This window comes from Pleurodeles waltl, chromosome 4_2, assembly GCF_031143425.1.
Source record: "Pleurodeles waltl isolate 20211129_DDA chromosome 4_2, aPleWal1.hap1.20221129, whole genome shotgun sequence".
NCBI lineage: Eukaryota > Metazoa > Chordata > Amphibia > Caudata > Salamandridae > Pleurodeles > Pleurodeles waltl.
This window is the reverse complement of record NC_090443.1, coordinates 816,239,023-817,392,455: the sequence shown is the minus strand read 5'-3', so window position 1 is coordinate 817,392,455 and position 1,153,433 is coordinate 816,239,023. Positions and strand designations below refer to the sequence as shown.

General features: G+C 44.2%; 3 protein-coding genes across 10 annotated transcripts; all 3 read left to right on the top strand.

Moving 5' to 3' along the window:
- Positions 1 to 105,806: 105,806 nt before the first annotated feature.
- Positions 105,807 to 305,097, top strand: AK4 (adenylate kinase 4). Its single transcript, XM_069232502.1, has 6 exons — positions 105,807 to 106,030; positions 106,508 to 106,709; positions 153,633 to 153,752; positions 242,015 to 242,187; positions 274,155 to 274,273; positions 302,976 to 305,097. The coding sequence occupies exons 2-6, from the start codon at positions 106,565 to 106,567 to the stop codon at positions 303,112 to 303,114; spliced, it is 696 nt and encodes a 231-aa protein (XP_069088603.1). The 5' UTR covers positions 105,807 to 106,030; positions 106,508 to 106,564; the 3' UTR covers positions 303,115 to 305,097.
- A 118,432-nt stretch (positions 305,098 to 423,529) lies between these two features.
- Positions 423,530 to 906,262, top strand: DNAJC6 (DnaJ heat shock protein family (Hsp40) member C6). Of its 8 annotated transcripts, none has more exons than XM_069232500.1 (20): positions 423,530 to 423,782; positions 578,754 to 578,937; positions 675,483 to 675,633; positions 684,947 to 684,996; positions 685,166 to 685,314; positions 694,669 to 694,791; positions 704,950 to 705,083; positions 709,867 to 710,061; positions 715,302 to 715,419; positions 727,501 to 727,580; positions 761,973 to 762,166; positions 762,268 to 762,348; positions 771,965 to 772,396; positions 782,450 to 782,602; positions 799,271 to 799,348; positions 817,050 to 817,184; positions 818,454 to 818,717; positions 833,378 to 833,526; positions 860,228 to 860,404; positions 905,399 to 906,262. In XM_069232500.1, exons 2-20 carry the CDS (start codon positions 578,925 to 578,927, stop codon positions 905,501 to 905,503), a joined length of 2,781 nt encoding a protein of 926 aa, XP_069088601.1. In that variant the 5' UTR covers positions 423,530 to 423,782; positions 578,754 to 578,924; the 3' UTR covers positions 905,504 to 906,262. The 8 variants fall into 8 exon arrangements, with proteins under 8 accessions (XP_069088601.1, XP_069088602.1, XP_069088599.1 ...); XM_069232501.1 differs by having other exon boundaries at positions 423,582 to 423,782; positions 799,268 to 799,348; positions 817,050 to 817,169; XM_069232499.1 differs by having other exon boundaries at positions 423,704 to 423,782; positions 799,268 to 799,348.
- Positions 906,263 to 1,109,913: 203,651 nt separating this feature from the next.
- Positions 1,109,914 to 1,151,752, top strand: LEPROT (leptin receptor overlapping transcript). Its single transcript, XM_069232493.1, has 4 exons — positions 1,109,914 to 1,110,075; positions 1,124,799 to 1,124,874; positions 1,141,997 to 1,142,183; positions 1,149,293 to 1,151,752. Exons 1-4 carry the CDS (start codon positions 1,110,060 to 1,110,062, stop codon positions 1,149,407 to 1,149,409), a joined length of 396 nt encoding a protein of 131 aa, XP_069088594.1. The 5' UTR covers positions 1,109,914 to 1,110,059; the 3' UTR covers positions 1,149,410 to 1,151,752.
- Positions 1,151,753 to 1,153,433: the final 1,681 nt, after the last annotated feature.

The window sequence follows — 1,153,433 nt, the reverse complement described above, 5'->3', positions numbered from 1 at the left end:
GATGACATGAGAGTGTCTCAATTCATTTACAACTATTATTTTCTGATGTAATATATTAAGGGTGTGGCAGGACCAATGAAATGGCACTTGCTCTTGACATAACCGAAGTGCAGGGACATCCCCTTCACCTTTTTATTGATTAATCGGTGTCTTATTCTCAGGGGAGAACGTAAAAAATGTATCCCATATTTTTTCAAATTTAATTTAAAAAGTATGCAAATATTTAAAATTAATTTCATTGTAAATTTCAATAATGAAATTGTAATGCTAAATTAATTTAATCTGTTTTACTTTTAAGTGTAATACTTCAAACTACCCATCCTTTAACTTGTAAACCACCTAACTATCCTGCCCTAAAAACTCCTGACTACACCCATCATCTACCCTTTCCTGAGAAATAACATCTCCTTACAACCCTTATACAAAACGTACTGAGCCCTATAAATGTTTTACTAACCGTATGAACTATCCCTCCCCGAGCACTAAAAAATCCTGACTACCGCTATACCCTACCCATTCTAAACTCTAAAAACACTTTATTACCACTTTGCACTAAACATTCCTGAGCCTTAAAAAATCCTAACTACCATTATATAAATGTAAATATTTCAAAACCATATATCCATACATTAAATTGTATTGTTTAAATGTTTTACTTATTAATACTTACATTTATCTATGTTTTTATGATTTAATTATATAACCTAATAATTACTTACATTTTATTTCAAATTAATTTAAATTACTATTACATTTTTAAGTGACATAACAGTATATATGTATTTTGGTGGAAGCATGCACACACACATACACACACACACACAAAATGACATACCTATAATTATGAGGACCGGCCATTGACCATAATGAACTGTGTATTTACTATTCTAACTACACACACGCTTTGATAGTAGGGAAAGTTATAAAGCGGACCAAGGCAAATATAACTGCACTAGTTTTTTGATGCACTCATTCGAAACTACATAAACACAATATGAGGACCGGTACTCCTAACGTGTCTGTCCTCACAAGGATAGTGTTTGTCTGACACACACACACACACACTAAAGGACAACGATTTAAAAACTGCAAAGTAATAGTACCATATCATTTGGATTGCTTTCCTTTCCAGGTACTGATCAACCGGGGCAAGTTCTGTTTGTTCTGTTTGTGAATGGCAAGTGAGGTAGAGTTAGTTGACAACTCACTCTGTTCTCCATCTACCTTTAAATATGTGGGCGGGTGGATATATCATATCTCTGACAGCCTCACTGCTAGGAACATATTCACGGAATGTTAGGTTATTGCTAAGTCCAAAGTTTTCTGAAGCTCACTTTATCCATATTGGCTAGAGTGGCCATGTCCAAGATGGTGAACGAACTCTGTCTCCTTTACCACTTTCAGGATATTTCAGTCATACTTTTCTAGTCATCTACAGGGAATAAACTCCCTCCTCAATGGCTAGGCATGTAGAGGTGGCAGAAGGGTAGCACAACACAAACTTTAGCTTCTGCAGGTGAAAAGAAGCCTGAGTGCCCCTGACATGCATTTGTACTACACCCACGACAGCCACAATGTTTGGCAAATTGGCTGTTTGGCAGTAGATCTCCAGAAAACACACTTCTGAAGACGAGCATCTAGCACCTGACCTTGTTGGTGGCATTTCCAGTGGCACCATTGAACAATAGTAGTCTCCGTTTCTCCCTGCCCAAAACAAAATTGTTGGCTGTGGCACGTCACTGCTGGGAGAAGTGGCTCAACAGGAGGAAAAGGGCCGTGACATACTCGCCTGCCCTGCCACTTGGATCCGAAAGTGTATCTATTTTCCATTCTTCAAAAACCTTTAAGAAAAGTAGGTGAACAGCATGCTAAATGGTTAAGCATTGCAAATGGTTTGCTCAGACTATGTGAAATATACAGATTATTATTACTTGCAGAATCTTAAACACTTAGGTATGAAATTTACAAGAGTTATAGAACAATTTACTGCACATCAATAAAACACACGGTTTTCCAAAAAAGGGTGATTTATATGTTCACACAACTCACACACTCTATGCTGTTCACATCGTATGTAATATTGCTATAAGGTACCTACGGTGGTTCAGGGGACATTATTGTACATTTTCCGTTTCGGGGACGAGTCATTTAGAGGGTGGCAAGGATCTACCCAGAAAGGATTAACTACTATAGCAAAGTACTGAAGCAGCACCAGCATTTCCAAAAGTGACACCCATATTAATACTGGCGCCCACATCGCTTTTGCAAAATTGCTTGATTCGCAGAAAAAAGAAACACAGAGTAACAGTAAAAAAAAAACAACAGAATGATTAAAACAAAACGGTGTAATTCTATAGTGTTCTTAAAATGTCACGCGTTATCAACCTGTATTAACTGGTTTACGAAATATGCATTAGCTTTATGGTTTATGAAGGTTACAAAGTTTACAATGTAGCTAGGAAAATCAGATCTGACATGCTAAGAGCCTGATTTATGAAATGGTTTTGCAATCGAAAACCAAGAGTTGCAATGTAGCAAAGGTTTTTTGTCTACGAGTTACAAATGCCTTCGTGTCTTACAGTTACGTTGTGTGACTCATTATAAATCGTTAGAAAAGGGGCATAGTTTGGCGAATGCAGCCACATGATACCCCTGGCAGGCCTACTTTTCCCTGTATCTGCAGCCATTTCAGTAGAGTTTGCAAATAGAATCTTGCTTCACTAATATTCATGAAGACAAATTCTGCACAGCATACTAAATGGTTATTTTTTGCACAATGATGGATCTGTGGATGGATGGATGGACTTGTCGCAGCGCAAACATATTCTGGGGACGCAAACCACTCGCTTTTTTAGGTTACGACCCGAGAATGATACATTAACCCTCTCAGCTGAGTGATCTCAATTAAGTACCTTTGCTGAAAATCTCTTAGGCGCTACATGCGTGACAAATCCAGTGTTCAGCTGATTTTGCAGGAACATACACCAAAGTGAGTAGCAAAATTAGATCATTATAAAACGTATTCCTGAATATGTGGAAATTAAAGTATTGAATGCAGGAGGGTATTCTATGCAATTTCAAATACCACGCAAGCATGATATATTGCACAACAATTCATAATAAACCGAAATGGGACAAGATGTGTACGTTCAGAAAAAAAGCTGAGCCCTGTGTTAACTATTTAATCCTTGTTAAGGGTTTGGTAGAGTTCTACAGGTACATCAGCTTATGTTAAAATATATATTTGTGTCTGCAGTCGCTCGGTTTATATCTTTTGATGTACAAATTAATTAAATGCAATTTTCTCCATTTTTTGCAATTAGCATTTGTTTCCAATGTTGGTACCCAAGTGCTTCAGGGGCTGAGAGATGGATATTGCAATGTTATCCTCTCCATTGCAGATCATAAACACAACAGAGTAGCCATTCTATGCCCCGGAAGTGTGTTTGTTCAGCTACCCTTCTCAGGAGTGTAACTAATGAATATGAGTTTGCATCAAAATATTCACTATTGGGACTATTTATCTATTTACCCTGGCATCCGACCCAAAAAGCCCTGTACAAGGATTCCTAGACATATCTCTGCAAGGCTCACCAATACAATAGGGTATCAGTGGTGTGTGATAGCCCATGTCCCAATAAAGGCTAGTCTTACTACACCTTTTCATCAGCACATGCAGTCAGGTACTATTGTGAATTAAGTGCTGGGTGGGCAATGCGTGATCTGCGGCTCACAAGCATAAGATATTTGTAAATGAAACTTAGACTGTATTCCAGATTGATTGTTCCTTACAGAAAGATGGCTATCTGACAGTTTTACCCTAGTCTTCTGGTGCTGCAAGCCAACTCATTAATCACTGCTTGTCATGGTCTGCACGATTCTTCTCACCTTTGATGGAAGGGTTTGAAAGAGCACCCAGTCTTCTGCTGGTTCTGGATAAACCAAGATAGGGGCGACCCTTTCTAGTAGCCACAATGCTGCTTGACAGAGAAATGCCAAGGCAGACCGTACCCTCCAGAAGGAGTCCCAGAGGAAAAAAAACCCAAAATGGGAAAAACCTCTAAAACAGCAACTCCTGAAACAGAGGAAAAAACAGGAATGAATGTGGAAAAAAGAAGAAAAATTCACAATCAGAGGAGCAGGAACTGGAAAACAAACGACGAACAGGAGCGAAGATCACCACCAAGAGGAAGTGTTTGCAACGCACAGCAGATCATGACTGAGTGACTTATATACAGGAAGACAGGAAGTGACAACACAGGAAAAGGAAACAACACCATCTTGGATTGGGAAAATGCCCATAGAAAAGAATAGGAAAAAAGTAGCAGTATAAGAGAAAAAAGGCATGCTGGGAAAAAGGAACAGAACAAGACCACATGGATCCCTGCAAGAAGACAGCATGGAGACCAAAAAGAAGAAAAAGACAAGAGCACAGAAAAGCCAGAAGAAATGAAGAAAAAGAAAAAAGGCAGGAGTTCACCACAGACAGGAAAGAAAAATATTAAAAGGATAGGTAAGAACGACATGCCCGGGAGCATAAAAAATGCTTCCTGGCACGCATCGCAAAAGCAGGACAAAAACACGGAGGACGGTGCCCTCATAATCGGAGGCACTGTCCGACCGCGGTAGTAAACAGAGATGCCGCGGTTAAGCACGGCGTCACAGTAGATCCCCTCCCCGAGGCCCCAGGCTTGTCAGGGTGATGGGAATAAAAAAGACGAACCAATCGGGGGCATGAACGGAGGAAGCATGCTCAAAAAAGACGAACCAATCGGGGGCATGAACGGAGGAAGCATGCTCCCAAGAGCAGTCACTGAGGGGATAACTCTTCCAGTGGATCAAAGACTGCAGTTTGTTCTGAGAATATTGAGAATCACAGATTTCCTGTACTTCATATTCAGGATGGCCATCCATAGAAAGAGGAGGAGGTAGTTGAAAATGTCGGTCGTATGGATCAGAAACGAAAGGTTTTAACTGGGATACGTGAAAAACAGGATGAAAACTCAGGGTGTGAGGTAACCGTAGTTGAACAGCGACAGGATTCAATACTTGCAGGATCCAAAAGGGTCCTTAAAAACGAGGTGTGAAATTGCTTAGGGAAAACCGAAAGGCAAAAATCAGGAGGAAAGCCACACCTTGTGTCCCACTTGATAAGAGGGTTCCTTCTGACGTTGGCGATCCACCTTTGGTTTCATTGCTTGTTTAGCGGCCAAAAGAGTCGTATGGATCAGGCCTTGGATTTGGCAGATTCGCCATGCAAAAGAAGTGAATGCAGGAACAAGCAAAGTCTTATTAGGAATAGCAGACATGGCCTAGGATGGAATCCATAGGTGCAATAAAAAGGTGTTGCTCCGGTTGCACTATGAACGGTATTGTTATAGGAGAATTCAGCAAGGGCAAGAAAATCCGACCAATTGCTTTGAGAGGCATTACAGTAACATCTCAGGTATTGTTGGAGTTCCTGATTCACACGTTCAGTCTGACCATTGGTTTGTGGATGAAAACCAGAGGACAAGGACACGTCAATGTTTAACAAGGCACAAAAGGCTCTCCAAAATCATGACACATACTGTGGCCCTCTATCAGAAACGACTTCTTGCAGAAGACCACGGAGACAAAATATGTCTTGCATGAACATGCGACTCATTTCAGGGGCCGTTAGTAATTTCTTCAGTGCTGTAAAATGCGCCATCTTGGTGAAAGAATCAACAGTTACCATAATGACATCGTTACCAGAAGAAAACGGTAGGGAACAAATGAAATCTGTCGAAAGGGTAACCCAAGGAGCTGAAGGAACAGGTAAAGGCATCAATAAACCTGTTGGTTTTGTTCTGGGTATCTTGGTCCGGGTGCATACAAGGCATGCTGAGACATAGGTTTCTGAATCGTTCTTAAGGGAAGGCCACCAAAAAGATCGTTGAAGCAGTTCCTGGGTCTTCTTGATTCCTCGATGTTCAGCCACCTGAGAATCATGACACATTTGCAATGCCTCGGCCTGTACCTTTTTAGTAGGTAAGAAAAGGTTTTGTTGATCATAGAAATAGTCATTTTTTTCGTAAAAGAGGTGTCACTTTATTCCACTCTTCAAGTGGAAGATGCTGGTACTCCGATTTGACACGATCCAGAAAAGATTGAGTAACCCCAAAGATTCAACTGGACTCAATGATGTGTGGAGAGGAGGTATTTGCAATGTCAGTGTGTCGACGGGATAATGCATCTGCTGAGAGATTATGGGACCCAGGTATATAAGTTATCACAAAATCATATTGGCTAAAAAAGAAAGCTCACTCTTGCTTGCCGACTATTACGGCACTGGAAGCTTAGAAGACATTGTAAATTGTGGTGGTCAGTCCTGGCTTCAAAAGGCTTTCTAGTGCCCATCAAGGAATGTCTCCATTCTTTACATGCTACTTTGAGCGCAAGTAATTCCCGTTCCAGTACTGAGTAATTGCTTTCAGCTTCTGACAAAATGTGAGCGAGATAGAAGATGGGGTGTTCTAATCAATCATCGTCTTGTTTTTGAAGTAGGACCACTCCTATGGCTCATTCAGATGCATCAGTCTCTACTAGAAATCTTTTAGTAGAATCAGGATGGAGCAAAATAGGTGCTTGAGTGAAGGACTTCTCTAGCTCCTGAAAGGCCATCTCAGCATCTTCGGTCCAGACAAACCCCTTCTTCAGATTTCCTTTTTTAATAGTCTGGGTTATGAAGCTTTGTTGGTTGGGCAAAATCCTGAATAAATTGTCAGTAGACGTTCGAAAGCCCAAGAAAACATTGAGTTTCCTTTATGAAAGAGGGAGAAGGCCAGTCAAGGATGGCTCTTACTTTGTCTGGGTCCATAGATATTCCTGTTTGATTAATAATGAACCCCAAATACTTTACTTTGGTCTTGTGGAATTCACACTTCTCTGGTTTGCAATATAATTGGTTCTTTTTGAGTCTTTCTAAAACCTGTAGTACATGTTCAGTCTGTTGCTCAGGATTACGGGAGTATATCAATATGTCATCCAGATGGATTTCTACATTGTGGTTTAACAAGTCAGAAAATACAGAATCCATGAATCGTTGGAAAACAGAAGGTGCATTGGTTAACCCAAAAGGCATAACACAATATTCATAGTGTCCGAATGGAGTACGGAATGCTGTTTTCCATTCATCTCCTTCCTTGATACGCACAAGATGATAGGCACCTCTTAAATCCAATTTAGTGAACATCTTGGCTCCTTGTATGGCGTCCAGTATATCCCGAATTCAAGGTAAAGGATAATGATATTTGATTGTTATTTTATTGAGCCACAAAAGTCAACACATGGATGCAGATCTTTCGTCTTCTTGGGAACGAAGAAAAGAGGAGCCGCAGCAGGAGATGAAGAAGGAGTAATTAGCCCATTCTTTAAGTTGTCATCCAGGTATTCTTTGAGTACCTTCTTTTCTTGATCAGTCAAAGAGTACAATCAACCAAATGGAACAATCTCGTTCGGAATCAGAGGAATAGTACGGTCATAGATCCGATGAGGAGGTAAGATGGGATGACTAGGTTTCTGAAAGATGTCAAAATATTCCTGGTAACAATCTGGTACCCCTTGAATCATATTTATAGCGTTATCGGAATTCTGAGAGGACTGATAGAATCTTTTGGGAGACCAATATGAGTTGGTAGAATAGCAATTTTGCTGACAAAACTGAGATGTTAAAGATATTGTTCTTGTTTCCCAATGGATATCAGGGTTGTGCCGGGTTAACCAAGGTATTCCTAAAATCATTGTGTGATTAGACGAGGATATAAGATCAAAAGCAGTATGTTCTTGGTGCCTTCCAAAATTCAAATGGAGTGTAGGAGTAGAAGCAACCACAGGCCCAGAAGTTAAAGGGGAACCAACCACCGTGTGTACTTGCTCCGGGGTTTCCTTAGGAATACGTGGAATCCCCTTATTCTTAGCCCAGGTCTCATCTATATAGATACCGCTAGCTCCATGGTCTATAAGAGCAAAGAGTTGTTCTTTCTGACCTTGTGAACATTGTAATGTGACCAAAAGGATAAACAAGGTAGTCATAGTTTCTCTGAAGGAACATATTGATGGTACCTCAGCTTCTCCCGTCTCCTTCCTCCTTACAGGGGACAGCAGTTGGCTTTCCCAAAGGCCTGGAAGGACGAACAGGACAACATCGAATCTAATGGCCAGCCTTGCCACAGTAAAGGCAAAGACCCTTTCGTCTTCTATCCTTCTTTTCTGCCTCGGATAACGGACCACGAACAAGATCAATCTGCATGGGGTCTTCGGTTGAGAATGGAGAAGCTTAAGAATGGACTTCATCAGTTCGCCGACTGATGGTACGGTTCACTCCAGGCTGATATGGTCCTCGCATTCTTCTTCTTTCCATCTTACGCTCTTGTAATCTATAGTCAATGTTCATGGCTTGGTCCATTAATTCCTTCAAGGAACAGGTTGGAGTAGAATGTACCAACTCATCCTTGATTTCTTCACGCAGTTCTCCGCGGAACAAAGTTACGAAGGTGCGTTCCACCCAGGTGGTTTCGGCTGCCAACTGTTTAAAGCGGGTTATATACTGCAAAATGTCCTGGTTGCCCTGCTGTATATCACATAAAGCCTCCTCTGCCACTGCTTCCAACCCAGGCCTTTCAAACATCTGCTTGAAAAGTTTCAAGAAGCCAGTATAATTATTCAGGAAGGGATCTTCCGCAGAAACCAAGGGAATTGCCCAGGCTAATGCAGGGCCAGACAAGACACTAATCAGATGACCCACCTTAGCCTTATCGGAAGAAAATTGTAACGGACGGAAGGCAAAGAAAACCGTTAGGGCATCCAGAAACTCCTTTATCTTCTGAGGATCCCCAGAACATCGAGGTGTAGCAGCAGGTACGGGTGGCACATCCATAGACCGGGAGGACAGAACTTGTCTTAGTACAGTATTTTCCACCCGCAATTGCTGTAACTCTTGAGCTTGTTGTTGGATGGTCTGCAGCATGGCTTGTGCATTTTCCAGTATGTCTCCCTGTGGTCGTTCCATGGTCTCACAACGCAGATTCTTTGGACGTTGCAATCTGTCACGGTCTGCATGATGCTTCTCACCTTTGATGGAAGGGTTTGAAAGAGCAACAAGTCTTCTGCTGGTTCTGGATAGACCAGGATAGGGGCGACCCTTTAGAGTAGCCACGATGCTGCTTGACAGAGAAACGCCAAGGCAGACCGTACCCTCCAGAAGGAGTCCCAGAGGGAAAAAAAACAAAAATGTGAAAAACCTTTAAAACAGGAACTCCTGAAACAGAGGAAAAAACTGGAAAGAATGCTGGAAAAAAAGAAGAAAAATTCTAAATCAGAGGAGCAGGAACTGGAAAACAAACGACAAACAGGAGCGAAGATCACCACCAAGAGGAAGTGTTTGCACTGAGTGACTTATATACAGGAAGACAGGAAGTGACAACACAGGAAAAGGAAACAACACCATCTTGGATTGAAAAAAGGCCCAAGGAAAATAATGGGAAAAAAGTAGCAGTATAAGAGAAAAAAGGCATGCTGGGAAAAAGAAGCAGAACAAGACAACATGGATCTCTGCAAGAAGACAGCATGGAGACCAAAAAGAAGAAAAAGCCAAGAGCACCGAAAAGACAGAATAAAAGAAGAAAAAGAAAGAAGGAAGGAGCACCACTGACAGGAAAGAAAAATATTACAAGGACAGGTAAGAACGACGCGACCAGGAGCATAAAAAATGCTTCCTGGAACGCATCGCAAAAGCAGGACAAAAACGCGGAGGACGGCACTCTGATAATCGGAGGCGCTGTCCGACCACGGTAGTAAACAGAGACGCCGCGGTTTAGCACGGTGTCACACTGCTGTTCAAAAATTGTTAAGTGGACAGAGAAGGAGGTAGCTCTGTCATTTTTAAATAACCGCAAGGCTTTTGATTTTTGTTCCTGTTACATAACTCTTGTATGGGCCTACTTTGATTTTTTGAGGCTCATATAATTCCTGGTTAATATAGTGGCCCCGCTGAGACTTTCTTTTTAGGTTTCATCAGTTTAAATTTTTTCTTCTGAAAATATTCTTTAATTGGTGATTCCATTTAGATATATGCTGGAAGAGCATTTTGACCCTTAATAATAGCAAACTCCTTGATGGTAACGGGGCTGATCTGAGCATCAAGAACAGTCCTGGACAAATCTAATACCAGCACAGAGCGAGCAAGCACATTCAGCAAACCAAACCCTCTCCAGGGAGCTTGAGGTACAGTACCTCCCCACCTTACCAAAACATAAGGGAAAATAAGGGCAAATGGCATATTACATGATTTTACAGTACTTTTACCAGAATTTGCTAAAAGAAGGAGAACATAGTCCCACAACAACTTACTAAGGGGGCCTGAGAATATCTTTCAGTACTTAGATGTCAAACACAGTACCATAGAACAATATTTCCGCTGTTGGGGAAAATAATGCATATTCCTAAAAAAGAATGTGTGCCTCACACAACGCATTGGATGCAGAGTAGGCAAATATTTTTTACTGACAAGCAGTGGTACCCTGATACAATGCAACCAACTGGAAAAAACAGCTATTGAAGATGTGATGTCAATTGGTTCAAATCAATTTTCAGTTTTAGTGTGTTAGGAGGTAATTCACATCACTGTCCATGTTCTAGTTTGACCCCAATCAAAACAAATGTGCCAAAAAATTAAATACTATAAAATTGATGTTGTAATATCCCATGTATAGCAAAGTCACCCTTCTTGTGTGTTCTTTCTAGACTATTTGGATTTTTATGGCCTACTTTTGCTGGCAATAGAATTCTGTGTGCCACAACACTCCCACAACACCCCCATTCAGTGTTACAATGCATGTGCTCTTTCCCTACTAACCTAAGGTAACGTTGGCTGAACCCAATTGGTCTATTTAACTTTCCAGCATGGCAATGGTACCTTGGCTAATGGAAACAACACATGTCCTCAGTATATGTTTATATCACCCACATGTTTGACTTGAAAACTATGGCTCCTAATTGTGATCTGTCTGGCTGCAATGAAAATCTGTGCAGTACCAAATGTCACAGAAAAGTGCTTCACCATGTAGAAAAACTTAATTTATTATAGAAGCAAAGTCACCACTATGTGTGCCCTGCTGCCTCACAGGGGTAGGTGCTGAATGTGTACAAGTGGGACAGGTTAAATATTATTGGAAAATATGTCCATGCGAATGTGAGCTACCAAATGTTATTTTAATTTTATAGTTAAAGTGTCAATTTGCCTTAGAAAAGCCCTATTGTGAATGAAAGACTGTTTTTAACATTTGACCTAATTAAATTATACAAACTTGCTTAAAAGATCTTTTCACTAATTTATGAAAAATCTAGTTCAATGGCGAAGGTAGATGCTATTTCTGTAGTGGAAAAGTACTCTCTAGAAATAATACTTTGTGATGCCTGGAAACCAATTAGAGTTAAACCAGTTCTGATGGATTTCCTTTCCTTCAATGGCAGTAATCAACATACCTTGAGGGTGTGAACTGATGTGATGCCAGGAAATAATACACCTACACCTAAACAATGGAAAACTGCTGAAGGGTTAACACCGAAACACTTTTCACAAGAAAGTGGCATAAAGAGCCCCAAATGACAGATGTATTTACCTCCTTAGCTGTCTCTTAGTCATTTGCCTTTCTCCACAGAAGGAGGTGCAGCTGTTCCTCATTGCCAAAGGGCTGTATATGGGAGGGGACTCAAAGCTGCCTAGAAGGGAGCCTGAAATCTACCATTTTGGATATAGACCTTTGGTAAGGCTCAAGGTGTCAGGTGATGAAGGAAGTACTGGAAAAGATGGTTGTATACTGGTGGAAATTCTTTAGGGACATGTCTGGAAGTCTCCAATCATTGGTTAGTATGCTAATTAAATTCACACTCTACCATTACCTACTGAGACAACTCTTGGACCTTGGCAAAGACCAGGAGAGAAGGTGATGTGTAAATCTACTTGTTGTTTGCTATCTGTTACCTTTATGGGACGAGGACTGAGGAGTGACTGTCTCTCCTCTTATATCCAACTACGGTAAAAGATTTCCAAGGATCAGTTGGCTGGCCCTGATTTCCCTCAGGGAAACAATCCCTCCTGCATGGGAAAAATAGCTGCTCAGTGGGGAGTGGACTGTACTGGACCAGGCCGAGCCTTGACAGATAAAGACCTGGACCATAGGAGCTTTCCCTCCAAATATAGGGACAGTAAATTAGATCTGAAGTGACTTTTCCTGGGTCTTTTCAGCTATGAGAGGAGCCTGCCAGAAGAGCACCAGGATGATGTACCAGTGTGGAACTAATAGACTCTGACCCCACGGCCTTTATGAGGCATACAGGTTTGCTTGGTCCTTTTTCTTACTATGTTTTTGCTGCCAAAGCAACCAGGAGTTGAGTTTTTGGGTGTTGCGCAAAGACTGAGAGTGACTTTTACACTACCATTGTTTCTGTGGATATTCTTTGACGTTTTCTTTAGAAAAAAATCATAGTTGTTCCCTTTATTCACTTTTAAAACACATTGGGGGTGATTCTAACCCTGGCGGTCGGTGATAAAGCGGCGGCCAACCCGCCAACAGGCCGGCGGTCAAAAAAATGCAATTCTGACCCTGGCGGGAACCGCCAACACAGCCCGCCGCATTAACACTCCGACCGCCACGGCGGAACAAACAAACAGCGCGGCGGTCACCGCCAACAGCCAAGCGGCAGACAATGTACCGCCCACCCTATCACGACCCACCAATCCGCCACCTTTTCCGGGGCGGGAGCCCCGCCGATAAAAACACGGCGGAAACAGACATTTTCAATGGAAAACGCTCACCTCGAGACACTCCACGCGGAATCCGGACAGCATGGAACCCGAATTGAACATCATACCTGCTCTCGTCTACCTGCTCATCTACCACGAGTACGAACTCCGGCGCAGAGGTCAACGGTGAGTACTGCACCTACGACACACGGGAGGGGGGAGGACGAAAGGTTACGGGCATACACATATGCGACCCCCCCAATATGTACACACCAATGCAGAGCAGGAAGTCACAGTGACACCACACAAACACCCTTTAAAAATACAATGACACAACCAAATTTGGAATAAATATTTATGTACAAAAAAAGCACCTGGAAATAATTGAGCAACCGTGAAAAATATTTACAAAAACCAAAAATATATACACATCAGTGTATCACTGAAGTAACAAGTCCTGCACATCCTACGAATCTAACATGTCCGTGGGCCAATGTTCTGCGAAACATGGGCAAAGCCCACACACGAGACCTGAGTCCTTTGGAGAGAACACTGCAGGGGCATCTGATGTTAAAACTACAGGCACCTCAGGGGGAAGGGAAGGGGGGGCCACCACAGCCACATGAGTCCACGACGCCAGATCCACGAGGAGCCACCATGCCCACTGCACCATCCTGGGGAGTGCAAAGCCACAGTCTCTCAATGTCTCTACAGTGGGTGGGCTGCCCACTGCACCATCCTGGGGAGTGCAAAGCCACAGTCTCTCAATGTCTCTACAGTGGGTGGGCTGCCCACTGCACCATCCTGGGGAGTGCAAAGCCACATTCCATCCGGTGGATGACAGTCTCCACTGGTCAAGGAGGAGGCATGGTGGGCACAGTGAACCATAAACAGTGCCTGAGACGGCGGGACCCAGCGCAGCAGTGCATGACATGGCGATGTCCAGCGGAGCGGTGCCTGAGAGGAAGGGCCCAGCGGAGCGGTGCTTGAGATGAAGGGCCCAGCGGAGCGGTGCCTGAGAGGAAGGGCCCAGCGGAGCGGTGCTTGAGATGAAGGGCCCAGCGGAGCGGTGCTTGAGATGAAGGGCCCAGCGGAGCGGTGCTTGAGAGGAAGGGCCCAGCGGAGCGGTGCTTGACAGGAAGGGCCCAGCGGAGCGGTGCTTGAGAGGAAGGGCCCAGCGGAGCGGTGCTTGAGATGAAGGGCCCAGCGGAGCGGTGCTTGAGATGAAGGGCCCAGCGGAGCGGTGCTTGAGAGGAAGGGCCCAGCGGAGCGGTGCTTGAGATGAAGGGCCCAGCGGAGCAGTGCTTGAGATGAAGGGCCCAGCGGAGCGGTGCTTGAGAGGAAGGGCCCAGCGGAGCGGTGCTTGACAGGAAGGGCCCAGCAGAGCTGTGCTTGAGATGAAGGGCCCAGCGGAGCGGTGCTTGAGATGAAGGGCCCAGCGGAGCGGTGCTTGAGATGAAGAGCCCAGCGGAGCAGTGCTTGAGATGAAGGGCCCAGCGGAGCGGTGCTTGAGAGGAAGGGCCCAGCGGAGCGGTGCTTGACAGGAAGGGCCCAGCGGAGCGGTGCCTGAGAGGAAGGGCCCAGCGGAGCGGTGCTTGAGATGAAGGGCCCAGCGGAGCGGTGCTTGAGATGAAGGGCCCAGCGGAGCGGTGCTTGAGATGAAGGGCCCAGCGGAGCGGTGCTTGAGATGAAGGGCCCAGCGGAGCGGTGCTTGAGAGGAAGGGCCCAGCGGAGCGGTGCTTGAGATGAAGGGCCCAGCGGAGCGGTGCTTGAGAGGAAGGGCCCAGCGGAGCGGTGCTTGAGACGGCGGGGCCCTGTTCAGCGGTACCTGTCTTCACGGCGGGGCCCTGTTCAGCGGTACCTGTCTTCACGGCGGGGCCCTGTTCAGCGGTGCTCTTCTGCACGGCGGGGCCCTGTTCAGCGGTACCTGTCTTCACGGCGGGGCCCTGATCAGCGGTGCTCTTCTGCACGGCGGGGCCCTGTTCAGCGGTACCTGTCTTCACGGCGGGCCCTGTTCAGTGGTGCTCTTCTGCATGGCGGGGCCCTCTTCAGCGGTACCTGTCTTCACGGCGGGGCCCTGTTCAGCGGTACCTGTCTTCACGGCGGGGCCCTGTTCAGCGGTGCTCTTCTGCACGGCGGGGCCCTGTTCAGCGGTACCTGTCTTCACGGCGGGGCCCTGTTCAGCGGTGCTCTTCTGCACGGCGGGGCCCTGTTCAGCGGTACCTGTCTTCACGGCGGGGCCCTGTTCAGCGGTGCTCTTCTGCACGGCGGGCCCTGTTCAGCGGTACCTGTCTTCACGGCGGGGCCCTGTTCAGCGGCGCTCTTCTGCACGGCGGGGCCCTCTTCAGCAGTACCTGTCTTCACGGCGGGGCCCTGTTCAGCGGTACCTGTCTTCACGGCGGGGCCCTGTTCAGCGGTGCTCTTCTGCACGGCGGGGCCCTGTTCAGCGGTACCTGTCTTCACGGCGGGGCCCTGTTAAGCGGTGCTCTTCTGCACGGCGGGGCCCTGTTCAGCGGTACCTGTCTTCACGGCGGGGCCCTGTTCAGCGGTGCTCTTCTGCACGGCGGGGCCCTCTTCAGCGGTACCTGTCTTCACGGCGGGGCCCTGTTCAGCGGTACCTGTCTTCACGGCGGGGCCCTGTTCAGCGGTGCTCTTGCAGTATGTCAAGGGAGTCAGACCTGGCCTGGACACCCTGCTCACTCGCCCTCCGACCGTGCTGTGTCAGGCCCCTTCGGGGAGTGAGTCCTGGGCCCTTTGGTGTCGTCCCTTGCAGCCGGGATGGGGCTTGTGGGGCCCTCCTGCTCCGCGCTCCTGGTGGTTGTCCTCTCCGCCCTGCTGTCCTTCCGCTCCTTAGATGGGGCTCTCGGCCCCTTGCCTCCCCTGGCTGCTGTGGCCGGTGAAGTGGCCGGAGTCACCTCCTTGGGGGCAGCCGTCTCTGTCCGCTCACGGCGGCCCTTCAATTTCCGGGTCCTCTTGCCTGGGGGGGGGCTGGCTGTCCCCTTGCTGCTCACCGAAGTGTTACTGCCGCCAAAGGGTGGACTCCACATGCCATGCACCACTTGCACTGTAGAAGTTGGGCTGGTGGTGGCTGAGGTGCCCTTGGGACTTTTCCCAGTTGGAGGGGGTGGGTCGGGGGAGGGAAAGAGGTCAAAATTGGAGATGTAATATTTCTTGGGACCAAGGTAAGGGGTAGGAGTAGTGGTGAGAGAAGTGGAGGAAGAGGATGTGGTTGTATGAGAGCCAGGTGTGCTGTCCTTGGGTGCAGGTGACTGGGACGTAGGCTGTGGTGAGGTGGTTGGCTGTTGTTTGGGTGTCTGCCTGCGTTTATGTGTCTTGGAAGAGGGGGTGACAGACACAGTGGGAGAGGACACAGGGGACGTGTAAATGCCAGTGGGGGTGGTGACTGCAGGTGTGCGGACTGTAGTGGAGGGTTTGCTGGTGGTGGAAGAACTGGCTGATGTTGGGGTGCATGCAGGTGTGAGTGTAGACGTCACAGGGAGGGAGGAGGGAGACGAGGAGGACGGGGACACAGAGGTGGTAGTGACTGTTGATATGTCTGCATCTGTTTGTTGCTTGGGTGAATGCTTGTGTTTTCTGTGGTGCTTATGTTTGGATGAGCTGGCCTTGGGTGTTGAGGTGTGTGCAGGCTGGTCTGATGGTGTGGATGGGATAGGTTGAGGTACAGGAGACAGAGAAAGGGTGGAGGCAGATAGAAGAGGGAGACTGGAGACAGGGACAATGGCTGCCGTCAGTGCTGAGGCCAGAGCAGTGAACGCTCGTTGATGGGCAGCCTGACCCGAATGAATGCCCTCCAGGTAGGCATTGCTCCGATGCACCTCCCTTTCCACCCCCTGGATGGCATTCAGAAGGGTAGTCTGCCCAACAATGACCGTCCTCACCAGGTCAATGAGCTCCGCACTGAGGGCAGCAGGGGTAACAGAGGCAGGGGCTGAGGTGCCTGGGGCGAAGGAGACGCGCGCCTTCCTGGCCGAGCGGCCACGGAGCGAAGACTGAGGGGCTGCTGGGAGGGCGGTGCTGGTGCGCTGGGTGGCGGCTGTACCTGTTGTTGCGGGGGGCACAGATGGTGCCGCCACCGCTAGGGAGCTCCCAAACGAGGACGTGTCCGTGTCGCTGGTGTCTCCACCGGCCCCCGTTGTGGTGCTCCCCTCGCCCTCTGGATCACTGGTGCCCTCGGTGTCTGTGTCAGTGCCCACCTGGGCCTGGTGACCTGCAGCTCCCTCCTGCTCCGACGCCAAATCTCCTCCGCCTGATGATGCTAAAACACAAGAAGACAAAGATTTAGGGTGGGGGGAGAAATTAAACAAAGTTGAGTGCATGCCTTAGCAATACCCTTTGCGGAGAGGACAGACACAGGTGGCTCGTGCACTAAGTCGCGAACTTGGGGTACACTACTCAGTACTTCTGACTAGGCAAACAGGTCTAGGGACAACAGACGCGCACATGTGTGATGCTGGAGCATGGGTAGCTGCACTTGGCACCCTACAGAGGTGGGGGGCGGGGGCACAGGGCCATGCCTAAGGGAGAGGACTACACTACAGAGAGCGCCCTGGCCTAATGTCACCCACAGCCCTCCTCCCCCACCCAGACGCCTCCACTGCGCATACAGATAGGAGAATGTGCAGATACTCACCCCCTTGTGTCTGCTGTGCTGTCCTCAAGCGCCCATCCAAATTAGGGTAGGCCACCGCCAGGATCCGGGACATCAAGGGGGTCATGGTGCGACTGGCACCCCTCCTAGGTCGGGAGGCCATCCCCAGCAGTGTTTCTGCAGTCTTCCTCGTTCCGCGGCGGATGTCCTCCCACCTCTTGCGGCAGTGGGTGCCCCGTCTGTTGTAGACCCCCAAGTTCCGGACTTCCTTGGCGATGGCACGCCAAATATCGATTTTCTGATGGGCGCTCACCTGTTTGACATGTACAGGGTGGGAAAGAGAAACCGTCACATATCTGCATGCTTGGAGTACATGCCCCCCCTCCCCAACCTTGCCATGGTTCCCATTCTCTCATCTGTCGTGCGTTGCACTCCTCATTCCCTCCACACCCCACCAACTTACATCCCCCCCACTCCACACAGGCATAACCCATTCAATGTGCACTGAGTGTACTCACCTGTTGGTCTGGAGGACCGTAGAGTAGCGCATACTGGGGGAGGACCCCGTCCACGAACTTCTCCAACTCTTCTGAACTGAAGGCGGGGGCCCTTTCACCAGTAGCAGCAGCCATTGTCACTTCCAGACCGAGTTCACAGCAGCACTTGCAGTATAGGTCCTCTCCTGTGGATGATCAGGTCTCGAATGATTGAGCAGATAGAAAATGGCGGTCACGCCCGCGGCGGTGCGTACCGCGGCGGTGCGTACCGCGACCGCCGGCGCACATCGTCATTGGCTCCTGAAACCCATAGGCTTCAATGTTAACCAATGCGTCTTCGCACAGCGGTCTACGACCGCCTACCGCCACGGTGTGCCCCACCAGCGCAGTGACCTCACATCCCATTGTCCCACTTCACAGGTCAGGCATCGGCCATTTCAAGGGCCCACATGGCTCAATTTCTAATGCGTCACACAGGCCTAGGCCTTGCAATGGCACACATACAAACATATCAAACCATACATTTACCTGTACTGTGCAAGCTGTGTTGTACGTACCTGTGAGTGGATTGACTCTGTACTCCATATTCTCCTTCCTAGGCACCGTCCGCTGGGACTAGCGATGAGAAGGAGGAATCCTCGCGTGTACCGGCCGCTGGTGGACCTGTCGACAATGGAAGAACGCCATATAATACTACGATACCGACTTGACCGAGCCTCCATCCATGAACTGTGTGCCCAGCTGGAGCCAGCCCTGATGTCCCCCATCCGCCAACCCACAGGAATTCCCCCTCTAGTGCAGGTTCTGTCTGTCCTCCATTTCTTTGCAACTGGCTCATTCCAGACAACAGTGGCCATGTCATCTGGGATGTCTCAGCCTATGTTTTCCAAGATCTTATCCAGAGTGTTGTCTGCCCTGATGAAACTCATGCGGAGCTACATCATTTTCCCAGAGGAGGGTGATTTGCCTACAGTGAAAGCTGATTTCTATGCCCTTGGACACATCCCCAACATCATTGGTGCAATTGATGGGACCCATGTGGCTTTAGTCCCCCCAAATGATGATGAACAGGTGTACAGGAACAGGAAGAATTACCATTCAATGAATATCCAGGTGGTCTGTTTGGCTGACCAGTACATCTCCCATGTAAATGCCAAGTTCCCAGGGTCAGTGCATGACGCGTATGTTATGCGAAATAGCAGCATTCCCTATGTGATGGACCAGCTACAGAGACAGCGTGTGTGGCTAATAGGTGACTCTGGTTACCCCAACCTGCCGTGGCTATTGACCCCAGTGAGGAATCCCAGGACCAGGGCAGAGGAACGGTACAATGATGCCCATGGGCGTACTAGGAGGGTGATTGAGCGAACCTTTGGGCTCCTGAAGGCCAGATTTAGGTGCCTGCATATGACAGGTGGATCCCTAATGTACTCACCAAAGAAGGTGTGCCATATCATCGTGGCGTGCTGTATGCTTCACAACCTGGCTTTGCGACGCCAGGGGCCTTTCCTGCAGGAGGATGGTCCAGATGGTGGTGTTGTAGAAGCCGTGGAGCCTGTGGAGAGTGAAGAGGAGGAAGACTCTGAGGACGACACAGACAATAGGGACAGAGTGATACAACAGTATTTCCAGTAACACACAGGTAAGAATCACCCACGCCATTTCACAATTGCTTATAGCCTCCTGCATCTGTACTTTCTGTAGTTCCCCACAGATGTTTTTCATTAATTTTTGCCTTTCCCTTCCCTTCTCAGTGCTGTCTGACTCAGTACCTGACTTCTGCTTGGTTCGCCCATGAAATACAGCATATTGTCATTGGTATGTTGTCATGACTAATTGACAGAACAGAAATTGAACAGTAATATGTAATACATTTGTTAATAATACAGCATGACTCAAAACAGATTTGTGTGCAAAATGTGATTTATTTACAGTGCTAGATATCGGTACATGTGATTCTAAGGGTGATGGGTGGGGGTGGAGGAATATCCATGGCAGAGTCCAGTTCTCAGTCTCACAGGTGCATTGTCCTTTTGCCTGTGGAAGGATGGAGCATAGGCAGTTCATGGTTGGACAGGGTGGCAATGTGGGACAGTGGGAAGACTTGAGGGGGTATGTCCTGCTGGCGGGGGTCTTGACATCCTACTCTGTCTTTTTTTTTGGTCTCAGGCTCCTCTTACGGGGTGGTTGTTCTTCAGCAGGAGGTGGGGTTCTGGGGGGCTGTCGAGGTGTTGGGACCTCCTGTCCACTAGCGCCGGCGGAGGTGGTAGGCTGTTCCTGGTCCGGGCTAGTGACAGGGGCCCTGTGCGGTGCACCATGGTCCCGCAACGCGTCCTCTATCCTGTTGAGGGCCAGGACGATGGTCCCCATTGCGGTCCCGATGATTCTCAGCTCCTCCCTGAACCCCATGTAGCGTTCCTCCTGCCGTGCCTGGATCTCAGTGAACCTGGCCAGTACCGTCGCCATCGTTTCTTGGGAGTGGTGGTAGGCCCCCATGAGGGTGGTGAGGGCCTCTTGGAGAGTGGGTTCCCTGGGCCTCTCCTCCCCCCCCTGTCGCACAGCAGCCCTCCGAGCTGCCCGGTTTCCCCCGGCCTCTGTCCCCTGGACGGTGTGCCCGCTACCACTGCCCCCAGGTCCCTGTTGTTGTTGGGGTGTTGGGTTAGCCTGGGTGCCCTGTAGTGGCAGACACACCGCTGATTGAGCTGTCCTAGAGACAGAGGCATGGGCCCGCTGGGTGGGAGCTGTGCTGGTGTTGGCAGAGGGGGTCGGGTCTGGTGTGGCCTGTGGCTGCCTGAGGGGAACCGACTGCCCAGAGGTCCCGGATGGTCCGGGCTGGTCATCAGGTTCACTGTCGACAGAGCTGCTATCCTCAGTGTGGGCCTGTTCCGGTGGTGGGATGGACACTTCTGGACCCTCCTGGCTGGTGTGTTGTCGTTCGGGTCCTGCATGGGGTAAGAGAGTTTGGTTATTGTTTCTGTGTGTGCAATAGCGTGCGTGTTATGGGTGCCCTTGTCCCCCAGTGCAGGCATTCCCTTGAGGGAGGTGTTGTGAGGGTAGTTAGTGGGGGGGGGGGTTAGTGCAGTGGTCATGCTTAGGTGATGGGTGCCCATGATTTGTGTTGGCATGCAGGAGTTGGTGTTGGGATGGGTGGGTTGTGCTGGTGAGACATTGTCAGGGAGGATGTGTGCTGGGGGGTTGGGGGTGAGGGTGGGGGTGTGGGTTGGCATGCTGGTGGGGTGGGGGGGATATAGTAGTTGAGATTGGACTTACCAGAGTCCATTCCTCCGGCTACTCCAGCGAGGCCTTGAGGATGCAGGATGTTCAAGACGTCTTGCTCCCACGATGTAAATTCGGGAGGGGTGGGTGGGGGTCCGCCGCCAGTCTTCTGGACCGCGATGTTGTGCCTGGAGACCATCGATCGGACCTTCCCCCGTAGGTCGTTCCATCTTTTGCGGATGTCCTCCCTATTCCTGGGATGCTGTCCCACCGCGTTGACCCTGTCCACGATCCGCTGCCATAGCTCCGCCTTCCTGGCTATACTGGTGTGCTGTACCTGCGAGCCGAAGAGCTGGGGTTCCACTCTTAGGATTTCCTCCACCATGACCCGGAGTTCTTGGTCCAAAAAGCGTGGGTGCCTTTGGGGTGCCATGGGGTGGTGTGGGTGAGGTGTGGGGTGGTGTATGTGATGAGGAGTATGTTGGTGAGTGGTGCTTTGTGCTACTATGTGGTGTGTGTGATGGTGTAGTGTGCCTCAGTGTGTCTTGCTATGGATTGTCTGCTGTGTCTCTCTCTCCTTCTCTCAGTAATTATGGTCGCAGGGGTTTGTGGGTGATGTGGGTGTGTGTTTTATAGTTGGTTGATTGTGTGGGAGTGGTGTGTGTATGTGTATCAGGTGTGTGTATTTCAAATTGTCCAATGTGGCTGTGTTTTGGTGATGTGTGTGTATTCTGACCGCGGCGGTGTGTAGCGCCAATGGAATACCGCGTTTGAATGACCGCCGTGTGGATTCGTGGGTCGTAATGGCATGAGCGTATTTCTGTTGGCGTGACGGTGGAGGTTTGATCATCTCCAGTTTATCGCTGCCCGCTGATGTGGCGGGCTGCAGTGGAGGACGGATTTTTGGAGGTTTGGCCGTTGTGGGTCAGAATGACCGTGGCGGTTAACCGCGGCCGCGGCGGTGTTATGGCGGTCTTCTGACCGGCGGTAAGGGCCTTTTACCGCCGAGGTCAGAATGACCCCCATTGTGCCATTTTGCATATTACATTTTTCTTGGCTTTTCTGAACTGGTTTGGCAATTTTATTGTGCTGAGTCCTTAATGTTATTGTTGCTTGGTACTGACTGCATATAACACACCTCCTCTGCTGCTTCAGCCATATGTACCAGGGGTCAAGCAGAGTTCCTCAATGAACTGTGTTGAATCTAACAAGTAGGGTCACCTTCCCCCAAATTAATAAACCACTTTCTGACTCGAGGGCACTTAAATTGTTTGCCAACACATAACGCACTATAGCATAATCAATTTTCAAAACGCTGCCAATTTCTACTTACACTCTAAGGGGGTCATTTTGACCTTGGCGGACGGCAGAGGCCGTCCGCCAAGGTACCGCCGCTGAATGACCGCACCGCGGTCAAAAGACCGCGGCGGCCATTCAGACATTTCCTCTGGGCCGGCGGGCGCTCTCCAAAAGAGCGTCCGCCGGCCCAGAGGAAATGCCCCTGCAACGCGGACGCCGGCTCAGAATTGAGCCGGCGTAGTTGCAGGGGTGCGACGGGTGCAGTTGCACCCGTCGCGTATTTCAGTGTCTGCAAAGCAGACACTGAAATACTTTGCGGGGCCCTCTTATGGGGGCCCCGCGGCACCCCCTACCGCCATCCTGTTCCTGGCGGGAGACCCGCCAGGAACAGGATGGCGGTAGGGGGTGTCAGAATCCCCATGGCTGCGGAGCGCGCTCCGCAGCCATGGAGGATTCACAAGGGCAGTGGTAAACCGGCGGGAGACCGCAGGTTTACCCTTTCTGGCCGCGGCTGAACCGCCGCGGTCAGAATGCCCTCGGGAGCACCGCCAGCCTGTTGGCGGTGCTCCCGTGGTCGGTGACCCTGGCGGTCACCGGCCGCCAGGGTCAGAATGACCCCCTAAGTGTAGTGGAGTTCGAATCAGTTCCTTTGGCAGATATCCTGTCAATTCTAAGCAAGAGAAGATAGGTGGAATTTGTCTAGGAGATGTCTGTAAATACTGGATTGGAAGACGCTCGGGTGCAAAATAAAATTGTGTGAAAATTATGGATTACAGTTTGAACCCTCTCGAAATCAGGCCAGTTATCATTTCAAATTTAATTCCAGATTTTGCAAGCCTATGCCATTGTCATTAAAGGGGCTATTAATTTGGGAGTAGGAGGTCCCCCTACCAACTTAAAATGGGCATCATGATTTGATCAAAACACAGTCCTTTGAGAATCCATGCTTACCACTGGTCACTATGGCACGAGCAGAAGGTAACCACCAGAGAAGTGCATATTAAATTCAAACAGTAGCAAAAAGTTTAAAGTAAAGAACACAATACAATAACATTACAAAACTGATTTAGACAAAAAGAGAATGATTTAATGATCAGGAAGACACTGAGATCAATGAAATAGGGTAAGGGGAAATGGGGATATGATTTTTTAAAAACATTTAATGCATAAGGTCTCAAGAAAAGTAAAGCGACAATCAATGTTCATTGTTCACAGCTGACCAGAACCTAGGTAAGATTTCAGGACCACTGCAATGGACCAGAGTTCACATAACCCAAGAGGTTTGTCCTGGTCAAAGTTTTTACCTTGTGAATCTGAAATGGAAGTTAAAATCTTTCAGTAGGACAAAGTCCATTGCTGTGGCAATCTCATAACTGAGCTCCTGCTGAGGCCAACGTTTTTGATGCTAAAAGATCTGAGTGGAACAAGCCTTGATTTCATAGCCATGAGGACACTTCATGGGCGGGATAGGTTTGTTGCCTTAGTCACTTTTTGGGAAGGTAAACTTCTCCAGCAGAGTTAAGTTGGAAGCTTTAGCCAGGCAAGGCTCCGCAAGGCTAGGTAGCTTTGTCCAAAGATCCCTCTGAACCCGTTTTCACTATGTCAAAAAGCTTGGAGTGTGACAAACCTGTTTTTCTTGCCTGTCTATAATGTGATCTTAATGTCAAAGCCTCTTCACCTTGTCATAGTCCTCTGGAGATAGAAATAACAACTAAGGACCCCTTTTCTCCAACACCTGGGAAGGATCCATATGGTCAGTACAACAGCTCCTAACCTTTGTCTCAGGTCAGGCTTCTAGCCACCAGATCTCCCTCGGGCCAGGTCTCCTGTTGGATCCAGTTGTCTATATTATGCTGGACAATCTTGAAGCACTGGGCTCAGTGACATGCTTTTGTCCCCTGAGCCAGAATTATTAACTTTCACAGACAAGGGGGTGTATTCCAGCTATGGAGAATCTAAGTGGCAACATTGATTTTAGGCCAGTTTTGGCTCAGGCAGTACAAAATACATTTTTAAATTTACCTTATAAAATATAAATACCTTTTGCAGTATTCCTCCTATCTGTGATTGGAAATAATGATTTTAATCCCATCTAGGACTATTCAGGGAAAAGTCTAGCAAAGTTAAATTGTTTTGGGGTTTACTTTCACTTTAAGGTCACACTAACCAAAATATTTAGTGTTCCCTATGTATTACCACCCTGCCTTGTGGGCTTACACGGCAGTGCACTTTAGGGCTGGTGTATGAATATATAGCAATAGCCTTTTCCTACATGGCAAAAAATATTTCTCTGTAACAGCTCACTGCATTGCAATTAAGCTGCACCCCAGTCACAATATAGTGGTGCTCCTGGTAGACATATTTTCTCATATATGTGAATTGGTGTAAATATATTTCATCCTACAAATGAAATTTAATGATCCATGCCACATATGCTTTTTAGCATTCAGGCAATCCATCAATCACTTTTTTTTATATACTTCAGGGTGACACCCTAAGTGGTATGAGTATGCCCTGGAACCCACCTATACCCGACCAATGAGCCCTAGCAAGGGTAAAATTGGGCTTGGCTTGCATTTATTCCAGTTCAGGGAGAAGGCAGCAGTCCCAATCGTCCAGGAACCACCAAGGCTTCCCTCCAGCCACCCAAAATCACCGCTGCGGCCAATAAGTTAATTTTTTTAAGTTTGGTCGGTGCATGCATGGATGCATGTGTGAATGTATTTGTGTGCGCATACTGTGAATGGGTGTGGGCATGTGTATGTGTTTGTGAATGGTGAGTACACGTGTGCATTTCTGTGAATGCATGGGAGTGAGTGAGTGCGCATGTAGTGAGTGAATGTCAATCAATCACTTTTTGTAAAGTGCGGCTAGTCACCTGTGAGGGTCTCAAGGCGCTGGGAGGGGATGGAGTGGAGGGGGAATGTGAGTATGTTTGTGCATATGTGGCCCATCTACTCCACGTCTGCTTGAATTACAGACTGTCACTGGTGATGAGGCCCTGAGTCATGAAATTACCAGTGGCTAAGATTAATACAAGTGTTCCAGCCATCACTTTTTTGTACCGTTCACTGTGCCTCCTAAGTGGGATGGGTATGCCCAGATGTGGGTCCTGTGCCTACTATGACACTGGAACCAAGCTGTACCAGACTGATGAGCCTTGATAACAGCAAAACTGGTCTTGGGTTGCTTATACTCCGATTCTGGCAGGACCTGGCCTGGCAGTGCAGTCTGGACTGTTTTCATTGGAGCAGGGTCAAGATTGATTTGTATTTGGCTAGGTCCAAACAGAGGTGGCGTGGTGTGGAAAATAATGATGGTCTGGGATGCGGCCCTGAGTAAGTGCCAGTGGCAGAGATTAATTCAAGCATTCCATCCACCACTGTACTGAACATTACAGCTGCACTTTAGGCACCATTTATAATGGATTTATAGGGAAGTTAAACAGACCAACAGGGAAGTATCAGAAAAGGCATGAAATGCCCTGTCACCATGAGTGCAAATTTTGCAAAACCAAGACCATATTTATTATGATTTTAATCATGAAAAATACAGTTTGAGAAAACTGCAGTTTGGCACACACAGGTGATCGTTAGAAACCTGGTCACCTTCATTCAAGTTTTCATCATTCATAGACTAATAGCTGAGTACCAATTTTGAGTGGATAATAATAATTGCATGTGAAAATGTTCTATGTAAACAACTTTGCTGTGATTGTATTATAACTTATTATTTGTATTATTTCATTCTTATATGTGGGTTCTGCTGTTGACCTTGTTAAGAATTTGAATGATTTCCAAGATTTTCAAACTCACTCCCTGAATTTAGCTTCTTGTCCTCATTTGCCCTTCATCCTGAAACTCCACTCCACTGTAACTGCTGTTGCAACCACTTTTGTGATTTATGCAGAGAACAGTTTGGAGCACTGCACCAATATGTACAGATTGGGCAGAGAATAGTCGGTGTTAAAGCGGCGGTAATACCGCAAACAGTCCGGTGGAAAAAAAAATGGAATCATGACCATGGCGCCAACATAGACAGCCACTTTAACACTCCGACCGCCACGGCGGTAGAAAGAAACACCCCAGCGGTAACGGCCAACAGACAGACGGAACACAGTGTACCACCCACCGTATCACAAGAGGCCTATCCACCACCTTTTCCGGGGTGGAATCAACGCAAACAAAAACACGGCGGAAAGAGTACACACAAGGGAAAACACTCACCTCTCCACACCCCACGAGGAACCAGGATGCCATGGAGCCCGAATTGCAGATACTGCCGATGCTGGTCTTCCTTCTCTTCTATCAGGAGCACCAAAGACGGCGGCGACGATCACGGTGAGTACTGCACCTACAACACAGGTGAGGGGGGAGGGAAAAGAGAGTGACACACACAGGCAACACGCAAAACCCCCAACCCCACCCCCACCCTCACCCACAACACCATACACACAAATACTTGCAGCAACATCACACATACACCCCCCACCACCCCCTGGAAGAACACAAGGACAAAAGGAAAGGATTTCAACGAATGTAATCATGTGAAATCTCATTATCAAAGTTCAAAATCCAGTAAATACAATTATGTACACCAACTACACCAATCATTGTCCGTGGACTACTGGCCCCAAAACGCATGGGCGAAGCCCACACTAGATACCTGACTGGAAACGGAGAGAACACTGCAGTGGCATCAGATTGAAATGAAACAGGCACCTAAGGGGGAGGGGGCACCTCAGCCAGATGAAAGCACAATGCCACTGCTGCACGAGGGGGCTCCATGCCCATTGCTGTATCCTGGGGAGTGCAAAGCCACAGTCTCTCAAGTCTCTCCAGTGGGTGGGTTGCCCACTGCTTTATCCTGGGGAGTGCAAAGCCACAGTCTCTCAATTCTCCCCAGTGGGTGGTTTGCCTACTGCTTTATCCTGGGGCGTGCAAAGCCACAGTCTCTCAAGTCTATCCAGTGGGTGGTTTGCCCACTGCTTTATGCTGGGGAGTGCAAAGACACAGGCCCTCATTATGACCATGGCAGGCGGCTGAAGCCACCCGCCAAGATCTGGATGCCGGGCGGACGCCAATGCGGCCGCACTCCCGCCGCGGTCATCAGGACATCCCCGCCGGCCCAGCGGGGATCTCGGCCGCAACACAGGAGCCGGCTCCAAATGGAGTCGGCGGTGTTGCGGCCATGCGACGGGTGCAGTTGCACCCGTCATGCTTTTCACTGTCTGCTATGCAGACAGTGAAAAGCTGCATGGGGCCCTGTCAGGGGGCCCCTGCACTGCCCATGCCAGTGGCCCCGCGACTCCCCATAGCGCCAGCCTTTTCCTGGCAGTTCAAACCGGCAGGAAAAGGCTGGCGGTCGGGGACTTGTAATCCCCTGGGCAGCGCTGCAAGCAGCGCTGCCCAGGCGGATTATCAACGGCGGGGAAAATGTCGCGGAAAACCGCCGGCCCCGGTGGTGTGACCGCAGCGGCACGGTCAAAATACCCTGCATTGCACCGCCAGCCTGTTGGCGGTGCAATCGCCACAACAGCCCTGGCGGTCTTTGACCGCCAGGGTTGTAATGACCCCCACAGTCTCTCAAGTTTCTCCAGTGGGTGGGTTGCCCACTGCTTTATCCTGGGGAGTGCAAAGCCACAGCCTCTCAAGTCTCTCCAGTGGGTGGTTTGCCCACTTCTTTATCCTGGGGAGTGCAAAGCCACAGTCTCTCAAGTGGATAACAGTCTCCACTGGTTCTGGAGGGGGCCTGGTTCCCAGAGAGCTTCATCCTGCCAAGGACTGAGGTAGTGGATGTATCTCTCCACTGGTTCTGGAGGGGACTGATGCCCAGAGTGCTCCACGTGCAGTGTGGCTGGTACAATTCACTCACCTGGGTGTGCGTGGCATGACATTGGTGAGGTACAGGTAGCATGATACGCCATGGAGGCAGCGACATACCCTGCGGCTCCGCATTCCACCTGCAGGTGCCAAAAGTGATGACATTAATGCTTCATGGAAGCTGGCCAGGGTCCTGGAACTCACCACCAGCCTCGAACGACTGACCACTGGGGATGGTAGGCATGCCAACGGTGGTGCCACTGTCTGAGGATGTCGCAGGCCGCTGGCGATGCTTACAGCGGTGTCTGTGGTGGCGGTGCTGGCAGCAGGGTCTGTGGTGGCAGTGCTTGTGGCGGTGTCTGTGGTGGCAGTGCTAGCAGCGGGGTCTGTGGCGGCGGGGCTGGCGGCGGGGCATGTGTCAGCACCTGCTGAGAGGATGTCTCCTGCAGCCTCGGACGGCTGCCACCGGGGAAGAGGCTGGGGACTGTTGCAGCGGCTGTAGACGTGCCGGAGGCAGTGCAGGTGGCGGTGCAGATGGCGGTGTTCACCGCCGTACAGGTTGGCGTGGACGTGGACAGAAGGTGTGACACTGGTCCCTCAGTCTGTGCCACCATGCCCTCTCCTGACCTGCCGTTCTGTTTTAGGCCTTTCCCCACCGTGGATGGTGACGCAGTTGTCTTGCCACTATACCCTTTTGTTTTCGCTGACTGCTTGGTGGCTGGTGGTTTTGGCTTCTCCCTCTGGGATGTGGGCACCTTTTTCACCTTGGCAGGTGGCAGAATGTCCTTGCCCTCGCTATGTGGCACACTGGCAGCCCTGATGGTTGGCACACTCCATGACCCCGCAGTTGCTGGCACCACTGTGCCTGGAGGGTGTGGTGGCTGAGGTTCTGGGCTGAGACCTGGAAAGCCTGGCCCTAGTGGAAGGACGGGGGAGTAGGTGTAGGGAAGAGGTCAATGTTAGCCAGGAAGAGTTTTTTAGACACACTGGGACGGGAAGATGGAGCGGGTTTGGGAGTGGAGGAAGAGGTAGTGATTGTAGGAGGTGTACGTCTGCTGAATCTGGGTGAAGGTGCATGGGCTGGAGGCTGTTGTGAGGTGGATGGCTGTTGAGTGGGTGTGTGCCTGCGTTTGTGTACTTTGGGAGGAGGGCTCACAGACACACTGGGAGAGGACACTGGGGATGTGTGAATGGTAGTGGGGTGGTGATTGCACGTGAGCGGTGTGTGGTGATGGCCGGGCTGGTGATCGAGGTAGTGGCTGAGGATGTAGTGCATGCAGGTGTGAGTGGAGACGAGACTGGGAGGGAGGAGGGAGACATGGAGGAAGGGGACACAGTGGAGGAAGTGGATGTTGGTATGCGTGCATGGGTATGTTGCTTGTGTGAGTGCCTGTGGGATGTGTGGTGCTTATGTTTGCCTGAGCCACTCTTGTGTGTTGATGTCTGTGCATGCTGGTCTGATGGTGTGCTTGGGACAAGCAGAGGTACAGGGGATTGGGTCTGGGTGGAGGAGGTTGGGGGGGGAGGCTGGACACAGGGACAATGGCTGCCATCAGTGCTGAGGCCAGAGCCTGAAATGCTCTCTGTTGGGCTGCCTGGCCAGAATGAATGCCCTCCAGGTATGCATTTGTTTGTTGCAAATCCCTCTCAACACCCTGGATGGCATTGAGAATGGTAGACTGCCCAACAGTGAGGGATCTCAGGAGGTCAATAGCCTCCTCACTGAGGGCAGCAGGGCTGACTGGGGCAGGGCCTGAGGTGCCTGTGGCGAAGGAGATGCCCACCCTCCTGGGCGAGCGGCCACGGGACAGACGCTGAGGGGCTGCTGGGAGGGCGGTACTGGTAGAGGGGGTGGTGGCTGGACCTGTTGATGCGGTGGGCACAGAGGGGCACCCGCCACCTCAAGGGAGCTCCCATCAGAGGAGGAGTCGCTGGTCTCTGCTCCTGTCCCCGCCATGGAGCTCCCCTCGCCTTCCGTCCCACTGGTGTCTTCAGACTCCATAGCTTCACCCTCCAGGGCCAAGTGGGATGCAGCTCCCTCCTGCTCCGGTGCCAATGTTCCTCCCCCTGATGATGCTATTGCACACAAGAACAGGGAGACCACAAAAAGGGGGGGGAGACAGAAGAAAGACATGTTCAGTGCATGCAACACCACTACCATTGGCCGATACAACAGACAGTGAGCACACCTCTGCACTACGACATGCACTTATAGTTCCTAGATTTTTCACATGCCCATGGGGAACGAGGCCTAAGCCCAATTGCTGCACACCTGGAAGTCACAGGAGCCTGACTAGGTGTAGATGGCTTTTACCACTAGTGGGGTTTGGGTGCCACATAGCCTGCCTCACAAGGGACCTTGCCAACCAAGATCGCCCTGGCCTAGGGAAACCCACTGCCCACCTCCCCCGCCTAGACACCTCGTAATGTGCGCAGAGTCAGCTGAATTGTGGCTGCTGTGATGCCCTCAAGCGCCCATCCAACTCCGGATAGGCCACCGCCAGTATCCGTTTCATCAGGGGGGTCATGGTGCGACGGCCACCCCTCCCACATTGAGAGGCCATCCCCAGCTGGGCCTCCACCGTCTTCTTGCTCCAGCGGCACAGGTCCTTCCATCTTTTACAGCAGTGGGTGCTCCGTCTGTGGTAGCCCCCCAGGGTCCGGACGTCCTTGGCGATGGCACGCCAAATAGCCTTCTTCTGGTGGGCGCTGACCTAGAGGAATGGTACAGGGTGAAAGGATATTACTCACCCGGCTGGACCGTCATACTCATTGCCCATCAGTTCCCACCCATGCCCTGACGCACATACACTCATCATCCGCACATGTAGGCCTCAGCCCCCCCATGTATCTTCCAGCCACACCACTCAAAGCAGGCATTGCCCATTCAGCATGCTCACAGTGTACTCACCTGTTTGTCTGGAGGACCGTACAGTTGCGTGTTCTGGGGGAGGACCTCATCCACTAGATTCTCCAACTCCTCCGAAGTGAAGGCAGGGGCCCTTTCCCCAGACACTGTAGCCATCGTCGCTTCCAGACACAGGTCACAGCAGCACTTGCCGTGTAGGTCCTCTCCTGTTGAAGGTCAGGTTTCAAGTGAGTGAACAGACAGAAAATGGCGGTCACGTCCACGGCGGTGCGTACCATCACCACCGGCGTACACCGTCATTGGCTCCTTGGACCCATAGGGACCAATGTTAACCAATGCTGAATTGCGCCGCGGTCTTCGACCGCCCACCACGAAGGTGTACAACGCCAGCGCAGTTACCTCATATCCCCTTGTCCCACCTTACAGGTCAGGCAGCCGCCATTTCAGGGGGCCACATGGCATTAATAATAACTGCGTCACACTTATCTAGGCCTGGAATACACACAGTTATAAGCAGATTGCGGATTAATAAATTTCTGCAAATGACATTTTGTGATACCTCAGTGTTGGCTGACTCTCTGCTCGCTGTTCTCCTCCATAGAGCACGTCTGCTGGGGCAGGTGATGAGATGGCGGCATTCTCCAGTGTACAGACCCCTGGTGGACCTGTCGACAATGGAAGAGAGACACATCATAGTCACATACAGACTTGATCGTGCAACAATCCAGGAACTGTGTGCCCAGTTGGAGCCAGACCTGATGTCAGCTATCCGCCATCCCACAGGGATACCCCCTCTAGTGCAGGTCCTGTCAGTACTCCATTTCTTGGCAAGTGGTTCCTTTCAAACAACAGTGGGCATTGCATCAGGAATGTCCCAGCCAATGTTCTCTAACGTGTTGTCCAGAGTGTTGTCTGCCCTGCTGAAACACATGCGCAGCTACATCGTGTTCCCTCAGGTGGAGGATTTGCCCACAGTGAAAGGTGACTTCTATGCCCTGGGACATTACCCCAACATCATTGGTGCCATTGATGGGACACATGTGGCATTAGTACCCCCACGCAGGAGTGAACAGGTGTACAGAAACCGTAAGAGCTACAATTCGATGAATGTGCAGATGGTGTGTTTGGCAGACCAGTACATCTCCCATGTGAATGCCAAGTTTCCTGGCTCAGTGCATGGCGCTTACATTTTGAGGAATAGTAGCATCCCTTATGTGAGGGGGCAACTCCAGAGGCACCGTTTGTGGCTAATAGGTGAGGCCAAGGACCCAAAACAGTGTGAATAGGTGTCTGGGTATGGAGTTGTCCCTAAGGGTTAGTGTGTGTCTAACAGTTGTCCCTCGATATTTGCAGGTGACTCTGGTTACCCCTACCTGTCATGGCTACTGACCCCAGTGAGGAATCCCAGGACAAGGACAGAGGAATGCTACAATGAGGCACATGGGCTAACTAGGAGGGTGATCGAACGCACCTTCGGCCTCCTGAAGGCCAGATTCCGGTGCCTCCATAGGACAGGTGGTTCCCGAAACTACTCACCGAAGAAGGTGTGCCAGATCATCGTGGCCTGCTGTATGCTGCACAACCTGTCTTTTGACGGCTGGTGCCTTTTCTGTAGGAGGATGGGCCAGCTGGTGGTCTTGTGGCAGCTGTGGAGCCTGTGGACAGTGAAGAAGAAGAGGCAGAAGAGGATATCGACAACAGAAACAACATAATCATGCAATACTTCCAGTGAGACACAGTTAAGAAGATGTCACTGCCTCCTACATCTCATACTATTGTTGGAGCTAGCATAAGTCTGTCATTTTCACTCAGTGTATGGATCCTGACTTGTCACTTTGCCTTTCCATTTCACAGATGTGGGTCCCACTTTGTGCCCTCTGCTATATTTCCTCCTTGCCTACAGCTGTGTTACATCGGTATGTCAACAAGTAAATTGACATTGCTATATTCCAGGGTTATTGCAATTACACATTTGTGAAAGCACAGACTGACTCCAGATTGTTTTGTGATTGAAGTGTGTTTATTTCTGTGCTGATAAGTGGTGGGGGTTGTAAAATGGGTGGGGGGATGGTGGAGGAATGTCCATGGCAGAGTCCAGTCTATTTGTTTCACAGGTGCATTGTCCAAAGGGGCATAGGAAGTGGAGCAATGGCAGTTTAAGGATGGACAGGGTGACAAAGTGGGACAGAAGGGTGACATTCAGGGGGGTCTCATTTCCTGGCGCGGTCTTAGCAATGTTCTCTGTCTTGTTCCTGGATCTCAGGGACCATTTGTGGGGTGGTTCTCCATCTGCAGGGGGTGGGGTGCTGGTGTTGTGCTCCTGTGGTGGTGCCTCCTGTCCACTAGCGCCAGCAAAGGTGGAGGGCTGTTAATCGTCCAGGCTAGTGTCAGGGGCCCCTTGTTGTGCCATTGTGTCCCTCCTGATGTTGACAAGGTCTTGCACCACCCCTGCAATGGTGACCAGGGTTTTGTTAATGGACTTCAAGTCCTCCCTGATCCCCAGGTAGTGTTCCTCCTGCAGCTGCTGGGTCTCCTGAAACTTGGCCAGTACCGTTGCTATCGTCTCCTGGGAATGATGGTAAGCTCCCATGATGTTGGAGAGTGCCTCGTGGAGAGTGGGTCCCTGTCCCTGTCGCACAGCAGTCCTCCCAGCTTCCCTGTTGTCCTGTGCCTCTGTCCCCTGAACCGTGTGCCCACTGCCCCCAGGTCCCTGATCGTCCTCTGCTAGTGGGGTTGCCTGGGTTCCCTGTAGTGGTGCACACACTGCTGATAGACGTGTCCTGGGGACAGAGGGATGGGCCCGCTGGGTGGGTGCTGTGCTGATGTTTCCTGAGGGGGGAGGGCCTGTGGTGGCTTGTGACTGTGTCAGGGGAACCGACTGTCCTGAGGTCCCTGATGGGCCGGGCTGGTCATCTTGATCCAGTTGTGCAGAGCTGCTGTCATCACTGTGGGTCTCTTCTGTGGGGGGACTGGATATGTCTGGCACCTCCTGTCCGGTGACGTTGGGTAGGGGCCCTGTAGGGGTGTAAAAGCATGATTATTGGATCTCTGTGTGCCATTGTGTGCAATGGATGAGTGACCCTGTACTCCAGTGCTTGCATTCTTGGCTTGGTCCTTGTGTGATAGTTGATTTGGGGTCTGTGTGGGTATCTGTAGTGGACATGCTTTGGTGATGGGCATCCATGCATTGGTGTTACATGCAGGGCTTGTTTTTGGGATGTATTTAGTTAGAAGAATTTGCTGACAACAGAAACCTTTTGTGGGCCACACTTTCCTATAGTACGAGGTATTGTATTGGTGCTCAATACACTCTAAACGTACCTGTTGTCATGTATGTATATTGGAACAAGAAAACTTGTACCAACATGATATGCTTTCACAAAATATAAGAATGGAGCACACATATATATGTTACATGGGCTATCAATTGTACTGTATTCACAAACCCCTAAACTATGATGTAAAAATGAGCTAAGGTGCATAATATAATTAAATATGTAATATAAATGTGGTATGTGGCAGATCTAAATAAAATAATTATTTGATTATCAAATTTAATGTACACAGCACAAATTGTAGTCTGTATCAAATTCACAATCATATACAAAAAGTACAAAGAGAGCTAGAATAGTTTAACAAATGATTTAATGGCACACTCCGTATTATAAAAGTTTAACAAATTACACAATTGAATCCAAAAAAACAATTTATCCCTGAACAGTCATATTTATGAAAGCAAAATCAATCGATTGTGTTAACGGAATTCAGCCAATCTAATAACTTGATGTGGAAAATTTTCATCCAACAGTGGAATTGCTGCAAAGTTCAACCAAGTTCAGCCGACACGTGTTTTGTCCTGTGAGGGACTTTATCAAGGCTGAAAATGACAATAAACAATACAATCATTTATTACAGAATGTATTTACACTAAAGTCCAACATAATAAAAACAAAGCATTAAAAAACACAATATATCGGCACATAAGTGACAATATAAGTGTCATTCTAATAGTTAGTATTGTTTAAGTGATAAAACACACCACATACCACAACAATCACCAAATTGTGTACAAATTTAGGACAAACAAAACCATCATGCTGAGTGTTCCTATTGATGTGAGCAGTGTTCAAGACCAGAGAAGAAATAAGAGGGATACAACAGAACCATCAAGCTGAGTGTCCCCATCTAAGTTAACAGTGGTCAAGACCAGAAAATAAAATAAAAATAATACAACAAAAATCGAAAAATCAAAGATAATCTATAGTTTTAATATGTGTCCAGATAATCAAGTTCCCACACTGATAAAGTATATTGTAATATGTACCTTTTTACTCAAGATAAGAATCCACAATTTCTTTTAAAGTCACTAAAATCTATAAGACAAAGAGCCATACGTATCCCAAAAAGTGAAATTTGAATTTCTACATATTGCTCAATCCCAAAGTGCAACCAACCTGTAAGAGTTAACCTCCATTTGGGATATCAAATCTTGTATTGACGTCTAAAGTCACAAGGTAATTTGTGTATACCAGGTGTTGTTCATGTATCCAAAGTGCATTTTTCTGCTTCTGGCACAGCCAGTGAGGCTACGCCCCTCGGAACAAAATACAAATAGTTATATTTATATATAGCCCCAAGGGCGTAATGAACCACCCTAAACCAAGTGGGATGCTAATGGAGCAGATTAAGTTATGTTATAACTCATTTAACTTTCCTCCCAGGTCATCGCAAGTCAAAAGTTCAGACAAATAAGTTACACAAGAATAAATTATGATAACATATCTGTGTGTGGGGGGGGGTGGAGGCAGACAAAAAGGAATCCTAAAAGCAGCCTAGAATTGTGACAGAGAGAAAGATACTATGAAAATGAGTTAGAGGGTAATCGAGTTGAGACAGTGCAAAGGAAAGCAAGAAAAATTCAAATAATGATCGAAGGAAAAAGGAAGCATGAAGGAAAGAGGGTACAAATGAACACATGAAATAAGTAAAACAGGTGTAAAAAAAGAAAAGAAAGGAAGAAAAGGAAGAATGAAGGGTGGAAAGAAGAAAATGAAAGGTCAAAGAAATAACAAAGAAAAAGAAAAGGAAAAAAACAAGGAAAGCAGAAACATATAATGATAGAACACAGAAGATATATGAGACGAAAGGAAGGGTGATTGAAGAAAAGAAGATAAAGAATTAACAAGTGTAAGGAATACAAATAGAAAAGATGAAAAGAAGTTGTGAAAGAGAGCCAAGAGCAACATAAGAACAAACAGACATAAAGAAGGATAGAAAGTTAGAAAAACTGACTGTTGGAATGAAGATTAGACATAAGGAAAAGAAGATGGAAAGAAATAATGAAATACATATAAACACAAAAAAGATGACCGAAAGAAGGAAATAAAAAAAGCACAAAAAGAAAAAAAGAAGATGTAAAGGACAAATGAGAGAAATAGGTCAACACAAATAAATCGGTAGTTTTGGCTAAATTCTTCTAAAAGCATGCTAACAGTCATTGTTTTGCATGATTTTCTGCAAATTTTTCCCACGGTATGATTCTAACGACACTGCATTTGGAGGGCTGGGATCGCTAACTTTACTTGCGCATTTATTTATTGCTATATATGGGTCAAAGTTTTTATTTTTCTGGCTACTCCTTTGTATAGCCACACACAGGGGGTCATTCTGACTCCCGCCGGGCGCGGTCACTGCGCGCCCGGCGGGAGCCGCCAAAATACCGTACCGCGGTCGGAAGACCGCGGTGGGTATTTTGAGGTTTCCCCTGGGCTGGCGGGCGGCCTCCAAAAGGCCGCCCGCCAGCCCAGGGGAAACCGTCCTTCCCACGATGAAGCCGGCTCGTAATCGAGCCGGCGAAGTAGGAAGGTGCAACGGGTGCTACTGCACCCGTCGCATATTTCACTGTCTGCTAAGCAGACAGTGAAATACAAGCGGGGCCCTATTACAGGGGCCCCTGCAGTGCCCATGCCATTGGCATGGGCACTGCAGGGGCCCCCAGGGGCCCCGCGACACCCCCTACCGCCATCCTGTTCCTGGCGGCCGAACCGCCAGGAACAGGATGGCGGTAGGGGGTGTCAGAATCCCCTCGGCGGCGCAGCAAGCTGCGCCGCCTTGGAGGATTCCAACGGGCAGTGGTAAACCGGCGGGAGACCGCCGGTTTACCCTTTCTGACCGCGGCTGAACCGCCGCGGTCAGAATGCCCTCAGGAGCACCGCCAGCCTGTTGGCGGTGCTCCCGTGGTCGGTGGCCCTGGGTCAGAATGACCCCCACAGTCTCATAGAGCCATGTCACTCACTTGCTCGGATGCAAGTTTGTGTGTCAGCATCTCCAGACAGCGAGAAGCATCTGAAGCGTTGCACTGCTGGCCGGGCTAGACTCACTTTCCCTCTGCAGACTGGGCGACAGAGGCCTTAGCTTGTCTCCCAGGTGCAAATGGTGAACTTCAGCTAAATCCATTGGGATTTCAGCTCACAGGCTGGTGGTGTACAACGTGAAACTAAAACCTAGTTGCAATAAATTAGTAAAGCAAACAAAACTATAAGCAGAGACCCCCGCCAGCACAGCCTGCACACACACAGTGTGCTTTAGACAACCCCCTTTCATATTCTATAAAGGCAGATCAAATCAGGAATTGAAAAATTGAACCATTCCTGTTTGTTTCCTGACCTAATGCTGGCCACATCTCATTTGTGATAAGACAAAAAACAGACACACTTGTCTACTCTACCATGGAAACTCCCACTCGCAAGAGAGGCGGGTCCACCCCTGGACACTGAAGGACTTTTAATAGTAGTGTGGAAGGGGCACATAGAATGTCTGCTACCAGGAGATGGTATTGTTTTACTCCCTACCTCTAAGTGTAGTTGGAGGAGCATGAAGGCAGTAACAGTACTGACAAAGGAACCTTGCTTGCCAAATGTAGTCCCACTGAGCTAATGTGAAGGCCTGCTCAAGGTGTGCTCTCTGGACGACCCCAGAGGTATAAAATATATTAGCTGAAGGCTGGTAGTGTAAAAAGCCTCGCAGCAAAGAGGGTCTGTACATGAGAGCATGTTTGGAGGTCTCACACGAGCAAGCCTACTTTCCAAGTTTGCATGTGCAATGTGAGATGTCTGAGTCCATACGGTCAGAGGTGAGAGCAAGCTTTGCAGCTGAAGGCGAGTTTCCAGGAAACTCATAAAAGCACAGTGGTTTTGGAAACTTGCATAAGAAAGCTCCACCAGTTTCCCAACACAAACACCACATCGCTTCAAACTGCGTTTGCTAGATCGAGTTTCGGAAGCAAATCAAGATTGAGAACTTAGGACCTGATTTAGATTTTAGTGGACAGAATACTCCTCACAGACTTGATGGAGTAGACTGTCTGTTAAACACTCAGGCCCCTATTATGACCCCGGCGGTCGGTGTTAATATGGAGGAAAGTACTGCCAACAGGCTGGTGGTACTTTCCTCCATATTATGACATTGGCGGTTTGGCTTCACTCTCCAGCCCGGCGGCCATCACATGCCCCGCCTGCATGATCATGACCCCGTCACTGCCATGGTTTTTGTTGCTTTCTTGCAGCCACGAAACCTTGGCGGTAGGAACTTCAGTGACAGGGAATCCCTTCCCTGTCACTGATAGGTGTCTTCCCCACACCTCTTCCCAGGTTTCCCCCGAGCACCCCTTTCCTCTCCAGACCCCACCCCTTCATACACGCCCCTCCCTTCACACATGCACACACGCATTCACACAACTCAACATACACACACACACACCCCCAAACATGCACACACATACAACACACACCCGCATGCACGCACGCACAGACATACACAAACAACCCCCCACACACACACAACACCCCCCTCCCCTGTCGAAGCACCTGACTTGCCTGTAGTCAGGGGGTCCACGGGCAGGAGATGGGATGGGCGCTGCTGCCAGCAGCAGCATCCGCCAGCAGAACACCGCCAGGCCGTATTATTCTCATAATACGGCTGGGTGGCAGCAGCGCCAGCTTACCGCGATCCGCTGGCATGACCACAGCCGGATTTCCGACATCCTTCTGGCGGAAATCCGGCTGTGGTCATAATCCGTCCGACAGCTACTAGCTGCAGTGACGGTCTTTTGGCGGCCGTCGCCGCGGCGATAGGCGGTTTTTACTGCCAGGGTCATAATGACCCCCTCAGTTTCTTGGACCTATTAAGAGTCAGGCGGACTATCTTTTTTTATATTTAGTATAAGACCAATAACAAAGGTGTAAATTGATACTGATGTGTGTAATGCAGATTTTCCGACTGTGATAAAAGGTGCAGGTAAAATGCATTACAGTGTAGATGCCCAGTGATATCATTACAGATCACAGCAAATGTAAATATAATTACAATACAAAATAAAAATAGATGTGAAAGATGAAAGAGAGCAATAGGAAGGGTGTTAGGTGTGGAATGCTAGGGGATCGTAGTGTGGAGTGTGTCTTTGGACTGTACTCAAAAGAGAGGCAATAGTGGAAAAGAACTGTTAGATGAGATTAAGGACCAGTAAGATTGGTTTATGGAGGATCGAGTTTCTCTAAGAACCTATCCGGGGGGGTTCCACATTCACAAAGAGTGTGTGGCGATGTCTGACAAGTTGTGAAGTGAATTGCAAGCATCCCTGAAAATGGAAACGCAAACCTACCACGTGGGTATGAAATTTGGTTGGGATAACTTTCAGTGCACGAAGACGAGTTTCATTCCTATGGACAGTAGAAGGTCCACCTCTGTCCCGACAGGGGTTGAGAGGGGTATCCTGGTGGGACTGCAAGTGGGCCTAGGCTAGCATGGTGTTAAAAGATATCTTTGAAGCCGAGATAAAGTTTCTTTCAAAACAGTTTGTTTAAAATGTAGCTAAAAATATGTGCTTTAGGTCTCTGCGGGACTCTCTTCAGTTCCAACAGAGATCCACATCCGTAAAGCAAAGTTTTGCAAGTTTGGCAGGAGCTCAGAAGGCCTGGCGCAGACAGAAGTGAATGAATCTTTTGTAGCTTTCATTAGGAGAGTGGCATATCACATCTAGGTGTTTGCAAAGGGACCAGTTTGTTCCAATGTTTAAGGTGATTGTCAATTGTATTCAAGATTTTGTGCCATATAGAATAATTGGAAATGTTTTACACATTTGCTTGTCAATCTGTAAGGCGTCTTTCGCTATTTCAAGTATGATCTGTTTTGAGTGTTGAGCTCTAATTAGGAGCATTGATATGTTACCTAAGATGTGGTGAACGTAGGAGTGGTTATTTTCAATCTAGTACCATTTAGGGAGGCCACCTGAGGTGTTCACGAACCAGAACGATTCTTGACATGCTAGGAAAGCAGTTTGGTAGTTTGCCTAATTTGGAAAGTGGCATCCCTCTGATTACAATCGAGGCATTGTTTCAGGAGACTTGCCTGTAGAAAACCTAGAATTTCTAAACTGAAAACATGGTGATCAAGCACACATTTGTTAGGTTTACTATTCAAACAGTTGACACTTTGTCTAGGTCCTATGCCGCAATGAGACGTGTCTTGCATGTAACATGTATCACTAGCATACATATATACGAAAGCCCTGCCACACAAGATACCTATGAGCTTGGCCAAGGCATGGGGATGGGAGTCACATAACCATTGCAGCTCATGGCCTAGGCTGGCTGGACTCATAATGCCAAGGCAGCTGTGAGCTACCCCAGTAAAAACAACAAAAAATACTTGCCTTTTCAGTTTCCCATTTATGTCCTTTCGAAAGGTGAAGGCAGGGGCATAGCTTGGTCAGTAATATTGGGTTTAGGGGGAGGAGCTTCAGATTTCCCAACATTCATGCCGGATAAAATACATTGTAGAGAAGCAGGGAAGGGGTGGGGACTTAAGGAGAAGTAGGAAGAGAGAGTAGTGCAGATAGTGAGGGGTACTTATAAATCAATATTTTATCAAATAACTATTGAAGATCTTTGCAACAGAAACAAGAGTGTGTGCTTTTGTCTGCATGTGTATGTAAAAATTCCCAAGTGAAATCCAACAAACACCTCGGTATACCCAGCTTAAAGCACCTGTACCCAACTATTTACGGCAGAATACATAAATTGGGGGGTGTAACATCCCAAACACAACCCCTGAAGCTACAGCCCTGGGTGAAGGAAATAGCAGAAACCTTCCTGGACCCTGTGCATCCCTGGGAGAGTCCAAAAAGCAGCTTTCACACACCCATCAGCCAGTAAGTGGGGTTGGAAGGGCAGGGTTAGTTAATACAAGCAGAAACATCCCTATCGATTGGCAAGGACAGGGAAGAATATTTTGTACAACCTGGCCTTCTGGCAAGGCCAAAGTATGGGTGAGAGATAACTTAAGCTTTGCGTCTCTTTCTGACCTATATGACAGAGGGGAAAGCTCTTTAAAATTGGTTGGATCCAAAACCACATTCATATGCATGTAATTTATGCTGTATGTCTATTATCTGTTTTTCATATTGATTCTTAAACATCAGTATTTTTTCAGAAATTAGGTGATTTTTCCCACATGAAATCAACATTCTACACCATGTGCACGATTTTCACTAGTGTCGAATGTTTTTAGGCTTAATAAATCCATGTGCATTGATTTTCTTGCTTTGATTTGATGTAGTCTGAATTGTAGTAGAGTTCCTCATATCACAAAATGTCATCAAGATGTGACAGTTTATATCTTATGTTCTTAACGCACTAATGGTTTAAACGTAGACACTGCACTGACAAGCAATTTAAATGTGCATTTGTTTGCACTGCAGAGTTCCACTTAGGTGGTATTTACATTAAATCACATGCTAGCAGGATTAAACAGATGTAATGTAATTTAGACTCTAGACAAGCAGAATGTATTGAAACAATATTTAATTTCTAATGATTAATTAATTTAAAATGCATGCAAAAATGAAATGTGTACTTCTCTGTCATTACCTAATGAAATGCATTAACAAAGCTTTCCTATTTTAAAATGAAATCTATTACCCATATTAATGAAGTATTATGAATGCTGAATTTATAAGTTTGCATATTATGGGGGTCATTCTGACCCCGGCGGTCTAAGACCGGCGGGGCCAGGGTCGGCGGGAGCACCGCCGACAGGCCGGCGGTGCCCCGCAGGGCATTCTGACCGCGGCGCTTCGGCCGCGGTCAGAAGAGGCAAACCGGCGGTCTCCCGCCGGTTTACCGCTGCCCTTTGAATCCCCCATGGCGGCGCAGCTTGCTGCGCCGCCATGGGGGATTCTGACACCCCCTACCGCCATCCTGTTCCTGGCGGTTCACCCGCCAGGAACAGGATGGCGGTAGGGGGTGCCGCGGGGCCCCTGGGGGCCCCACAAAGTATTTCAGTGTCTGCTAAGCAGACACTGAAATACGCGACGGGTGCAAACTGCACCCGTCGCACCCCTGCAACTCCGCCGGCTCAATTCTGAGCCGGCGTCCTCGTTGCAGGGGCATTTCCTCTGGGCCGGCGGGCGCTCTTTTGGAGAGCGCCCGCCGGCCCAGAGGAAATGTCTAAATGGCCGCCGCGGTCTTTTGACCGCGGTGCGGTCATTCAGCGGCGGTAGCTTGGCGGGCGGCTCCCGCCGCCCGCCAACATTAGAATCAGGCCCTATATGTCTTTTATTAAAATGTATTAATTGAATATATTGTTGTAAGTCTCTTTTAGTTAGCTAGTTTAAGTGAGGCCTGTTAAAGTTTGTATTTCGTGACTGTGTAGGGAATGCTGATTCATTTCTTAACATGAGTTTTTCTTTCAGATTACTTTCCCACTAGATTTTGGTAATAGGCCCTATTGTTTAGACATAGAGAGAATGTATCATAGTGTCCATGAGAGCAGAACATTGTGGAACATGGACTGACATTGTATACAATTTTTCAAGCTTATGCGAAGTCACACGGATGGATGATGTTCCCATGGCAGACCTGAGAAAGGATGTAAATGTTTCAGTTTGGAGTCATGTGATCGATTTCTATTGGATGATGGACCTTCAACTTGACATGGACTGATACCTTTGGCAAATCTGAATCCTATATGAACTTTGATATGTCAATGATGAGTTGGAATTTGAGGAGATGCTTTCGAGATGCCCAAAGATGCAATACTGATCCCCCTTTTTTTGTTTCCTGAATGCTGAACCTCTTGGACAGGTAACTTCCCCTCTGCTCCTGTCCTTTGAAATGCCTCTGAGATTTAGTACATTTTTCCAGTGCCCTTCAGAAGACTATTGATCGAGCTTCTGACATGCTGACCTTTTATTTATCTTTTGCCTGCCTTTTGCCCTTTTTGTGCTTTTTGTCTTTTTCCACATGTTTTTTACCCCACACATGTATTTCCCTGATTTGGTTAGTTGTAGGGGTCCTCCGTGCCCAGCTAAAATTATGGCTTTGTTAAACTGAATTAACTGCTGATTGCTAACCTCAGATATTTCTTTTAATAATACAGTATGTATTGTCCTTCTTGAAGGCTTAGTTTTGTTAATGCTAGTCTGCCTGAACTTATTTTGTCGCTTTGGGCAACCTTTGGTAATTATGTAGCTTTAAAATTTGGTCTTGCGAATTGCCTACATGACTTTGAGCTTGTAATAAATCCCTTAACTTTATTTCTGAATGGAGTTTTCCTTCCATGATCACATTAGTCATGATGTCTAAATTAATTGGGTTTGCATTGAAATTGTGTTAGTAGTTCTACCACACCACTTACTGAGTCCAAAGATCTATCAACCTCGAAGGGCATTGATTCCGGTGAAAGATGAAAGTACTCCATCAGATTTGTGAAGACGTCCTGCACACAACCCAATAGCACGTTTTGCTCTTGGGTACTGCAAAATCCTCTGGATGGATTTGGACCAAATTAAAACCAATAGATAGTGCTTTGGCTAATTTACCCCTTCGATTGGTTTGGGTTAAATTTATGTAGACATCATTTTCTTAAAATATCGAAAAACAACCTGTATAGACCCTTTGTAAATTTGTTTAAAGATGCTATTTGCAAACTGAAATTGGAACATTAAAGGTTGTTGTATCTTGAGCCAAACAATGCTATACTAGTTGGTGACCATGAGCCTATCGCTCATTAAGAGAGGCAAAAGAAGGCACATGATACATGTGCACCCTCCTGTTTTACCCCACGTTCTCCAAACCAATGGATCATAGTCTCAAGGTTATCTGTCTCCACCCACAGAACCCTCAGGTCAAAGAAGAAGATCTCTTTTGTCTGATGACCCCCTTTTAAAAATCTTGGCTTTCCCCTTGGATATACTTGTAGTCAACCCTCCCTTGTGATGAACTGTTACTGTGGGCTCGGCATCTAGTTGAAACGGTGAGAGAAAGAACTATCATCATTGATGTTGCATTTGTCTCCTTGGCTGCTGTGATATTTCCATGGATGTACATGCAGTGTGCATTACCATGACATTACGAATTAACTGTGAAGTGATGCATGAATGGACAGACTATTCAGCATGCTGAAACATTGCTTCAGGTGGGATGTGCACTCTCATTAATCAGAGATTAGTATTTCAACATTTGCTCTGGTTTGCATTTGTGATAATAACCAGATACAAATTTGAACTGTTTCCCCAATTTGTAAAGCAGCTGTAAGTATCTTACTGAGTTAAACAAGTCTTTCTCATGAGGAAACTCCCCTCACCTTAGCTGCTTGTAACCATCACTCATCTTTGACCTGTGTAGTTACCAGTGGTGGTACATCACTATATCCAATGCAAATGAAAGTCATTTTTCTGTGATAGGTAAAGATATATTTTGACCTGTGCACCACAAACAAAATGATAAAAGTGCTGATAAGTTGGTAATCTAGCTCTCATTTGATTATGGAAAGCGTATAAAAATATATATACATATATATACATTACCTACTGCCAGTTGCCAGTAGGTAGTTATAGTTAGGACCTAGTTTCAATGGGAAAAGCATTTTTTGTTTTGCTAATAACTTTGGTGCCACTTGACAAATCTTCACAAAATGGTAAAAACTAGTTTGCCACTCATTTCAGCTGCTGTCTATAGGTTTCAGGATGATTCGTCAAGCGGGGACCAAGAAAAAGGAGCTAGGATCTCAAAACGTATTTCCCCATGCAGGTATTTTAAACATGACTACAGCCTAAACTGCTGAATGGAATTACATCAAATTTGGCAGAAAGCTAGATCTTGTTCCAGAAAGAGTGCTTTTTGTAATTTGGTGTAAATTTGTTCAGTAGTTTTGGAGCTATTAAAGAAAAAGATGTATATATAACTAGGGATGCTAATCCTCTGCAGAGCCAACAGGTCTCATGATAAGATCTGATTGGCTGCCACTACTTTAGGCAGGAAGTGGTGGCAACCATCTTGGGACTCGGACTCAAACAAGTCCCAAGAAAAAATGATAACATAAAACACAAGGGGGCAGGGTAGGAATACCTTTATCCCCTAGGCTTGGTAGTGTTCCAGAGGGACCCTGCCGGAGGCCAAAAACATTTTTTTTTAATTTTCCCACAAATTTGTGGTGGATCCATGGGAAAATTTGAAAAACAAACAAGCGTGGGCAAGGTCCCGAGGCTGGATTGGTGTATATTTTAAGGGGGTAGGGGAACTGCGTGGCATCCCCCCCAGGCCAATCTCAGGGGGCCCGACCTATATTGAGAAGGGGGGCTGGGCATCCCCCTTCCTTGGGACAATTTTGGCCCTGGGGACTCCAACCCCAGGGGCCTGGCAGTACAGAGAAGTGGGAGGGGGGCTGCGTGGCATCCCTCCTGAAGCCTTTAATGGCCCTGGGGACTCCATCCCCCAGGACCAGATTCAGCTATGTCCAGAGACGTTTTAAGGCATGGGCACAATGGACCATGGCTCAGGACCCCAGCCTTTCAGGGGGCCCCTGATAGAGCCAGCTCGGTTCCTCGGAGAGTCTTGGTCTGATGACCTGGAAAATTCTTAAACAGATTGTTTTAAATAGCGTTTTCCTTTAATTCACTTTTAATTTGTGTGATGTGTGTGAGTCTATAAGATACATTTTGCAGAGAAATGTTTATATTTTTTAGCGCCATCCAACATACATAAACAAAGTTTCTTTTAGGACAAAACAGTACCTCATACATGCAAAATGGGCAGCGGTCTCAAATATTATTTACAATAATACTAGTGAGCTGTTGTTGTATTATAATATTCAAAACACACATCACTGTCCCTGTATTAGATGTAAACACATTTAGAATTTTGACCAGTGTGTCTGTGCAGTGTCAGTGACCTGGCCAAAAATGGGCTAGAAAGAGCTGAAACCGGTTCATAAATTCAAAGCTGTTTCAGACAAGGGCCTCCAAATTACTTTTGTCCCAGGGCCCATTTCATCCTTAAGGTGTCCCTAGCTATATCCTAGAGTGCCCAGCCCTGGGACATAGCGGTTTCCCTGCCTGCACTGGTGAGGGCAGGGAAATGTTGCTATCACTTGGTGCGAGCAATTTCAAGCTGCGCAAGCCCATCCCCCTTTATATTATGGCCAGGCCCCAGGATATGGGGTCCCTGGGGCCAGAAATCAGCCTGGGGGAGGAGGGGCTGCATGTTTCCCTTCCCCTTTATATTATGACTGGGTCCCAGGAGATGAGGGCTGCATCTCCCCTACATAAATGAAGTGGCGGGGCTCAGGGGATGGGGTTCTCAGGGCCAAATACGGCCCAAGGAGGGGGCAATGGACCCCCATCCCCTAAACAAATGTCGCAGGCCCCAGGGGATAGGGTCCCCGGGGCCACAATTGGCCCAAGGAGGGGCGCTGTGTGTCCGCTATTGGGTTGGCTGCCTTTAGGGGTGTTGGCTGCAGCCAGACCATGTGGTCAACCCCCCACCATGCATGGCGGCAGCTAGATTAACGTATGTTAGATAAATATTACTTTACATTAAAAAAAACTAAAAATTCACTGAAAAAAACAAAGGTTACAGGGACTTGATAGTTCAGAAATATAATTTTAAAAACCTTATAAATACACTAATACAAAAATGGTTACAGGGACGTTGTAGTTAGGTTAAAAATTTTAACACACAAATCTTTTTACAGTTTTAGTTAGAGTTACCTCAAGTGACTAACTCATGCCCTAAGGTAACTATAACTTGCGCCCTCACCATGCGCTGCTAATTACCCCACATAATACAACAATCATTACATCTTCTATGACATAACTGATACTATCCATGTGACATTTGCTATAAAAGTATTGATGAGAAAATGTGCGTGGCTTGGGCATAAGTTATAGTTACCTTAGGGCACGAGAATAACTCTTAACTGCTGAACTTCTATGGTTTTGTGTGTGTAACAGCTGAACCCAACTATAACAGCACTGTAACCTTTGTTTTCTTTTAGTGAACATATATATGTACATTTATATACATACATACACCCATAAGTATATATATATATATATATATATATTTACTGCTCCAGTTATTCTTTCAAAAAACAGGCACAGGCGCACAAAGTTTCTGCGTATTTGTTAATTGGATGCAAACATTCCACCATAATGTGTTTCACCTGTATGATTTGGCTTTGTTCACATAGTGAAGCACCTTTTTAAGGGCGTATTAATGGCCACATGTGACCAATGAACACAAACAAAATACTATCAGCACTTTATGTGGGCTTCTCCTTCAGTTAGCCATCTGAATCCTAAATCCAAACTAAGTAGAAGTTAAATAAAACCAAAAAATAACTGTGTCTCTATCTGGAAGCGAGAGCTAATCTCCTCAGAGCTTTCTTACCGTCACTACTTCTGTAGTTTCTCGTTATTAAATCAATTGCATAGCATTTTAAAATTCAGCCCAACTTTTATGAAATACCTCAAATTGTTTGCCACAAGATAATCTCTATCTTTTTTCGGATCACCCTAATTTTCTGTAACACTCTCTAGTGTACCTGCAGAGTAGTATTCCTATGTAAGTTTGGATGCAGAGCATGTCAGCACATATACTGTTTTGCAGTGGAAGGCCTCTTGAATTTTAATTTGGTTCTTTTAGGAATGGCGTATTGTATTCAGTTTTACTTTGACTAAATTGACATGTTTTGCACTTGCTACATTTACAAAATCCTATACTTTTATGCTGCCAATTACTACATTTCATAATTTCTGGACTGCTCCTCACTAATTCATGCTATTTAGACCTAGACCTCCAGAATGTGATCCCGAGGGCATTTTGTACTTCTGGCCTAATTACTGGATTATTTTTTACTAAGCACCGTTATTTGCAAATTTTGATCACCCCCTCTTCTTTGCTGTAAATTGTGATCAGTGGTATATAATAAAAGTATGTGCTTGTGTATGTGTGTGTGAGATTTGGACTGATACTGCTGGGTTTTCACATGCTAACTGTGGTGTCTTGTAAACTAACAATGACAGGACCCTCTTGGTTCCTGATGGGCTTCAAGGAACTGTGACATGAGCATTTGGGTGTGTTGATTAGATGTTATATTTCATATGTGGAGTGTGGTTTACACACAGAGGGATAAAGATTTGTAAGACCAGGCTCCTTGTGTGGCATATTCATTTATGAGTACCCAGGCTGGGGAGGACATTACAAATGGTGACAAGCATGGGATCCCTCACCCGAAGATTGACAGTGCTGTCCCAGAGAGATTTCAGTGGTCCAGCAAACTGCTCATGCATGCCACACATGCTCAGTGGAAGTGAAGGTCGAGGTTTGGCGTAAGTGGAGTCAAAGCACCTCCTCAGCCAGTGCCAAGCTTTTGAAGAAGATGAAAGCCTTACAGAGAAAGTTGGGTATTATTAGCCAGGAATCTGTTGGTGAGGCAGTGCAAGAGACACTGCACCACAATGCAACACAGAGCTATAAGAGATATGCAACAATAATGCTAAAGGCAGTTATAACAGGTACAGAGCAGCAATAAAGGCAGTGATAGCTGAGCACAGAAAAGCTTTAACAGAAAGAATATTCAAACATAAAAAGTACGATTATACATAGCAGAACCTTGATAAAGAGGGCCCTACGATCTCTGCAACGGCTGAAGTGACCCAAGTGAAAGTACAAGGGAATGTGATTACAAAGCTGTCGACACCTGAAGTGCACACCTCTGAAGCTGCATGGTGGGACTAAAAAGTCTTAGAGAACTTGTAGGGCAACACGGCTGCGAAGAAAGAGGCCACACAACCTCAAATTGGCTTCGACAACCCTGATGCAAGCACCTTGCAGGGGCTTAGGAATGGTATGAATGAGACAAATCCTAGTGGACTGCAGACAGTGCAGTAGAAGACCTCACTTTTAACGTCGGTAAGTTCTACAAATGGTTATGATGCTGCTTCCTTCTTAAAACCACCACTTCCATTCAATATCGCCAGGAAGCATAATGTTGGGGCAAGAGGAACTGCCTGAATAGAAACTTTTGATGATCTCATTGATGCTCATGAAGAAGCAGATGACAAAAAAATATTAAGGCCCTCACTACAACCCTGGCAGTCGGTGTTAAAGCGGAGGTAACACCACCAACAGGCCGGCGGTAAAATAAATGGGATCACAACCACAGCGGAAACCACCAACATAGACAGCCACTTTAACACTCTGACTGCCAGGGCGGTAACAACAAACACCGCGGTGCTCACCGCCAACAGACAGGCGGAAGACAATGTACCGCCCACTGTATTATGACTGGCCAATCCACCAGCTTTTTCGGGGCGTTGCCAATGACATCAAAAGCACGGCAGAAACAGTACACTGAAGGGGAAACACTCACCTTTCGACACCCAAAGAAGAACCAGGACGCCATGGAGCCCGAGCTGCAGGTCCTGCCAATGCTGGTTTACCTCCTCATCTACCAGGAACACCAAAGACGGCGGCGACGACGACGGTGAGTACTGCACCTAGCACACAGGGGAGGGGGGAGGTAAATGAGAGTGACACACCCACGCGACACGCAACACCCCCACCCTCACCCACAACACCATACACAACACATCCAACAACATTACAGATACACCCGGTAGCTCCCTGGAGGAATGCAAGGACAAACGGAATTAAGTTCAATCAGTGATATTTTGGAACATGCAGATATAGCAAACAAGTATAAAAAAACTTCAGTATATACAAATATTTGCATTATGTACAGAAGGCCGTACACTGTCCCTTCTAAAGGTCCATGGACCAGTGGGCCCAAAACCATGGGCGAAGCCCACACTTGACTCCTGCCTCAAAACGGAGAGAACACTGCAGGAGCATCAGGTCAAAAACACACAGGCACCTCAGGGGGTACAGGAGGGGGGGTCACCTCAGCCGGAAGATGGTACTACGCCACTGCTCCTCGAGGGGGCAACATGCCCAAAGCGATGTCCTGAGGAGCTGCAAAGCCACAGTCTCTCTAGTGGGTGGTTTGCCCACTGCTTGGTCCTGGGGAGTGCAAAGCCACAGTCTCTCTAGTGGGTGGTTTGCCTAGAGTCCTGGGGAGTGTAAGGCTACAGTCTCTCAAGTGGATGCATCTCTCCACTGGTTCTGGAGGGGGTTTTGTGCCCAGTGTGCTCATCCTGCTAAGGATTGGGTATTGGGTGAGTGGATTCATCTCTCCACTGGTTCTGGAGAGGGCTTTGTGCCCAGTGTGCATCATCCTGCTCAGGATTGGGTGAGTGGATGCCTTTCTCCACTGGTTCTGGAGGGGGCTTTGTGCCCAGTGTGCTTCATCCTGCCAAGGATTGGACGAGTAGATGCCTTTCTCCACTGGTTCTGGAGGGGGGCTTTGTGCCCAGTGTGCTTCATCCTGCCAAGGATTGGGTGAATAGATGCCTTTCTCCGATGGTTCTGGAGGGGGCTTTGGGCCCAGTGTGCTTCACCCTGCCAAGGATTGGGTGAGTGGATGCCTTTCTCCACTGGTTCTGGAGGGGCTTTGTGCCCAGTGTGCTTCATCCTGCCAAGGATTGGGTGAGTGGATGCATCTCTCCATTGGTTCTGGAGGGGGCTTTGTGCCCAGTGATGCTGCACCTAGGGTGTGGCAGTTCCCATTCCCTCACCTGGGGTCTGAGGCACAAGATTTTCAAGGAACAGGTAGCATGTTACTCCATGGAGGCAGAGGCACACTCCACCCTGCGGCGACTTAGGCTACAAACTGCTGGTAGTGCCAGTGCTGGTGGTGGTGGTGCCTCATGTGGTGTGTGCAGGGTCCAGGACGTCTCCTGCAGCCTTGGACGGCTGCCCACTGTCTGATGTAGTGGCACTGGCTGGGCACGTGGCTGTGCAAAGGGCGGTGCAGGTGGTGGTGGCTGCGGCGGTGTCTGCAGCAGAGATGCTGCCAGTGCTGCCCGTGGTGCAGGTGTCTGTAGTAGTGGAGAGAGACACCAGGCCGTCTCCAGCAGCCTCGGACGGCTTCCACTGGGGATGATGCTGGTGACTGTAGTTGTGGAAGCGGCGGTGCAGGGGGCGGTGCAGATGGCGGGGCAGGTGGCGATGCAGGGGACGGTCCAGGTGACGGTCGTTGCGGCGGTGCTTACCGTGGTACAGGTTGCTGGCCTGGCAGGAGAAATGGTGGTCACCACTCCCTCACCAGGAGGCTCCGAGCCCTGAGGTGACTTTCCCTTGCTTTTGTGTCCCTTCCCCACCTTGGTAGTCGCTGCTTGGACCTTGGTACTGTCCTCTTTGGTTTTGGATGAGGCCTTGCTGGGTGTGTGGTGCATCTTTGCCCTGCTGCATGCCAACCCCTTCTTTACCTTGGCAGGTGGCAGAATTGGGTGGTCCATAGCTTCAGTAGGTGGCATACTGGCAGCCCTGACGGGTGCCCCTTTCGATCCTCTCGGACTTGCAGGGACCACAGCGGACGCCGAGTTGGTGGCTGAGATGCTGGCATGGGATCTAGACATCCTGGCCCTTGGGGAAGGACGGGGGAGGTGTAGGGAAGAGGTCAATGTTAGCCAGGAAACATTACTTTGACACACTGGGAAGGGAAGATGGAGGGGGAGTGGGAGTGGAGGAAGAGGTAGTGGTTGTAGGAGGTGTACGTCTGCTGAGTTTGGATGAAGGTGCATGAGCTGGAGGCTGTTGTGAGGTGGATCGCTGTTGAGTGGGTGTGTGCCTACGTTTGTGTACTTTGGGAGGAGGGCTCACAGACACACTGGGAGAGGACACAGGGGACGTGTGCATGGCTGTGGGGGTGGTGATTGCTCGTGAGGGGTGTGTTGTGATGGGCGTGCTGGTGATGGAGGCAGTGGCTGATGATGTAGTGCATGCAGGTGTGAGTGGAGACGCTACTGGGAGGTGGACGGAGAGGAGGAGGGGGACACAGTGGCGGAAGTGGATGTTGGTATGTGTGCATGGGTATGGTGCTTGTGTGAGTGCCTGTGTGAAGATGTGTGGTGCTTATGTTTTCCTGCGCCAATTTTGTGTGTTGATGTGTGTGCATGCTGGTCTGAAGGTGTGCATGGGATAGGCTGAGGTAAAGGGGATTTGGTCTGGGTAGTGGAAGTTGGAGGGGGGAGGCTGGAAACAGGGACAATGGCTGCCATTAGTGCTGAGGCCAGAGCCTGAAATGCTCTCTGTTGGGCCGCCACACCAGAATGAATGCCCTCCAGGTATGCATTTGTTTGTTGCGAATGCCTCTCGACACCCTGGATGGCATTCAGAATGGTTGACTGCCCAACAGTGAGGGATCTCAGGAGGTCAATAGCCTCCTCACTGAGGGCAGCAGGGCTGACTGGGGCCGGGACTGAGGTGCCTGGGGTGAAGGAGATGCCCACCCTCCTGGGTGAGTGGGCACGGAAAACACGCTGAGGGGCTGCTGAGAGGGCAGTGCTGGTGGGGGGGTGGCAGCTATACCTCTTGTGGGGGTGGGCACAAAGGTGTCTGCCACCGCCAGGGAGCTTCCATCAGAGGAGTCACTGTCACTGGTATCCCCTCCTGTCCCTGTCGTGGAGCTCCCCTCGCCCTCCATCCCACTGGTGTTTTCACCCTCATGGGCCATATGGGATGCAGCTCCCTCCGTCGCTGGTGCCTCTGCTCCTCCGCCAGATGATGCTAATGCACACAAGGACAGGGTGACAAAACAAGAAGGGGGGATAGACAGAGGATACACATGGTCAGTGCCAGAAACACCACTACCGTTGGCGTACACAACACACACTGAGCTGCCCTATGCACTAGGCCATGCCCAACCACTCACTAAAGTAGTCACCAGCCTATGGGGTACAATGCCTAACGCCAGCACCTGCACACCTGACACCCACAGGACCCTGCCCAGTGGTAGTTGGCCACTTGAACCAGTAGGGTAGGGGTGCTTCAGAGCCTGCAGACAAGGGACCTACCCTGGCATGATCGCCCTAGCCTAGGGACACCCACAGCCCACATCCCCCACCCAGCTAGTTCCTAAAGCGTGCAAAGTCAGCTTTCTGAAACGGTACTCACCCCCTGTTCTGCTTTCCTACATATCTCCTATCGGAGCTTACAGAACCTCTCTGGAATGCACTTCTGAGTTCAAAGAAGACCTTTATTGTTGTTAATTCTTCCCCACCCACAATTTCTTGAGAGACAAATTAGTAGATTTCAAGCACACGTAATCGCAGCAATGAAAGCAAAATATATCACAGTACTTCTCAGTTGCAATGTACACAGCAAATATATATATATGATTATAGTCAAAGCAAAGCATAAACGTCAAAATTCATCACCGTATGGGCAAGTAGGGCCTATCTTCAGCTTCATCTTTCTGGGGTCTGCAAGTTGATGACTCCGGTCAACTGCGAGAAAGAGATTATCTACCCAAACTGGAGACTGGCAACTGACGTCTAGCTCCAGCCTGAAGTCAAGCAGATTCGAATCCAACTCACTGTAGCCCAGAGCCAACCTTAAAAGCAAACTCAGTGTGAGATTTGAACGGCCTTGGAGAATGGCCAGTTCTCCAAGCCATTCCGGTCTTAGACTGGATTGCGAGGTAAACACAAAATCTACGTGCTCTTATCAGCTAAGGTCTGGTGTGAAGAAAACAGCTTGGTTCATCTTGTCGAAAAACACAGTTTGGAAAAACACAGACATCTAATGTCTCAACTGCAATTTCTAACTCCACGTTAAAGCCAACAGGCAGCTAACCTAAATATCAAATGTAATGTCTAATGTCATGCCAAAGCCAATAGGCAGCTGAGCTGAATACAAAATGTAATGTCTAATATCATGTCAAAGCCAATAGGCAGCTAAACTGAATACAGAATGTAATGTCTAATGCCATGTCAAAGCCAATAGGCAGCTGAGCTGAATACAAAATGTAATGTCTAATATCATGTCAAAGCCAATAGGCAGCTGAACTGAATACAAAATGTAATGGCTAATGCCATGTCAAAGCCAATAGGCAGCTGAACTGAATACAAAATGTAATGTCTAATATCATGTCAAAGCCAATAGGCAGCTAAACTGAATACAGCATGTCAAAACCAATAGGCAGAATACAGAATGTAATGGCTAACTCCATGTTAAAGCCAATAGGCAGCTAAACTGAACAAAACATACAATGTGCTACTGGTGAACATTGAGCAACTAATATGCGCATTCGTGAAACACAAAGTCATTGGTCAAACACAATTAATAGCATCACACCCCCTTGTGGCTGCTGTGATGCCCTCAAGCGCCCATCCAACTCCGGATAGACCACCGCCAGGATGCGGAACATCAGGGGGGTCATGGTGCGACGGGCACCCCTTCCACATTGGGAGGCCAGCCCCAGCTGGGCCTCCACTGTCTTCTTGGTCCAGCGGCGCAGGTCCTCCCACCTCTAGCAGCAGTGGGTGCTCCACCTGTGATAGACCCCCAGGGTCCGCACCTCATTGGCACGCCAAATACCCTTCTTCTGGTGGGCGCTGACCTAGAGGGAAAAGACAGCGGAAAATGTATTTACTCACCCGTCCGGACTGTCATACTCATTGCCCACCAGTTCCCACCCATGGCCTAACGCACATACAGTGACCACCTCTCATGCAAAATTCAGGCCAGGATGCCTCAGCACCCCCCTACATGTGGCTTACATACACAGCACTCCCTACATTCATGGCCCACGCATCATGCTCACAGTGTACTCACCTGTTTGTCTGGAGGACCGTAGAGAAACGTGTACTGGGGGAGGACCCATCCACCAGTTTCTCCAACTCCTCTGCAGTGAAGGCAGGGGCCCTTTCCCCAGACACTCTAGCCAGTGTCGCTTCCAGACTCAGGTCATAGCAGCACTTGCAGTGTAGGTCCTCTCCTGCTGATGGTCAGGTATCAAGTGAGTGAATGGGTAGAAAATGGCAGTGACGTCCACGGCGGTGCGTACCGTCACCGCTGGCGTACATCGCCATTGGCTCCTGGAACCCATAGGCCCCAATGATAACCAATGCAGAGTTGCGCGGTGGTCTTCGACTGCCTACCACGACACTGCACAATACCAGCGCAGTTACCTCATTTCCCCTTGTCCCTCCTCACAGGTCAGGCAGACGCCATTTCAGGGGGGCACATGGCATGGCACCTGACTGCATCACAGCACACATTGGCACATATACTGACTCAAGTTCACACACACTGCTTCTGTGACATTAATGCAAACACAGTTGTGCTATCTCTGTGGAAAATGACGTTCCGCTCACTGTTCTCTTCCATAGGCTACAACCGCTGAGGCAGATGATGAGATGGCAGCATCCTCCTGCATACAGACCCCTGGTGAACCTGTCGACAATGGAGGACAGATACATTATAATCACATACAGACTTGATCGTGCCACAATCCAAGAACTGTGTTCCCAATTGGAGCCAGACCTGATGTCAGCTATCCGCCACCCCACCGGAATACCCCCTCTGGTGCAGGTCCTGACAGTCCTCCATTTCCTGGCAAGTGGCTCCTTTCAAACTACAGTGGCCATGGCATCAAGAATGTCTCAGCCAATGTTCCCTAACGTCTTGACCAGGGTGTTGTCTGCCCTGCTGAAACACAGGCACAGCTACATCGTGTTCCCCCAGGTGGAGGATTTGGTCACAGTGAAAGCTGACTTCTATGCCCTGGGACATATCCCCAACATCATTGGTGCCATTGATGGTACATGTGGCATTTGTCCCCCCAACAGAAATGAACAGGTCGACAGGAATAGAAAAAGCTATCATTCGATGAATGTGCAAATGGTGTGTTTGGTGGACCAGTACATCTCCCATGTGAATGCCAAATATCCTGGCTCTGTGCATGATGCCTATATCTTGAGAAATAGCAGCATCCCTTATGTGATGGCCCAACTCCAGAGACACTGGCTGTGGCTAATAGGTGAGGCAAAGGTCCCCACACAGTATATGTAGGTGTCTGGGTATGGGGTTTTCCCTAAGGGTTAGTGTGTGACTCACTATTGTCCCTCGATATTTACAGGTGACTCTGGCTACCCCCACTTGTCATGGCTACTGACCCCAGTGAGGAATCCCAGGACAAGGGCAGAGGAATGTTACAATGAGGCACATGGGCGAACAAGGAGGATAATTGAGCGGACCTTCAGCCTCCTGAAGGCCAGGTTCTGGTGCCTCCATCTGACAGGGGGATCCCTGTACTACTCACCGAAGAAGGTGTGCCAGATCATCGTGGCATACTGTATGTTGCACAACCTGGCATTGAAACGCCAGGTGCCTTTCCTGCTGGAGGATGAGCCCTGTGACGGTCTTGTGGCAACGCTGGAGCCTGTTGACAGCGAGGAAGAGGAGGCAGATAAAGAAGATGTGGACAACAGAACAAACATTATCCAGCAGTACTTCCAGTGACACACAGGTAAGAGACTGTAACTCCTCTTCACATTTCAGTATACTTTAGGACATTGTACATGGCATCCTCTTACTCTCTGTGCATGGCCACTGACTGTTCCCTTTGGGCTTCCTTTTTTCAGATCTGTGTACCCCATTCTGGCTTCTGCTATGTGTACTGCTGCCCACCAACTGTCATACATTGCTATGATTCAATGAACCTGGACGTTGCAATGCTTTGAGAATGTTGTAAGAATACATCTTTCCAATCATTACACTGACTCCAGTATGGTTCATATTGCCATGGTGTTTATTTTATTGTGCTAAATAGTATGGGGGTACGGGCAAGGGGCTGAGATGATGGTGAAGGACGGTCCATGGTAGAGTCCAGTCTCTTGGTATCACAGGGGCATTGTCCAATGGGGCATAGGAAGGGGAGTAATAGAAGTTCAAGGTGGACAGGGGAACAGAGTGGGACAGAAGGGTGACAATGAGGAGAGTCCTATTTCCTGGCAGGGGTCTTGCCAATGTTCTCTGTCTTCTGCCTGGATCGCAGGGACCGTTTGCGGGGTGGTTCTCCTTCCGCAGGGGGTGGGGTGCTGGTGGCCTGTTGGTCCTGTGGCGGGGCATCCTGTCCACTAGTGAGGTGGAAGGCTGTTCCTCAGTTTGGCTAGTGTCAGAGGACCTTTGTTGTGCCACTGCCGCCCTCATGGTCTTGCCCATGTCAGCCAGCACCACTGCTATGGTGACCAGGATGGTGTAGATGTTTTTTAGGTCATCGATGATCCCCAGGTACTGTCCCTCCTGCAGCCCCTGGGTCTCCTGCAACTTGGCCAGTACCGTGCCCATGGTCTCCTGGGAATGGTGGTATGCTCCCATGATGTTTGAGAGTGCCTCATGGTGGGTCGGTTCCCTTGGCCTGTCCTACCCCTGTCGTACAGCAGTCCTTCCAGCTTCTCTGTTGTTGTCAACACCAGGGCAGTGCGCGCTCTATTGGCAACTAGAATGCGAAAACCCAGCACTCTCAAAACAACGTAATTTATGCATTGTGCTGATATGTTGTTGTTTAACCTTTTGCATTGCAGAGTTCAATCCTGAAGACTTATTTTTAATGTGCTTACAAATGCTGTTCATTTGTAATGTATTGCTGCAGGCTTTCAGAGTGTGTTAGGGTGTGGTCCCTTTCCAGGGCCTTCTAGAGACTTTCCCTGCAACATGCCTGGGTGTGGTTGTGGGCTGGACCAAGACTCTATAAAAAGGAGCCAGCCCAGCTCCATGTGCTCACTATTCAGAGGTCCCGGTGCAGAGCAGCAGCTACTTCCTGAGCTCCTGTCCCGGTGGCCTATTTGATCTTCCAGACATCTGACTTTCATTCTTCATTTGGAGATCCTTGTTCTGGGCGGTAAGACGGTGGTTGGGCTGGCCTCCCGACGCCGTTATCGAGAACTCTCATGTTCTGGGGCCTAATTCTTTTATGATTTGACAGAGTACTTTGCGCATGTGAAATATGCGCTTGAGTGTTCGTGACATTTGCAGGGTGACTTGCGAATCGGCAAGACGCGCAATTCGTTTCATGATAATTTAATCTTGTTAATTATTGCGTGCTACCATTTCTTGACATTTACATGGTGGCTTAAGAATCGGCAAGATGCGTGATTCGTTTTATGTTGTTTTAACTTTGTTGTTCATTGCGTGCTACCATTTCTTGACATTTACATGGTGGCTTAAGAATCGGCAAAAGACGCGCGATTGATTTCATTGTACTTTGATCTTGTTATACATTGTGAGCTGTTATTTCTTGGCATTTACATCGTGGTTTACAAATCAGCAAGACGCATGATTCTCTCCTCGAGTTTAATTCATGTTGTTTATTGTATGCCACTATTCTAAGATATTTATCATGTAATATTCAAGTTGACAAGTTATGTGATTTGTTTTTCCTGAATCCATATTGTGTTATTCATGGTGCACAATCCTTTTATGGTGTTTACTATATATATATATATATATATCTACAATATGCGCAATTTGTGTTGAAACATTTTAAGAATACACAGAAGATCAGAGTGTCTAGATGCAATATTGTATGGTCCTAGTATTCATTCTCAAAAAAGGATTTATATGACTGGTTTAAAATTTTGTCAGAATGTTTTTCTGATTCTCTAGTAAAGGAAAGTACTTGAATAAGAAAGTTTTCACTTAATCCATCTTGATTCCCTTACAGGTATCCGGCCATCTTGAAACTTAGTAATTTTAAACTTAATTCTTAGATTGTTCATGTTTTCAGAATGACTATGCTTAGAATCATAGTCTAGTATTGATTTCAGGAGATATAATTTTCATATTGTGTGTTCTAACCTTTTTCTTACTACAGGTCTCCTTCCCAGCTGTTTCCCTTCCTAATCCCCTCTTCCCCTCTTGAACTCTCTTAGCCTCTGTGATTTATCTATCAGAGTCTTTGAGCTGTTCAGTGGTGGACATGTTGGGAACGTGTGCAGACCCCGAGGATCTGGTGACTCTGACAGTTGTCCTGTGCCTCTGTCCCCTGAACTGTGTGCCCACTGACCCCAGGTCCCTGTTCGTCCTGGGTTTGTGGGGTTGCCTGGGTTCCCTGTAGTGGTGGACACACTGCTGATTGACGTGTCCTGGGGACAGTGGCATGGGCCCGCTGGGTGGGTGCTGTGGTGGTGTTTCCTGAGGGGGGAGGCTCTATGGTGGGTTGGGAGTGTGGCAGGGTAACCGACTGTTGAGAGGTCCCAGATGGTCCAGGTTGGTCATCATGATCCAGGCATGCAGAGCTGCTGTCAGCACTGTGGGCCTATTCTGTAGGGGGACTGGAGGTAGCTAGCACCTCCTCTCCGGTGACATTGGGTGGGGGTCCTGTTGTGATGCAAATGCATTGTTATTGTACCTGTGTGTGCCATCTTGTGTGATGTGTGTGTTTCCCATATATAATAGTGGTTTCACTGTCGCATTGGCCTTGTGTGATTGCTGATTCTATGGGCTGGGTGAGTCTCTCTACTGGGCATGCGGGGGTGATGGGTGTCCATGCATTGGTGTTGCATGCAGGGCTTGGTATTGGGATGTGTGGGTTGTGATGGTGGGGTAGATGTGAGTTGATGGAGGGATGGGAGTGAGGGTGAGGGTGGGGATATGTGATGGCATGCAGGTAGGGTGAGGGATATAGTAGTATGGATTTGACTTACCAGAGTCCAGTCCTCCTGCTACTCCTGCAAGGCCCTCAGGATGCATGATCGCCAAGACTTGCTCCTCCCATGTTGTTAGTTGTGGGGGAGGAGGTGGGGGTCAAGCGCCAGTCCTCTGTACAGCAATCTGGTGTCTTGAAACCACGGAACGTACCTTCCCCGTAGGTCATTCCACCTCTTCCTGATGTCATCCCTGGTTCTTGGATGCTGTCCCACGGCGTTGACCCTGTCCACGATTCTCCGCCAAAGCTCCATCTTCCTTGCAATGGACGTCTGCTGCACCTGTGATCCGAATATCTGTGGCTCTACCCGGATGATTTCCTCCACCATGACCCTTAGCTCCTCCTCAGAAAACCTGGGTTGTCTTTGAGGTGCCATGGATGTGCTGTGAGTGATATGTGTGAAGTGATGTGTGGGGTGATGTGTTGGGGTGTATAGTGTAATGTGCGTGGATGGTGTATGAGTGATGGTGTTCTGTGCCTCTGTTGGATGTGTGCTGTTTGCTTGTCTCTCTGTGCTTGGTCTCTTTTTTTTCGTTGAAAGGGTTGTGGGTAATGTGGGTGTGTGTTTTATAGTGTTGTGGGTGTGGTGTGTGTATGTGTGTCAGGTGTGTGTATTTTGGATTGTCCAATGTGGTGTGGTTTTGTAAGTGTGTGTGTATTTTGAGCGCGGCAGTATGTACCGCCACTGGTTTACCGCGGTTGAAAGACTGCTGCGTTGATTAATGAGACGTGATACTGTGGGCGTATTCCTGTTGGCGTAATGGTGTGGGTTTTAGTACCGCCAGTTTATCACTGACCTTTGGTGTGGCAGACTTGTGTGGGTGTCTGTATTGTGGCGGTATTCTCTGTGTGGGTCATAATACCAGTGGCGGATTACCGCCGTGGGCACGGTATCTTGGCGCCCGTCGGCACGGCGGTAAACGGGATTTACCGCCAAGGTTGTAATGAGGGCCTAAGTATCTTAAGAATCTTTCAGGTGAAAGAGTAAAGGAAGTAATAAAGAAAATACCACATGATGATGACATCTCATACCGTGAAATCAAAGAAGTACTAAATCTCGAGTTCAATCCAATGCTGAATGTTGATTATGAAAGAAATATTTTCAGTCAGAAAAGACAGAGAGCTGGTGAAACAATCAACAAATGTGTTGAAAGATTTTATATGCTCATCAAACATTGTAAGTTCAATTAATTCAATGATGAAGAAGCCATACATCTCAGTGTTATAAATGGTTGTTTGTCAGATTCATTCAGACAACAAATGCTGAGAGAAACACTGCCACATTACAACACTAGCAGGCGGACCCGCCAGGAGACTGTTGTTTCCACCGGGAACATTGTTCCAGATAGGGTGACGGCGGCCTGAGTTTTACTCAGCCAGGGTGGTACTGAACTCAGCGCCGCCTGGCTGATTACAACTCACCTTACCACCAGCCTTTTAACGGCGGTCACCCGCCATGAAAAGGCTGGCAGTAAAGGTGTGCTGGGGGGCACAGGGTAGGCCCCTGCACTGCCCATGTCAATGGCAAAGGCAGTGCAGCCCCCACGCTTTGCAGACAGTGTGCATTCGGAGGGTGCTGTGTGCTACAATATTAGCCCCGGCTCCCTTAACGGAGCCAAGGCCAATATCGTAGCACTGCTCCCCCCAGTTAGCCCGGCAGGAACGAGTATTACAATGTTCCCACTGGTCAGCCCGGGAGGAACATTGTAATGCTTTTGGGGGGCAGCACTGCCATGGCAATGGCATCCTCCCCAGGAGTTTGGTGGTCTTGTGGTGGGACCTCCAACTCATATTTCAGCCCTTAGTCTGGAGCGAGTACTCAAGACTGCCAGAGCGGAAGAACATGCAGGTTGATAAGCTGTTGCCATGGAGGCCCGGGGACCCAAAGTGAGTCAGTCATGAATATGAAAAGTAAGCAGAAACACAAGGCTGAAGGACACAAAGTGATGTCTCTAAAGTAAAAGAAACTGTGTTTCAGATGCAGATTTTTGTCTCCACTTGAAGGTAAACGTCCTGATATTGGACAAGTATGCAAGGGCTATGGGAAAGAAAACCATTTTGTAATGGTTTGCAAGGCAAAGGAAAAACTAAGGGGCATATTTAAGAAAAGTGGCACTGCACAGAGTGCAGCGTTTGAGCCCTTTAACGCCCCCCTAACGCCACCATGTGTTCATTGTATTTAAAATACGGCGCACCATGGCAGTAGTTAGGGGACTTGCATCAGAAATTTTTATGCTAGTCCGGAGCATTGCAGGATTAGCGCCAAACATTTTGACGCTAATCTTGCAAAGCTCATTGAGGCCCATTGTAATCAATGGTGTGCCTCCTTTTAACACCTGCTCTGAGCAGGCGTTAAAAATGACGAAAAAAAATGACCCAAAAAAATCTCTTAGATTTCTTTGTGCCATTTTTTATCCCCCCTCAGTGGCAATGCCCCCTTTGCACACATTACGCATGGCACGGGCATAATGTAGCGCAAAGGGTTACAAAGTGGTGAGATGCATGCATTGCGCAACTTTGTAAATATGGCACTGGTATTTTGGCCTCATTGGGCCACATTAGCGGAAAACAAAATATGCTAATGTGGTGCTAGGGGCTCTTAAATATGCCCCTAGGTGCGTCACACAGAGAAAACAAAATGGACGCCCCAATGTTCTAGAAGCGACGTTCTACTCAAGTCTAAAAGGCCAAGAGGCAACATCAGCTGAGGTAAATCAACTGTCATCAAAATCTTCCTCCAAGAGTTCTTCTTCAATTTCATTGTCAAGTGACAGTGAGGAAGACGGATGTGCGATTTGATGTTTTCCTCCGAAAAGCGTGCACATTTCGGACCGACCACATGCAAAGAAGAATATGAGTCAAAGAAGAGTCAAGTAAAATCACATTAATCATTCAAACATTGTCCTAAAATTACATTAAAGGTAAATGCTTGCTCAATATCTTTTATTATTGACAGTTGTGTGTCGATAAACATTATGCCTGAAGAAAAAATACAATGAGCTGTCTCTATTGGCCCATCTCATTCGTCGAAAAAGAAAGTGTATATATGGGCTCCATCAGTGCCATAAAGAGTCAAAGTACATTTGTAGCCACCACAAGACACAAAACGACAAAGATACAAGCACCATTTAAATATATCTCAAGGTACTGCATAAAGTGCCTGTTTACTCAACACTGCTGCTGATATGGGACTGATACCTGTGAACTACAACATGACTGCTCATCAAGAAATAGTCTGACAGTTCCCGTCATTGTTTCATGGATGAGGAAGACCAAGAAAGTGAAACTGCATATCAATAATGAGAATGTTCGCCCTGTTGCTCAAAGATATAGACAAATTGCATTTCATCTACAAGAAGCTGCTGAGAAAGACCTTGAGACATTACTAAAGCATGATATCATTGAGCGATCTAGTGGTCCAACTCCGTGAGTTTGACCTATAGTGGTAGGGACCAAAAAGGACAATGAAGGAGCTGTATGCATCTCTGTTGATATGCATAAAGCTAACAAGGTGATTGAAAGAGAGCGAAATCCAGGTCCACACATTGACGACATGATCACACAGCTAACTGGTGCCAAAGTCTTCTCTCGCCTTGAACTGAAGAAAGGGTATCATCAATTGGAACTTGAAGATAATTGCAGGTACATTACTACCTTTTCTACACACATTGGTTTGTTCAGATATAAGAGATTATATTTTGGTGGGTCATTAGCTGCAGGACTTTTTCAAGATGCCATTTGATGTATAATAAGCCTGTCATGAATACTTTCAATTACAGTGATGACGTGCTGGTCTTTGGGACAACACAAAAAGGCCTAGATAAAGCTCTTACACATGTTTGTTGATTACTTGGTTAAGTCTTACCTTGAATGCAGATAAGTGTTAGTTCCACAAAACATAACTCAAATTCTTTATCCATATCTTTTCTGATGGGATTATGACACCGGATCTAGCTAAAGTAAAAGCCTTATCAGCCACCAATCACCCACAAGATGGTACCATGCTGCATTCATTCCTTGGCATGGCCAGTTATTGTTCCAGATACATACATAACTTTGCCACAGTAATTGCTTCCTTAAGAGACGTACCAAAAAGATATGCTTCATTTTACTGGTCACATTAATGTGAACAAAGGTTAAAAAAATCAAGCATGCAATTGAGAATGACATTGAAATGGCCTACTTTGATCTGAAGCTGCATAAAGAGGTTGTTGTTGACACAAATCCGGTTCACTTGGGAACGATCCTTTCCTAACACAAAGGACACCCAAATGCTCGAAAGGATGCTGTGGCATATGCAAGCAGAAGTTTGTCACAAACTGAGCGTGCCTAATCACAGCCTGAAAAATAAAGTTTAGTAGTGGTGTGGGCTTGTGAAAATTTCCATGTATTCTTATATTGAAAATCTTACACTCTTGTGGCTACAGGGATATGACTAGACAATTGTGCACCAACCAGAAAAAGGTTGAAACCCTGCTGACTACTTTTCACCTGTGCCAAAACAGTGTCATGGTACCCCTTCTAAAGCAGCTGAAGTCCAATACCCCTGCTGCTATTTCTTTAGAACAAATTATCACTGCAATGAGCACAGACTATGGCCCCCAATATGAGTTTGGCCGGCGGTGGAAGCTGCTAACCAAACTCATTCCGCCATCAGGCCGCCTGTGCGCCTGAACACCACCGGGCCTATTAAGAGTTCACAGCAGGGCCGGTGGGCAGAAACAGCGTATCCACCACCTGGCTCTGCTGTGAACAGGGCCTTAACATTGACGCCGGCTCCTAATGGAGTCACGCCAATATGGCAGTGCGGCGGGTGCAGCAGCACCCATCGCGCTTTCCACTGCCCATAATTCGGGCAGTGGGAAGCGCAATGGGGCTGTCCATGGCCCCCTTTCCGCCAGCCTTTGCATGGCGGGGCTACCGCCATGCAAGGGCTGGCGGAATGGGGACTCATAATCCCCAGAGCAGTGCTGCAAGCAGGGCTGCCCTGGAGGATTACAACCGCCAAGACCACCAGGCTGTCACCTGGCGACAACCTGGCAGTAACCACAGACCAACCATGGCGCTTTCGCCACGGTTGTAATGTCACGGCCAGACCACTGCTTTGGCTGCGGTCCAAACGCGACCATGACCACCACCAGGTTCATAATGGGGGCCCATGATATATTGATACTGAAAGACATTATTGCACATCATTTCCGGAAACAGCCTACTCGACCTCCCAGACATGTTAGCTCAGCAAGTACTTGAAGTGGCCTATGATGAACATTGTGGAATTGTTGCCACTAAATGAGCTCTCTGAGACTGAGTTTGATTTCCTCATCTTGATGAGAGAGTTGAAAGAGAATCGAAGGCCTGTCATTTGTGCAATCGATTGTCTCCAAAAATCACTCAACATATCTTGCATAAGTGGGATTTACCAAAACATGTATGGGGGAGAATCACTGTTGATTTCTTTGTCCTTTTGACAATGGACATCACCTGATGGTGATTATCGATTAATACTCTCTTTTTCCATTAGTAGAAGATCTTGCATCGATTACTTAAGAAAGAGTCATCAAGAGGTGAGATGGCATTTTTGCAATATGGGGGGGTTCCTTCAATTCTAAAGTCTGACAATGGTCCGCCTTTCAACAGCTGAGACTTTCTTAATCATCTCAATGTGAAGCATCCGAAAATCACACCTCTTTGGCCACAAGCAAATGTGGTTGTCGAATGCTTTATGAGCACACTAAAAAAGTCTGTCCAGCAAGCTTAGTTGGAGAAGCTTAATCTAAAGTCAGCTCTCCATGTTACCAATTGACTCCTCTTTATATATATACATATATATAAAGGTATAAAAGTATGTATATATAATGTAATATATGTATTTTTTATTTCACATGCTGAAGATTCCTCCCCAGCATGGGTACTTGTAAACGAATATGTCACACATAGAGCCTGGTCTTACGTCTTTATTCTTCTGTGTGTAACCACAAACTTCACATTCAAAATATGAAATCTATTCACCTGCACACTTATGTCACACTTCTACAGGGTCTATCAGGAACCAAAAGCATTCAGTCACAAGACACTACACTAACCATACCTCAGTGCTAGTGTTCTGGCCATACAAATTATATGTTTGATTGGCTTACACCCAAATGGTATAACTTTATTTACTTATGAGTCCCTAGTGCAGTGGTCTTCAAACGTTTTAATCCTGCGCCCTCCCAGAGGGGAAAAAAAATCATCCGGCCCACCTCTGAATTTTTCACAATTATTCTATTAATTTGTCAATGTTCAAATATGTCTACACTTATTTTTAAACAGTTCAGTTAAGTTCTGTTGCTGTTTTTAAAATGCAATCACATACATAATGCCAAACATACTATTTTGGTCAGGCAGTCCTTACTAACATGTAAAAGTATATACAGTGTGATTATTAGAAGTGGGGGTGGGGGTTTTGAAGAGTAGTTGAAGTCCCTTCCCTTTTGACACATGCTCCCAGCTTGGATGTAAATGACAAACCAGGTTAGTGATGGCTCATTACAGAATGGTTTACTGCTGCTCAATTTTTTCACCTTAAAACAAAGCCCTTTTATTAGCATAATGCTGCTTTTGGCCAGAGCCTAGCACTCCCCCTTCCCTGGGGATCATTTGAGGCCCTTCTAGGGGGGGCCAGCCCCCATGTTGAAGACCCCAGCCCTGGTGTATGGTACCAGTGGTACCCAGGGCCTGTAAGTCAAAGTGTCCCACCAAGGCTGCATCACCTATGGTGCCAACCTGGATGTGAAAAAGTGAAGTCATGTCTCCTAGACTGCCTCTGTAGATTGACAGAGTAGTTTTAAACTGCTAACACGGCTTTACTATTTAAACTAGTGGCAAAGCTCAAACCTCCCTCCTTAATATATATGTCAGCCATATAGTAGGCCTATTGAGTTCGACGGCAGTGTGCAGCGTATTAAAGAGAAGAATATGCATTTTTAGGTGTCCTAACAGTAAAAAACCCAAATCACATTTTTTACTGCAAAAACATTAGTAGCCCCATTGGCGAGTGCATGGTTACACACTGACCACTCAGCAGTGCTAACTTCTAAATGAGACTACTAAAGTTGATCATTGCATTAAAGCCAACTTGATGTCCAAGCCAAATTTAATGCAACCTTTTAAGAAATGCAACTTTTAGAAAGTTGCCACTCTGTTGCCCAAGTCTTTCTGTGGCCATGTGCAGATGCTGGCCACAAGACAGCCTCCTGTCTTCCTGGAGAGAAGTGTTAATGACTTCCAGGAGCACAAACAATGAGACTGGTGGTTGGAAGAGGTGTCACCTCTCCATGGCAGTAAGTCACACAGGTTGTAAACTCAAAAGGATAGCTTCAAAGTGGAAGGCACCTTGGAAGGGCAAATGGTGAACATGCAAAAGTGGGACTGCTCTTTTGCTGAGGTAGATGGGGTGGCGTCTGGTACAATGAGGGGAGGCCAGATGACAAATGGTTTTTTTTCTGTGGGCATGCAGCTCTCAATAGCCACCCCTTTAGGGTGGGCTACCAAATATACAGACAGCGAGAGGCGTCTTGCTATATTGGGACCGAGCAAAATAGTGCACTTCGGGATAGCTGAATGCCACGCACCCTAGGAAGCCCATTGGCTAGAGAGACCGCTACCTCCCCTGAGGGCACTTTTTGGGCATAGTTATGCCACCCTTGACACCCAGACCTCAGATCACCCTGCTGTTCCTGGGAGTTGGTAACAGAGGCTGCACACCCCCCTGAACAACACCTGCTGATTCTTGGACATGCAGTCTGGACGACCAGCTTCTGATGCTTAAAAGTTGCACCCAAGTCTGCTGGAACTGGGGAAGTCACGGAGTGCAGTCTAGTCGCCCAAGATGAACACTAACCTTCACCAAAGGAAGCTGCTGGTTTTACTGTGACCAAAGAACAGTAGCCCAGTGGCAACTTTCGCTGGGCCAAAAAGGACTTCGTGGGACATAAATCCCAGTGAATAAAGTTAACCACTTGGTCTGTGGACCGAGTAGTAGCTCCAGGAAGACCCCTGTCAACTGCACAGCATCCTTAGCATCCTACAAAGTCTTCAGCATCCTGTATCTCTTGCCTCAGGACCACTTAATCAAAGTCTATATTAGTTCCCCCATGATGCCTGGAACTGGACTTGAGACTGCTCTGGTGCCAAAGTAACTGTACTCTTCTCCTGATTGGCCCTGTGGCCTTCCACCTCTCGGATTTAGTCACCCAAAGCAGGTCAGAGTAGCTGCACATAACTCTACAAAAGTTTTAGAATGTTTTCAAACTTTAAGGTTACCAGTGCTTGGTCATGCTTTTGAGCGAAATCCTGAAATTCATGTTTTACTTAACAATCTGTATCTCTGGAACCCTTGGGTGGATTTTGAGCATTTTGGTGTCTAAAAATTCATTAAAATGAAATATATTTTTAGAAATTAGTTTTGGATTTCTTTTATGTTGTGTGACTTTCTTTTTTTATCATGTTGGTACTTTAAAATGCTTTACACTTGTTTCTTTGTTTAAGCCTGACAACTCAAAGCCACAGCTACACATGGATGAGCTAACGTTTAACCAATGAGCCTGACTGGCTCCAAGCTAGTTTCATTTGTGTAGTCCATGGTGAGGTCACACGACCACGCCATATAAAACATAAGATTTTCTCACATTGATGTCAATAGGTGGGATCCAGAACTTGTAAAAGACAATTAATAAGTTAGTAATAACCGAAAGAAATGGCAAGTTGACACCTAAGAAGAATTGTTAAAAGTTTTGCCACGTTCTGATTATCCAAGGCACCGGTTTCCTTAAGCCTACCAACTTTTAGACAGGTTTCCAAAAGTTTAAGAAATGTTTGGTAAAAGTGTGTAAAGTTACAGAAACTTTGGAGAAATTGGAAATTGAATTGGCCACTTTGTCTCTTCAAGGTTTTACAAAGATGCCCTGCAAGGAAAGAAAAATCAGTTGGGGCATCTCTGCCAAAAAGGAAGAACTTGAGAAGCCCCTATGGGTTTGGGAGGAAGCCAGCACAGCCCAAGCATGACTGAAAAATGAAATCACCCCTGACATTGGGGGTGAAGAGGAAGACAAGAGAAGTCATCAAGTAGGAGGAGTGGGACAATGACAGCCTGACACCCACTGTCTGTCCAAGGAGGCCCTCCACATCTGGTAGTGTGAAGAGAGTCTCCTAGTGCTGGAAGAGAGAAAACTAGCTTTAAAGGGAAGAAAGTTGGCATTTGCAGAAAGAAGGGCCAAGGTTGGGATTTTGTCCAAAGAAGGTGGTAGCGGCAATGATGCAGAGATAATTGCAAGGATGCCTGTGCTCCCAGATTGCCCAAAGGCATTGTTCCTTGGTATGTTGAGGTAGACGAAATAGACACATGACTTGCATCCTATAAGATGACTCTAAAGATGAGGGGTGGTGCCCACTATTACTATCCATTCTGCCTGCACACTATGCTGCTGAGATTTGATTCCAGTACAGGTATGTCTCTTAACAGGCAATTCTAATACATGCATACCTGAGTCATTGGTTTCATTTGCAGTGGTAGGCTTTCATATGGATGTCTGAAACTCAGTATGCTATTTTGTTTTCATGTTTTAATCCTTCTCGCTAACTCACCTTTTGGTTTGACCTCTTCCAAGCCTTGGGTCTGCAATGTGCAAGATCTTGACATTGCATTAGTTTGTTTGGTTGTCATGTAGTACGGGTTGCAGCCTACCACTAGCTTGTCCCTGTTGCCAAGGTGCTTGGCTTTGCACTCTACAGTCAGGAGAAGGATTGTTATGAGGCCTGCTCTGGATACTTTCTTTCCTATTTCGTGGTGTGGCTCTGGGTTACACAACTACTGTTTGTAATAAACAGCCCTCCGCAGCTGTTGTCTTTGAGGGATTCCTGCCTCCATTCACCAGGACTGTTTCCCTGCCCGTATCCTTTTTTTGAAACCATGGGTCAACTACCACTTTACCTTTTTACCTCGTATGTCCCTATCCCATTCCAAGGATTGTTACCCGGCCCGCATCCTTTGGAAACTAGAGGCAGTCACCTACCACCTTCTGAGTCTGATGTCTTGTAGGGACATAAGTCCAGCTCAACCCATCACAGAGTGGGGTGGGTTATCCTAAGTAAGGACTAGACCTCCCCGAAGTGAGAGCAGCACCGCCTTTTGGAATGAACTCCATTGTTTTATTTTCCCCTTTTTCCCTTAGGGCTAATCACCCACTCCGGTATATGCAGGTGGGGAGGATTAGTGTGGGGAGGATTAGCCTGGAGGTGAAGGGTCGGACTGCTGATCCTGATTTTCCGGTTAGTGGGACTATGACAATTGACACTGGAGGTCCCTGTTTGGGAACTAGTCCTAACAGTGGTGGGGATGGGGGAACAGGCTCCTATTCTAGAGGATGAGGTAGCTGAATATTATCCCCTTGTGAAGGAGGCACGCATTGAACAGTTTGGTCCGACCCCTGAAGAAAACAGGCAAACATTTAGGAATACTCACAATGGAGCAACACAGACATAGATGGATGTTGTTGAACCTTTTATTAAGTTACTGGAGAGTTGGATAAAAGGTAACAGACTGGACACTTATGAAGGGTTCTATAATATAATGGTTAAAGAGCACATACTCACTAGCTGTTCCACTGAGATGTTACACCAGTATCTGGTGGATTCCAATCTATTTATGACTGATGAATGGGTACGCACTAAGGCACTCAAAAAATCCCTTCAGAGTGATGATAAGAAAGGAGGTCAGGGGAAAGAGGGGGCAAGGACAAAAAGAAAGTGTCTGCAAAGAGTCTACAAAAGATGAAAAACAACCAGACCAGAGCCACATCCCATTTCAAGGGGAGGAGGTACCTGGAAAGAACAATGGCTTTTCAAAGGCTTGGTTGTGCTATGACTGTAAGCAGCCAGGGAACAAGAAGGGAGATGCATGCACATCAAGAAGTCACCCGCTGGGAACCATCCCAAAGGCATTGCTAGTGTTAGGATGGAGTTGGAAGTTGTCCCTGGGAATTGCAAAGGGTACACAAAGGCTACTGTAGTTTCCTGGGGTGGGGAGGAAGATAAACCCTTGGCCCCCTGGCCTTCTATCAAAAGTACAGGCAGTGACCAAGAATCAATGAGGTTGAAATACAGGCTCTGAAGGATACAGATGCCAGCATAACCATGTTGATGGCCAAGCTAGTTTCCAAAGGATAAATACTCCCTAATGAGGAGCACCAGATTGTCCACTCTGAAATTGGTACAAAGTTGCATCTCTAAGCTGCGGTAGGCTCTGGGGGGGAGGTTACTGACCTAAAGAAGGTAGCTTTGCCCCCTGCCTTCCCAGTGGAATGTCTGCTGGAAAATGACTTTGGGATTTCTGCCTTGGCAAAGTTGAGAGAAGGACTCATCCAGAAATGATGGGTCTCCCCGAGTGGTTATGTGTCTCCACAAGGCCTTAAGGGAATGTCAAGGGGTCCTGGAAGAATGGCCAAGGACCCTAACGTCAAGACACAGGGCTGGAAGGCTTGTGAGCCAACTTCTAAATGTCCTAAGGTCCAGAAGAAGCCTAACCCTGAGGGGGAAGGCCTGATGCCTGATGCCTGAAGAGAAGGCTGCTTCCTTAAGAAACGTACCAGAGTTGTCAGAACTCAAAGAAGCAGGAGGTCCCTCTAGAGTGGACTTGAGCCAGGGACAAAAGGCTTACCCCACTATTGAAGGTCTAAGACAGCTTGCTACCAAGCAAGAACAAGGTGATATTGATCATACCTATGAGCTATACTGGGAAGAGGGTATCCAGTATAGTGAGGCAAGGGACCCCAAACCAGGGGCAACCAGAAGAGTGGTGGTCCCCCGCTACACAGGTAGTTCTTCCTTAACCAGGCCCATGTCATCCCCTTAACTGGATATCTAGGGCAAACTAAGACGTGGGAAAGGTTGGTTAACTGTTTCTATTGGCCTCAGTTGTCTGAAAAGGTGAAGATTTTCTGTCGCTCCATCTATCATCTGTCAAACCAGTGGCAAAACAGGGGGCAAGCCAAAGGTTCCCCTAATATACCACTACATGTGGTGCTAACTCCCTTTAAAGGGTGGGGACTAACATTGTTGGTCCCCTTGACCCACAAACAGCATCTAGAAACAGATTTATCTAAGCGGTAGTGGTTTATGCCGCCAGGTATCCAGAAGCTATTTCACTTAGAAATGTCACTGCGCCTGCAGTGGCTAGAGCCCTCTTTGGAATCTTCACCATTGTTGGGTTCCCTATGGAGGACATTTTCAATAGGGTACTAACTTTATGTTAGCCTATATAAAAGAAATGTGGGATGAGTGTGTGGCGTGACTAATAAGCTCATTACTTCCTACCATCCTGAGGAAATACTCTTGTGGAACGATTCAATAAGACTAGGAAAGGCATGATCATGGGTTTGCCTGAAAAACTCAGAAGGAGATGGGATGGTCTCCTGTCATGCCTGTTGTTTGCCCACAGGGAGGCTCCTCAGAAGGGAGTAGGATTCAGTCCCTCAGAAGGGAGTAGGCTTAAGTCTCTTTGAGCTTCTTTCTGGACACCTTGTAACAGGCCCCTTGAGTTTGGTAAGAGAGGATTGAGAGAGACCGCTCAAAATGTCCAAGCAAAATACTGAGGGCTATGTGCTATGCCTTTGCTCTAGAATTTGCTGAATACGTGAAAAAGGCAAACAAAGATTTAGAGATCAGGCAGGGACTTGTGAAGCGCTGGTATGACAAAAACTCCACAATGGTGGAGTATCAGCTAGGTCAGCTGGTGTGGGTTTTTGAGTCTGTAGCACCAAGAGCACTTCAGGACAAGTGGACTTACGACGTTACCTATCTGGAGGACTTCAGAACCAGAAGAAAACCTCACAGGTTTATGCAACTGAACAGGTTAAAACTTTATTATAACAGAGCCGACGTTATAAAGCTCATGCTGAGAGATGGAGGGGAAGAAGAGGAGAGTGAACCTCTACCTGACTGGCTGCCATCAAATATCACAGATGGTTCAGTGGAGACAGTAGATCTCTTGTTCACTCTCACAAACCAACAGCAGAGGGACTGCTACAAAGTTGTTACTGCAGTTTTCTTGTCTGTTTTTATCAACCCCCAAATCAGACAATTTGGTGTACCCATAATGTGGACACAAGTGACAGTTTGCTTGTCAAGAATAAAATATACAGACTGCTAGACCCAGTCAATGTAATTTCAAGAGGAAGGTTGCCAAGATGCTAGAGTTGGGGGTGGCATAGCCCTTAGTAGTCACGGGGACAGCCCAGCAGTACTGGTTGCCAAACCCAATCCAAAAGGAGAGAAACCTGAGATGAGGTTCTGTGTGGACTTCAGATAGCTAAATGCAGTCACCAAGACTGATGCCCACCCCATACCCAAAGCCAGTAAGCTCACTGATAACCTAGGGGCTGCAAAGCATCTGAACACTTTTGACCTGTATTCAGGTTAATGGCAAATAGCCCTCTCACAAGGAGCCAAGAAAATACCTGCTTTTCCTACACCTGAGGTCCACTTTCAAATAAAAGTGATGCCCTTTGTGTTGAAGAATGCACCTGCCAAATTCAAGAAGTTGGTGAATAGAGTACTTTCAGTCTTGGCAAGTTTCATTGCAGCATATCTGGATGATATTGCTGTATTAGGTTCTACCTAGGAGGACCACCTGGTCCACCTCAAGAAGTGCTTCAGGGCCTGCAACAGGCAGGTCTGACTAGTAAGGCAAGTAAGTGCCAGATAGGGCAAGGCTCTGTTGCTTACTTGGGCCATCAAGTAGGCAGAGGCCATGTACAGCCTCTCCAACTCAAAATCCAGGCAATTTTGGCCTGGGAAGCTCATAAGACCCAAACACAAGTTACATCCTTTCTTGCCCTGACTTGGTAATATCGAAGATTTGTTAGAGGTAATGGTACCATAGAGGCACCCCAGACAGAACTCACATCTAAAAAGCAACTCAGAAATGTTATTTGGACTCAGAAGTGTCAAAAGGCCTTGGACACCCCTAAGTAAGCTTTGTGCTAAAGGCATCTCATTTCAGTAAAAAATTCATTGTACAGACAGATGCTTCTTAACATGTGATTGGGGCAATGTTGTCAGTAATTAATGATTTGGGCCAGGATCAACCACTTGCTCTTGTCAAAAGGCAACTCCTCCCAAGAGAGCAGTATTGGAGTCATGTGGGTGAAATAATGGAAAATGAAAACTGAGAAACCACATTGGAGTAATCCGAATCGTGGAAAACCAATTTTAAGGAAAGGCAATTTTAAGGAAAAACAAAACAAAACAAAAATTAAAAGAAACATTTTAAAGGAAATATCATTTTAAGGAAAAATCTAAAAATGATATTACACTTGGGAGGAATTTAGGACTACTGTGTGATTCGTGGGTTCAAGGATGGCAATGTTTAGGGTGATGGATTTTTAGGAGTCAGGAATACTTGGAGTTCAGAGACAGGTGGAGTGTTGGGGTGGTGAGGAGTTTCTAGGATTCACAGATGAGTAGTGTTTAGGTGTGTGAGGTGTTTTAAGGTTTCAGGTAAGGGTGTTGAGGGGCTTTAGGGTTCATGGATGAGCAGGATTAAGAGCTGATGAGGGTTTTTAAGGTTTAATTATAGGTAGTCACTGGGGTGGAGAAGAGTTTTTAGGGTTCAGGAATGGGTGCAGTTTATGGTGGTGAGGGATTTAAAGGATTCAGCGGTGAGTGAAGTTTAGATGTACTAGGGGGGTTTTAGGGTTCAGGGATGAGCAGTTTAGGGTGATGAGGAGTTCTTATGTGTCCTGGATGGCTGGTGTTGAAGGGCAATGAGGGTTTTTTACGGTTCAGGGATGGGTGGAATTTGGGTGTGCAGGGGTGTTTTAAGGAGTATAGGGGGTCTGGGGTTCAGGCATAGAAAGGGGTTTATACAGTTCAGGAATAGATTAAGTTAGGGGTAGTGAATGATTTTATGGGTCAGGGATGGTGGATTTTTCTAGAAGAAAGGGCTTATAGGCTTCGTGGATAAGTGTAGTTTAGGTGTGGTGAGGGATTTTAGGGGGCCGGGATTGATCGTGTTTAGGGGTTTTGAGGGGTCAGCAATGGATGGTGTTTATGGGTGGCGATGCTGGGGCTCGAGTGTGGGTTTAGCCATGACTCAGTGATGTCAGGGGAGACATGGCTGAAACCCACATTCGAACACTGACATTGCCACTGCCACTGCCACTCTTGAGGGCTACAAGATGATACATCAAGACTGCACCGACAAGCTTGGCAGAGGCATTTCCATCAACTTCAAGCAAACCATATGATGCACCGCCACCAGTAACAACCCGTCACCTCTCATGGAGCACCTCAACTTCCGACTACAGAGTGACCCCAAGACAACAATAAGAGGCACCCTCTTCTAAAGACCCCCTACGCTGCGACCAACTTTCTGTGACCCCATCGCCAACCTCATTATGCCTCTAGCAATCAACTTCCACCACTACGTTCTACTCGACTATGTCAATGTCCACGTCAACAACACCAACTCCATCACCTTCCCGGAGAACCTGAACAACAATGGCTTCTCCCACCTGGTCAGCAAACTGACGCACAAAGGCGGACACACTCTTGATTCCATTTTTACTTCCAGCTACAAAATCAAATTCACCCACGTCACAACACTCTCCTGGACAGAGCAGGCCATTGTGCACTTCACTATCTCCAATGTTCAACAGACCACTACCGAGCACCACAGTTCCCCCCAAATCTGTTGGAGCAAGGAGACTCAGGGGACACATGCCCTCTGCACCACGTAACCCATAACATCATCAGATCTCGACCAAGCTGTCCAAAACCTCTCCGGCTGGATCACCAAATGCACTGACAGAGTCACCCCTCTTAAACCAGCAAAAGCCTACAGAACCTCAAAACAAGCCAGCTGGTACACCACAGAGCTCAGAACCACTAAATGCAACTGCTACCAACCCGAGAAGCAATGGCACAGCATCAAGAACCTCTCTGACAGAGCTGTCTACAAAACAGCCCTCAGCAACTACCACCTGCACATCAAGGAGGCCAGGAGAGCAGCCATCTTTGCCCACATGGACACAACATCCAACAACATGAAGGAACTCTTCAAGCTATTTAAGGAGCTCTCTAACCTGACAGCCAATAAGAACACCATCCTCCCCTTCCAAGAACTCTGCAACACTCTCTCAGACTAGATCGTCACCATCTACAATAAATTCGACCCCTAACCCACCACTCACAGCCTCAAAAATTCCATCCAACAAACGAGCACCAACCGAACGGTCACCCATGCCACCTCAAACATGATGTCACCTATTCACTCTAGGGCACCCACTGACCTCTGCCCCCACCACCTCTACAACCTCAGAACCAATCCTATCAGCTCGGAACTCACCATCATCCTCAACGCCCTTATCTCCGCAGCAACTTTTCCAGACAAATGGAAACACCCAGAGGTCAAGACCCTCCTAAAGAAACTCAAGGCCTACCCCAGAAACCTCAAAAATTACCAAATAATTTCACTCTCCCCTACCCAGCCAAAGTACTCAAGAAAGCCATCAACCTACATCTCACAGAATACCTTGAGCAAAACCACCTACTTGATGCCTCTCAGTCAGTATTCCTTGCCAACCACAGCACCAAGACCACACTGATTGCTGCCATCAATGACATTAGAACTCTTCTTGATCCTCCTCAACCTCTCTTCTGCTTTTGACACCATCTCCCATCAAACCCTCATCGACAGACTCTGCAACATCATCATACAGCATAGCAACCTTAAACTGATCGCCTCTTTTCTGACAGGACACAGAGCATCCAACTACCTCCCTTCACCTCTACACCTAAGGAAGTCATATGCGGCGTACCCCAAGGATAATCCCTCTGCCCCCACCTTCTTCAACATCTACATGACCGCCCCAGCAGACGCCATCAGATCCCACGGACTCAATATAATCTCCTATGTAGTTGACACTCAAATTATAATCTCACTCACCGAGGACCCCTCTAACAGCAAAACCAACTTCTGTAATGATGTAACCAACATAGCCACATGGATGAGAAATAACTGCATCACACTGAACTCAGACAAAATAGAAGTACTCATCTTCAGAAAGAACACCTCCGTATGGGACCACAGCTGGTGGCAAGCAGAACTGGGATCAACACCCACACCAACAGATCACATACGCAACCTGGGCATCATCCTCGACAGCCAATTTACAATGAAATGACAGATCAATACAGTCGCCTCCTCCTGCTTCCACACCCTCCACATGCTCTGAAGAATCTTTAAATGGATTTCAATCAACACCAGAAAGATTGTCACGCAGGCCCTTGTCACCAACCGCCTCGACTACGGCAACCCTCTCTATGCTGGAATCTTCACCCTGCTTCTCAGAAGACTCCAGATCATACATATAAAAGTAGCCAGATTCATCATAGACCTCTCCCAGAAGGACCCACATCTCCCCCCACCTCAGAGACTTCCACTGGCTCCCAATACAGAAGAGATGCCAATTCAAGATACTCACGCTAGCCTACAAAGCTCTAAACAACCAGGGACTCTCTCACATCAACCATCAACTGAGATTCCATCTTACCCACAAGACACCTGCTCTCCACCTCAATCGCCCGCGCTCACCCCGGCATCATCACAGCCACAGAGGGGGCTGCTCCTTCTCCTTCATTGCCACTAAGACTAGGAACAATCTGTTGCTCCACCTCCGAACACCACCCACCCTAGCAGACTTCAAGAAGAAACTCAAGACCTGGCACTTTAACTGAGACATGGCACCCTCAGCGCCCAGGTACCCCTAGGGGTGACAGTGTTGCCCTCTACAAATGCTGATTGAATGATTTATGGGTGGTGATGAGTCAACAAGTTAAAAGCAACCAAAGAATTTGTTTGACAATGTAAAAGATATAAATATAAAAAAATGTCCCCTGAAGTAAAGCACTAAAACAAATATCTTGGACAAAACTGTTTCTGAAAGAAGGACCTGCAACAATTGCATTTACACTGATAAAATAAATATTCAAAAGCCAATTTTGACCAAAAACACAATCTATGGATTGGTTTCTACGAAAAGGTATATGGCATTCATTTTGGAAATTTCCATTAAACAGTTTATATGAAATGGTTTCTCAGTAATGGTATTCCATTAAATCATCTTTCTTTGAAATAAAAAAAACAGGCAAAAAATCAGCTAGACAATGGGATTGAAACAGCAATTATCCTCTTGGACCTTAGTGTGGTGTTCAACATGGTAGACCTTGACATTCTAAAGAATAGAGTACAAGAGACGGGAATCTCTGGAACCGCCCTAGAATGGATCACCTCATTTATCAATGGCAGATCTTTTCAGGTGTTATGGGCTGCTGCGGAGTCCATTGTTATTTAACATTTATATGTTGCCGCTGGCGGAGATTATTCAATCATTACCTCCATCTGCTGGCATGGCCACAGCTGGATTTCTGTCATCCTTCTAGTGGAAATCCGGCTGAGGTCATAATCCGGCCGAAGGCTGGTAGCCGCGGCAACGGTCTTTTGGCCTAAAGATAGTATCGTACGCAGAATATACACAATTAATAGTCTCATTCACAAAAGAGTCGATGGGCCTTGGTACAGCATTCGGACCCTGCCTCCAAGCAGTTGCTGCCTGGATAGCGAAAAGCAAATTAAAGCTTAATGATGACAAAACGGAGGTGATGTTCTTTGGGTATCCCAAAAAACCTCTGGCAATTTCAGCAACAGCAGAGGGGGTGGGTATTCTCAAGCCTCCAAAAGATCTTATCAAAAGTTTGGGGATCTGGTTGGATCCTCAACTTTCAATGTCCCAACACGCGAATAGGTTAGCCTGAGCCACCTTCGGCCTTCTTAGGATGCTGAGGAAAGCCTTCACTATTCTACCTTTTGCTGACAAAAGATTAATCATTCAGGCATTGATTGGAGCACGTATTGATAATGGGAATGCCTTGTTTATCGGGTCACCAAGCTATATCATCAACAGACTGCAGAGAGTTCAAAATGCCTCGGCTCGACTGTTATTGAACATCCCTAAAAAACAATCCATAAGAAAAGGAATTTCCTCGTTGCACTGGCTCCCGGTGGCTAAGAGGATACAATTTAAGGCATTGTGACATATATACAGAGCACTGCACAATCAAGGCCCAGAGATGCTCAGATCTCTAGCCTCCTTCCATTCACCAACCAGATTACTCGACCTCTGCTTTGTTAACAACGATCCAGAAAATAAGGAAAGCAAGATGGGGTGGAAGGACGTTGACATATCAGGGAGCGAAACTCTGGAACTGTCTCCCTTTTAATATTAGGTCTATGGCACAAGAACTTCCTTTTCAGAAGGCCCTAAAAACATGGCTATTTAGAGCCTGAGCCCGGGTTTGTGCTGAGTGATGTCACTGTTGTGCGTTTTTTTTGAGCGCTGTGAGGCCCTTATGCAGTCAGGCGCTATATAAAAACTTATAACATAACATAACATACAACTGTGTTGGAGTGCCATTGAGAGGGAATCCTTTTCTGTGGTTTGGTCCCTGAAGAAGCTTCCTGTTTGGGACTCACTTCCAAACTCCAACTGACCACAGGTCTCTCAGGAGGCTGATGCAGATGAGAGGGCAGAACCCTAAGCTGTTGAGGTGGCCCATTTCCCTACAGGGTATAGATTGTAAAGTGGACCACAGACATGGGACTGACCATGCCAATGCAGGTGGCCTTTCCGGGTCCTTCCACTTAGATAATGAGAACTGTCAAGATATAGGTTAGTTGCTTATCACCCTTTTATCTAGAGAGGGCCATGCAATGACATGTATTCATTTATTTATTATTAGTTTTGTACAGTGCTCGGTTACCTGAAGGTGTTCTGGCACTTGGCATGCTAATTCACCATATGCACCTAATTTAGGCCTTGCCAAAGTTGGTAAAGCTAGCAAAGCCTAGGTGAATAGTTGAGTTTTTAAAGCCCTGTGGAATTTTAAAATATTGGTTTTCAGATGTAGCATAAACAGCAACTTGATCTGGGCCTATGCCATGACTACAGAAAAGGCAGCACCTTCCAGTCTTACTCTCTAGTATTTTGGTACCATAATCAGCCGAGGCCAAATGAAGCAGTCTTCGCAGCGTATGCTTTTTAAATATATCTGAAATGTGGGAGGTGTGGGCCTTAAACCAGAATCTTTTTTGGACAGGGCGCCAGTGTAGCTGTCCAAGTAAACGTGAATATCTGTCAAACTTGCTCATCTAAAAAATCAATCTGGTAACCACATTCTGGATCAATTGTAACTTCCTCATAAGAGAGAGAGTGTTACAGTAGACCAAACTACTCATAATCAAAGCTTATACTAGCAGCTGTCTGGAATACTAAGCAGTAAGAGACAGAGGGGGTCATTAATACCCAGCAGTAAAAACCGCATAACACTGCAGCGATGGCTGCCAAAAGACTGTTGCCGCGGCTACCAGCCTTCGGCCGGATTATGACCACAGCCGGATTTCCACTAGAAGGATGGCAGAAATCCGTCTGTGGCCATGCCGGCAGATGGAGGTAAGGTGGAGCTTCTGCCAGCAGCAGCGCCAAGCCAATAGACCACCGCCGGCTGTATTATGATCCCCTGACTACAGGTAAGTCGGGTGCTCCGATAGGTGAGGGGGGTGTTGTGTGTGTGTGTTGGGGGTGTATGTCTGTGCATGTATGCAGGAGTGTGTTGTGTGTGTGTGCATGTATGGATGGTTCAGTGCGTGTATGTTGAGTTGTGTGAATGCGTGTGTGCATTTATGTATGTGTGTGTGAATGGATGTATGCATGTGTGGATGAAAGTTGGAATGGGTGTGTGTATGCATGTGTGAAGGGAGCGGCGTGTATGGGGGGTCTGGAGAGGAAGGTGGGAAACCTGTGGAGGGGGAGGGGGCGGGGAAGACCCGTATCAGTGACAGGGAAGGGATTCCCTGTCACTGATAGTGCCTACCGCTATGGTTTTCATGGCGGTAAGGATGTCACGAAAACCATAGCGGTAGGCGGGGTCATAATCCAGCAGGCGGGCAAGTGCTGGCTGATGGGCTGGAAAGTGAAAGCTCCAGCCCGGCGGTCGTTACTGCCATGGCGGTTGCCAATGTCTTAATATGGACAAAAGTACCGCCAGCCTGTTGGCAGCACTTTCCTCCGTATTACCGCCGACTGCCGGGGTCATAATGACCCCCAGAATCTTTTTTAGTTGCTTCATTATCAAAAAACACATCGTCATTTCCTTATTAATTTGTTGCTCAAATTAGAGTTTGCTATGAAATAGCCCAAATAACGGGTAGAGGATGCTGGTTCTGGGCACTCTCCTAACACCTGGGGCCCCCACATGAAATCCCTCTTTTTGCATGATCACCCGCAAACTTTTGGACTGATACTGCTGCTTTTCAACTCTGAAAGTGCACTGAGGCCTGCTAACCAGACCTCAGTGCCAGTGTTCTGTCCCTACATAGTATTTGTTTGTTAGAACTGGCATCCTTGGCATGGTTTCCCACTAACCTTTTTGCCTACAGACTGCCTGTTTTTGCTGACATCATTTTTGCTGGTCTTAGGACTCTGCGCATGTCACCACTGCTAACTAGTGCTAAAGTGCTTGTGCACCTTCCCTAAAACATGGTTCCATTAGCTAATACCCAACTGGCATCTTTACTTGTAAGTCCCTAATAAAGTAGCACTACCCATGCCCAGGTCCTGTAAATTAAAAGCTACCAGTGAGTCATCCACTTAAGTCACCCACTTAAGTAGCACTGAGAACATGTCTCAGGACTGCTATTTCAGAGCCTTTGTGTAGAGGTTTAACCTGTCATTTCAACCTGGCAAAGTAAACATTTGCCAAACCCAATTGTTCCTTCTTAATACACATAAGTCACCTCTAAGGTAGGACCTGAATAGCTCGGAGGGCAGGATGCAACGTATTAAAAAAGTAGGACATGTACTTTTTTAACATTTTATTTAGAATTTTCAAGTACAGAAAAACAAACAACATCCAAGACCGGTTATTTTACAGCACTTCAGAAATCAAAGCAAGCATTAAACTCTGTTTGTGAATTTTATGTGTCCTGGTAGTGAAAAACTCTTGTTTTTCACTACTGCAAGGCCTATCTCACATTTTATAAGTGTAATTTGCAAATGAGAACAGGTAACCCCTCCATGTATTGGGTCTCTGGAAGCCCAATTTAAAATCCAAACTTACGTTGAGGTCAGATTTTAAGTTGGAATTCTGAAAATGCCACTTTTAGAAAGTGGCATTTTCTTGCTTTAGCCATTTAGTGCCTGCAGGCTGTCTTTGGATCACATGACTTGGTGTGGGTGACAGTTGGGATTTGTGTATTACTTCTAGCCAGCCACATATACCGGGGAGCATAGCTGTGCCTGGATGGGTCATCACTGGCAGGATGGGAAGGAGGAGTTGGGTCCAGCCCCATTCACACTTGAATGTGTTGTGTCCTGTCTCCACACAAAGGGTTGCATGCCTTCTGTAGTTAGTGTGGAGCCAGGGCCACAAGAGCAGGGCACTTGTGCACTACAAAGGCAAGCCTCTAAAGCTTCTCCTCACTTCAAAGGCACAACTGGGTATAAACACTGGACCTCAGACACCACGACTTCAGTACACTTCTGGACCTGCGCAAGCATGACTGCTGTGCAGCTACTAGAACTGCCATTCTGCTGAACTGTTGCTCTGAAGAAACTGCTGCCCTGATGTGCTGACCTGCACCCTCCTGCCCTCTTACCTGGGTGAGAAGGACTGGACCTGCATCTCTTGAACCCAGAACACAGAGTGACTCCATGGGCTAGTTGGCTGGCCTCCTGATCTGAAGCCTTAGGGACATAACAAGCTTCCAACAAACATGCATCTGCACCTGGACTCTGCCACCTATTATCTACTCTTCAAAGTAGTGCCACCCCAGTCCTGGATCCTTGGAAGTGGGTTTAAGGTGCTCATTCAGCCTCTGTGGATCCAGTGGAACTTATGCATTTCCTCTACTGCGTGGCAAAAATCCAAGCTGAACCGAGGCACAGCTGCTGCTGCTTGGATTGGACCTGTTGTAAAGAACTGCATCGCATCTCTTCGGAACCGATGCATAGATTCAATGCATCCTCGGTGCAGGCCTTCACATCCCTAATCGATGGCAGCCTTGACAACATCACCGGGATCCACATTGCAGCTGTTTGAAACCAACGCATCACCCTGTCTGCCGCATTCCTTGATGCAAGCCCTCACATTGGTGCCTCACCGCATCTCGGAACTGATGCATCATTTTCGGTTGTGCAACGCATCTTCTACACAGATCCATGCAATGCTCTGCAAATCAGGATTTAAGGTACATTGTTCAGCAGACCTAACTGGGTCCCTGTAACTGGTCCGCACTCCAATGCAGTCGCCTGAACTTGTGGCTTTGTACCGGTCTGGCCCGATAAGATATCCACAGTGGGCATGTGCTTCTTGGTGCTATTTTTACCAAAATCTTTAAAAATTCATAACTCTGGTTATACTGATTCGATTTTTGTCATTTTTGATACTAAATTGAGCTACACTTTTTCTAACCCAGTATGGGATCTTTTTGTTTGGTGTTTTCACTGTTTTACAGTTCCACAAATACTTTACACATTGCCCCCAAGTTAAGCCTGACTGTTCTGTGCCAAGCTACCAGAGGATTGACCACAAGTTAATTTGGGGTTTGCTTGTGACTTCCCCTTACAAGGATTGTCATCTAGTAAACCAGTTTCTCACATTAGTAATTAGCAGTGGAGTTTTGGACTTGTGTTTGTGCAGTGCTATACAGTGGTTTGGTATACACTACCATGCCATATCTGAGGCCAATTTGAATTTTAAATTATCCCTGATTAGCTTTTTTAGCTTTTTCTAAATTCTCTGTCGGACTTTTGTGTCTGAGACCACACCTGCAAGAACAGAGTTTTAGCTGGCTAACATGGACCTACACTGCGGCCCAGCTCAAGGAAATCTGTAAGGAGAGGGGACTTCCTGCAAAGACCACCACAAGGAAGGTGGAGTTACAAAAGTAGCTGACAACCTGGGCAGGTGTCCATCCGTCACTGGTTAAAGCCATAGGAGAGGAAAATGAGGTGAAAGGGCCATGAGAGGAAATTCTCCTGGTACCACCTGCAGTTGAGAGGGGTGGCTTGACCCCTGAAGTGGATCCTTCTGCCAGGGCAGGGAGAAGTGTATCTTCCCGCAGCCTGTTCCCCCTTGAGAATGGAAGAGAGAAAACTGGCCATGGAGGAAAGGAAACTGGCCATGGAGGAGAGAATCACTCTGGAGCGATTGAATCATGAGAGACGCCTTAAGCAGCTGGACAACAAGGCTAGGCAGGCACAGTCCAGCAGCAATCGTGGCAACATACCTGCAGTGCCCTGTGGAGACAAGAGGGTCCAAATTCCTAAAGGGCTGGTGCCTTACTTTGTTGCGTGGGATGACATAAACAAGTGGTTCAATGCTTATGGGATTGCTCTACAGATGCACAGGATCCCTGAGGAGGATTGGTGGGCTAGTCTGTGGGACCATATTCCTACTGAGGGGATGGAGATACTTCTGGCCCTAGAGAAGTGAGATGGGATGAAGTATACCCACATGAAGGAAGCCCTTGTCAGAAAGCATTGTCTCACCCTAGAGAAGTACAGGCAGAGGTTTAGGGACAGTCAGAAGCTGGCCCAAAAAACATTTGTGGACTGTGTGAATTTCTTTTGCAAGGTCCAGGATGGTTGGGTGAAGGGCAGTGAAGTAAAGCATAATCAGGGGCTGTTCAATTTGATTACAAATGAGCACATGTCCAGTCTTTGTTTTGCAGATCTGTGGTAATACCTGATTGATAGTAAGCTCACTCACACTAGAGAGCTTGCTAAAGGGGTGTACCGCTAAGTCAGCACCTGAGTCCACAAGAAAGTATCTGGGGGATACCACAAGAGTGGAGAGGGTTCCCACCGAAACAAAGATGGGGAGTTCTCTAAAGGTCCCTAAAGTAGCTCTATGGATCAGGACTAGCAATCCCCACCTAAGCAGCAGACGAAATGGTTCCCTGATAGCAAGTCATCAAGGAAGACATCCCCTAAGTCCCTACTGGTGGGCAGACACTAGGGATAGCTAGTGTAGTGCTTGGGGAAGAGATTGTCTCAGTTTTTGGGAGGGCAGTGTAGAGGTGATTCTAGTGTCCCTGGGTGACAAAATGATGGTGCGGAGAACCCACATGCCTAGCAATACTAGGAAATACAGGCAGTGAGTCACCTTCAATAGGCTGAGGGTGGAGGCTCTGAGAGACACTTAGGCCAGCATGACAACCATGCTGGCATCAGTGTCTCAGATGCCATCTGGTGAGCCCAGAGCAGGTAGTCACTAATTTATTCCACCAAGTTGTTGCATCTGACAACCATGAAAGTCACTACCCAGTGGCTCTGGTTCCCTTTGAGTGTGGGGGGTGGGGTCGCAGGTGTCTAAAGGGTAGCTGTGAGTTCATCCATGCCTGTGGATTGTCTACTTGCCAATGGCCTATAGCACACCATCTGGAATGAGGTGCAGCTGAGGTCACACTTGGAGATGCTAGGGTTGCTGAAGTGTGTCTGCCTCACCACACGGTCCATGGCCACCTGAGAAGGTAGACAGGAGTACCTGAAGCCTGAGAGAATGGCCCAGGTGCCTACCATAAAGAAGAAGGGCAAGGGGCTTTGGAAACCCACTCCTGAGACTCCCATGATCCGAGAGGAGGCTGAACCTGTGAGGGACACCCCAGAGCTTACAAGGGAAGATGCTTGCCACCCTGAGGAACCTATCTGAGCTGGCCAACTGCCAGAAGAAAGGGGGTCCCACCAGACCACAGAAAGAGACCTCTACTATGGAGGGCCTAAGGCAATAGGCCGAGGCCCATGCAGCTAGTGACACCTCTGCTGATCACCTGATATACTGGGAAAATGGTCTCCTGTATGGCGAGACTAAGGTTCCTGGGCCTGGTGCAACCCGTGCGTTGGTGGTCCCCTGGTGCTACCGGGTCTTATTACTGGAACTGGCTGGTGAGGTACACCTGGTAGGCCATTTGGGGCAGGACAAGAGCTTGTCACCCACTTCTATTGGCCTCAAATGAGGAGAGTCGTGGATGCTTTCTGCAGGTCCTGTCCTCCCTGCCAGGTCAGTGGCAAGTCAAAAGGAAAACGCATGGCTCCTCTGCAGCCATTTCCTGTCACTGGCACCTTCCCTTTGAGAGGGTGGACTTCGACATTGTTGGGCCTCTGGACCCCAAGACAGCCTTGGGCAATGGGTTCATCTGGTCTTGGTGGTCCATGCCACCCAGTACCCGGTGGCTATGCTCTAGGAAAAGTGAATGTGAGTGTATATAATGCCAGCGTGTCAGAGAACGTTTCAAGAGAACGTTTTACCGGGCACTCAGGAATCAGTTGTAATGGTGTTTATTAAGTAATGGACACCAGTAAAATGCAACGCCCTTCAGCCCTCCTGGCCTTGATCATGCATAACGTTCGTGCACAGTACCACAATATAAGTGCATATAATCATAGACATCCAAAAGGGACATCGATATTCGTACAGGTTAGAACATCAGTAAATGTGGCAGCCATTTTGAAACATTTCCAGACCTAAAGAGTTTCAAAATTTCATGCCTTGGTACACATACCTGCTGTCATCTCGATCCCTAATCTATTAATGCTGTTCTAACCTCAAATATACAGAGTGTTTAACTCTGCATAGTTCAATACAATCAGGTCACCATTGTTCACTAAGAAGTATTCCATAATAATAAAACCACAAATGTAAGCATAACATGAGGACATCACAGAATAAGGATAATATTGTAAATTACGTTTCAAAATTAAGAATGGCACACAGGTAAACATAACATAAGGACAGCTTAGAATGCAGATAATATAGCAAATTACATTTCAAAATTAAAATGGCAACATTGAAAAATGTTTTTTAAAGTTTTTAAAGATTTTTTGGGAGTATGCCCATTGGAACATAAGCTGCAAGGTTGTCCGATTGGGCTGCGCAAACAGGATAAGAATATTAATTGCTGCAATAGCGTTATGTGATGTTGGGAACTGCAAAACCAATGAGCAGAGAAATTGACTCACACACGTAAGTACATGATTGTTGGTCCCCTCGATATCACAATTCACAACCAAATGTCCAGCTAGTGAAGAGTCGAACTAACCATGCCCAAGTGGGCGCCGAACCAACTCCTGAGAGTTGCCACAATAACTTTAAAATAAAATTTAAAAAATCGAATTACATACATGTACTGTTAATATTGTCCCAGTTATTAAACTTATGTAAAGAAACTATAACTTGTGGCCTAAAGTTACTTTATGGCACAAGTTATCGTTTTCGACCTATAGTTTCTTCAGATAAGTATAACTATAATTGTTGAATTTCAATGGTTTTGTGTGTGTAAAATGTGAATCTAACTATAACGTCTTTGTAACCTTTGTTTTCCCCAGTGAATTTCAAAGTTTTTTTTTTTTATTCTATTTCCTAAGTATAACATCCCTGTGATCTTTGTTTTTTCAGTGAGTTTCTATGGTTTCTTTAACATAAAATAATATTTAATTACCAAATGTTAATCCAGTAAAGACCATGCACAGTGGGGGTTGGCAACCCCATGCGGCACATGGACTTCGGCTGTGTGCGGAGGGGGCATGTAGGCTGGTTTTGGCCCTTGGGGCCCCATCCCCTGGGGTCCACTACCTTTTTTTAAGGCAGGGCTGTAGGTAGTGCCCCTCCCCTGGCTGTTTTTGACCCCAGGGACCCAATTCCCTAGGGCCCATTGCTGAAATTATGGGGGTGGGGGCACGCAGCCCCCCTCCCTGGACCAATTTTGACCTGGAGCATCCATCTCCTGGGCCCAGCCATATTTTAAATGGGGAGGGGCACGCAGCTCCCCTCCCTAGACCGATATCTGGCCTTGGAAACCCATTCTCCCAGCACTCAGCCATATGAAGAAAGGGGAGAAGGACACACAGCCCCCTTCCTGAGGCCAATATTGGCCCTGGGGACCCCATCCGCCAGGGCCTATCCAATTATTGATTGGGAGGGGGGGGCTGTAGGAAGCTGGCCTGGTGTGTGGTGGGTACCTAAGGTATTTATACCTTATACCAGGTCCAGGTATCCCCTATCAGTGTAGTGTAGGCAGTATTTAGAAGCCAGGCTCTCTAGAGGTAGCTGTGGAAGAGCAGCCAAGGCTTGTCTAGGAGACATGCAAAGCTCATGCAATACCACTGTAGTCACAAAGCACTTACACACATGAAAGAAAACACCCAGTGTTACAAGAATAAAGGTACTTTATTTTAGTGACACAATTTACCAAAAAGTACTAGAGAGGCAACCCTCCAATAGGACGTACGTAACAAACTAGATATGTACACTAGTAATCAGGAATAGGCATAAAAAGTGATAGAAAACAGTGCAAAAGCAAGTAGACAATTGTGACCTTAGTGGGAGCTCAAACCATATACTAAAAAAATTGAATGTGAATGCAGGTTCCCCACCTAGGTAAGTGGAATGTGTAGAGGGGAGCTGGGGGCACTAGGAAACCCCAAAGGCAAGTACCACAGTGCCCCCTAGCGACCAGGAAGAAAGGAGTAAGTTACTGGATTTTCCCTAAACCACCCAAAAGGAAGAAAATGAAGAAAATGCAACACCTAGTCAAGACTGCAAGAAACCAGCGTGGATTCCTGAAGAGGAAGACCTGTGGAAGAAGGAGACCAAGTCCAGAAGTCACTGAAGAGTCCAGGAGGAGTAGGAGCTACTACCCATCCAGCTGTGGACGCAGGAGTTGGTCGACAGTAGGACGAAGGCGATCAGGAATGCAGCCCAGAGCAGGTGAAGAGTTCCTGGAGTCCACAGTCGATGTCCCATGCCGGATGGATGATTGCAGTTGGTCAGTGGCGTGAAAAAGCCACCAACAAGCCTTGGCAAAGGCAGAAGTTGCAGTGGAGCAAAAGTGGAGCTGCCGGGGAGAAGCAAGATCCAAGACTACTCAACCCATGGTGGGAGTCCTAGGGGGACCCTCAGGAAGGAAGAGAGTCCACAGAAGAAGAGGCAGCCCCCACAGGAGACCCACTGGACGAGGAACGACGAGACACAGAGCAGCCCATGCAACACAACTAGAGAAGGGTCCCTCGCCGCAGGAGAAGCACACAGAGGGCTGTGCGTTGCAAGAAGGAGTGCTGGCGACAGGAGCAACATGGAGCTTAAATATCCCTTGGAGAAGATGCAAACAAGCCTTGGTAGCTGCAAGGCATGCCTTGCATGGGGGTACTGTCCTGCGTGGGAAGGCATGGGCTTACCTCCAACAAAGTTGGATAGCTGGCAGAGAGGACCAAGAGGACTACTCTGCACCACTACCCATGATACAGGATCCACACAGCTCAGGATGAGAGGAGATCAACGCAGCCGGTCTTCGCTGCAGTTGGTGCCTGCGGATGCAGGGGAGTGACTCTTTCACTCTAAGGGAGATTCCTTCTTCCTTCTCATGCAGACTGAAGACTTGCCACCCTCAGAGGATGCACAGCCAGAGAAATGTTGCAGAAGCTGGAAGGAGCCGTGGAAACAATTTTGCAAGCAGAGTCTTTGTTGTGGGTGCAGATTGTCAGTTCCTGAAGGGTTCAGTCGCAGTTCCAAGACGAATCTGAGGACCCACCCAAGAGAGAGACCCTAAATAGCCCTGAAAGGGGGATTGGTCACCTAACCAAGTGACCACCTATCAGGAAGGGGCTCTGACATCACCTGCCTGACCTGGCCACTCAGATGCTCCCAGAGGTCCCTGACACCCTTGGATTTGTGGCGGGGTCTTTTTCCCGAGTCGAGGGGATATTGGAAGAAGGTGACAGACGCGGCACTTAAGGGTGTAGTATGTTTATTTTCTTGCTCGTTTGGGATTATAGCACTAACTTTTCCGCCAAACTGTTATATTCCAAGTCCAAAACTAACATAAAATCCCTTTTCTTTTCAGGGTTCCTTGGTGTCCCCGGGATGGCCTGGTCCGGTTCGGAGGGAGAGGTCTTGTTCACCCGGTTCTCATGGCCCAGGATTTCCCAAAAACAAAGCAGGAGAAAGGAACAGGTAAGTGGGGAAAATTATTTATACACGGTTAATTGGGGTTAGTAAGGAGTGGGAGGAGGGGGGGGGTGGTTCTGTGGAGGAATGTGGGGTTCACTTTTCTCTTGTGACTTCCCTTCGTTGTGCCCTTTCTGTGACCCCCTTACACGTTTGTTCACTGGTCTGGGTACGGAGGGTGTGGTTATTCTTTATTTAACGGTGTTCCTGTTCAAATGGGCTCCCCTTCTTTGCACGACCTCAGCCCTCCCTTCTTAGCCCCCTTAAACCCAGCCAACCATCCAGAACCCCAGCCCCAGCCCCGGTACGCTCGTACCTGACTTGGCCACGCCCCTCCAGGGACGTGGCCGGCTTGTAGGGGATCTCCCGACTTCGCCTCGGCAGGGGCGGGAGGCGCCCAAGGGTTTTCGCTCTCCGTCCGTTGTTCCTCGTCTACGGCGGGGTTTCCCTTCTCTCTGGGTGGTCCGTGGCGTTCGTCTCTCCGGCTCTCCTTGACGTCGGCGTCTCCCTCTGGGTCGCGCGGCGCTTTTCTTTTGTCGGCTGTCCTTGTCTGACGGATGACGTTGGACGTCATCACGTCAGGAATCCCTCGGGTGCCCCCGGGGTATCCGCCGGCGGTCGTTCGCTCCGACGGGGAACCGGCGTCCGGAGGCACCCGGTTACACATCCCCTCACATGAATGGGGTTGATCGAGCCCCACCAGATCCGGAAACCGGGACAAATAGTCAGCCTGACCCATAAGGTCACCAGGGAGGTGGCAAACCTGGAAGGAGAAAGGTTGGAGTTCTATGAACCATCTCAATATACGATTGTTGGTATTCTTGTATCTTGAGAGCCACGTAAGGGGTGCATGGTCCGTATACAGTAGGAAAGGTCTGCCCAAAAGATAGTATTGGAGACTTTCGATAGCCCACTTAATGGCAAGACATTCCCGCTCTATAATGGGGTATCTCTGCTCCCTGGGAAATAGCTTACGGCTAATAAAGACGACGGGATGGTTCACTCCGTCTTCATCCTTTTGAAAAAGAACGGCCCCTACCCCCACATCGGAGGCATCCGTTTGGAGATGAAAGGGCTTGTCAAACTCAGGACATTTCAATATCGGTTGAGTGGTGAGACACCTTTGCAAGGTATGATAACTATGAAGTTGAGTCGGGTCTAGTTGTGGGATGTTGTTGGGCTGTCCTTTTCTTAAAAGATTGGTTAGGGGGGCAGCCAAACTGGAATAGTGGGGAATGAACCTTCGATAGTACCCCACTAGACCTAAAAAGGAACGAATTCCCTTCTTCGTGGTGGGAGCATTGGTGTGTAGGATGGCTTCGATTTTATTCTTTTGGGGTCGAAGTATACCGTTGCTAATGTGATAACCCAGGTAGGAGATCTCACTAAAAGCCAGTCGGCTCTTGGTGGGGTTGGCTGTCAGTCCAGCCTTCCCTAAAGCCGAGAAGATGTGGTCTATGTGGGCCACATGGTCTTCCCAGGTCTCACTGAAAATAACGATGTCATCCAGATAGGCCGCCGCGTATCTGGTATGAGGTCGTAATATGGTGTCCATGAGACGTTGGAAGGTGGCAGGGGGGGCGCCATGTAACCCGAAAGGGAGAACCTTAAAGTGATACAATCCGGAGGGAGTAGCGAAAGCCGTCTTTTCCTTGTCTTCGGGACCCAACGGGATCTGCCAATACCCCTTGGTCAAGTCAAGGGTAGACATGTATTTCGCTTTCCCCAATCTTTCTAAGAGCTCATCTATCCTTGGAAGGGGATAGGTGTCAAATTGTGATATGGAATTGACCTGTCTAAAGTCAATACAGAAACGTATAGACCCATCAGGTTTGGGCACCAATACCATGGGCGAACACCAGGGGCTGTGGGAAGGTTCTATGATGTCTAGATCTAACATCTTCTCGATTTCGTTTTCTACGAGGGTTTTCCTAGCTTCAGGGATACGATAAGGTTTTAGTCGCACGACCTTCCCAGGTGGTGTGAGGATTTGATGATGTACCAATCGTGTCCTACCGGGTATCGAGGAGAACACCCGAACGTGTTTATCGAAGAGATTCTTCAACTGTCTATTTTGTTGAATCGAGATCTCTGTATTAATGAGAGGAACCTCCCTCTTGTCAGGGGGATCAGTGGGGCACCACCCTTTCTCTAGTTCCTTGACGGTATTAATTAGGCAGCCGTGCCTTGGGTCGTTCGGAGGTTCTTCCCATCTTTTTAATAAGTTAACATGGAAGATCTGTGACCTAGGGGGGGTATCGTTAAGCTGAATTTTATAAGTTACGGGAGTTACTAGTCCTGTTACGGTGTAGGGTCCCTGCCACTTGGCCAACAATTTGTTATCTGAACTGGGAAGAAGAACTAGCACTTTATCTCCTAGGGAAAAGGACCTCAATTGGGTATTCCGATCATAATTCCTTTTCTGCTTGTCTTGGGCCCTCTCCATATGTTCCCTTACGCTTTCCCATACTGTATGCAGGTGGGTTTTTAACTCACGTGCGTATTTTAGAATGGTTTTTTCCCCGTCTTCTTCCTCCCACATCTCAGCGGCCATATCTAGTAGGGTCCGTGGTTGTCGCCCAAACAACAGCTCAAACGGACTATGGCCCGTAGAGGCTTGTTCGTGTGTCCTGATTGCGTATAATACTAAGGGGAGTTTCCTATCCCAGTCCTTACCTGTCTCCGAGATAGCTTTCTTTAGTAGTCTTTTGAGGGTACGGTTGTATCTCTCCACCAAACCATCGGTTTGTGGATGATAGACCGACGTCCGTAACTGTTTAATCCCCAATAACTGACATATTTGTGTCATCAGGTTGGACATAAATTGGGTCCCTTGGTCCGTTAGGATTTCTCGAGGAAACCCAATTCGGGAAAAGAACCCTATCATGGCGTGTGCAACACTCTTGGTGTTAATACTAGAGAGGGGAATAGCCTCAGGGTATCTTGTGGCGTAATCCACTAATACCAATATATAACGATATCCTCTCGATGAGGGCAGAAGAGGGCCAACGAGGTCCATCCCTATTCTGGAGAAGGGGACATCAATGATGGGGAGGGGTTGTAAAGGGGCTTTTCTCCGTGAGCCTGGGTCAATCAATTGGCATTTTGGACATTGTTGACAGAACTTCCTAATCTGGGAAAATACCCCTGGCCAGTAAAATTTCCTCAACAAATACTCCTCGGTTTTCTCCCTCCCATAGTGTCCACCCCCTGGCTGGCTGTGTGCTAAGTGTAGAACTTGTTGTCTATAAGGTTCTGGAACTATCAACTGTTTCTTTTCGTCTTGGTCTTTGTATGTGACTCGGTATAATAGGTCCTTAACTACGGTGAACGAGGGACCCTTATCCTGGGGGTTCCGTGGCCGTGCACTTTTCCATGCATGAATTAAACTGGGGTCTTCTCTTTGAGAAGTCCGGAAACTGGGAAGAGCAGTGAGGGCGAGGACCTTTGTAATTACCCGGGGCGTGCTGGAGAGGTCTTGGGTATAGGCTTTCTTAATTATTCTTTTCTCCTTCCGGGAGAGTTTAGGTCGTACCCTCGGAGGTGATAGAGGCATATTGGAGAAAGGAGTGTCTTTCCACCAGTTGTTAGTTTCTTCGAGCTGTCTGAGGCTGTCTAGGAGTTGTGGGAATTCCGAAAAGTCAGTTCCTATAATAGCTTCTTCAACCAGTTGCTCTACTAAACCCACTCTTATGGGTATTTCTTTTCCTCCCCAAGTGAGGGTTGTCCAGATTAGGGGATATTCTCTGGTTTCTCCATGGATACAACAGATTGATACCGTGAGTCCCGAAGTGTAGTAATGGGTGTCGAACAACCCGGCCCTGACCACAGATTGGCTACATCCTGAATCGATGAGGGCCACTGTGTTTTTCCCATTGATAATTAGTCTCTTTTTATAAGGGGTGTCTCTTCTCCCTGTATAAAAGACTCTTCCCCTAGTGACCCCTATTTCCATGGGTTCCGGTTTTTCTGTTTTCAGGGGGCAACCTCGAGCTATGTGACCCCATTCCCCGCAACTGAAACACTGAGGTTGTTGTATATAGGGCCTATCCAGTCCCCGGGTTTTCCCTATGTCCTCATTGATTCTTCGTCCCCCTGTCGAGGATGTTCCCGAACCCAGACGCAGGGGACTAGGTGATGACCGAGGGGGGGTTACTTTGAACTCAAGGGAGCGATGAAAGGCGCAGGCCAACTCGATGGTAGCATTGGTATCTGGGTTTGGATGTTGTTTGATCCAGTTGCGTGTAGACGGAGGCAGCGCGTCCAGGTATTGCTCTAAGAGCACGATCTCAATAATGTCTTCCCAATTTGTCCCTATGGGACCCAACCATTTGAGACCCAGATCTTTGATCCTAAAATATAGGGCCCGGGGATTTTCATTGGGCCCCCACTTAGCTTTTCTAAACCGGACGCGATAATGTTCAGAATCAAAACCCACCCGTTCTAAGATGCTCTTTTTAATATCGTTATAGGGGGTTATTCCACCGGGGTTTACCGCTTGATAGGCGGCTTGGAGAGTCCCCGTCAATAAGGGGGCGATATATTGGCCCCATCGCTCCTGAGGCCAAGTAGCGGAAGTAGCAACTCGTTCAAAATTGGTGAAAAAGGCATCGGGGTCTTCACCTTCTTGATATCGTTGTAAGACCGAACTGGGCACATTCGGGTGTACGCGGGTAGCAGCGATGGTATCTGTGAGATTCTTAATGGCGGTTTCGTGAACCAACTGGTTGTTGGCCATTATGGTGGCCTGACTCTTAAGGGCATTTTGTAGTGCCTCTCTTTCCAATTTGGCCTCTTTTTGTTGCTCTTCCCACACTAATTGCAGGTGTCTTTGTCCGGAGGCCAACTGTTGCATCATATCGGATATGGTACATTTCTCCTCCATGGTTGGGAAGTCTCTGTCGCCTATTCCAATATCCCACTTCTGACACCACTGTGGCGGGGTCTTTTTCCCGAGTCGAGGGGATATTGGAAGAAGGTGACAGACGCGGCACTTAAGGGTGTAGTATGTTTATTTTCTTGCTCGTTTGGGATTATAGCACTAACTTTTCCGCCAAACTGTTATATTCCAAGTCCAAAACTAACATAAAATCCCTTTTCTTTTCAGGGTTCCTTGGTGTCCCCGGGACGGCCTGGTCCGGTTCGGAGGGAGAGGTCTTGTTCACCCGGTTCTCATGGCCCAGGATTTCCCAAAAACAAAGCAGGAGAAAGGAACAGGTAAGTGGGGAAAATTATTTATACACGGTTAATTGGGGTTAGTAAGGAGTGGGAGGAGGGGGGGGGTGGTTCTGTGGAGGTGGAGGAATGTGGGGTTCACTTTTCTCTTGTGACTTCCCTTCGGTGTGCCCTTTCTGTGACCCCCTTACACGTTTGTTCACTGGTCTGGGTACGGAGGGTGTGGTTATTCTTTATTTAACGGTGTTCCTGTTCAAATGGGCTCCCCTTCTTTGCACGACCTCAGCACTCCCTTCTTAGCCCCCTTAAACCCAGCCAACCATCCAGAACCCCAGCCCCAGCCCCGGTACGCTCGTACCTGACTTGGCCACGCCCCTCCAGGGACGTGGCCGGCTTGTAGGGGATCTCCCGACTTCGCCTCGGCAGGGGCGGGAGGCGCCCAAGGGTTTTCGCTCTCCGTCCGTTGTTCCTCGTCTACGGCGGGGTTTCCCTTCTCTCTGGGTGGTCCGTGGCGTTCGTCTCTCCGGCTCTCCTTGACGTCGGCGTCTCCCTCTGGGTCGCGCGGCGCTTTTCTTTTGTCGGCTGTCCTTGTCTGACGGATGACGTTGGACGTCATCACGTCAGGAATCCCTCGGGAGCCCCCGGGGTATCCGCCGGCGGTCGTTCGCTCCGACGGGGAACCGGCGTCCGGAGGCACCCGGTTACAGGATTCAAGATGGCAGAACCCAGGAACCCTCTGGAGGAGCTCTGTGATAGACAGGGAAGTGGTTTTGGGTGGTGGGAGTGGTTCAGGGACTGGAGGTCCCTGAACCAGTGTAGACTGGTTTATGCACAGAGGGCACCACATGTGCCCTTCAACCCATACCAGTGGCTTGGGAAGGCTACCCCTCCCAAGCCATGCAACACTTATTTACAAAGGGAGAGGGCATTACCCCCTCTTCCAAAGGAAAACCTTTGTTCTGTCTTCCTGTGCTTGAGCTGTTCAAGCAGCAAGAGGGCAGAAACTTGTCTGAGGGGTGGCAGCAGCTTGGACCGTCCTGAAAACCCCAGAAGGCGGGTAGGAGCAATGCTGTGGGTCCTCTACGGAGCTTCCGAGTTACCATTATGTAGCTGGACAGAGGTAGTGACCTATGTCCAGTAGATGCATAAAATGGCATCCTCACACTCATAAAGTCCAGGAAAATGGGACTGGAGTTTGTGGGGGCACCTCTACTAGTGCATGGGGTGCCCTCACACACACAGGCACTTGCACCTTGCTTTCTGGGCTAGAAGTGCCTGCCATAGGGGTGACTTACAGTGACCTGATGCAGTGACCTAGGGTGAAAAAGGGTGCATGCACCCTTTCACGCAGGCTGCAATGGCGGGCCTGCAGGACACTTTGCATGGGCTCCCCATGGGTGTCATAATACATGCTGCAACCCATGGGGATCCCCTGGCACCCCAATGCCCTGGGTACCTGGGTACCATATACTAGGGACTTACATGGGGACACCAGTATGCCAAATGCAGGGTGAAAGTAACAGTTACCAAGTTAGAAGGGAAAGAGCATAATCACTAGGGTCCTGGTTAGCAGGATCCCAGTGAACACAGTCAAACACACTGACAACAGGCAGACAATGGGGGTAACCATGCTAAGAAAGAGGGTACTTTCCTACAGGGGCCGCACAACCCCTCCTCCCTGGGCTGATTTTGGCCCCAAGGACCCGACCTCCTGGGGCCAGACCACATTATGAGTGGGAGGGGGCACGGAGCCACCCTCCCTGGAACAATGTTGGCCCCTTGGATCCCATCCTCTGGGTCCCAGCCAGTAAAGTGTGGGTGACCTGGAGTCCTCCCAGGGCACCAACTACATCATTGTTGGAGGTTTCGGGGGGAGCGTCAATGCCCCCACGACCCCAGCGGGCTCGCCACATCCAGACGGGAGCAGATAAAAATGCTGCTCCTTGCAGGTGGGAGCAATTTTTTCATCTGTTTCCCTATTCACTTCACTGCGTGTAGGGAAACAGATGAAAAGGCTGTTCCCAGAGGGCAGGAGCGGGCTTTGGGCCAGATGTATCATTATTAGTAATAGTGATTACCTAATTATGAATCTCTATGAATCGCAATTAGGTAATCGCTATTCCTAATAAATGAAACTCATAGAGTTTCATTCTGTGTTTCCTAACGGGTTGCAAATCAACCTACCTCATTAACATCAATTAAGTAGGTTGCAATTTGTGACCCATTAGGGAACGCAGAAATCACAGGGATGGTGGCCTGCTGGGGTCAGCAGACCACCATGTCTGTGAATACCTTTAAACAAAGCAAAGTGTTCTTTCCATTTTTTAAGAGTAGGCAGTGGTCCTTAGGACTACTGCCTGCTCTTAGAAAATGATTTCATGAACATTCACAAAAGGGAAGAGGTCCCATGGGGATCCCTTCCCATTTGCGATTGTGTTACCACCTACTTGAAGTAGGTGGTAAAATGTGAATGTTTTGGGTCTGCATTTCGGCCACAAAACATTCTTGTATACCGCGGTGATTCGGTATTAGGAAAGGACGCCCTGAACACACCCCTTCCTAATACCGAATCGGTATGTATTCTCAATTCCAAATTGCAATTCGGTAACATGTTACTGAATCACATTTTGGAATTCAGACATGAAAAAATGCATTTTACTGGTCGCAAACGGCCTGATTCTGAGAATTGGGACACTTACAACCGATAAAATGCATGATACATCTAGCCCTTATTATTTGCTCTTGCTTGGCAAAAGCTTTAACCCCTTCGCTGCCAGGCCTTTTCCCCCTCCTGTGCTGGGCCTTTTTTTTGGCTATTTGGGGCAGTTTGCGCTTAGGCCCTCGTAACTTTTTGTCCACTTAAGCTAGCCAAGCCAAATTTGCGTCCTTTTTTTCCAACATCCTAGGGATTCTTGAGGTTCCCAGACTTTGTGGGTTCCCCTGAAGGAGGCCAAGAAATTAGCCAAAATACAGTGAAAATTTTGTTTGTTTAAAATAAAATGGGAAAAAGTGGCTGCAGAAGAAGGCTTGTGGTTTTTTCCCTGAAAATTGCATCAATAAAGGGTTTGAGGTGCTAAAATCACCAGCTTACCAGCTTTCAGGAACAGGCAGACTTGAATCAGAAAGCCCAATTTTTCAACACAAATTTGGCATTTTACTCGGACATACCCCATTTTTACAATTTTTTGTGCTTTCAGCCTCCTTCCAGTCAGTGACAGAAATGGGTGTGAAACCAATGCTGGATCCCACAAACCTAAACATTTCTGAAAGGTAGACAAAATTCTGAATTTAGCAAGGGGTCATTTGTGTAGATCCTACAAGGGTTTCCTACAGAAAATAACATCTGAAAAAGAAAAATATTGAAATTGAGGTGAAAAAAACATAAATTTGTCTCTACGTTTTACTCTGTAACTTTTTCCTGCAATGTCAGATTTTTTAAAGCAATATACCGTTACGTCTGCTGGACTCCTCTGGTTGCGGGGATATATAGGGCTTGTAGGTTCATCAAGAACCCTAGGTACCCAGAGCCAATAAATGAGCTGCACCCTGCAGTGCGTTTTCATTCTATACCGGGTATACAGCAATTCATTTGCTGAAATATAAAGAGTGAAAAATAGCTATCAAGAAAACCTTTGTATTTCCAAAATGGGCACAAGATAAGGTGTTGAGGAGCAGTGGTTACTTGCACATCTCTGAATTCCGGGGTGACCATACTAGCATGTGAATTACAGGGCATTTCTCAAATAGATGTCTTTTTTACACACTCTCTTATATTTGGAAGGAAAAAATGTAGAGAAAGACAAGAGGCAATAACACTTGTTTTGCTAATATATGTTCCTCCAAGTCTCCCGATAAAAATGATACCTCACTTGTGTGGGTAGGCCTAGCGCCCGCAACAGGAAACGCCCCAAAACGCAACGTGGACACATCACATTTTTTTAAAGAAAACAGAGGTGTTTTTTGTAAAGTGCCTACCTGTAGATTTTGGCCTCTAGCTCAGCCGGCACCTAGGGAAACCTACCAAACCTGTGCATTTTTTAAAACTAGAGACCTAGGGGAATCCAAGATTGGGTAACTTGTGGGGCTCTGACTAGGTTCTGTTACCCAGAATCCTTTGCAAACCTCAAAATGTGGCTAAATAAACACATTTTCCTCACATTTTGGTGACAGAAAGTTCTGGAATCAGAGAGGAGCCACAAATTTCCTTCCACCCAGCGTTCCTCCAATTCTCCCGATAAAAATGATACCTCACTTGTGTGGGTAGGCCTAGCGCCCGCGACAGGAAATGCCCCAAAACGCAACGTGGACACATCACATTTTTTTTAAAGAAAACAGAGGTGTTTTTTGCAAAGTGCCTACCTGTAGATTTTGGCCTCTAACTCAGCTGGCACCTAGGGAAACCTACCAAACCTGTGCATTTTTTAAAACTAGAGACCTAGGGGAATCCAAGATGGGGAGACTTGTGGGGCTCTGACCAGATTCTGTTACCCAGAATCCTTTGCAAACCTCAAAATTTGGCTAAAAAAACACATTTTCCTCACATTTTGGTGACAGAAAGTTCTGGAATCTGAGAGGAGCCACAAATTTCCTTCCACCCAGCGTTCCCTCAAGTCTCCCGATAAAAATGATACCTCACTTGTGTGGGTAGGCCTAGCGCCCGCGACAGGAAACGCCCCAAATCGCAACGTGGACACATCACATTTTTTTAAAGAAAACAGAGGTGTTTTTTGCAAAGTGCCTACCTGTAGATTTTGGCCTCTAGCTCAGCCGGCACCTAGGGAAATCTACCAAAGCTGTGCATTTTTTAAAACTAGAGACCTAGGGGAATCCAATATGGGGTGACTTGTGGGGCTCTGACCAGGTTCTGTTACCCAGAATCCTTTGCAAACCTCAAAATTTGGCTAAAAAAAACACATTTTCCTCACATTTTGGTGACAGAAAGTTCTGGAATCAGAGAGGAGCCACAAATTTCCTTCCACCCAGCGTTCCCCCAAGTCCCCCGATAAAAATGATACCTCACTTGTGTGGGTAGGCCTAGCGCCTGCGACAGGAAATGTCCCAAAACGCAACGTGGACACATCACATTTTTTGAAAGAAAACAGAGGGGTTTTTTGCAAAGTGCCTACCTGTAGATTTTGGCCTCTAGTTCAGCCGGCACCTAGGGAAACCTACCAAACCTGTGCCTTTTTTAAAACTAGAGACCTATGGGAATCCAAGATGGGGTGACTTGTGGGGCTATAACCAGGTTCTGTTACCCAGAATCCTTTGCAAACCTCAAACTTTGGCTAAAAAAAACACATTTTCCTCACATTTTGGTGACAGAAAGTTCTGGAATCAGAGAGGAGCCACAAATTTCCTTCCACCCAGCATTCCCCCAAGTCTCCCGATAAAAATGATACCTCACTTGTGTGGGTAGGCCTAGCCCCTGAAAGGAAATGGCCCAAAACACAACGTGGACACATCACATTTTTTCATAGAAAACAGTGCCTACCTGTGGATTTTGGCCTCTAGCTCAGCCGGCACCTGGGGAAACCTAGCAAACCAGCACATTTTTGAAAACTAGAAACCAAGGGGAATCCAAGATGGGGTGACTTGTGGGGCTCTGACCAGGTTCGGTTAACCAGAATCCTTTGCAAACATCATAATTTGGCCAAAAAAAAACTTTTTCCTCTCACTTCGGTGACAGAAAGTTCTGGAATCTGAGAGAAGCCACAAATTTCCTTCCACCCAGCGTTCCCCCAAGTCTCTCGATAAAAATGGTACCTCACTTGTGTGGGTAGGCCTAGCGCCCACAAAAGGAAATGCCCCAAAACACAACATGGACACATCACATATTTTCACAGAAAACAGAGGTGTTTTTTGCAAAGTGCCTACCTGTGGATTTTGGCCTCTAGCTCAGCCGGCCCCAGGGGGGGGCAGAAATGGCCTAAAATAAATTTGCTCCCCCTCCCCCCCTAAACCCTCCCCCCCCCCCTGGGAGCGACCCTTGCCTATGGGATTTCTCCCCCGCGTGACATTGGCGCCAAAAAAAAAATTCCCGGTGCCTAGTGGTTTCTGCCCCCTTGGGGGCAGATTGACCTAAAATCGGCCAATCTGCCCCCACGGGGGGTCAGAAATGGTCTAAATACAATTTGCCCCCCAGGGGAGCGACCCTTGCCTAATGGGTCGCTTCCCATCTCTAAAAAAACAAACAAACAAACAAAAAAAAAAAAAAAAAATTGCCCTGGCGCCTAGAGATCGGCCTAATAACAATAGGCCGATCTGTCCCCAGGGGGGCAGAAATGGCATAAAATAAATTTGACCCCCCACCCTCCCAACCCCCCCCCCCCGGAGCGACCCTTTGCTTCCGGGTCGCTCCCCCTGCGTGACATTGGCACCAAAAAAAAAATCCCTGGTGCCTAGTGGTTTCTGCCCCCTTGGGGGCAGATTGACCTAAAATCGGCCAATCTGCCCCCAAGGGGGGAAGAAATGGTCTAAATACAATTTGCCCCCCAGGGGAGCGACCCTTGCCTAATGGGTCGCTCCCCATCTCTAAAAAAACAAACAAACAAAAAAAAAACACAAAAAAAATTGCCCTGGCGCCTAGAGGGTTCTGCCGCCCCGGGGGCAGATTGGTGTAGCAAAAATCGGCCAATTTGCCCCCAAAGGGGGCAATCCGGCTTTTGAAACGCTCGGAGAGACTTCAAAGGGAAGGAAATACATTTCCTTCCCTTTGAAGCCTCTCCGGGCCTCCCCCACGTGATCGAAAGAGAAATGCTGAGCATTTCTCTTTCGATTGCGCTGGAAGCTCAGCTTCCAGCGCTATGGGGGAGTCCCTGTGACAAATCAGCGCGCGCTCGCACGCTGACGTCCCGGGGGGGTCGGGTGGAAGGGGAAGGGCTTCCCCTTCCATCCCTGCCTTGGGGGGGGGGGTGGGTGGGAAGCACAGGGGGGGGGGGGGAGCGCTAGCGCTTTCCCCAGTTCCCGTGCCTTGGACGAGGTAACCTCGTCCAAGGCACACGGAAACTGGTGCCTTGGACGACGTCACCTCGTCCAAGGCACAGTACAGGTTAAAATTGCTCCAGTCAAGTGAGAGCAAACACAGGTTTCCTTGCCTGTCCCAGTGCAGGGAGGGAAACTGCTATGTCCCATTGGTCGGCAGCCCGGGACATAGCTGGAGCCAGCCCTGGGGGATGGGATAGCCAGAGTCATTAATGGCTCCCCTTTCCCCAATTGAAATGACTGACGATTCTCCCCAGGATCTGACTCACCCCGGGGGGCTAATAATAACAAGCACGGAAAAACAAACTAATTTGGGGCAAAATGTAGCAAAAATACTTTTGTACCCGGGTGGGAGTTCCCCTTCTGTTTTTTCCTTGCGTTTTTTGGGACTCAGACTTAGGCCCGAGTCCCAAGATGGCTGCCAGAACTTCCTGGTTGAAATTAGTGAAATGCTTTTTGCTATGTGTAACGTCTTATATGTTTCACACAAGCTAGTTTACTTAAGGATGCAGAAAAAAACCTAAAATATGTGTCCCTGTGTCATGCAAAATAAAAATATTGATATGTTGAAGAAATATTTGTATTGTGTTAAAACATCAATTACAATAAATAGAATAGTTAATAATGATAAATTGTTGAATAAATAGACTCGAATTTCAAGTGTCCTCACAGTGATGATTCAACTTAGTTGATTGTTCAAGCAACTGATAGGCTACATTCATAAATATCATCAATTTACTAATAAAACAATTAATCTCTAAAGTAAAACAACATGTGATTGCTTCCTTAGTTGTTCCTACATGTTCTCCAATAAATTATAAATGCAAATATGTTTTATGTAAACCTTGTTGTTTTAGGTAATAAAGATATAAAATGTGCACTAGAGATTCAATTTTCTAATCGCTTAATCTAAAAGTTATTGATGCGTAAAACTGTGCTTTCCATTATCATTCTAACCGGCCTATTGGAATATACAATACGTGAAACATTAAATGTTTCAGCTTATTGGCTGCCTCCAACCTAGAATCAATGTTTAGTTGTTTTGTTAAAAAATAAGAAACTAAGGCTAATTTCGTGTGTTTGTAGCCAAATAAAGTTAATAAGTTTTCTTCATATTGTGTCCCTCAGAGTGGTTCCTATTATCCTGTTGCACTTGGATCTCTCCATCCTTATTAGTCAGGACAACGGAGGAAGATTATATTTCTGGATCAGTTATTGTATATTGGGTAGATTAGCATCATGTTTGTTTATTTCAGTTCATTAACCATTTAAGGGTGTCCCCTTCCTCATTGCTACAGGCACAGATATAATTGATCATGGAATTGATGCGCAAAGTGGATATTGATTTCAAATTGAGTTCTAAACTGAGTTCGGCATGTGGTGTTGAGGACCATAGATTTAACAGTGATTTAAGGTTTTGCATACAGAAGGTTTTTAAGCTCTTGCACACGTTTGTGTCAGAAAGCCACTGATGTGAATAAAAGAAAAGGGAGGAACTTAGCGTTCAAAAGAATAATGAAGGACTAATGGCGCTTTTCCTCCAAAAATGTGGTCAGCCCAGGATAGTTTGGAGTCTATGGCTATACCCAAATAATTATTTACTGTGTGTGTGTTGAAAGCCTAACTTTCATTCTGGATGCTTCCCTTTTTTTCAAAGCCTAGTGTTTTTATTTCTGTGACATTTACCACCAATCCGTTGTCATTATTGAATTTGTTAAGTCTCAACATAGGTATTTGTAGGTCTGATGGAGTTTGTTGGCAAATCACCAGGTCAGCTGCATAAGCCAAGTGACTAATAGTTAGCTTGTGTCGTTTGGGATGTAGATCTTGAAAGGAGTTCAGGTAGTTCGGAAGGTCCTAGATGTGTAAAAAGAACAAAGGTCGAGCCAACACGCATCCTTGTTGACTACATTTTCAGTATAGATCCTGTGGGGACTACGTTGCTATTTGACAGTTTGACTCTTGCCCAGGTTTATTTGTAGAAGGCTATTAAAAGATGTAACAGTGATCGTGTTATTATTCTATTTCTCCCATAATCTGTTTGATTTATCGTGCTGAATGCCAAGCTTTAGTCAATAAAGCAGCCCTGTATCCTGGTTTTCCTTTGTTGGCCAGGAAAACGGGGCTAAAATAATGGATGCCAATTAACCGAAAAGCCAGGGGTAGTGGAAGTGACATCACATGCCCTTTCACCTCCACTTCCACTCACACACACATACATACAATTTCACACTTACATACACTCATATAAACACAATCGCATCCACAAGCACGCACACAACATGCACTCAAAAGCATGTTTTACTTACCTCAGCTGCCATAGAAGGGCATATTCTACCTAATTGTACTCCATTTTCATTACGCTAAAAGTGAATCATGTTATTATTAACTATTAGTGTAATAAAATAGTGACAGAAAACATAGAGTGGAGCACCAACTAATGTCCATAAGGACGAGCTGCTACTGTGTTCCTGGCACAGAATTTGCCACCTCTGGGGCCAGTGGGAGCAAAGGGCAAGCCAGGGTTTGCAGCTGCGACCCCTGGCGACCCCTAAATGACGTCCATGGATAAGATGTTATCAATCGTGGAACATTCAGCTCGAAATCCAGTTTTACTTGCCGTCAGAAGGTTATGATGATTTGCCCTGTCGGTTTGATTGCACAATATTTAGCGCACAACTTGGTTCTACATCAAGTAATGCTGTGAGACAACATTTTCGGGTTGTTTTGCGTCCGGTTTTGTGTATTGGGTGATTGTAGAGAGAAAATACTCAATATGGCTGGATCACGCTCCATCAGAGCTAGAGGAGTCCCATTTCAACCAATAGCTTGCGAGGTTCTGCTCTTTTTTTTAAATCAAGGTAGTAACTTTGACGTGAATTATAGTAAGTTTTATAGTAACATAACTTCTCGTCAGGAGTGAAGCACAAATAATGCTTGCATAACGGACCTTTATATGCGTTTCCCAAGCGCCATTTGGAATAAAGTAATCGTTGGCAATGTGATCCTCTACTGTCGAGTAATTAGTGTTTTACTCGGTATGCGACAAGGCATCCTTCCAAACGCAGATCCGTGAAATACGGGTTTAATAGTGCACATAGCTTTGCGGCGCTTACTGGCTTCAGGCGCTGTTAGAAGTCGCCGGTCATAACTTTGCTTATGTAACGATCTTCTTGAAGAGAGCGTTCACAAAGAGTTAATACAAGGAGTAGGTGAATAACTTACTGTGCAAAATAAGGAAAAACTTATCCAAAAGACAAGAGACTTGAAACACGACCCTGCAGTGGTGGAACATAGGCATTATGGAACTTCACTTGAGGTTTCAGCGCACAGCCATCGACCTATTTGAAGATTTGGCTGTTTTAGGAAGGTTTTGACAGCCAGTAGAAATATATAAATGTTCTGTCTCCAAAGCATCCAGGGCACGGAGAATGCAGACTGCTGTAGGTCAGGCCTGGATCTTGTAGTCCAATAGTACAGCGGCTCCTTCGGATTGCATGATACTGTGCAGGAAGCCGACTACAAGTCCCAGGCTGCCCCGCGCTCCACGGGTGGTGAATACTTCCCTGTGAGCAGAGCACATAGCATTCGTAGCTGTTCTATGTGGGAAGGAGTTGCCGTTGAACGCCTCTTCGCATAGGTTCAAGCTTCTGGGCGCTCCTCGTTTGGAGAAAGATACAGAGCAGGGTGCCATCAGCGGGCAGGATCTTGGCTCAGTTGTGAGACTGCTAGCCCAGTGTTATGCACACGAAAAATTCTGCAATTTAAACGCCATATTGCAGAGTTTGCAAGACCAAGGAAGAGGCGGTGAGTTGACTCCCCCAAGTCTGTATACTGTTGCAACACCATACCGTGCAGCGCCTCACGTACAGTGTAGGAGGTACACGCGCGTGCAGTGTGCAAGTGAGAAACACACAACGCCATAAAACGCGCGCAGGAGATGAGGAAGACACGGCGTCACAGGGGCATAAGTGAAAAGGTTTAAGAGCTCATATTTGACCCAGTTTGGCCGAGCTGCAGCCAGCACAGAAGCGGCTCTGTGTTTCCCTTTCGAGATTGATACAGGGTGTGCGTGTTTTGAACTGTGCCTTTTTTTTTCTCAATTGAACTTTTGAATCCTGCGCTTCACAGTTTCTTTTGACAGCTGCTTGTTCCCCGAGTGCGTCTTTCATCTGCACATTTTCCTAAGTCAACGAAGCACATGGTGGATTCTTTGCTGGGCTGCGTGCGGGGCGTTGCTGGCTGGTAAGCGGCTGATGGGGATCTCTGTTTATTGCCCCGCAGGCGGTGTGCGCGTGAGATCCCGGTGAAGTTAACCCTGCCTGTGTCCTCTCCTGCTCGATGGCTTCCAAGCTCCTGCGCGCCGTCGTCCTGGGTCCCCCGGGGTCCGGCAAGGGCACGGTCTGCCAGAGGATCGCCAACAACTTCGGCCTCAAGCACATCTCCAGCGGCGACTTCCTGCGGAAGAATATCAAAGCCAAAACAGGTGGGTGCCGCCTGCTATGCGGGCACGTTTGCCTGACCTTCATAACCCTGCCACTTCATGGCCTCAGGGACGTATGCCCTCCACAGAAAGTAACGCAGGACCCCTGAGTCTCCCACATCTCATAGATACCCAATTGACCTTGAACTGAATGGGGAGCCCCTGAAGTGTGCCCCCCCCATTCCCCGTAGGGCCAGCAGGGTCGTGTGTTGCGCTTCAGCCCAGCCTGACAGGAGCGAGACACAATCGTAACGGAAAATGATGTCCTCCCGCCCCTCACCCCTGCAGCATAAGATGAGGGGCCTTAAAGTTTCCCACATATCGTAGAAATTATTTTCATAGTACTTGCATCGAGTGGGGGCACCCACCCTTACGTAATAGGGGCCTGCGTCATGCCCTAAAGTTGAGATATCAGGGACCCTCCGAATTCCAATGCTGGGGTAAACTAAGGGTTCTTGAGAAGAGTTTACCTCCCCGCTCGTGCAGGGTCTGGAATAGGAGAGGCCTGCTGCTGGGAGGGAACACGCATGCACACATTGTGAGATGCACGCCGATTTTCTCCCAACAATCCGGAAGGGCTTTGCAAGGGGAACAGCTGGCACGTGCACTGCTGCTGAGATAAATACCATTCCCGGGCACTTGAAGAACGACTGGTTAATCCATGTATAGGTGCACATCTGAAGGGGGCCTTTGCCCCCCTGGAGCCACCCTCAACCCCTGTTAGAGTACTGAGAGTGTGGAAGTACTCCACAGCAAGGCCCTTGGAGGGGGTTTCTTCCCTCTATGTGCTGCTGCTGGGATAAAACGTTTAGTGACCCGTAATGCTGGTCTTTGTTTCTAAGGAGTCATATAAGCCTGTGGGTAACCGGAACTCTCCATCGAAATGCGGTGGACTAGTTGGCTTTCTTGTAGGTTCGCTACCACTATTTTTTTCTACAAGCGACGTATAGCGGCACCACACTTCAACAATACAAAGTTTGTGGTTTGAAACGCACGTGAGTGGCGTTTTGAAGCAGAAAGAGCCGGACCCGGCAATCTGTTTTACTTGACGTTATGATTCAGAGGGGTAGAATATATTGTGGGTTTACAGCAGATATGTACCTACAAAATAATGACAGTGTACCCCTCAGTTTAAAAATACCAAGCAATGTTTGGAACACACATTGGGGAGGAGGATGAAGCAAAGAAGGGTTGTACATGCTTGTTTTCCTTGCAACTGCGAACCGGTGGCAAATGTTTGTGTGTGATCATGGGGGGACTTTTGAAGGTTTACACCTCTCCAAGAAAGTTATGGGGACTTGGCAGATTCTTGTGAGTGGGCTCATTGGTACATTCAAGGGAATTTTTTTTCCTTTTCTGAAGTGTTAAGAATTAAAAATCGCTTAAAAATCTTTTTTTTTTTTTTTTTTTTTTTTTTCTTTTTTTGAACGGTGGAAATTCCTCAGCATCGCTTCAAACCAAGGACGACGCCAACCTCCTGAATGTTAATCTGTCTGATCAATACGTAGGCTAAAGCATTGAAAGTAGCGTCTTTCCACAGAATTTCACGTTTAAATGCATTGCAACCCTAAAATGCATACAGGGGTATATTGAAGTGACGGGTTTAACATTCATGCCGGCACATTACTGTGCAATCCTGCTGAAACCCCTCCCAAGTAGCTCAGGTGAGATTAAGCAAACAGCAGCTTCAAAAGCACTACTGATTTTTTTTTTTTAGTTTTGGGGGGGGCTTGGGGAAGATACATCCATTTGTAAACCGATTATACAAAAAACAATCATTTTCATGTCGATCTCTCATTCAAGGTCACTTGGTCTTTAAGGCCCTAAAACAAATCCCTGTTAAGCGTTGTTTTAAAATTCTGTGTGCAGCTACATCTATGTAAATGGATTTGTTATTCAAAAGGTTCCTAGAACATTTGCAAAATTGCAAGATGTTAATCCACAGAGATTGATTTATGCATGTACTGGCATTTATCAGGGCTACAGTGGCCCTTCTACCATTTTGGCATTTCCTGGGCGGGCCTGCCTTTAGAATAAGATGGGCTGCTATAGCCCATCTTTGCGCCCATGGTCTCAATCTAGTTGTCGTCTCCTGCATTGTGGGGCTGGTTTGAGCATTTTTGCCAGGGCTGATTTTTGTGCCTAGCTCGGACCTGGGATTTATATTGTTTTGCCCAGAACCAAAACTGTTCTAATCTGTCTAGCGGCAGGGTGGTTATCCAGCCCCGGTCTACATGTCGCAGTCAGCATGTTTGTAACCAGATCACATCTCCCAGTAGTGTTTCATTATTACATCCATTGGGAATTACTAGCAGATTTGCACCTATCTATACCAGTTAGTTATTTTGTGGTATCCTCGTAGCCGGTTGATTGCAGATGCTGTGACTCTAGTAAAGGAAGTCCGCTCCTTTTATTGCAAGCATGAGCTCTGCTGCTCTATGAAGATCGTGGTAATTTTATCAATGTTTAAAGTATCTGAATGGTTGATGAAAAACATCCTATCCATTAGGTTGTTTACATTTATTGGTCATTGTGAATACTGTTTTGGAAGTGCTATAAGGTACATTGGGTTTAAGCATCCATCCAACCTCAGTAGAATGATGGCATAGCAGTAAATATGTGGCTAGAACATCTTTCAAGTTCAGGTGTTTATTTATATGTATCTATAAAAGGCCTGCCACGTTAAAACTTCACTTTTATATAAAACTCATCCCAACTCACTTTGGGGCTTGTTACCGGTGGATACTCAGTCCTACCAGGGAAGCCAGAGATACTTAAGCTCCGCTTTTAATCTTTCTTTAGTTTCTATCATGAAGGCATGGTCAGGCAGGGCATTTAAACAATCACTTATGCGTACACCATCTGCTTCAGTTCTAAAAGTTGAATCTTGGCCTCCCTCAGGTCGAGACTATATTGCAAGTGAAAGAGTAATGTCGGTCCGGACAATGATTTTCTGCTCGAGTTTAACCATTGACGAGATCAGTGAAAGGAGATGCGGCCCCCATTAAACCACGACGCTACTGGCTGCATCAAAACAGAGGCCGGCATATGCACAGCTGACCTGCCTAGCGGATGCTTCGGGACACCCCAGGACCTAAAGTATTTTTGTTGTGTTGGGGGGAGTGCACGGAGACACCTTTGCAAGAGCATCACTCACCCCTTTAGCCTCCTTTATTCCCACACGTCTAATTATGCACTTTTTTGGATACTGAATTCACTAAGCAAATGTCCAACGGAAGCCACGTCACACCCAGTGTACACATTTGTATGTAATGGTCAGCAGAAGATGCCCTGTTTATCTTTGCCCACCTCCTGTTGGTGGGGCGCCCGGTGGCATCTGGACGTTTGGTCTCAAGTATGCCTTGTCCCCTTTGCCGTAGATGTGAGGTCAAATAAAAGTACAATTGCTGGCTGCATAATTTGTGTCTGCATTTAAGATGTTATGTCAGCACACCTGATCTGCACAATGCTCTCTAGCAGTTTGTCCTTTCCCTTCTCTATTTGCAGGCCTTGGGGCGTGAAGTGCATTTTGTGCTGGTACATTTTGCTGTTTCTTGTCGCATGCAAATCTTTATATTGTCTACAGCCAAAGTGCCTGCCAGGTTTTGTTTCACCATTATTTTGGGGTGAAGGTCATCAAGAATAGCATTGCATGGTGGCAAGCGCTACTCTTCCACCCACTTTGTAACTACAAATAATCTTTCTTGAAGTTACCTTACTGAATTAGACTCCATAAAATTCACACCAATAAATTGACTAATTATTGTTTCAATCTGTTTCCATTAAAGATATATATTAACTGAATTTAATTTATAGAGGTAGCACTGTCAATAAAAGGAATGGAGAGATCTGTCCGCAATTGGCATTTTGATACCAGTGGCTTTAAAAAAAAAAAAAAAATTTAATGTAGCTTTTCATTCTGCACTTCTGTTTCTGAGCACTTAACGTGCTGCATCGCTCAATGTACTGTGATTTCGGTTTGTGGGTGGCATGCTGAGTTGTCATCTCTCGAATTCAAATCCATCGCCCGCAAATCACCAAAGATGTCCGCAGCGAGAGTTTAACTCGATGATCCTTCTTGCCCGTGCCTTGTTTGTTTACTGCCCTTCATTTGACCGTCCCTTGCCAAGGAAAGCTCCTCCGCGGCTCTAGTTTACCCCGAATGCCCTTTCAATTGTGCATGGCAATTTAAATGGAAATATTTTTGATTTTTGTCACGTGAATAAATCGCTACACTGGCAGCTGTGCAGCGAAGCCCGCGGCCTGAGCCATTTTATATATAGAAACCTTCAGCCTTAACGGGTGACCCTGAAGTGAAGAAGAGGACGTTTCACAGCAGAGGTGCCAATCTGGCAGCGAGAGAAGCGTGTGCAAAACATAAACACCCAACCGAAAGGCACAGCAGCAGCTTTGTTTGGATTAAGACACCCATAGACTTGTTGCTTTTTTTAAATGGATGCCTTTCATACGTGAGCTGGCAGAATTTATTAAGGAGGAGTTGTGGGGCAGTTGTGAACGAATTACCTGAAATTAGTCCTTTTTTTGTTACATACAGTAGACAAATACGTAATGGGTATTGCCCACTTAATCAAAACAGTACTCAAGATTACAGTAATCCCAGATTATCATGACATGAACCTTAAAACTAGTATGAAGATGTCATTTGGGAAGATGCAAGTTCTTGATCAAGTAGTGATCTGTTTCTGCTATCCAGGAAGGTGTTGTTGTCTTGCCCACTGCTTGTTGAACTTCTTGTCACCATGTGCCCTGTTCTCTTTGTGCCTTATTCACCTGATAAGGGCTTTGAAGGCAGATTGAATTAAATCTTGCGGCCTGGTCAATGCTCGGCTCCAGCAAGCGGTTGCTGACACAGCAGTGCTGTGTATTGATATGAGTTTTTGGGTGCAGACGTAAGACTTGCTCTATTACTTTTCCTGCTTCTGGGTGGGCTGAAGATAGGGGTGTTTCTAATTTTTGAGAGTTGAGGTGCTGAACTGAAGAATTTGGAGTAGTATCGGCCAATTCCTTCTCTGCAGTCTCCTTTTATGGCCAAGTCCCAACCTGGCTAGTCCCACGGAGTCTTGTGTGTTATGACTGTTCAGGTAAATGTGTCCAAGGAGATTTGTAGGATAGCTGTGACTAATGCTCTCACATATCCATAAAGTAGCCTCACAGGTTCTCTTTTGGCGGGGTGTCCAATTTGAATCCAGAAGGGCCAGATCCATATCAGCCTTCTAGACTAACCACAGGTCATGGAAATTATACATGCTCAAATCATTGCATGTAAATCTATCCTATATAGATACAATACATTCTGGCATGATCTGGGCATTCTGAAGGTTTTGCCTCTGCCACCAAAAAAAGTAGAAAAATCATAGTTTATGACATGGCACAATTGATCTGGGATCACCGTTCATTTGTCAGATTAGTCTTGGGACTCTTGCAGCAGCGGATAGGCATGTCCCTATTTCCTCGGATGGTTGCAGAAGCCAGGCAGTGTATCCAGCTTCATCCTCCTGTGGTTCACCCACTCTTACTTTCCTTGTCTCAACACCATGCAAGAGGAAGATTAGATGTTGCTGGGACTATGCCTTACCTGGAATATTCCCTTGCACGAGGTGGAGAGCCCAGTGCCATTTTGGACATTTGTGTCTTCAACCCTTTTTCCGACTAATGGAGACCTTCAGGATGGGCTCCTAGACTCCTATTCTTATACTTCTACTGCTGAACAGTGGAGTCTACACTTCTGATCTCCAGAATCCCTAATTCTCCTATTCCTCTTTGATGTCCTCTCAGGAGGTTTCTCGGTTTCATAGCAGATACTTTTTGGGTAATCCACAAAATCATTTAGGAGTACAGGGAAGTAGTACTACATGAGTATTCTTTTATGTACTTTTACATGCCTTTGTGAATTTGTGGATAGCCCTAACTTCTTATTAGTAACATTGCGAACAGAGCACACTCCTTTCATTTTGTACTAATTCCCATTCTCTTCAGTGCCTTTGTAAACCAGTCTCTTTTATCCGAGGGCTCAGAAGTTGATCCTGACATGGTTGCCCAAGATATTGTTGCTTTCCTGAAAATGTGTATCTCATAATCACTTGTCATGTGAGCGCAATTGTAAGACTGTGGATGAGGAACATCAAGTTTGACTGTGCCAAGCTTTGGAAACAGCTCTATAATTCATACTGATTCTTCTACCACACCACACCACATGAAGGTTAAACTCCACTGGTGGATGACAGTGTAGCCTCCAGGTCGGTGTGCTCCTGTCCTGGCTCAGGCTTCCACTGTAGCTGGGCTCCTTGAAGGTTGACAACTGTGTGATGTGTATTTTCTGGTCTGGTGCTTCATTTTATCATCCACGAGTTGAAGGCAATTTGTTTGGTGCTGAAAGCTTTCCTGCCCTCTTTGAGGTGTGACAGTGGTGTTGGTGTACACTGATAAGGAATGTGGACAAGTAGGCAGCAAGCAACGTCGTCCTCTTCAGTTGTACATCTTAGTGGTAGAGCTATGAAGATAGACCTTCCCATTTAATAGGAGCCTTTCAGCAAGGGATCTAGGAGGAGTAAACGGCACTCAAGTTAACTTCATGAGTGACTGAATGGCTATGCTTTTCTTTTCCCAGGGAGTTATATATTTGATGCTTAGTGTACTTATTAACCAAACCTTCATGAACACATTAATTCGGGTTTTATGCCCACAAAAGGGGATGCTGATTGATAATTTCATTACCACAAAAAAAACATTCAAGCGAAATGTGCGTCTTTTCACTACACGTTGAGGATGAAGGTACCCTTGTTTTGTGAATTCCCCTTGGTGGAACATGGCAAAAAGCCAAACCTAACAAATTGCCCACCCCCTCCCCCCAAACTCAAAAGTGTGCTGTGCAAAAAAGTGCATGGATTTCGTTTTTCCTAAAGGTGGCACAATCAAAAGGTTTGCTATGGTATGATCTCTATCTTCCCAGCTTATAGGAACAAGAAGAGTTTATTAAAAAAAAATAATAATACTTTTTTGAAGTACAGACTTGCATTATTCTAAGTGGTAGAGGATTGTTACTATTTTTTGTGCTTTTTTTTCCTACTTACAGTTGTTGATGGAAAAAGGTTTGCAAACTGTCGGTGAATGTAAAACTCTACGTTTCTAAATGGCAGACAATTTTCGAAATTCAGCAAGGAGACATTTGTGTATATCACTTAATGAAAATAAATAGGTGTCAACGTTTTCACATTATTTTTAGCCGATTCGCAAAAGCAATATATCATTCCATATTATTACATCCACCCGACCCTTTCTTGTCACATGGATACAGTGTGTTTGTTGATTTGCCAAAACACTCTATACCCAGAGCTAGCAACTGAGCTGTATGTTATAATTATTTTATTCTGTATGGCCAAACAATTCATATTGTAACATCTAATAAATAAAAAATAACTGTGAAGGAAAGCTATGCATTTTTTTGAAGAGTGCCAAAATAATAAGTTTAGGAATAGCGGTTCTTTAAAAAACTCTAAATTTGGGTATGCCCATACTGTTGTGTGCTACCATGTGATGCAAAGTGTGTTCTTTCTTGAACAGTGGCTTACATTAAAAAGCCAAAAATGGAGAAATTCAATTAATAATAGCAAATGTTCTACTATTCCGTATCCCCGTTCTTCTTCTGATTTAAAACAGTGCCCCAGTTTTGTGGCTGGGCCTATCACTCACATTAGAAAAGGACTCAAAATGCAACATTGGGACATGAACATTTTTGCTTTGCAAAATGACCCATTTTGCCAATGTGGGTAGAAGCTGAGACCAAGAGGACCTTTTTGAAAACCCAGACATTGCTAAAATCTAGACGCCTCTGGGAATTCAGTGTGTTGTGACTTGTGCGGATCCCACCACTTTGTAGTGTCTAGAATGCCCTGCAAACTTCTAATGTTCTCTAAAAATCACACATTTTCCTTACATCTCTATTGTGTAGATTTCCAGAGGCTGTGGAGATCCACCCAGACATACCACATTTCTCCCAATAAAAACAGTACCCTACTTGAAGGGTATCCTATTTATCGGGGTAGGAGAAGGATTTTCTTTGTGGGTGTGCATGTTGAACTGATCACTTCAACTCCACGGAGGAGGTTGTGAGCTCAATGTGAAATGTTTGTCAGGCACACTAAGAAGTTAAAATGGATCACAAGGTAGGGAACTGCAGTAAAAGTGGATGATAACTAGGGTAATTTAGAGAGAGAGCCAGGCATATATGGGTAAGCATAAGCAAGTGGCCCTGCACAAACTCAAATCCACCGGGTTGGACACCCCAAGACCGGCCTATTTATGAAACTGAAATATAATAAATAGCCAGATGACACCTGTTGTTGGGTTGGGAGTATTACATATTTTTATACAATTTCACTACATAGCTATATAGAACCACATTCGTTCAAGAATAGATGGGTTTCAATAATGCAGTTTATTACAAAATAGATTTCAAATCGTTTTACATCATGTACACTGGAAAATAAAGTATTGTGCAATAGGAACAACCATTTGTTTCATATCTTTAATTGAGGATGTAAATATTTTGGATCTTCTCTAACAGCCAGCACGTTTCATGGCATTTGGCCGCATCTTCGGGGCTGTATGTATCCAACAAGACAAACAAAAAGGAAGAAAATAAAAATATATAATAGCACTTTAAATAAACATTCACCCCGTACTTGTTCAAAGTTCTGGATAAACAGTACATTATTGCATTAAAATGTTTGTTACTTAAAATGCTGTTAACCACAGTGGTTTGTCTTCATCTTAAGTTATTTTGGCAGCACCTTTCAAATCATTTAATGTATTTTGTTAAATATGTAAATTTTGGACCTGGCTGTCTCTGCAAGGTCACCCCAGATTTTTGCCTTCCTTTGCTGAAATAGTTTTTAGCGGCTTTTTGAACTGCACACTCTTTCCCTGCTAATTAGTGGTAAAGTGCTTGTTCTTTCTCCATTGCACATGGTAAAATTGGTCTATTCCCGATTGGCCTGCCACTACAGCCTGTAGCGCAGTTTTAAAACTACCACTTCAGTCTAGCAAAAGAAGCACTTTGTCAGGCTCAAGTTTCCCTTTTAATACTTCTATAATATCCCTAAGGTGGGCCATAACCACTCTGAGGATAGGGTGGAGATATTTATAAAGTAGGACATGTCAGTGAAAAACTCCTAAAATCATTTTTCACTGTGGTACGGCTATCTCTCCCATAGACTATCACTGAGTTACTCTATTACACTTAATACGTGATGACCTCCGTTTGGAAACTGATAGAGAAATGCTTCTTCCACTCAGTTGGATTGTAATTTAAAGCCCTCTTTAATGTCGAAGTCGGGTTTTAAGGTACTGTTCTGAAAATGTCACCTTGAAAAGGTTGGCATTTTCCTGCCTAAGCCAGATGTGCTTTTCTGCCAGTGCCCCGGGTCACCTGACTATGAATGGTGGTGTTCTGTATTTTCCTTACAGAAATGGGGACAAAGGGCTTTGGGTGTGGGGCAGGGTGATTCTCTCCTGCCAGGAGGTCCTTTCTGACATTCATAGAGTAGCCTCTTTGCTTGCTGGATTTCTAAGGGCTGCCTGTCTTCCCAATGACAAATATAGGTCACCCTAGGCCTGCCTACCCTTTGCTACCCTAAACAGTTTGAAGCCAATCCCAGGAAGGGGGAGGTTGGACCAAGTGCTGCCTGCCACCCAAGCTGGCACTGGGCATAAGTGGAACCCTTCAGAGCCTCTCATCAGAACACTCCCAGACTTGAGGAAGACTTAGGACTGCCCTACTGACGGAAGAAGGAAGGATTGACCCGATTGCCTTGACCCCAGGCTCCCCTTAAGTGGCTCTAAGGGTTGGTTGCCTGACCTACTGCTGAGCTACAGGGACAAAAGAAGCTTCCAGAGGCCAACCCTGCAACTTCCCTGCTGACCAGCACCAGCTGGACCTGCCACAGCCCTGCTGCTTGCTTCTGTTGGAGTGAGTCCTGATCCTCGAGGTGCCTGTCCAGGACCCTTATCTAGTATTAGAGTATTATACTCCTGTCTCAAATCACAGGCCTGAGGTCTAGGTGAAGATCAAGAAGTTTATGGGCTCTTTGCATCTGTAAGTGGACTCTTTGTATCCCCAGACAACCATCCGTGATGCTTGCTGACACAAATCTCCTGAACAACTTGATTTTTGCACCCACTGCAAGATGCAGCGCCACCAACAATAGTCCATGTCGACCTCCAAAGTGAAAATCCAGCAAGGACTGACTTTGTGCCAAACAGCAACCGTCCCCAATACCTGACCTGCCCCTTGCACTGACAATGGGCTTCTTGTGATAACTGGTAAAGTCCACTGTAGCTTCCCGCATGGACTCTGATGCAGAGAAGGTAAAATCCTAAGCAGTGTAAACCTGGTCCCCGTATCTGACCTGTGCTCCATCGCTGTTGGCCTGGACTTGCGAGTGTACCCAAATCCAGCGTGACCAGATAACCACAATTGGCGCTTTGTGCTTTTTGCCATTATTTTCATTAGAAACTTTAAAAATCATAACTCTGGTTCTACTGATTGGATTTTTGTTGTCTAAGTGTCATATTTATTAATATGAACTGTTTTTCTAAGTTGGTTTGTGCTTTTCTTGTGTTCCGTTTTTCACTTTATTACTATTTTGAGTGCTGCACAAATACTTTACACATTGGAACAGAAGTACTCAGGCTTAACTTAGAGGCAGTCTACCAGAGAGGTAGGCACAGGTTTATTTAGTGACTTTAGTGGTTCACTGTGATAAGGATTGTGTTTTTTGTTTGAAAGGGACTTCCAACTACTTTTAAAATAATCTATTGGGTATACATCAACATCAGCAAAAATGTTCATGAATTCTAAGTGGTTACCATGCAGTTGAAAATTTGCTGGCTGCTATAGAGAAAATTTACAAGCATTGCATCCTCTTTCTGAGAATCTGTTTTGGTTAGCTTTCTGCCTTGCCTAAAAAGTTGCTGCCTCCTTTATTGAAATTAATTCCTTGTAATTTTACCAATGGTATGGACTGAGGTGAGATTAGTGCAAACTATTTGCTATAGAGTTCCTTGCATTGATAATCCCTGATCTTTGTATAAAACACATTATTTTGCATTTTGGAAGTTAGATTCTGGACTACATAACACACCTGCTATCTTCCCTCTGTTCACCTCTGTACATTTTCTGTTTACCTGAGGGCAGGTGTGATGGTCGGCCCTGTACACCAGTGGGTTTGTGCTGCCCTTTTTGTTGAAGAGATAGCCCTCTGGTACACAGTTGTGCCCTTTCGTAGCTATCCGCTGAACACCCCATAGGCATGGAGGACGAGTGTTAGAAGAGGTTAACAGCAGTCAATTTAGTCAGTGGCGACTGAAGTGTATTACTCAGTCATGGTTTCTATGGTGATGGCTTTCTTATATTGATTTGGGATCGATTCTGGCTTTTCAGTGTTTGTGGTTTGGCACCCTGGCTTACGCAACACAACTGAAAGAGCTTCTAAGGTTGTGAGTGTGACACATTTCTCTCAGATGTGTACCTAGTTGCATCAAATAAGCCTTAAATATAAAATAACTTATACTATTCAGAGCATTTTAATTATATATGTAGGAAAGCACCCTTTTTGACATGGTTAGCCTCCACTCTTTGCCTGGGTTCTGATGTGGCTTTGACTGTTAGTGCACTAGGTATCTGCTAACCAGGTCTCCAGTGACAGATCTCGTCCTCAAAACTGCTCATCTGTTTTGCACAATTGACAAACTCCTTACTTACCACTGTAAGTCCCTAGTAAATTGTACCCCTGGCACCTAGGGCACTAAAGAATGTCTCTGAGTGCTGCAGCATCAGTTGTGCTACCCCCAAAGACCCCTTGCTAAACTCACACACGTGCTGCCCTTACAGGCTGCGTGTTTTGGTGGAGGCTAAATAGAAAACACGACCTGTCACACACCCCTGTGTGCAGGGTCCCCTACCACTGCATGGATTTCACCAACCCAAGAATACCCGGACAAAGAAGAGTTGCACCTGCAGAAGAGGAAAAGAAAAAGCAGCTGACCTGGAACCAGCCCCTCCGGCCTGCCTGCTGGCCTCTAAGTATCCTGCACAAGAAACCATCTCATTAAACCCTCAATAAAGACTTAAGTTTCCCGCGAGCAACGGACTTGCCCTGCAAAAAGAAACTCCACAGAAACGACTCTGCAGCTCCTTGACCCTGGAAACTGGACACCGGAAGTGACCAGTGTACCCATGGTCCACAACCCGCGGTAAAGCCAACCAATGGTACCAACTCAGATCCCCAGCTGCACAAAGACAGAGTCCAGTGTGGTCTCACCCATCGTGGACTCTCCAGAGACGCCAGCAGCCTCTGCACGCAGGCCCCCTTTCCCACAGGCTTGTGGTGAGAGAAAATTCAACATCTCCAGCAACCACTGCACCTATGACCCCTTAATCCCAGCTGAGGTGGGACATCCGGGCCAATGATGTCCCCTGGCTTCTAAGAGCTCAAGTGCTCCCCTGCTGGACTCCCTGATGATGCCTGCAGCCTCAACACACAGGACCCTCTGACTGCAAGTGCTCCCGGACATGAAAACTCAACGCATAAAGACACCCCTGCATCTGTCACCCCTGGGCAGAGGACAAGAGCACCAAAGGTGCACCTACGTCTCTGAGCACCTCAAGTCTACTACCTACCTGCTGCTTGTTCCTCACTGGCTTCCTAGCCAGCCTGCAGCCTGTCTTCACGAGGACCAAACTCCCATAGATAACCATTGTGCACCCGATGCCTTACTGCACCTCTGCGTCTGGCCGCCCCAGCATCGCCTTGTGTAACCTGTTTGTGTGGCTCTGATCAGTGCCCAGTGCTTACCTTAAATCCCTGAGATTGGCCTAGTAAGTCGTTGTTCATCCTGTTTGCTGAACATTGTTTTCCTCCATAGGATAACATTGAAAACTCTGAAAATTGCACTGTCTGTTTTTGAAAGTGCAAAGTATTTATGCTTACAAGTCTATTTACCTGATTCTGAAGTTCTTGGGTTTGAGACATATACATTTTTTTCAACTTTTCTAAATGGTTCTTGGATTTATTCTTTGAGTGAGTCTCAATTATTGCCTCTGTGAGTATAACAAATGCTTAGCACTACCCTCTGATAAGCCTAACTGTTTGCTCACACTACCACAAAATAGGATTAATGCTCCATTTACTTTTGCCTCTGCAATGCCAATTGGGGATCCACTGGACTCTGCATGGTGTACTTCATTTTAATGCACTAAATAGAGAGCCTGCTTCCTACATTGGTGGAACACCGGTAAAGTCTGCAACTTTGCATTTGCTGATACAACTTGATCAAGTAGTTACTACACAAGTAAATCCATTAGTCCTTTAGTTAAATTGCAATTTTTTTTTTTTTAATTGGCTATTTTTCCAAATTCTTAAAAGTACTGTAAGGGCCCTGGTTAGGTCCCTGTAGCTTAGCAGTAAACATTTTAAAAATGTACTTTAGTTAGGACTGCAAAAACCTATGTTAGATTTTTTTTTTCTCTAGTTCAAAATACCCTAATTTAGTAAAAATGAGTACCTCAGAGGACAGGGTTGTGGAACTCTACCTCACCCCTTACCTTAAGTTGTCTCACAAACAGTTAAGGACCCTCTGTAAAGGGTACAAAACGCAAACCGGCTCAAACCATCCCAGTGCAATGCTCCAGAAGCTACTGGAAGAGTATGAGCAGGCCCATCCTGCGGATTATGCCACTGTCCCTGTAGATTAGGGCAGTGCAAGTGAGGAGGAACTGGACCCTCCAACCCTTAAGAGTGGAACCTGTACCACAAGTGGCTAGGACACTTCCCCCCCTTGTGAGGAGGCCTTGGGTTCCTCAAGGTCCAGAGAGAGACTCTTTTTGAAATTGCAAAGAATTTATGCTTAAATCAATTTACCGGATTACGAAATTCAGAAGTGTTGTTTTTCTAAATTGGTCTTGGGTTTATTCTTTGAGTGGGTGTCTCATTTATAGCCTCTGTGAGTACAGCAAATGCTGAGCACTACCCTCTGACAAGCCTAACTGCACGCCCGCACTACCACAAAATAGTGTTCTTATCTACTTGTGCCTCTGCAATATCAACTGGGGATCCACTGGACAATTACACAGCGTATTTCATTTTAGTGCACTGTATAGAGAGCCAGCTTCCTATAGTATAGAAATGGATTCAGAAAGTACCACATGGAAACTCTGGTGAACAAATGTTTTTTGAAAGCCCAACCACTGAGCCCATTATCTCAATTTACCATGATATCAGTAGGTTATTTATGTCTTTAACAATGTAGTTTAGCAACATATACTGATATGAGACAGTGGCACAATGGTGGGCCCAGCCTGCAAGTAGCAGTGCTGTTGTACAGCTCTTTAAAGGCATTACAGTTAATCAAGCCTTATGGACGCCCCTGTCCAGGAGAGGCACTGATGCAATAAAAATCAGAAACCGTAACGAATAGGGTAGCATACCTGAATTTATGTGCATGTCTTCAAAATTGCAGAGCCAAAATTGGGAAACTGCAACTTGGTAGCATAACGTAATAGCTGTTTTTGAAGTGTAGCCAACATTTTTTTATAAGCTAATGCTTGTATAATTAAATTATGTTACAAGCAGGAGATGTACAACGTCAAGGCATGTTAACCTTATAACAAGAACTGAACGAATGAAAAAGTAGGTTATTTACTTTGAAATTAAGAAAAGTCAGTTAAACATCTAATTCATATGATTGTCCTAAGGAGTTATAAAAAGAAAATATCAAATTATTGGGACATGGGCAAATCGTGACTGAGCCACACTACTGTTAATTAGTAATCATTTGATCCTCCTCGACCGGGGGGAGGGATTGCAAATCATTTTATAGCAGTTTATTCTCCTTTTGAAAATACCAAATGCACTACATCCCAAGGAAGTTTTTTTCACTTAAGTATTAAAATGTAATTGCTTTGCACAAAGTGCGCTACAACATCGCAGCGCACTCATGTGACTTGTGTTTTTTAGGTTACTGGTAAATGAAATTCAGATTTCATAAAAAAAAACCAAAATAGGAAATCGCATTCCTTCCTTAGAAGCCTCCTGTGCACCATTTACCTTTTTAACAGTGCCTTCATGACTTACCACATGCAATTTGCATTGTTATAATTTCGGACAGTCCTCGCATATAGAGGGGCAGCAGTCTGTTTGTAAAATGAAACAACTGGCACTGGTAGGGGCGTCGGTTTCCCTTAAAAGTGTACTGTTTGCAGTATTTACATTAACTTAGCAACCTGTTTAGTGCATTCATGACCACATCCCTGTCTATGTTGTAGTTGTTACAAATTCATTTTAGACACCAGTGTAACCACACAGTTTTTTGCTTTGTTTGTGAGAAATGTTACTTGTAGTTTAGTGAGTCATTTGTTTTCTGAAGGAGATAGGCCAGTACCAAGCAACCTTGAAAATGTGCAGTTCTACTCAGGCGGAGGGGATTATCAGTTTGGCACCAGGAGAGCCTGAAATGGTATTTAAACATGTCCGTGATTTCTTGAATTGGGTGAGTAAATTAGGCTCATTGGAGATGGAGTTCAGATGTGCAGCAAAACAGGTGTTGGGTAGCTCAGAGAATAAATCAGATGGCGCTGGCTTATGTAATGAACACCGATCTGACTGACTTGAGCTTTTTCTGTTGTCTAATACTTACCCCTTGTAATATTTCTCACATTAATCGGGGGGATGAGGGGAGAAGAGGAGGGGAGCTCCTTTTAAGTGTTTTTCAGGTGGTAGAAAATATCACTGCTGAGTTCTTCAGCCGTTCTCTTCTTGCCCGAGGTCTGCTTTGCTGCATCTCCAGGAGGATGGAGACCATAAGCTTCAAGTTTACTTATGGTTTCAAGAAGTAACAGATCCTTCCTCACACACTATGGTCAAAAACCTTGTTAATGCCAAAACAACATCTGAGAGGCCCGGTGCAGTCAGTCGGCAGAGTGCCTTTACATTCTTTGAGGCCTTTCTTCAAGTGTATATGGAGTACTATTGAAAAACCTTTTTAAAAACTGATAAATATTTATTGGGTGAGAATAGACCCTGCAGGATTACTGAACAAAATGCACATAGGTACTACAAAGGGAGGTTTTAAATTCTCAAATCTGATTAATAATTGGAGCAATATTTCCACAGCAGATTTATTTTTCTCTTGACCAGTGATGAGACTAAGCAAGAGTAGTTTGAATTGGAGAACATATCTTCTGTTCTACACCGTTATTTCGACATTTCATCCATTTTTTTTTGTTTTTAAAGTGAGGCTCCCTTTGTTTTCATTGCTCTAAAACGATCTAGTCAAGTACAACTGTGTAACTGAAACAATTATTGTTCACACCAGAGACTTGTATTTAGAATAGCCCCGTAATGTTAAATTAGACTTAAAGAATTTTCTGCAGAAGCTGCGTAAGCAGAAGAGATATGTAAATTAAATGGATGGGGGCCAAGTTATGCTTTGTCTGCTTGAGTTAAGTACTCTTGAGTTATCAAAGGGAGAAGGGTAGATGCTTTGTGTAGATTGTGTAATACAGTGGTCTTTTTCAGCAGATTTTTTTTTCCCCAATATTATGTTATGTGATGCACATAAAGAAGCATATACCGATAGTGGTTCCTCTGCTGAAATACCAAGTATCTGGAGGGAAGCTGTTGGAAGCTCTAGACCTTGAAAAAACTTGAGCTGAGGTTATATTGTAAATGCTTTCTGGGGCTCTCATGCTAGCAACAAAATAATAAAAGGTCATGTAACATGTTTGAGAGTCCAAATGAAATGTGTAAAGCAGAATTTAGAAGTGATCATTTATTTTGAAATTATTAGAATACCATGGGCACATTGAAACATATGTTGTGGGATCGAAGTTGCAAACATTGGGACAGTTTTTGTTCAGAGATCGCAGCTTGTGACCCAAAGACACATTCCAGTGCATTATAACTCAGTTGTGGGAGACTTTTCAGGAGTTTATGCAGTCAATTCAGAGATACTCTGTGTTAGAAATTAGATTTCTAGTTGGCAGAGGTATACACCCATGTCCAAGTAGGGACCACAATCCTAGTTGGGGTAAGTCACTACACAACCTACATTATCCTGTGCTCACCCTCTGGTAGCTTAGCACAGTGCAGGCAGGCTTAACTTAGAAAGCAATGTGTAAAGTATTTGTGCAATAACTCCTACAGTAACACATTGAAAACATCACACCAGTTTAGGAAAATAGATCATTTTTATCTGAATAAAATAAGACCAAAATGGCAAAAATCCAATATGCTCAAGTCAAGATATCACCTTTTAAGTTTTTAAATGCGTCTCAATGCTTAAACAGTGGTTGTATCCTTTTAACACACAGTACGTGGGATGCGTCAAAAATAACTACGCACTAGGCCACAGAGAAGGAGATGTTGAAAAATAAGGCACTGCGTTGGTTTTTCTGTCACAACACAGACTATGCATTGCTTCTTTTCATGCTACAAGGTGATGCACTGATTTCCAGGAGTGCAGCCTTGTTCTTTACTGTGTACAGAGATATTTTGATGCCCAGGGACAATCCATTGAAAATCCTTGAGGTGCTGGTAAGGAGCAGGAGCTGTGTCGATCCGGTAAGCGATGCGGCGATTTATCAGCCGCGAGGCAGGCGCTGCATCGATTTCTGCAGGCATTGTCAGTTTTCAGACACACAGGGGTTTTCATCTCTTTGGTGAAGTCTTTGTGGCCCTGAGACTTCAGAACAGGAGCCCTTGGAGAGAGCTTGTGAGGAAGGGGACAGCAGGCAGCAGGAAAACTAGCAAAGCTTTCCAGATGAGTCCTTTGGGCAGCCACACATTTCCTCTGTCAGAATCCAGTTGTAAACCCAGAAGTGAATGACTTGGTGGGGTCACAGACCCAGTATTTATGCCCAAAATGCCTTTGAAGTGGGGGAAACTTCAAAGAGTGATTTTGAAGTGAACAAGGTCCCCTTTCAACCCAGCCCTGTTTGCCAGAATCCTGTGGTGGTATCATCAGTCCTTTTGTGTGGGCTCAGGCCACTGGCCGTTGAAGTGTGAGAGCCCCTCCACACTTCCTGCCCAGGGAGACCCATTCAGTATGCAGATGAATGCAGATGTGACAGTGTCCTCTGTTTATGGCTGTCTGGGTGGAATGCTCAAGGGGAGCTGTCAACTAGCACAGCCCAGATGTGGATTGGAGACCGACTGCAGGGAAACGCCCACTTTCTAAAAATTGCATGTCTGAAATAGTAATGTTAAATCCAGATTCACCAGTAAGTAGGATTTTCCATTACCATTCTGGCCCTACTAAACATGAGATGGCTACTCCTTTTCAGATCATAATCTACTTCTTAAAAACATATAAGGGCAGTTCTAATGCTTACCTATGAGAGGAGCAGGCCTCACAGTAGTGAGACATGAATTTGTGAGATTTTCCCTACTAGGGCATGTAAAACACATAAGTACATGTCCTGCCTTTTACTTACATAGCACCCTCCCCTATGGGTTACCTAGGGCCTACCTTGGGGTGACTTAGTAGTAGAAAAAGGGGAGTTTTACGGCATGAAAAGTACTTTTAAATGCCAAGTTGAAGTGGCAGGGAAACATCCACAGAGGTATTGCAATGGCAGACCTGAGACATGGTTAATGGGCTACGTATGTGGGTGACACAATCAGTGCTGCAGACCCACTAGTAGCATTTAATCTACAGGCCCAGGGCACATGTATTGCACTTTACTAGGGACCTGCTAGTAAATTAAATGAGCCAATTGGGTATGAGCCAATGCTACCATGTTTTTAGGGAGAGAGCACACGCACATTAGCAGTGGTAAAGTTTCCAGAGTCTTAAAGCCAACAGATTGGGGTGACTCTTCAGAGTGGGCCATTTTTCAACAGTCTGAATGCTACGTGGTAAGACAGTTGCCAAAATAATAAGGAACTCTGTTTTTTAAACACTCATCTTATAAATGGCCTTTGATGCTTGGGAAACGAGCTGGCCTGCTAACAACTGTAATTTAAGAATAAGCACTGGCTCAACGATGACATTTTCGAGCCATATACATACCTGATTGACTGACTAAATACAAAGAAAGTTGGGCAACTTCCTGAACATGTATCACTTAAAGTCCATAGTTCAATCAAATCCAATTTCTTTATCTTCTTCGTTTTTTTTATTTTTTTTTATTCACATTTATAAGTTTTCAAGTCTTTATTACCCTAACCCCTTCATAAATTTCATTCAAGTGTACTTATATATTTCCAGCAGCTGTAGCCAACACGTTCCTCATATTACACCCTTTCTAAAAGCTTACCGTTGATATAGCTTGATTCCCTTGTATTCTTGTATTATCGGTATCCACCTGGCTTTTAAGTCCCAACAATTGCTCAGATAAATTTTCATTCTCATTAATTATCAACATTAAAGCATGATAACGTCTAGTATGATAGCATCTGCTGTATATGCCAGATTATGGCAGTTGCTTCCCCTGAGCTTTGTCTGCAAACCTTGCTTGTGTGGATATCCCAAAAATCTGGCATGAATCCAGCTCTCCTGGACTTATGTTTGGACACCCCACCTCTGTGGTGTGGCCAGCTTCAGGGCCTTGCAAGCATGACAACTGGCTGTCAAAGCATTTACTTTAAAGGCTCACTGCTGAGTCTGAGGGGTTACGCCACCATATAACCATCAAAGTAGTGGTGGGATCATGTAAGTTCATCTTGTTTTTTTTTTTTTTTTAAATGTTTATTTAGACCTCATAATTTACACTTCTTGATTTTCTTCTCCATTTCACCAGTATTCACTTCTTTGGTTAATATTCCAGTTATGTTGTTCCTGCTGAAGTGGATGCATTTGAGCTTTTAAGGCAGTTAATGCAGTCATATATTTTTTTAGTATGCCCTGTAAGACTGCTTTTGTTGTGTTTTTCCTTAAGACCTATGCTGTACAATACCAATGTTTTAATGAGGGATTTGGATCAGTCCATTCCTTCTCATTGAATTGCTTTCTTCTCAGTCTTTTTTGATGCCTTTCCTGCTTCGTGTATTTGTTCCTTTTCTGGAGCATAGCTTCTTTACCATCCTTTTGAATGGATGACTTGCCGCCTTCCACTACTTACATTGAACAAACTTTTTTTTTTTGTTTTTTTTTTTGCATTTACACTGCATGAAAATGCATGTTTTCTTGCTCTCTCCAGTTTTGCCATGTTGTTGCTTACCCTTCAAACTCCCTGTTCGTTTCTCTTCCACAGCTCATATTGCTTCCCCACCTCTTCCTTTCCATCAGCCTTTTTTTTTTTTTTTTTAAATACTCCAGAATTCTCTGTTGCTGCCCTTCCCTGCTCAGTCACTAAGCAGCATTGACTTGCTCACCCTAGCCACAATCTACCATTGGGCCATTTAAAAAAAAAAATTAAACACCAAATGCACTGTACTATATTAAGTAGAATTGATCTTTGAAAAAAATCCCCATTTTCTTCTACGTGTCTCACCTGTTCAGGACCTCCTTCCAATAATCGAGTTGTTGGTAACTTGAAAGAAGGCCTGTTTAGCGTTATAGGGTCGATTACAGCTACAGTATTGAGTTCTGGTTGAGATTACCTTCAGTCCCTCAGTTTTCTAGATTTTGGTAGTGAAAAGAACATCTTCACAATGAGACCAGCTCACAAAGGCATATTCTTAAATGCCTTTTTTGCCCAAAAATGTCCAACATCTTATAGTAAAATTACAAAGAGGTCACCATCCTTTCTATTTGTATTAATTGTATATGAACATTCCCTTAATATTCCTACTTTATATATTCAAAAGAGCATTTAGGATTATGTGAAGGAGTACCACACAGTACTATTTCACACTTTCATGAATGCTTTTGTGAACTAGCCCCCAAATCTTTCTGTGCTTACAGAGGTGTCAGAATGGACACACTGAGCTCATCTATACTGACCAGAAAGCCATTAATATTAATGTATGTATATTTAACAAACTATTGATATAAAAGAAAGTATATTTAACACACAATAAAGCATTGTGATGATTTAGTGACTGAGTGCATGGAATAAGGTCATGAAACACAGTATCAGCCAGTAAAGTTAAACTGAGGTTCAGGAAGTACGCCTCTTGCTTGAGACCACAGTCTGTTCTTTAAAAGCATCATAAATGCAAATGCAGGTTGTTTGAGACAATCCATTAGGCATACATGTGTCTGCTGTATTCGCCTTTTCCAAGAGAGGCTCCATTCCAAACAGGATCCTCAAACAATGCCTTCATTCTCCTTGTGCTCATGCCTGATCCACCCTTCTTGATTATTTGAGTTGGAATGCACAGTTCCAGCCCCCCGATGAGTATATATCACAGGCATCTGTAATTCAGGGGTGGAAAGGAATACAGCAGAATTAAGAACTGGTCCCTGAGAAATATAGAGAGAATCAAGAGTAGTGTATCTGATTTTTCACAATGGTTTCCCATTTTCTCCCACTACACTTCGATGTTTTGACCGCTTTCAGTATGACCTGTGCCCTGTGAAACACTTAAGACCAAGGATGTTCCCTTTGGACATGTAACCCTAATGCGGTTGGTAGCTGTCATTATTGGCTCCATTTGAACTACCAGGCCACTCATAAATGCACCTTTTCGGTTACTGGTCTAACACTTTCTTATTTGAATTCTGTACCTCAAGGGTGTGGTGTTATTCCTTTTAGTTAGGGAAAATATTTAACTGGCATGATCTCATTCCTGTGGAACACAAATTTGAAATTAACTTTGTGCAGGGACATTGGCTAATCAAGTACTATATGGTATTCTAAGTGGGCCAAGTGCCTTCACATTTCTTTAAGTTCTCTCTCTTAGGCTAGCATGTGGAAAACAAAATTCTTTTGATAAGGTGTGCTATTATTTATTTTTTGTCACAAGGTTCTTTTTTGATCTAATTGCTTTGAATTGAAATATTTATTTGTTAAATATATAATAGAACACAGTACAGTGTGATCTCATCTGGGCTGAACTTCTTTTCCTCCTAACTACAGCAATGATGAAAAGGTAGTTGGAAATAGCTTAAAGAATCCTGCTAGAACCCCTATCCGAGGGCCATGATGCATGCAGAGGCTGCAGGGCCCAACCCTGCTGGTTGAGGCCTTTTACTCCTGGTGTCCTGTGGTCCTACCCACTAAGGGTCCTGAGCAACTGGGCCAAGCGTCCCTTCTGCCCTTGACTCCTGGTGGTATCTGTGATCTATCAGTCAAGGCTCCTTTGGTGTCAGGTGGGAGAATGAATATGGATACAGGTTGGTGAACTTGACTCATTACTTAAAATGCAAACAGTATGAACAATAAATCAATTTCCAGTCAAATACTTGCTTTTATATGAAAAAGTAGTATTTTTATTTCTAATTCTACACGCAAACGAACATGACATTCAGAAGCAACAACACAATCCCCTTGAGCTTGGAGCTCTAGTAGTTATCATTCAAATCCCTCTCACCCTCCTTAGTGTAACTTGTTTGGGGGTTATTCCCCATTCAGTGGTGGCTGTGTCCCGGAAATGTTTACTATTGTGCTGTACTCATCAGTTCCCCATGGACTCCTCCGGTTTTAGTCAAGTGTCTGTAGTGTTGCATCACCCTTGGCAGCCGACTCCCCTGGGGCACAATTGGCCCAGGTCATGTCTTACCTGCTTTTCGCAGCATGGAAGAGTTCAGTGGTGCAGCGGGTGCCCACAGCATGAGCATCTACGAGTCCTGCTCCACTCAGAAGTCAGACTGCCTGCGACCCATGCAACAGCGCCAGGTAGCGCAGGCACTCCCTCCTGAGTGGCAATGCTGCTGTTCTCTCCGTTGTCGGAGCAAATCCCAGCTTGCAAAGATGCAGTAAGTTGGCTTCATCTAGTAGGAGGGATGGTTATCCTTTCTTTAGCTCACGACTGGAGCTAGTGAGGGTGCAACATTGTCCTCGGCAGTTCTCAGTGGTTAGTTGTGGGCAGTTCCCTTGCAATGCGGGTCCAACCTGCAGAATCTAGCATTAGTTTCTCCTTTGGGTGGCAGCCTGAATTAGTCACTAATGTAGATAATACGTACGCAGACGCCTCTGCAAAGACGATTGCATGTCTCAGCACTTCTCTATGTAGCAACTTTACCAGTGGCCCCTTCTGGTATACATGGTCATCACAGCACGGCGATATGAGCTAAGCAAGAACCACACAGCACTCAACCCACAGCTCAGTCCATGGAGGCTCTTTCCTGGCATATGGAGGTCATGGAGCCAAATTTACACATGGTCAACTACCCAATCCATGCACAGCCAAATCCTCACACTGCAGCCAGGAAGGCCTCATGTTAGGGCTCTGCACTCTCCAAACCTCTAGCTCTCCCCTTCCTCGCAGGACACTTTGTTCATGAATTGTGCTTCACGCAAGCACACATACATCCAGCACATGCTTTCATTACTGATTCTTCAAGGCACTGAATGTGCCTTTTGTAGAGTAAAGTGCAAATTGTCCACACATATGAAGCAAAGTGCGTAGAATACAAGGCAGGAGGATATAGTGTGACATTACTGATTAGGTCTTATGAATGAATCGCAAAGTAATAAAAAAGAAAAAGTGTTTACCTTTTGTGCTATAGAAGCAAGAGAATGCTGTAAGGTTCAGTGATTTTGCAGATTCCTCTGTGACATTTTTCCTGCACTGTACTTGGGTATTACCTGAAACAGTGCACATGCGCTGTCACTTGCAAGATCTCTTGTAAGTAAATAAATAAAAAAATAAATTCAACAGTCTTGGAGCCCACCCATTAAGTACCATTGCTGGGCTTCGATGTCACTCTCATTCCTTTGTTTCTCATTGGTTGGGCCTTCTGGTTTCACTTTCTTTCCCTGTCTGGTTGTTTGTTCCATGGTGCATGGAAGAAGTACAGCTTCCTGTCTGCTGCCATGGCCCTTCCACTGGCCGCTTGCTTTTGGAGGATATTTTAATCCTTGGTTGCCCTCAATAAGAGTGCATGTTTCCCTCCTCCCACTGTCCACATTGTGTGGCTTACTCCTCCTGCCACCTGTTGCTATCTACCTGTCCCCCTCCCAACGTCCTTGTGCTGCCCTTTCTGTTAATTGTCTTTCCTCCTCCCACCCTCCGTAATCTTGCTTCCCTCCTGCCAAGTTTTGCCTGCCTACCCCCCTCTTGCCCCGATCAGTGACGTTTACTCCCCCCATTCCACCCCTTGTGTAGCTTGCCTCTCTCTGTCTGTGGTCTTCCTTTCCCATCCGCTGTCCTCCTGTCAGTCGTTTTATGCCCCCCACCGTATCCTGCTTTGCTTGCACCTCCCGTGCTGCGGGGGGCGAGAGGGTAAAAAGAAACATTGACAAATCCAAATAGCTCTTGCATATGAGAGAGCTGTTAGGCTTTGCCAATGTTTCATTTTTTAGCTAGGCATCATGGCTGAAAGTAACAAAAGTGTAAACTTTACTCTGTCAGCAAACAAATGACACAGTAACCAAAGTGATTGGAGAGACAAGGAAGCAGTGTAGAGGCGCCCTGTGTGTTAAAGGTTTGTCTTGCTTTTCATTCGGGCTACTCAAATCCAGGCTGCTGTGTGTTGTGAGTCTGCCGTACGGGACAGACGATGGGATGCTCTTTATCCGTTAAAAGATGCTTTAGGACTTTTAACTCTGCATATTGTACAACCCTGTTGGGAAATGCCACTGCTAGTATGTAACCACTATTAGAGTCCGATGAGAAAGACTAGTACACATGTATTACCATTATTACAACCCAGTTGAGAAGTGCTCCTGCTGGTGTATAATCTGAATTCAAGCCACCTGAGAAATGCTAGTGTACATGTTTTACTAGTATTACAGCCCGATTGAGAAGTGGCACTGTTCCTGTATTGCAGCCCAGCCGTGAAATGAAAGTGCTCATACATTATCAGTACTACAACCCAGATGGAAAGTGCCAGTACTTGCATAGTACCGGTACTACAACCAAGCCTGAAATGTGGCTGCCTCTATATTATAATTATTGCCAACCAGATTAAAAATATTGCAGAAACTGAAAATGGTTGGTATCGTCATATAAAAATATATAGCAACCCCTGCTCAGAAGTGCCAGCACTCTTCTATTATCATTGCAACTCAACTGGAAATGGAGACAAAGTGCTTGTACTCTCATATAAAGTTATTGCTACCTGACTGAGCCATTCCATAATTTAAAGGTATAGATATGCATGCTTGTAAAGGTAGAAAACTAGCAGAGAGGTAATAATGCTGACATTATAAAATTATCGAAACTTGTCTAACAATTATTATGGGCCCCCTCAGACCCAATAACTGCAATTTGCAAGACCTCTTTGAAGTGCCAGTATTTTAAGACTGCCTCCCAATTGAAAAGTACCAGCACTTCATAGCCTGACCGAAAAAAGCACACATTTGCCCGTTAGTTTTTTTTTTTTTTTAATCAGCCTCTGAAGTGCCAGTTCCCTCAGATAAAGAAAGTGCTGCAAGCTTCTTGAAAAGTGCCTTAGAGCCCTTCCATTAAAAGCAATGTCTTTTTTTGAGATGATGGAGTTTGTTGGCCGAATCAGTTAATTTTGGAAAGATTCATTTTTGTGGTCGAGCCTGCGAGTGCATGTGCTAGCCAGACTCTATTATGTACAGTAAAGGGCTTGGAGCCTGCCTGTCACCTACCATTTGTTGGCATGCGTGGCACTCTTCTTTACAGCTTTGTAATTCGTCACTGCAGGCCAAGCATAATTTCCATTCCTCTGTGTGGAGCAAGGACCAAGCACTGATTGACTCAGTTTAATAGGTGCCCGTCTGCTGCTCCCGACGTGATTGAGGTACTGTTATTTTCTTTTTTACTTCTAGTGCCCTGCAAACAAAAGGCTTGTGACTGGCAAAAACATACCCAGCAGGGCACAGTTTTATGGTTTTGTAGCTAACTTTCGTTTATTTTGCCAAGTCGCCTGTTCTCAGTTTGCACTAATGTATTTTTTGTTTTTTAGCTTTTTGGCACTGTTTTTAACAGATGGCGATTATCTTGATCTAAATATTGCAAAGCAACATTGTTTCTTAATTATGTGTAATTTCTGAAATTATGCTTTAACACATAACCGTGCAGTACACTACAATCCACCCCTCTACAATCCACTCCACCTCACTACAATCTAAACCACTAACCCCAATCCTATCCAACCCACCCAACTCCAGTCCTCCCAACCAACCACAATCTAATCGCCCTCTCCAGTTTGCTTCAATCCAAAACAATCTGCACCACTACAGTCCGAAACAATATGTCCCACTCCAATCCAGAACGATATGCCCCACTCCCATCTATCCCATTCCAATCTGCCCCACTCATTCCAAAACAATCTTCCCCAATCCAAAACAGTCTTCCCCACTGCAATCTACGGCACTCCAAAACAAGTTTACCTACTCCAGTCTGCCCCTCTCTAGTCTAAAAGAATCTGCCCTACTCCATTCCAAAAGAATCTGCCCAACTCTAATCTGCCTCTTTAAACCAAAACAACCTGCACCACTCCAACCTGCCCCACTCCAATCCCAAGCTACCTACTCCAATCCAAAACAATCTGCCCCACTTCAATTTGCCCCACTCCAATCAAATCCACCTCGCACAAATCCAGTCCCCCGCTTTCCTTCCCAATTCACTCAATCCACCTCCCTACAGTCCAGCCCATCCCAGACCAGTCCAGCCCAGTACAATCTACCCTAAATCAATCCAATACCTCACCCCAGTCCAACCCACCCCACTCCATCCCTAACACAGTCCAAACCATACCTCCCCTACTCCAATCCAGCCTCCCCCACTACAATCCAACCTACCCCACCCCAGTCAAACCCAACCCCCCACTCCAGCCAGTCAAGTCCACTGTTACCTAATTCATCTCACTCTAGTCCACTCACATCACCCCAATCCACCCCACTCCAATACAATCAACTTTAATCCACCCCACTCCAGTCCACATTAATTCACCTGACTCCAGTCCAGTTGACCCCAATCCAGTCCACCCCATACCAATCCAAACCACCCCACTCCATATTTTTTGGGCAATTTAATAGGGTGAACTCGACCCAAAGGTATTGGAGTACTTTACCTGAGCACCAGTTACATTACACTAGGATACATTAATTCTTTTGGTAGGCACAGGGAGGTTAAGTGATTTGTCCAGAATCGCAGGATGTTGAGCCAACGCCGAGACTCTAACATGGCTCTCCAGCTCCAAAGTCTGCAGCTCTGACTGTTACGCCACATCTGCTCTCTCTCACCCCACCCCACTCCGTTCCAGTCCATCCCACCCCAATAGAATGCACCCCAGCCCTATCACTCAATTCAAACCACAGACTCCAGTCCACCCCAACCCAGTCCACCTCACTCCATTTCAGTCCACCCCACTACTTCAATTCATTCCAACCCACTCCACCCTATTCCGCTCTACTCTACAACACTCTCTGACACTGAACCCCTGAACACTACTCCCCTCTACTCAATTTTACAACACTCTACTCCCCCCTATTCCATGCCACTAACTTTTAGCCATGCTGAGCAGCAGCCACACTGGTGTACAACATGGCAAAACACATTGTCAAAGCCAATAGCTCTTGTCTAGGCGCAAACTATTGGCTTTGCCAATGCTTGTTCTAAAGTAGTTCGCTGATATCTTAATAATTCTTTAGTTAGAATTAAGGGCTGGTTGCAGGTCGGGTGAATATGATTTGCATTTTTCAGAGAACTGCTGTATAGCGATACTTAATACTTTGTAAGGTGAATCACTGTTATTATCTTTATCATCTCACTTTTATTTAGCTCGAACTTGACCCAAGGGCATTAGAGTAGGTTACTTGATACATTATACTTTTTTTTTTTTTTTTTTTTTTAAGGTGCACAAAGGTTAATTGATTTTCCCAACATCACAGGGTGTTGAGCGAAGGCTGGGATTTGAATCTAGTTTAAAAGCTCTTGTGATACCTGAAACTGCTCCCAGGTTACTTGTTTCTGGTCCAGGGAGGCCCTGGCCTAGCAGTTCAGGCTGGACTGTTCCCATTGGGAGCAGGGTCAAAACTAATTTGCATATGGCTGGGTACAAAACAAGGGTGGTGTGGTGGGCAAAAAAACCGATGTATTGAACACAGAGCTTTGTGACTGGGTGAATGTTTGCATTGTTCAGCATTCCATCCATCATTTGTTCCTTTTGCTTTTGTCACCCTAAGTGGGAAGGGTATGTTCCGACGTGGGTCCCATGCTCACTGCACCACTGGATTCAAGCTAGCCTGGCTGATGAGGGCTGATACCCCGAAACCGGTCCCAGGGTGCTTGTTTCCAGTCCAGGGAGGACCTGGCCTGGCAGTTCGGACTGGACTGCTCCTATTGGGAGCAGGGTCAAGACTGATTAGCATATTGTTGTGTCCATACTGGGGTGGCGTAGTGGGCAAAAAAAAAGATGGATTAAACCCAGATCTTTATGACTGGGTGTGAATGTTTGCATTGCTCAGCATTCCATCCATTTGTTTCTGTTGCTCCAGCAGTAAGGCAGACCATCTTCTGTTATTCCACAGGTCCAGGAGTGCAATGAGTGACATTGGCAGTCTAATATTTATATCTGGTGCTAGCCTTCGAAGTGTGTGTGTGTGGTGGGGTGGTATTCATCATATCTGGTTCTGGAAAGTTCTTCCCTTCCTCTGTCAAGGCTCCAAGAAGTTCTGGGTGACATAAAGCTTCTGTAAGGTTTATTTGCCTATACTCGAGGCAAAGCCCTTTGGAATGTAAGTGGGGCAGGGCACCGCTGTGTACCTCCAGCAGTCCTGGCAGGATGGCCCATCATGCCTACAACCAGTCCCCTATTTACTGTCTCGGCTCAATACACATTCTTAATGGGGAGCCAATAGCACTCACAGGCAGCTAGAAACTCTAGAAGGCCATAGAAACATTTGGGCAGGAAAATGCAAACTTTCTAAAAGTGGCATTGTAAACATGTCAAACTAAAATCAGACTTTACCATTAAAGATGATTTGAAATTACAATTCATTTGAGTATTAACAGCATATCTCTGCATGCTCCCAATCCAAAATTAGCAGTTATCCAGTGTAAGAAGGTAACCCAGTGTTAGCCAAAGGGAGTGGTAGGCCTTACAGTAGTGGAAAAACTAATTTAGGTGTCTTTCTCTACCAAGATGTGTAAACCTTGAACACACACGTGCAACTTTTTCCATTTACTGCACCCTGCCCTGTGGGCCCTTTAGGGCCAACCTTAGAGGTGGCTTATGTGTATTAAAAAGAAAGGTTTAGGCCTGGCAAAACACTTATTTTGCCAGGTCGAAATAGCAGTTTTGAAACTGCATTACAAGCTGCAGTGGCAGGCATGAAGCATATCCAAAAAGCCTGCTTCAGTGGGTGGGACAATCTGTGTTGCAGGCCCTTTAGTAGCATTTCATTTTCAGGTCTTGGGTGCATTGACTACCACTTTACTAGGTAGTAAATTAAATGTACCAATTATGTATAGGTTATTTTACTATATTTTAGGAGAGCAGAAGCCCTTAGCACCGGTTCGCAGAAGCAAAGTGCAAGGTCCTAAAGCCAACAAAAATGGGTTCAACGAAGTAAAGGAATTTAGGTAAAAAGTTTAGGGTGACCTTACAGAGATGGCCAGGTCCAACAATGCTGCTGCCTCCCTGTGTTCTACTAAGGTATGTACCTACGTACCATGGTCTGTACCATTGGCCTGATCTGATGTTCATTTGGAAAAGTATTTTACCATAGACAACAATAGACCATTTCTAGTGAGTTTTTCTAACCAGGAGCTTGTACGTTTACCATTTATCTTCTCAAGCAGTTTTAGAGTGATTAGGTACTGTAAGAGAAGTTCCAGTTGTTACACTAAAATACAACTTTAAAGGAGCAATGTTAACTCTTTCTGAACTGTGCTTAAACTGCGCCTGCTTTGCATTTTGCTTTTTATTTGAATTGATTGGACAGCAGGTAGGCCGCTAAATCAAAGAACTGACATTCATGTATGAGGATATATTCACTTCGTCTTGGCTACTCGTGTACTTGAAAGCACTTTCAGAAGACAAACATGATACATTCTTTCCTTGTCACAAAGACTGATTCATCGGCCTGGTACAGATTACACTTGCATTCCTCACTGGAAAAGTGCTTTGTTGTCTTGCAAACTGAGTTGGTACCCATTCAATCTGCTGGTTATTTTCAGTACTTAAACCTTGGTTAATCAAAGTGTTCTTTTTAGGCGTGCAACAACCTTCTGAACTGCACAGTTTTTATGTCTCTCTCTCCCCCTCCCCCTCTCCCCCTCCCTCTCCCTTTCCCCGTTTTCCCCTCTCTCTCCCTTTCCCCCTCTCCCTCTTCTCTCCCCCTTTCCCTCTCTCTCTCCCCCTTTCCCTCCCTCTCCCCCTTTCCCTCTCTCTCTCCCCCTTTCCCTCTCTCTCTCCCCCTTTCCCTCTCTCTCTCCCCCTTTCCCTCCCTCTCCCCCTTTCCCTCTCTCTCTCCCCCTTTCCCTCTCTCTCTCCCCCTTTCCCTCTCTCTCTCCCCCTTTCCCTCTCCCTCTCCCCCTTTCCCTCTCCCTCTCCCCCTTTCCCTCTCCCTCTCTCTCCCCCTCCAATAATTGATGCATGCCACCTAAACCCTGTTTTAAACTATGCGAAACGTTAAGCGTTTTTTTCTCAGTGGTTGTATCAATTCTGGGTCAGTTGCCTGTGAAATAGCCATCTCATTTTCTTGTGCTTGCTCTGTGCATTGGGTTGCTCCACTGCTTAAATAAAAATAGCAGGTCAGTGCATGTCCAGTTGCTCAGATTTGTGACTAATTCATCAACTCAAAGTAATACAACATATTATTTTCAAACTTTTTAGATACAAAAGATTTTTGGCCATGTTGAACAGCGTGGTCACTAAAAATATTTGTCAAAGTGCTTCCAAAAAATATCAGTGGATCCCAGTGAGGAAATCCAAAGACTTCTTTGGCCATGATTACTTTTTTGTGGATTGTGTGATACATTGGTATTCTACTTTAACACTTGACAGTTGGATTCTCTAATGTCAATCAACCCTTGACATGTCACCACAAATAAAGCTCAGGCAAAAGATAACTTTTGCAGCCCACGACAAAATATCTGCACTACATTGCCTGCCCTCATATGTGATTCACCTAAACACTGCTGCTACTTATGTTCTTTATGAATGAGCCCTCCGACCTTGAACATAAAAACATTAATTGCAGGGCATCATTGGAAGCCATACATAAGCAAGCTCCATCTCCACATTTAATAACCTGCATTGGCAAAAAGGAATATTGTATTTTAATGTGAATCATTAACAGTAAATAACATAGGAATGGATATGTATCTGGGTGGAAGCAAGAACCGTAGAATAATATTGGTATAGGTTAAAAGGTCAGGTGATACTTGCACTGTCAAGCCAGCACTGAACATCCATGTATTTGGAAGTGTGCTTTCCTCCGATCTGTGCCACTGCCAGAGAAAACACCATAAATTACCAAGTGATCTGTTAATATTGGAACAATCGCTGCCGATGCACACAATAATGCATTCACATATAAGAACGAAGTTGCATCACCACTATTAAATTCCCTCCTCATGAACTCATCAACCCTGGCCCAAAAGTATGTGGTCAGGTGGGCTCTGAGACCTAGACAGGAGGTTACAGATTGGCATGTCACAGGTGGGGTGGTGTGTAGCCAGCAGACAATCGTGTGAACAGGAATCATAGATCAGTCCCACAGATAGACGCAACACCACAGTGGTCCGAGAGATGCTCTCATTGCCCAACACAGCATAAAATCAGATTCCATATGAAGTCAGGAACACGGAATCAATTAAAACACAGCATGTACAGCAGCACGCAGCGACACGCGCCCCTCAGGCTGTACATCTGGACACTTACTTGCTGGCCCACTTTGTGTCCACGCAAGGTCGAGGCCCACCTGCATATGTTATCAGGACCTTATTTATGACTCGAAGACAACTGTTGATATTCTTCACCCAAAAAAAAGGAATGCTTTGTTTTATGGGACCCAGATAATTTTTCAAACGCCGCTCTGAACCATTGTGTGTTGAGACAGTCCTCAGGTCCCCGGTTCTATAACTGTTCTCCCGGCCATAATGCCTAAATCAACTAACTGTTGTCTTTTGTTTTAGGGTAAATTCACATTTGAGCAACAGATAATAGAACTTTGATAGCATTGCAATTTCATGTGTGTGCCCCTGAAATTTCAAGCTCAGGCAGCAGGATAAATAAAAACAAATGTTCACAGCTGTGTGGAGAACAAGCGCTTTTTTTCTTTTTTTTGTGGAATCCTATAACTTCTGCCTAATCAAAACATGTACTCTTTGCTCTCAACATGTGGGTGGAACAAAAGCCCCCTTCTTCGTAATGCACACACTTGTTTGGTGACAGCTGCAAAGTCAAGATAGAACATAAAACCCTGAACATAGGACTTGATTGGTGATTCAGTTCTCCCTCACTTTTTTATTTTTTTATACCTACTGTTGATATCATTGAGTTTAGTTTTTCCTGCAGTGTATATTTTGCTTCTCTGATCGGCTACCATTCCGAGTGCTGCCACTCGACTGTGGTTGGCTACTCATGCTGTGCTTTGCAGTTATAGGTGCAGGATGGGGATCGATTATGTATCTGGCTTCCGTGCTTTTGTGTTTAATCTTCGTTAGAAATTCTGTGATCTACTCCAAAAAGTGATATCACTGAGCAAAAATGGTTAATACCCTGCAGCACCTCCAGTCAAACATGGCCTTCCTGCTTATTCCCCCCTGCTGTAACTGATACAAAATGGCCTAATTGCCTTGGCCTAGGGTCCGTAATCCACTGAAGAACCCAGCAAGACACCATTCTGCTCCCTGCCACCAGACCTGCATCTCATCGTGCTAGTCTTCTTCCTTCTCTTAACTTCATTTCACCCTCAGTGTGTCCCACTGTCTAGTCGTCTACATCTGAGGTAGGACTCAGACAAAGGCCTAACATATTTGGACAAATCCTTAACTATGAACACTAATGCTCATACATACACAACGCTCATCAGCGCGTGTGCACACGCACCCCACTAGCAGCGCAAACCCTCCAACTCTGCTCATCAACACACGTTCTGAAACTCCTGCACCTGGCCATCATCCCATTTATATGGCTCACACCCACTTTTGCGCATCTTTGGCATCATCACTCCTGTAAGCTGCAAAATTTATCACATTGACATAACTCGCAATTCACTATGGGGCCTTGCATCTATATGCAAGTCTTAATGACCTTTGACCATAATGAATCTTCTGGCATTTAAGTCATTCAAGCTACTCACCTCCCATTTCACACTCTCAACATCTTGGATTGTCTAATCAGCTCCAGACTTTACAGGGACCCGACTAGAAATTTATAGAATAAATCTCAGACCTCATCACCTGAAACTCTGTTCTGCACATCCTTGCAGAATTCCTTGGAAATTCATCCAACGATTCAAACACTTTGAGGGAAAATCCCTTGTTGCACGTCATCAAAACGCAATGCCTTCCTATTTTCTGCCTTACCCAACAATCCAGTCCTTGATTCTCCATGACTGGAGGGGCTGTTTTTACAGTTACATTCTCCATCCTTCTTTCAACACAAAATAACAGAAAAACAGACATACTGTTCCTTCACAGATCTCTGCTTGGTAGCTGTCTTAGCATAACACGTCAACCTGTAAAACTCTGTGTAGACCACATCAGATGTCAATACACTGCTCGACATCTGCAGCATATCCGAATTCTGCACAACACTGAAAAAACGATCCTCCAGGTCTAACTTCTCCATGCCTTCTTATACCCTAGAAAGCGGGGCCCATACACAGACACAGGAAACATATCAGCTTGCAAACTATGCAAAGTCCTTGAATTCACCTTTAACACGAACCAAAACCTTAAACAAACGTTAAAAAAACACATTGTAGGGAAACCAAGACAGTATGGTACTGGCTCAGCCTCCTGAAAAAAGTGATACATTTTCCTTTCAGAAAAACATTTCAAGCCATTGCCCTCTCACACCTGGATGGAGGTAACATGTCAGTGGCATTCCCAACGCCATTCTGGTACCTCTAAAGGGTACACTGTAACATATCCCATCAAGGGCTTGAAGTGTTTACTCCACAAGTCTACTGCTAATGGAACTGCACTTGCTTCTTCTGCAGATCCAAATACGCTTAAAGATGAGGCCTTTGCCCTTAGAAATGACATCACTACAAGTAAATAGACAGAAATCACCACACAAGTATACCAGATGGGGGCGGACTGGCCATAGCGGGCATCAGGTGTTTCCCAAGGAGGCTGGAACGGGGGAGGGTCCGTTTTGCAGCACTAGGGGCCGGTTTTATTACTGGGGAAAACAGGTTTTTTCTTTTTTCAGAAAGTCGTGCATTGTCACCCAGTTCCAGGCCTGTCTTGCGCATATCAGGCAAAGATGATCAAAACGTTTTGAGCACCAAACGCCACAACACAGAGCAGGCTTTTCCAAGACTGGTAGCCTACCAATAAGACGCTCTCCTGTAAATTCGAAGCTTTTCCTTGGTTGAATAAATAGATGTATAACTAAATTGAAAGGTGCGTATTTGAGCCGAAAATGTGTGTATTTTCAGAACTTATAAGCTGATGTTTGGAGAAAATGGTTGCATTTCCAAAATATATTTAAAGCAAAAATTTGAGCGATAAATTGTGCTTATCACTGTTCATATGTTTGTGCCAAGGCATTGCAGTTTGGGGTCCTATGTATTACCCATGCAGTGGCACTTCATATTGACTTTGCATTTTTTAAAATTATTGTTGGTGCCCATGCCTGACACACCAACGTGATTACTACTGGTAGCCTTGCATGGTGTCCACTAACGTAATCTTGTCTGATGTGGTCAGTAACTGGCTCTAATATTAGTAGTTTGTGATGGTTTTCATTGAACTTAAGTAGCTCTTGTTACAGAAGAGGTTGGAGAGCCCTCCCATACATTGTGAGATGCCTAAAGTGCTGTTGAGCCTTGAACAAATAAAAAACAAACAAAACTGACTTGACAAAAAAACTCTGAAAAATACTGATAAAACCAAAATAAATTAACTTGGATTTACAATATCACATTAATTTCCTCTTAGCCTTTAGAGTGCATAGAATAATAATTCATGCAGTTTGCCCATCATACAATACAAAATACTTTTCATATTCAGAAATAATACATCAATGTTTTGACCACAGAAACCAAACAAAATGCTGCTATATTGAGAGAAAATGGCACTTTAAAAGGAAAGGCAATGGGTCTTATTCCTCAAAGCAGTGGTGGAAATGGCAAATACTCCTAACATTAATATATTGCACTCTTACCTGGAGGGCAGAAATGCATAACCCCCCTACTACATTGTCACCAGTGATAAGCTTATGCACTACCTCCTGCGGTAATGGCATTCTCTGGCTTCCCCGTTAAAGGAAAATAGGCAAAAATGATGGCATTTACCATTAAAACATGCCCAGCTTTAGCAAGGTTAAAATGACCATGTTGCTGTTACTGCAGTTCACACTTTTATAGATGGCTGTGATATTTATTTTTAACTACTGATCAAACTTTTACCATTATCTGATTTCCTCTGAAACTGTCCTGTGCATTCATGCACGTTTAATAGTGTGCTTGTTCCCCGTGTGTGGCTGTCTTCCCTTGTGGCTAGCGTGTAACTTGCCACTGTCCTTATTTTCCAATAGGGTGAAGTCTCAATCACATTTTTAAAAATGTTACAACGTTTATCTGTATGCCTCGATATGTTTCATGCTGCATACATTGTATCACAGCCTTGATTGCTTGGACATCTGTGTACTATGATTTTCAGCTGCATAGAAATCTGGGGCCACATGTACGAAGATCCGGTTTTGCGACTCACAAACTTAGCGACTTGCAATTTGTGCCTCGCAAAACTGGATGTACAACAGTGTCCATGACACTGCCTGCGATTCGCAATGGGGTCGCAAATGACCTACCTCATGAATATTCATGAGGTATGTTGCAATTTGCGACCCCATTTGGAATGGCGGCACTCACAGGGATAGTGGCCTGCTGGTGTCTGTGACTGCTTTTAAATAAAGCAGTAGTTTTTTTTGTTTTTTTTTTTAAATGCAGCTCGTTTTCCTTAAAGGAAAACGGAATGCATTTCGAAACAAAAATGAAAAGTTTTCTTTACATTTTTTTCAGAGCAGGCAGTGGTCCCACTGCCTGCTCTGAAAAAATGTTTTCGCATGCATTCACAAAGGGGGAAGGGGCCCCATGGGGATCCCTTCCCTTTTGCGAATGGGTTAGCACCAATTTGAAATTAGTGCTAACTGCGATTGTTTTGCGACCGCATTTGCGGTCACAAAACAATCCTACATGCAATTTAGATTCGGCATTAGGAAGGGACGCCCTTGACATGCCCCTTTCCAATACCAAATTGCAAAACCCAAACTGCGAATTGGTTACAAGTTATCGAATCGCAGTTTGGGCTTTGTACATCCTAAAAAGCATTTGTCTAGTCACAAACGGGCCAATTTTTTTGAATCAGCCCCTTTGCGACTAGGTAAGTGCTTCGTACATCTGGCCTCTGGTTCTTTGTCTTGTGCATGCGCAGTAGTGGAGGCTTTATCTGTGTGGAGGATTTTTTTTTTTTTTTTTCCCCAGTCCTTCCAGTATCGTAGGCCTGTTGACTTTGTTTTTAATATAGCTTTGCACTGTGATCCTGTGTTGGACACCTGCATGTTGTATTTTGCTTTGTAGTGAGCTTTTATCCATTTCATGATGGAAGTGAAAAGGTTTGTGCTGGCTCCCATATAATGTGGTAACTGTGTGTGCTATTTGGTACAATTATTTAGAGGGGGACACGTTTTTGTGTACATTATAGGTCCATATTCCCTGGGACTCGGATGTGCTTCTGGTAATTTCGATATAGTTCGAAGTTGGTTGTAGTTGGACTTTGAGACTTTGTGATAGTAGCAGGCTCTGATATGTTTGTTCATAGTTTACCATACCTCTTTTCGTCTTCTTATCAAGTTCTACGATAACTGATTGGATTTGTGTAAATTCGGTACTCTCATGTATGCCCTTAAAGCCTCCAGCGATGAAAAAGATTAAGGGGCTGACTTAAAGTTTGGTAGAGAGGGTACTTTGTCGCAACAATGATGAGTTCCACTTCTCCCAAACTGTTGGTCTGCATGCCCCTTCAAGAGGTTGGAAGACAAAGTATATTGCTGGCGGAGCTACTCTGGCTTCATCGCTGATATACTCCTCTGACAGACTGATGAAGTATGGGCCGTTGGAGGTCTGCCGTCTGACTTTCTACCCTGTTTAAAGGGGGTGGTCGGATGGCTCTTTAGTGTCGGTCATCGGTGAGGAAAAGGAAAAAAAACTATGAGCCCCTTCCCCCACCAACACCATGGAAGGAAATCCCCTGGTGTGGGGACCATTAGTTTAACTCTAACTCTGATTGTTTGATGGAGAGCCTTCCTGTTTGACATAGTTTTACTTTTTCTAAAAACAGACTCAAGCTACATCACTGCTTTCAAAGACCAGCTGACTGTAATTATTTCAGTATTCCTTAAATCAGCGTTTCCCACCCTGTGGTCCGCGGACCCCCAGGGGTCCGTTACACATTCCCAGGGGTCCGCAGGCCGGGACCGACATAAAGGCACTTCTCTAGCTGGGCCCTCTGCAGAAAAATGTGCATGCTTTTTTATCTGGTTATTCATTTGTGCCACAGCTTTAAAAGCACTGCAAAGTTCAGTGTAAGCTTTCGGACAAAAATAAGTGTCAACTCTGGTGATTAATGTACCTGCTGGAACAATGGGAATTTGTCTATTGGCAGATTTGACTCATTGGAGGTAGTGCAGATGGTTAATATGCCAGATGCAAAGAACATGTATCATGCATTGAGCCACATTTTATGTGCATAACACAGTGGGTTACCTCTTTTGTCATATAGATTCTTTTGTTATTGTGCAGTTCATAAGTAACAATCATAATCTAGCACAGTGAGGTTATGAACTGCCAACAAAGAACTACATGGAACAAATTAGAAAATTACATTTTTTTCTAATTCTTTCATTACTGCTAAAAAAAAAAAAAAAGGTTTGCTTGCATAGGAGTACTCTATTATTAAAGTCAAGGCTAGCCACTGTGTTATGTTCTGAATCCTGAGTTTGTGTTTCTCCAGACCAAGCACTCTTAGAAAATGCCTAACAGTATGGATGAGGTGAATCCTACACTTTGTAGTCCCTTGTAAAGTGTGTTGACACCCTACACTGGTATGAGAGGTGCTATAAATCAAATTAAATGCATGTGACAGAGAGGCTATGGAGAGATGAGAGGCCATTATGGTTTTACTTCCTTTGCCCCCCACACATTAAATTAAAAAGTTTATGTATCTAAAAATAAAAACAAAAAATGCTTGGGAAATGTAGAATGTGACTTGAGGATTCAGCTTTCCTAAATAAAACCAAACATTGAAAAGTTAGTCGCCAAGATGCAGCACCAACTTTCCCATTAAAGTTTTCCCATTTTTTTCAATTTTTTCCAATATAAAATAATGATATGTTTACTAATTTGAGTATTTGTTTGGTGTGTACTTTCTTGTGTAGTTTTTGCGAATTACTGTTTTAATGTTTGAAATTTAAATCGTACAAATTTCTTGGGGGTCCCCGGCGTCCAGTAGTGATTCAGTGGAGGTCGCCTGGAGTCAAAAGGTTGGGAAACCTTAAATTAATCCTAAGCATCAATGTAGGCATGGCAGGTGTGACTGGTGCCCTCTATTTCTGTACACAATACCAGAGGTAGATGGTTCAGTTGAGAAAGAAACAATGACTACAGTTCCAAAGTATTCATTGCCCTCCCATGACAGAGCCTTTTTAAAACTCTGCAGTATTGCCAACACCACATGAATACTATTTTTCTTGTTCACCTCCAAAACAAGAGGTTCACACAACCAGGTGGAGCCATATAAGCAAGTGCCTTTTGCTTTTATTGCACACAGTGCAGAACTCGCTTACTACTGGAGCATGTAATCCTTGTAAATATCTGAAAGAAGTTACATTTGATTGATGTTGACTGCTCAGTTTTGGTTAGTGTAAGAAATTGGAGTATTAGCTGAGAGGGGTGAGAACCTACATCATGTAATGAACACTATCCATAGAAGGGTGAACCACCAAAATCACAAAATAAAGCTGTCACTAGGCACAAAAGCAGTCAGTCTTAACTTAGAGGCAGTAATAACGTCAAAATGCAAAACAATAAAAATCCCAAAATGAATTAGAACAATAAAGTAACATTTAATGAACAATTACACCAAAATGACAACAATCAATAAGAGATACTGCAGTAAGGTTTAAGTAAAGTAAAAAAAAAAAAAAAATGGCACCAAGAAGCACAAGGTTCCAATAATAGTCAATAGTGACGGTAGAACGAACAGAACAGAACAGGACAGGGACACAATTTGATGCTTATCACGAGAGCGCCGGTCAGATATGCTAACCAGGTTTGTCCTGTTCAAAGACTTTACCTTCTGACATTAGTCATTAAAGTCCCAATCCACAATAGGAATGCAGTTCTAAAGCCCCTCAGGATCTCAGAGGGTGCACTTAGACTCACTGGGAAGCAGGTAAAGGCCACAGCAGGATCGAGTTTAGATCCATTTGACAGTGGTATTTTGGTTAGTTACTTGTTGTGTCCCTGTAGCTTTAATTGGAGGTCAGCCTTATGAGGCTTTAGGCCCACTTCTTTGTCGTAGGTACAAAAGGGAGAGCAGGTCCAATCTTCTCGGGTCAGAGACAGCAGGGCAGTCCTTCTCCTGGTCTTTGCAGGTCCATAGAGTGTTCTGACGTGGGTGCCTGGAGGTGCCACACTTCTGCCCAGGATGAACTAGTGTGTGGGAATGACCCTGGCGACTCCTTCACCAATGGGACAAAGGTTCCTTGGGCTAACCCTACCCACTTTGGCCATTTTCAAGATAGCAAAAGTCTTTGGCCACACTAAACTTGCGCTGTGATGGATCAGTATGTATGTGGGGAGTGTACTGTGGTAATGTGAAGGCCCATCACATCCAACACAAAAATCTAGTTTTAGACAGTCTGTGTACCCCCAATAAACACAGAGACTAAAGTCTGGTAAAATTAAAGCTGAGCTTTCAGCAGCTAGGCACAGTGTTTTGGCATGCCGTTTCCCTTGTTTGAAGTGTGCCCTAAGTGCCAAATGAAAGAACTCCAGCAGACCTGTCAGACATATGACATTCAAATGTCAAGTCCTACTTGTCCCATCCTCATCTGCATATTCTGTCAAGTTCTTCTGTGATTTGCTCCTGGGAGCAAGTTCACTCCTCAGTCACGCCATTGAAATGCTAATTACTGGCTGGCAGAAGGAAACTCACAAATTGCAGGTTTAGCTCTCGGGGGGCTTCAGGCAGGGTGAAGGTAACTTTTTAAGAGTTATTTTTTGGTAATAGGACAAATCAGACTTCACCATTGAATTGGATTTTAACATCTGTTAAAAATAGTTGTTTAATTTTTCTAGCATGTCCTATTGCCACGGTATCTACTGTAATGGCAAGCCTTTTTACAGTGTTATTTAAGTGAGTGGCACAACGAATGCTGCAGCCCACTGGTAGTGTTTAATTTACAGGCCCCTGGGTACTTGTATTACCATGTATAAGAACTTCTAAGTAAATGAAATTTGCCAATTATGTGTATGCCAATTTTACCATGTCTACAAAAAAGAGCACACACTTTATCCCTAGTTAGCAAGGGTAAAGTGCACAGATTCCTGTAGCCAGCTGAACCAACAAAACAGTTTAGCAATAGGCATTGGCAAAACCAATAGTTCTTGCCTTTGTATGTTTAGCCATGTTGCACACCAGCGTGGCTGCTGTTCAGCATGGCTAAAAGTTAGTGGGATAAAGGAGACTGGTGTGGAGTGGTGTTGAGAGAAGTCTAGTTTCATGAAGTGTTGGGGAGGGAGTAGTGCAAGGGCGTGGAATAGAGTTGAGTGGCGTATAGTGTCACAGTGGAGTAGTGTTGTGGAATGGCATAGTGTTATTGTGTGGAGTATCATGGAGGGTGTTTCATTGAGTGGAGTAGAGTGTTGTAGAGTGGCATAGAGCAGAGTAGATTGTTGTACAGTGGTGTAGGTGAGTGGAATGGCATGGAGTAATGGGTCAATCAATAGAGTGGAGGAAATTGACATTGAGTGGCATAAAGAGAGTTGCGTAGAACATCGTAGAGTGGGTTAGTATTTTAGCATGGCATAGAGTAGAGTGTTGTAGGAGGTCATCTTTGGAATAGAGTTTAATGGAGAAGAGTAGCAGAACAGAGTATTGTGAGTGGAGTGTCATAGTGACCTAGCCTGAAGTGCATTGGTTTGAAGGAATAGAAGTATAGAATGCATTGGCATAGAGTTGATTGTTTCAGAGTAGAGGGAAGTAGAGTGGTGTAGAGTGCAGTGGCGTTGACTGTAGTGGTTTAGAGTGCAGTAGCTTTGACTACAGCGGTGCAGAATAGATAAAAGTGGCATAAAGTTGAGTGCAGTAATAGAGTGCAGTGGTGCAGAGTAGTGGCGTAGAATACAATAGTCTAACGGACAGAGACGTAGAGTGCTGTCCAGAGTGGCGTTGACTTCAGTGGTTGAGAGTGCAGCTGAGTAGAGTGGTGCAGTGTAGAATAGTGGCGTAGCATGAACTGGCATAGAGTGCAGGGCATAGTGTTGTTGAGTAGAGTTTAATAGTGCAGAGTAGTGTAGAGTGCAGTGCTTTACAGAAGAGTGGCATAGAGGGCAGTGGTGTAGAGTGCATGGGTTTTGAATAAAGTGGTGTTGAGTACAGTGCAGTTTCTTAGATAAGTGGCGTAGACCGGGGTAGTGTGTTGGTATAGCGTGTCGTAATGTAGATTAGATTGTTTCAGAGTAGAGTGCAGTAGCGTAGAATAGATTGTTTCAGGCCGTTGTTATGTCAGTGGAACATGTTCACCTATTTCATTGTTGATGACACACGCAACCACCAAATAGCATAAAAACTATGTTTTGACATAGGCAGGATGTTTAAGCTGTAGTGTTAATAATTTTGTGGGTTTTGGGGCTCTTGTTTGTATTTTTCAGAAAAGCAGTAATCTGTATTGTCTAGGTTTTTGTGTCATGGTGGTGCTGTGAAGCAATTTGCTCATTAAGTATAGTTGTGTAGGCTACACCTTTTGACTTGCCAATGTGTGTTATTATTAATAGGGTTTGGTACTCGTAACCACTGACTGTAAACCGAAAGCTTGTGAGGCATCACTATAGGGTCACATTAAGCAAAAATCAACAGTGCTTTAATAGAACAACCTTGACATGAATATTTGCGTGTGTACACCTCCTCCTTGTAGGCTTGTTTTAAAGGTTGTTACAGCCTCAACCTGGAACATAGGAGGGGCACGGGCGGGCCCAAGGGAGAGTCTAATATGCACTCCTCTTGCTTTCCTATAAACACACTCACTTTGAAGTTACAGAACGTAAAGGATGGAGCCTGAAATTTGACCTTTGTGTTTAAATGCATAGGAAACGTGACAATATAACAAAGTTTTAAGGCTTGTTTACAGAAAATTAGAACTCTGAAGGATACAGTAAACAAGGCTGTGGTAAAGGCAGGGACAAACACAAACTGGACACCCTAAAACAAACTGAGACAGCAAATGGAAAGCAAGGAAATGTGAGTTACAAAGCCAATGGTAAGCAATGGGAAGGATGCTTACCCAGGGAAGCTTTCTGAATGTCCTCAAGATGTCTTCACCAAACCAGGCAGCTGCACTGTCTGGTAGGCTGTGACCTAAAATGTGGAGGAATACCATACAAAAGATGGTAATTCCCAACCGTTAAACTGAACAGGGCCAGTCTCTTTTGTCAACACATATCATTATTGAGGAGAGGTCAGATTCATGTGAGTGGTCAAGTCCTTGTCCGTCTTAAGCAGTTGCTGGGTACTTATGGTTATCATCACAGAGCCCAGTAGGCATTAATGTCACACATTAAGTAGCATAAAAAGGCAGCATATCAAGTAGCTAAATGAGCAACGGTAGAGCAACTGCCTTAAGGGTTTTTTTTTTTCTCTTTTCTCCCCTGAACTTGATCAATAATTGGCAGTAGTTGTTTCCCTGGCCGGGTTTTCCTAGTAGCGAAGGGCTAGAGCCAGGAAGTGTCGGTCAACACTCTGGGTCTAATTTTGGAATGAACACCAAATGCTGTTCTGCAGAGCTTAAGTTGCATGTGGAGGTGTATGTGGGGAATTTTGTCTTGTAGCTATTTGAGCAGTTGGCCTTGGATGCATTTTTATGTGAAGTAAAGAATCTTGAAAGTAGTTTTGCTTTTTACAAGGAGCCAGTGTAGGCTCCTGCGCAGGGCTTATTGGCCAAAATGTGAAATTTCCTCTAATCAAAGTCACTATAAGAGGTAGGTAAGAGTGCAGGGAACAAAAACAGGTTTTTTCGTGATCCTAGCCCACTTGCAATTACAATCTCAAGACTTGTCTCTTTTCAGTCTCTTCCCTAACAATTCCCGTAAAGCAATAAGAGTTCGAGATTAACTTTGGTGGATTAGTTTACAAATTTTAAAGGTGTATATGGTAATGTCTCCCCATATAACTGCTAAAGGGAAATTCAGGATTATGTTTTTTTTTAAATGTAATACATAGGATTGAGTTATAGCAGTTTGTAATAACGGATACTGTGAAGATGCTGTTTCAGAATACCAGAACCAAGCTTAATATCACAAATAGCAAGGTGCAGGATGATACGGAGCAGAGAGCCACAATAAAAAAACACATTGTCAGGCACCTGTTCCATGTTCAGTTGCCCTTAAATAATAGATCTACCCACTCTGTCCTGGAAATGAGTCCTTGAGTACCATAGTTTGTTGTGCTGTTTTAAATTCCTATTGCTTCCTACTTCACAATTTCCATGCCCTTCGTTCTGTGCACTTTTTCCGATGCCTGTGGAGTGCCAGAATCATGACTGCTTTGTAATGACGTGTAGACTTACCCATAGAGCAATATAAATATATTATTGAATCTAACTAGTGTAAAATTGCAATGTTATCAGTTATAGCATATAATAATTTAAACACCAATTAGGCACCCTGGACATAGCAATAAAAGGTGGCCTGGTGGTGAATGTATGCACTAGTCCAGTAATGGCCCCTTGGAAGGAATAGGAAAGAATGAAATATAGGAGAAACAATTGTACAACATCAGAAGTCACATACCTGAAAGTATCAGAATCGTTAATCACTTCTCAGAGAGCAACTGTAGGTGCCAGAGAAAGGTACTTTAACTCAGTAGTTAAATATTTTTGTATAAAAGGTTCTTACTAAATGACAATAGTCACTAACCATGAAATAAATTGACAAGTGAGCCAAAACTGGTGGATGCAGATGCAGCATTGTCCATTGTTGTGTAAAGTTTTTAAAGGAAGCTAATCCTCATTTGCTGCAGGCTTCAGACATAAGACCATGATTTTGTGGTGCTTAAAACAGAAGATGCTATAGTGAGACAAATATGATCGAGAGATGCTGGAAAGTCTTCATGTTTATTACAAATGAATTGGTGAACTAAATATTTTATTATTTTCAACGTACGACGTAACAAACCTATATTTCAAAATCATCATACATTGCAAATTCTCCAAATGCATACATTTTGATTATTAGTCATTACTCGATCATTAGAACAAATACAATTGATAATCTACTTCGATATGACAAGCAGGTAACAATGCACAGATTATCAAATAGCTTACATTGTTACTCATATAACCATCATATTTTAAATAATAAACTATGACTATAGAACTGCAACTCTTATTACCTAGAGTACTACCCAGTACAGAAAGGTGCTGAGAAAATAAAGCTACCCAAACAGTCCTGGTGCTCATGAGTTAAAAATCAATCTTAAATTTGTCGTTCACAACCTTTGGTCCAAATATAAGAAGGGCTTATGTGCTAAATCTCAGGCTGATTCGTCCAATAGCCAATGTTAAGCTGTCTGTGTAGTCCAGAACAGTAGAAGTATTTATTTAATAGGAGACAAACCATTTTGTATGGAAAGTTGTTACCTTTGGGCTACCAAATGAAGCTAATAATTATATATTGAAGAGGCTAGAACAGCCTCATTTACATCTGGCACAATTGCAAAATGGCAGCTGCGATCAAATTTAAAGGGAAGACAGGGAAGAAACCTGCATTTAGTAACAGGCTCACTCAAAGTACTAGCATTGTAGATTCCCACTTGCAAATGCTTGTTTTAGAGCTGCGGTGTTTATTTTTGCCGGCCCTCACATCACTTACGACACCGTGATGAGCTCTAGCCATCTACTATAGGAGCACTTGGGACTGATATTTGTGAGCATCAGACTTTGGTCCAGTCTTAGAGATCCGTTTGTTTACGGATTATTAACCTCTGGCATCGATTATCCAGAATTGTTCTCTGCTCGGCACCCCTATGCGTTATGTTCTCCCAGATCTGAATATCTTGTCCTCTCCTCTCTTGCGCAGTGCACTGTTGCTTTGTTGCTAGGTTCACATGCAACCATAAGTACAAGCAAGCAGTAACAATAAAAACAGATATTTCATTTAGTTTCATTTTTTGTGCATGAAATACATGCCCAAGAAAGCTACCGCAGTTATAGCGCAGGAAATCCTCTAGATAAGGCAACTAATCAAATCCAGGACAAAGGGTGATCATACAGAACTCTTCTGTGCAAGATTTCAAGCCTGTCATGATGGATCACCTACAGAAAATGATGGAGGCACTCGTGTGCGCTTTCAGTTTTTCGCCACTTTCAGAAGCCTGAAGACAGATAACCAGGTTGTGCAAATTTTTTTTTTTTTTTTTTTTTTGGTGAAATGGAAAACTAAGTTACTGTTTTATGTTCTTGATTAACCAGGACAAGCGCCCTGGATAAATGTGGTCACTTTTAGAACTTCTGAGTAACGCATTCCGTGTGACTGTGCTTTGAGAGGATCAGCAATTGAAGTGTCAGACAATGCCTGTTTACCAAGAACACCACTAGGACCCAGTAGCGACTTGAATGTCTCAGATGAAGGTGGTGTGACCCATACTATCCGAGCACCACATGTTAGTCATCGAAGTCTGCCATGTTAGATGGCCAATTATGAATTTTGTACTAAGTACTGAATGTCGTTATCTGTTGTGTGGCTCAGTTGTACTCTGTGTTGTATCTTCTCAGTCTGTAACGTATACTGACATAACCTGATACAACACATAGGCTCCTTGCCGAGTTTGTATATTGTGTTAGGAAGGAGATGTTCTGTTGTGTGAGGAAAGGGAGCTGCTATCTAGCGTCATTGTAATACGAGTGTTCACTTTTAGAACTCATGAGTTGCATGTTCCCTGTTGACGTGTTTACTTTAAACACAGGGGTCAGTTAGCTTGTGGTGCCTGGCTGAGGCTGCCGGACATATTTTTGATTGAAATAAACATCACTTCAAACCATTTACAAGGTGTCTGCTTGATTTGTTCCCACAACGCACTGGTCCTTGGGCTCTGTGTGGGGATTATTTATGATGTGAAAAACCCTATGATGTATTTTATACATTAATATACGTCTATATTTTATATATACACACAACCTAGTTCCAAAACTATATTAAAACCTTTTAACTGTGCATTATTAGCATCCGGGACTAACCCTCAGTGCAATGCTCGTTGATGCCAATGCGAGCAAAAACTCACATGAGCATTAGTTAGACATAGTAGGTGCCACTAAAAACCTTTGTGGAGAATTGAATACGTCACATTTTCATTTGCTGTAATTGAAAGATTTGTAGCTCAGTGTGTTGTTATGTTTTCATGATAAATTTCCATCTTTGTGTTGTAGAAGCGGGTGTCTTGGCAACACAATACATTAAAGAAGGCCATGCTGTGCCAGACCATTTGATCACACGTGTGATGCTATCCGAGCTGGAAAAAATACCAAGTCAGCCCTGGCTCCTGGATGGTAAGTCAACAAACAAAGCGGTTTTCAGTCTGTAGTGGGGCCTTTTGTGTTTTGTAAAGTGCAACAGAAAAACATTTTAAAAGGAAATGTTTTGCACACCCAGTTAGAACTGTCCCGAAACCCGCCTCTTGCTCAGTTGCAGCTCGCTCCACTCTTTAGGAGTGGGGTGGGTGCTGCTTTGTGGGGTTGCTGTGTTGCTTGGCTGGAGAGAGCCGACTGCGCATGTGTGTTTGGCTGGCCTGAGACGGCTGGTCAAACATACATGTGCAGAGAGGGGGAGTGCTCAGCACTCCCCCTCACTGCTCCTCATCCCTGATGCCCTGCCCCTTTTACAACGAGGGGATAATAAACATAGTTTATTTTCCCCTCGTTGTGAAAGTTTTGCAGCTTCTGCTGCTGACAGCAGAAGAAGGAGCCACCCCTACTTTTGTGGTGTGTGACTTTGACTTAGTGATTTAGTGTGACTTCTCTGCTTGACTTCATTAGAGAATAATATTCGTTCTGACTGAGCAGAACAGTATACTTGCAACTCCTCCCGTCCTGAATGTATTTCCTTTTGCTTACATGTATTTACCTTATTTTAAGCAGGGAAAAATATGCACAATCTCAGTAACTGACAGGACATCCTATTAAAAGTCAAGCTCTAATGCACTTCACAACACAAACCCGTTTTTCTTAAGCTTAAAAAGGAGCATGTTATTCATTAAACATTCCAAGGGAAAGCATCAACTTTTTAAGTGTCATCAGAAAAAAGAGCAGTGAACTCAAAACTGGGGCAGATCTGCCTGTATCTGTGATTAATAAATTGCCCTCTGAAATTGTCTTCTTTTTATAACGTGTATGGTCAGGGACTTGCCTTCAATATAGCTGTACCTGGTTCCACCGAAACAGCACCCTTTGATCGCAGGAGAGATCAGGGGGAGTGGATACTTAGCACTCTACAAGTCACAAATGCATCAAAAAAAGTAACACAACAGATAAATAAGGGGTAACATCTTCAAATGTCCATATCTTTGTTTGCTGGAGGCAGCGGTCACTCTTCCTTGAGAATAGTTAAGCCCTAAAACTATTAAACATCTACATGAAGGGTTACATTCATAGCAGCGAGTCACAAGGAATATGTGCAGGCAGAGTGACAGCGGGGGTAGCTGGCTCACTCATTTAATAATACATTTAGTGAATTTGCAGGATTTAAAATGAGGCGGGCCCATATCTCAGAGCCTCTGTGGTCTTGGCGAGCTCTCTTTGCCAGTTTAGTACTTTTTGAGGGGGGGGGTGTTAAGGAAGCTACGGGCCGGATGTAAAAAACATTTATCCAGTCGCAGATGCCTCGATATACAGAATCGAGTCATTTGTGACTAGAAATATGCTTTTTCTAATGTACAAACTGCGATTTGGTAACTTGTTTAAAACTTGTGGCAAACCATTCACAACCCCTTCCTCTTTGAGAATGTTAAAGTAAATATATTTTTTTTTTTTAGAGTAGGCAGTGGTCTACAGGACTGCAAAGCTATTTTTTTTTCCTTTTAAAAGCATCCTGTTTTCCATTAAGTAAAACAGGTTGCATTATTAAAAAGAAGAAAAAAGTTGCTTTATTAAAAAGCAATCACAGCCATGGTGGTCTACTGACCTTAGCAGGCCACCATCCCTGTGATGCATGAGAGAGGTCTATTTTTGACCCACTAGGAATCGCTAATGAAACTCATTAAAGTTTCGTACATTGGGAATACTGATTTCCCAATTGTGATTTTGAAAGACTAACAATTAGGAGATCGGTTTTCCAAATGTGAGTACATCTGGGCCTGTGTAATGTATCTGTGTAGGCCATTTGACACAAACAATAAGGAAATAAAATTATTTCCAGAAAGGTTTGCAATACAGCCAAGAAAGGTCAGTATGTAAATATAATTTGGTAGCTGCTATTATGTAAAGCAAGAAGACGTGATTGCTATTGCCTCTTTGTCCTAAATGTCATTGAGGTAGAAGCGTTCATCTTCCTTAAATACTGATGTTATTGTTTATGATCACATATGTTTGAGAGAGACTTTGACTGACTCACTGACTCAGCACCCCGCCCACAAACACCCCCTAGATATATCCCGAAACCATGTTCAGTCGTCTGTTTTGCAGGGTCTTACAGTCGTACCCAGTGAGCTCTGCATGGAATAGCACATACGTTTAAGCCAGCATTTAAAAACCAAAAGAAAAACCTGAATTTGCCAGTTATATGTATTGGACATAAGTATAACTTGTACCACCAAAGGGTTTGGATGTCATCTGTGACGTATTAGGTAAAACCATGAGCAGTTCATTAGAGCAGTCCAAGTTATACTTGGGTCATTTACATCGAACTGGCGAATTTCAGTGTTTTTTGTTTTTACATGGTAGGGCTTTTTCATTGAATTTCTATCTATCTTTTTTATTTTTTAAAATATAAGTTAAAACCTTACTTCCTTTTTCTTTATCATGTATAATTTTAATTTAACCTTTGTTTTTTCAGTGAAATTTTTTTTTTTTTTTTTTTTTAACATAAAATAACTTGTTACAATACTTTTGCTGCATATTCCCTACCTGTGGCCAGACCCCGTGCCCAGTCCCTTGGATGACCAACCCATCGCACACAGCCTTTGCCATTGCTGTGGAGTCAGGCCTGCACCTAACAACCACGCCCCCTCCCCTCACCCAGAGGCTGGCGGACAACACCCCAATGAGCAGCCAATCAGCCACCCATATTTCGTGTTTTTATTTTTTATTTTTTTGTAGTCCTGCTGAAGTCTCACTGGATCCAAAGGGCTAGGCTGGTTCCCACAATGTGCCTAAAATGTCTTTTCCGTTTTGGCCTCTGAAGCTTTTTTTTTTTTTTTTTTTTTTTTTTTTTTTAAGAGGGAGAGGTTAGGGGTCGCTCTCTGGCAACCACCCACCCCTCTCCCCTACTCACCTGTGCAAGGGCTAAAGTGTTATGGTGTCTCTACCTTTCCCCTTGCCCCATTGGCTTTTGTAAACATTTTGAGGACTCTGGGGCTAAGGCCAGAAACCTGTAATGGCAGCTCCTACATTTTTATTCATGTTGTGGTAGCCAATCACAGCGTTTGTTTCAATGGTGTTTCTTGCAAGACTCTGCGGCTACAGATCTCTATAATAGATTTACACCAAGTCACAAACAACATACTTTCTGGGTAAACATCTGCCAAATTTGGTGTAATTCTGTTATGATGTTTTTTCTGTATCATTACCTAATGTTCTTTTCCTATGAAAACTAAATGGAGGGAAAAAACTGGTTTAGGGACACCTCTGGTAACCCTCCCCCTCCCCCGCCACGCCCCTCATCTACCCTCGCATGACAGATTACCAAACCTTTCTAGGAAGGAGCTCATATGGATGAGCTTTTTTTTGCAAAGTTTTGTCAGATGGAGCTGAATTTATTGGAAAAACAAAAAACGCTCTTCCTATGGAAACTCTCTGGTATAACTACACATGTACACTAAGGCAACACCTAGCCAGATGGTTAGTCTGTATGAGTGGCACTTCTTACAGCGACTCCTTTGGAAAATCATTTATTTTGATGATAAAACAATTAGTCAAGCTGCAGTCTTTAATAACATGTTTCAACCCAGAGACGGTCTTAATCTTGAATCACTAGCTTTGAAGGCTTTGTTTTAAGCGTTGATATATTGTCACATGTTCTCTAACCCCCTGTTGGATTGTGGGATATTTAATCATATCACAACATTATTCACTATAAAATTATTTTTATTAGAGTTTATTGAGATCAGTTCATTTATAATTGCACAGAAATAGGTTTCCTTCAGCCCATCACTTTGTATACCCTCTACAGGGTTTTGTAGTTCTTTATAGTTTATACACCTACACTTATGCAGCATAAACACATTAAGCTGAATGGATATCAGACTGTAGAGAACTCCCAGCTTCACCAGAAATATATTCCTCACTATATGCAAGAGGAATGGGTTAAATGGCAGTCAGGCACAGGTGTGGAATGCGGCGTGTGGGGTGGAGAAAGATGCATAGAAAAGTTTGCATGGGTTGAGCTAGGAGGTAGTTTAGAAGGCAAAGAACATTTTAGAACCATGTTGGGAAAACTTACAAAGGACTCAACTAAAAGTTGTATAGAGGAGTGCAAGTGTAAATTGATCATAAAACGATCATATTTAACAGACCTAGAATTAGAAAAGAATTGATTTGTAATTGCTCTAATGATGTGCTGCTCATCCTTAAATAGGTGCTGATACGGATGAGGTAGCAAGCTGCTCCGTAGAGGTTTTGTGGATTTAAGACCCTGTTTGTCATATGGCTCACATGGGTGGTGTAGAGCATGCGTACAGTGCTCAATTTGTGCTGGTGTTTGCCAGTGCTCGGCTCTGGCACTTAGGGCCATATGTATGAACATTAAAAATACTGTCTGAGCCATAGGAGTTTGCAAATTAAAAAAAAAAAAAAATCTGGTGCATACAATATTAAATGAACCGCACAGAATGCAAAAAACAAAAGGAGTTAGGCATGAAATAGCCAGCAAACACAAGAGAAAGATTTCTAGCATTTTTGCAAGCCATCCTAACGCTGTAAAGCGATTCCTAGAAACTGTGCTAAATCTTAGCAGAAAGCATTAAGTAGCAGACCTGCCTTTCGAGTTTGAGGTTTTTCTATGATGGGTGGCGCATTATACCTTTTAATAGCTGGCCTCAGCTATTCTTTATCGGAGCTCTGCCAATGAACCAAAATATGGACGCTTTCTGCACAGCTTCTGAAATCAACTAACTCCCAGAGTAGCTAGCGCGGCAATCTGGTGTGACCTTCGGCTGTAATTCTAGGGCAGAGACCTTGCCTAGTCGAGGGCCAAATAACATGATTTATATACTGTTTGAACACCGATTTGTATGTCCTATTTTAAAAATAAAACCACGTTTGAAGACACTAAAGCTTCTACGAGACTAAATTGATGTGGCGCAAAATAAATCGGATCTAGCCACATGTTTACATTCATCCCCCATCTTTGTAAACGATAAGCTTGCACTATCATTATTTGTAATGGCTGCGTCCGTTAATCAAAACAAAACTCATGTTAGCTTACAGAGTGGGCGGCAATGATGTTGTCAGAATTTGTGTGCGCTCTAAGAACTCCACACTTTCTGTTAAATATGAAGAAAAGCCAATGGCAGGCAAGGAATGAAAACACGAGTGACTAAAGAAGAACTGCGCAGTGTTTGTGACACTTTGGAGCCGCCCAGAATCCTAGGGGTAATCGGAGTTTACAGTAGTGGCGGGACTGTCCCTTTAAAAATAGTCGCAGACAGTACGTGCTGTACTCCTAAAGTACTTACATGTTTGGTGTTTCACCGTATTTTACAGTTTTAGTTCTTCATTTAGGTCTTGCTTGCAGGAGGTATAAGAGCACTGCATCACCACTCCCCCACTTGGTTCTGTGAACACTGAAGCTGCTGCCATTCTGTTTTCATTCACTCAGGAATGGAAAACTATGGCGTGAATCCTTGTGCACGTGCAATCTCATAGTTTCTCACAGTGTAGACACTCCCCTCGACACACACTCGGCCAGTCTTTTTCCCTTGCAAAAATCCACATTAGGAAAACCACTAAAGTGAGGTGTACCTGCACAACTCAATTTCGATTTTGTTGCAACCCCATTTGCTATCAAATCTGAATTTCTGTAAATCCTTTTGTCTTGTGTCAGATTATTAACCTTTTCAAATTAGTTGAACACTGCTGTAGCTAGGGTGCTATGGGCCCCTAATGCACGCCAGGAAAAGGGGCTGTGCATTGGGTGCAACCCACAACCCTGCAGCAAAGACGGGGACATTTTGGGGCCAGATAATGGCATCTTTAATGACGGGTAAACTGCATACAAAAACTTCTGGTTGAAAAAACGCACACCAGACGCAAAGCCCCGGTCTTAACATTATTTTTAATATCAGTACGAATCCAGCCAGAACCTCGATTTAGCGATCATTACGGATTGTTTTACCCGGAGTTCAGGTCCACACTATCTGTAGGGAAAGCGACCCACTGGCTATCTGTGTTGAAAAACATTTACCCAGACGTTTCTGATATTGAATTTCTTTTGCATAAGAGAACCCGTGTGGTGTAACAATTGAACGACCTCTACAAGAATTATTTGCACTGCTAAAAACAAGTTTGACCTTCTGTTAATAATTATAATGTGACAAGTTGCTTAGACAAACGTGAAGCTATTGCTCCCGGGGGAAGCAAGATTTGACCTGATGGTTGGTAACAGACGTACTTGGTAATGACAGCATTACCTATGCAACTTCATGCCCCAACATGTGTAAAACTTTCACTGCAAAATACCCTGGCATTCGAAAAAGCTTACATGTCACTTTTTGTTAAGAGCTGATGCTAATGAAAAGAATGTTTGGAATGCACTTTTCTTTGTAGCTGCTCTTATCCTGAACAAACTACTGTGACCTGCCTTGAAAAAGTGCATTACAGAAAATTACTGGCGCTTACAACCTTTATGGGGACGAGCCAAACTTTGTGCAGGTGATTCCTTTGGGCTTAAGTCACACTAGAGAATTCATTTGATTGCTGAAGGACAGTGCAAGAATGCTGAAGCTGGTGGTGACACATAAACCAAACAAATACAGAATCGTTTTGTATGCCAAACTAATAAGCGTACACACCTATTTACTATCTGGTATAGTAATAATCTACGGCCTGGGTTTACAAAGTCAGAGGAGCCTAATGTCCTAAATGGGCGTACGAGTCAGTGTAAATAGTTAAGAATTTGATTCAAGAGCTTGTCTTCCTGACCCCTGTAATATCCTTGCTCACAGTCATTTTATTGTGACATTTATATACCACGCACTACTCCTGTGTTGAGGATTTTTGAAGGTGCTGGATCTGAAGGTGATCCTGGTGGTCGATTGTGATGATAATGTGGACTTATTTTTTTTACATAGATGCTATTGGGTGTTAAGTAGCAAAAGATTGGCATTATCATTCTTTGAGATGGTTGAATCTTGTTTAGAAGCAGTTTTAGCTGTGTGCTCCTCGAAGTAATTTTCTTCCTTTTTAATTTTTGAGATCAGTTCCATTCATATTGGGTCTCTTAAGGCTTCCAATTGTGGTGCCTGTCCAATATAGCTATATTGGTTGTCGAGTCCTACAATCTTGTGGAGTCCCTTAGATGAGCAGTCCACATCAATTGTGTGTATGGATTAGAGTTGTCTTTTTGTGATTCTAATGGTTTTTTTGTAGGTTCTGTTATAGTGGCAAATTACCATTTTGTTCTATTCAGCCATTGATTCCCTCCACTTTTGTTATGGTGCAGTATGTTGTGAATTCATTCTTTTGATGTTGTAAATAATACATATGGTTTCTTCTTGTGGTAAACCCTAGATGTGGTCTTTATTGGTATTTTGTTGTCATGTGCATTGAAGATCATGATGTAAAAATTTAATGGGTCCTGATGCTTATGCATGTGGAATGAGACACATTGCATCTTCATTTTTTTTCAAGTGTACAACTTGAGACTTGCTTGGTCACAACAAAGACAATAAACACACACCCTACATGGTGAGGTGCTTGCCTACCCATGTTCTTCACATAGATGTAGTAAGCGCTACTTAAATATGGCTATGCCATTTCTTTCTCTTTCATACCATCCAGTTGCAGCACCTTCTCGATCATAAACTCTCCATCACTTCTTGTTCCTGGAGCAAACTGACTCCTGTTTTGCAGACTCTTTTTGAGCAGTACTGCTTGTTCTGACAGCAGCATTTATCGCTATTTTAATACGTTGATCACAAGTTGCGGTATTCTCTTGGTGCTAGAAAAAGAATAACGTTAAGTAGTACATGATCAACTTGTGGTCCTAGGCCTAGTGTCACTCCAAACCATCAGAAAGCATACAGATTGTGTCCAGTGGAGGGTCTGTAATATTTCTCCAAACTTTCTTACGAGAACGCATGTAAAAGTATAAATCAGCAGTTGACCAAGCACGTGTTAATCAACTTTAATTGAAAATCACCAGTGCTGCAAACATAGCTAAATAAATGTTCTCTGGTGCCAGAGAACTCTAATCTGTCTTGCTTCATGAGCACCCTTCAACTGTTTCTTCAGTTACAAAATAATTTGGATACTTTTAGCATGAATGAAATTAATTTCACTGTTTCCTTGTTTGTCAGGGTGGCCAGCCCTAAGCCTACGCCTATACAACAATTGTAGAATAAACAGCCCGTTGTGCCATCTTCTTTCGTCTTCTTGAAATTGAAGTATCCCACTGGAATTTGCTTTCTCAGAGTTAATTCTAACCGATTTACTCTTGCCCATTATCTTAGCTTGAGGAAGGGACTGCAGCTATTGTTATACTCCTGTTTCAAAGCTTCATTTAAGGCCACTGTGTTAGCTTCATAAGGCAGACCCAGAAATCCTTGGCAACTACAATTTAATCTTTCTTCTCTTAGCAGCAAAAAATGTAGCATGATCCTTAAACCAGAAATTGAAGCTTTTAATCTAATTAAATATATCCTGCCCATACAAAGGGCCTGATTCCGATGTTGGCGGTAGCGGTCCTGCTGAAAACCCATCCGTCACCATTACGGTCCACCCGCCGTATTTAGATGTTGGCAGTCCTTTAGACAATAGCCTGCATTCAAACTGCCATCTCGGCCAAGAAATACCGCCCACGTTGACGACTGGAGAGGTAAAGGGGAATGCTGGTGAGACCTCAGCACCTTTCCTGCCGTGCAGATTTGGATGTGCCTCCCCTCCAAGAACGGTGGTCCGACCTCCATGTCTGAGTTGGTGGAATGGGGAGGGTGAATAGGGGTATGAAAACTCACTCCCCACCCTTCCATTCCACCCCTGTCTTTCAGTGGACAGGACTGGACAACACCTGCCGTCACTACTGCCACCGACCCACGGAGAAAACATGACAGCCCTCCGTTGCCAGACTCAAAGGTAAGGATGCCGCATTACCAGGCTATTTTAGGTGGGAACTGCATGGGAGGTTGGGAACCTGCAGGCATATATATGTCACAGTATTTTTTTGAAGGCACACGTATTGCACACATACACAACTGTCATTATGGTGCTAGTACTCATTGGCAAATGAACGCCAGCACCACAATGACAGTACAATCACACCTGTCAACAGTGTCCATGTGTACACATTGCCAGGGGACCTGTACCTGTCATGTTGTGGTGCAAGTTGTGTGTCAGTGAGTACGTGTTTGTGTGTTGTGATGCACTTGGCTGCAGGAGGGAGCTGAAGTGGGAGCTGTGGTTGTGTTAGTATGTGTGCCATCTGTATAAGTCTGTGATGTTGTGTTGCTGTGTGCAACATTCAGGTGAGTGGTGTTGTGTGGCTGTTTTCATGATGTGTGTAGTTGTGCTTGTGAGTGTAGAGGGTGTGTAATGGTGTGGTTGTCATGCAGCATCAGTGGTTAATGTATGTTGTGTTGTGATGTCTGTCAGTGTTTGTTCGTGGCATGTACTTGTGTTGTGGTGGAATGGCAATGGATAATTTTGTGTGTTGTGTGTAGTGCAGGTGGACACGTATGGAAAAGGTACAGTGTGTGTGTGTGTGTCACCTACCTCTATTCCACAGCCACTGCCTTTGTCTGCTTTACATTGGGTCCCGCAATGTCCTCCCTCTGTCAGAGAACCATAGCCAGTCCACCGCTTGCAGAGCTGTTACATCTAAATACGGCAGCCAGAACACCATTGACTTGGCAGTCATTTCAGGTCTGCCGCCAGCACGGCTTGGCGGTGTGACCGCTAAGATCTAAATGAGGCCCTAAGTCTCTTTACATGTACTGCCCACATACTGTTCTGTTTGAGGCTTTTAGAGGATCTTCTGAGAGATTCTAGTTGGTGGAGGGTTCACAGCTCTTACCCCATTGGATTTTTCAGGTGCCTTTAGCTAATGTGCTCTTTTTGGTCCATCAAGAGTCTGATAAAACAGTACTCTGTGTTCAGTCCAACACTGGTTAACATATATGTGGGCATTCTTATTAAGCCTACGTATTGCGATTAGTCCTTCGAGTGGATAGTAATGGCGCTTGCTATGAGAGACTGCTGGCTTCCTCAGATGCATCTTGAAGCCCTCACATGCCCCAGGGGCATCCTCTCAGACTTGTGCCAGCTTTCTACTTGGGAACCAGTTCTAGGCAAACACCAGTATTAGTGCAGGCTTCCACTCTTGGTCCAAAGTCCACACCATTCTCTGCCTTGCTGGTGCTGCTGCTGACTCCACGGGTGCCTACACCAGATCATATCTCAAAACAGGCCTCTGACCCAAACCGATGATGGCCTGTTCCAGGTCTGTGTCACGCTAAATTATCAGAGCATCCAGTGGTCATTCATCCAGATTCTTATCATTCTCTATAACCCCAGTTTTACCAGAGGCTTGAGATCCGATTTGACATCATCCCCGCCCCCATTACAGATGTCCGTCTTGACCTAGACTTGAGACTAAGCTGGACTTACCACCTGGTCTGCCAATGGAGCAAAGTCCCTCTCTTGTAGTACTCGTGTGCACAGTGCCGGAGGAGCTATATTTACAACTGTCTATGGTTGAACCCAAAGCCATGACCTACAAGGTCTTGGTGGCGTCCCAGGAGACATCTGGGCATCTCTTGCTCTGCAGTTCAGGATACACCTGATGCAGCAAAGTATGTACTGTGTGCAGGCCAGAGAATTTGGATAGGCTGAATTATTAGCACCGGCGTAGTGCTTAACCGTCACACTTTGATGCAGTCAACTGAAATGTTTGGGATGTGTAGAGATCCCCTTGGACATGACCTTTAATGGACCTAGACTGTTTATAGAAAAGACAGACTCACTTGAGAGATTTAAAGATCGCTACACCACACTAGGCTCCTTGAGGTTATTGTTGGCTTTTCGCCAGTTCCACACGCAATGCAGAAAGTTTAGGTGCTACTCCAGAGGTCTAGAATACTGGCAAAAACAACGTTCTTAACTGGTGCATTAACCATCCCAGCCTTTTCGAGTTGGGACATAGAGACTTTTGAATTAGTTCACAACAGCAGGGGTAGTGAATATATTTTCCCCTCAACTTCAGCACTCAAGCCGCTATGATTTGCCCCCACAAACCCACAGTGAGCCCATAAAGGGCAGGATCTAGAATGTTTTGTGCAACTGCAAATTCGTCTCATCAGACTGATGGGTTTCACAAACTGGGTACCTTTAATTTCTTCCCGGCCACAAAACACCCAATGCCAGGTCAGCTTATTCAAACAACATCTTCGTCATAATGCAGGAAGTCAACCTCCTGCTGGACAACACTACCATTGAACTAGTGCCATTACTTAAGAGGGGAAAGGAGTGCTACACTCCCTATTTCCTCTTGTCAAAAAAGTAAGCCTCGGGCCAGTACTGGGCCTCTGGCCATTGAACACACTTCTGAGAGAGAACATGGTCAAAATGCTCATTCTAGTGTAGATCCTCTGTGCTGTGGATTCTGGAGACTGAATTGTGTTCTTGGGCATGCAAGATGTGTATTTCCATATGCCTGTCCATACCAATCAGGGTGGGTTCCCTGCAGTAAATCACAGACCACCTATGGATGATGGCCAGTCTCTTGACCTTCTTGGTTTTCCATCAAGCCAAAGCCCCACCTGAGCCCTACGCTGAGACTTACCTTCATATAGGCTATCCCTGATACAGTGGTCTTCTAAGACTTTCTGCTGTGACAGTGATACTAAGACAATAGGGATATGATCTTGATGTTTTGGGCTCAGTCCTGGGTCTCGATAAGGATGGTTTCAAGGATGTTTTTGGCTCCTAACCTTGTGAAATCTTTTTGTCCTGTACACCAGATGGAATATATGTGCCCTGCAGTTTGAACCTCTGGTTTCAGAGGGCTCTGCGCACAGGGCCTGTATACCATTTACATCTATCAGGAGACCGCTCAGGATCCTCTGTGGACATAGACGAACACCAGCCTGACATGCAGCAGACTGCTGTTCTGTACGTCACAGTTGGCGTTAGGGTGGTGGTAATCTGGAAGAGCTGGTATTCAAAGATTACTGGTCTCCAGAAGTGTCTCAACTCTATATCAGTCTTTTGAAACTTTGTGCAATCTGACTGGCCATGTAATCCTGTTGACCACGAGGGTAAGCGAATGCAGGTTCTTTTGCACAACACAAGACTCATGAAATACTGCAAATAGGTTGATGGAGTGGGGACCCTGAATCTTTTGCCAATAGGCCTTGTCTTTGGAGATAGCTGGATCTAAAGTGGTTCTTTATAGGGGCTGGGCAGCTGGCAGGGTCCCCCGAACACCAGAACGGACAAGCTGAGCAGTCGGCTGGCAAACAATGAATTGAGCCTGAACATATGTGCTTCCTGTTCGGAAAGGCCTCCTTCTCAACAACAGGGGAGAGTCCTACACCTTAATTTACACAATTTATACATCCATGCTTAGAGATTGAGGTGTGACAGATGAGCCCCTTCAGTTTGCTTCCTTCGGTTGTGAATATCATCCTTGCAGCCAGAATTCCTGCAGTGAAACCCATTTATTCTAGATGCTGGAAGACGTTTGTGGTTGCCATAGGACTAGCCATCTTGATCCTGTGTAGGCCAATCTTTCTAATGTATTATTGTAGTTTTGTCATTTGCCCAGCAGAGGCTTTCAACGAGCATAGTTGAAGGTTACATGTTGAACATTACAGGTTTCCTATGTTTGCCATATCATATTTCCCTTTTCAATTCACTTGTTTGACGTGTGTGTTCTCTGAAACCTTTTGTCATGTCATGTCAATTTGGTTCTTGCATTCCTCACATAAGCATCATTTGAGCTGGTGCATAGTTATTCCCTATGGCTCCTGATGATTAAAACTTTCTCACTGCGATCACATACTCATCACATGAGTGAACTCCAGGCCCTTCTGGTGCAAACTTCCTACATGACTTTCTTTCCAGAAAAATTGATAGTAAGGACTCTGACATGAAAGGGCACCAGAACTTCTGGCAGAAATGCAGCCAGTCGGTCATTTACCCCACTCTGTCTTTGCTTTACCTCACCCCTTGAAAGTGGAGACACTTTGTATCCTTGACCCTGAGTGGGCCCTGAGCTTTTACATTGACCTTTATAAGGGACGAGCTGTGGACACCAGCTTGGTGTTGGTTTTGCTGGGAAAGGGAAGTACCCGTCCTGCACATCTGCTGAGCTGCGATGTGACATCTCTTCATATGTTCACAAAACACTGCTATATTGATCGCGATATTAGCAAAGACTATAGTTCTCCCTCTTGGTCCTGCAAGACGTCCTGCTTTGAGTCCACTGCTCAGCAGACATTTCACCTTTGAGAGGTGTTGCTGTGGTATCTGTTCTGAAAGTGAGAAATCTGCAGGTAGAAGAATCTATCATGAAAGCAAGTTACTTACTTTCGGACTCGCCCTTTCCGGTGGATACTCTATCTAATCACAGTTGTTTTTGTTGCCCTTCCTCCTCTCTGCTCTGTGAAGTGGACATCTCGACAGTGTAATAAGGTTCCATGTTAGATTTTGTCACACTGACACCTAAAATGTTATATAATAACCTTCTTCTGAGGGCAGTGAGGTCGAAAGATTAATAACTGATTTCTGGGCACAAGTGCACATTTATGCAGCCCTGCTCAGTCACTTCTTAGGTGGTACGAAATCACTGCAGAGCACACAGCACCGCCTGTCAGCACACGAGTTGTTGTTGCTGGGAGAGCTTTCTGGATCCAGTCTGGCACTTGGGATTTTGTAAAGGTGCGGAATCTGTGATTAGAGTATCCACTAGAAAGTCTGTTGCCCAACGTAAGTAACTTGTATTTCTGGCTTAGTAACAGAAGGATGCAGTCCTGGCATCTTTTGGCTCGGTCGTGTTGCAACAAGTTGTAGCTATGAATTCTACAGTTCAAGAAAAAGCTCAAAACAGCTTTGTTGAATAATTGCTTTTCCTGTTAACTACTCTACACAGTTTGTGGTTCTTTTCTTCCTCTCTGTCCTCGGTTTCCTCTCCCCTTCCTTTCTCTGCATTGTCCAGCCTCTTTGAAAGCATGGACATCCAACTTTTGTAGTGTGAGGTGTTTTGCAAACCACCTAAATAGTTAATAGAATTTGATGCAGGTAACGTTTTACAACTAGTTTAATTTTGCAGAGATTAACATTGGTGACACAACCTATAGTTTTTGAGGCTGCTGTTTCACGTGTGCAAAGTTTGCTACTTCAAAATAATGGCAACATTTGCAGAGTTTTTTTCCTCCAGGACTCGGTGTGACGTATTCTTGATGTTGAGTTAGTCGTGTAAGACACGTCTATCGAAGAATCTTTGTGAATCTGAACCTGTGTGTTTGCTCCTGAAAACGCGTGGATTTTTCTCTTCAAACTGACACGGTGTTTCCCTCTGTAATTCCTCTGGCTGCCAGACAGCCTGACTGATGAAACCCCAACATGAAGTAAATGAAACGGGGGTGTGGAATTCCTTCGGCCAACCCTTAGATTTATTGTTTGGAGTCAAGGACAGCAAGTATTATGTTTACTTTGGCCACTGGGCAGGAAGGCCCAATCCCCTGCGGCAGTAATCCTTTTGTATCCAGTTTACAGTACTGTATTATGGCTTTGTGAAAGGGGATTGTCTGCCATTCAGATACTGTTTGTATAAATATACAAAGCCTTTACAGTTGGGTTAAGCACAATAAGGAAATACAGCTGTGATTTTTTGCATTAATGACAGTGTATCCAGTATGAAAATGTGTATGCATAATTGTAAAATATAACAATTCGAGACTGTTTTTATAATGCTTTCCGAAAGCTCACCAGTTATTTGCAAACAAAAAAATTGCAACTTGAAAATAAACTGAGCCTGATTCTTAAAGAATTCACGAGTGCACCCGCAGGTAAACGTCTTTCCAGTGGGTCAGATTATTATCCCTTTTTTTTTTTTTATTATTTTTTTTTTTTACTTTTATTCATTCACAGGAGTTTACAAAAGTAGGCCTGGAAACTGTACTACTAGTGTGCGTTCGTCAACTGTACACACTCAAGAGCAAATATATTGTGTACATTTGAGCTTCTGAAAATCTGCTGGGTGACTGTAAATTCACTTGACCTACACCCTCATTTTCCCCTACTCTGGAAAAAGTTTTACTCTTGCCACTGTCATACATTTCCAAACTTTTCCAGTGAGGGAAGAGATTGGAGTGAAGTTGATGAATACCCTTTGACATGTTTGTTTGTGGGCATGCACGCATTCACGGGATATTCCAGCTACTGCTTCCCACCTATTTACATTCTTTGTATGTTTTTGCTGAAAGGTTACAAAATCAGTGTTGCCAGATTAAAAACCTTAATATAGTATGATCCCTAATATAATCAAAGAGGCGATTTTCAGAACTCTTATACGAAAACTCTGCCATAACATGCCACCTTCCTGCATGGTATCAAAAAGGCCAAGTAGATTTTTTTTTTTTTTTTTTTTTTTTTTTTTTTTAACAGGACTGAAGATTTCTGAAGTATTTTTGTCCCCTGGACAAGCAGATATTTTATAAAATTCCACCCCTCTAATTAATGGGGTCTCTTGACCAAACATAATATTGCCTATGGTTAATGTCCATAAACGTTCGTACACCTTCCTAAGTGTAGCGAGCAGTCCATGGAAACTGAAAATACACAATCAAGAACGTAATTGCGATAGGTCAAAATGCTGTTCTCGGCCTTTTCAATGAAGTCCGGGCCTTTAGCCAGAAAGACAAACTGATCCAATGTAGGGCACTTTCTATACATTTTGGAGTGCCTTTGTTAGCCAACAGTGACTAATGCAGGAGTAATTCCCATGATTCCTAGCTGACATTAAGATTCTGAATTTCATTTGACATTTAAATATGCAAACATTAATGCTTTGTGTGTTTTTTCTGGCTACGTATCAGACCTGCATACCTTGAGAAATGTTTCACCTTGTGAAAGGGGCTGTGGGGGGCAGGACTTCAGTGCCTCGAGTCAGGGGAGGCAGTGTCATGGAAAGGGGCATGGCTTAGTGACCATCTCAGTCTGAAAATTCTAAGAGGGTCCATTGTTGAAGGGGTACCTCATGGTTTGAGCAGCCTCTTTCCTTCTCTAAATTCACCAATAAAAGCATTTGAAGCCATACTTCAATGTACCTGGGTGGGTGTGAAACTTGTAAGGGATTTTGTTTTGATGCACAGTCTTCTTGAATGAGTTGGAAATCTACTCTGTTGTAAGGGTTTCCAGCTCTTGTTTTTGCTATCTGATATTGGATCGTCACTGGGTGACCAGGTGAAGAGTGCATACTGTGTGGACAGACTTGATATATTGCTCTTGGGCCATGGCTTGCTCCTATTCCCAAAGTCTTGGTAGCCAGCCACCTAGGACCTGGTCCGCAAATTGTCTGCAACTGAGTTATTAGCACAGGACATCCATGCTAGCACTTTGGATGGGGTCACTCGTTAATAAAGAACCGGATTAATGCACACAAGGGCGTGTTGACATAACCATGCCGTGGTCAGGAGCAAATTTTGCAAGGTTTCATTTTCCCACTATTTGGACCGGAATGGATCCTACTTAGCTTATTCTCTGACATTGTGGTAGCAGTTTCATTTGCCTACACTTTCCTGATTTGATTTTTTTTTTCTCTTTTTTTTTCATCTTTCTTCAACTTGTACAGCCTGTGCTACCACACTTTGGTATCACACCATCTAGCAAGAACCAACATCAGTTAACAACCCTAGGTCCGTGTCCTGTGCCTTAGGAGAGTAACTGTTCATCACTCCAACTCCTTACATCCCTCTACCCCTTTAGCCATCAACTGGTCCGAAATGATCAGTTCTATGTATTGCATTTCCAACTATTATTTGCACACAAATCTGGATTATAATAGCAATGACAATAATCTAGAGGTCCATGCATGAGCTGAACCAGGAATTGGGTTGCCAAATTGCTACCATGTCTCCTTGTTTCATATTCCTTCTTGGATACATTACGCTGGATGTAATTAGCTTTAAGCAGATGTCCAGAAATTGCATTTGCCTCTCCTGCAATGTAGAGGAAGGTTTTAGCCCATCTCCATGTCTCTTCAGCCCAGGTGTTGGTGACCAAGACAGCAGTTCCAGTGACTATGCTCTATAATTGTAGACCAGCGCTTTACACTCCAGAAATGGTGAGGATTTCCGAAATGGAAATCATCAAAGCAGTTGAGTTGCTAACCTGACTCTGCAGTCGGCTGTGGTTTGCAGACCCAAACCCAGATAGCAATGGCACTGTTATCGATGATTGGGAGAATGTACTTTCTGGATGGCTTAATAATTCCTGTAAAACCCGCAAATGGTGTATTTGAAGACACTGATCTATTAAAAATAATAATAATAATAAATAAAAAGAAAAGCATTGCACGAGGAGGCTTCTTTGGCGTTTCTTCTAAAGCCTTGGATCCAGTGCCCTCAAAAAGGTGCAGGGACTTCGGAAAAAGGGCCATCTCCAAGTCTGATAGTCTGTGGGCAAGGATGAATTTTTTTTTTTTTTTTTTTAACCTGGGAATCCTACAGTTCAGAAAGTGGTGATGATTGGGCCTCTGAAGGGAGAAGTGTTGTCCTCCCACATAGACAAGAAGCCCACATGTTTCAGAAACTAGTGGAAGACCGGTTACCATTTGGTGGAGCGAGCAATATGTTTATATCCCTGTTATGACTTTGGTCGATAATTGATTCATGCCCAGTCTTGAAAACTAGGTAACTAAGAAAATGTTTACATTTGTCGGAAAGTGTGGTTGAGCCTTTTGACTGGAAACAGAAGGCCCTGGATTAAAGTAATCAACTTGTTATTGGATATGAAGAAGCATATAGCCAGACCTCTCTGGTCTTTCCAGTCAGCCATTGTTTTACAGTCCAGGCATTGGACACTCTTGTACCCTAGCCTCTCACCATCACCTTCTCTTGTCTTCCTCAACCTCACAGATTAAACAAGCATTTACAATGCATTGGGTCTCGCGTTTGCTCATGTTGGAGCTGATCGCGTTGTAAACTCCTAACCCGACTTTTCACCTTTCGGTCAAAAGTGCATTTATGTACATAACCCGAAAAAGTGAAATCAAGTATGTAAAGTGCTCGACTTCTGCCAAGCGAGATCGGGCTCGTAAATTAGAGGAAAAAAAAGCGAGCCTTGCATGTTTTCTGTACTTGGTCGCTGCGCTGGAGGAGGGCTAGCCACCGGAAAAGGCATGACATATGCGTGCCTTCGACTAATGAAAGCAAGCAGATTTTATTAGGGAAGCCCACCAACCAATAAACACTGATGTGAAGTTGACAGGGCTCCGAGCCCTTTTCTAAATACAAAAGAATCTCGCTGCGAAACGCATGTGCGAGCACATGCAACGCAGGCTCGACCCTAAAAAAAGATGCTAGGTGATGGTAGGCATATATGCATGGTGGCATGCAGATTGAAAAGCCAACCTGATGGCGATTAAGATCCACTGCCCGGTTGTGGCAACAAAGCTTCATTCTGACAGGCGAAGTGAAGTTTTGTTTTTTCTACTTCCATAAATTTTCATATCCTTTGTTCCATGTAAAAGATGTAATCTTCTCAGAGATTGCCTTATTTTAACAAATTGATGGTCTTTAATCCTTGTAACTAGCAAATGTTCTGGTAGCCAGTACACTAGTTCTGCAGTTATCTCATGAGGGGTTGGTGATTAGCATGCAAACTTTGAGACCTGGCCCCCTGAAATATGACTCTGCTCGTCTTAGTGAACATATTTTCCGCTCTATCATTCATGAACCTCTTAATTAGGATATTAATTGTGACACCACAAGGAACTGAGTCACTCTGTTCTCCACCAAAAGCTTAGAGCTTAAATGTTTGTGAGATTTGAGGTAAAAGATTCGGGTTTCTTAATCTACACCACAACGAAGGCAGAGACGATGTTACTATAAACAAAAACCCTTATTTCGTTCTCAGGCCAGATTTCATTGAGATGTCCAGTTTTGCTTCTAAAGTATACGTCCCCATACTGAAGAGTTGTTTGCACATCCTACAATCACAGCTGAGAAAGGAGATGCCCTGCAGGCTCATTACCTCCCGTCCCTCCCTCGCCTTCCTTTTAACCAATGAGGCCTCCTGCCTCCCCCCTAGACCCTCCCTTCCCCTTTCAAAACCCCCCCCCACCCTTATCTCCTCCTGTTCTTTTGTCTAACCCACGCTAGACGTTTTTCTTTCCCTTTCTTACCTGCCTGGAGGTCGTCGATGGAGGCACTCCTCGGGACGCGGTGCTCCGCGAGGAGTGCTACGGCTGGGTCACGTCTTGAGCGAACGGCATGGCTGCTCGAGAGACGTGTACTGGGGGCCGGCTGACGGGGTCAGCCGGCCCTCTGTGGCTGGGGCGTTAGTTTCCGGGTTTCCGCGCCGCGGAGCCGCGAGGACCGAGGAACTTCAATTTTTGGATGCTGGTCAGGTAGGACGGGCGTTCTGCCCGTGGTTTTTTGGATTTTTACAAGGATTGTGACCTTTTTAGGGTTTGGTGGAGCCCTGTTAGGGAGGACCAGGGTCCTATAGGTAGGGTAGTGTTTTGGAATAAAAGGCAGTGTTATTTTGGTTACCATGCCTAAAGCTCCAGCAAAGAGACGTGGTTGTCTCTTCTTCCTCCTCGGAGGTGGGAGGGGAGGGTAGCATTGCTCTTCCTGAGAACCCACAGGTACCTGGCAGGGGTACTCCCCTCATGTCTAGTGAGGAAGTGCAGGATATGGGTGAGATGGCTGTCACCAGGGCACTGCAAGCTGGCGTGGCCAGGACTGATCAGTCTAAGCGTGCGCACTCATCGGTAGCGGCAAGGAAATCCTCATCGGAGAGTGAGGATGAGGCCCCATCAACGTCATCTGGGGGGAAATAGGTTTCCAGAAGAGGTAATGTGGGAAGTGATGACACATGTTCGGGACAGTTTAGGTTTCCCTGTGTTTCAACCTACAAACTCAGAGTCTCATTTATTTCCTCAAATATCAGACGCCTTTTATGCTTGCCATACCTTTCCAGGGACCTGTGAAGGATATGGTGTTTCGTGAGTGGAAGGATGTGGAGAAGGCTCAGGTTCCACGATTCCTTCAGAAACTTTACTTACTTGAGGGTGAGGGGGTTTTTCCTCCTTCAATACGCCTGGACTCTATTCTGGCTACTCTAATTGGCAAAACGGCAGTCAATCCGGAGGATTGTGTGCCTACGTATGCCACAGACCGTAAAGTGGATTCAGGTCTTAAGAGGGCTTTTGCGGCGGAGAATCTGGCGCTGAAGGCAGGGATTTATTCTGCTTATGCGTCACAATCATTGGTTCAAGGCTTTGATAAACTGGCGGTGGCTGTACAGGAAGGGGGCGGAGTGTTCGGAGCTCCTGGCTGGTATGGAACAGCTGGCCAGATTATTGGCGGATGTGTCTTCAGATATAGTCCGTACTTCGGCTCTGGCATCTGGGTCTTTGATTGGGGCTCGTAGGTCCCTCTGGTTGCGTTCATGGAAGGCTGATCCAGGGGAAACGGCGGCCTTGTTGAGCCTGCCGTTTGAGGGCTGTAACTTGTTTGGAGAACTATTACCATCCATACTTTCCAAGGCGTTTAAGGAGCGGAAGCATGCCTTACCTTATAAAGGGGTTTCTTCTTCGGGTAAAGGGTGGAAGAAGCATTCCAGATCTTCTCCTACTAGGGTTGCTAAATCCTTTTCGTTTAGGAGACGGCGTTTTCATCCGCGTTTTTCACCTAAGAAGTCTACTCCTGAGACCCGGGGTGGTTTCAAGAAGGGGTCCTGGCATTCGCTGTGGGCCTGGCAGAGGGCCGGTTGGGGGATGACTGTGTCACTTTCTTTCAGCTTGGGAGGACAGTGTAACCGAGCATTGGGTGCTAGACATGGTGACCAATGGTTATGTCATAGATTTTGTGGCGGTTCCTCCAGATTCCGGGGTGCATCCCACACCTCTGCCTTCAGAGGGGTCTTGGAGTGGAGCATTATTGGACGGAGTGCGGGACTTACTGGTCATGGGGGCCATTTCCCATGTTCCGCTAGACGACCGAGGTCAGGGCACTTATGCGGTCTTGTTTCTTGTGCGGAAAGTTTCAGGGGGATTTTCAACCGGTGCTCAATCTGAAGGAGGTGAATACCTGGATCAGGACAGTGCATTTCCGCATGCTGTCCATTCGGACTATTTTTCCATTGGTCAGGCAAGGGGATTTTCTGGTGTCACTGGATCTGCCGGATGCTTACCCACACGTACCGGGGGCATGGTCCTCTCAAAAGTTCCTGAGGTTTGCTGTGGGGCAGGATCATTTCCAGTTTTGCGTTCTGCCTTTCGGTCTGAAATCTTCTCCCCGAATTTTCACGAATATGCTGGCTCCTCTAGTGGCTTTGCTTCATTCAGAAGGGGTGTTTCTGCACCCTTATCTAGTCGACATTTTGATTCATGCCCATTCACGAGACCTTTTGCAGAGGCTGGTGGCCCAAGTTCTGGGGGTCCTGCAATAACACGGGTTTTTGATCAATTGGGTGTAATCAGACTTTGTGCCGTCCCAGGATCTGGTTTTTCTAGGGGCTCGGTTTCAGCCTATTCCAGGGTTGGTGACTGTGTCCGAAAAGAGGTTGGATGCTCTCCAGGCTTTGGTAAAGAAGGTATGGTTACTGTCTGCTCCCCGAGCTCTTCTATGGTTGCGACTGCACATTTGGCGTCAGTGATATTTTGGGTTCTTGGGCACGTTTCCATCCCCTGTGCTTGATGACGTGGTTCTTGAGTAGGTGGGATCCAGGGTCCGGTTCTCTGAAGGACGGGGTTCCAGGGTCCGGATTGATTCACAGAGAGTTGCAATGGTGGTTGGATGCAGACCACCTGAGGGTAGGGGTGTCTTTGTCACCTCTGAGACCCGTGGTGGTGACGACGGATGCCAGCCTCTCCGGTTGGGGGGCATGGATGGGGTCAGCTCAGATTCGGGGGTTTTGGTCCCCTCGGGAGGCGAGGCGGTCATCTAATTGGCGAGAATTGCGGGCTATATTCCTGGCTCTGGTCCAATTCCAGGATTCCCCGAGGGGGTTGGCGGTTCTGGTTCGCACAGACGACTTAGTGGCCGAGGCTTATGTCATTCGGCGAGAGTGGTAAATGTTCGGGCGGATCTACTGAGCAGAGTGATTCCTTCCTCTCAACTTTTCTCTCTCCGGAGGTCTCTGTTTCGGCATCTGGTTCGGCTTTGGGGTCTTCCAGTGCTGGATGTGTTTGCGTCAGTAGAGAATGCGATAGTGGAGTGCTTCTGCTCCCGGGTTCGGTGTCCCCAAGCATGGGAGGTGGACGGGATGTCATGTCCTTGGCCGCAGGGCCTTTTATATGCGTTCCCTCCGTTTCAACTATTCAGGGCGTTTCTGTTAGGTGCCAGTGGCTTTGAGTTCTACCTTGCTGGCTTCATGGAGACGTTCAACTTTGCTTTCTTATGGTAGACAGTGGAAGGTGTTTTCGTCTTGGTGCTTAAGTCGTGAGTTGGATCCTTCCTGCGCTTCTCTCTTTGAGGTGATGCAGTTCCTGCAGGACGGTGCTCGTTTAGGGTTGTCAGTGGCTTCTCTTCGGGTACAGTGGGCGGCTATTCAGGCATTTAGGGACCATGGCGTAATCTTCAAGTTGAAGGGCGATTGATGCCTGGATTTTTTCAGGGGCTTATTAATTTATTTCCTCGCCCGGTACGTTCTTTTCCCTCATGGGATCTGTCCTTGGTTTTGGATGTGTTGACGGGGGCCCCTTTTGACCCATTGGGGGACTATGATTTGAGACGTCTATCTTTGAAGACGTTCTTTTTGGTCGCCATTACTTCGGCTCGTCGGTTGGGGGAATTGGGGGCATTGGCATGTTCCTTTCCTTTTTTGTAAGATTTTTCCCGATAGGGTGGTTCTGGTTCCGGTGCCTTCCTTTATTCCAAAAGTCAATTCTTCGTTCCATTCCAGGCAGGCGGTCATCCTTCCTTCATTTTGTCCGGATCCCTCATCAGGGGAGGAGGTCCGTTTGCATTTGTTGGATGTACGTAGGGTTTTGTTTGAGTATCTGTGGGTGGTGGCTCCTTTTCGTACAGGGGATTCACTGTTTGTTACTTTTGGTCCGGCGCGCTAAGGTGAGAAACCTTCCACGGCTTCCTTGAGTCGGTGGGTTCGATCTTTGATTCTGTTGGCCTATTCCTTGAAAGAGGTGGTTCCTCCTCTAGGGATTCAGGGGAGGTCTTCCAGAGGCATGGCGGCGACGGTGACGGAGCTTCAGGGGACTTCAGTGGTGGAGATTTGCAGGGCCGCCACTTGGGCTTCTCCTTCGGCGTTTGTGCGTCATTATAGGCTGTCGGACTTGGGTGGTTTGGAGTCGGTGTTTGGTCACCGGGTCTTATCCTCTATGAGAGAATGTTTGGGATGTTCTTGGTGCAGGATATTAACTAAGGGTCTTGCAACTCGATGTCCGTCTCCTGTGTGTTTTTCTTGCTATGTCTCATTGGTTAAAAGGAAGGCGAGGGAGGGACGGGAGGTAATGCTTCCATTTTCTTACGATAATGGCATTACTCCTAGTCCTACTCCCTCGCCTTCCTTTTCCGTTCCCTCCCACCCTCCCGGTACGGACTGTCCGAGTTGCGGCTTGGGCTTGGGCTTGGTTTTTGTACAGGAGGGGATAAGGGTGGGGGGGGGGTTTTGAAAGGGGAAGGGAGGGTCTAGGGGGGAGGCAAGAGGCCTCATTGGTTAAAAGGAAGGCGAGGGAGTAGGACTAGGAGTAATGCCATTATCGTAAGAAAATGGAAGCATTCTTTAGTCACTTACAAAGGGACTACCGCATCTTCTCCAAATATGCGTTAAACAGAATGTTTTAAAAGGGTAAATAGTTTTGCCATTTTCATTTGCAGTGAACCCGTTTAAGTCTGCCCGTGAGAAGTGCACACTTCTTACATTGTGCCTGTGAGTTCCATCAGCTAGTGTGACTAATGAATCCTTGGCTTTTGCGGAGGTGGAATCTTCCAGCTGCAGTACTCTACTGCCAGGTTTGGTGTGTTGATGTTTTGTTCATGGGTTGCTGAAAGCTGCCCTTGCGGCATTTTGCGTTATCGTAATTCGGTTTGCTATGCAAGTGTACTCTAGAGCAGCACAGCACGGGTCACGTGGTTTGTTTTCACAAGGTTTCCTATTTGTAGAAACGAGTGACTCAACGCCTCTCCGCACGGGTCTTTAAAAGCATGTCCTTGTAATGTTGAGAGTCAAAACCGAGTCGCCTTGTCACTGCACTCAAAAATAGCAGAATTGACCTTGTACCACGCAGAGATTTCCATTTTGTTTATTTTGTGTGCCTTTTCATCACATTCACCAACTCTGTTAAATATTAAGGCTTGAGAGGGAACTTCCTGACCGTCTTAGTAAGGGAACACTGAACCACAATCCGGACGCAGGTAGAATGTGATAGGAGTGTTTACGTTTTTAAAAATATCACCGAGTGACACCGGCGGCGAGTTTACAAGGCTTTATTTAAAAATCATAATAAAACTGCATTTCCAATCTATGCGCTCTCGATATGACGGGTAAATCTTTTTCACAATTGAATCTACTGACAATTGCAGGTGTTTTGTCAGATTTGGTCCAGCAAGGACCTGGATTTGTGGGCAAGATGTGTGCCGGCGTACACTATGATCGCCCGCCCCCCTGCAGTTGTAATGGACCCCGCACCCAATTTGGGTGGTAATAGTGAGTCATAATGGCAGCACAGAGGCCTCTTTGCACCCTGGTACCATTGTAGTAGCTCAAACGAACCACTTATGTGGTCTGTGCCAACGAGTGGTTCGTTTCATGGAGCAAAATGACTTAGTGGAGCAGAGACTATTGGAAATATTTTCCTTTCATCGTTCACTGACTTACGGGAAGAAAGTGAGCCTTTATCATGTAGTGCTCTGATGTTTAACTCGGTATGTTACATTGAGCAAGAGTATGTGCTCCCTCATCCATTCATACGTGTAATGAAGTCATTTAGTAATGATGTTTGGATTTCCCACCTCCTTTTCCAAATGAAGAATGATGTCACTTGTCTGTATTCATCCAGGGTTAGATAGGCCTATAGGGCAATCTGGCACTGGTAGAAGGGCTTGTCTGGCTAGTCACTGTGTGGGCCGTTTTGTTTTTTGATTGAAGCCTGCCAGGGCCATTTTGGGGACATGCTAGAAGCTGACTTACAGATACATTGCAGCCACTGTGAAGTAAGGACACATGAAACGTCAATTGTTGATTGAAGATCCTTTTATTGTTCGTTATGTTAATATCAGAGAAGCCCCATCCTGCCAGCAAAGCCTCTCAGAGCGAATGTCAACCGCATCTCCCTTGTACTATGTCATGATGCATTCTACATTCCAGGAACACATCAAGACTTAGTTACAGGGTTCCCATAGTTACAGAACACTGTGCACATGTGACCACATCACCTCCCTTCAAAAATAAACATTAAAACTACCATATACTAAGTATAACAAAAGACATACACGTTACATATAACATCCTAGAATTTGTAGCCTCCAAACTCTACAAGAATATGACTTATTGCATACATCAGTAATCCCAATTCTATACTCAAACTCATATATAATCTTGTAACCGTATTAGCTTCTTTACCTCTCGCTTTGATCTAGAGCGCAATTCACAACCTGCATTGAAACTAAGTGGAGCACTCTTCCTAATCAGTTCACCATCGGTTGTCTCATTGACCGGTTCACAAATCCAACATGTTGCCACTCTATTTAAATTCCAAATCCTGTGATCATTTGTTTTCACAGCATTTTTAAATAACTTAAATAAGTTTATTTATAAACTTGGTAGGCCCCTTCTCAAGCCTCGGAGACTTTATCTTTATCCAATCACAGATTTTTATCATTGTTTCCTTTACATTTTTGCGCACATCAAACTGTTCTTTTCTCTTGACCTTTTTATCACGTTCCCTTCTCCTCCAACCTTCTACATCACCCACACGAGAATCAATGGTTTTCAGATTTTCTTGAACCCATCCAGGAGCAACTTCATGACAAGGTATCCTACCTCTAAATAACCTAAAGGGCGTTACTTCCGTAGAAGCGTGCGGAGTCAAGCGATATTTACGCACCTTTTTTTAAACTTCAGTTTCCCATGGGACTCCTTGTGCTTGAGCCAATTGTAAACTTTCTTTAAGTACCTTGATAAATCGTTCCTCTACACCATTAGATTTGGGATGATATAACGCTGCTTTTTTGTGTTTTATAGCTCTATACTTCATAAAGGACTCCACCACTCCTGACGTGAACTGAACACCATTGTCAGTAAGAATAGAAGCAGGGAAATCTTCCCTCTTAAAGAGCTCTTCAAGAAAGGTAATCACATCTCCGGAATCTATAGAATTTACTACTTTGATCTCAGGCCACCTAGAATACATGTCAATGGACACCAAAACATAACGATCTGCTGAGTTCAATCTTACTGGGCCAAGTATATCTAAAGCCACATCCACCCACGGACCTCCTCTCTATCACCATGGGTTGAGTTCTGCACTTTAGGGTTTTATCAGACTGGGCACACACTTGACAATTCCTCACTTCCCTCTCTATCATCGTATCCATCGCGGGCCGCCAATATGTAGTTCTTAGCCTCTCTTTGGTTTTGAAAATGCCCATATGACTAGAATGAGCATGTTCCACCAATATCTTTCTCAGACAGTAAGGAGGAATCAATTTACTACCTCTCACCAACACTTGGTCAGTAACTGCCAATTCATTCTTTACCTGCCAAAGAGCTAATAAAGCTTCATCACAGCTTCTTTTTGCACCCCAACCATTCATAGTCTTGTCTATTACTCTCTGTAAATTGTCCTCTTTCAACAACTCTTCCTTCCATTCTGATTCCTGAATCACCGCTCTCGTTATGAGACAAACCTTTATATCTTGATCTAGATCCTCACCCGCAAAATACTCTCCATCATAGTCGCAACAAATTTCTACCTCCTTGGGAGTATTCACTTTACAAAGCCTAGAAAGACAATCTGCTTGTATATTCAATACCCCTGGTATATGTGAGACAACGTACTCAAACTCCTGTAGAGCTACAACCCACTTGCGGATCCTATGAGACACCAAATCAATTCCTTTGTTCTTAAATACTTCTAAAGGTTTGTGGTCAGTTATAATCTCAAAGCTACAGCCTCATAAACATTTTCTCAATTTCCTGACTGCCCAACAAACTCCTAATGCCTCTTTTTCAACTACAGAATAATTATATTCTGCTCCTTTCAAACTTCTTTATAAGAATAGTATGGTCCTATTCACCCCTTTAGATTTCTGCATAAGAACAGCACCTATACCCTTAGAACTGGCGTCAGACATCAACACAATCTCATCCTTCGCATCAAAATGTCCTAAATCAGATGCGTTTCGTAAACTACTCTTGATGTCTTGAAATTCGCTTGTATACTGATCACACCAAGTGAATTCAATACCCTTCATCAGTTTTCTCATGCACCCTGTTCTATATGCAAATTTGGGTACAAATTTGTTGTAAAATTCCACCATGCCTAAGAATTTTACCAGTTCTTCCTTGTTCTGCGGAACTGCCATGTTACTAATAGTATCGACCAAAGCTGCTTTTGGTCGAATTCCCTTTCCCGAGATTTCATGCCCTAGGTATTCAATAGTCGGCGCGTCAAATGTAATTTTTTTTCGATTTTAAAGTTAGACCTGAGTCCTTTAATTTGCACAATACTTTTTCCAGTTTCTCGTCATGTTCAGTCAAATTGGCCCCATACACTAGAATATAATCTTGATAGATTTTAACTTGCTCTATTCCTTTCAAAAACCCTTTCAAGCGCTCTCTGAAAGACAGATGCCGCTGATATTAGGCCAAAGGGCATTCTGAGGAAAATGAAAGTACCAAAGGGAGTAATAAAGGTAGTGAGCTCTTGAGATGACGGATGTAACCTTATCTGGTAATATGCAGAAGATAAACCAAGGGTAGAGAAATGCTTTGCACCATTGAGTGAACACAACATCTCGTTAATATTAGGTAGAGGATAATGGTCCGCAATCGCTGGCTTGTTCAATCCCCTGAGTTCAACACACAACCTTGCCTCCCCACTAGCCTTTTTGCCATCACCACTGGTGCTACCCATTCTGATGCCTGTCTCTTCAAGTATCCCATTATTGATTAATTTATCAATCTCTTCCTTCATTTGTTGTTTCACACTTTAAGGAACTGTTTGCAACTTAGCAACTCTGGGTTGAGCATTAGGTTTTAGTTTGATCTCATGCAAGTAATCTTTTAAATAGCCTATTTCTGTATTGAAAACTTCAGGGAATTTACTTATCCACCTATTCCCAGCCTCAGACACGCAATTTACAGCAGGAATGTCCTTCAAGATAACTGGTTGATCTTCATTAGGATCAGGACAGACATATAGATCACGCTGATGGAACCAGCTGATCAAAGAATCCCCTTTTATCGATACATAAACCTTTCCCAGGATGATGCATCCTTTAAACTCAATGGTACCTCAAAGTAACTTGATTGGCTCCCCACCATACCCTCTGGGTTTTATATCCGGTTTTATCAACTTAAGGTTTCCTTTTAAATGTTGATCATAAAAACTTCTCAGAACAAGTTATTTTAGCTCCGGAATAAAAGGAATCTTAACTGCTTGACCATTCACTAAAATTGTTTCCATGGGGCCACTCAAACCTCCACTCCAGGTTTATACAAGTCTAACCTCGTTCAGACGCCACATCATCAGTTAAATCTTCACAATCAACTTATATCACTTTCTTAGCATTCATCTTTGTTCTACAACACCTTGCTAGATGACCTTTCCTCCCACAGTTTTTGCAAGTGATCTTCCAACCTGGACACTCCTTGTTATAAGCCATATGCCCCACATTGCCACATCTATAGCACTTCCCCGGAAAGGATTTAGTGGATTTTACACAATCCTTTCCTTTCAAACTTCTACATTATACATCATTACTTTGTGCAGTTTTGACTGCAATACTCTCATTTACACCAGGGTTGTCTGTTACTATTTTATGATTTCTTAAAACCTCAACACAATTCTTGGAGTGTTCACAGGTTTTGGCTACAGTAAGTATTTCATCCAACGACAGATTGTCTTTCTGCCACATGCTCTCTTTAGCTTTTTTTAACGAACATCGCAACATAAATTGATCCCTTAAGTGCTCTTCATATGAATTTCCAAATGCACAAGTAGCAGCCAAACCTTGCAAGGAAGTAATGTATTGCTTTACTGACTCTCCTTGTCACTGCATCCTTTTCCCAAACTGGTACCGCTCGAGAACTGTGCTTACCTTGGGCAGGTAATGTAAATCAAATGTTTTTTTGTTTTTTTGTTTTATGCATATTTCATATTCATTGAGACCAGCTGCATCATTGACTGACAAATCAGGTAAGTTCCCAAATATTTCCTGCCCTTCAGTACCAAGGCAGTGCATTAATCCTCCATCTTCCTTTCTGCACTGAGAGGTACCACACACTTTAGCATAATTAATAAATACCTTTTTCCATTTTTGCCATTTTATGGGAGGATCACCAGGAGAAACCAGGAAAAATGGTGCTGCTGGTACGTTCTGCATGATGTTACTTAATATGGAATGAAAAGATTGCCTTTGTACTGTTTTGTAGTGGTTGACTTTGTGTAGTTCCAGGGTTCCCATAGTTACAGAACACTGTGCACGTACATCAGTGCACATACGTTACCACACACTGCTTACCATTGTTAGGTCGAAGCCTATTGGATAGCACAGTGTGTGGTTGCAAAGACATGCTAGAAGCTGACCTAGAAATGCATTCAACCCATTTGCTTACCATTGGCTTTGCCTTTTGTCATTCACATTTGCATGCTTTCTGTTCCTGGCTTTATTTGTTTTAGGCTGTTCAACTTGAGTTAGTTCCACCCGTGGAGCGCATAACCTTTACTACCTCAGAGTGGCTTCTTGTATTCTTCCATGACTGCTCCCTTTTTGGGAACTACTCTTCTTTTTTTTTTTTTTTTTTCTTTTTTTGTGAAGCACTTCACGAGAATTCATGTTTTAAAGTTGTATGCCCTTGCATGCTGCTCCTCCACACTACTCTCTGCATGGCTTCTTTAAGGCGTTGTGTGGATTCTGCACTCACATTTACCAGAAGCTGTTTGGTTTTTCTTGTGATTTTTCAGGCACTTTTTCATGCATAAAAGTGTACGTTTTTGTTCAGAGGTCGCTTTTCACAGGGTATGCTTCACTACCTGCCACAGCACGCCTTCCACTGGAATGCGAAAAGCTGTCATTTTGTTGTTACACTGCTAATATTTGTATGTTAATTACCTGGTGAAGAGAGCATGATGTTATTTTTAGAGCATGCCAACAAATATCCCTGGCCCATTTGCTACTTGACCAGTGACCTGACCAGACTGTTTTCTGTTTCCACTTCTGCCTGCTTTTAAAGTTCTTAACACTGATAATGAAATGTGTTTCTCTAACATGAAAGAAAGCACCTTGGCACACATATGTATTTCCTTGGGAAATCTGCTGATGCTCTGCTGATACTTAGCAGTAGGTAACAGTTCTGTTTGGTCTTCTGTTGGGATTCCTTTCTGTTAGATGCTCATGTACTGTGAGCAAGCATTCCTTTGAGCGCTTGGTGCTTTTTACTATATACAACATTTTAGTAAAAGTTGGATTATTTAGTTACTTTCATTATTTGTTTGGCAACTGAATTTGTGGAATCCTGCACTTAATACTCTTAAAAATCTTCTAAATGCATTTTGTTATCATAATGGTAGCTTTTTTCCCCAACACTCACAATGTTGCACATGTACTTTTGTTTGTAAGTAAAACAGAAGAAATGTAGCTTTTTTCAGTTGGTTTCGAACCCATCATGCAAGAGAGACTGAACTGTGTTTTCAAATGCCCATGTTCTTCTCAGTAGTCTCCCCATCTATTGAACTGTTAGGAACCTTATGTAAAAACTTTTTTACATTTTCCAAACTTCCTCTCACTCTGCTTGACTGTTATGCCTGAAACCACACCTGCAAGAATGGAGTTTGAGCTTGCCAACAAGGATGTCTACACTGTGGCTGAACTCAAGGTGTTCCTTTTTTTTTTTTTTTTTTTTGTAGAACTGCGCCAACACCTGATTGATAGCAAGCTCACTGAACCCAGGGGGCTTGGTAAGGAGTCTGGCCTATGGCTCAGTATCAGGGTCCACAGGAAATTACCTGGGAGTGATCCCAAGAAGGGTGGTTCAGACCCCTCCCACACCACCACCACCACCTTAACAAAGGTAGGGGGACATTAAGTGACCCAGACAAGTCCCAGAGGAAAGTGGTGGTGGGGAGGAGTGGGAGGGCTCCCAAGCCCCTTCTGAGAAATAGAGGGGGGCTCTGGTGCACACTGGCCCAGGGCGCCCTATTTCCACCCCTGCTGCTCTGCCTTTGTGTTACCAGATTGCATAGATGCTTTGGCACTCACTGGTTGGACCTCTACTGGGGTGGCCAATGTGGCATTAAGGGTAAGTAATCTCCAGGGGCAGGTCCTAGACCATGCTATGATCTCCCTTAGCAGAGGACCAGTGGAAAAGGGATTGCCAGCTCTGAGAACTCCAAGACTAACCTTAGTGAGGCACTTCTAACCTGGAGGTGCTCCCTGCGCTTTCAGAGACAGAGGGCTGGAGAAATGCATCAGGCAGACCCCTGCATGATGTAGATGGAGATGTCACCCTGGGGGTGGTGCCCCCCTCCCACCTGGAAGTCCTGGCTTGCCAGGCACTTCTTCAGTTTTGGGGTTACACACCCTGGGCTGAGTTGCCAGTCTCAGGCTACCATCCCGGACTGGTGGGAAGAAGGATACTTATCACCTGGGGCTGTTGTACCCCCCCCCACCAAGAATCCCCAGAAATCAAATAACCCTGGATGCCTTTTGACACTGACAACTGTCAGTGACCTATGGTTTCTGTTCTTATGGGAGGAATTGTCCTTGGATTGGGGACAAAAGTCTGATCCAAGGGGTGAAATAGAAGAGGCCACATCACTTTGTTGGTCATGGTTGGTAATGTCTGCCTACTGGGATGCATCTGTGAGCAAGTTAAGTATAGGTGCTTCACACGTGAGGTCCACACGTGAGGAGAAGGGATCTCCATGGGGCAGTCCTGTGGCTCAGTAGAGTGTAGACAGATGTGTCCAGCTGAGTTCAGAAGGGAGTAGAATTGACAGATGCCACTGCATAACAGGGTCTTCATCCATGCTCTGTCACCTAAGCAGGGAAGCCCATATAGGTACTTATTAGACTTTCCTGGCTTCTGGCTGGAGTGGGTCGCTGTGCTGCACTTGGACCCTTTCTGTAAGGTCATCTCCAAACTTTTTGCCTTCACTCTCTGGTTTTCTGAACCCATTTTTGTTGGCATTAGGACTCTACACACTTTATTACTGCTAATCCGTGCTAAAGAGCTTGTGATCTCTCCCTAAAACATTACAAACTTGATTGAATTTTAAGTCACAGTTCTGGAAATGTCATCTTTTAGAAAGTTGACAATTTACTTGTCCTAACCATTTATGCCTTCTCCCAGTGTCCTGGTCACATGAATGTAAATTGCTTTGTTTCACACTCTGAGAGGAGTGCACAAACGGAATTGAGTTTGCACTGGATGGGCCATCATGCTAGGATGGTTGGTGGGGGAGGGGAAGAGTGGTTCCCTGCCCCACTTACACTTCAAAGGGGCTTGTCTCCAGCACACACAGAGAAACAAGACGCCAGTCATTTGCCACCCATGGTCACTTAGGGTCCTTGACTGGGAAGGAAATAATTTTTCAGAACCAGATTGGGGGAGAGGGGTAGGACAGGGTGCCCACCCCCACACACACACACACACAGGCTGGAACCATGTAAAAATGTTAGACCCTCAGAACCACTCTTCAGTATAGTGCTTGACATGTAGAAGATGTTATAATGATTATCTGGACCCCTCAGAGGATTGCAGTGCTGCTACCACAGACCTGCCCTCCTACTTGGCAGACTGTTGTGCTGCTTGAAGGAGAACTGGGCCATCCCATTGAACCTAGGACCACCAGAAGTTGACTACAAGGGCTAGTTGGCTGGCCTTCAGTGGGAGCTACTGGGACATAACATGCTCCTGAGGCCTTGAACCATACTGGAGTGCATCCTAACCTGTCAAATGGTGCCTTATGGGTCCTGGATCCTTGGTGTTTTATATTAATGGTAATTCTTCAAAATCATGGTACTTACCTGATATGTGATCCACCCAAGGTGCATCTCTGATTGCCCTGACTCATGGTAGCTTCTGCTATGTTCTTCTACGTAGCAGCAAATCCTGTTCAGAGATACCTCTCAGCAGAGGTATCCTGCCTTGTGGCGCACTCGTCGGCTGCAGCCTGAAGCTTTGTCCCCCTGGACATTCTCCACTTCCCGAAAAATTGACTGAGTCCAAATGTAAAAATCTTCCCCTCAAATTTATCTGGTCCCCAATGAAGATGTCTCCTCTTCCTCCTCCTTGGACACACTGTGCTGCCTTGTCCGGCTTAAGTCTGCCTTCTCCTGAACTTCTCTTCAAAATTCAGCAGATAAACCAAGGTAGGGCCAGTCCACCCCTTGTATCCAACCTGCGCTCCATCATGCGCTCCACCTTACCTTTTTGACTTTGTCCCAGTATCGCTTGACCAGATACCCCTCGTCAGAGCTTTGATCTTTTAGGTGCTATTTTGCACTAACAAATTTAAAAAATCAAAACTCCAGTTCTACTGCTTGGATTTAATTTGTTCTACTGTTGTTTTATTCATTAAAGCCTACTCTATTTTACTAAATATGTTTGGATTTGTTCTTGTGTTTTCACTTTATTACTGTTTGTACACTACATAAATAATTTATACATTACCTCTAAGTTAAACTTGACTTTTTGTGCCATGCTACCAGAGGGTTAAGCACAGGTTAATTTAGTGACTTGTGGTTCACCCTGACCAGGATTGTGGGTTTTCTACCCCCCTCAACCAGTAACCCTGAGTTCTTAATCATTTTATGTGATGCCATCATCACATCCAGTCATACTGTATGGCTTTTCAATTGTCATGTGATCTTAACATGGGCTGTCCCACAGGATTAGGTCTCCTTCAGTCATTAATGTCTCTGTATACTGTTGTCCGTTTGTGACTAGTGGGTGCCTCCATGTTTTGGAAACCTTTATTGGGATGGTAATTTCCCTTTTTTTTTTTTTTTTTTAATTTTAGCTCCTGGAGACATCGTAACATAAAATGCACTTTATTAGAGCTATCATTATAATCATCACCTATTGTTATTATTGGCGGCTCTGATCTTTCCATGGTCAAGGTGCACTATTCCCTGTATTGAAAGAAGTTTACTACTTTTCTTGGCTCTTGCTTATTGGCACATGGCATCTGGATCTACATTGGTACCTTTATTCCCCGTCTTATGTTGTAGTATCAAATTGGCTATTTTAGTGGTTGTTGTCCTAGGTAGAGGAGAGTCGACCAATCCTCTAAATTTGTAGTGCGTGATTTTGTCCGATCTGGGACCCCTCGCGTGGTGATTGGTAACTGATTTAGAAGTATTTTTGCTGACATTATTGGAGAGCATATATTTATCTTGGGTTTTCTGCATGCATACGAGTTAAGTGGTGATCTTTTCAGGTTTGTTTGGATTTCTTTTGCCTTTTATATTCTACTTGTCTGGCATAGTCTTTAATTGTAAATTAGTTTCTGCTGTTTGAGTGTCCCTGCCCCCTCTCCCCCCAAACATATGGACTAACACCCATCTATCGCTCTTGTCTCGTATTTTATTTGGTAGTCTTCAAACATTTCTTAAATCACAAATGAGAGTTCGGGGTTTTTGTAACGTAAGTAGGTCGATAGTGTAACAATTGTGACACTAGACCACTCCTATACCTCGACTAGAGGTGAAATGTAGGTGGGCTGTGGAGTGGTGTAAGGTCTGTACGGGGGATTTCCTTTACGAACTGGGTGGTCTCACACACTATATAGTGTCATGCTTCATCATATGACAACCTAGCCCCACCCAGGTAGGACAGTGCCACCTGGGCAGACTCAACCTCACTGTTAAAAGAACAGGAGGGAGTGCGTAAATTAATTTAATTTCTGGAAAAGGGGAACCAGCTATGCTAGGGTAATAAAAACACCTACTCAACCCCTTTTCTATTGTGATCATTTCTGCAGCGCTTAATAAGCATTTGCAACAGGGATCCAATGCCCTGATGAATGCCCAGAGACCCTCCATAGCTCAATTATAAGGGCAGAAACATGTCGGCTACTCCTTTTAGATAGGTGACCTTGTGAGTCATTGTTCACACTGGTTTCCCATTTCTTTTTAATCACACCACACAGAACCCTCTATTAAACTCACCCGGGTATCTGAGTATCTTACGTTACAAAAACCCTGTACTCTCATTTGTGATTTAGTATTGTGTTTTGGGAGCCAAGTAACGGTGTGTGTCCTCCTCACTCCCATTTACTCTCCCTTTGTGTAATATTCAAACATTTCTTGCCAGGCCTTTGTGTCCAAATTGAAATGTAGTAAGTCATCCGTGTTTCACCGTTGAATCCGTGAGGGCATGTTTTTTGGATGAGAATTAATACAGTTTACAACCTCTTCTTCACTTCTTTGGATTAAATTATGTCTGAGTAACTGAAATAACAGTTTGAAATGTGATTCCTGTCCAAGGGTCTTGTCTCGATCAATCATTCTTTACTGTGTGTGGGAATGTTTAAGTACCTGCATTAGTTTTATGTGTACCTATTGCTCCATGGGTTACTGAGATTGAGGTCAACACACATGTTCTATTCTGTGATTTATTCTTTCATAATTCTGTTTATCACTGGCATGCTCCGCTGTTGGAAATCCATGATTTTCTGATTGTCCCCCAGATTTTTCACATTTTCTTGTTCTAACCATTTCTGGTTTCTTCCAGTGTCCTGGGTCACATGAATGTGAATGGCTCTTCTGTTGGGCTTTGTCTATTCCTCCCAGAGAGCAACACAAAGGGCTTGAACTCACTCATTCCTACTTGCACCTTTTCTGTACTGCTGCATCCTGTGGCAATCCATACATAGGTGGATATCATCTGCTTTTGTTGCCTGCATTTCATGCAGAAGGCAGAGTTTCTCTTAAGTTTTGCGAACCTTTTAAAGGTCCAAAAAGCTCTGAAGGAAGAAGAGATGGTTTCTTCTTAAATATGCAGGTTTTACTGTACTACAAAATGTGTGCATTGATACTTGCCATACATCTTGGGTGTGCAGCCTCAGTTAGTCTCTTCCGCATAATAAGTATGAAGTCTCCTTCCGTTCTGTCCAGAATCACCCAGTACCACAGTGAAATCTCTCGTCTTCAAGCTACCCTTTTTGGAACTGTTCTTCAAGCTCATTCAAATTTCCACCCTTGGTCTGAAAGCTTAGGTCCAACTTTTTAAATGAAAGTATTTGAAAATAGAGATTTTCCCCGGGCCACCCTTTGTAAAGCAGCCCACAGGAGAAGTTCACCATCTTGTAATAGCTAACCCCAACAGTGTATCTCCGTCTCCCTGATTAGATTTGCTGGTTTATCTTCTATTCACTCGGGTCTACCAGAGGACTCCCCCTCTGTTGTATACCTGCTATAGTATGACAACTCATAGCCCTTCGTATCCTTGACCAGAGGTAGACCAAGAAAGTAAGCACTTTGAGCATTACTTTTTTGTAAAATTTCACATCCCCAAATTTGTATAAGTGGGATTCACCCCCCACTAACATCCTTCAACATAGCCTTGAAAAGATTCCCCAATCTGGCTGCTTCCTTAAGTAAGCCCCTACACTTTTTCAGCTGGAAAGCCAATGCATAAATCTCGAAGTCTGGCAGAAAGACCCCTCCCTTATCTTGCTTTCTGCGCAGCTTTTTCCACGAAATCATGTTCCCTTTGACACCTAGGTGGATGTGGTAATATTACCGTATAACTTCCCCAGCCACTTATTTGTTTTTAATATACAGGAACTGTATTGAAAAGAAAAGTGAATTTTGGCAGGATACTCATTTTTTTATCAAATTGGCCATACCAAATATTGTCAACAGTAGGTGGGACCAACTGGTTAAGGCTAATTGTGTCTTTCATAGCCTTATTAAAATTGGATTCTGCAATCCTATCCATGGCCTGCATACTTTTTATCCTGAGTTTTCATTTCACTTTGGACTGCTTGGCTAATCTCCGTGTTCCAAGCCATTACTTCTTTTGTTTTCAAAGTGTTTCCTGCATTCTCCAACACCTTCCCAAAGTCTGATACCAGGCATTCAGTCCCCGGGAGAGCAAATTGCAAATCAGCTGTGTAGATCATCAAATCGCCCGTGTACAGGGAAGCCTTTTTTCCCCAAACTTCATATTTAAAAGGTCTTAAGTAGTCTCTCCCCTAAACTTCCTTACCAATGGTTTGATGTATTAAACAGCAGTGGGGACAGGGGACATCCCTGCCTGCATCCATTGTCAGGATGGCAAGTGGAACTTTAAAAGTTGAACTTTAAAAGTAGTGGTCAGATCTATTGAGCATATTGACCAATAAGTTATCTCATGCAGGTACCTTGCCTTCATAAAGCCCTTCTAAACCTCATGAACTAAGTTACCTGCTATCTGACTTACCTTTTGGTTAGGATGTTGGGGAAGTATTTGTAATCCCTATTCAAAAGTGATATTAGCCATGGTGAGTCTTATTGACCAAGATTTTTCCCTGGTTTTAAAATTAAAGTAACTACAGCTTCCCACCATGATATTGGCAGTGCTGTCCCATTCTTTAGAATTTCTCTGAATAGCCTGGTCATGATAGGAACATTTTAATCTCCCAGTACTTGAAAGAACTCAATGGGAAGATCATCTAGGCCTGATGCTTTCCCTCTCTTCCTGGAAATAACTGCCTTTCAAACTTCATGTTGTACAATTTCTTGATCTAATTGCACCTTCTTATCCTTAGTAAGCTTATTTAGCAGGTCTCCCTCCAACCACTCATCAGCCCTTTCCTTTTTGTAAATCTAATTTTCATATATATCTCTCTGAAGAAGTTAAGAAAACCTTTTTCAATGTATGGATATTAGATAGATGTAAACCTGTCCTTTTGTCCTTTATCTCCTTTCACTGCATTCCTGATCTATTTTGGTTTTACAACCCATCAGCTTCCCCGCACCTTCATAATACTCAAAATGTGCCAACTTACTTGCCTCCCATCTAGCTTTTACCCCTCTCTCCAATATTAATGAGACGATCCTTCCTCTCCTCCAATTCTCTCTCCAGTGATATTTTATTGTCGAATGCCTGTTGCTGACCCGATAGTTGCCTCTCTCGCAGACTCATCTCTTCCTCTAATACCTCAATCTCTCTTCTATATTTCTTGTTCTTCTGGTGGATTATGCTAATTAACTTTCCCTCAAAAATGCCTTACATGCATCCCAGACTACACTCAAGGGGGCTGATCCTACATTTATGTTCATAAATTCCTCTGTTTACTTTCCCAAGTTGTCAATGACCTCCTGATCTAACAGAAGAGAATGGTCTAGGGTCCACCTCTTTGATTCTCTTCTGTCTTTAGGTTCCATCTCATAGATAACCATCACATGGTCAGAGATGTAAGCTGTTACATGCTCAAACTTCTTAATATTTTCACTTATCCCTTGATCAACTAGAATGAAATATATCCTGGATGAATGACCAAACACTTTAATTATGAAAGGTGATTCCTCGGTCCTTTCTAGATCTTTTTTTAAATAAACTTTTATTGTTTTAAGGGGAGAGGGAAAAAATAAAATGAAACAAAATAAGAAAAACTAGAATAAAGCGCAGAGCAGAGGACAATTACATTGCAATACGTTTCAGCGACAGTCCACCATTGACAATAATATTTGGAGGGTAGTATGGACCAAAAGGTAAACCACAGTGTAAGTCCTGTTAAAACAATCGTGGTCATGTTCCCTCCCCATTCTATGATATCATGTCCAGCCATCTTCCCCAAATTTTCTAAAATTTCCGCGGGCGACCTCTGGATCCATATACCACTTTCTCTTGGCTTGCGCACCAATCAACACCTTTTCTCCATTTTTGGAATGACGGGCCTTTGGGGGAGTTCCAGGAAGCGGCAATGTTTCTTTTGGCGACCAGCATGGCCGTGGCAGCCAGGGCTCGTTTCGCCCGTGATTCGCCCATCCCCTCCATCACCCCAAGCAGGACTAATTTTGCTGACCCCTGTACCTCCTGTCCCAGGGCCTTTCCCACCTCCCGGATCAGTTTGCCCCAATATGTTTATCACTTGACAGGTCCAAACCCTATGGAAGAAATTAGCGGGCTCGCTTGAGCATCATGGGCACTAGGCAGAGGGGCGTAGGCCTGCTCGGTATAGTCTGGATGGTGTCAGATATGCTCCGTGTAAGTAGTGGAATTGCACTGTACGGAGCCTAACCAACACCGCCAGGTTCCCCATAAGTAGTTTGGCCTCAAGTGGGCTAAATTCTGGCAGGGGGCCAGCGACTGGCAAGTGTACCCTCAAGGCGTGTCTAAGCGGGAGATATCTGAAGAACTGTGTCTGGGTTAGTTGGAAATCTTTCTGTAGGTCTTCAAATGATTTTATAGCTTCTCCTTTCCATACATCTCCTACCAAGGAGATGCCCAGCAGATCTTAATCTGTGAACCCTTCCAGGGCTGCTGTTGCGCGTAACCACTTTCCTTTCCACAGTGGGGTCTGGTGGGTGATAACGGCATTCCAGCGGGTATGTCTTAATGCTGCGCGCCACGCCAAGAAGAATGCCCTAGTTATCTCTTCCATATCTCGGGGGAGAGGTTTTCCATACAACATTCCTAGGATATGCAGGAAACCCAGGATCTCCAACTCTACCCGATAGCTTCCCCCCCCCCCCCCATCCCCCATTAAACCAGTCATGGATCACTATCAGCTGGGTGGCTAGATACTACAGATGGGGGTCAGAGGCCCCCAGGCCCCCGTCGTATGTCCATCTTCGACAGTGTTGAGTTGCTATTCGGTGCCTGGTGCCCCTCCAGAGGAACTGCCCTGTGGCACTTTCAAGAGCTCTAAAGCAGGAGCGGGGGATTGGGAGGGGAAAATTCTGAAAGATGTATAGGAGCCTTGGTAGGTTCATCATCTTGTAGATGGCCACTCAGCCCATTACATTTAGAGGCAGAGTTTGCCATCTCTGCAGGTCTGTCTTGATGTGCGCCAGCAACGGTGACAGGTTCTTGGCCCACGTCAATTCAGGTAGAAGGGACACCCAGGTACTTGAAGCTGAGTCTACGCAGTGGTATTGTGTCCTGCCAGTCAAAGCAGTCATGCGAACTAGCCAGCGGGATCAGTATCGATTTGGAAGGATTCATCTTTAATCCTGACGGCTGTTCATAGCGCCTTAAAAGACAGAGGCTACGCAGGCCTGTTGTATTAGGCTCTTCCATGTACAACAGGACATCGTCGGCATATAGCGATATTCTATTCTCTTGGGAGTGACCCCAATTCCAGCCGCGCTATACCGAGTCTGTCCTGACTATCTGGGCCATGGGCTCAATGGCCAGAGTAAACAGAAGGGGAGATAAGGGGCATCCCTGCCGCGTGCCCTGCTGAACCTCAAAAGTTGAGGATACTGCCCCGTTCACCTGCACGTGGGCTGTAGGATTAGCGTATAGTGCCTGAACCAGACGGCAGAACCTCGGACCCAAGCCCGCTCGTCGAAGCACCAAAAAGAGAAACCCTCAATCAACCGAATCAAAGGCCTTTTCAAAATCTATGAGCAAAAGGGCAAGGTCTCAGGGCAGCCGGCGGCATTCAGCCAACGCCACGTGTAGTGGACGGATACAGTGCCGGGTACTGCGAGTGGCCATGAGTCCACATTGATCTGGGTGAATCAGTTGCAGCAGAACCCTCTTGAGACGGGTAGCGAGGATGGCAGCAAACATTTTAACTTCGGTGTTGATCAGTGATATCGGCCTATAATCAGCGCAATGCAGTGAGGGGGGGGTTGGGTTTTGGGGAGCACTACACTGGTGGCGGCGTCTTACTCTCGGGGGAAGGATCTGCCATCTTCCACCTCCGTAAAGAGTTTTAACAAATATGGTGGTACATCTTCCTTGAAAGCTTTGTAGTATTCTGAGTGGAACCTGTCGGGTCCTGGCGTTTTCCCGGTACCCAGTGCCGAAATAGCTACCCCTATCTCCTCCGCACTAATTGGTTCGTCCAAGATCCGTACCTCTACCGCGGGCAGTCGTGGGAGGGAACCTGGTCTAGCATTTGGCTGGCCTAGCCCAGATCGATCATTGCAGACGTTTGATACAGTGTTTGGTAGTACCTTACAACGAAACTCCCTTCTCCATCGTAGATTTTCGGGACAATCCTGGAGGCATGGTGGCGAGATACCAGCCAATCTAGCATTCTCCCCGTTTTGTCTCCCCACTCATAAATTCTCGCTGTGGTAGCCCTCCACAGGTGCTTCGCCACCTCCAGGGATTGATCCTGGATCTCCTCCTGGATTAGGATTAGTTGTTGTGCTGTTTTAGCATTTTCCAGACCCTTCGCCCAGAGTTCCAGCTGTTTGATATGCTGGGCTTGTGCGCGTTCTTGTCCCCGTATTTGGCTTTTAGCCGAACCCCGTAGCACCGCCTTACTCGCCGCCCACAGAGTGAACTGAACGAAGGGCCGGTAACATCTGTGGACAAAGTACTCTCACTGCGCCTGCTGCAGTTGCTCATTGTAGCTCTTGTCTTGGAGGTACCACACGTTTAATCGCCACATGGGACGGGATCGAGACCGAGCGGGACCCACGACAAAAAGAAGTGGGCGTGGTCAGAGATTCCCCTCGCTAATATTTCGATGTGAGAAAGGGCTGTGCAGTCCGTGCTCGGGAGCAACACCAGGTCAGTTCTGGATTGCGAGCCATGGATTGCTGAAGGGTGGGTAAATTGTCACCGTCTTGGGTGCCATACCCGCCAAGCATCACAGAGCCCTGTCGTAGAGAACCAGCCAGTGACTCCCGCTGCTGTAGTGTGTCTGTTTATGGAGAGTGGGCCGGCAACGTCCAGGGCCGGATCTGGAGTTGCATTAAAGTCACCCCCCACCATAGTGAGCCCAGTCGGTAGGTCCAAAAGTAATTTGGTGAGGTCTTCGAGGGTTCTACGAACCAGTGGAGGAGGAGCATAAACACTGACCATGTTAATTGTAGCTCCCTCGACCTTGCTGGTGATGGCTACATAGCGTCCATGTCGGTCTCTCCACGCCCGGATGTCTGTCATGGGAAATGTACGGTGCAGTAGTATGGCCACCCCTGCGATCCGCGCGTAAACCCGGCATGGTATACCCTATCAAAACCCCTGCGGGTCAAGAAGGGGCAGTTGTCTCCCACGAGATGTCTCCTGCAGCAGGAGTACTTCTGGCCGATATCGATGTATGAAGGCGAACACTGCAGTATGTTTAATCTTGTCTAGGAGGCCATTAACATTCCACAAGAGGACCTGTGTTTGAATCATGGTGGCGGGTGTTTGGAAAGTTCTCATAGTGACTACCAAAACTCTTTATTCTTAGGCCTGGGGATATCGGAAAACCCCTATCTTGTCCCTGTCGTCACGGAGCATGCGCCCCTGCTGTGTCGGTTAAGTCCCTACAGTCCCTGCTCTGTGCACTAAATAATAATAAACCCAAACATGGCAGTCACATAAGAACCGTAACATCGGCCTTTAAAACCAGGCCAGAACTTCCTTGCCCCCCCCCCTCCCCCCCAACTCCCACCCCACCCCCATACTCACCCCCCCGGCGTGGTTCCGGTCTCTCTGCACCCTCCACCCGGGCGGGCGGGCGCACGGCGTGCTGCTTCTCACTGCCCCAAAGCGGTGCTTCACTCCACCCTGTGCCGAGGCGCCGCGGCAAGGCGCATGATGTCCACAGGCCACCGCTGCGTCCTCGGCTCTTAGCGGCCCGCACCGCGGTCTCGCCCACTCACGGGTGGGTGCTACAGTTCACCTGTCTGCGCTCAAGCAGAAGGGTCCGGAAGGTTGGTTTCTTGTCTCTGGGAAGGCAACAGGGTCCCGGGGGTCTGTCAATGGTGTTGATGGGGACGGGTTGCGTGCTTTACAGGAGGCGGATGACGGAGGGGTCCAGAGCACTAGGAAAGTGCGACCGCCATCTTGACGCCTTGGCCACGGCCCCCCCCCCCCCTTTCTAGATCTTAATCTCAAAATGTCACACAAACTTACCTTAATCATCATCATCTTGAGGTATAGTTGCATTTTAGAAGACATTTTAGCCTTGCTATTATTTAGCCTATCTAAGCTATTAACCATATTAATTTTAAAATCTTTGGTCATGATAATCGGGCCGAAAATCCCAGTAATTTTTGGAAGACCGTCCTGAGGGGTTTAATATCATCCACGTTGGGCCCCTAATATCTCACCAAGATGTATCTTTTTTTTGTACAATTGTAAACTAGCTATAACCCATCTTATCTCTCATTCTCTACTATTGATACCTCTGCCCGTTATTTTGATTTAAATTGTTACCCTTTCATATGGCAGTTTTGATAGGTACAGACTACCTGCCTAACCCAATTCTGTTTACTGGCTTAAAGCCCTTTAAGAGCTTTTTGGGATACGTAGTTAAAAAAAAAAAAAAAAAAAGTGAAGGATGCAACTAAAGAAAGGAGATCTGACAGAATGACCTCTGACTCCTGACTACTGTCCTCTTATCATGCCATAATATACTAAACAGAGTCAAATGTAAACTAATCTCCTTGTGGCTTCCCTTCCTTATCAAATCACTTGGCTCATCTGCCTCCTTATGGTCTCTTATGTTATGCATATTATTATTGTGCATTACTTCTAATGTATCAGGAAATCTCAATTGGGTTGTGGCACCTAATTTCTTGAATTCCTCTAATTGCTTCCCCAGCTTACACTGTCCGTTCAAGGTGGTTCGTGAAAGATCGTATCTAACCTTAAATGTGAATCCACCTCCTTTAAATGTCTGCTTCATAGATCTAGCCAAAATCCGCTCTTCTACAGAGTATGTGCGGAAGTTCACCAAGATCTTTCTTGGCTTACTTTTTGCTATGTTGTTTCTTGAATGGGTCTCGATATACCCTTTGAATATCCCTGGCATTTCTGTCTTCAGATAATTCTCTTGCCTTGAGTAAAGCCACAATAAATATTTTAATATTCTCCTTTTCAGCCCCCTCCAACACAGTCAGGATTCTTCTTGCGCCATTTGCTCATTCTCTGAGTTTTATAACTCTGACTTCCTCTGTCAATTGCGATTAAAGCTCTTATTTCTGGTACCGTTTCCTCTAGAACCTGTGTTCTCATTTCCAAAAATCAAATTTTTTCGCCAGCCTTTCACACACTTCATGTATGTCCCTCGGATTCATTTCAGATGTAGAAAACCCATTTTTGACTTCTGCTGCCGGAAACTGTAACATACCTTGGATTGAATTCCCCAGGACTGCAAATGTTTGAGGGGCAGCCTGCACTGTCCTTTCCATTATTGTTGTGCAGTCTCCTTCTCTAGCCCCCTCTCCAACCTCTTCTCTGTTTCTCTGGGTGTCTTTCCCCCAGTTTTCTTCCATCTCTGCCAGTACCTAATACCTATTAATATCAGCGGGTCCTTCCATCTCTAAAACTTTGGACGCCAAATGTAAACATTCACCCCCACCCTCAGGACACTTTGTAGAGCACCTTGATGTATTTCGTGTTTGCTGAACCCCCTCTTCTCACTAGTCACCACGGGTCCCTCCAGCCACCTCAGGGTGGTGGCTTTGGGCAGGATCTTAAAGAAGGTTCTTAGGGAAAGAGTTACTTTTTTTGTTGATGCTGTTGCACAATCCCCTACCCTTATGCTTTACTGAAACCTTAGAGTAAGTGGTGACTGGTTCGTCATTTAAAGGTGTCCAAGCTTTCACATACAGGAGGTTATTTTGCGGTATATCCACATTCGACTCTTTCTTCCCTGTACTCCTTACTCTGATTTTAATGGGCTTGCGGGGCTGTTCGTCTGTACACTGCAGGGCCTTGCCTTGATTTGTTTTGCTGTACTCCTCGGAGTACCTGCTCCTTTTTAACCTGCCTTTCTCCCCCTTCAGATTGTTCTGCTCCGAGCTTAGCTTCTTCTCTTTGAACTTCTGCTGCCTTGGAGAGGAGTATGCAGTTCACAGCCACCACTGCTTCATAGTCTCCAGTGCCCTCAACTTGCCTCCTGGCAAGGTTGCAGTGCGCAGACAGCTTACCTGTACTGCTCCTACCATCACTCCCCCGGAAAGGGATTTGTGCTGCCACTCTACATCCCTTCCTTACTTCCAGCACGGCCCACAGCCAGCGCTCAGCATCTGCCTCCTCTGCTATCCATGCTGTGTTTGTCCGTGGGGAAGGGGAACAGGTGAGCCAGCCCTTTCACTCAATGCATGGCACCTGATTTAATGCCAGATTAGTCTGCCATTTCGACATAAGTAAGACTGTTGTATCTCCCTTCCACCCTCCTGTTGCCAAGCACTCACGCCGGCCGGTTCTCTAGCTGGCCGCTGTGTTCTCCCCTCAAAGGCACATCCGATTGATACATTTACATTGACAAAGTCCCTAGTATATGGGGTGGAAAGTGCATTCAGAGCCTAGAAATTGAATGTCACTTGTGGACTGTGGCATCTATAGTGCAAACCACTATAGTGGCAGTGCAAAAATGGCTTCAGGCCTACTGTGTGTAGCCTGACTGTTGCAGTGTTACCTTGCAGTGAAAACTGTTAAAATAATCCTTTTTGACAGGTGAAAACCTTCCTTTGAAATATTAAATGACCCCATGTAGGTCTTGTAACCCACAAGACAGGGTGCATGGCATTTAAAAGTAGGGCACATAGAAAATTACTGTTAGTATGACCATAAAGCCCAAAAAGCTATTTTCACTGTGGCAGGCCATGCTATCCTATGTAAAACCCTAGATACAGATTAAAATACTAATGGCTTATCTTGGGAATGGGGCTAGCTAAAAAAAAAAAATTAAACTACTATTTTTAATACTTTTTTTTTTAAATACCACTTCACCATTAAATTTGATTTTTATTAATATTAAGAAAAAGTAACTTTTAGAGAGTTACCCTTTACTTCCCTGAAATGTCAGAAAACTATTTATAATCATTCTCTGCCAAGTTTTTGCCTTGAATAGGTGTGAAATGCAAACAAAAAGTTGACCTGAATGAGCGATGACCCCTCTGAATTCCATAGAATATATTTGAAGTGGAAGCTGTGGGTATCCTGTGGCACTATTCTTTCAAATCCTGCTTGATAGGTCTATAGAGCCACATTTAACACTTGTGATTCACTTGTAAGGGAGAGAACACGGAGGCCAAGGCTATTCTTGTGGGTCCCCTGTCTGCTTGCTGAAGGAGCCTGCTTTTATCCTACCAGACTTCTATCTCTGGATTTATTGTGGGTACAGTACCTTCCCAATTCTTCAAGTTGGGCAGATATAAAAATGGACTTTAGTGTTAGATGTGGGAGGATACTAATAATACCATAGTCCACTTTCCACACAAACCCCATGCCCTCAGAGCCCAGGTTTATTGTGGCTGTAGACTTTTGCAATCTAGTAATGGCCCTGACACATGGCATTTTGGGCCTGTTTGCAGTAAGGCAAATAGGAACTAATGAATAAGTGGGCAGGCTAAGCCAGAGACACTTTTACCCCATTTGTTAGGTAGAGCCCCACAATCACCCCCACCTACTAGATGGTGATTGACATAAATGTAGTACTCCAGGCACCTTCTCCCAAACACTTTCTGGACCTGCAGAAGATAAGAAAAAGACTTGACCTGCTGTCTGACCTGAGAGGAAACCCGAAGGACTGATAGACATTTAACCAGGATAAAAAGAAATGGTTTCTAAGGGTAAGTTCCTGACTTTGTGTGGCGACAGGGAGTCAACAAGCTACAAGAGCCATTTTCCTGGAAGTACTAAGTGGACTAGTGCCAACTGGACCTAAACTGAAAACTGCTGTTAGCCTCTGCCTGACACCCTGTGCGTCTCTAAGTGTCTTTCACGAAGTCCATGGGGGGGATTAGAAGTGTACTCCTGTGGTTGATTGAGACTGGAAAGACTGACAGGAGGTCAGATCTTTGACTGGGATGAACCTGGTTGGTATAGCCAACCCACGCTCCAAAGGCTATCCATGTCACCCGGTACTTTATGGTGTGATTTCCTTTAAATATTAAAAGAAAATGTATCTTCAGTTCCCCTTATAATTTTTGTTGTATTTTCACGTCATTTTGTTTTTTTTAATTTTACAGTGTTTTTCGATTTTAGATTTTTATTATGTGGCATTTTGACTGTATTATTGTTTCAGTATTGAATAAATACTTTTCATATTGCTCCAAGTTAAGCCTGTCTCCTCTGTGTCCTAGGTACTGGGATTGGGCTCAGGGTAACTTAGTGACTTAGAGTGTTCACCCTAACAAGGTTTGTGATTATTCCTTGAAGTGGGCAATCACCCATCCCAAATAATAATAATCCAGTTGCTGACTGCTTCCTTAGCTGATGTATTGACATTTTTTAATTCTCTCTTTCCTTACTTTTTTGTGTTTCTATGGTTTTTGTAGCTTGTTACTTTTATTCTCTTTCATATTTTTTCAGTACCAATTTTTTTTATGCTTACCTTTTCACTTTGCATCATAACTTTGCTTATTGACTACTCCTCATTTGCTAGTGTTAGATTGGTGATGACTCAATCACAGATTTTTATTAATATTGAAAGCTACGTTTACCCTAAGGCCCAGTGTGAGAAATGGGGTCTTTGGTTGGCAGTCAGGTTATCCCCTGTCCAAGCAAGGACCCTCACTCTAGTCAAGGTAAAAGAGAATCACCCTCAGCTAACCCCTGCTTACCCTGTTGGTAGCTTGGTACGAGCACTAGGCTTAACTTAATAGTGCTAGGTGTAAAGTATTTGTACCAACACACGCAGTAACTTAATAAAAACACTACAAAATGACACAACACAGGTTTATAAAAATAGAACATATTTATCTAAAAAAAACAAGACCAAAATGACAAAAGTCCACAATACACAAGTCAAGTTATCACTAAAAATGCAAAAAGAGTCTTCATGTACTTTTAGACACACACTAACACTGTTTGCGTGAAAATGTACCTTGGGCGCGTCAAATATTACCCCGCACGGGCGAGTGTGTGTCGAAAAGGACTTGCAATGTGTCAATTTCACTCACGAGCGAGACCTTGCGTCGTTTTTCCTTTAGTCGGGTCGGCGTGCATTGTTTCTTATCTTTGCAGGAGAGCAATGCGTCTATCAGGTCAGCACTCTCGGGTCCGGGTAGGCGTAGTGTCGTTTTTACACGCCCAGCGGTGTTTGTGTCAGAAATCCAGCCGCACGATGATCCGAAAACCACGCAGAACGGGTTGCGATCTCACCAGCCTCCGTCGGCAATGCTGCACGTCGTTTCTCCAGCCGCGGGTGTCTATCTTCCGGTTACATTGCAGGCGAGTGTCGATTTTCAGCCGCGAAGCCGGCGGCCTGTCGATTTTCCAACCGCAGATCGGAGTTGTCGATCTTTTCCCCGCACGGTGGTCTGTGCGTGGATTTCTCACTCTTGGGCTGCCAACTCCTCCTTTCAGGGTCCCAGGAACTGGATGAGCACCACTTGTCAGAGTAGGAGGCTCCAGGTGTTGGCAGAGAGAAGTCTTTGCTGTCCCTGAGACTTCAAACAACAGGAGGCAAGATCTAAGTCAAGCCCTTGTAGAGTTCTTCACAAGAAGGAAGACAACACAAAGTCCAGTCTTTATCCTCTAGCACAGGCAGAAGTGGCAACTGCAGGATAGCTCCACAAAGCACAGTCACAGGCAGGGCAGCTTGTCTTCCTCAGCAATCCAGCTATTCTCCAGGCAGAGGTTCCTCTTGGTTTCCAGAAGTGTTCTAAAGTCTGTGGTTTTGGGTGCCCTACTTATACCCATTTTGCTCTTTGAAGTAGGCTTACTTCAGAGCAAAGTCTCTTTTGAATGTTAAATCCTGCCTTGCACAGGCCAGGCCCCAGACACTCACCAGGGGGTTGGAGACTGCATTGTGTAAGGGCAGGCACAGCCCTTTCAGGTGTGAGTGACCACACCTCCCCTCCCTCCTAGCACAGATGACTCATCAGGAAATGCAGACTACACCCCAGCAATGGTCTAAGCAAGAAAATGCTCACTTTCTAAAAGTGCCATTTTCAAACACACAATCTTAAAATCATCTTTAATAAAATATGTATTTTTAAATTGTGAGCTCAGAGACCCAAAACTCCACATGTCTATCCGCTCCCAAAGGGAATCTGCACTTTAATCAGATTTAAAGGTAGCCCCCCATGTTAACCTATGAGAGGGACAGGCCTTGCAACAGTGAAAAACGAATTTAGCAATATTTCATTGTCAGGACATATAAAACACATTACTATATATCCAACCTTAACCATACGCTGGTTCCTGCCCTTGGGGCTACCTAGGGCCTACCTTAGGGGTGTCTTACATGTAAGAAAAGGGAAGGTTTAGGCCTGGCAACTGGGTACACTAGCCAAGTCGAATTTACAGTTAAAACTCCACACACACCCTGCAGTGGCAGGTCTGAGGCTTGATTACAGAGCTACTTATGTGGGTAGCACAACCAGTGCTGCAGGCCCACTAGTAGCATTTGATTTACAGGCCCTGGGCACCACTAGAGCCCTGTACTAGGGACTTACTAGTAAATCAAATATGCCAATCATGGATAAGCCAATTACATACACATTTTGTAAAGGAGCACTTGCACTTTAGCACTGGTTAGCAGTGGTAAAGTGCGAAGAGTAACAAAAACGGAGTCCAGCACACATCAACACCCTGGGAAACAGAGGCAAAAATGTAACGGAGGCCACGCCAAGGATGAAAAGTCTAACACCGAGAAAATCGAAATATGTTACATTTCTGTAGTGCTGCAGATGGTCTTTTGATTTATATTATTTTGTCCTGTCTACTCCACTTTACATGTAACACTTCACTTCTCTGATCACTCCTGGTTTTAATTTTCGCACATCTGACTGCTCATGATATAACCTTCTTAATATGGTTGATGGTATAAGTTTTGATACAACATATAATTTAATATTGCTACTAAAATTGCAGCTACCAGTGGAGATTTGTACTTGCAGTTTGTAATTCTTTGTTGTTTAGTAATTTACAGTATTAATAACTTCTAAGAACAGTTAGATAGTTGGATTGTTTTTTGATACTTATTTGTCTTTTTTAGCACTGGCATTCAGCAATTTTCACAGTGCTGGTATTTATTACCAACAGCCCTTTAAGGTATGTAATGAAGGGTTTTTTTTGGTTCCAACAATTTACATGAAATTATTTTTTATAGCCTGCTTCTAATTTTGCTTTCACAGTGGAGCATATTAGAAGTACTGATGTTTTCACTGAACCTTTCTTAAGTAAATCCTAAATTGCTAAGTAGTAGTGGGTATAGGAGCCCAATTATATTCGTATTCTTAATAATATCAAGCAAAAACATCAAATTCCTTAATTGTCTTTTTACATATACTGTAGAAAAACCTTTCATTTACTGATTAAAGCATCCAGGTTGAGTTAAGTTCAAGTTGATGAAAATGAAATGGGGTGCTTAGAACTGTACAGTGTTCTGTAAGATAATTGCTCTATTAATTTGCATTCTTTTCATAGTTTACCTGCAATATATAAATGCTTGGAGCATTAACTGTTTTATATCTAATCTTTCAATTGATTTAAAATTCAAAAGGAGAATAAACATAAAGTACTGCAATATGTTTTTCTTTTACATAACACTACTATGTTTGCAGCTTCACATACTGCACAACATTGCAAATTCCCGACTTAGAGCATAAGCGTAAAATCTCAACACATCAATTTGAGTGTCTTACTGTGCATATGTAAAGTTTTTCTTTTCCCATAAGTCTTGCTCGTGGTGTATCCACCTGTTTCTCAGTATTGCATACAAAAATCCAGCAGTTCACTGCGGTCGCAAGCCTAATGGAAACAAAAGTTAACCAATCAGTGTATCCTGTTTATTAAACTACACTCTGTCCATTCTAGCTCTACACTTTGTCATATACAAAATGTACCCAATTTCCCACATCTTTAATCCATCTCTGCTGTGGCTGTGGCATATTGACCTTCCATTCCATAGTGATTTGAGTTGTCTTTTTAGCACATCTAAGCATATGTATTTATGTAGGTGTTTCCCTTTTAGAATCAGCTCAGGCAAACATATTTTCGTAACATTGCTCTTTCCCTCTGGTTAGTTGTTTGTTTAAAGTTTCATTATCTTTGCCATTTTTTCTTAATGGACGTCACATGCCCAGCATGCACTAGAATGTACCCACACGGCGGCTTAACCCAAACCTTCCCTAAGGTCCCTCATTATTCACTACAGCTATCATTGTGGGAGCTAGGGGTTTATGTATAGTGTAAGACATTAAACTGTACCAGTTTCGATGATACCTTCTTAAAATGCATGAACACTATCATTTGTTTGACAGGTGTTCCCTCAGGCCCATTTTCCATTTGTTTTACCTATGGCTTTCAGACGAACTTTACACCTCACCTAGTAAAAGCAGTGTAATTTGTTTTTATATTTTTACAATTCTAACAAGGCCTGTTATGCAGGATATGTTTTCTGCAGGCATAACTTGAAAAATCCTACCTGCCGCCACCCCAAATCTCATGGGTTGCCTTTACAACTTTGTGTACTGTAGAATATAACCATCATATGTGCCTAAATTAATTTTGTCATGTCTTTAAATAGAAATTCCCACTAAAACATAGCATGTGTTTTTCCACATCAAGTGCTAAAACCACGTACTCTGTGTGTCAACTAGGATGTGTTCCACACTTCTCAAGATGATCACCATTTTCCATCCTGGTTTAACCCAGAATAGATTATATGCAGCACCGCCGTAGCATGTTTTTTCATTTACTGACGCTACGATTTTGCTAAGAATGTAATACCGATAATGATTAATTTGTACCTAGTTCTGTGTAATCGAGACATGTCTTAGTTTTGGAAATAGGTATTTTTGTGACCCAAATTAATGTAACTTATTTTATTGAGCTTGGAAGGATGAAATAATCTGTTGGTTCTTCTGAGTTTCAAATTCCTATCATGCAGGTCACAAGATTAGATTGCAAAGTTTCAAAGTAACATTGGAGGTGGGTAGGATAAGATTTTACCTTGCGTTTAAAAAACAAACACTGGGGAAAAAAGGGTTAAAGTGATGTAGGTGTTGAAATAAGACAAAAACTACCATGTAAAAATAAAAAAAATGAAATTCACCAGTTATAGTTTACTGAGCTAATTAAAGCGTGCACCCCTCCGGGTGCTTCTTATGACCTCCTACAGTACATCACTCTTGACTTGTTAAAATGAAAAAAGGATAGGAATGTGCATTTGCACAGGGATGGGTGGAGGGCCTGGCCAAAGGCCAGTGCATGATAGTGGCTCAATTTATAGTTAGCTCTGTAAACTATAACTTGTAAATGCCATTTTTTTTGTTTGTTTTATTAAACATTAGCTTTTATCTTATTTCAACACATAACTATAACACTACTTTAACCTTTGTTTTTTTTCAGTGGCTACATCTCTATTTTTTCATAAATATCTAGTGCTGTAAGGGGACAACATTGTCTGTTACCCTGGAGTTAAACAACATACAGGATCCCATTACAAAATAAAATAATATGTTGGACAGACTATTTAACATACTCCTATGAGAAACATTTACCATAGTTGGTATAAAATACCACATGTGAAAATGATCTTAAGATACTTTCTTGCTTATTCAGTGCTTTGTCCTGCCTGTTGGACTGCATTGCGATCTACCAATCTGTGATTGTAGCGGTTGAGTTATTGTACTGTTATCTTCCACATGACTGCTGAACATTCAACAGAACATCTCACAGACATTTAACAAGGCTCAGGTATACCACAAGTTCAAAGAAATACCAAACAACCCCTTAATGATACACACTAGACAAACCTTACCACACATGTGCAACATGGTTTGGATATGCCATATAGATACCTGTCATCAAAACCCCAACAACGCTTACAACTCAGCCACATTATTCATTCATGTGCATGTAATAATGTAATTCTCTGTAACCCAAAAGATCATTGTGGAAAGAAATTGTTAGATGCCTGCATGACTACAATGCACTAAGGCCCTAGAACTGGAAAAGTATTACCAAGCTAACCACATATCCCACTCACCACACCAACATCCTCACAGAACTATCTGTATCAAAATGTTATAACTAATGATACTGATGGTAAGAGCTTTCTAATAAGTTCAGGTAATGGTCAACTATAAAGCCGAGGAAAAAATGACGAAGGCCTTTGACAAACTTTAAAACTTTGATAAAGATTCATTAAAGGATCAGAAACATTTTAGTTCTTACATGATAAATAAACTTATAGAAACTATATTTACATACTACTGTAAAAAACAAATTACTAAACTAAGCAAACAGTCATTCGGTGAAAATCCCCAAAAGCTATTGAAAGTGTGCTCTGACTCCAAAGGCTCATAATAGCATACATAAATTAGAGGTCAGTTGTACAAATGCGGTTAACTGTGACTAGAAACCTTGCAGTATACGTAGTATGTGAGTGAAAATCATGGCCCTTTGATCTCTCATGCTTCCCTTCCAGTACATTTCACCTCTTGGTCCCCTCTCCCACGTACTTTCCAGACCCCCTCAATCTCACGTGTTCATTGGTGTTCTGCACCCGTGTCCTCCTGCTTTTTTTCCTTTCCCTCCAATTAAATTCAACCCCCTTATTAGTTCCAGCTCTTCCCTTGCTCTCCGTATCCCTCTAGATTCACATTGCCACCAACATCCCATCTTGGCCCTTCGTGCTCCTTGCTATCCATGCAGACCTCCCTCTTCCTCCCATTGTTTGCCTTCTACGACCACTTAGCAATATATAACTGTACAGTACTTTTCTCATCAGTCTACATGTCACAACGTATACCGGAAGCCCTGTACACCAGGATGCTATGTCCTCTCTATCATTGAAAGAACACATTCTTGCAAAATCTCTTCATGGTGGACCTCCTAATACTTGATATTTACCTCTATATCTAACCACTTTTGGATTGATCTCATAAATATCTGTGCTCGAAGTATCACATTTGCTTTACTATACTTTACTCTGCAGCGGAGTGTTCCTTTAAATTCCCTTGTAATTTGACATTGTGTTCAAACCACACAAACTTACTGTGGAGATAACGTTTCAGAGGAGAAATAAAAAAAAAAGAAAGAGTATGAGTTGGTATAGGGAATACTCTTTAATACAGAAGGAGAAACTCTCAAGCCACTGCTGTGTTGGCTTCAAATGCAGCCCAGTAATGGCCTTCACTGTTTCCACTTGAACAGTAAACATTCTAATTTGAACCTACCAGTACATTGCTCTGATAAAAATTAAAGCTTACGAACAAACTATCCTAACACAGGAATAAATACCACACTCCCCTCCTACAAGACAATAAAGGAAACAATAAAACAAAGTGGGGAAATAAAGAGACCAAGTAGACAAAACCCAAAAACCTTACACCTGGAAGTGTACCAACTGGTGCAACAACAAAACTATGCTCAGTAAAGCACAACTACAGTAAAGAAAACACAATACTAATTATTTACAAGCATTCTGTTGAAGTTCTTTTCCAACTTGGCTGTAAACCCTGACAACCCTCAGCCACCTCCCCCCCCCCCCCCCCCCCCCCCAAAAAAAAAAAATCTTGACCACCTTGTAAGGTTTAATGAAATGGGATAACAGGAACAAGTTCTTAAGTAACTTGACTCCCACAATGTCTCCCAGCTTAATGTCCATAGCTTTGATAGTCTTTAAAAGATCATACATCATTTGTTTTGTAGTTGAAGCTCACTAGACTGATCTCTCTCCAATTCTTCTATATTAAAAAGCTGCTCACAACATGCACTAATCCAAGGAGAACAAACTGTGATGCTTGGTTTGCATTTCTGAAAGTCGAAAGGGGCTCACTCCAGTTGTGGAATAGGGAGTGAGTCTGTTTTCTTCCACCTGCCTCTTAACCGTGTCCATCCAGTTAACTTTCATAAGTTTTGCAATCTGAATTGTTATCTTCAATGTTCTAAAAAAAATCTCCATCATTTTTTAAGTTAGGTACATTATCAGTTAGAATACACCTAGGAATGCCTGCACTAGAGAACACATCAGATAAAAACGAATAACTGACAAGGTAATATCATGGACCGTACTCACTTTCGCCTATCTTGAGAGCAAGTCATTAACACAAATAAGTACTTGGAAGTACCGCCAGGCTCAAAGGTCTCGCAATGTCCAAAGTAATTTCCAAACATGTGTGCGAAGCTCATAACAAAGTGTAGGTGCCATCCTAAGTTTCTGAGATTTGTTACTGAACCTGCAATCGCAACTGTCTTCTGTCATCCTTTCAACTTGAATGTCCATACCAGGACACCAATACTTGCTTTTCAACCTCTCCTTAGTCTTGAAAATACAGTGATGGCCTTCATGAGGTAATTGCACCAGTCAACCTCTTACCCCTAGTGTGGGGGTAGAACAAGTCAACCCCTTACCACCCCACCTCACCCAATCAAATGTTGTCACTTATGAAAAGTTAATCCAATACTTTCTCAAACCTTGGGTCCATCTCACCTCTAAGCAAATCCTTACCATCTATGATGATGGTCTCTCAAACACACTTTAAAATATCATCTCTCTCCATTTCAATCAACCAGACACCCATTCTTCAGTAATGATATAAACCATAGCCTCCTCATTTCTTCATCTGGCATCGGGGCAGAATTAAAATGTTGTGCCCACATAAGCAAGGATGCAAATCGTTCGAGGCATAAGGCAGCATAGCAGCTTACAAGCAGTATGTCTCTGGTAAGAGAGTCACACAGCATCAAGCAAATAGTTTATCCTTGAATAATACAATTAAAAGCAAAAAGTACAAGTAGATGCTGGCAGGCAAAGCACTGCAATGAAGAAAGGAAGGTAAACACTGTGCCTCTTGACTACAGTATCTCATAAAAGCGGGGGTTCCCAACAGGCAGGCAAAGTCAGAATAGTGATCCTTAACAATCCTTATCAAAGTAACCTCTGAGCATCACATAGGAGGTGTTGGAGTTTCTCCTACACACATTGGATCCAAACAAGCTTCTTGTACCCAATGTGGAGATCAGATTTCAAAAGAGAAAGGAAGTAAAGGAGTATGAGTCGGTATGGGCAAAATTCTTTAATCCAGAAGGAGAAACTGCAGCGTCTGCAGTGTTCGCTTGAGAGGAGCCCAATAACTGCCTTTACAGCTTTCAGCTCAACAGTAAATATTCTAATTGGACCATGCCAATACATTGCACTAATAACCTAAGCGTTAAGAAAACAAATCATACTAGAGACCTAAACACCACACTCACCTCTAGATTCACACCATTAAGTTCTATTAAACAATTACGAAACTTGGGAAAGAAGCTAATACCTTTCATTAACTGCTAAATAATTTAGGGTGGGTTCATTATATATTGATTATAGAAATGCCACATAGATGTACATCAAGCAGTTGGTTTCTGCAGCAACCACGCAATAGCTACCGTGCTTAAGTACAACAAAGGTGCCCCTCATAACTCATTGGACTAAAGTCCCACACATGCTATCAGAGTTGTGTACAAGAATTCTAAAACTTGCCCTGCTTTATACTAACTGGTTTTGTTTACCTTACTCGCTTTTCTCCTACACGACAGCCCAGCAATCAATAGCACTTACTTAATATGGCGCCACACATACAGTGCGAATTGTCTTTGGAAAATTGTTGACTATTACTATGAGGCAAACATCATCAAAATCCAAGCAAAACAACCACCAAGCCAATATACACTTGACAAACCTTAAATACAAGCTCATAACACATCTGTGACATACCATAGTCTGCTGTCAGTGGGCATACTCGATAGTACTTTCCAACCAACAATAGCCACTACATCTTTCCAGTTACACTTTTAATTATACTTTTCAAAACAAAATATGTTAGGCAGAACCCTGAAACACATGCTGGTCAAGATGTTGGCAGTTCAATACCACTTTTCCTTCCCCACACCAACATACATCGTAGAACAAGTCAAATATAACTAGCACCACACAAAAGGCACACAATATTCCATCATATGTATATGCCAGGCTAGCGATGCCTGTCTAAACAGGCCAGACAATAGTAACTGGTCACCCAGCTCAGTTGTAAAGGTAAGTCCCTGTAGCTTACTTTTCTTTTATATACAGTCCACTACATAGATGTGTACCAATCTCAGACCCATTTTACTTTCACTTTAATCAACTAGAACCATCAGTAAACTGGACATGTAACAAATCTTTAATAACCCAACTCAGCCAAACAACCATACACAGCCAATCTCTTCCTAATCCCAGAATTCTTGTCAAGAGTCAAAGAACCACATCTTTCCATTGTTTAATACTGGATAGGTTGCGGGTGCAAGCACTGAATGGAACATTTTGGTTTAAGACATTCTAAGGAGCTTCTACCACGCAGAAAAAGACTAACAACTTATCTGTGTAAGGGACTTCACAACCCTGACAATGCTTTGATCTCCTTTCGGGTTTGTGGTTGGTGCTTTACAAATAATGGGTTTATTGAAGCAGGGCGCTAAGGCGTATACTGACATTTCTGTTGCCTGCTTTAAAGGAATACTTTTATCTCGAGTGTAACCATTCCATATGTACATTTTAGGTGGCCTAGCGATTAGTCGACTCATCTGCCTGGTGCTCTCCATTATCACATCTCTGTCCCTATAGTTGAGCACATTGGAAATGTCTGGCTCTCTATGTGACATGGTGGAACTGTGAACGCGTCCCTTTATGTCAATTTTATACACATTAGGACTCGTTTTAGGCCAATGAATCTTGTGATCCAGTGGTGAGACTTCGTAGGACGAGTTAACTGATCAATATGTCGAGCAATATATCAATAATGTAATCAATATTCACCACCACAATACCCTTTACTCTAGTTATAGACATTAATCAAATTGTCGACGCAACCATGACCTTTCAGCCATAAATAACCACACTTTTTGATAGAATTTTATTCCCTATTGATTACAATCTACTAGCAAAAGTGTCAATCTCAAAACCAAGAAGCATAAGAGCATAGTCACAATATGGCAACTGTGATATGATTTCATTAATGCAAGAATCACAAACATAAGAGCATAGCACAGCGTGAACATAGATCAGAATACAAAGATTATCACAAGTCTCAGTTCAGCCTAGTTCAACGTCAGTCTTTGTCTATTTGCGTCAGTCAGAAAGATTACCTATCCTAACCACCAATTAGCATCAGCATGTTGGACTTCATGCAAAATAATTTAGAACATCAATTTTAGAAAAAATATCTAGCTACGGCCTCTATAAAAATAAGCAGTTGGTACCTAGAAAGGAAAAGCAAACAGACAAATTACAAATCACATTGTTATAATTACCCTCCAAGGAATAAGTCAGCACACAGGATCAGTCTTCGTCTTCATGACATCAGTCGAATCACCATCCGTCTAACTTTATCTAAGAACATGAGACACTTTCCCTCATAAGGAGGAGAAGCGTAAAGGGGCAGTCTATAGGTGAGGATGGTTTATTAAGTCTTAAAGTCACCAAACAGAGTGACAGAGTTTCTGGATAAAATCGACAGTATTCCCTACCTAGTTCTAACGTCCCTTCTGTGACATGAGGTTTTTATCCTTTTTCGTAATACCTTCCCCCAAAATTCTATTGGATATCCACTATACCCCACTATCTTTAACCTATCAAATTATACAGTAGGTAATCCCAATTGTCACCCCACGATAATTTATAATACTTTGATTGGTCTTCATAATTGACGTCTTCGGAGGTGGCACATCCGGTGGGTTTCTTCACCGCTTGGCACGTTTCTCGGGTCATGAGTTCCTTTGTCCATGGTCAAATGTCCTTGTACTTTCTTTCATTTATTTTTGTTTCAGAATTTGTATAAAACTCATACTAAGGCAGCTAGCATGCGGATGAGAACGGGATAGAACTTGTTACATAAAATGAAGGAAATGAACAAATGCAGGGTCATGGCCCTTTGCGAGTCAGCACACTGAAAAACAGAAAAATATGCTTTAATATGAGCGCTTAGGCAGCTAAAATCTACAACTTACGCTAACTTAAAGCCTATGAGATTTAATACAAATGTAATATCGTAAGTGTTAGTACAAATCATGGCATGAACAGTTTTACATATCATTGTTCACGTATATTGGTAACTTCATACATTATAGTAGAATTTCAGAGGCGCGTTTAAGCATTACTCCAATTATTGTCGTTTTCTATGCAGCATTATTGATCATTGATACAAGCATTTCACATTTAGCATATGTAATATTTAAACTACGCACTATCAGTCCCTCCTCTGACGCTCGTCATCACATCAACCTTTCGACTTTTCACTTTTAATTTGTCACCTTGCGCATAATGCGCATTTCAACATCTTGCCCTTTATGTGAATTTTCTCAAATTTAATTGAACATTTTCTCTTTCACTTTCTTCATTTCTCCTGGTTCTTTTAGTCCAATTTCTCTTTATTTTGTCATTAATTTTGCATGCCCCCCATACTCCTAATAGACAGACCAAAACAATTAATAGACCCATCAATATTTTTGCTAGTATCCCATTCCAAATGCTGGTAAACCAACTCCCAACTCTGGCAATTACCTTTCCAAATTTCTCCCATACACCAAGTTCTTTCAAATCCTTCAAATCTGTACTATCTCTAGTAAGGTTAGTAAGCATACTTCTAATCTTTTTACTGTTATCCGGAATGAATGAGCAAAAATGACACTCGTTGAGCATCTTGCAGACCACTCCACTCTTTGCTAAAAGAATGTCTAAAGCAAGCCGATTTTGAAGAGTCATAGCTCTTTCTGCAGCAAGTTCAGTATCCATCAGGAGTATAGCCCCTGTGAAATTTGTCAGCATGTTATCCACAATAGTAGACAACTTTTGAATCTTCATAGAATTCAAGATAACACCCACTGAAGGGATTATAGCTCAGAATATATCACCAATGACAGCCGCCATTGATTCTCGTTTTTGTCTAGGATGTTGTAATTCAGACGTTTTAGGTATTTGTTTTAAGTCATCAATCTGGTAAATCTTTGGGAATACTATTCCCAAATAACATGTCCCATGCCATCCCTTAGGGAGACGGTAATAAGCATTAAGCCCACAGATGTAATAGATCCCAGGGATCGCCGGATCCTGTCCATTCAACATAAATGTCCATTTACTCTGAAACAAAAACACTTCTACATTCACTCGTTCCCACAAATAATTTGTCCTGCTCAGATTTTGGTCTATATACTGTATACAAAGCCTACCTACATGTAATGCATCTATAGCTAGTTTTCCTTGTGTCTTGATTGCAGTGTAAGCATAATCATTTGCGTACGGGCGTTTTTCTAATCCTTTTTCTAATCTCTTTCAATGCTTTGCGTCTATCATCAGTGTGATCTAAGAAGCTTTTCTCAACAGGTGACAATAAGCAAGTCAAATTATTGTGATGTGCATAAGCAGTTCCAAAGGTAAGCGTCGGCTCAAAGAATCCTCTAACTATTTTTATATCATGTTCCTTAGCTAACTTATTTAAAAATTCAATTACAGGCACAAAAGAAAACACAACATCCAAGTTTGAATAAAAGTATTGCACATGCTCTTGATTATAGAATCTTGTTAGTAGCAAGCTGCAACTAATCCCATAAGTAAGAGGGAGGCTATGGTAAGTAACTCCCTCCTGCACAGATGAAGGAATCTTAGTGCATACATGATTTCCGCATACTCATTTAGCAAGCGGTAGAAGACATTAGTAGAAAGTTCCCCTTTTGCATTAGTTCCTTCATGCATGTGTCTTGCATCTTGCTCGAATCTCTCCCACGGTGTTAGTGTGGTAGTTTCAGGTTTTGAAGTAGCATTAATAGTTTCTTTCTCTATCCATGCCATTCCCACAATCACTCCCACAATTATTATTGCACACACAACACCTATTATAAGTCCTAACCAACCACACACTTCACTTTTCTTGCTATTACTTCTATTACAAGCCATGTCTGTAAAGAATCAGATAGTAGATCGACAATCAACTTAAGGATAATTTAGAATATTCTCTTGCTCTTTGCATGTATTTACAGCATCTTCACTCACTCCAGGACCCCCTTTTGTCAAATCAGGTTAGCAGCTTGTAGTAATCGGGTTTCTTAAAAGTCAATCCGGTTCTAATGTTACTTTCGGTAAGTTATAAAGTCTTAGTTTCAGTTTTCAAATTTTCAAATTTTAACCAAGCTTTCCTCAGATTCGTTCAGGTACCATAGTATTGACCTGGTACTTCGCGATCAAAACAGAATGCTAGGAATTCTTGTTGCCATTCAGAGGTTGTAGCATACGCCCACTCAGGACCTTTATATCTTCTGTTTGCAACTTTTTTTCTTTTCAGCCTTTGTTCACCCTGTTGATCTCCTTCACTTAGATCCTCCACTTGAGATGTATCTTTCTCTTCTATTATTGTGTGTCTTGGTACATCTCTTATCTTGATGAGTGGTCTATCTGGCCAGTTATCACCTTTATGCATCGTCTTTTGATGTCTTTTCAGGACGCTGGACAACACCCTCTTCTTGTGATATGGCGTTTTTACTTGATGGACCTGCAGCTGGCTCAGGAGACTCTGGCACACTCTGATTTCTTTCTACAATTCCTCCTTCTTCTTCTTCTCCTTCTTCTGGGTCTGTGCTGGGTTCGAGTTCTAACACGTATTTGTCTACTTCTGGGAGAACCTCTTCTTTAGTTCTCCTGCCGCCTCTACTGAGATAGACACTCTGTCACCTCTCTCGAACTCATTGACAGTTTGAGGGATGAGGCTGTTCTCAGTGGGCCCTCCGGCAGTTTCAGTTCCTTCTTGACTGTTTTCTGGCCCTGAGACTTCTCTTCCTGAAGCTGTTGTACCGGAAACTTAAAGTTCCTCTTCGACAGGGCACGTTACCTTTTTTGTGTGACTGGCATGTATCCAGTTTGGAACTCCGGCGCACTTTACAGCAGTAGTAGTTGTCAAGATTACTTGATATGGCCCTTTCCAACGGGGTTCCAGACACGACTTTCTCACGTGCTTCTTGACAACCACCCAGTCACCAGCTTGTAGAGAGTGGCCTGCATCGCCAATCGGTGGCACTGTGTTAGCTTCCACCTGGTGAGAGAAAGAGCGAATCACATCAGCCAAACCCTTGCAGTAGTCCAACACCATATCATCTGTAATATTCACTAGAGCATTTGCAGGTACTGCTGGTAATCTCATAGCTCTACCCATGAGGATTTCATGGGGGGGATAGTCCAGTTTTCTTGTCTGGGGTGTTTCTCATTGACATCAGCACTAAAGGTAATGCATCTGGCCATTTCATATTAGTAGCTGCGCACATTTTTGCCATTCTCGATTTGAAAGTACCGTTCATTTGTTCTACTAGTCCTGATGCTTCGGGCGGTAGCTACAATGCAGCTTTTGTTCAATGTCCAGTGCGGCACACAGGAGTTTAATCACCTCATTGTCGAAATGTCTGCCCCTATCTGACTCTATAGAGACCGGAAACCCGAACCTTGGTATCAGTTCCCTAAGTAGTAACTTTGCAACTGTAAGACTGTCATTCCTACGTGTGGGGTATGCCTCAATCCAGTGACTGAAAACACACACAATCACCAACACGTATTTCAATCCTCCACAGACAGGCAATTCAATGAAGTCCATTTGCATCTTATTGAATGGACCGCCAGCTCTCCCAATGTGGCTCAAAGTTACCACGGTTCCTTTCCCGGCATTCATCTGTTGACAGATGATGCATCTGTGACAGGTAATTTCTGCGGCATGTCGGAATCTTGGCTTAAACCAGTCAATTTTAAATGACCTGATCATTGCATCCCTCCCAAGGTGAGCCTGTCCATGGTAAAGTCTGGCGAACTGAGATAGACTGTTTGGCAAGACTAGTTTCCCTTCCTCTGAGACCCACAAATCATCAGCCCTTTGTACACATTGCATTCTTTGCCAAGAGCGTTTCTCCTCTTTACTTGCACGACTCTGTAATGTTTCTAACTCATCTAATGTGTCAACCACCCGTAATGCAAGGTTCAAACATGTCATTTTCAGTTTGTGGTAATAATTCCCATTGCTCCTTGAACGATATACAGTTCAATGCGCAAAACCTTGCGACTTGATCTGCATAGCCGTTTCCCATAGACGCAAAGTCTTGCGACTTAACATGAGCATTGCATTTCACCACTGCAATTTCAAGAGGCAACTGAATTGCATGTAACAAATTCTTTATTTGCTCACAATTTTTCACAGGAGAACCAGATGAGGTCATGAAACCTCTCTGTGACCAAAGTTGGCCAAAATCGTGTACAATCCCAAATCTGTATCTACTGTCAGTATAGATAGTGACCCTTAAATTCACAGCTGCGTGGCATGCCTTAGTAAGGGCAATTAATTCTGCCACTTGAGCGGAAAACACTCTCTCAAGCCAGGAAGCTTCAACGATGCCAGTTATAGTGCATACAGCATAACCAGCTCTTAATGTCCCAGCGGAGTCTCTTAGACAGGACCCGTGGACAAACATGATAGTCATTTTCTTTCAATTGCGTGTCCTGAATGTCTGGGCGAGGTTTGGTACATAATTCGGTTACCTCAAGACAGTCATGTTCAAATTCTTCCTCATTTCTGATTTCAGTGTTTTCAACAGGAAGTAAAGTTGCCGGGTACAATACATTACAACGTTTAAGAGAGACATTTGGTGACCCCCAGTATGATTGTCTCATACCTAGTGAGATGAGCATTTGTCATGTGCGGAGTTTTAGCTCGAGTCAACAGAATTTCAACTGAATGTGGAACCATTACTGTTGGGTGTCCCATGACTATGCCTTCACATTGTGAAAGGCTCTGACCAACTGCTGCAACTGCGCGCAAACAACCCGGTAAGGCTGCTGCAACCGGGTCCAAGGTAGCTGAAAAATATGCTACAGGGCGATTTGCATCTCCATGGACCTGTGTTAAGACAGACGAAGAACAAGCGTCACGTTCATGAGAAAACAGAAAAGGTTTCGTATAATCAGGCATTCCTAATGCTGGTGCCCTGCACATGCATTCTCCTACCTCCATAAATGACTCCAGTTCTTCCTTGGACAAAGCTATAGTATATGGCTCATCCTTGATCTCTTTGCCTGTCAGCTTTATCAATGGTTTTGAAATGATCGAGAAGTTGGATAGCCACTGGCGACAGTAGCCCACCATTCCCAAAAACATCCGGACATCTCTTTTTGTCATTGGGGGGTTCATTTGTAAGATGGCTGTTATTCTTTCCTTTGATATTCTCCTAGAACCTCTTTCGATCAAATGCCCTAAGTATTTCACCTTTTTCTGACAGTATTGTAGCTTTCTGGGTGACACCTTATGTCCATTCTTTCCCAGATGATTCAGTAATGCAATGGTATCGTATTTACAACTGTCTCTCGTTTTGGATGCAATCAGCAAGTCGTCAATGTACTGCACAAGAGTTGAATTAAAAGGCAGCACCAGGGACTCCAAATCCTTTTTCAATATCTGATTGAAGATGGATGGTGATTCAGAAAACCCTTGAGGAATTCTGCACCAACTGTACACCTTATCCAGGAATTTGAAACTGAACAAAAATTGGCTGTCCTCATGAAGAGGTATCGAAAAGAAAGCTTGTGATAGGTCTACCACAGTAAACCATTCAGCATCGCAGGGAACCTGGAACATTATTACTGCTGGATTGGGCACTACAGGGCAACATTTTATAACAATTTCATTTATTTTTCTCAAATCTTGCACAATTTGAACTTTCCCACAAGGCTTCTTCAAACCCATTATGGGAGAGTTACACGGACTGCTCAAAACTTCTTTCAAGACTCCCTGTCTGAGAAAATCTGCAATTATTTGTGACACTTCGATGAGAACGTCTTGTGTCATATGATATTGTGGCACTTGGGGGGAACACCGCATTTGGCTTTATCTGGATTTTAACTGGTCCTACTTCCTTTCCGGTCAAGTCCCAGGTTACCGTTCCCTGTAATTCGACAGGTAAGTTAATCAAGGTAAGCATCGGGAACAGAGTAATCAAAGGGTAATCTTCATTAGCTGTTCCTGTGTCCTCTTCTGAGAACTGTCCTTCATCTCCCTCATCATCACTATTTGTCTGCACTTCGATTCCGTCATTGGAACATGTAATTAAACATTTTGTCTTGCACAGTAAGTCCCTCCCCAGTAGGGATACTGGACTCGAATCACAGACTACAAACCTATGCAGCCCTTTAAAGTTGCCGATCTCAACCTGCACTGGATCTGTAATAGGGTTTGTCAGATACTGATTTGCTACTCCAACCACTCTTATGGTACGCCCTGAAAGAGGCAATCTTGGAACTTCTGCACTTCTAACTGTAGAGCGTGTGGCTCCTGTGTCAACCAGGAACGAAACCTTGAAACCCATCACCTTTCCTTCCACATATGGGCCTCTCTGATCCACCTCTAAGGATGCTGCAAGCCTGCACTCTTCACTGTCTGAACTATCGTCTGACCATTCCCCATTCATGCCATTTTTGCCTCGTAATGGGAATTGTTGTACCGTATTATTTTGATTTGTTACCTGACCTGTGACCTGTTGAGGAAGCATCACCTGTTGCTGTCCCATCGGAGCCATTGGTAATTGCATTTGCTGTCTAGGTACCATAGGAATCTGCTGTTGTACTGGTTGCATTTGCACTGACTGAAAACGCAGCATTTGTATCTGTTGCATGGGCTGTACCCCTTGCATTTGTACCAGGTTGTTCTGAAAATTCGGGTTTTGATGTCTCATTTTCATGCCTCGTACATTTTGTAATGTACCGACATTAGCACTTTGCTGAACAGCACCATCCTGCACCATATTCGGGCACTCCCGTTTCCAATGCCCCACGACCCCGCACGCGTGACATAGTGACATCTTTTTCGCCCCTTGCACGTCATTTTGAACCACAACAGTATTCAAGTCTGGACCGCGATTCACAAACCCTCGACCCCTCTGCTGGGTCTGAAACACACCATTTATTTGCGGTTGCTGCTGTATCATCTGTTGAACTCCATTTCCCTGTATTCCTGCCTGTGCAGCCCTTATTTGCATCACCATCACTTTCTCTTTCAGCTTCTTCTGTTTCAGCTCAATCTCATCACTACAGTATTTTGCATACTGCAACACCTCATCAATCGGCTTTGCTTGCCAACAAATCAAATGATTCTTAATCATCTGGCTAACTTCTGGTCTCAACCCTTCAACAAATCTAAACACAAGATGATTCATGTCCTTTGGTTCAATTGTCTCAGTACCACTATAGTGTTTGAATGCCTTTAGCAGTCTTTCGTAGTAAGCATGTATTGATTCTTTAACCTCTTGAGAGGTCCGGTCGATTTTCTGCCAATCAGTCACTTTCAGTGACCCCTTTTGTTTCAAAAACTCAATCACCTTATGATAATGCTTCATCACCTCTTCAGAGGGTGCCCCGGTCACCTTATCTCTTGCCTGCTCCTTCGTCGGCCAATCTACCCCTCTCTTGCACTCAAGCCACAAATCAGGCGGAACAATGATCTCAAACAAGGTATTCAAGTCCTCCCAAAGACATTTTGCAAGTTTCACAAACCTATCTGTCTGTTGGTACCACCCGATCGGTTTCTCCCTCAATCTGGGATAATTGTTCGTAAAGGATAGGATGTCTCCTCTGGACCATGGTACATGGACAAATACACCACCAGCTGTCTCTCTCATAGGTAAAATTTTTACTGATTCCAGATTGGGGTGAGGCCTTGGCTTGATTAGACCCTGGACTGTCACCCTTTTCCTTATCTCTTTTCTTTGCCCACCTGCCTTCCCATTTCTCCAGTGCACCCCAGATCTGCATGCTTTGCAACAATTCTTTCAAATGTGCCTTCATTCCCACAGACCTCATGTGCTCAAAATCTTTACAATCAAAATCCAATCCGTAACTTCTTTTCAGATGCTTAGTATTTCCTATATCAATATTGTATTTATCTGCCAGGTTTGCTAATCTTTGGTGCACCTTGCCTACTTATTTGGTAATTTTGGGGCATAAGAATCTTAATTCTGCTTCTGTGTAGGACTCCAATCTATTTACTCCCATTGTACCTTCCACTAACTCAGCAGCTTCTGCCCCTAGTCTTACAAAGTTCAGGTATTCGTCTTGTTTTTCTTTTTCTGGTTCAACTGTAACCACCCTAGCCTTCTGTGAAGTATAAGTCTTTCGTAACCATTCATTTAGCTGTTGGACTGTGAAACCCTGTAGCGAAATGTTCCCTGCATGCATCATTGGGGAATGTGAGGTGTTTGTACTCATTGTCTGTGGAGTTAAAACTCCTAATCCTGCCTGACGCATTGCTTTGATGGGTGCTCCCACTTGACTAAGGTCCATTAGAGACCTTGGCTTTTCGACTGCTTGCTCTCCTGGGGCCATTATCTTACCACGTCTTGAGTCATCACTCAATCACATACGCCAGTTTTACCCTGTGCATACAATGGCACTGGTGGACCAACAGTAATTGGCAATGATATGGCAGCAGGTGTCTGACCTGGTCCCAGACTCCGTGAAGCAGTAACTCCATAAGTCTGTTCCAAAGTACCCGGGACAGGTACTAATGGTGGACCAGCTACTGGGTTATACCCTGGTATCAGTTGTGGCTGCGGTTAGGATAGTAATTTCGGAGTTGACTCAATCTGTATTAACTTTGGTTTTGTATATATCGGGTCTGGCGTCACAATCAGATTTGTAGTAGTCTCAAGTACTGGAACGTCTGGGTAGATTCTCTGTATCTGCAGTGGAGGTTGCAACTGTATTGGTATGTCTGGAGCAGTGGGTACACTGACGCCCTTCTGTAGCGGGGCCATATCACTAGTCTGTACCGTATCAGCAACTCCCTTTTCCTGCGTCTGGTTCCCAGGATCCATGCTAGTGCTTGGAGCACTATCGCTCACCGCATAAGGTGGCGGGCGATCATGTAATAATCTGTCCATAAATTCCTCATCGTCTGAATCATCTTCCTCTTCCCAAGGTCTTTTATTCTCTTTAGATTTGTTTGAGTCTTTATCTGTTTTACAGACGGCTTTCTTTCCCTACGTCTCATCTCCCTGTGCTATCACTGGGAACAAATTTAATCCATCCACAATTCCTCTTCTCCACATCTTACTCTCATCGTCCCATCTAGCCTCTGCATAAGATTTTTCTGCCCTTCTCAGCCTTCTTTGAAACTTTTCTTGTCTGTTTAAGAGCCATTAGATCCCGAACCGCTAAAGCCTCATATTGAGCAGGCCTCGGAGGTGGTTTTTGTATACTTAACATCCACCTCAAGTTTTCAAGAACTCTCGTATTGAATGTTCCATGTTCCGGAAACGCTAAACATCCTATCTTCTCTGTTAATTTGCGCAACTGTTTCATCCATAAACAAGGCGCGACACCTTTCTCTTCCACGACTATATAAGCTGGAGTACCCTCAGGTGGTGTAGGCTCCCCATCAGTTGCTACAATATATACCTCTCCTTTCAGAGCGTTCTTAAATGCCTTAACAAAATTCATTTTGCGATTTTCTCTTATTTGTATTTAATCAGAAGTGACTTAGTTCCCAGGACACTCTTCACCCACCTTTCTCAACCTATTGCCTCTCACGGACGGCAACCAATCCGTGTGCGACTCCTCCCGACAACTGACCTATCTCAGCGTGGCACCACTGACGTCACACTCACACACACTGCAGCTGACAAAGTCTTGCGGCTTGTCCGCTCCCCACTGAATTATTGCGAGCACCTTAAATGACAACACAAATCTGCCGGTTTAATACAGGAAGGGTAACACATTCGCTTCAGAACTTTACAGAGATTTCACTTGAAGCCTCGGCCGCTACTCTCTCCTTATCAGTTCCCGCATACGCAAGCAGAATTCGACCCGCAAATTCCACTCTCGACTTGTCAATGGCTCCTCCTAGTGCACTTTAGAATTTGCCAAATCTCCATCGAAGGTTTCACACATATGTTTAACGCAAACCTGACTTGTCAACCACGCCCGATTGACTTATTAAACCGCACAGGTTACAACATAAACCCAAGTGTCTCCCACACTTGTCAACATACTCCGGAGTCTTAGACCTCAACAGGTCCGTACATAACAACCAACCATGTGGATAATTTTAAGCATTAAGCGCCACACTCATATGAAGTACGCCAACTTCCCTACTCTCATACTGCGGAGTACGCCCACTCCTCCTTAAACAACACTTACTTGGCCTAGATACACACAAATCTCACAATCACCTGCAAAAGGCATTAGCTAAGCAAGCGCAAGAACCCTAAACCACACATTTATGGCGCCAAGAACATCCCCAACTTACTTAGGCAGGCTCCGAGATCCCGGGAAAGTCATGGTGAACTTAGAAACCCATCATACCTCCAATTGTCACAGAAAAACAAATTAAACAATGATTCTCTGTCCTAGGGGCCCCAAGGGCCAGACCGTCGCTCTGCTACCAGAACTGTGAACGGGTCCCTTTATGTCAATTTTATACACATTAGGACTCATTTTAGGCCAATGAATCTTGTGACCCAGTGGTAAGACACCGTAGGACGAGATAACAGATCAATATGTCGAGCAATATATCAATAATGTAATCAATATTCACCACCACAATACCCTTTACTCTAGTTATAGACATTAATCAAATTGTCGACGCAACCATGACCTTTCAGCCATAAATAACCACACTTTTTGATAGAATTTTATGAATTTTATTCCCTATTGATTACAATCTACTAGAAAAAGTGTCAATCTCAAAACCAAGAAGCATAAGAGCATAGTCACAATATGGCAACTGTGATAGGATTTCATTAATGCAAGAATCACAAACATAAGAGCATAGCACAGCGTGAACATACATCAGAATACAAAGATTATCACGTAAGTCTCAGTTCAGCCTAGCGCAACTTCAGTCTTGGTCTATTTGCGTCAGTCAGAAAGATTACCTATCCTAACCACAAATTAGCATCAGCATGTTGGACTTTATGCAAAATAATTTAGAACATCAATTTTAGAAAAAATATCTAGCTATGGCCTCTATAAAAATAAGCAGTTGGTACCTAGAAAGGAAAAGCAAACAGACAAATTACAAATCGCATTGTCATAATTACCCTCCAAGGATTAAGTCAGCACACAGGATCAGTCTTCGTCTTCAGGACATCAGTCGAATCACCATCAGTCTAACTTTATCTAAGAACAGGAGACACTTTCCCTCATAAGGAGGAGAAGCGTAAAGGGGCAGTCTATAGGTGAGGATGGTTTATTAAGTCTTAAAGTCACCAAACAGAGTGACAGAGTTTCTGGATAAAATCAACAGTATTCCCTACCTAGTTCTAACGTCCCTTCTGTGACATGAGTTTTTATCCTTTTTCGTAATACCTTCCCCCAAAATTCTATTGAATATCCACTATACCCCACTATCTTTAACCTATCAAATTATACATTAGGTAATCCCAATTGTCACCCCACGATAATTTATAATAGAACGGGATAGAACTTGTTACATAAAATCAAGGAAATGAACAAATGCAGGGTCATGGCCCTTTGCGAGTCAGCACACTGAAAAACAGAAAAATATGCTTTAATATGAGTTCTTAGGCATCTAAAATCTACAATTTACGCTAACTTAAGGCCTATGAGATTTAATACAAATGTAATATCGTAAGTGTTAGTACAAATCATGGCATGAACAGTTTTACATATCATTGTTAGTTCACGCATATTGGAAACCTCATACATTATAGTCGAATTTCAGATGCGCGTTTAAGCATTACTCCAATTATTGTCGTTTTCTATGCAGCATTATTGATCATTGATATAAGCATTTCACGTTTAGCATATGTAATATTTAAACTACGCTCTACTGATGTGTAATAGACACTTTGATTAAAATCACTTAGAAAAGGACCTTTCACCCAGTAGTTTTCACTTATGTATTTTTTGTCTTTATCCCTTCAGGTTTGCTTAGCATTCTTATTTTACTTTATGGCGCAATCCCACAGGATGTCCCAATAAATCATAAAGCTGTAGTTTCAATGCATCTATCCCATCTGCCTACTCGGAGATTGTATTTGATGCTGCGACTGTATTGTTCACTTTTTACAAATCTTACCTGAGTAAGGCCACATCTGCCCCAATCTCTTACGTTTTCCACATTAAGATGCACAATAATTTCTTGGATTGGTTTTTCGGTCATTTCTGTCATTTCTTTTTCAGCTCATGCGTCCCTTGTACTTTGATATTAATTGACCAGAGTAAGTTTGTTTCCTTTGGGGCAGGTAGTTTTTTCAAATATTTGGCTCTATTAGGTTATTGAACTTTCTGCGAGGATTCCTACAGTGACGTTGCCTATGGAAATTTCTCTAGTGCATAGATAACCTCTTTTTTGGCAGTGACTCATTGAAACCTCCTGACACCAGCACCACCTGATATAACTGAGACTTTCATATCCGGTTAGCATATTTGTTCATTTAGTTGCTTTCAGATGTTCAGGCCCTTTAGGCACCATGTCACTTCAGCACCCTTTAAGCCCATCTGCATTTAATCCTACAGGATATGTTCATTAACCTTCTCTGGTTCCCACTGTTTCCCCAGTGATAATTTCTAGGTGCTGGGTGAGTCCCAGACTTTGTCCACTGCCACACGCTGGCATCTCTGCGGAAGGATGGGCAAAGTTCTGACACATGTCTGGCTTGCAAAGACAAATCACCACCAATCTGGTGATTGGGTGAGTCTCTGGTCATACTCGGGGAAACTGACACCTGTGTGGGAATGCGGCACTCAAAGCAAGCAGGCATCATTGTTTCCTCTTCCACCCTCCGTCCCTCTATACTCTGCTGAAAGGCATTCACTTCTGTGTTTGGGTACTGATATATCCTAGATTTAAAACATGCCAGAGGATGCTTGCAACTTTGCAAGTTAGGGGTGTCACTAAATACCACAGCGGTTTCATCACCATATCTTCACACAATAATAGTCCATTACTCACATTATAGTTCCTTGAACATCATCCACGATCTTTATAGACTTCAGAACAGATTTTAAAAAGATTAATGCAGGATTCAAAGGGGCGAGAAGCAGACGCTCAGTCCTCAATGTGTGCTTGTTGTTTCCGGTGCTGAGCACCGGCACTTATTTTTGAGGGCCGAGGCTTATTCTTCTGTTCCAAGCGTTTGATGCGAGCAAAAGACATGTGGGAAAGACGGAACAAGATAAACGAAAGAGCGTCACAAAGGGAGAAGGTAGAAAGTTGCAAGAGTGACCTGAAGGGGCAGGGAGTGGCTTTATATCCATTGAAGAGGCCCGAGATGTCTTCAGAATTACGCCGCTTCAGTATTGGTGTTCCCACATTCAATTGCAGCAGCCGCGTGTTTAAGAGGAGGACTTTGGGCACCGGCACGTTTTTATTTACAAGTTAAGCACTGCAGAAGCTACTCCATTAACTCCTTGGTATCGACTCTCTCTCCCGCGCACTGCTAACGGTGTTGGGTAGATCATAAAATGGTGAATGAGCTTTCACACGAATTCATTAAGCCTCAAATGAACAGTTTTAATAATAAACAGTTTGCAGATTCTCTAAATTTGAAATTTAAAAATGCTAGAGATGTTGTAAAACTAAACCACATGCTCGTTGACTTGTAACCGTAGGTACAAACTGGTCCCAGTTAGAGAATCAGAAAAATCAAATAATGATTTTTCCATTAGTACATTTAATTTTGGAAACGATTAATTTGTCTTCATGAATAAGAAAAGGCATGTGTAGTGATACAGACATAAGAAACATTCTGTAATTAAATCCAATAACAATTTGTGGTAAACAAGAGTATGGTACTGGCACTTTTATGCTCAGTAGTCCTATTCTATTGTGTGTTAGTAAATAATAATTCACTATTGAATTTCGAAAGAAGGACTTTTGCCAACAAATTTCATTTTGAAGAAGATTCCTTCAAAATCTAGTCCACTGCATTCCTTGCAGATCTAAAATATTGATTTTTTTCTAATTACTTTTTCATGCTGTAAGAATCCATGATCTCAGGAATCTACTCCTTCACATGTATGTTCGAGGTGCTTTCATTTGTAAAGAAAACACTAAGGCCCTCATTCTGACCCTGGCGGATTGAATCCGCCAGGGCCGAGGGCAGCGAATGCACCGCCAACAGGCAGGCGGTGCATTCATGGGCATTCTGACCGCGGCGGTAACGCCGCGGTCAGAAACGGGAAACCAGCGGTCTCCCGCCGGTTTCCCGCTGCCCATGGGAATCCCCATGGGGATTCCGACCCCCTTCCCGCCAGCCTGGTTCTGGCGGTTTACACCGCCAGAACCTGGCTGGCGGGAACGGGTGTCGTGGGGCCCCTCGGGGCCCCTGCAGTGCCCATGCCAATGGCATGGGCACTGCAGGGGCCCCCTAACAGGGCCCCACATTGCTTTTCAGTGTCTGCTTAGCAGACACTGAAAAGCGCGACGGGTGCCACAGCACCCGTCGCACACCTTCCACTCCGCCGGCTCCTTTCGGAGCCGGCATCCTCGTGGAAGGCGCTTTCCCGCTGGGCCGGCGGGCGATCTTTTGCAGATCGCCCGTCGGCCCAGCGGGAAAGTTGAAATGCCCCCCGCGGTCTTCTGACCGCGGGGCGGTGTTTGGGCGGTTTCCTCCCGGCGGGCGGCGTCCGCCGCCCGTCCGGGTCGGAATGAGGCCCTAAGTTTCCTCAACTGGGTTATGTAAATATTTTTTACCTGGGTGTTCACAAAAGGTCTTCAATCGTAACTTGGACCAAAGCAGAAGATTAAAATCACCCAACAACACAAGCGTATATTATTAGAGCAGTTCAAATTGTGCTCACTCGCTTCTTGGCTGAAGTAGTTACTGCCAGCTAGGAGCTGATGTTCACAACAGTCTCAGAAGGTATCCATATTTACTAAATGGATGCCCCATTCATTTATTTGCATTCATTTTCCGGTCCGGTGCACATAAATTCCTACAGCAACTGCAGTTGTTTTACCCTGGACAAAAGTGTATGCATATGCGTATATATATATATATATATATATATATATATATATATATATATATATATATATATATATATATATATATATTTATATATATATATATTATTCCCAAGATATTCAAATGAATATGCAGAACAGATTAATCATTGAAATATTGGGACTGATTCTCAAAGGCACTTATGAGTATGTGAAGTAGTTCTCCTGTAGCACTCTTTCGTACCCTTACGTGCCTTTGTAAATAGACCTGAAAATCATCAAAAATTTTTATAAAATGGAAATATTTACAGAACATTCATATACAATTAGTGCGGATAGGAAGGACTGTGCCCCGTTTGCACTGTAACTAATAGGGGCCTCGACATTTTGGGCTCATGTCACAAAGACACGTAAGAGTACGTAAAGGAGATTTTCTATTGTTCTGGTTCCTGTACTCACCATGCTTTTGCAAAGTGTTATCTGTTTTAAAGCTTGTCCATAAACATAATCATGCATGTACATCATACCAAATGCTCTTTGGAAAATGGGAGCCTTAGCTAATGTGAGACAGACGTGGCGTACACTCTAAAAGGCAATCAACACTCCTTAAGTGCCATCTGTAATCCTTAAAGTGCAAAGATTTAGAGGCATTTTATGATCAATCAGGGATTTGTAAAGCGCACTACTCACCGCGAGGATCTCAAAGCACATGATCAATTCTGAAATTTATAACATCCACTTAGAAGTCATGTAAGTGTACAGATTCATAAGCCAACCAACATGTCTCACAACCCATAGTTGTTTCTTCTCGGCGTAAAGATACTTGTGAGACTATCAGGGATAAAATACCAAATGTGTTTTTTTCAGTAGAAATGATCACATTCATGATTCCATAAAGCTGAAATACTTTTGATTGTCTCTACTTAAAATAGGCTACCTCTCCAGGTTCAGATTACAGATGCTTCTTGAAAAAATAGATTGTTTCTTCTCTGTCTGTATAACTTCAGTTTTTGTTGTCTTAATAGTTATTCTGTTTATTTTACAATAAATTTTGAAGGCGTACAGCTTTTTTGGCATCCCTATTAGGTGTGTTCCAAAGTAACTATCTTCAGAATGTAGTAATAAGTTCACTGGTGCACAGTTTATAACCGGTGGACTTCAAGTGACTTTAATGTATATTACAGGTTGTGTGTAAATGGAGAAATTAGGGGCAGTGCAGGCAACCCCCCTGCTTAAAACTACGTTATGACCCTGGCTGTTTTCTCATTTCCAGGACCTCCATTAACTGGTGCCCATATGTTTTAAAGCAGTGCTATTAATAGTTAGGGTAAACCACTTAGGGTGTTCAACCTGACAAACTCGTGTAACAAATACTTACTATAGGCAAGGCTATTGAAACACACAGCTTGCTATTAATTATTGTTAAACATATGGTCTGACACTTCCCCAGACAATCAAAGATTCTGGTGCTGAAATAATTTAGGTATATGTGAACCATAAAAAGGAACTTTCATAGAACCGGTGGATACCTGTGGACTCTTTACTACAACTTTGCAAATTATATCTGGAAGCTTCTGACAACTCTGTTCCTTCATCCACATAGACCTCAAAATGCAATTTCAGTAAAATGGGATGCATCATTTTATGTCAACGGTCTGGCATTTGCCCAGTTTGTCCATCCAAGTAAGAGTTGCCCAAAAAAGATTTTTTGACCATGGCTTCCTCACCACCCAAAGCTTTGCTGAAGATGCAATTGAAGTGTTTTTAGGGCCGAACGTGCAAAGCGTTCTGTCCCTGTGGTAATCTCTCTGTGGGCTTTTAACCATGCCCATGTCACGACCATCAGTTTGGTTGGTTTGTGGGCTTGCCTTTTGAAAGTCACTTAATTTCATTAGTGGAAGGCATGCATATGTCATGCCTTTTCCGGTGTTTAGCCCTCCTAGAGCGCACCGACCAACTACTGAAAACATACAAGGCTCTCTTTATTTCGTAGGCAGCGCAATCTCGCTGGGCAGTAGTCGATCGCTTTGCATGACATCAACCCCGTCACAGGGTTATTTGCATTTTTGCCGGTTACATGGATAATTGCGCTTTTGCCAATACGTTTCAGTGCGATCGAACTTCGGTTTCCTTTTGTGTGTCTGCTTCGTGCTCATGGCAGCCATCGACTCGCTTATGTGAAACTGTTTACTTTTCATTTTCAGTTTACACGGCAAGAAAAGTCCGGTTAGGAGTTTACAATGCTAATAGCTTTAACTCGAGCAAACGCGAGACCCATTGCATTGCAAATGCTTGTTAACTTGTGTGCTTAAGAACAGACCTCCTCAACTATCTGAAGGTATTAGACACAGGGCTGCGTGACGTTAAGGATCCATAAAATATTCTAGAATTTCCGACTTGGAGATTTATGTGATCTATGGAACAGAAGGCTCCTCTATCAGTACAGTTTGTGTTCAGAGGTATGTGGCAGTGTTTCTATGACTTCAACTAATGTATTACACTTTAAAAAATGACGTTGAGGCACCCAGCCACCTTTTTGTTATTACACACGACTGACATGATTGAAAGTTTGAAATAGGTTTTCCATTACATTGACGTTTTACTAGAGCAACAGTATTTTGAGCCTATATGTGAATCAGAGGCCAATCAGTGCACACAGGTGGTATATATCAGCAAACAAAAGGTGGTTACAACACTGAAAGTTCCCCATAAGCTAATTGCAGTCTAAATATAAACCAGTCCTGATTACAAACTACAGGGCTAATTGTGTTTCAGGTACACACCCAATTATGCACCCGAAACTGGATACCACGTTGGGTTGCTGTTTGCACAGGCTCCCATGTGCAAAATGCATACCAAAGGCTATTTGGCCACATGTTTATAGACGATATAAAACCTGTCCAGGATGTTATCAGATAGTGCAAAATTGTTTCTCAAGAAGATTTCCGCTGTAGTCTCAACACGTGCCAAAAAACGGAGGAAATAGTATGAAGTTTGGAATTTGAACATGGGCAACTTATTGTCGCATATGTGCAATTAATGCTTTGGCAAAGATGGCTGACTTGGATTTTCTTTTTTTATGCAAACTGAAGTTTGCACCCGAAACTGTTATATCCTCGTGCTCCCCTCTTCTCACTGGAATTAATTTAAACCCACTTGATCATCCCATGACACAAACTGAGTTACTGGTCAGATAGCCATTAATCCTGACTTTGTAAATATGTGATGTGTGGTGTGCAGTGTATTTTTTTTTATTTATGAAGAACTTTATTGGTTTTGCAAAAACAATAAAATTAAAATAAACACAACATGATACCAAATGGTACCAAGAGACAGTCACCTCCCATGTCCCAAACAAGCTACCATAAAAAAAAAAAAAACTTTACATCCAATGTACAGATGCACAGACATATTCTAAAAGAGAAAAGAAAAGAGGAAAAGGGAGAAAAGAAGAAGACCCCCCATGAGTTGCTACTAGGGGTGGGCTCCCCACAACGGACCGTGCAGCTCATGAGCGAATTAAGTTCACCACATGGCCTCCCATTTCCCCCACACTTTGTTGTCTTTGTTTGGGCACCCCCTGGCTTCATATACAAGTTTTTTGCGTTGAACACATCAGTCCACACCTCATCTCCATCTGGCCAGCGCTGGAGCCACCCCTCCCTTCCAGTCCGTCATTATGTCTCTTTTGGCCACCAAACATACCACACCCAGGAAGATTCGATCTGCTCTTCTCGATTTCCCCCCCCCCCCCCCAATGACCCCCAGCAAGAGTGGCAGCGGAGCCACTTCCACCTCTCCCCGCAGGACCCAAGAGACCTCTCTCGCACCCGCCCTCCAGCAGGCCTCTGTGGTCGGGCAGGACCACACCATGTGGTAAAAATCGTCATCCGGGCCCGAGCATCGAGGGCAGTCAGCTCTGTGTAACCTAATGGGCGTGAGGTATGCTGTGTGTAGGCAGAAGGTCTGTAACACTCGAAATCGGGTGGCCATGTTTAGAGTCCGAGGGACCATTAGCACTTCCCTCCAATCCTCTTACTCTGTGTGGCCCACCCAAACCTCCCACCTAGTGGCCGAGCGGTAAATCTGTGAGACCCCACCCTCGCCCAGGCTCCCCATTAGCACCTTCGCCTCCATGGGACTATACTCAGGGGGTGGTCTCTCCCGCTTGGACGTACACCTGTAAAGCATGGCGGAGCTGCATGTACCTGTGGAATTGAGTCTTGTTAAGTGAGAAGAGTCGCTGGAGCTCTTCAAAGGATCGCATGTGTGACCCCCTTCCCCCCCACCCCCCAAAGACGTCTCCTAGCGTGGAGATTCCTATACTGTCCCATCTCTGAAATCCTTCCAGTGCTGAAACATCTGCCAACCATCCCCCATGCCATAATGGGGTCTGCTGGGTAAGATGGCCCCACTTACCCGACACCCTCTGGGCTTCACACCAGCCCAACAGAACCACCTTAGTCACATCAGGGGTCACTTGGGGGTATGGACGACCATATAGTGCTTCAAGAACCCTGGAGTAACCTATCGTCTGGAGCTCCAGTCGGTATGCTGGATCCGTCCAACCCCCCCCACCCCATCCAGTAATTTATTACGAGTGGATGCATCGCAAGGTGATAATAGTAAATATTGGACATTCCCAGACCCCCATCGTAGACGTCTCTTTGGCAGGCATTAAGGGCCAGCCTAGGACGGGTGCTGCACCACAGGAACTGACGTGCTACCGTATCCATTTATTTGAACCATTTCCATGGAATTTGGTGCGGAAAGTTATGCAGTAGGTAAAGGAGCCTAGGAAGGATCATCATTTTATAGAGTGCTATTCTGCCAAGCAGATTGAGAGGCAGGACTCGCCAACGTTGAAGGTCGTCTTTAATTCATCTGGAGAGCGGTGTGATGTTGAGCGCCCATGCCAGCTCCGGCAGTAGTGCCACCTGCACACCCAGATATTTAAAACTGTTGCGCCTAATAGGGATGTTTTGTTGCCACTCAATGCAGTCTCTAGATGGATGCAGGGGGACCAATAGGGAGCTGCTGGGGTTCAGAGTCAAGCCAGAAGCCTCGGAGAAGAGACCCAGGATTTGCAGGATTCGAGGACTGCTCCAGGCGGGATTGGTCCAGTATATAGGCACGTCATCTGCGTATAATGCCACACGGTCCTCCGGCTCCACGGGCCATGACCAACCCTCAATTAGGGGGTCTTCTCTCAATAGTTTTGCCAAAGGCTCTATCGCAAGTGCAAAGAGCAGCGGGGACAATGGACACCCTTGGCGGGTGCCCCGACAGATGGGAAACGGATCCAAGATCACCCCATTCACCTGGACTCGGGCGGTCGGATGGGAGTAGAGGAGCTTCACCAGGCCACGGAATTTGGGCCTAAATCCGTTATTTTGCAGGACTTGGTCCAGGTAGGTCCGGTCCATGGTATCGAAGGCCTTCTCGAAGTCTAGCAGGAGAAGAGCCAAGGGGGAGGGAGCTAGGGCTTCGTGGTGGGCTAGGGCAACATGTAGGCACCGGATGCAGTGTCTTGTACCTCTTGTGGGCATTAATCCGCATTGGTCAGAGTGAACCAGCGAGGGAAGCACCACCCTCAACCTGGTGGCAAGGATCGTGGATAATACCTTAATCTCGGTATTTAAGAGGAAGATGGGACGGTATGCTGAGCAGTGGTGCGACGGAGGTTGGGTCCTGGGAATCACCACAATGGTGGCCTGGTCGATCCCGTATGGGAAACAGCCTGTTTTTTCCCCTTCCTCGTACATAGCCAGCAAGTGAGGGCCCAAGATGTCTCCTCATCTACCATATAGTTCTACCGGGAAGCCGTCTGGACGAGGTGTCTTACCCGGTGACAACTTTGTTATTGCATCTTTGATTTCTACGAGGCTTATGGCCTCATTCAAGCTACCCCTGGTCACTTGTGAAATCTCTGGGAGGACAATGTCTCCCTTTCCGCTAGCGGCCAGGGCCGCTCTGCATAAGTTCCACACAATATCACCTGGTGTCCTGGAAAGAGTTCCTGACTCGTCGGCTATTTTGGAAATAATTCTATCTTCTAGCGGCTCAGTGGCTAGCCAGTGTAGGAGTTTCCCATTCTTGTCCCCCCAACCGTACACCCGGGCTGCTGATGCTCGCCAGAGATGCTTCGCAGTCTCCAGCATTAAGTGTCTAATTTCATCTTTGACCATGGTGAGTTGCCTCGCGGTAGAGGCTGATGCGAAGACTGCAAGCCGGCATTCAAGTCACAATGCCCTGGCCTCAAGTTCTGACACCTGCAAGTTGCGTGCACGTTCTCGTATGCGGAGGAGATGTTTGGCGTGTCCCCGGAGGGTAGCTTTACATGCGGCCCAGACTGTGCCCGGCGACTGCACCGACCCTAAGTTTTTGCTCGAAGTATTGATTAAGGTGGTCTCTAACTGCTAGGGTGTACTCTGTCTTGCAGGTGCCAGACGTTCAGGCGCCATATCAGGCGCTGGGCAGGATCCGTACCACCCATTTGTAGTGGTGCATGGTCTGAGACCCCGTGTGGCAGTATCTCAGCCCCAGTGACACTAGCGGCGTCTAGCGCTGGCATGAATAAGAGGTCAATCCTAGCGTGTGTTTGGTGGGCTGCTGATGTCTAGGTGTATTGTCGAGTCCTGGGGTGCCAGATTCGCCAGATCTCACATAGGCCAAGGCTCTCAGCCCAGCCACTCAAGCCCACCGCCCGGCAGGAACGGCTGGCGGTTACAGGACCTGAAACATCCAGCCTGGGGTCTAAGACGGAGTTGAAGTCTCTGCCTATCAGAGTAATCCCCTGGGGGAGCCCCGACAGCACCTCATGGAGTGTAAGCAAGAAGCTGTCAAACGCATTCGGGGGGCATAGGCACATATGAAGTTAATCGGCAACCTGTGGAGTGGGCTGGTCACCACAACGAATCGTCCCTGGGGATCAGACTGGGTGGCAGTAACCACCATGGGCAATGAACGATTGAGCAGAATGGCCACCCCCCTGGAGCCCCTTGAGAATCCAGAATGGTAGACTTTGTTGTACCCTCCTCGCACAAGCATGGGGCATTTCGTGCCAAGTAAATGGGTCTCTTTCAATAAAATCACTGAGGGGGCATATCTGCGAAGCGTGTTAAACACCGTGGACCTCTTGATCTTGTCTAGGAGCCCATTCACATTCCATGAAAGGACCTGTCAATGAGAGCCACGCGTGGGATACAGTAGTGTAGTGTAGTGTAGTGTAGTGTAGTGTAGTGTAGTGTAGTGTAGTGTAGTGTAGTGTAGTGTAGTGTGCCTGTCATGGGTCTAGGGGTGACCGTCTCAAACAAAGGGATAAATTAAAAAGGCAATAAAGGAACCCTATTGAAACATCGCAACAGCTCAGTGAACTCCCCCTCCACCCCCCCATACTTCTACCCCGAGGCATCTACAGAGTCTCCTTCTGTTTGGGAGCCGGGTCCTGGTCTCAAGTCCTTGCCAACGGTTATCAGGGCCCCCTTGTCTCCTGCGTCGGGACTTGGTGCGTTTTCGTCCTCTTCGCGCACCTGCCCTTCCGAGCCCCGACGCCTTCCTCTGTCAGCAAGTCCTATGCTTTCTCCGGAGATTCACAGAAGTAGGACTTTTCACCCATAAGGACTTTCAGGCGCGCGGGGAAGAGGAGCATATACGTGAGCTGCATTGCCCTAAGCTTTTGCTTGACGTGCTCGTACGACCGTTTGGACCTCCCGGGTGTAGTCTGGGAATATCAAAAGTTTGTGGTTGTCCCAGTGGAAGTCTGGGCAATGCCTGGCTTCCTTAAGGATATTGTCTCGGTCTTTAAAGTTCAGGAAGCGTGCAATCATTGGTCTTTTCGGGCCACCCAGGGGGGTGGGAGGGGCGCGGGGCCAGGGCCCTGTGCGCCCGCTCGGTTGCAAACCAATGGGAAAGAGTTTGTTCTGGCATCCGGGTTTTGATCTAGCGCTCCAGGAATTCAGGGGTCCAGTTTTCTTCTGCTTCTTCCAGAAACCCAATGAAGCGCAGATTATTGCGCCTGGAGTGGTTCTCCCCATCTTCCGCACGGCAGTGCAATTCGCCAGTTCGAGTCTGCAGCTGGGCCACCTTAGTCCTGAGATCAGCTAGGTCATCTTCTTTTTGAGAGACTCGACCTGCCACCTCTGTGATTCGGCCCACTGCGTTTCGAAGATCTTGTCTTATGAGGCCCATGTCCTCCCGCACTTCCCCGATCTTGGCTTCAACGGCCAGCTGCGATGACTGGATGGCCTGAAGGATGACGTTCACCCCATTTGGAGCAGACCCCCCAGATGCCATGTCTCCCTCACTCCGAGAGGGCGCTGGTGTGGTAAATTGGTCAATCCTCTGTTGAGACGCCAGGGGCTGTTTGCCAGATCTGTCCTTACCCATCCCGCCTCGGGGGGCCAGGTGGGTGTCCCCACAGCACTGTGCGTCGATCACTCCCGGGGCCCCTGACTACACAGTGTCTCCTTGTGTTCACTGTCTCTCAGAAGAGGACATCTCCAGGGTGGAGGTCCCGGGCTCGGCCAGACAGTCTCTCCAGCGATCCTCCAGTCCGCAGACCCCACGCAGTGGGCTGCCACCTGCAAGGCCCGTCTCCCCCACACCAGGTCAACACTCCTCAGCGAAGCGGAGGTGTCCCGGGCAGTCCTCCCTCAGGCCCAGGTGACGGCCTACTCGGACCCCGCTCCACCTGACTCCAACCACAACCGTCCGGCGTCTCTAGGGGCCCCTCACCTCCCGGAGACCGTCGTGTTTATGCTGCTCCTTTGAGTGGGGGCTCCCCCGGGAGTGGGGTACTCGTATCCGCCGCCGTCCACGCCACGACCCTCCTGGGTAGCAGGCCCAAGGTCACAGGCCGCGCCCGCTGCCTCTGCGTCCCCGTTCCTCCGTGGCTCTTCTGGGGCCCCAGGCCGCACCCCTGGCCCGAGGGGGCCGCCAGACAGGTCACCGCCTCACCCAACTCTTCATGACGGGCCAGCCACGGATCCTTCAGTCTGCAGGGAGGTCCCGGGCCCCCCATGACTCACCTGCACCGCCTCGCCGCGGGGGCCTGGTCTCCTCTGAGGCGTCAGTTGCTCGAGTCGGCTCAACTGCCATCTCCAGGTCCCTTCGCGCCGAGCCTACCAGCCACCGCGGCCACACTGGGCAGGTCCGGCCTGGCCACCCCCGTTCCACCCCTTGGAGGGGGCCACACTTCCGGCTCTTTAGCCCGAGGCCGCCACTCCTGCCCTTGGGGTCCACCACTCCTGCCCCCGGGGTCTGCCACCGCCGCACGTCTGGTCGCCAGGCCCACTCACTGGCATCGCCCGGGCCTCCCTGCTGCCCCTCCGGGTCGGCGCGCTTACTTCAGTCAAGCAGCCCCCGCCGCGGTTGGGAGCCCGGGGCGTGGTCTCAGATCCTCGCACCATTTTCTGGCCGCCGATCTGGGCCCGGCCATCCGCAGGCTCGCCGTCACCTCCTCACAACGTTCACCTGGCTGCTGAGTTCCTGGTCGGCCAGGGAGCTTGTGGGAGTTACTGGGGGTACTCTCTGGAGTGGGATGGTAGGGGCTTCAGCGGGCGGATGACGGAGGGGTCCGGACCACTCTTAGAGTGCGACCACCATCTTGACGCCCGAAGCCACTCCGGTGTGTAGTGTTTTTATACTGTTCCTTTAGTCCCAAAAGAGCATGTCTTGCTTGCGGTTGGTTTGTCATTTTCACAGATGATCAGCAACAAGTTATATTTGTGGATTGTGATTTGTTGAAGAACGATCTCAATGCAATTATGTATATATAATTTATGGTAAGAGTGTAAATATCTCAGACCCTGGCACTGAAGGGAATTACTTTGTGTGAGGAAGTGCTCCTTGTGAAAGAACAAAATGCCGCCATTCACAGTGAAGTTATCCAATAGCTGAACTGTAATGTTGTACCGCCCCAAGCGGTACGCTGTAGTGATATATAATTTTAGTAAGATCAAAAGGTCTTGATTAAAAATGTACTTTTGCATTATTGGTTACCACTAGTGAAAATTAAAACACATAGGTTTACTAGAATCACAAAAAAATCGAGAATTGATAAAGCCAAAAGACGCTGACAGCCGCAGACCTTTTCGGCTTGCCAATGCTTATTATAATTGAGTTTTCTATTCAGTGCTTATGGGACCATATCAGTGCCTTTTTTTACACTTCTGTAGGCTGTGTGTAACAAAATTTTACAGGGTCACACGTGCCCAGATCAGTATACTTAGCCTTGATATTACCATGCACTCCTCTAACTATCCTATACTACAAACCAGCATCCTTCCTTATCAATAACCATAGGGAGGAAAGGAGCAACACGTTTTATATGTTAAAAAGAATTAGGGAGACCAAATACTCCCAAAGTATAGCAGTTGCAATTGTTTTCCCTTATAATAAACCACCTGAAAGTGACGTAAACAACCTAGCAGATATGATTTATGGCAAAGCTCGCACCCTTTGCCAGCCTGCATATAAAAGCATCACAAAGTATTAAGGGAATACTACCCACAGGAGTCTGGGAGTTGTGGAAAGTTAGATGGAAGCTGGGAATAATCGCTTGCTTCAAAACAAACAAAAAACACTCTTGCTTATACTAACAAAAGTCCATGTAGTACGTCTGGGCTTTATTTTTATTTTCTATTTTTTTGTTTTTTGTTTGTTTAGTAGGTCGATTTAATGGTTTCCTACTTCTAAGAAGCATGCTGAGGGCAGGGCACACATTTTGCTTTGCAGTGCCTTTAGTCTAGCTATAGATATATCTTTAACAAACCATTTATAGATAGGTGGTGTTTGAGCAACTGGAGTTGTCAGGAGAGTTCTGTTTTGTTAGTGTTCAGAATCTGAGGAGCACTTACTAATGCAGATATTTATGCTGGTGGTTGTGGTAGCCTAGGGCCAGATTTTGGATAGTGTGTGGCATGTTTCCTCAGCCAGTGAGCACAAGAAGAGAACAGTTTAAGCTGCTTGTCAATATGCTTGATAGAAAGAGAATATGACTGCCTGGTGCCATTAAGCACTAAATTAGTGAGAGAAAATGACGTGCTAGACTGCCAAATAAGTATGGGACCATCAGAAGTCCTATATATAGTAGTGTAGCAAGAGTGCCATGGTCCTTTGTGTCAGCAAAGAAAATGGACCCGCTAAATGCTGTGTAGTTTGGAAAAAACAGCAATATCTGGGGGGTGTTGGGCATCTCAGACCATGAGAAGCCCAACACCCCAACCATATTTAGTGCCTAAACTTACCAGACTGAAGAGCACGGTCATTGATAAACGAGATTTATTAGTATTGCCAGTGCTAGTTTTTGGGTGGATCATTTCCTCCCATAGATACTCCGATCACATGAAAGGAACAAGCATTTACAATACAGCGGGTCTCGCGTTTGCTTGAGTTAGAGCTATTAGCGTTGTAAACTCCTAACCAGTCTTTTCTTGCCAGGTAAACTGAAAATGAAAAGATAAACAGATTCACATAAGCGAGCCAACTGCCGCAAAGCAAACACACAAAAGGAAACAGAAGTTAGCTTACAGTGAAACATATTGGCAAAAGTGCAATTATCCATATAACCGGCAAAAGTGCAATTATCTATGTAACAGGATCGAAGTCATGCAAAGCGCACGACTGCTGGCCACCAAAATCGCACTACCTACGAAACAAAGAGAAAAAGTAGTCTAGAAACCATACGGAAAACATGGAGCCTCGTATGTTTTCAGTAGTTGCCCAGTGCGCTCGAGGAGAGCTAAACACTAGAAAAGGCATGATGTATGTATGCCTTTCACTAATCAAATCGTGAATTTAAAAGGCAAGCTCACATACCAGCCGAAATGATGGGGGTTGTTACAAGCCCGTAGAGAGAACAGGGACAGAGCTTTGCACACTTGTCCCTAAACAGCTATGAAAATCCCGGTTAGCAGTATCCTTTTTTTATTTAAAATCTCCAACATCTAAGTTCTGTAGCCTTGCGTTTTTTTTAGACTACTAGTACTAGTTTAATTGAAACATTTGTCTAATCTGCCAGATGCAGTGAACTTACTGGTGTGTTTGTATATCTGTAATGATTCATGGTGTACTGTTTATTATGCAGGGAAACTGGGTGAGGTGGGAGCAACTTAATGAGTTTGGGGTTTGTGAGACCCTTTTCTGAGAAAGCTTCATAGGTAAGTACGGAGCGCCTATCTATGCTGTAGTTCCTGGACTGTGTAAGAAGGTATATTGTTTCCCTTAATCTTTAATCATGACAATAGAATGCCTGAATCACGAGATATCCAAATGAATCTCAATACAGTGCGCTTAAGTCTGATTTAACAGTGCAGTTGTTTGCAAGACTGGTTACCAAATATTTACTATGTATTTAGACAGCCTACAGGAGTACCACCCTCTGACCGCATGCAGTTGGCTGTTTGGTGTGTCATGCCACCTCCTATGGGGGTGCTTGCATTGGAATACATAAGGGACTATTTTACACTTCAAAAAACACTGAATCATCACATTCATTATCTCACAGAAGAATCTTTCCACAGCAGCAGGCTTATTTGAGTCCATCTCAAAATGCAAACCATACTGCTGGCTTTGCCAATGCTTATTTTTTATTCTGCCGACTTTGCGTGAGTGATCAATTGATAGTTGGAGGGTGGAGTGGAAGAGACCATTTGTGTTGCACCCATATATTAAACAGTAGTAAAATCTCCTATTCAAGTGTGCACCAGGGAAGAAGGTTTAATGTAATACAATACAACAGAACCTATGAAGCGCACAGCTCCCAAAATAGGTGTCTTGGAACTAGAAGCAAAGAGAGACTTCCTCCAGAAACCATCAGTTAAGTTGGTTTTCTAAACTGATGTTCAGTGCGAATATGGCGATAGGAAAGAGGAGTCTCATTCCAAGTCTTAAAGGCCAAATAGATGAAGGAACGGCCACCCCTGGTCTTGCGGCAAAACCCGGGGTAAGAATCAAAAGTGCATCCTTGGACCTTCTGCATAAATGTTGGGCCACCCTGTGGAAGGAGCTGAAGGAAGTAACTAGGGCTTTGAAGGCAATGTCTTTCTTAATCGGTAGTCAATTTAGTTATTTGAGGGTGCCATTACCTAGTGACGTCTCAGAACATCCAAAAGTATTCTGACAGCATTTTAAACAACTTACAAAATGTTTAATCAGATAGTCAGGAACACCCAAAACAATGCATGAGCATAATTGGGTCTAGACGTTATTGCTGCATGTACCATAGTTTTCCACTATTAAAGCTTGACAAATTCTGGCTTCTTCAGTTTAACGTTATAGCGAAAAACACATTTGTGCAATTGATGGAATATGGGGACAAAATGAAAGCCTGTTGTCATATTTGACACCAAGTTTTTTTGCCATTGCAGAGGTAGATGGAGCCTGGCCCAGTTCAGGTGGCTCCAGTCATTCAGTCACTGAGCATTATTTTCAGGGCATCATGTAGCTTGTGAAGATTTCCATCACTGTTTTAGTAGAGAGACGAACTGTTCTAGATTTGTACACCTCATGCGGAACAGTCTACCTCCCAGGGTCTTTCGCTTGTTTTAAGAGAGGTAGATGACCTAAGCAGCTTAGGCATGTAAAGGCACAAAGGTACCATTATATGTGTAAAATAACAAACACGAGTCGCGGTAATACTAAAACATATAGATGTACGGGAGTTACCTTAGATTTATGCAATAAAATGCATACATGTGATTTCATATCGCTAGAAGCCTAGAATGTCCAAAAAAAATGAAAGCCCTGTTATCTTTTTCATTTACTTAAGTGAGCCAATAACTTGCAAAGCCAATTTTAGTGAAATTGTGATCTGTGCGGAACCTAAGCATTATGTTAAAGTTCTATTTCCATTTTATTTATACTTTAATGAAAGAAGACTGATCTGTGTGAATAAAATGCCATTTACTTTAAAAGATTTTGTAGAAATTGTAGAAAAGATTGAATTTTTTTTTTTTTAAACGACTTTGGTTTTCACCAGATATTTTTGGTATTTCTTGTATTTTTGTGCTACAGGTTTCCCTAGAACCTTAGCTCAAGCTGAAGCACTTGAAAAAATCTGCGAGGTGGACCTTGTAATTAGTTTGAACATCCCCTTTGAGACTTTGAAAGATCGCCTCAACACCCGCTGGATTCATCCAAAAAGTGGGCGAGTGTATAATCTGGAATTCAACCCTCCTAATGTACATGTAAGTAGGAATTTATATTGTAAGTCAATCAGAAGAACAAAGAAATGTATTTAACACGAAGTAACGAGTGGAGTTTGATTGCTTCGTAAAGCTAAAAGAGCAAATTCAGAACATTTTTTTTATGTGAATGGAGATTGTGGGGTTGAAATGCCCGTTAAAAAAAAAAAAAAAATAAAGCCGATCATCGCTGTCCCAAATGTACTGTATTGTGTTTGCATTTATATGGTGCTTTTTGTGCCCCTGACAAGACAGCAAATTGCATTTTTAGGGTTGAGCCTGCGTTGCATGCGCTCGCGCATGCGTATCGCAGCAAGACTCTTTTGTAGTTAGAAAAGGGCTCGGAGCCCTGTCAACTTCACGTCAGTGTTTTTTATTGGTACGTGGGCTTCCCTAATAAAATCTGCTTGCTTTCATTAGTCGAAGGCACGCATATGGCATGCCTTTTCCGGTGGCTAGCCCTCCTCGAGCGTAGCGACCAAGTACAGAAAACAGTCGAGGCTCGCTGTTTTCCATCGGGCTCGTGGACTTTTTTTTCTGTAATTTATGAGCGCGATCTTGCTTTGCAGAAGTCGAGCGCTTTACATACTTGATTTCACTTTTTCGGGTTATGTACATAAATGCACTTTTGCCCGATAGGTGAAAAGTCGGGTTAAGAGTTTACAACGCGATCAGCTCTAACATGAGCAAACGCGAGACCCGTTGCATTGTAAATGCTTGTTTAATATAATTGTTATGGAGCGAAGAAGGTTGGTTGTCAGGTGGCCTAGGTGAGTTGTGTTTTAATGATGGATGTTCCAGCGCGCCTGTTCCTTTAGTAAGTAAACTTACAAAGGGACGCATATAGGCCGATGAACCTTTTTGATTGTATGGAATAATTATTTAGTGATCAATGGCATCAATAATAAGCATAACCAATTAATAACATTATGATGAAAACAACTATAACCATCAATTCATGAATAACCACAACTCGGTAAAGCGTTTAACAGTTTTTATTTCCCTATTAGTTACAATGCTAAGTCATCAAATTAGATCAAACTGTAATCAATCAACTCAAAAATTCGGAGGAACATGCCGAATTTTTGTTAAAAGATTTGAAAGCAGGTGTAATCCCAAACGGGCTGAAGGTAAAAAATGTCCTGGGTTTCTTTGAGATAAAACATTTCCTGCAGGAATGGTCTCTGATCTCTAATCGCTGTTCAAACGATTGGATGCTATTAATCATAAAGACGGCCAGGGAAATTGTTTCTCTTCGGATTAAGGAAATAGAGGAATTAGAAGATAAACCTAAGCAATCTGCTGCATTAGATGAAGCTAAAAAAGAAACTTGAAGAAGTGAATATAGTCATTTAATCAGTATTTAATCAAGAGGAAAACTTAAACTCAGAAAAGATATTTGTTATTTCACCTTAGAAAAGACATACCCCTATTTGTCTGAACATTACTATAAACAATCCTCTCACACTTCTTTTGATAAACAGGATTGGACATCAAAAAAAGTAGTAACCTTTTCAGATACATCAGATTCGGAGAGGGAGGGCAGTTCTCATAATTTTGATTCCTTTGGCAACAGGTGGAGCCAATTGGATCATTATCAGGCAAATCCTCGTTTTTTTAGGGAACAGGAGGAACAATTTCAGACAAAGATTTCGACAGAATAGAGGGACAGGTCCTTGAATCCAGATTCATCACCAAATTTGTTTTGCAGACCAGACGCAACCAGTATTGGAGGGATTAGACAATATTCCTTTTTTCAATTTGAGTACCACTGTTTTGGATCATAGATCAGAAGCTCTCCTGTTGAAAGGATTGTCATATGTCCTGAGTACTAGCATCAATAGGTTTGAGCTTTTTAGAGGTTTGCATGCCTTTTTTTAGAAGAATCCGTCTCAAATAGTATTTTTCTACATCTTCTTCCCAATCTGAATTTAACAGATCAGGCTTGAAACTTCCGTCATCTTTTGTTCCGAACTTAGATTGTTTAGGTCCAGAAGTGGCGCTTTTTGAGAAAGCTGTGGTACGAAAACTTGAGAATATGTTGAGACACATTCCTAAGCTCAAACTCAATTTAAACAAGAAAGAAAATTTCGCCTTACGATGTCTCCAACGTAATAATAAGATCACTATCAAACCATGTGATAAGGGTGGGGGCATTGCTGTATTTGATACAACTGATTATATCAAGAAGATGTCCAATATGCTTCAGTCTACAGATTTCTACAAAGTCATACCCGGTAATCCGGAGATGCAAATTAAGAAGCTAAAAAGAGAATAACAACACTGCATTACAACAAGGTTCGATTTGCCAAAAGGAGCTAGAATTTTACTCCAGAGCACACAAGATTGCCCATTATATACGGTCTCTCGAAAGTACATAAAAACTTGGTAGATTACTGCCCCTATGCCCTATTGTTTCAATTATAGGGTCAGCAATTGAACCATTATCACAATATGTAGAAACCTTTTTAAAACCATTAGTGACACAGCTTCCGTCCTAAGGGCGGGGCACAGGGCACTTTATTTCTAAAGTGGAAGATCTCGATTTTGAACCTGGACAACCAATATTGGTAGCTAAGGACTTGGGGGCCTTATATACCAACATTCCGCAACAGGCCTTGATTGTGTTAAATCAAGATTCACAGTCCTGGGCTTTGATCCCATGAATTCGTTATTGAATGTTTAAATACTGTTCTACATAATTATTTTGAATTTAATGGAACAGTATATCAACAGTTCAAGGGAGTCGGTAGGGGAGCGGCTTGCACTCCTAGTGTAGTGAATCTGTATGTGGGTGCATTTGAGAAAAAGTACATTTATAATGAGATTGCCCGTTTTTTTAAAAACATTCATCTGTGGTGCAGATACATTGATGATGTTTTCTTTATTTGGAGAGGGGAAGAACAGAAATTGGAAGAGTTCTGTTTATGGCGTAACTTATGTAATAACTTGAAATTCACCATGAAGAGTGATTGCAACCAAGTGGAGTTTTTAGATGTTTATATTAACCCCTTCGCTGCCAGGCCTTTTCCCCCTCCTGTGCCGAGCCTTTTTTTGGCTATTTGGAGCAGTTCGCGCTTAGGCCCTCATAACTTTTTGTTCACATAAGCTACCCACGCCAAATTTGCGTCCTTTTTTTCCAACATCCTAGGGATTCTAGAGGTACCCAGACTTTGTGGGTTCACCAGAAGGAGGCCAAGAAATTAGCCAAAAAACAGTGAAAATTTCGTTTTTTTCAAAAAAATTGGAAAAATGGGCTGCAGAAGAAGGCTTGTGTTTTTTTCCTTGAAAAGGGCATCAACAAAGGGTTTGTGGTGCTAAAATCACCAGCTTCCCAGCTTTCAGGAACAGGCAGACGTGAATCAGAAAACCCCATTTTTCAACACAATTTTGGCATTTTACTGGGACATACCCCATTTTTATGATTTTTTGTGCTTTCAGCCTCCTTCCAGTCAGTGACAGAAATGGGCATGAAACCAACGCTGGATCCCAGAAACCGCAACATTTCTGAAAAGTAGAATAAATTCTGAATTTAGCAAGGGGTAATTTGTGTAGATCCTACAAGGGTTTCCACAGAAAATAACAACTGAAAAAGAAAAATATTGAAATTGAGGTGAAAAAAACATCAATTTTTCTCTACGTTTAACTCTGTAACTTTTTCCTGCAATGTCAGATTTTCGAAAGCAATATACCGTTACGTCTGCTGGACTCTTCTGGTTGCGGGGATATATAGGGCTTGTAGGTTCATCAAGAACTCTAGGTACCCAGAGCCAATAAATGACCTGCACCCTGCAGTGGGTTTTCATTCTATGCTGGGTATACAGCAATTCATTTGCTGAAATATAAAGAGTAAAAAATAGCTATCAAGAAAACCTTTGTATTTCCAAAATGGGCACAAGATAAGGTGTTGAGAAGCAGTTTTTATTTGCACATCTCTGAATTCCGGGGTGCCCATACTAGCATGTGAATTACAGGGCATTTCTCAAATAGACGTCTTTTTTACACACTTACATTTGGAAGGGAAAAATGTAGAGAAAGACAAGGGGCAATAACACTTGTTTTGCTATTCTATGTTCCCCCAAGTCTCCCGATAAAAATGATACCTCACTTGTGTGGGTAGGCCTAGCGCCCGCTACAGGATATGCCCCAAAACACAACGTGGACACATCACAGAAAACAGAGCTGTTTTTAGCAAAGTGCCTACCTGTAGATTTTGGCCTCTAGCTCAGCCGGCACCTAGGGAAACCTACCAAACCTGTGCATTTCTGAAAACTAGAGACCTAGGGGAATCCAAGATGGGGTGACTTGTGTGGATCGGACCAGGTTCTGTTACCCAGAATCCTTTGCAAACCTCAAAATCTGGCTAAAAAAAACAGATGTTCCTCACATTTCTGTGGCAGAAAGTTCTGGAATCTGAGAGGAGCCACAAATTTCATTCCACCCAGCATTCCGCTAAGTCTCTCGATAAAAATGGTCCCTCCTTGTGTTGGTAGGCCTAGCGCCCACGAAAGGAAATGGCCCAAAACACAACGTGGACACAACATATTTTTTCACAGAAAACAGGTGTTTTTTGCAAAGTGCCTACCTGTGGATTTTGGCCTCTAGCTCAGCCGGCCCCAGGGGGGGGCAGAAATGCCCTAAAATAAAATTGACCCCGCTCCCTGCCCAAAACCCCCCCTGCCCAGGAGCGACCTTTGCCTACGGGGTCGGTCCCCCTACGTGACATTGGCGCCTAAAAACAAATCCCCGGTGCCTAGTGGTTTCTGCCCCCTTGGGGGCAGATTGACCTAAAATCGGCCAATCTGCCCCCAAGGTAGAAATGGTCTAAATAGAATTTCCCCCCCAGGGGAGCGACCCTTGCCTGATGGGTCGCTCCCCATCTCTATAAAAAAAAAAAAAAAACACACAAAAAAAATTTGCCCTGGCGCTTAGAGGTTCCTGCCCCCCCTGGGGGTAGATCGGCCTAATAATAGGCTCAGGGGGGGCAGAAATGGCCTAAAATAAATTTGCCCCCCAACCCGCACACCCACCCCCCCCCCCCGGAGCGACCCTTGCCTACGGGGTCGCTCCCCCTACGTGACATTGGCGCCAAAAAACAAATCCCCGGTGCCTAGTGGTTTCTGCCCCCTTTGGGCAGATTGACCTAAAATCGACCAATCTGCCCCCAAGGGGGGCAGAAATGCTCTAAATACAGTTTGCCCCCCAGGGGAGCGACCCTTGCCTGATGGGTCGCTCCCCATCTCTAAAAAAACAAACAAACAAAAACAAAAACACAAAAAAAGAATTTGACCTGGCGCCTAGAGGTTTCTGCCCCCAGGGGGAGCAGAAATGCCCTAAAATAAATTTGACCCCCCACCCCCCCCCCCAAAACCCCCCTGGCCCAGGAGCGACCCTTGCCTACGGGGTCGGTCCCCCTACATGACATTGGTGCCTAAAAACAAATCCCCGGTGCCTAGTGGTTTCGACCTAAAATCGGCCAATCTGCCCCCAAGGGGGGCAGAAACGGTCTAAATACAATTTCCCCCCCAGGGGAGCGACCCTTGCCTGATGGGTCGCTCCTCATCTCTAAAAAAAAAAAAAAAAAAAAAAAAAAAAAAAAAAAAATTTGCCCTGGCGCCTAAAATAAATTTGCCCCTTCCCCGGAGCGACCCTTGCCTACGGGGTCGCTCACCCTACGTGACATTGGCGCCAAAAAACAAATCCCCGGTGCCTAGTGGTTTCTGCCCCCTTGGGGCAGATTGACATTAAATCGACCAATCTGCCCCCAAGGGGGGCAGAAATGGTCTAAATACAATTTGCCCCCCCAGGGGAGCGACCCTTGCCTGATGGGTCGCTCCCCATCTCTAAAAAACAAAAACAAAAAAAAAAAAACAAAATTTTTTTTTTTGCCCTGGCGTCTGGTGGTTTCTGCCCCCCCCAGGGGGGGCAGAAATGGCCTAAAATAAATTTGCCCCCCGAACCCCCCCCCCCGGGAGCGACCCTTGCCTACGGGGTCACTCCCCCTGCGTGACATTGGCGCCAAAAAACAAATCCCCAGTGCCTAGTGGTTTCTGCCCCCTTGGGGGCAGATTGACCTAAAATCGACCAATCTGCCCCCAAGGGGGGCAGAAATGGCCTAAATACAATTTGCCCCACAGGGGAGCGACCCTTGCCCGATGGGTCGCTCCCCATCTCTAAAAGAACAAACAAAAAAAAAAAACACACAAAAAAGACTAGAGGCTTCTGCCCCCCCGTGGGCAGATCGGCCTAATACCAATAGTCCGATCTGCCCCCAGGGGGGGCAGAGATGGCCTAAAATAATTTTGCCTCCCCCCGTGGAGCGACCCTTGCCTACAAGGTCGCTCCCCTTGCGTGACGGCGCAAAAAAAAGATCCCTGGTGATTAGTGGTTTCTGCCCCCCTTGGGGGCAGATTGACCTAAAATCGGCCGATCTGCCCCCAAAGTGGGCAGAAATGGCCTAAATACAATTTTCCCCTCCAGGGGAGCGACCCTTGTCCAAGGGGTCGCTCCCCATCTGTAAAACAAAAAAAATCCCTGGTGCCTAGTGGTTTCTGCCCCCCTTAGGGGCAGATCAGCCTAATCAAAATAGGCTGATCTACCCCCCAGGGGGGCAGAAATGGCCTAAAATAATTCCCCCCCCCCCCCACACAGTTTCCGTCCCTTGCCTAAGGGGTCGCTCCCCTTGCGTGAAATTCGCGCAAAAAAAAAAAACTCCCTGGTGTCTAATGGTTTCTGCCCCCCCTTTTTTTCACAAAAAAATAAATAAATCGCTGGTGTCTAGTGGGGTTTCAAAAGCCGGATTGCAAGCAATCCGGCTTTTGAAACCCTGTGAGAGACTTCAATGGGAAGGAAATACATTTCCTTCCCTTTGAAGCCTCTCGGGGCCTCCCCCATGGAATTGAAAGAGAAATGCAAAGCTCTGCTTCCAGCGCGATGGGGGAGACCCTGTGACTAATCAGCGCGCGCTCACGCGCTGATGTCACGGGGGGGTTGGGGGGGTCAGGGGTGGGAGGGGAAGGGCTTCCCCTTCCATCCCTGACTTGGGGGTGGGGGGGGAACCCCACAGAGGGAGCGCTAGCGCTCCCTTTGGGCTCTGTGCACAGGACGTAATGGTTACGTCCTGGGCACAGCAGCACTGTGCCTCAGCACGTAACCATTACGTCCTGGGCACAGAAGGGGTTAAACATAGTAATAGATGTCTAATAGTGTCTTTGGTCACTAAACCCACAACAAGAAAGACTCTTCCGCATTTCAATAGTTTTCATCCAAGAAGTCAAAGACAGGCTATTCCTTTTAGCCAGTTTTTGCGTCTTAGAAGAAACTGTACAGAGCTGAAGGACGTTATGAAACATGCGGCGGTCCTAGCAGAAAAATTGAGTCAGAGAGGATATCCCCAGAGTGTGATTAAAGACTCCCTTGAGAGCAAAATTCTATGACCGCCAGTCATTATTCCATGGAAAGGAAAGAGGCAATGAGAGGTTGGTAAGTGCTATACATCATTCCAACTTAGATGATAAAATTAGGCAGATCATAAACTCCCAGTGGCGTATCTTGAATATTGGGAATGACTCTACATATCTGGATAAACCCCTTTTTGCCTTTAAGAGGAATAAAAATGTGCAATGCATTTTGATTCGGTTAGCCGTTAGGAGTACGCAGGAGTTTGTACAAAGATCCATTGTAGGGCTGGATCCAATCAAAGGCAATTACAAATGTGGTAATTGTCATGCCTGTGATGGGGCTATGGTTACCGACAGTCTTATACACAATGGAAGAGCAATTACTTTGACAACTATGACAAACTGCAGATCAGAGAATGTGATGTATTTGATTCTATGTCTTTGTGACTTAGGCTATGTGGGCGAGACGTCCAGAGAATTCAGAATCAGACATTGCGAACATAAATCTGCCATAAGAACACGCAAACTGAATGCTTCTCTAGTTACACATTGGATTGCACATGCTCACAATGAAGGCGATATGAGATGGATTATTCTACTGAAAATTTCCCCAAAAAGTGGCGTGTGCTTAGACCTAGTTAGAAAGAAGAGAGAAGTATTTTTTATTTTTTATTTAGAGACATTTGAGAAGGGTTTAAATGAAGAAAAACCTTGGTATAATGCTCTTTAAAAAACAAAAGCATTTAAAAAATGTTTATCCTTCAGAGTCTGCCTAATGAGTGATGTATAATCAGATGGATGACATCCCGGAATGGGTTGGTGATTTCTGCTTGGGTGCAATCACAGTATATTTTAGGTGTTTGATTTTTGTTTTATTTTTATTTTTGTCTTGCTTCTGTTTTTGGTCCTGTTTTTCAAACAATGGGTCTACTAAATGTACATTTTGTCAAATATAGGTTTTGTTTTGTTAGAGTTTTGAAGTATTTTGCCATAGTTTCAAGATGGCCGCCATGTTTGCAAGTGTCTTCAGTGCACATTGGAGGGTCCAGAGTCCTTCCTTGATGTTTGGTAATTCTCGGTGTCTGGTATTCGGTATATAAGTGGTGCCTTCTATGGCCGCGAACGTTATGAAGAGCAGCCAGGATCGAGTAATAAACAAATCAAGGATTGAATTAGCGACCGAGTCAAAGGTAAGCTCTTTTTTACAACCGCCGTGCGGGTAGCAAAGACTGTGACTTTCTGTCACATACATTCAGACATTCGCTCCCACATTGGTTTAGTTATGCGGTTTTCTTTGGGCCCCCCTGGATAGCGGCTTATCAGAGCTTGGTGACAGCTTTGAAAGTACACTAAGTTTGACACATTAGAAGACGACCTTGCAGCAGTTGAATTTGTCTTTTTGTTTTTTCTTTGCAACTCCCCCCCCCCCCCCCCCCCCCCCCACCCATGCAAGTTTGTTTAGAGTTGCTCCATACCGTAGCCATCATCAGGTATGATAGTTGAGTTACTGTTGGTTCAACTGGTGAATTGCAAGTGGTTGAATGTGCCTGTAGATCACTCGTATATGAGGTTCAAGATAAGGGGTTCTGGTTTATCACCAGTTTGGTGGTGTATCACACAATATGAAAATTCACACCCACTTTTATTTATGTTGAGCACGGGAACAGACACAACAATTCCCTGTAAGAAGGTAATATAATTTAAATTATATGTATGTTTTAAATTATGTTTAGATCCAAAAAATGACGCAGTGCCTATTTTTGATAATTTTCCCTGACGAAGGTGGCATACACAATTTTGATTGAATTGGATGGTGTAAGTCCACAGAAACGCGCGTCGGCAACGGTGAATTATCACTCAGATAAGTGATGGTGCTTTGTTCCCAATTACAAGAAGAGGCCGGATTGGATGTATATGTACTATTTTCAATCACCTTTAGAACATTTTTGTATTATGATGTGGACATGCATTTTGGACATCTATCTCTGCACGTATTGGAACTGAATCTTTAGAGAAATTTGGAGATGATGATGACATTGACCTCAGTACAGTTTTGAACAACGAGATATATAGAACTCATGTTTGGTTATTTGACCAACTCTTTTTGGTGTATGAAGTGTACATTAGTTAGTATATGATATACTTTATATGACGGCAAATATGTGTTTGTCTATATGTATGTCATTATTTGTTTTTCTGGCGTCTTGATGTTATTTTGGTCTCATTCGTTGGTGTTGTGTGGTTACCGCTGTGTTTGTCTATATGTTGTCTCATGGCATTATATGTTTGGGATTTATTATATAGGGTAATTGTTGTATATCAGTTTCTCTTTTTGAAATTTTGCAATATCAGTATATATATTTTGTATAAATAAGCCATTGAAGTGTGGTATATTGGCTTTAATTACAACATTGAATATATATATATGGAATGAATAGGAGAGAGATGTGTTTTTTACTTTCTGTACATTTCCCTGTATTTCTCTCCTTATTTGGTCAGGGACCCTTTTTGTTTTGATGGACCATCAACAAAGTCAGTCTTCGTCTTCAGGTCATCAATAGATCAGCAACGCATCAGGCTCTCAAGAGTATGAGCCCAACAATCGAATCTCGAGCCGCGTCTCCTGACGTCATCAACTCTTCCCTCGCATCTCTCAAATTTTTTCCCCTTGTCAATACTTTTTATTGGGGTCTTCCAGTCCATCCCCCTAATTCCCAATTGGCCAGTCAGTCAGCAGATATGACTCTAACGTATAATATAAATTTTTTCAAATCTATGAATTTTAATATTAGTCCTTTCACAGCGCACAAATTGGTCCGCTATACGATGTCCTCATCATCTGGCTCCTCAGGTATCGAAAATGTTGCATGTTCCTCTGAAGTCAGTGCTTCCATTGTTCAAGTCCTGGGAAAGTACATTAAGCCTACTCTACACATAATTGTATCAAGCTGTCTTCATCTCCTGTCCGTTGGTACATTGCAGAAAATTCGAGCTAAGCAACTTTATCATCGGGTGACTTCAAGGACAGGTCATGCATCAACTTCTCTGCGGTGCATTAGTATTTCACCTCCTCGTGTAAGGCCTGGAAAGTTCTAGGCCTTAACCTCAGTTAAGTTGACTTCTACAAATTAATGTAAAACATACGTTATACATTTTAATATGACATATTACTACATTTATTCTTTCACATTTTCATTATTTCACACATCTTTAATGATTTTAGTATAACTTCATATAAATGGCTGTCAATCCCCGTGGTCACAATTTCAAGCGTGCATTTTATTTTTCTACAATTAATTTGTCTACGAACTTTTCATTAATCATTGCACATAAACATTCATTAAGAATTTCTAATTGGCATATTTGCGTCATCACATGTGACGACCAGAGTTGTGGTCATACTGTGTTTTGTGTGTCTATCAATACATGAAATTGAAGCAACAGTGAATGAGATAGGATGTTTAAGCATTGGCTTATTGTGCAATTAAACTACATTAAATAGGGATATAGGAAGTGCTGAGGAATGTATCCATGAGTAGTAGAGGAGCAACCCAAAGACTCTGCGGAACCAACAGACAAATGGGTCTGTTCTCTGAGGACCTTCCAAATGCAGTGGTAGCAAAAGTTATCGATTTTATTGACATTAAGGAATCAAGAGAGAACATCGATTAATTTCCCATTCATCCAGGGTCTGGAACATTATGCCTGGTGCTCCAATTTAGAAAAAAGAGCTAAAGACCTACATCTTTAAAGAATGCCATGACATAGTAACAGGCCACCTCTGCCCTTAGAACCTGGCTATGCCTTCGATCAATAGCTGACAGTAGCTTAAACTTTGACCCTATACAGTGTTCCACTCCTTTTTGCTGTTTGTGTGCTATTCTTGTACAAGCATACACACATATGGTGGTGCGGAGGTCAGAAGATTAATAAGGGAAGCTGACCAAGAGCCAAGCCGAGGATCTGGCTGGGCCCTAAGAACCAGAGCATAAGCACAGCTATCCAAATAATTGATATGCAAACAGTGCAACTAATGTCATGTATAAATGATACAGACACTTAAAAATGCAAAAAATGGTATACCTGTATTAGAACCGTTTTACTTTAGAACATTAGTTTGTCATTGTATTGCATGGCCATTTATTAGACGTGATGGTTTGTAACCCTAAACTTAGAAACATTCCTTATCAGCCCCACCCTGATGCCGATTATATTTGTGAACCAAGAGGCAATGTGGTTGTCTTGCTAGTCTATGTTGCTGTTATGGATGGAGTAACGGTATACTCTGTTAAACCATATAAAAGGGAGGTTTTTAAACGGCATGCATACTAAGGTGAATTATTTCAAGGCGCTCTCAAATGTGATGGATGATCAAGGAAAAGGAGCCAAAGCCAGTAAAGCTTACGCCTAGGTTCACACAATTTGGTCAAACAAGGTAGCTGGTATTAAACCCTGATTTCCTATTTACGGAGTACAATTCATCCACTGGATGGGTGACTCCTTCATCCTCCCGCTGAACACCAAAAGACAGCGCTTTGTGGTTAATTCTTTAAAGAGCTAAATTAGTAAACCTACATAGTATCACTCATTAACGGAAGTCTTTCTAGAAAAAAGAACAAAGTTAAGGGTACTGCATGTAATTTCATCTTTTTGTAAGTGGCGCGGTCTTCCTCTGTCTTAATAAAAAAAAAAAATCAGGGGTGGGGATTAAACACCCACCTGAGTGAAGGCAGTTACAACTATTAGCAAGAAAAAAGTGAAACACGGAGTTCGGCAGAACACACGCTTTCACACATTTGACTGCAGACCTTCCTTGCATAGTTCTATGGAAGGGGGTTCTGTGGTGGTTAAGATGGGTTGAAGACACTGTCGTTCTGTGAAATACATCTGCTAGTCTTTGTGAGAGCAGATGATTTGAGAAATGGCAAGCAATGTGTCCCTACCTGAGCGTTTTCACAGCACTTCACTGTGTCTTAAGGCTCAGCCTATTTGAACATCCCATCCCCTGGACAATAATTACAATATAAGGACAGCAATGCAGCACTGGGCAGTACCACTGCTGCTACTCAGAGGTGGGAGATAAGGGTTTGGTTATGGGGTGAAAGTGCAGGTTCTGGATAAAAGGCATATGAAAATTTAGCCAGTTTTGGCTTGAAAGTCAAAGAGGACCCTGAGATGAGCCATTCATACATCTGGCTCATGCCTTCAGTGGCTCACAACCACCTTTACTTACATACATAGTGATTCACTGATATTAAAGCATTTAAGTTACAGGAAATGAGGTGGGATGTAGGTCAATGAATATGGTTGAGGTTCTGGCTGAAGGTCTTGCCTAGCTCGGAAAAGTCCAAACAGGAAAGATGATGCTGCCTTAACCTCTGCTCTTTATGGGGACACCCATGCTGCATCCTTTGAAGGTGAGACTGATAAGCATTTTAATGCCATGTGTGGGTCTGCTAGGGACATATACGGCCAGCAGCCTGTGGGCAGGGCCCTTATAATAGTTTAATCTACACTGGATGTTGGCATAGGTCATGCTTGCGTGAAAGACTTCTATATTTGCGAGTGTGCAGTCTTATATCATTTATAATGTAAGTTCTGGAGACCACACATCAGTGGAATATGAACAGGTCATATGAATAAACATTATGGTCTTAGTCATAATATATGCTCAAGGAGTCCATCCAGCAATGGCAAAGGGCAACCCATAGGGATTGAGTAATAGGCATTGTGCAACCAGCAATTGTATTTGTCCCAAGGAGTCCAATGTGAGTGACAGAAGAGCAATCATTCCAAGATCAGCATTTACATGCTCTGATGGGTCATTGTGAAGTAGTGAAATAAGAGCAACTGTTACATGAATAGCCAAAGTATATGTCAGAGTAGTACCTGTGCCTTTGGCAGGGAGCAACATATGGAAATAGGTGTTAAACAGTCAGTAATGATTTGTTGCTTTGAGGAGTTCTCCGAAGACAGCAAAGACATTGTCAGACCCTAGACAACCTGGTTTACATGGCAAAATATACACACTGACTAGCCAAGTGAAATATGTTTACACATCTTCAGCAAACAAAAGTCAGAAGGACTTGAAAATGTTCACAAAGTCAAAATAAGTTCTGCCTCAAGTCCACTCCACTAGTTAAGAATTTAATCCACATTAAAGTTTTAACAGAAGGCAGTACCAGTATTCCACATAACTCACTGACCTATAGTATAGTTGTTGGACTGAAAAATTGTTCATCATGTAATAGAAAGCTGAAGGTTGTTAGACATTCATCTTTGTAATAGTAACCATATACGAGCAAGATCCCAAGTGGATCTTGCCTATGATATCATATAGTCTAATCGAAAATCAAGATTGCGACCAGTATCAAAAAATAATTTCAAATCTTGTGATTTGTTTTCAATTTGGCACAAACTTCATGTGTAGATGTCCGTGCATGTAGTGTGCCTCTAGACTGATGTCATAAATATAAATCCAAAATGGCTGCCAAAATGATGTATAAAACTTTTAAATTCAAATCGGTTATAAATTTGTTGCATGTATTCATACTTATTGATATGTATAAACATTTATTAATATGTATTATATATTAATATGTATTTTTCTTTTGTTTTCAGCTTCAACCCTTGTTCTGTAATGCCTGAAAATGGGTAGAATTTCAATACAATACCTTATTGCAACACCAACAACCAGTGGTCAAGCTGTCCAGCATGATGATAATATAACAAATTGATCCATCTATGTTCTTTGTCAGGAAAGCACTTCAAAAAGACTTACTAGCCCAGCAAATGCTACACACTAACATTATGGGTCTGGATATAGTGTTTTAGACCATATCCTGAAGAAATGTAAAGAATTGGAACGCATACCTATAAATATTGAACTAGATGGTTCTAGTATTAAAGTGCTTTCCTTACAAAGAACACAGATGGACCAATTTGTTGCAACAAAATGATTGTGTTGGACAGTCTTCGGTTTTCGGTGTTGCAATAAGGCATTGTCCTGGTATTTTTTTCCTCATACCCACTAGTCTGTAGAGGCCCCTTCTCTTCTCTAGTAGCTGCCTTATATCAACCATCATTGCTTCCTTTTAACCTTTTTTTTTTTTTTAAACATTTTTGGACTTCATAGAGATTCTTTATTTTTTCAGTTAGAAACTGTCTTTCTGTCCACTATGACTTTGCACATACCCTTTATAGCACACCAGTCATGATCGTATGATGGAAGCACGAACGCATACCAGAACAACGCAGTCTTAAGAACAACCGCACCTTTACCACGCATGCCTTTACAACGAATAGCGTTGTAAAAAAAAAAAACATGGATGGCAAAAAAAAGATGCAAGGTAAATTCCACCTCACCTGCCCTTGGCCCTAACACCCCACCCCTTAAAACTTCCTACCCCCCCCCACCCTGGGCCGTAAACACTCCCAGCCTGAGCCCTAAAACAGATCACACTCTGCCCCTTAAACTCCCCTGACTCCCCTCCTAATGCCTAAAACCTTGCACCCTACTTAAAACTACCCAGACCTCAGCCCCCCCCTACCCTGAGCCCTAAAACAGTCCACAGCCCTGCAAACTGACCAGCCCCAGCCCTGAACCCTAAAACCCTTCCCCAACCTGCCAGCCCAGAGCCCTAAAACCCTGCCCCAGTCCTCACAACTACCCTGATCTCCACCACCCTAAGCCCTAGAAAAAAAACAAAAAACTATCCCTAACCCCAACCCACCCTGAGTCCTAAAACTTTCCCCCAATACGCCCCTTAAAACTAAACTACCCTGACCCCTCACCCGCTCGGAGCCCTAAAAAAAAAAACTACCCTGACACCCCACCACCCACCCTGAGTCCTAAAATATTCACCCAATAAGTAAACTACCCCGATTTCCCCCCCACCCACTTAAGCCCTAAATCGTCAACACCAGTAAAACTATCCACCAACCCTGCCCCAACCCCACTTACCTCACCGCGTCCTCTCCTGATCCTTCCTCCTCTTCTGTCCTCCCTCCTCCGGCCCTTCTTTAAACCTTCCCCACCCCTAAAAAAAACTACCCGCCCCCACCCTAACCACAAAAAAAAAATACCCAAAAACCCACTCTGCCACAAAAAAAAATAGCCCAATCCACCCACCCCTAAAAACTACCCCAACCCTGCCCCACTTACCTCACTGTGTCCTCTCCCGATCCACTCTGCCTTTTCTGTTCCTTAAGCACACATATGAGTAGTTCAGCACGTGTGGATAAGGCACAGAAAAAGGCAGTCGTTGTTCCGGCAAGTGTGGGTATGCTTGCGTGGGAAATGCCTGCATTGTTCACAACGCATTGTTTAGGATGTTTCCCCACCACTCATCCCTAAATCAAGTTGTCAGTCGGAGACATTGATGTACAAATGATAGGCCCATATTTTAACTCTTCCTTCTCCAAGCATGATGAACACTAACTAAAAACATTATATTCCACATAGTAATAAAGTAGTTTCTATTGGTATGCAGAATTTAGAAAATCAATATACCACTATAAGCAACAATTCTGAAAAAAATATTGTCCACTTCCGTAGCTAAGCACTTTTTTATTACTCCGACGATGGGCTTGGATGAGAGGTTGGAGCTAACCTAATCCCCCAGTTATGAGTACTCTGTTAGTCTGTAATGTAAAAAAAAAAAAAAAAAAAAAATTATATATTATTTTTCTTTTTTAGTGTTTTAACAAAGGCTTGCTGTGGACTTTCCTGTTGCAGTTCATGTTCTTTTAACTATTTCAAAACTACCACAATACAACCATGTTTGTTTTACTATTAGTTATGTTAAATGTTTCAGAAAATATTTGTAGTTTCGTAATGTCACTATGGAGGCCAATAAGGTTCTGAACCATTAGATTTGAATATTAAGATGGTGATTCCCTGATCAGGAAAGAAATATTTGTAGCCCCTAGCTAGATTGTCAAGTAAAGCTGTAATAAATGGGGAAAAAGTAGGAGGGGCAAGTGCGCACCACTCTTATGTCATTTAGCACTTTAATTTTCTCTGTGTTTTTTGTGGCTCCCATGATGAGCTATATCCAAGTGTCTTTATGTAAAACAATTTATTTGGTGATAGTTGAATTTTCTTTCTCTAGAGATTCCGCCAAAGGAGAAATCAGTTTACCAGGAAATCGAATGTCATTCTAAAATCTGTAAAACAATCAACTAATGCTTAACCATTAGTTGCTTGCTTTCCATAATACATCAGGAGCGGCTTGCTCTCAGTACCTTTTAGGGTTGGGCGGCGCATGGGAACCAGGGGGTAAGGATTATTAAAAAAAAAAAAAAAAAAACACAAAAAAAAACACACACACGCACTTGCCTGGGTCATCACTGCCACCAGCGCACCGCTCCTCTCCTGCAGGCACAGGGTCCCAGTCTGCCCTGCGGCCAATCCTTAGAGCAGAGTTAGGATTGGCTGGCAGCACCAAGCCAGGGTGCTCCCAGGCAGACTGGGAGCCTGTGCCTGCTCTCTCCAGCCTGGCAACACAGTGCTGGGCTGGAGAGAGCCCAGTGTGCGTGTGTGTTTGGCCGGCCCGAGACGGCCGGCCAAATATACATGCGCAATGAGGGAGAGTGCTAAGCACTCACCCTCCGTGCTAGTCACAATCCGTGGCCCGCCCCTTTTAATACAAAATGAGAATAAGCATAGTTTATTATCGTTTTGTATTGAAAGGTTTGCAGCTGCTGCTGCTGCTGGTTGGGGGAGAGGTGGGGTGACACTCCTCAACCATAACGGAGGAGCCACGCCTGCATAATATATGAAAGACGAGTATGTTTTCTGGTGTATTTTATTATTTTGTTCATGGTTATTTGTCAAGCTTTTTACTTGTTAATCTCTGCATGCACTTTGTAAGGTCCTGTTGAAGGTTTAGAGGAACCATGTTTCAGAAACTGATAGCCTCACACCGACAACAGCAGGCTCAAAGAGCTAGTTAGAAGAGAGGCAATCTGATGTAGATTGTGAGCTGAGATTCTTGCACTTAAAAAAGATGTATGGTCCTGGGACATAAACCAAACTTTGGACCAGAAAGAGTAATTTGGTGGCAGATATTAGATTTTTCAGAGTTTTTTTTTTTTTTTTTTTTCTACAAATATCTTACTTCTAGTCTGGATCTTTGTCATAGTCGATATGATGCATCATACAAGGCACAGTAATAAAGACTCTAGTTCACAAGTAATCGGTTTGGCAGCACCACATACTGGAGACACAGTCATTTTTTTCAAATTCCTTGACACAAGTTAATCTTATTTTTTATTTTTTTTCGGTAGAGCCAGATGGAAAGAATTACCATAGTGTCTGACTGAGCAAAGGTATTCCCTCTCATAAGGTGATGATGGAAGCGTAGGAATCGAAAAATCCTGCTTAGCCTTGACAAGTTGTAATGCATCCAGTTTTAACCTCTTACTGTTGAGACTGGAAGAGCTCGGACTCAATCAGTATGCCCAATCAAATATTACCAGCACTGGTTAAGGGCATACCCATAAAGTCCTTCCACATGGTTAATATGTTTGACTGGCTTGTTAAAATAATCTGTTTTAAGACGTTTAGTAACCATATGTAATGCCCCATTGTTATGCCTAATTCCTCAGAATTGTCTTCCTGTAAATTGAAGAGGATGTAGGTGTCATCTGCATATAGGGACAATGTAATTTCAAATTCCTGAATCAGTAGCTGGGGCACAAAGATAACAATAGTGGCTATAATGCTAATCCATGTGCCGCTACCCATCATGCAGGTTTGTACAAAATGTGACCGCAGGTTTTATTAGCAGGTTTTGAAACGTGCTGAAATTTATTTTCTTCTATTTCTCGATTTCCTTGCATTTTTTTTGCTTTCAACTTCTTAGTGTAGCGTTTGCAAATATGACATTTCTTTTTAGGTATAGAAAAGAACAAAGGGACATATGTATGAAAGCTTTTTCCCATAGACACAGAATGGGTAAAATCATTTTGTACCCCACTTACTGCGTGTGCTCAGACCCTGACGAATGCCCCTGACCTACCAGCACTGAGTGAGGGCAGAAACATGTTGGTCATCCACTTTTTCTTTTAGACTCCAAGAGACATTACTCTCCAACGAGCCTTTCCCCCTTAGTTTTAGCCTTACCAGCATGCACCTTTATTAAAATTATCAGAAGCCACTGGCGACATGCTTGGTAATTTTATTATTCACCCCTTCTGGATCAATGTAACTATCCAGCCAGTTTAATTTCAGCACTCCCTCGGGTTCTTTTAACCACGAGGTCGAGTCCGCCCAAGTAGTATCATCTTACTTGGGTGGGGCTAGGTGGTCATATGATGAAGCAAGACACTATTATGTGTGTGAGACCACCTAGTCCGTAAGGGAAATCCCCCTTCCCCTTGTAGGACAACACAGCACCCCCTAGCTTGGACATTTTTCCAACTATGACTTCCCGACCTGAGGATCTATAGTGACCTTATTAACACCACTGTAAAAAGACTGACCTAGTCTTATCTTCAGTTCCTACTACCCCACACCATTAGTGATGATATAATTTCTGTAGGGAGGCGGTGTGGGCTAGCAACACTCCCATTGCTCTCCTTTTGTGTACATATTCGGACCTTAATTGCCAGAGTTGTACTAATTCAGCTCTTTTACTCAATCATCCTAATCTAGTTTGATGCAGTGCCCTGTGTAGAAAGAGACAGCTGAGTAGCCAGTGCTACAGACAGAGCCAGTACAATTAGTACACTGACAAAGCCACCATGGTAATCATCCTTAAAACATTGACTAAAGAGGTGACTCCTCCATTCCAGACTAAAATCATGCCCGATATTTACCAGGTGCTCCCTTATCTTTTTTTTTCTTTTTTTTTTCTGGCCAATAGCTTCTTTCTCCAATAGTTTTACAGGATACGTATCAAAGAGATTGGCATAAAAATGCATGAATACTTAGTAACCCAAAGGCTTCTTTTATTAATTGGATGAGTAATCACCCCTTTCCGTCCAATAGGTGTAGTGCTTGTGTTAAATTATATGTTGTCTTCCAAAAGGAGTGGAGCCAATGTATCTTTAATGGAGACCCTATTCTTACAGAGGCACATGTCTAACTGGAATCCTTTGAGCGTGCTATTACTCTTTCGGGCTCTAAAGCCTAAGCATTTCCAAACTGATTGCCTTGTTGACCCTGTTATCCAGTGCAGAATGATGATCATCCAACAAAATGTGACCGCAGGTTTTATTAGCAGGTTTTGAAACGTGCTGAAATTTATTTTCTTCTATTTCTCGATTTCCTTGCATTTTTTTTGCTTTCAACTTCTTAGTGTAGCGTTTGCAAATATGACATTTCTTTTTAGGTATAGAAAAGAACAAAGGGACATATGTATGAAAGCTTTTTCCCATAGACACAGAATGGGTAAAATCCTTTCGTACATCTGGCCCCAAGTACCTTTATCCAGTGCTGAGGTTAACATCCTCTCTTATCTCTATTTACTGTGCCGGCCCTCACTGGTTTTTAGTACTTGACACTAACATAACGTTTTCTGTTCAATGTATCCACTTCTAAACCTTTCCACGTATTTGGAGATGCCTGCTTTTTGATTTTCTACTTTTTTTGTTATCTAGTTAACAGCACCTCGAAAGTATATCAAAAACTGATCCAGACATGTTAGTGTTGAGAGTTAGATCCAGGGTTTGCCCTGGAACTTAATTGAGGCCCCCCATTCTGCATTTTAGAACGCAGAATTGGGGGCCTCAATGAAGCATATTGCACAACACAGCTTGTTAGTAGGGTTATATGAAAACAATGCTTGCACATTAACATTACCAAGAACAATTCACACATGATAGTTTGTTCAGCAATGGATTGCAAGTTCACCCTGCCATTGAAAATATTTTGTTAATGAGGAGGCTGCAATCGCAGTATAGAAGCTCATTGTTGCATTCCTTATTAAAGTAGAGTTGTGATGTATCTAGTTACCTGTAAAAATAAATAAATGCGCTGCTCAACTTTAACAGGTGAGTCCTGTCACCATAATGCCTGCTGTGTGTGACAGCAGCCAAGAGGAAAGATGCAGGTCACAGCTGCACTTTAAACAACAATAAGCAGAAATGCCTTTTTTAGGTCGAGTGTTAGCGTTCGGCCTTCTGTATACTTTTAAGTATACTATAGGGTGAGTTCCAGCGTTTTCATTTGTTAGTTACAGCGTCCTTCAAAAATCCTTGCTTGTTAGTGGTTAGTTCTGCCTCTTTGTCCTGCCTTTTTTCACTTTGGGAGCAGCACAAAGTACTGTGTAATTACGCTATGTTCTGTTTATCTCTTCTGTAAGGGACTTTTTTTTTTTTTTAGCATTTGCTTGTTTCACTTTAACACTGTGGGTGCTTGTTCAGTTCCTCCTCCCCACCAGCTCCCTTTGCAAACATAATAAAACAGGGGGGCTTTTCCAGGGCCAGCTTGACCTCCCCTCACTGTTTTTTTTATGTTGTGTAAACATGATTCCATTTCTCCGGCTTATTTTTAAAAGGTCACAAAATACGACCCATGTGTTTTTGCAGTTGAGCTCTACAGCTTATTGTTTTCATCCCTGTGTGCGCTGATCGGCACAACGGGTCTAACATTTGCTCGAGTTAGAGCTATTAGCGTTGTAAACTCCTAACTGGACTTTTCTTGCCAGACAAATGAAAAGGAAAAAAACGCATTGCGATTGCGCTGGGATTTACATTGTGCGTTCGCGCTGTATTTCTTTTTTCATTTGTGTGGCAAGAAAAGTACTGTTAGGAGTTTCCAAAGCTAATAGCAGCGGGTCTCGCATTTGCTTGAGTTAGAGCTATTAGCGTTGTAAACTTCTAACTGGACTTTTCTTGCCACACAAATGAAAAGAAAAAAAAAACGCAGCGCAATCGCGTGTGGCAAGAAAAGTCTGGTTAGGAGTTAACAGAGCTAATAGCTCTAACTCGAGCAAATGCGAGACCAGTTACATTGAAAATGCTTGTTCTTCTGATGTCTTTCGAAAATGAGGAGTAATCAATATAAACAGGATATTTATAGAAATATTTGCTTGTGACCCCATAGGTCATTTTCAGGAACAATATATTCTTTGTAATAACGTACACATTATGAGCCACAGGATATATATTTTTTAATCAGACGTACATTGCACTGATCTTAATAGCATTTTGCAGCAAATTAATAGCTGTTTTGTAGTGAGTTTATTTTGCGCTGTAGATTCTATGGTGTTCTTCGTGTTGGCAAACAAAATGACTGTTTCATATGCAAAATGAGGGCAACAAGGATTTAAACGGTTTGTGGGAAGGATGATGGTGTGACCATGTCTTCTAAGGAATGAATTGCTCTTCATTAACACTTTACAAAGTAACTCATTCTACACGTTCGTTCCTCTATATGCTCACAAAAATCCTCGATGTCTTGCTGCATCTTTATAATTTACAGCACAGGGCCCCATATATAAATCTGATTCCTTCTATTTTGTTTGTTTCTCCTTGAGAGAAACATTTCTTTGTGAGGGTGAGGAATTATCTTGGCTGTATATATATAGTGGTGAATGGGTCGTTTCCTCACTTAAATTGCCCTGGGACACCAATGTCCCCACCCTAGGTTTACATTTTCTGAAATGGAAAATGTGCCATACTCGCACATATCTTATCTATCAGGATATGGAACACTAAAAACAAGTTTTTTGTTTTTGTTTTTATTTTTTGCTCATAATCATCATTTATGAAGGATTAAAATTGTGTCATGAAATTCCTAAACATTTATACATTTGTTGGGCTTGTGGGATAGCAAACTCTCCACCAAGAACAATATTTTTTCTGATGGGGAAGAAAAGGGGAAATAATTATTGATGTACTGTTGAACATATCTGCTATGATTGCTGTGATTATTGATTACTGCACATTGTCCAGCCATTGGACAATCTGCATGAGAATGTATGGAGCTGCAGGCGTACTCGTAGCAATATACATCTTGCACACCCTTGCTTGAGTACTGCTGCTGCTTTGTATGAATGAACGAAAAATTGGCAGCTGTGTTACAAGATTGAAGCAAATCAATGACAATAATGTTGTGGTTTTTAAAAAGCTAGTTGTAGTTTTTCCCTGAGATAAACCTACTATTGGTTTAGCATTCTGTTTTATGTTACTAAGAATACTGCAGCCCTTTACATAAAAAGATCATGCTTCTATTTGAATTGGCAACTTTCATCTTTCCACAGACAAGCATTGAATTGGGTTTCTCTTGTTCACAAAGCCCTTCATTTTGATGGGAACCTAAAAAAGATTTAAGTTTAATATCCTGGTTAGGCTGTAGAGTTGTGTCCTCCTCCAAAGCACAAACAGAAATGGCATGCTTGCAGTTTACCACAGAAGTCTGTGAACACATGTCCAGACGTCAATTAGGTAGCACATTTTACTTTCACATGGTACATTAATCCACTGTAATCTTACTACACACTTTCCATGTTGACTTGATTTAATCTATGGCTTATTTACATCTAAGCATTTAAACTGATTTTGAAATATTTACTAGTGATTATCTTGAATATATACATCAGCTTCATTTATTCGCTAAACAAATATCCTGTTACTTTTTATCGATGGGGAAAATCCAGTTTACTGACACAGTACAAATTAAATAATCCGGCAGGTAGGCTTAAACGAACATTAAGACCTTTCGAATTTTACATGACCGGTTCCTTGCAAGCAATGTAAGCTGCATGAGTTAATTTACATTTTCTAAAATACTACTAAGGGTCTGCTTCATGGCATGTATCTTTACCTAGTACCTGAAAAATACACAAATTACACCAACACATACATTCTTTTCTTTGCCAATATGTTACCCCTACCTTTATTGCGTTGTTTACTCCTTTAGACAGCTGTCCCACTTCGGTCTGGTTTCACTTTAATACTATTATAATTACATTGTGCTGCATGGTTTTTAACAAACTAAGCTAATCCCGTCAAAACTATTCAAAATGTTCAATGGTCAGTTGCACATATAAGGCTTCAAAATTTGCAAGGAGGAAGGGAAAGTAACTATAGCCAGTGTCCAAAGGTAAATGTAACTCACACCCCTGCCATATGCAGTTTTCTCTTTAATAATTTCATTGCAATGTTGTCATAGATGATGTCATGAGTGATGTAATATATGCGGTAATTAGGAGTGCATTGAGAGGGAGCGAGTTATAGTTACTTTAGGGCAGACGTTAAAGTTACCTGATAGAACTATATCTATGACTGGTGAATTTGTCTGTTTTTTAGAGTCTCAAATGTTACGTTATTACGGAGTATTTCACCTAACTATATTGTTTCTTACGACCCATTTTTTTCTTTTTTTTTGTGATTTGTTTTTTTTTTTTCTTTTTTTTTTTTTTTAAATAAAATAATTTATTACCATAAGTAAAGTCACCACCTGACCCCACACAGGCAGCAAAACACTCCCCTCTGGCACTCAACACCCAACATATAAAGATCTATCATCTTTCTCCAAAAATTACTAATAATTCTAATAATGTATGTTTCAATAATGCACACAAGTATTATTGATTACCTAAAATAAGAACTATTGACTGTTTATTGTGTAGTTTTATCACTTTTGGGGGTTAAAAACGTGAAAATAGATAGATATTAATTTTTATTTGAGGAAAAAGATTTATGCAAATGTCTTAGCCTACTTTTTAATATTTTACAATCCAGAAAATTATCAGTATATAAAAACTACACAAAAGCCTTGAATTTTATGTGATACTACTTCAGACCACATAAAATGCAACTGGCCTCTAGGCAGCAATACAGTCCCAGCTGTCGAGCAAAAGCTCCAACCTGGCAAATGCTTTTAAAGAATGTGGTATGTTTTTCTGGAGTCACAGTTTCAATGACCTAGGAGACAAAGGTTTGTTTTCTAGTGTTCCTGCCCCTTTTAGGGACTTCTCCAAAAAGAAAATATAAGCAGGTAGCCCTCCCATGGCATCATGGGGGTGCTCCTTGAAGGAACAGTGTATAATAAATGAGCGGCTGGCTTTCTTTATTTTACATTTTTCTGCATGCTCTGGCTCCACCAGGGAAACAGAATTCTTATTTGTATGGGGCTGCCGGGGAAGCCCTTTGAGGCCATGCAGGAGCTGGCAGTTTTTGTTTTTAATTTAAGGGGTGCCTCGTGCATTATTATTTTTGGTAGCAACGGAGGGAGCCCCAGGGCCCCTGTCGCCATTGTTGCTGTGTTTTTTTTTTTTTTTTTTTTTTACTACTGAAAGTGGCGTGGCCCAGTGCCCATGCAGGGCGTGCCACAACTGGTTCCAGCATCTTTTCTTTTGTTGAGTGGGTTGTCCCAGTACCGACATGAGAGCCCACAGCTAGTCAATCATTGGGAGCCCCACCGGCCCACCTCCTTGCACGCTTCACAAGTGCAGCAGGAGCCAGCATTGCTCCAATCCCGTGGGAGCAGTCTTATTTTGCTCTTGGTGTGAGCAATTCAAAGCATTTCCCTGCATGAAAGTGCAGTCAGGGAAATGTATTTATCTGCCACTGGGCAGGAGAAGCTTTGTTCTCCTGCCACGGGCATGAGCAGCGAAATAGTGTCCTAGGGGTATTGACACCGTCACTGAGCCAGCTGTGGGCAGTGGGGTTCCTGGGGCCATTTAATGGCTCAGTGAGGGGGTCCTTTGCCCCCCTTCACTTTTACGTAAAATTCCGGCCCCGGAGGATGGGGTGCCCAGAGCCTCTTGACGGCATAAATCATATGCCGTGCCTCACCCCTGATGGTCCAGGGCATGGCAGGCAGAACAGAAATGGGCAGTATCCTGTGATTTAAACAAAATACAATGACCATGGATTTGTAAATCTTTGGTGAATTTCTAGCAAAATTTAACAAAAAAAGTTGTTTGCCACATGCAGGGTCCCTCTGAGGCCATGTCACCAGGCCAAGGGGGTCAGGGTGTCCATACCATGCCCCCGTGTCTTTTATTTTTTCTTCTTGTGATTGTTTTTCAGTACTTTTTTTTGTCTTCGGACTAGGGACTAAGGCCTCCGTTCCGACCTCAGCAGTCTTTTTGAAAGCCTGCTTAGATACTGCCGGACCAAAGACCTCCAGTGTTGGCGGTCTTCCGCCAACCAGATCATGACTGGTGGCAACCCTCTGCCATTTTTTTGACAGAGAGCCACCAGCAGCCATACTGGCGGTTGGTGGTGTAGTGGAGTCTGCTCCTCTGTCACCGCCACGTCTTCAGAACACGCCTACTGAATTACGTTCCAGTATTCGGCGTGGCGGTGTTCTGGTGACTGGGTGCTGGCAGCCCCCATAGATCCCGTTCCATCCCAGATGAGCACAGTCCGAGAAGGTGATGGTCCGACAGGGGAGGGGGTGGGGGGGCGTTGTGTGGTGTGTGCATGAATGGAGGTGGGTGTGTGTGTGTTTAGAGGGGTCGTGTGGGTGCATGTATATATGCAGGGGGTGTGATGTGTGTAGTGGGGATGTAACGTGTATGTATGTGAGTGTAGTGTGTGCCTACGTGAGTGGGGGGCGGGGGTGTGTCTGGGTGGGCCCATGGATGTCAGGGGGGCGGGGGAGGGGGGTTACTACCACCTTTGGGGGGAGGTAGGGGGTGTGGGTAATGGAGGAGGACTGTTGGGAGGGTAGGGAGGAGGGGGAGACAACTATCGGTGCCAGGTAACGAATTCCTAGTGCCTACCGCCATGGTTTTTGTGGCGGTTCAAAATCTGCAAAATCCATGACTGTATGTGGGGTCATGATCCCGCTGGCAAACTAATGACTGCCGCCGGGCTGGAGACCGTTGTCTCCAGCCTGGCAGTTGTTACCACTGTGGTGGATGGTGTGATACATTGCTGGTTTGGCATGTGCCAAACCGCCAATGTCAAAATGGGGTGGTAATTACCGCCAGCCTGTTTGCGGTCCTACTACCAACATTACACCGTCTGCCAGGGTTGTACTGAGGGCCTAAGTGTTGAATCCTCAGATGGGTGCGACCCCTTCAGGTGGAGATCTTAGCCCTGTGGATTTCTGTGGTGCGATATACACTATTTTGTTTTTTTAACTTTCATTGTCTTAAACTACTGAACAAATTTATACCAGAACACAAAAAAACACTCTTCCTGGACAACGACCTAGCTTTTCACTAAATTTGGTTTAAGTCAGTTCAACAGTTTAAGCTTGTAGCTATGCCTAAAGTTCCTATGGCGAAATTACTCACCCGTGTTTGGTAGATCACCCTGAAACTTTCCATGCACAAACTAGTCACAAAGTAGCACTTTTTTGGAAACTTTTGTGTAGGTTCATCAAATATGTATATGTGGGTTTGTATTTACACTTGATTAAGGCTGCACTGCCTTTTGGCTAGATTCTGGCTTTAGAAATACCATATACATACTTATTTTTAAACCTACATAGAAAGGATCTCAACTAACTTTTTAACCCCTTCATGACCATTGAAGTACATCTTTAAAAATTAATTTTCATAAATGGATTTACGCCAAAACGCAAAAGCATGCTTTTGAGTGAAGTACTAACTTTTTGCACATTAGCTATAATTTCGTCCAGCTGTTTGATTTCCAATACAGAATAAAGTTCCCTGAGGGAATTAACATGGGAAAAACATTTTGTGAACTGCCCTCCTTTTCTTGGTTGCGCTTGACATAATTGGCGCAAAATATTCCACGAAGGTTCTGAGGTGGGTGAACCTTTTTTTTTTTTTTTTTTTTTTTTTGACCCAGTTTTAACTACATAGTGGTGATCGCCACTTTTGTATATGGATTTCGATTTTTAGATCTTGCATGTAGATCTTCATGTGTGTGTGTGTGTGTATATATATATATATATATATATATATATATATATATATATATAGTTTTTTATTTTTTCATTTTTGTTTTGTCTGGTCTCTTTGCTGCTGCCCTCAGGAATCTGTTGATGTGTTGTGAAATGAACAATGTTTGAGAAAACAGGATGGAAGGCAATTCTCAAAGACGATGCTGACTTGTTGTAGAGATTTTTATTTTTTTAATATTTTGTTTTTTTAATGTTTTGCGAAAGGATGTGCTTTTAAAATAGATTGGTGTTGTCACACAAAGCCTAAAATATATGAATGTCCTTCCTGTTTTCTCATGGCAGTTAATAAGTGATTTGGGGGGTTGAGTTTATATGTGTATTTTTGTATTTTATAATAAGTTTTTGCTTTTTTTATAATAATTTGGGAAATACCATGGTGCTTTGTTAAAGAAAAAAAGCCTCTTGGCCATCTTCAATATTTGTTTAATATATCAAATGTAATATTCCAGAATTGTATTATGTCATATGCTGATATCAGTATCTCATACATTCGACAAGATTAGCACACATGTTTGATGGGTATTTGGCAGGCCACTTGGCCATTATTTTTGTTTGACCCATTTTTGTTTCCTATTCAGATTGTTATTTGTAAATTCCCTTTAAGTGATAATTGAATGAAATATATGTTCTGTATATTATATGGTGCCAACCATGAGACATTTAATTTTTCTCCCACTTAAATTTAAACAGCAGTCTGTTTTCGACTCCCCTAGTGGGGTGTTTAATTCATTTAAATTGTGCTAGCATGGACATATTCACATTTCTTTCATCTCCTTTGTATGTTGAAATATTTGTAAAGGTGATGGTGCACGTAATAATACAGGCCGTGAGGAAGACCATTCGGTTGAAATGCGTTGCCAATAAACTGCTTTTTGGAAACAATTCCCGGAGTGCAAGCCTTTTGTGTTAACAAACCCACACCCCTGTGATCAACTAAAATGGCTATGTAGCTTATTCAGCAAGGGGTGATTTGTGTAGATCCTTCAAGGTTTTCTTACAGAAAGTAACAGCTAAAAAATGAAAAAATTGAAATCCAGGTGAAAAAAGAGCCATTTCTGTCTGTCTTCATCTATAACTTTTTCCAGCTATGGCAGATTTTTTAAAGCAATATACCGTTAGGTCTGCTGTACTCTGCTGGTTGCGGGGACATATGGGGCTTGTTTGTTCATCAAGAACCCTTGGTACCTAGAGCCAGTAAAGGAGCTGCACCGTAAAATTGTTTTTTCATTGTATACCGGGTATACAGCAATTCATTTGGTGACATGTGAAGAGTGAAAAATAGGTATCAAGGAAACCTTTGTATTTCCAAAATGGGCCCAAGATAAGGTGTTGAGAAGCAGTGGTTATTTGCACATCTCTGAATTCCGGGGTCCCCAAACTAGCATGTGCATTTCTCAAATAGATGTCTTTTTTAAACACTCTCTTACATTTGGAAGGAAAAAATGTAGAGAAAGACAAGGGACAATAACACTTGTTCTTCTATTCTGTATTCCCCCAAGTCTCCTGATACAAATGGTACCTCACTTGCGTGGCTTGGCCTAATGCCCACGACAGAAAACGCAACATGGACACATCACATTTTTACATTGAAATCTGATGTGTTTTGGGGAAAGTGCATTTTTCTAAACTAGACACCTTGGGGAATACAGGATGGGGTGACTTGTAGGGCTCTCACCAGGGTCTGTTACCCAGAATCCTTTGCAAACCTCAAAATTTGCCCCAAAAAAACACTTTTTCCTCATATTTCGGTGCTGCAAAGTTCTGGAATCTGAGGGGAGCCACAAATTTCCTTCCACCCAGCATTCCCCCAAGTCTCACGATAAAAATGGTACCTCACTTGTGTTGGTAGGCCTAGTGCCTGTGACAGGAAATGCCAAAAAACACAACATGGACACATCTCATTTTTCCAAAGACAACAGACCTGTTTCTTGCAAAGTGCCTAGCTGTGGAATTTGGCCTCTAGCTCATTCGGCACCTAGGAAAACCTAGCAAACCTGGACATTTCTGAAAATTAGACACCTAGAGGAACCCAGGACGGGGTAACTTGTGGCACTCTCACCATGTTTTGTCACCTAGAATCCTTAGCTAACCTCACAATTTGACCAAAAAAAACATGTTTTCTTCACATTTCGGTGCTGCAAAGTTCTGGAATCTGAGGGTAGCAACAAACTTCCTTCTACCCAGCATTCCCCCACATCTCCTGATAAAAATGGTACCTCACAGGTGTGGGTAGGCCTAGTGCCCCTGACAGGAAATGCCCCAAAACACTACGTGGACACATCAGATTTATCAAATACAAAACTACCTGTTTTTGCAGGCGGGAAGAGGGCACCTGTGTTTTTGGTCCTGGGCTCAGCAGCCATCTAGGGAAACCTACCAAACACAGACACTTCCAAAAACTAGATATCCTGAGGGGGTCCATGGATGTGTGACTTGCGTGGTTCCCCCAGTGTATTCTTACCGAGAATCCTCAGTAAACTTCAAATTTAGCTGCAAAATCTCATTTTCCCCACATTTCTGTATGGGATCACCGCACCAGCACAAATTTCCTACCACCCAATGTTCCCCTCAGTCTCCCGATAAAATCGATACCTCACTTGTGTAGGTGGGCCAAGTGCCTGTGACAGGGAAGAGCCAAAAACATGTTGAACTTGATGGGTAACCAAAGCAGGTCCAAAAAGGCAGTTTAAAAAAAAAAAAAGTTTTTAGACTGACAAGTGAGGCAGAATTCTTATCGGTATAGATGCGACAATGCTGGGTGGTAGGAATTTTGTGGATTCCTGCAGATTCCGAAAGGTTCCATCATAAAAATATGGGGAAAATGTGTGCTTTCAAGCAAGGTTGGAGGTTTGCAGGGCATTGTGGGTAAGGAAATGGTGTAGGGTGCATGTAAAGCACACCACCCTGGACTCACCCAGATGTTTAGTTTTCACATGTGTCTAGGTCTTGTAGTTTTTTCTACATGGCAGCATCCCGAAGTCCAAAAAGTGCAGCCCTCACCATTCCAAGTGGGACAATTTTTAGAGTTAGACAAGCTCTCATGGCCCAAATGTAAAACCAAAACCCAAAATAATCAAATGTTCTCTTGCTTGCTGTTAGGATAAGATCTTTTAGCGTGTGTGGGGAGAGCTGAAAGACTGTTACTCCCTTCAGTTGGGGTGGGGTGTATAACCATGCCCGTACTGGTTGGTAGCCACCACCACACCATTTGTTTTTTAATTCCCTGTCATCTAGTAGGCTTTCTGCCCCCAACCCCCCAGCAATTGTCCCATCTTCCCATTTATTTGGCATGGTGGTGGTGGTGGCCCTTATACTTTTTAAATTTTATTTTTTAAACCATTCTTCCCTGGTGTCTGATGGGATTTCTGCCCCATTTGGGGGTAGATGGGCCTTAAAAAAAATAGGCTGATCTTCCCTGAAGGAGGGCAGAAATGGACAACAGTAAAGTGCCCCCATGGGGAGCGACACTTGCCCAAGGGGCTGCTCCCCCAAACAAAACACACATACACACCAAACCCTGGTGCCGAAGTGGTTTCTGCCACCAGGCGTAATAGAAATTGGCCAGTCGGCCCCCAAGGGGGGCAGAAATGGCCTAAAATAAATTTGCCCCACGGGGGCGACACTTGCCTAAGGGGTCGCTCCCCGTGCTTGAAATTGGCGCAAAACCAAAATCCCTGGTGTCTAGTGGTTTCTGCCCCCCCTTGGGGGCAGATTGGCCTAAGAAAAATAGGCTGATCTGCCCCCAAGGTGGGCAAAAATGGCCCCCAAAAAAATTGCCCCCAAAAAAATTGCCCCCCAGGGGAGTGACCCTTGCCAAAGACCCCTTCATTGTAAATATACAAAAAAAATAAAAATCCCTGATGTCTAGTGGGCATTTTTGCAGCCTGGGCACTTTACAGACTGGCTGCAGAAATGCTCAGAAAGACAAGAAAGGAAAGTATTTTACTTTCCTTTCATGTCCTTCTGCAGGTCCCACACCCCCTAATCGGAAGAGAAATACAAGCATTTCCGTTTGTGATGGGGGTGGCCTCTGATGAGGTCGGCGCGTCATCAGATGTTACTTTGGGAAGGGCGGGGCGTGGTGGAAGGGGAAGAGATTCCCTTTCCATCCCTGCCCTGGGGGGTGGGTGGGAGGCCCTCAGGGGGAGCTCTAGCCCTGCCTCCGAGGGCTGGTAACGGTTACGTCCGTGGCGCCTGAGCGCTGTGCCACCAGACGTAGCCATTATGTCCATGGCTGGGAAGGGGTTTACTAACTTTAGAAAACAGGCCTACAGTCATTCTACAAGGGGAGAGTAGCTTTTCAGCAGCCAACATCTGTTAAGCAACCATCTCCACCTTTGTGGGTCTGACATCCTAACAGTCCTGCCCTTCATGTTAGAAACCGGCTCCCTCTAAAAATCATGGTTTATGTGCCGTTCTCTGCTGAGCTAAAGCCCTGAAAAATTCTCATTTAATAATTCCTGTATCATCTACCCCTGGTTTGAATATGCGGAGTAATGATTCAATTTATAGTTGGAAAATGATAAACAATCTTACACACCAACTGTTTTTAAAGGTATCTATGTTGTTAGCCTTGCTTTTATCTTCATAGGTCAGTGGGTTATCTTATTAGCTTAATGTGTGAAAATGTTGATGTTTTTAATTTTACAACCGTTCGATAATCTTGATATGTTGGAAAAATCTCAATAAATGCATTTATCACAGCAACACGCTTTCGTTCAATTCTGCAGGGTGTTGATGACATTACTGGGGAACCATTGATACAGCAGGAAGATGATAAACCAGATGCAGTTGTTACCAAACTCCGACAATACAAGGATGTTGCAAAACCTGTTATAGAATTATATAAGTAAGATGCATTTACGACCATGTTTCTTCTTGTGTTTTTTATTGTTGTTAATTGCATTTGATCTACTCATGTTGTGCTTGTGCTGTGTATTGCCATTCCTGCTGAATTTGAGTTTAGATGCCATGTTTGCTGCTGATGATTAATGGTTTGCTTAATCATCCATCAGCCTATATGGGCGAGGTGCAACAATAAAGCAAAAACAACAAGTGATGGATGGAATGCTGAACATTGTCAAACACTCACCATCAGTCATAGATCTGGGTATAATCCATCGTTCTTTTGCTCACCATGCCACCCCAGTTTGGACCCAGCAATATGCAAATCAGTCTTGACCCTGTTCCTCATGGGAACAGTCCAGACCGAACTGCCAAGCCAGGTCCTCACTGGACCGGAAACAAGCATCCTGGGACCGGTTTCGGGGTTTCACCCCTCATCAGCCAGGCTAGCTTGAATCCAGTGGCATGGGAAGCACGGGACCCACGTCTGGGCATACCCTTCCCACTTAGGGCGACAAAGCAAAAACAACAAGCGATGGATGGAATGCTGAACATTGTCAAACACTCACCTAGCAGTTCGGGTTGGACTGTTCACATGGGGAACAGGGTCAAGACTGATTTGCATATGGCTGGGTCCAAACTGGAATGGCATGGGCAGCAAAAAAACGATGGATTAAACCCAGATCTGTGACTGGGGGTGAATGTTTGACAATGTTCAGCATTCCGTCCATCACTTGTTGTTTTTGCATTTGTCGCCCTAAGTAGGAAGGGTATGCCCAGACGTGGGTCCCGTGCTTCCCATGCCACTGGATTCAAGCTAGCCTGGCTGATGAGGGGTGAAACCCCGAAACCGGTCCCAGGATGCTTGTTTCCAGTCCAGGGAAGACCTGGCCTAGCAGTTCGGGTTGGACTGTTCACATGGGGAACAGGGTCAAGACTGATTTGCATATGGCTGGGTCCAAACTGGAATGGCATGGGCAGCAAAAAAACGATGGATTAAACCCAGATCTGTGACTGGGGGTGAATGTTTGACAATGTTCAGCATTCCGGCCATCACTTGTTGTTTTTGCACGAGGTGCAACAATAACCTGGCCCCTCTGCTTAACCATCACATTGATCTTGCATAGGATCTGTATTCTGCCATCTTGTTCAATAATTAAACTGAGTTCTTAGTGTTAACTCATTATATAGTTTAAATGCTTGGTAGAATGTTCCTGGTGTGAATGGTTGCTTCTCACAATACTTGAGGAAATCTGATTTGACTAGTGTTCACTCTTATCACCTGATTCAAATATGTTAAAACTGCTTTGATAAGCCCTGCTATACTGATCAACATGTTAGAAAACATGTGAATCATATGTATGTTTATCATAATGAGCCCTGGGTCCAGGAGAGGAATTTTCTTTAGGACTAAAATCTCTCCTAAACTAGCCTGAGTTACACCACACCACACCACACCATAGAGAGATCTGGTGTGGCCAAATTATTTTCCATTAACTCGTTGATATCCACTGTGATTCAGTGGAAACCCGTATTCAAGAAACAAAGTTCTCTCTTTTATAAAATGCATTGGGAGAAAAACTTTAAGCATGTAAGTTCACCTCCGTAAAGACCAATGAGTGTTCTAAAAAGCTCCATAATTTATTATCTCAGCAGGAGACTTTACATATTCAAGCGTTAGAGATCTGAAAATTATCCAGTCTAGGATAAGATTTGAGAAGCTGAGTTGTAGGGAAACGTTTTAATTCAATGATACAGTTCATGCCAAATCAATTATCCATTCAATAATTTCAAAATTTACCTCAAAAACTATACCAGCTTATGCACTTCTCCTATTCTTGATTTAACTCACAGGTACCACCGCCTGTTTGATGTACCCCCCCCCCCCCACCTTCTCCTTCTCTTTTTTTTTTTTTTTTTTTTTCCTGGTAACCTGCCCTTGGCTAACCTCAGACGCTGGACCTTGACTTCCTCCCGCTCCTTACTCCTAGTTATCTCAGTGAAATGCTGTGGGTATTGATTAACACAGCTACTCACTTGATCTATCAGTCCTTCTTAAAATCGGGGCGGAGACCCTTAAAACAGTTTGTGTGAGCTTGATTGCTCCCAAGAGGAGCATGACACGAACTCCGCGCGAGGTGTCTTTCTAGGTATGCCATTACTGTTCCCAGGTGGTTGAATGTATCCGACCTTTAACAAATGTATCCCATTGATTTCTTGTTACTGGACCGTTTAAATCTCTTATTTGCCATTTGAAGAAATGTTTGGGTCAGTTAATTGAGTTATAGGAGTAGATATAATCTACACAGAAAGGGCATTTGTGTGATAGTAAGAGTAAATTCTTGCCAAGGCTCTTGACCTTTGATCTGGTAAAACATCTGTCAGTATCTGGCTTGGTGAATAGTTTACCCTTCTTCCTATCCCCGGTCACACCCATATTAGTACTACCAATAGGGTTCAAGGCTAGTTCCTTTTCTCATTGTGAAAAGCTGATTGACTTCTACAGATCTGACCATTCAAATACAGATACTAGAAATAATTTTGTTTGAATCTTTTCCAATCTGATGGCACATTTCTTGTTACCTGTAAGAACAATGGGCACAGTATTAAATAGATCGGGGGGGGTTCAAACACCTGAATATCTGGGGAGCTGGCACCCCATTAACATGGCTCTTGTCTGGGTTTCTGTTTGGGCCCCAATTCAATGCAGCATCCACAATGGCAGGAGACCTCCTTGACTCTGTAAATTAAACATCAATGTCCATCACTTCCTCAGACACCTCCTATACATTCCAGGGTCATTGAATGGCACACTGAAGGAAGCCAGTATGCTGTTGCACCTCCAAGCTGAACACATGGTGAAGGTGATGCATGTGTACAATGGAGTACAGGTGAAGCGATGCAGGTGTACAAGACTCTTGGGGCCATATTTATACTTTTTGACGCACAACTGCGCCAACGCAGTTGTGCGTCAAAACTTACCGCCTGCTAACGCCATTCCAACGTGCCATGCGGGCGCCTTATTTGTGGAATGACGTTAGCCGGCGCTGCGGACTGGTCTGAGTAAAAAAAAAAAAAAAGACACACCAGGCAGCGTCGGTGTCGGGGAAAATGGGGGTTGTGCGTCAACAAATGGTGCAAGTCAGGTCTGAGGCAAAAATCAGGCCTCAAACTGGACTTGCACCCATTTTTCTTTTTTTTTTTGACGCACAATCCCCATTGACATGACTCCTGTCTTAGCAAAGACAGGAGTCATGCCCCCTAGCCCAATGCCCATGCCCGGGGGACCTCTGTCCCCTGGGCATGGTCATTGGGCATAGTGGCATGTAGGGGGCCCAAATTAGGCCCCCCATGTCACTTAAAAAAACGATAAAAAATACTTACCTGAACTTACCTTTACTTCCCTGGGATGGGTGCCCCATCCATGGGTGTCCTCCATGGGTGTCCTCCAGGGGTGGGCGAGGGTGGCAGGGGCTGTCCCTGGGGGCAGGGGAGGGCACCTCTGGACTCCTTCCGAGCCCACAGATCCCTTAACGCCTGCCCTGACCCAGGCGTTAAAAAACGGCGCACAACAGGCTGTGCGCTGTTTTTTTAAGGCCCACCCCCTCCTGTGCGTCAAAATGACGCTGGGTTATAAATAAGGCGCACAGGCCTTAAAGTCATTTTTTGGAAGGGAATGCCTACCTTGTATATCACTAACTCAAGGCAGTTTCGCGCTTCCAAAAAATTACGCACATGGTGGAATTTTGATGTCCGGGGTGTCGAGTGGCAAAGTTTAAATATGGGGCAGTGTTTGCGCCGAATGTGTGTCAAACTTTTTATGAAATAACCTCCCAAACTTTCTTAACCCCAGTATTCAAGGGGCTGAGTCACAAACCAGCTGCTCAAATGTAAGACCCTCATTTTGTTTGTTCATATTTTAAACAAAGCACTCTAAACCAGTTTGTGCTGGAAAACACTAAGCGCTGTGAACATAAGATTCAGCAGCATAACCGGGTGGCCCTCTCCTCAGCCTCTTGCAATAACAGCTTCCGGTGTTCAAGGAAAGTGGGCACTTTTGTTCTGCCGAGTCCCTGGCTCTACATGCATCTTCTGTTCACGTTTTACAAAAAAATCCTGTGTTGCATTGTGAAAGCAGCTCACAAGGAGGGCAGTGTAACTTGGTAACTGAAATTGAATCCAAAGAGAGCTTTATCTTAAGCTTCGGCCTCTTGGCTCGTCCCTGGCACGCAGTGGCGCTCGTGCTCGGAATTCTCCACCACCAGCGAGAGGAGGATAAAAATACACACCCGTTCCTTTGGGGTGCCCAGTTCTTTGTGTACCTTCCAGGACATTGAGACTCTTGCCTGTGCCATAGGCTCTTCAACTTTTTATTGTCAATAGATTGTTTATTTTTATTTAAGTATTGAGCTTTTTTGCGAGTATGTTATTCCTGTAGCGGTGTCCTGGTAGATTATTATTTTTTTTGTATTTTCTTCCTTCCCACCGCTAAATATTTTCTAGTAGAGGTCAGGCTGAGGTGAGCACCGGGTGAAATACAATCCCCAGCATGCGCGCTCTTGCTATTCATGGCATTGCGTGAGCGATTTTTACTGCTTATTTGTTTCCCCTCTTTCTACCTGTTAATTCTAGGTTCCTACCCAACACCCGAGTTGTTTAGGGAAACTTACCCGTTCTTTTTACAAAAAAAAAAAAAAAAAATAGTTCGCCTCACATAACGGGGGAGATCCGGCCCAAATTTGGATGTTTATGGTTAAAGAGGCACACTGTAGATTAAATGTTATTCCTTGCTGTATTTTTAACGTGGCCTAAAATGACTACACTCGATGTAAGCAATGAGGGATATTGTTTGCAGCCCCCTGTGTGGAAAAGGGCCACTAATGCATAGACACATACCGAGCAAAAACAATGAACAGACACGCTGCGTTCTTATTACAGACACTGGGTACTTTTTCAAGTCGCACTGTTATCAGAGAAGACAGTTGATGATTCCGCTGTTATCTTGCAGTGCTGCAGGACTATATTGTGCGTTGAAGTTAAAATTGTTCAAGAAAATCCTATTTAAAAAACAAATGACTAAGGATGTAAATAGTGAACATACATTTTATTATATGTAATACCTTATAGGTATTTTAGTTATCGAGCAGTTGTATACATTTTTTCTACTTGTCCAGGGGCCATTTTCAAATAAACCAGGATCATAAAGGTTATTCTCTGCCTTTCTCGTTATACTTTTATTTTTATATCCGATTGCCTTTTCCCGCATTTATTGTAGAAAAATCAAGGGTCGAAAAGCTTGAGTTTCTTTTGTCTATTTTCATACTGTGCAGAAAGGAGCAATAAAAAATAAAAATAAAATACCTTAAGTTACCTTAACACTCGCTTGCCACACAGCCGGCCATCGTAAACAACCTTTCACAAAATAAAATATTGGCATGTTATTCCCAAGTCTGGAAATTTCTAAAAACTATTCATTCACATATCACTCAAAGTTAACATTAAAAGATCTGACATTAAAAGCCTAATTATTGCACAGTTCCTGGATCTGGGTCTTGAACGTGTTGGCAAAGCTCTTGTCTGATTGTTCTTTCTCAACTTTTAGACATGTCAGGTAGGAAATTTGCTGGGAAGCTAATGCGATAAATTTGATAAAAGTTATGAACTCTGGAGAGTTTGTACAAATAGCTCATAGAGAGTTTGGATAAAACTATGTGATGTAACTGTTTTCTATCGACACCCGGGCCCCATCTAACTCCCTTCATATTTAATGTCATAATCAATATTCTAATATAAAGCGGATTTATTTTTAAATAAATTAAAATAAAAAATAAAACGTATTCACGTTTTTATTAGAATTGTGGGTATGCTTCCCTTAATTTAACACAAACATTTCTTAGAATTACCCTTCTACTGCTCATTAAGTGCCGATGTGTGGAAAAAGTGCTTTCTCGATGGGCCGAGACGCTGAAAAGAGTTAAGTTGTCTCCTGTCCCATGATCTCCCAAAGCCAGTATCTCTCATTTTTCTTCTCCAGACTATGCATATTTATTTAGTGAAGTGCTACGGATATACTGAAAGAGACCTTACACAGCCTCTGACTCCTAAGGAGGTTGCAGGTATGGGAACTACATTAAGTAAACCATGATTTCAGGGCTATATTTACTCATTGCAGGTCAAGTGCTGTTGCAGTGTTTGCGTGACATCTGCGATGTAACCCAAGATTGTTTAGCACTGCAGCAGATATATTAATCCTTTACGCTGCCCAACGGGCTTTCAGTAGAATGTGCAGAATGCATGTTCCATTATATTAACGAGGCAGATTCTACTTGCAAATAGCTACACATGCCTGCAAACACAGAGATAGAGGCAAGTGATTGACAGCAGACCTCCTTCCTTGAATTAGAGGTGAAAGTTGGCCAGTGTTTTAGGTCTGGCCTAAAGACAGCTTTAGATGTCTTTGCAGCCTCATGTTTTCCAAAACCATTGTACAACAAGCAAGACGCATGCGCTCGCAGGCTCAACCCTAAAAATAAATACATATATAGGGGCTACCAACTAACACACACCAGTTAGCTGTTGACATTTCACTAAAAGTATACTCCCTTCCTCTGCATTAGAGGGTATAGGTAAACAGACCAGCCCACTCCTACCATTGGATGCTTTCACTTTGAGTGACTGCATTTTTTCCTTGCTCATGTGCGCGTACACCTAAAATAGATCTCCAAGAACAGAACATTTTAGACACCTGCACTTCCTAACTGCTATTAATCTCTACATGTAATAGGGTTTTATCAACTGTTTCCATAACTCTCAGGAAACTTATTGTAAACTACATTAATTCCTCACTATAAACCTACTTTTGTATATTTATTTATCCTTCAGAAGTTCAGCACAAGTCAGAGTAGCTAGAGTACATATGCAGGGTTCTGCACTCAAGCCACACTCCCTCAGATGTGAGATCTATATCAACTGCTTGTGAAACTGCAGCTTTTCAAAATATTTTTCTCACCACTGCCCAGGTGCGTGAAATATTTAGGTAAACTCTCCTCCTCCCTTTATCTAGGCTGCTGACTGTCTAAAACACACCCACCCTCTTAAAACACTGGGAGCAAAACAGTAAAAATGTTATTGAAGTGCACTTCTTCTTGCCAGTTAATAAAAATCTGCTATATTTAGTAGGGGGTCATCACTTACTATGATAGAAATCGAGAAATATCTTGAAATCTGTCATTTTGACTTATGAACAAGCTGTAGCACATACTTAAACCTATGCAAAATGAGCACAAATTAGTAAAATAGCAAATGTGTTTGTACAAATTTATATATTAAAACCACACCCCATCAACTTGGTGCAGGTTGGTTGTAGCAGTTGCATCTGTCTTCAATGGGACCTTTTATTAGCAAGTGTAACTGGACTTCATTTAAGAATGTCAATACTTGTTTATTTGGCTGCAGATCAACACCTAGTAGCAATTTGTGGAAGAATTTCAGTGCTTTTGTATTTGACTTGAGGGACACCTAGCAATGACTAGTGGAACTACAACTTCATGTAAGAATTTCACTGCTTTTGCATTTGGCTCTAGAGGGACATCTAGTAACACTTTGTGGAACTGCAGCTTCATGTAAGAATTTTATTGCTTTGGTGTTTCTTTTGTGGAACGCGTAGTAATGACTTTTGCTGGATGAGCAAGTAATCTCAAAACCAACTGATAGGTTGCAGGAAGACAAGTGGTTGTATCTGTCAACATCACTGATTATGCAGGCAAGCTCTTCTAGAGGGTATTGGATTAGCGGAAGTAGGTAAGCTGGTCCAGTTTCCCTGGTCTACGATACTGATAAACTAAAGAACTATTGATTTGCAATCTGTCCTTCTTTGTATTGCAGTAAACATTAAATCCTTCAGAAATACGAGAGAGCTGGATGTCGGCTCAGAAAAGTGCTTATTTAAAGGTCACAAACCCTACCCAAAAGGCCCTTTCTTGGCTGGGCAGAAGTGAGCGTGTAATTCAAAAAGCCAATCCCAAGCAGCAGAATGAGAGCTTATTTTTTTGTGTGCCAGTTTTGAAGATTCGAGGTTAGAGCACTTTTAAATAATTGAAACCCGCAAGTCCACGTTGGCTTTGGTTTCTACAACTTTAGATTGGCAGCAGCTTAAGAAGTGCTAATACTAAAGTGTGATATCCTTTACTTCTCCCAAATGTAATGTTGGAAACCCTGAACTTGTACTGAAATGCATTGGAGGCTCACATATTAAGAAAACATATGAACCCTATTCAAAAGTTTAACCTCAACCTCATTTCATATTTGACGTAAACCATATAACCCCTAATAGCTGTGTACAGTGACTTAAAGCCAAACCTAAAACTTTGTAGGGATTAGAATTATCAAATCATCTCGAATTCTTTCAGATATGAGTACACATTCTGGTGTCGTCCTGGTATATCCATTTTAACATTATTTGTATGGGTAATGTGACTCCAATCATTCTATTGGAATTATATTTCTCTATGAACCTCATCTAATGTTTTGTAAGTGGATCACTGGGTCTGCCGACTCAGCAGAGGTCTCACCTCTGCCGCCCTAAAAGAGCACCATCTGCCAGTTAAGACATCCCAGCCATATTCGTGGTGATTTTGCTAGTGCAGCAAGCTCACTTTTGACAAACACAAAAGCTGGGTGGGGCCACCAGGATGTTGAGTCCGCTATGCATTTTTGTTTGCTTTTCAAAAACAAACAAAGCAGTGGTTTGTTACTTAAAAGCAAAAATGGCTCTCACCTCCATGAAGACCTTTCCCTTTGTGTGAGGGCCAGTGTTGATTTTCCCAGCCCAGGTCTATTGGGCCTGGTGTGGGGAACTTGGGCAGAGAAAATCTGCATTGGGAAGACTAAGTTAAGGGTGGACCTTCTAATACACTAAAGGACAGAGCTCCTCCGAGGCGTTATCCGCAAATCTTGACCTCTTAATAGGGGCAGAGGAACTGCAGGCTTGATAGAGATGCCAGGTGACAAACTACAAGCAATATTAATAAAATTTCAGACGGGCAACCAAACACAGTGCTGTGTGTTCAAACAGTTGGCAGCAACCATATAATAATATACAGTGCCAGAAGCTGCACACACCCCTGACTTCTAATGAATCACATTGAAAATCAGTATTGTCATGGAAGACATTTATTGGCCTCTGAGGGTTTAGCCTCTCTCACAGAGAACAGAATTACCTCTGCACTGCACCAGACTATACCCATCAGACCTTGCGCCTGATGCACATCTTTATATACCTAGATAGCATACTTCCATCCTGCCAATAAGAGATGAGTGTAAATGTACGTGCTTTTGTCACTGATTCAATAAGTACCAGTGCCATGATGGGTGAAATGCCTTACGTATGAGCAAAGTCCGAGGTCAGAATTCTGTTCTGAACTTTCACCTATGAAGCATATGTGAACTTCCCATACATCAGAAACCAAAGACAATCCACAACAGTTATAGCAAAGCAGGCAGATGTCCCTGCCATAGAGGACCACACCGCTGAGACTAGCTCTTCTAGCGGGGACCTGCAAGTCACTTTAATGATGCATAAAAGGACCAGAAAGTTGAGAGCTACCAAGAGATTGGTCTTTACCAAGGAGGGCATCATGAGCCTGGCAGAGGGTATACAGCCACTTGTGAACCTGCTCCACCATTTTCTGATATCTAAAACACCCTTTAGAAAGACCCAGGAACTGAGACATCTGATTTATTCTGTGTCCAGGTCTAGACAACCAAACAGTAGAACAACTGAAGGTAAAGTACCAACAGACAAAGTTTCCAGTAAAAAAACATTCTTTAAAGCGGCTGATGGGTTTTTGTCAGACCTGCCATCTTGTGATTTTGTTTTCCTGCTGTGTGAGGGGATGCGGTGATGATGGGGCGGGGCTTAGTGCAGAGCACAGCCCAAAACTCTCCTAAATCCACAGCCCCCCCTACCATGACAAGCCTCCACCCCCCTACGACTCTTTCACAACACCCAGCCCAAAAATGAAAACAATTCACAGCTTTGGAGGCTGCCACCTATGTCCGGAGGAGGTTTCATACCTCCTAATTGACATTGGCTTAGCTAAACTGCCAAACAATTAGCTCGAAATCTGCTCTCTGCAGCGGGTTCCAGTTAATTGTGTGCCCACCGTGTGATATCTGCTCCTCACAAGGTGACCATGTGAGAGGAGCCGATATAGTGCAACACATGGTGGCACCATGTTAGTTGGCTGGTCTGCGACGCAGGACAATCTATAGAGCAACTCTGCGGAGCTCCTACAACATGAAATTTGTTTACAGAATTTATAAACATTGGGAAATTGGAATTCATCAAAAAGACAAGTTTCAGGGATTGCAAAGAAAGATGCATCTGCTTCCAGAAAGCCCTGATCATGGAAAATATGTTCGGGGCAGTGTCCAAGATTTTGTAACATACGAGTGTATTGTCAAACAGCCTGGCTCTCACTACACAGAGAGAGAGAGAGGTATACTGGAGCAGTGTAGTAGGGTTACCTCCATGACTCTTAGCAGCCTGTGATGTTTGATGTACATACCCTACAGCGGTTTGTCATCCACCTTCATGCCTCTGAGTAGGGACTGCATGGATGTAGCAGTGCCCCAGCAGGGACAATGTTGGCCACCAAATTAAGGCCGGAAGAACTATTCTTGCATCACATTGACACCTTCAGCAATATTCTTAGCAGCTTTGAACCAAGGCGGTGGCATAACAGTTGACGTGTGGCAGCCCATCAGCCCCTGACACACATGGAGCCATCAGTGCATAAAACGTGCGAGGTCCTGCTAGTGGTAAAAGGAGTCCCAGTCTCAATTGACAATCTTTCCTTAAGACAATGTGAATATTTTGGAATAAAGGCCGAAATGTTATGATTTTGTGCCTTTACACTGTAACCACTGTTTACTGTAAGTAGTTTCCATACCCGGTGATTAGAGTGCTTGACATAATAAGAGATGTCTCATGTCTGATTCATTGCAAAGGACCCTTTAAATACAGCTCAGCTGCCAAAGGCTGATTGAAAAGAGACAACTGCCTTTACTCTCCAACTCATTACTATTACTACCAAAAGGTCATTATTGTATTCATATTTCCTGAAACACCATTTGTATTGTTTAGGGGAGCATACTGTATTTAAATTGTTTAATGTTAATCAAAAATATTATGATGACGTTTAGTTAAAACAAAAATGGTCTTAAAGATAATGCACCACTATTGGACATTTAAAACTGTAAATATTCACTGTAGCATTCATGGAATTTATACTTTGTATTCTTGTTTCCATTTTATATCAATTAAAATGGATTTCACAAAAACACACTAACATGGTTTTAGATCTGGCTAAAAAAACGCTATAGCTCATTTTCTAGATCTTGTGTAGTTGGCACATAACCTGCATAAAGAAAAGAAATGACAGAGTTCCCTCTTTAGTCATTGCTTGCTGGAAGTGGTAGGATAGTAATTTATTGCTGATTTATTAAAATCATTGCTAGAGCACACTACAACAGTTAAAATACAGTTTTGTGATTGACCTGTTTAAAAAAAAAAAAAAAAAATGTTTAAAAAAATAAAAACAAATTCAATAGTTAAAACCATGTTTGATTGTGGGGCCAACGGCATGTCATAAACATGTATGTGGCCTGCTAGATTGTGGTACATAAGACAAAAAGGTTAGTCCGAAGCCCACAGTCACTAAGATGTAGATTGGCAGGGAATTAATTGAATTAAAATCTCCAACAAAAGACACAGGTTACAAGGTAACCCGGATTTGCTGTTCACTAAAATGCACAATAGTACAAAATAATGCAAGGCCTTATTGGTGCATAATAAAGTAGTTCTTGATCAGTGCTTAAAATGCCAATGGAAACCACGGTCCAGGTGACCAACATTAACCCGTTGCTACAGTGCAAAATTGTGCAAAATGGTATTGCCTTTGATCAATACAAAAAAAAAGTAACTGGTGCAAAGCTGAAGTATTAGACAACCAGTAATCAATAAATGTGCTATAAGGCTAGAAAGTTCGATCGCACAAGATCACTAAGGTTATTAACTAGGGTAAAGTGTGGGGCCCCACCAGAGTCGTTATTTGGCAAGTAAGCAGCTCTTAACATACAATAGAAATTTTGTTGCTCTGGCAGCTAACTGTATGCTGTGCCCATTTAGAAGAGCTATCATGGCTGGTCGACAAGCTCTAATTTGTAGGGCTCTCAAGGAGGGATATTACAGTTTCTTTCTCATAGGAGTGACCACTGTTCAGATGTACAAAAAATGTAAGAGGTTTTCTTTCCACTGGCTGCATAAGTGACAGTGGGGTTCTGGCCGAGATTGCTTGATGGAACCAAGTCTTTAGACGGAAATACTCCCATACGAAATAAAAGAAGAGGGCTGGATGGAGCTTGTGATATGAGCCATAAAATACGGCTGGGGACTTCAAGAGATATATAAGTCCATGACATATGAAGGCGAATTGTAGTTTGTGAGCCAAACCTTGCCTTTGCAATAAATGCCCTTATTATGATAGATCTGCATCCAGCGTAACTCCAAAGTATATATAATGCTTGGCAGGGCGCTACCAGCTTGCCGGCTGCTTCCCACTTAAACTTGGTGCTACTGGCACTTGGTTTGGCTGAGAAGCAAATCACTTTTGTTTGGTTGTGATTAGTTTGAGGCTCAACATGACCATGTATTCCACCAATTTGAAGATCAGTTGCTGGAGGTCCATCGGCATCTAGCTTAGCAGCATGATGTTGTTTGCAAATTGTAAGCATCGCACTGGTTCATTCGCTAGTTGGGGGGGGGGGGGGGGGTGGAAGGGAGAAGGATCACATACTACTTCCACTAGTCGAGAATCAAGGGCCGCCGGGTATATGTTAAATAAGGTTGGGGTGAGCACACACCTGTGCTTTAATCCTATGTGCGTGGGGATCTTTCTTGTGGTTCTGTCACTGTTACTGGTCTTTACTTGGACCCTTTTGTCAAAGTGTAGTTTTGAGGGTACTCCCCAGCTGACTATTTTTGCCTATGGTCGCTGTTGCGGGACGTTGTCAAAAGCTGCTTTTAGGTCGACAAAACAACCGTAAAGAGTGGAGTGTTTCCTTTTTGCCTTTTTCTACAAGAAGGGAGACCACAAGAAGATTGGTTATGGTGTTAATTCCGGCCCTGAAACCAGTCTTTGTTTTTGGAATGATGTCCGCTGCAGAGGCCCATGCTTCCAGATCTAATAATGAATTGGAGGCAAAGATCTTGGCTTCCACATCTATCAGGGCACATAATCTATAATTTGCTGGATCCGACCTTGACCCAGCTTTAAAAATGGGATCCAGAATGCTGCCTCTCCACGATGACGATATGGCATTGGTGGTAAACGCCTGATTGAATATTGAGTTGTGAATCGAGGCTCAGAGGTGTTGGTCCTGTTTAAATAAGCGGTTGGGAAGTCCATTTGGGCCAGGTGCCCCAACGGCTTTCGGTGTGAGCCACAGCTGCAAAACTGACAGCCATTTGCCATCTGAAAAAGTTGACAATGGGGATCCTGCAAGAGTGCGTTCAGTATTTATCAAGGGAGACAACATTGTCTTCACTTTCTGGTCTCCTGAAAATGCCGCCGTGATAAAGGCTGCCCAGTCCTAGTCCAAAATGCCAGCGTCCTGATGACCAAATCTCTCATTTACAAGGGAATTCATTTTGGCCCAGAAAAGGTTGATGTTTTTCATTTTACTTGCATATAGCAGCTTCGACCATAGTTAAATGTGGTAGGAATTCTTGCCAGACCAGATAGCCTTTTTGTACTTTTGCCTTAGGGTTGCTGTTTGTTGCTCGGAGTGTTGCAAGTTGTTTTTCTTCGAAGAAGTGTTTTCGAGTCACGGGATCGAGTGGTGACTCCTCTTCGGCTCCATTGCGCATGGACATCGACTCCATCTTAGATTGTGTTCTTTCTGCTATCGGGTTCGGACGTGTTTCTTTTCGCTCCGGTCGTTCCAGTAGGAAAAGTTCTAAAAAAAAAAAAAAAAAAACAACAACAAAAAAAACTCTAATTCATCGGTATTGTTTCGATCACGTATCATCTCTCATCGACACTTCGATACCGGCGGATCCAACTTCTTTACTGGCCCTTCGGGGCACCCGCGCCCAACACAGGCCTGGTCGGGCCGACCGCATGGAAGCCTCATGGACCCGACCCCATTTCACTTCTGTCCTCTGTGCCACGCCAAGTTCCCATATACAGACCAACATCTTGTATGCAATTTTGTCTATCTCCAGACCATCAAGAGGATACTTGTGAGGCCTGCAGATCCTTCCACTCGAAGAAGACTATACGAGACAGAAGAGCGCGAAGGTTGGAAATGGCGTCGAAGTACCGAATGTCTCGATGTGGAGGAAGAGGAGATTCACACCGTGGTTTCTGTCTGAGGGTCCGATTCCGAGCAGGAGTCAGAGGAGGACAGACCAATCACGGCAGGACAGCACGTGAGTACACCTGCTCCTGTCCAATCCAAGCCCAAACACAAGGCCTCAGGAACGCCACTGCCAGAAGGCCATGGCTCCACCCCCCAGTGACCAAGCAACAACTTCGGCACCGAGAAAGGCCACGCCACTGAAGCCTTTAGCCTCGAGCCAAAGCACAGGCTCTGAAACAGGTAACCACTGACCCATCAAGTAGAAGCCTCAAAAATCACTTTCGGAGCCGAGGCCAATGTCCACTCCCGGCCTTTCGATCCCGAGAAAACCAGCTTCAGAGCCAAAAAGACACATCTACACAGAGGAGCATGGACTTTCAAAACAACTTAAAGAAAGCCATAGATTTTCAGAGGAACTCACACAAATGGAGGACATTGAGGAAAGGCAGGCCAGAATTCATATTCATAAAGACACTGGCAAGATTATAACTGCACCTCCTCTGAAGACTAAGAGGAAGCTAGCCTTTCAAGGACAATTGGACACTGATCAGCCACCAGCTAAAGTGCCAAGGCCTAAGCAAAAATCTCCACCTCCACAATTTTCACCTCATCAATCTCTTCCTCATTCTCCTCACCTGATTGTCTCTCCACCTACTAATCCTACACCTGCACAGTCTCCTGTACACTCTGCAGATTCAAAACACGACAATGTCGACCCATGGGATCTCTATGATCCAGATCCCATTTCCGATAACAGCCCAGACTGCTATCTTTCCAAACCATCACCACCAGAAGATAGCACTGGATACACTCAAGTTCTGGCTAGGGTGGTATCATACCACAATGTCGCCATGCACACCGAGCATTTTGAGGATGATTTTCTCTTTAATACATTATCCTCCACTCATACTACTTACCCTTCCCATGCTTCCAGGCATGTTAAAACACGCACATCAAATTTTTCAAGAGCCAGTCAAGGCCAGGATCATCACTCCCAGAGTGGAGAAAAAATATAAACCACCTCCCTCTGACCTGGCATTCATTACTCAACTGCCTCCTGATTCTGTAGTTGTGAGTGCAGCAAGGAAAAGGGCCAACTCCCAATCATCTGGTGATGCACCACCACCACCAGACAAGGAGAGCAGGAAATTCAATGCTGCTGGCAAGAGTAGCATTGCAAGCAGCCAATCAATGGAGAATAGCCAACTCCCAAGCACTACTGGCTAGGTATGATAGGGCCCACTGGGAAGAGATGAAAAATATCATCCAGCATCTCCCCAAAGATCAACAGAAGAGGGCACAGCAAATAGTCGAGGAAGGGCAGGCTATTACGAACAATCAGATTAGGTCAGCCCTAGACACAGCAGATAGGACAATCAATATTGCTGTTACTAATAGGAGACATGCATGGCTTCGGTCGTCAGGGTTTAAACCTGAAATCCAGCAGGCAGTCCTTAATATGCCATTCAATGAGAAACAGCTTTTTGGCCCTGAAGTTGATACGGCCATTGAAAAGATGAAGAAAGACTCACACACCGCTAAAGCCATGCGTGCTCTGTATACTACACAATACAGAGGTTCAGTCGAAAACCTCAATACAGGGGTGGTTTTAGAGCACAAACACCTGAGGCACTCACCTCACAATCCAAATCATCTTACCAGCCTCAATACCAACAAGGTGGGTTTAGAGGAACTTCTAAAGGCCAATTCCCCAGAGTTAGGGGAAAATATCAGCCAACAAAACAAGCCTCACAGACAACAGTGACTCGCTCCACATCTTCCCTCATCACACTTCACCTGTGGGAGGAAGACTGCAAATGTTCCACAAAAATCGGTTACCCATTACAACAGACAATTGGGTATTGTCTATTATCCGCAGTGGTTACTGCATAGAATTGGCACAAATTCCCCCACATATACCTCCAAAACCACACAAACTCTCCTCCCAACACATCTCCATGTTGCAAAAAGAAGTGCAGTCACTATTACTCAGACAAGCCATAGAGCTTGTACCACAATATCAGATAGGAACAGGGGTTTACTCCCTGTACTTCCTAATTCCCCAAAAAGATGGAACCTTGAGACCAATACTAGATCTCAGAACTCTCAATCTTTACATCCTATCAGAACACTTTCACATGGTAACGCTACAGGATGTAGTCCCACTGCTACAGCAACAAGATTTCATGCCAACATTAGACCTCAAGGATGCGTATTTTCACATACCCATCCATCCAGCGCACTGAAAATATCTCAGGTTTGTAATACAGGGAAAACATTACCAGTTCAAAGTGTTACCCTTCGGGATAACAACAGCTCCCAGAGTATTTACAAAATGCCTTGCAGTAGTTGCAGCCTACCTAAGAAGGCAACACATCCATGACTTTCCATATCTCGACGATCGGCTAATAAAATCCAACAGTCATACACAGTGTCAAAACTATACACATTATGTAATACAAACCCTACACACTCAAGGGTTCTCTATAAACTACCAAAAATTCCACTTGCAACCAGCACAAATTCAACAGTATTTAGGAGCCACACTAAATACGCAAACAGCACTTGCAAGCCCAAGTCCACAAAGAATACAAACATTCCACAATGTATTGGCACAAATTCTGTCAAACCAACAATACACAGTCAAATTTGTCATGAAACTGTTGAGCATGATGGCATCATACATCGCCATTGTCCCGATAGCAAGATTAAACATGCAGCCCTTACAACAGTGCCTTGCAAAACAATGGTCAACAGGCACACTGTCAACTTCAAGATCTAGTGTTGATAGACCGTCAAACACGCATATCGTTTCAGTGGTGGAATTCCACAAATTTAAACAAGGGGCGGCCATTTCAAGGCCCTGTGCCTCAAACCACACTTACAACAGATGCATCAATGATTGGATGGGAAACACACCTCAACAATCACAACATTCAAAGACAATGGGACAACAAACACACACAACTTCACATAAATCACCTAGAATTGCTAGCTGTATTCCTAGCACTCAAAGCCTTTCAACCTCTTCTCTTTCACAAACACATTCTGATCAAAACAGACAATATAACTACAATGTATTACCTAAACAAACAAGGAGGGACCCACTCATCGCAACTGTCCCTTCTAGCACACAAGATTTGGCATTGGGCAATCCACAACAACATTCACCTTGTAGCACAATACACTCCAGGGATATACAACCAATTAGCAGATGTTCTCAGCCGAGATCATCAACAAACACATGAGTGGGAAATTCATCCCCAAGTGCTTCAGACATACTTTCATCACTGGGGAACACCAGACATAGACCTAGTCGCCACCAGCAAAAACGCAAAATGCTGTAACTTCGCATCCAGTTTCCCACACCCTCTATCCAAAGGCAATGCTCTATGTATCAGCTAGTCAGGGATATTTGCTTACGCTTTTCCCCCTCTCCCGCTCATTCCATTTCTAGTCAACAAACTGCGTCAAAACAAACTCATACTTATAGCACCAACGTGGGCACGTCAACCATGGTACTCGACACTGTTAGATCAGTCAGTAGTACCACACATCAAACTGCCCAACAGACCAGATCTGTTAACACAAAACAGACAACTGATCAGGCATCCAGATCCAGCAATACTCAATCTAGCGATTTGGCTCCTGAATTCTTAGTTTGGATATATACATCTTTAACAGAATGTATGGACTTAATTAAACAAGCTAGAAAACCCACTACCAGGCAGTGTTATGCGAACAAATGGAAAAGGTTTGTGTTTTAGTGTCAATCTAAACAGATTGCCCCTCTTTCAGCATCAATACAAGATATTGTAGATTACTTGCTTCATCTGCAAAAAGCTAATGTAGCCTTTTCGGGCATCAAAATACATCTCACTGCTATTTCAGCGTATTTGCAAAATATACAACACTCCTCTCTATTTAGAGTCCCTGTTATCAAAGCCTTCATGGAAGGACTAAAATGCATCATACCACCAAGAACTCCCCCAGTGCCTTCATGGAATCTATATATTGTACTCGCACGACTCATGGGTCCACCATTTGAACCTATGCATTCATGTCAGATTCAATACCTAACATGGAAAGTAGCATTCCTAGTTGCAATTACTTCATTAAGGAAAGTTTGTGAAATACAAGCTTTCACTATTGAACAACCCGTCCTACAAGTACACAAACAAAGTAGTACTTCGGACAAACCCAAAATTTCTACCAAAGGTAATATCACTCGACCCAGTCTTCTCAGCCAGCAACCACATCTATATCAGCCACACCACTGAACTCAGCTGGACAGACCATCGATGCATCCACTTCTCCTACCAGAAGCCAGTCACCCACCACCACTGCACTCAACCCACCCGACGCAACTGGAGAAATCAACAGATCAACTGATTTCCACACTCGCCCAGGACATCCCCTCCCCCCCACCCCCGAGAACGGACCCCAACACAGCCACCACCAACCTGAACCGCTGGATAGAGGAATGCGCCAACACTCTTGCATCGCTGAAAAAAAGCCCACACACCCTCCAGATTAAAGGCCAGATGGTTCACCCCAGACCTACAGGAATCCAAACGGCTATGTCGCAGAATGGTAAAAAACTGGCACTGCGAACCTACCAACTCCAACCACTTTGCATTCAAGGATGCCATATGCAGACATCACCAACTGATCCGCACCACCAAAAGGACCCACTTCAAAATCCGCATTGACACCAGCGCTCACAACAGTAAAGAGCTCTTCGGCATCATCAAAGAGCTCTCCGCTCCCAAGACTTGCTCCAATGAACCCCCGCCATCACAGGAGTTCTGCAACTCACTCGCAACCCACTTCCGTCGAAAGATAGAAGAAATCCACAACAGCTTCAACCCCCAGATCCACCAGCTGACTACAAACACCCACGAACCTAATCCCCCAAGCGACATCCACCTCCTCCACAAATGGACCCCTGTCAACAAAGAAGACCCTGCCAACACCAGGACCTCTATCCACTCCAGATCACCATCTGACCCCTGCCCACACCATATCTTCAATAATGCAAATATCATCATCGCTCCCCACCTCTGCAACAGCTCCTTCAAGTCAGCCACCTTCCCAGAAAGCTGGAAACACGCAGAAGTCAACGCCCTGCTGAAAAAACCCAAGGCAGACCCAGATGACCCGAAGAGCTACCGACCAATCTCCCTCCTCCCATTCTCAGCCAAAGTAATTGAGAAAATCGTGAACAGCCAACTATCCCGATTCCTGTAAGACAGCAAGGCACTCAACACCTCCCAATCTGGATTCCGCAAACACCACAGCACCGAGACCGCACTCATCGCTGCCACAGACGACATCAGGACCATGCTGGACGAAGGAGAAACAGCAGCACTCATCCTCCTGGACCTCTCCGCAGCCTTCGACACGGTTTGTCCTCACACTCTCCGCACACGCCTCCGTAACGCCGGAATCCACGACAAAGCACTCGACTGGATCTCATCATTCCTTACAGGCAGAACCCAGAGAGTCCGCCTCCCACCATTCATATCAGAAGCCTCTAGTATCATCTGTGGCGTCCCCCAAGGCTCATGTCTCAGCCCCACGATTTTCAACGTGTACATGGCCCCACTCCCCAACATCGCACAAACACACCATATCAAGGTAATTTCCTACGCTGACGACACTCAGCTAATCCTCTCCCTCACAAAAGACCCTACAGCTGCAAAAAAAAACAACCTCCACAACGGGCTCCAAGCCATCGGCAGCTGGATGGAAGCAAGCCGCCTCAAATTAAACACAGACAAGACAGAGATCCTCATCTTCGGAGCAAACCCCTCAGCATGTAATGACTCCTGATGGCCCACCACCCACGCACGCAACCTGGGATTCATCCTGGATTCCACACTCAGCATGACTCAGCAGGTCAACACCATCTCCTCTTCTTGCTACAACACCCTCTGCATGCTTCGGAAAATCTTCAAGTGGATTCCCGTTGAAACCAGGAAAACTGTCACCCACGCCCTGGTCAGCAGCCGACTGGACTACGGAAACGCCCTATATGCAGGTACAACAACCAAACTCCAAACAAAGCTGCAAAGAATCCAGAACGCATCTGCCTGACTCATTCTGGACGTCCCTCGCCGCCACCACATCCCCCCCACCTCAGAGACTTACACTGGCTACCAATACCAAAGAGGATCACATTCAAACTCCTCATCCACACACACACAAGGCCCTCCACAACACAGGCCCAACCTACCTCATGAAACTCACCTTCCACACCCGCAACCTTCGCTCCGCCAGCCTCGCCTCCGTTCCCCGCATCCACCCCACCACCGCCAGAGGAAAATCCTTCTCCCACCTGGCCGCCAAGACTTGGAACTCCCTACCACTCAACCTTCGCCAGACCCAAGACCTCCTAACTTTCAGGAGCCACCTAAAGACATGGCTATACGACCAGTAGCTTCCTCCCCCACACCCCCTAGCACCTTGCGACCCTAACGGGTGATTATTGCGCTTTATAAATCTTATGATTGATTGATTGATATCAAACAGTGGAACTCCCAGTCTTCTTCCCACAGCCAGACTCTGTAGCAGAAAGAGAACTGCATACATTGGACATTAAAAGAGCTATAATATATTACATTGATAGAATTAAATCATTTAGGAAAACCAAACAGTTATTTGTGGCGTTCCAAAAACCACATACTTGTAATCTTATGTCAAAACAAGGACTAGCTAGATGGATAGTAAAATGCATCCAAACATGTTACCTAAAAGCCAAAAGGCAGCTATTAGTAACACCAAAAGCACATTCCACCAGGAAAAAAGGAGCAACAATGGCATTTTTAGGAAATATACCAATGACAGAAATTTGTAAAGCAGCCACTTGGTCAACACCCCATACATTTACCAAGCATTACTGTGTAGATATGTTAGCAACACAACAAGCTACAGTAGGGCAGGCTGCACTAAGAACACTATTTCAAACAACTTCAACTCCTACAGGCTGACCATCGCTTATGGGAGGAAAAACTGCTTTGTAGTCTATGCATAGCATGTGTATCTGCAGCTACACATGCCATCGAGCGGAAAATGTCACTTACCCAGTGTACATCTGTTCGTGGCATGTTCCGCTGCAGATTCACATGCGCTCTCCCGCCTCCCCGGGAGCCTGTAGCCGTTTAAGTTACAACAAACATTTGTACATATGTATTTATATCTCTATTCCATTTGCATGGACATCTCTTTTCTTTACACTCTATAACTCTTACCTTACCCTCTGCGGGAAAACAATCTAAGACGGAGTCGATGCCCATGCGCAGTGGAGCCGAAGAGGAGGAGACACTCCATTCACGTGACTCGAAAACCCTTTTTTTCGAAGAAAAACAACTTGTAACACTCCGAGCCCAACACTAGATGGCAGGACTATGCATAGCATGTGAATCTGCAGCGGACCATGCCACAAACAGATGTACACTGGGTAAGTGACATTTTTCCATATATGTATGTATTTGTGTGTGTGTGTGTGTATGTATATGTACGTATATATATATATATATATATATATATATATATATATGTTCGATGGCATGTGTAGCTGCAGATACACATGCTGTGCACAGTCCGCCATCTGGTGTTGGGCTCGGAGTGTTACAAGTTGTTTTTCTTCGAAGAAGTCTTTTCGAGTCACGAGACCGAGGGACTCCTCCCATTTCGATTCCATTGCGCATGGGCTTCGACTCCATCTTAGACTGTTTTTTTTCCGCCATCAGGTTCGGACGTGTTCCTTTTCGCTCAGTGTTTCGGGTCGGAAAGTTAGTTAGAATCTCGGGGAAAAAAAAAAAAACGTCTGTATTGTTTGCGTTCGGTATCGGGTTAGTTAGAACAAATCGACACCGAATTTTGAAGAGCTCCGGTGGCCCTTCGGGGTTTTTTCGATCCCCCGTCGGGGCCTGGTCGGCCTGGCCACGTGCGACTTCAAGGCTGATGGAACGGACCCCATTCCACTTCTGCCCAAAATGCCATAACAAGTATCCGTATACGGATCAGCATCTGGTCTGTAACTTGTGCTTGTCCCCCGAGCACAAGGAGGATACTTGTGAAGCCTGTCGAGCGTTTCGGTCGAGGAAGACGCTGAGAGACCGAAGAGCCAGGAGACTACAAATGGCGTCCACGCCGACAGGTCAAGAACGTTTCGAGGAGGAAGAAGAAGCTTTCTCCGTCCACGAGTCGGATTCTGAAGAACTCGACGCCGAAGAAACACCCAAAACCGTGAGTAAGACGTTGAAAATCAAGACTCGCGAGAAGTCCACAAAAGCCCAAGGGACGCCACCGCCAACAGGCCATGGCTTAACCCGAAAACTAGGTGACCGATCCAAGGCACCGAAAAAGGGCATGCTGGTGTCGAAGTCATCCGACTCCGGTCGAGATACCGCCACACAGCAACCTCCGAGCCGAGACAGCGGCTCCGAGAAACTTCGGCACAGAGACAGCGGCACCGAAGAATTTCAGCACCGAGACACCACGCCGAAAACAAAGAAGGTTTCTTCGGAGCCTAAAAAGACTTCCGAAAAGGTTTCGGTTCCGAAACATCCAGCCTCGGAGCCGAAAACTAGTTCCTATACAGAGGAACAAGGATTAACCTCCCAATTACATAGATTTGGAGAGGAGCTTCAAGCTGTAGAGCCTGACTACACGCAAAGAAGGCTTCATATTCATGAGGACACAGGGAAGATAACCACTCTTCCCCCAATCAAAATAAAAAGGAAACTTGCCTTTCAACAAAAGGACAAGCAACCACAGGCAAAGGTGGCAAGGAAAACAACCCCACCACCGTCTCCACCACCATCAATACATGCATCACCACCAACAGCTCCACCACTGATGCACTCACCAGCTCATACTACGAGTCAGGATGATCCATATGCATGGGACCTTTACAATGCTCCAGTGTCTGACAACAGCCCAGACTCCTATCCTACAAAACCGTCCCCACCTGAGGACAGTACATCCTACACACAGGTGGTCGCAAGAGCAGCCGAATTTCACGTCGTCACCTTACATTCTGAACCAATTGAGGATGACTTTCTGTTTAATACCCTATCCTCCACCCATAGCCAGTACCAAAGCCTTCCCATGCTCCCAGGAATGCTAAGACATTCAAAACAAATATTCCAGGATCCAGTTAAAGGCAGAGCCATAACTCCAAGGGTGGAGAAAAAGTACAAGCCACCGCCAACAGATCCAATCTATATTACAACACAACTAACACCAGACTCAGTAGTTGTCGGGGCAGCTCGTAAGAGAGCCAACTCTCATACCTCAGGAGACGCACCACCTCCAGACAAGGAGAGCCGCAAATTTGATGCTGCAGGAAAAAGGGTTGCAGCACAAGCAGCAAATCAATGGCGTATTGCCAATTCACAAGCACTTTTGGCAAGATACGACAGAGCTCATTGGGATGAAATGCAACATTTCATCGAACACTTACCCAAGGAGTTCCAAAAAAGAGCGCAACAGGTGGTGGAAGAGGGACAAAGTATCTCAAATAATCAGATACGGTCTTCCATGGATGCAGCAGATACAGCTGCAAGGACTATAAACACTGCAATCACGATACGAAGGCACGCATGGCTGCGCACTTCAGGGTTCAAGCCGGAAATCCAACAAGCTGTGCTCAATATGCCATTTAATGAACAGCAATTGTTTGGGCCGGAGGTCGACACTGCCATTGAGAAACTCAAAAAAGACACCGATACAGCCAAAGCCATGGGCGCACTCTACTCCCCGCAGAGCAGAGGCACATTTCGAAAAACACCTTTTAGGGGAGGGTTTCGAGGTCAACCCACAGAAACCACAACTTCGCAAACAAGGCCTACTTACCAGGGTCAATATCAGAGGGGAGGTTTTCGGGGGCAATATAGAGGGGGCCAATTCCCAAGAAATCGAGAAATTCAAAGGCCCCAAAACTCCTCAAAATAAACAGTGACTCACAAGTCACACAACCCCATCACATAACACCTGTGGGGGGAAGACTAAGCCAATTTTACAAACTTTGGGAGGAGATAACAACAGACACTTGGGTGTTAGCAATTATCCAGCATGGTTATTGCATAGAATTTCTCCAATTCCCTCCAAACGTCCCACCGAAAACACACAATATGTCAAAACAGCATATAGATCTTCTAGGACTAGAAGTTCAAGCATTGCTACAAAAGGATGCAATAGAATTAGTACCAAATCTACAAAAAAACACAGGAGTTTACTCACTGTACTTTTTAATACCCAAAAAGGACAAAACTCTGAGACCAATACTAGATCTCGGAACACTAAACACCTACATCAAATCAGACCACTTTCACATGGTCATGTTACAAGACGTAATCCCACTGCTCAAACAGCAAGACTACATGACAACATTAGACCTAAAAGATGCGTATTTCCATATACCAATACATCCTTCACACAGGAAATACCTAAGGTTCTTATTCCAAGGAATACATTACCAATTCAAAGTGTTGCCATTCGGAATAACAACTGCACCAAGAGTTTTTACAAAATGCCTGGCAGTAGTAGCTGCACATATCAGAAGGCAGCAAATACATGTGTTCCCGTACTTAGACGACTGGTTAATCAAAACCAACACGCTAAGACAGTGTTCACAGCACACAAAATATGTCATACAGACCCTTCGCAGGCTAGGTTTCTCCATCAACTACGCGAAGTCACACCTTTTGCCGTGTCAAACACAGCAATACTTAGGAGCGAGAATCAACACAGCAAAAGGGATTGCCACTCCAAGTCCACAAAGGGTTCAAACATTTCACAAAGTAATACAGGCCATGTATCCAACACAAAAGATACAAGTCAAAATGGTAATGAAACTCCTAGGCATGATGTCTTCATGCATAGCCATTGTCCCAAACGCAAGATTGCACATGCGGCCCTTACAACAGTGCCTAGCATCACAATGGTCACAAGCACAGGGTCAACTTCTAGATCTGGTGTTGATAGACCGCCAAACATACATCTCGCTTCTATGGTGGAACAGTACAAATTTAAACCGAGGGCGGCCTTTCCAAGACCCATTGCCACAATAAGTCATAATGACGGATGCTTCCATGACAGGGTGCGGAGCACACCTCAATCAACACTGCATCCAAGGACAATGGGACATACATCAGAGGCAGTTTCACATAAATCACTTAGAACTGTTAGCAGTATTTCTAGCGCTGAAAGCATTTCAACCCATAATAACCCAAAAATACATTCTTGTCAAAACAGACAACATGACAACAATGTACTATCTAAACAAACAAGGAGGGACACACTCGACACAGTTGTGCCTCCTAACACAAAAAATATGGCATTGGGCGATTCACAACCACATTCGCCTAATAGCACAATTTATTCCAGGGATTCAGAACCAGTTGGCAGACAATCTCTCTCGAGGTCACCAACAAACCCACGAATGGGAAATTCACCCCCAAATACTAAACAATTACTTTCAAATTTGGGGAACACCTCAAATAGATCTATTTGCAACAAAGGAAAACTCAAAATGCCAAAACTTCGCATCCAGGTACCCACAAGATCAATTCCAAGGCAATGCTCTATGGATGAACTGGTCAGGGATATTTGCGTACGCTTTTCCCCCTCTCCCTCTCCTTCCATATCTAGTAAACAAATTGAGTCAAAACAAACTCAAACTCATACTAATAGCACCAACATGGGCAAGGCAACCTTGGTACACAACACTACTAGACCTTTCAGTAGTACCTCATGTCAAACTACCCAACAGACCAGATCTGTTAACACAACACAAACAACAGATCAGACATCCAAATCCAGCATCTTTGAATCTAGCAATTTGGCTCCTGAAATCCTAGAATTCGGACACTTAGACCTCACACAAGAATGTATGGAGGTCATAAGACAAGCTAGGAAACCTACCACTAGACACTGCTATGCAAATAAGTGGAAAAGATTTGTGTATTACTGCCATAATAATCAAATTCAGCCATTACACGCATCTCCAAAAGATATAGTAGGATATTTACTACATTTGCAAAAATCAAATCTAGCTTTCTCTTCCATAAAGATACATCTCACCGCTAAATCAGCTTACCTGCAAATTACTCATTCAACTTCACTATTTAGAATACCAGTCATTAAAACGTTTATGGAAGGCCTAAAGAGAATTATACCACCAAGAACACCACCTGTTCCTTCATGGAACCTCAATATTGTCTTAACAAGACTCATGGGTCCACCTTTCGAGCCCATGCATTCTTGTGAAATGCAATACTTAACGTGGAAAGTTGCATTTTTGATTGCCATCACATCTCTAAGAAGAGTGAGTGAGATTCAAGCATTTACCATACAAGAACCATTTATTCAAATACATAAAAATAAAGTAGTTCTAAGGACAAATCCAAAATTTTTACCAAAGGTTATCTCACCGTTCCACTTAAATCAAACAGTATTACCAGTGTTCTTCCCACAGCCAGATTCTGTAGCTGAAAGAGCACTACATACATTAGACATCAAAAGAGCACTAATGTACTACATTGACAGAACAAAACTAATTAGAAAAACAAAACAACTATTTATTGCCTTTCAAAAACCTCATACAGGAAATCCAATTTCAAAACAAGGCATTGCTAGGTGCATAGTTAAGTGTATTCAAACCTGCTATCTTAAAGCAAAGAGAGAGCTGCCTATTACACCAAAGGCACACTCAACCAGAAAGAAAGGTGCTACCATGGCCTTTCTAGGAAATATTCCAATGAACGAAATATGTAAGGCAGCAACATGGTCTACGCCTCATACATTTACCAAGCACTACTGTGTAGATGTGTTAAATGCACAACAAGCCACAGTAGGTCAAGCTGTACTAAGAACATTATTTCAAACTACTTCAACTCCTACAGGCTGAGCCACCGCTTTTGGGGAGATAACTGCTTACTAGTCTATGCAAAGCATGTGTATCTGCAGCTACACATGCCATCGAACGGAAAATGTCACTTACCCAGTGTACATCTGTTCGTGGCATTAGTCGCTGCAGATTCACATGCGCCCACCCGCCTCCCCGGGAGCCTGTAGCCGTTTAGAAGTAGATCTTGAACATTTGTACATTTGTAAATATATTACTTTAACCTTTATTATATACATACGTATTCATTCCATTGCATGGGCACTATTACTAACATACACAACTCCTACCTCACCCTCTGCGGGGAAAACAATCTAAGATGGAGTCGACGCCCATGCGCAATGGAATCGAAATGGGAGGAGTCCCTCGGTCTCGTGACTCGAAAAGACTTCTTCGAAGAAAAACAACTTGTAACACTCCGAGCCCAACACCCGATGGCGGACTGTGCACAGCATGTGAATCTGCAGCGACTAATGCCACGAACAGATGTACACTGGGTAAGTGACATTTTCTATATATATATATATATATACAGGTTTTATTGAGGTACCTTTTTACTGTGTGCATATGGCCTTTTATGAGTCGAAAAATTATTTCTGACTCCTGATGGCCTTTTGCACCCTTGTCAAAATGGCAAATAGGAGAGGGGGTGAAAGTGCCAAAGAGGAGTGTATCAATGGCCTGTGGCCAACATGGTCACAAACCATTGATCAGTTAATGGCATCAGATTCTCAAAGGGCAAGGCTGTCCCTGTGTAACAACTCCTTTAAGACTGCCGACTCTTGCCTCCAGTGTGTAAGGTTGAAGAGATCACTGCCAGATGTCCAAGATGTGCCCACCTCCCAACAGGGAAAGTTTTTTTTTTTTTTTTTTTTTTAAATCAGCACTGGTACAGTTAATGGTCACAGGCAAACAAAAAGTTTCCCTTTCGGGAATGTAACTGTTGGGACAGAGGTGTACGGTTCCTTGGAAATCTCCATCCCTGCGTCACCAGTCAAAGGGTTTGTAAACTGCAACCTACCTAATTAATAATAGTTAGCTATGTTGTTTAGAAAGTCCCTGCGCATTTATAATTTGCAGTGTGGCCTATTTGGTGCATAGGTCACATTGTAAATTGCATTCCAGTTGGTGTGCACCACTAATCACTTTTCTGGGAAATGTTCTCGAGGAAGAACTCACCCAGCCCGTCACCGAATTTCCCTGCATAATGTTGGGCTTGTGTGTTTTTTTGAGTCTCAATCTCTGCTATATTCACTCCGCCACTTTCATAGCTAGGAAGCTACGCCCGGCCCAGTTGTTGTTGGTTTAATGTTAACACTGCTCATTGATTCTAATATTAGCACTGTTCTATTCTTCTGTGTTTCAGGAACAGAGGTGTATTGCACACATTTTCCGGGACTGAAACGAACAAAATCTGGCCGTACATTTATACACTGCTAAGCACCAGACTCACCCCTGTTCACCCAGAGGACACCACGCAAGCATTCCAAGCCGGGGAGCGTTAAAGGAGGAGGCCGCGTGTTGGATTGTACGCGGAGTGTGGGGAGCTGCGCACTTGTAGAATGGTGCATCATCCGTATTGTTTTTTATTTAGCACTTAAGAAAATGCAGTTTTTGCATGAAAATACTTTTTTCCTGGTGACATCCAAATTCTTTAGACACTCTACTTTTAGCTCTTGATTTCAAGGTGAAATTTATGCTTGTAATTTTGAATTTTTCAGAAATATATTTCATAAGATGAACATTGAGTTATGTAATTGTTCGATTTGTATGTGTTCTACGGCCCATCCCATTGATTCATGAAAAACTCCTTTACTTGATGTAGCTGGCCAACTGATAGTGTAATTTTTATATACTTCTAAAAGGAAGTTTAAAACGTGTGTGAATCATGGAATGGTGTATCATGTGTAAATGTGAATTCCTAAAATTTCTTTATTCAAAGTATGAGGAAAATGTGAGCTGGACAAGTAAGGCTAACAATGAAAAAAAGAAACACTACAGCTTAGTCTGGTCATTGTAGGAAATGCAAACTGTAACCCAAGGCTGTCTCCCAGCACACAGGGAGAATGTGCTTTGCATTGGTTAACTCTGTCCCAGCTGCTTTATAATTTGTGAATGTGGATCCGGCCATCAGGACCTGCCTGCTCAGAACTTGAACCCACTCTTCTTCACTGTGTGCCAACAGACCACCCTGGTGACATCTGCTGCACTCAGAAAAATCCTAAAAGAAATGGAGGTGACAACTAAAATTCTTGTAGGACAAATTAGTATGGTGAAACTGAATATAGCAAGCAGAGTGATATAATTTTAGCTCTCATTAGCTATAACAAATTTTATATACAAAAAAATAAAATGTGAACAGTTCTTTTTCCCCGTTTGTGTGGGTTCTAAGTACGTTTGTCTGTGGCCAGCCATAAATTATGAAGCTCGGTTATTTGAAAAGTGTAGGCTGCGCATCTGTCTACCGTTCCATGGTAGGCTCAAGGCTAGATTACCAAATGACTCCGTGCCAACTAGGTCGTAGTGCTCCAGTCCTAGATCTTCGTTTTGCACCCCTATGAATTCTGGGAGCTGTAGTCCTGATAACGTCAGTTGATCTGCAGCCACCTGAAACGGTGGTTTGTAAAGACAGGATCATTGTGACGAGAAGTCATCTGGTAACCTTTCACTCAGGTTATTACACTGTGAACATAGACGCATCTGTTCTGTCCTCTGCCTTTGATGGATGGATGGATGGACGAAGAATGACTTGATTTGTCGGGACGCTAGATAACGCTGTGGCCAAATATGTATATACAGTGCATATTTTTTCTAATTATAATAGCATTTAAAGTTCTAAGCTTAACTTGTGCTGTTGCAGTTGATAGATATTAACACTTGCTTTGCGTAAATATCAAAAGCTATATAACCTTAATGACAATGCTGCACTTCCCATGTAAAGTGACCTTTCAGTTTCATTTTTATGAATCCACGCTGGAGCCTCGCTGGGGCAGACGAACTGTTCAATCTTCAGCATACACCCTGTACTTTCTCCACTGTGATTTGTCTTTTCTTTTGCCTAGTTCACCCCCTATTGTTTATATTGTGAATTGCATTTGCTTTTACATGTTTTGTAATTGTAACCAACTCTTAAAATCTTGTGTTTTTGTGCATCTTGAAACTAAACTTCATTATTTTTGCTTTAAAAACAAATCTAATTTCTGCACATTGAGCTAGGCTAGTATCCTAGTTACGTATAATACCTTAAAAACAACCTCTAATGGTTTCAAATGTGATCAGTTATTCTAAGATATTTGCATACTTGTATATGAAACCAAGGTGATGGTGTTTGGAAACAAGAGTATGAGCAGAAGAATATATCAGTCCTCTTCACATTTTACTTTTTCGTTTTTTTTGGCGCCCCCCACCCCTCCTGCCAACCCCCTAATATGTTTTCACATAAAGTTACCTGGCTTTGTTAATTGATGGATAAAATGTTACATATCTTATCCCTTTATTGCCGTTTTCTCATTTGGTTCTGAACATACCTTAACATTTGCGGAAGCCAGTTCTGTGATCAATTCTAAATATAGGTTTTTGTGATTTAACAAATCAGACTGAAATTCTTTTGTTAGATATTGATTTTGCAAATTTCTAAAGGTAATATTCCTCTATTACTCGGATATTCGCTTCTATTTTATTACTTTTTTTATTGGTGCGTTCGTAAAACCCTTTGAACCTTTTCTTAAAGCAGTGAGCGTTTTTTCCCCAAAATGTATCTTTTTGTTGTTTATTAATGAAATATGAAATCAAGCATGCCAATATGGACACAGTATTTCACACTTAAGCATGCAGAAGAGAACATCATTTTGCACAATCCTACATCACTTGACTCGAGTTCTTGAGGGTGTTCTCTCCTTAGAATGTCTATGACCTTGAGCTGGACTGCCCCTGTTGGAACAGGACCAAGATTGATTTGCATATGGTTGGTCTCGGTTTAGAATGACATAGAAGGCAAGAAGATGGGCTGGAATGCAGCACCAAGTGATTATCCGGGGTATAGATCAAGACCAGCATTCAAACCATTACAGTTTTTTTGTTTTCCAAGATGAAAACATGTAAAGCTAGGTGTGTTCTTAGTAACAGGAGTTAATGAAACGTAGTCTTACCGATAGAAATTGAATAATTGAACTTTTCAAAGGGCAATCTCTCTGCTATTTTGTTGCGTAGCAGGGCACTATGATGAGCCTCTTTAATAGCAATCCATAATCTTGGCCTCTGAACATCCATTGCACAGATGTCCGCACAGACCTGGGGAAAAAGTAGTACTGACTTTATTCACTGTCAACGGGGGAGTTAAGTGGAGTGTAGAAAGTGATCAACGAGTGGAACTTTCTTTTGCAAAGAAAATATAACAACAAAGGTACCACAAGACCATCCTGCTAGAAGACAACAAACACACACTTTTCCTCTGCTTCACTGAAGTCTAGCACAGATTCTAGTGTATTTTTATTTTCTTAAATTGAGCATGACTAAATTGAATTTTATAGCAAACTAAGTGGCCAAAACGTCTATAGGCGCAGTTCATCTGTATCATTGTGCAGACTTCTGCCAGTCAGAATTTCAGAGATGTCACTAACGAAACACGAAAGAGGGACTTCTAGAAGTTTCACTTGTGAGATGCCTGCGCAGAAACCCTATTTTGACCTTTTTACTCTAGTCTCGAGGAAAGGGATGTAAGATGTCCTTGCCCTGCAAAATGCAGTACCCCTAAAATAAAGAAGAATCTTGGTTTTAGGCTGGCATCCAGGATCCCTTACTCTCCATACAGTCGCTCTCTTCATCCTTACATCTCTCCTCTACACACTGAAGCTTCTCTCCACTCTCATGCACCAACTGCTACATGAATTGATGTTGATTTCACTGTTTTTAGATAGATGAGGGGGCAGACTATATGCTTTTCATGGCTTAATCCCCTACCTCCGTCTCCCTTCTTGCTTTTCATCCTTGAAGTTGGCAACGGCATCCTTTTACCATAAAATAAACTTGAGTGATCTTCTATTCAGAGATGTTGTGGCCTTCGAAGATGTCTGGGCAAACATACTTTACCCAGGATCCCTTACTCTCCATACAGTCACTCTCTTGTACCCACTTGCCAGGCCCAAACATTCCCTTTTACTGCATGTAAGGCACCTGTAAGGTAGTCCCTAGGTAGCCCCATGGGCAGGGTGCAGTGTATGTTAAAGGTGGGACATGTACTGATGTGTTTTACATGTCATAACAGTGAAATACTGACGAATTCGGTTTTTACTGTGCATGGTCTGTCTTTCACAAGTTAACATGAGGGCTCCTTTTAAATATCCTTAAAGTCCAGATTTCCTTTGAAAGCAGATAGAAATATGGAGTTTGGGGTCTCTAAACTTGAAATTTAAATATACATCTTTTAGTGAAGTTGGTTTTTAGATTGTAAGTTTGAAAATGCCACTTTTAGATAGTGGGCATTTTCTTCCTTAAACCGTTCTGTGCCTCTGCCCGTTTGTCAAACTGGCCCAGACGGGAAATCCACAGTTGGGCTGTTTTCACCTCTCCTCTAGACAGTGAAACAAAGGGAGCTGGGGTGTAGTCTGCATATCCTGATACTCCATCTGGGCCTGAGTGGAGGGAGTAGTGGTCACTTACACCTGAATGGGCTGTGCCTGCCCTCACACAATGCAGTCTCCGACCCCCTGGTTTGTGTCTGGCATGGCCTGGGCAAGGCAGGATCTTGTCAACAACAGAGACTTTCCTTTTGAAGTAGGCCTACTTTAAAGGCAGAAAGGGGTTTAAGTAGTGGACCCAAAACCCCAGGCTTTTAGAATCTTTCTGGATCAAGAGGAACATCTGCCAAGGAGAAGAGCTGGAGGAGGAGTACTGCCCCTTTGCTGTGTTGCTTTGGGTTGGCCTGCAGTTGCTGCTTCTGCCTTAAAAGAGAGCAAAGGGTGAACGTTGTGTATCCTTCTTGAGAGAGTTCTCCAACGGCTTGGAGTAGAGCTTGCCCCCTGTTGGAGGTCGCAGGGATACCAAAGACTTCAGTTTCATCTGCCTGAAGCACTGGAAACTGTGTGTTCTATACTGTTAAAGAAGAAAAACCACTGTGACTCTGTCAATGATTCCGCTGCCCTGCACTGTGACCTGCCGACGCCGCATGGAGCAGCATCACACTGCAATCCTGATATCACCGACGCAGTCACCTGACACCACCACAAGCCGCTGCCTGGACTGTGACCTGTTGGCCCTGCACTCCGGCATCGCGTTGCTCACACCGCAGTCTGGGCATCCCCAACACCGCCATTCCTGCTGACACCGGCCCTGCTGCCTGCACCGTGGCTTGTGGACACCGCTCCTGAGTTACATGAAGCACCATCCTGCCCTCACTGCACCCCTGGTCCACCAACGCCAGCACCATCAAATCCAGGGTCATCACCAGGCATCCCTGTCTGTACCATGACCTGTGGACACTGTACGTCGCACCGCCCAGCTTCACACCACAGCCCAGGTCTCACTGATGCTGCTGGATGTCATCACTGAGCCGCTGCCTGCACCGTGACCTATGGGCATCGCAAATTGCATCATCCCACTTTGCACCGCAGCCCCGACATCATTCACACCAGCTCTCCTGACTTCATCAGCCTGTAGCTCGATCTGCAACACATGTGACTTCAAGGACCTGGCGACCCCCTCACCGAACTCTGGAACCGATGCCGCTCTCCGGATCTCATTGCGAGGATCATGACACCCTGCAATTTCAAGGTACTGTTTGCGGGTCTTCCTGACACTGTACCTGGCCCACGACGCAGCAGCTGGCCTGAACTGTTGCTTTTGTTGATCACGCTGTGATAACCCCAGGTGGAGCCATCAACTTCAAAGAACTGTCTTTTTAAGTAATTCTTGCAAAATTCATATCTTATTCATGGTATGTTGGATTTTTATTGTATTTTGTCTTGTTTTTATACAGCTAAATATTGGCTATTTTTCTAAAACTGGTGTGGTGTCCTTTTATAGTGTTTTCACTGTATTACTCTGTGTTTTTTGCCGATTCTTTACACATTGCTTCTGAGATAAGTGTGACTGCTTGTGCCGAGCTACCAAGGGGGTGAGCAGGGGTTATCTGAGCAGACCAAGTATCTCCCTTGCCTGACTAGTGTGAGGGTCCCTGCTTGGACAAGGTGCAAACCGACTGCCATCTAGAGATCCCGTTTCTAACAGAGTGGTGTATTAAAAAGATCACAAGTGCATCACAAGGAAACCATCAAAGGTTTATTAAAGTACATTCTGTACATATAGGGAGCCCAGGAGACACCCTAAGCCGCCGACCACTTCACTGACTGTCCAGGGCACTCAGAAAAGTTGTAATGTCCTAAGATTTTTATATGTCATAACAGAATCTAGATCATGTCAACACTTTACACAGATAAAGGCATACACACAGATACCAGACTATACCACACATCTTTACCCCCGACATTTTTCCCTACACACAAGGAAGCTAATAACACATAAAACACAGATAAAGAATGTTCAATCAACATATCTTTTGAATAATCTTATTACGAGAACTCCTTCTTACAGATCTTACCAGACTTCTCTTCTGAGGAATGTTGTCTTGTGCACTATAAACATTCTTCCAACTGTTTTCCTGTTAACATCTTCCTCAGTATTTTTCATCACTTTTGCTATAGTAGACAAATCCCACCATTAACCATTAGAAATCTGCCCAGAATTCCCACACCCTCTTTTCACTTGAACATATTCTGACAAACCTTTTCTCAATAGTAAGGGTTCCTTAATGTTGACTACAACAATGGAGTCACCAACTTGCACCCCCATGTACTACATCCGACATCCATCCTCTCATTACCTAAAAAGGTATCTGTCCAGTAACAGAGTGCGGTCTCCACCTGGGGCTTAAGCACACTTTATATAAACTCCACCAACACTTTGTTGAATCTTTTAACGTTACTGTTGAATTTTGGACAATATAATGGAGTGCGAACAAGTTTATTTCCAAGTTTCTGAAAAAACTCATGCATGTGTACTGAAATAAACTGTACAATATTGTCGGATAAAATCTCCTCCGTAACACATTCTGTACGAAACACTTCTTTGAAAAATGTAAAAACATTTGCCGTATTGGGTTCTGACACTGTTTTCCCCTCCACCCATTTGGACAACTGATCAATCATAACAATAAAGTAGCTCATATGCATGGGCGGGAACATGAAATGGGCCCCAAAAATCAATAGAAGCTTTTTGCCAAACTTTTTCAGGACTTAAAGAAATTCTAGGTTCTGGAACCAATGTCCCAAGATGATTTTCACTAGTGCAACACTGACCACCATCCCATACCACCTCACCGCTTCCTTGTCCAAGGTTGGCCACCAGTATCTTATTCTTACATGTGTTTCTTGCATATGGTTGCAAAAAAGGCTTCAAGCTATTTTCCTGAGGCCAACACACCAACACAAATTTAATCACTTCCTGTAGATCAACACCCTTACTCAAAGCACTGCACCACTTCCTCATACTCTCGCACACTACATATCATCAACCATCGCGATCATGCACTCTTCAATTTCTTCATCCTCCCTAGAATTTTCTGGTTGACTATAGGTAGCCATGACAAGCAGCCAGCCTTAAAATTCTTACCTCTAGGTATATACATTACTGCAAAGTGAATTCCAGTCACTCTGCAGATAATCTAGCAAGTCTAGCCATAGATTTCTTTATCTTGCAACCTTTAGGAATGTTCACCAATGGCCAATCATTAATTTGTAGGCAAAATGACCTTCCCGACAAACATGGCTTACATTTTTCAACTTGCCATGTGCACACTAGCATCTTTTTCAATAACAGAATACCTTGTGTCTACTTAAATAATCTTCGAGAGGCAAATCCATTGGTTTATTTTCCTGATCCCATCATTTTGCGAAAACACCGCTCCTATCCCATGTGCACTAGCATCCACTGTAATGAAAGTTCCATGTCCTTCCACATATGTTTGTAGTGCAGGAACAGATACCATATTTTTCTTAATGACATCAAAATGTTTCTGACAAATGGGTGACCAATTAGTCTGTGGGTTTTTTTCTCAGTAACTTTTTAATCACTCTGTCAAGTCAGAATAATTTTGTACAAATTTGGAATAAAACTCACACATCCCCAATAAAGCTGCTCCTTGTCTTTGGGATGTGGAGCTAGTACTATTGCCTCAACCAAGCCTGGCTTGGGTTTCAAACCATCAGATGAAAGAATGTGGCCAATATTCTCCACTTCCTTGACTGCAAAGGCACACTTGTCCTTTCTCAAGGTTACACCATTTTCGCATAGTGGTCAGAACTAGTTTCAAAGTGGAACTGTGCTTCTCTATGGTGTTAGCAAACACCATGTTATCATCTTGGAATGTCGCTACATTTGTTTTATCCCCTGCAAATTCACAGTTCTAACTTTTTAAAACAGAGACAGCAGAGACCAGGCCAAATGACAATGTATAAAATTGAAATGTGCCATAAGGTGTAACAAAAGCAGTTAAATGCAGTGAGTCAGCCTCCAACACCACCTGATGGTATTCTGCGTTCAAATCCAACTTTGTATACTCATTTGGCATGAGCCACCACTGTGATTAGATCTTTGTGTGGAAGAGGAACATTTTCCACCCATATTGTTGACACTTCTCAAATCAATAGGAGCTTTAGTTCTCCAAAACTCTTTTTGTTAAGTCATCCGGGGATAACCAGAAAGTGGCGTCCATTGGCTCAGTTGTGCCATCTTGCTGCATTTCGGTCAAAATGTTTGTCAAATCACCTCTTGCACTGAGAGGCACATTCCACAGTTTGTGCTTAATAGTCATGCTTCCATTCTTAACCTTAATAACATGTTGAAATGTCTTAATTTTCTTCCGCCTCATCTGTGAATTCTTTAGGAAACTCTGGGATCCAATGGACATATCCATTAGTGACCACACCCCCAATGTCATGACACTCTTCCCGTGTGACAAGTGGTTCTTTTCCGTGTCTTATAACAGTGTCAAAATCAGCCTGGTGCCACCACCCAAGTACTTTGATCCAGTGGTGGCTGCTGCAGATCGCAAGGGGAGGGGCAGGCAAGGGGAGTGATGAGGGGGAGTCGGGGAATAAAAACAAAAAAACCTGTTCCCATCGCTTTGCTTATACGCTTTTCTTCGGGTTTCCCAGCATTCATGGGGACACCAGCACAGGCTCCTCAGCAATCCTGGTGCTGCTCTCATGCTAAACCTAGCATGAGATCAGTGCCAGGATTTATCTGAGAGGCTTGTTCTGCCCCCGGACAGTGCACTAGGGTCTGCAGGTTTACCAACCTGGCTGTGTAGCCTGAGACAGCCGGCCAAACACACATGCACACTTGGAAGTGCACAGACTCCACTCATCCTCCATTCTCCCACTCATGTGGCCCAGCCCCACCCCTTCCTTCACATGCTGCTGACTGAGCCAGGAGCTGAAAAATAAAACAATAATGATATGTCATTTTATTTTTCAGCTCCTAGCTTAACCAGGGGGGTGACACTCCTTTGCCATTGTGAAGGAGACGCCCCTGCTTCGATCCCTTTTTTGGGTCCATAAATGCATCCCTTGATTGTTTTTTTTTTTTTTTTTTTTTTTTTTTTTTAAGGGTTTTTATGAGACCAGACAAAACTGGTTATTTACCCCTGAACCAGCTTTAAAATGTAGGGGCAAAGCATTAAAGATGGAAGTAAATTTAGGAAAGATCATCATTTTAATTAAGTTTGTTTTCCCCTAAAATAGGAGTTGCAGATGTGACCATTGATGAAGAAGCCTCTTCATTACCATCAAAAGGCTTGAAAAGTTTACCTGGGCCTTCAACCATTGCCTGGGTTCCTCAACACCTTAACCCCTAAATATCAAATTTCCTCTTTCTCTAGGGGATTATCCTGTGGTCCATTCCAAGTCATCAACTCTGACTTGTCAATGTTAACTAGGTAACCAAAATTATTCCCAAAATCTGTTATAATTTCTAAGATTGCTGGAAAAGACCTTTGAAAGTCTTGTTTGTAAATCAGCAAGTCATCCACATAAAGGGCTTCCTTCTTAACCAAGCATTGATGCTGTAAAGGTAATATCATCTGGTCTTGCCTGATTCTTCTGGCAAGTGGATCAATATATAGATGAAACAGTAGTGGGGAAAGTGGACAACCCTGTCATGTTCCTCTTCCTATTTGAAAATGTGACAAATGGTTACCATTAATGAGGATCCTAGTCATAGGTGATTTGTAGATTGCCTTAAAAGTTTTAGGGAAATTATCTCCTAGGTTGTTCTGCTTGATTATTGCCTGCAAGAAAGGCCAGCTCACTCTATCAAGCGCCTTTGCTGCATCGATAGTAATTATGGAAGAGAAGAGTTAGTGGTTGTTGCGATGTCCATTGCAGAGACTAGATCATGAATGAGTTCACCTAAATGCCTTTCGCTCATAAAAACTTTGTCATGAATCAGCCTACCGATCACTTTGTCCAACCTCTTAGCCAGCACTTGTGCAAAGATTTTATAATCATCATTAAGCAGCGAGATAGGTCTAAATGACTTGCATCTCCTTGGATCTTTGTGCAGTTTTAGATTAAAGTTATAATAGCTTTGTTCCATGAGGCAGGGATCAAAGAAGCCTCTATGAACAGGGAGTTCATCAGATGGGCTAAGACTGGAGTGAGCTCCTCTCGCAAGACCTTATACAACTCAGCTGGTATACTGTCCAGGCCCGGTGCCTTCCCATCCTTCAAACCACCAATAATCTTATCTACTTCTGCTTTATTGATCTGCTAATTGAGGTCTCATCTGGGAAGATTATCCTCTCTCAGCCATTTGTCAACTTCCTCCTCCAAAGCAGACATATCCTCCCTATAGAGATCCATAAAGAACCGAACGAAGGCCCTCTCGGTATCTCGGTCTTCTGACCAATGATCCCCCAGTCTCGTCAATCACTATTTCCTTAAACACATTTCTAGAGCTCTCTCTCCTGATATTCCATGCTAGTAACCTCCCACAAACCTCGTCATACTCCTAATGCACCGATTTACTGGCTTCCCATTTTTCCCTCACTATTGCCTCTAGGAACACCTCAAGTGAGCTTTTAGCCTCCCGAATCTGGTTCTGCAGGGCCACTTCACCTATAGGGTTGTTACATAAATCCATATGACCTTGTAGTTCACAAATCTTTCCCTCCAGCTTCTCCACTCTATTTTTATTCCTTTTGGTTCTAAATGCTGCGTAACTGATCAGATTACCATGAATTAAGGCCTTATATGTGTCCCAGACTGTACCTATTGGGACTTAACCCTCATTTAGCTCAAAGAATTCCTTGGTATCCATTTTTAAAAGCCTTATAATCTCATTCTTTCCCAAAAGTGACCTGTCAAGGGTCCTTCTAGTGCATACGGTAGAGCCAGCCAGTAGAAATTCGGCTTGTGCTGCAGAGCGATCTGAGAGATGGCTTGGCTGGTGGGTAACTCTGTTCTACATTATGGCATGCAGACAATTTCTCATTTTGGTTGTATTAACGGTTGGTCTAGAGGTGGATTTGTCTAGGGTAGGGTTTAGCAGGACATTAAATTTAACCCAGATTCCTGGTATATGCCAGATGGTTATAAAGTTCCATAAGTGGGCCTTGGCCATCAGTATTTGGACCGTAGTATGATACCAAGGTATACTTGACCTCATGCAGTCTAATATTCCCAATCAACCACCTACCCCTGAGGTCCACCATTACATCCACCAGATGTCCTTGAACTGAATTATTTACTGAAATATTTACTATAATTGCCACCCCTTTCACATTGCAAGTTTGATTTGTAGAAGCAAACTGATTAATCCATCTTTCCACCTTAAGAACATTCCTCCACTCCTCCTGTCTTAGTTTTTTTATTTTTATTTTTTTACTAGAAATAAATCTGATTATATGAAAGCCTTAAGAATTCTAAAATTATTCTTCTCCTACCCTAAGACCGTTTACATTCCCGGATAGAAATTTTAGCTTAAGATCACTTCCAGGCCCCTTCATCCTGTTCCTATACCTGGTAGTTGCTTCCTGTCCAATAAGAAATCCTAATGAAATATGAAGACTTTTTTTTTTCCCCTTTAGTTTTTTTCCCCAAATGCTTCTCCCCCACCCAGTGAAAGGTTAACCGATTCATACTACTTTGTAATCCTCTTTCCCTTAAACTACCTCCTCCCCACCCCCCGGGGAACCCTCCCTTTAACCAAACTAGATATTCCATATTAACCTAGGCCCTCCGCCTCTCTGGAGCGATTAGCTTTCCTCTTTCATCTGGTCAATTAATCATGTAACCTCTTGGGTATTCCCTATGGTTATACATTTTATTTCTTCACATTACTCTTAAGGTGGTGGGGAACTTCAATTGCAGGGTGGCTCCTAATGATTTCAGTTCCTTCATAAACTTCCCGAATTCCAAATGTCTGTTTTGGGTTGCCCAAGAGATATCAGATGTTATGGAAAATGACCAATCCTCATGCTTGAAGCTGTTATCTTTAAGAGCTTCTGTGAGAATCTGCTCTCTTACTGAATATGAACCGAAATTAACTAGAATATTCCTGGGTCTATCTCTATTGGGTTTCTCCTGAAAGGGTCACAATGGACTCTCTGTATTTCTAGATCCAGATTAACATGGGCTACCAGAAGGATTACCTTTTTGATTAGGGTATAACAAACTCCTTGATTTTATCACCTTCCACTCCATCTGGGATATTTAAGAGTCTTAAGTTATTCCCCCTGCAGTTATTTCTCTTTCAGCTCTTTCTCACTTTCCTTTAGTGCCTAAACTTCATTCTTATTAGTTTCCACCTCTACCTGTAATGCGCCCAAGGAAGTTTCCATAGCCCCTAACCTTTCAGTTAGGGAAGTGATTTTTGTATCAAGCCTTCACAGAACCTCTGAATTTTAGCTTGATTTGTTTCCGATGTTGCAATCTTGTTTCTCATCTCTGCGAACAATGAATGTAGTATAGCACCAGTGTGACTTGTAGAGCTCTGTACATTATCTGTCTCTTGTATTAGTACAGAGGCCCCACCTCCCCGCCTCCCCCAATACTGCCTCTGGAATAGAAGCACTCTGAGTTTGGTCTAGAGATACTGAGTCTGTTCCTGCCAAAGTAGATTCTGTATTTAATGTAGAGGTTGACATAATCCTGTAAATTAGATTGCCTAAAATGTTCTTGAGTCTTCTGTATCTTAAAAAAAGATCTGAGCGAGGGAGTCATTTTCACTTTCTCAGTGGGTAGTCTTAGCGTGGCCCCTGCTTCCTCTCTGTTCCCTTTTGGGACAGCTTGCCTACCTTGATTAGAGTCCCCTTCCTTGTGACGCAGTGTTGATAAATTTGAAGACCCACCTTTGGCAACCCACCTGCTCCTTACTCCAGGACCAGATAGTGATTGCCTTAAGGAAGTTACCTGACCAGGGTTATCCACATCAGACTTAGTTGACAATGACTTCCCTGTCCTTTGTCCTTGCTTTCTTGTCATGAATCCAGGCCCCGGTGAACTTTTGGGGGTCATGCAAGTGTGTTCGGGAACAACCTGTGTGCCTTGAATGCCGGGTACAGATAGTCCAGAATAGCCAGTGAGACAACCAGCAGTCAATGCTTTCTGAAATCGCAGGGAGCTTGTGCTGACTCTGCCCAAGCCACCTCGCAATCCCAATCTAGGTGGAATGCTCCTGCCGCAACGGACCCACCAGACTGCCTGAGACCACGGCAGTAGAAACAGCGAGGTCTCTGCCTTCGCGGAGGAAGGCGCCACCGATTCGGATGTTGGTGTGCCCATCTGCTTGGTGATGATCTGTCGTCACGGCCGAGGAGCCGAGTGACTCCACACAGGTAAGCTGGACGGGCCCCTCGAGCCGGCTAACTCCGTATACCTCCCCAGAGAGGCGGAAGACTCACGGCCGATGTGCTTAGCTGGCCGCCATGTTCCCACCCCCCAATACTCCTCTAATTCTTTAGCCTCTGCTGGCTTTATTTCGGGTAAATGATCAAAAATATTTTGCCTCTTAACTCCTAGGTAATAGTATAGCAAATTGTTTTCTGTCTGGGTGAAACTTTTGATTATCATTGGCATTTAGAAAGGTGTTAAATGACCTGATCCATAGTCTGTTTTAATGGTGGTTCCCCAGGCTCTTGAAGAAAAGATGCAGGCAGTGTGACAGTTTCCATCATGTTGACATAAAATAGAATAAACAAAATAAAAGAAAGAAAGTTAGAAAAACCCTTAACGTAAAATGCAATGCAACGTGTCTGTGACACTAGAAACTGTAACTGACCACTGGATAATATACACTATATACATGAATAAATAAAACACATAATGAAAAAGAAAAATACTTACATTCTTTAGCAGGCTAATCGATGAAGATGAGTACTGAAATTAGAACCAGTGTGCTATTGGATGTTAACATGTAGATTTCCAGCAGGTGGCACTGGATCATACATATGAAATAGAAATGATGGAATACATGGCATGCCCTTCAGGTATCAGCACAAAAAAGTCAAAAGCATACAAATCGTTGTGCTCAGGTATCAAAAGGGAATTGCTTACCCCCGCCTCCCCCCAGTGACAGCATGGATTGGAAGAGAAATGCAAAAGCATTTCTCTTCTGATCACAGGCTGGGGGCGGAAGAGGCATCAAAGGGAAGAAAAGTCCTTTCCTTTGTCTCTGAGCATTTCTGCAGCCCGATCGTGAAGCAATCGGGTTGCAGAAATGCCCACGAGACACCAGGGATTTGTTTGTGTGCGTTTTTGAAGAATGGGTGCGACCCCTTAGGCAAGAGTCGCTCCCCTGGGGGGCAAATTAAAAATAGGCCGATCTGCCTCCAAGGGAGGCAGAAATGGCCTAATATTATTAGGGCGATCTGCCCCCAAAGGGGGCAGAAACCACTAGGCACTAGGGATATATATATTTTTATTTTTTACAGATGGGGAGTGACCCTTTAGGCAAGGGTCGTTCCCGGGGGGGGGGGGGGTCAAATTAATGTTAGGCCATTGTTGCCCCCTTGGGACAGATTGGCTGATTTCTATTAGGCCCATCTGCCAAGGGGGGCAGAAACCACTTAGATTTTGGGGGGAGGTGGTGTTTGTGTGTTTTGTATGTGTGTGTGTTTTGTTTGGAGGGGCAGTCCCTTGGGCAAGGGTCGCTCCCCATGGGGGCATATTACAGTTGGCCATTTCTGCCCCCCTTGGGGGCAGATAGGCCTATTTTTGTAAGGCCCATGTTCCCCAATGGGGACAGAAAGCCCACCAGAGACCAGGGAAGATTTTTGTTTTTTTTTTAAAAAGAGGGTAGGGGTATGGCCATACCCCCACCCCAAATAAATGGGCGCAAAGTTGCTCTGCCCACTGGTGTCAGATGGGGCAATTATCCTGATCCATTCCATGGGAGGGTGGCAGAAAGCCTACTAGATGTCAGGGAATTTTAAAAAAAAGTAATCAATAGTGAGGTGTTGGCTACCAACCAGAATGAGCAAGGTTATGCCCCCACCCCAACTTAAGGGGGTAACAGTCTTTCAACTCTCCCAACACACACTAAAAGATCTTCCCCCAATGGCAAGCAAGAGAACATTTGATTATTTTGTGTTTTATTTTTATATTTGGGCCATGAGAGCTTGTCTAACTCTCAAAATCGTCCCACTTGGAATGGTGAGGGCTGCCCTTTTTGGACTTTGGGACGCTGCCATGTAAAAAGATCTATGAGACCTAGACACATCGGAAAACTAAACATCTGGTTGAGTCCAGGGTGTTGTGCTTCACATGCACCCGCACCATTTTCTTACCTACAATGCCCTGCAAACCTCAAACTTTGCTTGAAATCAATCATTTTTCCCACATTTTTGTGATGGAACCTTCCCGGAATCTGCAGGAATCCACAAAATTCCTACAACCCTGCATTTTGTCTATACCGATAAAAATTCTACCCCACTTGTCAGGCTAAAAGTTTTTTTTTTATTTTTTTTATTTTTTTAACAACCTGCCCTTTTGGACCCACTTTCGTTCCCCTTATTTTTGACATGTTTTTGACTCTTCCCTGTCACAGGCACTTGGCCCACCTGCACAAGTGAGGTATAATTTTTCTGAAAGACTACTGGGAATGTTGGGTCGTAGGAAATTTGTGCTGGTGCAGTGATCCAACACAGAGATGTGGGAAAAAAGTTCTTTTTTTATTTTTATTTTTTTAGCTAAATTTGAGGTTTGCTGAGGTTTCTGGGTAAGAAAACACTGTGGGATCCTTGCAAGTCACACCTCCCTGGACTCCTTCAGTGTCTAGTTGAAAAAAATGTTTGGGTTTGGTAGGTTTCCCTATATGGCTGCTGAGCCCAGGACTGAAAACACAAGTGTCCCCAGCAGCCCCTCCCCCTTCCCTCCCAGAAAAACAGGTAGTTTTGTATTTGATAATTTTGATGTGTCCACATTGTGTTTTGGGGCATTTCCTTTCAAAGTCACTAGGCCTACCCACACAAGTGAAGTACAATTTTTATCGGGAGACCTGGGGGAACGCTGGGTAGACGGAAGTTTGTAGCTTCCCTCAGATGCCAGAACTTTGCAGCCCTGAAATGTGAGGAAATAGTGTTTTGAGGTTTGCTAAGGATTCTGGGTAACAGAACCTGGTGAGAGCCCCACAAGTCACCCCATCCTTGATTCCCCTAGGTGTCTAGTTTTCAAAAATGCACAGGTTTGGTAGGTTTCCCTAGGTGCCAGCTGAGCTAGAGGCCAAAATACAGCTAGGCACTTTGCAAAAAAAACAGGTCTGTATTCTTTGGGAAAATGTGATGTGTCCATGTTGTGTTTTGGGGCATTTCCTGTTGCGGGCACTAGGCCTACCCACACAAGTGAGGGACCATTTTTATCGGGAGACTTGGGGGAACGCTGGGTGGAAGGAAATTTGCTGCTCCTCTCCGACTCCAGAATTTTTATATCGCTGAAATGAGTGGAAAGTGTTTTGGGGTTTTTTTGCAAAATTTTGTGGTTTGCAAAGGATTGTGGGTAACAGAACCTGGTGAGAACCCAACAAGTCACCCCATCCAGGATTTCCCTAGGTGTCTAGTTTTCAAAAATGCACAGGTTTGGTTGTTTTCCCTAGGTGCCAGCTGAGCTAGAGGCCAACATCGACAGCTAGGCACTTCCCCAAAAAAACACGTCAGAATTCAATGTAAAAAAGTGATGTGTCCATGTTGCATTTCCTGTAGCCGGCAGTAGGCCTACCGACATAAGTGAGGTACCATTTTTATTGGGAGACTAGGGGAAACACAAAATAGCAGAACAAATGTTATTGCCCCTTGTCTTTCTCTGTTTTTTCCTTCCAAATGTAAGACCGTGTGTAAAAGATGTTTATTTGAGAAATGCCCTGTAATTCACATGCTAGTGTGGGGACCCAGGAATTTAGAGATGTGCAAATAACCACTGCTTGTCAACACCTTATCTTGTGCCCATTTTCGAAATACAAAGGTTTTCTTGATATCTATTTTTCACTCTTTATATTTCACTAATTAAATTGCTATATACACCTGTATGAAACCCCATTGCAAGGTGCAACTCCTTTATTGGCTCTGTGCATCTGGAGTTCTTGATGAACCTACAAGCCCTATATATCCCTGCAACCTGAAGAGTGCAGCAGACGTAACAGTATATTGCGTTTAAAAATCTGACATTGCAGGAAAAAGTTACAGAATAAAATGTGGAGAAAAATGGCTATTTTGTTCACCCCCATTTCAATATTTTTTCTTATTTCTACTGTTATTTTCTGTAGGAAAACCTTGTAGGATGTTCACAAATGACCCCTTGCTGAATTCAGAATATGGTCTGCTTCGTAGAAATGTTTAACATTGGTTTCATACCCATTTCTGTCACTAATTGGAAGGAGGCTAAAAGCACAAAAAGTAGTAAAAATGAGGTATGTCCCATTAAAATGCCAAAATTGTGTTTGGAAAAATTTGATTTTCTGATTAAAGTCTGCCTGTTTGCCTGTTCCTGAAAGCTGGAAAGATGGTGATTTTAGCACCGCAAACCCTTTGTTGATGCCATTTTCACAGAAAAAAAACACAAGCCTTCTTCTGCAGCCCTTTATTTCCCCATTGTTTTTTTTGTAAACAAACTTTTTCCTGTATTTTGGCTAATTTCTTGGTCTCCTCCAAGGGATTCCACAAACTCTGGGTACCTCTAGAATCCCTAGCATGTTGGAAAAAAAAGGGATGCAAATTTGGCGTGGGTAGCTTATGTGGACAAAAAGGTATGAAGGCTTAAGTGTGAACTGCCCCAAATAGCCAAGAAAAGGTCCGGCACCTGAGGGGAAAAGGCCTGGCAGCGAAGGGGTTAATATAAACAGTGTCCCACCTAGACAGTAGATGGTGCTGTGTGCACATACAGCCACTCCTGAACGTGCTGCCACAGGAATGAAGAAACATCCAGGCTCTAGGAGGTAAGAGTTGGGGGACATGCTCTCAAGCACTGACAAAACCAGTGGTGTAGCACTGGGCAAACTACTACCACCACCACCTATTAACAGCCCTTGCTGCGGAAATCACACATAAATAATAATTGCCATGGTTTGGTGAATGCTCCCTTCAGACTGCTGCAATCCACCCATAAATGGGCTCCAGTCTAAAAGGAGAGTGAGAGTGAGAGAGAGAGTGACAAACACTCTCACTCTCTCTCACTCTCTCACTCACTCTCCCCCCCCCCCCCTCACTTCCTCCCCCCCATCTTTGTGGGGACTAACCTTTCCTAATGTTTTTAAAATATACAAATAACAGAAAAATGTTAAGAAAAAAATCATGTTAAAGGATCCTGCTTCAAATTTTCAAATATATTGTTATTTAATCGCATGCACAGAACCATCATTGTGGGGACTTGAAAAGATACTACCATGAGGACCTACTCTAGAGTTAACATTTGTGATCGAATACAGTCAAAGGAGCATGACAAAATATTTATCACCAATAAACATCATAATCTATTCGTATAGGAATTGCATATATCTTAAATGCACACAACAGGTGGATTATGCTAATAATGTATCAGAACATATCATAGATCATGATTACAGAAAGGCATTTAAAACTGTGTATTACCCACTGCTTTGTGTTCAAAATGTTACAAAGTAAGGGCCAGATGTACAAAGCATTTTTCCGGTCACAAGCAACCCATCAGGCCATTTGAGACTGGGGAAATGCCTCTCGCCATGTACCAAAGGCAAAATAGTAATTGGTAACTTGGTTCCGGAACACATTTTGCTTTTGCGAATTAGTATTAGGAAGGGGTGTGTTTAGAATGTCCCTTCCTAATACTGAATGGCAGTGGCATGTATGAATGTTTTGCCACCAGAATGTGGTTGCAAAACATTCATATTTTACCGACTCCGTAGAGAAGGTGGAAGCCCATTTGCAAACAGGAAGGGACCCCCAAGGTACCCCTTCCCCTTTGTGAATGTGGGTGTCAAATCTTTTTTTTAACAGCAGCCAGTGGTCCCAAGGAGCACTGCCTACTCCTAAAAAATGAAAAAACTTATTATGTTTGCTTTTTTAATGCATCTCGTTTTCCTTTAAGAAAAATGGGCTGCATTACAAAAAAAAAAAAAATTTGCTTTATACAAAAAGCAATCACAGGAATGGAGGTCTACTGATCGCAGCAGGCCACCATCCCTGTGAGTATAGCCATTCCCAGTGGGTCACAAATTGCAACCTGCCTCATGAACATTGATGAGCCAGAGCCCTTGAGACCCATTTGGGAATCACAAACACTGTTAAGCACGCTGTAGTACATTACAGTTTGCGATTTCCGAATGGTGAATTGCAAAAATGAGCCATTATGAAATTCTGAACTGCTTTTCTCATACATCTGGCCCCAACGGAACTAATACAAAAACAAACAAACAAACAATGGGGGTAAAGTGGAATCCAGAGTTTGATTAATTACTTACATTTTGTCAAAGTAGTTATTGGATCAGATCTCCTTAGGAGTAGTATGGAATGGGATGTTAATGTCTGCTTATGGATGGTAAGTGATGATGCCCATAGAGTTTGTATGAGATCACAACAAAGGGATGTTATGCGATGATGCCTACAGAGGTGGTATGTGATCACAGTGGAACCATAGCCCCCACAGAGGTGGTGTCTACAGCTATGTCAAAAGTATCTACAGATGTAGAGTGTGAAACCCCCACAGAGACAGTGAATTATTATTAGAATGTTTAAGTCCTCACAGAAGTGGTGTGTGAAGTAAATTATGGCCACGTCCCCACAAAGGTATTGTGTTATGGCAATATTCATGTCTCTGTAGAAACAGGATGTGGTTATTGGGATGTAGAAGTTCAGACAGAGATAATATGTTACAATGATTATATTCAAGTCCCCACTGAAATACTGTGCAAAGGCAGTAATCGAGACTCAACACAGCTAGTAGGAAGGTAATGATGTCTATTATGTTATAGTCTGTGATTATAGTGGTATACAAGTCCCCACTGAGATTGTGTTTTATTGTAGTAGTTTTCAAGTCCCCACATAGTCTGAGATTACAGTGGTGTTCTAGTCCCCACAGAGATAGTGTGTAATGATAATGGTGTCAGGTCCCCGCAGAGATAGTGTGCGATTATAATGATGTTCAAGTCCCCACATAGATAGTTTGTGGATATAGTGGGGTTCAAGTCCCCACAAAGATAGTGTATGATTATAGTGGTGCTCAAGTTCCCACAGAGCTAGTGTGTGATTATAGTCATGTTTAGATCTCTGTAGAGATCATGTGTCATGTCCATGTCTCACAGAGATAGTGTGTGTGATAATGATACCCTGGTCCCCAAAGGGGGAGTGTGCTGATAGCAATACTCAAGTCTCCACAGAGATAGTGTGTAATAATAATCATATTCAAGTCCCCACAGAGATAGTATGTGATGATAATCATGTTGAGGTCACTAGAGATTGTGTGGGATTATAATGATGCCTAGATCACTACAGAGATGATATGTCATAATAATCCTGTTCAAGTCCCCACAGTGACAGTGTGATTGTAGAAATGAGGTTAAACTCACATGGTTTGTGAAGTTATTATTTTTCAAATGTCAACAGAGATAGTGTTTAGGACAATCTTAAATGCCCAGTGAAATAGTGTAAAAGACAATTTTCAAGTCTCCATTCATGTACAAAGTGAACAGAAGAATATTCATGTCCAAACAGATATTGTGTGTGAAAGTAATCCTGCTCAAGTACCCACAAAGAGTGTGTGCTATTATAGTGATGTTCAATTACACCAGAGATTCTGGGGAAGATAGCAGTTTTCAAGACCACTGAGACAGTGTGCAAAGATAATGTTTAAGTTCCCAGATAGGCAATTGTGAAGATAACAATGTTCGAGTCCAAACAGAGATTGTGTATGATCAAATGAATGTTATAGTCACCACGTAGATGGTCTATTATTATAGTGGTGTTCAAGTCCGCACAGCGATAGTGTGTGATTAAAGTCATGTTCAGATCTCTGTAGAGATCATGTGTGAGGTCCATCATGTCCATGTCCCACAGAGATAGTGTGTGTGTGTGTGTGTGTGATATGATCGTGATGCCAGTGATGCCCTGGCCCCCAAAGACAGTGTGTGATAATAGCAGAACCCAAGTGCCTACAGAGATAGTGTGTATAATAATCCTATTCAAGTCCCCACAGAGATAGTGTGTGATGATAATCATGTTGAGGTCACTAGAGATCGTGTGTGACGATAGTCCCCACATAAATAGTGTGTGATTATAGGAATAATGTAACATAACAGAGATGTTGTGCGAAGTTAATCTTTTTCAAGACTCCACAGCGGCAGTGTTTAAGATAATCTCAACTTCCCACTGAAATTGTGTGAAAGATAATTTTCAAGTCTCCACACCGGTTCAATGTATACACAATATCTGTTTAGACATGAACATTCTTATGTTAAGGTAATTATGCTCAAGTCCCCATAAGATAGCATATTATTATAGTGATGTTCAATTCTTCAAGAAATTTTGGGGACGATGGGGAATGTGCTTCTGCGCTAATTTTTAAGAATGCCTGGTGCAGGCATAATGTGGCACATTGGGTTATAAAGTGTCTCAATGAATGCATTGCGCCATTTTGCCATAACATTGCCACATTAGTATAAAGAAAATTACGCTAATGTGGCAATATTATGGTGCAAGGGGCTCTTTAATCTGCCCCATGTCTCAATGGAGACCCATGATAACATAACATAATGCCGGGAAATTGAAAGAACAATGTTCAATGAACACATCCAAACTATACAAATGTCTACACAAAAGTGTGGAATATACAAAAAAAAACTGTGATGGCTTAGGAAAGAAAACCTTTAAGACTAAAACAAATAAAGCCTTAAAGTCCACAGAATGTTACCTTCTGGTTTATTATGAATCAAAGCTAGAAAAATTAGAAAAACATTTTACTAGTAAATATCAAAAGTATCAGGAGCAAAAGTAGAATGCACATAAACAGTAAAGACAAAAACTACCTTGTTTGAAAGTTCAAGAAGGACTTATTAGACATATCCCTTTAGTGATGTGTAATCCCATCATTAGGATATTCTCTACTAATGAATTCTCATAAAAGAAGTATAAGGTCAGCAATTACTACACAGAAGAACAATGAAGTCTTTCTAGTTAAAACCATGACCTATAAGAGGATTATCTGAAATACTCTTAACAGAAATTAAATAATATACTGATACTCCCATGGAGCTGCCAATATCAAAAGTTCCCTATAAGGGATACTAAATTTCATAATTTTATGTATAAAATTGCCCACCGGCCATACAATAACCAATGCTCCACTTCGAGTAAGGTACATACCATTAAGGTATCAACTCTTGAGGTCAAGCTCTTCTTCACAATAAAGATACTATATCACCTGTATATCAGGTATCGTTAAGAATCAAAAAGAAACAGACAGCTAAAAAGCTGTCATTCACAAACTTGAAGTGGGGAGGCACCACTTATACACCAAGTAATAATATTTAAAGTAGCCTTGAAACATTGGGCATGAAAACCTCCATAGGGTCCCAGGGTAATATGCACCCCAATAGTCTATCCTTGATGACATGAAAAGTAATACCTGCCCAAAGCAGGAATACCCCACTGGGTGTCACCATAAGGTAGAACAAGCGTAGAACAGAAAAAGCCGTACAGCGCTGCCAAAACATGGCTCATCAGTGCAAACAAATATCCCCCTTGCAAGCTGGAACTGGAGGAATTAACTGGGTAAAAGGTAGAGAGGAACCAATCTAATTTGTTATTCCACCTCTACTGTCACGAAAACGCCTTAAAGCAGAGTCAGCCTGTGCACAAAATAAATGTACACCATCAAAAGGCATGTCAATCAATGTAGCGTTAACAGCCTCCAAAAATCCAGAAGTGCATAACCACGCACAGTGACGTAGTGCCACTGAAGAGGCCAAGGCTCAACTCACAGAGTCTGTAGTATCCATACAACAGCAAATGATCAATTTAGCTGTCTGCTGGCCATCTTGGATCACAGGGGCAATATAGTTCCGGATGTCAACCGGAAATGATGGCAAGATGAGTGCAAATGAATCCCATAAGGAATGGGAAAAACATCCAAGAATTCAAGACATATTAATACAGCATAGAGCAGAACTGGTACAGGAAAAAAATATGCCTGCCACAAGCATCAAGACTCCTGGAATCTTTATCAGACGGGACATGTGGAAGAGATTCAATATCATGGGAGGCCATAGCAGCCTGTACCATCAAACTACGATGAGTAGGATGTCGGAGGAGACAGGCCTGATCAGCAGAGGCAAGTCTGTGCCTGTGTGTTATAGCGCAATCTAAAGGGACCCCTGTATCAGGCTTAGCCCAAGCCCCCAACAAAATGTTGTGTAGAGCTTCACTAAAAGGAAGCACTGGCTCAACCCCTGTTTGACCTTGATCTAGAGTGTCAATAAGAGGAACAGTAGTCCGTTCCACAGAAGGAAGTGTCAGATCCAAGACCACAGCAACCCATCTCAGCATGTCAGCTAAAGAGGAACTCTCCTCCATAGCAAGGCAACAGGGGGAAAGGAGGCCCATGGCTGAGGAAGAGTGCAAGCCACTAGCCGCACCTAGGTCAGTCAGCCAGCTGTCCTCTGTAGGAGGCTGATCAACATGAGAAATGGAAGGAAGACACCCCAACTCTTCTACAGCATTTCCAAGACCATGTCCCTCAGAAGGACAAATGTGAGGTTACTCCCCAGAATGCAGAGGGAGGATGTCAGGGATAACTACCATGAATGGCCTCGTACCCCAATGTCGACCCGCACTGAGAAAGTGATTGCTCGACGTCGATTTCAATTTCAGACGGGGAGAGAGATGCTACGTCGAACGGCACTGCCAATGGAGTTGTATGAGTTGGCTGATTAGATACATGTGTCAAAGGTGGAAACCCCAAAGGGCTGTAATGGCTTCGTTAGCGGACACACAAGGCCTAACTGAAGTCGAGGGTGAACCCGCTGGCAGAGACACAGCAATGGCATTTTACATTTCCTTGGGGTCCACAGGTGCTTCAAGGATAGGTGATTTCCTACAGATATCATGAAGGGAAACATAATACTCCCTCCCTCCCTCCCTTCCCAGTCGCCCCGGCTCATGGGAAAGGAGGGAGACACGGGGTGGACTCGGGCCTCAACTCTTCCACTGAGGAGTGGTGGGAGGTCGTGCATGATGAAGTCAGGGGACGCCGCAATTTCGACCCCTTGCATCATGACTTACCATGTGAAGTCGATGGTGAATGACGCCACAAGAACAACTTCTGGAACGGGCCCGCAAACTGACTTTACCACGAGAAGGAGACCGAGCTTGATGTGAAGCCTGGGAAGGCTCCGACATCCATGCTGCCAGAAGCTTCATATGACGCTACTGCAGCGCCTTCGGCTGAAGTTGAGAACAGGAGTCGCACTCTATGGAGTCATGATGTTCACCCAGGCATCACATACAAATAGTGTGAGGCTCTGTGGCTGACATTTGTCATCCACAGGATACACAGGGTTTGAACCCTGAGGACATACATAAAGAAAGCACACTGTTCCATCAATACAAAATGTCAAAGTAGGCCAAAAACGGCTTGATAACCGTTACCGGATCTGCATTACAAGCATAGATAAGAAGGCACTGACTTCAGCAGGGGGGTTATATGGGCTCTGTTGACATCACATCCGGTGGACGACATCGATACGGAGTTGCGCTATGCCCTCTTCTGACACACAGACGTGCTATGTAAAAAAGTTTCCAGATCCAGTCTTGTGCCTGGGGATGATTCCCAATTAAGGAATCTGCGGCTAGATGTCTTTCTCAGATAGTGTGTGATTATAATGGTGTTCAAGCCCCCAGAGAGATAGTGTGTGATTATAGTCATGTTCAGATCTCTGTAGAGGTCATGTGTGATGTCCATCATGCCCATGCCCTATAGAGATGGTGTATGATGATAGTGATTCCCTGGTCCCCAAAGACAGTGTGTGATAATAGCAAAACCCAAGATGTGATGTCAGCCATGTCCTACACAGAAAGCATAATGCAAGTCATGTCCTACACAGATAGCGTATGATGATAGTGATGCCCAGGTCCCCACAGAGAATAGTGTGTGATTATAATCATGTCCAAGTCCCCACAGAGACAGTGTGTGATGATAATCATGTTTAAGAGTCTGTTGAGATGCCAGTCATGTCCTGGGGAGGTGGCGGTACTTGGGGCTGCGGGGAGGCCACATGGCCCCTCCTTACTTATTTAAACTGCCCTGGGGAGGTGGAGGTCCCCGGGGCTGTGGGGGATCATGCCCACGTGTTAATTTAATCTTTAGCCCCCGGGAGGTGGCAGTTCCCAGGGCATTTGGGGAGGACATACGGGCCTCCCCCATATCATATTATCTATTTTCCCCAGGGAGGTGGTAGTCCTCAGGGCAAATACAAGCTTTAGGAGGGGGGCTCAGTGTGCCCCTCTCCTTTTCAAAGCCACCAATGCTCCTAGGACCAGGCCCACCGGGGGGCAAATAAATTAAAAAAAGGACAGGAGACCACCACTTTTTTTTTTTTTAATGTTAGAAAAATCTGGATCCACAGATTTGCCCAACTGAAAAAAAAAAATACTTTTTAGCCTTGGTGGGGTCTGTGAGGGATCCCTAGACCAAGGGTAGAGGCTCAGGGTGACCCTACCCTGCTCTCTACGTTTTTTTTTCTTTATACTTTTTTGTGGGACTTGGTTCAGTCCCAAGTCTGAAGATGGCTGCTAATACTTCCTTATTGAAGTGTTGGCAGCCAATCAGATATCAGACAGTTGGATCCACGGAGGAACCGTATCCCTGGATATCCATTCTATTTAAACTCTAATTCCTCAAAAACTACTGAATGGATTTACACCAAATCACAAAAACACTCATTCTGGACAAAGGGCTAGCTTTCTGCTAAATTTGGTGTAATTTTATTCTATTGGTTTGGGCTGTACTCGTGTTCAACATTTTTTTAAATCCCATTGACATAGAATGGGGAAAAGGTGTTTTGGGATTCCTTTTTATCAGCCTCTGCTAAATGGGTCACCCCAAAACTTTCAAGACAGCAGCTGTACTGACTAAACTATATGTTTTGAAATTTTTTGCGAAGATTCATCAGTCAGTGCCAAAGTTATTTGAAAAAACAAGGAACGCTCTGTCTAAGGAAAAAATTGTTGTAACTATAACTACTTACTGGCGACTGCCAATAGGTAATATAAGTATATACACATATATATATATATATATATATATATATATATTATGTAATACTAGCATATCCTTATTTTATAAAAGGAAAGTTACAGACGACTTAGGAAAGTTGCAAAAATAAATTGACTCATCAGAGAACGTCTCCCCAACGCGTTTCAGCCGTAGCCTTGACCACGGATGGGGTGATCATAAAATTTGCATAATAAATATAAAATTTCACCAACATTGAAAACTGACTCACGTTACAATACAAACAAATTCCAAGCTAAAACAACTGCCATATTGAAAAAAATATACATATATTTATACATCCATACTACAGGGAGTGCAGAATTATTAGGCAAATGAGTATTTTGACCACATCATCCTCTTTATGCATGTTGTCTTACTCCAAGCTGTATAGGCTCGAAAGCCTACTACCAATTAAGCATATTAGGTGATGTGCATCTCTGTAATGAGAAGGGGTGTGGTCTAATGACATCAACACCCTATATCAGGTGTGCATAATTATTAGGCAACTTCCTTTCCTTTGGCAAAATGGGTCAAAAGAAGGACTTGACAGGCTCAGAAAAGTCAAAAATAGTGAGATATCTTGCAGAGGGATGCAGCACTCTTAAAATTGCAAAGCTTCTGAAGCGTGATCATTGAACAATCAAGCGTTTCATTCAAAATAGTCAACAGGGTCGCAAGAAGCGTGTGGAAAAACCAAGGCGCAAAATAACTGCCCATGAACTGAGAAAAGTCAAGCGTGCAGCTGCCACGATGCCACTTGCCACCAGTTTGGCCATACTTCAGAGCTGCAACATCACTGGAGTGCCCAAAAGCACAAGCTGTGCAATACTCAGAGACATGGCCAAGGTAAGAAAGGCTGAAAGACGACCACCACTGAACAAGACACACAAGCTGAAACGTCAAGACTGGGCCAAGAAATATCTCAAGACTGATTTTTCTAAGGTTTTATGGACTGATGAAATGAGAGTGAGTCTTGATGGGCCAGATGGATGGGCCCGTGGCTGGATTGGTAAAGGGCAGAGAGCTCCAGTCCGACTCAGACGCCAGCAAGGTGGAGGTGGAGTACTGGTTTGGGCTGGTATCATCAAAGATGAGCTTGTGGGGCCTTTTTGGGTTGAGGATGGAGTCAAGCTCAACTCCCAGTCCTACTGCCAGTTCCTGAAAGACACCTTCTTCAAGCAGTGGTACAGGAAGAAGTCTGCATCCTTCAAGAAAAACATGATTTTCATGCAGGACAATGCTCCATCACACGCGTCCAAGTACTCCACAGTGTGGCTGGCAAGAAAGGGTATAAAAGAAGGAAATCTAATGACATGGCCTCCTCGTTCACCTGATCTGAACCCCATTGAGAACCTGTGGTCCATCATCAAATGTGAGATTTACAAGGAGGGAAAACAGTACACCTCTCTGAACAGTGTCTGGGAGGCTGTGGTTGCTGCTGCACGCAATGTTGATGGTGAACAGTTCAAAACACTGACAGAATCCATGGATGGCAGGCTTTTGAGTGTCCTTGCAAAGAAAGGTGGCTATATTGGTCACTGATTTGTTTTGTTTTTGAATGTCAGAAATGTATATTTGTGAATGTTGAGATGTTATATTGGTTTCACTGGTAATAATAAATAATTGAAATGGGTATATATTTTTTTTTGTTAAGTTGCCTAATAATTATGCACAGTAATAGTCACCTGCACACACAGATATCCCCCTAACATAGCTAAAACTAAAAACAAACTAAAAACTACTTCCAAAAATATTCAGCTTTGATATTAATGAGTTTTTTGGGTTCATTGAGAACATGGTTGTTGTTCAATAATAAAATTAATCCTCAAAAATACAACTTGCCTAATAATTCTGCACTCCCTGTATAATTGCCTCGCACTTTATGTTCTCATCATTTACATAGACGTTCCTGGAGGTTGGTTATGCCACTGCACTCTGCATCACTCTATTCTGTGTGCCACTGCACCTCTCTAGTCTATGCCACTGCACTCTATGCCACTGCACTTGACATCGCAACATTATTCACCCCTCTACTGTGCACAACTCTAGTGTACACCACTGCACTCTACACTGTTGCACTCTACTTTATGGCACTGCACTCCACACCACTCTATTTCACTTTGCACCATTCTAGTCTACGCTACTCCAATGTATGCTACTGTACTAAATGTCACCACACTGTTCACCACTCTACTCTATGCCATTGCATTCTAGGCCATACTACTCTATTCTGCACCACTCTACTTCACTGCACTGTACCCCAGTGCAACATATACCACTCTACTGTAGTCTGCAGCATTTCAGTCTGCACCACTGCACTCTGCCACTCTACTCTAATGTGCACCAATCCCCTGTATGCCATTGCACTCCATGCCACTGCACTCTACTTTGCACCACTCTTGTATATGCCACTGCATTCTATGTCACTGCACTCTATACCACTTTATTCTACTGTATGCTGCTTCAATCTACCTAATGCCTCTGTTCGACACGCCACTCTATGCCTCTCCACTCTATTGTTCCCCATGCTATTCCACTCCACACACTGCCACTCTACGCATCTCTACCTCACTCCGCTTCACACAATGCCACTTCACTGTACGTCACTCTAACCTGCTTCACTCTACCCCTCTTCACTCTGCTTCACTGCATTCTGTCTATGCACTGCACTCTACTCTGCACACATCTATGCCACTGGCCTCTACACCACTGTACTCTACTCTGTGTAAGCCATTGCACTCTACTTTGCACAACTTCACTCTACACCATTCTACTCTGCACCACTGCACTCTACACCACTGCACTCTATGCCATTGCACTCTATTCAACACCACAGCACTGTACCTCTGTACTCTACTTTGTACCTCTGTACTCTGCCATTGCACTGTACACCATTCTACTTCATGCCACTACAATATATGTCACTCTATTGTATCCTGTATCACTGCACTCTACACCACTCTACTCTGCACCACTGCATTGTATGCCACTGCATTTTACATCACTCTAATCTACTCTGCATCACTCTACTTTATGCACTGCATTCTTTGCCACTCTGCTGTGTCACTGTACTCTGACAGTGTACTCTATGCCTTTCTGCTCTTCTCTGCACCACTGTACTTTGTACCACTGCACTCGTCGCAATTCTAATATACACTGCTCCAGTCTACTCTATGCCATTGCACTGTACGATATTACACTCTATGCCATTGCACTCTACTATGCACAGCTCTTTGCCACTGCACTCTACACCACTGTACACTACACAGTGCCACTCTACCCCACTCCACTCAATGCCAAAATACTGTAGATCACTCTTCTTATGCCACTCTACTCTGTGCCAGTGAATTCTACCCCACTTCACTGTGCTCCACTTAACTCTACCTCTCTTCACTCTATGCCACTGCATTCTATACAACTCTTCTTGACTATGCACCAATAAACTCCACTCCACACTGCTTTAGTCCACTCTATTATACTCAGCTGTACACCACTGTATGCCAAGCCCCTCCATCAGAAATTTCAGTGCTTAATTTAAGCTGGTGGTTGCAGTGGGGGACACAGCACTTATTATTCCCCTATCAGATATTTACCAAGAGCAAAAGAGCGGAAAAACCGTCACAAACAGAAAGCAGCAACCTACAAAATAGAGAATAAGGGGCAGGGAATGTCTGGCAGTGGATTAAAGACTACTGGCCTTGGTATTGGGCATGCTGACATTTAATTGCACCAGCCACTGGCTTCTGGGCAGAGCTTCAGGCACTGACACTCTGTCTTTCACAAATTAAGTTCTGGTGCCTTTCCCCCCTCTAATTCCTTTCTGCTTCTGCACAACATGTATTTCAAGTTTTGAGCTCTCAAATTTCTTTGGACAGCATCAAAACATTTATATAATTTCTTCACAAAATTAGTAGGGTCAGAGAAAAGCATGATTTGTCCTTCAGTTTTTAAGAGCCCAATTGTGTGAGATTGTCAAGTGGTATATCTTTGTCACTAATATTTACACTATGACCTCAATGGTTTGATAGCTGGGTGTCTTGGGGACATGGACCAATGCAGTATATTCCTTCTGCTTCGAGCCAAAGAATGGAAAACCTAGGTTTGGTTTTGGAAATGTCTTCAAGGACATTTACATTGATGAACCCTCAACCAGCTCTGAAAAGCCAATAAATCTCAGTTATTTTGCCTGGACCTACCTTTAGCCTTTTATACTTTCATTTCCAGCATCATCTGACTTAACACGTCGAGGCACTCTTAGTGGCCCCAACACTCTAAGTGAAAGATGCCATAACAATCTCTGCCTTCAAAGCCCTCTCCAAAAATGAGCATGCCAAGCTCATTTCTCAGTCTTTTGTGTATAAGTTGTGTCTGAGTGTTGCACTGGAATTTTGGGTGGCCTTAAGCTAGTTTGAACCGGGGCATTTGATGGTCTCAGCTTGTTCATGGAGACTTGTTGTCTGCTTTACCACTCCCAGAATCAACTGTTTGCCTTGTCCCTACCCATGTTGTTGCAATGTTTGCAGTTCAGCAAATAGTCTGCCCACTGAGTACTGGAATGTGTGAGCTCCATGAGCTCAATAGAACTCTCATGTTAATGTGGATCACTTCTTAGGCATCTGGATTCTTTTTAGAGTGCAATGAATATGGAAAGTGACAGGTTTAAATGGTGGGATTATTTTCTCAGCAGGGAATTGCATTTTACGGGTCCATCATTGTGTTGCCTAGGTCAGTGCACAAGGGTCAGGAGTAATGAAACATTGAAGGATTCAGTGCCTTCAACAGTCTAAAAGGTAGTACAGGGTCATATTTCCACCAGAAAATGTAGAGCAATTTCACTGCCCACAAAACAAATCAAATACTTCAGGTTGCATCAACCACTTCCCTCAGGGCAATTGCTGAGCATGGTTTGGAATGTGAGGATAATGAGTTGCGTGCCTCAACCATCATGTTTATTACAATTGAAGGGTGATGCAGGTCAAGTTTCTCCTTTGCCTTACTTGCTCTCATATCCTGTCAGGTTGCAGGTGTTCACTGTCTCTTCGGTTCTATGGCAATAGGACCTCAGCTGGTCCACACTTTGAGAGAACATGAACAAAGATAGTCACCAACCAGAGAACCTGAACCAAGCAGGTCCCCTGCTGTATACCCCTGCAATATTTTAATAAAAACCTTGTGTTGTCTTGAGAAAATTTTGAAGAACCTATCACCATTGTTTCCCCTCAGTTGGAGAGTGCAGCCTTGAAACCTATCCTTCATTAATACACTTCAAGTTTGACTACTTTTCAATGTGTGAGAAGTGTGCACTGTTCTTTCCTGCACTGCATTTATTCTGTGAGTGAAGTAAGCTTACATTGTAACAATCATAACTGTGTCCTTCTGTGTATGAGTTAACACTGCTGACACTCATGCTGTACCTACTCTAGAGTGAGTGAAGATTGGATTGTTTCAGCTAGGGTTATTTTCATCTTCATGGTAAACCTGTAATGGCTTGTCTTGTAAACAACCAGACCGTACTTATCTGGAATGTGAGTTAAGCTTGCTCTTCATGCTGTACCCATTCTGTGTGTAAAGGACACTTATTCTACCACTGCAGTTCCTGTTCTGAGTTATGCATGTGTGTCTGGTGAAAAAATGGCTGTAAAGCCTGCCCTATTTTTGTCCCATATGTGTCAAAAAGCAGAAAGCTCACCCTGCTGCTGCGCATGAGTTTTACTCATGCTCTGTGTGAAGTGAGCATGCATTTCTGTTACACTGTGCTTGCTCTTTGTGTTATGGAGAGATATAAATTGCACGGGCAGTGAAATACCTGTGCTGTATGTAAGGGAAGTGTTTAATGTATCTTTCTGTATCATACCTGTTCAGTGTGAAAGTGAAGTTAATGCTGGTGCTTTCCATGCAATATCTTCTCAGTGTGTGTATTGAGGCTTGTATTGCTGCTGGTAATATTATGTACTAAGGCCCAGATTTAAGAGGGCCTAGCGCCATATATCGCCACATTACCATCATTTTTTTCACGCAAATGTGGTGCCATTATGGCAAAAACGCTGCACAGTATTTACAAAGTGGAGCAGTGTGTGCATTGGGTCACTTTGTAACCCCTTGTGCCACATTATGCCTACCCTACTTTTGGGGCCAAAAAAATGGCGCAATGAAATGTAAAAGATTTATTTGTGCCATTTTTAGCAGCATTTGTAATGCCTGCACAGAGTAGGCATTAAAAGGAGGTACACTATTGTTTTCAGTGGCCCTCAATGTGCTTTGCAGGATTAGCTTCAACATTTTTGGTGCTAATGCTGCAAAGCGCCACACTAGCGTCCAAAATGTTGATGCTAGCTCCCTAACTACCCCCATGGTGCACTGTATGTTAAATAAGGCGCACACATGGTGCCGTTAGATGGGCACTAAGGGGTGCAAGTAAAGTAGTGCTGCATAGGATGCAGTGCCACTTTTCTTAAATCAGGCCCTTAATCTTTGTCAGATGTCAGCATACAATGCAGTTACCTTTGCAATACACTTCCTATTGGAGTTAGTAAGATTGATCCTGTATCAGTTGAATGTACGTGAGAAGCATGCAGTGACACCCATTTATGGAATATTAGAAGGGGACTAGAAGGAAAGGGTTTACATAAATCTTGCAACAGGTAATGCATAAAGGTGCTACCTCTGGTTTGTCGCAAAGTAAATTTGTGATGTTTACATGCATCTTTTTGGTAGTTTAATTGATACAAGAGGATATTATTCTCCACTGTATCCCAAACACAAACATGCTTTAAAAGAATACTACTACTGATAATAATTATAATATGTTCCAACAATCACCCATTCAAATTTCCAGGACTTACACCTGCGCAACATCCAACTGTCTGGGCAAGCATTCAGCTCACTAAGTGATCTTATCTGGCAACTTCAAGTGTAGGGGAAACTAAATTATTTTCAACGTCTGGGCTATGTAATTAGTATTTTTTTTTCCCAAACTGCTTGGTCCCATATATCTGTGAATCATTTTAAAGCTACACCATTCACTTTTGTTACATGACTAAAATATTCAGTCTATAGAAAAACTCCTAATTCTTGTCCTGCCGCAAACATCGTTGGGGCATTCAAAATTCCCTTCTTATGGCTTGAAATGTGCACCTTTATCCCTGTGTGAGATTCAAGCTTTGCTCCGTACACTTCAGTGGAGTCTATTAGTCATCATAGAATCTGCACTATAACTTCTAAAGGTTTGGGGGGTCATTACAACATTGGCGGTATAAGGCGCTTACCACTGTGCATAAGACCGCCAATACACCGCGGCGGTAGACCGCCACAGCTATTATGACCCACATCACGGAATCCGCCGAAATTCAGACACCCACACAAGACCGCCACACCAAAGGTCAGCGATAAACATGCGGAAACAAATCCTCCACCTCCACACCAACAGAAACACGCCCATGCCATTACGACCCACGAATCCACGCGGCGGTCTTTCAACCACGGTATTCCATTGGCGGTACACACTGCCACGCTCAAAATACACACACATCTCCAAAACACAGCCACATTGGACAATTCCAAATACACACACCTGATACACATACACACACCACTCCCACACATCCAATACTATATAAAACACACACCCACATCACCCACAAACCCCTACGACCAGAAATTCTGAGAGAAGGCCAGAGAGAGAGCACAGAATAGACAACCCCATCACACAGAGGCACACAACACCATCACCCACACAACATCCAAGCACAAAACACCACATACCCCTACACTCACCACACTCATCACCACATACACCACATCACACACACCACCCCATGGCACGCCAAAGACACCCCTGCTTCTCCGAGGAGGAACTCAGGGGCATGGTGGAGGAAATAATATGGGTAGAGCCACAGCTATTTGGCTCACAGGTACAGCACACATCAATAGCCAGGAAGATAGAGCTATGGCAAAGAATAGTCGACAGGGTCAACGCAGTGGGACAGCACCCAAGAAATAGGGAGGACATCAGGAAGATGTGGAACGACCTACGGGGGAAGGTGCGTTCCAGGGTCTCCAGGCACCACATCGCGGTACAGCGGACTGGCGGCGGACCCCCACCTCCTCCCCCACAACTAACAACATGGGAGGAGCAAGTCTTGACCATCTTGCATCCTGAGGGCCTCGGAGGAGTCGTTGGAGGAACGGACACTGGTAAGTCAAATCTTAAATAGCACATCCCCCACCCTACCTGCATGCTATCACACACCCCCACCATCACACCCTCCCCTATCACTCCAACTCCTCACTAATGTACTAATAACACAAACTACACATCCCAAACCCAAGACCTGCATGACACAACTAAGCATGGACACCAATCACTAAAGCATGCCCACTGCACATACCCAGAACACCCCCCAACCATCATCACACAAGCCCCCACACAGGAATGCCTGCACTGGGGTTCACGCACACCCACCCATTGCACACCATGCAACACACACATGCAATAATCATGTTCTTATACCCCTGCAGGAACCCGAAGGAACGTCACCACACCAGAGGGTCCAGACAACACCACTCCACCCCCAGAAGAGGCCCACAGTGACGACAGCAGCTCTGCCCTACTGGATCTTGATGACCAGCCCGGACCATCGTGGGCCTCAGGACAGTCGGTTCCCCTTGCCCAGCCACAGCCCAACACCGAAATTCCACCCTCTGGTAACACCAGCACAGCACCCACCCAGCGGGCCCAAACCTCCCTACCCAGGACAGGTCAATCAGCGGTGTGTCCACCACTACAGGGCACCCAGGCTAACCCACCACCCCAACAACAACAGGGACCTGGGGGCAGTGGTAGTGGGCACACGGTGCAGGGGACGGAGGCACAGGAACATAGGGGAACTGGGCGGGCTGCTGTGCGACAGAGGGAGGACAGGCCAAAGGAACCAACTCTCCACGAGGCCCTCTCCTCCATCATTGGAGCATCCCACCACTCCCAGGAGACGATGGCCACGGTCCTGGACAAGTTGCAGGAGACCCTGCGCCTGCAGGAGGAGCAGTATTTGGGGTTCAGGGAGGAGCTCAGGACCATCGGCTCCGCCCTGGGCACCATCGTAGGGGTGCTGACGGACATTCAAAAGACCTTGAGGGACACCGTGGCACTCCAAGGGGCCCCTGACGCTAGCCACGACGATGAACTGCCCACCACCTCCGCCGGCGCTAGTGGACAGGACCCCCGCCACAGGACCACCACACCAGCACCCCATCCCCTGCAGACGGACAACCACCACGCAAGCGGGCCCTGAGATCCAGGAACATGACAGAGCAAGATGGCAAGTCCACTGCCAGGAAATAAGACCACCCTGATTGTCCCCCCACTGTCCCACTTTGTCACCCTGTCCAAATCGTAACTGCCCCAGCTCCACTTCCAATGGGCAGATGTGCAATGTACCTGTGAGACTAATAGACTGGACTCTGCCATGGACATTCCTCCACCATCACCCATCACCATTTTTCAACCCCCATTCATTTTTTAGCACTTAAACACCCTTGAAACACTAAAAAAAAAACTGGAGTCGGTCTATGATTTGTAATTTTGTATTATCAATTACAGTGTCATAATGGGTAACCCATTGGAAGGCTAACATACCAATGTCACACATCACAAGCCCTTCAAGGATGCAAGCAGTTGACACGTAGGTTACCACATTTGTGAAACTGAAATGGAAGGGGACAACTCAGTTAACAAATAGTGAGTGAAATGTCGGTACAGGATAGAGGTAGACGTGAGAAAGTTAAAGTAATGTTAAACCTGAAAATGTACTCACCTGTGTTTCACTGGAAATATTGCTGGATGACTGACTCCCTGTTGTCGTTTTCCTCTTCCTCAGCTTCATCCTCATCACTGTCCACAGGCTCCACAGCTGCTACAACACCGTCATCTGGATCATCCTCCTGCAGAAAAGGCACCTGGCGTCGCAATGCCAAATTATGGAGCATGGAGCAGGCGATGATGATGTCGCACACCTTCTTCGGTGAGTAGAATAGGGATCCACCTGTCATATGGAGGCACCGGAACCTGGCCTTAAGGAGGCCGAAGGTGCGTTTGATCACCCTCCTAGTCCGCCCATGGGCATCATTGTAGCGTTCCTCTGCCCTGGTCCTGGGATTCCTCACTGGGGTCAATAGCCAGGAAAGGTTGGGGTAACCAGAGTCCCCCAATAGCCATACACGGTGCCTCTGGAGTTGACCCATCATATCAGGGATGCTGCTATTCCGCAGGATGTAGGCGTCATGCACTGAGCCAGGGAACATAGCATTTACCTGCGAGATGTACTGGTCTGCCAAACAGACCATCTGGACATTCATGGAGTGATAACTCTTCCTGTTCCTGTACACCTGTTCACTCCTGCGGGGGGGGACCAGAGGTGTATGGGTCCCATCAATGGCACCTATGACGTTGGGGATATGTCCAAGGGCATAGAAGTCACCTTTCACTGTAGGCAAATCCTCCACCTCAGGGAAAATGATGTAGCTCCTTACGTGTTTCAGCAGGGCAGACAACACTCTGGACAAGATGTTGGAAAACATAGGCTGGGACATCCCTGATGCCATGGCCACTGTTGTCTGAAAAGACCCACTTGCAAGGAAATGGAGCACTGACAGCACCTGTATGTCAGGGGGGATTCCAGTCGGATGGCGGATTGGTGACATCAGGTCTTGCTCCAACTGGGTACATAGTTCCTGGATTGTGGCACGTCAAACCTGTAGGTGACGATTAAATATCTCTCTTCCATTGTCAACAGGTCCACAAGCGGTCGGTACACCGGAGGATTCCGCCATCTTCTCATATGTCCCAGCTGACGGTGCCTAAGAAGGACAACAACGAAGAAACAGTCACTATTCCTCCAGGTATGTACCCACAGTCACACAGAACACTGCACCAAATACAAAACCCTTCCTGTATGTGTGTTGAGTATAGGCCTAGCTATTTGTGACGCAGTAGTAACTGAAGCCATGTGGGCCCCTGAAATGGCGGCTGCCTGACCTCTAAACTGGGACAATGGGATTGTGGGGTAACAGCGCTGGCGTTGCACACCGTCGCGGTAGGCGGTCGTAGACCGCGCCGCAATGCTGCATTGGTTAACATTGGACCCTATGGGTCCCAGGAGCCAATGAACAGGTGCGCCGGCGGTGATGATGCGCCCCGCCACGGACGTCACCGCTGCAGACGTCACCACCATTTTCTATCTCTTCAATCACTAGATACCTGACCTTCGACAGGAGAGGACCTTCACTGCTAGTGCTGCTGTGACCTCGGTCTGGAAGCGACGATGGCTGCTGCGTCTGGGGAAAGGGCCCCTGCCTTCACTGCACAGGAGTTGGAGAAACTTGTGGATGGGGTCCTCCCCCAGTACATGCTACTCTACGGTCCTCCAGACCAACAGGTTAGTACACAGGGAGCACGTTGTATGGGCTAGGCCTGGGTGGAGAGGGCTGGGTGGAAGAGGGAAGGGGACAGAGTTCATACTACAGTAAAGCATGGGAATAAATGGGCCACATGGTCAGAGTAGGGAGGGGGCCACTCACATTGACGGTGCAGTTGGTAACGACTGTTCCTCTTTCCTTGTGCATGTCAATTAGGTCAGCGCCCACCAGAAGAGGGACATTTGGCGTGCCATCGCCAAGGATGTCCGGACCCTGGGGGCCCACCAGAGACTGGGCACCCACTGCCGGAAGAGATGGGAGGAGATTCGCTGCTGTGGCAAGAAGACGGCGGAGGCTCAGCTGGGGATGGCCTCCCAACGTGGGAGGGGTGCCCGTCGCACCATGACCACCCTGATGTTCCGGATCCTGGCGGAGGCCTACCCGGAGTTGGGTGGGCGCTTAAGGACATCACAGCAGACACAAGGGGGTGAGTACAACCTCATTCTGCTGACTTTGCGAGCAGTGGAGGGGTCTGGGTGGGGGAGGTGGGCTGTGGGTGCCCCTAGGCCTGGGTGAGTTCGGTAGGCAAGGCCCATCCGTAATGTAGGCCATGTGCCACTCTACCCCACCTCAGAAGAGTGGCAAGTTGAGGTATAGTTGCCCCTGTGGCATCCATGTGCGCAGATTTCCACCATTGCCATGTAGGCCATATCCCAGAAATTGCATGTGCAGAGGCCAGGAGCACGTGTTATGCATGGGGCTGCTGCGTCTGTCTTGTCTGCCAACGGTAGCGGTGTGCCATGCACTAAAACTCTCTTCTGTCTCCCTCCCCCCCCCCCTTTTCCTGCTCTCCCTGTCCTTTTGTACATCAGCATCATCAGGCGGAGGTACAGTGGCACCGGAGCACGAGGGAGCTGCATCCCACATGGCCATGGAGAGCCACACCACAGACTCTGAATGCACCAGTGGGACGGAGGGCGAGGGGAGCTTCATGTCGGCTACTGGATCACCAACCAGCGACACGGACTCGTCCACCGATGGTAGCTCCCCTGTGGTGGCGGCACCATCTGTGCACCCCACTTCTACAGGTACAGCCGCCACCTCCCCTACCAGCACCGCCCTCCCAGCAGCCCCTCAGCAGCCCCTCAGCATACGCCCGTGCCCGCTCACCCAGGAGGGTGGGCATCACCTTTGCCCCAGGCACCTCAGGCCCTGCCCCAGTCACCCCTGCTGCCCTCAGTGAGGAGGCCATTGACCTCCTGAGGTCACTCACTGTTGGGCAGTCTACCATTGTGAATGCCATCCAGGGTGTAGAACGAGAGTTGCAACACAGTAATGCATTCCTGGAGGGCATTCATTCTGGTCAGGCTGCCCTTCAGCGAACCCTGCAATCTCTGGCCTCAGCACTGATGGCAGCCATTGTCCCTGTGTCTAGCCTCCCCCTCCAACTTCCTCCACCCAGACCCAATCCCCTGTACCCCAGCCCATCCCAAGCACACCTACAGACCAGCATGCACACAAGTCAACACCCAAAAGTAGCTCAAGCAAACATAGGCACCACACACACCAGAGGCACTCACACAAGCATCACACCCATACAGACACAGCAACATCCACTGCCTCCACTGTGTCCCCCTCCTCCTCTTCTCCCTCCTCCCTCCCAGTCTCGTCTACACACACACACACCTGCATGCACCACATCTACAGGCACTAGGACTCGCACCAGGACACCCAGCACCACAAGCCGCTCACCTGCACTCACCACCTCCACTTCCATTTACACGTCCCCTGTGTCCTCTCCCAGTGTGTCTGTGACGCCCCCTCCAAAAGTACCCAAACGCCGGCAATCACTCACCCAACATCCATCCACCTCACGACAGCCTCCAGTACCTGCACCTGCACCCAAAACACCTAAAGTGACACCTCCTACAACCACCTCCTCTTCCTCCACTCCCAGACCCCCTCCAGCTACCCATCCCAGGGTCCGTCAGAAACTGTCCTTCTGTCAAATTGACCTTTTTGCCTCCACCCCCCCTCCAATTCATCAGTCCCGTCGTAGCGCCTCAGCCAAAAAGCCTCCAGTACCAGTGGTGCATGTTCCAGGTTTTTGGAGTGCACCGTCCACCAGGGCAGGCAGTAGGACCCGGAGCCAAGGCACTGGTAGCCCACCCCTGTAAAGGCTCTGAAATTGGAGAGTGGACGACTGGACCGTGTCAAGACTCCTGGTGGGACAACAAGTGAAATGGGATCGAAGGCGATTGGTGAGTCAGCTGTAACTCCAAAAAAGGTAGGGAAGGTCCAGAGGAAGTTTCCCCAGCCTGTTGTGAGTGTCACGGCGGAGAAGTGCGCCATCATTTCCGGCGGTGCAGACACAACCGCCAGTACCGTCGTCACTGGTCCAGAGACCACCGTCGGAGTCACAGCCCAGGAGGGCCCAAGTATAGTTTCTGGTCAGGAGACCCCAGCCGGAGTCACAGCCCAGGAGGGCCCAAGTATCGTTTCTGGTCAGGAGACCCCAGCCAGAGTCACAGCCCAGGAGGGCCCAAGTATCGTTTCTGGTCAGGAGACCACCACCGGAGTCAGTCCCCAGGATGTCCCAAGTATTGTCACTGGTCCAGAGACCACCGCCGGAGTCAGTCTCCAGGAGGGCTCAAGTATAGTTACTGGTCAGGAGACCACCGCTGGAGTCAGTCCCCAGGAGGGCCCAAGTATCGTCACTGGTCCAGAGACCACCGCCGGAGTCAGTCCCCAGGAAGGCCCAAGTATCGTTACTGGTCAGGAGACCACCGCCGGAGTCAGTCCCCAGGAGGGCCCAAGTATCGTCACTGGTCAAGAGACCACTGCCGGAGTCACAGCCCAGGAAGGGCCAGGATGCCACAGCCCCGCTGCCCAATGATGGAACGTCATGCCACACACCAATGTCCAGTGTGGAGATCGTCATGCCACACACCAATGTCCAGTGTGGAGATCGTCATGCCACACACCAATGTCCAGTGTGGAGATCGTCATGCCACACACCCACACCAATGTCCAGTGTGGAGATCGTCATGCCACACACCAATGTCAGTATCAGAACCGCCATGGCAAAGCACCGCTGAACAGTCCAGAACCGCCATGTCAAAGCACTGCTGAACAGGGCAAAGACCGCCATGGCAAAGCACCGCTGAACATGGCAAAGACCGCCATGTCAAAGCACCGCTGAACAGTCCAGAACCGCCATGTCAAAGCACCGCTGAACAGGGCAAAGACTGCCATGGCAAAGCACCGCTGAACAGTCCAGAACCGCAATGTCAAAGCACCGCTGAACAGGGCAAAGACCGCCATGGCAAAGCACCGCTGAACAGTCCAGAACCGCAATGTCAAAGCACCGCTGAACAGGGCAAAGACCGCCATGGCAAAGCACCGCTGAACAGTCCAGAACCGCAATGTCAAAGCACCGCTGAACAGGGCAAAGACCGCCATGGCAAAGCACTGCTGAATAGTCCAGAACCGCCATGTCAAAGCACTGCTGAACAGGGCAAAGACCGCCTTGGCAAAGCACCGCTGAACATGGCAAAGACCGCCATGGCAAAGCACCGCTGAACAGGGCAAAGACCGCCATGGCAAAGCACCGCTGAACAGGGCAAAGACCGCCATGGCAAAGCACCGCTGAACAGGGCAAAGACCGCCATGTCAAAGCACCACTGAACAGGGCAAAGACCCATGGCAAAGCACCGCTGAACAGGGCATGCACCGTGTAGGAATGAATGGACCGCCACATCAGGCATCCTTATCCCATGTGCAGCTGGGACAGTGACAGGACAGGAACTTTCACGGGGAGACTCATCCAGTCTGGGCACCAGTCCCCCTCTAGCACTAGTGGAGACCTGCATCTACTTGAGAGACTGTGGCTTTGCACTCCCCAGGATGGCACAGTGGGCAACCCACCCACTGTAGAGACTTGAGACTGTGGCTTTGCACTCCCCAGGATACATCAATGGGCATGGAGCCCCGCCGTGGATCTGGCTCCGCATTCATGTGTCTGAGGTGCCCCCCCTCCCCTTCCCCCTGAGGTGCCTGTAGTGTTTCTATCTGATGCCCCGGCAGTGTTCTCTCGGATTTTGGTCAGGTATCTATTGTGGGCCTCGCCCATGCATTTTTGGACTGTTGGTGCACGGACATTGTTGTGTACATATCTGCACTACTTCTTATATTTTATATATAATTATGAGTGATTTTGAGATATATATCTGTATATTTTTTAATGACATGTTTATTGGCACATTACAAAGTTTGACCGAAATTCGCTTTGTCTTTGCATTCTTCCAGGGGAATTGTGGGTTGTTAATGTGATATTTTTTGACTGCATTGGTGTGTATGTTGTAATATGCGAGGGTGGGGGTGGGGTTGTTTGGTGGGTGTCCCCCTAACTTTTGCCTCCCCGTGTCGTAGATGCAGTACTCACTGGTATCTTCTGCGCCTACGTCGCTGTTGGTCGTAAATGAGCAGAAAGACAAGGGCAGGGAGTATTTGGAGTTCCGGGTCCATGGAGTCGTCGTTCCTCGTGGGATGTGTTGAGGGGAGTGTTTTCCCATAGCAAAAGCTGTTTCCGCCGTGTTTTTAACCACGGTGAATCCGCCCCGGAAAAGGTGGCAGATTGGCGGGTTGTAATGGTGTGGGCGGTACATTGTCTTCCGCCTGTCTGTTGGCGGTGACCGCCGCGCTGCTTGTCTGTACCGCTGTGGCGGGCGGTGTGTTAAAGTGGCTGTCTTTGTTGGCGGTTTCCGCCAGGGTCATAATTCCCTTTTTTTGTCCGTCGGCCTGTTTGCGGTATTACCCCACCTTTTACACCGTCCGCCAGGGTTGTAATGACCACCTCGGTCTTTTCCTGATATCTTTTTTTCCTGGCTTAAAATACTAGAAAAGTTGTAGGTTGCAAGCCTCTGACACAATGAACATTTAATTAATTAAGGACTGTTCATGTTTTTTTTTTTTTCTTTTTCTCTTTCACGGTTAAATTATTTAAACTCTACAATCGGCAAAACTGTGGCAAGAAGTGCCATGTAAAACCAAGTTAATATTATGGCAGCAACAGTCATGCTGAAAACACGTGCCCTGCAAAGAAGCCCTTAACAAATGAGGAAAAGAAACCTGCCACTCATTCTTGGGAACGGAGGAAGAGAGCGCTGTATTAACAACACAGTGCTTTCTAGGGGCAGGCAGTGACGGGCAGTCCAGGCGTTACCGTTTGTAGATTGAGGCCTTCGTGTTTTACCTTCCCAGCCTGGGTACATAAGTCAAAGTCAGAGGAGCTATTCGATGAAATCCGAGCCGATGATCCCATGCAATGGACCCTCTCCCTCCCCCCAGTCTTCCCCAGCAGATTTTGGTTGCAGTGAAAAATACCATTTAAAAGCAGCATTGTGCAGGGCTGCGAGAGAAATGTTGCTGCACAGTGCTTATTAAAGCGAGAAAGAAGTTACATTTAAACAGATAATGAATGTTTTAACTTGCAATTGTCGATTTATTTTGCATCCAGTAAACCGCAGTACCTCTGATTTTGAACACTACAAAGCTACTTTAATTGAGATCTACCATGTTTCTTAGAAAGTCCAGAGTTCTTACCGCTGATGGGCCAAGCACTTTACCTTGTTTTACCGTTCAACCTAACTATGTGTTTAGACATGCACTTTGGCAAAAAAGCGAAAATGCATGCAGTACAATTTTCTTCTCTCTGCTAGAGTATCACGAGTCATGTTTAGTTAGCGAGCCTAAACAAGACTGGCCAGAGCGCATGGGTGATGTGTGTTGAAGGGCTGCATCTACTTCTATTCCAGCGCTTTGAACTAGCTAGGTCTGTAACACAGCACTTGGCGGCTACTGGCACACTCATTGATCTGTGTATTTCCCCAGTCATTTCACCCGATGGCGACGTTTTTAATTTGAAGCGTGTTGTTTGGCACGAATATTGGAAGTGAAACAGGCTTCAGAGAGGAAAAACTATTTCAAAATTAGATGATCATTTCTGTATGTTTTGAACAGGATTTCTGAAACGCAAATCCTTTTGCTTCCTATGTCTTCTTTTTGCAAACTTGAGGAGCACCTCAGGAGAGTCCTCCAGTATGGAGAAAAAGCATGTCCACTGTGCCTCAGATGGATGCGCACTCACACTCACCTCACACACAAAATGTATCCTTCGTACCCTGGTGTAATTAACTGTTATGAGGACTGGACGGACATTAACAGCCTTTCGTAGTCTTCCCAGAGGGAACAAGAAAAAAAGCCTATGCCAATGGTAATGGTCTAAAATCATGCTCTGACCATCATCACCTATATAATTGCTTATATAAAATCATTCCATATTGCATGATAGCATTTAAAAAAAAGTTTTGACAAAAAAAGTGTCCAGCTTAATCATACTAACCTCTAAATGCAAAAATAGATGGTTATACTTTCTAATTAACTAAAAAAATAAATATCAAGCGAGGAGTTGAGCATTGTGCACTTAAGTACTTTCAATGAGAACCTGTCACAGAAGCTAATGATTCAACTATAAGGCAAAGCTGAAATGGAGAACCTATCACCTAATGACATGTAAGATGCATGAACAAATTGTTTATAGATCTGCTTTTAATATCTTCCTTCACATAATACAAAAATGTGCCAAATTTGGTGTAAATCCGTTCAGCGGTCTAGGCTGTAGTCCTGTTCAAAAAATGAAACATCTCTGTAGACATTGCATGGGGAAAAAGCATTTTAGGACCTCCTCTTCCTTTTTCTAGGCCCCTGTTTATCAAATGTCCCATAAACTTTCCAGACAACAGCTGAACTAATTAGCATACAAGCTTTGAAAATCTCATCAAGATTCACCAAAGGGCGCCAAAGTTATTAGCACAACAACAAAAAGTTTTGTCTGTGGGAAAAGTTGGTCCTAATTATAGCTACTTACTGGCTATTGAGAGTAGTAGTAGTAGTTATCTATACATATATAAATATATATATGCCCATACTTATGAAAAATGATGCACAACTGTGTTAGCGCAGTTGTGCGTCAAAAGATTTAACGCGAGCTACCGTCATTCCCTAGTGCCACCCGTGTGCCATATTTAAAAAATGACGCACAATAGTGCTAAGGAATGGTAAGCGTCATAGAAAATGACACTAGCCAGTGATGGATGGCGTTAGGAAAAATGGTGCTAGTGGGCCAAAAATGACTCTAGACTGATGAGTGGCAAAAAATATGCTGCTAGTCAGCCTACTGTCATTTTTTGGTCACACAAGCAGCCAAAAAATGACTCCTGTCTAAGAATGGACAGGAGACAGTACAACAACTACAATGTCCAAGACAGGGGACCAGTGTCCTCAGGACAACCCCAACAGAACCAGTGCAAGCCATGGGGCCTCATGTAAGGGGCACAGCATGGCACACAACAGTTAAGCATGTCAGTTTACCTGAGATGAGCTTCCTCCACTGATAGTGTCCCTGTGGTGTAAGTGGTGGTGATGCTGGGGGTTAGGGTGGGCCTTTATGTGCCCAAAATATTGACATCATGGTGGACTCCATGATGTTTCCTGATAGAAATGTGCCTAACATCACTTTAATGTCTGGTTAGACCAGGCATTAAAATTTGACGCTAATTGGCCTTAGAGTCATTTTTTGGGTCTGTTTCCTTAGTGTGCATCGTTTTTGCGTCGGGAGGTAAATATGGAGCTGGAGGGCTAGCATCATTTTTTGGAAGGGACCGCCTACTTTGCATATCATTGTCGCAATTTGACGCAAAGTGGGTTGCTGCTCCCAAAAAATGATGCTCACTCTGATATTTTGACACTAGATGGGTCTGGCATCAGAATATAAATATGGCGTTAAGTTAGTGCCGCTAAAATTATGCTAAGGCGGCACAAGCTTTCTATAAATATGGACCATAATGTTTTAATTTACTCCTAGCCTTCCTTTACTACTACTCCCTAAACCTTAAAATTACCCCAAACACCATTACCACTACCTCCCCCAAAATCGTAAAATACCCTTCCCACCCTTTACCACTACCCACACCTAAACATACCCATACTACCCACCCTATAACCCTAAAATTACTCTTACAGCCCTTTACCAATACCCAACCCAACGCCCTAAAAGTGCGCTCACAACCCCTAAACCCTAAAATTATCCTTAACACTTTTTACCAATATATATATATATACACACACACGCACGCACACACACACACACACACACACACACACACTCTCTCTCTCTCTCTCTCACACTGTCTCTTTCTCTCTCTCACACTCTCTCTCTCTCACACTCTCTCTCTCTCTCTCTCTCACACACACTCTCTCACACTTCTTGCCTCCATGTGGGTATTTCTCACAATCGTCGCCAATATTGTAGTGAAAGGATCACAAGTGCATTAGTAGTAAACCATTGAACATTTATTAAAGTACATATATAGAGCCCAGTTGACACCCTCTGCCGCCAACCGCTTCACCAGCTGTCCAGGCCACTCCATAACATTCTTAGAACATTAGAACATGTCTGTGTCATACCAGAACCTAGATCATGTCATCACTTTACACAGATAAAAACACACACACACACAGACCCCAAACTATACCACATGTAGTCTTAACCTTAATGGGTCCCCTCAAAATTTCCACAGTAATCTTCCCTTTTTAAACACCTGATCTTAAAAATGTATGCAGGGAGTCCTTGAATATTTGCAGTAAGTGTACTACATACTGAAGTAATTCACACAATGACTCCGATTTCAGTACACTCAAGGTGTGTTTATTTCAGCAGTGTATATCTCAAGCGTGGTGCTCTCTCTCCCAGTCAGCAGGCAACTATCGGCAGAGAGAACGTCCATCAGAACGTTCTGACAGCTCGTTCCAGTTAGGCCCAAGATCATTACAATACCTCGAGACCGATTACAACACATCCTTCTTCGTTAATATTAAATTAACAATAACCAGTTGAATAAAATAAACACAGAGTAATTAACACATAAGGGTTTGATCCAGAAATAAAAGAAGAGACAAACAATACATAATGAAATTGAAATGAAACCAAACAAATAATAAACAACTACAAAATCATGTTACATAGTCATTCAAAAACACAGGTTGCCTCCTCTAGAAACTCTAGTGCCCACAAAATTAGGAGTTATACCAGTGGCATCACAACCAGCAGCTACATTTCCACAATGCTCACCACTTCCCCCACTTCCCTGAACACTTACAACTCTGCAAGACACAAGAATTAACCACATCCTTATCCTTCATTAACATATAACCACCACACTCATCACTCTCATTCAATTCAGAAGCATACTTCGCCACCCTCCTTAAATTCCAGCAGTGTCTGTGAGTAATATATGCCACTTGTGAACTACTGTACTCTAAACGGCTCCAAAAAGTTGCCCATCCCTTTCTTTACTCTCCCTGATTTAACTTTCACCCAATATCCTGGTTTAATCCTCAAATCATTACGAACTGTAATATTTTCTTGACCATTGTTGGGTAAGTTTTGCCTCTCAATCAAGTTACCCATCCATGATGGTTTGAGTCTACAAACGGGTTTTCTACCCTTCATGAGCACAAACAGTATCATGCCTGTGTTTAAGTTTTCTGTGGTACGATATGCCCAAACTAGCTCCGAGATTAAAAGTTCATCATCCAATCTGTTAGCTATTGCTAACTGTAACCCCCCTTTGATCATGCGATTAGCACATTCTACGATTCCATTGGCCCGGGGGTTATATAAGGCTGTACGTGTACCTTTTCCGTACACCTGCAGGTGGAACTATTTTTTCACCTCGCAAAACCATTGTACCATTTATCTCTGATAACTCATCCAATACTTTGCTATAGGGCCCTACTAACACTGGAAGAGTGCTTTCTCTCCTCCTTCCTTTCTTTATTAAGTCTATAAATTTTTTTAATACATTGTCATCCTCCATTGCCAAACACCAATCTGTTTCATTTACTATGCCCCTACTCCAATGAGTGACTTCAAGCACACACACAACAGCTCCATCTTGTTCACACTTAAACACTTTGGTGGTCAATACAACCTCGGCGGTCTTTTTGCAAGACCGCCGAGGGAACGCCGTGCTGAAGACCGCCAGTGCAGGCTGTTTCCGCTCGACGAATTATGATTGCTGGCAGCCCTCCGTCCTTTTCCAGACGGAGAGTGCCAGCAGCCATACTGGCGGTTGGCGGGGAAGAGGAGGTTGCTCCACCTCCACCCCCACGTCAACAGAACACCGCCCACCAAATCACGTTCCGTGATTCGGCGTGGCGGTGTTCTGTTGACAGGGTGCTGGCGGCGGAGCAGCCCCCATGGATCCCGTCCCCTCCCGGAGGATCAACGGACCAGGTAAGTTGATTGTCCGTTAGAGGAGGTGGGTTTGGGGGCTAGGGAGGTGTTGTGTGCGTGAATGGAGGTGTGAGTATGTAGTGAGTAGTGTAGTGTGTGAGTGCGTGTATGTATGCGGGGGGTGTTGTGTTTGGAAATGTGTGCGTGTCTGTCTGTATGTCTGAATGGATGTGTGCATGTATGTCTGTATGTGGGTGTGCGTGTATGACTGTGCGTGTGTGGCTGTTGACATGTTTGGTGATACGTGTGCGGGTATGTGTGTTGGTGGTGTATGCATGCGTGTACGGTGTGTGTCTGGGTTGCGATGTGGGGAGGGGGGGGTCCTGCCACCTCTGGGGGGTGGCAGGGTGGTGGGGGTGGGGGAGACCCCTATCAGTGCCAGGGAAGGAATTCCCTGGCACTGATAGTGCTTACCACCATGGATTTCATGGCGGTTCCCAACCCCATGAAATCCCTGGCGGTCAGCCGGGTCGTGATACCGCCGGCGGTCTTGTGATGGCCGGTGGGCTGGAGACCCAAGTCTACAGCCCAGCAGTCGTCTCCGCCCTGGTGGTTGGATCGGAGAAGTGGCGGATGACCATGGCGGTAACCGCCATGGTCATAATTCCAATTTTTTTACCGCCAGCCTGTTGGCGGTAGGACCGCCACTTCTCCGCCAACCGCCAGGGTCGTAATGAAGGCCTTTATCTTCATCCACCAGTTGCCAATCAAGGGCTAAGCGTGACAGGCAATCAGCTTGGACATCCCTCCAACCCAGAATGTACTCAATATTGTAATTATATTCCTGCAAATGGGAAGCTAATCTGGCCAGTCTTTCCGATCCCTTGCCAGTTCCACTAGGTGAAAGAATCTTTAACAAAGGCTTGTGATCAGTACACAGTGTGATACTGCTGCCCCAAAGGTATGTGCGAAAATACTTCACACCCCATGCTGCAGCCAATGTCTCTTACTCAATAACCACGTAATGTCTCATCAGCCGTTAAGGTCCAGGAAGCAAAAGCAACGGGCTTTTCAGTGGACCCATGCATTTGAAACATGACTACTCCTATACCAAGTGCACTTGCATCAACAGTTATGATCGTTTTCTTCTTGGGTCAAAGGATACCAAAATGTCAGCATTACACACCTCCTCTTTTATCTGTTGAAAACACTGTTGTTGTGCCTCACCCCACACAAAGTTAGCTCCTTTAATCAAAAGTATCTTTAAGCTTTCCGTCTTACTAGCAAAGTTCTTCACAAATTTGGAGTAATATTCGATCAAGCCCAAGAAGGATCGCAGTTGTTCTTTGTCTTTAGGAGCAGGTGCAGATCTAATGGCCTCTAACAAATCTTTTTTTGGTTTGATCCCTTCTTCAGACAAGGAATGACCAAGATATTCCACTTCTGTCACCAGGAACTGACATTTTTCTTGTCTTAAAGTCAATCCATACTCTGACAATCTATCCAACAACATTTTCAGAGTAACATTGTGATTAGCGATAGTATCCCCAAAGACCAGAATATCGTCTTGAAAAAACATTATATTATCCAAACCTTTGAAAATCTCATTCATCATTCTTTGGAAAACAGTAGCAGCAGATGCTAATCCTAAAGGCATCCTCGTGAACTGATACGTGCCTTCCATGGTGATGAATGCCGTGAGAGCTTTAGATCCTCGATGATGTCTTATTTGATGGTATGCATGTTTAAGACCCAACTTTGAGAAATACTTAGCACCTTTAATTAACAAAACTAACTTGTTAATATTTGGCAATGGAAAATTGTCTGTCACAATATTTTGATTCAACCCCCTTAAATCCACACAAACTTTCAACTTCTCATCTTTTTTTTTTTAAAGAAATGACAACAGGTGACCGCCATTCTGAAGCCTCAACAGGTTCAATAACACCACTCTCCAACATTTCCTTGAGTTTCCCCTCTAACTAATACTGGCACTTTCCTGACCTCATGTTGTAAAGGAATAGCTCCCTGTTTCAATTTGATTTCATGAACATAACCTTTCATCTCACCCATTTCCTTTCTAAACACGTCTTTTGCTCCACGTAAAATATCTGTTAAAGAGATATCATCAACAACAGTGACATGGCTGGGAGCACAAGCATTTAAGACGATGTGAAGATCATATTGATGTTGCCAACCTACAATAGGAGTACCAGATTCTGCCACATAAACTTTGCCTATGATCTTCCTTTCTTTGAATACTATTTCAGTAAACATATAACCAACAATATCAATCTGTTCCCCCTGATAAGGTAACAGTCTAGCTGAAGGCCACTTTTGAAAAAACAGGCTTTTCGGTTTGATGGTGTACAAGGTACCAGAATCTACCATTAGCTCCACTGGCATATTCTTAATGATAAATTCTGCCTTTGGTCTTCACATTCTTCCCGTTTCTACCTCAACACTGTCAGATTCAGACACACACAAAACTCTCTCAACTTTGTCACACTTGAATGTGTCCCCTACTGCAACAACCATGCCCACTTTCCCCTTATTTAATTCTTTCTCTTTGCAAACTCTAACAAAATGCCCTTTATAACCACATCTCCGACATTCTTTCCCTACAGCAAAACAACCCTTTGATTCAGAAGTGTGATATTTATTACCACATTTGGTACACATTTTGTTATTAGCTCTACCGTTGATGGAAAAGGAATTGCTGTACTTCCCACATGATGATTTAGTAGTGCTAGCTACATCACTCTCAATAAATGCTATCTCTTCAGAACATTTAGCCTCCCTTCTTTGCATTTGCTTCATACAGAATTCAGACTCCTCAACGACTTTTGCAATCACTATGGCATCCTTCAGCTTAGGATCCTTTGCTACCCGCAACCTTTCTTGCATTTTCTTACTTCTGCATTGTACAATGAGCTGATCTCTGATTAGTTCTTCAGTCATCGCCCTAAATCTGCACTTAACAGAAAGCTCTCTCAAACGGGCAATTAATTGGTTCACAGATTCACCATCTTTCTGGGGTTGCGTATAAAACTTAAACTGTTGCATGACAACATTTTGAGCTTTAGCAAACCTCAACTCCAACCTTCGCCTCGCCTCTACAAATACATCTTCAATTGGTTGTCCTGCTTGATCAACAGCCAATATTTAAATACATGGTGACCCTCTTTGCCTAAAGAACTAGAGCTCTTTTCCTATTAGACAAGAAACCTAAACCATCTAAAGCTTCAAGATAGCTATCAAACATATCTATCCACTCTTCCCATTCTATTGGTGGACCCCCGGTTGCATTAGGAATTGGGGTGGAGAATTAACAGCTGTAGCTTCAATATCCATGTATTACACTTTTTTTTTTAACTGACAAAATATGTAGGTTTTTGTTATTATAAATCCACACAAAACCTTAAAAAAAACTTTTAAAAAAGCACTTTAAGAGACTTTACGTCCTCTTCCCTCTCTCTAAACTTCCACTTTCCTACTCTCTTCTCTTCTTCTTCCTCTTTTTTTATTAGCATAAGGTGTGCCTATCACCGCAGAAGGCACATAGAGAAACGAGGTAATGTCATAATCAATTATCGAGTATGAAGTAAAACAGATTGCATTTAAATATGTCCACTGTTGTCCTCACAGGACGTACTTTGCCTCTGTAAGCTTGAAAATAAACCCCACAAATGCCACACAGTAGGGAGTTCTCCCAACTCTCCAAGATGGCCGGCGATGTCGTCTGGGAGCGTCTTCTGACGTTTGTGGTGTTAGGAGCTTGAGATTCTCTCCCTTAAAGATCGGACAGAGTGCGTCAGCACGCGCGTGTCTAAGCTACTTCAAACGAAGGATGCGCGTGCATATTAAAATAATTTCCGTAACAGAGTCAAAGTAGCTGTAGAAGGTAAGCTACAATTGTTTTACAAATAAGTAGGCGGTGCGCACAAATCGAGTTCGCGGTTAGCGATAAATTACCATCTTACACTGAATTCAGAAATAGTGGGTCACAAGCATCCGTCATCGTTCCTGCCGACATGTCGTCGCCAAAAATAAAGTAGTTTGCATAATGACTCCGCTTTCAGTACGCTCAAGGTGGGTTTATTTCACCAGTGTATATCTCAAGCGTGGTGCTCTCTCTCCCAGTTAACAGGCAACTACCGGCAGAGAGAACGTCCATCAGAAAGTTCTGACAGCTCATTCCAGTCAGGCCCGAGATCATTAGAACGTCTCTAGACCGATTACAACACATACCTCAACAGCAAGTGCCCTTCTCAGGTCTTCTGTGAAAATGTCTAGTCTTTAACAGCTTGAATCCACTTCAACACATCTTCCAAATTTGTTCTCTAATATAGACTGCTTTGTCCATCATAGCTCTAACATCAGAGATGGTGTGGTGGTAAGTACTGTACCTTGTTGCACTAACTTGAAATTATATAAAACTTGGGACACCTCCTTCTGATCAAATATTCATATCTTTCCAAAGTAGAATATCTGCAGCCGTCAGAAAGATCACAAATTAGCAATCTCTTAAAGGTTTTCAGAATACAACTTGAAGAAAGTCCGGGATAGCAAGGGATTCCCATCATGATTAGAATTTCCAATAACAAGGGATTGTCTCATTCTGTTGCAAAACAACATCACGGCCCAATAATGCTTTTAAATTCAATATTTTAAATAATGTTGTGGGGTGAGAATTTCTAAATAAGGCTTTTTGGTGGATAACATTGGACTATCTCTGTGTGCCATTCTATGGCCTCAAAATCCCCTTATGTAGCTAATAGGGCTCACACATGCTTAATTCCTGAGAGGGCTACATAGTTTCTTCCAAGTAAATCATGGCCCGCTAGGCCCCCATATAAAAGTACAGCCATGACTTGAATCTTTTTAAAATACTTACTCTTAAATACTGTTGGAAAATGTAATTTAGGGTGTATCAACGTTGTATTTGTAATGGGATGGAAGTAGGACCATAGTCAATATAACCCATTGACCTGCAACACTCAAAAATGTTATAGACCAGATCATCTAGGTCAGTGGTTCCCAACCTTTTGACTTCTGTGGACCCCCATTTTATCAATACTGGAGCCCGGGGACACCCACAATCATTATTGGAACACGGGGACCCCCAAGGAGTCATTACTGATAGCTGGGACCTAATATTATTAAAAAGATTTAAGCAGCTGTGGACCCCCTGAGGAGGCTTTGCGGACCCCCAGGGGTCCCCGGCCCACAGGTTGGGAACCACTGATCTAGGTTATGTGTAATCATTATTCCAAAGCATCTCAATTTTTAACATATGGAGCACAATAAGGACTCCTGCTGTCTTAAGTATCAAAGGCCTAAATATCGTTTTCAAAGAGGAACAAAAGACAATAGAATATACAGACTGCAGAAGTAAAAATACTACAGCCAACGCGGGCATTGACTGAACAGCAAACAAAAGGGGAGGGGAGAACAGGACACAAGGACAGTCAGTAGAAATACTTGATTGAAAAACTTCAACTGCCGATTAGATAGCTTAGTTTATGTTCTCTTTGCCGCAATTAGTGTGCAACCTGCATAACAGAGTCCATTACTAGCAGGTCTGACTAAACCTTAAATCATTTTTAATATTAATACATTGAGTATTATTGAGTTTGATAACTGTACAACTTGTTGTTTACAGAACTGTGAAACAGCAAACGTATTATAGAGGGCACAATATTAAGAAGAAAAAAACACATGCCACCCGCCCATGCTCTCAAAACAATTCCTATGAATCTAACTGGCAGAGCTCCCTTTCTGATCAGAGTTGCAGAAGTGGACTCTGCAGTTGACATATCAAACATCCAAGAAATGTTGGCCTTATCCTTTAAACAAGATTAAACAAAAAGATATGGTTCCATGATTGCCTGGTACCCACTAGATTACCTGTTTTACTGCACTTCCAAAGTGGTCTACTTTATGGAAGCAATTAATACTCGCTCTGTCAAAGCCAAAGTAGCTTCTCCATATACTTTATGCAAGCACTACTGACTTTAATTCTCCCCTACACAGCCTTTCCATTCTCTCCTCTACTGCCCCTTCTCTGCCTCAAATGTGCCAGCAGTGAACGAGGACTTCCAGACTTCATTCTTGTTGACACATGTCTCATAAGCAAATACTTGTTCCATACTCATATTTTTTTTATTTTTAATGTAATTTTTGTTCTTCTGTAAAGTACTCATTTTATGATCTGCTATCAATGTAATGCTCTGTAGCCACCCCTGGAGGTCAAGAGCCTACTATAGCAAGATTTAATAAATCAATACTGATACGACCTGTGCTTAATTTGCAAACTAATGAATTCCGGTGCCCAATGCGCTGCTCAGAATCCTGCACCCGATGCTATTAAATGCAGCGCATCGATTACCAAGGCTGCATAGTCCTGAATTCACACCATGCTTCTTTAATCCAATACCAGATACTCACTGCCCTGTTATCTCACTCTTGTAGGCTTCTGCTTTCCTCCTTTATGACAGCTTTCCCATCTTTCTAATCAGTCTTTCTCTTTTCTTTCATTTTTACCTCTCTCTTGGTCTTCGGAAAGGTATTATGGGTTAAGGACCCCTTAAATGAATGCCGATGGCTCCCAGTGGCAACTACTGGCTCACATTAAGCACTTGATAGGTCACAAAGTAAAAGCTGCTGGCCACTTGAGACAGACTTTCCTCCAGGACGCATTTTGTATTTTCTTTTTCATTTTTTATCATTACATTCATCTTGTATGATTAACAATCAAAATAGAAGCTTAACATACATCACAAATTACATTAATCAATTTTAGATGAAAGAATTCCCTACTTGGATATTTAGTTTCCATTGGATCCAAGTCTTTTAATACTTGTTGATACTTCCCCTTGCCACTATGATTGAGCCTTTTTTAAGCATTGGACTGTAATGTCAGGCAGTCTGGCACTGCCAGATGGGCCAGCATATGGGACTTTTTTTTTAGGTGGTGGTTGGGGGTCAGTGGGCAGTGAGGAAGCCAAAAAAAGCCCACACACTTGCCCTTTTAAGCTGGCCCCTTAGACTGCCCGAACTGTCAGTCCAACACTTGTTCATCTTGCTCCACCATACCCAATAAAAAGAAGGTGCCAGGATGCTTTTTTTATTGCATAATGAAGATATTCGGGTTATTCTATTATACATCATAGAACAGTGAAAATACCACTGTCTAAGATTAAATGCTAAAGCAAGAGATTTTGCTCTTCGGAGGGACCCACCAAATCTAGAACTTCACTTGGTGGCCTTCCTCATAAGGAGCTGCCCCTAAACCTAAGCAAGTGCAAAAATCTTAGATTTATCAGTGACGGCTCTCTGTCCATGCAGGTCCAAATCAGCATAGTTTGCTTTAGTATCCTTAAACTCTTGAGAAGGCTGTTCCGATGACCACTGGTCGTTTGGCAAGAAACGATAGTCCAAACCCTCATAACGAGTAAATTGGACTATGGGAATGCCCTGTATGTGGGTATGACTGATTATTTGAGAGACTCCAGGTGATTCTGAATGCCGCCGCTAAGCTAATATGTAAAACAGACAGATACAGCTCAGCTTCAACCTGCTTGACTACCCTTCACTGGCTGCCAATTCAAAAAAGAGCCAACTTCAAACTCTCATGTCACACATTTAAGGCTCTACATAAGATGGGTCTGAAATTATACAAGTCATAGAGCAATGTTATAACCCAGCATGCAATCTGAGGTCATGTAACCGTGCTCTTGCAGAAGTCAAACGGATTAAAAAAGCGAGAGTGGTGGGCATTCTTTCTCTCACTGAGCAGCGTCTCACTGAAATGTACTATCACTGGACTTGCGCCTTACCAACAGCAACCAAGGGTTCAGAAAAAAGCTCAAAACATGGCTCTTTAAAGGCTACGGATTACTTTACTGCTATGACTCTTTGCTCAGTCTCACAGTTGAAAGAATAGGGAGCTCTTAGCACCGTGATATCCCCTAGGGGATAAGTGTTGCACTATAAATACAGTAAACTAATATTATCCCGGTTGATACTAAAGTATGTCATGAGGCAATCCATTATAAGTTTTTGGTTAATCATGCCACCCGAGGCTTTAGAATATATGACCAGTATCCACGTAAAGCTGGGGAAGTAACAAATATGTAATTTGTAGGCTAGTGGATTTGTGTATTACTCGACTCAGCACTAACATTAAAAGAACGTTCAATAAATGGGCAATCATTTATTGATATTAAAGAGAGGAAGTAACTAGGGAATCTTGCACCACTTAACTTTAGGGACATCTTCATTTGCTAAGACATCTTGCAGCAAAAGTGTAAAAGTATGATAAATTCTGTTAATAATTCAAATAGTGTATTTCATTAACATGCAGAACTATTTCACCTTAGCACATCAGAGCCATGAGAAGTATCTTTTTAAAAGTGGTAGTTTTCAAGCACAAATTGAGAAACATTCATTCTTACCCCCCACTCCGATGACAATGCCAATATTGGATTAAGAGGCATGTCAGTAGTTATGGCACCCTTTGGGTGCTGGGCTTTCTATTTTACATGAACTACATATAGTTTATCAGATCAAACACAGGAGAAAGTTTTGTACAGCACACATCCAAAAGTCATGTATTTTGAGGTCCTCATATGTGATCATGAAGAAAAAGGAGGGAAAGTGAAATAAAACAATTTCTTAGGGTCACACAAATTGGTTAAGTGAAGAAGCTGGGATTAATACTAATTTTTTGGTTTCACATTGTGCCATGCAGACACTAGATGTGCATGCCTCACTTCCCTTACACGCACCTAACCACCAGCCCTCCCCGACTGTCACCCTGCTGGTCACAATGTGGCCCTCAGTCACATCACAGACCAAATATTTTGGCCCTTGGGAAAATGTTTTCGAGTACCCATGTTCAATCTTGAATGGTGCCATACAAAAGTTGACAGTGTATAATATTGTAATAATTCTCACATGGCTCAGGTTTCATCAGAGTGTAGCTCACGCAGTCTTTTGTATATTCCAATTAGCCACTTGAAATACTTTATGAAATCAGTCCAAACCTGTAAAAAATTATAATGCCTTAAATTTTGCATACCATGCCTAGTAGTAGAACTGCCCATTCTGAATGATCCACCCACCTCGAATAGAAGTTGGAGGAGTTTGATTTCACAGATAAAACTAGAGACTCTCGTAACAATTTGTTTATGGAACATAAAGTTGGAGGAGTTTGATTTCACAGATAAAACTAGAGACTCCCATAACAATTTGTTTATGGAACATTTTTGGTACATTTAGAGGCAGCAAACAGAATAGGTAGAGAATCTTGGAGAGAGTGATAGTTTTCTTCATATTTTTTTAGTCCTACCTATAATATTGCCACTCTGCTACATTTCTTAAAGCATTAAACTATGTATACAGAAGGACAAAATTAGGTTTGAAGCGGACAGCCATATCCCAGGGTACCATTTCTTTCAGATATCGTGCTGCAGATCTGCTGACTGCATTCCACCAGATATAACAACTTTTGAGTTTTATTAGGCTTGTAGCCAGATCATTAACCATATTATCTTGCAGTAAAATCAAGTTATTATTGCAGATGTGCGGTGTGGAACTACATCATCAGTATAAATTGTTACATTGATTAGCACCTCATCCTTAACACTGGTGGGATACTGGTTCTCAGTTGCCTCATTATTAGTTTCCTGTGTATTTGCATTCATGCTGGTGAGCGGGGGTAGCCCTAACGGGTGCCCCTTCGTATTTAAATTGTCCGAAAGTTGTGTTAATCAAAACCCTGGCTCATGGTTTATCATACAGTATTTGAACCCCCTAAATAAAGACTGGGTGCATAACCACCTCTCTCAACTCCCACGAAAACAACCAAAATACCCAAATGAATACATTTATGGTATCTACCAAAATCATGGTTATTTCTTGGATGATCTGGATGTGATTGATTAGAGCTGCAGCCAATTTGATGTGGAGGTTGGTAGCTCTTCAGATCGTGTTGCAAGTGTTTCTAATTCTCATTGGCAATATTTTACAACAGATTGGCATCAATGTGTAATGCAGGAATATATAACTGCAGGAGTAGTCCTGCAGATCTTTTTTTCTTAAAGGGCCCGCTATGTTTACTAATTATTCATTTTACGGGCATATGAAAATTAGGATTACTTTAGTTGTACTTTAAATCAGATAGTTTTTTTATGACTTCTTTGTTGGCGGTATTGCTGTATCACTCTACACCCCGTTGCCAGCTGGCACGACTAGTGTTGAGTTGGTGGGGGATCTTCATTATTTGAGCCCTCAATAGATCAGCTGTGAGGGTAGAGGGATTATCGTTGAGTCCTCAATAGATGTGTCTTGCATTTTCTTGATCTGGGATACATGTTTGATGATTGTGCATCCAGGTCCAGATACAATAATCATTATCCCCTTTCTTGCAGTGACTTACAAAGATTCCTTCTTCAAACTGGGTGTCTGAGTCCCTTTTCTGCTGTTGTCATACCAACACCTATTCCTGGTTTATCCTTGACCAGCATGACTCTTCTTCATTTGTCAGCATATGCCTTTGTATTTTGGTTCACTACTTTCCATTTAATGAACTGATGTGAATTTTCTGTCCAACATGAGGATTATCGGAATTTCAAATTCGTGTTGTGTTGGTGTTCGTGTGCTACCGCCGATTGGCTGTGATTTTTAAGTGCCTGAAAATAACTCCATTAAGCTATTGTCCTGAAATTTAATTTTCTCACACATCTCTCAAGCTCAAGTGGTGAATGGTGAAATATCTGTCAGAACTGTGATTGCAAAGTCCCGCCCTGAATAGATTTTAGCCAGGCACTAACTATAACTGAAGCTTTAACTAACACAAAAAGGGAATCAGAAGTATTTGTCCCTCACAACCATAAGTTATTTTGCCATTGCTGTGGTTCAAAGGTATTCTAATGTTACTAAGTTCCATGCTTCCTTGGGAAGTTAAACAACTGCAAGGTGACTGGCTGGCACTCCGACCATGTGCATTAATACGGGCTACTTTCTGTTACGGCCCTCACCACCAGAGTGTCTAGGTGAGAAGTTTGGCCTCCAGGTGCTAGTTCTGAAAGCTTGTTTCCTATGGGATTTAAGTATGACCCATCAGTTTTATGCATGTAAACACTACTGCAGATTACTCTTTCAAATGGCTGGCTGCATTTAAGCTTTGGTTGTGTACCCTAAGATTTTGCACAGTCCTTTGGGCCCTTTGCCTACCTCAACTTTCGGTCCAAACAAAACGTTAGAGAAATTCTGGAGAAGCCAGTTCTGAGCTTTATTTCTCCATATAACTTAGTGAGGCTTATGGTTGTGTGTCTACAGTAGGGTGAAGTGTTAGTATCTCTTAATCTTGAGTATTGGTTTTCTTTATGTTTAAGTGGATGATGGGAAATGCACTCTGGTATATTATGGCCCTTTCCTGGCTTGTGAATTATGATATAGTTGTATTCCTTGCATTCAGATTGCATTTTGATTCTACAAGGCGTTTACTTGGAGCTACAAAATACTGTGGATAGCACTTGATCTCTGATTTTAATTGTTTCCTGTACATTAAGTGGTGGTAGTGCTCCTGCTCTCAGATTACAGTAATCTCTCAATTTCCTGGTCGGCGTATGCTTGGGCAGGCATGTGACAGTATGGCATGATGGGCACTCGCCATCAGAAACATGAGGTACGAGGACTCACCAACCCATTGCTCACTGTTGGCTCTGCTTGAAGAAATGGATCAAAGTATTCTCATTTGCACCTGCCTTAAGTTTGGAACCTCCTGAGGAATTCACAATGCTGGTTTATGGCACAAAATGCATCCTCTCCTGCCAGAAAATTTGGAATTGGTGAAATATTTTTTGTGAACTTCAAACGCCACCAATGACTCCAATACCCATACTTACAGTGGTTGCAAAAGCTTAGCCAACACTTCTAGGTCCAGCAGCTATGCCAATAAAGCATTAGTGAAGTGAACTGAATTCGATTCACTTCGGATCCGTTGATTGTTTGTGGTCAGTGCTCTTACTGTTTCTTGTGTTGTTCTCTAATTGGGTTACTGTGTCCGAATTAGGTTGCTGTGCATGACGTTTTGCTGTGTGTCATAAGGTCACTGTACATAATATGTGGAGCATTGTACACAACCATTGCACCTTTTCGAAATTACAAGACATCAAGGGGTTCAAAGGCAAAATACAATCACAAGGCCAATGGCTGATTGCTATTATTATGCCTTTGAGCTCAGAGGTGACTTACAATATTCTTATTAAAAACGGTTTATTATTTCTTGGAATGTGTGTTTTACTGTACAGAGTCCTCAACATATGACATATTCAATGTGGGAAGTTATTGCAGTTCTAGCTTTTCTTTGCATTTTGGGATTTACGCTTTGTTGTTTCTTTCAAAAGAGGACTGCAAGTCCCAAAATGCAAATGAAAAATAAAACCAGAGTTCGCAGTTCGTGACCAACCAGTGAAAAATTTAGAGGATCATTGGAGCATTTTTGCTCCAAAATATGCTGTTTTTGACCTAGGAGCAGCAGAGTAAGGAAAGTCTGGTTATCACACTTTTTTGATCAGCTATTGGGTGGGTGGATGTGTTGCGTAAGTTATGGTTTTGACGTAACTCTACAATGTGTGCTTTCCTACCCATGGGTGACACAGGTGATTTTGGTTCTATGTACCAGTGATGAGTGTGAAAGACAAGTTATTGCAGCCCCGCAAGACTCTCTTCAATGTGTAATTGACATAGAAGTATTGTTTTTGGGTTACTAACAATTCCATCAAACGATCAGGGGCACTGTGGACACAGCAACAAACCTTATTTCATTATTTGAGGTGTCACTCACACCAATAAGAAGAATAAACACTTAACTGAAAATTATTTATCACTACAGGAATATTCTGTTTCTCAGTACATCTAAAAAAAAACTATACAGATTATTATAAAAAGACAAAAAGATATGCTATGAATAACAAGAACAAAATTAATATTTTCAGCATTGCTAAAATGTAATTTAAAAAGTCATCTAAATTGTAACACCCTGATGCCTACTTCTATGTGCTATACTATGAGAGCATAAAAAGCAGAGCAACTTGCATTCTAGAGTTTCCTAGGGGGGACACCTTGTTGACAGCAAAGGCTGTCTTTATCAGGGAAGGTGCAAAGACAGTGTTCCTCTTGAAGTGCAAACACCCACTGTGGGAGCAGTCAGTTGGTTTTCCTACAGACTTTGGCATTATCAGCTGCAGTCTTAATGCAAAATGCATCATCTGCAAAGTGTGCTACTAGCAGGTGAAACTGTCTCTGTGAGAATCTCTGGTGATAATCTAGGCGAAGGACCTCTCTTGACATATGGGCAAGTGGCAGTCCTTATATACTAAATCTTATCAGAAATTGGAATTTCTGAGATAGTTTAGGAATGTCTGACAGAGTATGTGCATCAAGGTATGCATCCCAAATGTTTCATTATGAACATATAGGGCAAAGGGACATCAATTCAGTCTACATTATGTTGATTATATGTCTGTATGTGTTCCTATTAAACCTTAACATGGTGATGAGAGATACTTGACCCAGACAAGTACTTAAATGCTGTATCTATGTCATTAATGAAAGAACTTGATGATAACACAGTTCCTAGAAAGATAGTTTGACAACATATGAGCTAAAAGTCAGACATGAGAGTGATTCTGGATAAATCAAAGAATATGCCAGTTTTCATTGTCTAAGTTGAGGAAGATGGTGGTCACCATGAACCAAGTTAGACTGGGCCTACATAAGTTGGAGTCAGACCTTAGGGGCTTCACATCAGATGATAGAAGGTGATCTGGACGCTATCAAAGCACATGTGGCATGAGTTTAATTGCCGAATAACTGGGAGCATGCTTGGGTCTTAAAGTGGTGCAGCTTAATTAGCTGACAGGATAGCTACACCCAAGGGGTGAGGTGGAGGGGCTTAAATGCAGACACACCAGTGGATACGAATGCAGAAGGAGGTATAATATAGGGTAGGCAGGCATCAGCATTTACTCTCCATTGCATCCTCATCAAATGGCTCCCTCCTCCTGCAAGATAAGTTGTTGGGGGGGGGGGGGAAGGAAGAGTGTGTGTTCATGGGGAGCCTTCAGACACAGTGGCACCCAGGAGAAGTGGTGCATTGGCTTCTCTCATTGGGTAATAAATAATTACAAGAGAGTAGTGACATATCATTTCTTCCGTATTTCACGTGAGTTCTCATATCAGAATGTCCTCTAACAAGAAGGTTAAGAACAGAAGTTTGTAAGACAATAAAAGTACCTTGGTTTATTATAGGTGGAACATGCTACAACACTGCCTTCTGTAGGTAACTAATTCTGATGGGGTTGTTATGCCTGGAGCTTGATGGGCCTGACTTTGACTTAGAGGAGTGTTAAGACCTAATAGCAGTATCTGTGGCTAATGAGGATAACTGTGTCACTGTGTCTGTTGTGGATGTTCAGGCCTGGTGGAAAGACAGGAGACTAAGCCTCAATGGCTGGCACCAGATGGGTGAAAATGTGCCTGATGATTGTGTCCACAGCCTCTTGGGGGGGTGCGTGGCAAAGGTACTGATGGTGTAACTTGCCCCACGGGATAGAGTGGATTGTGGTATTGTGTCCTATCAGTAGGAATGTGCTTGATGCAATCATTAAATGACTCCATGTCACTGAGGAGGTTTTGCTACAGTCCTGCATTTTCGAATGACAACCTAATGCAAACTGGGAATTGTAGTCCTGTTTCATGTTACTTGATCCACCTGAACTAACAGACCTGAAAATGATTATTTCTTTATAAAAAAAACTTGTGACTAAAGCATTACTTTTTTCTTGACAGAGTGCCATCAGATACTCTTATGAAAATTTCCTTTGCCTTAATTGTTTATAGTTGCACAATTTTAGGGAGAGTTCAAGCCCTTTTAAAGCTTTACATAATAGAAGTTCTGTCTAGCAGAACTTTAGAACAGTCCTATAAATCATCACTTTCACTTCTGCACAGACTTTTTCTCTCACTCTTATGGTGTGAGAACTTTCCTTTCTTCGTATCAGTCACTGCATACACCAATCATAGTCTGCACAAGATGCTGAAAATGCATCACTTTATAGCTTTCTTCTAGTTTTCCACTTTTAGGTCTTTCGGTTTTCCACTTATGCTATCATTACAAGGTGTGTGTAAATACTGCATCAGTATTCTGTTCTTCTGGGTTGCAGGAATAGAAGTCAGCCATTGAGAAATGGGGAATAACATGGAATCATTGTTTTCACCTACATTCCTGTGTAACACCTTATCACGCAGACATTTTGCCCACTTTGAGCAGGTGCAGTGTCTGGGTATTAAAACGTGTGAGGTGGAGCATTCTTGTAATTTCAAATGCATCCCTTAGCAGGAGTTCTTGTCCCCACTGGGAATGTTGCTGAGGTTTTTAACCAGTTGGCAGCCAAGAATGTAATGGTTACATCCTTGGCTGCGGCGCACAGGTGCCAAGGACATAACAGGTACGTCTTTGGACTGGCCCATGAGCCTCGCCTCGGCGCCCCAAGGGCAGGGATGGAAGGGGAATTGCTTCCCCTTCCACCCCCGGCGTCTGATGACTTCAGCACGCGATTGCGCACTGACCTCATCAGAGGCCTGCCCCTCCGCACTGGAAGCCCAGCTTCCAGCGCCGATCGGAGGAGAAATGCAAAAGCATTTCTCCTCCGATCACGTGGAGGGGCCAAGAGAGGCATCAAAGGAAAGGAAAGGCCTCTTTGATGTCTTTTTCAGCATTTCTGCTGCCCGATCGTGATTGGGCAGCAGAAATGCCCACTAGACACCAGGTTGTTTGTTGTTTTCAGGTAAATGAATGAGGGGAGCGGCCCCTTGGGCAAGGGCCGCTCCCCAGGGGGACAATTTGTTGTTAGGCCAAACCGCCAACAGGGATAATTGTTTTTGTTTTTTTATGTAATTTTTTTTATACGTGGGGAGCGACCCCTCAGGCAAGGGTTGCTCCCCGGGGGGCAAAATTACTTTCAGGCCATTTCTGCCCCCTTTGGCAGATCGGCTTATTTTTGTTAGGCCAAACCACTAGACACCAGGGAATATATATTTGTTTAATATTATTGAATGAGAGGAGCGACCCCTTGGGCAAGGGCTGCTCCCTAGGGGGGCAAAATATTTTTAGGCCTTTTCTGCCACCCCTTGGGGCCCGATTGGCCTATTATAATTAGGCTAATCTGCCCCTGGGGGGCAGAAACCCCCATACACCCAGGATATATATATTTATTTTACTTTATTTTTCTATATATGGGGAGAGACCCCTTAGGCAAGGGTCACTTCCCTGGGGGGAAACTGTATTTAGGCCTATATTTATTACGCAAGTCTGCCCCCAAGGGAGGCAGAAACCACTAGACACCAGGAATTTTTCTTTTGCGCCAATTTCACAAAAGGGCAGGGACCCCTGGGGGACAAATTTATTTTAGGCCATTTGATCTGCCTGTTTCTATTAGGCCGATCTGCTCTGGGGGGGGGGGGGGGGCAGAAACCACTTAGGCACCAGGGATAGGTGTTTGTGTTTTGTGTGGGGGGCAGCCCCTTGGGCAAGGGTCGCTCCCCATGGGGGCACATTGCTGTTGGTCATATCTGCCCCCGTGGGGGCAGATCGGCCTATTTTTGGAAGGCCGAGGGGCAGAAAGCCCACCAGAGACAAGGGAAGATTTATTTTCAAAATAAGAGGGTGAGGGTATTGCCATACCCCCACCCCAAATAAATGGGGACAAAGTTGTTCTGCCCACTAGTGGGCAGATGGGGCAATTACCCCTGATCCACACCCTGAGGGGGCAGAAAGTCTACTAGATGCCAGGGGATTAAAACAAAAATAGTATGGTGGTGGCTACCAACCAGTATGGGCATGGTTGTGCCCCACCCAACTGAAGGGGGAAACAGTCTTTCAGCTCTCCCCCCGCACACTAAAAGATCTTATCCCACAGCGAGCAAGAGGACTTTTGATTATTTGGGGTTTTGGTTTTACATTTGGGCCATGAGAGCTTGGCTAACTCTCAAAATCGTCCCACTTGGAATGGTGAGGGCTGCACTTTTTGGACTTTGGGACTCTGCCATGTAGAAAAATCCACAAGCCCTAGAAACATCTGAAAACTGAACATTTGGGTGAGTCCAGGGTGGTGTGCTTCACATGCACCCCACACCATTTTCTTACCCTCAATGCTCTGCAAACCTCCAACTTTACTGGAAATCACAAATTTTTTCCACATTTTTGTGATGGAACCTTCCGGAATCTGCAGGAATCCACAAAATTCCTACCACCCAGCATTGTCTCATCTATACCGATAAAAATTCTGCCCCACTTGTCAGCCTAAAAATGTTTTTTTCAAACTGCCATTTTGGACCCGCTTTGGTTCCCCCTTGATTTTGACATGTTGTAGGCTCTTCCCTGTTGCAGGCACTTGGCCACCTACACAAGTGAGGTATAATTTTTACCAGGAGACTGAGGGGAACGTTGGGTGGTAGGAACTTTGTCCCGGTGTGGTGATCCCACACAGAAATGTGAGGAATAAAGTAGATTTTTCAGCTAAATTTGAGGTTTGCTGCGGATTCTGTGTAAGAAAACACTATGGGATCCACGGAAGTCACACCTCCCTGGACTCCCTCTGGTGTCTAGTTTTCAGAAATGTCTGGGTTTGGTACGTTTCCCTATATGGCTGCTGAGACCAGGACCAAAAACGCAGGTGACCCCCGCAAAAACAGGTCGTTTTGTATTTGATCATTTTGATGTGTCCAGAAAGTGTATTGGTGCATTTCCTGTCGCGGGCGCTACGCCTACCCACACAAGTGAGGTACCATTTATATCGGGAGACTTGGAGGAACGCTGGGTGGAAGGAAATTAGTGACTCCTATCAGTTTCCAGAACTTTCTTTCACCAAAATGGGAGGAAAAAGTTTTTTTGGGCCAAATTATGAGGTTTGCAAAGGATTCTGGTTAACAGAACCTAGTGAGAGCCCCACAAGTCACCCCATCCTGGATTCCCCTAGGTGTCTAGTTTTAAAAAATGCACAGGCTGGATAGGTTTCCCTGGGTGCCGGCAGAGCTAGAGTCCAAAATCTACAGCTAGGGACTTTGTAAAATATATGTCAGATTTCAATGTAAAAATGTGATGTGTCCATGTTGTGTTTCCTGTCGCGAGCATTAGGCCCACCCACACAAGTGAGGTACCATTTATATTGGGAGACGTGGGGGAACACAGAATAGCAAAACAAGTGTTATTGCCCCTTGTCTTTCTCTAAATTTTTTCCTTCAAAATGTAAGACAGTGTGTAAAAACGATGTTGATTTGAGAAATGCCTTGTAATTCACATGCTAGTATGGGCACCCCGGAATTCAGAGATGTGCAAATAACCACTGCTTCTCAACACCTTATCTTATGCCCATTTTAGAAATACAAAGGTTTTATTGATACCGATTTTTCAATCTTTATATTTCAGCAAATGAAATGCTGTATACCCGGTATTGAATGAAAACCCATTGCAAGGTACAGCTCATTTGTTGGCTCTGGGTAACTAGGGTTCTTGATAAACCTACAAGCCCTATATATCCCCGCAACTAGAAGAGTCCAGCAGACGCAATGGTATATTGCTTTCAAACATCTGACATTGCAGGAAAAAGTTACAGAGTAAAATGTGGAGAAAAATGTCTGTTTTTTTACCTCAATTTCAATATATTTTTATTTCAGCTGTTATTTTCTGTAGGAAAGCCTTGTAGGATCTACACAAATTACCCCTTGCTGAATTTAGAATTGTGTGTACTTTCCAGAAACGTTTAGCTTTATGGGATCCAGCATTGGTTTCCCACCCATTTCTGTCACTAGCTGGAAGGAGGCTGAAAGCACACAAAATAGTAAAAATGGGGTGTGTCCAGTAAAATGCCAACATTGTGTTGAAAAATGGGGTTTTCTGATTCCAGTCTGCCTGTTCCTGAAAGCTGGGAAGATGGTTATTTTAGCACCGATAACCCTTTGTTGATGCCATTTTCAGGGGAAAACCACAAGCCTTCTTCTACAGCCATTTTTTCCCATTTTATTTTTGAAAAACGAAATGTTCACTGTATTTTGGCTAATTTCTTGGTCTCCTTCAGGAGAACCCACAAGCTCTGGGTACCTCTAGAATACCTAGGATGTTGGAAAAAAAAGGACGCAAATTTGGCGTGGGTAGACTATGTGGACAAAAAGTAATAAGACCCTAACGTGAACTGTCCCAAATAGCCAAAAAAAGGTCTGGCACCTGAGGAGGGAAAAGGCCTGGCTGCGAAGGGATTAAGTAGGTAAGAGCAGTGGTCAATGACCCTACTTTTTGTTGAAAATAAAAAAACTGCTCTTGAACAGTTAGTGCTGTCCATCAGACACCTCAACTGTGAGGCTGAGAAAGGGACAATGCTAAAGAAGAATCCTAACTCATCAACGGAGTCCCTTGAACCTGGTGTGTGACTTGTTAATCGTCATATGTAAAGGCCATTTGGGAGTCAGTTTATGCTCTAATTGATGGAGTCACTTGAAGCTTCATGGTAACACAAATGTATTCTTTTCAAGAGGTAATGTAAGGTTGTTACCAGCTGTGTTGTGGGGTGCATCTTTCTAATGGAAACTTATCCACAAGGCTTACAGAAGGTGCAGTCTTTTTGCGTGTAAAAATACATATATTGAAAGAAGTTGTTTTGCCTTGATCACTAAGTCTACACGTACAACAACAGTTTATCTTATACTGTAATAGAATTTTAAAAAATGATTTGCATCTTCATGGTGCTTTCAGTCACAGGCTGGGACCTCATAGCTCTATAACTACATATGTCACTGTTCCCTACTGGCCAAACAGGGTTTAGATGGCATTCTTTTCAGATACACAGACACCTGTAGTGATTGCATTAACCAGTTGAGCCTTCATGACATAACAGGGCATTTTCCACTGATTATTTTAACCTGTATTTATTTTTCATTTAATCTGTGTGCATTATGTTTTACAGGAATTTATCTTAAGGTGAAAGGCCAACAAAATAGTTGTGAAATGTTTTGTTATTTTTAGACATTTTTCTGCCCCTAAACCCATTGCACTGCAGATAACATTTCCCATACTTTTTTATGCACTTCAACTGCTGGGTAAGATCACAGTGCTTGGTTCCTTGTCACAGTGTTACCATCTGTGCTTCAGGCGAGTTGGAGAATGAACTGAGAACAACGCTAAACATCACAGCTTCTGTATCCCGAAGGTCTATGAACCTCTTAGCAGAAAACAGCAGTTTCATCCCACCCCCCACCAGCAGCTGCTGCAAACCTTTAAAAATAAAACAAAAGCAAACTGTTTATTATTGTTTTATTTTTTTTTAAGGGGTAGGGCAATTGGGAGGAAGAGCATATAGGAGGAGCGCACAGCACTCCTCTCAGTGCGCATGTTTGTTTGGCTGGCCATCTCGTGCTCTCTCCAAGCTGGCACTGTGTTGCCCAGTTGGTGAGAGCAGGCAGATGCTCTTAGTCTGCCTCAGAGCACCATGCCAGGGCACTCCAGCCAATACTAACACTGTTTTCATGCTGCCAGCAGCATGAAAGCAGTGTTAGGATTGGCCGCAAGGTAGGCTGGGAGCCTGTGCCTGCTGTTTGTGAGGACTGCGGCGTGGCGAGTAAGGTAAGGTTTTTCAGTTTTTTTTTTACCTGTTTCTCATAACCCCTGTCCATCTCCCTACCACGCCACATGCTACCCTGCTTCTTTTCCGCACCGCGAGCTGTGCCTGGAAAACAGAGTGATACATCAGTTTCTGAGCTCTGCAGTACTGATTCATACATTCACACTGTAATCTGTGGCCTCAAATTTAATTTCATCCTATGATTCATTCATAGCTGAGCGAAGACTCATAAGGTCACTGTTTAATTAGAAGAAACTACTAGGATTTCGGACAGAGAGTCAATATTTCTATGCAATTAGCGTACCATCTAGTTTTAGGAAACAGATGTGTAACTTTCTGTTCTTTTCATGTGCTTCTGCTATCCCTTGGTGCTGGAAAGAGATACGGGTAATGAATTTTAAACTGTAAGGCGGTATTTCTCATGCAGCAGGAACCTTTAGAGGTGTAGCTCATGTGGACTGAAACTTTACTTTGTGTCCTCCTTCTAGTGAAACACCGTCAGCTGCCAGGATGACTGGAGCATGGGTCCCTCAACTCCACAACTTGGCTTTATGCATTGATGCTGGACTTACTGTGTCATCAAAAGGGTACGGTGTTACCTACTCATAGGGAGTTTTGCAGCTCAGATTAGGAGATTATGCTGAAATACTGAGCATAGAGGCGGAATGGAGAATCGCAGAACCTGTGTGGATCTGGGGACCTGTGGATGAGGCGGGGGCAAAGGGCTGAATTGGATCACACCTCCCAGGCACACCGGAGGGAGGAGGCCGCCTACGAAGCTGTGCAGCACCCGAAGGCGCATAAACTTGACACGCGATTTCCGCTGCGCACGATGCACCCCAGCGCGTGCCCGGGCGAAGAGCGGGCCCGTATGCGCCCTGATGTGGCTGGGCTGGGCCCACCCTCTTGGTTTTAGGACCCATTAGGCTATTTGTAAAATGGTGTATGTTTATAAGGACTGCAAAACAAGTAAGTGAGACATTTAAATGTAATATTGTTTTCCTATATTGGATGCGTGCCCCTTTGTAGTTGCAATTGATTTATTGAAGTGGGTGTTAACACATACTTCCAAAGTATGGGTAAGCGGAAAACCACAGCCCAAAAGGCAGATATTGAACCACAATGCTCTACAATTGACTCCTTTTTGGTACAGTTGGTGGGAGTTATCAAAGGAAATTGATCTTGCTGAAAGACTTCTTTCTCTGGGGACAGCTGGTTCCAGTGAAGGCACAGAGGGACCCCCCCAAGACCAATAGACCTGGTGACTGATGCTAATTACACTCTAGAACTGGAGGACATAAGGAACGGTGATGATCATACAGGAAGCAAGGATATAGTTTCCGCTATTCCCATAACTGTTAATCACTCACCCATTGTTAAAAGGAGGAAAAGATGTAGAATGGGGGCTGAAAGTTACCTAGGCCCTATAATGTCAGCTAATTCTGAATCCACTTATTTGAATAATCTTATATCTGCCTTTAATGATCTATTAAAACCACTTAGAGACAAATTGGATAAACTCGAAGGGGAGACAAAATAATGGCTGTGTCAGAAACTTTCTATGCCCTTGATGGTGCCTATTCCCCAATTGATTGCTGCACAGAACAAGTTATACCGCATGATATAGAGCCTATAGGTGATATTGGTTTAGCTCCAAATATTAGGAAGAGGCATAATACTATAGAAGAACGAAGGGTGGCCATTGGCAATGGCCAATTTAGTGCAGCGCACACAATTATTAGTAAGAAGCCGCACGGCTTGTTCCTACAATGTTCCTCCTTTACGGCCAGGTCAGAGTAAACCCCAAGGGACCCTGAAGAATAAAGTATTGCATTGGCTGGTTCAAAACAACTTATTTACATTAGATAATGCCTACCAGATTATTTTAACTCAAAGAGTAGCCTGGGTGGGTCCTTTAGAGAAAGAGTGTTGGGGAGATTGAATAATCATTAATTTTAGGAGCACTAGCCTTGTGAGGGACATTCTATCCAGGGCCAGATTCCACCCACACCATGTTAATACTCCATCATTACTCCTGTTGGGTGCATTTTATTGACATTTACAACCCGTGCAATCAGGGTGCCCCCCGGTACAACACTACTCTGAACCAACTAATGATTTTTACCAAAGCTATTCAGTGCCATTAAGTAATAGATATCAGGCCCTGAGTACACTCTCAGATAATGATTGACAAAGATACAGTGGACATGCAGATAGTTTAAAGAGGGGGCACAATATGGTGGGGCATATTAGAAAGATAATGTCTACGGACCTTGGCATTGTCCCTACAGAGACCCAGAAGACAGAAGCACCAGACCCCGAGGCCTGTATTAATAACCCCTATAGGGAATTAATTGGAAATTTTTTAAGTACCAACAGCCAAACAGAAGCAAGGAATAATGATAGGAAGTCTAGTGGAAATATTAAAGAGCGCCATAACTTTGCTACATGGAATGTTCAAGGTCTACATAGTACGTTTCAGACAGAGGATGGGGTAATATTATCAACAACCTAGACCTGGTAAGTATTCAAGAAACTTGGTGTGTTTCCCCAGTGCATATACTAGGATTTACCTCACACTTCTTTCCATCTACTCGTTCCCGTTCTGGGAGGGCTGAGGGTGGGCTCCAAGTTCTTATTTCAAATAAACTCCCTATAGTTGTTAAAAAAACCTCCTGGGGAAACTCCAAACTTCTAATTGTTGTGGCTGAGGTATGCGAGTATGATCGATGTGGTATTAATCAACTACTGTAATAATGTTTTAGATTCTACTCGCTGCAGAGTAGTTCATGCATTAGACCAGAATCTACAAAAATTCTTACACTCTATCCAGTCTAATTTTTTAATTTTGTGGGCTGGTGATTTTAATATCCAACCATGTTCCCTACCTATATCCAGAACATGTGGGCTAACAAGTCAAGAGGGGATAGAGTATGATCATTTTTATCATAATGATTATGGAGAGGTGCTTAATATAATTTTGTTAAAATGTTATCTGATGTTATTGGAATGTAAACAAGGCATTAATGGGGAGGTAATACCTTCTTTTGGAGGCACTAACTCGTCATCAGTAATTGATCATATGGTAGTGTCATCATTTGCTAATAACATATTTCATACCCCTTGTATTGCCCAGTCATTACTGTGTGATCATGATCCGATCATCCTCCCAACAATATTTTGGGGCCCCAAGGAAGAGTTTCATATTACTGCGAACCAGGCAGAGGTACTCAGAACAAATGGGGTAAGACTGAAATGGAAAGACGTAGACCCGGCAGATCTTTTACAGAAGATTGTACAAGGGTGCTCGTCTGAAATTGAGTACTGTTTATAAGAGGAAATAGAACCCCCACAGTTGCTCAGTAGTTTTAGTACAGTTATATCATACACTAAGGGGGTCATTCCAACCCTGGCGGGCGCCGCCCGCTTGGCGGGAACCGCCACTTGGCCGCTCCGCGGTCAAAAGACTGCGGAGGCCATTCTGACTTTCCCGCCGGCCCAGCGGGAAAGGCCCTGCAACACAGAAGCCGGCTCCGAATGGAGCCGGCGGTGTTGCAGGGGTGCGATGGGTGCAGTTGCACCCGTCGCGATTTTCACTGTCTGCATCATGCTGGGGCCCTGTTAGGGGGCCCCTGCACTGCCCATGCCAGCAGCATGGGCAGTGCAGGGGCCCCCAGGAGCCCCACGACACCCGTTCCCGCCATCCTGTTCCTGGTGGTAAAAACCGCCAGAAACAGGCTGGCGGGAAGGGGGTCGGAATCCCCAGCAGCACCGCCATGGAGGATTCTCCCAGCCGGGGGAAATCCGGCGGGAAACCGCCGGACCCGGCTGGGCGACCGCAGCTTTACAGCCGCGGTCAGAATGCCAAATGAAGCACCGCCAGCCTGTTGACGGTGCTTCCGACGACATCCACCCTGGCGGTCATAGACCGCCAGGGTTGGAATGAGGGCCTAAGAGTCTTCTGACATATTATCCTCAATGTAGGCAAACCAAAAAGAATAAATGGTGGTTTGACCATGCTTGCACTAAGGCTAGAGGGGGCTCAAACTTGCCGTTCATACATCACTTAAAGATCGAGTAGCAATCAGGTTACTGTGGGTAAAATATAGGGAAGCCTTGGAGCGAAGAAAGAAAGAGCTGAGGGAAGAGGCATGGACAAATCTATCATTGGCAACGGATACAAATAATACTAAATTGTTCTGGGAAACAGTAAACACCCCTTTCTTGACTAATTGGGCACCTTCTGAACTGGGTGCTAGTGTATCCTGTGCAGCATGGGTGCACCACTTTTCAGAGATCTTTTGGAAAAGGAGCAGGCTAGCAGACATACCTAGGCAACAGGAGTTGGGGTATCCCAATCATTTACACATCACCATAGATGAGGTCTTATCAGCTATCACAGTTAGTGCCGGAGATAAGGGCCCAGGTCCGGATGGGGTACCGGTAGATGTTTTCAAATTTCAAAGTGATTTTTGGGCACCTATTCTGACTAGGCTGTTGAATATAGCCATGACTGGGGAAATCCCGACATCTTGGACCACGTCTATTATTACACCTATATATAAGAAAGGGGATAAAGCTGATCCTAAAAACTATCACCCAATATCATTGCTGGACTCATCCATGACAATTTTTAGTAGGGTATTTCTGGCAAGACTTAACGACTGGGCACTGGATAATTATATTCTTTCACCTGCCCAATTTGGATTTAGGTCAGGATTGGGCACTATAGAGCAATGCCTTAACTTAGATTTGATTATAGAGATGTACACAAAGGCCAAAAAAGGGGCTCTTTACCTCTGTGTTGCTGATCTTAATAGTGCCTTTGATCTAGTCGAGCATGCCCTTCTTTGGACCACATCACTTGATGTGGGTGCCCCAAGGTATATCATACATTTATTTCCCGCCTTTATGCAGATTTAACATGCAAAGTCTGCTTTGGTAAATTGGGAGAGTGCACTACCCCTCCCTTTTAATATTGGAAGAGGTATTCACCAAGGGTGTGTACTAGCCCCCTAATTGTTTTCCTTATATATTATTGGAGTGGATAAGTTCCTGCAGGAAATCTAGGCAGACCCCCCCCCCCTATGTGGCAGGGCGTCCAGTACCCATATTCTCTATGCTGATGATGTTGTCTTGATTTCTAGGACTCCAGTTGGGCTCCAAAACCTAATGGATGGTCTAGAACAGTTTATGACCTCAAAGGGTATGGTGATTAACAAATCTAAAACCTTCACTATGACCTGTGGCCAAAGGGTCAAGAAATGCAGGAGTTTTTACATTCACAATACGGAGATTACTACTGTAAAGTCATTCAGCTACCTGGGTGTATTGTTCTCGAGCAATGGAAACAACATATTCATTCGGGAAAGGATAAGTTGAGAAGGAATTCAGGTGCCATTTTTAGATTTGCTAGCAAAGTAGGGCGTCATCCCATCTCTACTATGATAAACATTTATAGGGCCAGAGCATTATCCACAGTAGCGTATGGAGCCGGCGTTTGGGGGTACACAAAAAGCACCTCTTTACAATTAGAAGAAACTGTTTTTTAAAATGTTTGCTGTGGTTACCGACCTCAACATCTAATTGGATTGTACACCAAGAGGTGGGCCTCCATTTTTTAAGGACGTGTTGCAGGTGACCCCGTTTGCTCCTGTGGCCTAGTATTTGGTCCAAGGAGGAAACTGTATATACTAAGAAAATGATTTTAGATAGTTTAAAACTGGATAATGCTATACATATACAGTGGCTCGCATTCATTGATTCCTCTTTCAGATCTGTATTCAATATAAATATAAAAGAAGACCCAGAGGAAGTGCTGATATTATCAAATAAACATATCAAGGACACCTTCTTACAATATGGGGTTGATGGTAGGAAAACTAATGAATTCATGAAATGCACTGTTGGTATTTACATGTCCCTTTCTCCGGAGGCAAGTAGAGAAGGATACCAACTTGGTGTAACTAATATGCAGCATTGGTTCGTTTTGATAAGGTTAAGACTGGGTATAGTGCATCATTTAGTAGCATTTCCTAGTATGTGTTAAGTAAGCAAAGTACTCTGCATTTTATGTTATTTTGTTCATTTTATGAACATCTTAGAGTTTTTTTTTTTATCTCAAACCCCTTTTTAAAAAAAATAGTATAAGGACCTATCTGGTGGCGCTGGAATTTTTGTTAAAACTTGATAATACATACATATGTATGTTACAGGGTGGCATCATATATTTTAAATGCCATACAAGTTAGGAAAAGTCTGTTTTTTAGCCCCGGTGAAACCGGATAAGTGCAATAAATTAGTTTTATTACTATCTCATGATGACAATTATTGTGAATTTTGGGGGGTTAGTATTAATGTTATTATATTTTATATATCTATGTTTTATTTATTATGATTAGCTAGCACCTGTATTATGAATTAGGATTTGAGTATGTTGAATATTTATTTATATGTTCTATGTGCTTTTATGGCTATTTTGTATTGACCAAATAAAGTTGATGAGTGACTGGGCTTTATGTATTTATAATACAAATATTATATTTTTGCAGTGGTTTGGCCTGCTGGACTACTTCTCAGTGTGTGTCAACTTATCGAGTGTGAAAGGCCCTATAAAAATTCTCTTTTCAGAGCCAGTGTATTTTGCATTTCTGAACATTTGGAAAGTCTTTTTGTAATTTAAAGGGATCCATTTCATTTTCGTGTTAAACTGTCTTTATTCCGCAAGTGGAAACAGGAGGCAAAGCATCAATTTGCTGCTGTCCCTGTTCCCAGTCCTCGAAGCCCAAGAGGAAGTCAAGTTGACACAAGCCCTAATGATAGCACGACTACATTATCGCAACATTATCTACACCAGACGAAACTCCTAAGTAGGCTGCAAAGGCTCCGATGCCAGGCTGCTAAACTGCTAGGTTTCGGTGGACTCGACTGTCAAATTCAAGGTTCTCTGGACTGTTCACAAAACATACTGTGGCAAGGCCCAGCACCTACAGAAATGTCTCCCCCCCCCCCCCCCCCCTCTATAACTCACAAAAGTCGTTTCGATCAACAACTGCTCAAAAGACCACCAAATAAATCTTTCTTTCGACAGTTAAACATGGAGGGAAGACCCTTGTATTCCAGAGCTGAAGGTTGCAGGATGCTCTGGGTTCAAACTTAATGACTAAATCAAGCTACCTTTTTAATTGCTTTTGTATTTTTTACCTAAGTTTAAATAATTTACTATTCCCAGTGGTGTATGAACTTGTGGCCATTTTTGAACGGGCTGTCATTTACTTTTAGTTGGTCACTAAAAATAAAATATAAGTCAACGAACATGCGATACTCCAGGTGACATGCAATTTACCTGTTCGTAGTAGTGTCTTTACAACATTTGCAAAAACAAAACTCATCAGGCATCAGCATCTCACAGACGAGTGGTATGCGAGACGAGCATGTATCCCGCAAATTGCTCTCCAAGATCCTCGTGGCACAGCATCCTCTCCCTATTTGGCTTAAAGACTGAAGAATTATAGTGGACATTTGCAAGAGTTGAGGAGCCAACATTGGTGCACAGTATTTCCACAGCTCTAGTGAAGAAGTGACTCACTCCTCTAAATCGACAGCGGACGCACAGGAAGGATGAAGCACAATTTGTGTACTCCATCTATAGTTTAGTGCAGCAACTGTCATCCATAGAACCCCCAGACTCCTCTCTAAACATTCTTGCAGCTGGAATTACCAGCCCACCTCACAGAGAGGGGAAGCTAGCACATTTCTCACTTTGCAGAGAAAGAAGAAATAGGTAAGAACAATGATGAAACAAACAGCTAAATCAAACAAAATAGAAAATACTTTGATGATACAGAACAGAGTGAAGTTTATATACACTTGTTTCTGATAGACTTCTAGCCACAGATTCCTTGCCTTTTGAATACTCCAGAGGCATTGATTGATCTAGAAACATTTCAGCAGTACGTCTGTGCTATAAGGTGGCACTTTGCAACTCTTCACTGACCCCGCTGTACTCTGGGAATGGCATGCTGGGCGTATGCAAGCACCAATCTTGTGTACTGACGTCAGTTCCTTTCTACTTCGCCAGACCTGGATCCCCCAACAGTACAGGTTTTAAGCCCCGTAGGGACCTTTTCTAGCAATTGTTAATGACCGGTCCCCACCATGTATGCCTGTGGAGTTGGGGTTGAGGCACAACTCCAAGGCATTCAGCAACTGCACATTAATAAACTTGAAGGCCATCAGGGAAGGTGAGGTGAAGCTCATTGCCATCAATCATAAAAAGATTCCTAGTCAGCGTGCTCCAATTCCACGTCCAGATGTCAATCCCAGTCACGTTCCTGCTTGTGGAGTCACTGAAGCCATTTGAGAGGCTGGTCTTTGTCATACTCAAAGTCATCAGGTAAATCTAAAAAAAAACACAAAAAATCAAAGCGGGACACAGCTCTCTCACGCCAATCACATTTGCCGGGGGCCACACCTTTCTTCGTGATTTTGGAGCCGATTCCGCAATTCGTACCAGCCCAACCACAGTTTATGGGTTCTCATGCCACATCGCTTCGGGTTGAAGAACTTGGTGCAGTCATGCTCCTACTGTTTGGATCCCTGCTGACTGCCTCTGGTGTGCCCCGACTGCTTAAACGCTAATGCTGGCTCCATCGACGAAGGAGGAGAACCTAATCTTTCTCTTTGGCATTGTCATTGCCAATCCAATGTCAACTGAAGTCCTGGCCCATTCTGCCCAAGGCTCCTCTTCCCCCAACTGGATTTACCAGCCCCACAAGGAGGATAGCCCTCTGCATTTCTGTTTGGAACAGGCTCTGACAATGGCTATAACCCAGGTGATGAGTTAACTGAACCTTACTGTGATGACAATTGGTGCAATACCATACAGGAGGCTAGTGGCCCTGCTATATCCCCAACAATGGCTTTTGTCTCAGGGATGTACCTCTTATGCTATGGTCATGCATAGAGCAGCTAAAGTTCTCGACCTCCAGTTCCCAACTTTGTGGTCAAAGCAAATGTCCTTACTGAAGTCCTTCAACCAGGACAGACTTGTTCTGAGCCCCTTCCCCCCCAATTAAAAAGACAGTAACAGACACCTTATTGGGGGCTTGGGCAAAAATTGTTCTGCTCCCCCCTGTCAATCCATAGATTGCCAGGCACCATCACCTTGAACCAGGTGACCCTGCTTTCCTCTCACAGTACCCTACACCCAAGAGCCTTGTGGTACAAGTCTCAGTGAGGCCGTCTAATCCAAACTGGCACAGCTCCTCCATGAGGGTGGAGGAGCGTTGCCCCCCCTCGCCAGCAGCGACAGCTGCAAACCTTTTACCAAACAACGATAATAAACTGTGTTTATTATTTTTGTTTGGTAAAAGGGGTGGGGCCAAGGGAGTGATGAGTTTGAGAGGGAGTGCTCAGCACTCCCCCCTCAAAGTGCATGTGTGTTTGGACGGCAGTCTCGGGCCAGCCAAACACACATGCACTGTAGGGTCACTCCAGCCCAGCAACACAGTCTCCAGCCCTGCACAGGCTCCCAGTCTGCCTGGGAGCGCTCTGGCTGGGTGCTCCCAGCCAATCCTGATGCTGCTATAGCAGTGACAGGATTGGGCGCAGGACAGGCTGGGAGCCTGTGCCTGCAATCGATGAGGGACAGAGAAGCAGTGCGCGGCAGACGAGGTAAGTGTTTTTTTTATTTCTAATTTTATTTTAATTCCCCCTGCACCCTCCCCGCGTGCCGCCCCACCCCTACCCTTTACCTTGTCGCGAGCCGCTCCTGCATCCAAATTCTTTCACTGCCACTCCCCCAGACAGGGAATCTAAGTGAGAAAAAACACATTTGTCAAACTGGTCTTCTCATCCACCAGCCTGGCCCTCTGATCAATTAATGCCAGCTGCTCATTGGGACACTGCTTCCACACCCTTTAGGATTCTGTGGCACAAGTCCTCCCTGGTGTGCCTGAAGGCCTTTGACCTGTCCTGCCTCAAGCAATCCTAGATGGTAATGATGCATCCAAGTTCACAGTTCGTTGTGGCTTGGATGCCACAGATTCCATCAAGCATGCCATTGGCAACTGTGTTGCCATTTGCTGCCATGCATGGCTGCTATCTACTGGATTCTCCAGCGAGGTCAAATGCTCCCTGATGGACCTGCTAGTTGATTGAACACACCTGTTCTAAGGCCAAGCTGATTCTTCTCTTGAGCATTTTAAGGAGAGCATGGCTACCACTCACTCTTGGAACCTTTCCACCCTAAGTGCTCTTTTTGTTTTTTTGGCAGAGGCACCTCTAACCGCCAGTCTCCTCAAGGAAATGCACCTGCTTCACTATCAAAGCAGAGGCGCCTACTGCCCATGTGGCCAAGGTCCACATGCTGCCCCTTTCACCAACCCCACCTTCAACGCCACCTCACAGTGGAGACAGCTTATCTTTGGAGCTCTGGGATACAAGTCTTCCCTTACCTTGATGACTGGCTGATGAAGGTGGGCTCGTCCCAGACAATCGTCAACCACCTCCAAACTACAGTGAAGCTCCTATCTTCTTTTGGGTTCACTATCAAGGTGCAGAATTTACACCTATCTCCTTCTCAGATTCTCAAATTCATTGGAGCCATTCTGCACAGTTGGAAAAGAGTCCAGGACATTCAGGCTATGATATTGATGTTTCAGCCTCAGTGCTGGATTTCAGTGAGGTTGAGTGTGATGGTCTCTTGCATCCTGTTGGTCGAGCATGCCAGATGGCTTATGCTGGCTATGCAGTGGGTCCTAGAGTCCCACTCGACCCAACATTAAGAGGATTTCTCCGACCACGTTCATGTTTTGGAGGAGAGTGAAAATGATCTGCAGTGGTGGTTGATGGATCGCAATTGGGTCTGCAGCAGTCCACTCTTCCCTCCCTACCCAGAACTCACAGTGGTGACCGATACATTACGTCTGGGTTGAAGCAGCCATCTGGGAGATGTATAGATTAGAGATATCTGGTGAAATTCCAGCTCCAAATCAACTTTCTGGACTGGAAATCCATCCACCTGGCATTCAAAGCCTTTCTACTGTCATCAAAGGGAGGCTGGTACAGGTGCTCACGGACAACTACTGCCATGTGGTACTGCAACAAACTGGGCAGGGTAGGGTCATGGACCTTTTGTTAGGAAGCCTTGTGTCTCTGGAAGTGGCTGGACCACCAAGGACATTTCATGTGGTGAACTACCTGGCAGGATCAGAAGAATGCTAAGATGGATGAGCTAAGCCATTGACACCTAGTGGAATACTAATGGCAATTGCACCTGGGTGTGATGCAAGGTCACTTCCATGCATTGTTCTCACCTTGGCTTGATCTGTTTGACACTGCATAGAAAGCTCAATGTCAGCACTTCTGCCCGTTGACATTTTTAAGGCATTTCTCACTCAGAAACTCATTCTGCCTCAGTTGGAACTCTGGACTCATGTAAGCCTTGCCGCTGATGCCACTGTTGCCCCCAGGTTGTCAAGAAGATCAGGACAGACAGGGCCCAAGACATCCTATTAGCACCAGCTTGGGGACAAAGATTATGGTATCCAGATGTCCTAGGCTTGAGCATATGTCCCCCAGTCAGGCTGCCCCTCCAGGAGGACCTGCTGTCACAGCAATAGGGCAGGGTTCTTCACCCAGGCATTTACACTCTCTAACTTCAGACTTTGATATTGAGCGGTAACAGCTAAACACCTTAGACTGTCCACTGCAGGTGATTGATTGCATATTAGCATCAACACATTCCTTAATGAAAACTGTATATACCTGTCACTCGGGCACATTTGTGTACTGGCGTGGCACATATCAGATTGACACCTTCAAGGTGATGCTATCTAATTTCCTGATTAATCTGTCTCTTTCCTGGTCTGGCCTGGCTTTGTTTTGAGCAAGTTGGATGTTATCTTTTCTCCTTTTCATGGTTGTTATATCAGCCCTCTTTGTTTAAGTTGCTGGTTGTGAAGATTTTTGAAAGGCTTACAACAAATGTTTTCCCCCTCTCCCTTTGTCATTCTAAAATGGGACCTTAATGTGGTCCTGACTTATCTGATGTGCACTCTGTTTGAGTTGCTTTACAGGTGCATATTAAGGCTCCTCCAGATCAAGACTGTGCTGCTCATTACCATCACCTCAGCACAGAATAAATGTGAGCTCCATGCTTTGTGTAAATCAATACACTTCCTTCTTCCCAGACAAATTGGTTTGGTGGCATCTGGCATCCTTCCTGCCATTCCACATCCCTTCAAGCAATCACCCTGCCAGCATTCTAAGGAGGAGGATCAACTCCATTGTTTGCACCTCATGAGAGCACTGAGCTTCTACATAGATCATGCTAAGAAACACTGGATGTACAATCGGCTCTTTGGGGTTCTGTGGAGTGAAAAGAATCCATGGTAGTGCGGGAGAGAACCATCTCCCACTTCATCATGCTCTGCATATAAATGTGCTATGCACTGGCTGAGAAGCAGCCTCCAGAAGGAGTGCTCATTTTACCAGGGCCAAAGCTGCTGACGCTGCCTTACCACATGAAGTTCCTATGCCATCCAGCTATGTAGGCTTTCCTCCATATGTTCACAAAGCACTATTGTTTGGATAGTCAGATTTGATAAGAGAGGCATTTTGCTTCCCTTGGTCCTAATTTGATTCCATCCACAGATCCGCTTCCAACTAAATACTACTCACGGAAGTTCTCACACTCCCTGTTCTTTAATTAGACTCACACCATTAATAAGATCCCAAGTTTTGGAATCTGCATCGTGTCTACTAATTTTCTTTTAAAGCTCTGTGTCTGGAGGCATGGATAGTCTCAAAAGCAACTGACATCAGTGTGCAGGAATAGTGCTTACATAGGCCCTACATGTCATTTCCGGAGCAGAACTGTGTCTATGCAGAGCCACAAGGCACCACCTCCCCCATACAGAGGTACTGCTGAAACGTTTCTTGATCCAGCTGGGTGCCTGGGAGGTATTTAAAAGGTGAAGAATCTGTGGCTAGATAGAGCCCCTACCAGAGAGTGCTACTGGAGGTAAGTAACTTATTCTTCTGATAGAGACTTCTAGATGCAGATGGTTCACCTTTTGAATAGATGCCAAATTAGTACTTTAAAAAATAGTCCTTACAATTAAACGGCCGCTTGATGACCCAGAAGCTCCTTCTACTAACTTTTTTCTCACCTCTTATTAAAACAACTCTCACACCCAAACTGCCCTTCAGCATTCACTTCCATTCTGCTTCCCACTTTCCCATGGGCTGTACAACCAACACGCGACTTTTGATCCAGATGTGTCCATCTTCATTTTTGATGGTATTGCCAAACGCTTTAATAATTTTCATACTCTTCAAGAATTTGCACCAGTTCCCACAAAGAACTTATGCCTTCTTCTCATCCCAATCACCTACATCCACCTTTTTTTCATTCACACTCGTTCTCTGATCAAATTTCTCCTTCCTCTTAAGTTGCTATCGCATGCACCAGAGTATTGATCATTGAAGTCCATATTCTACTCCACCCATCGCTGAGAAATTCTAATAAAATGTGCACATCACTTGAACAGCTCAAAAGGTGATATTCCTGTTATGCCATGTGGGGACAGCCAAGGCTGTTACGTGAGATTGTAGCTCCTGTTTCCAGTCCAGTCCATCTCTGGCTAGTTGTATCCCCTTATTTAAAGTTGTATTTGTTCTTTCAACTGTACGGTTGTTTTCAGGATGGTACTGGGAGGCATTATGTTTTATCCCACACTTCCCTAGATAATCCTCCAAGGCTCTGGAGTAGAACTGAACTCCTTTGTATGAAAGTAGGATATCTGGGACAGCTCATATGTCAAAAACTTTTCTTCAGAAATCCGATGACGCCATCAGTGGTAATGTCGCTCACCACTGAGACATCAACCCACATGGAATAGGGATCCATCAGCACAATCAAATATGGATGGACATGCCCCACACCAACTGGTGCCACTATATCAGTTGCCATCTCTTCCCACAGATATGCAGCAGGTCATGGCACATTGGTGATTGTCTCACTTTAAAGCACTTGTTGCTGTTATTACAATCCATACACTGCTTACCAAAGACGTACTTCACCATTATCTAAGCTGGACCAACTTGGACAAACAATCAGAAGAGCAGTTGTGTACACCAAGAGCATTCCCAGCAGCAAAAGAGAACACCTCTGGACCTTAATCTACCTCCAATTTCTAACTAACACACAGTCCAATCCATTCTTCATTTACACCTCCACTAACGGTGTGTGATTGGTAGATCCTTTGAACCTGGTACCACAGATGAAATTCCAGAACCAACTCAGTGCACTGCCAGCGCTTCTCTTTGAATTATGTAGCAAATACATTCAGCACCATGAAGAACATGAGAAGTGTATGCCATCCCTTGCCTTCTCTGCATCAGGAGTGCTCTAAGTCCCTTACAGCTGGCATCAGTCACAAATATCATGTCCTTCCCCAGGCACAAAGGCATGCAGGGATGGTGCTTTCACAAGTTCTACTTTGACCAAACAAAATTCAGTTCTACACTCCTCTTCCCATAAGAAAGACATGTTTACTTAACAGCCTCATCATGCACTGGTGTAAGCTCTGATGAAGTTGCTGTATTACTCTCCCATCTTTGTAAGAAATTTAACTTGTCATTATTGACCAGTTATTTCACTGACCTATAAAAATCGCCTGCCTCCTTTTTGGGAGTTAGTTCACCAGAGATGCAGTGGCCCAAATAGTTTATCTCAATGACCCTGAACTTGCATTTACCCACTTTTAAAGTTAAACTTGACTCCATGAGCCTTTTGAGTACATTGCAAAGCCTTTTATTGCATTCTTGTACTAATCTTCCGAAAACAAGTTGATAATCATGATATGATTTCACTCCAGGTAGACCCCTTGGACCCTAGCTCATTGTTCTTGAAAAACTAAGGCCCATATTTATACTTTTTTAGTGCCGCATTTGTGTCATTTTTTTACGCAAAATCAGCGCAAACTTACAAAATACATTTGTATTTTGTAAGTTTGCGCCGATTTTGCGTCAAACTACGAAGCAAATGCAGCGCTAATGAAGTATAAATATTGGCCTAAGTCTGCTGATATCAACCCAAACAGCATCCTTTTAAACGTAAAAAGCCCCCATGGAAGTGCTGAAAGCTGTCACTTCCTATAAGTTCTCTTCCATCATCCCCTTATGATATCCCGAGGCAAGGCCAAGAAGAATCTTGAACCTGCAAAGATGGAGATCATTTCATAAATCCTGGGAACAGGACAGTTCTCAACTACCAAGTTCCCATTCAAGGCTCTGAGATCAATGTGTAGGTGACTCAAACCATTTGCCTTGCCACAACAGCCAACTATTCTGTCGCTTCCGCCATCTCTTATTATATCCATCTTGCACAATCTATCAAGTTCAACACATCCTGCACACTCCATAGCAGATACCTAACTCTAGAGAAAACTAGACTGTATCTCCAGTGGTGTAATGAAACTTGAGAGGCCCCCTGCAAAGTACATAGAGGGGTCCCCTATCTGGACTCAGTTATTAGCTCTGAGGTTAAACTACAATGCTAAGGGGGCCCCTTGGAGCTTGGGGCCTATGTTAGGCCTATGTTACGCCACAACTTACTCTTGTGCCCTTTTAGATAACCCACTTCCTGATTAAATACAATTATGCATTCAGACTTGAAAACCTCCCCTCCTTTTTCTACTTCCTGAACGTGCACTTGAGGGTTGTCATTTGGATTAAATGTCACAACCAGTAGGCCATTGTGTGACCACCGAATTATGTTGTCACCCTACAACTTTTCCTGCTGCAAACCTAAACTTTTACTTCTAAACAAGCATAAAAAACAAGCATCTTTATTGGCACACCACTGTATCTTCCCAGATTGATGCCAACCTTGTTTAATTTCCTATCTCTCCCAAAATACTCCTCTGAAATATCCCCTGGTCAGGCACCTGAGATGGGAGCTAGAACTGAATTTCATTCTTACAGCCACATAATTTACCTGCACACCTTCCGAGGGATGATTCCAAGTGTTGCCCACTATTTGCAACAGCACCTCATCACATATATCTTTACACTCCTTACTTATCTTTCTTTTATTCATGCTTCTGCAGCATGTGTAAGTGTTGTTTTGTTCCACAAATATTACACACGAAGTTCCAACTGGAACAATCCTTCTCATTTGTCTTGTAACCTACATTGCTACACCGAGCACACCCTTAAACTGTGCCAAGCCATTCCCCGCCAGACTTTTCTTCCTCATAACACACACCTGACCTTCTATGTCCTTTTCAGCTACAAGTTTTACCTTCTTTGCCACACTCAGGTACCATGAGTTTTAGTCTTTTTGCCACTGAAATTGCCTCTTTCGATGATGGCTCACACTTCATCAATAACTCCTACTGAATCTTGTCTCTGTTACACCACAAAACAAACGGACTGCATATCTTTTATTCTACAGTCACAACAAACATATAACTTGATGCCATCTTCCTTAGGCTCGTAACCTAATCCTCCACAGATCTGTTGTGTGCTCGGGGCCAGCCTTAGCGCTGGTGGTGCCCAGCGCAATAATCTTTTTTGGTGCCCCCACACCTCCCATAAACTCATTGTCCACAGATTCTGTCGCTACCTCCTTACAACAGTGCCCTTTATTGCTCCATAGCCGTTCTTCCAAATGAATTTCATTTATTTTATAGCCCTATTCATACCGGTTTGGGGTGTCTGGGCACTTTACATCACACATAAACTACACAGACAATGAATCGTACATGTGTAAACCAGTCTATAGAAAATGTTGCAAAGACAATGAGGATTACCAGGTGTAGGACTCAGTTCATCCATACTAGAAGGCAGTATAGTTTGAGTGTTAGGTCTGAAGAAGCACAAACAGAAGTTAAAACATGCCATAGTGGTTAGGGTTTGCTTTACTGATAAGAATGTATTTCCATCCAAACCAATCCTTTTTTAGCAACTTTTCAACGATGAAAGAGTGGGTAAAAACATACCTTTCTAACCTATCCCATGCAGTTTGCTTGCAGCTCTTTAAATATAGTTCAGTGATCTGCATGGTGCACGTTCTTTGCAGCAGCCACATTTTTACCGCCACACTACTTTATGATGAGTTAAACTGCCAGTAGACAAAACTCGGTCTCTCTCCAGCAGGAACATTAATCAGCAAAGTTATGATATTTCTATTGTTGCCGGAAACCTTCTGGGCACTCAAGGAACTCGTTAGTTTAAAAGCACCTGCTACAAAGTTATTTCCTAAGACAGTTACCCCCACCCCTCAACTTACCATCAGATGCAGTTGCATGAGCCGCACCGCCCTAAAGCTGATGTCTACCCAAAGTGGTACCTCGGCAAGTAATATAAAATTAATTTGTTAATAACAATAACAAATGCATGCTACAGACTCTCCTCTTCTGCAGTCGAAAAGGGCAGATTCTCTAAAACTTTCTGCCCTTCTACTTCATTGTTTGTCACCGAAGGCCGTGCTTCCTCTGGGCACTGAGATTGGTTCCTCACACTCGAGCATATTAAACACTTTCTTCCACTTACTCCTCCTTAAACTTGGTTCATCTGGAGAAGGTAGACGAAAATGGGCTAATATGACGGTCTGCATCTTGTTCGCTCCACTATTTTGCCAATCAAATTCCAACTCACTCACTGAAAACAAATCGCGCTGTTTTGGAGATACTTTCAAAAACTCTCACTCCCCTCCACCCTAGGTCTTGTGTGATAGTATCAGTCACCTAAGGAATAGGAACAGATAACTCATCCTGCACCAAAATCCATACTCCCAACAAAGGTGAGATGCCATGCCCATGGCAGGAGCTGACAACAATAAGTTCCTGTTATTCGCTGAGCAAAGTACCATGCGACCACAATTAGGAACTGAGGATGGGTGCTAGAAAAGAATCCCCGTAGTACTTTCCACCAAGTCTCAAGGTGTGTCTGACTCCGTGGCGACAGCGCCAAATAGCACAGCAAACGTGTATTGCTCCATTTCCTCTTGTCCTACAGTATCTTTTCACGAGGTCCTAAGGTGTGCCGGTCACTATGGCAACAGGCCTACATTGTCCAGAGTTGAAGCACGAGCCTCATCTCTCACACTGTGCTGCACCACTATCGGCTTCCTATTCTCCTAGCAACCAAATCAGTCGCACACTTTGCAAGATTACTCAGGGCTTGCCGCTTTCCCACTGTTCCAGATGATCGCTGGTCTGACGTCAGTGCACTGATGTTGGCTTATTTTGTGGAGTCAGGCAGACTTCTCCCAACAGTGACCTGCAGCTCCTTTTCTTGCATGAGCACCAATTAGCAAGTGGAATTGAATATACCTAACTGTCCACCAGAGCCCAGTAGGCTTAACCACTCACTGTTTGAAATACACAGCTCTCGCGATGATTCCACAGCTATACTAACCTGCATAATTCGACGACATTCAGATTTCCTTTTTCCACGTCTGCTTTCAAGCTCCACAAACACGCAGCGTGCCTGCTGACAGGAGGCACTCTCCAGACTCGGCATAATGCCATCACTCCACTCCTCTGTGTTGATGTGCACTCTCCTGCTCCTAATCGCCTGTGCGAAGAAGTGACCCGATCCTCTGAATCAAGCCAGCACACACAGGTAAGGGGAAGCACCATTTATTGTGCACCTCACCCATGGTTAAATCCAGCAACTATCATCCTTAGACGCGCCAGAGATGCCTCTATAAACAATCTGGGTTGAAACGAACCATCCTAGCTCATGTGGGACTATGGAAGAGCGCCACCTCTGGAAGAGTAGAGAGGCCACGTTGGCACACAATGTTTTCATAGCTCTTGTGACTTCTTAATCAGATGTGATGTGATATTGCTCTGTTAATTGTGATTATAGCTTACCGTGCAAGAGTCTGAATGAGCAGCAGAAAAAAACTTCTGAAGCAACTAGTATTTAAATATATATATAGACGTTGCCTCAAAGAGGCCTGTGTGCTTTTACACTTAACCATTTCGTTAAAATAACAGGTCTCATTACATTAAGACCATATTTAATGTCTGTGCACCAGTCCTAGTGCAATGTAAAACAGCAGCTTCAATTTACTTCCCAGCCCAAGATGTGTTTTGTGCTGGAAAGGTGTGCTTTTTTCAGGGCAAAAATGCTTTCCATCAGAGGAGGCATCACTGCGTGCGGATCATTGCCAACATCCTTAGGTTTTGATGCGAAGCTCTAGCTAATAAGTGAGCTGGGCTGTGCATCAATAATTAACACTCATTGTAAGCAGGTTCAAAGGAGTGGATCTGCTGGATTCTTTCAGAAAAGTATGCATTGCTTGTGGGCTGCAATGATAGCACACATCCTGTGCCTCTCTTGGTTTGTCTACTCATGGGACTTTGTACAGGAATGCATGCTTCTGAAAGAAATATTATACTGGACAGCACATGCCTGCCTTTCCACCATGGTGTGAGGCTGTAAGGCATGCAAGGCACTGTTTGGGTTACACTATATAGGATAACACCAGCATCTGGCCAGTGTTTGAAGATATGGCACTGTATTGTGTCTTCCCTTTTATGTAACAAAGCACAGCTAATTCTGTTGCTGCACAGCATTGTGTGAAATTGTTGGACACCTGGGCTTAAGTGAGCACATCAAGAGCTAATTTAAAACACAGGACCTGATTTAGAGTTTGGTGGAGCGGGTACTTACTCCTTTCCAACTACAACAGAGTTTCCACTCTGCCAAACCCTTGGTCCGCCTGCCTCATGTACAATCGGGGGAGCCTACTCCGGCTCCTCCGACAGCCCGATGTATAGTACTTGCTATCGGAGGTTTACATATAACACCACCCACCCGATTTACAATGGACAGTGTTATATGTATTTTTGTTGATTGCTTTCGCCAGGTAAAACTTGACAGTGAGGGGCAGTAAAAGAAAAAAAAATGACCTCCGCACCATAGGAGACAACTCTTGTGGTGTGGGGGATCATTACAGTTTTCTTTTGAATTCTGTTGGGATTTTTGTTTAAAAAAAAAAAAAAACGTTTGACGGGCCTCCATATTGACTGAGCCGTCAGTCAAACTTTCAACACACTGACAGGGACTGCTGTGATGTCAGTTCCTATCAATGATAAGGCATGTCGGCATGGCTGGGCACTCGTTCAAGGCAACGGAGTATTTTACTCTGTGTCCCTGGCGACAGTACAAACCGTACCCGGTCATTTACATCAGGACCACTGGCCCTTCCAGAGTTAGAGACTGACTGATATCTTAAGTAACTGGGGAAGCACTATTTCACCACGTTATCCCATTATACAAAACACTAAGCCTTTGGACTTGGCGACTCAACCTTTAACCTGCTTCTCCTAAACAAAATCTTAGAGTGTAACATTGCACAACAGTACAAATATTTAAAAAATTGTCGTAATGTTCTCTGTCTTCTTGCAGACTACAGGCACTACCCCTGCCAGCAAGTACAGAACAGGGACTAATACAGAGCAATATGTTCCCCTCTGCAACCGAGGAACGATTAAAAAACAGAACAACGCAACCCCCCCCCCCCCCCCCCAACTGTGCTGATTATCGACGACAACTAACACAATGTGATAAGTCCTGCAAAATGGAAACTATGTGCCGAGGCTTCTTGTTACAAGGCAGAATAACAAAAATCAATAAAATAACGTAAATTCCACTTGAAACCATTAGAGTGCTTTTGTGGACCTGTTTCAGGTGTTGATTGTTTTTTTTTATTTATTAACTGCCTAATGTTCTATTTTTTCACTTGTTCATATCTTATAGACTGTTTCTGCAATGTAGAGGGGATCTGGTGTAGATTATATAGCAGTAGCTTAGTGACACTGCGATCATAGCACAGACGAGCTAGGCTCGGTGTGTTTAGTCTGTAGCACTATTGGTTGGTGGCATTGTGTGCCATTAAGCCCATGACAGAAACTTCCTGCATCATGCCCTTTTCCAAGTCTGTGAGCGATAAGAATGCCATTGCCTTGATGGTAGCATAATCCTATGCTGGAATGTGTGTTTTACCACAATTCAGTTATACAGAGTTCACTTTCCTTCAATAATAAACATGGTCCCTGCATTTAGCAATGTTTGGCACGAACCTCCTAGTAACTCTGCAGGTAAATATTGACCCTTTGTTGTTAGTGTGCATCTAGCATTCTAGATAGTGCTAGTCACTCACACCTACCAGTGGGTGCAAGTAAATGGTCAATAATAAGTGGGAAAAGGCACATCTGGAGTCTGAGATAACATAACCTAAAGGGAAGATTTGACTAAAACAAGATTGATTTGTTAAATATGCTTTAGGGAGATTTGAACTCCATACAATTATAGTACCCAATATTCCCATTATTTTTTTAGCAGAATGCCATATTGCGCCATGCAGTGGGCTGCGGTTTGCGGAGGAACATTAGCAGATCCACACGTGTCTTTCCATGCTCCGATTCTACCACTTATCTGTCTCAAAGACTCACTGGACGTCATGGAGCTGGTCGTGATATCCAGATCCTTCTCACGGTGTTTGGGCAGTTCACTTTCTAGGATTTTGTCAGGATATGAGAGTTGTTAGGTAGTCTTGTAACTGGCTACTAGGCTGGAGTAGACACTTCAGCAAAGAGGTGGAATTTGCGTGTTCCAGAAGGTGGGGCCTTCTTTCTGGAGGATATGGTGTGTTCATGATGTGGGGTGATAGCACTCAGAGAATTTCCTTGATGTATGTCAAGTTATGTGCTTTGAGCTTGTTTTCTAGCTACTGAATGATAGTTGCTACTTTGGACTTTTATGTCTTGGTACCCTCAGTGCTGCTTGATTATGGAAGGGTTTTGTTACGGGTTTTGGGACAGTTAGCAGAAAATGTTCAATATTTTTCACATTGTGGTAACAATATTCGGCTCTATTTAGAAATTGGTTCCTCGTATTACAACTATGAAAACAATATATAGTCCTCAACATTCTGCATTTTTTAAATATATAGACAACCATTCGAAACTATCACAAAATAATTTAGCTGGGATTGTGATTAAATTCCAGTTTAAAAAATATGTTCAGTCATATGAGTTAAATAAATCCTATTCAGAAAATAGATTTGTCTTGTTATCAGTGTTTAATGGTCCTATTTTGAAGAACACCGAACCCCAAAACCAATAGAAGCCAGCTTATCCAACCCAGTAAGTAAGACAAAGAACAGCCAACACACTCTTTTTGGATGTCGAAAGAACACTTCCTCACTAACAAGAAAACGTTGTTTTGGTTCACAATTCCTTTGAATGAATTCTTCTTCTACATAAAACAGGAGACCCCCACAGTATTGCATGTCTTGTCCTTGTTCAACATAGACACGTCAGTTTCCTTCTTAAAGGCAGCAAATCTTGCTCATTTAACATCTAGTATCACCTTTGAGACTTCCCTTTTGACTTATGCAATTAGTATATTTTTGAAGCAGCACTTATTCCTCGGAGTAAAACTTACTTGCACATGATTAATGTTGATTTTATCTTTAAGCATACTCAGCATTCAAGATATGTCTTTTGAGATCCCCAGAGGTAATATTCATGTGATGTATTTTGTGGACAAGATTAATCCCAAAAAGGTCCCTAACACTATGCAACTAATATATCCTTCAAATCTACGCATTAGGCACAATTGTCAGATCTCTTATAAAAGGTTTCTCTTTAAGGCCAGATTCAGCTAAACAAGGGAAAACCATCCACCGTAGTTTATGTGCATATTGAATTAAGGAAATATATCTTGCAAATATGTTTAAGCCATGCCCTGCTGCATTTTTATAACATTTGTATTGGATCCTCATAGCAAATTTGTGACCCCCTGAAAGATGCTCTGCTGCTGGACATCCAGTAAGGCACCTTCCACATCAACCTTCAAGTATCATGAATACGTTGTCCTGGTGTAAATCGGAAATTGATTTCTCATTGGTTACTCATGTAACTTTAACAGTGGTATGTACTCTTGTGTGTATTAAAACATCTTATGTAAAATGCCCCACTGCCTCAGAGAGCTAGGTACATGTTAGAAAAATAGCAAAACAATATGATGCTATTGAACAATTACCCGCAAAACTAAATCCCACTCTCATCTTAACCCTGGCGTATGACTAAAACCCGAAATGCATTTCATAGCTACATCCAGGGTCACTGAACTTTTGTAATTCTGTGGCATTTTTTTGCAAAATTATGGTTTTGCCGCATTTGCCACATTATCTGCAGATTTTAACCAAAAAATGTTTGTTTCTAGCTTGAACGGATCAAAATGTACAAAAAAAAATGGCAACTCTGTTGAGTGGTAATCGTTCAGTTGCTAATTTCTGAATTTGGGTGTTAAATTGGTACTGTTAGAAATGGGGTCTTTGATTGGCAGTCAGGTTACCCCCTCTAGTCAGGGCAAAGGAGAAACACACTCGTTTAACCCCCGCTCACCCCTTTAGTTGCTTGGCACGAGCAGAAAGGCTTAATCCAGGGACAATGTGTAAAGTATTTGTACCAACACACACAGTAATGCAGGGAAACACTACAAAATGACTCCACATTGAATCCACAGGTTAGAACAATAGCCAATATTCATCTAAACAAAACAAGACCAAAATGACAAAAATCCAACATACACAAGTCAAGTTATGAATTTTTAAAGATTAAACACAAAAATAGCGCTTAGAAACACAAATGCTTCAATTAGGTGATATCACGGCATCGTGACAGGAGTCATTCCCAACAATCCAATGCCAATAGTGCCAGTCACGGAGTCACATGGACTCCCAAGTACAGAGGCTTGTGAAAATGAGGAAACCAGCTGCTGCACTGAGTCGGGGATCACAGCGTTACTAGATCCGAGGCGGTGTCGGTTCTAGTGCTGCAGAGCAAAGGAGCGGAGGCATCAGGAACAGGCGCTGCATCCTTGCTGTGGAGTGGTGAAGGTGAGGCAGCATTGGTGCAAAACGTTGGATCTGCTCACTTCTGGCGTAGTCGATGTCCGGTGGTCACGATGTGGTGTGGCGACTTCCACTGAGTCACAGACTTCAGCGAGGCTGTAGTGGCGTCGAGCCTGCGGGGTTGTCGCACTCCAGTGAGGACCACGGCTTCGGTTGCAGGTGGCATCATGGGATTCGGCAGCGGTGTCAGTCCGGAGTCGTCTGAAGTCGGTTCACTTGCTGTTTCTTGGTTTTTCCACCAGCTTCTCCTTTCAAGGGCACAGGGACTGGATTGGGCACCACTTGGCAGGGCAGGAGTATCAGCAGAGAGTCCAGATGATGGCAGAGGAAGTCTTTGATGGCCCTGAAACTTCAGAACAGGGGGCAAGCTCAGTCCAAGCCCTTGGAGATTCTTCTCAAGCAGGAATATACCACAAAGTCCAGGTTTTGTCCCCTTTCTCAGGCAGAAGCAGCAACTGCAGGATAGCCCAACAAAGCACAGGCAGGGACAGCACTTCTCCTCAGCTCTTCTCCTTGGCAGAGGTTCCTCTTGAATCCAGAAGTGATCTTGAAGAAATTTAAAGTCTGGGGTTTTGGGTCCTCCACTTCTACTCCTTTCTGCCTTTGAAGTTGCCCAACTTCAAAGAAAGTCTCTGTTACTTACAGGATCCTGCCTTGCCCAGGCCTGGCTCCAGACGCCCACCAGGTTGTCGGAGACTGCATTGTGTGAGGCAGGCACATCTAAATCAGGTGTAAGTGACCACTCCTCCCTCCACTCTAGCCCAGGTGGCTCATCAGGATGTGCAAGCTACACCCCAGCTCCCTTGGTGTCACTGTCTAGAGGGGATTCACAAACAGCCCAACTGTCAGTCTGACCCAGACAGGGAATACACAAGCAGTCAGAGTCACAGAATGGTTTAAGCAAGAAAATGCCCACTTTTCAAAAGTGGTATTTTCAAACAGACCATTTAAAAGCCAACTTCACTAAAAGATGTATTTTTAAATTGCGAGATCAGAGACCCCAAACTCCACATTTCTATCTGCTCGCAAAGGGAAACTGCACTTTAAGAATATTCAAAGGCAGCCCCCATGTTAACCTATGGGAGGGATTGGCCTTGCAACAGTGAAAACTGAATTTGGCACTATTTCACTGTTAGAATATGTAAAACACATCAGTACATGTCCCACCTTTAACATACACTGCACCCTGCCCATAGGACTACCTAGGGCCTACCTTGGGGGTGCCTTACATATATAAAAAGGGACGGTTTGGGCCTAGCAAGTGGGTGCACATGCCAGGTCGAATTGACCGTTTAGAACTGCGCACACACACAGACACTGCAGTGGCAGATCTGAGCCATGTTTACAGAGTTACTCATGTGGGTGGCACAATCAGTGCTGCAGGCCTGCTAGTAGCATTTGATTAACAGGCCATGGGGACCTCTAGTGCACTTTACTGGGGACTTACTAGTAACTCAAAAGTGTCACTCATGGAAAAGCCAATTACACATACAATTTACACAGGAGCACTTGCCATTTAGCAGTGGTAAAGTGCCCGGATTAGCAAAAACAGAATCCAGCACACAGTCAAAACATGGGAAGCAGAGGCAAAAAAGACAGGGGAGCCCACACCAATGATGTCAGGTCTAACAGGTACTAATTAAGGTGAACTGTTTTCTCAGACACATTTCTCAGTGTAAAAATGACAAAATAATGAGGTAATACTATGACAAAATGTGTCACCTTATGCTGCATAGTTTGCGTTTCTTGCTGCATAATTTAAAAGTCATCCCTGCCATATGATTTGGTCCTCCTCTGCCACATAATTCCAGTGGTCCTGGCTATATATACCTGGATGTGAAGTAATTAATGGTCTTACAGTAGGTTCCAAAAGTTCACTATACCTCAAAACAGATCCCTTATTGAAAACCATTGTAAGGCTAAATGTTTACCTATGCATTTGAGAAATGTAGCAAAGGATACATAATTACTCCACAATAAGTAATACTGTCCAGTAAATACACTACATATTGTAGGAAGTAATCAGATCAAAGTTTTCATTATTGTAATTTTGTCTTTAGTTATTTGAAGGTTAATTCATTTCCACATATTAGGATAATCTATTTAGTAGATGTTGTAAATCTTGTGTGGTCTAATCTAGAATGACATTTAGGAAAGCACACATGAGGCCCATCTCAAAACATTTTTGAGTGGAGTTATTTCATGTAGTTGCTTGGAAGTTAAGGCAGTACTTGGTGCAAGCACCTTTTAAAACCTTATTATGAAAACAGGTTCCTCGAGATGATAATACGTGAGAAGATTGTGCATATTTGTTGTGTGGTATTTTGTTGTTGTGGTGATTAGTTGTCTTTGGTTCTATGCTGCTGTGCTACATTATTGCAATATGACGATGTGGTGTACTTTGATTGTTGTGTTGCCTTCTGTTTTGACTGTGTAGCAGTGCCCTGTTATGTTTTGTGTTGCTTTGTTCATGCTATTGCATTATGTTCTGTTGCTTATTATAGAGACACCAGCAACTGTAGCCTCATTTTCAGCCAAATGCTGCATATGCCTGTAAATGTTCCTTGACAAGCAACCATCTACAATTCCTGGTGCACTCTCATAATGCACAGGACAATATCCACCTGAAAAATAATAAGGAGAATAATGCCAATTAGAACTGAAATCAGGGATCATGCTTGCTTTTGGGTGAGAGAGAACAGGATTATGCTACGGTATTCTTCTCTCATGCAGGCTTTGAAATTTTAATTAGTTGTTTGTTATAGCATTCTCCACCAATCATGTTATGAAATCTGTGAGGAAACTCAACTGGGCCTAGTCTAGTGTCCTAAACATTCCTGATAATTCTAAGGGCTTCTTCCTGTGGTGTACAGGGATTTAATGTTCATTGTAACCAACATATATAGGAATTATCAAAAGAAAAATCTATAATACTATTAATGAGGTATATGTTATCATGGGCAATGGCTTTGGTCCAAGGGACACCTTTTTTCTAAGAAATCAAAGAATTGACACCAGGGATGTATTATAAACCCACGTACGGAAACAAAATGTCTCCACAATGGGTCTTGCTGTCTTTTGTGGACTTTCGTGAATGCACAGTGGCAGAAATTGTGTGGTAGCATTTTTTGGGATGAAGTTTTTGTGGAGTACACTAACATACTGCAGGATAGGAACCTTGGACTAATCATGGATGTTTGGACACCAAACTAGGTCTGGGTCGGGTATCCAGAGATTTCATAATATCATTGGCAGACATTGCTTTAGCAAAGAATTACATCAAATGTTAAAATATTTTTTTTCTTCCAGACAAAGGTGGTAACTAGAGGAGTTGGATTGGGTCTGGATCTGGCTAACCTGTGCATGAATGATATTGTGCGCAAACATTTTCTTGCTGAGACTAATCTTTTTTTACACAATTCTATAGTCTGGTGGAGATATATAGATTACATTTTTAGGATCTGTACAGCAAATACTAACTCAGTGATGGATTTTTTTTAATTCACTGAATCAACAGTCCAGTGACATCCACTACACTCTTGAATACAACTTAGAACATATGATTTTTGTGGATCTCAATATCAGGGTCAGGAATGGCAAGAGAAATATGACCCTGTACCAGATCCCACTGAGCGTAACTCTTTGTTACAACCTCACCAGCACAGGTTCATGGTTAATTTACTATTTGGGCAGTACTGTGTTAATGCAACAATTGTAAGCTAAACAGGGATTTCTTCAGGAGTCAGACATTTCTATTGTGAAGCCTTTGGAAAGATCCAGTAGAGAAAGAGAGCTTGGTTTGTTCCACGTGGGCAATTCTCACTCGTGTTCAGAATCAGGATAACACTTGCGATTTAAATTGATGTATATAGTTAGAACTTGGTCAGTAATACGATCAAGAAGATCTTTAAAAGACATTGGCATCTTTGTTCGGTGTGAATTTATCTTTCCATAAACCATCGTTCACTTTCAAACAGGGTAGGAGTACATGTGAAAATGTAGTCAGGTCTGTGCTCCCACAGTCCCTTCACCATCCCTGAGATGCTTATGAGATCTTCCTTCTGTTTTAGAAAACTATATATGTGGATCATGTAGTGTATCTGTTTGCACTAGAGAAACTAAGTATTTTGAAAATAAGCACATCAGATTTCCACTGAAATGGACGCACCTTTGAAACCCTTATGATTTCATTTTAACACCACAAGTTGCCCTGTGATGACTTATGTCATCCATACAATTATGCCATAAGAGTGACAGAAAATAATGATATACATTCACACATGATCATTATTTGACTTACATAGGTTTTAAGAAATTAGGGTTACGTGTCCTTGCCTGAGCTGACATTTATTTATACAATGATTACCCATCAGAAGTTTCATGTTTAATAATCATAATTTTCTAGATGAGGAATTCATTTTAAATATTAATGCTTGTCTGTCTCATATGAACAACTGATTTCATGTGTATATAATTAGAACACCAAATAACTTTTTGTACAACATTCTTGCCAGCACAGAGGACATAACAGGCCTTCCAGACGTGGGTCCCAGGCTCACTGTGCTACAGGATTCAAGCTAGCCTGGCCGATGAGGGGTGATACCCTCAAAACCGGTCCCAGGATTCCTTTTTCTGGCCCAGGGAGTATCTGGGCTGGCAATTCGGGCTGGACTGTTCCCATGGGGAGCAGGGTCAAGACGGATTTGCATCTAGATGGGTCCAAACTGGGGTGGCATGGTGGGCAAAAAAACAATGGATTGTGATGCGGCCCGAGCAATTGCCAGTGGCTGAGATTAATTCAAGTATTACATCCATCAGTTTGTTGTTTTTGCATTTACCTCAAATCTCTAGCAGAGTCTTTAAGCATAGGAATAGCACAGTGCATCCTTGCCAAGTTCGGGAGTGACAAAGCTTGTTTTGCTTGTCATATATATTTTCACTGAAAAAACCCCAAACTTACAGGGATGTTATAGTTAGGTCCACATGTCACCCACACAAAACCATCGAAATTCAGCAGTTATAGGTGTAATTATATATGTTAGGAAACTATAGCTCATGGCCTAAAGTTATTAATGACATGAGTCATAGTTTCTTCAGATAAGTACTATTATAAGTATAATTATTATTGTTGAATTTCTATGGTTTTGTGTGGGTAAAACGTGAACCTAACTATAACATCCCTGTAAGCTTTGTTTTTTTCAGAGAATTTGTATATTTTTTAATGTAAAGTAATATATAATTACCTTAAATTAATACAACCACAGTCTTTGGCAGTGCACAGCGGAGGGTTGGCCACAGAGCCTGGTCTGTGGCCAAGCCCATTGACCAGCACCACACCACATGCACCTAACCCCAAACTGTGCATGCCTTTGGCCATGTGCAGCTGGGGTTTGGTGTGTCAGTGGGTGTATTTTGTTTTAGTTTTTAGTTTGTATCCAAGGATCCATCACAAAGTTACAGTGAGGGCCATGCTGAGCACCACAGGGGATCCACAGATCCTTGCATAGGCCAAAACTTTTTTGTGGGCAATTTCTTGCCTACGAGTGGTCCCTCAGGGACCCCTCTTTGTGTCCTATGGGGTCAGTATACATGTACCCTGACCCCTTATGTAGTTTTACACTATATTTTCCCTCCCCCATCTCAAGCGACAAACAAAATGGCAGCCATTATATTCATGGCAGGATGCGGGCAGCCAATTTTGGTCTTGCTTTTCGCCCTGATCCACACATCACCTGTGGGTAGACTACACGGGTGGGTCATGGTTGATTCGTGTCCCTAGAGATCTACATTTTTTGCCTTTCGTAACACAAACTAGTGAACAGATTTGCAACAAATATCAAAAAGAGATCTCTCTGGACCAAGATCGAGCTTTCTGCCGAATTTGGTGTAAATCCATTCTTCGATTTGGGTTATAGTCATTTTCAAAAAATGCAAAGTCCCCATAGACATTGCATGGGTAAAAAGCGTGTGTAGATATATATCTATATATGCATATCTGTTGGAAGAGGGTTTATTAGTATGGGTTGGTAGGTCCCCACCACTAGTAATAAGGCCACAATCACAATATAAGGTCCAGTCAATGTCTCAGTAAATTAATCCCTTGCTCAAACGTTGATAGCTGGCAACGAGCAGGCAGGCTTGACTTAGGAGACAGGTGTGTAAAGCATTTAAAAACAAAAATATATTAAATGGGTAAGGGACAGCAAAATAAAAATCCAATACCAATTTATAAAACTAATAAATATTTTTATGATTCAAACGACACCAAAATGACAAACATCCAACGTAGGGAACCAGCTATATGAATTTTTAAAGATTAAAAGTAAAATGAGCACTTAGAAGCAAATAGCGCTGACCCAGACAACATCAGGAGTTCCAGCCAGCCATGATGTAACACTTTTACACTTACATTCAGTAGTGTTTCTTGATGTATGAAAGTGGTCCACAACACCAATCCAAGGTTCCATAATCTCTGTGTTGCGCGTTGGTACTACAATTCTCACCATGCACCTGGCCAAATCCTTTAAAGTCCACTGAATGCTGGTCAGCTGGGCTCTTCAGGCAGGAGTTCATGCAGGTGACTCTTGATTGCTCCTTTATACCTGTCGCTTACAGGGAGTCCACTCCTGAATCCTTTAGAAGCCAGGTAATGTCCTCTTTTGTGAGGCTCAGAGTGTGCAGCAGGTGCGGTCCTTCTGAGTGCAGTCCTTCTTGGTGCAGACTAGGGGTTCAGCAGGGCAGTCTTTCTTCTTCTTCTTGTTTCCAGGTAGGGATCTTTGGCTGTCCACAACACCAATCCAAGGGTCTAGAAGCTCTGAGATTGTCCTTGGGATGTTAGGACTCCATTTCCCAGAATGCAGCTGGCCAGTTCCTTCAAAGGCCACTGGAGGCTGTCCAGCTGGAGTCTTCTTGATAGAGACAGTGCAGGTGAAGCTCTGTTGAATAAACTATTGCTGTCAAGGAGTCCACCCCTTCACTTCTTGAAGCCAGGCAAAGTCCTCAGAGCTGTAGTTCCTCAGTGTACAGCAGGTGCAGTCTTGCAGCCATCCTTTGGGGTGCAGACCAGGGTTCCAGCAGGACAGTCCTTCTCCACTTTGTAGTTTCAGGACAGGATGTGAGTTGTTTGGCAACCCTCCAATATTTATTCAGTGTTCCTGGGCTGGCAAGCAGGGGGGCACCCCTGACCAATGGGGTGCAGGGGGCCACCCTCTGGGGTGAGCACTTCCTGCAAAGTGTGGCAAAAATCAATCCCAGTAAGCACTATTATTCCAAAATCCAAGATGGAGAATCTTTCTCCTGGAGGTTAAAATCTGGCTAATGAGTCCTACTGGTGTGACTGTTTTCCCTTAACACTTCCTCTTCAGCACCTCTCCTAAATTAATTGCTGGTTCTCTGTCGAGCCTGCGGACCTGTGCATACACCTGGACATACGTTGGGCATGCAATAAGTGCCCTCACTTAAGAAACAGAATTGCTAATGAGTGCACAGGTTTGCTGTATGCCATGTGCTTGGTTCAAATCTTTATTAGCAAATTGAGGCTAATTTGTACCCATGTTTGTTGTTGAGTTAGGGAGATAAGCAGATTGCATTGTGCAATGTTGTTGTTGGAAGACATGTGATTAACCTTTACCAATGCTTGTTGTCTGGGTTTGAGGAGTGGCAGCCTTGTGAGTTTGAAGCGAGTGTGGCCAGGTGCAGCAGGTATTTAAACCACGCCCATTCTTGAACACACCGATTGCTGTCAGACGTCTTCAGATGCAGGAAGGTGCTCCTCAGCTCCCGCGATCCAGTGGCTCCAGTCTCTACTTGGGAGCAATGAGGCATAAAAATGGAGGGGTGCATGGGCCCCCCTCCTAGGGCTTATATTATCCCTGGGGACCATCACCTTGCCAGGGTGATGACGTAAAAATATGTGAGGGCTGTGCACACCCCTAACCCAGGAACCACCACCTCCTCAGGGCTAACCTAAACATTGGAGGTTGGCAGCATGGCCCCCCTCATGGAGCCAATAACGGCCCTTGGGACCGCCACTCCCCCAGGGCTGGCTCCTGCTGTGTCCCATGGTGCCCACACCCAGGACATAGATATTTGCTCTGATTTGCCAGGAGCTTTGACAGCTCTCACCAAGTCAAAGGAAACACTCTGCTTCCAGCAGGCGTGAGCTATGAAAGTGCTCTCGTCCTCTGAAAGCAGAGGTTTCATCTCTTTCCCTGCCCGCAGAGATGCAAGCAGGGAAAGAGATGTAACGATTGCTCTCACACACAGTGAGCTGCATGTTTAGTGGCTTCTGTGTGCAAGAGCAGTGCCGGCTCCCGCAAGAGGCGGGGAGCTGGCTGGGACTGCTGGGGCCTTGAGGCTCCCCCCGCGGTTCTATTGCACAATGGGTGCCCTGCCCCAAATTGGCCTGGGAAGGGGCTGTGTGGCCCTCTTCTCCATTTATTCAGGGCCAGGCCCTGGGGGATGGGGTGTTTGAGGCTGAAATTTGCCCAGGGAGGGGGGCCATGTGCCCCCCCCTACTAAATGAAACTGGGCCCTTGAGGATGGGGCCCCCCAAGCTGAAATTCGCCTGTGGAGGGGTGGGGCGCACAGCCTCCCTCCCCTAGAGAATATGGTTCTCCCTTTAAATTGCTACAAGTATGCAAATCATCTGAAAGCTCCACCCGCTTGGCCCCTCACTGTTCACCTTAGTAGTATGGAAAGGTCTTCCCACACTTTACTAGGATGATGGACAGCTTCCCAAAGTGCCCCTCAGCAGTTCATTTCCCAGTGGTTTTGATGACACATTCTTGATGCCAAGGAATATGAGGACATCTCCACAAATCAAAGAAGCACTTACTTCATATAGGTAAGAGGAAGGTCCCTGGTTTGTTGGAGATTTACGTCTTTGTAGTCTTGTTGGATTCATGTTATCACAGAATTCTAGAGAAAGAGGCAACAGGAGCAATCATGTTGCCAAAACACACACAAGGTCACTGGTGACATTTTGTTGTGGTTCATTACACAGCTGCAGTGTAGAATACATACTGGACATTTAACCAAGGAGGCAGAAAGAACTGCACTTGGGAAGAAATATTGTGCAAAGCGGTGGATCCGTGTTGGTTCGTTTGTGGCTGAGTCACTCACACAACTACTGACAAACCCACACAGACATCCAGTCACCCACTCATAGTGACACTGAGACACTCATACACCCACTCACAGACCCGCTCAGAGACTCACACACCCACTCACAGACTCATGCACCCACTCACAGACCCACTCATACACCCACTCACAGACCCACTTAGACACTTGCACACCCACTCACAGACCCACTCAGAGACTCATGCACCCACTCACAGACCCACTCAGACATTCGTGCACCCACTCAGACTTTCACGCACGCACACACACACACACACTCTCAGACCCACACAGTTACTCACACACCCACTCACAGAGACACTCTCATACCCAGTGACACCCTCTCACACCTACTCTCACACCCAGATAATCTCACACCCACATAGACCCTCTCACACCCAGAGAGACACTCTCACACCCACTCTCACACCCAGAGACACCCTCTCTCACCTATTTCACACCTAGAGAAACAGGCCCTGTGGCTCTCTACCTGAAAATTACTTTAAGTTAAAAAAACATAGAAATTCACTGAAAAAAATAAAGGTTACAGGGGCGCTACAGTTAGGAAATAGAATTTTTTTAAAACACAGTAATTCACTTAAAAAAACGAAGCTTACAGGGACGTTGTTGTTAGGCTCTGAATTTACTCATCCAAAACCAGAGAAATTCAGCATTAATAGTTATTTCAAGTAACTATAACTTGCGGCCTAAGGTAACTATAACTCGCGCGCCCCCCGCCTTGCACTGCTAATTACCCCAGATATTACAGCATTCATGTCAACTTTTTTAACGTCGAAGGATTAGTGTCTACTCATTGTGGGATAAGCGCTACAGTCTCAATGCTACAGCAACACTACAGGTGACCAGGTTTAGGTTATGTTACATAGTTATAATGTGCATGGCTGCCCTAGCACAGATGTTCCCAGCACTCTTATCAAGGACAGCAAGAAAGAGGCAAAAGTTTCCAAGCTGAAAAACAGTCAGGTCTATCTAAGCAAATCAGAGATTATGTACACCAATGCAATATTTTTCAACAGATTAAAGCTTCTACTGTTGAAAGACCAGAGCAGGCCCTCCTCACTGTCTTTAATCTACCATTCAGAATTCTATATTTCAACCATATCAGTCCAACAAATTATGTTAACCAATATAAATACATATTGTTCTGGATTTCTGCGGGTTTGACTAAAAAGAAATGCTGAGACTGGAGCAGTCGCAAAGGGGTTGAAGTGTCTAATAATAATGAGAGCAGTTCATACCTTTGATTCAGAAAATGGTCCTGAATTTGCCTTAAAGGCTTACAAGGATGCTATTTTTTCTCTAGGAATGTGTCTGCAGTTCAGCAACCCATTTTGATTGAAGAGCAATGGAAATTGATGGTGAAGTTGCCACTGGGGAAGAGAAGGTATTTCCAACTGCTAATGGGTGGGTTTCCCAAATACGTCATCTAGTTTGAGAGAAGATCCCTGATAAACAAGTGTTTGGGCCATCATACAGACCTCTGCTCCAGTACTTGGGCTTAAATGCACACAAACTCTAATCCTGTCCTCATTGTCTGGTTTGAAGCACCATGTAGTGTCCTGTACAACAGACCCTCCTGGATACCAAGAAGAATTCAGAGAAGAGTCTTGCAGCCTTTCCTTACTCTCATTGAAATGCTTGTTGAAGAGTGCAGAAAGACAGTAAGATCAACATCTTGAATTTTCAGCCCAGGATATTCAATCCTACTGTGTCTCCAGCTTTACACAAAACAGATTCCATGGAGGGATCTGACACTGCGGGTTATACAGTTACAAATGTCCCAACGCTTTGGTTTAAGAGGAAACCCCACGAGTCAACATCAATCAAGATGATGCCTTTTCAAGAAGTAAAAGAAATGAAGTTTTATGAGAATGAAACTGAGTTGTTCACAGATGACTTTTCAGCACACTCCCCAGTCACTCTGCTGCACTGATTAATTCTTGCCTCTCACTGGTTTTGTGATAGGGACGTAAAACCACCATGGTCCTACATTTGGAATGCTGCAGGGGTGCTCCTCTTCATCACATATCTTATGAGGGAGCCTGTTATTCTGCTGCTACTGAACAGATCTACAACCTGAAAGAACTGTACTGTAAAGCCTGGTTTGAGAACTACAACTGCATGTTTCTTCCCTCAGAGCTTGATGGGATCGCTATGCTGCAAACATATGAGATTATCCTATGCCCAAGGGCATGGTTTGGAAGAGGGTTTATTATTTGGTTATGGAACCCACTGAGACATTGCAATTGTCATATGTTTTGAAAGTTTCAGTGTATGAAGTGATTATTCCTGGTTCTATTTCAGATGACTGGGCACTGAGACTATAAAACGCATGATGTCTGATTTACAGGCATGTACAACCCCCTATAATGAAGATTCTTATTTGAATGCACTTAACTACACAGAAATGTATTGTTGTCATAATTATGCCCACCATTGTGTACATCTGCTAGCTATCGCAGACTAATATAGAATTATATGCAGTGAGAGTATTGTGAGGTTCCACCCCCTAATAGTCATCACAGCCGTTTAAAGAAATTACCCCATTTTTATAGGGAGTAAAGGTACCATTCTTCCTATTTCTAATGTTCACATTATGTGGGGCAACTCCTGAAAAACTAAAATTACTACAAACAAACTAATCTATTTAGAGGAGTTATCTGAATCAGGGCATGCAGGGATATGAGTATTGGAAAGAAAATATTGATGACGAAAGTATTTGGGAAACCAAACTTTGGGAAGTTCAAAGTAAAGAAGCCCCTTTTCCGAGCATACATTATACCCAAATAAATGATTTTCCTGAATTAAGCAATCCAGCAGACTACCTCTTTTGGACTTTGAACTTTGAAAGAACCCCCTATACCAAAGGTTGATTCATCGCAGTTTACCAGCTGGCAACTAAAATTAAACACATCAGACTCTGAGTTAAATATTCTTTCCTATTCTCTCCCCCCTGAAGGTTTAGCCCTATGGCCCATTGTGTCTAATATATGCATGCACTGTTTTCTTTCAACATTCCTGTACAACACAGATGAATACATGCAGTTGTTACTACATATAGTGTGAATAAGCTGTACCAATGTTTCTTGGCACAGTCTTGTCCACTGGCTATGGGGGACATTTGCCCCTAATTAAAAGAAAGATGCATTTTTCTGATTTCTTCCTGGCACTTCACTCATTGAGAAGTAAACGATTTATAGCTACGGGAATATATGCCACTTAAAAAGAGTGGGATAAATATTCAGAAAGAGGCGTTGCTGAAAGAATTTGACAAATAGATAGAGAACTATTCAAGCAGTTATAGACAATGGCATGCACACATTTTCTAAAATAGTGTATTCATTGGTTAATATAATGTCTTCAACATTAGATATACTCAAAGGAGACTTAGGTCTTTTGCAATATGACCAGGCTCATTTAGGAACTATACTACAGCTACACTGAGCTTTAAAACGCAAGACATGTTCCTTGGCAGATCCTAAATGATTAGCCATTTTTTACCTTACAGTTTGACGTTCACACAAAAGTCAATGGCAAATAAAGAATCCACCTACAACAAATTAGGCACAGGACAAATAGAGGAGGCCCATTTTCTGTTAGTGAAAATCCACTTGTTACATGGCTCATACATGGAGTCAAGAGTGCCAGAAAGTCATTAGGCTCATAAGAGAAAATGTAAAGTAGTTCCTTGTATCATCTGTAGAATTTTAACTTGTCACACCTGTGCTCAAATGAAGACAACCCTGTGATTACTAGTGTTTCTGGTTTCAGAAATCATCCAGGTCACTCACTAATGCGCAATTATATTTCTTTGCATGGAATGTGTAATCCTTTTATGCCAGGGTTAAAACGTGTCTTATCAGTAACTCCCATTTAATTTCTCCCAACACACCATGCATTTTAAAATAATAATTCATATTTATTCTTAACCAGTACCAGCTGTTGTGCGTTGGAACTCAGCCAAGTTTATCTGATTACAGTTTCTAGAGCAATACACAGTTGTGATATGTCCTTGTAAACCCCAACCTCAACATGTAATCAAAGGTGTTGCTTGCCTAGAACTGATACAGAGGGCATGCATTTTTGACAAAAGTAGTAAACTTGTTGCAGTCTTGCTACAAAAGGAGGCGCCTTAAGCATAGTCTGCGGCTGAGACTTAAGACTAGCAAACAGCCAGAACTGCTTCAGAGATACAGAGGCTGTTATAAACACAATATCACACTGTCATTTTGTGGACTTTGTGCCAATAAGTTTCAATGAGTCTAGGACAACTGATATTCTGCACTTTTTTTTTCAGAACATCGGATCTGGCCTGGTGACTGAACTTAGAGCTGTTTTTGGACAGATTTCCTCCTTTTTTCCTCCTTTTTTCCTCCTTTTTCTCAAATCACTGGGGAGTATTCTTAATCATCCTTCTAATCATCTGCTCTGGGGTTGACATCATTGTTAGTAATTGGGTCTCTAGTTGGCAGAGGCATGCACCCTGTTCAAGAAGGGCCCACAATCCTAGTCAGGGTAAGTCAGTTACATACTATAAATTAACCTGCGCTCAAACTCTGAAAGCTTGGCACATAGCAGGCAGACCTAACTTAGAAGGGAATGTGTAAGTATTTGTGCAATACTTAAAACAGTAACACAGTGAAAACACCAGGAAAAGCCTCCAAACCAAGTGAGAAAAATAGATTTTATTTCTATGAGTAAAATAAGACGAAAATGACAAAAATCCAATAAGTAGAAGTCAGGTTATAACTTTGTAAAGAATATCTGCAAATATAGTACTTAGAAGCTTAAAGTACCAACCAGGGCTATCTGGTTGCATTAGAGCAGGTCAAATCTGGAAAGCCAAGCTGACCGTAATGGAGCACAGCTCGGATACAGGGACCAGCCTTGTCCCATTGCAAAAATACCTTTGCGTGGAGGATGTGTTGTCATTGAAGACCTCATGCGAGGAGCAGAGGAGGTGTTGTGCAGGTGATGTGTTGATTTCGATCTGCGCGGTCTGGGATGTTTTGTTGGAGGGTCCTGTGGTAATTAAGATGATGTGTTGTTGTCAAGCTGCGCAACCAGCGATGCCAAGCTGATGTGTCAGGGCTGAGGGCAGTGCATTGATCTGGAGCCATTCCGTCAGTGTTGCCATGTCCCTGTCCTCAGCAGCAGCAGTGATGCATTGGCGTTGAAAAGAGATGCAGTAGTTTCGACCGGCGCAGTGATGCTGATGTGTGGATTTTGCTGGTTCAGCACAGAAAAAAAACACTTTTCAAAGGCCCAGGACTAGAATGGAACTGCTTGGCAGGGAGGACTCATAGTTGACAGAGCCCAGGTGCTGTTTTAGAGTTTCTGGAAGTCTTTGTTGTACCCGAGACTTCAGAAGTGGAGGCAAGCAGACAAGTCCTTGTAGTCACTCTGGGTTTAAGTGGTGTAGGTCCAGTCCTTTTCACTCATGCAGAGAGAGCAGCAGGTAGGTCAGAAGAGCAGAAAAGCAGTCCTTCCAGAGCAGCAGTCTAGCAGAGTAGCAGTCCCTCTTCCTTGCAGAGTACCCACAAGCCCAGAGGTGTACTGGTTTGGTAGGGTCAGATGTCCAGTTCTTATACCCAGTTGTGCCTTTGAAGTGGGGGTGACTTCAAAGAAAGGCCTTTGAAGTGCACATAGTTCCTTCCTTCCTGTCCCTGGCTCCAGACTCACTACAGGAGGTTAAGTAGTATTTTGTGTGGGAACAAGACACTGCCTTTTCAGGTATAGGTATCAGCTCCTCCCTCCCATCCTGCCCAGTATGACCCATCAACATGCAGATGGCCACTCAGTCACACCTAATCCTCCTTTGAGTGAGGCTGTCTAGAGGCAATGCAGGAAACCAGCTGTCACCACATGTATATATGTATAGGAGACAGGCTGCAGGTACACAGGGCTAACAGCAGGAAAATACCGACTTTCTAAAAGTGTTATTTTCAAAATTGTAATAGTAAATCAGACTTGACCATTAAAGAGGATTTATCATTAAAATTCCTAACTACTAAACATGACAGGTCTACTTCTTCTCAATCATGAATTACACTTTATTAAATGTAACAAAGAATCTGCAATGTTAACCCATGCAAGGGGTAGGCCTCACAGTAGTAAAAAACGATTCAGGAGTTTTTCATACCCAGAACATGTAAAATGTAAAGCATAGTATATGCCCTGCCTTTTCACTACATAGCACCCTGTCCTGTGGGCTCCCTAGGGCCTCCTACTTTAGGGGCAACCTATATGTACTAAAAGGGGAGTTTAAGGGGTTGGCAAGGGGTCATAAATGCCAAGTCAACATGGCAGTCAAAGTACATACACAGGGTCTGCAGTGACAGGCCGGAGACATTTTAAAGAGCCTCTTAAGTGGGTGGCACAATCAGTGCTGCAAATCCACTAGTAGCATTTAATTTACAGGCTCTGGACACATATGGTGCACTTTACTAGGGACTTATAAGTAAATTAGGTATGCCAATTGTGGGTACACCAATGTGACCATGTTGCTAGGGGAATTAGCACCTGCAGTTTAGCACTGATAAGCAGTGGTAAAGGGACCAGAGTTCTAAGGCCAACAAAAACAGATCAGCAAAAGTGAGGCAAGGCAGGCAAACAGTTTGGGGGAAGACCATCCTAAGGCTGACAGGTCTAATAATCATCCTACTAAACAAAAAATGGTATCAAACTCCTCTACACAATTGAATACATGTATTCAGCTGAGTAAAAGTACTGAGAAAGCTTAGGGCCAGATGTAGCAAAGGGTTTTTCCCATTCTGTGTCAATGGGAAAATGTGTTCGTACATCTGGCCCTTAGTGTGCTATTTGGGACGCAAATGGCTTTCTGAACTAAGTGAGAGCTGGATCTTTTCCTTTAGCAAAATGGATACTCTGCAAGTGAGACCAGTCTTTTGGTATATAAACTGCACTTTTGAAATCATCATTGAACTGCATCTGAAGCAACCCTCAATGGCTTTCCTGGACATGGAAAGTCTCCTGCAACTGCTGCAGTCACTCTAGAAGTATTGCCAAGCAATTCATCCACCTATGCTGCATGATACCTGCATGATACCCATTCTGATGGACTGCATTCATTCTGTGAAGCGTTTCCTGATGATTAGCTTGCAAGTCTTATGTCATTTGAGCCACCGATCGAAGCAATCTCACTATCTTGGCAATAACTTCGATCAACAACTAATTGTGATTGTACTATATTTCAAATGAGAAAAAGGACAAAATATGATTGTAAGAAATTGCGTTGCTGGTGGAGGTTGGTGAAACCGGACTAAAGCAGTGACCTCAATCCATATGAAGGTGAAGTCACAAGCAAACTCCAAATTAACTGGGGTCTACCTTCTGGCAGCTTGACACACGTCAGTCAGGCTTAACTCAGAGCCAACGTGTAAAGTATGTGTGCAGCACTTCAAAAAGTAATAACGTGAATATACACCATGAGAAGTATCCAACACAAATTGGAAAAATAAAGTACATTTTAATAAATAAATCAAGACCAGAACAAGCTTCCAATTAGTAGAACCAGAGATATGCAAGTTTAAAAATTCCAGTGAAAAAAGCACTCAAAAGCGCAAAGCATCAACTGTGGATATCTATTCGTGCCATACCAGGATAAAGTCACAAGTTCAGGCTGACCACGATAGAGTGCCAGCTGTCTACAGTGACCCAGATAGGCCTGCTGAATAAGAGTACCTTAATTTCTGGTTGCAATGCATTGCAAGGTTCTGCGCTGAGGATGCATTGCGCAGCAGATGCGAGGTCTTGGTTGGAGATACACTGCATCAGTTCCAGGGAGCTGTGAGACTGCAATCCAAGGTCCTGTATTGTCGTCAAGAAGACTGTCTATGTGGGGGCTTGTGGTGCAAAATCCTGCAGCAAGGGTGCATTGAGCACTGGTTGGTTCTGAAGAAGCTGTGGGACTTGGGATGTGGAGTCCTGAGTCGGTGTTGAGGATGCCGTCGATGAGGGGCTTATGATGTGTGGCCCTGCATCTGGGATGCATCATGCAGTTATGGTTCAGAGGAGGCTGCAGCAGCATTGTAAAGTCCTTGTGATAAGAGGTCATGCAGCAGAGGCAAAATGTTGGTTCTGCTCAGGGGTGTGCCGCACAGCAGAAGAGATGCATCAGTTCTGCTGAGTCCACAGATGGGCTGGCAGAGCACCTTCAGGTGCACTTCCAAAGCTCCAGGACTGGTGTGGCAACACTTGGCAGGGTTGACTCACAATTGCAGAGTCCAGGTGCTGGTTACAAGAGACTAATCCTTGGAGAACTCTGGTGGTCCTGGTTACAGGTTGCTGGTCCAGTCCTTCTCACCCTAACAAGGGCAGCAGGTCAGCACAACAGGGCAGCAGTCCCATAGGTCAGCAGTCCAGCAGAGTGACAGCCCTTTCAGCATAAAAATCTTTTCTTTACTTAAATGCATGGACTATGGCCCTCATTATGACTTTGGCGGTAAATCCCACTTACCGCCATGCCGACTGAAGCCAACATAAAGCCGCTGCGGCGGATAACTGCCAACCATATTATCGACACACACATACCAATCCGTGACGATACAGCCACACACACAAGTCCGCAACCCCAAAGGTCAGTGATAAACTGGCGGTAGCAAAACCCGGAACAACGCCCACAACATTATGACCCACGAATCACCGCGGCGGTCATTCAATGGCCGTAAACCATTGGCGGATTACCCACATTACCCACAACCCTTTACGACTAGAAATAATTGCCAGCAGAGAGAGACAGCAAGAGCGCACACACAATCAGAGCCACATACCACCATCACTTATGCACCACACACGCACCTCACAACACACACCCCAACACATCACCCTACACACCGTCACCCATACCACCCACACCACACTCATGGCACCACAACAACACCCCAGGTTCTCTGAGAAGGAGCTAAAGGTCATGGTTGAGGAAATCATTCGGGTAGAGCCATAGCTATTTGGATCACAGGTGCAGCAGATATCTATTGCTAGGAAGATGGAGCTATGGTGGAGAATTCTGGACAGGGTCAACGCCGTGGGACAGCACCCCAGAACAAGGGATGACATCAGGAAGAGGTGGAAAAACCTACGGGGGAAGGTAGGTTCCACTGCAGCAAGACACCAGCTCGCAGTACAGAGTACTGGCGGTGGCCCCCCCACCTTCTCCCCCACAACTAACGACATGGGAGGAGCAAGTCTTGGCAATCATGCATCCTGAGGGCCTGGCAGGAGTAAGAAGAGGACTGGACTCTGGTAAGTCAAATCTCTATTACTATCACCCCCCGACCTGCCCGCCAAAATAAAAACCCCACCCTTACCCTCACTCCCATCACTCCACCACCTCCCACATACCCCACCATCACAACCCACTCATGCCCTGCATGCAACACCAATGCATGGACACCCCTCACAGACCTGCATGGACACCTATCACCACAGCATGCACACTAGAGAGAATCACCTAGCCCACCAAATAACAACTCACACAAGGCAAAGCTGCCAGAGCAATAACAACCATAGAGGGCAACACATCCATGCACAATATGTCATACGCAGAAACAATAACACTGCATTTACATCCCCACAGGTAACCTACCCAATGTCACCGGCGAAGAGGTGCCAGCAACATCTAGCCCCCCCACAGAAGAGGCCTACAGTGATGACAGCAGCTGTGCTCACCTGGATCTGGATGACCAACCTGGCCCATCAGGGATCTCCGGACAGTCGGTTACCCAGGCACAGTCTCCCACCACCACAGAGCCTCCCCCCTCAGGAACACCACCACAGCACCCACCCAGTGGGCCCATACCTCTGTCCCCAGGACACATCAATCAGCAGTGTGTCCACCACTACAGGAACCCCAGGGCACCCCACAAACCCAAGACAATCAGGGCCCTGGCGTCCGTGGGCACACAGTTTAGGGGACAGAGGCACAGGACAACATGGAAGCTGGGTGGACTGCTGTGTGATGTTGGAGGCCTGGCCCAGGGAACTGACTCTCCAGGAGGCATTCACCGCGATCCTGGGAGCATATCAACATTCCCAGGGTACCCTGGGCCAGATACTGGACAAGACGCAGGAGAACATGAGGCTGCAGGAGGGAAGGTACCTGGGGATCAGGGAGGAATTGAAGGACATCAACGCCACCCTGGTCTCCATTGCAGGGGTGCTGGCAGACATGGCCAACAGTATGAGGGAGGCAGTGGCACATCACCGGGCCCCTGACACTAGCCAAACCGATGAACAGCCCTCCATCTCTGCTGCCGCTAGTGGAAAGGAGGCCCCGCCACAGGAACAACAGGCTACCAGCGCCCTTCCCCCTGCAGAAGGAGAAAAACCCCGCAAACGTTCCCTGCAATCCAGGCAGAAACTAGAGACTATTGCCAAGACCCCCGCCAGGAAATAAGACTCTCCTGATTGTCACCTTTGTGTCCCACCCTGTCCACCTTGAACTGCCATTGCTCCACTTCCTATGCCCCCTTGGAAACTGCACCTGTCATACAAATAGACTGGACTCTAACCTGGACTTTCCTCCATCATCACCCCAGCCCATTGCACTACCCCCTCTTATTCAGAGCACTGCAATAAACACACTTTGATAAAACACAAATATGGCGTATGTCAGATTTTTTAAAAAGGTATTCGTTTAACAAAGCTTCAAACATTGCAATTCAACTGTACAGTAATGTTTACATTGGAAAGACCTGTAGTTGGCTGCACTGAACACACCAGGAGCAATAGTGGGGCACCAACATCTGCAAAAATAGATGCCTGAGGGTACAGTGAGTGGGCATAGAAGTAGGAATACACAGCCTGCCAGTGACAATGTCACACATCATACTGTCAATTATATGTGTATCAACACTGTCTTGCCTGTATCTCATTGGAAGTATTGATGAATAATTGCACTTCTGTTGTCGTCATCCTCATCCTCTGCCTCTTCATCTTCACTGTCCACAGGGTCCACTGCTGCTACACGGCCATCTCCAGCCTCCACCTCCTGCAGAAAAGGCACCTGGTGACGCAAGGCAAGGTTGTGCAACAAACAGCATGCCACGATGATCTGGCAGACCTTCTTGGGTGAGTAGCACAGAGCTCTACCTTTTAGATGGAGGCAACAAAACCTGCCCTTCAGGAGTCCAAAAGTCCTCTCTATAATCCTTCTTGTTCACCCAGGGGCCTCATTGTAACGTTCCTCTGCTCTTGTCCTGGCATTCCTCACAGGGGTCAGTAGCCATGAGAGGTTGGGGTAACCAGAGTCACCTGCAAATATCGAGGGACAACTGTTAGCCACACACTAACCCTTAGGGCCCACACCATACCCTTACACCAACATATACTGGGTGGGAACCAGGGCTCACCTATTAGCCACACCCTGTGCCTCTGGAGTTGAGCCATCACATTTGGGATGCTGCTATTCCTCAGGATAAAGGCATCATGCACAGACCCAGGATTCTTTGCACTGACATTTGAGATGTACTGGTCCACCAGGCACACCATCTGCACATTCATGTAGTGAAAGCTCTTTCGATTTCTGAACACCTGTTCATTTTGCCGGGGGGGGGGTCAAATGCAATATATGTTCCATCAATAGTCCCAATAATGTTGAGGATATGTCCCATTGCATAGAAATCAGCTTTCACTGTGGCCAAATCCTCCACCTGGGGGAAAACAATGTAGCTGCGCATGTGTTTAATCAGGGCAAACAACACTCTGGTCAGCACTATTGAGAACATTGGCTGAGACATTCCTGTTGCCAAGCTCACTGTTACTTCAAAGGAGCCAGTTGCCTGGAAATAGAGCACTTGCACAAGAGGGGGGATTCTGGTGGGGTGACGGATAGCAGAGATTAGGTCAGGCTCCAATTGGGCACACAGCTCTGTGATTGTGGCCCTGTCAAGTCTATAGGTGAGGATAATGTGCCTGTCCTCCATTGTTGCCAAGTCCTCCAGGAGTCTGCACACAGGGGGATGTCTCCATCTCCTATTCATCCGCAGCGGTTGCAAACTTTGGGTAAAATAGTGAGCAGCTGGTCATTATCTCTTAATTCCAACCACTACTGTTCAGTGCATGTTGTGATTGTAACAGTATTTTGTTGGAGATGTCCAAATGGTGCATTTGTGTGCTGTGACGCAGTTAGGATCCATAGCCTGCCCCACCCCCCCGAAATGGCGTTCGCCTGTCCTGTTTGGAGGGACAGGTGGAAATGAGGTAATTCCGCTGACGTTGTGCGCCGTTGCGGGAGGCGGTCGAGAACCACCGTGCAACTCCTCATTGGTTAATATTGGGCACTATGGGATACAGTGGCCAATGGTGATGTACGCCGGCGGTGACGGTATGCACCACCGTGTACTTCATTTTCTATCTACTTCCTCACTTGCTACCTGACCTTCAACAGGAGAGGACATACACTGCATGTGCTGCTGTGACCTGTGTCTGGAACTGACCATGGCTCGTGTGACTGGGGAAAGGGCCCCTGCCTTCACGTTGGCGTAGTTGGAGTGAATGGTGGATGGGGTCCTACCCCAGTACCGAATGCTGTATGGGCCTCCAGACCAACAGGTGAGTACACCGTGAGTACGATGCATGGGGCGTGAATGCATGGAGTGCCGTGTGTGAAGGACTCCTGTAGGGGGTGGGTGGCGGATTGGCCCTGGGCAGCATGCAGCATGTATGGTCGGCCATGTCTGTGCTAATGGGGATGGGAAGGAGCATGGTGGGCCATGAGTGTAACAGGGAGGACGGTCGGACTAATACCTTTTCCTGGGTCTATTTCCCTGCAGGTCATCTTCCATCAAAAGAAGGGTATAATGCGTGCCATCGCTAAGGACGTGTGGACCCTGGGGGTCTTCGGCAGACAGAGCACCCACTGTCGGAAAAGGTGGGAGGACCTGAGACACTGGGCACGGAAGACGGAGGAGGCCCAGCTGGGGATGGCCTCCCAACGAGGAAGGGGTGCCCGTCGAACCCTGACCTCCCTGATAGCCTGCATACTGGCAGTGGCCTATCCGGAGCTAGATGGGCGCTTGGGGGTATCACAGCAGCCACAAGGGGGTGAGTACAGTGCCCCAATATACAACTTGAGCCTGGTGGGGTGGTATCCGGGTGTGGGGTCGGGCCCTGTGGGTGCCTCTAGGCCAGGCCTGGCATTACAGGGTAGGTCCTATGTTGGGCAGGGTTCTGATGTGAAAGTACTCCAACCAAGTTAGTAGGCATCCTCTACTGGGCAGGGGTCAGTGGGTCTCAGGTATGCTGCAATTGGCGTCCCTATCCATAGCCTGGTGACTAGCATTGTGACTGGTAGTGCATTGTCTACTGCGTAGGGCTGTTTCCTGTGTGTGTGTTGTGTATGCCAACGGTGGTGTTATTGGCCCCACTGACCAAGTGTATCCTTTGTGTCTCCCCCCCTTTTTGTTTTGTCACCCTGTCCTTATGTGCATTAGCATCATCTGGCGGAGGAGCAGATGCACCGGCAGGAGCTGCATCCCACAGGATCCAGGAGGCCGAATCCACCGACGGTGAGGGCACCAGTGGGACGGAGGGCGAGGGGAGCACCACGGCGGAGACAGGAGGAAACAGTTCGGACATGGATACCTCCTCCGATGGGAGCTCCCTGGTGGTGGCGGACACTTCTGTGCCCACCCCAGCTACAGGTACAGCCGCCACCACCCGTACCAGCACTGCCCTCCCAGCAGCCCCTCAGCGAGTTTCCTATGCCCGCTCACCCAGGAGGGTGGGCATCTCCTTCGCCCCAGGCACCTCAGGCCCTGCCCCAGTTAGCCCTGCTGCCCTGAGTGAGGAGGCTATTGACCTCCTGCGATCCATCTCTGTTGGGCAGTCAGCCATTGTGAATGCCATCCAGGGGCTGGCAGCCCAAATGCAACAAACAAATACATTCCTTGAGGGCAGTCACACTGTCTTGGCGGCCCAACAGAGATCAATCCAGGCTCTGGCCTCCTCTCTGAAAGCAACCATTGTCCCTGTTTCCAGCCTCCCCCTCCAACATCCTCTTCCCAATCCCATTCCCCTCAACCCCAACCTATCCCAAGCACACAGTTAGAGCAGCATGCACCCAGGACCACACACAAGAGTGGACATAGCAAACAAAAGCACCACACTTCATCCCACAGGCCCTCACACAAACACCATCCAGAATCAGACATGCCAACATCCACTGCCTCCACTGTGGCCCCCTCCTCATCGTCATCCACCTCCCTCCCAGTTTTGTCTCCACTCACACCTGCATGCACTACATCCTCATCCACTACCCCCATCACCGGCACACCTGACAGCACACGCCCCTCACTGGCAGTCAACACCCCCACTTCCATGTACACGTCCCCTATACCCTCTCCCACTGTGTCTGTGCCCCCTACACAAACGCAAACACTCAGACACCCAACAGCCATCCACCTCACAACAGCATCCAGCCAATGCACCTGCACCGAAACACAGCAGACAGAAACCTCCTACCACCACTCCCTCTTCCTCCACTCCCAAACCATCTCCCTCTTCACGCCCCAATGTCCCTAAAAAGCTTTTCCTCTCCACCATTGACCTCTTCCCTACCCCTCCCCCCATCACTCACGTCAGGCCAGGGCGGTCAAAACCCAGGCAAGCACCTCAGCCTCCCAGTCCATGGGCACAGTAGTGTCCCCAACTACACCAGGTGGGAAAGGATCCCGGCCATCAGCCAGGCAGACAGACAGGGTGCCAGCCCCAAGTGCGTCGGGGAAGGGCAAGGAGTCAGACCCAGCTGCAGGACGGAAGGGCAAGGAGGCAGCACCAGCTGCAGGACAGAAGGGCAAGGAGGCAGCACCAGCTGCAGGACAGAGGGGCAAGGTGCCTGCAACAGCAGGCAGTAGAGACAAGGGGCCTGGTGCAGGGACTCAGTCGGAGCCCACACCACCAACCATGGTGGTGCAGCTGTCCAAGGCTGCAGGGGAAGGGCTGGAGCCTCCCCCCACCACTGCCAGCACCGCCACCTGCACTGCCACCAGCACCGCCACCAGCACCACTGCCAGCAGCAGCAGCCCCAGTGGGCAGCCGTCCGAGGCTGCAGGGGAAGGGCTGGAGCCTCCCCCCACCACTGCCAGCACCGCCACCTGCTCCACCACCAGCACCGCCACCAGCACCACTGCCAGCAGCAGCAGCCCCAGTGGGCAGCCGTCTGAGGCTGCAGGGGATGGGCTGAAGCTTCCCCCCACCACTGCCAGCTCCACCAGCAGCACCACCACGACCATGACTGAGCAGCCGTCATCGCCGGTGGACAGTGTGTAGTCCTGCCTCCATGGGCTGTTGTGCGGCCTGGACCCAGCATATCCTGTGGGTCTGACACCCAGCTGAGAGATTGTGACCTTGCACTCCCCAAGATCTGCATCACTGGGCACAATGCCCTCTCCAGAACCAGTGGAAGAAGCCATCTACTCACCCCATCCTCCACAGGATGAAGCTCACTGGGCACAATGCCCCCTCCAGAACCAGTGGGAAAGTCACCCACTTGAGAGACTGTGGCCTTGCACTCCCCAGGACCAAGCACAGGGCATGTTGCCCCCTCCAGAACCAGTGGGCAAGTCACCACTTGTGAGTCTGTGGCCTTGCACTCCCCAGGACCAAGCACACGGCATGTTGCTCCCTCCAGAACCAGTGGGCAAGTCACCCACTTGAGAGACTGGGGCCTTGCACTCCCCAGGACCAAGCACAGGGCATGTTGCCCCCTCCAGGACCAGTGGCGTTGTACCATCTTCCGGCTGAGGTGCCCCTCCATTCCCCATCCCCCTGAGGTGCCTGGCTATTTTTGCCCCTGCAGTGTTCTCTCCGTGTTGTTGCAGGAGTGAGGTGAGGCCTTGGACTATGTGATGTGGTCATGTGGCCCACGGACATTGAGGACTGGGCAGTGTCCCTACATCTGTAAATATGTATATACTTGTTGATTCGGATGCACAAATTTATAGTATTATATCTTATTACACTCACTTTAATCAATTAATTTTGTCCTTGCATTATTCCTGAGGGGTACAGGGTGAATATGTAATGTTAGTGCATCTGCCTGTGTGTATGGTGTTGGGGGTGGGGGTGTTGCGTGTGTGTGTCACTCTCTTTTTCCTCCTCCCCTCCCCTGTGTGCTAGGCGGCAGTACTCACCTTGGTCGTCTTCGCCAGCGCAGGTGTTCGTAGTGGAGCAGAAGGTAGAAGATCATGGGGAAGACATGCAACTTGGGCTCCATGGCAGCATGGTTCTTCTTTGAGTCTCCAGAGGTAGTTGTTTCCCTTCTGTGCAGTGTCTCCACCAGGCTTTTGGTGTCGTTGGTACCACCCCGGAAAAGGTGGCGGATTGGTGTGTCATAATACAGTGGGCGGAACATTGTCTTCTGCCTGGCTGTAGGCAGTTACCGCCGTGGTTCCCTGTTGATTTCGCCCTGGCGGTCAGTGTGTTAAAGTGGCTGTCTGTCTGAGAGGTTTCCGCTGTGGTCATAATTTCATATTTATTACCGCCGGCCTGTTGGCAGTATTATCGCCGCTTTATCACCAACCGCCAGGGTTGTAATGAGGGCCTAAGTTCCTTTTATCTAGGGGGAAGAAATTTAAAACCAAGAATCTACAAACACTCAACTAAAAATTTAAACCAAGAGCAACAAAGTGCGTGTGCAATTCAAGATATCAAACAGTATTGATCTTAGCATTATACATCCACTCCTAGGAAATATAAAATTACGATCCATTGTTGTCAGATGGTAAACCAACTGAGCCAAGGCTCATCAGGCTTTGGCCTCAATACTCTTCTTAGAGGCTATCTAACTGTCAATCCGTGTGGTTAACAGTACAGTTGTCAAATTTAAGAAAGACCATAATTTACTACCCTCCTAGGGTTTACAGAGGGTTTTCCCCCCTAACCCACTCCCGACCCAGAATCATGTTTCTTCTAGTCCATGCTCCCAGGAGAAATCGACTCATTGGGTAAACTATGGTCTTATCTGAACTAGTCCTGAGCAGGCGCAACGCCACTTGGTAATCCTCAATCCCTAGCGCTAGACAGATTGTCTTAAACCACCACCGCCTAGAGGCTCGGTGACCTGGGCAGACGATGATAATGTGGCTAACCATTTCAGGCGTTGATTTTCAAAGAGGGCATACGACAGATGTCCTACTCCCTCGCCAGGAACCACAAAAATCATTCACCAGCATCTGAATCCGTTTATAAACTAGCAAGACCCCTCTTTATTGCAATATCATTTAGCATCACTCATGTTGCAGTTACTTTCCTTTACTGATAATTTTTAAGGGCATGTAAAATGTTCTCTTACAGACTTCGACAAATTCAATGTATTTGAGTTAAGTTGCAAACTCTTGTCGTAATTGTATTGTGGAGTTTTATTCTCACTTCATCACGTTTTGCAATGCCCTCTCTCAATATGGAAATTGATGCATATCAGGTTTGGCCATTCCCTGTAGCTTGAGAGAGGAGATTCTTAGAACAAAGATGTGGAGGTGTTTTTCATTTGCTATGTATGTTTTTGTGAAACCATGCAGAGTTTAGGATAAAATATAATTGCTTGTATGAAATCGAGGAGCCTCCTGAATTGAGTCCTCACAGTGATGAATTCTAAAAATAAATCACAGTTGATGGTTTTAATCAGGGCCATTGGAATTATGCGAATGTACTACTGCTGCGTTTTCTGTTTAGGAATTTGACACATTTGCTACATAATCCATCGTCTGATGCATAATCTCTAGATTTTGAAGGAAAAAAAGTGTTCTAGCTCAAGGGGATCAAAAGTTACTTAAAAATGGGGCCACACGTGTTGCTGTGCACTGAAAGTTTCTTCCTAAAGGTTGACTGGTCACTTTTCAGTTGCTTATTGTATTTAGGTAGAACCTTTGCTCAGACAGTGTTAAACTATGTGAAAATGACCAATAATTTGGTCCTCTCTCACGCACAATTCTTTTCCTACTAGCTACCGGGTGTAACCTAATGGAATGATTTTATCTATGTAACTGTTTATAAACCATGCAAATGTAACCACTTTTCACCAATTCCCACGCTAATATTATTTTTGTTTGGAGCAGGAGTAATGTGGTGCTTTTCGTCGTAAATATATTTTAGGGAGATGCGAGGGGATACTATGATCAAAGACATTGATATCCAATCAGAAAGACCCCATGGAGTAGAGAGACTCACGCTAACTTCCCAGAGCAGTAACAAAATGTATTGATTATTCTATGTGTAGATGGATGGCAATCAATATCGATTGCCTGTCCAAGGTTTACTTCCATAGGATGTATGCACATACATATCAGCGACAGTAAATGAATGTTATTTTTTCTGCAGAAATAAATTCAGATTCCCTACTTCCATAGGGGCACTTCTAGGTGTAAATTATAATTACATTACCGCGCGTGGGAGATTGCAAACTACGGAAATAACAATGCAATTTCTTTAATTGTATGCAAATTATATTTCTGCCCAGTTGTGCAATGCAATACCCAAGGCAAGGTTGTGAAAAAGTACTGCTATGCGGATACCTGCTTTGAAGCGTGTCCATGTGGCCAGTTAAGAACTGTTGCATGAACAACTCATGTGGTGATTTAAAGATGCATACATTTCACTCCGGTTTTTAACTCCAGGCCATGGTTTGCAGCTAATGGGTGATTGTGCCTGTCTGCTTCCCGGTCCTATCTTTCATCCCCATAATTCCCTGCTCCATCATATCCCTCGCATGCACTTGAGAGCAATTGCCCACAGGGTGCATTCGCGTGATGGTCATAGCCTCGGTGACCTTTGACCGGTGATGGATAGCGAATCAAAAGCCGGCATGTCGTACAGCACGCGGGACTGATGCTGATCTGCAACGGGAGGAGGACGACGAGAATGGAAGGGGCTGCATCTGAAGGTAAGGGGGGGCGGTGGGTAAGAAGCGTGGTTTACACACAGAAAGTGATGCTTCAAGAAGAGACAGGCAGTGCTTTACAGCAACCTGCGCCTCCTCTCCAAAATAGACGCGGTTGCAGCTGAAGCTGGAGGAGGGAAGAACTGCTGATAAATCAGCGGTGTAGATTCATTTTTACTCCCATCTGCTTCTGAACCCTCTCGTTTCCGCCGCATATGATGTTTGCAGCGTGAAAATCTGGAGGAATTGCGAGCCCCAGCAACGGTTGATAAACACACAGACAGGGGAGGCTGCCGCATTGTGACACTGCAATTCCTATCAAGATAAAGCAGCACCGTGTCATTCGATTACATGTCATCGAGGAGCTGCAGAGCTGCGCGCTGAGCCGTCGGCGCTCTCTTGTGCAGGGCTGCATCCGGTTCGTATGACACAAGATCATTTTAACATACATTTGATTTCCCTTCTGCCAGAATAATAATTACCTCGCGGACCTTATTGGAGTAAAATCTCTCTGGGTTTGATGTAATGTATTTGCAGAATTGTTTTTCCTTCCTGGTTACGTCACGTTTTGACCTTCACAACCATGTGAATTGGTGTGTAGTGAAGAGAGACCAACCGTGGAAAAATCATTTTGAAGCACAATCAATATTTCTTCACATTTTAAATGCAGCAACTTTGAATTGATGAAATCAGTGACTAGCACGCAAAAACATACACTGAGTGCGTATTATGTGTACATATATGTAGCTCACGTAAAGCAATTGTACTAATACACGCACATTCGCACTTTTATTACTACAGCGCAAAGGTCAACTTCCAATTTATTTCCACAGTGAACTGAAATTCAAACTAAAAAAACTCTGCTGCCTCACAGATTGCATGTTACAATTGACACACCCCTAGACACAGCCAATAGCCACAAGACCACTTCTATATGATTGTCCCACACTCTAAAAATAACAGTGTAACCCCTTGTAATTCTTAAAAAACAGATTTACATGAAAAAATGCCTTGCTATGGATACTCTGACCTAACTCCTAACTATAACTACACAGTGATGTGTGTATATATATAGGAATATATATATACACCTATATATATATATATCTGCATATATATAAATGTATATATATTTTCTGTTCAGTGTGATCTGAGAACACCACAACTTAGAATTTTCCAAAGTCTTATTTTCTTCCCAAACAGCAATGATAATTTCTTTGTGTAGTGGAAAAGAAAAACAGCATGTAACAGCCAACACATATTTTGCATCTCTGACGCTTCTTCAGGGCTGTTAAGTCAAGAAAAGATAACATAAACATCTTGCAAAACAGCCAACACAACATGTAAAGAGTTTACACCGATAATAAACAAGACATTTCTAAATTTAGGTTGCAAACCTATGTTGTAAATGATATAGCTCCAAAAAAGTGAATGAACATAATATCTCAATGTATGCCTTCAGAAATAATTCCTGAATCAATAGTTACCTAATAATACACTCCAATTGAACACATAAACACATATGTCCCTAATAGCTTCTCAAATAAAAAGATACAACCATTTCTAACATAGTTCAATAAAGTCCCCCAAAAAACGAAATCAAAATGAACCTAAGTATCTTCATTTTCTGATTGTAAATTATAAGTAATGGATTCTCATAAAGCCATGAGTCATGAGAACTCAGCCACTCGTGGCAAAATGCCTTTCATATGGGACTCTATCTATCTATCTATCTATCTATCTATCTATCTATATGTATATATATATTTCTCCCCACCAGTTCTGACTCAAGGTATGAATGAACGCGGCACTTTAGATATTGGGTGTTCCAAATGTATTCAATCAGTGTGAAGAAAAATAGTCAATTCACTTGTGTTGCTCACGATATATATATATATATATATGAATGACACCTACTGGTGGTCGCCAGTAGGTCATTATAGTTAAGACCTAGTTTTCCCATGCAGTTTCCCATAGGGATTTTAGACACCAGTACAGCCTGAATCGTTGAACTGAATTACACCAAATGTGGCAGAAAGCTAGATCTTGGTCCCGAAAGATCTCTTTTTTAAATTTTGTGTAAATCTGTTCAGTAGTTTGGAGTTATTAAAGAAAATATTTTATGTATATCTAGAGACACAGATCCACTCTCGATCCACCACAGCGGATCCACTGATCCACATGCCAACAGCAACCCCATCATTGGCTGGCTGCAACCTAGGAGAAAAGTTGTGGTTGCCTTTTCGTGTATCGGGATTCGGTGCTGGGAGGGAGAAATAAAAGTGAAAAAAGTGGTAGAAGGGGTCATGGTAGAGGTTCCCAGACCCCCATGGGACTGATGGAGGGGACCCCCTCATGGGCAAGAAATTGCCCAAAAATATTTTTATTGGGGTGTGCAAGGATCAGCATTTTCTCTGTGAAGCTCAACGTAGCCCTGTGTGAATCTGTGACAAATCCACTATTCAGACCCCAATTAAAAAAAAAATACACCCACTCACTCACACACCCATTCACACACTCACATACACACTCACAGAACCACAAAACCACCACCACACCCAGTCACAGACCCACACAGCCAGTCACACACCATTCATCCACTCTTACACCCATACAACCAGTCACATACCCACTTATACACCCATACAACTATTTACACACCCATTCATGTACCAATAAAGCTACTTGCACATTCACTCAGCCCCATACAGCCACTCACAGACCCACAAAATCCCTACCACACCCATTCACAGACCCACACAACCATTCACACAGTCATTCACACACCCACTCACACACACACAACCACTCACACACTCATACAGCCACTCACACAACTATTCACACACCCATTCACATACCCACAGAACTACTTGTGCACCACTCACAGTCCCATACAGCCAGTCACAGACCCGCAAAACCCCTTACAAACCCATTCACAGACCCACACGACCACTCACACACCCACTCACAATGGATTCCCTTCACTCTTTTATTGTAGCCCTAGGGATGTGGTGGCCATCGGCGCTGTGGGGCAGGGGGCATGCAGCCCGCATCACATTGGTTTAAAGCCCTGGGAGGTGGTGCCATGGGACGTGGTAGTCCCCGGGGCTGCCAGGGGGGGCCAAGTGGCACCTGCATCAAATTACTTCAAAGCCCCAGGGAGGGTGCAGTCCCCGGGGTTACGGGGTGGCACACGCCCCACATTATATTACTTCAAAGCTCCAGGAAGATGGTGGTCCCCGAGGTTGCAGGGGGGGCAGAGAGGCCATCCACCTCATATTTCTTCAACGCCCCTGGGAGGTGGTGGTCTCGGGGGCTGCAGGTGGGCCATGCGGGCGTTTTGATAAAAGCCCTGGGGATGTGGTCTCCCCAGGCTTGTTGGGGGGGGGGGGGGCAGGTGCCCCCCCATGCAAAATTTAATTGCTCCCAGGACCTGGCCCACATGGGGGCTGTTTACAAAACAAGCACTGGAGCACGTGCTTTTTAAAAAAATACGTCAGCGGATCCCCACTGGAATTCTTTTATTTAAGTGCTTTTTAAGCCATATGGGGGCCATTCTGGGACCCCAGCACCAGAGCTAAAGGGTCAGGGTGAATCTACCCTAGCCCCTTTTCTTATTTATTTTTTTACTTTTTTTCTGGCATTTGGCTGAAGCCGAGTCCCAACATGGCTGCCAACACTACCTTGTTGAAGTGTTGGCAGCCAATCAGATCTCAGCACAAGGTCGGGAGGGTGCGCGAAGCCTTCACGTCCCTATATAAATAAATTTGTTTTTTTTTCATTACTAAAAAACTACTGAACAGATTTACACCAAATAACAAAAACATCATTTTCCGGATCAATTTCTACCTTTCTGCCAAATTTGGTGTAATTCTGTCCAGTGGTTCGGGTGCTATCGCTGTTCAAAATTCCTATGCAAAAATGACTGGGGAAAAATCATTTTGGGACCCACCGTTTTTCTCGGCACCCGCTTGACGGATCACCCCAAAACTTTCCAGACAGCTGCTCACGTGAGCACCAACTTTTTTTTGAAAAACTTGTGAAGATTCATCCACTGGTGCCAAAGAAATAGGCAAGTAAATAATCACTTTTTTAACCACCTAGTGGCGACCTTGATCAAAGGTCAGGGGGACTGAAACACGTCAGAATGTAACTAGCTCTAAATTTGTAATCATTCAATAAAAGAAGCAGTGAAAAATCTCCTTGAGAGTGCGAAGAATCTGTACAACATATGTGTTTATTTTCATAAGAATGAGTTTAGTTGCCTTGGTTTTCACAGGATAAATACAAATATGAATGTTATATTATAGGAGACCTATGTGTTAATCAGATCAATAGTTCCATATTGCATATTATTAAAAAAGTGTTGCTATATTATGATGGCTGTGCCTTCAGATTGCAATTTCTATGTCTTTTGTTAGCTATATGTAGTTGTCTACTAATTGATTTCTGAAATGTACATGAATCAATTTATATTGACGGAGAAGCTCATAATCTTAACATACTGCACTACCAGAACATGCTCTCATTAATTCTTAAACACAGAGGAGAAGTACAATATTGGTGATTTGATTTCTTTCTGTTTTGACAATTGTAGAGTCCTTGGGAATTGTGTGTACCAATTCAAATGGACAGTGTAATCACTAACGTTTAATGACTGACTGAATAAATCTGCTCCACTTACATATGTAGCCCACTGAAAAAAGTAATCCTTTGGTAAGCCTCCAAGCACAAGCCTGGACTCAGTGGGTTTGACTTTCTAATAATTAGATCCGTACATTCAGTCTCTTTTTTTCTATCTACTTAATAAATATTGTGCTGTTTATTATTATAAGGTATACACATTAACCATTTATTGACATCTTATTTTGAGACACATCACTATTGTTTATACCATATGTTTCATGCTTATGATTCACACATTCTACCAATGTGCTATCACAATTTGATGATAATAACAATATTGATGTATATCACTTTCACTAAGAGTCACTTGCAAGACTACAAAATTAAAAATCTGTTTATTCACCTCTACGATTTAAGGACAGTGGAAACGAAAGTTGTTTCCCACTATTGATACATCTAAAGGGATTCCTGGCAATGCTGACAGGGCTCTCAGAGAGCTTGTCAGTGCTGGCTGGCTGATCTGATAGAGGGCACAAAGTACAGTTCTGGATGGAGACAGAGAGGGAAGGCACAGGGAGTGGTGGGTGGGATTGAAGAGAGGGTGATGTGGGCGTGTGACAGGACACAAGGATTCTTTTCATATAGCAGGGTACAGGTTAATGGAGAATGTGATAGGAATGGGTGGCAGGAGGTCAGATATTATTTTTAATATTTAAGCTGTGGAGGTTGGGAATTGAGAGACACTGGTGTGGGTGGCAGGACATCAGGTATATTTTTTAATATTGTGAAACGAGAGGGGAAAGTAATGTTGAGGTTGGTGTGGGAGAGTAGAAGGATCTCAAATACTGTTTCCAAAATTTGTGTGGTGGGGGGGAGGGCTGGCCAGTGGGTGGTGGAGTGGGTTGTTGGAGACCAATTGTCTTATGCAGCAGGCACAGGACAGACTATGTTAAATATGGCATATAGCTCCAGTATGCCTCTCTACTACTACACAGCAAATGACAGCTCTGGTTGACATTTTGATTCCATTCGGAGCCCCTTAGTGAAACTCATCCCAGTTAGTGAGAGTTACCCATCTATAACTGTATATATAATGCAAATGTGTACCACATATCTTAAAGCTTAAAACCTGAGATTGATAATCGTTCAAAAAACAAGTTTTAGCCTGGTCAAGTCTGGCCTAGAGTAATTTTTTCTTCAGCAGTATATAAGGATAGAGTGATGTTCTTTTACAAGAGTGCAGAGGACAAATTTAGTATATCTTCGACAATAAAAACTAATAGATGCAACATCAAAGATTCCTATATATATTCATTTGATGAATCCCCACAAACCTTTCCGAAAATATGCTATTTTTTGACTCGTTTGCACATGGAAAGTTTTTTGGGGGGGAGGGGGGGGGGGATCCGTTAAGTGGGTCCTAAAACACGTTTTCCCCATTCATTTTTTCATCAGAACTTTGGACACAGTGTTAGAAATGAGTATCTAGTTGGCAGTGGTTTGCACCTGTCAAAGTAGGGACCCTCGCTCTAGTCAGTGTAAGTGAGTCACACAGCTAAGATAAACCCTGCTCACACCCTTGGTAGCTACGCACAAGCAGACAGGCTTATCTCAGAGGCAATGTGTAAAGTATTAGTACACAATCACTAACACAACAAAAGTATTCCTCACCTGTTCAGAAAAAGTAGCCAATATTTATCTGCCTAAAACCAAAGCAACAAAAATCCAACCTTCACAAGCAAAGATACAAATTTTAAAAGATTAAGGGGGTCATCACAACCTTGGCGGGCGGCTCCGCCGGGCAGCCGCCAATGCGGCCGCACTCCTGCCGCAGCCATTAGGAGATCCCCGCCGGCCCCGCAGGAATCACGGCCGCAACACAGGAGCCGGCTCCAAATGGAGCCGGCGGTGTTTGCGGCTGGCACCCGTCACGCTTTTAACTGTCTGCATAGCAGACAGTGAAAAGCTGCACGGAGCCGTGGCAGGGGGCCCTGCGACTCCCCTTTCTGCCAGCCTTTTCATGGCGATTCAAACTGCCATGAAAAGGCTGGCGGGAGGGGGACTCGTAATCCCCTGGGCAGCCTGCCCTGGAGGATTACTCCCGCCGGGACAAAAGTGGCGGAAAACCGCCGGTCCCGGCGGTGCGACCGTGGTGCTTCCGCCGTGGTCGTAATACCCTGGATTTCACTGCCAGCCTGTTGGTGGTGAAATCTGACGAAACAGCCCTGGACCGCCAGGGTTGTAATGAGGGCCTAAATCTTAATATAGCACTTAGAAACCACAATAGCTCCAATTGGGGCTATAACAACGTCCTGAAGGAGTCATCTCCAACAGTCAAACGCTACTGGCAAGGGAGTGCAGGATGGTCATGGAGTCGCATGGACCCAAGTTACAATACTTTGGAAAACGATGAGGAAACAAACACATTGCATGGAGTTGGGGAGGTGAGGCGTTGTTTCCCTACTGCCAGGCAGGGGAGGTGAGGTGTCACTTCCTTACCGTTGCAGGGGAGGTGATACGGAATTGGTGTTGAGGCGGCAGTTCCTTACGACAAGGTGGGATCGATGGGTTCAGCAGGTCAAGACATGAGGAGGCAACTTTGTGGTGTCGTGATCATACCACGGGGCCACAGGTGCTGCTGCGGAGTCAGAGTCGGGTGTCCAGGATGGCGGTGACATGGAACTCAGGTCTCACACTGTGATGGGACTTTGGAGGCGCAGCAGCTGTGTGGGGCCTGCATTGTTGGTCATGGCTGTTGCACTCAGCGGGACCATGGCTCCAGTGCAGGCAGTGGCACGGAGTTGGACAGCGGTGCTGGTTCTGAAGTTGCTCTGGAGTCGATGTACTTAGTTTATTCTTGGTTGCACCAGAACTCACTCCCCAGGGGCCCAGGGACTGGATTTGCACCATTTGTTGAGTCAGGACTCTCAGCAAGAGAGCCCAGGTGCTGGCAGATGAAGTCCTTGATGTCTCTTAGACTTCTAACAGGAGGCACACTCAGTCCAAGCCCTTAGAGAACCCTTGGAAGCAGTATGTAGAAAACAAAGTCCAGTCCTTTCACTCCTAGGACAGAAGCTGCAAGCAGCAGGCCAGCACAGCAAAGCAACAAGCAGAGTGGCAGTCCCTCCTACATCATCTAGCTCTTCTTCCTGGCAGAGTGTTCTCAGTCCAGACGGATTCTAAAGTTGAAGCCTCAGAGTGCCCATACTTATACTTATTTCTGCCTTTGAAGTAGCCAAACTTTAAAGGAAAATCTTTGAAGTGCACATCACCCTGCTTTTCCTGCCCTGGCCCCAGACACACTCCACGGGGTTTGAAACTGCTTTGTGTAAGGACAGGCACAGCCCTATTCTGGTGCAAGTGTCAGCTCCTCCCAACACTCTAGCCCAGGAAGACCCATCAGGACATGCAGGGCACACATCAGCTCCCTTTGTGTGAATGTCTAGAGTGAATTCACAAACAGTCTAACTGCCATCCTTACCCAGATGTGTATTTCACAGCCAGGCAGAGGCACAGAATGGTTAAGCAAGAAAATGCCCACTTTCTAAAAGTGACATTTTCAAACTTACAATTTAAAAACCAACTTCATCAAAAGATGTATTTTTAAATTGTGAGTTCAGAGACTCCAAACTCCTTATCTCCATCTGCTCCCAATGGGAAATTGCACGTCTAAGATATTTCAAGGAAATTCCATTGTTAACCTATGAAAGAGATAGGCCTTCCAATAGTGAAAACTGAATTTAGTCATATTGAACCATTAGAACATGTAAAACACACCAGTAAATGTCCTAACTTTTAAATATACTGCACCCTGCCCATGGGGCTGACTTGGGCCTACCTAGGTTTGGCTTACATGAGGTAAAAAGGAAGGTTTGGGCCTGGCAAGTGGGTGTCCTTGCCATGTTGAACTGGCAGTTAAAAGTGCTCACACAAACACTGCAGTGGCAGGTCTGAGACATGTTTACAGGGCTACTCATGTGGGTGGCACAATCAGTGCTGCAGGCCCACTAGTAGATATTGAATTGACAGGCTGTGGGCATACATAGTGCATGTTACTAGCAACTTACTGGTCAATCAAATATGTCAATAATGGATAAACCAATCGCCAATACCATTTAGGCATAGAGCACTTGCACTTTAGCACTGGTCAGCATGGTAAAGTGCCCCAGAGTCCTAAAGCCATCAAAAACAAAATTCAGCACAAGATCAAAAAACAGGAGCTCAGAAGTAAAAAAGAGAGCAGAAATCATGCTAAGAGCTGGCTACAGCCCAAATCTCTGAATAGATTTTGGCAGAAGGCAAAATAAATCTGTGTCCATAAAGAGCACTTTTTGTGATTTGGTATAAATCCATGTAGTAGTTTTCAAGCTGATAATGCTCAAAAACATTGTACATTTCACACCGCAGAGGATCAGCGGGGCTGGCAGATTTTGTAGAGAGATCTGATTGGCTGTCACCACATTAACAATGATGTGGTGACAGACATCAAATGACTCAGGACTCAGTCCTGAGTCTTCAGAAAAAAGGTAACTAAAATCCATGAACAGGCAGGGTGGGGATACCGAACCCCCAAAGCCTGGTGCTGGGGTCCCAGAGGGACCCCATCTGGGGCGAGAAACTTAAAAAACAAATTTGCAGTGAATTTGCAGAGGATCTGTCAATCCCTGCAAAATACAAAAAAAACACTGGTTCCTGTGCTTCTTTAAAAAAAAACATGGGTGGATCTGGGCCCAGGGAGGATGGCACAAACTGTTTATTTGAGGAGAAGGATACGTGGCCCCCTCCCCCAAGTCCCATCCGTGGGGCAAAGGTATAAACTGAAGAGATACAAGTGCACAGCTGCCCTCCCAGAGCCTTATTAGAGCCCGGGGACTTCCTCCCCTGTGGCCAAACTCATAAAAAGGCGGAGGGGGACCTCACTGCCCCTTATTCCCTAGCCAAAAAGGCCCCAGGGACCCCATCCCCTCAGGCCAAATTTAATAAATAATGGAGGGAGGCCAAACAGCCCCTCTCCCCAAGCTTTAAAAAGCTTGGGGCGTCCCATCCCTGGAGCTGAGTATAACTGAAAATGGAGGGGCCTTGCAGCTGCCCTCATGACCCTCTCAAGGCCACAGGGACCTCATTCCCCAGGGACAAGTCAGTTACTGTGTCCCAGGAAGCCCACCCCGAGACATAGTAGTTTTTCTGCCCGCACCAGTGAAGGCAGGAAAACACATGTTTGCTCTTGCATGGTGGGGGCATTTTTAAATCTCCCACCATGCTGAAGGAAACATGCCTTCCCTGTGGGCAAGGGAGGCAAGCCTGCTCCCAGGCGTTGGGAAAATTAAACGTGCTCCCATCAGCTGGAGCAGAGTTCTTCTTTCCTGCCTGCACTCTTGTGGGCAAGGAAACAGATATTGCTTGCAGCCAGGGGGGTAAAAATAAATAGCTGCTCTCTCCGGGAGAGAGTAATATTGGTTCCTCCACCAGGGTACTGTGGCACACACATATACCATCGTACCCACCTATAATTAAGAGAGCCCCCAGGGCAAGGGTTTCTTGGTGCCACACTTGGTTCAGGAAGGAGGGTCTGCACTCAATTTTCCTACCTGTAAGAGTATAGTCAGGGATTAAAATTGTGCTCCCACCGGGCTGGAGCATTTCTGGAGCTCCTGCCCATTGGGAGTGCATATTTTTCCCTACCCACATTGATGTGGTGACATCCAGTCAAATCTTGGCTTAATGTCTTTCGGCTCTGCAGATCCTCTGCGTTGTGAAGTATGCAAAGGTTTTTACCTTAAGCTTAATTTCTCTAAAACTACTGTACAGATTTCCACCAAATTACAAAAAACCCACCTTCTGGACGCTTTCTGCCAAATTTGGTGTAAATTTGTTGTGCCATTTGGGCTGTAGCGGTGTCTAAATTTCCTATGGAAAAATTAATTGGGACTCTCCCTTTTTCTCAGTCCTCATTTAACTGATCACCCCCTTTCCAGGAAGCTGGGATGAAAGAACATTTTTTTTTAAAGTTTCAATGTATAGTTATAAGGAAAACAAAAAAATGCTTTTGCTATGGAAACACAGTCCGAACTATAATTATCCACTGGCAACTGCCACTGGATTATGTATATGTATATATATATATATATATATATATATATATATATATATATGTATATATATATATGCACAAAAAAACAAAGGTTACAGGAATGTTATAGTTAGGTTCCGATTTTACACACACAAAACTATTGAAAATCAGCAGTTATAGTTACCACAAGTAGCTGTAACTCATGCCCTAAGGTAACTATAACTCACACCTCCATCATGCACAGTTTTGTCATCAATAGTTTCACTACAGATGTTGCAGTGATAATTATCAATGATTTAATAGAAGTTGTCATGATTGATGTAATATGTGGGCTGATTAGCAGTACATGGTGAGAGCGCGAGTTATAGTTACCTCAGAGCACCAGTTATAGTTGCTTGAGATAATTATAACTACTGAATTTCTATGGTTTCGTGTGTGAAAAACTGAACCTAACTATAATGCCCCTCTAACCTTTGTTTTTCAGTGAATTTCTATTTTTTTAAATGTAAAGTAATTAATTACCATACGTTAAGCCAACTGCTGCTGTACATGGCCTTTGGCCATGCGCAGTGGTGGGTCGACTGCAGGATTTGGCCTGCGGCCATGCCCTGCAGCCAACCCCCTGCATGCACTCGACCCCACACCATGCACAGCCTTTGGCCATATGCGGGGTGGTTGGCTGTGGCCAGGCCCTGCAGCCAACCCCCTGCAGCCAGCCAACCTGGTGAAGGGGGTATGCTGTCCCACTTCCCAGGCCTATTTCGGCCCGAGAAACCCATCCTCCATGGCCTGCCACATGCTTGTAGGGGAGGGGGATATGTGGCCTCACTCCCTGGGCCATATTTGGCACCACGGACCCCACCCCCTGGTGCCCATTGCTTAATTTATAGGGGAGTAGCCAAAACTACTGAATGCATTTACACCAAATTACAACAAGCATTGGCAATACCAATAGGTCTCGGCAATCCAAGAGCTATAGGCTTTGGCAATGTTAATGCATATCTGTATGGCTCTAGGTCTGGTTTCAGTAATATACACAATGCATTAACATTGTCAATGCCTCTACTTCTTGGATCCTAAAGCCTAGTCGGCCACATACTCCTTCCAGTGGTCTGTCTGTGCACAAGATTACAGGACCCCAAACTTTCTCCAAACTTCCCACCAAACAAGCCTGGCCAGCATTAAATCTGCCTGACGTCGTTTTTCCCTCACGAAACACAGATAAAAAAACTTCAGATGACAGAAATCCAAAAACAAGGTCTCCGGAATTTGCTGCAGCCAGCAGCAGCACAAGGGGTGTGATGGGAGGCACGGCACATGCCCAGAGGAACACAGGCTCTGTTGGGACAACTTGACCCACCTCCTGCTGAAAGAAGCCCCACACAAGGCCAACCTACAGTGCCAGGCTGCCAGACTAGATAAGGGATTGTTTACACCTTGATTTTAGAAGGTAGCACTACTTGTTCATGCGCTTCCCACTAAGGAGTAAATATAGGCCTCTCAAATATGACTTAAGGTGTGTGACTCAAACGCTTTGCATTTGAGAAGTGTCTGGCTAGGGGCATAGACTCAAGACCCCCACAGTGTTTGGTTTCTTTTCAGCACTTGGCGTGGACACATGTGTTTTTCGACTTCTCCGACACAATTGTTTTTTTTGTTTTTCATCACTTAACACAAGCGCTTGTGTCTTCAGCCTAAGATGGAGAACACAGATGTTTGTGTTGAGCGCTCATGTTGAGCATGTTGAACAAGAGTATGCGCGTGGGAGCACAGAGTGGCTACGACCACACGCACTTGTGTTGAGTGTTGAAAACAAACTAAAAAATTAGTCCCTAAAGACTGATCTAAAATGGGAGGAGTGGATGAATGGTAGTACTTAGTCACTGCTCTCTGGTGGAAGGATAAAGACAGGAAGAGGCATGACGCATGTATGCCATAACAAATGAGGAGTAAGATTAGAAGAGCGACGATGGAGTGAGCAAATCAGAAGCTTATGTGCGGGCTGAAGCCCATGAAGAAGATACAGCATGTCTTGGCTCTAGACAGCGCATGCACACCGTCTAGAGCCAAGACCTAAAAAGCATTCTTTCTGGACCAAGATCTAGCTTTCTGCCAAATTTGGTGTAGTTCTGTTCAGCGGGTCAGGCTGCAGTCATGTCTAAAATCCCTATGGGAAATTGCATGGGAAAAATGCCTTTTGGGACTCCCCTTATTCTCAGCCCTCACTTGAAGAATCATCCCAAAACTTTCAAGACTGAAGTGAGTGGCAAACTAGTTTTGAAAATTACCTGAAGCTTCATCTAATGGCGCTAATAAAAACAAAGGTTAAAGTTACATTATAGTTAGGTATGCCAACAAGATCTTTCCTTACATTAAAAAAAACCTCAGAAATTTTCTGGAAACAAGAATGGTTAACGTTTTGTTATAGTTAGTATATAATCAAACCGAAAAAAGCACAGAAATTCACTAGTTGTAATTGGAGTTATTTATAATGTGCGCCCCACCGCACATTACTTTTAATGTAAAGTAATTAATTACCATACGTTAAGCCATCTATGACCTCACATCACTCATGGCATGTTAAGCAACATCACTGATGACATTGCTGATGATATCTCTGATGACATCCTTAATGACATGACTGATCATATCATCCAACTTACTTCTCCTCAAAATACTCTATAAACAGCTAGATCATTTAAAAACACAAAGTAGTTAGTAAACTGCCCACAAACATATAGAGTTTAGATTGACTATATATGTGCACATGTATAAAATAGAAACAGCAATCTGGAAATAGGAGATATTTATGGCAAGGTGTACATTTTCTGCAGGCTATAGGCCATTACAAGAAAGATATAATCTTCCTGCATGTTTCTACATATTCTGAACTAAAATTACTATACACTGGCTTACAATAATGTTACTCTAATACCTTTCTGCTACAAATCTTTTTAACTAGTTTTGGTGTGTTTAATTTCATACCAAAGATTCCACTTTTATTCTTCATGTTACCAACCATATTATGGGCCTGATTACGACCTTGGCGAATGGATATTCCGTCACAAACGTGACGGATATCCCGTCCTCCGTATTACAAGTTCCATTATTTCCTGTAAAACGTTTGTGACGGAGTATTTCATCCTCCAAGGTCGTAATCAGGTTCTATGTCTTTTATATGAAAGAGCAAGACATCAAGGAGCAAAATACCCTGTGACATGTGTTGAAAGGAATACTAAAAATCCCCTCGAAACTCCAAGATCTTATGAAAGAACTCGGCCTTTGGCCGCATTCCTCTATGTCACAAAGGTCCTCCGTGGCGTGCAACATACTTACAATGTACAGTTAGGGCTACTGAAAAGAAGCTTTGAAATTCGACATTGTATACATCTCACAACATACACCATAACTGACACCCCTGCTGTGCTCAGCCCACCCTTTATGAAAGGCATTGTCAAATGCTGTTCCAAGAGCAATAAATGGCAGGGCCACCAGCCATGGTGTACGTTGTGCGTTGTATACTATAACAGCAAATTTCAGTGTCTTTTTTGTTTTTTTGTTGCTTACTGAACCATCACTGAACGGATCCTTTTTTTGTTGAATTGCTGGAGTTTTTATGATATACGGTAAATGTTTTCTTCGAGTGGCCATGCCCATTCCCTCACTGAGCACAGCCTTTGCCGTTTAGCTGTATTCAGCGGGTAGTGGCTGCTGTGCCTGGCATCCGGCCAGGCCTAGAAAACTGTGCTGGTGGCAAACCCCACCTGTGAACGACCTCCATCTGTGCCAAGTCGGTCTTGGAAGCAGGACCCTCATTCTGCCCGCCCTTCAGCCTTAATTTAAGTGGTGTTTTGTACAAGTAATCAATATTTGGATTTACCTACCTATCACAAATTCACTTTCATTTGTGAGCTTATAAAAATATCTCAAGTTTGTGCTCGGAAAAATAGTAGCCACATGCTTTCAAATGTTTTGCAGGTATTGAGTTTAAAATCCACTAATTGCGTTCTTGTTATGTTTTTGTTAATTATTTCACACCTCTGTAAACCTGTCTACTACTCTTTGGGGCCCAGAAGTGGTTGTCGGGTCTGCATTGTTCTGTTTTATGTTTTTTCACATCATGAAACTCGGCTCTCCCCTTTTTTGTGACTTTGTGAGTTTCAAGATGGAAATAAAAGAAAATTTAAGCCTCTCATCAGCTAATCACATGTCTTAAAAATCCATACATGATTGCAGCACTCAACTTTCTGGGTTGAGAGTTTAAAAGGCAGAGATATTGCTAAATTTAAACTCGGTCTCACCAAATGCTGATCTAATAACTATTGAACGGCTTCATGCTAAATCAAAAAAGCATTCTTTCAGCGTGAAGATCTACTTTTATGTCAAAATTGGTTGAAATGAATCTGAATGAAAATTGGCATACATATTTTATAATGGTGTGCACATTTGTTTCGGATTTGTCAAAAAACACCAAAGGTATTAGAATACAAAAAAACTGCTTTGGTTATGGAGCCCATAAAATCGTAACACGTTGCCATTAAACTTTTCTTTTCTTTTTCTCATCAATACTTTGGAGTGCGGTCTTTTCGGTGTCCGTGACGAGTGACATCTTCCTTGTTTTTATATATATATATATATATATATATATATATATATATATATATATATATATATTACTGGCGGTGGCTCCTTTGTAGTTTTGGTTCAGATGCACTTTCAAGTGACAATGCTTTTTTGTTATTTTTATTAACCTCTAACTTTTGACCCAGTGGATGGATTGCCACCAAATTTGACAGCTGTTTGGCATTGTCAGATAAGGTCCAACATGCCAATAATTGTGCAGATCCGTGCAGGAAAAAATGTTAAGAGGGTGGGGATGAAAAACAAACGTGTTTTCCCATTTTAGCTCCCATAGGTCAATGTACTTGCACGTACAGTCATAATCGCTGAACAGAATTACAGAAAACTTGGTATGAAAGTTGAAATTTCTTCAAAGTGTGCTTTGTTAGTTTGGTGTAAATCTATGCAGTAGTTTTTGAGATATGAAAAAGATAACAAGTTTGTGTATCTGTGAGATATAAAGTTGCACATCGTTATTCACAGCTCAGGTGAATCACTTTTTTGACAAATGTGAATGGTTAGAGAAGGACTCTGAATTTGTTTCCCAACATCTTGAAAATCACACATCAATTTGCCATGTTTGCACTGTGAAAAAAATTGCCCACAGCCATAGGATCTACTCCAGATATGTATGACCCAAGTGAAGTATTAAGGGGTACAGAAAGGTGGGAAAAACTAAAATCCAGCATCAAGAAAAAACATAGAAACTGGTGATTCGTGAATCAAAAAGTGATCCCACAAGCTGCCATTTTGGGCGCCCGACCTGACTGCCATTTTTGTGAATGATTTACCAAAGTTGCTGCACTACATTGCACATGGGGGAGAAAACAGAGCCACATTTCTTTAAAACATGCCAACTGCTGCTCTAATCCCCTGCACTAGCTCACTATAAAGGTTACTTGGTGACACATACAGCCCTTGGTGGGTATGTTGGTTGGTGATGCACAGGTAGAGCTCTGCCATGGGTATAGAAATGACACATAAGGTTGCCTATGATTATTATCTTGAGGAGCGTACAGAGGTGAATTTGAAGAGCTCAGGAGTCCGGTGATCATGGGAAGATTCCACAAGGGACCTTTGAGAAGCTGCAAAAGGAAGGGTCACAGTTTTCTGAGGCGTCAGTCTGAAACGTGCCAAACACAAGGGGAGAGTAAACGATATCTTAAAGAGAGGCGACTGAGTATGGTATTGTGAGCTATAGTCCAAATTGCTGCATTCATATTGGTTGTAAGCTTGTTGTAAGGCCAACCGGAAACTAGATCACAGAGGGTCAAAGAGATTCAGAATGTCAAGATGCACCTATGGTAGAACTTTCTTCAGCAGTTATTTTCAATTATTGAGCGTAGGGTAGCTTACATATGATGTGACATTTTGTGATGGGAAATGACAGTTCCTTCTCGAATGACTGTTATATGAAAGAAACACTGGATAGTTCTAGATGCTTGCATACCTTTTGAGAAGATGTGGGAATAATGTCTGTGACAAACAACGTTTTTCAATCTTATTTAGTAGAACCTAAGAGTTAGTTTCAGAGATGAGTGTGCTGCAGAGTTCATTTGGCTATTGTAGATGAGTGCAGGGACAGAGAAGTGCTCCATATCTTTGTAAATAGGGAGCATTTCTGCTCTCTCTCTTGCATGCAAGTTCCCTTGCTGCACTGCGTTGCATGAAATAATAGTAACTCCGCCCCTCCCACGGGTTTCTGCGCATTCTTACAGTTTACACAGAATTCCAGAGTAGTGTCAGTTTGAAAGGTGGTAAATAAATGAGATGTACTGATCATATATTAGACATGCGTCAAGTGGCGCAAAATACAGTGCGTTTTGGGTGGAAAAGAGCATATTAGGAAGAAAAATAAATTGTGGCAGTGTAAACTTTGCGTATATCATAAAAATCTAAATAAATGTGCCTCGGCTTGTTTTGAACCACTACCTGCTTTGTTTCCTCACAATTCTGGGTTAGGAGACAATCTCTTTATTGATATGTGGATTAGAACGTCTTTGCCATATTTGCTTCCCTTTTGTCCTCTACCCTAGTAAGAGTGCCTACATGCAAAGTTACAATATTTGTTGACAAACATCAAATCTAGTCAGAGGCAGAAGAAGACACTTGAAAACACTCTTTATTTCTCATTTCCCGCTTGAATTTCTGTCCCGTTTATAAGGGGGTGCACCCCCTGCACCCTAGGTCTAATGCGCTTGCACCACAGGGCAAACGGAGAGCACTATACCCTTTCCTAACAGAGGGAAAACATACATTAGTCGTTGTAGGGATGGTATGTGCAAGAAAAACACTTTTAGTTTCACACAAGCAATGTCACTTCTTACGCCTGAGACCAGCACAGATTTCCAGTGCTGTTCCTGGAAATGTTTTATGAATTTTACATTACTTAATAATAGAGTACAGCTGTTCATGGGGAAGTGCATGCTCCTGTGTACAATTAGGTTTTTTCTGCATGAGTAGTATACTTTCCCAAAGAGAAATACTTTCTTTTAAAAGAAAAACAATAATTTTAGCAGCGTTTCCTCCTTCTTCCACTTGGAAAGGGATTTAATGGATCTGCGAGGAATATGTGAATATCCTCCCATGTGAACCTTCACTGGTGTGCACAGTCTCATAGAATATCTAACCTGAAATGGCCACTCTGTCTACTTCCTAGTCCTGAGATTAGATTTAGCCACATTTGTGTTAGTAAATCCTTTTATGAGCATAAAGCTAAACTTTAAAAATTCCCAAAATGGTTTTACGAACCAAAAGGCTATTTATGATTGAAAACCAATTCTATACAATTAAATAGTTTTGTGAGTTGGGCCCACCAGCATGGACATTACACGACAGTGGTATTCGCATTATTTAGAACCTGGCACTGGAAGCTGGAAGCTGGAAACAGGAAACAGGAAGAGATTGCCAGGCATCAGGCAATCAAAAGGCAATGGTCTAATCAAAGTTAAGTTCAGGAAGCAACAACTCTGTAGCTAGGAGATTGCAAATACCTTCCTCTATGTAGCAAACCTCACTTTATATGCTGTGCGAAGGAACATCAATATTCTGCACTAAATTGCTCCTGTAGCAGCTTAACAGTGATGAAAAGCAGCCCAACCAGAGAGCTTGCCTCCTGACGAAGCAGAGTAATGTGCCTGGGATACTCAGAGGGCAAGGAAGACCCTACACCCCCTTACAGAGAAGGTCTCTTTGGTGGTACAACCCTGTGTAATGGCTTCTCTCTGGCTGCCTCCTTTGCCCTCATACCTGGCAATGATGTGACTCTTCAACTTCCCACTCAGTGGTATAATTGAGCCATCCACAATACGCAGGCCTTCAAGTGGGGGGAGCAAATGGAACTCAAGACAAACATGTAGTTCGGGACTGGGACAGCGATTTTACTTTCCCTGCTGTGTGGGTTACTGTGGGAGGAGTCTCTTAGAGGAGCAAGGAGTTGTGCTCCTAATAGGTTTTGAACAGGGCGGAGAAGCATTTCTCCCCCCGCCAGCAGCTGCAGCTGCAAACCTTTTACCAAAAAACAATAATAAATTACGTTTATTATTGTTTTTTGGTAAAAGGGGCGGGACCACAGGCTGTGACATGCACTGAGGGGAAGTGTACAGCACGTCTCGGGCCGGCCAAACACACGTGCGCAGTAGGTTTTCTCCAGCCCAGCAACACAGTTGCCGGGCGGAGAAAGCTTGCACAGGCTCCCAGTCTGCCTGGGAGTGCGCTGGCTGGGCGCTCCCAGCCAATTGTGGCACTGCTCTGAGCAATGTCAGGATTGGCCGCAGGGCAGGCTGGGAGCCTTTGCATGCTGTGGAGAAGCGGATGGAGTGGTACAGCGGTGGCGGCGAACAAGGTAAGTGTTTATTTTTTTATAATTTAAGTTTTATTCCCACCCCCCGTGCACCACTCCCCACTCCGTGAGCCGCAGGCTGCTACTAATTTTGAATGACATTGTAAATCGGGGATTAAAGAATCACATATTTGCCTCTTCAGGCAAGTTAGAGGTTACTTTAAACCGAGTTGGCTGAATAATGTTTGTGAATGTTCCGACTTAGTTTTTACAACTTTTCCAATGAATGCCACTGCCATCTCTCCACAAATGTGTACCCCACTCTTCCCGATACAGTATTCTTCCCTGATGCCTGAGCTTTCAATTCACATGGGAATTTTCTGACTTAGTCCAACTCTTCTTTGTGGAATTCCAAGGATGAGATATGGACACAACTAAATGCCTTTTCTTGGCACCACTTGCACCACCATTGCTGCCTATGCTTACAATGGTTTTGCCTTATGCTCTCCAGTAACGGTCTAAGCTCTTTTTCAATTCTTGTATATTTATGCATTGACCATATTTCTACAGTGTGCATCTAGCCACAGTGGCAACGGAGCACGTGACATGGTATATAAAAGACTGTCAATTAGTTAATTGTCAGATGAGAAGCATTGATAATGAGGAGTGACAGTCCAGGCACCAAATTGGAGAGTCATTTATTTAGTATTTAAGGTAAGATTTGAAAAGATGCATTTATAGATATTCCTTGTGGCAAGGATTAATTGTATTTTCAGTCGCTTGGGTAGTCAGTTCCAGTATCTTGGTATCTTACATGAAAATGCATGTTTTAATCTTTTCATTGCTTCATTTTAGGGACCAACCAAGATTTGATTCTTTAGTTTTTTCCCTTCCTGAGATGAGAAGTTTCTCTTTCATATAATTGCCTTCAGCCTGGTCCAGATCTTTGAGGGTGATGTATTCCTGCTTGAAGTAGTGTGCGGCATTGATGGGCAGTGCAGTTCTCTAAAACGCATAGTGACCGGATCCGATTTCACAGTAATTTTGACAAATCGGGCTGAAAACGTCCTATGACGATTCACATACTCGAATTCTCTAACTACATGTTCAAATTGACATTTACATTTCAGAATGCCGTGCTCCAAAGTTTCTCCATAGTCTATTTCGTAAGTTGTCATTGGTATGCATCATGTTTTACCTCCGCTAAAAAAACGCTCCTTACTCATGTACTTCAATTAGGGTTCACCAGGGGAAAGCCTGTTATTCACGGAATTCTTGGTACCTTTTGTAGAGGCGTTGTGATCCTGGTCTCTGGAGTACCAGGGGCACAAGCAAAGAACAGAGGCTAAAAATGTCAAGCTTGCCTAATGCAGCGTGCACCTCTTCTTCCAGGCCTAACCTGGCCTGCCCAAAACTACATTCCACTAAGGGGTCATGGGTGCCCTAAGACCTTAAAATTATTTGTTTCATCACTCGATTACACAGTCAAGGCTCTACACTTTGAAAGCAAATAATGCCTTCCTTCATGCAGTGGTCGGCTAATTGCTAATTAAAAAAATTGAAAACACATCTGCACTACTATGAACGAAATGCATTGGAATTCTTTTAGTGAAAGAATCTACATCAAAGCCTGTTGTTTGATCTATAAGCAACCTACCTGATTCAGCTTCATTTTGTTCAAAAGGCCCTGTGTCACCTGCACTACCAAGAGCAACTCCTTAGTAGGGGTGGGCGATAAATTCTGCTCCGTCGGCGAGTTTTGACCACTAGTTCATGCAAAACTCGATCAACTGCCTCATGGCTGAGTTTTTTGTTGCATGTGGCTCACTAGCATTAAGTTGAGGAGCACGAGGAAGAATTAGCATGATTTTTGGGCACTAAGACAGCACCCGGCGAGATTTTCTCGAGTCAAGACTGCTTGCGTTGAGAAAGCTGCCAGTCAAGTAGAAAATCTACTCGAGCGGCTGCAAAGAAGCATGCTGTACCGTATTTCTGCCTGTTTGTGGAACTCCACAGACTCTCACTCATTTTTTTTGTAACTCTGCTGTAACACCCCTCCTTACTCCTTAGCTGGACTAGAAATCGAAAAGACTCAGAAAGGCTACATTCACAAGCAGGTTTTTCTGCAAATTTAGTAAGATTCTGGAGCACAAATCTGTTACAACTCAACTCAGGCTTCTACCTTCAGTCTCAACGCCACTCTTATTCTGTGTCATTGTTCCTTACTTCATTTGTACATACTGACTGTCCTCAGCATTGCAAACATAGATGCACCTTGCTGTTTCCTTACATGTTGGCTACCTATCCTTGTTAGGCTTGAGCCCGCGAGTGCATGCGCTGGCGTATGCATCTCACTTGCAATACTCTGTTGTGTACAGTGAAGGGCTTGGAGCCTGCTTGTTGCTTACCATTTGTTGGTTTGCGTGGCACTCATCTTTACAGCCTCATAATTTGCCACTGCAGGCCAAGCATCATTTCCATTCCTCTGCGTGGAGCAGGAACCAAGCACTGACTGATTCAACTTAATCAGTGCCTGTCTGCTGCTCCTGACATGATTGAGGTACTATTTTGTTCTTTTTAACTTCTAGTGCCCTGCAAACAGAAAGCTTGTGCCTGGCAAAAACGTGCCCAGCAGGACAAACAAAATTGTAAAGTTTTATTTTTTGTTGTTAACTTTCTTTTATTTTATGAAATTGTATTTTCTCACTTTGTACTCATGTTTTCTTTAGTATTTGCTTGTGGGCGCTGTTCTCAAAAGATGATGATTGTCTTGTTCTAAATATTGCAAAGCTACATTTTTTTCTTTATTATTTGTAATTTCTGAAATGATGCTTTAACACATAATCATGCAGTACACCCCAATCCACCCCAACTCACCCCACACCAATCTACCCCACTCCAATCCAAACCACTCACCCCAATCCAATCCAATCCACTCCAACCCACACCACTCTAAGCTAAACTGCCCAGCTCCAGTTTGCCCCACTCCAATCCAAAACAATCTTCACCACTCCAATCCAAAACAATTTGCCCCACTCCAATCCAAAACAATATGCCCCAGCCCCATCTACCACACTCTATTCTGCCCCATTCCAATCCAAAACAGTCTGCCCTACTGTAATCTACTGCACTCCAATCCAAAACAATCTCCCCCACTCCAATCTGCCCCACTGCAATCAAAAACAATCTGCCCCAGTCCAATCTGCCTAACTCCAATCTGCCTCTCTTTAATCCTAAACAATCTGCCCCACTCCAGTCTGCCTCACTCCAATGTGCCCCACTTCACTCCAAAACAACGTCCCACTCCAAACTGCCCCACTCCAAACTGCCCCACTCCAGTTTGCCCCACTCCAATCCAAAATCATCTGCCCCACTGCAATCCACCTCACTCAAATCCAAAACAATATGGCCCACTCCAATCCAATCTACCTCACCCCAGTCCAATCCACTCCACTCCAATACAACCCACCCTATTGTAATCCAAACCATCCCAATCAAATCCAGCCCAATCCACCCAATCCAATCAAGTCCACTCCTTCCCAATCCACCTCTCTCCAACCCAGTGCACTCGCCCCAATTCATCCCAGTACAATCCACTTTAGTCCACCCCACTCCAGTCCACATTAATCCACCCTACTCCAATCCTATCTACCCCACTCCAAGCCACCTTAATCTACCCCACGCCAATCCAATCCACACCTCTCCAATTAATACAATGCGCACCAATCCAATACACCCCACACCAATCCAATACACCCCAATCCACATTTGTTTGTGTGCAGTTTTATATAGCGTGAAGTCGACCCGAATGTATTGAATCGCTTTACATGAGCAGCAGTTACATTACACAAGGACATATTCATTTTTTGGTAGGCACAGGGAGATTAAATGCTTTGCCCAGATTCACAGGATGTTGAGCCGACGCCAAGACTCAAACCTGGTTCCCCAGCTCCAAAGTCAGCAGCTGTGGCCATTACACCCCACCCTCTCCCCAATCCACCTCACTCCAATCCAGTCCAACCCACTCCACTCCACTCTAATCCAATCGAACCCACTCGACTCCAATCCAATCTATCCCATCCACCCCAATCCAATCTACCACACTCAATTGAATCAAATCAACCCCACCCTAATCCTCCACACTCAATCCAATCCACCCCACTCTAATCCACTTCACTCCAATCTGATCCACCACAATCCAATCCATTGCAATCTGATCCACCCACTCCAGTCCACTCCAGTTCAATTCACCCATACCAATCCAATTAATCTTACCTCAATGCAATCCACCCCACTCCAATCTACCTCTAATCCACCCCACCTCAATCCAAAGCACCCCACCCTAATTCAATCCACCCCACTTCAATCACCCCTCCAGTCCATCCCACCCCAACCCATTTTAATCCACTCCACCCCACTCCAATCCACCCCACCTCACTCCAATCAACCCCACCCCACTCTACCCAATCCAGATCACCCCATCCCTACCCAGTGCAGTCCACTGCACTGCAATCTAATCCACCTACCCTACCCCACTCCAATCCACCCCATATAAATTCAACCCACTCCAGTCCACCCCACTACAATCCACCACTCCACACCCCAATCCACTCCACTCCACCTCATCCCAGTTCAGTCCATCCCACTCCAATCCAATCCATCCACCCTACTCCAATCCACCCCACCTCAATGCAATCTACTCCACTCCAATCCACCCCAATCCAATCCAACACCCCCCACTCCAATCCAATCCACCCTACCCTACTCCAATCCATCCCACTGCAGACCACAACACACCACTCCAATCCAGCACACATTTCAATCCACCCCACTCTAATCCAGTTTACTGCACTCACCCTACCTCACTCCAATCCTCCCTACTCACTCCAATTTACCATATTCTATCCCAGTCCAATCCACCCAACCCCATCCCAGTTCAGTCTATCCCACTCCAGTCCAATCCATCCATCCCACCCCACCCCACTCCAATCCACCCTACTCCAGTCCAATCCACCCCACCCCAATCCAATCCAATCCAATCCAATCCACCCCACTCCAATCAATGCAATACACACCTCTCCAACCCCATCCACCCCACTCCAATCCAATACACCCCACTCCAGTCCAATCCACCCACTCCAATACAATGAATCCAATTCACCCCACCCCACCTCACCTCACTCTAATCCAATAGACCACACTCCAGTCCAAACTAATTCATCCCACTCCAATCCAATCTAATCCACCCACCCCAATCCACTCCACCCACCCGTATCACTCCAATCCAAACCACCCACTCCAATCTAATCCACCCAGTCCAATCCACCTCATCCCATTTCAATCCACCCCACTCTAATCCAGTTTACTGCACTCACCCTACCTCACTCCAATCCTCCCCACTCACTCCAATTTACCATATTCTATCCCAGTCCAATCCACCCAACCCCATCCCAGTTCAGTCTATCCCACTCCAGTCCAATCCATCCATCCCACCCCACCCCACTCCAATCCACCCTACTCCAGTCCAATCCACCCCACCCCAATCCAATCCAATCCAATCCAATCCACCCCACTCCAATCAATGCAATACACACCTCTCCAACCCCATCCACCCCACTCCAATCCAATCCACCCCACTCCAGTCCAATCCACCCACTCCAATACAATGAATCCAATTCACCCCACCCCACCTCACCTCACTCTAATCCAATAGACCACACTCCAGTCCAAACTAATTCATCCCACTCCAATCCAATCTAATCCACCCACCCCAATCCACTCCACCCACCCGTATCACTCCAATCCAAACCACCCACTCCAATCTAATCCACCCAGTCCAATCCACCTCATCCCATTTCAATCCACCCCACTCTAATCCAGTTTACTGCACTCACCCTACCTCACTCCAATCCTCCCCACTCACTCCAATTTACCATATTCTATCCCAGTCCAATCCACCCAACCCCATCCCAGTTCAGTCTATCCCACTCCAGTCCAATCCATCCATCCCACCCCACCCCACTCCAATCCACCCTACTCCAGTCCAATCCACCCCACCCCACCCCAATCCAATCCAATCCAATCCAATCCAATCCACCCCACTCCAATCAATGCAATACACACCTCTCCAACCCCATCCACCCCACTCCAATCCAATCCACCCCACTCCAGTCCAATCCACCCACTCCAATACAATGAATCCAATTCACCCCACCCCACCTCACCTCACTCTAATCCAATAGACCACACTCCAGTCCAAACTAATTCATCCCACTCCAATCCAATCTAATCCACCCACCCCAATCCACTCCACCCACCCGTATCACTCCAATCCAAACCACCCACTCCAATCTAATCCACCCAGTCCAATCCACCTCATCCCATTTCAATCCACCCCACTCCAGTCCAATCCACCCCACACCAATCCACCCCACGCAATCCACCCAACTGTACTCAAATTCAATCCATCCCACTACCTCACTCCAGTCCAAATCACCCCATCCTATTCCACCCCACTCAACGACACTCTGCCACTGAGCTATACACCCACTATTCAACTCTACGATACTCTGCTCCCCGTGTTCCCTTCTACGACACTCCAACAAATCCACTCTCCAATACTCTTTTCCCCCACTTCACTCTGACACTCCACACAACTAACTTTTAGCAATGCTTAACATCAGCCACACTAGTTTACAACATGGCAAAACACATTGCCAAAGCCAATTGCTCTTGTAAAGGCGAGGCCTATGGGCTTTTGCCAATGCTTGTGGTATTTATATTGTTCCACTGCTATAGGGCCTGGGATTGAATTTCCCAACAACACCAATAGAAGGAACAAGCATCTACAGTGCCAATTGTTTACCTATTTGGTAATTGGAATTGCTCCTTCATTGATTGACAACTTTGCTTTTGTGACTGAGAGGTTGAATGGGTGAATGTGAGAATGAGTAAAGATTTAAACGGATAGGTGAATGCATGGATGGATGAAGAAGTGTTTAAATATATGGACAATTAGTGGTCGACTGCATGGACCGATGGTTGAATGGGTGACTTAATGGATGGATGGTTGAATGGGTGACTGCATTTATGAATATTTTAATAAGTGAGGGAATGGATGGATGATTAGCTGAATAAGTGAGTGCATGGATGGTGTTGTACTTGGCCATTTCTGCAGGGTCATCTCCAAATGTTCTGCCATCACCATCCTGTTTTCTGAACCCACGTTTTTAGGCTTTTAGGACTCTGTGCACTTTACCACACATAACAAGTGCTAAAGTGCTTGTGCTTTCTTCCTTAAACATGGTATAATTGGCTTACACCCAATTGAAATATTTAATTTTCTTGCAAGTCCCTAGTAAAGTGACACTACATGTACCCATGGCAAGTTAAATGCCCAAGTTAAATGCTACTAGTGAGCCTGCAGCATTTGTTATGCTGCCCACTTCAGTAGCCTTGCAAACCTGTTTCAGACCTGCCTTTGCAGTACATGTGTGCAGTTTTAAATAGCCATTTTGACATGGCAAAATAAACCTTTTGCCAGGCTTAAACCTGCCTTTGCATTTGTTCTAGATATAAATCACCCCAAAGGTAGGCACTGAAAAGCCCAGAGGGCAGGGTGCAGTGTATTTTCCTGATAATGAAAAACTCTTAAATTCATTTTTCACTACTGCAGGGCCAACCTCTCCCATAAGATAACATTTGAATTGCCATATTACATTTAATACACTGTAACCTCCAAATGGGACCAAGTAAACAGTTCATGTTTGGTTTCTTTGGAATTGTAATGACAAATCCTCTCATATGGTAAAGTCAAATTGTAAATTACAATTTTGGAAATGCCACTTTTAGAAAGTTGGCATTTTCCGCCTTAGCCATTTAGTTCCTGCAGCCTGTCTCTGAGTCACATGGCAGTGTGTAGTTGGCAGTTGGGCTTTGTGTATTCTTCCTAAACAACCACACACAATAGAGGGCTTAGGTGTGCCTTGATGGGCCATCACTGGCAGGATGAGAGGGCACATTCCTACTTACATTTGAATAGGCTGTGTCCTGCCTTCACATAAAGGGCTGCTGTAGGAAAGTCCTCCTTTTTTCCCTGGCCACCCCAAAACTTTTTGACTGATACTGGTGGTTACTGATTCTGACTGTGCCCTGGGCACTGCTAACCAGTCCAAGGACCAGTGATCTGTGTAAAATGGAATATGCATATTAAGCTAATTATAATTGGCTGTACCAACCTTCCTATAAGACCCTAGTATATGGTGGGGCATGTAGGTTTAGGGACCCCAGCATAGATAGTTCACCCATAGGTGCACTGATGTGGTGCCCACTGTTATTTTAAACGTAGGGCTGCCTTGCTGGCTGCTTTTAAGTTAAAGTTAACCTCAAATTAGACTTTGAAATTAAAAGTACTTCCAAAGTCCTAAGCTACCTTATTTTTACATATAAGTCATCCCTTAGGTATGCTCTAAGTACCCCCCATGGTTGGATGTAGTGACACTACAAGCAGGGACTTAATAAAAGATGTTTTATAAGCCCTGGTGATGGAAAAATAGCCATATTTGTTTTTCCCACCACAGTGAATGGCTTCATTAACATGGAGAGACTTTGGGGTATATTTATAGTCCCCCAGCGCCACCTTGTGCCATGTTAACATCATTAATTTTGACATTAATGTGGCCCAACAAGGCCGAAATCCTTGCACCATATTGCACATTGCGCCACTCTGTAACCCTTTATGCTACATTATGCCTGCGCCAGGCATAATGTATCCAAAGGGGGCGTTCCCCCATTAGGAGAGCCGGAAAAATGGCGCAAGGAAATCTATGAGATTTCCTTGCACCATTTTTTATGGCACTTTTAACGCCTGCTCAAGAGCAGGCATTAAAAGTGGGCTTCCATTCTTTAGAATGGGCCCTTATGTTCTCTGCAGGATTAGTGCCACTATTTTGGCGCTACTTCTGTAGAGTACATCAGTAGCGTCATGAAAAATTATACTATTGCCCACAACCCTGCGCCATGGTGTGCCGTATTTTAAATACGGGGCACACATGGTGGCAGTAGCAGGGTACTAAGGGGCAGAGGGAAAGTGGCGCTGCACTCTTTTTTTTCACTTTCCATAAATCTGCCACTTTATTTTAAAATAATAAAGTCTTATTTTCCATTGGAAGCAGCCAAATATAGCAGGTTTCGTATCAAATTAAAAGTTATAATAAATGCAACAATTTGCCACTGTTGAACTTAATACAACTTGTACCTGGAAAGAGTTTTAGAACTCTTGCTAAAAGGTACCAACTTCAACCCTCTTATGCCCTCCTATTGATTAGTCAGCCTCTGGCAGCCTCTGTGGCAGGCTGCCTTGATGAGGTATGAAGTGGCCTGGGCTGAAACAAAAGAAGCATCTGGTGGGTGGAGATCTGCCTCAGCAGATTGTAGAACAGGATGGAGGGAGAGCAGCCAAACTAGAATTCAAAGGAGGGAAGGACATTTGGGACAACAACTGTACCTCCCCCATTTCCTGCAGACCCAGACAACCAGGTGTCCCCTGATTAGATTTGGAGAGGGCTGGAAAGAGGTGGTTTAAGGGAAACTTAAGATACACCAGTGGGAGGAGTCAGCCAGATCTAAACTTTAATATTGAATTTTTGCCATCTTAGATTTTGAAGGACTGTTGTTCCCTGGGATTCATTTTTGCCACACTGCCCAGAAAGTGGTCACTCAAGAGGGTGGTGGCTTGCATATGATTTGACAGGAGCACCTCCCCTGCTTTCCACTCCAAGAACAAGGATAAATATGACAGAGTTGCACCCCTCTTCACATCCCTAATGGAAAAAAACAACTGCCCTGGTGGACATCTGGCCTGCACTTGGACAATGTACTCAGAGGGACTGCACCAGCTGCACACTTTGGGCTTCACTAAGAAAATGACTTTGCCTGGCTTCTACTACTTCAAGAAGGGACTCTCTGTAAGCTACAGGTGGAAACGAGCTGACTAGAATCCCCTGCTTCAATCCCTGCAAAACTAGACCAGCAGACCAGTAACCAGTGGTCATTTAAGGATTTGAACAAGGTGCATTCTGGGAGTTGGAGTCCTAACCCCCAAGGAGCAACTCAGAGCTTCTGAAACATTGTGGTGAGTTGTGGGCACCTAAAAGACCTTAAAAGTACTTCTGGATGAAGATCCTGAAGATCAGAGAAGGTTAGAGCAACTTTGGAAGAAAGCTCCATAAGTGGACTGGCCCAACGTCGGGAGTCGAGCTGGACGATGTCAAACCGTGACCTGGCCTGACTTGCAGGTTCGTCCCACTGAAAAGCTCTGGAGTCCTGGATGTCCAGGATTTGACCGGGGGCTCATGGAAAGGCAATCCGACGACGTTGCATCAAAATCGGCTTGCTGAGGAGGGTCGGCCGACATTGGAGAAGAAAAGCTCCCAAAAAGTTTTTAAGTCTGAAGGTAAAAGTTTGACCAAGGCTTCCCACATAGTGTGTCCGAGGAGGGCTCCATCAAGGTCGGCTTCAACTTTCAACTTGGTCCCAGATGAAGATTTCCATCCTGAAAAAGTTTCTAAGCCAGAAGGTAGGAACCTGGATGTGTATCCGAAGAGGGCTCCAGTGAGGTTGGCCCCAAATTGTGACTTCTTCACGGTTGAGGAAAAATCTTCAAGAAAACGACTAAGTGTGAAAGTAAAACTTTAACCGAGGCCTCTCGCTCAGTGTAGCTGGGCAGGGCTCCATCGCGGTCAGCCTCAACTTTTGACTTTCCTCCGGTCAAGTGCGACCTGATGTCCAGATTGGTGCTTTTGATTTCTAAGCGTTAGAAGACATTTAGGTGGTCATTATGACCTTGGAGGTCAGTTGATCGCCACGCAGGCGATGGCAGTAGTACCGTTGCCAGTCCGGCGGTAATGACGCCAAATAATGACCATGGCGGTGATCCCTCCGATAGACAGCCAATGTACCACACCAACCGCCAGCATGGTACGACCACTGAACATGGCGGTAGCCACCTACAGGCAGGCGGAAGACAAGGATCCGCCCACCATATTATGACATAGCACACCGCCAGGATTTCTGGTGCGGTAGCAATGCCACCAAAAGCCTGGTGGAAACACAACATATAAAAGGAGACACTCTCCTCCAGGGACACAGAGGAGTCCTCTGCCACTATTGAACCAGAACTGCAAGTGTTCCCGATGCTGTACCACGCCATGGCCGCCCTGGAGCACCAACGCCGACGAAAACGCCGGTGAGTACAGCCATCTAGCACACAAAAGGAGGGAGGGGAGAGTGACACACACATGCACAACACACGCCATACACACACACCACACACCCAGAACCGGCTGCAGAGTAAATCGACAACAGGACCCAGGAGCAAAGAAAGCCAGGACACATACCTTTGTTCCAACCACTGTAATCCTGTTGGATGAAAAGCCCAAATCCAAAAACATACACAACTGCATATATACATGCAGGCCCAAAGGCCAGTTCAAAGTCTCTAATGCCCACAGGGTAAAGTCCAAGCCCCAACTTGACTCCTGACAACATTGGGACTCCCTTGGAGCATCATGTTGGGAATGGGCAGGCGCCTCAGGGGGTGGAGGGGGGCTTCTCATTGGGAGAAGACTCCTTTCTGGAGGGGGCTCCTTTTCCCACTGGTTCTGGAGGGGGCTCCTTGCCCACTGGTTCTGGAGGGGGATCCCTGCCCACTGGTTCTGGAGGGGGCACCTTGCCCCCTGCTTCTGGAGGGTGCTTCTTGGCCTCTGGTTGGGGAGGGGCCTCCTTGGCCTTAGTTTTGGGAGGGGCCTCCTTGGCCTTAGCTTTGGGAGGGGCCCCCTTTGCTTTAGTTTTGGAAGGGGCCTCCTTGGCCTTAGTTTTGGGAGGGGCCTCCTTGGCCTTTGTCTAAGGAGAGGGCTCCTTGGCCTTTGTCTTGGGAGGGGTCGCCTTGGCCTTTGTCTTGGGGGGGGGTCTCCTAGCCTTTGTTTTGGGAGGGGATCCCCTTGGCCTTTGTTTTGGGATGGGTCTCCTTGGCCTTAGGTTTTGGAGGTGGCTCCATGGTCTTGGTTGTCTGTCTGGGAGGGGGCAGCATTTTAGCCCCCTGTTTTGGGGGTGGAGGAGTGTCCTTGGTGTGGGGGGCTGGTGTCGCACTCATGTGCCCCTTAGTGGCAGCTGGAGATTTTGGGGGTGGAGCAGTGTCAGACTGGGTGCTTGAGGTACTGGGCTGGGAGGGTGGGACCTTCCTCTTACGGGCAGGATGGGGGAAGGAGGAGGGAAGAGGTCAAAGCGGGAAAGGAAAAGCTTCTTAGGGCCAATGGGGCAGGATGTGGGAGGAGGGATGGGAGTGGAGGTAAAGGGAGTGGTTGTAGGAGGAGGAGGTGTGCTGGACCTGGGTGCAGGTGCATGGACAGTGTGCTTGTGTGAGGTGGATGGCTGTTGGGGTCTGAGTGTGAGGGTTTGTGTGTCTTTGGAGGAGGCAGACAGGGTGGGGGAGGTCAAACAGGATCTGTGAATGGATGTTGTGGTGCTGTCTGGTAGTGAGGTGGGTGTGCTGCATGAGGTGGTGATGGTGATGTGGTGGCTGCGTATGAGGTATGTGGGTTGCATGACTGTGGGTCTGCTGTTGTGCTGACTGTGGGCAAGGCTGTGTAGGTGGCAGGGTCAGGGACTGTTAATGCAGTGCATGCAGGTGTGAGTGCGGATGTGACTGTTAGGGAAGAGGAGGAGGGGGAGATGGTGGAGGCAGTGGATGATGTTGTGTGTGCATCTGTGTTTTGGCTGTTTGAGTGCTTGTGGACTGAAGTGTGCTGCCTGTGTTTGTCTGTGCGAGTCTTGTCTGGTGTTTTGTGTGCATGCTTGTCTGAATGTGTGCGTGGGATGGGTTTGTGGTGAGGAGACTGGGACTGGGAAGTGGTAGATGGAGGGGGGCGCAGAAGAAACAGGGACACTGGCTGCATCAGTGAAGAGGCCAGAGTCTGAAACGATCTCTATAGGGCCGCTAAGCCACCGTGAATGCCTTCCAGGAAGGCATTGCATTGCTGCCTCTGGGATGCCAGCCCCTGGATGGCACTCACTATGGTTGACTGCCCTACAGAGATGGATCTCAGGAGGCCAACAGCCTCCTCACTGAGGGCAACAGGGCTGACTGGGGCAGGGCCTGAGGTGCCTGGGATGAATTAGATGCCCACCCTGTTGGGTGAGCAGGCATGGGCAACTCGGTGGGGGGGCTACTGGGAGGGTGGTGCTGGTACAGGGGTGGCGGTTGAACCTGTAGCTGGGGTGGTCCCAGAAAGGTCTGCCACCACCAGGGAGCATCCATCGGAAGAGGAATCAGAGTCAGTGGTATGAGCTCCTGTCCCCATCGTGGTGCTCCCCTTGCCCTCCGTGCTACTGGTCCCCTCGGCGTTGGTGGACTCTGCCTCCTGGGTCCCATGGGCTGCAGCTCCCTCACTTGCCGGTGCCCCTGCTCCTTCGCCAGATGATGCTATTACACACATGGACAGGATGACAAAAGGGGAGAAAGAAAGGCAGAACGGGGTCAATCACAGCACCAACAGCACAGATGGCATACACATCACTGTCACTCACTGACATTTAGAATGGGCAGTATGGACCACATTGGAATACCATTGGCTAAGTACCACAGCAGGTAGGAGCCAAACACTGCTATCTGCACAACAACTGGGAGCAACTAAGCCCTGTCTGCCGTGGAAAGCCAGCTACCTAGCTATCAAAAACATGCATTTTACCCAATTAACCTAAGCTGGACCATGCAGCAATGTCTAAACTGGCATATTGGGGCATCCACTGACTAGTACCCTGCACCCAAATCCCATGCCAGGCAACAGAGATGGTTGTCAAACACACTGTACTCACGCCCTTGTTGCTGCTGTGATGCCCTCAAGTGCCCATCCAGCTCTGGGTAGGCCACCGCCAGTATGCGGGCCTTCAGGGGGGGGTTAGGTTCTGATGGGCACCCCTTCCTCATTGGGAGGCCGTCCCCAGCTAGTCCTCCACGGTCTTCCAGGCCCAGCATCTCAGATCCTCCCACTGTTTCCTGTGGTGGGTGCTCTACCTCCTATAGACCCCCAGGGTCAGCACGTCCTTGGCGATGGCACGTCACAACCCCTTCTTCTGATGGGCGCTGACCTGCAGAGGAAACACAAACAGTTGGATACCATGAACCAGACAATCCAGCCTGTCACACATATGGCCTACAAACTGCATTTGCCCTCATCAGGCACACACATGACCCGTACCTCTGCATTAACACTGCCACCAGCCATACCCCCTCCAAATGACACACTGCCAGCACACATACATATCTCCATGCAGCCATGCCGCATGCAACGTTTCCATGGTGTACTCACTTGTTGGTCTGGAGGCCTATACAACTGCCCATACAGGGGTAGGACCCAATCCACGAGCCTCTCCAACTCCTCTGACATGAAGGCTGGGGCCCTTCCCCTTTTGCACGGGCCATGGCAGGTTCCAGACACAGGTCACAGCAGCACACGCAGTGTAGATGTCATCCTGTGGAAAGTCAGGAATCAAGTGAAGTGGTAGAAATAAAATGGCGGTCACGTCCGCGGCGGTGAACACAGTCACCGCCGGCGTTGACCATCATTGGTTCCCATACTCCATAAAGGGCCATGTTACCCAATGAGGAATTGCACAGCGGTGCAAACTGCCTCCCGCCATGACGCGAACGCTGGTGGAGTGAGGTCACTTCTACCTGTCCCTGCATACAGGACAGGCGGTTGCCATTTTCTAACACTAGTACACATGTGCAGATTAATAAGTGTGTCATTGTAGTCGAATGTACACACCTGAACAATTCCAGTGTCCAACATACAAGCATTGTCTGTGTACACTGCTGTAGTGTGTTCATGGTTCCTGTTGTCACTTTCTTCTTAATTTTGGGACCCTTGGGTAGCAACCACTGCAGAGGAATAGGAGGAGGAGGCCATCACCCGTGTATAGACCCCTTGTGGACTTGGCTTCACTGGAGGACAGGCGCATCATACTCACATATCGTCTGGAAAGGGCCACAATCACAGAGCTGTATGCACAATTGGATCCTGATCTGCTACCTGCTATCCGTTGCATAACAGTTATCCCCCCTCTTGAGCAGGTACTCTCGGTGCTCCATTTCCTGGCAACTGGCTCTTTCCAGGTGACAGTGGGCTTGGCTGCAGGAATGTCACAGCCAATGTTCTCTATTATGCTTGCAAGGGTTTTTGCAGCCTTTCTCAAACACATATGTAGCTACATCACATTCCCCCAGGTAGATGATTTACCCACAGTGAAGGCTGAATTCTATACAATGGGACATACACCACATGTTATTGGGGCCATTGACGGGACCCATATTGCCTTAGTCACCTCCACGGCCAATGAACAATTGCACAGGAATAGGAAGAGTTTCCACTCACTCAGTGTCCAGATGGTGTGCCTTGCTGACCAGTACATCTTCCACGTCACTGCCAATTATCCTGGGTCGGTGCATGATGCCTTTGTCCTGAAGAATAGCAGTGTTCCACATCTGATGGCACAACTACAGAGGCGCAGAGTGTGGCTTATAGGTGAGCCTGAGTCCCTACTCAATGTATGTCAGTGTATGCCTTCAGGAGTCATACCCCATGCCATTGTGCAGGGCTAATGTGTGCCCCTCACTTCTTGCAGGTGATTCTGGCTACCCAAACCTGTCCTAGCTCCTGACCCCTGTTAGGAATCCGAGAACAGGGGCTGAGAATAGGTATGATGATGCTCATGGGCGTACCAGGAGGATTGTTGAAAGGAACCGTGGGCTCTTGAAGGCCAGGTTATGGTGCCTCCAACTGACAGGTGGATCCCTATACTACTCCCCTGAGAAGGGTTGCAGGATTGTTGTTGTGTGCTGCATGCTGCACAATTTGGCCCTCAGACGTCATGTGCCTTATCTGCAGGAGGAGGGGGGGTGACAATGCAGCTGTGGCAGCAGTGGACACTGAGGACAGTGAGGAGGAGGCATAGGAGGAGGATATGAACAACAGGACACATATGATACAGAAGTACTTCCAATGACACTCAGGTAAGACTGTTGAACTAAACATTGCTCCATTTCAGTGTTGTGCTGTGTGGCTGTAACATAATGCCAGTCATTACCTTTGCATCCCACCTGACTGTCACCTATGCCTTCCCTTATTGCAGATGTTGCTGTGGTTACAACAGTGTAATGCTGTGATGTGTATAGACTGCTGAGACACATTAGTAGGATGGATCAACATATTAATGGACATTTACACAGGATTATGCAGTTCATTACAGTTCAATACATTGTACATTACCTTCAGATAAAACACTATTACTCAAGTTGTGTCCAAGGGTGTTTATTGAAAATTTGTATACAATGCAAAGTGCAATAGAGTGCGGTGATGGTTGGGAATAGTCCAGTGTAGTTGGCCAGACTGTTTGTAGCACAGGTCCAGTGTCCAACGGGCCATAGGAAGGGGAGCAATGGCAGTTCAAAGTGGACAAGGTGACACAGTGGAACCCAAGGGGGACATTCAGGAGGGGCTCATTTCCTGACAGTGGTCTTGGTCTTGCCAACTGTCTCTGGTGTCTGTCTGGGTTGCAGGAGCCGTTTGCAGGGTGGTTCACCTTCTGCAGGGGAAGGGGTGCTAGTGGCCTTTAGGTCCTGTGGCAGAGCCTCCTGTCCACTAGCTGCAGCAGATGTAGAGGGCTGGTCAGTACACTGGCTAGTGTAAGGGCCCCCCTGGTGTGCTGGGTAGTCTCTCATGAGGTTTGCCATGTCACCCAGCACCCCTGCAATGGAGGCCATGGTGGTGTTCAGGGCCTGCAATTCTTGCTTGATCTCCTGGCGGTGTTCCCCCTGCAGCCACAGGTTCTCTTTTATGATGTTTATCACCTGCCCCATCTTGTCCTGGGATTCTTGGTAAACCCCCAGGACATTAGTGAGTGCCTCCTGGGTTCCCTGGGCCTGTCCTCCCCCTAGAACACAGCTGTCCTCCAACCATCCCTGGCCCCCTGTGCCTGTGTCCCCTGAATGGTGTGCCCACTCCCACTGACCCCAGGACCCTCATTGTCTTGCCTGTGAGGTGTGGACTGGGTTCCCTGTACAGGTCGGCACACTACTGATTGACGTGTACTGGGGACAGAGGTCTGGGGACGTTGGGTGGCTGCTGTGGTGTTGGATTCTGAGGGGAAGGCTCTGTAGTGGACTGGGTGTGGGCTGGGGTAGCTGTCTGACCAGTGGTCCCTGATGGGCCAGGGAGTTCATCCAGATCTAGAGCTCCAGAGTTGCTGTCATCACTGGGGGATCTTCTGGTGGTGGACTGGGTAGCCGTGGCACCTCCTTGTCGCTGAGATTGGCTGGGGCACCTGTGGGGATGTAGGTGGTATATTATGCTACATGTCTGACATATTTTGCATCACTAGCTTCCCCTATATTATTGCTGTTGCCCTGCCACCTTTGTTTGTGTATGGTGATAGATTGTGGGATTGTTAGTTCTCCATGATGTGTGTGTATTGGTGGTGGGTGTACATGCAGGGCTGGAAGGGATGTGCATGCAGTAGGTATGGCATGCAGGGCTTGAGATCTCATTTTGGTAATTGTGGTAGTGCACTGTGTGGGATGGAGTGGGGTGATGGCTGTCAGGGTGAGGGGTCTTGGTGGCATGCAGGTATGTGAGGTGATAAGTAGTAAATGTTGACTGACCAGTGTCCAGTCCTCCGGCTTCTCCAGTGAGTCCTTCATGATGAAGGATTGCCAAGACTTGCTCCTCCCATGCTGTAAGCTGTGTGGGAGCAGGTGGGGGTCTTCAGCCAGTCCTCTGGATGGTGAGCTGGTGTCTTGCAGCAATGGAACGCACCTTCCTCCGTAGGTCGTTTCTCCTCTTCCTTATGTCGTCCCTTGTATGTGGATGTAGCCCCACGGCGTTCAACCTGTCTACGATCCTCCACCATAGCTCCAACTTCCTGGCAATGGATATCTGCTGGACCTGTGCTCCGAACAGCTGTGGCTCTACCCAGACTATTTCCTCAACCATGACCCGCAACTCCTCACTGCCTTTGTGGGTACATGGGTGTTGTGTGATGTGTGTACGTTGTGCAGAGGATGATGTGTGATGTGGTGGGGTGTGTGGTGTGTGGTGTGTGGTGCATGCCAGATGAATTGGTAGTTGTGATATGTGTGTGCAGTTCTCTGTTGGATTAACGTTGCAAAGTGTAGCCGTCTTCTGATGTTAGCAAAGGATTGTGGGTGTGTGTTTTATAGTGCTGTTGGTGGGTGTGTGGGGTGTGTGTATTTGTGTCAGGTGTAGGTTTTTTGTTCTGGCCAATGTTGTCTTGTTTTTTTATTTGGGTGGCCATGTCCGTCTCTGCGGTGTTCATTGCCAATGGTTTACTACCTTTGAATGTCCCCGATGGTGATTCGTGGATCATTATTTGGAGGGCGTAGTATTGGTGGCGTAATGGTATGGGTGGTAGTACTGACATTTTATCACGTACAGTGGGTCTGGCAGCATTGTAGTTGTAGCAGTTTGTTGTCAGTTTTGTATGTATGTGTCATAATGTGGTGGACGGATGTCCGCCTCCGTGGACACTCCACAAAAACACACATCTGACCATCTGTGTGCACCTCATTGTTTCATACAACAGCAACACCACAGCAGCATTACATCTATCAATTTAACTGACACCCTCACATTGCACACATGCCATGGACTGCCATCATATTGAACACACATATGTATAGATGCGTCATAGAACACAACGCCCCTCCCATGAAACAGCCCTGCAACACCCACATTGCAACACAATGGAAGGTCAATTGGATGTACAATAGTTTGAGAGACAAATATCCAAAGCTCACTATGCAAACAATACCTGCACAATAGGAATTTTGGGCATCAGGAGCACTCATGGAAGGATGTTGCCCTAGGACACAGTATACTTTGCACATGCCCCTAAAACAAAGTTTTTACAAGAACTGGCCCTTAATGTATTTCAGGGACAAACAATAGTAGAGCCAAGTGACATGCCTATCTGCATAATGTGGAATTGCAAGTCAAGAAAGCAAATATAACAGCAAAAGCATGAGCAAGACATCTAGATGAATTAGCTGCAAGGTACACTCCTCAAAATGGACACATGCTCAGTCAAATGCAAAGGAAGCTAGCAGAATTGAACACCCTCTATGTGTGGACAAACAAAACTCCAGCTTCCACACATGAGACAAATATTCACTCCATATCAGGGTGACAAGTCTAACCCCATACATGTTAACATTGGACAACACAAGATGAAATACTGTCATGATCACACAAACTTGCCAAGTCAAATCAAAGAAGTGCATGAGAAAAGCAAAGAGATATCCTCAGTGGAGACAGCAAAGCCCAAACTGGGAGAAGGTTTGCAGAGTAATCTTGCGCTTATTTCAAAGGAAGAATCAAGAAGAGAAGATCCAAGATGGCCGCTGTGAGTCCTGAAGGTTAGTTACAGTCTAGTCTTGCAATCGGTTGGTTGCTAGGTTACGAGCTCTCCAGCTGGAAGCCTTGCACTTCAACTGAGGTCTGACAGGAATCAGCTGTGTGGAGAGAGAGCGCGCTTCAGAACAGAAACTCCTGTGAGGTAAAATTACATTTGAAGATTATATTACAGAAAACGGATAAATATTGTCAAGGTTTATTCGAAGAGTTTGATAGTAGATCGTTCCCCTGGAAGTCGGCAAGGCTACAGAGTTAATGTATGAATTAACCTTATGTTTACAAGGTTCTTGTTTAAGGTATTAAAGTCAAAGAAAAAACAAACTTTAAAAGAGCAAGTATCTACAAATGTCAAGGTTATAAACAAAGGCCAAGTTTAAAGGAGAAACGAACTGTTAACAAATAAGCATTTACAAATTCAATGGTAATAAACCAAAATAGAGTTTAAAAGAGAAACAAACTTAAATAAACAAGCATTTACAACTACAAGTTATCGACAGATGTCGAAGTAAGGAAGGAGAAACTAACTGTAATAAACAAGCATTTACAAATACAAGTTATCAACAAATGTCGAAGTAAGAAAGGAGAACCGACCTTTAATAAACAAGCATTTACAAATACAAGTATTGACAGAATTCACAATAAGACAGGAGAAATTAAATAACATCAGCTGATTTGAAGAACGCATTATCACCAACTATATATATATATATAACAACATAAAACCAATCTCTAACAAAGGTTGAGAAGTTCTTCCAGAATCAGTAATAAGCATTTTTTTAAGAAGAGCTATCATTTATAGAGAGAAGCAAGGCTACAGAGAACTCAGGGTGAGTGAAGAAATAATAGAATTAAAGAGAATTAAGTGTTGAGAGTAGAAAGTGAAAAACTGATGTTGTATGTCCCTAGTAATTGCGACTGTGACTCTTGCAGGTGCTGTATCCAATCTTAGATGTGAAGAGGCAGACTGAGTACTGGCGTTCATCATCTCTGTGGCAGTCTCTCTACCATCCCATTCCCCTTTCCCCCGCCGGGGTACTCAGCACGAAGGATTAATATTCGTTGTGAGTAGCTCGGGTCGGGACTGAGGAGTTATCTTCTGCTTCTGAGGAAATCGAATTGAAGTATCCTGACAAATACTTACCATACCAAACATAACAAAACGCTATGACACCCCATTTGGAATAATACCCACATATCCATACAGTCAACATCTACTTTGTCTCGGGTGACACCAGCACTGCCCACAAAGTCAAATATTGCAAACAACAGCAAATGGATCAGCAATCAGGGTGAAACACGCGCAACTGTAGGCATAGAACACAAGTTACTCAGGAACAACATGAAAGTAGAAAAGTAATCGCAGGACAACTGTGTACCCCAAAAAAAACAATTTGGGGTTATTAACTCAAAATTATTTAGAGCAAAGGCCATTTGCCAGTCCAATTAGAATGTTCATGCACATTACTGTGCCCATATTTGACTCCAATCACTGCCAAGGAACCTCACAGGAAGAGGCATTAGGTGGACGTGCACGCAGCTTAGGGATAATCGATCAATCAGGGAATTTGTAAAGAGCACTACTCACCCCTGAGGGTCTCAAGGTGCTGGGGGGGGGCTGCTACTGCTCAAACGGCCAAGTCTTGAGAAGTCTCCTGAAGGTAAGGATGTCCTTGGTCTGACGCAGGTGGGTGGGAAGAGTGTTTCATGTTTTTGTGGCGAGGTGCGAGAATGATCTGCTGCCTGTGGTTGTTTTGCAGATGCGTGAGATGGTGGGGAGGTCGGCGGAGCAGAGCTGTCAGGTCGGGGTGTAGAAGGAAAGCCGTCTATTGAGGTATTCTGGTCCGGTGTTGTGCAGTGCCTTGTGAGTGTGGTGAGGAGTTTGAAGGTGATTTTCTTGTTGACGGGGAGCCAATGCAGGTCTCTCACGTGGCCTGTGATATGGCAGTGGTGGTGATGTCCAGGATGAGGACTGCGGAAGTGTTCTGGATGCGTTGCAGCCTTTTCTGGAGTTTGGCTGTAGTTCCTACGTAGAAGGCATTGCCATAGTCCAGTTTGCTGCTTACAAGGGCTTGGGTGACTGTTCTTCTGGTTTCTGTGGGGATCCATTTGTAGATCTTTCGGAGCATGCAGAGGGTGTTGAAGCAGGAGGAGGAGATGGCATTGACTTGCTGGGTCATAGATAGAGAGAAGTCCAGGATGAATCCTAGCTTACGTGCGTGGTCGGTGGGTGTTGGAGTGGTTCCCAGTTTGGCAGGCCACCAGGAGTCATCCCATGCGGAGGGGGTGGAGCCGAAAATGAGGACCTCAGTCTTGTCAGAATTCAATTTAAGGCAGCTGTTCTTCATCCATTCGGTGATGGCCTTCATTCCTTCGTGGAGGTTGGTCTTGACGGTGTCCTTGGTGAGGGAGAGGATCAGCTGTATGTCAACGGCATATGAGATAATGTTGAGGTTGTGAGATCGGGCGATGTTTGCGAGGAAAGCCATGGAGATGTTGAAGAGGGTCGGGCTGAGGGATGAACCCTGGGGTACGCCGTAGATGATTTTGGTGGTTTCAGAGCGGAATGGAGGGAGGCGGACTCTCTGAGTTTTGCCGGTGAGAAAGGAGGTGATCCAGTCCAGGGCTCTGTTGCGGATTCCTGCATTGCTGAGGCGTGTGCGTAGGGTGTGGTGGCAGACAATGTCGAACACTGCTGAGAGGTCCAGGAGGATAAGGGCCTGTGTTTCGCCATTGTCCAGTATGGTTCTGATGCAGACGGTGGTGTCGATGAGGGCAGTTTTGGTGCTGTGGTTGCTGTGAAATCTGGATTGGGAACGGTCCAGAGTGCTGTTCTCCTCGAGGAAATGGGTGTGGGGTGAGGTCAGATTTGGGATGGGTGGGTTTGAGGTATTTTTTCTTTGGAGGGATGAGTTTCTTCTTGGGGTGGAGGGGTCTGGGTACTTGCTGGGGGGCAGGTGTGACTGGGGAGGACTTGGATGTGTAATGGATGGGTTGGGATGTCGATTGGGCATTTTTGGTTTAGAAGGAAGGGTGGAGGGAACAGGGGAAAGGGAAAGCTCAAAAAGGAAACTCTTTTTGGGAAAACGGGGATGATCTGCAGAAGGGACTAGGGATTTGGAGGTTGAAGGAGTGGGTTGTCTTGTGTGTGGGTGTAGACGCCTTAGGTGCATGCGTGTGTGAGGTATGCTTCTGTTTGGGTGGTGTCTGTTGTGTGGGTGAGTGTGGGTATTTGCGTGCCTTCGGAGGATGGGAGGTAAAGGTGCTGGGTGATGTGGAAGTGGTGGATGTGTGTGTGTCTGTTGGGGTGGAGTCTGTGGGTATGCTGGATGTGGTGGATGTTTGTGTGTCTGTTTGGGTGGTGTCTGAGGGCATGCTGAATGTGGTGGATGTATGTGTGTCTGTTGGGGTGGTATCTGCGGGTATGCTGGTTGTGGTGCATTTGTCTGTGGGTTTTGTGGTGTCTGCAGGTATGGTGGATGTTTCACTGGCTGTTGTGGTTATGTTTGTTGGTATGCTGGATGTGGTGTGTGGGTCGATGGGGGTGTTGGGTGTGTCTGGTGAAGTGGTGGCTCATGTTGGGAGGACAGCCACAGCTAGACCTCTGCGATCTTCAGGCCCAGCGTCTCAGGCCCTCCCACCTCTTGCAACAGTGGGGGCTCCGCCGGCTGTGGACCTCCAGGGTCCACACCTTCCGGGCGATGGCTCTCCATACCTCATTCTTCTGATGGACGTTTACCTGTATAGATGCAAGAGACAAATCAAGTGATTACAATCACAAGTTTTTGTCCAAATGGTTGTGTCACGCACACATCAGAAACACCAAGAAAAAAATGGTAAATTTGTCAACACACCACAAGTGTAAAGCACACATGCCAATAAGTATAGGGACATGACAACACACTTTTGCATCTATCTGTAGACTAATCCACTACCCTGTTCATGGCCTACAATGACTAAGCTAGCCTACTCACATCGGGTAGCCTAAGCTCCAGCAACATGTACTCTGATGTGAGACACAATGAAACACTACACACGTATGTGGTTTCTGAAGGGTAAACTCCTTGGCCCTAACTGGACCAACACATTTACACTCTGCAAGATTAACTCACTGCATACAGTTTCTACAGGCAAGTTCCATAATACAGACTTCACCCTTACACTTGAGTGACAATGAAGGGGCTGGCATGGTGGGTACAGAAAGTACCATCCCTGTGCAAGTGTGGACATGTGGCCTACCAAATGCAGACTAATGCACTTCAGGGGGGGGTTGTTGTATGTACCTGTACCACTTTATACTCCTTTGGACAAGGTATGCATTGTCCAATTTCTGTTATGTAACCAAGCTACTGAGTCACATGTCATGGCCTACCAGAAATCTACACACTGTCTTCACTGTGGGTCTGTCATTTACTCAGTAAGCCTGTACAGGACAAATATGACTTCTATGAAGGTGACAACAGAGCTGTGGGAGTAAGTGACCGGCAATGAGTCAAAGACACACATTGACAATCATGCAAAATGCACATATGGACTAGTTCTGGGATTTACCTCTGTATCCATTCCTAATCTAGTCAATAGACTGAGGCATTCAGGGCAAGTGTTGTAACTAGAGCCTCGTATTGGCCACATGACAGGATCTGCTGGTGTACAAGGAGTTGTTAAAGCACCACAGATGCATAGCCACAGTGACTCTCCCACAGCCTGGGGTATGTCCCATACTGGGAGATACATTTGATAGGCCATGGTCTCTGCAGGCTGAGCATACAGAACTTACATGTCACTCACATTTGCATCACTTCCATGTATGGCAGTACATCATGTGGACATCAGCAATGTGGCTTGTGGTTTGTGTGGCAACCTGAAGGGCAGAATGAGTCATGATATGCCTTCCAGACTACAGTTTGGCAAGGCCAGATGTGGATTGAAAGATTTGTGGCACTATATACATTGCTTTCAAGATCCTCAAATGACTCACACAAGATGCATACACAGCTCATGCTGTCATGCACACACATATTGTCTAACATTTACAACCATCATAATGAAAGAAATGTCATTGAATTGCAGTAAAGTCTCCTTGGCTAGTTATGTGCATCAAACACAAAGAGGATATATGACCCTAAATAACATCACACAACGCAATGTGAATGAAATACAACATATAGTATTGGTCACCAATACTTGCACTATGTACATTCCAATGATGTCACACAGACTGCAACAACCAGGCACACAGGAAGTCTAACTGGCACACAGGTGCACATTGTAGCCTGTGAGGAGGGAAAAGATGGTGTTGAACAGAGTCAATTATGCACATGAGGTTCTTACCTGCTCCTCTGGTCAGCCATAGAGCTCTCCATATAGGGGAAGAACCTAATTCACAAGCCTTTCCATCTCATCTGGAGAGAAGGCAGGGACCTTTCACCTGCTGGACATGGCATGATTGCTCCCAGAGGTGGCACACAGCAGCTCAAGTAGTGGAGATGTTGCTGGCAGCAGTGACAGGAGTCAAGTGGCTGATTTTGCACAACATGAGGGTCACATCCGCCACATACGCGGTCATCACTGCCGACAGACTCAGCCATTGGGATGTGACCACCACTGGCAACAACGTTAGCCTATGGTTGTGATCTCCACGGTTGGAAACGCCTACCGTGCAAACAACTTCCACCGGCGGTCACGGGTGGTTCCCAATGTCCAGTGGAGCAGGTCAGGCATCTGCCATTTTGGTGGTCTGAAAGACTGTATATGGCTTTGTAAACTGTGTCACATCAACATTATATGTGTTGGAGCATCACAAACATCCTTATTGTGCCTCATTATGTAGGTACTACTACACAACTACCAGTGTAGTGTGTTGCAGGGCACAAATAGCATATGACGGCAGTGCACGGTCCACCACCGCCGACGGTATTTTTGGCGGTCAGAAAATACAATCACATTTCGAGGGGCAATTTTGTAGCAGATAGTTGGTTTTTGCCTAAATCCATCTTGTGGACATGTGTTGATAACCATTGGGGGTCACACGTGACCCTTGTGTACTTGCCAGCTGTGATGTGTACTGTGTATGATGTTTATCCAGTCAGAAATGCTTTGTCACATGATAATGTTGGCATGCATCATGTATGTTGCTATGGACACACTGACTAATGTTACAAATCATATCTTGTCACACATAGGTACCCTGGGAGAGGGAGGATGCAACAACCTCCTGTTTACCATCCACTTCCAGAACTTCAGGCCATGGAGGAATGCCACATAATCTGGTATTACCACCTCGATAAGCAAACAATAGAGGACTTATGCGGTCAGTTGGAGCCAGATCTGATGCCAACTAACAGTAATCCAACCTGTATACCACCCTATGTACAAGTCATGTCACTATTACACTTCGTGGCCACAGTGTTCTTCCAACGTACAGTGGCCCAAGTTTCTGGTATGTACCAACCTATGTCCAATATGGTGTTGAAGGATTTCCTCTCTGCAATGTTGGAACACATGGACAGCTATAACAAGTTCCCCCAACATGAGGATTTAGCCAATGTGAAGGCTGACCTTTATGGTTTTGCGAGCCTCCGACATGTGGTGGGGGCCATTGATGGCACACATGTTGGCTTGGTGCTACTGCATGCCACGGAAGTCTATTGCAACAGAAGAACTTCCATTCCATCAACATGCAAATTGCCTTTTTGGCGGAATTCTCTACATCTCAAATGTGTGTGCCTGTTATCCTTGATCAGCCCATGATTCCTTCATAATGAGGAACAGCACCATACCCCAGCTGATGTCATAGCTGCATCCAGAGAGGTCCTGGCTGATTGGTAAGTCACATCTGTCCTGATTGTGTGTGAGCAATGTTAGCTGCTACAGTCATGAAGTGAGCGACTCATTGTTGCACTTATGTCCCATTCCTTAACAGAAGACTCAGCATATCCAAACCATCCTTGGTTGTTGATGCCTCTGAGGAATTCAACTACGCCAGAGGAAGTCTACTTCATTGAGGCCCATGGTAGAACATGGCGCGCAGTGGAGCAGGCTTTTGGGCTCCTCAAGGCCAGCTTTAGATGTCTGGACAAGACTGAGGGAGCCCTCTTCTACTCACCCTGGAAAGTGTGTCAGAGCACTGTGGCATACTGCATGCTCCACAACATCGCCCTGGGGAGGAATATCCCAGACACCCCAGAGGAGGGGGAGCCTGCAGTGCCACCGGATGAGAATCCTGAAATGAGAACTGAGGATGAGAGTGGTAAAGAAGGTGAGGCTGACTTGCGAGAAGATCTCATCAACAGCTACTTCTCATGAGTGTATGTCATGTGATGTCATGACTGTGACTGTACAATGAAATGTAGTTGTGAGAATGTGTGGAGTTGAGTGTTTTGGATACAGCTAGGGAACTGATACTCTGCAATAATCAGCCAAAGGCTGCTTGATAACACAGCTTTTGACACCTCCCGACCTTGATGATGTTGCTTTCTTTGTGTCAGTTTCCTTGCAATGTACTTTGTTTTCTAGATGCTTGCTATGTGAATTGTGTCCTATGTATGGTTTCAAGCCTATACTCCTTGTTTTGTTTGTTGTACAGATCCTTTCACCATGACATTTTCATGTGGGCATTTCAAAGTTGTGACATTAGCAGGTATGCAATGCTTTTCTGACATACGAAGTGGACATGGATTGTTCCAGGTAATGTAGGTCACAGAGTTTGGGTGTATGAGACCTGAGCCAAGACAGCTTGCACAGTGTTTGGGTGGAAGGTCAGACGTGCCCATTGGACATGTTTTGTGTGCTGTGGTGGGCCTGATGCATCATTTCTGTCATCATGTGGTCATAAAATATGTAGCCCAATCTTACAACCAAGTCATTTTTCCTCCCAATTGGCTAAACACTCTTTTTGTATGACCTGTATGTAGCTGTAGATGTGTTTCATCATTGTAGGCCACAGTGCCTGTGCCACAACACTGACATATGTTTGTGTCATACCACCAGATGCATGGACGTTGGATTATGATGGCCCTGTGATCAGGGACTGTTGTACTGCCATTTGTCTGTATCTTGAATTATGTGATTTTGAATTACATTGGTGTGGTATGTGATGAGGTTCAAGCTGATGACATCAACCACATCAATGTTTGCCTATTCTACAGAACAATGTCTAACAAATCCCTTCCTTCCGTGGTCTGGGGGTCTGTACCTGGTAATATGTTCATTTAGTTAGTATGAGTCAATCATTCATGATTTCCAATAGTTCAGACATATTGACAGCCTATGTGCTGAACACTGTAAAAACATTTTTAGTGTGAGCAGACACTTGTATGCATGTGTTTGTGTGGGAGGGTTGTAGTTCTGAGCTGTCTACTGTGTACATGCTCAAAAACAAAATGGTGAGAAGGAGGATACAATACTGGGCCTGCCCTCCCTAGTAAATAAGTAACATCAAATCAAAACCAAGCAGGAGGGGAGTCTCCACCAGAAAAACAAGGAAGATCTTCCTTTGAAAACCCTTACGCACCAGGGTTACCCCTTGATGACATGATTCATCATTCGGTACCTCCCGTTCCACTACAGAACGGGGCGTGCTTTGACCTATGTGAACATTCGGACCCCGGGCAGGTGAGAAACTGGTTAAGGAGAGGAAGTGTCGCTTTGATGAAAATGTAACTATAAGCACCCACACGTACCCAGCAGATCCATGAAACCTGAGGCAGTAACCTACAAAGTAATACTTTGACATCACCACATGAGATAGGTGCAGTATTCTCTGCCATTAGCATGCAAAGTACGTGCTTGCATATTTAATCTTTATGCAAGGAGTGGATCCAGGGAGTCATTCTTGGTCCTGATGATAAGCCTAGAGGTAGGCTTTAAAACATGTAGACCAGGAAGGCAGATACATACTACTTCCATGTACCCTCCAATACCCCCCCATATTTAATCATACCACCACTAGGGCATCCATTAAAATTTAGCAGCCGCTAGGAGGTAGGTATTTTTAACCTCTTTAAGACCCCCTCACTCCTATCTTTCCCTCCGCCTGAGTCACATTGACAAAATAATATTCTAAAAAGTGCTCCCACTTATCACGTAGGTTGTAGCACACCCCATTCCACAGCAGAACGGGAGGAACCCAATGGTGAAGCCTGCCACCAAGCAGTAACCCTGGTGGGTGAGGGTTTTCAAAGGAAGATCTTCCTTGATTTTTTAGTGGAGACTCCCTTCCTGCTGGGTTTTGATGTAACATCACTGCGTATATGCAACATATTCCATCTTGAACACATACCTTGGATCATCATTGTATGGTTCACATGGTCTGACATATCTACATGGCTCAATGTAAAATCAAAATCAGCAGACAATGAGTCAGTGAAGGATGATTTTATTGTGCAGCTATGAGTAACAGAAAATATATGTGACATGACTTAACAAAAACTTCAAATGTGAAGGGGTCAGTCATGGTGAATAAAATCATAGGAGTAGATGCCACACCAGTGGGAGTCTAACGTCCTAAGGTCCAAAGTACTCCTCCCGTTGGAAATGGTAGGTGGTTCAGGATCAGTCCAGAGTGAATGTGTATCTCACAAAGGAGGTCCCTAAGGAAGAGGGTTATTACTGGCAGTGGTGGGTCTCTTGCCATCCGCACCTCCTGGATTCTTTGCTGGACATCCCTGCTTGCATGGGGAGTGGGCGATAATCTGCTGTTCCAGAGGCAGGGATGTCTGTGGCTTGTTGTTCCCCATGGCAGGGCCTCTCAGTGACTGGCGCCGATGTTGATGGGCCTGTTGTTGATGAGCCAAAGGAAGGGGTAGCCTGGTTTTGAAAAGCCCTGCTCAGGGTGGCGTTCATGCCCCTCAACACCTCTGTTAGGGAAGCCATGCTGGTACTGTGGGCCTCCATCTGTTCCCGCATGTCCCTATGCATGTCCCTCTGTAGCTGCTTTATTTACCAGAGTTCGGTCGTCAATACCTGGCCCATCACACCTTGGGACTCCTGATAGACCCCCAATACATGGCTGATGGTGTCCTGGACAAGAGCAGCCTCAGTGGCTGCTTTTGCCCTAAATTAACTATAACTTGCCATGCCCTGCTGGCCCACAGCATCCCTCCGACGCACCCTCCCCCACGGGCCTGTACCCTTGCCAAAGGGTGCCCTCTCCAACTTGTTCCTGGACCCTCATTGTCCGAAGTGTTGCGCTGCAACTCAGGATCCTGGACTGGGGGACACGAGATGGTGGGCACTATACTAGGGACACATGTTTGGGGGTGAATGGTTGCCTGGGATGTTCTCGCAACAGGGCTGGGAGGTGACGTTGTGGGCACAGTGAAACTCACTGTTGTGATCTGATGAGGTTGCCCAGATGGGCCAGAACTGTCCAACATGTCCAGACATCCAGGAGTGTTGTTGTCACTGAGGGCTTCATCCAGAGGGTAGTGGCAGTCTGTTCTGTGGCCTCTGTGTGCCCAGCAGCAGATCCACCTATTGATGTAAAACATACATTGTTACTAGTTTTATTGTGACATCTACCTCCAACGGTTTAGTGTTACAGTAAGCATAGACCTTGGACAAAGTTAAGTTGTAGTTAATGTGGTTGTGGCAAGTAACCATGGTATTGAGTGATTTGACATGACGTGTGAAGCAGGCCAACCCACTTTGACAGAAGCAGCTGCTGAGATTTGTGGATCTGCTGCACTTTTGAGGATGGCCTGAAAAAAACATCTTGCCACCAGTGCAGCCAACACAGTGGAGATTTAAAATAAGGCTTTGACCATTTTGAGGCCTAGTTGAGCGGGATTCAGGCAGACCCAGGACTTTGTCGTATATGCGACTGGAGTCATCATGTACACAGTGCTGTGTCAATGTGTCTGCTCTGCTGCCAATCTGGTGATGCATCTTGAGGCCTTATGAATACTTGTTGTACATACTGGGTAAAGTGTCATTCCTGTCATCAATAGTTTCATTTTGGCATAGCAAGTCAGGATGGAGCTAGGTAGATAGACATGTTTCTCATTTGAGCATGATCTGTGTTTGATCACTCCCAGGTGAGTAAACTTAATTTGGGAGTTGACAAACAGGGGTCAAATGACCACTGTGCTGGTGTTTGGAGTTACAGAAACAGTGTCTACTGGGAGTTGCAGTCAGGTCACTCTCTCTACTCCCCAACACTTGACAACTGTTGTGTATTACATGTCAGTATGCAGGCCACATTTAGGTTTGAGCATACATTTACATTTTGGGGCATACAATGAAACCTGGAATGTGTTTTTGTTATTGTGAGATTTCCAGGCCCTATTTGGAGAAATGGCATGTGATGAGCCTTGGTAACTTTGATGTTCGGTCCAATGATACACATTGACAGTGTTTAAACTCAGATACTCTGGGTATTGAATGTTGGTGAGGTACATGAACAATACTGTGGGTAAAGGTGAGCTGTGAGCATGCATGACATTGGATTTTTTGTGACATTTTTTCTGTTGTAACATACCAGACTCCACTAGCTGAGTCATTCCTGTCAAGCCCTCTGGATGCATGATGGCCAAGACCTTCTGCTCCCAGGGAAAGAGTGTTAATGGGGCACTGGAAGGCCACCACCAGTCTTCTTGGCCTGCAACTGGTGCCTGGAGACCAGTGAACAGACCTTGCCCCTGAGGTCATTCCACATCATCCTAATGTACTCCTTTGTGTGCAGGGTGGTGCCTTCAGCATCCACTCTGTTGATGATCCTGTCCCACATTTCAGTTTTCCTACTGAGAGGAGTGTGCTGGACTTGTGCTCCGAACAATTGTGGCTCTATTCTTATGGTTTCATCCACCATGACTCCTATCTCATCTTCTGAAAAAAGGGGATTTTTAGAATGTGTTCTCTGGGATGGTGAAAAAAGGGGTGCTTTATCTATGTACTCTACAAAAAAGGGTGCTCGGGCTTCTTTGTCTTGCAGTGGAAATGCAAAGGATTGTGTTTCGTGAAGAGATATGTTTTATAGTGTGCTTTGCAGGTGTGTCTACTTGACCAATCTATGTCAGCTGTGTTGTTTTTGAATTCATTCAATGTGCAGTTGTCTGTTATTTTGCTGACCGCGAGTGGCTATGATTGGCCACCATTGGCTGACCGTCACGAGAGGACTGCAACGGTGACTGTGTGATTGTAATATGCTCAGTGGTTGGCCGCATGCTGACGGTGCTGGAGGTCAGACCACCTATATCCAGGCCGCCGCACTACTGGTGGTCTGCATTTATTGCTTGGTGTTCTACATTCCTGCCTGTATAACTTGTAATATGGTGGTCTGGGGGACCACTGGCATGGTGGTCTTTTCAGGACCTCACCATAGCGGTCTGGCGGTCTGACCGCCAAGTTGTAATCAGGCCCCTAGTCTACATATATAATCAGTAACTGCTGGTGCCTTTCGGCTAGCTCAAAGCACCACATCTAAACCCCTAAACTAACAGGGTAAAAGATAATATTGGTTACCTCAAACATGTCACTCTAATTCCTAAGTAATCCGTGGAAACAGATCTACCCTTTTATTTAGTCTATCTTGCATGCCCAAGGTAAACACAAGAAAAATAGATAAATTCATTTTCAAAACATTTACTGAAATGATTGTATTCTTGCAAAGAAAGCATGAGCTGTGATTACAAGAAAGATGAGACATGTTACTGTAACCAGCATTATTATAATGGTAAACAATATAAACAATTTAACCATGTTAATGGTTATGAATGTTGGCTCACTCCTGTCTATATCTAATACTATACTAAAGGAGGCATTGCTGGAGTACCCTTATGTCGGATCAGTTGGGATAGTCTTACCTCCGTACCTTGATCTTGGGTGTCAGGAAGCTGGTCTAAGAGCATAGGTTATGTTCCTTAGCCAGATGGAGGGCGGAGTCAGCAGGCCTGGATCTCAGTCACAGTGGTCCATGCTCATCTGGCACAAAGTGCTCTTCTCAACGAGTGTAGCATGGATGCTGTTTATATAATAAAACCCATTCTCTATCACATTGTGATAGAGATGCAGAACAGCCCACTTTGTTTTATCTAGGAAAAACAGGTTGTCTCCTAACAAGCACAGAAAAGGAAAACAAAGGCATTTCATACTGATTGTATATCCTTGGACTGAATGTGCAACCTACAGGGTGACAATGCCTACTAGGAGTTAATGTGTGAGCAGCACATTCTCGTGTTAGTAGGAAACTATGTGAAAAATCACCATTAGAAAAAGATCTCAATAGAAAAACATGAATCTAAAATGAAGTCCTAATGCACGCCGTGCAGCACCACTGGACAGAGAAAGTACGTTTTCAGCAGGACTAACCTGTCCCTGTATTTGACCTGCACTCCATTGCGATCAGCCTGAACTTGTGACTTTCTTTCAGTCTCACATGACCAGATAGCTGCGAGTAAGGCTTTGGGCTTTTTGGTACTATTTTCACCTAAATCTTTGAAATTGCATATCTCTGGTTATACTAATTGTTTTTTTGACACTCAGGTGTCAAAGTGTTTATTAAATTTTGCAGTATGTTTCTAATTTGGACACCCAAAACAATTCAAAAAACAAATTTTGAATGAGCAGCAGAAGCCCCTCCTTTATTATCCACTGCTCCAACAAGGAACACCATATAATGCTCTAGGGATTTTCAAAAATATATATATTCTTGTTTGTGGTGTTCATAGAAGGAGTGGGGCACGAGCAACTTTTAATTTTTTAATTTTGTGGGGGTCTGCTAGGAGTGCAGCAGTCCCCAACAATATAAAAAAAATAAGCCCTGGGTCATTGAATTCATAAACCCAGGAGAACTTACCATATTTTTGTTTAAGTGTTCCAGCTGGAGCTGTGTGTTCTTGAGCTCAAGTGCAGGGCCCTTTTGTGTTTTTTTTTTCTTTTCTTTTTTTCAAGGCTGCACATTGTGGCTTGAACAAGTTGAAAAAAAGACAAAACAAGTTTTTTAAAAATGTTTATTAAAATAGTTTGAGAAATCACTACTATAATTACACATTGCAATTTGTGAATTTATGAAATATGCATTTGATTATAGATACTGGTAACTTCTGGACTAAGCCAATACGTCTGCTTTATATATGTTCATATGCTGACCCCTTGTTAACAGCAATAACCCCAGCTCATTTTGTATTTTAACCCAGTGACAAAGCCACTAGGTCTCCCTTACTTAAATGACACCCTTTATATTGTTACACAGAGTCAGCCAAACGCTGCAGTGGGGGTGCTGGCTGTCAGTGGAGGGCTGGAAGGCAATGGAGATCTTACTTTATGTTTAAAAAACATAGAAACGCACTGAAAAAAAGTTAACGTTACATTGTAGTTAGGAATTGTTATAATTTGTTCCTTTAACCTTAGAAATTCAGTGAAAAAACAGAGGTTAAAGGGACGTTATAGTTAGGTGAAAATGTATTTTAAAACATACTGTTTAAATGTACTACATTGCTGAAATTTACCAGTTACAGTTATCTTAAGTAACTATAACTCATGCCCTAAATTTACTATAACTTGCCATGCACTGCTAATTACCTCTCATGTTACATCATTCATGACATGTTCTATGACATCATTGATAACATCATTGCAACATCTGAAATGACCTCTTTGATGATAGCACTGTTCATGCCTGGGTACGAGTTCTTGTTACTTTAGGGCACGAGTTATAGTTACAAGCAATAACTATACCCAGTGAATTTCCAGGTTTTTCTTTGTTTAAAACAGTATGTTTTAACTAACAGTTTTACCTAACTATGACCTTTAACCTCTTGCATAAAATATGCAAACAAGGAACAGGGAACTCTGAGTAGTTCTTAAGCTTGGGTGGAAAGCAGCTCCTTTATATGGTACACCCTACAACCCCACCGACACTCTAAATCTGCTTACCTCAAATGTCTTGTTTTGCTAATAACTTTGGTGCCATTTGGCAAATCTTTCAAAACTTTCCAAAGAAATATTCATACATCTCAGCTCCTTTTTGGAAAGTAAGTTTAGGCTGATCTGTCAAGCGGGGACTGAAATAGGGTGGGGGGCTCCCAAAATGCAATTTCCCATAGGAATTTTGGGAAGCAAAAAAGAAATAATGGTTGAACAGAACTACACTACATTCGGCAGAAAGCTAAACCTTTACTCAGAAAGCATGCTTTCTGTGATTTGTTTTGTAAGTCCTTTTAGCCATTTTTGAGAAATTAGAGGTCAAAACTTAGGGCCTGATTATAAGTCTGGTGGTCACAAAACTACCAGACTCACGGTGGTGGTTGGACTGCTGTGGCTGTGGCGGTCGGACCGCCACATTACGAGTTTGGCGGGCAGACCTGCCAACAGACTGCCACCTCTGCCAGGATCCAGGCGGGCTGACAGCGGTCTTGGTTGTAATCAGCCAGGGCTGATTACACCCTTGTTTTCTCCCAGCCTCTTCATGGCATAGGCAGTGCAGGGGACCCCCTGTCCAGCACCCTCGGAATGCGCACTGTCTGCTCTGCAGACAGTGCGCATTCCGCACGTGCTGGTTGGCCCGCTCTGTACTATGGTATAATTCAAAGCTCCTTTAAGGGAGCCAAGTGCTATCTTGCAACACTGTTCCCTGTTAAATTGAGAATGCTTTTTTTTACCATTTGGCACCTTCAGACCCGCTGGACTGGTTCCAGTCCTGTGGGACCAGTACTTGGCCAGCTGGACCAAGTAGTCTGACTGGTTGTCTGCAACATCAACAGAAATGTTGTGGTCACAATTTCAGAACTCAGGGACTCTGGCTAGAGTCTAGAATTTCTTAAGAAAAAGGTGCAAGGGAGCAGGGTAGGGGTACACTGAACCCCCTGGCATTTGTGGTGGGGTACACCTGCTGGAAGCATTGGGGCCACTGTGTGAGGTGCTGCGTGACTCCCAAGGGACTGAGGGCCATATTTATACTTTTTGACGCAAAACTGCGCTAAAGCAGTTTTGAGTCAAAAAAATTAGCGCCGGCTAAAGCCATTCTGAAGCGCCATGCGGGTGCCGTATTTATTCAATGACGTTAGCCGGCGTTAGCCGCCGGCGCTGCCTGGTGTGCGTGAAAAAAAACGACGTACACCAGGCAGCGCCGGCGTAGGGGGATATGGAGCTTGGGCACCAAAAAATGGGGCAAGTCAGGCTGAGGCAAATTTTTCGCCTCAACCCGATTTGCGCCATTTGTTTCGACTCCCAACCCCCATAGAAATGACTCCTGTCTTAGCAAAGACAGGAGTCATGCCCCCTTGCCCAATGGCCATGCCCAGGGAACTTATGTCCCCTGGGCATGGTCATTGGGCATAGTGGCATGTAGGGGGGCACAAATCAGGCCCCCATATGCCACAATTTTTTTTTTTTTAAAAACACTTACCTGAACTTACCTTAATGTCCCTGGGATGGGTCCCTCCATCCTTACGCGTCCTCCTGGGGTGGGTAAGGGTGACAGGGGGGGGTCCCTGGGGGCATGGGAGGGCACCTCTGGGCTCCTTCCGAGCCCACAGGTCCCTTAACGCCTGCCCTGACCAGGCGCTAGAAAACGGCGCAAAAGCGGCCGTACGTCATTTTTTTGGACCCGCCCACTCCCGGGCGTGAATTTTGCCCGGGAGTGTAAATACGGCACACATGCCTCGGAGTCAATTTTTTAGACGGGAACGCCTACCTTGCATATCATTAACGCAAAGTAGGTGTCCACGCTAAAAAATGACGCAAACTCCATGGACTTTGGCGCTAGACGCGTCTAACGCCAAAGTATAAATATGGAGTTAGTTTTGCGTCGGAATTGCGTCAAAAAAACTGACACAATTCCGGTGCAAACAGTATAAATATGCCCCTGAGTGTGACCCATCTGTGTGGGGCACTGGGGCACTGTGTGTGGTCTTGTAGAAGTACTGGGGGGAGTACAGCAGGAACATGCAAGTGTTAAATAGTGAAGCATGCTATGTCCTCTGTACTTTAGAGTACTGCAGTAACACAATAAATACATTTTTAAAAAATACAAAAATTGAAAATGTGGAAAATGTGGGGTCTGTGTGTGGGGTTTGGGTTACCGTGGTGGGTTGGCCAGCAATGCGTAGTTGGCTGCCCATGACGGTTTCGGTACAGGGCCTGGCCACAGGACAAGCCTTGAGTCCACCCCCTACTGCTCACAGTCAAAATCTATGCTCAGTGAGGAAGTTGAGTGAATTGTTATTATGTTGGTGGACTTTATAGAATCTGTATCTCCTGATTATCTCAAACTTGTGGAAAACAACTATGAGGGCTTCAGTGGGAGTACTGCTTGCATTGATGTGTCTCTCTGGTTTGCAAGTGCTGGCCTGCTTACTGTATTGTTAATAATAAAACTCTAATGAAGATGGCTCAAAAAAGTGAAGAAGTTGAGTGAGTATGATAAAAAAGATAAATTCACTTAAAAAAGGTTAAAGAGACTATATAGTTAGGGTTGGTAATAAGAACTTAATTTACGTTTAAAAAAACAAAACTAAAAAGTCACTGAAAAAATAAAGATTAAAATTACATTATAGTTAGGTAAGGTAAAACAATTTTAGCTCACATTTAAAAAAAACCTGTAGAAATCCACTTCAAAAACAAAGATGAAAGTGATGTTATAGTTAGGCGTTGTAAGAAAATAAAAACTACATGTTTAATGCAAAACGCACTGAAACTCATATCATAGTTTAATGAGCCAACTATTACTTGTCCCCTTGATATGTTAAGTGACATCATTGATAACATCACTGATGACTTCTCAAATAACATCATTGATGACATCACTTTCATTACGACCAAGGCACAATGTGAATATGATATTTCAGATGTATGTAAGGCAAAGAAAATCCATTTCCAAACACTTTTTAAGCTGTACTGATCCTCTGCATGACATATTAAAAGATTAAGGGTCTGATTTAGATTTCAGCAGACGGGTTGCTCCATCAGAACAGTACTGGATATCACGTCTGCCTAAATATAAATCCTATAGGAAATAATGGGATTTATATTTCAGTGGATGGGGTATCAATCACAGTTGTGACAGAGAAACCCATATTCCGAAATCTAAATCAGGCCCTAAATGTTGATCTATACTATTGTTTAATTTGTGTAAACATTTTAAATCTTTGAACAGACCTGTGCCAATGCAAAAGTTGTGAAATTCAACTCTGTTACAGTCAACAGTGAGTGGTCATTGAAAGAGTGAGCTGCATCTGTAGTGTAACCTGAAAACTGACTGGCATCTTCTTACTTTTTGATCTTTCCAAAGGCTAGTGGTAATACTGTTGGCAGTGTAAACTTTTAATTACTAGTTTCTTGTTTCCTCAATAGAGAGATCAGGGAGTTTCTGATCCTGTCATAAACTAGCTGTAAGTTGATTTTAATGGTACTCTTTCTGGCTGGGCAGTTATCTTAAGACATCCCATGTGAATGTATTACCACATTCATGTACTAAGTGGTCTAGTTTCGTGTGTGGATTTTCATAGATGGCCAGTAAAACTCTTGAATAAAAGAACATTTTTAAAATCAGTTTTGGTTAATTCTAAATGTTCTGTTTTCTAAGAATTGGAGATCCCGCTTCAGATTGAGATTTAGAAAAATACTCATAGTTTCATATTGATAGATATTGATTATGGAAGTGCTTTCTGGGTTTTGGTTTCAATCGATTTTCCCTACTAAAAACAATGCATGGAAATCTAATTCTTCTATTGACACTGAGAAATAAAGAAAGTTTGCCCCCACACGGCAGCTCTGAGTCAGCAGAAGACAGGCAGCTGAACAGATGAGTCCCACGGAGGGATGCCTGCCCTGTGCTGCCTGTGTTGTTACTGTGCACAGGGATACCACTTGTGGGAAGGGGTAGGAAGTGGGTTGTGACTACTAGGCACTTCAAACAATGGCTTCTACGGTCAGTGTTTCCACTGCCATAGATACCCCTGAGGACACAAGACAGGTTTTGAACACAAGTTACCCAGATAGTTTCACTGCTCATATCCTGTCCCTATTGCATACCACCATCCTATACCTGCTATGCTTCCCAACAGGCCGCTGCTGCCTTGCCCTGGTTAAGTGTCTACTGGGTTTTTGGTGCTGACAGACTGCTGATGCCCTCCCTGCCTACCTCTCTGACAGGCCCATTGTGCTGGTGGTTGGAGTTTCTGTACCCTGTCTTGCCTTAGACCCTGTTAGGCTTGAGGTTCTGGCAGGTCTATAATCTTTCAGGTTTTCTGGGCATGATGAGCTATGCTTCCCCCTCTATGTGGTAGCCACAGTGCCTCCCAGGCTTTGTGCCCCACCAGGCCTGTAATATTTTGTGGTGTGGGCATGATGCCAGTATTCATGGACAGGAAGTGCAATGTACCACTGGGGTGTTGCTTCAGAGCTTGAATGAGGTATTCTTGCAGAGTTGTGCTTGAGTTGTGATTCCCAGTACTCCTGTAACATGATTCTGTGGAACAGCAAAGCAAATGTGAGACAGATGTTAAGATAGAAGGGGTCCAATTATCTATATTAGACATGAATGTGCAATATATAGGGCTGAAGAAGAGCTGACTATGGGCAGAGTCAGATTAAATGTAATGATGGTGCCTGCTCGAAAAGGTAACTCTACATGTGTAGATTTACTATAAGTAAATGTAACTACTACTGTTGGCTACTCGCATTTTCCGAATGAAAAGTTACACATAGGTATAGACTTTCTTGTCCCCATTCCCTGAAATAGGGAGTGGAGTCACTAAAACATCAAATATGAAGGTAAGGAACTCATTTTGACTTCGTTGGGAGGAAAAGGCCGCCTGCTGAAGTCCCGCCGTCAGGTCACCGCCAGTGTGGCGACCTTCCTGCGGTCCCTATTACGAGTTTTCCCCCTGGATCAGCTAAGCAGACAGGGAAAAGTGCAACGGGGCTGTCCATGGGGACCCCTGCACTGCCCACACCATTTTTGAGGTTTGCAAAGGATTCTGGGTAACAGAACCTGGTCAGAGCCCCACAAGTCACCCCATCTTGGATTCCCCTAGGTCTCTAGTTTTCAAAAATGCACAGGTTTGGTAGGTTTCCCTAGAGGCCAAAATCTACAGGAAGGCACTTTGCAAAAAACACCTCTGTTTTCTGTCAAAAAATGGGATGTGTCCACGTTGTGTTTTGGCGCATTTCCTGTCGCGGGCGCTAGGCCTACCCACACAAGTGAGGTATCATTTTTATCGGGAGACTTGGGGGAACGCTTGGTGGAAGGAAATTTGTGGCTCCTCTCAGATTCCAGAACTTTCTGTCACCGAAATGTGAGGAAAATGTGTTTTTTTAGCCAAATTGTGAGGTTTGCAAAGGATTCTGGGTAACAGAACCTGGTCAGAGCCCCACAAGTCACCCCATCTTGGATTCCCCTAGGTCTCTAGTTTAAAAAAATGCACAGGTTTGGTAGGTTTCCCTAGGTGCCGGCTGAGCTAGAGGCCAAAATCTACAGGTAGGCACTTTGCAAAAAACACCTCTGTTTTCTGTCACAAAATGGGATGTGTCCACGTTGTGTTTTGGGGCATTTCCTGTCGCGGGTGCTAGGCCTACCCACGCAAGTGAGGTATAATTTTTATCGGGAGACTTGGGGAAACATAGAATAGCAAAACAAGTGTTATTGCCCCTTGTCTTTCTCTACATTTTTTCCTTCCAAATATAAGAGAGTGTGCACAAAAGACGTCTATTTGAGAAATGCCCTGTAATTCACATGCTAGTATGGGCACCCCGGAATTCAGAGATGTGCAAATAACCACTGCTCCTCAACACCTTATCTTGTGCCCATTTTGGAAATACAAAGGTTTTCTTGATAGCTATTTTTTACTCTTTATATTTCAGCAAATGAATTGCTGTATACCCGGTATAGAATGAAAACCCACTGCAGGGTGCAGGTCATTTATTGGCTCTGGGTACCTAGAGTTCTTGATGAACCTACAAGCCCTATATATCCCCGCAAACAGAAGAGTCCAGCAGACGTAACGGTATATTGCTTTCAAAAATCTGACATTGCAGGAAAAGGTTACAGAGTAAAACGTAGAGAAAAATTGCAGTTTTTTTCACCTCAATTTCAATATTTTTTTTTTCAGTTGTTATTTTCTGTAGAAAACCCTTGTAGGATCTACACAAATGACCCCTTGCTGAATTCATAATTTTGTCTACTTTTCAGAAATGTTTCGGTTTCTGGGATCCAGCATTGGTTTCATGCCCATTTCTGTCACTGACTGGAAGGAGGCTGAAAGCACAAAAAATCGTAAAAATGGGGTATGTCCCAGTAAAATGCCAAAATTGTGTTGAAAAATTGGGTTTCCTAATTCAAGTCTGCCTGTTCCTGAAAGCTGGGAAGCTGGTGATTTTAGCACCGCAAACCCTTTGTTGATGCCATTTTCAGGGAAAAAAACACAGGCTTTCTTCTAAAGCCCCTTTTTCCCATTTTTTTTAAAAAAAATAATGACATTTTCACTGTATTTTGGCTAATTTCTTGGCCTCCTTCTGGGGAACCCACAAAGTCTGGTTACCTCTAGAATCCCTAGGATGTTGGGAAAAAAGGACGCAAATTTGGCGTGGGTAGCTTATGTGAACAAAAAGTTATGAGGGCCTAAGCGCAAACTGCCCCAAATAGCCAAAAAAAGGCTCGGCACAGGAGGGAGAAAAGGCCTGGCAGCGAAGGGGTTATTGGTGCTCCCACTCCCATGTCCTCCTCCTCGGATTCCCTCATTACCACCCAGCAAACATGCTCCTCATCTCTCCATAGATCACTTTTATATGTGGGTCTGGTTTTCCTGGGGGCCGATTGCAGCCCCCAGGGAAACCACAAATGCACTGACAAAAGTGATATATATATGTATATATATATATATATATATATATATATATCTACATTGATATATCAATAGATCTATCTATAGATATATCCATGTAGAGAGACAAATCTATCTACATGGATTGATATATATATATATATATATATATATATAGATATATCTTTTTTTTTTTTTTGTAGTTGTAGGGTTTCCTTGGGGCCAAAATGGCCCCCAGGGAAACCCTACAACTACTAAAAAAAATTGCCCCCACAGGGGGTCGCCTTGCGACCCCCTGTCAATTTTGTTTTTTAATTTTTTTTATTAGCCCCTGTGGGTGGCGCAATCTCGCCCAAACATCGAAATTGAAAAATATGGCCCCACAGGGGGTCGCTCTGCCTACGGGCGACCCCCTGTCAATGTCCTTGTTTAAAAAAAACAAAAAAATTGCCCTTGGGGGTGTCGCGATCGTGCGCCATCGTGCCCCCCAGGGGCCCCAACATTAAATTTTTAATATATGGCCACCGGGGGAGGCCCGGCCCGTTTTCCTAGGCGGGCCGACACCCCCAAGTGAAATCCCGCTGCGATCGGGGGCCAGGAAATGCGTTCAGGAAGGCCTCGTATGAAAGGGGAGATTCTCCCCTTTCATACGAGGCCTTCCCGAACGTGGGGAAGGCTGTTTGGGGCTCCCAGGGATAAAAAAAAAAAAAAGAAAATCCTCGGGTGCAACGCACCCGAGGATTTTCAACCCCCCTCCCCGGTGTCGGCCACTGGTCGTGACCCGCACCAGGGAGGCAGTGCGGGAGTCGGCCAGTGGCCGACGCCCGCACTAAAGGGGTTAACATTGAGCAGTATTTTACTTATTTTTAATGAATATGTTAACATAAATTTTGAATCTTAAAAGGTTAGTACTTTTAAAAAAACTAAATGTATAAATATTTTATAGCTAGACATTTTTAAATGAAATAGAAATATTTATATTTTGAAACAGTTTAAAAATCTTAATGCATCTTAGCATTAATTCCAATGGGAGTTTTGGTTGTTATCTTGCTTGTTTATCTTTTTACTGCTTTACTTTCGATCCAAGGTACATCTTCCACAAGCTTTTGGTATCTATCCCATCAATCTGTTCTTTTTTTGACACCATCTTCTAGTAGCGCCATAAACATGTCTTTTCTGGACACTCTGTTGCTATCTGTGCGACCCTCAGACCTTGAAGATCTCTCAGGTTTATCCCAAATTCCTAATTCACCTAAATCTCTGACCGCTTCTAGTACATCTTTCAAAGCCTGCCCTGTCTGATTGATTAATAAAGTCATAATTACTTGCTTATAGGCAGGTGGAGCAAGGCGAATTATTTTGTTTCTTATTAGCATAGTAAGCTGTCCATCTAACAATTGGTGTGCATTGCCCAAGAAAATGGCAGATTTCTTTGGCTCTTCCTTAATTCTTTGCATTGCATCACGTAAAGTATACCATGGTTTCTCATTTGGAGGCCACTCTGAATCAGTAGGGTACTTCAAATTACATCCATCAACAACTAGTTCTAACAAAGTAGTCTGGTGGTCTCCTTGAAAACCCCTGAACTGTTCCTTTATTACTAGATCAGAACGTAGAGTACAGAACTTGTGAGAGTCCCCAACATCTAACATAACACCAGAAACACCAGTTTCAAACAATCTCACAACCCAAACAAGTAGGGACTCCCCTGTTCTCTGTTTAAAATGATCCATAGTGTAATTTACTTCTTGCTGAGTGTAATCTTCTAAAGCATGTAATGCAACTTCTGCTGGATCTTGTGGTGAGTGCTGCAATTTTCATCTAACAATTGGCTGCCTTCGCACCACAGTGTGCTCATGTAGCTAGCTCTCTCTGTCCCCCACCTTTTTCACTCTCCTCTTCACTGGAGTTTGACGGCTCACTGCTGGTCCAAACACTATCCATCCAAGACGAATCTGGGCACCAATCCAAATCAGCATTAGCAATGACTAAATGGACCTTTTTCTGATTTATCCTTCCTCTACGTTTACGATATCTGTTTTGAGCTATTTTGGTCACAGCTCGTTCTGCAATGGTTTGATATGTGTCTGCCTTATATTGTAATAATTTATTTTGGCAAGACAACATAGTAACACTATTCTGTGAATCCACAAGCTGCTTTTCCAGTTGCTCATTTACCTTTTCTAATTGTTTAAATTTGACACCCATTTTTCTGTAGGCAGACAAAAGTATCCACCCCCGTCTGCCAAGAAATGAAAGATCATTCCCTTCAACCGGTATTTTTTTCAAGCAAGACCAAACATCAGCTGGTTCTGCTTCATTTAAACATTCATCCCAGCTTTCTGATAAACCAGCTAAATGCAAAAATTCACTAGCTAACTCATCATAAGGTGCCTCGCACCATCCAGGAATTTAAAAAAAACTCTTTTCACACACATTTTTAGTAGCAGATGCTTTAGTCTTCCTGCCAAACATATTCTCACTTTTAAATGTACACTTTGACCTACAAACCCTTCCCTTGCCGACCTATGTCAAAATGTTTTGCTTTAATCTTGACTGAGCCAAAATATACAGACTGAAAGGAGTCGAAAAGATTCTCTGGAATGCACTTCTTAATCTGAAGAAGACATTTATGATAGCTTTTTGCAAGGTTTGTGAAGGAAGGCTTGAATAGTAAAAAGTGTACTTTCAAAATGTGCAACAATAACGTGAGACCATGGACAAAGAATCTTCAATCGATAAATGGTAAATATATACATGCAAGGATACAAACACTTATATTGATATATAGATATATATTCATACACAATGCAAAGCAAAAAAATTATAAAAATTCATCACTGTAGGGCCTGTCAGATGCTTCATCTTTCTCATGCCAGCAAGAAGATGACCCCGTTGAACTGCGATAAAGAGATCTCCACCCTCACGGGACAGGTGTCAGGCATTTGACGTCTAAATCCTGACCGAGGTCTCGGAATCCATGACTGCCGAGCAGGGCCATCTTTTATATCTTAAAGAACCGGAGAAGGGCTTTCTAGAAAAACCCTTCCCATAAAAAAGAAATATTAAAAAATGCTGGCTAGTTTAGGTAAGCTTTGAAAGAAGTGCCTTGGGACCTTGCCAGAATTCCAAGGCACCCCTCACAAAGTCAAAACGTTCCCTGCTTGCACTATAAACATCAGTCTGGTACATTCTTATCGTGCTGACTGCCTAACTCCTCCATATTATGTACTAGTTCTTAGGTGACAATATGTCCTGGCTCTTCAGTGAGAAAGAGAACACGCAGAAATAGAAAACACGTTGCATAACATGTTTGTATGGAAAAGTACTCTCACCTCTAACATGGCAGTGAGGCTAAGCTGAATACAACATGGAGTCTATAACTAGTGACCACTAAAGTGACAGTGGCAGCTAAGCCAGGTGCAAAGTGATGCAACACGAAGTCAGTGGTCAACACACAAAATCACTACAAGTCTCTATCTAGATTACTTTCTGTGGGAGGATGTTGTAGCCCTAGGGGCTGGCAATGTATGGTGCTCACTTAACCCACCCATGCTTTCCCTTAACACCATCTCTTTAATAGTAAGTGGTTTCCCATTTTCCAGCAACTTGCCTCTGTCCCTCCAGCATTTACTACTGAAATGCATACTTACATGTACAGCATACTCCACAGGAAGGGAGAGATCTATGCACTTCAAAGATAGGAGGGGTGGATGTGTACACCTCACCACTGAATGTACTACAAAATGCATTTTGTGAGTAGGCTCCATAGTGGCTAAGATACTTGATAACTGAATGAGCTGTATAGCACATGTGTCATGCTTAATTCTAGTTTTACTTATTTTATTTTGCATTTCTTAGAAGGAAGGATATAGGTACCAAACATTTTATAAATCTTGCATGGTGCATAATTGTAATAAAAATATATGATATTTAAGGAGATGGTCAGATGTTCCATTCATCCTGCTGTCACAATTAGGATCTCTTCTGAAATTCAGTCTTTGAATCAGGGACATGTTTTCCATATATTTTCTCCATGAAAGCCTACAATGTATTTGAGGTCATTAGTAGACTCACTTTTCAGGTATGCCCAGTTTCTCTAGGAATTCAGCACAAATGAAAAGGGCCATTTTCAGTTAAGCCCAATTTCTTCACGAAATCAGCCCAAATGAAAAGGGTCAGGTGAGGGACATATAATGGGTATGTTTAGTACAAAGTGACAAAATGTATGAGTGTGTCCCCGAAAGAGAGAAAAGATGGCTGTATTCCTATTGTGGGCCACCCATGGCATTTAGCACTCTCCCATAGTTAGGTTATCTTTGGTCCAATGCTGGCATAATGCTCGCTCTGGCATAATGGTGGTATTTGTTTTGGATGCTGTTGGTATCCATCCAATGACAGTGTCATCCATTAGCACAGTGCAGACCACTGGTACAATAGCATTAATTATAGACTTACTGGAGGCATTGCTGGCATGATGGCACCCACCCATGTCATAATGGTGTTGAATATCCTTGCTATTTGGCTTGCATTCATGGCATGTGATGGTAATACACTGATAGGTAAGGCAGGATCACCTCCATATGGTATGTGAGTATTGGATGAAAGTGACACAGAGTTGTATAGGGACAAAACATTTATGCATTTAAAATAAAAAATATATAATTTCATGAAAAATTTACTTTTTTATTAACTTTTGAAGTGTATTTATCAATAGACTAGATGTGTAGAGTGCAAACCTAGAGTAAACTAACGGAGCCAGATAAATCTTGTCAATACTAAATGCAACAACAAAATTAAGCAAGCTCAGCAGGAAAAAAACTAAATTAAAAGTTGAGTTAAAAACTGACAAAATATTAGGAATTTAACACATAGTTCCTTCTATTGGGTCTGGTGTCTGGGTGTTTCCACTGTGACAAAGTGTTTCTCGTAGACATGGATCCTTAGCTAGTTCGTGAAGTGGAACAATGTCAGTAGCTGGTCTTTCCAAAATTAACCCCTTCGCTGCCAGGCCTTTTCCCCCTCCTGTGCCGAGCCTTTTTTTGGCTATTTGGAGCAGTTCGCGCTTAGGCCCTCATAACTTTTTGTTCACATAAGCTACCCATGCCAAATTTGCGTCCTTTTTTTCCAACATCCTAGGGATTCTAGAGGTACCCAGACTTTGTGGGTTCCCCAGAAGGAGGCCAAGAAATTAGCCAAAAAACAGTGAAAATGTCATTTTTTAAAAAAAAATTGGAAAAATGGGCTGCAGAAGAAGGCTTGTGGTTTTTTCCCTGAAAAGGGCATCAACAAAGGGTTTGCGGTGATAAAATCACCAGCTTCCCAGCTTTCAGGTACAGGCAGACTTGAATCAGAAAACCCAATTTTTCAACCCAATTTTGGCATTTTACTGGGACATACCCCATTTTTACGATTTTTTGTGCTTTCAGCCTCCTTCCAGTCAGTGACAGAAATGGGCATGAAACCAACGCTGGATCCCATAAACCGCAACATTTCTGAAAAGTAGACAAAATTCTGAATTCAGCAAGGGGTAATTTGTGTAGATCCTACAAGGGTTTCCTACAGAAAATAGCAACTGAAAAAGAAAAATATTGAAATTGAGGTGAAAAAAACATCAATTTTTCTCTAAGTTTTACTCTGTAACTTTTTCCTGCAATGTCAGATTTTCGAAAGCAATATACCGTTACGTCTGCTGGACTCTTCTGGTTGCGGGGATATATAGGGCTTGTAGGTTCATCAAGAACTCTAGGTACCCAGAGCCAATAAATGACCTGCACCCTGCAGTGGGTTTTCATTCTATGCCGGGTATACAGCAATTCATTTGCTGAAATATAAAGAGTAAAAAATAGCTATCAAGAAAACCTTTGTATTTCCAAAATGGGCACAAGATAAGGTGTTGAGAAGCAGTGGTTATTTGCACATCTCTGAATTCCGGGGTGCCCATACTAGCATGTGAATTACAGGGCATTTCTCAAATAGACGTCTTTTTTACACACTGTCTTACATTTGGAAGGGAAAAATGTAGAGAAAGACAAGGGGCAATAACACTTGTTTTGCTATTCTATGTTCCCCCAAGTCTCCCGATAAAAATTATACCTCACTTGTGTGGGTAGGCCTAGCGCCCGCGACAGGAAACGCACCAAAGCGCAACGTGGACACATCACAGAAAACAGACCTGTTTTTAGCAAAGTGCCTACCTGTAGATTTTGGCCTCTAGCTCAGCCGCCACCTAGGGAAACCTACCAAACTTGTGCATTTCTGAAAACTAGAGACCTAGGGGAATCCAACATGGGGTGATTTGTGTGGCTCGGACCAGGTTCTGTTACCCAGAATCCTTTGCAAACCTCAAAATTTGGCTAAAAAAACACATGTTCCTCACATTTCTGTGGCAGAAAGTTCTGGAATCTGAGAGGAGCCACAAATTTCCTTCCACCCAGCGTTCCCCCACGTCTCCCGATAAAAATGATACCTCACTTGTGTGGGTAGGCCTAGCGCCCGCGACAGGAAACACCCCAAAGCGCAATGTGGACACATCACAGAAAACAGACCTGTTTTTAGCAAAGTGCCTACCTGTAGATTTTGGCCTCTAGCTCAGCCGCCACCTAGGGAAACCTACCAAACCTGTGCATTTCTGAAAACTAGAGACCTAGGGGAATCCAAGATGGGGTGATTTGTGTGGCTCGGACCAGGTTCTGTTACCCAGAATCCTTTGCAAAGCTCAAAAATTGGCTAAAAAAACACATGTTCCTCACATTTCTGTGGCAGAAAGTGCTGGAATCTGAGAGGAGCCACAAATTTCCTTCCACCCAGCGTTCCCCCACGTCTCCCGATAAAAATGATACCTCACTTGTGTGGGTAGGCCTAGCGCCCGCGACAGGAAACGCCCGAAAGCGCAACGTGGACACATCACAGAAAACAGACCTGTTTTTAGCAAAGTGCCTACCTGTAGATTTTGGCCTCTAGCTCAGCCGCCACCTAGGGAAACCTACCAAACCTGTGCATTTCTGAAAACTAGAGACCTAGGGGAATCCAAGGAGGGGTGACTGGCGGGGCTCGGACCAGGTTCTGTTACCCAGAATCCTTTGCAAACCTCATATTTTGGCTAAAAAAACGCATTTTCCTCACATTTGAGTGACAGAAAGTTCTGGAATCTGAGAGGAGCCACAAATTTCCTTCCACCCAGCGTTCCCCCAAGTCTCCCGATAAAAATGATACCTCACTTGCGTGGGTAGGCCTAGCGCCCGCGACAGGAAACGCCCCAAAGCGCAACGTGGACACCACCAAAATTTTGGAAGAAAACAGAGGTGTTTTTTGCGAAGTGACTACCTGTAGATTTTGGCCTCTAGCTCAGCCGGCACCTAGGGAAACCTACCAAACCTGTACATTTCTGAAAACTAGAGACCTAGGGGAATCCAAGGAGGGGTGACTGGCGGGGCTCGGACCAGGTTCTGTTACCCAGAATCCTTTGCAAAGCTCAAAAATTGGCTAAAAAAACACATGTTCCTCACATTTCTGTGGCAGAAAGTTCTGGAATCTGAGAGGAGCCACAAATTTCCTTCCACCCAGCGTTCCCCCACGTCTCCCGATAAAAATGATACCTCACTTGTGTGGGTAGGCCTAGCGCCCGCGACAGGAAACGCCCCAAAGCGCAACGTGGACACATCACAGAAAACAGACCTGTTTTTAGCAAAGTGCCTACCTGTAGATTTTGGCCTGTAGCTCAGCCGCCACCTAGGGAAACCTACCAAACCTGTGCATTTCTGAAAACTAGAGACCTAGGGGAATCCAAGGAGGGGTGACTGGCGGGGCTCGGACCAGGTTCTGTTACCCAGAATCCTTTGCAAAGCTCAAAAATTGGCTAAAAAAACACATGTTCCTCACATTTCTGTGGCAGAAAGTTCTGGAATCTGAGAGGAGCCACAAATTTCCTTCCACCCAGCGTTCCCCCACGTCTCCCGATAAAAATGATACCTCACTTGTGTGGGTAGGCCTAGCGCCCGCGACAGGAAACGCCCCAAAGCGCAACGTGGACACATCACAGAAAACAGACCTGTTTTTAGCAAAGTGCCTACCTGTAGATTTTGGCCTGTAGCTCAGCCGCCACCTAGGGAAACCTACCAAACCTGTGCATTTCTGAAAACTAGAGACCTAGGGGAATCCAAGGAGGGGTGACTGGCGGGGCTCGGACCAGGTTCTGTTACCCAGAATCCTTTGCAAAGCTCAAAAATTGGCTAAAAAAACACATGTTCCTCACATTTCTGTGGCAGAAAGTTCTGGAATCTGGGAGGAGCCACAAATTTCCTTCCACCCAGCGTTCCCCCAAGTCTCCCGATAAAAATGATACCTCACTTGCGTGGGTAGGCCTAGCGCCCGCGACAGGAAACGCCCCAAAGCGCAACGTGGACACCACCAAAATTTTGGAAGAAAACAGACCTGTTTTTAGCGAAGTGCCTACCTGTATATTTTGGCCTGTAGCTCAGCCGCCACCTAGGGAAACCTACCAAACCTGTGCATTTCTGAAAACTAGAGACCTAGGGGAATCCAAGGAGGGGTGACTGGCGGGGCTCGGACCAGGTTCTGTTACCCAGAATCCTTTGCAAACCTCATATTTTGGCTAAAAAAACGCATTTTCCTCACATTTGAGTGACAGAAAGTTCTGGAATCTGAGAGGAGCCACAAATTTCCTTCCACCCAGCGTTCCCCCAAGTCTCCCGATAAAAATGATACCTCACTTGCGTGGGTAGGCCTAGCGCCCGCGACAGGAAACGCCCCAAAGCGCAACGTGGACACCACCAAAATTTTGGAAGAAAACAGAGGTGTTTTTTGCGAAGTGACTACCTGTAGATTTTGGCCTCTAGCTCAGCCGGCACCTAGGGAAACCTACCAAACCTGTACATTTCTGAAAACTAGAGACCTAGGGGAATCCAAGGAGGGGTGACTGGCGGGGCTCGGACCAGGTTCTGTTACCCAGAATCCTTTGCAAAGCTCAAAAATTGGCTAAAAAAACACATGTTCCTCACATTTCTGTGGCAGAAAGTTCTGGAATCTGAGAGGAGCCACAAATTTCCTTCCACCCAGCGTTCCCCCACGTCTCCCGATAAAAATTATACCTCACTTGCGTGGGTAGGCCTAGCGCCCGCGACAGGAAACGCCCCAAAGCGCAACGTGGACACATCACAGAAAACAGACCTGTTTTTAGCAAAGTGCCTACCTGTAGATTTTGGCCTGTAGCTCAGCCGCCACCTAGGGAAACCTACCAAACCTGTGCATTTCTGAAAACTAGAGACCTAGGGGAATCCAAGGAGGGGTGATTGGCGGGGCTCGGACCAGGTTCTGTTACCCAGAATCCTTTGCAAAGCTCAAAAATTGGCTAAAAAAACACATGTTCCTCACATTTCTGTGGCAGAAAGTTCTGGAATCTGGGAGGAGCCACAAATTTCCTTCCACCCAGCGTTCCCCCAAGTCTCCCGATAAAAATGATACCTCACTTGCGTGGGTAGGCCTAGCGCCCGCGACAGGAAACGCCCCAAAGCGCAACGTGGACACCACCAAAATTTTGGAAGAAAACAGACCTGTTTTTAGCGAAGTGCCTACCTGTAGATTTTGGCCTGTAGCTCAGCCGCCACCTAGGGAAACCTACCAAACCTGTGCATTTCTGAAAACTAGAGACCTAGGGGAATCCAAGGAGGGGTGACTGGCGGGGCTCGGACCAGGTTCTGTTACCCAGAATCCTTTGCAAAGCTCAAAAATTGGCTAAAAAAACACATGTTCCTCACATTTCTGTGGCAGAAAGTTCTGGAATCTGAGAGGAGCCACAAATTTCCTTCCACCCAGCGTTCCCCCACGTCTCCCGATAAAAATGATACCTCACTTGTGTGGGTAGGCCTAGCGCCCGCGACAGGAAACGCCCCAAAGCGCAACGTGGACACATCACAGAAAACAGACCTGTTTTTAGCAAAGTGCCTACCTGTAGATTTTGGCCTGTAGCTCAGCCGCCACCTAGGGAAACCTACCAAACCTGTGCATTTCTGAAAACTAGAGACCTAGGGGAATCCAAGGAGGGGTGACTGGCGGGGCTCGGACCAGGTTCTGTTACCCAGAATCCTTTGCAAAGCTCAAAAATTGGCTAAAAAAACACATGTTCCTCACATTTCTGTGGCAGAAAGTTCTGGAATCTGGGAGGAGCCACAAATTTCCTTCCACCCAGCGTTCCCCCAAGTCTCCCGATAAAAATGATACCTCACTTGCGTGGGTAGGCCTAGCGCCCGCGACAGGAAACGCCCCAAAGCGCAACGTGGACACCACCAAAATTTTGGAAGAAAACAGACCTGTTTTTAGCGAAGTGCCTACCTGTAGATTTTGGCCTGTAGCTCAGCCGCCACCTAGGGAAACCTACCAAACCTGTGCATTTCTGAAAACTAGAGACCTAGGGGAATCCAAGGAGGGGTGACTGGCGGGGCTCGGACCAGGTTCTGTTACCCAGAATCCTTTGCAAAGCTCAAAAATTGGCTAAAAAAACACATGTTCCTCACATTTCTGTGGCAGAAAGTTCTGGAATCTGAGAGGAGCCACAAATTTCCTTCCACCCAGCGTTCCCCCACGTCTCCCGATAAAAATGATACCTCACTTGTGTGGGTAGGCCTAGCGCCCGCGACAGGAAACGCCCCAAAGCGCAACGTGGACACATCACAGAAAACAGATCTGTGTTTAGCAAAGTGCCTACCTGTAGATTTTGGCCTGTAGCTCAGCCGCCACCTAGGGAAACCTACCAAACCTGTGCATTTCTGAAAACTAGAGACCTAGGGGAATCCAAGGAGGGGTGACTGGCGGGGCTCGGACCAGGTTCTGTTACCCAGAATCCTTTGCAAAGCTCAAAAATTGGCTAAAAAAACACATGTTCCTCACATTTCTGTGGCAGAAAGTTCTGGAATCTGGGAGGAGCCACAAATTTCCTTCCACCCAGCGTTCCCCCAAGTCTCCCGATAAAAATGATACCTCACTTGCGTGGGTAGGCCTAGCGCCCGCGACAGGAAACGCCCCAAAGCGCAACGTGGACACCACCAAAATTTTGGAAGAAAACAGAGGTGTTTTTTGCGAAGTGACTACCTGTAGATTTTGGCCTCTAGCTCAGCCGGCACCTAGGGAAACCTACCAAACCTGTACATTTCTGAAAACTAGAGACCTAGAGGAATCCAAGGAGGGGTGACTGGCGGGGCTCGGACCAGGTTCTGTTACCCAGAATCCTTTGCAAAGCTCAAAAATTGGCTAAAAAAACACATGTTCCTCACATTTCTGTGGCAGAAAGTTCTGGAATCTGAGAGGAGCCACAAATTTCCTTCCACCCAGCGTTCCCCCACGTCTCCCGATAAAAATGATACCTCACTTGTGTGGGTAGGCCTAGCGCCCGCGACAGGAAACGCCCCAAAGCGCAACGTGGACACATCACAGAAAACAGACCTGTTTTTAGCAAAGTGCCTACCTGTAGATTTTGGCCTGTAGCTCAGCCGCCACCTAGGGAAACCTACCAAACCTGTGCATTTCTGAAAACTAGAGACCTAGGGGAATCCAAGATGGGGTGATTTGTGTGGCTCGGACCAGGTTCTGTTACCCAGAATCCTTTGCAAACCTCAAAATTTGGCTAAAAAAACACATGTTCCTCACATTTCTGTGGCAGAAAGTTCTGGAATCTGAGAGGGGCCACAAATTTCCTTCCACCCAGCGTTCCCCCACGTCTCCCGATAAAAATGATACCTCACTTGTGTGGGTAGGCCTAGCGTCCGCGACAGGAAACGCCCCAAAGCGCAGCGTGGACACATCACATTTTTTCATTGAAAACAGTGCCTACCTGTAGTTTTTGGCCTGTAGCTCAGCCAGCACCTAGGGAAACCTACCAAACCTGTGCATTTCTGAAAACTAGAGACCTAGGGGAATCCAAGATGGGGTGACTTGAGGGGCTCTGACCAGGTTCTGTTACCCAGAATCCTTTCCAAACCTCAAATATTGGCTAAAAAAAACGCATTTTTCACACATTTCGGTGACAGAAAGTTCTGGAATCTGAGTGGAGCCACAAATTTCCTTCCACCCAGCGTTCCCCCAAGTCTCCCGATAAAAATGATACCTCAGTTGTGTGGGTGGGCCAGGTGCCTCCAACAGAATAAGGCCCAAAACTTGTAGAGATACAGGGGATAGTACTGCGAGTTTATAAGGACATATTCTTTTATACATCTTTAGACTGACTCTGCTTTGGGGACCCACATACGTGAGGTGTCATTTTATTTGGGAGACTGAGGGGAACACTGGGGAGTAGGAATTTTGTGCTGGAGTGGTGATCGTACGAAGAAAAGTCAGGAAAATATGCTTTTTTTAAGCACATTTTGAGGTTTACAGAGGAGTCTGGGTAAGAAAATGTTGGGGGATCCACGCAAGCCACTCCTCCCTGGACTCCTTGGGGTGTCTAGTTTTAAAAAATGTCTGGGTTTGGTAGGTTTCCCTAGATGAAGGCCGCACACAGGACCAAAAACATAGGTGCCCTCTCCCCCCCCAAACACAGGTAGTTTTGTAATATATCGTTTTGATGTGCCCACATACGTCCGTGATGTGCCAAACACTAAAATTTTGAAAAGAAACACACTTAGGTTATGTGAAAAAGACCCCTCACCCACCAACCAAGTTGGTGGCATGCTTCATCATCGGGGTCCCACCTGAGGCACCTAGCGTGTCATAGGTGTGCTGCGACGCCTGATTACAGCGGAGCAGGTTTGGTCATTTTTACCACACATACTGGTTGGATTTGGCACGAGGGTGAGTGATGGTTCAGTGGATCAAATTTTACTAACAAGAGCTTTCACAAAAATGAAAAGCACTGTTAGTAACTGAAAGGCAAAAAACTGAACCAATGACTCACAGCTCGTGAGCTGTAAAGCCGCGACAAGGCACCAACCGCTTTACAGTCCATTCACACAACTTTCATACATGACACACACAAGGCCATTCACACCGCCAGCCACGGGCCCAGCACATTACAACACTCACATCGACAGACAGCGCCACTCAAGGGCCCATCACTTACATACGCCCACATGCCTGATACAACAATCACACCAGCTGATGGGAGTGTGTGGACTGGTGTTTGGCTTGCAGTGTGTTGCAGTAGCCAACATCAAGTCAATATGTACAGTCTCAGCCAAGCCCCACTCCACACACAATGGCATCATATTTTTTTTTTTTTTAACAGAGGAACCCCTAACTAAGTAGAAAGAATTACAAAACAACAAACACAAAAGCTCTAACTAACAACATGACAGAAATGCTAACCATGAAACTAAACACATGAAAATACAAAACAGACATGAGTTTACACTCATGGTTGTTCCCAGAAATTCTTCTGGGTGTGGTAATTCTTAAAACAAGCACCGACACACAGCCCAGGCTTTGAAGGACAATCTGGGCAGTACATTCGAGTCTCCCTCCGGATACCTCTTCGAAAACACACTCTACATTTCTTAGCTGGAAAGTCTTTTTTGGGTGTGGGAGGAATGTGCTCAGCAAAGTGGCGATCTTTCAATCTAGCCACATCCTCCACCACTGCTTCTCTAGGAACTCTGGCCTGTTCCACCACAATAAGGCTCTCTATCACTGACTCCTGAAATTTCACAAATGTCATCTTTGAGTCTGGAGACCTATCCCTAAACACAATAAAAGCATTGAAGGTTGCTAAGTGGAAGAGGTGAAGTGCTAACTTCTTATACCAAACATAAGACTTACGAATAGCAGTATAAGGTTCCAACCTCTGGTCAACTCTATCTACACCTCCCATGTGCTTATTATAATCTAAAATGCACACAGGTTTGCGCACTTCAGCAACCTGGCCCCAAACAGTCACAGGGGAATTACTCTCATCATGGATGGTACTTAGCATGTAGACATCCCTCTTGTCTGAAAATTTCAAAGCTAGCAGCTCCTCGTTCCGCAAGGCACAGCACTGTCCCCTCTCAAGTTTTTTACAGACAAGCTCCCTTGGATAGCCTTTCCGGTTAGAACGGATTGTGCCACAAGCAACTGTGTCCACTCTAAACAATTCCTTGAACAACTGCACACCAGTGTAGAAGTTATCTACATACAAATGGTGACCTTTGTTGAACAGTCGTCTACCAAGATCCCACACTATTTTCTCAGTAACTCCAAAAGTGGGAGGACAACCAGGGGGGTCAATATTGGAATCCCTACCAGTGTACACACGGAAACTATACACATATCCTGTCCTACTTTCAGACAGCATATACAATTTAATTCCATATCGTGCCCTTTTGCTAGGAATGTACTGCCTAAAAACCAAACGACCCTTGAAGAGGACCAAAGACTCGTCCACACTTATCTCTTTGCCTGGAACATAGACCTCCGAAAACCGATCTACAAAATGATCAAGGACAGGCCTAATCTTAAAAAGACGGTCAGAATCTGGGTGATCTCGTGGCAAGGCTAATGCATTGTCAACAAAATGCAGCATCCTAAGAAGAAGCAAATACCGATTACGACTCATGGTAGCTGGAAATATAGCTGTTGCCATCAAGGGACTAGTAGACCAAAAAGAAGCCAGTGACGGCTTCCTTATCAACCCCATCAAAAAAGTCAAACCCAAAAACTTTTTTAGCTCCTCCAAATTTGTGGGAATCCACTGGGCAGCTCTAGAGTGTGGCCTAAGTCTAGCAGCGTTGTCCCTCAAATGCTGCTCCGCATACAAATTAGTCTGCTCAACAATCTCTTCCAAAAACACATCATCCATGAATAACTCAAAGAAATTGATAGGCATAAAGTTCTCTGTATTGGCGTTACACCCCGGGAGACCAGTAAAGGCAGGCAACTCTGGCTGCTCCATGTTTGGGGCAACCCAGACATCAGGTCTTCTAACGGGAAACCTTTCAGCCCCAGGTTGCTGCACTATTGGCACATCAATGTCCTCCTCTAAAACAGAACCTTCATCTGCACTGAGTGTGGCTTCATCATCAGAAGATTCCCCTCCAACAGAAACATCACTGCCAGAATCTCTGACTTCCTCCTCTGCCTCAGATGCAGAGTCCGTCTCATAGTCATGATCAGACTGTGACTCAAAAAGCATACCAACCACCTGCTGAGCGGTCATCCTGCGGCTAGCCATGATCTCTCCTGCTAAAATTAACTGGACAAATTCACCACCAACAACCAGCACTGTGTAAGACAAGTAACAAAGTGTAGCTTTGTTAGTAAGAGTTACAAACTCAAAAACTATACCGCTCACTTGCCTGAAAAAGCTTGATTCACCAGCAACTACACAGCAATCACCAATGATATCCCACTAAAAAGAAAGAAAGAAAGGCAAATTAGAAATAAGACACAACAAATATCATTGTGCACAAACCTAAGGACAATTTCACACACAATCCTGCATTTAGTACACCCCCTACAAACATGTCATTCATGCATGGCAACAATACTCCTTTGGAGTAAATTGTTTTTACTTACCTAAAACATGCAACTGTGCAAACTGCAGGTCAACCACCGCCAAAACCGCAAGGAGCCACAGCAAATAAAGCAAAAGCTTTGAACTAGAACAAAAAGGAGGAAATTTTTTTTTATCACAAATGCAAAGACTTCTTCAGTTGACAAACACCCCACCATCAAACATTTTAGAAATTGGTGCCTAAGTGGATTCTGTCATAGGGGCAGATGGGCCTACTAAAAAAATAGGCCTGTCTGCCCCAAGGAAGCCAGAAAATACCTTTAGTACTGTGTCCCCATGGAGAGCGACCCTTGCCAAAGGGGACAGCCCTCAAACAAAAAAAAACAAAAAAACACACACAACACTATCCCTGGTGCCTAAGTGGCTTCTGCCCCCTTGGGGGCAGGTGGGCCTAAGAAAATAGGCCCATCTGCCCCCAGGGGGTGTAGAAATGGCCAACAGGTCAATGCCCCCCTTGGGGGGGCGCCCCGTGACCAAGGGGACGCCCCCCCACAAAAATAAACAAATAAAAAAAAATCCCTGGCGTTCTAGTGGTTTCTGCCCCCCTTGGGGGCAGATCAGCCTAAAAATAATAGGCTGATCTGTCTCCAAGGGGTGCAGAAATGGCCTGGGTACATGTGCCCCCAAAGTGGGGGGCGACCCTTGCCCAAGCCCCCCCCCATCCACTAACACACACACACACACACACACTATCCCTGGTGTCTACGTGGCTTCTGCCCCCCTTGGGGGCAGGTGGGTCTAGAAAAATAGGCCCATCTGCCCCCAGGGGGGGCAGAAATGGCCAACAGGTCAATGCCCCCCTTGGGGGGGCGCCCCGTGCCCAAGGGGACACCCCCCCACAAAAATAAACACATAAAAAAAAAATCCCTGGCGTTCTAGTGGTTTCTGCCCCCCTTGGGGGCAGATCAGCCTAAAAATAATAGGCTGATCTGTCTCCAAGGGGTGCAGAAATGGCCTGGGTACATGTGCCCCCAAAGTGGGGGGCGACCCTTGCCCAAGCCCCCCCCATCCACTAACACACACACACACACACACTATCCCTGGTGTCTACGTGGCTTCTGCCCCCCTTGGGGGCAGGTGGGTCTAGAAAAATAGGCCCATCTGCCCCCAGGGGGGGCAGAAATGGCCAACAGGTCAATGCACCCCTTGGGGGGGCGCCCCGTGCCCAAGGGGACACCCCCCCACAAAAATAAACACATAAAAAAAAATCCCTGGCGTTCTAGTGGTTTCTGCCCCCCTTGGGGGCAGATCAGCCTAAAAATAATAGGCTGATCTGTCTCCAAGGGGTGCAGAAATGGCCTGGGTACATGTGCCCCCAAAGTGGGGGGCGACCCTTGCCCAAGCCCCCCCCCCATCCACTAACACACACACACACACACACTATCCCTGGTGTCTACGTGGCTTCTGCCCCCCTTGGGGGCAGGTGGGTCTAGAAAAATAGGCCCATCTGCCCCCAGGGGGGGCAGAAATGGCCAACAGGTCAATGCCCCCTTTGGGGGGGCGCCCCGTGCCCAAGGGGACACCCCCCCACAAAAATAAACACATAAAAAAAAATCCCTGGCGTTCTAGTGGTTTCTGCCCCCCTTGGGGGCAGATCAGCCTAAAAATAATAGGCTGATCTGTCTCCAAGGGGTGCAGAAATGGCCTGGGTACATGTGCCCCCAAAGTGGGGGGCGACCCTTGCCCAAGCCCCCCCCCATCCACTAACACACACACACACACACACTATCCCTGGTGTCTACGTGGCTTCTGCCCCCCTTGGGGGCAGGTGGGTCTAGAAAAATAGGCCCATCTGCCCCCAGGGGGGGCAGAAATGGCCAACAGGTCAATGCCCCCCTTGGGGGGGCGCCCCGTGCCCAAGGGGACGCCCCCCCACAAAAATAAACACATAAAAAAACATCCCTGGCGTTCTAGTGGTTTCTGCCCCCCTTGGGGCAGATCAACCTAAAAATAATAGGCTGATCTGCCCTCAAGGGGGGCAGAAATGGCCCTAAAAGACATGCCCCCCAAAGGGGAGCGACCCTTGCCCAAGGGGGCGCCCCCCCATCCACTACACACACAATCCCTGGTGCCTAAGTGGCTTCTGCCCCCCTTGGGGGCAGATGGACCTAAAAAAAATAGGCCGATCTGCCCCCAAGGGGGGCAGAAATGGCCAACAGTTCTCTGCCCCCTTGGGGGGGGCGCCCCTTGCCCAAGGGGGCACCCCCTCCCAACATACCTGCACAGAAAATATAATTCCCTGGTGATCCAGTGGTTTCTGCCCCCCTTGGGGGCAGATCCGCCTAAAAAGTAGGCCAATCTGCCCCCAAGGGGGGCAGAAATGGCCGTAACTAATTGCCCCCACAAGGGGAGCGACCCTTGCCCAAGGGGCCGCTCCCCGCCAGCAAGAAACACGAGCAAACAACAAAAAAAACAAATCCCTGGTGTCTAGTGGGCATTCCTGCTGCCCGATCGCAATGCGATCGGGCAGCAGGAATGCTCAAAGAGACACCGGGGGAAAGGAAAAGCCTTTCCTTTCCCCCGGTGCCTCTTTAGCCCAAACCCCCCACCCACCGGGAAGAGGAACTCACCTCTTTCCTCGTCGCCGCACAGGAAGCAAATGGCTTCCTGTGCGGCGAAATCCCCATAATGAAGTCAGCGCGCGATCGCGCGCTGACGTCATTATGGGGGGGTGGGGGGGTCGGGGGTGGGGGGGGAAGGGCTTCCCCTTCCATCCCTGACTTTGGGGGGGTGGGGGGAAGCACACAGAGGGAGCGAGAGCGCTCCCTCTGGGCTGTGTGCCGAGGACGTAGTGGTTACGTCCTCGGCACAGCAGCACTGTGCCGCGGGACGTAACCACTACGTCCGCGGCACAGAAGGGGTTAAAGTTGTGGTCCTTCTCTTGGTTCTGAAAACTGTTCTGATGCTCTTCTCATTTATTCCTTCCGCCAAGATAATACGTTAGTACTGAAGCAGGAGTGGTAGAGAAATACAAAAAATGGGATTGGAGAAAACTCCAGTTTCCAGAGCAAAAGCCAAGAAAAGAAAAAGCCTAAAAAATTTCAGCTATGTGACCGAAAACAGACAACAGGAATTATCAGAACCTCTTTCAGAGGGTCAAACTGGAGGCACTGGGCCCAACCAGAGAGGTTGGAGTTGAATGCCCCTTGGCCCAACCTACAATGAATCCTGAGCAACTAGGCTAAGCACCCTTTCAGTACTTTACTCTTAGTGATAGTGCTGGTCGAGCAGTCCAAGGCTTCTTGGGGGAGAGGGGAGGTAGGTACAGGGGGTGAACAGCTGCTCACAATCCAAAATACATTCAATAGCAGCAATAAATGATTGTCCAGACAAATACTTGCTTTTATGAAAACAGGAGAATTTATATAACTAGACAAAGTAAAATACAGCATTCGCAGACAATGCACACAGTCCCCATGGTCAGAGCTTTAGTGTTTCAATAGACTGTTCCTAATAGTCTGAGTTTCAGGTGTCCTGATCCGACTCTAATTAAAGTAAAAATGTCCCAGTGCTAAAGGCCGGGGACACCACTTCTGTATGACAGGCAAATTCGCCCTGATCCTCCTAGGCCATTAATCAGCCTTCCCAGCTCTAGCAGGACCTGCACAGTGTGTACTGAAGCAGCTGTCTCCAGGTGGGTACTCCACATGCAGTTCTTCAGGGGCAGCGGTCAGGTGTCCTTGAGTTTCTCACATGCAGTCCTGTGAGGACAGCGGACGGAGGCCCTGGGCATTCCTCTGATGCTGGTAATTTGATGTTCCAGGTGCAGATCCTCACTCAAGGTTTGGGTCCACTCGGGTTACCACTGCAGCCTCTTCCTCTTTACAATGGTCTTGACCAGACCATGCTCCTTGCCTTTTTTCCCATGGCCTTACTTGGCATACAGGGTCATCGGCCTCACTCTGCACACTTGCTTTGGGCCAATTGGCATGACATCAATATTCATGGTGGCTCCACCTGTCAAACAGGGTGGCAGAGCTCCCTCTGCTAACTGTCTAAGACCTGACTGGTGCAGACACTGTCACTTCACACCTCGCTTCAGATATCCAATCACCAGGATCTCACTGGACCTCACTACCTTCAACGCTCTCCTCTTTCTCACAGGGCACACTGGTCTTGGCAAGCAGGCACATTGCTACTCCAGGCACCAAATGTAGGTGGCCTTGGATTCCCTGTGTGATGTCCCCTTGTCTCTCCGGGTGATCAGTGACATAATATCGAAATGAACAATATTGTGAACAAAAATATTGTATCAAAAGTATTGATTAGAAAAATATCATTTTCCTATACGTACAATGGTGAGTCCAAAATATTTTACACTAATATTGTTAAAAAACATACATAAATATAATTTCTTAATATAGATATATATAGATATATACAGTTTAAAATAGTAAATGTTAAATATTTTAATATCATAATGTTATGATATATAATGTAAATTAATTAAATGTAACTAATATTCAATACTTTATCAAATATATACTTATATAAACACACACATATGTATGCGTAAATTTATATATACATAATGTAACTATTTTTAATAACATATTTTATGTTATATTCATTTTTTAAGATATGTATATATATATATATATATATACATATATATATATATGTATATATATATATATATATATACACTACCTAGTGGCGCTCTCCAGTAGGTAGTAATAGGCGGGACCTAGTTTCTAGAAAAAGTGTTTTTTAAATCTGCCTATATCTTTGGTGCCGGTTGACAAATCTTGACAAAACGTTCCAAAAAGCTTTTATGCTCACATCAGCTGCTGACTGGAAAGTCTTGGTGTGATCGGCCAAGCTGGGTCCGAGAAAATGGGGGTGTTCCAAAACAGATTTTCCCTATTTATTTTTCCATAGGCATTTTCAACGGTGATAGCACCGAAACTACTGGATGGAATTTCACCATATTTGGCAGAAAGGTAGCGTTTGGTCCATAAAGGGGCCTTTTTGTTATTTGGTGTAAATCCGTTCAGCAGTTTTAGAGAAATTAATAAAAATCCAAATTTGTATATATATATATATATATATATATATATATATATAGGATTTGCATCCCCTTCCAATCTTGTGCTGGGATCTGATTGGTTGCCAACACTTCAACAAGGAAGTGTTGACAGCCATCCTGGGACTCGGCTTCAGGCGGGGCCCAGGAAAAACGTATTAAAAAAAACAAAAGGGGTCAGGGTAGAGTCACCCTGACCCCTTAGCTCTGGTGCTGGCATACCAGAGGGACCCTCCCAGGGCAAAAAAGCATTTAAAACAAATGTTTTGCTATGATTGGCGATGGATCTGGCGGAAAAGAAAAATGAACATGGTGTCCCGCGATTCATTATTCACAAGCCCCCGGGTGGGCCAAGTCTCTGGGGCATTGTTACTTTTAATGTGGGGGCTGACCCATCCCTGTGCAGCCCCAGGGACCACCACCTCACTGAGCTAAAAACATTGTGTGTATGGGGGGCCACCTGGCCCACCGCAGCCCCAGGGACCACCACCTCCCCGGGGCATTAAAGTAATTTGATGCAGGGGCCGCACAGCCCCTCGCTGCCTAGGGGTCCTTCATCTCCCCAGAGATTTAAGATAATTTGATGTGGGGGCAATGCCCCCCTGCTGCCCCAGGGACCTCCACCTCTCTGGGGCATTAAAGTAATTTGATGTGGGGGCCATGTGGCCCACCGCTGCCACAGGGACCACCACCTCCTAGGGGCATTGAAGGAATTTGATGCGGGCCATGTGGCCCCCTGCTGCCCTGGGGACCACCACCTTCTCAGGGCATTAAAGTAATTTGATGTGGGGGATGCACGCACCCCCCACTGCCCCGGGGACTGCCACCTCCCTGGGGTTTTACGGTAATTTGATGATGGGGTCCATGTAGCCCCCTGCTGCCCTGTGGACCACCACCTCCCCGGGGCTATGTTAGTTGGAGAGGAGCCACTGATGTCTCTGGGGACTGCCGCCCCACAGGGACCTGCTCTGTCCTGGGGTGCCCACGCCTGGGAATTAGCTGTTTGGTTTTGCTTTGTGGTTTCTGACAGCGAGAACTGTCAAACAGCTTTCTATGGTTTGGTACGTTTAAAATATGAGCCTAAACTATAACGTCCCTGTAACCTCTGTTTTTTAAGTGAATTTCTATGCTTTTTTTAAAATTCAGAACCTAACTATAACATACCTGTAACCTTTGTTTTTTTAGTGAACTTCTATTTTTTTTTAATTTAAATTAATTTTAATTACCATACGTTATTCCAGCTTCCGCCTTGCATGGCCTTTGGCCGTGCGTGGTGGGGTTTGGTTGCAAGGCCTGGCCTTGCAGCCAAGCCATTATAACCACTCAACCCAGCACCATGCATGGCCTTTGGCCATGTACAGCGCAGGTTGGCCACAGGGCTTGTCACTAGATGTGTGAATGGGTGCGTGAATGTCTGAGTGGGTCTGAAAGTGGGTGTGTGAGTCTGTGAGTGGGTCTGAGTGGGTGTATGAGTGCCTGAGTGGCCACCTGAGCCTCTGAGTGCATATATGAGTGAATTAATTAATGTATGAATGAGTCTGTGGTTTTGCTTCCAAATGTTTCCATAATCATGAATATTTTGCAAATAATTTGCGGAAATTCATGAAAATTTGTGAATTTCCACAAATGTCGTGCGCCGGGATGCAAAATTATATTAAAACTATAATTTGCCCCTAAAACACACCTATATCACACCCCTGGGGTCAGGGTACCTTCAACCTGACCCCTTATGCCACTTTCAAATTGAATTTTCACTCCCGGGGACCTTGTCCCATGAAATAAAATGGTGGTCACAACTTTCTAGCCAGATAGTGGTCAGCCAATTACAACGCATCTTTTTGCTCGTGCATTTGTGAAAATTTGTGAATTTTGTGAATTATTTGCGGTCAGAGATTTACAAACTTCATTGCCCTTAAATATCTCCTAAACTATTGAATGGATTTACACCAAATAACAAAAAGCACAATCTGTTTACCGGCAGCTAGCTTTCTGCCAAATTTGGTGTAATTCGTCCAGTGGTTCTGGCTCTAGAAGTGTTGAAAGTTCCTAGGGAATTAACATGGGAAACACAACATTTTTTAAGCCCTCTTTTTCCCAGCCCCCGCTTGACGGATCACACCATAACTTCCCGTGTGCAACAAGAATCACGGGCCACTTTTTTGGGGAACATTTTGTGAAGATTCGTCAAACGGTGCCAAAGATATAGGCAAGTCAAAAAACGTTTTTTATATGGAAACATGGTCTTAACTATAACTACCTACTGATGACCGCCAGTAGTATATATATATATATATACATATATATATATAAATGAAATCACATAATTTAAAAGTTAAGATTTAAACAAATAATAATATATTTAAACAATATGAGGAAAAGTCTAGCGATAATACACTATTCCCACTCCACCCTGTGCATCAGTAGGGAAAGGGCTGGACTTCAGAGGATTAACATTTACTATTCGCCCTCCACTTTGTGCAACAGTAGGGAAAGTGTTGGACTTCCGAGGTGTAAAATGTGCTATTCCCATTCCAGTCTATGCAACAGTACGGATATCTAAATAACCCTTCATTGACAACATATATAAAACTCTTAATAGGAAAATTATTATTTAACAAAAAATAACTCTTATATAAAATTAAGAAAACAATTAAACAACTTAATAATTCATTATCAATAAAAACATGTTAATTACTTATCACCCTTCCAACACTATACCCCCACAACCCTAGCAGCCCACACTTGAAATATATCTGAAATAAATAAGAATAACACAATTAACATAATTAATAATAAATTAATAATTAATTCTTATTTATTACCTTAATAACTTCCCACCCCATGCCCCTATAAACACAGCAGTCGGCACCTAAAATATAACTTAAAAATATAATTATTCCACAGTTTGCATCATTATAAATAAATAAAATTATTGTTCATAAATTAGTAATTAATTATCAGTTATAATGTAATTAACTTCCCACCATATACCACTGCAAATCCAGCAACCTGCATCTAATATATAACAAAAACATTTAGTGCCTGATTATGATCTCAGCTGCCTCACTACCATCATATTACGATGTTTCCACGAGGATGACTGGTGGAAACCATTGCATTTCGATGTTTCCACCGGTCAGCCCGGTGAAAACAGTGTGGAGGCATTGGCCTCGACACCCTTAGGGAGCCAAGGCCAATGCCATCGCACACATCACTCTTGAAATGCGCACTGTCTGCACAGAAGACAGTGCGCATTCCGACGGTGCTGGCAGGGGGCCCCTAGCACTGCCCTTCCGCCAGACTTTTAATTATATGACGATGTTTCCATTGGGATGACCGGCAGAAAAGTCATATCACAATGTTCCTGCCAGTCTTGCCATCTGAAATGGGGAGCCGAGGCCAATGGCGTTGCACACAGCACCCTCGGAATGCCCACTGTCTGCCATAGCAGACAATGTGCAGTCTAAGGTTGTTGATGGGGGGGCCAACTCTGCCTTTCTGCCAGCCGTTTCATGGTAGGGACCCTACCATGAAAAGGCTGATGGAAAGGAAATTAGTGATCAGCACAGTGGTGCTGAACTTGGCACTGCCATGGCTCATCATGACTTTCACTTCTGCCAACCTGCCGGAGGTGGCAGTCTCTTGGTGGTCCAACCACCAGGATTGTAATCTGGTGGTCGGCACACCAGGATTGCGGCGATCTGACTGCCACTGTGAGTTTGGTTGTCCTAGGACTGCCAAACTCATAATGGAGCCCTAAGTGTTTGGCAGTTAGGATTTCAAGTTAGAATTCAAGACATTATTGCAGCAAAATTAGTATTCTTCGAATATTTTGTTCAAACAGCCAGTCTGACCATTTGATTGTTTATAAAATCCAGATGACAAGGTCCTGAATACTAAGATTAGTGCATAACTGAATCCTGAACTTCATTACTTATTGAACTCCTCTATCTGAGTCTATCTTCTTTGGACGATCATGAGTCAAACTATATCAGAAAAGAAACAGTTGCCATTTGCACAGTGGAATAAATGTTTGGTAGATGATCGAAATGAGAAATCTTGGTAAATGACTCTACATTAACCATGTTTGTTGTACATGCATTTAATCTTGGCATGTCAATAGGGGTATCTGTTGGTATTTATTACATTGAACTTTTGAGGCAATACTAAAGACTGTAGAATACTACACTTGGGTTGGGTGCTCTAAGTTTGGTTACACATATACTCTACATGAATAAATATAGTCCTTAACATCATTTGTGAGCTAGTGGCCACCAAAACTGATGTAAAATGAATGTTCAATTACCTTTCAATCATGATGACCAGCTAAGTAGGAATCATGAATAATGTGCAAAATAATTCTCTGACATTTCTTAGTGAGCATAAAAAGATTCTCATTAACAAAAATCACTCCTTCCGCCCTTTGAACAGTTTTCTTTCTTGTGTCCCTATAAGTTTTGTTCTGATCATGTGTGAATTTTTAAACAGAGAATAGAGTATATAAGATACTTTGTGTTTTTGATGGTAGTATTCTTCTTTTAGGAGATGTTCTTCTCTTTCAAGGATCCTGGATAGGCAGGTAGTCATGGTGTTGAGGGAACCAGGAATAAAACTTATGACAAAATCATAATGTTGAAAGAAATAAGCCCATCTGATTTGACAACGTTTTTGATGTTCAACCTTTTATATCTGTAAGTTTCTAGGATCAATTATTATACTAAGTTGATGTTATGCTTCTAACACAAAGGGCCTGATTAGGAGTTCGGTGGATTGTTTTCACCGTTTGCCGAACATCCAATGGTGAATTTGCCGCCACATTGGCTACTTCCCCACTGAACCCATTAGGAGTTTCCAGCTAGGCTGGCAGGTGGAAACCTAGGTTTCTGCCTCCCAGCCTAGCGAGAAACAGGTTACAGCATTGCCTCCAGCTTGTAATCAAGCCGACAGCAATGCTGTAGCCAGCAGCAACATTGTGATGGTGCTGGGTGGGGGGGGCTGCACTGCCCTTGCCAGGTGCATGGGCAGTGCAGGGACTCCCCTGTGGCCCCCTGCACCTGCTCTCTGCCAGCCTTTTCATGGTGGTGTTACCGCCATGAAAAGGCTGGTGGAGAACGAGGTCATAATCCTCAGGGCAGTGCTGCATGCAGCGTTGCCCTGGGAGATTAGGATCTCTGCCACTGCCAGATTGCAGGGATACAAGATCTTGGTATAGCTGGCGGTTCCCGGGTGGTCGGACCGCCAGGTTGTTATGTGGCGGTCGGACTGCCATATTGGCGGCGGTCCAGGCCGCAACTGCGAGTGTGGCAGTTGTAACACCGCCACACTCGTACTGAGGCCCAAAATGTTGCTATTTCTTAAAAGCTTCTTTTATTGCTATCAATTCTTTTTTCAATGATTGAATAATTTGTTTCCACTCAAATTAATTTATGAGAGTATTATGCTGTAAGATGTGCATCTTTGTTTTTATTTATTTGTGTCATCTTCTATAATTGCATGATTAGAGGCATTCGTTACCACAATAAAATGCATGATAACCTCCTGTGTTAACAAAATTGATGCTTCAGTCAACCTTTTCTTCAGTTCTGAAAAGGCATGAGAAGCATGAGTTTTCCATTGAAAAGTTTTTCCCTTCTTAAGTAGTTCTGTAATTCCATTGAAGATCTTTTAAACGTTCTTTTTAAATGTTGTACAATATAGCTAGCCTATACAATTAGTCTTTGTGGCTCTTGAACTGTAGTTGGATCTCTCCATTCGAGGTTTATTGTGGACGTTTTGTCCTATATTGCCAAGCCATCTTCAGATTGAAAATAAAATCCAGGTTTTCAATCAATATGTGATGAAAGATGTATTTTTCTGGTTTAGCTAGAAGGTTGTTCTTTCTTAATCTAAGTAAAACCTTTTTACACTTTGCTCCTTAAAAACAGGACTGTTTGAAAATATGAGCATGCCATGCAATTAGATTATCATAGCATTGAATAATAAATCCGAGAAGAAGAAATCCATAAATATTTGAACAATAGAAGGGGTATCCTCTAATTTTTGTGCAAAGGAAATGATAAGCACTTCTAAGGTCTAAATTGGTAAATATCTTTCCATCTCTGCTAGCTTCTAAAATATCATAAATTAAGGAAGTGAATAATGACCCTCTATAGTAATCTGATTTAATCTACAATAATAAATACAAGGACATATTTCTACAGTATTCTTTTTAGGTATCAAAAATAATAAAGTTCCAGTCGTAGATTTGTATGGAATATTAAGCCCATTATGTAGCTTCTTATCTAAGGAATCCAGTAAGGCCTTGCATTCAGGCATGTACAAGGAGTATGTACAACAGAGTTGTGCTATAGACTTAGGTATGAGGTCAATGGCACAGTCATATGTGGAGGAAGTTATTTGTCTTTTGACTCAGTAAATAAATCCAAAAGTTCACAACACTTAAATGCAGTGGCGTAGCGTGGGTTGTCAGCACCCGGGGCAAGGCAAGTAATTTGCGCCCCCTAACCTGGGGCAAGGCAAGTAATTTGCACCCCCTAACCCGTGGATTTTAGCACTCGAGTCTCTTCCAAGATGTTGCGCCCGGTGCGGCTGGCCCCCCCTGCACCCCCCACGCTACGCCACTGCTTAAATGGTATAGTCAACAGCTAAGCACCAATTAATTGTTAAGATTGCAGAAGCACATACTGAATAGTGATTGACTCATGATGTTCCTCTACACATTCAGAACAAATATTTACAGCTACCACAGTTAATGGCCTGTCTTGTTTTTTTTAGAAACTGGAACATTATTCTTTCCGGTCCAGCCTACATCCATCTAGGTTCCTCTTGCTCCACAGTGGATTAAAACAGTTAATATAACTGTAAGATCTTTATACTTTAACGTTGTTTGAAGGACAATAAACTCTGGGGTGGATGATGATTGATCTGTGAACAGCGTCTGTAGTGTAATTAATGTGCTCAATAGACTGAAGTATTTATTTTTCCATACTCTTTCTAGGCCTGATAAGACAGAAATTGAGGAGATGTCTCATTTGACCACAGTACAAATACAATCCTATGCTTTTTCTTCTTTCTTATAAATCTTCGGACAAACATAGTCCTATATTTTTTCTTCTCTCTTATTCCCCTTCGGTCAAGAACTTCAAGACTAAACCTATTTTCATAGATTATTCTTCTGTGTCTTCTAGGTGAAAACATAAAATTGGGCTTGTTCAAAGAATGGCCCAGAAAAATAGTCTAGATCCACAATTACTTCTTTTTATTCTTTGGTCGTCTTTCCCTCATGTGATATCTATTGCATTTACCAGTGTCTCAAGTTCTGTAGAAGTGGCAGATGTAGCCACTCATGCCAATTCATGTCTAAGTTCCTCATTCAGACCAGTATAAAATATTGTAAAAAGTGGACTCTGTCCAGTGAGTCTCTCTTTTCAAAGCATTAAACTTGGAAATATGTTTTTGCAAATCTTAGAACCTTGGCTAAATTCTAATAACTCATCTTGTGTAGAATAATGCTGATCTTGTTCTCTATATTTTCGAAGACTTGGAATCAGGCAATGTAAAAATTCAATTAAACTGTGTTTTAATTTCTGAGATTCACAATTATTAGCTGGGCATATTACATTTCTTAAGTAGGAGGAGAATAAATGTATGCTAATCCTTGGGTTGTGCTAGATTGACTGTATAGCAAGATTTTTTATTTGTGATGTGACAGTGTCCCTGGCTGGAATGCCTGTTGAACTGTTTGTCAGACATTTTTAGAGCCTGTTGTTTACCAAAGATGTCTTTTGAAAAATATGTTAGTGTTTAAGTTTGGATGTAACATTGTTTTAGTTTCTGCTGCAAGCTGGTTTGTGTGTGGGCTCTGACTCAGACTTTTTTTTTTTTTTTTTTTACAAATTACGCTTTTTAAAAAATTTGCTTAGAATCTGTATTGTTTTCATGAACTTGTGATGTTTTTTTAACTGTCCAAAAACCATAACATTATTTTAAAAATATGCTTTTTAATGCACTATTTAGTCCCAATTCCTCAAACTTATTCACGTGGGATGAAGCTGGAACCCATCAAAGCCTGGTCTGGAAGTACTCTATCTTACTCAGTCAGTGCTGTTTAAGGCAGCTATGTATACACATTTTCACATTTTACCAGCTTCAAATGTTCACAGACGCTCTAATTTCTAAAGTTCCATATTTGTGACTGACCATGGTAGACAGCATGCTGAGCACACACCCTCTTTTTCTGTGCTGTGGGTATAAATATATCTGATTATATGGCTCGGTCTTTTGTTAGGTAAATTATTAAGTTGGGTGAAGTCGGTGTCCATCAAAATGAAAATCATTGAAAAGGCTACAGTGTTTTTGCCTAAAAAGGAACAGGGTAATTGTTCAAGTCCCACCTCCAACTAGGATCTTCATTTCTAAAACAGATTCAGAATATGTACAATATTCCATTATAAATAATTCCTTGATCCTACCTTTATTTTTTACTTATCCAAAACGAACTGCTGTTCTATTTCATCCATTCATTTTGATATTATTTTTTTAAAATATATATTTATATTTATTAACTTTCATTATAACAATCTGCAGGTTAACATCAGAACATTTGTGGTTGATCTTCTAAATGTCAATATCTTGTATCTGGCCCATGCTCCGTCCTATGCTTCGTTATTGTCTCGTGTATTCAGTGATATCCAATGGGGCATATTCAGAAACATATGAGACAGCCTGTGATTTGTGCAGAAACAACCACTTAAATCTGAAAAAGGTACAGGAAATGTTGTGGTAGAAATGAAAATAAAATCAACAACCAATCATTAAACATGGGCTGAGTTAAACTATTTAGCAAGGAGTTTGAATATTTACAAAGTATTTCTATCAAGGCTTTTATATGAGGTGATGTTTGTGCATCATCTTTCTCTACCACTTCTGTAATCTGAATTTCCCATAATGCAAGCGCGTTTGTGTAGATAAAGTCCCTTCAGTCTTTGGTAGCTATACTTAAACCAGGAGGTCTTCCAAACCTGAGGTGCAGTGTGTCCATCAGGTGTAGTTGTCACATAGATGAGGTTTATATGTAGGGGTTTTGCTGTTATCTATTATAGCTGTATCTTATTAGGGTTGGTCCTCATTGCATTTCTCTTTCGGGTTAACAACTATTGTATCCCATGCTCTTGATACATCTTGTTCTCTGTTACCTCTCCTACATTCCACATGGAACACCATACCTTCTAGCTTAGCCCAGTAGATGGTTTCTTTCTAACCATTTGTTGATATTGGGGACTCTAGTGAATTTCCACGATTTTGCTATACATTATTTGGATAGTACTCTCCACAGGTTGATTAGTTTTGTATGAACCATTTATTTCTTGGTTCTGGGGCAAAGCATTGGTGTGAAAGGCAGCAAATGTATGCGTTTATACTTTCTTAGCCCCATTTGCCCCCTTTTTGCCAGGAGGTAAAACCCTCTGCAACATTAAAATTCCAAAAAGTAACAATACATAACTTTTTGCATCTTCATTATAGCTATTTTCATCATCTTCAAAAGTAAAAAGAAGAAATGTTTGGCAGTGCTCAAGTGCGTAAGATGATGCAACTGAATAACTTTACTAACACATATAAAGCAGCCACAATTAGAATGATAGCAATGATTGTCTCAAATATCTTAATGCCTCAGTTTCCAAAGATTCCACTTAGCTTCATCCAGATGCTTCAGAGATAGTTTGTGTATCCTGAGTGAGCAGTTGGGTATGCCCAACAATCTGTCCCTACTATTTCACAGACATCCCCATTGATGCTAGGAGGTAATCTAGAGCCAAAATGTTCTTAGGAGCATAGTTTTATGAGCATCTAATTGAACCTTGACTAATTCTAATGCAATTGCAGTAGCATTTGTGACCTCTTTAATTATTTCAACATCTCATTTAATCTCTCGAATGACCTGGCCTACTCCATACACTGGAAAGAGAATGGAAAAGAATCTGTCCGATATCTTGCTGCAGTCTGCTGTCTCTGAAAAGGGTGAACAATGAAATGTTTGATATCAGGCACAACATAGCTAGGGTGTCAGGTCCCAGTCCACTCTTGTGGCAGCCAAAGGTAGGCACTAGATCTGCAGATGAAATTAGCATATCCTTCTTAATGTTTGCATTTCTTGAACACTTAACAAGTGGCAAGTATCAAGTGTCACACTCACTTTGACCCACAAAAACTTGAATTTCTAGTATAGGTTGCTCACAAACCATTAACCACTCAGACATAGCCAGGGGTTGACATCGGGATGGTAACATCTTTATGGCTTGTTATACTTTTCAAAGCCTTGATTAGAGTGGAGAGAAATACCAGCACATTCTGACATCATGTGCCCATGATAAAACAGGTCAAGACGAGTTGTTTTTTTTGAGAGGCACAAGGGCACTCTGATCAAAAGCATGTTTCTTCTCATGCCCACATGTATGTGAGTGAAAATCCAACAAGAGGAGACATTAAATGTGTCTGTACTTTTCTCGAAACAGTACATTTGATTTGTTCACATAGACAAGGTGGCAGCTGCGTGCAAAGGCAGGTTCCGTACAGTTGGGCCTTTGAAAAACTCCTTATTCCTCAACAATGATGTATCACATCACCAGCCTGATGTTCAAGGCAAAGATAGCAGGCCAGACCCTCAGTGGGATCCAGTATCTGGAAGAGGGCCGCTACCTCGGATAGAGGAGGTAATGATGAGCGGCTCTGCATGCAGCATCTAACAGCTGTGGAGGAACAGGCAGAGAGAATGGGCACAGAAGACCTATCCAACTAGCAGGTGACAAAACAGTAGGGCATTCTTGACAAAAGGTCTTGGTCTGGGACATGGCACAGGTCTGGAAGCATAGGCAGAGGTGTTGACATCTCTAGGTGGTGTAGCTCACTTGCAGTGAGGTGAGTGGATCCACATCGCCAGACCACAACATTTAACAGCTGTGTTGGTGATGAGTACAATCTGTTAGGGCCACACCAGCAAATTTGTAGAACTGCCTTCCTCTGGTGCACACAAACATACACCCAATCTCCAGGCTAGAAAGAATGGCAGGCCTCAGTAGGAAACTCAGGTGAGGTTGCTTGCACCTGAGAACACAATCCGTAGAGACAGCAGATGATCTTTCCACAATATTTTAAGAGTGCATCATCATTAAATTGTAAATTAAACTTTGCAGCTGAGACAGGTGGGCTTGAGGGCAGCAAGATGTGTTGGCCCATTAGAAGGAATTTGTCTGAGCGACCATGGTGCTGACGGCATCAGGATATCACGATTGAGTTTTTGAACATATCTTAGATTCTTTATTTTTTATAGTGTCATTGTTCCTTTCTACCTCGCGTGCCAACTCTGGGCGATGAGCAGAGTGAAACTGTGGATCTATCCATAAAGCTGTATGACTGCTGAAATGATGTGTGTTCCTCTGTCACTCAAGATTTGATTTGGTATTTTGAATAGAGGGATGAAATCACAGAATAACCAATTACCTGTTATAATGGCATCCGCACAGGTGCAGTGATACGCCTCCATCCAACCTGAAAACTTGCACACTATCACTAAGCCATAGAAGTAAGTTACACACCTTGGCATCTGGATAACCTTCATCATAAGGTGTATGAAGGAGCCTCAGGGGAAGGTGAGCAGCAGGGGTGGTCTTAATTCGGCTTCATGTGATACACAGGTGGCACAGGAAAGGCAATCATTTTGAGCAATGAAGGAAAATAAGGGCACATACCAATGTGTTGCTGCGGTACATAGCATGCCTTCCCTACCAATATAAATGCTTCACAACACAACCATGCTAGGTTGGGGAGTAGACATATGGCACAACCACATGCTCTTTGCGCTCTCCACACTCCCTCAGGGTCTCTTTAACATTTGTGCTTAATCCAGTGTTGTTCCTCACTTACACCTTGGCCCTGCAATTGAGGCAAACCTTTCAGTGATGGCATGGAAAATGTATCAGTTCTCACAATGACATTGTAACATCAGCATTTTCAGACAAATAAGAATTTTTAGTAGCAGAATCTGCCAATGAGTTACCCCTAGAGACATTATGAGACTGTTGGTGCAGGCCACACTTCACCACCACTTCCACTTTCTTTGGCTACTGTAGTGCATTTAAGAGCTTTTGAACCTATTAGGAATTTGTGATAAGGGTTTGGCATATATTAAAGATCCCCTATGCATCCAAAGGAACTCAAAGTCTGTGTCACTCCAACTGCATACTTGGAGTCCATGTACACTATTATACTTTTTTCCTTGGCTAGAATACATACTCTGGTAAGGGCAACAAGCTCAACCACTTTGGCAGATTTCACATTTTGCACACAACAGCTTTCTGCTGCTTGATACACAGTACACACAGCATAACCTACAACTAGGCCACCATCATTGTGCTGAGACAAGAGCCATCAGCAAAACTCATCAATTCACATCTAGGAATGAGTACATCATCAAGCCAACACAGGGCTCGATCATGTGGCCAGTGCTACCCATTCATGGGTTTCTCCTTCCTCAAGCTTGGGCATTTTCAAGGTAGAGTTCAGGGCAAGACACCAGGCTATGATGAAATGAGAGGTGGACAATTGTGCATTTCACATGGGACAATTGTGCTGTAGAGAGGTACTGGGCATTTAAAGTGAGGGAGAGTGTGACAGAGTATGCACAGCAAAAGCTAGAGGAGAGCCCAATACAATATTCTCTGAAGCTTCAATATTGTTTGTGGCAACTGCGACAGATCGTAAACATGGTTTAAGTCCAGCCATCACTGGGTCCAAGTTTGAGGAATAATAGGCTATGGGCTTTTTCTGATCTCTGTGATTCTAAACCAACCCACCACAGCTCCAAACGTTGGGTAGCAATCTCTGCAAAAATGCTGGACCTACAGCTTCCTAAGGCATTTCTATTGGGTGGGCTATGCCCGAGTGTCTTTCAAACACCTTTCATCTCTCTAAGTAATCAGCAAATGATTCACCCTTATTCCGTTATCAGTTCAAAATCTTAGTCCAATGAGTTTTCACAGTCCATGCATTCACAGCCATTTTCAACAATGCATCTTTCGCTGCATTCAATGCTCCATCATTGCCAGTGTCAGACCTTGGCCATGCTGACTTCTCTACCAGTCTGTCTCACATTTTGAAAACATTTTGCCGCTCCTCTTGAAAATGAGGAGGATTTTCAAATATTTTAGGGAATTGTTTCTTAATGTTTAGTAGATTGGGGGGGAGGTGGTCCAAGATATGTGGACCATAACTCTACCCACAGGCACAAGATAGTCCATCAAAGGAAGAAGGGCTGAGGAGAGGGACCCTCATTGTCAGCATCACTTGAATGTGGAGAAGGAAAATGGATCCTAGCTAGCAGCGTATGGGCTGCCTTAAGCTCTCTCAAGAGATGGTGGTACCGCATCATAGGGGGTCTTTGGTGAGGCAAAAGCAGATTGCATTCATGTTTGTGACCGAATCACAGTAGTGGAATCAACACCTTGTCTAGTCCCTCGTTCCACTCTACTGGAGGCTATACTGTCAGTCAGTCTTGTTGCAGTACTCACTTGTGTTTTACCTCCTGGTAGTCTACTTGCTGTTAGTCCCACAGACACTGCTGTGTTTCCAACCACATGTGCAGCTGTAGCCCCAGCCTTCCTGCCGGCATGCAGAACATACCCAGCAAGTCCTCCTCCACTGGGTCCTCATTCTCTTTCTCCTCCTTTAGTGGTTTAGTGATCTTGGAAAATACAAAGGGAGCAAGTAGAGCAGTTGGAGTACCACCCCTAACTGTATACCAAAGGTGACTAATTTGGTGCTCTAATATTTCCTGGGTATTTCTATACCACTTACTTGGAATTAATGTTTACATGTGTGTGCCTCCTTACAGGTAGGAAGAATGGCATTTGCTTGGCATCTATCTTATTTATCGGATGCATCAGTTTCTGAAAATTAACTAGTCATTCTATATCAAAGCTGCCATGTTCCCATCCTCGTTATTGAGTTGGCTAGTCCCTTTTGCACACAAGCTTAATTGAAGCCCAGTATTGATTGGGTATCAGGCTAAGTCAGGTCTTTGACTAAACCTGATCCCTAACCCCCGCATGCGGTCATCTCCTGCTGCACTCAGCCATTGGCCATGTGCAGTTGGGGAATCGCTGCAGTGCCTGGCCCAACCCCAGGTGTTGGACTTCTCTGGTAAAGCCAGCAAACCCCTGCTGTGCACAACCTTTGGCAATGAGTGGCAGAAGTGACCACAGAGCCTAGTCTTTCAGCCAAACCCTCTGCCAACACATCCATTAGTGGCCATCCAGCAGTTGGCAAGAAAGCCTGGCCTTCAGCTGGGCCCAGTGCCCTGCTCATTGCTGGAGGCGTTCAGGCCCTAGAAGTTAATAGAGACAAGCTCATTTATTGAGTTTGTGAGTGGTTCATAAAAGAGCATTTTTGGGGTGGGAGGTTTAATTTTGTGTTTTTACTGTATCTTTTGCGAATGTGGTGGCAAACAGTCACTTAACACTTTTATTAAATATTTTTCTTATGGTTGGATTGTTTTGTAGCGTTCTTACAGTTTCTCATTCACAATTCTGTGATTCTTCTCTCTGCACAATGTATTGGTTTTTACCTCCATACAATAATGTGCAAAGTTGATAGGGTGTGAATTGTTCTCTTTTACTTTCTTGAGAAGACTGGGAGTTGGAGCAAGCTGGATAAGGCACTTCTTACATTACACTTGGTGTTTTTCACAACATTACGGAAAGGACATTTCTGACTTTTCACAAAGGTGCTTGTTTATTCTATTCTCACAGGAACTTGATGTATTTCTTCTCATGCTTCGACTTGAGGGGTTGTATTGTGGCTGACCTGTCAAAGAAGTATAGATCTCTCTGCCCCACTTATTTTCTGGTCACTGGGCTTGTGGAAGATCCTCTCATTCACTGTCTTTTCTTCTGGATGAATTAATGCTCCCAAATGATGGAATCCTTGGTGTCTGATTCCACAGTCTCCTTATCCCTAATCATTTCTTCCTTCTGAGTAGAGTGTGAGGACAGTCCTAGAATCTTCTCATGTGAAGGCTAACTTTTGTAATCTTCAGACTCATGCATTTTTAAAATGCTTTAATACACCAGCAAGCCACCTCCAAAACGTATTCTGACCTCAGCCCACTCCTCAATCAATAAATTAATGAAAACATGTGTTTTGATATTTTAATGGCACTAAGATGTGTCTATGGATTTAAAATCAACTCTGCGACTGGGCACGCCCAAATAGTGAATGTAGTCCTTGAACCCAGTCCAAAGTGTGAGAACTATGACTGGGGACCCAACATGGATCTTCAAGTGCCATAGTTTGCAACCCTGGACAAAGTCAGCAAACTTCAGCAGGGATCCAACATGGGTCCACAAGTTTAAGAAATTTCAAATTTTTGCCTTATTATAACTTTAGTAGTGGCCGTCACTGCCCTTGCCCAATGCTCCAAAGTTGTGCCCATCTCTCACATGTAAAACCTCACTCTCATGATTGGCATCAGAGGTGAGAAAGTTTGACTAGCTTGCTCAGCTCTGAGAGTTTACACTCTTGTATCTATGATCTATGAATAGGTATTTGTAAAGCGCACTGTCACTGAAGTATCTTGGCGGTCGCAGTTTTGACAAATTATGCAATTACTCAATGGGATATTAAGTAGATTGTTAAGTACAATGGATATTTTTCAGCAGTTGTTAAATAAGTGTGTTTCTAGTAGCATTCTGAATTGTAAATGGTTTGTCCTAGACTAGAGGTCTAGAGGAAGATTAGTTCAAAGCATCACCTATGCAAAAGAAAAAGCCTTGGCATCTAGCATAACTGACTTAGGGCCTGATTTAGATTTTGGCAGAGTGGTTACTCCATCACTGTGGTGATGGATATCCTGTCTGCCAAAATCTAAATCCCATAGGAAAAAATGGGATTTCGATTTTGCTGGATGTGATATCTGTCACCGTTGTGACAGAGTAACCCCTTCATCGAAATCAAATCAGGCCTTTAGACTTTGAAATCGTTAGGCGATATTGTTGGCTGCATCTTAGACTGTCTGATGGCAGGTACCATTGAAACTTATAATCCAAAACTTCCAGGCTGCCTCCCTCAAGGGCTTGATGGACTAAACATCTGCTTTGAAATCGATTCTTTGTGTGAATGGAAACCAGTATAGATTTTTTAAAACTGGGAAAATTTGAGCTCTTGAAGAAGACTCAGGCCCTTATTATGACTTAACTGCTGAATTCTGATCCCCAATTATGAGTTGTGTGCAAATTGTTACACACATGCAGGTTTCCCCTTATAAATTTCGGTAAGCCAACCTGCCAAAGTTTATACGTGGAAGAGGCCATGGCAAAAGGCAAAACATGGGGAATTTATTGTCTTTAAAACTGATTGTGCATATTAGGTATGATTTTCCTTTTAAAAGCTCAGAATAGGGGGACACTCGGATGTACCTCTTGTGGTAAATAGCTCACCCTATTCTGACAAACTTGGGCCTTAGGGATCAGGCATGTAGCAGCATTTTTAATTCGCTTTAATTGATCAATTAGGAGTTTGTGGGCAGCCAAGTATATCACATTTCAACAGTCCAGTCTGGATTCTATTAAAACACTAGTAATTGTTCTATATAACTTTTTGCCAATAAATGGTAACATAATCAAAGGCAGCCATTGGTGACACTGCCTACTTGGTTTTTCAAATACAACTATAAGTCATTATAATATCACGATTGTGAACTGATTTGCAAGCAGTGGACATGTGCCCATCTCTTGTAGCCTGTCCGGAGAGTTTATGGTTTGTGGACAGTTGGGGGCATAAAGATTTCAGTTTTGGATGGGTTTGGTTTTGAAATATGTCCTGCCGTCCACTGGTGTGTATATCTCAGAGGGTTTGATAAGAGTTGAGTATAGAGAGGTGTCTGGGGAGATATTTTCTCTGACTGAATGCCAATTGTGAGTCATCTGCAGATATATCAAGCAGAGATTGGGCAAGGGGACGCATATACATGTGAGAAGGCTGAGGTGAGAGAATAAACCCCGGTGGGATGCAACACTTAAAGAATTTTTGGGGCTGCCTGATCAGGTGGTCAGATCAAAAATTGTGTTCTGGTGTCAAAGAAGGATTGAAATCAGCTCTGTTTCTTCTACTCTGGCTAGCATAATGGAATGCTCAATCATGTCAAAAGCAGCTGAGAGGTCTAGCAGAATCACACCTCTCCCTTGTCTGCTTCTCTCCTTAAAATCATAAAGGGCAGATACTTCAAACAATTCACTACTCTTACCTTGTCAAACACCTGTTTTGTGAGGGTTCAGTAGAGTTTTCAATTTTAAATAAAAGTGACTACTGCTTTACCAAGAAATGGCAGAAGGAGCATTTGTCTGTATTTGCTTAAATCTTTTCTATGTAATTTACATTTCATTGGTTTGAGTCTGAATATAAACTGTTTCCATATCTTACAAATCTTACCTTGTGGCAGGCTACATTTAAGAATAAGTAAAAGGGAGTCTATCTCTATTTACGTGTGCAAACCTTGTAAAATGCTGGAGAACCCTATGCGACAATTGCATTTAAAAAAACATTTTTATACTATGGAGATATGTCTGGGGGACCCTCAGTAAACCTGGGTTTTAGGTTGGGCGCACTCTGCACATTTATATACTCTTTTCATGATGCAGAAACTGCCATGAATCTTGAAATGTAAGCCACAAGAGAAAATCCAAGCCAGCCAATAAGAGTTTATGGATGGGAAAGCAAATTTGAGTTTGGGATTGTGAAATTGAAGAAAGGTGAAAATGTTGCCTTGTCTAATGAAGGGTCTGCAATCTATCCACAAACCTGAGTTCAGAGAACAGTTAGTAAACTAACTATCCAGATAGCTCTAACTTTTCAACTCTCTGAAGGTTACTGAACACATTTTTTAATACTTATTCCTTAGTAAACTATCAAATGGATTTACACCAAAACAAACGGGGCCACTGTTCGGATTAAAGTTCTAGCTCTCTGTCAAGTTAGATGTAATTGCATGCAGTGATTTTTCTATGTAACAAAGAACAAATATTCCTATGGGAGCTTTTTTTTAAAATTGATTTCACATAAGAAACATATGAAGCAATATAATTTAATCAAAGCCTTTGCTATATGAATGCCTAGCCACAGCAGAACTTGAGCTATAGCCTAAACATCCAAGTAATACTTTTTTGTAATTATGTTTACATTCCTTGGTTTGAAATTTCATATAGCATAAAGAAATATTCCTAGAAAAGGATCTGTGTTATCTCCAATTTTAATACGACTAAGTAGCATTTGCACCTAAATCTATAGGTTCTCCTTCAATTTAGCATACATGAGGACAAGTGACATTCTTTTTTCTTGACAAGGACCAATTCACATATATCTTTCTCTCACCTCTCAACTAAAGGGTGATTCCTTTATATGATCTTGTGATGCACCTCTTTCCTAATGCAACACATAACACCACATATGTATATCTCACTTTCTCTTTCCAAGGATTAGGGCAGAACCTAAAAAAGCAGTGTGCCACTGAATATTCAATCACATTTCCTACAACTGTCTGTACTTTACTGATCACCACATTTCAGATTCTAGTAACACTCATAGAGTTCCAGAGGTTCCTATGGTAGTTAAAATGGGAAGCACTGCTTTATTGAAAACTCGTCTTGTTACTCCCTCACAGGTGGATGAGGACAAACCTTAAACCACACAGACACACAAACACACACACACACACACACACGCACACACACACACATATACAGTCTCTGTAGAATCAAAAGTTAAAGTGACGTTATAGCTAGGTGAATTTGTCAGTTACAAAAAAGCCATTTAAAATGTAAAAAACCCACAAATATTCACCGGTTATAGTTAACTAAAGTAACTAGAACTTCTTTCTTCTTTCTTCTTTCTTCATCTGTGTTCTTCATCTGTGTTTCTTCTTTCTCCTCTGCACCCCGTCCTGCGTGTTCTTCGCCTCCTCTTCTTGACTTCTCTCCCTTCTCTCTTGACTCTTCTCTCCTCTTCTTCTTTACCCTTCTTCTTGAATCTTCTCTCCTCTGGTCTTGACTCTTCTCTCTTCTGGTCTTGACTCTTCTCTCTTCTGTTCTTCACTCTTCTCTCTTCTGTTCTTCACTCTTCTCTCTTCTGTTCTACACTCTTCTCTCTTCTATTCTTCACTCTTCTCTCCTCTCCTCTTCTGTTCTTCCTTACCCCCTCCTCTTCTGCTCTTCCATACTCCCCTCCACCTCTGTTCTCCCTTACTCCCCTCCACCTCTGTAGTCCCCCTCCCCTATCTTTTCTCCCCTCCCCTCTACCTGACCCCCCCACCCTCTGATTTCCCGCCGCCACCTCCTGCTCGGCCCCGCCCCCCCCGCTCCCATTCGTCGCCCCCCACCCCCAGCTGACCCCTCCTCCCCCTTCCTCCCTCTTATGGCGACCCTTGACCCGAGGGTAGGTCGCTCCCCCTGCCGCTGCAGCTCCACCAGCCCAGGCTCCTGACACCTCCCAGCAAGACCTGCTAAAAACAGTAAGTACTCCCCCCTCCCAGCCCCGCGCTACTCACCTCTCTTTTCCTGTACCTCTGTCCTCTGCCTCCCGCTCTCTCCTCCAACCTCTCTCCACACCTCTGCTGTCCTTCCCTTCGCTCTCTGCTCCTCCTCTGCAGCCCTCTTGCTGCATGTCTGCTCTTCCTCGGCCCCGCTCCTCTTCCTCACCGCGTTCTCTTCCTGCTTCTTTCTTCATCTGCGCTCTTCTTTCTCCTCTGCACCCCGTCCTGCGTGTTCTCTCTTCTTCTGTGTCCTTCTTCTGTGTCCTTCTTCTGTGTTCTTCATCTGTGTTCTTCATCTGTGTCCTTCATCTGTGTTCTTCTTTCTCCTCTGCACCCTGTCCTGCGTGTTCTCTCTTCTTCTGTGTCCTTCTGTGTTCTTCATCTGTGTTTTTCATCTGTGTTCTTCTTTCTCCTCTGCACCCCGACCTGCGTGTTCTTTCTTATTTCTTCATCTGTGTTCTTCATCTGTGTTTCTTCTTTCTCCTCTGCACCCCGTCCTGCGTGTTCTTCGCCTCCTCTTCTTGACTCCTCTCCCTTCTCTCTTGACTCTTCTCTCCTCTTCTTCTTTACTCTTCTTCTTGACTCTTCTCTCCTCTGGTCTTGACTCTTCTCTCTTCTGGTCTTGACTCTTCTCTCTTCTGTTCTTCACTCTTCTCTCTTCTGTTCTTCACTCTTCTCTCCTCTCCTCTTCTGTTCTTCCTTACCCCCTCCTCTTCTGCTCTTCCATACTCCCCTCCACCTCTGTTCTCCCTTACTCCCCTCCACCTCTGTAATCTCCCCTCCCCTATCTTTTCTCCCCTCCCCTCTACCTGACCCCCTGACCCTCCGCTTTACCGCCGCCACCTCCTGCTCGGCCCCGCCCCCCCGCTCCCATTCGTCGATCATCCCCCGCTGACCCCTCCATCCTCCCTCTTATGGCGGCAGCGCCACTGGCGCGCAGAAGGCGCACCAAAGGCAAGCCCGTCTGCGCCCGTCCGCGCCTGGACCGCGCCCAGCGCCACGACCCCTGGCCCCCAGCACTCCCAAACCCCGCAGCACTGCTACAACCCCAACACCCTCCACGCCCTCAACCCGGGGCGCTCCAGCACCTGCTTCCTAGCCAACCCGAAACGTACCCACGGACCCTTCGCATGCCACACCTGCAAACTCACCTTCCACCGCGAAACCACCCCGGCCGGCAGCCCACGCGACAGCCCACGCGACAACAACCACCTCAAAAACATCCTGATCAACGCACGCTCCGTCCACAAGCACGTCATTGAACTATGGGACCTCCTGGACTCCACCGCACCGGACGTCGCCTTCATCACTGAGACCTGGATGAACGCCTCTTCGGCCCCCGACATCGTCATAGCCATCCCCGACGGCTACAAGATCTCCAGGAGAGACCGCACCAACCAAGTCGGTGGAGGAATCGCCATCGTCTTCAGAGACTCCATCAATGTCACCACCTCAACAGAAGACACCCCCCTCGCCGCCGAACACCTACACTTCCAGATCCACACAGACCCGAGGACCACCCTCAGAGGAACTCTCATCTACAGACCCCCTGGTCCTCGCGCCCTCTTCAGCGACTCTATCACTGACTTCATCTCCCCGCACGCCCTTGCCTCGCCGGACTACATCCTCCTCGGTGACCTCAACTTCCACCTGGAACAGAACAACGACCCCAACACCACCGCCCTGCTCACCAACCTCGGTCTCAAGCAACTGGTGAACACCCCCACCCACATCGCCGGACACACGCTCAACCCCATCTTCTCCGCCAGCAACCACGTATCCTTCAGCCACTCCTCCGTTATACACTGGACCGACCACAGATGTGTCCACTTCACCTTCCGACGCGAGACGCGCCAGCTCCACACACAATCCATCCCACGCCAACATTGGAACAAAATCCCCGCTGAACAGCTTCTCTCCACTCTCAGCGACAACCAACCCACCTTCTCCACCGACCCCAACGACACAGCCCTCAGCCTCACGCACTGGATCACCAACTGCGCAGACAACCTCGCTCCCCTCAGACACCTCCCAAGACAGACCAACACCAAGAAACCTCTCTGGTTCACAGACACCCTCAAGGAATCTAAAAAAAACTGCCGCACCCTCGCGAAAGCCTGGGCAAGGACCACACCGCAGATAACATGTCTGCCCCCAAGAACACCACCCGCGAACACCACCAACTGATCCACGCCACCAAAAGAAATTCCTTCACAGACAGACTGGACAAGAACACTCACAACAGCAAAGAACTCTTCAACATTGTCAAAGAGCTCTCCAACCCTAACGCCAACGCCATCACGCCCTCACAAGACCTCTGCAACTCCCTCACCACCTTCTTCCATCGTAAGATCACCGACCTACACAACAGCTTCGGACACCAGACCCAGCCAACCACCACAGAACCTACAACCCCAGCCATCACCCTCAACGCCTGGACTCACATCAACATGGAAGAGACCAAAGCCACCATGAACTCCATCCACTCCGGTGCCCCCTCGGACCCCTGCCCACACTTCATCTTCAACAAAGCCGACAACATCATCGCCCCACATCTCCAGACCATCATCAACAGCTCGTTTGCTTCTGCCACCTTCCCCGAGAGCTGGAAACACGCAGAAGTCAACGCCCATCTGAAGAAACCTACGGTGGACCCCAGCGACCTGAAGAACTTCCGCCCCATCTCGCTCCTCCCCTTCCCCGCCAAAGTCATAGAGAAGACCGCCAACAAGCAACTTACCAACTTCCTGGAAGACAACAACCTACTCGACCCCTCTCAGTCCGGATTCCGAGCCAATCACAGCACAGAAACCGCCCTCATCTCAGTCACAGACGACATCAGAACTCTGATGGACAGCGGAGAAACAGTCGCCCTCATCCTCCTCGACCTCTCGGCTGCCTTCAACACCGTCTGCCACCGAACCCTAATATCCCGCCTCCGCTCCACCGGGATCCAAGGACAGGCCCTGGACTGGATCACCTCCTTCCTCTCCAAACGCTCCCAAAGAGTCTACCTCCCACCTTTCTGCTCAGACCCCACCGAGATCATCTGCGGCGTCCCACAAGGCTCCTCGCTCAGCCCGACTCTCTTCAATGTCTACATGAGCCCCCTCGCCGACATCGTACGCAAACACAACATCAACATCACCTCCTACGCCGACGACACTCAGCTGATACTTTCCCTCACCAAGGACCCCACCAGCGCCAAGACCAACCTGCAAGATGGAATGAGAGACGTCGCAGAATGGATGAAACTCAGCCGTCTGAAACTGAACTCAGACAAAACGGAAGTCCTCATCCTCGGAAACACCCCGTCCGCCTGGGACGACTCCTGGTGGCCCAGGGCCCTTGGCACCGCACCAACCCCCTCAGACCACGCACGCAACCTCGGATTCATCCTGGACCCTCTTCTCACCATGACCAAACAAGTCAACGCCGTATCATCCTCCTGCTTCCTCACCCTCCGCATGCTCCGAAAGATCTTCTGTTGGATCCCCGCCGACACCAGAAAGACCGTGACCCACGCCCTCGTCACGAGCCGCCTGGACTACGGCAACACCCTATACGCAGGAACCACGGCTAAACTCCAGAAACGCCTGCAGCGAATTCAAAACACCTCCGCCCGCCTCGTCCTCGACATACCCCGCAACAGCCACATCTCCGCCCACCTGAGACACCTGCACTGGCTTCCCGTCAACAAAAGGATCACCTTCCGGCTCCTCACCCACGCACACAAAGCCCTCCACAACAAGGGACCCGAATACCTCAACCGTCGCCTCAGTTTCTACACGCCCACCCGTCAGCTTCGCTCCGCCAACCTCGCACTCGCCGCCGTCCCTCGCATCCACGGCACCAAGGCAGGTGGGAAATCCTTCTCCTACCTGGCAGCCAAGACATGGAATTCCCTCCCCACCAACCTCAGGACCACCCAGGACCACCTCGCATTCCGGAGGCAACTCAAGACCTGGCTCTTCAAGCAGCAGTAACCCCCTTCCCCCTAGCACCTTAAGACCCTCACGGGTGAGTAGCGCGCTTTATAAATGATTTGATTTGATTTGATTTGTATACTTGGGATGCACAGTGATGTCATTGATAATGCCATTTCAAATGTCATTAGTGATATTATTAATGATATCAGAGAACGTGTCACGTGTGAAGTATTACCATAAGCAGCGTGTGGCCGGTGTGTGACTTTTATTTGCTTTGTTTAACTATAACTGGTGAATTTCAGTATTGTTTTTAGTTTAAAATGGTATTTTTACTGACATTTTGACCCAGTGAAAATGTCAGTAAAAACCTTAGAAATTCAGAGAATTTCTAAGGTTTTTACCAGGCCTACCCATAACATCACTTTAATCCTTATTTTTTTCAATGAATGTGAAGTGAGATTTCATTACTATACCTACCTATCCAAACCCCTACTGTTCACAGCATTTGGCCAAGCACAGTGGGAGATTGGGTGCAGAGCCTGACCTGTGGCCAGAACCTTCACACAGACCCACACCCCACATCTTCATTTTTTCAAATATTTTGGAGATCCTGCAGGATCACATAAGAGGTTACCCTGGCTTTGGCAGTAGTCCTGCAGGACCAAAGCAACCCTGAAGTTTTTTGGGGGGATTTTTGACCACAGGCATGGGGGGAAGTGGGGGCAACTGGCTCACAAGGGCTGGGGAGTCAGGGTCCATACTCTGGCTACTTTTGTTTTTTGTGTTTCAGGACCTGTGGACTGAGTCCTCAAGTCCTAAGTGTGGCAGCCACATTTTTCTTCAGGGTGCAGCTGCCAATCACAGTGCACAGTCCTGCGGGACTCCCATATACCAGCCCAAATAGAATGCATTTTTGGTGTTTTCTCTAAAACAGCTGAACAGAATTTAACCAAATCACAAAAAGCACACTTTCTGGATAAATATCAAGCTTTCTGCTAAATTTTGTGTAGTTCTGTTCAGCTCGTTTTTTTGTATCACTGTCTAATTTTCCCTATAGAAATTACATGAGGGGAAAAGTGTTTGGGACACTTTTCCTCATCGCAAGCTTAACAGACCACCCAAAACTTTCCAAGAAGGATCTGAACTTTTGATAGTGATGAACTTTTTTCAGGAACATTTTGACAATCACCACTAGGTCGCATACATATGTATATATATATCACGAAAAAGCTTCCTGCATTTCCTCCTGACCTTCGCCTGATGGGGTCGGTGCTCGGCTGCGGGCGCAGGACCCGCTAATATTGAACGCCAACAGCAAGTTTTCAAGCAAGGAAAGCCGTCACTCCAAACTGCTTTGACCTCAGAAGTTTATTATGTATCCATTACTGGTAATTTTGTATCTGCTGATGCATTTCAACCATTGCGGTCTTACTCTTAGCCCAAATCTTTACAAAAGCCCCACCACCAGTAGACATCAACGTGTGATATCTGATGAAAATGAGAAATGTCTGAGACATGTTATTTTCTGTGCGAGATATATTGATGATATTTTTATCACTTAGGATGGACCAGAAAGAATTTTACAGGATTCCTTGAATTGGCTATCCGGTAATGAGTTTAATTTAAGTTTCACACACAAATGTGACAGATATGTTATGTAATATTTGGATGTGTTAGTGACAGTGGAAGGGGATACCCTCCAAACCAGCCTTTTTCGAAAAAGTACTGCAGGCAATAGTATTTTGCATGCCCAGAGTCCTCATCCACCTAAATTGAAGTGGAGTAGTCCATATGGGGAGCTACTCAGAGCTAAAAGAAATTGTAGTACGGCTCAGATTTTTAGGAAAGAACAAATTAATACGGTCAGAAGATTTAGATCTAGGGAATATCCGGTGAAAGTTATTAGGGATGCCTATCACAAGGTTTCAGAGGTGGAACAAGAAAGTCTCCGTGTTCCAGAAAAACAGAAAGAAAATTAAAATATTTTGAGATGCATTACCACTTATAACTCTTACTCAGATCGGGTGATGAATATTATGAGACAGTATTGGCACCTCATAAGAACGGACAAAGTGACTGGTAAGCTGGTAAGTCCCTATCCAAGGATGACATATAGGAAGAGTAGTTCTCTACGGGACATGTTGGTACATAGTTATGTGACAAAGAAGAGGGGGACCAACCCTTGAAAGCCAGCTGGGTTTTTACAGATGTGCTACATGTAAGGCCTGCAAAAATAGTGTGAACCGTAAGACATATATTTTACGAACAGGTAAGGAAGTTAGAATAAAACAAAACCTGAATTGCAGTTCTGATTTCTCTTTGTATGTAATATCCCACCTGTGTGGAGTCTGGTATGTGGGCAGTACAATTTTTCCTGTAAAAAAGTGTATTCTAGAACATTGGCATGCCATCAAGAATAATGATGGTAACTATCCAGTGGCACATCACTGTGGACTGGTACATGATGGAAAAATTTATAGCATGTCTTTTTTCAGAATTGACAGGGAGTTGCTGACTCCAAGAGGAGGAGACAGGGAACACACTCGGAGAAAGATGGAATCTGAGTACATAGTTAGATTGAACAGCGGACATCCGTGGGGATTGAACTAGGACAAAGAGCTTTATGTACATGTTGGTTAGACATTATAAAAATTGGATAGGGTTTTGATTTTGATCTGGGTGTTTTAGTTTGAAGTTTGGCTTTTACTAAATGATGTTGCTCACATCCCCACAGGAACAGTCTCGATGGGATATATAATATTGATGTAATATGATAAAGCTTAGAACAGGTTTCTTAAATGACATGGCTTTATGATTGAACAATCAGCAACTTGGCAGTTAAATTGTGTGGAGAATTTGGGTATAAATGATGATGTATTCCACATTATGAGTAATGTGGTTAGTATTTTCTTTATGTTCATGGAACCACCTGATATGAGTGGAGAATTTGATTTGATTTTATTGCTGATAATTACATACATCAATAATGTAAAATTATAGATGGCAGTTGGTCTATAACAATATGAGCAGTATAGCTGAATGTCTGTTTTATTTTAGTAGTAAAAATGTGGGTGTTATTTTCTTTGTGTTTAGTAAACTGCTCAATATAGTTTCTACTGGTGGTTGGGCTTTTGTAAAGATTTGGGCTAAGAGTAAGTCCGCAAAGGTTGAAACCAGCAGATACAAAATTGCCAGTAACGGATACGTAATGAACTTCTGAGATCAAAGTAGTTTTGAGTGCCGGCTTTCCTTGTTTGGAAACTTGCTTGTGGCGATGAACATATATATATATATATTATTGTAGAATCCTTCTCTGCCAGAAAAAGATGATACACATGCACTCAAGGATAATCCAATACCAATTTATTGAAGAAATTCCAGCCCCTGTGACACGTTTTGGCACTAAGCCTTGTTCACGCACGGGGCGGTAGTGGTTAACACAACTTTATGTCACTTGTGAACCTAAACCTCAAATAACACAAAAGAGGGACAACATTTATCTCTATGTGCAACACGTGTATACATGGTGGCCATCTTAGAGTGATGAGAATGTAAAATGAAATATCATCATCTTGTTTATAACAATAATCATATTTATGTAGATTAACTACAATGCATAATATTCCCGAAATATAACATATGCATAAATTGCTGATATCTCAATAAATATGTTACAAAAATGAACCTAAGTAGGTACTTGGTCAAAGTTATTAGCAGGCAAGTTATATATATTACATTCAAATTATAGACTCCTTAGGTTTTACATCTCATAATTATCCAATGGCACGTGCTCTAGCTGGATTAACCAATTTTATGTAGATTAACTACAACGCATAATATTCCCGAAATATAACATATGCATAAATTGCTGATATCTCAATAAATATGTTACAAAAATGAACCTAAGTAGGTACTTGGTCAAAGTTATTAGCAGGCAAGTTATATATATTACATTCAAATTATAGACTCCATAGGTTTTACATCTCATAATTATCCAATGGCACGTGCTCTAGCTGGATTAACCACATGCTCCCAGTCACATGTAAATTGTAAACAACCAGTGGGACACTGTAATGATAAACAAGCTCATAGAGCTTACTTTGATCATGTTAAATATTACTCTGATGAATGTGTACCAGACTATTTGGTGACACCTGTTAAATATCGTCCATATAGGGTAACCTATAATACCTGTAACTGCTGTGGTATAATGCTCCAACAAAAAATTATATTTATAGCAACTGTTAAACATCATAAACATAATGTAGCTTGGACCATATATTATCACTATGAAGTGGATAATACAGTGCTCCAAAAAAATAATAATGGTGGAACAGAAGCAGAGGACCACCACCGCATATGGTAATATTCCCTAGTGTCCCAATCATCATACTCTGTGATAAAACAATGCATCACAGTCAAGCAAAACCCGAGTAGGCAATAGTGAGGTCACAGGACCAATAATCCAATTTGTTTACAGTAAACATACATTCAGGAGTTTGAGAAAAGAAAAGCCCTGTCTGCCAAGCAAGATGTGAGCACCAGGAAAGTATATTGTTGAAACATTTTTCTAAGAAAAAACACAGGTCACTACATCTGGTTTCAATACAAATGTAGATATTCCATCTGGGTTTCACATTAATGAAGTGCCTGACCTAGTAGAAATTGGGAAGTTAAGTTGTTCAGATGATGTTAGTAATGATACAGGTGAAGACAACAACATTTTGACTGATATGGGATTTATTACAAATCAGACTATTGCCAGTACGTTAAAACCCTCCAGTAGATTCAATCCCCAATTACCGACGGGCAATATGATTGATATGTTCTATGAATTGGTTGTTGATGATATTGATCATTTTCGTAACAATTGGAAAAGTATCAAAATGAAAAAAGCTCAAAGAGTCAATTTCTCAGCCTCAGATTGGAAAGATCTAAATGAGCTTAAATCCAATAATACAATTGTCATCAAACCCTCCGATAAAGGAGGGAATATCGTTATTATGGATACTAACAGCTATATGAAGGAGGCTAATTATCAACTCTCCAAGAAACAACATTATCAAAAACTAACTACCAATCCTACCAATGAATATCAAACCATCTACTGGGAGATGCTTGATAGCTGGCATACTAAAGATCTAATTGACCAAAATGAATATCTTTATCTCAAAGTCATGTTTCCTAGAACTCCCTGTATCTACTTTCTACCGAAAATTCATAAAAATACAAAACATCCTCCTGGTCGACCTATAGTCAGTATGAACTCATCCCTATTAGAAAATACCTCCCGCTTTTTGGACCTCTTCCTATGTCCTTTTGTCACAGAATTGCCCTCTTATCTTCGAGACACCAATGATTTTCTAGCTAAAATCCATAACATTCCATGGCAACCCAACTATTTATTGGTAACCATGGATGTGACTGCACTTTATACTTCCATTAAGCATGAGTACGGCATTCAAGCATGTTGTCACTTTTTGGGCACTCGTAAAATTGAATTCCTCCAACATACAAACATGTTAACTAACATGCTAAGATTCTGTCTCACCCACAATGCCTTTTTATTTGACAACCAATATTATTTGCAGAAACAAGGGACTGCAATGGGAGCTTCCTTTGCTCCCACGTACGCTAACCTTTACATGGGCTGGTGGGAGAAGGAGATAGCTTGGTCTGACTCTAATAGTAAATACATGGAACAAGTAATACTATGGGTCAGATACATTGATGATCTCTTTCTTATTTGGGATGGTGACGAAAGTTCTCTCAAGCAATATGTTAACATCTTGAATAATAATGAGTTGAATATTCATCTAGATTTAAAATATAGTGCTCAAACTATAGAATTTCTGGATGTCCAGGTTTCTGTACAAAAGGATGGTTTACAGACAACTATTTTCCACAAACCAACAGCCTGCAATTCAATCCTGCATGGGAATAGCGGCCATCCTAAAGCCCTAAAATGGAGCATTCCATATAGTCAATTCTTACGGGCTCATAGAATTTGTTCCAATGATGAATGCTTCAATACTGAGATTGTGACTATGACACAGAGATTTCTGGAGAGAGGATATCCCCTGAAGATTCTTAAGGATGCCCATTTGAGGGTCTTGAATATGTCCAGAGAAAAATTGCTTTTCAAATCTGACAGCATTAATAATCAAGATCGAAATGAGGGATTGCCACCTAGACTGTTTCTGGAATTCAATTCCCAACATTCACATTTAAATAATATCATACAAAAAAATTGGCATGTTTTGAGACATGACTCTGCCATAAAAGACAGTATAGGTCCACATCCACATATCACATATCGTAAAACCCAATCATTAGGTGATCATCTCACCAGAAGCCTATTTCAGAGTCCTAAAACCAATATATCTTGGCTGGCTAAGAAAAGCTTGGGCTTTTGGAAATGTGGACTTTGTAAATCCTGTTTATCTGCACAAAATACTCATACATATACCACCTTTGAAGGGAAAATCTGTGATATAACAGATCGTATCACATGCCAAACTGAATACGTTGTATATGTCATTGAATGTGGCTGTCACAAAAAATACGTAGGCAGTACCATTCACAAATTGAAAGTCCGGTTCCTACAACACCTTAGAGCCATCAAGAATCACGATCCATCTTATCCCTTAGCTAAACACTTTTGGGATGTACATGAAGGTAATTGCAGTTCTTTAACATTTTATGGTGTCAAAACCATTGCTGCTCATCCCCGGGGAGGGAATAGAACTGCGCATTTGAGACAAACTGAATCAAAAATGATCTTACTTTTAGGTACAGAACACCCCTGGGGTCATAATTTGGACGCAGAGCTTCATGCTCATCTGTGAAATTTTAGATCTTTTTACTCATATGTGTATTTTATATATATACAAGTTGTCCAGTAGAAAATATGAAATGTAACTGTTTTTTTTTAAAAAACACTGTTCTTTAGGATCCAGTTCTGATCTATTATGTTTCCGGATTGTAATTTAGTTTATTGTGTGAATTTTTCTTCTATATTTTAATTCACTTTAGGGTGTTACACTCCTCTAATTTATTTTTATACTGTAATATATGCCTTTGGGGAGGCCAGTGGTGCGTAGATATAGTTTCCTGTTGCTGAACCTATTGGGTTTGTTTGCTATTTCCAAATTAATGACAGGTTTGCCCATGACATGGACATACAAAAAAATCCCTTCCTTTTTAGAATATATCAACATTTAGAAGATTATGATTAATTTAATGAATTGGATTATGATCCATTTAAAATTAAATTTGATATTGTATTATGATCCTTTTTTAATGAAATTTGATATTGTTATTGAGAACAATTGAAATTTCTATATAAATTTTATATAATTTTAGTTATTTATATTTATCTATATATTTGTCTATTTTAGATATCATTATTATGGGTATCCTTTTCTGAGAATTAATCGAATTTATTCTATTTATCTAGTCATTTATTTATAGCTTGTATATAGATTGAATGTTGTGTAATGAATTGATAGCACATATATTTATAATATTATTTATTTATTTATATCAGGCTTTTAAAACTACTGGGTAAAAAGTGGATAATATGTTGACATTAAGAGCAAAAGGTAAAAGGAAGAGTGAAAAAGAAGAAAAATATCACATATGGGATATTCTCTCCCTTGTATTTAACAATTATTGACTGTGATTATAATCAATTTTTATGTATGTATAGGCGACCAGATCATATTTGTGATATTGCATTATAACATGAAAGAAATATATAATGTCATATTTGAATTTTTATTCTAAATATAGCACAGGATTAGAAGTTTATCATTACTTCTTAAATATAGAACTGCCACGTTACAAAATGGCCGCACCGTTTGCACCTCTCCTAAGTCATGTAGTTTACAACAAAGAAGGACTATATGGTTTAAATAGTTGAGTGTAAAAATGGTTGCCAATGTCCTGTTGAAGGCTTCGGCCGAAACGCGTAGACATTTGGTGGGGACAGCGTGTGTTTTTTGTATGGTGGGCACATTATTGATTTCCTTTTTGTGCTTATGTACCAACTTTTGCGGGTTCTCATTTACCTGCATACAAATCTTTTTCATTAAATAAGCAGCCGATTAAATTATTTAAAAGTGGTTTTTGATTATTTTACGAGCTGGTTTTGGATGATGTGCAGCCCTTGGTGTGCGATTACAATGCACCAGTTTCTTTGAATATATATATATATGTATATATATGTGTATATATATATATATATATATATACATATATAAATTACCTAGTGATGGTTGCCGCCAGGTAGTTATAGTTAGGACCTACTTTCTATTTTTAAAAAAAGCTTTTTTTTGTTTTGCTAATAACTTTGGCACCGTTTGATGAATCTTCACAAAGTCTTTCAAGAAACTACAATGCTCACTTCACCGTCTGTCTGCAAAGTTTTGGGGTGATTTGTCAAGGGACGAGAAAAAGGGTGGAGTTTTTCTCATTCATTTTTCCATAGGAATTCTGAACAGTGATAGCGCCTAAACCACTGGATGGAATTGTACCAAATTTGGAGGAAACCTAGGTCCTTGTTCAGAAAGTGACCTTTTTGTATTTTGATGTTCAGTGGGTTTCCTGTAATTAAGTGGAAAACAAACATACACATATAGGAAAGTGGATCCATCACAACTCCTATGTGGAGCGTCGTGGCTCTGCATGCCAGAAGGAACAGTGTGATTCGCTGGTCGCAACCTGTGCAGAAAGTTGCAGCCGCCATTTTAGCAACCGGGCAACTGTCCCAGGTGATGGAATTAGAGGCTGACAACAATAGAAGGTGTCAGGGTAGAAGTACTCTGACATATGAGGCTGATTAATGGGTGCCTCAGGGACCCCTTATTAGTATAAAAAATTCAAAATCACTTTTTTTGGTCATGATCGTGGAGTTGCCACTCTGTCGCGGAGGTCAGCGCGGCCCTCGTGTAACTCAGCGATGGAGTTGCAAACCTGCTGAAAAAATACATATATATAAATTCACACAATGACTCATACATTAATACATGCATTGTCAGACCCATTGAGACACTCAGACACCCACTCACAGCCCCACTCAGACACTTATACACCCAGTCACAGACACAGTGACACACTCATGCACCTACTCACAGACACAGTGACACTCAAACACCCACTCAAATACCCACTCAGACACTCATACACCCACACAAAGACCTATTCAGACACTCAGACACTCATTCACTCACCCATACAGCCACTCACACACCCAGTTACTCACCCATGCACCCACTCACACAACCAGTCTCCCGCACATCCACTTACACACCCATTCACTCACCCGTGCAACCAATTATGCACCCAGTCACTCACCCATACAGCCACTCATTCATCCACTCACTTTCTTGTACATTTAGAAATGCACCTAGTTACTCAACCATACATTCACTCATGCACCCACTAACTTATCCAAACGTCAAACAAACATGCAACATATAATTATTCTTTTTTTGACCAGCATAGTGGTTCTTAAAATAAAAATATTTTGTTTTTTAAACTTTTAAAAAACAATTTTGGTTATTTTTTTTTATGTTTTCTATTTATTTCACAAAAAAACATTAAACTATAGTGCTATATAACGAGCAGCACAAATTTCCTTGGGAAACAGGAAAAAAACGAACACTTGTGAGCAATGATGGAGTTGGTGATGATAGATATTGAGTGTACACCCACTCATGCAACCTCTCATTCATCATTTACAGCCACTGACATACCCACACACTCACCTGTACAGCCACTCATTGACTCTCTCATTCACAATTACAGCCACTTACACTCACTTATTCACCCATAGAGATTCTCACACAGCCACTCACTCACATATATACCCACTAACATACCCACTCACTCATCCATGCAAAAACTCACACACTCGCTTACTCATGTATACAGTTTCTCACATACCCACTTGCTTTTCTATACACCACTTACACACCCACACACTCATCCACACAGGCACTGCCACAGCAACTTACCTTAGTATACACATTTAACAATCAGTAACTTTTAAATAACACTCATAATCATGGGATGATTTAATCACTGATACCATCAGTGATGTCATTTGAGATGTCATCAGTGATGTCACTGACCATGTCATGAGTGATGCAACATATGAGGCCATAGGCAGAGCATTACAGGGGCACAAGTTATAGTTAGCTCAGGTAACTATAACTGCAAAATGTCTTTGGTTTTGCATGAATGAAATGTGAGCCTAACTATAACGTACCTGTAACTTTTGTTTTTTTCAGTCTATGTGTATATATATATATATATATATATATATATATATATATACAAATATGTATGCATAGATTTTTTTTCCACTGAAAAAACAAATGTTAAAGTAATGTTATATTTAGTGTGAGAATTTCAGTGACAATGTAACATTTTAAATTTACAAACCCACTGCAATTCACTAGTTATAGTTAGCTCTGGTAACTATAACTCATGCCCTAAGGTAACTATAACTCATGCCCATGCCACGCACAATTTTCTTATCAATAATTTCATTGCAAATGTGGTAGTGATACTACCAATGATGTCATAGAAGATGTCATGAGTGATGTAATATTTGGGATAATTAGCTATGCATGGCAAGGGCATGAGTTATAGTTACCAGAGATAAATACAACTGGTGAATTTAGTGGTTTTGTACATTTAGAACATTATGTTGTCACATAAATTCTCACCTAATACATACTTCTAACTTGTTTTTTTCAATGATTTTCTAGGGTTTTGTGTAAAGTAATATTTTGTTACCATAAGTAAAGCCAACCCAACATGTGCACGGCCTTTGGCTGTGCATGACAAGGCATTGACCACAGAGCTTGGCCTGCAGCCAGGACCTGCAGCCAACTCTTCGCCCACTGCAGGCAACCAATCCCACGTCGTGCATGGCCTTTGTCGGGGCACGGTGTACAGTTGGCTGAAAGCAGCCACCCAACCCCCCCCAACAGTGCAAGAGACTATGGGGGTCATTACGACAAGATCTGACCGCCATGCAGCCGCACCCCCGCCGCGGCCATTTGGAGATCCCCGCTGGGCCGGCGGGCGGAAACCTGGTTTCCGCCCGCCGGCCCAGTGGGGATCACGCCGCAACATAGGAGCCGGCTCCAAATGGAGCCGGCGGTGTTGCGGCCGTGCGACGGGTGCAGTTGCACCCGTCGCGCTTTTCACTGTCTGCACAGCAGACAGTGAAAAGCCGCATGGGGCCCTCTCAGGGCCGCCATCGGCATGGGCAGTGCAGGGGCCCCCAGGGGCCCAACGACTCTCCGTACCGCCAGCCTTTTCCTGGCGGTTCAGACCGCCAGAAAAAGGCTGGCGGTCGGGGACTCGTAATCCCCTGGGCAGCGCTGCAAGCAGCGCTGCCCTGGCGGATTACATCCGCCGGGGCCATTGTGGCGGTAAACCGCCGGCCCCGGCGGTGCGATCGCGACGCTACCGCCGCGGTCAAAATACGCCGGGAGGCACCGCCAGCCTGTTGGCGGTGCTCCCGTCATTTTGGCCCTGCGGCTATAATACCGCCAGGGTCATAATGACCACCTTACTGTTTTTTTTTTATGTTGCTGGAGTGCTGCAGGACTACCTAAAGCCCCCCACAACATTAAAAAAATGGTGATGCCCATGTACCTTTTAGGGACATCACCAAAAACAAAAAATATATAAAGAGCCCTCGCTGGGTATTGTTGGGTGCTCCTTGAGGGAGCAGTGAATAATAAATGAATGGCTGTGACTGCTCATTTATTAATCACTTTTTGTTTGTTTCTAGATGTCCTAATCCCATTCAGGACATCCAGTTATTTATTTTTTTTAGGGCCCGGGGGGAGCCCTAGTTCCCCACAGCCTTACTGGCTCACTGCAAATGGCCCCATTTCATGCACGAGCCGGCAATTGTTTCTTAAGTTAAGGGTGTCCTGGTGTTCACCTGGGACACCCACACATTTATTTCTCTTTGGGGCTGTGGGCAGAGCCCGAGGGCCACTGTAGCCTTGATGGCTCCCGGTCCCTGCAGGAGCTTGCACTTTTTATTTATTTTTAAAGTGGGGTGCCCAACTGCCCACCCAGTGCAACACACTGGACTTCCCTCATTGGGGGCTTGGGAGGGAGGCCCAGGGCCGCCGCAACCCTGCCATCCCCTCTGCTTGCACCCATCATGAGTGCAGCGGGAGCCACCATTGTTCCCCTTAGCCAGCTGGAGCAGTTTTACTTTGCTCCTGCAGGCCGGGAGCAATTCAGTTTATTTTCCCTGTCTGAGAGTAAGGGCAGGGAATAGTTTTGTTCTTCTATCCAGCGGGAACATCTTTGTGCTCCCGGCTGATGGGAGAACATTTCTATTTCCCTGCCAACAGACAGTGTCCCAAGGTTGGGGACCTCAGGACACCATACCTTGGCTGCCCCATTGGAATGGGGTCCCTGGAGACATATATAGCTTAGGAAGGGGGATAGGGCCTATATATACTGAAAAAACAAAGGTTAAAGTAATGTTATAGTTAGGTGAACATTTCAGTGATGACAACGTAACATTTTAACATTAAAAACACTGTAATTCACCAGTTATCTTAAGTAACTATACTCAAGCCCTAAGGTAACTATAACTAACTTCCCCACCATGCATGTCATAGAACATGACATGAGTGTGGGATAAATAGCTGTGCATAGCGAGGGTGCGAGTAATAGTTATCTTAGGGCACAAGTTTTGTTTTAGTTTAAAATGTTACGTTGTCACTGAAATATTCACCTAATAACAATGTTACTTTAACCTTTGTTTTTCAGTGACTTTCTAGTTTTTTTGTTAAACATAAAGTAATATTTTATTACTGTAACTAAAGCCAACCGACCGCTGCACATAGCCTTTGCAGGGAATGCAGTTGGTCACAGGCAGCCAACACCCTGCCCTGCATGGCCATGCACAGTTTGGGTTGGCTAAAGGGACTAGCCTGCGAGCAGCCAGCCCTACCCCACGCACAGCCTTCTGGCATACACAGCATGCAGTTGGTCTCGTAGGTCCTAGCCGCACTCAGACAGACTTACTGACTTTGTCAAAAAGTCACAACACAATTTTAAACAGTGACTCTACTTGCTTTATCAAGGGTTCAGCATAAATATATATGTCGGAGACCTATCATAATTTCTCAAAAAATCACCAGCATTTTGATTATTGCAAAAATGTTTAATAACGTTTTAATCAAAAAAATCATGTCTGTGAATCTTAAAACATAGTTTTTATTACATTTTATGGTGAAAAATGTTCAAATAAATAGTCAGAGACATTTTGTTTCATATAAGTAATAAAAGCAACATGTCTCTGAGTCTTTCTTTCAACATATGTTGGCCCATTAAATGCAATCATAAAAATAGCCACACAGCACCCCTCCGTGAGCCTTTTCACCCCAGGTACCCCACCGCACTGGGAGACCATCCCCACAGATCCTGTTTTGGTTTGAATAAGGGGAGGCACACCACTGCCTCTTTTAGCAACTAGGGGCCCCGGGGACCCCATCAATTGGAGCCTTTTTGTTTTTAATTAAGGGGAGGAGGCACAAGGCCTCTCTCCCGAGCCACTAGGGGCCCCAGGGACTGCATACCAAGGGGCAGTCATTTTCTATTAAGGGGAGGAGGGCACGCCTACCCCCTCAACAATCCTTTACATCCCAGGAAAACACAATCAGTTAAACACTATGGCCCAGATTTACAAGAATCTGGTGCATCAACACTGATGTGCCAGATTTCTTGAGCCCCCCCACCACCGCAACCTAACGACACCATGGGTGCGCCATATTTATAATACGGGGCATCATGGTGCACATTAGGCTACTAGCGTCAAACTTTTTTATGCTAGTGTGGCACTTTGCTGCACTAACGTCAAAAAGGTTGATGCATTTTTGAGGGCCTCCTAATGCCGGAACGCCCTCCTTGCATATTTTATGCCTGGCGCAGGCATAACGTGGCACAAGGGATCGCAAAGTGGCGCAGTGCATGCATTGTGCCACTTTGTAAATATTCCGTGGAGATTTTTGCCTTGTTGAGCCACATTAGTGTAAAAAATGATGCTAATGTGGAGCAAGGTAGCGCTAGGGCCTTTTAAATATGTCCCTATGTGGGCTCCACCATACTGGGTGCTGGTGGGAGCTGGAACATTTCCTTTGATCCTGGTTGGGCAGAAGCAGCATTTTTGTGCTGCAGGGTGGGAGCAGGGTAGGCTTCCCTGCCTGGGAGAGTGTGGGCATGGTACCCTAAGCCCATATATATATTCCTCAGGAGAGGGGAATAAGTCCCCAAGTCCTGTAACAACTGCCTGCAACATTTTTTTTTTCATGTTGCAGGCAGCAAATTGGACCCCTAGCTCTCACTGGAGCCTTACTCCCGTGGGAGCGAGATGGCTCAAGGGAAAAAGCCCTGAGCCCAATCAGAATGTTTACTTTTTTATATTGGGTTTGAGGGCTTCTCACAAAAGTCCGTCAAATCCAACCGGCCTGATATTCAAATATGTTTGATCATTAATATCTCAAAAACGAATAAACAGATTTACACCAAATCACTAAAAGGGTACTTTCTGGACCAAATCTGGATTCCTTCCAAATTTCGAATATATCCATTCAACAGTTTTAATGGTAGCCCTGCTTGAAAATGTCTGTGGAAAAAGCATTGGAATTTTGTATTTTGGGACCCCTGTTTTTCTCGCTCCTGCTTGATGGATCACCTGAAACTTTCCATGAAGAAACTAATCAAAAAATAGAATCGTTTTGGAAAGCTTTGTGAACCTTTGTAAAACAGCACAAAGTTTGTTTGTGCATGAATGTTTCAAGTTCATAGTTCATATTTCAGGTCCGTGCACTAAAAGTACACTTCTTCATCGTTCATTTATGAACTGAGTGTAACATACTAAACATACCTGTAACAAGAAACTTAAAGTTATTTTATATCTAAAACATGCATGAGCAATGTTATAATTTTGCCACAGACATTTGACAAAGGTTACAGTCTTGTGTCATCAAGGGAACACGAATAAGTTTAGAAACAGCAACCAACCAAAGGTTAGGACCGCCTAACACCAAACTGCAACCCATCACCTGGATCATTGTCCCTAGGCTGGAACAGCCAGTGGAAACTCCACAACTTAATTACTTGCTCGAGACACATGTAGCTACTATGACATTATGACAGTCACCACCCATAAGACACACGCAAAGGGGCAACCCACTACACACACTACATTCACCCAAGTTATGATAGAAAGTCACAAGACCCACACACTGTTGGAATAGCTCCACAAGGGTAACCGGCACCCTCCAAACAATCCACCCACATCACTTTGTCATTCTGGTAGGTCCACAGGTTTGGATAACTCCTGATGGATGAATCACACTTCCAGGCCAATGTCCATTCAAAGCGCCATGAAGTGAAGTAGTTGGCAAGAGCTGCATCCATCAACACCTAATAATCTTCGAAGTGCCCTGCACGTAGAGCAAGAAATTGTATCAAAGGTTTGGGAAATTCTTCCTTACAACAGTTTGTTGTGTAGGTGGTGAGGTGTCCTGCAATAGCTACATTTTGCTGGATATTTTCTCTGCTGTTTATTTTAAACTTTGCCAATCTCAAGAAGTTAACAAAGTTTGTAAATCAGGAACACCCATACCACATTTTTCACCCTCCCTTCATCCAGAAATAAATTAACATTGACTTGGGATAATGTAAACAACTAACCGTACACACTACAGCCAACAATCTGTTCATTGTTGAATGCCAAAAAAGCTTCTTGATTTAAAACTGCAACAATATATCTAGATATCGTTATGAAAGTTTCCATCTGTCTCACCACGGAAGTTGTGCATTTAGGTAAACAGTTAGATGCTTCTCAGGGAAACGTTTTTCTGACTAGATACATTTCTTCTCGTGTTGGCAAATGAATAGCTAACTGAGGTTGTGTCAATAAATAGACACAGTATCAAGGTACTGTTTGAGTTCACGGAATAAAACACAACGAGGTTTCCGAAAACCTTTCTAGCTGTAAACGGAACACGCGCGTCACAGCAGCAGGACTGTAGGACTCACAGTAGCAGTACACACAGTAGGACTACGCAATCAAATTCGATGTTTTTGCATTACCACAATTGAAAAACTTCGAATGTAGAATTGAAAAAAAAAACTATCGATACACATTCTTTAGACATAAAACTGAGAAACGTTTCTATTAAGACCGACAGTCTGATACTCGACAACTCCCATGCTTGGCCCACGAGGTAACAAAACAACCCATACTCGAAAGCACTAATTTTTGACAAAAGCTGACATGGATACAGCCCCACCTCTTCCCTCGCTGCTAACACAGTCCACCTCATAACCCATCCTGCGGTGCAGCGAACAGTACAGCCTGGCGATATGATCCACCTCCAGCTGCAACCCCTCCTCCTCGCCCTGGGGACCATTAGCTTAGCTAGCTAGAGGCCCTAGAGATGTGGTGAGTCACTGCGACGCGCCCTTAGCATGAACCTGATGTCCTGCCCTTTCTCCACACAGGCCTGCACCGCACGGCACCACAATAATGTAAGCCTATATCCCCCAGCAGAGCTTGTACCCCTCCGATCACAGGCACACAGCCTTCATCAACCCAAGAGTACCTTTACAACAAGGACATTTCTGCACAGCATTGCTCCTAGTATAGGTTTTGAGGTTTCCACAGACTCGTGCCTTCTTATCGACAATAAGCCAAATCACGAATCCCTACAGATTTAGGCAACACCCCAACAGTTTAAGACATTATCACACAATAACAGGTCTGCCTTCCCATGACGAAAGCCTAATGTGTGGACATCAATTCACAAAAATGCCAAGGGTGTTGGAAGTGACATCGCACACCTTTTGACCTTAATGATATCTCAAAAGTGAGACTGTATGACCTTTGACCCTGAATCGTCCCAGGAAGTAATGATACATAAACTTACCTCTGTTGACAGCATAATAATTGACATGCTAGTTTCATAATAATTGCATGATTAATACACCACACAATATAACTGTTTATTTTAGATTTCACCTGCATATTGTGCTAACATAAAATGCCAAGAGAACATTTCTCGTTTCTACTTGTATTCTATGATACACTTTGTGTTCGCCCGAAGAGGTTATTATACCACATAACGTAGAACAACCCAGGGAACCTAAATTATGTATTCCACAAACTGTCATGATTTAATCGTTCCTGTACTGTATACTGCAATGAGAAATGTACTGATAAATCACAGGAAGAGAAAACAAAAAGAGATTTAGAAAATTGTCAACAGGTAAGGTATTATTTGATGTAGACCATTTACTGAATATGGACTATGTTATTGATTTATACTATTTCTTATTGTTAATACATTTTGATTTAGAAGCATGTGCATGACACTAGCACTTAAGCGAAGCACAGAGGAGAAACTTTCATTCAAACACATCCTTTTTCATGTATTCCCAATACACATGGCAACAGCTTGTGTAACAAGCATTGGGAAAGTCAGTAGGTCTTACCTTCGAGATTATTGCTTCTGGCTTTTCATTTTTGTTCCCAGGGAGTGGAAATGTTTGGTGTGGAGTAAAATGTTGTGGTGTGATGTGGAATTATGTCATGTGATATGGAATTAAGTGCTGTGGTTTTGAATTGTATTGCATGGAATTGTGTGGCATGGAATTGTGTGATGCGCAATTGTGTGGCATGGAATTTTGTGGTGTTGAGGGGAATTATATGGAGTGTAATTATGTTGCATGGACCAGAGTTGAATTATGTGGAGTATAATTGTGTTGTCTGGTGTGGAGTGAAATTATGTGGAATGTAATTATGTGGCATGGGGTGGAATTATGTGCGGTGGCATTGTTGTGTGGCATGGATTGAAATTATGTTTTGTGGGGTTGAATTATGTTTTGAAGAGTGGAATTATGTGATATGGGAAGGAAATATGCATAGTGGAATTCTGTGTTGTGGAATTGTGCAACATAGATTTGTGTGGCCTCAAGTGGAATTTTGTGAAGTAGAATTATGTTGTGTGGATTTGAATTGAGTGGCATGGAACTGTGTGGCACTGAGTGGATTTATGTTGAGTGTAATTATGTGGCATGGAGCGGAGTTGAAATATGTGGATAGGAATTATATGTTGTGGAGTGTAATTATGTGGATAGGGATTACGTGACATGGTGCTGACAGGAATTTTGTGGGGTTGAGTTATGTTGTGTGGAGGGGAGTGGAGTGGAATAATGTGTCATGGAGAGGATTGGATGTATGTGGTGTGGAGTTGAAATATGTGAAGGGTAAATATGTGGCATCGTGTGGAGTGTAATTGTGTGAAGTTTAATGTTTCATGGTGTGGAGCTGAATTTTGTGGAGTGTAATTATGTGTTTTGGAGCTGTGGATTGTAATTAAGTGGCGTGGAGTGCAATTATGTGTAGTGGAATTGTGTTGCATGTTGTGGAATTACCTGGAGTTAAATTTGGTTGCGTAGAGTGTAATTAAATGGGTTGGAGTGGAGTGAAATTCTTGATTGGAGTGTTATGCGAATTGGAATCATGTGTCATGGAGGGAGTGGGAATATAAGGTGTTTAATTTGTTGAATTGTAATTATGTTGCATGCAGTGGAATGATGTAGAATGGAATTGAATGGAATTGAATTGTGTGGTGTGGGAAAGAAGTTGAAATGTGTTCTATGGAGTGGAATTAAGTGGTGTGCATTTGTATGTTCTTAATTGCATGACATAGAATTGTGTGGCGAGTTCAATTAGGTGGAGTTGAATTATGTGGAATATAATTATGTGGCATGCACTGGGGTTGAATTATGTGGAGAGGCATTGTGTGGCATGGCGTGGAATAATGTGGAGTGGGTGGGGTGACGGGTGGGATAAGAGGAATGAGAGATGGGGCAGGAGGGGATGGATTCAAATGCAAACTTCCCAGTACAAAAATAAATAACATCAGGAATGTCTTTGCCCCTCCAGCACCTTTGCTGCACACCTTCGTAGGATGCCCCTCCTACTCTGCCCCAACCTTCTGTGCTAGCATGGCTCGCTCGGTCTACGCTGCACTTCTGAGTGTAAGGAGAGACAGGCTCTCAGAGAATGGAGTGAAGCAGAGATGCTGTAAGCATTATGCATATTCCCTCTGTAACCTCACCGCCCCCTGCTATCTCCAGAGATGGTAGTAGCAGAAACTATCAATTAATCACAGACTGCTGGCTACGAAATACTTCTTGGATGTGGCAGTCAGTCGCGCCTGATGTGGTGCCCGGTTTAATTTGTAAGACTAGCCATTGAAATACTGGTAGGATTGGGAAAAGTTGGTCACAAGTCAGACCGGTGCCCCTGAAAGGATGACAGAGCTGGGGCACATGCACACCTTTTTAACAATGTCAGTGTGGTTAAAGGCACTGCTGGTCAAATTGCCTGGTGCCTCTGGAAGTTCAAAAGGATTAGGGAAACGTAGTAATAAAAAATCAAGTAAATAGATGATTGGAATGATTCAAACAAACGTGTAGTTGACATGGGAAGAGGCAGTGGTCTAATGGCTAGTGCAGTGGACTGTGGAACAGGGGTACAAGGTTTGAGTCTTGGTACCGGCTCAACATCCTGTGTTTCTGGGCAAATAACTTAATTTTCTCATGCCTATACAAAATAATGTGTGCTCGTTTAAAGCGTGCTGCAACACCTTCATGTCGAGTTTGTGCCATATAAAAACTGCAACAAAAACAGAAGGAAGAAGATGGGACAAAGACATCTGCCTTTTGGCTCGTTTATTGGTGTATGTGTGGGTATGGCAATGAGAGGGAGCGGGAACAAGCAAACACAGACAACGGGAGGAGAGACAGAGCCAACTCCAAAAGATGCACTCTGTAGAGTGGCTCAACCACAAGAAAAAAATAGCTCTCAAAAGCCCGAACAGTGTAAGGAAACACATACTTGTGCCATACTGCAGGGGAGGGTCAAATGAAAAAAACGGGAAGTGCCAACGCAAAGCTGACCAGTAGGAAGCAAGAAATTGAGAGTGGCTCTGAAGCCTTCCAATGGCAAGTAATGCTACTGGGCTCCACGCCCACTGACAGTAAACAAGATGTTTCAAAGAGAGAGTGCTTGCACTGTCTAGCTGTGACCTAAAAATGTGTTTGCTTTTAGTTCATTTTTACTCAGAACAGTGTGGTTTTCACTGCTGGCTCTACGTTGGAAGCTGTAGTCACCAGAGCTAATCAGTAAACTTGCCTAATTGTAACAAACAAGCAAAGAAACCTCTTTTAGAAAGAATACTGGAGGCTTCGTCCTCAGAGAAAAGTTTGAAAAAAATGGGGTAAAATATTTTGTAGTACAATTTTCATATACATTTGTTAAAAGGCCATAGGCCCTGAAAAGGCACTCATTAAATATTGAAATTCTTTATTGGCGTGCCAAGAGTGAAACCTAATGCTCCACTGGAGTTGACCCCATTTTTCAAAATATGGCCTGGGTGCTGCCATATATCATAAAGTTCCTCCATTGTGCCACAGCCAGCGTTGTGTTATGCGTGTGCCTCATGTGCCATAGGTGACTCCAGAGGCCAATAACTATACACAGTATTCCAGCATTTTCCATTAGTGCTTCAGTGTCATCCACGTACCATGGGTGAACCTTTTTTCAAAAATTGCCTCTAATACATTAGCGGAACCTTTTTGTTATATGTAACCCCCACAAAATCCTCACATGCCATTGTTGTCCTGTCTTATGCCAAGAATTACCTCAAAAGGGCCAGTGCCATCGTTTTTTCACTGTTCCCCCATGCTAAGAATTTTCTCCAGTATGCTGGCACCAGTATTTTTCCATGGGAGTCTCTATACAAGTAATACCATCCAGTATTCCAACGGCAGTATTACATTCACTGACATTCATTCACCCTCACTCGCACTCACTCTTACATTTTCACTCACTTGCATTTATTAATTCTTACTTAAACCCTTGCACTCTGACTTATTCTCATTCTTTTACACATTCACAGTCACACTCACTCACACCTTTTCACTCGTGTGCACAATCTTACTGTAGGCCACTCATTCTCACTAAATTTCACTTATTGTCACACACTCGGATTCACTCATTTTCACTCACATTGACTCACTCATTCTCAGTCACAATGTCATACACTCACGGGTATTACTCCCGCTTATTCCTATTCATTGTTATCCTACTAACACTCCCTCACTCTCTTTAACACTTCGTCACATTCATTCTTATTCATTCTCACTTACTCTTGCTTGCCGTCAGTCCTACTCTCACTTGTTTTTTTGCACTCATATTGATGCCCATTCTCATGCTGGTTTACTACCACTCAATCTCATTCTTATTCAGTGCCTGTTACTTGATGTCATTCACTTTCATTCAGCAACATATGCTGATACACTACAGACACAAACATTTACACATACATGCTGTCTCTCACACAAACACACTCTCACCCACACAGATGCACACAATATACATGTAAAAGCATTTACGTTTTACTTACCTCAGCTGCCAATGAAGGTCATATTCCACTCCGGATGCTCCATTTTTTTATACACTAATATTGAATAATAGACATAAAACAAGGAGGGCAGAGCCCAGATGCTGATAAGCGTGAGCTTCCGCTTAATTCCCTTACCCTCCTTTACAATATATGCTCACACCTATGCAAAACATGAGCATCTTTACAACTACTCAGTATATAGTGTACATCCATTAGATCAGCAGATCCAAATTACAAAAACTTTCAAGTCCTTTTACTGAGCCGCCCATATCAGCCATACTGCCATGGATCAAATCACACGTGTGACCATTTCAAGCATGCAGCTCCTTGCATAATTGTACAGCTGCAGCTCAGCATTGGCGAATGAGTAATTTACAAACCCAAAACATAAATATAGAAATTATATGTTTTCTCAGGAAACAGGACACTGTTTATAGGCAGTAGTGTGTTCAGTACCATTGTGTTGTTGGTAACCTGGTCTTAGTCTAGCTTCTTCATTGATTGATGATTTTGTGTGTGTGATTACATTGATAGTTGAATGACTAAACCTGAAAACGTATCAAAAGTAAAATGAATGGATGGATGAGTGAGTGCATGGATGTAGAATTGAATGGATGAGTGAGTGGATGCATCAGTGAATGGGTGAGTGAGTGCATGGTTGGAAGAGTAGGTGAGTAATTTCATGAAAGGTGGCTGCAAAACTAGATGATTGTATGATTGGATGAATGGTGAGTGAGTAGGAATAGGTGGCGGGTAAGATGCTGAGTTAGAACACAGATCAGATGGTGCTTGTAAGAAATTAGGTTGTTGGTTTACTGAGGTTTGAACCCTGATCAAGCAGCAACCACAATTCTTGTCAGGATGAGACACAAACAAACCGCAAAATAACCTGTGCTCAACTCCTGGTAGTTTAGCACAGAGCAGTTAAGCGTAACTTAGTTGTAATGTGTTGAGTATTTTTGCAACACTTCCAACAGTAGAACAGTGAAAACACACCACAAAAGGAGCCCAAAACAAAGTTAGAAAAATAGAGTAGATTTTAATAAATGAAACAAGAAAAAAAACAATGAACATCTAATTAGTAGAACCGGAGACAGTGCATTTCAAAGTTTTAAATAAATAGAGCATTGTTAGAAATGGGGTTTCTGGTTGGCGAGGGTATGCACCTCAGCCTGGCAGAACCTACCCACTCTAGTCAGGGCTTGGGAGTTACACGTCCAAGATAACCCCTGCTCACCCCCTTGGTAGCTTGGCACGAGTAGTCAGGCTTAACCTGGAGGCAATGTGTAAAGCGTTTGCACAACACACAACACACGTGACGCAGAATGTACACCACAAAGTAAACACAACACGGAGCTATGTAAAAATAATCTGTTTTGCACAAAACATAATTAGACCAACATTACACGTAAGTAATACCCTGCTACCTTAGCAGTTGTCAGAATGTTACACAAGTTACTAATACTCTGCAGGAGTATGCAGTTGTCTCATTAGAACACGTAAGTACTCAGGATTCTGCAACATAAGCAGTAGTCAGGAATTATAGTAAAAGGTATATGCGCTTGTCATGAACAATTCCTAAATACCCATAAAAGGAACATTAGAGAATATACCACAAGTCATATAAATACATATCAGCTAGACATGCCTAGAAAAGGAACATTAGCACATATATGCATAACCAGTAAACAGGTAGGAAATAGTAAACAGTTGTAAGTCTGTATTAGGCTCCTAGAGCCTAGTTTTCCTAAAGGGTGCCTGGTTCCTGGTAGAAGTGGGCACTCCCAGTGCCTAAAGGGGAGTGTAGGGGGCCCCGGCACGCAAAACAGGGAGCCACACGATGTATTGGAGTGAAGAGGGGCGGTTGGCACCCTCTCCTCATGAACGGGCCCCTCTGGGGGCCTCCGTTCGGGGTGGGGGCCTGCCTTTGCCTCCGCACACCCTGTCCGTGGGGTGGGGGCCAGCACGGCCCACTAAACAATGCTGGGGCCAAACTGGGAAGGGACCTCCGTCGATGTCTCCCTTCTTGATTCGTGCTGAAACAAAATGCTCCCGTAAAAGGAAAGGAGCGTCCTGCTCCTGGCGCAGAGACCTGGGAAGGGGGCGCTCCCTGCGCCTTCCCCGAGTCCTGCCTTCCGTAAGGGATGACTCTTGGACCCCTCCGCGGGCCAGAGGAAACACTCGCTCTCACCCGATGTGGTGCGCAAGTGAGGGAAGCCTCTCCCGAGCCGCCGGGAGGCTTCCTCTGAAATGGAAGGTGGCTGGTGCCCCGGGGATGCTCCCGGAAGCAAGAGGTGCCTCGGGGGCGCCGCGAGGAGCACGATTGCTCCGGTTCCTTTGTTGCTGTGCCCCGGGGGCACAGAGAGGAGCGCATCCCCGTGCTCCAAGTTAGTCAGTGAACCCGGCTGCGGCGGTGATCCAGGAGATCAAATAAAGCGCGTTTCTCCAAGCGCTAGAGCCAAGCCTGCAGCCTGGGCTGCGGCAGTGATTTTCCTTTAGAAATAAAAAGAGTAACTTTTGAAAAACGCTGTGGGCAAAGTTGTAGGGACTGGTTGCAGGGGTCAGGGGTCACAGCACCCTGCCCCTGGGAACAGGCCAAACACAACCAAGCACAGGGCTGGTGGGCCCAGCTACTGGCCAGCACAAGGGGTGCAGATGGTGACAGTCCTTCTAGTGAGCAGGCAGGTCACAGGTCAGCACAGCAGCAGCAGTCCAAGGTGGTTTCTGGTGAGTCCATTCATCAGCGCTCTGTGTCCAGTTTCAGGTTCCAAGAGTGTTCAAATTGTGGGGAAAATTCCCCTGTACTTATAGTCAGTTCTTACAGTGTTTTACAATGGTAGGGAGAGGAGGTTCCAGCCAGTTACAACTGGTTCTGGGATTGCCCCCTCCCTCCTTTCAGCACAGGCTCCAAACATCAGTGGGGGGTTAACGACCCTATTGTGTGAGACCAGGGCACAGTCTTTACAAATGCAGGTGTGCCCCGCCTCTCCCTTCTCTCAGCCCAGGAAGGCTTTACAATATGTAGATACACCTCTGTGTCACCTCCACCCTCCCTGTGTACAGGCTGTCTGAAACATATGCACAAAGCCACAACTGTCACTCTGCCCAGACGTGGATTGGAGACAAGCTGCAAAACACCAAAGTCATAAGCACAATAAATGCGCACTTTCTAGAAGTGGCATTTCTGTGACAGTAAAAAAAAATACACCAACACCAGTAAGCAGCATTTCTCACCACTATCACAACCATACCAAACATGCCTATGCTACCTTTCATAAATCAGACACTACCCCTTACACATAAGGCAGGACATTTCCAATGCAATCATATGAGGAGGCAGCACTCACAGCAGTGAGACACCAAGTCAGGCTGTTTGTCACTACCAGGACAGGCCACTCAACATGGCACATGTCCTGCCTTCTACATACATGGCACCCTGCCCAAAGGGCTAGCTAGGGCGTACCTTAGGGGTGACTTACATGTAGTAAATGGGGAGTTCTGGGCCTGGCAAGTAAATGTAGATGCCAGGTCCCTCTGGCAGGAAACTTCACACACAGGCTCTGCGCCAGCAGGCCTTAGATAGGTTTGAAAGGCTACTTCAGTGGGTGGCGCAAGCAGCGCCACAGGCCCACTAGTAGCATTCAATTTACAGGCCCTGGGTATAGGGATACCACGTTACAAGGGACTTATAGGTAAATTAAATATGCCAATCAGGTAGAATCCAATCATACCAAATTTGTAAGAGAGAGCACATGCACTTTAGCACTGGTTAGCAGTGAAAAAGTGCTCATAGTCAAAACATCAGCAAACAAAGGTTAGAAAAATAAGGAGGCAAAAGCAAAAAGTCTGGGGAATGACCCTGTAAAAGGGCCAGGTCCAACAAGCACCAAAAAGCACAAATCGCTATTGGGGAAATCTGGTTGCACCGAACCAGGACAAAGTCACAAGTTCAAGCGCACTGCAATTGAGTGCAGGCAGGCCATAAGAACACAGTTTGCCCACTAAACAAAGTATCTTAAACCCTGGTTGCGGCACGTTGCATGGATCCGCATCAAAGGTGTGTCATGTAGCTGAGGCAATGTGTCGGTTCTGAGATGCAGTGAGACTGTAGTGCGAGATCTCATATTGATGTCGAGGATCACTGATGATGGGGTTTGGGATGCAAAGACTGGTGTGAGGGATATGTTGCACAGTCAAGGCGATGAGTCAGTTCTGATGAGCGGTGAGGCTGCTATGTGGAGCTTTTGGCACGCGTCATTGAGGCTGTTGTTGACGAGTGATGCAAGGATCTGCTCCAGTGAAGCATTGTGAAGTGGCAGTTCCAAAGGTGATGTGTCAAATACAAGATATGAGATGCAGCAGGGATGCAAGTCTTTTGCAGCAGGTAAAATCCATGCAGCAAGTGTGGTGCATCATCGGCTCTGCTCGAGGATGTGCAGCTCAGCTGAGGAAATGCTTTGCTTCTGCTTGGGATGTGTCACTCAACAGAAAGGATGCATTGGTTCCACAGGCCAGCACTTTAGCCCCACTTCCAAGGATCCAGGGCTGGGGTGGCACTACTTAGCAGGGTAGACTCACAAATGGCAGAGTCCAGGTGCAGAAGCAGGATGGTTGGAAGTATTTTATGTCACTGAGACTTCCGAACAGGAGGCCAGCCAACTAGCCCTTGTAGTAAATCTGGGTTCAGGGTTCAAGAGATGCAGGCCCAGTCCTTCTCACCCAGGCAAGAAGGCAGCAGGTAAGCACAGCAAAGCAGGAGTCCAGCAGAATGGCAGTCCTTCTTTCAGACAGAGTATCTACAGGCCCAGAAGTGTGCTCAAGTGGTGGTGTCTGAGATCCAGTATTTATACCTTGGTGCCCTGGATCTGGAAGGGTGAGAAATTCATAGACAGGGGCTTTGAAACACAAGAGATTCCTTGCCTCCCCTGGCTCCACGCTGGCTTGGTTGACAATACGGGGTCATCAAAGCCCTTTGTGTGTGGACAGTACACAGCCTGTTCAGGTGTAAGTTAGGCTGTGTCAAGCTCCACTCTCCCATCCTGTCCTAGAGAGCCCATCAAGTCACACCTAAGCTCTCATTGTGTGTGGCTGTCTAGGAGGAATTCACAAAGCCCAACTTCCAACTCCACTCAGTCATATCACCAGAAACAGGCTTCAGGCCCAAGTGGCTAAGGCAAGAAAATGCTAACTTTCTGACAGTTCCATTTTCAGAATTGCAATTTAAAATCTGATTTCACCATAAATTATGATTTTAAATTGTGATTCCAGAGACACCAAACTTAAATAATTTATCTTTTCTAATTTGGAAATTACACTTATAAAATGTACTAAGACACCTCCAGTGTTATCCTGTAGTGAAAACCAAATTTAAGAGTGTTTCGCTATCAGGACATGTTCAACTTAAACATACATGCCTTGCCCTTTAAATACATTGCACGCTGACCTCTGGGCTGTCCAAGGCCTATCCTAGAGGTGACATATATATTAAAAAAGAAGGTTTGGGCCTCTCACACCACAGGTTTGCAGCACGACCTAAAGCTCACTCCATTGCCTCCCTGGAATCCTGCGTTATACAGCAGGATGTCCTAAACACTTGCCTGCTGTCTGGAGAGTCCTGAAAGGGGCAACAAAGGGCCATTCTTCTGCTCACTTATCGGATGGCCTGGAGGCATTCCTTTCCTTGGTGTCCATATTCTTGCTCTCTGTAGTCTCTTCTTACCAGAATTCCTGAGGAAGGGTTTTTAATTAACCCATCCATCATGGAGGCTCTATCATGTATTCCTGCCAGCATTTCTTAATTCATCATGGTTTCCTCACTTCTTTTTCTATGTCATTTCCTGTTTTGGGGTATGTAAGGAGCAGAACTAACTTTCTCCTATGCGTTGCAACACCTCTCGGTCCTGCTGGTGTCTCCTTGCTCCTGCTGGTGTATCATTGCTCCTGCTGGTGTATCATTGCTCCTGCTGGTGTCTTCTTGTTCCTGCTGGTGATTCTTGCTCCTGTTGCTTCCCTTTTCAACCTATCTATTCTCTTGGTTCTGGCATTTTCACTAGCCTTATCTGCGCTTTCTGAGCCTTGCTGCAGTACTTGTCTTCTACTATCAGTACAGTCCTCATTAGCCTCCAGGGAGTCTCCGATCTCCATCAGCGGTTTTTTCCATTAGGGGTTTTTCCTCATGGGGGCTTTTTCTGGTGGGCACTATCTGCTTAGGCGATCCATTGTCAGTGGCATCTTGGTTACTAAAAGGGGTCTCCCCTACCTTTGGCAGACAAGGACAGTCAAAATCTGGACTTGCGGATTATTCCATCGCTCCAAGGCTGCAAATAGAAAGCCGTCTGCTGAGGAACCTGACAGGGCCTGGCAAAATGTTTATTTTTCCTGGTCGAAATGGCATTTTAAAACTGCACACAGGCTGTGGAATGGCAGACCTGATACATGTTTCGAGGGCTACCTAAGTGTGTAGCAAAACCAGTGCTGCAGGCCCACTTGTAGCCTTTCATTTACAGGCCCTGTGTACATGCAGTGCACTTTACTAAGGACTTATAGATAAATTAGATATGGTAATTGGTGATACGCCAATCTTACCATGTTTTAGAGGAGAGAGCACAATCACTTTAGCACTGGTCAGGAAAATAGAGGAGAAAGGAAAAGAGTTGGGGGGAAGACCATCCTAAGGCTGACAGGTCTAACAGTACAGGCATCTGGTTGGAAGGAAGATGTTGCCCACTTCCACCACTGCTGCTCACTTACACATGCACTTTCCAGCCTTGAGCACCGAATTAAGTTGGCACTAGTCCAATCAATGTGCGGTACAAACTAAGGACCTGATTTAGATTATGGCGTTGGGGTTGCTCCGTCACGACGGTGATGGATATCTTGTCTGCAGAAAAATAAATCCCATTATATCCTATGGGATTTATATTTCAGCGGACGGAATATCTGTCACCCTTGTGATGGAGTAACCTATCTGCCAAAATTTAAATCAGGCCCTAATTTCGTTAAAATCTACAAGTCTTAGTGAACTTTGTGGCAAATTCATAATTATGGGGAAATTGACACATAATTGCAAATTCCATTGACACTCAGTATAATGACCAGGCTATTTCAATTTATCATGACTATCAATGTGATAGCAGAAGTTTTTGATGTGTTCATTTCGCCCATCACATATTCTTGTATTTCTCACACATATTTTACTTAGTTCTTTTAGTTGCTTTGATCCTGCCCACGTTGTCACAATCTATGAAACAGGGGAATTACTTGACTCAGTTTGCAGGTCCTAAGTGTTAATTCAAAATACCTTTAAGAGGAATTCGTTGGCGGTAGCTATTAACTCAGATGAGTGCTTTTCAACTGAATAAATTGAAAGTGCAAACCAAAACACGATTTAGCTGTTAGGCATCACATAGATTTTGTATTTATACTAGAACAATTTCTACTAAGGCTATTGAAGCTGAAAGAGTAGAAATAGGCATATTGTTTGCCTCAGAAATTATAATATCCTTGAAGTAAATCAAGAAAAGTTATGTAAAATGTTTATCCGTGACTTGGGTAATTGTAGCATAATCCCTCTGCAGCAGGACTAAATCACTTACTTACCTTAGTCTTAGTATCCGGACAATTATGCGGTGACTGCCAGAGTGATTATGAGGGAGGATGCAACTGATTTGAGTAAGCCCAGTATACTGTCACATTGTGAGAAACTTCTCTTGCCTTTTGAGGCATCTTTATTGCAGCTACAAGTCATCAGTATTTATCCTATAGTTCGGAATTTTATTCAGAAAGATATGGCTGCAGGCTTCCAAAGCAGAAGCATGATTGTATATTTCTTGCTATGTGGAAGTGTTTCACTTTCTCAGCCATTCACACTTCATTCTCAAAAAATAAAAACCATGAACTCCAGAGGACAGATCCTTGAAGTTGGTTCTTTATGTAAGCGAGTCTTACCAAACATTTTTTTAATTTAGAAGGTTGGTCTTGCACTTCTGAATTACTTCACTAAAGCAAAGATTTTCATTTGAGAACATTTACAAACGTGAGGGTAAGGGGAACAGGCATTCTATTGCAGGAATGCCTTATGGGTTTGTAAGCACACACAAATATCAACATAAGTGGGTGTTCACAAACTCGCCTCGAAACCCTATATCTACCCCAGTTAAATTTTAGAATTAAGCCCATTCTCAGTGTGCAAAGTGAAGGGAGCATCCGCAAAACAGGTAAGTGTATGGACAAATACTTGCCCTGTGGAGAGAAAAAATAGTTACTGACTACATTTGCATTCGCGCTGTCGATTTTCTTATATAAAAATATACACGTGTATACATTGGCATGATAAAATTGAAGTCAGAAAATATATCCTGCATATGCTTGGAATTCTGCAGTTATCGCAGGTATCAAAACATCATTGGAAAACAAGGGAGTAGCCAGAAAATTAATATACACCCCACTTTGAAATAAAGCTCTGATAGCACCGAGGAAGCAACGCAACTCATCACAGCCGTCCCCATAAGATATCTCTTATCTCTTCTTTCCAAGCATCCATCCATTCATCCTTTCAGCCATCCATCCTCCTGCTAGATACCGTTTCCCCTTTACATTCTGCCATCCATTTATTCTTTCATTTATCATTGACTTTCACCATTCCATCCTTCCATCCATCCGTTCGCCCATCCATATCCAAAGCTATCCATTCATCTACAAACCTATCCATCAAGCCTATCCATCCATTCATCCATCCCTCCATCCACCCTTTCAGTCATTCACTCCATCCAGCTTTTCACTCATCCATCAATCCAGACACCATCCACCCTTTCACCCATCAACCCATCCACCCACTCTTTCACTCATCCATCCATCCTACCATCCTTTCATCCTTTCATCTATCCCTCCAACATACAATCTTTCACTCATTCATCCTTAAATCAGTCCCTCCATTTAGCCATCCATTCATCCTTTGACTCATCCATACCATCTTTTTGTTCCTCCATCTTTTAAGGTTTTCACCCTGACCATCTATCCACCTTTTCACTCCATCTATGCATCCATCCATCCATCTATCCACCCATCCTTCCTTTCACTCGTTCCCCATCCACCGTTTCACTCACTCACTCACTCACTCACCCATCCATCCATCAATCCATCCATCCATCAGTTTACCCTTTCACTCATTCATCCATCTTTTCACTCATTCATCCATCCATTCTTTCTCTTATCATCCTTTACTAATCCATCCATCAATTCATCCTTTCACTCACTCATCCATCCATCCACTACTTTAACTCACCCATTCGTCCAAGACCTGCCCACTGTGTTCCCAGGCCTCCACCACCTCCATCCACAAGAGGGTAATGGGGGGCTCGTACCCGGCATACCTCTTATCTCTGTAATGCCTGCTCCTCAGCTGGTGCCCATTTTGTCATGTCTCCTCCCCACGCCTCAAGTGTTGGCCCATTATGGGAGTTCCAGGCCATGGCCACATGGCATTTAGCCTGCACCAGGGCTAAGTCTAGAAATCTATTCCCAGCTTTCCTGAGGGTCGGCCTGGGAAATATACCCAGTAGGTAATGAGAGCGGTTATTCGCAAGTGGTTGGCCAAAGGTGTCACCAAGTCCCCATTCTAGAAGTGTTGCAAGAGGGGGCGGTCCCAAGTCATAGGATCAAAGTCTGGTTCCAAAGCATCATATTGGGGGCATCCTTTGGGTTCGCCTCCGTAAATGGTTCAGAGTCTATGTGATGTTAAGTATGTTCTGTGGATGTAGTTGTATTGTAGATATTTAAACCGAGAATTGCAGGAGCCCCTGTGGGGTTAGGCCAGGACTTTCTTCCACTCGGGCCTGGAATCTGTTTCCCCAGTGCTGCCTCGCAGCGTGTCTTAAGAATGTCTAAGGACTTCATGGTCAGCTCATTTTAGCCAAATGGGAGCCCTCTCCCATGATCAAATGTTGCTGTAGAACCTTGTGCGTTGCGGGCTCGGCATTCACTGTGTCCCACAGGTCCCGCATGGCTCTGATCAGCACGTGATAGGTGAGAAACTGCCCCACTGGGAGACCGGTCTGCTCTGTCAGATCCCCAGATGGGGCAAGAACACCGGATTGGAAGCAATCTCACAACGTCTTCAACCCTGCCGCTGTCCAGGGTGCCATCTGTCTGGTAGAGAAGAAACCCACTGATATACCGTGAGGAACTCTCACCAGTGGCAGCTCAGGTGCGTACGGTACCCTCACCCCTGTGCACTGCAGTCCCCGCCTACAGCAGGTCCTTGCTGCTGTCAGCAGGACACACAGAGCAGAGCTGCGGACCCTGGGATCTAACAATGTGGCCAGCAGTACTTCTCTACCAGTCTCACCACCCGCTGAACCAAGCTCAGAAAGCTTTCTACCCACTAACCAATGCGCAATGCACTAAAGTTGGGCCGCTAAGTAATATTCAAGGTCTGGCACCCCAAGTCACCCCCACCCTCCTCCGTGGGGTGATAGAGTGTGGACAGGGATGTTCGATGTCGACCTCTGTCCCATATCAGTTCTCTAAGGAGTGCATCAAGTTCTTTAAACCAGCGCACTGGGAGTTCACTGGGAGATTAACAAAAAATTATAGTAGACGAGGAAACACAATCATTTTAGAAAGTGCTGTCTGTGCCATCGTGTGAAGATTGAGGGAGCACCAAAACGCAACACTGGATTTTAGAGACTTGAGAGCTTTCCCCAGATTTCCATCGCGGAGGTCCACCAAGTTATGGAATATTTGTATCCCCAGGTATTTAAATGTGTGGTGGGACCAGGGTATGTCAGTAGCGCAAGTGGCAGGCAAGGCAGCATCTGCAGTCAGTGGGAACGGGCACATTTTATTTTTATTCACTCTCAAGCCGGAGTAGCTACCAAAGTCCCCAAGTACGTGTAGAGCCCAGGAGTTCCCCGTCTCCCCATCGCGTAAATAGACCAAGAAGTCGTCCGCATACAATGAAATGATGTGGTTAGTCTCACCATCCACCATCTCCCTACCTAGGCTGTGTTGGCAGAACCGCGCTGCCAGAGGTTTGATGGCAATGGCGAAAAGTAGGGGCAGGAGGGGGCAGCCCTGGTGCCACAATTTTTTTAATACATTTCGGAAATCGTTTTCCCCAAACTCATCCTTGCCATAGGGTGGCTGTACAATAGGTCCATCCATCGCACCCACCGCTCATTACTGCATTCAGGTAATCCCACCCCAGGAAATCAAATGCTTTCTCCAAGTCAACTGACATGAGCATTGCATTGGGGTACCGTGGGTTCTGTGGAGCATAGAGGAGAGAGTATAGCCATTGGAGGGTAAAGGCGGAGTTGCGAGTCGGAATTAAGCCATTTTGGTCTTCAAGTATGAGCTGTTGCATGTGGGGTAGTAGCCGGTTTGCCTGGATCTTACTTAGGATTTTAAAGTTGCAGTTCAGCATGGATAGTGGGTGATAGTCAGTCACTGTGGCCTCTTTAGATTTAGTTTTGGGCAGGGGTATCACTAGTGCCTCTCTCATTGTCTCTGGAAGTATGCCCCACTCATATGCCTCCACGTACAAGTCTACTATCTTGGGTGCCAGTATGTCAGCAAATGCCTTATAGAAGTCCTTGGGAAGCCGGTCAGAGCCCAGCATATTTCCAGGCACCAATTGCTTAATGGCTTTCTTGACTTCTTCTATGGTAACCGGTTCACCCAAGAGGCCCCCGTCCCGAGGGAGCACAGCGGTAGGGTTTTCAGGTGGTGGCCTAGCGTCTTCTGCAACCTGTCCTTAGATTGATGGTAAAGAGTGATATAATAGGTCCTGAACGTGGTGTTAATACTTTGAGGGGAGTACAAGTGTGTCCCACCCGCAACAGATAAGCTGGTGATTGGGGTATTCTTGTTATCGGACTGAACCAGCCAGACTAGTAACCTGCCCAAGCTTCCATCCTCCTTGTGTACAGTGTTTAGGTACTTTTGATAGTCATGGGACCACAATCTTTCCAAAGCCACCTCAAATGCCTCTCGCGCATCTAAGAGCCTCTGTGAGGCCTCCTGGTTGGCTCCTTGTTCGTTGTCTCTGTCATGAATCTTGACCTCTAGTTGTGTAAGTTCATATACAAGGGATCGGCTGATCTCTACAGTCTGGCCCATACAGTATCCCCACACCACCACCTTAAGGGCCTCCCATTCCATACTAGGAGTCGCAGTGGTCTAGGAGTCCAGTAAGTGGGCTTTAAGGGCGTCTCTAAAGGCTGCATATACAAGGGCCAGTGGCTGAAGCCGCCATGTAGGTATGGTGGTTCTATCATCCGTGCAGTGTCAAGTCAATAGTAATGGACTATGGTCTGACAAGGTGCGCCCTAAGTATTTGGTACGTAGAACATTAGAACTGAAGGTCTTGGTGCACATTAAGTGATCTATTCTGGTGTGGAGGTGGTGTTACCCCAAGTTATAGGAATAATCCCTATCCTGGGGGTGCTGGAGGCACCAGGGGTCCTCCATGTTCCAGTGGTCAATCCAGATCGTCAAACCCTTCACCATTTAATGGGCCAGGCAATGGAGGCATGGAGCGGTCCAAGACCACATTTGGGGCCAGATGTTTCAAAGGTTTTTACCCATTCTGTGTCTATGTGAAAAAGTGTTTGTACATATGGCCCCTAGGGTACAGTTAGAGTCCCCACCCAGCAGCAGTGGCCCCCTGGCAATCGGGCCAACCAGCCCGATAGGGTATGTAGAAATGGGATTTGGTCTTGATTTGGTGCTTATATGTAACCTAAGGTCACGAGTTTACCATGAAGCCTGCCCTCCACGAAGATGTTGCAGCCTTCTTTATCTTTGTCTGTAGTGATGGCCCCAAAAGGGACCCCAGCTTTAACCCATATCAGTACACCTCGTGCAAATGCTGAATATATGGCGCAGTATATTTGGCCCTTCTACCTGCCCCGCAGGTGCTCGGCCTCTCGTGTGGTAATATGTGTTTCTTGGAGCAGGACAATATAGACCCCTCACGGGTTAAGGTACACCAGAATCTTATGACACTTAGTGGCTGACTCCAACCCTCTGATATTCCATGTCATCAGTTTATAGTCAGACAGTGCGTTGGTCATGGCATAAAGCATGGTGTAAAACAGCGGTGCAGAAGGCCTCTTTCTTCGGTATCCTGTCCCCAATTTCCCTCCCCCGACTCCAGCAGCTTGAAAATAGAAGGAAACACAGGTGCAAACTTACAAACAAGCAAATGGCCCAACATCCCCACCCCAGGGCAGACCTGCAACAGTTGGTTGCCCAAACCATTGAAATCAAATGTAAGAGATGAGTCAAGTCATATGGCAATCTCACCATCAGCTGGACAGTGTGGCAAGAGGTGGGGGAAGCAGTGACCGCCATGGCCTGATGGTTGGCAGATGATTCCTCCTGTGGGCCAATATCAGATGCAGGTGTGGTGGAGTCGGTAGTTATATAATATCATCCGCCGTTAGGGGTGTCACTAGTGGAGCTTCGTCGGTTTGGTGAGAGTCTGAATCAGTGGAGAGTTCTGGTTGGTCAGAGTCACCCTCCACGCTCTCGACCGGTAATTAAGGGTCCTGCAGTGTCGTCACTGCCCTCAACGCCGCTCTCCTGTCTGTCTCAGTCTGCGCTGGGGTGGGCTTGGACACCCGCTGGGTGAGCTAGCCACGCGAATCACAACGCTTCTTGCGGCTCCGCAAGGGGCCCCTCTCCATACGTGCAGGGCCATCCACTCCTGATTTATACATCTCTAGCCAGGCCCAGACATCTTCTGGTGTTTGTTAAAAGTGGGTGCAATCATCCAAGATCACCTTGAGGCTGGCTGGGAACAGGAGTGAGTACCAGATACCCTCTTCTCGGAGTGCTCGCTTCACCTTTAGATGCAAGGCCCGCCGGGTTTGAACTTCAGCAGTGAAAACTAGAGATAGGGTCACTTGTCCATTTCCCACTTTGAAGGGGCCCACCTCCCTTGCCTGCTGCAGCTGTACGTCTCCGACCCTATAGTGCAATTGTTTTGCCACCACTGGCTGTGGTGGGCAGCCTGGGGCTGGAGGTCTGGCCGGTACTCAGTGTGCCTGCTCCAAAGCGAAAAAGGGGTAAGTTGCACTGGTGCAACCACTTCCTTCAACTACCGCTCGCAGTAGGCCACTATGTTCATTCCTTTGGTACCTTCTGGGAGAACAATTATATGCACATTATTTTGGTGGCTGGGGCCCTCCGCTTCCTCTATCGTGCGTTCGAAGTGGTGGACCCGAACAGTTAGCTGCGTAACCTGAGTTTTCATGCCTTTGTGGGAGGGATTCAGGTCAGAAATGGCTTGTTCAGTGTTCTGAACCCTGTCAGATAGTTTCTGGTGGTTGGCTCTTAGAAGACTCAGGCCCGTATTTATACTTCTTTTGCGCCGCATTTGCGTCGTTTTTTGACGCAAAAACGGCGCAACCTTGCTAAATACCATTGTATTTTGTAGGTTTGTGCCGTTTTTGCATCAAAAAACGACGCTAATGCGGCGCAAAAAAAGTATAAATACGGGCCTCAGTTTGATGAACACTTGGCCAATTTTGCACTGGAGTGTCATCTTGAAGTCCTCAATGACGCATAGGATCTGATCCAGGGTAGAGAGGTCTGCTAGGACTCCTCGACGGGTTCTCGGTCTATCACAGCAGGCTGGTCTGGTACAGTCGCCTGGCACTGTCCCTAGGGTTTAGCTCTCAGCTTATCCTTGGTAGTCATCAGTAAAGCAAGGGGGACTCCTCTCAGTTCCACCAATCCGTCCTCTGCTGGGGGTCACAATTGCTCCCCTCAGTCACAGCTCCAGCACTTGACTCCCGGCTGGACGGACGCAGTATCTGGACTCAGTGTGAGACAGGCAGGCAGTCAGCCAGTATGGAGTACAGCCTCTTGCCACCAATGTTAGCTGCCTCCTCTGCTGAGAGAGGGGGCACCTGCTTGCCACTAACGTTGGCCAACGTTGGCCTCCCCGGACATTGGATCACCACTGGATCACAGGCAGGCCACACCAACGGAAGCCCCAACCCATCCCACCCCCCCCGGTTCCATGACGTTCTAGCCTCAACAGGATCAATAGCCTCTTGCTACCAAAGTTAGCTATCTTCCTGTGAATGATTTATTAAACTGCTCTGTGCGCCAACTGGGCCCATCTGGGGGCTGTCCGTCTCCTTGAACTCAAGTCCCCTGCGCGTGTTTATTGATGCTCCCAAGTTTTGCCTCTGCTGGGGACCATTCAGTTGGGTTACCACTTGACAACACCTAATATCTTTAGCCCCCCATCTTATATCTTATGTGTCCTTGGGAGGTGTCCCTTGATGAGGTCCAGGTCACGGATGCAGGGGATGCTGCAGCGTGCTGACTGGGAGTTCCATCAGACCACAAGTGACAGCGGCAATGGGTAGATCTGTGTAGGCGCTTCCCTCCGAGCCGGCCTGGTGTATGCTATCTCCCTCCGGGGGCATCCCAGTCCTTGTGGCCAACACCCCAACTTGAAGGGCCCAGCGGGCTGTTCAGGAGCAATTTATCAGGACTGTGCGGAGGAAAAGAGAGAGGGGCACAGTTGGCATCGTTTTGCTTTCCCTCCCCTGAAGCTCACTATGGGCCGAGCCAGCATCAGCTCTTACTGGCCCTTCCCCTGTGGCACCAGCAGCAGGTAAGGGCACCCAGCAGCGTGACAGAGGGCCCCTCCGCGAGGCAGCAGTAAGTGAGGAGCACCCATCTACACCAGGCCCAACCCCCAAACTTCACCTCCCAGCTGGGCGTGCACTCTGCCCACGGACCTCTAAGTCGCGTGTCCCCGCCGATGCCCGTGGCCCCGCTCATTGCCCAATCACCCGCACACTACCCCTCTCACCTACAGCATCCTCGGACCCAACAGTCGCTCGGGCCCTCAGGCATCGACCGCTGCCCACTGACGGCTCTTGTAGTCTTTGTGGGCCTCCAAAGGCAGGAAGGCCCCGACCCAGGGTTCACAGCCTCCAGCGTGGTCGTAGGCAATCACAAGTGCTGCTTGAACGGTGCTTGGGCCACGGTGGGCACTAATAACATCTTCCAGGCCGCCACTACCCCCACTAATGTCACATGGTGCCCAGTTTAGGTGGAATTCACAGGAGAAATGTTTGCCATTTCTGCCGCCTGCCATGCCCCCTTCACTCACTCACCCATCCATCCACCCTTTCATTCGCACATCCAGCCATTCTTTCACTCACTCACACACTCACCCTCTCACCTTAATTATGAACCTTTGTCTGAGGAGTTGCAAATAGAAGAGGCCCATCAAGAGCTACACCCCACCGCAGCTGCTAAAGTGTGGGGGACAGGGATTAATGACACCCCAGGATCCATCCATCCTTTTATTTATCCACCCACCCATCCTCCCTTTCACTCATTCATCCATCCAGCTTTTCACTCATTCATCTATCCTTTCACTCATCCATCCACCCTTTCATCCACTCATAAATTTCTCCACTCATCAATCCATCTTTTCATTCACTCATCCATCCACCATTTTACCCATCTGTCCATCCACTCACCCTTTCACTCATCTGTCCTTCCACCCTTTCATCCATTCATCCATTCTTTCACTCATCCATCCTTCCATCCATCCATTCTTTTACTCATACATCCATCCTTTCGCTCCTTTATCCTTCTACCCTTTAACTCCATCCATCTATCCAACCTCCCTTTCATTCATCTATCCATCTATCCTTTCACTCAGGTTATAGTCTTTCACTCATCCATGCACCCTTCCACCCATCCGTCCAGTCACTGAGCCATCCACCTACTTACCGTTTCACTCATCCATCTATCCTTTCACTCATCTATCCATTCTCTCATCAGATACCCACCCATCCTTTCACTAATTCACCCATCAATTCAGCCTTCCATCCATCCATCCCTTAAACTCACCCATCCTTCTATCTATCCTTTTACTCATTCATCCACCTGGCATACCCTCTGTCACTCACCCATCCATCCACCCTTTCACACACACATCCATCCAACTATCCATCCATCCTTTTACTCACTTACACACCCACCGTTTCATGTTAATTATGAGCCTTCGTCTGCCCGGCTGCAGACTGAACAGGCCAGTCAAGAACTCCACTCCCATTGTAGCTGCTAAAGCGGGGTGTTTAAGGCGCCCCTATTGGAAATCCCTTGTAGGAAATTTGCACTCATGCACTGCTGGAACTTGCAGGTGCAAACTTAATTTCTTTTTGTGGATCAGACCATTTATGTTTTTGCTTCATATCCGAATCAGCCACGGATTGGCAAGACGATCTCATGTAATTACTCATGCTGATCTCTCAATCTGACTCATACTTCCTTTGTCGAACTATTTTTACTGCACTGTTATCACTGACAAATATAACCAGTGCCCCTCCTCACACTCAGTGTTGGTGCTCTCTCTACGTCATGTGCCAATTTCAACTGTTTTCATCGTGTTTGTAAAGATTGAGCTCTCACTTCACTTTTACTAAAAGGAGTGCGGAGTGATTAAATCAGCACAGGACAGGGCTGACACAAGTCTGCTTATTTCCAGGTCCTGCAGAGACAAGATTCAGGGAAAACCGTCCTCCTGTTTACATTTGACTGATTCTGTTTTACGCATGAATGACTGTGGGATAATGCCTTTTCTCATTTAAAATACGTGTATGCGATTCAAACAGTCATGGCATCTACTGCACAAAACATAATCCTATCCAGACAATCAGTGTACAGCTTTGAATTGCCATACTTATTCTAAGATGAAATTTGATTTTAGAACTAGAGGTGGTACCTTACATGAAATTATATTTAACATAGCCATGTTCATCACATACCCTGATGGGATATTAACATTTACAGTGGGTATGACATAGGGGACAGAAAGTGCAAAGCCACATTTTAATAATCTCATAGAACAAAGATTTGACACAAATTTTTGATGGACATATGTTCATAAAAATATGTTAGCCAGGAGAAAAATGGCTGTATTTTATAAATAATAATCCTAGCAGTACTGGCATGATGAACACTCATAGGGTGAGCCTTACCTGTTGATAAATGTTTACTGAGATGAAGCTAATTTCATTCATCCGTTTCAAGAGGAGATGGAAGCCTAGAGGATGTACCAGTGGCAAGGAGATAATTGTATTGTGAGACATCATTTATATAGTGCTTCATAATCCTCATGGGGTCACATGCACTCTAATTAGCATTAATTTCCTGGGTGCCCCCGGGGTGCTCAGTTGAATGTGTCATTGTTGATAGACAACTGTTATAGGAGTTGTTGGGTGAGGTGTGTGAGGTTTGGATACATATTCTAAACATTGTGCTGCATTGACACTGCACATAAGCATGGGGTTTTGAAGAAAAATGTAACAATAGATGCAGTCACACAATTGGATACATACCTTTTTGTTTAGGTGATACCAGTCTGCATGGTAAGAGATAGTTTTAGACCTCACCAGAATTTGAGATGGTTATACATTATTTATTTTCTAGCAGGGAGTGACTGGCATATGTTTGCTGCTTGAACTCAGAAGGAATTTCCACTGGAGTCAAATATTTTGAAGAATGTGATGGTCAGGAGTAGAGCTGGCATAGATTGAAGAGCTCTGCTTTGTTGTAGATACGGAGGTCTTCATTTTGAGCACCAGACTCGCCATATTACGACTTCAGCGGTTTGGCCGAAGCCAAGCTGCTGAAACGCCGCCCGTACAACCAGGGTGGTCGGACCACCGGGCCAGAGGTGAGCACCTCCGGCCTGGCGGTAACCGTTATAGCACCATCGGTATTAGGACTTAGCAGACTGCCAGCATTTTCGTGGCGGTCACACCATCACAAAAATGCTGGCGGTCACACACAAACACCCTCTTACCCCGCATTCATACACACATGCAGGCACCACTCACATTCACACAACACCCCACCCTCCTGCCCCCTTTTCGGACGATCAACTTACCTGCTTCGGTGAGGTGGCCGTCCGGGAGCGGATGGGTCCCGGTGCATTTCACCGCTGGCGCGAACCGCCATGCAGGACACCGCCACACAGTATTACGGATCGTAATGTGGCGGGCGGTGTCCTGTTGGCGTGGCGGTGCTGGCAGTGGAAACTGCCTCTATTACGACGTCGGCCAGGCTGACTGTGTCAGAATTAATTGGCATGATGTCGTAATATGGTGATCTTCAGACTGCCGGTCTTTTGGCTCTGGCTTTGGGGGTCTTTGCAAAGACCGTTGAAGTCAAAATGAGCACCTGAGTGTGTTTTGAAGACAAATCGTTTTTAATTAAACCTGTTCATGATCATTGCAAACTACAAGCTCAATTTTACTTTATGAGCTGTTGGGCAACATGAGTCCTATTTATACCTGTCATAAGCTGTCAATGCAATTTGGCCTGTGTGTGTGTTTTTTTGATTGTATAACATTGTATCTCATTTCAGATTGCATTTGATGAATTGCTAGGTGTGGCTATGTCAAGACTGGAGGAATACTAATTCATTTTCTTTAGGTAGTGAAAGGTTGTTGAAAGTTTTAGATTGTGCCTTTGCATCTATAATGTCAGAGGACCTTTGTTTGGTATATTTATTCATAACACAAGAAAATCAGAACATTCCTAGTGCAAGTTGTGGTCAATCTTTGGTCCTACTTTGTACAAATACTATATGAGCTGCCACACAGTTCTCCCAAGGATTCATAAAAATCTGAATTTCATTTAGCATGCCCGATTGTGACCAGCATTTATTTGGTATTGACTGGAACAAATAGGGCAACATTTTCTTCTCTGAGGTAGTGGGTGAATAATGTAAACAAGAAGAAGTTCCCAAATGAATTGTTTTAGATTATTGTTTATTTTAACTTTTAGATTGGCCATTCAGTACCCAATCAAGTGAACTCAATTGATGAATATCATTTATGTAGAAAGAATCTTTTGCGAGCATAGAAAAAGGATAGGTACGTTTTCTATGCTACCTTATAAAAAATCAATAGTTTTTAATAATAAAAGTAAAACATGCATCTATACATTCGGAACAAGACAAGGAAGTACATGCTAAAGGTCACATATACACAGAATCCACTAAATAAGACTTACAAGTATCTGATATATTTAAATTCACAAAAGGTCCTATCTGGAGGACAATACAGCTCAGCCTAACAACCACAATCTTAGGAGTAAAAATATGAAGAATTGTAATACAAATAATTCTACTTGGGCTGATGTGTGTAAGTTGTTGGTGTTTTCGTCTCTAAATGGCAAACATCCATAAGACCATCTTCAGGGCTATGGGCCTGATTACAACTTTGGAGGAAGGTGGTAATCCGTCCCAAATGTGACAGATATACCACCAGCCGTATTACAAGTCCATTATATCCCATGGAACTCGTAATACGGCTGGTGGTATATCCGTCACATTTGGGACGGATTAACACCTCCTCCAAAGTTGTAATCAGGCCCTATGTTTCTTTAGAAAGACCTTTAAAAAGAAAAATTGAACAACCCTTTGTTCAACATTTCTCAACATCAGTGCACAGAAAACACATGCCAAAACTGGGTGTGTGTCACTGCAACCCACATCATAAAAAGTAGATCAGATCAAGTGAAGTATATAGCGCCACAAAAGGTCATGCACATCTTAATGCTTTTAAAAGAAGAGTTATTGTGAGTGGTAAGCGAACGCCTGACCAACTATGGTTGTACCTACGTATGAAAATATACTAACATGCATATTGTGATTGCATCCAATGCATACAAAAAGGTAAGAGTGCCATCAGAAAATCTTACAAGTGGTAAATTGCATTTTACATCAGAAACCACTAGTGAGTAGTGACTTCCATGTAGAAAATACCTGCAAGTCCAATATGACCTACTTTAAATCTTTAAACCTGTCAAGTATGAAAGGTATAGGTACACACTTCAGTCTAGGACTTAACAAGAAGTAAACACATGTGAAGAACCAGGGCCATCAAGACTAATAAAGCGATGCTAGATAAGGCCTTGCTCAGGTTGAGACACAAATGTAGAGAGATCATGGTTCTGCGATCACTTTCCTTAGAATCTGCTACCTTTTGAAAAATCAGGACAACAAAAAAGAAGTAAACTAATACCTAATTTTGTAGTGTTTATTTTGTGTAGTGATACTGCAGTTAATACACAAACTAAATGCGTGGGCATTCCCCAGCTTCAAGAATGGTTCAACAAACAACAGACATCCCTACAAATAGACATAGAAAAACAAATAATTACAGACTACAGTACTTGACAATGTAAAAATAAGCATAGCCGGAGTACCAAAGAGTATGGGCTCACCCAACATCAGTTCATCATGTGCAATTGTGATGGTCGAAAGGAAGTTCAAGCAAACAACATCCATGCTATAACAGTGTATACCTGGAAGTGAATCATGGACAGTGAAAGCGAATCAAATGTAGAAAGAGCTGGCGTCTTGTAATGGTGTTGAGAGGATATACACCTCTAATTAAAAACCCTGTGAAATAGTCAAAATAATATTGCAAAAATATAAGGATAAACTGAAACTAGAAACCTACTCAGAAACTAAAATTCTTTTTGACAGCATAAAAAGAAACACATCCCTAGGAATACATCCCAGAGCAGTACAACAATGATGGAAAGTAAAAAGCTGATGCTGCCATATTGGAGTGGTGTTATCTTTCCAAATGTGTTGGAAGGACAAAAAGAAAAATGATTGAAGAGTAAATATCCTGTATGGAAAAACTACTCTGATTAACATAAGAGGACAATAGTCAATTTAGGGCAGTCTATATAGACTACAAGCATTGTCACAACAGTTCTGAAGTGATAATTACAGTACATCAAGTGAAAACCACTCTACTGAGGCATTAAGTCCATTAGTGCCTGCGTTTGCCTGCCAATTGCATTTGTTCTCTCTGAGTGTCAAAAGGCAATCCACGCCACATTGCTGCGTGAAACATTTGATGACTTTAAGAACACAACACTTTATTTCATTGTATGCATGACTGTATGCTTTGTAATATTCAACAAGAGGTGAGTTGTCCATGTTGCATCGGATCCTTGACTGATGTTGTAGTATTGTGCGTCTAACTTCCTGTATTTGTTCAATATAGTGAGAGCTACAAGGGCATTCTATACAATACTGTTGCAAAGTCATCTTTTTGCCCTGTTCATCCCCATTTTCTTTGTTGCTGACTGGTGCCGATGATAACTGACTCTGACTGTGCTCTGGACTCTGTTAGCCAGACCCAGGCCAGTGCTATGTTAAAACACACACTTGTAGTAAAGTACACTAGGTATTAAGGTACCCTTCCAATGGTCCTGACAGACCATGTAAGTCCCTAGTATATAATAGGGCAAGGGTGTACAATCTGCCTGTATGCCCCTATATAATTGGGCATGGAGATTAGAGGCCCAGCAGAACTGCTGCCCTTTGCACGTGGGCACTGCTGGAGGTTTGCTGTCATTTTAAAATGCAGCCTGACTCTGCAGACTGCATTTAAATGGAAATGGTGTCCCAATTCGACTTTGGTGCTATGGGCACTTTAAATGTGATCATCTACCTTATTTTCACATGTTAGGAACCCCCAGGATCTCCCCTAGGTATCCCAGGAGCGGGGGTCATGTAACTATAAGCAGGGGCCTTGTAAAAGATGTTTTATAAACCCTGGTTAGGGAAAAACTGATCATTACATTTCCCCCCCCCATTATAGATACTGGCCTTCATAGGCTATCATTGCTATATTGTATTCCATGGTAATAATAGTAAGGTAAAGCTCAGAAAAGTAATTCAAGGACTTAAAAGATTTGTTTTGATAAATCCAGCAATTTGACAATGGTGAATTTACCACAACTTGTACAGAAAATAAGTTATAAGGCTTTTCTTTCTGTAAGCCAAAAGCCAGCCTTCTGATAGTCCCCTCTGATTGGTCAGTGCTAACAGGATTAGCAGAGCTGCTTGATTAAGTGATACGTGGCTGTCCAGGGCAGAGCCTATCTGGTGAAGGGCAGCTCGGGGCGGCACAGGACTGCATGAGCATGGGGAGGGGTAATAACACATACAGCCTCAAAGGAGAGCAAGACAGAAGAGAATGCCAGATCACCTAACCCCCATCTTCTGGACCCCTCAGCCAGATACTAGGCTCAAGGAAGGAATTTGCAGATGTTAGAAGGAGGAGAGCTATAGAAATGACCCACACTGGAGGATGGTTTAGTCAGCTATTAGTTTCAGACATCATGGATTTTGGAAGAATGGTGCTTTCTGGGACAGGAATATGTCACACTTTGCAAGAAGTGGTCATGCATCTGGGCGTCATTCTGCATTCTTTTGGTTGGGCACCCCCCCTTCCTGATGCCCAGGAGCTGGGAATAAATATATGAGAGGTGCATAGCCTCTCAGATCTGCTGCCTGAAACTACAAGAGAAAGAAGGACTGCCCTGCTGGAATCTGGATCTGCACCCTTGGCCTACACTTCTGAGTGAACTGTGCCTGCTGCACAATCTGGTACTACAGCCCTGGGGACGGTTCCTTGCTTCAAGAAGGACTCAGGAGTGGACTCCCTGCAATTACGGGTTAACAGAGCTTCACCTGCATCATCCCCAGCAAACGTCCCCAGCCTGGAGTGTATCCAGTGGACTTTTAGGGATTTGGCCAGGTGCATTGTGGGGATTGTGGTCCAACTTTCCAAGGACCATGCAGGAGATTCTGTACCCTTGGATTTGTGTTTTGTACCCTCTGTACCTGCAAGGAGGACTTCAGGAAACACCTCCTGAAGTTTAGATAATTTTAGTAAAGTTGGTGCTTTGCGTTTCTAAGCACTAGGAAGTGTTTATTCTTTAAAAAAAAGTCATATCTCCGGTTCCATGGACCAACCAGGAAATTCCAGACCCTTGGATATGTGTTTTGGACCTTTTGTACCTGCAAGGAGGACTTCAGGAAACACCTCCTAAGTTTAGAGAATTTTGGTAAATTTGGCACTTTGTGTTTCTAAGCGCTAGAAAGTGTTAATCCTTTTGAAATTCAAATCTCTGGTTCCCTACATTGGTTTTTTGACGTTTTGGTGTCTATTTACTCATAAAAATATAACCTATTTTTATAAATTGGTGTGGGATTTTTATTGTGTGTTGTGTCTCACTTATTTACTGTATTGGTGTTTTTGAATGCTTTACCCTCTTGTCTCCTAAGTGAGGCCTGCCTGCTCTGTCATAGCTACCAAGGGTTAATAGTACATGATTTAGTGTTTCAAGCTGTGTTGCAAGCAGCACAATTACCACATCTGTAATGACCTGACTAATCACTGTTGTAAACCCCACATAGTGCTGATAGTTGGTTTTGCAGGTTCTCTGTAGGCTTTAGCAAGAGAAGCCCTCCAATTACAGTCCTATTTGAATGAAAAAAAGAGGTTTGTCGATTTGGAACAATTCACTCTATATTAGGTACCAGGGTTTTAAGGATAATTCTTATGATTTTTTTGGACTCAGTCCCAAATGTAGTGACAGGTGAGATCCAGTTTGTTTGTTTTATATTTTTGACTTCTAATAGACATTTGTGATTGTAATACCAAGCTCTTTTGAGAGACTGTTTTATAAATGTGTTGGCATATTCTATTGCAATTAGTTTATTTTTTATACTGTTAGTTTCTCTGAAAAAATCCTCTCTTTTACTGAGGTTGCTATGGATTCTTAAAAATTGGCCAAATGGCAGGTTTTCACATACTGTAAGTTGTGAGGATGATGACTGACATATCTCAACAGGGTGTTATGAATTGAAGGTTTTGTATACAGTCTTGTGTATAGTCAGCCAGATTCATCATAGATATTGAGATCAAGAAAATTAATAATGGAATTAGAAAATTTAGGGTACATTTCAAATTAGTGTTTTGTGTGTTGAGCCATATATAGAAATTATCAAGGCCTGATGCAGGTCCTCACCAGATTAACAGCACATTGTCAACATAGCGTAACCATTTATATTCTACATGTACAGATTGGTAGTGTTATAAACAGGGGTGGCCCCTCCGAAATAGCGGAGGAGCGGTGCTCCCGCTCATTTGTCACTGTCTGACTGACCCATGGGAGTCTAGGGTGGGGCGAGGCCCTGGCAGGGAGGAGGAGGGGTGGGCAATTGTAAGTGCACATGTCAGTTTGGCCAGCAGCTGTGTTACACAGCCGGGTTGGAGAAATGGCACAGGCTTCCTGTGCCTGAGCGAACGTCAAACCAGTCTGCTCAGGGCAGTCCCATCACTTGCTTTAGCATGAGAGCAACGTCTGGATTAGGAGCCTGTGCTTTATGCCTCAGTGCCGGAAAGAAGGGAGCATCACAGAGGTGGCCGGTAGCGGGAGCGTCAGGCTGGTACGTTTAAAAAAATATATTTTTACCCCCACCGACAGTCCTCCCCCTACCACACCCATGCCCTGCCACCCTTGATTGATGGCAGCTGCTACTGGTTATAAATAAAACTGTCTCCAAAATCTGCTACATATAGGTTGGCTATGTCTGGAGCAAACATTGCTTCCATAGCTACACCCTTTACTTGTTCAAAGAATGCTAAAATAAATTCTGTTGATACCTGACGGGGTCTAATGCGTGTATTCACAGTTTTTTCAACAAGGGAGAAAGCTTCTGTTTGTGGAATGCTAGTAAACAAGCTTTCGATGTTATCAGTCGGTCAATACAATTGCCAAATAGACAACCTTCTACTTCATTGATAACAGCCAAGCTGTCTTTAACAAATGAACGTGTCTTAAGAAGATACGGTTGCATGAAAAAATCAACATACTCTGCTAAGGGTTTAAGGACTGAGTCACATCCAGCCACAGTGAGTCTGCCAGGAGGTTTGGTGCTACTCTTATGAATTTTTGGCAGAGTATAAAATGCTGGGATAGAGAAGCCAGGCTTGTTAAGGTATGCAAACTCCTTGGTACTTAACTATCCTTCCTTGAGTCCACTGTTCATACATACTTGCATGATTTTACATATATCATTTGTGGGGTATGTATTTTATTTCCTATACTGCTCAGAATTCTGAAGCTGGTTTAGAATTTTCTGATCATAGGGCCTCATTGAAGCCCTACTGGCACACTGTGCTACTGGAGCATCATTTTTTCTAATCCTCCAGTAGCGCAGTGTGCCGGCCCATATCTACAAGGCAACGTAAAGACCCCTTTCACTCACAACACTGCATGAAAGGGGCGCTCTATGGTTGTTGCATGGGGTACTCCCACACAACACCCATGGAACACGAAGGAATCTGATGCATTCGAAGATTTGCAAGCCTGGGAATGCATCAGATCCCTACACCATCTCAAGGGTGATGTAAGAGTGATGCAACAGGGAAAAATGTCTTTATCTCTCCTCTTTTTTTCCTCTTTCTATGTGTACACACATAGAAAGGGGAAACACCTCTTTTGATTGTTTTAGTGCAGGAAGGTGTCCCTTTTGCGCAAAAACAATCATTCCCACAATGCAGGCACCCTTGCAGCATGATGCAAGGGTGCCTGTGTTGACGCATGGCAAAAATTTGTGCGCCAGAGCAGGAGTAGAGGAAAGAAATGTGCTGTATCTTGAATATATGGTGTATTTCTGCCCTTTCCCAGTGGCACAGGAAGTTGCAGCAAGGAGCCTTCTGCGCCGCCCTGAGCCAAGGACCTTGGAAATGACGCCCATAGTCTTTAATAGTTGGGAGCACTAACGCTCCACCCTTATCCTCTGGCTTTATAATAATGTTGTCAAATCTGCAGGGCTACTGTTCCCCTAAAAGGGTTGCTGCCAGGTTCAGAGTTTACTCTATTTTACAGTTTCTTCAGTATGACTTTCCTTTAGGGGTGCCACTCACCTGCCCACTTTGCATCTCATATAGGCATCAAGAAGGGCAAACATTGAGTTCTGAAGTGAGGTATCAGGGCTGGCTTTTCATCTCCACTAGGCAGCAGTGAAGGCAATCTCTGATCAAAATGGTGGAGGGAAGTTGAAATGCTGAAGGGGGTGTTGATGGTATGTCAGCTCCAACGTTTTTTCCTTTTTAAGGCATTTTCTTTGTTGCTTGGATCATGATTGTTCCATAATCCTTACCTCATTTATAAGTAATGTGATGAGTGAAAGTAGGACTAGAAATAATGCAATAATCAAGCTTATCCGCATATTGTAATATTGATACCCCACTGAATAAATTCTTTTACCACACTATGAAAACCAGTAAGACACATTTTCAGAATCCTGGGCAGTAACAATTCAATAGTCCCCATTGCAGCTTACTTATGGAATGCTGACTGAATAGTACACCCTGATTTTATTAATGCTTGCATGACCCAAATCAGTAGATTTGGTGAATACATTTTTAATAACTAAAACGTAAGACTAGTGAAATGACTGATATGATAAATAAAGTTCTCTCTATATTTATTTTTAAGTTTTGGCATACATCTGGAGACTGATGTTCGGTATTGGTTTCCTCACAATCCATCTGAATTTGTTAAACCCAAAATCTAGATGTCAAAGTGTGCATAATCTATGGGGAACAAAGTGGCATTTTTTTTTTACATTTTACAAAAACAGTTCATATACTTATTGTTAAAAAAAGAACCATCTCCGAACCATTAATGCAAACCTATAAGTGCTGTCTGCTGCAAGGGAAGGGCAGCGATCTTCTTTACTGTGAAGAGGGAGAGGCCGAGAGCTAATGAAGGGTGCCACCGCGCCTGCTCCCTGGAAGAAATGGACACTTGTGAGATTGGTTACTCATCAAATGTAAATGCTGCTTGGAAGCAGTATAATTTTTAATTGATGGAGTCACTGGAAACTTCATGGTGACAAAGATTTATTCTTTTTGAGAGGTAATGTAAGAATGTGTTACCAGCAGAGTTCAGGAGCATGTCCTTTTACATAGGAGACTGCCATAAAAAATAAGCTAGGGACAGTCTGATTACCTATTACCAAAAAATATATATTTTTGAATACAATTGTTTTATCTTAAACTCCAAGGACCTTATTTAGAGGTTTGTGGATGGGATATTCTGTCACAAGTGCATTCTAGGATATGGCACTTATTGTACAGTGGACCACAGATATCCTTAAATCTTTGATGGAGTATCCCATTCGCCAATTTCCAAACAAGGCCCTATATCTTTTTGCACATTTTGTAACAGCCTATCATATATTGTGTGTAATACAATATTAAAGTGATCACTCACATATTCAAAGTGTTTTCTGTCAAAAGTTGGGTCCTCCTAGCAATATAAATACAAAACTCACTACTACCCAGTGCATCAAATAGGATTCAGTTCTGTGACACTCTGGTTACACACACAAACATCAGCAATGATCACAATAACAAATTAAGATTTCATAACGTAAAATAATGTTTCCGACGCATTAAATCGGCAATACTTTTTCATTGAACGTGTATGTGTTCTTTTGAATGCACTTACCCTAAGGTGACACAGCACCAATATATTTACAGATTTCTTGTTCTTTTTAACCACCTTTGGCCACTTACTTATGCACCTTAACCCCTGCTTAAATCTCGTATTGTTTGTAATTTTCCCGGTTCTTTGAAATATAGGCCCGAGTCTCAGTGCATGATAATTAAAGACCCAATCTTTGTACGCTAGAAACATCCGCATGCTGGAGCAGCCTCTCAGTATTTTCAGCTATGTCAGAAGCGGGTACCGTGTAAGGGGTAAGACTGACAAAAACTCGCTAGGTTAGGTAACAATGCAAGGTAAAGAGACGGTACCCTGCATCATCAGTGTGTACATGGGAAGTTAAAAGGCAAGCGAGACAAAGGCACCTATGGCTTCCGGGGAGATGGGCGGAGCCACGGGAGGGGTGGGAGAGCTCCCTTGGCAGGAACTGGAAGCATCCCCCGTCCTGCAGCCCACCCTCCTGGCGCCTGAGCGCCGTGCCCTAGAGCAATGGGAGCGCAGCTGCATCCCTGCCAGGCAGCCTAGAGTGCAGGGCGAGGCGTGCCAGGGCCTGCTGCCGCCGCCGCGCGCTCGCAGGCCTGCCCCGGTGACCGGAGCCCCCTCTCCGGTCTCCCGCCTGCCCCATGAGCCTCCTTGGTAGCTACCGCAAAAAGAATAACAATGACGGTTACGAATCTTTGCAGCTGGTGGACGGTGACTCGGAGGGCAAGGAGCAGAGGCCGGGGGGCGGCATCCGGCAGGCAGTGAGCGGGGCTGCGGGGGCGGCTGCACCCGGAGCAGCGGCGGCGGCGGTGAGGAGCCCGGCCAGGCAGCTGCAGCAGCAGACGGAGGAGACCAGCAGCATCATCAGCACCATGGACAGCTCAGGTCAGTCCGACTCCTTCCCTCCATCCGCGCACCTGAGGCCCGTAGGGAGCAGATGAGCGACGCTCTCCCTCCCTGCAGAGCGGCGCCTAGGCGCAGAGGGCATTGCTGAGCGGAAAGGGGGCATGCTAAAATGGCTACATATCGAACCAGCTACTCTAAAGAGCATAATGTGCGTTTCTACTACTCAAAGTTGGCTTGCCTCTGTTTTAAAGGCATTTTAATCCACGCAAACATGCGAATATCTGCTGTAATGTAATTGCATTATATATAACGCTTACAACTCCTGACGAGGCGTTGAATGTGAACATTTCAACCAGTGATGAAATACCTTTTGAACCCACAGAATTAAATTACGTGCTCTTTTTCAAATCTTTGCAGGTTAAGGGCGTTGTATTTTCCGCAATAATGTGCCGCTGTCGTACGAAGCAGTGCACGCTGGAACCCTCTTCGCTGCCTCGGCCAATGGCTGACAGTCACACATTGTTCTGCCAAAAACGTGACCCTTTCATTCTCCTCTGCCCAGCAAAAACAAATTCCTTTCTGTTGCACATTCAATTACGGGGTCTAACGTGTAGCTCGAGATGTCCACTCGTTTCTTAGAAAATGTGCAAGCGGTTATCTGTTTGGAATGGCAGCCTCAATTTCTTATCTGTGTTTTTCAAAGATTGATGTAAACGAGAACATTTAGTTAGAAACAACTCCTGGGCTGTAGAAACGTTCTACAAAATGAATCTCACAGGATGAGAGTAGATTCTGGCTTACCAGAGAAACCGTGCTAGGAAGATGTACGACTTCAGCCTAATGTGCAGTTTGAGGGAATGAAGGAGGCAGGGGAGACCCGATCCCCTTTTTACACCATCTCCCTTATATCCCTTCTGGGTCACTTTGCCAACCGCTGGTATATGGCAAGAAACTGGTAACACCACAGACCTTAGAAAACAGTGTTCAAACCTCTAAACAACGACTCAGTGGTACTGTGCTAACATGTGACCAGCATACATACCTCTAAACGACCACTTAGTGGTACTGTGATAATGGGAAATTACAGTAAAATGTGATCTAAATAATTTTAGTAGCTAAAGGTAGTAGGCAGTGAAAGGTGCCCTTTGAATGTAGCGGTCGGGCATGATTTAAGACAGGTTCTGCCCTTTTAAGGATGATGTATTTAGCAATAGGTACCTCATGAGTACTGTTTAGATTCGCTGGTAACCTGCCCCCCGCCCCCAGGACTACCGTTACAGGGGTATTGGTAGCTCAGAGGTGGGGGCAGATTTGCTGGTATTAGTGTGGGATTTGAGGGTGCCCTAATAATTGAGGAACTGCTGTTACCAGCCATATTGGAATTACAGGGCAACTCTAACAACGACCTATGTGTCATTGCGAATGGAGCAAACATCAGAACAGTTATGTGGGTTTCCATCTAGTTCAGCACAATGGATGACTTGTTTTGTAGAAATGGGAGAACTTGCAGGTTTGTCTCGTACACTATGTGGAATTCATGCAAAAACTGCGGATTCTGTGCAGGGCGCGTAAGGGTGGCCTACTCGTGAAAAATGGAGCTTTCAAGGTGCTTTTCTTGACGATATCCACATTATTACCATTTATTCACAAGTGTAAATGATCTTTTGAACTTTTTCCTCCCTAGTGACCACTGTCCATTTTCTTAATTCACGTGGTAAATGCTCCTAGAGCATTGCATGCAGTACACTTCCGGTTTCACACATCTCAAGAGACTTTTTTTTTTAAACCAACTCACCTGCGAGAGAATGCTATGTAGTGCCATAGGTGTAAAGAAACAAGGTCATTATGTGAGCTATGCATAGGTAACCCAATAATTGGTATCTACGTGAGAACACACTTGCATTAAAAAAATCTCGCATGTGCCTAGAGATTTGTCACAGGCAATGCAGTTTATTATATAACGGTGCTGTACTTTAGATTCCAGAAACCTTTACAAATAGATGTAAAAAATATATTCAGGATTACTATCTAAATATGCAGACGCGAAAAATGTACAATACAAACAATTAATAAATATACCTGCAAGGACCTGGATATACACATTTTGATGGCACTCATTGAGGCCTAACAGAGCTGCTGTGCATTCCCTGTGTGATATTGATTTGCACTGTTAAGCACTCTGCCAGTTGTAAACAATGTCCCTTCCAATGCTCGCTTAGGTTAAGTGAATCATTAGAGTTTATAAAGGCACGTGACCCATACGGCCTCTAGCACAGGAATTAAAGTCACTAATATCTTTATTTAAAATATTCTGCTTCAGAGAGCGAGATGCGCTATCATGTAGGGAAGACAATGGTACAGTACGCTTAAAATAACATGCATGAATAATTTTTAAATAAACAACGTATGCATCAACGGCAGTGCCGACAATGCAAGGGTGGTTAAAATAAGGCATCCAGCTGCAGATGGTTCCAAGTAAATCAGGTTTGACTTGTGAGCCGGCACTTTTACAAACGTGTTAACACGCCCTTCAAACACAATTCCACGTTCTATTAATATTTGCATCTTTACCCCAGCAACACGCTGCATGTAACGTTGGCACTGGAAATGGAGACCCGAGCTGCGGATGCCTCCATCAAATAATTGTTTCGAAATCAGGTAACACGAAAGCCTAATAGGACATGAGTCACTGACTGGCGCTGGGCATTGCTACCAAAGCCATCTGTTTGGACACCGTGTATGTTGTGGATCTGTGTTGTAGAAAATTGGTAATCACGGTGTCCAGTGCTCTCTGATTTCAGAACATTACCATCTGTTGACGTGGAAGCCAGTGCACATTTATGAATGCTGATGTGGCACCTCCAAGCATAAGGCAAGCAGCCAGACTCGTGGAGCCAGGATGTGATTTGGAACTCTGCAGGGACCTCTAATTAATGGTCATTGTCATAGCAGAAAGACTACATGGACCAGCAAGTGGCGAGTGTTGTGAATTACTGGGTCACAAGGACACTGGTGCCACGTGCAGTTAAAATGGCCAATGGAACACTTATTTGCAGCATTCAAGAGACCGAAAATCGGGCTACACAAAATCTGTAATTTCTTCCATCTTGCGAAGTCCCATCTTGTCTTCTGCAAGATAATATAACGTAGAAAATGTAGCATGTCCAATTCCAGCTGCTAAAGATGAGATGATGTTCCTTGCTAAATGTTAACACATTATTTATGGTTTGTGTATTTTTCTGCTGTGATTTCTGTTCAATGTGACATTATATTGATGCAGTGTTTTCAATTATCTTGCACATTTAATGCATGCAATTATATTTCCCAAAGGTAGTTTAAACAATTGCACTTGGTAATTTGAGTTTCCAGATGACTGTTTTAACTATTATGTCATGTAATAATTTATTAAGATATCTCCGACAAAGATACAGGCAAAATTCCTATTTAGAGTTGGTCAGATGGGGAAAATCCATCAAATTAAGGGCCTGATTTGAAGGTTGGTGAATGGGTTGTACTGTCACAATCGTGACAGATATCCTGTCCTTCAAATTAAAAGTGTATAATATCCAATGGTACTTGTAATACACTGGAGAGGATATCTGTCTTGTTTGTGATGCAAACTCTAAATCAGGCCCCTAATCTGGTGGATATCCGGCATCTGCCCAACTCTAAATAAGGCCGTTAGCCTGACAAAAGTTATGGCCCAATGTACTAAGATTCCATTCGCAAAATGTTATTACAAATGGAATCTGATTATGTGAACTAACCTGTGTACTATTAGATTAGTTTTGCTAAATGACTGTTCAAATGGGTTTGTAGAATGACCTGCTAATTGAATACTAATTAGGCAGGTTGCAATTTACGGCTTCCTGTGATTGGCTACAAACAGGGATGGTGGCCTGCAAGGGGCAGAAGCCCAACATCCCTTTATTTACATTGCCGTACCAGGAGCATTTTTTGTAAAGCAACGCAAGTTCTTTAAAGGAACCAATGCTGCTTCCCATTTGGGAAGACGTCAGGGAAAGCAGGCAATGGTCAAACAGCTGTCTCATCTGCCTTCAAAGAATTCTCTCGTAGGCATGATTATTACTTTGTAAATGACATTTGCAGGTAGAATTCACACTTTGGACTCGCCAAACCTCTACAATGTCATTGTTCTCATGGTAAAAATCACACATTTGACTTTCCAAACCTCTAAAATGGCATTGTTGGAATTTGGTATCATCTCCCTGCTCTGGACCTGTAGCCCATGGGTCATATTGCTTACAGTCAGTGCTTAATTTGTGAATAACGAGGTGCCCAAAGCCCTCCTCTTAAACACGCGGCTGGTGCAATTAAATGTGCGAGCACCCAATACTGAGGCAGCGTAATCCTGAAGCTATCTCGGACCTCTTCAATCCATGTAAAGTCACTCCCTGCCCCCTCAGCTCACTCTTGCAGCTTTCTGCTTTCTCTCATTGTGACGCCCTTTCGTTTTTCTCTTCCTCCGTCTTTCCCAAAGTGTCTTTTGCTCGCAGCAAAGGCTTGAGGCAGGAGACTAAGGGGGTCATTCCGACCCTGGCGGATGGCGGTATGTTGGCGGTAACACCGCCAACAGGCTGGCGGTGTTCCGCCAGCAATTATGACCGTGGCGGAAAAGCCACGGCCATACCGCCGGCCCCTCCACTTTGCCGCAAGGATTCCGCCTGGCGGTCATAATCCCCAGGGCAGCGGTGCATGCACCGCTGCCCTGGGGATTTTGAGTCCCCGTACGCCGGCCTGTCCATGGCGGTACACACTGCCACGGAAAGGCTGGCGGTAAGGGGACTTAGGGTGCCCCTGGGGTCCCCTGCACTGCCCATGCACTTGGCATGGGCAGTGCAGGGGCCCCCAGGCATAGCCCCATCGCGCATTTCAGTGCCCGAATTTCGGGCAGTGAAATGCGCGACGGGTGCTACTGCACCTGCTGCACATCAGCATTGCCGCCGGCTCTATTACGAGCCGGCTGCAATGTTGATGTGACATTTCTGCTGGGCCAGCGGACGGTAACACTGTTACCGTCCGCTGGCCCAGCGGAAATGTCATAATAGCGAGACAGAAATACCGCCGGCAATGGCGGTATTCTGTCTCCCGCGGCCTCGGCGGTCTTCTGAAAAGACCACCGAGGTCGTAATGACCCCCTAAGCGCCGGCCCTCAAAAATAAGTGCCGGTGCTCAGCACTGGAAACAAGAAGCACAAATTAAGCACTGCTTACAGTGCTCTGGAGGGTAGCAATGGATGCTCGCTTCCATTTTTTGCACCCACTGGAATGCAGTATTACAGAAGGGGGTTAAAGCGCTTGTGAAACATCTTCTGTAATATGGATAGCACCATGGGAGTGTGGTTTAATGCAAATGAGGGAAACACTTTGCCTCTCTGATCGCACTGGAGTATATATGCAGGCACAGAGGCAAAGAGGCTGTCAGAAGGTGCACTGAGTCCTCCACAAAAAGGTGGCACACCTTCAGTGCCCCCCACCAAAGGCACCCCTCTGGAGGTGATTTAGAAGTCTCATGGATCCCCCAGACAGGCAGGGTGCAGTCTGCACAATGACAGAACTAGTGGCAGCTTCTAGCAGCAGCTCCTTTTTCCACTAATGTCCTGCTCCCATGGCAGCTGAGAGTTTCTGTCCATGTTTGCTCCTGGTGCAAAAAGGGACAGTGCACTTTATTTGTAATACGACCCCTAGTGATTGGTATTTCTTATTCTGAGGCTTTTTACTTTGCACAGGTCACTTTCTCACTTTCACCCACATGATCTCTCTTTGTGAACATATGATCCCATGCAATGTGTCATTCTATCCCATTTTCTTGTCTTGAGTACCGCCTCAAATCATAAAGCGATTTCCTACTTTTAATGTGATATGTCAGTCGGTGAAGTTTGAGACTAGCAACCCATCAGCGTCTTCCCAGTCTAAACATTTGGATAACAGCTCAATGCATTTTCTTTTCTTCAGTCTTAGCCAAGAAATCTCTTTCAGTGACAATATAATCTTTTTGTACAGGTATTTCATAATCTGAAATCAGGTACACTGTTTGCTTTTCACCTTGCTGTATTTCATTCATCTTCGGTACCTCTGCCTGTTGGGCCAGGGATACACTTTCACTACCCAGCATCTTGCCAATGTAAGAGAAACGAAATGTGGAATATCTTATTTTAGCCATCGGTCTAAACATTTGGTCCAGAGTACAAACAGGAGCCCTCCTCACTCAAGTCTGTAGATTTTTGTGAAGATTCCAGGGACGAAACCCAGCCAGATTTATAGATTTAAACTTCACTTAAAAACTTCTTATATGCAGAGTTATTGATGCTAACACCAAAGGCGGCTTGAGGGCAAGGCGGCCCGTGGTGGGGGGGGGGGGTGAGAAAAAAACATACATAACAGGAAAACAAAACTTACTTTGATTGCCACACTGCACCGATCCGCTCCTCCGTCCTCGACTGCAGGAACATGCTCCCAGGCTGCCCTGCATCCAAGCCTAATGCTGCATTCATGCTGCTGGCAGCATGAAAGCAGCGCTAGGATTGGACGGAGCACCCAGCCAGGGCGCTCCAAGGCATAGTACAAGTCTCTGCCAGCTCTCTCCAACCCAGCAACAGAGTGCCTGCGTTGCTGGGTTGGAGAGAGTCCAATGTGCATGTGTGTTTGGCTGGCCCAAGACGTCCAGCCAGCCAAACATACATGCGTACTGAGGAGGAGCGTTTTTTCTCGAAAAGGTTTTGCAGCTGCTGGTGGGGCTCTACGCTCCTCTGCCATAGCGGAGGAGCCGCCCCTGGCTAACAAACAAACACATTTCTAATCGATGTTCTTTTTTTAACCAATGTCTGACACATTGGCTTGGAAGCCCCTGGTACAGATTTTCTAAATCCACAGTGTACCACCTTTTTAAGCTTTCTGAGTTCAGTCAAGTTTTAAGAATATCTATGAATCTTGGCCAAACAATACTGTAAGACAACTCCTTGCCTGTGTTGTGGTGCTTAAAAGTACACTCCTGCATTTGCTACATAATCTCGTATGCATGGCTGCCAGTGCTACCCCTATTTATTGACTGTTTAGGGACACCTGGCGCTAAAGTAAGGCCAACTGCAGGTGAAGGGTGGATATATAACTGATTGTTCCACTAGTTAAAATACAACTTATGCCACTACTGAAGGCTGAAGGCAACCAGTCGTCTGCAGATATTTGTTTGCTTTTTGTGAGATTCTGTAATATGTGGTCTCTAATCAGCACTAGGTATTTTCCTTGAATGTATTCTTAGTCATAAAAAATAAAAGTAGAAACACTTTGTCTATGTTCAACACTGGCCGTATGCAGGTGGACTCAGCCACTTTTATTTTATACTCATTTGCAATGCATTTATCTATAATTCCCAACATATCCTGTCATGGAATTGATCTCTCCTAGAGCTCCAACACTGACACTTTGTCCAACGAGGAGCACTTGATCTGTACCTGTCACAGCTGCCAGGTCTCTGTGCTTTCCTGCTTGAACTAGGCCTCTTTGATCTTTGTGGCCCCTAAAGCTCCTCAGAGCTCCCCTGGTCTATTGTTGCCCCATGAGCCAAGCTGCACAAACCATCAGGGATGCACCTTCTTTGACTCTCTAGAGTCCTCCTTACATGTCTCACATGGGCTGCACCATCACATCAGCCACTTCTGGTTCTCCTGTCTGTGGTCAGGACCATGAATGTAGATGTGACACTACAGTTGCACCTCAAAGGTTGCTTAGTTCCAGCGTAGATGCTGTGACACATAGGGGTATATTTACAAGAAAGTGGCACCCACTTACTAGCACCTAATGACACCATGGCAGTTGTCACTACAACAGCAGCAAAATTTTTTTATGCTATTGTGGCGCTTTTCTGCACTTGCATCAAAAATTTGGATGCTGGTGCAGTAAAGCACAGGGAGGCCCAATTAATATAATGGGTGCTCTAAGCAGGCATTAAAATGACACAAAAATGGCACAGTGAAATCTTGTAGATTTCACTTCACAATTTTTTCGGGCCTCCCAGCGCCAGAACGCCCCCCCCCCCCTTGCATACATTATGCCTGGCGCAGGCATAATGTGGCACAAGGGGTTACAAAGTGGTGCAATGCAAGCACTTTGTAAATATGGTGCGTCGGAAATGCCTATCTAACTCCACATTAGCGTGAAAAAAAATGAAGCTAATGTGGCACATGGAGGCACAAGGGGCTTGTAAATATGCCCCATAGTCTCTCTCAGCCATAGCTCTCCAAGCAAGAATTGAAAAGCACATTACTGAAACTGAGGAATAGCTGGAACATTAGCCAAAGTGGATTAACATGAGCCTGATAAATGTTAATCTAGTCCAGCATTTAAACATTGTTGTCTGTGACTGCCAGTGTACCGCAGGAGGTTATTGAGATCTCTGCCTTAAACATGATCTGGAATACAATGCCATCTACCCATAACAATTTGTACTTTGACCTGGGCTTCATTGATTTGTGACATCAAAAAATCCCTCCTATTTAAGACACATATAGTGCTGTGCTCTTTTTTGAAGCTGGTGGTAAAAACGCTTCTTGTGTAGCCTACTCAACAGTGTGAGACCCTGGTCAATCTCAGACCAATAGTAGATATTACTTTGAATACAGGTGTTGTAAGTCAAGGCATGGCAGAAATAGTAAACATCCTTAACCACGCAGTCTTTATTACACAATGCGTTTACCACACATCATTTGTCATATAATGAAGGTATTTTTAGGGTTTAGGGTCAGATAGGGGTATAGAGTGATAACAGGGCAGTAAGGGTGGGTATGGGTATAGGGTGGTGAGGGTATGTTTAGAGTTTATGGACGGGTAAGGTTATAGGACAGTAAGGGTATTTTTAAGGTTTAGGGGTGGTTAGGAGTATATGGTGGTAAGTGTATTTTTAGGGTTAAGGGTCTAGGGTGATGAAGGTATATTTAGGGTTTAGGGGTGGATAAGGGCACAGAGTGATAAGGTACTTTAGAGTTTAGAGGTGGGTATGGGTATAGTGTAGTAAGGGTATTTTTAGGATTTAGGGATGGGTAAAGGTATCCGTTTTTTAGGGTATTGTTAGGGTTTACAACTGGGTGAGGGTGTTTTTAGGGGTAGGTAAAGGTATAGAGTGTTAATTATATTTTTAGGGTTTAGGAGTAGATAGGTGCATCAGGTGATAAAGGTAATTAAAAAAAGGGTGGTTCCCTCAATTAAAAGAAAATATATAATTAATTAGAAATAAAAGATGATGGGAGGCTTGTGGGGCCTTCTCCTAAAAAGACCCAAAAACATAATTTGAAACTACAAACACACACACACAAACCCATACACGCATATACACACAGAAACACACCCACATACACACATACATATACACACACACACACACACACATATGGAATAAAAAAACATAGAAATTCACTGAAAAACCAAAGGTTACAGGGAATTTATAGTTAGGCTCATATTTAAACGTACAAACCTGTAGACATTCACCTGTCATAGTAACAGATATCGCAAGTAAATAAACCTTATGCCCTAAGGTAATTATATCTTGCACCCTCGCCATGTACAGTTTTTTCGTAATTTGTTTTACTGCAAATATTGCATTTATAGATTAGTGATGTTATCAAAGATGTCATGAGTGCTGTAATTTGTGGGGTAAATAGCAGTGCATGGTGAGGGCATGAGTTATAATTACCTTAGGGCACAAGTTATAGTTACGTGAGATAACTGTAACTTTAACAGGGCAATTTTTATGGTTTTGTATGTTTAAAATGTGAGCATAAGTATAACGTCCCTGTAACCTTTGTTTTTTCAGTGAATTCCTATATTTAAAAAAAAATTCTATTTCCTAACTATAACATCACTGTAACCTATGGTTTTTCAATGAATTTCCATGTTTGTTTACCATATAGAAATTTTCATTACCATACGTTAATCCAACTACTACCGCACATGGCCTTTGGCAGTGCGCAACAGCGGTTGGCCATAGGGCCTGGCCTGCAGCCAGGCCTTGAGGCCAACCTCCTATAAGCACCCAACCTTGCACCGCGCACTGCCTTTGCCTGTGTGCAGCAGTGGTTGCCCACAAGGCCTAGCCTTCAGCCAGTCCCTATGGCCAACCACCCAACCCTACTCTGCACATGGCCCTCTGGCCATGTGCAGCGTGAGTTGGCCACAGCCTATCTCTTTGGGTCTGAGAATAGGGGTAAGAGGGTGTATCTGGGGGTGAGGTGGCTGTAAGAGTTTCTCTCTGGGTGTGAGAGCGCATGCATCAGTGTCTTAGTGGGTGTGTCAGTGTCTGTGCTGGTCTGAAAGTGGGGTGCATGAGGGTGTCAATGGGTCTGTGAGTGGGTGCATGAGTGTCTGAGTGGATCTCTGAGTGGGTACATGAGTGGGTTTGTGTGTGGTTGTGTGAGGGTCTGAGTGGAGCTGTGAGTGGGTGCATGAGGGTCTGAGTGGGTCTGTGAGTGGGTGGGTGAGTATTTCAGTGGGTCTGTGAGTGGCTGCGTAAGGGTCTGAGTGTGTGTGTGAGTGACAGAAAGAGATTGAAAGAGAGAGAGAAAGAGAATGAGAGGGAGAGAGATAAAGAGTTTTTCGATAGTTGATATATTTAGAATTAGATATTTCTGCACAAATCAAAAAGAAAAATGTATTTGTCAAATAAAAAGAGTAAGATCACCTTTCAGTACAAGCCTTAAACTTTTGACTTAAAAAAATAAACTAAAGGAGGGAAACGACCAGTGCCACACCTGGATTCGAACCCTCAATGCTCACTTGAGCTATTTTTTTTTTCTCATATTCTTTTAGCCCTTTGTGGGCTATCTGGGACCTCGGTGGGAGCCTTCCCCTCTGTCCCTGACTATTTTGTTAAATTTATTGTATACTATGCCCTTTATGGGCTATCTAGGTCTGCTGGGGAAGCCTCAGGCCTCCCTCACAGTCCATTGCTCCAGCAAGTAGTCAGCTGCTTTAAGTAGCAGCTCTGTGCTTTCTGGAGCAAAGTTTTCATCTCTGTTCCCTGCACGCTTTGCATGCAGGGAACAGAGATGAAACCATCGCTTTTCGACAGCGAGACCTGTTTGAAAGGTCCCACTGTCAAAAAGTGGAGTGCTTCCTGTGACTTGGCTGCAACTGTCAAAGCCACCCTGCGAGACATAGCAGGAGCCGGTCGTGGGGGGTGGTGTTCCCCAGGGCCATCATTGGCTCCATGCCACGCGGCCTCCCTCTAACATGTATAGTCCCAGGGAGTAAGGGGGTTGCGAAACAGACCCCCTTTACATATTCTACTATCCTTTAGTTATTCTACATATTCTACTGTCTGCAGCCCTGGGAGGGGGTGGTCCTCTGGGCTGTGCCCCCCACACACCTTATTGGTTAACTGCCCCAGGGAGGTGGTGGTCCCCAGAGCTGCCGGGGGACCCGCATGCCCCCCTGCACCCAATTTCTGTATGCCCCAGGGGGTGGTGGTCCACACATATGTGAATATATTGCCCCTGGGAGGTGGTGGTCCGATGAGCTGTGGGGGAGGCCATCGGGTTTCTCCCATATTTTAAAAGCATTTTGGCCCAGGGAGGTGGGAGTCCCTGGGGTGTGGAGGGGCACGCGGCACGTTAACATATTTAATTAATCGCTCCGGGGAGGTGGTGGTCCCTGGGGCTGTGAGGGGGTCAGAACATGCTCCACTTTTTAAAAAAAATACACTGCCCTTGGACCTGGCCCTCCTGGGGGCTTAGTTAAAAACAAGTGCAGGAGCCCACGTTTGCTTTTTAATTTTTTTTTTACTGTGGATTTGGCACCCGGTTGTGAATTTGCTGTAACTTTTTTTAAAAAAATGCTTTCCCCTCTGGGAGGTCCCTTTGGGATCTCGGCACCAGAGCTGAGAAGTCAAGGTGTTTATACACTGGCCCCTATTGTATTTTATATTCTTTTTTTCCTGGGACTCAGCTGAAACCAAGTCCCAACATGACTGCCAACACTTAGGGGGTTATTACAACTTTGGAGGAGGTGTTAATCCGTCCCAAAAGTGACGGTAAAGTGATGGATATACCACCAGCCGTATTACGAGTCCATTATATCCTATGGAACTCGTAATACGGCTGGTGGTATATCCGTCACTTTATCGTCACTTTTGGGACGGATTAACACCTCCTCCAAAGTTGTAATAACCCCCTTAATGTCTGAAGTATTGGCAGCCAATCAGATCTCAGCACGAGATCGGGAGAGGTTGCAAATCCATTGCATCCCTACATATACAAATTTGGATTTCATTACATTTCTCAAAAACTACTGAATGGATTTACACCAAATAACAAAAAGGGCTCTTTCTGGACCAAGAGCTAACTGTCTGTCAAATTTGGTGTAATTCTATCCAATGGTTTTGCCGCTATTGCTGCTCAATTTTTCCTTTATCTCAGCCCCCACTTGACAGATCACCCCGAAACTTTCCAGACAGAAGCTCACGTGACTGTCAAATTGTTTGGGAAATTTTCATGAAGATTTGTCAAGCGGCATCCAAAAATAGAGGCAAGTAAAAAACAGCGTTTTCTATAGAAATTATGGGCCATATGTACGAAAGCTTTTTCCCATAGACACAGAATAGGTAAAATCCTTTGGTACATCTGGCCCTAGGTCCTAACTATAACTACCTAGTGGTGACCTAGTGGTGACTGCCACTAGATAATATAAATATATATATATGTATATATTTTCAAATTCACATATATATATATAGATGTGCACTCCAGTGCAATAAATCCAAAATCAGGAGTACATTTTCAGAAACGTTTACCCATGACCAAGGTGTTTTTGTACGTGTTGTATGCACTGTAATAAATTTTGCAAATTTATGCCTGATTTTAGGTTTATTGCACCGGAGTTTTTTTTATCTCCCCCATGTTCGGAGAGTGTAGTTGATATTGTGGACCTGTCACCCATTTGCACGCCATTGCCACATGGGCTTCCGGACAGAGAGGAACTGTGGAGTATTATTAAAACCAAAGATCACAGGAACGTTATAGTTAGATTCACATTCTACCAACACAAAACCAAAGAAATTCAGCAGTTATAGTTATACTTATAGTTATACTTATGTTAAGAAACTATAGCTCGTGGCCTAAAGTTATTTTGAGAAGTACGACTATAACTGCTGAATTTCTATAGTTTTGTGTGGGTAAAATGTGAACCTAACTATAATGTCCCTGTAACCTTTGTTATTTTCAGTGACTTTCTATTTTTTTTAACATAAAGGCATATATAATACCCATACATTAATACAACCACTGATGTGCACGGCCTTCAGCTGTGCATGGTGGGGGTTGGCTGCCTTCAGCTGTGCACGTGGGGATATGGTTTGTGAGGTATTTTTTTGTTCCATTGGGCTTCAGTCTGTTGATCCATCATGGATTTCCACTGGGGGGTAGTGCTGTGCACCGTGGTGGATCTTAAAAAAAAAATTGCCCAATGTTTTGCCCATGAAGGGTCCCTCGGAGACCACACCATGTGTTTTATAAGGTCAGGATACCTCTATCATGACCCCTTATGCATGTTTAGGGTTGAGCCTTCGAGTGCATGCGCTAGGGCATGCATCTCGCATGCAAAACTCTGTTGTGTACAGTGAAGGGCTTGGAGCCCGTCTGTCGCTCACCGTTTATTGATTTGCACGGCACTGTTCTTTACAGCCTTGTAATTCGTCAAGGCATGCCTGGCATCACTTCCGTTCCTTTGTGTGGAGCAGGGATCAACCACTAATTGATGCAACCTAATTAGTGCCCATCTGCTGCTCCCAACGTGATCGAGGTACTATTTGTAGTTTTTAACTTGGAGTGTCCCACAAACAAAATGCTTTTGAGTAGCAAAAACGTGCCCAGCCCAGCAAAAGTGCAAAATTTCATTTTTTTAGGCTAACTTTATTTTCTTTTACGTCAAGTCGTCTTTTCTCAGTTGCCACTCATGTTTTTCTTGTTTTTGCTCGTGGGCGCTGTTGTCAAAAGATGACAATTAACTTGTTTGATATATGCGAGGCCTATTGCATTAGAAATACTTCTTTTATTCCTGTTTTCAAGCAAAAAACACTAATTGGGTGACTGCAAACAGGCCATGTGTGTTGCAGCCAGTATCGTGCTGCACATCATAAGCGCCCCTCTTGGGAAGTATTTATAAACTATCATAATCAGTAAGCACTTAAACTATCCATATCTGTAGTACCCAAGGATGCCAATTTTAGGAACGCACAGTCTCACAAAGTTAGCTCCCCCAGGTGTGGCGCTTTCCTTTGAAGTTCATTGTGGGTCACATCTATAAATGCACTGTGCACAGTCGAAAGATTGCAATAGTAAGCTTTTCCCATTTGTTGTTGGCTTTGATGTCCTGCAATGCCCCTTTTGGGTTGATGTTGTTGCACACTGACAGATTATGCTAGGCTGGTATCCACACCTCCTGTTTGTAGTCATCCTTATCCTGGCATGGTAAGCTGTTCCCCAAATTATGCAAATACTGGTGAGCGGGTTGAAGTAAATATAACAGGGGCTATTTACTTATCTCAAACAAGCTTCTGAAGTGGTGGTACTATTACTCAACTATTCATCTTTTTTATAGACCCCAGGTGGTTGAGGGGCATATCTATCCCTTCAGCGTAATTTGAAGCTGTGATATACAGGTTAGACATAGTTTCCATACTGTTATAGTTATAAAAGGTGTGTTTCAGAAGCTGGTGACTTTTTCCATTTGTGCGACTTATATACTGATCTTCAATGTGACGACAGTTTTATGCTGAGTGGTTGAGATTCATTAGGAGGCTTGCTTGTAGTCTGGAGCCATGTAGGCTGCTTGCTGTTGAAATATGCATCGTGGTTAGTTTGTAAGTGTTTTCAGGTTGTTGATGCATGCACTTGAATTTTGTGTTTGAATGTTCATAATAGCTAAGGTACAATTTTCTATTGTTGAATGTTTATTTTTTACAGACACTCCAATATTTCCATCAGGGCATTGGTTGTTTTCTTTCTTCGCCTTTTGATTGCAGCTATCATGGCAGAATATTTATAGTCATTGTACTGTGATCTCATTCAATGGTGTTGCAAAAGTACTACACTCTCATTTATGAGAATTTCACAAGTTTTTATCTCCTACTTTCTACAGCTCAGCCCGAATCTTCATTTGAGGATCTTATTTTGTTTGTTCTAAATTTGCTGCATACTTGTTCATGAATAGTTAAATTGTGGTCTTGATGTGATCAAGAGTCTTAACTACCAGCGCTGGAACCTGGTGAGCTGGGCTTGAATCCAAGTCTTGGCATTTGACTGAAAATCATGTGTTGCTGCCTATATTGATCATCACAAATGAGAGAGCACAACCAAGGAAAGAACATGAGAAACTAGGGGTCTATTCACAAAGGCATGTTAGAGTAAATGAAGTATACACCTGCATTACATTTTTACATACTCATATATGGTTCTGTTCATTGGCTCCTTAAATGTCTAAAATTGGATTATCCAGGGAATAGTCATGTATATATAATGATAACAAATAGAAAGGACTGTACCCTCTTTACACGGTTACTAAAAAGGAGTTAGGCATTGCAAGGGTCAATTGAAAAAAGAATTTATAATACATAAAAGAGTTCCTGTAGTACTATTTCCTGTACTCATAAATGCTTTTGTGAATAGTCCTGCATGTGTTCACATGGTTGTATGCCTTTACTTCTACTATGTTTATTTCATATACCTTTACTTTGTCCTATCTTTAAACTGCCCACTTACCCATAACATTGAAATTACTTTTACTTTCATTCCCTTTAATTCTTCTTAACTTCATTATGTCCCAGTAACTCCAGCCCTACCTTACTATACCAAAATGGTAGCCATTTGCTTATTCATGTCCTTAATTTAAATTAATAATGGTAAATCTGTTTAATACTAGCCCTTACCCTAACCTTAAAATGAATTACATTAAATTATTGTGGAATTAATAAAATAAATAGTTTATCTTTTTCACTACTAACCCAACCCTAACCTTATCTCGACCTTAAACTAAAACACAATAAATTAATACCCTAATTGTAATCCTATTTTCTTAATCCACACAATGGATACTATTATTATATAATGAATTTTACTGAAACTATATAATTAGTTTAATTGAAATACTTGAAATCAGGTTACATTAATTCTTACTGTAACACAGTATGAAAATACATTGAAGTATTTATGAGACATATTTTGAGGCTAGTGCAAACCATAACGTTATATTTTATGAACAAATGCATTTTTAATTTAGTGTATTTCAGTTCCTTTCATGGAAACTGCAGCTGTAAATATTGCGTTATTTGAAAGCAAATGTAATGAAACTAATAAGTAAGCTTATTCCCATGCTATTTTTAACTTGAAACTGATTGTAAGAAACTTCTTATTCAATTATTCACAGTATTACCAACCCTAATCCTAACATACATTACACAATAGTAAATAACACATAATTTACTAATTATACAGTGACTTATCAAATGCTAATACTAAATTATGCTTTTTTACCCTAAAAGTCATTTGCCTCAGGCCTTGGGTGAAGTAATGATGTTACCCAGTTTAAGCAGACAAAGTAAATGTGCTAAGTAACTGCAGGAAATTAAATGCTACACAAAGTAGTGGGGGAGAAGTAAAGTGGTAATTTCTCATTCTTAGTCCACGAGGCAGTGCTGCTAGCTGCTTCTCTAATCCTGCCAGTAACTCCCCCATCCTAAATCCTCTAGGCAGTGCTGCAGCTGTGTCTCTGTTTCCAGTGGTAATTTCCCATTCTTAGTCCTCTAGACAGTGCTGCAGCTGCACCTCTGTTCATACATCCAGTACACTCCAAACCAAAACCCATATATAAAAGACATTGGGCCTGATTACAACTTTGGAGGAGGTGTTAATCCGTCCCAAAAGTGACGGTAAAGTGACGGATATACCACCAGCCATATTACGAGTTCCAAAGGATATAATGGACTCGTAATACGGCTTGTGGTATATACGTCACTTTACCGTCACTTTTGGGACGGATTAACACCTCCTCCAGAGTTGTAATCAGGCCCATTGTCATTTACAACGCCAGTAACTCTAACTCTCACAAATGCTTGTTTTTGTGGACGGGAGCCTGGTGGGTTGGTGAGGGCAGAGTACCTCTTAGTTATCCCTCTGCACCAGGCCCTGCCCTTTCACACACACTGATAGAAATGGATAGTTGGCAGATCTGCAGTGGCCCCACCCTTTGCAATTACTTAGAAATAAAAGATATGCTTTCAAATTCTAGCAGACTGCTATATATAAGCCACAAAGAGTTGATAGTTCAAAATCCCATGATGGCTTCTAGGCATCACACATGACATGGGGGATCAGAGTACATCACAAGACATGTGGATCACGACATAGAGCTGAATGGCAATCAGGAGATCTAAACACACCATAAGTTACTAACTAGAAGTGGATCGTATTGTGAGTGGGTCAAGAAAGTTTGAAAGTTTGCAGAAAGACATGTATCCACAACGCAAGAACGGCAGAATAGATGTTATGTGGTCTCTGCATCTAAAAACCAACATTAAGTACAGCAAAACACAAGCCGAAGGCGAAGACAGCTCCAAAAGAAAATATAGAAGTGGAAGAAAGTCCAGCATGGAAGGAAGTGTCTGTGTGTGTGTCTGTTTGAGATGTGGGGCTGTGGGTACAAGGGAGGGTTGAGGGGTGTGTGGGAGGAGTGAATGGATTGATAAAACTTTCGTATACAGTTGTACGCTAAGCTGCAGAAACCCCAGCTACTCCGTGTACACACTGAATAACACGAGGAACGTGGTTGATCCCTGAGTCGGGAAGTATGTTTGCGAGCAGCTCACGTGCATCACTCTTCTGATCTTTAAAAAAATATCTGTTTATTCAGTCAGCGGGGATCATTTTTGTTTATTTCAGCTTTTGGCATATTTGGGATATTGTTAAATGAAAGATTGAAACTGCTTGGGCAGCAGTTTTCATTTCTGAAATAAATGTAGCTGCTCGTTACACTGTAGTTTTGTTTGATACACAATTTGCCTCTTGTGGAAAGCAGTACTTCACATTAGTATGTCAGTTCTTGCTTTTATTTACCGTGCGTGATTGATCTCTTTCCCCTTCTTACAGCTACTAGTGGTTCTTCACAATCGATTTACCTCTAATTTGAAGAAAATGTAGTCACTCTTTGGGGCTCCAAGCAGCTCTGAGTGGTCTGTTGTTTCAGGGCCTGACAATTCTGGGTCTACAAACCCCGAACCAGAACATTGGGGTGAGGGTAGCATGTCTGAGCCGCAGCCCGGCAGCAGCAGGCACTATCGGGAAGCCGACAGTGCTCCCCCTACAGCAGTGGTCTTCAAACTTGCAAATGCTGTGCCCTCCCAGTGGGAAAAAATAAATCATCGGGCCCCCCCTCAAATTTTTTCAAAACTATTCTATTAAGTTGGCAATGCTTAAATAAGTCTAGACTTATTTAAACATTGCAGTTAAGTTCTGTTACCTTTTTACAAGTGCAATAAACATGTTTCTACTTTAACCAAAGCACTATTATCTGCAAAATCTTTCTTTTTGCCAGAGCCTGGCGCCCCCCGTGCAAGAAGCCCTTCTGGCCATCTAATCACACTGCATCACCCTACCTGCGACCCACAGATGTTTACCACCTTCTAAGAGCATCTATTAAATATCTGCGTTATAGGCCCCGGAATGAGGAAAAACCTGGACCTAAATGCCTGTTTACATTCAGATCCAACAGGTTATTCATCTAGTCTAAGACTTTTTTTCAGACACGTTTCTATCTGTAATCAGCAGCGCCAAAGTGCAATCCAAAATAGTCATTCCGAGAATCCATGGTGCAAACCATCAAGGCTTCACAACTGATGAAATATGCGAACTACTTGGTAGAAAAACAAAAGTTTAATTGCGCGCACTTTTCAAAACGATGGAAAACACATAACAATGTTATGTGCATCCTGCCTCTGAAACATAAATATTTTGAAGCGCCCAGTTGATTGCTCTGTTTATTCCTATTTTTGACATCGTGTCAGGGATGTGAAATCTCCATTGTTTCAGCCTCTGACGCAGCCTTGTCTTCAAAGACTGCCTTGTGCTTTCATTTGCATATCATTAAAGGAGAACGTTTGCCTCTTGCTTATTTTTCTCCAAACCCTTGTTGACATCCTGAATTGGCTGTCAGGAGACAGTTACTTGGAATTTAGCTGCTGTTTCCCTTCCCTTCCCTGTTTTGTGTTTAATAACAGGTATCTTCAAACTAATAATATTGTTTTGCATATCATGTCTGATGTTGTTGCAAGGATTAATTTACCCTTTGCTAGTCTTGAATTTCAATACTAGGCATTATGTGCAAAGCACTGCTGGCCAGAAGCGGCTTTTGGGTGATTAATAGTGAAGGCTACTAAAAAGAGGTTAGTGGAGGTCAGTGCTTAATTTGTAAATAAAAACGCGCCGTGCCCAAAGCCCTCATCTGAAGCACGGGGCTGCTGCAATTAAATGTGCGAGCACGGAATACTTAGGCAATGTAATTCTGAAGCGCTCACTGGCCTCTTTAATCTACTTACAGCTACTCTCTGCCCCTTCAGCTCACTCTTGCAGCTTTCTCCCTTTGTGACGCTTTTTCGTTTTTCTCTTCCTCTGTCTTTCCCTTATGAGGCTTTTGCTCTTAGTAAATGTCTGATGCAGAAAAATAAGTACCGGTCCTCAAAAATAAGTGCCGCCGCCTCCCCACCCCCACCGGAAACCACCGGCTCACATTAAGCACTGGTAGAGGTGCGTGCAATTTATTCCTGATCGAAGAGTCGCTGAAATCTTTTTGGGTGATAGACTGCATGGTGAAGACGTCAACTAGTGAAATATTCACATTCAAGGTAATCCGAACCAGGATTTCAATAGATGCGAGACTGAATATGCGTTTTTTCTGCCTCTGAAAACATGCACACTAGAGCCTCGTGAAAGGGATGTAAGGGACAGTGGGTTTCAATGAAAGTGCATCAGTTAACTCAAAAACATGATTAATTAAAGCACAAATTACAGTTTAAGTCACTGAAATGGATGCAGGCTTGCATATAGGCGTAACCAATGGACCTTTGTGATGGCTGCCTTGATTTGCAGTCCTGGTCTGATTTCCATTTTCGTCTGTGCCTGCTTGAAAAGAAGATGGTAGTGGGCACAGGGAAGCAGTGAGGGGAAGCTTCAAGGCCCATTCTGTTTCAGGGAGCCCTGGAGAGCCTCCTCAGACCGGAATTCTGGTATCCCTGTGAGGTAGCCAAAGCAGGACTATGTCACGCCACTCTTGGAGGTGAGTGAGTTGTGCTTCATTGAGAAAGCTACAAGGGTTATTGCCGAGGAGCTGCCGCAGACTGGTGCTGTGTCGGGGGTCCTCACAGAAGAAGTGAAGGTGGCACCAAGGAGTTGTCAATTAAAATAAGCTCATATGAGCAGCCCACCCCTATCTGTTACTCAGATGTCATTTTGATTCAGGTTGAGATCCTAATACTTCAGGTTGGATGTGCTCAGCTAGAGCACATCACAAGAGTCAGGAGCTTTGGGTTAAAATGGTGGATGTTGCCAAGAGAAACAAAATTACAAATATTGGGAGAGTTTCTTCAACCTTGACTGTATAGCTCCCACCACTCTCCTCTTCCTTGAGTGATATGATGTTTCTACTCATTTACATTCCTGAGTTGTCATTGCAAGATACCTGTATGTCTCTCTTCTGTCTTCACATGTTGGCTACGTATCCTCTTGCTAGGTTCAGTGCCTTATTGATTTCTGGCACTAGGTTAAAATATCCCTAGTATAAACAAATAAACCTACAGAGGTTTCTAACTGGGGATTGACGTTCAGGGCGCCATGAAGCTCCTCACATCCAGAAGAGAGCTTTGTCTCCGTGACACTCCATCCTCTTTCAATAAGAGAGAAGCTGTAACCATGAATGCAAGAATGACACATGCAGACTAAGAAATTAATGGGATAGTTCTATCCGGATTTTCTCGTCATCAACCTCTTGGGTAGCATTATTTAGCCCCTCCCCTCCAACCCCATGGTCTAGACGTGCTGTGCTAAATCAAAATGGCGCCCATTGGACCTTGGAGACAAATAGGGTTAGTGTGAAACATAATAACGCAGTTATGATATTCTGTATGCATCTGTATAGTGCTAACAACCATTACCATGGAGTTGTAGGACGATCTCACTAGGCGTCTTTTCATACAGAGCTGGAAGTGCAACCAATCAACTGTTTCCAATGTAATTTGGGTTGACATTTACGGCCAGTGCAGGGTATATTCAATATTTAGTTTATAGCTCTTTTGTGTAGATTAATGTGATGGTAAAATGCATTTCCTCTTCGTAGATCTTGGGTGTAGTGATTCTTGTGTTTTATGCATTGGGTGTCCATTGCCCGGTTAGGGTAAAATATTTTTCAGCTGGGGAAATATTAAGGATTTTGCGGACCCTGGGCCAAAAGTATTTTGGGGGTCCCTGTTCTGGAAGGCTTTGAATTTATAATCCAGTTTCAGCTCTTTGGCCAGGTCAGTGACAGTTCACCGGCAAACTCGTCCAAATTCGAAATTCGTTTACATTTAATATTCAGGGATAGTGATGTGTTTTCAATACTGTAACGCAGCAGCAGCTCATTAATATTACTGCGAATAAGCTCTGTGACACCCACCCATTTCTTATATGTGAGGTCCTGTTTTGATCCAAAAGAAACATTTTTATGGATGTTGCATGAAACATAATCACATTTACCTGCAAACTGTCTGTAACAGACTCTCAGGCATCACCCACATTAAAAAATAAATGAAAGCGCCAGTGCCTTGCGGCCCTCACGGGTGAGTAGTTGTGCTTTACAAAAACTGATTGATTGAAAGGAAAATGGTATTAAAACAGTTTGTTTTAGACTTATTCAAGGTCATCAGGCCAAGACTCTGCAGAACAGAGGTGGCTGTATCAAGGGCCCCTGAAAGGCTGGGGCCCTTGGCCAAAGCCACTTTGCATATGCTTTAAAACATTTCTGTCTTCAGTTATGCATCACAGCCCATGTAGATAATTGTAATGCAGTTTTGTGCGCATGAGAAGGTGGTATGTTTATTCTGGACTTTTCAGAGTGGCACTACGGTCTATGTTGCTGTGGTGCAGTTGGTTTGGCTGCGTTTTACCTATTATATGGCTACATTGCTGCATTGTGAGCATGAAGGTGTAGGACCTTTGTGTAGCACTCTGTCTAGCGTCTGTTGTTTGACAAGACACATTTACAAGTGCCTGTTAATGGTGTCCGTTTTAAGGTGTGCATGGAAGAATGGCGTTTGATGAAATTCTTCCACCTACAGTGCTATCTGCAGTCCAAAGAAACCCTGATTAAGACATTTGTGACATTTGCTTGAAGTGTGTGGCATGAACTCTTCACAATGTTCTGATTGTGAACGTGCCTTGATCTACATCCTAAAACGTGCTGCTCTCTAGGCCAGAGCTTGAATTTGTGCAAGTTGGGATGTTCTGCTGGATTTCCTTGTGTCTGGGGGAAGGGGAAAACCACCCTATTGGAGACAGCTGACAACTTATGAACATTCAGAATAGTAGAATACTCACTTGCACTTGAACAAGAACTAGCCATACAAATAACAATATAGATATATCACATGGTAGCAGCACAGATAAAGTTTGAAAACTCCACCACGTGTGTTGAGGAATTTAACAATGAAAAGCCAAACATGAATAGACCGGTATTGAGGTGGCTTCCTGTACTGCTTATCTGAACTAGTGTATGTTTTCAGGATCTAAGCTGAACTCTTTATAGTGGAATCACTGCTACAAACCAGTGGTCAACAAAGACATAAAATACATAAAAACAGTGATTTGGCAGGTTACGTCGAATGAGAAATAAACAGTGAAAATAATGGAAACCTGGACAAACATCACTACGGCCTTCCAAGCGAACTGAGGGTGATGCGTCTATTAGAGGTTCAAGATCACCATGTATTGCAGTAACCTGGTACACATTACTGTTACTGCTTGCAAAACTGCTAAAAACTCAAGTTGGTATGCAAAAGATCAAAGGCCTTAATCAGAAAATTGAAGCTGTTAAAGCATGGCGAACCGTAGTGCTTTGAGATGACCTTCTTGATGAAGTAAAGAAGTGTCTTTTCCTGGCTGAGGCGGGAGTACAATCATCTCTAGTCTAAGACACTAGATGAATGGGCAGCCTAAGAGCATAGCTACTAATGTAAAATGCATCGAAGGAGCAAGGCGGAGGTAAAAGGTAATCAAGTTTATCGCTCACGAGCGAAGATCATTCATATTAGAGAAGGATCATGCGCTCTCCCTTTCTATCATGTGAGGGTTACTGTGCACAGTGGCTGAAGCAGTGTCCCCCAGCAACTCATGCCTTAAGAGAAACAAGAAAGAAAATGGAAAAAAATGCCATCTTACAGCTCTGGTGTAAAAATGTATCCCTGGCACACCGAGAAAGCAGGGAACCTATAGAGATTTTGCAATAATGTTTAGTTGAAGAAAGTAAGTGTGAGCCTAGGCCATGCAAAATATTCGCACCCACAGCACTGAGTTAGGAGGAAAAATGAACAACCCCAGCTATAGGTGTGCACAATAAGGATTCTCGTGGAAAGCCTAGTTGAGCAATCTTCCCTTAAAGAAATAAATGGTAATTTTCTGAACATAGCTGACTGGTAACTTCCCAAGAGGCAGGGAGAAGTATTCTAGAAAAGGACAGGTTGTAAAGATACCTCTTTAGAGCTATGATTGCATTCTTCGTGAAAGATGGCATTCGATGATGTTGAAGCGACACAACACGGTTTATTTCAAAGTAAATGTGTGAATTTGTTGTAATATCTATATTTGTAATGGACCCGAGGAATATGCAGCAGCTGAGAGCAGTTTGTACCGTGTGACTGATGCAACTGCTGAGGCGTTGAGCTCTCTAAGCTCATTACACCGTTAAGTGATAGAGTAATCCCTGGCTGGAATGCTTCCCTATGGTGGAGAGCCTCTTCTTTGATTCTGCTCTCGTGAGCTGCAGACGTACTAAAAGCAACAGTTACACACAGGTGCTACTACGTTTGTTAAAACTTGACACTACTACAGGCTGCTAGATTTACTATGGGTAACAAGGTTCTCATCAGTTAAGGCTTTCAAAAAAGGACGCCTTCTACTCAGTTTGTTGCACATCTTCCAACCGAGTAACGCTGGGAAATAAAATCTGAGAACATTTAGAGTTGGCAATGATGGACATCACCGTATACGTGTTAGAGTGGAAAGCGCAATGGCATCAGTAACAAACAGTTGGGAGGCAAAGACCATGTTAGCTATAAGTGAAATCGCTAAAATCCATAAAAGTGCAAGCTAAGATGCTAAGATAAGTCACTCTCAAAATTCCAGTAGAATACACTACCCAGCACCAAGTCCCAGGAGTGGTTTGCGTGGCTTGGGCGGTGCGGGGAAGGGGGTGTGGGAGCGTGGGGGGGCTACGGAGGGTCAAGGGAGAAAATTAATTTAAAAATAAAAATAAAAAAATCACTTACCTCCTCGGCCGCATGCCGCTCCTCTGTCCCTCGTCGACTGCAGGCACAGGCTCCCAGCCTGCGCCAATCGTGATGCTGCTCAAATCAGCATCAGGATTGGCAGGGAGCGCCCAGCCAGGGCGCTCCCAGGCAAACTGTGAGCCTGTGCAGGCTCTCTGCAGCCCAGCTACTGCGTTGCTGGGCTGGAGAGAGCCCTGTGCGCATGTGTGTTTGGCCAGCCTGAGACGGCCGGCCAAACACAAATGCACTCTGAGGGGAGTGCACAGTGCACTCCCCTCAGTTCGTCACCCCCAATGCCCCACCCCTTTTAAATGGAAAGGATAATAAACAGAGTTTATTATTCTTTCCATGTAAAGAGATTTGCAGCAGTTGCTGCTGGCAGGGGGGCGACGCTCCTCCACGCACACGGAGGAGCCGCGCCTGCCAAGCCCATGCACCTCCTACTATATACAGGCACTGACGCTCAAGCATGACCACTTTCATCATCCAATGAGCTATTACACTCAAATAACTACAAGACAAAAAATTCAATATGTACACGTCAATGCTAATTCAGGAACACAGCATCCTCTAAATCAAGGGGCATATTTATAAGCCCCTGGTGCTTCCTTGCACGACACTAGTGTCATTTTTTTTATGCTAGTGTGGCATTAAGCAGACCATTTCCCCACATCTTATTTACAAACTGGCGCAATGCATGCATTGCGCTGATTTGTAACTCCTTGCCTCACATTATGCCTGCTCCACGCATAGTGGATGCAAGGCTGTGTTCTCCCATTAAGAGGACCAGAAAAATGGAACTGTGAAATTTACAAGGTTTCACTATGCCATTTTTCCCGTCATTTTTTACGCCTGCCCAAAGCAGACTTTACAGTGATGCTCCCATTGTTTCCAGAGGGCCTCCCCACGCATTGCTGGACGAGCGCCATCATTTTTGGTGCTAGTCGACAAATGTGCCATAATAGCATAAAAATGTTTGACGCTGTTTTGGTAATGTGCGCCTTGGTGCACAGTATTGTAAATACGGGACTACCATGGTGATTTTAGGGGGGAGCACTGGGCAGTGCAAGAAAAGTTGTGCATTATAGCTGATGCACCAGTTGCTTGTAAATATGCCCCTTAATGTCTAAAATAATGATGCCACCACTTCACCATAGTGTCACATTTAAACAAGCACTGGCAAAGCCAACATGCCTGGCTTGGATGCATTACAGACAATAGGCACAATGTGCTTCAATTATTCCAAGCATGCTAAAATGTGAAGCAGAATGTTGTGTAGCTTCCTCACCCACAATATGTGGTTTTCAATATCTCAGTGTAAATAACAGTGATTTACCATGTTCTATATCTGCACTGTGGATCTTAAAAGCGTGGCCACAGGTGCTAAAAAATCTTAAGCCTGTTGATGCATATATGTACACATGCTTGTGGCCATGCCTGCAAGGACAGTCAAGGGCACACCAATTGAAAGACGCAGCAAGTCTATGAAACTGTGCCTAAGTACACAGTAATATTCAGTGAAAACAAGTCATTCATTGTGCTACCTAGTCAATAAAAGTTATGTTACAAAATAATGATAATGTTACTAAAATAATGTGAATGAGAACAGCAACTGTAGTTGAGCCTCATATGCCCATCTACGTTCATACTTATGAGCACCACAGGGGTTTTGCTTTATTTCCCTTGTGCAGGCTTTTGGGGATGCACATGCCAGGTGAATGCAGCCCATTTCAGTATCTAGTATCAATATTCCTCATGGCCATACCACCGTGAATTTTCTTGAAGGTCAGTGCAACCATTTGGCCTCTAAATCTGCTCTTAAGGGGACCGTACATCTCTGAATTGACTTGAGTGGCTGGATCTAATGAGGTAGCAGTGGTGGAGAGGAGCCATGGTAAGAGTCTGGGATCTGACCAAACATCTAGTGGCAGATGTGACTGCTGAGTGTTTCCACTACTCCCTCTGCTCCTCTTAGAGCTGTCACATGCCTGACTATTCAATGAGTAGGTGTCAGTGACTCGTCCCACAGGAAAATTCCATCTTTCTGTGCTTGGTGGTTGTTCCGGGTGACGGCTGTCCATCGTATTGAGTCTTCTGTTAACATAGATCTTTTGTAGAGTGAACCTAGCCTGCAGCAGATTCAGTGCATTCAGTGGTTCCACTTGGCTCTTGCATCTAACCTAAAGCAGTAATATAAATCACTGCTTCTGCATCCTGGCGGCATGCTTAATGGCACATCATCTCTAGTGTTGTACCGGTGCACCTTCTTTATTTTCTGTTAGTTGAGTTGTACTTGGGTGTCACAAGCTGTGACCTCAGATGGTATCTTATGTTACATTTGGAGGTTAGAAGGGAGTCACAGGAGTTTGGTATAGCGTCTTTGTGGCAGAAGTCTATTTGGTCTGCTCTACTATTAGTATGCAGTCCTGGTGCTGTGGTCTGTAAATCCTTCTTGGTACTTACCTGCAGTCCAGTATAACTGCATCATTCCATAAGCCCGAGAATATGTGATGAATCTATTGGAGCATTGGTAAGCCTCACATACCATCTAATTGTTGAAACTACTGTAATCTTTTTAACTGAGGCACCAGTGAAGCTTCTTCGTGGGTATATTGGTTCCTTCGATGATGTCTATGGGTTGTGAGAAGCCACTGTTGCATAACAACATCTCTGTGCTTGTTGTATCTGCTGAGGTATGTGCATGGCAACAAGACATGGAGTGCAGCTTGTGGTTTAAGGCATTCATGACTTGCCATTCTGCCTTGCAGATAGCTGGTTGTGAGTTGCCAGTGGGCTGTGGTAACCATTTGTGGGGACCCAATAGCTTAGTATTGTAGGATGCACAGGTGTTTTGTGGCATTGGGAAGTTCATTGAGTGTATCGTAGTTAATTTGAATCTATCTGCATTTCGAAATCAATGTAGCCTTATGCAGTATTTTCCTCAATCTAAATCTGATTTCTCTTAGTGCTCTCCTCCTCTTGAAGTCTCACACTAAGGTGTGTGCTTGGGAAGATATGTTTCTGTGAGTCTGAGGTCTTTTGACAGGTTCTGTCCATCAGCAGAGTCTATAAGTTGCCGCTGTGCCATTGTAGGGGAAGCAGTGACTGATCTTCCTGGCTATGATTCTTTAGTAGTCACAAGTAAATCTGCCAAAGTGCACATCCTATGGTGGACTGTTGACAACTGAGATGGCAGCGTTAGTTGAGTCATGAATAGATGAATGTAATCCTCTCTCTGTAGACATCATGTTCCCTTTACTTAACCTTCTATAGTTGGTACAAAACCATGCAGTTAATTTGTTAAAAAATGCTTGCGGATTCGGCTTTACATCACATTTCTTGTAAAATCTCCCATCATTTGGTCCTGCCCAAGTCTCATTTAAAAGAAACGAAGAGCCGTATTTAGAGAATGGCAGATGGGATGGCGATGTCCTGTATTTCCAGCAAAGCAAAATACAAACGCTGTGGGATAGCGTAACTGGATGGACGGAATGCGGAACCAATCAAACATTCACCCCCAGTCACAGATCTGGGTTTAATCCATCCATTATTTTGCTCACCATGCCACCCCAGTTTGAACCCAGCCATATGCAAATCAGTCTTGACCCTGTTCCACATGGGAACAGTCCAGCCCGAACTGCCAGGCCAGGTTCTCCCTGGACCGGAAACAAGCATCCTGGGACCGGTTTCGGGGTTTCACCCCTCCTCAGCCAGGCTAGCTTGAATCCAGTGGCACAGTGAGCCCGGGATTTCCAGTGCAGTATAGCCTCTTTCACGTGTAATAAGGCAGACAGGATATCTATCACATTTTGACAGAGTATCCTGTTTGTCAAACTCTAAATAATGTCCTATGTTTGAGGCAGTACATTTTTATGGGAGGTCTCCTAATTTTCTTTACAAACGCTTCAGTGCTCGTGTAGGGTGACCACCCGTCTGTAAATTTCACGGACTGTCCGTAATTTCGCCCTGCTGTCCGTTGTCCGTGATGAAAGCTTTAACGGACGGCATTTGTCCGTAATTTGAGCCTTTCACTTAAAGGGCAACGGAGGCAGGGCGAAATTACAGGCAGGGGAGTTTCCCCAGCTGAGCTGGAAGGCAGGTGGTCTCCTGTGCTCTGAGGGAGGGAGGGGCAGACAGATAAGAAAAGGCCTTCTTGCCAGGGGGTCTCCTTCCCTAAACACATGCAAATGTGGGCAACTGGTAAATCTGCAAATACAAAGGGGCTTGAAAACCTGCATTGAATTTACTAAAAGGAGCCACTTGAAGTTTTCTGGTGGCAAAGATATTTCTTTCAGAGAGGTATTGTAATGGTTTTCCAAGGTGAGTTGTGGAGTGTGTGGTAGTAATGGAGTGTTATAACATTTTTTTAGCACTAGGTAGAAACTGTATATTATTCAAATCTATATTTGAGAAGCGCTTTTTTTTTTTATTTAACCGAAATGTATTTGCACATTTTGTAGCAGCCTTTATTATGGTGTAATTGTATTTTTTACAGTTCTTTCAAGTACCTCAGTACCTCATAGTACTAACAAACATTGGCAAAGCCAGTAGGTCTCATCTACGAAAGAGTTATTGGCTTTGCAAATGTGTTTTAGCCATTAGCCATGTTATACACCAGAGTAGCTGCTGTTCAGCATGGCTTAAAGCTAGTGGCATAGTGGTGTGGTGTGGAGTAGAGTAGCATAGGAGCAGCGGCGTAGAGCCCAGTGGTGCAAAGTACAGTGCAGTGGGGTACAGTGCAGTTGTTTAGAGTGTGTTAGCGTAGAGTGCAGTGGTTTAGAGTGCAGTGGCATGGAGTGGCATGGGACAGAGTAGAGTGGCCTAGAGTGCAGTGGAGTAGAGTGGCATACAATAGAGTGGCAGAGAGAGCAGTAGTGTAGAGTGGTGCAGTGGCATAGATTGCAGAGTAGACTCACATTGCATGGAGTGCAGTGGTGTAGTGCAGAGTGGTGCAGAGTAGGACAAATTGCTGTAGAGTGGAGTGATGCAGAGTAGAGTGGCATAAAGTGCAGTGGCATAGAATGCAGTAGTACATAGTACATTTGTGTATAGTACGGTGGTGGAGAGTGCAACACTGCAGAGTAGAGTGTCAGTGCAGTGATGTTTTGTGGAGTAGAGTGGCACAGAGCAGTGGCGTAGAGTACAGTGGTACAGAGTAGAGAGCAGTGGCGTGCAGTTGTTTAGCGTGCATTGGCGCAGAGTGCAGTGGCATGGGGTAGAGTTACATAGAGTGCAGTGGAGTAGAGTGGCATACAATAGAGTAGCAGAGAGTGCAGTAATGCAGAGTGGTGCAGTGTCATAGAGTGCAGAGTAGACTCATGTGGCATAGAGTGTAGTGGTGTAGAGTGGTGCAGAGTGGAGTATTGTAGAGAGGTGTAGAGTAGAGTATAGTGCCTAGAGTGCAGTGGCATAGAGTAGAGTGGTGTAGAGTACAGGGTTGCAGAGTAGAGTGTCAGTGCAGTGGTGTAGAGTGGTACAGAGAACAGTGGCATAGAGTACAGTGGTGCAGAGTAAAGGGCAGTGCAGTTGTTTAGAGTACACTGGTGTAGAGTGCAGTTGCATAGAGTGGCATTGGGCAGAGTAGAGTGGCATAGAATGCAGTGGAATAGAGTATATTGGTGCAAAATGCACTAGTACAGAGCAGAGTGGTGTAGAGTATAGTGGCGGCCAGAGCAGTGTTGCAGAGTGTCAGCTTGCAGTGGTGTAGAGTGCATTGAACTAGAGTGCAGTGGTCAGAGTGGTATAGAGTACAGTGGCGTAGAATAGATTGTTTCAGAGTATAGTGCAGTTGCATAGAGTGGAGAGGTGCAGGGTAGAGTGCAGTGGCATAGAATGCAGTGGCATAAAGTAGATTATTTCACAGTAGAGTGAGGTGGCTTAGAGTGGAGAAGTGCAGGTTAGAGTGGAGTTGCATAAAGTGGCATAGAGTGTGATAGCATAGAATAAAGTAGTGTAGAGTGCCGGGGCATAGAGTGCAGAGGTGCAGAGTAGATTAGAATGATGTACAGTGTGTATTGATGTAGAGTGCAGGGGCATAGAGTTGAGTGTTACAGAGTAAAGTGCATTAGAATAGAGTGTATTAGCTTAGAGTGCAGTGGCGTACAGTGCAGCGTTGCAGAGTGGCAGAGAGTGGAGTTGTGCGGATTAGATTGGTGTTGCCTAGACTGGAGTGGTATGGCGTGCAGACGAGCAGAGCGCAGTGGTGTAGAGAGGCGTAAAGTGCAGTGGCTTAGAGTAGAGTAGTACAGAGTAGAGTAGAGAGGCATAGTGTGAAGTAGCATAGAGAGCAGTGGCATGGAGTGGTTCCGAATGGAGAAGAGTGCAGTGGCATGGAGTGGCGTAAAGTGGAGTGATACAGAGTAGGGTTCAGTGGTGTAGAGTGGTGCAGAGCAGAGTGGAGTGGAGCATGCGTGGTGTAGTAACACACTGCCATTACAGACAACACATTTTTGATTGAAATGACCATTACATTTGCACAGATATACAGTTTTTCAAATCAAACTATATTGTGCAGAGACGATGATGTGTGGAAATTGCATCACCTAATGCAATGATTTGTTTTAATCATATAAAGGTATTTGTTTCCAGCACAGTTCAGAATTAACAAAAATGTGCTTGATTTGTACTTCGAATTCTGATATATTCTGAAGTCTATTTAAATGTTGTCATGTGATAGAAAAAACTCTTTCCTAACCCCAGTATCCAGCAAGATTGTTTAATAAATCCTCTCACTTTGAAGTCAGAGAAAGGAAAGTAAACACTAAGTTCCCACCTAAGACAGAGCCTGACATTTGACTTTGTTCTTTGAATGCACAGCAAATACGATAAGATAAGAACAAGATTTACAGGCCTGTTTACAGAAAGGGAGCACTCAGCAGGATACTGTAAATAAGGTTTTGGCAAGGGAAGGGAGGAATTCAAGCTGCATAGCCTAAAACAAATAAAGCCAGCAAATTGAAAGCAACAAATTGTGAGTTACAAACCACAAGGCCAATGGCAAGCAACGGGCAGAATGCATTCACAAGGAAGCACTATGAATGTACTTAAAGTGACAGCTGTGGGATACTTTGTGGGGAAAGTCCAGTATTTTAGTCCATATCTTGCAGAGGTTTGGTACATCAATCACCCAGGCAGTATGACAAGAAGACCTGGAGTGGTTTCCATGTTGCAGGATAGGTCTGTACACCCATTCCATCAGTTTGCCACCATTTCCTATGGTACAGAGCTTCTGGCACACCTCTTGTAGGGTTAGTGCTAGGTAGCAGACATGAAATAGGGCATTTAATGATTATTTAAGGTGGTTGTAAGTAAGGAGTTGACCAGGGTGAAGATGGTAGACTGCCACAAGGGTTTGGAAATTTACTAGCTCACTGTTCAGAAACAAAGTCCCCAATTTTAAGACACCTGCAACATGCCACTGATGGAGTTGCTCTGAGCACAGCCATCCTGTGCGAGTGGGAAGGCTTAGCAAAGGTAGTGCAGGAGCATAGGGTTTCTTCGTGTCAGTGAGTTTACAGGTTCTGGCAAGGCAAGAGAAAGCCATGCATGATAACCCCGGATGGTGATCCATAGAATGGTCAGTAGGAAACGATGAGCAGTGCATTAAGCCTTCCTTAAAAGTCTTTACTGGTAAACCCCATCTCATGCAGGGAGGTGGGCAGAAAGCCAGTGAGCCACCCATTGGACATCTGCAGCTGAATAAAAGCATTCGAAGTCCAGAAGATCTAATCCACCTGCAGTCACAGTTAGCTTTAGAGTGGAAAGAGCTCCAGATGGCGCAGCAGTGACCAAATCAGATGTGTGGCCTGTCTGAAGAAGGAATGAAGGATGAGCAGGGGAAGGTTTGCAAAATAATACTATCATTGTGGTAGCACACCATCTGCGCTAGTGCCACATGGCCTCTACAGAAAGCAGAAGAGAAGACCAAAAAGCAAACTGGTCTTGGAGGGACCGTTCGCTCTGCCGAGATTTTCATCCTGGAAATCAGTGTAAGAATGGTAGATATTAATCATTAGGTGTCGAAAGGTAACTGGTTCCCGGTTCAATCTGAGATCTAATTGTGTATGAAGGTGAAAACAGTGCCATATGTTAAAGAAACACTAATTAAATTTTAAAATGTGTAAATTTTGTTTGTGCAATTTACATCCCAAATATTTTGAAGATTCTATGTGTACTTGACACTTAGGGATAACCCAGATTTCTAGTTTGGCTTTTGCTCAATTTCAAAACATATAAAGACATGGACTAAGTGGGCAATTGCCTTGCACAACCTTGCCAGGGGTCTGACCCCTGCTCACCCTTCACAAGCACTAACAGCAAACCATTGCACCAGAAGAGTTTGCCAAGGTGGATGGGTGTTGATTGTTTAACCACTTGACAGTGCCCCTTCTGTTTTGCTCCTGTGTGCAGACAACTCCCCAGGTACCCAATACCTTCAAATAGTCTTGGTGGACCCATCTTGTCTGATTTTAGGAATTGTCCCACCTTGTTCTTCTCTTCTTTATTTATCCAGTTGTTAGCAACAACCCTTTGAATTACTTGCCGTGGATCTCCCATTTGATCTTGATTTCATCCTACTCTTTTATTATCTTTGATTGGTAGTCCGGGCTCCCATTTCTGAGATAAATGTAGAGTCCCAAACATACACTCTAGTGCAGTGAGACTACAGACTAGTTATGTGTACATCACATCCTGTCATTAGGTGTGAGACTGTCACCCACACCATCTGCCCTGCCTCTTTAAAAAAAATTAGGTTGAAAGTCCATGGGCGGTTGGGGTAAGCCAGATGTTTTTGTTCAATTTGTTTAAACTAGCATAAGGTTAATTACCTTAATGTTTCCCAAACTGTTTGCCAGGGGTTTTGAAATGTTCAGAAACATAATCAAAATGTTGCTGTTACTTTCTCTTCAGGAAAGATCGGGTAGATTTGGGTAGGGGTGATGGCCTTGCCGTGAAGGGCATTAATTTACTACTGAACAAGGACGTAATGTGACACCTGAATGTAGCACACCGGGAGGCAATCACAAAAGGTCCACAGTGAATTAATAGTGCTATGTTAAAAAAGAGTAAATAAATGCACTGACAACATAGTGAGGCATGGCCTCTCTTGCGTGTGTCTGTAAAACTGACGTTTGTTCTTGAATTTTTGTCCTGAATTTTGACCCTTTGTCCTGAATTTTTGTCCTGAATTTTGACCCTTTGTCCTGAATTTTTTACAGTCCTGTCCAGAATTTGCCTCAGTGCCAGGTGGTCACCCTAATGCTGACACTCTGCTGCTTCCCCTTGAATTTCCCAGCTTGGGAGGGTGGGAGAGACTTCTCTGTATTGGTCCCTACCCTTTGGAACACACTTCCTCTTGCGTTGAGAAGAACTATACATTGTGTATTTTTGCCAGCTTCTAAACGTCTACCTCTTTTGTATAATGTCTGATTAGTTATCTGAGTTAAGGTGGTTGTCTCCAGCCTTTCTATGACAGAAAAGCCCTATTGGTGTTTTATTTCCACTTTATTAAAGAGAATTAACATAAAAAAATAACATTAATGTCAGAATTGCAACTTGATACCCTTTGCTTTCTGCTGTGTGTCATTTGCAATGTATTTTGTACCATGTTTTATCTTTCTGTTTTGGATTTGCTCTCAATAATAGTAACCTTTGTTTACCATGTATCTTCATGCTAGGGCAGCCTCCTTTTAAATGATAGTGTAGGCACCTGCATAGCTTCCATTGGTGTACCGGAAGTAGTGTCACCGGTGTCAGAGGCCTGAGGAGCCCACTCAACCCTGGTTATTTATATATTTTATAATCCAAGCAGCAGCTGGGGGGCAGTTTCCTTCCTTGTGCTAGGGCCCATGACACTGGCTAAGCCTCTGACACCCTCATCGATACTTGACTACACATGCAGTGGTCTTTTTTCGCCCATTGTGATCTCATGTGGAGTTAACAATTGTTTTTCCATCATATTAAAGGAAGCCACAGCTGAACTAAAAGATGTGGTTTTCCTTCGGTCTTTCTCTTAGCCAGGGCTGGCTCTAAGGCGGTGCCACCGGTGCCACTGGACCGGGTGCTGACTTTGGGATGGGGCACTGTGTTTGCAAGTATATTATAGTTTTAAAAGCCCCTACTGTAGCGTTTCTTGCCTCTGGCAAATTTTAGGAAACAATAAAAATGTCAGATTAACTCTGGTGATTAATGTTCTGCCCTGAAGTTTTATGGTAGTGCAAGGGGTTAATATGCCTTGCCATGGAGATCACAATGGTCAGTGGGTTACTGCTTTTGTCAGAGAGGTCTTTTTGTCACAGTTTATAATTAAAATCCTAATATAGAACAGTAAACTATTAACTGTCATCAAAGTAGGGCATGCATTCCACAAGGTGTAGATTAAAGTGTTATTATTTTTTCCACACTTTTTCATTATCCAAATGTTGCAAAAAGGGTTTAATTGGGTAAAATCAATTCTTATTATTAAAGAGACCTCCCATCCATGGTGGTAGATTTTTAATTCTGAGCTTGTGTTTCCCCAGATTAAGCACTCTTAAACTTTACAGCTCTGTCTTGCGTAACATGTCTCTGTGCTCTGACACCCTACCCTCCACTGGTATGCGTGATGCTATAAAACGAATTAAATGCATCTGAGAGAGAGTGGTTATGGAGACTTGAAGGGCACTGTTAAAGGGTGTTAGTGAGGGAATCCGTGGCTGAGGTGGTCATTGTCGCACAGCGCTAAGGCCCTGCTGCATTGAGTTGGCAGTTAATCAACGCAACTCACACTTTTGAAAGTTTACATTTATGTACGCATGCATTATAAAAGGTGGTGGTATTAATGACCAGTGCTGAATACTAGGGAGAAATGTGTGAATCTCGACATCAGCTCCGCAACCTGTGATCCTGGACAAATCTATCTCACCGTGCCTACAAAAAGAATGTGACTTTGTGTAATGTAACAGGTGCTCATGGAAAGCACTCCAACACCTCTGTGTCGAGCTTGCGTTCTATAAATCTGCAAAAAAAGCCTTTAGCTGGCGAAGCCCTTCTGCAGTTCGGGCTCTACATCGTATTTTGGGGTGCATCTAGCAAGCCTCTTAGGTGAGCCTGTGTACTAGAAGTATTTTTTGGCATATGGCCATTAAAACCACCGGCTAAAAGCAGGCAGATGAAACGTACCCTCTGAGCTTCATGGGAGACGTCCTTCTTCCGTAATTAGGCTGAAAGAGGAACATGGGTGGAGGAACCGTTTCCGTCATTTGTCTACACATTATCCCCACTTTTTACTCCAAAATCTCTCAGCCTTCGAAGTGAAAAAACGAATATTTTAGCGCAACTTCGGTGTGACGGAGGACGTGAGGAAAAACTGTGAATCCAAATCGCATTTTTTTCTCCCGTTCTCCATGTGTTTTATGCAAAAGTATAAATGAGGGTGTAGGTGTTTGTTTCTGGAGTGTGGTAAATGTGCTTCTAAGGCGATTTAGATTTTCCAGGTGTCTGTGTCTATGTGCGGCTCTGCAGTTCAGGTACTTGTGCATATTTTTGTATTGTTAGATAGCGGATTCCTGATTGTGGGTGGATGTAGAAAGAAAACGGAATAGCAAAAGCACAACTTACTTTCCAGTTTTTTTTAGAATGTAGTGTTATCAGTTGCGCATGGGTTCCTTGGTCAGTGTGTGGTTTGTGTTCAATTTAGAAAGATATGGATTTTTGGGTCCAGGTCCCAAATGCTAATCCTCCTTTTCTCTACTTTTGGCAAATTAGCCTTTGTTTGATTGGCCCATTATCACTTTGAACTTGCTGTACACACGGATATGGTGGTCTGAAATTTCAGATGCTATCCACCTTAATTTTTATGTTTCAGCATCACGAACATAGCATTTTTCATATTTAGAAAGCTTCTCAACAAATGCGCAATTATTGTTTCTTTAATGTCTGAATATACAACACTGGGATGCTAAATCTTGAGTGATATTACACTCACAGAGAGAGAAATCTTCTGTTTGTCCACAGCATCCTGCGGGCAAGCCATGCCGTATTATGGATGGAGTACTATTTCAGGGTAAAACTCTATTCATTCCTATCATTCCCTGCTGTGAGTCTCAGATTGTCTTGTCTACTTTCCAAAAACTTGTTTTCTGAACTATTTTAACAATCTAATAAAGATAAGATGCTTTACCACATGGAGTGGTCATTTTGGCCGAGCATGGGTAGTGAGTGGACTTCAACCCCCAGGATTTCCTCTGCTAATAAGGCCTTATAAGGTGCAGTGGTCTCCCGCAGCGTGGGACGCTTCATGGCACAGTGGTGATTTTAGCCAAGTAGGTGGAGTGGACTTCAACCTCTTGTATTCCATTCCCTTTCTAAAGCCTTGTAGGGTGCAGCAGTCTGCCGCAGCAAGGGATGCTTCACCTCGCAGGATGCGCCGGGCAAAGCATAGGCCAAGGGTCAGCCCATCCATGCCTGTTGGAGCCCCTCTTGGCCCTTTCATTGTTTTGGTTGGTTCATTTTTTACTTTCACCAGTTTTGCCATCTTTGCTTGACTTCTAATTTTAATCTTGTTTGATCATTTCACTTAGGATAGTTTTGCTATTCACCCACCTGTTAGGATGCTAAAGAAAAAAGCATTACGGGGCAAATGGTATCCACAACTCCAGTGAAAAGTACCTCAATTAATCGCATGTTGGAAAGGGCCATGAGGGTTATTAGCACCGAAATTGCACTCACAGAGAGGAGGCTTTCGCTGACTATGGGTATCATCAAGGAGGTGAGCACAGGAGACTGCCTCTTACTGGTTATGAGGAATAGCCTGCTCTCGAATGGCACTAAGGCAATTTCTGCTACTTCAAGCACCTGTAACTCATCTACTTCAGCCTCTTGCCAAGTTGCTAGATCCCCTCTTCAGCTAACAAGTAAATACAGCGAGGAACCAGCAGCTAACAAAAGGTAACATCTGATGCATAAACCCAGGCCAGCTAAATTGTGGATACTGAGATTGCCCCCGTGGTATTCCGTGTCTCATTTTTTCTCCGCCTTTGATAGGGGCTTCCAGAAGTTTAGCACTGAACCAACTTGTATTGATTTTTCCATGGATATTTGATGTAATAAAATTAAGGAACTTCTCCATGCTGAAATTTCCCCTCTTATTGAGCAGCTCAAAGCTGTTGAACTGCAAATTGTGTTAGTGTCAGGGCAACGCAGTCAAGCAGAGGCTGACAAGCAAGGGGCAAATACTCGTAAGCTTGCTACCATACCTCCGCCAAGCAACTCTACATTATTATCCACTTTAAGAGAGCTTGAAAGATGCCCTCCCAGCGAGCCTAACAACAGTCTTCCAGATTCAATGCATAAGGACAATATTATTCCTGGGCAGCACACTGTTTCATCCAGCGAGAATAGATTGAACTTGAGGGGAAGTGGTTTCATTGCCAATGTGTGTATGGTGGGACAACCCCGAAGTGAGTCACATTAAACGTAAACTAACCAAAAATAAACCTTCCGCCAGCTGCGTGTCTATCCGTGGTGGTTGTGATTGGAGTACCTCCTTTGCACAGAGGTTAGGCCGAGACTAATTAGGAGCTAAGCAGCAAAGTCCTGGACTGGCTGGTACATTATAAAGGGTTCCGCTTTTTATTTGCCAATGACCTCTCGTCTCAGCAGTCATGATATCATCACTTACCCAACCTCTCGTGAATACTTTCAATGTCCTTTCCAATGTGGATTGACTTACATATGGAACCCAAGAGGGAAAGGTAGCTTTTTCCTCTACTCTTTTTGAGACTGGTAACTTTCTGGGTAACAGGGGTTGTGTGAAGGGCCCTGAGCATGATAATGCAAGGGGTTCTTTTACTTTTGCTGAGTTGAAACATTGCTGGCTTAAATGACAAGCTTACTAACCCAGCTTGGCTGAACCTAGCTGCAAAATATGATTTTGTGGTATTACAGGAAATATGGGACACTACCTATCTTTCCTGCCCCAGCTTTGCATGTTATTCTTGCCCTGCCATCCCCTCTGCACTTAACAGATCTAAGGGGGGCTATCGGTATGGGTCAACGTGAATTTGAAAGTGGAAATCACAGCTTTAGATACGGAAAGCTCGGCCTTTATGGCTTTGCTTAAAAGGGACAAATTAAGTGTTTTTTATTTTTACTTGATCAACTTTTATTATAATGATTTTTCAAATCCTGCATGTACCTATTATAAATATGTATTTGCTTTTCTTGCAGACTTGAAGTCCATGGGAGCTAAGCATATGTCACAGCCTAACTACCTTCTCTGTGGGGATGCTAATGCCTAGTTAGGGACTAACTATAAGGCACAGGACATGGAACGTTTTGCACTCCCCTGAGAGAAACCTGATGAAGGAGGAATTAAGTAGGCTCCTTGCTGAGCATGATGTGTTTGAGCTCATTAAATTGTTAAGTATGGGGGGGCAATGATGGCCTCTTTTAGAGGGTATGGTAGGGCCTCGATTATAGATTATATATTTGCAACAAGAATTTTTTCAACATGGTTTATGCATGTTGCTATCCTAGCATCAAAATGGGGCAACCATAATGCTCTGTATGAAGTAGGGCAATTTCCTGTGAAAACACGATCTCCCCTGAGACTTCAAAACTTATTGCTCTGTACACCAGCAATAGATAAATGCTTGTGTGTCATCTGAATGATCTATGGTCCACTCTTTCCACATTGCTAAAGTCCCATCTCATGACATTCCTGCACTGCCTGTCTGATGTGCAGGGGGACAAAATGCTAGCCCGCTTTGACTCCTTCAATTTGAGAATTAAGCAGCTATTATTACAACCAATTATGCATAGACAGGCAAACCCCCTTTTGGTTCTATGCCTGCTGCCAGGGACATCTTAAGGATTTTGGCGTCCCCAAATTATGTTTGGCATGGGGCAACTTGGAACAACTCCTAGTTTATTATCCATTTTCAGCTCATTCAAGCCCTCAAGCGAATATGGTCTGATCATTGACAATCCTTTTCATTGGCACCTAAAACTTTAATGAGACCCCATTCATTCAGGGGGCACTCATTCAGTGCAAATCCTTTGAATATTTATGAGATATTACAGACCTCGGAGCCCCTTTTTATATTGTGCAGGGACACACATCCTTCTTGTGTTACGCCACTTGAAAGGTGGGTGCCCTGCGCCAGAGCCAATTTTGCCCATACCTTAAAACATCTGTGCCCACTGCTCTTTAGCTAGTTCCAGGTTAACGAAGGCGCTGTCTGCCATTCGGAAAGATCCCATTGCGCTGTGTGAGGCCTGTAAGGCCTACAAAAATACTCTGAGATCCAGAAAGAAGGCCCTGAACAATAGTGACTGGGAGCTCCTAGAAAGTGTGTTGCTCATTAAGAACAGTAGAATTTCCTGGGACACAGTTAACAAAATCAACAAAAGAAGGCTCCACCTATTCCCCTTTTAAATTGTATCATCCCAGGCTCACATTAGGTCGCACACTTTAGAGCTATCTACCCTTGGTGGAAGTTAGGTGCTTGAGGGAACAAATGAGGGACAAAGTATCTCATTCACCAGCTATGTTTGTCAGTCACCCTGCAAGAAGTGTTGATAGCTTACAGCTCTGGGGCCTCATGGACCTAATTAAGTGTAACATGGACCTTTGGGAGCCCCTGATAATGAACGTTTTCAATAACTCCTTAAGTAGCACAATCCCTACTGCTTGGCCCTTTCTACAATAGTTCCTACCTTTAAAAAGGAGAACATATGTCACCCAAATATTACCACTGGATTATTCTTATTGATAGTACGGTTAGGGTCATTGGGTGGGTAATATTTAATCATTTAAAATCATTGACAAACTCTAATAACAGTTTGTGTCCCTTCTAATTTAGGTTTTGTCAGGGGCTGGCTGGAGGGGAACAGTGCTTCAACTTGAATTTGATCATTGACAAGTATACCATCGCCAAGCACTGTCTGCTGTACCTGGCCTTTATGGATTTGTCAACATCCTTCAACTGTGTTAATAGATTCAAACTTTTCTTGATACTGTTGGACTTAGGGGAGGAGGTCCCACTGGTGACCTTCTTGCATACTTTACATGGAAGGAGAATTGTGGGATACTATTCCCCTAGCCTGAGGGGTGCGCCAAGGGTGCCTTTTGGCCCCACTACTTTTTGTTATCTGTATTAATAACCTGTGTCCTGCTTTGATCAAGGCTACTAGAGACAACCTGATGATTTCCCAAGTTCCCAAGCTCTTGTACTTGCACTGCTGTATACAGATGACGTGGTACTTATGGCACAGACTTTAGTATCTCTATGCAAGTTAGTGGAATCTCATATATCTTTTATCAGTGACCTGGTTATGAACTATGGGAAACCGTATATAGTGGCATGCAAACCAGGAAAGAAAAACGTATCTTATGTAATGGGAGGGGACAATACCTGGGCAGTGTGAATGACTATAACTATTTGTGGGTTGTTTTTAGCTCCTCTTTTTCTTGGCAGCCGCAGATCAATTGGCAGCGGTAGAAACATTATTTATTTTAGGCAGGGGTGACAGTTATTCCTTTTTCGTATATCTATAATGCACAGTGTGTATCTGTGGTGTTACACAGTGCTGGTATATGGGGTTATCAGGATATTGCCACCTTGCAGATTGAGGAAACCCATATCTGCAGCCAGCTCCTGTTCCTGCCCCCCACAAACTCACATTTTATTATGCACTCAGACCTTAACCTCCTGCATGTACCCAGCAATGTTAGCTCAGCGTCCCTCTTACTTTGGGTCAGTGTGTGGGCCAATATTGAGACTGGTCTGAATAGAGATATCATTATAGACTGCCTTAAACTGGGCAATGGCCTGTCAATTCCCTGGCTGGCTTATATACAAAAAACATGAACATACTAAACCTATATGATTTTTTCGATGCACCTCTCACTTTGAGACAATGTGATAAGAAGACTGTGAATAATGCTTCTTAGAGTTCTGTCAGTCCAGGGATTGCACAGTGAGTCAAGCAAAAACACTATCAAAGAGTATCTTACATTCTTTGTACCTGAGCAGCCTGTAGTGTACCTTGTAATACCACTCTCTTGCTGGGAGAGATCTTTATTTTTTCGCTTTAGGGCTGGAATGCTGCACCGGCTTCTGAATTACACGGGTACCTGTGGTTCCTTGGAGATGCCAGTATCAGCTTGTCCATGTGATGGACTGCCTGAGCAGACTTTGATACATTTTATTTTTCTGTAAATTATAGAAAATGTATTTTATTTTATTTATCAAGCCAATTGCAAAGCCCTTGAGGTTCAGAAAGTGCAGGGACACTTCAACTTTTAAACAGTTACGATTTCTGCTACAGTGTATGTGTCTTCTTTAAAGCAGTGGGGAGTTGAAGGAAGTTGATGAATGGTTAAGTGCAATATGGGTTTCTTTTTATTATAATATCCCTGAGTGTGCCTTAATGGTTTTATGTTTTCGATTTTCCAAGGTGTCTTCAGATGATGGTGTTTGTTGGGAGATTGTACTAGGAGATTTAACTCGCTCTCTGCAGCTGGTGGATTTTTATTGTACATTTTTAATGCTGATTTGTTATTGTAATTATTCTCCGTGGATTAGATGCATGTTTTTATCTATTTATGTACCTTTCATGGTCGTTTTATGTGCCGAAAAAAAGTTTTATCAACTGAACTGATAAAGATCAGCTCCTGGTAATGCCACACCCAGAATTACAGATATCTGGATAGTCAGTAATTCCAGGGTGTGAAAATACCAGACTGTTATGAGCTTTCCCTTGAGGAATGGGGAACAACCATCTGAATTGGACTTTGCACAACGAGTTCTGCATATTTCCCCACATTTAGGGGCTTTTGCTTCACACACATTTTGGCAAGATTTTCTTGATGAAATCTGCTGGGCGGGGCAACTCAGACAGTCAGTGTTCCCACACTACTTGTGATCTGGATTGAGACTGAATCATGAATATTTTTTGATCCATAAACAGACGTTGTGTCAAAATAAAAAATACAACCACGGAGCAGCAGCAAGATCCATGTTTGGCTTCCATCACATAGCGCTGGGAGTCCCGCTGTGGGTAGCCAAGTGGAAAATCACAGATCCTCCTTTTGTATGATGGAGATTTCAGACTATATTAAGAGGAAGAGTGCCCAGTTTGTATTGTTTATGACGTGATTGTGAGTGTAAGCCACAATGTAATAATCTAAGTAGACAACAGGCATAGTGGATCATGTTCTATTTCTTATACGTTTGGGTTCATTAGTCTGACTGGTAGTTGTTCCCCTTGTGTCTCTCATCATGTCATTCTTCATGGGACCACCATTACTCAGAATTCCACTGTTTTGTGTTGTAGCCTGCTTATTACAGCGGGACATTTGGGACACGGTAAAATCATTTGTGTGACACACGTCCCGTTGGACATATTATGTATTCTTATTTTTAACCTGACAATAATTTATCAAGAGAAAAATCATGTATCTGCCAAAATGTATTACAGGATAAAATGGGAGGGCGGTTCCTTTTGTAATCGTCTTTATTCAGCTTTAAATAATCAACAAAGACAAGCTGCTGAAGCAAGACAGAGGAACGACGTGGTTTTCATTAGATGCAGATACCTTTTACTCCGTACCTGCAAAACCACGGATTTACCTCCTGCATACCTGATCGAATTAGCCTCTGCTCCTCCCTCCACCCCCACCATGCAATAAGCAATAACATAATCTTTATTTCTAGTTAGTTTTTCGAATTATTAACCATAACAATGCGTCTCAATTAACATGCATTGTTGATGATTAGTGAAATTACTCTGATTTACAGGTAATGATCCGAAAAGTCAATAAAATGAATTTTGTAGACTGTGGACTGGCTTTTTCTTTAATGCTAATCAAATCACTTCCGCCCATTATGAATGGGTAACTCGTGTAGGCAATTGTTCATTATAATACATCGAGAAATCCTCTTCCAATAGGATAACACAGCTGTTTTCACAATGAAAAGCGCTTCCATGTGTATAATATTTGTTGAATTTAAGTCTGTCCAGGAAGATCATTTGGAGGCTATTTACATGAGATCCTGAAGGGTACCCACCAAATTTATGTGACAGGGCATATTGGATTTTACTACGAATGTCTCTCCTGGTTCGTAAAACCTGCAGGTATAGGACAAAAACTAACATAAAATGAACTCTGTTAGTTAACCAGCGCATTAGATCAGCCAAAAATGACTATTAACCAAAACTATTGGTAATACATTTGCAAGTCCGTGCTTACTTTGGAAACCTTTACTAAAAAGCCTAGCTAGCCCTTGAAGAGGTCTAAGTGCGTTTGTTTGGTTAATGTAGCGTGCACGCCCTCCATGTTACTTGACTTAACCAATTAATAGTGTTCTCAACGAGGCTTTGACCACATGCATCAGACATCACATTTATTAGGGCCACCATACAGCGTTTGAACAGTTGTCTAGATCTTTGTTTGGTTAATTTATCATGCACGCCCTCCAGGCCACTGGACTTTGCCCATTGTTAGTGTTTTCAATGAGATTTTACACCACCTGCATCAGACGAAGCATTTACTAGGGGTTTGAGAACAACCGTAAATTTTCCGAACGTGAGGGTATTTGCCTCCTAACAGCATGCATTTAAGACATTCTCCATGAATGACGTATTCCCAAGTAGGTGCATGCATTGCATGAAATCTTCGAAATTTGCATCCATTAATGTACGGTAGTAGTAGTAGGTCTTTCTTCTGTTTTACAAAGAAAACCACAAAAGTACATCCAAAACAACACTAATAAAACCCTATAAAATTACAGCATTCATTCATAAAAGTTCCAATATAAAATAAATAATATAATGTAGAAAAAAGAAAAACACAGACAATAATCACGAAAGCACCTAGATGCTGAGTTCATAACATATGCCCATCGGGTACCCAGCAGGGAAAGCTACACACAATTTAAAAATACAGTATCGAATGAGTACTTAAAATGTTCCCACATCTGTTCAGACCAAATAACACAACTCAATGATCATATATGTAACAGACATAAAAAAAAAAAAAACTAGTGTAGAGAGATCTATAAAGTGCAGGTGCAAGCAAGGTCAGAGCAAGGCTGGGTCTAAACCATCTTCAACAATCATTTCAGTTTTTATGCCTAATTCGCCATGCAAATAGCAGGTACCTAGATATTGCAAACACAAGCCAGGGCGTAGTATCGCTCATGAAAGGCCTCATTCAGGTGTCTCAGTGACAAGGTGCAGCATACAGGGATTAACCAAACTTTCCTAACAGCACTGTACTTGAGACAGAAAAACAAAAAAATGCACCATTGTTTCATTAATACCCAAGCAAACTGGGAAGCTTGGTGAATAAGTGCAAGTCGCCCATTTACTTCTAGACACATTAAAAGGCAGAGTGCCATATCTAGATCTCAAGTATAACGATTTAACCTGGGGGCTCAATACAGTTTAAAAAGTTCTCAAAATACATTTTGTCCTTAAAAAACAAAAATCTGTTTGCTAGCTCTCCAACTCGACTTGGTCAGAGCCATTGGTCGTTAATATAATCCCAGTATCGCTTCTTAACATGTGTGAGACGGCTTTTCCTTATTGTCTTGGGGTACGGCCATAGCTCCAACATCACTAAGTTGACTAGCCACTTCCTGACATACTTCAGCCAGAGTATTTTCCTACTGGAATCAAGAGTGATAATTTCAGCAACTGATTCTCACAGCAAAATTGGTGAGTTATTAGACCATATTCTAATCCAAAAGGCGAAGGGTCTAAATGCGGTGACATGGACTATATTTTTCAGACCAAGGTTTAGCCAAATTAGAGTTAGTGGCATATAGTGTGGAAGAGCAAGCACTGATGTTATAAAAGTGTTTGCTACTTTTTCAATATTCTTTATGTTATTCAATCCCCATAATTCAGCTCCATATAGAGCTGCAGCAATGCGTTTGGCCTGATCGATTTCCATAACCGGAACTACTGGCCTATAGATTGAAGACTTTAGTTTTGTGTATTACCCAGGTAACGTGCTGGAGTACCAGCTGGCTCCTAGATATTTGTGATGACCATGATAGCGTATTAGCTAATCTAATACTAAGGTAATCAAATTTTTTACTTGTTCTAATATAGTATTGCCCAATTTAATTGTGCCTCTATAAGACCTATGGGGATTAAGTCATCAGTTTAGTTTTACCAACATTAATTTCAAACCCATATTCTTCACAGAGGAATAACAACCAATTTAACAAGTTATGTGACCCCATAGGTGATTTAGAGATTAACAGAGTGTCGTAGGCAAACAACAAGGATGGCATCTTCTGTCTTGCGGCCCAAAGAGGATCCCCATTACAGTCTCCTAGGGAATCAATCATCCCATTAATTTATAGTGTGAACAGGGTTGGCACCAGAACACATCCTTGACCTACCCCCCGTTAACCCCTATCAGTTTGGTCAGTTCACCATTTTGACCCCATCTGATTTGAGTATAATTATTTGTGTGGAGCCATATGATAACATGCTGAAGATCCAAAGGGACCTCCATTTTCTCCAGGGCTAACCACAGTTTCCTCCTTGGGACAAGATCAAATCCTGAGCATAAATCAACAAAAACAACATATAAATGATTTCTCCTAACGACCCAATGCTTCCATGAAATAGTTAAAAACCTAAAACTATGATCCACGGTGCCCTCTCTGAACACAGTTTGGAGTGATGATAGTACCTTCCCCTCTAACATCCAAGACTGTAACCTCTCAAGCAGATGCCTGCAAAACAACTTCTTGGAAATATCGATCAGGTTAATAGGCCTGTAATCTATCGGATCTCCCTTAACACCTTTTTTTGTAAACAGTCACCACCTCTACATCTAGAGTGGTAGCTCTACTCCATTCAAAATGTGCATTAAAGCATCGGTTAAGAATGACACTCTAGACCCCGATTTCGGAAAAGTAGAGATTGCCAGATATTTCATCCAGGCCAGGAGGTTTATCCCTTTTTAACAAGGAAAGGGCCTGTTTAGTCTCATTAGGCGAAAATAGAACCGGAACAACAGAGCTCAAATCTCCAGGATAACCAGGACAACCACCGGTGTCTCCCCCTTAAACAATATCTGACAAGTTTGTGTGTAAAGCGCCAACGTGTTTAACCCATACTTGCGGTTGAATATGGAGCACCTCTTCTTTTACCTGTTTTTTGTGCTCTTCGCTACCGTATGCCAGAACTGCTTGATGTTCTTTGAGTTTTCTGCTGTCACAAGATCTTGCGACATGGCCTCCTCCTCTGTTGTAATGGCAGACATTGATTCAGCCCTACTGGCTTTACAATTTTCGTCATACCATTCAACTTTATTACTACTGATAATCTCGCATTGAGGGATTTTATAGATTATTTTTAAAATCTCGGAACACAAACTATTTTATATTTGAATTACAGTGTGGGCATCTACTTCATGCTTTTTTAATTTCTGCAATTAATTTGCCACACAGAATATATTTGTGCTAGGACAGCTACATTGTTCTCGATTGAAGACTACCTGACTCTTCTTCTGTTGTTATCCAAAACTATAGGGGCAACAGTATTCCTCCATACTATGGGCTTGTTTTAATAAAATAAGGGTACGAAATATAGTACCAAGGCGTTATGGTTGCTATCCAATCGGTCAATTACGCACATATACTGCTAGTGTCATATATCTAGCAGGACATAATCAATCCCAGTCTGACCATTAGCCTGTTTATAGGTACATCGAGGATCTCTGTCCAAATTAGTATGACCATTACACGCTGCAAGGCCATATTTTAGGGCAAGGGATGACACCTGAAATGTCACTTTTATATTTTTTACACAGCCAGCATAAGTCAGGTGTGGGATCCCCCATTCCTCATCCTCCTCTTCAGTGACGTTTGTCAATATTTCGAGGGGTTCATAGGTGGTATTCATGTTCCCAGCGAGTTTGAAACCACTATCCTCCTCCATCTGTTCAAGGAAATCATCCAGGGCTAAAATGGTAGGCAAGTCCTGTGTCTGAGCTGAGAATCTATTATATATATTTACCAAGGTAATAGGCTCTTTGCCGTTAGCAGATAAAAACTTTATGGCCATTATGTCTTTTGACCTGCACTCTAATGTTTTGATTTGGTAGTTCAGATGTGTTTTTACCCAAACGATTAGACCCCCACTGGCCCGACCCACTTTAGCCAGGGTTACCTATATACTGAATTTTGTGAATCCCACACAGTACATTGGCTCCATGGCCCAGGTCTCCTGGAATACACATATTTCAAACTTATTTATGAATTTCCCTCACTCCTTGCTATTGGTTTTGGATTTGACAGGATTTTAAGGCTTTTATTAACAGTTAGTGTCTGTTCGGCCATACCAAGGGATTGCCTCCCCTCTACTCCTCACCTGTTATGGGCAGTCGACAAATTTGCACATTGCGTTCTCTGTACAATAGAATTCTTTAGGGTCAACTTATTCTCTTTAACTCGGAGTGTCAATCCCTCTTCCTTCGGTATGGTATTAATATACATGTTGGATGTTCATCTGTTGCTCATAACCCTACATATATAGAATACCTTATGTGTAAGGTTAGACAAATGGTGATTGTTTTCTGCAAACACGCCTGGAAATATGCCTATCCCATTCACTTTTCCCACACGCTTTATATTACTTCAACACATGGTCATATGATCAACCAAGTGAAACTTGAGTTTGCTCTGATTTTAATCTTCTGTACCATATTTGGCATTGCAAAAGAACCAGAACAAATATCCAGTCCCTTCTGTGTTACCCATTGAGCTAGGCCAAGTTCAGCAACTCGCAAAAAAACTGGATGCATTCCCTAATTTGCATGGAGTGCTCCCAATTTAAAGGAGGGAATGTCTTTACCTGTATAAAGGCCCTCGAGAGGTGTGGTAACTGTGATACACAGTACATGGAACACAGTGATTGTGCCCCGAGGTACTTCTTTAATTTAGTCATGGAAGGAGAAAGGGTTCACCTGGAACCCTCATGGGGAGTGCAGTCACAGAATGCACTATCAGGGCATGTGTGGGATCATGCAGCACATGGTCCTACACATGCCCTTGATGGTTCGAGGTGCCAGCTGCACAGAACTACAGACAAATACGTTATCTCTGACTGCCTGTGTACATGCCATGATGTCTCAGCACATACGTTAATTAGTATGGCCCAGTCCTCTGGTATATTCCTTGAAACACCAAAAAGCAATTTCCTAAGGAATCACGACTGCAGAGAAATCTGCATATGTGGCAGATCATCCCCACGTTAAGCAACATCTCCGCATCCAAAACTACACAAGTCCTGCCTTTATGAATCTGAATCAGATTTTGCAAACAGTTTTCCACTTTTTAATGTTAAGTCTGACTTACACTTGAGAAAGGGGTCGTAAGGGCCTGATTGTATGTTTAAGGAATGGAGTACAGTCCATCAGGGTGGTGAAAGACACTATTTCCTCCAAATTTGGAGTTGACTACTGAACCAACTGTCATCTCTGTACATTGATAGGAACCTCTGTCACAGTGGTTCCATTCAGTATACTGAAAATTTGTTGATGTCCGCCATCGGTTTTGACAGTCATGCATAATGTTTTGTTTTTTAAAAACAAACTCACAGAAACTTCCAAAGCAGGAGTTTGTTTTTGTAAAAAAAAAAACTAGTGACCCTCACACCCTAGGAGTTTTCTCCCAGGGAGTGTAGGTCATTATAGTTTTTTTTCAGTCCCTCACTGCCAGGTTTTTCCTGGTGGCGAGGGATAGGAGAAAAGACGTTACACATTCCACCCTTACTAGGGTGGATGGTGGAATGTTCTTTTTTTGATTACCAATATTCTGTTGGGCTGTCTGAGGAAATATTCTGTTGATGGAGCAAAGAGGGGCTCTAACAGTGGAACATTTAAGGTCTGTCCATCTCTGAATGAGGCGGGCAGACCGAGGTTTTGGCAAGGAGGGTACGCTGTCACTTTCACAAAGGAGTACCCAGTCCTATAAACCAGTGGTTCCCAAAGTTTTGACTTCTGTGGGCCCCACTTTATAAGTACTGGAACTCGAGGACCCCCAGAGAATCATTTTTGGAATCCGGGACCTCCACAATGAGTCATTACTGAAAGCTGGGGACCTAATCTGTTAATATTATAAAATCTTCTAAGCAGTAACGGACACCCTGAGGAGGGTCCCCGGACCACAGGTTGGGAACCACTGCTCTAAACTCTAGATCTAGATTTATGTTTCTACTTCCAAGGGATTCTTTCAAACATTCACACCTATACATCAGGTGCACATTATGGCATAGGGACATAAACTATTTGTTATTACATTGCAGGAATATGACATTTCTCTTTCCTGCAAAAAGTTAACACTGATTTCAATTTTTAGTCGAGCCGAAGAGTAGAGAATCAATGTTAATACTCATACTTTTTATTCAAATGCATCAATAGCCAAATCATGTTTTTCACTGTAAGAGATAAATCCACAGAATTACGTGTGTAATCTGTGATTTATGGGCCTTGATGTTGAAGTTTAGCTAAGATTACTATAATGAAGATTGAATTGATGGAGAACTGACACTGCTAAATGTGCCTTTTATATGTATTTATTTAGAAGTTTGTTCCACTTAATAACACAATAATACAGTTACGGAGCATAGGACACAATCCATTGCTGGACAACCAGTGTTCAGTGTTACATTACGATAAAACATTGTGGTAGGCTCACCATTTCCCCCATATTTTATCATGTTTTAACGGGCACCCTTGAGCTGCATAGATCGTTTTTTCTTGATGCACACACCAATCAACCCCCGCTCTCCATCCCGCCAACGAAGGAGCCCATGAGGCCTCCACGTGCAAGCAATATCTCTTTTAGTGACAAGGCATTGTAACTCCTACAAATATCTGGTCAGCATGGGGGCCCCCCAATTCCTCCAATAGCCCCAGTAATGCAACCTTGGGGCTTAAATCTATAGGCCGCCCCAGGATCTCCGCCATTTGCTTGCCAGGCCCCTCCCAAAAGGGTTGTATTTGGGTACAGCTCCAAGTCACATGGAGGAAGTATCCCCCCAGGAGACCACACCTAGAACAGGCAGACCCTGCTCCACAGGACATCCTCAACATTATTGCAGGGGTCAAGTAAGACGGATGGAGGTAGTTGAATTGCACCATTCACAACCTAAATGAGATGGCTAGTTCCCGGGTGGCCAATAGTGCCTCCCGCCAGTCATCTTCGTCCAGTCCCCCCACCCAGTGCGCCCACTTCTGTCGCAGGTGGTCAAACCCATCTGGGGCGTTCGTAAGTAGAGATTTATAAACTTGGGACACTGCTTCCCTCCCCAGGCTGCCAGTTAACAATTTCACTTCAAGCAGGCTATAGTTGGGGAGCTGGATATTTACTGAAACGTGGGGACCTAAGGCGTGGCAGGTATGGGAAGAATTGTGTCTGGTGTAGGACATGTTCTCTCATGTCCTGGAATGACATAAGGTTACCCCCTGTGTACATGTCTCCTAAGTAAGTAACCCCTACTAAGTCCCAATGCTGACAGCCCTTTAATGCAGTGAGTTGGTGCAGCCAGTCTAGGTGCCACAGTGGGGTAATTCGAGAAAAAAGCAGATCCCATTTTATGAGTTTTAGGGCTGCCCTCCAGCAACCCACCGCCACCCGGGTGCAAGATGCAGTCTGGACAGGAATCCTGCCACCATAAAGCATACCCAATAGGCCTCCAAAGCCCACCTCATGGATCTCAAATCTATACGCCAGGTCATCCCAACCTCCTGCAAACCAATCATTTATGGGCATCACCTGGGCGGCTAAATAGTAGATATATAGATCTGGGACTCCCTAACCCCATTGTATGGGGACTTCCGCTCAGTGTTAAAAGCCACTTTGTGGTGCCGCCCTCCGTTTCAAATTAAGTTGGTACATTTTGATGTGAGAGTTCAGAACCACGCCCTTGGTGCTTGGTAAGGGTAATTCATGAGGGCATACAGGTATCGGGGGAGCCACATCATTTTGAGGAGGGGAGTGCGTCCATAGGGGTAAAGGGGAGGTCCTTCCAATGCTGCAGGTCCCTGTCCAGACATGCTGACAAGTCCCTAAAATTTAGTACCCACACTAAGTCAGGCAGAAGGGAAACACGGACTGCCAACTATTTAAACACGATCCTCCGCACTGGAATTGGGGACACTACTGTCGACCCTCCGCATCCCCCCTGACTTCCACCAATGTAGACTTTTGGGCATTGACCCGGAGCCCACACACCTCCCCAAACTGCTCCAGTAGTTCTTCCCATCTGGATCCTGACATGGGCAGATCGCAAAGAAATACCAAGACGTCATCCGCATATGTGCCACTTTGTCCCCCACTCCATCTCCCCATCTCCAGCCCCACATCAGAGGATCGCTCTGCAGCAAGCATGCCATGGGCTCAATCGCTAGTACGAAGAGCAGCAGGGATAAGGGGCAACCCTGGCGCGTTCCCCGTTGAATCAGGAATGTATGGGAGAGCACCCCATTTACCTGAACCTGGGCCATGGGGTGTTTATACAGGAGACGGATCATCTGGTGGAGCAATGACCCCAGCCCCATACGTGCCAGGATTACCTCCATGTATTCCCATGAGATTGTGTTGAATGCTTTACAAAAATCTATGAGGAGAATGGCCAGAGGACCACTGGAGCATGAGCCATGAGATAAGGCCACCTGAACTCGTCGGATACAATGACGCATGCTCCTGACAGGCATAACGCTGCATTGATCCGGATGAATGAGGTGGGTCAGCATCGCGTAAGACGTAGAGCCAGTACTTTGGCATATATCTTTATATCAGCATTGATGAGGGAGATTGGCCGATATGACGCACAATGGTCTGGAACCTGCCCCTCCTTTGGCAGGACCACAATAGTGGCACAGTCAAATTCAGGGAGAAAAGCCCCGGTCAACAGACCCTCACCATAAAAATTCAGGAGATGAGGTACCAACAATGAACGGAAAGTTTTGTAGTACTCTATTGGGTACTCGTCTGGTCCGGCAGTTATACCCCCACTAAGCTCCGAAATGATGGCATCCGCCTCCTCCTCTATTAGTGGCTGGTCTAAGCCATGGGCAAGAGTAGATGGGATAGTTGGTACCGGCAGGGCCAAAACCATGGAACCCTCCACCACCAGGCATAGGAGGAGGTCTTTAGCATACAAGTCCTGGTAGTAGGCCCCAACGGCCCGGTCAATCGCTACCAACTCCACATGGGTGTTTCCCTCTCTATCTCCCATGGCAGGCACTACTCTAGCTGCTGCCCCGTGCATCTCCAACCAATAGAGCAATTTACCTGACTTATCGCCCATCTCATACACACTAGTCGACGCCTGCCAACATTGTTTGGCCTCCTCAAGACATACTTGGCGTAGGTCTGACCGCACCAGGACCAGTTGGCGCTGCACCACTGGTACATCCGAGGGTCTAGCTCGCCCCTCCAGCTCCAATATCTTAACCTGGAGTTGTTCACATTGCGCCCTCTGGCGTCGCTTCTGCCAATGAATATAGCTTTTGATAGCACCGTTCATTGTTGACTTGCAGGCCGCCCACACCATCGCCTCCAAGGCCACTGAGCCCACACTGCATTGATGGAAAGCCTCACGTTCCCCCTCTACAAAACTCTCACACTCGGGGACTTCAGATGCCAAGCATTGAGCCTCCAGATCGGTTGATGTGTCTGATACACAACACCCCAATCTGCAATCAGTGGGGCGTGGTCGAATATCCCCCTAGGAAGGATCCGAACAGACCTCAGACTCATTATGTCCATCGCCGGAACCCACACAAGGTCAATTCGGGCCTCGGTGTGATGGGTGGCAGACCAATGGGTGTAGGTACGCTCGCGCGGGTTCCACATCTGCCATATATCGCAAAGACCCCACGAGTCAGCCCAGGTCTTAAGGTTCATCAAGCGGATATGTGGGGCGAAGCTGGGCTCCGCCGAAACATCCCAAAGCGGGTCTGGCACTGCGTTAAAGTCACCCCCTGCCAGTGTGAAGCCAGCTGGAATTAACGCTAACAGTGATCCAATCGCTGCACAGGTAGCCTGCAACAGATGTGGGGGAATGTATCAGGATACCAAATGATACTGCTTTGCCTCCATCTGACCCTCTACTCCAATTTAGCTCCCCAAGAGTTCTCATGAACCTCATTAACGGTCAATGGTAAAGGCTTATGAAGCAGCAGGGCCACTCCCCGGGACCCTTGCATAAGCCCCAAATGGTAGACCCTATCATATCTGAAGCGCCCCAAAAAGGAGCAGCTAGTTCCCAGTAGGTGCGTCTCCTGCAATAGGAAATTCCCCGGGGCATGTCTCTTGATGTATCTAAGTACTGCGGTCCACTTAATGCGGTCTAGGAGCCCATTAACATTCCATGATATGATCGAAATCATCTTATGCGCAAGAGTATTGATATCTGGCCCTGAAGGCATAATTGTGTGGAACAGCTGTGGTATGAACTACTGTACTGACAACAACAGTGCCCTTTCCCTCAAATCCCCCCACCCTCACTTCCACCCAAGAAGCATCTGTCTCCCCCTCGAACATCCTAACCTAAAGTAACTTGTGGAGGTGTTAGGCGATCTACATCTGGATACCCCCTGCTCAGGTACGGATAATCAGCTTAATTACAGTAGTACTAAACATGTAATGAAAGGCATTACCCTGCACCTACAGCCCCACCCTCGAACATAAACACAATCTTATCCCACAGCCCTCTCATGGTGGGGAGGACCTAATACCACTGCCCTTCTATCCAAACATTCTAAAGTACTTGTTACAGTGGCATTCACAATTCCATAGTTAGATGCCGCATCCCGGCACCAATCAAGAAGGACACCCATTGGAGTTGAAGATGGCTGGAGTGTCTGACAGAGAAGAGTCACAGGTCTCCACCCGCAGCGGATCCAGTCCCGGGGCCGGGCTTGCCGAGGCATCTCTTCCACCACCATGCCGGGGGCGCCTCCGCTTGGACCTCCGCTGGCGCTCGCAAGCCTCCACGCTAGGACTTGGTGGCCAAGCATCACCACCGTTCGTAAGGTCCAAACCACCCTTAGGATGCAGTTCCCTCTGCTCCGTCGCTCACTCCCATGCCTGCTGGAGCGCTTCCAAAGAACAAGGAAGAAGCACCATAGATCACCTTCAACTTAGCCAGCAGAAAGAGTAGCATATAAAGTATGTTCAGTGCCCGTAGTTTCTGCTTAACTTCCTCATATGATCGCCTGCGTTGTTGCACAGCACGAGTCTAATCTGGGAAAATCAGAATTTTGGAATTAGAATAGCATATGTCCCCTTGAGAGCGAGCCTCCTGCAGAATAGTATCACGGTCTCTGTAGTTGAGGAGTTGGACCACCACCGGCTGGGTAGGAGGCCCAGTGGAGTCCGCCTGGCGAGCGCCCGATGCGCCCTTTCCACCACGAAGCAACTTGAGAGGTTGCCCTCAGGGACCCATGATTAAAACCAGGTCTCCATGAGGCCTTCCATACTGCCTCCTATTATTTCCTCTAGGCAGCCCCACAAGGCGAAGATGGTTTCTCTGCAACCGATTCTCAGCGTCCTCGGCCCTCTCTTCCAGGCCGGCCACCTTTGAGGTGAGCCGAGAAACCCGTGTCTGATGGGCGGTCACTTCATCCTCTTCTGTAGAAATTCTAGTCTCAGTCACCCTTTCAGCCACTCGCCCCAAATCCTGATGCACCTGGGAGAGGTCCACGCGGACCCCATCCACCATTGACTCCACCACCTCCCTTTGAGTCTTGAATTGCCTTCAGAAGCGTTGTCATGTCTGGTAGGCAGGAGGGTCCCAGCCGCCTCCTTTGCCACGCCTGATGTCTGGCCGGTGCTGGAGTCCCTTGGCGCTGTGTACAGACTCATTTCCGGGGTGACCCCCTCAGGCCATGATCATCCAATGCGGAAATAGATGTTGGGGGGGCAGCTCTCCGGGTCCCTCACAGCTGCCAACAGATGCAGCAGTCAACCAGGCTGCACCGCCACGCGGGCCCATCACAGGCCACTTATCCAGTGTACTCACAGCAGCATGCGGCCCTCCTCACCGTGGTGTTGCCAGCAGGCAAGACCACCCAGAGAAGGGGTCCCTCCCACGGACCACCATGCAGCCAACCTGGATGCCTGCTGCTGGATCACCGGACTTCAGACTCCCCCCAGGCAGCACACTCCACCATGCTGCACCCCAAATTCCAGCACGGGCCCACTAGGCCGCAGCTGCGGTCACAGGCGGGGCGGACATAGATTGTTAAGCAAGGGAGGTGGGGATGTGGGGGCCACACCAAGACTGTGCTGAGCAGTGGTGGCCCGGGGCCTCCAACCTCCACCACCAGGCTGCAACGCTGCCTCCCCCTTCACTCGTCTGGCGACGGGGCTCTCACCTGTCCAAGTCCTCCTTCAGGCCCCTGGACCCCCCCACCGCGTGCGTCGCCACCCCAGCCGCCACGGGGTCACCTCAGGGCCTCGTCACTGCTTGTCTGGCTGGCCCTCCAGCTCTGGTCCGCCAGCCGCCCTCGTGTGTCGGCCCAACCCGTCTGCAAGAGAGGTATATCCATCCGTGCTTAATTTTTATGGTGCGGTAGCCAAAAGGTTTTATGTTAACATCATGTGTGTATTGACATTGAATGTAAGCAAGAGAATCAAGACAACTGGATTATTGAACATATCATGAGTGTATCATATTGTGTGTGTGACACAGAAGGTTCATGGATGCTGAATTGAAAGCTGAAGAGTAATAACTGTATCAAAAGGCAACCTTATATAGGTAATGTATGTTGTCTTCAAAAAGAGTTAACACCCAAATTTAGAGGCTAATTTAGACAATAGAGGATAGTCTGTATTTTGTCATTGTACCTTTCTTCCGAATCTAGAGCCCGGCCCAGCAGACATCATTTACATTGGCAGAAACTGCTGTCACGGTGCAGAGGTCATTTTGCAGTTTTCATTGCTCCTTCCCGACAGGTTTTACCTGACAGTGATGGACAGTGACAATTGGCCATTTGACAGGAAGGAGGTCAAATGGCAGTCCTCCAGCATCGCTTACTCCGTCGGGCCGTCAGCCTGTTTGTCAGAGTGTATGTCAACGGTGGAGTGGTCTCCGCCGCTGACATACTAAAGGTCCACCCGGCTCTTAATGAGGCTCGCAGACCTTTTATTTGGTGGAAAGTTTACTTCACAGCTGCAATGGAGTACCACCGCCGCCAAACTCTAAATCAGGATGTGTGTCAGTAATTATGGGCAATTTCTTCATAAATCCATGTTTATTTAAAAGCAGCAAGTTACGTTTTTCATCCCGATTCCTAAGTGTTTAAGAAGAATTATTGTGAATAACTTCCAACAATCCAAGATCAGTTTTTAATGCTACATCTTTACTGAGAATGTTTTTCATCTTCATGTAAAGAATGTTTGGAAAAATAAAGCTTAGGGGCTGGTTTTTATTTATGTCTACATTTTCAGAAGCTGCTTCACAAATTCGGTACTGTGGCTGATTTAATTATTGAAGTCTAGTGTCGATGTATTATTGATCACTGATTGGAAAGCAGTATTGCCATTGCTTTAGCTGGGTATTGATTATCTAAGTTCTCTTTTATTATCAATGCACACCCAAGTGAAAATACACGCAGTTGTAAGCTGGTTCCACTTTTCTTGATTAAACAAACATGGCCTCACAAGGATGGTCGTGAATGGTGGAACATTCATTTTTTTCTTTCAGTGTTAACCCTTTCTGGAGGTGGGTTCAGTTTGGTGAGTGACTCGAAGACCGTAGTGAACAGCGTCTTGTACTTTACCAGGGATGTCACCATTTTGCCAAATAGTCCAAGTCTAGATACTTTTTGCACTGACTTGCATCCTTTCTTCAAGATTACTGGTGTTGGTGTTAACCAATTTGTTCCTTTACTCATAAATTTAGAAATGTAGAAATCTCTTCAAAAGTGGTTACTATGGCGTTCTTTCCTAAGGTCAAACTTAAGATTGCCTTTTGGCTAAGTCTCACACAATCCATATGAAAGTGGACGAACTTCTCGCACTACTCTGGAACTTCCGATACCACTCAGTGGCACCCATCTTATAATACTAATAACATATCAGATTTCAGAGGTTTAACAAGATGAAAGAACAACTTAGTGGGGACTGTAGGAACCCATTGTTACGTTTTCCTTGCGGCTATTTAACTGTCAGATATTCTGGTTATTTGCCCCTCTAATCATGTCTCCCTCTCCTAAGTGCACTTCTCAATACACGGGATACAACTGTCATGCTTGTGCAAAGATCTTTTGTAGGTGCTGCTCCATGATATCTAAGTGTGTGGTGCATTGGTAACCTATGCTACAATTATGGTGGTGCCTACTAGAGCTCGCTTTGGTGTTCCCCGGCATGTAGAAAATGGCCACCCACATGGTGGCATGGATTCTGGTGAACTACAATCCCCAAGGAGCAATGTGCACACGATGGAGGAAGGGGAATTTAACCTTTTCATACTATCTTCCTTTTCCTATGACTGTGACACACATTTCTTGAGGATTGTTTAATCTGAGAGTGTTTGCATCAGGTATATTGCTGCTATCCTTTTATTTAGTTGTTGGGTGTGCATTTTGGCATATCTAGTCTCCTTCCATTCCCTGCACATCATTAACTCATCACTTGTTTCTCGATCGTGGAAAGTGGGCTGTGCGTTTTTCAAAGATAAATATTGTCACTTTGATGACCTCAGAGCTACCTAGGAGTATCTTCCCATTACTGACTTCTTGTTTTTTCTTTCCTGGATTTCGATGAATTGATCCTTACATTGACTTTCTCCTGACTTGCTCATCATCAGTGGTCACACAGCTGCCAAATTTCATGACTACATTGGTTGTAGGAAATCTAAATTGACTATTCATTGATAATAGCTGACTAGTGACTGAACACAGATGGGTAAAATATGTTGGTTATTCCAGCTCAAAGTATTTCCCTTCTAATGTTTCTGTAGGGTGAAAACCTTCTGTGAGTTAGTTTTGTACTATTAGGCCAAGGGATCCAGGATGTTGGAAACCGTGTGAGAGCAGTCTTGCTGTGACCCCAAACTTCATCCTAAAAGCTTAGATTGAGAAAAAATTATTTGTTGAGGCCACTTTGGCCTTCTCTTTTTTGAGTAGCCTCGGAATTTCGTAATTTGTTAGACCACTTTGTTGTCTTGGCAAAACATGACCAAAATCAGTAAAACATTTCAGTTGTAGGACATTTCCCACAACCCTTGTTTCACGTCTATGGCAGAAGGTTGATTTCCAATTGTTCCTTCACAATTCTTCACCACAGCCAAAAGACTCATCTTTTCGTTAGGATTCTTCAAACACTCTCCATCCACAGAAGGGAAGTTCCACAGGGGGAAACAAGAGGAATGTAACTTGTTCACTTGTATTCTTCCAGACATAGAGCAATAGCCTCTTTTATATTTCATTTTGTCTGAACATAGTTCATGGCAACAAACCTACCCGAGAGCTCCATGTGCCTGAAAAATAAGATGATGAACTCATACGTCAGCTACACCCTACTCTTGTCTCTTCTCCAGCTCCAACTCTGTCCGGCCCAGTTCAGCCGACTAACTTCAAAGAAAATCATTTGCCCTGAGCCCTGTGGTTTTTTTTCAGGCCTCCTGCACTTCTTGTCTCTAGAAAGACTGGCAGCACCCCTAAATGGAAAAGGTGCTAAGTGGTATACAGAAACCCAAATATCACAGCAGGCAGTCATGTGGAAGTTTTCCCCTTTCCATGGTAATGTGTGACTGGAACCTAGGATGCAGATGGTAGGTTAGCTTCCCAGAAGGTGTGAAAGTGGTGTGATCACAGACAGACGTGTACACCTTCAGATTGCATTCAACAGACACAGGCATAATGTAGCTCATACTTCCAAGTCATTAGAGAGGCCATACATTATATAAATCTAACTTTGCTGCTGTTCTTTTGAGCCCAGATTACCTGTATCCGTGTATGCTTCAAATTTGATTTGGCTAACACTTTCAAAAGTTACTGGTTTAATATTTAATACAGTTAACCTAATGGAAACATATCTTGCAGCTCAACCTGCACGAAATGCATGCAGCCCAGCATAATATGCTATGTTTTATGTGTAGGTGAGAAAATATGTAATTCTCTCTACTCCACACCCCTACTGCATCTCTACTCCATCCCTTGCTCCTCAGCCCTGTGCACGGACAGTTAATCTGCCAGAGTGTGAGTTATAGAAATTTAGAAAATTAAAAGAATGTCTTTTAAACGTTCTGCATATGGCCTCTTTAGCAGCCCTTTACCACCACCAAAGGCAAAACAACAAATGTCAAGAGCAAATCAGTGGAGGGGTAATAATGGCAACAAGGTGGATTTTGTTACAACAGGTGCCTGATTCCTTGATTCGTTGAATTGTATATATAATCGTTTGTTGGAAGACAAGGGCTAGAGCGTCCTCCTTTGAGCATTATATAAAAGAACATAGCAAATAGCTTCACTAAGGCAGATGTGTGTAAGCAATGCCATAATTTCACACATACCGAACAATTGTCCTAGTTGCACTTTCATAGAAGGTGTAGTCTTTCCTTCCTTTCATTGTACCCTGAAAACTAGAATTAACTCAAGCAGGAAGGGACTGACATGCTTCTGAAAGAAGTATTATCGAGTATTTACTCACCTGGCTTTTGCTTCCATTCATTGTTTCCCTACAAAACCATACAAAACGACAGGCATCATATGAAAATATACTAGCAATTCATAAATATATATATTCTTGGCATTAATCTAATATGAGGTGTATGTTAAGATGCTGGCCATGACAGGATTGCTGTACCAGGAATCACCCATATATCGTCATTTGTTACTGAGTTTTCCTGGTTAGATGATGAATAAAAGGACATCAGTATGGTGCGTGGGCGATGGAGAACACATTTCATCTATTCTAAACACACACATCTAACGACCTAATCAAATTCAGTCAGAAATCCCCACTGTTATTTGATAAGCTCCTTATAGGAGTGACCTGTAGAAGTTGGGAAAAAATTGCATATAACATTGGCCTGATTATGACTTTGGCGGATGGGATACCCCTTCACAAATGTGACGGATATCCCGCCTGCTGTTTTACAAGTCCCATAGGATATAATTGAACATGCAATACGCCGGGCGGGATATTCAGCACGTTTTCTGTCTGAACATTCTTAATTAATTTACGAAAAATACTACAGCTTTAATATAAAAAAATGTAACACATTGCAACTGGGATAAACAAAACAATAATCGAATGAATGCATGATGTAGTCTCAGTCACTGACGATAGCTAGTGGCTGTATTCCAGTCCATAGTTTTTCACTCACTGTGCATTTCTATACTGTGATCAGCGATATGCAAATCATTCCTCGTCCTGCCCCTGACACACTCTGGCACGATCTGCCAGGCCAGATTCCCTCCAGATGGGAACATAAACATTAGCAGAAAAGCTGTGGCATACTTGGGTTTTATCATTGAAGTACTGGTGGAGACCTATGGCCAGTCCTTAATTTGTAAAAGAATAAGTGCTGGGCCCAAAGTTTTGCTGAGACGCCCATGGCCAGCACTATCAAAGGTTGAGTGGTGCATACCAAGACTGCATAGTCTTGATTCCACCTCATTCCTCTTAAATACACCACCAGACACTCCCTGCTCTTCATCTCACTTTAGAGGTTCTTTTTCATCCCAGCTTTCTCTATTTGGCACTGTTTTCCTTGTTTTCTTCTTCCTTCATTCCCTCTTTTGTGTTTTCCTCTCTCTTGCTCTGGATCAAAGTTTGTTGTGGAAAATTAAGTGTTGGTCCACAAAAATGAGTGATGGCAGGTCCCAATTGCAAAAACCGCCTCAAATTAAGCACTGAGTAGGACCCAGTGAACACAAGACTTTATCTGGTCATACCTGTTCCACTTAATGCATCTACTACAACAAATAAGAAAGTAATGGAAGGGATACTTGGATTAATCTCAGCATCTCAGCATTAATCCTGTTCATCGATTTTTGCCCACACTGAAACTAGTCATATGCAACTCAGTCTTGATCCTCTAGCCTCTGTAGAAACAGTTCACCTTGAACTGCAAAGCCAGATCCCTTCCTAACAGGAATACAAGCACCTCTATAGGTTTTGACCTATATGGGCCTTGTCGGTGATAGAGGACACAGGACTCATTACTGGGCATACCTGTCTCATTTAGGGCACCTACTGAAACAACAACGTGATTGAAGAAAGGCTTGAATTAATGGCATGCACTGGTGATTGCTTGAACCGCTTTCCAGTTCATACTTTGTCAGTCTTGGTTCCTTTCCACATAGAAACAGGACAGCACAAACTGTCAGGTCCCCTAAAAATAAAGATGCAAGCAGCTCCAGACTGGTTTCAGCCTACTTAGTCCTTGTCACTGAGGAGCAGTTTCATTCCTGTGGCACAGTGAGCATGAGACCAGCACACGCGGCCTGCCAGTCTCATTGTGTCTGCTGCAACAAACAACAAAAGTGGTAGGTAGACTGTTTAAATGAATTGCACACACTGGTCATGGCTGAGACGCCTTCCAGTCCATTATGTTTTAACAAATGTGTGAGCCATAAGTAAATCAATCTTGGTCCTGATCATAAATGGCTAATACAGCCTGAACTGCCTGGCTTTCGAGAGGGGAACACAAACAACCCCAGACCAGTTTCAGTCTACCTAGGCCTTGTCAGTGAGGCGCAGTGTAGGTCCTGTCGTACAGTAGGCACAGGATCCACATCTCATTATAGCTAACGCCAATGCCTTAACTTAAACTTAAACTTAGAAAAAAGTGGAAGGGCTCTAGTCAGGAGGCCACTGCAGCTTTTACCACACATTGCTATGCTGCAGATGAAAGTAAAAACACAACAACTAGCCATCACACTCCTACAAGTGTGACAATTTGGATAGTTCCAAGCCCCCAAAGCTATAAGAATGGCTTGAGCAGCAGCTAATAGTCTTTTTAATGTATATAGAATTAATAATTAACTGTTGTGTGGTCATCTTTAAATTAGCCAGACAGCGCCACGCTGTGGCAGACTGACCCAAGTGCCGGTGTTGACAACTAAGTGCTGGTGCTGAACACCAGAAACCACCAGCTCAAATTAAGCACTGCCAGTTGCCTTAAGGATATCTAATGCAGCAAACAACAAGGAAATGAAAGAAATGCTTGAATTATTCATACCCTTAAGAAAGCACTCGGGATCATGTTACAGTCCATACCTTCCCCTAAAGTGTGCCATTCTAGAGAGGCCCCGCCAGAAGGTAACTACATGCTTGTTTCCTTTCCCCTTCTACACATATAGATAGATGTGTAACGCCTGCCTCTGTTCTCTCTTCACATTGACAAATTCCATATCTATCTATCTATCTATCTATCTATCTATCTATCTATCTATCTATCTATCTATCTATCTATCTATCTATCTATCTATCTAGTTGGGCTGAATAGGCATTATCACACTTTAGACAGAACATAACCACATGGTACAGAGGATGCACTTTACGTGAAATGTAACATGAACAGATACTACCGTAAATACATTTACATCTGCTTGTATGAATGAGAGTCACAGTGCTGGTATACTGTGTCAATATGTGAGTAAAAGTGGTTATGTAGTTTGAACAAGTATGTGTAGAATAGTGTTGATTAAGAGATTGAGGAGCAAGAGTGCAGCAAAAATGTAGATAATATGCACAACGGTATAAAACAGATTGTTAGTTACACAGGAGAATTACATTAAAATTACATTAGTGACCATAAAGTCACGGAAGACCCCGTCATGAAATCGGGCATTGGTCCTTTGTGCACCTAGCCTTCCCCAGTCCTGGGAGGTTGGGCAGCTGTCCCCAGCCACCTTTTCTCCACTGGCACAGCTTTATATATACCCCATGGGATGGGTCTGGTATGAGGGCTCAGTAAAGCCTGATGAAAGAGTTAGCCCCTTTTATTTAGGTCTCTCCCCCTGACAGACTCTAAGGTTTTGTTTTGGGTTTGCATCACTGTTTTTTAACACAGATCCGATGCAAAATCCTTTGTGGTAATTACAAAGCCATGTTAATGTTGATTTACATTACTTTGTGTCAGGTAGGCATTCAGTGGGAGGTTCATGGGCCTTCCCATGCATCCACCCATGGATTATGACGGAAACACATACCTACAAGGAATTTTAGACATGGGTTTGTGTCAAAATTGTGCCCTTCCCTGAGGATGGTGTAAAGAGAAAAACCTGTATTTCTCCTTATTTTTTCTATCGTATATGCAGGAAGGTACTCTTCTGGCACAAAAACCATTGCCACAAGTGCACCAGGACATGGAGAGACCAGAACTGCGTCCTTTCTTTGAAGATATGGTGCAGTTTTGCCCTGTCACACTCACACAACACAGCGCAGCAACTTCACTTGCTACCCTGAGCTTCATGAGCTCTTTGAAAATATGACCTTGTGCAACATTCAAGGATATGCAAGCATAAAGTGAAACCCACAGCACTAACCCACAGTGGCAGCTGGTGACATTTGAAAGTGGTTGGGCGTAAAAGATCTGGATGAGAGCCCAGTGGTGAGCGAGCATAGCGAGCGAGTCCAACCGTCATAAGAGGGGTTGGGGGTGTTTCTCCCCTCACTAAAATTTTGAAAAAAGAGTGGGTATGTGGTGCATTTTCAAGCAAATTTGAGAATGCAAGAAGGTTAATAAAGCAATTGTGAAAGCGTAGTTATGTAGTGCTGTCATACTGTGAATGTGACATGAACTCCTGCCCGATCCAGGACCCCCTTACAAACTAATAATTTTATTTATGTAAATTTACTTTGTTCAGCTTTGCAGCGCACAAATACCGACTTCCATTGGGGCGTAGCTTGGTCAGTAAGATTAGGGCTTACTACTCAGCTTTCAGCTGCTTATTGCTGTATTTGTGTGTTAAGCTGGTACTAATAAGGTGAAAGCTTCCCCCAGGCAGTGTTACCATCTGTTCAAATCACAAAACAATGACGTAATACTATGTATTGCCTTTTCTTGCTGCATAAGCGAGTCAACACTGTCGCATACCCTGGCTCTCCCCTGCCGCATAATTCCAGTAGGTTTGGCTTTTCTGTTCCATGTTCTCGACTATGCCGTCGTCTGCCCCGACAATGCCTCCTTGTCAACTGCTGAGCCGTAGCAGCAGCAAATTAATGAATGGAAGCTTTGTAGGTGCCCAACAGTGATACATAATCAAGTGATATACTCTGCACCTTCAGACCATGGAAACACACTCACTACTGCCTGGGATCCAAGCAGATTGGGGAGGGGAAGAACTACATGCAAAATGTTTATGAATGCTTCCTCTAGCCCTCAATTTACACCTTGGCAGAAACAAAATGTGTTGGATCAGAGGTGGTTCCTGCCTGGGGTTGAGGAACATCACCCCCGCTGAAAGTGCAGCAAGTATGAAAAATAAAATTGTAATGAGTAGATTTCATTACCATTTTTCATTTCAGCCCAGCCGAGTGGCAGCACTGGGCAGAGCCATAGCTGCTGATTGGCAGCAGGGAGCAGTGTTGCTGGCTGCTCCAGTTTAAACTGCGCATGTCACTTTGGCCAGCTGTCTTGCAATGGCCACCCTGATATGCACACATTTTAAACTTAGACAGCTGGGTGGAGAGCAGGCACAGACAACCAGTGCCTGATGGAGCATCAAGGCAGCCCACTCCAACCTATCCTGGTGCTGCTCTCATGCTGCTAGTATCATCGGCAGCATAAGATCAGTGTCTGGATTCATGGAGGGGAGTTGGTTGAGGCTCCAGGAGGACTCACACTGACTCCATTCCAGAAGTGGAGCGGAGGACGAGGAAGCGTGGTTAAGTAAATTTTTTATTTATTTTTATTATTTCCGGCCGGGCACTTTAATTTAAAGCATGATATTGTATGTTGCCATAAAGGTGGGTTGTAAATGTCAGTGTCATTAATGTTTTAAGTTGGAGGGATAGTTAAGGGATATGCCTTAACTTTACATATTTTCCTGTATTCACAAGCGCTGAGAAGGGTTTAGTGTCTTTGTGTTGAAGTTCAAGCTGCCACGCCTGGAACGTTGACTTTGCACACGTAGGGCTGAAAACGTTATGGTTGCCACTTGTGTTCTCTCTTAAGTTCATGAGATGGGATCTAATTGATGGCTCCCGTTGATGTATACACGTGCTTGAATCAGGCTCCTCGAATCATTGATGCGACTGGTATTAGTTAATTGGAATAGAAGTGTTTCCATTAAAGGTCACAAAATGAACACGACATCATCATTCAGATCCGAGGTAGGACAGCCATGGCATTGCCATTAGTTTCTGCGTATCAATGGGAATGAAATACAATTTGGAGAAGCTGTGAGAGCTGCCGATTGAAAAGCAAAATGAGAGCATAAAACCATCTTTCACGGAGTAGATGAATGTTTCTTCTCTGAAACTATGTGACTCCTTGCCATAAGTGTTCATAAACATTTCTAGATGTGTTTAGGGGGACGGTTGACTTGCTGCTGACAGTCCAGTCTTCCACGGACTCGTTGGTGGCCAGAGGGCCGTGAATCCTCCTTAGAAGTGGAATCATGGCACGCTAGCTGTCAGTGTCTGTCAGGCATGGGTTAGAGCAGACATTGGCTGCATCAGTGTCACTGACCAAAAGATGCTGCTGTAACATAGTCCCCAAAGAGAGGCTGAACAGTATTATGGCCTCAAAGAATGCGGTTTTAACATTCGTTTGAGAGAATCCATTCTCAGCCTCAACCAGCAATTGTGGGAAGCACACTCCATTTCCCTGGGACACATAGACCAAGGCGTAGATGCAGGATAAGCAGGAGCCGCCACAAACAATTGTACCGCCAATGTTTGGTACTTACACAAAACTTGTTACACCCCTACTACAGACAATGCTAATGGAAACTCCATCCTCTGGTGGGTATTGCATCCCAGTGTGAATCTGTGGTCATTTTCAACATAAGCTCCACATTTTTACTCTTTCAAGTATACATGCAAACACACCAACCCCAATGGCATCTTTAAACTGGCTTACCTTGTAATTTGCATCTCTTATTGGCACAACAGTAGCATATGGTAATCATACAGACTGTAAGGGACAGTTGCAGTGCCATCTGTCCACACAAACACATGCACTGACAGGGTATTTTGGCTATCTTCCCACCACAGAATACAACGAAGGAGATTATCTGTGCTGGTGGGCCTGCTGATTTAAATAGATGTCTTAGTGACAAAGGAAAAGGACTGTTGTCGTGTTTTTTTTCTGCTCTGGCGAACTCTGATGAGCATATTCTTTAAATGGACACCAGTGATGACCAGATTATTTAACTGATGGTTTTGATTTGATTTTTGTATTTACTGTGTACAACAAATATTACTGGGTGACAGCTTGCAAGCATAAAAATGAAAGCGAAAACACAAATTCATCTGTAAATATCACAAACCTAACAGACAATTATGGCACTTAATAACACTTACACTGGCATTTACACATACAGGGCAACCATACGCCTATGGAATAACATATATTAGGTTTCCCATTCAGCAGATCAATTTTCACATTTTTTTTAAACCTAGTCTGTTGCCGAGGCACTCTTTCGGGAGACAAGCCTAAGGTCTTATTATATATCCTCAATGAGATACTACTGGAGGCAGGGTCAGATTGGGATCATAATTAGGCCCCGGCAGTCCCAAAAAAGAGGCCCACATTCCTGGACAGTGCCCTTTCAAGAAATACTGTTTGCTTAGTCTCACTAGACTCATTTTTCGAGAAATGTGATCTGGGCAGGGGTCACGTGAAGCACACAACTGCTATTGCTCCAGTAACAGAAAGGTAGAGGCCAAAGGCAACAAAATCACCTCGCCCCAAGACACTTCCTTCCAGCCCACCATAATCTCAGGGTGATCGCCTGGCAGGGGAGTGGTTCAGAAAAACAAATTGCTGCTTCACTACTGGGCTGAGGTGAAAATGACCCAATGGTCACAAAATCACCTGCCCGTCCCCTCTTCTCCAGGGAGGCCTTGCATACAGCCATGTCCTCAAAGTAATGGCCCAGTGGGGATGGGGGCCAGAGAAAAGAGATTGCTTCTGGGCATGGCCCTCCCACCGGGGTCTGAGGTGACAATAGCCCGAGAGCAAGAGCAATACCTGGCCCCTAGCAGGCCATCTTAGCCTAACCGCTCCCTCGCCCATTATATCCTAAAGAGTGATGATCGCCTGCCGTGGGCCGGTTGACACAGGCCCTAAAAAAAACGGCCCACAGGTCACCCTTAAACATTGGCCCATTGGCCAATGCCCGACTGCCCGCCTTACCAATCTGACCCTGATTGGAAGTTAGGGGCCAAGCTGTAAGACCAATGGAAATGCATCAGGTCCTTGAATATGACATAAAAGATATGGCAGACATAAATGAGGAGCATGTAGAAGAGGTTTTCATGGGGTCAGACATTACCATGTCCCCACAGACAAGTGGGCAACCAGTGACCAATAGAGAAGTAAGCTCCCCACCGCAAGAAAACCTCAGCATCGGAAAGATGAAGAATGCACCAGACGAATAGGCTCCAGGGGAACCCAAGCCAGTGACTACCAAAAGGGAGAAAAGGAGGCAAAGGAAGGCATGGAAAAAAGGGAAAAATGGTACAGCAGAAAAACATATGGCCATTATTCGTACAACATAGTCACCCAGTGTCCTCCGTTGCCAGTGTGGCAAAAAAGAATGAAACAGAATCATACGAAAAAACTCAGAAGGACATTGAAGGGGTGAGCTTTAATTTAGGGCCCTGAAGATCACACCTCGGTGCCCAAAGAAAAGCATCAGTGCAGTCTTCTATAAGAGAAACTAAAGAAACAAGACCTACAGGCGACCAAGGGGCTCCAAAAATAGCTCAGGATGAAAAGGGCACTGTGTGTTCAGACTCAAGCATGGAAATTAGTGAGGACGTCTGGTTAAAATAAGGTGACAAAGAGAAGATGGAGCATCGGTGTGTGCGCCTGGAACAGCTTCCAAGGGGGAAGGAGAGGAGAAACAGCCAAGCTGGCTATGAAGAATTTCCAGTGTGATCCAGTGAGTTGAGGCAACCACAGGGGCAGGATGTGGGCCATCAGGGACTCACACAAGAGCTCCCGGGGGTAAAATCAGTGGAGAGGGACCTATCAACTCAGGGCTCTGAGGATAACAAACTACTTTTAATACCAAACTACAGATCATTTGGTGCGTTCCTCTAAACAGAGGAAACATCAGAAAGTTGATAAGGGAGATTGGTGAGCTTCCCCACATAACTTCGACCGATCTGATATCAATAGAATTTAAAACACATCCCTATAGAAGTGACCAAGATGCTACAGTAACAACGTGGGCCTCTATGGTCCTAGTAGACCAACTATTAACTCATCAGGCCTTTTTTAACTCTGGGAAATAGGGTTAAGAAAAGTGGAACTACCTCGATATCCAGGGCCGTTGTGGGCTGCAAAGGATAGAGGGAACTCAGTGTTAATAGTCGCAACAGGGGTGGATACAAATGTGAGAAATTTTGAAACGTTAACAATTGTGAAATTTTCAAGCTAGGTTGACCCGGGCCAGGTTTACCATGAAATCCTAGATCCCCAGGCCTTCAAAACTCCAATAATGCCAAGGCCCTGTGAAATGCAAGGCATTTTCTGGTCCTGACAAAGCCAGGGAGATAAAGAATATGGACCTGATATGGACGGTATCAGCATTTGCTCATGGAATAGCCATGGTCTTGAGTCTCTGCTACTGGAGGGATACGCAAGGTTGTTTTTTCTGGAATTTGATATTATCTTGACTAAGGAATCCTGGGGCCTAGGTCCAGGACTGATGGTAGGATACGTAGACCTGCATGTACCTGCAACAAAATCTTCAGAATATGGACATCCCAAGGAAGCCTTGTCGATGTTTTTATCTATGACATTTAAATGGGGCATAGAAGGAATCGAAGTAGGGGTGAATTGGATTCAAGAAACAAAGTTGGTTCCCAAGGAGAGCAGACACACCCAAAATGTTTTGATACTCACAAACTTTTACATTCACCCGAATAAAGCAAATAAAAGGAGAAAAATGTAATCCCTGGGCAAAATAATAAAGTTATTGCAGAGGAAGCATTGCCAAGCAATCTTGCTTATCTCTGGTGATTTCAACTTAGACTTAGCCAACGTAAGCCCAAAAAGAGCTAATTTCCAGGGTGGATATAATTATAGGAAGCATCTGTAAAAACTGGGCCTAGGTCTCCTGAACGGAAACAGTAAGGAGGACAAACCGGCATCGATAACTTCTTTAAGTGGTGGAAAATGCTCAACTATAGATCATACACTGATAAGCGTGCTAGCTTGGTCACAGGTGCACCAATTCCAAACTCAGCCTAGAACAGAGAGTGATCACTTCCCTCAAACCATATGATTGGCTTGCAGTTGCAGTCATCGAGCAGTTTAATCTCTGCCCCTGCCACATACAAACTTAAAATATTAAAATGGCGTCAACAGGATATAGACGCCCTAATGGAAAAGGTTTATCGCTCTGCCAGGGCCAGGAAGGATAGAAAAAGAGAAAATGAAACACAAGGAAGAGATATAGTTGAAACAAGAGATCTGGAAAAGGAATGGGCACGGTAAATCTCCACTTTTATATCAAATTTTCCAGTCCCGATACATCCCCTGAGCAGCATAAACTGCATGAACAAAAAGGGGACTGGGGAAGAAAAGACTGGTTTAACAAAGACCTATGCATTCAAAAAGCCCAAATAGCCTGAGAAACTAGAAAAGTGGTGAAAGCAAAAACATCAAAGGCAGGTGGTAGCTAAATCCAACTTACGGAAATTGAAAGTAAAGTACCACAAAGAAATTTGGAGAGAATTTTTTTTTACCAGGAGATTATATGTATATTGTGGGCAAGTAAAGAACTGAAAATGTTGGCAACTGGTGAACGGGTTGGCATCTGGAAAGACAACACACCACAATGCAGGAATCAACACAAGCACATGGAAAAATAATATTTGCGAAATGTACGGATCTCCGGCATGCAAAGGGAAAGGTGTTAAGCAGCTCGTAAAAGAAAAAAGGGGAGAGCCTTATAAGGCCATTTTGGTCACAGCAAGGTGGGCTAACAAAAGAAGGTAGATGAAAAAGATGATATTTTCCTCTCAGCAACAAAGAAATGAAGCCTTAGCTGTGGATCCAGAACAACCAACTAATCTGCTAAAGAAACTGAAGCCAGAAGGGGCCCCAGCCCGAACGGACTCCCCACTGCTTTCTTCAAAGGAGACGTAACGAACTGGGCCCATTACTTTACACCCTTATTTAACATCTCACTTCGCACCAATAGGATTCCCGATTCATGGAAAGGCAGCATCTTGCAAACAATTTATAAGAGTGGAAATCCAGCTCCACCATCCAATGATAAGCTCATTGCATTAATTGACATAGAAGCAAAGCTCTACACATCTTGTCTACTTTGACACCTTCAAACGTCAGTGGAAGAAAGCAAACTGATCCCACAAATCCAATCGTGATTTAGAGAAGGCATGGGGGCACTAACACATTTAACAGCTTAGTCTCTTATTAGAGAAGACCATATAGTGAAAATCATTCTTATTTGCTTGCTTCGTAGACCTCAAGTTTGCCTTTGATCGGATCACAGAGGGTGTCTCTGGTCTATACTGGGGCATCCCAAAAGAACTCTTGAGGGCAATTGTAGAACTATACACCAAAACGTGGGCACAAGTCAAAATAGCAGACAGCAGCAAATTAACGAATAAAATACCCACTAAAATTGGTCTAAAGCAGTGTTGTGCCTTGGCCCAAGCCTGTTTAGTTTATTCCTGGCAGATCTTGCTGGGGCTCTCTCAAAGGATAACAGCCACTCACCAATAATAGCGTCTGAGAAACTAGGGTTTGCTGATGATATTGTTTTGTTGAGCCAAACACCAGTAGAATGAATGCCCTAAAAAGGTTTATGGCTCAGTGAAGGCTAGAACTAAATTTGAAGAAAACAAAAGTTTTGTGATTGGTGGGCTCTAAATTCAAGTCATTTTCCTGGTTTTTAGAAGACAAAAAACTGGAGGTGGCCACCACATTTAAATATTTGGAAGTGCTGCTGGAACCTTAAATGACTGGAAGACAGCAGTTAATAGCTATGCAAGCGGAAGCACAGTCGCTAATGTTTAGTTTTAAAGTACTAAGGAAGAATCTGAACAGCGCGCCTTTGAGTCATCTCCTTACTGCAATGTCCGCACAGCTGCTGCCCACTGTGTCCTACGGTGTGGAAGTCATGCCGGGCTGGGAAACAGGCACATTAAATAAGATCCAAACAAAAACATACAAAGCTGTTTTTTACAGACTCAAATGTGCATCCCCAGCCCAGGTTTGGTTCGAGTTCCGACTAAACAAATTAGTCTTTTCAGAGTAAGGGTGCATTCATCAAACTATGTTGGAGGCTACGGGCTTTTGAGAGCGGGCCCATCAATAACCTATGCAGACTGGAAGTGGAAGATCAACCAATTAGTAATACAAAAGGCTCAAGGGGAAATTACCTAAGCCAGGTTATTCAGGACCTAAGTATGAAAGAAGCATGGGACTAGAGCGTGGGGAAACAAGCCTTTAACAAAGCAACAAATGTCTTGGTTCGTAATTATCCTATGCTATGAACATAGACATCCTGGTGTGCAGAAGACATAGATGGGCAGTGATTGGTTCGTACTTCATATTGAGCCCACAGGATTATATGTTAGTGCATATTTCCATGCCCATAAAGCATTAGTTCATGTTATTTTGTTTTGGGCTTTTAGGCACCAAAAAACCTTTTTCCTACTTGAAAAATCCAGCACACAAATCAATTCTGCCGACTATGTGGGTACAAGTGGGAGTCATTAACCCATATTTTTTGCACATGTACGGTGCTCGGGGTAGAAAGGAAAAAGCTATTGAAACCATCTTTGGTAATCCTGCAGATCCATTCTTGGAGACAAGCAGTTATAGGCTGGTCAAGTGGCAAGTCAATTCCCTTAGTCTTCAAGGAGGTGAAATTTCTAAAAACGCTTCTTAAAGAGCTGGACAAGAGAGAGACATGGTCAAATGCTAATCAAGAAGTAATTCTAGTGGCGAGGTTGAGTGCGCCCAACCCTTATAGGGACAAGCTTCAAGGACAGCTCTGGCTTACAACAGGTGGCTACGCAGACAAGGATGAAACCAAGTCAGGCAAATAGAAGTGCTCGCAGGTTCACATTAGGCACCAGCATTTCAATGTTGGGGAATGGAGGGCTGGGGGCAAGTTTTGTGTAAAACAGGGGTTAGGTGCTCATACTGGAAATATGGACTGGTGGAGAGGTTGTAGATCTACATAAAGCACGTGCACTTTACCTACGGACGGAGTATCAGCCGTGAAAAGGCAACAACCAATTGAGACAGCCTCAGCATTAGAGGAAGTGTCCTTTTTACATTTTAAAAGAGCTTGGTTTTATCATCTTAGCTGTTATGCAATGTTTTTAATTAACTATGCAAATAAATAAAATTTTAATTTTTTATGATAGCAGACAGAGCTTTGATCTTTGCAGAACCACAATTCCCAGATTAATATCAGTAATTAGGATTTAGCATGTGAAGAAGTGAAATGTTCATGTTGACGATCCAATTAACATGTCACCCTTAAAGCAGAGCAGACTGTTGGAAAGACTAGTTATGGAGACCAGTAGTTTGTGAAGCACCTTCTGGAAGAAGCACATAAATAGTGAGGGCAGCATCTAATTGTGTCTACATTTATATGCCCGAGTGCCTCATCACACTAAACTTTATTAGTTTAGTGCGATTGTCCTTCATTTATTAAGAAGGTCAATACATACGTTGTGATCCTGCCTGCAATTGTTGCTTGGGGATGGGAATAGATTTTTCTAGCTATAGATCAAACAATCTTTGCATGGTTTGCATGTTGTTTGGTTTATGTGGACACCTTCCCTGGTGATTCGCAAATGCAATCAAATTAACTAACGCCATCCGCATTCTTCGAGTATGGGAGATTCTGAAGCTAAATTAGCAGCATGTGAGTTGAGTTCCATGTTCTGGTGAGTCACTCATCAACTCCCTATTCCTTTACATGTTGTCCAGAAAAACATCATTACATCCCATCTGTGGAGGAGTGATCTGTATGGGTAAATTAATTTACAGTTTTTTTTAATCATCTTCACTAGCACAATACAACATTGGATCATGCAGACATTTTTTTACCTTCCTAATTTCTACAGTTGCAATTTTTTCTGCTGCGCGTGTTTTTTACAGTCAGTTGTTACAAATGAAGATTATGCATGTGATACCTTTAGGCAATGCTAAAATTTTTGTTGCACAAGATATTCACATTGTAACACATAGTTTGTTTTGTTTTGTCTGAAGTGAACGCATTGCCAACACCATACACAAACTAGGCTTTGGTCCACGCATTGCAACCTTTGGCTTTCTTTTACCAGACTCCGTCAGCCACTGGCTTGACACTTTGTTAATCACATTCTTGTTCATCCCAGTGGTCTATTCATATCTCACCTAATACTGTGGGCTGTTTGAGGGTTTTCTTCTGCCTTCACTCCAGTGTTTGGACTCAGCTGTAGTAGACTATGCTACAGCTATCTCTGTTTACTTCTCGAAGTTCCGTCATGTGTAACTCGCTCTTGATACCCACTTTAATAGGTGGCAGAACCAATGATGTGGGCTAGGGTGGAGCCAATACCAGGCGCTCCACTCCTCTTGATGGGACCGGTGCCCAGACTGCCACCGAGTAAACAAAAAAGCTGCAACAAATAAAACAATACTCTGATCATTGCTGCAGCAGCCAACTAATAACCTACATTCAGTGGGACCCTGAAAATGGTCTGTAGGGGTCCGTAGGCACACTCAAACACGTGTACTCAGGGAGCGCAACCAAAATACTGAAATCCATTCCCACACCATTTGGAACAAACACCGACCTACGAAAAAGTGATGAAAGGCGTTTTGTTGCAAAGTCACTAGATCCTGAAAGATTAATTTGTTGGGATACTTCTCCTATGTACTGTCCGATCCACAGACGTAATGACTGATAATGTCTGCGGACTCTCTGCCCATTACAGTGCTCTCTTGCATATAAATATAATCTCTTACCAAGAATGTTGATATTAGTACTTTTCCATGTGTTGTTTAACTATTATTTCCTTTATACTGTATGGTCCTGTCTCTGTTTTTGGGCGACGAAACCTTGTAAATACCTAGGTAAAGAGCCCTTTCACCCATCATGGTATAGGCCATATTATATAAAAGCTCAGGATAAATAAATAAATAAATAAATATGAAGTCTATACACGAATGTTTGTTTACTTTGTGGCAAACGTAAATGCAGTGTCCCACAAATAAACCCTTGCCAGGTAAGGAGGTTAGAACATGTACTGTTAGCAGGTTTCAGAATATCACTTTTTTTACGTTGTTCTATCCATTCAAACACAAGCAAACATTTTGTGGGCTGGATTCTTGGTAAATATTTATGTATTAAAGTATTTGGCACGCCCTTGTGATAACATGGACAGACCTTGTGGATACTGCGTTTCATTCCCAGTGCCAATCAGATGTTAAGCGCTTGGAGCACTGTTTGCTCGGATGTGTGTGCTGAACAGCATTACCGTTTGGTTTGAGACTGCTCGGGCGTATGCACGTTCTCCAGGGCTGAAAAACACCTACTGTTCTGTGAAGCAGATAAGCAAGAAAGTGTGGATTGTCTCAGATATGATGCTCCCTTCCCCTCCTCCATACCAGTGGTAATGTTGTGAGGACTTAAGGATCCTACCACAACGTTCTTCCAGGTCCGCAGCCGGGCACATCACTTTCTGTGCACAAACCTGGGCATCCACAGTTGTTTACCGAGTTCGCATGCTGGAGGTTATTGCCCCTATTTTCACATTTCAGTGAAAATGTTTCTGAAAGGGCTTGGCTACGTATTAAGTCGTTGTTGTGGTTCTAATTGTCGCCACTGCTGCTCAGTTTATTTCCGTTTTTTCTAAAAATGAGAGTGAAACCCAGATTATACAATTTCTACTTCTTCCCACACACACTGACGCTCTATCACACCTAGAAGCTGCAAGAATACTTTTCTGCAGGCACACAGTGGAGGAAGCCTCGATGGGGGCGAGAAATACCTTCACCATCGATCTCCCATGATGCATTTCACAGAAATAAGCACACGTCTGCCCAGGGTTGGATTGGGAGGAAAAGTAGGCCCGGGCACCACATTAAAAAAGTGGCCCACAATTGCGGATTATGCCTTTTCGCATAGCACTGCTTCGGTGTTTGAAGTAGTAACAAAATAAGGAGGGGTGTTCTCTAAAAGAGACGTCCTAAAAAACAGAAACAGAATGATCTGTCTAGCTGTCAATATCTATGAGTATAACTTTTGTTTTCTTAGCTCCACTGAGATTTTTTTTAAAAAGCAAACATTGCCAGCTCTCCTTGTGCATGGATTAGTTCACACTAGTGAACCACAGTTGAATATCAGTGAGGTCATTTTCTGTTCAGGCCCCCTGCTCGATCTACATACATTAATGTGCCCGTAGCCGTCCCAAGTTAGCTTTTTGTAACATTTTGCCGGCCTAGCGGGGGGGGATGGGATTGATGACTCCTGACCTGTTGGTGAAGGGGAGATAACAAGGCTTCCAGAAAGGCCGCTTAGACCCCCACTGGGCCGCTGGTAGCCTCTGAACAGGCACAGATCGATCTCAAATTGGCCACCACTCTGCCCTAAAAAGCGGCCCAAGGCTGCATCTAAGACACTTGCCCATCGGCCATTGCCCGAGTGCCCGCCTTATCAATCGGACCCTGCGTCTGCCGATGATTTGTTTGTGAACAAGAGGTGGCCTGTATTGTTAGCCAGCAGAGGAATGATGCCTCTGTGTAGTCTATGGTTTGCGATCCATGATTCCGCACGACACGCACCCTACCATTTTTTTTTGTTTTGTTAAGTGAGTGATGACTACTGCAGATGCCACTGCGTTATGCAATAATGCAAAATACAGAATACAGAAGTACATACTTATGAACGTTTTTTTCTTCTGCCCTAAATGCTCTTGGAAAGATTCAATGTGAATGCAGTGTAGTGTTTTTAACCAGTAATGCAAATAAACTGTCACAATTCAGTTATTTCAAACATCCACAATAACACGTGATCATTTCTTATTTGCTTCCTCTTGCCAGTCCTTATAAGTCTGGGGTGGTCCAGTGCCTCAGACAGGCACATCCCTGGCGCCGAGGATGACAGGTGCTGTCCGTGACCACCATTGAAACAAGGCCTGGAAATGTGAAAGGGGAAGGTACCACTAGAAAATCCATTCCAAGGCAACCACCTTCTGGTGTAGAAGTTGGAACAATGGCATTCATTTTCAACAAGGTCACACATACACTATACAATGGTAGGTGTCAGACACAGAGCAAAGGCTGAAGGTGAGACAAGAGTGGTCCAGGGCACTAACGCCAGAATGTGGGGCCCTTTAACAAGGCTTGATGCTGGGTGCAGAGTGGGCGTGTATGGTCGAGCCCCACTGAGTAATCCACCTAGCACTGCAAACGAGGCAGCCCCAGTGGGAATCTGGGGGTAACTTTATTGAAGGAAGGGCCATTGCCTCATGAGGCCTCCTAAATTTACCCTTAATACAGGCTCCTTGGTGCATGCTGCAACCCATCGGCAGGGGTAGCAGCTCAGCAGGGAAATGGGGATGAAGCAGCAATAGCTAAACATCTTGAGCTACCTTGAGAAGTAGAGAATAGATGAAGAAAGCGCTGAGATAGGTGTCTCCTGACCCATTTCCCCCTGCTGGGAGGCCTCTGATTTAGAGACAGGGAAGAGCAGGACACGTGGGTGCTGATAGGCACACACCACGTGCCCCTGAGAGAAATGGACCAAAGCCTAATCAAACAAGGGCAGGAATAAGAGATAACCTCCTCCTGGGGGAGACCGGCTAATGAAGGGCCTTTTGTTGAAACACACACTGCAAAAAGCTGTTCTGCAAAGCAAATCTAACCATTGGGAGGTCCCTTCACCGAATCCCAATTCTTCGGCGGGCACAGAGATCAACTGCCCTATACATTTTTGAGGATCTTTTCCAGTGATTGAGTGATGACTGTTCTTCCTTGCAAGGGCAAACTCGAGAGGAAATACAATATAACTTGAATGATCTGGGTGAACGAGTATGCTCTCTAAAAGAGTCGACCAATAACAAATCAGAAGAGATTGAATTCTTGAGACACGAGGTGCTGTGCTGCAGGAACAGAAGGTGGACCTTTAAAGGCACGTAGAGAGCATGCAGAACCTCTTCCATTAAAATAATTTACAGATCAGTGGTCCAGAGAAACAGAAAAAGACCAGCTTGCATAGTGCATGCAGAGAATGTACAAACCGTTCCCTCAGGGCAATGACCCTTCAGCTACTGAATGGCGAGTCAGAACGTCTGAACGATCACGGGGGCAGCGCGGACCCACCAGTCCCTCTTGACCATCCAACTTCCCAGTATTAAATTGAATACCGGATGGTGATCTGATAGCACTAAGGGGACTGGGCCAGGTACAAACAGTAAGCTACCATAATGCAAACAAACAAAGATAATGAGTTGCATGTTCACCTGCAGAGAGAAAGAATGCAATTACTTTGTCAGCTGTGGACCTTTCCTTAATCTAAAATAAGTCAGCTATTTTGTCTGATAAGGAACTAGTGTCCAGATGTACCAAACTGTTCAACGTTTGCCAATACCACAATTTGCAAATGCAGATTATTTGCAACTGCTACATTTGAATGCACTAAACCAATTTAAGAAGCTGGTAAATTTGTGTCAAATACTATAATTGGTTGGGGAATAAATACCGAATCACAATTTGGAAGAGGCATGTTGTAAGCATTCCTTCTAAATGACTATTCAGATCCCTACATATCAAAGGTTTATGACCGGAATACCTGTCTCAATCAATTGATAAATTTGAATGGTAACATGTTTACAAAAGGCTCCCCTGTGAAATTCTTACCCTTGTTTAATTAAGGTGACAGCTTCGCAGGTAGTAGACAATTGTAGGGTCCCATTGCTCCAACTGTTACCAACATTTAAAAAAAATGTAAACTTTTTTTCTCCAAAAAAGCAGCCCTGTTTTTTTTAAGGAAATCATGCTGTTTTAAAAAAAAGTTTACCTTTTTGAAAAGCAGTCACAGAGATGGTGGTCTGCTGAGCCTTGCAGGCCATCATCCTTGTGATTGTAACCAATCGCACAGGGTCACAAATCGCAACCTGCTCAATGAATATTATTTATGCAGTTGGTGAAAACGACATGGCAGACTTGTCAATTAACACATGTGAAAACGAAGAGAATAAGACCTAATTCCAAACTGTCCAAAGCCCATCTGTCAGAAAACCAGGCCGAAAGCATTTATCTGCTTTTGCTGCATTTGCCAGCTGCCACAGGAGGCCACTTTGTGAGATACCCTATTAGCAGGCCAGCAAGAAATCAGGCATCACAGACCCCTGGCTGGTTGGACCCTCTCTGCATGTCTACTGTGGAATACACCTAAGAGGCATACGGGTCAGCAAGATCCATGGGGGACTCGGCAGGACTGTTGGTGTGCTAATCACTGGTGCATCACTGACATTTGGAATGGGGGCCTACGTTTATTAACTAACCGTACTGAAAAACAATCCAATAGGAACACTGCTGTCGACATAGATTGAGGACTGGGTTGACTTTTCAAATCCGGCAGCCATTTTGAAGAGGGATTTTAAGTTTATAGCCACCCCAGTCAGAAACTGTTCCTCCTAAACTGCTAACTTCCATGTAGCAAAACATTTCTCTGGTAAAGCGCTCTAGGGTAATGTCCACATTATATAAATATGTATAAATAAATACATAAGGAAGCCAGAAACTGTGACAGGGACTCTCTCTCTTGATGTATCAATGCAAAGCACTGATCTTGAGCAGGGTGTGGTATTTATACCATGGCTGTTCAACTTGCTAGCAACGAATCTTGGGTCTCTGGAGATTGCTGGTTTTGAAAGATCAGTCTCGTCTTGGCAGCTGAGATCAAACAGCATATTGCTTGTCAAGGTGTCCATAAGAAGTATTATAAATTATAAAAGATATGCTAAGAATTGTACACTTGGCATGTTTGACATTAACAGAGATCATTAGTGTGTACATTTAGAGCACAAGTCCTATCCTGTCCAGTTTGCCACACCTATAATACAAAAGAGTAGCCCAAATACATATTGAGTGAACCATTTTTGGACTATTTCTGACAATTAGAGATGACCTACAGAATGGCTGAACATTCCGCAAGGGAACACTAAATCAATGAAATCCTCACTAGGGTTCTCTGTTTATGCAGGAAGTGAAAATAATGGTGGTGGCAAAGAAATCCCTCCCATTTTTCCTTTGAAGGGCATATGGATCTTCTGTTTCAGGACTTATCGCTATATATATTCTAAATAAAATGCAAGGTGTTTCAACCAGTCACTTACTTCCTACTTAGGAAAGATTTGTCTTATTGCTGGGGGACACCCTTTCTGCCTCATTGTCTAGTGTCGAGACTGACTTTTCAAACAAGGTTACTCTTAGAAACAATGACCACACTGCAACTGATGCATGAGCAAGTGGCGCATAGTGACAGTGACTAAGGTTAACATAATAGATGAAGAAAGATCCTGGCCAGCATCGATCCAGAGTCTAGATCAAGTCACAGCTGCAAAAGACATCTGAGGGTCAGGACAGAGGGAGGTGGGTGAGAGCTGGAAGGAAAACCCAAAGCAATTCCCTAAAATGGAGAATGCAGACTTTAAAGGAGTCATTTAAAATGTTTTGGTTGAAGGTGGTTACAAAGGGAATTTGGGAGTGGGGGATTTCCGGTGAACACACCTGCACGTGGAGAGCGACAGAAAGTCAGAGGAATATCATATCACAAGGGTGGACAACAATATGGTCAAGAAAGACATCTTACACCACAACCTGCTTGATGGACAGATACATTGAGTGCATATTCTTAAATGTTAGGGATATCACTCACCTAGCTTACTCACCTAGCAAACTACTGATAATGCTGCAAGCCCTGAGGTGCATGGTGGGGATATTACCTTTATTTAAGAAACCCACTTATAATCGTGAGATACATGGAGACTGAGTTCCCATTTCTTCGCCAAACAAGGAAGGTGATTGATGCTATATGGGATGCTGATGGCGAAACAGGCCTCACTGGTGGTGGAAAAAGCATGTATCCAGTGTAAGGAAAGCTTCCAATGGCACACACTACACAAATTATAGGTTTTAGCAATGTGTGCACTCATAGTGGGAGTGTGGGGGCTGAAACCTAGTATTGGACTGACAGAAAGATAAATACATACAGATTTTGAGGGACAATGGAAATCTATGAGGCAGGAGAGGAGTGGATAGTGTACGTGGCTCTGGGAGATGCGTAGAAATTGAAACAGCCAAAGGAGGTCGATTATACACATTATTCAGAAGTGCAGAAAAATACACCAGAAAATATATATTTGTGTTAGACCAGGACTTTAACTGTATTTAGGTATTCTGGAACATGGGGCAATAACACACTTGGAGCATGTACATGTGCTGATTCCCTGGGGTGGGAATGGATGTCACAAATTATAAACTCCTATTGCCACTTAAATGTTGCCTTATTTAGAGACCCTGTTGATAAGGTAGCTATAACTTTCCAAATTAAAGATTACATCTTCTTTAATGGTAATGGGGACTGTAGCCAGGATGCTGTTTGGGTTTCTCCTACGGGTATGCATAGCAGATTCATCTAGATTATGCATCATTGTATTGTATTGTATTTTAATTTCATTTATATAGCGCTTACTACCCCTGTTTAGACATTAAAGTGCTGCACGCCAGGTAGCATGCTGCTGCTGAGCCCAAGGTTAATGGTAGTGGAATTAGTTGTGTGCTGTCAAGCAAAGTATTCTGTTCATTTACTCCAGTTTCTGTGTGGTGGGTTTTCTTGATATGAGTTAGGTGTGAACATTAGTGGTGGGGGTTGTGAGTGTGTGCAGATGGTTAGTGGGGTTGAATGATGGACTTCTGAGATTAGATATTGTGAGGTTGCAGGAGTACAAATGTCCCAGAAGGAGATTTTGAGATCTTTGAAATGAGTTGTTGGCAAGTTGCCGAAATATATTAAATAGAGATTACGGCAAACATGGATGCAACTTAGAGCAGGTTGTGCTTAGAGAGAGGATCGATGGGGAGTATGAAAAGTAAGGAAAGGGTATTTCAAAGGATGAAAGAGAGAGGCGACAATCAGAATTTTAAGTAAAGGTCAGTTTTTCACACCAAACGTTTAGGAATACAGAAGATGCTTTTTCAGACGTCAGTGAGTGTGTAATGAAGGGTCTCCAAGATGAATAAGTAACATTAGAACTTACGCACAAATAGACCCAATCACAAAAAACATGACAAAAAGTATTTAAAATTAGAAGACAAGTCTGACATATGGAACCTAATAAACCAAAAACTCCCTGTGCAAATTAAAGCAGAAATACTATAAGAGAGGTGATAGAGTAGAGTACTTTAAATGGCAAAAGTAAGGGGCAGGCAGGTGGACAGGCAAGTGTATGATGCCAGAGAGGAGAGGGGTGTCCAACTTACTCAGGATCCAGACAAGTTAATATTACCAATGATTATACTTGAAAGAGGCAGCAGGCTAGTATATCAGAATTCATTGCCAAAACAGGACTGGATAGAATCTTACCAGCACATAGGAAGGAACTATCAATGAATGAATGAATCAATCAATCAATCAGACCTCATGGAGCACGGTTTATCACCCATGGGGTCTCAAGGCGCCATTGTGGTTGTGCTGATCACTCGAAGAGCCAGGTCTTGAGAGCCTTCCTGAATTGCTTCAGTGATGCGGCCTGTCAGAGGTTGAGTGGGAGAGTATTCCATGCCCGGACTGTGAGGTAGGAGAAGGATCTGGCTCTAGCTGTGCTTTTCCTTATTCTGGGGATGGCAGCGAGAGCGAGGTGGGAGGATTGGAGTTCCCTGGCGGGGTGTAGAATGTCAGGCAGTGTTTGATTTTATCTGGTCTGATGTTGTGAAATGCCTTATAGATGTGAGTCAGTAGCTGGAATGTGCTTTTGTTGACCGGGAGCCAGGGGAGGTTTCTGAGGTGGGCAGAGATGTGGCAGGGGATGTCCAGGATGAGTCTGGCTGCTGCATTTTAGATTCACTGTAGCCTTGCTCATAGCTTCTTTGTGATGCTGGTGTAGAGTGCGTTGCTGTAGTCACATTTACTGCTGACCAGAGCGTGGGTGACCGTCCTTCTAGTCTTGGTGGGGATCCACTTGAATATCTTCCCAAGAAGATGCATGATGTGGAAGCAGGCTCATGAAACGGCGTTGACTTGATGGGTCATGGAGAGAGTTGAGTCAAGGATGATGCCCAGATTGCTTGCTTGGTCGGTAGGGACGTTTCCTATGGCAGCTGGCCACAAGGAGTGCCCCAAGGTGGAGGGGGTGGAGCTGAGTAAGAGGATATCTGTCTTGTCTGAGTTGAGCCTGAGACGGCTGGTTTCCATCCAGGTGGTGACTGTACTTATACAGTTGTGGAACTTTCTCTTGGCTGTTGATGGGTCGTCGTTCAGGGAGAGGATCAGATGGGTATTGTCGGCGTAGGGGACAATGTTTAGACTGCTGTCTGATGATTATGGTGAGCAGAGCCATGTAGATGTTGAAAAGTCGGGCTTAGTGGGGATCCCTGGGGTACTCAGCAGCACGTTACTTTGGGTGCCAAAGTGTACGGTGGGAGTCTGACACTCTGGGTTCTTCCGTTCAGGAAGTAACAAATCCATTCCAGTGCTTTGCCGTGGATACCGGCGTCGTGGAGTCTGGTGCAAAGGGTGGAGTGGGAGATTGTGTCAAACGTGGTGGAGAGGTCGAGGAAGATTAGGGCAGCCGTGTCACCGTGGTCCAGTATGGGGCAGATGTCGTCGGTGGCTGCGAGGAGGGCTGTCTCGTTGCTGTGGTTGCTCTTGAAACGGGACTGTGAGAGATCTAGGATGTGGTTTGACTCAAGGATCTCAGTCAGTTGCATGTTGATGGCCTTTTCTGTTAACTTGGCTGGGAAGAGGAGTAGAGAGATGGGTCTGTGGTTTTTCATCTACCTTGGGTCGACAGAGGGTTTCTTTAGGAGTGGGTTGATCTCTGCGTGTTTCCAGTCGGATGGGAAGAAGGTGGTTTCGATGTAACAGTTGATAGTCTGGCAGAGCTCTGGCGTGATGGTGGCGCTGGGCACATTGAAGATGTGATGTGGGCATGGGTCCGATGGTGCCCCTGAAAGGATGGAGTTCATGAATGTCTGGGTGTCTTCTGTAAAGATAGGGGTCCAGTGGTTCAGGGTCTGCGGCATGTAGTCCATGGTGATACAGGTGGGCGGTGGTGGCGGGTTTTGGTTCTAGAATCCTTGGTATATGTACTGGATTTTCCGGTGGAAAAAGGTGGCGAAGTTGTCGCAGAGGTCTTGAGACAGGGGGATGTCCTAAGTGCCTAATCCTGGGTTCGTGAATTCCATGACTATGGTGAATAGCTCCTTGCTGTTTTGTGCTTTGGTGCTGATGCGTTCTTGGAGAGCAACTTACTTGGAGGCTTTGATGCACTGGTGGTGCATGGTGACTGTGTCTTTGTAGGCTGTGTGGTCTGTGGTTGTTTTGCTGTTCCTCCATTTTCATTCCAGTCATCTGTAGTTGCGTTTGGATTCTTGGAGTTTTGTCGTGAACTAGTTCGGTTTCTTCCAGTGCTGGTTTCCAGCGGGTTTTCTGAAGGGGGCTGTGGTGTTGGCCCATTTTGTAATCCAGTAGAAGAGGTTGCCCACTGAGTCATTTGCGTTTGTGGCATCCAGTGAGGGGGAGTTGCTGAGGGAATTGGTGAGCTGGGCTTTGGTGATTTTGCTCCAGTTTCTGCCTGAGGGTCGGAGGGCATGTGGTGTGCGGTGGTCTTCGTACAGATGAAGTGGACACATCGGTGGTCGGTCCAATGGTATTCAGAGGTGTGCGAGATGGTGATGTTGTTTCCAGCTGAGAAGATGGGATTGTGGGTGTGACCTGCTGAGTGGGTGGGGAGGATGAGTAGTTGCATGAGACTGAGGATGGCGAGGTTGTCCAGTTTTCATAGTGAAAGTTGAGGTCGCCAAGGAGGATGTTGGTAGAGGCGAGTGCATGGGGGTGTTGAGGTCGGCAAAGACTTTGCTGAACTGGGGCCAGGGTCCATGTGGTCGGTGGACGAGCATGCCATGAAGGGAGGTGTTCAGGTTGGTCTGAATTTTGGAGTGTAGGTGTTCGATGGTGGTTGGCTGGTTCTGTGTTTCAATGGTGGTTGAGAGATGGAGGGTGTTCCTGTAGACTATTGGGATGACTCCTTCTGGTCGATTGACTCTGTCTTTGTGGATGAATTTGTAGCCATCTGGAATGGCGGTGGCGATGTCCGGGGCCGAGGTTGGGATGATCCAGGTCTCTGTGAGGAAGGCGATGTCAGGAGCGATTGAGTCGAGGAGGTCCAAGACTTCTACTGCATGCCTGGTGAGGGAGCGGGTGTTGAAGAGTAAGCACTTGAGGTGCCTATCTGGGCTGTGGGTTGGGTGGGGCAGGGCGGTGTGGCATGTGGCAGCACGAAAGGGAGCAGAAGCGGCAAGAGAATGGTACATGAGCGTTCTTTGGATCAGCTTGGTGGGAGGCTGAGGATCTTCCAGGGCTGAGGGCGTTTAGAGTGCTGGCATTGTACCGGTGGGTGGTGCAGAAACCAGGGTCAATGGCGCTTGGCAGGGTCCAGGCACGGATGGGCGCAGACAGGTTTGCCTTTGGCATGCCAGCTGTGTGGCTGCATGGGGGCCGTCCTTAAGAAAGGAAGGGAGGCGGGAGGGTCCAGTCGGCTGGGAGGTAGGAGGGCAGGAAAGTGTTTTGCAGGTATATGGTAAGTTCCCACTTATAGTAACAGTAATTTGAAGGCATCCAATTGCCTAATGTTCAGTAAAGTTAATAAAGAAAGTGAGAAGATGCTTCAGGATGAATAATCCAATTCAGAATTTATTTGTTGGAAGTAAATGACTCCAAATTATACATCTAATAAATGAATCGTAGAACGGGGTAGAAGCTCAGCCAACACGTGTTTCCTGGCCTTATAATGGCGACGGACGCGACTGACTGAATCTTCCCCGAACTCGCTGCTTAATGTATTTAATGGACTGCTTCTTGTGTCAATGATGACTCAGCTTACCACTTGAGGTACAATAGTATCTATATCATGCCTTGAGAAAGCCCTGGTGAATGCACTCTATAGCGCGAAACACGTGTTGGCTGAGCTTCTACCCCGTTCTACGATTCATTTATTAGATGTATAATTTGGAGTCATTTACTTCCAATGTTTATATTCTGGACAAGAGTCTTTGGTCCATGATTCATATACTGGATCCTGAAGTGGCCCACATCTGTATTAAAGGTAGAGACTTCCTGTTAGACCCAACATCCTTGGTGTGATATTTCCCCAAACATCTTTCATTCACCTCTCCTGTTTTTCTGATAATCTTTTGTTGGCATTAGGACTCGTTGTGTTCACTTTACCAATGCTAACCAGTGCTAAAGTGCTTCTGTTCTCTCCCTAAAACTTGTTAATATTGGCCTACACATGATTGGCACAGTTACTTTACTTACAAGTTCCTAGTATATGGTACTACATATACACCCAGGGCCTGTAAATTACGTGCTACTTGTAGGCTTGCAGCATGTATTGTGCCCCCCACTAAAGCAGCACTTTAAAACATGCCGCGGGCCTGCCATTTCAGCCTGTAGTGCAGTTTTAAACTACCATTTTGACATGACAAAATAAATCTTTTGATAGGCCTAAACCTTCCTTTTTAATACATATAAGTTACATGTAAGTTAGGGCCTATGGCTCATAGGGCAGGGTGCATTATATTTAAAAAGGAAAGTAGGATATATGGATTTACATTTTAAATGTTCTAAAGTAATTTTTCACTACTGTAAGGCCTATCTCTCCTGTTGGCTAACACTAGGTTACCTTATTACATTTAATAAGTACTAACTTTGGATTTGGAGCAGATAGAGATGTCATGTTTAGACTCAAATGCATTGTAATTTAAACAATATTTTAATAGTTAAGTTGGATTTTAAGTCACAATTCTAAAAATTACATGTTTGTCCTAAACATTTTTCTACCTTCTGCTTGTGTCCGCAGTTATATGACTAAATCGATCTGCTTTTAGGGTTTGTGTATTCCCCTTAGAAATTGACACAAAGAGTATCGGGTGTGGGCCGAATGGCCCATTATGCCAGGTTGGCTGGGAGCAGAACTGTATCCTGCCCCGCTTGCACTTCAAATGGATTTGCCACCAGCACACACAAAGGAACCTAACACTAGCCTTTTGTCTCTGGAGACTTCTTGAAGCCTTGACAGTGGAAGTGAAGAGCTTTCCAGAGCCAGATGTGGTAGGTAGGGTAGGGTCTTCTCCTCATACAAAGGCTGGCAACAGGTATAAATATTGAACTCTTGGAACAACTCTTCAGTACACTCCTGGACCTGCTGAAGAACTCAGAAGGACCGTCCTGTTGCCAGAAGGACTGCTTTGCCACTTGAATGATGGCCTTGCTGCTTGAAGCCGAGTTGGGTCATCTTCTTGAACACAGGACCCCCAGAAATGACTCCAAGGGCTAGTTGGCTGGCCTCCTTTGTGAGCTACGGGGACATTACAAGCTCCTGAGGTCTTGAGGCCCGGCTGCTGACTTCTACTGGAGTGAGTCCTAACCCCCAACTGTTACCCTCCAGGTCCTAGACCATTGATAGTGGTGTTTGTGGTACTTCACCAAAAGTTGGGACACATAAATGTTTTCAAGAAAAACTTCCTTGAGAGCCAGCGGAATACCAGAACCTTCCTGCCAATCAATCTGTCCAAGGTGCATCACCGGTCGACCTGGCTTTGCAGTAGCTCCCGCTACGTTCTTCTCCATTACAGCAAATCCTGTTCCGCAGGACCTCCTGGTGACTTTATCCTGCCTCCTGGAGCCCGCTTTTGTAATAGCCTTCAGAAAAAGATTTCCAGCCTCCAAAAAGTAAGTCTGACGGTGGAACTCTTCACCGGGTTTGACGACGATTGGGTCCCCGTAGATGACATCTTGATCAGCCTGGAAATCCTGCTTTTCCCAATCAAAGCTTTTCCCGCCATCATCATGGCTTCACTGAGGCTTTGTCAGGCAGCTCTCCGGTGTGTCAACGACTCCTGTTTAGATACTGCCTGCTGCCTTAGTCCACAGAACTCTACCTTTTCAGGATCTTTTCTTCAGAGTTTTTTTTAAGTCTGAAGGTAAGCCAAGAACGGGCCCAATCCACCCCTTGTAATTGACCTAAACTCCATTGCGGCCGGCCTCATTTTTTGACTTTGACCCAGTCTTGCGCAACAAGATACCTGCAGTTAGCGCTTTAACCTAGATTTCACTACAAATTTTAAAAGTTCATAGATCCAGTTCTACTGATTGGATTTAATTCAATTTGGTGTCATTTTAATTTCTCTAGTTTTTTTAAAATTGGGTTGGGATTTTTCTTGTGTTTTGTTGTTACTTTATTTCTCTTTGTGTGCTGCATAAATACTTTCCACATTGCCCCCAAGTTAAGGCTGACTGCTTTTGTACCATGCTACCAGAGGGCTAAGCATAGGTTAATTTAATTACTTTTTGTGATTCATCCTGACAAGGATTGTGGTTGTTGCCTGAGTGGGGATACTGCCCCCATCAACCAATAACCCTATTTCGTACACTTCCCTAAGATCTTCATACTAAGAGGGACTTACCAGTTGACACAAGATGGTACATATCCACAATTAGGATGATGATAGTGCCCAAACTCCTTTTCCTATTTCGGGCTGTCCCCTGCTAACTTAGTACAAGCATTTGCCCCATATTCAAAAGAAGATGTGCTCCATCGTTAGTGAAGAGGGTAACTGCAAAGTTGGGCTTCAAAATGGTCAGTGAAAGAGGTTTGCTACTCCCTAATATGTCACTATACCACCTTTGCTACCTCCTGCACTGGTCCAAAGTTGAGATAGAGAAACATCAGTGCTTTTTGGACCATACCCTAGAATAGTGGCCCCTGTGCCAAGTGTCTTTGTTAGCTCTGAGAACTAGCCCTGTTAATACAACAAGGTCCCCTATTAGGCAAATTTAGCTGTGTGGGAACAGACTGGGACACAATATGGCTGGTGAGCTTCCCATTCCCTTTCAAGCCCCTTTTTTGGGAACCTTGAATTTTCCTTGGGACTAGATATGAAGAATCTACACTTATGGTGGGAGACTACGGCCCTCATTCTGACCTTGGCGTGCGGCGGAGGCCGCCCGCCAAAGTCCCGCCGTCAGGTTACCGTTCCGCGGTCGAAAGACCGCGGCGGTAATTCTGACATTCCCGCTGGGCTGGCGGGCGGCCGCCTTCAGGCCGCCCGCCAGCCCAGCGGGAAAGAGGCTTCCACGATAAAGCCGGCTCGGAATCGAGCCGGCGGAGTGGAAGCTGTGCGACGGGTGCAGTTGCACCCGTCGCGTATTTCACTGTCTGCGCAGCAGACAGTGAAATACATTTAGGGGCCCTCTTATGGGGGCCCCTGCAGTGCCCATGCCAGTGGCATGGGCACTGCAGGGGCCCCCAGGGGCCCCGCGACCCCCCCTACCACCATCCGGTTCCCGGCGGGCGGACCGCCGGGAACTGGATGGCGGTAGGGGGGGTCGGAATCCCCTCGGCGGCGCAGCAAGCTGCGCCGCCTTGGAGGATTCCAACGGGCAGCGGAAAACCGGCGGGAGACCGCCGGTTTTCCTGCACTGACCGCGGCCAAAGCGCCGCGGTCAGAATGCCCTGCGGGGCACCGCCGGGCTGTCGGCGGTGCTCCCGCCAACCGCGAGCCTGGCGGTCACAGACCGCCAGGCTCGTAATGAGGGCCTACATGTATTAGAAATAGGGGACCTCTTTGAAAAGGGGACATTAAAGTATTTTGAAATCGACTTACACACAGGTGCGAATTGGGTCTCATCTCGTGATAACAGGAAGGCAAGAACGCCTCTGTTGACCCAGTTTGAGAGCCTCATTGTGAATATAGATGACGACTTACAGCTTGTATCTAGAATATACAAACTACTAGAAACCCGTGAACCCGGCCATAAGGACTCCCACCAACATATGTGGCAAGGTGAGTGGGAATAGTCCTTCATTGATGGGCAGTGCTATTCGAAGCAAGATATCTAAGAAAATCTAACAAGCACAGGGTCAAGAGACTGTGCACAAGATACTTCTTAGGCAGCACTAGGTGCCAAAATATTTACATTGACCCTAATAGAACGGACAGATGCTGGTGAGTGTGTGAATGCTATAGGACTATATGAATTTCCTCACCTACATCCCATGAGTGCCCCAAGGTGGATGACGGAGGTAACATGGGGATGCATGAGGCATAGTGTCTTTTTAGTTAACATACATCTTTTATGCGCCAAACAAGCTTTCCTGGCCTGGTGAAGCATGGCTCTTATTCCACCCATTAATGACTCGTTTGGAAGGGTGTGGCTCATCCTTGGTATGGAGAAAATATTATTGTACCTCAAGAGAGCTGAGAAGGCCCTCTTAGGTATAGCACCCATCCTGGTTCGCCTCTCAATAGTGACATGGGAACTCACAAGGCCAAATCACCTAAGAACACTGCAAATCATAGAGCCAGTAACTGAGACATAACAAACTAGTAGAGGGACAACCGCTGTGTTGCTTTGACCCAAATATTAAATAAACAATCAGAACGACTGATGTGGGTGGATCCTTTGAGGGATGATTGTTTACTGTGTTTGTTGTTACTCTGATAACAGAAAATCAAATAAAATGTTTTTGGTAGAAGTAGGATTGTAACTAGAGTTATTACTAGTCTGAAACACAGAAATAACTGTCCACAATTCGGTGAATTCCAGTATGCCTGACAGGGTCTTCTCTACCCTCATGGCTGAGAAAGATGGCATATAACGTTTGATATTTTCTGTCTGAGAGTTTTTGTTTTGCCATGGTGTTCATCCTGATTCCGGAGTTGTGTCCAACTGTAGATAAAATGTATAGATGGAAGTTTCTTGGTGAACTCCTGTTATACAAACTACACGGAAATTGTGGAATCCTTTGACTTAACATTGTTGCTACACTCTTGGTTGTTATGCGAGGCTGTATGGTGCAGGTGTTTTGGAAGCTGATGTGGCAGAAGAGACTGAACAATGGTGAAGTAATGAGGATGCACAGGCAGCTCACAGAAACTAAGTTTGCGCTTATGGAGGTATTGCAAGTGAATTTGATGATCCCCAAATGTTTAGGAATTCTTGCTGGGTGTACATGAAGGGAGTTTTAGCTGAGCGTACTGCTATTAGAACAGCAATGAACAATAATGAGTGTGAGTGTGAGCATAGCGGTTTTGGGGAGGGAAGCGGATATGATCATGAAGATGACTACCTCTGTGATTAGCAATATGTTTTTGGGAAGGTCATATATCTGTTTTTAGCTGGAATTTCTGATGACTACATGTCAAATGTGTGGTGTGAAGAGAAGGTATGGGTGTTTGCTGAAGGGATTCGGAGGCTCATTAGCCAAGATGTGTGCATCTGGCCAGGTCAAAGTGATGGTTGCCCATTCTGTGCTCTGGTTATGGTGAGTCAAGAAGGGGGTCTGTGAATCAATCCATAGCTCTGCCTAGAAGTGTATATGGATGGAGAATTAGGAAGCTATGGTCTGCATGACCAGGTCTTTCGAAAGTCAAATGCTATTTCCCTCATTACAAAGGCAAGATATCTAAATCATCACATTCCAATTTGTACCTGAGCAGGCATGATGCTCATGTATGGCCAGTAACTCTTAGTCAAATGCCGTGAACATAAACATCTGGAAAGAATATGAAACCATAGCATAATAATCAAGATGACACCTGTTACGCTAGATAAAGTCCTTTTGCCAACGAGAACGTCTTTGTGTTACCTCAGAGGTTTTGACACGAAGAGCATTTCTGTGCCTGCTTTAGGAGGAACCAGTTATGTTGGTTTGTTTAGTTTTACTTCAGTTCACTTCTGCATTCACTTAATTTACCCTTATATCCTGATACTTAGACTTTTGACCCTGTTCGAATTGCAGCTGGATATATTTGTTCCTGTTAAATACTTTCAGGAAATTTGAGGTTTGAATTCCTCGTATGTCCAAAGTTATTGTACTGTTAATCGTAATGGCCAGCTACGTACCAGCTGAGCACCAGTCTCTTTCTATATTTAGTGGGACACCTCCCCATCATCTGTTTGTGGCTAGTACAGTGTGTGTAACATTTAGGGTGCTACCTAAGGTTGTAAATACTGGAACCCAGGCAAGTATGATGCACCAGGACATTTGCTCCTTTACTGGAAAGATTAGGATTACTAACATATTGACGTCTGAGATACAGTTGGCACTATTCTTCACTTCGTGATAAGTGAACTAAGGGGTGCTAAAGGAAATCTTTCCCAATATGCTTATAACTAATCCCGGGAGGGGCTAGTCGCTGACATTCTGCCACATGGCTTTTGTAATCTAGAAAGTCTTTACAGGCACCATGAAGGTGTGAAGCAGTTAATGCTTTACTTCCCTAACAATGTGTAATTGTTGGATGTAGCATGCATGGCAACCCTCAGTTAGAACTGAACGCTGAGGTTGAACATTTTCTCATTTTTGCTCGTTACACCTCATAGAACGCATATACACATTATACTATTGTAGAATTACTCATCTCAGGGAAAGTCCTGAAAGGACATACTTGGGCAGAGTGACTAAAGCTATGTAAAAAAGTAAATTGCTGATGTCCATGTTTTGCAGCTTTTGAACATACATTTTTACTATTTTACATTTTACTTTTAACATTTTAGAGGGCGTATAGCTATGAAAAGACTAAATTGCTAATGTCCATGTTTTGCCCCTCTGGAAAATACATTTTACTATTTTACATTTTGCATTGTTTCTCGTGGCGCTGACATCTCTCGTTTTGTAGCCCTGTAGAGAAACCTCGGAAAGGAAAGGTGCTTCCTCCCCCATTATCTTTTGATGGGACTCAAGTACACAGAATAATGTTATTTGTGTCCTTTATAATTTCCTCCCTCCAAGAAATCCACTGTCGCAGCTGTATCCACTGCTTCTGTATTAGGGGGTGTTTTGCATTTTTCTTGGATGCCCTTAATGCCAATGCCAGCTGGATATCTTGCAGGCCTCAAAAATGTTTCCAAAATTATGGTAAGGTTTACTTCTATTTGATATGTTTTTCCACGACCTTTAGCTAATCTGATCACATAAAAAGAAGGTAATCTAGATTCCCCCATCGGCAACAGGTAGTTTTTGGTCGGCACCACCAGAACAGGTGGTCTCAAAGCAAACCTTCAAGTGATGAACTAAGGCAATGTTTGGGCTCAGTCTGCACAACATTTCTTCTCGTCACTCATCCTCCTTTTCAGCATTCTATTTCGAATGGCTTTTGCTTTTCTCTTTCATTAAATTGTATTGCATTTCCTGCAGTTGGTAATAGTAGAACTAAATTCAACGGTAAACAGTGCTTGTATTTCAGATTTTAACATATTTTTCTCAGTACCTAATAGCCATTGTCAATAATAGAAAGACACATACAACAATACCATCCTAAAATGGGGCGTTTTCATCATGACAATTTGAAGAGTCTATGAGGACTTATCAGTGCATTGTGCCCACTGCTATATCCCTCCAGACATGAACTTCCATTTAGTGGTTCAGGCACTAGTGACATCATTGTACGTCTGTCTTAAGCAGCCCCCAAAACTGCACCCTTGCTGTAGGACAGTTAGGGTTGGAGATAGAAAGTATGGGTAAGATGAGAGCCTCAAGTGGGTCTGGTGAGTTTACAGTGCCGATATCTACTGATACTACAGATGCCAGAATTTGATAGAACGCATACCATACTTCAGTTCAGCACATGCTCCTACTGTATTGTAGATTTACAAGTACTCAATTTCCACAGGATGAACTTTTTATTTAGAATACGGTAATGGTGAGAAGGTCACTAGAAAGAAGACTAAACAGCCATTTTAAACATATTCACTTGAATCTGAAATAATATCACAGTTCAAATGTGTCTACAACATCCATTTTAGGACATCCTCATTCGTCACTCCTCATCCCTACTTCTCATCCCTGCTTCTCATCCATCATCCCTACTTCTCATCCATCATCCCTGCTTTTCATCCATCATATATTATCCCTACTTCTCATCCATCACCCCTACTTCTCTTCCATCATCCCTACTTCTCATCCCTGCGTCTCATCCCTGCTTCTTATCCATCATCCCTACTTCTCATCCATCATCCCTGCTTCTCTTCCATCATCCCTATTTCTCTTCCATCATCCCTACTTCTCATCCATCATATTTCATCCCTATTTCTCATCCATCATCCCTACTTCTCATCCATCATACATCATCCAAACTTCTCATCCATCACCCCTACTTCTCATCCATCATCCCTGATGCTCTTCCATCATCCCTGATGCTCTTCCATCATCCCTACTTCTCATCCATCATCCCTGCTTCACATCCATCATCCCTACTCCTCATCCATCATCCCTGCTTCTCATCCATCATCCATCATCCCTACTTCTCACTTCTCATCCATCATCCCTGCTTCTCATCCATCATCCATCATACATCATCCCTAGTTCTCATCCATCATCCCTACTTCTCATCCATTATCCCTGCTTCTCTTCCATCATCCCTACTCCTCATCCCTGCTTCTCATTCCTACTTCTCTTCAATCATCCCTACTTCTCATCCCACATCCTTGCTTCTCATCGCTACTTCTCATCCATCATTCCTACTTCTCATGCCTCAGCCATCATCCCTACTCCTCATTCCTCATCCCTCAGTCATACCGACACATTTTCAGTTTTGTGAAACACACCTTCACACTGATTGGTTAGGAACAGCCAATCAGAGTTATGAGAGAGAGCTGCATTCTTACAGGTCTGCTGATTTGGGAAATACAAGGAGCCCACAACTAGGGCCATAAAACAGCTCTTGAAGAAAGGGTTATACAGTTCATCTACAGTTCATGGAAAATCTTTCTGGTTTCAGAAAAGAAAAAAAAAAAACAGCTCTCAGAGATAAAAACAGCCTCAGGTGTAAACATGTTATTTGTCACAAATAAAAAGCAGGCTCAGATTTAAACATTTTATTTGTTACAAATAAAAATGAAACCAGAAAAGGTTTGGATGAATTGGATTATACTGTCATCAGAGTTGATTTTAAACATTTTGTTTCTACATATGAAACTGAAACCAGAAAGGTTTTCCGTTGAACTATGGGCAGAGTGCGCCTTGAATCAACCAATGGTCCTGATGTACGTGCACTATTTTGCATCCCTATAGGTTCCACCTGGAAACTACTCCTTAGAGGGCATGCATTATCCCTGAAATCATGATTCCCCTGGTCAGAGCTTTGTCCAGGACTAGTAGAGGTTACTCTTCCTTTATTGTTTAAAAATGAATTATTTATGCAAGTCACCAAATCAGAAAGATTGTCCAGCTTTTCATTCAGTGACGCAGCCAATCTACACATGCAATCACATAAAGACGCAATATCTTTTTAAAGTACAGTTAACTGGGCAGTTGTATCTTCAGTACCTTCTTTGTCCGTGAACACAGGTAACTCACAACTGGGCAGCTCATAAACTACTGGTTCTTAAATTGTAGAACTCAAGATCTCAAACCGATTAGTGAGTTCAGTATCAGCTGGTACAGAAACAGATGGTAAAGCCTGCAGTAAAAAGGGATTGCATGAAAGTTCGAATTGAACTGCATCTTGCACCAATATCAAACGATTTATTCCACTCATCTACTCCTTACTATTAGCTCTTGCAGGACTGCCCTCCTTTGGTTTGTTGAGGTATGATTTAATACCCATCTGGGCATTTCACCTCCCCTTAATACCTCTACCCTCCGGCTTTAACTTGGGCGCTGACAGACCTTCAGCTTCCTCAGTCAACTTGCCAATCTCATTAAGAGTGTAATTTTCTGCAGAGTGTCCTGGGAGTTTCCTTCACTTCCTCCTCCATGCAACTTATCTGTTGTTTTCTTTTTCCCCATTGCTATGGCTGATGCCTAGTTTAGGCGGCACTCCAAATGACCATCATATGGGATCAGCGTTTTCAGCCTAGGTCAATTGGAGGATATACAGGAACCCAAATGCTTTGTGACACAAATGCAAGGAACAGTGAGACCACTCACAATGACAGACAAATTGGCCTAACACAATAAGGCTTTCCACAATCCTTTCCACAATCAGGCGCCAAAAGAGATTCTTTAAAATTACAAGGTCAGACAAGTTCTTACTTAAAAACTGCCTGTTTGCCACAAAAAAAAGATAAGGGCCAAGGTGGGTTGCCCTGCCCTGCCCTGCCTCTTCCTGTCACTGACAGGTGTAGGACGTACCTGCCCTTGGCCCAGGTTTTGCCTGGGTGCGACCCCCACGTGTCGCATGCAGAGGGACTATCCACTGTGATATATAGCGCCTCCTCAGGGCCAGCTGTAGCCTCTTGCAGGGTTCGACTCTTGTGGCCCTCGGAATCTTGGTTAACAGAGTCCCCCACTAGAGCAGTGCTAAGTGAGTAAAAAGTGTTGTTCTCAGTGAGGAAAAACAATTAACCACTGGGGTAGAATATAACAAAATTCAGATACCACAGCTGACTACTACTGCGGAAGTTTCAGAAATATTACTATTTTGATCCTATTGCCACTTTTATTTGAAATGTAATTGGCTTAATATTCAATTTTTACAAGTAACTGAAAAATGTTGTACATTAACAAAAATATTGTGATTTGATAATCATGCAATATTCTAGGTATCATTCATTAATCTTTCTAAAATATATGTTGGTCTCTCTTCAGGTGCCTCATCTCCAGACATGGAGGCCAACTACGGTGGAGGCCTACTTGATATGGTAAAAGGCGGAGCAGGAAGGCTGTTCAGCAACTTCAAGGACAACCTTAAGGACACATTAAAAGATACATCTTCAAAAGTAATGCAATCAGTAGCCAGGTATGTTACTATTCTTTTTAGGTTTTCTGCTGCCTATTTAGGAGATAAGATTATGATGGGAATCCTAAAAGTGTTTACTGTACATCTTAAGATGCCATACTATTCAAAGAATGATCATAATATATTCATAAAAAGAGGGCATGTTTGATATGTTTAATGTTAAAAAATGTCAACAGAGATTGAACAAGCATAATTATGTGACTTTTCAAGAGTCAGTTAGTGCTTCTTTCATCAAGGATTGATAGATGAGCCTGCTATTACAAATACATTTATGTTGTTGACAGTGTCTGCACTGAGTGTCTAAAATTTTAAATGTTGGTGACTAATTAGTAAAAATTATAGATGAAATGCTACTAACATCTCTTGCAGGATGCTATCAGCAAATGTTTCTTGTATTATTAACTCTTGACTACAAAAAGGGTCTTTACCAGTCTGTCCAGCTTCCCTTTTGCAAAAGCTTCTTGGTATCTTTTGTGAATGATGCACAAAAGAGGGAACATATTTTCATAGATATCTCTTTTGAAAGGTGTATACATGGGGCTGGGTGTTTTCCATTCTTGATAATCTTCATTGTTTCCATGCAGCTAAGCATATTCCATTTAAGGTTCTGTGCACAGGTCACAGTACCTAACAACATATTTGCCACTTTTCTGACTGAAAAATCTAGTCACCATGCACTGGACCTATTGTATTTGCTAGTTGATGGCACTGAAGTGGTTCTTGCTTTCTATGAGGTTCTGAAGGCCATACGTGCTTTTATGATGATTGTACTAAACTGTGTAGCTTCCACAATTCTGGGCTTTCGAGAGAGAGATCTTGCCACTGGTTGGAGGTGGGTAGAAAAGTGTGTATAATGTTGGTGCAACAAAGAAAATTGAGTTGAGGAATGGCAGGACTTAGAAGTAATGTTCAGTGAAACAGCCCTGCCAATCAATAACTGGCATTTTCTTATCAATTGATTGAGGTATAAAAGACCAGTTCACCAAGGAGGAAACGTCAAACACCCACTTGCCTATTGTATAGCACACTACAAAAGAAATGCTCACGAAGAGTTAACTTCAGCAAGGAGAAGCTGCACCTGTGAAATGCTAATACACAAGTACCCATTGAAATCTATGCTTGGACACACAGACTTTGACGAGGGCCATAATAAGATTGACTGTATTGACCACCACCTTGAGTGAGCATTAAGTGCTTTGTTAAATGTTGTCTTTACCATCTAATGTGCAGACTGAAAACCTCCTATAAAGTCACATTTTATATAATAGCATAGAACACATACATACTTGTACAGTAGATTGTGGGAATGATGACATATAATGTGATCCTTAACATTGATAAATATGTGTAAAGTACTTCAAAATACGTATGCCATTACATGAGTTACACAAGTACAAGTGATTTGCAAGAACACATTACCGATGTTTCAACTAACTCCACAAGTAGCATCAGGTAACCAATAAATAGATGCAAACTTCACAGAAAAATTACTACTATATTTATCATGACACAAAATGAGCACAATCCACTAAAATAAACATAAAGCAACTCATATATGGAGGTGATGTACTTCCTAGCGATGCTACAGAACAAGGGGACCTCAGATTTACAGTGACCACAATGAGAAAGGAAAATGAAAGGAAAAGAATCTGCGGACACACAAAGGATGCAATAAGCAAAGGTATTCAGGGAATTGATTTTCATTCCCCAGCAACGTTAAGAAAACATGCTCTCTGCTCAGTTCTGGACACTCCTAACTTTAAGTAAGAGTTTCTAACCACAAGCACAAGTGAACAAGTACATGGTGCTAACCATTTGTTTAGCTTCCCATTCAAAATCTAAAGATCTCAAGGTATCTTTCTCAGATAACTTCCCTGGTGTTCTTCATTGTTGTTTTCAAGATCACAATAGGCAGTCTAAGGAAACTGCTATTCCTGCTCTCTGAGTCGAGAGAATAACAGCTATTTGGCCAAAAGATGGGCTTCTTTTTACACAAGGAGATCCAAAAATTGTTTGCACACTACTGCACCCACAGGATAATGGGAGTTGAAGTTTCTGTTGAATATCTTTTAGTGTCTGAAAGGAAAAAAACAAAAAGAATATAGAACCTAAAGGAAATGCTGAAATATTAGCACTTTGGCAATATTAGTTTGACAGAGGCATACAAAATGGCACAAAAGGGAGGAATAGTGGCTAAAAGAGACCACAGACTAGTACTGTATTGAAGGTGATTTGGATCGCTAAACATCAATATTGCTGTTCCAGCATTGCTCCAATTTATGTTGGTGCTTACTTATGTGGGCAAGGTATTTCACATGGCTCCATCTCTGCAGGCCGTGAGTCACTGTGACTCTGCACCATTGTATGAACTACTTGTCAGCAAAGCCAGCAAAGTCTGATCATCTCTGAAGTAGAGGTAGTTAATTCAGAAATTGACCTTTGCCCAAAAGGTTGACCCTTTATTCCTGAGGAGATGATGGGTAACAGTTTTAGATTTTGAGTACAGGAAATGGTTATCCTGGACAATGGCAGATGCCATTTTTATGTTACATTTTTTATCAAGTGTAGCATAAGGAACCAAAATTAAACACAAACTATTATAACGGTAGAATTATACATAATTGCATATATGCATATAACCATAAAATCCAAAAGACAAAAGTAGCAAGTAGTTGACTCTAGTATGATTACATATTTTCTCTCTGTCCTGGTATAACCATTGGCCAAGATCAAGAGATCAAAATTTTTGGCGCAATTCGGCACAAACCTAACACCAGATTTATACTTTGACATCCGCCCCCTCAAACGTCAAAATTCAGCAGTGTGCATCATTTTCTGGATGCGGAAAACCACCTTGCGTTAATGACATGCAAGGTAGGCATTCCCGTCCAAAAAATGACTTTAAGGCATGTGCGCCTTATTTATACTCCCGTGTCATTTTGCTGCACAGGAGGGGGTGAGCCTTAAAAAATGGCGCACAGCCTGATTTGCGCAGTTTTTTAATGCCTGGGTGAGGACAGGTGTTAAGGGACATGTGGGCTCATTTCCATGGTCTCTGACCATGGAAGCAGTCCACAGGGGCCCTTCCCTGCCCTGAGGGACACCCCCTGCCACCTTCGCCCACCCCTGGAGGACACCCATGGATGGGGGTACCCATCCCAGGTAAGTACAGGTAAGTTATTTTTTTTTTTTTTAAGTGGCATAGGGGGGCCTAACCTGGGCCCCCCTACATGTCACTGTGCCCAATGACCATGTCCAGAGGACAAAAGTCCCCTGGGCATGGCCATTAGGCGGGGGGCATGACTCCTGTCTTTCCTAAGACAGGAGTCATTTCAATCGGGGTTGTGCATCAAAAAATGTCGCAAGTCCGGTTAGAGCCATGAGTTTTTACTCTAAACTGACTTGCACCATTTTTTTACGCACAACCCCCATTCTTCCCTGTGCCTGCACTGCCCGGTTAGAGTAAATTTTCTTTACTCTAACCAGCCCGCAGCACCGGCTAACGTCAATCCATAAATATGCCGCCCGACTGGTGTGCTGGAATGGCGTTGGCCGGCGGAACATTTTTTGACGCAAACCAGCGCCTGTGCAGGTTTGCGTCAAAAAGTATAAATATGGGCCATAATCTTTACCCATTTTGTCACTTTCAGAAATGAAAAAAATGCTTGAGCTCATGTACTAGTTGCATAAACTAAACTGTGAGATTTTGTTTACTCCCCTAGAAGAAGACACAAAACTCAAAATGGGGAAGAGGTAGTTGTAAATGATTTCCTAGCCACAAATTCAATTCTGCGCTGTCATTCATCCCAAATTGATGCCAATTACTTGAGCCCATGTTCCAGTTCAGTTGGGATTGTCCTGCAAGAGGGTGGTTCCTGTGGATACCTGGTGGAATCTGCCTCATTGCTGAACTGCAACTGTCAGATAGGGCCTACTCCAGGAGTTTTGAGCTGCATGTTTTGGTGGGTCAGTATATTACCTTCTCCATGTTGGCTCCTCTTGACCTTTGTTCTCCAAAAGCTTCAACCATGTTTGAATTAGGATTTAAAGATTCAGATCGGGCACTGGCTCTACATGAAAAACAAAACTTCTCCTTCTCCTAAGTGCACATTCATATGTCCCTCTGTCTCTGCGATGACTCTGAATCAGAGACTTGAGCCAAGAGAAGAAGCTGTCTTTCTTGCAGGATCTTTATAGAGAATGGTTTGGTTTCCCTAGCATCTGGAAACAGAGATACAGGTTGGAAGCATCTAGAAACAGAGGTACAGATTGCAAGTTTTGAAGGAAGAATCTTATTTCTCCAACACAATCTATGATGAGAGAAATCCTTATACTTTTCTCAACCTTTTTTATGTTACACCTCATTATTTTCCATCTCTGATGTAGGTTTAAACCTGCCAAACATGCATAACGTGCGTTCTAAAATGTTATGTTTTATTATTCTTAATGCAGCCCCCTGAAATTAAGGGACTGATTTAGATGTTGGTGGACGGGTTACTCTGTCACAATGGTGATGGATATCCTGTCTGCTGAAATCTACATCCCATAGGAAATAATAGAATTTATATTTCGCCGAATGGGATTTCAGTCACCGTTGTGATGGAGTAACCCATCCACCAGCATCTTAATAAGGCCCTACGTTGTTGGTGTATTAAACTGTCATTTGGCCATGTCATCATAATAACAACAATCTCCTCGTACATCAGCATTACTTGCACAGGGTATCCTATCTCTTTGGGGAGGGGGCATTTATGAAAACTGGTGTGTTGGCTCAGTCACTTGTTCCTTTCACCTGTGTCATGCTGCACTGAGCTCTGACAGCTTTTTTAGAGGCCAAAATGCCTACATGCAGAATAAACTATTTAGTTTTCAACTAATATTTATGTCAGATTTGCTAAATGAAATGTATACCACAATTATGGCATAAATCTAATTTGGGCTAGAATACTCAAATCTGTTGTCCAGTTTTACCTATCTATTTTAGTTATGTGACTTTTGAGACATGGAATGCTCTGTCTTTAATCCAGCAACAGAGGGCTAAGAAAACACATAACTTAGCCATGGCCATTTCACACCTTCTTCACTCCTTGATCAAGAGAGCATTTGCAATTCACATATTGTCAGTTTTCCTTAAAGACATCTGTGCCTTCTCTTGAAAGGATACCCGCACAATTGTAAAAAATGGAGTGGTAGTTGACCTCAAAGTGCTATTCGTTCATTTAGGACTGAATAGGGCAAGTTATACTTGGTTCTTTTAATGAGTAGAGTTTTGAAAGACCCAGTGGCTCTACCACAAATAAACACTTGCTCAGTTGATGTAAGAAAGTTATATTGGGATCTGAAGTAGAGTGGTTTATTGGTGCACAGTGGATACCTTGTGAAAGGCATAAGGCCCTGTTTCATGACCTGCACCATAGGGCTATCTGAACTCACATCTGCTGAGAAAACACAATCTATGAGGAGCCTTCTTCCAGTAGCTGTGTCATGGGAAGCTTCAAAGACTCAAGGCTCAGAGAGAAATGGTGACCAGGAAGAACCTAGAATGAAGTGGGCAGGGTGCTGAAAGTCCTCTGTTGAAGATGTTTGAGTTTGTGAGGGTCCACTGGGGCAAACGTGAATACTACAATACTGGAGGAATTATGCCCCTCTTTATGAGTTTGGTGGGCAGAAAAGGCCTACTGCCAAACTCCTGCAGTCAGGTCACTGCCAGTGCAGTGACCTTCCTGCGGCCCCTAGTACGAGTTTCCCGCTGAGTTGGCAGGCGGAAACAGAGTTTCACCTACTGGCCCAGTGGGAAACAGCCCACAACATTGACACTGTCTCGTAATTAAGCCGGCAGCAATGCTGCAGTGCTTAGGGTGCAATAGCACCCATTGCACTTTCACTGTCTGCTCAGCACATAGTGAAAAGCGCGATGGGGCTGTCCTTGGGGGCCACTGCACTGCCCATGCAAAGTGCATGGGCAGTGCATGGACCGCCTGGGGCCCGTGCACCCTGCACCCCGTCTCTGACAGCTTTTACATAGCGGTGGGACTGCCATGCAAAAGCTGGCAGAGAGGGGACACGTAATCCCCAGGGGGATGCTACATGCAGCGCTGCCCTGGTGGATTATGACCGCCGGCACCGCCAGCCTCTCCTGTGGAGGGAAACTGGAGGTGCCAGCAGTCTGACCGTGGTGCTTTCACCATGGTCTTAATGTAGCGGTCTGACCTTCACCAAAGCGGTGGGGCCACCGCTTTGGCGGCTGTCAGACTGCCACTGCGAGTCTGGCAGTCCTGGGACCGCCGACTCGTAATGAGGAGCTATATGTAGATTTGTAAGCCGCCTGGCAGGAATGATCCTAAAATTGTGTTTGGTGACTCATATTAATTTTGCGCAAGGCCTGAGTACTGTGGGACCTACACTAAAGTGCGTGAAGGTTGCTACAGCTATAAGAGCCCTAAGGTCCTTTTTTCATAATAACCATATTATTTGGTTGCGTTTTTACACATAACACTTCACACTTTTACTCAGAGGACTGCCTTATCACTCTGGCCCTAGCTAGCAAATATTAGCCAAATATTCCTATGTGAAACCTTTATGGAAATGATCTGATCTAGCCAAATAGTAGATAATCTTACTTTCTCATTATTTATTGAAGATAAGAATGATATGATTGATTAACTAGGAGAGCCTATCCAGTAGCCAACCAAAAATTCACCCAACTCTGAGTAAAGGATTTTGGTTTGATGTAGAAAAAGGATAGGTGCTGCATGATGACAGTTGTTAAACAGGACACAGTGGGATCCTCACAAATAACAAATGACGTGCCCTGCACAAATCTAATTCCTTACTTAGAGAAACACAATTTAGCTCATTCTGCATCAATCATCATTAGGCCAACTTCACAAGGAGCTGTGTGAGTGAGTTTGTATGTTGGAGTTTATATGTTAGAGTTTACTGATAAGATCTTTTTAGAGAACATCCTTTAAAAATCAACATCATCAACAATTTGGAAAAACAAAATATAGCTGTAAATGCTGACTCAAAAATAGAAACATTGCAATACAGACAGCCTTACCTACAACCTGCAATTTGGGGCATCTTTAAGGAGTGGGGCAAGGGTGAAATTTCCCCACCTACCCCTGTGCCACATTATAGCAATCCAGGAGACCATGTGCACTGCCCAATGAGTGAGAGAGTCCATGCAGCTGACTCCTAACTATTTTCCACTATAGAAAGCCTTGCAGGTAAAATGTATTACCCACTGAGGTTCTGGTTTTTGACAGGAGGCCTAGCATTAAAATATACTCTGAGAGGATACAGTGTAGCGCCCTCACTTACTAGGAATGACACAGTGTGTCATGATGAGTTATGGGAGATAAGGGGAGTCTAGAAAGACCCAGGAGTCTTACCTAGATGAAAATGGTGGTACAGCTGGAAATCAATAGTGTGTCACTCAATTATAAGAGGTGGTGCTCTTCTGTCTCAGTCTGCTGATGGAACAGAAGGAGGTTGGTCAGTTTCAGGGTCAAGCTTAAAGACATGTTAGGTCATCAGTGGCATGAGTTGTACTTTCAAATCCATCTGCAAAGCATGCTCTAGCAAAGAAGTGGCTAAATAACATGCCATAACCTAAAGTGTATTTGTAAACCACATGTTAACCCCTTGTTACATCTAGGTGCTGAATAATAGATGTTTATTGTTACTCAGTCCAGCGGCACTCATTTATTATTGACCTCAGGAAGATAAAAATCTGAGTGGAGCCACTGGGATTTGACCATATTTACATGACTACATAAGGACAGTGCACCCTAAATGTTCCTAAAAGGAGTGAAGCTTTGGTGGTGTTTGTTATTTATGATTGAAAAACCAATTCCAGATCCTGGTCTGTTCTGTGTTCTTACTGTTGTCTACCTGAGTCTCTGTCTCTGTCAAAGGTTGCATGTCCAGAGACCATAGAGGGTGACGTTCAAAATCTGTATATAGGAAAGTCAATCTTGGGACAAAGGCACATACAGAACTAATAGAACGGCAAAACTGTGCCAAGGTACAAAGCTAGGTCTCTTAAGAGCATGCACACACTGTGATTTTCATTGTTTGTGTTAACCTACTTCAAAACTTTCACTATGTATAAGAGAGCGCTGAGACTGTCAGTAAGGTTCTTAATTGAATTGTCAATTGGTACTGGAACATTAAATTAGTTTCTCAGCAAACAGAACATTAGTACTCATCTGAAGTTACATCTTTAAAACAGGAGCATTGGGTAAGCAGGAAATAGCAGCAATTTTGCAGTGACAGTAACTGTTGAAAAGCGTTGTGGTTGAAAATTGGTTCACAGGACCCACAAACATGACATACCTGCCATCTTGAAAGCAGCTACTAATGTACATTATTCTTGGATCTTCATTTGGAATTTCTGTGACAAACACATTCATTTCAGTATTTTGAGAACTAAGGGCTTGATCTAGAATTTTGAGATGTAATGAAAAAATTGCCTATTTCCGGAGAAAGTGCCATTTTCTGAGTAAGGAATCTTCAGCATGAACGTCTCCACCAGACTTAGCATTTTTTAAAGAAATGTCAGATGGTTTCCCCTTATTTCTTGACTGCCAATTAGACCCTAATTTGGAGATTACAAGTTGCCCTCTATTCAGCTTGGATTTACTGGGAGGAGGGTGGTCGGAGGCATCAAAATGGACCACAGGTCATTCCCAATTCTGGGCCTAGTAATGGCCCCTTTAGTGCTTCCATTTATCACCTCATTTCAGCAGATGGAAAGTGGCTGTGGGGCAGTGCTGCTGTTGGTTGGAGATCAGCTATGGGATTTAGCAGAATAGTCACCCTATGACAAGGGACTGATATAGGGCAAATTATCTACAGCACCTGTGGTGCAAAAGATTGTCTGGCGGGTCCAGGCTGAGCCATTTCCTGTGTGGTCCCTGCCTGGAGTCATCTGTGTTTTCTCTTGATGGGGATTGACACCCAGTAAAAACGGGTTTGGTGTTTCTGACCATAGGACTCCTGGGCCACTTGTGGTTGCCCGGAGTACTCTACCTGGAGGGATACTGATCCGGGCTACTTGGAGCAGTATCAATGGAGGGATACCCCCTCCAGGCAACTAGTAATGAGGCTGTTGGTGTTCTAATCATCTATCAATAACTTGGAATCTCCATATCTCCCACAAACACTCTCATGCCTCACTGTGCTTTCAGGTGATATGAAAAGTTCGTCTCGTGTGCTTACCATAAATGCTTGCTTTTTTAGAATATGTGTTTCCACATTTTAACATTTCATTTCTATTTTTTAAAACCACTGTTTTATTTTTTTCCAGTTACGCAAAGGGGGAGCTAGACATTTCTTACATTACTTCTAGAATCATTGGTAAGTCTTTCACGTCTTCATTTTTACATAAATGTAACTATAAAATAACTTCACAAGAGCATAATGAGACTGACACATGTAATTGTTGCACGGTACTTGCAATTCCTCCAACCTTGTTTTACTCTTTTTTGTTTTTCTCTTTATTTTTCACTGTTTCATTTTTATGTAGTTATGTCATATCCTGCTGAAGGCGTAGAACTGGGATTCCGGAATCATATAGAAGATGTTCGGTCGTTTCTAGATTCGAGACATCTCGATCACTATACTGTGTTCAACCTGTCCCAGAGGTCATATCGCAGTGCCAAGTTCCATAACCGGGTAAGTGGTCGGATGCACAATATTAACTCAATCACAGACCATATTTGTGATGCAAAAATAATCTATACTTTTCAGATGACTGCAGCGATTAAATGAACCAAAGCATTCACAAACAAAAAAAGTAGAGAAAACATATCCACCGAAGAGTAAAAATGTAACACTCACAATTAAGCACATCTTAAAGCTCTTCATCGAGTATTAAGGTGGGCCTTGCCACACAACAGATGGTAGAAGGCACTTGTTACATTGTCGACATTGGTGACTGGCAGAGGCTGTGCCAATGGAACATTTCAGAAGACGTAATTCTTTGTTTCTCGTCGGCAGATATCACTAAATGTAAACGGGGCTAATTCAGTCCTGGTCCCTGTGTCCTGAGACAGACAGTTGCCATTACAGTGATGACAAAAGTAGGGCAAGCAGCTGGCAAAGGCAGGCACACATTTAACTTGCCTTCGCTGACGTGGTGAATGCCTGGGCACCAGCAGATCACCAATGAATGTACTAAACTGGCGTTTACTCAGTGCTTTTTTGTGCCACTGGTTGCAGGTGGTGGGCACTGGCACTCATTTTTAAGGACCAGGACTTGAGGCCAAATGTACTAAGAATGTATTTAGTAAACGTTTTCACATATTGTGCACCGATTTTTACAGAATCCATTCTGTTTTTGCGAACCGACCTTGGCACTAATAGGTCAATTTACAAAAAACTGATTACTAGTGAGTTGCAATTTGACCTACCTCCTTAATATTAAGGAGGTAGGTCGCAAGTAAAGACCCACCATGATTCGCAGCCCTTTCCCGTTTGAGACTGCTTAACTGCTACTTTTCGGTAGTCTGAAAAAAATTAATGGTTTGTGACCAGATTTCAGTTGCAGAACATTAATGCAGTCCACTGGGAATCGGTATTTGGAAGATACACCCTAAATATGCCCCTTTCAAACACCGAATCGGTTTGTAGCCGCAAATCCAAATTGCAATTTGTAACGTGTTAACAAATTATAATTTGAGCTTCTTACAGACCAAAAGGTCTTTTAGAGGTCAAATGAACCAAATCTGTGAATCGGACCTTCTGAGAACACAAAAAGTCTTCATTCATTTTAGCCCAGTGTAATCATCAGGATTTATTCACAGAAAAAGAGAGAAATACAGGAAAGAAAGGAGGTTGAAGAGAAAGAGAAGGAAAAGGTTACAAGGGTGCAGTGGAATTTGGCTGAAGCAATTGTAGGCAACTAAGAAAAGTATTGGGTACTTGCACTATTTTCTATTACCAGATAAAGCAATGTGTTAGACCTGACATCAATGGTGTGGTATTCCTCTAAACTTGTTGTCTTCACTCCCTTACTTTGTTGAACTCGTTTTTGTTTGCATTAGGTTGCAATGCTCTTTATTTGTAACCAGTGCTAAAGTGCTTATGCTCACTCCTTAAAACCTGGTAAAATTAGCCCATTCAATTTACTTGTAGGTCCCTAGTAAATTGTACTACCTGTAACCAGGGCCTGTAAATTAAATGCTACTTGTGGGCAGCAGCACTCATTGTGCCATCCGCTAAAGTAGCACAATAAAATATGTGCCAGACCTGCCACTGCAACCTGTAGTGCAGTTTTAAACTATCATTTGTACCTTGCAAGGTAATCCTTCAGGCAGGGCTAAACCTTCTTTGTTAATACTTGCACGTTACCCCTAAGGCAGGCCTGAAAAGCTTGAAAGGCTCATAGGGAAGTGTGTATGGCATTTAAAAAGTAGGACATGCATGTTTAAGCTTTACGTGTCCTAGCAGTGAAAAACCTGTTAAGTTGTTTTTTAGATCACAGCCTAGCATAGCTGTCTGGTTTGCTAAAGACTTCTTGGAGACTTTCAGAAAGTTGACCTAGGAATGCATTCCACTCGCTGATTACCACTGGCTTCGTAGTTTGTAACTCATACATTCTGGCTTTCTGTTTTCTGACTTTATTCGCTTTAGGCTCTTCAAGTTTAAGTTCGTCCTTCCTGTTGCCTAAACCATGTTTTTATTACCCTTCCACAAAGTCGCTTTCTATTAACAGGCTTTTAAATCTTGTTCTTATCACATTTACTGTGCTGTGTCAAAGACCGAGGTCAAATGTCAAGACTGCCTTCAAAAGGCCTTGTTTACTTTTCTTTTGCTGTCTTCCAAGAGAGAGGATTTATGTGACAATCTTGCTGGATACTGTGGGTAGGAAACAGACTTTTTCTGGCACACAACAGCATTTAACTGAACTGTGTAAGTACTTCAGAATATATCAGAATTATGAACGCGCAAATGAAGCACACTTTTTGTTGTTTCTGAAACAAATAATTAAACTAGGTGATGCAATCTCTACATAGTTTCATCTGAATATTGTATAGTTTTATTAGTAAAGATGTATGTCTGTGCAAATGTAATGGTCATTTCGATTGAAAATCTGTTGTCTGTAATGGCAGTGTGCTACCACAATATGGGGCAGATATGGGACCTCTTGCGCCATAATATTGCCACATTAGCGGCATTTTTTTAAAAGCAAATGTGGCGATATTGTAGCAAAAATGCCGCACCAGATGTACAAAGTGGGGACATGCATTAATTGAGCCACTTTGTAACCCCTTGCGCAACATTATGTCTCCACCAGGCATAATGTATGCAGCGAGGGCGTTCCCCCATTATAGGGACAGAAAAAATTGAATTTTTGGCATTTTTAACGCCTGCTGAGAGCAGACGTTAAAGAGGGGCACACCATTGGTTACAATGGGCCCTTATGTACTGTTCAGGATTAGTGGCAAAACTTTGGCGCTAACCCTGAACAGTACATCAGTAGCGCCAGAAATTCTGATGCTATTGCCCCCTACCCTGCGCCATGGTGCGTCATATTTTAAATATAGTGCACACATGGTGGCAATAGTGGGCTGCTAAGGGGTGCAAGGAAAGTGAGGCTGCATTGGGTGCGGCCCCACTTTTCTTAAATCTGCCACTGTAATTACTTCACCCTACTCTGCACCACTTCACTTTATACCATGCCACTGCACTCAGCCCCACTCAACTTTATGCCACTTCACGCTACACATCTCTACTGTACCCTGCACCACTCTACTCTACACCACTGCACTCTTCACCACTGCACTCTACACCACTCCAGTCTAGGCCACACCAATCTACTCTACATAACTTCACTGTACTCTACGCCACTCTGCAACACTGCACTGTACACCATGACACTCTATGCCAATACACTCTACGCCAATACACTTTACTCTGTAACACTCAACTCTATGCCCCTGCAATCTGCACCAATCCACTGTATGCTACTCTAATCAATCAATCAATAAAATAATTTCTTAAGCTCACTACTCACCCGGTAGGGTCTCAAGGCGCTGCCTACCCTGCATCACTGCACTCTTTGTCACTGCACTCTACACCACTTTACTCAATGGCATTATACTCTACGCATCTGAACTCTACCCCGCACCACTCCACTTAACACCATTTCACTCTTATCTGAAACAATCTAGTCTATGCCACTGCACTCTATGCCACTCTGCTACACTCTGACCCACTTAACTCTATGCCACTACACTCTACGCCACTCTATTCTTAACTACTGCACTTTATGCTGGTGCATCCTACGTAACTGCACTCTGTCACTGCATTTTATGGCACTACACTCTACGCTGCATCATTGTACTGTATGCCACTGCTCTTACGCCACTCTACTCCACTCTGACACTCTACTCTGCAACACTGCACTCTCTTCCTTTGAACTCTACGCCACTCTAATTTGCACTACTCCATTCTATGCCACTGTGCTCTATGCCACTGCACTCTATGGCACTCTACTCTACTCTGCACAACTTTATGCTACTTTGCTCTGCACCACTCTATGCCACTGCACTCTATGCCACTCGACTCTACTCTGAGCTCTAGGCCACAGCACTCTATGCCACTCAACTCTACTCTGCACCACTTCCCTCTGTATCTCTCAGCTCTATACCAGTCTCCACTCTGCACCACTCTATAAAACTCTACTCTGTGTCACTGCACTCTGTGCCACTGCACTCTACAGCACTGCACTATATGCCACTCTACTCTGCTCCACTCTACTCTGTACCACTCCAATCTGCACAACTGCAGTCCCGTATGTACCACGCTAATCTGTGGCCCTGCATTCTACAACGCTGTATTGTACGTCACTTAATTCAATGCCATTGCACTCAATGCCACAAAACTCGACGCCAATATACTCTACAACACTCTATGCCAATGCACTCTACACCATTACACTCTATTCTATGCCACTCCAGAGTATGGTAGTCTGCGTGACTCCACACTGTGCCACTCTAATACACAACACTCTCTGCCATTACACTCTACAACACTCCACTCTTTGCCATTCCACTCTACGACACTCAATGCCACTAACTCTTCAATGCCACTAACTTTTAGCTATGCCGAATAGCAGCCATGCTGGAGAACAACATGGCTAAAACACATTGGCAAAGCCAATAGCTCGTGCATTGGTGAGACCTATTGGCTTTTGAATGCCTGTCAATGTTGTAAGGCCTATCTCTCCCACAAAATAACACTAAATTACCTTATTAAACTTTATAAGTGCTAACTTTAGCTTGGAGCACGATTCAGATATGCTGTTTCTACTCAATTGCATTGTAATTTAAAATCCTTTTTAATGGTTACGTCAGATTTTAAGTGCAATTTGGAACATTTTTAGAGAGTTTGTAGTATACAACAAAGTGATGGATGGAATGCTGAAGTTCACTCAGGCCCTAGTCATCATTTGGGGCCATATCCCAATCGATTGTGCATGGCATGGCACCTGGCACCCCAGTTTGGACCCAGCCATATGCACATTAGTCTCAACCCTGCTGCAATGGGAACAGTCCAGCCCAGACTGCCTGATCAGGTCCTCCCTGAACAGAAACACACAAAAAACAGGACAAATTTCACCCTTACTGAGTGCTGAAAAATGAAGAACTGGGATACAGCCTGAGTGATTGCCAGTGCCTGAGATTAATTCAAGCATTTTATCCATCACCTTATGGTTGTTACAGTTGATGCCCTATGTGCAATAGGTATGCACAATCATGGGTCCCATGTTCACTCTACCAGTGGAGCCAACCTATACCTGACTGATCAGCCGTAATCATGGCAAAAGCAGTTTTGGCTTGCTTGTGTCCCAGTTCAGGGAGGACCTAGCCAGGCAGTTTGGGCTGGACAATTCTGACTGGAGGTGGGTCAGGATTTATCTGCACATTCCTGGATCCAAGATAAGGAGGCATGGTGGGCAAAAATCTTGGACGATGGATGGGATGCAGCCCAAGTGATTGACAGTGTCTGAGATTCTTACAAGCATTCCATCTATCACCTTGCTGTTTTTGCAATTTTAGAAAGTTTGCATTTTTCTGCCCAAACCACCTGTGCCTTTCTGCCATTATCCTGGGTTACATGATTGTGAATGGCTCTTTTATTGGCGGTTGTGCATTGCTTCGAAACATTGAGACAAAAGAGGCCTAGGTGTGAGGGGAAAGGGTCTTCCTGACAGGATAGGTGGGAGCACTTATGCCCTGCCTTGATTACTCTTCGACTGACCCTGCCTGCAGCACACACCAAGAAACCTGACTCCAGGCCTGCCTATCCTTTTGTCACCCTAGACAGTCTGAAGCTTGGACCAGGAAAAAGGGAAGATCTGACTAGAACCAGTTTTAGGCATAAGCCGGAAAATTCCCAAAACACAAAGGCTGGCACCAGGTAAAAAAGTGAGACCTTCAGAACCTCTCATCCAAACACTTCTGGACTTGTGTTTGATTCAGAAGATGGTCTTTCCTGATCTCTGAAGAAGGAATATTGGATCTGCTTGCCTTCAACCCAGGGTCACCAAAATGACTCCAAGGGTAAGATGGCTGACCTCCTGTTTTGAGCTACAGGAACACAACAAGCTTCCAGAGGCCTTCTTGCAAACTCCCTGGCTGACCAGCACCACCTTCACCTGCTAGGATCTGCCTGAGACCTTCTGCTGGGTTCTGCAGGAGTGAGTCCTGTTCCATAAGAGATGGTCCTGGACCCTTGGCTGGCATCAGTGTGAACTCCTCCTGAAGAAAAGGTGAAGATTTAGATGTTTTGGTCTCCTGATGACAGCAAAGTGAGCTCTACATGCCAAGAATCGTCCGCCTGTGATATCCATGATATCCACCAATGCGAAGCTCTAGCAGGACCGGCTGTTTGTGCTAACAATGTCCCGTTGTGATGACCGGCAACCCAAGACCTCCACTTCACACCAAAAGTGACAACTCATGAAGATCATCAGTGTGAAGCTCCAGTGATGATCAGCTCTTTGCGCTACAGAAACGACAGTCCATGTCGTTCGGCCTGCTCCTCTCACCAATAGATTAATCTTCCTGGTCCCTGGCCTGGAGAATGGCATTCATTGCACAGGACTTCAGACAGTAACCCTATAATGGGACTGACCTGGTCTTAGGATCTGACCTGTACTCCATAGTGCTTGGCCTGAACTTGTGACTTACCAATATCCAATGTGACCAGATAACTATGAGTGGCACGTGGTGCTTCTTGACGCTATTTTCACCTACATCTTTAAAAACTCATATCTCCTATTCTACCAATTGGATTTTTGTTATATTGGTGTAATTTTATTTATTAAATTTTACTCTGTTTCTAAATTGGTTTGGAATTTTTCTTATGCTGTGTTTTCACTTTATCACTGTTTGAGTGCTGCTTAAATACTTTGCACATTGCCTCTAAATTAAGCCAGACTGCTTTGCTGCAAAGCTACCAGAGGGTTAAGCAAAGGTTTATCCAGTGACTTTTGTAGTTAACCATGGCATAGATTGTTTTTATTATTTGAGTGGGGCTTCCACACCTCTCAATTAATAACACAGTTTCTTACATAGTGCTATTACCAATTTGAGCTTCTCTCTTCCTAGCGGCTTTAATGATATACAAACTGGGAGCCACATGGCAATTATGAAAAAGAACAATTGCAGAAAGATGGTTATTTTAAATTACTAGTGAAACATTAAATGTTCTGTGGTTATTCCATCCCCTACATACACGAATAACTAATTAGGTTTCTAACATCATTGTGTTCACGAGAAACCTAATTCAATTGCCAGATTCTACATAACATGGTCCTCTAATAACATGAATTCTAAAAGTAGGATACTCATCAATTCATATTTAAATAATTAGATGTGCCACGACAGTCATGTTTCTCTGGAAAGTTCAGTATGTTTCTTTGATATAAGAAGCCAGAAGCAAGGAGGTTTACACATTTTATTTATGATTGGTCTTGGTCTAAGTGTGTCTGCCTCTGGAACATTTAAATGGTGGATTGTTATTGGCTTGGTTTAAAACTGTCAAGGTGAACCTACATTCACTTTACGATTAATCTCATATTCGTTTCTGTTACTTGAACTGTCTGGGAAAAGCATTATGAACTTCTATTCATGCATTTGAGAAAAACAGTTTGATTTTTGTGTTTTTTAAAGTAGTATGCATGAGCTTAATTGGCAACATGTTGCATGAATTAAAAGTCTAATTTAGGGTTTGGCCGAGCAGGAACACAAATATATATTGGCAGTACTCACACCCAGCTAAACTTGGGGTTCTTCTGTTGTATTTATGTTGTGAGGAAACATGGGGCTTACAATGGTTAAGCCCCTGCTGGCTTAACTGAGAGAAATCCTTAACCTGGCAGTCCATTTCACTAAAGGTCCATGGGGGTACAGTGTAGGTGCAGTGAGGGTCACTAATTTTCCAGACCCAGCACCTCCATGTGGGCCATTATGGGCGTGGGTAGAGAAATTGAACAAAGGACCCCATGTGCCTTGGAAAGAACTCCATGCATGTCAGGGCCATTTTTATGTTGTCTGAAATAAAACTCCTACTTTGTGAGTTTGTTTTCAGAAAACAGAAAACTTTGCTGAGTGGGTCACTTAAACATGGCGCCCATTCTGTAAAACTTCAGTGGCGTCAGTGAGCCACTGCAGTCACGAATCTGCCAAAGCTACAAAATGTAACATTGTGGCATTCAGACCTTTCATGCAGTCACATTTTAGCTACTTTAAGCAAGTCTTTGTTACCTTTTCAAGCCGTTTTATTTTGTTTGAATCCTTTACCACAATGTGGAGTGATATATACTTTTGGGTTAGCCTGTTAATTTAAATCTTAATTTCATCTTCAGTGAAGTTATTGAAATTCCTCTGTTTCTATTATTTTCTACATCCCTGGAATTGCTTCTGCATGGAACAACATTAACTGTGTTCAAAAATGACTTTTGTCATATTGTTGAACACAAGATCTTATGCTGATGCTCTGATGCTTGCTGCTATGAATATATATATTCCAGAGACCATCCATCCTTCTGACCTACCTATTGTAAATGTTTATTTTACAAAGGTTAATTTTCTGGTCCCTTAAAGAGTGGTTTGATACATGCCTTTAGTGCAGGAGAGTCCGTCAAAGTAGGGAGCTCCCCTGCATGGGCAAGTCCTTCAAACATACAGAAAACAAATAAACTTCTCCATACTTATCAGTCTGGATTTTGTCTTTGGTGTGGCATCTACACTGCATCCTTGTAGGTGGTTGATGATGGCATGTGCATGCTGGATGGGGTGCTGCTTTTTTATTTTCCTTTCTAGATCTCTCAGTTACTTATGTTACATCACGGTGGTTCCTGTACATGCATTACAAGTTTGACAAGTGGCTCTGTCAACATTACAGACCTATATGTCAAACTAGAAAAAAAAGATTTTCAAAAACAAAATCTGAAAGCTAAATGTTGTTTTTGAAAATAAGAAAAGCTATGACCCCCTTTCCATGGGAGTTTTCTCAGATGGCGTGAAGTTTACTTTTACAGTTTCAACTGCCCCTTGTCACCAGCTCATACTTGGCAGTAAAGGATAGTGAAAACATAACACTTGCCCTCCCACTTTAAATAGAGTGGGTGGACAAATGTCAAACTCTCCAAAGGCTATCACTCTGCAGGAAGTCAAAGGTATATATTGGGGACGGAGTAATCTCTGCCGTGACATACTCATGGTCCGTCCAACTCTAAGTGAGGTGGAAAGACCCTCAGTTTTGCAAAAAAGGTACTCTAAATCGGGCGCACAGTTCTTTGGCTACATGAATTGAAAATAGAGATCCTATGCTTTAGCTATAAACAAGAGGGTTGTGACCTTTTTTAGCCCAGTTGACTTATAAACAAATCTACTCTGGAAAAAAGGTTTGTGAAAAGGACGCTGAATATCTTGCATATAATTTTTGTGTGATTCATGTTTTGACATTGCATTAAAGAAATATGATCATTCATAAGAGTTTCTTTCAACATCAAAGGTCTCGGAATGCAGTTGGCCAGTGAGACAAGCCCCTAGTTTGCACAACCTCTACGCTGTTTGTAAGAACATGCATAATTGGTTACAACAGAACCCCAAAAATGTTTGTGTGATCCACTGCATGGTAAGTACAATGCAAACAACTGTAAGTTTTACAAAGTATACTTTATTGGAATCTTTACATTGAAAACTAAATGGCTCATCTTCTAATGTATTAAAGCTTTTTATAATCTTTATGAAGGAAACATAATGGCATTGGTTGTCACAGTTGTTTAAATAATTCACAATTTTGCCATGCTTGTGTCTTAGGAGTTTTCAATAAGTAAGGTATAAGTCAACAAGTCAATGACTAAGAATTACCAAACAGGAGTGGGTGCAGAGAGGAGGAATCCCAGTCTCATGCCTCTTCCATATCTAAATCTTGTGATTCTGTGAATTAAGTTAGGAGTGGTCTGGAACTGTTGTGATTATGTAACACAGGTAAGAGCAGACCTTATATTGCTTACCTGACTCTGTGACCCCTTCCAAACTCAAACCTGACCTGAAATCCTTAAAACTTTAGAAGACGTTTTAAGAAGGGGTCTCCTTTACTTAGGCTCATGTAAAAATGCATGTATTATAACCATGCAGAGTCACATCACTTCTTTTGTATACTTGATTAAAGTATCAGATTGCAATGAGAACCAACACATTTCACTAAGTGCTGATTCAAAAGTGTGCTTTAGATAAAAGGGCACTGTTAAGTTGGTAATGCAGAAAAATATTGATGGAAAACGTAGACAAGATATACATAGAGAAAGGTTCAGAAATTATCTTCAGCTCATTTGTCCATACAACAGCTCTCAGAGCTCTGATTTATCGTCTTGGGTCATGATTAATACCTTCCAAGAAGGACGAACTACAGATCATAGCAATGAAAAAGTTATCTTCCACCAAACACTTTTTATCCATCAAATCTACAACTCTGATTACCCCCTATCTTCAGTTTCTCTTTTACACATACTTTGTTCCTATCCGTATAAACCTAACTCATTTAGTGCAACTCATCTTTCTCCACATTTCTTTCAAAACTCCATCCCCTCATTTCTTTTTTTCCTCCAACAACCAAGCTGGATATAATAAATTTGAATTTCACATTTTGCTTAAAAACTTGAATGGGCTAGTACATTTACAGAATGTTGTGCTGTCCTGTACAATATAATAGTTAAATGTAAGGCTTTTGTCAATGATATACCAGCTCTCTCTATAAAATTAATAAACTATTTCACCAACCTATTCATTTTCACAACTTGGTCTTCAGGCAAAGGTTGATTCTCCTCTGCCTTATGACACACCTACTAATAAAAATACATTTCCTTCTAAACAAATTGAAAACCATTATTAGAGACCAATCCACAAGTGGAACCTCTCCAACAAATACATCCTCTAAAACATCTTTCACTACCTCAGATGTCCTTTGAACCTTTCAAGAAAGAATCTACTAAACCCAAGACAAGTTTACAGCCATGTGGCAACTTTGTAAACATTCCCATATTAACAATTGTTAACATCTGCCAAAGACCTAACAGTAACTCCTTTGTGATTAGTGATACCATATTTGTTGTTACTGACTTATTAATCACCTTGCACTCATTACATGCACACATCTTTATCTTTATGAGCTTCCATTAAAACCCACTAAAGATAGTCTGCAACAACACCTCCTAGTGTCCAAAAACTCAAGTCTCTTTTATGTGTCAAGTTGGCAATTCTCTGTTTAGTTCCTGTTAGATGGGTTGGCTTATTACTTTTAAAAAGAAGCCTATGTCCTATCTTAGATCATCCCTTATTTTGTGCAAAAAGTCTAACCCTCAATAAAACATATTCTGATAATCACCCTAAAGTCAAATAGTATTTATTTAAATCTAATTTCCATATTTCATTATCTACTAGTCTTCCTCTGCCAACACTTAACAGTCATCACAATGAAGAATACTGGTAAACATTGAGGACCAGGAATCACATTCAGTCCACAAAATAAGCAGCAACCTTAAACAGTATTACCGTTCCCCTGAATCCCTACATTATCAGGTGGGGCCACATTAAATATCCTGAATATTCTGCATGCTGAATGCATGCTGCACTTTATTGATGATGGTACCTTTTAATGACTTTTTTGTTATTAACTTCACGGGGAACAAGAGTGGAGTCACTTGTTACATTATAAAAATCTGGTATTCCTACTCTTGTTGGGTAGAGCATCTTTTATTTTCTATGGTAGCAAAAGTCTCACTTGCATTGAGAGAGCATACTAATATCCAGACAAACAGAGCACTCAGGAGTAGCGCATCTTGACTGGGATGGACACATGACCTTTTAAGATAAAATATGCATAGGAACTTTCATATTTGTCTTGCAGAACTCACACATGAAGATGTGATTTGCATCACATAGCATTTGGTATTCTTATTTAAATGCAATATTAGTGATGTACTTGATAGCAATAATGATGGATTAATGATGTGACTTGCAACCTTTCCTGCGACCCCCTTAAATATTTTGCTACCAAATAAGATTCCAGAGCTCAGTCTTTTGTATCATAACTGTATAATATGAGTTGTGAACCTCGTCCTATAATGGGAATTGCATAGTTCAAACCAATTATACCCTATGTTCAGATTCAACTTTAAAAACACTATTGGACTATTAATGTTTGCTGTTATGTTATTGATGTGAGGTGGGTCATTCTCACTTAATGGCCATGTATGTATGCCTCATGTCACTTTACAGTTGATCCTTCCCTTCATCATTTCTTTTTTTACATTACATCTAGGAGGGTCACCCAAAGGTTTATCCTCTTCACTGATACCTGAGCTTAGGAGGGTCTGCCATTCTTCCTTTGTGGCTCCTTGCCAGTGACACACTATTTCCCTGTGATATTTAGCCACTGGTAAGAAAGCCTCATTAATCTGGAGCTGCACCTTGAAGCCCAACATCAACTCCAAGCTTGTAAAAAGCTTGGGATATTATTTTGCAATGACGGTTTGTCCTAATGCATTTAAAAGATAGCCACTAATTTTTGTTGTTCTAAAGTGGTGAAAATGAGAAAACAGATTGCTGGGATTGGACAGTCCATGAATCCGTGACATGGATGTAAGGCCTTATCGACCTATTCCATTAGGGAAGTCCAAAGTACTCTGGACATTTCACAGGCTGTTTTGACCATCTAGGTATACATGTGCACATCTGGGAGCTCAAGGTTTAGTTGTTGTTTTACCATCATGTCTTCAGCTACATCCACTGGTACTAATCATATGCCCAGGAAGCTGGATCTTTGAGTATGGTGCCCATTGTCTAACCATTCCACAGTAGTGTGCTCCATAGCGATGCAAATAGAAACCATTATAATGCAGAGATGTAAAGCTTCATCATTGGAGAATTTATGAATCTGACCGTGTTGAACTAGCTGTTTAAGTCCTTGATAGATTCCTGTTTTTCTTGGCTGCCTAAGTAGAACATTTATCGCTCAAATGCAACATAGTTATTAAGGAAATTGCACCTTTAAAGATTTTCCTATACCCTGATATATTCCTCTTTTCTTCACTGTTGTGAGAATGTCTTACTCTGACATGTATGTCATTCGATTTTCATCTTTTTCACCTAATGCCTCTGTGAAATCACTGTATTCATGAAGCTATTTTCTCCATTTGGTACCCAGACTGTTACCTGACATCACTAGGAATGGTTCTGCAGTATATAGGCTCACTAACTGACTGACCTTTACATGATGCTAATGTCCTTACTTATGTTTCATGTCTCTGCAGTCCAGAAGTTTGTTGTCTAAGAGCACTGAAACACTTCATATCTCCACCCCCGAAAGCTGGAGTGTGAAGACATTTAATAGTAAATTTATGAATGTAAAGTTACTATTGCTATTAACTTTTCACATGCAGGCAGAGATCTCAGCCACGGGCTGGAGATCTCTCAGTGGTAAAGTATAGGAAATAATGATAAGGGTTATTAGCTTATTTCTTAAAAAAAAAAATACAGGTATGTTAATGTAAAAAATACACTCATATAAATGTTTCAATGTAAAATAGATGTGTGAATTAATTTAAAATAAGGATTAATAACATAAAATTAATAAAATAACATGGCACAGCACATTTGATTATCATATTAAATCTGTATTAAATAGTTAAAGCACATTAATTTATCTTATGAATAGTATTGTTTAAATGAAATATATAAATCCAACCCACACAAGCATATCAATATTCAATTGATATTCACTAAATTTAATATAAATGAATTTAAATGAATTTTTTAATTAAAGTATAAATGCATAATTGTTGTTAGCCTAAGTATATATTCATTTTTAAAGTAACAATTGTTTTAATTTTTAATGTAATTCTACTTATTAAAACTAACAAACGATTATATTTCTGATTAATATTAAATTAAAAAATTTAATTAATGTAGCATAATTTTCTAAGGGGATAGATTTTAAGTCTGTGCCTTTATTATTTCCTATGAGGATTTTTTGCAGTAATTGTGAGTGGCCATGTGTGGTGGTAGTCTTATTCAAGGCTGGGCTGGTGTACATTTATGAATATTTTGTGGTCTTTTAGGCTATAGTATCTTGGTTGTGAAATCCTTGCTTGGAACTGCATGTCAGGGGCGGTGGTTACTGGCTCATCCCCAGCCACTGCATTCCACAGGCTTCACTAATAAAGATGCCTCATTCTAAGTTCTCTTCAATGCTTTATTGAAATCAGCCTTCTCTGGTACTTCTTCCTCCTATTCTGGGATTGATGGCCCCCCACCATATTGTCACAGGCTTAATCTGCTTAACACAGGACTAGCTTTAGGGTGGGGCAACCAGTGCAGCCACACCTGGCGCTGAGTTTGGTAGGTGCTGTGTTTAGAAATAACTTATGGGTTTAAAAGCAGCTGCTGGGGGTGTGTCCTAGATGGGCCCATGTCAGGCTGATCCTTTGGGGCTCCACTGATCTTGCAGGAATTTGTCACTAGCCTGTTTTGACAGATGGCCTCGGAACTTGTGGACTCGATAATACTTGACAGTACTCACAAGGCTGGTCATCACCAGGCCAACCGCAAGATAGCCTTAAGTGTCTCCACTACTATAGACAGAAGGAAGATATCATTTCTGCAGGCTGGGACAGGAACTCCTTTGAATTGCAGGGCCTTAAGGTCAAGCTTTTCCAGGACTTCTCCCCAATCACACTATGACGTCATCGATTCCTCTGACCCCTGACTGACTTTCTTTGAGATAAAGTGGCCAAGTACTAATAGTGACACTCTTTTAGGCTTACATTTGTCTGACCAATGAGACTAGAATTATTAGGACCCCAGGTGAGGCCCGTTCTCATTTGGACATGGCTACTCTCTCCGGGGAATCCTCCACTCTGTTGCCATCTACCCCGAGATGAAGAAACCAGTCCATAAGCCTACAGAGAAGGAAAGTTGTACGGAACGGGCAGCATTGCTGCACCAACTAGAAAGGCACGACAACGCATTAGATCCTGATAGTGACAACTGATGTCTTGGAGGCTGTTCTGACGACCAGAGGTTGATAAGACAAAAGACATGGACCCTTTTCCTTTTTGGTACAACAGCTCCTCTGGCTCGACACCTACAGCAGCCCGGGGATGAGTGCTGCCCTGTTAGTTGTTGTAATTTTATGGCAGCAGAGCTCCTAGGCTCCAATGGATTGAAGGTTAGCCGCAATTTGTTGCCAATGACATTGAAGCTCAGGTTTTGGTCTTCCATGTTCCGAGGTGGGAACCAACTTGTACTCTTTCTTGTTCTCCCCCATTATCCTGTCCACTGTTCCTTCACTCGATTCACTGTTCACAACCCCACACCTCTTGGCCTACCCTCAAACACCACGGTACAGCCAAGCCGCGGGGGACATGTATTTAATCTCTGACCGTCTCTTAATTTTATTGCTCTACCACCCATCCTTGATTAATATTCTTAGCGTGAATGTTCGGGGACTTGATACCCCAACAAAACTCCTTCCACCCCTCTCCTTCCTTAGGGACACCAAGTGTGACATTTGCCTCCTCCAAGAAACCCACCACCTTAAAGCTGATTGGTGCCCCCTATGCTCATAATGGTTCGATCACCAATACTTTTCTTCAGGGCAAGGTTTGAAGGCAGGAGTGATGATTCTTTTTGCCACACGTTTTCCAGGGAAGGTGGCACAAATGGATTTGGACCTGACCTAGCAGGCTTCTCTTATTGCAACTAGACCTACATGACCGCACATTCATATTGGCAAACCTCTATGTCCCGAATGAGCACCAAGAGGCCTTTATCACGGATGCAATAGGCTGCATTATTGCTAATGCCCAGACACAGATATTATAGCTTACACTTTGTGCCTGGGTGGGGTATACGAGTGCCCTTTCTACATTCTTTAAGCAATGGGTAGCTGAAGTGGGGCTGGTGGACGTGTGGCAACCGAAGAACCCAACTGCGCAAGACTAAACTTTTTTCTCTGAGGCCCACCAGACCTATGCCTGAGTTGACCTCTTTTTCATATCCCCATGTATCGCTGCCACAACTGTTGCAGTGGACTATGGAGTGGCCACCCTTTTTGACCATTTACTTTCCAAAGCTCCACACCTCCCCCCGTTCATGGTGCCTTAATCTCAAACTGCTCACCTATGACTAGAAAGTCACAAAAATTACAGCTGCCATCAATTCATTTTTAGCCACCAATGACATATCAGATGCACCTATAGCCCTACTGTGGGACATATTGAAGGCAGTTATATGGGGCCAGTTTTTTATGACAGCTGCCCACTTCAACAAAGACAGGTGAGACACTTTTGCTAAGTTAGAATCCACCATGAAGGATCTCGTGGGGACACGCAAACAAATGTGCTCGTTCACTACGTGAACCCAACTTACAATGGCACACAAGCAACTCAAAGTTATTGACATGGACATGGCAGAATACGCCTTGTTGCTAGCAAACCAAACATACAATGCTGGCAGGCACAAAGTAGGGTAGTTGCTAGCTCACCACTAGTGATTTCAAGCTGTTAAGCACCACGTGCAGAAACTGGTAGGCCCTGATAGTTACACAATTCACCAAGATGAGCAGCCCATACAGGAATTTCAACACTTCTATGCCGCCCTTTACACAGCAGAGGAATTATACTTAGGAAATGTCAAATCCTACCTGCCACAGGTCCTGCTAACCTGTATTCCTCAGGAAGAGGCCTCCAAACTAGATGGGGATATCTCCCCTACTGAGGCACTCATGGCCATAAACTGTCTACAGCCAGGCTAGGGACCCGGACACAATAGCTATACCTATGACTTCTATAAAGCCTTTGGACTAATATTGGCCCCTACTCTGGTGTGCCTCTATAACTAGTTCAGCTCTACTGGTACCCTGACTGATACTATGCAAGCTGCGACAATAACAATAATTCCAAATCCCGGTAAAGACCCAGTGCAGTGCTCCTCATATCAACCTATTTCTCTACTTAATGTAGATGCCAACATTTTCACTGGTATATGGCTCGTACCTTGCCTCATACATGCAAGGCGTAATAGACCCTGACCAGACGGGTTTCATACCAGAAAGAAACTGTAGTGACTGCACAACATTTATTTGCCACCTTCTGGACAGCATTCCCGCATCCCAGTCCTTCTCATCTCCATAGAGGCTGAAAAGGCCTTAGATCGGGTCCACTGGCCACACCTGCGCTTGTGTTAAAGACGCTTGGCCCTGGTCCACTATTTCAGCAGTGGATCCAATGTATTCATTCCGCCCCTAAAGCGATATTGAGAGTTAACAGACACTTGTTGCGGCCTTTCAGCATTTCTAGGGGTACCCAGCAGGGTTGCCCTTTATCCCCATTGCTATATGCTGTATATATGGAGCCCTTCGTGGAGCATGTACGAAGCAGTCAAGATATCAAGGGCATATCCATGGGTGGCAGAGAACATAAGGCGGCATTAAATCCTGATGATGTTTTATTGGTACTATACAATCCACAAACTTCTTTGCCAGCAGTGATGCGAGAACTGACTGCTTTTGGATTGGCATCCGGCTTTAAAACAAAGCTCCAGAAATACTCAATGTTGAACCTTACTATTCCGAAGGCTGACCAAAACATTACTCTAAGGTCAATTGCCATTTGTCTGGGCTTCACAGGGACTAGAGTACCTGAGATTACAGGTCCATCACACAGTTGGACGTATCTCAGAACGTATCTATGCTGCAATAATGACACTTACTCAATCTGACCTTTCCAAATGTAAGGGACACAGTCTCTCCTGGCTGGGATGACTAGCCGCTGTTCAGATGACACTATTACCAAAGGTTCTTTATGTTATGCAAACACTCCTACTCCACTCACCCTCACATATTTTTGATAAAATACAACTCCTTGTTGAGGACTTTTTTTGGGAAGGGAAAAAGGTGCATATGGCGAGAGAACAGGCATATTTGCCCCCAAGTGGAGGGTGGCCCGGGCATTCCTCTTTTCTTATGCTATTATGAGGCCGCACAACTGTGTTACATGGTGAAATGGTGTAGACCTAGCATTGAAAAGTATTGGTGTTTTATAGATCAAGCTGGAGCTGGCATACATATTTTGAAGGTGCCATGGCTTCCAAAACAACACCAATCAGTGGGGGTTTATATCTCACTGATACTGTGAGCTACAATGGGAGTTTGAGATGAGGCACAAATCAGACAGAAACTGTCAATCCCCATCTCGCTGCAAACGCCCATAATAGATAACCCCGACACACCCCCAACCCTTCCCTAGATTGCATCGTTCACTGTTTATATGTTGGCAAGAAGCCAACTGGAAGATGGTGGGTGGCCTATTTGACAATGAGGGCCTTATGGATTTCTCCCAAATCCAACCTGAATATGGACTACCAACTACCGTTTATTGTTAGTATACCGTTGTTTGGCAATACATTTATAAATTAGTGAATGAACATGAAAGCATGCAAAAGATGATTGAAGAGTAAAATGGACTGAAGAGCAGTAAGTAAAGAGGAATCAAGTGCTCAAGTTAGATTTCTCTAAAACATCTGTAACATGGTTTGTGGTTCAATCAGTTATTCCATTGGCTGTGCTCTTTTCCTTGACATTCTCTGAAAGGCATTTGTCTGTTATTTAAATGGTCTGCAAGTAAACCAACAATAATATTGGACCCAATATGGAAGTGTCTTCCCATAAAATGAATGGAATTAGCAAACATAATTTACAAATAAGATACTGGCCATTTCACCTGTCTTCTCAAGACCTTAAATTCTAAAATATGTAGACGGTATTTATATCACTTTACCGTTTATTCTTTAATATTTCCTTTATTATTTACATTTTGTTACTATGTCAAAGCTGCAGATAGATTTAAAGAGCTACTTACCAGTCTATTATATTTCGTTTTGCTCGTGGTAGGGAGTTATTTCCTTCTTTCCTTATTTGGCTGATCCTGAAACAATGCATTTGCTGTTTCATTAAATGTACTATTTGGCCCTCATTATGAGTGTGGTAGTCAGAGGACCGCCACACTTGCGGTGATGGTCGGACCGCCGCACTCCAGGTGATCCGACTGCCAAATTACAACCCTGGTGGGCAGACACACCTAAAGACTGCCATCCCCACCAGGAACATGGTTCCCGATGTGGTGACGGCGGTCAGAGTTGTGGCCAGCCTGGGCTGTGCTCAACTCAGCACTGCCTGGCTAATTACAACCCCACTTTCTGCCAGCCTTTTCATGGCGAGGACCTTGCCATGAAAAGGCTGCCAGAAAGCCAGTGCAGTTGGCCACGGGGGGGCCTGCACTGCCCATGGCATGGGCAGTGCAGGTGCCCCCTTCCCAGCATTGTTGGAATGCACACTGTCTGCTTTGCAGACAGTGCACATTCAAGGGTGCTGGAGTGCTAGGATATTGCCCTCAGCTCCTTCAAAGGAGCCAAGGCCAATAGCCTAGCACTGTTCCCATCGAACTTGTATTGCAATGTTTTGTAATACTCTTGGTGGGGGGACATCCTCCCTGCAGGTTTGGCGGTCCTGTGGACCGCCAAAGTCATAGTGAGGCCCTTTGTTTTTTTTAAACTAACATGAGTTAACATGCTGGATTTCACTAATTCTGGTTTAAAAGAAAGGTGACTGATGGTTTATAGTACATGACAACAAGGTTAACCTTTGTGAGTGCTAGGCTATTGGCAAAATGTATAGCTTTTCTTAACAAATTACCATTGCCCTGAAGATATACATTCAAATTTTGCTTAACAGGATGGGCGTGCAGCTTCAGCAGTTTTGGTCAGCGCCATGTTTTGTTTCTGTCATCTCTTCTCTAATCCAGTTCCTGCTATTCAGTTGCTCAACTCAAAAAGACCAGGAATCGGACTTTGGCCATCCCACAGAAGGTACTAAATGCGGCTTGAAATTCTGTTTCAATTGCAGATGTTACAATCAACATCCTTATTGTGTAATACTTCCAAATTATTATTTAAAGATTCATGTATATGTATGGAATCAGTAATTTAATTGATCTTGTAAGTATGAGTAAGACTGTATTCTGCTGGCATTGCATAAAATGTGAATTGCCTGCTTCCAACATAAGACGTGTTGTTATTAAACAGAACTCATTTGGTCTTCATGTCTGGGTAAGGAAATATGTCACCCAAAGACCATGACTTATCCGCTGTGTACATATGCATAATATTGTGTTTTCTTTAGGTTCCAAACCCAGCCCTCAGGCAGCAAATATTTTTAAACTATTTGGTAAACGCTCAATGTATAGCTAGCTATGAGCAGTTCCATTAGTTGATAATACATCAGATGTGGTTCAAAATGAATGATATTCTATATGTCATCATTGTTAATCTATTACATTGTAGTTGAATTCATATAACATGCTAAACCCCCATAGTGGTTCAGAAACACATTGGACTTGTTACATGAGTGCCTAGAGCGTACTAGGGACTACACTCACTCAAGAGAAGACTTTGCAGTTTCCCGGCAGTTTGGCAGCATGTTGCTAAATGCTCCACTCAGAGAGAGGTTATGCATCCTTAAACCTAGACACTTATGTGCTCATGGTCACCCAGAAGGATGTTACATGAGCTCTGTGGAGCATTGGGTGAGAAGGGCCATAGCAGGACTGTTGGAGTGTAGCTCTGGGCAAAGAGTGTCAAACATCGGCTTCTTTGTGTGTCCAATTGAAGTCATTAGTTTCAGGCAATGCATGTGAACAAGCCTTAACAACTGATTTTTCTAAACTGAGAACCATTTCTACGCTGTGCTCCTCTTAATGAGACATTAGATGGGTTTCACTTGTATCATTACAAACAGAGTGGCACCATTTCTACTGGGAGGAGCTGTCCTTATATCACACAATTAAATAGGAAACTCAACAAGCCTTTTCAGCATCCAGTACAGGCCTTTGTGGGAAGTGTTCCTGTGCAATCCCTGGTGGCCAGGGTGGCACTGTTATCTTGACTTTAATTGATGCACTTAAGCATGTGGCAGAGCAAAGAAGAGTGAGAGTTAGAAGGATAGAACTCACAAGTTTTATAATATTTTATTGTTGTGTCTACTTTGAATGGCATAAGGATTTGAATGGGGCCTCTGTGACGAGTGTTTTGGTGTTCTGAAAGATATTCTGGCATTGTTTGAGTTGTGTAGCTCTGTTAAATCCTGGATTGGAATTAAATAGATTGACAGATAATTGCACTTGTGATCATGTCAACCACCTTTGAGAGAAACAGGTTTTTCTTCTTGGGTTCTCCTAAGTTATTTGATGTCCATACTTACTGTCGTTAGTGATGAAATCTGTTTATTGGTCAGTGTGATTCTATGCCATTTGTTGGGAAGAACCAGATATTCCCTCATTTCTGAATTTCCTTAATTCTATGTGAACTTGAATATTTGTTATCCTTGTTACAAAGGAATTCAATAATTTTGGGGTTTTTATGGAGAAAGTGGTCCCACTATTGTATTTATACTTGTAGGTTGTAATGCTCATACCAGGTATTAGTTTAGAATAAGAAGCCAGTCAATTTTTGGGGGCACTGGTGTGATATACTGCCATGTGTGCTGCCTTGCTGCTGCATTTTGGATTCTTTCTGGTGGGAAGAGTGGGACCCCTTGTTAGAGATGATTTGCATAGTCTTGTTTATTCATGGCTAGTTTGCTAGAGGCTTGAAGCGTCTGAGGGAAGGCTAGATGAAAGAAGATGCATCAAAAGGTTTCAAGGTGTAGAAGCATTTCTTGTGACTTGATCCACTTAAGGGACCAGGTATAGTTTTGCTAGCCCGCCTTGTCCTTAGTAAGTAAACTTACAAGCGGACGCGTATAGGTCAATGAATCTTTCGGATCGCAGAGAGTATCCTAGCCAAGTGGTGACAGTGAAAAACATCAACAAATCATTCCGACCTACACATAATACCCAAAACTAGTCTAATAATAAAATACCATCACTCACAAGAAGGTTAGTTCGTTTTATTCCTTATTAATTACAATTCTAATCAAAACCTCTATGCAACGAATCCATGATTATTAAAACTTTATTAGCAACATGAGCAATGATTCATCAAGATTTTATTAATATGCAAAACAACATAAATCTAGGCGTGGCAATTTCATGAACATTGAATAATTCAGGATTGTGAGTCAGTCAGTCTAAGTCAAAGTGACCATTAGTCACCCTTGACAGCCTACCTATCTCAGATTAGCATCAGCATGTGGGTCATCATGCGAAAAACAATGTAGTCAAAAACCAATAATTTGAAAAAAATCTAACTAAAAGAGAAAACATTTCTAAGCAGCGCAGTTGGTACCTAGAAGGAAAAAGCACACATTAATCAGTCAAGTTATAGCTACCTATCCAAGATAGATCAGCAATGAGTCAGTCTTTGTCTCCAGGTCATCAGTCATCAGCTAGGCTCGGGCTCACAGAGCCCAAGCCCAAATTTCAGCACTTCAGACAGCGTCTCCTGAAGTCATCAACTTTCACCTCTCCATTCTGATTTCTCCTCTCATGTCATGATTTTTTATTAGGGTCTCTCAGTCCGTCCCACAATTTGCCAATTGGTCAACCTTATCAGGGGTTATGACTGTAACCTATAGTTTTTGTTTACCACTTGTCTACGTTACTTTGAGAGTCAAGTTCCATTAACATGATTGGTTCTTCTGTCGATGAGAACATCATCCGGCTCTTCAGCCCCCAGCTCTTAGTCAGTAGCTCCAGTCCTGGGAAAGTACATTTAGCCTACTCCACACATAATTGTATCAATTTGTTCTGATCGTCTCCTGTCCGTTGGTGAGTTTGCAGAATTTCTCTAGCAGAGCTCGTCACTGAACTCTGTACAGTTCAAGGTCCTTTTCTCCAGTTCCAGTCCTCTCCAGCTCATCGCGTCACCAATCTACAGAGGACTAAAATATGGATCCTTTCCAAATGGTGGGACATCCATTGACTGACTCTAAAGGCAAACGTTTGCCAGTCAGACTCCTGCATATTGAGAAGAGACAGCAATGGATTGACAGGCACTTCAATCAGTTAAACATTGAGGGGCATATTTATACTCTGTGTGCTTCATTTTCTGGATGTGGGAAACTGCCTTGCGTTAATGACATGCAAGGTAGGCGTTCCCATCCAAAAAGTGACTTTAAGGCATGTGCGCCTTATTTATACTCCTGGATCATTTTGACGCACAGGAGGGGGTGGGCCTTAAAAAACGGCGCACAGCCTGATGTGCATCTTTTTTTAATGCCTGGGTGAGGGCAGGCTTAAGGGGCCTTTGGGCTCACTTCCATGGTCTCTGACCATGGAAGCAGTCCAGAGGTGCCCTTCTCTGCCCCCTGGGACACCCCCTGCCACCCTCGCCCACCCCTGGAGGACACCCATGGATGGGGGGACCCATCCCAGGTAAGTACAGGTAAATGTAGGTAAGTATCATTTTTTTTTTTTTTACAGTGGCATGGGGGGCCTAACTTGGGACCCCCTACATGCCACTGTGCCCAATGGCCATGCCCAGGAGTCCCTGGGCATGGCCATTGGACAAGGGGGCATGACTCCTGTCTTTGCTGAGACAGGAGTAATTTCAGTGGGGGTTGTGCATCAAAAAATGGCACAAGTCTGGTTTGAGCCATGATTTTTTACTCTAACCTGACTTGCACCATTTTTTGACGCACAACACCCATTTTTCCCTACGCCAGCACTGCCTGGTTTGAGTCATTTTTTTTACTCTGACCAGCCCGCAGCGCCGGCTAATGTCAATCCCTAAATAAGGTGCCCGCCTGGAGCATAGGAATGACGTTAGCCGGCAGTACATTTTTTGCCGCAAACCAGCGCCAACACTAGTTTGCATCAAAAAGTATAAATATGGGCCTAAATCTCCTAGGGAACAAACATTTGCCCAAAACTGCCAGGGGCATGGAGGATCAACCCGTCCACAAACCTTTTGGTGATACCTGCAGAATACACAATTCATGCTTATGTCACAGCAGCAGTAAGTCTGAAAGCCACCCTGGGACCACTTTTAAGGGCATTGATGCCCCATGTAGCAAACATAGGCATGGAGGAAAACAACAATTCCAAGATTATTGTCCTCATCCATCATGATAGTTATCTGAATATCTACCAAACATGAGAAAAATGGTACATCCTATGTTTTGGCCATGTTTAGGATGACAATAGCATCAGTATTTTGTCAGTATCCTATAATTAAAAGGATAGACATTTACAATTGCAGTTTAGTACATGGTGTACCAGTGTAAAATTTCTTATAGGCACAATTGGATTATGTTACACACCAGTAATGACGTGACCAAATGGCAAATGTTCAATAGCCATATGGTCATGCCATAACGTTTACAGGTTTAATCTATAAATATGCCAAATTATGTTAAATATGTTTACTTAAATAGTCAGTGATCATTTGCTCAGGCATTTTAACAATATCAATTTTATTTTAGGTCTCATGTTAACAGGACACTAACTAAAAATATTTTTTAAACAGAGTATGTAGCATCAGAAATTTAACTGTAGAATTTTGAGAAAGTGTTCACGTCTTTGTTTTCAAAGGTAGTTTGATGACCTGGGCATCCTGATATAAGATTGAAGTTTCTGAATTTTAATGCAGATCATCTGTGTAGTTATTTTACCAGAATAATGTGCAAACTGATGGTGAACTTCTTGTATTGCAGATACATTGGGTATATTTGTGACCTCGTTAGTGACAAACCTGTCCATCCTCACTGTAAACCTGTTAACATTAAATCAGTCACCATCAGTCCTGTCCCTTGTTTTAATAAGCAGAGAAACGGATGTCGACCTTTCTGTGATATACTTATTGGAGAAACCAAAATCTTCACAACAGCACAAGACTATGAAAGAATGAGGCAAGTGAACTAATTGATGCAGGGCTACAAATCTGATCCACTCTGTCACATGTTGTTTTTGAGATATTTTTCTGGGTGTAAAGATGTTCTCATGTTCCTTGTGTAAACAGCAGTAGACACATTAAACTGTAAGGTGCACCTCTAGGGGCACTCTAGATTCATATTGATATACATTTTGAAAACCATCACAAGTAAAGAAAATGCATGCCAGTTACCATTGTAATATTCACATTGTTGTGTAGCCATTTTAGTTACAGCTCCATGCACGTTATTTTAGCAAAACCAGGCCTGCCGCTGTGCACTTTAACCTAGATATATTTTATTCAGCTTTGTTTATTATTTTAACAATAGCCACATTTGTGATCTTGTTTTATTTCTCTCTAGCTAGATGTTCTTTGCTTAGGCCAGCACTGTATTCTTAAACAAGACATTTCTTTCACTCTGTGCTTCTCTCAAGGCTGGAGTAAGATAGGTTGCCGGTAAACGTTGTAACGCTTTGTCCCTGGTATTCATAGAAACATGCACATCTTTACATAGGGACATTTTCCCAGAACATGAGCTGTTTTATTATAAAAACAGTTACCTATCCCATACACGTTAGAGGGAAAGTCCAGCCAGATGACCACCACTGTATGCTGATTGCTGAACACTTTGCTACAGCTGGTCATGCAGACTTCAGGCCTTTGCTCAGGTATGTGGGATGATATCTTCCCAGGGGAACCTGAAGGGCAGAAACAGAGCTTAACATGCTGTGCTCTAATATAGCCTATGTAGGAATTAGCCTATTGATTCTAGTGACACTATAGTAGTGTTATTCTTATGCTTCACTCTCCTTGTCACAATTTTAATCCTGCCATGCTTTATCGTCCAGGTTATTGCAGTACATGCTTTATTATCTAAGATACAGTTGCTTCATTAAAACCTTATTGAAACATATATTGCCTCTGATTGTCCCTGTATGTGTGAGACTAATGTAACTGAGAGAAACGGATGCGATCTGAGTGACCAAGATTTCCCTGAGGAGTCAATTGTGTCATGCACTCGGCTGCCCAATCATCCCTGCTTTTGGGTGGAGATGAGGCACTGCTAGTTATTTGGAGCAAAAACCCGGATTAGGCTGACAGGTGTCACCAGTAGTGGGTTAGACTCAGTCCCCCACACCGTAGGCGATTCTGCCGCCCAAATCCAGTAGTCTCATTAGGATAATGAGAGCCTACGTGACAACATTATAAGTGGGCCTCAATAAATGCTTTATTATTCATAAATCAGTCATGAGAATGCAATATAATATGTGAAGTACATATCTTACAAATGGCTATATCAACATCGGAGGGGTGTGTTCATTATACCATTATAAATCCTGCTCAACACAAAACTGTCTCCTTGTAAGCTGTGCTTTTGAAGGTGTTTGCCTGAGACCATTGGAAATGGGTGTTGTCCATGAATCTCCGGTGTAGTTTCAGCAAAGCAGTGACAATGCAATGTTTACCACAAACATGAATATATATAGTGACTCTGCTTTGGGGGAACAGCCAAAGTAATGGTTCAGGATCACATACTAGATGAATGTCTATTTTGTTCTATATTAGTTTCATATTTGAAATCATTTCCAAAAACAGTAATTGAGCACATTTGCTATTGTCTCAGAATGGCAATACTAATGGCTTATTTCCAGTCTGCCATTTTGTGAGCTATTGCTCATCCCGTAGTGCCTGGGGCCACCTGTTCTGCCTCATAATGCCTCCTGTCCAGCTGAAAGGCTTATGTCCAGCCTGAGTTGCTGAAAGCTCAGGACCATTCTTTTGAAGAACGTCTGGTATGTATTGCCCAGGGCTTCTGTCCAACCTGCAGTTTTAAGGGCTGTATTCAACAGTGCTGAAGGGTCATGTCTAATATGCAGTGCTGAGGCAAATTGCCACATTTTTCAGACATGATAGTTCCTTCCTACCCTGTTAAGTGGTTCTATTCAGTATTTTAGTGTTCTGGCCCTGCATTCTAGGGGCTCCTGTCAAGCCATCTGGGCTGTCATGTCCAGTCAGCTGATGTTTTCTGTCATACCTTCCAAGAGCTCCTGTCCAAATGTACTAGCAGTTGATTTAAAATCTATTGATGGTTCGAGTCAACCTAGCTAGCACATTTCCTTTGAGAACGGCTTTACCAAATGAAGGTTGGCAAGTGTTTTTACCTTGACACTTTCCCTGAGAACATTTAAACTGCCATTGTATATGGGAACATTTGCATTTAATATTAGGGTATTTGTGTTTATTTGGGAGCTATCTGTGGGTGCTTCAGTAGGATGTGTGAGTTGTGTAATTTGTTTTATTGTTTAATTTGTTTATCCACTTTATTTAGTGTGCCACCTTCTGTTATCTCATATTGTATTTGTGTGTGTGTGGGGGGTGAGGGGTGGAGATGGTTAAAGACTGAATGTTATCACATAAAAACGACCTATTGACTTCAGTAGTATTTTTAATTTATTAGCTTGCGATTAGAGAGTTGAGAGGTAGTTTTTTCTTGTATGCCATTGTATGTAGAACATTTAACATTATATATATCTAAGGGCTTGATCAAAGGCCTGCAGTGTTAAATTTATTATATCTATTATTTATTGGTGTGATACCCTTCTGTGAGAGCTGTAGCATAAATAAACCAATACATATAGTAGAGGTTTCTGCTCCTTTATTTGATGAGAATGGTGTGAGGCAAGTACAGGGTAGGCACTTAAGTAGTTGGGGGTATTTACCCTTATAGCTAGAAGAGGTTTTTTTGAACACTTTCTGAGGGTGCGGATGATATTTAGGGCCTCATTACAAGTGTGACGGTTTGAGGACCACCACACTCGCAGTGATGGTTGGACTGCCACAATCTGGGCGGTCTGACCACCCAGTTACAACCCTGGCAGGCAGATGCGCCAGAGGACTACCGTCCCCACCGGGAACATGGTTCCTGGTGTGGTGACGGCAGTCTGAGTTGTACCCAGCCAGGGCGGCTGATTACACCTCCCCTCACCACCAGCCTTTCCATGGCAGTTTCACCTGCATGGAAAAGCTGGTGGTGACGGTGTGCTGGGGGCCACAGGGGGGCTCCCTTTACCCAGCACCTGCGCATTCTGAGGGTGTTGTTAGGCCCCCTCTGTGCTACGAGATAGCACTCTGCTCCTTTAAGAGTGGCAAGTGCTATGTTGTAGCACTGACTGGCAGGAATGCTCTATGACAATGTTCCCACCGGCCACATTGTATTAGGCCACAGGGCGCCACTGCCATGGTGGTGTCGTCCTCCCCGTGACTTTGGTGGTCCCGCTTTGGAACTGCCAAACTCATAATGAGGCCATTAATCTCTTAGGGTGGCCAGGGGATATCTGAGAGTTTTATTCCCATCTGTGTTAGTTATTTCCTATGGAATTCTATCATTTGATCTCGGAGAACTTCTCATGTGCAGCTCTTTGCATTGTAAATTAGTCATATCTCTTGCTCTAGAGAACCATATTTATAAGTTTTAGAAAGTAAGGTGTGGCCACATCACAAACATGCCACCTCGAAAGGGCATCTATCAGAACACCAATCAAGAAATGTTTCAGAAAAGTGCCCAGCTGTCTCTAATCACTGAGAATACAGACTGAGGACATGGTAAGCCAGTTTAGTACAGTTGTGGGCAGAGAAATCCTATGTATTTACTATATATACACATATATATATATATATATATATATATGTATATATATATATATATATATATTTAGATCTGATCTTCTTGCCATGTTTTGTGAATAATTATAATAAGGTCAACCCATATTTGCTTGTGGTTTGAGGCGAGAGCATTTTTCAGAATGGGAGTGTAGTGAATCGTTTTGTTTGTGTAAATACACAATCACAAATGATGGCCTTAGAGATCATAGCATAGCAGCTTCCGTTTGATTTTGAAATATAAATTAGAATATTTGTAGTCATAATGAAAGTTAAAGCACCTAATGGCCAACGTGGTTCCATTCTAAATTGCACAAAAATCTTATCATGCAGGTTTCGATTTCTCAATTCATAATTTGTCCACTGCTTCCTTTCTCAATATCCCTTGAGACTTTGAGCCAGATTTATATGTTGGTGTAAGCATACTCCATCATAACAGAAATGGAGTATGTTTAACAACAACATAGAGGTCCGCCCATCAAATTTCGATGTGGGCGGACCTTTGATTTAATCACGGTGGAGACTACTCCAATTCTGCCGTGATTAAACCCTTTTGATGGCCCTCATTTAGGTGGATGGAATTTGAGAACAGTTTTCACTGCCCCACACCGCAAAGAAAACCCTATCTGTAAAGGGCAGTGTAAACTACTAAATACTCCCCTCGATATGGGCTAGAACTTCCATGGTGAGGGAAGCATTTTCTTTTATAATTTCAATAAAAAAAATAAAAAAATGTTTGGTGCAGGGTTTCATCATTTTGACGGAGCTCTGCACCAAACTGCAATAAGCATTGACAGGGTACTGTGGCGGGTCCTGGCAATGCTTTAAGAAATGACATCGTGCTTGGTGGAGAAATTACCACCAAGCAGGCTGTAATTTCTTAAAGCAATTCTGGTAGACTGTACCTCCATGAGGGTGACTGAGGAATTTACTCCATTGCACTGGTGGAGAAACTGGCCATCCACCAGATTATGCATCTGGCCCTCTGTCTTGAACCACCGTGTTTCCATAATTTGTTCTAACTGTGTCAGTTTTGGTGTCTTTTCACAGTAGTTACACTCAATCAGTTTCTGACAAATACACAGCAAGATATACTTTTACCTTCTTTGCTTAATGTATCATCACTGCAGTTATTCTATCTTCTTAGTTCACATGCAAATTTATGAAGACTAAAAAGGCTGGCATGCCAACTGCATAGGATTATGCATTTTCTACTTTACCTCCACTTTCCATGTTTTGCGTTTGATCAAACTTAAAAAAATTGTTTCTCCTAGTCGGTGAATACAGTCCTGCACATGATATTCTAGCTCTATTTTCACGCTCAAAGATTTTCGACACTGTAATCTGCATCACCAATTTACCCTTTATTACCAAATATGTTTAAATTGTCATATTAGGGTCATAATCCCCCCAATTTTCCTACAACTATGGCAACAAGACTCCTGCATTTGTAGCATTTTTCAAACATATTACTGAATTTTGTAATGGGCAAACACTAGTGATAGCAACATATGTTCACAGTTGTACTATTTATTTCACCTCTTTTTATGGCTCCAGGGAATTTCGAATTCAAGAAGGAAAGGTTGTTATTCCATTGGGCATCACTGTGCATGGGGATGTTGTCGTTTCCATCTACCACATGAGATCAACTATCGGTGGACGACTTCAAGCAAAGGTATGTCATTGTATGGTATTTTTACTTTTATAGAAACTGCACGTGCTTAACTGAAATATATTAATAAAACCCCATTGCTTACCACTGTTTTATTAATGGTCATATGACATTACCTTTGTAGGTGCCAATTATATTTTTAAGTTTAACTGAATGGCAAAGTATTACCTATGTTGTAAAAGAAAGGACTATGGGTTGGTATGTAGATTTGCTTTGTCATTGGTTGGGAGAAAGAGAGAGAGGTTTACAATCATCACTACTCAGGAATGAAGTGAAAACAAATGCTTATACATTGTTTTTCATTCTCATTGGTAGTTTCATTGTTCGCCCACAAAGTGCTTTTTGTACTGAGAACACTGTGAGTCAGTTATTTTTTGTGATAGTTGCTTCATGATTCATATCATTGTTTGGCTGAGAGTAATACAACTCAGGGTTCTGATTTGGAGTTTGGTGGAGGGGTTACTCCGTCACAAGCGTGATGGATATTCTGTCTGCCGTACTACGACCTCATCATAGCCTATGGGAATAGTAATACGGCGGACGGGGAATCTGTTGCGTTTGTAATGGAGTAACCTGTCTGCCAAACTCTAAATTGGGCCCTTAATTTCATTTTCTAGCCCATTGTGTTATATGGCTGCCTCCACTGCAACGATTCTTTTGCATGTAAGTCATTGTCAGTACGCAATGTAAGCTGATACAAATAGGCAAGTACAGTAAACCAATTTAAAAGAACTTGTCTTGTCATTTCAATTGCATTTATTAGATGGCAGCAAAAACATTTAATTTGTATGAAAGCAGAAACACAGACATCAGGCAGCATAAATATCCTATGTTTTGCACAGTAAAATAACTCAAACCATTGCTTTTTTTTTGTTCATAATTTGAAATGTCAAGGCTCATTTAATTCATTTGACACCAGGAATATGAAACTCATTTAATTTGTTTGAAAACAGGAATAGGAAGCTAAGAAAAGAGATTAGGTTGCTCCATGTATACCAGGCGGCACCATGTTTGTGGTCCTATGTGTCAATTAACAAATCAATGCTTCCTGAGAGTTGAATATTTTATTTATTTCAATAAACCATTGCTTGTGATAGACATGATTTGTAGAGGGGCTTGATACACTAAGATGAATTTACAAAGGTATTTTTGTCTGTCAGCATACATTTATGGCTGAAAATACCTCCATTTATTCCTGTTAGGAATTCACAAAAGAAATCCTGACAAGCATAAAAGGATTTACTACTGCTGATTCCTATTTCACCAGTGTGGAGAAATCTGCCATGGTAAACCCTTTCGATGGGTGGGAAGAGGATGTAACAAGGTGTGGTTAGCCTTTTAAGTTTCTGTACGCACACAAAATTTTATGCAGCTGTACACAAAATGAAATCCAACACATTTGTGAAATTGGTCAGAAATGTACCGCAGCCAACAGCTGAAGTAACTCCCTTTCCAGGATGGGAAGAGGAACAGATCAACCCAACATTTGTTGGGGAATTAGGGAAGTTATTTCTCCATGAGGAAACTCCCAACATAGACCAAAAGTGATTTTTTTTTGCATTTGCACAGGGGGCTTCATTCACTCCTTTGTTTAGATTTACTCCATGTAGATTCCTCCACCGGGCCTGGAAAATGTCATGGATGTCATGTCCCAAGACAGTAGCTGCCACAGAAGATGTCTCAAGACAATATCACTAGTAACCTGGAAACAGGCACATGGCACAGCTTTCCAGGCCCACTACTGGAAATATTAGTAAATTCCCATAAGTAGTAAATAGGTGTACTTCATGATGTATGCTCATTAATGGAACAACAAAAACTGAGGAACCACATTGGAAGAAACCAGTTCATGGAAAACAATTTTAAGGAAAGGCAATTTTAAGGAAATACAAATAAATAAAAAATTAAAGGAAACATTTCAAAGGGAATATCCGTTTAAGGAAAAATCAAACATTTAAATAAACTGGGGTGTAGTTTAGGACTAGTGAGCGCTTATTGGTGTAAGGGATGTGCAATTATAGGAGTGTTCAAGGGTTTTTGGGGGTCAGGAATCGGTGGAGTTCACACATAGAAGGGGTAGTGAGGCTTTTTGTAGGTGTCAGGAATGGGTGGAGTTTAGAAGTGATGAGCGTTTTATAGCATTTAGTGATAAGTGGAATTTAGGGCTGTGAGGTATTTTTAGGGTTCAGGGATGCATGGAGTGTAGGGGTGCTGAGCGGTTTTATGTTTCATGGATGGGCAGAGTTTACGGCTAGTGAGGACTTTAAAGGTTAGCTGATGGGTAGAGCTTAGGGGTGGTGAAGAGTTTTTAGGGTTCAGGATTAGGTAAAGTGTAGAGGTGGTGAGGGATGTTTAGGAGTCATGGATGGGTGGTGTTTAAGCGTGGTGAGTTTTTTTAGGATTCAGGTATATGTGGACTTTGGGTGTGGTGAGGGGTTTTAAGGGGCCAGGGATGTGTGGGTTTTAGGTGTAGAAATGGGTTTTTAAGGTTCAGGAATGAGTGGCGTTCATGAGTAGCAAGGGATTTTGTGGTTCAGGAATGGGTGGAGTGTAGGGCTACACAGGACTTGCAGGGTTCAGGGACGGTTGCAGTTTATGATCAGGGATTGCTGTCGTTTAGGTGTAGTCAAGGGTTTTAAGTTTCTGGAATGGGAGCATTTTAGGGGTAGAAAGGACTTTTAGGGTTCAGAAATGGATGTAGTTTCGACGTGGTGAGAGGTTGTGAAAGGGTCAGGGGTAGTGAGGGGGTTATCAAATTAAAAGCATCTGAAGTAATTGACAATGTGAAATATATAGATCTGACAAAAAAATCTTTCCCCAAAGTAAAGCACTGAAATAAATACTGTTTCTGAATGCAAGATCTGCAAGCATTGTATTTATACCTTAAAAATAAGCATGCAAAAGCCAATTTTAATCAAAAAGATATTCTACAAATTGTTTTTTAGGAAATGCTAAATGTCAAAAATTGAAATTTCCCATTAAACAGTTTCGGTGAAATGGTTTCTCAGTAATGATATTCCATAATATTGTTTTTCTGTGAAATCACATACAACTGTACGTCTACAGGTACACTTACATCACTTTTCTGTGAGCAGAGCCCACAGTATTTTGTGTAAATAGCGAAAGAAGGCAAACCTTTGTGTGTCACATGTTATTATCAAAGAACCTAGGAGGTTCAAATAGCCTGAGTATTGTTATTGCGATAAGACTGAAGGTGGAATGGGTATGCTTAGAGCACTACATTGCTGCTGGAAGTGATCGTTCCTAAGAAGGTAGAGAGTGAATGGACATTGAGACTGAAGTAATCTGTCACACAGTAGAAGCAACTCCTCTAAGGAGATAACAAGGACTGGTCAAGAACTGATGATAACCTTTGCTGTCTCTTAAATATGATATGTCAGCAAAGGGTCTAAGGATTATGTAGATATAAAACATGTATCTTTGTTATACTGGGTATATCTGTATGTCTGTTCATCTTTGTCAACTTTTGTGAGATGGTTTATGGGTATGGGAAACTGGATCTCCTTGGCTTGTCCTCACATCTCTCCAAAAAGCCTACGACTTTTAGTATTCTTTAAGACCCTGATTCCTTCTAGTACTCCCCTTGAATTATATTTCCAAACCTCTCCTGCTCACTCCTCACCTCCCCACAGCCTGCTTACTGCTTGCCAACTAAAATCCAAGGTTTGGTACTGGCTCCTATTCTATTTCGTGGAAAATCATTCTATTCACAAGACCCTTTCCTCTTTCCCTTGCTCTTTGTTTTCTTTTGTTTACATTCTTTCACAGTCCATTCATTTCTAATACTTTCAGATGACTGTAGAGCTGCACATCATAAGTAACCAGCATAAATTAACACATTTCTCTTTGTGTTTATGCATGACATACGGCCTTTGTGTATAGGTACCTATAGGTCTGTGTTTATGGCTGCCTGTTAATCTGCTGGCCTCTGTGCGGGTGTGGATGTAGGTATGTTAATCTTTGTGCGAGCAGATGTATGTGTATCTGTTGTACCTAGAGAGCTATGCCAGCATATAGCAAAGCAGCAGTAAACAATATTTCTATCAGGTAAAGCATTAGTTCCTAAACAGTTGTCATTAATTTTTACTTCAGGCTAAAGTGACGGCTCTCTCCTGCCCTCTTTCTTTCTTTAAACATTAAAAATAATAATTGTTGGAGTACCCACCTCAAATAACAACCACAATCCTTGTCAGGGTGACCCATTAAAGTTACTAAATTAACCTGAGCCCAACCCCTGGTAGCTATCGAACAGAGCAGATAGGAGTAACTGAGAGGTAATGTGTAAATTATTTATGTAGTGCCAAAAAGTAATAAAGTCAAAACAACCGAAGAAAAATCCCAATCAAATTTAGAAAAAGTGAGTCAATGTTAATATATAAAATGATATCAAAACAACAGAAATACAATTATGGAAACTAGAGTTATTAATTCTTAAAGTTGAAATGTAAAAATAACACAAAAAAACTTTAAGCATCAACAACAGTCATCTGGTTGAGCTTAACCTAGGCACAAGTTAAGGCCGCCCTCTCGTTTGACCCGGTCGGTGTTTTACCTCTGGAATGGAAAGTCAAAAGTCATCAGTGGGGCAAGGCAGCAGGCTGTGGTGGAAGGGGGCTCCATGTCGTTGGGTAGCCGCTGGATGAGGCCTTGTGAAGCTGTTGACTTTTGGTAGAAAATCTCAGAGCAGGAGAATCTTGAATTTCATACGTAGACAAGGTCCCTTGCTGGCTGAATACATTTCGCACCTTCACCCGTTGAAGATTTCTACTTTCGGACTTGGTCACTTTTACAGAGCTTGGATTCTTCTAGTGGGGCAAGACTGCTGTCTGTAGCCACATAGGGCTCCATGAGGCCAAATACCATCTCCCTGAGGTCCAGCAGAATCATATTATCTGCTGCAAAAAAGCTTTGAGTGGAAGCTATCTGAACCTTTGGGCTGAGGCAATTCACCTCTGCCGGATCAGCTTGGAAGGCTGATGCTGGTCTTCTGGAGGTTTTTGAAGCTAAAAAGTGTCTAAGTCCCAGATAAAAAAGAGAAAAGTTAGGAGTAGTATACTTTGACACTAGCCAAGGGTCAATGAATTTAGGGACAGCACTTGCGGGTACTAGTAGAGGCCAGCAAAAAGGTTCAGGGCAGGTCCAGTTGCAACTGGTAAGCTGGGCAGTTGCAGAAAATGCTTCTTGTTGCTTGTTGTGTCCATGTGGCTTGAACAGGAGGTCAGCCATATGACTCTTGAAGTCCAATTCTTTGTCCTAGGCCTCTCCTGGCCAATCCCTAATCAATGCGGTAGACGTTCCCATTGGTGACCCTACCCACTGTTGCAGCATTTCCTGTGTGACGTACTACAAACAATCCCAAAGTGACGCTTTCTACCTGAAAACAAGATGGCAGAATCTTTCTTTCTCTGTTCAGAGCTCCTGTGCTGACCCTAGGTGTTTGGCCATGGAAATGGGCAACCCTTCCTCTGTGGTCACTCAAAACCAGTTCTGGGCCACCTTCTTTCCCACTGGGATTGGTGCCTGTCTGACTAGAGGGAAAATGGCGTGGGCAGACCCAGTTGTTAGTTACATCTGTCTGTGACAGGATAGGCCTCTGTCAAGTTAATTATGTTTTTGGGCACACCTCAGGAGGTCATCTTTCCAGAGAACTAGAATACCTCCCCACACCAGTCTCAGCATTGGGAGCAAGTTCACAACTTATTAAAGGGCATATTTAGCTCCTTCGTGAGAGTTGAAGCTCTTGCAAATGGACCTCTAAAGGCATTCAAAGAGGGAAAAGTTACTTGTCTAAAAGTCCCTTTTCCAAACTATTTATTGCAAATCAGAAGTCACCACTGAATTGGGCTGGTAATCAATATTTCAAAAAATGTTTTTTTACACCTGTTACCAAGCAGAAGTTAAAAAAATTAAGGCGGTGATTCCGACCCTGGCGGTCCTTGACCGCCAGGGCCGGGGACCGCGGGAGCACCGCCAACAGGCTGGTGGTGCTCCCAAGGGCATTCTGACCGCGGCCGTACGGCTGCGGTCAGAAACGGAAAACCGGCGGTGTACCGCCGGTTTTCCGCTGCCCTGAGGAATCCCCCACAGCGGCGCAGCTTGCTGCGCCGCCATGGGGATTCCGACCCCCTTACCGCCATCCTGTTCCTGGCGGTTTTGGCCCCCAGGAACAGGATGGCGGTAAGGGGTGTCGTGGGGCCCCTGGGGGCCCCTGCAGTGCCCATGCCAGAGGCATGGGCACTGCAGGGGCCCCCCTAACAGGGCCCCACCTGGATTTTCAGTGTCTGCCATGCAGACACTGAAAATCGCGACGGGTGCTACTGCACCCGTCGCACCCTTCCCACTCCGCCGGCTCCATTCGGAGCCGGCTTCCTCGTGGGAAGGGGTTTCCCGCTGGGCTGGCGGGCGGCCTTCTGGCGGTCGCCCGCCAGCCCAGCGGGAAAACTCAGAATTACCGCGGCGGTCTTCTGACCGCGTAGCGGTATTCTGTCGGGGGAACTTTGGCGGGCGGCCTCCGCCGCCCGCCAAAGTTGGAATCACCCCCTAAATTTGTTATTGTATCCCGATGTTTTCCTATGAAACAGCCAACCCTGCTACTGTGAAAATTTATTTTAGTTTATTTTCACTGCAAAGGCCTGTCTAGTATTACCATTTACATGTACTACTTTAGGTGCAATGCACCCTGCCTTATGGACAGTAAGGCGTACTTTGAGGTAATCGTACGTTAAATATGCAACATAGGGTATGCCAATTCATTTGGGTAGAGTACAGGGACTGAGTACAGGGACTGTATAACTAGCTTAATAAATCACAATACCCTGCCACACATATTTCATGTTCTAACCATTTTACTGGGGAAAATAAATGAGTCAATATGCACAACACCTACGTAATATATATTTTGTCTCACAGAACATGCTTACCCCCTTGTGTTATACATTTATTTAAATACATTTCTTTCTACCTTCCATGAATGAAAAGGAAGCATGTCATAAAATTACCAAAACAAGATTGTTAAATGGGCTAAGGAGTTAAGTGAGTTTGATGATGGGGCTGAAAAGTGTGTCAGATCTATCCTGGTTGAACTAACAATGTGAGAATAGCAAGACAAGGACAGGCGTTTTAGAGTCTGAGAGAAAAACACATGTTAAATGAGAGGGGAAAAATGTCACAATAGTTTAGGGGGAACTAAATGAAAATAAGCATCACTGTTTTCCAGTCTGAGAGAAGTAATTTAAGTATTGATCTAATCAGGTTGTCGCATAGGCTCTCATTATTCTAATGAGACTACTGGATTTTGAGCAGCAGAATCGCCCATGGTGTGGTAGACTACATCTAACCCACTGCGGGTGACATCTGTCGCTCCAATCCCGGTTTTGCTCCGGTTAACTAGCAGTGCTTCATCTCTACCCAAGGATAGTGATGAGTGGGCAGCAGAGCGCATGACATACTTGGCTTCTCAGGGAAGTCTTGGTCACTCAGGTCTCACCCGGTTCTTTCATTTACAATCCAGTCTCATATATAAATGACAAATAGAAGAAGGATATGTTTCAATAATAAATTTAATAAAATGACTGCATCTTAAATAGCAAAGCATGAGCTGCAATAACCAGGATGACACAACATGACAGTATTAAAATTGTGACGAGAAGAGTGAAGCATAAAGATAACGCTATAATTTTGTCACTATAATCGATGGACTAATCCCTACCTAGGTTATGATCGAGCACAGCATGCTAAGCTCTAATTCTGCCCTTCAGGTTCCCCTGGGAAGACATCAACCCCCATACCTGAACAAAGGCCTGCGGTCTGTGTTAGCATCTGTCACGAAGCATTCAGCAATCAGCATACAGTTATGGTTCACTGGCTGGAATCTCCCTCTAACGTGTAAGGGACAAGGAAGTGTTTTTATAACAACACAACTGATGTTCTGAGAAAATGTCCCTACGTAAGGATGTGTATTTTCTACAAATGTTGGAGTCTAACTTCTACCACGTTCACCCGCAATGTGCTGCGCTGTAGCCTTGGAAGAAGCACAGAATGATCAAGAATGTCTTGTTTGAGAACAGCATGCTGGCCTAGGCAAAAACTGTTAGATAAACGAAAAATAAAACAAGACTGTAAAAATGGTTATTGTAACAATAATAAGCCGAAAGTGAATAAAATATATCTATATTAAAGTGCACAGTGGCCTAGTGTGTTAAAATAACATGCATGGAGCTACAACTAAAATGGCTACACAACAAGGTGTATTGGCAAATATGGGTGATACAAATATTAGTGGTCCTAGTTAATGCACCTTCCCATTTGTGAGACTTTCTACAAAGCATATAACTTATATATGTGATAAGAAATCCAAATGTACATTGCTAAATCTCATTCTGCGCCTTTATCCCAAGATATAGGGGGTTATTCTAACTTTGGAGGAGTGTTAATCCATCCCAAAAGTGACGGTAAAGTGACGGATATACCACCAGCCGTATTACGAGTTCCATAGGATATAATGGACTCGTAATACGGCTGGTGGTAAATCTGTCACTTTTCCGTCACTTTTGGGACGGATTAACACCTCCTCCAAAGTTAGAATAACCCCCATAGTGTACATTGATGGTCAGAGATGAGAATTGGATGGAATGTGGGGCAGTGATGTCTAAAAAAAAGAATCACTTGCAGGTAACACCCAGAGGTCTAGGAAGACAATTTTGGACGTGTAAAGGAAATGGGGGATGAAACAGTGAGAATAGGAAGGAATTGCCTCTAGTACAGGATGATGTTTGTTGCATACCAGAACATGCACCAATGTGTCAGACAACATTGCTGGCCATCACTGTCTCCCAAGTTGCTATGATAAAAGTAGGCCCGACAGAATAGTAAGGACCAGCAGCTATCTGCAGCAAGGCAGCAAGATCGCTGATCTCCCAGTGGGTTACTGCTGTTGTCTTCAGCATGTTAGAAATCCTATAAAAAAAACACAGTGGTAGACAAGTCAGAGAGGTGAGTAAACTAGGCTTCCAGACCCCACAAAGTCAGCTGTTCTGGAAGCAGATTGTGAAATGCTTGACTTGGTTTTCTAACAAAATTGGCCAAGTTAATTTACCCAGCCATTAGACTTTGGGTGATGAATTATGCGCTGTATGCCCTTGGAGAAGTCCTACTATCTTTAATAAAGTGTAACATGTGTACTATTGTGTAGTATAGTGGTAGCAATGGCTGCCTGCATAAAAAATGTGTGACCATGCTCAGGGACAACCTCTGAAAGATTTGTATGGTGGCAGTTTTTGTACCTGCAGAATGGAGATGACTTGCCAGGGGTGCTACTATGTCTTCCTACTGAGCAATGATTGGTAAGTTAGGAAGCATCCAAAGTCCTGTCAGCACTCCACTCAAGGTCAGTCAAGGTATACCAATGTCAACCACAAGCCTGCTAAGATTAAATGAAAAAAGTGTGCCCCTTTGAGCATGATGCCTAACCCGAAACCAAAGAAAGCTGAAGAATGTGTTCTTAGTTCTAAATACTGTGTAAACAATGCCACCTTGAAAATAAACTGAGGGGCATATCTATACTCTGTTTGCGCTAAATGTGCGTCAAAAATTTTGACGCACATTTGGCGCAAACCTGACACTATATTTATACTATGACGACCGACCCCGCGAAGGGCAAAATTCCTCTGTGTGCATCATTTTCTGGATGCGGGAAACCGCCTTGCGTTAATGACATGCAAGGTAGGCGTTCCCGTCAAAAAAATGACTTTAAGGCCTATGCGCCTTACCTATACTCCTGCATCATTTTGATGCACAGGAGGGGGCGGACCTTAAAAAACGGCACACAGCCTGATGTGTGCCGTTTTTTAATGCCTGGGTGAGGGCAGGCTTTCAGTTAAACATTGAGGGGCATATTTATACTCTGTGTGCTTCATTTTCTGGATGTGGGAAACTGCCTTGCGTTAATGACATGCAAGGTAGGCGTTCCCATCCAAAAAGTGACTTTAAGGCATGTGCGCCTTATTTATACTCCTGGATCATTTTGACGCACAGGAGGGGGTGGGCCTTAAAAAACGGCGCACAGCCTGATGTGCATCTTTTTTTAATGCCTGGGTGAGGGCAGGCTTAAGGGGCCTTTGGGCTCACTTCCATGGTCTCTGACCATGGAAGCAGTCCAGAGGTGCCCTTCCCTGCCCCCAGGACACCCCCTGCCACCCTCGCCCACCCCTGGAGGACACCCATGGGTGGGGGGACCCATCCCAGGTAAGTACAGGTAAGTAGAGGATAGTATATATATATTCTTTTTTTAACAGTGGCATGGGGGCCTAACTTTGGCCCCCCTACATGCCACTGTGCCCAATGGCCATGCCCAGGGGACAGATGTCCCCTGGGCATGGCCATTGGGCAAGGGGGCATGACTCCTGCCTTTGCTGAGACAGTAGTCATTTCAATGGGGGTTGTGCGTCAAAAAATGGCGCAAGTCCGGTTTGAGCCATGATTTTTTACTCTAACTTGACTTGCACCATTTTTTGACGCACAACCTCCATTTTTTCCTACGCCAGCGCTGCCTGGTTTGAGTCATTTTTTTTTTTTACTCTGACCAGCCCGCAGCGCTGGCTAACGTCAATCCTTAAATAAGGTCTGTCACGTAGGAATGGCGTTAGCCAGCGGTAAGTATTTGGGCGCTAACCAACGCCGGCGCTGGTTTGCGTCAAAAAGTATAAATATGGACCTGAATTTTTACTTGGCTCGCAGCTATCAGCTAAGAAAGAGTAATGGCTTCACCAGCAAGTGTATTCTGTATTAGTCAAGGAAGCTGACCAATAAATGTGTGCCATTTCTTATTCCTACAATTCATGTTTGGAACAGTTACCTTGCTACTGTATTTATAGTGAAAAAATAACTCATTATGAACTTTTGCTGTTCATACTACATCTTGTAACACCTTGATCCCATATCTATACTACTAAGGGCATGATTAACAAATGTACAGCAATGGACTAAGAGAGAATTTAATCCAGCAACACATCTCTAAGTAAGTTTATATAAAGAAGATTGTAATGAAATACCTTCAATACATTACATCACCTAAATATTGCTTGAAACTATCATATCTGTAGCTCATATTTTACATAGTTCCCCAGAATTACTAAATTGGCGTATTATTGTTAATTCTTGGGGTGGTATCTGTTGAACATAGAGTTAAACATTGAATACTAAAAAAACAATACAAACAGTAATGTAATATAGTGTTCTGTTTCTCGGCCATGCTCATCAAACACCTTGTGACAAAAGTAGGCTGTAACATTTATTAATTTATTTGAACTTGTATTCATCACTGTAACGCAGATGCAGATCCTGAAAACATTACAAGTAGAAGCACTGTCAAAATCTAATGAGTATTAAGCAAGACACACATCATTAACTAAAGTGTATTAACTCTGAATACATGGGCAGTACTAACCATTTCAGTGAGTTATGCAAAGTGATAAATGGAGACACAATATTAAAAAGAGAAATGTTCAATGTGCATTATAGACAATCTGAGATGAAACTGAATCAGGAACAACTTAAGGTACTAGATGGTAAATATTTTCCGGGATAGATACAATGGTGAGAATTGTTGGAATCCTAGGGTGGGAACATTCTTCGGGGGGGCTCACTATCTGCTGTTGTTCTGCACCTAAATTGAAGGTTGTGTGATAATTTGCAGATGAACCTTGAACAACAAATTTGTGATAAGCCCCTTGTGAGCTACATGCACAGACCTGTGTCTTGATAAAGTATGTGTACTATGATAATATCTGTTACTATTGCTAAATCTATATTACATTTGCAGTTCAGAATTTTTTTGTATTGTGTCAGGCATTTTTATGTGTGTATGCCTCTTTCGTTTTAGCATGCCGAGCATATCTCTTCCTTTAAACCCTTGCTTCGGCTTTGTAAAAAATTAAATAGATATCCTAAAGCAGCCTGAGAGCTGACAGCTTAAAAATGTAACAATTAATAAATATAATTGAAAAACTTTTTTGATTACATATATTAAGGAACTTTATAATACTGTTATCTTTTGCTTCATTTCAGATGTCAAACACACAGATATTCCAAATCCAGTTCCATACTGGCTTCATACCTCTTGGAACGACAGTATTAAAACATACAAAGTAAGTAATTGTTGTAAATAAAAAGAAAGATGGACTGGATATAGAATGTAGACTGTGAGAGTCTGCAAAATGTGTGTTTGATGGCATGTGTTGCTGTAGATACACATGGTTTGCATAAGTTCGCCATCTAGTGTTGGGCTCAGAGTGTTACAACTTGTTTTTCTTCAAAGAGTCTTTTTGAGTCAGAGATTGAGTGACTCCTCCTCTCGGTGATAGTGCACATGGGCTACGCTATTGGGTTCAGACGTGTATTCCTCTCGCTCCAGTTTGGCTCGGTCTATTCCGAGCTCTTCTTTCTGTCTTTTTTCAGTGAGGGCATTGCATTGCGATCGCCTATTCTCTATCTAATGCATTTGAATAAAATTTCTGCGTTGGGGTTCCGCCGGCACACACTTCTCCAGTAGGAGGAAGACTACTCCATTTCTATCCCCAGTGGTCCAGTATCACCACGGATCAATGGGTTCTACCAATTATCCAAAATGGTTACATTTATAACTCATTTCTATTCCACCAAGTATTCCCCCTCACACTCACAAACGTTTGCACGCCCATCTCACTCTCTTAAAGGAAGAGGTACAATCCCTTCTTCTCAAAGGGGCTATAGAACCTGTTCCCCTATCACAGGCAGGGTTAGGAGTATATTCCCTAAACTTCCTTATACCAAAGAAAGATGGCGCATTAAGATCAATTCTCGTTCTCGGACCTCTCAACCTACGCATACTTTCAGAGCATTTTTATATGGTCACTCTACAAGATGTTATTTCCCTATTACAGCGTTAGATCTCAAAGATGCTTATTTCCCCATTCCCATACATCCACCACATTGCAAATATCTGTTTGTCATTGCGGGAAAACATTAACAATTCAAGGTTCTACCATTCGGGGTAACACCTGCTCCCAGGGTATTCACAAAATGCTTAGGGGTAGTTGCTGCATTCCTCAGAAGACAACATATTCACATTTTCCCATACTTAGACAGTTGGCTCATCAAAGGCAATACCAGCCAACAATGTCAGAAACATACTCAGTACACAGTAAACCTTCTACACACTTTGGGCTTTACAATCAACTTTCTCAAATCCCATCTCCAACCCTCACAGATACGGCCTTATCTGGACGCAATTCTCAGTACTCACTCAGGGTTGGCGTATCCAAACCCAGCACAGATTCAAGCTTTCCAGACTCTTCTGTCTCGATTACAGGAGAACCATACTTACACAGCTAGACTAGTGATGCAGCTATTAGGGATAATGGCTTCCTGCACTGCCATAGTTCCACATGCCAGACTACACATGCATCCATTACTGCAGTGTCTGTCTCATCAGTGGTCTCAGTGACAGGCTAATTTTCAGGATCTAGTGTTGTTGGACCACCAGACTAACCGCTGTCTGCAATGGTGGAATCCTACCAACCTTTCAAAAGGGTGGTCCTTTCAAGACCATGTGCCTCAGATCACTCTCAATACAGATGCATCACAGATAGGCCGGGGAGCTCACCTCAACAACCTCACAATACAAGGCAGATGGGATCCCATTCAACAAACTTATCACATCAACTACTTAGAATTACTAGCAGTTCCTCTAGCGCTCAAACCATTTCTGCCACAACTCTCCCACAAAGTGTTCTAATCTGTACAGACAACATGACAACTATGTATTATCTGCAAAAACAGGGGGGACACACTCATCTCGGTTGTCCCTTCTAGTGCAGACAATCAAATTCACTTACTGGCAGAATATCTCCCAGGAATGGACAATCAGTTTGCAGACCTCCTACCTAGGATGCAGCAACAAGTCCATGAATGGGAACTTCACCCATAAGTACTTCATCAATACTTTGGGACATGGCAGGAGACGGTCTGGGGGGGGAGGGGTGTGGTGGTCCCCACGGCCATCATCTGCTCCTCAAGGAGGGCGCATGGCCCCCCTACAAGAACTATTGCCCCGGAGGTGGTGGTTCCTGCGACAGCAGGGGGGGCGGCTACCCCAGCATTAAAATGGCAATGCCCCCCTGGCCCACCTGACCCACCTGGGGGCTTATAAAAAAACAAGCACAGGAGCCCAGACTTGTTTTTTGTTTCAAATGTTCACTGCATCCACCGCACATCATGGTGAAAACTTGGAAGAAAATGTTTTTTAGCTCTGTGGGGGTCACTGTGGAACGCCAGCAACAGAGTTTAGTGGTCAGGGTGTCCCTACTCTAGTCTCTTTCATTTTTTTAATTACTTTTTTACTGCACTGGGCTGAAGGCGAGTCGCAATATGGCTGTCAAAACTTCCTTGTTGAAGTGTTGGCAGCCAATCAGATCTCAGCACGAGATCGGGAGGGTTTGCGTAGACTTCGCATCCCAATATATATACAAATTTGTATTTTCTTCAATTTCTTAACAACTACTGAACAGATTTCAGACCAAATAACAAAAATAACTCTTTCTGGACCATAAGCTACCTTTCTGACAAATTTGGTGTATTCCGCCCAGTAGTTCTGGCGCTATCGCTATTCAAAATCCCTACGGAAGAGTGAATGAGGGAAAACCCTTTTTGAGACCCACCCATTTTTTTTAGCCCCAGTTGATGGATCACCCTGAAACTTTCCAGACAGCAGCTGAAGTGAGCGTCATATTTTCTTGGAAAAGTTTGTGAAGAGTCATCAAACGGCGCTGAAGTTATTAACAAAACAAAAACACTTTTTCTATAGAAACAAGGTTCTAACTATAACTACCTAGTGATGACTAGCATCAGTAAATGTGTACCACAAATTTGTGTTTGGATCCAAGGTATTAAGGCACATTTAGTTTAGGAAGGTTTTGTAACAGCAAGTTGTAGACTCAGATGATTAAAGTTTACCTGCTAAGCAAAAAGCTCAGGTAGCATTAGACAGCTAAAGAATGTGCCTTTATGGTTGTGTGTTTGGTTTCTCCACAATAGATTTATATTCTGAGTAAGTGGTACTCATGGTGCTTTCACTTGGTACACAATACCAGTTGATCTGAGATGCTCCAAAAGCCTTCATTAAATTTTACAAATGCCAAAAATTGCATTACTACTTATTCTCACTATTACCTCAGTCGCCTTTCCTGTTCAGTAGCCCTTTGGGTTGCCCCCTGTTTTCCTCCCTAGACAACCTATATTTTTTTGCCTTCTGCACTTTCTCATCTTACCCTCATCTTAACATAATCACACCTCACCTCTTCCTCTTTAGCATTATTATTGTTTCTCTCATCTGTACTTTTAACTCTTGTCTTTATCAATTCCTTTATTTTAGGCTTCTTCCTCTATTGAAAGTCGTCTCTTTCTTCTGACGTTGCTCTACCCTCAGTGTTGACCTTTTTCCACATTTTCTCATGTTCCCCCCTTCTCTTCCTATTTTTACACCACCCTTTTCTTCTTTCATTTCCCTCCTACTGTTTCCTCAAACATAATTTCTATACTTATTACAGCCTTCACACTCAGTACCCTTGCATTCAAATTTTTACTTATTTCACCCCACATGTTGGGGCCTGTGCTGGTCTTATCTTATTCCAAATTCTTCCCTATTAGCTTTTTGCTAAGGCTGGTATTGAAGTGCTATTCTATAAATTTTATGATCTATTGGGTTACATGGTCATATCTTGAGGGGAAAATATTGTTAAATTCTATTTGGTTTTATCCACATGCTGGTGAATAGCTACCATCGCCTCCTAAGCAGTAACTTACAGAAGTTGATTTACAAGGGTGCATTAATAAATCTTTGAGCTACCCCTCACATTATGGGGAGAGAACCAGAGATGTTGTTGTACATTCTAACCAACAGCATATGATTTATTAGGAACAAGAACCTTACCTTTGGAGTCATTGTGTAATTCAAAGATTGAAATGAGACACTATAGTTAATTGTATTGGACATCACTGATAAACCAAGAAGGAAGAGAAGGAAGACTTTGCAATTATCCAGTACAGAGAAGAAGTAATCCACAATTTTAAGAGTTGTGGTTTCATTGCAACATCCTTAGTGGAAACTGGATTGTGCATTGCAGGTTGGAGGGCAGCCCATTTTCCTTGAGCATCAACAACCCATAGAATAGTAGTTATACAATGTTAATTTGGTTAGGCTCATCCTAGGGCTTCTTTAGAAGATATGACTGAATAAACTTTCAGTTGAAGATGCAAACCCTTTCCTCCCTTCGGGCCCTTAGCGCATTTAGTAGAAAAACTTGGAAATTGCGACTTGCAATTTGCGAGTCGGAGCGACTTGCAAATTGCAAGTCGCAATTTCCAATGCAGAACGGTGTCTCAGACACCGTCTACGAGTCGGTATGGGGTCGCAGAGACCCACCTCATTAATATTAATGAGGTGGGTCGCAAATTGCGGCCCCATACCGACTATGGGCACTCGCAAACATGGAGGCCTGCTGTAGTCAGCAGACCTCCATGTTCGTAACTGCTTTTAAAAAAGCAGTTTTTTTTTTTTTAAAGTGTAGCCCGTTTTCCTTAAAGGAAAACGAACTGCATTTAAAAAAAAAAAAAACGAAACCTTTAGTTTCGGTATTTTTTCAGGGCAGGTAGTGGTCCACCCTGAAAAAATAGTTTGTGGTCCATTCACAAAGGGGAAGGGGTCCCATGGGGACCCCTTCCAATTTGCGAATGGGTTACCATCCACTTGAAGTGGATATAACTGCGACACCATTTGCGACTGCATATGCGGTCGCAAATGGTATTGCATACCACTACGAATCGCAAATAGGAAGGGAACACCCCTTCCTATTTGCGATTCTGAAATGCATTTTGCAAATCGGTCCCGACTCGCAAAATGCATTTCTGCATTGGAAACTGGAATTTGCAACTCACAAACGGCATTTTTTGCCATTTGCGACTCGCAAATAGTTTCCTGCATCTGGCCCTAATTTATTTAGTTTCAAGAATGTGTAAGGTTCAACATATAATTATGTAAAGTGCAACATAAGGTGCCATTTGCTATGGTTCTAGTCTTCACAGAATTAGCATCAGTCTTCTAAATGAGCTCAACAATTTCCAACATATTTAGAACATGAAGGAATTACAGCAAATGTATTTTTCATTTAGAAGGATCAAGATCATTCTAATTCAGATAAACTCTTACTCTATTCACCAGGGAGTTGTAAAATAGCATGGGTTTGCTGATGCACTCCCTTGTCTTCTACATGCTTGTAGTCTCCCTCCGTTTGTAGGAGGTGGCTAGAGTGCTATGAAGAGGATTCAGACCTTTTAGAAGGCAGATGGGCATAGCATGAGAAACACTTATGAGGGAATCAAATGGACTTATAGTGGCATGTTCAAACTGCACTGATGGAGCCTCATGTTTGAGGCGTCAGTAAATTCAGACCAAATCTTCCCACATTGCTCTTTATCAATGCTCTTACAGAGGCAATGAAAGCGTCTGATACGTTTTGAATTGAGATTCCACAGCAATATGAAATAGAAGCTGAAAAACTGAGACCCAGGATGAGTTGGAAGAATGGCCAGATACTGTTTGGATAGAGGTTGGGAACTTGTAAGCCTCTATGTAGAGATTATTACCACAAATCCAAAAATGAGCCAGGCTACATATGAGAATTATGGGGTTTGACAGTGGAATTCCTGTTCAACTCAGGAGCTGGTTTTTCTGCAAGCTTACCTGTTTCCATAGTCCATTATCTTGGAGAATAGTCAGTCTTGGATGGACAACAAAATATTTACATGATAATCTTCTATCTACTATTGTTCTATTTCCACCTATTAATGAACAATAAAGCAATCCTCACTCTAGGGCCCCACTTCGGGAGTTGTCCTCCTGTTCTCAGGCTGTGTTTATTAAGGTCAGCTCATCTATTGATTGATCCGGCTGGGCCTCAATAGAAAGATGGCATATTATTCTAGGATTCAGTTAATGGAAGAATGTAAATGAGGATTTCCTTGTCAGTTGCAAAGGCCCCTGGAACACTACTTGTTGCATCCCCAACACACACCTGCCAGTGACAGGTAGTACCAGGGCAATAATACCATATTTTCTCAATACTATGCTGGTATGATAAAGGACCTAGGCGCCTCAGTAGAATTGCCCTTCAAAAGAGTTACTGATGTACTCAGCAGTAGAGATTCAAGTGGTTGTGTATTATTCATAGCTAATGGCAATAATGTGTGGATGGAAAGTTGGTCTCCTGTAGGCCTCTAAACAGCTATCACACAAACTAAAGAGATAAGAGGATTTATCTGCCATGATTAAAAATCAATGGTTAACTACAGTTGGAGGGTCAGAATTATGATGTGTGACAATGTCTGAAGTGTGAAACTTTGGCTAAACGAAATGTGATGATATATCATTATTAGTCAATCAAAGCTTTCTGAGATATCTACTTAAGTCTCAATAGATCTAAGAGAGCCAACCTCCCAGATTTGTGTGCATATGGAAGCTAAAAATGCTCCAGAAATGTGCCAACTTCTGATATAATTGTTTACAGATACCGACTTACATCACCAAGAATGCATCTAAATGTTTAACCAAGGCATTAGGTAGGAAAGGCTGAAAAGTTGTCAGATACAGCATAGATGAAAATGGTTGGAAACTGGTAGAGAAATGGTACTAAATAAGTGATGCATAATTGGACTATGGCCCTCCTTACGACCCTGGCGGTCCAAAGACCGCCTGGGTTGTGGTGGTGGTCTCACCGCCGATGGGCCGGCGGTGAAGACTGCCACATTATGAGTGTGGTGGTTTGGCCTCTGCCAAACTGCCACATCTCCGCTGGTATTGCCAGGGTGGTAGGACAGCCGGGCCTGAGGACAGCACCTCCGGGCCGGCGGTCTGCTGAAGACTACCGGCGGTATTACGAGTCGCCTTTCCGCCAGGGTTTGCATGGCGGTAGCACCTCCATGAAAACCCTGGTGGAAAGGCTGCCGGCGACAGGAAATTCCTTTCCTGCCACTGGCAGATGACTCCCCCCCCTTCCATTACAGCACCACTCTCCCCGCATGTAAGCACACGCACACCCACATGCACCCCGCATACACACATGCACCAACACTTACATGCACTCATTCACCAACACTTACATACACACATTCACCAACACTTACATACACTCATTCACCAACACTTACATACACACATTCACCAACATGCATACATACATTCATTCATCAACGTGCATGTATAAACTCATTCCCCAACACGCATACATACACTCATTCACTCGCACAGACACACATTCACACAAACATACCAACACACACTCTCTTCAGCAATCACACATGCATTCACACATGCATACATACACGCATAAACACATTCACACATGCAGACATACACCAACTCACACAGACACACACAACATCCCCCATCCTCCAACCCCCCTCCCCTGTTGGACGATCAACTTACCTTGTCCAGCGAGGAGGTCGTCCACCAGGGGACAGGACCCAGCCCTTCCATCCCTGCCAGCGCCCCGCCATCAGGACACAGTTGCGCCGTACTACTGCTCGTAATATGGCTGGTGGAGTCCTTTTTGTGTGGCAGTGATGGCTGTGGAACCGCCTCTGTGTCGCCAAGCAACAGTACGACTGCTGACGAATTTCCACCCAAATTGTGGCAGAAATCCTTCAGTAGTTGTAATATTGCGTTCGGGAAACCGCCAACAGTGGTGGTCTTCTGGCACTCGCGGCTTCGGCGATCTTTGTAAAAGACTACCGAAGTCATAATGAGGGACTATATTTTTAACTGTATATGGTAAAACAGAGGAAACATTTCCCCACTGTGTAAGGCAAGGAAAGAAGGAGCAATGTTTTCTTTACTAGGTATGGTAAAGGGGATAATGAGGCTATATCTAGAATTTTCTTTTTTACCTATAAAGGCACCTGTTTTGTTTAGAACATTAAGAATGTAAAAAAGAAAGCAGTGGCTGCAAGTTCTACAAAAAACATATTATGATTTTACAAAGATAAAGACAAAATATCAGGAAAAGAGTGAAAAGTTAACAGAATCAGCTACTACAATTTCAAAAGAATCGAGAAAGCCCCACAGTACAAGGGATTTGAGATTGACTTACCATGCCCTCTGGTGCATATATTTTTCTTTTAACTTCAAATTATTTTTATTAAGATTTTATAAAACAAACAGCACAGATACAGTATGAAAGTAAGAGGTAAAGACTGCATAGTGTGGTATAACGAGTGACATTGGGTACATTACAAGTTGTGGAAGGAAATATGTTGACAAGTAAATATAGGCCCTCATTATGACAATTCCGCCTGCCATATTATGGACACTGCAGGATTTCTGCCACAATAAGGGCAGAAATTCTGCAGTATCCATGCGTTGTGCCCTGGCGCTGCTACCACCAGCACCGCCTTGCCAGTAGGATGTTGCCAGCTGTATTGAAGCCATTAGTACAGCCTGGCGGTGTCCTGCTGGCGGGGCGCTGCTGGCGGTAGCAGCGCCCCTACCCATTCCCTGTTGGACGATCTCCTCTCCAGACAAGGTAAGTTGGGGTCCAACAGGTTAAGGGTGTTGGAGGGTGGGGGTGTTTTGTGTGAGTGTGTGGTGTCTGCCTGTGTGTATGCATGTGTGTGTGAATGTGAGTGTTTTGGTGTATGCATGTGAGTGAATGTGTGTATGAAAGTTGAAGTGAGTGCGTGTCTACTTGGCAGTGTGTATGCGTGCCTGAATGGGTGTTTGGATGTCTGTATCAATGCGTGCCTGAATGCGTGTTGGTATGTATGAGTGAATGCGTGCATGGAAGTTTAGGTGAGTGGGTGTATGTGTGCTACATATGGGTGTCTGTGTATGCAGGGAGGGGGTGTGGAGTGATGGGCGCTGTGACTGTAGGGGGTTGGGGTGATGTGAGTGTGTGTAGCTGTGTGCGTATGGCTGGGGGTTGGGGCAGTAGTGTGGTGGGTGTATGTCTGCGTGGGCATGAATAGGTGTCGTGTCTGAGGTGTAAAAACAATAGATGATGTGTCTGCAGGTGTGTGCGTGTATGGGGGTGTGGTGGTGTTTGTGAATTAATCGGGTGGGGGTGTGTGTTTAAATGGTAGGGTGAGCCTGGGTGGGGGTGAGGGTTAGGTGCTTGCTGGGGGGGTTGGGGGAGCAGCCTACCGGTGACAGGGAAGGAATTCCCTGTCACCCGTAGGTCCTACCACTTTGGTTTTCGTGGTGTTGCTAACGCTGCGGAAACCATGGCGGTAGGCTGGATCATAATGTCGCCGGCGGTATTCTGTGGGGCTCCGGGTCAGAGATGAATAGCTCCGGCCCGGCGATTCATACCGCCATGGCGGTATGAGTGGTGATGTGGCAGGTTGGCAGCGGGCAACCAGCAACACTCACAATAAGGTGGTATACACCGCCAGCCTGTTGGCGGTGATACTGCCACATTAACCATGGCGGTCAAAATACCACCAGGGTTATAATGAGTGCCATAATGTCTTGACAAATCATGGTGTCTTTGGAATATAGTGTAGTAGTGTCATGGGTGCTAGAGGTGATGGAGGAAATATGGGGTTTTAATAGGCCATTCATCTTGTGGAATACCCAAAAGTAGTATTGTGGCAAGGAAGGGGAGAGATGAGACAGAGGAGAGAAAAGATACAGAGGGAGCAAAAGTTTGCAGAAAGGAGAGGACCTGGTAGAGAAAGGGGAATAGTTGATGGGGAAGAGGGTGAGGTGAGGACGGAGGGGGTAGAGGAGGAAGGGTTGGGAAGGGGGTTAGAGAAAGAGGGAAGGGAGGGTGGCATCTATAATTATGTAGTGTTGGAGATGTATGACTAGTTTCAACCAGATTTTTTGCTTTTTCTATGAGGGAGTTATAGGAAGGTATTTAGGGAGTTGTTGGCACTCCTGGTAAATTGGACCCATTCCAACCAAGTATTGTTAGAGAAGTCTTTCAATTCAGAAAGAATAGCTTAAAGAACGATTAGGATTAGTATGTCCCATAGGATACAACCTTCACAGTTTAGGCTTTGGGATATTTCAGGGGGAAGAATAACCAGTGCTATAGAGGCAAGGTCAGGGGTCCAACTTATCGGAAGTATCTGCGATATGATAAGCCCAAGTTCAGACCAAATTATTTTGATGTAGGTGCATTTGAGTAGCATATGAGGTAAGTCGCCCGTTGCATAACTGCAGCTCCAACAGTTGCCTGAAAGACCAAGCTTATATAGTTTGGAGGGGGTCCAGTTTGCTGTGTATGTGGTCCATGGTCTGCCTTGTTGGATGTTAGGTTGGACAGATAGATGGCCAATTCAGGAGTGAGTTCTGTGTGGTATCCGTTTTCTTCAAAATAGACTCCCATTTAGCTTGTGGTGGTTTAGTGAGGGACCAGTTTGTGGGAGTTAGTATGGAATAGAAGTTGGAAGGTATGCGACCTCTGTTGGCTATGTTCTCAAGGGTGGATGGAAGGTTGGGTGTTCTCAGGGTTTATGTCTGACAATAATAGGATGACTTTGTTTGCCCTTTTCTCCACAAAGAGTGTTTTGCCCTCTGATTTGAGGTACTGTAGTGACATAGTGAAGTGATTATGGAGTCGCATATTTTGTTAGGTAGTTTAGTGTCAATTTTATATAGAGCCTGTATTGTGTGGGAGAGAAAGCATGTGGGGCATTCCATCCTTATTTACTTAGTGCTAATAAGAGCTATGAGAGAGAGTGGTAAGGCTAGAGTGCTTTCGATACTAAGCCAAACTGAAGGAGCGATATGAGGTTGGTGAAACTAGAAGATCCCCTGTCTTGCTAGGTGTGCAGTCTGGAATCTGCTATAATGTAGGAGGTTTAAGCCTCCGCGTTTCCATTGAAGGCGTAGTATTTTTTAGGGGTAATCTCAGTCTTTCGGCATACCAAAAAAAACATTGACTATGAGATCTATCTTAGTGAAGAAGTTGTCCGACAGATGAATTGGTTACATGATGATTAGAAAGTTGATGAGAAGAGGCATCATCATTTTGATGGTTTCAATACGACCCCACCAGGTGATGTATTTAGTCGACCATTTATCAAGTAGGTCTTTTATTTCGGTTAGGGTAATTTTTTAATTGTGATCAAAGGATTCTCTGAAGTTTTGATTACACCAAATGCTATGGTATTTTATTTTGTCTGGAGCCAATTTGAGGCCAGGGCCCCAATAATTGAGCTGTTACATCAAGGGCGGCTATCTCCAGATATTAAACAGAAACAATCCAACAAAACTATTTTGATTACCTGTCTCGGTAGGTGAAGAAGATACATATAAAAACAAAGTACAGTCATAAACCCTGAATCTTATATTCCAGGTTGCCCAAATACTGAAGGAAATAAATGGCATGACTAACTAAGAGAGAATGAGAACCCAGTTGATAAAACTTTTAAAAAAAGAAATGTTTGTTACAAACTGAGCCTATTGAGGTCACTCAATACTCAGTATCAGAGGTGAACCTAAAGACTTCAATAAAAGAATAGAAGATGCCAATAAAAGATTAGAAGAGATCAAGGAAAGAGTTAATAGCATTGAAGAATAAAGGAAGCACCTCATTGAGTTAATAAATGAACATTAGAAGCTGACTGAACACTTAAAATGACTATTCTCAAGACAACTTCAGTTACATACAAATGCTTTCAATCATGAAATAAAGGAAGCACTACATGTTAAAGCAGTGTTATAGATGTATTACATAATGTGATTGCACAACTTGAATGACTAGAACTTTTATGAACTATGAAGAACACAGAGACTCCTGTCTAACAGAGATGCCCAGAGCAACTGTAGTAAACCCATGTGAATTTCCTCATAACTCACTTCTAAGGATGGGATCACTTTTTCATCAAGATAAAATAGAGAAACAACAAAGGGAGGTGTCAATTTGATCCTATATTGAATGAGTTGTGTGCCCCAGGAAGTACATCCAAGACATATGAGGACTATGTATATATATATATATATATATATATACACTCGTCAATGGTGAAACCCGCTCACCAAACAGCTGCACTGTATCAAAGTAAACCATCGATCAGAAGAACAGAGAAAAGCTGTTTCTTCCATGAAATTCATCTGTTTTATTGTAAATCCGCTGTGAATAAAACATTGTCTCCAAGCAAAATGTCTATGCGTTTCGGTTGACGCATTCTACTGGACTGGATATATATATCTATATGGCGGACGCTCTGGGGCTAGGGTTTACAACAGGACGGGATCTGGGGCTGCACAGGAGGGAGATCATTTTGTCCAACTGTAGAAGAACAATACGATGGGATGTTGAGCAGTGCCGACAGGGCCTCCTGCAATTAGAACCCATAATAGCCTACCACAGACAATCCATTGTAGACGCCCCAGCCAACAATAGTCCTCTTATACTGGCTGCCTATGATCAAATGACAAAGAAGCTGGGGGCCTTGTGGTCTAAATCAGTGCGGACTAAGCCAGTTGGTATTATTAGAAAAGGGCAACTAGGATATGAAGGATGGTTTGACAAAAATGTGCAGAGGCAAAAAGAGAAGTTTCGGTTGTCCTAACACAGCGCCACAACAGCTCGGCTAGCGAAGGGAAATTTAAAGAATGCAGAAGAGATTATAAGGCTGAACTTAGAGCAAGCATTGTAGACCACAATACCACTAAATTCTGGGAACTTGTAGCTAGAGTGGGGAAGGGGACAGCGAATGCTGTTGAAACCCACATAGGCCCAGTTGCCTGGGCTTACCATTTTTACATTTTATAGAACTTGTGTAGTCAACCCCCTGGCTTCCAGACAGAAGCTAGGTGTCCCTCTTACCACCACCACAAAATAGGAATTTTAATCCCAGAAGTAATTAGAGCATTAAGTGCAATGAAGAAGAACAAGGTCCCGGCCCTGATATGGTCCTAGTTGACCTCTATGATGAGGCACCCTACTTCTGGGCTAAAATATTTACCAAGGTGTTCAATGCTGCCCTTGAGGGTTATGCAGTACCACAGTCCTGGCATTCTGCTATCATTGTTCCGATTTAAAGAAGGGCGACAGAGGCTGACTCGCTAATTATCGGTCGATTTCCCTACTAGATGGTGCTAGGAAGATCTTAGGGAAACTTTTACTTAACCGCTTACAGGGGTGGGCTGACACCCAGGGTGTGATAACAGAGGTACAAGCTGGCTTTCGGACTCGAGTGGGAACTATCTATCAGATTATTTGCCTCTATATGATCTAACATAAATTCACAGTAGTCAGTAGGTCCTCTCTGTATTTGGTTGTTATAGATCTGAAAACTGCTTTTGACTCAGTAGATAGGGGCAAATTGTGGAAGTCATTGATGGATCTAGGAGTCAGTAGCCCCCTAGTGAAAGCTATAGCGGCATTGCACATAGATAATACGTCCAGAGTCAGATACTGGATGGGTGGGGAGTGCACAGACCTCTATCAGGTACAAAAAGGTGTACGGCAGGGCTGCATTCTGGATCCCTTACTTTTTAGCCTTTTCTTGAATGATGCAGCTGATTATCTTCTGGGGGAACAGTTGGACATCCCTGTTGTTGCTGGTAGGAGGGTCTCAATATTACTCTTCACAAATGATACAGTACTTATGGCACACACTGGAATCGCGGCCCATAGACTACTCACCTGTTTTGTTAAATATTGTGAGGAAAAATCACTAACTATTAATTGTGTGAAGACCATTGGGATGACCATCCGACCCTCCCCTAGTCTCAGGCATAAGCTAGCCATCAACCACACACCAATTGAGGCTGCTAAATACTGCGACTATTGAGGTGTGCGGTTTTCAGAGAATCTGAGCTGGGTTTGCAAAGTTAGAAAGGCAGCGATAGCCCTTAAGCAAGTGGCAGGGGCAATACTGAAGTTTAAGCATAAAATTGGAGCAAGAAATATTAGTATAATTTTGGAAATATATGCCCGAAAGCAGTTGCCACAGCACTCTATGGAGCAGAACTCTAGGGATAAGCTGATATTAGTGTGCTACAGACAGCCGAAAATAATTTTTTGACATCCTTACTGGGGTTAGGGCCAGGTACCCCCTGAAGGCTCTCTTTGCAGAGCTAAACTGGGTGCCGATATCAGAATTAGCAGCCTTAAGGCCAATACTCTATTAGTTGAGGTTAGTCCGCAATCCTAAGGCAGTGGTGTACCTAGAAACGCTTGAAGAGGCCAATGCGAGTGGTGGACTAGGAGGGTGCTCATGGGGAAATCATGTTAAAGGTACCCTAGCTAACCTCTGGCTAGAGGTGCTCTGGGAGGACCCAAGTGCAATCGGACAGGATACTGCGGGTAAGGTAAAATAAAAGAGCAATAACAGGAATTTAGCAAGAGGGTTTTGTATCAGGGAACTAGGCCTGATTGGATCACAAGCTATTACTTTACTAATGTTTACGAGTCAACCCCCCCAGACTACCTGGATCTGCTGTACACTGAATTGAAAAGTGGGCCCTTTATGTTAAATTTAGACTGGGTGTATTGCCCCTAAGAGCTTATCTGGTAAGCATGAGTAGGCTGGTGGCAGGATTTGACTACTGTGATTGCTGCCCTGGGAGGGAGATAATGTGGTCCACTTCAGCCTGTTTTGTAAGAAATTTGTTGGAGCAAGGCGTAGATGGCTTCACCCCCTTTTTAAGTCTAAAGGAGCAAATTGTTTTACTTTGCACAAAATCGGCTAACATTAACGAACACAACTTGATAGCCTCATATATATGGGACGCATGGCCCTGGCTGAGGGAGTTACGAACTATACTAGGGCTGATCGGACCAGTAGGTCCATTCAATTCACAAGATCTATAGGGTTATAGTTGTTATTGTGAGATACACGGTCCTTTGTTAAATAAATGAGATATATTTATTATTTTTTAATACATAATACTTTTAGCATTAAAAAGTATTAAAACCACAGCTGCTATTATTAATCATCATGAGCATTTGCACTTCATTTTTCTTGAGGCTCTTTGTGTCTCACGCTTTGGCCCACTTGTTGTAGTAAGCCGTAGCCGTCTTCACCCCTTTTTACAGTCTTTTTAATTCTAATCAAGCAAATTGCACTAAAACTGCACTAGCACTTGCACAAGACTGGCTAATGTTAACAAATATGGCTTGGTATCAAAACCACTGCTGCTAATTTTAATCATTGTGAGCACTCACATTCCATTCTCCCGAGGCCCCTTTGTATAGGATGCTATCGCCGGGAAATGTTCCACCCCCTAGATATAATAGGGGTGGGAAGTGTAAATTATTTACTTGCACGTGTGTATGTGGGTTTTTCTCGGGGATGAGGTAGGCCTTAATGAGGCTGATCCCTGCATTTAAGTTTTAATCTTTAAAGAATGAACAATGATTTTATGTAATTATGTTTTTTATTGTTGTATGTACTATGTTTTCTTATATATATTGTAAGGCATGAAGCTGAAACAATTAAATTAAACGAAATATATATATATATATATATATATATATATACTTCTTAAGTGGTGCTTTTTGCTTTTGGGCTCGAAATAAATACAGAAATCTGACATACGCCAAAGGCAGAAAGTACATGATTATTGATATGCTCTCAAAGTGTTTGTAAGTGTCATCTTCCTAGTTCCTGTATTGATACCCTATAATTGGATTATAAGAATGGGAGATACAGATAAAATTTGATGAAGAAACTTTACTTTCTAACTTATGGTGCAAATAATGTTTTTCAAATAAAATGATAGATAATTATTGGAAATCAATCTCCGAACCACAAACCTAGGGTGCTGAGAATGCTGGTCTAATAAATTATCTATTTACACAAGAATTGTTTGTTTAGTTTATTTGATATGTGGAATATGCAAAGCCCATATCCAAGTCAAGAGGGCAATAAAGTGCTGAAATTAGCAAGTGTTTATGTAGCCTTTAAGGTGAATACCAAACCTTAAAAAAAGGATATTCATACCCCCACATTGGATATTCATACCACTCAGGATTATTGGAAAAAGGGATATTGGCACTTATGGAAAGGGATACTGGTTTGCAGGCTCTGGATACTATGCAATACTCAGAACTTTGAACAGACAGAAATACACAGCAAAATGGAGCTCAGTTGTACAGTAGTCACAAACAAAATACTGGCACAAATAGTATTCCTATTTGTTCAAGGTTAATACAAAATATGAAGAGTATAGTCTGGTTTCCTAAATTGAATATTACTGCTGTACAGCATGTCCAAATCCAAAATGAATTTCATTGGGCTACTCTGTAGTTATAGTTAGGGTGATCAGAGATAGTGATTTTCAGATATCTGTCCTGTTATAACTTTGCACCTGTTTGACAAATGCCCATGAAAACGGGAGGTACCAAAACAGGCTTCAAAATCAATGCATTTTCCATAGACGTATATATTTTGCATAGCGCAAAAAAGTCACCTGAATTTTTATGTAATTTGGCCAGTTTACATGTTAAAGGGCACAGATGATTCTGTGGAGTACAGCAGGTAAATAGAGTATGTAAATGTTAAGTTAGTAGGTTTTTCAACTTAGGGATATTGTGTAGCACAATACTACTAAAGGTAGCAGGGAGCAACAAAAAAAAAAATAGACTGCATATGTACTTTACATTTACTACATGAACAACTGAAAGACCCATTTATGGTCACATGCTAATGGAATCATATAAACAAATACATAACAAATGAATGCATCTTTATCTACATATGTTTTCTTTGCATGCTCTCTGTCTTAAAAAATAAAACTTCCCAATAAACCAAACTAAAACATCTTTCTTATGAACCCCTGTGCAACAAAATGAAAAATCGATTTACTAGTGAGCCACACAAACTACTATTTGGAGGGCATGATAACTTGTCTCTATGAAAAACCAATAATGATCTACATTTTTATAACAGTAACAATGATCGCCTTTCATTTACTTTCGCCTTCATATGGAGCATAATTCTACTAAAAGTAAAAAGGAAGTCCAAATAATAACTAGACTGCATATGTAAAGTTTAAGATTTACTAAATGAACAACTGTTGTTGCCAAAAAAATAAACCAGACTGCATATGTACTTTACATTTACTACATGAACAACTGAAAGACCCATTTATGGTCACATGCTAATGGAAACCTATAAACAAATATATAACAATGAGAATACATCTTAATCTACATATGTTTTCTTTGCATGCTCTCTTTCCCATGAAATAAAAGTGGCTCGACATGCCAAACCAAAACATCTTTCTTATGAACCCCTGCACATCAAAATGCAAAATTGCCCTATCAATGAGCCACACAAACTACTATTTGGAGGACATCATCTGTCCACTAGGAACAAAATAATAACATCAATTTTTATTACAATAACAATGGTTGCCTTTCATTTTCTTTGTCCTTCATATGTAGCACAATCCTACTAAAAGTAGCAAGGAAGCCCAAAGAATAAACTATACTGCATATGTAGAGTTTCAGATTTATTACATGAACAACGGAAAGACCCATTTATGGTCACATGCCAAAAGAAACCTGTAAACAAATACATAACAAGCAGAATACACCTTAATCACTGTAAGGTTTGCTTGCATGCTCTCTGGCAAACTAAAACTGTGCCCAACAAGCCAAATAAAAACATCTTCCTTATCTACTCCTGTGCAACAAAATAGAAAAGTGATCTAGCAGCTAGCAATGGCCTACACCAACCACTATATGGAAGATATTATAATTGACCAGTAGAAAAAAAAAAATCTTAATTTTTAGAACAGCAATGATTGGCTTTCATTCACTTTGGGCTTCATATGTGCACCACAATCCTACCAAAGGCAAGGAAGCCCAAAAATTAAACTTTTCATGATCTGCACATCTTTTACCACCGTTGACTGAAGAACTTGAAGGAACACCCGGTCTTCTACTGGTTTTGGACTGGCCAAGATAGGGGCGATATTTTCTAGTAGTCACGGTGCTGCTGACTGGAAAAGACGCCAAGGCAGAACATACCCTCCAGAAGGAGTCCAAGAGAAAAAAAACAAAAAGTTGGGAACAAACCTCTATCACAGGAACTCCTGAAAAAGAGGAAAAAAGAAACAATGAAAAAGGAAAAATAGAATAACTCTTGCAGGAAAAAACAGGAATGCGGAAAACGGAAAAAACAGGAGCGAGGATCACCACTAAGTGGAAGTGTTTGCAACGTAAGGAAGAGAAGAACTGAAGTGCTTATATACCTGAAAACAGGAAGTGAAACAACAGGAAGAAAGTGCGACAACATCTTGGATTGGGGAAGACCATATAGAAAAGAATAAGAAAAAAGACCAAGTAGAAAAGGAAAAGGAAAAAGGCATGCTGGGAAAAAGAATACCAAGGAGGAAGACAACATGGACACCAAGAAATAAGAAGAAACGAAGATGGAGAAAAAAAGAAGAAAAAGGAGGAAAGAAAAAACCCAAGGAGGTAAGTATATGTGAATTCAGGGAGGGTGGCAGGGGCTGTGGCACGACCCAGAGCACAAAATGTGCCTCCTTGGTCGCACCGTGAAAACAGGTAGGCAAAACAATGGGCCGTAGCGGTGCCGGCGTCCTGAAACTCGGACCACTGGTCCGGGAAAGAGTCACCACGGTAGTGCGCGGCGACCCAGTAGGCCCCCTTCCTGCGACCCTAGGCTTGTTAGGAAAAAGAGAAAAAAAGTGTGAACCAAACGAGGTGCATGAACTGAGGAAGCATCTTCCCTTGAACAATCACTGAGGGGATAACTTTTCCAGTGGATCAGGAATTGGAGTTTGTTCTGAAAGATTTGTGAATCACAGATTTCTTGAATCTCATATTCAGGATGGCCTTCCACAGAAAGGGGAGGAGGACATTGGAAAAGCCTATGGTATGGATCAGGAACAAAAGGCTTAAGCTGTGAGACATGAAAAACAGGATGAACCTTCCAAGTCTGTGGTAAACGTAGCCGAACAGCAACAGGATTCAAGAACTGCAGTACACGAAATAGACCATAAAAACTTATTTTGGGAAAAACGAAAGGGTAGAAATTTGGACGAAATCCACCCTTTGTCTCCTGGTTGATAAGATGGTGCACCCGACGTTGGCGATCAGCCTTTCTTTTCACAGTTCTTTTAGAAGCTGAAAGAGTAGTATGGATCAGGTCTTAAATATGGCAGAGTCATTGTTCTTTGTGGATGAAATCATGATGAAAGGGAGCCATCAATGTGCAGTAAAAGCTTTCCAAAAACGTGACACATATTGGGATACTCTGTCTGAAATAATCACTTGTTGAAGGCCATGTAGGCAAAACATATCTTGCATGAACATATGACTCATTTCTTGAACTGTAGGTAATTTCTTTAAGGCTGTGAAAGGCTCCATTTTGGTAAAAGAATCAACAGTTACCATGATAACATAATTCCCTGAAGAAGACAGTAATGAACAGATGAAATCTATAGACAGGGTGTGCCATGGAGCAGAGGGAACAGACAGGGGCATCAATAATACTGCTAGCTTGGTTCGGGGTGTCTTTGTTTGGGCACATACAGGAAATGATGTTACATGGAATTCGGCATTGTTCTTAAGAGTTGGCCATCAAAAGTAACGTAGAAACAACTCCTGTGCCTGTGTCTTTTTAATTCCAGAATGTCCAGCTACGGGAGAATCATGGCACATCTGTAATGCCTCAGTTTGTACTTTCTTGGTTGGCAAAAAGAGAATGTCTTGATAATAGAAGTAGTCCTGATACTTTTGTAGTTGAGGACTCAATTTCTTCCATTCTTCCAGTGGTAGATACTGGTATTCCGATTTAACACGGTCAAGAAAAGACTGAGCAACCCTGATTATTTGACTGAATTTGATGATATTTGAAGAGGAAGGGTTAGTACTTTCTGGATATCGACGGGATAGTGCATGAGCTACTAAGTTCTGTGATCCGGGAATGTAGGTTACAATGAAGTCATATTAGCTAAAAAAGGAGACCCATCTTGCTTGTCGGCTGTTTTGACATTGTAAATTCTGGAGACATTGTAAATTAGGATGATCAGTTCTTGCTTCACACAATTCTCTGGTACCCATTAAGAAATGTCTCCATTCTTTACAGGCAGCCTTGAGAGCAACTAATTCCCATTCTAACACTGAATAGTTGTTCTAAACCATTGTCTTGTTTCTGAAGCAAGACTGCACCAATCGCCTCGAGGCGTCACTAACTACTATAAACTTCTTAGTAGTATCTTGGTGGCGTAATATAGGAGCTTGGGTAAAGGCTTGTACTTTGTCTGGATCCATAGCTAATCCAGTCTGATTGATGCAGAACCCAAGATACTGTATTTCAGTCTTGTTAAATTTAAATGTTTCTGGTTTACAGTATAACTGATTCTGTCTGAATCTTTCCAAAACCTGAAGTACATGCTCTGTATGCCAGTCAGGTATACATGAATATACTAGGATGTCATCCAGATAAATCACCACACTATGATTTAAGAAGTCAGAATCCATGAATCGTTGAAATATGGAGGGTGCATCGGTTAAACCAAAAAGGCATGACACAGTATTTATAATGGCCGAATGGAGTACGAAAGGCTGTTTTCCATTGATCTCCTTCCATGAAATGTAAGAGGTGATAGGCACCCCTCAAATCCAATTTTGTAAACATCTTGGCACCTTGGAGGGCGTCCATAATATTTCTAATAAGGGGTAAGGGATAATGATCCTTAATAGTTATCTTATTAAATTCCCGAAAGTAAATACAGAGACGCAGATCTTTTGTTTTCTTTGGAATAAAAAAAAGAGGAGCCCCTGCAGGAGATAAACGCGGGGCGATTAAACCATTCTGTAGATTCTCATCTAGATATTCTTTTAGTACCTTATTTTCTTGTTCAGTCAATGAATACATCCGACCAAAGGGAACCACTTCTCCTGGAAATAAAGGACTGGCGCAGTCATAGACACGATGAGGAGGTAAAACAGGTTTGTAAGGTTTCTGGAATAAATCATAGTATTCTTGGTAACAACTTGGAACTCCCAATATCATGCTGATATAGCTGTTGGTATCTTTGGGAGAAAGACTTAGCCCTTTTGGAGACCAATGAGAGTTTGTGGAGTAGCAGTTCCGTTGGCAAAACTGTGATGATAACTATATTGTTCTTGTCTCCCAATTGACATGAGGGTTATGCCGAGTTAACCAGAGAATTCCTAAGATCATGGTATGATTTGGAGAGGATATAAGATCAAAGGTAATGTGTTCCTGGTGCCTTCCAAAATGCAGACAGAGGGTAGGTGTAGAATCCACCACTGGTCCTGAGGTTAAAGGAGAACCATCAACTGTGTGAACTTGTTCCGGGGTTTCTTTAGGAAGTCGTGGGATTCCTCTTTCTTTGGCCTAGGTCTCCTCCAAATATATACTGCTGGCTCCACAATCCAACAAGGCAAAAACCTGCTCTTCTTGATTTTGTGAACACTGTACCTTAACAGATAAAATAAACAGTGTGGAGATAGTCTCCCTGGAGGAACATATTGAAGGTAAATCTACTCCTCCCTACCCCTTCCTCCTCAGAAGGGATGGGAGCTGGCATTTCCCAAGGGTCTGGAAGGGCGGACAGGACACATCCGGATCAAATGGCCGGCTTTGCAACAATATAGACAAAGACCCCTTCGCTGCCTATCCTCTCTTTCTGAGTAAGATAAAGGACCACGGACTAGATCAATCTGCATATGTTCTTCTTCTGTAGACTTGGTTGCTTCAATATGGACTTCGTTTGAACGTCAGTTTGTAGTACGGGGTACTCCTGACTGGTACTGCAAACGAGTCTTATGCATTTCCATCTTACGTTCTCGGAATCTATACTCTATATTCAACGCTTGATCCATCAGGTCTTTCAGAGATCTACATTAAGTAGAATGTACCAATTCATCTTTTATTTCTTCTCGAAGTCCGCAGCGAAACAGGGTTACAAAAGTGTGTTCTACCCAAGTGGTCTCAGATGCTAGCTGTTTAAACCGGGTTATATATTGTAATATATCCTGATTGCCTTGCTGTATTTCATATAATGCTTCTTCAGCAGCTGCCTCCAACCTGGGTTGCTCGAACACTTGCTTAAAGAGTTTAAGAAAGGCAGGATAATTATCTAAGACAAGATCTTCAGCAGACACTAAGGGGGTCGCCAAAGCTAGTGCGGGGCCAGACAAGGTACTGATGAAGTAAGCTACCTTGGCCTTCTCAGATGAAAATTGTAAGGGTCGAATGCAAAGAAGACTGTCAAAGAGTCCAGAAATTCCTTTATTCTATGCAGATCTCTGAAATATCGAGGTGTTGAGGTAGACACAGGAGGTATATCTTCAGGTTGGGAAGACAAGGCTTGTCATAGTGCAGCATTCTCTGCCCGCAGTTTTTGTAACTCTTGAGCTTGTTGTTGCACAGTATGGAGCATGGATTGTGCATTTTCTAAAACATCATCCTGTGGTCCTTTCATGGTTGACACAACGCAGATTTTTTGGGCGTTGCAATCTGCCACGATCTGCACATCTCTTACCACCGTTGGCTGAAGAACTTGAAGGAACACCCAGTCTTCTTCTGGTTGTGGACAGGCCAAGATAGGAGTGACCCTTTCTAGTAGCCACGGTTCTGCTGACTGGAAAAGATGCTAAGGCAGACCGTACCCTCCAGAAGGAGTCTCAGGAGGAAAAATCCCAAATGTTGGTAAAAAAATCTCTATCGCAGGAACTCCTGAAAAACAGGAAAAAAGAAATAACTCTTGCAGGAAAAAACAGGAGCGAGGATCACCACCAAGTGAAAGTGTTTGCAACGCTTGGAAGAGAAGAACTGAAGTGCTTATATACCAGAAAACAGGAAGTAACACAACGGGAAGAAAGTGCAACACCATCTTGGATTGGGAAAGACCATATAGAAAAAATAGGAAAAAAGACCAAGTAGAAAAGGAAAAAGAAAAAAGGCATGCTGGGAAGAAGAATACCAGAGAGGAAGAAAACATGGACACCAAGAAAAAAGAAAAAACGAAGTTGGAAAAAAAAGGAAAAGGAGGAAAAAAAAGGAAAAAACCCAAGGAGGTAAGCATATGTGAATTCAGGGAGGGTGGCAGGGGCTGTGGCATGACCCAGAGAACAAAACGTGCCTCCTGGGTCACACCGCGAAAACAGGTAGGCAAAATAACAGGCTGCGGCGGTGCCGGTGTCCCGAAACTCGGACCACCGGCCCGACTGCGGCTCGAAAAAGAGTCGCCACGGTAGTCCACTCTATGCAATTGTACCGTACGCCACTTGACTCTACTCCACTGTGTGCCACTCCACTCTGAAGCACTCCATCATACACAATTCCACTGTATGACACTCCACTGTATGCTGTATGCTAATACACTCGACGCCACTCCAGTGTATGACACTCCATTCTACACCACTTCATTCTACACTGTTCAATTGTACCCCATTCCAATGTATGGCACTCCACTGTATGCTATTACACTCTACCCCACACCACTGTATGCCACCTCAGTCTACACCACTCCATTATACACTACTCCACTGTAATCTGTTACACACTATGCCACTCCACTGTACAACACTCCACTCTATGCTACTCCACTCTATGCTATTACACTGCACACAACTCTACTCTGTGTCAGCCCACTCTAAGCTATTACACTCTATGCAATTCCACTATGCACCTCTTCAGGGTACATCACTTGACTGTATGCCATGCAGCTATATACTACTCCAATTAATACTATTCTACTCTACGCCATTCCACTTTATGCCACTCCACTCTGTCACTCCAGTGTATGCCACTCCACTCTATTCCACTCAATTCTACACCACTCCATTGGATGCCACTCTCCTGTACACCACTCCACTATATGCTATTTCACTCAACCTCACTCCACTGTACACTAGTCTACATCACTCCACTTTATGCCACTCCAGTCTATGCTATTCTACCCTACAACACTCCAGTGTACACCACTCCACCTTACATCACTCCATTCCACGCTCATCCATTGGATGCCATTGCACTCTACACTGCTCCACTATATGCTATTTCACTATATCCCACTCCACTGTACACTACTCTAGTCCACACCACTCCGCTGTATGCCACTCTACTCTACGCTATTTTACTCTACACCTCTTTACTGTACTTCACTCAACACTATTCCACTGTGTGCCTCTCCATTCTACTCTATTACACTGTACACATCATCAATCTTTGCCCCTCTACTGTATGGTATTCCACTCTACCCTACTCCTCTGTACACCACTCCACTATTCTACCTCATGCCATAATGTACCACCCCAATCCAAACCACTTCACTGTATGGCACTACACTGTACACTACTACACTATACACTATTACACTTTATGCTACTCCACTGTACACTACTACAGCACACACTATTACACTCTACGCCTCTCCACTTTGTCACTCCAGTCTATGTTGCTCCACTCTATGCCACTCAAGTGTACTCTCCTCTACTCTATACAACTGCACTGTACAAAACTCTATACATTCTATGCTACTCTACTAGACTCCAGTCTATCTCCGTACACTCCACTGTCCAAGTTTGCACTCAACTCTATGCCCGTACACTCTATTGTACAACACTCTACTCCACTCTACAACGGTTTCCAACATTGTACGACACAGCACTCTGCTCTACTGTTGAGACACCATTCCAATTTAACAGTGTTGGTGACTGCGCTATGGCGCTTTAATATATGCCACCCCACTCTACGCAAATCCACTGTACCCTACTCCACTCTACGCCACTCCAATGTATACCACTCCACTCTATTCCACTCTAAAACACTGCACTGTTCTATACTCCACTGTACCATATTCCACTGTGTAGTATTCCACTGTATGCTACTCCACTTTATGGTTATCCACTCTATGCCACTAAAGTGTACACCACTCCACTCTACACCACTACATTGTATGACACTCTCCTCCACACTAGGTAGCTCTACTCTATAAAAATCTGCCACATTTCATAGTACTCTACAATATTCTACTCCACTCTATTCCCATACACTCCACTGTCCAACTGTATAGTCCAGTCTATGCCTATATACTCTATTCCACTATATGACTATTTTTTATACAACACAGTACTCCACTGTACGAGACCCCACTCCAATTTAATAGTTTACTACTTGCACTACACCAGTACACTTTACTCCCTGACACTTTATGACTCACCAATACACTCTATTGTACTTTACTCCACACTACTCTGCAACACTCCACTCAGCTATACAACACTGTATGAGACTGACCTTCACTTTATGCTAGTAAACAACAATCCACTCTATGCAGCTCCACTGCTTTACACACTGCTGGACTCTATGCAACTCCACTCTCCAATATTCTACTGCACTGTATACCACTCTCCATCACTTTACTCCTGTCTATACCCCTTCACTCCACTGTGCAACACTGTACTTTACTATATGCTACTGTACTGCACTCTATTTCACTCTACTCTATGATACTCTAGTCCACAATACAACAGTGTACGATACTCTTTGTATGCCACTGCATCCAACTACACTATACTCTGACACAGTACTCCACTTTACTCCACTACTGTACAATATGCACTACGCTCTAGACCACTAATTCCATTCTAGTCTATAACGCTGTATTCCAATCCACTCTAACACACTCTACAACACTATACTGTACTGTACACAACTCCACTGTACACCATTCCACTCTACACAGATCAACTAGTCTATCTATGCCACTCTACTGTACATCAGAAATACTGTACTGCATCCCACTAAACTCTACTGTATAACATAGATTTCCAATTTATGACACTTCACTCAACTGTGTGCTACGTCCCTCCACTCTACTGCATTCCACACCACTATAGTCCACGACAGGCCATTCCACTCTATTACACTTTACTCCACTCTACACTGTCCCACTCCAGTGTACACAATTCCACTATACTCCACCCTAATACTCTATATTCCACTCTATGCCACTGTACCTTACTGTACTACACTCTACGCTGCTCCACTGTCCAACACTCTACTCCACTGTATGCAACTCCACTACTGAACATACAAAAAAGGTGTACACTGTTCCAAATGGAAAAATATAATCACTAGGGGAACATTAAAGTTCAGGAGCAAGAGCCCTCACACATCCAAGAGGATGTCATGCTTCATCATTGGGTAGCTCCTCGTCAGACCGGCGCTGCAATGTCTGACGGGCTCCCCTTAAGGGGGCTCTTTGCCTGAGATCTTTTAGGTAGCAGCCGTGGTAGCGGACACTACAAGACCTGGTGTTGCGGTCAGGCGCTAATCCTGGCAGGAGAGTGAAAGCTAAAATTGGTTCCCAGTCTTAATAGGAGCGAGTCAATTTAATTAATCAATGGAATAAGACCGGGACCAAGATTAAAAACAGAAGGAAAGTGTAAAATGAGGAATAATGCTCAACCACTTTCTGCATGGTGCTGGAGCTTAAGGAGATTATCATCGGGCTCCTAGGACATGGTCAACATGTTTCGCGTACAGTGGTCTAACAAGATCCTATGACGCTTCTTCAGGACCAATACATAATAAGACTTCTCCTGTCTATATTACCGAAAGTTTGCATTGAAGTTCACTAATTGTCAGAAACCTTTAAAGATCTTTTCGGGAGAGCACGTCAGGGTAGGTTCCCCTGCAGACTGCCGTCATCCACAAATAGTGACCGCTTTCGGCATGCTACTTCCCAAGGGGCCCCCCATGTATCAAGGGATGGGCGACCATTAAAGGTTTCTGACAATTAGTGAACTTCAATGTAAGTGACTATATGATTTGTTTGACATTTTTGCAAACTTTCGGTAGCACTCCACTCTTTGAAACTGTACTTCACCCATTCTAAAACACTCTCCACTGTGACAGTCTACAATACCCTACTCTACTGTTCGATATACCATTCCACTGTGCAACTCACTGCGTCAGTCTACAATACTTGACTCCACTTTATGAGACACCGTTTCAGGACACTATATAACACTTTACTACACTGTATGGTACGCTTCTACACTCTACTCCATTCACTTTCAATCTACAATCCTTCTTTAGAAGCTTTGTTATAGTTAGGAAAACACATTTTTCCTACACAAACCAAGTTTAAACTACATAGACTTTTAAACATTTTAAAGTTATAGTTATAACTTTCATTTGCAATGTATTCACCACCTTAAAATTATTATAAGTAGCAGACTTCGTTACACACTCTTTTCAGCTCGCTAACCAGACAACACCCCTGCTACCGAAATCATAAAAAAAGTGGACCAGGCAGCTTGGCCAAATTGGCACGGGGCTGTGTGGCCCCCCTCCCGAACCATTAAAAGCCCCAAAGACCCCATCTCCCGTCTGTAGCCCCACACCTGAGCCATGACAGGCCCCGGAAGCCCAACCCAAGGCTGAAATTAATCAATATGGGGAGGTGGGCTGCATGGCCCCTCTCCCTGAGCTGTTAAAGGCTCCCGGAAGCCCACCCCATGGCTGAAATTAATTAATCTGGGGAGGAGCCTGCACAGAGTATTTTTTCCCTTGGGCTTGCTTGCTGACTCCCATGGGAGCGAGCGTTATGTTGCAGCTGTTACAGGACTCGGGAGCTTAGCCCCTGTTCGGAACTTGTAGTAACAAAATGATATAATAGGTTAGGTATACCCTACGCGCCCAATACCCCATGAGGTGGACCCAGAAGGACCCCACTTGGGGCTAAAATTAAAATGATTAGTAATTTTTGCTGTGATCCTACTGGACTCCAGCAGGATCGAAAAAAACAGTGTCCCAGGCCGCATTCTTTAATTAAGAGGAAAGGGGTACGTGACCCCCCTCCCTAAGCTATTTTTTAGCATGGGACCCTATCTCTACCGTAGGGTAGGTGTGTGCACCTCCCCTTCCTAAGCTGTATTCAGTTCCAGGGACCCACAGTATTTCCCTCCCTCGGCCTTTAAAAATCCCTGGAGACCCCATCTCATACGACCGTGCATTTGAAAAAAGAGAGGGGGCAGCTCGCTTGCTGTATCCTAGTGAGTCCACCCCAGAACACATTGGTTTCCCTGCCCACACCAGCACGGGAAGGGATACATGTGCTTGCATCTGCCTGGCAGGAGCATTTTTGAATCACCTGCCAAATGGGAGCAAACATAAAGTCTGCTTCCAGTTATAGGGAGTTTTATAAATGCTCTCGACAGTTGGGAGCAGACTTGAGCTCTCTTTCTCTGACTGCACTGATGCAAGCAAGGAAACAGATCAAGAGAAGGCTCGAGCCCGGGCATACAGTCCCCCTTTCCCTTTAAATAAAAATGGCCCTGGGGATGGGTCTCTAGGGCCTAATGAGACTCTTGGGGGGACAAACAGTCCCATCCCCTTTAAAATAAACAGTGTTGGAGAATTTGCCTCTTGGTCCTTTACGTAGGTGTAGTGTAGAATATGCACTAAACATTAACTCAGTGAGGCAGTACTTACCAATTAACCAGTAAAAAGTACTCCAGTTGGGTAGACATTTTGTGCAAATGTGCAGACTCTTGTTACATTAAAAGCTTCGCTGCCAGGCCTTTTCCCCATCAGGTGCCAGGCCTTATTTTGGCTATTTGGGGCAGGGCGCGCTTAGGCCCTCATAACTTTTTCTCCACATAAGCTACCCACGCCAAATTTGTGTCCTTTTTTTCCAACATCCTAGGGATTCTAGAGGTACCCAGACTTTGTGGGTTCCCCTGAAGGAGACCAAGAAATTAGCCAAAATACAGTGAAAATTTCGTTTTTTTTTTTAAATGGGAAAAAAGGGCTGCAGAAGAAGGCTTATTTTTTCCCCCTGAAAATGGCATCAACAAAGGGATTGCGATGCTAACATCACCAGCTTCCCAGCTTTGCCCCAAAACACAATGTGGACACATCACATTTTCCCAAAGAAAACAGAGGTGTTTTTTGCAAAGTGCCTACCTGTGGATTTTGGCCTCTAGCTCACCCGGTACCTAGGGAAACCTACCAAACCTGTGCATTTTTTAAAACTAGAGACCTAGGGGAATCCAAGATGGGGTGACTTGTGGGGCTCTCACCAGGTTCTGTTACCCAGAATCCTTTGCAAACCTCCAAATTTGGCAACAAAAAAACCACTTTTTCCTCACATTTCGGTGACAGAAAGTTCTCGAATCTGAGAGGAGCCACAAATTTCCTTTCACCCAGTGTTCCCCCAAGTTTCTTGATAAAAATGGTACCTCACTTGTGTGGGTAGGCCTTGTGCTCGCAACAGGAAATGCCCCAAAACACTATCTGGACACGTCAAAATGATCAAATACAAAACTACCTGTTTTTGCGGGGGCACCTGCGTTTTTTGTCCTGGGCTCAGCAGCCATCTAGGGAAACCTACCAAACCCAGACATTTCTGAAAACTAGGCACCCGAGAGAGTCCAGGGAAGTGTGACTTGCGTGGATCCCCCAATGTTTTCTTACCCAGAATCCTCAGCAAACCTCAAATTTAGCTACAAAATCAAATTTTTCCCACATTTCTGTGTAGGATCACTGCACCAGGACAAATTTACTACCACCCAACATTTCCCTCAGTCTCCTGGTAAAAATGATACCTCACTTGTGTAGTGCTTGTGACAGGGAAGAGCTAAAAACACGTCGAAATTGAGGAGGAACCAAAGTGGGTCCAAAAGGGCAGTTTGAAAAACATTTTTAGGCTGACAAGTGCAGCAGAAATTTTATCGGTATAGATGAGACAATGCTGGGTGGTAGAAATTTTGTGGATTCCTGCAGATTCTGGAAGGTTTCATCACAAAAACGTGGGAAAAATGTGTGCTTTCCAGCAAAGTTGCAGGTTTGCAGGGCATTGTGGGTAAGGAAATGGTGCGGGGTGCATGTGAAGCACACCACCCTGGAATCAACTAGATGTTTATTTTTCAGATGTGTCAAGGTCTTGTGGATTTTTCTACATGACAGCGTCCCAAAGTAAAAAAAAGTGCAGCCCTTACCATTCCAAGTGGGACGATTTTGAGAGTTATCAAGTTGTCATGGCCCAAATGTAAAACAAAAAACTAAAATAATCAAATGTCCTCTTGCTTGCCATGGGATAGGATGTTTTAGTGTGCAGGGGAGAGCTGAAAGACTGTTAGCCCCTTCAGTTCGGATGGGGGCATAACCAGGCCCATACTGGTTGGTAACCACCACCCCACAATTTTCTTTTTTTTTTTTTTATTTCCTGACATCTAGTAGACTTTCTGTCCCCCTGGGGTGTGGATCTGGGGTAATTGCCCAATCTGCCCACTGGTGGGTAGAACAACTTTGGCCCCATTTATTTGGGGTGGGGGTATGGCCATACCCTTAACCTCTTATTTTGAAAAAAAAATCTTCCCTGGTCTCTGGTGGGCTTTCTGCCCCTTCCAAAAATAGGCCAATCTGCCCCCAAGGGGGGCAGGTATGGCCAACAGTAATGTGCCCCCATGGGGAGTGATCCTTGCCCAAGGGGCTGCCCCCCCAAACAAAACACACACATACACACACACCAATCCATGGTGCCCCAAGGGGAGCAGAAATGGCTTAAATACAATTTGCCCCCCAGGGGAGTGACCCTTGTCTAAGGGGTCGCTCCCCATACATAAAAACATAAAGTAAATAAAAAAATATATATATCCCTGTTGTCTAGAGGTTTTTGCCTCCCCTTGGGGGCAGATTCGCCTAATTATATTAGGCCGATCTGCCTCCGGGGGAGCAGAAAAGGCCTACAAATATTTTGCCCCCCTGGGGAGTGGCCCTTGCCAAAGGGGCCGCTCCCCTTATGCGTTAGTATAAAAAATAAAAAAATCCCTGGGGGGGCAGATATGGCCTAAAAATAATTTGGCCCCCCGGGAGCGACCTTTGCCTAAGGGGTCACTCCCATATGTAAAAAAAGAAAAATAAACAAAAAAAATAATTATCCCTGGTGTCTAGTGGTTTTCTGCCCCCCCCCCCCGGGGGCAGAAATGACCTAAAAATCATTTGGCCCCCTGGGCACTGGCCCTTGCCAAAGGGGCCACTTCCCTTATGCGCAAGTATGAATAAAATGAATAATCCCTGGTGTCTAGTGGTTTCTGCCTCCCGGGGGCAGATAGGCCTAAATATGTCAGGCCGATCTGCCCCTAGGTGGGACAGAAATGGCCTAAAAATGATTTGGTCCCCGAGAGCGACCCTTGCCTAAAAGGTCGCTCCCCAAACATTTAAAAAAAAAAAAAAAAATGTATCCCTGGTATCTAGTGGTTTTCTGCTCCTGAGGGGGCAGAAATGGCCTAAAAATAATTTTCTGCTCCCCTTATGCACAAGTATGTAAAAAAAAAAAATAATCCCTGGTGTCTAGTGGGTTCTGCCCCCCTTGGGGCAGACCGCAAGGCCGATCTGCCCCTGGGGTGGCAGAAACGGCCTAATAATAATTTGCCCCCCAGGGAGCGACCCTTGCCTAAGGGGTCGCTCCCCAAACATAAAAAAAAAATACAAAATTATCCCTGGTGACTAGTGGTTTTCTGCCTCCGGGGGGCAGAAATAGCCTAGAAATAATTTGCCCCCCCCCCCCTGGGGAGCGGCCCTTGCCCAAGGGGCCGCTCCCCTTATTGAAATACAAAAAAAAAAAAACTGGTGTCTAGTGGGCATTTCTGCTGCCCAATCGCATCGCGATCGGGCAGCAGAAATGCTTAGAGAGACATGAAAGGAGAGGAAAGGCTTTTCCTCTCTTTTCATGCCTCTCTGCCCCCTCCACCTGATCGGAGGAGAAATACTTTTGCATTTCTCCTCCGATCGGCGCTGGAAGCTGAGCTTCCAGCGCAGAGGGGAAGGCCTCTAATGAGGTCAGCGCGCATTACCGCGCTGATGTCATCAGACGCCACAGGGGGTTAGAGGGGGGAGGGGGTGGAAGGGGAAGAGTTTCTCCTTCCATCCCTGCCCAGGGGAAGGGGGGTGCTTGGCCATCGGGGGGAGCACTAGCGCTCCCCCCCCCGGGGGCCCATGGCAGGAGGAGCTGGTTGTCTTGGGCACCCACGGGGTTAATACATATTCTGGCTCTAATGCGCATTTCTCAAAAAATTTATCCTCAAAGGGAAACACTTACAAATGTAAACATAGCATGTGCCCTCGTTGAAGCCCCACTTTGGTAAAGGACATTTCATCCTAACTTCTTTCGCTTGGCCAAGGAAAAGGAAGAATATTTTCTCTGCAGTTCCACACTGAAAAGATGATCTGAAATCCTTGATGGAGGTGAATGCATTGTTGATTTATTGGACAGCAATCTCTTCTGTAGTGATTGTCCAAGACAAGTTAGTTATTTTTTGTCATCACCAGGATTAGGGGCAGAGTCCATGGTTCTCCCTTATAATTACTGTTGAGAATGCAAATGCGCAAAATCACCTATAAGCGCTGCCGATTTGGCCCCGGCCCGTCCTTGTTAGTAGTATGCAATAGTGTTCCTGCCCTTTTCTAAGATGATGGATAGCCCAACTTTCCAAAGTAACCATAGCACATTTTCTGCTGATTTTGATGGTGCGTTCTTGATACAGAGGAATATGAGGACATCTCCACCAGGAAAAGAAGCACTTAATTCATATCATTAAGGAGAAGTGCTTGTTTGGTGGAGATTCAGCTCTTTGTCTTTAGTCTTGTCATCTTCTCTATACGAGTATTCATGATGTCACCAATTTATCTATGAAGACATTCGAGGAAGAATCACATTGCCAAAATTACACATACACAAGATCAATAGAGACATTACCTTGTGGGCTTTTATGCAGCTGGAGGGCATGCACTAGACAAACCCAAAGCATTAAAGTAATGTTATAGTTAGATGTGACAAACAGATCTGTTTTTGTTTTAACAAAAACATAGAAATTCACTGAAAACAAACAGAGTTTAAAGTAACGTTATAGTTAGGAGTGATACAATGATCTGTATTTTGTTAAAAAAAAAACCTTAGAAATGAATTGAAAACACCAAAGCTTAAAGTGACGTTATAGTTAGGTGAATATGACAGTGACAACATTAACGTTTTGAACTAAAAAAAACACACCTACATTCACCAGTTATGGTTAGGACTGCTTATGACCTTACATATTAAATCACTCATGACAAGTTCCATGACATCATTGATGACAGCTCAAAAATAAATCTCAATTTACTAGCAATAAGAAGGATGCCATATGGAGATTCATTTGCTTTTCTGCAGTAATATTTTCAGTGCTATTGATCACTAACAGTGGTGTACATTTCTGTAAGAGCTAAACACCAAAGAAGCTTTTTTTCCTCTGTGGGTATGTCTGTCTGGGTTTCATAATAGACTTAAGAGTACATAAGTACCTTAAATCCATTGAAATATTTAAAACACTTTTCAGTGTGTTTACTCTAATATAACAGTTAGGTAAAGTTTCATAGATATGTAAAAAGTAGATGTTAAATTTACATTTCCAAAATTTGTGAGGTGAAATCTTAAAAACCTTTGCCATTATTAAATGTAATTTAAAAATAATGTTCCAAATACAGTGACACCTGCCTGCATAAAACACATTATTGTTGTTAGCCAGACCTCAAACAATGGCACATTTAACTAGAGATATTTTGTTTTCATGTTATAATGTAATTTCATTGCTTCCGATGTAGCAATCACTTAAAAGTGGTGTCAGGATTTCACTGAAATTCAGGCCAACAACTTTGATGCTAAGCCCACCCCTTTCCCCATCAGTCTAATAATATCTGTAATGTAACTCCAGAATCTGAATCATTGTACAGGGTTCAAAAAGAGAAGGAAGATAGAGACAAAAGAAACAGTCCATAAGTGTCATGACTCATTGACTTCAGAACGAAAGGCTAGTGGGAGACATGCCGCAAAGACCCTCAATCTGCAATGGACTAGCTTGTAACCGGACCACAAATCTATGTGTATCACTGTCTCATTGTAGCTATGGCATCACCAGGAGCTTGGGTGCACAAAAGTAAATAAAATAAACCAGCCAGCATGAGTAAAGCTCCAGGTAACAGTGCTCAGCAAGGTAAGTTGTTCAGGCAAAGACACAAAACTAAGGAAAGAAAGACATTGTGATCCTGTGGATGATATAGTCAAGAAGACGCTAGTACCTTGCATGCACTCCAGGTTTGTTACTGATGTTATGCCAGACAGTGCAGCTCTTCCTTTAATGGGTAAGAATGTTCCAGGCATGCAGAAGAAAGAGATGGGATTAAGGGCCTAAGAGTACAACAGTGCATACATGAATACACCGTTCATTTTCTATGCACTCTGTTATCCTAAATATTTCATATATATTTCATGTCTATGGGAATTATATTTCACTAATGCATTGCTTTTAACTTTTCTACCTCTCTCAGTGAGCCCTTGATATATAAAGCATGCCATACACTATAGTGTGCTCTATAGGGGTGACAGGTCTGTTCAACACATTATCCAAAAGTTGTTTTTTATTGATATTTTTAAAATTCAGATAATTATACAATTTAATTTATAAGTACAAGTGTTTATGTTTGACATACAGACCTGAATTGGATGCTTGTGACTCTCCAGAAAAATATCCACAACTTTTTCATGTGATCTTGGACATCGAAATAGAAGCAACTGATAGACAGACAGATTTAACACCTCCTTGGGAACATTTTGTTACAAAAGACATCAATCCCAACCTACTGTTTTCTTCTCAGCAAGAACATCAAGATGCTCTTGCAGTTGGAGGTAGGAGACCCATTACTTGTCAAACTAACAATTCTTGAATCCAGTTTGTACTTTTGACATATGCCTAATGTCATGTAAGAATGAATGTATGTGTTTTTCAGGTAGGCCTCCTGTTGAAGTACCTCAAGATAACCTAAGAAATGCAGGGCAAGGTGCATTCTTTCCATCTTTGAATTGGCAAGGTACCTTCAACAGAAATAATAATTACAGATAATGTGCATTCTGACAGCTATGTTCAGTTTCTTGCATACATTCCATTGTGGATAGAACTATAAGACAGTGTGAGTTCAAAGCCTTGCAACTACTGCAGAATGAAATTAAAGCAGCAGATAAATGATTAAATGGAAGAATTGTTTTTCACAATGTCATTTATGCCAAAGTTGTTTTTTCCACATCAAAAAGAATATAAATAGGGAAATTTGACACAAACATTTTTTTAATGGCGGTATTTTACTAACATTCAAATCTCAAATAAAAGTATTATTGTTCCAGTTCAGCATATGCCTCTCAGTTTCCTCTATAATGCCATGCCAAAATATAGCTCAAACCTGTTGACCTCGTTTTGTTCAGCATACAGCACCCACAAATTTTAAATGCGTCATCAGAGGAGGTGATGTCACAACTGTCTTTTAATACCTACTACCTAACGTATCCACTAAATATTGCCCAGTCTCTTCTGTCCTTTTCTTTAATATCTCCAATTTGCTTTCTTCCTGCCTCGAATCCACTTTTATTTACATCACCCCCTACTTTATTCTACCTCACCCACCAGCATTCTTAAGGTCTTTCCCCAACCATCTCCTTGCTCTAGGACATTTCTGTCTTTTACTTAACCACCACTCCTTCTATAATTTTTCAGAAGACTTCAAAATCTTCTCCTTATAGGGTTATTCCTTTCTTCCCCTTATTACGCTTCCATTAATACTTTTCCCCTTCCTTTAATAGACAGAAGATATCAATCCGTGTCCTAAACCCAGCCAAAAGTAAAAAATGGGCTTGTACATACAGCCCTTTCAAACTAACTTCCATCTATTCTCTCTAGACTTTACAAATGTAATCTGTGACTAAATCTTTGAAGTCCTCCTCTTATGTGATTGTGTTTTCATGCTGACCTCCTTAACTCCTTCCTGTAGCTGGCACTGTTGCTCCCTTCAGCATCCACAAATCATGCTCCACTAATTGGGGTTGGATTTCTGGTGACTTAAACAAACTGAAATTAAGTTTCTGATGCCTTAACTCTGACCAGAGTTGTCTCAATGTGAAGGACAAACATATTGCCATTAAGTTGACTCTGACGGCTTCCAAATAAGCAAACTTTGAAGCTAAAAGATAATTTCTCTCAGTCAGAATTATTCAGGTGTTCAATTAGCAATGAAAACATTTTGTCATGTTTAAGATGTTCATATTTCCATATGTCTACAGTGTAAAGAACTCCCTTCAGTAATATCACAACATTTTTCACAACATCAAGTCCCTTGCAATCCCTGCATAATGGGACCCAGACTTGTTGTTGGGCAATAAGGTTGGTCTCCTTCTTGGAAGACATATATGGAATCTTTTGAGACACCCATGATAGCGTGAGATTGGAGATTTCTTGCAATATGATCACTTTTATCACATATGTTTAAAGTCTGTTTCTGCCCCCACATGCAACTTTTAAGAATTAGTGGAATGAGGTCACATAGTAATGCTGAAGAAGCAACAACCAGCTATCTTTTCACTTCCCTGGATAATATAGGTTGAAGAAGCAGCTATGATCACTGATTTGCCTGCAGTTACAAAATAACTGAGCTTGTATTCACTGGTCCTAGGAGCAGCATAGAAAAAATACTGATAGATTATAATTGTTTAAAATGAAATATATTTTACTGCCCCCACCACCACCTACACATAAAGTTAAGGCTAACTGAATAATTATGGGCACTCCCACTCCATGTACTAGAAAGTAAACAATGTTAGCAAAAAAATGAAAGCTGTTTCTTTAACTTGTTATCTAGGTTACTGTTGCAGTCATTTATCATGGAGTAATCCTGGCAAGAGCAGTAATCTGGTCTAGATTAGATTACTGGAGTGCTCCATATTTATAGCTGCCAAAAGTTAAGTTGCTAGATTCTACAAATGTTAGTTTTCCTCAGTAAATGGCAAAAAGACAACATTTAGCTATATTTCTCAAGTTACATAGACAGCACTGCCTGCAAGTAAACTGGTTTATCCTATTCAGGACAACAATCCTGCTTTACAAATGCATCTGGGCTGCAGGCCTTGGCCTGGGAAGAAAGCTACTATTGGATTTAACATGTCTTCTGCTTGCACACAGATTTACAACAGTCAGAGTGTAGGAGGGAGATGAAGGACAAGAAGTTTTGGGGGTTAACATTTGGAATGCATATACTGTTTAAATGTGGTTAGAGACCAGTCTATGGAATCCTATTAAGAAATTGAAATTATTTATTTTCATATGATTGATGCCATACTGTAAAATCAGCCGCCATGAGTATGGTTAATGTTCATGATTACCAATATTGCCTGTTGTACTTAGGAACATCAGATTAATACAAATCAAATTAAACATCACCATTAATAGAAACCATGAGTGTTCTGATGTTTCATGAAGCAGTGAAATGTAACTCACATGCAGCCGGGCCTTTTTTAGAGGTGAGAGGTAGTAGTAAACCAAAATCAGAGGAATTCCTGAGCATCTGCCACTTATTTTCTCTGTGGCTTCAAGATGTGCCTAAACTGGTTACTGGTGGCCTAAATGCCATAAAACCACTATGTCTTGGTCTTCAAAGGCCCATCCTGTCTTTGGTAGGCCTGCATGGCAGTCAGGAGTACTTTTTACAAAAAATAAAATAAAAACCCTGCTTTGTTTCAAAGAAAAGAAAAATGCCAGGAGGTCCACCATGACAAACTTTTTTGCAAATGTGTTCCTGCCATATCACCAGAAGCACCTTCAGAGAAAAACTCAGATGACCATGTGATAATCTTTATATCAGGCTCTTAGATTTACAAGGATGTGACACAGCACAATACAGCATACAACTTGCTGTGTTGCATCACAAGGAGAGGACAGGAATGCTCATATCTACTAAGATATGGCTCATTCCTGCTTTCTCCCAGCTCTGGAACACACAGTGCAGCCTAGCGCCAACGCAGGCATCCTTGCATCATGGTGCAAGGGTGTCTGCATTGCAGGCAGCATTGTTTTTGTGCAGCAAAGGACACTTCCTCTGCACAAAAAAACAATCTGCTGAGGCTTTTTCCTCTCTTTACCGGTGCTGCAGAATGTAGCACACATAGAAAGAGGAAAAAAAGAGTAGTAAAGATATTTCTATACATTGACTCTCCCCTGGGAAGGTGTACTCTTTTGATGCATTCCCAGGTTTACTACTGGTAGTAAATTTGGTAATGCACCAAAATCCATAGTTGTATGCATGAGAACACCAAAGCTCCACCCTGGGAATGCCTTCCCAAGGCATAGTAACACAATTCAGCATTGTGTTACACCATATTTACTATGCTGGATTTACTATTCACCGAAGCTCGCTTCTTGTGGCACAGTAAACCTCACTTAAGGATTGCATTACCCTTGCATCACTTTGTGTGGTGCAAGCGGAACACAATCCTTTCTTAAATGTGACCTCGAGTATTCACAAATAACACTGTTTTAATAAACTTAGTAGTGTACCAAAATGTTTGGATTAGTCACTCACTAATGACGGTGCACCTCTCTATGTAAAACATTGCAAATGTCACATAACGAGACCATGTCACCAATATTATACATTTCCTCCTGCCTGCAAATGATATAAAGTAGAAGAACTTGAATATCAGTGGTGCAATTCCAATGCTAATGCAGAAATGACTTTGTGCAGAACCAGGTGAATGGTATGTTAAAAAGTGGATGGGAAGAGGGGAAATGCATACTATTACAACTGCAAAAATGAAGCAGTCAATAGACTGAAGCAAATAATCAATGGTTCTTGCAAACTGAGAGACCCACAGGACTCTGTAACCCTGCACTTACTGCTGATGTTCTTTAAGTTTCTATAACAAAAGTCCTAAAGAGTGGAGTAAGTTGTTCCAAAACATTCCCCTGATCCATCACAAAATAGTTTTTGCCATTTGTGTTACCTACTGTAAAACACCTGATTGAGAAGATGAAGAAAACAAAGAAAACTAAAGCATCCATGCTGCCTACTGCCCCATGTTTGACCTCTTTACAGTTCAGTCACCAGTCTTAGTCAGAATTGTCTTCACGAACAAAATCTTAAAAAGGGAATCGACCCGAAATTATCCTCACTACATGGAGCAATACAACCAACTCCACAATAGTTTCATTTCAGACCTATGATAGTTAGAGAAGAAGTACATGCAATTCACTGTGATGATTCAGTCACCCTTCATATTCAACATCTATGTCTGCCCACTGACCTAGAATGTTGGACAGTACAGTTCCAAATGGAGAAAACATCCGACACATATACTCATGAAAATAAGAACAGGTGTACTACCGACTGGAGGAAACCTATTGGCTCAAAGACAGGAAAAATGGAATTGAGAAGCACAAAGGAGAAGGTGATTTCATTAATTCTGTTTTGTATTGTGTAACCCTTCAGGGAGCTACAGCTCTGTCTCGTAACATAAAGAATGAGGATGTGATCTCTAACTCGGATCTGACCTCCTCTGCACAAATACAAGATTGGCCTATGCTCCAATGTCTAACTTACCTTGCTGGAAATGTTCCTTGGCGGACAGTTTACTCCATCACAATGGTGACGGATGTCCCATCCACTGAAATCGAAATCCCATTAGATAAACCATAGCTGCCAAGGTTTCAGATTGCTATGTGTGACATTTTCATAATGTCTGTGTAATTATGAGTGACATTTCAACTACCATGAGTGACACTTTCTGGCAAGCCAAATAAAGTAATGAAGACAAGGGAACCATATAATTATTGCAATATATCAAGAATCCTATACCTCCCATTATACACCAGCACCACCTTGCAGCCTTTGATAAACACTATTTGAAGCTTACGTAGCAAAGTGAGAAACTGGAACAAGAACGTTTTACTGCACTTAAGAACTTGCGTGACAATCTCTGGCATTGCGGTAATGCAAAAAAAATGACCGGAAATGTGTTATTCTAATGCGAGATGAATAACACTTGGCAGGGCTGATAAAATGGGATTAAGATTTTGGCGGACGGGTCATCCGTCGCCGTTCTGACAGAGTAACCCATCCAACAAGTTCCAAATCAAGCCCTAAATCTCCAAGTGAAACTTCTAAAGATAACTTTCACTTTAAACTGTTAGTATATACTTAAATTACTATCATCCTGTGCAGCTCAGACTTGGGAGTCAGTGGTCAACTACAAAAATGCATACATTTCTGAGATTCATACTGAATTGTAGAGTGTGGTATATCAAGAGTAGGGTTGCGCATGTTGCATGCAACAAGTTTCTGTTGATCAGTTGGTATGCCTATGATGTCTTTCCCCGAATCATTTACAGCAGTTGCTAGTTTATTTTAGTTTTATTTTAGTTTTCATTAATATTTTCCCAAAAGTTAAATTTGAGTTCACGTACATCTATAGATAATAAACATAATGCTTACATCGAAATTATAAATGGTATGTACATTACAGTTAGGCTTTCCTGTTTTCAGTTTCTATTGTTGTGAAATATAGTGCCGTTTTTTCAGTGTTTTCTAATATTTTCAAAAACTTAAAAAATCAGTGCTTATCAGTGTTCACTAATATTTGCTCCATTAAAAATCAATGGGGCGGTGTTTTCCATCGCTAATAAGGAACGTTGCCTTCATTTAATTTCTTCTGTCATTCATTCCTCTTGTTAGTTCTTCTTAAATTCTTTCCAGATTCTAACAACCCTTATTTAAAACCTTTCCTTGAAGTTCTGCTTTTGAGTAACTTTATATTAATTCTCCTACACCTGTGCCTTTCTAATTTCCCAACACTCAAACTCCTTTTTACCAGCAGGCCAGCCCGACATCATGTCGAGGGTGTGCATGGATGGAAAAGTTAATTTATATCTCATTAAGATTTGATTGCAGCAGACAAAAATTAAAAGGAGACCATTTACTATGCAAAATTATGGCAAGATAATGCTGAATGGAGTATTTCTGCTTTGGACATGAGCTATATATTGTTGGTGCTTGGTATTTTGTTCTCACAAGGCAGCTTCACACTGCCCTGTTCATTGTCTTAAGACACTAACAAAGGTTTTGATAAGACATGTATTATTACTGTCAGATCTAGACTTATTACTCCTCCGTCTGATCATGGGGGAGAAACGTACAAAGGAATTTATATGCATACTGTCAGCTTCAGGGGCTTTGGTCACTATCAACAATGTTGCTGTATAAAAAAGTAGCTCAGGTATTTAAGAAATACATGATGATGCACAAACTCAGAAGGTGTCCATGCTCTAGGTATGGCTTAATTTGGGCTGTCTGCAGCTTACACTAAGAAACATGGAGCAGTGGCTGGTTCTTCATGTTCATCATCATCATCAAACAGAGCTTTATTCGGTCATTAAAAACACCAAAGCATATATAGGGGGCAAGATACTCTATATTAAGATATAAAAAATAAAACCATCATATAAATACAAACAGCAATAGAAAACAGTCCCCATAGACCCGTGCCACTGATCATGCATATTCGCTCAGATTATGTTAACCATAAATATCATAAAAGATACAGCCATCTCTGCAAAATTGAGATTAACATTCTTTTGAGAAACAGGTATGTGTATGCCATGCGGCAACTAAGAACTTGCTAACTGCTTGCGCCATAATAGAAGTGTCACTTTTTAAAATTCTGAAGGCTGTAACATACTGTCTGATGCCTAGACTCCGGCAAATAGGGCAAATAAACTTGCGCCGGGAAATCGCGTAAGCTGTACAAAAAAAACAGAAGATGTTTAGCCCACTCCAGGGCTGCGCCACAAGCCAGGCATAAGTTTGATGCATAAGTTTTCCTTCAGCTACTAGTAAAAGACATTAATGGCAAACACCCATAACGAAAGCGGATATACAAGCTCTTGGCAAGGGGTTTAGGGATAATATCTAAAAAAAGACTCAAAACAGAGATTCCACTTTAACTTAAAAAATTGATTGGTCAACCGCCCAGGAGTTAAATCAAGAAGATAATTCTTCCTAACATAAGCCCAATAGTCTGATTTCAGAGATTGCATCTGGGCATTACTTAGACCATGGGGGTTCTCCCAATAGCTCCAAAGATCTAACTTACAGAACAAGTTGGACACATACTTGAGCCATGGGATGGAAGCTGCATTAGGCCTTTTTAAAAGATCAGAAATTGAATCCCTGTAAATACTGAGTTCCGGGGTGGACCAAATCATTACCCAATATAACAAAGTTTTTAAAACTAGCATATCTAAGATTCGGTTAAGACTTAGGTCAAAATAAATAGGAGCCAAAGGGATTGCTAACTGGACAAGCAAGTAATGCTCTAGCAAAAATATTTTCTCTCACAGACAATTTTAAGCTTTCTAGTAGCCCCATACCGCTGCACCATAAATAGCAGCGTTTTGGGCTTTTGCCTGATAGATCTTGAGGGCCAGAGATACTGTTCTTGCACTAGTACTCTTGTACAAGAGCAAGATGGCACCCAACCTGTGTTGTAAGAGAAAAGAGCTCTTGCTAATCTGGTATTCCCAATTAAAGTTATTCTCGATCCTATTGATAATCTTTGTAGCCTGCCTTGTTCAAGGGGACTCCATCAACTGAGATTGTGCTTCTCTTAGCTGGCCTAGGACTGAATACCATCAATTTTGTTTTGCTGATATTCAGTTCCAGACCACGGTCTGCACCAAAAGCTAAGAACCTATCAAAAAGGATCTGAAGCCCCATTAGTGTCTTGGAGATATGGAAAGAATCATCCGCAGAAAGTAAAATGGGGATTTTTTTGAGCATTTGGAGTGGGAGCGTCATTCTGACAGGAAGATAAGGCTTGAACCACCTCATTTGTATATAGAGTGAATAATGTCGGTGCCAGGACGCAGCCTTGGTGAACCCTCAGCTGTATGAGAATATGGTTGGTTAATTCTCCCTGATTACCCCATCTCACCTGAGCATAGGTGCCTTTGTGTAACTGTGTTAGAATATGTATTATATTCCTAGGCATGCCCTCTTTATCTAAAGCCTCACACAATTTTCCTCTAGGAACCAAGTCAAACGTGGACCAATGGTCCACAAAAGCAACATACACATTTTTTTTGACAAGAAATACGTACTTCCAATATAAAAAAATCCAACCGAAAGACTTGGTCCAAAGTGCTAGTTTTGGGTCCAAAACCAGCCTCAAGGGGAGACAGCACATTGTTGGCGTCGACCCACTCCAACAGCCTATCAAGAACCTGTTGTGTAATTTTTTTTTGTAAATTATCAATATGGCTGATTGGTCTATAGTTAGTAGCTCTTCATGTTTATGAGCTGTACTTTTTACAGCTCATAGACTAATTTGTGGGTTTTATGAGTTACTACACGCATTGTAGGTAGCACAATTTCAGCTAAACCACATACAGACTTCTCCTAGAATGTGCATTGGCCCTTATGATATTCATGATATGGTGTGTGATCCATGCTTTTCAGATGATGTGAAACTAAACATGTGTGTTGGGGCAGCACTTACAAAAGGACATTGATTCTGGAAGCATTCATTTGTACAGTGATCTTTGGAGCCAGAATACTGATACCTGAGCATTCAGCTGTGAACCTAATGGCCACTACTCAGACACATGCAGTGAATAGTGAAATTAAGCCATATGAGGCGAACCAAACCAATAGTGGAAGTAGGTTCTGTTGGTCCAGGGACATTGCAGATGGTCACAAGGACATATTAAGTGACTTATCATGGTCTGAGTGGGTCTTAGCAGGAACATCCATCAAAGAAAAGTACCTAGATTAGTACTGTTTTAAAACCAGCAGATGTGAAAATAGTAAAAGTGCATTGAAGTTCAATATTTTCTAGTTACTTCTAAAAAGCAAATATTTTCATTTGTGGTGTTTTATACTTTTTGATCCCAGAAACCCTCATTATCACGTCACATAGTCTACAGTATGTAGTAATAGAAAGGAAATAACAGGACATTGTAGACATTGTCAAAGAAAAGAAATTGTAGCACGGCTTATACCATGTGGAGAGTTATATGTAGAAAATTATCAATTTACCATGAAAAAGAGGTCTACAAGTGCTTACACTTTAACACAATATAGAGTGGTAATTTTATCCTTATGTTAGGTTTGGAACTGGATAGATCCAGATTCTTACCCCATGAGCTGCTAACAGGACAATGGGCTGGTCTAAACTGTCTGATTTAGCAGGCGCCTGATGATGTTACAATGTTGGAAACCATAAATATTATTCATTTGTAAATAGTACATCCTCAGTATTGATTCATTATTGGCTTAACATTGACTGATAAGATTGATTGCGGTTGCATGATTATATTGCACTCATTTTACTGTCAGAAGACGTAGCCTTAATGCACAGTCCTTGCAATTAGATAGTCAATCCTGTAAGCTGACCATGTATTGTGCTGAGGAATGGTATATCAGAGGTCCAATGAATGATGACCTTGTGGCTTGGAATCTGTAGCTGTATTAGAAGAAAAACATTAAATAATTACAATTACAAATATGTGTGAAATTGTAAGTTAAACTCATGCATTGATGACTTTAAAAAACATTTAATGCCTATTTTGTTAGTATTATGAATGTCCAAACATACATTCTATGTTTATTTTAGATCAAAGGTCTGACAGGACTGGTGCTCACCCCAACTCTGAAGACCGAGCTGCATTAGTTCATGAAGAAAGTGAACAGTCAGATGACGAACTCCTGTCTCTGTCCAGCCAGCACAGCAACACTAGTACAGAAAAACCACATGGAACACCAAAGCACAGCAAAATACAAGAACCTCAGGTGCCTCCTCCACCACCAGAAGATGTGGACCTGTTGGGCCTTGATGGATGTCAACCAACCAAAGCTTTCTCTTCTCAGCCAATAGCCCCACCTTCTAACTCAGACTTGTTAAGCAATCTGTTTGCAGGGGGTCTTCAAGCAGGACAGTCATCAACTGATGACCTTTTTCATAGTGTTGCAACTGGTTCAGCTCAATCCACTCCACGGAAATCAACAACTTCACCATCACCATCCCCAGTGCCAAAAATAGGAGAAGGTAATGTAAATGGGATCTGCAGGAACCACCTTCATAAATATTGTGCACACTAAATTGATTGATATTTTAATCACATTGGACAAGGAATTCATTTTAAGCTTTATTTTAGAGGCAAAGTCTTAGACCAAGAGAGGTACCCAGCACAAAAATGTGTAGTTGGGTATATATTTGCTAGGATGGGTATCTCCGAAATCACAACCTTACTCAAAATAATAATTGCCCAGTATCTTATACATTGGATGTTACATGCACATTAAATATCTGCAAAGTTATATAGTTTACAATTGTCAACCATGTTATTGAGTGCAGTAGAAATACTTGGATTTAACAAGACTTGCAGCATGTGGTTTCCAAATATGACATAGCAAGTTTCTACCTAAGAACATTCAAATAGAACAAATGTCCTTATTGCATACCTGGACATCTCCTTAAAACTATAGTGGGGAATTTCAGAACTTTGTTAATTTTGCAGATTATTAATATTGAAACACCAAATATGTTTTGACTCTATCCAATTCACTCAGTTTTTCCCATTTACTTTTGCCAGCAAGCTATCTACATGCTTGTTCCTCACAGGTTGATCATCATTAATAGGAATGACATATGGCAGAGTTAAGAGCAATTGTCAGAATTTCACATGTATGACGTAACTGCTCTCACAATAAATGCCCTGTGGGATTCATAAGTAACTTTGTAGACAATTTGAATGTAAGAAACTGGATTAATATTTTGGGTGACTGACTACCCACCTTAAAGAATAATAACAACCTTTGTCAAGGTTGATCGTTGAAAGTCAGTAAATTAACCTGAGCTCAACCTTCTGATAGCTATATCACACACCTCAGTTAAGGCAATGTGTACATTTTTATGCTGTACCAAAACAGTGATAACGTTGAAATGCAAATCAATAAAAATCCCAATTGAAATGAGAAAAATAGGGTAAACCTGAATAAAGAACAAGATGTCAAAATAACAAATTCTAAAAGAGGAACCAGAGATATGAATTTAAGCAGGAGAAGTGCACAGTAGCATAAAGTGCAAATGAAGGTCAATGGTCGCGATAGACCAAGCCCTTAGTGCACCTTGACACTAACTATGATGGAGCACATGTTTGATATACTAACAAGGTTCATCCTGGTAAAAGATTTTGCCTTTCAACTTTAGTTCTTTAAGGCCCACTCTACCACAGGAGTACACTTCTAACTCCCCCCAGGACCTCAGGGGAGGCACTTAGAGTCTCAAAAGATGTTAAGCAGAGGCCACCAGAAGACCAAGCCAATGTCCAATTGCCAGGGGTTCAGCTGGACAGTTGCAAGAAGGGAAACCATATGATCCTTGGAGTCTACCCATTTGTCCTGGGCAGAGGAGAGAGCAAATACATTCCTTCAGGTCTCTTCTCAAGTTGCAGACAGCAGATTCAATATTGTTTATGATCTTCTTCAGGTCCTTTGGGAGGTTCTTTGGGAATTTCCAAGATGCCAAAAGTCTTTGCCCACACTAAACTTGGGCTCTGAGTGCTGGTGGTTTGTGTGGAGAGCATACTATGGTAATCCTATTGCTCCCCGACATCTAACACTAAAATCAAGTTTGGGGCAGCCTGTGTACCCACATTAAACTCAGAGGCAGAAGCTTGGTACAACAAAAGAGGTGTTTTCAGCAACCATAAAGTGAATACACAAGAATTGGTTAGGCATCCGGTTTTCCTTCCTTTCACTTGCACCCCTAGTGTTGTATGTAAACCCAGCTGACCTGACAAGCAGTATTTGACATTCAAGCAGTATTTGACATTGCAGCAGAATTTGACACTGTAATGTGAAAAAGGATGCTCACAACCACACCCTACATATTCTGGCAGATTCAGAAGAGTCATCACTGCCTATTCATATCAGTCTATTGTTTGCTCCCAGGAATCACTTTGCACCTTTTCACACCTTTCACATTCTAATTACTGTCTGGCAGAAGTCGGAAAGCAGATGCAAATTTAGCCTTATGGAACTTTAAGCAGGGAAAAGGTTAGTTTCTAAATACTGCCTTTCCTAAATATTTATAAAAAATCTGACTTTTCCATTGAATTGTATTTTTATAACTATTAAAAATATTTTTTTCTATGCAGTCCCATTCTCGAGACAGACTGTTAAGATTTTGAACTCTTGTTTTCTACATAGGACAGCTAGGCCTCCCTCAGCCAAAAATAGCTTTTGGGTGCTTGCCACTCTAAGGACATGCTAACATAAAATTTCTGCATGTCTTAATTATAAATACCATGCACTTTGCCTTGTGGGCGACAAGACCTTCATATGGATGACTTATTAATATTTATAAAGGAGGTTTTGAACTGTCAGAAGGGTTCATTTTCTCAGGTTGAATTGTTGTGTTTATACTGCCAAAGTCATGCTACACAGGTTAAGCCTGAAGTCATGGTTTACACTGCACTGTAGTGAATGGCACATTATGTGCTACAGTCTACTAATGGCATTTAACTTACAAGACCAAGGTACACTTTGTACCATATACCGGAGACTTACTTGTAAATTAAATATGCCAAAATGCAAAAAGGTAGGGTTCAGCAAAAGACCAAAAATATGGTGTGACCATTCAGAAAAGGACACATTTCCTATACCGAGATTAGAGAAGCTAAAAAACAGTACAAACCAATTTGTTGCAACTTCAAACAACTGAATATTGAGTGTTCACGGTTAATATTGGCAGCAATTCACTAAGCCTGAGACATTAGTACATATCCAGAGTCTTTGAGACTGACTAACAAAGAAACACATAAATCTATTGATTGTTAACTTACATCTGTGTCATAATTTCCCAAGGAGCATATTATGAACATTTCCAGATGTATACATATTGTACACATGCATATACATATTGTACACATGCATACATATTGTCAGGAGATTAAACATTTAGGGGAAATGGACAAATAATAATTTTTATTTTTACCTCTTCTATCTACAAATGAAAAATGGTTTCCATTTGTAGAAATCTCTCAGCTCAAATTAGCTACATTTTTAAGATGCACTTTTAGAATGTTTAAACATCATTATGAATGCTTGTGAATGCCAACATAATTTTGACTTTGTGTGTTCCCTAAAATTCCTCATGACCACCACCCCCATGTTCATCAGGATCCATCCACTATTCTTCCAGTTTCCCATAAGTCTGACTGTGGAAAAACTACACACTTGGCAGACTTCCTACAGGTGTAAATTTTTTCATTTACTATAACTATGCAGAGATATTGATTTGTTGAATCAGTATCTGTCATTTGTTATCAAAGGCAACACTTTTTGCAAATCTAAATTAGATGTCAGCTGTTCTGTTTTCCAATTTCCAGCTCTCTCCTCTTTTTCTGACTTTTCAGAAGAGAAAATAATTCCTTCGGTTCATAATGATTTTCAATTTGTTTTACAATCACAATAAAATTATTTCAAAATGAATTCAAATGTGTGTTTTTCAAAGTATTTACTTTCTGTCTTTCATGTGAATAAGGTGAGCATAGTTTCTCCGAGGCTTATGTTGCAGCAGCCAGTGCCTATTTAGAGATGGTCACAAAGCCCTACAACCAGGTCTGCTGCTACCTTATGTATCAGCTGTTGTTGTTCAATTTTCTAGCTCTCATATTCATATTTTTCTGGATGCAGTAATTCCTGCCTATCATGAAGACTTGTGGCTTATGTTTTAGAATCACTATAAATTGGTTGCAGATGGGATTATAACTGTTGTGCTTTTAAGAGTATTTAATGTCTGTGCTTGCATCAGCTGAAGCAAATGTTGAGGATCTCAACTGTTCTTCTTTATTTTAATCTCTTGCTTTACTGAAACAGTTTCCAGTGGTTCGGTCATTTTAGGGCTTGTGTTGGGCAGCTGCCAAATGTTTAGAGGTTGTCGCTGTGTGGTTATGCACAGCATGTGTGCCAAATGTAAATTTGTCCACAACCCGTCCATGCTAACATCACACAGGTTGTGGGGAGTCTCTCTTCCTTGGTTGATAACTTGAGAAAATTTCACCATCTACTACATCTTTTCTCCTAAAATTATGAATCGTCTGTGTAGTTTGTGCATGGAATTGCCTCCGCTCTTCCTCTAAGAAATGGTGTCTGTTAAGCTAACCTCAGGGTCAGTACCTTACTGCAGCAAGCTTAGCATATGGTATCGTCTTTAGCAGTTAGCACTGTTGGGAGACTGATATGCTCCTTTAAAACAATGGTAGGACCTTGTATTCTTTACTGAAACCTGGCTACATGTATTGCTTACAATGAAATGCCACCCGATTATGTCCATTGGTAATTTTAAGGACACCCTAGTGGAGGAGTTGTTAGTATGCATTACTCAGCTTCCCCGTGTGTCAAAATTTAGTTTGTTCTGGTATATCACCACTCTTTGTTTCCTTGTGGGTTTCTTGATGAGTTCATACAGTTTGTTTGCAGTTTGGTGGGGACATTTTCAAATGTTATTGCTCTTGGAAAGTTCAGTCTTTGGTTTAAGAATGTATTGACTACCCAGGCCCTGGTGGTATTGAGCATTTAGTTGTCAGCAGGACTTTCACAGAAAAGTCAGCCTTGCTGCCACACTATTTGTCATCTTTTTCTACCCAATACAGTAGAAGTAGCAAGTCTAATAGTTTCTGATTCTGTTAAGTATCCAGGGTTTTACTATGCCTGCAATGAGGCAGGCTCAGGGCAACATTTGTCTAACTCAGTAGTATAATACATTGAATGTGGAGAAAGCCTTCTGTTTTTGGCCATTTTTGGACTTCAACCCCTTGTGTCCCTCAAATTATATTCTCTATTCAGGGCCTTCTTCGACTCCTTATCCATACATTTAGCCAGGTTTTGCTGGCATCGAGATGAGGCAAGTGAACCAACAAAAGTGAATAACTATTTTACTCCAACATTGAGAATGAAAAGGCTGGCCACTAGGCAAGTTGAGCACAAATGACACCTTCCGTATTCTGAAGAAGCCTCATAGTGGTTACTGGGCCAAAATGAGAACCTACAAACAATGCTGGCTTGAAGTTAAGGTGTGCTTTCTTGGCTTGGAAATCTTGCAGGCATTTAAGTCTGTCACTGGCTATGGTGGTTGGTGAACCTGACTGCACCACAATTCAGATTCTCCCAGTCAGCAGTTGTGTGTTAAGCTTGAATGTAATTTCTTGGAAAAAATCCAAATGATTTAATAAAGCATTAAAGCCAGGTTTGTCCCTCCCTTAGAATGAGCACTGTAGGATCTGGGAATAGAGGTGTCCACATCAGTAATTCCTATCCTTTATCTCTTAGAATGAAGTCAGCTTGCTGAAGGCTTTGCTGATGTTAGGATCACCACAAGATTACCCACAGAGCCTTCTACGTGTTGGTAACAGATAACTCTGTATTAAACTCTTCCTTTCTGTTCCTGTGTATGATAGTCCTTCAGTGAACTTGCAGGTTTTCTCATTGCCACAATTTACATGCAAGGCTTTCTCTGTTGAGATCCCACAAATGTAAAAGCATCTGCCTATTGACCTACTCCCAATCTCTCTATTTTCCATAAAGGTTTTAAAGCCCATCTCCTGTGTTAACTAAGGTCTCTCACTCCTACATCAGTTAAGGCATTTTTTTTCATATTTCTTCATGAGGTTTCCAGTTCTAGCACCAAGATACACCTCACTCACTCACTCACTCACTCACTCAGGTGAAGGTAGCCCTTAGTTTAGACCACAATGTACCCTTAAAAAATCTAAATATGTGCAGTGTGTACTCAATTCTATCTTCAATAGTAATCCCAGAACATTTTTACCTTCTTTGGATCTATAAAATTTGGAACTTAAGGAGAACCTTATTAAGAATTAACAAACCACATGCCTAATCTCAGAATTGGTGCAAAATGTGCCTTAAAAAGAAAACTGAAATAAACTAGTGATACAATGAAAAGGCAATGGTTACTAATTCAAAATACTGTACTTGAGATGGGAAGCATACATAAAAAAATATGTCCTAGATTTGACTGATGTTTGTCTTGTATTCTGTGCATTCAATGACTGTTGACCGTTTATGTGAGTTGTTTGCCCAATAAATAAGCATGAACTGCTATTATCCCATGATGCTTGCGGCCGTAGTGGGCACCTACTGGCTCTTCTCTGAAAGCTAAGGTGTTTTAGCTTAACCTTTTTCTGCTTTGGTACTGTTTTCAAAACTGTTTTGCTGTGTTTAAAAATTTGTTAAAACTATGCAAATTAATTATTCTGAGGGAAAGGACACTGTTATAAGTTTGGGGGGGAATTGAATTACCACTTTTGTTCTTCTGCCCATGCCAGCACATTTAAACTCGGCCGTGGCGCGGATGTGCAGCAGAAACATGCTCAAGGCGTGCCACTGCCATGCTGAAGGCGTGTCTAAGGCAAGCCTGTCTGCATCAATCAGCGCCCGACTGGGGCCAGGGGTCAGGAATGTTGCCTCTGATATCCCTGGTAGGCTCTTATACTCCACTGCTCAATTATATGCATTGCGACCATCCATATCTAGAACCTGCTCCCCTTTTTCTGACTTAAAGTATGCAGTACCTACTAGGAATTGCCTTTATTGCAATTTTAAGACCACAATCTCAGTTTTCGAAATGTGCCATGAGCCCCTTAGCCCAGGCTATGACCGTTAAGGCTGACGCAACCTGTGGCAGAGGAGGTTTTAAACTTCTCAGCCTCAAATATCAGTTATTAGTGAAGCATCATTGGGATTTGTATAACCTCTTGACAGACCAGCGGCCAGATGCAGTCTTTCTTACAGAGACATGGCTAAACTCTGCTTCAGGGCTTGATATAACCATAGCCTTACCCCGTCCTATCGAATACTACGATTGGACCAAGATAACAAAAAAAGGTGAAGGCATTGCTATTGTTTTTAAAGAGCATCTTAGATGTAAAAAAAGATACCCTGTTGATTCCAGATTGTGAAGCGTTTGGCTTTACCTTATCATTGACTTTTAATTTGTCCTTGACAGGAGCCCTCATTTACCGCCTACCTGGCAATGCTTCAAATTGGAGCTCAAGAGCTTTGGAAGCTTTTGCTTCACTTGTCCGCAAATACTGTAAGTTCACTATCCTAGGCGACCTCAATGTCTACTTTGATAACGTGGCCTGTAATAAAGTTACATCTTTCATTGAAGATTTTGCTGCTCTCGACATGCAGCTTACTACGAAATCTCCCACCCAAGTTGCTGGTCATCTGCTGGATCCCATTTTTTCTAAACTCAGTGACATGCAGACAGACCAGCCATTTCCTTTACCATGATCTGACCTTTCAGGAGCTCCTATTTACAACAGCCAGCCAAAACATTTTGGCAGGAATTCGGTGAAGCTAGATCTCCCTGCTCTTAATTTAGTATTGGCAGCCAATCATCCTGTTACGAGGCAATCGCTAGATGAACACTTACCAAATGTAGATACATTGATTAGATCCTCCCTGGATGTCCTAGCTCCCATTATATGTAAGAAACATCACAGAATTCTTCCTCCCGCCCTGCGGTACAATGAGTCACTGCACCAGTTTAATTTTTTTTATAAAGGCTTGGAAAGAACGTGGTGAAAATCCTTTAACATGCAGGTTAATCAAAGTTATAGGCGAGTGTTAAAGGACTATTAGAAACAATGCCACACTGCTAGAGCTAAATACTATACGGATAAAATTGCTGTAGCTAATGCTTGTCACAAAACCCTATTTAAGATGGTAGGAAATCTTTGTAACCGAGCTGCGACAGCCCCTACGACTCTTGTTTCACAGGACCAATGTGACAAAATTGCAGATATCTTGAAGAAAAAGAGGATATTCAAATCACATTCTCTGAGGCATCTACAACTAGTTTGGATGATTTTCCTTTATGTCCATTTGGTGTTTTGCATACCTTTTTCCATTGGTGGTTACTACTTTTACATCATCATTGGTGGCATCATCATTGGTGGCGACAGGTCAGTGTCTCCACTTGATCCTTGCCCCCCTTCTGTTTTAGCTTAATTAGACATGCCAATCTTGGAGCATAGCAACAGAGTATTGGTGAAACCATATATAAACTAATTAGTTCATATCTTCACCTTCAGTTCTAGTTGAGGGTAACATATCCAGCCATGTCAGTGCATCCAATGAAAGTTTATTTTGAAGTACATAGATGTTGAAGAGTCATTATAACGTGCATAAAAGATTAATAAACGCCGACATGCGTTTCACCCCTTAGTAGTATATATATATATATATATATATATATATATATATACCTGGGGCTTTCTCAAGGCTGTTCAAATATTCTTAAAGTAAATTCTTATAAGGCCTCATTATCATGTTAGATTGATCAAGGAACACATCAGGCAAATTCAAGGGATAAATCCCTTAATTAAGATCAGACAGTCTTGTAGCATGTTACCAAACTCCTTAATGTCTCTCTGACCAAAGGGTGTGTCCCTGTAGCTTGGAAGAAGGCCTCTGTTACACCTCTACTTAAAAAACCTAACCTTTATCCTATCACATGGTCAAATTACAGGCCCATCTGACTTCTAACTACACTTTCCACGGTGTTGGAAAAATATGTTAATCAACAACTTACGTCTTATGCTCAATGGGACACTGTGTCCATCGCAATCAGGATTCAGGGCTGGTTTCATCACTGAATCGGCCCTTCTCGGTGTTACAGAATATCTTCGAGGCCAAGTGGGCTCAGGTTGCACTATGGCACTGATTCTTCTATTTGACACAGTGAACCACTCACTCTGCTATGTAAACTTGAAGGAATGGGTAGTCAGGGCAGGGTCTTGTCGCAGCTCAGTTCTTTCCTGTCCAAACGCATCTTTCAGGTGCACTGACACCAACACCATCACCCTACCTCAGGGGTGCTGCAAGGTTCCACCTTAGCCCACTATTGTTCAATATATATGTGAGGCCACTTGCTGAGATTGTGGAATCCCATAGGTTTTCACTTTTTTCTTATGCCAATGACATCCAAGTTGTAGTATCTTTATCTACTAACGATAACGCAATGCAAAAGTTCTTAACATCTGACTTACCCAAGTCTCAGCATGGATGAACTCCAATCCGCTGAAACTTAATGGGGACAAGATAAAGGTTCTGCTTGTGGGCAATCATCCCCACCTTTGGGGTCCTCGTCTGTGGCCTGCAAACACAGGTATGCCCCCTGTTTCAACTCAGGTAGTGAAAAGTTTGGGAGTGTGGCTAGACAACAAATTGACTATGTGTTACCAGATAAACAAGGTGGTGGCCACTTGTTTTGGAATCCTCAAATGGCTGAGGAAGATCATGGCATGTATTCCTGCTCCTATTAAACTGACTGTGGTCCAAGCTTTTGTGATTTCCAGGCTGGATTATGGTAACATACTATATCTGGGTGCAGCAGAAGCTTTGCTGAAACAGCTTCAAGTAGTCCAAACAGTGGCAGCCCACATACTTTGTGCACCAAATTTACCCCTTTGGCCATTTTACTACACACCTTAAACTGGCTCCCCATTGAACGGCGAGTCCACTTCAAGACTGTTTTTTACATGCACAGGTGCCTTGCCAATAGAGGACCTGTGTACTTGAGACAGTTGGTAGTTGGGTACTGTCTAAATTGCACTCTTCGATCTAGCCATCAGGATCTGGCAATAGTTCCTAGGATCAGGAAGCCCTGTAAGGGTGGGCGGACATTTGCGTTTCTTGTCACCAAGCTTTGGAATGAGCTACCACATTCACTGAGAGCATGTAAGCTGCTCAAATACTTTAGGACTCAGCTAAAATCCTGGCTGTTTCGATCTCCCCTCTAATTTGGCAAGATTATGGCTTGAAGACCCGGGCTAAGGAGGAGGCTAGCTCTGGGAAACCATTTAGGTAGCCATGCGCTTTACTGGTCCTAATGTAATTTAATGTTATGTAATGTAGTACTTGCTAGTTGGGTACCAAAAATTGAAGTCCTCTGTTTTGTCATAGTGAAAATGCTCTCAAATATTTATTTAAATGTGAGTTTTAAAGAAAATGCTTACTATTGCACTGTCTGTTATCAACCCAAAATAACGTATTCACAATATTTTAGGAGCAGTGTTTGATCTGTTTGGGACAAGTCCTAAAAAGCCTGGCCAAGATTTGTTGGGGTCATTCCTTGAGGGTTCCGGTACAACTGGTGATCCTTTTCTTCAGACCACAAGAAGTCCTTCACCAACAATGCAAATTGATCCTTTTAAAATGGGTAAGACATTGAAAATATACATAATATATCTGCACAAGTGCCAAGTTTACCTACTATAACCATACTTATATACTCACATTTAAACATAAATGCATACATACATATATCCATGCATGGCAATAAAGACTCTTCCAACAGCAGCAAAAAGAATGTTGAAACTTGCAATGAAAGTATCCAGCAGACAGTAGTGTGTGTTTATTATTATGTTGTGACTGATATGTTCAATAAAGTAGGTTAGTAACATTCTATCTATATTATTTTAGCAATCATGACATGTATGCTTCTATTTAACATTTATCAGGGAATAACCTGTTGCAAAACTATACATTTGGTACGTGTTGATTGGGGCTAGGAATCATGAGAGATAGAGTCTCAAGTAAGTTGTGATGGCCCTCGACTCTCTTAAGTACTAAACAATTGATACTACTCTTCGCAGATCTCTCTGCGTGGTTTATGGCATAATGTTTTTTCATTTGACTTGTGGAACATACAGGCAAAGTTATTAAACCTGTTCGAGCAGTAGCAGCACCTCACACCCCCCCCCTCACCTTCTCTCTCCTCACCTCCTCAGCGCCTTGAGACCCTCATGGGTGAGTAGTGTGCTTTACAAATCACTGATTGATTGAAACCAGAACGCTAGGAATTAAATTTAAAGAAAGCCCAAAAAGTACAATAAATATGCCTTGGGGTTAGAGGTCCTGGTGTTCCCTCTTGTACCATGAAATCTATGATGCAATAATCAATGATTTATTGAATTAGTTAGGCACTACTATAGTAAAACAATTGACATTTAATGTCATTTCCAGTGTAGTAACAAAAGTGTAAATGTATGTTTCCCTAATTCTTCAAATCACTAGTTTTATTGGGTTGAATTTATTTTCACTGGACGGCCGGAATCCAGTGCACGTGTAAATATGTATGTATGTATGTGTGAGTGTGTGTGTGTGTGCCAAGTATAGAAAAATACATTTATGCAAAATTAGGTAAAATTAATAATGATAACCTTCCTCTAATAAATATGCAATCAGTAATTGCCTAGTTCTGTCAGTTTTCCACCTGCCATATCAAGAGTGCTCTGCTGGTGAGCTGAACCATTTTTTTCAAAAGCACTCTCACTAACCTGGCTGGGTGGCTTGCTTATCAAGGACCTTTTAGAGTGTGATGTGTTTGGCGCTTGTGCCATTCATGGAGAACATATTGCACTGTCATTTGTTCTAGACTTCAGGTACTGCTTTAGCAGATTGTCAATCACATCTTGTATTAGCCCACAAAAATACTTTAATCTCACCATTTTTCTATCAACTTTTTGGGTGTGTGTGTGTCCAATTCTGTTGTACTATTTTACATCTGAAATCAATCAGCTAGTGGCCCAGCAGAACTAGGGAGCAATAACTGGCAAATCACCTGAAAAATATATGTGACAAAAGATAAAGCAACTCTGTTCGAGTATATTCTTAGCCAAGAGTTTCTGATTTTACAAAAAATACATGTATAATATACTTAGTTGTAGGGGCTTTCAGCCAGCTTTCTTAGTCAATTATCCTGTTGTAGTGTAATTCACATATTCCTTCTACCTGCTGCAGCATACAGCATGGGCCATTGATCCAGCCCAGTTCAGCCATTGTCTGACTCCACTATGTATGACGACATTTTGCTCCTTTACAAGGAACACATCAGCAAAATGTAGTTATTTTTACAACCAGGGACTGCTATGGTAATGTGCGTCTTTTGAGACAAAAAAAACACATATTTTTAACAATTACCTTATATTTTTTTGGGCACATCAGCCCCCCCCCCCCCCAACAATAAAGTTGTACAACACCATAAACAAAACAACTATTACAACACAAAAAGCAAGGCAACTGAGATCAAATATGTTGGCTTTGCCAATGCTTGTTTCTGTAGCATCCATTTTTGCAGATGCTTTAGACAGAGCATTGTATAATAGATTGATATTTGTACAATGTGTGCTTGTCCAGTCTGCATGCCACATACATGTTAAAGCTATTGGCTTTTCTAATACTTTTTCTCTTTTCCTGCTCAAGTCCACCATTCCCCATGTTGCGGCCCCAGGCAGGATATATCATGTGTAGAATCACTACCCACAAAGAGAGGGGCTTTCACCACTGTGGCTCTAGGAGGCTCTGGGTCTCCACAAAGCCAGCGGAGGCTTCCTATCAGAAACCTGGCTAGTCTCAAACCTCTAAGTGGACTAGATCAGGCCTATTTTTCCCACCAAATTATCAAGTGGAGAATCATGTCTTCCAAACACTAAGGGCCTCATTATGATCTTGACGGTCTGGGCTGCCATGCCGGCGGTGGCGGTAAATACCGCCATCCGGCATGGCGGCCCACACCGTCATATAATGATCCGCCCAAAACCCCATGGCAGAATACACTGCGGTGTATTCCAATCCGACAGGGCAGCGCTGCCCTCTGGATAATGATACCCATTCTGCCAGCCTTTTCCCAGCGATTCACACCGCCAGGGAAAGACTGGCGGAATGGGTATCTTGGGGCGCTTTGGGGGCACTTGGCATGGGCAGTACAGAGGCTCCTCTGCAGTGCCCCATCGCGCAGGTCACTGCCCGATTTACGGGCAGGGATCTGTTCGACAGGTGCAGCTGCTCCCACCGCACACCAACATTGGCGGTAGCTCCATTTGGAGCCGCTGTCAATGTTACAAGGGAAAACATTATACGGCCGGCGGGGGGGTAGTCGCGCTGGCGGTCATCTATGGACCGCCAGCGAGGATACCGCCGAGATCATAATGAGGGCGTAAATGTGGCCCATGGTCTTTGCATCAAGAATAACTACATAAGTTAGAAGGTAGACTTTTCAGTTACACTACTGCGCTTAATTTACCTTTTGGAATAATTCTAATAACTGGTCTAACATAATAGCTTTCTTTTCAGCAAGTGTCCATAAACGCTGTTTTTGTAAATTTTTTATATGCTTAATCTATAGATTGCTAAATCTCTGTTGTTGCAATGAGTAAATTAATCTATGTTCTTATTATTCGTGCCGTGTTTGATATGTTTTTTTCCTGAGCATTCAGGATGTAGTTGCTAAAAATCATGGGCACAACAGAACAAAATATTTAACAGTAGTGATGTTATTTGAAATAAAGCTGATTGTAGATCAACAGAACAAACTTAAGTAGGAACAGTTACAGACATGTCTGTAATAGTATGGTGGAGATAATTCTGCCAAAACACTCTTCATAGATGGAGAATCTTACCAAACAATTTACTACTTCCAAAAAAAAGAGGATTGACTTTTACCTCCCAAATCTAGATCAAAACAAAAATTATTTAGGAGGACCAAAGTTATGCATTTTGAAAGTTTAAGGTTAAAAACTAACACCTAAAAGATAAAAGCGTCAACCGCAGACACCTAGGGCCATATGTACTAACACTTTTTCCCATAGACACAGACTGGGTAAAAACCTTTGCTACATCTGGCCAATAGTCGTGCAAGACTCTGTCAAAGTAAAAAAATATGGCTGACCGCACTAGAGCTCGAGTCGGATACAAGAAGTGGATTGGGCCCAGTCGGTGCTTAACTGCAGACTTTTAGGAAATCTCAGTAAAAAGTTGTCTGAGAAGGTAAAGTTCAGTGGGGTAAGGCTGCAGGCAGTGTCAGAGCAGGAGGCACCATCGTAAGGGAGCCTCTGGACAAAGTGGCGGGGAAAGATATCTGTTTGGGCCAAGTCTCTTTTTTGGACATTGAAAATCACTACTGGGATGAAGCTGAAGGCAGAAGTCAACAAGAGTTTAATGAGCCAAGATACCCCTTTGGCCAAGGACCACTGTACAGGATTTGCTGCTGCAGAGAAGACCGTAACAGGAGATGCTGTAAAGTCAGACTGCCCAGCACTGCACCTTGGGTGGATAGAGAAGCTGGTTGATCCCAGTTTCCTCTTGTTTCTCATAGCAGTTTTTAGCCAAAAATGTTCAAGTCCCAAGTGTTTAATTTCAGCTAGCTGGGCACCTTTAATACCACCACCAAGGAGCCAGAACTGGAGAGTACCACTTTGGGGAAAGGTTAGAACTCACTCAGGCTGGGTCCAGGTGCGGGTTCAAGATGGTTGGAGCCTTTTCTTGTTCCTGATCCTCTGATGAGAAGGCCAGCTAAGTAGCCCTTGGAGTCATACTGATATTCCTGGGTTCAGCAGTAAAACAGGGCCGAAGCAGCAGATCTGACCTCTGAGGGTTCAAGGCAGGCTTCAGGCAGCAGACCAGCAAAGCAGTTATCTGAAGTACTAAGCAGACCACAGCAGCAAGCAGTCCTCTGAGACTCCTTCCACAGGTCTAGAAAGTGAACTTGATTGGGTCTGAAAGTCCTATTTTTGTACCTGGTACCTTCTTTGGAGTAGGAGACGTTTCTAGGGAATTCTTTTTTCTCTAAAGATAAATCTGGCTCATTGAGGGATCCCTGTCAACCAGCAATTCTGAAAGAGCTTCTTAATATAATACATACTCCACTGATAACCTTTCTCAACCAATCTCTTCAAAAGGTATTGTGGCAAACATCTTTAAACATATGGAAGTTATCCCATTGTTGAAAACGTGGTTCAGATCTTATGGTGCAAAAAAATTATGGACCTATTTCTTTGCTTCCATTCGCGGCAAACCTCTTAGAGGCACATGCTGCCCAAGAAATGTGCAGACACCTACAGGACACAGCCTTTCATCATTCTGGCCATGCCGGCATTTAATCTTTACACAGTACGGAGTCTGTTATACTGAATGTTCTGGATGGACGAAAATGGGAGAATGACCAGGGAACAGATATTGCCCTGGTGTTGCTAGATTTATCTGCAGCTTTTGACATGGCTGATTACTAGAACTTGACCAACCAGGCTGAAGAGGCACCAGGTAACCAGTGTCATATTAAGGATTTTGGGGGTCCCGAAAAAATTATGTTTTGGGGGTCCCTGAATGGCTCAAAGTTAAGTTTTATTACCAATTTCCTGCTAATTCAAGTCAGAATGATACCAAACAAAACTGAAATATATGCTAACCTTTAAGGGTCACAAAAATCAGTTGAAATATGAATTGCCTGAGACCCCAAAAATACTTAAAATGACACTGGGTAGCGAGAGAGAGAGACAGAGAGAGAGAGAGAGAGAGAGAGAGAGGTGCATGTTGGCAGAGAGGGAGAGAGGATGACATTTAGTAGAGAAACAGTTCACATTCCTGGGGGCCCTTGGAAGGTGGGGGCCATTGGCAATTGCTCACTTTGCTCATGCCTTAAAATGTCTCTGAAGGTAACCTTCTATAGTGGATCAAATCTTTTTCAGGGGAGCACATGCAGTCAGTTTTCATCTAAAGCAGTTAGGCTGGAATGTAGGCTTTCTCAATGATCTTTACTTCTCTGCACCTATTCAATTCATATATTAGGCCTCTGATTGTGGGGTCAGTATCTAAAAATTGCAGTGTATTCAACACTGCCGAAGATTCTAAGTTACTATTCCACCTATGCAAAATTTATAAATCCAATGAAGTCTATTGCCAGCTGCATGGAGACCAAGCAACTGATACTAAATGCGGACAAGACGGAAATAGTCTTGTTGAATTATAAAAAAAAGTTTGTGGAACTATCTTTACTGGCCAAGTGAACTTTGTTCGGTGCCAAACCCTGCAACCTCTGCTGAAAGGTTAGGAGTTGTGATCGATAGAAACCTCACATTTGACTCTCATGTGGGCTCTGCTGTGTCTAAATGGTCTTTCCTACTAAAAATGCTGAGGAAAACTGTGCCATTACTATCGGCCTAATTGCGGAAAATGATAGTGATGGCTACTATCACATCGAGGATTGAGTATGCTAATGCTGAAAGGATTGCCTAACTCCATCTGCCTTAAACTCTATGTTATTCAAAATGAGGCTGCAAGTTTGCTATTCCTGCTTCCTAGACATACCCATGCTACACCCATATTAAAAAAACATTATTAGATTCCTGTGAATTAACATATACAATTTAAGTTGTGCTGCATGATGTTCAAAATTATGAATGGGCTATCCCCCCAATTTGTGTCAGAAAAGATTACGAAATATATTTCTTCATGCAATCTGAGGTCAACATATGGATATCAACTAAAGGGTCTAAATTTCTTAAGTGTAGATCAGGCGGTAGGAGCGTTTCAGTGGTTGTCCTCACCATTTGCAGCTCTCTGCCAGATACGATGCATCATGAAATAGCATTTAGGCTAGTTTGTACATTTTTAAAGACTTGGGGCCATATGTACGAACACATTTTCCCATAGACACAGAATGGGCAAAACTGCTTGCTACATCTGCCCCTTGGTTGTTTAAACAGACTTATGAGAGCACGTCATTTTGCTCCTGACCCATGCAAATGATGTATCATTAATAAGCGCCAAGAGACCATTGGTGAAAGCGTGCTCTATAAATAGATCATAACATCATGTAAATAGCATAACGTAACATAACATTAATGAATTGTCTACTTGAGAGTAAATGAAACTTCTCTCGAAAATGGAACTTAGTAAGTAATGTATAAGATTCAGTTGTCTGCACTTGTCCACTGATTATCTCCTTCAATATTCCATGAAGTGTGTTAGTGGTTAACAAATTTGATTGCAATGATTATTTTCTCGTTCTTACAGAATTTGTCAGCAGTTTAGGATGGTATCACTAACCTTTATGGCTAATGGGCCTATATCGGTCACACCCACCAATGGCAGAGACCCCGCCCTTGCTCAGATGCAAGGGGTAGCTGCAGACGTTGAGGAAACCATGCCACCTCTATGATAACAGATGGGAGGTGTCATTTGGGTGGGCAGCAACCTCAGTTCAGCATGCTAGAGACATCATGACAAGTTCCTCAGCATTGAACACTGGATAAAGTAATACTGTGCCCAGTAAATTATGATACCACCAAATGCGATATGTAGTAGTACTTCTCCATTTAGAGTTCCATATCTGGTGATGGGAGATGATGAGAGCTTCACTATTCTCTATTTTGGCACCTTCATACAGTTTGGGGAAATTTTTGCTGTCAAGTCAATTCATTTCATTTGTTTGCACCTTCTGCCAGTCCTGGCTTTTTAAAGCAACTTTGGGCATACTGGGAGTTTTGACCTCATACTTACAATGTTTAAACAAGAAAAGACAAATCCTGGGCTTCTGCATACTATTAAGAGTCCAATTGCCCCCTCTTTCAGGAACTGATTACATATCCTACATAAATGGTGTGTCCGCACTGCACCACAAGAAAGAGCAGAGGGCTGGAAACTAATCTCTGCAGTAAATCCCAAGGCAGAGAAATGTCTCAACAGCTTAAGGCTTCAACAGGTTTGTGTGACTGGCAACAATGAATCTTTCCCCATTTGTTTTGGTACTTCAACAAAATGTATCTTGTCCTCTGGCATCTCCGTTAGTCTGGCAGTAAACCATATCCCACCTGTATGTATTTTCCCTCTACGATTTTCAACCATATACTTGGAACAGATTGAGGGCCGTGTTTCAAAACTGTAGTTTGTAGACGTTATGCCCACAAGAGAGATCAGAAGCTCAAAGTGAGGTTCTAATAACAACTATTAAAAACAAGCATTGGTAAAGCCAATACCTGTCACCGTTGCCAATGTCTTTTAGCCATGTAGTAAAGCAGTGAGATTATTTTCTGCTGTCACAGAAAACGCGTTTTCAGGAACAATGGCAATAACACCTTGTCAGCAAAGGTAAACCAACAAGAAGTTAAATAACACATTTATGCATCAATCTTTTTTTAATGAGGGCAGGGTATTTCAGCCAAAGGCTGAGGGTGCTAGCCAAAGCACATTAAGTAATAACAAAAATAAATAATAACTGCCATCTGAAATGGGTGTGAGGGCCTCAATCTTCCTAAAGCGGTCTGAAGGATCATAGCATTGCTATGATATCTAAAAACACATATATAAATAAAAGACATTTATGGAAAAAACTCACTTGTTTAATTATCTTGCCTCAGATTCAAAGTTCACCATGTTGACCCCGCATGAAGACACGCCAGAAAAGCCATGTAGAGTAAGGAGCACAGAACTGACTACATCTTTTTAGTATCTTGGAACTCACTGGTGTGACTTTTGGGTGTGTTATTTTACAGAGGGGAGTGAACAAGCGGGAAGTTGGTGAGGCCAGAATGGGGACAGCAAAAACAGCAGAGGGGGCGGACCGGACATGCAACAATGTAGAAGGGGGTGGGCGGCAGGGCAAGCAACAATGTGGGAGGAGGGAAAGAGGAAGGGGGTACCAGTAAAAGGAAAAAAATGTAGCAGTGGAAGGACACTGGGAAAGGGAAGCAGTACGGAAGAGCACTGATTAATAAATCAAGTCAGTACGTGGTCCATGCTCCAGGGAAGAAATAAACAGAGACACAAACTGAAAGCTGAAATACCAATGAAAAGCAAGATAATAAGACTGACAATGAAGCAGGTAATGGGAAGTAATGGGTAGGCTCAAAGCCCTTTTAAGATTTGTTTTTAAGTGCTAACAAAAATCTTTCAGAAGGGACAGCAAATCTGTTGTCAAAGGCAAGACCTACAAAATAAATAATTGAATTGTATTTGAATCTTCTGACAAAGGCACAGGTATTGTCAAAATATCAAGGTACCAGTATGACATGGAAAATGGCAGGACACAGTTATTTATCACGTTTGCCACTTCCGTCAATCTTACAAAAACAGATGCAAGGACTCAGTTTGCTTCTCTGGAGTATCATGAAAAGTACCTGTATCGTGGTAGCACACATGCTCAAACAGGGGTATGTGAATTTGCACTGTATTCCGCACAGGTGTTAACTCGACAAATTACCACATTTGCTGCAGACAGCCCAACGGGCAGGATTTTAAGAAATAACCCTATTTTACAATTAGCAGAATATAATCATTATATTGACACCATGCTCATTTTATGGAATACAAATTTGACCATTTTTAACCTGTGGCATGTGTAGAACTACAGTCAATTATTCAATCTAAATATATATACTTCAGTCAGTGATTTCCTAGAGCACGATAGCCAAGCTCTCTGTAATAGCATATAAGCAAAACCTACACAACACAACATGTTCCTCAGTTTTCAGTCTTGCCAAGGCAACCTGCCATGAGGCCAGTTACTTAATATTAGGCTTAACTGCACTCAAAAACAATTTTTCCCACACTCAGGTTGTTCACTAAAATTATGCTTCTGGCTACCATAAACACCCGACACCCGGTAAAATAGTCTTACAAAACTACCTCGTTGAAAGACTCGGGTGTGTTCCTTAACCCACTAAAAAATTCACCAGACAACCCAGTAGTCTACATGAGCACATTCACACTTAAGAAATGAAAACATTGACAGCTTCATTTATACTTGACCTCGAATGTGGTAGTTTTTTCGCCAATTGTCCTCTCATGCAAAGTTAACAATTCCGCATGAGCTGGCAATGGTTGTACGCCAGATTTTTTTTAAACTGCATCTTTTGCCAAAGATGTGGTTTTCTGGCGAGTAAGATGCGCTAAGATGGCGGATATGTTCTGCAACTAGCAATGTGTGTAGTTTGCATCCAAGTGTGCATGTGTGAGTGATGCTTATGTGTGTGTATGCGAGTGTATTATTATGGGTGTGTTTGTTTTGCGTGGTTGTATATCTGCTAGTGCAGCTGTGTTTATGTTTATTGTGTGTGTATGGTTGAATATGTGCAAAGCCTCCTTACTGGAGAGCCTGGATTCGGAAACCTCTGCTCACCTTGGGCTCATATATGGCCAAGTGGTTGCACAAGATCATGAGCTGGGCCGTTAAGAGCAGAGGTAAGAACCGCTTGTCTAGCAGTTCCTCCCCCTTGAGAAGTGAAAAATACATTTGAAAATGCCAAAACCGTCACCTTGACCCAGGCGGTGTTTTAATGACATGCATCGCCATCCAGTCAGTGCCTTGGTCAAATATAAATGGTAGGTAAGAGGGAAAAGTGTGATAAAAAGCAGAATATAAAATGACAATTGTAACACACTTTTTTCTCACCTTCCAGTCCAGAACTCCTAATTTTTTGTTAAGCTTTAACCACCCCTTTTCTTTTGGTGCGGGCAAGGTTTAAATATGAGGAATAGGTGCGAAGCATCAGTGCACGTTTTCCTCATATTTTATCCATGTCCTCTGTAGTGTCGCGCCAGTGATGACTCTGTGCGCCGGACACTGACTAAGTTGTATGGTGTAGAGGGGTGTGACCTCTCCCTACACCTCGTGGTGTTTCCCCCTGTCGAGGGGCCTGCAGTCTGGTTTAACCCGAGGTCATGTGACCCGGGTAATAAAAGAGCGGCCGGCCGAGGGGCGTGGGCAGAGCTCGCCGCATCAGACACGTAAGACTACTGTGTCTGAGGGCGGCTGCTGTGGACACGCGTCTGTCCGAGACCCGTTGTTTAAAAACAAAATACCTGTGTCCGCTATCATCATTTAGTGGTAGTGCCGGCCGTCACCGACACTACAATTTGGCGACGAGGGTCCAGAACCCTCAAAGCCTTCCTCGCGCTACCCTGCGGCAGCCGCAGCGTGCGGTGCTCGTGCCTGGGGGATGCTGAAGGCTCTGAAAATAACGTGTTGCCCAGCAACAGCGTCGCTGCCGCGGCCTCGCTCCAAGGATCAAAGGAGCATCGAGGCCGGCAAGCGATCAGCTGAGAGGGCGTGTCAAAAAAAAAAGAAAATATACTAAGAAGGAATGGATTTTCTTTTTTTCCCTACCGCACTGGGAGATTGATTCAACTACACCAAGTGAGTAAAGACTGCCTCTTTGTGGAAAAGTACGAGATTTCCAGGCATAGGAACCCAAAAGGCCACTGAAAATAATAAATTTTAGCTGCCAAGAGCCCTGATTATTAAAGTACAACACATGCTGTGAATGCCTGCAGAGGGAGACCCAGATGACTGAGTGCTGATAAAACTGGACACAAGCCTCTTTTGCTCCCCCAAAAAAAAAAAAAAAAAATAATAATAATTCTGCGCTGCCAGAGACACGGCCCGGAGGCATTTTTCACAGGTCTCACGCCCACACCCTTTTTTGTAGGTCGTCATGTCTGTAATACCACCCATAGAACCATTTGTGGAGGAAGGAGCTCCATCAGCACAAGCTCCAAACTGGAGAGACTGGGTGGCAAGAGTCATATTGTTTTTTGAAGCAACGAAGGTAGAGGACGATCAGAAGAGGGCAATGATCATTCACCTAGGGGGAAAGGATATCTACAACATATCCAAGAACCTTCAAGAAGATGTCCCTAAAACGCATCACACCCTGATAGCAGCACTGTACAACACTCATCTCTACCCCCACGTAATTCTAAGCTGTTTCACTATATGCCACTCAACTCTATGTCACTACATTGGATGCCAGTAACACTCAACCTAATCCACTGTATGTGACTCCACTGTATGCCATTCCACTGTATGCCAATCCACACTATGCCACTACACTCTGTGCTGTTTCACTGTACGTCACTCCACTCTACAAAACTCCACATTACGCTATTACACTGTTTGCCACAAAAGTCTACTACACTTTACCTCGCTCCGCTCTACAGTATTCCACTCTACAACACTACACTCCATGGCACCTCCAGTGTACATCACTCCAGTCCACTCCACACTCCTCTGCACTACTTCACATTATGCCGTTCCACGCTACTCTTTTACACTCTGCGCCTCTCCACTCTATGCCACTCCACTCTATCCCACTCCAGTGTATGATATTCCACTGTGCCACTCCAGTATACACAACTCCCCTCTATGCCACTCACGCTAAGCTATTCCAATGTACACCACTACACTGTACCTAATGACAATCTATGTGGGTCCACTCTACAGCACTCCACTGTATGCCACTCTACTCTGTGCTGCTCCACTGTGAGCCACTAAACTGTACACTATTCCACTGTACGCCACTATACTCTAACACACTCCATTGTATGCATTGTATGATGCTCAACTGTATGACACTTTGGGGGTCATTCTAACAGCAATGCACTCTACACTATTCCACTGTATGCAACACCACTGTATGACACTCCACTCTATACTATTCCACTCTATGCCACTCCACTCTATGCCACTCCACTGTACACCACTCTAATATACTGTAATTTATGCCACCCTGCTGTAAGCCACTCCATTCTTAGCCACTGTATTCTGCTTCACTTCTCTGTACGCCACTCCACTGTACACCACTCCTCTCTATTCCACTCCAGTCTATGCCATTGCACAGTATTCCACTCCAGTGTAAACCACTCCACTCATCGCTTTTTCCAATGTATGGCACTACACTGTACCTCACTCCACTCTATGCTAGCCCACTCTACAACACTCCACTGTATGCCATTCCACTGTGCGGCACTCTATGCAATGCTATTCCACTGTATGACACTACACTCTAACACACTCCAGTCTACACCAAAGCACTGTACACCACTCCACAATACACTATGCCACTGTATAATGCTCAACTATACGATTCAGTCTACTTTACTCCACTGTATGCTATTACACTATACGACAATATACTTTTAAACTTTTCCAAGGTACACAAATGCACTATACTCCAATCCAATCTACGACGATCCACTCTACCCTACTACACTCGACCCTGTTCCTCTGTGTGACACTTCAGTGTATGCCACTCCACTACATGTGACTTCACTCTACCTCATTACACTTTACACCAGTAACACTTAGGCCCTTATTACGACATTGACGGTATTTTGGCAAGACCGCTGCACTAGCGGGCGCCGAAATACCACCAATGATGGCAGTCTCCTGACCACAGTATTAAGAGGCTCACACAGGAGACCACTGAAATACGGCCACATTACAGCCACCACCAGGCCGAGTGACAGTGCGAGAGAGGCGGTCCCACCACCTGCACCGCCACGACGTGAAGACTCTCCCCGCTATATTATGTGCCACATTTCAGCACGGCGGATACTGCACGGAGATGAACCCTTTGCGGTTCACACCGCTGCGCACAATCCAATGGTAACGTGTTGATGTCAATGGGGGACTGAGGCCCATGGGTGGTGATGGGCAGGTATGCGGTGGCTGTCACCGCCACCATCTCCCCCCTCCCAGATGACCTCCTCAATCTGGGCTGCAGTGTGGCCCTGTCAGGAAGGTGGGTCGACTCTAATGGGAGAGTAGGTGTGTGTCTGACATGCATGTGTGTGGGGTGTGCTTGTGTGTGCGTGTGTGCATGTATGTGTGTCTGTATGGGTGTGTGGAGGTGTGGGGGTGCGAGTAGGGGCGACACAAATGATTATTCCTGTTGCCGAGTACGTAACAGCCAGGGTTTTTGTGGCTGAGCAACCGTCCCCAAAAAAAAACCTGGCGGTAAGCACCCTTGTAATATGGCTGGCGGTGTGAGGCATGCCGTTGGCCCAGGGGAGACCCCTGCCAGCTGCGGCGGTCCACTCGAACTGGTGGGCCTGGCGGCAATGTGGCCACATTGCTGTTGGCCACACCGCCTTGCTCCTGATACGTGGGTCTGCACTGCTGGGTCTGGAGTGGTGAGACTGCCACCTCCACCGTAACGGTCCTCGAACTGCCACGGTCGTAATGAGGTCTTTAGTGTTATTCCACTCTACACCACTCTACTGTATGTTACTCCTCTGTATGCCACTCCACTCTATGGTATTCCACTGTACCTCACTCTACTCTGGAACAGTTCACTCAACGCCACTCCACAGTATGCTATCACAATGTACACCACTACAGTCTATCCCACTACACTCTATCCTACTCCACTCTGCCACTCTGCAACACTCCACTGTACAGTATTCCAGTGTACAACACTCCACTGTACGCCACTCCACTCTATGCCACTCCAGTCTACTATATTCCACTGTATGTGCCTACACTGTACCTCACTCCACTCCACTCTACTTTATGTTACTCCACTGTACAACACTCTACACTATTATACTTTATGCCTCTCCGCTCTATGCCACTCCTCTGTCCGCCACTCCACTCTCTGCCACTCCACTCTATTCCACTCCAGTCTAATCCACTGCACTGTATGCCATTCCACTGTATGCCACTCTACCCTATTGCAGTTCACTGTACACTATTACAAGGTACATCACTGTATTCTACACTATTCCACTGTACACCACTCAACTCTATGCAATCCACTGTACCCTACTACACTGTAGCCTGTTCCACTGTACAACACTCCATTCTATGCCACTGTGGTGTACGCTGTTCCACTATATGGCACTCTACTCTACGTCACTACATTGTACACAAGTGACATTCAATGTTATTTCACTCTATATCACTCTACTATATGCTATTCCACTTTACACTACTCCACTCTAGAACACTCCACTCTATGCCAGTCCACAGTATACTGTAACACTGTACATCACTACAGTCTACCCCGCTATGCTGCACCCTGCTCCTCTTTGCAACACTCCACTGTAGAATTCTACTCAACAACACTCCACTCTATGCTGCTACACTGTATGCCACTCCACTCTACACCACTTCAATCTACACTGTTCACTGTATGCCACTTCACTGTATCTCACACAACTCTATGCCACTCAACTATATGCTATTCCACTCTGTCACTCCTCTCTACCCACTCCACTGTACACTTTTCCACCTTATCCCACTCCAGTATATGCTGCTCCATTCTAAGCCATTCCACTCTATGCTGTTCCAGTGTACTCAACTACACTGTATATCACTCCACTCTACACAGCCCATTCTAAACACTCCACTCTGTGCCACTCTATGCTATTCCACTGCATGCCACTACATTCTAACACACTCCAATGGGAACGTGTTGATGTCAATGGGGGACTATACCACTGCATTGTACACCACTCCACTGTACACTACTCCAATGTATGCTGCTCAAGTGTAAGACACTCTAGTCTACAATACACTCCTGTACACTATTACACTATGCTCCAATACACTCTACACTATTCCACTGTACGCAACTCTACTCCATGACACTCCACTCTGCCATTCCACTCTACGCCACACGATTCTACGCCACTCTAATATATGCTATTCAAATGTATGCCACTCCACTTATGCTATTCTACACTATACCACTCCACTCTATGCCACTTCACTCTATACTACCCCACTCCAGTGTATGTTTTTCAACTGTATGCCACTCCACTCTAAGCCAATCCACTCTACGCTATTCCAGTGTATGCCACTACACTGTATCTCACTCCACTCTGTGCCTGTCCATTCTGCTAAAGGTGGTTCATAAATTATAAATTGAAAGTATAACTATACCTGAAGAATTTCTAATGCTTGTGAATTTTAGGTTTGGTTTGTATAAAAGAATAAATAAAGTCTTCCTAAGTACAACGCAGGTTAACCTTTGTTTTTTCATTGAATATTTATATGTATGATGCTTCTATTGCTTGTACAAAATTAAGTGCAGTACAAACCCATATATCACAGATTTATGAAAATATTGCATGGTTGCTCATGAAATACAGATTTATTTCATCATCATAATGACAACACTTAAACCACTCTGCTGTGCAATAACACTTTCACGGCTTCTCTGATTAAGGAGCATGGTTATGCTAATTATGTGGCGAAAAATGTAATTATGCAAAACATTTTTGGCAGAATCATTAGTAACACTAGTTTTTGTGAAATCTGAAAATCGTGCAATATCTGTGGCAACTTATGTAGCAAATACTGCAAATCCATAAATGTGCAGTAAATCCTGACGCTACAGAAACACTTAAGGACAATGGTGCTCACCACTGTTTTATCAACAATATACGCATGAAAGTTGAACAAAATCTAATCATATTCACTACCCATTTTTAGCTGCAGAAATAAGCTTTTTCAAGCTAGATCCCCTAAAATAACCAGGTAGTAGAATAAACAGATGCCAGCTAATATCTAATATGGTCCTTTGTTTTTGTGGGCTGATATTTACAAAATAACTCATTGGGGATTAATTGAGGTGAGCAGAAAGGGTTGTTCAAAGCGTTTTGCCTCATATGTTAGTAATACTTCATTATACTTTGCAGTCTCTTGCAGAAAGTAGATTTGCATAAGTCTGCAAAACACATTTTGCCCAAGTATTTTCCTACACAGAAAAAAATAGTTAATTGGGCAACTGAGCAGAATGTGTGACTTTTGTGAACTGTTAGGTTTATCAACCACTCCCACCTTCATGGGAAAGTATGAAAACCGAACACCCCAGAAACAGGTAGCTCTGACTGTTGGTTGCATCATAGGTGACTGTCCAGTTTTGCATTGCCTAAGAAGCATCCCTTGTTACAATTTAAAATCTGAAAGGTAATAGGTACTTTCAAAATGTGATTCTGTATACCTCACTTTTTTCTAACCTAAGAAAGGACCGTGAGCCTCCTCAATATTGTCTTTATTCAACAGAACTTGAATTGGACAACATAACTTATATTACTTCAACACCAAGTTTCAGCAGCCATCAGTTGGTTTGATTGTGGGCTTAGATTTTAATTCCTCAATGAGAATGCTGAAACATTTTACTAATGTGCGGTCTGACTGACTCTGTGTGTGTGTGTGTGTGTGTGTGTGTGTGTGCGTGTGTGTGGGATTGATGAATTTTAGCAGTAACCATGTGCGGTTTTTTTACGAGCTCTAACATAAAAATATGCATATTTAAATCAGCAGCTTCTGGAACCCCATCTGTTTCAATTCAGCCTGATGTTTCTGGACCCTGGGAGTGGGGAAATACATCTGGTACACAAGGTGAGTTCTTTACTGTTTTAATTTGTAAAAGCTTCATTGTAAACACGAATATTATTCCGGTTTCCATCCACATTACAACATCTCTAACTGCACTTGAAAAAGACCTAAAGCAATTTCTTCTTATTCCTAAACTCCTTCCTAGTGACTTTTAGCTCCTGGATCTCTTCTATGAAACTTAAAGCCACTTTAAATTACCTCCTCCGTTTTCCTTACTGACCTTCGTATCTGCACCAGTCATTTGATGGATCTTACATTATTATGTACGTAGTTTTGATTTAACATAGTTTATCTTGTGTGTATTCTTCCCTTATACTTTTGTGTCACATTACTACCTAGGTTTTATACTCCATACAATATTATATGTAAGCCACTCTGATGCTCTTGGATCTTCTATGTGCCAAATAAAAACAACAAATAAATTAAATAAATTAAAATAAATACTTACGACATTATTACACAGGTGCATGCATGTATAATGCACAATTGTCCAAAATTTGTAGGTCTGCAGCTTTGCACCTAATTCCCCAAATAAAGCATTTATTTTAAGAGTGTGATGTTTAAGCAGTGCTCTCAGACATGTTTATGACAGGTCTGGGCACACCTGTTGAATGATTTAATTGCCTATGTCAGTCTCCAGGATTAGTCTCTCTGAGCCCAATTAGAAATGGAAGTTGTAATTCTGCAACCACATGTATACACATTCACATCAAAGCAAATTTATGTATTTTGGCTATCACAAAGTTTCCATAAGTACACAGGGGAAATAGGAATAGTTGCAAGCTCCCAGATGTACCCCATGACAAATGTCAATGAATTTACATCTGTGACTTTGCATTAATTAATGTGCAAATGGGTATGTGGAAATGCCATTACATTTTTTCACAATGTCGTTTTTTTCTTTTCTTTTTTTCACCATGGGGGACAATACATGTCCCCAGAGAGGAACTCCTTTTGGTTGTCCTACACTGGAATGGGATTAACTTGTCAGGAGGAAATCTCCAGAGATTTACAGGGTAGGAATGGATGGTAAAATGCCCACAAATGTGGATGTTCACAAACCTTCTATGACATCCTCCTTCTTCAAAGTCACCTTGCCAGCCTTGGAGTAAAATGTAGGCATGCACAGCATTGGTGTAAGTTGTACATTTAAACACAAATGGCTTTATGAAACCCAATATGTTTAGATTTAAAGCAAAATGCTACAGTCATACTTATCTGTTTTGACCTGAAGTGTTGCTAATAAGACAATTATTTACATTAGTGTCTGCTTAACCATAGTGTAAGACAATATAATAATGAATTTCAAACTCAAGGTCTAAATATGTTTTGGGGGTTAGCTTTGAGAGGAAATAAGCACAACATTTGTTTATTAAAGAAATTAATACAATTGTGCAAGCCATGACACACTTCATGTATGAACATTAGAGCATTTGTACCTCCTTCCAGTTAGGTGCCTTGCTCACCACTTCAATGCAACATATTATTAGAAGATAGGTACTTTCTTATCTATTGTACGAATGTGTACATAGTTCTAAATTAAGGGATCCTACATGCCCTTGAGAAAGCTCTTGACTCTTTTGGGTAACCAATGGGCTGAAACAGGCCAGTACTAAGCAGGATTATTGAGTCATAATACTAGTTACACATCTGTTTTGTCTGATTTTAATCTTACTCTGGGCATCTGCCAATAAATAAATAACTTTGGAATTTACCCTGAGGTAATTTTATTGGATGTCTGAATTCCTGGTATGTCCAGTAATTCTTATTACAAACCCCCTCACTTAGAGGTTGAGTCACCCAGGTAGTACTATCTTATCTGCGTGATATGCAATTATTTTTAATCTCTTACTCTCCTTGTGTGGTAAGGGCCTCATTGTAATTCGAAATTTCAACAGTTTATTTAGAATATATCTTGATGCACAAGACTCTTCCTCTTCCAGTGAGCATTCCAATTTAGCTTTGCTTCCAAGCATAGACACTTTCAACTGCAACATATCAAAATCATTTTCATTACAAAATGGGATGAAATTCACAATTTAGCAGTTAAATCCTGTTACCTGCCAAATTGGAATTTACAACTAATGTGGTACAACTGCAGTCATGATATTTCCAAATTGCACTGAAGAGTCAGCTGAAAATGTGGACAAAGCATAGGAATCAGTTTCAGAACACTGATCCCCATGGTAATTCACGATTCCTTATGGGCTGCTAAAGGTAAAACTCAGAATACCATGGTATTCCTGGCTCTTGGAATTATTGATACCTGTTTTATCTCAGTAATTCCAGGTACAGAAATACTGCTTTGGTATTTCTAAATCACTTGTGATGAGGGCCTATATCTGGGTACATCCCGTCAGTAAGGTGGAAGTAGCTCTGACCAAGTGTATCACATCTTTCATATTCCTGCATAGTGGATGCTAGGCATATTCCACTATAGGTCTAGGGCTAATATATGTGCACTTGTGAGCGCTTGGTGTAACGTTCAACAGACCTTGTATAGACAGCTCAAAACTACCCCAATCTATAAAATGGCTAACATTCTGCCCATTGGTGGAGGAATGCCAGAGTGCTGGTTGAGAAAGCTTATAGTGGCTATCAAAACAGCAAACCCCTGTTTGTCCACACTCATCATTAACCTTGCAAAATTCATGTAGTACCTAAGTAGTACTCACTGGTATTTTACTGGGGAATAACCTCACTCTTTTCATGCAAAAAGACAGTTACAAGGTGGTTCAGTCTACGCTCAGCTGGCATTTATTGTTTCATGATATCCAATTTGGCTTTAGACACAATTTCTATATGGTAGAATATTCAGCGCTGATCATGCCTTTGGCAAGCTGATTAGCTGTTGGTCTAAAACAATTGTATCATGGGTTTTTCATTGAAAGATCATATAGGTTTGTGGGACTCATGGGCTTTACTGATCATTTCTGTGGATCTGCTAATAAAATGTTTAAAAGGATCTGGTCACCCATTTGTGCCTGTACCCTATATTCCTATATTGATTCCTCAAAATCTGCATTATGTTTTATTGAACCCACTTAGCTAGGCCACTCCACCTGTGAAGAAATCCAAAAACAGTATATTGCCCATTTACCTTTTCTGAAGAACAGTCAGTAGGATCTTGCAAGGCCACATTTGTGAAGATGCTTCTTACAGTGTCCAACAGAGTTATACACTACACCTAGTAGGTAGGGCTTTATTTGTTTGTAAATTAGGTCTAATTACAACTGTCTGAAATCTAGAAGGATACCATGTTATATTCATAGAATCTATCAACAAGGCATATAAGTTGTGATAGTGATACCATCCTGATCCTGTAATCAAGAGCCTGTTACTGCTATAATGAGACCCTCAGTGCCTGCTAAAGTGAGACCTTCAGGTAGCCATCCATGTCACTACTACAGATTCACCCATAGGCCAAGCCATTTGTTTTTTTTTCCAGAGGGTTCAAGTTTCTGCCCTTTTTGTAGAGCATAATGTAAGGTCCTTAATTATGAAGGTGAAGGGGACATCCAACAGATGTACCATGCGCCACAGGAATTCCTAATATATTTCCATAAATCAGATCGATCTCTGCACTTAAGAGCAGGAAGTGTGTGGTACGAGCAGTGATCGTGAAGCATCCATTTTGCGATTGTTGTCATCCCTTTCAAACCACTTGTATATATTAGTACTTTTTATGCAAGTTGAGACCCTGGATCTGCAAGGTCAAGAGGCGCTTTTGTTCTATTTGCTTTGTGCCAGGAAGAATAATTTGTCATTAAATTCTGTCCTTAGAACATTAGGCCTGTTCATTGCTCATAAAGAATCAGCCTGCAGAATAGCTACTCCAATGTTGTTTGTTATTGCCTCAAATTATGTGATGGTAACACAAAATGGAGCATGTCTGTCGAATAAGGCTGGAATTCGTATTAAGCAGTATTAAGCAGTAATCGTTTTAGTATTACCTTCCTCTAGATCTTAGCTTTTTCTTGACTGCATTTTCTTGATCCCCTCCCCATTACTTTCAGCCCCTTCTTTTTACTTTTGTAATGCATGATCGCTTCAGAAGCAATTTTTTAATTTTAATCTTCTGTACTTGAAGAAGTCATTTGTCTTTGTACAGGCAAATATATGTTCACTCCCATGGCTGGGTTTGTAGTGTGCTACCTGACAGAACTGGTACTGGCCCAGCTCCACCTTCTCTTACATTCCATCTATTTTTCCTAGTTTATGTAAACATCCACATTCAACTGATAGGTTCAGAAAATTATCTATTCATTTTAGTGGCTGCAACTAATCTAGTAGAAAGCATTTCCTGAAAAATGAGTCATTCTTGCGAGAATGTCCCCTTCTTTTGTCCACTGAGAGCTCTAAGATTAGGAAGGTATGTCTTTACAAGGTATTTCTATAGTGTGAACTTAGCCAAAATGTAGCAGACTACTGTACATAGTAAAAGACAAGCATAAAGTAAACGAGTAATAGGAGAGGGAGCTAGTTTGTTGTAGGTTAATGCATTGTGATTTTATATATTTTAAAGAAAGGGGCAAGTCTCCACCTCCTTCCTAAATTGGAGCAATGTTGAACCAGTTCTGATGGATAGGGAGATTTTGTTCCAGATCCTTGGGGTGCATACAAGAAAGAGGCCTACTATCTTGAGTCCTTAGGAGTAGTAGTTTTTCTCTCTAGTTGCAGTGCCCCTTTAATAATGCAGGTTACTTCAAAATGTCATCTAATGCTGATTCCATATCTCCTAGGCCCACATTAGTGAAGACCACACTAAATATTAATTCCCAATCACCTGCACCATACTTGCTGGATGCCCTAGTACAGAGGTGCTTAACCTTTTGTCTTTTATGGACTCCCACGTAATCATTATTCAAACCAGGGGACCCCAACTAAATCATTGGAATGTGGAGCCCCCAATGAGTCATTACTGGAAGCCGGGGTCCTCAGCCTAAGCACATTCGCTGATTTGAACAGAAAAACAATACACATTAAATACAGAAATAAGCATTCATCAAACAAATGATAAATTATTTGATTTAACCCCTAGGGTGCCTGGGATGAGCTGGTTATGTCCTCGGCCAGGGCGCTCGGGTGCCGAGGACGTAACAAGCTCATCCTGCACCTGCTCCAACCCCCAGCCCCGTCTAGTGACATCTGATGAAATCAGCGCGCGATCGCGCGCTGACCTCATCAGAGGTCACCCCCATTGCACTGGAATGCTTGCTCGATCGGGGTGGGGCACGTCAGAGAGGCATCAAAGGAAAGGACAGCCTTTCTATGTCCTTTGATGTCTTTCTGAGCATTTCTGCAGCCTGATAAAGCGATAGGGCTGCAGAAATGCCCACTAGATACCAGGGATTTTGATTTTTTAATGCATAAACAATGAAGGGGAGCGACCCCTTGGACAAGGGTCCTTCCCCTGGAGGGAATTATTTTATTAGGCCTTTTCTGCCCCCCCGGTGGCAGATCCACCTATTTTCATTAGTCCGGTCTATCCCCAAAGGGGGGCAGAAAACACTAGGCACCAGGGATTTAAAAAATATATATTTTTACAAATGGGGAGTGACCCCATAGGCAAGGGTTGCTCCCCTGGGGTGCACATTTATTTTAGGCCATTTGGGGCAGATCAGCCTATTTTAATTAGGCTTATCTGTCCCCAAGGGGGGGGGGGGCAGAAACCACTAGACACCAGGGATTTTTTTTATTTTTTACAGATTGGGAGCGACTCCTTAAGCAAGGGTCGCTCCCCTGGGGGAAATTTATTTTAGGCCATTTCTGCCCCCTTCCCGGGGTGATCAGCCTATTTCTATCATGCCAATCTGCCCCCATTAAACCAGGGATTGGTGCAGTGTGTTTTGTTTTGGGAGGCAGCCCCTTGGGCAAGGGTTGCTCCCCATGGAGGCACATTACTGTTGGCCATTTCTGCCCCCCTTGGGGGCAGATCGGCTTATTTTTGTAAGTCACATCTGCCCCCAAGGGGGGCAGAAACCATTTAGGCACCAGGGATTGGTGTGTGTGTTTTGTTTTGGGGGGCAGCCCCTTGGACAAGGGTTGCTCCCCATGGTGGCACATTACTGTTGGCCATTTCTGCCCCCCTTGGGGGCAGATTGGCCTATTTTTGTAAGTCCCATCTGCCCCCTAGGGGGGCAGAAAGCCCACCAGACACCAGGGAAGATATTTTTTTTAAAAAAGACCCCCGCCCCAAATAAATGGGGACAAGGTTGTTCTGCCCACCAGTGGGCAGATGGGGCAATTACCCCCAATCTACTCCCCGAAGTGGGGGGTAGAAAGCATACTAGATGCCAGGGAATAAAAAAAAAAAGAAAATAGTGTGGTGGTGGCTACCAACCAGTATGGGCATGGTTATGCCCCACCCCAACTGAAGGGGTTAACAGTCTTTCAGCTCTCCCCCCGCACACTAAAAGATCTTATCCCAATGGCAAGCAAGAGGACATTTGATTATTTAGAGTTTTGGTTTTACATTTGGACCATGAGAGCTTGTCTAACTCTCAAAATCGTCCCACTTAGAATGGTGAGTGCTGCACTTTTTGAAATGTGGGATGCTGCCATGTAGAAAAATCTATGAGAGCTAGACACATCTGAAAACTAAACATCTGGGTGATTCCAGAGTGGTGACCTTCACAGGCACCACACACCATTTTCTTACCCACAATGCCTTGCAAACCTCCAACTTTACATGAAATCACACATTTTTCCTACATTTTTGTGATGGAACCTTCCGGAATCTGCCGGAATCCACAAAATTCCTACCACCCAGCAATTTCGCATCTAAACCAATAACAATTCTGCCCCAGTTGTCAGCCTAAAATGTTTTTTTTCAAACTGCCCTTTTGGACCCGCTTTGGTTCCCCCTCAATTTCAACAAGTTTTTGGCTCTTCACCGTCAGAGGCACTTGGCCCACCTACACAAGTGAGGTATCATTTTTATCGGGAGACTGAGGGGAACGTTCAGTAGTAAGAAATTTGTGCTGGTGCGTGATCCCACACAGAAATGTGGGGAAAATGTGATTTATTTAGTTAAATTTGAGGTTTGCTGAGGATTCTGGGTAAGAAAACACTGGGGTATCCATGCAAGTCACACCTCCCTGGACTCCCTCTGGTGTCTAGTTTTCAGAAAAGTCTGGATTTGGTAGGTTTCCCTAGATGGCTGCTGAGCCCAGGACCAAAAACCCAGGTGCCCCACTGCAAAAACAGGTAGTTTTGTATTTGATCATTTTGATGTGTCCACGTAGTGATATAGGGCCCCGCCCTCCTCTTTGCAGATGATACCATCCTATTATCTCAAACTCCCATGGGCTTGCAAACTCTATTAGATAAATTTAGCGAGTACTGCAGCCTGAAGGGATTAGAAATCAATACAAACAAGACCAAATACCTGACTGTTAACCCTCATAAAGCACTTAAGAGAAACATTCGGATTAGAGGGCAGGCATTGGAACGAGTAACAAATTTCAATTATCTAGGGATACTCCTTGATGCTAAATTGTCATGGGCACCGCATGTTAACAAAGCTGCTATTTCCTTAGCGCATAGCTCCATGGCAATTAGCAAAAATTATAAATGTTCAAGGTCTAGTATTGTTTCACCAGTATTTGAGATCTATAGGTGCAAAGCACAGGCTGCTGCCCTATATGGTGCTGAACTCTGGGGATTCACAAACCTAACCCCATTGGTTACCCAGGAAAATAATTTTATGAGGGGGGTACTGGGTCTCCCTCCATCTACTCCACTGATTCCTTTAACCTATGATATTAACATGAAACAAATAGGTAAATTGGCAGCCTTGAGACTCTGGTCTACCCCTGAATTAATCCATTATAGGCAAGCGCTAATTGAGATTATAGACTTGGACAAGGCAATTTCCCTCCCGTGGCTCCATTATATAAGACAATGCTTTTACACTCTTGGCCTTAAATTTTACTGGGAAGAACCACATACACTAACAAAACAATCTAAGATTCAACTAAAACAAGTATTTTGGGACTTTACCTTAAACAGCTCTCTCTACAGCAAGGATCTAGGCAGACTTACTTTAAGTTTCCTGGACATTAAACCATTACCGTATGCTGAGGAATGGATAGATACTATCCAACCTAGACGAGCAAAAGTTTTATTCATGAAGCTTCGATATGGGACTCTCCAGGTTAAGGCTTTTACTTCTAAATGGGGCCCCTTCAATGGGAGAAGACAAGAGGTGATTTGTGGGCTGTGTAATATGGAGACTCCTGAAACGACGGACCATGTCCTCTTAAACTGCAATGCCTATGATAAACCAAGGAGGAAATGGCTTCGACCGATTTGCAGGAACGTTGGAATCAGGAACTATAATGAAGCAGCAAGATTCTTGAGATCTAGTACGATACCATATGTTGTTTTTGGTTTAAGCCGGTTTTTACTAGCAATTTCATTTATCAGAGACAAGGCGGGCCTAAGGCTCTAGGATTCAGTTATTTATTCATTTTATTTTAAATAGTCCTCACCTACCAAAGCAAAATAAGTCCCTGATGGCACTGGAGGCAATTCTAAGGGCTTTATAAAAATGTAATACTGTAATTGATTCTTATTTATAGCTTTTAAGATTAATATTTGCTTTTATCCAGACAGTTGGTTTTAGTCGCTAAATGAATATTTATTGTTGTTGGAATAATGTGTCTTTTGTAATACTTGATTGTTTGCCTCTTTTTGGCCTTCAGCCGAATATAGGCATGTATGGGAAAAAGAAATCGTTGGGCATTAGAGATTCTCACTCAGCTCTTAAAAACTAGCAAAACAAGACCACATGTGATGGTGGTAGGCACATTGCCAAGATTCTTAGAGGCACTTTGGTATGCTAGGGACAAATGTCTTACAAAAGAAGCACGAAATTCTATTTTTACAATGATCATTATTTGTGCGTACTTATAGTTCAAGAGACCAAGTGAACTTTCTTGCCAGTACACAGCCACTCCTATTAACAGTCAGATATCAATCCCATTTGTTTTGTGCACACAGATTGTATTTATAGTGATTCTATAATATTCTTGGTGTTTTGTAAAGTGATGTGTACTGTGTATTTCTACAATGTTTTAATCGATCAATTGCTTATTCTTTTCTTTTATCTAATTGTATTGTATGACCTTGGGGGAGTCCTGGATTTTTTTTTTTTTTAATCTTATGATGGGTTTGGTTTTACTGCTTTTATCAAATTGCTTCTGTTTTCTTTCAGAAATGTATGATTTGTGTCGGTATGCTCTTATGGTATTGTCTTACCGAAATAAAGCTGAAATTGAATTGATATAGGGCATTTCCTGTCACGGGCATTATGACTACCCACACAAGTGAGGTACCATTTTTATTGGGAGATGTGGGGAAATGCGGGGTAGAAGGACGTTTGTGGCTTCCCTCATATTCCAGAACTTTGCAGCACCAAAATTGAGGAAAAAGTGTTTTTGCCAAATCTTTAAGTTTGCTTAGGATTCTGAGTAACAGAACCTGGTGAGAGCACCACAAGTTACCCCGTCCTGGGTTCCCCTACGTGTCTAATTTTCAGAAATGTCAAGGTTTGCTAGGTTTTCCTAGGTGCTGGATGAGCTAGAGGCCAAAATCCACAGTTAGGCACTTTGGCAAAATATGATGTGTCCATGTTGTGTTTTGGGGCATTTCCTGTTGCGGGCACTACGCCTACCCACAGAAGTGAGGTACCATTTCTATCAGGGTAAATGCTGGCTAGAAGGAAATTTGTGGCTCCTCTCAGATTCCAGAACTTTCTATCACCGATATGTGAGGAAAGGGTGTTTATTTTGCCACAGTTTTATGTTTGCAATGGATTCTGGGTAACAGAACCTGGTGAGAGCACCACAAGTTACCCCATCCTGGGTTCCCCTAGGTGTCTAGTTTAAAAAATGTGCAGGTTTGTAGGTTTTTCTAGGTGCCGGCTGAGCTAGAAACCAAAATCCACAGCTAGGCACTTTGGAAAAAAACCACATACGTTTTCAATGTAAAAATTTGATGTGTCCATGTTGCGTTTTGATGTTTGGCACTAGGCTTACCAACACAAGTGAGGTACCATTTTTATCAGGAAACTTGGGGGAATCCTGGGTGGAAGGAAATTTGTGGCTCCTCTCAGTTTCCAGAACTTTCTATCACCGAAATGTAAGGAAAAAGTGTTTGTTCGCCAACATTTGAGGTATGCAGAGGATGCTAGGTAACAGAACCTGGTGAGAGCCCTACAAGTCACCCCATCCTGGATTCCCCTAGGTGTCTAGTTTTCAAAAATGCACATGTTTGGTAGGTTTTCCTAGGTGCTGGCTGAGCTAGAGGCCACAATCTACAGCTATACACTTTCCAAAAAACACGTCAGATTTCAATGTAAAAATGTGATGTGTCCATGTTGCATTTCCTGTTGCGGGAATTAGGCCTACCTACACAAGTGAGGTACTATTTTTATTAGGAGACCTGGGGGAACACAGAATAGAAGAAGACGTGTTATTGCCCCTTGTCTTTCTCTACATGTTTTCCTTCCAAATGTAAGACAGTGTGTAAAAAAGACAGCCTTTTGAGTAATGCCCTGTAATTCACATGCTAGTATGGCGACCCCGGAATTCAGAGATGTGCAAAACACCACTGCTTCTCAATACCTTATCTAATGCCCATTTTGGAATTACAAAGGTTTCCTTCATACCTATTTTCCACTCTTTATATTTCACCAAATGAATTGCTGTATACCCGGTATACAATGAAAACCCATTGCAAGGTGCAGATACTTTATTGGCTCTGGGTACCTAGGGTTCATGATGAACCTACAAACCCTTAGATTCCCACAACCAGAAGAGTCCAACAGATGTAACGGTATATTGCTTTAAAAAATCTGCCATAGCTGGAAAAAGGTATAGAAGAAAACATGGACAGAAATGGCTCTTTTTTTCACCTCAATTTCAATATGTTTTTATTTTAGTTGTAACTTTCCATAGGAAAATCTTGAAGGATCTACACAAATGACCCCCCCCCCCCACACACATACACTGTTCCTTTGCCGTATGTGTGCCCCTGCCTTATACACGACAAAACACACCACATACACACTATGATCCATTGCCATTCCATCACATCACAACACGTACTGCTGCAAACACACATTGCCATACATCCATGACACAACACACACACATTATTGACACTGAACCCACAACCGACACAACCACAACAACCAACAGAACTACACACTAATGTACACAAACAAATTCACACCTCACACCTACACACATCACGACAACGACCACCACACAACACACACCTGAAAGTTGCATGCAGCAACATAACACAAAACACAACATACACACCAACATCAATGCCATATGCAAGTGTCACACATACTGACACAACCACAGCACCCGCTCTAGCTCTCTCCACCTCAACGAGCCAATCACATCACACACATACATGCACTTACAGACTCAAACACAACTCATAGCACAACATGACAGGTACAGATCCCCTTGCAATGTGAACACATGTACACAGTTGATAGGTGTTATTGTACTGTCATAGTTGTAACAGCATTCATTTGCCAAAGAATACAGACACCAAAGTTATATTTGTATGTGTGCGATATGTGTTGTGTGCCAGTGTGTCCCCATCCGTGTCTGACCCACTCGTGCCCCCGACATATGCGTGTCACAGTAATCTAAAAACATCACTGTGACATGTATATGTTTGCTGTTGTCTTGAGCTCATGTGCAGTGACCCCCCCCTAACGTACACAGTCAATGCAGGTTCTCTACATTCGTGTCCCGCGATGGGGTGTGTATTCTCTGTGGTTCAGTGGCAGCAGCAACAGAGGGTGTTGTCTAGTCGTGTCCTGACGGAAACAGAGGAAGAATTAGGAAAAAAAGTTGGATATTCACCCCTTCCTCCCAATCCGTCAAGCCAGAATAGGAGGTTGGACCGCCACATTTGCTTGTCAGTAAGGCACATCCAAATCTGCATGGCGGTAAGAGTGGCTGGAGTCCTGCCACTAGCCACTCTTTCCTATGGTGCCGTGGCAAAGGATGGGAATCTTTGGCAGAGTTGGAAGCACTCTGGCAGGTTATCGTTTATTAGACCGCCAACATCTAAATGGGGCAGGTTGACTGCTGAGCCTGCGGATATGGTTTCCATTGAAAAAGTGGTGGCACACTGGTTACCACCAACATCTAAATCAGGCCCTTAATTCTTAGTCTCCAATTTCAAATTCCTTCACATTTACAGAACATTTAAAAATTTCCAGTTTTACATTTTGCTTCTTCATTATTCTGATATTATTATTTAATTCTCAAAGCAGTCGCAGACGACCTAATTAGGCTTTGTGAACCTCCAGGGGTACCCAGACCACAGGCTTTTAACTACTGCCATAGTGAATGTTCTCTAGTAATTCCTTCCAGTTCTGAGTGATCATGCTTGTTTGTTGACCCAAGGAACATTAAATAGTTGGATCTTTCTCCATAGTGTTTTTCCATTCTTCCTTTTTTCCACATAAGTCTTTCTTATGATTTGTACAGTGCAAGGGTACTGAAACTACCCAGTCAAAAATCACTGGTTACATCCTGTAATTTGCACCATGCAGTTCTGAGTTTGTGTCAGAAATGGGACAAACCATAGTACTGTGTCCTTTTCTGAATGGGTATCCCCAATTCTGGGACAATTCAGCTTCCATCTACCACGGCTAACATGTAATCTGGGCCATGGAGGACTATTTCCAGCATTACCAGTAATGTGTTTGAGTTCTCTCTCCCCATCTCAACATCTGAAATTAATCAATCTGCTGGAAGGCATCCTTCTAAGCCCACTTTTTGCCCATCTCTAGGACCTTTACTTGCTGCCTTCAAGTACACAAAGTTTTATGTCTCAACGTTATTAGAAATGCAGCTTTCATGGATTGTGATGGTTTCTCATTTTATTATATACTCTAGAGCGGCCATCTGAGTCTACCCACATCCCATGAGAGGAATAACAGCTCCTCAGTATTACCTATGTTTGTAGTGTCTGTGGCAGCAAGTAGGGGATCAAAGGCCAAATAAGTTTATTCAATTCATTTCAAATTTGCTGTTTTCGCCCTGTCTTTCTTTGCCCAATATCATTCCCAAGTGCCTCTATGATTTATGTTTATGATTGATTTCAGCTATTTTACTAAGCTATTTAGAGTCTATATATTTCTTATACATAAATAAACATATTGCACAGCACCATTTTACCTAAAACGTTTAAATTCTTGATCTCTCTACTCTGTTTAATTTACATATGGGATATCAGTGAGAAATTGGATTAAGATGTCTATATCTCTGGGTCACTTTAAGACAGTGATGCAAGCTATATGCTTGTATGGGCTGCATAATCCCCTGTAATGTGTCTACCGCCATGGTAAGAAGGGCAGGGCTTTGTGTACCTCAAAGGCCTCTCTTTGAAGTCTCCCACACTTGAAAAGCACCAATGGGTATAAGAACTGGACTTCTGACCCTACCAAATCAGTACACTTGGACCTGAGGACATTCTGTCAGGAAGAAGGACTGCTGGACTTCCCTGGTCTCGGCTGTGCTGTGCCTGCCCTGCTGCCTTCTTTACCTGGGAGTGAGGAGGGCTGGACCTGCATCTCTACATCCCAAGAACCATAGTGACTCAAATAGCTTGCTGGCTTGCCTCCTGTTCTGATGTCTCAGGGACCTCAAAGGCTTCACTTAACCCTGCTATTGCTTCTGGACTTTGCCAACTATGAGGCATGCCCTGCCAAGTGGCGCCAATCCAGTCCTGGGCCTTTAGAAGTACATTCTGTTTCCACAAAATTCCACTCATCGTCATCACTGCGTTAGTCGGAACTGGTGCATCATCTGCCTGACACCGAGGCATCACTTTTGCAGCTGAGGACATGGACATTGCAACACAGGTTGAACGGCTCAGCGTCAACGCATCGCCCTCAGCCCGATGCATCACCTTCACTTCACCCACTGAGTGGCTTGACAACGACCAATCATCTTCAGTGTCAAGGGTTCACTGAAGATGCATCCCCTACTGCGCAGATTGGAACAGACGCATTACCTGCTCATTGCCTCCTCTGCTACTCACATCAGGACTTTGACATTGGCGCATCTTCCATCCCAGCAGTACTTTTTCAGTGAGACATGGTTGGTCCCTGTATTCGACCCACACTCCATTGCAGTCGACCTGACTTTTCAGATTTGAACTAGCCTAGTGTGACCAGATGGCCCCGGTTCATGCTTTAAGCTTCTAAGCACTATATTTGCAGATGTTCTTTGAAAATTAATTTCTCTACTACTTATTAGATTTCTTTTGTTTGGGTCTTGTTTCACTAATAAAAATCTAATCCATTACTCTACCTTGGTATGGAGTCTTTTTGTCATCTTCTCACTGTGTTACTGTCCCAACTGGTGCACAAATACTTTACACATTGACTCTTTACGTTAAGCCTGACTGCTCTGTGCCAAACTACCAGAGGATGAGCACCAGTCAATATATGGTGTGTATCTGACTTACCCTGACTAGGATTGTGGTTCTTGCTTGGTCAGGGCTCATACCTCTGTCAACCAGAATCCCAATTTTCATACAAGGGCTTTTGTCAACCCTGTTTATGCATTGGTCGTCATCAGTCACATTGGTCTCCCTCCCACCACAGTATACGGTACAGAGAAGTGGCCCACTTCATCCACTGCCTGTCTTGCACTGTGAGTGCTGGCATTTTGCTTGATCAGACATGGACAGTCACCTGTGAAGGAGAACGCTTCAGTGCTAATGCTACTGGGTCACATTTTGCATGCGTTTATATTTTTGGAAAGTTTTTTGTGTATTGCATATATTCACCAATCAAATACACCTCCACAATAAAACATTGCATGTTTGCCAAAGGCAAAACTACTGATGATGCTAATGCTTATCTGCTGCTGGCACTCTCTGCCAGTTCACTTCCCCTTGACTTCTTTGCTTTTGTGTTGGCTGAGGAATTGCTAGGTTGTTTTTCTTACTCTTACCTGCCTTCTTGACCACTGTGAGGTTCTCCATGGTTTCTCCTTCCTTCTAGGCTAACACCATCTATGTCTCTGTCATGCCTGTTCTACTGGGGTATTTATGTCCTTCCCCTCTTCTAAGCTCAGGATTTTCAATACATTTATGTACTATAGCCTTTGCAAGGGGAGCCCATGACATATAGTGACATGCTGTGTGCTGGAATGATCAAGTGTAAATTGATCACATCAAGTAAATGCTTCAATATACTATTCTTCAGCTTACATCTTGTATTGCTCCCATTAAATACATCATAGACAGAACTTGATTATCCATCACTCATTGAATTATATCCCTTCCTTTTTTAATTGTTTAGATTGTTGTCACTATAATATGCTCTGGTAAAAAACATAATATTTAAAATTCGAAGGCTCACATAGGCACTCTATGGATAAAAGGGAAATACTCAGACTATTGCTTGAGTTGTACAGAATACATCCTAACATTTTCAGGATTTCCATATGCTCTGTCCTGAACCCCATAATGAATGACATAGTGTAAATAAATATACAAATCTCTTTCTCATTCTCCTGTCTCTTCTCCCACTGTCTAGCACCATATTTCCAGAGCGAGTGTCCTACTTTATCACCCTGAACTGGTAGTATTAGAATAGATGTAAGGTTTCTTATAAAATGTTTCATAGGTTCATGAGTCCTTAGTTTATTCCTTTTCCTACAATTCTGTAGAGTCACTCCACATATGAACCCTTTGACCACGCCCTAGATTGGATGAGCACTGTCTCTATAGCCATGAAGACACACAGTGACTGACTGAACTGCAGGACATGATAGTGATGGATCATCAAGGTTCCCAAAGATGTGACCCATTTATTTTACATTTATGATAAAAATGTGTCCTCTTGAGCAACTCCACTGAAACCTCGGGCATTAGGCTATCACCAACAAATTTCTGTGAACCTTCCCCTCTCCCCAATTAATATTCCTTGTGGTGCTAATAAAGGTTGTCTTACACCTCATTGTGATACATCTCAAGGCAAATGGTGAGTGGGGGGCTGCTCTGAAAGAGGGATAGAGAACTTCTTTGAACTCTGATACATCATTCTGAAGCTGTATGAAAATGGACATAAAAACACCACATACCAAAGTGATACTCCCATTAAAAGAGAAAAAAACTGGAGAAGTTTGAGGTCCCATTTGCAAATTCCCCCAGAGTAGGCATGGTTTCACTCTTCTTGTGCTGCAAAACACAAACCATGTCAATCTCGACTAGCAAAAGTCAAAACAGAGAGTGCCCATGATAGAGACAGAGAGAGAGAGGGAGAGAAAATAATTTCACTTCAGATAGTTTCGAAGACAAAGGAAGGGAGGAGGTTTACACCCAATTGTGAATTTACCTTTCATAAACACATTTTTAAAGAGAAGCTTGTGATATTAACACTGCAGCTGATTCTACAAACCATTTAGTTACTGGACTGTATAGTATCAATCAATGTCTGAAATTGTGCTTCCATGTATCAACTATCAAATGAGAAGGCAGTCAACTGAGATTTTATAGGAGGCAAACACTTTCAACTTGGGTTTACCTTGGCTCCCAGAATCTTTACTAAAGTCATGGCTGGGGTCATCTGCTTTGTTAAGAAATTCCTCTTATTATCACTGGATGGAAGGTTAATAAAAAGCTTCACTCTAGATCCCATTCAAGAGAAATTGCAACAATCATCCTTTCAAGCAGTCTAGGTTTTCCCACATCCTCGAAAAGGCTAGGCTGCATTTTATGAAGGCAACAGTGGGCAAGTGCATACTGTAGGTATACCGTATCAAGCAAAGCTGCATCATATCAGGCTAAGATAATTAGGGTTTTGGAAAAAAAAACACCCCTAGATTGTTTGCGTACCTCTTGGACAGGGGTGGTGACATTTTCATCTAGTTCTCTTAGTTGAGTGAATTGTGGTCGAGAAATTTTGGCCTAAGTTTCACATGTTTTCTTCAAGTATAATAGAAAATCAACCTGACTTCCTATGAAAATATTCTGTTAGGTGATGTCCACTCTCACAGGATCACCTGTGATCACTCATAAGACGGGCCACGCATGGGGGCAGGGGTTCATTGGACAGGACCATGGAAGGTGCATAGAGGTAGGTTTATGGCTAGAACATGAAATGATGCAGGGCTTGACCAGTTTAGAAACTTTGCTTATGGAAGGCAGGGTTCAGAGCATAGTACCAAGGGTGCCAAGTCCCTGCTTCTTTACCAGGTCTGGAAGAGTACATCTGGGGAGCATGACATTGAACACCTTATGTCCTAACAGGAGCTAGTGCTTCATTTGAGAGCCTCATCCCAACTACATGCATGAATTTATAAATGTATGTGATATTGCATTGTACCACACACATTAGACACCATTTATGGGATACAATCCAGCTATCCCTATTTTGTAAGTCATATGCATTTAGAACTGCACTAGCATTTCAACATATGGTCACTATGTCACTTGTTCACTGTGTAAAGTCCTCTAGAATGGTGCAATAATGAAACAACTACGCTTACTCAATTAAGTTGTCTCTTAAACGTTTGCTTTTTCATGTTTCATTTGCCAAATGTTGTACAAACTGTATTTACCACAGACTAGCACCTTTATTGATAGTATGATAAAGAATGTGCCAGTGATTACATGGTTATATAAATGCCCTTTTTCTTTACAGGCGGTCTAGGTGGACGAAGCAGATCGGCTGCTACTAGTCCCACTGGGTCTGTACATAACACTCCAACTCACCAATCTAAACCACAACATTTGGATCCTTTTGCTGATCTGGGGACACTTGGTACAAACCTAACAGGTTATATTAAAAATAAATTGTCACATTAACATCTGGGATATTGAGAAGTGAGCGGCATGAATGAGAAATTGTGTGTGAGCATCGTGATTTTTTAATTTGATGGAGCTGGATATAATTAAGGGGAGATATTTAAGAAAACTTGCGGTGCCAGATATCAAGCATAAAATGTCCAAAGAAGCTAAAATCTTGTATTTGAGCCAGATAAGTCATGAGAAGCACTTGAAAGGCAGAATCTGGGTGAATGGCGTTAATATGCAGGTATATTTATAATTTGAATGGGAATTTCGGATATTTTCTTTATGCACTTCAAAGTCTTATGAGCAGAAGAAGTCATAACTCAGTCTCAACAAAGTCAATTAATTTAATATATACACAAAAACACACTGACATTGATCAGTTATGGTAGTCGAGCACACCATAACTTGCAGTCCCAATACAATTCTTATGGACTCACCAACGATGAGACAAATTACACCTCAAATGGCATCGATGATATGACTAATAATGTTACATTTAACCTCAACATTGAAGTTATCTATCGCATCACTATGGATATAGTGTAATTAATTTTTTGGATCTGTGTTGTTATTAGCTTTTGCATGAATATGCAAAATCGCAGCAAACTTATTCACAATTACCCCTAATTACGTGGAAAGCATATCCACCATTTTGAGATCTATTTCTGTGGAAATGCGTCCTTGCATAATTTTTTTGCACAGGAATGCATTTAAACCTACAGTTCTTTTGTTTTTGTGCATTTGCAAGACATTTTTGGCACAAATTGTGTGATTACGCTAAATTTTTACCAGAAACGCCATGTAATTTTGCGACTTTCAGGAATTTTGGTTAATAATCATAATGTGAAATTCCCCAAATTATGCAATTTATGCCAGCGTAATTTACATTTCACCCAGGTATTGAATGATGTTTTGTTGGAAGGCATTGTTTTTCGTTGGTATAATAAATACTTGTAATAACTCTAACATATACACATTAATAATTTTGATTGCTCAAAGAGGTAGAAAATGTAATGCAGTTTGCTAGAAAAATATTCTGACAGTTAATTGAATAGAGTTAAAGGCCCAGAAGCAGCCTAATGAAAATGTTGCATTAAACGTGTAAAAAAGTATTAACATCATACAGTGTGGACTATGGCAGGAAGCCAGTTTGACTGAAAATAAATGGTAGAGGTTTTTTTTTACAATTCAAAATGATGTGGTTTTATAGCTTTTAGATTGAGGCATACCTTTTTTTCTGTATCTTCAACAGGTGGTTCGTCATTTAGCAGCCGTCCCACCACGCCAACTGGAATGGGTGGAGGATTCCCGCCTCTGAGCTCTCCCCAAAGGCCATCACCTCAGCCAGGAGGTGGAGGTTGGCAGCCAAGTACTGGTTTTGGTTGGCCACAATCCCAACCAAAGCCCCAGCAAAATGCACCCCATTCTTCTCCACAGAACAGACCAAACTACAATGTTAGTTTTACTGCCATGCCCAGTGGGCAGAATGATCATCGTAAAAGCACAACTAATCTTGGTAAGGCAATAATTGTATAAAAGTGGGAGTTTTGTCCCTGAATTCACTGTTTTACGTACATAATATAGTATTACAAAATTGTGTATGTTTGTGTAAGAGAGATCAATTTTGAGTCCAATATTGTGTACTACTACTACTACTAATAATAATAATAATATCAATAATGAGGCTAGGAAGAAGAATATTGGTGATTGCTCTTCAGCACATGCCAGCAAGACAAATGTAACGCACTAAGGCCCTCATTATAACCCTGGCGGTCGGTGACTGCCAGGGCTATAGTGGCGTTCGTACCGCCAACAGGCTGGCGGTACTGGACACCACATGTTGACAGTGCGGTACCACTGCGGTAACACCACCGGGACCGGCTGTATACCGCCATGGCGGTCCCAGCGGTCGTAATCACACCCTCATTGGCATATATTAATTTGCTTGCAGCGCTGCCCTGGGGATTTTGACTTCCCTTACCGCCAGCCTGTCCATGGCGGTAGACATTGCATTGGAAAGGTTGGCGGTAAGTGGACTCGGAGTGCCCCTGGGGGCCCCTGCACTGCCCATGCACCTGGCATGGGCAGTGCAGGGGCCCCCAGGCATAGCCCCATCGCGCATTTCACTGCCCGAATTTCAGGCAGTGAAATGAGCGATGGGTGCTACTGCACCCACTCCACATCAGCATTGCCGCTGGCTCTATTACGAGCCGGCAGCAATGTTGATGTGACTTTTCCGATGGGCCAGCGGACGGTAACACTGTTACCATCCGCTGGCCCAGCGGAAAAGTCGAAATAGGGAGCCAGACATACCGCCAGCAATGGCGGTATTCTGGCGCCTGCAGCCTCGGTCTTCTGGGAAAACCACTGAGGTTGTAATGAGGGCCTAAGCCATCTTGCTAGCATGGCATGTGTTTTTAAATACGTTTGGACAGATTACTGCAGATATGCCAGAATGACCACACTATCTGAGGGCTAAAGATTACAGGCCTAATAAGAGTATGGCGGATGGGTTACTCCATCACAATGGTGACAGATATCCCATCTGCCAAAATATAAATCCCATAGGATATAATGGGATTTATATTTCAGTGGACGGGATATCCGTCATCGTTGTGATGGGGTAACTCCTCTGCCAAACTCTAAACCAGGCCCTACATTTTCTTGTTTCTGCAATTTTACCCCACTTCTTTTTCATTTAACTAATACAAAAGGACATCATTTGATTGAAACAGCTTGAGATTTTGGTTTCCTGGCTGCAAAGACTCGGAACCTCAACTGAAACTGTATCTATCCCAGTGCAGATGATCTTTGTATTTGGAAAAATAATGTGATAGAAGCACGACATTGATCAGATATTCTATGAGAATATATTTGTTTTGTTTATATTAAACATATTTTGCCTGTCTGCCTTTGTTCCATCACAATATGTTAAATCAAACTTTACACAAAAAAAAACATCAGGAACATGAAAGACTGAGACTGGAGAGGGAAAACTTCTGGCTTGAGTAGACAGAACTTGGAAGCTAAAACAATACACAAGGAATGGAAGAAGAGACTGTTTAACGAGTACAAAGACCATGAAGAATTAGCCCCTGTACAATTGCTTGGGACATCAAAACAAAGTGACGGATGGAATGCTCAAATTATTCTTAGCCACTGGCAGTTTTGCTCAATGCCAAATCCCAATATATATATTTTTTTGCGCTCCCTGCCACCTGTTTGGACCCAGCCATATGGAAGTCAGTTTATGATGCTCTGTAAAGTTGTAGTCATGAACAAATTGGGAATAATCTTGTAAAGCTATCTTGCTTTTGGTTGCAAGTCAATTTAACAACACTGTGAGCCCGATTACGGGTGTGGCGGTCTTATGACCGCCACATAACAACCAGAGCGGTCTGACAGGCAGGGAACCGCCAGATCCACCATGATCTTGGATCCTGGCAGTCTGGCGGTGGCGTAGATCCTAATCCACAAGCAGGGGAATTACGACCTTGTTCTCATTTCCATCCGCAAAACTCAAAATGACTCCCTGTGTTTGTGAATTTGGGGTGGCACATGTTCTTCCTATTTGCTCAGGCAGAAAGGGGTGTTAAATTTAGCTCGCCATGCCATTTTCTTTCATGAAGATTTCTCTCTCTGCACCTAAGAGTAATATAGTGCATTTCTTTTTTGTCGTTCCCTGATGTAACTATGCTTAGCCTTTTTAAATCATGGACCTGAGCACACTTGGTCGGAATATTATACAGGGCTCTATATGGTGATCGTATGTTAGTTATTACAATATTTCACTTATCCTTTATTCGAGCAGATAATTTAGCACTCTTTAGTGAAGGTCTTATGACTTATGAGATTTAAAATGATTTTGTTTGTCAAGCTCATGTTAGAGTTTGGCTAGAAAACATATGCTATCCTAACATTAGGAAAGGAATTTTGTATTATTCATGGGTTTTAGAAATATTATTATTGAGTGCCTTTTGGAAATGGCCATCTCTACAGAGTCACTGCCATACTGTTTGCCTTCCTCCTCCTATTTTGCTATCCTTAGTACTCTGTGCACTTTACCACTGCTAACCAGTGCTAAAGTACTTCTGCTCTCTCCCTAAAACATAGTTTAATTGGTTCACACCCTTATTGGCATATATTCATTTTCTTGTAAATCCCTTGTAAAGTAGTATACCATATACCCAAGGCCTGTAAATTAAATGCTACCAGTGGACCTGCAGCACTTACCCACTTAGGTAGCACCTTAAAACATGTCCCAGGCCTGCCATTGCAGTCTGAATTTAGTGCCCCACTGCCACATCAACTTGGCATTTAAAACCCTTTGCCAAGCCCTAAACCCCACTTTTCTTACACATATGTCACCCCTAAAGTAGGTCTTAGGTATGTCATAGGGCAGGGTGCTGTATAATTAAAAAGTAGAACAAGTACATTTAAGTCTTACATGTCCTAGTAGTGAAAACCCCTGAAATTCGTTTTTCACTACTGTGAGGCCTACGCTATGTTCGCAGGCTGCATTGCCTCTCCATGCGCCCATGCTGTCTCTGGGAGCGCCCTGGCCACTTCCAGGACCAAAAGGGATAATACAAAGACATTTCTTCAACGTGCGGCAGGTGTGAAAAATCCTCTGTTGTGTGTGGCAGGCTGCACTGTAGGAGGTCCAGGACATGTACCAAAGACAAAGGGTCTGCTCCTTCCATTAATTCAATAATGGAGCATTTCAGGTGGCCAATCTGGGGCAGTGTGAAATAAACGCCTTGAACTTTATTTTGTTTAAAGACTTGGCAAATACGTTTTTTTACCGATCCTCCTTTTAATTTATTATCGCATACTAGAGCTCCTTCAAATAGGTGAGTTCAGGATGCCTATTGCACAGGGCTGGTTTTAGGGTTGTGCTGTGTGTTCAACAGTTTTCAGGCAACAGTAAAAGTGTTAAGATAACTGGTGATTAATAGGCCTGCTAGAGAGAGATCGGAGTTTTGTCTAGAGGCAGTTTTGACATCTAAAGTAGAGCCGAGGGTTAATATGCCTGCTGCAAAGAAAGTGCACCATGCAAACAGAACTGTATTTATGTGGATAGCTAAGTGAGTTACTGCTTTTGTCCCACAGATCCTTTTATTACTTGCAATTCATAATTTACAATCCTAATATAGCACAGTGACCTATGAATTGTTACCAAAGCTGCTTGTAAACTGCTAGGTTACCCCTTTTGCCCACAGCCAGCAGCATCTTGCTCATGCACTATCTTCCCTCCATTCCTCGGAGTCCATCATACTAAAGGGCATCATAGAGGGGGCAGGGAGAGGACTCACGTGTGTGTTCTTGGGAAGAGTTTCAGTGTCTTGGGGGAGCACCAGACCAGCAGAGGGCAGGTTGAGGAGAGCTCTATTCTTGGAATAGTGAGCCATATTAAGGAGAATTTTGGGCTTGGGTTGTAAGGTAAGCCTTTCATCCGAGGTGGATAGACTGAGCACCAGTGATTTGTGTAACAGTTCCTCAAGATATAGCTTTTGGCTGTAAACTTCTGTTAGTGCAAATGAGAATGAGTAGCCATGCATACAATAATCCTTACCCATGTGAAATAGAGTTCCGAGAATCAGTCTGCTCTCACTAGAGGGCAGGAACCAGCACTGGAGGTAGAATTCGGAAGGCTGAGGGTCAGAGAGGGCCATGGCAGCACAGGGCAGGGGTATGAAGGACTTGTAGATTGACTTGCCGGGATTGCTGGGAAGAAGCATGTCAGTACTGTGGAGAACTCAGAGTGAATGGGGACATCAGCACTGGGCTCTGGATGGCCCAGTGAAGGAACCTCAGCAGAATTGGCTAGAGTTAGAGCACTGTGAAGAGTGGGGGCTTAGCACATTGGTCTTGAAGGCTGATTTGCACTCCTGCACACGTGTTCCATCTGGTGGAATGCAGGGCATGCATATGCGCACAGTGAGGGTTACTTGGATAGAGGTACCTTCCGGGGCCTGGCACAGGCTGAGGGTACTCGCAGATGCATTGTGGCAATGGGAGCCTACAATAACTGGAAGCTGGCAACCTGGGGTCAGGAGGTGTAAGAGTCTGGACCATGCCGCGTAAGAGCCAGATGCTACTCAGAATGGGGGAGGTCATCAATGACGAGGGTTCTCAGCTTGAGTGCTGGTTCATTCACTGGGTTTGTGGTGAAGCTTGCCACGAGGAAGGAAAAAATAGGACAAGGGGACAGAGTGGAAGTTGATAGATAAGGTGAAAAGGCAATGGAAATTAAGAAGAAACAGAAGGTTGGAATGCAGTAGAACTGGATAGAAAGAGGTTGGGAGGAGGAGTGGGCAACTATGGAGGAGTGATATTGAGGAAGTAAATAAAGGAGGGACACAGAAGGGTACAGTGAGAATAGGATATGGAGTAGAGAGAATAAAGACAGGAAAGTCCCAGCATTGGAAAATGGACAAACAATTAGGAAGAACAGTATGATGATAAAGGTGGGAGTGTAAAGAAAAGGAGAAAAGATAGGAACGGGGACTGGAAAGAAAGAAAAGGTGCAGGATGTGAAAGCAGAATAATAGAAAGGACATAAATAATAGTAAGATTGGGAGGTAAGAAGATTTGGAGGAGAGGATAAAGGAAACAGGGATTTGAATGTAGAGACAAAAGTGGGCATGTGTGGAGAGGATGACCTATGGGATTGAGATAGTAAAAAGGAAGATGTGAATAAGCAAGAATTGCTGGGAAAAAGAAAGGGCTGTGAAACATAGAAATGAGGGAAAAAGGAAAAAAGAAGGAAGGACAATAAGAACAAACAAAAGGTGTTAAGTATCCAGAGGGGAGGCAAAAGATTGAAAGGGACATTTAGAAGAGTATCAGGGCAACAACCGAGCACTAGTTCAATAGGTTAATCTCATAGGTAACAACATTTGTAAGTACAGTAGTTAAGTGGTTTTGTACATGGTTGCTGTCTAGGAGCTTTCTAATGTAACAAATTGAAAACTTGAATAATACAGATTTTCAAAAAAATTAGATAGGTAGACAAAGATGGCAACCAAGGACATCAGAGAGTTTGGGGAAGAGAGAATGGTAGGATGTAGACTGGAAGAGAGGGGAGGCAGGTTGAGAGAGAAGTACAGGAGAGTGGAAAGGGAGAAAGAAAAGTGGGGAAGAGAAGGAGGCGCAAGGAGACGAGACTGCAACTTTTGAAAAAGAGAGAAACAAGCTAAGGACAAGTGAGAGAAGTGGATAGAGATAAGAAAAGGCTTAACTTAAGAGGCAATGTGTAAAGTATTGTGCAACACTTAATTACAAAAGCACAGCGAAAGACTCCACACCAACGTAGAAAATAGATAGTATTTATCTGGGTAAAACAAGACCAAAACAACAAAAATCCAATTAGTAGAAGTCGAAATAGGTGTTTTTAAAGATTAAGGGACCTTGGCAGATGGGGTACTCTGTCACAAACATAATGGATATCCCGCCTGCCATTTTACAAGTTCCATAGGATATAATGGAACTTGGAATATGGTGGACGGGATATTTATCACGTTTGTGACAGAGTATCTCATCCGCCAAGGTCGTAATCAGGCCCTTAGCGTGAAAACAGTGCTTAGAAGTCAATAGTGTCAAACGGTTACTTGAGTTCATGAGGGAACAGGGCAAATCCAAAATCCAAGCTGACCACAATGGAGAGTAGGCTGGCTATAGAACCCATGCAAGGTCCACTGAACAGTACCTTTGATAGAGTAATGCATCGCAGGCAAGCACACAATGCGTCAATATTTTATCGCACACAGGCACTGCATCATCAACGGGCCCTGTAGAAGTGAATTCTATGCTTCATCATCAGGCAGCGCAGAGTGTTGTCGTAGGGCTGCACAGTCTGTAATTCCACTGTCGTCGAGCAACTGCTGCATCATCATCAGACATGCAATGCTCTACTTTTTCTGCCACACTTGGGGTGATGCATCCCTTTTTGTACATTGTAGCTGCAGATCCCACTTTTGAAGCTGAGGACACTGAAGAGGGGCACCTCAGGCAATGGCAGAAATCAGTTGGAAGAGTCCAGCATTATTAGGAGAGTTCCAGGCAGTCTTTGATGTCCCTGAGACTGCAGGAGAACAGGGGGCAAGCCAGCAAGCCCTTGGAGATTCTTGGGTTCAAGGATGTAGAGAGCAAGTCCAGTCCCTCTCACTGCAAAGTGGTTTGGGATTTGTATTGAGTTGTGCTTTCCCTGTGTTGCTGTTTGTGTGCTGCATAAATACTTTACACATTGCCTATAAATTAATCTTGACTGCTTTTTGTGTCAAGCTACCTAGGGTTAAGCACAAATGAATCTACTGACTTTTGTGGTCACCCTGCAAGGGACTGTGGCTGTTGCTTGGCCATGGATCACACCCCAGTCAACCAACAACCCAATTTCTCACAGTACCTTCGCAAGAGGATCATTACTAGGTGCTTCAACCTGTTCTGCGCTGTTCAGTGCAGCAGAACAGTCTACGGAGATTGGTTTGATGATGGGTTCAACTCTGGAGGTATACCTCATGTATCTGTCACCTTCGGAAATCCCTCCTGAAACATCTGTAGCCCTTTTTCCTGAACTTCCACTGTTCCTCAGAGGTCTTCTTGGGGACTTGTGTGGCAGTTGAAAGATGTCTCCTGTTACATAATCTGAAATGTCACCACTCATCCTTTCTTGGGAAGACCTCACTTGAGGTTGAGAGGCTTACTATTGTAAATGAAGTTCTGAATCTCCTTTTAAGTTAGATTATTTATTATGATACATAAAAACAGCCCCGACAGCATTCAGCTCTGTCTCCTCCCAACCAACGGACTTCCACCCCGACATTCTAATTCTATAGCGTGTGTGCAAGCATTCCAATTCACCGTGTGCACACATAACTACATAAATATAACACATCTCCCCTTCATAGAAATACAAATACATTGCCTACTAGTCAACACAACCATTAAAATAAACATCTTCCTACAAACATCTTAAGAACAATAATTCTAACATATCATTGTGTACATCAAATATTGCGAAAACAAAATTACACAAGAGTAAGTTCAGGTATAATCTACACATTACATTCATAATCCTTTAGCCTTTTAGATCTAAATCTCTTTCAACCATATTTACTGACATCAGTGTGAGTTGTCAACCCTCCATCATCATTACTAAAAGGTTGAACACCAACACCAGTTCTTTGTTTTTGCCATGTGGACTCCTGGACACTGTTCCTTTGCGGAAACATGATAGCTTGTGTGTCACTCTCCTTATCCAGCCTCTGTATCTCTTGTGCCTTACTACCAATTGTTTCATTCCTCAACCATGTATTTTCCTGCACCCTATCTATTTTTCCACCTTCATATGGTACAACCCTACTCACATGCCACACTCTTCCATCACTAAGTAGAACAGAATTGCACAAGATTTTTTTTAACCATTAGCAGTGGGTAGAATCTTCCTTCTTCTTTACTTTAAAAACCAGGAATCTTCACTCTAACTAAATCTCCAATGCGAACAACTACCTGTTTGCATTTGTGTTTTGCATCATACATTTCCTTTGTATGCTTCTGTTTGATGCTTATATTTTTCTTGATTAAATCTGGAGACCAATCACTCCTTCTCGACTTAGTCTTCCAACCTATACTATCCTTTCCTAACAGAATTCTACCTCTCATTATTTCAAAAGGACTACGACCTGCAATATCACTAGGTGTAATTCTATATGACCAAACAGTTTTCCATACCTCTTTTTTTCCATGGTAAATTTGCACTGTTAGCTAACTGTATGGCATTTTTTAGGACCCTGTTAAAGCGTTCTACCACACCATTCCCAGCTGGGTGATAAACTGTTGTGGTACTGTGTCTCACCCCATTCTTTTTCAAAAACATTTTAAAATGTTCAGACATAAATTGGGGTCCATTATCCGTCAGTATAACCTTAGGTAACCCTTCTCTCACAAATATTTTATCTAAAAATTTCACAATAGTTGAAGAGTCGATTCTTGTAGTGATTTGCATCTCTGGCGACTTTGAAAAATGGTCCATTAATGCCACGATACAGTTGGCAACTCTGTTCTCATAAATCAGTCCTGTGATATCTAATCCTACTCTGTCCCAAGGCATATCAGGACATATTAACGGACCCAGAGGAGGTTTAAAAATTAATACATTATTATCTGTTTCGTTACATAACACACAATCTCTCACTTTCCTTTCAATGGCCACATCAATTCCTGGCCACCAATATAATTCTTTCACTCTATTTTTCATTTTTGAAATTCTCAAATGCCCTTCATGACAAATGTCTAACAATTTGTTTTTAAGAGTTTCTGGAGGAATTAGTTTGCCCCCACGTAGTACCATATTATTCTCTAAAGACAGTTCATGTTTCAGTTCCCAAAATATGCGTAAATTCTCTTCCAGCTCATTCTTACTAGGTCAACTTTCCACAATCAAAGAATGTACTTTCGATAAAACGTGGTCCTTCTTCATAGCCATTGACCATTCTTCTTCTGAAATTCCTTGTAAACCTTCCATAATTTCTGCCACACACTCACCTTCAGTCTCAACTAAAGTAGAGCCCTGTGCCTTTAGTGGTAATCTGCAATAATGTTTTTCACCCCTGGAACATACTGTACTTCATTTTTATAGTCCACAAGTTTTATAGATAAACGTGCTAATTGTGGTAAAGCTTTGAAAAAACACTCACAGTGAGAATTTTCATTAGTGGTTTATGATCAGTGCGCAAAATTACTTTCATACCCCAAATGAATTGTTTGAATGCTCCAAGCCCCAAACACACACCAAAGTTTCCCGTTCAATAACAGAATATCTTTCTTCAGTTTCAGTTAGTATACAAGAGGCAAAAGCAATTACACACTCCTTTCCATATGAGTCTACTTGTGCGAGGACAGCTCCTATACCTTTCTTGCTTGCATCAGTCGTTACAATACTTTGCAAATTGGGATCAAACCCCTGAAGAGCTGGTGCTCTCATAATATCATTTTTAATCCTTTTAAAAGCTTCTTAACACTCTTCCGTCCACTCAACTACCACTTTGTTTTTTAATAATTGCTTGATGGGATATGTTTTACTGGCAAAATTATGTACATACTTAGCATAAAATTCTGCTAAACCTAAAAATGCTCTTGCATCATTCTTATTGGTGGGAATTGGCACCCCACTTATGGCTTCCAACAGCTCTGTTTTAGGCTTGATTCCTTTTACATTTATCTCATGACCCAAATATGTAACCTTATTTCTTGCAATTTTACATTTGGAATATTCAGCAGTGAGACCTTTCTCATTGAGGATCTCCAAAACCTTTTCCACTTTCTCATCATGTTCCATTTTTGAACTACCCATAACAAGTATATCATCTTGAAAAAACATGACATTTTTTATATCTTTAAATAAACTAAACATCAGTCTTTGAAACGTGGCTGCAGCAGACGTCAATCCAAATGGTACTCTTACAAATTGGTAGCAGACAAATGGAGTAATAAATGCAGTGAGCCTGCGACTATCCGGATGTAATGACACTTGATGGTAAGCTGAGGTTAGGTCAATCGTGGTGAACCAATTCATACCTTTTGGGAGAGCCATCATCTCGTTAATCTTTGGTAATGGAAATTGGTCCACCAGTATATTCTTATTTAAATCTCAAGGAATACTAAAGTAGAAATATTATCATATTTCCTTGATTTTGATCAGAAATACATAAACTCCCAAAATAGACAAAATATTCGTTATGGTGCGTTCGCCAGTACCGTGTAGTCATGTAGAAATTCTTCCAATGAGATACGATGTATTCATATAGCTGGTTTCCAGTGTCAGGGCTGCTGCTTGTACAAATTGTCAAGAAGTTTGTTGTAAATAAAGTTCTGAATCTCCTTTTAAGTTAGATTATTTATTATGATACATCAAAACAGCCCCAACAGCATTCAGCTCCGTCTCCTCTGTCTCCTCCCAACCAATGGACTTCCACCCGACATTCTAATTCTAAAGCGTGCGTGCACCCATTTGAATTCCCCGTGTGCACACATAAAACATAAACATAACATTTACAACAACTTAACAGCCACAACTGGCAGTGCACATATCTCAAGGGTACTTGGAAATTTAAAGAAAATCGGCAATGTGGAACGTTGTGTTCGAAGACCGGCAGAATAGGAGGACCTTCTAAAGGTTTGTTCCTGAGAGTGGTTCAGTCAGGCAATATTGGGGTTGGCTAACTAATGGCCCGACCCTCTTGTGATTCCTTGATCCACTATCTCTCTTCAGCTCATTTCTGGGAGGGGCTTTATAATTTGGTTGCCTTTCACAATAATAAAACAGAGATATATGGTTTCTTCCTCCAGCTCATCCGATTCTTGGCCCAATATCAGCCCCAGCCTCAACTTCAATGCGTATGCTGGCTCTTTTTTTGTGGGCATATTCACTGCTTTTATTCTGTTCTTTCATTAGAAAATGTTGACAGTGTTTTTTTATTGCAGATGGTCTTTACTTGTATCGTATGTGAAACTGCTCAGAATAATCTGAGCTTTCTTCTCTTGCATTTGTCTCGGCTGTAGGAAGTGTTTTGTGGTGGGGTCAATGGAGGACAAAGTCTCTTTAAGCCCTCATTTGCACCTCTGTAGTAAATATTGTTGAAGGTTAGATGGTGGGGAGAGAGAGAGCTATTAGAGCCAATAAATTGTGGCAATGGTTATGCACAGATGGCTGTCTACCATAAGTGAATAGGTGAGTAGTCAGACATTAAACTATTAAGCAGAAAGGTCCAGTTTAGTGGTGCCATAGTGACTTTACCCTGCTGCAGTGCTCTTATTCACTTGCCTCCCATCATTACCTCTTGCCTGGATACTCAGCCTATGCCCCCCACCCCCTTCAGCATTCCATGCTCCCTATTGCTTTGCTTCTAAATGCCAAAGAAAAGAGATGAGTACCGTGGAATACCTTGTTGAAGTAATTCTTGGAAGTGCAGCCTGCAGCTGATGTTACATGGCACTTGTACTAGACACCTCTCAGAACATCTCAAGAAGGGCAATAGTCAGCAAAGGGCAGGCCAGCCACACTGTACCACTGTACACACATCTGACAGCTCTCATCCATGTGGACATAGTCACTGCCACCAATTCTGAAAAAGCATTTATTGTAATTTATTGAAGTTACAATCTAACTGCTACCTTTACTTTTAGAGGTGGGTGAGATTATATCTGTCACTACCACTGTTTTATGCACCTGAGATCCATTTGCTGTAAGGAGCCACGACATTCTCACAGTTACTGGTTGCAATATAGCATTGAGCAAATCTGTAATATTGAGGAATGATTGAGTCAGAGCCCTCTTTTGCACAATGATGGTTTACGCATTATTACTTACAAAGCCTATCATATCATTTCACTATATTTTTGTGTAGCGATAAGATAGAACAAATAATATGGTTGTACATTGTGAAGAGAGTCATGGGTTTCAATAACTCTTATCTCTTCTTACATAGTGCAGTCTTTTGTGCTCAGTTGTTAGACATATTTAAAAAGGGATATGCAATCTTGTGTTTGGTGTAAAGAGATATAAAATGGTAACACACACGTAAGCAACCTTTTAATTGATACATTAAAAGCATTGCAGCTCTCTAAACACCTTTCCTCAACAGATTCTTAATGTTCTTTTGAATATATCTATTTTGAGAATACCTAACACAAGGTTTAAAAAGACTGTTATGTGATGTAGTACAAAAGAGTTGTTTTGCAGAGAAGCCAAAAATAGGTTTCTATGTCTATATAACAAGTGGTTTATATTGCATTCTAATGATGCCCCAGTGAAAGGCTTGGGCATTTGGGAAACCGAGCTACAATTAAGTGTAGTAAAAATTATATATACTTAAACATATAATTGCACCTAGAAACAGCTTTCTGTATTGAAAGTGCAGACGCCTAAAGAGTGATTTTGAAGATTATTTGTGATAAAGCAAATTATGTCCACGTATTATACAAGAGAAATCAGTGAATGTTTAGACTGTACACAATGCTGTCAGTTTCACCATACCTAAGGGGCAGTAGAGAAGTGGGACAAAAGGGACTTGTATAGGCATGGATATTGTTGTTGGAATTACCTTCCCATATTTATTTTCACCAAATATGGCCTTATATATGAATTAATTTGTCTCTGTCCAGAAACCGATAAACTCTTGATAGCATCAAACAGAATGAGAAATTCTGCTTTCCTGGTCTAATAGAAATATAACTTAATGTTGTTTATGGGGGCATCAGAGTAAAGAACACAGCAGGTATGGCCAAAAATATTTAATCATACTGCACTATACAGAGAAAAAGCATGGAGACACACCAGGGAGAAATTTTGTGTTCAGCTGTACAAGTAATTTTCTTACCTGAAAGATATTCACGAAAGGTGACCTTGCAGGTGTATATCAATTTATTCCCACGCAATATTACCCCTGAGTTGCATAGAATTGTGTGGAAGTAAACCCCTCACAAGACGTGGGGAGTGGGATGACCCATATGAGGTTTGTCTTGAGAAAATGTCTTTTGGTAAGTATTCATACCATCTTCACTGATCCTTTCCTACCCTGAAACTGCTTTTTAGGGTCGAGTGCGCAAAACGCTCTGTCCCTGTTGTTATCTCACTACCGGCTTGTAACCATGCTCATCAGTTTGGTTGGTTCGTGGGCTTGCCTTTTAATATTCACTTGATTAGTGAAAGGCATGCATACGTCATGCCTTTTCCGGTATTTAGCCCTCCTCGAGCGCACCAAGCAAGTACTGAAAACATACGAGGCTCCATGTTTTCCGTATGGTTTCTGGACTACTTTTTCTCTTTGTTTTGTAGTTAGAGCGATCTCGCTGGAAAGTAGTTGCGCACTTTGTCTGACATCGATCCTGTTACATAGATAATTTCACTTTTGCCAGTACGTGGATAATTGTACGTTTGCTGGTAATAAGGATATTACACTTTTGCCGGTAACAAGGATAAGTACAGTTTTGCCAATACATTTCACTGCGAGCTAACTTCAGTTTCCTTTTGTGTGTTTGCTTCGCGGCCGTGGGCTCGCTTATGTGAAACTGTTTATATTTTATTTTCAGTTTATGTGGCAAGAAAAGTCCAGTTAGGAGTTTACAACGCTAATAGCTCTAACTCGAGCAAGCGCAAGGCCCGCCTCATTGCATATGCTTGTTTACCCTGAAAATGCTAGGACTTTTACAACAGTCAAGGAAAGGCTACAGCAAATCCCTCTTCAGGGTGGCATAGGGAACGCAACACACTCAAACATAATTGGGGTGTAGAGGAAAGTGGTTCTCAATTTAGAACTGTAGAGTGCATGCAGTTCCTTCTTATGGAAAAGCCAATATATGGAAATGTCACTTGACTTTCAGAGTGATACACATGAATACCTGACACGCTTTTCCTGGAATACACCTAGAAAGATTTATGAATTCCAATAAATGTAAAAGTATTTTCAAGTGGTAGAGTACATTTCTGAAAGCACTTTTTGTATGGTAAATCGAGTCCCAGAGGAATTAAATTCAATTCAGGCCAAATGCTTGAGGTTAGTCTTCAAACAATAACAATATACTTTTTCACTGGTTTTCCGCAGAACGGGTTATATATGGAGATTTATCTACTGTACTATTTACAACTAGATGGGACAAGAAATAGGCCATCCGACATTTAGACATCTGGTTGGGTGGTAAGGATGCACCAGGTAGAAGTGTTCAGGCACAGAACTTTAAAAGCAGTTTCAAAGGGCCCTTTGAACTCTACAGAGGATTTTGAAAGTAACCCGTGCCTTAACTGGAAGCCAGGTTAGTAACATAAGAGTTAGGGAACGTGCAAGAATGGGCTGCTACGAGTAGAAGGGTGATTTGGTACAGAGTTTGCAGTAGGTGGATTTTTCTAAATATTTTAACCATTTTAAAACAGTCACGTCATGGGCTAGCAATTTTGTGAAAGAGGTCTGAAGTTTAACACTACAAAACATCAAACATAGGCCTGAAACACAATTTAGATACACTATGTTGCTTGTTTCTAAAACATATATGTGTGCTAGGTGCCATAAATTATTGAGACCCTCCCAGGAATATGCCTGTGACTCTTTAAGCGTTGTTAATAATAAAATGTATACCTATAAACTTTACAAAACTATTTAGACAACTTTTCTAATTTTGAAGATTCAGCACATAAAGGGACTGCTGACAATTTCGAAGACCTGTTGTCCAGTCAAGGCTTCAGTGCACACAAAGACAGAAAAGGGCCCAGAACGATAGCTGAAATGAGAAAAGAGGAAATGGCAAAAGAGATGGATCCTGAAAAGTTAAAAGTAAGTTATTTATTTTCTGAACATGAAATGATATGGCAAAACTATGATAATGTGCTAAGTAGAGATTGAAAGAAGACATTTCCACAGTAGTACTCTGTTTTGGTGCTGTGCAGCATGAAAAATAAAAAGCAGAACAGCTGTTCTTGGGGATTCCTGTCCCACACAGGTAATGATTACAGTAATTCATACATACCTCCAAGTGTCTCAATAAGGTTAGAACAAAAAGGTAACAATTATTGTATCATCATCATCATCATTTCTGTGACGTGTTCCATACTGTAAGCTTTAGGGCTATTTTTCAACTTGAAAGTATGACGAATAAGATTGGAGGCTCTTCACTCCTTCCAAATGGTAAGTTTAATTAAGGTAGGTACAGCAATAAATCTTGGTATGTCACTTCACGTGGAGAATAACACCCAACGGTTTCTGTATGAGGCTGGCCCTCCATGTAGTGTGCAAAGCTAGGCATGCTGTGCAGGGGGTCCAGGCAACCACATTTTAGTTTCCAGAAGTAAAAACTAGACCAATGAATGCACTAATTTTTATGGTAGTTTGGTCGAGCAGTAGGGCTAATCTCGGAGAAGTGCAAAACATTTGTTGTACTCACAGTATCAATAAATCAAGGCACACACTCAAAAGAATAACTTGAGACCAATTTACAAAAAATACTTTTACTTTTTAAGTTATGAATTTTTAAAGTTTTGTGAAAGTTAGTTCTTTTGTGCGTAATTACCCACCATAGGAATCAAAGGAGACATCATTTGAAAATTCACACTAATCAGGCAATGTGTTTACTAATATCTCCTTTTGCAGCTAGGTCGAGGTTGTCATTGGGTACCCTGGACCAGTTGGAGAAGTTTGGTGGGAGCAGCTGCAGAAAATCGAATGAGGTGGTACCATGTCCTGCTGGTGACCACTTGGAAAAGCACTGGATTTAAAGGTACGTCCAGTGGGTCGCCTTAGGGTGTCAAGATCACAAGGGGTGCGGGACTCTTAGGGCACAGCTGGATCTTTAGTTCAGTGCACAAGGTGGCCGGGTGCAGAGTAAATTGGTGAGCCATAAGCAGTGCGCAAAGGTGCCCTCGGAAGGAGGAGATAGGTTACTTTGAGGGTCGCTTGCAGGTTAGCAGGGGCACTCTGGTGGAAGATCCAGATGATTGCTGAAGTTCCTTGACTGGGGCTTCTTTCTGGTCCTTCTTTAGTCCAGAATAAACTGTCCTTCTGGGTGTCCAATGTGATGTGACCACTACCTGGGGCTATTGCACAGTCTGGCCAGTGGAGGTCACAGTGCCTCCAAACTTGGTACACTGGTAAGTTTGGTCCTCATGGTCGGATGGGTGAAGTTTGGTCCAGCTGCGGGTTCCAGTTCCTTCGTCAGCAGCCAGTCAGTGAAGTGGCCATCACTGGATCTTTGGTTCCCTGGGGTTGTAAAGTGATACTTTCACTATGGAGGGAGATCTTTGGCAATTTTTGAAGAGTGGAGGTCCTCTGGGGGTTGTAGAGTCTGTCTGATGACCAAGCAACCCCTCAGCGGTGATTGTCGAGTCCTGGGTGCAGCAGGCAGGGTTTTGCGCCTTTTCTTGGTCAGCAGGACTTCAGTTCTCAAGCCTTGGGTCTTCTTTGTTGCTGGTCTGGTTTTGTCCGTGGAATCTGATTTCGTGGTCTGGGGATGCCCGCTAAATACTGTATTTAGTGTGCGTTTTAGGGGGCAAACTAGTAGTGACCAATGGGTCATCTACCTTAGGATGGTGCTACCCACTAAGTGACCACATCCTGTGGGCAGAGGTCACTTCCCTACACCTGATTGGCTATTTTCCTCCTAAGCCAGGTGGAGGAAAATGAAACAGAGTTCACCTCGTATACAACACCTTAGGGGTGGTGCAAGCCAGGACTGACCACTTCTCCTCTGTCTGGTTTCCCATTGTTGCTCCCGCCAAAAGTAGGGATTTGTAACAGAGGCGGCTATCTGCTGCTAGCAGAAGGCCTGAGGATCGACTTTCAAGGGTGGTAAGCCCTTTGAAGTTCACTAGCAGGGCAGTACACATTCCTGAGGGAGAGGGCGTTAGCACATCCACCCAGGAAGGGCTTTTTTTCTGAATCCTAGAGAGTAGGATCTCTCACCCTAGGGATTCAGACTCATGTCTGGTGGTGGCAGGCTGGTTGTGACCGGCCAGCAACCATTCTAAGGTAGTTAGCTTTTTCAAGAGGCACCTCAAAGGTGACCCCTGGGTACATTTTGCAATGAATCCAATAGTGGTGCTAGATTGGATTTATCATTCTGAGTTCATTGATACCAAACAACCCAGGGTTCAGAGTGGTCATCATGTAGCTGTGAAACTCGTATTGACCAGCACATGCACTTAAAATGGCTGCTCTGTTTACTCACTATGCCCCAGGTTTGGCAAGGACACAGTGGGGGCATATTGCTCATGCATCTATGCCCAAGCATACTTTATAGTGTACACTTCCATAGGGCTGGAAGGCCTACCAGAGGGGTGACTTACCTATAGGGCATGCAGTGTGTAGTGGACAAGGCACACAGGCTGTGTGCCATGTCGAGTTTGTCTTTTGCGTTTGCAACAGGACACTCAGCCTGCAATGGCAGGGCTGGGTGCACCTGAATGCATGGCCCTAGAGGGTGGCACAATCCTTGAGGAAGCCTTTGCTAAAGATGCACAGAGTCTGAAACGTGCGGACTGTACTGCAGTTCTCAAACATTCTGATCTCAGTATATTCACTTACATGGTAGAAACACCAAGGGGTATATTTACAAGCCCGTAGCACACCAGAGCGTCTTTTTGTGACACTCCAATGGCGCTGTACACTGGGCCATATTTACAAGGCTGCACTAAGCCACTTTTTGTGGCTTAATGCCACCTTGTAAATATGGGCCCCTCTGACACAGTTTCCTGTGGCAGTGGGGCATGCAATGGGTGTTGCTGTAACCGTTCCATAGTAACACCCATTGCTTTTGATGCTGCCCCAGATTTACAAGAATTTGTAAAGCTGTGGCAGCGCCAAAAACTAATGCCACCCTGGGGGTGGCATTAGCATGGCGCAACAAGGAGAAATACTTTTATTTCTCCAAATTTTTCCTTTTTCTAAGTGTGCTGCATTCTGCAGCACACATAGAAGTGCCAAATCACCATTGTAGATTGTTTATGTGCAGGAATGGATTAAGGTGTCTTCCTTAGAGACCCCTGTCTATCCATTAGGTCTCAGTGTTGCATGACAAGCCATACTAAATGGAGCATAATGTTACAAGAAGTGGAGTGTTTCAGGGATTCAGGGATCCTGCTGCATAAGTACTGCTCTGTCACACAATCTGCTAGGGCTCCCCAGATACTCCACCAAAGGCTCCTGAGGGAGCAGATAGACACCTAACCGTACCCCAAAGGCCCTCAAGATTCTATGGTATGATCCCACAGTAGATAGAATGCTAAGGGCTGCTAGAAGAAGGGATCCTCCTGAACCCTGCTTAAAAATTACTATCTTGCTTCCCTTGGATCCTGTTACTGGTGAACTCTAGCTTCTGGAGCACCCCTAAACTGTGCTCATCCCACCTGCACCAGAATGAGCTTGGTCACCTGGGACAAGAAGATATTTTTAAACCATGCCTGTTAACCACCATTTATGCTCTGCTGTTCATTGGGCACTGACTGCTACATACACAAACGGCACTGTGGGACCTTACCTCAGCCCTGTATTTCTTGATCCCCTTTTAGGCCCTGACAGAGACAGCCATCTGATTATTGATAGGAGTGATCTTTCCCAACATCTTTTTCCCTTTAATGACCACTCCTGCTGGTGAATTGATTGATCTGATTCTGTGACCACAAAGCTGAAAATAATTTCTGATGGGGGCCTATATGGGCCAATTTACACTAAGAGCAACATTAACCAGATCACCTTTTTTTTTATTAGATGACAGTTTATGCTCACAACTCATTTTTACCCGGGGAGTTGAACAGGTCCTTAACCTGGTACTAAAGGACCACCTGAAGAACCAGAACCTTTTGGGCCTGGCGGCGCAGGGTACGCCTAAAATCTCCTTGGATTCACCTGCCTCAACTAACAGAGACACGGGACACTCTGTCAGGCGTAAAAGATCAGATTTTATTAGCTGCAGCTAGTACAGTTGTCCAAGAAGTACACAAGGTATGTTCTCAGGAGACTGCCACTTTACTTTGTGGCGCACAATCTTATATACCGTATAAAAACATTTATTAACTACATACACTCCCAGAACACATAGAAAGGAGCCAGTAAGAATGATGTAAAGATAGAACAGAGTCAATAGAAATGTCGGAAAACAAGACAGAACAAAGTATCAAGTGACTTAAGGTTGCCTCCCCTCCAGCTGTGTTTGTCACCCCTCCCTTGAACTAATTCATTAACCAATCCACAACGAAGTTGCATGTGGTGCGATAAGTTTGTGTGCGTTTGGAAGACAGTTGTGAAATGAGAGAATACTAGCAAAGGACAGCGAAGGCCAGACGATAAGATAAGATCGGCGGAGAATAGTGTGAGCCTACAGATAGTTGAAACAAGGATTAGAAAACCAGACAGGGATTAGTGTACTCGGTCAGACCTTAATACCAGTCTTGTAAAGATAGAGGCAGAAGACTGTTTTGAACACCATGTTGCAGAATAAGCAGAAAAGGCAGAATGGACTTCGTTCGCTGTGCTGCCTGAGTGAAGGCAACAAAAAATGGCGGCGGGCCACAAAATGGCGGGTCGATACGATCGTATTAAAAATCGAATTTCCTCAGACCCTCCTTTTGCCAGAACTCAGGCAAGATACACAAACTCATGTTAATCTGAGTCGATGTCTATGGCCATGAGGTCATCAAGCTGTTGCTGTACCATCATTTTGATATTCTCTGCTCTTTGTGACTTGGGTTTGGGAATACATGCAGTAGCACATAGGTTGCAGACGGCAGGACCGCAGTGCATACAAAGACAACAAGAGAATATAAAAGCTAAAATTACTCCAAAGAATGTCAATACCTTCCAACCCCATTTGGACAGCAATCCCCAAAACCACTCTGAAAAGGACCAATCTCCTTCGTCCTGATGAATCGATTCGGAGATTATGTGTAACTTAGAGATAGCTTGGTATACTGTCGGAGCGTCATTAGGTATGAAAATACAGCAACTTGATCCGATCAATTTGCATACTCCACCACGGTCCGCAAGAACAAAGTCTAAGGCAACACGGTTCTGCAAGGTCATAAGACGATCAGCCTGTAGTTCAGCTGTAATGTTACTTAAAGCTCCTACAGTGATGTCTATGGTGGTTTCTACGACACGAACCAATTGCCTTATATTTCTGCTGTTGGCCATTGGACCCCAGAAGGGAAGAAATCCTTTGAGGAAATCTCCTCCCTCTTGTCCTGCTGTGTCTTTCGAATCCACAATCCCTCTGCCATATCTATTTTTATGATGGTTCGCAGGAGCGGTGTATGTAGGGGGAAGAAGAAAGGCTATATAACAAGTACCAGAGAAATCAGCTGGCAACCATGTATAAGCCCTATCGTGGCAAACGAAGTAAGTACCTTGAGATGGTACTAACGGCGGTGAATTCAGGGCTGAATAAACATATGTATGGGAACATAAACTTTCTGTTTGTCCGGTGTTTGGAGTTCTACCATTTATTTGCAGACAGAAATTTCCTTGTTGGGGTATGACCCGTATCGGAGGAGATTTTCCTTGCTTAACCTTATCATTGAGGCTGGAAATGTAATTAGTTATGTTCCAATTGGTATATGCTTTTCTTTCATCTATGGAAGCTTCACTTTTTTCCATGATTTTAGCCATAGCTACCATTCCCTTTATCAATAAACTATGACTGAAATCTGAACCAACACTATGTGAACTGACAGGTTGTTTAATTTTACTTTGATATGCATTATTGAAAATGACAAAATAAGCCCAAGCGGAACCTTCATAGGAGAATGGAAGAACTAAATATGGCATTCCTTTTTCTACCGTATGTGGTATGAGTCCACACACCCAACAGTCAGTTGTATTGATCACTAACTGATGTTGATGTAACAACTGGACGAAGGAATTGTTAAAGTATTCAGTTCTTCTGATGAGTTCATGCTGGGGAAGAGTGTGAAATAGGTGCGGAGAGATAGTAGAAGAAGATGTAGAGGTAGGAGAAGAGACAACTTTTTGCTGCAGAGTAATAATGATCCAGTTTACAGATGCCAAAAGAATACACGACAATATAATGACGCATAGAGCAATACTACAACGACTATATATTTCTTTACAATTATTCTTTACATTTTTACTTTCTCTTTTATCTAATGTAGCCTCCATCTTTCTAAGTGGATGCTCACGGCAATCTTCCTCAATCACTGTAGTCACGATTATCTACCGTCCTATGACACTGTGAGGTCCTGCAGGCCTATTGCCACTTACTCAGGTCGTGACTAAGACTCCTACCGTGACCCTGCAACCGGGATAGAGTACTACATAGGAGAGAAAGTTACAAGTTCTTCGGTCTTGGTCTCAAATTATAGCGTTCCTGTCCAGAGGCAGTCTGGTTTTTAAACAATGTTCCTGGATTTGTCGTGTTCAAGCGACGATGCGATGGTATTGCTTCTTGAAGGATGTCGTCGTCCTCTTTCTCAGAAAGTGTTCCAATTAGACGCGCATCACTGAATGGTACAAATTGCGGAACTTTCTCACTTTCAGAGTCACTGATGCCTCTACGGACCCACTGATCGAAAGGCAAGGGCAAAGGCACTTTCTTGCAGTGCACGGCATGCACCCAGTTTTTCTTTCCTTCGACTTTAACTGCTGTTCTTGTGGTCAAAAGAACCAGGCGTGGCTCTCTCCATCGGGGCTCCAAATTTCTCTGTCGTTGGAAATTTTTCGTGCAGACCCAGTCACCTGGTCGGATGGAATGACCTGGGTCTGTGGAAGCCTCTGGTAGAGCACTCTGAACCTGTTGATGAAGAACACGCAATTTAGTTGTAAGGTCATGCAATTAGTCAATCAACATCGGGTATGGCAAGTCTGAGTATTTCTTAGGGCGAGGAACTCCCCATACATTAGCTGGGCGACCAAATATCACTTCGTAAGGGCTAAGCCCCAAACGAGAGTGTACTGCTGTTCTGGTGGACAGAAGAGCCAATGGTAAAGCATCAGGCCAATTAAGTCCTGTGCTAGCTTGCACCTTAGCAATTTTAAGCTTCAAGGTTCCATTGTAGCATTCTACTAAACCAGCCGACTGTGGGTGATTCGCCGCGTGGAACTTCTGTTTTATGCCAAGACCTGCACAAACTTTTTGCATGACTTGACCCACAAATTCGCTCCCATTGTCACTCCAGACAATGCGCGGCAAACCAAACCTAGGGAAAAATTCTTTCAAAAGTATTTTGGCAGTTGATAAAGCAGTATTGTCCTTCAGAGGGTAGGCTTCTACCCATCTAGAAAAAGCACATACTACCACCAGAACATATTTGAGGTTGTTGCATCGTTCCATGTGAATATAATCGATCTGCAACACCTCAAATGGATATGTTGGAGGAGCAAAATGACCTGCTGGAGTTGGGGTTCCCTTTCCCGGATTGTACATCAAGCAAACAATACAATGTTTTACTACATTATTTGCACACTTTGGGATCCCCTCATTTTGCCACACTGGAGCCAGAAGTTTACATATTCCTTTTGCACTTAGGTGAGCTGGACCATGTGCCATAGTAACTACAGGTAGTACATAAGCATCTGGTAACAGCCAACGTTGATGTTCTGATAATTCAACCCAACATCCCATCTCATCTAACATTCCTGTACTTTCCTTCCACTTTCTTAACTCATTCTCCGTAGCCTCTCCTTGAATTGATTTCACACTCTCTACTGTATCTTCACACATTCCCTTTTCTCTTACGCAGTTTGCGGGACCTGCAACATACATTCGACTTGTGTTGTCTCTGGCTGTCTTTTTCGCTACCTCATCTGCAAATGCATTTCCTCGACCAACATCGTCCACAATCTTTTTGTGTGCACTACACTTCACGATCGCTATCTGAGTAGGCATTGTAAGTGACTCAAGAAGTTCAGTCACTAATTGACCATGTTGTATCTTAGTACCATGGGAAGTAAAGAATCCTCTTTCCTTCCATAAGCGCCCAAAGTTAAACGCTACACCAAAAGCGTATTGGCTATCAGTGTACACGTTTACTCTTTTTCCTTCGGATAACACACACGCTCTAGTTAAAGCTATCAATTCAGCTGCCTGAGCTGAATTATGTCTAATGCGTGCTGTCTCCACAATCGTATGCAAAGTAGTAATAGCGTAGGCTGAAACTGTATCTCCATTCGGGAGCTTGAAACAAGAACCATCTACCCATAGTGTTCCATCTGGATTCACTAATGGCGTGTCTTTTAGGTCAATTCTACCCTTAGTCTCTTCTTCAGTACGGAGAAAACAATCATGCTGTTCAGAAACATCTCTCTCTTCTGGAAGAGGCAACAAAGTAGCTGGATTCAGGGTATTACATCGTTTGATGTGTATGTGACTAGCCAAAAGCGTCAGCTCATATCCGGACAACCGAGCACTCGTAAGATGCTGCGTTTTTGTCCTATTTAGTAAAATATCCACTGCATGTGGCACCATAACAATGAGAGTATTATCTAGCACTACTCCAGCAGACTGTCGAATAGAAATTGCTGCTGCCGCTGTCGCCTTAAGACAACTAGGCAAGGCTTTAGCTACTGGATCTAACGTAGCTGAGAAATATGCGCATGGTCGCTGTTGATCTCCAAAACGCTGCGTTAAGACTGACAATGCACAACCCTCTCTTTCGTGGACATAGAGCGTAAAGGGCTTACTGTAATCAGGAGTACCCAATACAGGAGCAGAACACAAAGCAATACGCAAATCAGTAAAACTCTTCTGACACTCGTCAGTCCACGGAAGAGGCTGAGGCGTATCTTTTAAAGTTAGCGCCAACAGCGGTTTAGCCAATAAAGAGAAACTCGGAATCCACTGTCTACAATAAGAAGTAATGCCCAAAAAGGCACGTACCTCTCTTTGTGTGGATGGCACTGACATTTGTGCAATTGCCTGAATTCGTTCGGGGGTCAATCGTCGTCCCTCCTTTGACAAGAGATGACCCAAATAAGTCACCTCGCGACAAACATATTGTAATTTAGAAGGAGAAACCTTGTGATTCAGATCAAACAAATGACGCAACAGTGCAACGGTCACGTTTTTACAAATCTCCTCTGAATCAGCGGCAACTAATAAGTCATCCATGTACTGAATGAGAGCGGCACCGGACGGTAAGGAAAAGGCATCAAGATGACATTTTAGAGCTTGACTGTAAACAGAGGGACTTTCACAATAACCTTGAGGTGCGCGTTTAAACCGGAAGCTTCGGCCTCCGAGGGAAAAACCAAAAATATCTCTACTCTCTTCAGCGATGGGAATACTAAAGAAAGCATTCTTTAAATCGATAACTGAAAACCAAGTCGCTGTAGAAGGTATCATCGTCAACAGAGCAGTGATATCTGGGACTACAGGAAACTGCGGTACGACAATCTTGTTTACCTCCCGAAGATCAATTACAAAACGATAAACAGGAGGCTGAGAAGGATCAGTGCGTTTAAGAACCGGAAGAACAGGACTGTTACATATATTTCCTCTCGTTTCCTCAACCACACCCTTCTGAATCAAATCATGGACAATTTCCAGAAGTGCTTTCTCACCTTCAGTAGAGATTCTGTATTGCGGAATACGTGGCATTCATTGGGCTTGAGAGTAACAACATAAGGTGGGATCTCAAGACAACCAACGTCATTCGGACCCGTAGCCCAAAGCGTTTCGGGAAGAGAAAGCAATTCAGGTGGGAATTGATCTTTTGATAAGTACATTGGACTAGTCATTTTCTGTCCTAGAGTGAGGTATACACCAGAAGGTGAACAATATATCGTAGCATGCATTCTTTTTAATAGATCTAGACCCAACAGATTTTCACCACAACCATTCGTCAGAAGAAGCGGAGCTTCTAAATCATAAGGGCCTATTGAAACAGGCAAAGGGCAAGAAACTGGATTGCGAACAGGGGCGCCAGAAAATCCTACAGATACATTCGTTAAGCCAGACAAAGGTGCGCCAGGGAGTTTAGAATGAATGATAGAGCTTCTCATGGCACCAGTATCTAAAAGAAATGGCTCTGAAACACCCATTGTAGTGACATTAACATAAGGTCCATTCTGATCCACTGGAATTGACGTAACCCCCTTACTTTGTCCATGGCTGTCCTATTCAAAATGAAGACTTTCATTCCCTCCTTCAATATACTGATCCTCACTGTAATACTGTGTAGACCTAACATTTTGCTGATCAAAGTAATTTCCGGAATTTGGAGGAACAAAAGAACGCTGCCCTTGGGTTAACACACCTCGACCTCTACCTCTATTTGCTGACTGAAGACCACCACGACCTCGTGAAGCAGATGTTGCTCCATTACGCTGCAACAATGCCGGACAACTGTTCTTAAAATGACCTTCCTCCCTACAATAAGCACATTGATTGGGACCTAGCAAAGGTCTTGGAATGAATGGTTCAGGCTTTTGATACAACCTCTGAAACTGCGGAGGCTGTTGAAACTGAGGCTGAACATAACGAGGAGGATAAGCCTGTTGCAAGAGAACTTTAGTTTTTAATTCTTTCGTCTTTTTCTCTTGTTTTTCCCTTTCTTCTTTGTCTCTATTTTCATAATATTGTGCAGTAGCCAATATCTGGGCGGAAGAAGAAACTGCCCATGAACTCTCGGAGTCTTTTAGCTTGTGTGATAGTTCAGGAAGCAAGTTATATACGAACTTATCCACAAATAATCGCTGTCCCCCTTCTGTAGCCATATCTTGACCACTGTGATCAATGAATGTCTCCTCGAATCGGGTAAAGAAATCGGAAACACTTTCATCTTTCTTTTGTTTACATGCTGCTAGCTTATCCCAATTAACTCTCAAAGCAGGCATCATTGTTTTCATTAATGTAATAATCCTACCAGGGAGTTCTGAGATCAAAGCGTCGGGCTTTGCACCACCTACTTGACCTCTATCTGCGGCAATAATAGCGTTCCAATCGCCGCCTAATTCTTGAGCGTGATCCTCTCTACGAATTTTAGCCCATATTGTCTGTGGAACTACATTTCCCATCAATATGTCAATATCTGCTAGATTCATAGTACATGCATCAACTGTTTGCGACAACTCTTTATAGTAACCAGCAGGATTTTTGCGTGAATCTGGTAGTGACTGTTTAAGTGCTAAAACTTCAGACCTTTTCCAGGGGACATGTATCCATATGCGCTGAAAATGCGCAGGAATAGCTGGATTAGCACCTGCTGCTGCAACTTCTTCCTTCCATATTGGAGAAACCTCTCTCATGGGATAGTTTTTCAGTGCTGTCCTAACTGAAGGATCAGAATCAGGAAAAGTCTGTGAGAACAATAGGGATCTGAAAGAAATAAGTGTTCTGACAGCGTTTTCAACCTTAGGACCCACAATAACTCCTTTGTCAAAGTCATCCTGAACATCTAACAGATCCTGTGGGACCGAACCCAAATTCATATCCTCCCATTCTTTAGCGAGAGTATCGCACATAACTTTAAAAACATATCTCTGCGTAGGTGCATTCCATTGCAGAAAGGTGGACATAATATCAGACGTACTATATTGGGGACCCTTCTTGATCCATCTACAAGCAAGTGAGTCCAATTTTTCTCGCTCTTCGGAGTCTGGGAATTGACTACGAGACTGTCTTCGAGAAAAAGCTGGAGACACATTTAAAGCTTCAAAGAAAGGTGATAAGAGACCAGAGACAGTATCTGTAAATCGCTTACGCGTAGATGGAGAATTTGACATAAGGATAGGGGACAAGGTATTAGGTGAATTAACTAAAGGAGCATTAGGAATTGCCAAAGGAGCAGAAGGCAAAGGAGTTAAAGGCAAAGCTGGCATAGGCAATACTTGAGGAGGCAAATGTGGAAAAGCTGGAGCAGGCGGAAGCACAACTGGCGGCTGAACAGGCTGTAACATCGGGGGTGCATTAGCACCTTGTACATAGGGCGGAGGCAATTTCAATAAGTGGGACATTAAGGAATCTTCCTCAAAATCTTTTCTCTTATCAAGGGAAGAGATAGGCAACGTCGGATAGCATTTATCTATTGCCATTCGATGCTGTCTGTCTGAAATTTCCATTGCATTATCTATTTCATCATCTTTGAATTGCTGAGCAGCCTGTATAATCGTCATTCCCTGTGTTTTCCTATCTCGTTTCGCTTGTTTAATTTCTCTCTGTTTGGCTTCCTTACGCCAAAGGCGAAAAGAGTCAAACATTGCCGGCCGGGCTTTTCTTTTAAATAACGTTGCTTCTAAATTATCTAGCACATCAGTTTCGAAACTACCATTTTCTGGCCATTTTAAAACACCATCTTCCTTTGTATATCGGGTCCATGTCTTATTAAAGGCAATAGGACCAACACCATGTTTAGAATAGAGCTCATATGTGGGAGTTCCAACCGAAGGAATCGGACAGGAGTCCTCAAGCTGGGAGTCCCTATTACAACCAAAGCAACAAAGTTTTCCAAACTTAGTCAGACCAGACATCTCACGATTTTTACTGGCTGTTCACAAACATCAAGGGGGTAAAACTTTCAGTTTACACAGCACAAATGCACTTACCCCTCGGCTTTGGCCACTGCAATGGCCAAATCTAAGAACCTAAGGACAAAACAAAGACCAAAATTTGTGGGCGCGACCCACCAAATACTTAACTAAGGATGTCTTCTTACACCAACAGAGGCCCGTCTATCGTCTCGCTTTACCATACATCATCAAAGAAAGGGCCAAGGCAGGGCGGCAGTCAGGGCAGCAGTTGTCAGTAGCTGTCAGGAAGGAGTAACCGCGCTGAAAAAGACCTTCGGACCACTTCGACATACAGGGGTCGCTTGACGTGGCTCGCGATTCCTCCAGAATTTTCTTGCGGGGTTCCTCACGACCTTCAGGCAGAACCGGTACCGCTGAAGCCGCCCCACGTTGGGCGCCAGTTGAAGAACCAGAACCTTTTGGGCCTGGCGGCGCAGGGTACGCCTAAAATCTCCTTGGATTCACCTGCCTCAACTAACAGAGACACGGGACACTCTGTCAGGCGTAAAAGATCAGATTTTATTAGCTGCAGCTAGTACAGTTGTCCAAGAAGTACACAAGGTATGTTCTCAGGAGACTGCCACTTTACTTTGTGGCGCACAATCTTATATACCGTATAAAAACATTTATTAACTACATACACTCCAGAACACATAGAAAGGAGCCAGTAAGAATGATGTAAAGATAGAACAGAGTCAATAGAAATGTCGGAAAACAAGACAGAACAAAGTATCAAGTGACTTAAGGTTGCCTCCCCTCCAGCTGTGTTTGTCACCCCTCCCTTGAACTAATTCATTAACCAATCCACAACGAAGTTGCATGTGGTGCGATAAGTTTGTGTGCGTTTGGAACACAGTTGTGAAATGAGAGAATACTAGCAAAGGACAGCGAAGGCCAGACGATAAGATAAGATCGGCGGAGAATAGTGTGAGCCTACAGATAGTTGAAACAAGGATTAGAAAACCAGACAGGGATTAGTGTACTCGGTCAGACCTTAATACCAGTCTTGTAAAGATAGAGGCAGAAGACTGTTTTGAACACCATGTTGCAGAATAAGCAGAAAAGGCAGAATGGACTTCGTTCGCTGTGCTGCCTGAGTGAAGGCAACAAAAAATGGCGGCGGGCCACAAAATGGCGGGTCGATACGATCGTATTAAAAATCGAATTTCCTCACACCCTGTCTACATATCTTTGAGGATGCATTATAGCTGTTTGTGGATTCAGTATAGGTTTAGGTTATCTCTATAGCCTCATGGTCTGCCTCGTTCGCCACAGACTGAATGAGGTAGGCTAGTGCCTCCGATCATGATGGGCCATTCCAAGGCTCCTGCGTGGCCAGTGAGTCCTTCCAGCTCCAAAAGGTCTACCTCCTTGTATGTCATCTGCCCACGTTCAAGCATGACGCTTTGAGAGTGACATAAACATTGGACCCACCTCGAATAATGCTATAGATCCAGGCCTCCTAAGAGAATCTCAGAGCAAGTTATCTGACAAAGTGTGAAGCATGGAAGCCTCAGCCTCAGACATTCGATCCCCAGCAACAGTTGCAAGAGCAGACCACTCCAATGCATTTTTGGAAGGTCTGGCAGAAGAAATTGAGGAAGGAGCTAGGTGAAATAATGTCTGCATTATTGGTCTACCTGAAAGTGCAAAGGAGAGACAACCCCTCTCATTATATAAAAACTAACTGTCGAAGGCTATTGCCCCACTACAGGTCTCAGAATGATTTTCAGTGGAGAGTCCCCTCCTTGTGTCCCTGTAAACCACCCATACAAGGAGCCACTTTTCAAACACTCACCCCCAGTCACAAATCCAGGTTTATTTTGCTTGCTTGCTGGGTCTTTGGATTCAAGTTGGCCTGGCTGATGAGGGGTGATACCCCATAACCGGTCCCTGGTTGCTTGTTTCCAGTCCAGGGAGGACCTGGCTTTGCATTTCAGGCTGGACTATTCCCCTGGGGAACAGGGTCAAGATTGATTTGCATATGGCTAGGTTCAAACCGGGGTGAAATCCAGATCTGTGACTGGAGGTGAGTGTTTGAACAGTTTCAACACTCTGTTCATCATTTTATTTTGTTCTGTTGCTCTGTGCGCCTTAAAGGGCTAGGGTATGCCCAGACATGGGTCCCTTGCCTGCTGTGCCTCTGGATTCACGATAGCCTGGCTGATGAGGGGTGATACCCTGAAACCGGTCACAGGATGCTTGTTTCTGGTCCAGGGATGACCTGGCTTGGCATTTGAGGCTAGACTGTTCCCCTGGGGAGCAGGGTCAAGACTGAGGTGCATATGGCTGAGTCCAAGCAGGGGTGATGTGGTGAGCTAAATAACAATGGATTAAACCCAGATCTGTGACTGAGGGTGAGTGTTAAAATGTTTCAACTCTCCGTTCAGCATTTTATATTGTGATGTTGCTATGTGCGCCCTAAGGGGCTATGGTATATCCAGACATGGGTCCCTTGCTTGCTGCACCTCTGGATTCAAGCTAGCCTGGCTGATGAGGGGTGATATCCTGAACCCAGTCCCAGGATGCTTGGTTCCAGTCCAGGGAGGACCTGGCTTGGCAGTTCAGGCTCGACTTTTCCCATGGGAGCAGGGTCAAGACTGATATGCATATGGCTGGGTCCAACCTGGGGTAACATGGCGAGGAAAATAATGATGGATTAAACCCAGATCTGTGACTGGGTGAGTGTTTGAAAAGTTTCAACACTATGTCCATCATTATTTTTGTGAATTTGCTATGTGCGCCCTAAGTGGCTAGGGTATGCCCAGATGTGGGCCCCTTGACTGCTGCACCTCTGGATTCAAGTTAGCCTGGCTGATTATGAGTGATACCATGAAACCGGTCGCAGGATGCATGTTTCCCTTCCAGGGAGAGCCTGACTTGGCATTTCGGGCTAGACTGTTCCCAGGGGGAGCAGGGTCAAGACTGATTTGCATATGGCTGGGTCCAAGAGGGGAGACGTGGCAAGCTAAATACTAATGGATTAAACCCAGATCTGTGACTGAGGGTGAGTGTTGAAATGTTTCAACTCTCCGTTCATCATTTTATTTTGTTCTGTTGCTCTGTGCGCCTTAAAGGGCTAGGGTATGCCCAGACATGGGTCCCTTGCCTGCTGTGCCTCTGGATTCACGATAGCCTGGCTGATGAGGGGTGATACCCTGAAACCGGTCACAGGATGCTTGTTTCTGGTCCAGGGAGGACCTGGCTTGGCATTTGAGGCTAGACTGTTCCCCTGGGGAGCAGGGTCAAGACTGAGGTGCATATGGCTGAGTCCAAGCAGGGGTGATGTGGTGAGCTAAATAACAATGGATTAAACCCAGATATGTGACTGAGGGTGAGTGTTAAAATGTTTCAACTCTGCGTTCATCATTTTATTTTGTGATGTTGCTATGTGCGCCCTAAGGGGCTATGGTATATCCAGACATGGGTCCCTTGCTTGCTGCACCTCTGGATTCAAGCTAGCCTGGCTGATGAGGGGTGATATCCTGAACCCAGTCCCAGGATGCTTGGTTCCAGTCCAGGGAGGACCTGGCTTGGCAGTTCAGGCTCGACTTTTCCCATGGGAGCAGGGTCAAGACTGATATGCATATGGCTGGGTCCAACCTGGGGTAACATGGCGAGGAAAATAATGATGGATTAAACCCAGATCTGTGACTGGGTGAGTGTTTGAAAAGTTTCAACACTATGTCCATCATTATTTTTGTGAATTTGCTATGTGCGCCCTAAGTGGCTAGGGTATGCCCAGATGTGGGCCCCTTGACTGCTGCACCTCTGGATTCAAGTTAGCCTGGCTGATTATGAGTGATACCATGAAACCGGTCCCAGGATGCATGTTTCCCTTCCAGGGAGAGCCTGACTTGGCATTTCGGGCTAGACTGTTCCCAGGGGGAGCAGGGTTAAGACTGATTTGCATATGGCTGGGTCCAAGAGGGGGGACGTGGCAAGCTAAATACTAATACATTAAACCCAGATCTGTGACTGAGGGTGAGTGTTGAAATGTTTCAACTCTCCGTTCATCATTTTATTTTGTGATGTTGCTATGTGCGCACTAAGGGGCTATGGTATATCCAGACATGGGTCCCTTGCTTGCTGCACCTCTGGATTCAAGCTAGCCTGGCGGATGAGGGGTGATATCCTGAACCCAGTCCCAGGATGCTTGGTTCCAGTCCAGGGAGGACCTGGCTTGGCAGTTCAGGCTGGACTTTTCCCATGGGAGCAGGGTCAAAACTGATATGCATATGGCTGGGTCCGACCTGGGGTAACATGGCGAGGAAAATAATGATGGATTAAACCCAGATCTGTGACTGGGGTGAGTGTTTGAAAAGTTTCAACACTATGTCCATCATTATTTTTGTGAATTTGCTATGTGCGCCCTAAGTGGCTAGGGTATGCCCAGATGTGGGCCCCTTGACTGCTGCACCTCTGGATTTAAGTTAGCCTGGCTGATTATGAGTGATACCATGAAACCGGTCCCAGGATGCATGTTTCCCTTCCAGGGAGAGCCTGACTTGGCATTTCGGGCTAGACTGTTCCCAGGGGGAGCAGGGTCAAGACTGATTTGCATATGGCTGGGTCCAAGAGGGGGGACGTGGCTAGCGAAATACTAATGGATTAAACCCAGATCTGTGACTGAAGGTGAGTGTTTGAAAAGTCTCAACACTCTGTCCATCATTTTATTTTGTGATGTTATGTGCCCCCTAAGTAGGTAGGGTATTCCCAGACCTGGATTCCTTGCTTGCTGAGCCTCTAGATTCAAGCTAGCCTGGCTGATGATGGGTGTTACCCCAAAACCGGTCCCAGGATACTTGATTCCCTTCCAGTGAGTACCTGGCTTGGCAGTTCAGGCTGGACTGTTCTATGCGGAGCAGGGTAAAGACTGATTTGCATATGGCTGGGTCCAAACTGGGGTGACATGGTGAGCAAAATAACAATGGATTAAACACAGATCTGTGACTGGGGGTGAGTGTTTCAAATGTTTCAACACTCCGTCCATCATTTTTTAATTTCTTTTATTTTTTATTATTTATTTATAATTTTATGTAAACAACATACAACAAAAAAATTAAAATGTCACCTTGGTCCTTTCAGTAATAGATCAGTCAGCTACTTTGATCTATCTTCGGCTCTCCAAGCTCCCCACGTCTCAGTAACTCTTATGAATCAGGCAGAGGGAGATCAAAAAACATTGCTGAATGTCCATATAGTAGTATGCCCCTGCCGGAAGGACCTAACAGGTCATCGAGTCCAAGGGCAGGACCAAACAGATGTGGCAGAACAAGGGAAAAAAAGGAAAACAGAAACTTCAAAAAATAAAAAGAGAGAGAAGGCCGGGAGGATCACCTGTCCATCATTTTATTTTGTGATGTTACAACACCTAAACCCACATGGAGTCTTCAATGGGATGCTCTAGAAGAACCGTCTTTCAGTACATCAGTACGGAGGTTCATAGGACATTACTTCAAAGAAAATGAGGGCCCCACTATTTGGGAGGCCCTTATCTATCATTTAGGGGACATTGCACAGAGACAATGTCAGGGTTTAGGAAGCCAGATGCCCAGAAGCTTGATGCACTTGACAGACAGCTCTGTGACCTTGAGAATAAGATAGTCCTGAATGCCATACATTTTACTGACTTGAGAAAGCTAAAGAAGGACATGCTTCCCTAGTCTAGCGGCAACACTGGGTGGACAATGCTGCATATTTGTCTTGCCAACACACTGAATGCCAGATTTCTGGCCTGGCTAGCTAATCCAGGCAAGCAACTACCCTGACCTCGAGGGTCCCTGCAGCAGTCTAAAGAAACCATTAACAAAGTATTTTTAGACATTACTCCTGTAGGGCCTAAGGACCACTCTAGTATAGATGACTGTCTAGGAGACATTTGATTGCCTAAATTGGTGCATCAGGACAGAGAAGAACTGGGGCATCCAATCTCCTTAAAGGAGGTGAAGGGTACTATATCTCTGCTGGTGTGCTCAAAAGTCTCTGGGGTAGAAGCCCTACCTCTCAAGGTTTACGTATCCTTTGTGGATTTACTAACAACCAAGTTGGTCACTCACTATATTGAAATGTTTTATAGATTGATGCTCCACCTGTGATTCAAGAGGCACTTGTGGCAGCCCTTCTTAAACTAGGGAAATCTCCAGAAGAATTATCACTAGATCATCTCCCTTTCAATATTGAATGAATACTATAATTCTAGCTAGGTAAAATTCTAGCTATATAGCTTACTGCCTCATGTGTCACACCTTGTTCATGCTGACCAAAACGGCTTCCCCTATGACCAGAATACATCTAAAAAAATAGCACAACTGTTCAAGATAGCCAAGTCTGCTCCCTTGACGTGGCCTGATGCGGCTGTATTATTGATAAACATGGAGAAGGCTTCCGAGATGGATATTCCTTCTTAAGGAATGGATTAATATTATAGATACTGGAGAATGGTGCTATCACTATATAATGGAAATTCTCTACAGGCCCGAAAATGAAATAGTGAGAAGCAGGTGTCTAAAGCTTCACAACCTGTGAAAGTGTAGCATTGCACAGCGAGAAGGCCCGAGGCCTCCGTAAATTTACAGTTGCCAGAGATTGGGGTGAATTGTATGCAGCCTTAGTTGAGGCCTGAAAGTCCTCACTCCTATTATGCTCATCTGTCAACAGTGACCGTCTAACCAGTGACTACATCGTTTGTTATTAAGTTATCTTCACGGATCGCATACATATTGTACAGCGTTAAATATGGCATATATTGGTATATCTCTTGAGACTGCACCATGGGTTTCACAATCTATACAAATATAACCACAATGTCATGTACAAATGAATGCCTATACACACTTCCGCTTCGTGCGATCACCGTAGCACTCCATTACAACAATGATATAGTTCAGAAAAGGACAAAGCTCAAAGGTGGTATTATGTGTATGATCGATAAAGGTCGACAAATGTGTTCTGTAAAGCTTTTCGAAATGAAAATAATCATATTTTTTTAAACCAGCATATGCAACAGCATATTGTCAGAATAACAAAACAACCTTAGATTGGTGATACACTACACGAAAGATCAGGAGTCAGAAAGAAAATAGGAGTTGAGAGTTGTAGAAAAGGATGCGAAAGACGTTTCAGCACAACGAGCAATGAAATATGCAAAGCTAAAAAGCACGACAGGTACTCTAAATGCAGTTTGAATATCGAATATTCTCGTTTTTAGTTTTGGTTTAAAAAATGATTGATCATGAAGAGACTTTCACAGTGTTAGTGCCGTTTCGGAAAAAAAGATTGATTTGCACTCTTTAGAGTTCTGTACTTCTTAGTTTCTAAAATTAGGTGCTGGTGACTTCACAGCTTTTTTTCTCTTTCCTGATAACATCAAGGAAGTGTGAAGGTAACTGTGTTTTTGGGAGGTTTAGGCTTTATACAATATGCTGGCTAACTTCAGTTTAATTGTGACTTCCAGTTGTAACCAATGCAAATTTTAAGCATTAGGAAAATGTGGCCACACTTTCTTGCACCTAATATCAACCTGGGTGAGCGATGAAGCTAGGGTAACCAAGAGGGGAGCATTTACGTAGTCAAAGTCCACTAAAGCCTGGACCACAAGGAGGATGTTATTTGAAAGAAGAAAATGCTTAATTTTCTTGATGGAATGCAGCACAGCTCTCACTTTGGATGCAACCTATTCAGTCTGGATGGCTATATGCAGATGAGAATCTACCCAAATTTCCAGAGACTTTATTTTAGATAAAAAGGGGGTGAAGCCCGCATCGTGAAGCTGTGCTGCCCATTATGATCTGTTGTTGTATTGTGTCATGCTGTGCTATGTTATATTGTATGTTATGTTGTGTTCAGCTCTGCTATACTGTGCTGTAAGATGCTAATTTGCATTATGTCAGGGTGTGTTGTGTTTTGCAGTGCTATGTTGCATTAGGTCAGGGTGTGTTGTGATACGCTGTTTTGTGCTGTGAGTGTGCAGTACTAGCACGTATTGTGCTTTGTTGTGTTATACTGTATTAAGGATCGTTATGTTGTGTTTTCTTATGGTGTGTTGTATTGTGTCATGCTCTGCTCTAATGTAATGGTGTGTTCTGTCATGTGACTTTGTGCTGTGCTGTTTTACATTACGTGCGCCGTTTTGTGTATTATCATTCTGCTGTCATGCTTTGACTTGTAGCCAGTCCGAAAACTGGAACTTTCTATATTGAAGTGATGTTAAGCACAAGATAAAGTGCCTCGGGAGAGTACTGGGCGACGAACACTTGTTCATGCACTTCACGGGTGCATTAAGTGATGCCTCTCAAGTGGACTTAGGGCCTGATTTAAAGTTTGGAGGACGCGATACTCCATCACAAACAACGGAGATACTCCACCTGCCTCATTACATCCTACAGGGCAGACAGGATATCCAAGTTTATGATGGAGTAACTCATCCACCAAACTCTAAATCGGGCCCTGTCATGAGCTTTAGGGTGCTCATAGTTCACGTAAGAACAACCACATATTGTTTAAAGTGCCACTTAATTGCAAGTTTCTGGTAGAAACCTACAATTAACTCAATCATCCATTTAAAAGAAGGACAAAGCTGTTTCACATGTGAACGATTGTTCTTTTGTGATTCTTGGTGTTTTGGCTCCCGATACTTTAGATATTTCCTGTTGCCAGTTAATGTTGTTGCTGTCAATGTTGTATTTATAGAGAATTTGATCACTTCTCTGGAAAATATATAACAATACTACAAAGTTGTGCCTGATAGCATTAATCACCGCTTATGAAACTGCAGTCCCTGGCTGTTTTTCCATGGTGTATGAAAAAACTGCAGATCCTACCTGTCTTTCATATGCTAATCCTGTGATGAAAGTAATAATTATGGCCCTTTTAGTGAACTAAGTTAGAGCTTGAAGGATAGAGTTTGGTGGATTGGTACTTTATAACCTCATATGTATAATTACAAGTGCCATAGTGTATAATGCACTTGTAATGATGCGGACCAAAATCCCTCAGGTTTGTGACAGAATAACTCCTAACTAAATCAGGCCCTTAAATTCAAATGTGTAAATTAAAAATATGTCCACTAGCTGGTAGGATTAAACAAGAAATGGCATGTTTTTTTCTAGAAGCTTGAGGTTGTAACCTTCACGGAGTAGCCTAGCAAGAAATAGGATTGACAAAGCTTTTGTCAGTTCAAGAGTCACTCGGTGACCTCTCAAAACATTTTTGCCATCTGAGACAGGTGGGTACTGTGGTGAACATACTGTTAAAATGGAAACGGCAAAGAGAATATAAGCAAAAAGACTCTAAACGGATGATACAAAAATAAGAGTTCAGTTCCTCTTCTCTCTTGTTTTGTATTTATATCTGTAAGAACAATAATCCACGCCTTAAATTACTGAGACCTTTATTATGTAAAAAAAATCACTGCTTTCCTTTTTTGGTGATTAAATCAAATGCCTGCCAGTGAAGTCCTGGCAGAAACTGTTCTCTCAGGCTGGACAGTTGTACTTTCGGCCTGCACGTGGTCTAAAGAGAGGGCTGTTTTCCACAGGAACAGCCAATGCACAACTCACTGGCCATCTGCTGGCTATGAAGGGTGTGCTCCTGCTCGTTTGATTTAACAGCAGAGCCTTTGTGTGTCACCAGAGGGACTCCCATAGCGTGGTAGAAGCTTCAACTTCGAGATAGACCTTACTATAAACCCACAAGTGTGAATGGAGGAAGTTTGCACTAGGTCTAACCACTGGCAATAGCATTTTAGGTGGACTATTCCCATGTGGAGCAGGGTCAAGATTGATTTCCATATGGATGAGTCCAAGCTGAGGTAGCATGGTAAGCAAAAGAACAACACGTTGGGATGCTACCTTGAACAGATGCCAGTGGTTAGGCAAATTTCAAGCTCTCTTTCCATCAACTTTTGTGTGTCTCATAAGCCTCACATTAACAGGAGGTAGCTTCAGTAATGAGGTCCTCAGTCCCATGGGGTTATTGCCTTCTTGGTGAAGAAGGATCAACAGTGCAAGGAAGTCTTAATGTTTTGATTATCACATATCAATTTCCTTAAAGAGAGGGGTCTTCTGTATATTTGCTCAGACTAAGAATGCCTTCCACTGTATGTTTGCATCTAGCAGAAGATCTTGTTTATATTTTAGGTGTGAAAATGTACATAGTATATATTATCTATGTAGTGTCAGCATGCCAAGATTCAGTGGGGTGATGGAGAGGTTCAAAAGCGTGCACAGGCAATGATTGACTGGAGAAAAAGCTAGGTTCTGAAGGTGAAGATGGCTTTTACTGTATCATGATGCAATGTACTTTGAAGTGGTGTGTCTTTTTCTTATATTGGAGAAGGGTTAACCTGAATGCCTGTAAGGGAAGACAGCGTTCTTTGCTGCAGTTCTTAGTCTCCAGTCCAATGGTGTCCTGATTGAATTTGGTGTGGGTTGAACAGGAGAATCAAAGGTGTCCAATCAGAGTGAAGGCGATGTGGTCAGATTTCTTCATCCATTTGATGAAACATGCCATACCGGATTTTCTCAATGAGGGTGTGGGGGGCATTGTGAGGTTGAGAAAGCTGTGGGGCAGGGCACTGCCACCATTCAGATGCAAGAGCATGGCCTGAACCCATGGAGAGAGACAATATCTTGGCACAAAGCCATGCAATTAAAGGTATAGCCTTATAATCTATATAATCACCTGCATGTTTGATCTGGACTCCAAATATAAGGCAAAAGACCCATGTAAATATTTGAAAAGGAAGTTGATTGATGGTAAACTACCCATAGGCCAAGGTTGGACTCGTGGCTGATGTTGTGTTGCTGATAAAATCAATAAACTGCAGGATCTTTTTGATTGTTTTTTTGGTAGAGTTGGGTAGCGTGACCTGGATATGGATGTTGTATGGATAATGGAAGCAAAATGACATTAATTAAGAGCATGTGGCCAGATGTTGCCCACTCATCTTTGTGTTGCTGAAGCTTGTCCTTGAAGTATACCAAACAAGGGTCCTCATTATGAGTGGCCCAAGAAAATGGGCCAGGTTGCGGCATTTTCACCACCCTGGAGTTACTAATACTGGAGATACTAGTAACAATGGGAGTGGAGAAACTCTTAATCAGGGCATTTGTAAATTGTTACATATTGCATGTCAATAACTTTACATGTATTACATTGCCCTAACCACTAGATCACAAGGTAAGTATAAGTAAGTAGATGTGGAGGTAGGAATATTAGTTGACATGACAGTGTAACTCTGGGCGATATGGTGGAAGAGATATTGTTATAAGTCAATGTTATAGACCTCTGTACCATATCAACAACCCTCATTGAACTCTAAAGCAAATGCACCATTGTAGTTAACATGAAATGATGCAGGTAACAGGCACGCCATGCAGTGGTCAAGCTTACTGGACCTATTCCGAAATTACACTTCAGAGACACTGAAGTGCTGAAGTACAGTGGTAATATATTGAAATGTTGCTGCAGTTACACTAAAAGTATGCTGCATGCCCTATGCATTGCTGGTACTCAGGGATGTTACACAGAAACTGCACTGCATATACGCTGCAATATATAAGTAATCTTCAGTCATAGTGAAATTAAACTAAAATACTATGGGCACAGATAAAAAGTGTAACAAAAAGATTGGTAGGATTGAGCTGTGTGAGGGGAAGACTGGTGGGCTGAGGGTGAGCAACAGTTGTGCAAGTTTTAAGTGGGATCTGGTAGCCACTACTAGGGGTGGGAAGAATTGTTTTTCCTAAAGTACTTTTCATCCTGAAGTGCTTGGTTAATCATAGATTACATTTTTTTCAACATCTGAAATGAGGGAATTAAGGGGTACATGCTTCTTGCCCTTCCTGGTTTTGAGCTATAAACCATGGTAATTCATCATTTTGACAAAGTGCCAAATTGAGGAAAGTAAGAGTGATGAAAACTGAGAGCAAACAAATTAAAAAGAAATATACCTTTTCCACAACAATATAATGTTATTGTGTGAAAGGCAACATAGAAAAAGAAGAGGCCAGCGTGCCAAAGTGTTAATGAGGAAAATGAGGTGGAAATACAGGATGGTGGTAATGTTGTGGGGGAGGGGTTTCTTAAAAAATAATAAGGTAATAATTGAGAGTAAGGAGATTGTTATAATAAATGTCAGCGTAGCAGGAAGGGGACTAAGGCCCTTATTACGACTCTGGCATCTTTCTAAAAGACCGCCAAAGCTGCGGGCGCCACTATACCGCCAGTGCTGGTGGTATTTGTGGCTCCCTATTATGACTTTTCCGCTGGCCCAGCAGATGGAAACAGCTTTTCCGTCCGCTGGCCCAGCGGAAAAGTCACATCAACATTGCAGCCGGCTCATAATAGAGCCGGCGGCTATGTTGATGTGCAGCGGGTGCAGCAGCACCCGTCACCCATTTCACCGCCGAAAATTCGGGGTGTGAAATGCGCGATGGGGCTGTGCCTGGGGGCCCCTGCACTGCCCATGCCAAGTGCATGGGCAGTGCAGGGGCCCCCAGGAGCACCCCGAGTCCCCCTTACTGCCAGCCTTTGCTATGGACAGGCTGGTGGTAAGGGACTCATAATCCCTAGGGCAGCAGTGCTTCCAAAGCTGCCCTGGGGATTTTCTGCCTGGCGGTGTGTTGGAGGGGCCGGCGGTGTTACTGCCAGCTTACTGCCGGTCGCCAGGGTCGTAATGAGGCTCTACTTTTTTTAAGAGTTAATCAAGAGAAGTAATAGGTTTTTAAAATAATAAAAGGGAGTGAATCAGGAGGGACAGTGAGAGGGTTTATAATAAAATGGAATAAAGCTGGAGGGGGAGTGGATTTTATATATAAAAAAAGGAGTTCAGCTTGAGGGGGAGTAAAGAGGTTTGTAAAAGGGAGTGAGTAAGGGGTTTGTTTGCAAGAAATGGAGGCAAAGCAGTAAGGAAGGTAAGAGATTTAAAAGGAAGTACAGTGGGAGTGGGAGTAAAGGGGTTGTAAAACATGAATAAATCAGGAATAAAAAAGGAAGAATATTGGAAGGAGGAGTAAGGGGCTTGTAGTAAATTCAGAGAGGTAGTAAGAAGTTTGAAAAAAACTGGAGGAAAGTTGGACGGGGAGTATTACAAGGGTAATAGGATCAGGGAGAAAGCTCTTGAAAGGAAAGAGCCATAATTTAAGGGAGAGCCCCCCCTCCCCCACCATAAAAGCCTCAAAATTAAAATCAAATGCAAAGAGCACACGTTTCTTCAGGAATGGCTTTCAGCAGGTTGATTTTGTCAACCTTGTGAAAGCCATTCTAAATAAAAAAATTGCCAGCCATGGTTCGATAAAATAAATTTGTCAGATCCTTTTTCTACATGATTTTTATCACGATCACATACAACCCTAAACCACTGCATAGATGATACTGCTCTGTTAATTTATAGTAGAACAAGTGTTAAAACGTGTTGTACACAAGCCACCAACTTTCTAAAACATCTATACTTAGGGCAAGAAGGATAATCGTTTTTTTTAAAGTATCACAGTTATTTCCGGTCAGGTGCACCCTATTCGACTGAATGACATTGTTGGTTATGCAAGAATGTGTTTATGTGCAGAGTATATGAGCCACCGCTGCTGAATTTATCAAATCTGAGAGTGATCTCAAAATCTGCTTGTTTTCTTGCTGGTTACAGATATTACATACACCGTTGAGGATTGCGGAAATGTATTACCTTGTAACTATTTTCTTCCTACATAAGCACAGCACAACACAAATAGCCAGTGCTTGTAAAATGTTGATTTTACAACATGAATAAATAATAATAATAGTAATAATAATAATAGTAATATGCCTCAGACTCTACTGAGTTTTGATATTGCAAACCAGAGTTCAGAAGTCCTTTTCGTTATTTGAGATGACCTCTACTGGAAATGGAAGTGGAAACACCAATGTTTATAGCAATATTACAAGACGTTGTGTGGTATTAAACGTGTAAATGTGCATAGTTGATGCATTTCCTAAGGCACTCAAAGATCTATTGTTCAGACTTAATATACACACCTCTTGTTTGCAGATTCTGGACTGGATTGAAGGGAAAGAAAGAAACATAAGAGCCTTATTGTCTACAATGCACACTGTTTTGTGGGAAGGGGAGACCAAGTGGAAACCCATCGGGATGGCAGACCTTGTAACCCCAGAACAAGTGAAGAAAGTATACCGGAAAGCAGTTCTTGTCGTTCATCCAGACAAAGTAAGTGCATCTTATTCAAATTATATTGTAAAAAAGAACACAGAAAACTCTTCAGAAGTAGATTCTACCAACGAGTGGTGAATGTATGGCTCCCATAAGCTCCGTCATTGAGAAGGTGTTAGCTAAATCGATTCTAAAGGGTCCTTTAGAGTTGTTGAAATTATATTCTCAGTACACAGTCTACATCTTTGCCAGTGAAAGTATACAAATGCAGAGTATGAATGGAGAAAAAGGGTCTGCATTACAGACTGGCACCAGGCCATCCCTTGGCCAACATGACCCATAGAGAGTGAAAAGATACACCCACAGGAATTACACCAGGCTGTTTGCTAGTGTCCCTTTCCTTTGACATACAATGACATGTACACAAGTAAGACTGCAATAAAATAAAAACCATTGCAATAACACACTTTTGAGTGACGTGAGCTGCAAAACCTCATCTCAGGTTCAATCACATTGCAGCAATATGTTTGGTGGATGGAGAGTGACGAGGGTTGGAGTGTGGAGGGGGAAGTTGGGCAGAGGACAAAAACAAGAAAAACTCATGCAGTCCCATGGAGCGCAAGAAGGAAAAAGTAGTTCCTTAAATGCAAGCACTGGAAGTGCACAAGTCAACCAGTCAGATCAAAGTAAAGAAGAAATGCTCTAGAGGCAGGACAAACATATAATATGGAAGAGAGTCATTAACTGTTGTACTTTTTTTTACCATCATTTTTAACCTCCACTGAGGTCTGATTCTAATATACTTCCCTAAACTCTCCTGTTTGAATGATTATCTTTTCCTCATGTGAACATTGCACAGGTAACAAGAGTACAACCATGGATCAGGCCTACTGCTGTACGCATAAGGGCTTGCTTACAAAAAATATACTTATTTGGTAAAGATAAGATGAACCGGAGCAAACTATCCATCGCTTTCTAGTTTCCATGTTGTTGCCACTTTGCTGGCTGTTTGAAAACAGTAATACATATGATGGCTACAGGCTACTGTATTTTGAAATAATCAATTTAATTAATTAAGGTATAAAGTCTTAGATCCCTGTTAATACGGACCACCGTTATGCCAGTTAAATAATATATGTAAATTGAGGTGAAACTGACAAATTTCATATTATTTTGCAAAAGTATTTTTAAAAATCTTTGTTTTGCGCAAAGCTGTTTGCTAACCCTCAACCAGTATGCAAACATGCAATCAAATGTCTAATAATGCTTTGCTTTCCCTTAATGTACTGAAAAACGGTAGCCATAGACTGGTGAACCTCCTGTTCAAGTGTTATTTAGACCTTTGAATTGGCCCAGGAATCACAATTCACGCTAATGAAACAGGTGTAGATGTCAACACAAGAACAAATAATTTTCTCTGACTCAGCCTAGCATTGGATCATGTGTCTTTGATATACCTCGTGTAACAGGAACTCTTTCATCTAACATTAGCTTGATAATAAAGAAACACAGAAGCTATTATCTAAAGAGTGAACCCTTAACAATATTTATATACTGTATGTTAATTTATTGAGGTGTTGATACTTGTTCTAGATTATCTACCATATGGCTCATAATTTGGATTTCTAGATCCACTGGCATTAATGAATTTGTCAATGTGCTATCACAAGACAGAAAGCCAGTGGGACTGCAACCACCCCACAACCCACTGAGCAATTTTTGAGTGAGGTGTGTTTCAGGTAATGATCAATCGTATGAAATATCACAGTAGTAATAAGTAGAGCCCAAATACCCTTTCATTTAGTAAAGGCACACTCAAGAACACCAGGAAACCATGGGTATATTTGAAAGATTTATTTTAAAAATAAAAATCCATCCTAGTGCAAACAGCATAAATTGTAACCACAGTACAAATAAACAGAATTGTGGATGAAATGTTTAACAAACGTGCGGACAACAAAATATGTCGCAACATTTTTGGCTAGATAACGTAATAGCAATCCCACAGTCATTTTTCTATTCATTGAGCTAATCTTAGCACCAAAGGAAAGCCTAATTTATGGTTTACACCTACATACCTGTGTAAACAATAAGGCTTTATGTTCAGTATAATAGCAGAATCTACTATTCCTGTCTTGTGCATGCAGCTGCACTGATAAGTTCAGAAATTGATGACTAAATACTTCCTGTTAACCTTTAGCCAAAGTAGGTGATGTAATTCTGCACTGTCTGTCTTGTCAGTGTCACCTGGCATGAAACTCCTCTCTTAACCCTGCACATCAAGTGGTTAGCTTATATATACCATTATTTGTTCGTTGAGTCTTTCAGGATAAACAGCAGGGTATCAGGAAGTGGCCTGATGCCCTTTTATTTATTTTCATTCTGCAAGACTGTGTTCTTTGAACATTAACAGTAAATGAGGCAAGTATTTATCAGCTTTCCATGAAACGGTGTTGGTAACTAGATAACAATTATTTAGAACAGTCAAGTTAGAATAAATACTGTGCATATGTTTGAGCAGACTTGATTATAACATTTTAAAGGGTAATTTTAAAGGTTAAAGAAAAATGTCAAAATAAGCGTGCATTTGAAATTGGTTACATACATTTACTTCTAAATGATCTACATGTGTACCCTAAAAGGGGGATATCTTGAAGAGAATAAACATAATTATCATATTAGTTTTATAAAGCTGTACATCTCTCCTTTCGGTTACTTCAGACCATCTTAAAGATGGGCAAAGGATATAACAGTGTCAAAGTGTAGGGATTAGAACGAAAACTAAGTGGTAAATAATTGCCTCTTTAGTTCATCTAGTGCGACTGCTACTCTGTGTTATGTTTAACTGAAGATGAGCCTACATAGTTCAGTTTTCAAATGTTTACTGAACCGCATGTAGTTGGGTATGAATCACAAATTTAGACTCAAGGAGATCCGAGTCTAAGCGCTTGTACACCTATGTGATAACATGTCAATTTTTATTCTCTTGAAGAATCACTGATTGAGTTAGTTGGCAGATATCAAATGGTTCTGGCTGAGGAATAGTGAGGTGCTAGTTTCTGCAGGATCCTAGCCCTGTTATCATTGCAAATATTACTCAAGGCATTAAATATGATCTTGGCATTCACTGAGAGCCAGTGGGGTGCTTCCAAGTTAGGTTTGATGTGCTTACACTTTCAAACACTGAGGAAGATTTTGGTTGCTTGGTTCTGGGGCTTTGAAATCTGGCAATGAGTTTCTTGTGGAGGCAAACGTAGCTGTTATTACACTAGTTGAAGGATGCGGGGTTGCACCAGTCCTGCTTTATGGTCTGAGTGGAGGAGTAGGACAATATTCTGTAGAAGAAATAGCATATTTACTGCCTTTTGTATGGCCTTGATTTAGGGAGCAGTGGAAAGGCATATAAAACACCCCTTACTTAATTTTGGTAAGGTGGAGAATAGAGATGCAAGAGTCAAACAGCCATGGATTATATTTGGTGTTCCTAATTACTAGGGCGTTTATCTTAAACCACTCATGCAAGTGAAGCTGTCCTTCACCCAGTGGATTATGTGATCCATGCAAACAGTAATATTTATTGGGTCCTCAGGCATGTTTTGTTAAAGTGGTATTACAATTGTGTGCTGTAGTGTACATGTGCAGGCTCACCAGGAAAAACTCTAGGGTCATGGAGCACACCAAAATAATAAAAAAATAAACAGTGAAGTGATGGCACAAGCCAGATGATCTCTGAGTAGTGACGCAGGGCCTTGGCCATGTGGATAACCCAAATGATCCATTTCAGATTTTTAGACTGTGATTGGTGAGAAGGCAATTGATTCATTGCAGTGTGGTTCTATATCTGCCTGCCCACTATTCAAGCCTTTCCAGCAGGATGGTATGATAGACAGCTTTATAGGCAGAGTAAGGGTCAATGAGTATTGTGACAAAGTCATGCTTTTAGCCTGGTCACCCTATTATTTCCTCACTGGAAACTAACTCTGACTGTGCCATGGGGCCTGGGTGACTGGTACTTGGTATAATTACAATTGGCAATGACATACCTCTGTAAGTGCAAAGTATATAGTAGGGCAAGGGGGATTCAAACTACCCATAAGTCCCTAGTAATAATAGGGCAGGGAGGCATAGAGGCCCAGTTGATTTCCTGCAATGGAATGTGCAATGCTGTGTTGCCTACTATCACTTTTAAAGGCAACCCTGCTTTGCAGACTGTCTTTGAAAGTAAATTATATGCAAATTCAACTTTGAAATTAAAGGCACTTCCAAAGTGTTAATCTACCTTTACATATAATTCACCCCTGAGGTCTCCCGTGGGTGCCCAGTGGTGGGGTCCCATGTATCTATAAGCAGGGGAATTATAAAAGATGTTTTATATGCTCTTGTGAGGGAAGAAAATGCCCATTATATTGTGCCCAATGGTAGATGCTTAGCTCCATAGGCTAATGTTGGAATATTTTCTCTAAGTATACATATTGCTAGGAAGGAGCTAGAAATGTAATTCAAGGACTCAAAAGATTAGTAATGATAAATCCAACAATTTGCCACTGTTAAATTTATCATAACTATTGCAGAAAAGAGGTCATATGACTTTCCTTTCTGTGAGCCAAATTTCAGCCTTCTAGCAGCCTCTCCTGATTGGACAGCCTTAGCAGGCATAGCTAGGCTGCTTGGATGAGGTGATGAATGGCCTGCATAGAACAGAGGTTATCAGGTGGGGGGAACTCTGCATAGCACAGGCCAGAAAGGGGGTTGGGTATATCAAACTGGGCTTCAAAGAGAACAGGACAGAAAGGAATGCCAGTCAGGCCTAACTCTTCTCCCTGTACCCCCTGGCCAGATGGGAGGTCAAGGAATGGAATTTGCAGATGGTCTGAAAGGGGTTGGTGTTATTGGAAATGAGCCACACCAGTATGTCTTACTCTGCTGGAGAAGAATCCGCCATCTTGGATTTTAGAAGTGCAGTGCTTTGTGAGACAAGAATGTGCCACACTTTGGAGGAAGCTGCACTTCATTGGACAGGGGTGACCCCCTGCTTGCCCCTCCATACCACTGAATAAATATGTGAGAGCTGCATAGCAACTCAGATCTGCTGCCTGAAACTACAAGGAGAAGAAGGCCTTCCCTGATGGGACCCTGGTCTGTACCCCAATAGGCAGCTTTCTGAAGGACTGACCCTGCAGCACACTAAGAACTACAGCCCTGAGGACTTTGCCTTGCTTCTAAAAGGATTAAGGAGTGGACTTCCTGAAAGCAACAGGTTAACAGAGCTTCCCTGTACCATCTCCATCAAGACGTCCCCAGCCTGGAAGGCGTCCAGTGGCCTTTTAAGGACTTTCGCAGGTGCATTGTGGAACTGTAGCCCCAGACTTTCAAGAGCCACTTCAGTGCTGCTAAACGACCCTTGGATTTGTGTTTTGGACACTTGGAGACCCAAAGGAGAACTTTTAGAAGGAGATCCAGAAATTTGGAGAAGTTTGGAGAACCTTTGTGAAAAAGCTCCATAAGGTGACTGACCCGTCGACGAGAGTCAAGCCACCACCGCCAACTGCAACCCAGCCTGAATTTCAGGTTCGTCCCGCTGAAGCTCCATAGCTTTTCCCTATTGACGAGAGTTCTAGGATGTGACCAGAACCAAATGGAAAAGCAAGCCAACAATGTTGCATCGGATCCGGCCTGCCGAGGAGTCTTGCCCAATGATGAGAGAAAAAGCTCCACAAAAATGACTAAGTCCGAAGGCAAAACTTTGCTAGAAGCCTCCTGCTCAGTGTATCCGAGCATGGTTGGCCTCAATTTGTGACTTGTTCCCAGTCTAGCAAAGCCAGTTGTCCCCGGTTGGCGCTAAAGGTTTTTAAGCACTAAAAAGCACATGTTTTGATTTAATCTATAAAACTTCATATCTCTGGTTCCATATATTGGATTTGTGTCATTTTGGTGTCATTTTAAAGATAGAAATAGTTCCCATTTTTATGAATTGGTGTGGCGTTTTATTCTGTGTTGTGCCTTGCCTATTTACTGTATTGGTGTATTTAAATGCTTTACATAAGTGTCTCCTACGTTAAGCCTGCCTGCTCATTGCAAGCTACCAGGGGTTGAGCCAAGATCTAATGTTTAGAGACCTTGACTGTACCTTATGGTGGGTTGGTGACCTTATTGCTAGTTTTGTATCTTATCCCTACTAATAACCCAGCCTCTAAAAGCATAAAGCCTGTTTTGTTACCCTAATTCAGGGAGAGGGGAAGCCCTTGCCTTAACTTAGCCAAAGCAGGTTCTATACCCATAAATTTAGTGCCTACTGGCTGAGTTCCATGCTTTGACTCCTCCCTCTCCAAGAATTTGCTGATGTATAGGAAGTCAGACATAGGTCGGTAACTGACAAGGATTCTCGTGGGGGGGGTAATTACATAAAATTTCAAGTGTCCATTAAACTTTGCCAGTTAGAAGGGAAACACTGACCTGGCTACTTGCCTTGCTGCTAGTAGGGGAAACATTGTTTTAGGTATATGGCAGAGCATGTGACCATACCCTGATTTATAGTTTAGCAGAGTACTCCATCAAATTGAAGGTCCACCTGCTTCATTTAGAGGTGAGTGGATCTTCATTATGTAAAAGGATTGAGCCTACTCCCTTGCCGCTGCTGACATACACCTCTAACGGCCCGACAGAATGGACTGAAAAATTGCTAATTTTCACTGTTCATCACTGTAAGGAAATGCCTTCCTTGGCATGGTTACCCCCTTTCTTTTTGACTTTTTTTGATGCCAGTTATGATTGAAAGTGTGCTGGGACCCTGCTAACCAGGCCCCAGCACCAGTGTTGTTTCCCTAAACTGTACCTTTGTTCCCACAATTGGCACAGCCCTGGCACACAGATAAGTCCCTTGTAAATGGTACCCCTGGTACCAAGGGACCTGTGGCCAGGGAAGGTCTCTAAGGGCTGCAGCATGTCTTGTGCCACCCTGGGGACCCCTCACTCAGCACATGCACACTGCCTCACTGTTTGTGTGTGCTGGTGGGGAGAAAATGACTAAATCGACATGGCACTCCCCTCAGGGTCCCATGCCCACCTCTCACTGCCTATGGCATAGGTAAGTCACCCCTCTAGCAGGCATTACAGCCCTAAGGCAGGGTGCACTATACCACAGGTGAGGGCATAAGTGCATGAGCACTATGCCCCTACAGTGTCTAAGCAAAACCTTAGACATTGTAAGTGCAAGGTAGCCACAAAAAGTATATATTGTCTGGGAGTCTGTCAATTACGAACTCCACAGTTCCCTAATGGCTACACTGAAATCTGGGAAGTTTGGTATCAAACTTCTCAGCACAATAAATACACACTGATGCCAGTGTGGGATTTATTGTAAAATACACCCAGAGGGCGAAAGAGGGTGAGATAGTGAGTGGATTGGCGCTCCTACTTTCCAATCTATTTGCCTATGCCCAAAAATAGTAGACACGATGCTCAAAGCTAAGGTTTCACCCCCCAACACCTTACACGATAACAATAATGTTATCAACATAATACAATAGGTAATGGCACACATGTAAATCAATAAAGTAAATCAGTACATGAAGTGTCACAAATATAATGAAATAACAACAATATATTCACAAATACTGTCCTTTACATAGTTCAATAAATGTTGAATTCACAATATTGAAATTCTGCAGTCCGATCATCATGTCCCAGCCAAAGAATTATTTCACATGAAATAAACTCCTATGTCCAAAAGCATTCTCTAGTCAATGCAAAGAACATCCAAAAAGGTGTGCCCCAAGATTTCCTCAGGACCTCCTACAATAATATTACCCATAATTAACAAATCAATATTTAATGTCAATATTACATACATTTTCTAGTCAGTAATAGTACCATACCTCCTTATCCAACAGTGGGAACCGTGCAAGTTGTCAATCTCAACCGGTCCGTGAGATCCCCTTATCTTAGTAAATGACAGTGTATTAAAACATAAATAAACTGTGGTAGAAAATCAACAATGTGCACAGATAGTAAATAATAGCCAATGTGCCATGTATAAAGCATGCTCAAAAATTAAATTGTCAGCCTTAGGGGTGCCCCAGTAAATTCTTCTCATTCACTGATTTATCTGTAAATCAGTGAATGAGAAGAATTTACTTTTACTTTGGCCACTATATAGGTAATTATAAAGAAAAAAATTAGAGGTATATTTTGTATAATTTCAATTACTGTAACAGGATGTTGACTCAATATATTGCTGGGGAGATACACACTAAAGGAAAGCTAATATACCTATACTTATTATTTGAAATAGGCGATTTAATAGTCAGAATGGTCCATCCTGCTTGTTGCAATTTGTACAAGGTCTCTTCCGTAGTCCGTTCTCTATTATCATGACCACTGGGATAGGTGATTGTATTAAATACGAATAGTCTGTCCTCTGTGTTTCCCAAATCACACAAGGACATTTCCGGAGTCCGTCTTCTATTATTATTATAAGACCGCAGGCTTTAAAATGACTCATTTGAAGAGATTCAGGTTTGAATACGGTGCGTCGGCGTACTCGCGGCATGAGTGAAAACTAAACTAAATTGGCAACCTGATACGGGTAAGAGATCTACTTAATTCTAGGAGGCCAGTTGATTTGAATTACGTGAAGCTAATAGCGTTTTAATTAGGTTCTCTGTAATATTGTAGGAGACAAAGTCGAATACAGGTTTGGGCTAATAAATTACACAGCTCATACTGACAATTTTGGAAGATTGGTGAGCGATGATTATGAACATCACATTATAAAGTTTTAGTAGAATATCGATCACTGGGTATTGATTAATACCTTTGTTCATGTATTTCTAGCTTACATGTAAACATTCTGAGACTCTAAAGAAACCAAGGCTTTACATGGTACTGAACAACATTGCGCTACGTGATTTTAAGATATATATTATCTATTCTTCGGGTTTATACACTTTGGGAATAATTGGATTTATAGAATTCAATTTAAACATGTGGCACCCCTAAGGCTGACAATTTAATTTTTGAGCATACTTTATACATGGCACATTGGCTATTATTTACTATCCGTGCACATTGTTGATTTTCTACCACGGTTTATTTATGTTTTAATACACTGTCATTTACTAAGATAAGGGGATCTCACGGACTGGTTGAGATTGACAACTTGCACGGTTCCCACTGTTGGATAAGGAGATATGGTACTATTACTGACTAGAAAATGTATGTAATATTGACATTAAATATTGATTTGTTAATTATGGGTAATATTATTCTAGGAGGTCCTGAGGAAATCTTGGGGCACACCCCGGATGAAACACGTGTTGACCTTTTTGGATGTTCTTTGCATTGACTAGAGAATGCTATTGGACAAAGGAGTTTATTTCATGTGAAATAATTCTTTGGATGGGACATGTTGATCGGACTGCAGAATTTCAATATTATGAATTAAACATTTATTGAACTATGTAAAGGACAGTATTTGTGAATATACTGTTGTTATTTCATTATATTTGTAACACTTCATGTACTGATTTACTTGATTGATTTACACGTGTGCCATTACCTATTGTATTACACCCAGAGGGCGTCTTAGAGATGCCCCCTGAATATCAGTCCAACTCCTAGTTCTAGGCTGACCAGTTTCTGCCAGCCTGCCACAACCAGACGAGTTTCTGGCCAAATGGGGTGAGTGCCTTTGTCACTCTGTGACCAGGATCAAAGCCTGTACTGGGTGGAGGTGCTTCTCACCTCCCCCAGCAGGAACTGTAACGCCAGGTGGTGAGCCTCAAAGGCTCATGCCTTTTGTTACAGCACCCCAGGTCATCCCAGCTAGTGGAGATGCACGCCCCTCCAGCCGCTGCCCCCACTTTTGGTGGCAAAGCTGGAGGAGATAATGAGTAAAACAAGGAGGAGTCGCCTACCAGTCAGGACAGCCCCTAAGGTGCCCTGAGCTGAGGTGACCCCTGCCTTTAGGAATCCTCCATCTTGGTTTTGGAGGATTCCCCCAGTAGGAATAGGGATGTGCCCCCCTCCTCTCAGGGAGGAGGCACAAAAAAGGTGTAGCAACCCTCCAGGACAGTAGCCATTGGCTACTGCCCCCCAGACCTAAACACACCCCTAAATGTAGCATTTAGGGGAGACCCTGAACCCAGGAAATCATATTCCTGCAACCTGAAGAAAGAAGAAGAACTGCTGACCTGAAAGCCCTGCAGAGATGATGGAGTCACCAACTGACTTGGCCCCAGTCCTACCGGCCTGTCTATAGACTCAAGGAACCTGCACAGTGTTGCATCCAACAGGGACCAGTGACCTCTGAGGACTCAGAGAACTGGCCTGAATCTGAAGGACCAAGAAACTCCTGAGAACAGCGGCACTGTTCAAAAACTGCAACAACTTTGTGACTTTAAAGCACCTTCCAAAGAACTCTCTCTTCCCGCTGGAAGCGTGAGACTTCACACTCTGCACCCGACGCCCCACGCTCGAGTTCAAGAGAACAAACACTGCAGAGAGGACTCCCAGGCGACTACGACGACGTGGATACCCTAAGTCGACCCCACTGAACCCCCACAGTGACGCCTGCAGAGAGGATCCAGAGGCTCCTCCTGACCGTGACTGCCTGGTAACAAGAAACCGACACCTGGACCAAGCACTGGACCCGCAGCCCCCAGGACCGGGAGCAACCACCTTTCAGTGCAGGAATGACCAGCAGGCGGCCCCCTTCCTAGCCCAGTCGGTTGTTGCCCCGAGAAGCCCCCCTGTGCCCTGTCTCCATCGCCTAAGTGACCCCCGGGTCACCCCTTTGCTTTCAATAGCAAACCCAACGCCTACTTTGCCTACTGCACCTAGCCGCCCCTGTGCGACTGAGGGTGTGTTTTGTGGGCTTGTGTATGTCGCCCCCAGTGCTCTACTAAACCCCCCTGGTCTGCTCCCCGAGGACGCAGGTAGTTACCTGTAAGCAGACTAGGACCAGAGCACCCCTGTTCTTCATAGGCGCCTATGTGTTTTGGGCCCTCCTTTGACCTCTGCACGTGACCGGCCCTGTGTTGCTGGTGCTGTGGCTTTGGGGTTGCTTTGAACCCCAAACAGTGGGCTGCCTATGCCCAGGAGACTGACTGTGTAAGTGCTTTACTTACCTGAAAAACATACTCAAACTTACCTCCCCAAAGAACTGTTGATTTTTGCACTGTGTCCACTTTTAAAATAGTTTATTGCAATTTTAACCTAATTTGTGTGTACTACTGTTTTAAATCAAAGTCCTATACTTACCTGTGTAAAGTACCTTGCATTTTATGTACTTACCTCAAATCTTGAATCGTGTGGTTCTAAAATAAATTAAGAAAATATATTTTTCTATATAAAAACTATTGGCCTTGAGTTAAGTCTTTGAGAGTGTGTTCCTCATTTATTGCCTGTGTGTCTACAACAAATACTTAACAATACCCTCTGATAAGCCTACTGCTCGACCACACTACCACAGAATAGAGCATTAGTATTATCTAATTTTGCCACTATCAACCTTTAAGGGGAACCTTTGGACTCTGTGCACAATATCTCTCACTTTGAGATAGTATATACAGAGCCAACTTCCTACAATCACTGCCAGGTGAAACCTGGTGAAAGGAAAGTATAAACTGTAAAATTATACCAACGCAATGGGATGGGAAGGAACTCCCATGGTGAGGTTAACATTGTTATATTTATTTTCAAAAAAGAAACTTTCCCTTTAGATTTTATTTTTTGAAAATAAAAATGAAAGTTGAACATTTGCCAAATGGCTCCACCATGTTGATGAAACCGTCCATCAAACTTTCAGTGCATTTACAAGAATTGCCGTGAGAGTGGTTCCTGTAAATGCAAGAGATGGCCAATGGGCTGGCAGACATCTAAAAACTTGGCAGGCAGGGACTTCCTCAGGATAACAGAGTACTTTACCCCGTCACCTGATGTAGTAAATGCTCATCTGCCAAATGGTAAATCAGGCCCTTAGTAATTCAGGGGCTCATTATGAGTTTTGCGGTCTCAATGCAGGACCACCAAACTCGTGGGGATCCCCCCCACCCTATTACAAGGCTCCCACCGGCCTCACATGGCTGACCGGTGGAAACCTTAAAATAGAGCATTCCCGCTGGTCAGATCGGTGCGAACAGTGCTACTAGATAGGAGCTGAGTGCTATCTTGTAGCACAGAGGTGACGACAAGCACCCTCGGAATGCGCCTTGTCTGCAAAGCAGACAGTACGCATTCTGATGGTGCGCGTTCCGATTGTGCTAGACTGGGAAGACACCCTGCACTGCCCATGCCCCGGTGCCCCCCTGCACTTGTGCTCAGTTAACATTTTCATTGTGGGGAAACCACTATTAAAAAAGGCTGGTGGAGAACAAGGTTGTAATCAGCAGGGCGGCGCTGAGTTGAGCATTGCCCTGGCTGATTACAACCAGGACCGCCGTCAGCCCATCTGGATTTATGACCCTGGTGGGGATGGCGGTATTTAGGCAGGTCTGCCTGCCAAACTCGTAATGTGGCAGTCAGACTACCACAGCCACAGCAGTCTGACCGCCACCGTAAGCCTGACGGTCTTGTGAGTGCCAGCCTTTAAATAAGGCCCTGAGTTTTGTTTTGGCAGCCAAGTTCTGCACTAGGTTTTCAACAATTTCAGTTGGTGCCAATGAGGTGAAGGGAGATTGTAGTGGAGGAGGTAAGATGGGGAAAATGGCACACATCAGAGTAGTTGACATCAAACTGGCAATTTCCGGTGATCTCAGCCTCAAAGAACTCAATGGCGACTTCTAAGTACTGCCGCTATCACTTCATAGGGAATTTGGATTGGTTAGTTCCAGGTTGATGATCAGTAAATCGCTCCTGTTTGATTATCATTAAAATGTTGTTCAGAAAGTAGCTAATTATTGCTTTCTCTATTGCTTTCTGGTATCCTCTGCTGTACTGCTTGCAGCAGAAATTGTCATCTTCAGACTGTGCATACGCCATTGCTGTTGTGTAATGACTGGGAAGATGTAGCTGACAGCTTTAGTGCTTGTATGTTAGAGATCAGCAAGTTGATGAGGGAGAAATGGCTCAAAATGAACAGGGAGAAAACTGAGATTGTGGTGTTTGGAATGGATAGTTCTATGTGGACCAACTGATGGTGACCAAAATCGTGTGGGAAGCTATCTGTCCAATGGCTGCAGCCAAAAACCTTAGTGTGATTTTTTATAACACCTTAATCTTTGGCACCCAGGTTAATCAAACAGTGAACTTCTGTTTCTAGATTGTGAAGATGCTGAAAAAAATACTGCCTCTTCTCCCAAAAGACCTCAAGGTATCAATGATTATTAGGCTTACCACCTCACACTTACTTAGACTACTGTAATGCCCTATATCTAAATGCCAATCAGTATTCACCAAACAAGCTCCAAATCATTCAAAATGTGTCTGCACATTTGGACCTGGGATTACCTAAACACACCTCTGTTAGGGAAGGATAGAGATCCCTTCACTGTTTGCCAGGAAAGAAGCAGGTGCAATTTAAAGCTTTGTTTGGTCCACAAAGCTCTCCATTCTCAGGAGTCATTTTATCCTAGGACGGCCTTCAATTGGAATGTCCCATTGAGGCCTCTGAGATCAGCTGAATGGTGTATGGTGGTGGTTCCCAGGTGCCAGAAAGCCAGGTGGGGGGAGAGAGTAGTGACAGGCTGTGGAACTCCCTCCCAGATCATATAAGGACTTAGGGCCAGATGTATCAAAGATTTTTGCATTCACAAACTGTGCGAATCACAAAGGGCCAGATGTATGAAAAGTTTTTGCACTCGCAAACGGTGCGAATCGCAAAAATCGACCGTTTGCGAGTGCAAAAACGTGGTCTGCGATGCATGAAAGGCATTCGCAGACCAAAACTAAGAAATCGCAAAATTTGCGATTTTTTGAGGTGCGACCTGGTTTTGCGAGTCGCATTTTGCGATTCAGTATTTCCAGTAGGAAATTGCGAGGTGCAAAATGTGATTCGCAAAATCCAAATCGCAAATAGATGCATCAAAAAATCGCAATTAGCGATTTTTCGCAGAATGGCATTTTGCACATGCAAAATACCACTAAGTGAAACCAGGTGGTGACCAGGTGCAACCTATATAAAGAGGCCCAGAATGCCTCAGACTCTTTTCCACAATGACTGCACTCTACGTCATGGAGAGGAGGATGAGGATCTTGGCAGGTTTGAGGAGAGGGAGGAGGAGACAGGAGCGCATTTTCAGAGTGCGCATTACACTATTTGACCTGACAGAGGAGGAAATATTTGAGAGGTATAGGTTAAGCTCAGCTATGATACTTGATCTGATAGCTGAGCTACAACCCCTACTGCAGCGCAGAACACTAAGGACACATAGGCCCTCATTCTGACCTTGGCGGTCTTTTCGCGAGACCGCCGAGTTACCGCCGCGGTGAAGACCGCCGACCGCGGCGGTATGCCGCTGTGCGCATTCCGACCGCTGGGAGCGTTCCGCCGGGAAACCGCCAGCAGCCACACTGGAGGTCGGCGGAAAAGTGGAGACTGGTCAACCTCCACCGCCACGCCAGCAGAACACCGCCCACAGAATTACGACCCACATATCTGTGTGGCGGTCTTCTGTTGGCGGTGTTCTGTTGGCGGTCACCTCCCCATGGCTCCCGTCGCCTCCCGGAGGACCAACGCACAAGGTAAGTTGACCGTCCGTGAGGGGAGGGGGAGGGGGGGTGTTGTGTGATGTGGGCGTGCATGGGGGTGTGCGTGTGAGTGTGTAGAGGGGGTGTGTGAGTGCGTGTATGCGGGCGGGGGGTGCTGCTGTGTCTATGGGTAATGTGTGCTGTTCGGCAGGTGCGCATGTCTGCATGTATGTGTGCGGGTATGTGTCCCCGTTGTGTATGTGTGTGTAGGGGGTGTGTATATGTGCATGTTGGGGGTGTGTGCATGTCGGGGTGCATGTATGTGCATGTCGGGGTGGGGGTGGGGAGGGGGTTCGTACCACCTCTGGGGGGTGGCAGGGGGGTGGAGGGTGTGGGGGGAGGACTCGGGTGGGTAGTGGGGGGTGGGGGAGACCCCTATCAGTGCCAGGGAAGGAATTCCCTGGCCCCGATAGTGCCTACCGCCATGGTTCGCATGGCGGTTCCCGACCGCCAGAAACCGCGGCGGTAGGCAGGGTCATGATACCGTTGGCGGTCTTGGGACGACCGCCGGGCCGGAGTGCGCAAACTCCAGCCCGGCGGTCATGACCGCCGTGGCGGTCGGAGTGGGGAAGTGGCGGTCGATCGCGGCGGTGACCGCCGCGGTCAGAATGCCATTTTTCTGACCGCCGGTCTGTTCGCGGTCCGTCCGCCGCCTCTCCGCCGACCGCCAAGGTCAGAATGAGGGCCATAGTATCCCCATCCATGTGCCGGTATTATGCTCCTTACACCTACTCGCCTCAGGGAGCTATCAAGGGGTCATTGCAGGGGCTGGGGGGTGTCACAGAGCACCCTCTCCAGATTTTTTAATGCATTTATCAACGCCATGCTAAGCAAACTCCAACAGTACATCAGATTCCTCCACACCCCACAGGAAATACAGCAAAAAAAAATAGAGTTCTATCAGATAGCACAGTTCCCCCACGTCCTAGGTGCCATAGATGGCACACATGTGGCAATATGTCCACCATCAGTCACAGAGTATGTGTACCGAAACCGTAAACACCAACATTCCATGAATATACAGGTAATATGCAATGCCTCCTATATCATAACTGATCTCGTGGCCAGGTACCCAGGGAGCACACATGATTCATACAACTTTCGTCACAGCGGCATTCACACAAGACTGCTAGCTGGGGAGTTTGGTGAAGGATATCTACTAGGTAATGTTATTCTGTACACTGGCACATAGATGACAAACCCATGTCAGATGGCAGAGTTACTCATCACACCTTCTGTCCCATCCAGGAGACAGTGCCTACGCAGTGCGCACCTACATGATGATGCCCTACCTCAATCCCACAAAACCAGCAGAACGGAGATACAATGCAGCACACAGGGCAACCCGCAATGTGGTGGAGCGCACATTTGGCCTTCTGAAGAGTTGCTTCCGATGCCTCCACAAAGTGGATGGGCACTTCAGTACAGTCCAGAGACAACATGTAGAAAAGTGGCTACTTGTGCAATCCTGCACAATATAGCTACAACCAGGGGCATACCTATAGAAATCAGTGACACTGAATCAGATGAGGATGATGATCCCATACCACCTCTACAGCCAGCAGACAGGACCAGTGCAGCAGAGGGAAGGCAAAGGCGTGCTGACATCACACACAACCATTTCGGACGTGAGTATGAATGACAAAACTCCACTGACAACTGCACCTGAAGTGATAGAAATGTATTACCTTACATCAGGTAATGAATGGTGATAAATGAAGTAAACAGGTGATGGCAAAAACTAAAATTGACAAAAGAACTGAGTCACGCACTATTACGTCATAGTGGCAACACCAGTGTTAATGCGGCAAGAGTCACTTTCTCCTCCCACGCACACCACTCGGGTGCCCAGTTAACTCACTGGCACCCTGAATGTCTCCTTCAGTGGCAGTTCTGCGCCTGGCACTGCGCCGTCTGGTGTCTGCTGCAGGTACGGTCACCCTACTGAGGCTAGAACTGTCCTCAGTGTCCCCCAAGGCTACCTCACTGGGAGTGGCAGATCTCTGTCCCATGACAAGTTCAATCACATTAGTGATGTGCACAAGGCCCTGGACCACGTCCCTGCTGGTGTGCAGCCTCCACTTGTGCCGCCACAGCACAACGGGCGATGAGTGCTGTGGAGTTCGCCATCCTGTTTGAGGACCTGCAGTAGCTTGCAAACATTGTCCTGAATCGGTGTTCATGTCTGCGCCTGCTAACCCTCTCATGGCGCAGCTCCTGGCAGAGGTCACGCACTGCACTAGTAAGGTCCCTAGTGTCCTCAGAAGCCCGCACCTGTCCCTCACGCAGCTGTGTGATGTTGCTGTTCAGTGTGTCAAGTTGCTGATGCAGGCCCATCATGTGTCTATTGTGGACCCTCAGGTTCCGGTCCAAACTAAGTATTCGCTTGTTTTGCAGGCGCTGTTCCTGCAACATAGCAGCCTCAAGGCCCCCGAACAAGGATGGACCCTCACCTGCCTCATGCGGTTGCTGCTGGGACACTGTGATACTCCTGCATTGTGCTGCCTGACCCCTGTCCTCCAGTATCTGGCTGCGCCTGTCTGGTGCAGACGGTGTGCTTGGCCCCTCCTGCTGCACATCCGAGTCACCGCTGAAGTCTGGCAGTGGTAGTGACCGGGCCTGCGGTGCACAGTGGAGATGTGGAGGGACCCACTGGTGTTGGTGTCAGAGGGCTGCTGGGTGTCCGTCTCCCCTACACATGGTGTGGCTGCTGCGCCAGGCCCACCTGCAACAACAATATGCGGCATGTCAGTTCTGTATGTTACATTATCTGTCTGAAAATGGCAATAAAGGTACAGGTACTGCTCTAAATGGTGTTGTGTGTGTTGTGTTACCTTAGGTGTCCCTATGTTCATTACATTGTCATGCTTCTGTCTGTACTAGTTTGTGGACCGCAACTTCCATAATTCATTGTTGTGCTGCTTCTAAGATGTGGACTGGACTACTTCACACACTACTTCACATTTCATTCTAATTCCTAAGGGGCTTTTGTGCATACACATATTGGGTTCACACACAACATTGCACTTACCTTGGCTGGTACTCGGTTGACCGGAGGTGTCGATATCTGTGTCCCCTGTCACAGCTTCAGGGAGGAGTGTGGATTCCACCAGGTCCTCCAGTGGTGTGGAAGGTGGTTCGGTTTGGTGGTCCGCCACCTGTGCCCCTGGCCTCTGCAAGTCTCCTTGCCACCCTCTCCTTTGCCCAGGAGCGCAGGTCGTACCACCTTTTCTTAATCTCCTCTATGGAGCGCTGTGCCACTCCAGTGGCGCAGATTTTTCCCTGGATGTCCAGCCATAGCCTTCTTTTCTCGCTCTCAGGTACCTGGAGTGATGATTTCCCAAACAGGCGGTCATGGCTCCTCACTACCTCTTCAGTCAGTACCTCCAGCTCCTGTTCACTGAACTTGAGCTTGCGCTTCCTCTCCTGCTTCTCCTGTGCTGGTCCTGGGTTCTCCATTCTGGCTCAGGTGTTGCTGCTCCTGCTGAGTGCTGCTCTATGTGGCTGGGCTGCTCTCTCTCAGGATGCTGGTTTGGGTGTGGCACCTGGAACTGCCTGGGATGACTCATTTCCTGCTGGTGATGTCATCAGTCTCCTCCAGGTGTGGATTCTCGAACTTTCTCGCAATTTGCGATTTTTTACTGAATCGCAAAAAAATCGCAAATTGCGAGAATGCAAATTGCGATTCGGTAAATGGGCCTCGCAAACCACAAATTCCGATTCGCAGTTTTGTTACATAGCCAATTGCGACTCGGAAATATCGATTTCTTAAAAATCGCTATTTGCGATTCGCAGACCCCAGTTTTCATACATATGGCCCAAAATTCCACTGTTGAATGCAATAATGCCTTTCATACATCCTGAAAGGCGTTTGCAGTGCAATTTCAAGGAAGCGCTAAAATAGCGATTCCCTGAAATTGCGACTCCATTAGGGAATCGCAAATTGCGATTCCCTAAATAGGTAATCGCAAATAGGGATAACCTATTTGCGATTACCAGTGCATGTTCATCATGCATTTCCTAAATGCAAATGCAGCATTTATTAAATGCAGTTACCAAGAATTGAAGTTTGGTGGTAAGCATGTGCAATTTTTAAAAATGCTTTAAAAATTCATTTTTTTAAATGACATGTAGCGCACACATGCCCACAAATATTTTTATGGGGTGCGTCAAAGGGGGACTTATCCCCCAGCACCCTGGGATTCACATTACCTAATTTGCAAATTCCTTACAAGAATTCGCAAATTCAGAAATGCAAAGCCATTCGCATCTATGGGCCTACCTGCCCATATGGATCAATGGAGTCCCATTCCCTAATTGTGATTCGCTAATAGCGATTGCGATTTTTAAGAAATCGCTACTACCGAATCGCAATTTTCATACATCCCATTTTGCATTTCTCAAATAGCTATTTCTTAAAATTTGCTATTTAAGAAATGCAAACTGGGAGCTTGATACATCTGGCCCTTAGACTCACACCTGAGTTTTTGCAAGCAGGTGAAAACGTGGTTATTTGTTAACCAATCCTCCATTTCAGCATGGGATAGTTAAAGTTTCTCTGTTAGGACCCTTACCGCGCACACAGTCTCTGCCATTTTCAATGCTTTGATGCCTTCTGGTTTAGCGCTCTTTAGAAATGCTACTATTACATATCACATTCCAGGTTTCAGATGTTGCCTTTCAGCTCAGCAAGTTCCCTGTCGGCCCACTTATTGCTTGATTTGGTACTAACCTTGGATTTTATGGTAGCAAAAATATCCAGATTATAGAATGTATTTAGGTAGGTGTCCCAAGCAGTGTTTCTTGGTCTGTTGATGCAAAACGCAAGGGGAGGTGATTTTTGGGTTCATGGGTGGGTAGTGGTAAGGAGAGGTATGGATAATTTTAGGGCTAAGTGTGGGTAGTGGTAAAGAAAAAGGTCAGGAGTATAGTTATAAAAATATTAATTTATACTATATTATATTATGACATTGCATTACATTATACTACATGACATAACATGACAAAATATGATATGATATTATAAACATCAGTTATGAAGTTGTGTTCAAGATGACATATTTCACTTTCTTTGGAAGACAGATCTGGTATGAGGCCATTTTTGCTTTTTTGGCAATTAATTCCTTAGCAGTGAGGTTGGTGGACAAGGTGAATCCAAGGGCCAGATGTAGCAAGCTTTTTGCATGGTGCAAACAGCTAATTTCGCTGTTTGCGACATGCAAAAAGCACATTGCGATGCTCACTCCCATTTTGCGAGTCGGTAACCTGGTTACCGACTCGCAAAATGGGAATGCGAGTCGCAAATAGGAAGGGGTGTTCCCCTTCCTATTTGCGATTCGCATCGCGATGCAGAATTGCTTTGTGACTGCGAACGCGGTCGCAAAGCAATTCGCAGTTACCACCAGTGTCACACAGTGGGACCCCTTCCCCTTTGTGAATGGCCCTGAAAACATTTTTTCAGAGCAGACAGTGGTCCTATGGACCACTGCCTGGTCTAAAAAAATTAAACAAAAACGTTTCATCTTTTCGTTTGTAACGCAACTCGTTTTCCTTTAAGGAAAACGGGCTGCATTACAAAAAAAAAACTGCTTTATTTAAAAGCAGTCACAGACATGGTGGTCTGCTGTCTCCAGCAGGCCACCATCCCTGTGAGTGCTGCGACTCACAAGGGGGTCACAAATTGCAACCCACCTCATTAATAATAATGAGTTGGGCCTTTGCGACCCCCTTGAGACTCGCAGATGGTGTCAAGGACACCATCCTGCATCCGGGTTTGCGACTCGCAAATTGCGAGTCGCAAACCCAAAATTTTGTACATCTGGCCCCAAGCGACTTTACATTCATTGAAAGTTGAGGTTCAAAGATGTCAACTTTTAGGTCATTCTGTTGGGCTTGTAATGTTTCTTGTTTGTTGTTCTTGCCAAATAATAGGACTTTTTTCATGGTTGGGTTGAGGTTCAGGTAGGTGCTGGACTTTCAGGGCTGGATGAAATGGAGGCCGTGTTTGAGACTTATAAGCAAAGTTGTGTATTATCAACGTATTGGTGAATCTTGAAACTGTTATCTGTACCAAGTAGCTACATCTAGAGTTTGAAGATGACAAAATGAACCCTTGTGGACTCTCAAGGTGATAGGGATCTTTTGGTTCCTGGTGGGGCCCATGTGAACAAACTAGTGTAAGTTGGAAAGCTAAAAGGAGAACCAGTGATGGACATCACTAGTGAATCCCATCTGAGTCTCCAGAGTACGTACAAGGGTGGGATGATTTTCAATGTCATTAGTAGTTTAAAAGTTCAGCAAAATCATATGGCGGGGTCATGTTCATCTGTGGTCAGGAGTGCATTGGCTACGTAAGTAAGGAAGTGATCTCCATGCTACAGCATGATCTTATGCCAGACATATAAGCCCTCATTACAACCCTTGCGGTCGGTGTTAAAGTGACGATAACACCGCCAACAGGCAGGCGGTAAAAAAATTAGGATTACGACAACCGTGGAAACCGCCAACATAGCCAGCCACTTTAACACTCTCACCGCCAGGGCGGTAGCAACAAACACCGTGGCGGTCACCGCCAACAGACAGGCGGAGGACAATGTACCGCCCACCCTATTATGAGAGGACAATCCGCCAGCTTTTCTGGGGCGGTACCAATGACATCAAAACCATGGCGGAAACAGTACATCGAAGTAGAACCACTCACCTTTCGTCACTCCACGAAGAAGCAGGACGCCATGGAGCCCGAATTGCAGATCCTCCCCATGTTGGTGTATCTTCTCATACACCAGGAACTAGAAAGAAGTCGGCCACGACGGTGAGTACTGCACCTAGCACACAGGTGGTGCAGGTGGCGGTGGCTGCGGCGGTGGCGTGGTGCAGGTGTCTGTAGTGGTAGAGGGAGAGACCAGACCATCTCCAGCAGCCTCGGATGGCTGATCCTTGGGGAGGATGATGCAGACTGACGTTGCAGGTGGCGGTGCATGTAGCGGTGCAGGTGGCGGAGCAGGTGGCAGTCTTTGCGGCAGTGGTGACCGTAGTACAGGTCGCTGCCATCTCTGAGGAAATGGTGGTCACCAGCCCCTCACCAGGAGGCATCGTGCCCTGAGGTGACTTGCCCTTTGTCTTGTGTCCCTTCCCCACCTTGGCAGTCACTGCTGGGACCTTGGCACTGTCGTCTTCGTGTTTGGATGTGGCCTTGCAGGGTGGGTGGTGCGACTTTCCCCTGCTGGATGCCGGCCCCTTCTTGACCTTGGCAGGTGGCGGAATCGAAAACAGAAAATACCAGGGCACTCCAAATAATAAGTCCACAGTGAGCAGAAATCCCGAAATTTTAATTCCTTATGTTGAAAACATAGAAACATAAATGTTCAGAGACAGCCAACACATGTTTCGTCCAGCAGGACATTTTCAAGGCAAATTTTTTTATGCAGAAGCAGAAAAATGTCCAAAGCAAACCAAATACAAGGATTGGTTTCTGAGTCCAAATTAAGTTTCTTAGTCACAGGAAACGTGGGTCCTGTGTGATGTATAGGCTGTATACGCCAACCATCCGAAGTCTTATGGGTAGTCCGTGGTGGGGCCCTGATAAGCCCAATCACCAAAAATGTTTGTGCAGAAGCAGAAAAGTGTCCAAAGCAAACCATATACAAGGATTGGTTTCTGAGTCCAAATTAAGTTTTTTAGGGCCAGATGTAGGTACAAAAAAATTAGCAACTCGCAATTTGCGAGCATGTGCGACTCGCAAATTGCGTGTCGCTAATAGGAATGCAGGTACAATTTCCGTGGACAAATTGTGACTCGCACCCGGAGTTGCAACGCAGATAGCGAGTCCACTGTCTGCGAGGTCGCTGTTTGCGACCGCGCAAAAAACGGACACGCAATTTGCGAGTGGGTGTAGCAAATTGCGAGTACCATGTAAATTGATTGCAGGTGCTGCAGAACACTCCAGAAACCACTCCAGAACACTCTGGAAACACTTCCTGGCACATGATGATGACATCACAGCCAGGAAGTTTACTAATACACCTGGGAGGAGGGAGGACCACACCCATTTTAAACTGCTGAACAGCCAACAGGAGGAACAGCAGCTACAATGGCAGAAACACCCAGAAAGAGGAAATTAAAATTTTCTGAGAAGGAGCTGGAGGTGCTGACAGAGGAATGCTGTCAGCACTATGATGATCTTTTTGGGAAGGCAGCACTCAATGTGCCAGACTCAACTAAAAAACAACTCTGGGTGGATATTCAGGAAAAGGTGAACTGCCTGGGGGTCAGCCACAGGAGTGTGGATGAGATCAAAAAGAGGTGGCATGACCTCCGCTCCCGGACCAAGGAGAGGCTGGCAGAAAGGCTCCGGGAGATGAGAGGTACAGGAGGGGGACCATCATTCGTACCACCACCCACACCCCTGGAGGAAAGGGTGGAGGAGACCCTGGAGCAGGAGGCAGTAACAGGATTCGGAGATCTGGACACCTCTGAGCCCACAACATCAACCGGTGAGTACCATGTGATATGCCTGTACCCCCATCAATGCCATACCCCCAACCACCATGTACACAGGGGCATGCACAACCAAGATTGCTCCATTTCAGGGTAGCAAACACCAGAATGATGCATTATGGGCAATGTAGTCAAGTAGGCAGTCAATAGGCAAATTAGGAAGTGTGGAACAGATAGTAGACACTGACAGTCTGTTCCCCATGTCCCACAGGTCTCCCACAAGACACCACCACCAGCCACAGCAGCCAGGTGCCAACAGTCAGCCAGCCCCATGAGGAAAGCACAGGAGCTGCCACCACTCCCACCTGCACCACCAACACCATCCCCTTGATGACTACACCTGCTGCAACAGTGAAATCGAAGCAAATGCACACGTGTTGAAATTACATCATGTATAAGAACCAATCATAGTCATGTATTAAAGTCTCCCATCAAAAGAATTTAATTAATCTAAAATTCAACCAAAATATACTCTTGTATGGTTCTCAGTCCCCAAAAATATACATCAGTCCAAATCATGAATCCAAATGTGATTATATCCAACGTTCCCAATTGGCATCCTCATGTGGCTTTAATTCCAACATTACCAATATGGTTGATCAACATCCATTTATTGTCCATTCATCTCTTATGAAGTTTAGTTCCAAAATTAATAGGTGTCATCCAACAGCTTCCATATATTGTCACTTTTAAAGTCCTTTGTCAGTCAACACGTGTTTCATCCGGGGAGTACCCCCAGGATTTCCTCAGGACTTCCACATTAAATCAAAAGCGAGTATAGCTTTTTGCGAGTCGGAAATGGGATTTTTGCATCCCATTTCCGATTTTGCGCAGTCGCAAATAGCGATTCGGGCCATTTGCGACTCGCAAACCTTTGCTACATCTGGCCCTTAGTCACAGGAAACGTGGGTCCTATGTGATGTATAGGCTGTATATGCCAACCATCCGAAGTCCGTGGTGGGGCCCTGATAAGCCCAATCACCTGTATTCTCCCGGTCCCGAGAGAGTCAGAAGGAGCTGATATCGGCGTGCGCGCGTTGGGAAGGCAAAAGTTGGCGGAATTGGGTGGTCCTTCACATCTGTAGGTGGCACATTGGCAGCTCTGACGGGCGCCCTCTTCGATCCACCCGGACTTGCAGGGATCACAGCAGATGCAGATTTGGTGGCTGAGGTGCTGGGCTGGGATCTAGACTTCCTGGCCCTAGGAGAAGGACGAGGGGGTGTAGGGAAGTGTTTAATGTGAGCTAGGAAAAGTTTTTAGACACACTGGGACGAGAAGATGGAGAGGGTGTGGGAGTGGGAGTGGAGGAAGAGGTACTGGTTGTAGGAGGTGTACGTCTGCTGAGTTTTGGTGAAGGTGCATGGGCTGGAGGCTGTTGTGAGGTGGATGGCTGTTGAGTGGGTGTGTGCCTGCGTTTGTGTACTTTGGGAGGAGGGCTCGCAGATACACTGGGAGAGGATACTCGACGTGTGAATGGTTGTGGGGGTTTTGATTGCTCATGAGCGGTGTGTTGTGATGGGTGTGCTGGTGATGGAGGCTGTGACTGATGATGTAGTGCATGTAGGTGTGAGTGGAGACGAGACTGGGAGGGAGGTGGAGGACGTGGAGGAGGGAGACACAGTGAAGGAAGAGGATGTTGGTATGTGTGAATGGGTATGGTGCTTGTGTGAGTGCCTGTGTGATGATAAGTGGTGCTTATGTTTTACTGAACCACTTTTGTGTGTTGATGTGTGTGCATGCTGGTCTGAAGGTGTGCTTGGGATAGGCTGAGGTAGAGGGGATTGGGTCGGGGTTGTAGAAGTTGGAGGGGGGAGGGTTGGCACAGGGACAATGGCTGCCATCTGTGCTGAGGCCAGAGCCTGAAATGCTGTCTGTTGGGCCACCACGCCAGAGTGAATGCCCTCCAGGTATGCATTTGTTTGCTGCAAATGCCTCTCGACACCCTGGATGGCATTCAGAATGGTTGACTGCCCAACAGTGAGGGATCTCAGGCGGTCAATAGCCTCCTCACTGAGGGCAGCAGGGCTGACAGGGGCAGGGCCTGAGGTGCGTGGGGCGAAGGAGATGCCCACCCTCCTAGGTGAGCGGGCACGGGAAACACGCTGAGGGGCTGCTGGGAGGGCGGTGCTGGTAGGGGGTGGTGGCTGTATCTGTTGTTGGGGTGGGAACATGGGGTGTCCGCCAGGGAGCTTCCATCAGAGGAGGAGTCGCTGTCACTGGTATCCCCTCCTGTCCCCATCGTGGAGCTCCTCTCGCCCTCCGTCCCACTGGTGCCTTCACCCTCTGTGGATTCACCCTCATGGGCCATGTGGGATGCAGCTCCCTCGGTCGCCGGTGCCTCTGCTCCTCCACCATATGATGCTAATGCACACAAGGACAGGGTGACAAAACAAGAAGGGGGGAGAAGGCAGAGGACACACATGGTCAATGCCAGCAACACCACTACCGCTGGCGGACACAACACACACTGAGCTGCCCTATGCACTAGGCCTTGCCCAACCAGACACTATGGTAGTCACCAGCCCATGGGGTGCAATGGCTAACACCAGCACATGCACACCTGACACCCACAGGACCCTGCACACTAGTAGCTGCACAATTGTACCATTGGGTTATGGGTGCTTCAGAGCCTGCAAACAAGAGATCTACCTTGGCATGATTGCCCTGTCCTAGGGGCACCCACAGCCCACAGCCCCCACGCAGCTAGTTCCTAAACCGTGCAGAGTCAGCTTTCTTAAACTGTACTCACACCCTTGTGGCTTCTGTGATGCCCTCAAGCACCCATCCAACTCCGGATAGGCCACCGCCAGGATGCAGAACATCAGAGGGGTCATGGTGCGACGGGCACCCCTTCCACATTGGGAGGCCAGCCCCAGTTGGGCCTCCGCCGTCTTCTTGCTCCAGCGGCGCAGGTCCTCCCATCTCCTGCGGCAGTGGGTGCTCCATCTGTGATAAAACCCCAGGGTCCGCACCTCCTTGGCGATGGCACCCCAAATACCCTTCTTCTGGTGGGTGCTTACCTAGAGGGTAAACAGAGCAAACAAATTTAATTACTCACCTGTCCGGACCGTCATACTCATTGCCCCCCAGTTCCCACCCATGCCCTGATGCACATACACTGACCACCTCAGATGCAGCACTCAGGCCACCCCCCAACATGTGGTTTACATCAACACCACTCCAAACAAGCATTGCTCACGCATCATGCCCACAGTGTACTCACCTGTTCGTCTGGAGGACCGCAGAGTACCGTGTACTTGGGGAGGACCCCATCCACCAGTTTGTCCAACTCCTCCTCAGTGAAGGCAGGGGCCCTTTCCCCAGACACTGTAGCCACTGTCGCTTCCAGACTCAGATCACAGCAGCACTTGCAGTGTAGGTCCTCTCCTGTTGATGGTCAGGTATCAAGTGAGTGAAGAGATAGAAAATGGCAGTCACGTCCGCGGCGGTGCGTACCATCACCTCCGGCGTACATCGCCATTGGCTCCTCGGACCCATAGGGCCCAATGATAACCAATGCGGAGTTGTGCGGCAGTCTTTGACCGCCTACGGCGACACTACACAATGCCAGTGCAGTTACCACATTTCCCCTTGTCCCTCCTCACAAGTCAGGCAGCCACCATTTCAGGGGAGCACATGGCATGGCACCTAACTGCGTCACAGCACATATTGGCAAATATACAGACTCACGATTTCACACAGGGATTCTGTAACATTAGTTCTGACACAGCTGTGCTATCTATGTGGTAAATGACCTTCTGCTCACCGTTCTCCTCCATAGGCTACAACCGCTGAGGCAGCATATGAGATGGCGGCATCCTCCGGTGTACAGACGCCTGGTGGACCTGTCGACAATGGAAGACAGACACATCATAATCACATACAGACTTGATCGTGCCACAATCCAAGAACTGTGTGCCCAATTGGAGCCAGACCTGATGTCAGCTATCCGCCAGCCCACAGGTATACCCCGTCTTGTGCAGGTCCTGTCAGTGCTCCATTTCCTGGCAAGTGGCTCCTTCCAAACTACATTGGCCATGGCATCAGGGATGTCTCAGCCAATATTCTCAAACGTGTTGAGCAGGGTGTTGTCTGGCCTTCTGAAACACATGCGCAGCTACATCGTGTTCCCCCAGGTGGAGGATTTGGCCACAATGAAAGCTGACTTCTATGCCCTGGGACATATCCCTAACATCATTGGTGCCATTGATGAGACACATGTGGCATTTGTCCCCCCCCGCAGAAATGAACAAGTGTACAGAAATAGAAAAATCTACCATTTGATGAATGTGCAGATGGTGTGTTTTGCGGACCAGTACATCTCCCATGTGAATACCAAGTATCCTGGCTCTGTGCAAGACGCCTATATCTTGAGGAAAAGCAGCATCCCTTATGTGATGGGCCAACTCCAGAGGCACCGGGTGTGGCTAATAGGTGAGCCCAAGGTCCCCACACAGCATGAGTAGGTGTCTGGGTATGGGGTAGTCCCTAAGGGTTAGTGTATGTCTAAGAGGTATCCCTCGAAATTTGCAGGTGACTCTGGTTACCCCAACCTCTCATGGCTACTGCCCCAGTGAGGAATGCCAAGACAAGGGCAGAGGAATGCTACAATAAGGCACATGGGCGAACTAGGCATATTATTGAGAGGACATTCGGCCTCCTGAAAGCCAGATTCCGGTGCCTCCATCTGACAGTTGGCTCCCTGTACTAATCACCCAAGAAGGTGTGCCAGATCATCGTGGCATGCTGTATGTGGCACAACCTGGCATTGAGACGCCAGGTGCCTTTTCTGCTGGAGGATGAGCCTGGTGATGGTCTTGTGGAAGCGATGGAGCCTGTGGACAGTGAGGAAGAGGAGGCATAGGAAGAAGATATTGACAACAGAACAAACATCATCCTGCAGTACTTCCAGTGACACATAGGTAAGACACTGTAACTCCTCTTCACATATCAGTTTACTTTAGGACATTGTACATGGCAGCCTCTTAACCTCTGTCTATGGACCCTGACTGTTTCCTTTGGATTTCCTTTTTTCAGATCTGTGTACCCCATTCTTCCTTCTGCTATGTGTACTGCTGCCCAACAACTGTCATACATTGGTTTGAGTAAAAGAACATATACCTTGCAATTTTTTGCTAATGCTGTAATACATTTGTGAATCATCAGACTGACTCCAGATTGGTATTTGATTAAAGGGTGTTTATTTAGGTGCTAATGGGTATAGGGGTATGTGCAAGGGGCTGGGGAGATGGTGGAGGAAGGTCCATGGTAGAGTCCAGACTCTTGGTATAACAGGTGCATTGTCCAATGACGCATAGGAAGGGGAGCAATGGCAGTTCAAGGTGGACAGGGTGACATAGTGGGACAGAAGGGTGACAATCAGGAGAGTCCTATTTCCTGGCGGGGTTCTTGGCAATGTTCTCTGTCTTCTGCCTGGATCGCAGAGACCGTTTGCGGGGTGGTTCTCCATCTGCAGGGGGTGGGGTGCTAGTGCCCTGTTGTTCCTGTGGCGGTGCCTCCTGTCCACTAGTGTCGGCGGAGGTTGAAGGCTGTTCCTCGGTTTGGCTAGTGCCAGGGGCCCTTTGTTGAGACACTGCTTCCCTCATGGTCTTGCCCATATCAGCCAGCACCTCTGCTATGGTGACCAGGATGGTATAGATGTTTGTGAGGTCATCCCTGATCCCCATGTACTTTCCCTCCTGCAGCCGCTGGGTCTCCTGAAACTTGGCCAGTACCGTGCCCATGGCCTCCTGGGAATAGTGGTATGCTCCCATGATGTTGGAGAGTGCCTTGTGGAGAGTGGGTTCCCTGAGCCTGTCCTCCCCCTGTCGCACAGCAGTCCTCCCGTGCCTCTGTCCCCAGAACCGTGTGCCCACTGCCACTGACCCCAGGTACCTGATCGTCCTGGGTTAGTGGGGTTGCCTGGGGTCCCTGTAGTGGTGGACACACTGCTGATTGACGTGTCCTAGGGACAATGTCATGGGCCCGCTGGGTGGGTGCTGTGCTGGTGTTTCCTGAGGGGGGAGGCTCTGTGGTGGTTTGGGACTGTGGCAGGGGAACCGGCTGTCCAGAGGTCCCAGATGGGCCAGGCTGGTCATCGTGATCCAGGCGTGCAGAGCTGCTGTCATCACTGTGGGCTTCTTCTCTGGGGGGACTGGATGTAGCTGGCACCTCCTGTCCGGTGGCATTGAGTAGAGGTCCTGTTAGGATGCAAATGCATTGTTATTGTATTGGTATGTGCCATCTTGTACAATGGGTGTGTTTCCCTTATAGAATTGTGCTTTCCCTGTTGCATTGGCCTTGTGTGATTGCTGATTGTGTGGGGTGGGTAAGTCTGTCTAGTGTGCATGCAGTGATGATGGGTGTCCATACAGGTTTGTGACGGGTGTTCATGCATTGGTGTTGCATGCAGGGCTTGGTATTGGGATGGGTGGGTTGTGCTAGTGGGGTATATGTGAGGTGGTGGAGTGATGGGGTGAGGGTAGGGGTGGGAGTTAGTGAGGGCATGCAGATAGGGTGGGGGGGATATAGTAGTAAAGATTTGACTTACCAGAGTCCAGTCCTCCTGCTACTCCTGCCAGGCCCTCAGGATGCATGATCGCCAAGACTTGCTCCTCCCTTGTTGTTAGTTGTGGGGGAGGAGGTGGGGGTCCTCCGCCAGTCTTCTGTACTGCTATCTGGTGTTTTGATACCACAGAACGCACCTTCCCCTGTAGGTCATTCCACCTCTTCCTGATGTCATCCCTGGTTCTTGGATGCTGTCCCATGGCGTTAACCCAGTCCGCGATCCTCCACCATAGCTCCATTATCTTCCTTACAATGGTGGTCTGCTGCACCTGTGATCCAAATAGCTGTGGCTCTACCCGGATGATTTCCTCCACCATGACCCTTAGCTCCTCCTCAGAAAACCTGGGGTGTCTTTGAGATACCATGATGTGGTATGAGTGATATGTGTGAGGTGATGTGTGGGGTGCTGTGTTGTGATGTATTATGTGATGTGCGAGGATGGTGTATGAATGATGGTGTTCTGTGCTGCTGGATGAAGGTGTGCTCTTTGATTTTCTCTCTCTGCTTGTTCTAATTTGTTCATTGAAAAGGTTGTGGGTAATGTGGGTGTGTGTTTTATAATAGTGGTATGAGTGTGATGGTGTGGTGTGTATATGTGAGCCAGGTGTGTGTAGTTTGGATTGTCCAAAGTGGTGTAGTTTTGTAGGTGTGTGTGTGTATTTTGAGCGCGGCGGTGTGTACCGCCAATGGTTTACCATGGTTAAAAGTCTGCTGCGTTGATTCGTGGGTCGTGATACTGTGGCCGTGTTCCTGTTGACGTGACAGTGTAGGTTTTGCTATCGCCAGTTTATCACTGACCTTTGGTGTGGCGGACTTGTGTGGGTGTCTGTATTGTGGCGGTATTCTCTGTGTGGGTCATAATACCCATAGTGGAATACCGCCGCGGTCACGGTATGTTGGTGGCCGTCGGCATGGCAGTAAGTGGGATTTACCGCCAGGGTTGTAATGAGGGCCAGAGTGGTTCAGGATTAGCATTAATATGATTTTGCAGCTGAATTTAAACTATTTTTTCACTCATTTTACCAAAGACTTGTAGGTCTGCTGTAGGTTTCTTTAGGTGTTGGAGAATCTGCTCTGTCTTGAGGCCTTCTGTGAAGATGCCTTGAGTGAGGGAGGCATTGACAATGGTGAGTAAGGGTGACAGAGCTTTGCCAAAGAGAGCTTTAATAAAGGACGATAGTAAGACATCATCTTCATTACAAGTGGTTTTGAGGGAGTTGTGTATGATAAGCAAGAGGTAGGATTTTGAAGAATTAGGATTGTGGGATTGTACAGGAAGGGGTGGGCTTGGAGATGAAGCAGGCTTGGTACTGCATTGTCAATCTGCCTTTGAATCTTCTGTACAAGTGTCAGATAAAGACACTCATTACAATTGAGTACCTGTATTTCCCTGACTAGTTGGGGGTTGACTCTTAAACGACCTAGTCGAGGATTGAAAGAGACCAACTACAAGCATTTAGGAACACATAGCCACTTTAAAGGAAGACAGTAGGAAGTGTAAAAGAACTGTAGAGACATATCAAGTGGATAAAGGGGATATTGTAACACCAGTGCATTATATCGATAGTTGGCTATCCTGTTGTAGGTGCCAGCACCTGTTGAAATCAGTAGCTGATCATAAGGTCCAGCTATCTTTGTATGGTATGATGAAGAGAGCCCCTAAAATAACTGGCAACTTTTCATCTATTAATAAGGTACATCAACACCACAAGGCTTAACATGTTAGTCTTAATATACCTATGCAAACAGACCTGTGGAAAAAGCAACTCAGAGTCAGAGAGTTTATAGGGGATAAAAGGGCGAGTGAGTTCACATCTGAATACCAAGTATAAAGAGTTGTCTAACAATGATCATGTCTTGAGGGTGACAGAGAAGCACTCATATTCAAATTATTTTGAATTGCTGCTAAAGACAACTATATAAACTGAAAAGTTATATCATCAGTGACAATGTTAATGTCATTGATAACTGTTAATTGCGGGTGACTAATGTGAAGAGAAATAACTCACATGTATTGCATGAAAGGGTAAAACGATGTCTTTACTTAGGTGATTCAGTCTACCCTGAAACAAGCATGGTTCTACAGAGTCTCTATAAGATAGGGTAATTCATTGGTTAAGGCAGAAGGGGGGTCATTCTGACTCCCGCCGGCGGCGGTAACCGCACGCCTGGCGGGAGCCGCCGAATGACCGCACCGCGGTCAAATGACTGCGGCGGTCATTCTGAGTTTCCCGCTGGGCTGGCGGGCGACCGCCAGAAGGCCGCCCGCCCGCCCAGTGGGAAACCCCCTTCCACGAGGATGCCGGCTCCGAACACTGAAAATCTTTGTGGGGCCCTGTTAGGGGGCCCCTTCAGTGCCCATGCCATTGGCATGGGCACTGCAGGGGCCCCCAGGGGCCCCACGACACCCGTTCCCGCCAGCAAGGTTCTGGCGGTCAAAACCGCAAGAACCAGGCTGGCGGGAAGGGGGTCGAAATCCCAGGCAGCGCCGCCATGGAGGATTCCTCAGGCCAGTGGAAAACCGGCGGGAAACCGGCGGTTTCCCTTTTCTGACCGCAGCTTTACCGCCGCGGTCAGAATTGGCCTGGATGCACCGCCAGCCTGTTGGCGGTGCATCCGCGGTCCCCGGCCCTGGCGGTCTATGACCGCCAGGGTCGGAATGACCCCCAAGATGAGTTATTACTCTGTCTACAGAGATAATATTTTGAATGCCTTTAGACTAATCTCAAAGTGCTTAACAACTTATTAACGTCAATTATAGATGCCAGGTCCCAACGCAGACATTCAGATTTGGTGTTTTTGCTCAGGTCATCTTTTACAGTGGATTCCGATGATCCATAAAAACTGCCCAAATTCTGCCCATAAGTACTGTATAAAGAGTAAACTTAAAGGATGGATGATAGATTATTTTTACTATTTTCCAAGATTGACCAAAGTGGCTAACTGGCACCCTGTCAGTTGTAGCTCTATATGTTCTTGGTGTTGCCTCTTATTTTAACTTTCTCTTTAAGCCTTCTTGTATCTTACTCAACAAGGGTTCAGTAACAGCAAAAAATGCATACCTCTCAGTCCCTAAGTGCCTTGCTAACCAACTATAGGTTGAATATAGTTATAGATATGTAGGATAGACAGTTTTAGCAAAATGATTTTAATGGGAGGAAATCTCTAGTGAGTGATGTGTTCATAATGTAGTAGGCTGAAAATTATTGAGCATGAGTTACGGTTCCTTAAAGACTGATGAATCAGCCAACACATGTTTCACCCTTTAAACAGGGTGCAGGCCTCTGGCTTTTTCAAGGCAGTATTTCTGCTATTTTTCATCCTCTCAGTCAAGCAAAAACTGGGAGTAGACCTGTATTTCTTTTGTTATGGCATTTAAGGAATACCAATGGACACATTACATCTGATATGCTTACAGGATCTAATTACAAGACTAGGGGAACTTTAATAGATAATGCTGTTTTTCCATGAAACTCTAGAACATACAGAATTTTGAGGTATTAATAAAGAGACAAGTGTGACCATAATCAGAATGCTCTCTGGAATAATATTTTCCTAAACATATACTCCTCTTGATTAAGGTGCCTATTTATACACTATGATCTCTTCTAACAGGAGGTTGGTGAGATGGAGCCATTTAGATTTGGATCTTGTGATTCCAAAGTCATTGCATCCCCTTATGGTTCCCTCATCTAATTAATCCAACCAGCTAACCCGGGACAAGAGATAGTATTGTACACAGTTTCAGTTTTTTTTTGTAGAGAACTTTCATTTGCTGTTCTAAAACCATACAAGTGAGTTTTATTGTCAGACAGAAGTCCACTACTTTTACGAGAGGCCTTGGTATGACCAAGATGGTAAGATGGTATGACCACCTTAGAAACTATTGCCACCAGATGCTACCAGCCTACTAGATGTACTATCTAAATATACAAAATAAATAACACAGAAGAAAGCAGAATTTCATCATAAAAACCAGGAGAACTTACATCTTTTTCTTAAAGAGCAAAACACTCAGCAATTCTGGAATATGGTGATGTGGTAAAAGAAAATATTGGTCCTTCTATACAATAACGGTCATTTATTTTTTTATTTTTTTATTTCTTTTTTATTCTTTTTATTGAGTTTAACAAACAACAAAGTCAGCCCACCTAATAAAAATAACGAAGACATTGCCTTATATATGCCGATAACATTATCAAAGAACAGACATACAGATCAGCACGTCCAGTATCAATTGCATGGAGCACTTGACCCCTTGATCCTGTCAAACATGTCCGGTGCCACCCACCAACAGGCGTATGGGGACATTGACTACCACAAAGGCAAAGAAAAAAACTTGAAAAATATCCGTAGGGCTGTGGAACACTACCTACAACAAACAGAAAGAGAAGGAAAAGGTAAGGATAAAAAGAGACGCAGAAGCAGTGCCGACATCCATTCCAGCACATCGGTCAAGGCACACTAAGATTCAAAGCAGGATTCTAAACCACAATACACATGGCGGGGTGCAGCTCCCCATCTACAATCTCACAGGTTGGACTCTAAGAAAGAGCGTAACAGGGCCCAAATATCCCGAGGTCGGGATCCCTCAGGCATCAAATCCCAATAGTTCATTAGTTGTTCTTGGCAAAAAGAGGTATCCCGCAGCCATTCCAATCCTCGGGGGGGGGGTCGCCCACGCCCCCAGCACATTGCAACTCTACGTTTAGCCAACAACAGCAGTAGGCCTAACATCATCCTATGAACTAACGGTATCTCCACCACATGTCCAAGAAGCGTAAGTTTAGGGGTAAAGGGCAGAACCAGACCAGTCATCTCCTTAATCATATGCAGCACCTCGTTCCAGTAAGCGCGCACCTCTGCACAGCACCACGCAAGGTGTAGAAAGTCTGCATCAGTGGCACCACACCGTTCACAACAAGAATCCGCTTGCAGACCCATACCATGCAAACCAAAGGGAGTATAATACAAGCGATGCAAAAATTTGAAATGGATAAGACGCAGTCTATAATTGGGGGAGAGCACCCGCATGTGCGCGCAACATTTCCTCCACATCTCAGCAGATATATCTTCACCAATGTCCACTTCCCACCACGCCTTAGCAGTAGTTTCTGTTCCCATCTTCTCGCTTTGCAAGCAATTATATAACTTAGTGATGAGCTTGCAGGGAGACTGCACACAATACATCAACTCCAGAGCATGACACACCAATGGGGCCTCAGGGAAGCCAGGGAAGCATGCACAGAGCATCGTGTCAATGCGCAGCACATATAGCCGATGCAACGCAGTGTCTCATCCATCCCCCAGCGCTATCTCCGAAGCGATAAACCACCCCTCCCCACAAATTAGTCTCCCAAAGCAGTTAAGTTCGAATCACAGAGAAATTCACGTAGTCGGACGTCCCAATACATCCCCTCATCCACGACATCAAGTACCGACATCGAAGGGGCGAATGGCTCGCGTACACCAGCCCGGCGCAACAAGGCAGCCCAAGCCTGGGCCGTACAGGCCACCGTATCCATTCTGTGCGGCCTAGGACGAGACAGGTTCCTGATCACCCGCAACAATCCGTCCGGCCACACCGCATCACTCTCTGGTGCAAGATGCGGTAAATATCGAATGGGACATATCCAGAAATGTGCAAAGTGAGACTGTGCACAGTGATAGTAAAGCTCCAAATCCGGAGCAGCAAGGCCACCCAATTCAAACAGGAGCGTCAACTTCTAACAAGAGATTCTGGGCTGCCCGCACTCCCAAGCCAACCATATCAATGCAGAGTGGAGTCTTTGCAAAAAACTAGCAGTAAGGATAAGAGGTAAATTCACAAACAAGTATAGAAATTTGGGAAGCACCACCATTTTAGCGATCGCGATACGTCCATGTCTCCACCCTGTCTTCCGGCCACGCTATTGCCTTACCATAGTTTTCCGACCAGAGTGTCTCTACCTCTCCACTTAGCTAAATGCCCAGGTAATGCACCGGGCCATCAGCCCATCCAATAGGATACCTGGAGGAAGAGCACGGGGTTTCTGCAGAAAGGGGCATCACCACTGACTTGGACCAGTTAATCGTAATCCCAGAGAAAGCACCAAATCGCACTATCGCATCCAGCAGGACATAAAAAGATGATACCGCGGCTCGCGAACATACAATGCAATATCATCCGCGTACATGGAGATTAATATAGGGTGCTGGCGAAATGCCAGTCCTTGGTGGGTATGGTGCTGTCTCAGACACGCCGCAAGTGGCTCCATAGCAATTGCGAAAAGCAGCGGAGATAAAGGGCAACCCTGTCGAGTCCCCCGAGCTACCCGAAAGGAGCCAGAAACAATCCCATTTACTCGCAGCCTAGCAATAGGCTCCGAATACAGTAAGCGGATCAGTTGCACAAACCTAGCGCTCATTCCTACTCTGGCTAGTAACTCAAACATATACTTCTACGCCAGAGAATCAAAAGCCTTAGTAGCGTCTAAAAACACTGCTGCTGCATCATCCTCAGCCTCAATCGTACTTTCAACAGCAAAGTACGTACGTAGATTATATGACATAGACCGGTCCAGGACAAAACCAGACTGATCCGGTAACATTAGCTTCGGAAGCAAAGGCTGCAATCGTGCCACTATCATCTTGGCTAAGATTTTGTTATCTATATTAATCATAGAGAGTGGGCGATACGAGTCCCAGCTGCACGGATCCTTGCCAGGCTTTAGAACTGTGACAATCAAGGCCTCACGCAGGGAAGCGTGGAGAACCCCAGTCTCCATAGACTCTGCGTAGACCTCCGAAAGGTGAGACGCTAGGATATCCGCTTATTCTTTATAAAAGGACGGAGTGAGACCGTCCAGGCCAGGAGTCTTATCCACTGGCAGACTACGAGTCGCCAGTTTAACATCTTCCACAGAGAAGGGGACATCAAGATAGGACCTATGCGAGTCATCAAACCAGAGCAAGCTAATCTCGGAGTAGTAGTCCTGTGCCGCTTCAACGTCCAGACCAGGAGGCTCCGCGTACAATTCTGCAAAGAAATCAGTAAAGATATGCATGACACCATCCGTTCCCACCACCCGATCACCCAACGCGCTGTTCAGTTTGACATTATACTTATTAGCCCATGGCTTACGCACCATACTCGCAAGTGTATGTCCCGCCCTCTCACCCTCCCCGTATCTCCTTGCCTTGGCATGTTTCCCCAAGAAGCAGATTTCGCGCAGAGGGGCCTCCTCATATTATGACACAGTGCTTCTCAAAGCTGCTAGCGTGTCCCCAGACCAGTCAACAACCAGGCGCCCTTCCAGTTCTACTATCTGCGCCTCCAGGTCAGCCAAATCCCACCGCAGGGTCTTCAACACGCCATGCTGTCTAGAGAGGCATATCCCACAAATTACCACCTTAAATGCCTCCTACAGGGTACCAGCAGAACTCACCGACCCACAATTCTCAGCAAAATAGTGAATAATGGCCTCACGAACTTCCTCCCAAAACTCCTGATCTCGCAATGCCCCATGCGGCAAACGCCATGCATATGCACGCCCAGGCCCTCCAGGCACTGCCAGCACTAGCTTGACCGGCGAATGATCCAACAGGGTACACGCCATGTGCTCAACCGACGGTGTCCAGAGCTCCACATCCCTCATGCCCAACCAACGATCAATGTGGGACCAGCTATTATGAGCATAATTAACAAAGGTGCCCTCTCTGGCAGCCCCATGTTTTGCCCGCCATATATCAACCAGGGCACGCTCAGTCATTACAGATGACAGGGCTATAGCAGCTGCGACGTGCTGCACCCTAGCCAGGATTTTGTGGTCCACCCCAGGGTCCAGAATCACGTTAAAATTCCCTCCCCAGATCAAACTGCTGCTCCCCAGCGACTCAATCAGCCGACACACTTCTCGGAAAAATTCAGGGTCATCAATATTAGGACATAAATAGAAACAAGCCTGCAAGCTCTGTCTAATAACGTGCCGCTCATCATGACATATCAGCCATTGGGGTCCACTATTACTCTCTGAGTGCGCCACTGAAGCCCCTTCCGCAGCAGGATTACAACCCCTCTCGCATAGCGTGAGAACACCGCTCCGTGACACTCTCCAATCCAGCCAGCCTTCAACCAATTCTGAGTTGTCGCCACTAAGTGAGTATCCTGCAACATGCATATATCAATCTCCTTTTGCTTCACATAAGCAGACAGTAGCCGCACCTTGCGCCCTTCATTCAGACTGTGCATATTCCAAGTAAGACAGCGCACCGGTGTCACATCTCCAGTCACCATTGCATCCTCCAATCAAATATACCGCCCAAACACAGCATCTCATTACAATCGCCTACCACATATATGCAAAAGAGAAAAGTGAGAGAAAAAAGAAAAACAAAAGTAAACCAGAACCAGAGCACTCCCTCCCACGCAGACCCCCCAATCGGGTCAGAGCAAAAATCCCACCCCCTCCAAAACTGTAACCCCAAACACAGCAGGTGACATATCAAAATAACTCATCCAAGGGGCGCGAGCCAGGCCATCCATCCCACCTTCCATACAAGACAGGGGGGGGGCAAAAAGCCCTTGGACAAACCATACATCAGAGCAGCCGATAGGAACAATCAACATAGTAACAGGAACAGGGAGCCCCCATACGGTCACCAGAGAGAGAACCTCAACCATCACCACCCCACGATTTTAGTCATTATCACTTAGTGCATCTCTCTCAAATCCAGAGGCCTCCGGATCTCCCAATGCCTTTTTTTTCGGAACTGTTTTGGCAAACATAGCCGCCAATTTTGGGTCTGTGAAGAAATGCAGTTTGCCCCATGTTGCACTCTCAGCTTCGCAGTGTAAATAAGAGAATATCTAGCATCTGTCTGGCTCAGAGTGCGTTTAATCGGCAAAAAGGCTCTGCGCACAGCCTGTACTCCTGGGGTGTAATCAGGAAATATACTCAATTCGGTGTTTTTGTAAATCACATGTTGCCGCTCCCTCACCAGCCTGAGAACAGTATCCCTGTCATGGTAATTCAACAGTTGAACAATAATAGGCCATGGTGGCATACCAGGCGGATGCCGAGGACCCAACGATCTGTGAGCTCTCTCTACCACTAGCAGCCGGAAAAGTTCACCAGGAAAAAGGTCAGACAGCATGGATTCCACAAAATCTTCCATCCTTCCCATAGCCGTGGACTCCGGAAGACCGGCTATGCGAATGTTATTACGGCACGACCACGCATCCAAATCCTCATTTTTATTACGGATCACCTTCAATACGCGCTCCATATGCAGCAGTTGTTCCCCATCGCCGCATGGCTGATCCTCCAACTCCGACGTGTACGCCTCCAGATGATCAAAGCGGGAATCATGATCATCCACCCTAGCCTTAATCCGGTCCAGTTGCTCTGTCAAGTGATCAAGCTTAGCATCAATGCCAGCGAGGCTGTTCTTGACCGAAGCATCTGGGGCCTCCTCCTCCGCAGACATCTCCTCCAAATGGAAGCAAGACACTCCACCCTTCTTCCTACTCCCATCGAATGTGAGCTTCGCCTGTCTCTGCTCTGCCTTGCCCATCTTCGCCACTATGAGGTCCAGCAACTAGGGACTCCTGCTGCAGTCGACCCAAGGAGCCTGCAGAATTTATGAAAGCCATACAGCCAAGGAGCGTTGATGGCTCCCCCAATGCAGCAGCACAGTTCAGCACCACCAGAGGAATGGGTAGCACACCGGCCCCAGACACAGTCACTCCAACAGCCCCGGCTGGCCATCAGGGAGCCCCAGCTCGCAAGGCCAGTCCAGCAGGCCAACTCCCTTCCACGGACTCCGCACCACAGCAGCCGCACGCCGCTGACCTCGATGCAGCCCGAAAGATAGGGTTCCAGCGTCCAGACCCAATTCAAGCTGCTCCCCCAGCACACCAAATGGCCCGTGAGGGAGCCTAGATCACCACCTGCTCACCGCAGCAGCCACCACCAATTCACTGCCTCAAGCGGCAGAGTTCTGCGTTATCAGCGCTCCAAGCCCTTCCGGCGTCCAGATTCACCAGGATCGGGGCACCCACCGTCTCACCACGCAGCCAGGCCTGTCTCCAGAGGTAGGGAAGGAACCCTGTACCTAAGGCCCGAGCCGCACTCATGTCACGAGCCGCCCCAACTGCTGCTGGCCAGTACACACTAGCCTCCCACCGACAGCTGAGGTCAGGAGCGCTGGCACAGGGTCGCAGTGCAGGCCCCGCTCCCCTCGAGGCCGTGGTCAGACCCAACCGCCGATCCAACCTCAAGAGGCGAGCCCACCGCTCACCTCCCTCTGTGTTCCGCCACTCCAGCAACCAGTACTGTCACTCCAGCGGGCCCACCAGGGAGAACAGCACAGCCCCCGGCACGGCGCGATCCGCAAGGCTGCAGGCCTTGACTCGCCGCAGGCTCCAGTGAGGCTCCTGCGTCACCGGGCCCACCTCCTCCCAGCCAGGCGCATCCGGAACAGCCGCCGCCCAAGCGGCTTGCCGATCACAGATACAGTGTCAGGGAGGCTTCCCTACAAAATATGCCCAAGAAAAGGGCCACTCTGCAGGATAATTTCAAAATCAGGCCCCCAGCTCAGCAGAGCCTCACAGAGTGACGGCCATCTTGCTGGTGGGCCTAGCCATGCCCAATAACAGTCATTTCTGAAGTAAAGTGGTTTGATCATTTTTGATCACTCCATACATCCACAAGGCCAACTACCATAAGTCTTTCACCATAAAAAAAAGTATCTTGCTGAAAACAACTTATTTCTCTAGATGAGGTTTTACTAGGTCTAACAAAGGTAAAATGCAGCAATACTCCAGGCCCACATCAGTCATAAGCAGAAATTGCAAGCAAATGGTAGAAAGTGGGACTTATGTTTATTCTTTGGATTTCAAACACTGTTGTGGCAAAAGTCAAATTATGATTGTTTAAAAATCAACTATTATTGGCCTAATATATGGAAAATGATAGTGGCAGCCCCAGGAGACTACTCCTCATCTCACTGCTAGAGGTAGTAGGAAACAGAACTTGTTCTGAACAGGTACGGGAACTGTCTTTCTCCATCTAAAATGCTGTATGATTTCCAGGCCAGTTTCTTTAAAGATAATAGTAGAGTTGATAAAGCATTTTTTTGTAGGCCCGGGCATAATTTTAATTACACTGGTGTAATCAGAGAACTTTTGTTAATTCCATGTTACTCTTTGATGGGGAATTCCCAATAACAATGTGGTTATGTTTGGGTGCATCATTAAGAGTAATTTGAGAGGAGAACAATCCTTCCACGAGGGCACATTTAGAGACAGCTAGATATTTGAATTCCTCTGCATTAAGTGCTATTTCTTAACGCAAAATGCATACTTGTCTATTTTGGATGCAAAGATGCATTTTGCACAATGAAAATAGTGGTAAATGCTGGGAGTAAGTTGGGGGAAATTGTACCCCATCTGGACTTTGAACGCTATTTTATTAGATCAAACTGCCTTCTAGCATGATGCAAGGGAGCAGTTTTTTATGAGAAAATAGTGCTAAATGCCGGGGGCAAGTTGGGTGAAAATTCTACCCCAAAGGCACATTTAGTGAGCACGAACGGTTGCTCGCTTTTGCTATTCATGTTCGGTTCCATTTAATACTACCTCTTAGCGCAAAATGCATTCTTGCTCTGATTTTGGATGTGAGGGGGCATTTTTGAGTTAAGAAATAGGGCTAAATGCAGAATTACTCTTCTTGTGTAATTATGCATAACCTTGCTGAATTTTAGGTAACTCTACGTGATTACGCTACACCGAATTATGCTAGTTATGCCCACCCCTATTTTGTGAATCATTATGAAATATGTCTACCTCAAAAAAGTACCAATATTTTGCTTTAATCGAAACAGTACGTTGATGAGGCTCACATAAAACTGTTGTTTGAGACATTGACAGAACATAGTGCTTGTGAAGGCCTAATGAAAATAATAAAACTGGTGCATTAGAATACACGGCCATAATCCATGTTGGCCCTGAATCTGAACTAAAAGAGGAAACCTCCATTCAAAAAGGAGCAAGACTGGATGCTGGATAAAATTGGTTATTAATAGTTTAAACAACCAATGAAAGGAAATGGGGAGAAACTTCACCTTATTGGGAGGCATTTGAAAGATTCTCTTACTCCTTTATGGAGATGATGGAGTTATATGTGCCTTCATTGAAAATAGTTTGGTCGCAACCCTAATTAAATTTGAGAACTTCTGAAGAAAGTGTTGTGGTTAATTAATATTATGGAAGCAAAATTGCTGATGGTTGGTTTATGTACACATCACAGGAGCTACCTGACACTAAAGGCATAAAACTTGAACGGATTACTGTCATCACTTATCTGTGAATCAGTATTAGGAATTCAGTGATATGGACAGCGAAATCGGTAGTTCAAGAAATGGTTCAGCTTCCTTTATATTAGGTCTCATGCTACCTACTAGGACTTTTATGTTAGGTCTCAAGCTACTTAATACTTAATAGGAAATGTATTGCTTACACTGTTACAAAAGCATTAAACGTTTGTAATGTGAATTTTGTTTGACAAATAATTTGAATGACCGAAGTTATGCTGGGTTTGTCAATTTGACAGGCGGAGTTGTAAACCACTGTTTAAAGCAGCTGCTCTGTCATTGCTAACCCAGCTCATTCAGTACAACCTGGGGTAGTCATACAGAGCGTTTTACAGTGCTGTGTCCTTTGTTGTATTGGGCCTGAAGTAGGCCTAACTGTTATGGTCTAAGATACAGTGATACAATAAGAGAACTACTGTATAGTGAGGTCAGCCCACCATCCCCTATTGTTTAGCCATACTGGGGACCTCTGATATTTTTTTGGGAGTGTCACATCTTTGACACACACCAGACAATTTTCAAATTCAGATGGACGTAGAGTGACTGCAGCATTTTAGGATCCGGTCGAGGTGGCTAATGTTGAACTAAGCTTCAGTTAAAAAACCACATGCTTATAGAATGTTCACATTGATTCCAGATCAGGAACAGGGACAGTATTACACTCTGCATTTCTAACATGTTTCGTTCATTTCGGACTAGGAGTACTTTACAGATGGGCATTCACTGTGAGGTGGCATCACAGGAGTGAGTTCTTAGGGCTGTGCCCCAGTACTGATGACAAGAGAGAACACACCGTTTTTGCTGTTCTGTCCTTTAAACAGGCATTCCAGATTGAATGGGATCTCCCTATATTTAGGAAGTAAGATATTAGGAGACCCCTTGAAGCAGTTAACCTATGTTTCACTATTGCTATTCCAGTGGTGTCATTTGTGGTTGTGAAATTTATTGATTTTGTATGTAAGACTCTAAGGGCCAAATGTATCATGATATGTTGCATTTACAAATGGTGCGAATTGCAAGATTCCACCATTTGTGAATGCAAAATCGCCTTTCACGCTGTATGAAAGGCATTGGAGTGCAAATTTAGGGAATCACAATTCATAGCGATTCTTAAAATTGTGACTCTGAATAGGGAAGAGCAAATTGTGATTCCCTACATAGGAAATCACAAGTAGGGAATTCCTATTTGCGATTTCGAATACACATGTATCATGCATTTCCTAAATGCGAACTGGGCATTTAGGAAATGCAAATACCACCTAATCCAAGTTGGTGGTAACCATGTGCAATTTTCACAATGCATTCAAAATGCATTTTTAAAAGTGTCATGTAGCGCACACATCCCCTTAGGACATATGTGGGCTTTACATGCGCACAATTAATTTTGGGGAGGGTGCATCGAAGGGGGCCTTAGCTCCCCAGCACCCTTGGATTTGCATTACCTAAATTGCGAATTCCTAAATGGAATTAACAAATTAGGAAATGCAAAACCATTCGCACCCATAGGGACGAATGGAGTCCCATTCCCTAATAGCGATTCCCTAATTGCGATTGATAATTTTAAGAAATCGCTATTAGGGATTCGCTATTTACTTACATACCATTTTGCATTACTCAAATAGCGATTTCTTTAAATTAACTATTTAGGATATAGGAAATGCAAATCAGTACTTTGATACACCTGACCCTAGATTTTTACTAGGCCACTGTGTGAGAGTAAAGAATGCATTTTTAATTGTTACAGAAATTGAGAATAATGAACATGTCCCCTAAGTGTGGGTTTGGGAGTTTATTAAGTGAAGAAGGCATGTAACCTGTGGAAGTCAAATTTTTGACTGTGTACATTACAATAAAATAGAATGTGTTTTTAAGGATAATGTTAATGGCAAAATAAAACATGGCTTAGAATGATAATAAAAATATTGCAAATACTATATGAAACATAAGTGAGTGAAAACGACAGCTGACTCTTTTTTGTACTAAGGTGCATCATCAGTGGTGCCAAATTGTGAAACATATCCACTGTATCCACATCTTTCAATAAATCTGTCAGTAATGTAGGTCAAAGTGTGTCCAGTTAGTTTTCATCCTAACTAAGAGCCTCATTACCAGCCTGGCGCTGGCGGTCGGATGGCCCAACTGTGGCAGAACAAGTGCCACATTACAAACCTGGAGGGCAGACCCACCAGTGGATCACCATCCATACCAGGAACATGGTTCCTGATGTGGTGACAGTGGTCGGAGTTGTACTCGTCCAGGGTGACTCTGAACTCGGCACCACCTGGCGGTTTACAACTCAGCTTTCTGCAAGCCTTTCCATGGCGGGAACCCTACCATGGAAAGGCTGGTGGGAAGCCAGTGCGGGGGGCTACGGAGGGGCAGTTCAGGGCCTCCCCTGCCTGGCACCATTGGCCTTGGCTCCCTTAAAGAAGCTGAGGCCAATATCGTAGCACTGTTCCCACCGGTCAGCCAGGTGGGAACACGTAATACAATGTTGCTACTGGTCAGCCCAGCTGGAACATTGTAATTCACTCAGGGGGACACCACAGGTATGACAGTGGCGTCCACCTGTGAGGCCCTAAGTCATACATAAGATCAAATGTCACCAAGTAGTTCAAATTGTTAAATAAATTTAGTTGACTTTTGCGTGTGCTGGTATACAATGGGGATGAGATGTGGCCTAAAATACATGAGCATCCATGTAAACTGGCTCCGAAAATTAGAGGTAGAAAATAAAATAGGGCTACAGGTAAATACTGTGTACTTAAAAAATAATTAGTCCAGCTAAATTCTTAGTATAGCTCTGCACTTAAAAATTACAGAGGGCATTTTACAGAAGTGACAGCTAGAAAAAAATAATACTTGTATATAAAGTTGTATTAGTTTCTTCAAAATGAACATATCCATTAATGATGTACATTTACTAATTCATGATTCTTTACTTTTAGGCTACTGGACAGCCGTATGAGCAATATGCGAAGATGATTTTCATGGAGCTAAATGATGCCTGGTCCGAATTTGAGAGCCAAGGTCAAAAGCCTTTGTATTTATGAACTATATCCTTGAACACTGGCATTATTCAATATGGATCTGCTTTTAAAGTTTGTTTAATTGTAGAATATTGAGGATTCTGCTAATGAAGACCAATTCAGATTAGATGTACAGTATCTAGCAACATGTATCAAATTATATGATGATCTGAAACTCTCATCACAAGGAACCCGGCTGGGGAGTTTCAGTGTGCCCACTGTTTTCTTTCATAATAATAACATGGCGAAGAAATTAAAGAAGCTGATCCTGGTTGTAAAGCAGTGGAAGTTATGAGATTTGCATACTATGATCAAAGTAGGCCAGGTAATAATAGGTGGAGCTGAGCAAATGTTAAAGGGAACACTACTTACTGTATCTTGTGATTTGGAGAGGGGTATACTTTTGAAACTTAGTACATAAAAGAAATACTGTGTGAAAGAGAACAATTGATCAAGTTATTATAAGAACTGCATTTTGCACTTTCAGTTTTGATCAAGAAATAAAGCTTCTCGAACAAACAGGGCCACTATGTGACACTTATACCTATTGAAGATATTATTTAATCAGCCGATCAGCAAATAAAATTGAGAATGTAGATGTCACTTTAGGATAATTCATGAAATGCTTGATTGCCAATTTTAAAAGAGACTTGTTACAGTTTTATTTCGCTTACAGTTAAGAACAAAAGACATTCATTTCCGATGTGAAGCTTGTTCAGAACTAATGGTATCAAGGAACCTATGATCTCATTCTGCTTTGAAATAAAAAACACAAGAGGATAATTTGTATTCTTTGGATATAATATATGAATTGATCAATTCCAACTTAAAATTTTAAAATGGTATGAACAGCACATTGCATTTAGCTGTACATCAATATTAAATTAGCATCTGTCATACTGGTACTAAAATAAGTAGCTATTTTAACAGTTTGGCAAATGCTGTTTTAATGCTGCCACCCTATATTGTTGAGACAGTAGAACACTTAATCAGTGGTCATACATTTCCTGATTAGAACTTCAACAATAAATTGATTGCCATACAGTCAGGGAACAACTCTAAAAGGCAGCAAGTATAGTTCAGTATGTTATAATCAGGGGATGTTTAGATTTGAATAATGCTTTATTAATAGTCCATACACATGAAATTATACATTTAGTCTATATCTTTAGCCTAGAATAGCTCAATGTGTGTAGCCTTACCCTGTGAATTTTCCATGTACTAAAGATTGATTTACAGTTTTTTTCCTGAAAACTATGCATTATTTAAACTTATGAATGTTAAAAGCTGACGCAGGAAACGAGATGTGGTATGGCAGGTTAGCATTTTACTATCTCTTTGCTGAAGATACATTTTATCATGAAAAATTAAAAAATATAAAAAAGAGCAGGGCACAGTTTGTAATTGCAGTTTGTTTTACAGTGTGTTGTTCAGAATTTCACTAGTAGATTTGTTTCATGCCATGCATATGCAGTTTAAACTGAAGCACCCATGGTAATTAGGATTTAGAATTGGAAATTGAACTCCACAAATTCAGGTACGGAACTGTTTCATAAATCTTCACATTTTCACGAGGAGGTTATCAGGGCTGTACAGAGGGCATACACACACCTAGGAATTCATGTAGACCTTGTGAAAACAACCTATTTATGGGCATCTCAAGATCTTTCAGCAATGTGTTTAGTGGATCTTGTAACACACCATTTGTATGTTATGAAATAACCCAGCCAGTATGACAGAAAAACATAAAAGAAATTGCTAATATTATTCTTTAAAGAATACAGGGTTATGGGCCAGATGTATCAAAGTACTGTTTTGTATGTCTTAAATAGTTTTAGGGCCATATGTACTAAAGCATTTTCCCATAGACACAGAATGGGTAAAACCCTTTGATACATCTGGCCCTTAGAGTTTTAAGAAATGGCTATTTAAGAAATGCAAAGTGGTATATAAGAAAATTGTGATTCCCTAATAGCGATTCCCACTGAGTCACAATCGCTATTAGGGAATGTTTATTAAGAAATGCATAGGCCCATGGGTGCAAATGTTTTTGCATTTCCTAATTTGTTATTCCTTATTAGGGAATCACAAGTTAGAAAATGCAAAACCAAGGATGCCGGGGGCCTAAGGCCCTCCTTGAGGCACCCCAAAATTGACTGTGCACATGTGAAGGGCACACATGCCCTAGGGGCATGTGTGAGCTACATGGCACTTTTAAAAATGCATTTGTAATGCATTTTTTAAAATTGCACATGGTTACCACCAACTTGGAGTTGGTGCTGATTGCATTTCCTAAATGCCCAGCTCTCATTTATGAAATACTTGATACAGGTGCATAGGAAATTACAAATACGAATTTCCTATTTGCGATTTCCTATTTAGGGAATCACAAATTGCGGTTCCCTAATCGAGATCGCATTTTTAGGGAATTGCTAAAAATTGTGATTCCCTAAAATGGGACTGCAATGCCTTTCATACATCCTGAAAGGCTATTTTGCATTCGCAAATGGTGGAATTTTACAATTTATGCGGTTTGTGAATGCAAAACAGTTTGATACATCGTGCCTTATACTACACAACTCTCAAGCTTTGTCCCTACATAAACAGATATGTACATATTCACCAAAGTTAAATCTGAATTTGTGAAAGGTAGTGGAGTGGGCCATATTTATGGAGTGAATTAATGAAAAAGCTTTTATCTAATAACTTTGATTAAGATGTACTGCAATTATGTCACACTAATGTATACAATTAGTAATACCCTGTGAAAGGAACTTTTCATAACATGATGGCAATTGATTTAATTGCTTCATAAACATTCAAAAATGAATAAGCAAGAATACATATCTGTGTTGAGTGGATTTAAAAAACAGCATGCATGTGCACTAAAATAATTCAGTTTCATTGAATTCTAAAGTTCATTCTATGTCAACAATGATCAAGTAAATTTAATTTAAATTTAATTTATATTTAGTTGGATTATAACTAATTGAAACAATGCATCTTTTAGGCATAGCTTTTTATGTATGTTTAAATATTCACATTCCTAGACACTAATTTTTATGAACACACCCTCTTATCTATGTCTAAAACTAAAGTGGTATCAGATTTCCTTGAATTCCAGCCAACAATGTGAAGTGTAAACAGATATGTACGGTGAATTGAAAACATTTTTGTCAGCATCTAAAGGCTACCTATATTGTCAGCCCCACCTGACCGCCTACAAACTGAGGTATATAAATGTAATCAAGTCCTTGGACATGTTCAAATATAGTGGGATATGTATTTAACAATTTTGTTAATACCACTTCTCATTCTGATAAGGAAAACTCATTGGATGTTTAATTTGTTTGCGGACACATGTCTTTTGGCATCAAGATCTGACCTAAGCAACAGGTATAAGATCAAAAATGGAACTCAGCAGCCAGTGAGAATTAGAATATTCAGATAAAAAATAACCCTTACAGCACCTGCATGGCTGTAATTCTAGTGTATGCAGAACATCCTTTGTTCTAAAAGATTATGTCAATGGTAACTCCATATTTTGAGAGAGCATGGCCACTGCATCTCCACAGTACGCAATGATTTACATTTCCTTTATGTCTCCATTCTAGGTCACTCCATTCATTCCTTAAATTAAATACGACTCTTCACTTCTGTATTATCATGCAAAGGACATATGTCACTTACATAATTGTTTGTACAGTCCTGCCATTAAAAAGGGGGGTCACTGTAGAGGCCAAAATTGTACACTTCACCTCCAGGTCATCTGCAAGTGGCCAGGTGCATGTTGATAATATCCGTTGCAGCGCTCAATAAACATCATCAGATAAAAGTCACACAATTGTCCCTCCCCTCTGCAGGTAAGTTTCTTCAGATGAATACAAACTATTAAGTGAAAAAGGAACACAGAAGTTCTCTCCCCTTTATTCCTTTACTTTCTAAAAGTCATGCAGGAAAAATAATGCAGACGTTGTATCAGCTCTCTTGCTAGAGTTAGGGTTGGCAAGCACCATTCACTTCCCCTTCACCTTTCACTTATCATTAATTCAGGATATATGCTGCAGAGAGGAGAGTCTACTGAGTGTGGTCTGTTCTTCAGTGACTATTGTGAGGGAGATAAAGGATCTACATTAGCCTCTTTGTTACAGCATATCATTTGACAGACTAGCCATGGGAAGTCAAAGTATTTTGTATTGCCAAGAGGTCATCTATTATATGTTTTTATTATCATTGCGAAATGTCATGAAACACAGCAGTTAATAAGTAGTACAATCTTTACACTTCCAGAAAATGCAATGCTGATGTTATTACTGCATTGATTGCAACACTCATTAATGGGTTAATATATGTTGCCTGTGTAACGTCACCAACCACTTTATAACTGAAATGAATAAAACATTTTTACTGAGCATTTATACCAATGCCTAAATGTATGCAGTCCCTGTGACAGTACTTTGTAAATTTTCTGTGGTGCTAGGGATTGGAGTGATTCTTAGTAATTTTCTTGCTACAAACACTAAGTTGCGGAAACTTTAGAGCATATTACAGATGTTTAGTACCACTACGGGCTGTGAGGAGGAATGGGAGGATCCTTTGAATCAAGCACAACTGCATATTGATATCCTTGTCCATAGCATAGATATGAGTGAAATGTTGATATCAAATAAAATTCTTATTATAATAGATGTAGCCAATGGATTTTCCAGATTCTGTAGCAAGTCAAAGGGAACAAATCCCTTGCCTGAACTGCCAAGCACAAGAGTCTCAGTCTTGGATCCATTCATACAAAAGAAGCCTTCTTGCATCTAATGGTAAACGTAATATAATCATTCAGCAACGTCACTGGATTTCTGAGTTTTCACCAATCAAATATGAGGATCCCATGTTCTTCTAGGGCACAGGCAAGGGGGGAATGAATATGTTGAACAACAAAGGTGCAAGGACAAAAATCTGTGGCACTTTACTGGTCAATTCCCAACCAGCTGAGTTTGCATACTCAATTAACACGCTTCCTTTCATTCCTGTCTAGCCTATTGTATTACAGAACTCCATCTAAATAAATACAAATTGATTTTATCTAATACCTTTGAATAAAATGTACTACAATTATATCACACTAATGTATACAAATAGTAATACACTGTGGAAGGAATTCTTCATAACTTGATGGTAATTGATTTAATTGCTTCATAAAAATTAAAAACTGAATAAGCAAAAATACATGCCTGTGTTAAGTGGATTGAAAAAAACAGCATGCACGTGCACCAAAATAATTCATTTTCATTGAATTCTAAAGTTCATTCTATGTTAACAATGATCGAGTAAATTTAATTTACATTTAATTTACATATAGCTGGATTATAAGTAGCTGAAACAGCTCCAAAGTTACTACTTTTCTTTGGTCATTGGTCTTCAGTGATGCAATAATCATAGCCCTGTAATTTTCTGTAAAGCCAATTAAACACAATCATTGTTGTGACTGCATTGAAAGCAGGTCTTCCATGTTGCTCTTTTCAGCTGGACGTTCTAAAAACAACCACCCCAGCAACAGCCCAAGCTATAACAATATCTATTCTAGGTCTATTCCCTAACTTTGCGTCATAAATTTCCATTATCCATAACAGTATACTCTGACTTATGTTAATGTTTATTACTAGCTTCTATACTTCCAGTACTCAAAGGTGTCTGATGTCTCACGGGAGTGGTGGCCAAAACAAAACAAATCAACTGCATAGATTATAATTTGATTCAGGCTAGTGAGCACCTACTGTTAGCCAAATGATCAGGTAAATTACAAACAAGTATGACCGCTAAGACTGGAGAAAGTCTACTACCTTAGATCAGACATTCCTAATAGGATGAAGGAAGAACATTCTGGTTCAGTTCTCCTTATGAAGTAAGTATATCTTGAAGACCATCAAGGATCAATTTTTTTTTTTAACCAAATCAATGTTGGTCTGGTATGCAAGATTAATCAAAAATCAACTACGTATAATAGCTACAGTATTCATAGCTGTTCAGCCATTGAGCATTCTGCAAAACATTGATACATTGCGCTTAATCCAGATCAAACCCTGGTTTGTTTGCTGGTATAACGTGATAACTAGTTGCCGTAGGTGCTAGGTGGAAAAAGCTATTTTAGAACATAAATTCAATGTGCTTTCCAGCAATAACATATGGCTGTAGGAAGTAAGAACAGCACAATTTCATTGTCTGAATTGGTTTACATGCATTGCCATGTAGCAATTAATATATTGTTGTCCATTATCCATATAAACAGAAGCTGGTGAAGCTGTTGCAATGCAAGCATTTTCAATGAAGTAATTAAATACTTTCATGCAATTTCTCATTACGGGCTGAACTGTAAGTAGGTGAGTAGCTTTTAAAGAATTTTAATGATATGTTCAATTAATTTAAATGCTCTCTAAAATCCAAGTTATGCACATAGGAGGTAGTTGCCATCTTCTTTAGGAAACATATAAATCAGGGACCAGCATATATTGTTGCTAAGTATATTTGATAAAATAGCTGCTTTGTTTATGAAGAACTTGGTATTTGAGCAATACAATGTTTTAATGATGACTAATATTGACTCATTTCTATTCTGCATTGTTATTATTTCTTACACAAGTTACTAAACCCTCCCAAAAGTGTATTCTTGACAGTGTATTCTTACTTCTCCTCCCTGAGGTAATATTTACAAAATACCTTTATAGATCACTGTTGTTCATTGCTCTCAGTCATGCATTAAGTTACCTATGCTTCCGTCAGACTGTAACTCAATACAGTCTACCTGGAAGGTACAATGCACCTCCCTTCTTGCTTTGGAATATCCTCTCTACAACAACTAATTTTGTTGCTGAAAGCATTGAATATGGCCTCAAAACGTATCTTAATTGGAAAATCACTATCGGAGATCTCATCTTTGAAGCCTGGGCAATAATGAAAGTGACCGACTGTTACAAAGGATGACAGAGACTTTAGGTTGTAATATTTACAAATGGGCCTGCTCCATGAACCCCGCCCCACCAAAGTAGTGTTAATTAGGGATGAATCATATTTGTGTACACATTTTCAAGACACAACAGAAAGGGTGATCCTGAATGAATTAATAAATTACATTTCATAAGGAATGAAATTGTGAATGAATATTATATACTGAGCACTTTTTTGGAAGATAGTCATGATTTTTGTATACAACCAAGTGAGTTGTGATCAGTCAGTGTGCATCAGCTACTCAGAGGATTTGTTGGTTTGTAGCACTGGCCTCCAGTAATCTACCATGATTATTTTATTTTGGTTTCTTAACTCCCTTAAATGAAGAATGTATATTCACTGCAGATCATGATCCTTTCAGGGTTTTAGCCACCTGTAGTTATTGCCTACATCCCACAGTTCTCAAATGAACTGATAAAGAAACAGCAAGTTGGTGGTGAAAAGAGAATGATATTCTATCAAGAGAACTGAACAAGTGAGTCACTTTGTGGGTACATATTTTACCCTTCTTTGGAAGGTAGTGCACCCAATCATCTCATTCTGTTGGATTTCAAGGCTCAAGCATATGTCAGTCTATATATGAAGCAGGTTTAGCATGTGGCACATTTTTGTAAATGTTTACTCAAAAGCCTCTTGGCTCGCAACTTACCTATACAACTAATCTGACTCTTTCAGCCCCCCAGTTATTAGGATTCTTGCTGCCTGTTAAGGTTGGTTTTTCAAGTATTCTTTACTAATTATGTATGTTGCTTCACTCTAATCACAGATATTGCATACCAGTTCACCAATAATTACATTAATAAGGCTGGTTAGTAACCACACATGTGGCAGCTTCATTCAGAGATAAGACATAAACTGAAATAACCTAATCACAAATCTAAATGACATAAAGCATCTGAGCAAGTGTCTGGCATTCATGGACACAGTGCTGGTGTTACTTTGTGGGTATCCAGTTGCATTTAAACAACTTCAATGTGACATTGCATATGGAATATAGTATAGATGAACACTCCATTGCAAAAGCCTTTGGGTTTTGATGAATGATTTATTAGTAAAGGAGATACCAGCAAAATTACATGCACATGGATTCTGAAAGCATTTAATTAAGATTCAGTACACATCAGTAGTTTGTTAAACAGTCACCATAATGGAACTGTAATAGCCAAAATGTCTTGATCACATCCATTCTCTTGTTTTATTTTGCCAATTACTAGAATTGTTTCAGTGTGAGAATATATTTTATTACCAATATCTGGTAACGTGAAATGTAAAATCAGTTGCTTTAACAGTTTGACTAATGGTTAGTGTCAATTGGATTATTTTCTGTAATGGCTTGTGGGCTCCAAATAACGGCAATAACTTCAGAACCAACCATTGTAAAAACAAGTGTATTTGGTTAGTTCTTCTTGTATTAAATATTATTTACACAAAACTTGCTAAGCGCTGTGCAAAAGCTAGTTCTTTAAAAATAGGAGAAGGTCCAAATTATAATATTTCCTTCACAATTTAAAAAAAGACAAAGGTATTAATTACAACAATCTTTAAGGTAATATTTTCTGTGAAAGGAATGTTTACTACCTAACAATGTAAAATTCTTTGTACAGTTTGTTTTAAAGACCAATCAATTTTGTTTATAGCTATTCCATTTTTATTTCTGTTGATAAAATTGTTATAGTAAATTGCCCAATTTGCTCATATGAAGTTATGCGACAGGACATGCCTAAAAGGCCACAGTGTACTGATGTGAAGAGCAATTTGAAGAAACTAACATATTTCTGTTGTACTTTTTATTTATACATGATATCCATTTGATCAATTTCTAACAGCACTGCACGAAAATGTGATATTTTCCTTTGATATGCAAAATGTTTATCTGTTAAAGAACCTTAACATAGGGGATGGTGTGTATTGTTGCTTATTACCATGTATTGAAATCATGTTTAGATTATTTTCAATCACATTTGTGCTTGTCATATTAAAGAGTAAATGGAATGTTAATAATATTCCTGTGATATTTGTGGTTATTTTTCAGTGTCATATGTAAACATTATTGTGAGAATTACCCCCAGGTAAAAATGGTCTCAAACCAATCTGTTGTATATTTTGAAATGGCACTTTAATGTGCAAACATTGAATAATTGATTACTTTCTGCCCTGCAAACCTCGATAAATTCATAATGAAGGAATATCACCTAGGACAATTTATGTGTTTTTGTGTTTACTTATCAAATCATTAAAATGCATGTTCTAAAACCCATTACTGGTATTTTAGGTGTATCTGTACTGACTCTACTGTTCGATACAAAGTGTTATAATTTTTGTACTTGTTTTATCAAAACAATGATGACTTGTAATGATTGATCTGAAACATTTATTAAAATTTCAATTTGATATGTCCCTTTAGGGATATTTTCTAAATAAAAATAAGTAGATAAAACTGATTTAATGTTTTGAATACTGTTTGGAGAAGGTAAGAAACTTTAGCTGAAGCATTCACTCTGATGTGTTATGTGCTATAGCTGTGGGCAATACTTCTTGTCAGGCCACCACTTCTCTGCACATCTTTCTGCTGCATTTCAGAGTTTACAATTATTCTCCCAGTACTTCGACTGTATTCCATATAAACAAGATGAACTGCCACCCAAACTTCACCTTTAATCCAACATTGGAACAGTTTGCATTATGTACTTGAGAACCAGCCAAGTCATGTTTCATCCCTGGGAAGGCCTAGCAGGACTCTCTTTGAATTCCCTCTTTGCTGCATCCTCTACCACTCAGGTGGCAAAAATGTAACCTTTTTCTAAGACTATTTTTGTACGTAATGAAGCTGAAATTAAATAATATGCATGATATATTCATTAAGATTTGAAGTCTACTAATTGAATAGTCTTTTTTGATCAAAGAAACTTGTTCTCATAAAAATCTTTCAAAGACCAAATTAATAACTCTGTATATCATATACATCTGATATCCTGATACCTGATTGTCAAGAGAACTGCCCTCATGTTTTCAGGTGTTCTGTCTCAGGTGCTCTGTTTGCTCCATATTTACAGGTCCAGAATGTATTTCTATTTGCAAATATGTTAATGTTGCCTGTGCACATAATATTACTGGACAATACACACACCACAGGTGCTGTCAAGTAGTGAACTGTAGTGTAAGATTCACATTATATGTGTATGTTATGTTGCATCTCTTTTTTACACAATGTGTTGCTGTAGATCAAAGATCTGCACCATTCTGCCACTTGCAGTTGGGTCCGGGAGATTGTTGTTTGCTTCAAAAATTAAGTTTTGGTATTGAGAATGAAGAGATCTCATAGCCAAAACACGTAATGCATCAGCATGCAGACTCCACCTCAGATTATTATTTTTTTCAACATTAGGTTCAGAGCTAAGGTTAGGCACTCAGTCTTCAAAGTTGTTTTGTGACTGAAAAAAATAGATTTTTATATGCAGCAACAGCAATCAGATGGTACCGAAAAACACCACAAGCTGCTGCAGCATGCCATACCCTGGTATGACTGCAAAAGACATCAAATCAATGCCACTTAATCCAGAAGATTTCATACTTGCCTTCCAGGTAATCTAAATGTTAGAAACTGAAGGACTTATTTAGAATGAGCTTGCTCCACTGTTGTGTCATTTTTTTGAGGCAGCAGCGGTGCTCTGTTAGCTCCATATTTACAACACAAAGCATTTGGCTAGATGTCTCAGTTTTTCTGGCCCTGCATCAAAAAAACCTGCACGGGATACGACTGCGTCACTCGGATTTTAATGTACGCAGAGTGGCCATTCAATCAGAAAAAGTTACTTTCAACGCATGCAGTGATACTCCCGAGTTTTTCATTGTTTGATGCTACTTCAAGATACAACATGCATAGCCTGCAATGTGTCAGAATTTCTATGCCTCCAAAACCCAGGCGTAGGGACTGACAGTGGCTTTAAAATAGGAATCAGACCATTTGAAGTCAATTCACACCCAGGAAGATGTCTATTTTTCACATCCCCACTTGTTATTGTAGGTTTACGCATGTAAAAATCATGTTGTTGGACCCCTTGACCAACCTGGGACCATGGCACCTATGATTCCATACTGCAGCATGGCTATATGACATTGTGTACCTTTTTGTAAGGGACAGGCCAGGATTGTCACTTCTCCATGAAGGAAGGGGTCCCCAATTCCAGGCCTGCATATTCCAAAGGACAACAGGTAAGTACCCACATAAGGTAGGTAATACATGTATTGCCATTTCACATTTCAACATATACTTGTCTTCACTTACATTACACTGTCACTCACTATGTCACACATACTCAGGTCTCCACATATACAGACTATATCCATTGTAATGTGACACACAGACATACTGCATACATTACCTTTCACATCCAGAACCAAAGTAAAAGTGTAGAAGGTGATATTCCATCATTTTACAGTCTTTTTACATTGGCCTTCACACATTAGACTTCTTGCGTCTTGAAATTACACATTGCCTCAGATTTTTGACGCGTTGCTGAAGTTGCGTCAGTTCTGACACCAACTTCTGTAATGTGTCACTTTTTGAATGGATCCATTGCAGCATGCTTCCCTCAGATGTGTCAGTATTTCTGTTGCATCCTGGGACCCTACACCATAGTGCTTTGTATTGTAAATACAACACATCCATGGCACTGTAAGCTTTCTTGCCGCAGCACAAGTATTTTTGATGCATCACTGCCGCAATGCAACAATGTGTCAGTTCTTATAAATGAGGGTTGGGGCTCTAGTTGGCAGAGGTATGCACCCTATTCAAGTAGGGACCACAAGTCTAATTAGGGTAAGTCAGATACACACTTTAAATTAACCTGTGACCACAATAACACAATGTAAACATCACTAAAAGACTTCACACATGCTTAGAAAAATAGAGACTATTTATCTGAGTAAACCAAAACAATAATAATGCAATCAGTAGAAGCTGAGATGTTCATTTTTAAAGATTAAACTTAAAATAGAGCTAAGAAGTCACTAGCGGTCGAAAGGTTACTTGAGGTCGCGAGGGACCGGTGCAAGTCCAAATTTCAGTCCAACTACAATGGTGGGTAGGCTGGCTACAGAGCCCACGCAGGTCTGCTGAAAAGTACCTTAAATGGAGCAAAGCGTTGAGGTCAAGGGCGTAACACGTTGGTTCCAAATTGCGCGGTTGGCTAGATGTGTCGTTGTCGAGCCTTGCAATTGAGCCATGCAGAGTGTCATCGTCAGGCCATGCAGGCTGTGAATCCGCTGTCATCGAACAGCCTCTACGTTAGCGTCAAAGGGCAATACAATAGCTCTGACCGCCGCAGTGGTGACGATGCGTCTGTTTTTGCAGAAAACAGCTGCAGAACCCACTTCTGAGACCCAGAGCTAAAGGGGGCACGTCAGGCAAAGGTAGGACTCACAGATGGGAGAGTTCAGCAGCGCCAGGAGAGTTGCAGGCAGTCTTAGATGTCCTTGAGACTGCAGGAGAGCAGGGGGCAAGACAGCAAGCCCTTGGAGTCCCCCTTGGGTCTAGTAAGATGTGTTAGATGGGTTCAGTCTGTGCCATCAGGAGGGCAGAGTTCAGCAGGATGCAGGGCAGCTCAGTAAAGCAGAGAAGCAGTTCCTCAGAACAGTCATTCGAGGCAAAGTGGCAATCCTTAAAACACAGCAGTCTTTACTCCAGCAGAGTTCTTCCCAGGTCCAGTACTGTCTGATTTTAGAGGGATCGGAGCCTCGGTACTTGTACCCAAAAGTGCCTTTGATGTAGGGGATGACTTCAAAGGAACTCTCTGAAGTGCACAAGGATCCCTTTCAACCGAGTTCTGTCTGTCAGTCTAGCTATAGGGGGGGTAAATCAGCTCTTTCTGTGGGGACAGGACACTACCTATTCAAGTGAAATGTGAGCCACTCCCATCCTTCCTGCCTAGGAAGACTCATCGGTTTGCCGATTAATACAGATGCAGCTGAGTGTAATATCCCTGGCCTCTCCTACACCTGTACTGGAGAGCACTTATCAGCAATCACTTCATAGTTGCCAAACAGCCAAATTATATACATTTGTAAAATCTCTGTCTTTAAAGTCTTCCTTAAAGAATAAAGCAGCTTTATTTTACCTGGAGAACCCCATAAGCCAATTTGGGATCGCCACATTACTCTAACAAGACCTATGGATCTGCCTTTCAAACCACTACGTTCATACGCACTTTGGGTGGTAACATGGAAAGTTACATTTTAGATAGTAATCACTTCATGGCTCATAGACAGTGAGGTAGCGAACTTCAATAATCATTCATTAAGGGTCATTAAGACAAAGCAGCCCTATGCACACATATTCAATTCCTTCATAATGTGGTGTCACCTATTCACCTCAATCAAACCATTGAACTTTCAACATCTTTCAAACTGCGTCAAGCAGGGTGGAAAGTGTACGATACTAACGAACAAGGTACCTTCGGTAACACCTTATCTGGTAGAGACATATTCTAGGTGAAGATTTTCCTTGTCATTAGTCTGGATCTGGAGATTTTTCTTGAGCACTACCCCTGTGCGCCGTCAGGTGGTGCTGGTTGCCTCTGCATCCGTCAGCAGCATTGTGTGCACCAGATATGACTTCATGGGACCTATATAGGTGCTACCCCGGTGCGTTGACATCAGTTTCTTTTCACGACTTTCCACGCCAGAAGCGCAGAGCCATGAAGAACACTGACCACTGGTGCGTCAAAACTAGGGCCGTGAAAGAGAAGTTCCTCTCCCTGTCACCAGAAATCAGTTCACAGAGTGGAGAGGATGGGTGGGTCGGTAACGATTCTGCAACTAGAATATGTTTCTACCAGATAAGGCATTAATGAAGGTAAGTAACTTGTTCATCTGATAGAGACTTCTAGTTGAGGATTCCTTATCTTAGAATAGATACCCATGCAATACCATCCCTGGAGGAGGGTCTGCAAACCAAGATCATACTAGGAAGTCCTGCAGGACTGAATGGGCAAAGTACCCGTCTCCTCTGGCCTGACTGTCCAGGCTGTAATGTTTGGTGAATGTGTCCAAGAATGCCCACAATGCTTCCTGACAGATGCCCAGGACTGGAACACCGCATGTTAATGCAGTGGTTGTAGCTGTTGCTCTGGTAGAGTGAGCACATAAAACCTCCAAGAGTTGCTTTTTAGCCAATGCATAGCTCATTTTAATACCGAGAATTACCCATTTAGAGATGGTTCTTTTCAGCACTGGCCAATCTTTCTTTGCTCTAACATATTCAACAAAGAGTTGATCATTCACCCATATCTCTTAGGTACGATCATCAAAGTAGAATGCAGCAATGCTCTTTTTAGGTCTAGCGGTAGAGCCTTTCCTCTTCCTTAGAAGGAAGAGGTGGTGCGTAAAAAGTAGGCAAGGTGATGGACTGGTCTGCATGAAAGGTCATGACCACTTTTGGCAAAATAAAAACTCTGGTGCGAAGCACAACTTTGTCAGGATAGATGGAAAGGTAGGGTGGCTTAGGTGACAATGCCTGCAGATCACTCACCCTGCAGGCAGATGTAATGGCCATAAGGAAGGCTGTGTTTAACTCCAGAAGCTTGAGAGGACAATTATGGAGGGGCTCAAAAGGAGTGCACATTAAGAAGGTGAGAACCAAATTTAAATCTCATTGGGCCATGATGAATGGTGATGGAGGAAACATATGTGTAAGACCTTTTAGGACTTAAACAAAGATGGTTGGTCAGGTAATCTCAGAAATGCAGAGATAGCAGATAAATAACCTTTGAGGGTGCCCAAAGCAGAGCCCTGCTAGGCTGAAGAAATTATAAACAGGGGAACCCCGGAAAAAGGGGCAGAGAAAGAGTCAACAAACTTGTCTGTGCACCATGGCACAAACTTGTTCCATCGGCAGGAGTATACCATTTTGGTGGAGGGATGCCTGGCTTAATAGCTTGGGATGCCAGACTCTCCGTGTCCCACCCGGTCATTCTTGACTAACCAAGGCCTTCCCCCTACTGCTGATAGGGACCTTGCGCCACCTTTGGATGGAGATACCATTTGTGATCAACCAGGCGTTTTGGCTGAGTTTTTCCACTCTGGCATGTTGAACCACCAGGGAAATGCCCTGATGTTCTAGTCATGTTCAGAGGTGCAAAGCCTTGTGACAAAGGGTTCATGACCTCTACCTGCCCTGCTTGTTGCAGTACCACATGGTGGTGGTGTTGTCCATGAATATCTGCACTACTTTGCGAGAGAGAAGGAATGCTTTCAATGCCTGTCTGATCACCCTGCACTCCAAAAGAATGATGTGGACCCAAGACTCTGCTGGAGGCCAGACACCTCTGATCTCTGCCTCTCTCATGTGCCTGCCGCATCCCAGGAGTGACACATCTGTCACTACTGTCAGATCTGGTTAGGGAAGGGTCAGGGATCTGCCTCTGACTCAATCGGGGTTCAAGAGCCAGCACTGCAGATCTTGTGCAGTCCCCCTACAGAGCCTGCATATACCATCTCACATGCCACCAGCAGGATGCAGGAGGCCATGAGTCATTCTCACCAGAATACAGGATAGAGGCTGAAACATCATATCATAGCCTGAATATCCTGGACTCCCGCTCAGGTGGAAAGCCCAAAACTCGACTGTGTCCAGAACAGCTCTGATAAAAGGAAACGTCTGAGAGGAAGTCAGGTGACTTCAGTACGTTTATAGTGAACCCCAGCAAATGCAGGAGGTCTGCCGAAGTCTGGAGGTGGGAGACAACAGCCTGAGGCAAGCCCTCCTTTAACAGCCAGTCATTGAGGTAGGGGAAGACTGAAAACCCTGACCTGCACAAATGAGCTTTCACCACCGCCATCACCTTGGTGAACACCCGAGGGCACTGGCAAGGCCAAAGGGGGGCACAGTGAACCGAAAATGCTTGTGGCCTACAGAAAACCACAAGTAAAGTCTGTGGGCAGGCAGGACTGCAATATGGAAGTAGGCAACCTACAAGTCCAATGCTACCATCCAGTCTCCTGCGTCCAGAGCAGATAGAACCTGAGGAAGAGTGAGAATTTTGAACTTCTTGTTCTTGAGGAAGAAATTGAGGGTCCTAAGATCTAGGATAGGGAGGAGGCCCGTGTCCTTTTTGGGCACCAGAAAGTATGGGAATAGCAACCACAACCTAATTCTGGCACATGAACCCTCTCTGTGGCTCCCTTCGCCAAGAGAGCTGTAACCTCCTCGCTGCGAAGAGCCAGGTGATCCTCCATCATCCAATCATAGGATGGTGGCATTAAGGGAGGAAAAGCCTTGAAGGAGAGGGTGTAGCCCCTTCTACTATTTGCAAAACCCACCTGTCTGATGTGATGGACCATCAGTGGGGAAGGTGATGGCAGATCCTGCCTCCGACTGGTCCCTGGTGGGGAATCATCAGACTAGGAATGTTTGGAGGTTGCTGTAGACAAAGCGGTGGACTGGCTAGATCGCTAGCTCTCTGATCCACAGGGACATTGGATCCCATGCCTTCAACCATGCAGAGGATGGACAGCATGTGCGGCACAGTGGCTGGAGGGAAAAGCAGGCTGAGGGGGCCAGGGGGCGAGAGGCAGCTGCGAAGCCTAGGTACCTGGGCATAGCTTGGGACTCCTTAAAGTCCTCAAGCACTGAGTCTGCTTTGTCTCCAAAGAGACAGGTATAATCAAAGGGCATCTCCAGAAGGGTGGATTGGACATCCCCCAAAAAGCCAGATGCCCTGAACCAGACAAGGTGCCTCAAGGCCACCTTCAATGCAACGGATCTGCCTAATGAGTCAGTTGTATCCAGCCCACATTATATTGTGAACTTCAGTGCATCTCTCCAGTCAGCAACAGCTTCGGAGAGAATGGCCCAGACCTCCTCCTGGACCTGTGGCAGTACTTGTGCAACCATGTCCCATAAAGTATGGGGGAAATGGCCTAAACGGCATGCAGTGTTCTTGGACTGCAATGCCTGGCTGGAGGAAGAAAACATATTCTTCCAAAGCTTATCCAGCCTCTAGGATTCCCTATTTGGGGGTGTAGAAGGGAATATGCACTGGGTCGTCGAGTCTTGGATAACCATGCACTCAGAGGTCGAGTGTTGTGTTAGGAACCCTGGGTCATTTGGAGTGGATCTATGGTGGAGGGCGATAGTCATGTTCACAGGAGCTCCTATGTTGGGTGTGGACCAGGTCACCGGCAGAACATCAGTGAGGGCTTCATTAAAGGGAAAAGGGCTTTCAGAAGTGGAAGCCTGAGGCTGAAGCACCTCTGTTAGGAGGTTAGTCCTGACTGCCACTGATGGCAGCTCGAGGCCCAGGACAGTGACCGCTCTTCTCATCACTATTGAATAGGACGCTCCCACCTCTGTTGCCAAGGTAGAGGAAATGCTGCCAGTGTCAAGAGAAGTGTTCAGACCACTGGCTTCACCTAGGTCCACCTGCCAGGCCACGGGATCTTCCAGCTATTATTCCAAAGGGTCCAGTGACCCCTCCCAATCCTCACCATAACCAACCCAAGAAAATAAGGGTCAGGATTAGACCTAAGGTGAAAGGTCCCTGTCGAAGTCGTAATGGGTGTTGCATGAAGTCAGTCCAACTCAGAGTTGGCAATGAGGATGGGTTTGATGCCACTCGGGGGCACAGGCGGCATCAGGAGCGTCAAAATCAGAAGCGTCATCAGGTAAGTTTGAGGTGGTATGACTAACAGATACATGGGTGAAACCACCAGTGTGAAACCCAAGGGGGACCTGCTGACTCCTAAGGGCCCAAAGGTGCTCAGGTGGAGTCAGGCTGACCCCCAAATATGAGGTGCATGGCCCCAGAAAACTCACAGAGTTGGGCAGGGGTTGCTCTGGCTCCTGGAAACTCGGGGAGGTGCGGAGTCAACCCATACGCAGACTCCGGGGACAGAGACCTGGAATGACAATGCTCTTTTCCCCATGTTGCACTGGCCGACAGTGGAGTGGGATGATGAAAAATGTGGGATCTTCCACCGTTCTCGAGACCTTCCTCTCAACCAAGATTGGGAACGATGCAGAGCCAAGCGCCGGGCCTCCATGAGCTTTAGGGACCCCTCCCTCAAAACATTTGGATTTGTGGCCTAGGACTTGGAGCACGACTTTGGGTCGTGGACATGCTCCAGACATCACAAGCACACTACGTGCAGATCCATCACAGACTGATGTGTTAACACTCAAAAATCCTCAACAAAACATTGAAAAAAGACCAATCAAAAAGTGACTGAGGTGTAGATTTTCATATCTGTGCTGGCTGGTGCGGAAGTAAAAGAACTGATGTCAGTGCCCTGGGATGGCACCTATATAGATCCTGTGATGTCATATTTGGCACACCTTCAACAGCCAGTCATCGAGCTAGGGGACGCTGAGACAGACCCGAAGCTGACTGACGCCACATGATGGAGCACTGGGGTACTGCTCGAGAAAAATCTCCGGATCCAGACCAATGCCTAGGGGAAATTCTACAGTAAGGAATTTGCAACTAGAAGTCTCTATCAGACTAGATGTTAAATGAAATGTACAGAAAGACCAGGCATTTATATGTAAGACGAAACAGTTACTTGTCTTGTTTGCACCCACTCAACTAGGTGAAACCTTTTTCTAGCCATATGGATTGTGTAATGCATTCAAACATTTGCACACCCAGACAGACAACTTGGACATTCGGCATGCTCATTCAATATGTACCTAAATGGCCACCCTGATTTTCCCCAGCAAATTATAGATATTTTCAAGACATGGGCATATATCTACAAAACTTTTCAGTATTAATGTTGTAAATAGTATAGTTTGTTTTCCTTCCCTGTTCCTCTGTTTTCCCTTGTTGATTAGTTGTTGGAAAATCCCAAGATCTGGAGACTGACTTAGAATTTTATGTAGTGATAGAATGTGAGAGATAAGGGCTGTTTAGGGCTAACTGTTGTACAGTGGAATTGGAGGCACATCAAATATGAATAAACCTCAAACATTTTCACCCATTGTTTCCATGGTAGAATTTGTTCACGTTTAAATTTCACTAATAGTGACTGAATGTGTTTACATACTATTCTTCTCTGTACTGTTGTATGTTCTAGACATGAATATTCCAAGTCGAATTGTTATAGAGTATTTCATTCTATACAATACATTATAGTGAGTCATCTTTATTGTAATACCTACTACTGGCAAGTCTTTTTAATTTCAGTAAGGTTTAATGGAAAAGTGTTATTCACCTTCTTCTAGTGCAGCAGTGTACATTTGAATCAAATTGTAGCAGTTCACTCGTATTCCATGCCAAGGAGCACATATTATTTTAGGTAATTGTAAAGTTATTGAACCTACCTCGTGGCTGCTTCAAGCATGTCTCACCCACCTCCCTTCCTTAATGAAGTATAAATAGGTCAACAAATTCTACCATGGAAACAATGGGTGAATATGTTCGAGCCATATCTGATAGCTATTAGTGGTAACAGATTTCTTACTTTACATAAACAACATATCCTATTGCATAACTTTGGAGTACATATTAGAAAACATATGTGATTCTGTGTATCTTAATGAAGAAAGAGAAGGGGAAGGGCAGGTAAGCATATACCAAGCCACAGTAATGAAATTAAAAGAACAATTTAGTGATAAGATTAACACTGTACTGCAGAGGAAAAAAATATTTTTAAAAACTCGGGGGAAAAAATTAGAAAGTAATTCATTACATAGCTGTTCTAAAGGGCTTGTCTTCTACATGTGAATTTGGGAATTTACCAGACACACTCATTAGAGACCAACTCATAAAGTGCACTAATGACACTAAAATACAAGAAACGTTGTTGGCAAAGAACCGTGATTTGCATGAAGCAATAAATTGCCAAAAGCATTGAAAACACAGCAATATGCATTAAAGAAATGAGAGAATCACATAAGTTAGACCAAATCACTAAGATTGACAAGAGTAAGAATTCCAATGAAGAGATTTTTAAAATAAAAGATGGGGATATAACAGAGAGGGTGGGGACGTTCTGAAATAAACTGTCAAATTAGGGACTTGTGAGTGTTTCCAATACAGTACCACCAATCACATGGCCAACAACCCAAATTGTCTTGCACTTAATGTAACCTGTGAAAAATGTAACTAGAAGGGCCATTTTGCCAAAGATTGCAAGAATTTGGAATCACGAAACATCCATTTGACCAAAATAGATGAACTAGAAGAATGACAATTTATATTCTGTGTAGATGAAGGAGACAAGTAAGGACTTGAGCTATCCCACTTGTGAGATACGTTTTGATGGGATAGTTTTGAAGGTATATGCAGATTCCTGTTCTCCTTATACCTTAATAGACATAACAACATTTGAGGGGAAATTTGCTGGGCAATAAATATAGGCTAGAGGAACCTAACAGAAAATCTGGGTGCTACAATAGAGATCCCATACTTCTGGTTGGCATGTTAAAAATGCATGTAACATCCAAAAGGAGAACCACAGTGAGGAAGGTATATTTATCTAGGCAAGGTTATAATGTCCAATGTTGGAAACGTCAAAAAGATCTAGGAATCAAACTTGACCCCAATGGTGATGAACAGGTATTATAAGTGAACAGGTCAATGACAGGGATGGAAATGTGTGAAGAATTACAAGATGTGTTTAATAAGTAGGATTTTATGCACAAGATCAACTTCACATTTGGGGCTTTCAATCTGGTACAATAATCTTGCACTGTTCCCCTGATGTGGCAAGAACCTTTAATCAATTAATTAAATATACTAGAGTCACAAGGAGTCAAACATTGAACAATCAAAATGGTTAACCCCAATAGTGATAGCTGCCAAGGATGGGGCCAAGAAAATACATCTTTGTGTAGATGAGAGACTTAAATGCTTGCATAAGGGTAGACAGACATCCCTTGCCTAAGATAAATGAAATGTTGGGTCTCATATATGATGCTAAGGTGTTTGTGGTTCTTAACCTTACTTCTGCTTATTACCAAATTGCACTACATTTGAATCCAAACTATTAACATCCTTCATAACTCCTGTTGGAGCTTACAGGTTTTGCCACATGCCTTTCAGATAAGCATCCACTGCAGCAGTCTTCCAGAGGATCATTAATCAAATTCTACAAAGTGTAGTGAATTGCCTATGTTTCCAAGATGGTATTTTAATGTACAAGGCTTCTGAGAGTGAACACAGAAAATCTTAAGAGAAGTCTTATTTAATCTTAAAAATGCAAGTCTGACAATAAACATGTACAAATGTAAGATTGGGGTTACATCTGTAGAATATTTGGGGTTTATTCCCTACCCTGATATTGTATGAATGGAGAGAATAAAACCCAAGTACAATTTGGTTGATGTTGTCAAATTACCTTAGTCTCCCACAAATAAACAAAAATGGAGGTAAATCTTGAGTTTAGCAGAATTTATGTCAAAATATGTCAAACGTTTTGTGGATCTCGTTCATTCCCTAAAGTCTCTTCTTAAAAAAGAGGTTCCCTTTGAATGGGATCCAAAACTTCAAGAACTGTTTCCAAAGATCAAGTAAGCAATCATAAATGCCCTAAATCTATGAAATTTTTATATCAACTTCAAAACCAATCCCACTATTGCCGCTAGCAACAAAGGCCTACGTGCCACTTTATCCCAAATTTCTAATGAGAAAGACAACATTGTGGCATTGCATAAAGAGCACTTAAAGAAGCAGAGTGCCATTGCTCTGTAGTCAAGAAAGATTTGTTGGCTTGTTACAGGGCAATTGGTGACTTTAAGTTTTGTTTATGAGGTTTACCTTTAACTGTAAGCACAGACCATAAACCCTTGCTTTAGACTTGGCATACTTCGTGAACTTTCAGCTGATTCTTTGAGTCCAGAACTCCTGTTTTGCTGACATTGTTTTTGCTGGCTTTAGGACTCTGGGTACTTCACCACTGCTAACCAGTGCTAAAGCACATGTGCCCTCTGCTTTACACATTGTAAAATTGGCAATTTAGTTTACGTACATGTCACTACTAAAGCGCACTACCTGTGCCAATGGCCTTTAAGTTAAATTCTACTGGTGGGCCTGAAGCACTAATTGTGTCACCCACTTCAGTAGTCCTTCAAACATGTCTTAGGCCTGCCATTTCAGAGCCTGAGTGCAGTTTTAAACTGCCATGTCAGCCTGAAAAGTTAACACTCTCTGCATGCCCAAATCTTCCTTTCTAATGCATATCTCACCCCTCAGGAAGGCCCTAGACAGCCCACGATCTGGGTACAGTGTATTAAAAAAGGAGGACCTGTACTTTTAAGGTTTACATGTCCTAGCAGTGAAAAACTCTTACATTTGTTTTTACTACTGCAAGACCCATCTCTCCCATAGGATAACATTGAGATTACCTTATTACATTTTTTAATGGTAATTTCCAATTGGTAAGAGAAGGGACACCCAAGTTTGGTGTCTCTAAAATCACAATTTAAAATTACAACTTATGATGAAGTCAGATTTTAAATTGTAATTCTGGAAATATCACATTACAAAGTTGGCATTTTCTTACTGTAACCATCTGGTGCCTTCTGCCTGTCCCTAACTACATGTCTGGCGTAGGTGACAGTTGGGCTCCTATAAATTCCCTCCAGACAGCCACACACAAAGGGAGCTTAGGCATGACTGATGGACCATCCACAGCCTGATGGGCCGGGCTGGCCAGGATGGGTGGGAGTAGCTGACACTTACAACTGGATGGGCTGTGTATTCACAGAAAGGTCTGCATACCCACCTGTAGTGAGTCTGGAGCCAGGGCAGCAAAGGCAGGGACTCTGTGCACTTCAAAGGCCTCTCTGAAATCCCCCCACTTCAAAGGCACAATTGAGTGTAAGTACTGGACCTCAGACACCACCACCTCAGCACACCTCTGGACCTGTGGATACTCTACCAGGACTGCTGAAACAACTTACCAGTGCTGGTGAAACAACTTTTACTCTCCTGGACTCTGCTGGACTCCTGCTGTACTGTGCTGATCTGCTGCCTGCTGCCCTCCTTGCCTGGTAGTGGGAAGGACTGGACCTGCAACTCTCTAACCCAGAACCAAAGTGACTCCACGGGCTTGCTGGCTTGCCTCCTGTTTTCTGACATCTCAGGGACACAAAAGATTTCCAGCTCACTTGCTACAGCACTTGGGCTCTGCCAACTGAGAGTCTTGCCCTGCCAAGTGGTGCCAATACAGTCCTGGGCCCTTGGATGTGGGTACAAAGGGCTGCTTTAGTCAGAACCGATGCATCGCTGGCGCTGCACAGATCAGAACTGGTGCATCGCCCCAGTTGTGTGGATTGGAACCGTGCATTAGCCCCATTGTGTGGATCAGAGTTGATGTATCACCTCCTCAGCGCGGATTGACCTTGGAGCATCACCTTCAGAATCGCTGCATCTCAGACACAACGCATTGCTACAGCTGTGTGGAGAAAATCAATGCATCTTCAACACTGTGTGGGAAGGATCCATGCATTGCCTTCACTGTGGGGATTATAAAGCATCATTTCAACCTGCCCCCTTGTCTTCAATCTCGATGCAACCAGGATTAAGGTACTTTTGTTCAGCGGACCTCACTGGTTCTCTTTAGCCGGCCCACGCTCCATCACGGTTGGCTGAACTTTTGACTTAGTCCCAGTCGGGTACAACCAGGCATCCCAGCTTGCCGCTTTTTGTTCCTAAGCGCTATTTCACAGTTTATTCTTTAAAAATTCACACCTTGAATTCTATTTATTGGACTTTTGTTGTTTTGGTCTTGTTTTATTTAATACATTAAGATCTATTTTTCTAACCAGGTGTGGTATCTTTTTTGTATTGTGTTTTCACTGTTTTACTCTTTGAAGTGTTGCAGAAATACTTAACACATTATCTCTTAAGGTAAGCCTGACTGCTCAGTGCCAAACTACCAGAGGGTGTGTTTGGGACTTACCCTAACTAGGATTATGGTTCCTGCTTGGACAGAGTGCATACTTCTGCCAACCAGAAACCCAATTTCTAACGCTTGGTGTCTGTATTTTCAGCTAAGAGCATTGCAAATACCACTCCTAGGATTTCTAACTGGGTCTTAGGTTTATAGGGATACAACTGTCAAGTAGAATATGTTCCAGGAGCAAAGAGCCACATATCTGACTGCCTATCTCATTTGTCTGTGGAGAATAATCTTGTGGAAGAGGACTTGTTGGAAGAAACTGTGCTAGCGATTTCAGTTCCAGCCATAGACAAGGATGAATGGAAACAATGCATGGAAAAAGAAAAAAAATTATACAGTGTCAAAAACATGATATTAAATGGGTCGCAATAAAAGTGTAATGAACTACCTAATGAAATCCATTCATTCTGAAATGTGAGGAATGAGCTTTCCATAATAGGAAACTTCATATGCAGATCAGACAAACTATTTCCACCAGAGGGCATGCGTGAAGGTATCTCTGACCTAACCCATGAAGGCCATATGGACTGGAGCATCACTAAAAGTAAGATCAGAGCTGAAAACTCATTTCCATACATAGACCTCATAGTTGAAAGAAATTTAAGGGATTGCTATGCTTGTAGCACTAGTGACAAATTGAAATCTAAATGTAGGGCCCCTCTTTCACCAGTAGTAGTTCTGTCCAAATCTTGGGACAAATTGGAACTAGATATTATTGGACCTATCAATCTTCCCAACATGTCTAAAATGTTTTGGTAGACTCATTTGCATTAGGTCATTATTCAATCTGTAAATAGCATTAACACACACTCTTTGATAGAATTCTTGACAGACACATTTACAAGACATGTAGGGCCAGATGTATGAAAAAAGCCTTTTGTGAATTGGAAATAACGATTTTTAAGAAATCGCTATTTCTGAGTTGCAAAATGCTATGTAACAAATTTGTGAGTCGGAAATAACGATTTCTTAAAAATCGCTAATGTAATTTGCAAGGTCCAAATACTGAGTCGCAAAAATATTTGCGATTCGGTATTTGAAAATCGCAAATTGCGAAAATGGTCACCTGACACAGCCTGATGACATCACAAGCAGGAAGTGAGTCAGCCCATGCTGTTTCCAGGTACCACACCCACAGGAGCCGTCAGAGAGTCACAGACCAGCCCCAGGGACCAAGTTTGTGAGCCAGCCAGGACCTAACATCAACATGACCAATGCTGGTAATGGGAAGGAGAAGGGAGAGAGGAAGAGGAAGCTGAAATTCAATGAGCAAGAATTGGAGGTGCTCACTGAGGAGGTGGTCAGGAGGCATGACCAGCTATTTGGGAGGAGCTCACTCCAGGTACCAGAGAGTGAGAAGCAAAAACTTTGGGCTGACATCCAGACCAAAATCTGCGCAGTGGGGGTTGCGCAGCGATCAGTGGAAGAGATATGCAAGAGGTGGTACGACCTGCATTTCCGTGCCAAGGAGAGGGTGGCCAGCAGGCTACAGGAGGCAAGGAGCACAGGAGGTGGACCATCCACCCAGACACCCTCCACCCCATGGAAGACTTGGTGGAGTTCACACTGCTTCCAGAAGCTGTCAGTGGGGTCACTGACATTGACACTTCCGGCACACCCAGCACCAGTAAAGGTAAGTCCAAAAATGATATGTAACCCCATATGTGCATGTACAAATGCCCCTTAGGAAATAGCAAGTAGTGCAAACCATTGTGATAAGTAGTCCATTCCACATCATACATGTGGCACAACAATGCCTTTTGGGAGTGGTTGTCCACAACCCAGAGCTGAAAATAGCACATAAAATGCAATTAAGTAGAGCGACACCCAGAATAACAAAACACCCAGTTCATAGTGATACGATGCAAGTGTACATTTATTACCATTGTGCCACAATTGGTGATACGTACATAAATGACATGCTGCACATTGTCATTGCAGATGGCTCAGACCCAGCAGCAGCAGAATGTGCCAATGTGGGGGATGTAGAAACACAGCCTCTGTCCGACTCCAACACTAGCGAGTCATTGTGTATGGCACCAATCAGACGCAGGGCAAGGGTGTTCCCTCTCCACGATTTGAACCTGTACTCTGTTGACATGCCGGATGAAGGCCACACACCACCCCCAGAAGCTAGATCCACAGGAAGGCAGCAGTCCCTGCCCCAGCTTCACTCAACTCCCCGCAGGAGGCCTCACGATGCAGGCACACAGCACACAGATGGAGGTGAGGGCCCATCATTCTTTGGTGGCCTTGAAGCGTCCATGCTCAAAGTGCAGCACCTGCAAAACAAAAACATGAGGGCAATGCACAGGCAGATGCAGTCACACAATGCCAATATGGGGGGGCTGCACAAGCAGTTGGAGTGTCTGAATGCAAACATCTGCAAGCTGCATGAGGGACAGCAAACAGCTGCGGAGAACACCAAGGAACTGACAAATGCCATTAGGAAACTCTTTACTGAGATCAGGCATGAGCAAGTTAGCCACTGCAGGCGCGAAAGGCAATTCATGGGAATATTTATTGGCTTTTGCAGATCAGTAAATCGTCTTGCTACATCTACTGCCCTGATATCACGGCGTGCTGTGGCCGCACAGGTGGAGGCAGCACATAGCAGTCGGGATGTTGCCCAGGGATTGGGCAACATAACCAACGTTCTGGATGCTATGGTGACAACACGCAGTGCTACACCCAGTGAACTGGGTGTTGGGGATACTGAGGAGTCATGTAGCCTCAGCAGTCCTGCAGTGCCCGTGATGGATCCTAGGCGTCGCAGTGCCAGGCACAGTACTGCCTGTGAGCCTGATACAAGAGGTGCCAGCGAGGCCACTGCACACTCAAGTGGAATGCGAGGTCGTAAAAAGTGGCATTGAGGGCCACAGGGGACTACCTTCACATGTAGCAATACAGTAAACTATGATGACAATAGTGCGACACTGTTAATGGGTCATGTCTGACTCATTTGTATTGCTTTGTCCTAGTGAAACGTATGTTACCTGAAGTCAAGGTAATAAAGGTGCTAACTACCGGAATACATGTCAATGAGGATGTGTTGTCATAACTTACATCTGAAATGGTTGTGCGTGATGTCAGCACGCCTTTGCCTGCCCTCAGCTGCACTAGTCCTGTCTGCTGGCTGTAGGGGTGGTATGGGATCATTATCCTCATCTGAGTCTGGCTCCGATATTTCCACCGGTATACCCCTGGTGGTAGCTATATTGTGCAAGATCGCACATGTGGCCACTATTCTACAGGTCGTGTCCGGGCCGTACTGTAGTGCCCCTCCACTTTTGTGGATGCATCGAAGCGACTCTTCAGCAGGCCAAAGGTGCGCTCCACAACATTGCGGGTTGCCTTGTGTGCTGAATTGTATCTCGGCTCTGCTGGTGTTGCAGGATTTAGGTAGGGCGTCATCATGTAGGTGCGCACTCCGTAGGCACTGTCTCCTGGAAGGAACAGAGGGTATAATGAGTAGCTGTGCCATCTGACGTCACACTGCCATCAATGCACCATTGTAAAGAGGGAAATTACCTAGTAGATATCCTTCACCAAATTCCCCAGCTAGCAGTCTTGTGTGAATCCCGCTGTTGCGAAAGATGTACGAATCATGTGTGCTCCCTGGGTACCTGGCCACGAGATCAGTTATGATGTAGGAGGCATTGCATATCACCTGTATGTTCATTGAATGTTGGTATTTACGGTTGCGGTACACATACACTGTGGCCGATGGTGGACAGATTGCAACATGTGTCCTATCTATGGCACCTAGGACGTGGGGGAACTGTGCTATCTGGTAGAAATCGATTTTTGTCTGCTGTATTTCCTGTAGGGTGTGGGGGAATCTAATGTACTGGTGTATCCTGCTCAGCATGGCATTTAGAAATGCATTGAAAAATCTAGAGAGGGCACTCTGTGATACCCTTCCAGCTGCTGCTATGACCCCTTGATAGCTCCCTGAGGCAAGTAGGTGCAGGGAGCATAATAACTGCACATGGGTGGGTATGCTATTGGTCCTGTGTGTTGTGCGCTGCAGTATGGGTTGTAGCTCAGCTATCAGGTCAATTATCATGGATGAGCTCAACCTGTACAATATTTCCTCCTCAGTCTTGTCAAAAAGGGTAATGCGCACTCTGAAAATGCGCTCCTGTCTCCTCCTCCCTCTCCTCAAACCTGCCAAGATCCTCATTCTCCTCACCATGACGTAGAGTGCAGCCATTGTGGAAAAGAGGCTGAGGCATTCTTATACAGGTTGCACCTGGTTACCACCTGGTTTCAATCCGTGGTAATTTGCATGTGCAAAGGGCCATTCTGTGAAAATTCGCAATTTGTGAATTTTTGATGCATCGAATTGCGACATGGTTTTACATGTCGCAATGTGCATATCGCAATTTGTGACGATAAATACCGAATCTGTATTTGCGAGTCGCTATTCGGACTAGCAATTTGCAATATGTAAATAGCGATTCATTATTTCATGTCGCAAAATGCGATACGCACATTGCGACACGCAAAACCATGTCGCTTTGCAAAAAATCGAATTTTTTGCGATTCCTTGTTTTTGGCCTGCGAATGCCTTTCATACATCGCAAATCACGTTTTTGCATTCGCAAACGGCCGATTTCTGCAAATCGCACCATTTGCGAATGCAAAAACATTTGATACATCTGGCCCGTAATTATTTAATTCCTAACACGGATGTACTGGCAAGGGGGTGTGATTTGTTATAGAAGAAATGTCTGCATTTGTCAAAGGATTATTAATAAACCACATAAAAACTCCCTTGCATTGCCCCAAAGCCAATGTTTTAGTAGAAAGGATTAAAGGGTGTCGAAAGAAACTATGCAACTCTCAAGTATACTGGGGGGGTCTGTTGACAAATACATGAGGGAAATGTTATGGTCTTATCACTTAACATCTAATTATGATCTTATCACATAACATCTAATCTTACTGTTTGTCTTGCTAAACAATAGGAAGCCTCCATCCAAATTAACATCTATTTGGCTTAATTGTGGAAAACCGTATTGGGTCAACAAAGAGAAAGTGAAACATCAACAAGTTAAATAAAAAGACTAATCTGATAAAAGTGGGAGGCAGTACACAAGATTTGGAAGGTAGGACAATGGGTTGTTGTGAAAAAACCTTCAAACTCTAGAAATAAGTAATGTTTTTATTTGGAGCCAGTAGGGATAAAACTTGTAAAAAGAAACTGTGTCATTATAAAATGGTGTCATACATGGAGCATGACAACAGGACAAAGGCTAAACATGTCACTGTCAAAACAACAAGAAACTGCTGTCCTCCGGTGTATTGTAAGCAATAATATCTCATACACATTTGTATAGTATATTTACTGTTAAATTCTCAAAGGAAAGAGAAATGTTGTAAATAATATTACAGTTATTCCCTTTCCTGTTTCCCTTAAGGAAGGATAAATGAGATGAATAGTATAGTAGTGTTTGACTTCCCTGTTCCCCTGTTTTCCCTCATTGATTAGTTGCTGGAACTTTCCAAGATCTGGAGGCTGATTTAGAATGTTATGAAGTGATAGAACATGAGAGATTCGGGCAGTCGCGGACGAACTGTTGAGGAGCGCACATCATGTATGGCCTCACCTTACCTGTTTTGTGTCTGCTTTTTCTTACAGTTAACATTCTTGAGTAAAAGACTATCAAAGAGTTTCAAAATAATTGTTTACTACAACTAACATTGATTTCCATCCACATCAGTCTTACGGAAATGGGGCATTGATTTCAAATCGGTCCACAGCATTCGATCCTCAACAACAGGGAAATGTTACTTACCTGTAACAAACTGTTTGAAGCTTTTCTTGTTGCAGATTCACGTTAGCCAACTACCAACCATACATGGAAGGTAGACATGCTGATAGCTGGCTTTATTAAGCACTTTATACCTTACTTGACAAGCTTAAGGAGGCACACTTATTCCAATAAGAAACAATTCAATTGTCTAAGGTGGATGCATACTACACAATCACATGTCATTTACAAAACTGAAAGTTAGATTCCTGGAACAAAACATTTTGTAACATTTTAACCCCAGCACTTGATGGCAGGGTAGTGCACACCACTTGATCCCCAACAAGACAAGCTGCAAACGTTGATTACAGGTAAGTAACATATTCCTTATAGTAGATCTAAGGTAAAGTAAAGATGTTGACTTGGATGATAGTGTGGGGCTGTCATATTGGAGATGTTGTGCAAAGTGCAATACTTGTACTTTTAGATTGTCAAGATTAATTTTAGATTGGGGTTTACACATATGTAGATACTATGTACTACCTTCAGCTAAAATGACAGAAACACTCTTTTAGTTTGTAATGATTTTAACATATAACTAGAGATGAAGAAATAATTTATTCTCTGAATTTTAAGATAAAATGAGGACAATGACAAACAGGCCTTTTGATTAGATCCTCAAGGTATCACAAGGCCTGTCAGGTCAGTGACCATGCAGATTGACAGTATACAAAGTGTAAAAAACTCAGCTCTGCAGTCATGTTAGATTCCTCTTGATTTACACACAACTCATGATTTTCCCATTGTAAGAAACACGTTCCTATTATGTATTGAATTGTACTGCAACATTTATATAGCAACTACTACCTCTATGTGGTGTACTGAAGATCATATTGTTATAGCATGAAGAAAATAACAGAAGCCGGTGCGAGGTGAGAAGACTTGTTATTCCGTTGCTTGCTCTCCACAACTCAACAATCACTTTCTCCACATTCTAAACTGAGCTTCAATATGGAAGAGTTCATTGACAAGGTAGAAGGGTTGAACATTCCAAAAGGAGTAGGAATAAAGTTACATATGTACATTTGAAGCAGAATATTATATACATATATATATTATATATTATATATATATATATTTTTTTTTATATATATATATATATATATTTTTATATATATATATATATATATATTTTTATATATATATATATATATATATATATATATATATATATATATATATATATATATATATATATATATATATTCCTATATGGGTAGCATGCTACACTGAAGGATACGTAGTGGGAAGACTGTTGTGTTTGTTTTGATCCTGTGTGAGAAGTGTTTTCATGTTGTGCATGAGGATCACCCAAGGTGTGGTTATTATGTTATGGGATGTAGCGCTTAGAAGTGTGATGGATGAGGAAGTGTGAGTGACAGGCACACAGATTATGGTTTTCAATTAGCTTGCAGATTTGAGCAGCACCGCAGGTTCCCCCTTATGGTGTTTCCTATTTACATAGTTCACTTAGCCAGTTACTACACTGGACTCGCCAGTCTGAGATATCTTGTTTAAAGCTTATGGTCTTGAGTCATAGGTTGGAGGAAAACATGGATCAGAGATCCATGGATGGTAATATCATCCCCTATTTGAATGTCATTGCGAGACACATAGTGCACAGCTAATTTGATTCAGTGGTGGGCTAAATTAAAGTCCTCCATTGGCCAGAGGCATGTGGCAGATCTCTTCAGTTATTCCCTTGAATGTTCAGATGGCGATAGCTGGTTTATTGATATGAGCTGGTACAGTTCTGGTTGATGGACTTTACTCATATCGGTTTTGTGAGTGTGAGAGTGTCAAGCACTATAAGGAAATGATTATGCAGTCTGCATCAACTGTAATTGACTGCCCAACCCGTAAGTGTTATGGTATTACTATGCATTATATATTGTGTTATAAATTGTATTGAAATTGCATTGCCCCTTACCGCTGAAGAGGTATTGTAGCACTTTACGCAGGGCAGCAAACAACTCCAGAATCCAGAGTTAGTAGATGTTTTTTTTGTGGCTTATTATAGGTTATTGGGATTACACTTTCACTTTTAAGGAAACGACACCAAGCATTTACTGCAATTGTCTATGTGGTAGATTAAACTAATATGAGTTAAGTGTGCTCTTCTTTGGAAGAGGGGATATGTGAATTCATGCATTGGTTGGTGGTATTAATAAATGTGCTACAGGTGATTATGTATTGTTAGGTTGCAGGGGTATGTCTTTTAAAGGATCGGTTGTAATCTTTGAAATGAGTTGTGGGAAATGTGCAGAGATACAATAATGGGGATTAATGCAAACAAACATATGTAGGCTGTGCTCAGAAAGAGGAGGCATGCAAAAGCTGGAAAGGAAGGAGAGAGACATTTGAAAGAAAAGTAGAGTTGACAATCAGACGTTTTAAGTCAAAGTCAGTTTATAAGCATAGTATTTAGGAGGCTTTTGGAGGCTTCTTGAAATTGCATGCAAAACTTTAAAAAGAAACAACATTATTTGCATGTGTTGCAATATCACTGTAGGCCATAAGAACAACAGTGCGAGCACACACACCACCATAACCTGTGTGTAAATAGATTTAAAATAAATATGGTTTCATAAATCAGATAAGACAATACAAAATAAAAATGTTATACTTTAAATGGAACTGTGGATTGAGTGAGTGTTATTAATTTATTGAGGTATGTGAATGCTTTTGATCTTATCAGGGTTGGTTTCATAGTATAAAGGTTTGGCTCAGAATTAACACATCTGCTTACACATCCCCATCAGAGATTCTCTGGTTACAGTATGAATAAGCTTGCGCTGTTGTGGAAGCCTTAATTGTCTAGTTCTCGTTGTCTGGAAATCTTCACATGATCACTAACCTCTTTAAGGCTTGGAGTCCTTCAGATATAAGTGCCATTCAATGAACATTACAACATATGGATTGCCAGTTTTATAAGTCTCACTGTGTAAATTATCTATCTAAAAATAAAGCAATGTTCCCTGGGATGTGAGTTATGATTCAGTAAAAAGTGAGAAACTCAATAGGATTACATGTAATGCTTCAGAAATTCCTGGACTACTGGCCATGATGAAATCCTAAAGGCCAACAAAACAGGTTCAGAAAACAGGAAGAGTGAAAGCAAAAGGTTTGGGGGTTACCCTGCAGAGAGTGCTAAGTCCAACACCTGCTGTAATCAAGAATATTATTTCCTGAAAAGTGGCATACCAAAATTAAATGTAAATCCTGGTCTTGAAGGTCCACTTTATTGGGTGCATCTAAGGATGAATTTACTTATATTGCTTTGCAATTAATACAAGTCTACCTCTCTCTTCTTCTTTTCTCCTCTTTGTCCTTTCCCACTTTTTCTTTCCCTTTTTCTTCTATATTCTAACCTTAGCAAACATTGTGTTATGTATTTCGTAACCCCCTCACCTCAGACATAGATTCTAAGTCCTGATGATTAGTCGAGCAGTTGACTAAAGGATAGAAACGTCATTTACTGTAGTACCTTGACTCAGCCTTTGTATATTTTTATTTAATTATTACAAGCATGGGTACTTGTGACCTCATCTTTTGATTTGTAATTTTTGTCACATATGTAATGCCAAAGTAATTTTGTCTACATGTTGTATGTTATTCTTGTGTTTTTGCTTCCCCAATACACTGTCTTAACATTGAAATAAATATGTCTACAATTTACATTTGTAAATTGAACATAGACTCCATTGGGTTTCTATGGGACATTTGAATCTTAGAGTTTCACTTGAGGGACCATTGATCCTTTCATAAAATATGTTTAGAAAGTTGGCATTTGCTTGTCCTTACCATTTGATGCTGGCAACCTACTTCCTAGGATACATAACTAGGGGCAGTTGACAGTTGGCCTGTGTGTATTCCTCCCAGACATCCACACAATAGAGGGTATGATTGTTAGCAGCATGGACCATTCTGACTTGATGAGAGGGGTGGAGCTGCTACCTATCACACTTGCACTTAAAAACACTACTTCAGCAATCACACAAAGGCCTTCACACTAATCTATTGTGCTTGTAGACATTCTGGGGCCGGAGCAGGAAGGCAGGAACTTGTAGACACTTCTGTAGGGAGAAGACCCCAATAGGTTCTTCCACTTTAAAGTCAGCACCAGGTATAAAAAGGGGAACCTTAGACACAATCTGCAGTACACTCTTGGACCTATGGGTACTACAGAAGAAAGACTGCCCTGTTGCCAGAGAACTGCTCTGCTACTTGAAGCCTGCCCTGCTCTCTGAGAAGGAAGACTGACCCGGCTCCCTTCATCTGACTGACATCCTGTTCTGAGCTACATGGACACAAAAAGCTCAAGAGGTCTCTTTGCATCTCTGCAACTGCACAGCTGACATTCTGCACTGGACCTTCCAGGGCCTACAATTGGACCTGTCTGAGCCCTAATGGCCTCTGCTGAAGTGAATTCCTGATCCCCAAGAGGTGCCTCTCAGGTACTAGAACTTTGGTTTGGCATCAGTTGAGCTTTTACTAGAAGAAAAGGAGAAATCCTAAAATTGCAATGCACACTCTTTGCAACTGTGAACAGACCCATTCATACCAAGATGTTGCCTTCGAATGGTGACTGCTGATGTGAGGCTCCAGTGAATCAGACTCTTCGCACTACAGCAACTGCCAGTGATGACAAATGGTCTGTACTTCTTGCTTCATCATCAACAGCCCACAGTGACTACAAACATGAAGCTCCAGAAACGGCCATCCGTGAAGCTTGACAGGATTTTCACCCTGCAGCCACGACTATCTGTGAAGCTCAGCCAGCAATTTGCACTACAGCAATGACCATATGCAACACTCTCTCAGCTCAGGGCAGCCTCCTGCACCGGGAACTACACTCTTTGCACTGGACTTTAGAAGACCCTCTTATCTAGCAACACAAAAGGATGATGGTAGGAGTGCTGAAAATTTTCCCAGTCACAGATCTGGCTTTAATCCATCATTCTTTTGCTCACCATGCCACCCCAGTTTGAACTCAGCCATATACAAATCAGTCTTGACCCTGTTCCCCATGGGGACAGTCCAGCCCAAAATGCCAAGCCAGGTCCTCTGTGGACCGTAAACAAGCATCCTGGGGGTTTATGAACAACTCAAAAAAAGCACAGCAAAATAGAAGGTAGGTACAATGTGTAAAACCTTTTTAAATGCAATTGTCATTGGCACTAAACTTAACTCTATGTACACCAAACCATATCTAGTAGCACTTTACCATGCCTTCCTGTCTGGCCATATGACTCATTACATATCCATATTAAATATTCACCTATTACAATGTTACTATCCCTTCTGGATCAAGTCAGTATGTGAATGCACATTTTAACACATCTTCATGGTCACAAAACATATAAGCCCTCAGTACGACTCTGGCGGTCTTCCATGAAGAGTGCCAAAGGCAGGTGCCAGGAGACCGCCAGTGTTGGATGCCGGACTACTGCCTGATTTCTGCCACACTTTGGGCGGAAATCCAGCAGTAGTTGTGCTGGCGGGTGGAGACACTCTGGCGGTTCCACCACCGGCCGGCCCCGCCACTAGGACACCGCCCACAGTATTATGGGCTATAATACTGCCTGCCGGTGTCCTGCTGGTGGGGCGGTGCCGGGGGTGGAAGCGCCCCTTCCCTACCAGACATCCTTCGCCCCGGAGCAGGTAAGGTGATCTTCCGACAGGGGACGATGGTGGGAGGGTGGGGGGTGTTGTGTGTGCGTGTGTGTGGTGTCCGCGTGTATGCGTGAATGTGTGTATGTGGGGTTGTATGCGTGTCTGAATGTTGAAGTGAGTGCGTGTCTGCATGTAAGTGTGTATGCGTGTGAGTATGTGTGTTTGGATGGGTGTGAGTATGCATGCTTGAATGGGTGTGATTATGCATGCTTGTATGCATGTATGAATGTTGTTGTGAATGCGTGTATGGATGCGTATGAGTGGATACCTGTACGTAAGTGTAGGTGAATGGGTATATGTGTGGTGCGTGTGGGTGTCTGTGTGCATGTATGCTGGGAGGGTGGTTCTGTGGCTGAAAGGGGGGTGGGAGGGGGAGGTGCTGTGGCTGAAGGGGGCGGGGTGTGCTGTGGCTGTTGGAGGAGGAGTGGCTGAAGGGGGGTGGTGGCTTCTAGTCCTTGCTGGAGGGGATTGAAGGTGGGGTCTACTGCTTGCTGGGGGGGGGTGAGCGATCTACCAGTGACAGGGAAGAAATTCCCTGTCACCGGTAGCCTTTCTGCCATGGATTTCGTGGCAGTGCTACAGTCGTGGAAACCATGGTGGAAAGCATGCTCCTAATACCGCTGGCAGTCTTCTGTGGACAACCGGGTCGGAAATGGTCATCTCCGCCCCGGTGGGTCCGACCACCATGGCGGTATGAGTGGAGATGTGGTGGGTTGGCAGAGGCCAACGCGCCACACTCATAATGTGGTGGTCTGCACCGCCAGCCTATTGGTGGTGGGACCGCCACATTGACCGCCAGGGCTGAAATGACCACCATAATGCTAACACTCTAAAACTAAGCTAACATTCATCCCACTTTACCCCCTTACCACAAACTCTACAAACTTATGATTCAACCCTGCACACCAAGAACACATTTAGACTACAAAGCCAGATATGTTACGGCTTTAAATCTGCCCATAATATCACACACACTTGTATGCCAGACATTTCCCTCCTATCTTTACCTTAATTGTAGGCATACATAATGTATGGCATAGACTGTAAGGGAACCCCTAATATCTCAAGACTTGTACATTTAATCACAAAAACTACTACAGTTAATTGTAGTCACATACACTACCACTCTGAATGCCACTCGCACTAGGCCCTCACAAAAATCACTACCACTTCCTTTAACACACACAGGAAAGTGAATGAACTACGTCTACTACAATGCAATAAATATGAAATCTCGAGACCTGGAAATAGAAGTCAATGTTTCACCTAGTAAATGTACTAGAATACACAATTACATATGGCAAACAGTATAACATTCTAAAAACATAATACAAACAACAGACACAAAAGGTTACATTATAACTTTTCATATAAATAAAATGAAAAGGCACAACAAAAATCTTTCTCTCCATCATTAAATTTATTTTAAACAAAAATGAATACAAATGAAATTCCTAAGGTGGTGCAAATAGTGTATATATAATTACCTCCAAGCTTTGTACTTGCCTCCCAACATCTGTAGCAGTGTCCTTTGGGCTCTCCATCCTCCTGGAGGAAATGGATCTCTAGGCACCTACTCTTTGGGATGGGGTAGGATTTTCAAGATTGTATTGGCAGAGCCAGGTGTTTCAGGAAAGGGATGGCAATGGGAATGGTGACGCTTTAAAGTATAGGAGTGTTTGTGGGTGGGTTAATATTTAAGGGTTTGGGATGTTGTCAGGACAGGTGGAATGGTGGAGGGATTGGGTCAGAAAGAGCGTTACACCATGCATTGCGCCACTTTGAAAATTTGGCACAGCAATTTTGGCCTCATTGAGCCACATTAGCGTAAAAACAATGACGCTAATATGGTGCAAGGAGGCACTAGGCAGTCTTAAATCTGCCCCTTAGTGGGAAAGAACTTCTCTATAAGGCAGACCACCATTGAGGATGTCCAAATCTTGTGTGAGCTGTTGACTGACATGCTAGATGGTATACAACAATGCCATCTCCCCCACAGAGAGGTTTTTTAGCACTTCCAATACCTCCTCTGACACCAGTGATGATGTGATTGGGGCATGGAGTGAGGCACCCAGGGTGAAGAAGATTCTAACCCACTTACAGACTGCACATTGGCTTTGTTCTGGGGAAAGGAGTGAGGGTGTTGATGATCATTGTGTTGGCGGACATTTGAATACATTGGAACATCCTGTGTTAGTTACTCCACCACCATGAGGGGCTGGCCCAAGTCAGAAGCCTCTGATTCAGATGTTGTAGTGGCCTTCTGGCCAGCCCCGTCATCTTCATTGCCACTGAGTCCTTTGGTGCTGGTTCAATCGTCCTACTCCCAGTGGCTCACCTGGGTGTCCTCCTAAGTATGGCAGCATCTCCCCTGTTTTCTCCAGAGGAAGATGAAAGAACACATTTGCACACATCAGTTACACACAAGCGAAGAGGGCCAAACATAAAATATTTTACCATACTTATCTCAATAAAGGCCACAAAACGTAACATCATAAAGGACCTAGTTTTGATTCTGGAATACTGATTGCTCCATCACAAGTGTTTTAGATAATCTGCTTGATTTATTAAAAGTGCATTATATTATATAACGCTCATAATAAGGTGTACGGAATATATGCCACTTTTGTGGCAAACTACTCATATGCAAAACCCCAGATGCACTACATATGTTAATTAACTATTTTCAAATAAAGTTACATTTAACTAAGGGCCTGATTTGGAGTTTGGTGGATGGGTTACTCTGTCACAAACTTAATGGATATCTTGTCCACTTATTACATGCCTCACAGGATATAACACATGTGTGATAAGGCAAAGAGGATATCCGTGACATCTCTGAAGGAGTAACCCATCTTTCAAACTCTATACCAGGGACTACGATATCCATCTGATATACTTTTTAGCCAACACATTAGAAGTTAGATATGCTTTAATACACTTGGAAAAGGAGGTATCTCTGTACTTTTTAAAGGACTATCCTATCTGGAAAAATGAAACTCAGACACATAGGGGGTCATTCTGACCTCGGCAGTAAAAGGGGCTTACCGCCGGTCAGAAGACCGCCATAACACCGCCGTGGCCGCGGTAAACCGCCACGGTCATTCTGACCCACAACTTGCAAACCGCCAAAAACCCGACATCCACAAAAGTCCGCCACACCAAAGGTCAGCGAAAAAATGGCGATGACCAAACCTCCACCGTCACGCCAACAGAAATACGCCCACACTATCACGACAAACGAATCCACGCGGCGGTCTTTCAAACGCGGTATTCCATTGGCGGTACACACCGCCGCGGTCAAAATACACACACATAGAAAACTCAGCCACATTGGTCATTTTGAAACACACACACCTGATACACATACTAACACCACTCCCACACACCCAACACAATATAAAACACACACCCACATCACCCGCAAACCCCTACGACCAGAAATTATTGACCAAGGCTAGAGAGAGAGCACAGAATAGACAATCCCACAACACAGAGGCACACAACACCATCACCCACACAGAATCCACGCACCAAACACCACACACCACCAAACGCACCACACTCATCACCACAAACGCCACCCCACACCTCATCCACACCACCCCATGGCACCCCAAAGACACCCTAGGTTCACTGACGCAGAACTCAGGGTCATGGTGGAGGAAATAGTCCGTGTAGAGCCCCAGCTCTTCGGGGCACAGGTGCAGCACACCACAATTGCCAGGAAGATGGAGCTATGGCAAAGGATAGTGGACAGGGTCAACGCGGTGGGACAGCATCCACGCAATCGGGATGACATAAGGAAGCACTGGAACGACCTGCGGGGGAAGGTGCGTTCCATGGTATCAAGGCACAACATTGCGGTGCAGAAGACTGGCGGCGGCGGACCCCCACCTACTCCCCCAGAATTTACAGCATGGGAGGAGGAAGTCTTGCACATCCTGCATCCTGAGGGCCTCGCAGGAGTAGGCGGAGGAATGGACTCTGGTAAGTCAAATCTTCACTACTGCTTCCCACCCCCACCCCACCTGCATGCCAGCACATACCCCCACCCTCACCCCCACCCCCATCACACCAACTCCTTGCAAATGGCTCACCATCACAACCCACCCATCCCAACTCCAAGCCCTGCATGCGACCACAAAGCATGGACACCCATCACCAAAGCATGCCCACTGCACACACACATCACCCCCACAAGCCACCCTCACAAAAGCCCCCACAAGGGAATGCCTGCACTTCGGTACACGGACACCCACCCATCACACGAAATGCCACACACAGAAGCAATAACCATGCCTTTATACCCCTGCAGGACCTGAACGCCACCACACCGCCACGGAGGGTACAGAGATGTCCATCCCACCCCCAGAAGAGGCCCCCAGCGATGACAGCAGTTCTGTCTCCCTGGACCCAGATGACCAGCCCGGCCCATCGGGGACCTCTGGACAGTCGGTTCCCCACAGACAGCCACAGGCTACACCAGACCCAACCCCCTCTGGGAACACCAGCACAGCTCCCGCCCAGCGGGCCCATGCCTCTGTCTCCAGGACACGTCAATCAGCGGTGTGTCCATCACTACAGGGCACCCAGGTTGACCCTCCACCCCAACAACAACAGAGACCTGGGGGCATTGGTAGTGGGCACACCGTCCAGGGGACAGAGGCCCAGGAACACAGGGGAACTGGGAGGGCTGCTGTGCGACAGGGGGGGGACAGGCCCAGGGAACCGACTCTCCAAGAGGCCCTCTCCTCCATCATGGGAGCTTACCACCACTCCCAGGATACGATGGCGACGGTACTGGCCAGGTTCCAGGAGATCCAGGCACTGCAGGAGGAACGGTACATGGGGTTCAGAGAGGAACTGAGGAACATCGGTTCCGCAATGGCCCTTAACCAGATAGTCACCACATTGCGGGACCATGTGGCACCCCAAAGGGCCCCTGTCACTAGCCCAGGCCAGGAACAGCCTACCACCTCCGCCGGCGCTAGTGGACAGGAGGCCCCCACACAACAACAGGCCACCAGAACCCCACCTCCTGCAGAAGAAGAACCACCCCGCAAGCGGAACCTGAGATCTCACAAGAAGACAGAGTAGGATTGCAAGACACCCGCCAGCATAAGATACCCCCTGATGTCATCCCACTGTCCCACATTGTCACCCTGTCCAACCTTTAACTGCCCCTGCTCCATCCTTCCAAAGGCATATGGACAATGCACCTGTGAGACTGAGAACTGGACTCTGCCATGGACATTACTCCACCCCCACCCATCACCGTTTTACAATCATGTACCTATATGTAGCACTTAAAATAAATCACTTATTGCACTTAAAATAACAGGAGTCTGCTTGTATTCTTAACAAATGTATTACACATAACGGTGCAATAATGTCCAGTTACTTTGTGATGACAACATACCAATTTCAATAAGCTTTAGTCCATGGGCAAACAAAGCAGAAGTCGCGCAGTGGGTCATACAGCTCTGAAAAGGGAAGGGAAAGTCACAAATCAGTTAACAGGAACTGGGGGGAAAAACAGACAGTAGAGACGCATGAGGCCTTAAGTAAATGTAAAATGGCGTGGGTGATTCTTACCTGTGTGCTACTGAAAATATTGTTGTATGATTGTATCCCTGTTGTCCGTGTCGTCCCCGTCGTCTTCCTCCTCTTCACTCTCCACAGGCTCCACAGCTGCTACAACACCACCATCTGGACCATCCTCCTGCAGAAAAGGCACCTGGCGTCGCAAAGCAAGATTGTGAAGCATACAGCAGGCCACGATGATATGGCACACCTTCTTTGGTGAGTACATTAGGGATCCCCCTGTCATATGCAGGCACCTAAACCTGGCCTTCAGGACCCCGAAGGTCCTTTCTATGATCCTCATAGTTCGCCCATGGGCCTCATTGTACCGTTCCTCTGCCCTGGTCCGGGGATTCCTCACTGGGGTCAGTAGCCACGACAGGTTGGGGTAACCAGAGTCACCAATTAGCCACACACGGTGTCTCTGTAGCTGTTCCATCACATAAGGGATGCTGCTATTTCGCATGACATACGCGTCATGCACTGACCCAGGGAACTTGGCATTTACATGGGAGATGTACTGGTCAGCCAAACAGACCACCTGGACATTCATCGAACCAAAGCCACATGGGTCCCATCAATGGCACCAATGATGTTGGGGATATGTCCAAGGGCATAGAAATCACCCTTCACTGTAGCCAAATCGCCCACCTCAGGGAAAATAATGTAGCTCCGCATGTATTTCATCAGGGCAGACAACACTCTGGACAAAACCTTAGAAAACATAGGCTGAGACATCCCAGATGATATGGCCACTGTTGTCTGAAAAGACCCACTTGCCAAAAAATGGAGTACTGACAGAACCTGCACCAGAGGGGGAATCCCTGTGGGTTGGCGGATGGGGGACATCAGGTCTGGCTCCAGCTGGGCACATAGTTCATGTATAGTTGCTCTGTCAAGCCTGTATGTAAGTATGATATGTCGTTCTTCCATTGTCGACAGGTCCACCAGCGGTCGGTACACGGGAGGATTCATCCTTCTCCTCGCAAGTCCCAGCGGACGGTGCCTAGGAAGGACAACATGGAGCACAGAGTCAAGCAACCCACAGGTTCGTTCACACAGCTTGCACAGTACACGAATCGCTATGCATTGAAAGGCTTGTATGAGTGGCAATGCAAGGCCTAGGCCTGTGTGACGCAGTAGAAATTATGCCATGTGGGCCCTTGAAATGGCGGCTGCCTGACCTGTGAAGTGTGACAGTGGGATGTGAGGTCAGTGCGCTGGCGTGGCACACCGTGGCGGTAGGCGGTCGAAGACCGCGGTGCTAAGCCGCATTGGTTAACATTGCACCCTATGGGTTTCAGTAGCCAATGAGGATGGGCGCCTGCGGTCGCGGTACGCACCGTGGCGGTACGCACTGCCGCGGGCGTGACCGCCATTTTCTATCTGATTAATCACTCGAGACCTGATCATCCACAGGAGAGGACCGATACTGCAAGTGCTGCTGTGACCTCGGTCTGGGAGATACAATGGCTGCTGCGACTGGGGAAAGGGCCCCTGCCTTCACCTCTGAAGAATTGGAGAAACTTGTTGATGGGGTCCTCCCCCAGTATGCGCTACTCTACGGTCCTCCAGACCAACAGGTTAGTACACAGGGTGCACGTTGAATGGGCTATGCCTGTGTTGAGTGGGGTGTATGTAAGATGGTGGGAAGGGGAGCGAATGAGAAGTGCAACGCACGAAAGATGAGAGCATGTGCCACATGGCAAGGTTGGGGAGGGGGGGGCCCACTCACATTGACCAGGCAGAAAAGTGATGAGATTTCCTTTACCACCCTGTACATGTCACATAGGTCAGCGCCCATCAGAAGATCGACATTTGGCGTGCCATCGCCAAGGACGTCTGGGCCCTGGTGGTCCACAACAGACGGGGCACCCACTGCCGAAAGAGGTGGGAGGACATCCGCCGCGGGACCAGAAAGACCGCCGAGTCTCTGCTGGGGATGGCCTCCCAACGTAGGAGGGGTGCCAGCTGCCAATTGACCCCCCTGATGTCCCGGATCCTGGCGGTGGCCTACCCCGATTTGGATGGGCGCATGAGGACATCACAGCAGACACAAGGGGGTGAGTATCAGCACATTCTGCTATCTTTGCGCGCAGTGAAGGTGTCTGGGTGGGGGAGGAGGGCTGTGGCTATCTCTAGGCCAGGGCGCATTCTGTAGGCTAGGCCCCTCCATTAGGCATGGCCCTGTGCCCCCGCCCCCCACCTCTGTAGGGTGCCAAGTACAGCTATCCATGGTCCGGCCTCACCCATGTGTGCATTTGTCGTCCATAGACCTGTAGGCCTAGTCACAATAACTGAGTAGTGTACCCCGATTGCGCGGCCTAGTGCAGGGGGCTTCTGTGTCTATCCTCTCCGACAACGGTGTTGCCAATGCATGCACTCAACCTGTCTTCATTTCTCCCCCCCCCCCATTTTCTTTGTCTTCCTGTTCATGTGTGCATTAGCATCATCAGGCGGAGGAGAAGTGGCATCGGCGCACGAGGGAGCTGCATCTCACATGGCCCCGGAGGGCCATGCAACAGACTCCGAGTACACCAGTGAGACGGAGGGCGAGTGGAGCTCCACAACGGGGACCCGTGGAGACGTCAGCGACACAGACACGTCCTCGGAAGGGAGCTCCCTTGCGGTGGCGGCAACATCCGTGCCCACCGCCACAACAGGTACAGCCGCCACCCAGCGCACCAGCCCCGCCCTCCCAGCAGCCCCTCAGCCTTCGCTCCGTGCCCGCTCGCCCAGGAAGGCGGGCATCTCCTTCGCCCCAGGCACCTCAGGCCCTGCCCCAGTTACCCCTGCTGCCCTCAGTGAGGAGGTCATTGACCTCCTCAGGACCATCATTGTTGGGCAGTCTACCCTTTTGAATGCCATCCAGGGTGTAGAAAGGGAGGTGCATCGGAGCAATGCATACCTGGAGGGCATTCATTCGGGTCAGGCTGCCCATCAGCGATCGTTCAACGCTCTGGCCTCAGCACTGACGGCAGCCATTGTCCCTGTCTCCAGCCTCCCTCTTTTGACTCCCTCCACCCAGTCCCAGTCTCCTGTTCCTCTGCCTATCCCATCCACACCATCAGACAAGCCTGCACACACCTCTACACCCAAGGGCAGCTCATCCAGACATAAGCACCACAGATCCCACAAGCATTCACCCAAGCAACATCCAGATGCAGACATGCCAACAGTCACTACCACCTCTGTGTCCCCCACCTCCTCATCTCCCTCCTCCCTCCCTGTGACGTCTCCACTCACACCTGCATGCACACCACCATCAGCCAGTACTTCCATCACCAGCATACCCTCCATTACAGTCCTCACACGAGCAGTCACCACCCCCACTGCCATTTACACGTCCCCTGTGTCCTCTCCCAGTGTGTCTGTCACCCCCTCTTCCAAACCACACAAACCCAGGCAGCCACCCACCCACCTCACGACAGCCTCCGTCACAAGCACCTGCACCCAAAGACAGCACACTTGACTCTCCTACAACCACATCCTCTTCCTCCACTCCCATACCCACTACACCTACCCGTCCCTGTCCTTCCAAAGTGCTTTTCCTTTCCAACCTTGACCTCGTTCCAACCACTGACCCACCCCCTCCATCTGGTAAGAGTCAAAAAAGCACCTCAGCCACCACCAGCCCTGCATCTACTAGGACCATAGTGCAGGGTTATTGGAGTCCACCAGCTCCTAGGGCAGGAACATCGGCCAGCAGCAAGGGGACAGCCAGGCCACCCCCTGGGAAGAGGACAAAAAAAACTAAGGGCCGGCGCGACAAGCCTGAGACGGCTGCTACCAAGGACAGTAGCCTTGCCCCGTCACCTGCCACATCATCAAAGGGAGGCAAGGGCCACAGAGCTTCAGCGAAGGAGGGCAAGGGCAGCAGGGAGGAGAAGTCAGGCAGCAGGCGAGCTGCCCAGGAGGGCCCCACCAGCCCCATTCCGGTTGTGACGGACGACGCCCACGACTCCAACACAGGAGGGCCCCGCGACCGCAAGGTCGGATGGCGACTGAGCGGGAAGTCTTGGCCAGGTCTGGCTCCCTAGAAACACAGGACAAGCACCGCCGTGACAAGAACCGCTGAACAGGGACCCGCCGTGAGAAGCACCGCTGAACAGGGCCCCGCCGTGAGAAGCACCGCTGAACAGGGGCCCGCCATGACAAGAACCGCTGAACAGGGCCCCGCCGTGAGAAGCACCGCTGAACAGGACCCCGCCGTTAGAAGCACCGCTGAACAGGGCCCCGCCGTGAGAAGGGCCCCGCCGTGAGAAGCACCGCTGAACAGGGCCCCGCCGTGACAAGAATCGCTGAACAGGGCCCTGCCGTGAGAAGAACCGCTGAGCAGGGCCCCGCCGTGACAAGAACCGCTGAACAGGGCCCCGCCGTGAGAAGCACCGCTGAACAGGGCCCCGCCGTGAGAAGCACCGCTGAACAGGGGCCCGCCGTGACAAGAACCGCTCCGCTGTGCCCTTCATCTCAAGCACTGCTCCACTGGGCCCTACCTGTCAAGCACCGCTTCGCTGTGCCCTTCCTGTCAAGCACCGCTCCGCTGGGCCCTTCCTGTCAAGCACCGCTCCGCTGGGCCCTTCCTGTCAAGCACCGCTCCGCTGGGCAACGCCGTCTCAAGCACCACTCCGCTGGGCCCTTCCTGTCAAGCACCGCTCCGCTGGGCAACGCCGTCTCAAGCACCGCTCCGCTGGGCCCTTCCTGTCAAGCACCGCTCCGCTGGGCAACACCGTCTCAAGCACCGCTCCGCTGGGCCCTTCCTGTCAAGCACCGCTCCGCTGGGCCCTTCCTGTCAAGCACCGCTCCGCTGGGCAACGCCGTCTCAAGCACCGCTCCGCTGGGCCCTTCCTGTCAAGCTCCGCTGGGCAACGCCGTCTCAAGCACCGCTCTGCTGGGCCCTTCCTGTCAAGCACCGCTCTGCTGGGCCCTTCCTGTCAAGCACCGCTCCGCTGGGCCCTTCCTGTCAAGCACCGCTCCGCTGGGCAACGCCGTCTCAAGCACCGCTCCGCTGGGCCCTTCCTGTCAAGCACCGCTCCGCTGGGCAACGCCGTCTCAAGCACCGCTGGCCCATTGACAGTGCCGGTTCTGCGTCGAGCAGGGCTTCACGAAGCACTCTGGGCACCATGCCTCCTCCATTAACAGTGGAGTCGGTAATCCATCTGATGGACTGTGGCTTGCCACTTCCCAGGATGGCACAGTGGGCAAGCCACCCACTGTAGAGACTTGTGAGACTGTGGCTTTGCACTCCCCAGGATGGGACAGTGGGCATGGAGGCCCCTCGTGGATCTGGCGTCGTGGACTCATGTGGCTGAGGTGCCCCCCCTTCCCTTCCCCCTGAGGTGCCTGTAGTTTTATCATCTGATGCCCCAGCAGTGTTCTTTCCAATGGTATCTGGTCTCCTGTGTGGGCTTTGCCCATGTGTTTGTGCACATTGGCCCACGGACTATGGAACTTTGACAGAATGGGCAGGACTTATTGCCTATGTATGTATTTTTTACTATGTTCATTCCTTATTTTGTATCTTTCATATTGCATATTTCCCATAACTTCAATGGAGCTATATTATACATATATTTTAAAGATCATTTTAATTGTTTCTTTGCATTATTCCGGTGGGTTTGGGGGGTGTCACTCTGACTTGTTGCTCTGCATTGGGGTGTAGGTATTTGGGGTGGGGGGGTGGGTGTATGGCTTATGTGTTTGCCCGTAAGCTTTCCTCCTCCCCCCTCCCCTGTGTCGTAGGTGCAGTACTCACCGTTGTCGTCTGCGCCGGCGTTCGTACTCCTGGTAGATGAGCAGGTAGACAATAGCTGGTAGGATGTTTAATTCGGGTTCCATGCTGTCCTCCTTCCTCGTGGAGTGTGTAGAGGTGAGCGTTTTCCCGTTCGTAGTCTGTTTCCGCCGTGTTTTTATCGGCGGGGCTCCCGCCCCGGAAAAGGTGGCGGATTGGTGAGTTGTGATAGGGTGGGCGGTACATTGTCTGCCGCCTGCCTGTTGGCGGTGACCGCCGCGCTGTTTGTCTGTCCCGCCGTGGCGGTCGGAGTGTTAAAGTGGCGGGCTGTGTTGGCGGTTCCCGCCAGGGTCAGAATTCCATTTTTTTGACCGCCTGCCTGTTGGCGGGTTGGCCGCCGCTTTATCACCGACCGCCAGGGTTGGAATGACCCCCATAGGCCCATATTTATACTTTTTTAGCGCCGTTTTTGCGCCGCTTTTTGACGCAAAAACGGCACAGACTTACAAAATACAACTGTATTTTGTAAATTTGCGCCGCTTTTGCGTCAAAAAGTGGCGCAAATGCAGCGCTAAAAAAGTATAAATATGGGCCATAATGTTTTTTTTAATTTGAAATATTGTTGACCTCAATTTTCTGCACATGCTGTGTACTAATAAACTGTGCCCAGCGTTCACACTTGCACAACCATATAGAACAAAGAGAAAAAACCCTGGTGTGTGTCAAAGGCTAGACCACCTTTTTAACAGTCATATGTTCCTGCACTTGCTGAGGGCCGGGATGTCTTCTAGATTATACAATCTCAAATAGAGGCCAACGGATAATATCAAAATCGAATACTAATATGTAAAACATAGTTGCAGCAAGACATCAGGTTTAAAATAAATCTGAGTATGTCAATAACTCTTTACATGCACCACAGGAGTATCCCTCTTTGATGAAAAGGAAGGCTGGAAACGTTTGAGGTCATAATCCATCAGTAACAGACATGACATCAGTAAAGTTATAACACAGTATTGGCAGTGTAACTCATTTATTGTTCGATGATTATGTTACTGTGTCGCAAAGACAACAGATATCCTGTACACCTTTAGTAGTTCATTATAAGCAATTTCACTTGTAATGATGTGGACAGATAACTGTCACTATTGTGAAGGACTAGCTGTCCAGCCAACTCTAAGGTCGGTTGCAGATAGGATAATCTGTCACAAACATGGCAGATGTGCTGTCTGCCGCATTACAAAGACATTGTAGACTATGGCACTTGTACTACAATGGACAGGGTATCCACCACATTTTGATTGAATATCCTATTCACCAAACTCTAAATAAGGTCCTAAATCTGAGGCAAAGTCTCATATAGTGTATGGTGATTATAGTAGGAACTTCATTTAAACTTCTAAACTTGTGATGTTTTATTGCTGCCTGAAAACTGAAAAGAGTGGCTAAGAGCGACATATTGTGGTAATACACTTATCCCCTTATGGCTGCTTCATAGCCTTCAGCCCTCCGTCCAAGTTGAGGTAGGCCACTGCCACAATGTGCTGCATTATGGGGGTCAGCAACCGCCGCACTCACTTGTTTTTCAGCAAGGACCGTCCCAGTGTTGTGAGTGTGATGACGTGAGACTACCGCCAAAGATCCTCCAACGGTTTCCTGCAGTGGATACTGTGACGTGCAAAGAGCCTCTGCAGGTGTTCTTGCCTGGTAATGGCCCACCATATATTTCTCTTGTTGTGGTGGATGACCTACCTAGATTAAAATAAGAAATCAAAAACACAAAAATGCATTAATGATCCTGTGTACTTAAACCACTCAAGTTATCTAACATACTTATGTTCACATATTATTGATATACATTGGTGCAGACTGACATTTTGTTTGACATGTTATTGCTTTACAACTGCAACAGAAATAGCACCCACCTTACATTATTTACTAATTATTGACAGACTAGAAGAAAAAAAATATATTACAGAGAAACCAAATAATTTTCAAGCCAAATATATTTCTAATGAAAAAAATGTATCAGTGTATTTTTGGTCCGTTATTGGCTTTTAATATTAAAACTTTGACAGTCACCAACGGTTCTCCGTTTCTCTTAATTGTTTTGGTAAAATTAGTCAGCAAATTTATATTTTAGACATACAGAGTAACAATAAAACAGGCTTTTGCAGTAGCTGGTGTTGTGTGTAAATTTTAAATTGGCACACCAAATGGTTATGAAACAATAATCGTATGGTGGATGTGGCCTTCAAAACATTGGTTAGCAAACAAAAAGCCATTGAGCTATTGTGGATTGTGTTGATGTGCTGTTTAAATCATCACAAATCTACATCAGAATCATTCTCATACAGTACAATGTTTTGTAGTGAGACCATCTCAATAGATGTTAGTTTGGCTGATGGCTCACAGTAAACTACAGGAGTACTTTCGACTGTTAGGACTGTTAAACCTGCGGCATCAGGTTTCTCTATGGAATCTTGAACTTGGTGTAAAGCAGTAGATGCAGCAGGCTCTGCACTTCCCAGAATAGGACTCATATCTCAGCACATGTGTTCTCTTCTAGGGGTAGTTCCTTCAGAGTAGGAAGAGGATGTGTGGTCTACTTTCACGGTGCTTCGGTGTCAGGGGGCTCTGCTGAATAGAATCTGCCACATGGTGTGTTTTGAAGTGATTGCTGGACACCTTTCTGATTTTCTTTGAGCTCAACAATGGAATTAGAATTACTGTCTGCAGGACACTGGGTTATTGGTTGAGGGGGGTGAAACCCCACTGAAGCAGCAACCTCAATCTCTGTCAGGGTGACACACAAGCAAACACCAAATTAACTGGTGCTTAACCCTCTGGTAGCTTGGCAAAAAACAAGTCAGCCTTAACTTAGAGGCAGAGTGTAAAGTATTTATGTAGCGCGCCAAACAGTATTAAACTGAAAACACCACACAAGAAAAACATCCACACCATCCAAGTTTTCAGACCAAAATTAAAAAAATCCAATCAGTACTGTATAATCTGAGATATGCAATTTCAAAGTTTTAAGTGAAAATGGTGCCTAGAAGCACAAAGCGCCAACGTGGTCATCTGTGCGCGCTGGACAGGGACGATGTCACAAGTTCAGGCTGACTGTGATGGAGCACAGGCTGTATACAGGGACCAAGTTAGGCCTGCTGAACAAGGTACCTTAAATTCTGTATGTGGAGCCTTTCGAGATCCTGAATGAAGAATGCGTTGCATAGCGGTGGTTACGAGGGAGCTGCAGGGCTATAATGCTGTGTCCGGCATCATTGTCGAGGATGCCATCATCGAGGGGAGCGCAATGCAAAATCTGACATTAAAGATGCGTCATACAGGTGTTGTTCCAAGGAAACTGAGGGCTGCGATGCAATGCAAAGTCCTGAGTCGAAGATGCATTGCACAGCGGCAGCTGTGATGAGCCTCTGCATTGTGATGCAAGGTCCTGCCTCATTGATACCTCACATGGTAGCAGTTCCAAAGTAGCTGCAAGGAGGTGTGTCACGCTGCTTCGGTTCTGCCCACAGGACCACAGGTGGGATCACCTTCAGGCCCACAGGTCCAGGACTGCAGTGGCACAACATTAGGAGTAGGACTTACAGCAGACAGAGTCCAGGTACTGGGCTGAAGGTGGTTGGAGCCTTTTCTGTCCTCGAGGCTCTGATCAGGAAGCCATTCAACTAGCCCTTGGAGTCAACCTGGTGGTCCTGGGTTCAAGATGTAGCTCAGGTCCTTTTCACTCAGGCAGGAGGGCAGACCAGCAGCAAGCCAAGAGAGTAGCAGTCATCCGTGCAGTGCAGCATAGTAGTCATTCTGAATCTTCCTCAGATCCAGAGATGAGTAGAGTCTGAGGGACCGTTATGTATACCTAGTGGCCACTTAGAAGTAGAAGGTTCTGAAGGTTTCCACTCTCGGAGGCACTTGGAATTTCTTGCCCCTCTATCCCAGTCCCAGCTTGTATGGGGTCACAAAAGACTAGAATCAAACCCTTTGTAAGTGAGTAACTGTGGTAGGTGACAGGTCTTTCCCCTAATCATATCGGAGATGACCAGGGCACAAGTCGGGGATACACATGGGTGGAAGGCATCCACACACTATTTTCAAAGGGGGGATGCCATCTCCCCTGTCAAGAAGTCGAGCCCTTGTAAAATATTATATAATTGTCCTGGTGTAATTTGCAGACACCGGGATACACAACAGCATCTGCACATTGTCTGTTTTTCCTTCACAGCAGCTACGTGCAGGCAGTGAGTGGGCGTTTATGTTTAAAATTTCAGTTGGGCCCAAAAAAAGGACAGAATTTAATGGGCCACAGGATTCCTGCTGTTTCTGAGTGATCCTGGCTGGGAGCTATCGGAGCCTCACACATAGGTGCCAATGCAATGTAGAGGAAACAAAGGAACAGGCTATCTTTTCACAAGTACTTTAAAGAAGCAATTTGTAGGAGCCACATGTCCTTCATAGATCACTGTGCTATATTAGAAGGGTTGCACTTTATGAACTGCAGTTAACACAAAGATCTGTGCTAAAATCAGTAAGCCATTTACCTTTTTACATAAAATAAAAATCTGTAATTTGCAATTACAAGGTGTCCTTTACAGAAACACATTAACCCTCAACGCCACTTTGAGTCAAAACTGTGACTAGACAAAACTTTGATCTCTCCAGCATGTGAATTAACCATCAGAGTTATCTTACCATTAGTATTATTCCATGAGATGTACTGGATACACATAGATCTCTGCAGCAGGTGCCTTAACCCCAATAAGATATTAGATGTAGTCTTTGCAACCAATTAAGCCAGAACTGATTTACTGTCACATTTGTCCTTGTTGCCAATTGTTTGTAGCAGGTTTTTTAACTGCTTTCCATGACTCCACCCTTTGGGAATCTACCCCCTTTCCATTGCCACATGTTGATCCCAAAATTATGGGTTTCCAAGGTAAAGGTTTTCAAATTCCAGCTCTGCTATAAGAATTACACACATTGCAGGAGCAAAGCTGCAAAGCTGTTTCAACCCTGGGAAATAGCTTTAGAGGTTGGGGGTGATGGGATGGGATAGCCCTTTAATCATTTTTGAGTCAGGTCTTGGCCTGATAGCGAAAGTGGGATCAACCATGTGTTGCAACAGTGACAACAATGACCTCAAATCACTGCAGACTGAGGCACTGAGGCCCGTATTTATACTTTTTTTAGCGCCGCATTTGCGCTGCTTTTTGACGCAAAACGGCGCAAACCTACAAAATACAATGGCATTTTGCAAGTTTGCGCCGTTTTTGCGTCAAAAAACGACGCAAATGCAGCGCAAAAAAAGTATAAATACGTGCCTGAGTGTGGTGGCCAAAGCCAAATCGCCACAGCGCCAGAAGTTCCACCGGTCCGGTCATACCCCCGTGGTGGGCGGTGAGCTCCTCCGGGCTAGCAGCAGGCCTAAGACCACCAGCTGTATTAGGAGGCAGTAAACCACCAGGCTTTTTGCGGCAGTTACCCTGTCACAAAAACCCTGGCGGTAACGCACCATGCAACAGGAATCCCCATTCCTGTTGCCAACACATGCACCCCACCCATCCACACACTTGCAAACCCCCCCACCTGCCCACACACTTACAAACACCCCCACTCATCCACACATTTGCCTACACACACCCTCACCCGACCGCATGCATACATACAAACACCCCCACTTGCTCTAACACTGACATACACGCACCTCCACTCACTCACACACAAACGCACCCCCCTCTGCATTCATACACACCCTCACCCCTCCGCATTCATTCACGCCTGACCCTCGCCGCATTCATTCAGACACTCCCCCTCCACACACACATACATGCACACACTCCCCCTTCACGCACGCAGTCACACACGCACCCACACCCATTCCAACACACACACACACACACATACACACACACATGCACCTGCCACACACACACACGCCCTTTCGGTCTATCAACCTACCTGTCGGGGTCGCACAGTTGCCCACATCAAAGTGGTCATGCGGGAGGGGGTGGATGTCGACCCTTCCTCCGCCAATGCACCACCGCCATGCAAGGACCGCCGTGCCATATTACTGCTCGTAATATGGTGGGTCGAGTCCTTGAGGCCTGGAAGTGCTGGCGGTGGAACTGCCTCTCTCCTGCCCTCGGCTGGCCTGGCGGTGTTGGGGTTGTGGCTGTAATCTGGCAGTCTTCGGGTCTCTGACTCATAATACGGTGGTCGTGAGACCGACAACACTGGTTGTCTTTTGGCGGCCAGCAGCACAGCAGTCTTCCAAAAAGACAGCCAATGTTATAATGTCATAAAGTGCTCGAATGTACTCATAATAGACCTGCTAAAGACATGTGTGCAGTCTTAAGTTCTGCTGTCACTTCCTGTGAGGTCATGGGTTGTGATGCCACTTCCTGTAATGGCATACACAATGTCACATGCCGTGATGTGATTTGCATATTGCCTTATGTGGTTAGTCCTCTCATTTCTTGTTTAGGACTTGTGCCCTGGAGATGACCCATCCTTCTAACACCTATTTCACCTTTGTGTCACTGTCTGGGAGCAAAAACCAACTGCCAGCTACACCATGGCATGTAATTCAGGATACTGGCTGCAGGCAGCAAATGGTTAGGACATGAAAATGACAACTTTCTAAAAGTGGCATTTTCAAAACTGTGACTTAAAATCCAACTATCATTAAAGAGGGTTTTAAATTACAATTCATTAGAAACCAAATTCAACATTCCTACTTACTCCCGATTAAAAGTTAGGCATTTATTAAGGGAAGAGCTCTTGGCTTAGTATAGGCCTCCCACTCTTCTGCAAATGTCGGTGATTGCCACTTAATTCACAGGTGAGTTACAAATCCATTTAAACCCCTTGGATTATATCAGTGCCATGAGCGACCTTTATTACATTTAGGGAACGATGCGCCTTCTGCTATGACAAGTTTATTAATGATTCAATAGGCAAGTCAGTTGCCTTGTTTCATCCCATATGAGCCTTTTGCTTTGGATGGAGCAACAGTAAAGCAACATTATGGTCTAATAAACCATACACAACAGAGGTTGTTATACAGTGTGCATCCTGAATTATTCAAAGAAGCTCTCAAATGTGGTGATCATGGAAAAGGAGGCAGAGTGTAGAAAACAATTGTATAAGGTTATGCTTTTTGATCAAGCTTGGAAGCTGGGATTTAGACCAGGGTGTCTGCATCAGGGCCCCACAACTAGTTTTCCCCTGGGCCCAAAATAAGCTTCTGACTGGCCTGGGCATGTTCTGCAAGGGCATTCAAATTATCTTTAGTTAGTTATAAGATGGGACAACAGCAGTGGAAACACCTCACTTTGTAGAAGAGATACACCTAGGGCAGAAACTGTGTAAGCATTCCTCCTTCAGTTGACTGGTACAGCTAGGATAGCACCAGCACAAGCAGGCACAAATTGGGCAACAGCAGTACAAGCTTTCATCAAATCAAATCATTAACATTTATAAAGCGCGCTACTCACCCGTGCGGGTCTCAAGGCGCTAGGGGAAAAAGGGGGGTTATCGCTGCTCGAACAGCCAGGTCTTTAGGAGTCTCCGGAAAGCGGAGTGGTCCTGGGTGGTCCTGAGGCTGGTGGGGAGGGAGTTCCAGGTCTTGGCCGCCAGGAAGGAGAAAGATCTCCCACCCGCCGTGGAGCGGCGGATGCGAGGGACAGCAGCGAGTGCGAGGCCAGAGGAGCGGAGGAGGCGGGTGGGGACGTAGAAGCTGAGGCGTCTGTTGAGGTATTCCGGTCCCTTGTCGTGGAGGGCTTTGTGTGCGTGGGTGAGAAGTCGGAAGGTGATCCTTTTGCTGACTGGGAGCCAATGCAGGTGTCTCAGGTGTGCGGAGATGTGGCTGCTGCGGGGTATGTCGAGGATGAGGCGGGCCGAGGCGTTTTGAATGCGTTGCAGGCGATTTTGGAGTTTGGCTGTGGTCCCGGCGTAGAGGGTGTTGCCGTAGTCCAGGTGGCTCGTGACGAGGGCGTGGGTCACGGTTTTTCTGGTGTCGGCGGGGATCCAGCGGAAGATCTTGCGGAGCATGCGGAGGGTGAGGAAGCAGGCGGAGGACACGGCGTTGACTTGCTTGGTCATGGTGAGAAGAGGGTCCAAGATGAAGCCGAGGTTGCGGGCGTGGTCTGTGGGGGTCGGTGCAGTGCCGAGGGGCGTGGGCCACCAGGAGTCGTCCCAGGCGGACGGGGTGTTGCCGAGGATGAGGACTTCCGTTTTTTCAGAGTTCAGCTTTAGGCGGCTGAGCCTCATCCAATCTGCGACGTCCTTCATACCCTCTTGTAGGTTGGTCTTGGCGCTGGCGGGGTCCTTGGTGAGGGAGAGTATAAGTTGGGTGTCGTCGGCGTAGGAGGTGATGATGATGTCGTGCTTGCGTACGATGTTGGCGAGGGGGCTCATGTAGACATTGAAGAGTGTCGGGCTGAGTGATGAGCCTTGGGGTACGCCGCAGATGATCTCAGTGGGTTCTGAGCGAAACGGAGGGAGGTAAACTCTTTGGGAACGGTTTGAGAGGAAGGAGGCGATCCAGTCCAGGGCCTGGCCTTGGATTCCGGTGGAGCGGAGGCGGGTGATTAGGGTGCGGTGACAGACGGTGTCAAAGGCAGCCGAGAGGTCGAGCAGAATGAGGGCGACTGTTTCACCGTTGTCCATCAGGGTTCTGATGTTGTCAGTGACTGAGATGAGGGCGGTTTCAGTGCTGTGGTTGGTTCGGAATCCGGTTTGTGAGGGGTCGAGCAGGTTGTTGTCTCCCAGGAAGGTGGTCAGCTGTTTGTTGACGGTCTTCTCTATTACTTTGGCTGGGAAAGGCAGAAGAGAGATGGGGCGGAAGTTTTTCAGGTCGCTCGGGTCAGCCGTAGGTTTCTTTAGTAGGGCGTTGACTTCAGCGTGTTTCCAGCATTCGGGGAAGGTAGCAGAAGAAAAAGAAGAGTTGATGACGGTCTGGAGGTGCGGTGCGATGAGGTCGTCGGCTTTGTTAAAGATGAAGTGCGGGCAGGGGTCCGAAGGGGCGCCGGAGTGGATAGAGTTCATGATGGATTTGGTTTCTTCCGTGTTGATGTGGGACCAGTTGTTGAGGGTGATGGCCGTGGGTGCCGGTTCGGTGGTGTTTGGTTGGGTCTGGTGTCCAAAGCTGTCGTGGAGGTCGCTAATCTTGCGATGGAAGAAAGTGGCGAGGGATTCGCACAGATCCTGTGAGGGCGTGACGGCGTTGGCGTTGGCGCTGGGGCTGGAGAACTCCTTGACGATGCTGAAGAGTTCTCTGCTGTTGTGTCTGTTTTTGTCCAGTCTGTCGGTGAAAAAGTTCCTTTTGGCAGCGCGGATCAGGTGGTGGTGTACGCGGGTAGCGTTCTTGAGGGCGGTCATGTTGTCAGCGGTGCGGTCCTTGCGCCAGGCTTTCTCAAGGGCGCAACAAGTTTTCTTTGATTCTTTGAGGGTGTCAGAGAACCAGAGAGGTTTTTTGGTGTTGGTCTGTCGATGTGTGCATTTGAGGGGAGCAAGGATGTCTGCGCAGTTGGAGATCCAGTTTGTGAGGTTGAGGGCTGCATCGTTGGGGTCGGTGGTGAGGGTGGGTTGGTTGGCGGCGAGTGCGGAGAAGAGTTGCTCTTCGGGGATCTTGTTCCACTGTCGACGAGGGATGGGTTGGGTGCGGAGGTGGCGGGTCTCGCGTCGGAATGTGAAGTGGACGCAGCTGTGGTCGGTCCAGTGTAGGGCGGAGGCGTGGCTGAAGAAGACGTGTTTGCTGGCGGAGAAGATGGGGTCAAGCGTGTGTCCGGCGATGTGGGTGGCGGTGTTCACCAGTTGTTTGAGGCCGAGGTTGGCGAGGTTGTCGAGCAGGGTGGTGGTGTTGGGGTTGTTGTTTTGTTCCAGATGGAAGTTGAGGTCACCTAGGAGGATGTAGTCCGGCGAGGCGAGGGCGTGCGGGGAGATGAAGTCGGCGATGGCGTCGCTGAAAGGGGCGCGTGGCCCGGGAGGACGGTAGATGAGGGATCCTCTGAGGGTGGTCCTCGGATCGGTGCGAATCTGAAAATGCAGGTGTTCAGCGGCGAGAGGGGTGTCTTCGGTGGAGGTGGTGACGCTGATGGAGTCTTTGAAGACGATGGTGATACCTCCTCCTACCTGGTTGGTGCGGTCTTTTCTGGAGATATTGTAGCCTTCGGGGATGGCAGTGGCGATGTCAGGGGCCGAGGAGGCGTTCATCCAGGTCTCCGTGATGAAGGCGACGTCCAGTGCTTTAGTTCCTCATAGAGCAATTGCAAATCAAGCTTTCCTCTCTGATACAGGGCAGTAAATACAATCTTACAGTTTCTCAGAACAGGTCCATAATTGAAGAGTTGTACAAGCTCACATCGCTCACAGAACATGAATGGTTAAGATAGGAGATACAAAGGATATGTAGGTTACAGACATCTATAACAGATGTTTAATTCATTGACAGGAATGTACGGGTGAATGAGTGAGTGAATATGTGAGTTGTGACACCATTCACACTTAGTTGATATTCTAGGTCAGCCCCCTGAAAATCCAGATGTGATTGATTTTTTAATTTGAACAGCGCAACAAATGGTCATAGTCATTGAAGCGCTATAGTTACAGCAGCCCGCACAATCCTGTCCTGCTTCTGTCATTCTGAGACCTGTCTTTATTGATTCTTTTTTTCCACATATTGAGAAATTGCAAATCGCCAAAGCTTTAGTAAGTATGTTGTAGACAGACACAGAGGTGTAAACCTCTTCGAAAAGTTATTGAATGCTCGTGCATAAGACTGTGTGCTGTCCCAGTCTTAGTGCTGTCTCTGTTCAAAATGTTGAGGGCTACCAGTATTCCCACCCATTTTCAGCCTTCTTACTGTTTAAGCCATTTGCCTCTTATTCACAGGCCAGTCCACATTTGAGCTTGATGCCAACTTATTTCTGTTATCGTCACATTGGAGCTGATGGTGTCCAGGGTCTTTTTTTCTCTTTGTAGCATTACTACTTGCACCGAATACAAATTTAAAGACGGAGTCAAAGAAAAAACTCCAAAAGACAGTAAAGTAACTGGGTTCTACATTTCTGTGCCAGAAAACGTTTATGTGGAGGCAAAAATATTCAAATAATTCTAAACCCAGTGCAAACTTCATTTTCATTACATTATATTTTTTTCTACACATTGTGTAATTGCTCGTACTTTGGATATGCAAGGATATTTAAGGTATTATCTCAGATGTGTTGTTTTAGGTGTTAGTATATACTAATCTAGTTCCTCCTGCTAAAGGTTTCTATTGGAGGATTCTCGAGAAGGGTGTTATCACTTACACGACAATTGGGAAACAGATACACATTCTTTGAGCAATAGACGCCATCAACTAGATTGAATGGATGCTTATCAGAGTGAAATTTAACACCCACCAAAACAATGTGGATAGTAGGAGAGCTGCACTACAAGATGGCAATATTTTTAGAATTAGATAAAAGTTTGTGGCCCAGATCCTCAAAGGTTCAGCATCGGGTTAGCATTACTTTTTTTAATACTAAACCTACGCTAAACTTTTTTGGGGCTTCGCAAACCAATTTGGTATTTGCATTGGTTTGTGTGGCAAAGTAACACAAAGCAGCATGAAATGCTGCTGTGCATTACTTTGCATCAAGGGGCATTACATGGGTTGTACATGGGTGTACCCGTGCTACCACCCATGCTTTTTGACACTAAACCCTATTCTGAAAAATTTGTAGAAAGGGTTTAGGTCTAAAAATTAATGCAGCTGAAAAGCAGGAGTTAAACGAAGAAATGTTTTTATTTCTCTGTGCTTTTCTGACTTTGCTTGTGTGCTGTACAGCACACATACAAAGCAGGAAAAGCATTTCCACTTGTCTACGCATAGTATTTTGTACAAGAAGGACACCCTTCCTGGACAAAACCTATGTTAGACTAACGCACACCTCCTATCATTATGACACTAAGGTGTGTGTGTGGCACACGGCAGCTGAAATCAGCACCAGTGCTAGGGAGAGGGGAGAAAAGTGCCATTTCTATGTGAATATGGCTCTCTCCTGCTCCTTCCCTTTCATGCAACGCAGCAACTTTGGGTGCTGTGCTATATTGCATGTCACTACTCAAAATTTCTCGCGCCCCCTCACCGCCACCTAATGAAACCATGGATGCGCGTATCTACAATACAGCGCACCATGGCGCATGTTAGGCCAATAGCGTTAACATTTTTTATACTATTGTGGCGCTTTGCTCCACTAGCGTAAAAAAAATTGACGTTAGTGGAGCAAAGTGCAAGGAGGGTTATATGTCGGAACCACGAGTGCTTCTAGCACCCATGGCTCAACAACGAGGTCGGAACAACGACCTTGTGCTTATCACTAATGCCTTTACCACAAATGCCTTTACAACGATTTATCATTATAAATGCATTCCTGGTAAAGGCATTAGAGATCAGCATGCACGGTTCCAGCATGCTTCCCCCCTAACCCCCACCCCAAAAATTACCGTGAACCCCCATCCCCACAACTACCCCAACCCCCACCCCTAAAATTACCACAACCCCAACCCCCTCCCCTAAATCCGAAAGCACCCCAACCCCCAACCCACCCCTCAAACCTAAACCCTGACCCCTTCCCCTCCCCCTAAACCATAATCACCCCCAGCTCCACACCCCACCCCAAAAACTAAAAATACCCCGAGTCCCCACCCCGCCCCTAAAACCTAAACACCCCAACCCCCCAACCCACCCCTTAAACCTAAACCCTGACCTCCCCTCCCCCCTCAACCCTAATCCCCCCGAGCCCACCCCACCCCACCCCCCCAAAAAAACAGCCCCAGTCCCAGCCCAACTTACCTCCTCCTTCACCGCGTCGACCCTGACTGTACCTTAACCACGCATGTACGTGGTTCAGACATGCGTGGTTAAGGTATGAAAAGCAGGAAGTCAGGGAAAATGAAAGTGTTATTTCGCTTTTGTTTTTCACAACTTTGTGGTTTTGGAGTCGTTGTTCCAGGTGTTTCCCCGCATTTTAGGTCTATTGATTTCAAAGGGTGCGTCTTTTTAACGCATGCTTTAAGCAGGTGTTAAAAATTATGCAAAAAATTGTGCCATATTTGCAGACTTCCTAATGCCGGAATGCGCCTCTTGCATACAATATGCCTGGCACAGGCATAATGTGGAGCAATAGGTCATAAAGTGGCACAATGCATGCATTGCGTCACTTTGTAAATATTGCGCTGTGATTTTTGCTTTGTTGAGCCACATTAGCGTAAAACAAATGACAATAATGTGGCGCAAGGAGGTGCTAGGGCCTTGTAGATCTGGCCCTTAGGTCCTTATACGTCTCAATAGACTCCCAGGGGATACTACTGACAATTCACCTCTACATTTCTGCATAGACCTAAATGATAAGATCCTGCTCCCATGTCAATGTCATTGATGCATGAGAGCCACAGCATATAGTTATGCACAAGTACTTAGGTTCCATATTGGCATATACGTAAAGGAAAAAAAAAACACAGTTCCTTCTGTGAGTTTATTTTGAGCTGATGGTAAGGTGACCTTGAGAGGGTCCCTGATGGACGACTCTGCAATGAAAAGCATTGACATAAGGCAGACTTGCATAAGGCCGAACAAAGAGTTCAACAACTGACAAGCAGTGTTATAGAACCCCCTCTCAAGACAGTAAAACTTGTCTTAAATTTGCATAAATTACACTCAACACCTTCTTCATAGAACAGGTAGAACGTGCCAGAATAAACTAAAACACGAGACACTCATGGGCCCTCATTACAACTTCGGCGTTCTTATAGAAAAGTCTTATAGAAAGACCACCGAAGCTATGGGCGCCACTATACCGCCAGTGCTGGTGGTATTGGTTGCTCCCTATTATGACTTTTCCACTGGGCCAGAGGACGGAAACAGCATTTCCATCCGCTGGCCCAGCGGAAAAGCCACATCAACATTGCAGCCGGCTCATAATAGAGCCGGCGGCAATAGTGATGTGCAGCGAGTGCAGCAACACCCGCTGCGCATTTCACTGCACAAAATTCAGGCAGTGAAATTCGTGATGGGGCTGTGCCTGGGGGCCCCTGCACTGCCTGTGCATGGGCAGTGCAGGGGCCCCCAGGGGCACCCCAAGTCCCCCTTACCACCAGCCTTTCCATGCGATGTTTACTGCCATGGACAGGGTATTATGACCGCCTGGCGGAAACCTGGCAGTAAGTTGCAGGGGCCGGCGGTATGGCCGTGGCTAATGCACCATGGTCATAAGCCACTGGCGGTACACCGCCAGCCAGTTGGCGGTGTTACCACCGGTGTACCGCCGGCTGCCAGGGTCGTAATGAGGCCCATGGTCACTTACAGACTAAGGTCAAGCTTACTTGGAAGATGATATTACTCAGACAGGCACTAAAGAGGCTATTGCTGACCTTTTTATAAGCGAATCATCAGGGGAAAATGACTTCCCAGACGAGTTTTACAAAACAGGAAAACCACTCATAACATATATAATGCTACATAATGTTTGAAAGAGGTAGAAATCTCTAATTACGCTGTTGTAACAATACTGACTGAAGAGGGAAAAGATCCATCACTTTGTCCGAGCTACAGACTCGTCAGTTTTGAAGTTACAATTTAAGCTAAAATCTTATCAAATAGGCTGAAGAAAGGTCTTTCAATAATACACCCCTCACAGATGGACTTTATGAGTGGTTGTTCATCCAGAAATTAACTCTGAACTCTCACGTCCCTACTGTGGATGTCAAAACAAAGTCCTTATGGAACCCTGGCCCTGTTGTTGTTTGCTGAAAACGCATTTGACAGAGTCAAATGAGAGTATCTTTTTAGGATAGTTAATAGGGGAGGTCTAGCTTCATAGCCAAATTGTGCTGACTTTATGCTAACCCAATGGACAATATTAATCATAATAGTTTTTTTGTCAGGGTCTATTTCCATTAAAACAGACAGTCCCCTGTTACCTCTTTTACTAGACCTAGTACCATATTTACCTGCTAGTAGGAGATTCATAGCTATCCACAGAAACAAGCAGCAGTGCCTCTCACTAAACCAGAAAGTTCAATACCAACAGTGATGTCATTAATCTGCTTTTTGTCAATTCCAAAGCTACAAGGATACGTGGGAAAATGGGAGGCCGTACCAATGCCCAATATGAGTTCATGTCTAGGTAATCTTAATGTGAGATGGGCCTAAACAATCTGGAAGTTTTTATTAGTAAAGGTAATGAAAATATGGTGGATGACAATTTACAGCCATAACTAACTAACTCTATAAATGACTTTGGAAAATAGTCACAAATACATTTTCAATTTTTTAGTGGACTACAAACCTTAAAAAAGATACTTCGCCTAGACAGAATTATATCTTTGTCATGTTTGTCACATTGGACACAGACATTAAGGCATAAATTTAGGACAGCACAAAACCGAGTTTGAGGCTCCAAATATTCTGGGCACATACCACATGTGAAGGGCTTTGAGTACCACACAACTACATATTACCTGGCAAGCCAACTATTGCAGATCCTGCTTCCTCATATGAACTGATGAAACACCACAGTGGGTAATTATAGAAAGAGATCTACTCAAGTGTCAGAATGGGAACCTACCAATTTTTAATGGTAGAGTAGATAAACAACATCCTAACAACCTTAGTGTTTGATGTTTACGACATGGAAGATGGCACATAAAAAGCTACATGCACATTACGGACTGTGCAGTCCACCCCACTCTGGTGCACTGAAAACTGAATACAGCAATCTACTGTTGAGGATAGTCCAAGAAAGGTTTACAACCATCAGATTAGTTATTTGGAATTTTGATGCAGATTTTATTCACTGACAAATTCCTTTTATTAATAATGTGCAAAATGTATGTTTAATTAAAACATATACTAAATGCTAAATTTGTAGAGGGTAATCATACTTAAATGTCATAGGCCTGCAAATGAATAACAGTGCTGATTTAAGTTAGCCTAACTGTTGATGCCATGTTAACAGAAAAATAATGAATTGACAATTGAAAGCCTGTTTTTTCATATTAAATAGTTGTTTGCGCACAATGTTTCTTTATTTCAAATGCTGTATTTTTCTGGAAGCCTTCTGTTAGCTAGAGAATAGGCTTTTGGTAGGCTTTTGGTATCTATTAGACAACTGATAGCGAGTGTTCACCGGGAGAAGAGGAGGCAACCAGATGGATGATTCATGGTGTAACCGGATGTCTCCCGACGCTGGTTCCCAGGAAAGTACGGCGGCCGCAGAAACATACCCCCGGGGCACCCGAGAAGGACTCAGGGATATGACGTCGGACGCCTTCTGCGTCAGGAAGGAAATCGAAAGAAAAGACGGACCCGGAAGTAGAGGAACGGAGACAGAAAGAAACGCTCAAAAAGCGCGAGGCGAAGAGGACGCACCACGAGCACCGCAGACCGTCAACGAGGATCCCGCAGCAAAGGAAGAAAGCCCACAGAGAACGGAAAAGCTCAGTGGACCTCCCGCCCCTGTCCCAGAGAAGCCGGGAGACCGCCAGAAAGCCGGCCGCGTCCCTGGAGGGGCGTGGCCACCGCAGGTACGTTCGTACCGCAACTGGGGTTTTGGTTCAGGGTGGTTATTAAGAATCAGGGGGATTAATAAGAGAAGAGAGAGGTCCTGCAGGGAAGGGGAGATCGTATAAAGGAAAGCCCTAGATAACCCTAACCTCACGAGAAAGACCAACAGCCAGAATAATTTCTCATAAAAAAACAGGAAGGGAACTTCTGAGAAAACACAGGGGGAGAAACACAAACCAAAGAAAAGTTATCCCTCACCGCCCTTCACTCCTACCTATTCCCCCACCACCCTACTAACCCAAAGAAAATATATATATTATCTTATTCCCCACTTACCTGTTTTGTCCTTCTTTATTTTGGGAGAACCTGGGCCGCTGACGTATGGGAAGACCGGACCCCTTCTCAAAGTTGGACCAGACCACATCCGGATTACCACAAGAACCCTGAAAGAGAAAAGGGGATTTTATTGTTTTTGTTTGACTAAAACAAGACTGGCATTGTGAACAAGAAAGAAGAGATAATAACTCCGTCTTAGAACAGAGCACAAATAAATTAGTTAACCCCACAATTCCCACGCCTGTCGCCTTATTCCAATATCTCTTCTAATTGGGATAAAGAACCCATTACACATGGGAAGAACTGTCTGGACTGCAAAATATCAACAATGTAACTTTGCATGGTTTAATGTCTGAAAACCTATTGAGTCTATATGAGAAAATTAGGAGTTTGCTTATTCCCAGGGGTTTGCTGATATTTTATTGGAGGACAAGGAAGACAGAGGAAAATAATGTTGCAATCTAACATTTGTATGTTTATATTATTGGGTGTTCCTAGAGTAGAATTTTATTCCTTCCCTGACTCTCTGACTGGAGACTCGCCTCTGAGTTTCTGATGCATCTCTTCATGAGAGGCTGCCTTACTCAGATTTATTGACATTTTCTACAGATATCTTTGAGCTGAGAATGCTTTTCAACTAATAATACAAAGGCTTAATGCTTGTACATAGATTTCTCTCTCACAAGAACTCATCATTGGGTTTCGTAACTGACAACTTTTTCCTCTCATAATTCCAACTAATTTAGAATAGGGAGTTGTGTTTTATGGAGCATGTTTGTTGTATTACTACTTCATTAAGTGTGATTCTAACTAACATTTTGTTATATTTTATATTCAAATATTGTTTGATGGATTATATTAACTTTTAGTGCTGAAATCTAAATATTACAGTTTAATGAATAAATAGATGTGTCGTAGTTGGACTCTCGCTCCTAGGCAAGACTACTGGTTGAGGGATGACAGCACTTTTGTTTGTAGGCAACTGAGTCACTCCTACGACCAGTCGCTACTGTCAGCCCAGCCTTCCTAACTCACAAGCTGTTCCTCACCAAACGTCCAAATAGCAAACTGTGATTTCTGGCAGCCTTACGCATGGACTCTAAATAAGACCTCTCAGGGAAGTCATGGTGGAACAGAGATTATCATTTTCTTATGTTAGCAAAAAGTCTCACTCACACACAGGCAATAAAGGAAAGACCCACCTCATTAATATCAATGAGGTGGGTCCCAATTTGCTCCCCCTTAGCGACTATGGGCACTCACGGGGATGGAGGCCTGCTGGCTCACAAGCAGTACCTCACCAAAAACCTAACAGTAAAAGGTGATTTCTTGCAGCCTCTGGATAAGACTTCTCAGGGAAGTCGTGGTGGAATGGAAGTTATCCTTTTGTCACATTAGCAACAAGTCTCAGTCACACACAGGCAATAAAGGAGATGCAGGAAAGTTTTCAATAGGTTTATGGAAAAAAATGCAATCTACGGTAAAATGCATGAGCTGCAATGATTAGGATAATGAAAAGTAAAAGAAGCATAATTGTGAAGATGAGAGTTGTTAATACAAAACCTCCCACCATCTTACAATAACATGAGATGTAAAATTCCAGCAAAGAGAACCTTATATCTAACCTAATGAGAGTTAGGTATGATAAAACTAATCTGCCAGTACCATGTCCATGAGAAGCACCCCAAACCCTTGTTACATTGGAATGAATTTTCTAGGTCAGACTCCATGGTGACAAAAAGGCTGAGTTCTGCAGCAAGGTGACGTGCAGTGTAGATTACATCTGGAAGGAATCCCTCTAATGACCTTGTCCGTGTGAGATGTATTTATACAGATCATGTAGGACCCCTGAGGCAGGTGTGCTCCCAAACAACTGATAAGGAGGCAGACTTGTGGCAGCAATTATATAAACAATCCCCAACAAGTGTACATTATGTTCCTATCACACATAAGTGAGAAAGGGACATGATGTTAATACCTACGTACATCACTGATCATGATGCTGATAATGACACCTTCACAGAGTGGCACTGACAATGCATATCAAAACATTTCTATAAACTATAAACAATGGCAGCCATCTTAAAAGATATAATAAAATAAATGGACTAAAACAGCCACTAGGTGATGGGGCACAGGTCTGAAAGCCAAAGGCTAAGCTAACCACCTAATTCCAAGTAAGAACTAAATGGATTCACCACACCCTCCCCATTGCTGAAACAAGGATGCTAGCTAGCTGGTGAGGGTGCATGAGTCCCAGCTAAAATGCTCTGAACTAAAATGTCTAAACCTCAATTAAAAACTAAGCTAAAAACATTTGAAGAGATAAAGTGTCAACCATGACAAGCACAGCAGCAGAAATGTGAGCCAAATTAATAAAACACTTTGGTGTCAAATATAAAATTGTGAATCGGGTTAATGGTCGAATTATTCAACAATAATCAAGGTCTTGAGGAATGTCTCTGAAGTCATCAAATGGGAGTGAGTCCAGGAAGGACTCCACATCATCAGATGTAAGATTGTTAGACTTTCCATCCTTGGCGTGGTCTCCCCTAACTTTTTGCCTCTGTTTCCCAGGTTGTTAATGTGTGCTGGACTCTGTTTTTTCTGTTTTTGTTACTCTGGGCACTTTACCACTGCTATCAAGTGCTAAAGTGCAAGTGCTCCTGTATAACATGTGTATGTAATTGGCTTTCCATGATTGGCATATTTGATTTACTGGAAAGTCCCTGGTACAGTGCATTAGAGGTGCCCAGGGCCTGTAAATCAAATGCTACCACTGGGCCTGCAGCACTGGTTGTGCCACCCATATTAGTAGCCCCGTACGCATGGCTCAGACCTGCCACTACAGTGTCTGTGTGTGCAGATCCTAACTGCCAATTCAACTTGGCAAGTGTACCCACTTGCCAGGCCTAAAGCTTCCCTTTTCTTACATGTAAGACACCCCTAATGTAGGCCCTAGGAAGCCCCATGGGCAAGGTGCAGTATAAGTTTAAGGTAGGACATATATTAATGTGTTTTATATGCCCTGACAGTGAAATACTGCCAAATTCAGTTTTCACTGTTGCAAGGCCTATCTCTCTCATAGGTTAACATGGGGGCTACCTTTAAAAATGATTAAAGGGGCGTGTCCAAAATGGCGGAGCGCTAGGACGTGTCCGCTAGCGCTCCGCCGCCCGATCCAGCACAGTGCCCTGCGGCCCGTGGAGGGGGAAGCCTGGATGCTCCCCCGTACTGTGATGTGCCCTGGGTGTTTGCACTGCTCTGCGGCGGCCGTGACCAGGTTTGCCACTCCCACGAAGGGAGCTGGCCTCGGCCCCGTAGTTAGGGCGGGGCCGCGGAGCGGCGCAGGAGGCGGCTTGGGCCGTAGGACGGGCCTCTACCTTGCGGCTCCTCCAAGCCTGGCGCCGAGGGTCTGAGGGCCTGGGGGGTTACCATGTGCCCCACAACAGTTGGATTGGTCTGCGTGGACCCGGCGCCTGCCAATCTAAGCGCCTGGAGGAGAAGGTGCTCCCTTGTGTTCGGCCGACCGGGGGGGACAGGCAAGACCTCCTCACCTGGGTGCTTTGGAGTGGGCTGTTTGAAGTGCGGGCCCCCAGCAGAAGGTAGGGGCCCAGGGGACCGGCCTCACCCCATTATTTGATCCCTTGATGACCGTGGCCCCACAACTCTGTGGAAGGGGCGCCAAGAGCGGACTGTCGCGGACGGTGGCCGCTGGGGGTTGGACCTGGGTGCGGTCCCGCCCGGGGGGGCCCATGCTGACCGGCCCAGGACAGAAACCCTGGATTCCCTGAGGCAGTGAACCCGAGTGGAGTGACCAGCCCGGCGCACTATGGCGGCATCAAAGTCTAAGCGCGAGCGCTCGGTGAGGGACATGCTGGCAGGGACGTGCCTGACATCTGGCACGGCGGCGGAGGATCCACCTGAAACGAGGGCCCTGGAGAGTCGAGGGGAGACAGAGCCAGAGGAGACCTCTCCTGTTACGAAGGGCTTCCTGACCTCCTTGTTTGAGTCGCTTCGGGGAGACATCCAAGAGCTGCGTAGGGACATCTCACAGGAGGTGAAGGAGTTGCGAGGAGAGGTTTCCTCGGGGAACGTGTTTCGCAGCTAGAGGATAATAAGACCCCGCGCGGCGAAGAGGTTGCGGGCCTGCAGCAGGAGGTGGCCCGTCTCCGAGAGCAGCAGGTCCTCCTACAGATGGCGGTTGAAGACTTGGAAAACCGCTCAAGGCGACAAAATATTCGCATTAGAGGGGCCCCGGTCGGTGTTGAAAAAGAGGACATCGGGGGCTACGTGGTGGACCTGTTTCACTCTTTGCTTGGCCCAGACGAGACACAGGAGGTAGTCCTGGACCGGGTACATCGAGTTGGGCGCGGCGGAGGCCCTGGAGACAGCCCCCCTGACATTTTAGCCTGTCTCCTCAATTTTGTCCTTAAAGAAAAGATTCTACAGCGGGCCCACAGCCTCTAAAGTGTACACTTTCGAGGGCATGAACTCCAGCTATTTCATGATCTGTCGGTGCGGACCTTGCAGAGGCGGAGAGAGTTTAGACCGATCACGGAACATTTGAGGGCGCACAATGTGTCGTATTCCTGGGGCCATCCGTTCCGACTGGTTTTCCGCTGGGAGGAGCAGATCCGGCAGGTGAAAACCGTCTTGGAGGCTAGCCGTGTCCTGGGTCTGGAGGACATTGGGCGTGAGTTGAGTGAGGGAGCGGCTCTGCCGGCGCGGGGCTCTCCTCGTTGGCGGAGAAAAGAGAAGAAAAGGAAGCTGCAGCGCCCGACGGCCTCCGAGTTGAGGTCGGAGAGAGAGGCCGCTTTGAACAATGTGGCCGCCGGAACCTCGACCTAGTTTGGACTCCCGGGGGCAACCGGGATTGCTACTGGCCGCATTGCTAAATATATGTTGACCGTTGAAGAGGGTCGGGGCGGCGGGGGCTGTGGACCTGATCATTCGATATGGTTGGATATACTGCCCCGTGGAAACTGCACCTCGCGATTGCCGACAATCGAGGACTTCTGTGTTCTGTGCACCTGCTGTGCTTATTATTTGTTTGTTGTTGGGTTTCCCTGCGATGCTGGCTTTTGCGGATATACTCTTAGGCCTGCTTGCTCTAGGTGGTCTAGATGTTAATGTAGGGGGTAGTCCTCTGCTGTGCCTCTGCCTTCTCTGCTGGCTCCCCTCAGTATAGGCTATGATCATTAAATGTTTAAGTTTAAATGTGAGGGGGCTCAATAACCCTACTAAGAGGCTGGCCATCTTGTCGGCTCTAGAGAGATCGGGGAGTCATATATGTCTCTTGCAGGAAACGCACCTTGTCTTTAAAGATACCTACTGTATGCGCTCTAAGTGGTTCCCCAGGCAGTTCTGGTCCTCGTTACCATCAAAGCATGCAGGGGTGGCGATACTTTTGTCACGTACATTTCCGGGGGAAGTGTTATCAAAATTGCATGAGATCCCAGGGAGGCTTTTGGCCATGAGACTTAGACTGTTTTTTTTTTCCTTCACGATCGCTTCCCTTTATGCACCTAATTCCCAACAAGAACTCTTCCTGAGACAGTCTTTGACTCCGCTGCTCCAATCTCCTGACGGTGCTGTTTTGCTGGGGGGCGATTTTAATTTGGTGATGGACGGGGTCTTGGATCGCTCAGGTCAGCGGTACGGGCAGACGGGGTCTCTGTCGGATGCAGGGCGGCAATGGCTGAGCGAGTGTGGTCTAGTGGATGTCTGGAGGAGTGTGCACCCCTCGTTCAGGGACTACTCCTTTTACTCATCAGCAACCAAAACATACGCTAGGTTGGACCTCTTTCTAGCATCCCAGGAGCTTCTCTCTAGGGTTAGAGATGCAGTGATTGAGCCGCAGGCCCTCTCAGATCATGCCCCAATTACAGTTGAGATCCACATGGACATGGAGAGGGTTGGTACATCGGGATGGCAATTTAGGGATTCGATGCTTCAGAACGCTGCGACGGTAGAGGCGATTCGAGGGGCAATAACAGACTACCTTAGTTTTAATGACGATGGGACAGTAAGCATTGCAACACTGTGGGAGGCACTGAAGGCTGTGGTGAGGGGTGAAGTGATGTCCCTTTCTTCTAGGGATAATAAGGCAAGGAGTAGAATTCGGGGGGACCTAGAACAGCGAGTAAGGGTGTTAGAGCGCTCACATAAACACACAGGTGCTCCTAGAATTTGGCGAGAGCTCGAGAGGGTGCAAAAGCCGCTGAGTAGATTGGATTGGGACAGGGCAGAGTACGCGGTGGCCCGCCTCAAACATAAGTACTATGTAGGAAGCAATAAATGCGGGAAGTTGCTGGCACATAGGATGAGAGCGCAGCGAGCAGCATCAATGATAAAAATGGTGCGCTCCCCTTCTGGAACAGAAGCACACACGAGTGACCACGTAGCGCAGGCTTTCGCGGAATTCTATTGAAATCTATACAGGGCTGAAGAGCCCCGTACCTTAACTCCAGAATCCTTCTTAGAGGACATAGCAATCACTCTCCTGTCTTTGAGAGAGGAAACCACATTAGATTTACCTATAAGGGCTGAAGAGGTTATTTCAGCGATCGCTCGGCTGCAGACCGGGAAGTCACCTGGTCCTGATGGATTCTCAGTGCTTTTTTATAAATCCTTCTGTGTGGAACTTGTTCCCGTTTTGGTGTGACTTTTTAACTCTTTTCGTCAAACGGGCGCTCTTACGCCTAGTATGTTAGACGGGACTATCGTGGTTATCCCGAAGCCGGGCAAAGATCCTGAGGAATGTGCCTCGTATAGGCCGATCTCCCTTCTGAATATTGACGCTAAATTATTCACTGGCATCTTGGCACATCGTCTCAACTACTATATGCCGGGGCTCGTGGATCCTGACCAGGCGGGATTTATACCGCATAGGCAGTGTAGCGATAATACCAAGCGATTGCTTCACCTCTTGGATAAAACCGAACGCTCTCGTAGGGCGGCGCTCTTTCTATCTATCGACGCTGAAAAGGCGTTCAACAGGGTTTACTGGCCATACCTGTTCAAGGTGCTTGAGCGCTTCGGACTGGGATCGGGCTTTATGGCATGTATTTGCTGCATTTATCAAGCGCCTCGGGCGGCGGTTCGGGTTAATGGGACACTTTCCTTGCCGTTTGCCGTCCAAAGAGGCACCAGACAATGGTGTCCGCTTTCGCCCCTCCTTTTTGCGCTCTACATGGAGCCTTTGGCGCAGAGGCTCTGGGATAACCCTCAGATTAGGGGCGTGAAGTTTGGGGGAGATGAACATCTCATATCACTTTACGCGGACGATGTCATCCTTACTCTGGCGGAGCCTATGACTTCACTACCGGCGCTAATGGGTGTCCTAGAGGAATTTGGGCGGGGTTTCAAATGAATATGCTTAAATCGCAGGCCATGGGCAAGTTTATTAGTGCGGAACAGGAACGGGACCTGAAGGCCCGATTCCGCTTCACATGGTCCTCCACGGGGCTCCCATATTTGGGGATCGAGCTCGGATCCACAGTCGCCCGCACAGTGACGGTGAACTATGCGAAACTGACTCAGGAGGTGCATCGAGACTTAGAGATGTGGGGGAAACTTAAATTGTCTTGGTTGGGTAGGGTCGCGGCAGTGAAGATGACCATTTTACCACGTATACTATATCTGTTTCAGGCGCTCCCGTTGGAGCCTCCACCACGGACGATAGCGACCCTCCAAACAGCAGTTCTAAGATTTATATGGGAAGGGAAGACGGTGCGGTTATCGCGGCAGATCCTGTATCGCCCCAAGAGAGAGGGGGGACTGGCGGTCCCCTGTCTCCTTCGATACTTCTAAGCAACTCAGCTGCGTTTCCTTTTGGAATGGAGCCGACCGTCTTCCGAGAAGCATTGGTGTTTTATGGACCAAGCAGTGGCAGGCTCTCACATATGGAAGGAACCCTGGCTTAGGCGTTGTCACAGGGCACAGAGATTGTATATATCTCCGGTCACGGGGTTTCGATGAGAGTGTGGGATCGGGTGACCAACGGGGTGGGTTTGACGACCTTCCCGTCTCCAATGACTCCTTTGGGCACAAACCCCGATTTTGGCCCGGGCCTACAGTCTGAAGCATTGCGTCGGTGGTATGAGGGGGGCTGCAAGAGGGCAGGGTATTTATTCGATGAGCAGGGGGTTATCCCTTTTGACCAGATGAGGGAGCTATATGGCCTAACTGAAGCTGACAGGATGATGTATTATCAAATAAGACACTGGGCCCTGCTTCCAGCCAACAGGTTATTAATAGATAGACTGTTAACACCGTTTGAAAAATGGATTCCAACGAAAAAGGATGATAAGCGCGTGGTTTCCAAGCTTTATGTCCTTCTACGGGGGGAAGTCCGCCCGACCAAGACTAAGGGGCAACTCAGATGGGAGAAGGAACTTGAGAGAGAGTTATCGGAAGACGAGTGGGAGAGTGTCTTTTATAGGGCGCACCACACAGCTTACTACTCAGCAGGTACAGAGACAGCCTATAAAGTAGTCTCCTCCTGGTATTACACCCCAAGTAGGATTCACGCCTGGGATCATAATAAATCTAGTATCTGCTGGAGGGGTTGTGGGGGTGGAGGTTCACTTGTGCATTTGCTATGGCATTGTCCCAAACTGCACAGGTATTGGAAGGACATATTGGATAAGGTGGACAGGGCTTTTGACACTCAGATTCCTAGATTTCCTGCCTACGTCTTGCTGGGCCTTCCCAATTCTCTCACCTTTCCCCTGAGATCATTGAAGGGTCGACAAATGGCTTTAGCCTTGAATGCTGCAGTACAGTTGTTGCTATCTCACTGGGGGACAGAGCGGATCTGACAACAGTCTCGTGGCTGCATAAACTCTGGTTTATCCTCGCCATGGAAAAGCTCAGTCTGACCTCTCAGCAGCGAAGTGGGGACTTTGAGGATCTTTGGCAACCATTTTTGTGTATTCTGTCCGAGGAGTTCTCAGAGCTGACATGCCCAGTTTATTTTAGGGTTCTGAACTTGAATTGATTGTAAGGGACTGTACCTGTAAGGAGATATGTTTATAGAATTAGATCCATATGGTATTAGAGCCTGGAAGGGTCCGCTCAGTGAATAGCTAGCCAGAAGTGGGGAAACGTAGTTGCATTAAATTACTAACCTTATTTCTCTATTGTTTCGCATTAAGTAAGCTATTAATGAGCCTTTTGGCAATATTGTGTTGTATAGCATATGCGATGTTTGAAATTGAAAATTGAAAACTAATAAACAGATTTGATCCATAAAAATGATTAAAGCGTAGATTCTCTTTGGGAGCAGATAGACATGTGGAGTTTGGGGACTCTGAGCTCACAATTTAAAAATATATCTTTCAGTAAAATTGGTTTTAAGATTGTGTTTGAAAATGCCACTTTTAGAAAGTGGGCATTTTCTTGCTTAAACCATTCTGTGACTCTGCCTGTTTGTGGATTCCCTGTATGGGTCAGTTTGACAGTTGGGCTGTTTGCCCCTCTCTCTAGACAGTGACACAAAGGGAGCTGGGGTATAGCCTGCATATCCCGATGAGCCATCTGTGCTAGGAGGGAGGGGAGAAGTGGTCACTTGTACCTGAAAGAGATGTGCCTGCCCTTACACAATGCAGTCTCCAACCCCGTGGTGTGTATCTGGGGTGGATTTCACAAACAAGAGAGACTCTCCTTTGAAGTAAGCCTACTTCAAAGGCCAAAATGGGTATAAGAAGGGCACCCAAAACCACAGACTTTAGATCGCTTCTGGACATAAAGAGGAACCTCTGCCTGGAGAAGAGCTGAAGAGCTGAGGGGAAGTGCTGCCCTGCCTGAGACTGTGCTGTGTGCTGCTATCCTGCAGTTGCTGCTTCTGCCTGTGCAAAGGGACAAAGACTGGACTTTGTGTGCCTTCCTGCTTGTGAAGAAATCTCAAAGTACTTGTCCTGACCTTGCCTCCTGTTGTTGAAGTCTCAGGGACATCAAAGACTACTCCTGCCAGCACCTGGACTCTCTGCTGAGACCCCTGCCCACCAAGTGGTGCCCTATCCAGTTTCTGGGGCCTTGGAAGGTGAAGCTGGCAGCCCAAGACTGAAAATCCACACACAGACAGCCATGTAGGGAAATTATCAATGCCCCTTCCGAGACGTGGCTGAAAAATGATGCCCCACTGGCTTTGCGGCAGAAATCAACACTCCACCAGCATCGTGGCTGGAAAATCACCGCACGTCACTGGCAGAACGACGCGCAACACCCGCAGACGGAGGCTGATAACTTTGCAACCCACATTGCGCGGTTTTGCTGATACAGTGCAGCAGGATTTTTGACGCAAACCTTGCTGGGCACGGATAAATGGCGCAACATCTGCCTGGACCTGAGTGCTGCCCGGATCGTTGCATCGCTCACCTGCGGGGAGGAAAAACGACGCACGCCGACCCGACCAGAGAAGAAGTAACAGCACACGGTCTCCCTTGTGGGTGAGAAATCACAGCACTGCTTACCTTTTTCGACGCACACTCGCCTGTGCGTGTTACTTTGACGTTAACCAGGTACATTTCAACCCTAACAGTGTTTTACCTGTTTACAAAAGGATTTAAGACTCTTTTGCTTTTAAAATAATAACTTGACTTGTGTATGTTGGATTTTTGTCGTTTTGGTCTTGTTCTGCTTAGATAAATATTTCCTATTTTTCTAAACCTGTGGTGTGTCATTTTGTAGTGTTTTCACTGAGTTACTGTGTGTGTTGGTACAAATACTTTACACCTAAATCTCTGAAGTTAAGCCTGCCTGCTCGTGACAAGCTACCAAGGGGGTGAGCGGGGGTTAGCTGAGGGTGATTCTCCCTTACCCTGACTAGAGTGAGGGTCCTTGCATGGACAGGGGTTAACCTGACTGCCAACCAAAGACCCCATTTCTAACATAGATCAATCACAGAATCGGCAGACATATCCACGGAGCAGAAGTGCACAGAAGCCTCAAACGCAGGATCACCCACATAGACAGCACGATCCATAGTGTCATATGTCGTAGTACCCAAACTGTTCACAAGCAGTGGCTCCTAATTGGCCTATCAAATTAACCTCAGTCTCATGGGGCACCACCGTGAATGAACTCTCACCGGGAACATCAGCAGTTCCTTGTCCACATGAGCCACTGGCTTAACAGCAAGACACGCTTAAAGAGGCACCAGGTGCAATGAAAGACAGGTTGCATGCACCACAGGATTGGTCGGAATGACAATGACCAATCATGCTGTAATTCTTCCAGCAATGGAGCACCAAAGAACTGTGACATGCGATCATGACATTACACCGCTTAGCTGAAAAAGCACAGCATATTAGGAATAGCAGCAGCAGTATACCGCCACTCAGCGCCAAAGTCACTGGAAACCAGCCCAACACACTTTAAAAGAGTGAATGAATAGCTGATGTAATGATTTTGAAGCCAGTCTGGAAGATGGAAACTAATCCAGACCCAACAGCCTTAAAGAAATGTACAATCCCTGCAGTGCTTGAGGCATTGAATATTCTGAAGTCCAGCTCTCCAAAGTGCTTGGGGAAGTTGGTATTTAATACGGATTTTATCTCGGCTGATAATTTCGCTATCTGGAGAGCATACATCTCTCTGGCCGATGTCAATGCCACTTGTTTTCGGAACAGTAGCACCTTTAGTCTGCTCAGCTTGTCATAATTTACATTAGTAGAATCAATGTGAGGCCACATTTCTGCTACTCTTATCTCTTGTGTGGGGGGGGAATAAGACATGTCCACAACAAGTTACAATTTGAGACACCAAAATTATATAGGTAATTTCTGGTCCCATTCCACAGCAGCTCTGATTGCTGAGGACCACATAAGTTACATTTGAAAGTGTATGAAATGCTGCACGAATCAAAGCGATAGGGTACCCTTCAGAAAGCTTGCCAAGTTGCGACCTCTGCATTGCAGAAAACATGAAGTAACACCTGTTTGCAGATCATTGAATGACTAACAGTAGTTTTACATTCGCTTCTGCTCAGAAAGACCTCTGTTACGCCGTTCAAACATTTGAACTCAAAAGGAAACTCCCACTCTTCTTTAATACAGCTATTTCCAAACTGCTCGTATCTACCCACAGCAAAATGTTTCAAACGTTTTGTGAAACGAAAGGTGGAAATTGGCAGATTTATAATGTCATGTACAAGCCATACTGTTTATGGTGTCTCTGTCACGGTAAAAGGCAGCTTTTCTAACTTCTCTATATTGAGCATGGTGTAACTTGCTTCCTTTTTAGCCATTATCTGTTGTTCCCTGGATAAATTAAAAGAAGCGAACAAATCACTACTGTTGATATATCTCCATGGGACGAGACAATTTTTCAGAATCTGTATTGTCCAACCCAAATGCATGATGGAGCACAGCTGACTTTGCCCGTGTTGTAAAAGGGACAGTATTCATAACTTTCAACAACAAGTCTGGAAACAATGGAATCTAAATAGATTGCTGTCAGTTAGGAATATCTTTCGCATTTTGGATGGTGGTAGTTTGAAATAATATGACTCTGCATTTGTAGTGTCATGCCCAGAAAAGTAGGCAAATTTGTCAACATATGTTTTGCAGCTCCCCACAGGTGGAGTTGAACAATGTTCCTACTGTGTGTAGTTAAATATAGATCTATGTCTAGTTGCTCGGTGCAAAAAGTAATGTCCCCAATGGTGGTATCAGAACATTTCCCCATAATTTGCTGTGTTCATATACACATCATCACTTTCAAATACAATGTAATCCTGCAGCTCAGCAAATATAGAATCAATTGTTTTAAAATCCCAGTCATCAGAAACAGCACCAGGTGTAATTACACCAGTCACTGAAACTTTGAATACATAGGGAATTTGGATAACCTTAGTAGGCCTGTACATATCAAATGGAACTTGATCCCAAACAAGCCTATCTGGAATTGGTACTACTGAAATGTTCATGAGGGACAGGTCTCTTCGGGCCTTATGTGAGGAAAGATAGGGTGTTAGAACTTAATCCACTGGCTCGATAGAGCTGCGTTCAGGAAGATAATTACCATGAATCAAGAGAAAGTAAACAGTCACAAACCAATCCATAACAGAAAGGCAAGCAATGTCAGAATGAAATGAATGAACCAAATAGTTATTTTTAAGCCATATGTACAGCTTACATGTCTTTGAAACAGTGTCAGTTGAAGGTGCAGATGAAGTTAAAGAAAAGTCATCAAGGTCGATGAAATAAATAGAAGCAGTCTCTGTAAACACAGGAGCTGATGCATTACTTGTAGATGGATTCACTTCATGTGGAGGTTCATAGCAGACTAAGGGGGTCATTCTGAGTCTGGCGGGCGGCGGAGGCCGCCCGCCAGACTTCCCCCCTCCAAAATACCGCTCTGCGGTCGAAAGACCGCTGAGGGTATTTTGGCTTTTGCACTGGGCTGGCAGGCGACCGCCAAAAGGCCGCCCGCCAGCCCAGTGCAAAAAACCCTTCCCACGAGGACGCCGGCTCAGAATTGAGCCGGCGGAGTGGGAAGGTGCGACGGGTGCAGTTGCACCCGTCGCGAATTTCAGTGTCTGCAAAGCAGACACTGAAATTCTTTTTGGGGCCCTCTTACGGGGGCCCCGCGACACCCCATACTGCCATCCTGTTCCTGGCGGGAGAACCGCCAGGAACAGGATGGCGGTAAGGGGTGTCAGAATCCCCATGGCGGCGCAGCAAGCTGCGCCGCCATGGAGGATTCAATAGGGCAGCGGAAAACCGGCGGGAGACCGCCGGTTTTCCCTTTCTGACCGCGGCCAAACCGCCGTGGTCAGAATGCCCTGCGGGGCACTGCCAGCCTGTTGGCGGTGCTCCCGCCGACCCTGGCCCCGGCGGTCCGTGACCGCCGTGGTCAGAATCACCCCCTATGTTGTCAGTTTGGGTTGCATTGGAGACAAAAACAGCCACATCTTGGACACTTCTTGTCGGTGAAGTGGTAACAGGTATCCGCAGAAGCTTATTCTCCACCCTCCCCATACTTGAAGAGGCATTTGTAGCATTGTTGTACGTGCTGGTATATTCAGAAGTGTTATTGTTTCTTCTTTGAAGAGGTATATCCTGTTGGGTAGTGAGAGGGGACTTGGGACTACCCAAGGGACCTGTGGGTCTACTGTGCAGGATATGCCACAGGATGCAACTTGATTTTGTCAATGGAGACACATCTGTTCCCTTCGGAACCTGGCAGTGTTGGTAGAATGACTGTTCTGGTATCTTTAATCCCCAGGACTGGAACTGGTGCTCTGTAAGATGGGCAGAATCCCTTCTTCACAGAAATCTTCTCACAAACCAGATCCCCACCTTTCGGAATTTAGCCTGTAGAAGTTGTTCCTAAGGTGGCAGCAGTGGTGGATGAATTATCATCACAAAATTGTTGAGGCTCCTGTAAGACAGTGAGACATTCATATCAAAAGGTGTGTTTGCTGCCACCATGTCAGGGCCATCTAGATCTGGGACATGCATAGGTATCCCAAAGAGGACCTCATAAGGAGTGCATCCTCCCAAAGACTGTCTTGCCAGATTATTCAGTGCTCTCCGAACTCCACATAGGTAATGAAGCCAACTGCAGCTGAACCTATTATTCTAGCTGCCAAGGACCTCTTTATGTCACGGGTCCACCTCTCTACAATACTATTACTCTTGGGAGATATGGGGAAGAGTAATAGAGTTCAACACCCATTGCCCTCCTGGTGTCCCTGAATGCCCTAGAGGCAAAAGCAGGGCCCTGGTCTGAGTGGACCACTATGCTGCAACCACATATGTATCGATAAAAACCAGCAAGTCTTCTATAACAGTTTGATCATCAGCCAACCGCTGTGGCCATACCCATAGGAATGTAGAACAAGAATCAACAGCGACTAAGATGTATTTGTATGTACCATCAGGTTGTAAGGGACCAAAATGGTCCAGGTATACATATTGTAGTGGCCTACTGGGCACTAAGAAAGATGTCTGCTGAGGGTGTTTGTTGTTTGAGCCCTTTATCTGCTGGTAAATGTCACAGCAAAGGACATATTGCTTGGCCTGTTTGTATAGACCCAGCCACCAGAAGTGTTTCTGTAAGAGTGATATTGTGGCTGTGACACCAGCATAAGCAGATGCGACACCCTTATGCATTGCTTTGATGAGATCTAATCTCTGGTCTTGGAGGGGGATCACTCGATATCCCACCCCAGAGAGTGACACAAAAGCAACATTCTGTGCACTGATATGGTAGGAATATTTTATAGGGTATACTTTGGAAGAGGCTTGCCCTCAGCCGAAGCTTTCATGGCCCCCTGAATTTCATTATCCAATCTCAGGTGAGAACAAGTCACTGCAGCAACAGAAGTCATAGCTACTGCTGATTTGGCCGCTTCATTAGCCAAAGTGTTTCAAATAATGTGTACTCCTACACATTAGTGGCCCTATGTATGTACTACATGAGCATCTCTTAGCTTATCCTTAAGATCAACCACCCTTCCCCACAGAATTCTTTGTTTGAGGACCCTTTGAGTCTCCTAACACATTCAACCACCAATGATTGAGATAATCATTGTAGGACTGGACACAGTAGTACGCGTCACACACAATCAATGTGAGGTGTCCTGGATCCATATGTTCCAGTCTCAAGATGAGATTTAAGCTCAGCCAACAGTGATGTGCAGTCCCCCAGAGTCTGTGTGTAGGTATGTTGAGGGTGGAATACACCATCCTTTATCACTCCACTCACGGCTGCACAAGCAGCTGAGTACTGATGTTTTGTTCTATAGCTGGTTGTGCTGAACCATCAATGAGATGACAGTGTAGTATCTGTCAAGTGGCAAGCTGTTAAGAGGTGTGGGATACTCCTGTTCATATTGGAGAAATTCTTGTGTTTGAAGTTTTGGGTCAAAGATGTAGTCAACATCAGTGGCAGTCAGGGAGGCTGCCCATTGAATCCAATGTGGATGTAATACTTTATCATTATGGATGCTTGCTTTGGCACGGGGTAACAACAATAATGGGTTTCCCTTGGGCAAGTGGCTTCTCCTTGATGACAGCCATCTGTATGGCTGTCAGAATTTTTTCTGTGTGTACAAAGCGTTGTTCTGCATTTGAGTACAAATGTGATTTGTATGCTATGGGCACCGTGTTGCCTTCATTAAAGGTGAAATAGGTGAACACAATGACGCTAGCAATTATTCTTAAGACCAAATTTGTTTTGTTCTTACATGTGTGTAAATGTGTTGCGTCAAGCATGTCTTGCTGCAATCCTCTAAGGATGCACATGTGTTGAACTGTTCTGTGCCAGCTTGAGAAATCTGGGCAATTAAATCATAGAGTGGTTCAATGTTTTGTGCATAATCTAGAATGTAAATTCTGCCAAAGTTAAAGAAACCAAGTAAAGACTGCAGTTTCTTGATCATGTTCAGTGGTTGCAATTGCATACATTTTTCTAAAACGTGCACGGCCTGGCACTTGCTCTCATTTAATAGCTCATATCGCAGGAACAATACAGTGAGAAAGGCTATTTTAGTTTTCCTGAAATTGAATTTGTAGCCAAGGGCTGCAAACTCTAAAATGATCTGATCGACCCTGGCAAGATGAACTTTGAGGTTGTCATCTGTGAGAAAGATGTCATCCACATAGAACAATGCCTCTGGATCAATATAATGCAATATTGATGTTACATGAGCTGAAAACAACCCTGGCCTGTTCTTATAGCCCTGGGGCAAACAGCCAAACTGTTTTTGTTAGTCAAATGAGAATGCACTCAGGTCCCGACTTTCATGTGCAAAGTTTTGGCAGAAAAAAAAGTTGGAAATATCCAAGGTTGTTTTGTATCTTTTACCCACTATGTTGTTAATTAGTGCGGTGCTGTGTGCATTTTGTATTGCATATGTGCGTGTGTAGTTGTTTAAGTGTCTGTAGTCTAAGACTATTCTATATGAATGATCTGGTCTTGCAATGGGGAATAATGGATTATTAATCGCAGACACATGGCTCTATTACTCCCTAGTACTTGATTAGAGTGAGGATCTCCCTCACTGGAGGTTTAGCCTCGTGCTTAACAGGATATTGGGGTTGAGGCTGGGAGGTAGACCGTATAGGTATTACATGGTAGGGGGAATCTTTATCCCACCCTATGTGCTTGTGGTATAGCATCGGTGCCTGCGCTTAAAGCCCAGTTAACAGCGTGGGGAAAAAAGATCTGAGAACGAAAATGACATCTTCCCTATGAGCTTATGGACGTGTTCAGGTGGCCAGTCTCTTTCTGCCAGTAAGATATCATAATTAGGTTCTTCCCAAAAAATTACACTTAAGGCGCACGCTATGTCTCCCTCAATTTGGATATTTAAATCATAAATCCTGTTGGGTGGGAGAACGTGCCCATCCGCAGACTCGACTGCAAGAACGACACTAGTTGCAGTCACATCCAGATGATCTTTGAGACTCTGGCAACATATCATGACTTCTGCTGTGCTGTCCAGCAGGGTTACTACCCATGTCTTGTTCTTCAGCAATGTTCTCTAGTTTGCTGGCATGTTTAATTGAAATTGCTGTCACATTTTTCTTTTTAAATTGTGGCTTTTATTGTGGGGGTTTGTCTTCTTTCTTGTCTGAAGACCGCTGTAAGTCTTTCATCTGTTTGACGTAGTCTGGAGGTTGCTCTGACCGGCCCACTCTCTCACTCCATCTATCCGGTATGTCCTGAAAGGTGCGAGAGGGATGTGAATCAGAATATCTGTCAGAAGACCTTAAAATCTCTCTATTTCTCAGATTATGGGGTAATTTTGACCCTGGCGGTACGGGACCGCCAGGGCTAAAAACGACGGAAGCACCGCCAACAGGCAGGCGGTGCTTACAGGCGTATTACGACCGCGGCGAAAGCGCTGGCGGAACAGGTAGCCTGGGGCCCCTGGGGACCCCTGCACTGCCCATGCCACTGGCATGGGCAGTGCAGGGGCCCCATGACAGGGCCGAAAAGCGCGACGGGTGCAACTGCACCCGTCGCATGGCCGCAACACCGCCGGCTCCATTTGGAGCCGGCTCCTATGTTGCGGCCGTGATCCCCACTGGGCCGGCGGGCGGAAACCAGGTTTCTGCCAGCCGGCCCAGCGGGGATCTCCAAATGGCTGCGGCGGGTGTGCGGCCGCTTTGGCGGCCGCATGGCGGTCAGATCTTGGCGGGCGGTCGTAATGACCCCCATATCTCCTTTCACACCTCTCTGAATGCAGAGAGTCTGCTCTCAGACTTCATCTGTCTTTATTTTGTTTTTGTTTATCCCGGCATTTTTAGAACCCTCTTGTGCTTGTTTAGTACCGTCCTTAGGGGTGGTACTCTGAATTTCAGGCTTTTTCGGCTTGACTCCCAAAGTATCCAATCCGTGTTTTAACACTTCTGGTAAATTGGCAAGTGTCAGGGTACCATGTGTGGTAGTGTAAAGTGCAGCTAAGATTGTATCCCATGTGGTGCAGTTGACCACTGAGAGAACCATTACGAATGGCAAGCACATTGTCAGATTTCTATGTTTAATTGGGGTTCCATGTGGGGTTTCACTGCTTCCAGCTGGTTTATTTTCTGTGCTATCCAGAATGGACTCTTCTGATGTTCCCTGGGCCCTTTGCTCATGACGATTGTCAAACGTACGATTTGTGGGTTAATCTCAGTAACGGCCAATTGGTGACCAGCGGGTGCAGCCAATGCTGGGGCGGTGTTCAAGGACCACATAGCAAATTTTACTAATTGTCTAAAAAGCTGTACTAGCTCAATATAAAGTGTGTGTACATCTGCTATTTGCATTGCCTGCATGCCAGAATGTGGTGTGTATGTGGCAAATATAGGCCACGTTGGTCCTAGTTAGAGGACCGAGGGCCATATTTATACTTTTTGACGCAAAACTGCGTTAACGCAGTTTTGCGTCAAAAAAATTAGCGCCGGCTAACGCCATTTCGATGCGTCGTGCGGGCATCAAATTTATACTTTGACGCACGGCGGCGCAACCAACAGGTGGGAGTCATTATTTTGTGACTCACACAGCGGCGTCAAGTCGTAAAGGAAACCAACGTTAACGCGACGCAAATGACTGTGGGTCGATTTACGACAGCGCAACCCGGAAAGCGCTGTTTATTTTGACGCAATAGCGTCAAATTTACCCGCGAAAACTGCCCTTTCAGCAGAGGAGAGCCACAATGGATCCCAGATGCCACAACAGACCCCAGGAAGATGACAGCAGACCAGGAACCAGCCAGGATGATCCATACAGAAACCAGGACATTTTCAGAAAAAAAAGAAAGTGTCGCTTCAGTGCAGAGGAGCAGGAAATCCTGGTTAAAGAGGTGACGGAACACCAGCACCAATTGTTCATCACCTCTAAATTGCCTATCAGTAGGAGAGAGGCCATATGGAAACAAATTGTGGACAAGATCAACAGTGTGGCTGAAGAACACAGAACAGTCACAGAGTGTAAGAAACGCTGGCATGACTGCAAACGTAGGACAAAAGAAAAAATGGCCAGGAACAGGAAGGCAGCACTGCAGACTGGAGGGGGGAGTCCAGCACACCAGGAGGCCCTGGACCACATGGAGGAGATGGTCGCAGCCGTCATCCCTGAGGAGATTGTCACAGGGATTCAAGGACAGGACAGCGCAGACTACCACGACACAACGCACATGCAGGGTAAGTCGCATGGGGAATCATAATACAATAATGATAACTGCAACCGGGGGGGGGGGAATACCTACTACACAATGCCTGTAACTCAGCATATATATGAAGTGGCATGGGTAAAGGGGCACGGCAGGGGGGCATGGCCAGCACAGACTGAAGCTGGGGCATGACAAAATACAGCACCAACAACAGTCCCATGGGGCCATCCTGTAATTACAACAATGGAGCCAAGGGAAGGCAGCGACAGGTGGGAAAGGCCACTACGTAAAACTTAGATCCAGGCACTCGTCAGTCAAAATGTATCCTACATAAACTAGGTCCCCATCTGTAATCCAGTAGCCAAAACAACAACTGCAATGTAACTGCGACAACAGTTGACAATAACACCTCTTATCTCTGTGCAGCTATAGTAGCAAATGGCAGGAACCTCCCCATGGAACATACATACCTAAATTAGGGGGTGAGGATGACTTCTACAACTATTTATAGAAATAAGACAAAGGCACCAGTACACTCAAATGCCAATGTCCATACTTGACACATACATCAGCCAAATTAAATAGCAATAGGAGCCACACAGCACTAAGGACACACACATGCTGCATACGTCAGGGTCCCTCATATGCCTGGCTAACAAGGCAACATCACTAATGTCATACTGCTCAGACAACAACATTGAGGAGGGGACACATGCAACTGGTCACTGAAACACACCTGCACAGTCTGAGAACCAAATAGGACCTTGATACGATAAACAGGGCAATCCAATTAAACACACATTACCCAACATCATCTCGAAACATCAACAATGTTTACATCCATACCACATCCTAACATTGCCTTGCATAGGATATGCCACATAACATGTACATTTAGGTCAATGTGAATAAAAATTGTTTGGGGCAGGTCCTGAGAGGCAAGTGTGCTGCCAGGGCATTCACAACACCCACAGCCAGTCAAAGTGTAGTGTGGTAAGTTTTACGTATACTTTGCGCATTAGCTTCAGGCTTTATGCCTTTGTGCACCTTGCCCTGAATGTACTTTTACTCATTTGCTAACAGCTTAGAGCCTCTGTGCACTTTGCACTAAATGCTATTTATTAGGCTTCGTATCAGTAATTTTGTAAATAGCCAGTTCTACAGTGTTGTTTTTTAGTCATATCACACTGTTTTGCCTACTTCAGCACTGCAGTTCTCCAGAACATATTCACTCTGTGCTCCAGTCAAGGATACAGTCTGGTACATTGCCGATAGACGTGGTAGGAGTTCAGATTTGGCGTTCCTGCGTAGGGACACTTTGTCATCACGATGACATGTTAGTTATAAAATCACTTCCTTGTCCCAATACACGCAAGAGGGAGTTTCCGAACAGAGAACCACAACTAGACGCTGCCTGCCTTGCTGCAGATGCTGAACCAGATCACAGGCCATTGCTCAGATATGAGGGCTGATGTTTCCCCAGTGATTCAGACAGGCAAGCTCGAAGCTTAACATGCTGTGCTCTAAATAGAACAAGCAGAGGGAGAGTAGAAACAGTTAGGCACCATGATAGCTTTGTTCAAATGTTTTACACTCCTGGTGACTATTTCAATTCTACCATGTTGTATTGTTTGGGTTATTGTGGCTCACACCTAATTATCTAAAAGTCAGTTGTTTTATGAAATCATCATATAAAACCAATATGGTCTTTGTCATTTGTATATGAGATCATACTGGAAAAGAGAGAATTGGTTTGGATCTGAGTGACCACGACTTCCCGGAGAAGTTCCAAAGATGTCATGCGCTCGGCTGTCTAATCATTTCTTTGCAGTGGGAGACATGAGGCACTGCTAGTTAGCCAGAGCAAAAAGAAAGAATTAGGGTGACAGAGTTATTTACAAGTGGGTCAGACTCAGTCCCCCACACCATTAGCTATCCTGCTGCCTAGAAATCCAGTAAACTCATGTAGGATAATGAGAGCCCACGCGACAAAATGTCTCTCCATAAGAATAGATATACACGGAGGGACGAGTAGGACAAAAAGATGGCTATTCCCAAATTTGGACAAAGCAACACCTAGATGCAATTAGGCAGACAAGTCTGATAACTCAATATCATACATGTGACACACAGGTGGGCCATAGGCCTATAACAATGCCCATATGAAGGACAGCAGATACCAATACCAAACCAGAGCACAAAGTTAAGTCATCCAAAGGCTTGCATCTTATGGCAAAATTGTCACAACACAGACACACTAATTGTACCCTGTTTCATTGCAGAGGAACATGGATCTCCTGCCGATATGCCTGTCCCTGATTTCCCTGATGACATGGATGACGAGCCCATAAATATTTCCCAGGAGACCATCCAAAAGGTCCTTGAAACCCTCCAGACCCCACCTTCAGTCACAAGGAGGAGCACAGAAGAAGCAGCCATCACAGAAGAACCACCCACCACCCCAATTGTGAGACCTGCCAGCTCCAACACAGCTGAGGACTCTGACGACACTGGCACCAGCTTTGAAAGAACTGTAGTTGGGGTACAGCGGGAGCTGGCCAAGGAGGTGCGGGTGGGGATGCAAAACATGGCAGCCAGCCTTGAGGGGGTGCGTTCGTGCATGACGTCATTTGCAGATCAGGCAGCTGCTACGGAAGCCCGAACATCTCTCTTGCAGGAACTTGCCAAAACACTGAAGGAAATCAGCACAGCTGTCATTCAGTTGACACAACACCTACAACTGCAATCCAGTCAACGTGTGCACGAATGCAACATTGAACCCCTCAGGGCCGACCTGGCTGCCTACCATCGCGATGTGGCTGCCATTCTCAAAAACCAGCAGGCCCTCCTTGCTGCAGTACTGCCCTTAATAACTCCACAGGGAGCAGCCCCCGGGATGTCTGCCTCCACGTCTTCTAACACTGAGGTGTGTGTTGCCCCTTCACAACCAACAACAACAAGGACAAACCAGGCAACACACACATCAGAAGAAGAAGACATGGAACAGATCACATTCTCACGGAAGAGTACCCGGAAGCACTAGTCCCTGCACCATGGCCTACTTTGACCAAGGTCCTACGTTTTGACAAATGCCAGTCTCACTACAACTACACTCAATGACTGTTCTGCAATCCACTGTATGACTTGTCAGCATTGCCAGTGAATGTCTCTCTCCTACTATTTGCCAATTCCTGTCCCTCTGCACTGTCTGTGACATCACCCCAGCATGCCAGGAGCATCATCCACACCCCTTCTGTAGGATCACTATGTAAGAATGCACCAGAACGGACCCAGCAATCATGGACAATGGACATTTTGCACTACAGCACCTATAAATAAATAGCACTTGCACACCTAATATGTCTCTGTATTATTTCACACTTCAACTGTGCAGTACATAACTCCAAAGTGCCTGTGTGGCAACCATGTAGCTTGTCAATACAACTGTCCTGACATCATGTAGTCTGATACATCTGTGCAGTGGCCAGGATTGCATCATAGCCTTACCATACTGAGGAGAATAACTGATGAAGGGACTAACCACACACAATCATGCTGTGTTGGACAGAATGATGCACCATCTATAGCAATTCTAGTCAACTAATGGTGGCTGAGATATGTAGGCACCATGCAATACTAAAACATGAAATTATGCTGCAAAATGTAAGCAAACATAACCAAATAACACTGCATCAATCACCCTTTCTGAGTATACTTCCATGAAGGAAAGTCATGCAGAATTAGCACACACATGATGTAGGTCAGCAATGAAGGCAACAAGACAAGAGTGTTAACAACACCTCATCTACAACGATCTCCCTGAACATCACACTGCAGTCCGACCTATGAAATTACCAACAATAACAAGTCTGGAAGCACACTTTATGAAGTAGAATACATACTCACCAACACAAAACCTTGGTGATCAATGCAAACTACCAATGGTGGGTCTCCCAAATGGTGGATACTTACCAAGTTATCACACGGGTAGCTGGCATGTTAAACCTCCATTTTTTGGGGATGGCTAGCATAGGACACTAATGTCATACAAAAACATTCACCTACACTGATGTCAAGGCCATGATAAAGTAGCACCTAACGCATCATGTAAAGGGTTAACTATATATTTATTACTATTTATTCACACAAGAGGCAACTAAGGGAAAAGTAATACCTACACTAATCTAACCTGACTACTACTAACCCACAACTGTCCCTAACTAACCTAAGCTAAACTTACTCTACACATATAACGAAACGATCTAAACATCAACCCCCCGCCCACCATTATGAGACAGGACACATGCAGGACAACACTTACTAACCTACACACATACTATACTATCCTAAACAATCATATATATATATATATATTTTTTTTTTTTTTTTTTTTAAACAAACAGGAATCCCATCATTGACCAACACCCACCCTCCCACCCAAAAAATAAAGATAGAAAGAATAAGGACCCCCCACCCTCTTCCCTAACACTAACTAAGCTAATTACCTATACTAACCTAATACTAATCCCCAAAACCCAACTATCAGTACAAAATAGGAAAGAGGAGAGAGGGGAGGGGTAAAAGTAAAACAAGGCAAATGTCCTAGAGGTTGGCCCTCCGTAGGGTCCGCCTGATGGAGCGAACCCTTTTTTTTATATACGCCACATCCTGGCTCAGCTTGTCCACCTTATTAAACACCTTGTCCAATTTACGGCTCAATGCCAGGAATGCGGCTGGGTCCACAGGAGGGGCTGATGCTGTCTGTGTGCCGGCCGAGGTGGACCTTGTGCCAGCAGTTGAATGCCCACTGGACTGTCCTGGTTGTTGAACATGGCTGGGTCCAGGTCTGGATGAGAAGCCAGGGTCAACTGTGCCCGACGTTGCTGGGGCCACTTGGGGAGACCTGGTGGATGTGGTGTTGGTGGCTGTTGTGGGCAATGTAGGCCCACCCTGTGGTGAGGCCCACCATGCCCCGGAGGCCCGATCTGATTGATATTTTCGGGCCATCCTCCGGTACCCCGACTGCACCTGCAGGATGTGCCTGTATTGCATGGCACGCCTCTCAAATTGGTGTCTATCTGCGGCACTCATGTTTGCAGCTGTGAAGAGAAATGGCAAATATTTACCTTTGGAATTGCATTGGGTGGAATAGCACAATGGGTTATTTGTACATTACTTGTAATGTATTTGTTGCAGCAATTGTCACAACATAGTTCACTTAAAGTCTCAGAGGAAGTACATGTGAAGCCTGCATACATAAGGGCATCTCACACCTAGCATATCCATGTCTCTACATGATGGATGACATCAGCCTAAACTACTCATCCAAATAATGCCTAATGCATCTGACATTATGGCTGAACCTCTTCCGCATACTGACTTCACTACATATGTCACTCTATGTGCTAACTATCACAACCCTCACTCAATGCCATTTGTAATTTGTTGTTTGCTAATATTTAACCCATGGGCCATAACCGAATGTGTACACTAGGGGCCAGATGTAGGAAGACGGAAAATTGCGACTTGCAATTTGCTATGCAGAACGGTGTCTCTGACACCGTCTGCGAGTCGCTATGGGGTCGCAAAGACCCACCTCATTAATATCAATGAGGTGGGTCCCAATTTGCTCCCCCTTAGCGACTATGGGCACTCACGGGGATGGAGGCCTGCTGGCTCACAAGCAGTACCTCACCAACAGTAAAAGGTGATTTGTTGCAGCCTCTGGATAAGACTTCTCAGGGAAGTCGTTGTGGAATGGAAGTTATCCTTTTGTCACATTAGCAACAAGTGTCAGTCACACACAGGCAATAAAGGAGATGCAGGAAAGTTTTCAATAGGTTTATTGAAAAGTCTGCAATCCATGGTAAAATGCATAAGCTGCAATGATTAGGCTAATGAACAGTAAAAGAAGCATAATTGTGAAGATGAGAGTTGTGAATACAAAGCCCCCCACCATCTTACAAGAAACATAAGATGTAAAATTCCTAGCAAAGAGAACCTAACTTCTAACCTAATGAGAGCTAGTTTGATAAACCTAATCTGCCAGTATCATGTCCATGAGACGCGCTCCCAACCCTTGTTACCTTGGAATGAGGTCTCTAGGTCAGACTCCGTGGTGACAAAAAGGCTGAGTTCTGCAGCAAGGTGATGTGCAGTGTAGATGGCATCTGGAAGGAATCCATCTATTGACTTTGACCGTGTGAGATGTATTTATACAGATCAGGTAGGAACCCTTACGCAGGTATGTTTCCAAACAACTGATAAGGAGGCAGTCTAGTGGCGGCAATTTTATAAACAATCTCCAACAAGTGTACATTATGTTCCTATCACACGTAAGTGAGAAGGGGACATGATGTTAATACCTATGTATATCACTGATCCTGACCCTGAGAATGATACCTTCACAGAGTGGTACTGATAATGCAAATCAAAACATTTCTATAAACTATAAACAATGGAAGCCACCTTAAAAGAAATAATAAAATAAATGGACTAAAACAGAGCAAGCTAAGTAGGTTAAAAGTCACTAGGTGAAGGGGGCACTTACCTACAAGCCAAAGTCTAAGCTAAACTCCTGAGTCCCAATAAGAACTAAAATGGATTCACCACAGATGAAAGTCTTAAAGAATTGAAAACATAACCCTTCAACTTATACTAACTCTCTTCATTGACTGATCTAAGGCACTTATAATGAATTACCGCCGTTTTCAGGCTGGCGGTCATTTAACTGACCCCCAGCCCCCCTGGGACCCTGCCGGCCGCATAAAGAACATTCTGCTGGGCCGGCGGGCGGAAACATTGTTTCCGCCCAGCAGATTCCATGGGCAGTGAAGGGGCCCCTAGGGGGGCCCAGAGCACCTCTTCCGCCAGCCTTTACCTGGGGGGGGGAACCCACCAGGGAAAGGCTGGGGGCAGTAGGGATCATTATCCAAGGGGCAGCAGCACTGCTCTGTCGGATAATGATTCCTTCCACCGTCAGGCTGCCTGTCGGAGGCAGCCTGGCAGTGGAGGAGGGCCACCTATGGCGGCCCTCCATGTGTTCATCATATAGCGGTTCAGCCCGCCATGCCGGTGGCAGTCTTTTCACCCGCCGCCGGCACGGCAGGCTGAATCGCCGGGGTTCAAAATGACCCCCTAAGTCTTTAAAAATGTATTGTTATGTAGATGATTGCTCCTCCCTTCTCTTTGTCAAGAAACAAAGGCCCATAAGACCAGTGGCAGGGGTTATTTAATGATTATACCCAAAGGTTGAAATATAGTAAACCCTTGTCACCCAGGAATGAATATTAGTAAGTCATTTCAAACCCTCCAAGATGAATTCTCCCTAACATCATTCTAGCGCTCATTAACTAAGACCCTGCCTCTGAAGTACTCTTGGCACAGACCCAGTGATGCTCAATATCTCATACAGATGAGTCAGTGCAAAGGAGTAATTTCAGGGCTATATATGGAATTGTTCGACTGACCCACACAAAATTCTTCCATATTGCACTAGCAAACAGTACTTGTGAAAATAACCAAAGACCTGCCAGAGTACTTTGAGGCTCATGATATGGTCCTGAGGGAGGCAAAACTCAAATTCTTTTTAGGTTTTTGCATGATCGATAATGGGCAACCTGGAAAGTATATAGGGCCAGATGTAGCAACCCTTTTGCGAGTCGCAAACGGCGAAAATCGCCGTTTGCGACTCGCAAACGTGGGTTTGCAATGCACAAATGCATATTGCGAGTCGTTACCAACTCGCAATATGCATGTGCGACTCGCAAATAGGAAGGGGTGTTCCCTTCCTATTTGCGACTCGCAATGGTATGCAATACCATTTGCGACCGCATATGCGGTCGCAAATGGCATCGCAGTTACCATCCACTTCAAGTGGATGGTAACACAATCGCAAATTGGAAGGGGTCCCCATGGGACCCCTTCCAGTTTGTGATTGCACCCAAAAATAGTTTTTCAGGGCAGGGAGTGGTCCAAGGGACCACTCCCTGCCCTGAAAAAACCGAAACAAAAGGTTTCGGATTTTTTTAAAATGCAGCTCATTTTCCCTTAGGGAAAACGGGCTACATTTAAAAAAAAAAAAACCTGCTTTATTGAGCAGCAGGTCGCTAACATGGAGGCCTGCTGACGTCAGCAGGCCTCCATGTTAGCGAGTGCCCATAGTCGCTATGGGGGCGCAATTTGCGACCCACCTCATTAATATTAATGAGGTGGGTCTTTGCGACCCCATAGCAACTTGCAGAAGGTGTCTGAGACACCTTTCTGCATCCCAAATTGCGACATGCAATTTGAGAGTCGCAGAGACTCGCAAATTGCAAATCGCAATTTGGTTTTTTCGTACATCTGGCCCATAGTGTGCACATCTGCTTGGTATGCAGATTGTTGGAGAACACGAATTGATGTGAGGTGTTCCATTGTTTATGGGAATGCTCCACTATACAATCCTTTTTGGCAGCAGTATGAAATAAGATGACTAATAGTGACATTTGTATACAGCCCTCTGCACATCTAGGCATTTTACATGACACATTAAACTTCAACAGACTGATGACTTATGAATATAAATGGCTGGCCACTTCACTTATGCCGGTTAAATGATGTATTCTTAGACACTGGCAGCAGGTCTCCATTCCTACAGCGCAATAATGGAGACTAGAACATCAATGCATTTCCCATTTGTATACAAAATGAATGACAAACTCGAGATATACCGTAGGATGTGGGAACCTTTCATCAAATACCAACAGATACACATCAGTCCTGTATACTGTACTGCATCACTGTTGTTGACAAATGATAGATGTTCGAAATCTGTCTGATGGATACTTTTGTCCAGGTATCATCACTCTACTCCTTACCACTTAGGCACTTATAATACATATGCTAGAACAGTCTTGCTTATGTTCTTAGAAGTAATTAGGTAATGCTTTGCAAGTTGTCTTTTTACAAAATATGTACGTCCAAAGTGTGGGTCTTCCTCATGATCAACCCATGTTTCCTTGTACCTTGCAACAGCAGCATATAACTGCAAATGTCACAACTTTGAAATGTCCAAATGATGATGACATGGTGAAGGATCCTAAGAAAGAAAAACAGGAAGAATATATTGATTTTACATGACAAAATAGACTCAAATAATAAGTTATGAGGACACATTCACTTAGAACATTCAGAGATAATCAGTGTCAATGAACACAGTAGTCATTGTGTCAAAACGTTTAACAACAAACATCTTTGTCATGGAATTTCTGAACTAACCATTCCTAAAACATATCCAGCACAGACTGATATGCTTATTACATCACAAGTTGTTTTGACATTTGGTTTAACAATATGTAAAGGTAAACTTACACTCATGTAAAGAAGTTGTCAATAACATCTTGAAGTATGTCAATTCCTTCCTCTTCACAACTGTCATCTTCCTTTGGCAATTCAACATCCTCATCCAGTGGCTCTTCATGGTCTCTATCCCCTGTGGTGTGTGGGGTGTTCAGTCGCAGGGCTATGTTATGCAACATTCAGCAGGCCACGGTGATTTTGCACACCTTATTGGGCGAGTATGGGAGGGCTCCACCAGTTTTATCCAGACAGCAAAAATTGACCTTCAGGCGCCCAAAAGCCTCCACCACTGGCCTCTGTGTTCTTCAATGGGCTTAGTTGAAGCAAACTTCTGGTGCTGTTGGATTCCCCAGCGATGCTAACAACCTTGGTCGGTTAGGATAAGCTGAGTCTCCTATATGAAAGTAAAAAATATATTGAACAATAATATATCATGCCATTGTACATTCCTAAAATATGAATAAGGTAAATTATCCTATTGGTATATTGTACTTACCAACAAGCCAGGTCATCTCAGGTCCAAGTTGTGACATTTGCAGGGGTATGCTGCTATTCCGTAGTACAAAGGAAACATGTGTTGATCCTGGGGAACAGGCACACATGCTTGAGTTGCACAAATCCGGTAAGCAGACAACTTGCATATTGATTGAATGGAAGTTTTTCCAAATGTAATAGACCTGCTCTCTGGTGTGTGGTGGCACCAAGGCAATATGTGGCCATCAACTGCTCCAATCCAGTGTGGTATGCCACAGAAATCATATACATCTCCCTTCCCATTTGCAAAATTATCATGTCATGGAAACCGGATGAAGCTGTTGATGTGTCTCACGATTGAAGAAAGGACTTCTCATAGCACAACACTGAAAGTTGGTTGTGACATGCCTCCAGATACTGCAACAGTGTATTGGAAGGATTCTGTGGCCACAAAATTGAGTACTGCCATGATTTTCACTATTGGAGTAATTGCTGTGGGATTACTATTGTGAGGCAGAAGATCTAGCTCCAGCTCATGACATAAATCCAGGACTGTTTGCCTTTTCAATCTGAAATTCTTTATACTGTCCCTTTCGTTCATGGTGGCAAGATCTGAACAATTGAGGCTGTCATCTTCTACCTTACTGGGTTCATATGTCTGCATTTAAGAAAAATAAAATTGGTCAAACACTACTTTGATAATCACCCATCTCATGTCTTTGTAAAATTACATATGTTTTTGTGACACACATGTATACATCATTTTTTATTGATGTAGCAACCTAGAATAACATTTTTTTACATGTCTGATATTTTTAAAAAATAATGTGCAAATAATACATTAGAAATGTATTATTTACACATTATTGTTTTATTTGATTTTTTTCTAAAATTCGGTCACCAGAAGTATAAAAAACACAAGTCACTATTGATTTTAAATACAGTACCGCATTACATTATAATGTGTCAAATTTAACAAAAAACTGTGTTGTATGTATTGTACATTGGTAAACAAACTAGCCTCCATTTTGAGTGGTGGTGACACACTTAATACTAAAAACATACAGGTTCACATCCAAAAATGGCAGCTACCTGACCTTGCCTTCGGGACTTTGAGAATCTGACGACAGTCGGTGGAAGCTGACAGCATAGTAGGTGTAGCACTCCACGACGGGCACTGCCATAGGCTAACATGTGTGACGGCAACACACAAAAGCCAATGGCTATTTTCATCTCCACCACAGATCGCATACATTGTGTACATATACGTAGTGTTAGGAAATAAATGCTCACTTGCCTCCTAACACTGCAGCCAACAACACCTCCTCCTCTTTTGCTGCCGTTATTGACTTCTGGGAGCCACAATGCCAGGCAAACAGTTGACAGGGCCTCTAACGTCTCCGCTGAGGAGTTGGAAAAGCTCACCATGGAGGTCCTGTCTCTGTACAGCCAGCTGTATGGGAATCCAGAGGAACAAGTACATGTTCGAATGAAAAATGTATTTCTGAGGAACCTGTTTCTTTTTATTACACAGACTATTTTGTCCCTTTTAGTTCCCAAGGGAAGTGTTGTGACTGGAGTATAGTCAACACAACAATTTGGCAGGGGACGTATGATGTTTAATAATGTTTGAAATGTCTGTTAATTTAAATGAAAAGTCATCTTGAAAAGCAGCTGGCCACTGTGTGTCATGTGGAGAAGCATTGGACACCAACAGACACAGTGGCATGGAGGGTAAGGGACTGACATGGAGGCCACCAGCTCGACATCTTCTTTGGAGGCCTCTACAGAAGACCAGCCCCTAGTGTTGGTGGACTTGACAGGACCCGTCCCATCTGCATCCTTGTCCTCCACACAGATTCCCAATTCTACTCTCCCTCTTGCACCTCCCCGTGCTCAGTGAAAAGGCTACTGACCACCTACACAGCATCTCTGTACGCCAGGCAGCAGTTGTGAATGGCAACAAGGGGCTTAGCTGTCAAATGCAATAGATGGTTGCATTCCTGGATGCCATTCATAGTTTGATGTCTGCATGCCGAGATCACTTGCAAAGATAGCCTCTGCACTGACCGCAGCCCCCAAACCAGCTCCACCTTGTGTTCCTACTCCTGTCTCTTCATCATCCCAAATCACACCTCCCACCCAGGCACACTCACTTCCTTGCACACACCCACTCCAAAAGACAAAAGCAACACACCCACACATACAAACAAACACACTAAGAAACACAAACACAATCATCCAACAGACACAAACTATTGACATTCCACCCACAGGCACCACAACACCCACCACCATAGACACAACCACCAAACCCGCAACCACAACACCCACCACCACAGACACAACTACCACTCCCACCACCACAGAGACATGCAACCCAACAACAGCAACAACCCCAACCACCAACATAACATCCACCTCTACATCTCACTCATCCAAACATACACAGTCACACACACACACACACATGTACATGCAAGACAATACCTACCAGCTGCACATGCTCACAATCACCTGAACACAGTACACGTACTAAACCACACACATCAAAACATACATACTCAAAGAAAGGCACACACACCCCAACACCCACCAAACGCAACCGCACACACGTACCCAAACACCTCACCCAAACACAAACATGCACCACATACACCAGACCCACATGCACCTGCATAACAGACAGAAACACACAACACCCACTCCAGTTCCATCTACCTCCCAAAACCTATCCTCTCCAACCCCTTCCATTTCTTCTCCTCCACCCCCCTTTACTGGTTACCTGGCCCCATCTCCAAAGAAATCCAAACCCACCACTTCCTAGGAAAGATCATTAAGGTGTCTGCTCTGCCCACTAGATGCCCCTTACTGAGGAGGTTGTACTTGGCAGTGTAATTAGGAGGCAAGTTCTGGGCCTGAAGACCATATGTTCATTCCTGGACTCAGTGGACAAATACATTATTTTTTATTTTCATTTCATGAAGAGAGACGTATCTCATTTCTTGAATACATTTTCAATTACTTTCATTAACTTCATCCTGGCATTAATTTTAAATTATTAGTAATTGATTGATGACATTGGGCCTGATTTAGATCTTGGTGGAGGGGAATGCTCTGCCGTAGTACGATCCTATTACATCCTACAGGGATAATAATATGAAGGACGGATATTCGTCACGCTTGTGAAGTAGTATTCCATCCACTGAGAACTATATCAGGCCCAATGTAAATAATGGAAATGTGTGAGACATGAACTTATTTTCAGTTCTGACAGTGACAACCACAGGTTTTATTTTTGGCATATTTATATAGTGCATAAATTATTGTTGGAAATTTGTGATGGACTTGTAAATTGTGGTGCAACCATTCATCATGATACTAGACACACCAAATTCAACATGTTTATATTTTTGTAGCTTGTGAATGCAGATGTGTTTATTTAACAATGAAGTGTTAGTAATAAAAAAATCAGCATTGCACATGTAAAATAAAACTTTTGAGTTAAATGAAATCTAATGTTTAACAGAAATTGCACAAGACAGGGGGAAATGCAAACTTAATGAATCTATGACATGTTTAAGGTTTAGAAGTGACATTGAGGTACATTTTGCGTAAACCCACTTGTTGCATTGTGTAGTGCAATTACTACATTATATTTGATTTATATAGATACAGTGATGTGTACTGTTTATGTGTATGATATGGTAGTTTAGGGGAAATGATTACACATACCTGTATGGACACATTTCGAATTAGGGATTAATGAGTCTTTTTATGCAGGTGTCCATTGATATGAAGGCAGTTAGTACCAAACTGGCGAAAGTAAATAATATATAAAGGTGTTTTTCTTTAAGTTATTACACATTACACATATGTGCACTGCACATTGCTGTACTATTGTTTACAAGTATTTTAAAAACATGCACGAGTCCACAGTTAACGTACACAGACAATTCTGATGGTAACAGGTAAAACAGGTACTTACCCTCAGCTCCGGCGATGATGGTGTTGAATTGCATCATGGTCCAGTACCAGCAGCACTAAAGAAAGGACTTGTGCAATTGGTTCCATGGCCACAAGAGGAGTGAAAAGAAGAAAAAGACGTAAGTTTTATGCTTTTCAAGTGTGGAGGTTTAGCCACCACAGTTATGTCAGTGGGAAGGCACATCTTGATTGGCCCGGTCGTAAAACTGGCTGTAGTTCCCGCCGCCAGACACTTTTGCCTTTGGTGCTGTCAGTGCAGGTGGAAAATCCTGGTGGTGATGGTGGTTCGCCGACAGACTTTCGTCTATAGGCCCGCAAGCATCTAAATAGATCAGGCATACCGCCTAGTTGGCAGACGGATTATCCGGTGGAAAACCGGCAGCGGGATGGATTCTGACAAGATTCAAATCAGGCCCTAAATGTTGCAAAAAAGTATGATAAGTAGCTCATCTTGAGAAAACAGACAAAACCCCTGTGTCAAATCATAAGGGATTGTGAAAGTTAATATCCAGTGCCTGATTTAGATCTTGGCAGTATGGTCCCATCCATCGGTTTTCTGTTGGAAAACTCATCCACCGCCTTGGCGGTCCGCCTGCTCAGTTTAGATGGTGGAGGTCCCATAGTCGAGAGACTGCCCGAGTCCCACCAACTCCACCAAAAATCTCCACCCACGTCATCTGCGCTATTGGATAAAGTGGCTGGTGCTGAGACTACAGCCACTGTTTCCACCAAGCCAATCACGATGTGCCCTCCCACCAAGAGAACTGTGCCGGTGTTACTTCCACACATGAGTTGGCCAGATTAGAAGTGAAATGAGGTAAGAACCCAACTTTTCTACCATTTCCACTTCTGTTTTCAACTGGACTCAACTGAACAAGATCTGCTGTTGCTGCTGCCGCAGTACCATGAAGGCAACATAACCCCGTCATCACCGGACTTGAAGGTAAGCATTCAATATTGCTTGTGTACATTGTTTGGTCACTTGACATTAGCTCAGAACCAAGGAAGTAATATCCATATTACAGGAATATTTTTTAAAACAACTTGTGACATACATATGTCAGTAAGACATCTGTGTCAGACTTCATTGTAGACACACCTCTATAGAACATAAATCGATGACTTACACAATTTTCATTTTGGTTCAAGTATACATTACCAAATGAAAGCTTGCACCAAAATAAAAAGAACATCACAATAGTAAACTATGTCCATGTGTGCACTTTGAAACGGGACCTGTAAGTAAACTATAGTGCTTCCAGATGTACATGTGAGTCAGCACATGAATATCAATGGAACAACAATTCCATTCCAATGACACAAGGAAGTGTACTGCAATACACAATGTGGGACACACTGTGTGAAAGTTGGACTTAAGTCATCACACCTGTACTCCTGCTCTCATGTATATTCTTTTGGCAATGTATCTCATATGTGACAGCGAAAAGTGATAGGATGGTACAATTTCCCCTGGCTCTGTTGCCCTTCATTTGTCTCCTACCTATAGTCCAGGGGTGTCCTCTTCATGGATGGGCATCTATTGGGCATATGATGGTACCCCAAAGCTTTTACTTGGGAGGGGTGAGAGTGGATTGGCAGATTGAGGTAGAGGGAGCAGGAGTGGGCGATGTCATTGTGTCTGTAAGTGCGCCATTTGTATGAGTGTCTGAGGTTTGTGGTGTATGTTTGACCGGGTGTTGTGTTGCTGTGTACACTTACATTCAGGTAAGTGTTGCTGTTTTATTGTGGTCATTGTTGTGATGTGTGTAGTTGTGCTTTTGTGTCAGTGTGTTTTTGTAGTTGTGTGTCATTGTGTTGGTAGATGTGGTTCTGTTGAATGTGAGTAGACTCAATAGTGTGTGTATTGTAATTCTATTTCTATGGAGCTTACTACTAGGGATACTTCAAATCGGTTTCTGGCGAGTAGCACACTACTCTGGAACCCAAAAGGATTAGTGGTGGATTAGTATAGGGAAATATGAGTTCATTTGAGCAGTGGACATGTGAGTCTGTTAGTAGGATTGAATAGAATAATGGAGGGATAGAAGAGGGAAGAATCTAGAAAGTGTTAATTTGGGGATTATAGTAGTAAGGTGAGGTTTGGGGTAAGCCAGGAGGGATAGAGGAGGGAAGGGCCTAGGAAGAGTTATTTTGGAGATCATAGTAGTAGAATGAGGGTTGGGATGAGTCAGAGAGTAGAAATAGAGGATAGAATGAGAGAGGAATAGGGTGAGACAGAGTAGGGCTTTCGAGAGAGTGATTTTTTTCTCTTGTACAGTAGGAGTAAAGCAATAAATAAATGTTAGTAATGGGGTATTTGGTTGGCAGTCAGGTTACCCCCTACCCAAGCAAGGACCCTCACTCTAGTCAGAGTAAGTCACACACAATCCATATTATCCAGTGCCCACCCTCTGGTAGCTTGGCACTGAGCAGTCAGGCTTAAATTAGAAGGCAATGTGTAAAGTATTTGTGCAATAAATCATACAATAACACAGTGGAACACTACAAAAGGACAGCACACAGGTTTAGAAAAATATAAGCTATTTATCTGATAAAAAACAGGTCACAACGATCAAGACTTGATAAATAAATGTTAAAATATCACTGTTAAAATGATAGAGTCTTAAGTTCTTAAAAAGCAACAAGTGTCTCTTGCAAGTACAAAGTACCTGGTTTGCGTCTAAATTATCTGCATGAGACAGCAGAGGAGGAGATGCATGGAAATGCGTTGATTTCTGGAGTGCAGACTTGGGTCCTCTTCGGGTTGCAGGGTATGTCGACACCCCAGGGACAATGCAGAGAAATCCTGCACATGCAGGATGAAGTAACAGGAGCTGCGTTGATCAGGTGGGTGATGCCGGGAAGTTCCTGTCGCATGGCAGGTGCTGCGTCGATTCCTCTTGCAGGAAGTGGGGCTGTGTCGTTACGGCTTGGTGAGGCGTCAATACGGTGTGCCGTGCGTCGAAATTCCGGTCGCAACGCTGGCACTAGGTCGATCTCCACTCGGGGAGCTGGGCTTCATCGTTCTGTCCGTGCTAAGCAGACTGTGCATCGTTTCCGGCAGGCTTTGTGTCGATTTTTTGCTGCACAAGGAGTTCTTTGCAGAGATGAAGTATTTTTGGCCCTCAGACTTCAGGAAACAGGAGGCAAGCTCAGTGCAAGCCCTTGGAGAGCACTTCTCAGCAGAGCCAGAGGCCAGCAAGGCAGCAGGGCAACAGCAAGGCAGCAGTCCTTTACAGCACAGTAGTCCAGGTGAGTCATTTGGGCAGCCAGGAAGCTTCTCTTTGCAGGTTGCAGGTTCTGGTTCAGAGTTTCTTTCCCAGGCAGTGTCTTGTCAAGAAGTGTCTGAATTGTTAGGGTCAGGGACCCAGTTTACATACCCAAAAGTGCCTTTGAAGTGAGGGAGACTTCAAAGGGTGGCTTAGAAGTGCACAAGGTCCCCTTTCAGTACAATCCTGTCTGCCAGGGTCCCAGTAGGGGGTTTGGCAGTCCATTGTGTGAGGGCAGGCCACTCTCCTTTCAAATGTAAGTGTCAGGCTCTCCACCCTTCCAGCCCAGGAAGACCGATTCAGTATGCAGATGTGTGCAGGTGTGACTGAGCATCCTGTTTTTTGTGGTTGTCTGGGTGAAGTATACGTGGATTGGAGACAGGCTGGCAAGGCATAGAAATATTTGAGTGTAGAGAAATGCTCACTTTCTAAAAGTGGCATTTATAGAATAGCAATATTAAATCCAACTTCACCAAATAAGCAGGATTTTCTATTACCAATCTGGCCACACTAAAGATTACCTGGTTATCCCTTTCAGATCAGAATCTACCACTCAACCAGTAAATGAGGGTAGCCCTAATGCTATCCTATGAAAGGAGCAGGCCTCATAGTAGTGGAAAACAAATTTAGGAGTTTTACACCACCAGGACATATAAACTACACAGGTACATGTCCTGCCTTATACCTAAATAGCACCCTGCCCTACGGGTTACCTATGGCCTACTTTAGGGGTGAATGATATGTAGAAAAAGGGGAGTTTAAGGCCATTTCCAACAACAATTATATACATGATCACAAAGAAAGGGAATACATGCATAAGGAAGTTAATATACTGAGAGCTAAGGTTGTATTGTATGAACACAGACGTTCAAGTGTTGCAGTATTTGAAGATAATTTATTTGTGTATTTTTCCATAACTCATTTTTTTATCTTTTCCTCAATATTTCTAAAGTGAAGTGCTTGTGATAGATAAATAAAACAGACTCATAAGCATCTAATCAAACAACTTAAATAGAAACTATGCAACAACCTATGAACATGTTCAGCATAGATAGAATAATACTTACATATGTTTAACTGTAACAAATATATACATTTGTTAAGCAGGCCTAAAGAGTATGTATATATTTTAAAAATACATAGTTGTCATACATTTTGTACAGAGAAAAACACATATCTAGATACATACATTTAATCAAATTCTAAATGTTTATATACACAGGGGTATGTTGTACATTGCTGTTTGAATACGGTGGTTATGTAGGAAAGTGAACTCTTGAATAGTCTTCTGAAGATAAGATAGTAGAGTTTATATTTGGGGGTAATTAATGTAGCATCTCTGTCTTTTTCTTGTATGGTGGGTTATAAGGCAAGCTGCCAATCTTGAACAGAGGTTCCTTTGTTGAATGTATTTGGTGATTTTATTCCTGATGAAAAGTGGTCCTGTTCCATGTATTGATTTGTGGGCAATACAAACCAACTTGAAGGTGAATCTCCTGGTTACTGGTAACCAACGTAGGGCTCTCAAGGCAGGGGAAATGTGGGCTTGTTGCTTTACATGTAGGAGTAGTCTAGCAGCAGGGTTCTGAATCTGTTCTGAATCTTGTGGCTTCACATGTAGGAGTAGTCTGGCAGCAGGGTTCTGAATCTGTTGTAGTCGTCATCGTTGAATGAGTTGATCCATGGTAGAGGCCATTGGCATAATTCAGTTTAGAAAGCACAAGACAGAGAGTAGCCTAGAACTTTTGTGGAAATCCCTGGTGGGGGAAGATGCATCACAGCGTTTTCATGGTGATGAAAACTTATCTTGCTCATTTGTCTGCTTGAGCGTTCATTGTTAACTTGCAGTCCATGGTAATTCCAAGGTTTCTTACTTTCTGAGATACTTAGGCGGTAATCCAAGATCGTCAGACCAGGCGCAGAGTGGGTCATAATGTTTCCCGTTGCCATACGTGTGCATTTCTGTTTTTGAAACATGCAGTTTAAGATGGCTCCTTCTAATCCACAGATCAATGGCTCAGAGGCAACTGAAGCTTTTTGAATTTCCAATGTCTTTGGGGCTTTCCAGTTCAAGAAGTAATTAGAACACTGGAATGTTGCAAGATCCATTGGAGGCAATAGAGTGCTCTGAGCTTTTACTTGCTGGTAAAAGCCTGGAGGGTCAACATTCCAATGTTCTTTGTTTACTGCAACAGTTGTGAACAAAGGCCTAAAATCCACTCGGGCTTCGCGAGGACTTTGTTTTATTTATTAGAACATTCTGTCCTCTAGTAGTGGAATGTTCTAATAGCCTTCTAGCCCTTCGTTGCTGGGCTGTAAAGGCAATTGAAGTCCTGCTCCCTTGTTTAAGACCCTGGCCTCTGGCTCGGGCCTTTAACGCTGAAGGAGGCCTTTAGTGGCCGGTATAGCCCACTACTGTGGGCTCTAAGGCTATTTTGTGTGTCACCTGTACAGCTCTAGCATGTTAGCTGAAACTCATTGATCGTTGTAGCTAATTACTTCATGTAGATGTTGAAAAGCATGGGTGAGTTCATTGAGGGACCCCTGCTTTTGTGAAGTACGGTTTGGATGAGAAATTGGGAGTATGGATACCTTTGTTCTGTTTGGAAGGTAGGATGTGATCCAATCTGGAGCAGTCCCCTCTATGCTGGCTTCATAGTCTTTGTATTAGGGTGTCATGGTCAATTGTGTCAAAGGCAGCTGAGAGATGCAAGAGAAGTAGTGCAGAAGCTCCACTGCAGTCTATTGTGTTTTTAAGGTCATTCCAGGTGGTGATGAGGGCAGATTCTGTTCCTCTTCCTGGGAGGAATCCAGTTTGGTAGTCTGAAAGCATGGAGTTATCTTCAATGAAGTGAGGCACCTTGGTGAATGCTACCCTTACTATAAGTTTGCCCAGGAAAGCTCCATTTGTAATTGGTCTGTAGTTGTTGGGGTCATGCGAGTCCAGGTTTTGTTTTCTTTAATAATGGGTGTATGTAAGCCTTTTTTAGGTCTTCTGGAAAGATTTCCATAGTTAAAGAATTATTGATGATTCTTACTACTGGTGTGGCATCAGAGGTAGATAAAAGAATGTTCTTGAAAAGGTGTGGAGGACAGGGGACAGAAAGGCAACTGCAAGGCCGGTTTGCTTTGGCCAGATCCATAAATTCACTTTCTGGTGTTTGTTTGAAGGAATGCAGAGGCTGGGGTGGCTTACTCTTGGAGTGGATTTTTGGAAATGGGTAGATGCTAGTGGTTTTTCTGTGTTTTAAATAGGAGTCCAACTTGTCAGCTTTGGTTGTGTAATGATTTGCCAGTTTGTCTGCAAATTCTTGAGTAATGGGATGAGTTCCTTCTGTGCTATTAGGTTTACGAAATTTGGTAAGGATTTTATAAAATTATTTATTGAGCACTTTGAATTCTGTCTCAATAGTATCTCTTTTTAGCTTTTTTGATTGTTGAGTTGTATATTTTGTTATGTTTGCATAGATTGAGGGGCATATTTATACTCTGTTTGCGCTGAATTAGTGTCATTTTTTTACGCTAATTCAGCGCAAACCCAATGCCATAATTAAATTTTGATGCTAGATCGGTCTAGCGTCAAAATATTGGTGTTAATGTAATTTTTCAGATGTGTGAAACCCCTTTTCGTCAATGCGATGCAAGGTAGGCGTTCCCGTCCAAAAAATGACTCAAACACCCTTGGGCCATATTTGACCACCTGGGCAAAAAAGACGCTCAGGTGGGAGGTGGACCCAAAAAATTACATTAACACCGATTTGCGTCAAAATGTAATGCCTGGGTCAGGGCAGGTGTTAAAATGAGGCAAACACACCACTACTTAAGGAAAACACACAAAAGCAGCATTACAACCCACAGAAGATGGAGGTGATACTGATACATCTTGCTAGAAGGCACAGAGGACAGCAACAACTCCAGCAATCACCTGCATGACAACACGGCCCATAAAAGCAATGCAGAAGGCAGGAGAGGGTCTTCAGAACCAGGACAACCCTCATTGGCCTCAGGGACCTGGACATTATTAGGACTTACAGACTCGGCCGGCATGCCATACTACACCTGCTGCACCACATTGAGCCACAACTTGAAGCCAGCCTGCAGACCCCACACAACATACCAACTACTACAAAGCTGCTCACTGTCCTGCACATGCTGGCAAGTGGCTCATTCCAAACAACGGGTGCACTGGTTGCTGGTGTCTCACAGCCGTCATTCTCTGCATTCCTGCCAAAGGTGTTAGACGCCATCATCTACCTGACACCCCGCCACATCAGCTTCTCCAACACCCAGCAAAAGCAGCAGGAGAACAAACAGAGGTTCAATCAAACCCATGGCTTCCTGCATGTGCTAGGTGTAATTGACTGCACCCATGTCCGGCTCGTACCACCTGCAGCAACAGAGCACGTGTACCAGAATTGCAAGCACACGCATTCCATTAATGTGCAGGGCATGGTGGCCCTCTGCAGATTATTCAGAAACATTTTGGCCAAGTATCCTGGGAGTGTCCATGACGCCTACATATTTTGCACAGAACAATCAATGAACAGGTCCAGGATGGACAATTTGGTAATGGCCTACTTGTGGGTAAGTCAACAAATCTAGTAATGTACACACAACACACCAACCATGTCGGACACACAAGACATACACCACTACAGTAGCATATGACCAGGGTTACACACATGTGCAGGTGATTACACATATGCACCATGCTGCAGTACAACACAATCAATGCACAACACTAATGCATGCACCCACCTGTACGTAACACACCCACAACTTGACAGGCACACCACAGGAAGGACAGATGAAGACATGTACCCTTTGATAACAGCAGAACTACACAGACCACTACCAATGCCCTCAGGTTGCCCACTACGTACACATTACACACACTACACCAAACAAACAATAGCACAGACATGTCAAAGGCATACACCATGCCCATGTCATGTAACTTCCAAATAGGCACAGATGCCTCAAGTCATGCCGTGCAAATCACTGCCGGAACAAATATCAAACACCACACAACTTGCGCCTATTTCAACTGCATCACATCAACACATACCTAACTTACCTGTAGTGTGCAGAGACATCTGCCTAATGCATTGGCTCACACACATAGGAATACAAGATCAATTCCCATCACATACCATGTGCAGATGCGTGAGAAGTGGAACCACACTTACTGTAGTGCAACCTCACATGCAACACTCACTGACTCACAACACCATCTTGTCTGTACCTGATACAAGAAATGGCCTAACAGGGGGCAGAGACACAGTCAGACAGTGCAGATCATGGATGTCATAGTGGGACCCAGTAGGAGAAAACAGGACATCACTGACCACACAAGCACATTTGTCAAGTAGCTGAGCTACATCCCATAGCCTGCACTGTGCATGTGATGACAGTAGAAATGCACAATAATCTTTTGGAAGATAGGAGAGACACTGCTAGTTATGTTGATCATCCTGTGACAATGGGATACACACCTTTGGACACCTCGTGGCTGACACAAACATTAGCTGCCACTCAGGAACACCAAGAGAACAATGTAATAGCCCACAATTCCATAGTCATCCCTGCACTGTATGTACATCTTGGCAGATTACCATTTCATCGTTATTTGAAGCCACATTGTAAATTGGCCACCTCCCATGCTGTATGTAGCGTGAAAAGGGTGTGCAATGTTTCTCGCTGCAAGTCTGTCACCACAAGATACATAGCATGATGATGCAGACTCCCATGTAGCTGTCCCCTAAAACCTGAGGAAGTGCCAACAACATATACCACCCCAGGGGTGCAGTATGCAGGTCACAAAAAGGAAGTATACTGTGCTATGAACTCAGATGAATGTAGCACAAATTCATGCTGCACACTGCTGCACACACAGAAAGAGCCAATTGGCCATCAAAAAAACATATGTACATGGCGGCGTACCGTTCTGCACAGATACATTCACCTCCACAAGGCAGCTAGCCAAGTACCCTGGTGCAGGGTAGGTAGCATTGGTGCATGGCTACACATGAGCAACTGGCGCAGAGGACAACAAAGGGTTGCCAGGGGGCATTGCATAGTTGAAATGTTGCAGGACACAGTAGCCAATTTTGGAGACAAATTATATGTTCCAGGTCCTTGACCCAAACACAACATTGTCATGTCTAACAACCTAGTGCTGAGGAAAGCTCACACAAGGATAGGAACTCACACCAAACGGCAAATACATATGAGCCACAACCATGCTACATGACTTACCTCTTGCAAGCCCTCACAATGATTTACTCCTGTAATCTTTTGCAGCGGATCAGGGTTATGAAATACAGCCCTGGATAAAGACTCCATTCTAAGCACAGTAGCAGAACATGCATATAATGAGGGATATCGGAGGACACGGACCATTGTGGAGACCTGATGACTAGATTCAGGTGCCTTGACACCACTGGAGGCAGCATCCTATATGCCCCACAAATCATCTACATGATCATATTGACTTGTGCTATCCTGCAAAACATATGTGTACGGATGAATGTACCATTATATGAGCAGGTTGATGACCTGCCTGAGGAGGAGGATGGTGGAGAGGAGAATGAGGGGGAAGACCACAACACAGCTGCTGGGATACACCACAGACTGCACATTGTACAGAACCTCTTCACATAATAATCACGTAACGCACCTTGTAAATTTTGTCAATAAATACCTCACTCATTCATACAATCCGGCTTTGGTGTGTTCAATCTCTTGAACATATACTTTAGTATTATGAGTCTAACCTCAGGAAGCATGTCACAAATACTAATCTGAAGAGTACTGTAGCAACATCACATGTGAAGCGTAAGAGTGAAGTGCTACCATCACACACAGCACAATTAGCCTTATCACTTGACAGTGACAACTGAAGGACACAGTTTATGGACTACAACATATTAATTACATCCACGTTGCCAACTTGTATAATAATAGCTCATCACACACAACAACAGCATGTCCAAAAAGGAGCTAAACAGGTGGCCCACACATGAGGCAGTGGATGTCAAAATATGGTGAGACTGTAATGTTTGAACAGACCACTAACACAATTCAGTGTGAGAGTTGCAATGGCTGCATGGTGCATGTGTGACAAGGTGCGGGCATCATTGGTGACAATGCTCAACATGAGTATCCCAGGTATGACAAGCAATAGGAGAAATGGAGCCTGTGCAGTACATCCCTGGAAATCACTCCTGCCATTGCCATGGGGTCCAATCCTGTCACAGGGTACACATGACCTCACACTTTGCACGGTCATGTCTATAGAATGTACACGAGAATGGATGAGAACATATGCAGCTAGGGCTGCAGGTCCACCAAAAAGTAATTTTAATTACAATGCCAAATGTTGTGATTTTCAACTGTCTATTGTGTTCAATACATGATATGGTTGGAATGTAGGCAGAGTGTGTCAATCACAGTATGTACCAAATATGTACACGTCAGACATATGTGTAGGTCACACATGAGTCATCTATTTACTCAAGATCAACATATGGAGACATTTGTAGTCGCACCGACTCGCCATTTCCGATTCGCAAATTCGTATCTTGCTACATCTGGCCCTTACTGTTAAATCGACTCATAAAGGTAGTGCCTCAATATAAATAGACGCACATAAGTAATGTGTCAGAGATAATCATGCTAATATCAGATGCGTCAAAAAAATAAACGCACAGCAGAAAACGTGATGCAAGGGCATACGAAGTGATGTAATATGATACCCTGCTTACAGGCATGGTACTGTGGGTGTACTTTCACTTTCTCTTTACAGTCAGTGCCTCTTTTAACTGTGTGGTTGTGTCTTGGAGTTGGTGGTGTCTTCTTGTTCTTTTTTGTATCTTGTGGTGTCCCTTCTGTTGTGTTTTCTGCTGTATTTTATTGTTTTTTGTCCCACTGTCTGTGAATTTGTGTTTCTACTGTATTTTACATTGTACCTGTGCTGTGGGGTGTCTGTCTGGGTTTGTTCTATAGGTGGGTTAGTTGGGTTAGTGATTTCTTGGGTGTTAAGTTTCTTTTCCTTATTTCTGTTTATTACTAGTACATTTTACTTTTTTCAACCTGTACCTCAGTGCATTGTCTGGCAGGGGGAGGCAGATCAGAATGGGGGAGGAGGAGCTGGGAGGCTTCATTTGGCTGGTAGCCCACTAGCTTCCATTGATGCTAGAGATGGGTTGCTGTGTGATCCAGGGCTACTGTATGGAGATGAGGTGGCTGCCATGGGGCAAGGTGCTCCACCACCTTAAAAGGGTGTACCACAGCAGTTGCAACGACCATCAGCTTAAGCATCACTGGGCTGATCTGGTGGCCAGAGAGCAGGATCTTCTGGACCATCTTGGTGTGATGATTGGTGGCCCTGTTGGTGAGTACCCCATTGGCAAACTAATTACTGTTCACTGCACTTGAATGACAGTAGCAGATGTGTTGGTGTGCTGCATGCAATGCTTGTGGACAGGTTGCATGCAACCAGAATGAAGTGTCACTGCGCCAGTATAGACATGGGCTCTACATATCCTACCATTTTACCAATGCAAGTCAGATTTTAGGTGAGTCATGCACATCTATCACTAAGTCACACATTTTAGGGGCCATGGCAACATCTGTGCCCCAGCATTGTGTCATGTATGATAAGCCAAGACACCGTCAGCATACCATATGTAAGTGGATTGTGATAACAAAGCACGACAATCCATATATGGTGCAACAATGTCAGATTTTCACATACATCATATCTGCCATCATGTTTACAAAGGGGGATACCCACCTTAGGTGGCACTGGCAATGGGGCAACCATGCTATCACCCAACTGTGACACATCAGTCATGGATTACTCAATGCATGAAAATTGCAGACTAACTATTTAGCCGCTTGTCCTCCACAGAGTGCCTCTGTGTGCCTTGCAGGACAAGCCAGAATACCTGAGTCAGTTGTCTTGCAGAGCATAAGGGTAGTGTCATTTTTCTGTCACCCAACTCCCCCTCATTCCATGGAGTTCCATCTTCTACAGATAGGCCACAAATGGTTGTTGCACTACATGAGTCTCAGGTGCGGTGTAAGAGTGCAGATGTATGACTCTCATTCACCTGAGTGTCAGTCTCATTGTGAGTTTCCAGTGATGTGTCTGTTGCACTGTCCACCTTACTCCTCTGAAATAGTACATACTGCCATATGTTGTCCACTAGTAGTTAAAGTGATGTGACACTAGCCATGGTTTTCCATCCATTTATTTCAGGTGGACCTTCCCCCTACTCCATAGGTGAAGTGGCAAGATTTGATCACCAAGGTGTATCCATTAAGTGTGATTTTGACTGCCTTTGTGTAGTGTTGAAGAGTTTTGTGTGAGTGAGTCATGAGTTTTGCTCCCAATGCTAGAAGTGATGAGCTGTAAAATGATCAGAACTCAAAGTAGGATGGATGGTGACAGTGTCTTATATTTAAGTGGTCCCCATGCACAAGCAAAGAATCATATCTTGTGAGGCTTCTGGCATTCAAAGGCCAGCATTGGGTAAACAAGATGATGACAAGCCACATGTAGCTCCATATGTGACTTAGATGTGCACCTCTGTGTATATAATTGCACTGGAACACACTGTCATTCCCACATCAGAGTGATGCACCATTTTGCAGACAAATTGGTGCATCCCTGTATTGTAATGTACATGTAGGAATGGGTGGCCAATTGTTCCCCAGCATGGTGCCACTACTTTTGTACTCCACTTACATGACACTTATATGGAATGTAATAAGCGTGCATGCAGGTCAAGTCCAATTGTGTGCTGGCAAGGTTATGGGTGTGTGAGGAATGGTATTGGCTGATCAGGTATTGATGGGTGTCTACACCTAGACACATGAATGTAGAAGTGAAAGACCTATGGATACCATCTTCATTTTTGTCATCACCTAACATATGGTCCACTCCCTGACTCCATGTATGAGTGGGCATGCATTGGCGGATGACCTGGACAGTTGAGATGTTGATCTGCATGGCCATACTCCCTGAGGCAGAGGGCATGGGAACAACAAACTTGTAGGTAGATGTGATGCTCACAGTGTAGGTGACAGTCATTTTGATCAGGCTTGCATGTGTACCTACCAACGCTGAACCCTTATGGTTACCAACATCATCCCAAACTCCCAATAACAGATGCAAGTTTCTGGTGATGTATGTTAGAAAATTTGACACATATGAAGAGGAATAGTGGCCCTGATCAATGTGAATTTGACGCTACTTTTGCATTGTCACACATGGTACAAAATCTAATCACATCTAATTTTGTTTGTTTCCTTATCTTGTTGTGGGTGGCTGTGGTGTAAGAAATGGTGCTAAGGCAGCGTTGTCATTTCATCCATCAGGGCCATTGTATCATCCGGAATGTGAGTAGAAGTGCCTCTACAAATCGATGTAGATAGTATGCTAGTTTACTGTACATACTCCACACAATGCTGACACTGATGGTTGTCTGTATCATTGAAAAGCTGCCAACATGAATAACGACCAACTCTGTGCCTTTCAGAGGAGGGCAGTGAGCTATAGGCACATATTGGCAGTGGAATCTGGGTTCAGGAGGATGTCATGCCGCTATCGCTCGGAGCAATCCACTGGAGTGTGGTGGGCATTCAGCCAAGGAGGACCCACACTGCCCACACAGGCTGGACCAAGCACCACAGCTGTGCAGGACCCCACAGCTGCCAACATAAATATTGCTCCAGCTGCTGCACCCTCTAGTACCATCACACAGCCAACCACACCTGTTACCATGGACATGAGTGTCATCACTGATTTACAGAGGTATGTACAATAGGTCCTCCAAAAGTTGGACTCCATTGAAAAGGAATACAAAGGCCCTCAAGAACATTAAGAAAAGACTGAAAAGAACCAAACTCTGAATGGCATTATGTCACTCCTCCCAAGTTCACTCCTCTCCCTCCTCTTTTTTCCTAGTTTTTTGTGTGGGTATTAGGGGGTTAGTTGTAGGTAAGAATAGGTTAGTGGGTTAGTTCAGATAAGTTTGGGGGTGGGTTTTCTACTTTTTATGTGTTACTATGTTGGGTGAAGTTGGGGCTTTTATGTGTTTATAAAAATAAAATTAAAACAAAATACCAAAAAAATATATATTTGTTTGGTCATTCTTAGTAAATGTGCAGTTTAGTGTATGTTGTCCTGCATGTGTCCTGTGATATAAGAGGGTGGGGGGGGTAATGTTTAGAGAGTCGTTAAATGTGTTAGGGAAGTGTAACATAGAGTAGTTAGGGTCTGTTGTGGGTTATGTATAGTCAGGATAGTTTAGATTAGGGTAGGTGTTCATATTTTAAAAAGATTATTTTATTATCATAATAATTAATATTGGGTACTCCCTTACTTCATGTATCATATGTTTGGGTCTCAGGGTCGTCCCATGGGTGTACAATGAAAATTGTGTGTTGTCCTGGGGACTCCGTCCTGCATCCAAATCCCTCTCTTGACATGTTCAACACCTCCTTATGACTGAACTGTCACATTGGCAGCTACAACACATCTACTTACCTGTGCGCCTGCCATCCAGTGTACCCACCACTCAAGCTGACTATGTTGACTATGTATAGGACAGGACAGGTGTGGGAATTCCGCTGACATTTTATGGGTTTGGTTTTGAAATGTTGGGCACTGTGGGCACTGTGGGACAATTTACAACATTTCATTCCTATCCTGCTAAGTGGCAATAATAGATGAGTTTGAGTCCCTCTATTTCACACCAATGTGTTCTACTGGTACTCCCAGCTGATGACATTGCCTGATTACTGTTTCACACCCATTCCTGCAGTATGTAGTGGGTGTAGCATACATGTGTTCAACATGTATCACATATTTAGCGAATTGCTTGTAGGGAATGAGGCCAACATCGACATACAACATGTAGGTACCATGTGCATAGATATGTGCCCACATATTCATGCACTCTTGTACTGACACTCTGTGACTTGAGATATGTTACACACATCACAAATACTAGGCATAGTAGAAGTGTCACAACACATATAAACATGCTGGTTGTGTAGGTGGTGTTTATTAACAAGTGTAACAGTGCTAAATATATACAATGTCCAGGTCTGTGACCCCATTCATGGAATCCATCCATATGGGACACAACACAAGTCCAGGGTTAAGGGACATGTCATGGGACATGTTTGGGTAAAGTGTCTTTCAGTGCAGGAGAACATAAATTGCCAATTGAAAAGTTTGGGACAATAGCAGTCCATAGCAGGAAGGTCAACATTGTGTTACGGAAGAGTGCATATCTCTAACAGTGTTAAAACTGGCATGATGTCAAGCACAGGACTAAGGAAAACACTGCCCACGTGGCTTGGGCTGGTGCTACCGGGAACTCCTATTGGTGAAGATGATCTGTTCCACATCTTCATCCTCTGATGTGTGTGGTGCCTCTCCTATCACAGTGTGAAAGAGGTGGTAGTGGGGAAGTAGAGGGGGCTACACATACCTCAGTGGTTGCAGATGTGGAGTCCCAAATCCCGGCAGATGCCATCTGTGGCACTAGATATGGCATCACTGCAGCGAGGAAGAACTGCTGGTTTTTAAGTATAGCTGCAACATCCCTGTAGTAGGCAGCCATGTCTGCCCTGAGGGAGACCATTTCCCTGTGCATGGAGTCCATTTTGTCCTCAAGCACACTGCTGCCAGTTTGGGAGGGCAGTTGTTGTGGCCTCTCCCTCATGGCAGCAGCTATGTCCAGCAGACACTCTGGGACTCCACGCATTGGGGAGTGTGTGCGTCAATTGGCTGCAGTCTGTTCTGTTGCCATGACCATGCACGTCTGCATCCCCTCATGGCTGGCTGCTATTGTTTGCATCCCCACTCGCATCTCCTTGGCTAGTTCCCGCTGGACTCCTACCACTGTCCTCTCAAACCTGGTGCCTGGGTCCTCAGAGTTCTCTGCTGTGTCGATACTGGCAGGTCATACTATTGGGGTGCTAAGTGGGGCTTGTGGGATGTCTGCTACTTCAATACTCCTCCTTGCGACTAGAGGTGGTGTCTGCATGTTTACAAGGACTTCTTGGAGGGCCTCTTGGCTGATATTTGCCAGCTGGTCATCGAGGTCATCAGGGTACTCCAGGACAGGCAGATCCACAGGAGAGCCTTATCCTCTGCAATGAGATGGTGTAAAATCAGTCTATCTGTGTTGTGGCAGTTGATAAGTCATGTCACAGGCTTGACATTTGAGGCTTATTGTCATATGAGGCCCATGTTGATGTAAATGTGGTGCAGCACGGTGCTGCGCAAAAATAATCAGTGCCGCAACGCGTCACTTTGGTAACACAAGGATGCACCATATGCAAGTGAATACAGGGCACCCCTATGTTGTCCCCCAAGATGGTGCAAGTTTCAGCTGTCTGCGTCACCGCAGGCATCCTTGCACCATTGTGCAACGATGTATGCGTTGAGGGGTGTGACTGTTTATGTGCATGAAGGTATCCCTTCCTGCACGTTAAGAAGCACTAATGGCATTTTGGCACTTCTGTGTGAGCTGTAGAATGCAGCACACACAGAAGAGACAAATTGTCATTTACATATGATTGTTTATGTGCATGAAGGAATACCTTCACGTTCATAAACAATCATTTCTGGCATTTTGCTTTTCCTATGCATGCTGCAGACTGCAGCACACATTGGAGAAGCAGAAAAGAAGGAGGCATAAATGTATTTCTCCTCGTTGCACCCTACTAATGCCACCCCTGGGGCTGGCATTAGAGTTTTGGTCCTACCTCAAGTTTACAATATTCCATTTATCTGAGGCAGCATCAAAATTTTAATGGGTGTTGCTGTGGCACGCCCACAGCAACACCCATTGCACCACCTTCCATGCACAGTCATGATCAGGAGGGTACGTATTTACAAGGTGACATAATGCCACAAAAAGCGGCTTAACGCAACCTTGTCAATACAGTGCAGTGCTTAGCGCCACAGGAGCATCACTGAAAGTGACGCTCCTGTGGCACTAGGGGCCTATGATGCACCTATTAGTTCCAAAGGATTGTTTCAGTACATCATAGCTGCAGTCTACAGCCCTATGCCCCACCTGCATGTCACATGAATGGAAGCCCAGTTGCCACTATTGGCTCTGTCATATCTTCTAAGTGTGTTGTCTATCCTTATTGTGTTTTTATGGCCTCTTTTCTTGTTCTACCCTCCCTTTGCATCCATTTGCATGGTGAGGCCTTGCAATGTGTGTTGCTGTGCTCATGCCACAGCACCACACATGGCTATTTTCAACTGTCACAGTATTACATGTTTCACATACACCCATGCTGTGCTGAGACCTTACACCACCCCAGGGATGGCATTGTCGGGACACTGTGCTCTTGTCGTCACTGATGTCTCCTCATGTTGTCATTTGTGTTTGTGTGCCACTTTGCATAGCACTCATGGAGATGGCAGAGTACTGTTTCAACTCCTGTCTGTGTGGGTTGTTTACCTTACTAAACACCTATGTCCTCCCCCTCAATGCAGCCCTCCTTGCACTATGTTACATGAGTGCAGCCAGCATGGTGGCAGTACAGCTCATCTGACAAAATCACAGGGTTGGACCCAGGGATGGGCAGTATGGGTATGACATTTCTGCTGTGTACGTCATTCTGTATGTGACAGTGCCTGATGGTAAATGTGTCTCTGGACATAGCCAAATCACAGGTGTTGTACATAGGTCAGGGCCTGCGGAAAGTTCATATTTCATGAGCATCAGTCCAAGGGGCACCTGACTGCTGCTGTGTAATTGATCACCCCCTACAGCACAGGTGGTAGTGGCAACTGTTGTCAATGTGTAATGCCCCATGGGCCAATGGCCTGGACATGGCAGGTTAACAGCAGCTTACAGACTGGCTATGGCATCTGTCCTGTGACACCAGACTAGTGATACGTTCATCACTACCCTCCAGGTATGTTTCCACATTTCCTCCAGCCTTTGCATGGCGGAGTAACCCCCATGAAATGGTTGTTGGTGAAGTGGTGTGGTGTGCCCCTGGGTGCCCCTGCACAGCCCATGCACTTGGCATGGGAAGTGCAAGGTGTCCCATACCTTGGCCCTTTGCCCTTTCCACTCGCTGATTTGCAGGGGTGAGTGCAGTGTGTCCTGTTACATCCAATGCAGGCCAAAACTGGCACTGACTCTATTTGATCCATCAGTGATGTCTAGTAAGTGCCCCACAGAGCTACCACGTGCAGACATAATTCGAGCCACCATCCCAACGTGTTACGCATACTGCGAAGTGCAATGGGTACACTGCACTGGCAGTCTTACCAACACCAGGCTTGCCCATGCACCATTCCCCACCTGTTGATGTGGAATTAACTGCAATTATGTAACAGCCATACCCCCTGTGTTGAACGTGTGTGTTTATTTTCCCATTCCATTGTGTCTGACATGGTTGTGTCCAAACAGTTGTTGGCTCAGCCTGTAACTGTTCTGCCCTACTGTTTGCTATCTGTGGTACATATTTTCTGTAGTGGCACATTTCAGTTCAGCATCAATATGTGTGAATAAACACAACTTCAGTTTAGTTGGTCTGGGTAGTGGCATGTTACCAATGATACCGTTCCAGCCTGCTATTCCCCCAGCACCTGTTGAGTTAATTGTTCCATGCACGCAGGAGACACCCTGACTGTGTGATGTAGGGATGGCTGCTTCATGTGGATGTGTTATCTATGGGTGGTGTGGTGGTGCTACCAACACAAGCCTGGGTACGTTTGGGACAGTTGCAATGACTTGTGTGCTGTGAGATGCAGCACACATGCGTTTGGGCAATGGGGCAAGGCAGGTGCAAAATGTTACTGCAAGGGACACCACTATGAAGTAATCCCAGGAACTGTGTTGACTGACTACCTGGTCTCTGAGGTCTTGGTCGTGTTAGTGGTGTTGATGTGACTGCATGGAAGGGATATTGTGATGTCATAACCAGTGGCACAGTGATTATACATGCCATCCATCCCATGTGCTGCATTTGTTCATGTAGGTATTTAAGTCTGGTGTTCTTAATATGCCCAGGTTGTGTATGTGTCAATGGTGCATGGCACTCCCAAGGCAAAGGTACATGTGTAGCTTACGTTGGCATAGTGCAAGTTGCTTAAAGTGCATTGTATCCCTCTGCGCTCCTTTGACATGAGTCCTATATGCCCCCCTTGTTGCACTTGACATCTAAACATTTATTTCCCCCATGCAACTTAACCTGCATTTCTGGTGTTTCCTGGTATTCTGCGCTGTCCTGTCCTTGTATCCCTGTGATGATTTCCTCCGGGATGACCGCTGCAACCATCTCCTCCATCTCATCCAAGTCCTCCTGCGGTGCTGGACTCTCACCTCCAGTCTGCAGTGCTGCCTTCCTGTTCTGTGACATTTTTCCCTTGGTCCTTCTCTTGCAGTCATGCCAGCGTTTCTTGCACTCAGTCATAGTTCTCCTGACCTCTGCTACACTGTTGACCTTATCCACAATCTGCTGCCAGATTGCCTCTCTCCTTCCAATTGGCAATTTTGAGGAGATGAAGAGCTGATTTTGATTCTCCGTCACCCCTTGCACCATTATTTCATGCTCCTTTGCGCTGAAACAACACTTCCTCTTTTCTTCTCCCACCCTTGGGTCTTGTCTGTGTCCTCCCAGCTGGTTCCTGGTTGAAAGGGGTCTCTCTGGGGTCTCTACTGGCTTCTGGGATCCGTCTTGGGGCTCCTTTGCACTGTTTGCTCCGTTTTTGACGCTATTGCGGGCAAAAATTGTGCATTTCCATTTTGCAACGTGTTTACATGTCGTAAACTGGATTAGAGTAATTTTTCCTCCGTAAAAGTTATTTTGCCTCATGACAAGGTGCAATGGTTAACGTGGGAAAAATTACTCTAAACATTTTTTTGCACCACCCAACATCAAAGTATAAATTTGATGCACGTGTGGCGTTAACAAATGGCGCTAGTCAGTGCTATCCTTTTTGACACAAAAATGTGTTAGCGCAGTTTTGCGTCAAAAAAGTATAAATCAGGGCCTAAGTTTGTCTTGATTGCTGTTGAGCCAGGGTCATTGCAGCCTTTTTAAATTAGTTCTGTATTTCTCCAAGGTGCTTGTTTTCATTTGTCCTGTTTTCTTGTTCTAATTGGTATTAGGCTTTTGAAAGCTTCCTGTAGCCTCTCATAAAGTCTTTGAACTGTATTTATTGTGTCTAGATCTGTGTTGGCTGTCAGTTGTGTTTCAAAGTATACAAAACTGAGTTTGTTCCATGGTCGATAGGTGGACGCATTTAAGGTGGTCTTGAGTGTGTTGATTTGTTGTTTTTCATGTTAGAAAGCTATCAAGTGGTGGTCTGGCCATGTGACTGAAGAAGTCCTTTGAAAGGTGTCTAGTACTGGATTGGCAAAAATGATATCTAGGATGTGTCCAACGATGTATGGATTTGTTTCCATCTGATGTAGGTTCACTGTGACTAGGCAGGCCAGTGATGATAGTTTTTGGAAGGAGCATATTAGGTTTGCCAAACCAAATGTTTAGGTCCCCAAGAATGCATAGGTTATAAGGACTGAAACTGTATTTAGAAACATATCTGGGAATGTTGCATTGCTTGGTGGTGGTCTGTAATGGAGGAGGAAGTTACAGGAGGAAGTTGGTGTAGGGTTGCATCTGGTGACAAGAGCCTCACAACCTTGCATGGAAATTTCATCAGTTATAGTGAGATTTATTGTTTGCCTAAATATAACAGCTAGTACACCTCCTCTTTTGCCTATACGATATTGTGTGATAGTTAATAGCCTGGAAGAATGGCTTCATGCTACACTGGACCCATGTCATCTCCCAACCATGATTTAGTTATGAAGAGTAAGTCAGGTTGTGTGTCAGTGAGCAGGTCGTAGAAGTGGGGCTTGTTTTTAGAGAGCGATCAAGCATTTATTAGTAGGCAGTTTAGGGATTGTGTTTTGGTGGGGCTGTGGCTTTGCTTTCTAGAACAGTGAGCAGTATATTTTGAACTTGTAGCAGGTGTGTCATTAGAGCTGGTATTAACTGTATGAGGGTTGCAATAGTGTGATTTTCTATATTGTGTTTCTCGTCCATCAGGTTTAGAAGGCAGTTTGTTGGGTCTACATGCTCAGGTGGTGGAGATGGATGTTGAGAGTTGTGCTGTTTTTGTAGGGTATCCTTGTCGTGTAATAACTATGGGGATGCAAAGTTGTGAAGAGTGGCATGTTGTTTATTTTGTTTGTGTCTGCTTAAGGTGGAAGGTGTATGTGTTAGGGGTGGTGCTGTAGGATGTGGGTCATATTGTAGGCTCTAAATTGTGCAATGGGTGAGAGATGGTTGAATGAGAGTTGTTGTGTTGGGGTATTTGTTGTTAGTTTTGGTGAAGATAGAAAATTTGGGAGCAAACATGGTTCAGGATGTGTGCTACTTGTGTAGTCATAAGGGTGGGAGTGGGTGTATGTTTCTAATTTGGGGTGAAAAGTATTCTGAAAGTGTGTGTGTGATTTTGATGTGCTTGTGTCTGTGTTATGTTTTGTTTTTGTGGAATAGTGAGAGGAGACTGATGTAGTGGTTTTCTGTTAAAGATATGTATGTAAAGTACTTTTGGTGAGTGGTATTTGAATTGTACCAAGGTGGTTATGTGTTTTGGAGATGAGTGTATGTGGTGTGTAAGAGGGGATGGACAAGAGTTATGAGTGTTTGTGTTCGATTTGATCACTGGAAGAGGTAATACGTGTGGTGGAGTGGAATGTAAGGGTTGTTTGGTTGTGTGTTTTTGTAAATAGAGGAAGAGATTGTTAGTGGATGATATGATAGAAGGCTGAGTGTAGGTTTTGTGGTAATAAAAAGGGGTCTGTTAGTAGGACATAGAGGACAGAGCTGGTGTATTGTACGAATAGGGTGTGTGTGTCTCAATGCACTAAAGTTACATATAATAAGGCTTTGTGTTGTGTTGGTGATGTGTGGATTTGTTAGTGCCATAGAACACGGTGGTGTTTTGTGTGAGAATGAAGGTGCCATGTATTGTAGTTATGGCAGTAAGGTGTATAGATGTGGCTTTTGAGGTTTTGTGTGGTTGTTGAGACATTGAACTGAACAGGCCCAAAAGGGCAACTGCCTTGTCCTCTCCGCCATGAGCCGCAATGCCTGGGTTGAGACACCCTTAACCCTAGGCTTAAATAGCCCTATTGGCCAATGGGAACCCTAGCTCTAACCAATCAGAACCCTAACCTTAAACCCTAGAGCCAATTGGAGACCTGGCCCTATTAACCAATCGCAACCCTAGCCCTAGCCGCTAATCAGAACCCATAGTCTAAGCCCTTAGCCAATGGAAACCCTAGTCCTAAGAACCAATCAGAACCATAAGCCTAACAGCCAATCAGGGCTCAAACCATAAGCCTTGAGTCCATTAGAAACCCAAGCAACCAATCAGAGCCCTAGCCCTAACAACCAATCAGAACTCATAACCTAAGCCCTTAGTCCATAGAAACCCTAGCAATCAATCAGAACCCTTGCCCTAACAGCCAATCAGAACTCAGACTCTAAGCCCTTAGTTCACTAGAAACTGTAGCCCTAGCACTCAATCAGAGCACATATGCAAAACTCGTAAAAACTAATATAAAGGGCAAGTGACCTTAAGCACAGGCTGCTGGGGCAGTGGGTTGGAAGGTGCTCCTGAATTCAGAATCTCCTTGGATACAGACAGGTTCAAACCACACTTTGTAGCTTCCTGATTCAGCTCTACAGGTAAGACCCAATTCTGAAGCCACCAAAATACTGCTTTCTTGTACACTTAAAAATCACTTTTTCAAGCCAAAAAAGAGTGCTACATGCACTTTATAAACATTTGAAACCATAAAGCAAAGTAAGTAGTCTCTTATACACACTCTGGTTAGCCACTGATGTGTATGTTGCCTTCTTACCATGTAGGGAGAGAGAGGGATTAGTACAGTATAGGGGAAAAACTAAGAGAGAAATTTAAACAGTCATGGATAGAACAAAACAGCAGTTTTAAAGTACAATATTCACAGAAACCAAGAGGTAAATTCAAACTGTCACAGGTAGGGGAACAGCACTTTTAAAATTTCAAAAATACACTGTACAAAGTCTGTGTTCTCACCACTGTCTCTATCTCTTGTTCAGTGGGCTATTCAGGGCACAGAGAAGCTAGGGTCACAAATAGAGGTGGCTGTCTTGGGGTTCTCTCCACAAACGTAAAGGGTCAGTGTATGTGTGAGAGGGGGGCTCAGGGCTGTCCGGGAGATAGAGGACCAATCAGCAAGCACAGGCTGCTGGGGGTGGGGGCAGGAGGTGCTCCTGAATTCAGAAATTAGCACAGGCTGCCGGGGCCGGTGGCTGGGAGGAGTTCCTGAATTCAGAATCTAAATTCACACTAAATAGTGCGTATAGGCAAGATCTCAGACAAGAAGTGCCTAATATCTGTATGAAGATGTGAATGGGACAGTATGGTCAATTTAGTGCCAAAACAGTTGAATAATATGATCCTGTGGACATTGCAAAATTTATAAGGTTTTGGTTTCAAATAAAATTACTAAATAAAGTCGCTCTGTTTTACTAGCCCTAACGCTCATCATGCATGGTAATCTGCTTGGCCATGATGTAATAGTAGGAGCATGACAAGGTGTAAAAGTAGTATTTGGTCATCTGTAACTCCGCAGCCATAAAATGATGACATAGGCCCTCATTCTGACCTTGGCGGGCGGCGGAGGCCGCCCGCCAAAGTCCCGCCGTCAGGTTACCGTTCCGCGGTCGAAAGACCGCGGCGGTAATTCTGACATTCCCGCTGGGCTGGCGGGCGGCCGCCTTCAGGCCGCCTGCCAGCCCAGCGGGAAAGAGGCTTCCACGATGAAGCCGGCTCGGAATCGAGCCGGCGGAGTGGAAGCTGTGCGACGGGTGCAGTTGCACCCGTCGCGTATTTCACTGTCTGCGCAGCAGACAGTGAAATACATTTAGGGGCCCTCTTACGGGGGCCCCTGCAGTGCCCATGCCAGTGGCATGGGCACTGCAGGGGCCCCCAGGGGCCCCGCGACCCCCCCTACCGCCATCCGGTTCCCGGCGGGCGGACCGCCGGGAACTGGATGGCGGTAGGGGGGGTCGGAATCCCCTCGGCGGCACAGCTAGCTGCTCCGCCTTGGAGGATTCCAATGGGCGGCGGTACACTGGCGGGAGACCGCCAGTGTTGCCGGTCCGACCGCGGCTTTACCGCCGCCGTCGGAATGCCCATTGGAGCACCGCCGGCCTGTCGGCGGTGCTCCCGTGGTCCTCCAACCCGGCGGTCATGGACCGCCAGGGTTGGAATGACCACCATATTGTTTTCAACCGGATACTGCTCCTCAGGTCATAAAGATTCATCTTCAACAATGAAACCCAGAACAATAAATATACTTCATCATTTCTCGAACCCTCACTCAGATGGCTCTAGGGTAACACACAAACTGGATCACTTCTGCACCTGCATCAAACGTGTTGGTGAGTGGTCAGAGGAGAAAAAATAAAAAAAATCCTACACAGGATAACCAATCACACCTCACCTCTTCAGATACTGGTAGCAGTGCTGGCGGGCATACTGGAGTCATTAACTAACATAACTGGCTAGTGGCTAAGCTGTACGCATAAAGTCAGTGAGGCAATGAACTCTTATTTGAACAGAGTAAAACAGCAGTTTATCCTAGGCCGTTTTATAACGAAATATTGTAAGAAATGAAAACATTTCTGGCATCTGGGTTCCACAGATAAACTGGCTACCATCTGAACTTTTTGGTGTATGATTACTCATGCTTGACATACTTTAGTCAACACTATGTTAGGGTTAAAATGTTCTCCTGTTAGGAGTTACCACTGATACGATCAAAACTGTTAGCAGAGTAAGGCAAAGAGTTAGTATTGCACTGAGAATGTCAAACTGAAGACCACTTGAAAAGCTTTGAATAAATCAAAGTACATCCTATTTTCACAAAACACATGAAAAAACACCAGGACAGGATCTAATTCAAAGATTCAGAAACGTCAGGGGTCGTATTTCATGGAACTGCAGCAACACTTTTCCCCCATCAATTTATTACCATAATCCAGATGGGCGAATCATTTTCAGAATCTTTTCGTTAAAATAAAACAATAAAAATAAATAAATATATCAGCATACATGCCAGCCTCTCATTTTGCTAATAATTTACACATTTCTGAAAAACGAAACATTTCCAGAGATGTTTCAATTGCACAAACTAAGAGCAAGGTCCCGGGACCAGTCCAAGTTTCTGTTAATGTGTTGCCTTGGACTACAAATTATAGCGCAGTTAGGTTGCTTGAAACCATGTAAAACATTGCCACTAAAATGCTTCTTACTAGGTGTCAAGGGGGACGTGATAGAAACTTTCTCCCAAATGACCAAGTGTGAATAAGAAACAGTACTGGTGGAGGCAATCTGAGTTTCCTCTTGTAACAGAATACAGACTGTCAATAAAACCGAGGATTTATGGCCTACTACCTCAGCCTTCAGTACAAAAACAGAACATGGGTTTTAATATACATTGGGGGTCATTCCAACCCTGGTGGTCGGTGTTAAAGCGGTGGCCAACCCGCAAACAGGCAGGCGGGCAAAAAAATGGAATTCCGACCCTGGCGGGAACCGCCAACACAGCCCGCCACTTTAACACTCTGACCGCCACGGCGGGACAGACAAGCAGCGCGGCGGTCACCGCCAACAGACAGGCGGCAGACAATGTACCGCCCACCCTATCACAACTCACCAATCCGCCACCTTTTCCGGGGCGGGAGCCCCGCCGATAAAAACACGGCGGAAACAGACTACGAACGGGAAAACGCTCACCTCTACACACTCCACGAGGAATCTGGACAGCATGGAACCGGAACTACACATCCTCCCAGCCATTGTCTTCCTGCTCCTCTACCAGGAGCACGAACGCCGGCGCAGACGACAACGGTGAGTACTGCACCTACGACACAGGGGAGGGGGGAGGCAAAAAATTACGGGGACACACATACGCCACACACCCACCCCCACCCACTACAACACACACATCAATGCAGAGCAACAAGTCAGAGTGACACCCCCTAAACCCCCCGGAAGAATGCAAAGACAAAAAGAAATGATCATTAAAAATGAAGAATATTATAGCATAATTGAAGTTAAGTGAAATATGAAATATATAAATAAAATATATTACATCATGAACAATATATACATAGGTCAAAAGTCCGGCCCATATTGGCTATCATCCATTGTTCGTGGGCCAATGGGCCTAAACACATGGGCAAAGCCCACACACGAGACCCGATTCCATTGGAGAGAACACTGCAGGGGCATCAGATAGTAAAACTACAGGCACCTCAGGGGGAAGGGAAAGGGGGGCACCTCAGCCTGTTGAGTCCACGACGCCAGATCCACGAGGGGCCTCCATGCCCACTGTACCATCCTGGGGAGTGCAAAGCCACAGTCTCACAAGTCTCTACAGTGGGTGGGTTGCCCACTGTACCATCCTGGGGAGTGCAAAGCCACAGTCTCACAAGTCTCTACAGTGGGTGGGTTGCCCACTGTACCATCCTGGGGAGTGCAAAGCCACAGTCCATCAAGTGGATTACAGACTCCACTGGTTCTGGAGGAGGCATGGTGCTCAGAGTGCTTCGTGAAGCCCTGGCCGACACAGATCCGGCCCTGCCAATGGGCCAGCGGTGCTTGAGATGAAGGGCCCAGCGGAGCGGTGCTTGACAGGAAGGGCCCAGCGGAGCGGTGCTTGACAGGAAGTGCCCAGCGGAGCGGTGCAGAGACGGCGGTGCCCAGCGGAGCGGTGCCTGAGTTGAAGGGCCCAGCGGAGCGGTGCTTGACAGGAAGTGCCCAGCGGAGCGGTGCTTGACAGGAAGTGCCCAGCGGAGCGGTTCTTGACAGGAAGGGCCCAGCGGAGCGGTGCTTGACAGGAAGTGCCCAGCGGAGCGGTGCAGAGACGGCGGTGCCCAGCTTAGCGGTGCTTGAGTTGAAGGGCCCAGCGGAGCGGTGCTTGAGTTGAAGGGCCCAGCGGAGCGGTGCTTGACAGGAAGTGCCCAGCGGAGCGGTGCTTGACAGGAAGGGCCCAGCGGAGCGGTGCAGAGACGGCGGTGCCCAGCGGAGCGGTGCTTGAGTTGAAGGGCCCAGCGGAGCGGTGCTTGACAGGAAGTGCCCAGCGGAGCGGTGCTTTCCAGGAAGTGCCCAGCGGAGCGGTGCTTGACAGGAAGGGCCCAGCGGAGCGGTGCTTGACAGGAAGTGCCCAGCGGAGCGGTGCAGAGACGGCGGTGCCCAGCTTAGCGGTGCTTGAGTTGAAGGGCCCAGCGGAGCGGTGCTTGAGTTGAAGGGCCCAGCGGAGCGGTGCTTGACAGGAAGTGCCCAGCGGAGCGGTGCTTGAGATGAAGGGCCCAGCGGAGCGGTGCTTGAGATGAAGGGCCCAGCGGAGCGGTGCTTGACAGGAAGTGCCCAGCGGAGCGGTGCTTGAGATGAAGGGCCCAGCGGAGCGGTGCTTGAGATGAAGGCCCCAGCGGAGCGGTGCTTGAGTTGAAGGGCCCAGCGGAGCGGTGCAGAGACGGCGGTGCCCAGCGGAGCGGTGCTTGAGTTGAAGGACCCAGCGGAGCGGTGCTTGATAGGAAGTGCCCAGCGGAGCGGTGCTTGACAGGAAGTGCCCAGCGGAGCGGTGCTTGACAGGAAGGGCCCAGCGGAGCGGTGCTTGACAGGAAGTGCCCAGCGGAGCGGTGCAGAGACGGCGGTGCCCAGCTTAGCGGTGCTTGAGTTGAAGGGCCCAGCGGAGCGGTGCTTGAGTTGAAGGGCCCAGCGGAGCGGTGCTTGACAGGAAGTGCCCAGCGGAGCGGTGCTTGACAGGAAGGGCCCAGCGGAGCGGTGCTTGAGATGAAGGGCCCAGCGGAGCGGTGCTTGACAGGAAGTGCCCAGCGGAGCGGTGCTTGAGATGAAGGGCCCAGCGGAGCGGTGCTTGAGATGAAGGCCCCAGCGGAGCGGTGCTTGAGTTGAAGGGCCCAGCGGAGCGGTACAGAGACGGCGGTGCCCAGCGGAGCGGTGCTTGAGTTGAAGGGCCCAGCGGAGCGGTGCTTGACAGGAAGTGCCCAGCGGAGCGGTGCAGAGACGGCGGTGCCCAGCGGAGCGCTGCTTGAGTTGAAGGGCCCAGCGGAGCGGTGCTTGACAGGAAGTGCCCAGCGGAGCGGTGCAGAGACAGCGGTGCCCAGCGGAGCGGTGCTTGAGTTGAAGGGCCCAGCGGAGCGGTGCTTGACAGGAAGGGCCCTGTTCAGCAGTGCTTGTCACGGCGGGGCCCTGTTCAGCGGTGCTTGTCACGGCGGGGCCCTGTTCAGAGGTGCTTGTCACGGCGGGGCCCTGTTCGGCGGTGCTTGACATGTGTTCCCAGGGAACCAGATCGGGCCAATATTTTCCGCTCAGTCGCCATCCGACCTTTCTCTTGCGGGGCCCTCCTGTGCTGGAGTCCTGGCCCCTTGGGTGTCCTCCTTCACACCCGAAATGGGGCTGGTGGGGCCCTCCGGGGCAGCTCGCTTGCTGCCGGACTTGTCCGCCCTGCTGCCCTTGCCCTCCTTCGCCGATTCTCTGGGGCCCTTGCCTCCCTTTGTGGATGTGCCAGGTGACGGTGGCAGGGTAGTGCCTTTGGGGGCTGCCGTCTCTGGCCTCTCGCGCCGGCCCTTCCCTTTTTTAGTTTTTTTCCCAGGGGGTGGGCTGGCTGTCCCCTTGCTGCTGGCCGATGTTGCTGCCCTAGAAGCTGGCGGACTCCAATGACCCTGGACTATGGTCCTTGTAGGTGCAGGGCTTGTGGTGGCTGAGGTGCTGTTTGGACTCTTACGAGATGGAGGGGGTGGGTCAGGTGAGGCAAAGAGGTTAATTTTGGAGAGGAAAAACTTTTTAGGAGCAGTGGGAAGGGTAGGTGCAGTGGGTATGGGAGTGGAGGAAGAGGATGTGGTTGTAGGAGAGTCAAGTGTGGTGTCTTTGGGTGCAGGTGCTTGTGACGGAGGCTGTCATGAGGTGGATGGCTGTTGGGTGGGTGGCTGCCTGCGTTTGTGTGGTTTGGAAGAGGGGGTGACAGACACGCTGGGAGAGGACACAGGGGACGTGTAAATGGCAGTGGGGGTGGTGACTGCACGTGTGCGGACTGTTCTGGTGGGTGTGCTGGTGATGGACGGACTGGCTGATGGTGGTGTGCATGCAGGTGTGGGTGGAGACGTCACAGGGAGGGAGGAGGGAGACGAGGAGGAGGGGGACACAGAGGAGGCAGTGGCTGTTGGCATGTCTGCATGTGGATGTTGCTTGTGTGAATGCTTGTGTGATCTGTGGTGCTTATGTCTGGATGAGCTGCCCTTGGGTGTTGATGTGTGTGCAGGCTGGTCTGTAGGTGTGGCTGGGATAGGCAGAGGAACAGGGGAGTGGGACTGGGATGAGGAAATTGGAGGGGGGAGGCAGGAGACAGGGACAATGGCTGCCGTCAGTGCTGAGGCCAGAGCGTTGAACGATCGCTGATGGGCAGCCTGACCCGAATGAATGCCCTCCAGGTATGCATTGCTCCGGTGCACCTCCCTTTCTACACCCTGGATGGCATTCAAAAGGGTAGACTGCCCAACAATGAGCGTCTGGAGGAGGTCAATGATCTCCTCACTGAGGGCAGCAGGGGTAACTGGGGCAGGGCCTGAGGTGCCTGGGGCGAAGGAGATGCCCGCCTTCCTGGCCGAGCGGGCACGCTGCGAACGCTGAGGGGCTGCTTGGAGGGCGGAGCTGGTGCGCTGGGTGGCGGCTGTACCTGTTGTAGCGGTGGGCACGGATGTTGCCACCACCACAAGGGAGCTCCCTTCCGAGGACGTGTCTGTGTCGCTAACGTCTCCACGGGTCCCCGTTGTGGAGCTCCACTCGCCCTCCGTCTCACTGGTGATCTCGGAGTCTGTTGCATGGCCCTCCGGGGCCATGTGAGATGCAGCTCCCTCGTGCTCCGATGCCACTTCTCCTCCACCTGATGATGCTAATGCACACATGAACAGGAAGACCAAAAAAAAGGGGGGGGGAGAAAGAATGACATGTTGAGTGCATGCATTGGCGACACCGTTGGCGGAGAGGACAGACACAGAAGCCCCCTGCACTACGCCGCGCACTCGGTGTACACTACTCAATTATTGTGACTTGGCCTACAAGCCTATGGACGACAACTGCACACATAGGTGACCCAGGGCCATGGATAGCTGTACTTAGCACCCTACAGAGGTGGGGGGCGGGGGCACAGGGCCATGCCTTACGGAGGGGCCTAGCCTACAGAAATCGCCCTGGCCTAGAGATACCCACAGCTCTCCTCCCCCACCCAGACACCTCCACTGTGCGCTAATATAGCAGAATGTGCTGGTACTCACCCCCTTGTGTCTGCTGTGATGTCCTCACGCGCCCATCCAAATCGGGGTAGGCCACCGCCAGGATCCGGGACATCAGGGGGGTCAATTGCCGTGTGGCACCCCTCCTAGGTTGGGAGGCCATCCCCAGAAGAGCCTCCGCTGTCTTTCTGCTCCCGCGGCGGATGTCCTCCCACCTCTTTCGGCAGTGGGTGCCCCGTCTGTTGTGGACCCCCAGGGTCCGGACGTCCTTGGCGATGGCACGCCAAATGTCGATCTTCTGATGGGCGCTGACCTATGTGACATGGACAGGGTGGGAAAATAAATATCATCATTTTCAGCATGGTCGATGTGAGTGGCCCCCCCTCCCCAACCTTGCCATATGGCACATGCTCTCATCTGTCGTGCGATGCATGCCTCATTCGCTCCCCTCCCCACCATCTTTCATCCACCCCACTCAACACAGGCATTGCCCACAAAGCATGGTCCCAGTGTACTTACCTGTTGGTCTGGAGGACCGTAGAGTAGCGCATACTGGGGGAGGACCCCATCAACAAGTTTCTCCAATTCCTCAGATGTGAAGGCAGGGGCCCTTTCCCCAGTCGCAGCAGCCATTGTCTCTTCCAGACCGAGGTCACAGCAGCACTTGCAGTATAGGTCCTCTCCTGTGGATGATCAGGTCTTGAGTGATTAAGCAGATAGAAAATGGCGGTCACGCCCGCGGCGGTGCGTACCGCGACCGCCGGCGCACATCGTCATTGGCTCCTGAGACCCATAGGGTTCAATGTTAACCAATGCTGCTTTGCGCCGCGGTCTTCGACCGCCTACCGCCACGGTGTGCCACGCCAGCGCATTGACCTCACATCCCACTGTCACACTTCACAGGTCAGGCAGCCGCCATTTCAAGGGCCCACATGGCTTAATTTCTACTGCGTCACACAGGCCTAGGCCTTGCATTGCCACTCATACAAGCCATTCAATGCATAGTGAATCGTGTTCTCTGCAAGCTGTGGTTACATACCTGTGGGTTGCTTGACTCAGTGCTCCATGTTGTCCTTCCTAGGCACCGTCCGCTGGGACTTGCGAGGAGATGGAGGAATGTTACCGTGTACAGACCGCTGGTGGACCTGTCGACAATGGAAGAAAGACATGTCATACTGACATACAGACTTGACCGAGCCACTATACAGGAACTGTGTGCCCAGCTGGAGCCAGACCTGATGTCCCCCATTCGCCAACCCACAGGGATTCCCCCTCTGGTGCAGGTTCTGTCAGTACTCCATTTTTTGGCAAGTGGATCATTCCAAACAACAGTGGCCATATCATCAGGGATGTCTCAGCCTATGTTTTCTAAGGTTTTGTCCAAAGTGTTGTCTGCCCTGATGAAATACATGCAGAGCTTCATTGTTTTCCCTGAGGTGGGCGATTTGGCTACAGTGAAGGGTGATTTCTATGCCCTTGGCCATATCCCCAACATCATTGGTGCCATTGATGGGACCCATGTGGCTTTGGTTCCCCCCAGTGAAAGTGAGCAGGTGTACAGGAACAGAAAAAGTTATCATTCGATGAATGTCCAGGTGGTCTGTTTGGCTGACCAGTACATCTCCCATGTAAATGCCAAGTTCCCTGGGTCAGTGCATGACGCGTACATCATGCAAAATAGCAGCATCCCTTATGTGATGGAACAGCTACAGAGACACTGTGTGTGGCTAATTGGTGACTCTGGTTACCCCAACCTGTTGTGGCTACTGACCCCAGTGAGGAATCCCAGGACAAGGGCAGAGGAACGGTACAATGAGGCCCATGGGCGTACTAGGAGGGTCATCGAGCGGACCTTCGGCCTCCTGAAGGCCAGGTTTAGGTGCCTGCATATGACAGGTGGATCTCTAATGTACTCACCAAAGAAGGTGTGCCATATCATCGTGGCCTGCTGTATGCTTCACAACCTGGCTTTGCGACGCCAGGTGCCTTTCCTGCAGGAGGATGGTCCAGATGGTGGTGTTGTAGCAGCTGTGGAGCCTGTGGAGAGTGAAGAGGAGGAAGACGACGGGGACGACACAGACAACAGGGACACAGTGATACAACAGTATTTTCAGTAGCACACAGGTACGAATCAACCCCGCCATTTTACATTTACTTAAAGTCTCCTGCCTCTCTACTGTCTGTGTTTCCCCCCAGTTCCTGTTAACTGAGTTGTGACTTTCCCTTCCGTTTTCAGAGCTGTGGGCCCCACTGCGTGACCTCTGCTTTGTTTGCCCATGGACTACAGCTGTGTGACAGTGGTATGTTGTCATCACAATGTAACTGAACATTTTGGCACCGTTATGTCTAATACATTTGTTCAAAATACAAGCAGACTCCAGATTTTTTAAGTGCAATTTGTGATTTTATTAAAGTGCTAAATTTAGGGACATGATTGTAAAACGGTGATGGGTGATGGTGGAGTAATGTCCATGGCAGAGTCCAGTTTTCAGTCTCACAGGTGCATTGTCCATATGCCTGTGGAAGGATGGAGCAGGGGCAGTTTAAGTTTGGACAGGGTGACAATGTGGGACAGTGGGATGACATCAGGGGGTATTGCTTGCTGGCGGGGGTCTTGGCATCCTACTCTGTCTTCTTCTGAGATCTCAGGTACCGCTTGCGGGGTGGTTCTTCTTCTGCAGGAGGTGGAATTCTGGTGGCCTGTCGTTGTGTGGGGGCCTCCTGTCCACTAGCGCCGGCGGAGGTGGTAGCCTGGTCTGGGTCCATGCTAGTGACAGGGGCCCTTTGTGGTGCCACATGGTCCCGCAATGTCGTGACTATCTGGTTAAGGGCCACGACAATGGTCCCCATTGCGGAACTAATGTTTCTCAGTTCCTCTCTGAACCCCATGTACTGTTCCTCCTGCAGTACCTGGATCTCCTGGAACCTGGCCAGTACCGTAGCCATCGTCTCCTGGGAGCGGTGGTATGCTCCCATGATGGAGGAGAGGGCCTATTGGAGAGTCGGTTCCCTGGGCCTGTCCCCCCCCTGTCGCACAGCAGCCCTCCCAGTTGCCCTGTTTCCCTGGGCCTCTGTCCCCTGGACCATGTGCCCACTACCACTGCCCCCAGGTCCCTGTTGTTGTTGGGGTGGTGGGTCAACCTGGGTGCCCTGTAGTGGTGGACACACCGCTGATTGACGTGTCCTGGAGACAGAGGCATGGGCCCGCTGGGTGGGAGATGTGCTGGTGTTCCCAGAGGGGCTGAGGTCTGCTGTAGCCTGTGGCTGTCTGTGGGTAACCGACATTTCCGAGGTCCCCGATGGGCCGGGCTGGTCATCTGGGTCCAGGGAGACAGAGCTGCTGTCATCACTGGGGGCCTCTTCTGGGGGTGGGATGGACATCTCTGGACCCTCCTGGGCGGTGTGGTGGCGTTCGGGTCCTGCAGGGGTATAAGAGTATGGTTATTGCTACTGTGTGTGCCATTTCGTGTAATGGGTGGGTGGCCGTGTACCCCAGTGCTGGCATTCCCTTGTGGGGGCTTTTGTGACGGTGGCTTGTGGGGGAGATGGGTATGTGCAGTGGGCATGCTTTGGTGATGGGTGTCCATGCTTTGTGGACGCATGCAGGGCTAGGTTTTGGGATGGGTGGGTTGTGATGGTGAGCCATTTGCAAGGAGTTGGTGTGATGGGGGTGGGGGTGAGGGTGGGGGTATGATTTGGCATGCAGGTGGGGTGGGGGGAATGAAGTAGTGAAGATTTGACTTACCAGAGTCCATTCCTTCGCCTACTCCTGCGAGGCCCTCAGGATGCAGGATGTGCAAGACTTCCTCCTCCCATGCTGTGAATTCTGGGGGAGTAGGTGGGGGTCCGCCGCCAGTCTTCTGCACCGCGATGTTGTGCCTTGATACCATGAAACGCACCTTCCCCCGTAGGTCGTTCCACCGCTTCCTGATGTCGTCCCGATTCCGTGGATGCTGTCCCACAGCGTTGACCCTGTCCACTATTCTTTGCCATAGCTCCATCTTCCTGGCAATGGTGGTGTGCTGCACCTGTGTCCCGAAGAGCTGGGGCTCTACTCAAACTATTTCCTCCACCATGACCCTGAGTTCTGCGTCAGAGAACCTGGGGTGTCTTTGGGGTGCCATGGGGTGGTGTGGATGAGGTGAGGGGTGGTGTATGTGTTGTAGAGTGTGGTGAGTGTGGTGGTGTATGGTGTTTTGTGCGTGGATATTGTGTGGGTGATGTTGTGATTTGCCTCAGTGTGATGGTCTACTCTATTCTGTGCTGTCTCTCTCTGTCCTTCAGTCGCAATTGTGGTCGTAAGGGTTTGTGGGTGATGTGGGTGTGTGTTTTATATTTAATTGGGTGTGTGGGAGTGGTGTGTGTATGTGTCTCAGGTGTGTGTATTTTGAATTGTCCAATGTGGCTGTGTTTTGTAGAGGTGTGTGTATTTTGACCGCGGCGGTGTGTACCACCAATGGAATACCGCGGTTGAAAGACCGCTGCGGGGATTTGTGGGTCGGAATGGCATGGGCGTATTTATGTTGGCGTGATGGTGGAGGTTTGGTCATCGCCAGTTTTTCGCTGGCCGTTGCTGTGGCGGTCTTTTGTTGATGTCGGGTTTTTGGCGGTTTGCCAGTTGCGGGTCAGAATGACCGTGGCAGTTTACCGCGACCGCGGCGGTGTTATGGCGGTCTTCTGACCGGCGGTAAGCGCCTTTTACCGCTGAGGTCAGAATGATCCCCATTGTGTTTACGCTATGGAAGTTCGCATGTGTGTGTGTGCTTTTATTGTGCTTGCATAGTCTTCATCTAAATTGTTACTGATGTTTTGTTTAGCAATACTGTATATACATTGTCCTGAAAAAGTAAGTATCATTGTTCGTATTGTGTCTTAGACGTGTATTAGGGAAGTGAAAACACTTAGGGCTCCAACATGCTCCAAAATACTTATCAGGAGAAAGTGGAAAGTAGACCCTCTTTCCAGAGAAAACAATTGCTGATGTTACTAAAACATGAGGTTTGGTATTCTCCATCTAGCTCACTGTATGGCCAAAGGAAATAATAAACGTATGTGCACTAAAAAATCAAGTTTGGTCTTCTCCGTCTAGGTCATGGTGTCACAGAATGGAAATCATTTGTCTTTTGCACTACATACAGCCCTTCTGCTGCTTCTAAGCCCTGTAAGTAACAGATGGTCCTAGTACCCTGTTAATGTTACTCAATTTATTGACCTCAGGCCGATGGAAGCCTGAGAGTGCTGATTCCAGAATGCTTATAAATATCTTACCTCAGAGCCAGCTATAACCATATTCAGCTCTTCTTCACACTTGTTACAATTAGATTTTCTACACTTACATCAACAAAAAAACGTATTTCACTGAGTCCAATATCCTCCTCTCCAAAAGTGGCTGTTCTCAGTAAGGTACCACTAGATCTGAAGGTGCCTCTCTTTGTATACCTTTATAAAACTTCATCTCTGATCCTGTAAAAAGTAATGTTAAGCCTACAGCGCATAGTGCAACTACTACCGTCAGCATGCAGGTTCAAAATGAACATACATTTCTGGAATTCAACAGTAGGTTCAGCTTTTTACGTTGCTGAATATGGTTAAAAGAGTTTTGAACGAAACAATTTATCAAGTTGATAGCTTTAACAAACAGGTCTACTACATTAAAAATAAGTAATAATAATAATAATGATATATTACATGTATATAGGGCGTTCACAGATGTTCTACTGCATTGTGGTGAGCGGGTAGTCCCCAAAATGAGCTTGAGGAGTATTACTGGCTTCAATGGACTAGCCCCATACAAATTCAGTATCCAAAGTGCTCAGACAAACTGTTTTGCGACCAAGGGCCAGTATAGCATGCCTCCACAATTAACCTGAGAAATACTAATATTCCTCCCCAAAAATCGCTAGCTTATGGAGAAGACAGGGGAGGTAAAATAATACTTTTAAAACGACAAACTCAAATACACAGTAGAACCATGCCTTTGTGCAGATCCATACAATCATTAGATGGCCTGAATTTCTTGCTACACTCTCTTATGGATATCTCTGCATGAGAAAGACAACTCATACCACAAAAAAACACAAATATTGACTTATCTCAGGTAGCATATGCTAGGTATGAATTGGAGACTACAATTAGGTTGCCATAATAGTACTTCTGCTCTCAATCATATTTGGCTGCATTTTTGCCTCGTTTTACCTTGTTGCTGTAAGAAAGTACCATCTTGCCTGGCATGTTACCCCCATATTTCACTGTATATATGTTGTTTTAGTCTATGTGTCACTGGGACCCTGCCAGGCAGGGCCCCAGTGCTCATAAGTATGTGCCCTGTATGTGTTCCCTGTGTGATGACTAACTGTCTCACTGAGGCTCTGCTAACCAGAATCTCAGTGGTTATGCTCTCTCTGCTTTCCAAATTGTCACTAACAGGCTAGTGACCAATTTCACCAATTCACATTGGCATACTGGAACACCCATATAATTCCCTAGTATATGGTACTAAGGTACCCAGTGTATTGGGGTTCCAGGAGATCTCTATGGGCTGCAGCATTTCTTTTGCCACCCATAAGGAGATCTGACAATTCTTACACAGGCCTGCCAGTGCAACCTGAGTGAAATAACGTCCACGTTATTTCACAGTCATTTACCACTGCACTTAAGTAACTTATAACTCACCTATATGTCTAACCTTCACCTGGTGAAGGTTGGGTGCAAAGTTACTTAGTGTGTGGGCACCCTGGCACTAGCCAAGGTGCCCCCACATCGTTCAGGGCAAATTCCCCGGACTTTGTGAGTGCGGGGACACCATTACACGCGTGAACTATACATAGGTCACTACCTATGTATAGCGTAACAATGGTAACTCTGAACATGGCCATGTAACATGTCTAAGATCATGGAATTGTCACCCCAATGCCATTTTGGCATTGGGGAGACAATTCCATGATCCCCCGGGTCTCTAGCACAGAACCCGGGTACTGCCAAACTGCCTTTCCGGGGTCTCAACTGCAGCTGCTGCTGCTGCCAACCCCTCAGACAGGTTTCTGCCCCCCTGGGGTCCAGGCAGCCCTGGCCCAGGAAGGCAGAACAAAGGATTTCCTCTGAGAGAGGGTGTAACACCCTCTCCCTTTGGAAATAGGCGTGATGGCTGGGAAGGAGTAGCCTCCCCCAGCCTCTGGAAATGCTTTGATGGGCACAGATGCTGCCCATCTCTGCATAAGCCAGTCTACACCGGTTCAGGGATCCCCCAGCCCTGCTCTGGCGCGAAACTGGACAAAGGAAAGGGGAGTGACCACTCCCCTGACCTGCACCTCCCAGGGGAGGTGCCCAGAGCTCCTCCAGTGTGCCCCAGACCTCTGCCATCTTGGACACAGAGGTGTTGCTGGCACACTGGACTGCTCTGAGTGGCCAGTGCCAGCAGGTGACGTCAGAGACTCCTTCTGATAGGCTCTTACCTCTCTTAGTAGCCAATCCTCCTTCCTAGGTAGCCAAACCTCCTTTTCTGGCTATTTAGGGTCTCTGCTTTGGGGAATTCTTCAGATAACGAATGCAAGAGCTCACCAGAGTTCCTCTGCATCTCCCTCTTCACCTTCTGCCAAAGGATCAACCGCTGACTCCTCAGGACGCCTGCAAAACCGCAACAAAGTAGCCAGACGACTACTAGCAACCTTGTATCGCTTCATCCTGCCGGCTTTCTCGATTGTTTCCAGGTGGTGCATGCTCTGGGGGTAGCCTGCCCCCTTCTTGCACCAGGAGCTCTGAAGAAATCTCCAGTGGGTCGACGGAATCTTCCCCCTGCAACCGCAGGCAACAAAAGACTCCATCACCGCTCCTCTGGGTCCCCTCTCAGCACGACGAGCGTGGTCCCTGGAACTCAGCAACTCTGTCCAAGTGACTCCCACAGTCCAGTGACTCTTCAGTCCAAGTTTGGTGGAGGTAAGTCCTTGCCTCCACACGCTAGACTGCATTGCTGGGTACAGCGTGATTTGCAGCTTATCCGGCTCCTGTGCACTCTTCCAGGATTTCCTTCGTGCACAGCCAAGCCTGGGTCCCCGACACTCTAACCTGCAGTGCACAACCTTCTGAGTTGTCCTCCAGCATTGTGGGACTCCCTTTTGTGACTTCGCGTGGACTCCAGTTCAATCATCTTCCAAGTGCCTGTTCAGGTACTTCTGCGGGTGCTGCCTGCTTCTGTGAGGGATCCCTCCCTGGCTTGCTTGGCGCCCCCTCTGTCTCCTCATCCAAGTGGCGACATCCTGGTCCCTCCTGGGCCACAGCAGCATCCAAAAACCCTAACCACGACCCTTGCAGCTAGCAAGGCTTGTTTGCGGTCTTTCTGCGTGGGAACACCACTGCAAGCTTCTTCACGACGTGGGACATCCATCCTCCAAAGGGGAAGTTCCTAGTCCTCTTCGTTCTTGCAAAACACCAAATTCTTCTATCCGGGGGCAGCTTCCTTGCACCCTCAGCTGGCATTTCCTGGGCTCCTTCCCACTCTCGACACTGTCACGACTCTTGGACTTGGTCCCCTTGTCTTACAGGTACTCAGGTCCGGAAATCCACTGTTGTTGCATTGCTGGTGTTGGTTTTCCCTGCAGAATCCCCCTATTACGACTTCTGTGCTCTCTGGGGGTTGTAGGTGCACTTTACACCTACCTTACAGGGTCTTGGGGTGGGCAATTTTTCTAACCCTCACTGTTTTCATACAGTCCCAGTGACCCTCTACAAGCTCACATAGGTTTGGTGTCCATTCGTGGTTCACATTCCACTTTTGGAGTATATGGTTTGTGTTGCCCCTATACCTATGTGCTCCTATTGCAATCTACTGTAACTTTACACTGCTTGCATTACTTCCTTTTGCTATTACTGCATAATTTTGGTATTGTGTACATATATCTTGTGTATATATCTTATCGTCATACTGAGGGTACTCACTGAGATACTTTTAGCATATTGTCATAAGAATAAAGTACCTTTATTTTTAGTATATCTGTGTATTGTGTTTTCTTATGATATTGTGCTTATGACACCAGTGGTATAGTAGGAGCTTTACATGTCTCCTAGTTCAGCCTAAGCTGCTTTGCCATAGCTACCTTCTATCAGCCTTAGCTGCTAGAAACACCTCTTCTACACTAATAAGGGATAACTGGACCTGGCACAAGGTGTAAGTACCTCTGGTACCCACTACAAGACAGGCCAGCCTCCTACAGTTGCTCCCTCTGTATGTTGTGTTTAAGGTGTATGGCATTGTGTGTTTTCTGCATGTGCATGTTGTGTGTGATGGAATGGCAAAGGATCATTGTGTGCATGTAGTGTGTTGTATAGTGTGTAATGCAGGAGGTCACATATGGCTAAAGGACATGGGGGTGTGTTAAGTGCATGTTTTCCATAACCACTACCACTGTACAATGTACATTGGCTCCCGTGATGGGCTTTTCCATCAGCAAACTGCTGTTAGTACAATGCCTGCAGAACTGTAACATCTAAAACTACATATGTTTGCAGGAACCTGCCAGCATGACGGCCACTGAGTACACTCATTGAGGGGTCAGCAGCTCAGCAGCAATACAACTAAATACAGCGATCAGAATTTTGTCGACTTGATGGAGTACTTGGGTCTGCCGCTGCAGCAGGATGTCAGTAATCCCATCAAGATCTAATCCAGGACGCTGGTATGTATTGAGATACAAAAATAGATAGTACAGCCCAAGAAGCTGCTAGACATTTATCTGTGATAGAGACCACACATGTGTCACCTATGAGGTGACCACACCTCTTGTGCAACATCTTGAATGTGTCCAGTTAACACTTTACTTGATAAGCCAAAGGCTGTAGAAACAGTAGATCCAACTCAGTTGTTCAAATTACAAGGAGGAGGTAATTCCTCCGCTGCTCTATAAAAGTCTAAAAGAAATAGGGGGTCATTCTGACCCTGGCAGTCTTGGACCGCCAGGGCCACGAATGACGGAAGCACCGCCAACAGGCTGGCGGTGCTTCAATCCCCATTCCGACCGCGGCGGTAAAGCCGCGGTTGGATTGCCGGGGCCGGCGGTCATCCGCCGTTTTTGCCCCGGCTGGGAGAATCCGCCAGGGCAGCGCTGCCCTGGGGATTCTGACCCCCGTACCGCCAGCCTGTTTCTGGCGGTTTTCACCGCCAGGAAGAGGCTGGCGGTAACAGGTGTCCTGGGGCCCCTGGGGACCCCTGCATTGCCGAAGCCACTGGCATGGGCAGTGCAGGGGCCCCCTAACAGGGCCCCGGCCTGCTTTTCACTGTCTGCATGGCAGACAGTGAAAAGCGCGACGGGTGCAACTGCACCCGTCGCACCGCCGCAACACCGCCGGCTCCATTCTGAGCCGGCTCCTGTGTTGCGGCCTCATTCCCGCCGGCCCAGCGGGAATGTCAGAATGGGGGCCGCAGAATTTTGACCGCGTGGCCGCCGCCCGCCAGAGTTGGAATCACCCCCATAGTCTTGCTGACAGAAGGAAGAAACCCTTCTTAAAAAGCTAGAAACAACCCTGCAAACCTCCAGAAAGTGGAAGGTTGCCTGCTCCAGATTCAAAGAGTTAACATGAAACACCGGAAGAACAATCTCAGTCTCTCTGTGAAATTTGGGGATGAACTTTGGGTGATGGTGCAATAGGGAGTACAGTATATCACTTCTAGGGTAAGGTGGGAAGTGCACTTACAAATCTAAAGCTTCTGGGTCACATCAAACGTGGAATGATTCATGCACTAGTTTCAAGACTACAGTATACTTTGGCTGGCAGCAGCAGCTGGTGGGTTCCCTACTTCGATATGACTAGATCACACTCCTTGCATCATATTCCTTGTACCTTTTTTGTTTTCAACCTCTTTGATCTCCCTCAGATGACTGGGGCAGATCAGTTTATTTCCCACTCTAGCTGCAGAGTTCTGCCTTCTCAACATTCTGCTCTCTTGTTCTCCTGTAGATTCTCCAAGTCATGCACCACAAACTGTGGTGGATTCTCCTCTATGGATCCCGGATGATATCTGGGCTAGTTACAGTCCCTTTGATTCTGAGAATTGATAGGCAAGCGCTATTGCTAGTTCTCCATTTTTATTTTAAATAATCTGATGTCTTTACTTAGATTAACAATATTTTATTTGGTAGGGTGACTTGATTCTTCCACTAACATCTGACAGACCAGAGAGTTCAATGCAATAGCCCTTTTATCATCATGCCTTGTAGGGGTATGGTATATGAGCAGTGGATGGGGTGTTTTGTCTCTCTGAGACTTCCCCTATTCTACCAGTAGACTCCTTTTAAAAGTGTATGATTCGCTAAGCCTCTTAGTCTCCTGGAAGGGGATGGAGAAGGGTTAGCCTCAGGGTATGTGGTGTGCATCACTTAAATCCTAACACTTTGTGAGTAGACACATGTCTAGCTGACTAGACAGTTATAGCCACAACTTTGGACAACCCTATTATTTGTAAACATAATAATTTACCTCCACACCAATTGGAGCATTCACTGGAGAGACAACCGTGACAAGGGAGGAGAGCAAAGTGGTGACAGAGAAACAGGAACGATCCACTCCTGAACCAAAACCATATGATGGATGACTGGAAACCCAGATTTCCTGGCTCATAATGATATTACAAGGATGATCCTCGGCATGATCCTCAGAAGACGAGCTAGCAGTCTTGGAATGAGTGGGAAGTAGAAAAGGCAAATAAAAGACCCTTGGGCCAGGAACAAATAAGTGCATTCGCCCTCTCCCCTGCCCACAAACTCCTTCCACTTGTAATCTTGAGCACCATACCAGGAAAACAGCATTGTTTCTGCTTGCAAAGGGATCCTGTTAAAGGGCTGCAATGTCCTGAAATACAGATCAGAAAAGAGATAGCACCCCAGATAAAGGTAACACTTGACTTAGGGAATCTGTTCTTGAGTAGACTACGCTCCTGTTATGCACCACTGTTAATGGAAGCAGATACTACTCTGCCTATTGACGAGTCTGAGCTGCACTCTCTGCTGAATCCTAGCAGCATGTGCCCCTCCTGGCCATTAACATAGACCTTTGCTATCAGGGATTCCCTCCTTACCACCATAGATTTACCCTGAACAAATTTAACAAAGGACCTCAGTGCAAGAAGCCCTACAGACAGGCCTTTCCAATCCAATGTTGCGGCATCTGTTGCGAAGACTACTGTCCCCAATGACACAAGGGGAAAGCCAGGTGTACTGGAACCATCCATCCCACTAAAGGAGAGTATGTCTAGTTACTGAACCCAGGCAGAGACATGTCTAAAGAATGACAAAGATGAAAGCACAAACAAGAAATAAAGATCCAATGTCTTCAGAATAAAGCAATTACCCCTTAGAAAGGTGAAAAACTAAATCAACAACAAATGGTTGCAAAGCAGCCTAGGAAAAAAAACAGAATAGTGGTGGGTGATGATCTCCTTGTCTGCTCACCTTCACCTGTGAACTCTTTCCTCAACCGAGCCGCAATGTCAAAAGCTTCAGAATCAGATATGACTCCGAACTTAAGATGGGTACTCAGGTTTCCACAATAATTGCTTCCTGTACCCTTTATATTTGAAAGCTTAAACTTCTTCTTCCCCTCCTCTCTATGGAGGGCAGAAGATCTGCAAATGTCATTATAATTCTTGCAAACTATAGCATATATATTTGTTAACATAAAAAGTAGGTTATTAATTGGGGTGGATATGGATTGGCATAAGACTGCAAACTTACCAAGGTAAAACAAAGTTTCTATCAAGTAAACCTGAGCTCAACCCACTGGTATCCACAGGACATAGCAGACAGGCTTAACTTTTATAAAGTATTTAGCAGTAACTAAACAGTTAAAAATCAAAACACAATGCACACAAATCCCACCAATTTCTAACAATAGAGAAACATTTAATGAGCAAAATCACACCAAAATGATAACAATCCAATAAGGTGATCTGGAGACATAAATGTTTAAAGATTTAAGGCAATAAGTGACCTAGGCATGATTTCAGGCCAACCACGATCAAGTGTGGGCCATATACACCAAGTGGGTTCAGGCTGGTCAAAGACCTTCTGACTTAAGGTTTGATTTAGTTCTTGCCGGTAATGGTCCTGCTGTCACTTTTTGAAGGATTCCCCATCTGCGTACTAGGTGGTCCACCTGCTCTAATCAGATGCTGGCGGTTCTACAGACAAAAGACAGTTGGAGTACTGCTAACTCCATCAGGTATGTTCACCCGCATCAATGGCACCATTGGCAAAAAACGGCTGTGGGAGGGAGGATCACCAGTTTGTCTGTCAGGCCAATCACGATGTGTCTTCCCACTGATGTGATTGTGGCAGGGAAACCTCCACACCTGAGTTGGCGGTTTCAAAGGGATATAAGGCAGAAACTCACCATTTCTCACTTTCCCACTTCCTTCTCCACCATGGACCCAATCTTCCAAGTACTGTCTATGCTGCTTGATGGTTGTATTCAAGGGTAGGCTCCACATTTACCTGTTACCTTTTGACTTGTCTGTTAGCGTTTGCACTGGATTCATTCATTTTAAAATTTCTCTTACAAGCAATAGCATACTAATGTGCAATGCATATGTATGTCATGTTGACTTTTAAAACATTTAAAGAAACACACCTGTATCATTACATTGTATTTCTAAATTTGGTGCAGGTTGCCTTAAAAAATGGACACTTACACAAAAAATGGATAGCAATAAAACAAAGTCACCATAAATGTGTGTTGAAATAAGTTTAGAAAATTGTCAAATTAAAAACATATGCATTACACATCACTGGGGTAAGTGCAAAGTAGCATGATGTAGAAATTGCACTTGACAAGTTGGAACCTTTATTAATTACCAGTTAAATCAATGTCAGTCCTAAATCTGAATCATTCAACATATTCTTTCATGTAACATTTCCCCTCATCTAGTGCAAGTCCTGTATTGTATCCAAATTCAATAGCCTAATTATTTTAATGCATAATGCTTGTGTGTTTACTCCAATCACTAATCAAGCTAAAATAAGCACACCCGTAGTAACACTTCATACAACCATTTGTTGCTGCAAGTGTCCATTATCATGATGAATGGCTGCGCCTAAAAACAAATGACCATCACATACTATTTTAGCCAGTGTATGCACTTAATAAACTAAACATCAAAAAATATGTTGTTTTCACTGCCATAATGGTTAAAAAAAAGTATGTACTCCACATTGTAGTCAGAAACATTGCGATGAAACAATCAATTGCCAAGGAAAATAATGTCACGATACATTTAGTGAAATCAAAATAGTGATTTAGTGAATAGTGATAGTGAGAACCTCATGGTGAGTAGCCGTGCTTAACAAATATTGATTGACTGATTTAATAAACCAATGAGATACATATCTCAAATAAAAATAAAAAATGCCACTCCAATTGGCATGAATGTCCAGTGCACTGATGTGCTGTAGCACCAAGCCTTCTTCCTAAACAACTGCCAAGGGCAACCTCCTCAGGAGGGGGCAGCTAGTGGGCAGAAAGCAAGCAACTCAATGATGTTGGATTTGGGAGGGGTGGTTGAGGGTTTGGGAGGGTTGGTTTCTGGTTTGGAAGGGGTCGTTTTGGATTTGGAAGGGATGGCTTTGTGTTCCGGAGGGGTCATTTGGGATTTCGAAGGTATAAAGGCAAGGGCAAATAAAACATCTTCATAGTAGGATGGTCGGTAGGAAGTTGGGTTTGGGAGGTAGACAGACTGGCAGTGGGTGATGTGCGTGTGTCTGTTGAGGTTGCAGTTGCATGTGGGTCTGGTATGTGTTGTGTACGTTTGGGTTTGGGTTTCTTCCTAGGTGTATGTTGTTTGGGTGAGAGTGAATGGTTGTGTTTTGTGGGTGTTGTTTCTAATTTATTAGAGTGTGCTGTTGTGTTGTTGGGTGTCATTGGGGTGCTTATGGATGTGGTGCTGCATGTGGGTGTGGTGGACGGTCTGGTGCCTGTGGGTGTGCTGGTGGTGGTTGTATATGTTGGACAGGTATCTGTTGGTATGCTGGTGGTGGCTGTGCATGTGGGTGTGGTGGTGGCGTGCCTGTGGGTGTGCTGGTGTTTGTGCATGTGGGTGTGGTGGTGGGGGTGTCTGTGGGTGTGCTGGTAGTGGGGTGTCTGTGGGTGTGCTGGTGTTGGTGGAGGTGTATGTGGGTGTGGTAGTGGGGGTGCCCATAGGGTTGGTGCTGTGTTGGTAGGTGTGGGGTCTGCATGTTGTTTGTATGTGTGTCTGTGTTTTTGGTGTCTGTGTTTATGTGTGGGTGTGCTGCTTGTGTGTGTTGGACTGTGTGCATGCAGAGGAGCGGGTGTGCTTGGGGCAGGGCTGGGAATAGGTAACTTGGATGGGGAAGGAACGGGAGTTGGAGCACAAGGTTGGGATGGTTAGAAGGCTGTATCAGTGAGGAGGTTAGGCCTTGAAATTACCTCATTATGCCAGACATAGCACTGTGAATGTCTTCCAAGTATGCTACCATTTGTTGCATATGGCTAATAAGCCCCTGGATGGCATTCAGGAGTACAGTCTGGCCTATAGAGATGTTATGTAGGAGGTCAGTAGCCTCCTCACTCAGAACCTGCAGCAAAGGAGATGCAACCCCTTTAGGCGGTGTGGGTCTGACCAACTGGCGGGAGCAAGAAGAAGGGTGGAAATGGTTCTCTGGGTGTTTGAAGAGGATGCAGGTGGAACAGTTGCTGTAGGGCCTACCACCACTAAGGAATGGTCACTTGTGGAGGCCCCCCAAGAAAATGATGTTGAGCTGGTTGCCTCCATTGAAGTCCCCTCACCCTCTGTGTCACTGTATCCCTTAGTGTCAGTGGTCTTTGCACCTGAATCACAGTGACCAGCTGCTTCCCCGCCTACTCGGCCAATGTCTCCCCTGCCTGATCCTGATGATACTGATATTACATATATAATCATTTTATTGTGTCTTTGTAAATAAAACTCATCATGAACTTTGATCACAAAACATTTTACAAGATTTCATATTTCACCTGCTTCAAGGCTATCAAACTTTGTTACTTCATTACCATTATCTCAATCATGTAGGGAACATTTTCAGAAACAATTTGGCCACAGTTTTGTAATTCCCCATGATAGCTCCTAAGTCATATATGACCTTGTCTCTTATCCATTTTTATTTCTCTGCAGGAACTATTTAACACCTCTGGAAGGTTGGGTTTTGCTGTTTAGAATAGTGAACGTATGTCACCAAAAAGGATATAAACCAATAATATATATGTACAGTGTGTTTACAAGGCCCAAAAAGTGTGTATTATTTTCATTCACAAAAAGTAAAATATGAATCAATGTGTGTCAACAAATACTGCAATGTTGTACCAATATTTATATAAACTGAAAGCCTGTTTCCTGTGTTGGGCATTTCACAATGGTAACACTTACTCCAAGTAACTAAAGTATATTTCACATGTAAAAAAGATTATATGGATTCTGTACTGAAGTAGCTTATGAATGTATCACACACTTCGTAGATACCTGTTGGACCTGGTCCTTTTTGCAGGGTTATACGCAAACTTTTTGCCTTCTTCCTCCTATTTTTTCTGACTTGTTCTTGTCGGCTTTAGGACTCTGGGCACTTTACCCCTATACCTCCTAACTAGTGCTAAAATGCATATGCTCTTACATGTAAGTCACCCTTAAAGAAGGCCCAAGGAAGTCACATGGACAGGGTGCAGTGTATTTAAAAGGTAGGACATGTACCTGTGTGTGTTTTACATGTCCTGAAAGTGAAATACTGCTAAGTTTGGCTTTCACTATTGGACAGCCTCTCTCTCCACCCAGGTAACATGGGGATTGCCTTGAAACATCTTTTAAGTATGATATCCCAGTGGGAGCAGATAGAAATATGGAGTTTGGGGTCTCTGAACTCACAATTTAAAAATACATTTTTTAGTGGAGTTGGATTTTGAATTGTAAGTTTGAAAAAGCCACTTTAGAAAATGGGCATTTTCTTGTTTAACCATGCTGTGCCTTTGCCTGTCTGCTGAATACACGTCTGGGTCAGGATGACAGTTTGGCTGTTTCACTCTAGACAGTCACAAAAAGGGAACTAAGGTGTGCCCTGCATATCCTGATGGCCCATCCTGTGCCTGTCCTCACACAAATCAGTCTTCAACCCCCTGGAGTGTGTCTGGGGCCAGGGTAGGGAAAGGCGGGGTCTTGTGCACTACAAAGGCTTCTCTTTGAAGTTTGCCTACTTCAAAGATAGTAATGGGTATAGGTAGTGGACCTCTGACACCACATAGCTAGAAACCTTCTGACTGAGGAAATTCTGCCAGGAAGAAGAGATGGATGCTGTAGGAGGGACTGCCACTCTGCCTGTTGCTTTGTTGTCCTGGCCTGCTGCTTGCTGCTTCTGTCCTGGAAGTGAAAAGACTGGACTTGACTTTCTATTTCCTGCTTCCAAAAGTTCTCCAAGGGCTTTGACTGAGCTTGCCTCCTGTTAAGAAGTCTCAGGGACATCAAAGACATCACCTGCCTGCCAGTACCTGGGCTCTCTTGCTGGGAGTCCTGACTTGCCAAGTGGTGCCCAATCCAGTTCCTGGGCCCTTGAAGTGAGTTGTGGTGGAACAAGGAAGAAACTAGTGCATCAATGCCATAGCAAGACTTTGGAACCGGCGCCACTTTCTAACTTCGAGCTGCTGCCTGCACCGGAGTCGTGGACCCCCATGAGTGCAAAGACCGCGACCACCACCACAATGTGAATCCAGACAGCCATATCACTGACATCTGTGGCACCTGACTTCGACTGCCGCAGCACCTGTGGCCCCGTGGTGTGATTGTGACACCGCAAGGTCGACGCCTCACATCCTGACATGCTGGATCCATCGACCCCCACCTTGTCGTAAGGAACCACTGCCTCGTCGCCACTGCTGCTTCACCTTCTGTGCAACAGTAAGGAACCAACGCTCCTCCTCCCCTGCCTAGCAATAATGAACCGACGCCTCACCTCCCCAGTGCCAGTAAGGAATCACTGGCTCCAGCGACAACACACATCTTTACTTCCTTATTGTTTTCCAAGGTACTGTACCTCCGTGATTGTACATGTTCGGCACTCCCTCATGAGTGGCGTCAGACTGTTGGAAACAACTTTGTCAAGATACTGTGATAGCCCCAGTTGGAACTATTGTGTTTCTAAGAGCTATACTGCAGTGAATCTTTCAAAATGTGTGTCTTTACTTGTGAATGTTGGATGTTTGTGGTCTTGTTTTACTCAGATAAATATTGGCTATTTTTCTAAACTGGCGTGGAGTACTTTAGTGGTGTTTTCACTGTGTTACTGCGTGTATGTACAAATACTTTACACATTGCCTCTGAGATAAGCCAGACTGCTCATGCCAAGCTAGCAAGGGGGTGAGCAGGGTTTATCTTAGCTGTGTGATTCCTTTACCCTGACTAGAGTGAGGTTCTCTACTTGGACAGGGTGCAATCCACTGCCAACTAGAGACCACATTTCTAACAATACATATGCTGTTGAAGAAATTAGGAAAAATATTTTGTGGTGAACTGACAAATGACTTCTACAGTGTAAATAAATACATAGGCCTTGATACATTTCTAATCCACTTCAGTACAGAGCAAACATTTTCCATTTGACTTCTAAATATCTCTAGTTATTTGAAGTCTGTTTTACCATGGTGTGATTGTTTTACAAAATATGTTGGCTTTCACTTTAAGCAAACATTGGCACAACATCACAGTAAATATTACATACACTGATTCATATGTAATTGTTTCATCAAAGATTCACATACAGTACAGTTCACAATATGCTACAGATTACACTTTAATGCATTTCAAATTTTTCAAAATTAGTCACAATTTGGGCCTCATATTGAGTTTATCAGGTGGGATACTCCAACACATTTGTGAAGGAACCTTCCAGCTGCAAAGGTCCCTTTAAGTATACAATATTTCTCCATCATTGATTTATCATCTGGAAATAACACAGGACACTGTAAAATGGTTTACATTATGTGGTACTCTGTCACCAATGTGTACACATTCCTGTCTGTTTCACTTAAGAATGTTTGCCTACTAAATTAATGTTTGTTGAAACAGACAGACCTACATGCACATTTGTGAAGGAGTAAGGCTTCATGCCAATCTGCTACTGTCCATATGAACTGAATTGAATCTTGCAGTGACAACACTTGTATCAAATGTCTTTGCTAATAAATGTTGCCACTGTACTCATGTTCCTAGCCATTTTTCAGCAGATGCTCAATACTCTTTGGTCATAATAACAATTCACCAATGTGAGGTCAGAAACTACCCCTGTATCATAAGTGCATAGTATGCTTTGTCACCTGTAATAGGGCCAACATTACCTACTCACAATTGTGGGGGAGCATCATACCTTATAAAATCCTCAACTGGAGTCTGTGTGGTACACATATCCTTCATTACAGACAAAAGCCAGTGCACCTTTTTGTTCTTAAGCATGCATGTGTCTGCTCAAAACAGTACTTTGGTTGTGTGTGATAAGGAATCTAGTGGCACCCTTTAACACAAATCAATACACAAAACACATCATCATACACCTTATGCAACACTTGCAGCTTCCAGATATCCTCTTGTGCGATGGATGTGTGTCATCCTTTATGCTGAACCCATAAATCATTGTTGTACAAAATAGTTAAGTGACAATAAGAACTAAATAACTAACATACCTCCCTGATGTTGCTGTTGGGCTCTCAACTGCCCATCAAGGTAAGGACGACTGGCCGAGCTGGACTTCAGTTGACTTGCGGGGGTCCAGTGTTGTAGGTCCTCCCACCTCTTGTGACAATGAAGGCTGCGCCGGTTGTAGACCCCAAGGTTCACACCTTACTGGTGATGGCCTTTCAGATCTCCTTCTTCTAATGGGAGTTCACCTGTATGAATATGAAAAAAGAAATAAAAATATGTTTTGTGAGGTTTAGTTTGTCTATATTGCTGTGACACAATTGTGTAACATCTCTCACAAGCATTTCCAAAACGTTAGAACAGATTCACTGTCCTCATGGTACACATCCAAGCCACATTCATTATCTAGGCCAGGGGTGTGAAACATTTCCTGTAGTGTACAATTCATTGTGAGCTACTGAAAGCTAAACATCTTTTACATTATTAGCACACACCCTACGTACAGCTACATTGGCTTAATGCCTAGTGTTTTTACAGCCAGATACTATGGTTTGAACCACATACAACAAATAATGGCAGTATGTAATAGCTGCCATGTATGTCAGAGAAAGCATGGTTTTTGGTGATGTATAAACAAGTGTGTGTGTAGGAGAGAAACATACTTGTATGGGTAAATGAGAGCCTGTGTCTTATGCCCTTGCAGTACAGGATATTACTTTTCCCATGTGTGACACCATTTAATGGGTAAAACATACAGATACTAATTTTTCAGAAAATTGTATTAAAATTATGTTAACAAAATATTCTGACAAGTTTATAACTTGAAAGTTTTTTTCTTGCAAGTAACATTTCTCTAATTTTTACATATGACTGTGTTTTTCTCTTATACTTATGATAAAGTGTCTACTGGCCACTGGAAGTAAGGGGCATGCAGTATGTAACTTGAAATCTGGATTGGTGAGTAAATAGAAATGAAAAGTCACCTTATTATTTTAGATGACTTTTCATTTCAATGTAAAACATTTCAAACATTGCTAAACATCATGTCCGCTGCCAAATTATTGAATTGACTGCACTCCAATCAAGACATTTTATTCAGAAACTGAAAAAGACAAATTAGGCTGTGTATTTAAAAAAGAGAGTTACTTAGAAATACATTATCTATTCAAACATGTACCTGTTCCTGTGGGTTCCCATACAGTTGGCTATGCGGGGACAGAAACTCCATGGTGAGGAGTTCTAAATCCTCAGAAGGGAAGGTAGGCCCCTGACACCTGATTTGCCCAGCAGTAGTGTTCTCAGAAGTTGTAACAGCAGCAGAAAGTGGAGGAGGTGTTGTTAACAGCAGTGTTAGGAGGCAAGTGATCTTTTTTCCTAACGCCACCTACATGTACACAATGTACGTGATCTAGATGGACATAGCCATTGGCTTTCATGCACTGACATCACACACATTAGCCTATGACTGTGTCCTTTGCGGAGTGCTATACCTACTACGCAGTCAACTTTTGTTGACGGCCATCAGATTGCCAATTTCCTGATGGCAAGGTCAGACATCTGCCATTTGTGAACCAGTGTATTTTAAAATGTGAAGGGCATCACCACCACTCAAAATGATGGCTAGTTTGTTTATCAATGTAAAATATGTACAACACTTAAAATAAAAGTAACACATTATAATGTAACGCATTAATGTTTTTAAAATCAATAGTGACACGGTGTATTTTATACTTCCGTAATGAAATTTTAGAAAAAAATGATCAACAAAAATAATGTATAAATAATACATTTCAGATGTATTATTTACACATTATTTTTTAAGAATATCAGATGTAAAAAGTTGGATGATGTTTAAATTTAAAAAATACATTTTAAATATATCGTTTACACTTTAAAAAAAAAAAATTGTAATTCTAAGTTGCAACATCAATAAAATTTATGGGTACATATATGTCATATTAACATATGTAATTTTATAAAGACATGTGTTGATTTCTGAAGTTATGTATTACTATTTTAAGTGATAATTGATTTTTCTTATATGCGGACATATGAAACCAGGGCAAGGTAGAAGACGACCGCCTCAAGTGTTCAGACCTTTTCCAGACCTTGGCACCATGGAAGAAAGGGACATTAGAAAAAAAATCAAATTGACTAAGCAAACAATCCTGGATTTATGTCATCAGCTGGAGCCAGATCTTCTGCCTCACAATAGGAATCCCACAGCAGTAACACCAATAGTGAAAATCATGAAAGTACTCCATTTTGTGGCCACAAGATTGTTCCAAACACTTTGGCAGTATCTGCAACTAACTTTCAGTGGTGTGCTACAAGAAGTCCTTTCTTCAATGATGAAACACATCAACAGTTTCATCCAGTTTCCACGACATGAGGATTTCGCAAATGTGGAGGGAGATTGTTATGCTTTGGGTGGCATACCACATGTGGTTGGAGCAATTGATTGCAGACATATTGCCTTGGTGCCACCACATGCCAGGGAACAGGTCTACTGCAATCAGAAGAATTTCCATTCAATCAATGTGCAAATTGTCTGCTTACCTGATTTGTACATCTCAAGCGAGTGTGCCCATTTCCCAGGGTGAAAATGATTCCTTTGTACTACGGAACAGCAGAAAACACAAACAGCAAATGTCACAACTTAGACCTGAGAGGGCCTGGCTTGTTGCTAAGTACAACATGACAAAAGGATCATTTTTTATATAGTTTAGGAGTGTTGGATGGGATGAGAATTTATTGCTCAATGTATTTTATTACTTTCATATAGAAGACTCAGCTAATCATAACCGACCACATTTGTTAGCACCACTGAGGAATCCAATAATGCTAGGGGAAGTCTGCTTCAATGAGCTCAATGGAAGAACACAGAAGCCACTGGAGCGGGCTTTTGGGCTCCTGAAGGCCTGATTTTGCTGTCTGGACAAGACCAGAGGAGGCCTCCTCTTCTCACCCGATAAGGTGTGCCAAATCATTGTTGCAAGTTGCACAACGTAGCCCTTTGACGGAACATCCCATACATCACAGAGGATGGTGACCAAGAAGAATCACCAGGTGAGGATGTTGAAATGGAAAATGAAGATTACAGTGTTGAAGATGAAGAACTTGACGTACATTAAGATGTTCTTGACTTCTTCACCTGAGTGTAAGTTTACCTCTAGATATTGTAACTCCAATGTCAGAAACCTTGTGACAAAAGGAATGTATCAATCTGTGATGGTAATTTAGTAGTAATAGTTACTTCAGGGAAGTCCAGGGCAAAGATGTTTGCTGATCAAAGATTTGATACATTGACTACTGTGTTTATTGACACTGATTATGTTTGCTTGTGCTAAGTATCTGTGTCCTCCTAACATCACTTGAGTCAATTTTCTCATATGAAATCATTAATTTCCCCATGTTTTTCTGCTTTAGGATCCTTCACCATGTCATCTTCAATTGGACATTTCAAAGTTTTGACATTTGCAGTGATATATTGCTGTTCCAAAGTACAAGTGGAACATGGGTTGATCCTGGGACAAACACACAGTTTGAATATACAGATCTTGTAAAGAGACAACTTGATAGTGATTGAATGGAAGTTCTAGAGATTACACTAGACCTGTTTTATTTTGAATGGTGCCACCAAGGCAATATGTACAGCTTAACTTGCTCTATTCACATATATATGTCAAGCCATTGAATACTGATCTCTCTTCACTTTGCTTAAATCTTCATTTTGTGTTGAGTGTATGTTTCTGCTGAAGTGTGTCATCATAGTAAAAATAACTTTTTTGTGGCACACCACAGAAAGGTGGTTGTAAGATTTCTCCAGATACTGCCACCATGTATTGAAATTATCCTGTGGCCACAAAATGTAGGACAGCCATGATTTTGACTATTTGGGTAATTGATGTGGAATTCCTATTGTGAGGCAGGATGTCTGGCTTCAACTGATGACATGATTCAATAATAGCTTGCCTATTTAATTAGTTCATTTGGATAATTCCCAGTTCTACGATGGTGTCAAGGTCTTGGAGTGTCAAATTCTAAATGGCACAGACTATTTGGGTTAGGCATCGGTTGTAAATCTTATCTAAAATTTTGACAAAGAATTGTTATTTACAAATGTATGACACTCAATACTTTGAGATTTCCAGGTTATTGGTTTTTTTACCTTTTTTTAAAATGAGAAACACCTAGCCTAATTGTTATATATTATTTTTGATTGAACCTTATTGATTAATAGGTTGGATGCTGGATGATGCTGGAAGGAACACAGAACAAAAGGAAATGCCACAGTAAATACCAGTCTCTGACTTTGTGTTATGTGCATTTATTTTAATAATACAAATTAACTCAAACTTGTTTGAAACATAAAAGCAAATGAAAAGGAGAAAGAATTAAAGTCCATCATTGTGGATGAAACTATTTTTGTAGAGCTAAAATAGTTTGAAGTACAATATACAAAATACAACTGTCCTCAAAAAAGGTAAATGAGTCCACGAAATAGTTCACAGCTTGAATGGTAGACACACACTGTAGTAAATTAGGTTAGGTGTCTCTTGGAGGTGGTGGTAGATGTCTTGCCATCCTCTCCTGGTGCTCTAGAGGAAAGTCCCCTCCTGGGAGGGGGAGAGGAAAGGGAGGAATCCACAGTTGCAGGGACTGGGGTGGGTGGAGCAGTTTCCTGTTGTCAAAGGTCCTCCCTGTCTGTAGCTGAGGCAGGTGTATTTTTTACTGATGTTGAAAGACCACAGATAGGAGTAGATGGTACAGGAAAAGCCCTGCACATATGATGGTAAATGTCAAACATCACCCCAGTCAGGGGGCACAAATCTGAGTTGTGATTCTGCATCTCTACACTGTGTTCCCTCTTCACCTGCATCATGCCCTGGAGCTCTGTTAGAACGTGGTCCATCACATCTTGGGACTTCTGTAGTGCTCCCAAGACTTGGTCGATAGTGGTTTGGGTGAGTGTACCCAGCAGCCTTACTTTACTGCCCCACAGATAGTGTAGTATTCCTCTAGACACAGGAAGTGGAGGTATCAGTTGGCTGAGATGTTGGTGCAGCTAGGGTGGGAGGTGTAGGTGTGGGTTGAGACTTATTGGAGCTGTTTGCCCAGACAGACTAGATGGACCAGACAGCTCCACATCATCTGGACTTGCAGGAGATGTATCCACACTGAAGGCTAGATACTGGTCTGGAGTGGAAGTATCTTTAGTTGCAGGTGGTGGTCTACTAGCAAACAATATGAAATTAAAAGCCTGGATTGCACCTCAAATGTGTCTTCAGCTATATTAGACAACTTAAAATTAAAATGTATTATTAATGGCGTGATTAGACTTTGTGTGATTTTATTTGTTACATTATACATGCAGGTTAATTTACACAGATATATACTTCAGTAATAATGAACAGATTTCCTCAAAAGAAAAATGTTTTTTTAGAAATTGTACATTACATGTATCGGACATTCATCCCAACACAGTGGAGAGGGGAATTGAGAACTAAAGCATTCCATGGCCTAGCAGGCTAAAAAACAGACCATAGTACAACTCATTAGAATTAATAGCATCGGTCATCATATGAACACTGCAAAGTAAATTGTGTAACAATACTAGTTATATTCAGCATGCCACAGAACAAGATTGGAAATCTTTAATTCAACAGACTATGAATTATGAAAGCAATTACATCAATTCAATGGAGTAAAAAGAGTGGCAACATACTAGATTAACACAACAAATGACATGATCGTACATAGCATGAAATGGTAATTAACAAATGCTTGTATATAGAAATGAGAGGTTAAGCGACATCACATTGCACAATTATTTTCCAGAGACAATAACAAGGCACCATGGTAGTTGTCATTATCGGTAATCACCTTCGACAATACTTGTTAAAATGTGAGTTAAACACACCTATTTAAATATGTACAGTGAAAATGAACACACATTTACAATATGTACATACATATGTGAATGATGTCCTTCCGGTAACCATCAAGGAAGACAATGCGCAGCCAGACCTCCTCAAGGCGTGTCTATTAAACAATGACTTCACCCATGCGATATTAGTTTCAAAACTCGAAATGAATTTTATTCTCGTCTTTCTTGAAAGTTTTTATTATGTTGTTTTATTATCTTGGTATTTTTTTAAAACAGGGGTTTTTAAAAGCAGTTGAAGTTTGTAAGTATGTAATGATCTTAAATAATAAAGAAAATAATGAAAATAAATCTTTTTTTTTTTAAATAAATCTGCATATGAGAGTGATGTAAATAGAGGAAATAAACACCTACCAGTACTATTCATGAGCAAATAGATGGAGTTTGGAACCTGTTTTCTTAGTACAACAACATACAAACCACAAAACTAGCAAATGCAAGGGATGGCCCAAGAACAACACACATTCAACAACATTTATTGCTCATTGTTAAAAAGAGAGATACAACCATGCACCTAGTAATTTGGAAAAAACTAATATTTGTAATTAAGTTTTGATTTATATGTTTTGATAAGGGTCTAAAAACATTCTGACCAACTAACGTAAGTGCAAAAAACTCCATTTGTGATTAGTGTGACATTGCTAAGTTCGACTTACCAGTCTACACTCCACCACAGATTCTCGTCAAGCCTTCAGGAAGTAGGATCTGCAAGACTTTCTCTTATTGTAAAGGGGCTGGGAGAACCACTATTAGTCGTCTGGTCCTCCAGGTGACGAGTGTAGGCCAGGGAACGCACTTTCCCCCAGAGGGTGTTCCACCTCTTTCTAATTTCCTCCTGCATGCAGGGATTGTTTGCTACAGCATTGACTGAGTCAACTATTCTGTCCCACATTTGCCTTTTCTGAGATATGGTGGTATTTTGTACTTGGGCTCCAAACAATTATGTCTCTTCTCTAATAATTTCATCCACCATGACTGACAATTCTCCCTCTGTATGGCTCCTCCATGCCATAGTGAGTAACTAATCAAATTACCTAGTGTCCCAAAAGTTGATGAAAAATCCCCCAGAAAAATTAAAAAAATAAAGAGACAGAGGAAAAAAATCTGAGAAAAAACCTGACTCCTGAGTGGCAGACTAAGCTTCAGAATGGTATTCCTGCAGTGAACAGCAAAGGATCATGGTCTGAAATTGAGTATGTTTTATAGTGTGGTTGGCAGGCGTTCACAATCAGTCAATATACATCAGGTGTGTGGTGCTAGCATCTATCCAATAGCCACAGCCATAGTATACTGTTAAACGGGTACCATGATGGACTCCTGCCATCAGGGAACTGCCGCTGGTACACTGCTGGCACAACTGTGATATCTAAATATCGTAGGTGCAAGCCTGCTGCCCTGACGGCAATGGAGTACTATTCGCCAGCATTGGAGTCCACCGCTTTGGCTGCAGGATACCGCTTGCATAACGGAATACATTCCATTGATGCGCCCATAGGTTAAATCACCATATATCTAAATACAGCAGTCCGAACTCTGTCAGCTTGATGGAATACTTGGGACGGCTGTCATCCTGTAAAGATCTAAATCAGATCCTTAATCTCTTAAATGGAAGTAAAAATTCTCTAGCAAGGCAAGGAAAAGGCTGTATCTGCCTAAGTTCCCTCAAAGCCAGATAGCTACTGGATGAGGCGTGTAAAGACACAAAAGTTGAAAACCAACTGAAATAAATTTTTGAAGAGATCTTTATCTTGAAGATGCCTGTCACAGATAGGCAATAATCCAGAAAATTATAATATCGTGTTTAAGTCTGTTTATTAATTCAAAGTTCAAGAATACGATGTTGAAAACGTAAGTGAACAGCCGACACGTGTTTCGCCCCCTGCAGTGCATTCACATGGGGCTTTTTCAAGGCATAAGTATACTCATTAAATAAGGTACATTTTGTCAAATGTAAGTAATCTGATTCCGCGATGAAACAGTCTTCGGAATAATTCCAGGTTCGAAGGTTCGGCGTTCTAAATGTGTGCCATGTTGTTGTACATATTAGGGCATTACTACTGGAAGGGAGCATTGGACCTTGATCATTTATATTAGCTACTGGATGAGGTCCATCTGAAGCCATTGGTTTTGGCAGAAAAAGCTCTGAGCAGGAGAAATTAAAAAATGGTATTCCCAAAGTCCTCATGTCTGGCCATCGCCCAGACAAAATCAGTACTTTCAGAGTTCGTTTTTTAATGACACTCAGAGCCCTGTTGCCTGATAAGTCTAAAGCTGAATCTGATGAGGTCCTTTTGAAATAGAACACCCCAGTTGCAGGATCTGTCTGATGCTCTGGAAGTCCGAATTTGTTCTAGATACCAGCTTTTTAGAGTTTTGGGAGAAACTCCTTTTGGTCAAAGAGTATCTCCTGCCAGCACTGAGGAGTCAGGGCTTACTCGAGAAAAGGCTACCAGCAGTACCAAATTCAGGCCCATTTGCTACAGTTGGGAACTTTAGGAAAAAGGCCTCTTGCAGATTGTGTCATCCCTGTAGCCAAACAGGAGGTAATCCAACAACCCTTTGGAATCTACTTGGTAGTGCTGGAAATAAGAAGGAGCATGTCCAGCACTTTAGGACTTTATACAGTCTCAAACAGCAGGCCCATTCCTTTTTTGTAGGTAGTGTTCTAATTAGCTGTGAGTGAGGTGCCAGCTTTGTATGTTTCACTAACCAGTCAGTGGGTTGACCCCTGAACACTCCCAAAGCAATGATAAAAAGAGTTCCCATGGGCAATCGTTCCCACTTTTGCAGCACATCATGCATGCCTTACTACAAACTATCCCACAGGGCACTATTCTGAGGCTAATCCAAGATGGCAGAACATTTCTGCCTTTTGGGGAGTTTGTATGCCAGCTAAAGGTGTGTTTAGGGAAATGAGCAGTCCCATCTACACTAAACTGGTTTCAGGACCACGTCCCCTCCCACTGCCAAGCACCAAGCTGGTAATAGATAGCTTAAGGAACAAAAGGCTTCCCTTCCTCAGGTATCCCTATGCACTTACTATGGATAGGCAGGCACCACCCTGATACCTTTCAAGTTAATGAAGTTCCGGTACCCTCCACAGTTACCTATCCTGGGCTGAGAGAAGTCCCGTTCCTCAGCCGAGGTCTGCCTCTGAAAAGGTCAAAACCTTTCTCACAGTTACAAATCCTTCAATCAAACCAAAACCAAGCCACAAGGTTTCTCATGTCTGCACCCTGGTTTACTAAAGCCAGTCCCTTTCTTAACACATTACATTGACTGACTATGCATTATAGCATTTGTTTTGAAATCATTTTGTTTAGTACATAAATGTTTTTTTAAAGACCCCTGCTTTACTAAGTGACAAAGTTCCCTCTTTTTCCTTCCTCCTTGTGCATGGCAATGACATCTCTGTTCACTGTATCGAAGAAAATGTTGTGGACACATGCAAACCACACTTAGGCCCTCATTATGAACTTGGCGGTTCAGACCGCCATGCCGGCGACAGAGGAAAAGACCGCCACTGGCATGGCGGTCTGAACCGCCATATTATTAACACAGGGAGGGCTGCCTGTGGTGGCCCTCCGCACCCGTCAGGCTACCTCCGACAGGCAGCCTGACGATGGCGGATTACATTATGCGACAGGGCAGCGCCTCCGGATAATGTACCCTGTTTCCCCCACCAGGAGAAGGCTAGCGGAAGGGGTGCTCCTGGGCCCCCCTTGGGCCCCTGCACTCCCATGCACTTGGTATGGGCAGTGCAGGGCCCCCCGTGCACAGTGCCGTCGCAGAGATCACTGCCTGATTTACGGTGCTGCTGCACCCGCCACACAGAGGCATTGACGACAGTTCCATGTGGAGCCGTCGGCAATGTCCCGGCCCTGCATTCTGCTGGGCCAGCAGGCGGAAACAATGTTTCCGCCCGCCGGCTCAGCAAAATGTTCTTTATACGGCCGGCATGGTCTCAGGGGGGCTGGTGGTCTATGAAAAGACCGCCAGCATGAACACGGCCGTGTTTACCGCTATGTTCATTATGACCCCCCCTTAGGACCAAATCAAGGGTATACGTCAAGGATTTGTGTCTCCCTGAGTCTAATTCAATCTATTTTTGAGGTCAGGGTTTGGTTGTGGCACACTTTGCAATCACTCCTTATTTTTGCAGACACATCATCACTGGTGACATCGGAAATTTCAGATAATAGTGCCAGAACAAAGGAGATATCTGTTAATGCCTGTATAGATTTTGTTATATATTCTTCTATATTATTTTTCTTCTCATTTCTAGTGTTTCTCCTGCAGTGTCTTATTTCTACTTTGACTCTAACCTGTCTCTTTATATTATATTATTCCCTCTACTCTCACCCATCAAGCCTTATCTGATTTCCACATCCCTTCTTGTTTTTTCCCTCATTCGCCCATCCATCACTTCTTCTTTATTGTGTCATTGGCATCCTCTACCCACTCTAAATCGTCACCTTTTCCCATATTTGTCTCATTACATATGCTCCCTTCCAACTTTTATCACTTTTTAACATAAGCACCTTGCTACTTTTTTCTTATCTTCTTCCATCTCCTTTTGTTTGCCATCCTTCCAATGTGCATGTCTCCCACTGTCGTACTCCTCTCTTAGTCACATCCACTACCATTTCCTCTACTCTCTTCTACCTCCATTTCTGTATACCACTTTGTTGTATCTACTGCTTTCCTTTATCCCCACTACCTCCCCCTTTGTGCATTTTCCACTACACTCCTCCTTTTACTTCCTTTTTAAAAGTTAACATTCGTTCCTCTCTACACTTATTCCATTCTTTTTAATCACCTCTGACTATTGCACTTTTCTCTCTGACTTGCACCCTATACACATTATATACAATCCTGTTCCGTTTTCTCTCATATCCTCTTTCCCGCCCTCATTACTGATGTCAGCACCAACAGAACTAGCAGCCTTTATGTGAAGATTTCACAAATAAGAGACCTCATATCAGGGCTCTGTAGTAGGTCTCACAGCAGATCTCAAAGCCTAATGTCGTAAAATGGAGAAGTAACATAACTGTATGTGTAAGAGGTAGTGCAGGTTACCAAATCATTTCTTAAGCTGAGGAGGATGCAGAGATGGAAGCAACTTTAATATCATGAGCAAGGCCTCAGAAGTAGGATTCACAATGGCACAGACAGAGAATTGTGTGCATCAACAGCCAGGGACTGGGGCAGATAGCGAAAGCCACAGCTTTCTGTCCCTACAATCAGTTATGAACGCAGACAGGCCTGTTGACAAACATTTCAGTTGTCTCCAGGTGTTTATTCTTCCCCATCTCTCCCCAGTCCTAATCTGGGAAGGGGTTTAAATTAGTAGTATTGCTTTGGTTGCTTACATGTAACTGAATTACTCTGAGTCCACTCACTTCAATTCTTTATGTTGTGAAGCAGTTCTGCCTCCATAGATACCAATCACCACACCCCTTTCTAAATAAAAATGCTTGACCTCCTCCACCAATCCTGTTTGCACAAAGCAAAGGACACAGCCAAAACCAGAATAACCTGAAAGGACAAGGAAGGAGGTAGAAAAATGATAAACTGAAGTGAGGGCGTTGGGCTCAGAGTAATTACTGATAAGCAATGGAAGCATTAACTATTTATATGACCCTCTCTCAAATGTATTTCTTTTCTAGTGTACCAGTGCAAAATCAGGACAACAGGTTGCAAGCAGAAAAACTCTACTTTATATTCAGTACATACAACCTTACTCTATACACTTCATTGAGGAAAGAACTCTAGAACCGAAAACATTTTTTAAGTCCACTTTTAGCATAATTCTGTAATGGTTTATCAAAGTATATTGAGTAAACCAGATAGCCGCTCTGCACATCTCCACAATAGTGGTAAAATGAACTTCTGCAAGAGTCACTAATATACCTGCGGTTGACCTGCTCTGAACACCAGGTGGTGACAGGTGGGCCTGCTGCGCTGTAAGCTAAGGGAATCTAGGATTGGACCAATCTACTGTGAGAAAAAAATGAAGGCTTCTCCCCATTTTTTGGCTGGACCAAAATTGACAAATATTGACTCAAAACTCCTACAGGAGGAAAGTTATTTGAGATAGATATAAAGGTTGTGCAGTCTAATTTCTGCTTCTTAAGTAGGAGTAGGAAAAAGCTCAGGGAAAATCACATCCTACTCCTTGTGTGACTGCACCTTGTGCACAAAAGATGGACCCGTGTTGCAAACAGCCCTTTCTGTGGGGTTTTCCCTGTCTTTTTGCTTCTGAACTCCTGTTTTTTTTATCCTGTGCTGAATTTTGTTTTTGCTGGCTTTAGGACTCTGGGCACTTTTACTACTGCTGACCAGTGCTAAAGTGCAAGTGCTCTCTGTCTAAATGGTACTGGTGATTGGTTTATCCGTGATTGGCCTATATGATTTACTAGGAAGTCCCTAGTAAAGTGCACCAGGTGTGCCCAAGGCCTGTAAATCAAATGCTACTACTGGGCCTGCAGCACTGATTGTGCCACCCATATGAATAGCCCTGTAAACATGTCTCAGACCTGCAACTGCAGTGTCTGTGTGTGCGAGTTTAAGAGCCAGTTCAACCAGTTCAACCAGGCAAGCACACCCACTTCCCAGGACCAAACCTTCTCTTTTACTACATGTAAGCCAACCCTAAGGTAGGTCCAAGCCAGCCCCATTGGCAGGGTATGGTGTATTTAAAAAGTAGGACATGTACTGGTGTTTTACATGTCCTGAAATATTGCTAAATTCAGTTTTAACTATTACAACGCCTTTCTCTCCCATAGGTTAACATGGGGATTTCCTTGGATTATCTTTTAAGTGTAATGTCCCATTGGGAGCCCAATTCACAATTAAAAAATACATCTTTTGGTGAAGTTGGTTTTTAAATTGTAAGTTTGAAAATGGCACTTTTAGAAAATGGGCATTTTCTTGCTTAACCATTCTGTGCCCCTGCCTAGCTGTAGAATACACGTCTGAGTCAGGATGACAGTTGGGCTGTTTGTGAATTCACTCTAGACTGTCACACAAAGGGAGCTGAGGTGTGCTGTGCATATCCTGGTGGGTCTTCCTGGGCTACAGTGGTGGGAGGATCTAACACTTGCTGAACAGAGCTGTGCCTGTCCAAACACAAAGCAGTCTCCAATCCCCTGGGGGGTGTCTGGGGCCGGGGCAGGAAAGGCAGGGTCTTGTGCACTACAAAGACTTTCTTTAGAAGTTTGCCTACTTCAAAGGCAGAAATTAGTATAAGTTTTGGGCCTCTGGGACCACAACTTCAGAACACTTCTTGACTGAGGACATTCTGCAAGAAAGTAGAGCTGGATGCTGTAGGAGGAACTGCCATTCTGCCTGTTGCTTTGTTGTATTGGCCTGCTGCTTGCTGCTTATGACCTGGGAGTGAAAGGACTGGAGTCTGCCTTCTACATCCTGCATTCCAAGGTTCTCCAAGGGCTTGAACTAACCCTGCCTCCTGTTAAGAAGTCTCAGGGACATCAAAGACTTTATCTGCCAGTGCCTGGACTCTTCTGCTCAGAGTCCTGACTTGCCACGTGGTGCCAAATCCAGTCCTGGGTCCCTTGGAAGTGGAGGAAGAAAATCCATGCATCAGATTGCTGCAGCTGAAAATTGACCCATAGCTGGGTTTGATGCTGAAGAATCGACGTAGCACCTGCCTTGTGGCTAAAGAATCACCGTAACGTCTGCCTTGCAATGGAAGGATTGACGCAGTGCCTGTAGGACGGCACAGCACCTCTTCCACCATGGCTCATCCCTGTGCGCCTGGATTTTTCCACACATCGTCCCTGGGCATCATTTTCGCATTGACCCTGCACCGCAGCAAGGAACCGAGGTTGCATGACCAGAGACTGAACCAAAGCATCCCCTCTCCTTCGAGGAGAGAACCAATGCGTCACCTCCCCTGCTAATAAGGAACTGACCTATCCTCTCTCCTACGAGGAGAGAATCGATGCACCACCTCCCCTGTCAGTAAGGAACCAAAGCATCTCTTCCCATGCGCAGTAAGGAACCAATGCATCCCTTTGTTTTCTGGCGCCCCACCTCCTCTGCGGCCCGCATCCTCATTGTTTTTGATGCATCTCAGATACTGTGTGTTATAAAGAGACATCCAATGATTCATCTGGATTAAGACTCTTTGCAACTTTTTAAAAGTGATATCTTTGCTTGTGTATGTTGGATTTTGGCTGTATTCAGAAAAATACTTGATATTTTTTCTAAACAGCTGTGAAATCCTTTTGTAGTGTTTTCACTGTGTTACTGTGTGTGTGTGTGTATGTACAAATACTTTACACATTGCCTCTGAGAGAAGCCTAACTGCTCATGCCAAGCTACCGAGGGGGTGAGCAGGGGTAATTTGAGCTGTGTGGCTCCCTTACCCTGACTAGAGTGAGGGTCCCTACTTGGAAAGTGTGTGAACCACTGCCAACTAGAGACCCTCTAACAACGTGGTCAAGCAACAATTCTGTCATCAAAGCTTTGGGAAATTGGTGTCTAAATGCAAAGGAACCAAGGTCACCAAGTGTTCTAGTAGAAGTAATTGCCACTGGAAAAATGTTTAGTGTCAGAATGTTAAGATCTGCTGACTGCAGCACCCAAAGCCCCTTAAGGTTGATAGTGTTGCACTATACAAATACTGATTGATTGAAAAGTTGAGTCCTGTAGAGCTTCAAAAACCAGCAAAAGATCTCAAGCTGTAAGAACAGTAGTAGCCATAGGGTGGACATAATTAAACCTCTGAACAAGCACTGTACCAAACCCTCTTCATCTGTAAAGGCTCCCCCAAGCATCCTGAATGCTCTTGTAGCTACCCCAGTGGAACTCTTGTAGGTGCCCCATTGTGGGGACTTTATGGTCCTGGTGGAAGCAATCTTGTAGGAAATAGAGGAGGTGGACAAAACCTATTTGGACCAAAAACTATTTGAGGCTTGAAATGGTTTCAGACACACCACTTGTTAAAAGATCCCCAATGCATGGTATAAGGTTTTAAAGTGGATGCTCTTAAAGATGCCTGAGGTGTAGAAGCCAGGGAATCTGACAGACCCTAACTCTTCCACCCTAATCTTTCAACCTCCAGTTGACAAACAGATTGACTGAATGACCCCATTTATGAAATAGCTGAACAAGCATCTGAGGATGCAAACAACATTTCTAAGAAGCTGGAATGGCTATGCTCAGATTGTCTGCAATGGTATTGCAGAATTCTGTTTTACAATCCTTGACTTCTGAGATAGAAATCATATTCAGTTCCACCCACAAATAAAATCTGATCTGAAATCGCGAAAAGGGAATTGGCCTTGCTCTTCCCCCCTGGGTTGTTGATATATGATTTTGAAGTCATGTTGTCTGTTCTGCCCAGAACTCTTTCCCTCCAGCAGATCTGAGACACTGAAATAGAGACCAATGACCTTCAATATGGCATATGTCATTATGATAACTGGAGAGTGAGGAGTAGGGCAACTTTAAAAGATGCCAAGACTCCAACCTTCAAGTCAAATCCTATAGCTCTGAATGGGGCATCATGATCTGAAGAGAAACATCCTGAGATACTGGGTTCCACCAACTCAGGATATGTCTAATGACCTTGTGGAGATGAAATCTGGCCCAAGTGACCAAATATATTGCCACTTACAGATCCCCCTATATGTGCAACAATAGCACAGCAGTCAAGCAGTCAAAGTGGGATCAGAGAGAAGATTTAAGATGTAAGACTGAATCCTGATTACTCTCTCTTACGGCAGGTCTGTCTGAAATCTTGAGTTTTGAGATACAAACAGATGTGACTCTAACTAGTTTAGCAAAAATCATGCACTCTTAGAACCCCAAGTTCTCTCCCAGTCTGCTGTTCTAACTGAATGCTGATGATGAGTGGATCAGCCAATCATCCAAGTAAAGGTGAAGGAAGTTTCTTTCCTGGGGAAGAAATGCCACCAAAGACACTAACACTTTTGTGAAGACACCTGGTGCCGATTTTCAACAACATTTCAGAAAACAAAAATAGAGGTTGCCCACTGCAAAACCTTTGATGCTTATTCTGGATAAGCATGTATAAATAAGCACCCTGCAGGTATATGGTGGTAGGATACTCCTGACTATTCATCTTTAGAAATTATGCTCTGTAGTGTCACCATTTTCAAGTGAATTGTCTCTATCCAGGAATTAACTCTTTTTAAGTATTATACCAATCTGTAAAGCCACAAAGATTTTTTTTTACCAAAAAGAGAATTGAATAAATTCCCCTTCCGATCTCATCTTGAGGGACTGTGATAATCACCTTTTGCTCCACAAAGCATGACTCCTCTCCCACAGCGCTTTTTGCTTGGCTAGATCTCTGAGAACAGGACTACGGATGAGCCCGAGTCTGGAGGATATCCTAAAACTATTATATATTAAGATAACCTTTCTTGATAGTGTTCAAGACCCACTTATCAAAGGTATCATCTTGACAAAGCTGGAGAAAGTTCTGGTTCCTTCTGCCCACTGCATCCGGCTTGAAAGTCAAAGGGTATTTGTCAGGACTCCTGCCTGGAAGCCCAAGGCTGGTTTATAGAGTCAGTTTTTCTGACAGGCTTTTTAAGGTGAAATTTCTTTCTACAAGATGAAGACGTCTTTGCATTCTTCTTGGGAGAGCGCCAAAAACTCTGTCCTTGAGCCTAGTAAGATCCAGAAGACCTCCCTTTGTATTGCAAGGTGTATTCTCAGCCTCTAAATGTTTTTGAAAACACAGCATCTATACGCTTCCCAAAAATGTCTTCCCATCTAAAGGAATTTTTAATAGGGCTGCCTTTTCTGAAGTGTCCACCTTCCATTCTCTTATCCAGAAATTTCATCTAGCTAGTATAGCCTACCCTGCTACCACAGATGTTGATCTCAACAAATGAGAAGAAATATTATCTAAAACGTAAAACCAGTCAGTGCTTCTTGTTTCACCAGTACCAGGCACTAAAAGTCTTTAACCAAAGACTGAATAAAGTCACAGTGGTTCACATACACAAGACTCGTCCACATCATGATAATAGATGCAGAACAGCAAAATTACTGTAGTTGATACAATTTAGTTGAGGCACCTGGTGGTGAAGGTGAAGGGTGGAAAAAATATACAGATGAGATTTCACATTTGCAGAACTCATTTTCAGAACAACCAAGTATTCTTCTTGAAAGATTTAATTTCATTAAAACAAAACAATATTGTGATGAGAATACTGAGGAGTTTATTTCAGCCCTAAGGTATTGGCATCAACCTGCAACTTTGGAGGGTCATTGCAAGATTAATTTGTGTTTGCTAAGTTGTAGGGATCCTTCTTGACTGAGGTTATTGATAAAGCTAAGGCAATGAAAGGTCCACGATTTCTGGCAAATTGATGGTGGTGGAGCATCCATCCAATTCACATGTAAATGTTTATTCATGTGCTGAAGAAAATTCTGTTAGTGCCATACCTACAAAGGATAGATTCTAGAAAAATGTGGTTAAGAAATCTGATGGTTTCTCTTTTACATGTGAATCTAAATCTCATATAAGCAACAATACCAACTGCCCAGCTTTGGGGAAGTGTTGTATCGAATGCAAAAAACTAGGCCATTTCCAAATTGTCTGTAGGGGGGTAAAACAACCATCAATGTTAACAATGTAGATATTAACATGGATGAGTGCACTTCTGGTTTATCAAAAGTTGTTCTTAACATTCAGACAAACGATCAGAACTACATTTTTTACTTGAATGGCAAAATTAAAGGACTTTGGTGTGAGGCCTCTGTTGAAGATTTCAAAATTAACATGACTGACTGACTCAGGTGCTCTAATAATTATATTGTCTGATGTATGTTTCTACTAGCGTTGGGAGAGTTTGCACTCCAACAGCCTGATATTTCTTCGAAGGCTTTTGTATAGTAAGATATTAATTTGTTAGGTTTCTTCAAAGATTCATTAATGTGCTTGGGTAGAACAACCACTACAAAGATTTATATTGTCGTAAAGGACAGAGATCTGGTTGTCTTGTTAGACTTAGCTAAATTAGGTCTCAAGTTAATCTCTGGAGAGGAGACACCAGCAGTAGCTATTGACATATTTGATGCCAATCTACAGACCAACTGAATGCTGGAAAAAACTTTTTGTCTACTGCTTTACTTTCGTCAGTTGAAACAACTTTCACACCCCCTGTGTCTGTTCATTGGGTTTCTGACATGTTTATAACTGATTGTATAAGGTCATTTCAACATGTGCTCTGTAAAGAGAGTCAGTCTATCAAATACGTTGAACACAAGATCAAACTTAAGTCAAAAACTGTTCCAATTGTACATTAAATGAAACATGTTCCTCTTAGTGCGAGAGAGGATCTCAAAAGATTATTACAGAAGTTGACTTGTGAAAAGGTTATTGAACCTACAGGATCCTCAGAATTAGTGAGGCCCCATTGTCATACTGCAGAAGAAATCAGGAGAGATGTGTCTCTGTGTAGACTTTTGTGCTTCAAATAAGAACACTGTGGTAGATTGCCACCCTCTCCCTAAAGTTCATGAACTTTTGGCCAACATAGGGTGAGCAAAATATTTTAAATTAATTATTCTATGTTCAGCCTTTCATCAGATTCCTCTAGCAGAGGAATCTCAAGATCTGACCAAATTTGTCACGCTGTTTGAGGCACTTAAATACTTACATCTTCCTTTTGGGCTGGCAATGGCTGTCAGTGTATTTCAATGATTCACTGATGTTATCTTAAAGGATATGACCAGCGTCCAGGCCTTTCAGGATGACGTACTTATTTGAGAAACACATTTTTATTGGAGAGAACGTGTTACAAATATTTAAATATGTTGGGGGTCACACTCAGATCTGACAAGTGCAAGTTTCTAGTACAATATTTAGACTATGTAGGACTTCACATTTCAATGGAATGGATCAAAGCAACATTTTCCTTAGTAAAAGCCATTCTGGATGCCTTACCACCCAAAGACAAAGATTCACTTTTTTGGAACTTAGTGGTACTATTGCAGGTTTGTTGACGGAAATGCATTTAATGTACAGCTATAACATGTTTTGCTTAAGAAAGGTACAACATTAAACTGGGATAGTGTTGCCAGCAAAAAAAAAAATTCAAAATGAAAGAAATGATCACATCTCTACCTCCCCTTGCTTCTTTTGATTCAAAGGGTAAATGTTTCTTGATGGTAGATGCCAGTCAAGTTGGGCTAGGTGCTGTCCCGTCTCAATGGGTCAAAGATAAGGAACACACAGTGGTGTTTTTATCCCACTGTATCAAACAGCAATAAACTAATTACTGCACCATTGAGCATGAAGCTCTTGCTTACTGTTGGGCAGTCAAGAAGTTTGTGGGGGTCTAAACTTGAAATTGTTACTGACCACAAACCACTGATTTACCTGCTCGATGGAAGTGGCACCAGTATGGTCTCTTCTAGATTAGTAAGACTGGTGGCATGCCTTCAAGACTTTTATTTTCTGTGAAATACATTCCCAGTGGGAGAATAGGAGGGTGTATTATTTATCAAGGATGCCTCTGCAATTGGATACTGCTACAGATTTTGAAGAAGACGTTGAATGTGTTGTTGCTTTTGGTGATGATATGTAAAAGGACAAAGGGGTAATATCTAAAGAAATCTGAGTTAAGGCTTTGGAATCTGATGGTGTTCTAAAAAAAGGTTTGTGATTTCATCAAAAAGGGTTGGACAGAAGAGAGAAATTTTGATTCTAAGCTCAAGCCATTTGCAAAAGTCTTGAAAGAATGATCAATTGTTATTGGTCTTTTTATGTGTAAACTTCTGTGTGTTCCCCCTGTTGAGATTCACACTTCATTAATCAAGTTTGTTCATGAAGGCCACTTGAGTATTAGTGCCACATTCAAGAATTTAAAGCAATACTATTGGTGGCATTCCAGGGATACTCAGATATCAATCTTATTAATTCCTGTAGTACTTTTCTTAATTCAAATAAGCATTGGAAACATTTGAGTCATCCTTGCATGTTGTTCTATTACCTGAGAATCCTTGGATAAGGTTGCTTTGGACTTTGCAGGGCCTTTTGACACATAACTATCGGAAAAAAGTTGCTGCTAGTACTTGTAAATTATTTTCCAAAATGGGTATATTTTGATTTTGCTGCATCGCCCACAACTGTTTTTGTGATTGTTTCTTAAGAATATTTTTGAAGTTGAGGGTGTCCCTTCAAGCCCAGTAACCGATAATTGGACACATTTTCCTTCTAGCTGCAGGGAACACTTTGTTAATGTCAATCACATTACTCATTCACATGTAGCCTTAGACATTCAAACTTCAAATGGTTTAGTGGAGAGAGTCGATAGGTTCTTGAAATAAGGTATCCCAACCGGTTTTGGCTAAAGATCTGGATATAGGGTTTTTAGAATAAAAACTGTGGGCATATTTGGTTACACCACACAGCACTACTGGTGTTTCACCTTTTAAACTTCTGAGGAAACACCCTCCCAGATCTAATTTGTGCACTGATTGGTTGAGAGCAAACTTTCCCACTAAGATTGATGAGAGTATACATGATATTTCGATTTCCGTAATGGGATGACAGAAACGTACTACGGAGATTTTTGATGATAAGAACAATGTGAAAACATTTGTTTTGAATGTTGGTGATTGGGTAACCATATAAAGTGCGGGAAGGAGAATCTAATTTCATGTGTCCCATGAAAATTGTCAGGGTTTCCATGGGTGCAGTACTAACTGATGACAAAGGATAGTGGACCAAAAGATGATTGGTGAAACTAATACAGAAACAAGCTGATATTTTGTTGAAGTCTAAATCCCAGGAGTTGTTTGGTCAACTGGATGGTTCATGGTGGTTGCACAATGATAAAAAGGAGATAATGTCCTCCGACACTACTAAGTAACCCACAGGCGCTAATTCCGCTAGTCTTGTAAATTATGACCCTGATGGTCAGTTAATCTGTGTGGAAGATTCTATTTACAAAAATGATTCTTTACTCAGCAAAATAACTTGTTAGCAGTAAACCAACTCACAAAGTAAATCGTCCAACTAAATTTAAGGACTTTTGTGTGCACTAGTTTATTTATTTTTGTTACCTTATTATTCATTGTTCACTCTTTTGTTTGTTTTACAAAGTGGAAGATTATGTAAAAATGTGTGTGCTCATGTGTATTCATATATGCTTGTGCACTTACCTTGTGTGCCTGCCTCGAGGTTTGTATCCACAGTGCAGGGTGCTAGCTCTCTTATTGTAATAAACTACTGGATTGAACTTATCTGCATCTATGCCTCATTCTTCCACATAACCCCAGTCAACTGGTACCCAATATCAACACTCAATAAATTCAGAGCACTTTCTCATAAAAAGGAGAAAAATACTTTTATTACAAACTACTAAATTCTACACAATAAATAGAGATATATACAATCAGGAAGATGAAATACCTTAGGTTAAACACACATAACATGCTACTCCCCTAGTGGATCCTGAACTGTATAAACACAAAACTTCCACATGCAATTTCACAATATGAAGGAGTGCCATTTTCAATAAGGAAGGACTTCTGGCTTTATCAGAGAGCCAGTAAACAAATGTAATGCTGTTCATTATATTGTAAAACCTTGTACTGTCCATCATAACCATTCTCAGTAAAGTGTTGTATTGATTAACATGTTCCTAGAGTTTTATTTCTACTTCTGCACTGAGGCTACTATAGCTTTAGGACCAACCAACAATAGTCTCTGCACTCCAAAGCTTATGAGCAAATGCTCCAGCTGCGCTCAAAAACTTGGAATGCCTCTCCTGGGTTTAGGGTTTCAATCTACTGGGTGATAGGGTGATATTTAGAAAACATTCTGTGGGGCTGCAGTACTACCTGCAGATGCCCCAAATACTCAAAACCCAATGTTGATAGTAGCCCTACCCCTCCTGGGTACCACAGCACAAGAATATGGAAAGTATTCAACTCTCGCAGGACCAAGTAATTAATTGCCAAGAGGGGTAAATATGTTATGAGCAACTTTGTTGCTTTTGTTTCTTTCGCTAAGCAGCCTTGTGCCGTATTTCATTCAGGTGCCCCGGTCCCATCTGTGACACCCACAGGCATCCCAGGGCTTTCCTGCTTTGCCATGTGTGGCTTCACTGGACAGACTCAGGAGCCAACAATACTTTCTTCTGCTCCCCTCTCTAGTGGGAGTAAACCTTCAGTCTTTGGCTTCCAGCCAGAGGCAGGAGCCACTTTTTCCTCTACTGTTTCCGCTGGTCATGGGCAGCAAGCAGGGTGTCAGTGAACCCCAGACATAAGCACAGGGGGAATGTAATGCACCCTGGCACTGGTTGTGTCCTTTGTGTCCCAAGAAGGTGTGGTCCCCAGGACATTGTGCTTGCATCTAGCCCCTGTGGATGGGACCATAGAGCCAAAAGTAATCTCAGGGAGGGGACCGCACAGGGAATTCAATTCCTGTAAATGCTTAGACTCCCCAGGGCTTGGTCATCCTCCCGGGGATTTTAAAAATTATAGCGGGCCAGGTTTGCCTTCCATTTTATCGGGCCCAGCAGGGTCCATTGTATTGGCTTTAGGCTTTTTTCCCTCCAGGTGGCCTCATCCATCAGGAGCATTTCCTTCAGGATTTATGGCCTCTAAATTTCACCTTTGGTTGAGTTTTTCTGGATTTCAGCATCAGATCTGTCCTCTACATTGGTTCCTGACGCCCTCTCAAACTTGGGGCATTTTCTCAGACCTCCGCCCCAACCACAGCCAGCCAACATAACACAGTCCCTGCTGCACTTCCCAGGTCCCCTAGCCTTCTGGCTTCTTGACTGGAACATATGTGTTAGAGGAGTCATGGGCTAGTCTGCAGAAATTACAGGAGAATCATCCAGGGTTCCACAGCAGGGCCATTCCTCCAACTGTTACTCAATGGGCATAAGAGGGCCCATGCATCTGGCCCAGGAGAGACCCATCCAAGTCCAGGGGGCCATCTAAAGATATAGGCCCTCATTACGACTTTGGCAGCCTATACCGAAGACCGTTGTGGTGACGGCTGCCAAAAGAACTCCGCAGAGGCGGCAATCTGCCCACCATATCATGAATTACAGAAACAAAACCACCAGACAGCAGCCATATATTCAACACCGCCAGATCCAACGAAGGCGGGAGAGAGTCGATCCCACCACCCTTACCGTCATGCCAACAACAAACAGCCCTCTAAATTACAAGCCATGAATCACCACAGCGATCCATCAACGGTGGTAACTCATTGGCGGTGCGGACCACCAAGGTCGATTTTGCCACTCCACAACAACAGAAGCCAACATTGGCCAGACTGAATTACCCACACCCGATACACATATAAACACCGTACACATCCACCAACAACACTACAAAACACCCCCCCACACAATCCACAATTCTTTGCACAATCCCAAACTCTGTAACCTGTTACCAGCCCACATATCCCTACAACTGCACACACAAACCACATATACCCTTCACGCATCACACACCACACATCATACCCCTACACCAAACACACACACCACTGCACTCAATCACTACTTCACAGCATCCCACATACTCACACACCTGCACCCCTACCAAACATTCCACCCTCTGCACAACACGCACACTACACCCACTACACAATCAGCATGTCCCCACAAAAGAACCCCCGTTTCACCGATGAGGAGTAGCGGGTTTTGGTAGACGAAATCGCCAGGGTACAGCCACAGCTGTTTGGTACACAGGTCCAGCAGATATCCATTGCCAGGAAGATGTAGCTATGACAGAGAATCGTAGACAAGGTGAACTCTGTGGGAACCTATCCACGCGCAAGGGACCACATAAGGAAGAGGTGGAACAAACTCTGGGGGAAGGTGCGTGCAATGGCATCCAGGCACCACATTGTCGTCATGAAGACTGGCGGTGGACCACCCCACCTCCTCCCCCACAGTTGACAGCATGGGAGGTGAAGGTCATGACTATCCTGCATCCTGAGTGTCTCACTGGAATAACTGAAGGGCTGGACACTGGTAAGTCACCCATACTTCTCTACCGCCACGTACACCTGCATGGTATATCTCCCAATCACCCTAGCTCCCTTTAACCCACTCCATCCCAAACTTAGAATCACTCCCATAACCACCCTCAACAATTTTCTCCTGCATGCCCAACCCACTATAATCACACCTCTCCAAGGTCCTCATTCACACACAAGTAATGCATGGTCAGCATGAAGCACTACCAATCCCACAATGCATCACAATGCACAAACCAAAGGTGGAAAAACGACACCCATCCCATAGGGATACCCATAAATGCTGAACATGTATCTGAGGATGATATTAACAACTATCATACATGTCCACAGGTACCCCAGCCAATGTCAGCCGACAGCATGTGCCACGTCTACCCAGTCCTCCACCAGAAGAAGGCCCCATTGATGACAGCTACTCTGGATGTCTGTATCTGGAAGATCTCCCTGGTCCATCTGGAACCACTGGTCAGTCAGACACCACAAGCAACACCCAGTCCACCCCAGAGCACCCCACATTGGACTCCATGACAACAGCAGCCATCCAACGTCCCCAAACCTCTGCCCCCAGGACACGTCAATCAACAGTGTGCCCACCTGTACAGTGCCCAGAGTCAATACCTCTCTGGTAAGACAAAGAAGGTCCTGGTGTCAGTGGGAGTGGGCACATAGTTTAGGGGACACAGTAACAGGGGGCCTGGGCCAGTGGGAGGATATCTGTGCGTCAAGGGGTGGCCCAACCCAGGGAACCAACTGCCCAGGAGGCACTGTTTCAAGTCATGGGAGCATGCCATAAATCCCAGGACAGGATGGGCCAGGTACCTACCACCTTGCAGGAGAACTAGAGGCTGCAGAGGGAACACCACCAGGAGGTCATGCAGCAGTTGCAGGCCCACAATGCCAACATGGCCTCCATTGCAGCGGTGCTCAGTGAAATTGCCTCATGTATGAGTGTATTACATACCAGCGGGCCCCTTCCCCTAGCCAGAGTACTGACCAGCCCTCTATATCTGCTGCAGCTAGTGGACTGAAGGACCTGCCACAGGACTCACAGCCCACCAGCACCCCTCCCTCTGTAGCAGTGGAACCACCCCCCAAATGTTCCCTGAAAGTCAGACATCCTACAGAGACTGTAGCCAAGACCAAAACCATTGCCAGGAAGTGAGCCTCACCAACATATCTCCCTTGAGTGCCACTGAGACACCCAGTACACTTTGGACAGCCATTGCTCCTTTGTCCTAAGGCCCCATGAATACTGGACCTGTGCTATACACTAACTGGGCCACTAAACTGGAGATTTCGTCCACCATCACCCCACTCAATTGCACTTTCCCTTCCTTTTTGTAATTGTACTAAACACACTTAAACACAACAGAAGGATTTGTGCATTTCTTCCATGTATATGCAATGTCTTTACCTTTATTCCATGTGCAAATATCATGTGAAGTGTGAATCCATCCCATGTACAGACAGCTTGGGGTACACATTACCAGTGTAAGTGATTGGCACAAGTCGCCATCCACCAAACTGTGTTAAAGCAGTCTGTAGGCATTCCATGAGTACACAGTAGTGACCACACAACATCTGAAAAAAAGGGAAACCTTTAGTGACATTCAAATTAGACGTAAAGGGAAGTAAAGCAATATGAGATCCTGTAACATGACAGCCTATATTCATCGGGTCACATCAACCTAATATTTTGCACTGCAATTAATTCCAAACACTAGTTATGAGCACTACACACCTTTTGTAAGGGTCTTATACAAGATACCACCGAATGAGCTATGCTCTCAGTAAGCCAATCCCTCTTCTAGGACACCTAGTCGAGGCCAAACTGTCAGAGACAATGAAATCACAGAGAGGTTGTGTAAGCACATTCAAACTCACACTACATTTCCAGCAACAAATGCTAAGTACTGTATGGACTGAGGACACAGTTGGACATGGGCATGTATGTGAATCTGCAAAACAACTGATAGATTGCAAAGGCAGATTTAGCTTTTTAACCAATCATCATACCACTGGCAACACTAACCACAGATGGAACAGTGTTAGGTTTCATCATGCACACATTATAGCTTGGTACATCATTGCAGCAACACCTCTTCATTGAACTGGTGGTATGAACAGAACCACAGTCTTACCTGAATGTCATTGGAAGTACTGGTGAATCAGCCTTGTCCTGTTCTCCACATCATCCTCCTCCCCATCTTCATCACTCTCTTCAGTTTCCTCTGCTGCCACAGGTTCATTGTCTCCCCCCTCCTCCTGCAGGAATGGCATATTCCTTTTGAGAGCCAAATTGTGAAGCAAGCAGCAGGCCACGACTACCTGGCAGACTTCTTTTACAGCAGAGTAGGGATCCACCAGAAATATGTAGGCACCTGAACCTGGCTTTCAGTAGCCCAAATGTTCTTTTGCTGACTCTTCTGGTCCGTCCATGTGCCTCATTGTTTCGATTCTCAGCCTCTGTCCTCAGATTCCTCACTGGTGTCAACAGCAAGGATAGGGTTGGGTAGCTGGAGTCACCTGGAAATGGTGAGAAACACACATTACATGTGTATAATACCACAGAATACAACTCCAGGTACCATACTGTGACATACATTGTGTGAAACATCATGCACACCAATGAGCCAGACTCTCTCTCTCTCTGTAGTTGTGCCGTCATCTGTGAAACAGTGCTGTTCCTCATTACGTGGGCATCATGTACAGATCCTGGAAACTTGGCAGTAACATGAGAAATATACTGATCAGCAAGGCACACCATCTGCACATTTATAGAATGATAACTCTTCCTATTTCTGAACACCTGCTCATTTATCCTGAGAGGTACCAAAGCAATATGGGTCCCATCAATGGTCCCATTGTATAGAAAGCAGCCTTAACAGTGGGCAATTCATCACTTTGGGGGAATGTGGTATGCTGCTCATGTGTTTCAGCAAGGCATTCAGAATTCTTTTCAGCACTTTAGTAAACATTGGCTGAGACATACCCTGCAACCAAGCCCACTGTCACCTCAAATGATTCACGGGCCAGGAAGTGGAGCACTGACAGCACATGTACTGTAGGAGGTATTGCAGTAGGACTAAGAAGAGCAGGAATGAGATCTGGCTCCAATTGTTCACACAGTTCCGTGATTGTGGCCCTGTCCAGATGATAGGTGACAATTATATTGCGTTCCTCCATTTTAGCCAAGTCAACCAGGGGTCTGAACACAGGTGCATTCCTCCTCAACAGTGGTTGGTATCTGGACAAAAAAACCATCACAAGTGTGTGATAGCAGGAAGGATAGAAACATGCAAAATCACAGTAAATAGAGCTATCTCGTACATTTTAGGCAACCAATGATTGGAATCTGCTCTGGTGACCTCTACATTCAAACGGACTTCTGATACTATACAATTTCATTAAATGGTCATACTGCTTCACAGATGCATTCTAATTTGTGAGACATGATTTGTATCATTTTATCTAACATTCTTGTCAACTACTCTTCTGCAAGCAGTGCACTAGTATGAGCTCTAATTTATGAGCCATATTCTGTCACCAAATGTATTATGTAGACGTGTAGGAATTGTCTTGGTGTGTACCATAAGTACCTATGACGCACATATTATTGACTACCATGATAACAATCATCAGAAAATGGCATCCGCCTGTCCTGCATGCAGAGAACAGGTAGAAGTGACCTCACTCCGCCGGCGTTTGTCATCATGGTAGAGGGTGGTCTGAACTGCGGTGCAACTCCTCATTGGTTAACATTGAAGTGTATGGAAAACAGGGGCCAATGATGATCACCGCCGGTGGTGACGGTGATTACCGGGGCAGATGTGACCGTCATTTTCTGAAGCCCATTTCACTTGACTCCTGACTCTCACCCTATCAAGACCTCCAATGTGTGAGCTGCTGTGGCCTGTGTCTGGAACCAACAATGGCCCATGCTATAGGGGATAGGGCCCCAGACTTCACATCTGAAGAACTGGAGAAGCTTGTCGATGGGTTCCTACCCCTTTACGTACAGTTGTATGGGCCTCCAGATCAACAGATGAGCACCTCTTTGGTATTTTGGATGCAACATGGCTGTATGTTGATGAATGTGTGTGCATGCAGTGTGTCCTTTAGGGAGTATTGTATGGTGCATGCAATATGTACACAGAGGTACGAGTGATGTGTATGATGATTGTGGGATCTATGAAGTATGTAATCCATTACTGCAAATGACTGTAGTCTATAGTTAATGGTGTCCTTCTGTCTGTGTTTCCTATGCAGGTCAGAGTCTATGAAAAGAAAGGGTTATGGTGTGCCATTGCCAAGGACGTGCAGACCCTGGGGGTCCATAGCCGGCTGAGCACCCCACTGCAGAAAGAGGTGGGAGGACCTGAGACGCTGGGCCTGAAAGACCGCGGAGGCCCAGCTGTGGACATCCTCCAACGAGGGAGGGGTGCCCATTGGCCACCACTAATGGCCCGCACACTGGCAGTGGCCAACCTAGATGGCCGCTTGAGGGCAGCACAGCAGCCACAAGGGGTTGAGTACTCACTGTGTACTTTTGTTTCCTAATGCCTGGCATGGTCTTTGGGTGCCAAGGTAATAGTCAGTGTATGCCTCAGTATGCCCTTGTTGGTAATGTTGTATAGTTCTGCATTGCTATGGTGAGTAGTATGTACAATAGGTATTAGTCATTTGCTGGGATTTCTGCTTCAGTAAGGCCCTACATCCTGACTCACCAGTTTTGGAGTGATGCTCTGATGTCCACTGTCTAGGTGGTGCGACCTGACAATTTCAAGTTGTGAAGATACTGTAACGGAGTAAGTGTAGTTGTGCTTTTGTCGACAGGCAGACTTGGACTAGTGAGTCTCAGTAGGTCTGCAGATGGTAGCTTCTTCAGAGTTCATTTCAGCTGTTCTTCCCAGGCAATGGTGCGGTATTGTGGTTGTCACTGCATAGTGTAAATTACCAGTGAGTCATTGCGATGTATATGCCATATGTGCTGTTATTGCTGATATTGACACTATGCTCCATTTCTTTCTCCCCACCCTCCCTCCTTTTCTTCCACTGTCCTTGTGTGCATTAGCATCATCTGGTGAAGGAGTAGGGGCACTGGTGAGTGGGGGAACTGCAGCCCACGGGACCCAGGAGGCAGTGTCCACCGACACCGAGGGGACCAGTGGGTTGGAGGGCAAGGGGAGCACCACGGGGAGACAGGAGCTGATGCTACTGACTGATTCCTCCTCTGATGGGAGCTCCCTGGTGGTGGCAGACCCCTCTGGGACCACCCCAGCAACATCATCTTCCACCACCCCATTCCAGCACCACCCCCCCAGTTACCCCCACCCAGTTGCCCGGGCCTGCTCACCCAGGAGGGTGGGTATCTCCTTCGCCGCAGGCATCTCAGCCCCTTTCCTAGTAAGCCCTGCTGACCTCCTGTGATCCATCTTTGTAAGCCAATCAACCATAGTGAATGCCATCCAGGAGCTGGCATCCCAGATGCAGCAATGTAATGCCTACGTGGAGGGCATTCATGTTGGTGTGTCTGGCCTACAGAGATCGTTTCAGGCTCTGGCCTCCTCTTTGATGGCAGCCTGTGTCCCTAGTTCTTCCGTCCCCCCTCCAACTACCTGTACCCAGTCCCAGAGCCCTCTCCCCCACCCATCTCAAGCACACAATCTGACGAGCATGCACCCAAGACAACAGACAGGACTCGCAAAGACAAGCACATGCACCACAGATCACACCACAAGCATACACACAGTAAAACACAGAAGCACCCACAACAGCCACTGCCTCCCTTGTCTCCCCCTGCACGATCTCCCTCACAGTCACATCAGCACTGCATCCTCAGTCCCAGCTCCTGCCACCTGTTCAGCCTTGCCCACAGTCACCATATCAGCAGACACGCAGACTAGCACCCCATTCACCACATGCGCAATTACCACCACCACCATCAGAACCACATGCAGCGCACCCACCTCACTTGCAGACACCACCCCAACATACATTCACACAACCAATTTGTCCTCTCCCTCCCTCTCTTCCCCGCTCCCACTCAGATACTCAAGAGTCATCCACCTCACACATGCATACTTTGAATGTACGTACAAATCAGTCCAGCACACCTAAACCTCCTACAACCACTCCCTCTACCTCCACTCCCGAACCTGCTCTCCAGTCCACCCCACTGTACCTAAAAAACTTTTCCATGCCTGCCTTGACCTCTTCCCTCCTCCTGACCAACCCTGTGTTGTCCCTAAACATAGGGTCCCGCTCACCCAGCCCAGTCTCTCCAGCTCCCAGTCCTCCCATTGCCCCCCTAGTGTTTCTAATGTCCCTCCCCCGCTAAGAAACCTTCACTACCGAGCACAAGGCAGCCACTCCTCTGCCCCTAAACAGAAGAGCAAGACCTCACAACCTCCCAAACCAAAGTCCAAACACACCCCTTCCAAGAAGAAACGCTCCTACCCTCCTGCCCCTTACCCCCTGAGGTGCCTGCCTAACACATTTAAGTCCCTGTCCAGTGGAGTCACTTGGGCTGTTAGGAGTCAAGTTGGGCCAATAACATTGCTCTGTATATTGGCATGGACACTTGGAGTGGCCAAGGGCCCTTTGTGTGAAGGTTTTGTTTTGTTGAGGGTGCTATTCCCACCAGAATACAGTGGTTGACTCATAGGTATTTGTTCTGCCTTTCTTTTGTTATGGCTTATGTAATTGTTGTATTTTTCAGCAGTTTGTTCTCCATGTGTGTAGTACATGTGTTTGGTGTGTGTTGTGCGTGTGGGTTTGCCACTCTCCCCTCCCTCCCTTGTGTGCTAGGCAGCTGTACTCACGGTTGTCATCTATGTCAACGTCACTGCTCCTGGACTTCCATCGCATGGTACTGCATCGGCAGAATTTCTAGTTTGGATTCCATGGCGGCCGTGGACTCCTCTGTGTCCCTAGAAGTGAGTGTATCCTTTTATTTGGCTTGTTTCCGCCAGGGTTTTCATGGTGGTGGTCCCGCCCCAGAAATCCTAGTGGTCTGCTATGTCGTAATATGGTGGGCGGTGAATGGTGTTCCGTTGAGCTGAAGATAGCAACAGCCATGGTCGGTAGCCGGATTGCACTGGTGGTTCAACCGGTGCATTGGCTGTATATAGGAGGGATTACCGCCGTGGACATAATATGGTGGTCTTCACCAAGAGCCTTGCAGCTGTACTACTTTCATCGCTGGTGTGGCAGTCACCTGACAGCCAAAGTCGTAATGAGGGCCAAAGTCCCTCATTACTTCTTTGCAGTGGCATTGTTAGACCTGACAGTCTTAGGGTGGTCACCCCTAACTTTTTGCCTGCCTCCCTCCACTTTTTGGGCACTGTTTTTGCTGGGTTTGGGACTCTGTGCACTTTATCACTGCTAACCAGTGCTAAAGTGCATATGCTCTCTCCCTTAAAACATGGTGACATTGGATTATACCCAATTGGCTTATTTAATTTACTTATAAGTCCCTAGTAAAGTGCACTATATGTGCCCAGGGCCTGTAGATTAAATGCTACTAGTGGGCCTGCAGCACTGATTGCAAGGCCTGTGTGTGCATTTTCACTGCCAATTCGACTTGGCATTTAGAAGTACTTGCCAAGCCTAAAACTCCCCTTTTCTACATATAAGTCACCCCTAAGGCAGGCCCTAGGTACCCCATAGGGCAGGGTGCTGTGTAGACAAAAGGCAGGACATGTACCTGTGTAGTTTACATGCCCTGATAGTGTAAAACTCCTAAATCTGTTTTGCACTGTTGGGAGGCCTGCTCCTTTCATAGGATAACATTAGAGATACCCTCATATATTGTTTGAGTGGTGGTTTCTGATCTGAAAGGAGTAACAAGGTCATATTTAGTATGGCCAGAATGGTGATACAAAATTCTGCTGAATGGTGAAGTTGGATTTAATATTACTATTTTAGAAATGCCACTTTTAGAAAGTGAGCATTTCTCTGCACTTAAATCCTTCTGTGCCTTACAATCCACGTCTGGCTAGGTGTAGTTGACAGCTCCTTTGTGCATTTACTCAGACAACCCCCAAAGACAGGATGCTCAGTCACAATTTCATACATCTGCATATTGAATGGGTCTTCCTGGGCTGGGAGGGTGGAGGGCCTGACACTTACATGTCAAAGGACAGTAGCCTGGCCTCACACAAAGGACTGCCACCCCCACTTCTGGGACCCTGGCAGACAGGATGGAACTGAAAGGGGACCTTGTGCACTTCTAAGCCACTCTTTGAAGTCTTCCCCACTTCAAGGGCTCATTTGGGTACTTAAACAGGACCTCTGCCCCTACCAACTCAGAAACTTCCTGGAGAAGAAACCCTGACCCAGAACCTGCAATCTGCCAAGAAGAACTGCCTGGCTGCCCAAAGGACTCCCCTGACTGCTTTTCTAAGAAGGACTGCTGCCTTGCTGTTGCCCCACTGCCTTGCTGCTCTCTGGCTGTGCTGAGAAGTGCTCTCCAAGGGCATGGATAGAGCTTGCCTCCTGTTCCCTGAAGTCTCAGGACCAAAAAGACTTCATTCCTGCAAGAAGAACTCCCTGTGCGGAGAAAATCGACGCACAGCCTGCCAGAAATGACACAGCCTGCATCGCGGTGAGAAAATCATTGCACGCTGAACTGGAACGATGCAGACCGACTTCGCAAGGAGAAGATCGACGAAGCGCCAGCGTAGCAACGGGAAATTCAACGCACGGCCCACTGGATCGATGCAAAGCTGAGCCAGAACAATGCAGCCCGACTTCCTGAGAGGAATCGAAGCAGTGCCTGCCGTGCGGTAGAAATTTCCACTCATGTCCCACTGGATCGACGCAGCCCCTGTGAGTTTGTCCTGTCAGCGCCAGATTTCAACGCATTGTCCCTGGGGCGTCCGAAAACCCTGCAACCTGAAGAGGATTCCAGTCTACGCACCGGAAATCGACGCAAAGCCTGCCCTGCGTGAAAACTCGACAACGCATAGCCTGTGTGCGCCGGAAAAATCAACGCACACCTCCCTGTTTTCCACGCATCGCCTCCTCTGCGATCCCTTGCGGAGAATTTGAAAGCAAACCAGGTACTTTCTCCTTGCAAGAGACATTTGTTACTTTTAAGAGACTAAAGATACTTTATATCATTTTTACAGTGATATTTTAACGTATACTTATTGCATCTTAATAGTTTTGACCTGCATCTTATCAGATATATTTTATATATTTTTCTAAACACTGTGTGGTGTATTTTCGTGGTGTTCTACTGTGTTATTGCATGATTTATTGCCCAAATACTTTACACATTGCCTTCTAAGTTAAGCCTGACTGCTCAGTGCCAAGCTACCAGAGTGTGGGCACAGGATAATTTGGATTGTGCATGGCTTACCCTGACTAGAGTGAGGGTCCTTGTTTGGACAGGGGGTAACCTGACTGCCAACGAAAGACCCCATTTTTAACAGGCATCAGGTGGCTTCTCCTTCCAGATGGGCAGTCTTTCACCATTGTTGATCGCCAGCTCCAGAGTGTTTGAACCAGTCTCTATTTTGTGCTGAGATTTTTTTAGTGGGGGTGGAAACATCTAGAAGCCAAGAACCCATGGCCAATTTTAGGATGACATCTCATCATCATTCCACCTTGTCCCAACCCTCATTCATAGCATTCTGGGACATTTTAAAATGGCAATTTCACATGGTCTATGGAAAGACCTTCCCTAGGAGCTTCAGTTCTTTTCCCCAACTGATGCAGCTGAGTATTTAATTAGTGTGTACAGATTTCCTCCCCACCTCTTTCTTTCCTGTGAACTGGGTCAAGTACTGTTAATGGCTCTATTGCATGGGGATGTCTTTGATCCACATACAATAGAGGCCTGCACATGAATTAATTTGATCCATTGGAGGGACGGGGTGGTGGAAGAGCATGGAATCCGATGATGGTTGAAATAAGGAAATATGAATATTCTAGAAGTGCCATATGATGAAAGGGACTGTAGATCTACACTCAAGATTCATACTTACACTAAGATTGATACTTTAATGGACCAGGTAGGCCTAAGTGGTGCAAAACTGCTCTTGGGTGGAGATTTTGCTCATAATGTTTAATTTGTTTAAGCACCCGGACTTTCAGTAAGCACAACAGACTTACACTATGAAATCCCACTCACATTAGAAGGCCTACCCCAGGTCTGCACCAATCCTTGAAGGGTTCCTTCTGCAGATGATATAGGGCTGTGCAAGATGGTAGTTTCACATGTGCATTCTGCACATGAGTGTGCTCACATGTTTGCGTGTAACCAGGCCAAAGCCTCTTACCATAACCACGCAGCAGTGGCCCTTTCTTAAAGGATGCAAACTAGCAGTTAGCACTCAGTCCATTTCCACAGAATTTACCAGAATTTAAAGTGAAACTCATGTAGGGGATCTCACAGTAAAAGTCCAAAAACTGTGTAGTCAAAAGTGAAAAATCAAAGAGGATTAAACGGGCAGAACACATTTCCTACAACAAGTGTCACTTCTGCCTTGCTCTCTGGGTAGTGCACCATGGTTTGCTTGCTTTATATCGTTGGTCACAGGGATGGAAGTCTGTAAAATCATCACACCAAGATGGGCTTTGTGCCTGTCATGTTATGAGCGGCATGCACTCTTAAACAGAGAGAACAGGTGCTGAGCAGAGCCGTACTGGCCTTTAATTTCACCTGCCATTTTCCTGGTGGGCTGGAGCCTTTGGAGACCAGATTTGAAAGCCCATTGCACTGCTGGTGCATCTGTCCCATTACCCAGCTTGCTGAGGATAAATGCAGCAGGCACAGGGAGGCTTCAACGAAGAGGGAGGGAGAGTGAAGATGGAAAGAAAGCAATAAGAGATGAGGAAGACAAAGAGGAGAGAAGGGATAGATGGATGGAAAAAGAGAGATTGCCCAAGGAGGCAGAGGGAGCAAAGCTTGTTTGAGCATTTTTGCAGGCGCAGCTCTTTGTTCCCCGGCCTGGCCCTAGTGCTGAGACAAAGAAGGCTGCTTTACACATACAGCTTACAGGGAACTTCGACAACAAAATCAGATATTCTCCCATTCGTGCTTTTCAGTCAGCTTCATCAAACATTATCTTCCACTTTAGCCACCGATGGTGGGATATCTTTTTCAACACTTACTCCTCGGTTATGAAATATCTTAAGACAGAAAACCATCTCTACTCGTCATTTTTTTCAAGTAGAATATTAAGACGTTTCCTTTTCCTCAATAGCCCCAATTATTAGTATACTATGGGCCTGATTACAACTTTGGAGGACGGTGTTAAACCGTCCCAAAAGTGACGGATATACCACCTACCGTATTACGAGTTCCATAGGATATAATGGACTCGTAATACGGTAGGTGGTATATCCGCCACTTTTGGGACGGTTTAACACCATCCTCCAAAGTTGTAATCAGGCCCTATGTCTTAATTTGATCACTCAGCTTCAATAGACCTTTGAGTGCTGCGTTAAACAAATACTTAACTTCACTTTTTTTAGGTGATCGCTTGATGGGTTGTCTGCAGGGAGTCTCAGCTGCCTCACATTTAAGGATGGGGGCACAGGGATTTTTCAGGAATGCTCCAGCTACTTAACAGGTAGGCTTCATTACCCCTAGACCTTAATGTCCTTGTCACAGTGATTACTCATGAAGTGAACCCACCCCATCACAGAACTAAAAACAAGGATGTAGGAGTGGATATGACCTTGGCCCGTCCCTATAGGGGTGGTATCAGTCACACACAGGTCACAGCCCTGCCTGAACTACCAAGCACTCTGACGCCAACAGATCTAGGGAGGGAGGGTGGCCTGTAATTAATAAGTCAAGGGCATTAAGGACCAGGGATCATGAAGATTACTGGTAAGTAACTAGAGCATTATCCCTCTAAAGTCTAATACTACAAATTTGGCAGAAATCATTATTACTGCGCATAAAACATTTTAATAATGAATTTTTTTTTTAAAGCAACAGTACACATTATACATCCTTAACTGATTACAAACAATGCTAGTGGACATTCTTATACCCTGAATTCTGTAGTGTTTCAGAAAGGTGTGAGGAGTTGCCCAGATCCCTGCACAACACATTTCTGAACCTTTATTTTCAGCCCATGAATATTCATTGCTTAGTCCTCTGACTCAGATGTTATCAAGAAGAGATACTTTGGAAGTCCAATAAGCCAAATAAATAATTACTTTAAACCCCCTACTTATGGAAATCCCAGCATCTTTATTACTCTGTGTTAGGAATGGGACCATTGGTTGGCAGTCAGGTTACCCCCTGTCCAAGCAAGGACCCTCACTCTAGTCAGGGCAAAGGAGAAACACACCTGGTTAACCCCCACTCAGGCTGGTTAACCCCCACTCAGCCCCTTGGTAGCTTGGCATGAGCAGGCTGGCTTAACTCAGAAACAATGTGTAAAGTATCTGTACCAACACACACACTAAAACCGTGAAAACACAAAATAATGGACACCACACCAGTTTAGAAAAATAGGTTATATTTATATAAATCCAACAAGACCAAAATGTCAAAAATCCAACATACACAAGTTAAAATAAGAATTTTCAAAAGAATAAGGCCCTCATTATGACAATGGAGGTAAATCCCACTTACCGCCATGCTGACTTCCGCCAACATACCGCAGCCGCGGCGGATATCCACTCACCATATTATGACACACACACACACCAATCCATCACTATTCAGCCACACACACAAATCTGCCACACCAAAGGTCAGTGATAAACTGGCGGTATCCAAACCCACACCGTTACGCCAACAGAACAACACCCACAACATTATGACCCACAAATCAGCACGGCGGACATTCAATGGTGGTAAACCATTGGCGGTACATACCGCTGTGCTCAAAATACACACACACATACAAAACAACACCACATTGGACAATTCAAACTACACACCCCTGACACCCATACATACACCACACCCAATCAATCAAAAACACTTATAAAGCGCGCTACTCACCCGTGAGGGTCTCAAGGCGCTTGGGGGATGGGACAGGAGGGTCACTGTTCGAACAACCATGTTTTGAAGTTCTTTCTGAAGAGCAGGAGGTCTTTGGTTTTGCTGAGGTTGGTGGGGAGGGAGTTCCAGGTTTTGGGGGCGAGGTAGGAGAAGGACCTGCCTCCTGTGGTGGTGCATTGGATGCGGGGGACTGTGGCTAGGGCAAGGTTGGCTGATTGGAGGTTGGTGGTGGGAGTGTGAAAGTTCACTCTTTCGTTGAGGTATGTCGGGCCCTTTGTGGAGGGATTTGTGTGCGTGGATGAGGATCTTGAATGTGATTCTCTTGTTTATGGCCAATTAAACAAGGAGAGCCGAGCCAGAACCAAGCCAAGGGTCTGGCTCGGATCTTAGAGCTAGTGCATCAGCCGAATCCTGATGTGTTTGCTATGTAAATCATGTAACAAACATCACGTAAAATATGATAAAGTGGCTTCAAAATTCTAAAGAACTGTATTTTTTTTTAATGTGAAGCATTGAGGTTAATAGGTCACATTATAGTCTATTAAATCAAATGCAATAGGTTTTTACAGCTAGTATTAAGAACTCACGTATTTAAAAGTGCTTTCATACGTATTTATGAAGAAAAAAAGGTTTTGGTGAAGTAAAATATTGGTATAAGATCACACAATTTAAGCGGGGAAACAGTGATTTATCCGGTTTCTAATTTAACTTTGTACAAATAAGCCAGGAAATGGCTATATATTTGCTTTCCCTATGTTAAGGCTTTCGTTTGACTACTTTGTGCATTTTTCTGCATTTTTTATATAGCGTGAACTCAATCCAAAGGTATAAGAGCACCTTACATGAGCACCACTTACATTGCACAAGGTCACATCCATTGTTAATTGGCATCGGGAGATTAAGTGGTTTGCCCAGAATCACAGGATGTTGAGCCGATAACGAGACTTGAACCAGATTCCACAGATCCAAAGTCAACAGTGCTGGACCTAACACCACATCCTGGGTGGATGGAGAGAGGCAAGCAGAAGCTACATGAAAGCTTGGCTCGTGTTGGGCTGAGGTTCCAACAGGACCTCGAGCTGAGCTAGAGCCAGACTTCAAGCTCAAGCCTGGTTCTAGCTTTCAGTGGCTCACCCACCTCTAGTATAGCTATGTAATATCTAAAACGCCAGTGATATTAGCATATGGTGTCCCGCATTCCCTTACCTTCATTATGGACCCTTTTTCTTTTTTTTCTTTTTTAGATATTATGACAGAAAACCTATGATCTGTATTTATTGAACACAGTGTACTACTCATCTTATAGAAAAGTACAAACACACTGTCTTCTGATTGTAAAGGGGACTGAGGAAAATAAATTAATCTAGTCAGCAGCTTAAGTGCACTATGTGTTACCGGGAAGCTTGGGTTCCAATCCCGAATTCCCTGCTAAACTAAATTGTGTTCTATAAGCGAAATCAATTTACTTCATGTGTCTAATTTACTTGATAGTGACATCTGAGAGCACTTTCAGGTAATTCAGCTGAAGAAGGACAGTGTACAAAAATACTCACTTGTATGTTCTTATTAGCCTGTAACATTCCACCCTCGATACTGATAAAGTGGCGATAATATAAGGGACAACAGATAATTGGCTCACTTTGTGTCAGGTGTTAGCCACGGCGCCTACATTGCCGATCGCGATAACATAGTCCTTTTGGACTACATATCCCATGACGCCTAGAGGGGAAGAGGTCGCTTAAAAAGCAAGCACATACAGGAAGTAATGTGCGTTATTCGTTTCCTAGAAACCAGTCGGAGGGGCAACGAGGGCTCTTGCTGACGGCGTTTCCGAGGTTGAGTTGTTTGCAAGGAGGTTTAATTCCTCCTTCGGTTTTCCGTGGAGCCTGGGACCTTCCCAATATCAGGGGGAGTGTCGAGTTTATTTTCCCAGAGGAACCTGCCACGAAGGAGAAGTGGTAGCGGTGAGACGATTTGGTGCCGGAATCCCTCACCTTTCTTTTTCAGTTCGATAAGGACACTGGTAACTTCTGAAGCACGGCGGTCTTTTGTTTGAGTTACCAATAAAGCACGATTATCCTTGGGGCCAGAGAACATTATAGTTTTGGCTTCGACAAGGGGTTAATGTTTATTTTTGCGGGAATTGAACTGCCGGAACGATTTTTCTTTTCGATACGTAATGAATTAACACAGGGTTATTCCTACAAATTGCGTGACTATGACCTGGGGCTTAGTGGATTAACTGAGTCATAGAAAGGACTACGAGATATGTTCTTATCATCGTTAATTTTATTCCCTTTCTCTTTGTTCTGTCTCCTCATTATTTCGTGACTATCTTGTATAAATGTGGGTGTTGAGCAACCCCTTGGAGATCATCGGTATTAATTGTTGGCTTGGGGCGTCCATCTATGATTCAGATGGAGCACGGATAGGTGTTGGATTAGTTCTGCCCTCATGAGTTATGGGCAGGTACGGTCGTTGGTACTTTAGCGAGACATTGCGAGAGTAGACAGGCAATGTGATATTAACTCTGTGTATTCCTCTCTTTACAGATATCCCGTCCCTGCTGTTCCTTCCCCTTCCTTCCCTCACCCGATTACTCCAATGCACCGTGGTTTATATAGGTGACTTGGTGGAGTCAGGAGGCGGACCCTTATTTGCATCGCGCCGAGTCTGAGGAGCATCTACAACGTGACAGAATAACGCACCCACGAATAACGCTCCTCCCGCTCGGTGTAATGCAAAGATGGCGTCTATGGATGATGTATTACAGGCGTTAGTAGTAGTGCAACAAGAGTTGGCTAATTCTAGGGTGGAGGCAGCAGCGTTAAAGGAAAAGGTAGAAAGGCTTACTAGGAATCCCTTTGATGCTTCAGCATCCACACCACAGGTAACCGTGAATGTCTCCCCTCCTATCCCTTTGGCCAGCCCGGAACGGTATTCAGGGGACCCCAGGAAAGTTCAGGCCTTTCTAACTCAGTTGTCTCTACAATTCTCTTGTAGACCCGCGTCTTTTCCCTCTAACCTTTCCAGGGTAATGTTCGCTATTTCTTATCTCTCGGGAGACGCAGCCAATTGGGCCGTACCATTAGTCAGGAACGATGACCCCTTGTTATCAGACTGGAATGCCTTTCGGACGGCGTTCGAGAGGGTGTTTGATCATAGAACAACCACTTTTAGTGCTGACAGGGAATTACTGGAGTTGAGACAGGGGAGGTCTGATCTGGTCTCTTATCTCACGACCTTTAATAGATTGGTGGCAGAATCAGGGTGGCCAGAAGAGAAGAGAATGTCTCTCTACTATCAAGGTTTACGAGACGACATGAAGGATATACTCGCTCAAATAGACCCGCAGCCTTCCACTTGTACAGATCTTATGAATCTTACCCTGAGACTGAATCACAGATTAGCAGAAAGAAGGGGAGAGCGTAGAGCGGGGGATAGGCGACCAGGCATTCCAGAAAGGGAAGTGCGATCTGTTTCTACTCCCAATGATATAGGTGGGGAGCCTATGGACGTGGGAGCCATTAGGGCACCCTTGTCGAAGTCCGAGAAGGAGAGTAGGAGGGTACAGGGGTTGTGCATGTATTGCGGCAGGAAGGGTCATTATGTAAGAGAGTGTCCCCAGAAACCACGTAAGAGATTCTCCTACTCCCCCACCCAAAAGGCAGCGGTTACGGCAGGAAAAACATCGGAGAAAGAGGAATTGCCCGTTATAGAACCCCAACCGGTGTTACGGTTAACTTCCTTAGCCCTTTTTCCACAGGAGCAAAAGGCGTCCCACCTTTTGTTAGCAGTGGAGCTGGTGTCCAAAGAACGAAATTTTCCAGTATGGGCGATGATAGACTCCGGAGCCACGGGAAATTTCATAGATGCAGGGGTGGTTAGGAGATTGGGACTTCCTAGCATTCCGAGAAAGGACCCCGAAATAGTATTGGCGGTTGATGGTACACCACTGAAATCTGGGCCCCTTACAGAACATACTGAGGACGTTGGGTTGATCTTCAAGGGGGTATCTCCGGAACATAAAGAAAGAATTAGACTGGATATAATAGAGGCTCCTCAGTATGAAATTATTTTAGGAATGCCCTGGTTAAGAAAACACAATCCTGTTATAGATTGGCAAACCAAGACGGTTAGTTTTCAGTCCTCGAGGTGTGAGAATAACTGCTTCTTGTATGACGAATCCCCCATGTTAGCATTGGCTCAAGGGTTACAGTTGGCCACAGTGATGGAGAAAACAGTGATATTGCCCTCTGTTTATGCCGAGTTCAAGGATGTGTTCGACGAAGGTCAGGCTGAGACATTGCCACCCCATCGTGTATATGATTGCAAGATAGATCTGATTCCTGGAGCTCTCCTTCCTTCCTGTAGGGTATATGCTCTATCAGACCCAGAAACCAAGCATTTGAGAAAATACTTGGATCACTTCCTGGAGATCGGGTTCATTAGACCATCTTGTTCTCCGGCAGCCTCTCCACTCTTTTTCATAGCTAAAGCTAATAAAGAGTTGAGAACCTGCATCGATTATCGAATGCTGAACAAGAATACAGTGAGGAATAGATACCCTCTTCCTCTCATTCCTGTGTTATTGGAACAGGTGAAAGAGGCGGTAATCTATACAAGGTTGGACCTGAAGGGAGCTTACCATTTGGTCAGAGTCCGCGAAGGGGACGAGTGGAAAACGGCGTTTAAAACCCGTTATGGTCTGTTTGAGTACTTGGTAATGCCGTTCGGGTTGTGTAACGCCCCGGCGGCATTCCAGTATTTTCTGAACGATGTTCTCAAGGAATACGTAGACCGTTTCGTGATCGTTTATATAGATGACATTCTGGTGTATTCCACATCCCTGGAGCGCCACTCTGACCATGTTTCCTTAGTACTCCTAGCATTGCGACAGCATAGTCTTTTTTGCAAACTGAGCAAATGCGAGTTCCATGTCCGGAAGGTTGAGTTCTTGGGGGTGGATTTAAGCCCTGAAGGGTTTTGCATGTCGACAAGAAAAATACAGGCTGTTCAGGAGTGGCCAGTACCCACTAGTGTGAGAGACGTGCAATGCTTCCTTGGGTTTTCCAATTACTATAGAAGATTCATTTTTCATTTTTCTCACATTGTGTCACCTATAACAAGGTTACTAAGAAAGGGGGTGTCTTTTGTTTGGTCAGAGGAAGCAGAGGAGGCCTTTTGCTTTTTGAAACAGGCCTTCTGCTCCGCACCTATACTTCAACATCCCCAGCCGGATGCCCCTTTTATCGTCGAAGCGGATGCCTCGGATATAGCGATAGGGGCCGTGTTATCACAAAGAAACAAAACCTCCGGACAGCTTCATCCTGTTGCGTTTTTATCTAGGAAACTATCGGCTGCGGAACTTAACTATACGGTGGCAGAAAAGGAATTGTTAGCCATCAAAAAGGCATTCCAAGAATGGCGACACTACCTATGGGGAGCTCAACACCCGGTCACGGTATATACGGATCACCGAAATCTGCAGTATATGAAGGAGGCAAGACAACTTACCCAGCGGCAAATGAGGTGGATGCTGTTTTTTTCAGAATACGAGTTTGTGGTGACCTTCCGTCCTGGGGTTGACAATCGCAAGGCAGATTCACTGTCTCGACAAGAGGACGTGAGAACCATCGCTTCAAGACCTGAGGAAGCAATCATCAAACCTGAACGAGTGCTTTGTGCCCTTCATATCTCCCATTTCTTAGAAAAGGTTTCTAAGCATAAGTCTGCTGCTCAGTGGAAGAAATGGGCGGAGTTAAGTCAGGACCGTACCCTTAAGCATGGAATACCGTTGCAAGGTAATCGTTTGTATTTGCCAACACGTGAACTCCGAGTGCAAGCCTTTAATTGGTGTCATGATGCGGTAACGGCTGGTCATCCTGGTTACACCAAAACGGCGCAAATAGTTCGACGACATTTCAGGTGGGAAGGTTGGGCTAAAGACGTTGCGGCCTGGGTGGCTCGGTGTGAGATATGTGCACGGGCCAAGGGAGAAAACGCGAAGAGCCAGGGCAAACTGATACCTTTGCCCACTCCGGATAAACCATGGCAAACCATTAGCGTGGATTTTGTGGTAGGATTACCAATGGATCAGGGGTACAACGCTATCATGGTGGTAATCGATAGCCTTACCAAGATGGGTCATTTTCTCCCTTGTAGAAATCTGCCTACAGCCAGTCAAACCGCCCATCTAATTTTGTCTCAAGTGGTGCGGTTACATGGTCTACCGAGAACCATTATTTCGGACAGAGGCCCCCAGTTTGTTGCTAGGTTTTGGCGTATGTGGTGCAAGGTGCTGCGCATTGAATCCGCACTGTCCACCAGTTTTCACCCACAAACCGATGGCCAGACGGAGCGCCTCAATCAAACCCTGAAAAAATATCTGAGGTGCTATGCAAAGGACGCTCACGAATCCTGGGTTTCGTTGCTATGGCTGGCAGAACTATCATACAACAATGCTTGGCATAGTTCGATACGAGAATCTCCTTTTCGTGCTAACACGGGGTTCCACGCGGAAATGTTGCCCATAAACATACCTAGGGAAGTCACGGATCAACCTACAGTTCATGCCATGATTAAGAATCTGCAATCCGTGCAAAAGAAGATAAGACTCAATCTAGAGAAGGCCAAAGAACAGTATAAAAGGTGGGGTGATGAACATCGGCGTGAGGGGCCGGCATATCAGCCAGGCGATAGAGTGTGGCTTTCCACCAAGTATATACGCTTCAAGATGCGTAGCGTCTTTCATCCTCGTTATATTGGTCCCTATGAGGTGTTACGCCAGATAAACCCTGTGGCTTACCGTCTCAACTTACCTGCTTCCTTAAGGATCCATCCGGTATTTCATTGCAGCCTTTTGAAACCGGCTCTTTCAGCGACCCGGCAGGCGGTGCCTCCGGTGGTCAGAGATGGGCAGCTGGAGTACGAGGTGCGCAGAGTGTTGGATTCCAAACGACGGGGGGTCAGCTGTGGTACTTGGTTTCATGGAAGGGGTACAATGCTGAGGACGATTCATGGGAGCCGGAAAGCAATGTCCATGCCCCTAGGGCAGTACGGCTGTTTCATGCCCGTCATCCCTCTAAACCTGGTCCTAGGAGGCGCTTTGGAGGCGGGCGTACTGTCAGGTGTTAGCCACGGCGCCTACATTGCCGATCGGGATAACATAGTCCTTTTGGACTACATATCCCATGACGCCTAGAGGGGAAGAGGTCGCTTAAAAAGCAAGCACATACAGGAAGTAATGTGCGTTATTCGTTTCCTAGAAACCAGTCGGAGGGGCAACGAGGGCTCTTGCTGACGGCGTTTCCGAGGTTGAGTTGTTTGCAAGGAGGTTTAATTCCTCCTTCGGTTTTCCGTGGAGCCTGGGACCTTCCCAATATCAGGGGGAGTGTCGAGTTTATTTTCCCAGAGGAACCTGCCACGAAGGAGAAGTGGTAGCGGTGAGACGATTTGGTGCCGGAATCCCTCACCTTTCTTTTTCAGTTCGATAAGGACACTGGTAACTTCTGAAGCACGGCGGTCTTTTGTTTGAGTTACCAATAAAGCACGATTATCCTTGGGGCCAGAGAACATTATAGTTTTGGCTTCGACAAGGGGTTAATGTTTATTTTTGCGGGAATTGAACTGCCGGAACGATTTTTCTTTTCGATACGTAATGAATTATCACAGGGTTATTCCTACAAATTGCGTGACTATGACCTGGGGCTTAGTGGATTAACTGAGTCATAGAAAGGACTACGAGATATGTTCTTATCATCGTTAATTTTATTCCCTTTCTCTTTGTTCTGTCTCCTCATTATTTCGTGACTATCTTGTATAAATGTGGGTGTTGAGCAACCCCTTGGAGATCATCGGTATTAATTGTTGGCTTGGGGCGTCCATCTATGATTCAGATGGAGCACGGATAGGTGTTGGATTAGTTCTGCCCTCATGAGTTATGGGCAGGTACGGTCGTTGGTACTTTAGCGAGACATTGCGAGAGTAGACAGGCAATGTGATATTAACTCTGTGTATTCCTCTCTTTACAGATATCCCGTCCCTGCTGTTCCTTCCCCTTCCTTCCCTCACCCGATTACTCCAATGCACCGTGGTTTATATAGGTGACTTGGTGGAGTCAGGAGGCGGACCCTTATTTGCATCGCGCCGAGTCTGAGGAGCATCTACAACGTGACACTTTGTTCACTCCTGGTGTTGTCCAAAGGAAGGGTTAATGAATGTTTTAAAATCCATGTTTAGAAATGTTAACTTTAAATAAATGTCAATGCAATGTATTTTAATAGATTTTTTTTGTTGCATGCCAAAAGAGGTTATCTACAGGGCACGAGTCCTAAAAACAGAAGTGGGGGGGATTAAGCAAGATAGGCAGTATGCAAAAGACATGAAGGCATGTGACATCAGGGTGTGTGACCTCACAAGAAGTGACATCAGATCGTAAGACCTCACACATATGTTTAGCTAGTCTATCATGAGTACATTTGAGGGCATTACAATATTTAATAAAGTGAGATTTTGCATCAGGGTTCTGCAAAATCTGGGCTTCAATTTATATCTTTTTTTAAACTCTGCCACAAAGAATTTGGCAACTAGGAGAAACTTGACAGTAAATATGACTCCTGCAAAGCACATTGTTACACACAGATGGCAAAATTTTATTTTATGTAAATGGGCAAGCGGGTTACTGCTTATACCATAAAAATCCTTTTGTTACTTGCAGTAACCCTTCTATTATGGATATATGGCTCCTAAACCTTGTAACGGTTTTATGTAGCAGTGACATGTACATTGATTTACACACATGGTTTTATCAATGTATAATGTGTACATGTAATGTAAAGCAATCTGACACCCTGTAATGGGATGAGTAGCACTATAGGGATGAAAAATAAATAAAACAAAATAGTGGTTTTTAAATTGTTATTTGTGTAAATACTGGGACAGACAAACACCTCTGACATTCTTACAGAGTATGCATATATCTTATATTCAGGGACTGACCAGAGACAAACATGCCTCTTTTAAGTACCTTTGAAGTGATAGGCTGTGCACCTTTGTTTCTCCTCCATTGCATTTAGGTGTGTGCCGCCTGATAGCTTCAAGCCAGGATACTCCAACAAAATGAGGCCTGATGGCCCCTTAACTTTGGCATTTGTTATGGGCCCAGCTGGAATCTGATAAGCCCTTTACCCACCTGCATGTTGCTGCTCCAGAAAACGTGAAGGTACTGCTGAATGTGTCCTGGTGCCTAAATTACACCAGGACAAGATTGGCATATTTCTGTGGAGCCCAAACTCTTGGCAGGGCAGAAGGCATTCACCCTGTGAAAAAAGTGGGTAGACGCCTTCTACCCATGTGTACCCTTGACTCGTGGGCTGGTTACATAGCATGATAGTACACTGGTAAGTAGCAATAGATTCCATCATACAATTATATAAGAACAGATCTGGGCTATTTATGAAGAGTTAGCACACCAGTTTTACATTTTTCTGTGTAACAATCTGACCCATAACAAACTCTCCATCCACACACCCCTGCCCAGTCACTGCTGCCTTAACTACCAAGTTAGGGAAGCAGAGCAATGAACCCTATGATAGTTAGAAGAAAGTGTCCTAGTGAGGACATTTTGACAGTGTGTCAGAGATAGGTGCCCTTAGACCACTTCCTTATGTAATTGCATAGATGTGGCATAAACAACTAGTATATAGAAATCAAGAGTGTATGTGTCAGGATGGATTACAGGAAAAGTGTATCATCCTTGGTGCAGTCTTTAAAGCCCGCCACCAAAATTCCCTACACCTGTGCAATAAAAATATTTTTGCAAACCAGCTCATTTCTCCCTGTGTACCAGGGTGCTCTCAGATCAACACCAAGAGAGTAACACCTTGGTCTAACTTATGATAGACAGAGGAAGTAAATCCTTCCAGTGCAGTGTAATATTGTATTTTATTGGAAGAAGCAGGTCGAGAAACTTGATGGATGGTTTCTCAAACCTAGGACGGGGAATACGCCCAATAGGACCACTCCGAGTGAATTCGTTAGTACACGGTTTATTGTGGTCAAAAGCAACTTGAGAACTCACTGTCAGTATGAAAATAGTATGTGGCAAGACCAAGACATATGAAGCAAATCTGCATCTAATTGCATAGAGCGAGGACATGTCGCTGCAACTCCTGTGCATTCTGCCAGTTGTAAGGTAGGCTAAGTTCAGAATATTAATTTAAATATAGTTAAAATGGGAGCTGCAGGATACCTTGTAGGGATATGCCATGGTATTCTCCCATTTAGTATGGAGAGAAGCCCTGGAGTGGGTCCCCTGTTGCGAGAAAGCTCTGTACACCCATCTTATCATTCTGTCAGTCCCTAAATTGCAGAGCATCTGGCACACCTCATGTGGGATTGGTGCTAGGTGGTGGATAGGAAATATGTCATTTAATGATTTTTATAAGGTGTTCATTAGAAAGGAATTGACTTGGGTGAAGACTATAGTCTGCCATAAGGGTTTGGAAATCTAGTAGTTCCTCGTCAACAAACAAATCCCCTAATTTTGAGAGGCCTGCAGCATGCCAAAGATGTAGTTGCCTAGAAGGAAGCCATCCTGTGTCAGGGGGAGGCCTAGCAAAGGTACTGCAGGAGGATAGGGCTTCTTCATGTTAGTGAGATAACAGGTTCTAATAAGGCAAGAGAAAGTTGTGCGCAATAACCCCAGGTGGCGTTTGGTACAATGGTCAGTAAGAAACAATGACTAGTGCAGTAAGACTTCCTTAAGTCTTCCCAAGTCAAAAAGGAAGATTATCCTAGAGTAATTCTGAAGTCATCTGATGACTTCAGCTGAGCTATTCCTGTAATTATCTGGGGAAGTCATCCGAAACAATCCTGAAGTATGTGTATAGGGTGAAATATTTAAATGAGATGACTGTAGAGTCATCACAAGAAATACTCTAGGATGAGTTCCTGATGACTTAATTTGAAAGTGTGTGATGATTGTTTACAATTCCAGGAGTACCAGCTGACAACTTGAGGATTAGTGCAGATTACTACAAAATGATTCCAGGACAATTTGAGGATGACTGTGGATTACTACAAGATGATTCCAGGACAATTTGAGGATTAGTGAATATTACTACAAAATGATTCCAGGACAACTTGAGGATTAGTGCAGACTGCTACAAAATGATGCCAGGACAATTTGAGGATTAGTGCAGATCAATACAAAATGACTCCAGGACAATTTGAGAATGAGTGTGGATTACTCTTAGATTACTTTATGCCAACTTCAGGATGAGTGAAGTCTGCTCCTTGATGATTATATGAAAACTTTGAGATAAGCGCAGAATATTTCAGGATGACTATCACAAATTCAGGATAAGTCCTGATTACTTCAAGATGATTCTACGACAACCTGAAGAAGCCTGCGGATTGCTTTAGGATGATTGTATGACAACTTCAGAATGAGCCTCGAATAATCGGAGATTAAACTGTGATAGCTTCAGTATGAGTGAGGATTACTACATGATGATGTAAAAAAAAAAAAAAAACTTCAAGATAGATCTGAACTTTTACTCCGTGGTTCCAAACCTTTTTCTGGAGATTGTCCCTGGAGATTGTCCATGATGGCAGCCATTTCATCTCCTCAATCAGAGGTCTTCGAGGCGCACCACCACCATTGCCACCCCCTCCGTTTAGCAGAACCATGTTTAACCTTTGATCTATGTCCTACGAGGAGAAGTCACCAATATTTGCCAGTTGCCTATTCTACATCCCAGGTGAAGCATAGTATTGAGGGCAAGGTCAACGGAGGGAAAAATCAAATGGTGGAACAATTAAAAGACAATAAATGGCATGCATGGATGAAGGTCTAATAGGAGGTGAGTGTTTTGTTTATGGGGAGCCATAGAAACATGTGTGCCAAGCAATAATACATGGCAAGATGTGAACAGTTGAGGGCAAGGGGGCTGAGTGTCTGCAGATGATCTCCTCACAGAACATGTGAGTGGCAAAGTGTTTGCAGATGATTGCTGGGAGTGGGGGAAGCTGTGAGCGCCTGAGTCACTCTGGGTCAAATATTGACGATGATCACATTTGGGAGAAAATGGTTATGCATCCATAATTGAATGGTTGAGGGAAAAGTTGCTGAGTGGGTTGTCCAACTTCAGCAGGATAGTGACTGAGGGCAGAGGAAGATGTGAGTGATTGTCTTTAGGAGAGTGGATGTGGTACGCTATGAGTGGCTGACTTTTTACAAGCAAGACAGCCTTAGGAAGGAAAGCTGTGCATGATGACTTGCTAGATGAGAGATGCTGTAAATGGCTGCACAATTAACAGCACTGAAGCTGTAAATATGTAGCTTTATGTATGAGAAAATATGCAGATAAGAAGACCTGTGACTGGGATAAGTGACACATTACCTATAGGAGAACTAGTGTTTTTGTGGCTAAGGGAGCACACTGGAACATTATGGATACTATGAATGACAGAATATCCTTAGGTGAGCGTTTGAGTCCAAGAGAAGCTATAAGCAAATGGCTGCTTGTAGGCAGGTTACTGAGACACAGGAAGCTCCACTTGTGGCAAAGTGTCAGTTGGTTGAGCAGTTTATGGCAAATGGTTCAGTAAGTGAACAATTTAGGCTGAGGGAAGCTTTAAGGGTCCTGTTATAGATGGTGGAAACTGTGAGCAGATGAACTGCTGCAAGGGAGATAAGCAGCAAGAAGGTGGGTTACTGATGTCAGGAGAAACTATTTGAAAGCCTCTACGGAGGTGATAAGAGATCAGATGACTACATGCTAGTAACTCATTCTGGCCCTGTTGTTTGCTTGGATGGGAAACAAGAGCTCGTGTTTACCGAGGGATGGAAACCTGAAGCCTGTTTTGTGTGCCAAGATATGACAGGGCCTGTATTGTACCTCAGAGGTGGGAGCCCAGCACCCATATTTCAAGGGCAGGAATCCAGTGATCGTCTCTCAGGAGCAGGAGATTTGAGGCCAGGGCATGTGTTGTGTACCAGTGAGTGTGCTGGGAAAGAGCTCAGGGCCAGAGTTCTGTGTCTGATGTGGGAGTACGGGGCCTGTATGTGCACTGCAGTAGAAGTCTAGGGACTGTTTTATTTGCCAGACGGTGCAAGTTCAGGGCCTTTGTTGTGTGCTTGAGTGTGAATCCAGGGCCTATGTTATGGACCAGGGTGTGAGTTCAGGACCTGTGTTGGGTGCTGGGTGTGAGTCCAAGGCCTGTGGTTGAATAATGGGGTAGGAGTTTAGGGCCTCCATGTAGGGATTGAAGTCCAAAACCTCCATGCATACAGAAGGGCAGGAGTCCACAGCCTGTGCTGAGTTGGGTGTATGCTACTTGCCTGTGATGAGTATTAGGGTTGGAGTCTAGTTTATGATTGTTGGGATGAGTCCATGCCCTGAACTGCTGAGTTTGGAGTCCAGGGCCTGTAAGTCAGGGTGGGAATCCTGTGCCCTTCAGTCAGAGGAAGAGCATTTAAATCCAGGACCTGTGTTAACTGCTGGAGTGAGAGCCAAAGGCATGTGTTGTCTGCTGGAATGGTAGTGTATCAGCAGCAGTGTATCAAGGAAAGGATGCTGAAGTCCAGGGCAGGCGTGGTCTGCTCTGGAGTACGAGGGATGGAGTTGGGAAGGAAATGGGGCAGTCAACGGCCTGCATTATCTGATGAGGGGTCGGAGTCCAGGATCTGTGCAGTGTGCTGAGGGATAAGACTTCAGGACTTGTGTATGCGAGAAGTGTGACTACAGGGACTGTGATGTGTCTATGGCATGGAAGAACAAAGCTGACAGTTTCTATTCTACACATAGTTTCTACTCAATACATAATTAGGAAAACATCTCAGGTTTTACCGGGGGATGCAGCTGTAATGTTGGCATCTATTCATGTAATAATTTCCATATCCTTGTCATTCTTGAAGATATCTCTGGCAGTTATTTTGCTGTCAGGGACAGGTTTCACCATTACCAGCAGAAAAATATGCCAACAGGTCTCAACATTACCAGGCCAAGACGTAAATATGCCAATATGGGTAGACGATAATAGTATTTAAAGCTCAGCCGTTTCCACTGTATTTGGTAGTTCTCTTCTGGGCCTAGAATACTGCTTCAAGTGTCCAGGCTTGGCTACCTGTGGCTGGGTTTATCATGAACAATTCAAGTAAATGTTGCTCATGATCACACCTCTGTCATTCTTGTAGTAGGAAAGCAGGTAGTCCTTTATCAGTACAGCTGCCTGCTGCCATTTCTCCCGTCACTGTCAGAAGTGGTATCACCTGAGCTGACTTGTGGCATGGCATAGCTTATCACATGATTATGCTCCGCCTACATACCGACATTTTAAGAGGAAAGAGGGAGAAAGTGAGAATCTCTTACCTGAATTGGGTCTGTTGGCACTTATGATCTAGTCCCATTTAAGGCTTTTGTAAACAATGTTTTTTTGCTGATTGGAAAGTGTTGCTTCCTATTAAAAAAAGCATTGGCAAGGCCAATAGGCCTCCCCTATGCAAGAACTATTGATTTTAGCAATGTGCTGTAGCCTTTATATACACTAGTGTGGCTGCTGTTGAGCATGACTAAATGTTTGTGGCGTGGGATGGGGTAGATTGGGGTAGAGTGGAATGGAGTACATTGGGGTAGCGTGGGTTAGGGTAGATTGGAAAGGGGTAAATTAGAGTGGGGGTGTTGGGCAGATCAAAGTATTAGATAGGAGTGAAGTAAATTGACTTGCAGTAGCTTTGGGTGGAGTAGGGTAGATTAGAGTGGGGTGGAAAGGGTTAGATTCAGGAAGAGTGGAGTGAGGAGGAGTGGGGAAGATTGGAGTGGGGTGGACTGGATGGGATAGATTGGAATAGGGTAGTTTGGTGTGGAGTAGGGTAGGGTAAATTGGAGTGGGGTCGATTGGGTTAGATTTGATGCAGTAGAGCAGGTTTGGGTAGCATGTGGTAGAGTGAAGTAAAGTGGTGTGCGGTAGATTGGGTTGGGTGGAATGGAATGTGGTAAATTGGGGTGGAGTTGGATAGATTGGAGTCGAGACTGAAGTGGAATGAAAGACTGAGGGAAGAAGTAGTGTCGTGGAGTGGTGTAGATTAGGGTGGAGTGGGGTAGACTGGGTGGATTAGATTAGGGTAGATTGGAGCGGAGTGGGGTACACTGAAGAGGAATGGATGGAGCAGGTTGGATTGGAGCAGAGTGGAGTGGGATATACTGCGATGGAGTGGGGTAATTCTGGGAAGACCGGAGTGAGGTGGAGTGGGGTAAATTGGAGTGGAGTAGATTAGGGTGGAGTGGATTGGAGTGGGGTAGATTGGAGTGGAGATGGTTAGATTGCAGTGGAGTAGATTAGGGTGAAGTGGGGTAGATTGAAGTGGGGCAGATTGGATGGGTAGACTGGAGCAGGGTAGTCTGGGGCAGAGTAGGGTAGTTTTGGGTAGGGTAAATTGGAGTGGGATGATTGGGTTAGATTGGATGGAGTGGGGTAGATATGGGTAGCATGTGGTGGAGTGTGGTAGATTGGAATGGAGTGTAGTAAATTTGGATAGAATGAAGTTAGGGTGGGATAGATTTGAGTTTGGCAGATTGGGGTAGGGTAGTTTGGGGTGGAGTGGGTTAGGGTAAATTGGAGTGGGGTGGATTAGGGTAGAGTGGGTTAGATCAGACTGGAGGGGGGTAGATTTGGGTAGCATGGGGTAGAGTGAAGAAAAGAGAAGTGGGGTAGACTGGGTCGAGTGGAATGAAGTGTGGTAGAATGGGGTGGGGTAGATTAGGTGGATTGGAGTGAAGTGGAGAGGGGTAGATTTGGATAGAGTAGGGTGTAGTAGGTGGTGTTGTCTGGTACACTTTGACCTATAAGCGACTGGCAGTGGGCACAAAGCAGGGAATATCTGGTAACATGACAGGTTCAGCAGTCCCCTTCGGCCCAGAATAACAACCTTAACCCACTCGTCAACTCGTTGCCATGTGTTAGCAGCAATGCATACACTTAAAGTATATCACAAATTTTCCCTTTATTTTCTACTCTGTGATTGCCATGAAAATGCCCTTATGTGTTGAAACTGAAGTGGATATGTTGATGTAAGATTTTAATAAAGTGTCTACCGCAATGTTACAGATGCTTTGTGTTACTCTGTGCTATTACTGACATATTGTAATCCTACATCTGTCTGTAGCATGTCTTGGTTTTCAGTACTGAAAATCTGGTAGGCATAGGTAAGGGAATCATTGTGCAGGCTAATGGATAGCTAGTTTGCCACATAGCCCTTTTTTTACTGGCAGGACCATTATTTTGGAGACGTAGGACTACAACAAGTCAGTACTAACGTATTACAAAAATTAGGAAGATAACCTACATTTAGTATTTTCCCTTCATCAGTACATACTTTAAACTGTATCATAAGAAGAAATCACTTAAATACGTGTTGTAGAGCTACCTTAATGCCCTCTCTGATAATAAAAGTAAACAAAGGCAGAAAAAGCAGTATTAAAAACGAATTCAGACACTTTTATACAAAGTTTTATTTCTTTATCATGTTCGAGGCTTTGCAGAATCTTAAAACATGAACAAAGGGCCAGTATTTGCCTCTAGGAAAGTGGCAACCTTATGAGTAGGTGTCAGCAAATCTGGATTGGGGTGCGTCAAGCTAGGTAGTGACATAATGTTGGCTGGGGAGGTGGATGTGTAATAGGTCATAAGGCTTTCCTAGATGTCCGTGTTATCTGGGCAGAACGGTGGTGTTGGATCCAGTGCAAGAGATATGCACGCCCTCGTGTCAGCAAGTCCTGCCTTTTTGACAAGGACACTTTGCATTCTGGGACTTGTAGTATGCACCTAGAAATCCCAATATGCAAAGTACTGTTGTATAAAAACCTGGACTGGCTGTGCTGATGGGGGGGAAAAAGCCCAGAACAGCTGAAGGTGTCACACATGTGCCCACTTGTGGTAGCATGGACCTGCATACCTTTCACACTGGCCAAAGCCAACCGCTTCCTCCCCTATGCTGCATGGCACCTCTGCCCTGAAGACCTCTCCGCTAGTCTCCCTCTGTCCCTTGGGGGGGCTGGCATCTGTCTGCCTCCTCGTGTCTCTCAGTCTGCTGTGGGCCTCCATGTTTCAAAGAGCTCAGAATCTCTGTGTCACCAGGCACTGCAATGCTTCCCGTCTGCATGTTGAGTATGTTCATTCTCTATCTCAACTGAAGAATAAAGTTCATTCATGGAAAGGAAGCCTGGGCTATACCAGCAGCCTCCTGAAGGAGGGGGGAGTGTTCCATTAATTGTAAACTTAGAATGGGGCACCAGCATACTCATAATGCTTAATTATTTGTGCTTTGCTTTTATTTTTGTAAGTACCATGGAAGTACAAACTGCTTTATGTACTAAGAAACTTTTGCAATAATGTTCCTTTTTTCCCTGTGTTTGGTTTAGCCAACAGTCCTGGCGCCAAAATCCTTATAGAAACAAATGCTTTGTTGTTGCCGGAAGGGAGGGGGAGGCGCGGGGAGTGTGTGGCGCTGGCTCCATGCTGGCAGAAAGCATTCACACTGCGCAGAGGTGTGAAAATCGAAACGGGAACGCCCCAGAAAAGAATTACTTGTTGTTTGCTGAGAATGAACTTAATCCAGGGCACACTTTTGTAGGTGGATGACATGGTAACAACTGTCTATAAGTCACCCTGCTAAATTGTGTAGATGCTGCACATTTATCAGGAAGCGCTGTGTTGCTTTCTATTTTTGAGCCTATTTCACACTCTATTTCTCAGATAATTTCCTTATTTTAAATATCTTTTGCGATATGCTGGGATCGCACTATAAGATGGCATGGTTATTCACCACAAATACGCTCATTTTGTTTGTTTCAAATTCAAAGTGACCTGCAGACACACACATCACCGCTGCAGGCACTGTCTTCGTAATCTGCTAGTCATTTATGTCAACAAGCTACATTTAGGTAGGAGACTAGTGATTTTTACAGCAAGTTATAGAACTATTTTAACTTTCTACTGCTTAAAACTATTTGACTTAAATTCTAGTTTAGGAGAAAATTCATGACATAATTGTTTGTTGGTAGATAACATTTAGAATGTGCACTACTTAATATTCATAATTTTAACTGCAAAATCTTTATATTTTCTGTAGTGCTGGGATCCCTTACGTTTCAATTTGTGTTATCATGTCTAAACAATGACAGGCGCAGAACGTGCCGCACAGTTTTGCATCATTTGTCATTACATTCTATATTTATCCTTGCTACATAATGTAGTGCTCCATAGACCATTTCAGTGGCACCTATAAAAGGCATCATTATCCAAAGGTTCTCATTTAGCCACTTTGTGCAGTGGAAAATAAGAGTCATCGCCATGCTGAGATTCAAACCAGAAGCCTGCAGTTATTCAGTTCACTGCAGCAGGCAATCAGCCTACTGAGCTAGCCTAGAACAACTTGGTAAACACTTAGAGAATGGTTGGCACAATTTTCATTGACGTACGAAAAAACGGTCTTCTAAAAGAGCTACATCCTCACTTAAAATCGGGTGCTAACACAATTTGAAACCAAATTTGAAATCACAGGTTTCATTCAAAGTGTGCATACAAGCCAATAAATCTATTAACCTTACACATCGATTTCTGAAGCATATTTCATGCTTATTTGAATCTAGTGTAAAACGTATATACCATCTAAATGGTTTTCAATTTGAAATAATCCACAAATAATTCTGAAACCATGCCACAGGTTAAAACTTTCTAACAAAAGTGAAAACAAAATGATAGTCATGGTCCTGAGGTAATTAGTAACGCATCCTTAAATCATCAGGAAGCATTTCCATTTGTTAGTACTTGGGAAGTAATCTGATAGTCTGTTTTTAAAATAGGCTCAAATCCTCAAGAACCATCCTCTCCTGGTGTAATCAGATACTCATTTCAAATCATCAGCAATAATCCCATTTTGTGAAATCATCGGATACTCATTTTCAAGTCATCTTGAAACTATCAAGAACAACCCTAGCTTGCCAAGTAATCGGACAGTCATTTTCAAGGCATCCTCAAATCATCCAGCACACATTTCTAAACTCTGCTGATGACTTCAAGAGCTTGATGATGTCGGATGATGAGAAAATGACTTCTAAGATAGTTTGATGATCATCCAATTGCTCTGGGATGGCTTCTAAAGTAATCCTGTTTGACATGGGTTTACAGGTAAGCCGCTTCTCATGCAGTGGCAGCCAGACAGTCACCAAAACAACCAATGGAACTGTGCAACTAAATAATAGCATTTTAAGTCTGGAAGGGCCAATACACCTGCAGTCACAGTCAGCTTTAAAGTAGAAAAAGCTACACGCAGCAGGCCCCCAGACCAGACGTGAGAAGTATTGAGTGTCTGAAGAAGGAACTAGGGATGAGCAGGGGAAGGTTTGCAAAATGATAAAACACAATGAAAGTGGTGATGCTCTTGACACCGGCCGGTCTCAAGGGCATTCATTTTCTATTGAACAAGCGCATAATAAGCTACCTGAATGTAGCACACCCACAGGCAATAACATAAGGACCACAGTGACTAAACAGAAATGTGTAGAAAACAGTAAACAAATACGCTGATAAAGTATCCATGGATGTGTCCTTAAAAATGACCCTTTTCCTGAATATTGACCCATTGGCCTGATTATTTTACGGTCCTGTTCAGAATTTGCCTCCATGCCAAGCGGTCACCCTAGGAGAGGAGTAAACAGTGATAAACCGCTTCTTAAATAATGTATCATGGTTTTCCAGCTAACTACATGCGGCCGTTCGGTACTATTTCCAAGAATGTAAAACAGGTCAACCTTCCGTGTACTTAAGTCTTCGCTGCTTCCACCGGAGCTATTCTAATAGCTGCATTTTCCTTGTACAAGACCGCCCCATCTCCTCTTTCATTTGTCACTCAATGTTATAACTCTCAACTCTGTGGAAGAGGCTGGATTAAGGATAGACACTAATCTCCAAGAAGTCGCGAGTAGCGTCTCCGTCTCGCTTTAGACGTAATGTTTGTGTGTGACGGGGACGCTCTGCACCTCCAGCTTCTGCTCTATTGCTATTGCTGCATGGACCAGCCCCTTCACGTCCCTCTAACCAATGGGAGTCCTATGACAGACGGATTCGCTCATAACTAAGGAACACAGCCTACCGCGGGGCGTGGTTATGAGATATGTTACCAGGGCTTTGCGTGTCACGGGGAACAGACATCTTTGTCTTCTTTGTTGTTTCCTGTAAAACGAAGAAATATTTTGGGTAACAGACGGCTGAAGCTTCGTATGTACTGAAACTTTACAATGGCTGGAATGAAAGGTAACGCACCCGTCTTTACTTGGTTGGTTGGTTGTTGCAGAGGTCTGCACGCTTAACGCAATGTTTACATTCCTACGTTTGTGTTTTATTATAGCACATGCAGTGTATATAAATGCATTTTTTTCTGTAGGCTCATTTATTGCCCCAGTCACCGCTGCTTTTCAATGAGAAACAAATAAATAGGCGTTTGTGGTTCGTGAATGAACATGCACTTTACCTACTGTTTATGTGTGTGTGTATAAAAGTTTTACATGTAAGCTTTGACTGAAAAATATACATTTGAAGAGAAGGTTTTGACAATGTTATAGCATCACTTTCTGTGACGAATTGACGGTATTGAAATAATCTGATGTATGTCATCTTTCGTGTCATTAGGAAGACTTAAAGCCTCTACTCTTCTTGCGTTCCCACGGGACGTTGAATTTGAGCAGTTCATGTCCCATAGTTATAGAGCCACATACTAAAAACATAAATGACAAATTTCTCTTTTACACAATCACTGGAAGACTTCAAAAGAAATGATGTATGGCTTCCTATAGACTCAACAACTCAAATACCTTTACACGTTAAATTAATGTGAAAATATACCAGTTGTGGGTAAATGTTTTTTCACAAAATGGACAAATACAGTTTATATGACAAAAATATATAGATTGGTGCTTGAATCTGAATTTACCTTTAAAAAGACGAGTCGTCGGGCAAAGCAGGAACAGTTCATTTAATTAACACTATGGCCATGAGAACAGTTGCAGAACGGGGTCTGAGGACTGTCTCAAAGTACATTGATTCTATGCGGTGTTTTATACCTTTATTTTGGGTACAATAAAAAAATTACAATATTCCTTTTGACAGAATGTGAACATCTGTCATGGAGATATAAATAAGGTCCTGAAAGCAAATGCAGTTTGGCCTCGACCTTGATTGGACACAATGTGGGCCAGAGAGTACGTGTCCAGATGTCCGGCCCGAGGGGCACGTCGTCGCTGCGTGTTGCTGTGTTCTGATAGGCTAAGTGTTCCTAACTTCATGTGGCTTCTGACTTTATGGTGTGTTGGAAAATATGCATACCCCTCCGGCCATATGTGTTTTATTGGGGCCAATTTCCTCAGACCATTGTGCTGTACATATCTGATCTAAAATTCCTGTTTGCTCGTTTGTCTGATGGCTACATGCCACCCCACCAGTTACCTGTCAGTCTGTAACCTGAGGCCTAGGTCTCACAGCCTTCTTGACCGCATACTTTCGTACCAGGGTCAATGGAGAGTTCATGACGGGTGAATTTAATAGTGGTGACGCGACTTTGTTCTTGTATGTGAATGTATCATTGTGTGCATCAGCATCAATTATTCCAATATTAACAAGATAAATACAGACTGAGATGCTTAAAAACAAATACCATGAAATCGGGACAATCATTCATTATTGCAGCTGGTAAAAATGAAATGCCTAACATTCATTCCATTCACTCTTTTCCTTTATAATTTGTCCTCATCACCTTACATCTGATAGCCATTACACCATAACACCAAGCAATGGAATACCTTTGCTTTCATAGCTGGCTTCTCGGGCCGTCATACTCTTCAAATATTAACATTCATTAGCAGAGTGAATGTGCTGTAATCATTGAATGGTTTCTCTCCCGGTCCAATCATTGGAGACTAGTAGTTTTCTTTTCTGTTCAGGCTAAGGTCTTTTGAGTCATGCATACAAATCTTCTTTACCAGTGGTATGCTTTCTCTGTGGTTAGGAGACAATGGTTCAACCCATTTTCTACAACTGATATGTCTGACTAATAGTACTAGGTAGGACCTAAGCTTCTGCTTCTTTCTACTGTCCCCAACCAGCATCTCTCCTGGTTGTAATCCAAATAAAACAAGCAAAGAGCATACCAAATAACTTGCCTCAAAACTTCAGTAAGAATCACACTAACATTTTCCCAAAAACCTTCAATCTTGGGCACTCCACAAACATATGACAATTATCCGCCATTAAAGAAGATTACAAGTGTTAAATCTATATTCTTGCCTCCCCGGAAGCTTAGATAGTTTATATGGTGTCCATAACACCCTTTTTAATCTAAACGGATGATTCCTTTTGAATGTGGCTAGTTTCACAGTATAATATAACTTAATAAAAGATGCATACCAGACTTTTTCTAATTGTGAAGTGGTGAAGTTTTTTCATCCTCTGCTTCACAGATTAGGTCATACCATATAGCATTCTTTCTAGCTTTCTTCTGGGACAGCAGAGTAAACTTGAAATCCCGAGTCTCTTCCAAGACCTCCCTATGGGCCGATGTCCAAGAAAGTAATTGGAGGTATTTTAAATCAGTTAACTTGCCACCCGTAACTCTCTTTAGCTCCTCCGAAGGCTTTAACACTGCCCTCAAGTAAGTCACCCCATCTTTCCATCCCTGCAACCTTGTGCAAAGAACAAAGTCAATCCTTTAAGCAATCCGGGGTACCCGGGTGTTAGAAATTGGGTCTCTAGTTGGCAGAGGTATTCACCCTTGTCCATGTTGGGACCACAATCCTAGTCCGGTTAAGTCACAACACAACCCAAATTATCCTGTGCTCACCCTGTGGAAGCTTGGCGCAGAGCAGGCAGGCTTAACTTAGAAGGCAATGTGTTAAGTATTTGTGCAATAACTCATACAGTAACACAGTGAAAAACACCACAAAATTACACCACACATGTTTAGAAAATAGACAATATTTATCTGAATAGAATAAGGTAAAAATGATAAAAATCCCATAAGCATCAGTTGAAATATAACTTTTTGAAGATTTCATAGAGTCTCGGTTCTTAAGAAACAATGGTTGTATCCTTGTGGCACACAGTACCTGGCTTGCGTCAAGAATTCGACTCACGGGGACCACAGAGGAGGAGATGCGTGGAAAAATAGGGTGTTGCGGCGGACTTTCCGGCGCAGCACTAACCATGCGCCGTTTATTTCCACGTTGCAAGGTGATGCATCGTTTTTCAGGAGCGCATCCTTGGTTCCTCACTGTGATTCATGGATATTTTGACGCCCAGGGACGATGCGTTGAAAATCCTCAACATGCTGGTAGAAGGAGCAGGTGCTGCATTGATCTGGTAGGTGATGCACCAAATTTTCTGCTGCGAGGCAGGCGCTGCGTTGAATTTCCAGTCTGGAAGCTGGTGCTGCGTTGCTCCGGTCGGCGGTCCGGAGATTTACCAGCCACGATGCAGGCTTTGCGTTGACTTCTGCAGGCGTTGTGTTGATTTTCCGATGCACAAGTATTTCTTGAAGAAGTGATGCCTTTTTGGCCCTGAGACTAAAGAAACAGGATGCAGGCTCAACCCAAGCCCTCGGAGAGCACTTTAGGACGAAGGCAGAGTCCTTCCAGCAGAGTCAGGCAAACCAGGCAGCAGGGCAGCAAGCAGGAAAGCAGTCCTTCACCAAAGTAGTCCAGATGAGTCCTTTGGGCAGCGAGGCAGCTTCTTTGACAAAGTCCAGGTGTAGATCCTGAAGAGTCTGATTTGGTGAGGTTAAAGACCTAGTTTATATACCAAAAAATGCCTTTGAAGTGGGGGAAACTTCAAAGAGTGGTTTTGAAGTGCACAAGTTCCACTTTCAGCCCAGTCCCGTCTGCCAGGATCCCGGTGCGGGGGTATAAGCCCTTTGGGTGAGGGCAGGCCACTGGCCTTTGAAGTGTAAGGGAGAACCCTCCTCCCTTCCTGCCCAGTGAGACCCATTCAGTATGTAGATGTGATTGAGTGTCCTGTGTTTATTGTTGTCTGGATGGAATGCACAAGGGGAGCTATCAACTAGCACAGACCAGACATAGATTAGAGACAGTGCTGTAAGGCACAGATGGCAATAAATGCAAATAAATGCCCACTTTCTAAAGTGGCATTTCTAAAATAGTAATATTAAATTCAACTTCACCAGTAAGGAGGATTTTCTATTACCGACGGGGCTACTCCTTCCAGATCAGAATCTGCCACTTAAAAGTATATGAGGGAAGTTCTAATGCTAGTCTGTGAGAGGAGCAGACCTCACCATAGTGGAAAACAAGTGTTTCACTACCAGGACATGTAAAACACATTGTGTCTTTTACCTACATAGCACCCTTCCCTAATGGTTACCTAGGGCCAACCTTAGGGGTGACTTATATATATATAGAAAAAGGGGGGTTTAAGGCTTGGCAAGTAGTTTTAAATGCCAAGGTGAGGTGGCAGTGACACTGCATACAGAGGTCTTGCAATGTCAGGCCTGAGACATAGTTAATGGACTACTTATGTGGGTGACACAATCAGTGCTGCAGGCCCACTAGCAGCATTTAGTTTACAGGCCATGGGCACATGTAGTGCACTTTGCTATGGACTTAATGGTACATGTGCCAATTGGGTATGAACCAATGTTACCATGTTTAGGGGAAAGAGCATACGCACTTTAGCACTGGTCATCAGAGCTAAAACCAGCAAAAACAAGGTCAGAAAAATGGAGGGAGGTAGGCAAAAAGTTGGAGGATGACCACCCTAAGGCTGTCAGGTCTAACACCGGGGTGTACCATATTGGAGACAGTGTGGATTAATATGGTATTGCCCATCTTTTTCGCAGCTTGCACCACAAACCAGCTACTAATTTTAACACATTTAACCACACTTTTAAAAATGTAAATTGTGTTCTCAAACTTGTAGAGGAATCCCTTCTCTACCCCGTGTGTCTGTAACATATCCCTAAACATATGGACGTTAGCAGCGTCTTTCCTTCCCTCTGGGAAGTTTAACAATAACTTCTTTTGAAATAACCTGTCCTCTTTAAAAGCCCATGTAAGACTGTAAATATTCCCCTGTAGTTTATGGATATATTTTTGTCGAACGATAGAGGAATATAGTTAACCCCTTGGGCGCCAAAGACGTAATGGTTACATCCGTGGCTGCAGCGCTGACGCCTGATGACGTCTGCGCGTGATCGCACACTAACCTCATCAGAGGCCGCCCAGCACGGATCGGAAAAGAAATGCAATGCAATGCTTTTGCATTTCTCTTCTGATCATGTGATGGGGCCTGAGAGGCTTCAAAGGGAAGGGAAGGAAAGCAATTTCCTTCCCTTTGATGTCTCTCAGCGCATTTCAGCAGCCGGATCGTGCTGAAATGTCCACTAGACACCAGGGATAATTTTCCAAACGGAAACTAGCATAAGGGGAGCGGCCCCTTGGGCAAGGGTCACTCCCCAAGGGGGCAATTATTTTCAAGGCCTTTTCTGCCCCCCACCCTGGGGGCAGATTGGCCTATTGTTATTAGGCTGTGCTGTCCCCAGGGGGTGGGGCAAAAACCCCTAGGCGCCAGGGATCATTTTTTGTTTTTGTTTTTTAGAGGTGGGGAGCAACACCGTAGGCAAGGGTCGCTCCCCCAGGGGGCAAATTATATTTAGGCCATTACTGCCCCCCTTGGGGGTAGACTGGCCTATTTTTATTAGCCCCCCCACCCCCCCAAGGGGGGCATAAACCACTAGACACCAGTTTTTTATTTATTTATTATTGTTTTACAGGTGGGGTGCGACCCCTTAGGCAAGGGGCACTCTCCTGGGGGGCAATTTTATTTTAAGCCATTTGCAGATCGGCTTATTTTTCTTAGGCCTATGTGGGGGCAGAAACCACTAGGCACCAGTGATTTATTTATTTTTGCGATAATTTCACACAAGGGGAGCGACCCCTTAGGCAAGGGTTGCTACCCTGAGGTGCAAATTTATTTTAGGCCATTTTTGGCCCCCTTGGGGGCAGATCGGCCTATTTTTATTAGGCCGATCTGCCCCCAAGTGGGGCAGAAACCACTAGGCACCAGAGAGTTTTATTTGTTTTACAGATGGGATGTGACCCCTTAGGCAAGGGTCGCTCCCCTGGGGGCAAATTTATTTTAGGCCATTTCAGCCCCCCTTGGGTGCAGATTGGCCCATTTCTAATGGGCTGATCTGCCCCGGGGGGGGGGGCAGAAACCCCTTAGGCACCAGGGATTGGTGTGTGTGTGTATGTGTGTGTCTTTTGCTTGGGGGGACAGTCCCTTGGGCAAGGGTCACTCCCCATGAGGGCATATTACAGTTTGCCACATCTGCCCCCCTTGGAGGCAGATCCGCCTATTTTTGGAAGGCCCATCTGCTCCCAAGGGGGGCAGTAAGCCCACCAGAGACCAGGGAATATTTGTTTGTAAAGAAAAAAGAGGGTTGGGGGTATGACTATACCCCCACCCCAAATAAATGGGGCCCAAGTTGTTCTGCCCACTGGTTGGCAGATGGGACTATTACCCCCAATCCACTCCCTGGGGGGCAGAAAACCTACTAGATGGTAGGGAATTAAAAGAAATAGTGGGGTGGTGGCTACTTAACCAGTATAGGCATGGTGATGCCTCCACCCCAACTGAAGGGGGTAACAGCCTTTCAGTTCTCCCCTGCACACTAAAACATCTTATCCCACTGCAAGCAAGAGGACATTCGTTTATTTTGTGTTTTGTTTTTACATTTGGGCCATGAGAGCATGTCTAACTCTCAAAATCGTCCCACTTGGAATGCTGAGGGGTACACTTTTTGGACTTTGGGACGCTGCCATGTAGATAAATTCACAAGACCGAGACACATCTGAAAACTAAACTTCTGGGTGAGTCCAGGATGGTGTGCTTCACATCCACCCCGCACCATTTTCTTACCCACAATGCCCTGCAAACCTCCAACTTTGATGGAAATCACACAATTTTCCCACTTTTTTGTGATGGAACCTTCCGGAATCTGCAGGAATCCACAAAATTCCTACCACCCAGCATTGTTTCATCTATGCCGATAAAAATTCTGCCCCACTTGTCAGCCTGAAAAGGTATTTTTTAACTGCCTTTTTGGACCCGTTTCGGTTCCCCCTCAATTTCGACATGTTTTTGGCTCTTCCCTATCACAGGCACTTGGCCCACCTACACAAGTGAGGTATAATTTTTACCGGGAGGCTGAGGGGAACATTGGGTGGTAGGGAATTTGTCCTGTTGCGGTGATCCCACACAGAAATGTTGGCAATGTAATTGTTTAGCTAAATTTGAAGTTTGCTGAGGATTCTGGGTAAGAAAACCCTGGGGGATCCACGCAAGTCACACCTCCCTGGACTCTCTCAGGTGTCTAGTTTTCAAAAATGTTTAGGTTTGGTAGGTTTCCCTATATGGCTGCTGAGCCCAGGACCAAAAACGCAGATGCCCGCCTCCCCCGCCAAAACAGTAAGTTTTGTATTTGATAATTTTGATGTGTCCACATAGTGTTTTGGGGCATTTCCTTTCAGAGGCACTAGGCCTACCCACACAAGCAAGGTACCATTTTTATCGGCAAACTTGGGGGAACGCTGGGTGGAAGGACATTTGTGCCTCCTCTCAGATTCCAGAACGTTCTGTCACCGAAATGTGAGGAAAAAGTTATTTGTTTTTTTTTGCCAGATTTTGAGGTTTGCAAAGGATTCTGGGTAACAGAACCTGGAGAGAGCCCCACAATTCGCCCCATCTTGGATTCCCCCAAGGTGTCTAGTTTAAAAAAAAATGCACAGGTTTGGTAGGTTTTCCTAGGTGCCGGCTGAGCTAGAGATCAAAATCCACAGCTAAGCACTTTCCAATAAACATGTCAGTTTTCAATGTAAAAATGTGATGTGTCCATGTTTGTGTTTTGGGGCATTTCCTGTCGCGGGCGTTAGGCCTACCCATGCAAGTGAGGTACCATTTTATCAGGAGACTTGGGAGGAACACAGAATAGCAGAACAAGTGCCCTTGCCCCTTGTCTTTCTCTACATTTTTTCCTTCCAAATGTAAGACAGTGTGTAAAAAAGACGTCTATTTGAGGAATGCCCTGTAATTCACACGCTAGGATGAAGACCCCAGAATTCAGAGATGTGCATATAACCACTGCTTCTCAATACCTTATCTTATGCCCATTTTGGAAATACAGAGGTTTTCTTGATGGCTATTTTTCACTCTTTATATTTCAGCAAATGAATTGATGTATACCCGGTATGGAATGAAAACCCATTGCAAGGTGCAGCTCATTATTAATTGGCTCTGGGTACCTAGGGTTCCTGATAAACTTACAAGCCCTATATATTCCCGCAACCAGAAGAGTCCAGCAGACATAACGGTATATTGCTTTCACAAATCTGACATTGCAGGAAAAAGTTACAGAGTAAAACGTGGAGAAAAATGGCTGTTTTTTCAGCTCAATTTCAATATTTCTTTTAATTTCAGCTGTTATTTTCTGTAGGAAAACCTTGTAGCAACTACACAAAGGACCCCATACTGAATTCAGAATTTTGTCTACTTTTTATAAATGTTTAGCTCTCCGGGATCAGGCATTGGTTTCATACCCATTTCTCTCACTAACGGGAAGGAGGCTAAAAGCACAAAAAGTAGTAAAAAATGGGGTATATCCCAGTAAAATGCCAAAATTGTGTTATAAAATGTGGTTTTCTGATTCAAGTCTGCCTGTTCCTGAAAGCTGTGAAGGTGGTGATTTTAGGACCCTTTGCTGGTGCCATTTTCAGGAAAAAATCCACAAGGCTTCTCCTGCAGCCCTTTTTTCCCTTTTTTTTTTTTTTTTTTTTTTTACAAAAATTAAATTTTTGCTGTATTTTGGCAAATTTCTTGGTCTCCTTCAGGGGAACCCACAAACTCTGGTTACCTCTAGAATCCCTAGGATGTTGGAAAAAAAGGACGCAAATTTGGCGTGGGTAGCTTATGTGGACAAAAAGTTATGAGGTCCTAAGTGCGAACTGCCCCAAATAGTTCAAAAAAGGCCTGGCACCTGAGGGGGAAAAGGCCTGGCAGCGAAGGGGTTAAACAGAAAGGAAACTCTTGGTAGCATATTAACTTGAATGACTCTATCGTAAACAGTCATAGACAGATTTTGCCACCTTTTGAGAGTAGCCTTAATCTTGCTAAAGACTTTTTAAAAACTATTGTCCACAAGCGCACCCAAATTTGGGTATACCCTAACTCTCAGATACCTTATTTATTTTTTTTTATTTTTTATAGGTTACTTTGAAGGTCCTAATTCTAGAACAGTAACTCAGTCTTGTCCTGGTTAATAACGTATCATGAGATTGCCTCAAACTCTTTAGCTGGTATGTCAATGCTCTAAAAGGGATTCCTTTACACTGGCGGTATCAAATCCTTGGCTTATAACACAAGATTTTTTGGGGCAAGCCCTGCACCCTAAACTGTCTAATGGTCTGTTCTTCTCTTACCTTCTCTGCAAAAGGCGCAATGTATAGTTTAAAAAGAGGGGCAGCGAGCAATCCTGGCTGGTGCCCCTACTGATCTTACATTCCCTGTTAGGGCCCCATTGATCAAAAGCCTGGCTGTGGTATTATCATAAAGGACGTTGACCGTTTGTATTAAAGAACTCGGAAGCTTTGCTGCTCTAAACATCATTATTGCCAGTGACGCCTTGTGTACGGTTGTCAGATCTATAGAGCCTATCCGCATCTTCAGCAGCTCTTGTATTTGCCTGCCTTGTAAGAAGCCACTTTTTTCCTTATGGATAATCTCATTTATCACCTTGCCTAACCTCCTTCCCAAAGTGCTTGCAAATATTTTATAAACTGCATTTAGCAAGGAAATTATTCCATTCACTCTTGCAAGGAGACATGCTTGGGCAGTGCTGTGGTGGCAGAAGCAGTTCAAGTGAGGGCAGAAAATCGCAAATCCAAAGCATTCACCCATAAGCACAATGGCCTTTGTAGGTGTATATTTAGAGGTTGGGTGAGCTTGAACTTGAAGTCTGGCTTCGGGTGAGCACGAGGTCCAGTTGGAACCTCGATCCCATAACGAGCTGAGCTTTCATGTTGGTTCTGCTTGCTACCCTCACTCTACTCTCATGTACAAAGAGTTAAAAACAAAGCATTAACATTTGAGGTTAGAAAGGACAAACAGATACCAATTTAGTGGCTGATTTGTACAAAGGGAACCAGAAAGCTGCTTACCTGTTTAACCAAATTGTGTGATCTTAGGCAGATATTTTATTTTACTGATCCTCTTTTTTCTTCACTATCGCATATGAAAGCACCTTGAAATGCATGATTTCGGAATATCAGCTGTGCAAAACCTATTGTATTTGGTCTCATAGACTATTATGTTGCTCTATTTTATAAAAATCTTGGTTACATACGGGGCTCACATGACAACTGTCTTGCCTCTTAGTTCTCTGATGGTACTGTCAACAGGGAGGGGGCTGGGGCAGGAATAGTTGCTTCTAAGTTCCAGTAGTTCTCAGTGTAGTGCTATAATGTAATGTATTATCCTCAAAGCTTCCACATAAAATGTTTTGAGGAGACTATGTCATATTTGACGTGATGTTGTATGATTTATATGGCAAACATTTTCAGCACAGCTAATTTGTGGCTTGCCTGCCTCTCTTTATATTGCACAGAACCTGGGCAGAGAGGATCTTAAGGCCTTATGCAGTGTTAGAAATGGGGACTTTGGTTGGCAGTCAAGTTACCCACTGTCCAAGCAAGGACCCTCACTCTAGTCAGGATAGAGGAGAATCACCCTCAGTTAACCCCCGCTCACCCCGTTGGTAGCTTGGCACGAGCAGGCTGGCTTAACTTAAGAAGCAATGTGTAAAGTATTTGTACCAAAACACACAGTAACTCAGTGAAAACACCACAAAATGACACAACATAGGTTTAGAGCAATAGAGAATATTTATCTAAACAAAGCAAGATAAAAATGACAAAAATCCAGCATACACAAGCCAAGTTATGAATTTTCAAAGAATAAGATTCTCAAATCCTTTAGAAAACAGTGAGAATGCTGGTATTTCACAAAAGCACCCGGGTAGCATCAAAATAAAGCCACACGGGTGAGTGTGCGTCGAAAAAGGACAGCAATGCGTCGATTTCTCACTCACAATCGAGACCGTGCTTCGTTCCTCCTCCAGTCAAGTCAGCGTGCGTCGTTTCTCCTTTCCCACAAGATAGCGAAGTGTCGATTTGGGCAGGCACCTCGGGTCCATGCAGGCTTTGCGCTGTTTTTCCGCACCCATCGCTTTTGTGTTAAAAATCCAGTCGCACGGCATCACAAAACTGTGCTGCTTGGGGTTTGCATTGTTATCAGCCTCCGTTAGCGGGTGTTGCGGGTCATTTCTCCAGCTGCGCTGCGCCGATCTGCCAGCCGCGATGCAGGTGGAGCGTTGATTTTAGCTGCAAAGCCGACGGTGCGTCGTTTATCAGCCGCGACACGGAAGGTGTGTCGAAAATTTCCCCGCACAGCAGTCTGTGCTTGGATTTTCAGTCTTTGTTTGCAAGCGTCTGCTTTCAAGGGCCCTATAACTGGATAGAGCACCACTTGGCAGGGCAGGAGTCTCAGCAGAGAGTCCAGGTGCTGGCAGGGGAACTCTTTGATGGCCCTGAGACTTCAACAACAGGAGGCAAGCTCAGTTCAAGTCCTTGGAGATTCTTCACAAGCAGGAATGCACAGCAAAGTCCAGTCTTTGTCCCCTTTCACAGGCAGAAGCAGCAACTTCAGGATAGCTCCACATAGGACAATCACAGGCAAGGCAGCACTTCTCCTTAGCTTTTCAGCTCTTCTCCTTAGCAGAGGTGGCCAGAAGTGATATAATTTTCTGGGGTTTTGGGGGCACTTCTTATACCTCTTTCTACCTTTGAAATAGGCCTACTTCAAAGAGAAGTCTCTGTTGTTTTCAAGACCCTGCCTTGCCCCGGCCAGGCCCGAAACACACACCAGGGGGTTGGAGACTGCATTGGGTGGGGCAAGCACAGCCCTTTCAGGTGTGAGTGACCCTTCTCCCCTTCCTCCTAGCACAGATGGCTCATCAGGATATGCAGGGTACACCCCAGCTCCCTTTGTTTCAGTGTCTTGAGAGAGGTGCAAGCAGCCCAACTGTCAAACTAACCCAGACAGGGAATCCACAAACAGGCAGAGTCACAGAATGATTTAAGCAAGAAAATGCCTACTTTCTAAAAGTAGCATTTTCAAACAGACAATCTCAAAACCAACTTCACTACAAGATGTATTTTTAAATTGTGAGTTCAGAGACCCCAAACTCCATGTGTCTATCTGCTCCCAAAGGGAATCTACGCCTTGATCATTTTTAAAGGTAGCCCCCATGTTAACCCAAGAGAAAGATAGGCCTTTCAACAGTGAAAACCGAATGTAGCAGTGTTTAACTGTTAGGACCTGTAAAACATATAAGTACGTGTCCCACCTTTAACATACACTGCACCCTGCCCCTGGGGCTACCTAGGGCGTACCTTGTATAAAAAAGGTTAGGTTTCTTGCCAAGTCGAATCGGCAGTTTAAAACTGCACACACAAACACTGCAGTGGCTGGTCTGATCCATTTATACAGGGCTACTTATGTGAGTGGCACAACCAGCGCTGCAGGTCCACTAGTAGCATTTGATTTACAGGCCCTGGGCACCTCTAGTGCACTTTACTATGGATTTACTAGTAAATCAGATATGCCAGTCATAGATAAGCCAATCAACAATACAATTTACACAGAGAGCATATGCACTTCAGCACTGGTTAGCAGTGGTAAAGTGCTCAGAGTCCTAAAATCAACAAAAACTAGTCAGGAAAATTAAGAGGAAGGAGGCAAAAAGATTGGGGATGACCCTGCAAAAGGGAAAAAGTCCAACATGTAGACATTGTTGGACATGATAACCTGTCAAAACGTGACAGATATCTCTTCCACCCTATTGTAAGTCCAATATACCCTGTTGTACTTGTAACACTGCGGACAGGGCATCCCCCACGTTTGTGACGGAGTAATGCTCTGAAAACTCTAAAGGCTTTCAGTGCCTCTGAGGAGGGAGAATATGTTTGCAGGCCACTTCAGTCACAGTCCTTTCCTGAGTTGTAAACCAATTACATCTACAGGATTTTCAGGAATTATTTCTATGCTTTAAGAATCATTTACTGGACTTGCTCATGTCTAAGGAGGATGTCCTGCTGCCATGGTTCTGAAACCAGGTTCAGGTGTGTTGGGGATACAATGCACTTTTACTTGCTGGACAAGATTCTATACACATTTGTCTCCCTCCCCATCCCACTGAAGCTCTGGGTGCTGTTGTACAATCAGGAGGAGGAACTTACTATGATATTAGTAGATGCTCATTTGTCCCATTTTCTGTCTTACTTTTCCAGTGTCAGCCCTACTGTCATCACTTTTTGGCATGAAGTTGAAAGGGATTATCTTCTGTGCACGGTTGCTCTGGAAGGTGACTGTATGTGCATACGTCCAGGAAGTCAACTACAGTTACGATAGTGCAGAGCATTGGGTCAGTGTTGAGAAAATAGAATACAGAATCTGGGTTACGCATGCTGTCCTGTGTTTCTTGAAAGATCTTTGACTACTCAGGGATGGGGTGATTGTCTCCATCTTCCTTACTGTGTGAATGAGCATTCATTTGGGAATTTAAAAATCCATGGCAAATAGTTAGTCTGGGTTTCCTTTTTCAAACCTTCAGGAGCCACGAAGAAGAAGTTCATGCACTGTTGCCTATATGATACATCGTTTATTCAGTAAAGGTTGCAGAAATAACCTCTAAGCGTATGAAATATGTTTTATGTGCCTCTTTTAGGGCAATACCTAAGTGATTACCTCAGCAGGAAAGTTCCAGAGATAGGAGCTGCAGTTAATCCTGACCCTTAGCTGAAATCCTGCCAGATAACTTCAACTAAAGCCTTGGTCCAGGTTTTCGACTCCTAGTGACCTATTTTGTTAGTGTTGTGTCCTGCTCCAGTTCCTAGAGAATAAAAGTGACTGCACATCTTTAAAGTACATAAAGTGCGGACCCCCCCTTCGGAACATAAAATCCCATTTCTTATAGATGAGCCTTGCTGCGTTAAGTGCTGTGAGCCATGAGGTTCAAGGTATGATTGCTCATGCATATGTACTGGCATTGGAGGATCTTCCCCCAGGTTATTGTGTTATAAGGGCCAGTGTGGCGAAAACACAATGGCAATGCAAGGGTGCCATGGGCGTTAATGCAAGCAAAGGTTAATGGGACCCTCCTGCCCACCTGTTGAATAGTAAAAGACAGCCATAATAACAGAGCAGTGGGCTCCTCAAATCCCTGGACCCTGGTGGCGCTGCACCTGTTGCACGATTTATAGCTACACCTTTGCTTTAGCAGATACCTAAAGAGCCACTACACAGTGCCAGTAAAAGGTTATGTAGAGAGACCTGTCAACAAAATGATTCTCAAGCTTTATTTATAAATGTAAACTGTAGGAAAATATGTCACAGAAGGGCAGCACACTGGCATCTTTCATTATTAGTATTTGGCATTGTGCAGATACAGCCTGAAAAGTACAGACACTCACGAGGTTAGTCAAAATCATGGTGAATAGGGAGTAATCTACAGGGCTTTTCATTTCTGAAAAATAGATGTACACAAAAAGGCGTCCAAGTCACCTTTTAGAAATGAAATCATTGCAGGTCCTCCACTTGGGGATGTTTCTCCAGATTTCCAGGATACCTGATTTCCAAAAATGTAGGTGGTGCTTGGTTACCCTGAGTGCAGAACCGCTTCGGCAGGAAACTGCATGCAGGTCATTTATTGGATTTACTGATTCAGTGATGCTTTTTGTTTTATAAGTCCACCTTGGTTGTTGAGCAGTTTAATTTAATAAAATTGATACTGTGATTATATCATATGGCACATGCACTACATCCTTTTCATGGGAAACATGTTTTAATTTTCTTCTGTCTAGCACTTGTTGCCTTATCCTTCAGTGGAGCCATAGGTCTGACGTTTCTCATGCTCGGCTGTGTTTTGGAGAGTTATGGGTAAGATTTTTTATGGTTTAGCTCACATAAATAATTACGTCAATGAATACTTGTATTTAACAAATAAATGTTTCGTAAACCTCACTACTATGCAATTATTGGTAAATGTGGGTTTGTTACAAAATGCTTGTTCTTTATGTCGTGACTTTATTGTGTTTTGTGTGTATCTGAAATGTATTCTTTTGATGCCTTTTTTTTTTTTTTTTAATATACACAGTAGACTTGACTCTGCCCAGAGGAGTACTCCTCTCTCCCTGATGCTGTTGGCTCTTTAGTGCATCATTCTACCTCTTCTGGATTGCTTGTGTTGCAACTCTGGAGATTATTTTATATCTCAAGTTTACTGTATCACACATTAAAATCTTTACGATGCGGATTCAGTGTATACAAAAAGCTGGTGGTGTTCTTTTGTTTTTGCCTTGCAGCACTATATTTTTGTAAGTTTTAATCAGAACTCAAAATATAAGGCATAACTGAAGTCTGTTTATCCTTGCTGTTTACATTGTAGCTAAATTGTCTGCTGTAATGCTTTTGACAAATGTTATAAATTAACTGTTGAGCCAGGAGGTACATGGCACATTTAAAAACTTTTTTTTTTTTTTTAATCTTGATTGGCAGATTCTGTCCAAACACAGCTTTATTTGCTCTGCCAATGCGTCCCTGCTTAGCCGGCCATCATAGCATATACCTATTACAATTCTACACAGTATTTACTTCAGTATTCTGCCCTACAGCATGTACATTTCAGAAAGCGTTAACTGCCACACAATTATAAAAAGGGCTGCATATTAATTACATTTTTTGAGGTTTTAATAATTAGTAATTTTCTGCAAGACGGCCTCCCTTTCAACAGCAACACTTGGTCCACATATGTCCAAAGTGGTCTTACCATTACTTTGTTTTCAAGAACTCCAACATAACCCATCAGTTTCCCAAAGTGCCTAGTGCTGGTAGCCAGGGTTGTGTACAGCAATTGCAAGAGCTTGCTTTGAACCAGCTGCAGCCTGCAAAATAAAACTACAGGAAGAATGCATATTCCCAGAGACCATCAGCTCCCATTTCTAAGTTTGAAGATAGTTATCTACTAAGAATCTTTGTAGTGCCCCGTACAAATTGCTAGTACGTTTCGTTTTTTTTTTAACATGTATTAATCTTATGACAATGAAGCTAGCAGTGCTTATTCTTTAGTAAGTTCATCCTGTCTTTTATCTCTCCGTATCAACATCTAATTGCTTTACCCCATGACCCGATGGTAATGCTTCAGCGCCAAGAAATCCTAGCTATTACTTCAAACTGAATAGTGGATTTTGCACCATAGGCCAATGGATCGACGTGACATAGGCTTGAGGGGGATGTTAATAATGGATGCTATAGTTATCAACAATACTCAAAATATTCAAAGATCTGAACATCAAACAATAACCACACCAGTTTATTAAGAAGGATTGTGAATTTATTTCCCTATATTAACAATGCTAATGTCACGAAAATAACTCTCAAACATAAATGATAAGCATATAGAATCAATAATGGCTGATTAGAACATGTTATATATCTGAGTTCAATCAAACAAATTATCTCAAGTATCGTAACACTGATTAACAACACTAAGATTCGCAACAGTAGTAAAGTATACATCAGGGCAAAAGATCACAAAGTATGTCAATATGAATCATGAGCATGTGAAGATAAATTCCCTCACTAACCACAAATTAGCATTAACATGTTGGACTTCATGTAAAAAGAATTTTGATACACAAATTTAGAAAAAAACACTAGCTCAGGTTATTATCAAAAAACAATGTTATTATGCAGCAATTAAACTATAAGTTGCAGCTGGTACCTGCAAATCAAAAAAAGACACATATATCAGTGCAATTTCATACATTACCCATAGAACAACAACACGCAGCCTTCAGCAAGGGGACACCATCAGGTAAGTCTTCAGAGAATCAGGCCTACATCAACAGCTAAACCCACATCACTAATATGTTTCGAACCACTATCAGCAATAATGGCTAAAGGATAATGTCAATGATAAAAGGAAATAGCAAAATCTCATTCTCCTGCTCCTAATTTTCCCAGAACAGATGCCAGACTGCTATATTGAAATCTGGAAAAGTTCATGATTGGTCCGTATATGGGGTGGCTTACAATTTAGCCAATGAACTTCTTATTAGATAATCAAAAGTACGCTGATGACAGTTGTAAGGAAATGCCTCCTTGGCATGGTTACCCCCTGACTTTTTGCCTTTGCTGATGCCAAGTTATGATTTGAAAGTGTGCTGGGACCCTGCTAACCATGCCCCAGCACCAGTGTTCTTTCCCTAAAATGTACCTTTGTCTCCACAATTGGCACAACCCTGGCACCCAGGTAAGTCCCTTGTAACTGGTACCCCTGGTACCAAGGGCCCTGATGCCAGGGAAGGTCTCTAAGGGCTGCAGCCGTCTTATGCCACCCAGGGGACCCCTCACTCAGCACATACACACTGCTTGCCAGCTTGTGTGTGGTGGTGGGGAGAAAATGACTAGGTCGACATGGCACTCCCCTCAGAGTGCCATGCCAACCTCACACTGCCTAAGTCACCCCTCTAGCAGGCCTTACAGCCCTAAGGCAGGGTGCACTATACCACAGGTGAGGGCATAGGTGCATGAGCACTATGCCCCTACAGTGGCTAAGCAAAACCTTAGACATTGTAAGTGCAGGGTAGCCATAAGAGTATATAGTCTGGGAGTCTGTCTGATATGAACTCCACAGCACCATAATGGCTATACTGAAAACTGTGAAGTTTGGTATCAAACTTCTCAGCACAAGAAATGCACACTAATGCCAGTAAAAATACACCCAGAGGGCATCTCAGAGATGCCCCCTGAAAACATACCCGACTCCAGTGTGGGCTGACTAGTTTTTGCCAGCCTGCCACATACTAGACATGTTGCTGGCCACATGGGGAGAGTACCTTTGTCACTGTCTGGCCAGGAACAAAGCCTGTACTGGGTGGAGGTGCTTCTCACATCCCCCTGCAGGAACTGTAACACGTGGCGGTGAGCCTCCTTTGTTACAGCGCCACAGGGCATCCCAGCTAATGGAGATGCCCGCCCCTCTGGCCACTGCCCCCACTTTTGGTGGCAATGCTGGAGGAGATAATGAGAAAAACAAGGAGGAGTCACTCCCCAGTCAGGACAGCCCCTAAGGTGTCCTGAGCTGAGGTGACTCTTGCTTTTAGAAATCCTCCATCTTGCAGATGGAGGAATCCCCCAATAGGATTAGGGATGTGCCCCCCTCTCCACAGGGAGGAGGCACAAAGAGGGTGTAGCCACCCTCAGGGCCAGTAGCCATTGGCTACTGCTCTCCCAGACCTAAACACACCCCTGAATTGAGTATTTAGGGGCTCCCAGAACCGAGGAAGACAGATTCCTGCAACCTGAAGAAGAAGAAGGACTGCTGACCTGAAGCCCTGCAGTGAAGACGGAGACGACAACTGACTTGGCCCCAGCCCCACTGCCCTGTCTCCCTACTTCGAAGAAAACTGCAACAGCGACGCATCCAACAGGGTCCAGCGACCTCTGAAGCCTCAGAGGACTACCCTGCATCTAAAGGACCAAGAAGCTCCCGAGAACAGCGGCCCTGTTCAAGAAACTGCAACTTTTGGAAACAAAGAAGCAACTTTTAAATACCACACGTTTCCCGCCGGAAGCGTGAGACTTTACACTCTGCACCCGACGCCCCCGGCTCGACCTGCGGAAAACTAACACTACAGGGAGGACTCCCCGGCGACTGCGAGCCCGTGAGTAGCCAGAGTTGACCCCCCCTGAGCCCCCACAGCAACACCTGCAGAGGGAATCCAGAGGCTTCCCCTGACTGCGACTGCCTGCTTCAAGGAACCCGACGCCTGGAAACCACACTGCACCCGCAGCCCCCAGGACCTGAAGGAACTGAACTCCAGTGCAGGAGCGACCCCCAGGCGACCCTCTGCCTAGCCCAGGTGGTGGCTACCCCGAGGAGCCCCCCCTGTGCTTGCCTGCATCGTTGAAGTGACCCCCGGGTCTCCCCATTGATTCCTATTGAAAACCCGACGCCTGTTTGCACTCTGCACCCGGCCGCCCCTGTGCCGCTGAGGGTGTACTTTCTGTGCCTGCTTGTGTCCCCTCCGGTGCCCTACAAAACCCCCCTGGTCTGCCCTCCGAAGTCGTAGGTACTTACCTGCTGGCAGACTGAAACCGGGGCACCCCTATTTCTATTGAAGCCTATGTGTTTTGGGCACCACTTTGACCTCTGCACCTGACCGGCCCTGAGCTGCTGGTGTGGTAACTTTGGGGTTGCCTTGAACCCCCAACGGTGGGCTACCTTGGACCCAACTTTGAACCCTGTAAGTGTTTTACTTACCTGTGAACTTAACATTTACTTACCTCCCTCAGGAACTGTTGATTTCTGCACTGTGTCCACTTTTAAAATAGCTTATTTCCATTTTTGTGAAAACTGTACATGCTATTGTGATAATTCAAAGTTCCTAGAATACCTGAGTGAAATACCTTTCATTTAAAGTATTGTTTGTAAATCTTGAACCTGTGGTTCTTAAAATAAACTAAGAAAATATATTTCTCTATATAAAAACCTATTGGCCTGGAATTGTCTTTGAGTGTGTGTTCCTCATTTATTGCCTGTGTGTGTACAACAAATGCTTAACACTACTCTCTGATAAGCCTACTGCTCGGCCACACTACCACAAAATAGAGAATTAGAATGATCTCTTCTTGCCACTATTTTACCTCTAAGGGTCATATAAATCCTGTTTTGAGAATGTATACTAGGACCATACAATATTGCATCTAGAAACTCTGGCCTTCTGTGTACTCTTAAAATGTTTCAACACAAATTGCGCATATTGCAGATATATATATATATATATATAGTAAACACCATAAAAGGATTGTGCACCATGAATAACACAATATGGATTTCAGGAAACAAATCACATAACTTGTCCACTCGAATATTACATAATGAATATCTTAGAATAGTGGCATACAATAAACAACATGAAATAAACTTGAGGAGAGAATCGTGCGTCTTACCGATTCGAGTGTCACCATGTAAAATACCAAGAAATGGTAGCACGCAATGAATATCAAAGTCAACTCCTCATTAATCGAATCGCGCGTCTTGCCGATTCGTAAAACACGATGTGAATGTCAAGAAATAACAGCTCACAATAAATAACAAGATCAAAGTACAATGAAACGAATCGTGCTTTTTTTGCTGATTCTTAAGCCACCATGTAAATGTCGAGAAATGGTAGCGCGCAATGAACAACAAAGTTAAATCCTCATGAAACGAGTTGCGCGTCTTGCCAATTTGTAAAACATCATGTAAATGTCAAGAAATAGTAGCGCGCAATGGACAACAATGTTTAAACACCATAAAACGAGTTGCGCGTCTTGCCGATTCTTAAGCCACCATGCCAATGTCAAGAAATGGTAGCATGCAATGAATAACAAAGTGAAACCTTTATGAAACAAATCGCGCATCTTGCCTATTTGTAAACTACCATATAAATGTCAAGAAATGGTAGCGCACAAGTAATCTGTTACTCATTTAAGAATTAAACCAAGAATATGAAAATTCTCAATAACGGTGTCGGAACAGTCCAACCACCATCTTACCGCCTGGAACAATGATCACCAATGAAGGATGAAGGGCAGAATACTGGAAGATCCAAATAGGCCGCCGGGACAGGAGCTCAGGAAGAAGCTGCTGCTCTGCACCGGGACCTCTGATTAGTGAGCACTGGGAGTTGGGCTGGCTCTCTTTTATAGAGTCTTGGCCCAGCCCAGAACCACACCCAGGCATGTTGCAGGGAAAATCTCTGGAACGCCCTGGAAAGGGGCCACACCCTAACACACTCTGAAAACCTGCAGCAATACATTGCAAAGGAACAGTATTTGTAAGCATATTAAAAATAAGTTTTCAGGATTGAACTCTGCAATGCAAAAGGTTAAACCGCAACATATCAGCACAATGCATAAATTACGTTGTTTTTACAGTGCTGGGTTTTTGCATTTTTGTCGCCAATAGAGCGCGTACTGCTCTGGTGTTGACAGTACTCCCCTCTCCCAGACACGCTCTAGGGCCTGGTTTGCTTGGATTAAGACGATGAAAGCATCTCACAAGTACTGGAGCATGAACATCAGATGCGGAAACCCATGAGTTACTTTCAGGACCATAACCTTTCCATGAGATTAAGTACCATAGATTACGCCCTCTCAGTTTAGAATCCAACACTTTCTTGACTTCGTATTCTTCTTCCCCTTGTAGTAGAACAGGAGCTGGATGAGGGTGGACCTTTTGGACTGCCTTTTTCAAGAGGGAAGTGTGGAACACTGGATGAATCCGTAAGGATCTGGGCAATTGTAGTTTATAGGTCACCGGATTGATTTGCTGAAGGACAGTATAAGGACCTATGAATTTGGGGTTAAACATGCTTCTTCTTGAAGTTTATATGTTTTGTGGAAAGCCACACTTTGTCACCTGGTTGATATTGCGGTCCCTCACAATGTTTCTGGTCATAAGGCCTTTTATATTTTTGTTTGGCTTTTTCTAAATGCTGTTGAATCAGTTTCTGGGTTTGATGTAAATGCTGAATGGTTTCTGACACAGCTGGAGTAAGAGAATTTTATTGAGGAATTGTGATGGGCAAGGTGTCAGGATGATAGCCAAATAAACCAAAAAAGGGTGTAACGCCAATAGAAGTGTGGAATGAGTTATTGTTAGCTAACTCAGCTAACCAGAGCATAGATGTCCAAGAATGAAGTGCCTTTTCAGCGTAGGCATGTAGGTATTGTTTCAAAGTCTGATTTAGTCTCTCCGTTTGACCATCTGTTTGAGGATGGTGACTAGTAGATTGCGTAGATGTCACTTGGAGTGTTTTACACCATGTCTTCCAGAAATTGGAGGAAAATTGTGACCCCCGATCGGAGAGGATAACCTTTGGCAGTCCATGATAACGAACCACTCTGTTCAGTAAAATAGTTGCCAATTCACTAGAAGTGGGGAATTTTTTACAGGCGATGAAATGTCCATATTTCGTGAGACTATCTACTACCACCAGAATTACTGAATGCTGTTGAACCACTGGCAGACCAGTAATAAAGTCTAAAGAAATGTGCTGCCATGGACGACTTGGGGTTGGAAGTGGATGTAACAACCCTTTTGGTTTTGAATGACTTGTTTTAATGCGAGCACAAACTTCACAGTTGTTGACCATTGCTTTTATATCTTTTGTTAGGGTAGGCCACCAAAAATAGCGTTGGATCAGTTCAAGAGTTTTAGGAGTACCTGGGTGACCTGCCGTAGGTTTAACATGCAACCAATGAAACACTATCTTGCGAAGTTTGGTAGTGGGTACGAACAAACGAGCGTCATGAAAGGGTAAACCTTGCTTGATTGACTTTTTGGGATCTGCTTGGGCCCATGTTTGCCATTTTTCAACAGTGAAAGAGTTGCGAATTTCTTCAAAGAAATCTTCAGTTTTTATGATACATAGAACCTTGTCAGGAGCAATGATAGCTCTGGAGGCTTGAAATGCAGGCAACGTGGTAGACTCTTGACGGGACAAGGCGTCAGCTTTGCGATTATCTTTACCAGGCCAGAAGGTTACTACAAAATCAAATTCAGCAAAAAAAAGCATCCAGCGTAATTTCCGAGGGGTCAAAAGTCTGGCGGAACTCATGAATTGAAGATTACGATGATCAGTATATACTGTGACAGTGTATTTGGCACCCAACAAATGATGTCTCCATTCTTTAAAGGCGTCACAAATCGGCAGAAGCTCTTTTTCAGCAATGACATAGTTCTGTTCGGCTTCGTTCAACTTCCGAGACATATAAGCTACAGGATGAAGTTGACCAGTGTCTTTATTTTGTTGTGATAGGACGGCTCCTATTGCTACATCTGAAGCATCAGCTTCCACTATGAAAGGTTGATTCGCATCAGGATGAGTCAAGACTGGGGCAGTGGAGAAAGCTTCCTTCAAAGTCGAGAAGGCTTGATCAGCTTCTGGGGACCATACACATTTTTCTTTCTTTCTTAGTAGCTTAGTGATTGGAGCCACTGTCTGGGAAAAATGATTTATGAACCTCCAGTAAAAATTTGCAAACCCCAGAAAACATTGTACATCACGAACAGTCTTTGGGGTGGGCTAATCAGATACGGCTTTTACTTTCTTTTCTGCCATCACCATACCTTGAGGGGTAAGACTAACCCCTAAAAACTCAACTGTGGTAACATGAAACTCACACTTGGTTAGTTTGCAATATAAATGGTGTTTTCGGAGGGCTGCAAGAATTTTCTTGACATGTTGGACATGTTCGTTTTCATTGTCTGAGTACATCAAAATGTCATCGATGTAGACTATGGCAAATATGTCGAGGTACTCTCTAAGAAACGTCATTCAAGAAAAATTGAAATGCTGCTGGAGCATTACACAGACCAAAAGGCATGACGGTGTATTCAAAAAGGCCATATCTTGTCTTGAATGCTGTTTTCCATTCGTCACCCTCTCTCATTCTGACCAAATGATAAGCACCTCGAAGGTCAAGCTTCGTGTAGATTTTTGCTCTCTTTACTTGTTCCAATAAGACCGGAATTAGGGGAAAGGATATTTATTCTTGATGGTGACTTTGTTCAAACCCGTATAGTCGATGCAAGTTTGAAGTTCTCCATTAGCTTTTGGAACAAAAAACAAAGGCGAAGCTGCAGGAGACTTAGAGGGGTCGAATGAAGCCATTCTCCAAAAATTGATCTAGGTATTTTCGTAAATGTTGATTTTCATGTTCTGACAGGGCATATACACGACAGTTTGGAAGTATCGCACCTGGGGCTAGATCAATTTGACAGTCATAAGATCTATGAGGAGGTAGAGTCTCTGCTCCTTTCTCATCAAATACATCTTTGTAAGATGAATACTGTTTGGGCAGCTGAATTTCTTTCTCCGCGGCAGTAGCTATGTAAGCAAACTTTTGGTGCTTGAATCTTTTGGAGACATTGTTCGTTACATAGCGCAGATAAGAACACGATTTTTCGTTCTGCCCAATTGATCTCTGGATTGTGATGAATTAACCATGGCAAGCCGAGGATAATCCCATATTGGGAAGCATAGATCATGTCAAGGATGATTTTCTCTTTATGTTTCTTTCTTTGATTCTTATCTTCACAAATCATCGACAAGGGGATAGTCTGAAGAGTTACCGGACCTCAAGTCAAGAGTTTTCCATCGACTGCTTGGATGATTTCTGGGGTCTTCTTTTCAATACATGGCATCCTCCATGCACGAACCAATTGGACATCAACAAAGTTCCCAGTAGCCCCAGAATCGACTAGAGCTTTTTTTTAAATAGATCTTTTTCTTGACCTGAACTCTTATTTCCAGATTAAGATGTCTAGATTGTGAAGGGTCCATGGTGACACCCAAGAGCAACCCTTCTCTGCATCTTGGGTGTTTTAGTTTTCCAACTCAACTGGTGCATTGGCTGCGACCTTCTGAACTGGACCTTGCTTGTTCTTTGGTTTGATTGGACAGTCTTTGGCAAAATGACCTTTTCGCCCACAATAAAGACATTGTCCATTTTTTCTGCGTAGGTCCTTTTCATCTTTGGTCAAAGTTCTTCTGATGGTTCCAATTTCCATTGGTTCCGGCGTTCTTTCTTTCAGAGTTCTTGAGTCTCTGTTAGCATGAACGCGCCATGAATATTTCCGTAAATCTAATAATTCACGATCTGCTGACTGTGTTACAGTTCTACAATCAAAAACTCTCTCAAATTCACAAACAAAATTTCTCCAGTTGTACAACAAGGGACTATTTTTACGCACAAGAGGAATTGCCCAAGTAGCTGCATCCCCAGACAGATATGATAACAAGAAAGCTACTTTGGACTGGGCATCGGGGAAAGTATTTGGTCTGCAGGTGAAGTGTAGTTCCACTTGAACCAGGAAAGATTGCGCTTTCAAAGGGTCACCTGAGAAACGTTCTGGGGGAGCTAAAGGAATTGCAGAAGGAACATTTAGGGAAATCGGATTACTTCCAGAAGCCTGAGAAGAAGTACCTGGCCAAGACACACCTGTGGGACTTTGTTCCTTCTTCTCTACCTTATCTTGCAACTGACTCACTCTCTCTGCTAAGCTAGTTGTCAATGCTTGGAGCTGGGTGATAGCCTTGACTAACCCGTCAAGCTTGGCCATGCTGAGAACATAAACAAGCCAGGAGGATAATAATTTGTGGGCTCACTATTCTGTCACAGTCTGGTCTGTGCACCTTCCCAACACGTCCACCACTGAACAGCTCCAAGACTCTGATAGATAAATCACAGAGACTGAGAGAGTTGAAGAGGGGATTAGGAAGGGAACATCTGGGAAGGAGACCTGTAGTAAGAAAAAGGTTAGAACACACAATATGAAAATTATATCTCCTGAAATCAATACTAGACTATGATTCTAAACCTAGTCACTCTGAAAAATTCTAAGCCTAGTCACTCTGAAAACATGAATAATCTAAGAGTTAAGTTTAAAATGACTAAGTTTCAAGATGGCCGGATACCTGTAAGCCCATTGGAGCTGAGCCGCTGCATAATAGTGCTCAAAGTTTGGTGCACCCAAGCCACCCTACGACAGGGGAGCATAAAGTTTGCTTAATGCCACGCGAGTTCTGCCCTTGCCCCATATCAATGCTGTAAGGAAAGCGCATCTCCGCAAACCACTTATTCGCAAGGAAGATCGGTAGAGCCGAGAAGTGGTATAATAATCTTGGGAGCACCAGCATCTTAGCGATAGCCAATCTGCCTAGGGAATAGAGTGGGAGAGAAGTCCAAAATGGTAATGAAGACCTCGCTCCCAACAGAACGCCACCTATATTTGTGTCTATTAAATCTTTTACCTCGAGGAAGATCCTGACCCCGAGATATTTAAATGGTATCACATGCCCACGAAAGGGAGGTATTAGGTGACTGCTCGCATTGAGCCATGGACAACAGCGTAAGAGGGAACAAGCAGGACATCGCCCAATTTACCTTGATGGCCGGATGCCTTGCCAAACTCCTGCAGCAGTGCCAACAAATGGGGCAAGGCCGCCACAGCGACACGACTTGCCAAATCCCTCCCATATATAGTCCCCAGTCAGGCGCTCTCAATTGCATCCCTGGCGTGTCCCACGAGCGATAATAAAGGCCTTGGAGATCACCGCGCCCGTCTTCACCCGGGCTATAGGTGATTGATATAATAGAGTTATCCATTTCAGGAAGTTGGGACCAAAGCCCAGCTGTTGTAGAACCCGCAACAGGTAACTCCACTCCAGTGTGTCAGATGCTTTTTCTATATCTAGTGAAGCCCCGCAGATTCGTTTTTCTCTTCACCCACGCAGTCCATAATAGAGAACAATCTACGGAGGTTAAGAAAAGTGCTTCTGCCCGGGATTAATCAGTTTTGGTCAGAGTGAACCAAATCTGTGATTATGGGGATAAGTCTGTCCACCAGCATACGCCTTAATAACTTATAATCGGTGTTAAGTAATGATAGCGGACAGTATGATCCCAGTCGTAAAGGGTCTCTGCCTGGTTTAGGGTGGACCACCAACGTCACCTCCCTCAGGGAAGACAGGAGGGCTCCCTCATCGTACAGTGAATTGTACATTGCCAGCATTTTAGGGGCTAACGTTGCCTGATATGCAGCATAAAATTAAATCGGCCATCCGTCTGTGCCAGGGGTCTTCCGCCATGCCATACTTTTTATAGCCCCCCTCGAGCTCTGTAAGCTGTAGGGAAGCTTCCAATGACGCCCTGTCTACAGGAGACAACCTGGGCAAGTGGAGTGGGGCCAGAAACCTTTCCGCCTCAACACGGTCCCCCCGATACTGAGGCTGCATATAGTGTGGAGTAATATTCAAAGAATGCCGTATTCATTTCTTCCTGTGTGTTCAGCATTTGGTCATTCCCACCATGTAACACAGTATTTAGTAATTGGGCGTGCTCTGAGCGAAGCAGCCAAGCCAATAATTTCCCCACCTTGTCCCCTTCGGCATGTCTGCGAGCTAGGTCTCAGTGTAATGGAGCTGAGTCAACTTGTCTAAGGTCTGTTGACAAATGATCCGAGTGTTTGCCAATGGCGTAGCTGCCCTCACATCAGTGGGCAAGAGCTGCTCATAATGTTGCAGCTTGGACTCAAGATCACCGAACCCTCAGCGCAATAGTAGCGCTGTACCGCAATTCGTTTTTATTGTGTGGCCCCTCATCACCACATTAAAGGCGCCCCACTCTGTCCCCACATCTGACGCCGTGCCTGCATTGATTGCAAAATAAGATTTACTATGTCCTCTCGAGGTCTCTCTGTATGCATCACCCTGTAGTGCCGTCACAGGCATTCTCCAGGTTGGGATACTGGGAGGAGCATGGTTCCAACGTATCCCCAATTGTAAGGGAGAGTGATCAGATAATGTGCGTCCCAGGTACTCCGCGCTGGTGACTTTCAATAATGCGCCAGTGTTGCAGTGCACCAAATCAATCCTAGTATGCAGAACATGTAAACCAGAGTAGTAAGAGTACACATGTCCAGTTGGGTGCAGGCTACGCCACACATCATGCAATTGGTTATTTGTGGACCAAAGGCAAAGCTGGTGTGCAAGCGCGATCGATTGGGCTCCCTGTAGAAGAGGGCGGGATCTGTCTAAGTCAATACAAGGAGTACCATTGAAATCACCCCCCACCCTCCCCCCCCCCCCCCCAATAACATGGTGCCTCCTGGTTAAGGAGAAGGGATACGGACAGTGTCTGTAAGAATGCATTCTGATTAGCGTTAGGGGCATATAGTGAAATTAGGGAAAGCGGTGCTCCGTCTAAGGTTCCTTCCAATATAACAAAACGCCCTTCTGGATCTATCTTGGTATGTAGTATCGACACCCCAGGGGCCACCCATATCAAGGTCCCTCTGGCATATATGGAGTATGTTGTCCCTATCATGGACCCGCACCAGTTTCTGCGCATTTGTCCCAGGTCCGGGGCAGTGAAGTGCGTCTCCTGGAGCAGAGCCGCATGCACCTTATGGCGACAGAGAAACTGGTAAACTTTGTGCTGTTTACTAAATCCTGCTAACCCCATGTCATGAAGGAATATTGTGACATGTAGCTAAGTGTGTGAACAGTGAGTCGCAGTTAGGAGGAGGGGATACACGTATCGACAGACCAGAGAGCAGTCTGCTTCCCCCCCCCCCCAGCTCCCATCCCTCAACATGTAGACCACCCCGCACATTCCAGCACACCCACCCATGCACCCGTAAACAAGCCCACTGAAAAAAACATAAATATAACAACAAACAACTTTTCCCAGGCTGCATCAAGAATTGGTGGATAGACAATAGCACTGAAATACTGATACCCAACTGAAACATTATTGTTCTTGTATGATTGCACCTAGGTGTAAAGGGAAAGGGGGGAGCATAGACAATACGAGCAGTTAAGATTAACCTGGAGCACAAGCGTGAAGGGGGTAGGCATTTTAAACCTGCATAGGCCCGATGAAAGTCAACGTTGACAAGCCTGTCACATATGTAATGCTGTTCCTGGGTCTGGGGGGTCCGTTCCACCAGGCGCCCCCCCCCCCCCCCCCCCCAACAACATATCCTCTGCAGTCTCTGGTGTCACTGTTGGGCCGCCGCCCAATATTGCTCAGACCTGTTCTGCTTCCAAATCTGGGGAGACCTCATCCTGTCGCTCCTCACTGACGACGAAGGGGAGCCCGCACACCGTTCTATCTCCGCGCACGCCCAATCTCTTTCCATGGAAGCTTGTTCAGCGGAGGGGCTGCCCGTGTGCGCCGGGCACTATCCCAGTGGCCCCTCCTTGGCCCGCGCCTCGCCAAGCGTGAAGGTGGTTGTGGCGGGCCTGAAGCTATGCCATTTCCCTCCAGCCATGTCCAGGCTTCCTCCGGTATGGTGCAGAAAATTGAACTAGTGTCCGTTATGATCTTGAGGGTTGCCGGAAACTGGAGAGCGTATCTAAAGTTGTGCTCCCTCAGCATGCGTTTCACAGTGAGGAAGGAGGTACGTCTGCGCTGTACCTCCAGCGTGTAATCGGGGTAAATATTCACCTGTGCATTGGCGATTCTCCATGGGCCGCCACTACGAGCCCTTTGTATGATGTGATCTCTGCCTCTGTAGTTAAAGAGACGCACCACCACCGGGCGAGGAGGGGCCACGGCGGAGGAGGCCTGCCTGGGACCCTGTGCGCTCTTTCCACTAAGAAAAAGGATGATTGTTTACCTTGGGGAACCGTTTGGGCCAACCAATGCTCCATATACAGGTCCATACTGGGGCTCCCCTCCTGTTCAGGCAGGCCCACCACCCGAATGTTATTGCGATGGGCTCCCCCCTTCTTGGTCCTCATGGCGTTGATGTAGGTGCGAAACCTCCCTCTTCAAGTCCCTGATGTGCTGAGTGGCATTCGTTAAAGGAGGGCGCAGTTCTGCAACCTCGCCCTCAGCAGACGCAACGCGATCCTTCAACTTCCTTTGTTCCTCTTGCAGGTGGCCCATATCGATACATAAGGTGTCAATCTTAGGTTCCAGAGTAGATTTAATGCTCTGCACTTAGAATGTAATCGAACTTCTGTGTGTGTGCCGCTAGAATGGCCGTCACCTGAAAATCCAGAGGGACCCCAGAGTCATTCTGCGCCGTCTGCGTGCGTGGTGCTGGGCCATCCATGCCGTGTTTTTCTGATTTGTTATACCCCATCACGATGCCATAGAAAGACACGGACTGCTTGCACTCTCTGTGGCACACAAATTGTTCTTCCCAAGCCCCTCATCAAGACAGGATCAGACAAGGGGGCTTGACTTCTGCACGCAGCAGGGAAAGGTCTACCCCCCGCACTGGGCACAGGATCCTCGGGCGAGGGGGGGTCTCCTTCGTCCGCCCAGGAGGCGGCGCACCGGCAACACTGATATAAGTGTCCAGATCAGTTCATGCGGGAAGGCGGGGGCCGAGCCAAATCACAGTAAAAGGCCCCCACCGGGCCTCCGCCAGCTCACCCTGCAGTACAGCAACAGATGCCGGCCCCGGGGCACCGCCACCACGTACCTCCTCGCCAGTCTACAGTGTAGCATGGTCCCGTGCCCGAGCAGTCCGACACAGCTGCCCGGCAAGCCGCTCGACCGCCAGCTTCCACCACCAAAAAGTCCAGCATGTCGCAGAGCTGCAGGGTCCCTCGTGACCCCACGCACGACAGCTGGCAACACTTTTCAGGACCCGCCTCTGTCCTGCACTCGCTCTGGCAGCCCGCGTCTCCCAGCCTGGCACCTCCGCGCAGGCCCCAGGCCTGTCACAGGCACGAATCGCCTGGGTGGCTGTCCCACTCCACAGATGCCGCAGCGTGGCTGACAATGGCTGCAGGAGCCGCGCTCCATGCCAGTCAAATCCTTACAGGCCTTCCGGATATCGACAGGATTATGATCGGGCCAGGCGCAGAGACAGATTCAAACATCTGCTTCGTCTGCCATCTTAGCCACGCCCCCCCACTTGCTTCCACCCTTGAGTAAGAAACTAAATATTAGTGACAATTTCAAACAATAGAACAGTCAAACTCTTGTAATGACGGAATAAATGTGACCTTGTAAGACATAATGCAGCAACCCACTAGGGGTAGCTGTTTACACATATATAAGCTATTAATCACACTCTTTTATGTAAGCATTGAGCAACGGAAAATAACTACGATTTTAACTGAAGTTTTGCTTAAACAGAGAACAAAATGAATTATTGTGACCATTTACAAAAGTCACCTATTTTCACATGTTAATTCATCATGATTAATACATTATTGATTAGAAAAGAAATCATAAAAAATGTGCACTCCTGCAGAAATGAGGGGAATCCCTGAATTTAAGGTAGAAGAGATCCCTGATTTTCAAGTATAAGTGGGACATTTACATTACTTGATAGGCTGGACAAGATTTGAACTTGAAATCAGTCTTGGGATCTTTGAAAACCATCAGAAGGGTGCACAGGACAGGCAGGCAAATGCTGACTGCTTGAGTCATCCGTTTAATTTTACTACCCATTTAATCTAGAAACTTTCTTAACAAATAAGAGAAGGTCTTTGGAGTGAGAGGAGAATGCTGCACAACAATATGGAACTTAAGACAGTGTGTGGGGCTATAGATTGGTGTTAAAACCAAAAGTTAATGGTGGAATGCTTACAAACGTCTCGGGCACTGGAATGAGTCTCATGATATTAATTCCAGTCCATCATATTTTTTTTGCCCACTATGCGACCCATGTTTGGAAATAGCCATCAGCCTATTAGAGTTGGTCCTGCTTGTGTTCTCATCTAGAGATGACCTGGCCTGGTGGTTCAGGCTGGACTGTTTCTCTTGTTTCCATTAGAGCTGGACCAAACCCTATTCTCATATTCTTACTGCAAAATATTTTTCTCATTAAATAATGTAAAGCATTTGACGGCTTCATTACTTAAAATCATCAGACCTTCGGTATAGTTTCACTGTGTCCGATGCATTGTAAAGAATTTGCTAGTGGTTCCATACATATTGTAAACAACAGCGTGCGACACTACTCACCCCTGCCTTACTCCCATGGTGTAATCACTGTCTCTCCCCAATCTCCATTCGCTTATTCGTAGGTTGTTTGAAACAGTTACTGGAAACATTTCGCAAAATGTCACCTTTTCAAGCAGTGTCCAGCGGAAGGGCACGCTAGTACTTTTCACGTTGATTTCTACAGTTAACCGTACATATTTTAAGTCTTTGCCATTTTTGTAAATAGTTTGCGTTTGGAGTTGAGTAAAGCCTTTGGGTGTTAAAATGAATTGAACCTGATAGGCTGATGAAAGGTTTCGGGTCGTAAGGTGCAAGTTTGTTGCACAGCCTATCAGTTCCTGACCGACAGGATAAACCTTAGGTCTGTGTGCGTATTGTTTTAATAAGCGTGTTTTTTATTTTACCAAATGCGCCTTATTGTGGGTGTTTATGATGTGACTGCACGCGCATTCCTACAGAGTAAAGGCTTGCTCCCATTTAAATTAAGCTGCATGTTTAATTGTGTTGTATATGTGGTTCTGTCACTCCATAGAGTATACTGGCCGATGTTTGTTCTGCTCTTCTACGTCATCAGCCCAATTCCATATTTCATCTCCAAGAGGATAAGTGGAGATTCGGATGCTTCTAGCAGTGCCTGCAGCGAGCTGGCTTCTTTCTTCACAACGGGAATTGTCGTTTCTGCCTTTGGGTTTGCTATTGTTCTTGCACGAGCTGGATTGGTGAGTTCTGAATTTGATTTAGGCTTGTTACTTGAGTTTTACAGTTCTGTTCACGGGTTTGGTTATTCTAATAATCCACCAGAGGGCGCTGCAGCTTTATAAACACCTTTAGAGATTAAAAAGTCCGTCTTGAAAACGTGAACGTATTGTTCCTCTGTAACGCATAACTGAAAAGTCTGCATTTATTATTGTGTTGTGTCCGTAATAATAAAAAAAAAAACGCATGGTAAGCCATACAGAAGTAAAAAAAAAAAGGCACAACATAGTGGCGGCATTGTAGTACAACACAGTAATTTTACAGTTGTCTCAAAATGCGAGCTTGTTCAATGGACGTTGACAACATCTATGTGGTTGAGGCACATAAATTGCAACATTCAATACCATCAACATGCAGTTGGCCAGTGAGAAGACAAATACAAATACATTTCTTTTACATTCCTTCTCACTCCTTATTTATTGATCAAGTTTACAACAGTATTCACTTGACAACCCCCTAAAACAATCGAACCCCACACCGGCTGCAGGTTCTTTCTCCTTAGGTATGAGGGTGTCTCTGGGTGTGCGAGTGGATGTAAGAGGGTCTATGCGGATAAGAGAGTGTCTGTCTTCGTGTGAGAGTAGGTGTAAGAGGGTGTCTGGGAGTAATACTGGGTGTGAGTGTCTGAGTGGGTGTGAGAGGGTTTGAAAGGGTATGTGAGTGGGTGCGTCAGCAAATGAGTGGGTCTGTGAATGGGTGCATGAGTGTGTCTGTGAATGTGCTTGTAAGTGTGTCTGAGTGGGTCTGTGAGTGGGTGTGAGAGGATCTGAAAGGGTATGTGAGTGGGTGCGTCAGCAAATGAGTGGGTCTGTGAATAGGTGCATGAGTGTGTCTGTGAATGTGCTTGTAAGTGTGTCTGAGTGGGTCTGTGAGTGGGTGGGTGAGTGTCCAGGTGGGTCTATGAGAGGGTGCGTGAGGGACTGCGTGTGCGTCTGTAAGTGAATGGGTCTGTGAGTGGGTGCATCAGTATATGAGTGGGTCTGTGAAAGGGTTTGTAAGTGTCTAATTGGGTCTTTGAGTGGCTGGCGTGAGGTCTGAGTGGGTGAATGACGGTTCGAGTGGGTCTGTGCATAGGTGCATAAGAGTCTCAATGCTTCCTTCAGTGAATGATTTAGGACCTTATTACGAGTCTGGTGTCCTGGGACCGGCAGACTCGCAGTGGCGGTCGGACCTTTGCCAAAGCAGCGGTCCAGCCTCCACACTAGGACCTCCAGGTTGCCGCCGGTCAACTCTCTGCAGCACAAACCATTTGGCTGCCAGTTTTTAGAGAAGGGACCTGGCTGCAGTTGAGGTAATGTGTGTCCATATGTTATTGCTGTTCAAATTATTATATTTATGGTTCATTAATGAAAAGATTTCATTATTATGGGGAGTGCTGTAAATACACGTTTTAAGGTCACTGTACCACTGACACTGGTTCCAGTACAAAAAGTGTACACACATGTTTGAAAATTTTACAAATGTAGCTAAGTACAATGCTCCCAGAATGCTCTCTGATTAGATACAAATATTTGCAGAAGCTTGTAAGCAAGAGTGATGATTCTTTGCTTTCAAAATAAAATGTTCAGAAAAAATGCAAGCAGGAAAAAAACGTTTTGCTACTATGAAATTTTAGTTGCCATTTCTTTGAAGCGTCATTTAGTAAAATGTGTTCATGCATGCTCCTATTTCCAAAAAATATTGCTAATGGAAAATCAGTGTAACCATTTTTAACAGGATTATGGGAAGCATGGTAATAAACGAGCACTGGCAAAGCCAACTGGTCCAACATTTTTTAGGAAGTCTTTTGGTCTTGTCAATGCGTGTCTTGTTTTGACATGGCTTTTGTAACACTTTATTGTTGTGGGATCTGCCAGAACCTCACCATTGTAACAAACACTGGAAAAAAGAAAAAAAATGATTTTTGTGTTAAAATCTCACATGCCAACAGTGGTGTAACAAAGATGCCGCTGACCCCCTCCAGAATGCTCCACATCACAGCACCTGCCCTGAGTGAGTCTGGAGGTGGGGGCCCCTCCATGTTCTTTGCAGAAGAGGCCCCTCCAGTTTTGTTATGCCACTGATTGCCACAGTAGTTTCTGGCACTGAACAAAACTACTTTGTGTGCCAATATGCTCCTTGCGGAAGAGAAGAATGTGATCACTCACAGTAAAGCCAGCTGATAGAGAAATAGAAGTTTAATAAAAACCAAAATGTTTTTGTTAATGCCAGACCGAATTAGGGACCCAGTTCTTAGAGAAATTAACAAAAGTGCACCCATGGTATATGTCTTTGAATTAGTTGCTTTCATGAAGTCACAAGAACTTACAGAAGTAGACCAGGAAATCGTACTCCTAGAAAATATTTGTGAACTGTATTTTAGCACAAGCAAATTTGCATGTGTAGATTTGCTTATGTGAAAATCAATCAAGCATTTGTTTACAAGTTCACTTTTCCCCCAGCACCTTTTTCACAACCCTGGAAGAACCACTTCTGCCATTGTGAGGAGTAAATTTCTAACCTTTCTCATTATGGCTAAAGATAAGAGAAGAGCTGGTGAAAATATTTAAAACATGCAAGTTAGTAGTTTTGCAGACTCAATGGTATTCCAGCCCTGTAACTACTGCTTCCTACCTCCTCCAGCCCCAGTATTTAGATCTGCGGAAAGGTGAAGAAATAAGGAAATTGCTTAAGTAGGGATTTAAATTGTAAGTATTCAAGCCCTACTATAGTAGTAGCCATGGCATAATCAGAGAGGCTATTATCAGAGCTCTTACATATTGAGATTGCTGCCATCATTTGTCGCCGCACTACATGGCACCAATGCGACAAGTAGATTTTTTTTACAGGACAAGTAGATTTAAGGAGCAACCTCTCCCTTGGACAAGTAGATATTTTATTAAATTCCACACCCCTGGTCCTAAAGAGTTTGGCGGGCTGCCGCCCACCAAGCTCTATATGAGGACCCGAGTGTATGAATGAATCTGTGAATGTTTTTTATTTTTTAGCAGATATCTGCAACTTATTTGCAGTATTATATGGGGGGGCCATGCTGAGCACCGCGATGTATTTGTGAATATCGCACATCATGAAAAAAATAATTTTAAGGTCTTAATTTCATCCTCAAAGACCCCTATATCACAGCCCTGGGGTCAGGGTACCTCCACCCTACCCCTTATACCACTTTTCATTTTATGTTTCAGCCCCAGGGACCATGTCCCATTGCCTAAAATGGCAGCAACAACTTTCTGGTCAGTTTGCGGTCAGCTAATCACAGCATTCCTGTTGGGGTGTGCATTTGCGAATTCGCCATGATAATTGCAAAAACATCATGATGGATCAGCGACTCCAGATATACAAATTTGATTTCCTTTAATTTCTCTTACACTTCTGAATGGAATTACACCAGCTAAACAAACATGTCATCCGCATACCAAAAGCTACCTCTCTGCCAAATTTAGTTTCATTCCGTTCAGCAGTTAGGGCTGTAGTGGGGTTCAAAACTCCTATGGAAATTAAAATGGAAACGCATGTTTGTTGACCGCCCCTTTTTCTCGGGTCCTGTTTGCTGGATCACCTCAATACTTCCCATGCGCAACAAGAATTACCAGGACACTTTTTTGGGGGAAAATACGCGAAGGTTCATCAAACGGTGCTAACGATATAGGCAAGTCACAAAATACTTTTTCTATCTAATCATGGTCCTAACCCTGCCTACATGCAACTGCCAGTAGGATATATATTTATATATATACTGTAATAATGTGGATAACTAGTTCATCCTCGCCAAGTAATAATGTCACAATTCTGTATCACATAGGTCTCAGTAGTTTAATAATATAAACCTGAGCTCAACTGTTGTTAGCTGTAGCACAGAGCAGAAAAGCTTCACTTAGGAAAAATATGTAAAGCATTTATCAGTACCAAAACAGTTAAAACGTAGGAAACAGTATAAAAATACCCTTCCAATTTATAAAAATAGAGAATAATTTAATAAAGAAACAGATAACGAAACAACAAAAATCTGATGTAGAGAACCAGTGATATAATATTTAGAATTTTAAGTCACAATAGGGCCAAAAAGCACAATGTGCCACTGAAGGTTATCTGGTCATGATAGGAAGGGTCCAAGTCAAAAATAAGGCTCCACAGCAATCTACTGCTAGTTGGGTACAAGGACTAGGTTTGTCCCAGTGGGAAGTTTACATCTGACTTAGAAATGGTTTTTGAAGAAAAGTTCTTGCCAACGCATCGTGAGTAGGGTCGAGCTGCAGGCGTGGTCCAGAAGGAGGGTTCAGCAATGGAGGCCTGATGAAGTGCAGGTCCTCTCTGTGAGCCTCGTACCTGGTACCTGGTACATTTGTCATTGATGGTGGGAAAGCTCTGAGTGGACGAATCTGTGATCTGGAGGGTCTCATCAGTGGTCACATACTATTCTACTTGGGCTTAGAAGAAGCCCCTCTGAGTTTGAACGTAGAAATCTTTCTGCAAGTCGAAATCCTTTCAGCGGGAGAAGCCAGTGAGTTGAATCTGACTGGTGATTCAACTTTGAAAGCAGTGGCTTTGGTGTTGATCATTCTGGTGTCGACTGATTTTTTTTTGTGGAGGAAAAGGTCTGATAAAAGTTTCTAAATGACCATTTTTGCATCTATGTATGGTCAGGGGATTTCACTTTAGCACCAACATATGGTCCTTGACCTTGTGGGCACCACTTGGGGGTTAGGACTCAATCTCCCAGAAGCCACCAGCAGGTCCATCAAAAATCCATTTGGAAATGGTCAGGAGGGCATTTGGAAAAAGTAGGATTCTTGCAGCTTTTACTGTCCTTTAGCTGAACAGGAGGTCAGCCATCTGACCCTTAGAGTCCACCTATTTGTCCTGGGTACATGGTGGGAGCAGGTCCAGCCATTGGGGTCTCTCTTCACAGGTTCAGCAGCAGGTGCCGTCTGTCTTCCACAGGTCTAGGTGTGTTGTGAATAAGGTATGCAGGGGTAGACTCCCTGACTAATATAAAAAGTTCCCAGGGGCAACCCTACCATATTGGCATAATTCTCTGGGGGGTTGGCTCCAAATAATCCCACAGTGCATTTGTATAAAAGCTTTCTTCCTGTGGACAGAGGTCTGGGCACACCCCAGCTGTGGAACAGGGTTTTCCAACACTGGGATTGGTGCTATCCTGACTAGCTGGACAATGTAGGGGATAGGCCTAGGTGTAAGTTACATTTGCCTGTGACAGGGCCTGCCCCTTTGAAGCTTGTGCAATTGCTGGGCACATCCCCCAGCAGGTGCCTGTAAGGACACTATTTCTGCAAAAGTTTGATAAAATTTGACTTTAGCATTAAGTAATTTTTTGTAATTATAAATATTAGTGGTGAAGTAATTTTCTAGCTAGTGTCGATCTGAAGTTAGATTGGCAAAGTGTAATAAAGTAACTCATGGCACAGCCAGCTTTGCTACAGTGAAAACATGGTTTTGAGGCTTTTCTCTTTGTAAGAGCTTGGAAAAGCAGTAAATACATATGTCCTACTTTTAAAACTATGCAATCTGTCTTAAAGCTGGTAAACGCCTGCTTTAGGGGCAACCTGCTGCTATTTAAAAGGAGGGTTTAGGGCTGTTAAAAGCGTGATTCTAACAAGGTGAAATTACAGTTTGCAACTGCCCTCAAGGCTGCTGTGGCAGGCCTTAGAGTCATGTTTTATCTTGCCACTTCAGTGACGGCTCACTAAGTGTTGCGGTCCACTAGTGACATTTAATTTACAGATTTTGGATACACAGGGTACCATGAACTAAGATTTTACAGGTAAGTTAACTAGCCAGTTGGGGATTAACCAATTATAAACCTGTTTTAAGGGTCAGAGCACACACACTGGGGCCTGGTTAGCAGGGCCTCTGTGCAATAAAGTGGAAAAACCAGCAACATCACTCCGAAAATTGGGGGTGATCATGCAAAGAGAGGTGTTTCTTTGAGAGACCATCAATAATATACAATTGTAGTTGGGTAAAAAGTGAATAACGAGGATGATTTTAACCTAAAGGCGCTGAGTGACATTGTAGACAACCCAAGCTCAATTCTCATTGTGTATTTGATGTCATTAAGACCTCCTTGGTGAAGAACATCCCTGTTATTCATGATTATCCAGCTGTAGTTATATATTTAACTTTTATGAATTATTCTCCATATTATTAGTTCATATTTTACATATACCTCAAGATGCAAACTGTGTTGCCTGTGTTCCTGGTCTAAAGGGACGTGCCCTGGAAGTTGACCTATACTATCCATATAGGAGCAGGGCCAATAAAGATATATGTGTGTGGTTGGTCCAAGTATGAAAACACTAGATTGTGATGCAACTGAGTGTAACTATTGGTGGCTAATAAGAATTGTAGCATTGCACATTCACAGGTCACCTTATCGCCTCCGAGTTGAAGAGAACTACCCATGAACAAATTAAGATGAAAATAGTTGCATACCAAATAAACGTTACATCCTGTCTTTGGACATCACTTTCTCTGAAAAACAGAATATGAAGATGTTTGTCAAAGAGTAGGATATTGTGACTTGTTGCCTATGTCATCGTTAGTCGTACAGATGCTGCCTGTTGTTGAGCCACAAAATATTTTTTCAAGATTTGGTTTTCAGCCCAACCATGAAATGTGACCCTGATTTAGTATTGCCCTACAAAACTATTGTTACCATCAAGGAAATTGTATTTTACAGGTAAATTACTGGTTATTTCTGCAATGGCAATCTTAATTTGGGATATTTGGTGTTCAAGAGGTGCCTTTTTTCCCTTCAGAGAAGAACACTTAGAGTTTCCGAAAATGATCACTTAAATCAGCCACATCATTCTCTGGATTGCCATGGTTACTAACATACAAATTTAGTCAGTCCAAAAACATTATCTGGCATAAAGCTTTGTCACATTTCCTTTTCGCAACATATAACCAATGGCAAATATGAAACCTATAACAACATATTTCACTGAACATCTCATTATTAGAAGTTGTGCCTCTGTGTGCCTTTTGTGTATTTAACAACAATATGTCATTACATTGTAAGTAATTTTTTTTTTTTTTTTGTTTGTTTTTTTAGATCAAATGGGGAGCCTGTGGCCTCGTGTTGGCTGGAAACGCTGTTATTTTCTTAACCATTTTAGGCTTTTTTCTCGTCTTTGATAAGGGGGATGAGTTTAGCTGGGAACAGTGGTAGAGCTTTCACAGTGTGGAAATAAGGCAATATTATTCAGAACCCTGAAGAGACTGTAAATACTGAATGTTTGTGTGTAATATGTTCTGCAACCAGTTTATACCTACATTTGGAGAGGATTCTCTACAGTTTCAAAATGCCTGAATGTACCCTAACATGATTGTGTTTTGTTAGTGTGGCTTTGTTTATACTGAAAATACATGTGATGTTTTCCAATTTCTTTTTTCTTTATTTTCTTTTAACAAAAGCATCCAAAAGACAATAATCAATGTTCTACGTGTATCAGATTGCACCTTTGTTGATGCTTTTTTAAATATCTTATTTTAGTTATGTATTCTATACAGTTTCCTCTACTTACTTTACATGATTAGGTGAGATCTACCCTTTTCAGACTCCGGGCCTCATTACAACTTCGGCGGTCCTTTCATAGCACCGCCGAAACTGCAGAAGGCAAAAGACTGCCAGTAATGGAGGTATTTTGCCTGCCATATTAGGAGTTTTCTGCTGGGCCAGGGGGGTGAAAATAGCGTTTCCGCCCGCTGTCCCAGCGGAAAACTCATCACAACATTGACGTGGGCTCGTAATCGAACCGGCGGCAATGTTGTGGTGCATTGGGTGCAACAGCACCCGTCGTGCATTTCACTGCCCGTAATTCGGGAAGTGAAATGTGCAGCAGGGCTGTCCATGGGGGCCCCTGCACTGCCCATGCCAAGTGCATGGGCCCTCATGGGGCCCCGACACCCCCTTTACGCCAGCCATTGCGTAGCGATGAGACCACCATGCAAAGTCTGGTGGAAAGGGGGCTCATAATCCCCAGGGCAGCGCTCCTTGCAGCGCTGCCCTGGCGGATTGCTACTGCCGAGACCGCAATGCTGTTGAAAGGTGGTAACCTGTCGGTGCCAGCAATGAGACCGTGGCCCATCTACCATGGTTTAATTAAGAGTTGAGTGAAATAAGTAGGCAAAGTGTGGCCTTAAAAGGTGAATGATATGAAGAAAAAACGAGTTCTTTTCCAGTTTTTTTTAGTCTAAGGACCAATAACGAGTTGAACATACAGCCTCACAAGTTCTATTTCATGGCTGCATTATGGTACAAGTTGTAATTGTTGAAACATAAATGTAGAAATCTGATTTGAGTTATTATACTGGTCCATTTTCTCAGCACAGTGCCAATTTCACTTGCTAACAAGAATGTGCGTATGCTATATAGAATAATACGCACAGTGTGAGTAATGCACCTTTCATACAGCTTTATCAAAGACATGTATTGTAATTCAATACTCTTTAAATATAATCAGCTGCATCATATTCTTGCCTTTCAGGTGGGAGTTCAAGCAGAAAATTTATATTTTTGAATGTCATAGGATATATGTATCTGGACGTGAGTAAATGGAATAGGTTGATAAAATTATTGCTATTTCAGGCTGGTTTGCATATGGCAAATTTTGTACTTTCCTAAGCATTTAGCACTTTGAACACACACATTTTTACATCTATGAGTTGCCTTTATCATAAATATATTAAATAGTGGCGGCAATAGATTGTTTAGAATTACCACCAATGCTAAGAAAAAAGACCACAATTCAGAACACAGTTCTCTGTGAAGTCTTATCCAATTCACTTTATTAATTTCTGTTAGAGAAATATTCTGTTAAAACATTACCTGCATTTGTTAAATACACTGTTTACACTTCGTAATGACTCATAGTGATTTTAATTCTTATATTAAGTATGATGTACAGAACAAATAATACAACATTTCACTACCTGAGGCTACCACGCTGAAGTCCCCAAAGCATCTGTTTGCAGAACGCCTGTCACATTTTAATGGACAGCAAACTGATTAATGATTGAAAAGAATAGAATCTAAGCCTGTAGCAATTTCAGGTAAACAGTAAGAGTGCATGGTGAGAATACTTACAATTCTTTCATCTGTTGTAAATTGTTATATCAGTAAACAGAAATAAATTAAGAACAAATAGTAAGGTTGTATTAGATGTCCTGACCATAAGCTGGGCATGGACACATCACAGTGAGTACTTACCTAAGGTTGCACACCAGAGAAAATGCAGTAACCTCCTTTAACCATTGGGGAAGTTTTCAGAAATGGTGCAGAGTGCAACTTGTACCACTTTAAAAGTATTTAATTTACTATTTAACACTAATTATCATCAGATACTTCTCAACTATCACTACACCTTTCAAACTATTTTACATTAATCTGATTATGTATACCAAAGTGTAATTTTGCTAGGGATTGTTGACATGTTTTTTAAGATGAAAATCTATTTTGTCTTTGAAAATGAGATTATAATAAAATAAATATAAGCAGCAGTGCTATCATAAACTCCAGTTTGTTGTTCTTATTCTTCTGTCTTCACTGGTCCTATTCATAGTTGTCTAATCCTACTCCTACTTTTTGCCTGGCACCCACTCTTAGGGAGCCTTGCTCCATATATAAATGAGACCAGCAGTCCAGTCAAAAAAGGTCTGATTTTCAAAGACTTTGAGGACGAGGTGTTACATAAATTAGTAGCCCATCCAACTTATTCTTGGATTTCAGGAGGAGTAAGCTAAGAGTGTTCCTGGACAACGCACGGTTTAACCCTGGAAAGGTATTTCACTGCAGCACCATTGTTAATTGGGCCAAAGTGCTTAAAATGTTTGTCAAGGTACACAACATATTTTCTGTGCAGTCTTTGACCCGCTGACTTAGATTAACGTCATCAGTTTCTTCTTATCGGATACTAAGTTACTGACCTTTTGTTCTACTGTCCTTATTTAGTTCACGACAAACTCTACCATATTTTGTATTTCATATGTTTTCCGCTCATGCTTTCCTCACATTGTTTTTTGTTTTACAACACCTATGGCCTGGCTTATGACAAAATCCCAGGATCAAGTAGTCTAACCGTTGCTTTATCTTGAGCTCTTTATGCTTGTACCTCATGGTATCTGTTGCCGTGAAGTAAGCATATGTTGACTTTGTTAAGTGGCTTCAACAGTTCTAGGGACGCACTCAAGAAAGAATCATTCACTTGATGCATTCCTGCAGTTGATAAAATGCACTACAGTTCAAGGATAGTTGCAAGACTGTTCTGTCAATATGGGTGAAAATCAACACATAACCTTAAAGTGTGCTTTTAAGCTCTTTTGACTGTTCTTTTTAAAAGCATCCCTCTTTAAAGATCTTCCAAGAGCATAGGTCTTTCAATGATACAGAGACTTTCTAACAGCAGTTAATCCTCCTTTGGTCAAGCACAGTTGTAGGAAATGGGTCTTCGGTTAGGTGGTGTGGTTTGTCTTGTGTTCTGTGCCAATTAATCCAGCCTCAGGCTCTGCTAGTAAATGCCAGTTTTGCTTACAGATCTGACACAGTTTAGGTGAAAACATCTGGGTATCAGACCAAGCTTTTGTTAGTCTCACCCTGGATAGTTTGCTTGGGACCATTAATGGATAGCTCAGAAAGCATGCATTTATGTGTTCTTACATTCAGAGAGTTAAGGGTTCCAGTTTCTCAAGAAAAAAGTTTATTTTGTGTTGTAATATGCAGTTTAAGCCATTGTGATTTCTCCAACAACATGATTGGAGCCTTATGCACTGGGTATAGACGTTCTCTATTCCCTCATCCCACACGTAGTGTGAGATGGGTGTACCTTACCCAAGACCTCAAGAGTTAAACCTATCATTACCTTAAGTGGACCGCTTAAAAGAATAAGTTATCTTTTCCATATATAGCATCTTTATATGTCTACATGTATTTCATTATTTACTATGTGGCAATAATCAGTGTGTACTGTCTTTTATACTTAGTCCTAGAAAGTATGAGTTTCATGCTCTATTTGTGTTTCTTACTCATTTAGATTTTTTGTTTCTCAGGCCAGTCTTTAAATGTCCAAAGTATGCAAGTTCTTAGTCTGTCATACCATTATGTGAAACGTACTTTACTGTGTAAACCAGGACATATTTAGTGTGTTTTAAAGTACTGTTGACATATGTACAGTGGGAAGAGCTTTTGATTCAATCAC

What these genes read in the sequence shown, in the direction of transcription:
- LEPROT (XM_069232493.1), top strand. An exon ending in TGTGTTTTGGAGAGTTATGG is followed by an intron (nt 1,124,875 to 1,141,996) that starts GTAAGATTTTTT and finishes GTCACTCCATAG; the next exon opens with AGTATACTGGCCGATGTTTG. An exon ending in TTCTTGCACGAGCTGGATTG is followed by an intron (nt 1,142,184 to 1,149,292) that starts GTGAGTTCTGAA and finishes TTGTTTTTTTAG; the next exon opens with ATCAAATGGGGAGCCTGTGG.
- AK4 (XM_069232502.1), top strand. Translation starts at nt 106,565, where the DNA reads ATGGCTTCCAAGCTCCTGCGCGCCGTCGTCCTGGGTCCCCCGGGGTCC. An exon ending in GAATATCAAAGCCAAAACAG is followed by an intron (nt 106,710 to 153,632) that starts GTGGGTGCCGCC and finishes TTTGTGTTGTAG; the next exon opens with AAGCGGGTGTCTTGGCAACA. An exon ending in TCAGCCCTGGCTCCTGGATG is followed by an intron (nt 153,753 to 242,014) that starts GTAAGTCAACAA and finishes TTTGTGCTACAG; the next exon opens with GTTTCCCTAGAACCTTAGCT.
- DNAJC6 (XM_069232494.1), top strand. Translation starts at nt 578,694, where the DNA reads ATGAGCCTCCTTGGTAGCTACCGCAAAAAGAATAACAATGACGGTTAC. An exon ending in CATTACTTCTAGAATCATTG is followed by an intron (nt 684,997 to 685,165) that starts GTAAGTCTTTCA and finishes ATTTTTATGTAG; the next exon opens with TTATGTCATATCCTGCTGAA. An exon ending in AAATACATCTGGTACACAAG is followed by an intron (nt 799,349 to 817,049) that starts GTGAGTTCTTTA and finishes TTTTCTTTACAG; the next exon opens with GCGGTCTAGGTGGACGAAGC.